The following is a 1,091,293-nucleotide window of genomic DNA, read 5'->3' as shown; positions in this document are numbered from 1 at the left end:
CTTCAGTTTTTTCCTTGTTCTTATACTCCACAGATGAGTGAAATCATTTGATACTTGTCTTCAGGTACTGCTTTTAACAGAGCTGATACTCTCATGTAGGAGCATTCTTAGTTTCTACTTTGAACTGCACAGAATTTATAAACTTTAGTTTTTCCTTACCTATTTTTTAACTTTCCATTATGCAATACGTGAAATAGCAGGAAACTCTGGACTTGAGTTGTTTGATGTGTAGGCTATTACTGATGCATTTGCAAAGGGGCTTACAAGTCTTCTCAAATTCTCTGCTTTTGCTGCCATGTGTGAATCTCCTCCCTTACTTCAGAGAAAGGAGGTTCATGGATATCCAGATGTCTTCAAGCCAAGGCTCAGAAAACTTTCCTTCCTCTGAAAGGGTACTTTTTCTCTATAGTTGTACACAATGTCCCCTCATCAAATGATGCTCTGATGTTAAGGCTGTAGCTAAAAATTCTGGTCTCCTGATTATTAAACAAAGGGAGGTTTGGGGGTATTCAGTTGATGTTTAACTCTTTCATGCCTTTTAAATGTATGTTACATAGATTTCACCAGCCCTGAAAAACAGAATAATTTTTTAAAAGGTTCTACTTTTAAAAAGTGTGCCAGGGTCACAGCTCAGTTATATCACTCATCATTTCATAAACTAGGTATTTTGCTCCTAACAGAATTTGCTTACAAAAATGGAAAACTACTATCTTTACAGGTCAACCAGAAACTCAATGTCTCCCCATCAAATACTGTAGTAAATGTTTAAAAATTTGTATTCTTGCCAGCTTATCAATCTGAAACCTCAGAGAATGGTAAAAGTGCTTAACTGGTGTCATCCCAGTAGTAATTATCCTCAGCTGATTCAGGAACATTACTACTGATATCTCTGAGCCCTAGGACTGCCTTTATTCTAGATGTTATCTGTTTTTGACAGGGAAGAGTTGGTATGATGGATGTCACTACCTTTTTTTCTCTAAGGTAAGATATTGTTCTAATATTCTCCTTTACAAAACACTGTTTTTAGGAATCCAGTACAAAGGATTTAATAGCCATTATTCAACTTTCAAAACATTCAGTGACAATTGCCTTAAAAGTGTACTTATCTCAATCTGTCTTGGTTTCAGAAAAATACTTAGTAAATAGTCATTCTTTCCCATCTATTCTCTCCCTACACCATGAACCCAGTATTAGATCATTGTTATTCAGGTTTACAGAAGTCATTTCTGCATTAGGATTTATCAACTACTTTAAAAAAAATCACAAATGTCACTAAAAATAATACTGTCTGAATAGACAAAAAATGTCCATGTATTGTACGAAAAGTAGCTCATGATAATTATTCACTTGGAAGTGTAATGAAATTCCCAAATGGAATCCCTGTGTTAAAGGCTCTATTTTTAATTATAATGATCCTGCTAGATCACTTTGCAAAGATTACTTCCTCCAAATGTTGTATCAACTAATCAGCAATATTTGCAGATGACATTTTCTACAGTCATCAGCGTTTACTGTTTCTACTTTTTGTCATCTGATGGGCGGAAAAAATGGTATCTCACTGTTTTGATTTTCACTTTCCTGACTCCTAGTAAGGTTGAGAAAGTTTTTATAGATTTGTTAGTCTTTGCATTTTCTCTTCAGTTAGGTCATTTGAAATGACCAATACTTTACTCATCAAAAGAAAATTCAGCGCTTTGTTTTTCTAAAAATCAATTTGTAAGATAATTTGTATAGTAGGGATATTATCTCTATTTTGTCAGATATATTATTACTAATATTTTCTCCTAGACCGTCATTTTTCTTTTGGCTTGGTTTATGATATATTTTGCCTTACAGAAAATTTTAACTTTCTGATAATCAAATCAGTCTTTTACTGTAAAATTCACACTATGCACTTATACACTAAATATATTTTAGTGTATATATGTGTGTTTGTTTAATATATATAACATGTATGTAATGGACATACATAGTGTATATATAAGATATATATATCTGGATAGATATGTACCTTAGTGACAAATATTTGTTTCAGTAGTCTCTGTTACTTAGAAGTTACATATGTAACTCAAACTAATTAATTAATTAACCTGATTTAGTATTATTTCCAACTGTTGAAGTTAACTAAGGATCTTGGAAATTCTATTGAAAATGACACACTATAGATCATAATTAATGTTGACATAAAAAGTTCATTAGAATATGGTTCTAAATTGAACATATAATTTTGCATATTTCCTAATTTTATTTTATTTTTATAGAAAAGAATATTTGATTCTTGTCCTTAGAAACTATAAACTATACATGATTTTGAAATTAGACTGTACCAAACAAGTCAAAAAAGAATAATCTACTCTATGCCTACTGCCTGGTCACTCAGAAATATAACGATATCAGCTATGATTGTTATTACTTGTTGCCTCACATTATCTTCATCCGTGTATTCATTATAGTCCACTTTCCCTTCCACATAAATTCAAGACCCCTTTTTCACGTACTGATATGCCACATCTCTTGAGTCCTGGTAGCAATACCTAAATTATGTGCCGTATTTTTTTTGACCGATAGCACCCGTTTGGTCTGCTTCATCTTCCCCTGATCGCCACATCTCATTCGTTGCTAGAGAAAATACTGTGACTGCGTTTTTTTCTTCCTCCTGTCTCCTGACAGCCAGCGTCTTGACCTACTGGCCCAAGTCATTGCACACGATTCAGACATCTTTCTAGAACGAAGCTGTTAGCTATTTCGGTCTCATGTCATACAAACTGATGAAGTAACTCTAATACAGCCTTTGGATAAAATGGTTTCTGTTTTCTTTTCCTATAATCTCATCTATAGTCTTTTCATGGTGCTCTAGTCATAACAGCCTTAAGCCAGAGGATCACTTCCCATATTTCTTAATTTTAAACATTATGTGGGAGTAATCTTATCTGATTAATACCCAGGGCAAGATGTTCAGGATGTTCAGGTTAGCTTCTTTATGACAACACAGATTCAGGGAATTAACTTACAGATTTTTTTAAAAACCCAAACTATCAAATAAGTATGATTTACTCCCAAATTTTAGATGCTTTGGATACCTACTCTGGGAATAATTAGCCTCAGCTAGGTTTGACTTAAGTACAATTGCAGGACCTCTCCAAGGCGCACACTCCCGCCTCGGCACACACTTTTGTGGACCCAGGTTTTGTGGACACAGGTTGATCCCCAGCATCAACATTTGTTGAGGGCCACGTTCTATCCCTAAGGTTCTTTAGGGTGTTTGTAATTTCCACTCCCCTTGGGCCACTTTTGCTCCTTGGAAACCGTTTCTGGCGGGGCAGTGAGAAGAAACAGTGTCAGACACCCAGGACCCAAGGGACACGAGGAAACAACAAAAACCCAGGTCCCTAGGATCGCCCATTCCAATCGTGACGCCGTGCGACTTGGTTGCTACGTGGAAGGGTCCGCGGCGTCTGCCCCTCGCCCTCCATACAACCAGGGGGCGCCCGTAGTATCTCGCCAGCCTAGTTCGCAGGCGCGCGCTCTCCCACGCCGCGCCGCGCCAGGCTACATGCTCGGACCAAGAAGACGCGCCAGAGTTTCACGCCGACCAATCAGAACTGTCCATGTACCATCGGGGGCGGGGCTGCCGTGCCTCGGGGAAGATGGCGGCGGGGGCGAGGTAAGGTGTTGGCATTGGAAAGCGGCTCCGGCGCCGGGAGCGGTGGGGAAGTGGAGCGATGGCCGGCGCCGGCCGCCGGGTAGGATAAAACTCCGTCGCACCGTAGGTGTGGGAGGGAAGGAAGGAAAGGCGCCACGAGAGTATGACGGGGCTGTACGAGCTGGTGTGGCGGGTGCCGCACGCTCTGCTCTGCTTGCACCGCACGCTCACCTCCTGGCTCCGCGTTCGGTTCGGCACCTGGAACTGGATCTGGCGGCGCTGCTGTCGCGCCGCCTCCGCTGCGGTCCTAGCGCTGCTCGGCTTCACGCTCCGCAAGCCCCCGGTTGTCGGCAGGAACCGCCGTCACCACCCGCACCCGAGAGGGAGGCCCGGTCCGGCCGCCGCCCACCTCCGGCTGCGCTGGCGCGCGGACGGCCGTTCCTTGGAGAAGCTGCCTGTGCATATGGGCCTGGTGGTCACCGAGGAAGATCAGGAGCCCAGCTTCTCCGATATCGCAAGTCTCGTGGTGTGGTGTATGGCCGTGGGCATCTCCTACATTAGCGTCTACGACCACCAAGGTGAGGTCCGGTGCAGGTAGGGGGGACCGCACAGCCGGCAGGAGTACCCTTGGCTCACCGCCCACAGCAGCCGTCTCGGCTCCGCGAGTTCCCCGGTGCCGAAGCCCTTGAATGTAAATTACGGTACAAGCGCTTTTGGGGAAGGGAAATAAGCTGTGCTAAACACCTAGTAAGTCCTTTGAGTTGTTCAGTTGCTTCCTATTCGTTTAGAAAATATTTATTGTTCTTTATAATGGCTCATTAAGGTGGGTAGTATTTGTATACCCTTGTCTCACAAATCAGGGACACGAGGATCAAAAACATTCACTGATTTGTCCAAAGTTACAAAGGTGTTAATAGGGAGATTGAAATTTTAGCCAGTTGCGATTTTCCGTTTATTTGCCCTTTTGTTATACCAGTGTTTTTTCAGAGGTTCAAGGCACTGTCTTAAGTCCCAGTCAGACTATGAAGGATTTATGCATAAGCTGAGTGATTTGGGGCCAGATAGAATTTGAACTGGTTTTTGAAAAGTACGAGAGAGACTGGATAGTCAGAAAGGAAGATGGTCAGCTTCTGTCATCCGAGGTCTGGAGTGGTGCGCAGTTCTTGATCTTCAGTGACCAGTGCAGTACTTGACACAATAACAGATGTCCCATAAGTTTTGACTGAGGAAATGAATTTCACTATAGGGTATATTTGTAAGTAAGATAATTCAAAACTTAATTGGGTGGCTACAAATCTTAAACTCTGTACTGGGCACATTCCTTGAAATCTTACATTTAATTCCGTGGACTCTCAGGCTTGTGAGGAGTAGACGCCAATGTAGGTGACATGATTAGTAACAGTAAGTGTTGGGAGTAAGTAACTACTATGAGAAGGGGGAAGAAAAATTCTGAATGAATAAACTTGAGATGTTCTCACAGAAGAGATAGGATTTAAACTGAACACTAAAGAATGAGTAGGAGGTAAGGTTGGGGAAGCTCTGAATGTCAGGTTTGAGTTTTAGTTACGTCCTGAAGCAGTAGGATTTCCTTGGACACGAAGATGTGCTAACAAGAATGATAAAGGAGTATTTATATAAAGGAAGGAAAACTAATGTTTTATTCTCTTTTCAGTAATATAATTTAGTGTTACTTACCACAGCAGCTACAACTTGGTATTTACCTTTAAATCTTTGTCAGATAAGTGGGTTTAAGTATGTGGGGTTTTGTCAGAAAGTGTAGCTCAAGGCTGGGTAGTAACTCTTACCAGGTGTTAATCTTTGATTCACCTATCACCTTCCTGGTAGTCAGCAAGGACTATGGTGGCTCAGTTGCCTGTCATATCCTCAAATGATAACTTACCCTGTAGGTAAAGTTTAATATACTTGAGGCTGACATTTTATGGAACTTGCCAAAGAACTCGGCACACTAATAGAAATCACAAGACTATTAGGAAGCAACACAAACAACCTTTGCTTAAACCAGTGCAACAGAAAAATTTCCTGGGGTAAAAAAATAAGTGAAGCAGAATGGAAATCAGTTAAGGCCATTAAGCAATGTGGGGAAATAACTTATAAGTGACTCACTTATATCCAGGTGATTCTGTTAAAGCAAGTACCTTTACCTTCCATTAGGAAAGAAAAACGTCTATAGCTCAGTACTTTAACGAGGTGACTATGCCTGCTTACACAGATAATATTGCCACACTTCCTTGTTCCGGCAATTTCTGTTACTGAAAAACTGATGTGATTCAGAAATATCCTGTGTCCTATTCGCTAAAAGAAAAATGATTGTTAATGAAAAGGAAGAAATCAAGATAACCAAGTATTGACTGATAACCTGAAGAAGTTTTTAAGGTTCATTTTCAGTGAGTGGATTTTGGGCACTTTGTGCCCTACTATAAAAGCAGTTTGAATTATTTTTTAAGGGATAATTTTCATTATTTGAAGTAAGTCACTTTCGATTTACCCATTCTTGGTTCCGATTCATTCATTTATTCAACAGGTGACAGTTCGGCATCTGTTAAGTACTAGGTTCTGTTCTGAGCACGGGGTGCCAGCAGTGAATAAAACACAAAAATCCCAGTGCTCAGGGAACTCAGATTTCAGTGGAAGTCTAACAAATATTGTAAATGAGTAAAGTATGTATATTAGGTCATAAGTGCAATGAGGAAAGTAAAGCAGGGAAGAAAAACAGGAATGTTGAGATTCAGTGGTAGAGGAAGGGGTACACATTTAAGTAGGGTGGCCAAGAAAAGTTTCATTGATTTTTGGGTGTAGACCTGGAATAAGCCATGTGGATATGCAAGAAAAAAATGTCTTTTTTTCAGGGGAAGTATAGATACTTAAAGTTTTATCAGTTTTCGCAAGCTTTTATTTAAGCCTATTTCTACACATGTACTTACTAAAAAATCCTATTGATGTACTCATAAATGCCACATTTATTGAATACTGTGGTAAAGCACTGGGATACAAAGAAGTACAGGAAATGGTGTCCTTAAGAGTCAAGCTATATCAAGTTAGTGATACCTACTAAAAATTAATACAAGCTAATATATAAATGCTAAGTGGTAAAGCCTGTGTTTAAGGAGAGAAAAAGTAGAATAATCCCTGTGAAGAAGCAGGGTTACTTCCATATGCCCATAGTAAGAAAGGAAGTGATACCTATACAGAAATAGCTTAAATTTGGATTAGTAGGAACAGTACAGTATTTGTGTGTGTGTGTGTGTGTGTGTGTGTGTGTGTGTGTGTGTGTGTGTGTGAGTGAGAATGGAGAATTCCTTATTGGCAGCATCCATGTCAGACTAAACTGAACAACAGCATTGAGTTGCATTGGGAACAGTAAATGCAGTAGGTAAATTTGTGTAATGAAAAGTCGAGAAATGAGATGGGGGAAGGCTTGGTGACTGTTCTGATCATCTATTGCTTTGTAGGGTACCCAGAAGCACAGTGTTTGGAAAAGACAGTGTAGGGGTTTTAGTTGGGTAGCTCAGATAGCAGCTGGAACATGAAGCTTTCTCATCATACATCCGGCTCCTGGCTCTTGATGGCTGGAATAGGTGAGGGCAGGTTGGCTATCTGTCTTCATTCCCGTCTTTCTACATGGTTGGCTTGGGCTTTCTCATGTGATAGTGGCCTCAGGGTAGTTAGGTGGTAGGTGACTTTCCCCAGAGCATGTTCCCAGAGACCTGGGCAAAGGCCAAGGTTTACAAGGCTTCTAAGACCTAGCTTTGGATATCATTCAGTGTTACTTTTGCTGTATTCTCTTGGACTGAGAAGTTACAGGTCTGCCCCAAATTAAGAAAATGGTGAAATAGACTTTTCTTTTCAATGAGAAAATGGCTTGTGCAGAAAGGTTGGGGGGAGGTAGGAGGTGTGAAGGAAGGGGGAATTAATGGCAACCGTTTTGGAGACAACCTACTGTACCACCTTACATTTTTCCCTGTCCTGTACTCCTCCACCCAAAAATATTTGTATTTAAATAAGTATTGATTATAATTCTGCTCGGATCTAATTATATTTAATTCTTAGACTAAAAAAAACTATTGAGGAGAGAACCAAGATGGCGGCATGAGTAGAGCAGTGGAAATCTCCCCCCAAAACCATATATATTTTTAAAAATACAACAAATACAACTATCCCTAAAAGAGAGACCAGAAGACACAGGACAACAGCCAGACCACATCCACACCTGCGAGAACCCAGCGCCTTGCGAAGGGGGTAAGATACAAGCCCCTGCCCGGCGGGACCCGAGCGCCCCTCACCCCAGCTCCCGGTGGGAGGAGAGGAGTTGGAGCAGGGAGGGAGAGGGAGCCCAGGACTGCTAATCAGCCAGCCCCAGCCATCTGCACCAGAGCACAGACACACAGTGCGTGTGTGGGGTGCTGGAAACTAGGGAAACAGGACAGTAAGACCTGTGAGCGGGTTCCTGCAGCCGGCGCACCTGGGACAAAGAAAAGCGAGTGCTTTTTGAAAGTCTTAAAGGGACAGGGACCCCACAGCTGGATGGAAGCGCCCTGGGACACTTAGCCCAGCAGCTGCGAATCCCAGGGAACTCTGGGCGCCCGAACCCCTGCAGTGCAGCTCAGAGGCTCCTCACTGCGATAAACAGCCTCCCGCCTATTCCCCCTCTGACGCGGCTCCACCATATTGGAATAGCAGCCTGAGGCAGGCCACGCCCACAGCAACTGCAGAGGTAAATAAACTCCATAGCGGCCACGCAAGATCAGAAGCCTTGTCTGCACACAGCTGCCCAGCACAAGCCGCTAGAGGCCGCTGTTCTCCCAGGAAAGGAAGGCCATAAACTGGCAAGAAGGGACTTTCTCTTACCCAACACTCGCCCCAGCTCCCCACAAATATATCTATTGCCATGAAAAGGCAGAAGAAATTGATACAGACCAAGATCACAGAGGCAAACTCTGAGAAGGAGATAGACCTAACCAGTCTTCCTGAAAAAGAATTAAAAATAAAGCTCATAACCATGCTGATGGAGTTGCAAGAAATATGCAAGAGCTAAGGGATGAAGTCTGGAGGGAGATTACAGACGTCCGGATGGAGATTACAGAAATGAAACAATCTCTGGAAGGATTTATAAACAGAATGGATAAGATGCAAGAGGCCATTGATGGAGTAGAAACCAGAGAACAGGAATGCATAGAAGCTGACGCAGAGAGATATAAAAGGATTTCCAGGAATAAACAATATTAAGAGAACTGTGGGACCAATCCAAAAAGAACAATATCCACATTATAGGGGTACCAGAAGAAGAAGAGAGAGAGAAAGGAATAGAAAGATTATTTGAAGAAATAATTGCTGAAAACTTCCCCAAACTGGGGGAGGAAATAATCGAACAGACTACGTAAATACACAGAATCCCCAACAGAAAGGTTCCAAGGAGGACAACACCAAGACACACAATAATTAAAATGGCAAAGATCAAGGACAAGGACAGAGTTTTAAAGGCAGCTAGAGAGGGGAAAAAGGTCACCGAAAAAGGAAAACCCATCAGGCTATCATCAGACTTCTCAACAGAAACCTTACAGGCCAAAAGAGAATGGCATGATATATTTAATGCAATGAAAGAGAAGGGCCTTGAATCAAGAATACTGTAACCAGCACGACTATCATTTAAATATGAAGGAGGGATTAAATAATTCCCAGACAAGCAAAAGTTGAGGGAATTTGCCTCCCACAAACCACCTCTACAGGGTATTTTAGAGGGACTGCTCTAGATGGGAGCACTTCTAAGACTGAATAGATGTCACCAGAGAAAAAAATCACAGCAAAGAAAGCAGACCAACCAAATAATAACTAAAGGCAAAAAATAAAATCAACTACCCACAAAAGCAGTTTAAGGAAGCACAAAAGAGCACAGACTAAAACAACCAACATATAAAGAACGGAGGAGGAGGAATAAGAAGGGAGAAAAATAAAGAATGACCAGACAGTGTTTAAAATAGCTCAATAAGTGAGTTAAGTTAGACAGTAAGATACTAAAGAAGCTAACCTTGAACCTTTGGTAACCACGAATCTAAAGCCTGCAATGGCAATAAGTACATATCTTTCAATAATCACCCTAAATGTAAATGGACTGAATGCACCAATCAAAAGACACAGGATAATAGAATGGATAAAAAAGCAAGACCCATCTCTGCTGCTTACAAGAGACTCACCTCAAACCGAAAGACTATAGGAACAAAGAAAGACTGAAGGAACAAAACAGCAGCAGAATCATAGAACCTAAGAATGGACTAACAGTTACCAAAGGGAAAAGGACTGGGAAGAAAGGGAGGGAAGGGAGGGATAAGGGTGGAGAAAAAGAAAGGGGACATAAAGAAATAAACTAGAAAAAAAAAAAAAGAGAAAAAAAAACTATTGATATTTATCTTGGTTTGACTCTGCTAGCAAACTGATCTTTTTATTTTTATTTTTATTTGCCTGCAATATTTCTTGATTATAATAATTGCTGCCAGTAAGTAATTCTTTAATCTCTCAGAAATTGGAGTTTTTTCAGAATTTCTTGAGCTCAGAATTCTAGTAAGGAGGTTTGGCTATTTTGTCTCCATGATTATAATTTAAGAAATGTCTGGTTGGAATGGTACAAAAACTGGAGTTTGGGAGCTTTTGATGCTACAGCCAGCCACAGGGGTGCTACGCTTCCCTGGGTCTTACTTGAAGCATGTTTAGCTACAGGTTGTCTGGATAGGCATTATTATCTTCAGTGTTGAAACTTGTTCTTACTGCCCAGCTGTGTTGGAGCCATGCCAGAGCTATGCTAGGGCGGTATTTCTCAAAACTGGTCTGCAGACCACCTATGAATGAGTTGTGAAGGATGCTTATAGAAAATAGGTTCAACACAGCTACTGATCAGACTGAATTGGGGGAGTTGGACCTGAGCATCTCTGTTTTTAATCAAGCTACCTATATGATGCTTTTGCACACTGTAATTTGACCCTAACACAAATCAAAGGATACTCTGCTACTTGCTTCATATCAAATTATTCCTTTTTCCTTTTCCTTTTCATGAGTTAGGAAATCTGGGTAGGGTCTTAGTATTATTTACTGTAAATTTGAGTGATCCAGAAAAAGGCATTTGCTTTCTATGTGAGAACTCAGCAACAAGACAACAGAAATCTTTTTATGTTGCTCTTTCTGTATTACTTCCATAGTTTTAAATCTGTTCTAGGTGTCTTATGAAATGGTTTTTGGGTACAGATTTCTCACACTGGTATTAAAAAGGTCTACCCAGCCAGCCTCCCCAGTCCATTTCTCACTAAATCATCTCTTACAAAAAAGCTGCCATTTTATATATCTTTTGCTGCATCTACATTTAGGTTACTTGATGTTCTCTCCTCCTGGAATATCCTCTTCCTTTTCCTGGCAAATGGCTGCCTACTTGTCAAAAGGCTGTCAGTTATCCTTGTAAGGCCATCCAAACTATGACCTCTTACGTAGTCTCTCTTGACCATTCCATTCCTAATCTTGCTCTATCCTTGAATGTCGTTAAAACTTTTGTACATCTAAAGGTACTTCTATTCTTTATCTTGTGAAGTAGTAGTCATATGTGTATGTGTCTAAATTTTCTTACTAAATCTGAGCTTCATAGATGCCGTCTGTCATTTTTGCTTCTCCTGCAGTGTGTAGCTTGATGTTATGCATGAAAATGGCTAGGCTGTATGCATTCCTTTGAATTGAAAGGACAGCATTTCTTGTAGATAATAATGAACTGAGTTGCAATTGGTTTCCCAACACGAATACCCAGAAGCTTTAAAATAATGGAGTGGCATGAAATTGTTTGCCCTGATTTACTTAGTTTACTTACTTGGCATACTGACATATGCTATTGGGAAGTATGATTTTATTAATTACCTATTATTCTCATTGAAATAGAGAGCTGCAAGAAGTGTTGCAAGTCCAAATATAGTGATTGCATTTTAATATATTGACCAATATGAACTAGAGTATTTGTCTTCCCTCATATGTGAAGTCATGTAAGGGAGTATTGGATCTATTCCTTATCTTCAACTTGGAGTATTTCACTTCCTGTACATAATTTCAGTTATCTTAGCATCCTAGAATGTCCTGTTCTCTTTTTTCTGGCAAAGGTTCTAGTTACCCATCAAAAAGCTATCATTGATCCTTGTACATCCATTTTATTACTTCTTAGGTAGCTTCTCTTGACTGGTTCATCCCTGGTTTTGCTCTGTCTTTGGAAAGCTCTATTCTGTTTTCATTAACTTTCGAAATAACCTCATTCTTTGAATACCCTTCTATTTAACCATAGTACTGAATCTATGTATGAAAATAAAGCATTACTTAACAGTAATAATTACTCCCTGTTGAATTCTTAACTATGTACTAGATACTATGCAAACAAGTACATTAAATCCTTAGCAATTTTTCAAATCAAGCAATAGAGACTCAGAAAGCCAAGAAGCCGTATCTAGTAACCAGATCTAGAATTTGAACCAGCTTTTCCAAAGCTTTTGTACTTAACTAATTTGCTATACAAACTTTCATCGAGAGCCTGTGACCACAGTAAGGTCACTTTTAGTCTTTTTCCGATTGCATTGAGTTATCTTAAAGCCTTGGTAAAGTGGTACTTATCTCCAGGTGATAGAAATGAGTTGTAGAAGATATTTAAAGGCAAATAGAGTTTTCTTCATACTACTAATATAAATGTTCATCTTATGAGTCATAGAACACGTTTTATATTTTTAATCAGCTAAATTTAACTTCATGGAGCTCATGCTTCATATTGAACTATTTCTTTGTCTGGTAAGGAGAGTCTGTGAAGGTAGTCTCATTTTTAAAATATGTGACCAGAGGCTGAGAAAGCGTACATGGTTTGTTTATTTTACACATTTCTCCTGCTGAAAAACTGGGACTTCACATGTAGCCCTCATCCCATTATACTATGCCACCATTGTGCAAACGTCTGTTCCCTTGTGACAACGTGTAATTCCAGTGTAATTGTTGATTTCTGAAGTATCCTGCAGCTCTCTCTCGAAATAGAATTGTTTAATGACTTATAAGATTTATCTTGTTATGACTTGAGTCATGTAAAATTTTAATGATAGATTTTTTTTTTCATTTTAAATAAACACTCCGTAAGTATGTTTTCTTCTGTGAAGATTGCCTCTAATGGTGTTATAATTGGGTTGTTAGAGAAATTAAATGAGGGTAACCACTAGGTAGTTTAATGTAGGTGTCTAGTTTAAAAAGAAAAGATGTAGGCCATTTTGAAGGATGGCATGTATTTATAAAGAAGTACTACTTCAGTTCCATAGCTGGTGAAATGCTTTATAACTGAGAGAGATTGTGTTTATTTCACTTTTCTCCCATCCCTTGCCTCTAATTTCTGATTTAAAAGAAGATCTATTGAATGTGTATTTTAAAAGTCTCATTTTATGGAATTGATTATTTCACATAGATTTTTTTAAAAGCAGTATGTAAGAAATGCAGTTAATATCTGCTGACTGAATACTTGTCTAATTAAACTCCTTGTTATTTGGTTCCCTTAATTTGAAAAATACATAATGTCATGGCTTTATTATTCAGGTAATGTATTCATGCTTCAGTATGAGGATAGACTAAATGTTGAAACCTATAAATAATTCTAAAATGGCATTTTAACTAACATAGTAGAGATTTTAAAAGACTCCATAAGGTACCTGAATACAGTATGTAATCTACTAAGTGGCTAGAACATACTTAATTCCACTCTTTGAACTATTTTCTCTCCTGGCTTCCATGATATTATGTATGCTTGGATTTCTTCCTATCTCAATCCCTGTTCCTTCTGAGCCTGTGTCTGGCATCTCCTCATTTGTTCCACTTCTAAATGTTGAGGTGTCCTAGGATTTTGTGTTGTATATAAGCCCTTGTCTTCGTTTTGTTCACTCTGTCTCCTAGATCAGAGATCAGCAAACGTTTTCTTAAAGGGCCAGCTAGTGAATATTGTAAGGTTAGTGGGTTATATGTCCCTGTGACACCTCCTCAACTCTGCCAGTATAGCTAAAAAGCAGCCATAAACGAATGGGTGTGGTTGTGTTCTAATAGTAGTTTGTGACCCTGTCCCAGATGGTTTCTCCAGTCCTGTCACTTTAAATATTATTTATATGCTCACACCCAGATTCATGTTTCCAGTCTGGAACTCTCCCGTAATTCCAGACTCCTGTGTCTAACAGTGTACCTAACTTCTCCACTTTTATTTTATTAAATATCTCAAATGCTGAGCATGTCCAAAACAATACCCTTGAATTTTCATGCCCCCAAACATACCTCTCTGACAGTTTTTTTTTTTTTTTGAGAGGGCATCTCTCATATTTATTGATCAAATGGTTGTTAACAACAATAAAATTCTGTATAGGGGACTCAATGCACAGTCATTAATCAACCCCAAGCCCATTTCTCAACAGTCTTCAATCTTCTGAAGCATAACAAACAGGTTCTTACATGGTGAACAAGTTCTTACATGGTGAACAGTGCAAGGGCAGTCATATCACAGAAACTTTCGGTTTTCATCACGCATCATGAACTATAAACAATCAAGTCAGGTATGATTATTCATTGGATTTTTATACCTGATTTATATGTGAATCCCACATTTCTCCCTTATTATTATTATTATTAATTTTTTAAATAAAATGCTGAAGTCGTAGGTAGATGCAAGATAAAGGTAGAAAACATAATTTAGTGCTGTAAGAGGGCAAATGTAGATGATCAGGTCTGTGCCTGTAGACTAAGTATCAGTCCAAGCTAGACAAGGGCAACAAAACATCCATGGATGCAGAAGATTTCTCTCAAAACAGGGGGTGTGAGGTTCTAAGCCTCCCCTCTGTTGGTCCCCAATTTCTCAGCTGATGGCCCCCCTGCAACTGTGCCTGTCTTAGGTTGTTCCTCCCTTGAGGAATCTTACCCGTCTCTGGCTAACCAGTCATCTTCCGGGGCCATACAGGGGGATGTAAAGCTGGTAAGTGAGAGAGAAGCAATATTGTTTGAAAAGGTTAGCTTTTTACTTCTTTGCAGATTTATGCCTGTGGCTTTTATGCCCAGCATTTGTCTTGAGGTGTCTTTACCACTTGGAAGAATTATGATACTTGGTAATTTTTTATATGAGGCACGAATTCTACTTAAGGGTTGTAATTAGGAAGGAAGAAGAAAAGCTATAGAAGTAGCAGATGGAAGAAAACATGGGAAGATTGTTTATTTCTTTGACATATCTTCTTGTAGAGTAACATAGGCATGTATAGGTTTTAAACTACTAATTAAATTGCACACACACATTAACATAATAGGAATACAGCTACATAACAAAAGCAGACCTACAATTACCAGCCATCTCCAGTGAAACCAAGTAAACCAGTTAGGCACCCTAGGCATTTGTGAAAACTTACCAATGATATGATGGATATTGTCTAACTGAATTTGAATAGTTTGAGAAAAATCAGACAAATTAAAACAACACATTCCTGGGAACTGTTCACATCCCATATGTTCTTTAAACAGTAGATAGTCTGTAGTTGCAAGATTTTGGAGCGCTGCAACTTGCACTTCTCCTAATTCTTGGTTGAGTTCCAACAGTATAGATCCAGTCAAATTTGTTGTTTTACTGTATGCACAGGCCAGCTTAGATATCTACTTCTTCATTCCCATGGCAAGTCCAGGAACCGGTGGGATGAATGCAGCTACAACTGCAACAGCGCCAGGATCTTTGTTGAAGTTTTTTGATGATCATCTTCTGGAATGACTCTTCCAGAGAATGTTGATGTTGGAAGTTCTTCATATCGTATCTTAATTCGTTTTCTGGGTAGCCTAACTAGGCTTTGATCCTCTGTATAAACACAAACAAATCCTTTGCCCACCCTTGGATATGCCCTTTATATCATTGTGAAGAACTTATTGGAGATCACCACACAGGAACTGCTTTTTTTTTTTTAAGAGAAAGTAATATTATCAGAAAAATGTACTTCCATAGCTGATCATCTGACACCCTTTAAATGATCAAAATTAAGGATATTTAAAGCATGCATTAATCATTGATTTACAGTTAGTTTTATCCTATCAGGGAGTAATCCCCCTTTTCTTAATTTTTCTTTTATCATTAATCTACAATTACATGAAGAATTTTATATTTACTAGGCTCTCCTCTATACCAGGTCCCCCCCACAAACCCCTTTTCAGTCACTGTCCATCAGCATAGCAAAATGTTGTAGAATCACTACTTGCCTTCTCTGTGTTGTACAGCCCTCCCCTTACTCCCACCCCCCCCATTATGCATGCTAATCATAATACCCTCTTTCTTCTTCCCCCCTCTTATCCCTCCCTACCCACCCATCCTCCCCAGTCCCTTTCCCTTTGGTACCTGTTAGTCCATTCTTGGGTTCTGTGATTCTGCTGCTGTTTTGTTCCTTCAGTTTTCCTTTGTTCTTATACTCCACAGATGAGTGAAATCATTTGGTATTTCTCTTTCTCCGCTTGGCTTATTTCACTGAGCATAATACCCTCTAGCTCCATCGTTGTTGCAAATGGTAGGATTTGTTTTCTTCTTATGGCTGAGTAATATTCCATTGTGTATTTGTACCACCTCTTCTTTATCCATTCATCTACTGATGGACACTTAGGTTGCTTCCAATTCTTGGCTATTGTAAATAGTGCTGCGATAAACATAGGGGTGCATCTGTCTTTTTCAAACTGGGCTGCTGCATTCTTAGAGTAAATTCCTAGAAGTGGAATTCCTGGGTCAAATAGTAAGTCTATTTTAAGCATTTTGAGGAACCTTCATACTGCTTTCCACAATGGTTGAACTAATTTACATTCCCACCAGCAGTGTAGGAGGGTTCCCCTTTGTCCACAACCTCGCCAACATTTGTTGTTTGTCTTTTGGATGGTACCATCCTTACTGGTGTGAGGTGATATCTCATTGTGGTTTTAATTTGCATTTCTCTGATAATTAGCGATGCGGAGCATCTTTTCATGTGTCTGTTGGCCATCTGAATTTCTTTTTTGGAGAACTGTCTATTCAGTTCCTCTGCCCATTTTTTAATTGGATTATTTGTTTTTTGTTTGCAGAGGTGGGTGAGCTCTTTATATATTTTGGATGTCAAGCCTTTATCAGATCTGGCATTTACAAATATATTCTCCCATACTGTAGGGAACCTTTTTGTTCTATTGATGGTGTCTTTTGCTGTACAGAAGCTTTTCAGCCTTAATAGAGTCCCACTTGTTCATTATTGCTTTTGTTTTCCTTGCCCGGGGAGATATGTTCAGGAAGAGGTCACTAATGTTTATGACTAAGAGATTTTTGCCTATGTTTTTTTTCTAAGAGTTTTATGGTTTCATTACTTACATTCAGGTCTTTGATCCATTCCGAATTTACTTTTGTGTATGGGGTTAAATAGTGATCCAGTCTCATTCTCTTACATGTAGCTGTCCAGTTTTGCCAGCATCATCTGTTGAAGAGACTTATTTCCCCATTGTATGCCCATGGCTCCTTTATCGAATATTAATTGACCATATATGTTTGCATTAATGTCTGGAGTCTCTAATCTGTTCCACTGGTCTGTAGCTCTGTTCTTCTGCCAGTACCAAATTCTCTTGATTACCATGGCTTTGTAGTAGAGCTTGAAGTTGGGGAGTGAGATCCCCCCCCACTTAATTCTTCTTTCTCAGGATTGCTTTAGTTATTCGGGGTCTTTGGTGTTTCCATATGAATTTTTGAACTATTTGTTCCAGTTCTTTGAAGAATGTTGATGGTAATTTGATAGGGATTGCATCAAAGCTGTATATTGCTTTGGGCAGGATGGCCATTTTGACGATAGTAATTCTTCCTAGCCAAGAGCATGGGATGAGTTTCCATTTGTTAGTGTCCGCTTTAATTTCTCTTAAGAGTGTCTTATAGTTTTCAGGGTATAGGTCTTTCACTTCTTTGGTTAGGTTTATTCCTAGGTTTTTTATTCTTTTTGATGCAATTGTGAATGGAGTTGTTTTCCTGATTTCTCTTTCTATTGGTTCATTGTTAGTGTATAGGAAAGCCACAGATTTCTGTGTGTTAATTTTGTATCCGGCAACTTTGCTGTATTCCGATATCAGTTCTGATAGTTTTGGAGTGGAGTCTTTAAGGTTTTTTATGTACAGTATCATGTCATCTGCCAATAGTGACAGTTTAACTTCTTCTTTACCAATTTGGATTGGCTGTATTTCTTTATTTTGTCTAATTGCCATGGCTAGGACCTCCAGTACTATGTTAAATAACAGTGGGGAGAGTGGGCATCCCTGTCTTGTTCCCGATCTCAGAGGAAAAGCTTTCAGCTTCTCGCTGTTCAGTATGATGTTGGCTGTGGGTTTATCATATATGGCCTTTATTTTGTTGAGGTACTTGCCCTCTATACCCATTTTGCTGAGAGTTTTTATCATGAATGGATGTTGAATGTTGTCAAATGCTTTTTCAGCATCTATGGAGATGATCATGTGGTTTTTGTCCTTCTTTTTGTTGATGTGGTGGATGATGTTGATGGATTTTGGAATGTTGTACCATCCTTGCATCCCTGGGATGAATCCCACTTGGTCATGGTGTATGATCCTTTTGATATATTTTTGAATTCAGTTTGCTAATATTTTATTGAGTATTTTTGCATCTACATTCATCAGGGATATTGGTCTGTAATTTTCTTTTTTGGTGGGGTCTTTGCCTGTTTTTGGTATTAGGGTGATGTTGGCTTCATAGAATGAGTTTGGGAGTTTTCCCTCCTCTTCTATTTTTTGGAAAACTTCAAGGAGAATAGATAGTATGTCTTCTCTGTATGTCTGATAAAATTCCGAGGTAAATCCGTCTGGCCCGGGGGTTTTGTTCTTGGGTAGTTTTTTTATTACCATTTCAATTTGTTTGCTCATAATTGGTTTGTTTAACTTTTGTGTTTCTTCCTTGGTCAGTCTTGGAAGGTTGTATTTTTCTAGGAAGTTGTCCATTTCTTCTAGGTTTTGCAGCTTGTTAGCATATAGGTTTTCATAGTATTCTCTAATAATTCTTTGTATTTCTGTGGGGTCCGTCGTGATTTTTCCTTTCTCGTTTCTGATACTGTTGATTTGTGTTGACTCTCTTTTCTTCTTAATAAGTTTGGCTAGAATAGAGGCTTATCTATTTTGTGTATTTTCTCGAAGAACTAGCTCTTGGTTTCATTGTTTTTTTCTGTTGTTTTGTTCTTCTCAATTTTGTTTATTTCTTCTCTGGTCTTTATTATATCCCTCCTTCTGCTGACTTTAGGCCTCATTTGTTCTTTTTCCAGTTTCAATAATTGTGATGTTAGACTATTCATTTGGGATTGTTCTTCCTTCTTTAAGTGTGCCTGGATCGCTGTATACTTTCGTCTTAAGACTGCTTTCGCTGTGTCCCACAGAAGTTGGGGCTTTGTGTTGTTGTTGTCATTTGTTTCCATATACTCCTTGATCTCTATATTAATTTGTTTGTTGATCCATTGATTATTTAGGAGCACGTTGTTAAGCCTCCATGTGTTTGTGAGCCTTTTTGTTTTCTTTGTAGAATTTATTTCTAGTTTTATACCTTTGTGGTCTGAAAAGTTGGTTGGTAGAATTTCGATCTTTTGGAATTTACTGAGGCTCTTTTTGTGAGCTAGTATGTGGTCTATTCTGGAGAATGTTCCATGTACACTTGAGAAGAATGTGTATCCTGTTGCTTTTGGCTGTAGAGTTCTATAGATGTCTATTAGGTCCATCTGCTCTACTGTGTTGTTCAGTGCTTCCGTGTCCTTACTTATTTTCTGCCCGGTGGATCTGTCCTTTGGGGTGAGTGGTGTGTTGAAGTCTCCTAGAATGAATGCATTGCAGTCTATATACCCCTTTAGTTCTGTTAGTATTTGTTTCACATATGGTGGTGCTCCTGTTTTGGGTGCATATATATTTGGAATGGTTATATCCTCTTGTTAGACTGAGCCCTTTATTGTTATGTAATGTCCTTCTTTATCTCTTGTTACTTTCTTTGTTTTGAAGTCTATTTTGTCTGATACTAGTACTGCAACGCCTGCTTTCTTCTCTCTGTTGTTTGCCTGAAATGTGTTTTTCCATCCCTTGACTTTTAGTCTGTGCATGTCTTTGGGTTTGAGGTGAGTTTCTTGTAAGCAGCATATAGATGGGTCTTGCTTTTTTATCCATTCTGTTACTCTGTGTCTTTTGATTGGTGCATTCAGTCCATTTACATTTAGGGTGATTATTGAAAGATATGTACTTATTGCCATTGCAGGCTTTAGATTTGTGGTTACCAAAGGTTGAAGGTTAGCTTCTTTAGTATCGTACTGCCTAACTTAGCTTGCTTATTGAGCTGTTATACACACTGTCTGGAGAATCTTTTCTTCTCTCCCTTCTTATTCCTCCTCCTCCATTCTTTATATGTTGGTTGTTTTATTCTTTGCTCTTTCGTGTTTCCTTTAAGTGCTTTTAGTGGGTAGTTGATTTTACTTTTTGCCTTTAGTTAGTATTTGGTTGGTCTGCTTTCTTTTCTGTGATTTTATTTTCTCTGGTGACATCTGTTTAGTCTTAGGAGTGCTCCCGTTTAGAGCAGTCCCTCTAAAATACCCTGTAGAGGTGGTTTGTGAGAAGCAAATTCCCTCAACTTTTGCTTGCCTGGGAATTGTTTAATCCCTCCTTCATATTTAAATGATAATTGTGCTGGATACAGTATCCTTGGTTCAAGGCCCTTCTGTTTCATTGCATTAAATATATCATGCCATTCTCTTATGGCCTGTAAGGTTTCTGTTGAGAAGTCTGATGATAGCCTGATGGGTTTTCCTTTATAGGTGACCTTTTTCTCTCTAGGTGCCTTTAAAACTCTTTCCTTGTCCTTGATCTTTGCCATTTAAATTTTATGTGTCTTAGTGTTGTCCTCCTTGGGTCCTTCCTGTTGGGAGTTCTGTGTATTTCCATGGTCCTTTCTATTCTTTCTTCCCCCAGTTTGGGGAAGTTTTCAGCAATTATTTCTTCAAAGACACTTTCTATCCCTTTTTCTCTCCCTTCTTCTTCTGGTACCTCTATAATATGGATTTTGTTCCTTTTGGATTGGTCCCATGGTTCTCTTAATATTGTTTCATTCCTGGAGATCCTTTTATCTCTCTCTGTGTCAGCTTCTATGCATTCCTGTTCTCTGGTTTTTATTCCATCAATGGCGTCTTGCATCTTATCCATTGTGCTTATAAATCCGTCCAGAGTTTGTTTCACTTCTGTAATCTCCTTCCTGGCATCTGTGATCTCCCTCCGGTCTTCATCCCTTAGCTCTTGTATATTTCTCTGCATCTCCGTCAGCATATTTATGATTTTTATTTTGAATTCTTTTTCAGGAAGACTGGTTCGGTCTGTCTCCTTCTCTGGTGTTGCCTCTGTTATCTTGGTTTACCTGTAATTTTGCCTTTTCATGGTGGTAGAGATAGTTTGCAGAGCTGTCATGAGTGATGGCTGGAAGAACTTCCCTTCTTGTTGGTTTGTGGCCTTCCTCTCCTGGGAGAACAGTGACCTCTAGTAGCTTGTGCTGGGCAGCTGTGCACAGAAAGGGCTTCTGATTCTTGCCCGGCTGCTATGGAGTTTATCTCTGCTGTCGCTGTGGGCGTGGCTTGCCTCGGGTTGCTGCTCCAATATGGTGGAGCCGCGTTGGAGGGAGAACGGCCGGGAAGCTATTTATCTCTGTGAGGGGCTTCCATGCTCCCTGCTGCCCAGGGGTTTATAGTGCCCAGAGTTCCCCAGATTCCCTGCTGCTTGTCTAAGTGTCCCAGGACGCTTCCATCCGGCGGTGGGGTCCCTGTCCCTTTAAGACTTCCAAAAAGCATTCACTTTTCTTTGTCCCGGTGCGCCGTCTGTAGGGACCCGCTCGCAGGTCTTACTGTCCTGTTACAGCACCTCACACATGCACTATGTCTGCACTCTGGTGTGCGGATGGCTGGGGCTGGGTGTTCAGCAGTCCTGTGCTCCCTCTCCCTCCCTGCTCCAACTCCTCTCTTCCCGCCTGGAGCTGGGGTGAGGGGCACTCGGGTCCCGCCAGGCCGGGGCTTGTATCTTATGCCCTTCGCGAGGCGCTGGGTTCTCGCAGGTGTGGATGTGGTCTGGCTGTTGTCCTGTGTCTTCTGGTCTCTCTTTTAGGAAGAGTTTTCTTTGTTGTATTTTCAAAAATATATGTGGTTTTGGGAGGAGATTTTCGCTGCTCTACTCACGCTGCCATCTTCCCTCCGCCCCTCTCTGATAGTTTTTCCCATTTCAGAATATACTACCTTCCAACCAGTTGCTCAAGGTAAAAACTTGGACGCTGTGTGTGAGTCTTCTCTTACATCATATTCCACCTGTGACCTATTGACAGGCCTCCGTGGTCTCACTTCTGGAACATATTACAATTTTGCCACTTGTTTTGGTTCTGCATTGCAGCCATCTGAGTTTGAGTTCTCATTATCTTTCACCTGGATATTTGCAATCCTGATTGCTCTTCCTATTCTGTCCCCTGTATTATCCATTCTTCACTCATCAGCAAGGTTATCTTTTTAGATAACATCATTCAAACTCTGACAACAGCTTCCCATTGTACTGAAAATGTTTTCTGAGGTCATTACTAAAGCCCACAGAACTCTTTGTGGTAGGACCTTTGCCTATATCTCTGGTCTCATGTACTGCCCCTCTTTCTACTTAATTTCTGTATTCACTAGTTATACTTTTCTTTTTTTTAATATTTTGATATTTTTTTCACCAGTTACACTTGAATATGGTGAAAACCTAAATGCTGGGAGAATATGCAGTAGCTGTAATAGTAATAATGATCTTTGTTTGGCAATACTGATTTTTCTTATATTTTAAGAGCTGAACAAAATCAGCAAAGACCTTTTTTGTTAAATAACGCAGTTGTTAAAATAATCATGAGATTAGCACCAAGGAAGGATACATGTTATACAAATAAAAAAAAGCAAGATATAGAATGCATGACCACACACACCAGGATTACACATGCATGTGGACAAACAGTAGGAATAAGTTAAAAAACTGGAAATAGTTGTGTTATGATGGTAAGGTTGGGGATGTTCAGTTGTTAGGATGGAGGGTTAGGGGACCTTACCTTATTGTTTAACTTTGAATATTTTACACAGTTTTCAATACTAGAATTTAAGACTCATTTCTTAGAATATAAAAAGTTTACATTTGGTCCCCAAAGTGCATAGCTAATGTTTATCAAGAAATCCTGAAAACACTGTAGTCTTTCTGTGGTACAGCTTTCCTAACGTATTTTATTCTTTCATGGAAATGTAAATTTGTGGTGTGACTGTGTATGTGTATGTGTACACGTGTGTGTGTTTCCAGAAGTGGCTCTTTCATGTGTCTTTTCTATATTTCCATATAGTTTATATTTACACTTGGGAAATTTAAAGTACATGAGATATAGTTATAACAAAACATAATGTAAAATGCTTTAAATCATTATTGCAAAAATGTGGATTCCCAAGTCTTTCTTAAAGAATTCAAATATTTGTTACTCCTGTGAAACCTTCTTAAACATCTTCTAAAAAAGAGTTGTAGTCCTTGCTTTTTCAAAAGATACAGCTCATTTGTGAGCTGTATATATTTAATATATTTAATAAAATTTATATATTTAATAGAGTTCAGATTTTTTGGGAGGGGGATTCAAAATTTAATAGTAAAGTGGGTTTAGCATTGTTTGTTTATCAGCATTAGAAATAGTTACTAAACCGAATAATTAGAATCCAGGAATAATTAGAATTTCAGGCCAGTCTTAGTTTCTTGACCAAGGACAGTTGCTTGACCTTTCTGGGCCCATTTCCTCATCTGTAAAAAGATGTGATAAAATAATTCTCACAGCTTGTTACTGTATATATAATTCTGTGAAGTACAGTTGTCTCAAAAATTTTGATGAGGAAAATATTCAACACAGCCTTCAAGGTCAGCAAATTGCTTTTTTCCTCCAGATGGCAAAGCCCTCCCAGCTCCCTCCTCCCCTCCTTCTCTGGGCCCCTCTTTTGCCCTGCACATGCCGAAATGCCACATATCAAGATAATATAAATTGCTCCCCTTGCTTGTGCCCAGGGCTCAGACCTTGGGAAATTACTCTCCTCTGAGCCCACCGGTGTAAAATGAAACCTCACCATTCCAAGACCTCCGAGTGCCTCTTGGTTCTTCCGTCAGTGATCCAGTCCAGGTTTTCCAGTGTTTTCTGTAACAGTTGGAGTACTGTAAATGTTTTCCCCTTAGATCAATTATTTCTTAATGTAGTCTCAATTTCCTTTTACATAAAATTGCTTTTGTGATCATTTCTTTACTTTATTACATTATTTTGGCTTTAGATTCTGTGAAGGCAAAGAAGATAAATTATGATAATGAGAAAAAGAATCTCTACAAGTATGATGAAAACTTATCTAATATCCTGTGATATAGGTAGAGAAATTAGCTATTTTAGTCAAAAGCTAAATATCTTGCTGCATTTCTTGTGTATTGTGTGAAGTGTGTGTATGTAGACTGAATCCTGAAGAAAATTGCAAGCTAATAATTTCGCTTGTAGCTAAGTACACTAAGTTTCATAGAGTATAATCAGATTTCTGGGTGGGGGTCAAGCTGTGAGGTGTCTGGAATTATCCTGCTGATATTATTTTATGTATGTGTTTAGCACTTCTCAGAAACTATACTTGTGTATTTCATTTTTTTCAACCAAGTCAGCTAAGACCAAGGTTCTGTTTAAAATAACCTCATGAAAGTCTTCTTTATAAAAGATGCTTTGTAACTGCCTCTCTGTAATGGTCTTCCTTTTTAACAGAATTTATGCTGTCATACCATAAGGAAGTATCTGCTTTTTTTGTGAGAGGTTCCTGGAAACTTCTTAAAAATTCCAGTCAGTGACAAGTCTTTTGAGGTTTTGTTGTTAGGTGACACTTTGTGCACTGATAATTTGGTTTACTAAATAAACATTGAGCTCCTGCTATGTGAAAGGTGTCTTAGGGTAAGAGTTGAGTAGATAAAAGTTCAGTGAGAGCACAGTTCTGTAGGAGAGTTCATGTGAGTCAGAGGAGGAATGGGGCTCATCTACCTGGGGGATTGGGAAAGGACTCCTGAAGGTAAGTGACATTTCAGCTGGCCTGTGAAGGAGTTTTCAGGTGTGGGGATGGGAAGGTAACATAACAAAGGATGGAGTTTGGAATCGCTGCATGTGTTTTTGGGAGAACGTAGGGCAATTCTATTTTGCTGGGGATACAGTACTATAGAGAAAGATTCATTTATTTCATAAACAGAAATTATTTCCACCCACCAAGTGTGGAAACATAGGCTGGAATATTAATACCGAAACAGTTTGTTCTTAATACATTAAGCATTTTGGGAGCCACTGATGATAATTAAAGTTGGAAGACACTGAGATTGAAGATGAACCTAAAGACTGTTAATCTGGTTGTCAGTCTAGTGATACATGCTGGAAGGGGTAGGAAGACCCATTAGAAGGTGGTTGTGATATAAAAGAAGACTACTGCTTGGAACAGTGGGGACAGAGGACAGAAGGAAATGGATATAGGGAACATTACTGTAGAAGAGTATATAGAGTTAGCATATTAATAGAGCATTGGGGGGTGATAGAGAAAATACTAGAGAGTAGAGAAGATGCCCAGGTAACTGGGCAGGCAGTATGCCTTAATAGAACAAGAAGGGAAATTTTTAAATATACTATTATAAACAGCTTTACAGCAGTTATGATTTTAAATCACCTATTGTCCTCTCACCCTTATGTATTTCCTGTTCAACATATTGTCTATTCTCTTCCAGGCCTTGTCCCTAAGTGCATATAAGTTTCATACTTCTAGTACTGATCTTTTTTTTTTTTTTAATTTGATGTAATAATAAGTGTTTGAGAGCTGACTTTAAAAGATAAACTGCCAAGTTTTAGATTTGTTCATTGTCAGATGCTTGTAGATCTTCTAGGTAATATTAGATGTTTGAATGAACTGGAAGTGTTAGGAATCAAATGCTGATCCTGTTTTTACTTAAAATTTTAATGTTCATCATGGATATTTTTGCATTAATTTAAGTTGTTAAAGATATTGCATTAAGTTATTATTTATCATAATTACTGATTTTTTTGGTGCCCCCTTAAATTTCACTTCACTCATTTTATGCTGTCCTGGCCCTGAATGGTTTTAAAGTGACTAGCATCAGAAAGGGAGGGTGACATGGACAAAAAGAGGGGGCTGAGAGGGGAACTCTGAGGCGTGATCTCCTTTTAGGAGTGGAAAGAGGAAGAGAATTCAGTGTAGAGTGAGAAGCAACTGTTCTAGGAGCAGGTTGGGAGTTGTTGAACCATGAGAGGACATTCAGACAAGCTGGAGTAAGAATAGGATTCTGGGAAGGAAACAGGGTGGGCATTAATGGTTACACTTCAGAAAGGTTGAAAAGGAAAGGATAGAGATTAAGAAGAGGTAGCAGCCGTTGTGACGATGAAGAATGTCATCCATTGCCTTGGAGAGAGCAAGAGTTCCTGTAAAACTTTCCCACTGTAATCTGGAGGCTGAAGTAAAGATGAGTGAATTGATGAGAACTGTGGCATAGGTCTTTGAGAGTATGGAAGGAAGAGATCATGGTGATAGGAACATGCAAAAGCAAGGGCTCTTAGGTTGGGTTACTGTTAAATAAATCTTAGCACATATGAGAAATAAATTTATTTAACTCTTATTTTTAATAAGCTTATATGTCCTGGCATTAGTGTTTTGGAGATTTTGCATTACTTTTAAAATTCATATGCCTTCTATAATTAATACCTACAGTATAGACCAAAGTGTGGTCTAAATTACCTTTTTTCCTTATTTGCATAGATAAATGGAAATCTTGTAGCATTTATAAAACTATCATACATGCTGTTTCGTAGCATATGCTTTTGTATCATACATGTGAATTTTATGACTGACTTCAGGATAATGATTCTATCCTGCACATCTGTATTGCTACACAAGTATTACTATTCTAAACATTGTTATTCAGATAGTACCTGATAGTAATCCTTTACAAATTTTGTTTGTATTTGGAACTATTTGTTTTTGTTTAATCTTGCTCTGGACATAGGTGCTACACAATCAATGCTCATTTTTATGTTGCCAAGCTTATGGTCGTATGATTTTGGACTTTCATAAGAAGCCACATCCTTAGCCCTCTGCTCTTCTCCATGTATGCCTTCTTACCTTTGGAGATCTTATTTATCATTTCTTGTCTGTATGACTTTGACCTTGAGGAGGATGACTTCCAAGTATACGCCACATCTTCATCCTCCATCCTTTGTTGTATTGCCTGCCCAGGCCTGCATTTGTAAAGTCCTCCTAATTCTTAATGGGCCAGCTGAAGTGTCACTTATCCTACGGGGCCTTTCCTAATCCTCCAGCCAGTCTCTGACCTGTCAGGTACCTTTCAGTAGACATTTATTTGTGAAGAATCTGTTCTGTGGCTGGTACTGTGTGGTGAGCAAAACAAAGATTCCTACCCACAGGGTGCTTATATGACCTCTTGAATGTCCTTCCCTCTTGCCATTGTATAGTAACCCCCCACCTAAATATTCTATTATCAGCTGTCTAAAAACTACACTTATCTTTTCCTTAAAACCAGTTCCCTTTGTAGAATTTCCGTACTTAAAAAAAAAAAGTTATTTTCTTGTTTCCCATGTTTCAGGCCATAGAATTTTCTCCATTTACCTCTAATTAAGTTGTGCTGTTCATTCTCTCAATTCTTCCTTTGTAATAAATCCTTTTTCATTGCTTCATCAAATTATGTATAGACTGCTGCAGTAGCCTGCTGCATGCCCTTATACTGTTGCAGGTTAATTTTCCTAAGGATATATACATTTCTGTATATTTGTACATTGCTCAGAAATCGTTGGTTACCCATTTGGTAAGCAAAATGAAATAAAAATTATGCATATTCCTTTGACCTTTTCTTGAATCCTATGCACCAGCAGCATTTGACTATCTTTTGAATATATTCAGAGCAATTTTTTAAGCATATTCCCCAATTGAATAGCCTCTCCATTTTTTTCTGTTTAAGTCAGCTCATGTCTAGCCTATTTTACAGACTTTCCCTACCAAAGGAAACTACTTTTTTATCTTTGAACTGCTATTACAGATGTACTACCAAGTTGCCATTTATAGTACAGCATATTCAGCAGATTCCGTGTTATTTTATATGTATTTATTGCATTCTCTCTCCCAGTTAAATTTTGAATTGCATATAGTCAGATCTGACTGAGAGTATGGAGTATGAATACTTGATAAAGGTCAAAACAACAATGGCCACTAGAAAGCTGTCCCTCTGAAAATAGCCAGAAATATGTTGATTAGCTATAATTCTTTATATTAGCTTTATGTTAATATATGTCACATCGTTCCTTCATCTTTCTTAATGATATTGTAGTAGTTTTTACTTGTGTCTGTAATTGAAGGATCAAAAACCTTTTTATGTAATGTATTTCCATGCTTTGTTTTAATTTACTAAGTTTTGGTTTTGTTACTTTTGTCTATTCTGTACTTTTTACATACTTCATATTAGTTCCTTTTACCATTAAAAAACTAATAAATTGAAGTAATAGTATTGAATACATGTAGTAGATCTGCAAGGGAAGTACATTAAACTGGGAGTCAGGAAGATGTGTGCTTCTAGACTACTGCTGCAGTTTATTAAATTCTTGGCCAAGTTCCCTTAAGAACTTTGGGTCTCAGTTTTTTAATCTGTAAATAAAGCTTTCAAGTAAATATATCTTAAAATTTCTTTCTAGGTCTAAATTTTTATCTTATTCCTATTGACACTAAGTGGTTACCCTGTCCTTTTTCTTTTTTCACTTTAGCCTGAAGCCAGATTCTTGTATTAACAAAGTTTTGTGTTTTTTTCCTTTTTGACTTTAGTTTAGGATTGTCATTACTGCCTCATTTGAGTTTGTTCAGTTCTGGAGCCAGTGTCCCAAGAAACATTTATTATTAAAGAGGATAAATTAACCTAGTTGAGATTTACTTGCTTTTTTGCTTTTTAAGGTATTTTCAAAAGAAATAATTCCAGATTGATGGATGAAATTTTAAAACAACAGCAGGAACTTCTGGGCTTAGATTGTTCCAAATACTCACCAGAGTTTGCGAATAGTAATGACAAAGATGATCAAGGTAAGCATGAGTGTAAAATTGAATATCTAACATATACAGATGTGCTTTGTGTTCAGTGCATATTCTGTCACTCTCGTTCATTTTGCCTGTTAAACCTTTATTGTCACCATCTCTAATCATCAGATTTAGACTTTTCTTTATCTTGTTAAAAATAATTTTCAGAAATAGATAAAATCATGACTCTCAGATATTAAAAAATGAACACATTAAAGATTTTATTTAACTCTTAATAAGTAACCAGGAACCAAATTTTATAATCAGTTCAAAAGAGAATCCAAAGAAGGAACACATTTATAGATCAGACATATTCAAATGAGTATGTTAATTGAGGCAAAATTGGTTTTTCTTTGGGGTTAGGGGAAGATAATTGAAACTCTATCAAACAAGAGGGAATTTGCATGTCTGTATACAAGAATTTGGCATTGATATCAGTTACCTAGAATCCTATCAATTGTAAAATAGCTCCCATAGAATCAGAATTTGATAAGGTTGTCCCCTGCTAGCACTACATAGACAATGTGCATTCCATTGAAACACATTTTTTCTACAGTCTTCATTTTTGTCTTTTCTCTTGTGTTACCACTAACTGTACTGTAATTGTAGATGGCATTTTAGACAAGTGAATGAGTTAACCTATAATTACTATTTTCCAGAGCTTTTTCACAGATACATGGTCTCTGAACACTTTGAAAAGAAGGCAGTATATTAATATATTCACCAATGTGTGTGTCCTTTCAGAGAGTAGCTAAGTAAATGTTTTGATACTGAATTTGAAGGGCTTAAATGATTCTCATTTGCTATGAGACCTGTACCTTTCTTTTGGTCTGAACTTAATGTTTCTTAAAACTGATTTTGAAATATACCTGAAACAGGTGTTTTATTTAATATCTTGTTTGTTTTTCCAGTTTTAAATTTCCAATCGGCCGTGAAAGTACTGGCCCCAGAAGATGGAAAAGCAGATATTGTGAGAGCTGCTCAGGACTTTTGCCAGTTAGTAGCACAGCAGCAAAAGAGATCCACAGATTTGGATGTAGCTATGTTAGACAGTTTAATTAGTAAGTCTTATTTATTTATTTATATTTATTTATTTTTAGTCTTGTCCCACAAGAATGTAATATGAAGGAGAAAATCTAGGTTCTTGTTGTTGTTACACTTTTAAGTTTTCTGAAATTTAAAGACCCACATGTGAAGAGAGTTTTTGAGATAATGGTATTTTTAGTTGGCTCATTTGCATGAGGACTTACTGGTAAAGGAGAAGATGTAAGACAATTTTGGGGTGAGTGATGAATATTCTTGAAAATAGGACTACTGCTTGTCAACTTTCCTCCCTCTGGGGTGTTTTCCTATACTGACAAGGGATTCTCCAGTTCTCCAGGTACCAACTGGGTGTCCAACATTTCAAATTGATTCTGGTACTAAGCACCCAGAATTAGTGTCAGATTCTACAGGTTTAAGGGCTCAGTCACACAGTACTTCCCCCCCCTTCAGACATCATTTGCAATTCTTGGACTACCTGTACTTCTGATTAGCTGCCTACAAGATAGGGATCTCCCATAGCTCCCTTCTAATTTTTGATGATTTACTAGGATAACTCACAGAACTCAGGAAGCCACTTTAGTTCCGTTCACCAGTTTTTTTATAAAGAACACAAATCAGGAACTGCCAAATGAAAAAGATATATAGGATAAGGTATTGGCAAAGGGGCATGCTGATCTTCCGTGCCCTCTGGATACGTCACCCTGTTGGTGCCTCGATGTGCTCACCAACCTGGATGCTTTTCAAACCCCATCCTTTAAGTGTTTTATGGAGGTTGACTTATTGGTGTGATTGGTTAAATCATTGACTGTTAGTGATTGAACTCAGTCTCCAGCCCCTCTCCCCTACCAGAAGGTCTGGGGATGGGGCTGAAAGTTGCACCCCTGTAATCACCTGGTTGGGTTCCTCTGGCAGCCAGCTGTCATCCTGAAGCCATCTAGGGGCCTTTTCTTATGAATAAAAGATACTCTTTTCACCCCTGTCATTCAGGAAATTCCAAGAGCTGTGTGCCAGGAACCTGAAACAAAGACAAAATCTATTTTTATTTATTAATTTCCCTTCTTTCTTTTTAGTTTGAGCTATCTACTGAGTTTGAATTTAGTTGTTATCTAGGAGGCAATCCCAAGTTTTTGGTCTTACAAGACTCTTTTTTTTAGTATTCCTTCCATTGTTATATAATATACTCTTTTTTTATGACTTTTATTGATAAAAAAAGACTTTTTCAGTATTCTATTATGTTTTATGAAGTGCAAGTATACTATCATGTTTTATCAAGTACCAGTATACCACTGTATTTGTCATGTTATACCAAATGTAATATTACAGTTTTTTTCTTCAAGCCTTTCTTCAAGGTTTCTAAAAGCCTTTTATTTGCTTATTCTATTTAGAGTCCCCAGGAACTGTTTGCCTTAGTTTTATGGCCCTTAGGCTTACTAGCATTACTCTTGATCCTTCTGAAGAAAGAAAGGCAGTACCTCTAACAAATTCATGTCCATTGATAGCTTTTATAGCCATACAGTTTCTTTTTGTACATTCGTATAGAGTCTCAATTTACCTTATTAATCATGTGTTTTCTCTCTAACTAAGTCATTTATTTAACTCTCTGTTTTTTGTTTCTCCCACTTGGACACACGTCCATCACAGAATACAGTCCTCTCTGGCCTCTTGGTTTCCCTAAGTCCCAACTTTCATTGACTACTCGCTGCTTCCCCATATCCTTCTCTTTTCTACTCTATCATTGCTTAGCTCTATTCAGGCTGAAGGTATAGACTTAAGTAAACCAGAGGTCAGAGGTTACTGAGGTGTTGACTGTTTCCTGGATTCTGTAAGATCCAAACCAGAGAGTACTTCAGGAGGTGACCATTTAGGTAGCTAGACTATGGAGAAAGACTGAAGTGTTGAGCTCAAATGTTGCCTTCCAGGATTGTAGACCTGTGATAAATGAAAATATACACAGTTCTTAAGTTAACTCATTAATCTGACAGAAGCAAACCCTCTAAATACTGTCACCCCCAAAAGTCCCTTGTGACTGCAGTTAATCCCCACTCCTATACAACCCAAGGCAATTACTCATCTACTTTCTGATTATACTTTTGTCCTTTCTAGAAATTTCATATAAATGAATTCATATAAAATAAATATTTTATATCTTGCTTTGTTTACTCAGCATAATATTGTTGTGAGGTTCATCCATGTTGCATGTGTTAGTAGTTCATTAAGCTATTATAAGTAATGTAAATATTCTTTTTTATGAATTTAACATTTTGTTTATTCATTCATCAGCTAATGTACATTTTGTGTGTTTGAATAATGCCTTTATGACCATTTGCATACAGGACTTTGTGCAGAGGTGTTTTCCTTTTCTCTTGAGATAACTGATAGTGGAATAGTTAGATCATGTGGTGAACAAAAATTTAACTAAACAGAAACTGCCAAAACTGTTTTCCAAAGAGTCCATACCTTCTTGCATCCCACCAGCAAGGTAGAGGGTTCTAGATTCTCCTTACCATTGCTAAGACTAGTATTGTCAGTTGTATTTTTCAATTTTAGCCATTGTACTAGGAGTGTAATAGGATATTGTTGTGGTTTTCATTCACATTTTCCTAATGACTAATAACATTGAACATTTTTCATGTGCTAATTTGTCATTTGTATCTTCTCTGGCGAAAAGTCTGTTTAGCTATTCTGCCAGTTTTTAACTGTTTTTTCTTAACTGAGCTTTAAGAGGTCTTTATGTATTCTGGGTACAAATATTTTATCAGTAATAGGATATATGATTTGCAAATACTTTGTCTCAGTCCATGGGCTTAGCTTTTCTTTGCCTTAACAGTTTCTTTTAAAGTGTTTAATGTTTATGAAATCCAGTTTATCAGTTTTTCTTTATGGATTCATGCATTTAGTGTTGTATCTAAGAAATATTTGCTTAACCCAAAGTCACAATTATTTTCTCCTATGTTTTCTTCTAGATTTTTATATCCTTTAAAGTTAAAGCATTTAAATCTATCATCTATTTTGACTTGACTTTTGTGAATGGTGTGAAGTAAAGGATACCAGTTCTTCCACCACCATTTCTTGAAACAACTCTCTTTCTTTATTGAATTTTGTGGCTCCATTGTTGAAAATAAATTTATCATAAAAACTCATATCATATCAATATCATATCAGCTCCTTTGTTGAAAGTCAATTTATCATAAATCTTTGAGTTTATTTCTGGTCTTTCTATTCTGTTCCATTGGTTTATATTGTCTGTCCATATAATGCCACACTGTCTTGATTACTGTACCCTACTATAGTAAGCACTGAAACCATACACGTTTTAACTTTGATTTTCTTTTTCAAAGTCTTTTTGGCTACTCAGGGTCCTTGGCATTTTCATATAAATTTTAGGATCAGCCTGTCAATTTCCAAAAAAAAAAAAACCCAAAAAACTCCATTTGACAGAGATTGAGTTGAATTTATAGACCCATTTGGGGAGAATTGCCATCTTTTTTTTTAAATTAATTCACAGTCTTATGTTGGTTTCAGTTGTGAATCACACTGTCCCTGTGATGAACTTACATTGTGGTTGCAAATTGTTGTGCCCTTTTGTCCCCCTCCCCACTTCCCACCCTCACCCCATCCTTACCCACTGGTAACTACTAGTCACTTCTCAGTGTCTGTGAGTCTACTGCTGTTTTATGCCTTCTGTTTTGCTTTGTTTTTATATTCCACAAATAAGTGAAATCATATGGTATTTGTCTTTCTCTGCTTGACTTACTTCACTGAGCCTAATACCCTCTGATCCATCCATTTTGTGGCAAATGGGAGGATTTCTTTTCTCTTTAAGGCTGAATAATATTCCATTGTGTGTATGTGCCACCTTTTCTTTATCCATTTGTCTATTGAGGGACACTTAGGTTACTTTCATATCTTGGCTGTTGTTAAATGGTATGGCGATAAACATAGGAGTGCATATATCTTTTTGAATCAGAGATTTTGTTTTCTTGGGTAAATTCCTATGAGTGGAATTACTGGGTCAAATGGTATTTCTATTTTTAGTTTTTTGAGGAACCTCCATACTGCTTTCTGCAGTGGTTGCACCAATTTGCAGTCCCACCAACAGTGGAGGAGGCTTCTTGTTTCACTGGATACTCACCAGCATTGGTTGTTTCTTGTCTTTTGGATGTTGGTCATCCTGACTGGTGTGAGGTGATATCTCTTTGTGGTTTTAATTTGCATTTCCCTTGTGTTTAGTGATGTGGAGCATCTTTTCATGTTCCTGTTTGCCATTTGTATTTTTTTTTGGAGAAGTGTCTGTTGAGGTCCTGTGCCCAGTTTTTGATCAGGTTATTTGTTTTTTTGTTGTTGAGTTGTATGACTTCTTTAAATATTTTGGATGTTAATACCTTATAAGATGAGTAATTTACGAATATATTCTCCCTTACTGTAGGATGCCTTTTTGTTCTGCTGACAGTGTTCTCTGCTATACCCCAGCTTTACATTAGTTTGATGTAGCCCCACTTATTCATATTTTGTTTCCCTTACCCAAGAAGATGTGTCTGTGAAACATTGCTCATGTTCAGATTTTCACCTTTATTTTTTTTCTAAGAGTTTTATTGTTTCATGATTTACATTCAGGTCTTTGATCCATTTCAAGTTTACTTTTGTGTATGGACTTAGACAATATCCATTGTCTTTCTCTTACATGTAGCTGTCCAGTTTTCCAAACACCAGTTGTTGAACAGGCTGTCTTTTTCCCATTGTATATTCATGGATCCTTTATAATAAATTAATTGAACACATGTGCATGGGTTTATATCTGGGTTCTCTATTATGTTCTATTGATCTGTGGGTCTGTTTTTGTGCCAGTGCCAAATTGTTTTGATTACTGTAGCTTTGTGGTAGTGCTTGAAGTCGGGGAGTTGTAATACCTGCAGCTTTGTTCTTTCTCAGGATTGGCTTTCTTTTCTCAGGAACAGCTTTGGCTATTCAGGGTCTTTTGTGGTTCCATATGAATTTTATTACTGTTTGTTCTAGTTCATTGAAGAATGCTTTTGGTGTTTTGATAGAGATTGCATTGAACCTGTAAATTGCTTTGGGCAGGATGGCCATTTGGACAATATTTATTCTTCTTATTTGTATCTTCTTTAATTTCTCTCATGAGTGTCTTGTAGTTTTCAGAGTACAGGTCTTTCACCTCCTTGGTTAGGTTTATTCCTAGGTATTTTATTCTTTTTGATGCAATTGTAAATAGAATTGTTTTCTTGATTTCTCTTTCTGCTAGTTCATCGTTAGTTTATAGGAATGCACCAGATTTCTGTGTATTAATTTTGTATCATGCAACTTTGCTGAATTCAGATATTAGTTCTGGTAGTTTTGGGGTAGATTCTTTAGGGTTTTTTTAAATCTACAGTATCATGTCATATGCAAACAATGACAATTTAACTTCTTCCTTACCTGTCTGGATGCCTTTTATTTCTTTGTGTTGTCTGATTGCTGTGGCTAGGACCTCCAGTACTATGTTGAATAAAAGTGGGAAGAATGTCTTGTTCCTGATCTTAAAGGAAAAAGTTTCAGCTTCTTGCTGTTAAGTATAATGTTGGCTGTTGGTTTGTTATATATAGCCTTTATTATGTTGAAGTACTTGCCCTCTGTACCCATTTTATTGAGAGTTTTAGTCATGATTGGATGTTGAATTTTGTCACATGCTTTTTCAGCATCTATTCAGATGATCATGTGGGGTTTTTTCCTTCTTTTTGTTAATGTGGTATATGATATTGATTGATTTTGGGGTATTGTACCATCCTTTGTTCCTGGAATAAATCCCACTTGGTCATGATGGATGATCTTTTTGATGTGTTTTTGGATTCAGTTTGCTAATACTTTGTTGAGTATTTTTGCATCTGTGTTCATCAGGGATATTGGCTGTAATTTTCTTTTTTGTGGTGTCTTTGTCTGGTTTTGGTATTAGAGTGATGCTGACCTTATAGAATGAGTTTAGAAGTATTCTAGCTTCTACTTTTTGGAATACTTTAAGGATGGGTATTAGCTGTTTTTTAAATGTTTGGTAGAATTCATCTTTGAAGCCATCAGCACCTGGTATTTTTTTCTAGGGTGTTTTTTGATTACCAGTTCAATTTTATTGGTTCTAATTGATCTCTTCAGATTTTCTGTCTTATATTGCTGATTATTCTATTTCAACCACAGTCTAAAGGTAATTTCTTTTTTCCTTTTTCTTCTTCCTCCTCCACATTTTTCGTATTTGATGTCACAATCTGCACTTTTTGTGTATCCTTTGACTGATTTTGGGTATAGTTGATTTTGCTTCTTTTGTTTTAATTTTGTACTTGCTTGGTAATTAATTGGTCTACTACTTTTACTGTGGGTTTATTTTCACTGGTGAAAGCTATTTAGCCTTAGGGTCATTTCCATCTACAGTAGTGCCTTTAACATACCTGTAAGGCTGGCTTAGTGGTGGTGAAATTCCTTCAACTTTTGTTTATCTGGAAATTCTTTAATACCTGCTTCAAATTTAAATAATAATCTTGCCAGGTAGAGGACTCTTGTTTGGTGATTCTTCTGTTTCAGTACATTAAATATGTCATGTCACTCCCTTCTGGTCTGTAGAGTTTCTACTGAGAAGTCTACTGATAGCCTGAAGGGATTTCCTTGATAAGTAATCTTTTTTCTCTCTCTGGCTGCTTTCAGACCTCTCTCCTTATCCTTGATCTTTTGCCATTTTAATTTTTATGTCTTGGAGTTGTTTTCCTGGGGTTCCTTTGTTAGGGAATCTCTGTGCTTCCATGACCTGAGTGTCTGTTTCCTTCCCCACATGGGGAAGTTTTCAATAATTACTTCCTTAAAGAGACTTTCTATCCCTTTGTCTTTCTCTTCTCCTTCTCGTACCCCTGTTATGTGGAAATTGTTTCATTTGGATTGGTCACATGGCTCTTTTATCATTCTTTCATTCCTAGAGATACTTTTTTCTCTCTGTTCTTTGGCTTCTTTGTTTTCCTGTTCTCTAATTTCTATTTCATTTACCATGTCCCCTTCCTGATTGAATCTACTTTTAAATCCTTCCATTGTATATTTAACTTCAGGTATTGTATTTTTCAGCTCTGAGTGACTCCTTTTCAGGTTTTCTGTCTCTTTGTTGAAGTCCTCTCTGAGATCTTGAGTACTTTTCTGTAAATCCTTGAGCATGTTTATGACTTTTATTTTGAAATATTTTTCAAGAAGATTGGTGATCTCTGTTTTATTTAGCCCTCTTTCTGGGGTCCTGTCTTGTAGTTTTGTTTGGATCCTATTCCTCTGCCTGCTCATTATGTTGGGGATTCTGTTTCTTCCTTCGTGTTAGATGTCTCTGCTGTGCTTTTTGGCCTATAGAGTAATAACTTCATGCAAAAGGCGTGCCATGGTGCCCAGAAGCTTGAGATGCTTTACTCTCTAGTGCCTAGTTCTATTTTGCGGGGCCCCAGCTATTGGGGTACCATGGATAAGGCTGCCTTTCTGTCTGGCTTCTGTAGTGGTATAAGCCTGGGCAGGCCATTTGCCTCCACTGCTGCCTTTGTGATCACTCAGGAATCTCTGCTGAGCTCACTGCGGGCAGGGCCACCCTCTGCTGGCCTGCAGCAGTGTGGGGGCTGCTGGGTTAATGGAGTGGGCAGACCAGTGTGTGGCTCTGGCCGGGCTGGACCCACAGCATCGGGTTTGGACACTCTCACGGAGGAAGGAGCTCTTGGGGATAGCTTCTGCAAGCACCTCCCAGGTTGGGCTGAAACAGAGCCAAAGAAGCTGGGTGAGTCTCCGTCTACCTGCCAGGTAGCAAAGTCTGATACTGCTGCAGGGCCAAGTGAGTTGGCTTCTGGCAGCGCACTCAGGGAGGAGCCTGGGGTCTGCGTTGCCAGCAAGAGGAATGGGGTGTCTGGGCCACCTGAGAGTTCCTGATCTGCTGGACTGAGGAAGGGCTGGGGAAATATCCTCCACTTGCCCTTTCTCCTGAGGAGAGTGTTCCGTCCAACCTTCACTCCTCTGATACTCCTCCCACTGTTGGCAAGTCTTTTAAACTGCTGCCTCTGCTTTGGGCCTCAGGACTTATGGAGTGTGTCTGCCCTCTACACTGGCTGGAGTCTCAGCCTCCCAGAGGGTCCCACCTGCCCCTGGTGTCCAGCCCCACTAATTGCCAGAACCCAGTGTAACATGGGCTTGTGCTTCTGGAGCAAATCTCCAGAGGCAGGTGTGCAGTGCTCCTGGGCTCCTACCACCTCCCCACTCCATTCCTCTTCTCCTGCTTGCAGGCTGGGTTTGGGGGAGGGCTTGGGACTTGCTCAGTCTCGGCTTTGCCGCCTCACCCTTCTCTGTGTGGTCCTCTCTTCCTCAGGTGTAGGTGGTTCTGCAGTCTTCAGGTCGTTTTTAGGTCTGTTTGTATTTGCTGTATTTTCTTCTTTATGTGATTTTGGGAGGAGGTTTTCACCTCTCTGGTATTGGAGAGTGCATTCAAAGTTACCACCAGCTCTCAAGTCTTCTTGGCTTTTACTTTTCACTGAGCTTTCTTGCCACCCTGTTCCCCCACCTTCCTCCTTCCCTTGCATGTGTGTAGTTTCCAGTCAGCCATGGATATGTGGAGAGCTTATCTGATCCCTTGTTTCTAGGATCTCCCTGTTAAATTTCTAACCATTATATTGCACACTCTAACTGGGGCAACACCTTGAGGCTAACAAAGATGTAAGTTTTCCTCATTCATTCCCTTTTGAGTTTGTCACTTTGAGCTGGCAGAAACCATAGGTTTTCACCATTATCCCTTCTCTTCTGCTCACAACCTCCAGTCCGAATTGAGTCTATATCTTTTGTCTGCAAGCAGCAAGCCTGCTAGTTTTTGCTAGTAGCCCTGTATTGGTAAAACTATAGTTCTCTCCACTTGATTGGGAGAAGAGGCATGGGGGTTAGGAGCATTCCCAGGCAGATAGGCCAAAGACTATTCTGAGGCTGTAGCTGATGTTTTACTTTTTGTGTCTTTAAAGAGCAACTGTCTGCTTCTGGTCAATATCAGCTTTGCTTATATGCTTATATGTTCTTCTGCTAGTCCATTCACTCTACCAACGTGGACTTTTAAAGAGACTTTGTTACGAAAATAATTCTATTACCCTGGATGGTCCTGTCTAATCCAGTCTTCTTCTTTAACAAATGAAGGAACTAAACCCTGGAGAGGTGGTGTGACATCAAGTTTGTGGCAGAACTGAGGTTATTAAAAACTGTTAGAACCTGGATATCTTGGATTAGAGCATCTTTTCTGATACACCAGTGACTCCTTAAGATTATTTTTACTTTATTTTTTAAGTAGTTGAAATATACTTATCTCCTTTTCTCAAATCAGTGTCATATGGAAACCAATTTGTAAAACAAAAAATGGCCATACCTTTATTGAGGCACGTGTACAGTCTCCTTTTCCCCTCCAGGGGGCTGGGACTAGGAACACTAAAAACATTTGTACTGGATAGCTAAGTGTTGGCCTTTCTGGGTCCTTAGCTACAAATTGAGGGGCTTGGAGGGAGAGAGGAGAGTATATACTTTTTAAGTTCCTTCTCATCTCTGGCGTTATTTGATTCCATGGCTAGAACAAGCATTTGTGCCCCTAACTCAATGTGATTCCCAGGATGCCACAGGAGCACTTGAGTCTTGAAAGATTATGGGGTTTGGGGGCTAACAGTAGGGGTTATGGTGGGAGTTGAGTTACCCCTCCTGATCAGGTAATCTATCCTGTTAAATGGTCTTCCAAAAACCTTCCACATTTGAAAATGAGAAAGATTGAAATATATGTTGAGCAGTGGGATAGGGGAATGGAACCATACAAATAAAGCTTCTGAAGAAAACATACTGAAAGCATAAAAAACCAGTTTGATTTAACAGATTTTGCCTTTGGTCATTTTATGTGTAAGTAATGAACATGTATTTCTTTCTTCCTAAGGTTCAAATGGTTTCCCTGATCCTGATTTAGTATTGAAGTTTGGTCCTGTGGACAGCACATTAGGCTTTCTTCCCTGGCACATCAGATTGACTGAGATAGTGTAAGTAATTAAAAGTGTGCTGACTTTGGTTCAATTCAGTACGTGTTTCTTGAACCCAGGTATGGTGGGAATTCCCCCAGGACGTGATTCTTGATCCTTTCCCTCAGGTATTTCATAGTATCAGTGGTAAGATAAAAACATAAATGACTCAGATACAAGAGAGTGTGGTTGTGTGAATATTTGGTATTGACATTAACTGTCATAGGAGATCAGAAATGAGAGAACTCTCTGTGGACTAGAGTTGCTGATTCTGCAGAAATGATGTGACTTGATCAGGGGTGTGTAAAATGGGTGTAATTTTTGTAATTGGATAAAAGGTAGGATGTGTAGAGGATGGGCAGGGCAAAAAAGAAAAGCTGGGAGGTGGGAAATAAACATCACATTTTAAAGAAATAATGAGGTAACTGACCACACCAGATCAGAGAGTTAGTGTCACGTAGTAGGATAAGGTAGAAACAAATAGTTCTGGGGTGTTGGTGTTGGGAAGGCTTTACATACTAGCTAAACAATGTGTGTAATTGTTCAGACTGCTGAGCCGGTGGATGAGGTGGGAATGGTGATTTGGGAAGATTTGTTTGGCAACTGTATACTAGAGTAGATTGGATCTGGGAAAGAAAGAAGTAAAAAGCAAGTGAAGCGGCCATAGCTGTGATGAGAATGAAGCTATTTGTTTAGAACAGAGTTTGGCAGACTTTTTGTATAAAAGGCCAGATAGCAAATATTTTGGGTCTTAAAGGCAATACAGTGTTCCAACTGCTACTGTCTGTTCCAGCTATGAAACACTGCTAGTGCAGTCAAGCAACCACAGACAGTAGGTAAACAGATATGCATGACCATGTTGTAATAATTATTTACAAAAAATTGGTGGTGGGCTCATGGTATTTGCTAACTTTAAATAAAGGAGAAATTTGGTAGCCTTAACATATATTTAAATTCTGGTCTTAGGAGGAAAATAATACAAATTCTCTCTCTCATATGAAGTATGTGTATAATTGCAGCCCAGTACTTTACTAATTGTGTTAAAAGTTCCAGAAGTTTTTAAGCCTGAGTGACTGGGTGAATTATGGTATCATTAAGAGAAACTGAAAGGGAGCTAGATTTTGAAGGGAAGATGTTGAATTCAAGGAAAAGATGATTTTGAGGCCGTGCTCTTTAGGTGGAAACTTTCAGGGGGCAGACAAAGATGTAGAATTGGTGCCTAAGGTGGACATTTGGGGATTGCCAGTATATAGGAAGTAGAAGTAGTTGGACCCATAAGAATGGAGGACCTCTCTAAAGTATACATAGAAGAGCATAGTCGCATAGTACTCTTAAGGGGTCCTTAAGCAATGCTTCAAACTCTGGGGCATGAGGAAGGGAAAGGTGTCAAAGAGGCAGAAGAAAAACAGCGCATTTGAATCAGAAAGAGCTGGAGGTCATCTGGTCCTACCTAGTTTAATAGGCAAGGAAAATGGGAAAGAGACCATGCTCAAGCTTGTTAACAAAGTAGGATTAGAATCCAAATCTCCATACTCTCAGTTTCCGTACGGTGGGCATTTGTTTCTCTTGTCTTTTCTCCAGGGGTTTTTCAAGTCATTTGAGTGGGCTCCAAGAAAGGTAGCCCTGATCCCTTGTCAGGGTGGTAGTGGTTTGGACGGAAGAGTGTTTTAGAATAAGTAGATCTTGGTTTGATTCTAGGCCATGCAGCTTAATAACATGACTTTGGAAAGCTATTTAAACTTCTCTGTGTTTATAAAATGGGCATTTTAATATAGAGTTGAGGACCTAAATCTGATAATGGACATCAGATACCTAGCACGTAACAGGCTTTCCCCTGGATCTTCGTACATATGTCTGTCATAGCTCTTCATGTTACAGTGTGACCTGCTCTATATTTGTCTACCATCCACCAGACTATAAGCACTGTGATGGCAGGCAAATGTCTAAATCATAATAGGAGAAGGAGAAGGGTGGAGCCCTGGCAGGACAGGCAGGAATAGCAAGAATGCTTGAGGTGCTGAGGGGTAGTGGCGCTAAGTGCTTCTTGAGGAAGGCTAGGAGATGAGCCTGTTGATAAGGGGGATAAAATGAAGGTAATTTAAGAAAGTGGGTAGTTTAAAGAGCACATTTGAAGCTAGCTTTAACAAGAAGAAATGTCATTAAATTTGTCCTTTGGGGCTATCCTGCAGTAGAGTGAATAAGATAAAAAAAGGTTGATAGCAGGAATTATTGAGAAATAAGGAACTTGAGCAAAGTATGTGACTTGTTTCAGAATTTTGGGCAAAGATGGATAAAGATTATGTTGCTTCTGTCTCAGTGAAGCTGGTGGGTGGGGAAGGAAGGATAAACAAACCTAGCTAGAGAGAACCAGAGGGTCAGGCGGGAGTTTGTTCACCCTCGGTTCATTCAATCCTTTGTTTGTGGTGCATGTGGCTTGTCCTCTGACCAGGGGTTTGGCTCTCTTACCATTCGAAGTTTCCAAAGCCTCACAATAGAGCTGTATAGAGATTTTTTTTAATGTTTATTATTGAAAATTATTTTAAATGTTTAAAATACTTAAAGGGGAATCTTCTGGTTTGTTCACTTTGCTTTAAAGTGTTTGTCTTCACACTGGAATTGCCCCCTTGAGCAATTGGAAATGGTGGAGATAAATACTGTTCATTTATTGGTTGCTCACCACATGGCTTCAGTGTACAGTCATGTGGGGTGCTGTGCTGCTGTGCCCCTGTTAGATCTGGCTTTCATAAACCGTTCCTGGAGTATTGGCGTTACTCTGACAGGGAGTTCTTAAAGTGAATTGAAGTGAGATCCTTCATAAATAGATCTTCGGTTTTGCCTTAATCTAGACTTACGCTTTAATAGGTTCTCTAGCTTGCTACAGGTTGCTTTTGTCTCGTGGAAAGGAGAGATTGTTTTTTAACTTGAACTGTTTCATAGTAAGTTTAACAGTCATTGAGTCCTTAACTTTTTGGTCATTATCCTTCTGGTTCTCCCTCCAAATTGCAGTATATGAACTGATCGCTTTTTACTCTTCCTGTGCTTGCTTTTCAGGTCTTTGCCTTCCCATCTAAACATCAGCTATGAGGCCTTTTTCTCTGCCCTACGTCAATATGCAGCCTGTGAGCAGCGTCTGGGAAAGTAGTGATCCCTGGTTGTGTAATTTGATTTCAGCCTTTTGGAGAAAAGGACCCAAGTGACTCTGATGTTTACAAAGCACCTATGAAACCCTGTACACATCTAGTTCATAATTCTCATAATTTATCAACAAACACAAAAAAGTGTCTTACTTGAGAGTAAGCGTGAGTATGTGTGCGTGCGTGTGCTCATATGTGTGTGAATGTGTGAAAATAAACTTATAAGGGAAGTATTGGAGAAGAAAACATGTAGACCTGCAACTTTAAGCAAATAGCAGCAATGTTTTAGAAGCTGAAATAGCAGACTTAAAGGCTTTATGCAGCCTCAACTACTTCCCTGTTTTTGTGGGGAGAAGGTGGGGGTGACTAGAGCTGTTTGTTTTGGGGGGAAGGGAATAATTTTTGTTTAGTCCTTCCTAAGTGACCAAACTTTAATTTTTAAGATAACATATTCTTAAATGGAACCATTCTGAGTTTGAGGGGTCTCCAGAGGCATGGGGTTCTGTGTTGCTCACATGTTAAAAGCCTGCTCACCTTTGGAGCAGAGGGAATACCTATTTTCAGATATCCGTCCATTTTCATCTCTTCATTTTAGTCAAACAGTGTGAGTTGAGCATGTTGCTCTGGTGTCTGTGTTTTGGGTTATGAAGATCATTTGAAAAGAACTCTTACTACATTGAAATGCAGACTTCAAAAATTTAAATACTGTATTAGGTAGCCAAACTGTAAGAAATTTTTAATCTTAAAAGTAAAAGTGGCAAATTTCCTCAAGTAGGAAAGAAAATTTGATTTCCTTCTTTCTTTGGTGGTCAGTGTATACCCAGCATAAATTATTTCCATTAACTATTTTTATTTTAAGCATTTGAGGGAAGTTACCATGGCAACTCTTTTCCTCAAAAATAACCTGTTCCTCTTTGGAATAGCACATTTAGGGCCATGTTAGTACCCAGGATTTTTACTCAGTAAGTCTTGATGGTGACTTTGCATAAAAGATCTTGAAGTACGATTGAGGCTTGTGTAGGTAATAAAGTATTACCAAAGTCTACAAAAGTAATTTAAATTAGTTTTACATGTTCTCTTTCATGACGGAGAACAGCACTGGTTCTGTTATTTTTTAAATAAATAGATGATTTTTTGATAGGTGTTTAATATTCTCTTACTGCTGATCCTTGGACAGGAATCATTCTTTATATTTGATGGACTGTTTTCAGAAAAATCTTATCAACAAGTGTACAATAGTTACCTAAAATTATGCATTTAGAATAGAATAGTTTAAATACTCAGTGTCAGAAGTCTGAAGAATAGCAAAGAAGATTGGATTTGGAAAGCAGAATCTGAAATTACTTGTCATATTCTGAAACTATGAAGGATAAATGTTTTGACTTTTATAAAATCTCGTTTATGATTTTAAAAATACACTTAAAATAAAATGATTAAACTAAACTTTGGTCCAGTGACATTACTTTGCACTTCGTAGTCCTTGGTACATTATAATACTCCTTTTAAGTCTTAATTTATTGCTTAAAGTTTTGTGTGAAGCTGTAGTGTATCTCTAAACTTTACCAGAGAATTTATGAGTTCTGTTCCCATGTACTGTTGAGATCCATGATCTGTTAAGGCTTTTTTGCCTTAGTTTAAGACTGAATTTATTCCTTTTATAAACATGGTATGTGTCTTTTATAAACATTCTAGAATATGTATGGTTTTAATGAATTTAATGGGCCCAATTAAATTGAAGAGATTTAATATTTATTAAACTGAGGTTAGACAAATAAATCACCCACTATGATATAGCCAAAGTTGCTCAAAGTTTAATAGTTGAGTCTTTGTACTTTTATTTTCTCTATTTCATAGCAATATAGTGTTACACATCAAAGTAAATCTGTAACCTGTGACCTGAGTCTGCAATAGTCCTGGGAAGAGAAGGTTAAAATGAGTTGTTAGGGATTCTGAATTCAGATATAGGAATTCCAGATCCTTCTTTTCATGAGTTCAACTGCTAGTGTGGTCCCTACAACTTGAATGGCATTTGTCATTCTCTAAGTCTTGCTTAAATCATCATAAGTTATGCATCATCAGGGTTCCCTTTGCATTACCATGAAAAACATTATTTTAAACAAAAGTGTTTTTTTTATCTTTACTGTATTGAAAGATACAATCTTTAAATTGCTTCTTCATGACATTCCCCACAATGAAAAGATTATCAAACCTACTTTATGAATGGCAGCTTGGAGTATAGCAAGAAGTTGGAGGGTTTGAATTCTTTTCCCAGTTCTGGTTGTGTTTTGTGTCTTAAAACTGATTACTGTCACAAAGTTTAAAAGCTGCTTTTGATGTGAATAGTAAAATTCTGGTGTATTGTGAATAAGGCTTAAGAAAGCCCAACTCTGAGAGGAACGTGTGATGTTAATGAACAGTGCCAAATACACTGTGTATCTACAATTCAGTCTTTGAATGTATGTTACTTGATTAGCTCCCTCCTCCTGTGAGATGGTACCATGCATAGAGTCCAATCCCTGTGATGTTTTGTATGGCTGTGGACTTTGGCAACATGTAAATAACATATAAAGCAAGTTTTTATGATTAAGGAATCAAATTTATTGAAATTTATTATTGAAAGTGAAACTTTACATGTATGAACAAAAACAATAAAAGAATATACTCTTTTCATGGACTATAGTATTATGTGAATGCTACATTTATTCTAAACATTTAGGGCCTGCAGAAATGTAATGAGAAACTCATGACTAGATAGCAAAACTATTTTTTTAGATGGTATGGTTCTTGATTAAAATATATTCCCATTATTTACCAGGTTAAATATTTAGAATCTTAATAATGTTACTTGCTTTTTGCTAGCTAATAGGTTAAAAGTCAGCTTCACCATTGTTAGAATTGTCAAAATTCCACAGTAATTAAAATATGAATTGATTTTTATTGACTATGGAATGCCAAATTAAAAATGTATATTTATATTCTTTTAAAAAGCAAATTGACAGTTCTTGTCAAACCAGGAAATAGAAGGGTAAGAACTGTGGTTTATGTTACATAGAATATTCACTTTCTAACTTGAGTATCTAATTATAAGATATTTGACCTTTTTCGCATAATTTTCATCCAAAATCAAGTTTTTTGGCGATCACATTTTAATTTTGATTAATAGGAAATACCTTTAACAAAAATTAGTATAGGAAATGTTTAGTATAGTTTATGTAAAACCCAGGAAACGAGATTGCCAGCAGTTCTCCAAGAATCCTAGTTGATAGGCCTTAAATGTCTTAAAATCGGTGAAGGAGAGTACAAAAAGAATGCATAAGATTTTTTAAAAAGACATTCATTGTAGAAAAGGGCATCAGAGAAGGAAAAATAAAGGAAAATAACTTCCAATATCATCACTCATTGGTTACCTTTTTGGTGACAATCCTACAATTTTTTGTACTTACATTTGAAAAAATCCTGTAACAGCTTTAATAAACTTTTTTAAAACTACAAACTATACATTGAGAGTCTTGTGTTCTATTTTGTCTTTGTTGGTGTCGATATGAATAAATACATCACATGAAAATAAAATGCAAACAATCATAGTCCACATTCAGTTAACTTTAATGAATATTTAACCTTGGTCCAAGTTCTTCAAGTAATTTTATTCTCCTCTTTCTTCCCTCCATCTGTCTTGTAGAGATTCAGGAACTAAATTTCAGCATCTGGACTCATATCCCAATCATTGCAAAAAATTAAAGTCATATGTACTCCTAGATCAAACTGTTTGCATTATTGGCTGTTGACTATGTTTATACTCCCTGTCATTAGTACTGATAATATAAATTGTTTTTATGAGGACAAGAAGAAATTTTGTTTAGCTGAGAGAAAGAAAGTGAGCAAAATGAAAAGAGAATGTAGGTAAGTGCTAACAGCATAATAATACTTGCAGAGAGCATCTGGTATTTCCATTTTGATGAAGATTGATTTCAATTGCTCTATCTTCTATGAATTTGGTTCTTTGAATCCTTCCTTTATTTTGATAAACGGGCATGTTGCATTGTTAATCTCTGTATCAGATGTACCTAACAACCTGCCTTGAATTTCTTATTTATACAAAATTTAATGAGGAAGTAAATAGATAATGGTAAAAGTAACGAACTATTTTTTCCAGGGAGGAAATGATATTTTAATTAGATTTCAGATAATTAAAATGAAAATGGGACATCAAGAAAAATGTAGAACTTAACGAGAGATGTTTAACAGCATTTGTCTAGTGCAGTGGTTCTCAGCTGGAGTGGTCATGCCCCCCAGTGGACGTTTGACAATGTCTGGAAACATTTTTGTCAACGGGGGTACAGGGAGGATACTACTGGTATTTGGTGGGAATTGGCCAAGGGTGTGCTAACTGTACTACAAGGCACACAACAAATTCCCAAAAAGAACTATACAGCCTCAGAGATCAGTAGTGCTGAGGCTCAGAATCTTTGGTCTACTGTGATTTCTTTGACCTCGAGGGGGTGGTAAATGCTGCCTAATACATACTAGAGTATAATTTTAAAAACAAGCCAAGTTTTTTTAGATTTGAATCAATAGATCATAGTTTAAAAATGAAATAAACATTCACATATTATGTATGCACGTTTTAACTGTATGAAATGATAGTTTAACTTTTTCCCACTCATGACTTCTCGTCACTGTTTTCACATTTTTCTTTGACATGTTGAGATAACAGTTTTCCAAATCCTGTCAGCTTATTGTCTAAGTTTATTTGTAAGAAACTAATGTTTCTTGAAAGATAGTAATGTTTTACTGAGGTATAATGTTTTAAGAAATAACATGCTTCAAATTACCCATGCTATAAACGTCAAGTTAGCAATTTCTTAAATTCATCCTGTAGGTAATTGACTTCCACATAACCACTTATGCTGTTTTTAAAAGTAATCTCTAAAATGCTTGTTGTAACAATGCTGTGCTTGTTTTTGAGATCCTACCTCCAAGAATACTGACAAAATCATTATTTCTTTGCCTTTTAAAATAATCCATCTGGTGGTGGTTTTTAGTCTTCTGAAAATAACATTGATTAAAGTGGCTTCAACCTAATGTGATTTTCCCAAATATTACTGCAATTCAAATAAGTAAGTAGAGTTGCTCCACATTAAAGAGATTCTGCTTGGCCTGGAGGAAGATGACTTCGTTTTGAGAGCTAATTATAAACCTGCTATAATGCTCAGGTGTATATGGGGTATATATGTGTATAAAAATAGACCTGACAAGTGTCATTGACTTTGGAGTGTGAGGTGCACCACCAGATAAAAATCTCTCATTCAAGAGATTAACAGGAATGCACAAGAAATCTCCAGGCAAATTATTTTATTAAGTACTAATTTATGAGTTACTTGGAAGCTGAAGCTGATCTGCACATAAATATGCAGAATATCAAATTGCTTGCAAAACCAGGCCCTATCAGGTACTCTGGGATTCTCAGCTTATTAAATGGAATATAAGGCCAGTCACAATGCTCTTAGCATATCAATTGATGGTGCTTTTAAGTAAAGAAAACTGCTGTGACTTCCCCACTGCCTGTCTGTGGGCCCAGGAGAAAGGAAGTGAAACGAACAAAATGAGCGTGTGTGCTTTGGAATAGGAATTTCGTCAATATAGAAGAATGGGAATCAAAACAGTAACTACTGGGCTACTAAACTGGTGATTATGGCCAAGAATTCCCCTCTATTTTATTTTATTTTATTTTTTTATTTTGTTATCATTAACTACAATTACATGAAGAACATTATGTTTACTAGGCTCCCCCCATCACCAAGTCCCCCCGACACACCCCATTACAAACCAGCGTAGTAAGATGCTGTAGAATCACTACTTGTCTTCACTGTGTTGCACAGCACCCCCATGCTCCCCCTACATGCTAATTATACATGCTAATCATAATAACCACTTTTTTCCCCCACCCTTATCCCTCCCTTCCCACCCATTCTCCCCTGTCCCTTTCCCTTTGGTAACTGTTAATCCATTCTTGGGTTCTGTGATTCTGCTGCTGTTTTGTTCCTTCAGTTTTTCTTTACTCTTATACTCCACATATGAGTGAAATCATTTGGTATTTGTCTTTCTCCGCCTGGCTTTCACTGAGCATAATACCCTCTAGCTCCATCCATGTTGTTGCAAATGGTAGGATTTGATTTCTTCTTCTGGCAAATAGTATTCTATCGTGTATATGTACCACACTTTCTTTACCCATTTATCTACTGATGGACATTTAGGTTGCTTCCATTTCTTGGCTATTGTAAATAGTGCTGCGATAAACATAGGGGTGCATCTGTCTTTTTCAAACTGGGCTGCTGCATTCTTAGGGTAAATTCCTAGGAGTGGAATTCCTGGTTCAAATGGTATGTCTATTTTGAGCTTTTTGAGGAACCTCCATACTGCTTTCCACAATGGTTGAACTAATTTACATTCCCACCAGCAGTGTAGGAGGGTTCCCCTTTCTCCCCAACCTCCCCAACGTGTTGTTGTTTGTCTTTTGGATGGCAGCCATCCTTACTGGTGTGAGGTGATATCTCATTGTGGTTTTAATTTGCATTTCTCTGATGACTAGTGATGTGGAGCATCTTTTCATGTGTCTGTTGGCCATCTGAATTTCTAGTTTGGAGAAGTGACTGTTCAGCTCCTCTGCCCTTTTTTAATTGGATTATTTGCTTTTTCTTTGTTGAGGTGCATGAGCTCTTTATATATTTTGGATGTCAACCCTTTATCGGATCTGTCATTTATGAATATATTTTCCCATACTGTAGGGTACCTTTTTCTGTTGATGGTGTCCTTTGCTGTACAGAAGCTTTTCAGCTTGATATAGTCCCACTTGTTCATTTTTGCTTTTGTTTCCCTTTCCCGGGGAGATATGTTCATGAAGAAGTCGCTCATGGTTATGTCCAAGAGATTTTTGCCTATGTTTTTTTCTAAGAGTTTTATGGTTTCATGACTTACATTCAGGTCTTTGATCCATTTTGAATTTACTTTTGTGAATGGGGTTAGACAATGATCCAGTTTCATTCCCTTACATGTAGCTGTCCAGTTTTGCCAACACCAGCTGTTGAAGAGACTGTCATTTCCCCATTGTATGTCCATGGCTCCTTTATCGAATATTAATTGACCATATATGTTTGGGTTAATGTCTGGAGTTTCTATTCTGTTCCACTGGTCTGTGGGTCTGTTCTTGTGCCAGTACCAAATTGTCTTGGTTACCATGGCTTCGTAGTAGAGCTTGAAGTTGGGGACTGAGATTCCCCCCACTTTATTCTTCCTTCTCAGGATTGCTTTGGCTATTTGGGGTCTTTGGTGTTTCCATATGAATTTTTGAACTATTTGTTCCAGGTCGTTGAAGAATGTTGTTGGTAATTTGATAGGGATTGCACCAAATCTGTATTTTGCTTTGGGCAGGATGGCCATTTTGACAATATTAATTCTTCCTAGCCAGGAGCATGGGATGAGTTTCCATTTGTTAGTGTCCTCTTTAATTTCTCTTAAGAGTGTCTTGTAGTTTTCAGTGTACAGGTCTTTCACTTCTTTGGTTAGGTTTATTCCTAGGTATTTTATTCTTTTTGATGAAATTGTAAATGGAATTGTTTTCCTGATTTCTCTTTCTATTAGTTCATTGTTTGTGTATAGGAAAGCCACAGATTTCTGTGTGTTAATTTTGTATCCTGCAACTTTGCTGAATTCCGTTATCAGTTCTAGTAGTTTTGGAGTGGAGTCTTTAGGGTTTTTTTATGTACAGTATCATGTCATCTGCAAATAGTGACAGTTTAACAACTTCTTTACCAATCTGGATTCCTTCTATTTCTTTGTTTTGTCTAATTGCTGTGGCTAGGACTTCCAGTACTATGTTGAATAACAGTGGGGAGTGTGGGCATCCCTGCCTTGTTCCCGATCGCAGAGGAAAAGCTTTCAGCTTCTCGCTGTTCAGTATGATGTTGACTGAGGGTTTATCATAGATGGCCTTTATTATGTTGAGGTACTTGCCCTCTATACCCATTTTGTTGAGAGTTTTTATCATGAATGGATATTGAATTTTGTCGAATGCTTTTTCAACATCTATGGAGATGATCATGTGGTTTTTGTCTTTTTGTTTATGTGGTGGATGATGTTGATGGATTTTCGAATGTTGTACCATTCTTGCATCCCTGGGATGAATCCCACTTGGTCATGGTGTATGATCCTTTTGATATATTTTTGAATTCGGTTTGCTAATATTTTGTTGAGTATTTTTGCATCTACGTTCATCAGGGATATTGGTGTGTAATTTTCTTTTTTGGAGGGGTCTTTGCCTGGTTTTGGTATTAGGGTGATGTTAGCTTCATAGAATGAGTTTGGGAGTGATCCCTCCTCTTCTATTTTTTGGAAAACTTTAAGGAGAATGGGCATTATGTCTTCTCTGTATGTCTGATGAAATTCCTAGGTAAATCCATCTGGCCCGGGGGTTTTGGGTAGTTTTTTGATTACCGTTTCAATTTCTTTGCTGGTAATTGGTTTGTTTAACTTTTGTGTTTCTTCCTTGGTCAGTCTTGGAAGGTTGTATTTTCCTAGGAAGTTGTCTATTTCTCCTAGGTCTCCCAGCTGGTTAGCATATAGGTTTTCATAGTATTCTCTAATAATTCTTTGTATTTCTGTGGGGTCCATCGTGATTTTTTCCTTTCTCGTTTCTTATTCTGTTGATGTGTGTTGATTCTCTTTTTCTCTTAATAAGTCTGGCTTATGTATTTTGTTTATTTTCTCAAAGAACCAGCTCTTGGTTTCATTGATTTTTTTCTATTATTTTATTCTCAATTTTATTTATTTCTTCTCTGATCTTTATTATGTCCCTCCTTCTGCTGATTTTAGACCTCTTGTTCTTCTTTTCCCAATCTTGATAATTGTGATGTTAGACTATTCATTTGGGATTGTTCTTCCTTCTTTAAATATGCCTGGATTGCTATATACTTTCCTCTTAAGACTGCTTTTGCTGTATCCCACAGTTGTTGGGGCTTTGTGTTGTTTTCGCTCGTTTCCATATATTGCTGGATCTCCATCTTAATTTGGTCATTGATCCATTGATTATTTAGGAGCATGTTGTTAAACCTCCATGTGTTTTTGAGCCTTTTTGCTTTCTTTGTACAATTTATTTCTTGTTTTATACCTTTGCGGTCTGAAAAGTTGGTTGGTAGGATTTCAATCTTTTGGAATTTACTGAGGCTCTTTTTGTGGCCTAGTATGTGGTCTATTCTGGAGAATGTTCCATGTGCACTTGAGAAGAATGTGTATCCTGTTGCTTTTGGATGTAGAGTTCTATAGATGTCTATTAGGTCCATCTGTTCTAGTGTGTTGTTCAGTGCCTGTGTCCTTACTTATTTTCTGCCTGGTGGATCTGTCCTTTGGAGTGAGTGGTGTGTTGAAGTCTCCTTAAATGAATGCATTGCATTCTATTTCCTTTAATTCTGTTAGTATTTGTTTCACATATGCTGGTGCTCCTGTTTTGGGTACATACATATTTATAATGATTATATCCTCTTGGACTGAGCCCTTTATCATTATGTAATGTCCTTCTCTATCTCTTGTTACTTTCTTTGATTTCAAGTCTATTTTGTTTGATACAAGTACTACAGCACCTGCTTTTTTCTTCCTGTTGTTTGCATGGAGTATCTTTTTCCATCCCTTGACTTTTGGTCTGTTCATGTCTTTGGGTTTGAGGTGTGTCTCTTGTAAGCAGCATATAGATGGGTCTTGCTTTTTTATCCTTTCTATTACTCTGTGTCTTTTGATTGGTGCATTCAGTCCATTTACATTTAGGGTGATTATTGAAAGATATGTACTTATTGCCATTGCAGGCTTTAGATTCGTGGTTACCAAATGTTCAAGGTTAGCTCCTTTTGTATCTTACTGACTAACTTAACTTGCTTATTGAGCAATTGTAGACACTGTCTGGTAATTATTTTCTTCTCTCCCTTCTTATTCCTCCTGCTCCATTCTTATATGTTGGGTGTTTTATTCTGTGCTCTTTTGTGTTTCCTTGAACTGCTTTTGTGGGTAGTTGATTTTATTTTTTGCCTTTAGTTAGTATTTGGTTGGTCTGCTTTCTTTGCTGTGATTTTATTTTCTCTGGTGACATCTGTTTAGCCTTAGGAGTGCTCCCATCTAGAGCAGTCCCTCTAAAATACTCTGTAGAGGTGGTTTGTGGGAGGCAAATTCCCTCAATTTTTGCTTGTCTGGGAATTGTTTAATCCCTCCTTCATATTTAAATGATAATCGTGCTGGATACAGTAATCTTGGTTCGAGGCCCTTCTGTTTCATTGCATTAAATATATCATGCCATTCTCTTCTGGCCTGTAAAGCTTTTATTGACAAGTCTGATGATAGCCTGATGGGTTTTCCTTTGTAGGTGACCTTTTTCCCCTCTCTAGCTGCCTTTTAAACTCTGTCCTTGTCCTTGATCTTTGCCATTTTAATTATTATGTGTCTTGGTGTTGTACTGCTTGAGTCCCTTCTCTTGGGAGTTCTTTGTACTTCAGTGGTCTGAAAGATTATTTCCTCCCCCAGTTTGGGGAAGTTTTCAGCCATTATTTCTTAAAAGACACTTTCTATCCCTTTTTCTCTCTCCTGGTACCCCTATAATGCAAATATTGTTCTGCTTGGATTGGTCACACAGTTCTCTTAATATTGATTCATTCCTAGAGATCCTTTTATCTCTGTGTCAGCTTCTATGCGTTCCTGTTCTCTGGTTTGTATTCCATCAATGGCCTCTTGCATCTCATCCATTCTACCTATAAATCCTTCCAGAGGTTGTTTCATTTCTGTAATCTCCCTCCGGACATCATCCCTTAGCTCTTGCATATTTCTCTGCAGCTCCGTCAGCATGGTTATGACCTTTATTTTGAATTATTTTTCAGTTAGATTGGTTAGGTGTATCTCCACAGATTCCTTCTCAGGGGTGGATATCTGGGTTAGTCTGGTCTGTATCAAATTCTTCTGCCTTTTCATGGCGATAGAGGTAGTTGCGGGAAGCTGGTGTGTGTGTCGGCTGGAAGAACGTCCCTTCTTGCTGGTTTTTGGCCTTTTTCTCCTGGGAGTACAGCGACCCCTAGTGGCTTGTGCTGGGCAGCTGCGTGCAGACGGGGTTTCTGATTCTTGCCCAGCCACTGTGAATCTCTGCTCTGCTGCTATGGGCGTGGCCAGCCTCAGGCTGCTGCTCCACTATGGTGGCGCGGCGTCAGAGGGGAAACAGGTGGGAGGCTGTTTATCTCCATGAGGGACCTCCGTGCTATGCTGCCACCCAGGGAGTTAGGGCACCTGGAGTTCCCCAGGATTCCTAGCTGCTGGGCTAAGTGTCCCGGGATGTTTCTGTCCAGCTGTGGGGTCCTTGTCCCTTTAAGACTTTCAAAAAGCACTCGCTTTTCTTTGTCCCAGGGCGCCGGCTGCGGGGACCCACTCACAGGTCTCACTGTCCTGTTTCCCTAGTATCCAGCACCCCATGCCCTGTGTGTCTGCGCTCTGGTGCGAATGGCTAGGGCTGGCTATTTAGCAGTCCTGGGCTCCCTCTCCCTCCCCGCTCCGACTCCTCTCCTCCTGCCAGGAGCTGGGGTGGGGGGCACTCGGGTCCCACCGGGCCGTGGCTTGTATCTTACCCCCTTTGCGAGGCACTGGGTTCTCCAGGTGTAGATGTAGCCTGGCTGTTGTCCTGTATCTTCTGGTCTCTCTTTTAGGGATAGTTGTATTTGTTGAATTTTCAAAAATATATATGGTTTTGGGAGGAGATTTCCGCTGCTCTACTCACGCTGCCATCTTGGCTCCAATTCCCCCTCTATTTTTTATCTAATGTGTCCAAAAAATGAATCTAAAGACTTGGTACTTAAACCTGCCACAAGGCTTTTTCCAATGCAGGTGTCAGCATCATTCTTTTTTCCTCAAAATCTGTTTTTTGTCCTGCATGAAAAAAAATGTTTCTTCTTATCACAGCTAATCCTCACACCGCACCTCTGCTATCATCTCTTCCTCTCTCCAGGACTTTTATTTTTTCCTTTCCCAGTTTCAGTCTTCTGAAACCTTCTAAATTCTTCCCTTCTGGTACAAATGCACTTGGGTTTTGAACACTTCCAGTCCCTCAGGTTATGGCCTCTCCTCTCTCCTTCACTATTAATCCCCTTGAAGCCTTTTCCTGATTCTCTTTAAATTCATGATTACCTTACTCTGCTCCCATTTCACTCATCACCTAACACACTCAGAGAACTAAAGTTTATTTTTCATAGCCCACCTCCCCCTAGAATGTAAGCTCAGTCAGGGCACAAATTTTTGTTCGTTTTATTTACATGTCAAGTGCTCAATATATAGTTGTTTAATTACTATCTACTAGCTCTATTTTTTAAATCTAACTTTTGCCAATCTGCTGTTAAGCAATCAATGTGAAAAGTTAACTAATGTCAGATCTTGTAGCTTATCATAGTACTTTATACTTCTGTTTACTCTTTTTTTAATATTCCTCTTTGTTTCTGAGGTTCTATACTTTCTTGCTTCATTGAAGTTTATGACTGACTTCCCTAAAAAATGAATCCTAGGAAGACCTCAAGTATTTCTTCTCCAACCCATCTTATTTCAGGTACTATGCCGGATACTTGAGATGTGGGGATGAATGACAAAAGGCCCTGCCTTGAAAAGTACTGAGATTAGGGGGAACTTGATTAGGGGGAACACTTTTTCCTCAAAAACAGGTCGATATGCTGACGTGGGAGACAGGCACCTAAACAGAGCATTACACTGCAGTGTGGCAAGTGCTGTCCTCGTGGCTCCATCGTGTTGGGTTGCAGAGGACACTCAATCCGGTGTGGTGGTTAGAAAGACAGTAAAGGGGTCCATGAAGTGGTATCTGAGCTGTCTAAGAATTGCTTATCGACAGCAAAGGCAGTGGGGGCAGGTATCTCAGGAAGAATAGAAAGGAACAAGAAGGAGAAGAGAGACTCCGGCAAGAGTGCCAAGCTCAGAAGCTCACACCTCACCCTGTAGGTAATGGGTAAGGCAGTGAAATGGTCAGAATTGTACCTTGGATCATTCTGGCAGCTGTGGGAAGCAGAGATTTGAGAGGAACTATACAGTGAGATAAAGCAAATTCAGTGCAAGGAAACTAGCCTTTAAAGCTCTCATCTCTACATGTGTTCTTTCAACAATCTCACCCATTCTCATGGCTTCCACTACCCCTTTAAATAAATGATTCCATCTATATTTTTCCCCTACAATCTATTGACTTCCAGATGTCTAATTCTACCACATGCTGAACATCTTCATGTGGAGGTTTCTGGACACCTTATGTCTGACCCAAACTAACTTTACCATCTTACCTCAAAATAGACTTTCTGACATTTCTCTGTCTGCTATTTCATCTTAGATTCACCCAGTCATCCTGTCTTTAAAAACCTGAGTCACATTTATAATAAATACTTCTTTGCCCCAAAATTCATTTAGTTGCCCAATTTTGATTCTTCATTCCCCAAACTGGCTCTTTCTGGTCTCCATGCTCAAGACTTCTGTTAAAACATTATTATATTTTCTTTCTGTACCTTTACAGTTATCTTCCAACAATTATCCAGCCTTACGTCTCCCTTCCTATATGTTCTACAAACTACCAGGAGAGTTTCCTAAATCACCGTTTTGGTCTCTTTGTTCCCTAACTCAAGGCTTATATTTCCTATTTCCTACTCAGTAAGTTCAACTTCTACACTGCCATTTGATATTCCTCTGTATGACCCCAGGCATTGTGTTTAGCCATATTTCTCCTTACTTTCTTTAGAAACACCCAGTTGTACCATAAGGTACCACTCTCTATTACTTGCCTTATGATTTCCTTGTATTTGCTCAAATTGTTGCTTTTAACTGGCTTGCCCCCCTTCCATTTCTGCCTGTAACAACATCTTTCATCTTTCAAAACCCATCTCACCAGTGACTTCTTCCTGATGTCATTCCCATTTCTTCAAAGTAGATAAAAACTTGTCCTGATCTGGCCACCTCCTCATACAGCATTTTCCCCTTTTTTTATTGAACTTACAATGGTATAATAATTTATATATTCTTTTTGGCCTGTACAAATTTAAGGTTCATAAGAGCAGGAATATTATCTATCTTGCTTAATGTATATGCCATACCTGGCACATACTAGATTCTTAATAAATATTTTTTAAATGAATTATAAGTATTTCTTTGAGAAAAGATTAAATGTTATCTTTCCATCTTATGCAGTATGTAACATGGTGCTTGGCATACAGTAAGAGATCAATAAGCTATTTAAATGGATACCTTTGGGATCTCCTATTTGTATACTACCATATTAACCTTTCTAAACTCTTCTTTTCATATCACTTCCCTACCCAAAGTCCATTCTTTAATCAGCAGTATAAAGCAAACTCCTAATCCAGACATTCAGGATCCTGTATTACCTAAATCCAAGTTAAAAAGTTAGTCTAGTCATTGATGACACCATCAGTGTCTCTTAGTGGGCTGGTCTCTTCCTTGCTACCGAGGTAAGTCCTGGCCAGCTTCATGACTGGGATGCCACAACAGGTTCCACACTGTGCCCTTCTAAATTCTCTCCATTTTTAAAGTTGCACTCAACTCCAGTTTATATCTCAGTTTCACTGTCTTGCCAACTATTTTAGGCCACTTTCCCCTTCAGTATGGTTTAGTGGAAAAACTAGGGACTGACATCAGTTATGCCAAGGTTTAAAAACCAACTTTACTGCATGATTGTAAGGAAGTTACCTAACCTCTAGGAGACTCTCTTTTCTTACCTGGAAAATATCAACAAAGTGATCACAAAGTGTGACTTTAAATGAAATAGTAGACTTAGCCCATAACAGATACTTAATACATGCTATTTTCTTCCCTTTGCTATTTTCTTCCCTTCTCTTTCCACTTTTTCTTGGGTATGGACTTTATTGAATTATTGGTCATCCTTTTTTCTTTTTGTCTTTTGAGAGCAAGACTTTTTCCCCAAATATTTTTAATAAAAATTTTCAGACTTACAAAAATGTTGAAAAAATGGCACAATGAACACTCATATGCCCTCTACTTACATCAGCAATTGTTAAATATTTATCAGTGTATAATTTATGTAGCCATCTGTCTACATATGCATGTATATATACACATGGATATCTATATATAGGTATATAGATAGATAGATATCTATGTGTGTGTGAGGTAGTGGCACATGTGTGTATACAAGAATATACAGAAGTTTCTCCCTTATCCACAGGGGAATACATTCCAAGACTCCCAATGGATGCCTGAAACTGCAGGTAGTACCAAACCCTATACTGTGTCTTTTCCTATGTTATACATATATACCTATGATAAAATTTAATTTAATTAAGCACAGTGGGAAATCAGCAGTTGGTTGGGTTGGGGGGAAGATGGTGGAATAGGAAGGCAAGGTGGAAACCTCCCCCACACACATCAAGGAAGCAACTACAGAAAATAACAACTAACCCTGAAAATGACCTGAAGACTGCAGAACAGACCACCTATACCTGGTGAAGAAGAGACAACACAGAGAAGGGTAAAGTGGCAGAGCCATGATCAATCAGGACTTCATCCCTTCTCCCATCCCATACCACAAGCAGGAGGAAGAGCAATAGAGGAGGGGATAAGTGCTCAGGAACCCTGCACAAATGGCTCTGGAGAACTGCTCTGGGAACATGAGTCCATATTGCATTGGGTTTGGTGATTAGCAGGACTGGACACCAGGTAGAATTGGAAAACTGGAAGGCTGAGACTCCAGAAACTTGTGGAGGACAGGCATGCTCCAGTGGTCCGGCTGAGATCCAAAACAGGCAGCAGTCTGAAAGATTTGCCAGCAGAGTGAAGGGTGCCAGAGGCATGAGGGTTGACAAAGCTCCCTCTGCAGGAGAAAGGGCAAGCTGACAGCATGTCCCCAGCCCTCCCTCAGCCCAACATTCTAGGCACTCTTTGGGCCCCAAACATTCCATTTCCCTTGCTGGCAGCTTAGATACAAGGCACTTCCCTGTGCACCCACCTGCCCAGCCACCTGCCTACTACTTGGCCCAACAGTGTCAGAGGGCAAGCAGAGAGACATCGCTGCCTGGCAGGCAGAAGGAGACTTTCACAGCCTTCTTGGCCCAGTCTCAGCCCAAATGGGGAGGCACCTGCAGGAGACAGCTCTGAGTGCTCCTTCCTTGTGCAGATGGCCCAGTACAGTTCCGTGTGCCCCACCACTCCCACTTGGCCACATGCACACAGCCTCACAGTGGCTGTGCAGCCACGTGCCAGTGAATCCCTGCATGATCATGTGACCTTGTGCCCCACTGCCTCACACACAGCTGTGCATCCCCATGCTGACTGCCCACCCCAGAGCCATGAGACTGTCCCTCCTACCACATTAGCCCAGCAATGCTGCCATCACTGCATGGAAGACAGAGGGCAGCCCCATGCACAAAATCCCAGAAGAAGCCCCACTGCTCAGCTCACAAAGGGCTGGCTGAGGCAAACTGCCATCTGCTGTGGACTGAGATAGACCACTGCTGACAGACAGACATAAAGGTGGCCCTGCCCTTAGCCCCCAATAGCAAATAGGGCTTCACCACAAAGGGGAACCAGTCATTGGAGATTGAAGAGTCTTGAGCTTCTGGGAACCACAGAATAATTCTTCATAAAGCCATTACTCTTTAGGCTGGAAGCATAGTAGATCTAATACAAAAGAAGAAACCCAGAAACCTGGACAAAATGAGGAGACAGAGAAACACGTTCCAAAAAATAGTATAGGATTGATGCCAGAAAGAGGGCTAAATAAAATAGGTATCACCAATATTCTTGATAAAGATTTCAAAGAAACAGTCATAAATATGCTCACCGATATGCATAAAAATATTGATCTCAGGGAGGACATCAATAAAGAGATAGAAGAGTTGGAAAAGCCACCCAGGGCTGAAGAATACAGAAACTGAAATGAAATATACAGTGGAAGTAATGAATAATAGATTGCTGTAGGTAGAGAATACAATTAATATATGGAAGGTCAGAAGTGATATAACTCCAGGAAGTGATATCATCCAGGAAGTGAGATCACTGGTCCAGAAGAGATATCACCAGAAATGAGATCACCAGATAAGAGATCAGCCCAGAAGTTCTGGACATGAGATCAGTCCGGAAGTGATATCATTGTGAACCTGTTTATAAGCTATGCTTAAAAATAAAACTGTGTCACTTGTCCACCACCAGCAGTCAGTGAATCTCCTGATCCCAATTTTGGTTTCAGTGTCTTTCTTGTACCTGTCTCTGCATTTTTCTTAAATCTCCCACCCACTCCTTTCAGGTTTGGCTGGTTTGTGGAGCTCCACATCAGTGGATGGAAATTTGAGAACAGAAAATAATGATGCTGAGGAAAGAGAGAAAAAAGAATCTAGGAATGAAAGAATGCTAAGAGCTATGTGATAACTCCAACTGAAACAATATTTGAATAATAGAAGTGACAGAGGGAGAAGAGAGAGACAAAGGGGTAGAAAGTATCTTTGAAGAAATAGTTGCTCAAAGATTCCCTAATCTGGAGAAGGAAATAGAAACCTAGGTCTTGGAAGTACAGAGAACCCCTAACAAAAGGAACCCCAGAAAGACAACACCAAGACACATAATACTGAAATTGATAAAGATTAAGGATAAGGAGAAAGTAGTAAAAGCAGCCAGAGAGAAAAAAAAATTACTTGTAAGGGAAACCCCATCAGGCATCAACAGATTTCTCAGCAGAAATTTTACAGGCTTGAAGGGAGTGACATGAAATATTTAATGTATTGAAACACATGGTCCTTCACCTGAGAATCCTCTGCCCAGCAAGATTATCATTCATATTTGAAGGAGAGGTCAAATATTTTCCAGATAAATAAAGACTGAAGGAATTTACAACCATTAAACTTGGATTATGGTACATGTTAAGGGACTGCTGTAGGTAGAAATGTCCCTAAGGCTAAATAGTTTTCACCAGTGAAAATAATCCCACAGTAAAGGTAGTAGACCAATTATTTTCCAAACAAGTACAACATTAAAATAAAACAAAAGTAGTAAAACCAACTATACACAAAACAGTCAGGGGATACACAACAAATGCAGATTTTGGCATCTAATACATAAACTGTAGAGGCAGAAGGAGCATAAAAAGAAGTACTTTTAGATTGTGTTTGAAATACAGTGATCATCAATTTATATGACCTTTATATAGTTAGGAAACTATTTGTGAAACTTATGGTAACCACAAAGCCCATACTCGATACACAAAAAAAAGTAAAAAAAGAAATCCAGTTACAACACTTTTGAAAACCATCAAATAAGAAAAAAGTATAACAGAGGAACAATGGAAACAACCAGAAAACAAAAAATTAAATGGCAATACATACATAACTATCAATATTTAACTTAAAAGTCAATGTACCAAATGCACCTATCAAAAGACACAGAGTGGCAGAATGGATAAAGAAACAAGACTAATCTATATGCTACCTACAAGAGACTCGTGTCAGGCCTAAAGACATAAACACACTGAAAGTGAAGGAGTTGAAGAAGATATTTCATGCAAATAATATAAAAAGCAGGAGTACCAGTGCTCATATCAGACAAAATAGACTTCAAAACAAAGAAAGTAACAAGAGACAAAGAAGGACATTACATAATAATAAAGGGATCAGTCTAACAAGAAGATACAACAATTATAAATATCTATGCACCCAATATAGAAGCACTTAAATATGTAAAACAAATACTAACAGTAATAGACTGAAAATCTATTTCTGGAACCAAAGAATATAAAATCCCTGAATCAAAAAGATATATGCACCCCTATGTTAATCTCTGAATTATTAGGAGACTTTAACACACCACTCACATCAAAGCACACAGCCAGAAAGAAAATAAATAAGGAAATAGAGGCACTGAACAACACAACACATTAGATCAGATGAACTTAACAGATATCAACAAAAAATTCCACCCCAAAGCGGCAGGATATGCATTTTCCCAAGTACACATGGAATGTTCTCCAGAATAGATCACATACTAGGCCACAAAAAAAAGCTTCCATAAATTCATAAAGATTGAAATTGTATCAAGCAACTTCTCAGATCACAATGGTATGAAACTAGAAATTACACAAAGAAAACAGAAAACCCCACAAACACATGAAAGCAGAACAACAGTTTTCTAAATAATAAGTGGATCAATGAACAAATTAAATAATACATGGAGAAAAATGAGAACAAAACTGCAATGTTCCAAAATTTGTGGGATCACACAAAAGCAGCTCTAACAGGCATGTATATAGCAATACAGACCTACCTCAAGACACAAGAACAATCCCAAATAAAAAGTCTAAGCTCACAAGTAAAGAAATTAGAAAAAGAAGAACAAATGAAACCCAATGTTGGCAGAAGGAGGTACATAATAAAGATCAGAGCAGAAATAAATAAACTAAAGAATAAAACAATAGAAAAAAATCAATGAAAGCAGGAGTTGGTTCTTTGAGAAAAATGAACAAAATAGATAAACCCTTCACCAGACTTACCATGTAAAAAAGAGAATGTACACATAAACAGAATATAAAAGAAGAAGGAATAGTCACAATAGCTGCCACAGAAATACAAATAAGAATTAGAGAATACTAAGAAAAATTAAATGCCAATAAATTGGACAACCTAGAAGAAATGGAAAAATTCCTAGAAAAGTACAACCTTCCAAGACTGACCCAAGAAAAAACAGAAAATCTGATCAGACCAGTACCAGTAACAAAACTGAGTTGGTAATTAATAAGCTCCCAATAGACAAAAACCCATAACTAGATAAATTCACAGCTGAATTCTATAAACCATTTAAAGAAGAGCTAATACTCATCCTTCTTAGAGTATTCAAAAAAATAGAAGACAAAGGAATACTTCCAACTCATTCTGTGAGGCCAGCATCACTCTAATACCAAAACCAGACAAAAACACTACAAAAAAAGAAAATTGTAGACCAATATCTCTGACGAACTTAGATGCAAAATCCTCAACAAAATATTAGCAAACTGAATTCAAAAACTTCAAAAGGACCAAATGGGATGCAAAGATGGTACAATATTTGTAAATCAATCAAGGAGATACACCACATTAACAAAAAGAGAGATACAAATAAAATGGTCATCTCAATAGATGTTGAAAAGGCATTTGATAAAATTCAACATCCATTCTCAACAAAATAGATATAGAGGGTATGTACCTCAGCATAATACAGGCCATGTATGACAAAACCACAGCCAACATCATACTGAATAGCAAAAAGCTAAAAGCCTTTCCTCTAAGAATGGGAACAACACAAGGATGTCCACTCTCACCACATTTATTCATCATAGTACTAGAGGTCGTAGACATGGCAATAACACAAGACAGAGATAAAAGACATCCAAATTGGTAAGAGAGAAGTTAAACCATCACTATTTACAGATGACATACTATAGATATAGAAAACTCTAAGACTCCACCAAAAAACTATTAGAACTAATAACTGGATTCAGCAAAGTTGCAGGATACAAAATTAACACAGAGAAATTTGTTGTATTCCTATATACTAACAGTGAACTGGCAGAAAGAGAAATCAGGAAAACAACTTTTACAATGGAATCAAAAAGAATAAAATACCTAGGAATAAACCTAATGAAGGAGGTCAAAGACCTGCACTCTGAAAACTACAAGACAGTCATGAGAAAAATTAAAGAAGACACAAATAAATGGAAAGGTATCCCATGCTCATGAGTATGAAGAATCAATATTGTCAAATTGGCCATCCTGCCTAAAGCAATCTACAGATTCAATGCAATCCCTATCAAAATACCAACATCATTCTTCAATGAACTAGAACAAATACTTCTAAAATCATATGTAACCACAAAAGACCCCAAATAGCCAAAGCAATTCTGAAAAGAAGAACAAAGCTGGGGGGATTACACTTCCTGACTTCAAGTTACACTACAAGCTACTGTAGTCAAAACAGTAGGGTGCTGGCACAAGAACAGACCTATAGATCAATAGAACAGAATAGAGAGTCCAAATATAAACTAACACATGTATGGTCAATTAATAAATGATAAGGGAGCCATGATTGTACAATGAGGAAAAGACAGCCTCTTCAATAACTGGTGTTGGGAAAACTGGACAGTTACATGCAAGAGAATGAAATTGGATTATTGTCTATCCCCATACACAAAAGTAAACTCGAAATGGATCAAACACCTGAATGTAAGCCATGAAACTATAAAACTCTTAGAAGAAAATATAGGCAAAAATCTCTTGAACATAAGCATGAGCAACTTTTCCATGGATACATCTCATTGGGCAAGGAAAACAAAATAAATAATGAACAAGTGGGACTACATCAAACAAAAAAGCTTCTGTACAGCAAAGGACACCATCAGAAGAACAAAAAAAGCCACTTACTGTATGGGAGAATATATTCATAAATGATTTATCTGATTAGGGGTTAACATCCAAACTATGTAAAGAACTCATATACTGCAACACTGAAGAAAAAATAACCAATTTAAAAAAAGGGTGGAAGACCTGAATTGACATTTCTCCAGAAAAGAAATACAGATGTGTAATAAGGACATGAAAAGATGCTCCACATTGCTACTCATCAGGGAAATGAAAATCAAAACCGCAATGAGATATCACCTCACACCATTTAGAATAGCTACTATCCAAAAGACAAGAAATAACAAGTGTTGGTGAGGATATAGAGAAAAGGGAATCCTCCTACGCTGTTGGTGGGAATGTCGATTGGTGCAGTACTGTGGAAAACACTATGAAGCTTCCTCAAAAAACTAAAAATAGAAATATGTAAGACCTAGTAATTCCACTTCTAGGAATTTAGTCAAATAATATAAAATCCCTGATTCAAAAAGATATATGCACCCCTATGTTAAGCACTGAATTTACAATAGCCAAGATATGGAAGCAACCTAAGTGTCCATCAGTGGATGAATGGATAACAAAGAGGAGTTACATGTATACAATGGGATATTATTCCACCATAAAGAAACAAAGATATCTTGCTTTTGGTGACAACATGGATTGACCTAGATGGTACTATGCTAAGTGAAATTGGTGAGGTGGAGCAAGACAAATACTGAATGATTTCACTTATTTGCAGAACATAAAAATAAAGGAAAAGAAAATTAACAAAATAGCAGTAAACTTATAGACACTGAGAAGTGACTGGTTACCATAAGTGAGGGGTTGGAGTGAATGGGTGAGGAGGGTAAGCAGGATAAAGGAGCACAAAAATTCTCAATCATAATATAAGTTGGTTACAGGAATGGTAGTACAGCATGAATATAGTGAATGGCTCTGCAACATATTCCTATGTTGAATGATAGGACTGCACTAGTGGGGTGAAGATTTATTAATATGGGTAATTGTTGAACTACTGTGTTGTCTACTTGAAAACAAATATGAGACTATATATCAATAATACTCAAATAAAAAAGAGATTAACAGGGATTAATGATGACAGCATGAGAGGAAGAGAGAGGCCTCCTCCCAAAACACATATAATATGAAAATATAATTAATAGAAGTAATCCTGAAAGAGCAACAAGAAAGAAGGCTGCTCCAGACTGCATACACCTGAAGAAAAGACCAGACCTCACAGAACAGGGTAATGTACCAAAGCCATGATGTGGCAGGACCCAAGCCCTTCCCCAACCCAGCTCACTGGAGAGAGGAAGAGAAACGGAGTGGGGAAAGAGTGGAGGCCTAGGACTGCTGAACACCCAACCCTGGAGATCACATCTGGGAGCACAAACCGACATTGCATGGTGCTCTGGAGATTAGTGGGATTGGAAAGCTAAGACATGTGGAATACCTTGATAGACTGGGATTCCAGCTGCTGGTAGAAAACAGATCCACATCTGGCTGCTCTGGGACAAAAGAAGGGGGTCAGTCTGAGAGACTTCCTAATAGAAAGAATGCTCCTAAAGAGGAAAGGATTGCACAGAGCTTACTGCTTAGGAGAAAGGACAGGTGGACAAAATTATCTGGATGCACTCTGTCCAGCAGGTTGAGAACTTTCAGGAGCTTCAGGAGCTCCATCCCCCTGGCCAGCTAGCAGCTCCAAGGTCACCGAACATGATACTCAGCCTGCAGTGCCTTCCTCCCAGACAACCTGCATCTGGATCACAAACCGGCAGCCACTTCCCTGGTGTCAGGCCAGGCAGAGGGAAGCCCTGCCTAAGGCAGCTACAAGTCCAAAGCACAGAGGCTTACAGCTGTATGCTCGGCCTACTGGTTCTGGCAGTGGAGACAGGCATAGCAGTCGGGAAGCAGGAAACAGATGTTTTCTCCCCCCAGGCACCAGTACAACTCCCATGCAATGCACTACATCACTCCAGGGGCTGAGAAGTTCCAGATGGTAGAGCTTCTGGGCACTAGAGGGTGCCACATATAAATATGAAACATCAAATGAAACTAGTTCAAACCAAAACCCTGCAAATACGAGGAAAAGGGCCAAGTGAAACTGAACTCATCAATCTTCCTGAAAGTGAATTCAAAGTAAAAATCATTAACATGCTCATGGAGGTACAGAAAAAGATTCAAGAACTCAGGGGAAATTTCTGGACAGAGATTCAATCATTACAGAATATAGCATCAAAATGAAACATACAAAGGAGGGATTTAAAAGCAGATTAGATATACAGTGGAGAAGATGGCAAATAGAACAGAAATTAGAGAAGAGCACAAAGAAGCTAAGGCACAGAGAGAAAAAGGATCTCTAGGAATGAAAAAATATTGAGAGAACTGTGTGACCTATCCAAATAGAACAATATTCACATTATAGGGGTACTAGAAGAAAAAGAGAGAGAAAAAGGGATAGAAAGTGTCTTTGAGGAGGTAATTGCTGACAACTTCCCCAATCTGGAGAAGGAGATAGTCTCTCAGGCCATGGAGATCCACAGATCTCCCAACACAAGGGACCCAAGGAAGACAACACCAAGACATATAATAATTAAAATGGCAAATATCAAGGATAAGGACAAATAAAATAAGCCAGAGAGAGAAATAAGATCATATATAAAGGAAAACCCTTCAGGCTATCATCAGACTCAGCAGAAACCTTACAGGCCAGAAGGGAGTGGCATGATATATTTAATGCAATGAAGCAGAAAGGCCTTGAGCCAAGGATACTTTACCTGGCAAGGTTATCATTTAAATTTGAAGGAGGGATTTAAAAATTTCCAGAGAAGCATAAGCTGAGAGAATTTATTTCCCCAAAACCATCTCTACAGTGTATTTTGGAGCAACTGCTGGAGATGGAAGTATTCCTAAGGTTTAATAGCTATCACCAGAGGTAATAAAAGCCCAGTAAAGAAAGTAGAACAGGTAATTACTAAGCAAATGCAAAATTATATCAACTACCCCCAAGACAGACAGAATATGATACCTAATATATAAAGAATGGAGGAGGAAGAAAAAAGGAGGAGAAAAAAAGAACCTTTAGATTGTGTTTGTAATAGCACACTAAGTGAGTTAAGTTAGTCTTAGATAGTAAGGAAGTTAACCTTGAACCTTTGGTAACGATGAATCTAAAGCCTGCAATGACAATAAGTATATACCTATCGATAATCACCCTAAATATAAATGGGCTGAATGAACCAATGAACAGACATAGAGTCACTGAATGGATAAAAAAACAAGACCCACCTATATGCTGCCTACAAGAGACTCACTTTAAACCCAAAAACATACACAGACTAAAAGTGAAGGGATAGAAAAAGATTTTTCAATTCAACTAACAGGGAGAAAAAAGCAGGAGTTGCAGTACTTGTATCAGACAAAATAGACTTTAAAACAAATAAAGTAACAAGAGACAAAGAAGGACATTACATAATGATAAAGGGGTCAATCCAAAAAGAGGATATAACCATTATAAATATCTATGCACAGAACACAGGAGTACCTACATATGTGAACCAAATACTAACAGAATTAAAAGGGGAAATAGAATGCAATGCATTCATTCTAGGAGACTTCAACACTCCACTCACTCTGAAGGACAGATCAACCAGACAGAAAATTAGAACACATTAGAATGGGTGGACCTAACAGACATCTACAGAACTCTACACCCAAAAGCAGCAGAATACACATTCTTCTCAAGTGCACATGGAATATTTTCAAGAATAGATCATATACTAGGCCACAAAAAGAGCCTTGGTAAATTCAAAAAGATTAAAATTGGACCAACCAGTTTCTCAAACCACAAAGGTATGAAACTAGAAATAAATTATGCAAAGAAAATGAAAAATGCCACAAACACATGGAGGCTTCACAACATGCTCCTAAATAACCAATGGATCAATGACCAAATAAAAACAGAGATCAAGCAATATATGGAGACAAATGACAACACTAATTCAACACCACAAAATCTGTAGGATGTAGTGAAGGCCATGCTAAGAGTAATGTATATTGCAATACAGGCCTACCTCAAGAAAGAAGAACAATCCCATATGAACACTCGAAACTCACAATTAATGAAACTAGAAAAAGAAGAAAAAATGAGGCCCAGTGTCAGTAGAAGGAGGGACATAATAAAGATTAGAGCAGAAATTAAAAAAATCTAGAAGAATAAAACAATAGAAAAAAATCAATGAAACCAAGAACTGGTTCTTTGAGAAAATAAAGAAAATAGACAACCCCCGAGCCAGACTTATCAAGAAAAAAAGAGAGTCTACACCCATAAACAGAATCAAAATGAGAAAGGAAAAATCACTATGGACACCACAGAAATACAAAGAATTATTAGAGAATAGTATGAAAAATTATATGCCAACAAACTAGATAACTTAGAAGAAATGGACAACTTTCTAGAAAAATGCAACCTCCCAAGGCTGACCCAGGAAGAAACAGAAAATGTGAGCAGACCAATTACCATCAACGAAATTGAATTGGTAATCAAAAAACTACCTGAGAACAAAACGCCTGGACCAGATGGCTTCACTGCCAAATTTTATCAAACATTTAGTGAAGACCTAATAACCATCCTCCTTAAAGTTTTCCAAAGAGTAGAAGAAGAGGGAATACTTCCAAACTCATTCTATGTCGCCAGTATCACTCTAATACCAAAACCAGGCAAAGACACCACAAAAAAGAAAATTACAGACCACTATCCCTGATAAACATAGATATAAAAATATTCAACAAAATATTAGCAAACCAAATTCAAAAATACATAAAGAGAATCATATACCATGATCAAGTGGGATTCATCTCAGGGATGCAAGGATGGTACAACATTCAAAAATCCATCAACATCATCCACCATATCAACAAAAAGGACAAAAACCACATGATTATCTCCATAGATGCTGAAAAAGCATTCGATAAAATTCAACATCCATTCATGATAAAAACTCTCAACAAAATGGGCATAGAGGGCAAGTACCTCAACACAATAAAAGCCATATATGAAAAACCCACAACCAATATCATATTTCACAGTGAGATGCTGAAAGCTTGTCCTTTAAGATCAGGAATAAGACAACGATGCCTACCTACCCCACTTTTATTCAACATAGCTCTGGAGGTCCTAGCCACGGCAATTGGACAAAACAAAGAAATAAAAGGCATCCAGATTGGCAAGGAAGAAGTTAAACTTTCACTGTTAGCAGATAACATGATATTGTACATAAAAAACCCTAAATAATCCACTCCAAAACTACTAGATCTAATATCTGAATTCAGTAAGGTTGCAGGATACAAAATTTATATGCAGAAGTCTGTTGCATCCCTATACACTAATGACAAACTAGCAGAAAGAGAAATCAGGAAAACAATTCCATTCACAATTGCATCAAAAAGAATAAAATACGTAGGAATAAACCTAACCAAAGAAGTGAAAGACCTATACTCTGAAAACTACAAGACACTCATGAGAGAAAATGCAGAATATACCAATAAGGAAATGCATCCTGTGGTCATGGATAGGTAGAATTAATATTGTCAAAATGGCCATTCTGCCTAAAGCAATCTACAGATATTCACTGCAATTCTTATCAAAATATCAATAGCATTCTTCAATGAACTAGAGAAAATCGTTCTAAAATTCATATGAAACCACAGAAGACCACAAATAGCCAAAGCAACCCTGAGAAGGAAGAATAAAGCTGGGGAGATTATGCTCCCCAACTTCAAGCTCTATAACAAAACCACATTAATCAAGACATTTTGTTACTGGCACAAGAACAGGCCAATAGACCAATGAAACAGACTAGAGAGCCCAGATATAAACCCAACCATATATGGTCAATTAATATATGATAATGGAAATACAATGGGGAAATAGCCTCTTCAACAACTGGTGTTGGCAAAACTGGACAGCTACATGCCAGAAAATGAAACAGAATTGTTTTCTAAACCCATACACAAAAGTAAACTCAAAATGGATCAAAGACCTGAATGTAAGCCATGAAACTATAAAACTGTGAGAAGACAACACAACACAGGCAAAATTCTCCTGAGTTTAAATATGATCAACTTTTTCCTGAGTGCATGTCCCCGAGCAAGGGAAACAAAAGCAAAAATGAACACATGGTACTACATCATACTAAAAAGCTTCTGTACAGCAAAGGCACCATCAGGTGAACAAAAAGACATCCTACAGTATGGGAGAATATATTTGTAAATGACATATCTGACAAGAGGGTAACATCCAAAATATATAAAGAACTCAAATGTCTCAACACCTGAAAAGCAAATAATCTGATTAAAAATGGGCAGAGGATATGAAGAGACAGTTCTCCAAAGAAGAAATTCAGATGGCCAACAGGCACATGAAAAGATGCTCCACATCGCTAATTATCAGGGAAATGCAAATAAAAACCACAATGAGATATCACCTTACACCAGTTAGGATGGCCAGCATCGAAAAGACTAAGAACAACAAATGCTGGTGAGGATGCAGAGAAAGGGGAACCCTCCTACACTGCTGGTGGGAATGTAAACTAGTTCAACCATTGTGGAAAGCAATATGGAGGTTCCTCAAAAAACTAAAAATAGAAATACCATTTGACCTGGGAATTCCAGTCCTAAGAATTTACCCAAATAATTCAAGTTCTTAGATCCTATAACACATATGCACCTCTATGTTTATTGCAGCACTATTTACAATAGTCAAGAAACGGAAGAAACCTAAGTGTCCGTCAGTAGATGAATGGATAAAGAAGAGGTGGTATAAATACACAATGGAATACTATTCAGCCATAAGAAAGAAACAAATCTTACCATTTGCAACAACATGGACAGAGCTAGAGGGTATTAGGCTCAGTGAAATAAGCCAGGCAGAGGAAGACAAGTACCAAATGATTTCACTCATTTGTGGAGTATAACAATGAAGCATAACTGAGGGAACAAAACAGCAGCAGACTCACAGACTCCAAGAAGGGACTAGCCATTACCAAAAGGGAGGGGTGGGAGTGGGTGGGTGGGGAGGGGGAAGGCGATCGAGGGGTATTATGATTGGCACACATGGTGTGGGGGGTATCATGGGGAAGACATTGTAGGTCAGAGAAGACACGTAGTGACTATGTGGCATCTTACTACACTGATGGACAGTGACTGCAATTTTGTATGGGGGGAGAATTGATAATATGGGTGAGTGTCATAACAACATTGTTTTTCATGTGAAACCTTCATAAGAGTGTATATCAATAATACCTTAATTAAAAAATTGAGGGAAAAAATAGATTAACAATAACTGATATTAGAGCAGAACAATTATATGAAATTACTGTAATAAAATTTAAGTGAATATTGTCTCCGTTAACATATCTTATAGTACTGTACATACCCTGCTAGTGGGGTGTGAGATGATAAAATGTCTCCATGATGAGAAGTGAGGTGAATGAGGTAGGCATTGTGATGAGTGTTAGGATCTGTTCACCTTCTGATAATATGTCAGAAGGAGGATCATCTGCTTGGCTACCTGAAATTTTAGGAAATCCATTTGTGGATAAAGGGCACTACTGTGGTTTCTTTTGCCAAAAACTTTTTTAAAAAGTATTATTGATATACAGTCTTATGTTGGTTTCAAATATACAGCACACTGGTTCAAAATTACCCATATTATTAAATCCTCACCCCTTCTAGTGCAGTTATTATATATCAATGTAGGAAGATGTTACAGAATCATTAACTATATTCTCTATGTTATACTACCTTCCCCATGACCAACTTATATTGTGATTGTGAATTATCATGCCCCTTTATCATTTTCACCCTCCTGTCCCACGCACCAAGCCCCTACCCCTAGGAAATCACTAGTCCCTTCTCTGCATCTATGAGTTTACTGCTAGTTGTTCTTTCTGTTTTACTTTGTTTTTATACTCCACAAATAAGTTAAATCATATGGTATTTGTCTTTCTCCACCTGGCTTATTTTACTGAGCATAATACCCTCTAGATCCATCCATGATGTTGCAAATGGGAGGATTTGTTTCTTTCTTATGGCTGAACAATATTCCATTCTGTGTATGTACCACATCTTCTTTGTCCATTCATCTACTAATGGACACTTAGGTTGCTTCCATATTTTGGCTATAACAAATAGTGCAGTGATAAACATAGGGGTGCATATGTCTTTTCAAATCAGGGATTTTGTTTTCTTTGGGGAAATTCTTAGGAGTGGAATTCCTGGGTCAAATGATGTTTTTATTTTTAGGTTTTAGAGTTATCTCCATATTGCATTTCACAATGGTTGCACAAATTTACATTCCCACCAACAGTGTAGGAGGGTTCCCATTTTTCTGCATCCTTGCCAGTATTTGTTAACTTACTGTCTTTTGGATAGTGGCCATCCTAACTGGTGTGAGGTGCTATTTCATTGCAGTTTTAATTTGCATTTCCTTGATGATTAGCAATGTGGAACATCTTTTCATGTGTTTGTTGGCCATTTTTTTTCTTTTTTGGAGAAGTGTCTGTTCAGATTCTCTGCCTATTTTTTAATTGTATTATTTGTTTATGGGGGTTGAGGTGTATGAGTTTTATATACGTTTTGGATGCTAACACTTTATCAGATGAATCAGTTATGAATATATTCTCCCAAAATGTGGGGTGCCTTTTGGTTCTCCTGAGGGTATTCTCAGCAACATTATGGTTACTAGACTTCCCCATTATCAAGTCCCTACCATATACCCCATTACATTCATCTACAGTTTTTAGTTTGATGTAGTCCCACTTGTTCATTTTTTATTTTGTTTCCCATATGTAAGATTTGCCCAGGAAAAGTTTGCTCATGCTTATTATGTTCAAAAGGTTTTTGTCTATGATGTATTCTAAGAGTTTATGGTTTCATGACTTACATACAGGTCTTTGATCCATTTCAAGTTAATTTTTTTGTATACAGTTAGAAAATTATCCATTTTCATTATCTTACATGTAGCTTCCAGTTTTGCCTACACCAGTTATTGAAAAGGTTGTCTTTTCCCCACTGTATAATTTATCATATATTAATTGGCAATTTATGTGTGGGTTTATATCTGGACTCTCTATTCTGTTCCATTGATCTATGGGTCTGTTCTAGGGCTAGTGCCAAATTGTTTTCTTTACTGTAACTTTGTAGTAGAGCCTGAAGTCAGAGAGCATAATCCCCCCTGCTTCCTTCTTCTTTCTGAGGATTCCTTTGGCTATTTGGAGTCTTTTGGGGTTACATATGAATTTTAGAAGTGTTTGTTCTAATTCATTGAAGAATGCTGTTGTTATTTTGATAGAGATTGCATTGAATCTGTAAGTTGCTTTGGCATGATGGCAATTTTGACAATAATAATTCTTCTTATCCATGTGCATGGAATAGATTTCCATTTATTTGTATCTTCTTTAATTTCTCTCATGAATGTCTTATAGTTTTCAGAGTACAATTCTTTGACCTCCTTCATTAGGTTTATTCCTAGGTATTTTATTCTTTTTGATGCTATTGTAAATGGAGGTGTTTTCCTGATTTTGCTTTCTGCTAGTTTGTTTTTAGTATATAGGAATGCAACAGATTGCTGTGTATTAATTTTCTATCCTGCAACTTTGCTGAATTCTGTTACTCATTTTAATAGTCTTTCTGTGGAGTGTTTAGGGTTTTCTATGTATAATATCATGTCATCTGGAAATATTGACAGTTTAATTTCTTCCTTATAAATTTGGATGCCTTTATCTTTTTGTGTTTTCTGACTGCCATAGCTAGGACCTCCAGTACTATGTTGAATAAAAGTGGGGAGAGGTGGAATCCTTGTATTTTTCTGATCTTTAAGGAAAAGCTTTCAGCTTCTCACTGTTGAGTATAATGTTGGCTGTGGCTTTTTCATATATGACTTTTATTAGTTGAGGTACTTCCCCTCCAAACCCATTTTTTTTGAAAGTTTTTATCATGAATGGATGTTGAATTTTGTCATAAAGTTTTTCAGCATCTCTGGAGGTGATTATGTGGTTTTTGTCTTTCTGTTAGTTGATGTGGTGGATGATGTTGATGGATTTTCAAATGTTGAACCATCCTTGCATTCCTGGAATAAATCCTACTTGATCATGATGAATGATCTTTTTGATGTATTTTTGAATTTGGTTTGCTAATATTTTTGTTGAGTATTTTTGCATGTATGTACATCAGAGATATTGGTCTGTAATTTTCTTTTCCTGTAGCATCATTGCCTGGTTTTGGTATTAGTGTAATGCTGGTCTCATAGAATGAGTTTGGGAGTGTTCCCTTCTCTTCTGCTTTTTTGGAAAACTTTAGGGAAGATGGTTATTAGGTCTTCATTAAATGTTTGATAAAATTCAGAGGTGAAGCCATTTGGTCCAGAAGTTTTGTTCTTAGGTATTTTTTTGATTACCAATTCAATTTTGTTGCTGGTAATTGTTCTGCTCAGATTTTCTGTTTCTTTCAGGTCAGCCTTGGGAGGTTGTATTTTTCTAGAAAGTTGTCCATTTCTTCTAGTTTATCCAGTTTGTTAGCATATAATTTTTCATAGTATTCTCTAATAATTCTTTGTATTTCTGTGGTATCCATAATGATTTTTCCTTTCTCATTTCTGATTCTGTTTATATGTGTAGACTCTCCTTTTTTCTTGATAAGTCTGGCTAGGGGTTTATCTATTTTGTTTATTCTCTCAAAGAACTAGCTCTTACTTTCATTGATTCTTTCTATTGTTTTATTCTTCTAGATTTTTTTTATTTCTGCTCTAATCTTTTTTATGTCCCTCCTTCTACTGACATTGGGCCTCATTTGTTCTTCTTTTTCTAGTTTCATTAATTGTGAGTTTAGACTGTTCATATGGGATTATTCTTTTTTCCTGAGGTAAGTTTGTATTGCAATATACTTTCCTCTTAGCACAGCCTTTGCTATGTCCCACAGATTTTGCAGTGTTGCATTATTGTTGTCATTTGTCTCCATATATTGCTTTCTCTGTTTTTATTTGGTCATTGATCCATTGTTTTAAGAGCATGTTGTGGAGCCTCCATGTGTTTGTGGGCTTTATCATTTTCTTTGTGTAATTTATTTCTAGTTTCATACCTTTGTGGTCTGAGAAACTGGTTGGTACAATTTCAGTCTTTTTAAATTTGCTGAGGCTCTTTTTGTGGCCTAGTATATGATCTATTCTTGAAAATGTTCCATATACACTTGAGAAGAATGTGTATTCTGCTGCTTTTGTTTGTAGAGTTCTGTAGATGTCTGTTAGGTCCATCTGTTCTAATGTGTTGTTCAGTGCCTCTGTCTCCTTACTTATTTTCTGTTTGGTTGATCTGTCCTTTGGGGTGAGTGGAGTGTTTAAGTCTCCTGGAATGAATGCATTGCATCCTATTTCCCCTTTTAATTCTGTTAGTATTTGGTTCACATATGTAGGTGCTCCTGTGTTCTGTGCATAGATATTTATAATGGTTATATCCTCTTTTTGGATTGACCCCTTTATCATTATGTAATGTCCTTCTTTGTCTCTTATTTTTTTTGTTTTGAAGTCTATTTTGTCTGATACAAGTACTGCAACTCCTCCTTTTTTCTCCCTATTACTTGCATGAAATATCTTTTTCCATCCCTTCACTTTTAGTCTGTGTATGTTTTTGGGTTTAAAGTGAGTCTCTTGTAAGCAGCATATAGACGGGACTTGTTTCTTATCCATTCAGTGACTCTATGTCTTTTGATTGGTGCATTCAGATCATTTACATTTGGGTGATTATCGATAGGTATGTACTTATTGCCATTGAAGGCTTTAGATTCATTGTTACCAAAGGTTCAAGGTTAACTTCCTTACTCTCTAAGACTCTAACTCACTTACTGTGCTATTACAAACCCAATCTAAAGTTTCTTATTTTCTCCCTTCTTTTCTTCCTTCTCCATTCTTTATATATTCGTCATGTAATGTACTCTGTCTGTTCCTTGGTTGACTTTGTTGCTTATTTGATTTTATTCCTTAGTTGATTTAATTTTGCATTTGCTTAGTAATTAACTGTTCTACTTTCTTTAACATGGTTTTATTACCTCTTTATAGCTATTAAACCTTAGGAATACTTTAATCTATAGCAGTCCCTCCAAAATGCACTGTAGAGACAATTTGTGGGAGGTAAATTCTCTGAGCTTTTGCTTCTCTGGTAACTCCTTCAAATTTAAATGATAATCTTGCTGGATAAAATATTCTTGGTTTTAAGCCGTTCTGCTTCATTGCATTAAATATATCATGCCACTCCCTTTTGGCCTGTATTGTTTCTGCTGAGAAGTGTGATGATAGCCTGAAGGGCTTTCCTTTGTATGTGTTCTTATTTCTCTCTCTGGCTTCTTTTATTAGTCTGTCCTTATCCTTGATCTTTGCCATTTTAATTACTTTGTCTTGGTGTTCTCTTCCTTGGGTCCCTTGTGTTTGGATATACGTGTATCTCCATGTCCTGAGAGACTATGTCCTTCCCCAGATTGGGGAAGTTTTCAGCAATTACCTCCTCAAAGATACTTTCTATCCCTTTTTCTCTCTTCTTCTTCTTCTTCTGGTAGCCTTATAATGCAGATATTGTTCCATTTAAATTGGTCACAGTTCTCTCAATATTCTTTCATTCTTAGAGATTCTTTTTTCTCTCTGTGCCCTAACTTCTTTGTATTCCTCTTCTTTAATTTCTATTTCATGTATTGTCTCCTCCACCATATCTAATCTGCTTTTAAAACCTTTCATTGTATATTTCATTTATGATACTGTGTTCCATAATGATTGAATCTCTGTCTGGAATTCCTAAGTTCTTGAATCTTTTTTTGGTACCTCCATGAGCATGTTAATGATTTTTATTCTGAAATCTCTTTCAGGAAGATTCATGAGGTAGATTTCATTTGTATTTTTCTCTGTTGTATTCATAGTTTTACTTTGAACCAGGTTCCTTTGACATTTCATATTTCTCTGTGGTGCCTTCTAGTGCCCAGAAGCTCTACTCTCTGGAGCTGCTCAGCCCCTGGAGCTATGTTGGGCATCTCAGGGGAGCAGTGTTGGTTCCTGGGCAGGGGTGGGGGGGAGAAAGAGCTGTTTCCTGCTTCTAGGCTGCTATGCCTGTCTCCACTGCCAGAACCAGTGGGCCAAGCACACAGGTATAAGCCTCTATGCTTTGCATTTGTAGGTGCTGTAGGTGGGGCTTCCCTCTGGCTGGCCTAACACCAGGGTAGGGTTTTCAGGTTTATGAGCCAGATGGGGCTGGCCAGGAAGAAGGTGCAGCAGTCTGTGTATCACAGAGGGGAGCCTTTGAGCTCGTAGCCATCCTGGGGGCTGGAGTGCCTGAAGATGGTGAATGTTTCCAACCTGCTGGGCAGAGTGCACCTGGAAAATTTTGTCTACCTGTTCTTTCTCCTGAGCAGTAAGCTCTGTGCAATCCTTGCCCCTTTAGCAGCCCTCTCACTGTTAGGAATTCTCTCAGACTGCCTGTCTTTGTTTTGTCCCAGAGCAGCCGGATATGAATCCCTGCTTTCCACAAGCAGCTGGAATCTCAGTCTCTCCAGGTATTCTGCCTGTCTTACCTTTCCAACCCTCCTTATCATAAGAGCACCATGAAATGTAGGTTTTTGCTCCCAGGGCACATCTCTGGAGCTAGGTGTTCAGCAGTCCCAGGCCTCCACTCTCTCCTCACTCCATTTCTCTTCCTCCTGCTGGTGAACTGGGGTGGGGGAAGGTCTTGGGTCCCACCAGACCATGGCTTTGCTGTGTTATCCTGTTGCATGAGGTTTATTCTTTTCTCCAGGTGTATGTAGTCCAGCACGGTCCTCTATCCTGTTGCTCTTTCAGGATTAGTTGTATTAATGATATTTTCGTATTATATGTGGTTTTAGAAGGAAGCCTCTGTCTCACCTCTCATGCCATCATCTTTAATCCTGACATCTCCAGTGTCCTTCTATAATACCCATTAGTCTTTGAAGACTTTCTCATTATCTGACACAAGATATTCCAGGTTCACCTTATACTTTCCCTGACCCATACCTAGATTGCCTATTTAGTGAGCATGATATTTAGAAACCAAGAAATGGGCACTGCATATGCTTATTACTATTGTCATTAGTTATAGGCCCTTTCAACGAACAGAGCAACACCTTTAATCGTGAGATAAAATTGATATTTCCAATATCAGTGGGTTTGTTCACTGCATGTTGTTTTTTTTTTTACTTATCCTGGCAATATTTCTTTACTATTACATAGAAATATTCCTAATTCAAATTATTTCTGCATAGTACTGTGTTGTTTCAGTTTCCATAATTTATCCAGGAGCCTAGTATTGGTAGATATTTGGATTGTCTAATCCTTTGCTATTACTAGTAATACCATATATGTTGTTGTTTATGTATTACATTTATGGAATTAGAAGTCGGGCTATGATTGCTGTGTCAAAGTGTAATTAGTGCCAGATTCCCCCTCATAGGTACTGTACCATACTCTTCTTCCATTTGCAATATATTAGTGCCTATTTCTTTCTTGTCTGTTGTCAACTTTTAGATTTGTGCCAATTTGATTGTTGAGAATTTTTTTTGTAGTTTTAATTTGGATTTTATGGTAATTGTGTTTCCTAGGTGGCTGTAACAGTAGTTCCCATCCCACATACTTTTAAAAAAATGTCACCTTGCCAAATTTCCATAATTAAGTTGAGTCTATTTCCTCCCTCCCTGAAACTGGGCTGGCCCAGTGACTATGATTAGTGCATGTCAGAGTGATACCTTGCAACTTGCAAGCTGCATCTTAAAGATCATGCTTTCTCTTCCTTGCTTTTGGAACCCTGGACAGTCAATCACGGTTGAGACATTGTATAATGGGGTTTATTTATCTTGCCGGAAAGACCATGTGGAAAGAGAAATAGAGAGAAAGGGAGAGAGACAGCACCATCAGGCCTCAACCTGTTCCAGCCATCCAAGACTTGTGAGGACATCTGAGATATTTCAGCAACACCTGAACCTGGTCCCCTAGCTGAATGCAGCCTTATGAGGGACCCCATGCCATGTGGAACAGAATTGTGTAGATGAGCCTAGTGGGAGGTTCTAATCGATAGAATCATGAGCAAATAAAATGGTTGTTATTTTAAGCCAATAAGTTTGGAGTAGTTCATTCTGTAGTAACAGAAAACCAAAACAATTTTCTGTTATTACAGGTGAGGTTGAAGTTCTTTTTATGTTTATAAGCTATTTCTTTTTTTTCTGTGAATGTACATGACTTTGTCCATTTCCTTCTATTTTCTGATATATGTCTTCTGTTTTTATGAGCTTTTTATAAATTAGGGATATTTGTCTTTCATCTATGATAAAATTTCACCACAGTTTATTATTTATCTTTTGATCTTATTTTTAGTTTTTTTACCTACAAACATCTATTTTTGTGTTTAAATTTATCAACTTTTTATGAGTTCTAGATTTTGATTCATAGTTAGAAATCTTCCCCACTTACAGATTATAGAGGACTTCACTCATGTTTTCTTCTAGTACTTCTGTAGTTTCTCTCTCTTTTCCCCCTCACCCTCACTCTCCCTCTCTGCCTCTCTCTTGCTCTCCCTCTCTCCCTCACCCTCTGGCTCTTGCTCTCTTGCTTTATAATATTTTGATCTCTGATTCTTCTGGAGTGGTTGTGATTATGATTTTAATAAACAGATCAAATTTTATTTTTTCAAAACAATTGTTCCATTTATTATATTATTTTTCTTTTTTCTTGAAATATAGTTGATAGACAATTTATTTTGGTTTTAAATGTGCAGCATAATGTTTCAGCAATTATATACATTGCTAGATGCTCACCAGGATAAGTGTAGTTATTATCAGTCATTACACAAAGATATTATAATGTTATTGACTGTATTCCCTATGCTGTACTTTCATCCCTGTGACTAATTTATTCTGTAATTGGAAGTTTGTGCCTCTTTGTCTCCTTCACCTATTACCCCCACTCCCCTCTGCCCCTATGGCAACCACCAGGCTGTTCTCTGTGGTTATGATTCTGTTTCTGTTTTGTTTGATTTTTTAGATTGCACATATAAGTGAAAACATATGGTATTTCTCTTTGTCTGTCTGAAGTATTTCACTTAGCATAATACCCTCTAGGTCCATCCGTGTTGTAAATGGCAAAATTTCATTTTGTTTTTGCTTTTGGGTTTTTTAATGGCTCAGTAATATTCCACTATATATATGTACCACATCTTTTTTTATTATTTTGGTACCATTAATATGCACTTACATGAGCAACATTATGGTTACTAAATTCCCCCCCATTATCAAGTCCCCACCACTGTCACTGTCCATCAGCATAGTAAGATACTATAGAATCACTACGTGTCTTCTCTGTGCTATACTGCCTTCCCCGTGCCCACCCCCACTACATCTTATGTGCTAATCATAATGCCCCTTTTTCCCATTCCCTCCCTTCCCACACATCCTTCCCAGTCCCTTTCCCTTTGGTAGCTGTTAGTCCATTCTTGGGTTTTGTGAGTCTGTTGCTGTTTTGTTTCTTCAATTCTTCCATTTTTAAATGTCTATCCTTTGCCCAGTGATTTGAGATGCCATCTTTATCATGTACTGAATTTTGATTTGTACTTGGATCAATTTTCTTATGTTCCATTGGCCTGTTTATTCATGCACTATTGTCACATAATTTTGATTATAGTAGCTTTCTAGCATGGTTTAATATCTGGTAAAATTTGATATCCCTATTGTTCTTTTTCAGGGTTTTTGAGCTATTTTTGCTAATTTATATAATAAAATTTAGAATAAGCTTACTTCCAGAAAATAACTTCTGTTTGTGTGTCATCTTATTCATTTCAGGTTAAATTTATATACTAACTTGGAAAGAATTGACATTTTTATGATGGTGAATTGTTTTCCCAAGACACTTCATTCCATTTATTCAAGTTTACTCTTGAATTTTTTGGTCCTTCATGACTGTTTTAAAATGTTATTCACATAAGTGTTGCAAATTTCTAACTAAATTTATACTTCTAAGTATTTAATCTAGTTTTCTTCCTTTTACCGGTTTTCCTATTTTCATTTTATATTCTACTACCTTACTTAATTTCCTTATATTTATAATTAGTTTTACCTTTTTAATTTTTTTTGGTGTTCCAGGTAACTTATCATATCATCAATAGAATAATTTTACCTCTTCCTTTCTGATTCTTAAATCTTTAGCTATTTTTTCTTTTCTAATTGTGTTGGCTAATAACTTCAATATAATGAGTGGTGGAGATAATGGGTATCAATGGTTTACACTTGAACTTCAGTGGGAATAACTCTAGTGTTTACCCTCTTATCAGATGCTGTTATGAAAGCTAAGTGTATGTATACATTTGTACCTATATACATATATGCACACACACATACATGCATGCATAGTTGTAATAAGGAAGTATTAATCATTTCTGATTTCAGTGCTTTTATTAGGTATGGATGCTAAATTTTGTTCAAGACTTTTAAGAATATATGTAAATGATATGACTTTTTTTCTTAGATCTTTCTATACAGTGAATTATGTCAATGGTTTCCTAATATTAATCATCATTATATTCCTGGAATAAATCTCATCCAAATATATTATTCTTATTCTAAAAATGTGCTGTTGGTCTCTATTTGCTAATATTTTAATTAGATTTTATGTTGATGTTCCCAAGTGAGCAAAACCTGGTTTTATCCTTTGCAGTATAATTCAGGTTTCAGAATCAATGTTATATTTTATTTGTAACAATAAATTGGAAGCTTCTGTTCTTTTAGAACAATTTAGATAGCATTGGGTTTATTTGGTTTTTGAAGATTTGGTAGAATTCCCCTCTGAAACCACCTAGAGTTGGAACTTTTTTGTGGGTTAATTCTTTATAAGTTTTTTATTTCAATTTACACTTTCTATCTCAACAGATGCCAAATTTGGTGAGATATTTTCCTAGAAATTATCATCTAAGTTTTCAAATATATTTCCAAAGTTATGTTCAGTAGGTTCTCTGTATTTTCCCCATCTTCTGCAATGGCCCCTGTGTGAGAAAACTGGAACATTGTAACCAGGCTAATAACATAAAAAGGCAATGGTAATAAAATCATGATAATCCTCAAGCCAGAGGATTCAGCTAGTTTCAAAGTCCTATGCAGATTAAGTCCATAGCTTGGCCATTCCACAGGCAGTCAGTGGCTGGATGGGTAGGGAGTTCAGAGCAATTATAATGGGGCAGCTGCAGCCAGGGGGCACATCCAGGCCACAGGGACCATAGAAGAAAATAACCTTAAGGGTGATAAGACACATGTTTTAATGACACCAGCATAGGCAAATCTTGTCCATCAGGTAGGATGCATGCAAGAGAGTTGTCCTGTGATAAGACAGTGGCAGCAATGGGATCTCGTCCAGGTCTAATATACCAGACTTTCATCCCCTCCCTGTGGGAGTTACAGATGGGTCAATATATAGGACTATGGGATGTACATGCACTGGCTGGAAAGATAAAACAAACCTCTGTAAGATGCTCTTTCCTTGTTTTGGGTACACTACTGTGATCTTTGGGGGTCACTTTACTGTTACTCCAGGAATACCCAGGAGGCCAGTTTCCAGGCCTTTTTCTGAGGTGCCGGAAGGGCCAGCCATGTGTCAAAATGTCCAGGGCCATGTCCACTCAGTGGAGTCTCCAGAGTTTAATGCAACTGGGGCTGGCAGCAGGATGTTGCTCTGCTCACCATATCCTGGCTTCAATAACTCCTCTTTGGTTTGCACATACAGTTGTATAGGAGAGGCAGCAATGTGTTTTACCATATCCATAGGGTTCAAGGCTCCTTTTAAGGGCTTCTCATTCAAATGCTGTAGCACTGTCCATAAATGAATGAACCAGCCCTGTAGACTATTAGTGTACAACTTTAGGCCACATTTCAACAAATCATTGTACCACTGTATCATGTCTGCCTTGGTAGGGTTATATGGTACATGAAACTTCCGCTTTATTTCTAATTGCTGTACCCATTCTTGTAATGCATGTTCAGTAAAGTGGGTACCTTGATCACTCTCAATCACTTGCAGACAGCCATAGGCTACAGAGAGATGCTCTAGGCCCCTTTTGGTGGTTTGCTGATCTGTGTGACATGCAGGAAAAGCAACCAACAGTCCAGTAGCTGTGTCCACACAAATTAAGGCATACTGATAGTCCATTAGTTGGGCTTGCCATTGATCTTTGAAGGTCTCAGCAGATCCCTGAAGGAGTGTCTTGTGCGCTCTATAAGGGACTTACACCAAGTCCCCCAGAAACTTTCCTTCTAGCCAATGCACCTGGGCCAGTGTGTCTGCTTCATCATTCCCTGGGGATGCCAATGGCAAATGGCCAGTCACATGATATACGGTAACTGTCTTAGTATGACCATAGGCCCATAGGTTTTATCACACTCTTTTGCCCAAAGGGGCTGGTGATCAACCATCCAGTTGGCATGGTACCATGGCAGTTGCCATAGGGTCAAGCCCTGACAGATGGCCCAGCTGTCAGTGCAGACAACTATAGGCGAAGGCTTCCAGGTGATCATGAGCCATACTGCCAACAACTCAGCCCATTGACTGCTCTTCCTCTCTAGATCCTCCATCCACATTATCTCAGTCTTAGAATGGAAAGCCACAGCCCTCCACTTTGGGGGTGACCCATGATTGGAGCCATCTGCATACCAACTATCTTCAGGTATAGGGGCTTTTCCCTCCTGATAAGAACTCTCGGTTACCAATGTCTCAAAAGCAAATTCTTCCTGCTTTCCCCTGGTATACATCACTGGCCCCAATAAGTATTAGAGTTCTTCACTTAAAGGGATAGTAGAGAGGGCACTATGCTGTTGTAAATATGCACCCCATTTGGCCAGTATAGGTGTATGTGCGACACCACTCTGTGGCCTTTGGGTCCAGCATCATACCCATCCCACAATGGGATAGGTGGTTATTACCTTGCTCAGAGATGTTCTGGTGATGGGCTTCGTATCCAGCAAGGTGTGGTACACAGGAGCCAGTTGCTTGTCTCTCAAGGTGTAGCAGACCTCTGCTCCTTTTCATAGTTGTGACCAGAATCCAAAAGGTTGGCATGTCTGTTCAAGCCACTGCCAAAGGCCCCATCCATAATAATCTTTGATTACATGAACATCCAGCTCACAGGGCCTTGATGATCCCATTACACTCAAGGCCTGTACAGCCTTGACTGCTCGCTTAGCAGCAGTAAAAGCACCTGCACACCTTATCCCAGTCCCACCTGATGCCCTTTCATACCAACTCGTATAAGGGCTTCAGAATTTGTACCAAGCATGGGATAAACACTCTCCAGTAGCCCCAAAGACCCAAAAACTCTTGTAATTCTGCCACAGTGGTAGTGCTAGGGAAAGCCTTGTCTATGACTGCTTCTGGTATTACTTTAGTTTTACTTGACCAGACAACTGTAAAGAACTTTACAGACAAACCACATCCCTAAACCTTGGTCATGTTCAAAGCCCATCCTTTCTACTGTAGATGTTGTAGTAGTCTAGGAACTGCCCCTTCTAAATCTGAAGAGAATCAGACATGAGCATAATATCATCAATGTAGTGATAGAGCTGCACTGTTTGCAGTTTCTTCCATGTGACCAAGTCCTGGACTGCAAGTCCGTGACAGACGGTGGGGCTGTGGAGGTATCCCTGTGGAAGGACAGTGAATGCCCATTGTCAGACTTTCCACATAAAGGCAAACTGTTCCTGACTTTCCTATGCTATGTCAATAGAGAAGAAAGCATTAGCAAGGTCCAAACATAATGATATGTCCCTAGTTCATGACTGAGGTTGTCCACAAGGGTTGCTATAGAGGGGACAGCAGCATGAAAAGGGGGAATTTATTCAATTCCCTGTAGTCCACAGTCATACACCAATTGTCATCTGGCTTTTTCACTGGCCACACTGGGGAATTAAAAAGACTGTGAGTGGAGGCGGAGCCAACATGGCGGCGTGAGTAGGACAGTGGGAATCCCCTCCCAAAAACATATATACTTTTGAAAATACAACAAACACAACTAGCCCTAAAAGAGAGACCAGAAGACGCATGACAGTGGCCAGACTGCAGCTACACCAGCGAGAAACCAGCGACTGGTGAAAGGGGTAAGATACAAGCCCCGGCCCTGCGGGACCCGAGCGCCCATCCCCCCAGCTCCCGGTAGGAGAAGAATAGGCAGAGCGGGAGGGAGACGGAGCCCAGGACTGCCGAACACCCAGCCCCAGCCATCCGAGCCAGAGCGCAGACACAGTACGTGCCCAGGGGGACCTGGATACAGGGGAAACAGGGAGTAAGACCTCTGAGCGGGTGCCGAAGCTGATGCCCCTGTGACAAAGAAAAGCGGGGGCTTTTTGAAAGTCTTAAAGGGACAGGGACTTAACAGCTTGACGGAAACAACCCAGGTCACGGTAGCAGCTGGAAATTACAGGGAAAACCGGGTGCACTAATCCCCTGGGCAACAGCTCTGAGACCCCTCACGGAGGCAAACAGTCAAGCAGCCCCCCCATCCATTACCCCACCGGGCGCTGCGGAAGCAGAGAAGCAGCCTGAGACAAATTCCGCCCACAGAAAGGGAAATTTCTCCCTCCCGGCCAGGCAAGACACAAAGACCCACTCTACACGCAATTACCCAACACAAGCCACTAGGGGTCGCAGTTGCCCCAGTAAAGAAAGGCCAGTAGTAAGTGAAAATTTTGGCCCTCCCAGCTGACAGTCAATAGCACCTGTCAACATGAAAAGGCAAAAAAATATGATTCAGACAAGACTAACCCAGACAGCTTCGGCATCTGCTACATCTTCCCCTGAGAAGGAATCTGGGGAGATAGATTTAGCGAGTCTACCTGAAAAAGAATTCAAAACAAAAGTCATAACCATGCTGATGGACTTGCAGAGAAATATGCAAGAACTAAGGAAGGAGAATTCAGAAATAAAACAAGCCCTGGAAGGACTTCAAAACAGAATGGACGAGATGCAAGAGACCATTAATGGACTAGAAAACAGAGAACAGGAACACAGAGAAGCTGATGCAGAGAGAGATAAAAGGATCTCCAGGAATGAAAGAATTTTAAGAGAGCTGAGTGATCAAACAAAAAGGAAAAATATAAGAATCATAGGTATTCCAGAAGAAGTAGAGAGAGAAGAGGGGATAGAAAATGTCTTTGAAGAAATAATTGCTGAAAATTTCCCCAAACTAGGGGAAGAAATGGCCTCTCAGACCACAGAGGTACACAGAACTCCCATGACAAGGGATCCAAGGAGGGCAACACCAAGACACATAATAATTAAAATGGCAAAGATCAAAGACAAGGACAAAGTATTACAGGCAGCCAGAGAGAAAAAAAAGGTTACCTACAAAGGAAAACCCATCAGGCTATCATCAGACTTCTCAACAGAAACCCTACAGGCCAGAAGAGAATGGCATGATATACTTAATGCAATGAAACAGAAGGGCCTCGAACCAAGACTACTGTATCCAGCACGAATATCATTTAAATATGAAGGAGGGATTAAACAATTCCCAGACAAGCAAAAGTTGAGGGAATTTGCCTCCCACAAACCACCTCTACAGGGCATCCTACAGGGACTGCTCTAGATGGGAGCACTCCTAAAAAGAGCACACAACAAAACACCCAACATATGAAGAAGGGAGGAGGAGGAATAAGGGAGAGAAATAAAGAATCATCAGACTGTGTTTATAATAGCTCAACAAGCGAGTTAAGTTAGACAGTAAGATAGTAAAGAAGCTAACCCCAAACCTTTGGTAACCACAAACTTAAAGCCTGCAATGGCAATAAATTCATACCTTTCAATAATCACCCTAAATGTAAATGGACTGAATGCACCAATCAAAAGACACAGAGTAATAGAATGGATAAAAAAGCAAGATCCATCCATATGCTGCTTACAAGAGACTCACCTCAAACCCAAAGACGCGCACAGACTTAAAGTCAAGGGATGGAAAAAGATATTTCAAGCAAACAACAGAGAGAAGAAAGCAGGTGTTGCAATTCTGGTATCAGACAAAACAGACTTCAAAATAAAGAAAGTAACAAAAGACAAAGAAGGACATTACATAATGATAAAGGGCTCAGTCCATCAAGAGGATATAACCATTATAAATATATATGCACCCAATACAGGAGCACCAACATACCTGAAACAAATATTAATAGAACTAAAGGAGGAAATAGAATGCAATGCATTCATTCTAGGAGACTTCAACACACCACTCACTCCAAAGGACAGATCCACCAGACAGAAAATAAGTAAGGACACAGAGGCACTGAACAACACATTAGAACAGATGGACCTAATAGACATCTACAGAACTCTACATCCAAAAGCAACAGGATACACATTCTTCTCAAGTGCACATGGAACATTCTCCAGAATAGACCACATACTAGGACACAAAAAGAGCCTCAGTAAATTCAAAAAGATTGAAACCCTACCAAACAACTTTTCAGACCACAAAGGCATTAAACTAGAAATAAACTGTTCAAAGAAAGCAAAAAGGCTCACAAACACATGGAGGCTAAACAACACGCTCCTAAATAATCAATGGATCAATGACCAAATCAAAATGGAGATCCAGCAATATATGGAAACAAATGACAACAACAACACTAAGCCCCAACTTCTGTGGGACACAGCAAAAGCAGTCTTAAGAGGAAAGTATATAGCAATCCAAGCATATTTAAAAAAGGAAGAGCAATCCCAAATGAACGGTCTAATGTCACAACTATCGAAATTGGAAAAAGAAGAACAAATGAGGCCTAAGGTCAGCAGAAGGAGGGACATAATAAAGATCAGAGAAGAAATAAATAAAATTGAGAAGAATAAAACAATAGCAAAAATCAATGAAACCAAGAGCTGGTTCTTCGAGAAAATAAACAAAATAGATAAGCCTCTAGCCAGACTTATTAAGAGGAAAAGAGAGTCAACACAAATCAACAGTATCAGAAATGAGAAAGGAAAAATCACGACGGACCCCGCAGAAATACAAAGAATTATTAGAGACTACTATGAAAACCTATATGCTAACAAGCTGGGAAACCTAGGAGAAATGGACAACTTCCTAGAAAAATACAACCTTCCAAGACTGACCCAAAAAGAAACAGAAAATCTAAACAGACCAATTACCAGCAACGAAATTGAAGCGGTAATCAAAAAACTACCAAAGAACAAAACCCCCGGGCCAGATGGATTTACCTCGGAATTTTATCAGACATACAGAGAAGACATAATACCCATTCTCCTTAAAGTTTTCCAAGAAATAGAAGAGGAGGGGATACTCCCAAACTCATTCTATGAAGCCAACATCACTCTAATACCAAAACCAGGCAAAGACACCACCAAAAAAGAAAACTACAGACCAATATCCCTGATGAACGTAGACACAAAAATACTCAACAAAATTTTAGCAAACCGAATTCAAAAATACATCAAAACCATCATACACCATGACCAAGTGGGATTCATCCCAGAGATGCAAGGATGGCACAACATTCGAAAGTCCATCAATATCATCCACCACATCAACAAAAAGAAAGACAAAAACCACATGATCGTCTCCATAGATGCTGAAAAAGCATTTGACAAAGTTCAACATCCATTCATGATAAAAACTCTCAGCAAAATGGGAATAGAGGGCAAGTACCTCAACATAATAAAGGCCATCTATGAAAAACCCACAGCCAATATTATATTGAATAGCGAGAAGCTGAAAGCATTTCCGCTGAGATCGGGAACTAGACAGGGATGCCCACTCTCCCCACTGTTATTTAACATAGTACTGGAGGTCCTAGCCACGGCAATCAGACAAAACAAAAAAATACAAGGAATCCAGATTGGCAAAGAAGAAGTCAAACTGTCACTATTTGCAGATGACATGATACTGTACATAAAAAACCCTAAAGACTCCACCCCAGAACTACTAGAACTGATATCGGAATACAGCAAAGTTGCAGGATACAAAATCAACACACAGAAATCTGTGGCTTTCCTATATACCAACAATGAACCAACAGAAAGAGAAATCAGGAAAACAACTCCATTCACAATTGCATCAAAAAAAATAAAATACCTAGGAATAAACCTAACCAAAGAAGTGAAAGACTTATATTCTGAAAACTACAAGTCACTCTTAAGAGAAATTAAAGGGGACACTAACAGATGGAAACGCATCCCATGCTCATGGCTAGGAAGAATTAATATCGTCAAAATGGCCATCCTGCCCAAAGCAATATACAGATTTGATGCAATCCCTATGAAACTACCAGCAACATTCTTCAATGAACTGGAACAAATAATTCAAAAATTCATATGGAACCACCAAAGACCCCAAATAGCCAAAGCAATCCTGAGAAAGAAGAATAAAGTAGGGGGGATCTCGCTCCCCAACTTCAAGCTCTATTATAAAGCCATAGTAATCAAGACAATTTGGTACTGGCACAAGAACAGAGCCACAGACCAATGGAACAGACTAGAGAATCCAGACATTAACCCAGACATATATGGTCAATTAATATTTGATAAAGGAGCCATGGACATACAATGGCGAAATGACAGTCTCTTCAACAGATGGTGCTGGCAAAACTGGACAGCTACATGTAGGAGAATGAAACTGGACCATTGTCTAACCCCATATACAAAAGTAAACTCAAAATGGATCAAAGACCTGAATGTAAGTCATGAAACCATTAAACTCTTGGAAGAAAACATAGGCACGAACCTCTTAGACATAAACATGAGTGACCTCTTCTTGAACATATCTCCCCGGGCAAGGAAAACAACAGCAAAAATGAACAAGTGGGACTATATTAAGCTGAAAAGCTTCTGTACAGCAAAAGACACCATCAATAGAACAAAAAGGAACCCTACAGTATGGGAGAATATATTTGAAAATGACACATCCGATAAAGGCTTGACGTCCAGAATATATAAAGAGCTCACACGCCTCAACAAACAAAAAACAAATAACCCAATTAAAAAATGGGCAAAGGAACTGAACAGACGGTTCTCCAAAAAAGAAATACAGATGGCCAACAGACACATGAAAAGATGCTCCACATCGCTAATTATCAGAGAAATGCAAATTAAAACTACAATGAGGTATCACCTCACACCAGTAAGGATGGCTGCCATCCAAAAGACAGACAACAACAAATGTTGGCGAGGCTGTGGAGAAAGGGGAACCCTCCTACACTGCTGCTGGGAATGTAAACTTGTTCAACCATTGTGGAAAGCAGTATGGAGGTACATCAAAATGCTCAAAACAGACATACCATTTGACCCAGGAATTGCACTCCTAGGAATTTACCCTAAGAATGCAGCAATCAAGTATGAGAAAGACCAGTGTACCCCTCTGTTTATCGCAGCACTATTTACAATAGCCAAGAATTGGAAGCAACCTAAATGTCCATCGATAGATGAATGGATAAAGAAGATGTGGTACATATACACAATGGAATACTACTCAGCCATAAGAAAAGGGCAAATCCAACCATTTGCAGCAACATGGATGGAGCTGGAGGGTATTATGCTCAGTGAAATAAGCCAAGCAGAGAAAGAGAAATACCAAATAATTTCACTCATCTGTGGAATATAAGAACAAAGGAAAAACTGAAGGAACAATTCAGCAACAGAATCACAGAACTCAAGAATGGACTAACAGGTACCAAAGGGAAAGGGACTGTGGAGGATGGGTGGGTAGGGAGGGATAAGGGGGTGCAGAAAAAGAGGGGTATTAAGATTAGCATCCATAGCGGGGTGGGAGAAAGGGGAGGGCTGTACAACACAGAGAAGACAAGTAGTGATTCTACAACAGTTTGGTACGCTGATGGACAGTGACTGTAAAGGAGTATATAGGGGGGACCTGGTATAGGGGAGAGCCTAGTAAACAAAGTATTCGTCATGTAAGTGTAGATTAATGATTAAAAAAAAAAAAAAAAAAAAGCAGTTCCTATGTGGTGACCTCTAATGAGTTCTACACAATGATATAAAGGGCATATAAAAGTGTAGGCAAAGGGTCTGTTTGTGTTTATACAGAGGATCAAAGCCTAATTTGGCTACCCCAAAAATGAACTAAGATACGATATGAAAAAGAACTTCCAACATCAGCGCTCTCGGGAAGACTCATGACAGAAGATGATCAGCAAAAAAAAAAAAAAAACTCCAACAAAGATCCACGCACTGTCACAGGTGTAGATGCACTCATCCCACCAGTTCCTGGACTTGCCATGGGAATGAAGAAGGAGATATCTCAGCTGGCCTGTGCATACAGTAAAATAACTAATTTGACTGGATCTATACTGTTGGAACTCAACCAAGATTAGGAGATTTGCAAATTTTAGCGCTCCAAATTCTTACAACTACAGACTATTTACTATTAAATGAACATATGGAATGTGAACAGTCCCCAGGAATGGGTTGTTCTAGTTTATCTGAATTCTCTCAGACTGTTTAAGTTCAGTCGGACAATATCCACCATATCATAGATAAGTTTTCACAAATGCCTAAGGTGCCTAACTGGTTTTCTTGGTCTCACTGGAGATGGCTGGTAATTACAGGTATGCTTTGGTTAGGTAACTATATTCCTATTATGTTAATGTGTGTGCACAATTTAATTAGTAGTTTAAAACCTATCCATGCTGAAGTTACTCTACAAGAAGATATGTCAAAGAAATAATCAATCTTCCCAGGTTTTCTTCTGCCTGCTACTTCTATAGCTTTTCTTCTTCCTACCTAATCACAACCTTTAAATAGAACTCGTGCCACATGTCGAATTTACCGAGTATCATAATTCTTCCAAGTGGTAAAGATACCTCAAGACAAATGCTGAGCATAGAAGCCACAGGGCATAAATATGCAAAGAAGTAAAAAGCTAACCTTTTCAAACAATAAGGCTTCTCTCTCACCTACCAACTTCACATTTCCCTGTATGGCCCCGGAAGATGACTGGTTAGCCAGAGACGGGTAAGATTCCTCAAGGGAGGAACAACCTAAGACAGGCACAGTCACAGGGGGCCATGTGGTGAGAAAATGGGGAGCAGCAGAGGTGAGGCTTAGAACCTCCCCCCTCATGTTCTGAGAGAAATCTTCTGCATACATGGATGTTTATTGCCCTTGTCTAGCTTGGATTAACACATAGTCTACAGGCACACACCTGATCATCTACATTTGCTCTCTTACAACACTAAACTCTGTTTTCTACCTTTATCTCATATCTACCTACTTCAGCATTTTATTAAAAATAATAATAATAGAGAAATGTGGTATCCACATATAAATCAAGTTTAAAAATCAAATGAATATTCATATTTGAACTGACTGTGTATAGTTCATAATGCATGAACAAAACCGAAGGCTTCTGTGATGACTGCCCTTGTACTGTTCACCATGTAACTTATTCACTATGTAAGAATTTGTGCTCCATGTAAGAATTTGTTCGTTATGCATCAGAAGATTGGAGACTGACGAAAATTAGGCTTGGGGTGGATTAATGATTGTGCATTGAGTATTGACCCCCCTATACAGAAATTTATTGTGGTTAACAACTATTTGATCAATAAATATGAGAGATGCCCTCACAAAATATATATATACATATATATATATATAAACACACTTCCAATTGTAAAATAAATAAGTAACCGGGATGTAATGTATAGCATAAGGAATATAGTCAAAATATTGTAACAACCTGGTATGGTGATACCTGGTACCTAGAATTATCATGTATATAAATGTTGAATCACTGTGTTGTACACCTGAAACTAATGTAATGCAATACTGTTGTCAACTACCCTTCAATAAAAAAAAAAAAAAAAAAAATACTATGAGTGGGCTTTATGATGCCCACTCTCTCCAGCTCCTGTAGAATTTCCCCAATTTCCTTGTGTCCCCCAAGCAATTTATACTGATTAGTATTTGTCACTCACTGAGGTACAGGAAGAGCTACAGGTGGGTGCTTTGCATGTCCTCTCAGAACTGTCTTTACCACACGTACCCTCAGTCTGAACTCACCTGCAGTGGTCTGTAACCACAGGCCCTGCAGGATGTCTACCCCCAAAATATATTCAAGGATGGGAGAAATGTACATGGTGTACTCCTTTGGGGGTAAATGCCCTGTCCCAATGAGATTTGGGCTTTCTTCACTCTGATTGCCTTACCCCCATAGCCATCTATCACAGCAGGGGTCACAGGAAAACACTCAGAGTTGCCATAAATCAGCTCCTGTGTCCACTAGCGCCAGGACACACTGTACATTCATGGGGAACCAATGAATTGCTAATTCTACATGTGGCCTCCAGTCCTCAACATGTCCCCACCTTGACACCCCCCCCCAGTTGAACCGTGATGCCCAATTATACTCCTGTGGGGTGAGGGCCCAGGTGGACCCTGAGTACTGTTCCCCAGGAAGTCTTGCAGGGACACAGGCCAGATATAAGGCTTGGCCTCTAGCTTCTGTGTCCCATACCTCTGCAGCTGGAACTGCTGCTCTGGATTTAATTGGTTCCACAGTTCTAGCAAGATTCTATTGGGCTGCCCATCAAGTTTTTCTTTCACTGCCCTGGCTTTTATCAAATCAACTCACATCTGGGTCCTTGAGACCTTTATGGGGCCCTTTGCAACTCTCCTTTCCATCATAGCCATACTTCTTCTGTGCTCATCTTGTTTCAACCTCCCCCAGATCTGCCCAAGTACAAGTAGCCTCACTTATGGGTTGTCCTATGTGAGGGGAAAGAACAGTCACTAGGGACCCAAAGAGAAATGGGGGAGTTTTTGGAGCACCAGATTTCTCATTCCTATGGCGAACAACTCCTAATTGCGGTCCTGGGGGTCCATATTATAGATGATATTTCTCATGCCCAGTTCTCGTAACACCTGCTGGAGCTCTGCATATGTTTTCCAGCTAGTAGGTAAATATGGTAAGTCACCCTGATTAGGTCAAACTGCTGTGATGGCTGCTGTCAGCCAACCCAGAAGCACCTGATTCCCTGAGGTATATGGGCACTTTGCAGCCGCTGCTGGAGGGAAGGGTGAGTTGTCAGAGAAGCCAGTCTACTCATTTCAGAGCCTGACATAACAATGTTTTCCACCCCCATATCCCATGGATGCTTAAGCCATGTAGGCAGAAGTTCTGATGGCTTCTGCTGATACCAGATGCTCATGTCCACCAGCTCATCCTGGTTATAGAGGTGGAGCATGGAGTACTCCACAGTCTGGGGAGGGGGCGGCTCCTCCTCCTGAAGAGCCCACAGTTGTTGCATTTTTATTTTCTTACTTAAAACCTGGGGGGGCCTTTAATACAGGAGAGGCTGGTACTTCAGGCAGTGGCCTCAGCAACAGATCAGCCCCACTCCCTCATACTCTCCTGACATGTCCTCTACCGTCTCTGGGGCTGAAGGCACTGCTCTTTCCTTCCCCTTCCCTACAATCTCCTGTAACACAGATTCTCTTGCTGCTTCCTTCCTCACTGCTGCTAAGGAATCTTCCAGGAGCATGACCTGTCTTCTCAATAACTGTCTCTCTTCCTTAAGGGCATCCCATAGGTCATTACCCAGCTCCTCCAAGTGTTCAAGTGTGTCTCTCTCATGCTGACATCTCTCTTTCTTATCAATAACCCTCTCTCTCTCTTCGATGACACTTTCCACTATCTCGAGGAGAAGAGATCCCACAATCCTGGCCACTACACAGCTACTCAGGGCCTTTAACTAGTCTTCTATCTCAAGGAGGGCTAATTCTGCAGCTTCCAGTGTCCTCACCCTTCCCCAATTCTGGGGAAGTCCCCACCCCTTTAGGAGGTGATTTACCCTGGAACAATTCCCCACTAGTGGCTCCCCAATTAGAAGCCCCACAAATAGGGGGCTTCCTGGTGAAGCTGCACCCTCCACCACTGCAGCCACTATGGCCTCCCCACTATCCACAGTGGGGAGTTCTAGGTATCTCCCCACCATCTGTAGGGCTAGCCCACCCAAGGGTCACACTCATGTAATAGATTTTGCGTTCAGAGGTCCTGCTGACCACTGCCAGATGTAACTTTGGGGGGAAAGTCCTGGGGCAAATTACCTTTGAAACTGAAATCAGTCAAAGGGAGAAATAAAGTGGGAGAAACTTTTATTTCTTACAAGCAGTCACCCACTTCTGCGGTCCTGTGTTTCTTATGACCTGGCTGCAGAAGAAGGGGCCCAATCCAACCTCTCTGGTCCAGATAAGCCCTGACTGGCCTTTGTAACTACCTACTGATATGGAGGTGGACTACTTCTCTCCACCCTTTGAAACACCTATTGATATGGAGATACACTAAGGCCAGGTGAGAGATTCTGGAAATACTGCAGTTTTACCCACAACAGCTTTTAAATTTATTTATTCTAGTTTTTCGTTATGTTCTAAATCATTTGCATCTTATCTTTATTACTGCATTTCCTCTTCCACTTTTCCTTGTTGCTTCTTTTATAGCTTTTGGCATGACTATTTAATTCTGTATATTGATTCTTCTATTTTCACTAACATAAGTAATTAGGTCCTAAGTTTTCTACCAATCTCTGCTTTAATTGTATCCTATATTGTAGTACATGATGTTTTTATCCCTTTTTCTTTTGAGATTTGGCAATGTTGCTTTGTCTTTTTGCTCTGATCTACGTTTAATATAATTTTAAAAACTTCCTGGTGAAATGAAATTTTTGGTTTTAAGGAATTGTTTATTTTCTTCCAATTTTACTATATTATGGTCACAGATATTTTATATCTTTCTACTGTGTACAGCTTTCTGAAGTTTTCTTTTTGACATAATATAGCTATTTTCCTCCAATGTTTCATATTGTTTGAAAAGAAGATAGATTCTTAAATAAATAGATACAAATTTAAAAATCTGTCCATATAGCGTATCTACCTTATTAAGTATATTTTTTAGGTTTTTCATATACTTTCATACATTTGTTTTACTTGATCAGGCTTGAAGTAATAATGACGTATTATTAGTACATTTCTGTAAATTCTTTGTACATCTTCTATAGTTTCTGCTTTTTTGAAGGTGTCTGTTGTGTTATTTGGCATATAGATATTCAAAACTGCTACATATTTATTACAAATAATGTTATAAATTACCATCTTTGTCATGTTTAATGCTTTGGGCCTGAATTCTACCTGGTCAGATATCAAGCTCACAACTCTGGCTTACCTTTGTCTGCAATTGCCTAATCTATTTCTCCTGTTTCTTTATTTTTAGCCTTGTTTTGGAGGTGTCTCTTGAATACAGCATAAAATTAGATTTTGCTTTGTTAAACTATATAGAGTAAACTTTTCTTTAAGTCTTTAAGTTCATTTACATTTGATATCACTTACTAGTGAGTGTACACATTGCAGTGAAGCAAGTCAGTCTAAGACTTCCAAATTCATATAAGGGCTACTGTCTAAGTAGTTACGGTTCTGTAGTGATGCTAAATATTTTGCTTTTGTAAACACAATTCTCAGTATTGATGATCTCATCTAGCTTTAATTTCTTCTAATATAAGTAAGAAATATTTAGCAGCTTTATCAAAAGAATATGGTCACCTTTAAAGCAACAATTTAAAATCTAGTTTCAAAATTACTTAAGAGCAAAATGAAAAGCTTTTGAGTAGGAAAAGTATATTTTTATTACACAAACAAACTCTGATGGCCAAGCATCACACTATCAAATCTGTTAGATAGAGCAGCATGCTTTAGAGTAAACTACCAGAGACAGAGTAAATAATACCCAAGGGATCCCATGGTCCATTCAGCCTAGGGAAGCACGGAGCTAGGTATACAAATGCAGGGTTAAGTATTCTATTCCAGCAGAAGGAAACTTGGATTGTTTTACTTCTAGACTGCATGACTAAGAAATCATTGGGCTTTCTGCTGGTCTGATCAGGACCAAGGGAAACCTTAGTTTCAGTCCTTGCCTATTGGCTTTGTGGCCAGGATGTGTTTATGAGGGCATGGGGTCCAGGTCTATGTGCCAAGCTAATAGCAAGACTCACCTGACCCTCCCCTGATGTGACCAGTACATAGGAGTGACAAGATTTACGGTTAACTGGGAAAAATTACCTTAAATATAAGGCCTAGCCAGTTTCTATGGAGTTTTTCAGGTTCCAACTCCCTTCATGGGAGACCAGAGAATCACTATTAGACAAATTAACAATTAACCCTCAACTTTCACTAAAGAAAGACAATTATGTTACCATTTAATGTTTATCTCAGGGGCCTTTATTTTTACATAAAAACCCTTAAGTATTTGAAATAGTTTCCACTGCTACATCACTGTATTATTATTTGAATCCAGTAAGTTGTGAGAAAGTTACTTTTGATTGGAACACTTAAATTTGGGTGTTTTTAGTATGGAAAAAGAGAAAAACACAAATTATCTTTAAAAGGAAGTAAATATGCTTTGGATATAAAATTTGAAAACACAGTTTGATTAGTGGAAATAAATTTTAGCACATTATATGCTTCTGCAAAGTTGCCAAACCTAGTTTTTATTACAACTAATTATACTATTATTATACAGTTATATAATAATATAGTATTATAACATAGTACAATATAAAATGTAGTATATACAGTATATAATTCATAATTAGTATTATATAATTACTCTACAAAGCACTTTCGATATGTTATTAAGTTATAAACTGATTCAGAATAAGAAATCAGAAAGAAACTGGGAAGCTGGAGATGGTTTTTCAGCCCATTTTTCACATATTTTAAGGTAAAATATAAATAACTGAAGAAATGAAATATTGGTAATCCTCTTTCCTTTCTATGTTTCATGCTTCTTAGATTCTCTGTAATTTGTATTATTTTTATAAAGGACTACTTATAAAGTAAACTTTATATTTAAAAAGCCAGGATTTTATATTTTATGCATATGGTATATATCTTATTTTACTTAAATAATGAATTTATATGTATTTTTTAATCATAAAATATTTTATAGGACTTTTGCATTTTTGTTTGATTGACAGTTAAAAAAATCAACTGTTTGGTTTGTTTATTGACATTTTCTTTTGTTCTTTCTTGTTATGCCATCTCTCACCCCTATAATAGTGCCTTCCTCATGGGGGCTCTTGATGAATATTAGGTAAATGAATAACTGTCCCAAGGCAACTTTAATCCCTGTTTGAATGTGTCCATTGGAACCAAATCTGTGATCCAAATGGAGAATATCAACACTGTACAACTCAGCATGAATTGGCTGCCATTCTGTTTTCAAATATAATTTAAAATACCACTATTCATCATTGGAACTCAAATATGAACACGATTTCTCTGTAAGCCAAGGCTGTCATTCTTACCTTAGTGCATTTCACCTTTGGTATTCACATAAAACTTTTGAGGAAATGGAAATTTACATAGTAAGCAACACTAGATTATGATGATATAATAGGTTGAATAATGGTCACCCAAAGATAACAAGTCCTGATCCCCAGAATTTGTAAATGTTACTTTAAGATTTGGACAAAGGGTTTTTGCAAATGTAATTAAATTAAGAATTTTGAGAAAAAAGTATCCTGGATTATCTGAGTGCCCTAAATGCCATCACAAGTGTACTTACCAGAGAGGGCCAAAGGGACACACAGAATGGACACACTGAAATGAAGACATGCAGATGAGGAGGAGGCAATGTGACCACAGAAGCAGAGATTGGAGACTGGAGTGGCAGAGATTTCACCTCAAGCTGAGGAATGCCTAGAGCCACCAGCAGCTGGATAAGGCAAGGAATGTAGTTCCGTGGACTCTTTGTAGGGAATGCAGTCGGGCAGATTTGGACTTCAGGTCTCCCGAGCTGTGGAAGAGTGAACTTCTGTTGTTTTAAGCTACAGAGATGGTAGTTTGTTACAGCAGCCACAGGCAACTGTTAATACACATGAAAAAAATGTGTATGTTACTAAAGTGATCATTAAAATGGCTATTGTGGTAGGAATTAGTCTGACTGGTTAATGGTCGTGTGTGTGTGTGTGTGTGTGTGTGTGTGTGTGTGTATGTAATTAATGTACAGGTAACCAATTTGTCTTACTATTAATTAATTATTTAAAATTATATATATATAATTTTTTACTATTTGTCTATATCAGCTCTCGATTGATTCAAACTATTTTACTACTGTAGACTTTAAGTTTTTAAGGCTAATTGCTTAAAAGAATCCATTTCCAGCTGAGGAAATGTGAATTTGTCTTTCGCAGTAAGGTAAGTTTGGCTTGCCCTCACAGATCATAAAACCTGACAAGCACCTCGTGAAATTTAGTTTTTGAACATGTAGTTACAAGGTAGATGCGAGTCTCATGTTGCTATATCCCATTCAAAGGTGTAGTGGATAGTGAGCATTGCAGTGGCTGCCCACCTTCCAAACTTTCTCTTCTGTTTGAGATAATCTACTTTGGTCTTGGTGGAGAACAGGGATTACCTTCAATTACAGCAGCCTCTCTTTTTTCCTAAAAGCCAGGACTTGGTCATGTGACTAGGGCTTAGTTAATGAAACACTTCCACCCAGGACTCTGGCTTTTTAGTAACTGATATATGCAGAGGGAGAATTATGGGTGACTCACAGCAACAGGGCAGCTGTTTCTGCCAAAAGCTTTCTGTAGCTCCCCTTCAATTCTGCAATGGCACTTGCCCATATCCCAGTTTTGGTCCTTCAGCATCCCTCCAGTTATGTGAACTCCAATATCCTTTGGATAAATTCCCTTTCTACCAAACAGAACTGGTGTCAGCTTCTGTTATTTCCAGTTTGAAGGTTTCTAACAGATAATAATGGTTCTTAGTACCTAGTATCTCTCTTAGTATATTCATATTTTCTTAGGAGCTCAAGCTTCATTAATCCAAAAAGATTTCTGAATCAGAGATAATGAAAGTGAACCATTGTACACAGCCTTAAAATTATTAATGGTTATCTTTTCAACACATACCAAACTGATTAAAGTAATTGACACATCTAAGCAGGTCTTTGTGACAAGATAGCAAGTGTTTTGCCATCTTTTTTATCCCCCATTATAACTAGAATTCTGTGTGATACTTAATCTGTATAAGATAAAAATGGTAAATATTTTCATTGTCTAATGAAAAAATAGGATAGATAAAATTTTGAGTGCCTACTTCATACCAGTCATTGTTTTAAACATTTGACACATACTAATTTATTTAATCCTCATACAATCTTATAAGATAGGTACCATTAAAATTCCCATTCTTCAAAAGAAAAAGAATGGCAAAGGTAAAATAATGGGGGCAGCCCTAGTGCTCACAACTTCAACCATTATTAGTAAATCAGTTCTATAAGACTTTCCAATTTCTCAAGGGTAGCCAGGTATAGACGATTCAGACTTAGGACATAATGTATCCTTTATCTGGCTCTCCAAACAGCCTCTCATACAGCTGGCGCAGCTGGCTAAGCAGATGGAGATTGAAGCCATCGTCAGAATTTCACAAATGAATCTGTAGTTTAGTTTACTACAGATACACAGATATAGATATATGTAAATAATAGTAGTGTGGGACTGTACCGTACATTTCTTTTTAAGGAATACCTTCTTCATCTACAAGATCATTTCGGATTACTTCAGCAATTTTCAGCTGAAACCATATGGAGATTCCTGACATAGATGTATAGACTAAAAATAACTTTTAAAGAAGTCAACATTGCTCAGCTTTACTGATGAAATAGGCAAAATAGTTAGTTTTTTAGGATATTCTGTCCTAGTACCTTACTTTGATCCAATGTTATTTAACTCTTTTTTTACCCTGTGGTGGGATAAAGGCATCATATAGGTGGGATGAATTGTCTGAAGCATGATTCTATGATTCTGTCATCCTTTTGCTTCCTCAGTATCATACTTCTGCCTCAGTTTCTTCTGTTCTTTAATTTTCTATTTATTCTCTTATTGCCTCTTACCCCTTTCTCCTCCTGAACCCAACTTTCTCTCTGGAGCTAATCCCATTAGATGTATTTCAGTTATCTACTGCAGCATAATGAAGCACCCCAAAATTTACTGGCTTAAAACAAGAACTGTTTTATTATTTCTCACCATTCTGTGGGTCAAGAATTCAGACAGGGAATAGCACAGAACTTGTCTCTGCTCCACATCCTGTCTGTTGGGGCAAAGATGTTCATGATTTTCTGACCTGCATGTCTCATGCATCCACTAGGAAGTCGCCAATAGTGAAGGTTTGAGTGGCTCTGCTGGGGTTTTCATGCCTTGTCCTTCCTGTTGGCTGGGTCCCTTGTTCTTCATGTAATCTCATGACCTCTCCCTCCTCACGTGGTGTCTCTATATGGCCTTTATACATAGTGTCTCTAGCAGAGTAGCCAGACTTCTTACATAGCAGCTCAAGGTTCCCAAGAATAACAAAAGCAAAAGTTGTTGGGGCTTCTGCCTAATTCTATTGGTTAAAGCTTGTGTCTGGGCTAGCGCAGATTCAAGAGGAGGCTATTAAATATGGACTACTTTGGTAGCCACCCAAGAAATTTGTGTATTAATGGTTAAGGACAGCATTCCAACTGTGTTTGTGTCTAGCCATTTTGAGCATACACATGCTGAACATTTGATGAAGTGTTTTCTTCATTCTCCTTGTATCAGTTCAGATGTCAATTGTGCAGATACAAAAACAGTGACCTCATGTGCCATTTTTATCATGCTGTATTGTTCTTTGGACTGGGTCAGAATTGTGGTAATTTTGGTCAGAGGTTAATACAGAATTCAGAGCACTGCATTGTGCCTTGTCTTCAAATTGAAGGTCAGATTAGAGCAAAGTAAGAATAAGTTTCTGAGAAAAAGAATAGGTAAATCTTATGGGCTGATTTTTTAAACCAACATTCTTAAGGTATCATTTATGTATATAATTTAAAGTATACTTAACATAAGCAAAATACATAGATCTTAAATATTCTTCCCCTGAGTTCTGACTATTTAATACATATATGTAAACACTACCCAAAAAAAGACAAAAGTCATTTCTATCATCACACAAATATTCTCCTTCTCTTTCAAGTCAGTTTCCTCTCACCTCCAGAAGTAGTTATTGTTCTCCTTTCTATTACCATAAATTTGTTTTGTGGTTCTTGAGTTTCATATCAATGGCCTAGACTATGGAATATTTTGTGTCTGGATTTGTTGACTTACCATGATGGTTTTGAAATCTGTTTGTTTGTTGAGTGTATTAGTGACTTGTTCCTTTATTAATGAGCAATTCTCCATTGTATGGATATACCACATTTTGTTTATGCTCTTATTGAATTGATAGGCACTTTGGTTATTTTTTATATTTTGCTACTATAAGGATGCTATAAACATTGTTGCATCTTTTTGCTTTTTCTCTTTCTCTCTCTATATGTATACATATACACACATTATACATTATAATATAAATATAAATAATATAGTTATGCTATTTAATAATATGTATAATTACTCACACACACACTTGATGAGTCAATGAATAAATGTATAGTTAACTTATAATAAATTTCCAGAGAATGCTCCAAAGTTGAATACAATCGCAACAGCACTAATAAGAGTTTTAGTTACTCTATGTTATCACCAACATTTGTTGTTGCCAGTTTTTTTTAGCATTCTAATGGGCATGAAATGGTCTCTCATTGTAGTTTTATTTTTCATTTCTCTTAAGACTAAAAATATTGAACACCTTTTCATGCACTCATTGACATTCTATTCCTTCTTCTGTCAAATGTCTTTAAAGTATTTTCCCATTTGTATAGGTTTTTATGTATTCTGACACAAGCTTTCAGCTTTTCACCATTGACTATGATGTTATCTGTGGACTTGTCATGTTGACTTTTTTATGTTGAAGTATATTCTTTCTATACCTAATTTGTTGAGAACTTTTGTTATGAAAGGGTATTGAATTTTGCCAAATGCTTTTTGTGCATCTACTGAGATGATCATATGATTTTGATCTTTTATTCTTTTAATGTGGCATATTACATTTGTCGGTTTGTGGAGGATGTTGTATTATCCTTACTCACCAGGGATAAGTCTCCCTTGTTCACGGTATATGCTCCTCTTAATGTGCTGTTGAATTTTGTCTGCTAGTATTTTTTTGAGGACTTTTGCATCTAAGGATATTGGCTTATAATTTTCTTTTCTTGTACAGTCTTTATCTGGTTTTGTGTCAGGGTAATGCTGACTTCTCAAAATAAGTTTGGAATTGTTCCCTTCAATTTTTTGCAAGAGTTTAAGAAGGAACATTATTAGTTCTTCTTCAGATGTTCAGGAGAATTCACCAGTGAGGTCATCAGGTCTTAAGTTTTTCTTTGTTAGGAAGTTTTCAATTATTACTTCAATCTTAGTTGTTATTGGTCTGTTAAAATTTTCTATTTCTTCATGTTTTGGTCTTGATGTGTTTTGTGTCAAGGAATTAATCCACTTCTTCTAGGCTATCCAATTTGTTGGTGCATAAAATGTTCATAGGTATCTCTTGTGGTCCTTTGTATTTCTATGGTATCAGTTGTAATGTCCCCTCTTTCATTTGTAATTTTATTTTTTTGAGCCCTTTCTGTTTTTGTCCCTAGTTAATTTAGATAAAGGTTTATTAATTTTGTTTTCTTTAAAAAAAACAACTCTTTATTTCATTGATCTTTGGTGCTGTTTTTCTAGTCTTTATTTCATTTATTTATGTTCTAATCTTTATTATTTATTTCCTTTTGCTAGCTTTAGGTTTAGTCTGTACTTACTTTTCTAGCTTGTTGAGGTATAAAGCTAAGTTGGTTATTTGAGATCTTTCTTTTTTTTCCTTGTAGGCATTTATCTCTATAAACTTCCTCTTAGAACTGATTTTCTTGCAACCCATAAATTTTAATATGTTGTATTTCCACTTTCATTTTTCTCAATATATTTTTTTATTGCCCCTTAGATTTTCTCTTTGAACTCTGTATTGTTTAATTTCCACATATGAATTTTCCAAGTTTTTCTTGTTATTGATTTCTAGTTTTATACCATGTGGTCAGAAAGTGTATTTGATATGATTTCAATCTTCTTAAGTTTGTTACAACTTGCTTTGTGATTATCCTGGAAAATGTTCCATGTGCACTTGAAATGAATGAATATTCTGTTGGATGGAATGTTCTGCATGTATCTGTTATATCCATTTGGTCTATATTATTGTTCAAGTTCACTGTTTCCTTGTTGATTTCCTATCTAGATGATCTATCCTTTGTTGAAAGTGGGATATATGTTGTGTTTTTTAATTGAAGTATCAGCCATATGCAATCATATATTGGTTTCAAATATACAACACAGTGGTTCAACACTTAGCCATATTATTAAATCACTAGTGCAGTTACTATCTGTCAAAATTGGAAGACGTTACAGAATCATTGGCTATATTCTCCACGTTGTACTACTATCCCCATTACCAACTTATATTATGATTGAGGGTTTTTATGCTCCTTTATCCTCCTAACCCTCCTCACCTAAACACCACAACCCTTCCCTCATGGTAGCCACCAGTCACCTCTCAATGTCTATGACTCTACTGCTATTTTTTGTTTTGTTTTGTTTTTGTATTTCACAAATAAGTGAAATCATATGGCATTCATTTTTCTTCACCTGGTTTATTTCACTTGGCATAATCCCCTCTAGATCCATCCATGTTATTGCAAATGGCAGGATTTCATTTTTTAAGGCTGAATAATATTCCGTTGTGTATATGTACCACAACTTATTTATCCATTCATCTACTGATGGACACTTAGGTTGCTTTCATATCTTGCCTATTGTAAATAATTCAGCAATAATCATAGGGGTGTACATATCTTTTCAAAGCAGGGATTTTGTTTTCTTTGGGTAAATTCCTAGAATTGGAATTATTGGGTAGAATGTTATTTCTATTTTTAATTTTCTGAGGAACTTCTGCATTGTTTTCCACAGTGGCTGCACCAATTTGCATTCCCACCAACTGTCTGGGAGGGCTCCCATTTTTCTGCATCCTTGCAGCATTTGTTACTTGTTATCTTTTGGGTAGTGGCCATTCTAATGGTGTTAGGTGATACCTTGTGGTGGTTTTGATTTGCATTTCTGTGATGATTAGTGATGTGAAGCATCTTTTCATGTGTTGGCCAGTTGTACTTCTTCTTTGGAAAAATGTCTGTTCAGGTCCTCCACCCATGTTTTAATCAGGTTATTTGCTTTTTTGTTGTTGAGGCATATGAGTGCTTTATATATTTTGGTTGTTAATCCCTTATTAGAAAAATTTTTTATGAATATATTCTCCCATACTGTAGGGTACCTTTTTGATCTGCTGATGGTGTCCTTGCCTGTACAGAAGCTTTTTGATTTGATGTAGTCCCACTTGTTCATTTTTTATTTTGTTCCCCTTGCCCAGGGAGATGTGTCCAGGAAACATTTGCTCATTAGAGTCAAGAGATTTTTGCCTATGTTTTTTTCTAAGAGTTTTATGGTTTCATGTCTTATATTCAAGTCTTTGATCAATTTTGAGTTTACTTTTATGTATGGAGATACACAGTAATCCAGTTTTATTGTCTTGTATGTAGCTGTCCAGTTTTCCCAACACCAATTATCAAACAGGCTGTCTTTTCCCTATTATATATTCATAGTTCCTTTATCATATATTAATTGACCATATATAGATGGGTTTATATCTGGGCTCTGTATTCTTCTCCATTGATCTATGGGTCTGTTCTTGTGCCAGTACCAGACTGTTTTGATTAATATTGCCTTGTAGTATAGCTTGAAATCAGGGAGCATAATGCCCACATCTTTGTTCTTTTTCAGGATGGCTTTGGCTATTCCATATGAATTTGGAATAAATTCCATGTGGTTTTGTATGAATTTTAGGATTATTTGCTCTAGTTCATTGAAAAATGCCACTGATAGTTTGATAGGGATTGCACTGAATTTGTAAATTGCTTTGGGCAGGGTGGCCATTTTGACAATATTAATTCTTCCTATCCATGAACATGGAATAGATTTTCATTTATTTGTGTCTTCTTAATTTCTCTCATGAGTGTCTTATAGTTTCAGAGTACAGATCTTCCTCCTCCTTTGTTAGGTTTATTCCTAGGTACTTTTTTTGATGCTATTGTAAATGGAGTTGTTTTCCTGATCCCTCTTTCTGTTATTTCTTTGGTAGTAATAGGAACACAATAGATATCTGTGTAGTAATTTTGCATCTTGCAGCTTTGCTGAATCCAGTTACTAGTTCTAATAGGTTTTTGGTGGAGTCTTTAGGGTTTTCTACGTATAATCATATCATCTGCAAATAGTGACAGTTTAACTTCCTCCTCACCAATTTGGATGCCATTTATCCTTTTTGCTTGGCTCCAGAAATTTGGGTATATATTGTATTGCTATCTGTTTTTTCCTTCAGTTCTCTTAATATTTACTTTATATATTTATTTACCCCTCTATGGGGTGTATATATTTACAATTATCATATCCTCTTGAAAAACTGACCTCTTTGTTATGATATAGTGACCTTTTTTGGGTCTGTGACACTTTATGACTTAAAGTCTATTTTGTCCAATATAAGCATAGCCACCCATCTCTCTTTGGGTTACCATTTGCATGAAATATTGTTTTTCAATCCTTAACTTTTAGCCTATGTGTGACCTCAAAACCCTTAAAACTAACATAAGTGTCTTATAGGCAACATATTTGTGGATCTTTTTTTTTTAAATCCATTTAGGCACTCTGTCTTTTGATTAGAGAATTTAATCCATTTATGTTTGAAGTAATTATTTATAGATAAAGATTTACTATTGCCATTTTGTTCATTGTTTTCTGATAGTTTTGTAGTTCCTTTCTTCTACTGCTGCTGCCTTTATGATTTGATGATTTTCTAGAGTGGTATGCTTTGATTCCTTTCTTTTCATCTTTTGTGTATCTACTCAGATTTTTTACATATGGTTACTATGAGGTTTACATAAAAGATCATGTAGTTCTAACAGTCTATTTTAAACTGATAACTTTGTATACAAAACTCTGTGCTTTAACTTCTCCTCTTCCTATATTTTATAGTATTAATGTCACAATTTATATCTTTTATATATGGTATATTGATTAACAAATTATCATAGCTATAGTTATTTTTAATACTTTTGTCTTCAACTTTACCAGAATTAATATGATTTATGCACCACCATTACAATATTAGAGTGTTCTGAATTTGTCTGTATTCTTACCTTTACATTGAATTTTATACCTGCATATGTTTTTATGTTGTTACCGTCTTTTCATTACAACTTGGAGCCTTCCTTTAGCATTTCTTGTAATGGTGATGAACTCTCAGAGCTTTTGTTTGTAGAGGAAAGTCTTTATTTCTCCTTCATTTATGAAAGGAAGTCTTAGTAGATATAGTAGTCTTCATTGGCAGATTTTTCATTCAGAACTTTGACTATATCATTCATATTTCCTCCTGTCTGCTTGGTTTCTGTTGAGAAATACACTCACAGTCTTCTAGAAGTTCACTTATATATAATGAGTTGCTTTTCTTTTGCTGCTTGCAAAATTCTCTCCTTGTCTTTGACTTGAGATTTTGAGTATAATGTGTCTCAGTGAAGATCATTTTACACTTAATTTATTTGGGGTTCTTTGAGACTCACAAACCTGGAAGTTCATTTCTCTTTCCAGATTAGGTACATTTTTTAAATCATTATTTCCTAAAATAGACTTTCTTTTTCTTTCCCTTTCTCTGCTCCTTCTGGGGCACCTATTTTGTATATTGTTCCCTAAATGGTATCCCTTAAGTCCCATGGCTTTCTTCAGAAGAAATAAGTATTTTCATTCTTTTTTCTTTTTGTTCCTCTGACTGGATAATTTCAAATGACTTGTCTATGAACTCCCTGATTCTTTCTTCTACTTGATTGAGTATTATGTTGAAGCTCTCTACTGAATTTTTCAGTGCAGTCATTGTGCTCCTCAGCTCCAAATTTCTGTTTGGCTCTTTTTAAGTTTCTATATCTTTGTTAAACTTCTCATTTTATTTACATGTTTTCCTGATTTTGTTTGGCTGTTAACCTGTGTTCTCTTGTAGCTCACTGATCATTTGTCAAGTAGTTTATACACCTCTTTAGGGTGTGTTACTGTTTCTTTATTTTGTTCCTTTGTTGATGTTATCATATTTTCTTTGATTATTCATGATACTTGTGGCTTTGCATTGATATCTGTGCATTCAAAGAAATAGGCACCTCTTCCAGTTTACAAACTGTCTTTCGCAGGGAAAGAACTTCACCAGTCAGCCCATCCAGGGACTCTGTATGGTCTGCCTGGTAGTATCTGCAGGCTGACTTACTACTGGAGACCTTGGGCAGGATAATCGGGTGCCTGGGTCAGCAGGTGAATAGGCTTGGTGCTAAAATCCACAGAGACCAGAGTCTATGGGGCAGGCCTGGGAACTGAATTCATGGAAGCAGGACAAGGAACCGTGTCTACATTCAGGGCTGGATCATAGATCCATGGGGCCTAACCAGGCATTGGGGACCACTGGTCATTTATTCAGTACTCATGGTGACTTGGGGGCCAGTCTGAAGCCTGGATCAATCAGGTCTGATGTGCTGGAGGGAGGCTTGAACATGAGTTACAATTGTAGCCTGGTGCTGGGGTGGGCCTGCCACCTGGATCCACAAGGATGGGTGTGGTTTTAAGTCTGTGGGTGCTAGGTACTACTGGGGACAGGTCTGGTGCCTGGGTCCACAGAGGCAGGCCTGGTGTGTGGGACACTGGTGTTGGGCCTGAAACCTGGGTCCAAGGGAGTGGGCCTGGAGCTTGGGTTTCCTAAGGCCAGTCTGAAGCTGGGGTGAGTCTGGAGCCTGAGCTAATGAGGGAAGTTCTGGATCTTGGGGGCCAGTCTGACATCAAGATTCTACTGGGGCAGGCCTGGACCCTGGTTCTCTGGAACTTAAGGCTGCAGCAGCTATTATGGCATTTGGATGGGCCTGAAATCTGGGAGTTCAGGGGCAGTTCTAAAGCCTGTATCCAACAGCTAGCTTGGAGGCTGGGTCCATAGGAGCCAGTCTGGACCCTTGGGTCATGGGGATCAGTCTAGCACTGGAGCTGTACTTGAGCCTGCATCCATGGGGGAGAGTGCACTGGCACTGGTGGACACTAATGCAGGCGAGGTCCTAGGATCAACCATGACGTTGGGTGCTCCTTTCAGTTTCCTTCCCCCATGGAGAAGGCATCTCCTTCTCTGTTGGGCTGCCAGGACTTGGAGGAGGGGTGATAGGGGTAATGTGGAACTGTCCTTTCTACCCTCCTTAACACATCTTTTTGTATTTCTGGCTCAATTCAGGTGTTATAATCTCTCAACTGAAATCCTTATCTCTTATGAAGGTGTTTTTGTGAGTAGATAGTTGTTCAAAATGATATTTCTGCAAGGGGATGTGTGCTGGAAACTCCTACCTCCCCATCTTGGTGATGTCACTCCAAACTATTTTTAAACTAGACAAAATATGGTCCATTTTTTGATGCAGTAATCTTGTTGCTATCCATGGATTGTTGTTATAAATCTCATGTCTCAAAATGAGTTGCAGCATCAGCAAATTTCAGCAAAGCACTTATTAAGCATATTTGTCTTTGAAGAAGGCAAATTTGTTTCCTAATGATCTTCATCAGACTGCAAACAGCAAGTCTTAAATATACTAGTCTTTGTGCACTGAATACTAGTGTTTCATTTTTTTCTCAGTGATATCCTTTCAAATGGCTTTTAAAATTTTTGGTATCATTAATATACAATTACACGAGCAACATTGTAGTTACTAGATTCCCCCCATTATCAAGTTTCCACCACATACCCCATTAGAGTCACTGTCCATCAGCATAGTAAGATGCTAGAATCACTACTTGTCTTCTCTGTGTTATACTGCCTTCCCTGTATCCTGCCCCCTACATTATGTGTGCTAATCATAATGCCCCTTTTCTCCCTTATCCCTCCCTTCCCACACATCCTCCTCTGTTTCTTTCCCTTTGGTAACTGTTAGTCCATTCTTGGGTTCTGTGAGTCTCCTGCTGTTTTGTTCTTTCAGTTTTTTCTTTGTTCTTGTACTCCACAGATGAGTGAAATAATCTGGTACTTGTCTTTCTCCGCCTGGCTTATTTCACTGAGCAAAATACCCTCTAGCTCCATCCATATTGTTGCAAATGGTAGGTTTTGTTTTCTTCTTATGGCTAAATAATATTCCATTGTGTATATGTTCCACATCAACTTCTTTATCCGTTCATCTACTGATGGACACTTAGGTTGCTTCCGTTTCTTGGCTATTGTAAATAGTGCTGCGATAAACATAAGGGTGCATATGTCTTTTTCAAACTGGGCTCCTCCATTCTTAGGGTAAATTCCTAAGAGTGAAATTCCTGTGTCAAATGGTATTTCTATTTTTAGTTTTTTGAGGAACCTCCATACTGCATTCCACAATGGTTGAACTAATTTACATTCCCACCAGCAGTGTAGGAGGGTTCCCCTTTCTCCACATCCTCACTAACATTTGTTGTTTGTCTTTTGGATGTTGGCCATCCTAACTGGTGTGAGGTGATGTCTCAATGTGGTTTTAATTTGCAGTTCTCTGATGATTAGCAATGTGGAGCATCTTTTCATGTGCCTGTTGGCCATCTAAATTTCTTGTTTGGATAAGTGTCTATTCAGCTCCTCTGCCCATTTTTAAAATTGGCTTATTTGATTTTTGTTTGTTGAGGTGCATGAGCTCTTTATATATTTTGGATGTCAACCCTTTATCAGACATGCCATTTCTGAATATATTCTCCCATACTGAGGGATGTCTTTTTGTTGTATTGATGGTATTCTTTGCTGTACAGAAACTTTTTAGTTTCCCACTTGTTCATTTTTTATTTGTTTCCCTTGCCCGTGGAGATACATTCATGAAGAAGTTGTTCATGTGTATATTCAAGAGAGCTTTGCCTATGTTTTCTTCAAAGAGTTTTATGGCTTCATAACTTACATTCAGGTCTTTGATCCATTTTGAGTTTACTTTTGTGTATGGAATTAGACACTAATCCAGTTTCATTCTCTTACAGGTAGCTATCCAGTTTTGCCAACACAAGCTGTTGAAGAGGCTTTCATTTCCCCATTGTATATCCATGCCTCCTTTATAATATATTAATTCACCATATATGCTTGGGTTAATATCTGCACTCTGTATTCTGTTCAACTGGTCTATGGTTTTGTTCTTGTGCCAGTACTAGATTGTCTCGATTACTGTGGTTTTGTAGTAGAGCTTGAAGTTGGGGACTGAGATCTGCCCCCACTTTATACTTCCTTCTCAGGGTTGCTTTGGCTATTCGGGGTCTTTTGTGGTTCTGTATGAATTTTAGAACTATTTGTTCCAGTTGAAGAATGCTGTCGGTATTTTGATAGGGATTGCATTGAATCTGCAGATTGCTTTAGGCAGGATGGCCATTTTGACAATATTAATTCTTTGTACCCAAGAGAATGGGATGAATTCCATTTATTAGTGTCCTCTTTAATTTCTATTAAGAGTGTCTTGTAGTTTTCAGGGTATAGGTCTTTCACTTCCTTGGTTAGGTTTATTCCTAGTTATTTTATTCTTTTAGATGCAATTGTGAATGTAATTGTTTTCCTGATTTCCCTTTCTGCTAGGTCATTATTAGTGTATAGAAATGTAACTGATTTATGTATATTAATTTTGTATCCTGCAGCTTTGCTGAATTCAGATATTAGGTCTGTTGGTTTTAGGATGGATTCTTTAGGGTATTTTATGTACAATATCATGTCATCTGTAAGCAGGGACAGTTTGACTTGTTCCTTTCCAAACTGGAAGCCTTTTATTTCTTTATATTATCTGATTGCCATAGCTAGGACCTCCAGTACTATGTTGAATAAAAGCGGGGAGAATGGACATCCTTGTCTTCTTCCTTATCTTAGAGGAAAAGCTTTCAGCTTCGCGCTGTTAAGTAGGATGTTGGCTGTGGGTTTGTCATATATGGCCTTTATTTTGTTGAGGTACTTTCCCTCTATACCCATTTTGTTGAGAATTTTTGTCATGAATGGATGTTGAATTTTGTTGAATGCTTTTTCAGCTTCTATGGAGATGATCATGTGATTTTTATCCTTCTTTTTGTTGATGTAGTGGATGATGTTGATGGATTTTCGAATGTTGTACCATCCTTGCATCCCTGGGATAAATCCCACTTGATCATGGTGTATGATCCTCTTGACGTATTTTTGAATTTGGTTTGCTAATATTTTGTGGAGTATTTTTGCATCTATGTTCATCAGGGATATTGGTGTGTAATTTTCTTTTTTGTGGTGTCTTTGCCTGGTTTTGGTATTAGAGTGATGCTGGCTTCATAGAATGAGTTTGGAAGTATTCCCTCCTTTTCTATTTATTGGAAAACTTTAAGAAGAATGGGTATTATGTCTTCTCTAAATGTCTGATAAAATTCAGCGGTGAATCCATCTGGCCTGGGGGTTTTGTTTTGGTGTAGTTTTTTTTATTACCAATTCAATTTCATTGCTGGTAATTGGTCTGTTCAGATTTTCTGTTTCTTCCTGGGTCAGTCTTGGAAGACTGTATTTTTCTAGAAAGTTTTCCATTTCTTCTAGGCTATCCATTTTGTTAGCATATAGATTTTCATAGCATTCTCTAATAATTCTCTGTATTTCTGTGGTGTCCGTACTGATTTTTCCTTTCTCATTTCTGATTCTCTTTATGTGTGTAAATTCTCTTTCCCTCTTTCTAAGTCTGGCTAGGGGTTTATCTATTTTGTTTATTTTCTCAAAGAACCAGCTCTTGGTTTCATTGATTTTTTCTATTGTTTTACTTCTAGATTTTTTATTTCTGTTCTAATCTTTTTTATGTCCCTCCTTCTGCTGACTTTGTGCCTCATTTGTTCTTTTTCCAGTATCAATAATTGTGAATTTAGACTATTCATTTGGGATTGTTCTTTCTTCTTTAAATAGGTCTGGATAGCTATATACTTTCCTCTTAGAACAGCCTTTGCTGCATCCCACAGAAGTTGGGGCATTGTGCTATTGTTTTCATTTGTCTCCATGTATTGCTTGATCTCTGTTTCAATTTGGTCATTGATCCATTGATTATTTAGGAGTATGTTGTTAAGCCTCCATGTGTTTGTGAACCTTTCCATTTTCTTTGTACAATTTATTTCTAGTTTTATACCTTTGTGATCTGAGAAGTTGGCTGGTAGAATTTTATTTTTTTTGAATTTGCTGAGTCTCTTTTTGTGGCCTAGTATGTGGTCTGTTCTGGAAAATGTTCCGTGTGCACTTGAGAAGAATGTTTATCCTGCTGACTTTGGGTGTAGAGTTCTGTACATGTCTGTTAGGTCCATCTGTTCTAGTGTATTGTTCAGTGCCTCTGTGTCCTTACTTATTTTCTGTTTGGTTGATCTGTCCTTTGGAGTGAGTGGTGTGTTGAAGTCTCCTAAAATCAATGCATTGCATTCTATTTCCTCCTTTAATTCTGTTAGTATTTGTTTCACATATGTAGGTGTGTAGGTACAACCGTATTCGGTGCATATATATTTATCATGGTTATATACTTCTGTTGAACTGACCCCTTTATCAATATGTAATGTCTTTCTTCATCTCTTTGTTTTGAAGTCTATTTTGTCTGATACAAGTACACTCCTGCTTTTTTCTCCCTATTCTTTGCCTGAAATATTTTTTTCCATCCCTTGACTTTTAGTCTGTGTATGTCTTTGGGTTTGAGGTGCATCTCTTGTAAGCAGTATATAGATGGGTCTTGCTATTTTATCCATACTATTACTCTGTGCCTTGATTGGTGCATTCAGTCCATTTACATTTAGGGTGATTATTGATAGATATGTACTATTGCCATTGGAGGCTTTGGATTTGTGGTTACCAAAGGTTCAAGTGCAGCTTCTTTACTATCTAACCATCTAACTTAACTCACTTATTACACTATTATAAACACAGTTTGATGATTCTTTATTTCACTCCCTTTCTTCTTATTCCTACTCCACTCTTTTATGGTAGGTTTTTTATTCTGTACTCTGTGTTGCCTTTGACTGCTTTTGTGGATAGCTGATTTTATCTTGCCTTTAGTGAGTATTTGGTTGGCCTACTTTCTTTGCTGTGGTTTTATTTTCTCTGGTGACAGATTTTAGCCATAGGCATACTTCCATCTAGAGCAGTCCCTTTAAAATATATTGTAGAGATGGTTTGTGGTAGGTAAATTCTCTCAACTTTTGCTTATCTGGGAATTGTTTAATTCTTCAAATTTAAATGACAGTCTTGTTGGATATAGTATTCTTGGTTCGAGGCCCTTCTGTTTCATTGCATTGAATAAATCATGCCACTCCCTTCTGGCCTTTAAGGTTTCTGCTGATAAGAAGCCTGATGGGTTTTCCTTTGTAGGTGATCTTTTTTTGTCTCTCTGGCTCCCTTTAATTGCCTGTCCTTGTCTTTGATCTTTGCCACTTTAATTATTATGTCTTGGTGTTGTCCTCCTTGGTCCCTTGTGTTGGGAGATCTGTGGACTTCCATGGTCTGAGAGACTATTTCCTTACCCAGATTGGGGAAGTTTTCAGGAATTATTTCTTCAAGACACTTTCTATCCCTTTTTCTCTCTCTTCTTCTTCTGGTTCCCCTATAGTGTGAATATTGTTCCATTGGATTGGTCCCACAGTTCTCTTAATATTCTTTCATTCCTGGAGATCCTTTTATCTCTCTCTGCCTCAGCTTCTCTGTATTCTTGTTGTCTGATTTCTATTCCATTAACAGTCTCTTGCACCTCATCCAGTCTGCTCTTAAATCCTTCCATTGTTTGTTTCATTTCTGTTATCTCCCTCTGGAATTCATCCCTTAGCTTTTGAATATTTCTCTGTAGCTCGTCAGCATGCTTATGATTTTTATTTTGAATTCTTTTTCAGGAAGATGGTTATTTCAGTCTTACCAGGTCCTCTCTCTGGTGTTTGAGGTATTTTGGACTGAACAAGCTTCTTCTGCATTCTCATGGCAATGGGAGTGCTTGCTGGTGAGTGGCGCATGTGTCAGCTGGGAGAATGAAGGTTCTTCCTGCTTGCCAGTCTCCTTGCCTGTCTCTGCCATCTGTGCCAGTTAACTGCACACAGGGAGAAGCCTCTGGGTTAATCCCCTAAGCGGCCATGGGTGGGGTGGCCTTTGAGATGGCCTAGGGCAATGGCAGGGGTAGCAGGCCAGCAGCCCATATTCTGCCACAAGAGCAAAGCCCCTTTGTTCCTCCCAGTCTCTGTGCCCATCTCCACTGTCTATGCTGGTCAATTCAATGCAGGGATCAGCCTCTGAGTTAATCCCCTAAGATACCATGGTTGGGGCTGCCCTGGGGATGGTCTAGGGCACTATAGGGGGTTGCAGGCAAGGGGAATATGTACCACCATGAGAAGAAAGCCCCTTCATGCTTCCCAGACTCTGTTCCCATCTCCACTGTCTGTGCCAGTCAACTGCATGCAGAGAGCAGTCTCTGGGTTCATCCCCTGAGCTGTCATGGGTGAGGTGGCCCTTGAGATGGCCTAGCACCCTGGCCGGTGTCGCAGGCAAGAGGCACATGTTCTGCCGTGAGAACAAAACCCCTTTGTGCTTCCTGGACTCTGATACAGTCTCCGCTGTCTGTGCTGGTGAACCAAGTGCAGAGAGCAACCTCTGTGACTGGGCCAGTTAGACACATGCAGGGAGAAGCCTCTGTGCTAAGCTGTGTCGTTGCTGTAGGTGGAGCTGATCCCCAGCTGTTCCGCAGCAATGACAGGTCAGTGGTTTGCTTGAAGTGCCGGCAGGGTAAAGGAATGGCAGGCTGCTTATCACCGTGAGAGTCTTCAGAGTTGAGTTGCCATATGGGGGGTTAGGGTGCCTTAAGTTGCTTTAAGTTCCTAGCCTGCTGGGATGAATGTGCCAGGATGATTTTGTTCACCTTTTGAACCCTTGTACCTTTAATACTTTTAAAGCACCCACTTTTCTTTTGTCCCACGGCAGCAGGCTGTGGGAACCCTTTCTCAGTCTCAATCTTGGACCTTGCTTTTCCGCTTCTCCAATATCCAGTGCACCATGCTGAAAGGGCAAGTTCCCAGATTCTATTTTATCCAATTGAGACCCGGATCGTGCCTCAGCCAATTGGGACCCGGATCCTATTTCACCCAATCGGAGCTTGGTCTCTCTCCCCTCCAGTCAGCAAGAAGTACACCCCCCACCCCTAGACCCTGTCAATTGACCAAAGCCACGACTCATCACCCCCCAACTACCCCCAGGCCCAGCCAATCAGCCAGGGCCATGGCCATCACCCCCCCAAACCGCCCTGGAAACCCATAAAACCTTTGTTCTGGGGAAAACGCACTCTCTTTCTCTGGCATCTTGGCACTGCATTGGTGTAGATGAGAGATTGAGCTCGAGCTAGCTCGAATAAAGGCTCTTTGCTTTTGCATCGGTGTTGGCTCCTTGGCGGTCTTCTGGGATTCGCGACTGGGCACAACAATGCAATGTGTGTCTGTGCTCCTGGGGCAGACCACCAGGGCTTGTTATTTAGCACTCCTGTGCTTCCATTCTGTTCGCACTCTGATTCCCTTCCTCCCACTGGTGATCTGGGGTGGGGAGAGTGCTCTGGTCCCGCTGGGTCACGGCTTTATATCGTACCCTTTTCCATGAGATGTTGGGCTCTTGCAGATGTAACCTGGCTCATGTACTGTATCTTCTATTTACTCTTTTAGGAATAGTTGTATTCTCTGTATGTTCAAAATATATATGGGTTTTGGGGGAGATTTCTGCCACCCTACCTACGCTGCAATCTGGAGAAAAATCCTCAAATGGCTTTTAAATTGAAATTATCTGAGGTCTTACATTTGAGGTTACCTTAATGCTTATTCATTTCATTAGGGGTAGAGTCATATCCATCGTGTTCGTTTTTCTTGTTTTATTTTGATGGCTAGACATATAATTTAAGGTCACTTGGGGAAATCACATTTCTATTACATATACTATGTGGAATATGAAGGACTGAATTCTTCCATCAGAGTACAGGAATTGATTAGACATATGTGCTCTGAATTTCATAGGAGAGTAAAGCTTCCTTTGGTGTCTCCTGAAAATGTTCAGGTTTAGTGCCCTGAACAGAAGAATCTGTTGTATGTCTGAGTTCCTAGTTGATGTTTCTCCCATTAACACCATACATCTTTATGGAATAGGTCCTGTTTCTCCCTTTATGTTGGTTGCCAGGATGCTCAAAACCAAATGGGTATTTCTACTTCTATTGAGTATTATTACCAACTCTGTTTTCATATTATAATTTTAACCTCTTTTTTCATGAAGCCCAATTTCCTCATTCATTGTTTTTAGTTTTTGCAAAGCTTGACCAGCCATATTTAGTTTTCTTTAAAGAGTGGATCTTACCTCTGCCTAGATTAAGTCAAAGAGAATTGGGGATGAAGTGGAGGTGTTACACAAACCTCAGCAGCTTAAGGAGTTATTCACATCAGCAAGAATAACTCAAGTCTTGCTGACCTTGCCCTCACACTTCTCTCCACTTGGCTCTGACACCAGTCCACCTGGTGACAGACACACGCTCTCTCCCTCACTACGTCTCACCTTTTCTATGCATCTGAGCACAAGCTTCGCTAGGCACACATTCTTCACACAATCTCTCCTCCATTTAAAGCAACTCATGCAAATGGAAACCACAGGCTTTTAAATGCAATACTTCATTGAAATTCCAGAAATCCTTTTGCTCAACCCAGCTCCACACTACAGGTTTATGCAACTTGGGAAGCTAGGAAATGTACCACAGAGCACAGGAAAGTGACCAGATTTGCTGTCTTTTGCCTCATCTGGTTTGTTTCACTCTTGCCCAGGGGCTGTGTTCTTATCCCAGTACTCCATACCCTCTTCACTGCTCTCTCTCTTCCACCATTACCAGGTTGGTATGTCTGCCAGGTGGTGCTGCTCATATAGTCTTCCCCTCTGTGGTTTTTTTTTTTTTTTTTACCTCTGACACACATGCTATTTGTAGGATGCAGATGGAAATAGCTCAATTAATTTTCTGACACTTGGATCAATATGTGCTTCTTGATAAAACCTGTGTGCCAATAATTCACTGGGAAAAGTACAGAGGTCCTATGCCCTTTACAGATTCAAAGAAAAGAGCATTAATTAAATAATTATTCTTCTTTTTCATTTGAGTTGTTCCAAATTATGTAATCAGAAGGTGGCTTTATAATTGTTCCCATTCATGAATTATCCATTTAGCTATTTGATTCAAATTAGTTCACTAAAATATTGAACTATACATGTGTAAGGCAGAGTTACAAGCCATAAAATAAATAAGGCATTGCTCTTACTCATAAGAAATTTTAGAGTCACACATTTTTTTCTCACCTCTGGCTGCATAGAAGAATCACTTGGGGAGGACTTAAAAACACTGACATCAGCAGTCTTTTCCCAGGAACTCTGATTTAATTATTTGGGATGGGGTCTAGTACATTTTTTCAGGTGATAGTAATATGCAGCCAGGACTGAGGATCACTAAAGTAGGCACATAGGTTATGCATAAAGTAGTTGTACTGCAAAGCAGAAAATAATTTAACTGTTATAAGAGAGATACTGTTGCTAATATGAGATCCCCATTACCCTCGGCTTCCTCATAAACACCTGTCCCTCTCCCCATTTGTGTTCTGGATTAGTTTACCCATCTCTCTTCCTTCATAACTCTTTACAGTTACATGGCATTGATCGGTAACCTCTCCCCCTCCCCAGTTATCATAAACAGTGTTTTTGCTACTGAACTAGGTTCCTTAAGGTCAGGAACTAAGGTTTACAGTCATGTTAACATGATTTCACATCTGGGCAGTTCATGATATAGGCAAGTTACTTAACCTCTGTTAAGATGTCAAAACTCGTAAGGCTGAAATAATAAAATAATGCCTGTAAAATACTTAGTTCAGTGCCTGGAACACAGTAAGTGAACCATAAATGTAAGCTGTTGTGATTACTAGTCTCTCTTGTCCCAGAATCTGACATACTTTGTGTGGGAAGGAGATTTGTACTTGTTAAGTACTTAATAAATAAAAATACCACTATATTTGACTTCACAGGTCAGTTTTATTGGACTCCAGTGGGTGTTAAAGCACTTCTTTAACAAAAGGCAGGCTGTTGCTAGTCCAAACTGTGCCTCTGTGCAACCTAGGAAAAAAGGACCCTTTGCTGGTTTTGCTGGTTTTCTTCTGAGACTAATCCACTCTCCACAGCTCTGACACAGTCAATGCCTCAGGAGGCTGACCTCTCTTGACTGCCCCACTTGGGTCCCCTTGCTGATAGACGGGTTCCGCCATTGGGAGACCCCAGGAGGAGAGTATAAGGGCAGCAGGTGAGAATGGACATTTATTCCTGATCTCTCCCTGCTTGCCACTGTGTTTCTGGTAGTGGCTGCATCTGTCCATGCTTGCACTTCCTGCTGGGAGGGAGACCTGTCCACCACAGCTCCGGCTTTCACTGGATTCTGGTAACACCATTACTTTGCTCCTTCAGGTCTAGGAGTGGTGTTGGCTTTCTGCTCTGGCTATTCTCCAAGTATAATATTCTCTTTGGCTTCCTCAGCCTGGTCCACTCATGGGAAGGGTGGGGAGGTAGTCTCTTCATTAAAGTCAGTTGAACTACCTGTGTGGGACTGTTCCATCATGTACCTGACTGATACCTGCTCCTTCCTAAGAGACATTTTACTGCCCCCTGCTGGAAACTTGTAGTAATATACATTTATTAGATCTCCTATGTAAATGGTGACACTTAGATGTGGGCTGAAATAAACAACTCAAAGCATAACAAAGTGAGAGGTACAACATTTACAATTTCATATAACTAACTCACCATCTTGTACCTAAGATGGGAACACTGAAGCCCCCTCACAAACTCAGATTCTGAGGTACTCAGTGTCACCTCATTCTGTTTCTCTGCTCAGTCCTGTCCCTTGGCAGTCCCTCTTCATTGAGTGAGCTTCCTTTCCTTGAGAAACTCTGCTCTTCCCCACGAAGTAAATAACAATAATTTGGGGGGACATACTTACATTAAAAATTATTCATTGTTTTTCTGAAATTTAAGAATTTACTGGGCATTCTGTGTTTTCATTTGCTTAGTCAACTATTCAATGACAGTTAGCTGGTATTGGCAGCCCAGACCTTGTTCTAGGGTAAAAAACATGAGAGGAATTTCAGTCATTTCTAGAGCGCAGGTCTGATTTGGCCTAAAACACATACTCCCGAGAAGAACCCAAGATGGCGGTGTGAGAAAGGCAGCAGAAATCTCCCAAAACCATATACATTTTTGAAAATACAACAAATACAACTATTCCTAAAAGAGATACCAGAAGATACAGCACAACAGCCAGGCTACATCTACATCTGTGAGAACTCAGCACCTCACGAAGGGGGTAAGATACAACCCATGGCCCGGTAGGACCCAAGCATTCCCCCACCCCAGCTCTCTGGCAGGAGGAGAGGAGTCAGAGCAGGGAGATAGAGGGAGCCCAGGACTGCTAAACACCCAGCCCTAGCCATCCGCATGGGGAGCACAGACACACAGTGCATGGTGTGGTGGATATTAGGGAAACAGAACAGTAAACCTGCAAGCGGGTCCCTGGAGCCGGTGCCCCTGGAACAAAAGAAAATCAACTGCTTTTTGAAAGTCTTAAAGGGTCAGTGGCCTCACAGCTGGATGGAAGTGTCCCAGCACACTCAGCTCAGGAGCTGGGAATCCCAGGGAACTCCGGGTGCCCTAACCGTCTGGGAAGCAGTGCAGCTCTGAGGCCCCTCATGGTGATAAACAGCCTCCTGTCCATTCCCCCTCTGGTGGAGCCCCTCCATAGCAGAGGAGTAGTCTTAGAGCAGCCGCACCCACAGCAACCACCAAGAGACTCCTCCACAGCCACCCAGGCCAGACTCAGAGGCCCCATTGGCATGCAGCTGTCCAGCACAAGCCACTAGGTGTTGACGTTCTCAAAGGAGAGGAAGGTGACCAGGAAGCGGGAAGGGACATTTTTCTCCCAGCTGACACATGTGCCAACGGCCCATGACTACCTCTATCACCATGAAAAGGCAGAAGAATTTGATCCAGACAAGAATAACCCAGACAAAACCTGAGAAGGAGTTTGGGGAGATAGATTGAACCAATTTTCCTGAAAAAGAATTCAAAATAAAGGTCATAACCATGCTGATGGAGCTGCAGAGAAATATTCAAGAGGTAATGGATAAAGGGAGGAAGAATACAGAAATAAAACAATCTCTGGAAGGACTTAAGAGAAGACTGGATGACGTGCAAGAGTTTGTAAATGGAATAGAAATCAGAGAGCAGGAACACAGAGAAGCTGAGGCAGAGAGAGATAAAAGGATCTCCAGGAATGAAAGAATATTAAGATAACTGTGTGACCAATCCAAAAGGAACAATATCCGCATTATAGGGGTACCAGAAGAAGAAGAAGAGAGAAAGAGGTATAGGAAGTATATTTGAAGAAATAATTGTTGAAAACTTCCCCAAACTGGGGGAGGAAATAGTCGCTCAGACCATGGAAGCCCACAGAACTCCCAACACAAGGGACACAAGGATGACAACACCAAGACACATAATAATTAAAATGGCAAAGATCAAGGACAAGGACAGAGTATTAAAGGCAGCTAGAGAGACAAAAAAGGTCACCTACAAAGAAAACCCATCAGGCTATCATCACACTTCTCAACAGAAACCCTACAGGCCAGAAGAGAATGGCATGATATATTTAATGCAATGAAACAGAAGGGCCTTGAACCAAGGATACTGTATCAAGCACAATTATCATTTAAATATGAAGGAGGGATTAAACAATTTCCAGATAAGCAAAAGCTAAGAGAATTTGCCTCCCACAAACCACCTCTACAGGCTATTTTAGAGGGACTGATCTAGATGGAAGCACTCCTAAGGCTAAATAGATGTCACCAGAGAAAATAAAATCACAGCAAAGAAAGCAGACCAGAAGAGGGGCGGAAGATGGCAGCATGAGTAGAGCAGCGGAAATCTCCTCCCAAAACCACATATATCTATGAAAATATAACAAAAACAACCCTTCCTAGAATAAAGACCAGAGGACACAGGACAATATCCAGACCACATCTGCACCTGAGAGAACCCAGCAAATCGTGAAGGGGGTAAGATACAAGCCCCGGCCCGGTGGGAGCCGAGCGCCCATCCCCCCAGCTCCTGGCAGGAGAAGAGTAGGCAGAGCCGGAGGGAGATGGAGCACAGGACTGCTGAACACCCAGCCCCAGCCATCCGGGCCCAGACACAGTACGTGCCCAGGGGGCCCTGGATACTAGGAAACAGGGCAGCAAGAACAGTGAGCGGGCACCGGAAGCCGGGCTCCAGAGGACATAAGAAAAGCGTGAACAATTTTTTTTTTTTTTTGCTGCTTTGTTTTGGCAAGCGCTTTTTGGAAGTCTTAAAGGGATAGGGACCCCAATACTAGGGAAACAGGGCAGTAAGACCGATGAGCAGAGGCCTGAGGCTGGCACTGGAGAATAAAGAAAAACGAGTGGCCACCTTTTTTTTTTTTTTTAATTAAAAAAAAATTTTTTTTTTTAATTTAAAAAATTTTTCTTTTTTTTTTTTGGTGGTCGTTGTTTTGTTTTAGCAGGTGCTTTTTTTGAAGTCTTAAAGGGGCAGGGCGGAACACTTAATCCAGAGGTAGGGAAATCGGGGATCTCTGGGCACCATAACCCCTGGGCTGCAGGGAGCAGGGAGGCCACTTACGGAGATAAATAGCCTCCCAGCCGCTCCCGCTCCAAAGCGACTCCACCACTTTGGGGTAGCTGCATGAGCCAGGCCACGCCCACAGCAACAGCGGAGATAAACTCCTTAGCAGCCAGGCAGGAAGTAGAAAGTCTGTCTGCGGGAAGCTGTGCAGCACAAGCCACTAGAGGTCGCTGATCTCCCAGGAGAGGAGGGCCACAAACCAACAAGAAAGGAAGTTCTTACAGCCGTCACTCGTCCCAGCTCTGCAAACTATTCCTACCACCATGAAAAGGCAAAGCTACAGGCAGACAAAGATCACAGAGACAACACCAGAGAAGGAGACAGATCTAATCAGTCTTCCTGAAAAAGAATTCAAAATAAGAATCATAAACATGCTGACAGAGATGCAGAGAAATACGCAAGAGAAATGGGATGAAATCTGGAGGGAGATCACAGATACCAGAAAGGAGATCACAGAAATGAAACAAATTCTCGAAGGGTTTATAGGCAGAATGGATAGGATGCAAGAGGCCATTGATGGAATTGAAATCAGAGAACAGGAACGCATAGAAGCTGACATAGAGAGAGACAAAAGGATCTCCAGGAATGAAACAATATTAAGAGAACTGTGTGACCAATCCAAAAGGAACAATATCCGTATTATAGGGGTCCCAGAAGAAGAAGAGAGAGGAAAAGAGATGGAAAGTATCTTAGAAGAAATAATTGCTGAAAACTTCCCCAAACTGGGGGAGGAAATAATCGAACAGACCACGGAAATACACAGAACTCCCAACAGAAAGGATCCAAGGAGGACAACACCAAGACACATAATAATTAAAATGGCAAAGATCAAGGACAAGGAAAGAGTTTTAAAGGCAGCTAGAGAGAAAAAGGTCACCTATAAAGGAAAACCCATCAGGCTAACATCAGATTTCTCAACAGAAACCCTACAGGCCAGAAGAGAATGACATGATATATTTAATACAATGAAACAGAAGGGCCTTGAACCAAGGATACTGTATCCAGCACGACTATCATTCAAATATGATGGAGGGATTAAACAATTCCCAGACAAACAAAAGCTGAGGGAATTTGCTTTCCACAAACCACCTCTACAGAACACCTTACAGGGACTGCTCTAGATGGGAGCACTCCTAGAAAGAGCACAGCACAAAACACCCAACATATGAAGAATTGAGGAGGAGGAACAAGAAGGGAGAGAAGAAAAGAATCTCCAGACAGTGTATATAACAGCTCAATAAGCGAGCTAAGTTAGGCAGTAAGATACTAAAGAGGCTAACCTTGAACCTTTGGTAACCAAATTTAAAGCCTGCAATGGCAATAAGTACATATCTTTCAATAGTCACCCTAAATGTTAATGGGCTGAATGCACCAATCAAAAGACATAGAGTAACAGAATGGATAAAAAAGCAAGACCCATCTATATGCTGCTTACAAGAAACTCACCTCAAACCCAAAGACATGTACAGACTAAAAGTCAAGGGATGGAAAAACATTTCAAGCAAACAACAGCGAGAAGAAAGCAGGGGTTGCAGTACTAATATCAGACAAAACAGACTTCAAAACAAAGAAAGTAACAAGAGATAAAGAAGGACACTACATAATGATAAAGGGCTCAGTCAAAAAAGAGGATATAACCATTCTAAATATATATGCTCCGAACACAGGAACACCAGCATATGTGAAACAAATACTAACAGAACTAAAGGGGTATATAGACTGCAATGCATTCATTCTAGGAGACTTCAAAACACCACTCACCCCAAAGGATAGATCGACCGGGCAGAAAATAAGTAAGGACACGGAAGCACTGAACAACACAGTAGAGCAGATGGACCTAATAGACATCTATAGAACTCTACATCCAAAAGCAACAGGATATACATTCTTCTCAAGTGTACATGGAACATTCTCCAGAATAGACCACATACTAGCTCACAAAAAGAGCCTCAGAAAATTCCAAAAGATTGAAATCCTACCAACCAACTTTTCAGACCACAAAGGCATAAAACTATAAATAAACTGTACAAAGAAAGCAAAGAGGCTCACAAACACATGGAGGCTTAACAACACACTCCTAAATAATCAATGGATCCATGACCAAATCAAAATGGAGATCCAGCAATATATAGAAACAAATGACAACAACAACACAAAGCCCCAACTTCTGTGGGATGCAGCAAAAGCAGTCTTAAGAGGAAAGTATATAGAAATCCAAGCATATTTAAAAAAGGAAGAGCAATCCCAAATGAATGGTCTAATGTCACAATTATCGAAATTTGAAAAAGAAGAACAGATGAGGCCTAAGGTCAGCAGAAGGAGGGACATAAAAAAGATCAGAGAAGAAATAAATAAAATTGAGAAGAATAAAACAATAGCAAATTCAATGAAACCAAGAGCTGGTTCTTGGAGAAAATAAACAAAATAGATAAGCCTCTAGCCAGACTTATTAAGAAGAAAAGAGAGTCAACACAAATCAACAGTATCAGAAACGAGAAAGGAAAAATCACGACGGACCCCACAGAAATACAAAGAATTATTAGAGACTACTATGAAAACCTATATGCTAACAAGCTGGGAAACCTAGGAGAAATGGACAACTTCCTAGAAAAATACAACCTTCCAAGATTGACCCAGAAAGAAAGAGAAAAAAATAAGCAGACCAATTACCAGCAACGAAATTGAAGCGGTAATAAAAAAACTATCAAAGAACAAACCCCCCGGGCCAGATGGATTTACCTCAGAATTTTATCAGACATACAGGGAAGACATAATACCCATTCTCCTTAAAGTTTTCCAAAAAATAGAGGAGGAGGGGATACTCCCAAACTCATTCTATGAAGCTAACATCACCCTAATACCAAAACCAGGCAAAGACCCCACCAAAAAAGAAAACTACAGACCAATATCCCTGATGAACGTAGATGCAAAAATACTCAACAAAATATTAGCAAACCGAATTCAAAAATACATCAAAAGGATCATACACCATGTCCAAGTGGGATTCATCCCAGGGATGCAAGGATGGTACAACATTCAAAAGTCCATCAACATCATCCACCACATCAACAAAAGGAAAGACAAAAACCACATGATCATCTCCATAGATGCTGAAAAAGCATTTGACAAAGTTCAACATCCATTCATGATAAAAACTCTCAGCAAAATGGAACTGGAGGGCAAGTACCTCAACATAATAAAGGCCATCTATGATAAACCCACAGCAAACATTATACTGATCAGCGAGAACCTGAAAGCATTTCCACTGAGATCGGGAAGTAGACAGGGATGCCCACTCTCTCCACTGTTATTTAACATAGTACTGGAGGTCCTAGCCATGGCAATCAGACAAAACAAAGAAATACAAGGAATCCAGATTGGAAAAGAAGAAGTTAAACTGTCACTATTTGCAGATGACATGATACTGTACATAAAAAACCCTAAAGTCTCCACCCCAAAACTACTAGAACTGATATCGGAATACAGCAAAGTTGCAGGATACAAAATCAACACACAGAAATCTGTGGCTTTCCTATATACTAACAATGAACCAACAGAAAGAGAAATCAGGAAAACAACTCCATTCACAATTGCATCAAAAAAAAAAAAAAACCTAGGAGTAAACCTAACCAAAGAAGTGAAAGACTTATACTCTGAAAACTACAAGTCACTCTTAAGATAAATTAAAGGGGACACTAACAGATGGAAACTCATCCCATGCTCGTGGCTAGGAAGAATTAAAATCGTCAAAATGGCCATCCTGCCCAAAGCAATATACAGATTTGATGCAATCCCTATGAAACTACCAGCAACATTCTTCAATGAACTGGAACAAAGAATTCAAAAATTCATATGGAAACACCAAAGACCCCGAATAGCCAAAGCAATCCTGAGAAAGAAGAATAAAGTAGGGGGGATCTCACTCCCCAACTTCAAGCTTTACTATAAAGCCATAGTAATCAAGACAATTTGGTACTGGCACAAGAACAGAGCCACAGACCAATGGAACAGACTAGAGAATCCAGACATTAACCCAGACATATATGATCTATTAATATTTGATAAAGGAGCCATGGACATACAATGGCGAAATGACAGTCTCTTCAACAGATGGTGCTGGCAAAACTGGACAGCTACATGTAGGAGAATGAAACTGGACCATTGTCTAACCCCATATACAAAAGTAAACTCCAAATGGATCAAAGACCTGAATGTAAGTCATGAAACCATTAAACTCTTGGAAGAAAACATAGGCAAATCCTCTTAGACATAAACATGAGTGACCTCTTCTTGAACATATCTCCCCGGGCAAGGAAAACAACAACAAAAATGAACAAGTGGGACTATATTAAGCTGAAAAGCTTCTGTACAGCAAAAGACACCATCAATAGAACAAAAAGGAACCCTACAGTATGGGAGAATATCTTTGAAAATGACACATCCGTTAAAGGCTTGACATCCAGAATATATAAAGAGCTCACATGCCTCAACAAACAAAAAACAAATAACCCAATTAAAAAATGGGCAGAGGAACTGAACAGAGAGTTCTCCAAAAAAGAAATACAGATGGCCAACAGACACATGAAAAGATGCTCCACATCACTAATTATCAGAGAAATGCAAATTAAAACTACAATGAGGTATCACCTCACACCAGTAAGGATGGCTGCCATCCAAAAGACAAACAACAACAAATGTTGGCATGGCTGTGGAGAAAGGGGAACTCTCCTACACTGCTGGTGGAATGTAAGTTAGTACAACCATTGTGGAAAGCACTATGGAGGTACATCAAAATGCTCAAAACAGACTTACCATTTGACCCAGGAATTGCACTCCTAGGAATTTACCCTAAGAATGCAGCAATCAAGTATAAGAAAGATCAGTGCACCCCTATGTTTATTGCAGCACTATTTACAATAGCCAAGAATTGGAAGCAACCTAAATGTCCATCAATAGATGAATGGATAAAGAAGATGTGGTACATATACACAATGGAATACTACTCAGCCATAAGAAAAGGGCAAATCCAATCATTTGCAGCAACATGGATGGAGCTGGAGGGTATTATGCTCAGTGAAACAAGCCAAGCGGAGAAAGAGAAATACCAAATGATTTCACTTATCTGTGGAATATAAGAACAAAGGAAAAACTGAAGGAACAAAACAGCAGCAGAATCACAGAACTCAAGAATGTACTAACAGGTACCAAAGGGAAAGGGACTGGGGAGGATGGGTGGGTAGGGAGGGATAAGGGGGGGAGAAGTAGGGGGGTATTAAGATTAACATGCAAGGGGGGGTAGGAGAAAAGGGAGGGCTGTACAACACAGAGAAGGCAAGTAGTGATTCTACAACATTATGCTATGCTGATGTACAATGACTGTAAAGGGCTTTATAGGGGAGACCTCATATAGGGGAGAGCCTAGTAAACATAATGTTCGTCATGTAAGTGTAGATTAGTGATACCAAAAACACAAAAAAAAACGGCAGTTCCTGTGTTGTAACCTCCAATGAGTTCTACACAAGGGTATGAAGGGCATATAAATGTGTAGGCAAAGGGTCTGTTTGTGTTTATACAGAAGATCAAAGCCTAATTGGGCTACCCCGAAAATGAACTAAGATACGATATGAAAAAGAACTTCCAACATCAGCACTCTCTGGAAGACTCATGCAAGAAGATGATCATCAAAAAACCCCAACAAAGATCCACGCACTGCTACAGCTGTAGATGCACTCATCCCACCACCTCATGGACTTGCCATGGGAATGAAGGAGATATCTAAGCTGGCCTGTGCATACAGTAAAACAACAAATTTGACTGGATCTATACTGTTGGAACTCAACCAAGAATTAGGAGAAGTGAAAATTGTAGCGCTCCAAAATCTTACAACTACAGACTATTTACTGTTAAAAGAACATAAGGGATGTGAACATTCCCCAGGAATGGGTTGTTGTAATTTGTCTGATTTCTCTCAGACTGTTCAAGTTCAGTTGGACAATATCCGCCATATCATAGATTAGTTTTCACAAATGCCTAAGGTGCCTAACTGGTTTTCTTGGTTTCACTGGAGATGGCTGGTAATTATAGATATGCTTTTGTTATGTAACTATACTCCTATTATGTTAATGTGTGTGCGCAATTTAAGTAGTAGCTTAAAACCTATACATGCTGAAGTTACTCTACAAGAAGATATGTCAAAGAAATAATCAGTCTTCCCATGTTTTCTTCAGCCTGCTACTTCTATAGCTTTTCTTCTTCCTTCCTAATTACAACCCTTAAATAGAATTCGTGCCTCATATCAAAATTACCGAGTATCATAATTCTTCCAAGTGGTAAAGATACCTCAAGACAAATGCTGGGCATAGAAGCTACAGGGCATAAATATGCAAAGAAATAAAAAGCTAACCATTTCAAACAATAAGGCTTCTCTCACTTACCAACTCTACATTTCCCTGTATGGCCCCGGAAGATGACTGGTTAGCCAGAAACGGGTAAGATTCCTCAAGGGAAGAACAACTTAAGACAGGCACAGTCGCAGAGGGGTCATCAGGTGAGAAATTGGGGATCAACAGAGGTGAGGCTTAGAACCTCACCCCCCCTGTTCTGAGAGAAATCTTCTGCATCCGTGGATGTTTTATTGCCCTTGTCTAGCTTGGATTAACACATAGTCTACAGGCACACACCTGATCATCTACATTTGCTCTCTTACAACACTAAACTATGTTTTCTACCTTTACCTTGTATCTACCTACCACTTCAGCATTTTATTAAAAATAATAATAATAAAGAGAGAAATGTGGTATCCACATATAAATTAAGTATAAAAATCAAATGAGTATTCATATTTGAACTGTTTATAGTTCATAATGCATGAGCAAAACCGAAAGTTTCTGTGATGACTGCCCTTGTACTGTTCACTATGTAACTTATTCATTATGTAAGAATTTGTTCTCCATGTAAGAACTTGTTTGTTATGCCTCAGAAGATTGGAGACTGACGAAAATTAGGCTTGGGTTGGATTAATGATTGTGCATTGAGCATTGACTCCCCTATACAGAATTTTATTGTTGTTAACAACCATTTGATCAATAAATATGAGAGATGCCCTCACAAAAAAAAAAAAAAAAAAGAACAGACTTTCAATGGTAAAATAAATAAGTAACTGGGATGTAGTGTATAGCATAAGGAATATAGTCAAGATATTGTAACAGCTTGGTAGGGTGATAGCCGGAACCTAGAATTATGTATATAAATGTTTTATCACTGTGTTGTACACCTGAAACTAATGTAATGTAATACTGTGCGTCAACTACCCTTCAATAAAAAGTAATTACCTACAAAAAAAAAAAAAAAAAAAAAGAAAGCAGACCAACCAAATACTAAGGGCAAAAAATCAACTACTCACAAAAGCAGTCTAAGGAAACACAGAAGAGCACAGAATAAAACACCCAACATATAAAGAATGAAGGAGGAGGAATAAGAAGGGAGAGAAATAAAGAATCATCAGACAGTGTTTATAATAGCTCAATAAGTGAGTTAAGATAGATAGTAAAGATGCTAACCTTGAACATTGGTAACCATGAATCTAAAGGCTGCAATGGCAATAAGTACATATCTTTCAATAATCACCCTAAATGTAAATGGACTGAATGCACCAATCAAAAGACACAGAGTAATAGAAAGGATAAAAAAGCAAGACCCATCTGTATGCTGCTTACAAGAGACGCACCTCAAACACAAAGACATACACAGACTAAAAGTCAAGGGATGGAAAAAGATATTTCATGCAAACAACAGAGAGGAAAAAAGCAGATGTTGCAGTACTTATATCAGACAAAATAGACTTCAAAACAAAGAAAGTAACAAGAGATAAAGAAGGACATTACATAATGATATAGGGGTCAGTACAAGATGATATATCCGTTATAAATATATATGCCCCCAATACTGGAGCACCAACATATGTGAAACAAGTACTAACAGAATTAAAGGAGGAAATAGAATGCAATGTATTCATTTTAGGAGACTTCAACACACCACTCACTCCAAAGGACAGATCCAACAGACAGAAAATAAGTAAGGACATAGAGGCACTGAACAACACACTAGAACAGATGGACCTAATACACATCTATAGAACTCTACACCCAAAAGCAACAGGACACACATTCTTCTCAAGAGCACATGGAACATTCTCCAGAATAGGCCACAAAAAGAGCCTCAGTAAGTTCAATAAGATTGAAATTCTACCAAACAACTTCTTGGACCACAAAGTTATAAAACTAGAAATAAATTGTATGCAGGAAGCTAAAAGCCTCACAAATCCATGGAGGCTTAACAACAAGCTCCTAAATAATCAATGGATCAATGAACAAATTAAAATAGAGATCAAGGAATATATGGAAACAAATCACAACAGCAACACAAAGCCCCAACTTTTGTGGGATGCAGTGAAAGCAGTCTTAAGAGGAAAGTATATAGCAAACCAGGCATATTTAAAGAAGGAAGATCAATCCCAAATGAATAGTCTAAAGTCACAATTATCAAAATTGGAAAAAGAAGAACAAATAAGGCCTAAAGTAAGCAGAAGGAGGGGCATAATAAAGATCAGAAAATAAATAAATAAAATTGAGAATAAAACAATAGAAAAAAATCAATGAAACCAAGAGCTGGTTCTTTGAGAAAATAAACAAAATAGATAAACCTCTAGCCAGACTTATTAAGAGAAAAAGAGAATCAACACACATCAATAGAATCAGAAATGAGAAAGGAAATATCATGATGGACCCCATAGAAATACAGAGAATTATTATTGGAAGAAACACAAAATCTAAACAAACCAATTACCAGCAAAGAAATTGAAGTGGTAATCAAAAAACTACCCAGGAACAAAACCCCCGGGCCGGATGGATTTACCTCGGAATTTTATCAGACATACAGAGAAGACATAGTACCCATTCTTCCTAAAGTTTAACAAAAAATAGAATGGGAGGGAATACTCCCAAACTAATTCTATGAATACAGCATCACCCTAATACCAAAACCAGGCAAAGACCCCACCAAAAAAGAAAATGACAGACCAATATTCCTGATGAACATAGATGCAAAAATACTCAACAAAATATTAGCAAACCGAATTCAAAAATACATCAAGAGGATCATACACCATGACCAAGTGGGATTCATCCCAGGGATGCAAGGATGGTACAACATTTGAAAATCCATTAACATCATCCACCACATAAACAAAAAGAAGGGGAAAAACCACATGATCATCTCCATAGCCACTGAAAAAGCATTCTACAAAATTCAACATCCGTTCATGATGAAAAGTCTCAACAAAATGGTTTAGAGGGCAAGTACCTCAAAATAATAAAGGCCATATATGATAAACCCACAGCTAACATCATACTTAACAGTGAGAAGCTGAAAGCCTTTCCTGTAACATTGGGAACAAGACAGGGATGCCCACTCTCCCCACTGTTATTCAATATAATACTGGAGGTCCTAGCCACGGCAATTAGACAAAACAAAGAAATACAAGGAATGAAGATTGGTAAAGAAGAAGTCAAACTGTCACTATTTGCAGGTTACATGTTATTGTACATAAAAAACCCTAAAGACTCCACTCCAAAACTACTAGAACTAATATCGGAATTCAGCAAAGTTTCAGGATACAAAATTAATACACAGAAATCTGTGGGTTTCCTATACACTAACAATGAACTAACAGAAAGAGAAATCAGGACAACAATTCCATTCACAATTGCATCAAAAAGAATAAAATACCTAGAAATAAACCTAACCAAGGGAGTGAAAGACCTATACCCTGAAAACTACAATACACTCTTAAGAGAAATTAAAGAGGACACTAACTAATGGAAACTCATTCCATGGTCTTGGCTAGGAAGAATTAATATTGTCAAAATGGCCATCCTGCATAAAGCAATATACAGATTCAATGCAAACTCTATCAAATTACCAACAGCATTCTTCAACAAACTGTAACAAATAGTTCAAAAATTCATATGGAACCGCCGAAGACCGTGAATAGCCAAAGAAATCCTGAGAAGGAAGAATGAAGTGGGGGAATCTCGCTCCCCAACTTCAAGCTCTACTATAAAGCCACAGTAATCAAGACAATTGGTACTGGCAGAATAACAGACCCACAGACCAGTGGAACAGATTAGAGACTCCAGACATTAACCCAAACATACAAGGTCAATTAATATATGATAAAGGAGGCATGGACATACAATGGGGAAATGACAGCCTCTTCAACAGCTGGTGTTGGCAAAACTGGACAGCTACATGTAAGAGAATGAAACTGGATCATTGTCTAACCCCATACACAAAAGTAAATTCAAAATGGATCAAAGACCTGAATGTAAGTCATGAAACCATAAAACTCTTAGAAAAAAACATAGGCAAAAATCTCTCGGACATAAACATGAGTGACTTCTTCATGAACATATCTCCCTGGGCAAGGGAAACAAAAGAAAAAGTGAACAAGTGGGACTATATCATGCTGAAAAGCTTCTGTACAGCAAAGAACACCATCAATAGAACAAAAAGGCATCCTACAGTATGGGAGAATATATTCATAAATGAAAGATCTGATAAAGGGTTGACATCCAAAATATATAAAGAGCTCATGTACCTCAACAAACAAAAAGCAAATAATCCAATTAAAAAGTGAGCAGCAGAGCTGAACAGTTCTCTAAAGAAGAAACTTAGATGGCCTACAGACACATGAAAAGATGCTCCACATCACTAGTCATCAGAGAAATGCAAACTAAAAGCACAATGAGATATCACCTTACACCTGTTAGGATGGCCACCATCCAAAAGACATACAACAACAAATGTTGGCAAGGTTGCAGAGAAAGGGGAGCCCTCTTGCACTGCTGGTGGGAATGTAAATTAGTTCAACCATTGTGAAAAGCAGTATGGAGGTTCCTCAAAAAGCTCAAAATAGAAATACCATTTGACACAGGAATTCCACTTCTAGGAATTTACCCTAAGAATACAATGGCCCAGTTTGAAAAAGACAGATGCACCCCTATGTATAGCCAAGAAATGGAAGCAACCTAAGTGTCCATCAGTAGATGAATGGATAAAGAAAATGTGGTACATATACACAATGGAATATTATTCAGCCATATGAAGAAAACAAATCCTACCATTTGCAACAACATGGATGGAGCTAGAGGGTATTATGCTCAGTGAAATAATCCAGGCAGAGAAAGACAAGTATCAAATGATTTCACTCATATGTGGTGTATAAGAACAAAGAAAAAGCTGAAGGAACAAAACAGCAGCAGAATCACAGAACCCAAGAATGGACTAACAGTTACCAAAGGGAAAGCGACTGGGGAGGATGGGAGGGAAGGGAGGGATAAGGGGGGAGGAGGAGAGAAAGGGGCCATTATGATTAGCATGTATAATGTGTGTGGGGGGGCCACAGGAAGGGCTGTGCAACACAGTGAAGACAAGTAGTGATTCTACAGCATCTTACTACGCTGATGGACAGTGACTGTAATGGGGTTTGTGGGGGGGACTTGGTAATGGGAGGAGTCTTATACACCACATATGAGTGAAATCATATAATTGTAGATTAATGATACCAAAAACAAAAAAAACACCAAAAATTCATATTCCTTGCCCTTTGCTCATCTGCATCTGTAAGAAACTTCTTTTTATCAACACTGGTGTGTTTGTTCCAAGTACAAACTATGCCCTTTTCATGATGTGAAAAGAAAAAGCATTATCATTTAGAGATGGAATGTTAATTTTATTTGTTTCTATATTTTATTTCTGTTACCTGTTTCTAGAGAGTGAACAATATGGAGAGTAAAGAAATTTTTGGTATGATTTTGATAATTGTCAATTTCAGCTTTAATATCTTCATGTTATTTATTGATGATTATGAATAAAATCTTTTAATTATTTTGTTTTTAATATGGCATAATACTTACATTCTGGTAGAAATTTTCACATATCATCATTTATCTTAAAGACATATTAAAGCAGTACCAATTATTCAATTTCAACTAGTTCAAAAAGTAACAAAAATATTTTAAAAAGCCCTCCTCAAAACCCCAAGAAACAAACTTATTCAAACTGTTTGTGGTGTGTCTCCTTGTTTTGTTTACATTTACTCACTCATTCATCACCAAATATTTTAATACATATAAAGGAAAGGTTATTTGATAGGCACAATATGTAAACAGTGTCAGACCCACCCCTGGCTCACTGAACTTCAGACTTTGTCAAGGGCATCACAGTGCTTAACAGTTTGTGTTAGTTATTGCTGCATAACAAATTAACCCAAGTCTCAGTGTCTGGAAACAAAGCATTCATACCTCAGAGTTTCTGTAAAAAAAAATTCAAACTTGTTTTACTTCTTGTTTGCCTTGCCCTGGATCTCATAACTGCTCTCTGTCCCCATTGCTGCCCCATGGCTCCCACCTCTCTCTGCTGGATGCCTGCCAGAGCCCCTATCAGCTGCCCCCTAGTACGCTTTGTGCACCTCAAACACATCCTTTATATGGCAGTAGCGTGATTTTAAAACAAAGTCAGATCGCACCACTCTCTTCTCAAGTTATGCATGAAGTTGGGTGCTCACCTCACTCTCTTTCCCCATGGAGAGTCTCTCTTCTTGTGCTGGGCTGCCTGGACCCACCCAGAGCTTCTCATCGGGCTTTGAATTAAGCACAAATATCTCAGATCTCCCCAGCCAGCCTCCACAAGGCCAACCCCACCGTCCTCTTTCACCCAGCCCTTTGTTCTGGTCTTCATACTTACTAAATTCTAGAGCCTGATTCCGATGAGTAAAGCACATTAAAGGACAAACAAATGAAGAAACAGAGAGCAAACTGGCCAGAGCAAATCTAAGAAGTGTGCATGCTGATTATTTTCAGTAGATAAGCTTCCCATTATCCTTTGCCTGGATCCATTCAGTTTCTGTCTCATGTGTTGTAGCCTTTAGTTTATTCTGTCAAACGGTGGAATATAGTTGAGCACTTTGTGTGGGAAGGAGATTCACACAGGCTTCTCTGCCATTACTCTCCAAGGTGAATGAAAATGACCTGTTTGGCTGTTTAGGTCATAACTTTGTGCTGAGGGTTAAAAGACTTGTAATGCCCTGTTTGATGAAGTTTAGCAGTAATATCTCTGGGCCAAATATTTCATGTTATTTAAGGGATGAGGCAGTACATTGGGAACCTGAGGCAAATTCATTTCTTTATTAAATAATTTGTCTAATTATTTAATAAATTTATTTAATTCATTAAATTCTCTTTCCTTCAGCTCACTGGTCTTCATGAGCAGACATCTTCTAGTCTTCAAAAATAACCTAACAGCAGCTTGGAGGCCCCAGTTGACTGTGTCCTTAGAGAGGAGATAGATACATTTTCTTGATGAAACCATACACTCTCACACCGGGCAGGGTTGAAAGGGATGGAGAAAACAGAGTATTAATGTATCATAATATCCATACTCTTCAGGAAATGCTGTTGGTTTCAGCAAGACAAATCATTTCTCATTGGTTAAATAACAAAAGTGGACTCTAAGCTCTACTTACCTTGGGGTCATGCCTGAGAGGCTATCCCTGCAGATTCCAGAAGACCCTGTTCCTGTTCTATGGTGTTCTTTCTCAGTTGTGTCTGCATGGCGGACTGAGTTGAGGCCAAGCTTAGATAACCTTTCCTGAGATTGTGTGTTATGACTTACAGTGTTCTCAGAGCCCCTCCTGCCTAACAGGCTTGAAGTTCTCAGAAGAAAGCATAAGACTGTATGTAAACCACAGAAATATATCTGAAGAGATAATGAAACCAAACACAAAATGCCACATTAAAAACTTTCATTTGGAGAGTCAAAGAAGCGCCTACTAAGCACCTATGGTGTGCTTAGGACTCGGTCAGGAGGAACAAGCCATTCATTTGGGCGTTCAAGAATGACATATATACAAGAATGAATACTTTGAATCGTATACAGCATGAGAGTCAGCTACAGCAAGATAAAGTCAGAGACTGTAGGAAGCAAAAGGACAGCTGTCAAGAGGACTGAGGGTCTCGGCAAAGCCTTCAAGAGTCTTCAATGAAGAGAATGATTTGTTTAGCAGCCAAAGCCTTGTTTCCCCTATGTAGCTGATATAATAGCTTCTCTCTTCTTTTTTTCAGCCAACATTCTACTCCCTCAGAAATGTGATCATACAGAACACAGCCAGCTCCTTCTGAAGAGGCCCTTCTATTTACCTGGGTACTCTAGGTATTTACAGTGTATGGTTGGGCTTATGGAACCATGCAGTTTCCCATTTCTGCCTTCCAATCTGGACTCAAAGTTCTTTGGGGGCAATATAATAATTTCTTATCAACACTGCAAAAGTGTTTAGAATCTCCAAAAGTGATTACCACAGGACTCACCTGTGCTCTGCTCAAGGACCTCCAGATGGTGGCTGAGAGACGTTCTCCTAACCCCCAACACCATGAGTGCACAGCCCGTCCTGGGTGCTCAGGACAGAGCCCTTTCTCTGAGGGCTCACTTTCATCTTTCCCTTCCTCACAGCTCTCATTGTCAGTCTAACCTCAGATGCAGTAATGATTGTGACTGGCTCACTGTCTTCCTCTTCATCTCAAGCCCCATCTCCATTCTATAAAGGAGCATAGGCTTTGGAATCAGAGAGCTGGGTCTGAAACACAGCTGTCTCCTCTACTGAGTCTGTGACCATAGGCAAGTTGAATAACTTCTCAGATCCTTAGTTTCTCATATGGAAAACGTAGTAATGGTGCTTACTTCAAAAATATTGTGAGACTATGCATGTGAATTGCTCATCACAATGGACAACTCATAAAAGCAATAAATAAATATTGCTTATGAGGATTGTTGTGGTGTGACAGCACACCCAGCACCCTCTATTCACAGTTTTATCTCTGCAGCTGTACCAACCCTCACACCTCTCAGCAACTTTGAGCTGTGGGCTACCCTGCCACCATCTGAATTACTTCTGCAAAATCCTAAGGATCTACATGTTTTACACCACCTTTTTCAATGATTCTAGCCCTCATTTCTATACTCACATATCTATTCTTCCATTTTTCTTGACTTTCAGAAAATGGTTCTCTCTCCTCTCTTTTCTTGAGTATAGAAGAACTAAAGGCCTCATGCTGTTATTAATAACATTCCTTGACAAATGTCTTGCTTCCTCATTTTTCCTCTGCATCTTTCTGGCAAAATCTTACCGCTAAAGCAAACCAGGTGATTACCTGTTCTGTTTTATATCCAGTCTCTAAAGAGCTATTAGAAAAATAAAATTACACTTCAGTGAGGATCTGTAAATTTACAATCTCAGCCTGGCTCTGGTGAGCCGCCCATGCTGCACCTCACATTGCAACTTACAATGTTCTCCTCAAGTTTCCTACGTTATCACTCTCAGAAAGCTCCCAGCCAAGACTTTTGCCATCTACATCGTAATGGGAATTCCCTAACTTTCTCCTCTATTTCAATCCTTCCCCAACTCCTCCCCCTTCAATTATATAGATCCACAAGCTCTTGTGCTAGAAGGTTCTGTACCCATCTTTTCCTATTTCTCTAGGGATGTCATCCATTGTTCATCTCTGGTCTCTTCTGCTGCTTTATCCTTCCACCATCCACTTGCTCTCCCTCTCTCAAAATATTAAATGTTCAGGATCTTCTCTCCTACATATGTTCCCCTCCCTCAGACACTGTTGACTCTCTGAAACATTCCTCCTGGTTTTTCCTGTAATGAATCTCCTACCTCTCTTCTCCTTTCCAACTCCTCCTCCTCCTTCTCTTCCTTCAGGAAACACATGAACATTTTTTAGGGTTCTATCCTCAATTCTTTCTTATCATTATTCTTGATCATCTCATACAGAGGTGACAGTCACAATCTTAAACAACTGGCACAGTTAAGCACTGACAAATCAGTACAGATGCTCGCCATAAGCATCTAATAAAGCCACGCCAGAACATACTGAGACAGGAGCCATGGGTGTTAGTCAGAGTAGGGTGAGAGCCTCCGGGAAAAGCAGGGCAGAATATTTACAGTCAGAGCAAAGTAACAATGAGCAAAGAAGTCCCCATTGAAACTCTGTTAAGCATTATGCAAAGTCAAGGTCACACTAATTCTCTAGGGAAAGATACCTAAGAATATAGACACCTTCAGTGAGATCAGTTAAAGGTCAAAAGGCCAGAAGCAACTTGGCCTGGAATGTTTGAGTGTTCTGCAAGAGTATCAGCATAACCCGTGACTCCACTGTCAGCCCTGGCAATCAGACTATGACCCAGCCCACCTTGAGGACAGGGCAGGTGGTGCAAGTCCACACCCCTAAGTTTTTTTCATGTTCTCGAAAAATCCTCAACTGCCTATAAACCCCCCTAGACAATGCACCACTACGGGCTCTCTTGTCCCCTCTTGGCATGAGCCAGGAGCTCTATTCTCTCACTTTATTTCTAAATAAAAGCCTGTACCTGGCTCTCCTACCTTGAGTGTTTGTGAAGTTCATTCTTCGGCTTCGTGAACAGGAACCCTGGCATCAAAAACAGCTGAGATTTAGCCCTGACTCCATGGCATCAACAGCCACCCATGCCCCAGATCTGCATCACCATCCCAAACCTCTTTTATAAATCAAAGTAGACACACTCACTGGGACATAATGGAGGCACCGCAAGTTTAACTTTCTCCAAACTGAGTTCTTTTCCTCTTTGCTCTTCTCCAAGTGTTTCTTCTCCTGTAGATTCTTCTCCCTGAACCTTTAGGGAGTACAAAGATGGAAATGGCCACTACTTTATCCCAAGCAAAACTGTTTGACTACTGTGACCTTGGTCCAATTCCTTTGCTGCAGTAGGAAGAATACAAATCTCAAACTGAGCATCCCTGCAAAAATCCTGGTGACCTCTTACTGCTTTTAGGATAAAACCCAATCCTTAGGGCATGCAAAGTTCTTCCGAATCTGGCCTCTGCTCACCTCTTTAACCTGGCTTCTCAGCACTTCCATCACTACCTGAAACCGTGCTCTCCACTCCATGCTAGATGGAAGCCTGAATAGCAGCCCCAAGAAGTCATGCTAACTTTTGCCCTATGGCTTTCCACAGCTACCTCGGCTACCATTATCACCACCAACTCACCCTAACCTCTGTGTTGGAATAGCTCTTGCTCACCTTTAAAAGTCTAGTCAGATAATGCCATTTCTTTTAGGAAGATCTTCTTGGGCTTCTGTGGGGAGCAGGCTATGCCCTTTCCCCCACTTGCTGATGTGGCAGGAATGGAGAACAAAGAACATCCTGTTTACGCATTCCATGAGCAACTGAAGGAGCCCTGGTGTGCCTACCTTTGCCTGGCTACCGCTGACGTCAATACTGTGCTTGATTGTCTATTGGATAATGCTATTTCCTGGGATAGTGTGCTTCTTTGCTGTATAAATACTCTGGATTCTAATAAAGCTTTGCTGGCAACGCACAGGAGTGTCAGCCCTCCCAGTTCTTTCTGTCTTTCTTTATTTTCTTCACCCCCCCCTTCTGCACTTCAGGACCTGCTCGACTCAGTGAGGCCGGGCCACGTCAAGTGGCGCCCAACGTGGGGCCTGAAGGAGAGGGAGAAGGTGAGGGCCACCACATTGAGAAGAGAAAGCCCTGGCCAGGGTAACTAGAGAAGATGCACGAGAGAAGAGGTGCACAAGCAACGCCGACGTGGTAAGTGATTTTTCTGGGAGTCCAATATGGGACAGGCAGGAAGTAAACAGCTTTATGTCTGTGGGTTGAAGAAATTATTGGCTATTAGGGGAATTATAGTAGGGAAGCCCCAATTAGAAAGATTTTTAGACTTTATTAAGGAAGTCTGCCTGTGGTTTCCAGGAGAAGGGACAGTAGACATAGATTTATGGAATAAGGTAGGAGAGGGATTACAAACTTATTATTCTGCCCATGGACCAAAGAAGTTTCCAGTAGATACTTTTGGACTGTGGACCTTGATTAGAGATTCTTTAGATCTTAGGCATGAAGGATTTAAGATAGAAAATGTGAAAGAGCATGCCCTTGGTAGGGGTCAAGCCACTAAGGAAAACGAAAGCAATCTTGCTTCTCCAGCCATCTCCTCATCTGCAACTCCATTAGAAGCGCCTGAAGGGCGGGAGCCATCTTATCATGAACCGGACAGCAGCTCGGACGAGGAGATGGAGGAGGAACAGAGCCCTCTAGTGGAGGAAGCTTTAGTTCAACTTTGTAATAAGGAGATACGAACAATAGAGATAGCCTCCATAGGCTCTAGCAAGAAAGTTTATCCATCCCTGCTCACAGCAACGCGGACGGTCACCACAGACCCATCTGGAATACCTTTTGAAGAACGGTGGAATGAAATTCAGGGCACCCTGAAGCGGCTTACTTTAGCCTTAGAAGCACAGCAAAAGATGGGACAGCCGCACCCTGAGAGAAGAGACTTCCCTGTGTGTAAGGCTGAAACAGCTCCCCTTGAAAGGGCAGGTTTTGATCCTGTTCAGCCTATATCCTCAGAACAAACTAAATAGAAAACAGTGGAGTGAAAGACAGAGAAGGGTTTAGAATAGAAAGAAAAACAGCCCATAGAGTCTAAGGAAGAAAAGCCTCGTGTGCTCCCAGTTAATATGCAGAAGAGACAGAGAAAGGTTACTCCTCTTGAGGCAGTACTACAACAAGCTCAAGATCAGGGAGAGGACACACAAGAATTTTTTGCCTATTCAGTGTTAGAACGGCCAGGTAACAACAGAAAGGTATTCAGACAACATGTTCCATTTCCTTTCAAACAGTTAAAAGAGCTGAAAGAGGCCTGCAATAAATATGGCCCCACTGCTCCGTTTACATTAACCATCTTAGAAGCTATGACTACAGAGGCTCTGCCAGCGGGAGACTGGAAGTCCTTAACACATGCATGTCTTACAGGGGGAGATTATCTGCTGTGGAAATCAGAATTTTATGAGAATTGTCAGAAAACAGCTAGGACTAACGCTGCTCAGCAAATACCCATTGTTTTTGACATGTTGGCGGGAGAGGGCCAATATGCTGAGGTGGATCAACAGTTGGTCTTTCAGTTAGCAGTATATGCTCAAACAAATGTGGCAGCTAGAAGAGCATGGAAGGCTCTCCCAGAAAGTACTAGTAGAACAGAGGAGGTCTCAAATCAGGCAAGGGCCTGATGAGCCATTTCAAGAATTTGCAGCTCACCTATTGAAGACAGCAGGGAGAACATTTGGAGAATCAGAGGCAGGCTAGTACCACCCTAGTCACACAGTTGGCCTATGAGAATGCCAACAGTGCCTGCCAAGCTGTCTTGAGGCCATTTCAGAAAAAGGCTACCTTATCAGATTACATTCGCTTATGTTCAGATATAGGGCCGTCCTATACCCAGGGATTAGCTATGGTGGCAGCGCTGCAAGGGAAGTCCATCAAAGAAGTTATGCTTCAGCAGACCAGATCTCGTGGGCATCAGGGTCCTGTTGGTGCGTGCTTTAATTGCGGACAGATGGGACATATAGCCAGACAATGTCCATGAGCCTCCAGGCCTCCAGCTAATCAAGGAGGTGAGGCTATACTGCTGCTTTGTCTTAGGTGTAAAAAAGGAAAACATTGGGTAAAGGACTGTAGATCAAGGTTTGATAAATGGTCATCCCCTTCAGGGAAACTGTCAGGGGGGCCAGTCCCAGGCCCCGAACAAACAATGCTATGGGGCACTGCAGGTGACCAAAGAGAATCAAGCTTCTGGGAGTCAGGCTCTAAGCAGCGGAAATCCATTCAAGACCTCTTTCGAGCGACCTCAGGGAGCGCAGGACTGGACCTCAGTTCCACCGTCAACACAGTATTAACACCAGAAATGGGCATGCAAGCCCTTCCTACAGGGGTCTATGGGCCATTACCTCCAGAGACAGTAGGATTATTGCTGGGAAGAAGTAGTACCACCATGAAAGGATTACATGTTGCCCCAGGTGTAGTAGATGCAGATTACACAGGTGAAATTAAAGTCATGACACACTCTCCCTAAGGCATATCAGTAATCCCCTCTGGACAAAGGATAGCACAACTAATATTGCTCCCCGTAATATCTGTGGGAAGAACGGTCACCACAAGCCCTAGAAAAGATGGAGGCATTGGTTCTTCAGAAGCTTATTGGATCCAAGAGATCAAACAGAATAGACCCCAACTAGAGTTGAAAATCCAAGGAAAGTGGTTCAGAGGAATCCTAGATACAGGGACAGATGTTTCTTGTATAGCAGACATTCATTGGCCATCTGCTTGGCCCACACAGCAAACACTTACAGAGCTCCGAGGCATAGGTCAGTCTCAATCACCTCTACAAAGTTCTGATATATTAACCTGGGAAGATTCTGAGGGACATATAGGTAATTTTCAGCCATATATTGTACCACGGTTACCTATAAATCTATGGGGTAGAGATGTCATGTCTGAGATGGGAGTTTATCTATATAGTCCCTCTGCTCAAGTTTTACAGCAGATGTTTAATCAAGGACTCCTTCCACAACAAGGGCTAGGTAGCAATAACCAAGGTATTGTGGAACCTCTTCCATTAGCACTAAAACAAGACAGAAGAGGATTGGTGTATTTTCCTCAAGGGCCATGATCTTGCCTGTTCTCCATGCAGACTCTATTCACTGGAAAAGTGATGAGCCGTTGTGGATAGATCAGTGGCCCTTGTCCAAGGAAAAAATTGCAGCAGCTCAATTGTTAGTTCAGGAACAATTGGATAAAGGTCATATTACTTCCTCTACATCTCCTTGGAACTCCCCTATATTTGTTATTAAGAAAAAATTAGGAAAGTGGAGGCTGTTGCAAGATTTGAGGAAGGTGAATGAAACCATGGAAGTGATGGGAGCTCTTCAACCTGGGCTGCCCCATCCTGCAGCTATTCCAAATAATACCTATAAAATTGTATTGGACTTAAAAGATTGCTTTTATTCTATTCCCTTAGCCCCACAAGATTGTAAAAGATTTGCTTTTAGTGTCCCGAGTACTAATCTTCAAGAGCCTATGAAAAGATATCAATGGTTAGTTTTGCCTCAAGGCATGGCCAACAGCCCCACCTTGTGTCAGAAGTATGTATCTGCAGCTATACTTCCCATTCGTACACAATTTCCTCAAATATATATCATCCACTATATGGATGATATTCTCTTAGCTTCCCAGGAACAGAAAATCCTGCTTGAAGCTTATTCTGCCCTGAAGACATCTTTGTCAGAGTGAGATCTTGTTATAGCTCCCAAGAAAGTACAGTTAACCCATTTTCCTATTTAAGTTATAAATTGTACCATCACAAAATTAGACCCCAAAAAATAGAGTTGAGAAAAGATTAGTTGAAGACGTTGAATGATTTTCAGAAATTGCTAGGGGATATTAATTGGTTGAGGCCTTCATTAGGAATCACCACTGGTGAACTGAAGCCTCTTTTTGATGTGTTGAAGGGAGATCCAGATCCAAACTCACCTAGAGAACTTTCTCCGCTGGCCAAGACTGCTCTGTTGCGTGTAGAACAGGCCATTGCACAACAGCAACTGACATATTTTGATTACAATAAACCTTTAGAACCTTACATTTTTGCTACCAAACATTCTCCCACTGCGGTCCTTTGGCAAGGACAAGGTCCGCTTTGGTGGCTACATTTAGCAGTTTCGCCTCGAAGATCATTAACTCCTTTTCATGATGCAGTGGCAACTTTAATACAGGAGATAAGGTTGGAAGCCAGAAAATATTTTGGATTTGAACCATCTATAATTGGTGTTCCTTTCACAAAACAACAGATAGATTGGCTCTTACAAAACACAGATGCATTTCCCATTGCTTTGGCTGATTTTACAGGAGTAGTAGATAATCATTACCCTCAGGTGAAACTACTCCAGTTTGCTCAACTTCAAGAATTTGTATTGCCACGCATAATTTCTTCCACACCTATTGAATGTGCACCCACCATCTTCACAGATGGCTCCAGCAAAGGCACAGCTGTGTATGTGGTGCATGGCAAGGTTTTTTTGCACCGCACCACTCCAGCCTCAGCACAAGTGGTAGAACTGCATGCTGTAGCTTTAGTTCTGCTCCACTTTTCGTCCTCATTTAATCTCTACTCAGACAGCCAGTATGTGGTCAATGCAGTCTCCTGACTGGAGACTGTTCCTCTCATTGACACTTCTACTACAGCCATCCAGCAGCTTTTTGTAAAGATACAGTCTTTGCTTCAACAGTGGACAGAGCGCTGTTATATAGGTCACATACGTGCTCACACTGTGTTACCTGGTCCTTTGACTGCAGGTAATGCATTAGCTGATGCAGCCACGCGCTGCGTAGGCCTTACACAAATAGAAAAGGCTATGCACTCTCACTCATTACATCATCAAAACAGTCATAGTCTTCACAAATATTTTCACATCACTAGAGAAGATGCGAGACAAATTGTTAAACAATGCTCAACCTGTCCTGAGCATTTCAACCTTCCGCAACTTGGTGTCAACCCTCATGGCCTCCTGCCAAATCACCTGTGGCAGATGGATGTCATGTACATCCCTGAATTTGGAAAATTAAAATATGTTCATGTTACCATTGACACCTATTCAGGTTTCTTGCATGCTACCGCTGTCTCTGGAGAATCCACTTCACATGTTATTCGCCATTGCCTCTCTTGCTTTGCTGTTATGGGCATTCCCAAGCTGATTAAAACGGACAATGGATCTGGCTATACCAGTAGCCACTTTTGCACATTTTGTGTGCAATGGGGTATTGCCCACAAGACAGGCATCCCCTATAATCCCCAGGGCCAAGGCATTGTTGAAAGAGCCCATGGCACTTTGAAAGCCCAGCTCAATAAAATTAAGAAGGAGGAGTTATACCCTGTTACACCTTTGAATTATTTATCCCATGCACTCTATATTTTAAATTTTTTAACTCTAGACCTTGTGGGACACAGTTCCACAGAGCGCTTTGGGTGCTCTGGCGGTCGTCTGCCCCTCGCACAGGTGCGATGGAAAGATCCTCTGACCGGGGCGTGGCAAGGTCCAGATCCCATCCTTCTTTGGGGGTGAGGACACGTTTGTGTCTTTCCACAGGATGCTGAGGGCCCGAGGTGGTTGCCAGAAAGGCTGGTGCATCATGCAGACCATATTCCTCCTGATCCTGCTCCAGCTTTGGAGGACTCCAGCTGAAGAGCAAGCAGCGGAGCAAACAGTTCAGCGCATATATTGGGCGTATGTTCCTGACCCTCCTCTGCTCCATCCAGTCAGCTGGAAGTCTCCCGAGGTACAGATTTACTCCAATGATTCTGACATTTTAGGAGGCCCATCGGAACACCTAACAATAGGAGCAATGGCACCTTGCCTTCTGACCACCCTGTGTGCAGTGTGCTTACATCTTCATCTTCACTTAAAAATGACACATTGCCACTACCCTGGACAAAGTGCAAGGGCTCCCCTTCACTTGTGGGCGCAGGTGGTGAATGGCCACAGCAGATGAACATCACTAAAGAACTTTACATTGTGGACTGGTCTTTAGGACCAAATTCAAAGACACCGGCCCCGCAATACAGAGGACTCTCTATGGGACTTTGGTACACTCCAGATGGGTACCCTCAAACCTCTTGGTGGAAAATAGGGGTGGCTATGGGAGAGTTAGATTGGGATAATAGTACAAGTATTAATGTAAACAATGACATACATGTGGTGGCTTGTGTTGCCCCCCCCATGCGCTGTTGGTAGGGTCTATTTCTATTAATATGACATCAGAAAAATATGTTTCACATTGCCTGTAAAAATTGTAGTCTCAGTAGCTGCATCTCTTCTGTGTCCAACAATACCATGGTTCTTTTACTTAAGCAACCCCCTTTCCTTTTGATTCCCGTGAACCATACGGGACCTTGGTATGATGATAAGGGCCTGTGAGTGTTGATAGAATTGAAGAAAGCTCTAGACCATCCCAAGAGAGCTGTGGGCCTCATTATTGTAGGGTTGTTATCTTTAATTTCCTTTATTGTATCTTCTACTGTAGCAGCTGTAGCATTAACTGAGAATGTACAAACTGCAATCTATGCCAATGGTTTGACCCAAAATGCAACTCAGGCTCCTAATGATCAAGGAAATATTGATGAGAAAATAAGTCATAAGCTTAATGCCCTGTATGACATGGTCATGTATTTGGGCGAAGAGGTTCAGGGCCTAAAGTTAAGGCACCAATTGAAATGTCATGCAGCTTATAATGAAATTTGTGTCACATCTAAAGAGTATAATCAATCTTAGTTGGGAAACGGTGAAGAATCACCTACAGGGCATATGGCTTACTGATTATTTCACCAAAGATTTTCTAGACCTACCTAAGGAAATACTTGATATGCAAAATGCAGAACGGTGGTTTGATCCAGTTAAAACCGCTCAAGATATCCTACACCCCCTCAAGCACGCAGCCTCTCCTTTCGGCAAGTTGGGAGACTTGCCCCATTTTCTGTTATCCATTGTGACTGCTCTGCTATGTCTTCTTATAATGATATTATTGATACCTTGTGTTATCAAGCTTGGGTTAAAATCCCTCTTAAAGCTGGGTTTGGAAATTCATATGTTTTACCTGAAACAACACCCCCTGTATGGTACTATCGAAGCAAGACAGGATAGCCAATGACGGGTAAGCACCCTGGAGCCTCTGGCAACCTAAGACAGGGCTTCCACATTGGAGTGGGAGTACCAATGATGGGCAAGATCAGAGTTGCTGCCTTGGGGCACCTAAGACAGGCACTGTCTTCATATTATAAAATAAAAAAGGGGGAGATGTGGGGAGCGGTCTATGCCCTTTCCCCCACTTGCTGATGTGGCAGGAATGGAGAACAAAGAACATCCTGTTTACGCATTCCATGAGCAACTGAAGGAGCCCTGGTGTGCCTACCTTTGCCTGGCTACCGCTGACGTCAATACTGTGCTTGATTGTCTATTGGATAATGCTATTTCCTGGGATAGTGTGCTTCTTTGCTGTATAAATACTCTGGACTCTAATAAAGCTTTGCTGCTGACACGCAGAAGTGTCAGCCCTCCCAGTTCTTTCTGTCTTTCTTTATTTTCTTTGCCCCCCTTCCGCACTTCAGGACATGCTCAACTCGGCGCGGCCAGACCATGTCAGGCTTCCCATTATCCAGTTTGGGTTAAATACACTGCCCCCTGCACTTATCACGCCTCACGATTACCCCTTCCATTTCACTTATCAGAAATTATTATATGTCTCTTCTTGTCTCTCCAGGTCTTCATTACAAACTAAAGTTCTTGAAAGCAGTTTAGATTAGTTCTTGGCACACAGTAGGAGCTCAGCATGAGTTCATGGATTGAAGGGCTCATTGCACTAAGTGTAAGGAAAGGAGCGACACACAGCAGCAATTTACCGGAGAATTCCACTTTATTAGGGAAAGGTGCTGGGTTATATAGGAAGGGGCATGAGCTGATTGAGGTGTCACCTCTACGGGGCTGGTGGTTATTGGCTAGGTGCTGGGATTAGGGGGGCGAGGGGTGATTGGGCTTCAGGTGGCGCTGGCGGGAACCAAGGACCTGGAAGAGAAGCAAGAGGTTCGCCATCTTATGGGTGGCGGCCCTTCATTCTCCCCTTTCTCCTCTATGGGGTTGTGGATGTTGCTTTCTCTCTGACAGCTTCCTGCTGAATGGGGGCAGAGAAGGGAGTGAGGGCTTGAGGACTGGGAGGAAAGGGTTGATAGGACTCCCCACAGTAAGGACGAGAAGATGTGGACTTCTTCAGGTTGGAAATCAATGAAGGTTCCCTGTAACCATAGGTCGAGGACTTGTTGATTCCAATGGTGCCAAGAGGATACGGGTGCCAGAAGCCAGGCGTCTGTGGCCATTGTTTACAGGAACAGTTTCCAGCGGAGAGAGGGGTCCATCTCAGCGTGTGGTGAGGAGGTTACGTGAGGGTGAGGGATCTTCTGTGGCTAAAAGCTGGTAGTTCCTGAGTAAAAGCTGGTTGAAAGTTTGATTAGAGATTTTACCAACTTGAGATTTGATAAACTTTACAAGGCAAGAAGAGACAGGCGAGGAGAATGATTATTATAGGGCCTGCAATGGGCCAAAGCCAGGTAAGGAAGGGGTTTGTTAGTGTTGAAGAGAATGGGTTGGAGGAGTAATACTGTGGGTACCGGGAGTTACCCATGTAGTGAATGGTGCAAGACCAGTAGGGACATCCCGGTAGGTGTCTGGCCATAGCCTGCAACAGGCTTGTTTTTGGTCATAGAGGAAGCAGAGGTAGGGAGAATAGAGGTAGCTGCTAGTGAACACTTCTGTGGAGGGAGGAAAGTGGAGATATAAAGGCTTGGAGCAGCCTTTCAGAGGGCAGTCTGATGTGGCAATGAGGGCAGTAACTTTTGTTTGATGCTGTGTGTAAGTCTGTCTGACTTTGAATCGCCATACAAAGGAGGCTGGGGTGGCGGGGAAGACAATAGGAATGAGAAAAAAAAGCGAGAGAGAGCGAGGGAGCAGTAACGGAGGAAAAAGTCATGATTCGGGTATGGATGGCAAAGGGGGGGAATGGGAATTTGGAGGAAAGAGGACAGTAAGGTCAGGAGTGTGGAGGGAGGGAGAGTCTGTAAACTTTTGTAGGTTAAGAGATCCTTTAGGTGATGTGGGGACAGAATGGTAAGGAGTGCCCCAAATGTCAGTTTATGAGCTTCCTTCTGCAAGAGCTGTCCAGTGGCTAAGGCCCGTAGGCAGGGAGCCCATCCCTGAACTGTAGGGTCTAATTGCTTGGAAAGATAAGCTACTGGGGCAAAGGATGGGCTATAATATTGGCCTAGGACTCCTAGAGCTTGACTGGACCTCTCATGAATGTATAATGAGAAGGGCTTTGACAAATCAGGAAGATGGAGAGCTGGGGCTTCCACAAGGGCTCGACGGAGCTTAATGAAGGAGTGTCGGGGTGAGGAGGATAATGGTTCTTCAGGGGCGCCCTTGCTGAGGTCGTATAGGGGTCTTGCCAACAGGGAGAAGTTAGGGATCCAAGCTCTAAAATACCCAGCCAGGCCTAGAAAGGAGAGGATTTCTGTCTTGGTTTTGGGAATGGGCAGGTCAGAGAGGAGTCATTTTCTGTAAAAAATCTTGGGAGGAGGGGTCCAGAGGGATAGAAGAAAAAAAAATGCATCCTTGAGATCTAGGACTGAGAAGTGGGAGGCCGAGGCAGGGATCTGCGATAAAAGGGTGTATGGATTTGGGACTAAGGGATGGATAGGGACGACGGCCATGTTGATGAGGCGAAGGTCTTGGACAAGGCAGAAAGATCCGTTGGTTTTTTTAACAGCTAATATGGGGGTATTAAATGGGGAGTGAGTGGGTCTGAGGTAATTTTTGTTTAAAAGATCTTGAATGATGGGTTGAAGGCCTATGAGGGCTGAAGTGGTTGGGGATATTGGGCCTGACAGATATTCTGAGAGGGGTCACGTAATTTGATAGAGGCAGGAGGACATAGAGCCACGGAGGGGCTTGTAATGTCCCAAACTTTGGGATTTACAGGGTGTATGAGGGCGGAACTGGAGCTTTCATTGGGTAGAGGGGGGTTGTCGGCTATGAGGGCCATTAGAAAGGGAGTACTGGGGGCTGTGGGAGTGGATATAGTTATGGACACATGGAGGAGAGAAAGGATGTCCTATCTTAGTAAGGGGATGGGACACTGGGGCATAACCAGGAAGGAGTGGGAGAAAGGTATGGGATTGTCTTGGATTGTGCACAAAAGGGGGGTGTTTAATGGGAAAATCTGTTTACCTCCTACCCCAACTATAGGAGTAATGGCAGGTGTGGTAGGGCCCCGGTATTCCTACAAGACTGAGAAGGTAGCTCCTGTATCTAGGAGGAAGGAGATGGGGAGACCGTCTACTATTAAAGTAACCCTGGGCTCCTGTTTGGTGATGGAAATGGTCAGGCGAGAAGCCCCCAGGCCCCATCAATCTTCTTCTGCCAGCCCCACTATGGAGGGCTTAGGATGGGGGTTGTTCGTCCAGCCTCCCCTTCAGGTGGTTGGGCAATCAGATCCCCAGTGGCCCTTTTTGTGGCATCTGGGCATGGGGTGGTAGGAGATCTGGGGGAGGGGCACACCCTTGACCAATGTCCTTCTTTTCCACACTTGAAAGGAGCTCCTGTGGGGGGCTTGTTTGTAAAAGGGTGCCCAGGTTGTGGTTTTATCAGCTGGGCCAACATTTGTAAATTGGCCTGATCAGCCTTTTGTTTATGGCGTTCTTTCTCCTCCTCCTGCTTATGGAAGACTTTAAAGGCCACTGTTAGGATCTCAGTCTGTGGGGTAGCGGGGCCCTGTTCTAACTTTTTGAGTTTAGCTTTAATGTCGGGGTAGCTTTGAGCTATGAAGTATGTCATAAGGACATGTCTTCCGTCAGGCGTTTCTGGGTCCAGGCTGGTATACTGTAATAGGGCTTGAGTGAGTCTGTCTAAGAACTCGGAGGGAGTTTCCTCCCACCTTTGAATTATGTCTTGGAGCTTTTGAAAATTGACTACTTTACGAGCTGCTTTTTTCAGACCTGCTATTAAGCAGCAGGTGAAGATATCTCGAGAGCGGAGACCCACGGCAGTAAGGGACTGAAGGGTTCTGGCTCAGTCTGTGGGGGAGAAACAGGTGATGGGGGCAAAGATGGAGGAGGCTCCTGGGACTTAGTTAGAGGGGGGCTGAAAGGCTCAGGCTTGATCTGCAAGGGGGGTGAAGTGGGGGAGGAGATGGTTTTGGAGGAAGGGGGAGGGACTGTTGTAGGAGAGGAGGGGGAAGGGAGTGAATGGGAGGCTTCTGCAGGGGTGGAGGCAGCGGCGATGGCAGCGGTGGTGGAGGAAGAAGGAGGGGCTGTTGTAGGAGAGGAGGGGGAAGGGAATGGGAGGGAGGCTTCTGCGGGAGAGACGGCTTGCAAGCTAAGAGAACTTGGGAGGAGGCGGGGGGGAGGAGGAGGCGGCGGTGGCGAGGGGGTCAGGAGGAGGAGGCAGAAAGCTTCGGTATAGGGAATCTCCTTCCATTTTTTCAGGCGCTGGCAGTAGTTAAAAGATCGCGAGTGATGTTAGGATCAAGAGTTCCCCCTGTGGGCCATTGGTTGTGATTGTCTAGGGGGTATGTCGGCCAATCTTGGGAGCAGTATTTACGGAGAAGTTTTGGTTTTATATCAGGTGTCAGGAAGAGGGTGGCTAGATACTTGAGCAGGCATTCAAGAGGTGAACTTCCAGGGAGGGATGAGGAGGCTCCCATGGCTAAAGGACAGAGAAGGAGACAAACAGGGGAAGACGAACGGAGATCCTCGGACTGGGAGCAGACGGCAAGGAGACAAAGGGCGTCCCCGATGATCCTTGGTGGTCTGCGGAAACTCGTATACGAGTCGTAATTTCTTAGGAAGTGTGGGTCGTCACCCAGACTCTCTAAGAAGGCAGAGTGCTGGAGTCCGAGGTACCTAGTACTAGGAATTTTTGGCGGAAGAAACGAAAGGAGGAGGGGGGGAAAAAGGGAGCATTCTCATCCGCAAAGGAGTCACCTCGTTTATGGCTGTTGGAGGAGGGGCCTGAGGGTCCGCCGCAGCCGTGAAGGCCTGAGGCAGGGAGAGTTCTCTCCTCGCCCCCAAGCATCAGGGCCTTGCCAGATGATCACGGTCAATGGCACTGCTATAGCTCGGGGAAGAGCGGCCCACTCTGGGGGAAAACTTATCCAAAGGCCAGAGAGGAGTGGTGAGTGTGAGGAGCCAGCGCCGGAAAAAGAGGACGAGGGCAAGCTGCTGCTGGTGTCGGGGTGAAGACGGGGCCCAGTTGGGGTGTCCTATCTCCCAGGATTCGGCACCAATGAAAGGAAAAGAGCGACACACAGCAGCAATTCACCAGAGAATTCCGCTTTATTAGGGAAAGATGCTGGGTTATATAGGAAGGGGCATGAGCTGATTGAGGTGTCACTTCTACAGGGCTGGTGGCTATTGGCTAGGTGCTGGGATTAGGGGGGCGAGGGGTGATTGGGCTTCAGGTGGCACCGGCGGGAACCGAGGACCCGGAAGAGAAGCAGGAAGTTCGCCATCTTATGGGTGGGGGCCCTTCACTAAGCAGGAAGATTATAAATGATGAACACCTGCACACTGGGTCAGTTCATTGTTCATGTATTGGTTTTGTTTACCATTTGAAAAGACTTGAGATTAGCTATGCAGATAATACTGCTTGGTCTTTGATCTGTATCTGGAGGAACCATCAAGGCACACAAAGTGTCCCTTGGGAGTTTCTGAGAATCTAAAACTGATTAGAAGGCTCTGTAAGCACATTAATGAATCTTGAAGGACTGACTACCTTTCTCTGTGCTTTGCCAAAACAAGCCCATAGGCTTTGTTAGTTTTATCTGCCACTATCCTCCTTTCTAGATTTTTTCTCTCATATAATAGAAATGGCAGCAAAATGAACATAAGGAACATTCTCAAATTATTTTACTTTATATTTTGGGTGCTTTCTCAAATCTTGCCTCTCTATTTTAACCCTTTAAATAAAACAAAATGATTTATCTTTTTATGTTTCTCTGTTACCCGGTAATTTTGTCTCAAGTGTGTTCCAGACACAAATTGTGATTTAGCTTGTTGTTCTAGATCCTGTACTGACTGCAGCTGTTTGATTTAAAATTCTCTAAAGGGATGCTGCACTTGGTAGAGGCTCAAGCCACTGTGTCCCTGGTGACTTGGGTGTGGTGCTAAACACGTGGGGAAAATACAAGTCTATGAATGGCAAAGGAAGAGGTCACCTTTAGTCATTGGAGGGGGCAAAGTAATTTCAAGCAGATTAACAATTCAGTAGTAAAAGAGTCTTCAGAATTATCTTTTAGATTATTTTCCCAATTTTAGTTGAAACATTTCCTCCCTGTCCTTCCCTTCCATCTCTTACTGTTCCCCAAGGGAGATGAACAAATTCTTAAGAAGATAGAAGTTCAAACATATTATGTCAGATCATTTTAGCTTTCTTGTGCAAATACTGTTAGTGATAATTAAAATTTTGCTTATGATTGAAATGTAAAGTAACTCTCCTTCTATCATGTGATCTTTCCTGGGGTTTCCTAATCTTATGGTCTGTCTCAGACCATTCTCATTTTTTTTGCAAGGCTAACTGTTAGGCAGAAAGGAATGAAGGGGATGGAAAGGAGAAAGGGCCCCCAAAGATGACTCAGGGAGTTGATCAAATAGAGCCACAAAGCCAGAAATGACTCAAAGAGTTAATCAGATGAAGCCACAGGGTCCAAGAGTGACTCAGGAAATGTCCAGGGTCCTCCCAGATAAGAAACATCAGAGGCACAGGCACAGCACAGCCCCTGTCTTCATTTCATCAATCAGAACAAGCCTAGAGAGCTGACAGCTGTCAATCAAGGACCTCTCTGCCCTGCCAAAAAATACATAAAAGAAGCCTCAGAATGAGCATCCATGCCTGCCTGTCTTATCTTAGGCAGTCCCGTTCTGCTACTCTCTGCTGAGTGTATTAAAACTTAGTTTGCTTTCTTGACTTTGGTCTCTTGTCTCAGTATATCTGACTTCCTTGAGACACCTAGCAGTGTCCTTTCCTTCCTAACATAACCACCACTAACTTTGTGTTCTGTTGTAAATGTCCAAATGGCAAGGCTGGTGTGGCGCAAATGGAAATTTCTGACCAGGATTCCAGCCTGGCCTTAATATCACCCATTGTCTATATACATAAGAGGCCATTTGCACAACTATGGGATGTTTACAGGACAGAGCAGCTAGTCAGTCATGGGAGTATCCTGAAGGTGGAAACACCCATTCTCTCCTTTCAGTTCCTGATATGTAATTGATTAGGCGTCTATCAGTCACCGGAGACCCGCCCACAGAGCTCCTCCCAGCGCTAGGGGCTGGTGAAGTGGAGCTCAACTGGGGGGAGTGGAGAGTGAGGAGAGACTGAGACCTACTGACAGGAGAATAAACCCCCTTTAAGCTCTGACTTCTTGCCCTTGCCTTTATTTGGTCTCATTGAATTGACAGGGAACTTGCCCCCAGCCGGGGAACCGCCTCCTCCCAGAACAACAGCTTGTGTTTATTAATTTCATATTAACATTAAGGAATCTAGGGGAATTAATGTTTATTGGTCACACATGGTGTGTTGGAACAGTTCTGGGTGTTTACATATGCTATCTCATTTAATTCTCATCATAATCTAATGATGAAGGGATGATTTTCATCCCTTTAGGTAAGTACACTGGAGTTCCTAGGGAACTTAATTTGACCAACAGAGCACTGAATGTGGATGGCCTGGATTTCAATCAGTTTTGGTTGATTCCAGAAGCCCATTATCATTTTACTACACAAATGCTGTGACTAGGGAGTATCACAAAATTTAGTATTTAATTTCTCTTTTATTCTTATTGAATTTTTTCCCTTAAAAGTTTATTTGTGGCTCCTAATTGATTCTCTATGTCCCTTATAAACTGCTTTGGAGGATACTGTGTGCATGCACACACACACACATGGATAGGCACTAGTAGTTAAAGATAGTTTTGCTCATACATGAAGATATTTCGCCAACACCATTTTCTACTTAAGAATTTTTCCCTTTTCTATATTTCCCAATATGAGACTTTTGTAAAATGGTCTATAACTTACAAAATCAAAATGTGCAACAACAAATGGCTTCTCTGTACAAACTTTGTAGTTGACACAGTCCAAATTCTTCTGCTCTTCTTTAACTCTCCTCATCTCCTTCTAACTTTATTTTCCTCCACTTGCTTTTGTGTTCCCCTACAATTTAGTCTCAACTGATGCCAGTTCCTAGCATCCTACTCCGCCCTTTTGTCCCCTTCTCTTTTCCTGGGGGATCTTGTCTTCATTTCTATGAAAACTGTCTCTATCTACTCTCATCTTTGACCTGCTTTGCGGCAGACCCACACAGTTGAAATGGAGAGATGAAGGGTTGATGAGATTATTAGTGGTTTTTCTACAACCGAATTTAAAAAGCAAGGACATTGGTTTATAAAGTTTTTTTCTTTTTAAAATTCATCCATAGCAGTTGGACAAGGCTCATATAGGATGAGCTCTCAGAAAGTATGTCTAAGTTGTTAGTCAGAGCTGCCTGTGAGGTTATAAAAATATGGGGGATGAATTAAATGGCATGTTTTAACCATTGGTTTCCATGTCATGCTCTTTGAAAGTGACCAACCCAGTGAATGGGGCTGGTCTGCCATCTGCCAGGCACATCTAGAAAAGGCATCTTTACTGACAAAAGGAATACATTGGCATTACTTAGTGCCAAGTTAATTAAATGATGTAATATAAATAAGCAAGGTCTCACAGTACTCAATGATCTTTTTAGCCTCATTGTTCTTCTGTCCTAAACAAACCCAGTGCTTTGGCCTCCTAATACCTGCTTTGTGCCACCCACCCAATCACAGTCTTTTCTCCATTTTCATTTGCTGAAATTCTTTAAGGCATATGTGTGCTCTGAGAGCTTCCCATACTTCTGCTAGCAATCCACTTACGACAATTTAAATTATGTGTGTGGCTGGATACTGTATCATAAGCTCCCTGAGAGACTTTATATGCTCCCTGCTTCAGAGGAGTGGTGTGGAGAGGAGGAAGCAAAAGGCTTCTCCCACATTTTGGAGGAGGAAGGTCTTCTCCCTGTGGCAGCATATGCTACTCTGCTCACCAAAACCTTTCTTTTCTTGGACACACAGCTAGGTGACATTTTCCAGACTCCCTCATAGTGAGATGAGACCATAACTAAGTCTGAGCCATGGAATACTGACAAAAGTGATCTGTGCCTCTGCCATGCCAGGCCCATAGAAGCCTCCCAAGCAGGGCTCAACTAACCATCTTTCTCCATCTGCTGGCAGCATGGAGAGAACCCTCAGGACCTGAGGGCAGTGGAGCACAAAATGGAAGGAAAGTAGGTCACTGGATCACCATATGGAAGGGTTCCTGCTGAATATTTCCAGTGTACTGTTTAATGAAGGAATGGGGTGCTGGGGAGGGGGGCAGAAAGACCTGAAACAGACAGGTTTGTGGAATTTGAGAACAGACATGGAGGCCCAAGTTGGCAGCAGAACTCTACGAAAGGAAGAGGTATGCAGTGAATCTGGAGTCACAGAGCACCACTTGGCAGAATGATTCCCATACACACAAGCACAGCCCAGGCACAGTATAGAGGACTGCTGGCCTGAAGGCCTACAAGACTGGGTCAGGGCCCACTTTGCAGGGGTGTCTACACGGGCTAATATCCAGCACCAGATAGAATGCTGGATCATTCAGCAGATGCAAGGGGACTGGTAGCCTCAAGTGTCTTCAAGTATTGCCCTTCCCACCCTTCCTCTGAAACACCTGAAACACCTCAGCTCCTTGCAAGACCTGCCTCCAAAATTACATGCAATCCATGGAAAGAGGAGGTTTCTAATGGGCTGAGATGAAGCTTTTGCTACATAGGGTGAGAGGGAACTTGAAGTACAAAGTAGGCTGGGTTACAGAATAACCAGGAAATATATCTATTTTCCACCACTGAGTGTAAGGAATAAGATTTGTCCCCCCTCCCCTCCTATGGTGACTCCAGCAGGAACCTCAGCAGCACAGTGACCCTGGGCTCTGAGTAAAGTCATTTCCCTTTTCTGCTTCTCCACCTAGAGCAGGTTGTGTTGTCCTGCAGTCACAGATCTCTGGCGAGCCTTACTTTTCTTCTTTTGTCTTTCCCACCCTTCCAGTACCCTTGTAGCCTATGCCTGTATTAAATTTCCTATGTTTAAAAAGTTGAGAGGAGTTTTTTTTCCTGATTGAGCCAAACTGATACCTCTTACTTCCAACTGTGGCAGAGAAAACTGTCCCCCAGCAGGCTCATTCTACAGAGCTGTTCAGGAAGCATTCCCGGAGTCTCCACCTAAATTCCCTTCTTGCCCTGCTTCTCAGTCATTCAGTAAGCACACGCACACTCTCTCTGCTAAAAACAGCCAGAGTATTTCCATTCTCTGCTCTGAACCCTGACTGAAACAAGATTCTGGGATTCAAAGTCTTGTTCATCTTTCTAGTACCTGTGTCTGAACCCTGTGTGCACCCATCTCTTTAGCCCAGCTCCAGGCTGTGGCCAGAGAGCCACACATCTGTTCTCATAACCAGAGATCCAGAATCTCTGAAGTTTCTGAGGGTGATTTCTTATTGCTGGTGAGGACCCAGGGCACAGAGGTAGGGAATATTTGTGGGTTTCACTTTGTTGGGTATCTGTGATCACACTGATCAGTTATAAGATGTCATTTGGAGGTGGATTCTTTATCTAGCTTGTACACAATAACCTTACATTGTCTCAGTTAACTCATTGGAATGAGGGTAAAATTGAGTGACAGCTTTATAAGGTTTTGTACAGGATTAAGTGAGATAACCTAGGTACATATGTGTAAAGCACTTAGCTTAGTGACTGGCATATAGTAAGTATTCAATAAAATAAAATAGTTATAGTGCTTCTGATTTTCAACATGGTATTGCCCATAAGCATATCGTTTAAGAACATGGAGGGGCAAATTAGCAATTTAACCAAGTCCACGAAACTTTGAGGGGCTGCCTGGACAGGGGCAAGTCTGTGTCACTTAACGCCATGCCTTCTTCTTCCAGACACAAACCCAGACATCTGCTTTCAGGACTACCTGAGAAGATTCCACTTGCTCCTGCTATACCACCATGACAGTTGGTTGTTCAGGAGAGAGCATGAGAGGAAGGAACACGTTAGGTGGAGCCAAGTGTAATTCTGGTTGCTTTCATCCACAGACCATTGCCTATAGGCAAATGTGGTCAGTGCCATTTTATGGAGGAATGTAAAAGGCTGTGGATGAATGTGTTCCACTTTCTCAGCAGAGTGCAAGTTTTGAGCTTAGGGACAACTTTTTGGGACAGTCTCCCTGAAACTAGGGCTGTTTCAAGGGATATGCCTACAGAGGTCATGTAACGAATATTGGAAGATAATCTGTAGAGAAAATTTTGAATGCCAGGCTGCCTGGTCAGTTAATATGAGAATCTTATTTTCTATGTCGTGTACTGCTGATGGCCTACTCAGATGGTTCCCCTTCCTCCTTGCTAACAGAATCCAATTCTATTTGGACTGCAGCCTGCCTCAGGGGATAAATCATGATTGAACTAAATCAATCATAACAATCCTTTGCCAGTAATTAGTTTAGGGGTCTAGCCAATGGCATAAAAAGTTACCTGAAGGAGTCTAGGAAAGATCTTTCCTCCATCAGGAAAGATATTTCTGCTTTGAAACTTTTAATGTGAAGAAATACTTGGAGCTGCTGCAGCCTTGGTGCAACCAGAAGGTCAAGAGAATTGCAGAGATGCACACATAGTGTTCTTACATCAATGATCCATTGACCCCATCCCCAAAATGCTTACCTCCAGACTTGTTGTGAAATGAGATTATAATTAAAAGCTAGTCTATCATACTGCTTTGATCCTGGTTCAGTCCCGGTACAGTTTGATGTTCTAGTCAGAGTTTGAGAAGAGAATTTAAAATTAGGTAATTTTTGCTTAAGTGTTTCTCTCAAATTTTTCTCTGGATTTAAGCTGTGCTTAAAATATATGGCAAAGAATTCTGACTCTATTGATAGATAGTCTCTGTTTCTAAATCAACTTAGTACAGAGTGTGGCTGTTCCTGATTCTGGTGTCTCTCTGGTACACAGAATTTTTTATACAATTGTGTTGGGGAAGCAGGTTTTCATATTGACAGGTTTTCAGTTAGATTATTGCTCATTGGTTGTAGACAGGGTCATGTTTGCTGTCATAGTCTCAATAATTAATTCTAGAAAAATACCCCACAAAACACCTAAACAGTATCTTACTGATGGTCATATTTCTTTATTCTTTATATTGGCTTTTTATAGCATTCCTTCAGAATCTATTTTTTTTTAGTTCTTGAAATCTGCATACTTGACACAAAAAATATGTTTTGTTTGTCTTCATGGCTAATTACTTCAAGTGTGAAAAAAATCTCACTACACACTGATTAACAACATAAGCTTGGAAGTTACCACCCACACATGGAACCACTCTTCTTCAATAAAAATATTTCATAGAGTTACATGAATCCACAAAGAAGTTTAAAACATATATTTTGAGAGAAGAGGAAGCAGGCTTCCTGTAGGGTGATCCTAGTGACCTCAATTTAGTCACCATAAAGGCCTTTTTATATGTTTATAGCCCTGGCATATTTTAAAGTCAAGAATGGGCAGTGAAACTGCTGGAATTTTTGCTCAAATAACCTGGTTCGATGTATATATTAAATAAGGAGTTTTAGAAATGTTATTATAAGCCAACAATATTCCATAAAATATAATATTTATATACAATATCATTTTAACAACATCCTATAAACTTCTAAATGGACCTTTCCTCGTTTTAAGAGAGATGTCTTTGTTTTGTTTTGATTATAAAAGTAACATATGCTCCATGACAAAAATTCAACCTACACATTCAAATATTTAAATGTATAGTATAAAAGTTCCCCTGGAAGCTCATCTTCCCAGAGATGACTACAGCTAGCTGTTTAATGCACAGACTTCCAGTTTCTGCATACATAATATATTTGTATAAGTGGCATCTTGCTCAACATACTGTTTTATAAACTGCTTTTTCTTATACACTTAAAATAAATATATTGAAGATCTTTCCAAGTCAAAAGTTACATACTTTGTCTTTTAAAGTAGATATTAAAAGTCCAATGGGTGGATATACCTTATTTATTTAACCAAATACAAATTTAAATTTTGAGTAAAATATCTAGGAATAAACCTAACCAAGGAGGTGAAAGAGCTGTACTCTGAAAACTCTAAGACACTCATGAGAGAAATTAAAGAAGACACAAATAAATGAAAATCTTTCAAATGTTCATGGATAGGAAAAATTAATATTATCAAAATGGCCATCCTGCCCAAAGCAATTCACAGAGTCAATGCAATCCCTATCAAAATACCAACATCATTTTTTCAATGAACTACAGCAAATAATCCCAAAATTCATGTGGAACTACAAGAGACCCCAAATAGCCAAAGCAAGCCTGACTTCCTGACTTCAAGCTCTACTACAAAGCTAATTGAAACAGTATGGTACTGGCACATGAACAGACCCATACAGTAGAACAGAATACAGAGTCCAGATATAAACCCATGCATACATGTCAATTAATATGCAATAAAGGAAAATATACAGTGAGGAAATAAACATAAATATACAATGGAGAAAAGACAGCCTTTCCAATAACTGGTGTTGGGAAAACTGGATGGCTACATGCAAGAGAATGGAGCTGGATTACTGTGTACTTCCACACCCAAAAGTAAACTTGAAGTGGATCAAAGCCCTGAATGTAAGACATGGAACCATAAAACTCTTAGAAGAAAATATAGGCAAAAATATCTTGAACATAAGCATGAGCAAATCTTCCTGGACACATCTCATTAGGCAAGGGAAACAAAATAAACAATGAACAAGTGGGACTACATCAAACTAAAAAGCTTCTGTCCAGCAAAGGACACCGTTAGAACAAAAAATTCACCTACAGTATGGGAGAATATATTCATAAATGATTTATCTGATAAGGGGTTAACATCCAAAATATAAAAAGAACTCATACAACCTCAACACCAAAGCAACAAATGATCCAATTCAAAAAAAGGGTAGAAGAACTGAATTGACATTTTTCCAAATCAAGGAATACAGATGGGTAATAGGCACATGAAGAGATGCTCCACATCGCTAACCATCAGGGAAATGCAAATTAAATCCACAATGAGTTGTTGCTTCAGACCAGTTAGGATGGCCAACATCCAACAAGAAATATCAAGTGTTGGCAAGGATATGGAGAAATGGGAACCCTCCTACCCTGTCAGTAGGAATGTCAGTTGGTGCAGCCACTGTGGAAAGCACTGTGGAGGTTCCTCAAAAAACTAAAAATAAAAATACAATTCAACCCTGGGTAACTCCGTTTCTAGGAAGTTACCCAAAGAAAGCAAAATTCCTGATTCAAAAAGATATATGCACCTCTATGTTTATCACTGCATTATTTATAATAGCCAAGATATGGAAGCAACCAAAGTGTCCATCAATAGATGAATGGATAAAGATGTGGTACATATACACAATGGAATATTGTTCAGCCATAAAAAATAAAATCCTGCCATTTGCAACAACATGGATGAACCTAGAGGGTATTATGCTAAGTGAAATAAGCCAGGTGGAGAAAGACAAATACCATATGATTTCAACTTATTTGTAGAATATAAAGCCAGAGCAAAAGAGAATGAACAAAACAACAGTAGACTCATAGACAATGAGAAGTGACTGGTGGTTACCATGGAGGAGGAGTTTGGATGAGTGGGCAGAGAGGCTGAGGGGGATAAAGCAGCACAAAAATTCTCAATCATAATAGAAATTGGTTATGGTGATATAAGTACAGCATGGAGAATATAACCAATGATTCTGTAACATCGTTTTATGTTGACAGATAGTAATTGTACCAGTGGGGCTGAGGATTTAATTATATGGGTAACTGCTGAACCACCATGTTGTATATTGGAAACCAATATAAGATTGTATATCAATGCTACTTCAATAAAAAACTAAAAAACCTTAAATAAATTTAAAATAAAGAAAATAGGAAATAAATTAATTAATTAAAACAGTAAATCCATAGTAAACATCTATATATCTATATCCTTGTGTACTTGTCTAATTATTTTTCAGAGGATATTATGATTAAAGTGACTTTATTAAAAGATGGTGCTTTAAAATTTTGCTCCACATCAGCAGATTTCTCTAGAAAAATTTATTTCAAACTGCACTTTTGTACACAGTGAATGAGAGGGTCCCTTTCTCAATATTGTTGGTATTGTCAAGCAGTAAAAATTGTCTGAATATTTGTCAATCTGCATGATAATATCACTGATGCTTTATTCTTTATTTAATTAATGATATATTATGTTGAACATCATTTCATTGGCTTATTGATGACTGTTATTTCATACTTTTAATTGCTTGTACAAATACTTTGCCTATTGTTAATAGGAGGGCTAATCTTTCATATGTAAGAGCTTCTATATATTAAGGACATCAATTATTTCTATTTGTAGAAATTACTTGCTTATTGAAGATTATTTATTCAGTTCACTGAGGGTTAGTTACTCATATAACCCCAGATTTCCTGGGGGAAAAGAAAGTGGATTAGGTAGTACCTTCTCTTTGTTTCTGTGGTACTGTGGACTACTAGAGCACCTGTCATTCAGTATTTAGTGTTTTGGGAAATGACTCTTTCCTTAGCCCTGTAGCTCATGGAAAGCAGGGAGAATCCATGTTCATTTTCATACCTTAGTACTGAACATGACTCTCAGAGAAAGCAGTCATTAAAAGTGGTAAAAAAATCAACATCATTTGGCTTTCTTTTCTCTCTTTTCAAAGTGTAGCCCTAGCTGAATCTGCATAATGGTGGGACATGCTGTTTTTTTCTATTCAGTCCAGTTTTGAGCACTTATGGTATGCCCACATTATATCAGAGGCAGGTGGTGCCCAGAAAGGAAGGACAGGACTCTCCTGGTCATTTGCCTATTTTGAATATAAAGGGAAAATGTTGTCTCTCCAAAATTTGGAAAGTAAAGGTAAAAGGAAAGGAGCGACACACAGCAGCAATTCACCGGAGAATTCCGCTTTATTAGGGAAAGGTGCTGGGTTATATAGGAAGGGGCATGGGGGTGATTGTGGTGTTACTTCTATGGGGCTTGTGGCTATTGGCTAGGTGCTGGGAGTGGGAGGGGGGAGAGAGGTGATTGGGCTTCAGGTGGCGCCGGCGGGAACCGAGGACTCAGAAGAGAAGCAGGAGGTTCGCCATCTTATGGGTGGGGGCCCTTCATCCCTCCCTTTCTCCTCTATGGGGTTGTGGACGTTGCCTTCTCTCTGACTGCTTCCTGCTGAATGGGGGCGGAGAAGGGAGTGAGGGCTTGAGGACCGGGAGGAAAGGGTTGATAGGACTCCCCACAGTAAGGACGAGTAGATGTGGACTTCTTCAGGTTGGAAATCAATGAAGGTTCCCTGTAACCATAGGTCGAGGACTTGTTGATTCTAATGGTGACAAGAGGATACGGGTGCCAGAAGCCAGGCGTCTGCGGCCATTGTTTACAGGAACAGTTTCCAGCGGAGAGAAGGGTCCATCTCAGCACATGGTGAGGAGGTTACGTGAGGGTGAGGGATCTTCTGTGGCTAAAAGCTGGTAGTTCCTGAGTAAAAGCTGGTTGAAAGTTTGATTAGAGATTTTACCAACTTGAGATTTGATAAACTTTACTATACAAGGCAAGAAGAGACAGGAGAGAAGAATGATTATTATAGGGCCGGCAATGGGCCACAGCCAGGTGAGGAAGGGATTTGTTAGTATTGAAGAGAATGGGTTGGAATTGGAAGCAGAGTGGAGGCTGGAGGCAAGGTCGGTGAGTTTGGTAATGTCAGTTTCTACAATGCAGGATTCGTTGATGTAATAGCAGCACTCTTCTCGAAGGAAGACGCAGGTGCCTCCCTTTTCGGCTGTAAGCAGATCTAAGGCCCGCCGGTTTTGAAGGGTGACCTTAGCTAGCGAAGTGACCTGTCTTTGGAGAGAGGCCAGGGAATCAGCCGTGGATGTCAGGGCTCCCTCAAGTTTGGCATTGAGATCTCTAATTGCCCAAAGAGAGTGACCCATGGCTCCTCCCAAAAACCCTGCCCCAATGGCTGAGGTGATCAAAGAGATACCGACCATGATGGGAAGGAAAGCAGCCCTTTTTGTGCGCGAGGGCAAGGGAGGTTGGAGCTCAAGAAATTCTGCCATGCTGTAAAGTGTAAGCTGTGGGATTAGGGTGACAAGAATACAGGGTAGATTGGAGTTGGGAGGCAGTGAGTTGAAAAGACTGCCATTAAACCAAAAGAAATGACCTGGTTCCATAAAAGTCTTAGAGCCGGAGGTAGGGGTGTAGATAGAGAGACAGTGAAGTGTGCTGGAGGGGGGAGGGGTTGGGCCTACACAGTGGCGGATGGTGAGATTATCTGTGTATTCTGGTTCCCATATGGGTATGTCTGCCACGGGACGGAAGGGTTGTCCTTCTGCATGGAAGGAGTAGTTGGAAATATTAAGGGGCATGGCTGCCAGCAGTGGGCGCTGTAGTGATGCGCACAAGAAACAATTGGTGGTGTTGAGGGTGTGGTTGAGAAAGATGGTGGTGTCTTGAATGAGCTGTAACCAAGAATAGGAGCGGGGGTAAGAAGATGAAGAGGCGCCATCAAGAGTTTGGACAATGACTTTTTTGGAATGTCGGATGTCTGATGCAACTTGAGAGATCTGGGAATGAGAGGGAACATACTCTCGAGAGATATGAAGGGTACCGTGGGGGGTCGAGGACCCCCCATAGTAAACTGAGGCTGTGACTCCGGTGGCCCATCGAGAGTTCCAGGGATCTGGGATTGACAAGGAGAATGAGCTGTTGGGATATTTTATGAAACGGTTGGAGGAGTAATACTGTGGGTACTGGGAGTTACCCATGTAGTGAATGGCGCAAGACCTGTAGGGACATCCCCCGTAGGTGTCTGGCCATCGCCTGCAATAGGCTTGTTTTTGGTCATAGAGGAAGCAGAGGTAGGGAGAATAAAGGTAGCTGCTAGTGAACACTTCGGTGGAGGGAGGAAAGTGGAGGTATAAAGGTGCGGAGCAGCCTTTCAGAGGGCAGTCTGATGTGGCAATGAGGGTAGTAACTTTCATTTGATGCTGTGTGTAAGTCTGTCTGACTTTGAATCGCCATACAAAGGAGGCTGGGGTGGCGGGGAAGACAATAGGAATGAGGAAAAAAAGCGAGAGAGCAGTAAAGGAGGAAAAAGTCATGATTCGGGTATGGATGGCAAAGGGGGTGAACGGGAGATGCGGAGTTTCAAGGGATCAGAGGGATGAGGTGTGGTAGAGTAGACAGCGTCTTGGGCTGTATCCAAAGGACTCTGGATTGTGACTGATGGGTCTTGGGTGTCCAGAGAAGGTGAGTCCTGGGTGTTTGGTTTCAACCTGGAGATATGAATCCAAGGGGTGACAGAGTTATCAGGCAGTAAGAGCTTGGCGGCTGAGGGGGTGCAGAGAATAACTGGGTGTGGACCTTCCCATTTTGGGGTGAGAGAGGGCCAATCCTCTGGTGGCTTATAAAACACTAGTTGGCCGGGTTGTAAGACAGGAGGATTTTGGGAGGCGGATGGATCAGGAAGGAGTCAATCCTGATATTTCCACAATTCAGTGCAGAGGAGAGAGAGTAGTGGAAGGGTAATATTGGCAGGAATCGGTCCTTTGTGGGAAGGGAGCCCTGGGGGTAGAATTGGGCAGCCATACATGATCTCAAAGGGTGACAAGAAGGAAGGTTTCTTTGGGAGGGCCCGAATGCAGAGTAGAGCTAAGGGAAGTAAGTGAACCCAGTCAAGGTGTAGTTCTAGAGATAGTTTGGTCAGGATGTCTTTTAGAGTCCTATTGGCTCTTTCTACTTTTCCCGAAGCCTGTGATCGGTAAGGACAGTGTAGATGCCAGGGGAGTGACAGCGACTTGGAGAGGTTCTGAATGATTTGGGCAGTGAACTCAGGGCCGTTATCTGATTGGAGGGAAGTGGGCATCCCGAACCTAGGAAAGATTTGGGTGAGGAGGTTAGAGGCAACTGCAGATGCTCATTTGTTAGTGGTGGGGAAAGCTTCGACCCATCCTGAAAATGTATCTACTAACACGAGTAGGTATCTGGTACACCATACGGGGGGCATGTTAGTGAAGTCTATTTGACAATCTGTGGCGGAGACATTACCCCTTGCTTGATGAGCCGGGAAGGGTCGGGCCTTGAGGGGGGTATTAGGGTTAGTGCATTGGCAAATGGTGCACCTGCGGGTGATTTGGTCAAGTAGGATTTTGTCTTCAGGAGAGAGAGAAAAAAAGGATTGTAAAAAATGAATTAAGGATTAGGGGCTAGGATGGAACAGATCGTGTAAGAGGCGGAAGAGAGACTCTCTGTCCTGGGAACAGACGGTGTCTTGTGATAAGGCTAAAACCGCAAGGGCAGACGGATCGCTGTCTGGTGCTTTTTCTGATAGGGCAATCGACTGGGCTACTCTGTCAGCTTTATTGTTACCTCTTGTAATGGGGGAGTCATCCTTTTGATGTGATTTGCAGTGGACTATGCCCAGTCGGTGTGGGAGTTGTGAAGCCTCTAGAAGTTTAGTAATTAAAGCTGAATTAGTGATGGAATTTCCTTTTGTGGTGAGGAGGCCTCGTTCTTCCCATACTGCCACGTGAGACAAGAGAATGTGGAATACTTATTTGGAGTTAGTGTACAGTGTGAGAGACATGTCCCGGGCCAGAGTGCAAGCTCTGGTGGCTGCAATGAGTTCAGCCTGCTGATTGGTTGTACTGGGGGTAGGGCTCATGCCTCGATGACTTCTTCGAGGGAGACTACTGCCTATCCTGCGTAATGGGTGCCCTCATGTTTAAAGGAGGACCCATCAGTAAACCAGATGAGGTCGGAGTGTGAGAGGGCTCCTTCGGAGATCGTGGAGTGGCACGGAAGGAAGCTGTGAAGAGCTTCCAGGCAATCATGTGAGGGAGTATGAGGAGAGTAGGGTACAAGGAAGAAGAGTGGCCGGATTCAGGGGCTGGCAGGGGAGGAAAGAAATGTCTGGATTTTGGAGGAAAGAGGACAATAAGGTCAGGAGTCTGGAGGGAGGGAGAGTCTGTAAACTTTTGTAGGTTAAGAGATCCTTTAGGTGATGTGGGGACAGAATGGTAAGGAGTGCCCCAAATGTCAGTTTATGAGCTTCCTTCTGCAAGAGCTGTCCAGTGGCTAAGGCCCGTAGGCAGGGAGCCCATCCCTGAACTGTAGGGTCTAATTGCTTGGAAAGATAAGCTACTGGGGCAAAGGATGGGCTATAATATTGGCCTAGGACTCCTAGAGCTTGACTGGACCTCTCATGAATGTATAATGAGAAGGGCTTCGACAAATCAGGAAGATGGAGAGCTGGGGCTTCCACAAGGGCTCGACGGAGCTTAATGAAGGAGTGTCGGGGTGAGGAGGATAATGGTTCTTCAGGGGCGCCCTTGCTGAGGTCGTATAGGGGTCTTGCCAACAGGGAGAAGTTAGGGATCCAAGCTCTAAAATACCCAGCCAGGCCTAGAAAGGAGAGGATTTCTGTCTTGGTTTTGGGAATGGGCAGGTCAGAGAGGAGTCATTTTCTGTAAAAAATCTTGGGAGGAGGGGTCCAGAGGGATAGAAGAAAAAAAAATGCATCCTTGAGATCTAGGACTGAGAAGTGGGAGGCCGAGGCAGGGATCTGCGATAAAAGGGTGTATGGATTTGGGACTAAGGGATGGATAGGGACGACGGCCATGTTGATGAGGCGAAGGTCTTGGACAAGGCAGAAAGATCCGTTGGTTTTTTTAACAGCTAATATGGGGGTATTAAATGGGGAGTGAGTGGGTCTGAGGTAATTTTTGTTTAAAAGATCTTGAATGATGGGTTGAAGGCCTATGAGGGCTGAAGTGGTTGGGGATATTGGGCCTGACAGATATTCTGAGAGGAGTCACATAATTTGATAGAGGCAGGAGGACATAGAGCCACGGAGGGGCTTGTAATGTCCCAAAATTTGGGATTTACAGGGTGTATGAGGGCGGAACTGGAGCTTTCATTGGGTAGAGGGGGGTTGTCGGCTATGAGGGCCATTAGAAAGGGAGTACTGGGGGCTGTGGGAGTGGATATAGTTATGGACACATGGAGGAGAGAAAGGATGTCCCGTCCTAGTAAGGGGATGGGACACTGTGGCATAACCAGGAAGGAGTGGGAGAAAGGTATGTGATTGTCCTGGATTGTGCATAAAAGGGGGGGGGTTTAATGGGAAAATCTGTTTACCTCCTACCCCAACTATAGGAGTAATGGCAGGCGTGGTAGGGCCCCGGTATTCTTGCAAGACTGAGAAGGTGGCTCCTGTATCTAGGAGGAAGGAGATGGGGAGACCATCTACTATTAAAGTAACCCTGGGCTCCTGTTTGGTGATGGAAATGGTCAGGCGAGAAGCCCCCAGGCCCCATCAATCTTCTGCCAGCCCCACTACAGTGGGCTCAGGATGGGGGTTGTTCGTCCAGCCTCCCCTTCGGGTGGTTGGGCAATCAGACCCCCAGTGGCCCTTTTTATGGCATCTGGGGCATGGGGTGGTAGGAGATCTGGGGGAGGGGCACACCCTTGACCAATGTCCTTCTTTTCCACACTTGAAAGGAGCTCCTGGGGGGGGTGGGCTTGTTTGTAAAGAAGTGCCCAGGTTGTGGTTTTATCAGCTGGGCCACACTTGGAAATTGGCCTGATCAGCCTTTTGTTTACGGCGTTCTTTCTCCTCCTCTCAGTTATGGAAGACTTTAAAGGCCACTGTTAGGATCTCAGTCTGTGGGGTAGCTGGGCCCTGTTCTAACTTTTTTAGCTTAGTTTTAATGTCAGGGTAGCTTTGAGCTAGGAAGTATGTCATAAGGACCTGTCTTCCATCAGGCGTTTCTGGGTCTAGGCTGGTATACTGTAATAGGGCTTGAGTGAGTCTGTCTAAGAACTCGGAGGGAGTTTCCTCCCTCTTTTGAATTATGTCTTGGAGCTTTTGAAAATTGACTACTTTACGAGCTGCCTTTCTCAGACCTGCTATTAAGCAGGAGGCAAAAATATCTCAAGAGCGGAGACCCACGGCGGTGTTATAATCCCAGTGTGGGTCTTGTTTGGGGACAGCAGTGGGGCCAGGGGGATAGGTGGGGTCAGTCCTGTGGGTTTCGGTCGCGTGCATTTGGGTGAAGTCCCAAACTCGTCTACGCTCTTCAGGAAGGAGGGTATTGGCCAGGAGCATGAAAATGTCATGATGTGTGAGGCTGTATGACTGGAGGGTCCATTGAAACTCCCTGATATATGTTGTGGGATCAGTGGAAAAGGAACCTAGGCTTTTCTCAAGTTGGGCTAAATCTCCTAAAGAGAAAGGGACATGAACGCGCACGATGCCTTCGGGTCCTGCTACCTCCCGGAGGGGGGAGATAATTTTGGGAGGCCCTCGGGACCGAGTCTGAGGGGGACTGAAGGGTTCTGGCTCAGTCTGTGGGGGAGAAACAAGTGATGGGGGCAAAGACGGAGGAGGCTCCTGGGACTTAGAGGGGGGCTGAAAGGCTCAGGCTCGATCGGTGAGGGGGGACGAAGGCGGAGGGGGTGAGGTGGGGGAGGAGATGGTGGTGGAGGAAAGGGGAGGGGCTGTTGGAGAGGAGGTGGAAGGGAGTGAACGGGAGGCTTCTGCGGGGATGGAGGCGGCGGCAACGGCGGAAGAGGGTGGAGGGGTTGTGGGGGGGGAGGGGCTGTAGGGGGAAGCCTGTATGGTGGAGGTTCTTCATCTGGGTCAAAGGTAATCGAAGAGGGACTGGAAGTGTGTGCAGGGGAGGGAGGCGGCTTGCAGGCTAGGAGAACTTGGGGCAGGGAACAGGTGGTGCAGAGGCTGGGATTTTGAGCTAGGAGGCGAAAAGCTTCGATATAGGGAATCTCCTTCCATCTTTTCAGGCTCTGGCAGTAGTTAAAGAGATCGCGAGTGATGTTAGGATCAAGAATTCCCCCTGCGGGCCTTTGGTTGTTATTGTCTAGGGGGTATGTCGGCCAATCTTGGGAGCAGTATTTACAGAGAAGTTTTGGTTTTATATCAGGTGTCAGGGAGAGGGTAGTTAGATGCTTGAGCAGGCATTTAAGAGGTGAACTTTCAGGGAGGAATGAGGAGGCTCCCATGGCTAAAGGACAGAGAAGGAGACAAACAGGGGAAGACGAACGGAGATCATCGGACTGGGAGCAGACCGCAAGGAGACAAAGGGCGTCCCCGATGATCCTTGGTGGTCTGCGGAAACTCGTATATGAGTCGTAATTTCTTAGGAAGTGTGGGTCGTCACCCAGACTTCTCTAAGAAGGCAGAGTGCCGGAGTCACGAGGAACCTAGTACTAGGAATTTTCAGTGGAAGGAACGGAAGGAGGAGGGGGGGAAAGGGAAAGGGAGCGTTCTCATCTGCAAAGGAGTCACCTCGTGTATGGCTGTTGGAGGAGGGGCCTGAGGGTCCGCCGCAGCCGTGAAGGCCTGAGGCGGGGAGAGTTCCCTCCTCATCCCAGAGCGTCAGGGCCTTGCCGGACGATCACAGTCGATGGCGCTGCGATAGCTCGGGGAAGAGTGGCCCACTCCGGGGGAAAATTTACCCAAAGGCCAGAGAGGAGTGGTGAGTGTGAGGAGCCAGCACCAGAAAAAGAGGACGAGGGCAAGCTGCTGCTGGTGTCGGGGTGAAGATGGGGCCCAGTTGGGGTGTCCTGTCTCCCAGGTTTCGGCACCAATGAAAGGAAAGGAGCAACACACAGCAGCAATTCACCGGAGAATTCTGCTTTATTAGGGAAAGGTGCTGGGTTATATAGGAAGGGGCATGGGGTGATTGTGGTGTTACTTCTACGGGGCTGGTGGCTATTGTCTAGGTGCTGGGAGTGGGAGGGGGGAGAGAGGTGTCTGGGCTTCAGGTGGCGCCAGCGGGAACTGAGGACTCAGAAGAGAAGCAGGAGGTTTGCCATCTTATGGGTGGGGGCCCTTCAAAAAGTCAAAATGATAAAGCTACTGTGTGCACATATGGTACTCCATATATGGATGGAAGAAATGAAAACAAAATGATTCTGGGAAGATTTAGCCTTACAATGTTTCAAAAATGATAGATATAAATAGGACAATAGCTATATTTTGAAACATAATTAGATATTTACTCATTTATTTCTAGATGCATGTGTATCTAGCTTTTGTAGATTAGTTTTGCAGCTTATTTTCTTTTTTGGAGATCATGCTGAAAACTGAAATTTCTTAAGAACTGTTGCTAATCAATGTAACTTGAAGCATGTAATGAAGCTTTCCCTTGACTACTTAAATGTAAAAAGTACTATCTTAAATTTACTACTTCATTATCCATCTACTTTTAATGTTTGTGTGATTGCGTTCTTCTCCTCCTTATCTAATTAAAAACTTTGTACAGTCATCTAAAACTGATCTAATAATCTAACAGAGGACTAAGAGGAAAATATTCTTCAGAGAAAAATGTTTATAAGAGCCAGGAGACAAGATTTTGGTGTTTCCCATTGGGTTATCTGTCATTACCTATCTTGATGACTTTGTGCATGCCCCTCCCTCTTTCTGAGCTCAAGACTTTATTGGAAGTCTCAGGCAATGTGACAAGACAAACCAAAGACATGGAATATAAGCATGAAATAAAGGTAAAATTTTCTGTACAGATTGTTCTCTGTTGTATATGTAGAAAATCCAAATTACTTTACAAATTATTAGATACAATAAAATAGTTCAGTAATTTTTCTGTATAAAAGATTAACATAAGAAATTGTTTATATTGCCATATCAACAATAAGCAAATAAGAATAGAAAAAAGAGTGGGAATGTAAAGTAGTTCAACCATTGTGGAAAACAGTATGGAGGTTCCTCAACAAACTAAAAATACAAATATCATTTGACCCAGGAATTCCACTCCTAGGAATTTACCCTAAGAATGCAGCACTCCAGTTTGAAAAAGATAGATGCACTCCTATGTTTATCGCAGCACTATTTACAATAGCCAAGAGTTGGCAGCAACCTAATGTGTCCATCAGTTGATAAATGGATAAAGAAAATGTGGTACATATACACAATGGAATATTATTCAGCCATATAAAGAAAACAAATCCTACCATTTGCAAAACATGGATGGAGCTAGAGGGTATTATGCTCAATGAAATAAGCCAGGCAGAGAAAGACAAGCATCAAATAATTTCACTCATATGTGGAGTATAAGAACAAAGGAAAAACTGAAGGAACAAAACAGCAGCAGACTCACAGAACCCAAGAATGGACTAACAGTTACCAAAGGGAAAGGGACTGGGGAGGGTGGGTGGGAAGGGAGGGATGAGGGGAATAAGGGGCATTACAATTAGCACACATAATGTAGGGGGGGACATGGGGAAGGCAATAAAGCACACAGAAGACAAGTAGTGACTCTATAGCATCTTACTACACTGATGGACAGTGACTGTAATGGGGTATGTGGTGGAAACTTGATAATGGGGGGAATTTAGTAACCACAGTGTTGCTCATGTAATTGTACATTAATGATACCAAAATTTTTTAAAAATTTAAAAATAAGAATAGAAAAAGATGCCATTTCAAGAGCATCAAAAAACCAAAGGTAACCTAGGAAGGAATATGTGAAAGGTATTCATGGAGAATATTCAAATACATTACTGAAGGACCTAAGGATAATAAAATGAGCAAGTAGAGGCGTATACTATCCTAATCGATGGAAAGAGTTGATATTGTAATTGATATTATTTGTTCCCTGAAAAAACTTACAAACTTAATAACATTCCAATAAAATCCCAATGGAGTTTTTCATGGAACTTGACAAATTGATCCTGAAATTCATATGGAAAAGGCCAAAGACTTCTCATATAAAGGGTCAAGAAGAACTAAAACAGCTTTGAAGAAAGGAAGAAAGAGAGGCTTGCCCTTCAGATATGAAGATAAATTGTAAAGCTTTGGTAACATATGATGGTACTTTTTTTCCAGAGATAAACAGAAAGATTAATGGAACAGGTTGGTACAAAATAGAGCTCAGCCAAAGTGCACTCATATGAGCACTTGGGGCATGACAGGGACACTACCACAAATCAGTAAAGAAATGATGGATTTTATAAAATAGTGTCAATAAATTTAATAACATTAGAAATATACAAAGAAATTTCAGGCAGATTAGAGAATTAAATATGAGTTTTTAAACTCTTAGATGAGAATATAGATGAATATCTTTATAATCTCTGGGAAAGATTTTATAAAGCCATGGAAAGCACAAACCAAAAAGTTGATAAATTTGATTATATTAACATTAATAAGCTCTTTCATTATAAAACATATTTAAAGGTTCAGGTACAACCTACAGACGGGGAAAGATATTTGAAATAGTTTAATTGACAGAGAATTGGTATCTGGGATATGTAGAAAACACATATGCATCAATAAGAGATAGGCAACTCTATATAAAAAAAATGGGCAGACTATAGATACGAATGGTCAATCACAGCAAAAGAGACACCTGACTAGCTAATGAAATTATGGAAAAACAACATTCATTAGGAAAGTGAAAATAAAAACAACAATGAAATAACATCTCCCATACATAAGATGACAAAAATGGAAAATCCCGATAATAGCAAGTTTTCCAAGTCTGGAAATGAGAATTCTCATCATGAGCTTTGGAGCCCAGACAGAGGAGAACTCAGTATCTGAAAGCAGGGACTCTGGAGGAAGCCTTCCTCCCGTGCTCGCTGTGTGCCACTGTCAAGCTGCTTCACACACCCAGGACGAGCTTCCTCATCTGAGACACACAAATGATGACAATGGGCCACCTCAACAGAGCTTACTTACATCGAACCAGTCCCTGATCCAAGGAACCTTGTAGGGTTCATGTGAGGATTAAATGAAAAGCTTTAAATAGCTTCTTCTCACAAGAGTTAATGCTATACAAGTGTGAGGTGTGTTTACTTACTAGTACTGGTAAAGCTACAGCTGTCCATGCGCTTCAATCTGATGATTCCATTTTGAAGTACAAAAATTAAGCTTCTTGCATGTGTGCTCAAGGGGGCTATATAATAGTAAGTATTGCAGTATTGTTTTTTATAGCAAAAATAAACTACCCAAGTGAGTAGGAGGAAAACAGATAAGTAAATTGTGGTATACACATTCAGTCTTGTGAGAGCTACATGTAACAATATGGACAAATGTCAAAAAGGTAATGTTAACTGAAAAGCAACACAGAGACTGATAAATAGGTTAAGATATCACTTATTTAAATTTTACCCACATGTAAAACAATATGTGTTTATGATAATAAACATGACAAAAGTATAAAAACAGTTATGAAGGACTTCACTAACTTTAAGATAATGGTTACTTGAAGGTAAGAGAGGGGCATCAGGAATCAGGGGAATCAAGGACCCAGGCCGATGGCAACACAGTCATATCGTGGTTGCATCATCTGGAACATACAACCTGCTCTGTTGTTGCAGAAGTGCACAGCAAGATGGGAGCACTAATGGGTTTTCCACCAGCTCAGCCCCGAGAAGACACAGGTTACTTCTGCTCACATTTCACTGGCTATCACTAGTCACTCAGCCCCACCCATCTCCCAAGGAACTGGGAAGGGCATTCTTTTCCTGAACCCTAGTGATGTCCCCCATGCTTGCCCTGTGAACTAAGTGTAGGCAGAGCACACTTAGCTCCAGAACAAATTACTTCATATTGTGCTTTTTTTATTCTTCTTCTTGATCTGAAACTCTTCAATGATTCAGTTTCTCCAAATCCCTCGATCACTGGATCTTCAATGACTGGATCTGCCATCAAGTGCCTTGAATGCCTTCATAGGTGCCAACTGTTCATTTTATAGAATCACCAGATGGGAACAGCGGTTATCAGGGTTTTCTCCAACAGTGACCTTGGAGTGGTTCCACATCTTTTGAAGATTTTGTGTAAGTGTCTAGAATATTTGGGGTTTTAAAAAGTAAATGTTAAATAGGAGTCATTTGTAGTTATTCTTTTAAAATAATTTAGGATTTACTCCTTAGTGACTTAATAAAGCCCTTTGATTAGAAAGTCTGAATGAGGTGCATGCTGACTGGTAGATCATCCATGAGCTTGGGGGGCTTTGAAAGGCTCATTCATCAAAGCCAGCAGTTTTGGCAAACTCTGAGCTACAGCTTTAATTAACACAATGTTGCTTTCTTCAGTTTGATTTTGCATATGCTAAAGCAGCCAGGGAAATATTTTACTAAAATCTACCTACTCACTCAGACTCACCTACCCCTTTGGTTTTCCATAAATAGCTCAGGATGCAGAGTTGACAATCTACTCGTTTCCATCCTCACAGCTTGGGTGCCTCAATCGAGCATATGGGAAGGTAGGGTTTGGGGGCTTTGTGATTCTTGTCGAGCCAGGAAAGTGGATACCTGAGGCTGTTTTCTTAGTAACTTCCTTGATCCCCATCTGGCTCTAAGGCTTGGAGCTGGCCTTGTAATAAAGTCAGAGCTCTAGGTGGCTTTGATGTTGCCCTGGCATGATCTTCTTTTTACTGACTGTCCTTAGAAACCAGCACTCATAATTGCCTAGATCTTTTATTTAGGCACCTGTGTTAGCCTGGTTTTTAATTAAGTATAGGTGATAAATAATTTGTGTCTATCATTAAGCCAATATCTATGTCCATAAAATTGATCTAGGATAAAAACTTTTCTGCTAAAGGGTATACCATATTTTGCAGTTAGTTTCCTTATTATTGGTGTAATCTTCACTCATTTCCATTCAAACAGTGTATGAGATTTGAGAGTTTCTCTCTGATATTGGGTGGGGGCAGGGAAGGAAGAGAAGCAAGGATGGAGGAGTGCTGCTTCTGAGGGCGCCAGCCATTCACCATGAGAGGAAATAGTTTACTGTTTCATGGCAGTTTGAGTGGATTCTCTTTGTCCTCCATTGTTTCTGGAAATGGATACCTGACTATAGACAGACATTGTATCTCAAAGTTTATTAAGCCCCTTTGATCCGGCTTGAGCATTTCCAGTGTTTTCCAGAATTAAAAGGGAAGTGGATCTTTTTCTTCCACATTTCATATTTTTCTCTCTTGTATCACTGCAGCAGACAGAACATGGTCCAGCTGTCTTCAGTGTTGTGCCCAAAGTTGCAAATCCCAGAAGACCACCAAGGAGCCAACACCGATGCAAAAGCAAAGAGCCTTTATTCGAGCTAGCTCGAGCTCAATCTCTCATCTGCACCAACGCAGTGGCAAGATGCCAGAGAAAGAGAGCGAGTTTCAAAAGTACAAAGGTTTTATTGGGGATCTAGGGGCTGTTGGTGGGGTGAGAGGTGTGGCCTTGGCCGATTGGCTGGGTCTAAGGGTAGTTGGTGGGGTGAGAGCTCGTGGCTATGGTAGATTGGCAGGGTCTAAAGGTGGTTGGTGGGCTTCTTGCTGACTGGTGAGGAGAGAGCCCAAGCTCCGACTGGCTGAGGTAGGATTGGGGTCCCGATTGGCTGGAGTAAGATCCGGATCCTGATTGGCTGAGGTAGGGTCCAAGTCCCGATTGGCTGAGGTAGGATCCTTGAAATGGCAGCACTTACTCTACGGGGGTGTCTAAAAGTAAAATTAACTCCTGGGGGAAAAAACTAAGTCCCCTTCATTCAGAAAGCCTCCATCTGCTCCTTCTGGGTTTGCCTAGCCTCACTCAATGACTGGACTGGTCAAGATGGGAATATAAAGGCCTGTACATTTTGACCTGATGTGGGTCAACTCTGATGGGCAATATATGCCCCTGAGGTTCCCATGGAGTTGGCTGAGGCTTGGATCACAGACTTTTCCCTCCATTGTTACTGCCACTTTCCTCTCCCTTCCACAGGTGCTGATCTTTTATTCCCTCTCTGCCAAACTCTCAGCATCTCCTTTTGGACAAAACAAACCACAACACAAAGCAGGGCTCTTTTCTGTCAGTCACCCATGGATGCCCAGCACAGCTGTTACCTCTCTATTAGCCCAGGTTGGGAAAGGGCCCAGCACCTGGATTCCAAAGATACTGAAAACCAAGGATACAGGTTCTCTGAGTTCATTGAGTCAAGATTTTCTAAACTGTATTCTGGGAAAGATGTTAAAGAGCACTCCCTGCCACATAGTTCCCAATGTGACAACATTTGGGAACTACAGCACACTACACTCCTCTTTGGAGGTTCATAATGCATATTAATGAGAAACACTGCTGTAAAGAATATAAATTAACTTCAGCTTAATTAAAACTATCCAAATTTATTTGATTTTGAAATCCTCTTATCCCCGTGAAACAGTAATTAGAAGCCCACAGTGCTAGTGTTCTTTGGAGAGCCCTTTGGGAGCTTTGATGAAGACATATGTAGAAATTGAGCCTCAAGTATACAAAGTAACTCCCAAAAGCAACAGATTTATTCTTGGCAGAATCAGGACTAGAACTTGGGGCCCTTGATTTTTTTCCTAGTACTTTACCTGTGAGGCGCAGTTGCCTCTTCCACGTAAGCCTAAGAGGATGTTAAGAAGATTTTGTTTCTTGGTTTCATGTTCAGCTGGAGCTCGAAAACAGTAAGAGTAAAGTACTCCCACATTCCAAAAAGTCCGGTGTTAGACCTCTGAGCACTCTGCGCAAGATGCACAAATGATAAGCCCAAAGTTGGAAATGAGGGAGTTGTCTGGAGAGAGTGGCTGTTATGCTGACATAATGACGTGAGGGGTGTTACCTCTTCCTTCAGGTAAAGTGGCAGTGCTTCCATGAACCACCCTGAGATGGGGTCACATCTCCTGCTAAGGGAAGGCTGGAAACCAGCCTGAAAGCAGAGAAGAAGGCTATGATTTAGGAAATAACCACAATCCCACCAATGATGGGACAAAGGGGTGTATTTTTCCACAGTGGGCGTAAGAGAAGCTGTCCTGGAGCCCTCACAAAGGACTTGGCATAAGAGGGCTGCCTGGAGTGGAGATCAAAACAAAAAATTTGTGAAGGTGGGTTCCTGAGTTGGAGCCAGAGCGCAGCTTTAAGAAGCTGACTGGGAGTCACATCCCAGAAGGGGCTGCAGGCGCGCCGCCTGGCGGTGGGGTTTCTCCAGGCGCTCACAGAGGCCTGCCCCAGGGACCACGTCGTCTTTAAGTGTCAGCATGGCCAGGGTGAGCTACAGTTGGCTCAGTGCAGGCGAAAAGGACCCCCAGCTCTCCCTTACCTACCTTCCTTTCCTTCCCAAACCCCCATAGCTAGTGGTAGGGCAGTGGGAGGAACGGACAGGCTGCTCGCCTCCCAAGCAAACGCTGCGCTCCCAGCACGAATCCTGCAGCCATCCTGAGCCTGGGCGCCCGGAGGGGCGTGTTTGGAGCTCTCCAAGTTGGCTTTACATTGTGCCTCATCTATTCTTTACTTAACGGTGCCTGCTTTTCTGCCTCCAAGTTACCAAAGGCCTTTTATTCTCTAGCATAATGGTTGTGAGACCTGTGTAGGGCTTCATTCTAGGAGGGGGTGGGGCATGGATCTTAAGCATAGAAAGAGACACAAAGGCAGTAGTGAGAAAGAAAAAGTCACCGTATGAATTCTCGAGGAAAGTGTGATGCTCAAGAGTAGCGACTGTAGAGCCATACTACCTCAGTTCACATTCTACACTTCATTATTTGACTTTAGGCAAGTCACTTAAATTCTCTGTGACTCATCTGTAAAATCGGAATAATAATGGAACGTACCTCATAAAGTTATTATGAGAATTAAATTGGTTAACACATAACAAACACATAAAATATGCCAGACACCATAATTACAGCTTTGTAGGTATTAGCTGTTACGGTTCTAGTGTTTTTGTTACCTGTTACGTAAGTACATGTGAGGATCCTAAGGATGACTCTTGCCAAGTTGACAGTAAACCAAAACACCCCTGTTGAATTAAGAAAAATTGGTCTGTGCCCTGCAGTCCAGAAGAGGCAAACTTATCATCATTCTGTTGTTAGTTCATTGATTTCCTTTCTCTCTAGGAAAAGGTGTTGTTGTGCCCAAAGTCGTGAATCCCAGAAGACCACCAAGGAGCCAACACCAATGCAAAAGCAAAGAGCCTTTATTCGAGCTAGCTCGAGCTCAGTCTCTCATCTGCACCAATACAGTGGCAAGATGCCAGAGAAAGAGAGCGAGTTTCAATACCACAAAGGTTTTATAGGGTTCTAGGGCAGTTGGTGGGGTAATGGTTGTGGCTCTGGCTGATTGGCTGGATCTAGGGGTAGTTGGTGGGGTGATAGATCGTGGCTCTGGTCAATTGGCAGGGTCTAAGGGTGGTGGGTGAGCTCCTTGCTGACTGGAGAGGAGAGAGACCAAGCTCTGATTGGGTGAAATAGGATCCGGGTCCTGATTGGCTCAGGTAGGATCTGGGTCCCATTGGCTGAAATTGAATCTGAGAGCTTGCCCTTTCAGTGTAATGTATGCATAGCTGGCTGTGTAGACACCTTAGTAGGTGAAGGGCCCCCACCCATAAGATGGCAAACCTCCTGCTTCTCTTCTGAGTCCTCGGTTCCCGCTGGCACCACCTGAAGCCCAATCACCTCTCTCCCCCCCTCCCAATCCCAGCACCTAGCCAATAGCCACCAGTCCCGTAGAAGTAACACCACAATCAGAGGGGGCGGAAGATGGCGGCGTGAGTAGAGCAGCGGAAATCTCCTCCCAAAACAACATATATCTATGAAAATATAACAAAGACAACCCTTCCTAGAATAAAGACCAGAGGACACAGGACAATATCCAGACCACATCCGCACCTGAGAGAACCCAGCACCTCGCGAAGGGGGTAAGATACAAGCCCCGGCCCCGCAGGAGCCGAGCGCCCCTTCCCCCAGCTCCCGGCGGGAGAAGAGCAGGCAGAGCGGGAGGGAGACGGAGCCCAGGGCTGCCGAACACCCAGCCCCAGCCATCCGGGCCAGAGTGCAGGGCCCTCGATACTGGGAAAACAGGGCAGCAAGAACAGTGAGCAGGCACTGGAGGCTGGGCGACAGAGGACATAAGAAAAGCACGCGACCATTTTTTTTTTTTTGCTTTTTTGCTGCTTTGTTTTGGCGAGCGCTTTTTGGAAGTCTTAAAGGGACAGGGACCCCAATACTAGGGAAACAGGGCAGAAAGACCGGTGAGCAGAGGCCTGAGGCTGGCACCGGAGAATAAAGAAAAACGAACGACCACCTTTTTTTTTTTTTAATTAAAAATTTTTTTTTAATTAAAAAAATTTTTTTTCTTGTTTTTTTTTGTGGTCGTTGTTTTGTTATGGCGGGTGCTTTTTGGAAGTCTTAAAGGGGCAGGGCGGGTCACTTAATCCAGAGGTAGGGAATCCGGGATCTCTGGGCACCCTAACCCCTGGGCTGCAGGGAGCAGGGAGGCCCCTTACGGAGATAAATAGCCTCCCAGCAGCTCCTGCTCCAACGCGACTCCACCATTTTGGAGTAGCTGCCCGAGCCAGGCCACGCCCACAGCAACAGCGGAGATTAACTCCATAGCAGCCGGGCAGGAAGCAGAAGCCCTGCTGCGCAGCACAAGCCACTAGAGGCCGCTGTTCTCCCAGGAGAGGAGGGCCACAAACCAACAAGAAAGGAAGTCCTTCCAGCCGTCACTCGTCCCAGTTCTGCAGACTATTCCTATCACCATGAAAAGGCAAAGCTACAGGCAGACAAAGATCACAGAGACAACACCAGAGAAGGAGACAGACCTAACCAGTCTTCCTGACAAAGAATTCAAAATAAGAATCATAAACATGCTGACAGAGATGAAGAGAAATACGCAAGAAAAATGGGATGAAGTCCGGAAAGAGATCACAGATGCCAGAAAGGAGATCGCAGAAATGAAACAAACTCTGGAAGGGTTTATAAGCAGAATGGATAGAATGCAAGAGGCCATTGATGGAATTGAAATCAGAGAACAGGAACGCATAGAAGCTGTCATAGAGAGAGACAAAAGGATCTCCAGGAATGAAACAATAATAAGAGAACTGTGTGACCAATCTAAAAGGAACAATATCCGTATTATAGGGGTCCCAGAAGAAGAAGAGAGAGGAAAAGAGATGGAAAGTATCTTAGAAGAAATAATTGCTGAAAACTTCCCCACACTGGGGGAGGAAGTAATCAAACAGACCACGGAAATACACAGAACCCCCAACAGAAAGGATCCAAGAAGGGCAACACCAAGACACATAATAATTAAAATGGCAAAGATCAAGGACAAGGAAAGAGTGTTAAAGGCAGCTAGAGAGAAAAAGGTCACCTATAAAGGGAAACCCATCAGGCTAACGTCAGATTTCTCAACAGAAACCCTACAGGCCAGAAGAGAATGGCATGATATATTTAATACAATGAAACAGAAGGGCCTTGAACCAAGGATACTGTATCCAGCACGACTATCATTCAAATATGACGGTGGGATTAAACAATTCCCAGACAAACACCACAATCACCCCATGCCCCTTCCTATATAACCCAGCACCTTTCCCTAATAAAGAGGAATTCTCTGGTGAATTGCTGCTGTGTGTCGCTCCTTTCCTTTCAGTAGGCACTGAAAATGCTGTTTTATTTTAAATGAGGGAAAACTTCTAGGCTTCCCCAAGGCCCCTCACTAGCGCTGTGTTGAAGGCAGATTTCATCTTTGCAAATCTAGTAGAACTGGCACCTGCCATTAGCATTCCAGACATTGTGCTTGAAAGTGAATGTCTAGTATCATTTGAAAAAGATTTCTGGTCTACTTTATTAATTCACATAGTTTGTGAATTCCAGTGTCAGCTAATGGAAAATCGTTTTTTGTTCCTTGCCTTGTGACTTGAATCTGTACATTTGCAAATGTAGAGGGAATGGGAATTGAGGTTTGGAATCTGTCTGGTTCTTTCCAAGTAATCAAAGCAGAATTTAAAATATGAAATTTAAGAGAATTTGACATTTAATATATTAAAGAGTCATGTAGTTTGTTCTTAACTGTAATCTACACAATTAACATTTAAGATCAACAATACAATTTGTATCATACGCAGTTGAGTTAAATAATAATCGCATATGAACTAGAAGGTCAAGGATGTATTTTGTTTTGTGTCCCCAGTCTATTTGTCTCTTTTTTGTATTTACTTCTTCTCCTGTCATGCAAACGATCTGAAACATTGTTTTTTAGTACTAAGAAAATGACTGAGATTATACCAATTATGATGTCTTTATATATGAATATAACTGAATTACTATGAATGCAGAACAGATATCACCTTGCCAGTGTTGAACGCACACAGACATAAATTAACTTGAGGTGTATTGCTTGGGTTTCTTATGGAGCTTTATCTATGAAACGAATTTTTGAGTTTAAAAAAAATGTAACTGAGGTTAATGACTTGTTCATTTTGTCCCCCATATTGGCCTTTGAAATAATGATGCGTTTAGTTAGTTGTCTTTTCCAAGATTGTTGTCACTTCACTGGAAATCTCTGAAGGAGATTTGCCTGGATAGGTTTATGTCTGAAAAAGTGCTTCAACTTTCATCTGGAATGACTAGGCTACCTGCAACATTAATTTTCTGGCAGTTTCTTTCACATTTTGCCATGTACTTATTGGAAGGAGCAATTGGTACAATCCAAAGTTTTGTTTGTGACTGGAGTGTGTTTGTAGTGTAGTAGTGCCTGAGCATTCAATGCCTTCATTATGTTAGTTTCATATAATGTAATTGACTGCTACACACAAAAGGGAAACATGAGAATATGTTTCTTTCAATTCAAGGAAATTTTTCTAAAACTCCAAATCTCTTATACCCATTGAATATTAAAATCCATAAACAAAATTAAAATCCATAAACAAAGCTCTAACCCATTATACATATTCTAGGTAGGCAAGAGACCCCAAGCAATATACTGTTTCCAGAAGACATAACTATTGATCTTACATGATTTAATATAATTATACCTGAAACTAGCAGCAGGCCTACATTAACACAAAATACGATACATTTAAAAAGGGGGAGGGGTTGGCTGGGTGGGTGGGGGAGGGTGAAGGGGATAAAGGGGCACAATAATTCGCAATCAAAATATAAGGTGGTTACAGGGACGGTAGTACAGAATGGAGAGTATAGTCAATGATTCAGTGACATCTTACAACATTGGTAGACAGTAACTGCACTCGAGGGGCTGAGGATTTAATAATAAGGGGAACTGTTGAACCACTGCACTGCATATCTGAAACAATATAAGACTATATATCAATGATACTTAAATAAAAAAACAATTTAGCCTACTTTGGGCATTAGTTTTCTATAAGCTCTCTGGACATATGTCAGCCAGAAATGGAGCTAGCTGGTGAGTCAATTGCAAACGATTCTAACGCACCCGTCAAGGAGAGTGGAGTCCCTAAGAATGTTGTGAGCCCAGGAGCTGTTGCTGGCTCTCAGCCAGGGGGGACCAAAGGAAATACGCTCTGTAGGGCAGTGTGAGATTTAAGTCAGTCCAGTTAAACATCTGGATTAGACTGTGCACCCACAGGAGGCCAGAGAGAACCCAGGAGACCCCTATCCCTGGGGAGGAGGAATGTGATTTTTCCTTTATCTGTAAAAGGACAGGGAGGCCAAACCAAGAGCTTCATAATAACCATTAAGGGGAACAGGATAGAATGAGGTTTAGAGAATAAGGAAGATTCTCTTTACTTTGGAGGATAACTGAACCATTTTTGTTATTTTTCTGTTCCATCTTCTCTTTCCTCCATTCTTTTGATCATCCTCTGGCTCTTGTGGACAGGTTCAGTGCAATGAACACTTGAGGTAACAGTCTCCATGTAAATACTAGGGTTGCCAAAGAATTTTATTTAAAGTATTGTTTAAATAGAATCCCAGGTTGTGACTGAGGATTTACTTGACATTTTTAAAGGATTCTCCAGCATTTTGGTTTAATTATGAATAGACAATAAAATGGCAAAAATTCTGAGTGATGGTATATGTGCAGAGGTTATAAAGTCATTATGAAATGAGAAGGATTTGCTCCTTAACACTTTAATGTAGTTTAATTTAATCTTAGTTATAGCAACTTCTAAAGAGTTTTCTTCACTTGGGATTAGCTATTGGCAACTCAACAGCCCACTAAAGACATTAAAAAATGTCAGATCAAAATATGCCCACCTCTTTCTGCTTATGAATTCAGTGGAAAGCGTCCAGTTTGGGTGAATTTTCCATTATTACCTGATATCTTCAGATTGGTCCTGAATACAGTGAAGGTAAAATGTATCCAGTTAATGAATGGTAAAAAGAACTTGTGTAAATGGTAGGAAAAGGACTGTGTTTCTGTATGTCAGAAGTGCTGTCCTGGGTCAGTCTACACATGTGGCCAGGCAGATGCCTGACAACTGAGCCTAGATCTGTGCTGTGGTGGCCTCACAAAGGGAACAGCACAACATAATTGAAAGCATAGTGATGTTGATTAGGCAGATCCCTTGGGGAAAACTTCCCATTGGGATTTTATGAATCAAGGCCTGAGGTAGGGTTAGAGAGATGGTACAGCTTGTGCTGTTTGGGTCAGCCAACTTTCTTCATATAAAGGACTTCTATTTCAGATTTTGATGTCTTTTCCAAATTGGCCTGTCCAATGACACCAAGCATTGAAAGGAGAAGACATTTATCACTAACCTTCATTTACAATTCATTCTTACACCACATTGACTATAGTGGACCTTGACTTAATATCCTATTATATATATGTATGTATCTCAAAGGCTTATTAAATGTGAACATTCAAGATATGTGAAAAATTAATAACCTATTTTTAATATAATGGTAGCCTTATAAACATATGAAAGTAGCTTAGCCTCTGTTATATTGTATGTAATTTACAGTTTATTAAAAGTGATTAATTAGCATTTGAAAAATGCTAATAGTCCATACTCCAGAGATAGTTAAATATTATTATCAAAGTATGTACCAGAGGGTTTTGTTAATTTAACCAATTCTTTGCTGGAGAAATGAGTGGTGTTCAAAGTATATAGTTGGCTAGAAATATTGTACAGCCATCTTGTTTCTTTTATGGAAAAAAAATAAGAAAAAAAGGACCCAGCAAACAACCAAGAAAAGCAGTAGCATAGAATGTTTGGAATGATGCTTTAGCTCCAGAACTACTTCTAATCATTTGTGCCTCCTGTAATGGAGTACTAAAGGCTTCTTGATCCTGTCTCCAAAATATTGTTAGATCTGCTTTGGAGGTTCCTATAGGATGCATTTTAAAATCAAGAGTCATCAGCTCAGGTTGCTATTACAAAATACCATAGACTGGGTGGTTTAAATAACAGATATTTATTTCTCAAAGTTCTTGAGGCTGGGAGTCCAGATCAGGGTGCCAGCATGGTTAGGCTCTGGTGAGAAGCCCCTTCCTGACATGCAGATGGCTATCTTCCTCCATCTTCACGTGAGGGAAAGAGAGAAAGAGGTTTAACATTCTTTCATCTTTTCATGAGGGGACTTATTCCATCATGAGGGATCTACTCTCATGACTTCATTTAAGCCTAATTACCTCCGAAAGGAGGCCCCACCTCCAAACACCATTACATTGAGGGTAAGACTTCAACTGTAAAATTTTGGAGGACACCTTCAGTCCATTGCAGGAGTACTTTGAGGGAGGACTTTATTAAACTTCTGGGAACTGATGGTGTAACTGTTTCTGTACCTACTTGTAAAGAGATGTTTATATGTGTGACATTTGTTTTCATTTAACATACAACCTGGCAGCCAGGTGGTGGGGAGGAGATGTGTAGCCTTCAGTTCTCCAACTGTCTTTGCCAACCTTGGCAAGCCCTGCTCTGAATATAATAACTTCATATTGTATCTTTTACTAACCTTTCAAACTGAAGAAGTAGTTCTCAATTGGATTATATTTTTCCATCAACAAACTCAAACCATGTGAATAATGTGAAATCATATTAATGAATAATGTATGTAAAGAACTTTAAACATGATCATGAGGTATTTATTCATTCAAAGAAGTCATTCTTTATTACCCTGAGTCCTGAATCACAGAGATGATTCAAGATGCTTACAACAGAGAGTCAGAAAGCTATGAAAAGAAAGAGGACAATCAACTGATTAATTCTCAGCAACTTGGACTTTTCCAGGAATGAACTGTGGAAGTCTTTAATTTCTTGTGTTATTAGTCTACAAATCGGAAAGGTGTTCTTTAGCACAAGTATTGCTATGCCCATAGAACACAAATTAATTCTTTGGAATTTGTTTTTATCTTTTTTCCTTGTTCTTTAGGCTAATCCATAAATGTTATTTACAGCCTTACGATTTTAAAAGGATGACAATTTTGAATCTCTTTGCATGGGTGACAACATGTTTTTTTAGAACTGTTGCAGATATCTTGTCAACACTGTTGACTAAAGGACGAGGTATTTGAAATGTGGAATTTGAACTAGAAATCCAAAAAATAAAGGAAAGAATGAAAGGATAAGAGAGTCAAGTCACAGAGTGATGATAAATTAGTGTACTATGCTTTAGGGGTTTGCTTCTGCTAGATAAAAAACCTTGTGCATTAAAATCACTGTCTATATGGAGCTGAGCAGAGCAACATGTGCAGTTACGAACTTAGTAAATTTTTATTTGATCAGTGTTTGAAAAGAATATTTTAAAGTGCTCTGAGGCATTAGATCAGCTGGGCAGGATTTTGCCTAACAAGAAACAAGGTCTGTCTTCTCAAATTGGATGTTTGATCATATGTCCAGAGACCCTATTTGCCGGTAAGGAAATGAGACCCACTGATTTTAGAATCCCATGTCTCCTCTGGAGCCTTTCTTGTGGATGAATTTTAAAAGGCCACCAATCAGACCCTCCGGCCCTGAAGTCTAATAGACTGTAAGTTTCACTTTTGTTCATAATTCTATGATTAAGCTCTCAAGTTTCTTCAGAAGTTTAGTACAGATTATTTTTATCTCTACCTTACTTCTTAATATCTTTTGATTAATTACAGAATGCTAGCATGTTTATTATTATTCAATGTAGTGTTTTGATCTATCTGCCTCAAAAGACAGTTTGAAGTAGAAATCTTTTTACAAAATAAAGACCAAAAAGGATATCAAATGGACACATTTTTTAAAGTCAAGTGGTCCTCATGTTCAAGGTACTGTGCTAAATGTTTTCAGCAGCAAAGACGCATTGTCTTTTGCTTTTTAAATCTACTATTTGTACCTCTTGCTGTGGATTATGAAACATTCCCTCAGAGTATGAACGATTATCTCTCTTTGAAATATAAAAAATGCATTTTCATTGCTTTTCAGAGTTGTCCTTGACTTTCTTCTTTTGGTTTCTGCACAATTTCTGGTTTGCCCCTTAATGTCTAGCTTGAATTTGCTTCTCCTCACTAACCATCTTCTCATTTTAAAAAGATACTTTCTTCTCCATAATACTCCACCCCACCCCCAGATCTCATTATTTTGTCCCTTGGCTCGTATTTATCAGAGACTTTGAAAAGTTTTGTTAAGTATATCCAGGCTTCTTGAAGCTTCAAAAGTTTCCTGTTCTAAAAGATAATTATTTTTCCTTTACTAAATCTGTTTTAAATCTCTTATAATGAATTAAAAATCCTCCAGTTATTATCTGACCTATTATTACTTCTTCAATGTCATGTAGCTCTTTCAGAGTAGTTGTATTTTCCACTTCAAGTTAATTTGTCAAAAGCCACCCACAGAGATTCTGTAGTTCCTTCTTTGTCCAGTAAGTTGTTTTCACAACATTTCCAGGTTTTCTTCCTTGGATATAGTCCATTATTAACCCCCTCACCCTTTTAACATGTCTGTAATCTTCCTTTAGAATTCTTAACTCTACTGAATTCCCTTGGCTGTCTTCATTTCTTCAAGGCTCTAATATGCTGTCTTAGTCAGCCTGGGCTGCTACAACAAAGTATCATAGATTGGGTGGTTTAAACAACAGACATTTATTTCTCATAGGCTGGGAAATCTAAGACCAAAGTGCCAGCAGACGTGGTGTCTGGTGAGGACTTCTTGGTGTACAGCTAGCCACCTGCTTGCTGTATCCTCACAGGGCAGAGAGAGAAAAGGCTCTTCTCCTTCTTATGAGGGCACTAACTCCATCCCAGGGCACTAATTCCATCCACTCTTATGACCTCATTTAAACCTAATTATCTCCCAAAGTTCTCACTTTCAAATACCATCACATTGTAGATTATGGCTTCAACATATGAATTTTGGATGAATAGAAACATTTGGTCCAGAGAAGATGCACATTACATCAAAGCCCTTGCTTGTTTATTTCCAAAGAAAGTTTCAGGAATACACACCCTTGCTTGCTTGTGCGCGCAAGCGCACGCACACACACACACACACACACACACACACACACACACACACACACTGTTTTTTAAAGAAAAAGTGTATGAAGTAAAACAATCTGATTATGACGATCATTAATATTGGGAAAGGTCATACATCATAAATCTTAAGATACAAAATGATTCAAAAATAATATCTCTGATCAATAGATCTTTGGAAGTAAAGAGATCATAGTGGTGTATGTCTGTTCATTCTATCAGGATCATTCTGTAATATACATTTAATCAAAATTGCTCTGACTATTCAATAGCATAACGTTATCTGTTCTCTCATGGACAGAGTTATAAAGAACCACAGAGTTTTATCTGTGATATTCAAAATACAAATCAGAGTAAGGGGGAGGTCAGAAGCTATTGGTGAATTTTTATATTGCTGCTGCATTTATTTCCTAATGGAACACAAGTATCTTGGGAGGGAGAGGGAGAAGTAACACTTTTAATCTCCTCCAAACACAGTCGAATGCAGTCTTTATTTTTTTCAAAGGCATTGTGTTCATGCCCGATGTGATGAAGTTATGAAGAAGACTGAGACATCAGTTGTTCTAAATTTTAGAAATGATTTGCAAAACATGTTTTCTGGTGTTGATGTTTACAAGTCTCTAGAAAAGTAGTTAATAAATAAGTGGTAAATATGTTCTCTTTGGTGACACTTCTAACACCATATTTTAGTTTGAAATAATGTATTTCAGATTCATTAAGGAGTAACAACATAAATAACCAAACTATATCAAGAAAGTAGTCCTTGAGTATTTTTCCTAAAAACAAATTCTGAGAAAATTCTATTTTCTAATACAGTACTGGCTTCTACAATGGATAGATCTGTCCTCTGCTTCCAGGCATTAGAATTAGGCTGTCCTGTAAGGTGATGGTGGTATTTAATGCTTGAAAACCAAATCTTTTTTACTGAGGTTTGCAAACTCTTGCTTAATTTCTGTGATTTTGCCTATATAAAGTTCTGCCAACTAATCAATTCAATCAACATTGTCAACAAAATCAACAAAAATAAATGAAACTCATAGTTTGAATTCACATTTATTCATTCAATAAATTTTTATTGAACTTCTACTATGTCCTAGATACTGGTCTAATTACAGTAAACAAATGTTCTTCCTTGACCTAAAGAAACTTAGATTTTAGTAAGAGAGACAAAGATAAATATGCATGCAACTATTTATCTTTATCTCTATCCATCTATTTATCCATCTGCCTATCTATCTATTTATCTATCTATCATCTATCTATATTTATTTATCTATCTATATCTTTGTCATCTATCTGTCTCTTTATCTAAGTACCTAGAATAGTGACTGGGATATAATAAGCATTCAGTAGCTTTTACAAAAATGTTTTTTCTTGAAATAAAATTTATATACAATGCTAGTTCATACAATAATGGCCCTCCCAAAGATGTCTATGTTCTCATCCCTGGAATTTGTGAATGTTACTTGACAAGGGGAATTAAGGTTGTAGATGGAATTAAGATTCCTAATAAAATGACCTTAAGGTAAGGAAATTATCCTGGATTATTTGGATGGGCCCAATGTAATCGCAATGGTCCTTCAAATGTGGAAGAAGGAGTTTAAGCCACTAAGCTTATAGTTATTTGTGGCAGCAGTGATGGGAAACTATAACATATAGTAAATTTACAGATCTTATGTGTATAGTTGGTAAATCCTAACAAGAGTCTTCACTCATGTAACCAACCAAGTGATGGACATTTCCATCAACAAGAAAATTCCCTTGTTGACAACTTGGTTTTGGACTTATGTCCAGAATGTGAAGAAAAAAGTTTTTGTTGCTTAAGTTACCCAGTCTCTGGTATTTGTTACAGCAGCCCTGGAAAACTAATACAGACCAACTGCAGACAATGAGCGATATTATTGTGACTATATATGGAAAGTACACTCTGCTACAGTTAGATGTAAAACCTCCACCTTCTATTGGTTTTCTATTTGTCCCTCCTACTTTTATGTTCTCTGCACCCCCCTCCCTTTCTTGCCTACTTTTGGTTTAATGACTACTTTTTTCTTATAATTCTGTTTCTCCTCCTTTTTAGCTCTAACTCTACTGTATTCTTTTAGTGGTTGTTCCAGGGATTATGTTTTGCATCCTTAATTTATCACAGCCTACTTAGAATCAGCATTGTACCACTTCAATATTAAAGAGATTACTAAAAGTCTAATTTTTTGTGCTCTTGTCATATATTTTCTCCCATATGTGTTATAAACATTACAGTTTTATATTTTTTTCTTTAAATAATCAATTATCCTTTAAAGAAAGTAGGATAAAAAGAAAATAGACTTCTATATATACCTATACACTTAGTATTTCTGGAATTCTTCATTTTTTCTTGTAGATACAACTTCTATATAGCATTTCTTTTCAATCTAAAGAACTTCTTTTAGCATTTCCTAAAATTAAGGTTTAGTTGCAGGAAAGTTACCTTCATTTTATTTTATCTGAAAAAAGTCTTCATTTTATCCCCATTTTCAAGCATATTTTCACTGTGCATAGAATTGTAGTTTGAAAGGTTTTTAAAATTCTGCTATGAGTTAATTTATGTGTTCTTCTGTCCCTCTAGAAATTCATGCATTGAAGTCCTAATCCTCAGTACCTCGCAAGGTGACCTTATTCGGAGATAGGGCCTTTACAGAGGTAATCAAGTTAAAATGAGCTCATTAGCAGGCCTTAATCCAGTACAACTGGTTCCTTAGAAAAAGAGGAAATGTGAATACAGAAACATGTATAGAGGGAAGACAGCATGAAGAGGAAAAAGGAGAAAATGGGCATCAGCAAACAAGGAAAGACACGCAGAACAGATCCTCCCTCATAGTCCTCAGAAGGAACTAATCTTCTAAGACCTTGGTTTTGGTCTTCTATCTCCTAGTACTAGGAGACAATAAATTTGTTGTTTAAACCACCCAGTTTATGGCACTTTGTTATGGCAGCCCTAGCAAACTAATATGCTTCTCTCATCGCTTTAAATATTTTATTCCATTTACTTCTGGCCACCAAATTTTTTCTAATGAGAAGTTAGATGCTGTTATCATAATTGTTTCTTATGTGTGATGTGTCTTTTTTTTTTACCCCTCTGGATACTTTTAAGGTTTTTCCCTTTATCTTTGACTTTAAGCAGTTTGAAAATGATGGGGCTAAGTGTGGTTCTCTTTATTTTTATCCTGCTTGGGGTTATCTGAACTTCTTGGATCTATGAATTAGATCAAATTTGGGAACATTCCTTCTGTTACTTCTTACAACATTTTTTCTGCCTTATTATTATCTCTCTCCTTTCCCTGGACTCCAATCATACAAGGAAACAATACTGTTCCAGATATTACAGAACATCTGTTAAATTTTTTCAATGTTGTTTTTCTTTCTATTCTTCAATTTGAATAACTTCCATTGATCTGTCTTTAGTTTCACTGATTTCAGAGGATCACAGGAAGATGGCAGCATGAGTAGTTCAGTGGAAATTTCCTCCCAAACATATATATTAAGGAAAATACAATAAATACAACTATTCCTAAAAGAGACACCAGTGGACACAGTACAACAGCCAGGATACATCTACATCTGTGAGAACTCAACATCACACGAAGGGGGTAAGATACAAGCCGCAGCCAGGTGGTACCCAAATGCTCCCCCACCCTAGAATCCAGCAGAAAGAAAGGAGTCAGAATGGGGAGGGAGTGAAAGCCCAGGACTGCTAAACAACTAGCTCTAGAAATCCACACCCGGAGTGTAGACACAAGGTGCACAGGGTGCTGGATATTAGAGAAACAGAAAAGCAAAACCTGTGGGCAGGTCCCCACAGCCAGTGCCCCCAAGAAAAAAGAAAAGCAAGTGCTTTCTGCAAGTATTAAAGAGACAGGGACCCCATAGCTGGACAAACTCATCCCGGCACACTTATCCAGAAGCTGGGAATCCCGGGGAACCTTAGGCGCCCTAAACCCCGGGGAGGCAGTGCAGCTCTGAAGCCCCTCACGACACTAAGCAGCCTACCAGGTGTTCCTTCAACTGGCATAGACCCCGACACACCGGCCCAGTAGTGGGAGAGTGGCAGCATGTGCCAGGGATGGCAGCGCTGGAAGGGACCAGGAGCAGATCGTGTGCAACAGTGGTGCCAGAGGGTACCGGGAGAGGCTTGTGTGAGCTTGCAGCAGTGGCGACCAAACAGCCTGGGTGACGCTCATGCGCACTGGTGGCAGGGGAGTCAAAGGGGTCCGGGAGAGGTCTGCGTGGGAGAGCCCTGCACACACCTGCAGGGGTGCGAGAGGGAGGAGGTGTGCTCCCAGCAGCCAACCGGAATCTTAGCCCAATGCACAGCTTCCCAGGCCAGACCCAAAGGCGGCTGCTGCCACACAGCTGCCCGGCAGGGGCGCTGCTATCACAAAGGAGCGCACCACGCATGCCTGCCACTCCCTGCAGGGCTCCACACTGTTCTGACGGAGATCCCACCCACAGAAGCTTAGGGGATTAACGCGGTGGCTGCTCCAGGAGTGCAGGTAACCGACACAGGCAGCGGAGAAGGGGAAGGTATCCAGCAAGCAGGAAAGGACTTTCTTTTCCCAGCTGACACACCCGCAACCTGCCTACAGCCACCGCTATCACCATGAAAAGGCAAAAAAATTTAGTCCAGTCCAAGATAGTTCAGACAACACCTGAGAGAGGATCTGCAGAGACAGACCTAACCAGTCTCCTTGAAAAAGAATTCAAAATAAAAACCATTAATATGCTGACAGAGCTGCAGAGAAATATGCAAGAGCTAAGGGATGACGTCTGGAGGGAGATTACAGATATCCAGAGGGAGATTACAGAAGTGAAACAAACTCTGGAAGGATTTATAAGCAGAATGGATAAGATGCAAGAAGCCACTGATGGAATGGAAACCAGAGAACAGGAACGCATAGAAACTGACACAGAGAGAGATAAAAGGATCTCCAGGAATGAAACAATATTAAGAGAACTGTGTGACCAATCCAAAAGGAACAATATCCACATTATAGAGGTACCAGAAGAAGAAGAGAGGGAAAGGGATAGAAAGTGTCTTTGAAGAAATAATTGCTGAGAACTTCCCCAAACTGGGGGAGGAAATAGTTGCTCAGACTACAGAGGCACACGGAACTCCCAAGAGATGGAACTCAAAGAGGAAAACACCAAGACACATAATAATTAAAATGGCAAAGATCAAGGACAAGGACAGAGTATTAAAGGCAGCCAGAGAGAGAAAAAATGTCACCTACAAAGGAAAACCCAACAGGCTATCATCAGACTTCTCAACAGAAATCTTACAGACCAGAAGAGAATGGCATGATATATTTAATGCAATGAAACAGAAGGGCCTTGAACCAAGGATACTTTATCCAGCACAATTATCATTTAAATATGAAGGAGGGATTAAACAACACCCAGACAAGCAAAAGTTGAGGGAATTTGCATCCCACAAACCACCTCTACAGGGTATTTTAGAGGGACTGCTCTAGATGGGAGCACTCCTAAAAAGAGCAAAGAACAAAACATGCAACATATGAAGAATGGGGGAGGAGGAATAAGAAGGGAGAGAAATAATCATCAGACTGTGTTTATAATATGACAATAAGTGAGTTAAGTTAGACAGTAAGGTAGTAAACAAGCTAACCTTGAACCTTTGGTAACAACAAATCTAAAGCCTGCAATGGCAATAAGTACATATCTTTCAATAATCACCCTAAATGTAAATGGACTGAATGCACCAATCAAAAGACACAGAATAGGAGAGGGAGAAACAAGATGGCAGCATGAGTAGAGCAGCGGATATCTCCTCCAAAAATCATATATATTTTTGAAAATACAACAAATACAACTATTCCCAAAAGAGAGACCAGAAGACACAGGACAACAGCCAGACTACATCCACACCCATGAGAATGCAGCACCTCGCGAAGGGGGTAAGGTACAAGCTGTGGCCCAGTGGGACCCGAATGACCCCCACCCCAGCTCCCGGCAGGAGGAGAGGAGTTGGAGTGGGGAGATAGAGGGAGCTCAGGACTGCTGAACACCCAGCCTCAGCCATCCGCACCAGAGTGCAGACACACAGTGGGTGCCTGGGGTGCTGGATACCAGGGAAACAGACCAGTAAGACCTGTCAGCGGGTCCCCACAGCCGGCGCTCCCAGGACAAAGAAAAGCAAGTGCTTTTTGAAAGTCTTAAAGGAACAGGGACCCCATGGATGGACAAAAGCACCCTGGGACACTTAGCCCAACAGCTGCGAACCCCGGGGATCTCTGAGTGCCCGAAACCCTGTAGCGCAGCTTGGAGGTCCCTCACCATGATAAACAGCCTCCCACCTGTTCCCTCTCTGACACAGCTCCACCATATTGGAGCAGCAGCCTGAGGCAGGCCACACCCACAGCAACTGCAGAGCTAAATAAACTCCATAGAGGCTGGGTAAGATCAGAAGCCCCATCTGCACGCAGCTGCCCAGCACAAGCCGCTAGAGGCCACTGTTCTCCCAGGAAAGGAAGGCTACAAACTGGCAAGAAGAGACTTTCTCTTACCCAACACATGTGCCAGCCCCCCACAAATATATCTACTGCCATGAAAAGGCAGAAGAAATTGATACAGACCAAGATCACAGAGGCAAACCTTAGAAGGAGATAGAACTAACCAGTCTTTCTGAAAAAGATTTAAAAATAAAGCTCATAACCATGCTGATGGAGCTGCAGAGAAATATGCAAGAGCTAAGGAATGATATCCAGAAGGACATTAAAGAAATGAAACAATCTCTGGAAGGATTTATAAACAGAATGGATAAGATGCAAGAGGCCATTGATGGAATGAAAACCAGAGAACAGGAACGCATAGAACCTGATGTAGAGAGAGATAAAGGGATCTCCAGGAATGAAACAATATTAAGAGACCTGTGTGGCCAATCCAAAAGGAACAATATCTGCATTATAGGGGTAACAGAAGAAGAAGAGAGAAAAAGGGATAGAAAGTATCTTTGAAGAAATAATTGCTGAAAACTTCCCCAAACTGGAGGAGGAAATAATCAATCAGACAATGAAAGTGTACAGAACTCCCAACAGAAAGGACCCAAGGAGGACAGCACCAAGACACATAATAATTAAAATGGCAAAGATCAAGGACAAGGATAGAGTTTTAAAGGCAGCTAGATAGAGTAAAAAGGTCACCTACAAGGGAAAACCCATCAGGCTATCATCAGACTTCTCAACAGAAACCTTATAGGCCAGAAGAGAATGGCATGATATATTTAATGCAATGAAAGAGCTTGAACCAAGAATACTGTAACCAGCACGACTATCATTTAAATATGAAGGAGGGATTAAACAATTCCCAGACAAGCAAAAGTTGGAATTTGCCTCTCACAAACCACCTCTACAGGATATTTTAGAGTGACTGCTCTAGATGGGAGCACTCCTAAGAATAAGTAGATGTCACCAGAGAAAATAAAATCACAGCAAAGAAAGCAGACCAACCAAATACTAACTAAAGGCAGAAAATAAAATCAACTACCCACAAAAGCAGTTAAAGAAAGCACAAAAGAGCACAGAATAAAACAACCAACATATAAAGAATGGAGGAGGAGGAATAAGAAGGGAGAAAAATAAAGAATGACCAGACAGTGTTTAAAATAGTTCAATAAGTGAGTTAAGTTAGATAGTAACATACTAAAGAAGCTAACCTTGAACCTTTGGCAACCACGAATCTAAAGCCTACAAAGGCAATAAGTACATATCTTTCAATAATCACCCTAAATGTAAATGGACTGAATGCACCAATCAAAAGACACAGAATAATAGAATGGATAAAAAAGCAAGACCCATTTCAATGCTGCTTACAAGAGACTCACCTCAAACCCAAAGACTATAGGAACAAAGAAAGACTGAAGGAACAAAACAGCACCAGAATCATAGAACCTAAGAATGGACTAACAGTTACGAAAGGGAAAGGGACTGGGGAGAAAGAGAGGGAAGGGAGGGATAAGAGTGGGGAAAAAGAAAGGGGACATTACGATTAGCATGCATAATGTGTGCAGGGGGGGCATGGGGAGGGCTGTGCAACACAGAGAAGAGAAGTAGTGATTCTACTGCATCATACTATGCTGATGGACAGTACTGTAATGGGGTTAGTGGGGGGGATTTGGTGAAGGGGAGACCCTAGTAAACATAATATTCTTCATGTAACTGTAGATTAATGACAACAAAATAAATAAATAAGTAAATAAATAAATAAATAAGACACAGAGCAACAGAATGGGTAAAAAAGCAAGACCCATCTATATGCTGCTTACAAGAGACTCACCTCAAACACAAAGACATGCACAGATTAAAAGCCAAGGGATGGAAAAACATATTTCATGCAAACAACAGGGAGAAAAATGCAGGTGCTGCAATACTAGTATCAGACAAAATAGACTTCAAGACAAAGAAAGTAACAAGAGATAAAGAAGGACATTACATAATAATAAAGGTCTCAGTCCAACAAGAGGATATAACCATTATAAACATATATGCATCCAATACAAGAGCACCAATATATGTGAAACAAATACTAACAGAATTAAACGAGGAAATAGAATGCAATGCATTCATTTTGGGAGACTTTAACACACCACTCACTCCAAAGGATAGATCCACCAGACAGAAAATAAGTAAGGACACAGAGGCACTGAACAACACACTAGAACAGATGGACCTAATAGACATCTATAGAACTCTACATCCAAAAGCAACAGGATATACATTCTTCTCAAGTGCACATGGAATATTCTCCAGCATAGACCACATACTAGGCCACAAAAAGAGCCTCAGTAAATTCCAAAAGATTGAAATCCTACCAACCAACTTTTCAGAACACAAAGGTGTAAAACTAGAAATAAATTGTACAAAGAAAGCAAAAAGGCACAGAAACACATGGAAGCTTAACAACATGCTCCTAAGTAATCAATGGGTCAATGAACAAATTAAAATGGATATCCAGCAATATACGGAAATAAATGACAACAACAACACAAAGCCCCAACTTCTGTGGGACGCAGCAAAAGCAGTCATAAGAGGAAAGTATATAGCAATCCAGGCATATTTTTATTTATTTCGTTATTTTTTCTTTGAGAGGGCATCTCTCATATTTATTGATGAAATGGTTGTTAACAACAATAAAATTCTGTATAGGGGACTCAATGCACAATCATTAATCAACCCCAAGCCTAATTCTCAACAGTCTCCAATCTTCTGAAGCATAATGAACAAGTTCTTACATGGTGAACAAGTTCTCACATAGTGAATAAGTTCTTACATGGTGAACAGTGCAAGGGCAGTCATATCACAGAAACTTTCAGCTTTGATCATGCATCATGAACTATAAACAATCAGGTCAAATATGATTATTCATTTGATTTTTATACTTGATTTATATGTGAATCCCACATTTCTCCCTTATTATTATTATTATTATTATTATTTCTTTAAATAAAATGCTGAAGTGGTAGGTAGATGCAAGATAAAGGTAGAAAACATAGTTTAGTGCTGTAAGAGGGCAAAAGTAGATGATCAGGTCTGTGCCTATAGACTAAGTATTAATCCAAGCTAGACAAGGGCAACAAAACATCCACATATGCAGAAGATTTCTCTCAAAACAGGGGGGGTGAGGTTCTAAGCCTCACTTCTGTTGATCCCCAATTTCTCACCTGATGGCCCCCCTGCGACTGTGCCTGTCTTAAGTTGTTCCTCCCTTGAGGAATCTTACCCGTCTCTGGCTAACCAGTCATCTTCCGGGGCCAAGCAGGGAAATATAAAGTTGATAAGTGAGAGAGAAGAAATATTCTTTGAAAAGGTTAGCTTTTTACTTCTTTGCATATTTATGCCCTGTGGCTTCTATGCCCAGCATTTGTCTTGAGGTATCTTTACCACTTGGAAGAATTATGATACTCAGTAAATTTGATATGTGGCACGAATTCTATTTAAGGGTTGTAATTAGGAAGGAAGAAGAAAAGCTATAGAAGTAGTAGACAGAAGAAAACATGGGAAGATTGATTATTTCTTTGACATATCTTCTTGTAGAGTAACATAAGCATGTATAGGTTTTAAACTACTAATTAAATTGTGTACACACATTAACATAATAGGAATACAGCTACATAACAAAAGCAGACCTACAATTACCAGCCATATCCAGTGAAACCAAGAAAACCAGTTAGGCACCCTAGGCACTTGTGAAAACTTATCAATGATATGATGGATATTGTCTAACTGAATTTGAATAGTTTGAGAAAAATCAGACAAATTAAAACAACACATTCCTGGGAACTGTTCACATCCCATATCTTCTTTTAACAGTAGATGGCCTATAGTCGCACGATTTTGGAGCGCTGCAACTTCCACTTCTCCTAATTCTTGGTTGAGTTCCAACAGTATAGATCCAGTCAAATTTGTTGTTTTACTGTATGCACAGGCCAGCTTAGATATCTCCTTCATTCCAATGGCAAGTCCAGGAACCGGTGGGATGAATGCAGCTACAACTGCAACAGCACCAGGATCTTTGTTGAATTTTTTTGATAATCATCTTCTGGAATGACTCTTCCAGAGGATGTTGATGTTGGAAGTTCTTCTTCATGTCGTACCTTAATTCGTTTTCTGGGTAGCCAAATTAGGCTTTGATCCTCTGTATAAACACAAACAAACCCTTTGCCCACACTTTTATATGACCTTTATACCATTGTGAATAACTTATTGGAGATCACCACACAGGAACTGCTTTTTTTTTTTTAAGAGAAAGTAATATTATCAGAAAAATGTACTTCCATAACTGATCATCTGACTCCCTTTAAATGATCAAAATGAAGGATATGTAAAGCATGCATTAATCACTGATTTACAGTTAGTTTTAACCTATCAGGGAGTAATCCACTTTTCTTTCTCTCTTTTTTTGTTATCATTAATCTACAATTATATGAAGAATATTATGTTTACTAGGCTCCTCCCTATACCAAGTTCCCCCCAAAAACCCCATTATAGTCACTGTTCATCAGCATAGCAAAATGTTGTATAATCACTACTTGTCTTCTCTGTGTTGTACAGCTCTCCTCTTTCTACCAACCCCCCATTATGCATGCTAATCATAATACCCCCTTTCTCCTTCCCCTCCCTTCCCACACATCCTCCACAGTCCCTTTCCCTTTGGAACCTGTTAGTCCATTCTTGGGATCTGTGATTCTGCTGCTGTTCTGTTCCTTCAGTTTTTCCTTTGTTCTTATACTCCACAGATGAGTGAAATCATTTGGTATTTCTCTTTCTCTGCTTGGCTTATTTCACTGAGCAAAATACCCTCTAGCTCCATCCATGTTGTTGCAAATGGTAGGATCTGTTTTTTTCTTATGGCTGAATAATATTCCATTGTGTATATGTACCATATCTTCTTTATCCACTCAGCTACTGATGGACACTTAGGTTGCTTCCATTTCTTGGCTATTGTAAATAGTGCTGAGATAAACATAGGGGTGCATCTGTCTTTTTCAATCCTGAGTACTGCATTCTTAGGGTAAATTCCTAAGAGTGGAATTCCTGGGTCAAATGGTAAGTCTATTTTGAGCATTCTGAGGAAACTCCATACTGCTTTCCACAATGGTTGAACTAATTTACATTCCCACCAGCAGTGTAGGAGGGTTTCCCTTTCTCCACAACCTCGCCAACATTTGTTGTTGTTTGACATTTGGATGGTAGCCATCCTTATTGGTGTGAAGTGATACCTCATTGTGGTTTTAATTTGCATTTCTCTGATAATTAGCGATGTGGAGCAGCTTTTTATGCGTCTGTTTGCCAGCTGAATTTCTTTTTTGGAGAACTGTCTGTTCAGTTCCTCTGCCCATTTTTTAATTGGATTATTTGTTTTTGTTTGTTGAGTTGGGTGAGCTCTTTATATATTTTGGATGTCAAGCCTTTATTGGATCTATCATTTACAAATATATTCTCCCATACTGTAAGGTACCCTTTTGTTCTATTGATGGTGTCTTTTGCTGTACAGAAGCTTTTCAGCTTAATATACTCCCACTTGTTCATTTTTGCTTTTGTTTTCCCTTCCCGGGGAGATATGTTCAAGATGAGGTCACTCATGTTTATGTCTAAGAGATTTCTGCCTATGTTTTGTTCTAAGAGTTTTATGGTTTCATGACTTACATTCAGGACTTTGATCCATTTCTAATTTACTTTTGTGTATGGGGTTAGACAGTGATCCAGTTTCATTCTCTTACATGTAGCTGTCCAGTTTTGCCAGCAACATCTGTTGAAGAGACTGTAATTTCCCCATTGTATGTCCATGGCTCCTTTATCATATATTAATTGGCCATATATGTTTGGGTTAATGTTTGGAGTCTCTATTCTGTTCCACTGGTCTGTGGCTCTGTTCTTGTCACAGTACCAAATTGTCTTGATTACTGTGGCTTTGTAGTAGAGCTTGAAGTTGGGGAGTGAGATCCCCTCCACCACTTTATTCTTCCTTCTCAGGATTGCTTTGGCTATTCACAGTCTTTGGCAGTTCCATATGAATTTTTTCAACTATTTTTTCCAGTTCGTTGAAGAACACTGTTCATAATTTGATAGCGGTTGCATCAAATCTGTATATTGCTTTGCGCAGGATGGCCATTTTGACAATATTAATTCTTCCTAGACAGGAGCATGGGATGAGTTTCCATTTCTTAGTGTCCTCTTTAATTTCTCTTAAGAGTGTCTTGTACTTTTCAGGGTACAGGTCTTTCACTTCCTTGGTTAGGTTTATTCCTAGGTATTTAATTCTTTTTGATGCTATTGTGAATGGAATTGTTTTCCTGATTTCTCTTTCTATTAGTTCATTGTTAGGGTATAGGAAAGCCAGAGATTTCTGTGTGTTAATTTTATATCCTGCAACTTTGCTGTATTGCAATATCTGTTCTACTAGTTTTGGAGTGGAGTCTATAGGGTATTTTATGTACAATATCATGTCATCTGCAAATTGTGAATTTAACTTCTTCTTTACTAATCTGGATTCCTTGTATTTCTTTGGTTTGTCGAATTGCCGTGGCTGGGACCTCCAGTACTATGTTAAATAACATTGGGGAGAGTGGACATCCCTGTCTTGTTCCCGATCTCAGAGGAAAAGCTTTCAGCTTCTCGCTGTTCAGTATGATCTTGGCTGTGGTTTTATCATATATGGCCTTTATTATGTTGAGGTACTTGCCGTCTATACCTATTTTGCTGAGAGTTTTTATCATGAATGGATGTTGAATTTCGTCGAATGCTTTTTCAGCATCTATGGAGATGATCATGTGGTTTTTGTCCTTCTTTTTGTTGATGTGGTGGATGATGTTGATGGATTTTCTAATGTTGTAACATCCTTGCATCCCTGGGATGAATCCCACTTTTTCATGGTGTATAATCCTTTTGACATATTTTTGAATTCTGTTTGCTAATATTTTGTTGAGTATTTTTACATCTACATTCATCAGGGATATTGGTCTGTAATTTTCTTTTTTGGTGGGGTCTTTGCCTGGTTTTGGTATTAGAGTGATGTTGGCTTCATAGTATGACTTTGGGAGTATTCCCTCCTCTTCTATTTTTTGGAAAACTTTAAGGAGAATGGGTATTATGTCTTCTCTGTGGGTCTGATAAAATTCCAAGCTAATCCACTGGCCTGGGGATTTTGTTCTTGGGTAGTTTTTTGATTACTGTTTCAATTTCTTTGCTCATAATTGGTTTGTTTAACTTTTGTGTTTCTTCCTTGGTCAGTCTTAGAAGGTTGTATTTTTCTAGGAAGTTTTCCATTTCTTCTAGGTTTTGCTGCTTGTTAGAATATAGGTTTTCATAGTAGTCTTTAATAATTCTTTGTATTTCTGTGGAGTCTCTTGTGATTTTTCCATTCTCATTTCTGATTCTGTTGATGTGTGTTGATTCTCTTTTTCTCTGAATAACTTTGGCTAGAGTCTTATCTATTTGTTTATTTTCTCAAAGAACCACCTCTTGGTTTCATTGATTTTTTCTATTGTTTTATTCTTCTCAATTTTGTTTATTTCTTCTCTGATCTTTATTATGTCCTTCCTTCTGCTGACATTAGGCCTCATTTGTTCTTCTTTTCCAGTTTCGATAATTGTGATGTTAGACTATTCATTTGTGATTGTTCTTCCCTCTTCAAGTGTGCCTGGATCGCTATATACTTTCCTCTTAAGACTGCTTTCGCTGCGTCCCACAGATGTTGGGGCTTTGTGTTGTTTTTGTAATTTGTTTCCATATATTCCTTGATCTCTATTTTAATTTGGTCATTGATCCATTGATTATTTAGGAGCATGTTGTTAAGCCTTCATGTGTTTGTGAGCCTTTTTGTTTTCTTTGTAGAATTTATTTCTAGTTTTATACCTTTGTGGTCTGAAAAGTTGGTTGGTAGAATTTCAATATTTTGGAATTTACTGAGGCTCTTTTTGTGACCTAGTACGTGCTCTATTCTGGAGAATGTTCCATGTGCACTTGAAAAGAATGTGTATCCTGTTGCTTTTGGATGTAGAGTTCTATAGATGTCTATTAGGTCCATCTGTTCTAGTGTGTTGTTCAGTGCTTCCGTATCTTTACTTATTTTTTGTCCATTGGATATATCCTTTGGGGTGAGTGGTGTGTTGAAGTCTCCTAAAATGAATGTAGTGCTTTCTATTTCCTCCTTTAGTTCTGTTAGTATTTGTTTCACATAGGCTGGTGCTCCTGTGTTGGGTGCATATATATTTAGAATGGTTATATCCTCTTGTTGGACTGAGCTCTTTATCATTATGTAATGTCCTTCTTTATCTCTTATTACTTTCTTTGTTTTGAAGTCTATTTTGTCTGATATTAGTACTGCAACCCCTGCTTTCTACTCTCTGTTGTTTGCCTGAAATATGTTTTTCCATCCCTTGTCTTTTAGTCTGTGCATGTCTTTGGGTTTGAGGTGAGTTTCTTGTAAGTATCATATAGATGGGTCCTGCTTTTTTATTCATTCTATTATTCTTTGTCTTTTGGTTGGTGCATTCAGTCCATTTACATTTAGGGTGACTATTGAAAGATATGTACTTATTGCCATTGCAGGCTTTAGATTTGTGGTTACCAAAGGTTCAAGGTTAACCTCTTTAGTATCTTACTGCCTAACTTAGCTCGCTTATTGAGCTGTTATATACACTGTCTGGAGATTCATTTCTTCTCTCCCTTCTTATTCCTCCTCCTCCATTCTTTATATGTTGGTTGTTTTATTCTGTGCTCTTTTGTGTTTCCTTTAACTGATTTTAGTGGGTAGTTGATTTTATTTTTTACCTTTATTTAGTATTTGGTTGGTCTGCTTTCTTTGCTGTGATTTTATTTTCTCTGGTGACATCTGTTTAGTCTTAGGAGTGCTCCCGTCTAGAACAGTCCCTCTAAAATACCCTGTAGAGTGGCCGAGTGGTTAAGGTGATGGACTAAAATACCCTGTAGAGGTGGTTTGTGGGATGCAAATTCCCTCAAGTTTTGCTTGTCTGGGAATTGTTTAATCCCTCCTTCATATTTAAATGATTGTTGTGCTGGATACAGGATCCTTGGTTCAAGGCCCTTCTGTTTCATTGCATTAAATATATCATGCCATTCTCTTCTGGCCTGTAAGGTTTCTGTTGAGAAGTCTGATGATAGCCTGATGGGTTTTCCTTTATAGGTGACCTTTTTCTCCCTAGCTGCCTTTAAAACTCTTTCCTTGTCCTTGATCTTTGCCATTTTAATTATTATGTGTCTTGGTGTTGTTCTCCTTGGGTCCTTTATGTTTGGATTTCTGTGTATTTCCCTGGTCTGTTGGATTATTTCCTCCCCCAGTTTGGGGAAGTTTTCAGAAATTATTTCTTCAAGGACATTTTCTATCCCTTTTTCTCTCTCTTCTTCTTCTGATACCCTTATAATGCAGATATTGTTCCCTTTGGATTGGCCACACAGTTCTCTTAATATTGTTTCATTCCTGGAGATCCCTTTATCTCTCTCTGCATCAGCTTCTATGCGTTCCTGTTCTCTGGTTTCTATTCCATCAATGACCTCTTGCATATTATCCATTCTGCTTATAAATCCTTCCAGAGTTTGTTTCACTTCTGTAATATCCTTCTGGATGCCTGTAATCTCCCTCCGGACTTCATTCCTTAGCTCTTCTATATTTCTCTGCATCTCCGTGAGCATGTTTATGATTTTTATTTTGAGTTCTTTTTCAGGAAGTATGGTTAGGTCTGTCTCCTTCTCAGGTGTTGACTCTGTTATCTTGGTCTGCCTGAAATTTTGCCTTTTCATGGGATAGTTTGCAGAGCTAGCACAAGTGACAGCTGGAAGAACTTTCCTTCTTGCTGGTTTATAGCCTTCCTTTCCTGGGGGAACAGCGACCTGTAGTGGCTTGTGCTGGGCAGCTGCGTGCAGACAGGGCTTCTGATTCTTGCCTGGCTGCTATGGCGTTTATCTCCCCTGTTGCTGTGAGCATGGCCTGCCTCGGGCTGCTGCTCCGATATGGTGGAACCACGTTGGAGGGGGAGCAGCCGGGAGGCTATTTATCTTCGTGAGGGGCCTCCGTGCTCCCTGTTGCCCAGGGGGTTAGAGTGCCAGAGTTCCCCAGATTCCCTGCTGCTGGACTAAGTGTCCCAGGACGCTTTCATCTGGCTGTGAGGTCCCTGTCCCTTTAAGACTTCCAAAATGCACTTGCTTTTCTTTGTCCCCAGGGCGCCAGCTTTAGCGACCAACTCACAGGTCTTACTGTACTGTTTCCCTAGTATACAGGACCCCACACATGCACTGTGTCTGTGCTCTGGTCTGGATGGCTAGGTCTTGGTGTTTAGCAGTCCTGGGCTTCCTCTCCTTCCCCGCTCCGACTCCTCTCCACCAGCCCGGAGCTGGGGTGTGTGGCACTCAGGTCCCACCAGGCTGGGGCTTGTATCCTACCCACTTCGTGAGGTGCTGGGTTCTCGCAGGTGTGGATGTGGTCTGGATGTTGTCCTGTGTCTTCTGGTCTCTCTTTTAGGAAGAGTTGTCTTTGTTGTATTTTCAAAAATATATGTGGTTTTGGGAGGAGATTTCTGCTGCTCTACTCACGCCACCATCTTGGCTCCAACTCCCCAATCCAGGCATATTTAAAGAAGGAAGAACAATCCCAAATGAATAGTCTAATGTCACAATTATCGAAATTGGAAAAAGAAGAAAAAATGAGGCCTAAGTTCTGCAGACTGAGGGACATAATAAAGATCCGAGAAGAAATAAATAAAATTGAAAAGAATAAAACAATAGAAAAAAATCAATGAAACCAAGAGATGATTCTTCAAGAAAATAAACAAAATAGATAAGCCTCTAGCCAGACTTATGAAGAGAAAAAGAGAATCAAGACACATCAACAGAATCAGAAACAAGAAAGGAAACATCACAACGGACCCCACAGAAATACAAAGAATTCTTAGAGAATACTATGAAAACCTATATGCTAGCAAGCTGGAAAACCTAGGAGAAATGGACAACTTTCTAGAAAAATAAGACTTTTCCAGACTGACACAGAAAGAAGCAGAAAATCTAAACAGACCAATTACCAGCAATGAAATTGAATCAGTAATCAAAAAACTACCCAAGAACAAATCCCCCGGGTCAGATGGATTCACCTCAGAATTTTATCACTCATACAGAGAAGATATAATACCCATTCTCCTTAAAGTGTCCAAACAATAGAAGAGGAGGGAATACTCCCAAACTCTTTCTATGAAGCCAACATCACCCTAATACCAAAACCAGGCAAAGACCCCACCAAAAAAGAATACTACAGAACAATATCCCTGATGAAGATAGATGCAAAAATACTCAACAAAATATTATCAAACTGAATTCAAAAATACTTCAAAAGGATCATACACCATGTCCAAGTGGGACTCATCCCAGGGATGCAAGGATGGTACAACATTTGAAAATCCATCAACATCATCCACCACATCAGCAAAAAGAAGGACAAAAACCACATGATCATCTCCATAGATGCTGAAAAAGCATTCTAAAAAATTCAAAATCCATTCATGATAAAAACCCTGAACAAAATGGGCAGAGAGGGCAAGTACCTCAACATAATAAAGGCCATATATGATAAACCCACAGCTAAAATCATACTAAGCAGTGAGAGGCTGAAAGCTTTTCCTCTACGATCAGGAACAAGACAGGGATGTCCACTCTCCCCACTGTTATTCAACATAGTACTGGAGGTCCTAGCCACGGCAATTAGACAAAACAGAGAAATACAAGGAATCAAGATTAGTAAAGAAGAAGTCAAACTGTCACTATTTGCAGATGACATGATACTGTACATAAAAAACCCTAAAGGCTCCACTCCAAAACTACTAGAACTGATATCAGAATACAGCAAAGTTGCAGGATATAAAATTAACACACAGAAATCTCTAGCTTTCCTATACCCTAACAATGAACTAATAGAAAGAGAAATCAGGAAAACAATTCCATTCACAATAGCATCAAAGAGAATTAAATACCTAGGAATAAACCTAACCAAGGAAGTGAAAGACCTATACCCTGAAAACTACAAGACACTCTTAAGAGAAGTTAAAGAGGACACTAACAAATGGAAACTCATCCCATGCTCCTGTCTAGGAAGAATTAATATTGTCAAAGTGGCCATCCTGCCCAAAGCAATATGCAGATTTGATGCAACCCCTATCAGATTACCAACAGCATTCTTCAACGAACTGGAAAAAATAGTTCAAAAATTCATATGGAACTGCCAAAGACCGTGAATAGCCAAAGCAATCCTGAGAAGGAAGAATAAAGTGGTGGAGGGGATCTCACTCCCCAACTTGAAGCTCTACTACAAAGCCACAGTAATCAAGACAGTTTGGTGCTGGGACAAGAACAGAGCCATAGACCAGTAGAACAGAATAGAGACTCCAAACATTAACCCAAACATATATGGCCAATTAATATATGATAAAGGAGCCATGGACATACAATGGGGAAATTACAGTCTCTTCAACAGATGTTGCTGGCAAAACTGGACAGCTACATGTAAGAGAATGAAACTGGATCACTGTCTAACCCCACACACAAAAGTAAATTAGAAATGGATCAAAGACCTGAATGTAATTCATGAAACCATAAAATTCTTAGAGAAAACATAGGCAGAAATCTCCTGGACATTAACATGAGTGACTTCTTTGTAATCATGTCTCCCCGGGCAAGGAAAACAAAAGCAAAAATGAACAAGTGGGAGTACATCAAGCTAAAAAGCTTCTGTACAGCAAAGGACACCATCAATAGAACAAAAAGGTATCCTACAGTATGGGACAATATATTCATAAATGACAGATCCAATAAAGGATTGACATCCAAAATATATAAAGAGCTCACACACCTCAACAAACAAAAAGCAAATAATCCAATTAAAAAATGGGCAGAGGAGCTGAATAGACAGTTCCCTAAAGAAGAAATTCAGATGGCCAACAGACACATGAAAAGATGCTCCACATCGCTTGTCATCAGAGAAATGCAAATTAAAACAACAATGAGATATCACCTCACACCAGTAAGGATCGCCATCATCGAAAAGACAAACAACAACAAATGTTGGCGAGGTTGTGGAGATAGGGGAACCCTCCTACACTGCTGGTGGGAATGTAAACTAGTTCAACCATTGTGGAAAGCAGTATGGAGTTTCCTCAGAATGCTCAAAATAGAAATACCTTTTGAGCCAGGAATTCCACTTCTAGGAATTTACCGTAAGAATGCAACAGTCCAGTTTGAAAAAGACAGATGCGCCCCTATGTTTATCGCTGCACTATTTACAATAGCCAAGATATGGAAGCAACCTAAATGTCCATCAGTAGATGAATGGATAAAGAAGATGTGGTACATACACACAATGGAATATTACTCAGCCATAAGAAAAAAACAGATCCTACCGTTTGCAACAACATGGATGGAGCTAGAGGGTATTATGCTCTGTGAAATAATCCAGGCGGAGAAAGACAAGTACCAAATGATTTCACTCATATGTGGAGTATAACAACAAAGGAAAACTGAAGGAACAAAACAGCAGCAGAATCACAGAACCCAAGAATGGACTAACAGTTACCAAATGGAAAGGGACTGTGGAGGATGGGTGGGAAGGGAGGGATAAGGGCGGGGAAAAAGAAAGGGCGCATTACGATTAGCATGTATAGTGGGGGGGCATGGGGAGGGCTGTGCAACACAGAGAAGACAAGTAGTGATTTTACAGCATCTTACTATGCTGATGGACAATGACTGTGAAGGGGTATGTGTGTAGGACTTGGTAAAGGGGGGAGCCTAGTAAACATAATGTTCTTCATGTAATTGTAGATTAATGACACCAAAATAAATTTTATAAAAATCTGGTCTCAAACTAATGTAGTAAATTTTAAATTTCATATAATATATATTTTTTTGGTTTAGGATTTCCATTCAGTTCTTTTTTTCTATTTTCCATTTTTGTACTGAGATTCTCAAACCACTCATTGTCCATATATTCTTGAACAATTTTACAATTGCTTTTAATTCTTTATCTGCTAAATCCAACATCTGGAAAATTTTGAGTTCTGTAGCTACTTTCTGCTCATTTTTTTCTTTATAGATCACATTTTCCTGCCCCTATCCCTGTCCCCCCACTTTTTTCCCCACATGTCTAGTAATTTTTTAATATGTGCTGGAGATTTTGGATGATGAATTGTGAGGATGAAGGATTTTACTGAGTTTTGTTCTGGCAAGCAGATCAAATTACTGATGAATCCTCTTGACCCTGTCTACATTAGTTCAAGGCTTTATTATTATTTTTTTCTAAAATTAAGGTATCATTGATATACAATCTTGTGAAGATTTTGCATGAACAACATTGTGTTTTCAACATTCACCTATATTTTCAAGTCCTCACCCCCCACCATTGCAGTCACTATCAGCATAGTAAGATGCTATAGAGTCATTACTTGTCTTTGTGCTGTATTGCCTTCCCTGTGACCTACCTATATTGTGATTGCTAATTATAGTGCCCAATTCAAGGGTTTGTTGAGCCAGATATATTTGGGGTTTGTCCTTGTCCTAGATCATGACTATTATTCTTGGGAGGGCTACTTATCCCTAAGGCATGGCTTTTCTAGATTATATTTGAATGCCCAGTACCCAGCAAGGTCTCTCAACTCCAGAATGGCTGGGATTCCACTTCCTGCCAGAACAGCCTGACTTTGGTATTTCTGTTCAGCTCTTTGCCACCCAGTAGCTGCTTTCTGTTACCTGTGTGGTTCATGCTAAGTCCAGCACTCAGGCAAGTACCCAAGAGTAACTATTGCACAGACACCTGGATACTTCCTGTATTGCTTTTCCTTAGCTCTACCATGCAACCCCTACAGCCACAACCTACTGGGCTTCATCAGATCATTCAGATCATTGTTTTCTTTTAGGGTTCCACCCCTGGATTATCAAAAAAGTGCCCCAAGGAAGAAAACTGCAGTGAATGTGCAGCACACTTTGTGTATTTCCTGTCTTTCAAGCATCAAAACCAGTGCTCTCTGTGTTCCATACCTGAAAAACATTTCCACTAATTACTTGTCCAATTTTTAGTTGTTTTTGGTGTAAGAATAAGTTCAGCACTGCTTACTCTATCATATAGATAGAAGTAAAATATGCAGTGCATTTTTATGCACAAGTGAAGTAATTAGACTTTGTGGTCCTAGTGTTCAGTATAAATCCCAGAACAACTGGAGCTTAATAAATATTTGTTGGATAAATTTCCAATATTTCAAAGAAAATCAATCTTCAAACTCCATTATTGTTCCACTATAAATGTAGATGATAGGAAAGTTGGAGTAGAGGAAAGTATTAAGTGTTAATATGGCACTTTTTTTATTTAGTTATCTTCATACAAATAGAAATGTTTCTGTACCTATCCAGACTGTTTTATCAATAAACTCTATAGAGGAGGTTGAGAGGCATTGACTCAATGCAGATTACTTTCTAGGGAGAGAGAAAATTGACATCTATGGTATACTTGGCTGTGAAGAAACAACCATGTTGTTGAGAGCAAAAGAAATACACAAGACTTCTTGTGCCAAATAAGGAAAAAGCACCTTGTCAAGAGACTCTTATCCTGTTTGGTTGTGGATGTCATTATCAGCTCTACAGAAGCTGCATAAAGACGCAACTCTATCTCCTTTTTAGCAGCTTTCATCTTGTTTTCTGAGGGATCTCTGTGGTTTCACAGCAGGCCCAGATGGGTCTAAGTAAAATCAGCCAGGGGAATCCTTCCTCTGGTCCTGCAGGTCACACGATGTGACCACCTCAGTGAGGGTTGTCAGCATTGAGCTCAGGCCTCAGTGGGAGGTCTGCTGCCTCTGCTGGCATGGGGACACCTCACAGGTATGCTAACAGAAAACAATGTTCAATCCTTCAAGTTTTCATAATGAAAAAGTTTCCACTTTCCTTGTTTTCAAATTGGCTCTTCCTCCAGAACATTCATTAGGGGAATCTCCTGTGATTCAGTGTCACCGCTTGGATGTCCACTCTTCTCTTTAACCCCTTTAACACCAATTCTCAGTGCATTATATAAAGATACAAATCTCTGTTCTTGTTTCCTAGAGAAACAAAGAGCCAGCAAGTTAAAATTTCTTAATAAATCATGTGACTGTCTATAGTACAAATTTTATTGAAAAATGGACTAGACATCCACTACACAAGACTTCTTGTGCCAAATAAGGAAAAATAGATCTTCCTAGCCACCTGAGTACTTCCTCCTTCAGAAAATTAATTTGATTCAAGATTCTGGAAAGCAAGATGAATAAGATATTAACAAGATTGATGTATGCAAAGGAAGCCAGAATAATAAATATACTGCGCATTATGCAAACCAGAGACAATGTACTTCAAAGCCAGAGTCACTTGAAATCTTGATTACAATAGTTATATATGGAAATACACAGTAATGACAGTGTTCCAGATTAAACATTTAACCTCAGAGCTATCAAATAAAAAATGGTTTAAAAAGAAATATTTAAAGGCAGTTGAAAATCACAACAATGTAGGCATTATTATGAATTTATATGTATTTTTCGGCTTAACAAGTGTGATAAGATGACAAGTGATTGAAGACCCACTGAGTATGTCTGACATGTGCCTTTCTGTCCACAACACACTTTATATGCCTAAGAAGGATGTAAGCTTCTCTATTATAATAAGGCTCACACCCCTCTGGGGAATGAAACAGTCACTAACACACAGCTGTTAGATTCTGTGTAGTAGATACAGAATGAAACATCCTCTATTTAGTTGTTGCCTTTTGTGAAACAGTGTTGAAATTTCCTACTATATACTACTAATAATGGTAATCCCTTACATTTACTTAGTGATATACAGTTTACAACACATTTGAAAATTTAGAGTAACTATGGTTACCATTCATACACCACTGTGTGTTTTAAGAACCTTCTTAAGTGTCTTACATATACTTGTTCATTTAATTCTTATAACAAATCCATGAGATAACCACTGGTCTTCCCATTTTCCAGATTAGAAACTGAGCTTTGAGAGATTAAGCAATTTAACTCAGATCATGTAACTAGTAAGAGGTCAGAGCTGAGATCTGTGTGACTACAGATAACTCTCAAAAACTAGATTGCACTGCCTCATTCGATGTCATAATGAACACATTCTAATGTTAAATAAATATAACTGCTCCCTATCAAGCTCCAAAGTGTTACATACTGACATGATTTGAAAAAATAATACTGTGTACATACATGAAAAGAAAACAATGGAAGAATTTTCTGTTCATTTGCTTAATTATCTTCAGTATTTTCTACACCCCTATGTACTATTTCCTCAGAGTGTGCTGTTCTTCAGCTTGGAAATCCTCCTGGCTACACAGTCAAGAGATAAGCTGTGCTCAGTAGGGGGCTCTGTTCTTCCATCACAAATATTCCACTAAGTGCAGGAGCGAACGCCCGCTTGTGTGTGCATGAGTGTGTATGTGTGTGTGTGTGCGTGTGCATGTGTGTGAGAGACAGAGAAAAGAGAGAGCAATTAGATTCAAGCAGGTCTAAGTTTAGCAAGGTAACATATAGAGGGAGCAGTTGGTTTATCTTGTGGCAAAGGTGGTAGCTCCCATGCACTTACCACCAAGACTTCTGAGTCATGCCTGGATATTAATCTTATTTACTTACTCCTTCATTCATTCAATGAACAATATTTGAGCATCTACTCTACACCAGGCTTTGTGCTAGATGTTGTGCAGTTGGAAGTAAAGAAACATTTCTTGCCTTCATGGAGCTTGTAGTTCAACTAGGAAAGTAGCTATTACACATTATGAAATAGTATGAAAAAGGAAGTTTTGAAAATGGTGACAAAGCCTAAGGCAGAGACCATGAAAGAACAAAGTAGTATTTGGGAGTGGGGGTGTAACTGGGGCTGAAAGAGTTAAAAGCAGCTCTCCTCACTCCTGGCAGGCCAGCAATGGCAGGCTAAGGTTGACTGAGAAAGGTGGCAACATTCCTTTTGGGTCTGCGTTGTTCCTGGAATTTGGAAAGAGAAATCGTTAAAAGACAAGCTAAGGAGAGGAACTGAAAAGCACCACGAGATCCTTCATCAACACTCCCTTGTAGATTTACAGGAATAACTGCATCTGGTGACCATGAAACAACCTAGGAATATGCATCAAATCCTGGATTGCAAAAGATTGACAACTGCATAAGTGCCATCGTGTGTGCTGGCTACATGACAGCTGAAAAACACCCCTTCCCCCTTTCCACTCAGTTATCCTATATAAACTGCCCACTGTAGCAGGCTGGTAAGATGTGTCTTTAGTAGAACAATAGTACTCCCGTCTTCCAATCTGCCTGCTTGTTGGATAAAGCTCTTTCTCTACAGAACACTCTGTCCCTTCATACACTGGCTGAATTGGGTGTCAGTAGAACAGAAGGTTCAGTTACAGGGGAACACTGCCTCCCATCTCTCTCTCTACAGGGGAACACTGCCTCCCATCTCCTGAGGTTTCCATCCTCATTGGGGTCCACAATCACTGCTGCATTTAGCATCTTTCAATTTGTTTTTCATCCTCTGAGTGTCACTCTTGCTCCTCACCCTTCTCATTCAATCTTACCTGCTCGGTTGGTTTGGGAGAGGAACCAGACACACAGAGCCTTGCTCCTTCCATCCCCTGTCTCTTTGGGAGCTCCTACCCACTGGAGTCATAAGCCGTTGTCTGCATCTCCATGCTGCTCCATTATTCCAGGTAGACTCTGCCTTCTGTGAAGGCCTGTGGATTTCAGCTCCCCACTAACCTCCAAGCTGAGCCTGGATGGCAGAGGCCAATTCTGTGGTGCAATATTAGAAATAAATTGTTGCTGCACATTTAAGTCACATTTTTCCATATCAACTTAAAGAATTACACAGATTTTTTAACCCCAATGCATCTTACTCTTCTGTATTATATCTCTAATGGCTCAGAGAATCATTTGAGTGGCAAGAGTAAATTATTGAGCTCCTGTATTGATTTATAAAAAGTATCTTTGAAAATGTTAGGAAACAGTATAAAACCTAAATGTGATTTATTCCCACTAGGATGTTTAAACATTTTAACAGTAAGGTATAAACAAAGGGCCACGTGGTGGAAGCTGCTCAGGCTGCGGGTGAGGGTGGGGGAATTGATAAGGGCCTGGCGATACCTGTTTGAGTTTTTTTTAACCTACCAATAAGAATAAGACAAATGTAAAGGAAAGATATAATGGGCTTAGGCGACGTCCGGGTAAGAGTGTGAACCCTGTAGTACTCAGCCAATGAGGAACCAGGGGAGGGACTCTCGCACTAGGAGATAAATTATTGGCGCCAAACTCCCCAGGTGTGCCTGCCCACCAGACTCCCGATCTTGCAAGACCGTCATTAAAGCCTCGCTCCGCTGTTCTCTTTGTCTCCGTGTCCACTTATTGAATTTGGACCAGTGAGTGTGTTTCTCACAGAAAACATCTCTACTCTAGAAGAATACTAAGAAGCAGAATTTTTCTCATAACCGATTATTTTATTTCCTACAGCGGTTTGAATAAAAGTAGTGCTGGAACGAAAAGTCAAGAAATTGTTCTGTGTTAACTATTGATACCTAAATCCTCTTTAGCCTTTACTACATAGATCATTGTTAATGGTAAATTTAACTTGTGACTTTTTATAAATGAGCTTTCCTTGTTCTATAATATTAAGCCATGGAGATTCATTTCACTTTTTTATCATTACATAATGTTTATACAGGAAAGTTAACAAAAATATAAATGTCCACAGGTATGTGTTGAATTACTGAATTCTCTGAGTTATCACTAGACATCCACTGTTCAAAGTGTGAATTCTGATGAGGAAAACAGTATATACTAGAGCCAACAGGGAAGAGTTCATGGTAAAAAAAAGCTGGGGAAATGCTCTGGAAGGAGAACAGTTTATTTAAAGAGGATTTGGGGTTCAAAGGGCAAATGCATAGTGAAGGTGAATTCAGAGGTGAGGAGATAGGAATATGGGAAAAAAATAGATGATCTCAAGGGCTTTCATTTTGGATGACCATGCAGAGTGATGTGAAGGGAACTAATTGGCTTTGAGGTTCCAAAATGAACTATAGGGAAGAGCTATTTGGAGATGCCTGGACTTTAGTTTTCTTTTTTTTAGATACTTATGGGAATGCTAATTGGCTTAATTCTGTTCACTATCAGTTGGAACAGAGAAATGTTGGAGGGAGAGGATAGCAAGAGATTTTGTGCTTCAGAAATTGCAATTCTGAAATACCTTGGTTGTGATAATTAGAGCTATCCTCAAAGCATACAGATGTAATCTTAAATTCTTTTCACATTTGTGTCTCTGTGCTCTTTTTTTTCCTAAGTAACGTGGAAGCTATTATATTTTAAGAATCATACTTTCTAATCCCTTTATCTTTCTTATTCCCACATCCTTCACTTCATGGTACAGAATTTTATATTTTGGTGTAACTTTTGAATATATGACATAATATCTTCTGGTTATAAACTTCTTTAAAGCTGGAATTTCAATCATCCTTAGTTATAACCTTTTATTTATTTGGTAACACTTAATAAACATTTGCTGAGCTACAAAAGCAGAGTTAAATTGAACAGTGGAGACTCAGGTATTGTCATCCTTCATAAGCTTACAGAAGGCAAAAGAAAAACACGCCACTTGCTGGCATGGAAACCAAACAATTCTGCATGAATGTTCATTCACTCTTGGTGCCCTGGGCTGTAGACATCCCACATAGATGCTTACATCTACCTTCCACCCCAGTGAGAACATTCTCTGTGAAATAACAGACTATGCCAAGAACTGTCAAAGTCAACAGCCATAGATGTTAATGACATTTTTTCTTGTTTTTGCCCAGTAAGCCTAGCTTCAACAGACTTTAAGATTGCAGCAGAGAGAAGGTATGCTTTTCTCTATGGCCCTTGCAGCCTTATTGTATATTTCATTAACATGAAAAAGAAGAATTTTAAAAAGTACTAAGTGTTTTCTGTTGTTAAGAACTTGCTTCTAAGACGTTTCACTTTGTGTGAAAATTGTATGCTGATATTCCATGATCTCTGGACCCCAGAAAGGATATTCTTAACTGGCAGAGAAGGAAGCAATATGATGCTGAATGACAGTTACTTAACAATGATTTTCAGCTTCTGTTATTATTTTGTAAGAAATGTTTACATTTTTAAATAATTATAGATTTACAGAAAAATTGTACAGACAGAACAGAGGAAGTTCCTATATACTTCTCACCAAGTTTCCCCTTTTATAAACATCTCACCTTAGTATGACATATTTGGCACAATTAATGAACCAATATTGATATATTATTATTAACGTACATACTTCATGTCAGAACTCTCTAGTTTTTCCCCTTATGTCCTTTTTCTTTTTCCAGGATCTCACCCAGAATACTTATTATCAAAACACCATTACACATAATTATCAGGTCTCCTTACACTATTCTTGAAAGTTAGATATGTTGTGTCAAGTAATAGACACTAAGGTGAGAAGGGCTTCGGTGGACAGACTTGTTAATTGGGCTGGAAGTCGGGCTATGTTAATGTTCACTCTTCCTGCAGGTGTCGGAGACTTGAATCCCTCCAGAGTCCATGTTTTTTCTCTACCTCCTTGATTTGAGGCTTTTCTAAGTACTCTCCCTCAGAGAGAGTCTGTGTGTTGCAGCTTTCAGCCGCGGTCCACTGTTAACCTACTGAGTCCTGTTGGTGTTCATGGCATTCTATAATTTGTGATTAAATCTCACTCTTTTAGTGGACTTGTGTCTTGGGGCTGTGACCTTCCCAAATATTTCTCCAGTGGCATAGCCTTTTCCCCCCTGTTTCCTACTCCCTTCCTTCCTGCAATATTGTCAATTTCCCTGAAGCCCTGATCTCTGTTGACTATGCTTTTTCCCCTTTTGTGAGTCTGTTCCAGAAATATTTATATAGCATCTACCATGTTCCAGGTACTGCTTTGGCACTGGATGAATGATTTAGTAATGAGAAAAAATTGATGTTGCAGGAGAAATTGAGGATAATTTCTGTAACAATATCTATGATTATGAGATAGAGGATGTGATCCAGTTTACAAGTGGAGAAGCAGTCTCTAGATAGTTGCTTGCACATTTGATTATAGGAACTCATAACAGGAAAGGAGACAATAATTTGGCCCAGATATGAGTTGTGAGTAGGGTGGTTCATTTGACTTCACGGGTGACTGGAGTCAGGAAGGTCATCACAAACAGACAGCTGGTTTCTTTCTCTTCCTCTCTTTCTCTGATTCTCGTGCTTCATGGTTTCTTATAACTTCGGTTTGCTTCATTCTCCATCCTTTCTGAAGTCTGATATCCAATGCTTAAGCAGGGATAAGATAGGAAATAGCTCTAGGAATTCTTTTAGGTCATTAGCTTGAGAGCTTAGAGTTGCTGTTCCTCAATTACAAACTTCTAGTAAAAAAGAGTTCTATGATTTTCCCATTTGAGGTTAGGTGTCTACCACTATTTTAATTATCTATAGCCAGTAATTAGCCTCACTGGTCACTTTGCAGGGATGGTGAAGAATAACACTCTGTGAAGCAGATATGAGCAGATTCTGTAAGGGTATGTGGAGTTGGGGAGGAAATAATTTCAATTTCTAGCAAATGTGCATATGTTTATGTGTGCAGGGCATGCATGTAAAACATTCAAAGCTATTCTGTAAATTTCACTTAACATCTTTAAAATAAAGTTCTGCCCAAGTGAATTTAGGGTTTGACTTTGGAATTAAGAATAAGAAAATCATATTTTAGATTATAGGTTAAATTATTGATGCATAATTTAAATTATCATAGTTTAAATTATTGGTACATTTTCTCTTTCTAGATTTGGATTCCTTACTCAAAAATATAGTTGAATACATATTGCCAGGTGAATTCTGCAGTGTGAGGGTGAACCATTGTCCTGTTATGTGCTGAAGCCATCACTGTTCCATGCCTCTAGTCCTTTTACCATAACCCAAAATGCTTTTTTTTTAAGCTAGTCTTTCAGCCCAGATAGCATCTTTTGTTATGCTTGGTGACCACTTAAGACAAAAGGAATGCTGCTTTGATCTAACACATGCTAACACTAGCTGTATTATTGGGTGTTGTTGGAACTATTACCAAAAAAAGTCTTTGTTCCTTTGGCAGAAAGCAAAATTGCATAAGCAGTAAAAAGCCACAGGATAAAAATTCTATTTTGGATTTATGAATATTATTATTTCTTCATTACTGTATCTTAGAATCTATCCAGAAACAAATGTGCCTTAAGTTTAGAGAAGTGGTAAGAGCCCTAAATGAGAACAAAAGTGGGGAGATAGATAATCCTTCTGTTAGTATGTTTTATTAGCACATGTGGCTTCTAATTGTTCACCAGTTAGCTAGCGTCCCTTCCTTCCTTAGTGTTAGAGCTCCCAGTTTTTATCTAGGCACAGACAATAGGAATAAAGACTACATGTTCTGGTTCTCATTTGCTGCAGCTAGAAGTGACTATAACTAACTTCCAGGAAGTTTCCTTAAAAGACAAGTTTGTCCCCTTCTTCATGCCTTCTCTTTTTCCCACTAGCTGGAATTGGGATGAGATGGCTAAGCAGCAATAATGGATCATGAAGTAGAAGCCACAAATAGAGGATGCAAAGTTGCAAAATAAAGGGGGCTTGGGTACTTAACACTTCTGAGCTTTCATACTTGCCCAGACTATTTTGTTCCTGTAGCAGTTCTCCATTGCCATAGTAATACCGAATCAGAAATATTCACAAAACCTCAGTGATATACAGAAATGCTTATTTCTCACACATTTGTGAGGTTCAGCTGATTGGAGTCTGGGCTCCCTCATGCTGTAGAACTTGAAGAATTAAAAGTTAGCATAAGCACAGCCATCTTAAAGGCTCAAACACCATTTTCTAACCTAGAAAGAGAAAAATTACTAGAACTTTGAAAAACAAGTTAGTCAGCCAGTGTTAACTGTAGTGACCTTTAGTTAGCCAACCTCAATCAGTTAAGCTTATCTTGCTAGAACCACCCTAAACATTCCGAAAGTAATTTTATCTAACCAGACCCCCAGGATGAGGCGTCAGCCGAAAACTTATGTGTCTATGAAAAAAAACACTGTATTGTGACTGTAGAAAATACTGCCCCTTTGAAAATGCTATAAAAACTTCTGGCTTTGTGAATTCGGGGTCCTTGTTGAGACCCACTGCGTCGGGCTAACGCATAGACTCAAGCTAGCTGGCCTCTGAATAAATTCCTCTTGCTTGTTGCATCAAGAGACGCCTTCCGTGAGTGATTTGGGGCGGCCTCCTCCTCTGAAAGAATCCAACATTTGGGGGCTCGTCCGGGATCGTGCGCTCACCCCGCTTCACTCCCGAAGCCGTTCTTAGAAGAGGTAAGATTAGTGGCGCCTTGAGTTGTCTGTGTTCTGTGTTCTGCTTTTCAGTGAGACCGGTCAGAGTTCTGAAAAAGGTACCCTCTGTCTGGCAGTCTTCCCAGTCCCGTAAGGGGTCGCGACTGCGGTCGGTAGACGTACTTAGAGCACCGCAGGCTGCAACCCTGGGGGACGCCCCAGGGAGTTTGGAGGGCCAGAGACGCCTGGTGGCCTCCCACCTGTTTTTCCGCAAAAGTGAACCGGATGAGATAAAGTTAGTTTTTGGGCGCCGAGAGTATCAGCCCACTGATTCCTTCCAGTTCTTGGTCAGAAATCTGAGGAAGACAAAAAGCGGCCACTGTGTGTCTAATCTCTGTGTGTCTCTGTTTTATGTGTCCTTTACGTGTCTAATAATTGTTATACTGGCAATGGGACAGACCGTGACGACCTCCCTTAGCCTGACGTTAGGTCATTAGACAGAAGTGAGAGCAAGGGCGCATGACTTGTCGGTAGAAGTTAAAAAAGAGCTGTGGCAGACTTTCTGTACCTCCGAGTGGCCCACTTTTAACGGTGGATGGCCCCCGGAGGGGACTTTTGACCTCTCCACTCTGCTTGCAGTAAAAGCTGTTGTTTTCCAGAATTCAACTCGGAGACATCTGGATCAGCAGCCCTACATTATGGTCTGGCAAGAATTGGTGGAAAATCCACCGCCCTGAGTAAAGCCCTGGGTCCGAAAGAAAGCGAACTCTCGAGTCTTATTGGCTCAGGCTCAACCTTGGGGAAAAGGGAAAGAGACCACCAAAATACACCCTGACACTCAAGACTTGCTCATGGTTGATGATCCCCCTCCTTACCCTCCTGCCTCTGCCCCGGTGCCCGAGGCCCCGGCGGCCGAGGCCCCAGTGCCTCCGGCCCCGGCACCTCCGATGCCTCTAGCCTCTGGTACCGAAGCATCTGGGCCAGCTCCGGAACCAGCCCAGGGAACTCGGCGGCGCCGAGGGGCCGCATTGAACCCATCAGGTATTTTTCCCCTCAGGTCTCATGGGGACCCCATTCTCGGGGAGAAAGGAGACCCGCCTTTCCAACCTCTGCAATACTGGGCATTCTCCTCTGCCGATTTATATAATTAGAAAGCTAACCACCCTCCTTTTTCAGAAGAACCGCAGAGACTAATGAGACTGATAGGGTCCCTGATGTTCTCTCACCAGCCCAATTGGGATGATTGTCAGCAGCTCTTACAGGTACTCTTCACCACGGAAGAAAGAGAAAGGATCCTCCTGGAAGCGCGAAAGAACGTGCCTGGAGCTGACGGACGACCGTCGCAACTCCCTTATAATATAGAAAGGGGGTTCCCACTGACCAGACCCAACTGAGACTTTAATTCTCCAGAAGGTAGGGAACGACTAACCATCTATCGCCAGGCTTTTGGTGGCAGGTCTTCGCGGGGCTGCAAAGCGCCCCACCAATTTGGCCAAGGTAAGAGAAGTTAGTCAGGGAGCCGCTAAAGCACCCGCAGTGTTCTTAGAATGCCTGATGGAAGCCTTCAGGCGGTATACTCCTTTTGACCCCACTTCTGAGGAACACAGTGCTTCAGTGGCTCTTGCCTTTATTGGGCAATCAGCGCCTGATATTAGAAAGAAGCTTCAGAGACTAGAAGGCTTACAGGATTTGTCATTGAGAGATTTAGTGAAAGAAGCTGAGAAAGTTTATCATAAGAGAGAGACTGAGGAAGAGAAGAAATTAAAGAAAGAAAAGGAAAAAGAAAGTAAAGAGGAAAAGAAGGATAGGAAGCATGAGAGAAATTTAACAAAAATCTTGGCCGCAGTAGTAGAAGGTAAGGGACGCCCGCCCTCTAGTGGTAGAACTAGTAAGGCAGGGCACCTGGGCAACCGGCCTCCTTTGGATAAAGATCAATGTGCATACTGCAAAGAGAAAGGACATTAAGTGAAAGAATGCCCTAAAAAGCCACTGCAGAAGCCTTCAAAAAAAGTATTGTCTCTGCTGGAAGACGAAGATTAGAGAGGACGGGGCTCGGAACCCCTCCCCGAGCCCAGGGTAACTCTGAAAGTGGAGGGGCAACCCGTTGAGTTCCTAGTAGACACCGGTGCTCAACATTCTGTATTAACTAAAGACAAGGGCCCTCTCTCTGGCAAAAAATCTTAAGTGATTAGAGCTACAGGCCAGAAACAATATGCATAGACCACCCGAAGAGCAGTAGACTTAGGAGAAGGACGAGTAAGTCACTCATTCCTCATTATACCGGAATGCCCTACGCCCCTGTTAGGAAGGGACATCTTGACCAAAGTAGGAGCCCAAATATCTTTTCAAGCTGAGAAACCTCTAGTGACTAATCAGGAAAATAAGCCTTTGAACTTGAGTATTCTGACCATAAGATTGGAAGACGAATACTGTCTTTTTATAGAACCAGAGCCCTCCCGAATTAGTCAGGAGTGGCTCGACCGATTCCCAGGAGCCTGGGCAGAGACGGTGGGCATAGGGCTCGCCAAGAACCAGCCCCCTGTAATCATAGAACTAAAAGCTTCAGCCTTGCCAGTGACTGTGAGGCAATATCCAACAAGTAAAGAAGCCAGGAATAGAATTAGGCCACATATCCAGAAGCTTATAGAACAGGAAATATTAGTAAAATGTCAATCCCCATGGAACACCCCCTTGCTGCCTGTAAAAAAGGCAGGAACGGGAGATTACCGACAAGTACAAGATTTAAGAGAACTTAACAAAAAGACACAGGACATTCACCCCACCGTGCCAAATCCCTATAACCTACTAAGCTCCCTGGCCCCAAAAAACATCTAGTATTCAGTTTTAGATCTAAAAGATGCTTTCTTTTGTCTGCGCTTGCACCAGAACAGCCAACCACTGTTTGCCTTTGAGTGGAAAGATCCCACCACAGGAACTACTGGGCAATTGACCTGGACTCGTTTGCCACAAAGATTCAAGAACTCACCCACCCTCTTCGATGAGGCTTTACATCAGGACTTGGCTTTCTACCAAGCTTCAAACCCATAGGTAACTTTGCTGCAATATGTTGATGACTTATTGATAGCCGCTCCCACCCGGGAGACATGCCAAGAGGCCACTGAAGCCCTTTTGACTGAACTTGCCAAATTAAAGTATAGAGCATCTGCTAAGAAGGCACAGATCTGCCAACAACAAGTGATTTATTTGAAATATTCCCTGAGAAAAGGGAAAAGGTGGCTTACTGAAGACCAGAAGCAGACTGTGACGCAGATTCCCGTCCCCACTACAGCACGCCAGGTTCGCGAGTTTCTGGGGACAGCGAAGTTTTGTAGATTGTAAATACCCGGATATGCTTCCTTGGCCGCCCCTCTGTACCCCCTTACCAAGGGGACAGCCCCATTTGTTTGAAAATCTGAGCAACAACAGGCCTTTGATGATATCAAGAAAGCCCTCCTCTCAGCACCCGCTCTAGCATTGCCAGACGTAACTAAGCCATTTGTCCTTTTCGTGGACGAACGGAGCAGAGTAGCTCGAAGAGTGTTGACCCAACAATGGAGACCTTGGAAGAGACCTGTCGCCTATCTGTCAAAAAAATTAGAGCCCGTGAGTAGTGGGTGGCCTGCCTGCCTGAGAGTAGTAGCAGCTGTGGCCCTCCTAGTTAAAGATTCTGACAAACTAACACTGGGACAAAAACTCACTGTGGTTGCTTCACATGCGTTAGAGAGCATAATCCGGCAACCACCCGAAAGATAGATGTCAAATGCCAGAATGACTCACTACCAGACCTTACTCCTGAATCGTGATCGTGTAGAATTTGCCCCACCCACCATCCTAAACCCAGCTACTCTGCTCCCCGATTTAGAAAAAGAAGTACTTCATACCTGCCAGGAAATCCTGGCTGAGGAGGCGGGGACCCGCCAGGACTTACAAGATCAGCCTTTAGAAGGACCAGGACTCCTGACTTGGTATACAGACGGGAGTAGTTACATTATAGATAGTAAGAGAATGGCGGGAGCTGCAGTAGTGGATGATAACCGAATCGTGTGGGCCAGTGGACTTCCAACGGGCACTTCTGCACAGCGAGTAGAGCTCGTCGCTCTGACTCAGGCTCTAAAGATGGCAGAAAGTAAGAGACTTAACGTCTATACCGACAGCCGATATGCTTTTGCCACCGCTCACATACACGGGGCTATTTATAGACAGAGAGAGTTATTGACTTCTGTCGGGAGAGATGTTAAAAACAAACAAGAAATTTTAAATTTGTTAGAAGCCATCCATAGACCTAGAGAAGTGGCAATAATACATTGCCCTGGGCATCAAAAAAGTGACTCTCTAATAGCTCAAAGAAACAGAAGGGCGGACCAAGCTGCAAAACAAGCAGCCCAGAGAATGAATATCTAACCCCTCCAAGTGTACCTGGAGGCCACTTGTATTAAGAGCTTCCAGTATACACCCGAAGACCTCGCTTGTATAAACAAATTAAAGTTAAAAAATTCCTTACCCCACGAGATATACAAGTCTGAAAAAGGGAGAGTTGTCCTGCCCCAGAGAGAGGCAGAAGAATACTTAAAGCAATTGCATCAATTGACACATTTGAGAGCAAAAAACCTAAAGACCTTAGTTCAAGACTCCCCTTATCATGTTATTAAATTAAGAAAACTGGCTGACGAAGTTGTAAGAAATTGTGTTCCCTGCCAATTAGTAAATGTGAGTAAAAATCCAGTAACATCCAGGAAAAGACTTCGAGGAGATCGCCCAAGAGCTTACTGAGAAGTTGACTTCACTGAGATCAAGCCTGCTAAGTATAGATATAAGTACCTTCTAGTTTTCGTAGACACATTTTCAGGATAGACAGAGGCGTTCCCCACCAAAACTGAGACAGCTCAGACGGTGTCTAAAAAGATCCTTGAAGAAATATTTCCCAGGTTTAGAATCCCAAAAGTAATCGGCTCCGACAACGGCCCTGCCTTTGTTGCCCAGGTAAGTCAGGGATTGGCCAAGATTTTAGAGACGGATTAGAAATTGCATTGTGCATACAGGCCCCAGAGCTCAGGACAGGTAGAAAAGATGAATAAAACTCTAAAAGAGACCCTGACTAAATTATCCATAGAGACTAGTTTATATGATTAGTTGGTCCTCCTTCCCTTCACCTTATTCCGAGTTAGAAACACCCCGAGCCGTTTTAGACTAACACCCTTTGAAATAATGTTTGGAGCCCCGGCTCCACTAAATGCAGCTCACCTCCACATATCCCCTGAATCTGTGACTAATAAGTTTCTGCTTGAAAGGTTACGGGCTCTGGAAGTTGTGCAGAAAGAAGTGTGGGCCTCTATCCGAGAAGCCTATCGGCCAGAAGACATTTCAGTACCTCACCCATTCCAAGTGGGAGACTCTGTCTACGTAAGGCGACATCGAACGGACAATCTTGAGCCTCGGTGGAAAAGACCCTTCATCGTCCTTTTGACCACACCTACAGTTGTGAAAGTAGATGGCATCTCTTCCTGGATACATGCTTCACATCTGAAGAAAGCGCCTCAACCAGACCCGGACTGGCGAGTAATTCGAACTGATAACCCTCTTAAATTTCGCTTGTGTAAAAATGATTGTGTCACTAGCAATTCTAATTCTAATGACCCAGTTACTTCCCACCTTCCAGAACCCTAACCCCCATGAACCCAGGTTACTCACATGGCAAATCATTACCCCGGCTTCCCAACAAGTAGTAGTCCAGTTAACAGGACAACACCCTAAGAGAACTCGGTGGCCTACTCTCACTGTAGATTTGTGCACTCTCTTCAAACAAGACCCATGGTATAAAGATAAAGTTAAGGTACCCGGATGTGGTACTCGAGATTATACAGTGCATTGGAGCTCTGGGACCATGAAAGAGCTCCAGAATACCTGCTTCTATGTATGCCCAGCCCCCTCAGCCGATAGTGCCAAGGCCTCACAGTGTGGTGGGAAGACAGATTTTTTCTGCAAAAATTAGAGTTGTGAACAAACAGGGACATGCCATTGGCTGACAGGAAGCACAGGGAGATCTCCTCTAAGCCTCATAAAAATCCAGTAGAATACCGCTCGTGCCCAATGCACGACTAATCCCACCTGCAACCCTATTGACATCTCTTTCACAGATGCAAGAAAAAGAGCAACAAACTGAAAAAAGGGCTTATGTAGAGACTAAGACTCTACCAGAGTGGCTATGATAATGGAGTCTTGTTTATGCTCAGGCTTAAAGTAGAGACTCTTCCGGCTGTCCCAGTAGGACCCAACGCTGTCTTGCGGGATCAACCGCGTCTCCCAGCCCCAGCCCCAAAACAGGCCCTAGCCCCACCTATAGACTCTGCCACCACTCCCTCCACCTCCACTCTTGGCCGAGTCACCTCCTTTCCTGGCACCGGACAACGCCTTCTCAACCTCCTTGAAGGGGCTTTTCAAGTCTTAAATACCACCAACCCTAACACTACTGAATCCTGTTGGTTGTGTTTCTCTTCTAGGCCGCCTTATTATGAAAGATTAAGATTGTTAGGCAGTTTTAACAGGACAACCCGTCACGAGATCTGTAGCTGGGGAAGCCACAAGAAGCTAACTCTGACTGAAGTAACTGGAAGAAAAAAATGTTTAAGTTCAGTCCCCCCCACCCATAAAGCTTTGTGTAATGAAACCATAGCTGTGACCTCCTCAAGTAAAAATGAGTATCTAGTCCCTCCTCCCGAAGAGTAGTGGGCTTGTAACACTAGAGTGACCTCATGTGTCTCTACTTCTGCCTTCAACTCCTCCCGCGATTTCTGTATCATATTTCAGCTGGTGCCCAGGTTAATGTATCATGATGACCTCTCATTCGTAGCTGAATTTGAACCTAGGCATAGATATAAGAGAGATCCGGTCTCGCTGACCTTAGCTGTGTTGTTAGAGATAGGAGTCGCAGCCGGAGTAAGAACAGGGACAGCTGCTATTATCCAAGAGAACCAACATCATGAGGGACTAAAGACAGCTATTGATGAAGACCTAAAAACCATAGAGCAATCCATTACTAAACTTGAAAAATCTCTGACTTCCCTCTCTGAAGTAGTCTTGCAGAACAGACGAGGGCTGGATCTGCTGTTTCTAAAAGAAGGAGGATTGTGTGCAGCTTTAAAGGAAGAATGCTGCTTTTATGCAGACCATTCCGGAATAGTAAGAGATTCAATGTCAAAGCTTAGGGAGAGGCTAGACCCGAGAAAGAGAGAACGAGAAGCCGGCCAAGGGCTATTTGAATCTTAGTTCACTAAGTCCCGGTAGTTTACGACCTTGATATCCACTCTGGCTGAGCCCTTACTCATCCTTGTGTTGCTCCTCATTTTAAGACCCTGCATATTGAATCAGCTGATAACTTTTGTTAGAGAAAGAGTGAGTGCCGTTCATGTACTAATGTTGAAGCAACAATATTATTCACTCACCCAACAAGAAGATACAAACATTCCATGATTGGAATGCCCTTAAAGAGAAGTGGGGATATGTAGAACCTGAAGAATCAAAAGTTAGCATAAGCACAGCCATCTTAAAGGCTCAAACACCATTTTCTAACCTAGAAAGAGAAAAATTACTAGAACTTTGAAAAACAAGTTAGTCAGCCAGTGTTAATTGTAGTGACCTTTAGTTAGCCAACCTCAATCAGTTAAGCTTATCTTGCTAGAACCACCCTAAACATTCCGAAAGTAATTTTATCTAACCAGACCCCCAGGATGAGGCGTCAGCCGAAAATTTATGTGTCTATGAAAAAAAACACTGTATTGTGACTGTAGAAAATACTGCCCCTTTGAAAATGCTATAAAAACTTCTGGCTTTGTGAATTTGGGGTCCTTGTTGAGACCCGCTGCATCGGGCTAATGCATAGACCCCAGCTAGCTGGCCTCTGAATAAATTCCTCTTGCTTGTTGCATCAAGAGACGCCTTCCGTGAGTGATTTGGGGTGGCGTCCTCCTCTGAAAGAATCCAACAACGCTTCTAGGGGCCAGCTGGGGGTTGGCTCATCTAGGTCGGGCTCAAGGGCAATTGGTATGATTCTGCTCTGCTCATGTGTCTTCCATCCTCCAGCTGAGCACTTGGGTGTATGGTTCTGATGTGAAGGTAGAGGCACAAAAGAGCAAGTGGAATCATGCAAGGTCCCTTAAGGTGTAGCCTTGGAATTGGAACACCAGCTCTTCTAACTCATTCTGTTGGCTAAAACAAGTCACAAGGCCAGCCTGGATTCAAGGAAATGGACTCCACCTCTTTAGTGAGAGGTACTGCAGGTACAAAAGAAAGGGGATGATACAGAGAAAAGTGGAGAATAGGGGCTATTTTTACAATCTTCCACATTTGAAGACTTCTTTTATGTAAGACAAACCTCTGTTTTTTGAAGCTTCTGTAATTTAGCTTAGTTTGGTTTTTGTTATATGTAGGTGACCCTAATCCTAATTGATTTATTGAGTTCCCATTGGAATGTGATTTCCATGAGGGCAGGAGTTCTTGTGTTTTTAAATTCACAGCTATATGCACAGAATGGAACAATGCTTGTTCTATAGCAGACATTCAATAAATATTTATTGCTAGAAAAAATTAATGATATGGCAATTAGGATTATTATTTTAGAAAAGAACCCATGTGTAGAAAGAACACGAATGTGAAGAATAGCAAAATACAGACATGATTATAAATAGCTTTAGAACCAACTTAGCCTGCTATAAAATAAATATATATTTTAAAGCCTATGTGTCTTCAAATAATTTGGTGTCTATGGCAGATACTATAACTTGGCTCTGCTCCCATTCCAATACCTTTTATCTTGACTTCTAGAACTAGAAGGCTGTAAAGCAAAAAGCTACATTTTTGCATTCCCTAGCAGCCAAGGTCCTGCAGGAAATCTAGTTTTTCCCACTCTGACTCACCTGCATTTGATTTGGAGGTAGCAGTGAGCAATCCCAGGTGCTGGCTGTGCACAGAATGTGTCTCCTGGCACACTGATGGCAGAGGTGCCTAGTTCTCCTGGGTCAGCTATAATGAAGTTTCTGGCTGGGTCATAGGTTTGGAGTGGTAGGCAGAGCACAGTTTTGTTTCACCCTTTAGGTTCAGTGGTGCCTTTCAGTTTTTCTCCTGTCTACTCTATCTATTCCAGGCTGTGTGATATTCAAAACCAGTACTTGAACATTGCAAAATATTCTGTAAGCTACATAATACTTCTAAAAGAAGTTCTTAATTCATAAACCAGCCAGAGGGGATTTTGCTGTGTAATCATTTTCAGAAAAAACGAAGTATTTGATCAATTATATTACCACCATGTTGGCTGGAGTGCCATTGTTCTGGGATCTCCAGTTAAAATGTCTTGGAAACTTATTTTTGATTAAGGATTGGGGCTGGGAAACATCATAAATAGGTACATTTTAAAGGTTTTTGTTTATTTTTAAAAACTCTTCTTTGGCTGACAAGAAAGGTGACACTATAAAGTAGAATATAGTTATACCATCAAGAAATGCACATTATTAATATTTAAATGTGTTTTATTGTAGTTCTTTTCTCTAGCTGTAAAGCAGACAGTTCAAACTTTGTTTTAATTATTGTTCCTTTTTTCTACATGCCCTTTCTCATATCCTTTGACAGATTTTCATCCCACACAGAACACTGAGATACATGAACAAAAATGGATATAATACATTTATTTTCATGATCATTTTGATTTGGATAAATGTTTCTACACAAGCAAAGTAAGCTGATTTTTCAAGCATTTTCATTTATTTTGGGAGAAATGGATATAAACCTACAAGTAACATAATTGTCAGAATAATAAATACAGATTTACAGATGTAAGCTTACACCTGGATTTCTCAACCTCAGATTTAGTGACATTTTGGGCTGGGCATCTCTTTGTTGTGATGGGCTAGCCTGTCCAGTGGAGGATATTTAGCAGCATCCTTGGCCTCTGCTCACTAGATTCCAGTAGCACAAATCTTCCCAAATTGTGACAATCAAAAATGTCTCCAGGCATTACCAAATGTTCCCCGGGGTGCAAAAGAATCACCACCACCACCACCACCACCCCTCATTTAGAATTACTAACAGAATCACACAGGCACATAAAACATGGAAGCAATTACTAGTGAAGCATTTAGCAACATTTTTCAAGATTTGAAGAATGACAGCTTACTGCATGAAATATGCACCATATATAGCATGTTGGTGTCATACCAAGGGTGTGTACAAATTGGATGTATGTTTTCACCTTTTCACTGTATTGCACTAGGGATATGAAGTGGTTCTCTTCACTTCAGATCTAAATGAGCGAGCTGTCAATGTGATAAGAACAAAAAAGCCAGACATGTATACAATGAAAAAAGCCTATATAACTAGAGGCACCTAGCAATTACTGTGATTCATTTTTGAGCCTGTGGTGTCTTTATTTTAATTCCTGGGGATAGGTTTAACCCTTGGAATCTAGTTCTGGGGGTGGAATGAAAATTATTTTCTTCTTTTCTTAGCAGGTAAAAAGAAAAATGACTGTTCACCTGAGGTCTGTTCTCAAACCATGTGGGAGGCTCTTGGGCTGTCTTGTTCACCACTGTTTGTTTATGGGTCTATGATCTCAGTCTGGGAGAGTTTCAGGGTTGCTAGAGCAGTTATGAGACCTCAGAAATAATAACTAATATTGAAACACCCTGTCAAAATAAAAACTTTTTCTCTGACTCAGCAAATATCTGTGTCAAACACAACATCAAGAAGTTTCTCTTAGAATAAAACTTTCAATATTTAGGACTCACAGAGAAAGGTTTTTAAAATACAATGTCAGAATGACAAATTAAAGATGTGGTTACCAACAGACATTTGGCTTGTTTAGGTAAATTAAATAAACTACCTTACTTTTAAAAATCCATGTTCTTTAATAGATATCTAAGAGATCCAACTTTTCATCTTACTTCTGGAACAAACTAGACCAATGATTTGAGGAAAGAAGGAAATGAGCCATTTCTTTAGGTGACTCCCTGGGCCAAGGGCTCCATGTACATTCTTCCAGCCACCTTACTTATCCTATTTCTAGTCACTTAACTCCTCTGTCTGAATCCCTCACCTTCAAATTAGATTGGCAGATCAGGTCAGGGTTTCTCATTGAGAATCCATACATGGGATTCAGAGTGGTTTGTAAATTCCCTGAAACTGCATGAAAAATTTTGCATATATATATAATACACACACATATATATATATAATATTCTGTGGGAGATGGTCCAGAATTTCCATCCGTTTCTCAAAGGGGTTCAGATCCAAAAAAACAAGCAATTCACTTAGGACAAACTGGAGTGTGTGTGCCCCTGGGAGTAGGCAAATCCAAAGGTGTGCTGGCCTGGAAATCTCTAAGGACATCTTTTAAGTCTCTCAACTTCTTTGTATGTTAATGTGCTGGTATGGGTCTACCTGAGAGAGGACGAGTAAGAAAGCCCTTACGATCCAGGCCTGATTCTACTCCCCTACCACTTTCTTCTCTAACTCAATTCTTCATTTTACAAAAGAAAGCTTTACTTGAATTTCTCTCATAACCTTACTGTGGTGCATTGACCCCAAACTGTTAAATACCTCTGTGGTGCCCGAGGAATATTTTGAAATATTAATGTTGGTGTTAAATGATTTTGATGACCAGATAACAATTCCTCTGTACCTTTCATGGTTTACTTTCAATCAAGTTGAAAGAGGACTTAATCAAATTGCTAGCTTATAAATTATTAAATTTTTTGATGATTGATGCCAGTAAGTTTTTCTACTGTATATTTCTTTCTCTTTCACTAATTTATACTCATCTCTTTTATTCTCTTCTATTTTCTTTGGGCTTATTATGTTTTTTTCTAACTTCAGTCACTGGAAAACTGGGTGATGCTGCCCTAATAAAATGGTTTTTATTCCATATAGTTATATATGTAAACAAGCTTAGCAGTGCTAATATCTACAAAAATGAAAAATGGGAGCAGATTTGATTCTAAACATTGTCTCATTTTAGCAACAAATACATATCTATATTAATCATTTAGAGCAAGGATTAGCAAACTACAGCCCATGGGCCAAATCTGGCCTGCCACCCAATTTTGTAAATAAAGTTTCACTGGAACCCAGCCATTTCCATTTGTTTACATACTCTCCATGGCTGCTTTCATGCTATAAACACAGAGTAGTTGTGACAAAGACCAAATGGCCCTTAACCCTAAAATATTTGCTATCTGGTCTCTGCAAGAAAATGTTTGCTAGTCCCTGACTTAAAACCTAATGGTTATATAAAATTAAACAATATTTAAATATAAACACATGTATATATGTGAGTGGGTGTTGCTGAGAAATAAGATGATTAATAAAATATTATGAAGTATGAAATATTTTACCTTAGGATAAAATCGCATGGAGAAAGAGAAATTAAAGTATAAATTAAAAGAGGGAAATGATTTATGTATAATTTCCAGATGTCAAAGAAGAGCTAGTTCGTGTATGTGTCAATTTTGTCATAAATTGAAATTCTGGAATGAACACAAGCTTGTTTGTAGTGTATTACCCTACAGATATATTGATGAATTTGATTTGTTAATTTTAAGATTTTTGCATCTATATTTGTGGGGGAGGTTAACTTGTAATTTACTTTTTCTTATAATACCCTTTTTAGATTTTTGTATAAAAGTCATGCTGACTTCATAAAACAATTGAGAAATGTTTACTCTTCTATTGGAAGAGTGTGTGTAAAATTTATATTATTTTTTCTTAAATATTTGAAGATTTTACTGATGAAGCTGGGTGGGCATTGAGTTATTTTTTAGTGTGTGGAGAAATTTTTAATTATTGATTCAATTCTTTTAATATTTATAGCACTGTTCAGATATTCCTTTTCTTGCATGAATTTTTCTAAGTTGTGTTTTTTTAGGAATTTTTCAATTTAATATAAAATTTCAAATGCATTGGTATAAACTTTTCATACATCTTTTTATTAAATGTTTTACATCTATAGGATCTATAGTGATGTTTCTTTTTTGCTTTGATATTATTTGTTCCTTCTCTTCATCTTTTTAAAAATTAGTTTTGCCATCAGTTCATAAAAAAATTAGTTTTGCATCAGTTTCTTCAAAGAAACATCCAGTTTTGTGGATTCTCTCTACTATATGTTTCTTTTTTATTTCATTAATTTTCATTCTTATTGCTATCTTTCCCTTCTTCTACTTTGGGTTTAATTTCCTGATGTTTTTCTAACTTCATGGGAAAAACATTTCACTTACTAATTTTTCAGCTATACCATTTTATTTAGTAAACATTAAGGTTATAAATTTCCTTCTAAGTTTTAGTTGATATCCACAAATTTTAAAATGTAATATTTCATTATCATTTAATTACAAATATTTTCTTATTTCTAATATGATATCTTTGAGTATGTATCATTCAAAAGTAATTGCTTAATTTACAAACATTTGGGAGACTTTTTGTTATCAATTTCTACCTTAATTACATGTGTCCACAAAACATATTATGAATGATTTCAATTGTTTGACCTGTTTTATGACCCAACATGTATTCAGTCTTGGTAAACATTCCACATGCTCTTGAAAAGGACTTGGAATTTACAGTTTGACCTAATAACTGTCTTGGCCTTCCCTCATTCCCTCCCTACTTCCCTTACAGGCCTTGAAAACAAATCTCTTATGTGGCTAATTCAGTCTTGGCATCTGCTTCTTAGAGGGCCTGGACTAACACAAACCCACTTACCCACTACTGTCTTTCACGCTATTGTTGTGATGTATTTACTTGCACATGTATTTTAAATCCCAGAAGACATTATTGTCTTTTATCATCAATATTCATTTGGATTTACCTGCATACTTACTTTTCTTTGGTTTTTATTTCTTCCTGCATTTTCATGGCTCTGGCCTCACAGAACTAGGATCACATTTTTATTCTGCCTCAAGAATCTCTTTGGTATGCCCTTTAGTGCTAGTCTCTTGCTGATAAATTTTTTCTTTTCTTTGTTCATCTGAAAATATTTTTATTTGCCTTCATTTTTTAAAGATACTGTGGCTCTGGGAAGAAAGAGGTTCCTTGCGTGGGGCAAGTTCCTTATGAATCTGATTAGACTAAAGGAAGACAAAGGTGAGAGGTTGGGGAAAAGGGCTTTTATTTCTCATGGCTCAGTCTCTCTCATGATGTACTCTCAAGTCCTGCCTCTCTAGCCTCGGCACACTCTCCTCCCCCTCTTGCTTGGCTCCACTCCCCAAGTTTAGTCCCTCCAGCTGGGGCTTGTGGTCCACTTCACCTCACCCCTTCTGGAAGGAGCTCTGTGTGCTGGTCCCTGCTGATTGGCAGGTGCCTGACCAATTATGTATCAGAAGTGGAGGGGAGGAGAGAATGGCCATTACTCCAACCCTTACCCTGGATCAGACCCACAGCTCTGCCATGGTAAACATCACATTGATATGCAAACAGGCCCTTATATGCATATTGCTATCAGGGCCAGGTGAGAAACTCTGGTTGAAAATTTCCATTTATCCAACAAATCTTTGTTGATATAAAATTTTAGGTGTTCTGCCACTATCCATGACACTGTGACAAGCTAATATACTAGCTTGAAAGTGGGATATAATCTCAAGCCCTTCACTCTTCTTGACAGTTACCACCTGAAATTGTATTTTTATTTGCTGACTTATATATTATCTGTTTCCTATAAAACCTAAGTTTTATGAGAGCAGGGAATTTATCACTTTTCACTCTGTATCTTCAGGATGTAAAACAGATCTCGGCACATAGCCTACACTCAGTAAATATTTGCGGATTTAATAAAGGAATCAATGAAATCTTTTCTTACATACTTTCCTAGCATAAATTTTCAAAAATCTATAGAGCCATTTTCTTCATTATATCCTATAAACAAACAAAATCTTATTTTCTCAAAATTTATGCCATCTAAATAATTTTCCCTTTGTGCACTAGGTAAAACCTCAATCAGGAGTAAGGCTTTTGACTCTGATCAAGAAAGAATTCTCAGTCAAGTCAAACAAATGCCAAAAAGAAAGGAATTCATTAAAGCAAGAGTAGAAGCAAATGTTAGCAGCTATGCAGGCAGGAGAGAGCAAGGAAGAACAGAGGGTGGAAAGGGCATCTGAATTTCTGTGCAGTGTGTACGGCAGACCCCTTGCTGACTCCTAAAGCCAGGGTCACCTGGCATCCAGTGTCTGCTTGGTCTGCATGATATGGGAATCATATCTCTACCACCCCAGAATGTGGGGAAGCTGTGGAGCACTGGAGGGAGTGAGATTATGTTCTGAGAACTTCCACTTCCTTACTAGTCCGAAATAAAACAGGGACAGAGAAAGGATTTTGTTCAGAATAAAAAGCTGAATGAAATAGCAAAGTGACAAAGACATTTATCATCAGAGGTGAATGTCAACCAGTTGTTGTCTTTATCATGGAAAAGAGTTCAGAGACAAGTGCAGTAAGCTTATGCAACAAGAAAGATTATTTGACAAAACAGTACACACCCAGGTGCGCATGCAGGCCACCTCAGAGAGGAGGTATGCTTAAGGTTAAGGGTTAAGGGTTTGGGGTTTCATAGGGCCTTTTGGGTAGGGGTTGGCATAAGGCATGATGTATACAGGTGATTCATAATTCCATTGAAGCTTTGTGTTAAGAATAGGGTCATTTAGGTGATGTTGATCAGGATCTCAGCAGTATTTATAAATGTAGGTTCATTTATACTCCAGAGATCTAGCTCTCAGCCTGGTTATAAAGTTGTTTAATTGATTAAGGGGCTAGAAAAAGAGGAGGAACAGCATATAGATTAAGTTAAAGAACAAGTTGGGCCTTTTTCACAAGCTAACTAAATTTTACAATGGCATGACACTTGTCCCATTTCCTTGCTCTATCTCAACTAGAATATTACTTTAAGTCTTAAAATATTTATGTTTTTTACTATTTCTTTCAAAGCATATTGCTTACATTTGTTCCTACTGTAGGAGTTCAGCATTGTGTGTAATAAAGAAGAGTAAAGAGGATATGAACTTGAAAGTAAATTATTGTTCTGTCTAATGCAGGTTTTATTCCTCACTAGCAGTGTGTCTTTGAGTAATTTACTTAAACTTTCTAGACCTCAGTTCCTTAATCTTTAAAATAGGGATAACAATAATGCATTATTTTACTGTGACTATAAGTGGAGACAACATATGGAAAGACTTTAGTAGAATACTGGTGAAAGGAAAGGAGCGACACACAGCAGCAATTCACGGGAGAATTCCGCTTTATTAGGGAAAGGTGCTGGGTTATATGGGAAGGGGCATGGGGTGATTGTGCTGTTACTTCTACGGGGCTGGTGGCTATTGGCTAGGTGCTGGGATTGGGAGGGGGACAAGGGGTGATTGGGCTTCAGGTGGTGCCGGCGGGAACCGAGGACCGGGAAGAGAGGCAGGAAGCTCGCCATCTTATGGGTGGGGTCCCTTCATTCCCCCCTTTCTCCTCTATGGAGTTGTGGACGTTGCCTTCTCTCTGACTGCTTCCTGCTGAACGGGGGCAGAGAAGGGAGTGAGGGCTTGAGAACTGGGAGGAAAGGGTTGATAGGACTCCCCACAGTAAGGACGAGAAGATGTGGACTTCTTCAGGTTGGAAATCAATGAAGGTTCCCTGTAACCATAGGTTAACGACTTGTTGATTCTAATGGTGCCAAGAGGATACGGGTGCTAGAAGGAAGCCAGGCGTCTATGGCCATTGTTTCCAGGAACAGTTTCCAGCAAAGAGAGGGGTCCATCTCAGCGTGTGGTGAGGAGGTTACGTGAGGGTGAGGGATCTTCTGTGGCTAAAAGCTGGTAGTTCCTGAGTAAAAGTTGGTTGAAAGTTTGATTAGAGATTTTACCGACTTGGGATTTGAAAAACTTTACTATACTATACAAGTTAAGAAGAGACAGGAGAGAAGAATGATTATTATAGGGCCTGCAATGGGCTAAAGCCAGGTAAGGAAGGGGTTTGTTAGCACTGAAGAAAATGGGTTGGAGGAGTAATACTGTGGGTACTGGGAGTTACCCATGTAGTGAATGATGCAAGACATGTAGGGACATTCTTCGTAGGTGTCTGGTCATCACCTGCAACAGGCTTGTTTTTGGTCATAGAGGAAGCAAAGGTAGGGAGAATAAAGGTAGCTGCAAGTGAACACTTTGGTGGAGGGAGGAAAGTGGAGGTATAAAGGCTCGGAGCAGCCTTTCAGAGGGCAGTCTGATGTGGCAATGAGGGCAGTAATTTTTGTTTGATGCTGTGTGTAAGTCTGTCTGACTTTGAATCACCATACAAAGGAGGCTGGGGTGGCGGGGAAGACAATAGGAATGAGGAAAAAAAGCGAGAGAGAGCAAGGGAGCAGTAAAGGAGGAAAAAGTCATGATTCGGGTATGGATGGCAAAGGGGGTGAACGGGATTTTGGAGGAAAGAGGACAGTAAAGTCAGGAGTCTGGAAGGAGGGAGAGTCTGTAACTTTTGTAGGTTGAGATCCTTTAGGTGATGTGGGGACAGAATGGTAAGGGGCACCCTGAATGTCAGTTTATGAGCTTCCTTCTGCAAGAGCTGTCCAGCGGCTAATGTCCGTAGGCAGGGGGCCCATCCCCGAACTGTGGAGTCTAATTGCTTGGAAAGATAAGCTACTGGGGCAAAGGATGGGCCATAATATTGGCTTAGGACTCCTAGAGCTTGACTGGACCTCTCATGAATGTATAATGAGAAGGGCTTCGACAAATCAGGAAGATGGAGAGCTGGGGATTCCACAAGGGCTCGACGGAGCTTAATGAAGGAGTGTCGGGGTGAGGAGGATAATGGTTCCTCAGGGGGGCCCTTGCTGAGGTCGTATAGGGGTCTTGCCAACAGGAAGAAGTTAGGGATCCACGCTCTAAAATACCCAGCCAGGCCTAGAAAGGAAAGGATTTCTGTCTTGGTTTTGGGAACGGGCAGGTCAGAGAGGAGCCGTTTTCTGTCTAAGGTAATGGACTTTCTTTGTTGAGATAGAAGAAATCCGAGGTAAGTGACAGAAGGGGAAGAGATTTGAGCTTTGACGAGGGATACCCGGTAACCTCTGGAAGCTAGAACGTTAAGTAGGGAGGCAGTGTCAACTTGAGACTGTTCCCACGAGGGACTGCAGAGTAGAAGATCGTCCGTGTATTGTAATAAGGAGGACTCGGAGTGATCATGATGAAACTGTTTGAGGTCCTGAGCTAGGACCTGTCCAAAAATATGGGGACTATCTCGGAAGCCTTGTGGCAAAACTGTCCAAGTGAGTTGTTCAGAATGTCTTGTGTATAGGTCCGTCCAGGTGAAGGTGAAAAAGTCTTGGGAGGAGGGGTCCAGAGGGATAGAAAAAAATGCGTCCTTGAGATCTAGGACTGAGAAGTGGGAGGCCGAGGCAGGGATCTGCGATAAAAGGGTGTATGGATTTGGGACTAAGGGATGGATAGGGACGATGGCCATGTTAATGAGGTGAAGGTCTCGGACAAGGCGGAAAGATCCATTGGTTTTTTTTAACAGCTAATACGGGGGTATTAAACGGGGAGTGAGTGGGTCTGAGGTAACTTTTGTTTAAAAGATCTTGAATGATGGGTTGGAGGCCTATGAGGGCTGAAATGGTTAGGGGGTATTGGGCCTGACAGATATACTGAGAGGGGTTACGTAATTTGATAGAGGCAGGAGGACATAGAGCCACGGAGGGGCTTGTAATGTCCCAAACTTTGGGATTTACAGGGTGTATGAGGGCGGAACTGGAACTTTCACTGGGTAGAGGGGGGTTGTCGGCTATGAGGGCCATTAGAAAGGGAGTACTGGGGGCTGTGAGAGTGGATATAGTTATGGAAACATGGAGGAGAGAAAGGATGTCCCATCCTAGTAAGGGGATGGGACACTGGGGCATAACCAGGAAGGAGTGGGAGAAAGGTATGGGATTGTCTTGGATTGTGCATAAAAGGGGGGGGGTTTAATGGGAAAATCTGTTTACCTCCTACCCCAACTATAGGAGTAATGGCAGGCGTGGTAGGGCCCCGGTATTCCTGCAAGACTGAGAAGGTGGCTCCTGTATCTAGGAGGAAGGAGATGGGGCGACCGTCTACTATTAAAGTAACCCTGGGCTCCTGTTTGGTGATGGAAATGGTCGGGCAAGAAGCACCCAGGCCCCGTCAATCGTCTTCTGCCAGCCCCACTACAGAGGGCTTGGGATGGGGGTTGTTCGTCCAGCCTCCCCTTCGGCTGGCTGGGCAATCAGACCCCCAGTGGCCCTTTTTGTGGCATCCCGGGCATGGGGTGATAGCCCTTGACTAATGTCCTTCTTGTCCGCACTTGAAACAAGCTCCTGTGGGGGGCTTGTTTGTAGAGGAGTGCCCAGGTTGTGGTTTTATCAGCTGGGCCAACATTTGTAAATTGGCCTGATCAGCCTTTTGTTTATGGCGTTCTTTCTCCTCTTCCCAGTTATGGAAGACTTTAAAGGCCACTGTTAAGATCTCAGTCTGTGGGGTAGCGGGGCCCTGTTCTAACTTTTTGAGTTTAGCTTTAATGTTGGGGTAGCTTTGAGCTAGGAAGTATGTCATAAGGACATGTCTCCCGTCAGGCGTTTCTGGGTCCAGGCTGGTATACTGTAATAGGGCTTGAGTGAGTCTGTCTAAGAACTCGGAGGGAGTTTCCTCCCACCTTTGAATTATGTCTTGGAGCTTTTGAAAATTGACTACTTTACGAGCTGCCTTTTTCAGACCTGCTATTAAGCAGGAGGTGAAAATATCTCGAGAGCGGAGACCCACAGCGGTGTTATAATCCCAGTGTGGGTCTTGTTCGGGGACAGCGGTGGGGCCAGGGGGATAGGTGGGGTCAGTCCTGTGGGTTTCGGTGGCGTGCATTTGGGCGAAGTCCCAAACTCATCTGCGCTCTTCAGGAAGGAGGGTATTGGCCAGAGCATGAAAATGTCATGATATGTGAGGCTGTATGACTGGAGGATCCACTGAAACTCTTTGATATATGTCGTGGGATCAGTGGAAAAGGAACCTAGGCATTTCTCCAGTTGGGCTAAATCTCCTAAGGAGAAAGGAACGTGAATGCACATGGTGCCTTCGGATCCTGCTACTTCTCGAAGGGGGACAATAATTTTGGGAGGCCCTCGAGACCGAGTCTGAGGAGGACTGAAGGGTTCTGGCTCAGTCTGTGGGGGAGAAACAGGTGATGGGGGCAAAGACAGAGGGGGCTCCTGGAAATTAGTTGGAGGGGGGCTGAAAGGCTCAGGCTTGAACTGCAAGGGGGGTGAGGTGGGGGAGGAGATGGTGGTGGAGGAAGGGGGAGGGGCTGTTGTGGGAGAGGAGGGGGAGGCGCGGCCACGGGAAGAGGGCAGAGGGGTTGTAGGAGGGGGAAGGGAGTGAAAGGGAGGCTTCTGTGGGGGAGACGGCTTGCAGACTAGGAGAACTTGGGGGGGGTGGGGGGAGGAGGTGGAAAGCTTTGGTATAGGGAATCTCCTTCCATTTTTTCAGGCGCTGGCAGAAGTTAAAGAGATCGCAAGTGATGTTAGGATCAAGAGCTCCCCCTGTGGGCCATTGGTTGTTATTGTTTAGGGGGTATGTCGGCCAATCTTGGGAGCAGTATTTACGGAGAAGTTTTGGTTTTATATCAGGCGTCAGGGAGAGGGTGGCTAGATACTTGAGCAGGCATTCAAGAGGTGAACTTTCAGGGAGGAATGAGGAGGCTCCCATGGCTAAAGGACAGAGAAGGAGACAAACAGGGGAAGACGAACGGAGATCCTCGGACTGGGAACAGACCGCAAGGGGACAAAGGGTGTCCCCGATGATCCTTGGTGGTCTGCGGAAACTCGTATACAAGTCGGTTTCTTAGGAAGTGTGGGTCGTCACCCAGACTCCTCTAAGGAGGCAGAGTGCCGGAGTCCGAGGTACCTCGTACTAGGAGTTTTCAGTGGAAGGAATTTTCAGCGGAAGGAACGGAAGGAGGTGTGGGGGCGGAAGGGAGCGTTCTCATCCGCAAAGGAGTCACCTCGTTTGTGGCTGTTGGAGGAGGGGCCTGAGAGTCCTCCGCAGCCGTGAAGGCCTAAGGCGGGGAGAGTTCCCTCCTCGTCCCCGAGCGTCAGGGCCTTGCTGGATGATCACGGTCAATGGCGCTGCGATAGCTTGGGGAAGAGTGGCCCACCCCGGGGGAAAACTTACCCAAAGGACAGAGAGGAGTGGTGAGTGTGAGGAGCCAGCGCCGGAAAAAGAGGACGAGGGCAAGCTGCTGCTGGTGTTGGGGTGAAGATGGGGCCCAATTGGGGTTTCCCGTCTCCCGGGTTTCGGCACCAATGAAAGGAAAGGAGCGACACACAGCAGCAATTCACCGGAGAATTCCGCTTTATTAGGGAAAGGTGTTGGGTTATATGGGAAGGGGCATGGGGTGATTGAGGTGTCACTTCTACGGGGCTGGTGGCTATTGACTAGGTGCTGGGAGTGGGAGGGGGACGAGGGGTGATTGGGCTTCAGGTGGCACCGGCGGGAACCAAGGACCTGGAAAAGAAGCAGGAATTTTGCCATCTTATTTGTGGGGGACCTTCAACTGGACCTATAATATACATTCAGTAAGTTGAGGTGTCTATGGAATAGAGATATGGCTCTTCCTCCCTGTGATGTGATAGCGCCTTAGAGTTAAAATTCTTTGCCAACTTTACATATAAGCTCTTTATTTCACTCTAAAGGAAATTATAAAGCCAGTGAACAAGAATACGCTCAGAACTGTAAAGGTCTGAGATATGCTACTAAACTTTCTTTTTTTTTTTTTCTATTTCTATTGTTTCTTCCATTCATTTATTCATTCTTTCATTCAACTATAGTTTATTGTATGTTTCTCTGTATTAAACATTGAGCTACATATTGGGGTAAGAGAAACAAAAACATGGTCCTCACCATCAAGGATTTGACAGTTGAAGTGGAGAAACAAAGGCACAGATGGATAAAAGTAATACAGTGCACCTGTGGCATGCCCAGTCTCCTTTAGTCAATAGTTGCTGTCCCAGTCTTGGCCACATGCTGTAGCATGGGGGAAAAAAGAGGGGTCAATTTCATTTTCCTGTTTTATTTTTGATGATCATACTCTAAAAGCACCAAAAACTGGTATAAGGCAAAAATTATTTGTAAGCTGGAAGAACAGGAAAAGGATTCAGAGTCTATAATGTAAGTTGCAAGGAGAGGCAGGCTTGAAAATGGAACATAGGAAAGGTATTCCTGAGGCTAAAAGCCCCTGTGGTGGTGCGCTTCGTTCCCTTTTTTCTCCCTCCCTCTCCCTCTCCCGCCCCCTCCTCCTCCTCTTTTTTCTGTCTCTCTCATAGGAGCAATGTAGCCAAGACTAAAGATTACATTCTTTTTAAAATTAAATTAAATTTATTTTATTTTATTTTTTGAGTGTTCACTTGTCATTTTTTAAAAATTTTTTATTAAGGTATGATTGATATACACTCTTATGAAGGTTTCACATGAAAAAACAATGGGGTTACTACATTTATTCATATTATCAAGTCCCCACCCATAGCCCAATGCAGTCACTGTCCATCAGTGCAGCAAGTTGCCAGAGATCCACTATGTCCCTTCTCTGAGCTACCCTGTTCTCCTGGTGGTGCCCCACACCATGTGTACTAAACATAATACCCCTCAGTCCCCTTCTCCTTCCCTCCCCACTCACCCTCCCACACCCCTTCCCTTTGGTAACCACTAGTTCATTCTTGGAGTCTCTGAGTCTGCTGCCATTTTGTTCCTTCAGTTTTGCTTCATTGTTATACTCCACAAATGAGGGAAATCATTTGGCATTTGTCTTTCTCTGCCTGGCTTATTTCACTGAGCATAATGTCCTCCAGCTCCATCCATATTGTTCCAAAGGGTAAGATTTCTTTCTTTCGGCTGAATAGTATTCCATTGTATATTTGTACCACTTCTTCTTTATCCATTCATCTACAGATGGACACTTAGGTTGCTTCCATATCTTGGCTATTGTAAAAAGTGCTGCGACAAACATAGGGGTGCATATGTCTTTCTGAATCTGAGAAGTTGTATTCTTTGGGTATATTACAAGTAGTGGGATTTCAGGGTCAAATGGTACTTCTATTTTTAGTTTTTTGAGGAACCTCCATACTGCTTTCCACAGTGGTTAAACTAGCTTACATTCTCACCAGCATTGTAGGAGCATTTTTCCCTTTCTCTGCATCCTCACCAGCATTTGTTGTTCTTAGTCTGTTCAATGCTGGCCATCTTTACTGGTGTGAGGTGATATCTCATTGTGGTTTTAATTTGCATTTCCCTGATGATTAGTGATGTGGAGCATCTTTTCATGTCTGTTGGCCATCTGAATTTCTTCTTTGGAGAACTGTCTCTTCGTATCGTCTACCCATTTGTTAATCGGGTTATTTGCTTTTTTGGGTGTTGAGATGTGTAAGTTCTTTATATATTTTGTATGTTAACCCCTTGTCAGATATGTCATTTACAAATATATTCTCCCATACTGTAGGATGCCTTTTTGTTTTGTTGATGATGTCCTTTGTCCTACTAAACTTTCAACCAGCTTTTTATTTGCTGCAAATGATCTAAGAAACTTTCTTAAAGGTGAAAGAGGAGCAGAAGAGTTGAGCAAATCTTTTGGAAATTCCAGAATGTAAGAATAAATGCATTTTGGTTTTGATCTGCATTTCTGTTTATAATAGTTGAAATTTGCATTTCCTTAGGCAGAATTTCCACCTGAATGATTGCCTCAATGCTCTGTTTTATTAAATTTAGAGAATAATACAGTGTAGTTGAAGTCTCCTTTTACAAGATAGGCTACTGAGATACTGTAGTGAAATGACAAAACATTATATTGGAAATGCAAATTCTGCCTGAGTATAATTCATGAATCTATAGCCCACATTTAAGTATAAGACTTGAGCTGAGTATGCGAAATTATTATGTAAGCTATTAAATAATCATTAGGCTGCTAGATAAGAGTGTAGTCACATCATTCTGATATCACATTTTATTTTTTTAACTGCAAGACTCTCTGAGAAAAGTTTCTGACCAAGCAGAAACACTGAAGATGGAAAATGCTTCTTTTGTGAAATAGCTCAGCAAAGACTTGGAACCATCTTTCCCAAATGCTGGTGATCAGCAGCCATGTGCATCTGCTAGCTCACACAGTCAGTTACAACTTGTCATAAGCTCCACATCAACACCAATGCAAAGGGTTGCAAAAAATAGACTGAAAAGTTGGTTTGTGGGTAAAATGGAAGTATTTCCAGAATATCTCACCTGACTTTAGTATATCTGCATGTCAATAAGCATTTAGAGGTGGAAAGAAGTATGGCTTTAGTGCATTTGTATCTTACCTCAGGGTTGGAGAAGTTCATCTCCATACCAATGGGTGATTACCTGGGCAACAGAGGGCTTATCTGTACCTGAGAGGTGAGGGGGAGGGCCGTTGTTGTGGCTGCTTGAGCAGGAGAGAGAGGTGGTCTGGACTGCAGTTTTGTAAGCAATAAACGGGTTTTAAACTTTATTTCTCCCTTTGACTGATTTTAGTTTTTAAAAGTATTTTGCCCCGGGTTTTCCTTTCCCCGGACTTATGTGGTTATAGATAGATTTCAAGAAATAGATAAATTTCAGAAAACAGATACAGAAAAGGCTTGACATTCTCAGATGGTGTTAGGTTTACAACTTTCTCCAGCAAATGAAATTGAATGCTAGTGACAAAGCATTCATCAGAAAATAAGCAACAGAAACAGTCCCTTGGGCTTATGAATGAGGGTGGAATTTTGTTGTATCAGGCAGAAAACTTTTCTTAAATAAGGCGAAACCTAAGGAGTGTGAGACAGGGTGAATATAAACAGCAGCTTCATAGACATGGGGTTTAGCAACAAATGTAAAGTGCAGCAATACCTCGGGCATGTTTTCTTCCAGGAGCATTATTGTTGTCCTTACTGTCAGTACCCCTGTGCTCATGCTAGGTTGACCACACACCATGCATTCTGGTTTGTTTGGACAGTTCTGTTTATACCTGTTGTTCCCGCAACCCTGTTAGGGTTCTCTTGCATTCTTACAAATGCCCTTGTTTGGACAATAAATTATATGGCCATTCTGTACTTGGCATATAATTAGGCATTTGGAGGCTAATCCAAGAAAATCTGTGACCTTGGGCTTAATGGTATTTATTTTTCTCCTTTGTGGGAACTAAATGCCCCTGCTGTGTCTTGGAAGAGCAGGGGCCCAGTGCAGGGACATGCAAAGCCTTACAACTACAAGACTTAATAGTTGGGTAAGCTGGTTGACTTAAATCCTTAACCACCACCCCAGAGCCTGTTGAGTTTAGGTTGTTGGATTCTCCCAGAGGAGAGCGCCGCCCCAAATCACTCACAGAAGGCGTCTCTTGATGCAACAAGCAAGAGGAATTTATTCAGAGACCAGCTAGCTGGGGTCCAAGTGTCAGCCCGACGCAGCGGGTCTCAACAAGGACCCCGAGCACTTAGAGTCAGAGGTTTTTATAGCAAAAGGGCAGTATTTTTCCACAAGCACATCACATTGTTTTTTCAAAAAAACACATACATTTTGGCTGATGCCACATCCTGGGGGTCTGGTGAGATAAGATCACTCTCGGTATGTGTTCTTAGTAAGGTAAGCTTGGTATGTATGATTAACTGATTGGGGTTGGCTAACTAAAGGTCACTGCAATCAACGCTGGCTGACTAACTTGTTTTTCAAGGTTCTAATATTTTCCTATTTTCTTCCTTCTAGGTTAGAAAATGGTGTCTAAGCTTTTAAGATGGCTATACTTATGCTAACTTTCTATCTTCCATAAGGTTGATTCTTAGTGAAGGATTCTACATTTCCCCACTTCTTTTTAAGGAGCATTCCAATCATGGAATGCTTGTGTCCTCTTTTTGTGCGAGTGAATGATATTGTTGCCTCAACATTAGCACTTGAACGGTACTCACTCTTTCTCTAACGAAAGTTATCAGCCGATTTAGTATACAGGGTCCTAAAGTGAGGAGTAGTATAAGAATAAGTAAAGGCCCAGTCAAGGTGGATATCAAGGTTGTAAGCCACGGAGATCTAGTAAACCAGGACTCAAATAGCCCTTGGCCGGCCTCCCGTTCTCTCTTTCTTTGATCTAACCTTTCCCTAAGTTTTGACATTGAATCTCTTACTATTCCAGAATGGTCTGCGTAAAAGCAGCATTCTTCCTTTAAGGCTGCACACAATCTTCCTTCTTTTAAAAACAACAGATCTAATCCTCGTCTGTTCTGCAAGACTACCTCAGACAGGGAGGTTAGAGATTCTTCAAGTTTGGTAATGGATTGTTCTATAGTCTTTAGGTCTTCATCAATTGCTGTCCTCAATCCCGCATAATGTTGGTTCCCCTGGATAATGGCAGCTGTCCCTGTTCCTACTCCAGCTGCGACTCCTATTCCTAATAATACAGCTAAGGTCAGCGAGATTGGCTCCCTTCTAAACCTGTGTTTTGGTTCAAATTCAGTTACGAATGAGAAATCATCATGATACATCAATCTAGGTACTAATTGAACCATGATACAGAAGTTGCGGGAAGAATTGAAGACGGAAGTAGAGACAAATGGGGTCAATCCAGTATTACAGGCCCACCACCCTTCGGGAGGAGGGACTAGATACTCATTTTCACCTGAGGAATTTACGGATATGGTTTCATTACACAAAGCTTCATGAGTTGGGGGAACTGAACCTAAACATTTCCCCCTTCCAGTCACCTCGGTCAGGGTCAGCTTCTTATGGCTTCCCCAGCTACAGATCTCGTGGCTGGTCGTTCTGTTAAAATTTCTCAACAGCCCCAATCCTTCATAGCAAGGAGGTCCAGAGGAGAAACACAACCAACAGGATTTAGTAGTATTTGGGTTGGTGGTGTTTAGAACTTGGAAAGCCCCCTCAAGAAGATTGAAGAGGCATTGCTCAGTGTCAGGAAAGGGGGCTATTTGGTCAGGGGTGAGGGCAGCAGAAATAGTGGTAGGGTCTACTGGAGGCACCGGAGTCTGTTTCAGGATCGAGGCTGGGAGACGCGGTTGATTTCTTAGGACAGAATTAGGTCTTATTGGGGCAGCTGGAAGGGTCTCAACTTTAAGTCGGACAGTAAATATGAGGCCTTTGTCATCTCCAGATCTATAGTATCTAAGTCCCCACTGTCGTCCAGTGATCCACTCATCATACTGGCTTCCCTTATCACTAAACGTGATATTTAAGGGGAGGCACAGTCCTGTCCATTCACAGTTGGGGGATGTGCGGTTCTGGGTTACTTTAAGGAGGTCCCAGTCAGACACAGGATTCCAATAAACGTTACCCGTAGTCTCACAACCCCAAGAGCTACAATAAAAAGATTCCAAGCCCCCACACTGTCGGACTAGTTGATGGGTTCGTCCGTCACGGGGGCAGACATAGAAAGTAGTGGCTTTTGTCTTATTTCGAGCGTTGGGTGTACTGCATCCAAAACCGGCGGGCCACCAACCGCTCACTAGGGGGTGATTGAGAGTTTTGTGGGCCTGTTCCCAGGGTATATTAGGTATATCCCAGGTATCTAATCCAGCGACCAGGGCACAAACATCGGGGTGCAGGGACGGCCACCAAGTCTTAAGGGGGGCAACGTTAGAAATGGACCACACTACCTCTCCTGTCTGAGAGCAAACTTGCCATGTCAACAACCTGGGTTCATGGGAATTGGGGTTCTGGAGAGTTGGAAGTGGCAGGAGCATCAGAATCATCAGTGACACAATCATTCTTACACAAACGAAGTTTAAGGGGGTTATCAGTTCGAATTACTCGCCAATCCTGGCCTGGTTGAGGCGCTCTCTTCAGATGTGAAGCGTGGACTCAGGAGGAGATGCCATCTACTTTCACAGCTGTGGGAGTAGTCAAAAGGACAATGAAGGGTCCTTTCCACCGGGGCTCAAGATTTCCCGTTCGGTGTCGTCTCACGTAGACAGAGTCTCCCACTTGGAATTGATGAGGTACTGAGATGTCCTCTGGCCGATAGACTTCTCGGATAGAGGCCCACACTTCTTTCTGCACAGCTTCCAGAGCCCTTAACTTTTCAAGCAGAAACTTATTAGTCACACATTCAGAGGATGTATGGAGGAGAGCTGCATTTAGCGGAGCTGGAGCTCCAAACATTATTTCAAAAAGTGTTAGTTTAAAACGGCTGGGGGTGTTTCTGACTCAAAATAAGGCGAAAGGAAGGAGGACTAACTAATCACATAAACCAGTCTCTATGGATAATTTAGTCAGGGTCTCTTTTAAAGTTCTATTCATCTTTTCTACCTGTCCTGAGCTCTGGGGTCTATATGCACAGTGTAATTTCCAATCTGTCTCCAGGATCTTGGCCAATCCCTGACTTACCTGGGCAACAAAGGCAGGACCGTTGTCAGAGCCGATTACCTTTGGGATCCCGAACCTGGGAAATATTTCTTCAAGCATCTTCTTGGACACCATCTGAGCTGTCTCAGTTTTGGTGGGGAACGCCTCTGCCCATCCTGAAAAGGTGTCTAGGAAAACTAGGAGGTATTTATATCCATACTTAGCAGGCTTAATTTCAGTGAAGTCAACTTCCCAGTAGGCTCCTGGCCGATCCCCTCAAAGTCTCTTTCCGCATATTACTTGATGTTTGTTCACATTTACTAATTGGCAAGGAACACAATTTCTTACAACCTCGTCTGCCAATTTTCCCAAACCGATGACATAATAAGGGGAATCTAGAACCAGGGTTTTTAGATTACTGGCCCCCAAATGTGTCAACTGATGTAATTGCCTTAGATATTCTCCTGCCCTTTTCTGGGGCAGGATAATTTTCCCATCTTCTGACTTATACATTCCAAGGGCTGGAGATTTTTGGATCGCCAACTTGTCCATCTGAGCAAGATCTTCGGGGGTATACTGAAAGTTCTTATTACATGTGGCTTCTGGGTACACCTGGAGGGGTAAGATGTTCGTTCCCTGGGCTGCTTGTTTTGCGGCTTGGTCCGCCCTTCTGTTTCCTTGAGCTATTGGAGAGTCACTTTTTTGATGCCCAGGACAATGTATTATTGCTACTTCTCCAGGTCTATGGATGGCTTCTAACAGATCTAAGATTTCTTGTTTATTCTTAACATCTTTCCCGGCAGAAGTCAGCAGCCCTCTCTGTCTATATATAGCCCCGTGTATATGAGCAGTGGCAAAAGCGTAACGGCTGTCAGTATAGACGTTAAGTCTCTTACCTTCTGCCATCTTTAAAGCCTGAGTCAGGGCAACGAGCTCTGCCCGCTGCGCAGAAGTGCCCGTTGGGAGTCCGCTGGCCCACACAATTCGGTCATCATCTACTACTGCAGCTCCTGCCATCTTCTTACCTCCCATGATGTAACTGCTCCCGTCTGTGTACCAGGTCAGGAGTCCCGGTCCTTCTAAGGGCTGATCTCGTAAGTCCCGACGGGTCCCCATCTCCTCAGCCAGGATTTCCTGGCAGGTATGAAGCACTTCTTTTCTCACATCGGGGAGCAGAGTAGCTGGGTTTAGGATGGCAGGCGGGGCAAATTCCACACGATCACGATTCAGGAGTAAGGTTTGATAGTGAGTCATTCTAGCATTCGACATCCATCTTTCGGGTGGTTGTCGAATTACGCTTTCCAGTGCATGAGGAGCAACCACAGTGAGTTTTTGTCCCAGCGTTAGCTTGTCAGAATCTTTAACTAAGAGGGCCACAGCTGCCACTACTCTCAAACAAGTGGGCCATCTACTACTCACGGGGTCTAATTTTTTAGACAAATAAGCGACAGGTCTCTTCCAAGGTCCCCATTGTTGGGTCAATACTCCTCGAGCTACTCCGTTCCATTCATCCACGAAAAGGATAAATGGCTTAGTTATGTCTGGCAATGCCAGAGCGGGTGCCGAGAGGAGGGCCTTTTTGATATCATCAAAGGCCTGTTGTTGTTCAAATCCCCAAACAAACGGGGCTGCTCCTTTAGTGAGGGGATACAGAGGGGCTGCCAAAGAAGCATATCCGGGTATCTATAGTCTACAAAACCCTGCTGTCCCCAGAAACTCGCGAACCTGGCATGCAGTAGTGGGAACCGGAATCTGCGTCACAGTCTGCTTTCGGGCTTCAGTAAGCCACCTTTTCCCATTTCTCAGGGAGTATCCCAAATAAGTCACTTGTTGTTGGCAGATCTGTGCCTTCTTAGCAGATACCCTGTACCCCAATTTGGCAAGCTCAGCCAAAAGGGCTCCAGTAGCCTTTTGGCAGGTTCTCTGAGTAGGGGTGGCTATCAATAAGTCATCAACATACTGTAACAAAGTTACCTGTGGGTTAGAAGCTCAGTAGAAAGCCAAATCTTGATGTAGAGCCTCGTCAAAGAGGGTGGGCGAGATCTTAAATCCTTGTGGCAAACGAGTCCAGGTCAATTGTCCAGTAGTTCCTGTGGAGGGATCTTTCCATTCAAAAGCAAACAACGGCTGGCTGCTCTGGTGCAAGCGCAGACAAAAGAAAGCATCTTTTAAATCTAAAACTGAATACCAGGTGTTTTCCGGGGCCAGGGAGCTTAGTAGGTTATAAGGATTTGGCACGGTGGGGTGAATGTCCTGTGTCTTTTTGTTAACTTCTCTTAAATCTTGTACTGGTCGGTAGTCTCCCATTCCCGCCTTCTTTACAGGCAGCAAGGGGGTGTTCCATGGGGATTGACATCTTACTAATATCTCCTGTTCCATAAGCTTCTGGATATGTGGCCTAATTCCGTCCCTGGCTTCTTTACTCATTGGATATTGTCTCACAGTTACTGGTAAGGCTGAAGCTTTTAGTTCTATGACTACAGGGGGCTGGTTCTTGGCGAGCCCCATGCCGGCCGTTTCCGCCCAGGCTCCTGGGAACCGGTCAAACCACTCCTGACTTATTTTGGAGGGCTCCGGCTCCTTAAAAAGACGGTATTCATCTTCTAATCTTATAGTCAGGACGCTTAAGCTCAAATGTTTATTCTCTTGATTGGTCACCAGAGGTTCCCCGGCTTGAAAGGATATTTGGGCCCCCACTTTGGTTAAAATGTCTCTTCCTAACAGGGGTGTGGGGCATTCCGGTATGACAAGGAACAAGTGTTTTACTCGTCTTACTCCTAAATCCACTGTTCTCCGGGTAGTCCACACATATTGTTTCTGGCCCGTAGCCCCGATCACCCAAGATTTTTTATCAGAGAGGGGGCCCTTTGCCTGAGTCAATACAGAATGTTGAGCACCGGTGTCTACCAGGAATTCAACGGGTTGCCCCTCCACTTTCAGAGTTACCCTGGGCTCGGGGAGGGGCTCCGAGCCCCGTCTTCCCTAATCCTCATCTTCCAGCAGGGACAACACCTTCTTCGGAGGCTTTTTTAATGGTTTTTTTAGGGCATTCTTTTACCCAGTGCCCTTTTTCCTTGCAATATTCACATTGATCTTTATCCAAGGGAGGCCGGTTGCCCAGGTGCCCTGCCTTACTAGTTCTGCCGCTAGAGGGCGGGCGTCCCTTGCCTTCTACCACTGCCGCCAAGATCCTTGTTAAATTTTTCTCATGTTTCCTATCCCTTTTTTCCTCTTTACTTTCTCTTTCCTTCTCTTTCCTCAATTCCTTTTCTTCCTCAGTCTCTCTCTTATGATAAACTTTCTCAGCTTCTTTCACTAAATCTCTCAGCGACAAATCTTGTAAGCCTTCCAATCTCTGAAGCTTCTTTCTAATATCGGGTGCTGATTGCCCAATAAAAGCAAGAGCCACTGAGGCACTGTGCTCCTCGGAAGTGGGGTCAAAGGGAGTATACCGCCTGAAGGCTTCCATCAGGCGTTCTAAGAACACTGCAGGCGCCTCAGTGGCTCCCTGACTGACCTCTCTTACCTTGGCCAAATTGGTGGGGTGCCTCGCGGCCCCGCGAAGACCCGCCACCAGAGCCTGGCAATAGATGGTTAGTCGCTCCCTACCTTCTGGAGAATTAAAGTCCCAGTTGGGTCTGGTCAGTGGGAACCCCCTCTCTATATCATGAGGGAGTTGTGATGGTCATCCGTCAGCTCCAGGCACGTTCTTTCGTGCTTCCAGGAGGATCCTTTCTCTTTCTTCTGTGGTGAAGAGCACCTGTAAAAGCTGCTGACAGTCATCCCAAGTGGGCTGGTGAGAAAACATTAGGGACTCTATCAGTCCAGTTAGTTTCTGCGGTTCTTCTGAAAAAGGAGGGTGGTTAGCTTTCCAGTTGTATAAATCAGCAGAGGAGAATGGCCAATATTGCAGAGGTTGGAAAGGCGGGTCCCCTTCCTCTCCGAGGATGGGGGTCCCATAAGACCGGAGGGGAAAAATACCCGGTGGGTCCATTGCGGCCCCTCGGCGGCGTCGAGTTCCCTGGGCCGGTCCCGGAAGCGGTCCCACTGCCCCCGTGCCTGAAGCTAGGGGCAGTGGGGGCGCTGGGGCTGGGGGCACCTGGGCTGGAGGCGCCAGGGCTGGGGCAGGAGGGTAGGGAGGGGGATCATCAACCATAAGTAAATCTTGAGTGTCAGGGTGAATTTGGTAGTCTCTTTTTCCTTGCTCTGAGGTTGAGCCTGGGCCACTAAGACTCGAGAGCTCATTTTCTTTTGCACCCAGGGCTTTACCCAGCGTGGTGGATTTTCCACTAACTCCTGCCAGACCACAATATAGGGTTGCTGATCCGGATGTCCTTGAGACGAACTCTGAAAAACAACAGCTTTTACTGCAAGTAAAGTGGAGAGGTCAAAAGTCCCCTCTGGGGGCCACCCTACATTAAGAGTGGGCCACTCGGAGGTACAGAAAGTCTGCCATAGCCCTTTCTTAACTTCTACTGACAAATTGTGTGCCCTCGCTCTCACTTCTGTCCAGTGATCTAACGTCAGACTGAGTGGAGTCATTACCGTCTGTCCCATGGTCAGTATAACAATTATTAGACACGTACAGAACAAAAAAAACAGAGATTAGACACACAGCGGCCGCACTTAGTTTTCTTCAGATTTCTGACCAAAAGCCGAAAAGGATCAGTGGGCTGATACTCTTGGCGCCCGAATATCAACCTTATCTCATCAGATTCACTTTACCGAAAAAACAGATGAGAGGTCACCAGGCGTCCCTGGCCCTCCAATCTCCCTGAGGTGTCCCCCAGGGTTGCAGCCTGCGGTTCTCCAAGTACGTCTACCGACTGCAGTCTCGATCCCTTTACGGGATCGGGACGACTGCCAGGCAAGGGTACCCCTTTTCAGAATTCTGACCGGTCTTACCAAAAAAAAACAGAACACAGAACACAGACAACTCAAGGCGCCACTTAGTCTTACCTCTCCCTCCAAGGGCGACTTTCAGGAGTGAAACTGGGCGAGCGCACGATCCCGGACGAGCCCCCAAATGTTGGATTCTCCCAGAGGAGAGCGCCGCCCCAAATCACTCACAGAAGGCATCTCTTGATGCAACAAGCAAGAGGAATTTATTCAGAGACCAGCTAGCTGGGGTCCAAGTGTCAGCCCGACGCAGCGGGTCTCAACAAGGACCCCGAGCACTTAGAGTCAGAGGTTTTTATAGCAAAAGGGCAGTATTTTTCCACAAGCACATCACATTGTTTTTTCAAAAAAACACATACATTTTGGCTGACGCCACATCCTGGGGGTCTGGTGAGATAAGATCACTCTCGGTATGTTAGGGTGGTTCTTAGTAAGGTAAGCTTGGTATGTATGATTAACTGATTGGGGTTGGCTAACTAAAGGTCACTGCAATCAACGCTGGCTGACTAACTTGTTTTTCAAGGTTCTAATATTTTCCTATTTTCTTCCTTCTAGGTTAGAAAATGGTGTCTAAGCTTTTAAGATGGCTATACTTATGCTAACTTTCTATCTTCCATAAGGTTGATTCTTAGTGAAGGATTCTACAAGGTGAGTACTGCACCTCTGCTGAAGTTTTTGAGAAATTTAAAAATTACTGTAGCCCAGTCAATGGGAAGCTGTATTAAACCTTACCATACTGCAAAGCAGCCACGACAGTGTTTGGCTGGAAGGCTGGCTCTTACAGCACTGATATAACCAGCCCTTCTCTTCATGCTGAGAAGAATAAAGTGAGTTAATCTTCTGTTATTATCCTTAAAGAAAAAGGCCCAAGCATGTGTTTCCCAAAGTTAACAAACTTGTAAAGCTACTGCTTAAACCATTTTAGGGGCTAAGCATCCCTTTACCACTTACCAAGGAAAATAAATAAACCAGCTGAATCTTGAGTAGAGTTTATTGTTTGGAGATGTTTAAGTTCCCAAAGTATTGCAAGAAAAATAAAGCTGGGATTACCATTTAAAATGAGTAATCTATCCCTTGGAGGCATTAGAGATAAAAGAGAGAAGATTTAAAATCTAAACAGAATCTCATTTTTTCAAATAGTACCTGACTCCAAGATGTTACAAGAAAAATGTAGATTTATTTCTCAAAACTCTGTGAAGAAAGAAACATATGAACATCTCTGATCTCCGTAAAGCAAGGAACAGGTATTGTCATCTCTATTTAGTTGAGAGAAACAAAAATAGTTTTCAAAGATATATATATATATCCATGGTGAAATAATCATGTTTCATTGAGCTTTACATTAAGGAAAATGGATAAAAATAATTAAAACTTTACCTTTGGTGATGATGAGAAAGACACACTGAGATCAGGGGTTTAGAGCCAAAGTTAAGAAGGAGGATTAAAGAATTTTCTTGGCAAATTTATTCTGAATTTCACTCTTACTTGAATTATCTTGGGTATTTGTCAGCTGAAAATAGTTAACCAGAGTCATTTATTTGTAAGAACCATTTATTGCCTATCTAAAAACACATCAATTCTTAAAGAATTCATTAACTCATTCAGTGAAGATGTATTTACCACTTATTATGTAATGGTCACTCTTTGGAGAGCAGGGGATGCTGAGGTGAAAGCCACAGACTAGTTCTTCCTGAACATGTGACTGATGAGACACAGATGTAAACATCAGGGTAAACTTCAGACTGTCTAAGTGCTTTGGATGAGGAGCTAGAGGTGGTTATTAGTTTTCAGGGTTTAGACCCAAAATTTCAGGATGGTGAAATTTAAGCAATGTTAAGGCCAGTGACAGAAAAATTGTTGAGCAAAACAGTCACCAGAATAAAACTAGGTGTGAGGGATAACTTTCATTTGCTAGCTACCTTGTTTCAGTGCTAGATTTCTCCTAGCTTGCCTGCAATTAGGCTTTTTGCTACCCACTATCTGTATTAAATTGCGATCTTCTGTGACCTAAGACCTCTTTGTGAATCCTTCACTGAACACAATCAGTTTGCAATCAAAAAGCACACTTCTCATGGTTTTCTTTGATGTTGTAAACCTTGGCAGAATGTGATCCTCTGTTTAGTCCTCATACGGTGACATCATGTTGGCCTTGTTCCTTTATGGGAATCACCCAGGTGCACAGAGGGGCAGGTGCCACCAAGACAGGCAGCTGGAGAAGTTTGTCTGTGGTGTGAGCTCAGCTGTCTCTTCAGCATGGGCAGTTGATCATCATTACTATTGAGTCCTGCAGTTGTATGGTTTTTGTTGACCTATATTGTTTTAATATCTCCTTGTCTTAATTGTTTTCTTCTCTAATTAATCTTCCACACAGTTGTCCAGAGTTTGTTTTTGTTATTGTTTTTTCCTTTTTGAGAAACAGAATCTGTTGTTGTCCAGGCTGTTCTGCATTCCCTGCTAAAAATTCCACGTTGGCACACATAGATTTGGTTTATTAGTTGGCTTTATTATAGCTAGTATAGGAATATACAATATTTCTTTTGTCTATTTCTCTATTGCTGGCCTTTTAGTTGTTTTTCAATTTTATTTCTAATATTGCAAAGGACCTTTATGCAGGTTCTTTTGGTACCAGCAAAAGAGAAACTAGTACCACAATAATTTTAGAATGTGTGAGGTGCACATTTTCAAAGATAGAAATTGCTAAATATTCAAAGTGGTTGTACTGATTTTTCCTTTCCCCAGTAGTTTATGAGAGGCCCCATATCCCTACATCATCTCAGTACTTGAATGAAATTTTTGCCAATTTGATGGAGGGAAATAGCATTTGGTTTTAACTTGCATCTGCCTGATAACAAATGAAGTCAAGCATTTAATGTTTATCTCAATGCTAATACCCTACTCATATCATTCACCCATTTTGGTTTGTCATTTTTCTTCTATTGATTTTAAATAATCTTGTTTACACTTAGGTTGTTAACTCTGTATTATATTGCAAACATTTCTACCATTCAAGGCTTGCCTTCAAGTTTTTATTTTTATATAATCAAATTTATTAGTTGTTTTCCTTTAGGATTTGTGACTTTAGTGCTTCACTAAGAAATCATTGTAAGGTCCTGAAGGTATTCTTCTGTAACTTTTGCTGAAATGTTTTTTAGGAAAAAACAAGTTTTATTCTCTCTTGGGTTTTTATTCCATCTGGATTCTATTTTCCAAATTGTTATGAGGAGGGTATTGAAAATACTTGTTTTTCTCTTTCAGGTAGGTAGCTGTCTCACTGGTAGTTCTTAGTTCTGGGCAAGTTCACTCTGAATTTGGTGAGACTAAATAATGACAATGGAGTGTTGTGGGTAAAAGGTCTTATACCAGGCTTTGTTCTCATGATGGCGGGTACAGCGCTAGAATCATGTCTGCATCCGGAAAGTCTGAAGTTCATCTCTGCCTTTGCCTCCATTCCTCTCAGTGCAGAGCACTGGGTGGAGCTCTTTATATAGCAACACAGTGAATATTAATAGCTGATTGCCAACATGTGAGCAAACCTGCACTTGTCGAACACTGCACATGCACAGTGGGCAAGTAGATTAGGGTCAGGCGAAGATCCTGGCCATGGAAACATTTTCCCTACCAGAGCCTTCATCCGAACACCTCTTATTTTTATATAAGCCAGTCTTTTCCTTGTGGACTTGTAATGACACATCTGTCAGATAATATCTCATATATACGTGTGTGTTTCTGGGCTCTCTATTCTGTTACTCTGATCTATTTACCTGCCTTAATGGATATTATTTCACATTAAGTCTTGCTGTCTGATCAAGCAATTCTCTTTTTCTTGTGCTTCTTCAAAATAACTTTGGCTTTTCTTGCCTATTCTACTGGAATAGAGTTTGACAAAATTTTCAGACTTTGACTGTAATCCCATTTAATAAAGACTAAATTGAACAGTACTGAGATTTTAAATACTCATTTTCCCATCTGCAAACATGCTCTATGATTTCATTTATTCAGATCTTCTTTTATGCCCCTCAATAAAGTTTTACAACTTTTCCCATAATAACCTTGTATATCATTTGTTAAATTCGTTTCTTGATACTTTATCATTTTTCTTATCTTATTATCCTGTTTGAGATATTTACTAAAATATCAAATTTCAGTGGTGACAGTGGGACTTCTTGTTTTGTTTTTTAATATAAAGGGAATCTTTTTAAGTTTCACTGTTAAGTATAAGATTTACTTTATGGTAGACACATTTTACTGGATTAATAAAGAATCATTCTGTCCCTAATTTTCATTTAAAGCATAAATGAGTGTTCAATTTTATCAAGTATTTTTTCATCAGTTAATATCACCAAATGTTTTTGCCTTTAATTTGTTATTAGGGTAAATTATTCTAATTTCTAGGATAAAAAGTTATAGGTGTGCCTTGAGTTTTATAAATAGCATATGATAGGATTTTTAAGATTCCTACATGACTACTTTCTTACTTTCTGGCACTTCAAAATGCTCCAGGCCCATCTTAAATTTTCCCTGCCTCAGCCCCGGATGCAGCCATTTCTTCAATGATTCCTGACTCTTTTCATTGGGGAATGATATTTAGAAAGCAAAGCTGGGTTCTAGGTAGCTCATTGGCCCTCTCATTGCTATTGGGGTTATTCTAAGCCTCCTTAGTGGACAGAAGTAGGAACTATACGTATGTATATAACTCATATGTATACTGATTTTTACTTTCCAAATTTGTGGTTCTTACATCGTGTAGGTGATCAGAAAGTCGAACCCAACACCCAGACATGGCTTTTGGTTCGATTTCTTGAGGATGATTGCATTCACTGCTTAGTGCTGCCAGCTAGCTTTACATGGTACATTTCTGGACTGATGAGCAGAGCTTTTTCTCTGTTTCCTGGACTGGATTCTTCTTTCTGGCTCCTCCCTTTAGGTGGGGAGCTCACTTCCAATGTTCCAGTAAACACAGGTGGTATAACCCTCTCTCAGCCATCAGATCTATCCCCCTTACCTCATATCTCCTGACACTTCTCAGGGCCATTGAGCTTTCATCACCCCTTCAATTATAAGTTTCTTCATAGTTTCTGGTGTTGTAGGCATCTTTTTCTTACTTTGGAACTCTAGTACATTTAAGAAGAAATATTTGCTGTTATATTTTATCTAGCATTTCTATATGTTATTTGTGTGTTTGTGTATGTATCTTCACATTAGCTTCATCTGCTGTTTTGAACAGAAATTTTATTTACACCTAAGGAAACAAACACCAGAAAATTTGAATGACCCAAGGTTGCATAGAGAGTTAGTGTCACAAGTGCCTGCATACCCATTTCTGGTCTTTCCACATTACTTTCCTGCTCCTTGGTAACTTGCAGTATTTCCAGAATGTTCTAAGTCTTTTCATGTGTGACTTTTCCTCTTCAAAAACAAATTCAGTTCTAAAAAGGTATACAATTCTATGCTGTGATCAACTTCCCTTGAAATGTTGTTATAGATCTAAAAGGGGAGGGCAGAAGATCACAATAGACTGATAATGGGTTCCTATTCATTTTAGAACAATCTGAAGTATATTTAATTTGCAAACCTAATTTTGGAATGGAGCAGTACTTCACAAACACAAATGCCAGAATTCACATAGAACCCAAATATTAGCTATTTGCAAATTCATCAGTTTGTTGGAAATTTTATAGACAATACTTATAGCCCAGCCCCTCATTTCAAAAATATTTTAAAAGACTAGACTTAAAATGTCTAGATTTAGAGATGTCTGTCAAATACTGGACCTTTTTTTGATGAGTAAGAGGCTGATGTGGGGCATATCAAAATGGGAATAAGTGTTTGCTTTATGGTTCAGAGGTTGGAAGAAAAAAATGGTTAAAATGCTCCCATTCTATTGTGTTCCATCAATTCTTCTTTATGGCATAATCTTTGTAATGTTTGGTTGCCCATTTGTGGTTGTCTCATGATTTTATAAAAGTAAGAAAATGTTTAAATAATCAAATAATCTTAAAAATTAAAGCTGTTTTTGATAAGATGAATTAAATAACATAAGTAAGTAAACATTGTAAGTTTAATTATAATTTTTGCTGAGCAACAAAACAAATAAATGAGCAAACAAAAGTCCCTTCCTGATTGCTAACCAAACTTCTCCACTGGTGCAAGGTGGCTACCAGACATAAAACATGACTGATACTTTATTATTTTTTACTTACTTTTTTAGCTGAATAAATGACCCTACCAAAAATGCATTCTAAAGAATTCACCACTGGGATGTGAGAATCACTTACCTAGATTTTTTTCCTTAATCTGACATCCACATTAATCATGTATAATGCTGATTAAAATTCAAGGATCAGTCATGCTTGGGTAAATCACAAAAGTTACTTTTTAAGCTCAAATTCCCCAAATTTTTATAACAAATATCATGTTTAATGAAGCTTTGGTCTCCTCTTGAGGGCTTCTTAAAAGTAAATATGTTAAATTAAAAGAATATCAGTGTTCTTTGGGAAATTATTACACTCCTTAAAATATTTATTAAAATATAGTCACTGGATGATGGATAAAAAAGGATGGCGGTATGAGAAGTGAGGCAGAAATCTCCTCCCAAAACCACACATATTTTGAAAATACAGCAAATACAGCTATTCCTAAAAGAGTGACCAGAAGTAAGAGTGCACAAGCCAGCCTACATCTGGGAGAAGAGAACATCTCACAGAAAAGGGTAAAGCAAAAAGCCACAACCCAGTGGGACCCAAGCACTGCCCCAACCCCAGCTCACTGTGGGAGGAAGAGAATCAGAGTGGGGAGAAAGTGGAGGCACAGGACTGCTAAATATCCAGTCCTAGAAATCTACTCTGGGAACACAGAGCCACATTGCATGGTGCTCTGGAGATTAGAGGGCTGAAAATAGAAGTCAGAGACTAAGACTGTTAACAGGTTCCCACAACTGGCTGCCATGGGACAAAAGAAAAGCAGGTGCTTTGCAAGACTTCCCAACAGTGAGAGGGCTGCTAAAGGGGTAAGGGTTTAGGAGAAGGATTAGATGGACAAAATCGTGCAGGCACACTCAGCACAGCAGGTTGGGAACTTCCAGGAGCTTCAGGCACTCTATCTCCCTAGTTGACAACACAGCCCCATAGTCCCTCACCACAATGAGCAGCCTGCCACTCCTTCCTCCTGGTGGGCACCTGCATGCAAACCCACTGTTGCTGCCATTGCTGCAGACCAACTGGAGGGCAGCCCTGCTTACAGCAACTACACAGCTTAACACAGAGGCTTCTCCCTACCTGCGGCTAACTGGCCCAGGCAGTGGAGACAGGCATGGAGACCAGGGAGCCTGAAAGGGCTTTGCCATCCTTGCAAACACCTGCGCCGCTTGCCTGTGACCCCCACCATTGTCTAGGCCAGCAGGAGGGCCGCTCTGCCCACGGAAGTTTGGGGGATTAACCCAGAGGCTGCTCACTGTGTGTGGTTAACCAGCACAGACAGTGGTCTGATGATAGATGGTTTCACCATTGAATTTTATCAGACATTTAGAGAAGACATAATAGCCATTGTTTTTAAAGTTTTCCAAAAAATAGAAGAGGAGGGAATACCTCCAAACTCATTCTATGAAGCCAGCATCACTCTAATACCAAAACCAGGCAAAGACACCACAAAAAAAGAAAACTATAGACCAATATCCCTGATGAATATAGATGCAAAAATACTGAACAAAATATTAGCAAACTGAATTAAAAAATACATCAAGAGGATCATATATCATGATCAAGTGGGATTCATCCAGGGATGCAAGGATGGTACAGCATTTGAAAATCCATCAACATCATCCACTACATCAATGAAAAGAAGGACAAAAATCACATGATCATCTCCATAGATGCTGAAAAAGCATTTGACAAAATTCAAGACTCATTCATGATGAAAACTCTCAACAAAATGGGTATAGATGGCAAGTACCTCAACAAAATAAAGGCCATATATGACAAACCCACAGCTAACATCATACTTAGCAGTGAGAAGCTGAAAGCTTTTCCTTTAAGATCGGGAACAAGACAAGGATGCCCACTCTCCCCACAAATTAAAACCACAATGAGATATCACCTCACACCAGTTAGGATGGCCAACATCCAAAAGACAACATCCAAAAGACAAACAACAACAAATGCTGGCAAGGATGTGGAGAAAGAGGAACCCTCCTACACTGCTGGTGGGAATGTAAATTAGTTCAACCATTGTGGAAAGCAGTATGGAGGTTCCTCAAAAAACTAAGAATAGAAATACCATCTGACCCAGGAATTCCACTCCTAGGAATTTACCCTAAGAAAACAGGATCACAGATTCAAAAAGACATATGCACCCCTATGTTTATTGCAGCACTATTTACAATAGCCAAGAAATGGAAGCAACCTAAGTGTCCATCAGTGGATGAATGGATAAAGAAGTTGATGTGGTACATATACAAAATGGAGTATTATTCAGCCATAAGAAGAAAACAAATCCTACCATTTGCAGCAACATGGATGGAGCTAGAGGTTATTATGCTCAGTGAGAAAACCAAGTGAAGAAAGACAAGTACCAAATGATTTCCCTCATTTGTGGAGTATTAGAACAAAGCAAAAACTGAAGGAACAAAACAGCAGCAGACTCAGAGGACCCAAAAATGAACTAAGAGTTACTAAAGGGAAAGGGACTGGGGAGGATGAGTGGGAAGTGAGGGATAAGGGGATTAAAGGGCATTATGATTAGCACACATAATGTAAGGGGGGGCATGGGGAAGAAAGTATAGCACAGAGAAGACAAGTAGTGACTCTATAGCATCTTTTTTATGCTGATGGACAGTGACTGTAATGGGGTGTGTGGTGGGGACTTGATAATGGGGGGAATCTAGTAACCACAATGTTGCTCATGTGATTGTATATCAATGACGCCTTAATAATAAAAAAAATATATATATAGTCACTGCAACTATATTACAATTGATTTATCCTAAGAATGAAAATGCACTGTACAATCGGGCTTTTTTCTCATTCATGGTCATTTGTTATGACTAATTCAAAGTCATAACAATGCTAGCTGGAGATGAAAGAGCCCATGGAGTATCAATATTTACACTATATTAAAATTTTTACCCATCTACACAGTCTGGCAAATATTAATGGAAGTTGGTTTTGGGCATGATGTTCTCATTCTGGGAAAAACTTAGGTAATTATCAAAGAGAGATCTCAGCCCTTGGCTGTCATTGACTACAAGCTTTTTTATATTTTTATTAAAAAAGAGAGATAAATTAAATGAACCATTAATTTATGTTAGTTTTCCCAAAGAGGTTTATCCAATAATCACTGAATGGTAACTTGGAAGCCCAACAACTTTGTGTTTGATTAATTAATGTCCTAAGTTGCCTCATTGGAACATCATGAAATTCTGTGGTTCAGACTATTTCCTTTACTTTGGGACTGAAGCAGTTCAGGGTCATGCACCTAAAACTTAAGAGCTATTGTCTTTGCTTTCATGCCTGCAGGCCTTATCAATTCTTTATGTTCACATCTTTAGTGGGAAGATTAAACTTGTATTGTGTACAACCACTCCGTGTTCTAACAGTACACTCTTTACCATTTTTAGTTCAGAAACGTTTATAGTAGCTTATTAGAAAATAGCACCCATTTCCACAGCAGCCACTACTATGAGGAGATCTCTTTCCGTGGTGGTGGCCCCTTTCGTGGGTCTGAGTGTGGTACCCGAGGTGATGCTGGGTCAGCAGCATCTTGGTGCACAGCCACAGCATCCTCATTCCACCCAGAGTTCACCCAGGCACCTGCTCTAACATCATTCTGCAGCACAAACTGTAATCCTTAGAAGAAAAGAGCAAAGTATTTTCATTGTAATAAAATTTTTTTTTGCCACGGCCTCCTTTGGGTTCTCTCACATGTGTAGGCTTTCTCTAAAGGAAGAGGTGACCATCTACCATTTTGATTTCTCCTATAATTCCCAATTGTGCTTCCCTGAACAAAAAGCCTTATTAATAGGATGGTGGGAACATTTTGCATCACTATTTCTGAAGAAATAGAAAACCAGCCAACATAATACAATGGCTGTTCTACAGCTTTAAAGGTCTCCCTGTCTCTCTCACTCATTTCTTTCTGGAAGTTCTAAAAGCAGAATTATCTACTCCTGGTGGGGAGTAAAAGATGTGGAGTGTGTGTGTGTGTTAAATGAGATGAAACAATTAAATAATTGGAAAAAAAGTAAACTTATTTTCAACTTTCCCACTTCCCTCTCATTAAGCACGTCCATACTAACCAGCTCTGCCCAACATCCCCAAGGACATCTCCTTAGCGACCCCACTAGGCAGCGGAGCCAAAATCTTCTTAAACTCTTTTATCTTGTCGACCAACGGGCATGTAGTACTTGAAAAAATCCATTTGAAAAGATTTGACTTTTCCCTCTTAAAAACTACCCAAATTATTTTTAAATGGTGACACATTAGCAATTACAATTCCTCACCCTCACCATCCCACCTCCCATAGGATCCTGCCTGTCTTCCCGGGAGCAGAAGCTTCCTCTGCGCTGAACCTGAGTGCTCTAACTAAAGGGGTCCTTCCACTGTCGCTCAGTTAGGTGATTTGCTTTGGTTTATCTGTGTTTTCTAGTTGCTCTTGACAAATAGACAGTGGTGACGTGGGAAGAGGCTTGACATTTTGACGGGATGATCACACTGTTTGATAATGGTGAAAACCCACAGGAAAGAAAGTATACTTCTGAGAAGTCTTTTGTGAAGTAAGTGGTGACTGGGAGTGAAATATTTGAAATAGATTGATGTTCAGTTATCAGTATTTAATAGGCAACAACAGGGATGCTAAACACCCTGTGGAGCAAGGGAAGGCCTTATAAAAGGAAGAATTATCCCATCAAAATGCCAAAAGTGACCCCGTAGAAAAACCCTGGGTCTAGAGTATACTGAGAAAAAAAAAAAGAATGTTCCTTAGGTCCTTCCTGAGTTCCCCATCTGACAGTTGCTCCTCAGTGTCATATGCAGCCCCTGTTGCCCCCAGTTCCACCATCGGCCACTTTTCCCCTTGCTTCTAGTCACTTTCTGACATCCCTGGGTGCAGTCCCTTTCTGAGGATGTTGCTCCCTCTCCACAGGAGCCAGAACAGGGACCAATTCCAGTGTGTTTCTGCTCTCCCCACAATTCCACCGGATTTTTACCTGATTCTACTGACACCTTGGCATAACTGAAGGGAATGACTTTGTAAGCAGGAAAACAGTTAAATCTTGACACTAAATTTGACTTTCTCATAGTTCAAGAGAAAAAAAGCATTGAAGTGTGTAATCTTGCATTCTCAGACCATTGTTAAGTCTGAGATGCTCTATTAGAGCACCCTCTTCCCTTCATCTCTGCATGTGAATCCATCTTTCAGAAACTTTGTGCCATACCCACAGAATTATCTTGCCCCAGAATCCACCACCTTCCTCAGTAGCACATTCTCTGAAGTCTGGGGAAGTCTGTCTAGAAACACACACACACACACACACACACAATAGGTGATGGATATATTAAAGTCTCTGATACGTGTAAGGGTTTAATCAAGACTTGTTAAATGATGAATAAATGCATGAAAAAGCCACCCTCCCTTTCTATTATTGCAATAAATCTTTTTTTTTGGCTTCAAATGGTTAAATTGCTTTCTGTTGCTTAAGTTAATAATCCTGACTGATAGAGAATTTAATTGCTTTTTAAAAAATTTTTATCTTCTGAGAAGAATTCAATCCAAACTCAGTATTTGCAAAAGTGTGTCAGTTATCCTTGGTTCAAGTCTGGCCTTGGGTGCTAGGTAGAAGTCCTTCTCAAAATTACAGGTGGATAGTAGTTGATACACAACCCCATTTCAAATGTTTAGCAGGCTTTCTTCTAGTGCAGCTCTGTTGCACTTAAATGAGATCTTCTCCTAACCCTGCTTTCTGGCTTTCTACACTGAATAAGTAACATGCCCAAGAACTCCCATCCTCAAGAATGCTGTCATCAGCTCTTCCTGACACCTTCACTAAAAACTTTCTTGAGGACTAAGTCCCCACATATATCACCCCTTCCCTCTTTGTGCCTGGTTGTTTTATGGGAGTTGCTCTCTCTGCATGACAATGTAAAAAGAGATCTGAAAGGAAAGGGAGGTGGAGGAGGGACTCTGACTTCTCATGAAGCATCACTGACATGGCAAGTTGCCCAGTTTTCTGACTGACGTTTTCCTGGAACCAGTGATTAAACAGTGGGGAGTAGTAAAGTTGTCTCACTCCCTATTATCATGAGGGTATCATATGGCTTCTCTGTGTGGTTAGTGTTATCTGTTGTACACTTAGGGGAAATTCCTCTCAAATTCTGTGCATCACTGGGTATCATTTTTAGGTTGCTGCCTTAGAATTGTATACATCCTTTTTCGGTTCTTTACAAATATTTTTGCGGAAGTTGGAACTTAAACTAAAAGGCCTAATGATGATTTATATACAAGTAATATTTCAAGCATATTTTAGGGCCTTTATCCAAATATGACTTATACACTCATGTATGAATCGAACTAGTACTTGCATCCATACTTAGTATTTCAATAATGTAATTCTCTGAAGTGGAGGCATAGTTTCAAGCTTGGAGCTTTCACCACTGTCAGTACTGGAACTCTGGTCCTCCTACCTTCATTACAGATCCTTCTAGTCCTCAAGAAGGTAAAAGGCTTAGTGGTAAGTTGTCAAAATTTGTGTTCTGCCCTCTGTTCACTGTTGGGCTGTTGTTTTAAATGATGTTGGTGGCCATGGCATGGCATTAGGTGTTTGTCTGAAGCCTTATTGATATCAGTCACAGTTTTCATTTTCCTCACCTGTGATTGCTCTTGAAATTCTTCTAATTCATTTAGATTTCAGTTCTTTGAATGTGGGTGTCTTGCACTATACTTTGTAAGAAGTCTATGGACCACCTACCTATACACTCGTTGTCCTGCACCGAGGAGACACTTGATGGCTAGTGGTTGACTGATTACCATTAAGGCCGAGATTTTCATGTGTCAAGTGGCAGCCCTTCAGATTGGGATACCAAACTTCATCTCTACAAGCCATTAGAAAACCACTTTGTGAATGGGGAAGGGAGGTACTATATGTATTACATGTAGTTATTGACATTTTCTATTTGTAAAGCACTTCTTACATGCCATCTCATTTTTTACATTTACTGCAGATATTATTGTTTCACTTTTACTGACAAAAATTCAGGCTCAGAAAAAGGGATTATATGGTCATAGTAACAAGAACAACAATAACTAAATAAAATTACATTCTGGGAGCTGAAAAGGAAAAATCAGAAGATGTATGTATATACATACATACATATATATAAATATAATGGAAGAAATTCTGAAGTATGATGAAAAGTAGGATAATCTGTCTGTTGGGGTGATAGCCTGGGCCAGAGACACAGCTGGCACTCAGCAAGATGTGGAGTTCCAGAAGCATAGACACATTAATAGCTGAAAATTTAACTTAAAGGCACAACTTTTCTTCTTCTTTTGTTCTTTATTCTGAAGAAGCTATACCAGGAAATTTGAACAATGGCATAAGGGAATTTGGAATCTCTTTGATTATTTAGCATTTTACCTTATTAATCATGCTCAAGGCAGGCACCCAAAGTGACTATTGGAACAGCAGCTTTAGTCCTGACTGGAAATCCATGCTTCCCCCTACTCATTGAGTCCTCATCCTCTAACTGTCCTGGTGAGGGAAATGTATCTAGTTCTGCATTTTCAGTTTAATTTTAGCAGTCTTTTTCCTGAGGCTCTGTAGTTTGACAATGCTAGGTCCCAGCAAAGAGACCGGTATTTGTCTTGTACAGTACAGTCCAATAGGATTTTCTGCAATGATGGATATGTCCTATATCTGCTCTATCCATTACAGTAACCACTAGTCACATGTGGCTATTGAGCATTTGTAAGATGGCTAGTGAGACTGAAAAATTAAAATTTAATTTAATTTAAATTAACTTACAGTTAAATTTAAATAGCCACATGTATCTAGTGGCTACCATTTTGGTTGGATAGCACTACTTCACTGTCTGGCCAAAAAATGGACACATCACTTTCAGGTTACGTATCAGTTGGCTTTTCCTATTGAATTTTTGTCATAACAGAGCTTCATCCTCTGTACAGTCATGTGGTTTCTTCCCACTCTCACTCACACAATTAACTTCCTCTCTTGTCACTTATTTCTCAGCATTTTTCAACCATTACCTGATTGCATCTGGCAGGAATTTCAAAACTGCTTTATTGTACAATCTTCTCAGAGAAGTTTTGTTTTCCTCATTTACCCCCATATTTAGAAAATGAAATTAATAGTTTGCATAAGTTGTTTCTTCTCACATTACTTATTAATGAAAGCATTGTTTCCTAAAGGGTGGCATATGTGCCCCTTGTGGCATAAGAGACTATTTTAGGTAGTACAAGTGCCAAGCATTTACATAATTTTATTACTTGTATCTATTTTAATGACTATTGGGAAAATGTGATTAGCACCTCAAACTTGTAATTTCATGAGTATCATTATTTAACATGAGGGTAAAGTAGACATTTACTTTTTAGAAAGAGAGTCATTTAAAATACTATTAAGTAAATAATAGTACAGGTGGTACTCAGATATGGCAAAATTTATTAATTTATTTTAAAAATGGCTGAATTCTGGGAAATACAGTTGTTAAATAAACTTTCTGGTTGAGTTCCATCCCATGCCACTTGCCACACATGCTCTGAGCTTCTGCCCAATGCTCACTGTTAGCAAACACACTGCACCCTTCATCAGGCCTCTGATGGCTTGGCTAGTTCTGCCAGGAATGCCCTTCTGCTCTCAGCCACTTGCTCCCTCCTGGGTGAAATTCTCCACAGCCATCAAGGCCAGATCAAATTCTTGGAGGAACCATCCATGCCACCTGCTCTCCTTTGACTCTTTCATAAAGTGAATGGCACCTACCTTCCTATCCTCATAGTATGTTACTCATTCTTCTATTGTAGTACTTATTTGATGGTTTAGTTGATTGTGTACAGATCCGTTTTGCTCACTAAAGCTGAGAATTCCTTGAAAGTAGAGACACTGTGATAATCATCTTTGTACTTTAGAGTCCATCACAGTGCCTGTCACATAACAAACCTTTATGAAATACTTATTAAGGGGCAAACTCAGTTTTTTAATGAAATTTAATTATGTGAAGCCCATTTTCAGCATCCCTCTTCCATTTCATCTCACAGTCATTACATTTGCAGGCAGCCTTTGGCCACACTAGGCTGGTAAATGCTCAGAATGGCAGGTTACATTTAGTATTAGCCAAAAGGAAATGTGTAAGGATTTCATACCTGTGAGGAGAAAACTGCAAAGCTTTCCACAGCTAAAATGATTTTTAAAATATAACTTATACCTCTACTACCAAAGTTTTAGACTGATATCTTAATTTATTCAAATGATGCAGGCTAATATGCTGTGCTTTATTAGAAAAAAATACATCTTTTTGGTTACAATTATGAACCTTTCCTATGCAGATTTCCTTCTTCAAGTAATTACTTAAGTTCCCTTTTCATTTTTTCTGTTTAGCTGCGTTACAAATATAACATTGCTTAGCTTTTTGCTATCAAAGTCAGAGAACAATATATATATATATACAGAGAATATCTGGACACAATAAATTTTCCTTAAGCCTCCTTATGTATATGAATCATTTACTTAGGTTTAAGGTAATAAAAATATGCTAGATAGCCAGTATATATAGGAACAATTTCTGTTTGAATAACAAGTCATCTACATTACTTTCTATAAAGCTCTTGGCCTTTCCTTAAAGTGTTTTTTAGCTTGAATAGGCAATGTATTTGTTTAGGAGATATTTCTCTCCATGTTGGCTTTTTCCCTCCAACCTTAAATGTAGTTTCCTAGGTGAGGCCTTCGTTCATATGTTCTTTTTTTTTTTAGCACTATCTGACTTTGACAATGTGTAGAACAAATTCCTAAGTCCATTTCTTCATTGTCAGGCATTTGGCAAATACTTACTACATGCCAGACACTACTGAATGATGGGATAGAAGCTGAATGAGATAAGGTACTGTGGCTCCTGAAGCTTACAGTCTACAGAGAAACACACAGAAAAATGTGTTTGCTGATGTGTTTGGTGCATACAGAGCCTTGATTGTGCTGATGAGGGCATTTAATTGTGCTGTGGGCCCTGGCAGGCTTCCTGGAGGAAGTGACTCTCAAGGTAGTCTTTGAACAATAAGTAGGTGTCAGCTTGATCAGGAAAGGAGAGAATATGCAGAGTGAGCAGTATGTGGGAAGGTCCATAGGCATGACACAGCCCTGCACAGTAGGGAAACTGAGCCTTCTGTTTGGCTGCACAAAGGGTGTTTACGCTGGGAATGGGAAGAAAAGCTATGAGGGGTTGGCAGACAGCCAGAACATGAGGAAGGCTTCTATTAAGACAAGGGATTTGATTTTATCTTGATTGCCCGTGGAACCATTGAAGGGCTAATAATAGTAGGGAAGTGACAAGGTTAGGTTTGTGTTTGGACAGAGCACTCTGGTGGCTTGGTGGCGGGTGTACTAGAGCAGGGCCAGACAGCAATAGGGAGCCCAGTTCAGAGGCCACTGTAGTGACTGGACTGAGATATGACAAGAGCCTGGACAAAGCTTAGCAGTACTATGGGATGGGGAAAGGCAGGAGGGGTTTTTAGGAGGTAGTACTGTCAAAACTGGTGACTGTGTGGTGAGTGAGGAGGCACAGTGTAGGTATGTCCCCCAGCTCTGTGGGAGCATCTGCATTGGGAATAATGTTATACAGGGAGCCAGGTGTCATGGCCAGTGGAGGAGGTGGGTGGGTGGGGTTTGGACATAGTGATTCTGACATGTCTCAGGGACATCTGTATTAGGTATTACCTGAGAGTTATAAGAAAGAAATCAAGATTAGAGAGCCATTGGTAATAGCAAGTGACAACTGAGGTCAAATATGTGGATGAGATTGCTCACGCATCATGCCCTGAATGAAAACAGCAAAGAGCCAAGGTCTGAGGCTTTGGGCGAGACCAGAAGTTGGGAGGCACTTAGTGATGGATATTATGTGTGGTGATGGTTGTGAATTAGATTTTTATTGTGGTGGTCATTTTGTAATACATACAAATATTGAATCATTATGTTATACAACTGAAACTAATATAATGTATGTCAATTATATCTCAATCAAAATAAAATAATAATAAGAATTAATAAAATAAAATTATGAGTCCATGACACTCCAAAAAACTAGATGAAATAACAAGTTTAGACAAAATTCAGACATTTTCTGGCAATGGGTCCAAATGTCTTAAAAAAAAAGTAACTTGGAAATAAGCCAGAGGGACTTAGAGAACTCAGAGAAACATTTTACTTATTAGATTGCCAGTTTATTTTAAAAGGATATAACTCAGATACAACCAGAGAGAAAAGGTGCAGGGCAACATATGGGGACAGGTTTCCTATGCCCTCCAGGCCCACCCCTCTCGCAGCACCTCTGCATGTTCACTAACCTGGGAGCTCTCTGAATCCCATCTTTCTGCATTATGGAGACCTCATTACATTGGCATGATTGAATTAGTGGCCTTTGGTGATTGATTCAACCTCCAGACCTTCTCCCCTCTCTAGAGGTCAGTCAGGTGGGACTGAAAGTTCCAATCCTCTAATCACCAGGCTGGTTGTCCCAGCAACTAGCTCCCATCCTCAGGTGTGGGCCAAAAGCTGAACATTAACATAACAAAAGACCTTTTCTGGCTCTCAGTCAGGAATTTCCAAGTACTTTAGGAGCTGTGAACCAGGAACTGTGGATGAAGACCAAAATGTATGAGAAATATGTTTCTTATAAATCACAATTTTGCAGCCATTCATTGGATTAGTGAAGAAGTTATTTCAGGTGAATGATACTGAGATCAGGTTTAGCATTTTGGGTTTGAAATGTGGGATAAATCAGTGGAGATATTTGGTAGGTAGCTTTAAGTCTGGGGAAGGGAAATCCTGGGGCAAAATACCTCTAAAAACCAAAATCAAGGGCAAAATACCTCTAAAAACTGAAATCAGTCAAAGGGAGAAATACAGTTTAAAATCCATTTATTGCTTACAAACTGCAGTCCGGGGACTTCTGTCTTTCCTGCTCCAGAAGAAGCAAAACCAGCCCTTCCCCTCACCTCTCAGGTACAGATAAGCCCTCAGTTGCCCAGGTAATTACTCATTGATACGGAGATGAGCTTCTCTCCACCCCTGAGGAATGATGCAAATGCACTAAAGCCATACTTCTCTCCACCTGTGAACGCCTATTGATATGCAGATGTACTAAAGCCAGGCAAGATATTCTGGAGATATTACAATTTTTACCCACAGTAGTAACCTGTACTAGTCAAAAACTCTGGGAAAAGTCTTTGTCCTGTGTTGATTTTTAAGTCCTTAGCATATAGGTGATAATTTAAGCAGTAGAAATAGATGAGATTACCTAAAGTGAGATTGTGGACCAAAAGAGAAGAGTTAGGACAGAGCTTCAAGGAGCACTTTAAGGGACAAGCCAAGGAAAACATTATTGCAAAATAAATAAGGAACAGTTAAAAAACCAAGAGTCCTTAAACCAAAGGAAGAAAGTTGCATGAGGGTCACCTGTATTATATGACTTGTATATGATAAAAGAGTCAACAGATGAAGACTGAAGAGTTACAGGATTTAGCAGCTAGAAGGTCCTTAGTAAATTTGGAAAAAGCAATTTCTATGAATTAATGAGTGGGACAGTAAGGGTAGAAACCTGGCTGTACAGGATTGATGAATAGGTATGAGGTTAGGAAAAAAAGCAGCAAATATAGACATCACCAGGAAGTTTCACTGTAAGGGAGAGAAAGTGCTTTAACTAGAGGCATTCCTCTGACATAACCACAGAGGCAGCATTGCTGTTTTGTTTGGAATGGGGAGATTTGAACATGTCTAAGTGCTTACTGTAAGGAGATGGTAGAGGGGAGAAGTTAAAAATGATAAGAGAGGCAGGTGTACTTGCCTGATCAAGGTCCCTGAAAAAGCAAGAGGCCATAGGATCCAGATCATATAGGAAAGGGGTAACCATAGGAAAGGTGAGAAGGAACAAAAGAGATAAATTTGTAGGTTTAGTTATGGAAAACTGAGGGAATTCTCAGTGCTTCTATTTTCTCTGTGAAATAAGAGGCAAATAACTGATAAGTATGAAAGAAGAGGTGGTGGAGATGGTAGAGGTGATGGCCAGAGAATAGATATTTTAATATATATATATGTGTGTGTGTGTATATATATATATATATATATATATATATATATATTTCAGAAGGCACTTAGTTTCTGTCATAAGAACCAAAGGAGTAAAAGAAGGGTTAACAGACATCACTGGAACCAAGAAGCAGAGGTGTCTTGCCAGTGGGTTTCAGCCCTGGGCAAATTCAGTATGGTTCAATGTGACCAAAGAAGTGACAGTACAATGTCCTTGGGGTGAAAGAGTTTATTACCCGGCTTGGTCTCTGGTGGTAGGTCAAGCACTAGCATCTCTGCCTCTGCCCAGAGCACTGGGCCAAGCTCTCTATATAGTGCAATAATAGCTTATTGTCCAAAGGTGTGGAAGCAATAGCCCAGCAACAGGACAGTTACATCAAGTGGTTTAAGTTCAGTGAAGATCCTGGCCATAGGAACCCCAACTTCCCCACACTCCACCGCTCCAGGATTCTCACCTTACAATCTACACGCCCTCAGTCTTCCACAACGTTCCCTGTGTGAGAAAGCTGAAGCACTGTAACCAGATTCCACAATAGCAACAGAGGATAACAACAACTTAGAGGTAATAACAAAAATTAAGATAAAACAAGATTTTGGTACAGGTAACAAAAATAATAATAATCCTCAAACCAGAGGAGGTTTCCAACCCACAAAGACCTTAGGGGCAATAAGGAACAACTTACAGATAATAACAAAAATTAAGACACAACAAGATTTTGAACAAAAATTATAATAATCCTCAAGACAGAGGAAGTTCCCAATCCACAAAGACCTTAGGGGCAGTAAGACACATTTTGATGACAAAACATAGGAAAATCTTGTCCATTGGGTAGGATGCTGCAAGAGAGTGGTCCTGTGATAGGACTGTAGCAGGAAGGGGGTCACCTCCAGGTCTAGTATGCCATACTTTTACTTCTCTCCCCATGGGGGTTACTGAAGGGTCTATATATAGTGCTACTAGAGGTGCATGCACTAGCCATAATGATAAAACAAAACTCCCTGGTAAGATGCTCCTACCTTCTGGCCGTTCATGATATACTACTGTGATCTTTAGGGGTCACTCTGCTGTTATTCCAGGAATGCAAAGGAGGCCAGCTTCCAGGCCTTGTCCCCAGTGTGCTAGGAGAACTGGACATTATTGGTCTATGTGTCAAAAGGTCCAAGGCAATGTCCACTCAATGGAGTCTCCAGGATTTAGTGCAGTTGGTGCTGGCAGCAACATATTATTCTGGTGTCCGAACCTTGGCTTCAACCATTCTTCCTTGGTCTGTACTTGCAGTTGTATAGGGGAGGCAGTCATATGTGTTAACATGTCTATGGGGCTCTGGGCTCCCTTTTGGGGTTTCTCATTCAAACACCGTAGCACTGTCCATAAGTGGACTGGTATCTGACTTTAGTCTGGATTTTAACAAGCCACTGTGCCTCTCTATCATGCCTGCTCTGGTAGGATTGTATGGCATATGAAACTTCCATTTGATTTCCAGCTGTCGCACCCATTCTTGCAGGGCATGTCCAGTAAAATGGGTGTCCTGATCACTCTCAATTACCTGTGGTTGGCCACAGGTGGCAAACAGACACTCCAGGCCTTTTTTGGTCAGCTGCTGGTCTGTATAATGTGTAGGAAAAGCAACCAGTATGGACTGTGTCCACACAAGTCATGGCATACTGATATCCTTCTGACACCGGTAGAGACCCAATATAGTTTATCTGCCATTGGACAAGGGGTATTGGCCTCTTAGCTATTGTCCCATGTTGCTGTGGAACTCAGTGTAAGTCCCTTTTAGAGCACACGACACACACCTGCTGGGATCTACTACTTCAAAGGTCAAAGGCAAGACCCACCAATGGGCTACAGCCCACATTGTCTTTTGCCCCACATGCAACAAACGTTGATATAACCATTGGGTGATATCAGAGGCAGGCTTTCCTTCTAACCAACGTATCTGGGCCAATTTATCTGCTTCATCATTTCCTGGGGATGCCAGTGGCAAATGACCTGTCACATGGTATACTGTAATTGTTTTAGTCTGACCACAGGTCCATAAGTCTTGCCACAATTCTTGCCCCCAAAGGGGTTGGTGACCAACCAGCCAGTTGGCATTGTACCAGGTTGGTAGCCACAGGGTCAAGCCCCGATAGACAGCCCAGCTGTCAGTGCAGACAACTATAGGGGAGGGCTCCTGGCTTATCACAAGCCACAGAGCCCACAACTCTGCCCATTGGCTGCTCTTCCCCTCACCATCTTCCATCCATATTGTCTCGGTCTTAGGATGGAAAGCTATGGCCCTCCATTTTGGGGTCTGCCCATGGATGAAGCCATCTTTGCACCATGCATCTTCAGGTATAGGGGCTCTTCCCTCCTGTTAGGGACTCTCTGCTGCTAATGGTTCAAAATCAAGTTCTTCCTGCGTTTCACTAGTATATGTCACTGGCCCCAATAAGTGTTGGAATCAAGGGGCTACTAGAGAGGGCACTATACTGCTGTAAGTAAGCACCCCATTTGGCCAGTGTGGGCATTTGTGCCACACCACTCCTTGACTTTTGGGTCCAATCTTGTACCCACCCCAAGATGGGATAGGTGGTTATTATGTTTATCTGGGCCATTCCAGTAATGTGTTCTGCAGCCAGCAAGGCATGATACACGGCAGCCAGTTGTTTTTCTATCAAAGTGTTTCATACCTCTGCCCCTATCCAGAGTTGTGACCAGAATCCAAAAGGTTGGTGAGTTTGTTCAAGCCACTGCCAGAGACCCAAGCCATAACTGTCTTCACTCACATGAACATCCAGCTCACAGGGCCTTGATGGGTCTATCACATTCAAGGCCTGCATGGCCTTGACTGCCCGTTTTGCTGTAGTAAAGGCAGATGCACATGTCTCATTCCAGTCCCACCTGATGCTCTTTTGTACCAACAAGAATAAGGGCTTCAGAATTTGTGCCAAGTGTGAGATAAGACCTAAAACTCCTGTAGCAATGCTACAGTTGTGGGGGTAGGAAAGGCCTGGATTTTATCTATAACTGCTTCTGTTATAACTTTGGTCTTACCTGACCAGACGACCCCCAAGAATTTGACAGACAAACCAGATCCCTGAACTTTGGTGCTGTTCACAGCCCATCCTTTCCCCTATAGATGTTGCAGCAGTCTAGGTGCTGAACCTAGATCTGAAAAAGAATCTGATGTGAACATAACATCATCAATATAATGGTACTTCCACGCTGTTGGCAGTTTCTCCCATGTAGCCAAGTCCTGGGCTACAAGTTCATAACAGATGGTGGTGCTATGGAGGTATTCCTGTGGAAAGATGGTGAAAGTTCATTGCTATCCTTCCCACATGAAGGCAAACTGTTCCTGACTTTCCTGCTCAATGTCAATGGAAAAGAAGGCATTAGCAAGATCTACCACATAATGGTATGTTCCTAGTTTATGACTGAGAGTATCCATCAGGTCTGCAACAGAGGGGACAGCAGCATGCATAAGAGGTATGACCTTATTCAGTTCTCTGTAATCCACGTACACCAGAAGCCATCTGGCTTTTTTACTGGCCACACTGGGGAATTGAAAGGACTATGGGTGGGCTTTATAATACCCACCTTTTCCAGTTCCTGGAGGGTTCCCCCAATTTCTTTATGCCCTCCAGGCAGTTTGCATTGTTTGGTTTTAGTCTCCCACCAAGGCACAGGCAAAGCTATGGGCAGGTGCCTAGCATGTCCCCTCAGAACTGCCTTCTCCACACGTACTCTCAGTCTGAACTCACCTGCAGTGGTCTGCAACCATAGACCCTGCAGGATATCAATCCCCAAAATATACTCAGGAATAGGAGATTTATACATGGTATACAGTTTTGGGGGTAGATGCCCTATTCCCAAAGTGATTTGGGCTCATTTCACTCTGATAGCCTTACCCCTGTATCCATCTATGATAGAGGGGTCCCGGGGAACCACTCAGGGTTACCATGAATCAGTGAACATTCAGCCCCAGTGTCCACTAGAGCCAGGACACATTGTATGTTCACTGGGAACTAATGGATAACTATTTCAACATGTGGCCTCTGGTTCCCCCCTGGTCCCTCAGGGCAGGTACCTCGACTCTCCCCTCAGTCAAACCATGTTCCCCAGTCATCTTCCTGTGTGGGCTCAAGTAAGGTTGGCTCACTCTCCAGCAGGAAGTCTTGCAAATACACAGGCTGCACTTCTGGCTCTGAATCTGACTTCTGCCTCTTTGGTCCTAATGGCTGGAACTACTGGTCTGGTTTAGGTTGTTGCCATAGCTCCAGGAAGATCCAATTTGATGTACAGTCTAATTTATTTCTGTCTGCTCCTGCCCATATTAAATCAACCCACATCTGTATCCTTGTAAACTTCACGGGGCCCTTTAAATTCTTCTTGTAAGTAGCAGAGGTCTGCTACTGTACATGTAACCTTGCTTATGAACTGCCATAAGTGAGGGGCAAGAATGGCCACTAGAGACCCAAAGAGGGATGTGGGAGCTGTTTGAAGCACAATATTTCTCATCCCTGTAGTGAAAGGTGCCTCATCTGGGCCATGATTCTCTGGGCTATAGATGGCATTTCTTATGCCTAGCTCCTGTAACACCTGTTGGAGCTCAGCATACATCTGCCATCTAGCAAGGGAGGATGGTAGATCACCCTGATTGTGCCACACAGCACAGAGTGCAGCTGTAAGCCAATCAAGGATGGAGTGATTTCCTGGGGTCTGATGTGCACTTTGTAACCACTGCCTCAAGGTGGGCTGAACCATCAGGGAAGCCAGCTTTCCCATCTCTGATCCTGAGAGAATTCCATCCCGTAAGCCCCACAGATGCAGGAGCCCAGCTGATATTGACTTGGAGGTCTTCTGCCTAAACCGGGAGCCCAAATCCACCAGCTCAGCCTGAGTATAGGGGCAGACCATAGAGTGCTCCATGACCTGGAGAGGGGGCTGCACCTCTCATGGGGACCCCTCAGCTGCTAGGCCTTTATTTTCTTTACAACCACTGGGCGTGCTTTCAATAGAGGAGGGGTCAGTGCCTCTGGCACCACCTCTACATCCTTCTCCAGCTCCTCCATTTCTGGGGCTGATGGCACCTTTCTCTCCCCTCCCCCGAGTGCCTCCTCTGCTACAACCTTTACCTTTTCTACTGTGCCTCGCAGCAATGCTAGCTCAGTCTTTAGCAGCTCTCTTACCTTCAGCTCAATGCTTTGCAGCTGACGTTCTCGTGCCACCTCGGCCTGTGTTTCCCTCAGGAGTGTGTCTTTTTCCTTGATGGCCTTTTCCTCCTTCAGAGCACCTGGCAGCACTGTCATCTCATTCTGTAAGGAATCTTTTACCTCTTCAATGGCACCTTGCTTCTGGCTTTCTTGTGCTGCTTCCTCTCTCATCAATGGCATTTCCTTATTCAGTGAATCCACAGAAGTTTGCAGCTTGCATTCTTGTGCGGCCATTTTTTTGGTCTTTTTCAGGAGCATGTCCTTCTCTTCTGTAGATTATTTTAATACGGTGAGAAGCAGCCAACCCACAGTCTCTGCTGCCTCATGGGCACTCTGTCTCTCAAAAGCCCCACTTACTATATGAAGGGCCACCCCTGCTGCTTCAGGTATCACCTCCACTTGCCTCCAGTCCTAGGGTAGGGCCCAGTTCTCTAGGAGACAAGCCACCTCAGACCACATACCCACTGGGGGACAATCCACTGTCTCCCCATCCATAGGCACAGCCTGTTGAAGCACCCTTTCCATAAGGGCAGCTTGTCTTTTTCCTTGGTCAACAATGAACCCCACCAACTATCACCAATTTTCTTGTCAGTGGGTTTTAGTCCTGGACAAGTTCACTATGGATTCAATGTGACCAAAGAAATGACAGTAGAACGTTCTTGGGGCAAAAGGGTTTATTGCCTGCTTGTCCCAGCGGTCAGTTGAGCACTAGCATCTCTGCCTCTGCCCAGAGCAGGTATCTAGGTTGATGTTGATATCTTTGGAACATCATATTAACTAATTCTGCCTCCGGTCCTACCTCTAGACTTATCATTAAATAAGGCAATAAATTTCCTACTGTGTGAGCCCTTGAGTCAGGATTTTCACGTGCTAGTAGTTGGGTATGTTCTAGCTAATGCAGTAGGATTAGTTGCTCTCAAGACTTTGTACTGATGCAGGAGTACTGGTGGCTCCCAAAGGTAGATAATATTAATATTTTGAGATTTCATCAGAAATCTGTGGCCTTTATGCTGGTTCTAAGTAGAACATTGATGCTGTTTGTTGTTATTATTTCTGAATTGCATAAACCTTGGAGCTGGGTGACACAGTCATTTTAGGAGCGAATCAATACATAAGTAACTAATGCTCCCAGCGTCTTATGACCCTGTAAAGTTCAGCTCTAACTGAATTTGCCATGGGAGAGATCACTAAGGCTTTGGCCTCTATCTAGTTTATTACCAAATAGACAATATGGCATGGCCAAGTCTGAGTCACAAAATAAGAAATGGGTGTTAGGCACAAAACTAGGAGCTCACTTGAGTTTCCAGGTAAACAAAAATACCACAAATGTATTTTTGCATATATTTTAGGAAGAATAAGTAGAAATGTTTTAAAAATAAAAGGAATTTAGGAATAGAAGAGAAATTATCAGTGGGTTGGCAATAGACCACACTTTTTCAATATCTGACAATTAATTGTTGAAAGATATCCAATAAAACTCACTCCCATTGACTTTAAATAACCCATTGACTTGTACAACCCTTAAAGGAAAAGGAAAATATGCATCTAGTTAAATGAATAAACTCAACCATGTTTAACTTTTGATTTGTCAAGTGAAGAAAAGAAAACATGTTTAGTATCTCCTACCTTTCCCATTTTGCTGCCAAGGGATGTTAACTAGAAAATGATGTCTCATCATTTATTAATATTCTATCATTTCATGTGAATTTAAAAACCAAGAAAGTGAATTGCAGCTGAGTTCATCTGTTGGGAAATTGAAAGTATATCAATGAAGAAAGGATAGACATCTCTAGAGAATGGAAGCACAGATTAACGGATCTACTTTTAGATATACTGTGAGAATTATTTGTTAGCTTAAATAAGAAACTGTTGCATTGATAGCAACCCCTACTTTTCCTTCATAGCTGCAGTCAGCTTAGGAAGGTGCCTTGACAACACCAAGAAGTCAATGGAGGAAAAAAATGTGTCAGGGTTATTTTTCTGTATTTTCATTTCTCTTTGGAAAAAATGTTTCTTTTTATTTTCTTTACTTATACCTGCATCTGGCTTACTTAATTCTACAATGTTTGTTAAGCAAAGCCGTAGTGCTCTTCCTTCCGCTCCACCTCTTCACAGGTAATCACTTTCCACTTTTTTGGTTGATTTTTTATTTATTGGTTCCTCACTATGGAAGCTGTGGGGTTAGCTTTCTTTTTTTCTCTCCCCAAATATACATATGCATCATTTCATCCTCTCATCAAATCTACTTATAAATTTATCTAGGTCATATTCAGTGTCTGCATTGTAATGGCTCAGTAAACACTCTTCAGAATTTAGACGATTAGTGAACTTTGATTACTTTTCATCTCCTGCCTGAACAACTCTCAGTTATTGCTGAAGCTAATAATTAACATTTTCTTAAATTTCCTTTTATGCTTGTTAAATTCAATTGCAAAATCTCTGCTAGTTGTCTAAATTTACTCTCAGGAGATTGACATGCATCAATTTTTTTGTTTAGTTTTGTCTTACTAATTTCATCTCCTTAAAGATAACTCTCCCGGAATCTTCTGGGATTTTCCAATGTGGACTATTTGTCCCCTATGAGTTATGCACACCTGCACACAAGTCTTGAGATCTCCCATTACCATCCTAAGTAATCTTTACTCCTTTCCAGTATTGGATCTCCGTGTTTCTATTTCTCTTTCTTCATTTACTCTCTAGCATATAGCTTCTGATAAAAGGTGCATGGGAGGTAAATATTTTTTGAACTTACATACCTGAAAATATCTTACATTCATAGTAGATTGACAATTTGGCTGGATGTAAGATCTAAGAATGAAAATAATTTTTCTTTAGAATTCTGAAGACTGCTCTGCTGTCTTCTAATTTCCATTATTACTATTAAGAAGGTCAAATCCATTCTGGTTTCTTTCTATCCTCTCTGGAAGCTTAAATCCTTTTGTCCTCAAATTATTGGACTTTCATGACCATGCACTTGGTGTGGTCTATGGTAATCTTTTGCTCTTGGCCCTTTCAGACTATGGACTCATATTTTTTAGTAATGGAAACTTGTTAAATTATTTCATGGAGATTTCCTCTCATTTCTATGTTCTCTTATGTGGAACACCTATTTTTCAAATGCTGGATTTCCTTGACTGATTTTTTTATTTTCTTACCTTTTTTCTCTTTTTTTCCACTATTTGCTTTTTTCCTGATTTCTTGGTGAATTCATCACCTTTATTTTATGAACTAATTCTATTTTTATAGAGATTATATTGATTCTGTAGATCATTTGAAGAGTAATGGCATCTCAAAATTATGTCTTCTGATTCCTGAACATGGATGTCTTTCCATTTCATTAGATCTTCTTTGATTTATTTTCAATAATCTTTTATCAATTTTCATGTATATATCTTCTACTACTTTTGTTAGATTTATTCCAAGTATCTGGAAAGTAGATTCGTGGTTCATGCCTCAATTTGGGGGCATTCAGTCTTTAAATATCAAATATGATTCTCAGTGTGGTTATTTTCTAGATGCTCTTTCAGATTCAGGAAATTCCCTCTATTACAAATTTTTTAAAGGTTTAATCATGCATAGATGCTGGATTTTATCAAACATTCATGAATATTTTGTTCTTTGTTCTATTAATATGGGATATTACATTAATTTATTTTCAGATGCTTAGCCAATCTTACATTCCTAAGAAAAACTCCACTTGGTCACAGTGTATAATCTCTTTGTATGTTGTTGGAAGTGGTTTGCTAATATTTTGCTGAGGATTTTTGCATCTATATTTATGACTGATACTCATCTGTTTTTTATATCCCCTAAGCCTAGAATAGGTTTACATTTTCAACTGATTAAAAAAAATAAAAGAGTATTTCTTAATATGTGAAAATTATATGAAACTTAAATTTAAGTCTCTATCTATAAATAAAGCTTCATTGAAAAACAGTCACACTTACTCATTTTCTTATGGTCCATGGCTGCATTCACACTGCAACTGCAGAGTAGTTGAAGCAGACACTCTGTGGCTTACAAAGCCTATAACTTAGTCTCAAGCACATTTTTAACTCAGGCTATAGATTATTATTCATTTTCCCCCCTGCTTCTTTGCATCTGTAGTAATTTTGGTTAAATTGCTGGATATTATGAATATAGGCTATAGAGATTTTGGATGATAATATCTTTCTCAAAGGAGCATTAAATTTTTATTTGGAAGGCAATCACCACCTTTACAATGTTGAAATTTGATTTCAGGCTCTGTTAAGTAAGTCTATTATTATCTCTAGTCCTAGGGCATAGCTCTTACTACCATGATATGGTCCTTATATCTATTGTGTGGTCTTTTAAAAAATCTTAGCCAAAAATTTGGGGGTTCACCAAGTACTACTAACAATCAATGGGCCTAAATCCCAACTTCCTCCAGCACTGTGTTGCTGAAACTAAATTCACCAGCTTTCTAGTAGCTGTCTTTGCTGGGCCTCCTAGAATCTTGTCCTGCACAGTACAGTTTAGGAGTTGGCTCTGAGCAGAGCTTTCACACAGAGATTTTAGGTTCCTTCTCTTAGGTCTGTCCTTTCTAGAATCCTGCCCAACAAATCCCAGTGCCATTTGTAGCTCTAAACTCTGATTGCTGTATCTTCTCTGCAGTGAGACTACCACTCTCTGATTGGGCACTATCTTCCTGCATGGGGTTTGGAAATGCCCTCAGGATGGAGGTTTGGAATGAACCTGGAGCTCATTTAATGTCCTAATTGCTTCATTTCTGATGTGTTTCTTTTTTCCCTGAAGGATCCTAGCCTTACATTGGCTCCTAATATTTAATCCAACTTCTAGAATTGTTTATGGGGCAAGTTAAATCTAATACCATCCACTCCATTATGTCTAGGTCCAGAATAATTCTTTAAAAAAAATACCCTTTATGCCAGGTTCTCTCTGTATATTATTGCTAGTCTGCATGTGTCCTGAAAGATACATTTTTATGTTCATTTTTTTTTAATTAGAAACTCGCATTCAGAAAGTTTAAAAGAATTGCCTAAAATTAATCTTGTCAGTCAACAGAGCTGGAAATGGAACTGAGATTTCTACCTCCACCACTTTCTATCTGGCCACTGACAAGTCTACATTAGAGTCACTACAATTTTACTCAAGCTTTTGCATTAATATTTTTGTGGATTAAAATGTTTAGAGGGAGAAGATATTAAAGTCATCAGCTAAAAATGATAACTGAAGTTCATATGAGGATCAAAGTACAGACAATTGATAGTGTTTAAAATAGTGAGAGTTTCTAGGATATTGCTATGAAATGAATGCTTGCAAAATTTATATGTTGAAACCCTAATCTCCAATGTGATAGTATTTGAAGGTGGGCTTTTGGAAGATAATTAAGTAATAAGGGAGGAGCCATCATAATAGTATTAGTGCCTTCATAAGAGACTTGAGAGACATGATCTTTCTCCACTATGTGAAGATACAGCAAGAAGGTGGCTATTTGCAAACCAGGAAGAAGGCGCTCATGAGACTGAGCTGGCTAAGACAGAAGTCATTCACATATATGTTGGCTAGCATATTAGGATATTATAATGGTGAACCAGTAAGAGGAAACTGACCCTATTGAACCAGGGTACTAATTGAATATGGCAAGCTTTCTGTTGACAAAGGCTATGGTGTCACCATGTCAGAGAGGCGGCGTACTTTGTTTTTGGAAATGGGACACTTGGCAAACAGTGCTTTGAAATTTTTAACCTGTAAGAATGCAGTCTGACTGGGAAATGAGCCATTATTCACAACTAACAACACTAATCTGTTTCAGTCCTTCATATCTCTTACCAGGAAAGCTCAATTATAAGCCTACAAATGTTTCCCACAGAATGTTACCAAAACACAAAACAGAAAAGTTACATAAATAAACAAGAGGGATGTAAAAGGTATGAATGGTCTTTGAAACCTGTTGTTTGTTGTCTGTTGTCTGTTTTCTACTCTGTGCATATTTTTCATATCCACTACTTCTATCTACAGACTATTTTTAATGGTGAGGGGGACTCATTGAAGTTCTGCCAATTTGACCTCCCAATTATTTTGTTCACCTCTTGGATATAAATTTAAAGACCTATCCATTCTTCTCCTTTCCCCTTTCCTCTCTCCACAAATTTTCCATGAGCTTTGCTTTCTTTTCTCCTGTGTGAATTCAATTATGTGAATCAAAACTGTGAAGCTCTATCATTCTAGACACATGTGTTGAGTGAATTCAACATGACTTAGGAAAGAAAGAAAAAAAGGTAAGAGAATGGCACAGGGAAAACATACGGACTGTTGGGCATTTGCAGCAGCACAAGCAATTCTAGGCAACTGTTCAGCAATCTGGGGGAGGATCATCAGCCACTTTTGGAGCATGACTTTGAAGATTTTACCCAATGCAACACAGGTGCAGTCTATGCTAAGCATATTAGTCAAAATGCCTGGTGATCCTGTGGTTGAAACACAGGCCAAATACTACTCCTCCGTATGAGTGAAAGTGTCTTCAAAATGATCAACTTTCAAGAAGGTATAGCTGAAAGTCGACTTCTGTTTCCTAAAGATATTCAACAGAGCTAGCATCTGAGTTGAGTGAAACTTAGGTGATGTCATGGTAGAAGTGGAATAGAAATTTTGTTAGTTTTGTGTCACTAACCACAACTGGTCAAAGAGGTAAACTGAGCAGTAAGGGTGTCCCTGAAATTCATACGGCATCACTAAAAAACTACATATAGATCCTGAACCTATTGCCTTCATCCCCTTTCCTTTTGTTCAGAGCTCATAGAGGACAAAATTTGAGTCTAAGAAGGCAGCAGGAAAAAGGGAAATAAACCTTCTCCACATCTTTTCTGTTTAATTCCATGTAAAACACACCACTATGACCCTTGTACTTTCAACATGTTTCCTTATCTCTCAAATGCTACTTAGCTGTTTAGCTATTTTAGGCAATGAGCAGGAAGCCCAAAATTGGAGCATAAGAAGGGATCTGATACTGTATCCCCTTTACAATAAGGAATAATAAAAATATAAAGCTTGAGACTGTATTTAGGTCCTTTCTTAACAGCTGGATTGAAATTTTACATCTCTCATCTTGTTCCTTTCCCATCTTGGTTTTCTCCCTTCCTGATTCAGTGGAGATTTAGATAATTTGGATTCAATAGTCCCTCTAGAGAAATGACCAGATGCAAATGTACACATTGAAGTGCAGGCACAGCTCCGAGTTGTGACATGCCAAAAACATTCAAAGGGAAGCAAGCCAAATGTGAAGGAAGAGGGCACTGAAGCAACTAGTCATTCAAAGCAGACACCTGAAATTACTATAAATGTTGTTTTAATAGAGAGACTCCTACCATGAGTTGCTGCCAGATGCAGCAGAAGGGCATACTGTTCACATTTCCTACATTTGGTGGGTCCCTGAAGGGCAAACTCATTGTGAACTATTAGAGTCTGAATGGCCATGAAATTATAAGCCTCAGTCCTAATTGTAACAATTCTTCATAGTGTCCTGTACAAATCTGAGGTAGAAAAATCTGAGAATGAAAGGCTTTTAATAAAGAACAAGACAGCGTGTTAATTATAAGAGTGATAATGTTCTAATTTGGATTAAATTTTGTAGAAAAAGACCTCAGGGATATTTCAGGTGGTAACCGAGTTTTACATAAATTGAACTATGGATTCGAAAGTTCTATTTTTTTTGAGAGCAGTTTCCTCAAATTTTTGATGATTAAAAGAAGGGGCTCTCAATATTGTTAAAGGGAGGAGAACTTAATTCTTAGGCAAACAATAAATCTCATCTTCTTTTTATCCTCCCCTCTCCCTTTCCCCTTCTGGGAATCAGACATAGTCCATTGTTGTCTTGAACGTTATCTCCCCTGACCTGTTCTTTCGGCAAATCCTGGCACCAGTGTTTTTTATTTGCTGGTTTCCGATGCATTTGGATTTAGTTGTGGTATTGACATGCTTTTCTTACCTACTAAACCTATTCAGGACAAACAATTCCACATACTACACAGAAACGCAAAAAATTAAAAAATATATATCATTTTTCTCTGAGGGATCCATATCTAGCAATTTAGATAAAGGAAAATGTGAAAAATCTCTCTCTCTGGGATCTGGATCAGTAGGTATAAGAGTCGCCAGTGACAGAGAATCAGTTTCCGCTGGTGGAAATACGGTCTTGTTCAGCTGTGAGATTTCTATGCCGGATACACAGGGGTTTCCCTTTTGAGAGCGGAGATCCCCAGTGGCAGCGTAGCTGAAGAAACTGTCAGGGCACCCTGCTGGGTGGTTTACCTCATTTAACTCTTACGACTCCACAGGGAGAAAGACGCGAGTTGCCCCGCTGCACAAAGACTACGTCTCAGAATTTAAGTAAATTGCTTAGGGAATTTTTGCTAATAAGTTTTAGAGACGCAATTGGAACTCACATCGGCCTACATTCCTTTCACAGCGCTACAAAACGAAGACGTTAAGTTAGTTGGTCTGATACGCATTTTATAGTTCCCAGAATGAATTCTTCGTACGAAGTTGCTTCTCCTCCAATTTCTTGCAGGCACATTACGGTGAGCGTAGGTGTAATATTTAAGATACTCGAGTTCGGCGGGTTTTAGCATCCTGTCGCTGTCCCGGGAGGGTGGTGCTAGGTTCCGCGGTCTCGGCAGGAGAGGGCAGGCCTCGCCAGAGAGAGAGGATTCAGCCCCAGCCTCACAGAAAAGAACAACAAAAACCACACAAAGCACCTCCCCCCCCACCCCAAATAAAACGACTGTCTCCGCGACTTGGGCCGGGGGCCTCCGGCGGTCGGCGGAGGGCAGGGTTCCGGCTAAGCGGCGCCGCGGGAGCGCCCTCTGGCGAGAAGAGAGCGCGCGCCCCCGCCCCGGCCCCCTCGCCGCCGCCGCCGCGGCGCCCCCGCCCGGCTCTCCGGGTTCACGCTCGGTCTCTCGCTCCGTGAGACAGAGACGGCAGCTTTCCGAGCGAGCAGGGCACAGGCTGAGGCAGCGCCCGCACAACTGCCGCCGCTCGCCGCGAGCAGACCTGGGCACCGGAAGAGAAGGCGACTCCCGCCCGGAGCCCCAGCTCCTCTCTCTCGGCGGGGTCTCCCGAGCCGACCGGCAGCTCCGCCTCCCCGCGCGACACCCTTCACGGCCACTTCGCGGGGCGTGCCAGGACTTGGCGACGCGGCTCGGGAAGAGCCAGGGCGCGCGGTGGCGGCGGAGCGAGGTGCGCGCCCTGGGACTGGAAAGCAGCGAGCGGGCGGCTGGGCGGCGACGGCGGCAGTAGCCGCGGGTATCCTCCCGCCCGGCGGCTTCGCCCGCAGCGCCGCCTTCTCGGGCCGCGGCCGCCCGGCCGGGTCCTCTGCGCGTTCCCGGGCCGGAGCCGGCCCACGATGCGCCCAGCTGCCTTCTGATCGCCGCCGCGCCGCTGCTTTCGCCGCGATGATTCCCCCGGAGCCGCCGCAGCAGCCCCTGCAGCCGCCGCCGCCGCCGGCCCAGCCGAACCATGTGGTGACCACCATCGAGAACCTGCCGGCCGAGGGCGGCGGCGGCGGCGGAAGCCTGTCCGCCTCCTCCCGGGCTGGCGTGCGCCAGAGGATCCGCAAAGTGCTGAACAGGTGAGCGGCGGCGCGGCCGCGGGCAGGGGCTGCGGACCCCAGGCCGGGCTCCCCTCGCTGTCCCGGGGCCCGGAGGCCCTTTGGGACGGAGCAGCGGCCGGGGATGTCCGAGGAGACCGGGCGCAGATGCGCCCCGCACTCGCGGGGAGGCCGCGGCAGCTTTGTCCCAGGGCGGGGAGCCTGGAGCGCCGGGCCGGCGGCTGGTCCGAGGCGGGAGTTGGCGGAGAGGCGGGGTTCTGCCTGCCCGGCGCGGTGTGTCCGCGCTCGCACCCTTGCACGCGTGTGTTTTCTCACTTGCCTATCCTACTCCTACCCCAGCTCTGCGCTCAGGGGCCAGAGGGGAGCCAGCGGTGGCCGGCACGGAGGCGGAAAGGAGCGGGGCTGTGGGGACGGCGTGGAAGTCGTCGGCCTCGCTGTGTCGCCCTCCCGCCAGGACGTCTGCGAGCCCCACGCCAGGGGAATGGGGTCGCGACGGCGGTCCGGCTGGCAGGCAGGGGTCCGCTTCTCCTGCCTGATGCTCCAGTTGCCGCGCCCACTCTTTCTGGCTGGGAGCCGGGAAGGGGAGGCTAGAGGCCTGGATCAGATCCACGCAAAGTGCACAAATGTTGGGGAAGGGGGTGGGAAGGAGGCGCCGGGCAGTCCAAAGCGGGCTGAGCCGGAGCGGGCGAACGGCGATCGCCGTGCCTCGGTGCTGTAATCTACGCAGCGAATGGATCAAGGACGAGGTGTTCCGGGCTGGGAGCCCGGGGTTGAGGTGGAGATGGGCCCCCTGGAACTCCTGACTCGACTGTGATTTGAAAGGAACCTTTTCTACACAAGTAACTTGAAATGATTGGAGAGCTGACACTTAAAAATCACATAGATAATTGATTTTGAGTGTTTTTATTTGGGTGCGTGTGTACCCGACGCCTTTTGATGCTGTAAGTGGGTACCATTCTTAAGGCCACTCTGTTCATACAGGTTTCTGTATGGCACTGCTTTGGGTAGCCGAAATTCCCCAAGGAATTCACATAGAGCTCTTTGGGGCTTAAAGCTCCACTGGGAGCACCAAATATGCACAGAAAAAGAAGCTTGAAAAGTCTCCTTATTTTAGGGGTATGGTTTAATTTAGTTATATTAAATCCCAGACCATTCAAGAGTCTCTTATGAGGACTTAACTTGGGTGCTTTTGCATGTTACCATTTATTATTAAACAAGAAGAAATTCACTCTGAAGTGAGACCTGAGTTGGTAATGGAAAGTCAAGCCTTTACTTTGAGTTGTAGTTTAGGATTAACACCGTCGGAAATGTTACATTTAAAAGGTAATGAGCAGGATAAATCAGGAAGATGCTGGCTCAGTGCATATTATATGGGCTTCCTATTTGTTATGAATACCGGTGGTTTTTTGAATTGTAAATTCCTTGCTGTTGGTGGTTTAAATTTTTAAGCAGAATATGTTAATTATTAATTTCCTTCATCAGACTGGAAAAAAACTGGTACAGTAGTTCGTGTATCTTGGCTTGATTTTAAATTATTATTGATTCTGTGCAGGTTATTTCTTGATACTTAATGAATCTCAAAGTCCAGAATAATAAGATCACTGAGGGAGGAGAGAGGAGACTTGAGTTGTCATCATGCACACATCAATAACTAGCCATGTGGTTTGGGCACAGCTGTTCATCTCCTTGTGTCTGGGTTTCTTCATTTGTAAAATGTGTTTTATAACACATTTGTTTTACCACTCATATCATGGTTTTGAGAATTAGATGACAGAGTTCTGAAGAAAACACTTGGGAAAGCTGTATACGCATTCATTTACCCAACTGATTTCTGTTGTGTGAGGTGAGTCTGTGGGAGCATCATAAGCAAATTAGATTAAGTCACTATGCAAGCATAGAACTTTGTGTTTTATTTAGCCTTCAGTGATCCATGACATGAGTTGTATTATTTCTAATTTATAGAAGAAGAGCTTAGACTGAAAGGTTGGGTCAATGACTTTTCATCACAGGTACATCTGTGAATGGAACCCTAAGGGTATATAGCTTCCAGACTTGAACATTTTCTTTCAAAGAATGAAACTGGAACTGCTTTTCAAAGTTTTTCAGAATTTTCAATATAATATTTTGTATTGAGTAAATGGTCTTTCCTTATCCTTAAAGGATAAGAAGAAAAGACTTCTTTTGAGAAGGAGCACTTTTGGTAAGGAGACTGAAAAAAAGTCAGAATCAACATAAAAGTCTTGATGGAATAATTTCTTTAACATGCTGATGGGCTTGGCTTTTGCATTATGATTAAATTAATAGTGGCTGCTGGGTGACAGGGCTCTAAAGGAAAGCAACAGTGTGGGGGGAGAGTGGAATTTTAGGACACCTGTTCCAGTGTTTAGGTGAGTGTCCCCCCTGTTGTGTTGAACTCACCAGTAATGGCTATCAGGCTGGCCCCTTGGGGCCAAATTTTAAGCATCTTTGTTGATTTTCTAAAAGCTTAAGATCACCTTTTCCTTCTTTTTCTTCTTCTTCCTCTTTCCTTAATACTTTTGCTTCCTTCACCTGCACTGCCTGTCAACTCATCTGGGCTTCATTTGTTTCCTTTCGTCTACCTCTGGCATGCAGCAACCTAGCTGTTAGCAGAATGTGAGGTTGTGAATCTCGAACTTTGGAGCCAATATAAAAGAATATCCCTCCAACTTCCGGCATGGAGATGTACAGTTGGCAGAATTCTACTGCTGCCAGCTGGTGGGTAGAGCCTTTTAAATGATGAAATGGGCATTGCACCACTGTTAGCTCTTAGCATCCCATCAGGCCAAAGGGGCAATGCTGAGAGCCTGAGGATGGCGCAGTGGGACCAGCAGTGTTGGATTTGTGAGCAAAGCAAGCCTAAACGGCCTGCGTTGGTGACAGTCTCTAACAATAGCTACCTGCCACCTAGAGGAGGAAATGCAAACACAGACACTATCTATATCTTGTATACCTAAGGATAGGTAAAGAGAGAAGTATTTATCTCGTATTATTAAATTATTACAGTTAATAATTTAATTAAGGGTATTTGCTCTTAAGAAGTTTAGAATGAAAATGTAGTTAGTATCGCTTTAATAAAATCTGTTTTACGTTATCCCGTATCATTTTATTTCCTCAATATAGTTCCATATCCTTTCCCCTTTCTTTAAAGGCTTGTACAGTTGGATCGCTGTGTTTTGTACATGACAATTGAGGCATCTTGCTGATTGCTCGCTTCCTGTAAAGCAGTTACATTAGAATATAGTAGTATCTAAGACTGATAAAAGAGGGGGTACTAATTTTTTTAATCAGTTAATGGGACATGTCACATTCTCCCCCTCCACCCCCACCCCCCGCCATCCTATTCAAAATTGTTTTGGCAGTGGCATGCGAGAAATGCAAGATGATTTAAATGCTGGGATCATTGTTACTTCCTTAATTCCCAGAGATTTGGCATAATGTATTGGTATGGCAAACTCTTCTTCATTTATTTCTTAGGTTAGAATAGTATTTATTACACTGCAAGCAAGGTATGACAAAAAAAGAAAATACTTCAAGGGCAACAGTTGATGATCCTCTCTCAAACAATGCTGATGCCAGAAGATTTCTTAGAAAGATACAGGAGTATATATTGATCTATATAGTATCTGACGATTTTCTCCTCTAGAGTGATTACTTAATGAGATATTTGTGAAAAATGTGTCTTAGCTTGTTTTGTGCTTGCATGTGTATGGTTTTATCTATCTTTTCCCACTTGAATATTGTTTTTAGATCTTAATAAAAAATAACCATGAATTTCTAGTTTGACTCACTTTCTTCCCTATAAGAAATTCACTTGGTTGTTTCAAGTTACTGAGTTTCTGCCTTTTTAAGACTTGTAGTGGGAATGTTTAATCACTTGAATGGATCCGGTAGTGTGACCTGGATCCTCCACTCATTGGATTTGGAACTGACTGATTTCCAACTTACATTTTGATTTATTTTATTAATTTTCAAATTTCTGTAACTTTTTTCGAGTTGAAAACCAAGGAGCATTAAAGAGGATGTATAGGAGAGTTGGTAGCAAGTCTACCAAAAATCACTGTCCACACAGGAAGTGACCACAAAAGCTAGGACAATACACACAATGTAGTTTTTCTGAGTCATTAAATCAGGTGGGCAGACCATGGTGAACCAGCACAATGGCTGCCAGGAAATGGGCTTATGCTTGAACTGAGTATTAGGTACAGTTGATGAAGACATATATATATATAATACAAAGGATCCTTGAGGTTTTATCAAGTAGCAAGGCTTTTGTTAAAAAGTTGGTAGTGACATTCTTCCTCAAGCTGCTCCTTCTAATAGTTGTCAAAATGAAAGGGAAAGACCAACTGGTAATAAGGATAATTGATACAAAATATTCCAAATGGGATCACTGGTGTGATTAAAAACAGACATTTCTAAGATCAGTAGTAAGCAAAGGATGTCAAAGGATGCACTTATTTTTAACGGAAGGACAAAATTATAAAAAGAGAAGATCACTCATTATACTTATTTTTGTGCACAGGGCTTGTAGAAATGAATGTTAATATTAAAGGAATATTTGGTTTATTTTGGATAAAATATGATGCATTTCCACTTAATTACTGTGTAAGAAAATGGACATATCTTTGTGAAATTTTTCTTTGACCTTTTACTATCTCAAGATCCTTCAGTGCCTCAGGGCCATTATAATAGAAGTCTATTGTTAGACTTTATACTGATATAGATATCGATGATATATAAACTGGGATTGGCTGCCCATACAGTTCTAAAGTTAATGCAGGAGCTGATTTATTATTTAATTGCCATTTCTCATAAAAGTAAAATGCAGAATGTGAAAGTACTGCCATCAGTTTTTAGTTTAGCTTTCTCATTCGAGTTCAGGCCAATGAGCATTCACTGTACACTGTTCAGACATGTTAATTCTTGATTATGCTTCTAAAAAAAGTATGCTTAGGAAATCAAACTAAAGTAGACACATGGAAAAATACCCCATAAATATTTGGCATATTTCTTGACTGACATGAACCATATACAAGTATACATTCATTCATTTATTTATTTTTTAATGGCCAAAACCACATAACATAAAACTTACCATCTTAACCACTTTTAAGTGTACAGTACTGTAGAGTTAACTGTAACACATTGTTATGCAGCAGCTCTCCAGAATTTTTTTACCTTACAAAACAAACTATATCCTTTGAACAACTTATTTCTCCTTCCCCACTGATCCTGGCAACCACCATTCTACTTTCTGTTTCTAAGAGTTTGACTATTTTAGGTACTTCATATAAATGGACTCATGCAGTGTTTGTCTTTTTATGACTGGCTTATTTCATGTAGCATAGTGCCCTCAAGGTTCATCTACATTGTCACAAATAGTAGAATTTACTTCTTTTTGAAGGCTAAGTAATACTGCATTTCTACATCCATTCATCTGTCAATGGACATTTAGGTTGCTTCCACCTCTTGGCTATTGTGAATAAAATTACAATAAACATCAATGTGCAAATATCTCTTTAAGATCCTGTTTTCAGTTTTTGGGATATATATACTTAGAGGTGGGATTGGTAGATCATATGGCGATTCTATTTTTAATTTTTTGAATCACCTCCATACTGTTTTTCATAGCAGTGGTACCATTTTACATCCTTATGAACAGTGCATAAGGATTCCAATTTCTCCACATCCTCACCAGCACTCATTATTTTCTGTTTGTTTCTTTTCACAGTGGCCATCCTAAAGGGTGTGAAGTGATGTCTCACTGTGGTTTTGACTTGTATTTCCCTGATGATAATGATGTTGAGCATCTTTTCATGTGCTTATTAGCCATTTGTACATATCCTTTGGAGAAATGTCTAGTTAAGTCCTTTGCTTATTTTTAAATTGGATTGTTTGGGGTTTTTTGTTGTTGAATTGTAGGAATTCTTTATATATTCTGGATATTAACCCTTTATTAGACATATAGTTTGCAAATATTTTCTCCCATTCCACTGATTGTTTTTTCACTCTGTTGATTGTTTTTACATTCATTTATTCTTAATCACTTACTGTATGGTGAGCTCTCTTCTGGAGGACACATTTATGACAAAATGTTATTCTTGGCCTGAAGGACCTCAGAATATAACTAGATAACTTGGCATGTGTACTACTATTGAGATGAATCATTATAATCTGTAATATGTGTTTTTATGCATAGTGCCTAATTCTGTGCTTCCATATGTCTAGATACTAGATTCATATAAATATATTATTCTATATGCAGTCCATATTAAACTTCTCATTCTGTCATTTTGACCTTATATAGGGAGTACTTGATGTATAGCAGTCAAGAAGAAACTTCATAGGAAATGTCAAGGAAAACCATAAAAATAAATGTCTTAGGAAGTATTTTCATAGAAAAATGTCATGCCCAAATTAGTGGCAATATGAATGTAATTTAAGAATACTATTTTTAACATTTTAAGATATTATTTTCTATTAGATTTAAATTCTAAACTTTCAAGAAAATTTTATGTGACTCTGTGATGATTAAAAAAGTACCTTAAATACCATCTTACAGATTCTGATATTATGAACCACTAATTCCTACCGATTTTTAACAAATCATTTAGGGAACCTACTACAGCTGAATACACTTAAAAGATTTCAAAAACCAAATCATGCTAATTATACCCGGATTTTGAGTGAAAGGGCTACAATTCCTAACCATTCCTGACGTTTTTAAAAAATTGAAGTGTAGTTGATACACAATCTTTTATTGGTAATTCATTATTTTGCAATAGTGCAAGGTGCTGATCCATCATGTAAGGTAAATGCTTCACTGGTTTTTCTTCCCTCCCTCCCTCCCTTTCTCCCTTCCTTCTTTCCTTCCTTTCTGCTAACTTCCTTCCTTCCTTCCTTCTGTTGGGCACAGTTGGATCATAGTGGTGAACAAGAGAGGTGTGAGTTGGTGAGTTGAAGTGAACTCCTGGAGGCCTTTGGTGTAGTTTCTGTTATTATCCTTTCAATATAATCTATTAAATGAAAAATTTAAACAAAATAGAAATAAAGATAACATACATCACCTCTCAAAAATGATTAGATTTTGGAGCTCATGTAACAGAGGTGCACAGAAAACCTCCATAATTTAGTTGTTTTACCCACAAGAAAACTACACAAGAGGAAGACAGAACCCAAAATAAAATTACTTCAAGTGTACACAGAGTCAAGAGGCAGATCTTTCATGATGAATACAATACAGTTTGTTTCACTTAGGACTTAAAAAAAGGAAGTTGTTAATGTTTATTTACCTTCACAGTATTAGGAGAAAAGGGAGAACAGTTTGAATACAATCCTGCCATTTCAGGATGCTGCTGCCAAGGTCATTGCCATATAATCCAAGAAAATAGAATTTTCTGAAAATACCAACATTCTAATGGTGCATATGGAGCTATGAGGGATCCTGGGTACATGATTGTGTGTTGCAGGTAAGAGAGATGTAAAAATATGATGAGGGCCTGAGGATGAATTGGTGGAAGAACTAGATGTTTTACTTTATAATTTGAAACAACCTCATGAGAATGTATGAGTTAAATTTAGTGTTTAGACAGTGGCTCAAACTCTTAAATTTTGCATTATAAAACATACATTCTATATTATAAAATTTACTTCATATGTTATTCCCTCAATAAAAGAAGTGTTCTTATCATCTTTCTACAGATAGGGGAATGAATTTTGTGGTCACACACCTAAATGCCTTTTTTTTTTGTTAAAGTGTCATTGATAGACAATCATATGAAAGTTTCACATGAACAACATTGTGGTTTCAACATTCACCCAAATTATCAAGTCCTCACCCCCACCCCATTGCAGTCACTGTCAGTGTAGTAAGATGCTATAGAGTCACTACTTGTCTTCTCTGTGCTGTACTGCCTTCCCTGTGACCTACCTACATTGTGATTACGAATTGTAGTGCCCCTTAATCCCCTTCTCCCTCCCTCCCACCCACCCTCCCCACCCCTTCCCTTTGGTAACCGCTTGTCCTTCTTGGAGTCTGTGAGTCTGCTGCTATTTTGTTCCTTCAGTTTTGCTTTGTTTGTACTCCACAAATGACTGAAGTCATTTGGTACTTGTCTTTCTCTACCTGGCATATTTCAGTGAACATGATACCCTCCAACTCCACCCATGTTGCTGCAAATGGTAGGATTTCTTTTCTTTTTATGGCTGAATAATATTCCATTTACACACCTAAGTGCTTTCATAAGACTACAGAGGGGGAGAGACTATGCTAGGTAGAGACAGGGCAAGAGAATTCAGGATGGCATTTGGCATTGAAAGATATTGCCTTAGCTCAGACTATAATAACAAAATACTCTAGGATGGGTGGCTTTAACAATAGATATTTATTTTTCACAGTTCTGGAGGCTGGAGTGTCCAAGGTCAAAGTGCCAGGGAGTTCAGTGTCCGATGAGGGCCTTCTTAGCTGCCTTCTCATATCCACATGTGGTGGAAAGACAGATCTTTACCATCTCTTCTTCTCTTCTTCTCTTCTTCTTCTTTTTTTTTAATTAAGGTATCATTGATATACACTTTTATGAAGTTTTCACAAGAAAAACAATGTGGTTATTACATTCACCCTTATTATTGAGTCCCCACCAATGGGGGTACCATTGCAGTCACTGTCCATCAGTGTAGTAAGACACCACACACTCCCTATTTGTCTTCTCTGAGCTACACTGTCTTCCCCGTGACCCCTCACACCATGTGTACTAAACATAATACTCCTCAATCCCCTTCTCCCTCCCTCCTGACCCGCCCTCTTCTTTGGTAACCACTAGTCCCTTCTTGGATTCTGTGAGTCTGCTGCTATTTTGTTCCTTCAGTTTTGCTTCGTTGTTATACTCCACAAATGAGGGAGATCATTTGATACTTGTCTTTCTCTGCCTGACTTATTTCACTGAGCATAATACCCTCTAGCTCCATCCATGTTGCTGCAAATGGTAGGATTTGTTTCTTTCTTATGGCTGAATAGTATTCTATTGTGTATATGTACCACCTCTTCTTTATCCATTCATCTACTGATAGACACTTAGGTTGCTTCCATATCTTGGCTATTGTAAATAGTGCTGTGATAAACATAGGGATGGATATGTCTTTTTGAATCTGAGAAGTTGTTTTCTTGGTATAAATTCCTAGGAGTGGAATTTCTGGGTCAAACAGTATTTCTATTTTTAGTTTTGTGAGGAACCTCCATACTGCTTTCCACCATGGTTGAACTAGTTTACATTCCCACCAGCAGTGTAGGAGGGTTCTCCTTTCTCCACATCATCACCAGCATTTGTTGTTCCTAGTCTTTTCTATGTTAGTCATCCTAACTGGTGTGAGATGATATCTCATTGTGGTTTTAATTTGCATTTCCCTGATGATTAGTGATGTGGAGCATCTTTTCACTTGCCTGTTGGCCATCTGAATTTCTTCTTTGGAGAAGTATCTGTTCATATCCTCCGCCCATTTTTTAATAGGGTTATTTGCTTTTTGGTTGTTGAGGCATGTGAGTTCTTTACATATTTTCGATGTTAATCCCTTGTCGGATGTGTCATTTACAAATATATTCTCCCATACTGTAGGATGCCTTTTTGTTCTGCTAATGGTGTCCTTTGCTGTACAGAGGCTTTTTAGCTTGGTGAAGTCCCATTTGTTCATTTTTGCTTTTGTTTCCCTTGCCCAAGGAGATGCGTTCAGGAAAAAGTTGTTCATGTTTATATTCAAGAGACTTTTGCCTATGTTTTCTTCTAAGAGTTTTATGGTTCATGACTCGCATTCAGGTCTTTGATCCATTTTGAGTTTTCTCTTATGTTTGCTTTCCCATCTGTTCTTACAATGGTACTAATTCCATCATGGGGACTTCATTCTCATGACGTCATCTAACATTAATTACTTCTTGATTGTCCCACCTCCTAATACCATCAATTGGGAATTAGGGTTTCAACACATGAATTTTGAGGAGATGTAAACATTCAACCCATATCAAATGGGTAGGATAAGAATGTGTGTGAGAAGGGGATGAGAGAAATGATGGATCAAATAAGGGGTAAGAAATTAGAGGAAGAGTAATTGTTCGGTTTGACAATATTATGTGTAGGTAAATACGACAGTAGATTGAAGTAAGGCTAGAATTGTAGTATGGAGTCAGATAATGGAAAACCTTAGACACTCCAATAAGGAGTGAGATTCCATTCTGAGGGTTATTATTATTGTAGGTTATGATTAGAGAAAGGACATGATCAGAGAGGTGCCTGAATATGATATTATGGAAAAAATCTATAGGACAGACAGATGGAGACAGGAGGGACTGGGGCTCAGAGGATCATTTACCGGGCTGCTATACCCATTTAAGGGAGAGGAGGCAGAGTTTAAATGGGATGGAGGCAGCCAGGATGGAGAGGGGAGTGCTGTGGTTTGAACAGAATCTGGACCAGAGTCAGGGAGAGGAAGATTAGGTTAGATTAGATAGGGGAGGGCACCCACCAGAGCCTGCAACACAGTGGGTGTTTAATACTTGTTTGTTGAAAGGTTATTTGAAACCCACTATAAGGAAATGGTCTGCTCACCAGGGCAGAAAAACCTAGGGTGCTACTCGACAGGCAGCCAGGACAGCAGCCAGCTACTGAGAGTGTGGTCTGGGGACCTGTGCTGATTCACAAACTGTGTAACTAGATTGTGCTAAGAACAGAAATTGAGAGTAAGCATTTAGAAATATCTACAGTAATTTGACAGAGTACTTTCTGTCTTTCTAATATTAAATAATGAGGTCATTTAAATATTTTCAGTAAGTTTTTGTTTTTCCCATTTTAATTTATTTCAATTAATTTTTCCATTATTTGATTTTTAAGATGGTATTTTATAAAAGTATTATCTACAATGAATTGAAAAATACCACAACTGATATTTTGCAGTACAGTTTGAGAAGCACTTGTCCTAGTCCAATATCCAAGAGAGAGCAACACTGAGTCTGGATTCTTCTGGAAGTGCATTTAATGGAGTAGAGGGTCCTCATAGTGGAAGTTAGCCTGAGCTAGTTGTGGGCCTAGAAATCTGTACTTCGAGGTTTGTGAAGGAAGCAGGTTAGGCCTGAAAAATAGGTACATTAAGTATGAAAGCCTTAACCTAATAGCCTGGGTTGGGGATCTCATCTTAAAGGGCCCCCTGGAATGTTGGGCAGAGAGACTATTTGGAAGTGAGAGTACAGTGCAGCATCCTAGTTCTGTGGAATGGGCTGTAAGTGGTGAGTGCTACCTCTCAGGGATCATGAAGTGAGAGAGAGCAGATTTTAGGTCTGAGTGACAGAAATGAGGGTCAGGGTCACGTGGGGCTCAGCATTGAGTAGTGGGATCACTGGTCTGGCTTCACTTCAAGCTCTGAGCAACCACTAGGAGGTATTCAGCCATTCAACAAATACTTACTGAGGCAGGTAAGAGGCACCATCTAGGTACTGGTGATACTGAAGGGCACAAGACATAAGACCTCCACTGTCATGGGGACTGCATTCTAATTGGGGGCAGGCAATAAATATATAACAAAGATAGCCAGTTGTGCTAAATCTATGTAGAGAATTAAAGTGGGGTGATGTGACAGAGGCAATGGATGGCACTTTAACTTGAGTGGTCAGAAGAGGCCTCTCTGGTAACATTAAAGCTAAAATTGGAATGACCAAAGGGGCTGGCCATTTGACAGTCAGGAGGAAGGATATTTCAGGCAGAGATGCTAAGATTAGACAAGCAGGCATGATAAACTGAAAGACAGGGAGTCTGGAGTGCAAGAAGGAAAGGAGGGCAGAGGGAGGAGATTATAGACATAGGCAATCATGAGATCCCTTAGGGCCTCATAGACCAGCGGAGGAGCTTGGGTTTTATTCTAGGTGAGAAAGGGAGGAACCGGAAGGTTTTAAACAGAAAAGTAATCTGGTTAATGTTTTGGAAAGACCATTCTGGCTGCTGTTGGAGAATGGATTGTGGGAGAGGCAAGTGGTTCCTGGAGGAAAGAGATGTTGGCAGCTTGTGCTGGTGGGTAGCATTGGAAGTGGAGAGAGATAGTTGTCTTTTGGAGTGAATCAGATTGGGAGATAGAGTCCCTGGGACTGGATGAATGATATGATACTGCTGAAGGAAAAGGATAAAGAGAAAATCCAGTTTAGGGGGCTTGAAAAACTGGGTGATTAATAGAGCCACTGTCTAAAATGGGAAAGACAGGGAGAGGAACATGTTTGTGGGTAGAAAGCGATGAGTTTACTTCTAGCAAGTTAAGTGAGAGATTTTTAGTGGAAATGTCAAACGGCATCTGGAGTTTAGGATTCTGGGAAGGAACCAGGAGCTGGGGTTTGAATTTGGGAGTTGCTGGGACAGTCCTGGATGAGCTCATCTAGAGACAAAGTATAGGTGGAGAAGAGGGATCCAAAGTGAATCCGGAGCACACTACCTCTGAGTCAAACAGGAGGAGGACCCAGCAAAGGAATTGCAGAGGGAGGGGTCTGAAAGTAAGAGTGTGGTGTTCAGAGGCCTGGAGAAGGATGTGTTTCAAGAGGGAGGAAATAAGCAGCCCACTGTGCTCTGCTGTGAAAGTGATTAAGGGAAGGGGAGAGAAATGATCAGTGGCTCAGCAACCTAGAGAACCTTGCAGACCATTTAAGGCACAGGTTTGGAGTGGTGGTGCAGCTGGAAGCCTGGATGGAATGATTTGGAATGAGGTGGGGGTTCACACATAACTTTTGAGAAGTTTTGGTCTAACCAGAAGCAGAGTAAAAGAAGAGTCTTTAAATAGAAGAGATGACAAAAAAGGTCTGTGTGCTGGTGGGAATGATAAAGTGGAAAGGGGAAGATTGCATATGAGGGAAGGAATGGGGTAAGGGAAGGAGGGAAGCCTTGAGAGGGCTCAGATGGTGGGATCCAAGGCACAGGGGTGGGGGGCTGGCTTTTGAGAGGAACCAGAACACCCTCCATGGTCCATGAGGCAGGGCAGAGTGTGGGCACGAAGCAGGCAATTTGGTAGATTTGGTGGTGGGAATACAAGGCAGTTCCTGTCTGGTGGCTTCTCATTGTCTGTGGACGCTGAGGCCAGGATGTCAGTTGAGAATGAAGGTGCTGGGTGGTGGTGGGTAGTGCAGGACTCTTGAACAGAGAGAAATAGGAAATAGTCATTTTGAAGAATCAGAAAAGAAACATATAAAGAACTAGAGCAGGATTTAAGGGCAGTGCTATGTGCTTATTTGACATCCGTGGTGGGCATGAGGTGGCGGCAGAAAGAAGCTCTCCAGAGTCTTGAAAGGGCTAGCTCAGAAACAGATCCGGGCCCAGCAACCCGGCAAGCAGGAAGCATCAGTGAATTCAGCTATGAAGAGGTCAGGATATTAGTGTGGGCACACTTGGGGGAACTCAGTAGGATTTTGGTCCTGATTATATTTGGGAGTGGGGTGTGAGAGAGAGAGAAGAGAGAATTAAAATTCACTTAGGGATTCTGTGTATGGGCTCCTGGAGTGACGGTGTCCTCTTCAGAATGTGATATGTTCCATCTCAGGCAATTGACTGTTTTGGGGGCCTCAATTTTCTCATTTGTAAACTGGTTAAAATAATCCTAGCCCTTAATTTCTCATTGCATTTTGGGAATTTTTAAATGAAATAACACCAGGGCCAGGGTTTAGAAAGCTGCCAGGCACTATGCACTTGTTATCCTGGTCCCAAAACTAAAATGAGAACCCAGGTTTTTGTGGCTTTGCCTTGTCATCAGGCCTGTGTTGAATGCTGACCCGGCACCCTCAGCATGCAGACGACTTAGATGCAGGCACTGCTCTGGTCCAGTCCTTTTTCTCATGAGCCTTCTCAGTCTGAAGTGGAACCCATCTATGAACAAGGCAAAAGGCTGGTTTGCTTCAGTGTATTCCTTTTTTGAAAGTTAGGTACATTAAAATTTTTTTGGTTTTGTTTTAAGAAAGCCTCTTTTTGGAAGATTAATTTGGCCGAAGGCATACGTCCTGCTGTCTGATTGCACCCCTCAAAGCAATGGTGCTTCCAAGGTACCTGTGGTTTGTAAAGGAGAATTTAACAGGCTTGGGGAAAGGGTCTGTACCTCTTGAACTAGGGAGGTTTCAAAATGAGTCTGGGCCTAAAAGGCTCCATAGAGGCCGGCAGTGGGACAGACAGAGCAGCTCAGAGGGAAGGGACAGAGCAGCTTTAATGTGCTAATTAGGGGAAGCCCAGATGCCAGCGGGATCAGAGGAGCTCTTTGTGACACTGGGTTCCCCGGGATGGCTGGAGTCTCTGTCCCTATCTGTATCCTGCTATTGGCAGGAGAAACACTGTGCTCTCAGAGAGGGGCCCTTCCCTTAACAGATAGCCTCATAGACCACTCTGAGTGCTGGTGGGCGGTTAGGGGCTGCGGAAAATCCCAGGCTGGGGTGACTGCTTGAGAATAGGAAGGCAGTGAGGTGGGGGGAGGTGTGTGTGAGAAAGACAGAGGATAGGAAGGGGAGATCTGTTCTGGAGTGTGTGTGTAGTCAGAGAAAACTAGGAAGGACATTTTCAACTCTACAAAATTAACTCTCCCTCCAGTACTGCCAAGTTTGGTGAGTGGTGTTCAAGTGAATCTAAAAAGAGGTGATCTATCCTTGAAAAGAGTGTAAGTGTGTTTTTAGCTAGTCACAGAGTAAGTCTGAACCATCCCCCAAACCCAGCCAAACAAAACTGCCATCATCCAGTGAGTGTTGGAGTCACATTCACGTTCTGGTTCTTTTATTCAGTGACCACTCCTGAATCACTAGTGGGGAGAGGTTAGGAGCACCCTTGTGGTTGGAAGCAAGGTTGAGGAATCTGTCTGGAAGATGAATCTGCATAGCAAGAACACAGTATTTACAAAGATTGTGTGTCTACTTGTACTGACCTCGTCTACTGGTGGACAGATTGGGTAACAAAAGCTCCCCCTGCCCCCAGCAGCCCTTAAAGTTGCTTCTAGATTTCATCTTAACATCTATGGTCTTTACTGTCTCTGGAAATATGAGCTTCCAGGTAAGCAGCTAAATGAAGATGTTCAGCCCATGGTATCTTGGTCTTTTCTTTGTTTCCTGCTTTTTCTTTCTGAATCTTTCTGGGGATATATAAATATTTAAAATAATACTCCTTTACAATGCTGGGGTTAGGAGCTCCAATCTCCTTTGCAGTCAAAATTCCATGTATAACTTTTGACTCCCTAGAACTTAATTACCAGAAGCATTGCCAATAATATGTATTACATACTGTATCCTTACAATAAAGTTAAGCCAGAGAAAAGAATGTTTTTTCAAATTGCTGTAGATCACCAAAATATTGTCCAATTTATTTTTGAAAAACATTTGCATATAAGTCAACCCATACAGTTAAAATCTGTGTTGTTTGAGGGTCAACTGTGCATATATATTATTTCCCAAGTAAGGTATATTAGATATTATCTGTAATGAATCTTTGTCTATCCATTTATCTGTCTCTGTCTTGCTCTGTTTCTTTCATTCTCTCTCTTTCTCTTTCACCCACACACGTACAAATTGATAGGTAGAGATAGTTTTGCATTTGAAATATTTTGTCTTCCCTATTTGAAGATAGCCCTCAAATATCCTTACTATGCTTTTTTGGCTCAGAGTTTGTTCAAAAAGAATTTTTTTAATGTTATCTTATTTTGGGACCACATTGATTTGGTATCATCTGAGAAAATAAAAATATTCAGTGTGGAAATTATGAGCTAGCTATAGCTGAAAGTGTGAATGCACCTCCAGAACAGGCACCCCATAAGGATTCCCCCACCGTTTCCCTGAGTTACATATGGTTTCATTACAACTTCAAATCCAGGTGATAATGAGTCCAGTGACTTGGCTTTAAAAATTTACCTTTTTTTTACCTACTCTGATTCCAACAATTTATGTGATCTTAGTTCTTTTCAGGTGAAATTCGTGTTTTTTTTCTCTTAAAACCTCCTTTCCTTGATGCTTCATTTATTTACTACTCCTAATATAATACATACATTTTGGATTGAGCTTCCTTAGTGAAAGCTGGGTGCTCTTAAGTCTAAAGAAGTTTAGGCAATGAGGTTCTTGCTTGCCCTGGTTTAGAGAGTTGATCATTTGCAACTATAATGCTGATAAATGGACTCATTTGCACCCAATTCAGAGAGACCATAATAAGTATCTCCCTAGTCCCAAAGTTAATTGCAACCTGAGAGCATGCCTTTGCCTGTGATAGAAGAAAAGCACCATTTAGAGCATTTATAGCAATGGGTGTCAGATTGCTCATTTTTGAAAGCAATTTGTCAAAGAAAATGGTGATTATGAAAAGCGTGCCCATGGGATTGTGTGTAGAGCAGATGGTGTACTGGGACCCAGTTTGTTGGGCTATGTTTTGGTGAATTGAGATACAACAACAAAAAATTTCTGTGTGAATTGTCATTTTCTGTTTTCCTTTGTCACAGTTAGAAAGCAGTCCATTGGATTTAGGAACTTGAAGACTCTCTTCCTTTTTAATTGCAACTGGAGAAGCAGGCAGAGAAGCCTGAGTCTATAATGCATTCTTTTTCTAAAAAGAGATTCTCACAGCCTGATATATTCCACTACAAACTTCCAAATGATGGTTGGAGAAGATAAGACATAAACAAGAAAGAAAGGAATTTTAAAGTGAAATACATAAGGAAGTGGAATGCTGGGGAGTGGGGTGAAGGGAAGCCTTGCAGAGAACTAGCCTTGTTTTTTTAGTATTGCTCTGCTATCTTAACCATTAAAGTAATTGGCTTTTTAAGGCACAGAATGTTGATTTCTGACCACTCTTAGGGCTATGCTAGCAATTGAAGAAAGAAAAAATTGTCACAGAAAGCATGTGATATGTTAATGAATCAAAGACACCCTTGTTGCATGTCAAAATTCCCATTTTGGTGAATTATTAACTTTCTGTGTGAGAACAGTTTGAACTTAAGAAAACTGTAATATAGAAGGTTAGTCTGCAAGACATTGTAACTCTTCAGTTAGAACCCAAAGGCACTTATGTACCAGAAAACCTTCCTGATATCAAACCTTCAACTCCCAAGTCTGGGTTGGATCCTCCATTCCATGTGCAGGCTGTTTTCTATTGTTCATACTTCACACTATTTACTTGTCTGAATTCTTCCAATGGTTTATAAGTCCACATGGGTGTTTTCTACCTAGCATCTTACGTAGATTCTGGCATAAAGTAAGTGCTCAATAAATGTGTTGAGTGGAGGGGCAATGATCTGCCAGAAGCCCCTTCAAAAGAGAAATTAGTTTCAGTAAGTTGATGTTGTCTGATTTTATTTTATCAAATAATGTATGTGATAGTGCCTGTCACTGGAAGCTTGGTGAGTGGTGTTCAAGTGGATCTAAAAAAGGTGATCTATCCTTGAAAAGAGTACAAGTGTGTTTTTAGCTAGTCACAGAGTAAGTCTGAACCATCCCCCAAACCCAGCTAAACAAAACTGCTATCATCCAGTGAGTGCTGGAGTCACATTCACGTTCTGGTTCTTTTATTCAGCGACCACGCCCAAATCACTAGTGGGGAGAGGTTAGGAGCACCCTTGAACATAACAGATGTTGGTAATACTTGTTTAATGAATTAACAGTGTACTTATTGTGGGGAAGGAAAGGTAAAAGGGTTATTTCATAGTTAGAAGTCCTAGCTTCAATGAATTTTAGTTTGTTTTTAGAAAAACTGATCTATGGAGAGGTAGCGGATATAGGAAAGTATAGAAAGATAATTTGGATGGTGCCCGAGTTAGAAAAATACTGTGCTGCCTAAGTTCTACTCATACTTTGAAATTCAACATGTGTTTCTCTCAGTCCTCTTTTCCAAGTTTTCAATTCTGTCTGCTAAGAAATTTCCCATAGAATATCAACTAAGGAAATGAAAATGGAAGTCATTTAAGCTCACTGTAGGCAGCAGAGGTGTAGAACAGGGCTGGACTGCATTAGCAGCTTAGTGCTCTGACCTTGGGGACCTCACAAGTTATTGTGAGGACTTAAAGACTCTATATATCTATACATCTATCTATCTCACTTAGAACAATATCTGACATGTACAAAGTCCTGTTCACACTTGTGTTACTATTATGATTTATCATCACTAGCAGGTAAATAGCCCAGGAAAAAACAGTGAAAAGGAAACCAATTGCCAAGAAAACTGCACGAAAGTAGAGCCCACGTTTGGCTTCTTTAGTGTTTTTTGCCAAGTGCCCAGCATAGCCCTTGAACATAACAGATGTTGGTAATACTTGTTTAATTAATTAACAGTGTACTTATTGTGGGGAAGGAAAGGTAAAAGGGTTATTTCGTAGTTAGAAGTCCTAGTTCCAAATAAACAAAGAGGAGGTAGAATCACATTTTTTGTTCCCATTCATAAATATTTTCCTAAATAATTTCTACCAGTTAGAAATTAATTTGACTTAAATTTCTTCTTTAAATACATTACCCTGGAAAAATTAAGCAAAATTAGATTTATCTCCTTTGCATACCTGCTGCAAGGAAAACATAGTTCAAAGTGTAGTTTGGAGATGCAAACACATGCAAGGTTAGGTCTCTGCTCTCAAGTATATTTTAATCTAGCTAATCAGTTACTATTTCAGTCAATCAATTTGACTGTTTTCCTCCTAAGAGCAAAGTCAGTCACAGGGAAGGATGGGAGCATTGCTTGAAGGTATCTTTGGAGCATGGGACATTGGACATCAGAGCAGGTCTTGTTAGATTTTTACAGTAGGGGCGATTGTATCAATAGAAAACTGTAAGCATTTTGGGTTAGAGGAGAACACACAGTGTAGGAAAGCACCAGAGATAAAACTTCACTGTCTTTGAATTTTGTCCATGACTGTCCGCTAGTGGGATCAGGCATCATCTCACCAGAAGATTTGCAGAGGCATTCTGGTCAATAAATGTTTGAGAATATATCTGTACAACAGTTATGAGAATTTTAACAAGTCATTTGAAATACATGGTCACTAAATCCCTGTCCAGCTCTTATGGTATATGGTTATACATGACAATAAAGCCCGAGGACCTGACAAATCAAATAGATGAGGTTTAATCGAAAGCATGTGTATAGACTTTCACCTTCATGTGTCTTTATTCGTTATTCTTCATTCCTCAGAGTGAAATGACAGCCCAGTCATCTCAGCAGTGGTTCATAGATGCTTCTATCCTGGGGGAAAACAGCCCATGCTAAGAGTTTGAATGTTAAACATCCCCTGTGCTAGATTAGAGCTCCAACCTAGAATTATTAGATACCTCAGTATATTTAGGTAAACCCTGCAAAGATGGACTCAGGATAACTTGAAAACTTATCTGCACTGGACTAGAATGGAAATTTGCATACATATTTTTTGTGAAAGTGTCAGTTACTCTGGTTGGCTTTTGCCATCCTGTTCCAGAACACACAAATGTGACATGTTGAGCAGGACAGTGCCAGAGAGTTGCTGACTATAAGAGCCTTTCTTTTCCTCTGTCCAGCCTTTGTTACCTCACTAAGGCAGGATGTTTTATACAATATGCAGTGATGGAAACTTCTGCTTTACGATATTATCAAAGATCTGCCTACATAAAAAGAATAGTGAAGTCATCTGTCTTCCATTCTTGATATCATTTGTATTTCCTCTGTGCAGGTTGAGTGAAGCAGTTTCTGTAACTGCTGTACGCAGTAAGCCTCTAAATGTTAAAGTGCTAACTCAACATAAGCATGTCTGTAGATGATTAACTTGAAGGAAAGCTGGCATCAGCAAGAAAAAATGCAGCCATACATTCAAAAGGAATATAGAGTATTTACATGTGACATTTACATGTGACATCATCATTGCAAATAGAGAAAAATGTAATTGTATTAGGTGGAGATAAGTATATCTTTTTCTTCTACTCATGGCTTTGAAGATTTTGCCCTCCAAACTCTTCTGCTGGTTGCCTCACTAGTGCTTCCATTTTGTCTCAGATGGTTCATATAAGCCGATTAGTTCTGGGCGTTCTTCTGGACTTGAGAGCCCACAGATTGATGTTAGTCTTAGGGTGGGCACAGGTCCCAGGTTGGCCCAATTAGATTGAAGGGAAAGATTTAACAATTGATGGTAGGAGAAGAGATTTCTTTTTCTCTGTTGGATTTAATCGAGCCAACAGCCATCTTGTAACTCACTGTTGCTGTCAGTCACCTTATGACTGTGAAGGAAACCAGCCTTTGGGGTGTCACTGATGCTGAGGACAGTAGAGAGAAGACAATATTGAAGATATTAGAGAAGATACAAGAAGAATAGAGATAATTCTTAAAGATAATATTGAGCAGTTTACCATCATTCCACATGCTTGGAGCTTGCTCTATCACTGGACTTTCATTATATCGGGTAATAAATATCCTGTTTAGGCCAGGTTAAATTGGGATTTGTTTTCCTTGTGGCCAAGAGCGTCCTTAACTGATACACATATTTCTCTTACTTTGCTCAGAAACTGATGATCTTCTGTGGATACCAGCCAGGGCCTTTTCATCTCTTTTAGTCTAGACATGTTTGCCAATGAAGAGCAGAGGCAGATTTGCTCCATTCTGTGGGATGCAGGATTGATTTCCCAGGATATGGTTGCACAGAGAGCAGAAGGAATGGGCTTTTGTGACTGGTAGGTATCATAGATATCCACACCATTCTGTGGCACTTTGATGATCCCAAACTGGTCTGGGTTAGAAAAATATATTGAGGAGATTGGAGTGGTTGGTGATAGACTCCCCATGTAATCAGTTTATTTATTTGTTTGATAAGCATTTATTTTGAGCTGGCTTTGTTCCAGCCTGGAAGTAGGCACTGGGTGTATGAAAGATCTCACAGACAATAGTGTAGAACCATAGATACAAGCTATTGGCGAAGGCAGCTGAGCATGTGATAGCTAAGATGACAACTGGGGAATGAGGAGGACTTAAAAAGAAGAGAGAGAGAGAGTGTGTGTGTGGTAGGGGTTTATAGGGAATGGTGTTTTCAACAGGGGAAAAAACACATCAGAAGACTGTGAGAGGATAAAAGCATAGTGCTTTCTGGAAACTGAAATCATTGAGATGGCTGCAGCTACGTGTGACAGGGAGAGAGATGTTAGAGGCTGGAAGAATGGTAGGAGCCAGATCATGCAGGGCTTTGGAATTTTGTTAAGTTGGGTGTGCTTTTTCTTAAAAGCACTGCGCAATATTGGAGACTCAAAGTAGAAGAATAATGTGACCAATTTACATTTCATAAGCCCTGACTGCCTGCAGAATAAACAGTGACTTTGATGCAGCAAGACTGGTTGCAAGGAGCCCAGCTAGAAGACAGTGCAGAATTTTAATTGTAATTGCTACTTAGAGAAAGGTGAATCAGGTTTGATGGTGATAGTATTTGATTTTATTTGGCATAACAATTGCATGACCTCAGGTAAGTTCCCTAAACTCGAGTTTGGTTTTCATCATCTGTGAAATTACAATAACACTACCTCATAGCGTCATTGAGGAGGATTAAATAAGGTAATATATTTATAGCTGTTGGCACCATGCCTGACACATGTCAGCCACTATAATTATTAATATTTAGCTGAATAAATATGTAAGGAAGTGGTCCAACATGGAGGCAGAGGAAGGCCTTTCTATCTGAGTTCCTCTGTAGTCTGGGAGTTGAGAGTCACATGAAAATCATGACTATGGTGTTATCATATTTTCTTTGGAATCAGAACTTGTATTTATTACCTAGACAGCTAATTTTCTATAATCCTTGCTCCCAGAAGAAGTAGAAGTCAAGGCAAAAAATGTTACATATAAGGTGTGCTTCTTTTGGCTAAGGGGAAGAGGGAGAAGGGTGTTGAGCTCACAAGTCAGAGAGAGGAGCCTTGGGCTGGCCAGTGCTGGGAACAAGGGCTTCCAAAGACCTGTGGCTTCTTGGCAGTGACAGCATTCTGCAGAGACAAGCTTTGAAGCTCTGGAAGAAAGCAGGTGTATATCTTTAAGGATGGGGTTTTCGTCTGTTTTTTTCTTTTTAATTATGTACAACAGTTGTCAAATAGTAGATACTGATTTTAACAAATATTTGCCAAATGAACAGGTGGTAACGAGTAGAATGTGCTGCCACTGAGCTTTGAGTTCTGGGGTCAGAATTTCTGCCTGAGGCTTAGATAGGCGCATGCAGGTTGGGTTCCCTCCATCTGTGCTCTGCAAAGCAGCCTCGTGTTTTGTATTGCAGTTATTAGAGGAGCTAATCAATGGCTGATGAACTGGTTCATGGAGATAGATTTCTCCAGCCAAAGTTTGAAAGAAAAGAATGGATTTCTCCCTTGGGCTATGTAAGCAGCTATTTTTAGTCAGCAGTGCTGTAGCCTTTGTGAGGCGTTTGGTGGGGTTTCCTTTTGCTCCCAGTTCATCCCTGTGTAACTTTCATCCATTCCATTCCAGAAGCATGCTGCTTTGTGAGTTGAGGGTTTTCTGAGTAGTAAAGGAGATTGTGAGAAAGAATAACCAAGAAAAAATATATGAAATGCTTAGCACAGAAGCTGGCCCCACACTAACTGGACAGTAAATAAGATAGAAGAGAGAAGTGCCATTCACAGAGCATGGGTGGGGGAAGGAGATGGCAGGTAGATACTGCTTCTTCTGAGCATGGAGGAACTTTCTGCATCACTGGAGAAAATGCATTACATTTAGCTTTCTCAGTCTGAATCAATTCCTGTTCTCAAAGCCTTGGCTTGTAATTTAAGGTGTCAGTACTTATTAGTTAGGAAGAGACCAATCAGCTTTCTCTTTGTATTGCTTAAAAGCAAACACATCCCCTCCAAATTAGTTGGTGAAAACACAATGACTTAATGCTTTGAAAAATTGGTCCTTAGGAAAACAGTATGATACACAGTTTTGAGATGAGAGCTGGGCCTCCAGAACAGTTATTTCCTATGATAAATTTCTAACCATACATTACATTTGTGCCAGAGATTGATAAAGTGTTAGCCACGGATAGCAGTTTGTTCTGTGTCCATATGGTTCACTGTGAGATGCCATCCTTAGGTCTTTGATGAAGACAGCCTGGAAATCTTGCTTCTTGGAGAACAGTTGTAGAAGTCAATCAGATGCACTAATTTTAGCAAGTTACAGGTCAGTGGCAATTATGGATGGTGTTGTGATCAGTACTGCCAAGGGGCTGGGGAACAGCTAGACAGTCATGGTGATTATATTAGTCAGGGTTCTCCAGAGAAACAGGCCAGTAGGATATATATATATATATATATATATATATATATATATATATATATATATATATAATCTGCAATTCCAGAAAATGGTTTTGGCCTTGAATTATATACTTATTGCTGGCCTAATTCCTAGGTTCAAAATATGCAGCTTAACAGTTGGTACTGCCTAGGTCTTAGGTCTAATCCCAGGTCGGAAGGCTTGGGGGTGTGGGAGCCTTGGCCCCACCACACTCAGGCCTCCCTCCACTGACAGTTCCCAATTTACATTTTCCCAGTGGTAGAAGTTCCTTGAAGACAGATTTTGGGAACACTGTGTTTAGTGCCTTGGCCTGTTTGAAAGGAAAGCAAGCCCTAAACTATTTAAAATTTAAATATGGGAGTTTTAATTTTTTTCCTCTGATTCGAAGCACAGGACCTAAGCAAACTTCTTTTCTAAGCTTTAAGGCTAAATGAGGTCCCCAGTAGGTATCTAAATATCAAAGGCTGTCTTAGAGAAGGAAATAGTATAACCTAATGCTCCTATCCCTTCTTCCTTCCTACCTGCAGACCACAGACTACCTTGAAATATGGTTGTTTGTATTCCAATCTTATCTTCCTTGACTGTGAGCTGTTAGGGGGCAGGGCCCAATCTCATTTCTTTTAGTAACTCCCCACAGTTCCCAGCACAGACTTCTGTCGCAGTGGGCACTCAGTCAGTTCTTTTGAGCAAGTGAGTGAATCTGAGTCATTATGGGGTAAAATACTCCATTGTGTGCTGCTCTCCGAGAGTTCTCCAGGGTAAAAATTTGAAGGGCCCTAGCTCAGAATGGGGGTTAAGGGTGCTGGTCTGGGTCAGATGCCTAGGTTTGAATCCTTTATCCTGGCCTTTTCTAAACCTGCATAACCTCATCTATCAAGTGGAGATTATAATAGTATTTACTCCACAGAGATTGTAAGAGGATCTATCGCAAGCACCTAGCCCACTGTTAGTATTCACTAAACATTAGCTTGTTTTAATTATTGTTGTTATTTGGTTGTTTTTGATGCTAGAAGGTTACCAGGCCTTGCTTGAACCTGGCAAGCATTTGATGTGTTATGCTCATAACTGGGCCTCTATCACATACCAGAACTTAAGTCTATTTTTGCTTGCATTGTAAAAGTAAAGAGACATCTTTCAAAAACGTTTATTCTTTTTCATTTTATTAAAACAATACTAGTATATATCCTCACAAAGCTCTTACAAAAACAAACACAAATGAAAACAGAACTAGTGTACAGGTGTTGTTTTCAAAGGATCCCAGTCTCAGGAATTTAACATGATAAAGCTGGTTCATCGTGGTGGTCCCAGAAGACATCCTTCTTCAAGCTGCCAGATCTATGTTCATGAGGAACATGGTCCATTTCTTTCTAAGCTAATGGTCAACTAATGTCTTAAAGCTTATCACGTGCATTCTCTTGTGGTTCAGTCACTTCCTGGCACAATATTTGATAATCTTTACATCCCAAATGTGTCCTTGTCAGCCAGAGGGGTTTTTCACTTTGCAGGTAGATGTAATGGATTGTGATTGAGGGGAAGGGAAGGTGGAGTATGCCCAGGTTTTTCTGGAGTTCTCTCTGTGTTTCCACAGTGCAGAAGATGAGAATTGCTGGTAGAGGTCCTTTGTCTTGCTACGTACAGTATAGACAAAGGAACTACTGAAGCGGTCATCTGCTTAATTGTGGCTGTTGGTTTCTGAGAAAGTATAAAGAGGTGTCTCCAGATCGAGGTGGGAAAATGCCCTTATTATTTTTTTCACTATTGTTGCTTAATACATTTTCAACTTTTTTCAACCATTATTATTATCTCTGTTTCACAGAGAAGGAAACCAAAGCATAAAAAATTTAAGATAACAGAACAAATAGCCAAGCTGAGATTTGAATTTAGTTGACTTCAGAGTCTATTATCTTAATCATCACATTATAGCTACAAAGGTGGCAAAAAATAACACCTTTTAAAGCCTCTTGTGTTCTTTACCCAGGTAAATTAACTTTCTGTACTCAAATCCAAGATGAAAAAGTGAAATAAATCAAATCTCACAGATTGAGGCTTTTGTTCTGGTAAGACCAAAGACATTCAAATCTTTTGTTGCTAACAACTTACTTTGTGGTATAACTTAGTGTGAACTGTGCCTTTTCAAGGGCGAGATGAAGTTTGTGGGAAAGGAAAAGATCAGGTGGGACTTTGAGAACTTGGAGTGACTTGAGGTCAGGCTGTATTTTCCTTTGTGAAACATGAACTTTAGGAGTCTCTTCTGATCCTATTGGGCAGGGTTCCTTGGGGGGCAAGCCAGCAATCTACCCCTGGCTTGTCCCTTGCACTTCCCGATCTAGCCTTCCTGCTGGGCTTCCCAGAAGGTGCTGCTCAGAAAGCTAGTGGCAAAAAAACCAATTTATTATGATTTAACTAAGCTCTAAGGACAAGCTGAGGCCTTGTTTGAATTCTGCTTTTTGTGCTTCATAACTAGGATCGCACAGATTTCTACTGATGCTTGTGAAATGAGTATGATGCATATTGAGATATGTTACAGATGGGGATACAGCACTTATTTCTTAATGATAATTCCTTTCTTCGACTTTGTATTCCTTATAATGCCCCTTGGACATGCATATATTTTTAGGCATTATAAACCTTTTGTATTTGTATCTTAAATCATTTCTTGGTGCATAGTGGTCAGTATTTAGATTCCTCCTGTTTTCCTCCTTCCAACAAAAGCAAGCCCTGTGAAGCACCCCAAATTGTGTTGTTTTAAAGTAGCAAATTGCCTTTTTGAAGGACTCATTTTTTTAAGCAATTACTATGTTTTTTTTGAAGAAGGTACACCTCACCCGTCATATTTCTGAGTAAGCGTAGATGTCTTGTGATGTAGTAGTTGCTATAGGAACTTTCACCTCCCAAAAAGAATAGTGGAGAATGTAAATCCATGTAAATTACCCAGAACGCTAGTTAGAACTGCGCCCTGGACACCTTGGTTTATGTGGAATTTCAGAACAATAAGAAAAAAAGGATGTTTTCCTCTTCTTTTCTTTCATGGCAAGAGGGACAGAGAAAGCTGCTTTTGTGCTCTGATGGCCCGGCACTGTCTTCCCTCTGGCAAGTGCCAGAGGTTGCTGGCAGTAAAGGTAGCCACTCCAGCTGATAGAGAGGTGTCTCCTGACAACAAATTGCAGAATACACTTAGGCATGGTGGGGGCACCACTTTATGAATATTCTGCATTCAGATTTCAAATTGCCTGTGCACTTTCTAGGATCCCGCGAGAACTTGGAGCTCGGTGCTCACTGCTTTGGCTGATGCTCTCCTGCTCATCCTGACCTCGGTCTTCTTTAAGATTGAAGTGGAACTTACCACCATTTCTATTCACTATGAATAACAAGTGGAAATTATTTTGCAGGTTGACTCTTGAGCAGGGGTCTTCTGAGGGAGAGCAAAGCATTGTGCAGGAAAATTCGTGAACTACAGAAGAAAGAATGAGCAGCTAGAGGGTGATTTCTGAAATGTAAACTGTTGAGCAGTGCCATTTGCAACACAGGATAGGGTTTGCCTTTTTACCTATTCCTTGTAAGTTAAAACCTGTAGTGTCCAATCCTTTTAAAGACAGTCTGTCTTTCAGAAGTGTGGTGTGTTTTGGTGTGGCTAGAGTACAGAGCCATTTTTGACTGAAAGGATCTCTTAGAGAAAGGCTAATGAAAACAGGTTAATATCATGGAGGTGTTTTTAGCTACGACAGGTCAAAGAGTCATATTAAGAAGATTATTTGGCAGTATTAGGGAGTTAGGTTTTGATAAGGGAATATCTGATCATTATTAAGGATACATCTTAAAATAGAATTAGTAGTCATAAAGAGAAGCCTCAATATTTGGAAAGTGAATTCTGGTCTCAATAAATGCAAAGTTGCTTTTGGTAGACTTATTTTCCAATTATGAAAGTTATTATTTTGTGACAGTATTTGGTTAAGATATAAATATCAAACACAAGAGTAAAACAAGCTATTTAATGATCTTATTAAAATGAAAATGATTCTAATATTGTTGTATAAAACAAATTTCAAAATATGAAATTTTTTCATGTTTGACTCAACAATAAGATAAAGAATTCAATGTCACAGTGTATTCCTATAGAGCTTGCCGGCATGAAAACTCAGCTTCTCTTAAGAGTTTATGTACAAATTCTACACCAGGAAAGCCTACCACTCTTTTCCATTGGACAGATTTTACTCTCTGGCAAAAATCATGCATTACTTCTTACCTCCTTTCAGTACCCCTGGCATTAAACAAGTCTCAGTACAAGAAGAGGTTTCTTATTTTTTCAGTATTTTAGTCAGTGTAAAACTTCTAACCATGAGATATGGCAAGACAAAGTAGCACAATTGGAGCCATAGAAAGAGAGGTAAATTCAAGGTCAAGTGTAATAACTGTAGTATTTCAGATCAAGGCCAACAGAGGTAGATTTTACTTCATCAGTGTGAATACTTATCTCTTACAGGAAGGAGTTACCTCTGCAGCTTAGTGATGTCCAAATAGACAGTTTCAATATACATCACTGCAAAGTTAGCCAGACCATTGTGACCTCTCTCCTCACTCCTCAAAATTTTCTACTAACCATGTCTCTAGTGGACATATTGCAATTGAGTTACAGTAACCAACAACTTTAAGAGCATCTATCAAGTGCTGGGTACTGTGCATCTCCTTTACTGTACAGCACCCTTGTGCAGATTATCAATTACCACATAGGGAGCCATTATCAACTCCATTTCACCAGCTGAGGAAACTGGGGTTCAGAGAAGTTGCGTAAGCTACTCATACTCATGTGGACAATACTGTAGTCGGGATTCAAACCAAAGTCTGCTTTATTACTCTTAAACGCCCTTGCTCTTTTTCTATCCAATAATATTCAAATGTTTTAGACAGTGGGATTACTCTTTTTGTCCTATATGAAACCTTCCTGAAAACACTGTGTAACCGTTAGAAGCAATGACCCAGTCACTCAGATAAAAAAGTCATCATTATTTAGTGAGAGCACCCACTGTTGGCAGAAGCCCTGAAGCTTCTCTTCAGAGCCATAGCACCTTGGAGGACCTGGGGAGACCACTGTCAGGGCAGACTGTGTGCACATGTCTAGAATAGTGCTGTCTGAGAGGCTGGAGACTGCAACTTAGAACATCCCATGTTGCTTTGTGTCTTAAAACAGGTTATTAAGTTAGGTCCATGTGAAATAATGTAGTGGAGCTTTTAACTAATCTCAAATGAAAATGGTTTCCCTGGCCTTGTCTAAATATACAAAATGTAGGGAAATGAGGCTCCACAAGGTGCATGGATTTAATTTTTAATGTTTTCTATCTGGCAATGGCTTTACACCTTGTGTCTCCTTTCTCAACTTGTCCTGTTTTGCCCCATGCCAGTCCTTCAGTGAGGTTTAGTAACCTTCTAATTCAGGACAGGATCATAACTGTTTCAGTGTTAGTTACATTATAAATTTATAGAGGTGAGGTGGGTTGAGCACAAAAATAGCAGTCAGGATTTCCAAGTGGCATTCCTAATTAGGCTCCTTATTGCTCCTAATTGGAAAAGTCACTTATTTAGGATTATGACTTTTTGCTTAAGGGGATACGGTTGCTCTCTCTAAATCTCTCTTTCCCAGCCTTCTTCTGAACCTGTTAAGCCCTGGGATTTCAAAGCTTCGTTTCCCCAGAGAAGGGCCATGCTTACTTCCCAGGGGTGACTCTGGTCAGTAGATTCCAGGAGATACCCACAACAGGATTCAGCAAGGACTTCTTTCTGTTTCTCAAGGCTTTCCCTCTCTCCCCCTCTCATTGGGCCTATACTACTTTTGCAGTTACATTTGAAAAAATGTAAGTGGTGATCAAAGAAGTCTGAAAAACTTAGATGTCTGTCCACACAATTATTTGGAAAACATCACTTACTCAATAATGATCAAGTTGTGGCCCATGCTCTCCTCATGAATTTATTTATTTTTTGCTGAAGTACATTCATAGTTCTTTTGGAGTAGATGAATGAATGATAAACTTTCAAAGTCCTTGCATTAAAAAAATATTTTTCCCCCTTGAATACTAATTTGGCTGATTCCAGGTTTCATCCTCAGATTTATTTTCTATCAGAACTTTGAAGATATTGTCCCATTTTCTTTTAGCATCTAGTGTTGCTCTTGATTACTCTGAGGTTAAAATTAGTCTTGTTCCTTTGCAGGAAACCTAGTTTTCTGTCTAGAAGCTTTTAGGATCTTCTCTTTATTCTTTTTTTTTTTTCTTTTGGTATCATTAATCTACAATTACAGAAAGAACATTATGTTTACTAGGCTCCCCCCTTCACCAAGTCCCCCCCACATACCCCTTCACAGTCACTGTCCATCTGCGTAGTAAGATGCTGTAAAATCACTACTTGTCTTCTCTGTGTTGCGCAGCCCTCCCTGTGTCCCCCACGCACTATACATGCTAATCGTAATGCCCTCTTTCTTTCTCCCCGCCCTTATCCCTCCCTTCCCACCCATCGTCCCTGGTCCCTTTCCCTTTGGTAACTATTAGTCCATTCTTGGGTTCTGTGATTCTGCTGCTGTTTTGTTCCTTCAGTTTTCCTTTGTTCTTATACTCCACATATGAGTGAAATCATTTGGTACTTGTCCTTCTCCACCTGGCTTATTTCACTGAGCATAATACCCTCTAGCTCCATCCATGTTGTTGTGAATGGTAGGATCTGTTTTTTTTATTATGGCTGCGTAATATTTCATTGTGTATATGTACCACATCTTCTTTATCCATTCATCTACTGATGGACATTTAGGTTGCTTCCATATCTTGGCTATTGTAAACAGTGCAGTGATAAACATAGGGGTGCATCTGTCTTTTTCAAACAGGACTGCTGCATTCTTAGGGTAAATTCCTAGAAGTAGAATTCCTGGGTCAAATGGTATTTCTGTTTTGAGCATTCTGAGGAACCTCCATACTGCTTTTCATAATGATTGAACTAGTTTACATTCCCACCAGCAGTGTAGGAGGGTTCCCCTTTCTCCACACCCTCGCCAACATTTGTTGTTGTTTGTCTTTTCGATGATGGCAATCCTTACTGGTGTGAGGTGATATCTCATTGTTGTTTTAATTTGCATTTCTCTGATGATTAGCGATGTGGAGCATCTTTTCATGTGCCTGTTGGCCATCCGGATTTCTTCTTTAGAGAACTGTCTATTCAGCTCCTCTGCCCATTTTTTAATTGGATTACTTGCTTTTTGTTTGTTGAGGCATGTGAGCTCTTTATATATTTTGGATGTCAATCCTTTATCGGATCTGTCATTTATGAATATATTGTCCCATACTGTAGGATACCTTTTTGTTCTATTGATGGTGTCCTTTGCTGTACAGAAGCTTTTTAGCTTGATATAGTCCCACTTGTTCGTTTTTGCCTTTGTTTCCCTTGCCTTGGGAGATATGTTCATGAAGAAGTCACTCATGTTTATATCCATGAGATTTTTGCCTCTGTTTTTTTCTAAGAGTTTTATGGTTTCATGACTTACATTCAGTCTTTGATCCATTTGGAGTTTACTTTTGTGTATGGGGTTAGACATTCTCTTACATGTAGCTGTCCAGTTTTGCCAGCACCATCTGTTGAAGAGACTGTCATTTCCCCATTGTATGTCCATGGCTCCTTTATCAAATATTATTTGGCCATATATATTTGGGTTAATGTCTGGAGTCTCTATTCTGTTCCACTGTCTGTGGCTCTGTTCTTGTGCCAGTACCAAATTGTCTTGATTACTGTTGCTTTGTAGTAGAGCTTGAAGTTGGGGAGCGAGATCCCCCCCCCACTTTATTCTTCCTTCTCAGGATTGCGTTGGTTATTCAGGGTCTTTGACGGTTCCATATGAATTTTTGAACTATTTTTTCCAGTTCCTTGAAGAATGCTGTTGGTAATTTGATAGGGATTGCATCGAATCGAATCTGTATATTGCTTTGGGCAGGATGGCCATTTTGACGATATTAATTCTTCCTAGCCAAGAGCATGGGATGAGTTTCCATTTGTTAGTGACCTCTTTAATTTCTCTTAAGAGTGTCTTGTAGTTTTCAGGGTATAGGTCTTTCACTTCCTTGGTTAGGCTTTATTCCTAGGTATTTTATTCTTATTGATGCTATTGTGAATGGAATTGTTTTCCTGATTTCTCTTTCTATTAGTTCATTGTTAGTGTATAGGAGAGCCACAGATTTCTGTGTGTTAATTTTGTATCTTGCAACTTTGCTGAATTCCGATATTAGTTCTGGTATTTTTCCAGTGGAGTCTTTAGGGTTTTTTATGTACAATATCATGTCATCTGCAGATAGTGACAGTTTGACTTCTTCTTTACCAATCTGGATTCCTTGTTTTTCTTTGTTTTGTCTGATTGCCGTGGCTAGGATCTCCAGTACTATGTTGAATAACAGTGGGGAGAGTGGGCATCCCTGCCTTGTTCCCGATCTCAGACGAAAAGCTTTCAGCCTCTCGCTGTTCAGTATGATGTTAGCTGTGGGTTTATCATATATTATGTTGAGGTACTTGCCCTCTAGGCCCATTTTGTTGAGAGTTTTTATCATGAATAGATGTTGAATTTTGTCGAATACTTTTTCAGCATGTATGGAGATGAACATGTGGTTTTGTCCTTCTTTTTGTTGATGTGGTGGATGATGTTGATGGATTTTCGAATGTTGTACCACACTTGCATCCCTGGGATGAATCCCACTTGGTCATGGTGTATGATCCTCTTGATGTATTTTTGAATTCGGTTTGCTAATATTTTGTTGAGTATTTTTGCATCTACGTTCATCAGGGATATTGGTGTGTAGTTTTCTTTTTTGGTGGGGTCTCTGCCTGGTTTTGATATTAGGGTGATGTTGGCTTCATAGAATGAGTTTGGGAGTATTCCCTTCTCTTCTATTTTTTGGAAAACTTTAAAAGGAGAATGGGTGTTATGTCTTCTCTGTATGTCTGATAAAATTCCGAGGTAAATCCATCTGGCCCAGGGGTTTTGTTCTTGGGTAGGTTTTTGATTACCGCTTCAATTTCATTGCTGGTAATTGCTCTGTTTAGATTTTCTGTTTCTTCCTGGGTCAGTCTTGGAAGGTTGTATTTTTCTAAGAAGTTGTCCATTTCTCCTAGGTTTTCCAGCTTGTTAGCATATAGGTTTTCATAGTAGTCTCTAATAATTCTTTGTATTTCTGTGGGGTCTGTCGTGATTTTTCCTTTCTTGTTTCTGATTCTGTTGATGTGTGTTGACTCTCTTTCTCTCTTAATAAGTCTGGCTAGAGGCTTATCTATTTTGTTTATTTTCTCGAAGAACCAGCTCTTGGTTTCATTGATTTTTGCTATTGTTTTATTTTTCTCAATTTTATTTATTTCTTCTCTGATCTTTTTTATGTCCCTCCATCTGCTGACCTTAGGCCTCATTTGTTCTTCTTTTTCCAATTTCGATAATTCTGACTTTAGACTATTCATTTGGGATTGTTCTTCCTTCTTTAAATATGCCTGGATTGCTATATACTTTCCTCTTAAGACTGCTTTTGCTGCATCCCACAGAAGTTGGGGCTTTGTGTTATTGTTGTCATTTGTTTCCATATATTGCTGGATCTCCATTTTAATTTGGTCATTGATCCATTGATTATTTAGGAGCATGTTGTTAAGCCTCCATGTGCTTGTGAGCCTTTTTGCTTTCTTTGTACAATTTATTTCTAGTTTTATACCTTTGTGGTCTGAAAAGTTGGCTGGTAGGATTTCAGTCATTTGGAATTTACTGACGTTCTTTTTGTGGCCTAGTATGTGGTCTATTCTGGAGACTGTTCCATGTGCACTTGAGAAGAATGTGTGTTCTGTTGCTTTTGAATGTAGAGTTCTATAGATATCTATTAGGTCCATCTGTTCTAGCGTGTTGTTCAGTGCCTCTGTGTCCTTACTTATTTTCTGTTTGGTGGATCTGTCCTTTGGGGTGAGTGGTGTGTTAACGTCTCAGAAAATGAAAGCATTGCATTCTATTTCCTCCTTTAATTCTGTTAGTATTTGTTTCACATACATTGGTGCTCCTGTATTGGGTGCATATATTTTTATAATGGTTATATCCTCTTGTTGGACTGAGCCCTTTATCATTATGTAGTGTCCTTCTTTATGTCTTGTTACTTTCTTTATTTTGAGGTCTATTTTGTCTGATACTAGTATTGCAACACCTGCTTTTTTCTCTCTTGTTGTTTGCATGAAATATCTTTCTCCAAACCTTGACTTTTAATCTGTGCATGTCTTTGGGTTTGAGGTGAGTCTCTTGTAAGCAGCATATAGATGGGTCTTGCTTTTTTATCCATTCTATTACTCTGTGTCTTTTGATTGGTGGGTTCAGTCCATTTATATTCAGGGTGATTACTGAAAGATATGTACTTATTGACATTGCAGGCTTTAGATTAGTGGTTACCAAAGGTTCAAGGTTAGCTTGTTTACTACCTTACTGTCTGAGCTCACTCGCTTATTGAGTTGTTATAAACACAGTCTGATGATTATTTCTTTCCATTCTTGTTCCTCCTCCTCCATTCTTCATATGTTGGGTGTTTTGTTCTGTGCTCTTTTCAGGGGTGCTCCCATCTAGAGCAGTCCCTTTAAGAAACCCTGTAGAGGTGGTTTGTGGGAGGCAAATTCCCTCAACTTTTGCTTGTCTGGGAATTGTTTAATCCCTCCTTCATATTTAAATGATAATCGTGCTGGATACAGTATCCTTGGTTCAAGCCCTTCTGTTTCATTGCATTAAATATATCATGCTGTTCTCTTCTGGCCTGTAAGATTTCTGTTGAGAAATCTGATGATAGCCTGATGGATTTCCTTTGTAGGTGACCTTTTTACTCTCTCTGGCTGCCTTTAATACTCTGTTCCTGTCCTTGATCTTTGCCATTTTAATTATTATGTGTCTTGGTGTTGACCTCTTTGTGTCCCATCTCTCGGGAGTTCTGTGTGCCTCCATAGTCTGAGCAACTATTTCCTCCCCCAGTTTGGGGAAGTTCTCAGCAATTATTTCTTCAAAGACACTTTCTATCCCTTTTTCTCTCTCTTCTTCCTCTGGTACCCCTATAATGCAGATATTGTTCCTTTTGGATTGGTCACACAGTTCTCTTAATATTGTTTCATTCCTGGATCCTTTTATCTCTCTCTGCATCAGCTTCTACGTGTTCCAGTTCTCTGGTTTCTATTCCATCAATGGCCTCTTGCATCTTATCCATTCTGCTTATAAATCCTTCCAGAGTTTGTTTCACTTCTGTGATTCCCTCCGGACATCTGTAATCTCCCTCCGTACTTCATCCCTTAGCTCTTGCATATTTCTCTGCAGGTCTGTCAGCATGTTTATGATTTTTATTTTGAATTCTTTTTCTGGAGACTGGTTAGGTCTGCCTCTGCAGATCCTTTCTCAGGTGTAACTATCTTGGTCTGGACCATTTTTTTTTGCCTTTTCATGGTGATTGCAGTGGCTGTAGGCAGGTTGCGGGTGTGTCAGCTGGAAGAAGAAAGTCCTTTCCTGCTTGCTCGATGCCTTGCACTTCTCCACTGCCTGTGACGGTTACCTGCACTCCTGGAGCAGCCACCGGGTTAATCTCCTAAGCTGCTGTGGGCGGGGTGTCAGTCAGAGCAGTGCGGAGCCCTGCCCGGAGTGGCAGGCATGCCAGGTGCGCTCGTCTGTGTTAGTGGCAACCCTTCCAGGCAGCTGTGTGGCAGGAGTGGCCTTTGGGTCTGGCCCGGGCGGCTGTGCATTGGGCTGGGATTCCGGTCGGCTCTTGGAAGCGCGCCTGCTCCCTCTGGCTCCGCTGCTGGTGCATGCAGGGCTTTTCCACGCACGCTTCTACTGGGCTCTGGCTTCACTGCTGCTGGTGCACGCGAGCCGTGCCCGGGCTGTTCTGATGCGCCGCTGCCGGCTAGCTCTGTGGCGCACGGATCTGCTCTTGGTTACTTCTAGTGCTTCCGCCCCTGGCGCATGCTCCCACTTTCCTGCTACTGGCCCCGTGTGTCAGGGTCCACGCCATTTGGAGGAACCACTGGCAGGTTGCCTAGTCCTGTGAGGGGCTTCAGAGCTGCACTGCCTCCGTTTAGGGTCCTAAGTTTCCCCGGTATTTCCAGCTGCCGGGACAACTTTGTCCAGCTATGGGGTCCCTGTCTCTTTAAGACTTACAGAAAGCCCTCGCTTTTCTTTTGTCTCAAGGGCACCATTTGCGGGAACCTGCCCACAGGTTTTGCTTTTCCATTTCTCTAGTATCCAGCACCCCGTGCACCTTGTGTCTGCGTTCTGGGTGTGGATTTCTAGAGCTGGTTGTTTAGCAGCCCTGGGCTTTCACTCCCTCCCCGTTCTGACTCCTTTCTTCCTGCTGGTTTTTGGGGTGGGGGAGCGTTCAGGTCCCGCCTGGCCGCGGCTTGTATCTTACCCCCTTCATGTGATGCTGAGTTCTTGCAGATGTAGATGTATCCTGGCTATTATACTGTATCCACTGGTGTTTCTTTTAGGAATAGTTGTATTTATTGTATTTTCATAAATATATATGTTTTGGGGAAGAGATTTCCTCTGAACTACTCATGCCGCCATCTTCCTGTGATCCCTCTTCTCTTTATTCTTGATGTTGAAGTTTTATCACAGTATGTCTTCATTTTAAAATTCTTTCTGCTAAGCATGTAATAGGTTCTGTCAATTTGAAGACAGCCTTTCTTTCATTTTGAGAAATGTTTTCCGTTTTCTGCTTTCTTTGGTTTGAATTCCTACTAGGTAGATGTTAGAACTTTTATGTGTCTCGCTAATCCTAAACTTCTCTCACCTTCTTTGCATTTTTATTATTATTATGTTTTCCCTTTCCAGTGTCTTTGGGGGCATTTTTGGTTTGATCTAACTTGCTCATTCTAAAGTTAGTGTGTCCCTTTTGCTATTCAGTATATCTATTGATTTCAAAATTTCTACAATCAAACCTTTATTTGCCAAGAATCTGAAATTATTTTTTCATAAGTCTAATATTATTCTTAGATGCAATAGCCTTTCTTATTCACATGAGGATATTCATTATACAGTCAATTTTCATTATTCATAGTAATTATGCTTTTTAAAGTCAACAATTAGCAAATACTGAATTAGTGAATATTGAACCATTGCTCCTAGGGGAAATGCAGAATTGGGTGCCTGTGAGCTTCTGATCAAAACATTTTCATCAGCTTATCAATACATTAAACTTTCATGTGTGGTTCTGTTGAAGACATCTTATTTAATATATACTGTTGGTTCATAAATATTGAACTTACACCCAACAGCATTATAACTCATGCCTGAACTAAGCTTATGGAACACATGGATTTTCTTTGTAAAGCATATCGTAGCCTTTTGGTGCTGAGGAAGAGTGGAAAGCACTTTATTTCTGCACTTAGGGACCATTTTAAATGGTGAAATCACCAAAAAAAAAAAAAAAGCATAAAAATGTGGGAGACATGGCACTACATATACCACAAAAATGACATTTGTTTGCAGGACAAGAATTGAAACAAGAAGGTAGAACACCGCCTTGTTTTCCTGTTGTTTGAACATCAGGTGACTCAGAAATCTCACTGCTGTATATACATCTGCGACTGACCTTGAAAGTGCCATGAGTATTGATTTTGGTGTTACAAATACATTTTAGTGAGTAAGTGAATTCCAATTATGGAATCCATAAATAATGAGGATCAACTATTCAGCTGACCTTTGAACGATGTGGGGGTTTGGCCGGTTGACACTCCATATGTGACTTCTAGCCCCCTATAAACCTAACTACTGTTGTTTGCCTACTGTTGATCGGAAGACTTATTAATAACATAAGTAGCCAGTTAACAAGTATTTTGTATGTTGTGTATATTACATGCTGTATTCTTATGATAAAGTAAGCTAAAGAAAAGAAAATGTTACTTCAAATTATTTCAAATCCCCCCAAAATTTCCAGTATACATATTGAAAAAAATCTGCATGTCTGTGGACCCATGCTGTTCAAACCTGTGTTTTCCAAGTGTACTCCTTTCAAAGTCACCTTCTGTTTGTTCTATTTGTACTATTAAGTTTAGATGTTTGTGGTTTTCTTTATTGAATTTGGTGCCCTCTCTCATGAGGGTGGTTTTCTTGAACTATTTGGTAATTCTTCTGTGTGTTCATTTCTGTATTTGAGATTCCTTGCTTACGTATCTGTTAGCAGTGTTCCAGTTTAAGAGAATCTGCCTTGTCTGTAGGGTGGGGACAGCTGGGCTGCCAGGAGTGATGTTCAGGTGCTCCCCTTCTACCAGGGGAACTCCATTCTTTCTGGGCTTTGATAATCCAAGTCCTTCTCCAGTCTACTATCCTCACATGCTGCCTGGGCCGGGGTTGGGCGGGCACTGCTGCTACTTCTGGTGGAGGTTGTGGAAGGAGAAAGAGCTCAACTGCTCACCAGCCAACCACTGAGACCCTTTCCCAGGACTCCTTTCTGATGCCTTGTTTGTCATCTCTGACTTTTGAGGATGCTCTCACCTTTGCAACTGATTTCTCCTCCATCTTGGTTATGGTTTCAATATGATTCTGCCAATCTTTCTTATTTCTGGAAATCCTCAAAATTTCTGTCCATCAGTTCTACCCATTCTTGTTTTCCAGCACTGTTGTGAATTTATTCTTTTTAAAACAGATTTTCTGGTATTTTAGGAGATTGAAGTGGGAGTAGATAGGCATAAAGGCTTAGTCTGTCATTTTGATATAATTCCATACTATTTTAATTAGAAAAAGATACAATTCTTTTAAAAAAACTGTGTTTTTCAAATGTTTCAGACAAAAATTGTTCCAATTCTGGATTTCAAGGAAGGATTTATATGAAACCCTTTATTGATGGCTTATGTAGGCACCTGTAAGAAAACATTAGTCAATTCTAATTTATTATTGTTACTCTTTTATTTATTATTGTATGGATTAATTTTAACTTCATAATTATTCAAGGATACTTTATTATTATGTTTTTGTATGAGTACCTTCTGTACTCTAATACATTTGTATTATAACAGTGATGCCAGGCACTTTATGATTCATTATCTCATTTAATTCTCACAGAAGTCCTATTAGGTGGTGGTTGTCATTTTCATTTTGAGGAAAAGAACACAGGTTCACTGACTTTAACCTCCCTGTGGGTTCCAAACAAGTAGTGGAGCTGGATCTGACCTATGAGCTCTCTGTCTCCAAGTTCATTAGTAAATTGCACTGTTGTGGAAGGAAGATTGGTGCTTGTTCCGCAACGTTAACTACTAGCTCTCGTGTGCTCATGCGCATAAAAATCAGGAACATGTGCAATGTATCATGAGAAATTGGATCTATATTGGAGGAACGGTGTGGTAAACATTTAGGCATATGCTACAGCTTTCTGTTATTGGATTCTTCTTCATGTTGGAATGAATAACTGTTTGAAAGTTCATCTTTCTGAAATCAAATTAATGATAAGTTTAGTGTCATTATCAACCATTAAAAAATTCATGTCCAATTTAAGGCATAGCAATCAAACATATATGTAAAGGAAAATAATTCTGCTCTCTCCAGGGTTTTTCATTTGAATAAACAGATAATAAATCAAGAAATACTGTACACAGCAGGCCTCTGGCTTAGAACAGCTCAAAAATTTTCCCAACATCTACATTGCAAAAACACAGAGGAGTTAATGATTGAATTTAAGTTGGAAAATACTGCTGCTTTTATGTATAGAGACAGTGAGTACATTGGGTAAAATCAAGAAGGTACCAATTTATAACATCTCCATTTTGAGCTGTTCAAACCCAGAATGAACTGTAATTTAGGAGCGTTCCCTGAGAACATGGCCTGAACATGGTCTCATGCTATAGCCACTGCTGTCCTCGCCCCCGACCCAGTTGCGATGGCTTTTATTGGAAAGAGAAGAGTTAGATCTCATACACATACTTTGGAGACATAATTTCCTCTCTGTGGGTCATTGAACCATTTTTAGAGACCAGTTCAATTATCTATGACATAAAGTGACATAAAAATAAAACACAAGCCTATGGAAATCAGGCCTTGGGCAACAGGCCTAAAAAGAAACATAAAGGTATGATAACTTCCCTATTTCTTTACCCCTTTTTTTTTGATGGGGTTAGGTGCAAGAGATACTTTTTGAAGTCTAAAAGTTCTTACCTCTTCCAAATACTAGTTGCTAATCTGTTAGTCAAAGTCATCTGAGAAACATATAGAAATAAATTTCACTGAAATTAAGTTGACTAAATTTGTTGTACAAGACTAAGAAAAAAATAGTCATCTCTCATGAATCTGATTAATAGTACCACACCCAATCATGTTTACATTAGTAACTAAATCTCATCATTCTAAATCTCAGCTTGTTCTGACAGAAGCTCCAACCTTTTCTGGTAAACTCCTGAGAGTTGCCTCACATGCCTCAAACTCAGTCAGACTCTCTGCTGCTGACCTCCTCTTCATTTTGACTGGAGCCCCCTGCCCTCAGCCTGCTCTGTAGCCCTGACTGGCATTTGGCTGATGGAGGAGCAGATGCTTGCTGAGTCATTAATGCTTCTGACAAGCTTCAACCTGTGCCAGGTTGGCCAACCCTTGGAACATAGGAAGGAGGACATTTTCTCCTCTTGACAATACTCCACTAAGAAGATCCCAGAATAAGGATTCTTCGGCCCAAACTGTGGCAGAGATTAGTGTGATGGCTTTACCTGGTTACACATAAATTTTTCTGTCTGAGATTTGTACATATCAGCAGGTGGCATTGCCTGAATGGATTTAATACTAACTTACTGAATGCTGCATGCATACTTGCATTCCAGCCCCCGACTTACCGTTAGACAGCCTTTTCCTTTAAGATGGATTTTCATTCACAGGCAGTCTCCACTGTCCTCCCTGCAGCCTGGTGTCATTCCTTTTACTTCCAAAGTTCCACCAGATGTGCCAGTGTGTGCCTGAACTCTAAGCAGACATGGCTCAAGTGTGTTTGCCCCCAAGAAGGGCTCTCAGCCCTAATGCAAATCAGTGGATACAAATAGGTACTTCTGAGAATAAGTATCACTTAGCTCTATTTCCCAGACATATCTCCATTCCACTTCAGGCCAACCAAGTACCACATGTAATTTTTGCATTTATTTCATTCCCCCAGGAGTTCTTCCTCTTGTATTTTTACATTTAAACAGCAAGTTATGGCTAAGGTTATGTGGGCAGTCTGGATGTTGATCTTCCACAACATGCAATTCATCTTTGAAATTTTCTGACACTCACCGAAAGTTACTCAAAAATTTAGGAGCCAATTGGAATCCGAAGTACTTTTGTCTTGACAATTTTCCTAAGAAGTACTGCTTAGGATGGACCTAAAGTGTATAAACTCAGAAGTATAACAGGTAACCTGTTGTGGAGTTTGTGGGAGAGGAAAAAAGTAGGGGGGAGATGATGTATTAAGTAACTAAAAGGTTGTGCTTATGTTTACATTATTTTCCTTTTCTACTTGTAAGTTAGGAGAATTCACCTTTTAAATTAGCTTGGAGGGGAAGGACCAAGAAAGCTGCATGGGTACAGGTCGTAGTCTCAGTGTGGCCTTGGAGGGACAGAGGGACATGAGACACCTATGCTCTCCTGAAGGTAGGTGTCTCAGGTCTCTCACAGCCACATGGTCCAGCCATGCATGAAAGGGACAATGAGCATGTACCTTCTCAGCTCTCTTCAGGCCAGCCCAGGAGCACATAGTGGGTGGTCTTTTATGTCAGCCTTTGCCTGCATTCTGCTGATTGAAAAGCCCTTAATAGTAATTAGCCATGGCAATTTAACCATGTACAATGGGCAATAGCATGGAGGAAGTATGCAAGGAAATCATTTTTCATTTCAAAATGATTGTGGTAGGGGGAGAGAAATTTGTAAGGATGAATAGCTATTTGCAAAGCCCATTGCTTTTGATCTCTTATAAATCAATTTGTTGAATACCCAGAGGAACAAGAAAAGTGATGGAGCCTCTATTAACCATCAGGAAAAGGCAATAGGCACTTTCTGTGGAATGTTGGTGAAGGATGGAGTTTTCTTTTATCTTTGAGGATCATCTTGGACACTTCATCTATACTAAGACTGTCTCTATTTATTGCCTTTCTGCTTTTTTAGATTATGTCTTAACATCTTAAACTTTCTGTGGAAATACAGTAATGGCAACTTGCATTTGTAGTCCTGTGGTACTCACTGGCCTGAAAGCAGCCATCACATTTGATCCCTGGTTATAGTTTCTCTCCTTCAGTGTTTTAAGACCTGGTGGCACATGTTGGCTACGCTGTTTATATGTGGTTTTAAGAATCTAGACATATCTTTCTGATTTATAAATTCCATATTAAAGAAAGTGTTTCCTAAAGCAAAATAAAAGCTCCAGTACCTCTTGAGAAAATCTGTTTTAAGAATAAATTATTTTTAGCCTTTTATGCTTTAGATAAGAAAACATTGGAGAGACTCTGCTTTTTGAAAAGATTCAGAAGCACATTAGTCTCACCACATTGTTTACAGTCAAGGTAAAGCCCTGTTTTATTCTTCTATTTCTGTGATCAAGACAAGAAAGTTTACAGAATAGGGGTAACATCCTTGATGAGACTCTGAAGTCAAAACCAATCAACAGCAATAGTAAAACCAATAACCATCACAATAACAACCCTTCAATTAAACTAAGACCCATAGAAATGTCAAGGGCAGCTCATCTTGTTGTGAGATGCCTACTTTCCTTTAAGCCAGTGACTTCCATTCTTTTCTTCCTTACAATATTCTATTTGCCTTTGGAAATTATTGATTTGATTGCCAATAATGCAATAGATTAGCTTTCATTCAGAAACAAATTCATTCCATGGAGTGAGTGGTTCAAGTACCACTGAAGATTTGAACGTATATTTAAACCGCCGTATATGTTTAATCCGATTTCTTGTTTACTTCAGGCTTTTCCAGATGAAAACAGACTTTTGTTTTTCATCTGGGATCCTCCATGCATATCTGGAAAACACTCATAAAAGTAACATGACTCACTAGTAATTGTTGATCACCTGGGAATTAGCTAAAGCAGGAGGAGAATGAAGTGGCAGAAAGGCCAAAACATGTGTGTTTTATACAAATTATTGTTCAGTTCTCTCAACAACACTTTGAAACATCAGATCTTTTTATAGACATTGGTACTTACTAACAGTGCTTGGTCACTTGTTTTAAGATTATATAGCTAAGGCATAATGTGGTGAGGAACTGAACTCAAGCCTCACTGACAACAACACTCTTGCTCTCATTATTATGGGACTTGGACCTAATTCTATTGTTGTTACAGAATATGAGTATGTAATATGAATTACATAAGCACTATGAGCTTGGATATTGTAAACATCCAGGAAAGAGGAAGAGGGAGAACTATTGTTTTATGTGTGGTTAAGAGATCAAAACCAGTTTGGTACAGATTGTTTTGACCCTGAGGATGTTCATGACTTTCTGTTTGTGAATTTAGATTTTTGATAATTAACACTGAATAATTTTAGTTTTTTCTAGAAGCAGCCTCCATTCCATACAAAACAGCTTATTCTATTTTTTGGCCTATTTTTATTTTACTGAAGTTAATTTGATTGGATCACTTATATTTTGTATTTTTTTAAACAATGATTTAATATATTGTTCAGCTTTCTTACATACATGAAAATGTTAATGATTGTAGCTTCTGTCACTGAAGTTGTTATCTTATAAAGTCCAAACTGCTTGGTCAAATACTGGCATGACTGAAATTTTCTCAGGAAGACTTAATTCTTCCATCAGTGCTTAGTCATTGCCAGTTTTAGGTTAGCTATTTTTTACTAAATCTGATTTTCTAAGATCAGTTTTGTAGTTATCATTGTCTTTAGTAAGATGACATGTGCAGTTTTAGTTATTAATTTTGTTTTATGTTATTCTGACCATTTAGAAACAAAAACCTAATAGTTTTTATTTCTTTCTTAGCCAATCCATGAGAAAATTGATTGGTTTCCTTTCATCTACAGTTTATCTTTGTCCAAATACCATTTATCAGGTCCTTTCAATTCTAACACAACCCAATAGTCAAGGCTGCTGAGACAACTCTTTCTGTCAAATGCACTCTTTTGTTATTGATTTATTTTGGATTGAGTCTTGCAGATCCTGTTAATGGATTTCTAAAATACAGGGTGCTTTATTTCAAATTCCATTTGAATGTAATATGTGTATCTCTAACCAAATTGGCAGATTATTATAGCTGATTGATATTTCATGTTGGAACTGGATGTGTGGAGGTAACCAAATACACATTTTCTGAACCAATTTAAAAGTAGTTTCATGTTGTACACTTGAAACTAATAGAATGTTATATGTCAATTATAACTCAAGAAAAAAAACCCCAAAAATGACTACAGTTTTTCTAATATATTAATTTGCTAAGGTGTCCAGTAAAATTCTAATTTATAACTTGTAAATTAGAATTTAAGCAAGTGATGCAGTTATCGCCACTACATGAGCCAAATACATGTTACCGGATGCTCAATTAACATTCCTTGCTCCTACTTAAACTGACTTAATTATAAAAAACTGAAAAACTGACCAGATTGAATTAATGCCACTTGTTTAGACTGTGGACATTGAGGTCTGTGTATAGTTCTTTATGGGTTTAGTCATACATCAGTAGAACAGAGATCATTGGAAATTACCTAAAACCTTGCCAAAAGAGTTGGCTCCATTTTAAATGTGCTATCAGGAGAAACCTTTTCATTTGATTGTTGTGTTGAACATGAAGACTACTGACCAGACTCAGCAAAATAAATGCTTCCCATATTTGTAGGGTTTGAGTATATTCTTGAACCTCAGTTTGTGTCAAATCATTCAGTTTTGTTGATATCGGGAAAAGTTCCTATAGCTTTACATCACTTTTTGTCATCACATCTGCCTTCAGTCGTTTTCCTTTTGCCTCACTCTCACGTAGCCTGATACACAGGAATCTGAAACAAAGATGTTGTTTCAGACTTCACAAGAGCAGTCATGGAAGCAGAAACTCTGGCAAAAGCATCTCCAACAGAATGTTTCTTCACCATCTACAGATCCAGTTTCTTTGTGGAGATGAGAAGTGTAGCTTTGCAGGTGTGACAAATTTACTAAAAATTGCTTTGGTGTTGTTTGTGTTTGAAAAGCAGAATAAGTGGCTGTCACAGGATAATTTTCTGCAATCATACGTGATAGTCTTGTCTTGTTCTTGCTATTCAAAAACAAAACATGAACAGTTATGGAGAATTATTTCTATAACAACTTCGTCCAGTTCTCCTGTCTATTTGTTATCACTTTGCTTTCTATGTGCTGTCTGTACACATTATTGACAGCTCAAAGGCCATTAGTAAGAAAGGTAAAGAATCTGGGTGTGGAAAGGGTCAAATCTTCTTGGGTTGTGAGGTCAGATATTCCACCTCATTGCCAAACTTAGCATAAATTCTGTGGTTGGACTCCGAAATTCAGAGCCACGCCAATTGGAAAGTGCTATGAATAGCTGAAAAGTTCAAAATGTGGGGAGAAAAATACTGAGTAAATTTAATATTCTGATAAACTATTTATTATTTTTGTTTTTACTTTCTGAAAGAAGTTTTCAACTTTGTGTTTAGAGATCCATGGCTCCCAACACATAGGCACACATAAACACCCACAGTGAGAATATATTCTAAATACAAGCACATGATAAGTATTTGTTGATTTGTTTCAACTTACTTTACTTCTATCTTTATGGATGCATCTGTTCTAGAGAGAGAATGCCTGCATACAAACAAGGCAGATTTAACTAAACTTTACAAGATTCCAGTTTTAAAGAGTAATTTGTAAGCAGTTTTTGAGATGTGATTATTTCTGTATGAAGCCATTCTTACTCTTAGTTTCAGTCATGCTGTCTAATCTGAGTGTTCTTACTATGCTCCTAAATGGTCTGGATTCTAGCAGAAATGCACGTGGATCCGTCTTTGACGAGGGACAACAGATTTGTGGGTTGGAAGGCAGACCTGGGAAATCCCTCCTGGTGTAGCACTTGGAAAAGCTGCCGTGGTTCTGAGGGCCAGTGCTGTTCCCATCCACAGGTCGTTGGGCACTGCTCCAGTCACTCCTTAATGCTGTCCTCTCAGTCACAGTCCACTACACCATCTCCTTAAGTTGGGTATAGGTTAGGTTGGTTGGCCCTGCTTGGAAAAGACCTACTACAATAAAGGGTAGATTTCTCCTTGACTGAAGTTTTTTTTACACATACAGTCACAAATTTACTACTACAGTTGACCCTTGAACAGCATGGGTTTAAACTGCACTGATCCACTTATATGATAATTTTTTTTGATAAGTATATTGGAAAATTTTTTGGAGATCTGTAACCATTTGAAAAAACATTTTCTTTTCTCTATCTTACTTTATTGTAAGAATACAGTATAACACACATGATAATAAAATATGTGTTAATCTACCATTTATATTACTGGAAAGACTTCCAGTCGGTAGTAGATCATTAATAGTTAAATGACTTTGCAAAGTCAAAATTTATATATGAATTTTCAATTGCATAGGAGGCCAGCACCCCTGAGTCCCCATTTTGTTCAAGGTCAATTCTATTTGTTTAGAACTTAACTACGTACATTATCTTTACTTAATCCTTATACCATCCTGTGAGTAGGCAATATTTATTTTATATCTTATTTTAGAGTAATTCATATTTTTATATATAAACACACACATACATATATATATATACACACATAAAATTCAACTTTTCTGAAAAAAAAGTTGACTGCTCATGATGATGATTCTAGAGTGTTGCAAGCATTTAAGATGATCACTTCTTAATAGTTGAAGCAGCATCCTTTGCCCCATTCTCTAGTTTTTAAACCTACAAGTAAAGACATGCTTCCAGTACTACAGGCTTAACAATGGCCTGCTGTCTTTTCACCAGTGGTGCCATGCTTATTCCATTTGTTGTGTCTTCACAGTGGGATTGTAATGGGAAACTCTTCTCTTCTGGAGAGTAACGAGTTTTTCTTTTCTCATTGTAGAGACTTTTTAATTTTTAAAAAAGTGTAAGCTGCTCAATGTTATGGCTCGTCAGAATGAACTTCCAGAGAAGGATCTCAGAAGAGCTGCAGACAGAAACATGACATGGAGAGAGACGGCAGTTCTAAGAGAAAATGGTAGTTGTTAAAATGACAAGCATTCTCCATGAGCTACAAAAAGTTTTGCGAGGAATTGCAGTTTATGTTTTGTAATTGAAGAACAAAAGCTCTTACTCTCTCTCCATTATTCTGACCAGACTTTACTGCAATAATAAAAGGACAATGAACTTCAGTACCACTCATTTCCCTCCATTCTCCTCACATCTAACTTCCAACTACTGACTCATTTCCAGCCATTTTTTGGAGATTGAGCATTGAGTAGAAGAAGTGTCTAGTCTAAATGGTTTGGCACTTCCTTAAAAATTGTGGATTTTAAAATTACTCTTTTAATAACAATGGCTTAAATGCAGATAAAAAGATGATTATGAAAGCAATCTGCAATTACCATTCAAATATAATGCTTGCAACAACTCTAAGATAATGGAAGGACTGATACTGTGCTTCTTTCAAACAGAAGTAAGTCTGCAGTTTTCAAAGACTGATGCCTCTCCACACAGAGATCCTCGGGGGTGGAGCTTAGGTAATGTCACATGATAGTCACCCCAGTCTTCTTCAGTTCACTGTCGTTTTCTGTCATAAGTATGGAAGACCATATAATACATCCTATTTAAGATAACTATAGCTTGGTCCTTTTTGACCTCCATGTAAACTCTTCTAAGTGAGTTGACCTAGAAGAAAGCAATTAGTAGCTGAATGAAAATGTGCTTTGTGACATTTAACCACAGAGTAGGGACAAATTTCTTCAGAAAAATATTGACCTTTTTGGTCACCAAAATTATTTAGGTTAGCTGATACTGAATTTGAAACCATTGCAGACATTTTTAGCTGTTTTAAAATAGTATCATTTGCCTTTATTTTCAAAAACCAGGTCTGGAAAGCAGGAAAGTTGATTTACCTGGTTTGTTTGTTTCCTTATTTATTTATTTATTTATATTGAAGTATAGTTGATATGCAATCTTATATTGGTTTCAAGTATGTAATACAGTGGTTAAACACTTACCCACATTATTAAGTCCTCAGCCCAGCAGTTTCTACCTGTCAACATAGGAGAATGTTACAGAATCACTGGCTGTGTTCTTTATGCTTCACTTCCATCCCTGTGACAATTCACACTGTGATTGAGATTTTGTGCCCCTTTATCCCCCTCCCCCATGGTTAATGTAACTACCCCAACCCCTCCCCCATGGTAACCACCAGTCACTTCTCAGTGTCTATGAGTCTGCTGTTATTTTGTTCATTTTGTTTTGTTGTGTTTTTAGATTGTACCAGTAAATGAAATCATATGTTATCTTTCTCCTCCTGGCATATTTCACTTAGTATAATACCCTCTAGATCCATTGATGTTGTTTCAAATGGCAGGATTTCTTTCTTTTTTTTTTACAGCTGAATAATATTTCATTGTGTATATGTGCCACATCATTATCCATTGATATACTGATGGACACTTTGGTTGCCTCCATATCTTGGCTATTGTAAATAATGCAGCAATAAACATAATGGTGCATGTATCTTTTCAAATCAGGGATTTTGTTTTCTTTGGGTAAATTCTTAGAAGTGGAATTACTGGGTCAAATGGAATTTCTATTTTTAGTTTTTTAAGGAACCTCCATAGTGGTTTTCCACAGTGGTTGCTGCACCAATTCATATTCCCACCAATAGTGCAGGAGGGTTCCCTTTTCTCCACATCCTTGCCAACACTTGTTATTTCTTGTCTTTTGGATAGTGGCTGTCTAGTTGGTGTGAGGTTGTATCTCATTGTGGTTTTGATTTACGTTTCCCTGATGTGGAACATCTTTTCATGTGCCTGTGGGCCATCTGTATGTCCTCTTTGGAGAAATGTCTGTTCAGGTCTTCTGCCCATTTTTTAATTGGGTTATTTGTTTTTTTGGTGTTGAGGCATATGAGTTCTTCATATATTTTGGATGTTAACCACTTATCAAATAAATCATTTACAAATATATTATCCATTCATTCATTAATAGGTATTTACTGAGTGTCTACTTGGTGCCAAACACGTTTTTAGATTTTGTGGAAACAGCAGTAAACAAAGTAGACAGAAACCTCAGCTTTAATGGAGTTTATGTCCATGTGGGGGAAGGCAGGGAATAATAAGATAAATACATAAAATATACGATGTGTTGGAGAGACCTAATGGCTACGGAGGGTGAGTGACTTTCAGATAAGGTGGTCAGGGAAAGCCTGACTAAGAAGATGATTTTTGAGTAAAGACCTGGTGAGCATAAGAGAACACACTCTTTGGTTACCTGGGGATGGACTTTCCAGACAAAGGGAATAATCAGTGTAAATACTGAGACTGTAGGTGTCTGGGATGTTTAAGAAGTAGCAGGTGGCAAGAGGCTGGAGAGGACTGGAAGGAGGGTAGTGGACAAAGGGGTTCTAGAGATGAGAAGAGGGTCTGTTATTGGAGGAGGGCACTGCAAACCATTGAAGTGAATTTAGCATTACAGTCCCACTTGTGGAAGTGAAATGGCCCTCCCAAAATGCACTCACTTTGGCCTCTGAGTGAAATGAGAGCCATTTGGGGAATGTTAGCAGAGGGTGGTGTGATTGGATTTGGAAGGGTTCTCATAAGATCATTCTGCTGCAGTGTTGAGAAGAAACATTCTAGGTGGGCAAGATTAGAATTAGGGAGTTCATTCAGAATGTAACATCAGTAGTCAAGGTAAGAGATGATGGCAGCAGTATAGATGATAAAAGGTGGCAGGATTCTGGGTATATTTTGAAGGTAGAGCCATCAGGGTTTCTGGACTGACTGGTGTCAGGTATGAGAGAAATAGAGGAGTTAAAGATGACATCTAGGCTTTTGGCCTGAGAAACTGGGAAGACGGAATTGCAGTCAGCTGTGATAAGGAGTGTGTAGTGAGTGAGCAGCGATGGAGAAGGATCAGCAGCTCAGTGTGGTATTTGGAATGTGTATTATGCATTCATGTAGATTGTTGAGTAGGCATCTGAGTATAGGAGTCTGGAGCAGGGGAAAGGTCTGGCTGGACATTCACATTTAGGAGTCATCACATAGTTGGTTTTTAAAACCATGGTACCTGATGGAATCTCCAAGGAAGTGATATAGATAAAGGAGAGAAGAGGCCGGAGGACTGAGCCCCTGGGTCCCCCCTACAGCTCAAGGGGAAGGAGGAACTAGCGACAATGTCTAAAAAACAGTTATCTGTGAGGTATAAATAAATGTTTGTGTATTAGTAGATTAATTAATTATTTATATAAATAAATAAATGAATGAACCAGGTAAATCAACTTTCCTGCTTTCTGGACCTGGTTTTTGAAAATAAATAAATTAACTAGTAGATTAATGAATTCTAATTATAATTATGAAACAAATGGCAATAATGAAATCTGAGAAAAAGTGACTAGGGGTATAGGGAAAAAAGTTCATAAATGACAAAGCTTTAATCCAAACTGGGTTCAATATTAATTAGCAGAACTATGACTGCATGGAGGTAAGGGATTTAGAAGCAATAACACTCACTTTTTCCCCCAGCAGTTGCCTTTGAAGATATACCAATCCTAATTACTTTGGATTTGATCAAACCAAAAGTATAATAAGCTATAATATCCTGGATACTAGGGAAACACCACCAATTCCTGTACTGTACTCAGAAGTTGGGTCCCTTCTAAATTTTTTTCATATATTTGGGGAAAGAACTGCTAACTTGTCTCTCTGGTTTGATTCTCAGTTACATACTTTTCTTCTGATTGCTTAAAGGTAGGAGCATGTTAGGTGCTGTTGGAGACTGTTCTTCTTGGCCTTTATTCATTTATTTAGCAAGTTTTTTCAGAATCAATTACATAGGAAGCTTTGTACTTGATACTGGGGATACAAGGATCAAATAAGCTAATTCCCTCTCCTAAAAGAGTTCCCATTCTAGGGTAAAGGAGAGATTATAATGCAGTGTGATGTGTGCTGTAGTGGAGATGAGTGTTGAGGAGAGGTCTGTTAAAGAAACTCAAGGGTGAGAGAAACCAACTTTCTGGAAAGTGTTGAAGAGTGCTTCTCAGAAGAGGTAATACTTAAGCTTAGTCTTGAAGGATCAGTAAGAGTTTCTCAGGGTGCAATAGGGCAAAAGACATTCTAAGCAGGGAAGAAGTATGTGTATGGGCAAAAGAGTATCAAAGAAGTGCAGAGTTTAGAAGGTATATGTGTGGTGAAGTCAGAAGGGTTAGCAGGAGCTTGGTTCTGCAAACTGTTTTATGCCCTGTGCTGGGCACTGCTCTTAATGTCTTTGTGTATTTAGTCACTGAATTCTCACAACAACCCTCGGGGTGAAGCAGTATTGACACTATTTTTGCAGATGTGTATCCTAAGGCATTGTGACTGAGTGATTTTTCAAAGTCATGTAACTAGTAAATAGTAGAGTTATAATATATGCATCTGATACTGAAAGTATTAGTTGGTTAGTCTTCACACTTCCGTCCCCTCATTATTTTCTTGGAGTTACTAGGAACCTCCTCCATTATGGGTTGTCATTTATTCTTCTCTGTGAACACTGCCGTTCCCCATTAGATCAGATTTGAGAAGAGCCTTAATTGTTTCTGATTATTTTTTTCTCCACTTTCCAACTATTGGAATTTAAAGTCTCTTTATAAGGTTGGCAAGCCTCCTCCCAAGTCTGGTTTATGTGAGATGCTGTCTGACTCTTTCCAGGAGCCCATGATCTTGATACTGTGAACCACAGCTCAGAAAAAAAAACTCATCCTTCAACACTATCCATGGAACCTACTGTTCTCACCTCATATACTCATTTCCCTCATGTAATTATCACCTTCAGTTTGGACAGGGTTTGACCATATCATCTGTTCATTTGTGTCCTTGAGGCTTTTGATTTCCTAACCTGTCACTGTAGGTTTCTGATGAATGGTGGTGTGGGTGGCATGAGTTCAGGAAGCTGGTCCCCCTCTTGGTTAGCCATAGATTCACACTATTCACTGTTAGTGACATGGATCTCTTTCTGGGGATAACTGAGGTTCTTGCACTTGATAAGGCATACTCTTTACTGTCCCACGGAATGAAATGCTTCTCCATTAGCAGGTCTGGAGTCCCTCTTCCTGGGCACAGTCTACATTTTTTGATTAACTCTCTTTTTCTTCTGTATTACAGTCTCCCATTCACACCCTTTCAACTAGGCCTTGATTCCACACTAGCCATTTTCTTCTTTTTCTTCTGAGTGTTGTTTCCGCCCCCAAATTATTCATCTTCTTTAATAAGCTAGTGGAAAGGTTTTCCTCAAGTCCTTCCACATTCTTCCCAAGTAAGGAGTTTGACTTCCCAAGTAAGGAGTTGGACTCTATTTGGGCATGGTGGGCCTGGCATTTCTTCTAGACTCTACTAACTTCTAAGTTTTGGATCCTTGGTGAGGTTATGCTATATCCCAGCACACATGCTGCCATTGCAAGAGTCTTGAACCTTCATCAGTTGGATTCTAAAGGCAGAGCTCTTGGTTACCGTGTTCTGCTGCCTCTCCAATTCTTAGCATTAATGACTATTGGTTTTTTCAGTTTTGTTCAAGAAACATGCATTGGGCAGCATTTATGGACTACTGCATGTCAGATACCATATAAGGTCCCTGTCATACAAAGGTCTACCCTTTCCAGTAGGCTCATTCTCCAGTGGAGTGACTCAAAGACCAATGTGCATGACTCTGGTTATTGATTTATTTAAAATATTCTTGGCACATACAGCCATAAATTCAAGTAAACTAGAGGATTTCTGTTATAAAACTAAGATGGTGAATATAGGAAAGTCATGGATATAATTTTAAAATTTTAAGTGAATATTAAACATTAGCAATAAACATACTCAAAGCCTTTTATGTGAAAATGTGCAGTGTATGAAAAGTCCCCAAATTACAATTAAGGCACAGAAGGAAGCAGTTGTTGAGACATCAGTGTTGATAAATAAGGGACTTTTAAAAAAGTCTAAGTCACTCCTAAGAAAGGCAAAGAATTTTTTCAAATTCTTTAACATATAGTTAAAGAATACATTCTTAAATTTATCTGAACTAAAATAAAATTACACACATGCACAACTGAATGAATTATTTTCTTATTCACTTATGTCTGGATATACTATTCTTAGACCTGAAGGGGAACATTTCTCTTCATAAGGAATTTATTTCAACAGCATGAATGTGATCCATGAAAAAAGATGTTTTGTAATGTTTGTACAGAGCCCAGAATATTTCCAGAATTAACTGAGGGATCTTTGAAGAAAGGCTGGAAAATCTAAAGATTGAGGGATGAAATTCAGTGCCCAGAAGGAAGGGCTTAATTAATCTGCTCTTCCTTATGAAGAAAAGCAACGAAAGGGAAACTCATGTTAGAAAGAGAAAGAGTTTTTTTCTGCTGGGATTAAATAAAGAGTTTTCTGCTGGTTTGAGGTTGATAACCATCTGGACATAAAACTCTTCTGGAGATGGAGAAATATCCCTCATTTACTAGAAATTTAGCAATATGATTTTATTTTACAAAGAAAAATGAGCAAAATGAAATTTAGTGAATTTAGTGGCATTGAATGACTTCGAGAAAATTAGAAGTATATGTAAGATAAAATAATCAAACAACAAAGGAAACGAAACTATAAGAAAAAAGTAAAAGGAAACATATCTGCAAGTTGAAGGCATGATCTACTTTTCTTTCTTTTAAATTTCTGGCTGCTTTGAAAGAATAGTTAACAAGCTTGCTTCTTTGAGCAGTATAGGTCAAGGAATATGCTAGGGATAAGAAACTGGGAAAAGATCGCTGCTCAAACCCAGGCCAGTGTTCAAGAACCCTACACTAACGCTCTTTTTTTCAGAAGCCTAACCAGAGAATTATGGGTGCAAGTAGGATGGGTGGAAGACAAGGCCAAGAGAGATGGAAAGGGATTCCATCCTGATTGTCACAGGACTGGGCAGTCCCTGAAATCCAAGGGATTCCCTGCAAAGCGTCTGCTGGTGGAATGCAAAGCTTCTGAAAGAAACCCATAAAGTGCAGCTGGGAGTGAACATTGCCCGTGCTGCGGTTGCCAGCCGGTGGCCCGCCTCATGCTGTGCCCTTCTGCAGAGCAGCCATTTGCTGCAGCTTCAATGAATGAATCTCAGGGATTTTTTTTTTTGACAGAACAATAGCTTCTGTACTGTGATCGGCATTCCGATGGATGGATTGAGTCCTTTGCTCACACTCCTGTGTGTTTGTGTGGAGGGTGTGTTTGGGGGTGGCAGTGAGGCACAAGAGATTGTGTGTGTCTGAGGCTTCCCAGGTGGGGAGCTGCTGGTTGCTGTGGAGAAGGTTAATGCTTTAGGTTTGTTTTGGAACGCTCAATCAACTCTTCCTTTGGAGACAATTGGGCTATTGCTTTTTCCTCTCTGTCTCCTTTCTACAGCTGGTTTTGCTCCCTAAACCCTGAAGGATGGAGTCAGCCAGTGAAGTACAGGACTGTGTAATAAAATATTTAAGTGAATTTTTTTCTTTTTTAAAATCACCCATTATTATCTTGGGTTGATTAATCTCCTTCTGTCCCTCTTGCCTTGGCTGGTGTCTGTAAATCCATCCAGCTGCCTTTGATGTGGCACCGTAGAGAAAACCTCTGCAGCCCCATCAATGCCACTTTTCCCCATGGTGTTCATCAAACGAGAGGCTAGCTCTTCTTAATTACAAAGGAGAGAAAGAAACACCCCAAAAGAGAAATCAAAAACTTTACCAGGGGAGGATCGATTTGGCCTTCAGTTTAATCATCCTTAGAAACAGAGAAAATCCTATTTTGCCTGTTAATAATGGTCCTGTGGTTATAATCGTTAGATTAACAGAACTGGAGGAGAGATCTTTTGAAGACTGGTTATTGGACTCATTGAGGTCATCTAGTTTCCAGTTTTCAAGAAAAACAAAAACAAAAAAATATTTCAGGTAAAATCTTGCTCAGAACCTTCTCATATAAACCTACAACTGCAGCTGCTCCAGTTGAGGTGGAGAGAAGTAGACAAAAGGAGACCCAGCTGGGCCCAGCGGTGGCCCGTGGCTCTAGCCGGAGCCCGGGAAGCTGCTCATCAAGGGTGTCTATTTGTTTTGCGGTAGAATTCTGCTAACTCAGAGAGGAGAAGAGTTGTTATTTATGTATTTTTATTGTTATTCTGCCATTTAACTGCTAGCAGAAATGCTATATTATATCTTTTACTGGTGTTCCGTCTTCTCATCAGTTTGACAGAGGATGGAATACATGGGAACTAAAAATCCCTTCCATTCTAAAATCCAAAGGCAAATGGAAACATTTTTAATTTTACTTTTTTAGTGAATGTACATCAAAGTTTCTTATATATATGACAATCTTACCATTAGGTATTTTATTACTATAAGAATTGTGTTTTAATTTTTATTAAATTTATTTTTATGTATGTATTTATTTACATATATACATACTTATATAGGTATTTATTTATATACATGTACATATACATACAAGACATGTTTGTGTAATTCTTAGTTCATAGTGAGAGACACACATATCTCCTCCGGTAGACAGTAATATAGAGCATCTGTGAAATTCTTTTTTCACAGTGACCAAGGAGACAAGGGCTTTTAGGGAGTCACCGACATAGGGTCGTTCAAGCAATATCTGCGGAGTTAAAGAATCACAAGTGATGCAAGTAAATCTATATCTGTGGAGTTAAAAAATCACAAGACCCTAAGAAAATCTTTTCTAGAGAAGAATCAAGAAAGTCTCATCAGATATATAAGCTGATGCTGATTTCTGTTTAGGGTCAGCCAGGAGCTAGAAAGGCAAGTTAAAGTGGAAGGCATTTGCAGTTACATTAGAATCTGTTTTATATGTGGATGTTTCAGAATCCATGCTTGGGACCCTAGCCAATCTGGATGGGGGTAGAGATTCACATCTCAGAGAAGGCCCTAAATGAAGTGTCTGAGTGAGTGGGTAAGCTGCCATTCACACAGTGGGCATAAAGCAGATAATTTGTTAAAACTGGGATCCTTTTGATAGTCAAAGAGAGCACTAGTTGAATGGCATGCTGGAGCAGCAGGTGTCAACTGGGGCATGTGGTCACCCTTCTGGTAAATCTCAATGTCCCATTGGCCCCTGTGAATGAAGAGTATCTTGAGCCCCATAGATTTCAAAGTGTAGCCTTATGTTATATAAGCAGTTAGGAACAAGTCAAGAAAATGAGAGCTATCTGAACTTTGTTAAAAGCAGATTTTGACACTTTATAGTAACGTTCGTAGGTTGTAGTGGTTTAACTTGGTCCTGGATTATGAAAGTGGTCCTGTGAGAGAGCCAGTTGAGCAACCATGGATGATAAACAGTGACCAAGGAGACAAGGGCTTTTAGGGAGTCACTGACATAGGGTTGCTCAAGCTGTATCTGCAGAGTTAAAAAAATCACAAGTGACGAAGTAGTGGTAGAGATGAGGGTGGAGATGGCAGTTAGGAATTATTCTCTCGACTGGATGTATGTTCTGCTGCATCCCACCATGTGAGTGTACAGGAATATGTGGGCCCAAGCTTCCGTCTGAGGGCTCCTGACCCAGAGCGCACATTCAGACAGTCTGGTGGTGACTTTACCTTAGGCTGTCTTTCTGTGCCTCAGTTTTCTTATCCATACAAATGATTAAATATGCAATAAATATAATGATGACTCCAAGGTTTTCTTACTCAGCGTATATTAATATATGCTCAGTATAAAATTTGGAATGTTGAGCATATTTCATTGTATTATAATTCTTTAAAAATATTAACTCATCTAAAGTTTATTTGGAACTATCTATCCATTAGCCTTAATATTAAATTAAGCTTCACAATCCATTCCTAGACTGCCCCAAATACCTAGGGGCTAATATTACATTTTCAAAATTTGTTATGAGAAAATTCTTTCTTATAGCTAGTACATTAAGCATTAAGTTGACTAACATCTGAACGTACCATTTATGCCATTTAATCTAATGTAGACTCTCTGTTGCTATTTTATGTCTCAGGACTCAGACTTCCTGATTTTTAAGTTATTTTTAAATTGCTATTGCCAGAAGAGGCACCTTTTAGGAATTGCAAGCAAATTAATACTTGAGCCGTATTTTGTAATACTTATTCCCTCCCAAAACTACAGTCCTTATTTCCAAAACTCTACTTAGAACCCATTGTCCAATGCAGAGTGTGACAAGTGGTCTGATAAATGGACTGCATTTTGGAATCAGGACTGTCCCAGCCTGTGCTTACCACACACAGAGCAGCTGACATGTGGAGGAGTTTAGCAACGATAGGAGCCTGGAAACTTTCTGGAGTGCAGGATTGTATTTTATCTGGATTCAAGTTCTTAATTGCTTTTTTGGATCTTGAGGAGAGTCTTCATCCTTCCTAGTCAACAATTATGGACAAGACTTACAAGCTCTTAAAGCTGTCCCCAAACCGTTTCAACCCACACCACCACTTCATCACAGAGCCAAGGTAAAGGAAAGAGGTTAGTAATCAGCAACTAGGGAGGATGAGAGAGCAGTGGGGATTGTGTGAGGATCCAGCTCAGTGGAACCCAGGTCCTATTAAGCACTTTGTTTCCTTCGTGCCTGTGCTGACTCAGTTACTGCCTTTGTTATTTTGATCATTTGGAAGTTTCATACCTGAACTCAAGTGCAGACACCCAGCCATGCTTGAGGGTGGTCTAAGGGAATAAAAAGCAGAAACAGTAGCATAGAATTAAGGACTGAAAACCATTGTGCAGGCGTTTTGCAACCATGGAGGTTCATCCACAAATGCAACAATAATTATTCATTAAGATAAAAGATGTGAAAGATCAAAACTCTGCTAGCTTAAAGCAGCTGGCCTGTGGCGAGAACAGTGTTGTGCCATTTGGGAGTGCATATGAGCTGCTTTGCAGGAACGTCAGGAGTGTCCAGCTGGAGCTAAGTGTAATCTCTGCTTCCAAGGCCCATTGCAACGCATGCTTTCTGCATCTGTGCTGGGCACCTCTGGGTAGTTCACAGAGGCCTTCTCTTCACAAACAGCATTCTTCCTGGCAGACAAAGTGGAGCTCCTTGCTTCTAGTTGGTGACCGGCATGAGACAGGAGTGAGTGGGGGCACTGTGGGCGTCAGGCTTTTCTGGAACATAAGTGAGCACTGGCCCTTTTGCCTTGTGCAGCCACAGGGAGGATATGTGGGGCAGTGCACAGCGATGGTCCTGTTCTTTGATGTGCTGTTGGCCTGCCTTGTGCAGTGAAGAATGCTGGCCCCTCCACTGTGGTTGGGAAATTGGTCAAACCTTCAGTGAGTGCTCTTTTACTAGGCAACAGAGGGGCAGGGTATGGAATCTAGTCAGTTCATTGATAAAACTCGAGGTTGAAAGCATGACTATTCCTTTGTGTAAGTGCATCCAGGCCTCCTTAATGGGCTGCTGCTCAACTTTGCCATCTGATCCAGCTGCTGAGCAATCAGAGGCATTGCAGAGGCCATTTTAAAGAGCCTATAAGTGAAGCTTTTGATTTCTTATCAGAAAATTTTAGGACTTGCTAAGCATCGCTGAGGCCCCTATTAATAGGTGAGGATTTCAGCAGAGGCAATAGAAGGTTATGATTACAGCAGATCTGGAGGAGGCAGGAAAACCCCATCCTTCGTAGTGCAACTATTTTCTTTAAGCAAATATCTAACTTCAAAGCCAGGCATTTGTCATAACTCTTACCATCAAAATGAAAGTTGGAAAAGGACGGAAGATGAATGAGGGTTTGTATTTTCCCCATTTTTGTCCAGGGAGCAATATTCTAAGCCTGCAGCAGCGATTTCCTTCTTGGCCCTGCTGAGGGAGGTTTTTCTTTAAGATATGCTTGGTGAGCATCTCTCCTCATGACTCAGATATCCTAAATGATTTATGATTCTGCCTTTGCATTGTGTTCATTTTTTCTCCTTCTATCTTCTCCAGACATATTTCTAGGTAAAATGAACATCTATCAAAAAAAAGAATGACCCCAATTGCCCATGTGAATATTTTAGTATTTCTTGAGTCTAGCTTTTTTTTTAGCCTTTTTAAATATCTTGCAGAAATACCCTTTTCACATGCATTTTCAGAGGTTAGTGAGCCTAGAACTCTACACCACTGGGATTATGCTTTGGAGAAAGCCATGAGAATTACAGGAAGAAAGAGGGCATCACAGTCTGCAAAGCACTGTAATGGTACTTACTATGCATTAGAATTTTCAGAATAGGTTCTACCAAACATCTGATATAGCTCGAATTTTAGATGTGAGCTTTGATAGAAGCATCTGGAAAAATAGTTTTGTTGTATAATCTATTACTCCTTTAAAATATTTTCTGAGAAATCTACCAGATTTATACATGACTATATAAAGTTATATGGGGTTATGAATTTTTGGTCTGGGCTATTAAAATATATCTCTTTATACCATTTAAGATGAACAGTTTTCTCTCTCATTTTGTGGATAGTTCCTAATGGCAAAGAGTGCTTCAGTGAAAGACTATGGTAAAATACTCACTTATTAGGTAAAACAACATTTCTGAAATTTCTGATCCCTGACTTGTCACACATATGCTGGAGAGGTAGTTTAGTGGAATTAGAGCATGGACTTCAGAAGCAGACTACTCAGTTCAGGTTCCGACTTCTCCACCTGCTTGTTGCATGATGCTAGGTAAATCTAAACTCTGTGCATTCATTTCTTTTTCATAAGATGGGGATATTTGTAGAGCTTTTTTAAGGCTTATCAATTTAATCTGATTAATGTTATGTAGAACAGTGTGCCACATGATAAACACTGTGAACGTTACCTATTTCTTACCATTCTAAGTCTGGGAGATAGGTACAGTTGTGCACGCTGAGCAGGATGGGGAATTGCAAACAGAGGATGCTGAAGAGCCTATGGCCCTTTGGTGGAGTTGTGTTTGAGAGTTAGTACCCTGCTCCTTTAAGAACATGACATCAAACACTGTCCTCAGGGTCCAGGACTTGTAAGTGAGACTTCCATGCAACAAGGGCCTTTTGACATTTCATAACTAAATCACTCTCTGTGGGGCCTGAGGCAAAGCTCCCCAATGCTCAGAATTTTTCTGTAACAAAGAGTTTTCCATCTCGGTTCCAGTGTGTCATACTGAAGTGGAGGAAAACAAATCTAGCATCTGGAAACAAGTATACCTTGCTGTATCTGAGATGCAGGAAAAATAGATAAAATATATTTCTACATAAATTAATACATATAAAAATAGGACTCAATAAACAAACTTTTTGGCCAAGTAATGCATGGAATAAGAACAGAAAGCACAAGAGCATTTCGAATTCCTCTCTTCTGTATTCAGTTGAAGAATAGTTCGCTGAACCAAGAGGTTTTTTAGACACTCTTAGGATAGATTCAAAGTGCATGTAATACCTGACATATAATTGAAGCAATTCTCCTTGACCACCTACTATGTGATAAACACTTTTGCAAGCTTCTTCAATTAGTGTTCTCCACAAACTTATGATTTATCATCTTCATTTTTAGAGAGTAAAACTGAAGTTGTGGAGGATTTATTGAGATTCCAGATAGCTAATAATTGACAAGGCAGCATTCAAATCCAGGAATTTCTGACTCTGAATCCACATACTTTTCACTACAATCTTATTGTCTTTCAAGGATGATTTAGTGCAGTCCAGTGGAAAACTAACTGGTCCCCTGTTGTGTGCAAGGCACTGAGGAGGTACTGGGAACCCAAGGCAAACCAGACAGACACACTCTCTGCCTTCAGAAAACTGACAGTAGTTGGGATGACAACTATTAGTGACTATTAATTTGCTTCCCTTTCTATCATGCATTCCTAGATGTCTACCTGAGTAGACATTGTCACTACCTTGAATACCTTTTAGACAGTTTGTAAGGCAACTATGTTCTCTTGAAGTAACTATTTCTAAATTTCCTATTTGTGAAAAAAATGTATGCACCTCAATCCCTCTCCTAACACTGTCACCTAACATGGTACTTTAGAGACCAGATTATGTATAGTATAGGCTCATCATCAATTTGACTACATTGAAGGATCAGTGGGAGAATTATAATTTAGCAAGCTATGTGTTTCTTGTTCAGAGAAGGCATGTGATTATATCAGCTTTCTGACTTGCAAAGTAAAGTATTACATTTGTTCTAATACTGTGGAACTTGCATAGAAAGGGGAAAGTAGGAGCAAGAAAGTAACCCTCTGCTCTATGTCCAAAGAAAGTGGGTGAGGTATGTATGAAGTGTTTTTGTGGGAAAAAAAAAAGTTGTGTGACAATTGGTGATTGATGGAGAAGGGACAAGTTACTAGCACAGGCATGACGGAGACAAAAGTCAGGTCACCAGAGAAGCAGGGACACGATGAGGTTTGATGGGGTGTTTTAGAGCTTATTTTAGGAAGGGTTGTATTATTGTTTACTTCTACACGGCTGTATGAAACTTTGTTTAGTAGTCTCTGCACCTAGGATCTGCTCATCAGTTTCACTGAAGAGTTCAGGAAGAAACAGAAGTGCACCATGTAACACACCCTATTCCCACTCTTCTTTGACTAACTTGGCGCCACCTATCATAGCATTGCCATGTCTTCCTCAGGTCTACACACAAGAAAAATAATGGAAAGGGAATCGAGGGAGAATCAGAATGTGTTTCATTTCTTTAAGGAGTTGCGAATTGCAAATTTCTTTTACATTTAGCATGTTTCCTTTTTTCTATCCTCAGTACTTGGGCGGCTGCTCATTTACAATGGGAAATCTTATAAGGAGCCCCGTGAAAATGTTGGAAATGAGACAACTGAATCTCAGTGAATGGATAACTGAAGAATCTCTAGCAGATTCAATTATTCTGACAACATTTTTACTCTCCTTTATCACTGAAACTGTTCAGAAATGTAGAACAATTGCAGGCAGGACACCAAGGCTCTGGCCATCTCCACAGGATGAGAACATTTACTGAAACCAAATGGAAAACTTGTGATCTCTTCTTTGCCGGTGGACACTTGGGCAGTCTGCACAAAGGGCTGATTCACAGAAGAGAGCCTGGCCCTGAGCTCTGGAGTTGTTTGGTCAGGTCTAGCAGGGAAGGGATTTCCATGGCTTTTCAGTCCCGTGCCTGTGTCAGGTCTCTTCATTCTCTACCCCTCCTCCCCCCTTTGTGCTCAGTTAATGTAAGGCACACATACAGTGTTGCCAGAGGAACGTGACTGTCATTTTTCTTTATACCACTACTGGTTTCTTTAATGTAAATACTGGAGTCTCCTGTTAGATGCACAGCCCAACATATACAAATTTAATCTTTCCCAGTAATCTACTGTAAAATGAGTGATTGATTTCCAGTACTAAACATATGAATGTGTGTCATATCTCATTTGCTGTAATTCTAGTTTGACACAGGTGGATCAATAGCCCCTTTTTAATTTATGTTTCACCTGTATTGTCTAATCTTAGAGATTATACATAAATATATGTAGAGAAAAATCTTAGGCCTATGTAAGAAAAAACAGTGATGGAAGAACATAATGTGCAGATAGAATAAATGCCTATAGTGACTGTTATTCATTTGAGGACCTGTGCCTGATGATACTATTGAGGGTGTTGTGGTTTTCTTTCTAACATCTGGATGCTTACTAACACTCGTATTATGAACTGAATCACTCAGTTTCCTTGTAAAGTTTTGAAGTCCTCTATATTATTTCTTTAGAATTGAGGATTAATCCATTGCCAAGCAAGCATGTAACCACATACATAAGGTGAGACAGGCAGGGGCCTCACGTTCCAATCCTGAGTACCAGTCTCCATTCTTCTCTACTATGTAAGGGTGAGGAAGCTGCACAGTTCGTGAAATATTTCCCTAGTGTTTTAATACAGGAAAACAAAGCCCAGGTGTAATATTTTGTAAGGCAATGAGATTTGTTTTTTCCTTTACTTATTAAACATCTCCACTGTACTGTAGATCTTCTGGCATATTTATATTCTGAAATGACCCCCTCCTTGCCTTTTAAAGATGCAGGACATTGAACACCATCACATACACAGACACACAAAAGGTTTTAAGATTCAGTCTTCTTTGATGTAAAACCATGGGGTGTTGTATAATCATCTGCTCACCCAGAGAGCAGATGCTGCTCTCTTTCTCAGCAAACAAAGCTTGGATGAAAAGGGCAGTAATGCAGGGACATGTTAACACCCACCACTCCTCTCCCACCAACAGGCACTGGACTTCTTGAAGGCCTGCTGGCTCATGTCAGCTGTTCCACATAGGGTCTTCCTGAGTGATCAGAGAAGAAAGTGTCTTCAGGACATAATGTGCTAGGGAAGAAATATTGAAAAATGCAGATCATCTGGGCATCTGTAATTGTGATAGGCTGCTCTGCCCACTTTTCATAATGCTGGAAAGGATTATGTATGTGCAGAGAACACAGTGTGTGAGGCATGTGCGGGCTCAAAATCTGGCTCTGTGATCTGAGCAAATTACCTTACACACTAGGACCCTCATTTTCCTCGTGCTGTGGTATGCTCATTAATGGGCTCTGGGGCCTGTGTGGGGGCCAGGGGTAAAGAGAGGAGTCCCTGGCTTGCCGTATTTGCCAATTTCCATGGTGTAACTACTTCTACTGCTGCGATATCAAACTATCCAGGTTCATAGCTTGGAGTCTTGCAAAATTTCTCCACGCTCAACAGTAGGTTCATTAGCCAGCACAAGCATATCATTGCTGATGTGTAAAATGGACGTAATAGAATTTACCTTAAAGGATTGTGCTAAGGATTAATTAAATGATGTATGCAAAGTTCTTAGCACCCTAAATTCTGGATTATAGAAAATACTTAGAATAATAATAACTATTTTCATTGTTTTTGGCTACATACCACTTCTATGGAGTATGTGATTTCTCACCCTGGTTTGAGAGTATCACATGATGCAAAAATGCTGTGATTTAAAACACGCATTCTACAAATAAAATCAATCTTATTTTAATTCTTAAAATAATCATGTGTAGTACACAACATTTTATAGGGAAAGAGGGATATTAAGAAATGTGATTCTGATTCAGAGCTCCCTCCATCCTCCAGTGCAGTCTCTCCCCTTGTGACCTAAGGGGCTTGAAGGTTAGGGGAGGTGGCCCTCATTGCCTACTTGCACACCTGTTCTTTTCCTTTCTAGGCGAGCTGCTCCACTATTGAGTATAAGGAAGGAATGTGGAGAGAGGGTAATGTTTCATCTGTAACCAAGTGAGCCCAGGCCTCTCCTTTTGCCATTTCTTTGGCTGATTGGCTGATAGTCACTTATCATTGGAGCTATCTCCCTCTTTCCCTGATATGGAGGTTTAGGCTCTGGCTTGACCAACTTCTACTCACTCACCTCTGGTCCCTGCTGCTTATCCCACAGCCCGTGTGGTGGGGTTCCAGAAATATGTTGCAAGTCTGGTAGCCCATGGACAGCCCAATGAAGTACCCGTAACCCATGGACAGACAGTTCACAAGGCCTCGCTGTGTCAAGTGGTAGGAGCAAACTTTTAAGTGTCTGACAAGCCTTTTCTATCTTTCTTCAGTTCTCATCAACTCTGCTCAGAGAGACAGAAACAGGTAAGGCTATTGCCAAAGCAGAAGCCCAATGGGGGAACTGAATATTGGTTCTCCAGACTTGCATGTACCCCAGTCTATTTGAATGAATCTCCTGAAGGCCCTCCCACTTGCATAGGAAGGGAGAAGCACCCTCACCCATGGGATCCTCCACTTGAGCACTACTCTCCCCACAGATCCCAGGGCCCTTTTCATTCCCTACCTACAGCTGGGGTACCAGGTGGTCGGTAGGTGTAGTAGTCTGCCAGGGCTGCCCTAACAAAGTGCCATAGACTGGGTGGCTTCAACAACAAAAATTAATTTTCTTATAATTCTGGAGTCTGGAAGTCTGAAACCAGGTATCATTAATATTGGTTTCTTCAGAGGCCTCTCTTTTTGGCTTGTACATGGTGGTCTTCTCCTTAGTCTTCCCATTGTCTTCCTCTGTATATGTCTGTATCCAAATTTCCTTTATGAGAACACCAGTCATATTGGATTAGGGTCCACCCTAATGACTTCACTTTAACTTAATCACCTCTTTAAAGACCCTCTCTCCAAACACACTCACATTCTGAGGTACTAGGAGTGAGCAATTCAATGTTTGAATTTTGGGGGACACAGTTTAGCCCATTAACAGTAAGGTGGGGTTGTTTCTGCTAATCTGGGTATCACTGATGCTTCTTTTTAGAAAATTTGATGTCTTTCGTTTGTTTCAGCTTTGGGCCTTATTCCCCAATTCTGAGATGACAGAAAAAAGCCCACTTAAGAAATATAAATAGCTAATGCTGAATACTTTTGAGACATTTACTTGGCCTACATCCTACAAATAGTTGAAAGTGTAGAATGTACAAAATAAGAAATTACTATAGTACATGTCAGAGGCGCTGAAACAGATGAAAGGAAAAGTTAACTGTGAAATGTAGGAAATAAGCGAAAGAAGGGATGGAAGATATCAGAGGAGAAAAAGAAAATATCAAAAATCCATTTTGAGACCATGGAAAAGAACCTAAACTATATTTCTACAAAATGTTCTATGGAAGAAACAGCTTGCTGCAATCAGAAAACTCCACTGCAGAGAAGGTGTGATGAAGTTAAGTAATCACCATAAATGTTACTGCTATTGTCTATCAATAACACTGAAGTTAGTAGATTATTTCTGCTGACACTTCTGTTCTCATCCATCTTCTGGTTTATTTAACTATAGCTTTGGCCTTCACAAGGGTCTCTTAACACCTCAAGATGATGTTTGCTCGACTTGACAAATTGATACATTGTGCTACTGTTTACTTCTGTCTCCAAAACTATTTGATGACTTTTCAGCAATTTTTGAGTGTTAAGAAGTATTAGTGTTCAATTAAATAAAAAAGCCATTGAGAGCAGAGAGATTAGCCAGGTAATCTTCTGTGATGAATGAGTTAATAAAAGTTAACTCAATAAATCTGTTCCTAGATGAATGCTAGTACCGAAAAGTTAGTTGCCTTAAGCCCATACAGAGAAAAGATCTACGAGTAGTTTAGGGGAACCCTTTCAATCCAATATGAGCCAAATATTTGTCTTAATTTTAAAATCTCTTTTGTTTTTAATTATTTGAAGTCTTAGTTATAGTGAAAGATAGAGACGATGTGTTGTGTCTGTGGGTGGGGGTCATGGTGCTTGAGTGTGAGAGAAATAATGAAATATTATAAAGAACGAAGATACTAATTTTCCCAGAGTACTAGTTCCATTTCCTTTCTGATGTAACTGGCAGAGAGATCAGCACAAATCCTGGCAATCATCTCACCATCATATGTTTAAATGAATTGCACTTGGGTTCTCTGCCCAGGTGGGCCTCTCCTGTTTGCTTGGAGCACTGCAGAAGTGCATCCGTGCATGTGCTGCAGGCAGGACCCATTCAGCAGGCTTCATCCTTCCTGTGGATCACATTCCTGTTTCCCTAAAGAAAATGGGAACCTTATTTTAATTTGTAAAAATATTAAGTCTTGCCAAATTAACGATGTTGGCTTTCTCACTGAGAACTGCTTTCCACATTAGGCCTCACTAACAGTGAATTTTATTTGCCCATTCTTTGGAGAAAAATTACCCTATTTAATAGTATCAGGAATCACAACATTTTAGGCAAATCCAAGTGGAAATTGTTTAGTCATTAAGATCACTTATAGCTCTAATCCAAAAGTAGTAGCAAAGGATAGAAAAGAAACTGGAAAGAGGTAAAAACTTGATTTAAAGAAGATTTCGGGAATGCCAAAACTCTAATAATATTTCATTCTTACTATTTTTATCAAACGTGTGTTGTCAGAATAACTAGTGAAGTGCATTTTGAATTTTCACAAATCCAGTGAGTTTTGGATTGACAGTGGTATACCAGAAATCTAATCCTCAACTCTTTGAATATTTCAAAGACTTGAAAAATATGGCCAATAGTCTACCTGTATCAGAAACACCCAGAACACCTGAAGTTTTAGAGGGCTCTCCAGATGGTTCTGATGCACACAGAAGCTTGAGAACAACTGTTTTGGGAAGTAACTCTGCTCACAGATGATATGTATTTTGGCAACATTGATGCTGTTGTCTGTTAATTTACCCATTTTGCTCCAGAGAGGGTTAAGTGATGAACTTTTTATATGGGTAGTTTGTATAGCCCAGGAAATGATTTTATTGATTAAAAGCAATTTCATAATTTCAGTACAGGAGTATCTCTCCCATGTGTCTTTTAGTCTCAGATGGATGTATTTTAGCTGGCAGAAAGAAACAGAGAGAAACAGTCTTTTTTGAAGTGAGAATAGATTCTTTCATTACAAAACATGTTCCCATATTCACATGACATTTCTCTGTAATATAGTTCAACCTTTTCACCTGTAGGCTGAAATAACTGCTTATGTTTAAGCAACAATCTGTTCTTTGTTTGTGTCCTTATTTCCTAAAGGGACAAAATGAGACATGAAGGTGAGGGTGTTGGCAGGTTTGGTATCTTCCAAAGCCTCTCTCCTTGGTTTGCACATGGCTGCCTTCTCTCTGTGTCCTAAGTGTATTGAGAGAGAGGACTTCAACATATGAAACTTGGATGGAGTGGAGGGATGCAATTCAATCCATAACAGCTGATTGATTGATTGGTTAATTGATAGATCTAAAAATGGATGTCACTGAATATGCAGATTATTTTACTGGGAGCTGGCTTGTTGCTTGTATACTTTCTGGGCCTCTCGCCATATTTCAAGGCCATGACTTATTATATAGAAACTATAGTTTAAGATTATTAGTAATATTAGGGTTATTTCTTCACAATTTTTATAATTGTGAACAAGTTTTGGGATGACTGAAAGTTCTAGTCAGTCTAATTTTTAAGTCTAATCTGTAGAATCCAGGAACAAAAAGTTAAGTTGAAGTGATATGTTCTTCCAGCTCTGCTGAGATAAACTAACTCTAGCAAATCTTGACATTACTATGGGTTTTGCTCTGGGTCATGGGCTGCTAGTCCATATATTCACCAGTGAGGCCTTCCTGGGTGGTGCCAATTGTACTGTGGATGCATGTGCAAAGATTCTGCTGGTTTAAATCCTGGCTCTGATATTATCTGACCTTTAACCTTGAACAAATTGCTTAATCTCTCTCTGCCCCAATTTCCTTATCTGTAAAATAGAATAAAAATAATACACAGTCTTGTTACGAGTAAATTAGTTATACCAATAAACTTTTAGAATGGTGTCTAGCACATACTATGTACTTAATAAATGTTAGGTCTTTTATTTAGAGGCAACCACATTTTTTTTTTCAGGATGTAAAGATACCATTTTATTTCCCCAAACTATCAATTTACCAGACATAGTTCTATTTGCATATGATAGGTTGTTATTTTGTGATTTATAATACATATATATTTGGTCTTCCTCCCCTTTTCTAGCACAGAGCTCCTAAAACCCTTGAAAGTCCCTAACTGTTGAGAGTGGTAAAGGTGTCTTCACTGTCAGTGAGGTGACTTTTGGAAAGCACCTAAGGCTGTTGTCAGGGCAGCTAGCTCTGTGAGCAGGGCAGTTAGTTTGGACTTTCAGTTATGGAGGACTGAAGCCTCCATAAACACTCCAAAGGACAGGATTCCGAGAGCTTTTGAGTCAGTGAACACGTGAAAGTATGGGGAGAATTGCATGCAGAGGGCATGGAAGCCCCATGCTCTTTCCCCATACCTTGCCATGTGCGGCTCTTTCACCTGGCTGTTCATGAGTTTATTCTTTTACTATAAAATCTAGTCAGTAAAATGTTTCTCTGAGTTTTGTGAGCCAGTCTAGCAAAGTAAGTGAGCCCAAGGTCCTGGGAACCTCTGATTTATAGCCAGTAGATCAGAAGTACAAGCAGCAACTGGGATTTGGCATTGGCACTCTCAGTTGGAGGGGGTCCAATTTGTAACTGGTCAGTCAGAAGCAGAGGTTAACAACCTGTGTGTGTGTGTGGGGGGGGGGCTCTTGTAGGACTGTGCTGGTAACCTGTGCAATCTAATGCTATCTTCCAGTAGATAGTGTCAGAATTGAATTGAATTCTCTCATATCCTGCAGGTGTCTGAGATTGCTTGGTTGTACATGTGTCCCCTCCACATGTTGGAATTGGTCTCAGAGTACCAAAAAGATAGATACTCAGTAAATTTTTATTGAATGATATTTAAATTTTTCTTATTAGTTAGTTCTACACTTAAGTGAAATTGAATTTGACTCATAAAGTCAAACAAAAATGCCTTTCAACTAGGGCAAAGCAGGAAGTTGCTTTGTGAAAATCCAGAAAGATATTCTGGAGCCTCTGAGTTTCACTTAAATACAATTTTTTTTTAATGCTGAGGCAAAATACAGGTCTCTGACAGCTGTTCTCAAGAATTTTGGCCTGGAATCATTTATACTCTGTAAAATTATTGGGGAACCAAAGAGCTTTTGCTTATGTGTGGATTACATCAATTCATACTTAACCACATCAGAAATTAAAATTGAGAAATTTAAACATATTTGTTTTATCCAAAGTAATAAAAATAAACCTATTGTGGCTTAGCATAAATAAATATTATTATGAAAATAACTGCATTTTCCAAATGAAAAAGAAATTCAGTGAGTAAAGTGGTATTGTTTTACATTTTTACAAATCTCTTTAATGTCTGGCTTAATAAAAGACAAGTGATTCACATATCTGCTTCTCCATTAATCTCTTGCAAAACTTGCACTATATACTTGTAAGAGAATGAGAGTGAAAAAGGCAAATAACATTTTAGTATGATTACGAAAATAAGTTTGGTCATGTGGACCTCCTGAAAGAATCTCAGGAACTCCCAAAGGCCTCCAGACCACCCTTTGAAGATTACTGATCTGAGCCAAGTCCATTAGGAATCCATAACTTCAGAGTTACAGTTTTCTATTTAAATGAGCTTGAATGAGCTCAAAAGATGGAAATATATACTTCCTTACACTGATGTACAGAAACAAATTGACTAGAATGATTTCCTAATGCCATTCGCATACCCTTTAGTGATAATGTCCATCCTCAAAATAAATGAGAAGATTAAATAGGTAGAAGAATATTTTTGTCACAGTTATTTGACAATAAAAAAGAAAATTTGATTAGCATCAACTACATTATAAATGCTTTTCTCAAATTTAGAGCCCTCTAACTGGGGATGACAGTTAAACTTTGATCTGGGACTTGCAGGCAGAATCCCAGGAAAAGTCCAGCAGTGTTACTGAAATACAGATATAAGATCTAGAGTCTTGAGAAATTCTTTCCATTTTAATATCATCTTCCCACTTTGATGTGTTAGAATTAATTGTGTATCTCAGCCTGTCAATCAAATGTGATGTTACTGTAGTAAGGAGCAATAAATAACCCCAGATTAGAATGACCGGAAATGTGATTTTCTCTTTTTCATAGATGGTGTCACTTCAACATGAAGGAGAATTTTTTCTGTCCTACAGGTGCTCTTTACCATGCTAAAGATATCATAGTCTCTATTCTACATGATCTCTTATTTGATTTTGTTTCCAGCCTGTTCAGTTGTTATCATGTTTATTTTTAAAATAATGAATTATAACTCTACAAAATTTACAAAAGTGACTATCTCTTGCATTTCAGAAAGGCTCAGTTCCTGTTCTGGACATTCTCATTCTTACATGTGAGCATAATTGAGTGTATTTGCCCTAAAGGAGAGTCTCATATCCTCCCCTGTGATAACCCTGACAAGCAGTGGTAACAGTACAAGAGGACATTCAAGTTGCCTCTCGTGAATTTTAAGGCAACCTAACACTTACTGAATGTCAGGTACTTTCCAGTACAAAAGCTTTGTGTGTTGAAAACCTAAATAACCATAAATTATGGGATGATTTTACTTTGAGGAGTGTGGTCTCTGTCTAGTAAGCACAGTTGTGTGTTTCCTCCCATGGAGAGTAATACCGAAGTCTTTTGGCTCTATTTATATTTAAAACATTTCATCTCATGCTCACAAGAGGGCGCTAATTCATATTCATATCCTAAGTGCAATAATAAATTGACTCAAAATCGGTATTTTCATGGTCAAAATAGAGAAACTTTTTGCCACAAGAAAACTGTTAGTTTACTTCCTTTTCTTTTGGCAAAGTAATTTCAAATTGTACAAATTTTAGGTCGTGAAAAAACAAAGAATCTATCACCTACTTGTCAGATGTGTGGCAAACTCAGTTTTCAGGGGAAAAACTGATTTGGGGAGTTAAGATTTTGTTTGTTATTTGCTCAACTTAATTTTTGCTCTTTTTAATTGTATTGTCGAGATGCCAATTAATAAAAAGTTTCAGGACATATAAATAAAAATATTTAAATAAATATCAAGGTATATAGGTCTAAGTCTTGTGAATATTCTTAGATTAGCCCATATTTCTTTCTTCCTTGTAATAAAACAAAGTTCTTTAGCCAAAGCTAGTTCTCATTTCCTCCTTATTTATGAAATAAGTATACATTTACTGTAGAAACTCAGAAATATAAGAAAAAATATAAAAAGGAAACAACAATTATGCATAATCCCACAACTCAGTAACAGTTGACATTTTGGCATATTTTCTTCTACTGTTTTCATATATGATTGTGATCATGCTATATATAAATTTATAAATATGGTTTTGTGTGCTTTTGAAAAACAATGTTATACCAATTATTTAAATGCAAAGCTAGTAACTGTCTAATATTCCATTTTAACTATTCTTTTAATGAACGTTTATATGCTTTCCTTTTCATGTACTATAAATGATAGTGTGTTACCTTTGTTCATAAATCTTTGACAATACATCTGATGACTTCCTTAGGACAGATTCCTGGAAGTGGAATTCTTAGGTGGAAGAATATGACCATTTTTTAAAGGCTTTTGATGTATGCTGCTAAATTACTTTCTAGAAAGGTTTTTACCAATTTATATATTAGAAGAGTGCCTGATGTTCACTAACTACCCTCATTAATAATGAATATTTTAATTAAGAAAAATAATAGCTAATTTGAAAGGTGAAAATGTTAAATAATGATTGATGTTAATTCGGACTTGTTTGATTGCTAGAGTAGTTTAACCATTTTCTATGTTCATTAGCTATTTTTGTTTCTTTTTCTATGAATTATCTTTTCATGACTTTTGTCCATTTTTCTACTTGGTTGGAATATTTTATTACCTTTTCCAATGAGTTCTTAATAGTGTAAAGGTAATATATCTTTATCCGCTAAAACTGGAGCATTTCCCAGTTTGTACTTATTTACTTGCTTATGGCTTAAAAATATACATATTAGAGCAGTTTTAAGTTTTCATGTATTTAGATCTGTGGTTTCTGTTATTGATATTTTTAATGCATAAAATAATCAATAATTCTTTATCAAAATGTTTTTTATGATAGGGAAAGGTTTTCAGAGACTGTGATTTAAATTTAGCTTCATTTAATAAAAGATTTCCAGAAGAAACAAGTAATAGAAGTAATCAGTATTGAGGAGAAAAAACCCTTTATTTATTACTAAGCTAATTTGAGAGTAGGTTAGAATTTTACTTGAATTTTTGCAAGACTTTGCTTCATATTGCATCAAAGCCTCTTCTGGTAGGCTAATGAAAGCATTTATTAGTCTTCCCTATTTCCCTTATATTATATGAGGAAGATTGCACCTCAAGGTGCTTTTTAATTTCACACCTTACTTGTGAAATGCTGGTTACATTTTCTACAAGTGCCTGAGTTTTGGTAGCTCTAGTGCATTACTTGACCATAAGCTTTTTGTTGTTTTCTGATGCACAGTACTTGAAACTTAGTAAGTGTTCAGAGGTGTTTGTTGGGTGAATGAATAAATGCATAACTTAGAATTTTTTATTTTTAAGGTCAATTAAATTCTCTTATTGTTGTCAGGCAATCCAAACTGGGAAGATCTCCCTGCATGCTTAGTGAGACCTCAACTCAGGAGAGGGTTCCTGATTCTGATAGAGAAAGAATTCATGAACAGGTCTGACAAGTGTAGGTAAGGAAGGAATTTATTAAAGTGAGAGTAGGAATGAATAGCAGCAGTTATGCAGGCTGGAGAGAGCAAGAAAGAGCAGAGGAGGAAGAAAGTCCATTGAACTCCTCTTGGCATAGGACAGACCCCTTGCCAAGTCCTGAAGCCAGGGTCACCTCTTGGATCTGCATGGCGTGGTAACTAAGCCCCTGTTAGCCCAGGATTTGGGGGAGCCTCAGACACTGGATTGAGAGAGATTATGTTCTGAGAACCTCCCAAAGCAAAGAAAGGAGATTTTTGGGCAGGTCACTAAAAAGCATGATCGTACAGCTGCAGTTCTGTCCGAGTCACACAGGTGATGGGAACTTGCAAGCACAAATCAGAGCTCTCAGTAGCCTTTCTCTACTTGTCTGGAGTAGGACAGAGATAGAGTGAAGAATTTGTGCTGAAGACTGGAAAATTGAATGAAATAGCGAATTAACAAAGACACCACTGGAAGATCCCAGAGACAAAATGCAGTAGGTTGTGCAGTAAGAAGGCTTTATTTAAGGCCAAGCACACTCTTGAAGAAAGGGGAGTGTGGGCAACTTCAGAGAGGAGGTGTGCTTAAAGGCTTAGGATTCATGTCTTTTAAAGATTTCAAGAATGCAGCTAAGGGCAGGGGTGGGGGTGCAGCCTGGACATGTGGTTTCATGATGTCTATCTTCAGTGAGAGACGTTTTGTGATTATCCATAGTCAGTCCTCTAGATAGCCTATAAGATAAACTTAACACAAAGAATTTATTGAACTTGTTCTTCTTCAAGGTAGTGGTCACCCTCAAGAAGTGGAAGCACACCATATAGGATTGCTTAAGATGGGTTGGTTGGTTGTTGGCTAATTACCACAAAATACGTCAGGAATCTTACCTCCTAACTCCCTGGTTTTTAAAGTGGAATCTTAGCCTTAAGATGGAGGTGCTTCTATTTTTATTATACTATTTATATTTTAGCATTTTTCATCATAGGCAGGAAAAATTATTCATGATGCTTGTCACATGTCCTGCTATACCTCATTATCTCTTTAGGTATGCTTAACTACTTGATCCTGTTTATTGGACTTACCTTCTCCCAAAGCAGTAAAGAGGTGCCTTATTTGTTTACACATTAGAAATAAAATACCAGATAACAGAAATAAGGGCCTATTTTCCTTTTGGTTCCACTTCCAAAGAATCTGCCTATAATTTAGTATCTTTCTTTCTCTCTCACTGTTTCTCTCTTTGCAATTTGCCAAGATAATCAGTCTTGCCAGCTTACCAGATGCTGTGGAGTCTGTCACAAAATCCAAGTCTGCCTTACCCCATTACTTAGTATTCCTATTCAGACTGGATTAGTCATCCTCTTCCATCCTCATCACAATGAGCAACATTCCTTGTAATCTTAGCATTATTTATCTACATTACATAATCGCTTGTGATGGAAATCTTACCTTTTTTCCTTTCACAGAATTCTCTTCCTGGGCTCCTTCCCCTGGCTCCCAGCTTGGTTCAGACTTCAGTCATCTTTCCTTGGAGAGAACCCTTGGTTCTGTCTTTTCAGATTCCACATTTTAAGAGTTCCTCTCCTATGAGAATTCTTCTCTGCTGTAAGAAACCCAACTCCTTTGGGTGTTATGAACCTGGTTGTCAATTCTCCAATTCTCATTCTCTCAGGTGGGGCCCCATTTCCCATTAAGGCCTCAGTCCTCTCATTTAGGGTTGCCAGATTTAGCAAATAAGAGTACAGGATGCCTTGTTAAATTTTAGTTCTAGATAAACAGAGGTCTTTTTTTTTTTCTACGTAAATATGTCCTATGCAATATTTAGGGCCTACTTACATTCCAGAGTTATTCTTTGCTTATCTGGAGCTCAGATTTAACATGCTGTCCTGTATGTTATTTGGAACCCCGCTCTCATCCTGTGGCTCATTTCACAGCTCCTCTTATCTGCCTTTCGGGGCTGTGTGCATCGCTCTCCACTTGCCATGCCTGCTCTTTTAACACCTCTCAGTCTGGTTGCCATCCTGACTTGACTTTTTGTCTGCATGCCTGGTGTTATTAATTCTTTTATGTAATGTGAATGCGTTTTTTAGTTTGCTGTGCACTATTGTCTGACTCACACGTTAGGGGGCAGTGTGCTGTGGTCATCTTGGATGGAAAGCTACCTGACAGCAGAATGCCACCCATGCCGGAGACTCATTCCTTCCTTAGACATCACCTGCTGTGTCAAAGGGCTTTAACTGTTTCTAATTCTAAATGCTGGAAGTGGGGCCAGGACTCAGATTAGAAAGCTTTTCATGGTACAGCCCATAAAAGTCATGAGCTTCCATTATACTATTTGATTTCTTTAGGGCACAGGTGCTGGTTTTTGGTCCCTTGAAAACTGTTAAGAAGATTCTAGTGTGTGTGTACAGCAGACGCCAGCAGATACAGCTTAAGGACTGGTTTTGCTCACAATGTTTTTCTTTTTTCTTATGGAAGTAGATTTCTGATGTATTCATACCACCTTACCTGCATCTAGAAAGTCTTAATAGCTCTTTTTCTTTCACTAACACAGCTTGTTCTGTAGCTATGAGCATATTGTTATGTTCTCAATCCTGCTGTGTCCTCCCTTTGCATCAGAAAGAGAAACTGTTGCTTAAATTATTCTTTTTGAAGCATGGAGGCATTAAGATTCTCTTATTATTTCTTTTCTTAGGCTCTTAGCCCAAGGTCATGCAGAGGGTCTGTGCAGGGAGAACAGAAGAGAATCCAGGTCTGCTTCTACTAGCATGTGCTGTGTGATATATCACTCTCATGGCCCTTCAGTTTGTGTCCAGCGGGTCCAGCTGATGTGGTTTCCAATACTGTAGCCTTTGGTTTCCCAGCATGATGGGGTGATGGAGCTTTTAGTCTATCTTGGCAGGAATATTTGATTCATATTTCTCTTAGCTCTGCCAGAAGAAAATACTTATCAGGATTTTTATCCCTTCACTGTGGTAACAAGTTTCTGTTAGCACAGTTATGAATGTTAAGACTGGAGCTTCAGATTCTTGTCTACTTCTGGGTGGGTTTCTGTTTGTGCATGTATGTAGCAACCATGGAGCCAGTTGCCCTGCACAGTTGTCCAAAGCCTCACATGCACTGGTCAAGGCAGTGTCTGTTTATGACAAACTCATGACACCTTTGAAACAACACGTGAGAGAAGCCTTACAAACCTGTAAGACTAAACCTCCCCAACAAGGTGCAGGTGGTCACTGGGTTAGAGGACCTTCCAGCCCCCTGCTAAGGTTGGAATTTGAGGATGTACATCATTAAAGAAAGATGGGATAATGGGAGTTGTGAGGACCTTTGATCACCCTAAATATTAGGAGAGCCTGTAATTAGAAATGCCTAATTACTCCTATTTCATGACAACCTAATGATCTTATAGAATGACAAGAATTGGGCTGATCATCTGTTTCTAATATTGTATCCATTGAGGGATCTGACTAATTCACCCATTACACATCTCAGTGGAGGATATTACAGTTTTTAGAAATATCACAAATGGGATTCAGGGAAAAGCAATAATGGAACAGATAGGAGTTTCTATTTTCATTCATTTATTTATCAGACAATTGTTGAGTACCCCTCTGCCAGGCATCATGTTGGTTTTTGTCCCTCTAGCTTTAGGGAGCTCAACGTTTACAAAGGTGAAATACATGTAAAAAGTTGTCAGAGCACATTGTAGTAAAGGCTTACTAGAAATATTTACAGGGTGTCACGTGAGTACTGATGAGTCTGTGTAAGAGAATCAGTTAATGACACATGGAGACCATTTGGTTATTCAAAGGAGGTGACATTTGAGTTAAACCTTGATGGAAATGAAGTTCAGCATGTTGTCCTAGAAAGCATTCAAGGTAGCGGAAGAGATATGAATGAAAACAAGGGGATAGATGAGGTGTTTAGAGTTATCCTATGGCACAGGTGAGCCTAAATGATTTTAAGTGATGAGGTCGCATTTGGAAAAATTATGGAACCAAAACTCAGAATGTAGGAAGACCAGCTGTGGGCTATGATAAAAGCATTCAGTAGAAGCATTGGCACTGGGAAAGGAGGGAAGAGCTGAATCTGAGACAGCTTTGGTTGTAGAGGCAGAAAAATTCCCCTATTCTAATGTAACTAGGCATTCTGAGTTGCCGTTAAAAAAGATAGGAAACAAAGGATAAGAAAGAGGTTTGGGAGAGGCGGGAAGAAGTGTATTAATTATATTTGACTGTGTTGGGTTAGAGGTAGAAGATCCAGATGAAGAAAATAAAAACACCAACAGTGCAGGAGAGAGAAGGTTCTGCAGATATAGACACAGTTATTTTTTAAACTGAGATTATGGTTGGAAGTGAGGTACTGAAAGAGATAGCCCAGGGACAATGAAATGTATACAACCAAAAGCAGAATCCTTTGAACATTTAAGGTGAGGAAGAGAGTAAAAGGAGCAAGAGGAAGACTGTAGGAAGGTTGGCTGGAGTGGCTCCCGCCCTGGTGGCTGTGGTGCATGAATGTGAACCTGAGAGAGATGATGTGAGGGAGGGCTGGGAGCTGGCGGCTAGACCACAGGTCAAGAGGGATACTAGTCAGCCTCACATTCTTGTTCGTACATTGGACCTAGACTATTTAGATGCTTCTATGTGGTTAATTTTTTCAGGCATCATCAGAGGGCTTCTGGGTATACATAGGGAGGCTGAAGTGTGTGGGCAACTAGATTTATTTGGCAGTGATGAAGAAGAAAATAAGCCACACGAAGTGGTTAGTGGTTAGTGTTTTATTTGTGTAGCCTACTTGAAGTTTCAAATTTTTAAAACTCCTTTAAAGACTATGACAGTGGTTGAATAAATTTTTGTATATTCATACCACTACCTACACTTCTCTTTTAACTCCAACCTGTAGAGTAGCTGTCAATGTTGTTTTTATTATGTTTTTTCGTTTCTTTTGTGAAGAGATTATTTTAGGGCAGGTGGAACCCTCTGAGGTCTCTGCTTCCTGATGATGTAAAGGATCTTGTTGTGTGTCTGACACTGCGCATTGCATTATCTTCCCTTTTCAGGATCATAGCTCCAGGCTTATGCTTTTAAGGACAGTACAAAATATCAGATTCATACTTAATCTGTGATCTATTACAATTCCTAAATCTATTTTGCCAATTTTTGACATATATTTCTTATTAGCTTTCTCTTCTCAGATGACAATATCTTGGAAAGTTACTGAAATGCAAAAATAAAGGAAAGGAGGCCAAGAAGTCAATATTTAATGAAGACTTGAGTTAGCATGGAAACTTTCTTCATCTTCAAGAAATAAAAACTAGATTTTTTATTTATGATTTCAGAGAATGACAGACTCTTTCCCTCTGCTCTTCACTCTCCATTTCCCAGTACATAAAACTTTATATAAATAAGAAAGGCAGAAACCGTTTCAATTTTCCCTGACAACAGCACCCAAAACATTAGCTGTGGTGAATGGTATGGGGTGATGAGTTGACCTTTAATCAGTCTGATGAGCAAAGGGAACATCTGAGGGTCTCACTTGAAAATACATTCCTCTCTTGTTGGAAGGCCTTTCCAGCTGGCAGAATTGTATGAACATTATCAACAAGAACTTCTCAGATATGAAGCAGTTGAGACATGATCTAGTGCTTGCAGATGCTTTTGCTTAAAGAGAAGCAATATGGACTGAAACAAAAGCCATGTATTTTTTTCCTCCAAGTTTTCTGTATATTATCAATCCTTTAAAAATTTAGCAAAGAACAGCATTCTGGCTTTGGTAAATTACCTGGGATACACTCGACAAACATAATTATTAACTTTTCTGAATCTTCAGATTGTCAACTATATGATCTTAATTATCCAGCATTGTCCCCGACTGTACCTTATTGAGATAGTGGCATTTATATTTCACTTGGTTCTCCACCTACCTACTTTTCTTGATTACACTCATTGAACTGGAGAGACCTGGGCTGAGGTGCTTGGTATAGATAAAATAAAAACATAATCTTGAACCTTACTGCATTTCTTTAAAAAAAATTTTTTTTATTTTGGTATCATTAATCTACAATTACACAAAGAACATTATGTTTACTAGGCTCCCCCCTTCACCAAGTTCCGCCCACAAACCCCATTACAGTCACTGTGCATCAGCTTAGTAAGATGCTGTAGAATCACTACTTGTCTTCTCTGTGTTGCACAGCCCTCCCCGTGCCCCCCCCCCCATATTATACATGCTAATTGTAATGCTCCCTTTCTTTTTCCCCACCCTTATCCCTCCCTTCCCACCCATCCTCCCCGGTCCCTTTCCCTTTGGTAACTTTAGTCCATTCTTGGGTTCTGTGATTCCGGTGCTGTTTTGTTCCTTCAGTTTTTCTTTGTTCTTATATTCCACATTTGAGTGAAACCATTTGGTACTTGTCTTTCTCCACCTGGCTTATTTCACTGAGCATAATACCCTCTAGTTCCATCCATGTTGTTGCAAATGGTAGGATTTGTTTTCTTCTTATGTCTAAATAATATTCCATTGTGTATATGTACCACATCTTCTTTATCCATTCATCTACTGATGAACATTTAGGTTGCTTCCATATCTTGGCTATTGTAAATAGTGCTGTGATAAACATAGGGGTGCATCTGTCTTTTTCAAACTGGAGTGCTGCATTCTTAGGGTAAATTCCTAGAAGTGGAATTCCTGGTCAAATGGTATTTCTATTTTGAGCTCCTTGAGGAACCTCCATATTGCTTTCCACAATGGTTGAACTAATTTACATTCCCACCAGCAGTGTAGGAGGGTTCCCCTTTCTCCACAACCTCGCCAACATTTGTTGTTGTTTGTCTTTTCAATGATGGCGATCCTTACTGGTGTGAGGTGATATCTCATTGTGGTTTTAATTTGCATTTCTCTGATGACTAGTGATGTGGAGCATCTTTTCATGTGTCTGTTGGCCATCTCAATTTCTTCTTTGGAGCCCTTACTGCATTTCTGTCAGCAGATTTGTAATAACATCACCTTGATCTCATATTGGCAATACTATTAATTTTTTTTAGGGTTTGCTGTGGGTAAGCTCACTTTTCATTCTGATACAGCTCACAAGCTAAGATTCATTCTTGTATTTTTAAATTGTTGAAAAAATCAAAACAATAATATTTAATGACATGTGAAAATCGTATGAAAATAAGTGTTTAGTGTCCAGATGTGATGTTTTGGAACATAGCCATGCCCATTCATTTATGTTCTGTCTAAAGCTACTTTGGTGTTCTGTCTTGCCAATGGGTTTTAGCCCCAGGCAAGTTCACTATGGATTCAGTGAGACCAAAGAAATTGACAGCAAAACGTTCTCTGGAGTGAAAGGGTTTATTACCCGGCTTGTTCTCCTGGTGGTAGGTCGAGCACTAGCAACTCTACCTCCGCCCAGAGCCCTGGGCCAAGCTCTCTATATAGTGCAATAATAGCTTATTGCCTAAAGGTGTGGAAACAGTAGCCTAGCAACAGGCGAGTTACATCATCAGGTGGTTTAAGTTCATGAGGATCCTGGCCATAGGAACCCCAACTTCCCCACACTCCACCTCTCCAGGATTCTCGCCTTACAATCTACATGCTTCCAATCTTCCGCAATGGTCCCTGTGAGAGAAAGCTGGAGCTCTGTAACCAAATTCCACAATAGCATCAGAGGATAACAACTTAGAGATAATAAAAATTAAGATACAGCAAGATTTTGATACAAGTAACAAAAATAATAATAATCTTGAAGCCAGAGGAGGTTCCTAATAATAAAAATTATAATAATCCTCAAACCAGAGGAAGTTCCCAATCCACAAAGACTTTAGAGGTTATAAGACACATGGTTTAATGCCACCAACATAGGCAAATGTTGTCCATCAGGTAGGATGAATGCAAGAGAGTGGTCCTGTGACAGGACTGTAGCAGGAAAGGGGGTCCCTTCCAGGTCTAGTATACCATACTTTTACTCCTTTCCCCATGGGGGTTACTGAAGGGTCTATATATAGTGCTACTGGAGGTGCATTCACTGGCCATAATGATAAAACAAAACTCCCCAGTAAGATGCTCCTACCTTCTGGCCGTTCAAGATATACTACTGTGACCTTTGGGGGCCACTCTGCTGTTATTCCAGGAATACACAGGAGGCCAGCTTCCAGGCCTTGTCCCCCAGGGGCCAGGAGAGCCAGCCATCATTGGTCCATGTGTCGAAAGGTCCAAGGCCACGTCCACTCAATGGAGTCTCCAGGGTTCAGTGCAGTTGGTTCTGGCAGCAAGAGGTTATTCTGGTGGCCGAACTTCGGCTTCAGTGATTCTTCCTTGGTTTGTACTTGCAGTTGTATAGGGGAGGCAGCCATATGTGTTAACATGTCTACAAGGCTCAGGGATCCCTTTCAGGGTCTCTCATCCAAATGCCATAGCACCGTCCATAAGTGGACTGACCATCCCTGCAGACTATTGGTATCTGACTTTAGTCTGGATTTTAACAAGCCATTGTTCCTCTTGATCATGCCTGCTGCAGTAGGATTGTATGGCACATGAAACTTCCACTTGATTCCCAGCTGTCACACCCATTCCTGCAGTATATGTCCAGTAAAATGGGTGTCCTGATCACTCTCAATTACCTGTGGTTGGCCATAGGCAGCAAAGAGACTCTCCAGGCCTCTTTTGGTCGCCTGCTGATCTGCACAATGGGTAGGAAAAGCAACCAGAAGTCTAGTAGCTGTGTCCACACAAGTCATCGCATACCGATATCCTTCTGACACAGGTAGGGGCCCCATATAGTCTATCTGCCACCTGATGAGGGGTATAGGCCCCTTAGCTATTGTCCCATGTTGCTGTGGAACTTGGCATAAGTCCCTTTTGGAGTACACGACACACTCCTACCGGGCTCTACTAACTTCCTCAAAGGTTAAAGGCAAGCCCCACCGACGGGCTACAGCCCACATTGTCTTCTGCTCTGCATGCAACAAATGCTGATCTAGCCATTGGGCTACATCAGAGGCAGGCTTTCCTTCTAACCAATGTATCTGGGCCAATTTATCTGCTTTATCATTTCCTGGGGATGCCAGTGGCAAATGACCTGTCAAATGGTATACTGTAATTATTTTAGTCTGACCACAGGCCCATAAGTCTTGCCAGAATTCTTGCCCCCAAAGTGGTCAAGTGACCAACCAGCCAGTTGGCATGGTACCAGGTTGGTAGCCACAGGGTCAAGCCCCGATAGACAGCCCAGCTGTCAGTGCAGACAGCTATGGGGGGGGCTCCTTGCTGATCACAAGCCAAACAGCCCACAACTCTGCCCATTGGCTGCTCTTCTCCTCACCATCTTCCATCCATATTGTCTCAGTCTTAGGATGGAAAGCTATGGCCCTCCATTTTGGGGGCTACCCATGGCTGGAGCCATCTGTGTACCAGGCATTTTCGGGTATAAGTGCTCTTCCCTCCCAATAGGGACTCTCTGCTACTAATGGTTCAAAAGCAAGTTCTTCCTGCTTTTTACTAGTATATGTCACTGGCCCCAACAAGCTTTGGAGTTCTTCACTCAAGGGGTTGCTAGAGAGGACACCATGCTGCTGTAGGTAAGCACCCCACTTGGCTAGTGTGGGTGTTTGTGTCACACCACTCCTTGGCTTATGGGTCCATTCTCGTAACCACCCCAAAATGGGATAGGTGATTATTACCTTTATGGGGGCTATTCCAGTGATGGGTTCTGTAGCCAGCAAGGCATGATACATGTCAGCCAGTTTGTTTTTCTATCAAAGTGTATCGTACCTCTGCCTCTTTCCAGAATTGTGACCAGAATCCAAAAGGTTAGTGAGTTCGTTCAAGCCACTGCCAGAGACCCCAGCCATCTTCAGTGACATGACATCCAGCTCACAGTGCCTTGATGGATCTATCACACTTAAGGCCTGCATGGCCTTGACTGCCCATTTTGCTGTAGTAAAGGCAGATGCACAAGTCTCATCCCAGTCCCACCTGACGCCCTTTCATATCAACCAGTATAAGGGCTTCAGAATTTGTGCCAAGTGCAGGATAAACACTCTCCAGTAGCCTAGAAGACCCAGAAACTTCTGTAGCAATACCACAGTTGTGGGGGTAGGTAAGGCCTGAACTTTGTCTATAACTGCTTATGGAATAACTTTGGTCTTACCCGACCAGATGAACCCCAAGAATTTGACAGACAAACCAGGTCCCTGAACCTTGGTGCTGTTCACAGCCCATCCTTTCTCCTGTAAATGTTGCAGCAGTCTAGGTGCTGCACTTTCTAGATCTGAAAGAGAATCAGATGTGATTCATCAGACATGACACCATCAATATAATGGTACAGCCACACCGTTGGCAGTTTCTCCCATGTAGCCAAGTCCTGGGCTAGAAGTTCATGACAGATGGTGGGGCTGTGGAGGTATCCCTCTGGGAGGATGGTGAAAGTCCATTGCCATCCTTCCCACGTGAAGGCAAACTGTTCCTGACTTTCCTGCTCAATGTCAGTGGAAAAGAAGGCATTAGCAAGATCTACCACATAATGGTATGTTCCTAGTTCATGGCTAAGGGTATCCATCAGGTCTGCAATAGAGGGGACAGCAGCATGCATAGGGGGTATGTATTTATTCAGTTCTCTGTAGTCCACAGTCATACGCCAGGAGCCATCTGGCTTTTTTACTGGCCACACTGGGGAATTGAAAGGACTATGGGTGGGCTTTATAGTACCCACCTTTTCCAGCTCCTGGAGAGTTTCTCCAATCTCTTTATGCCCTTCAGGCAGTTTGTATTGTTTGGTATTAGTCACCCGCAGAGGCACAGGCAAAGCTATGGGCGGGTGCCTAGCATGTCCCCTCAGAACTGCCTTCAGCACACGTACTCTCAGTTTGAACTCACCTGCAGTGGTCTGCAACCATAGACCTTGCAGAATATCAATCCCCAAAATATACTCAGGAATAGGAGATATGTACACAGTATACTCTTTTTGGGGTAGAAGCCCTATTCCCAAAGGGATTTGGGCTTTTTTCACTCTGATAGCCTTCTCCCATATCCATCTATGATAGTGGGGGTCACGGGGAACTGCACAGGGTTACCATGAATCAGTGAACATTCAGCCCCAGTGTCCACTAGAGCCAGGACACGTTGTATGTTCACTGGGGATCAATGGATAGCTATTTCAACATGTGGCCTCCGGTCACTCCCTGGTCCCCCAGGGCAGATACCTCAGTCAAACCATGTTCCCCAGTCACCTTCCTGTGTGGGCTCAGGTGAGGTTGGCTCGCTACCTAGCAGGAAGTCTTGCAAACACTCAGGCCGGACTCGTGGCTCTGTCTCTGACCTCTGCCTCTTTGGTCTTAATGGCTGGAACTGCTGTTCTGGTTTCAGCTGTTGCCATAGCCCTAGTAAGATCCTATTTGACTTCCCATCTAATTTCCTTCCATCTGCTCCTGCCCATATTAAATCAACCCACATCTGGGTCCTCGTAACCTTCATGGGGCCCTGCAAATTCTTCTTGTGCGTAACAGGTCTCATTTCTTTCCAGATTCTTGTTGCTTCTGCCTCTCCTAAGTCTGCTACTATACATGTCACCTCGCTTATGGGATGCCCTAAGTGAGGGGAAAGAATGGCCTCTACAGACCCAAAGAGGGATGTAGGATCTGTTTGAAGTACAATATTTCTCATCCCAGTAGTGAAAATGTCTTCATCTAGGCCATAATTCTCTGGACTATAGATGGCATTTTCTTATGCCTAGCACCAGTTGGAGCTCAGCATATGTCTGCCATCTAACAGGAGAGGATAGCAGATCACCCAGATTGGGCCACACAGCATGAAGTGCAGCCATAATCCAATCAAGGAGGGAGTGACTCTCTGGGGTCTTATGTGAATTTTGTAATCACTGCCTCAAGGCAGGCTGCACTGTCAGGGAAGAAAGCTTTCCCATCTCTGATCCCGACAGAAAAATTCCATCCACCCCTAAGTCCCACAGACACAGGAGCCAAGCTGATGTTGACTTCGAGGGCTTCTGCCTAAACCGGGAGCCCAAATCCACCAGCTCAGCCTGAGTATAGGGGCGGACCATAGAGTGCTCCACAACCTGGGTAGGGGGCTGCTCCTATCCTTGGGGAACATTCAGCTGTTGGGTTTTTATTTTCTTTACAACCACTGGGCATGCTTAAATTACATGAGGCGCCAGTGCCTCCTGCACCACCCCTTCATCCTTCCCCAGCTGCTCCATTTCTGGGGCTGATGACACCTTTCTCTCCCCTCCCCCGAGTGCCTCCTCTGCTATAACCTTTACCTTTTCTACTGTGCCTCACAGCAATGCCACCTTAGTCTTCAGAAGGTCTCTTACGTTCACCTCAATGCTTCGCAGCTGATGTTCTCGTGTCACCTCCGCCTGTGCTTCCCTGAGGAGTTCGTCTTTTTCCTTGATGGCCTCTTCCTTCTTCAGAACAGCTGGCAGCGCTGCCGTCTCCTCTCCAATGGCACCTTGCTGCCAGTATTCCCGTACCACCTCCTGTTGCATCAATGCCCTCTCCTTCCTCAGGGAATCCACAGAAGTCTGCACCTCGCATTGTCATGCTACCTCCTCTCACATTAATGCCATTTCTCTCCTTAGGAAATCCACAGAAGTTTGCAGCTCGCGTTCTCCTGCTGCCATTTCTTGGGTCTCCTCTGTAGACCTTTTTAAGACTGGGAGAAGCAGCCAACCCACAGTCCCCGCTGCCTCCCAGGCACTCTGCTTCTCAAAGGATCTGCTTACTTTATCAGCAGCCACCCCTACTGCCTCAGGTGTCACCTCCACTTGCCTCCAGTCCTGGGGTGGGGCCCAGTCCTCTAGGAGGCAAGCCACCTCAGACCACATACCCATTGGGGGATGATCCACTGTCTCCTCATTCACAGGGGCAGCCTGCTGAAGCACCTCTCCCATAAGGGCAGCCTGTCTTTTTCCTTGGTCAACAGTGAACTCTGCCGACTTTTGCCAATTGTCTTGCCAATGGCTTTCAACCCCAGGCAAGTTCACTATGGATTCAGTGTGACCAAAAGAAATTGACAGCAAAACGTTCTTTGGGATGAAAGGGTTTATTACCCGGCTTGTTTTCCTGGTGGTAGGTCGAACACTAGCGTTGCTGCCTCTGCCCAGAGCACTGTGCTGAGCTCTCTATATAGCACAATAATAGCTTATTGCCTAAAGTTGTGGAAGCGGTAGCCTAGCAACAGGCCAGTTACATCATGGTTTAAGTTCAGTGAGGATCCTGGCCATAGGAACCCCAACTTCCCCACATGCTCCAAGAACAGAGCTGAGTAGTTGTTATAAACACTGTATGGCCTCTAGACCCTAAAGTATGTACTCTCTGGGGTCATGTACAGAAAAATTTTGCCAACCTCTACTGTATACCATGTACTTTACATATATTAGCTCCCTTAATCCTCACAACAAGGCTACTCAGTACATGCATTTATTGTTCCTTTTCTACAGATTAGTACACTGAGGCTTAAAAGGTTGTGAATTGACCAGAGTGAAGCAGCTAGAGGATGACGGTGCTGAGAGAGTAATGCTTATTTGCGTAATGTGGAAGGGCCAGCCTTTTGCCGTACACTAAATTGCCTCTGTATTGGCTAAGAACCCAATCTTTCTCTACAACTGTGTTGCTGTCTTCTGCCCTGCTTCTTAATTCCCTCCATCTCCATTAAATTGAAGAGTCAACAAATGCACATGATCTCACAGTAAATCGAGCATAATACAGATCAGAATTTGAAAAATCGTTTCCTTAATAGAATAAATAATCTATCAAACTCTGCAGTTTACTGAGCCTTTGGCAGAATATATGTGAGGATATAAACATAATATATTTTTCCTCATTCCCTAAGGATGTATCAGATGAACTTCCTCATGTAAATGCTGAGCAAACAAACTGATGTGAGTAGAGACTGCAGCTGAGAGAGGTTTGAACTACAGGGGAGGATATCATGGGTAAAATCAGTACTTCAAATTTGATGCCTATAACTTTGAGCTTTTTAAACTATTTAACAATGATTGTAATCATTTAGGTTTCTCTATTTTTAATAGTATTGTTTAGCTGAAAATAAACATTAGGCAGCACACAATTCACTTGTAACGGGCATGTGGAAGGAGAAAGTGTTTGAGAGACACTGAATTTGTAATTCAACTTGTGTGTAGAATTGTTTGTCATGTAGAAAAATTGCAATAATTAAAAAGTTATTATGTTGCACTTTTCAAATTGGAATATCTCAAGATGTTCATTAAACAGCACAAAGCATCTGAAGCTATTGATTACCTGCAGCTGAGTGGTATGAATATCTGTATATACATACTTCTAAGCCATATGCGCCATATGTTGTTAAAATATCTTCAAAGAAGCTGTGAATAGTACCTCTCATTTCATTTGACTCTTTGACTCACTTTTTTTGACTTTCAAGTCTTTCAATTAGTCAAGAGAGAAAATGGTTCATAAAATTCATGGGAAAATCAAATATGCATACACTTAAATTGGGTATCTGCCTTAAAGTTAGGTCTCCTTTGTTTGTAAAGAGTTGCTGCAGAAAATTCAAGCGCTAGCTTTAATGAAAAGGGGAAATTTATTGTAAACACAGATATGATCCAGAGGTATCTCAAGAAACTCAAAGGCAGTTAGTGTGATGGGGCCTCACAAAGGACTGGGTGGAGCTGGAACTGTTTGAAGGTCGGCAGTTTCAGTTTCTTTCTCTCTCTGTCAGGCTGTTCGGGCTCTCATTTCAGATTGTTTCTGGTGTCTGTTCCAGGGTTCTCTCTTTGCAGACCACTCTTTTCTGCTCTTCCATTCACATTTTGGAATATGGCCTTCTTACAGCTCACCAGAAGCTAACCAGTGACCCGGTTCCCAATTCCTGGGAGACAGAACCTGTTTAGCTTAGCTTGGAATCTGAGATCAGTCAGGTGTACCCAGGAATATAGGTCCCATAATTTAAACACGGCCATTAGGGTCCATTCTTGGGTTGAGGAGAATATTCAGAAAAAAGAAGTGGCAGGTTGGGCAGAGTCTCCAAAATCTATCTACTACCTATCCTAATTGCCCATGTCAGACCAAAAATGAATGGACCACTTATTTATTAGCTTTACTTTTTCTTGATTTACTACCAAAAGCTTATTGAGATTATATTTGTGTATGTTTTTGTATGTTCAGTGTATTTTCCACAAGTGTTTGAGTTCCTTGGGATATTGAGATGTTTTAAGTTAAATGTTGGAAAAACCTCACTGATTGGTCTATGTCCAAACTCTGTTCCTGATTACATGTACCACTAGGCTTCTGAGGACAATTTACCTCTGTATTGCTGACCCAGCTCTGCATAGTATGTTTGATCTTCCAACTTCATCAGTGGGAAATTGTCTACCCCTTTCACTCTGGACAATTTTGAAAGATGGGGAATCCCCGTATTTACCCTGTTCATTAAAGTTGACAGAAAGGGTCAAACATTTCTGAAGTTCCATTTCTCTCCAGCAGCTCTAAAGAGCTTTTGTTCTTGACAATAACGGCAGCTCCGATTTGAGATGATTTCCAGCAGCCTGTGTTGGGCGTCTTTTGCTCAGTTCATTCCTTACTCACTGTGTACCAGGCAACAAGTTGGGAGCTGGGGATACTGACACACGAAGAGGTGATTTCCACAATTGGGTAGGCAGAGAGATTAAAAAATGCACAGGGTACCAAGGAACACAGAAGAAAGGTGTTCAGATGAGTTGCTGGGATTGAAGTGTGCTTCTTACAAAAAGTCACAATTCAAGGAGCAAACCTGTGCCTTACACCTAACTGCTCTCTCAGTTTCAGTCCCTGCTGCCCGTTCTGTGGGAACACCACTGTCATAAATCAGGGAACTATCCATTTGTGGATCTGTTTCTGGGTCCTGTCCATTCATCTCTCTCTGCTTGAGTTGATTCTATACTGTCTTAAGCATTGTAATTTTTTTTATTAAGGTATCATTGATATATACTCTTATGAAGGTTTCACATGAAAAACATTGAGGTTACTACATTCACCCATATTACTAAGTCCTCCCCACATCCCACTGCAGTCACTGTCCATCAGCATAGTAAGATGCCACAGAGTCACTATTTGCCTTCTCTGTGCTACACTCTTCTTCTCCATGCTCCCCACACACCATGTGTACCAATCATGAAACCCCTCAATCCCCTTCTCCCACCCTCCCCACCTGCCCTCCTCCACCCCTCCCCTTTGGTAACTGCTAGTCCATTCCTGGAGTCTGTGAGTCTGCTGCTAAGCATTGTAATTCTATAACAAGTTTGCTATCAAGTAATGTAAGTCTTCCAGCTTTCCTCCTCCTCCTCCTCCATCTTCCAGGTGGCCTTCGTTGTTTATTTGCGTATCAATTTTAGAATCAGCCTTTCACTTTCCACCAAGATTTTGCTATTGCTTTTTGAATATGTAACTCAGTTTTGGGAGAACGGATGTCTTTACAACATTGAATCTTCCAGTTGATGAACAAGGTATATAGGTTTTCTAAAAATGTCTTCAATAAAGTTATAGCTTTCAGCAGTAAGGTCTTAGACATCTTTCATTAGATTTATTTATTCCTAGATATTTTTTTTTTCAACTCTTTTCTTTTTTTTTTAGATAATTATTTTTTATTGAAGGGTAGTTGACACACAGTATTACATTAGTTTCAGGTGTACAACACAGTGATTCAACATTTACATACATGATAATTCTAGGTACCAGCTATCACCATACCAAGTTGTTACAATATTTTGACTATATTCCTTATGCTATACATTACATCCCGGTTACTTATTTATTTTACAATTGGAAGTCTGTATATATATATACATTTTTTCTGTGAGGGCATATCTCATATTTATTGATCAAATGGTTGTTAACAACAATAAAATTCTGTATAGGGGGGTCAATGCTCAATGCACAATGATTAATCCACCCCAAGCCTAATTTTCGTCAGTCTCCAATCTTCTGAAGCATAACGAACAAGTTCTTACATGGAGAACAAATTCTTACATAGTGACTAAGTTACATGGTGAACATTACAAGGGCAGTCATCACAGAAGCTTTCGGTTTTGCTCATGCATTATGAACTATAAACAGTCAGTTCAAATATGAATACTCATTTGATTTTTATACTTGATTTATATGTGGATTCCACATTTCTCTCTTTATTATTATTATTTTTAATAAAATGCTGAAGTGGTAGGTAGATACAAGGTAAAGGTAGAAAACATAGTTTAGTGTTGTAAGAGAGCAAATGTAGATGATCAGGTGTGTGCCTGTAGACTATGTGTTAATCCAAGCTAGACAAGGGCAATAAAACATCCACATATGCAGAAGATTTCTCTCAGAACAGGGGGGGGATGTTCTAAGCCTCACCTCTGTTGGTCCCCATTTTCTCACCTGATGGCCCCCCTGCGACTGTGCCTGTCTTAGGTTGGTCCTCCCTTGAGGAATCTTACCCGTCTCTGGCTAACCAGTCATCTTCCGGGGCCATACAGGGAAATGTAAAGTTGGTAAGTGAGAGAGAAGCCTTATTGTTTGAAAAGGTTAGCTTTTTACTTCTTTGCATATTTATGCCCTGTGGCTTCTATGCCCAGCATTTGTCTTGAGGTGTCTTTACCACTTGGAAGAATTATGATACTCGGTAAATTCGATATGAGGCATGAATTCTATTTAAGGGTTGTAATTAGGAAGGAAGAAGAAAAGCTATAGAAGTAGCAGGCGGAAGAAAACATGGGAAGATTGATTATTTCTTTGACATATCTTCTTGTAGAGTAACTTCAGCATGTATAGGTTTTAAACTACTAATTAAATTGCGCCACACACATTACCATAAAAGGTGTACAGTTATGTAACCAAAGCATACCTGTAATTACCAGCCATCTCCAGTGAAACCAAGAAAACCAGTTAGGCACCTTAGGCATTTGTGAAAACTTATCTATGATATGGTGGATATTGTCCAACTGAACTTGAACAGTCTGAGAGAAATCAGACAAATTAAAACAACCCATTCCTGGGGACTGTTCACATCCCATATGTTCTTTTGACAGTAAATAGTCTGTAGTTGTAAGATTTTGGAGCGCTACAATTTGCACTTCTCCTAATTCTTGGTTGAGTTCCAACACTATAGATCCAGTCAAATTTGTTGTTTTACTGTATGCACCGGCCAGCTAAGATATCTCCTTCTTTATTCCCATGGCAAGTCCAGGAACTGGTGGAATGAGTGCATCTACACCTGTAGCAGTGTGTGGATCTTTGTTGGGGTTTTTTGATGATCATCTTCTGGCATGAGTCTTCCCGAGAGTGCAGATGTTGGAAGTTCTTTTTCATATGGTATCTTAGTTCATTCTCGGGGTAGCCCAATTAGGCTTTGATCCTCTGTATAAACACAAACAGACCCTTTGCCTACACTTTTATATGCCCTTTATATCATTGTGTAGAACTCATTGGAGGTCACCACACAGGTACTGCTTTTTTTTTTTTTTATCATTAATCTACACTTACATGACGAATATTTTGTTTAATAGGCTCTCCCCTATACCAGGTCCCCCCTATATACCCCTTTACAGTCACTGTCCATCAGCGTAGCAAAATGTTATAGAATCACTACTTGTCTTCCCTGTGTTGTACGGCCCTCCCCTTTCTCCCACCCCCCCCATGCATGCTAATATTAATACCCCCCTTTTTTCTCCCCCCCTTTATCCCTCCCTACCCACCCATCCTCCCCAGTCCCTTTCCCTTTGGTACCTGTTAGTCCATTCTTGGGTTCTGTGATTCCGGTGCTGTTTTGCTCCTTCAGTTTTTCCTTTGTTCTTATACTCCACAGATGAGTGAAATCATTTGGTATTTCTCTTTCTCTGCTTGGCTTGTTTCACTGAGCATAATACCCTCCAGCTCCGTCCATGTTGCTGCAAATGGTAGGATTTGCCCTTTTCTTATGGCTGAGTAGTATTCCATTGTGTATGTGTACCACATCTTCTTTATCCATTCATCTATCGATGGACATTTAGGTTGCTTCCAATTCTTGGCTATTGTAAATAGTGCTGCAGTAAACATAGGGGTGCATTGGTCTTTCTCATACTTGATTGCTGCATTCTTAGGGTAAATTCCTAGGAGTGCAATTCCTGGGTCAAATGGTATGTCTGTTTTGAGCATTTTGATGTACCTCCATATTGCTTTCCACAATGGTTGAACTAATTTACATTCCCACCAGCAGTGTACGAGGGTTCCCCTTTCTCCACAGCCTCGCCAACATTTGTCGTTGTTTGTCTTTTGGATGGCAGCCATCCTTACTGGTGTGAGGTGATACCTCATTGTGGTTTTAATTTGCATTTCTCTGATGATTAGCGATGTGGAGCATCTTTTCATGTGTCTGTTGGCTGTCTGTATTTCTTTTTTGGAGAACCGTCTGTTCAGTTCCTCTGCCCATTTTTTAATTGGGTTATTTGTTTTTTGTTTGTTGAGGCGTGTGAGCTCTTTATATATTGTGGACGTCAAGCCTTTATCGGATGTGTCATTTTCAAATATATTCTCCCATACTGTAGGGTTCCTTTTTGTTCTATTGATGGTGTCTTTTGCTGTACAGAAGCTTTTCAGCTTAATATAGTCCCACTTGTTCATTTTTGCTGTTGTTTTCCTTGCCCGGGGAGATATGTTCAAGAAGAGGTCACTCATGTTTATGTCTAAGAGGTTTTTGCCTATGTTTTTTTTCCAAGAGTTTAATGGTTTCATGACTTACATTCAGGTCTTTGATCCATTTGGAGTTTACTTTTGTATATGGGGTTAGACAATGGTCCAGTTTCATTCTCCTACATGTAGCTGTCCAGTTTTGCCAGCACCATCTGTTGAAGAGACTGTCATTTCGCCATTGTATGTCCATGGCTCCTTTATCAAATATCAATTGACCATATATGTCTGGGTTAATGTCTGGATTCTCTAGTCTGTTCCATTGGTCTGTGGCTCTGCTCTTGTGCCAGTACCAAATTGTCTTGATTACTATGGCTTTATAGTAGAGCTTGAAGTTGTGGAGCGAGATCCCCCCCACTTTATTCTTCTTTCTCAGGATTGCTTTGGCTTTTCGGGGTCTTTGGTGTTTCCATATGAATTTTTGAATTATTTGTTCCAGTTCATTGAAGAATGTTGCTGGTAGTTTCATAGGGATTGCATCAAATCTGTATATTGCTTTGGGCAGGATGGCCTTTTTGACGATATTAATTCTTCCTAGCCACGAGCATGGGATCCGTTTCCATCTGTTAGTGTCCCCTTTAATTTCTCTTAAGAGTGACTTGTAGTTTTCAGAGTATAAGTCTTTCACTTCTTTGGTTAGGTTTATTCTTAGGTGTTTTATTTTTTTTGATGCAATTGTGAATGGAGTTGTTTTCCTGATTTCTCTTTCTTTTGGTTCATTGTTAGTATATAGGAAAGCCACAGATTTCTGTGTGTTGATTTTGTATCCTGCAACTTTGCTGTATTCCAATGTCAGTTCTAGTAGTTTTGGGGTGGAGTCTTTAGGGTTTTTTATGTACAGTATCATGTCATCTGCAAATAGTGTCAGTTTAACTTCTTCTTTACCAATCTGGATTCCTTGTATTTTTTTGTTTTGTCTGATTGCCGTGGCAAGGACCTCCAGTACTATGTTAAATAACAGTGGGGAGAGTGGGCATCCCTGTCTAGTTCCCAATCTCAGAGGAAAAGCTTTCAGCTTCTCGCTTTTCAATATAATGTTGGCTGTGGGTTTTTCTTATATGGCCTTTATTATGTTGAGGTATTTGCCCTCTATTCCCACTTTGCTGAGAGTTTTTATCATGAGTGGATGTTGAACTTTGTCAAATGCTTTTTCAGCATCAATGGAGATGATCATGTGGTTTTTGTGTTTCTTTTTGTTGATGTGGTGGATGATGTTGATGGACTTTCGAATGTTCTGCCATCCTTGCATCCCTGGGATGAATCTCACTTGGTCATGGTGTACGATCCTTTTGATGTATTTTTGAATTCGGTTTGCTAATATTTTGTTGAGTATTTTTGCATCTACATTCATCAGGGATATTGGTCTGTAGTTTTCTTTTTTTGGTGGGGTCTTTGCCTGGTTTTGGTATTAGGGTGATGTTAGCTTCATAGAATGAGTTTGGGAGTATCCTCTCCTCTTCTATTTTTTGGAAAACTTTAAGGAGAATGCGTATTATGTCTTCCCTGTATGTGTGATAAAATTCTGAGGTAAATCCTTCTGTCCCGGGGGTTTTGTTCTTTGGTAGTTTTTTGATTACCGCTTCAATTTCGTTGCTGGTCATTGGTCTGTTTAGATTTTCTGTTTCTTTCTGGGTCAGTCTTGGAAGGTTGTATTTTTCTAGGAAGTTGTCCATTTCTCGTAGGATTCCCAGCTTGTTAGCGTATAGGTTTTCATAGTATTCTCTAATAATTCTTTGTATTTCTGTGGGGTCCATCGTGATTTTTCCTTTCTCGTTTCTGATACTGTTGATTTGTGTTGACTCTCTTTTCCTCTTAATAATTCTGGCTAGAGGCTTATCTGTTTTGTTTATTTTCTCAAAGAACCAGCTCTCTTGGTTTCATTGATTTTTACTATTGTTTTATTCTTCTCAATTTTATTTATTTCTTCTTTGATCTTTATTATGTCCCTCCTTCTGCTGACCTTAGGCCTCATTTGTTCTTCTTTTTCCAATTTCGATAATTCTGACATTAGACCATTCATTTGGGATTTTTCTTCCTTTTTAAAATATGCTTGGATTGCTATATACTTTCTTCTTAAGACTGCTTTTGCTGTGTCCCACAGAAGTTGGGGTTTAGTGTTGTTGTTGTTGTTTGTTTTCTTATATTGCTGGATCTCCATTTTGATTTGTTCATTGATCCATTGATTATTTAGGAGCGTGTTGTTAAGCCTCCATGTGTTTGTGAGCCTTTTTGCTTTCTTTGTACAGTTTATTTCTATTTTTATGCCTTTGTGGTCTGAAAAGTTGGTTCGTAGGATTTCAATCTTTTGGAATTTACTGAGGCTCTTTTTGTGGCCTAGTATGTGGTCTATTCTGGAGAATGTTGCATGTGCACTTGAGAAGAATGTGTATCCTATTGCTTTTGGATGTAGAGTTCTGTAGATGTCTATTAGGTCCATCTGTTCTAGTGTGTTGTTCAGTGCCTCTGTGTCCTTACTTATTTTCTGTCTGGTGGATCTGTCTTTTGGAGTGAGTGGTGTGTTGAATTCTCCTAGAATGAATGCATTGCATTCTACTTCCTCCTTTAGTTCTGTTAATATTTGTTTCAGGTATGTTGGTGCTCCTGTATTGGGTGCATATATATTTATAATGCTTATATCCTCTTGTTGGACTGAGCCCTTTATCACTATGTAATGTCCTTCTTTGTCTTTTGTTACTTTCTTTATTTTGAAGTCTCTTTTGTCTGATACCAGAATTGCAACACCTGCTCTCTTCTCTTTGTTGTTTGCATGAAATATCTTTTTCCATCCCTTGACTTTAAGTCTGTGCATGTCTTTGGGTTTGAGGTGAGTCTCTTGTAAGCAGCATATGGATGTATCTTGCTTTTTTATCCATTCTATTACTCTGTGTCTTTTGATTGGTGCATTCAGTCCATTTACATTTAGGGTGATTATTGAAAGGTATGAACTTATTCCCATTGCAGGCTTTAAGTTTGTGGTTACCAAAGGTTTAGGGTTAGCTTCTTTACCATGTTATTGTCTAACTTAACTCACTTGTTGAGCTATTATAAACGTAGTCTGATGATTCTTTATTTCTCTCTTTTCTTATTCCTCCTCCTACCTTCTTCATATGTTGGGTGTTTTGTTCTGTGCTCTTTTTAGGAGTGCTCCCATCTAGAGCAGTCCCTGTAGGATGCCCTGAAGAGGTGGTTTGTGGGAGCCAAATTCCCTCAACTTTTGCTTGTCTGGGAATTGTTTAATCCCTTCTTCATATTTAAATGATATTCATGCTGGATACAGTAGTCTTGTTTCGAGGCCCTTCTGTTTCATTGCATTAAATATATCTTGCCATTCTCTTCTGGCCTGTAGGGTTTCTGTTGAGAAGTCTGATGATAGCCTGATGGGTTTTCCTTTGTAGGTAACCTTTTTTTTCTCTCTGGCTGCCTTTAATACTTTGTCCTTGTCTTTGATCTTTTGCCATTTTTATTATTATGTGTCTTGGTGTTGCCCTCCTTGGATCCCTTGTCTTGGGTGTTCTGTGTACCTCTGTGGTCTGAGAGGCCATTTCTTCCCCTAGTTTGGGAAAGTTTTCGGCAATTATTTCTTCGAAAACATTTTCTATCCCTTTTTCTCTCTCTTCTTCTTCTGGTATTCTTATAATGCGTATATTGTTCCGTTTTGTTTGGTCACTCAGCTCCCTTAAAATTCTTTCATTCCTGGAGATCCTTTTATCTCTCTCTGCATCAGCTTCTCTGCATTCCTGTTCTCTGTTTTCTACTCCATTAATGGTCTCTTGCATCTCGTCCATTCTGTTTTGAAGTCCTTCCAGAGCTTGTTTTATTTCTGAATTCTCCTTCCTTAGTTCTTGCATATTTCTCTGCAAGTCCATCAGCATGGTTATGAGTTTTGTTTTGAATTCTTTTTCAGGAAGACTGGCTAAATCTATCTCCCCAGGTTCCTTCTCAGGGGAAGATGTTGCAGATGCTGAAGCTGTCTGGGTTAGTCTTGTCTGGATCATATTTTTTTGCCTTTTCATGTTGAGAGGTGCTATTGACTGTCAGCTGGGAGGGCCAAACTTTTCACTTGCTACTGGCCTTTCTTTACTGGGACAACTGCGACCCCTAGTGGCTTGTGTTGGGTAATTGCGTTTAGGCTGGGTCTTTGTGTCTTGCCTGGCGGAAGTGTAGGAATTTTTCTTTCTGTGGGCGTGTTTTGCCTTAGGCTGTTTCTGTGCTTTCGCAGTGCCCGGAGGGGTAATGGACGGGGGGCTCTTTGGCTGTTTACCTCCGTGAGGGGTCTCAGAGATGTTGCCCAGGGGGTTAGTGCGCCCGGTTTTCCCTTTAATTTCCAGCCCCTGGGCTGTGACCTGTATTGTTTCCGTCTAGCTGTTAAATCCCTGTCCCTTTAATACTTTCAAAAAGCACTCGCTTTTCTTTGTCACAGGGGCATCAGCTTCGGCACCCGCTCAGAGGTCTTGCTGCCCTATTTCCCTAGTTTCCAGCCCTCCACGCATGCACTGTGTCTGCGCTCTGGTGCGGGTGGCTGGGGCTGGGTGTTTAGCAGTCCTGGGCTCCCTCTCCCTCCCGCCGGGAGCTGGGGGGAGGTGTGGTCAGATCCCGCCGGGCCGGAGGTTGTATCTTACCCCTTTCTCCAGGCGCTGGGCGCTTGCACGTGTGGATGTAGTCAGGCTGTTGTCCTGTGTCTTCTGGTCTCTCTTTTAGGATTAGTTGTATTTGTTGTATTTTCAAAAATATATATGTTTTGGGGAGGAGATTCCCACTGTCCTACTCACACCGCCATGTTGCCTCTGCCTCCTTTATTCCTAAATTTTTAATGTGTGTTAATATTGTAAATGGTTTGTTTGTTGCATTTTACATTTTATTTTTTATTTACTGGCAGTATAGAAATATACCTAACTATTTAAAATTTTGATCTATAGTGACCTTGATACATTCACTCATTAATTCTAATTGTAAGTAGATTCTTTTGAATTTTCTGCACCTGTAAGAGATGTTCAGGCTCTTTCTCTTCCAGCCCAGTCCAGAACACCCAGCCTAATCTCTGCATGGATTTAAGGTGTTACCAGAACTTCAAATCTGAGCTCATTTCACTTTCAAATCTCAAGCAAGGAATCACAAAGCCTGCTTACAAATAGGTGAGAGTAGGTAGAGGAGAGAGGAAATGAGTCTAGGAAGAAGAAAGATCAATTAATACTTCAGTAATTATTGCCCTGCATATATAAGCTGCTTGGATAATTTTTGCTGCCTTTTCTCAGATACATAGATTAAAGTTGTGAATCATTTTATGCCAGGGCATTTCTCTAAAACATATTATTTTATGTCTTTTAAATAACTGGAAATTTTCATTGGTAATACAAAATTATAAATTTTGTATTCTAGGCAGTGTATTTTCTAAAGCTGAATAAGAATAGCTTTTCTTTCAGCAGATTTGAAGCTTAGGGTGCAGAGTCAGAGCCCATCAGTGGTGGGATATTCAGAAAGGAATGATCAGGATGCCCAGCTCCATAGAGGGAGAATCCTGCAAGGCTCCACCCTCCATTCAGAACAGTCAGGAGGACACACGTCACTCCCTCCGAGGCCCAGGGACCAGTGGGCTCTATCACTGATGGGTTCCCAGACTCACTGCAGAGACAGCAGGTGCTCAGCCATGTGTCTGAGTCAATGAACAAGGGGTGTGTCATGTGGGAATCAGTTAGAGCTACAAAATTATTTTACCTCCAGGTGGGAGGCAATATGATGGGTTTTCTATTTGCTGTCAGTTCACATCTATCCCAGAGTAGCAAGACCATCTAGACCAATATGATGGCATAATCCATTCTGTATTTCTTAATTTAATTCAAATCAGAAATTTAAGGATTTCTCTGAGCTATAGAAGACCTCTCAAGAGAAAACCAGAAGGGAGATCTCATTAGAATATAGTGAAACTCTCAAATCTCTCTACTCCATCTATGTCTGTGTAGAGTGAAATGAACAGAGTCCTCAGCCCCAGTGCCCTGAAATGATGGCTGTTTGGAGAGAAGCCTGTGGTGTGAAAGTTGTTTCAGTGATTATCAGAAATAGATGTGCCTATCATTAATAATGACCAACCTGACCATAAACTCTGTTTGGTTTATTCTATAATACTGAGAAATGTGCAAGTACAAAAGGTTTCCCTTGAAGAATATAAACACTGTAACTTCAAAATGTGGAGTAAAGTTGGCTTGTTAATATTTATTATCAAAATCCTATTTAGGTCTGAGAGGAGAGGGAGATGGGGAGCTATTATTTAATGCGTACAGAGTTTCAGTTTGGGAAGATGAAAAAGTTGTGGAGGTGGAGAGTGGTGATGGCTCCATAGCATTGTGTATATGCTTAATGCCCTTGAATTGTACACTTACAAATGTTTAAAATGGTAAATTTTATGTTATGTATGTTTTATCACAGTAAAAATGTCTTATTTGTGAGTTTTTGGAGGTGTCATTTTTTTTTTTTTATTTAAATAATTATTTTTTATTGAAGGGTAGTTGACGCACAGTATTACATTACATTAGTTTCAAGTGTACAACACAGTAGTAGAACATTTATATACATAATTATAGGTTCCAGCTATCACCCTACCAAGCTGTTACAATATCTTGACTATATTCCTTATGCTATACATTACATCCCGGTTACTTATTTATTTTACCATTGGAAGTCTGTCCTTTTTTTTTTTTTTTTTTTTTGTGAGGGCATCTCTCATATTTATTGATCAAATGGTTGTTAACGACAATAAAATTCTGTATAGGGGAGTCAATGCTCAATGCCCAATCATTAATCCACCCCAAGCCTAATTTTCGTCAGTCTCCAATCTTCTGAGGCATAACAAACAAGTTCTTACATGTAGAACAAATTCTTACATAATGAATAAGTTACATAGTGAACAGTACAAGGGGAGTCATCACAGAAACTTTCGGTTTTGCTCATGCATTATGAACTCTAAACAGTCAGTTCAAATATGAATACTCATTTGGTTTTTATACTTGATTTATATGTGGATACCACATTTCTCTCTTTATTATTATTATTTTTAATAAAATGCTGAAGTGGTAGGTAGATACAAGATAAAGGGAGAAAACATAGTTTAGTGTTGTAAGAGAGCAAATGTAGATGATCAGGTGTGTGCCTGTAGACTATGTGTTAATCCAAGCTAGACAAGGGCAATAAAACATCCACGTATGCAGAAGATTTCTCTCAGAACAAGGGGGGTGAGGTTCTAAGCCTCAACTCTGTTGATCCCCAATTTCTCACCTGATGGCCCCCCTGCGACTGTGCCTGTCTTAGGTTGTTCCTCCCTTGAGGAATCTTACCCGTCTCTGGCTAACCAGTCATCTTCCGAGGCCATACAGGGAAATGTAAAGTTGGTAAGTGAGAGGGAAGCCTTATTGTTTGAAAAGGTTAGCTTTTTATTTCTTTGCATATTTATGCCCTGTGGCTTCTATGCCCAGCATTTGTCTTGAGGTGTCTTTACCACTTGGAGGAGTTATGATACTCGGTAAATTTGATATGGGGCACGAATTCTATTTAAGGGTTGTAATTTGGAAGGAAGAAGAAAAGCTATAGAAGTAGCAGACGGAGGAAAACATGGGAAGATTGATTATTTCTTTGACATATCTTCTTGTAGAGTTACTTCAGCATATATAGGTTTTAAGCTACTACTTAAATTGCGCACACACATTAATATAATAGGAGTATAGTTACATAACCAAAGCATACCTGTAATTACCAGCCATCTCCAGTGAAACCAAGAAAACTATTAAGGCACCTTAGGCATTTGTGAAAACTTATCTATGATATGGTGGATATTGTCCAACTGAACTTGAACAGTCTGAGAGAAATCAGACAAATTAAAACAACCCATTCCTGGGGACTGTTCACATGCCATATGTTCTTTTAACAGTAAATAGTCTGTAGTTGTAAGAGTTTGGAGCGCTACAATTTGCACTTCTCCAAATTCTTGGTTGAGTTCCAACAGTATAGATCCAGTCAAATTTGTTGTTTTACTGTATGCACAGGCCAGCTTAGATATCTCCTTCCTCATTCCCTTGGCAAGTCCAGGAACTGGTGGGATGAGTGCATCTACAGCTGTAGCAGTGCGTGGATCTTTGTTGGGGTTTTTTGATGATCATCTTCTGGCATGAGTCTTCCCGAGAGTGCAGATGTTGGAAGTTCTTTTTCATATCGTATCTTAGTTCATTTTCGGGGTAGCCCAATTAGGCTTTGATCCTCTGTATAAACACAAACAGACCCTTTGCCTACACTTTTATATGCCCTTTATACCCTTGTGTAGAACTCGTTGGAGGTCACCACACAGGAACTGCCCCCTTTTTTTTTTTTTTTTTGCTTTGTTTTTGGTATCACTAATCTACACTTACATGACGAATATTATGTTTACTAGGCTCTCCCCTATACCAGGTCTTCCCTATAAACCCCTTTACAGTCACTGTCCATCAGCATAGCAAAATGTTGTAGAATCACTACTTGCCTTCTCTGTGTTGTACAGCCCTCCCTTTTCTCCTACCCCCCCCATGTATGTTAATCTTAATACCCCCCTACTTCTCCCCCCCTTATCCCTCCCTACCCACCCATCCTCCCCAGTCCCTTTCCCTTTGGTACCTGTTAGTCCATTCTTGAGTTCTGTGATTCTGCTGCTGTTTTGTTCCTTCAGTTTTTCCTTTGTTCTTATATTCCACAGATAAGTGAAATCATTTGGTATTTCTCTTTCTCCGCTTGGCTTGTTTTGGAGGTGTCATTTTTCAAGGCAGTTATTGTTTTCTCTGTAGCAAGATGGATAGAGAGGAAATTCTTAGTACCCAGGAAGCTGACATGGACTCATGTCCCAGATGATTTGTGGCCAGTGACCTCTCATAGGTCATCTCTGTAAGAGTCACTTCATTCAAGGACCGCCGCCCTCTATACACACCCCAATGTGAGCCACTGCAGCATTGCATTGTGGTAAGTAACAGGTCTCTCTGTCAGTAGTCAGACAGTTAGAAGAATGGCATCCTTGTACCATTTTTAGCTGAACACATTTTATTCCTTTTTCTGTCACCAAATAGGAGACTTTCTCTGTACTGTCATACTGTGCATTGTGCTTTGTGAAAGACTGTCGGCAATGGGGGAGGCACTCCCCACTTGTATTCTGTCAGATCGTTTGTGATTCTTCTGCATGTAGAGTGGCATGTCTGGGGGAAAAGGCCTACTATTCAAAATTAAGTTTTGGTTTGGTTTTCACATGTAGTTTTTATTTTGGGGAGATTTTATTTAAGGCATGTAATTTTGGATCATTCTGAAACCCTTCTGATTCACTAAGGGGACTTAAAAATGGAAATTAGATTGTAATTTCTTATCTTACAAATGATTTACTTTTTTTAAATTAAAAATTTGTAAAAAATTGTGAATACTGTAAGTACATAATTTAAAGTTAAGTATCCTGTAACTGGAAATACATACTAAACTTAATGTAAGATTTAATTAATTTCATCAATGAATATGGATACAAATTTGTAGTGGTTCATAGGTAGAGTGAAGGAAAGCAACAAATATTAACAGCCCTGATAAAGATTGGTAGGCTTTGTGAGAAGGAAACAGCCATGAAGATGACTAGATCAAAGCCTCTAACTTGGTTTTCTTGCAGAGCCTTCATAGAAATGTCAAGTTCATTTGGTCTGACAAATGACAATGGTTTTTCCATTTTGCGAACAGTTTTATTCTACTTACGGTGGTTTTTTCTGTTTTTTCCATAGCAGCGCTGCCTCCAATTTAGCATATGATTGTGACAGCAAAGCTCTTGAATTCAGAATTTTCTTTCTGCCTAAATATCTGAGTCAGAGTGGTAGCTGACAGTTTTTCATTTCCCTTGGTTAAAAGTGGTTTAAGTGGATAGCTTCCATTTTAAGGGCAGTTGAATCAATTTTTTTTAAAGCCATAGGTAAGATCCTTTATCTCACATACTTCAACTTATTTTTGGTGAAGGACTAGAATTCTGAATCCTGAGCTTGGGAGTCAGGGTCATTTTCTCTAGAATGTAACTAGACACATTTCCTGAGGAACTCTGTGTCATTTTGGAGGTCACTGGGAAGTGTGAGGAGTCTTAAACAAGAGTCTCACACTTAGGCTGAGTTGGCACCATGCTCTGCTTCTCCTCTCCCCTGGGGTGGAGCAACTGTGGTAAGTTTCCCATAGAAATCACTAGGTAACTATTAGGTAACTGAAAAAGTATATTATTTCAGTGATTTCAAAATTCACAAAAGAAACAGGACATTCTGTTGTATAAAGTAGTGCAGTTCAAGGTACCTCATCAGTTAAGAGTTGCTTGCGTTTGGATCACAATTGGAGTTTACAGAGTGATTGCATGTGTACCAGCTCATTGGTTCTCGAAATTAATCTGTGAGCAAGTGCCTACTGTATGCTGAGCTCTGCTAGGCATCAGAGGGCATATAAAGGAAGATGAAGAGATGACTTTTGTCCCTTTAAAACCTGCTCTTTCTGTTTATGAAGCATTAACGACATTAATAGAAGAAAGCTGCAGGAACGGGTGAGAGAAGATCCAGGCCAGGCTGGGGTGGCTGTGCCTCCATTAGCTGCAGTGGGCATTGATACCATCCACCCAGTCTGTTGTTGTCTCTGCTCTAAGTCTCTATGAATGACTTAGGTGTTGTGGATTATTCATCTTATCTCTCAAATATAAAAAATAGGATATAAATTTATCAAGTGAATAGTTTGGTGATTCTTAATTTTTTTCTGATTAGAAAACTAAGCGGACATTCTAATTGTAGAAATTATTGAAAATACAGGAAAATATAAAAAGAAAATAAAAATCACCTGAGACGAGGACTAGATCAAGACATTCAGAGGCATTGAACAAAAAATAGGAGAATAGTGACCTCAAAAACCTATATTTGTATTTCAAAATGAATATACTACTAAACTGTGCAATAAATATAAAGAAGTCCAACCATGTTATGATTTTTCTCACGATGACTAATTCACGGCTTTTTATTTTTTAATCATGAAAGTTTTTCAGAAGACATTTTTTGTTGCCTCTGTTCAGCTGGTGCCCTAACTACCTGCTGAGTGACCCCTTGCTACCATCACCCCTCCTTGCACACTCAAGAAACTCTTCCTATTTTGGTGCATATTCTTCTAGAATTTTCTTATATGGATAAAAGCAGGTTTTATAATTAAATTTGAGTCTGAATATATAGTCATTTTAGATTTTGAGTTTTCACTTATCTGTAAAATGCGGCTATTTTCATGCCATTAAGAAAGCTCCAAAAATATTTTCAGTGTTGGAGTAATGCTATATTAACCAGTGTTTGAGTGTTTCTGGTTTTACATGCCAAAATAAAACTTTATGAACAGCCTGCTACATATTTCTTTTAATCTCTATTTCTGATTTTTATTTGTGTTAGTTACCTGGATCTGGTTTGTAGGCCTGCCAGCAAGTCTATCTCTTGGTACCTTTGATAATCCAGAGTGATATTATTTTAAAAAGTAATAATAAACAACTTTTCTCACTAGATAGAAAAAATAGTATTTTATTTTACACTTATTTGATTACTAGTGAATAACTTCTTGCATATATTTATTGACCATATTTTTCATTTCTGCCTGTTTATGTCCATTGAGCATTTTTCTTTCATGATATCTAAATTTTTGTAAGTGCTATCTCTGTATGAAGAATATGAAACTTTAAAAATATTTGTTGGAAATATTTTTTTCTGTTTTTCTTTACCTTTTCATTTTATGGTATATTGATATGAAAATATTTAAGTTAATATAGCTAACTTCATCAATATATTCTTTTGCATACATTTCATTATTTAGAAAGCCCTTCCCCATTCTGAGAGCTGATATCCAAGTAGATTTTCTTCTAGGCTTTAATTTTTTTTCCTTTTTTTTCCTTCTTTTTAACTTCTTGTACATCTTCTGATTAAGGGTCTCAGTTTTACACAAGGTATTGCTTATTTCCATTTACCAATGTTGACATCATTTTATTTGAAGTGTTCAGTTCTTGAACTTAGGAATGAGAGAGGATGATCTAACGTGTCAACCAGAAGGATTATCATTCCACATTCGCTTTTTAATTTTCTGAAATCTTCTCCCGCACATGAAGCAGGTGTGAACATTCCAACCATTCCTTTAACTCTTCCTCTTCCTTTATCCTTTTTTCCCATTCATGTCCCTCGTCCCTCTTTATTGCTCTTCTTTCAATTGTCATTTGATAAATACACAGTCTATCTTTTGTCCCCTCAGCTAGGCAGGTATGAAGACCCTGGTTACAGAGAAGTCAATTTAGGACATTTGATTACTTTGCACATAATATGCCTTTCTGACTGACAGCAATTGCTGGCTTTTGTGTATTTGGGAGAGTATTTCCTATTTAGCTCTACTTATTTTCCTGTGAGAGAGATTTAATGGAATGGCTTAAGATTGTTTTCTAAGTGCCATGAAGAAAGTGTCAGAAGTGAAAGATTTTTAAAGCTAGGATGGTGCAGAGAGAAATTCAATATCTTATTTTGAGATTAATTGTCTTTCCAGGAGTCATCACTACTTCTGAAGAGCATTTTAGTTTCATTAGCTTCATTCCTCTACAATCTATATCAGAAAGATAGGATTTTTGCAGATGGCAGTGGGCCATGCTTCATTTCTGATCAAATCACATCATAATGATGCCACTTATTCATCCATAAAAGCTTGTGGAAGTGCACTGAACATCTGCACATAATGCAGCCATTCACATAAAGAAAGCCGAGGACCCTGTTTATCACAAGGGATCTGTGAGCTCTCTCTTCCTGTTCAGTTGGCCTCAGGAGCTTCAACTGTCCTGGGAAAGAAGTGCTAGCAGCCCATTAGCCTGATGAGCTGATCCGTAGAAACATGCTCTCTCTGCCCTTGCAGATGCCTGGTGGGAGCTGGGGCACAGCCAAAATGCATTTAGTTCTCCTGGCACTGGTCAGCATCACCTTCCTGCTTTATCCCTCCTGCCCCAGAGCACTGCCTGGGCATCTGGCTTCCTATGGTAATGTTTACCCTTAACCACACATTCTGCATAACCTTTAAGCAAAGCAAATTTGAAATTTTTGAAATTAACTTTCAGCAATTCCTGAAACAGATGTTGTTACAGAACTATTAGTTTGATGAAAAACATAATAGTTCCCTATTTCCAGTCATTGTAAATTTGCTTTCATTTGTCCAGTTAATAGATATTTTCATTGAGCAACAACTGTGTGAGAATTAATATGAATAGAACAGTGAGTGAGGAAGAAATCCTGTTATATCCTTCAGTATAATTCAGGCACAGCAAACAACTCTGAATTAAGAATTTTAAACTTTTTAAAATTATTTTCCTAGAGAACAATTCAAGTTTTACCTATTCATAATTATAGCATAATATAGATCAGAGCCTGAGGAATATGGGCAGTCTCACTTTTGACATTTGTCCTCACCTTGTTCTGCTTTAGTTTTCTTGTTTCCTTAACTGAAAGGCACTTTACATTTACCCATAACACACTCCTCAGTTCATCTTTGCTGTAAATAATGATGATGCAACAGGTAGGTATTTCTAGTCCTAGAAAGAGTCCAAATGTAATTTAGTTCAAACATTTTTTTAAATTGAGTTGTGTTTGATATATTACATTAGTTTCAGGTATACAATGTGTTCATTTTCTACTGCTACTGTAACAAATTACCACAAATTTAGTGGGCTAAAACAACACAGATGTGTTATTTCAAGGTTCTGTACTTTAGAAGCTGAGTGGACTTGGCTGGTTTCTCTGCACTGGGTCTCATGGGCAGATATTAAGGTGTCAGCAGCCTGACCTCTTGTCTGGAGGCTCTAAGCTCGTTCATGTTGTCAGAAATCAGTGCCTTCTGGTTATTGGGCTGAAGTCCCATATCCACTCTGACTGTCAGCTGGGAGGGAGCCTCTGAGTTCCTGAAGGCCACCTGACCTGCATTCTTCCCCACATCACTCTCTCCTTTTCAAACCAGTGTCTCTTCTCTTGGAACCTTATTCTTTGACTCTCTTCGACTTTCACTTCTGCTGCATCTTTCTCTGACTCCAGCCAGAGAAAGTTCTCTTAAGGGCTTATGTGGTTAGATGGAGTCCACCTGGCTAAACCAGGATAATCTCCCAATATTAGCAACTGTAACCTTAATCCCATCTGTCGAGTTCCTTTTTCCATGTTGAATAACATATCACAAATTCCAGGGATTAGGATATGGACATACTTGTGGAGCCATTTTTCCTTCCACAGCTTTCAAGGACCTCTTTATAAGAGGTCTTTCTGACTATTCAGATCCTCACCATAACCCACACGACTGGTGCTATGTAGCCCGATTTTACAGGTGAGGAAATGAAGCTCAGAGAGGGTAGGGCATAACATAGCATTGAGATTTGAATCCAAATCTCCAAAGCTACTGCGTTTCATCTGTTAAAAAAAACACAAAACACTATACAGTATGCTGACTGAAGGGATGCCTGTCCATTGACATAAATAATTTTGTAAGGTTAAATTTTGTCAGAATGTTTAGGGCTTTTCAAAAAACTGAGATGGATGAGGACACATAGCCTCTTCTTGAATGATTTCTGCATTAGAAATCTACATTTCTTATTGTCTCTCAATTTTCAGGTAAACCAACTAATACAACTTAAAACATTATGAAATGAATACTAATGCCTTGTCATTGGTATATTTGGCTTTTCAGTGGACATTCCGTCTGAAAGTCAAATTTTATAACATTAGCACTCTGAATTAGAATGCATTTTAGAGCTCATCTCATCTAACTTAGGGGTCTGCAGACACAGTATTTTAGACTCTACAGCTTCATGCAGGTTGAGTTATCTCTCACTACTAGAATACTAATAGTGTCACTGAGTTTAGTATTTTTCAAGGTTGTCATTTGTACCAGTGAATAGCTTTAATTCTCATTTCTTCTTTCATTAAATAAAAATCTTGCTTCTCCCATTTTCCAACACTGATATTTATTATAAAGTTTAAGAAAAATTCCCAATGTATTTTCCCACCAAGAGGGAAAATTGGAGAAATATATTCAAACATTTTGGTAAATACCAGTGAAGGCCTTTGGGAATTCACTCAAATTTCAAATACATGGCAAGTGCTAAACAAATACTTATTGAATCAATGAAATGATAGCTAGATGGGTGATGGTTTACATATTCCACCTACACCAAAGGGAACCATATTTAAGTTCTGCTTAAGAAATGGCCAAATACACTTTACTTGGGTATTTTGGTAGATTGGATGGATTGAATTGTGTAAAAAGTGTGTGTTTTTTATTGTTCACAAAAATAAACAAACTCCTGTTGAATAGATTTTAACTGAAATAAAACATCAGTGTGGGGATTCCTTAATGCCACTTTCCAACTTTGGAGAAACAAGTGTTCTCCATGGTTGAGGGAACTTTACAGATACTATCATGTACACTTACAGTATATAAATATCTATTCAACAGGATATTTTTTCTGAAATCCCCACATTTAAGGTAAGAACATGAAAACTCCATATTTATATTTTTTAATGAAAAGTTCAAAGAAAATATTTTCAGTGTTAAGAGTCTGCAGTGATTCTAGCATAGATTTTAAAAACTAAAGAGCATTAGATTAGTGCAAAAGCAAAAATTTGTACCAAAGTGCTAAATAAGAATTTCTTTCTTTCCAGTTTAAATAATGATTTTTAAAGATATTATTAGACCCTGTTTCAGGTGACTATTCACAATCAGAGATAATGTTAGACATATGCAAAAACTTAACCTTTTCAGGATGTGAAAATTTTTAAACTGTCTGGCAAAATAGTCATAAGAGAGAAGAAAAAAGTGATATTAGAAAGAAGATACTCAAAATTATTTTTGAGAACTTAAAAAAAATTTTGGCAGCTATTCCTACAGCTCCAAACATGCTATTATTAGATCAGTTTTATATTATTTCAGTAATGTGTGCTTTCTCAAAGTTTGCTTCACCCAAATTCTGGCTAGTAAATCAATTAGTATATATATTGCACACTAACTTATTTAGAAGGACACAGAACCATGTGTGAATTGCAATGAGGCTGTATTAAATTACACCCAGAGAGGTTTAGTTATAAAATATTAGTTGAATCTTAGTGTGAAGTAGTTTAGGATGCATGCATGATCCTTCAAAGCTGTGCTATGTCAGAATTTCCTTTGCTGTGGAATGCCTGAGTCCCCAGGTGCATAGGCTTAGGTCTGTCTGAGGAAGTGAAGATAGCTCTTCCAACAAATTCAGAATAATGGAAAATCCAAATAATGAAACAAAGGTTATTTCTGATATTCTATAGACTTAGTTAACTTTACAGTTATCCTAATACCATGGAATGCACAGGCCCAGGTGCAGGAGGTTCTCGTTGGTTCTGGGCCTGGTTCCCACGGCAGTCTACAGACTGTGGTTTGGGTGATCTCAGGCATGCATGTCTGGATGGGCCTCACTCACCACGGGTGAGCCAGGTGGCTGTCCTCCATGTGGTGCTGCCCTCTTTAGAGGTCTTGGCACAGGCCTGCCTCTCTTTGCTCTGGATGTAAGCTAAGGGCATGCTGTCTTGATGTTGAGAAAGAATCATTGAGAGAGAAAAAGTAAATCATAACTCCATTTTCTCATCTATAAAATGGAGATTATCATAGTGTCTATTACATGGGATAACTATGAAAGTTAAATGAGTTAATATGCCCTCAAGTACGTTTTACACCTAACTTTATGTTAGTGATTTTGCATACTTCTTAAAGAAGGCACTCCAACTTGTATAAAACTTCAGATCCCACAGAACCTGGATCTGCCTTTCCTGGCAGACAGAAGTGAGAAAAACAGAGTCACTGCTTCCACAAAGGAGATGAGATAGGAGGAGAGGCTCAGGGCTTGGTCAACTACAGTATCTTCATTTATGAAGTGGAGGTAGTGACATTTTGGCTACTTCACAGGGATATTGTGAGGCTCAAATGAAGAATGCATGTGAAAGTAACTTAAAACTACTAAACTATTTTTATTATTTAGAAGTATTTGTATTCAAGTCCTGTATTTTGCAAACACAGTAGGCAATCTGGATAAATGGGTATCAGGTCACCTTCAACTTGTTATATTTTCACTAAGCATATATTCTTTTTGAAAGATGGTGATTGCACAATATAGTTTAGGTGTCTGGAGAGCGTTATTTTGAAATTTACATTTTTGTTCATTTCAAATCCTGAAATTGAGTAATCCTTCTAAAAGTAAATGTTCTTGTGGAGATAATATGAGCAGAAACTTTCAGGGTTCCATTTAGCATCCAGAGTTTGTATTAGAGTCTGGGCTACCTTCACCTAAACTTTGGTAAAGTTAATTCAAAATTCAACAAATTTTATTGAGTGTCTGCTATATATGAAGGGTAATTCTACCTGCTGAGCATAAAAAATCAAATAACATCCAGCCCTCGCTCTCAGGGAGCCCACAGTCTAGGAGAAATAGACAAACATGTAACAACTAAGCAGCTTGGTGGATGTCATGAGATGTATTTATTCATAGGTATTAGCATATTGACAAGAAAAGGTTCGTCAGTATTGGACTGGTGGCTCTGAGAAGGGTTTCCAGAGGAGGTAACACAGAGAGACCATTTGAAGTACGACTGGAAGATAGACAGAGAAGTGGGGGAAAGGCCTGGAAGAGTGGAACACCTGCTGCGTTCAGAGGACTGGTGGAGGCTGCTGCTGCTCACGTACACGGAGGTTGTGCAGCAGAGAGAACACAGGGGCTTGGCCTCAGGACGCCTTCAGTGGGACAGTTAGGAACTTAACTGTTATTCTAGACATCGTGGGAGCCAATGAAAGGTGTCTTCATTGCTCCTGTCAGTGAAACCACAGAGTCACATTGATTTAAAACCACAGTGCCTTTATTTTTTCTCTCTGTTTTCCTAGTAGTTTAATAACTTTCCTTTTAATTCATGCTTCATGGTGCCTGTAGATATCCCGGTGTTACTATTTTGCCCTATTTTAGGCTCATCTTCCCCATGTGTAGGGCACTGATGGGTCTCCTTGAATGGTCTCCCTGCCTTCCGTGTTTCCCCTCCTCTAACCTGTTTGGTACACTTCTCCCTGATAAATTAATGTACTTCAATCACTTTGGCTTCAGAAACGTTTAGCAACTTTCTCTAACTCACAGTATTTCTCCAAATACAATAAACAAATACTGACTTGGATTGGAATGAACTAAAGACGTCTTGGCTCCCCAGGCCCATACCGACCAGTCACCCACCCTCAGCTGCCCTTCTCCCCTTCTGGTCCAGCCAGGTGGGCTCGTGGCACTTCTCCCGGCTCCGCCCTCCAGGCTCCTCTGCACCCTCCCCCTACTGGGATCACTTCCTCCTGTTAGTTTCACTTGCTGCTTCTGTCACACACACCCCGGCGCACATTGGCCCATATATACTGCCTAGAAATGTTAATTATTATTGTAAGCTGCTATTTTATGATTATATTTGATTTCTTCAAATAGATTTTAAGCTCCCTGGGGGAAAATTTGTAAGATAGTACATCAAGCATTTAGCACACATGGCACACAGTAGGCTCAATAAGTTATAATTATTGTTATTATTATCATATTTTAGTTTTGTTTTTAGGCTATGGCTTCTTTGTATCCCTATAAAACATCTAATAAAACAGTCCTTCAAAAATGTGCCATCCTGAGCCACTTGCTCATCATAACTATAATTGTCTGGCAAAATGTTGAGAGTTATAATGAAAATGTTTCCCTCTTGCAGTTTAAAATTTTAAAAAGTATCTGATTCTAGGCATACTCTTAGAACTTTTTTATTGTTTAAGTTTATCTTCTCTATTAAAAACTTGCCAAAATTCCCAAGGATGTGAAGTATACACAATAAAAAGTGAATGTTTTTCCATGCCCACTGCCCTGAATTCACTCCCAGAGGTAACTCCTGAGATGAGTAGTTCTTTAACCACTCTGTTACATGTATGGTAAAATGGTAATGACTTTAACATGATGCAGATTTATGAAATGTATACTGAGTCACCAAAGAACTACATTATTTTCTTTTCTTGAGATATTTTATTTAATAAATAAACTCATTTATTCAACATTTATGAAGTCAACAGCACATTTATTGTCCACCTACTATGTGCTAGGCACTGTGGTAGGCAACAGAGAACATATGCTCCCTGTTACCTAGCTATAATCCCCATAGTTGTAGGGACTTGATAGTAGCCCCATTCATTATTTGATGGTTTGAGTTCCCATACCAAGTATCACACTGAGTATTAAAGGTCAGTTCAACTGTGGTAAACTGGAGCCTGTCCTGTCTCATAATGTGTCCTGAATTTAACTTCCCCTGTCACTCTGACCACCTGTGTTTTCATAATGTGCTCATGATTCTTTCCCCGTTTGTATAGATTTCTATTGGTGTATAACAAATGTCTACAAACTTAGAGACTTAGAACAGCACCCATCTATTGCATTTCTGTGGGTCAGGAGTCCAGGTGTGGGTTAACTGAGTCCTCTGCTCAGGGTTCTTACTAGTTTGGGCTGTGATTCTCAGCTCATATTGGAAAGTTCAGTTCTTGTTGGTTACAAGATTGATATCCCTGTGTTCTTGCTAGCTGTTGGCCAGGGGCCACTTTCAGCAACCAAAGACTGACTATGGTTCCTGTCGTCTCCATAGGTCTTTCCACAACATGGAAATTTGTTTTCTTCCAGGATAGCAGGTGTACATGTCTCTGACTTCCAATCCTTCTTGTCTGCTACAACTGTCATCTAACCACAACCTACTAAGGCAGCTACTAGCCCACCACTTTACAGGTTACACCTGCACTGAAGGGAAGATTATGCAGAAAATGCACACCAGGGAACTGGAATTTGGGGAGTAGTTTAGAATTCTGCCTACCGCACCCATATATGACACTGATATGTTGGGGTAAATGTTTAAATTAATTGCAAGTTTGACATTTAAAAACACAGCAGAGGTTGGCATATGAAGAGGTTGGTGTAAGAGGTGAAGCATGTGGCCACCATCCTTACTTGGCATTCACATGAGTTTGGGTGAGCTGGAGCATTGGCCTGACTTTATGGGGGCATTTTAATATCCTTGCTGAAATAGTCCAAGGATGAAAATTTAGCTCACAATTCAGAAAAGAATGAGAGAAACTTTCCTGGAATTTACTTAGAGAAATAATATTTAAACTTATATTCAGTGCTAGTGATAGACCAGATCAGACCCAAGCAGATGGCCAGTGACAACTGCAAATGGTAACAGCTTTAGTTTAAAAAGTCTGTCTGTTACTTTGGGGAATAACAATCTTTAATATTTTGCTTCCACTCTCCAGATTCCCTCTGGAGTTAGTTTCTTTGTACTTTTCCTCAAAATCTGGCTTTTCTTCTCATTTTTTCACTTCTGTTAGTAGGAACTAAAGATCTATATGATGAATGTCAGATGGCACTATTATGATTATTGAACGTGCTACATTGGAGAACTTAAAATCCTGATAACCCCTAGAAATATGTTGTTGTGGCACTTTTGTGCTGTTCTGAGGTGGCATTTATCATTTCGTGTATGTAACCAACAATTCAAGTGGAAGAGATATGTTACGTCATATCTGATACATAGAATTGTTTATTCCACAAATATTTTCTGAGTGCCTTTTGTGTGCCAGGAACTGTGCTCAGAATATGGCATTGAATAGAACAGACCTGAATCCTGCTTTCAAGGGTGAGAGACAGAGAGATGAGGCAGGCTGGAGAGATCCTAAACACTGCTGTTGTTCTTTAATTTTCTAAAATTAGTCATTTTCTTTGATTTACAGTTAGTGAAAATATCAAGAAATCAAAGCTATCTGAGGTCAGAGTATGGGCAGAGTCACATAAGTAATGGAAGTGCCACCCGAGTGCCACCTGGTCCAGCCTGGTCACACCATCTCCCCATTTTTAAATCTACGGAAAACTAAGTGTAACTGTTTTGAGAAGTTAAAGTAGGTGTGAAGAAAATTGAAATCACTCATCTGCTCTTCTTCTAGCTTCTGTGCTCTACACTAATGCTATTGGGCAATTTTGCTCAGGGTCATAGAGCTAATTAGAGGCAAGACAGCAATTTGAATCCTCCAAGTACAATCATCTTTTGACTTTAGCTTGTAAAATACTTTAACAGCCTCTATTCTTTCTTTGTTGCCATTTTCTAGTGTGCTTGTAATTACTCATTCAGTGAAACTACTTTCAAAATGACAACTTCAGTTCCTTAATATAAATTTTATTCCCATTTTCTTTAAAGATTTTTAGTCCAAATTGGTCCAATTGTATTTTCAGATATTTTCTCTTAGATTTATCTTCTAAGAGTACTTCAGAATAAATCTGCCTAGTCTCAGGCATTCAGCTTCCAGACAAAGGAATTCTGTCTTTTATTTAGAAGAAAATTTGCATACCAGGGAAGTAACCACTTGGAAATTTATTGACTGCATATTTTACAGTTGACCCCTGAAGAGAGAAGCCACATGCATCTGTGATGCTTAGATTGTTATTTATGATTCCTCAAATAAAAATAAGATACACTTTTATATGTGGGAATTTACTAAAAATCCTTCCTAACTAAACTTTGTTGGCATATAAGGAAAGTTTAGTGTTCAGATTGCTAATTCCAGAATCTGATATGACAAATTTTCTTTGTGGTCCAAGAACGACTCTATATCCTGTATCTAAGTAAGTATCCAGGATTTACTGGTGTTTTGACACAATTCTTCTATTCAATAGCCAGTTTATTATTTTTTTTTACTTTTATTAATTTTATTATTTCAGAACAATAATGTCACTTGTTTTTACATCTGCCTCCTCAGTATGAGATGACAATGATTCTTTCAATATTTAATGTACTGCAAAGATTAGTTGTTTGTAAAACACTCTTGAATATATTTCCAGAGATGACTAATACATCCTTGTGGTAGAGGCAAGGGAAAATAAAAGTGGTTTATGACATTTCAAGAATGAAATATATTTCTTAATAACTTTTTTTTTTTTTACCATTTTATCAGAGCATATCAATAAGTAGATGCCAAACAATGTTGGCTTGTTAACACAAAGAAAAGGTAGAAAATGCTATGGTTCTGTTAGGCCCAGTCCACTCATGTTGTATAAAACATATGTTACTTACTCTTCAGTGCTTTTGGTATTGTTTTTTGGGTTTTATTTTTCCTCCAAGAAACTCAAAGTACTTTAACCAATCTTATGATGCTCACAGCAATTCTCTCAAGACCAATATGAGGTGAATAGACATTATTAAAGAAAATAATCTCTCACCTCATTGATCCCCCAACTTCATCCCTGTGTCAAGAATGACACACGCAAAACTCAAAAAACCTCCTTCTTTCTCAAGTGCACACAAGCACACAGATAACCAGGCAGTATGACCTCAAGATGTGCTTCTCGCCTGAGCACACACACACACACACACACACACACACACACACACACAATACTTGGCGATATTTGGAGGCATTTTTGGTTGTTATAACTTACCAGGAAGAGACTGCTATTGGCATCTGACAGGGAGAGGCCAGGAATAATGAAAACATACTACAGTGCAAACAACAGACTGCACAACATAGAATTATCTGGCCCAAAATGTCAACAGTGCCATGGTTGAGAAACCGATATAGAGGCAAAAGCATTGGGCCAAGGAACAAGAGACATCAGATATCTTTATTTGTCTCTGCTTCTGATAGACTCATCAGAAAAAGAAAGAAGAAAACAATTTTGAGTTTTCAGAGTTAGTACCTTATACATAAGTTTTGAAAATATGATTTAATATTTTTAGTGTCAACAAGAGAGTTAATAGTGTGCATAGACCTTTGAGAAAAACAAAGAAATCTGGAAAGAAATGATTAGGAAAAAAAATCTTTTATTTCTGTCTCAATATTATAAAAAATGATATCCTATTGTTATGGGTTGAGTTTGTTCTCCTCGGTCCTTGTGCCTGCAGCAAAAAAGAATCTGAAAGGCAGAGACACAGTACTGAACAGAGTGAAAGTTTTATTTAAATACAATCCAAGGGAGGAGCAGGCCAGAGTCAAGGTAGACAAAGGCCGCCATCCATTAGGCATTCCCGCTAGGAGGAGCCTCTTTGATTGACAAGGTGGGGTTATTTGATTGATAGGTCCACCTGTATAGCCAGCCTTCCCAGTGCCCGTGTCCTTTCCTATGATGAGACATGTTTTGGGCAGCTCTTAGTTTTGGTTGCGCCCATGTTGGATCAAGTTGGGAGCAGTTTGGCCTGGTCCCAATAGACAAGAATTTCCCTCCCTGCCAAGCCTTTGCTGTTCTCAGTGGGACCCCCCTCCCTGGCCAGTCTGGGCTGTTTTTTCCTTGAGTCTTATCTTTCCTTTTCCCAGCTGCTCATGTCTGTCTTTCTATCTAACACTATTACTGTAGCATTAGTGACCAAGATGAGAGGAAAAAGACACAGGAGGCAAAAGAAAAGAGAAGATGACAGGGCAATGAATAGTTATTTGTTTATTTAATGAGACTTGTGATAAATTTTACCTTTTAACAAATTTAGCAACTGTCATTTCATAGATCTTCCTCCTAAACTTAGCACAGGAGACAGCATGAGACAATAAATGACTGGGAAACCAAAATAAAGTAAAGAAAAAGACCCTCTGGCTACATGACTATGACTATTCAGGGGACAGCCACAGGAAAATTAGCAAGCTGTTGCCTGTCCTGATCAGGAAACCTGAGCTGAGCCACCAGACTGTGTGTGGGCCCAGTGTTATTGAAGGACCCTGCTGCTTCTGCTCTTGTTTATAGTTGCTAACTTGCTAAGTAGTTCCTGGCAGTCACTTAAACCCCGTGAAGTGAGACTATGCTTCACTTTATTTACTTTCTGTAATTCAATGAGAATGCTGAGATACAGTGAGAACTCTGAATTCAGAAAGGGGCACCGATTTCCAGGTGTTATTACTTAATGTCATCTTTCAGTAACATGTTCAACAGAATGGAATTGAGTGCTACTATTACAAACTGTTAAGTACTCTGCTTAGGTATAAAATCTTTTACGTTATTCACAGTAGCAGTTACAAGCTTTGCAAGCAACATTTTTGCCGAAACTAGCCTTCTCTGGTGGTTACTTAGAATTTGGGTGGATGTTATTTCTTTTTCTTTTTGAACAATTAGTTCATTAGTACAGCTGTAGTCATGAAAATATGTCAGAGCCTTCCTAGATTTCGGGTCTAATCCCCTTAACCCCCAGAACAGCACTTAAATATTGATAGCATCACTGGGAAAACTCGTCAGCTATTTCCATATTTTCTGCAGCTCAATGAAGAGTTGTTCAGTGTGCCTCCCAGTCCTGTCCTTCATGAATGGACATGATTGTGAGGAAACCATCTCCAGCAAGGCGAGACGTGACACTGTGAACAAAGGCTGATTTTTAGCCTGATGTGATGAGCTCACCCCAGAGCCCATGTGGGGACTTTGAAGCTCATCCAGGTGCCAGCTTTCTGTGTGTATGACATTCTTGGGAGAGCAAGAGGCCTTTTAACATTGATCTGCAGTGTGTGAATGACAAGGTCAGATGGGGTAAGATATAATTTCTATTTAGGCTGAATTTCTCCAGAGGAAGCATATTCCCTTACCCCGAGTAAAGGGAAACCATAATATTTTCAATTTAACAAAATCAATAAATGCATGTAAAAAGAAAATTTGTTTTACTTTTTAAAAAATAATTACTTTCTGGGGTAGATATGTCTCTAAATAAGAAAGTATATTTCTCCTTTTCAATGTCTACCATACCTTCTGTGAAACCATTCTAATGCTTAGGAGAAATACAATCAGGAAACCAGGGTCAGCATAGCCAGCTAAAATGGGAAAATCTTACAGAATCAGTGTTTGATTCATGTGATGTCTTAGAACCACATTTATTGTTGTTTTTTCTCACTAAATTGACTGATTCTATTGTTTATCATACTGTAGTCACAGCTTATTATATTGGCTTTGTGCGAATCCATCCAACTCTTTGTAGATCAAAGTAAAATGAAATGGCATTAGTTTTTTTCTCACTTAAGCAGAGATTTTCAAGGTATACTATATGTAAGGTGGATAAATTGTTGGGTACTCATAATACACCTAACACTGTGCTGGCTGTTATGTTGGGAAGGAATTCAGTTTGGAGACGAAGGGCAGTCAGAGTGAAAACAAAGTCAAGAGGGCAAAGTAAGTTTCATTTCACTATGTCCAAGAGTGACCGAGAGGGTGTCAGGTCAGACAGGCAGTAACTGGCATGACTGTACAGCTGCAGTCCTGTGGGTCACCCAGGCTATGGGAACTTGCAGGCCCAAATCAGAGCTCTCAGCAGCCCCTCCCTACTTATCTGGAGTAGGACAAAGACAGAGTTGAAGACTTGTGCTTAAGTGTGGAGAATAGAGTGAAATAGCAAAGTGACAAAGAAGCTTACCACTGGAAGAGTACAGAGACAAAACATAATCCACAAAGTATGCTAGGATCTATTAAAAATAGTAACATTTCAAAACAAGAATTGATAAACACAGAAACTACACTGAGCATAATTGTGATGTCCAATTTTGAAACCCAAACTCACACTTGTCATTTCTCACATAATCTCCTTAAAACCCATTGTAATTAGATGTCTTTTTGGGTGGGTGTGGTCAAGACAGGAAGTGTTGGATCCACCGCCCCCACCCCCACCCCCCACTCCCGGGCTGAGTCTGTGGACGGCTGTGGGAACACAAGTTGGAGGTCAACTGAAAGCTGAAAGATAGGGGCTGTCTTCTTCTCAGGGAGAGTCACAGAGACGCCGAATTTAAAGGAAGCAGAAGTGGAGATGTAAATACATGTCACAGAGCAAGTATTCACTCACAGACACAGTAAAGCTGGACTAAGAGCCAGCCAGAAGACATCTTGGCTTCCCTCTGGGGCTCCTCTGTATCAGCTGGCAAGTAGATAAGAATTAGGTAAATCAGACTGGCTTAAATTGCAAGTGGTAGGATGGACACTTTCCTAGAAATTCCTGCTCTCAAACTGGAGGCTTTCTGTGTCTAGGGAGATTCAGAGGCTGACTTTCCACCTTTAAGTCTCCTGGCTTCTTTTCACTCATTCATACCAGCTGAGCTTGTGTTCCTAATGTTCTTTACAAACACGGTTTTCTAAATTCAAGTCTTTTATTTATGTCCAATCTCAATCCCCAAGGACCAGCTTAAATTAAAAGTCCTTGTTTTTCCAGCAGGAAATAATCACCCCACACCTCTAAATTTCCCTCAAGAGACCTCTCTCCTGACCTGCACCCCCACATTATTAGACTAAAAACTCCTTAAGAGCAAGGACTGTATGAGTACATTTTTATACGCAGCACGGTTTTTCAGATATAGCCAGTGTCTCTCAGAGAGCCCTAAACTCAGCTAAGACACCTAGTTATTTACTGAGTAAATCCATTCATTCTTTCTTGGAAGATGATTTATAAAATTAATTCCTTGGGAGTGATTTTATTAAGGAAACTGTATGACATATGAATGGTCACTGTCTTCCTAATGGATTTCAGCCCAGGCAAGTTTACTATGGATTCAGTGTGACCAAAGAAATTGGCCACAAAATGCTCTTTGGGGTGAAAGGGTCTCACAAAACTGCCGTCCTGCCCATCTCTCTCTCCTGCTCCAGCGGCAACCGCCCCGGCCCTCCCCCTCACCTCTCAGGTACAGATAAGCCCTCTGTTGCCCAGGTAATTACCCACTGATATGGAGATAAAAGATGCAAATGCACTAAAGCCTACTTCTTTACACCTCTGAACGCCTGTTGATATGCAGATGTACCAAAGCCAGGCGAGATATTCTTGAAATATTACAATTTTACCCACAGTCACATCTGTTTTTTGAGATACAACTGACTTCCAAAACATGCACCCATTTTCATGTTTCCTATTCAGTGAGTTCTGCTGCTTGAGATTTCAGTTATTTCGTGACTGTTTCCACACCTTCATCTTGGAATCATTTTGCTGTATTTTGTGGGGGTCCTTGGGTAACCTGAGCATTAGCGGTTTCTCCCACGGAATGTTTCCAAGTCAGCCTCAGGGGACTCCAGTTCTGTCTCGAGTGTTTTCATAGCTTCAGCCACCACCACTCATGATTCTTTTGAGTAATTTTAATCCTTGGGGTAAATGACATGCCTGATATGTACTGTTTCATACTGAATAAAGGAAAAAAATAATTCCTTATGTAATATTGGTTCCCACAGAAATACTAATTTTAAAAAAGGCTAAGAAATCTGGATTCTATAAACCCTTCAAACATTTAAAAACATTGTCTTGCCTAGCTTAGTTCTTCAGCAAAGGTAGGAGGGAAAGTAGCAAGATTTATGCCCTATTCCTTTTAAATTGAGTAGAATTCATTTTTTAAATCAACATTTTAGGGTTAAACTGCAAATATTCTTTGTTCAAGTACTTCTGTTTTTATAGAATGACTTCGGTTTCAAGCCATTGTGTGAAAATGGTGTGGGTGGAATCAATGCCTGCCCCATGTCCAGTGGTTAATATTTGCTTAATGTTTGAGTTAACCAGCATTGGATTCTTTACTGGTGTCCTGGGTTCTTCACATCCAAGAGATTTTTTTAAAGCTCACAGTAGCGCTTTCATGGTGAAAAGGCTTTCATGGTTAAAAGGTTACCACCTTCTAATGAATATTTTCAAAAGGAAAAGGCTCCAGAACATCTAACTCCTCTCCTTACAATCTTTCCTTACAATTTCTACCACCACACTTGTCAACAACAAAAATATCCCCCCATACTCCAATGTCTTCCTGAGGCAAAAATTCAAGGTTGTGTTCCTTTAATGCAGAGCTGGCTCAAGATAGCAAGATTGCTGCTGACTTGATCTCCTCACCGTTAGACACACAGGGGTGCTAAACCCAGAAACACAGGCTTGCTTAGAGATTAGGATTTGTGAAATCCTTCCTTGGAGTATTTTGGGAAAAGTTAGAGTAGTTTCAAGAGCCAATCTAGGAAAAAGAAAATAGACCCAATGTCTTGCTTGGTTTGCCTCATTCTAGAACTGATAAAAGCTGTTGGCATTCTGACTGTTGTCTCACGTGGGCATAGACTGCATCCACAGTAGGATGAGTCCCTGAGCTGGGAACAAAGCTGCAAGCAGGATGTGATTGATCTAGGGTGTGGATATAGGGGCAAGCAAGTCCATAGTTGACTGGATGCCTTTGCACTGGTGTTCAATTTCCCAAGAAAGGAACAATTCTACTTCTTTGTCTTTTTTCCTTTGTCACATTGCAGAGTGATAGGCAAGCCAGGATAAGAATGTGACTTCTCATTAGGAACCTCTCAGTAGTACCCCCTGGAATTTACCACAGGATCATCTGTTCTTGGGTTACCATTCTTCAGTTTCTGATGACTGTGATATTCAGTGGGTGGCAAAAGCTCACCTTGAAGTAGAGAGTGCTCTTATAAATAATAGCAATCACTTGAGCAATCACATGAGCTTGTACTGATTATGTTTCTGTCACTTTGTGGCAGATCTTTTGTGGCTCTTGTATAAAATAGCTCGAGGGTATTATTTCTGCACACTTATGTAAGCGCTGTTCGTTAAATAAAGTGTTTGAAGTTAAATTCTCTTTTAATTTTGTTTTCTGAGATCATCATAATAAGAGAGGGACTAGACTGTAGTGAACTCTTTTTGTAGAATAGTTAATAGCAACTTGATATAAGGTCAGTTTTTTTAAATGCATAAAATGTCAATGGGCCTTATCATTACTTTACACTTTGCTTTTAAAGTCCTCCAGCATTAGCCCAAAGTGCCACAGTAACAGTTTGTATGGTGCCCCCTAAGTAGTCATCATTTGAATCTAGATTCTTTAAGTGGGTGGAGTATTAGACTTGTAATTAAAGGGCAGACTTTTTCTCTATCACTTAGTGGCTGCATAAATCCCTCAATTCTTCTCTGAGCATCTCTTTATCATTTGAAAATGAGCATAATAATTTTTACTTTATAGGGTCATTATGAGATTATAATTATTTTATATGTGTTAATTCTTTTGTATTTGTCCAAAGCATTTTGTAGATTGGTAACTCATGCACGTCTTTGTTGTTGCTGTAATTATTATTGCTATTATTATTAATGCAGAACTGCTTTAGATAGGGATATTTTAAACATCTCTTTCTATGAAAGTTAAGGGTTTTATGCTTTGAGATCTAGCCATAAGATTTCACAGGAACCTTTGATTATTACTCTTAATAAGAATAATGAGCAGAATCACAGAACTCAAGAATGGACTAACAGGTACCAAAGGGAAAGGGACTGGGGAGGATGGGTGGGTAGGGAGGGATAAGGGGGGGGAGAAGTAGGGGGGTATTAAGATTAGCATGCATGGTGGGGTAGGAGAAAAGGGAGGGCTGTACAACACAGAGAAGGCAAGTAGTGATTCTACAACATTTTGCTATGTTGATGGACAGTGACTGTAAAGGGGTTTATAGGGGGGACCTGGTATAGGAGAGCCTAGTAAACATAATATTTGTCATGTAAGTGTAGATTAGTGATAGCAAAAAAAAAAAAAAAAAAAGGGCAGTTCCTGTGTGGTCACCTCCAATGAGTTCTACACAAGAGTATAAAGGGCATATAAAAGTGTAGGCAAAGGGTCTGTTTGTGTTTATACAGAGGATCAAAGCCTAATTGGGCTACCCTGAAAATGAACTAAGATACGATATGAAAAAGAACTTCCAACATCTGCACTCTCGGGAAGACTCATGCCAGAAGATGATCATCAAAAAACCCCAACAAAGATCCACACACTGCTACAGCTGTAGATGCACTCATCCCACCAGTTCCTGGACTTGCCATGGGAATGAGGAAGGAGATATCTAAGCTGGCCTGTGCATACAGTAAAACAACAGATTTGACTGGATCTATACTGTTGGAACTCAACCAAGAATTTGGAGAAGTGCAAATTGTAGCGCTCCAAAATCTTACAACTACAGACTATTTACTGTTAAAAGAACATAAGGGATGTGAACATTCCCCAGGAATGGGTTGTTTTAATTTGTCTGATTTCTCTCAGACTGTTCAAGTTCAGATGGACAATATCCACCATATCATAGATGAGTTTTCACAAATGCCTAAGGTGCCTAACTGGTTTTCTTGGTTTCACTGGAGATGGCTGGTAATTACAGGTATGCTTTGGTTATGTAACTATACTCCTATTATGTTAATGTGTGTGCGCAATTTAAGTAGTAGCTTAAAACCTATACATGCTGAAGTTACTCTACAAGAAGATATGTCAAAGAAATAACCAATCTTCCCATGTTTTCTTCCACCTGCTACTTCTATAGCTTTTCTTCTTCCTTCCTAATTACAACCCTTAAATAGAATTCGTGCCTCATATCAAATTTACCGAGTATCATAATTCTTCCAAGTGGTAAAGATACCTCAAGACAAATGCTGGGCATAGAAGCCACAGGGCATAAATATGCAAAGAAATAAAAAGCTAACCATTTCAAACAATAAGGCTTCTCTCTCACTTACCAACTTTACACATCCCTGTATGGCCCCGGAAGATGACTGGTTAGCCAGAGACGGGTAAGATTCCTCAAGGGAGGAACAACCTAAGACAGGCACAGTCGCAGGGGGGTCATCAGGTGAGAAATTGGGAATCAACAGAGGTGAGGCTTAGAACCTCACCCTTCCTGTTCTGAGAGAAATCTTCTGCATACGTGGATGTTTTATTGCCCTTGTCTAGCTTGCATTAACACATAGTCTACAGGCACACACCTGATCATCTACATTTGCTCTCTTACAACACTAAACTATGTTTTCTACTTTTATCTTGTATCTACCTACCACTTCAGCATTTTATTAAAAATAATAATAATAAAGAGAGAAATGTGGTATCCACATATAAATCAAGTATAAAAATCAAATGAGTATTCATATTTGAACTGACTGTTTATAGTTCATAATGCATGAGCAAAACCGAAGGTTTCTGTGATGACTGCCCTTGTACTGTTCACCATGTAAGAACTTATTCACTATGTAAGAATTTGTTCTCCATGTAAGAACTTGTTTGTTATGCCTCAGAAGATTGGAGACTGACGAAAATTAGGCTTGGGGTAGATTAATGATTGTGCATTGAGCATTGACTCCCCTATGCAGAATTTTATTGTTGTTAACAACCATTTGATCAATAAATATGAGAGATGCCCTCACAAAAAAAAAAAAAGAAGAAGAATGATAATAAGCAATATCACATCAGAAAATCTCATCCAAAAAAATCCCATGCTCTACTACTCACCAGCTAGCTGGTGAAGTGTGGCTAATGGGACCAGTGCAGCTGCATGCTGCCCAAATTTGTAATCTTAGGGTGTGCTAGCACACCCTACTTGATTGACCTTTACTACTTTCAACTTTGGCAATTTTAAAGACATTCCAATTCATACATCATAACAAAAAATTACAATTTTATTTGTGACAGTAGTGCTTGATGAGGACTGTCAAAGTAGACTTAAATCATTTCAAATTATTTCAGCTCTTTGAATTGAATGTGTCAGGTCAAACAAGACCGATGGAGTTGCTACCTTCACTTGTCTTTTATCCTGAAAGACAACTGTTTCAAACTTTTGTATGTATAAACTCGTAACAGGGCTTCCGTAATTTGGAACTGACCAAGTTTTAGTACTCCCCAGCACTGGATTTGAACAAATAAAAATTGATATTAGAATACGTTATTGAAACATATGGCACATTTGATATTTTACATTTTGCATACATCATTTATCCATATGTACATACATATTTTTTAATTGAAGTATCATTGATATACAATCTTACATTGGTTTCAAGTATACAGCACAGTGGTTAAACAGTTACCCATAATATTAAGTCCTATTTGTCATTTTAATTTTATTATGTCTTGGCGTTGCCTTCCTGGGATTCCTTTAGTTAGGGGTTCTCTGAACTTCCAGGTCCTGGGTGTCTATTTCCTCCCGCAGATTGGGGAAGTTTTCAGCAATTATATCCTCAAAGAGACTTTCTACCCCTTTGTCTCACTCTTCTCCTCTGGTACCCCTATTATGCAAGTATTATTTTCTTTTGAGTTGTCACACAGCTCTTTTATTCTTCCATTCCTAGAGATTCTTTTTTCTCTCTGTATCTCAGCTTTATTGTGTTCCTGCCTTCTCATTTCCATCTCCTCTACTTGCAGCAATCTATTATTCATTTGCTCCATTGTATATTTCATTTCAGTTATTGTATTCTTCAGTTCTGAGTAGCTCTTTTTCAATTCTGTCTCTTTGTTGAAGTCTTCCATGAGATCTTCAATACTTTTCCACAGATCAGTGGGGATATTTATGACTTTTACTTTGAAATCTTTATCAGGAGGATTAGCGATCGCCATTTCATTTAGCTGTCTATCTGATGTCTTATCCTGTAGTTTTGTTTGGAACACACTCCTCTGTGTTCTCATTTTGTCAGAATTTCAGTATTTCTTCCTTTGTATTAGATGGATACACTCTGCTTCCTGTTCCAGAGAGTAATGGCTTTATGAAGAAGGCATGCTGTGGTGCCCAGAAGCTCAAGACTCTGTATTCTCCAGTGCCTGATTTTCCTTTGAGGTGGAGCCCTAGTTGCTGTTGGTGAGCTCTGAGCAGGGCTGCTTTTCTGTCTGTCTGCTGGCAGTGGTCTATCTCAGTCTACTGTGGAGGGCACTTTGCATTAACCATCCCTTTTTGATCAAAGCTGAGGAGCTTCTGCTGGGTTCATTGTGCATGAGGTTGCCCTGTGTTTGCCCTGCAGCAATGGCAGTGCTGCCCAGGAAGAGGAAGGAGTACTGAGACCTGGCTCTAGCAGGTGCCTGCCCAGTTGGACTGAGAGCATGAGAAGGCTGTGAAAGCCACCCTATACCTGCCAGTCAGCAAATTCTGAGCTGCTGGGCTGTGGGTCAGGCAGGCAGTCAGGTATGCAGGGAAGCACTGAGCCACCAGCAAGGGGGATGGAGCTTTTGGGACTCCCATGAGTGCCCAACCTATTGGGATGAAGGAGGGCTAGAAGTGCCATCCACCTGTACTTTCTTCTGCAGAGAGAGCTCCATCCAACCCTTGCCCTTCTGGCAGCCTTCCTGTTGCTGTTAAAACTTTTAAACTGCCGCCTCTATTTTGTGTCTCAGTGGGACTGATGAAGCATGCCTTGTCCTCCACAAACAGCAGGAGTCTCAGCCTCCCAGAGTGCTCCAACTCTCCCTTGTGTCCAGTCCCATTAATCACCAAAGTCCAATGCAATGTGGACTCCTATTCCCAGAGCAGCTCTCCAGGGCCAAATGTGCCAAGTTCATGAGTGCCTACCCTTCCCTGCACTGTTCCTCTTCTTGTGGGCTGGGGTGGCGGAAGGGCTGGGGTCCTGACTGATAGTGGCTCTGTCACTTCACTCTTGTCTGTGTGGTCTTCTATTCTTCACCATGTCCTACAGACTTCAGGTTGTTTACAGGGTTAGTTGTATTTGCTGTAGTTGCTTCCTTGGTGCTTGTGTGGGAGGAGGTTTCTGCCTTGCATTCTTACTCTGCCATCTTTTTTTAAAGCATACATATTTTATATAGTAAGCAAATAAGATTTTGGCCAATATTTTCAGTGCCAAATAATGAAACATGTTTGTGGTGTGACCATTTGAATGCATCATCTATAGAAAGATAAAGTATAATTAAATATTAACGTAGAAATTGATAGTTGAAGCAAATTAGAATATTTTTTTATTCTGTATAGTTGTATTAAAGTAGTATCATCAGAAAGTAATTAACATTTACTATTTAGTAAAACATTCTTTTAGATACATTATGGATTAGAGAAGAGGGAGAAGGGAAATAAACTTTTAAAAATTGAATATTTTAGTTTTCAAGTACTAATTACTCATATATATATATCTTTCCAGTAGCTCCATGGTCCTTATTTCATATTCTGTAACACACAGAATAATATATTATCCTATAACTTCATCCATTTTAACTCTCTTATTTCAGACTGAACCCCTTGGGCACCACTAGTGGGAAAAATGTAGGTCTATTTTTACGTAATAGTTGGATGGTGTAATATTGTTCAATTTGGTTGCTCTTTGTCTGGAGTGAGGAGTCGTTTTAACAAAATACTCTTCCTATTTGTGTTGCATCCTTTATCCTTATGGATCTAATTTACCAAAATGTTTGTTTGTTTTTTTCAGTAAGGAGTCTAAAATGTTTTAGACAAATGTCACAGCATTTGAAACAATATCAAAGGCCGATCTCTGGAACATTCAAAGACTCAATGAAAACTAACACAATATTTCCTTGTTTTAAATTAAGCATAATGAGTCCTTTATAGTATCTACATTTCTGCTGTCTATCTCAGAGACATCATTATTAGGACATATTATGCTACACTTATTATACTGAACTAAAACTGAACACCAATCACCTCCTGTATATAGGCTGTGTAGTCTGTGTGGTATCTACTTATAATGACTAGCTTGCAAGTTGAAATCTTAAGACTTCTAATTATGTGTGAAGTGTCATAGGTTACCTGAGCAGGGTAATACATGGCATCCAAATCTAAAAAGTGTACTAGATGATTAGAAAGTGAAGGAAAATTTATCACGAAGGAATCATGTAGAACACAAGTATTTGACTAGGTTGGAGGAAGTCAAGCCCAGTGAGAAACAACTGGATATTAATTGGAGTCTTGGAAGAATTATTGAGCTTTCAAATGTTCTACATGGAAAGTTCAATCCCCTTAGAGTGCAGATGTAAAAACTGAAGTCATTCGTCTGGCTTCAAACAACTGCTATGGGCAGAGTGAGGATAGCATTGTGTCTTTGATTTAGGGTCTCTCCAGTTGAAGGAGGTTGAACTACAGTTGCTTCCAGGAAAACAGATTAGTGGAGAACAAAGCATGGATGAATGAGTGTCCATGGCAGACTAAGGGCAGGGGGATATGACTGAGCACTTTCTATTTAGCTGAGAAAAGTTGATCTGGTATGGTGAAGAGAGTGTTCACAAAGGAATACTTACAGGTTTCCCCTACTATCTGAAAGTAGAGTATTCCTATGAAACCTTTTGTAAGTCAAAATGGCATAAAGTGATCAAGCCATTACCACTAATTTAAATGGAAGTTTTTTTTACAATTTCCAGACCCAAAATATAACCTATTGCAGGCTTTTCTGGTATCTTAGGACACATCTTGCTACTGGTTGCACAAAATAAATTGAGATAAAGCACAGATGCTCACAGACACAGTTCAAAGCTGTGGCAGCTTGATGCTGAGATGCCGAGTGCAGTTCCTGGAAGGAGCTTGGCAGGGCCACTCTCACTGTGCAGAGTGTGTGCTGCCTCTGTAAGTGGCTTGCTGCAAGACAGACACTGAATGCTATTTTTGCTTTTCCTCATTTTCATTAAAGTGAAGATCCTCTTCCAATCTTTCAGTTAGAGACCTAATATAGGTCTTCTGTAAAAGTGAAGTGACATAATGTGAACTTTCAAAAAGTAGGGGATATTTGTACTAGGAAATAAATTTGGATAGACTTTGGGGGAGGAAATATGGGGGAGCCCCTGAAAGTGAAATATGGTGTGTTGACTCAATGACATTAGAAATAGGGAATTATTATACACTATTGTGTATGAGAGAGATAAAAGGAAGCTTTTTAAGAAAATTAGTCTGAAGGCTATACTTAAAATGTTTGGAAGGCACGAGACTAAGAGCCTGGAGACTAGCTAAGGAACTGCTGCTGTAATTCAGTGAGCTACGTGGACTCTGAGGAGGGGGTGGCACTGAGGGAAGGGTCAAAGATAACTCATAGTGTCCTAGTCCAGGCTGCTGTAGATATGGATACTGAAGATATTGAAAAGGTAGAGCCATTTTAAGAATTGGTGAGCAAGTAAAACCTTTCATGTAGCAGTGACAGTTATGCACAGAGGATTTTCTCCAGCAACCAGTACAGAGCATCCTGAGTGACATCAGAAACCTATATGCTCCTGTGGCCTCTGGATGCCTGAAAACAGCACCCCCACAGTATCACACTTCTCTCACACCCTGTTGGTTAAAGGAAGTCACAAGCCTGGCCTAGAATCAAGGGAGGAAAGAAGTAGACTCCACTCTTGAGGGGAGGGGAGCATTGCCAAAACTGCATTGCAAAAGGCATACATACACAAGTAGCAAGAATTTGTGGCAATTGTTTTTTCCAATATATCATAGAACATGATCAGATTTTTACTATAAAGTCTTTATGATTACAGCATGAAAATGTGTTTGGTGATCAGGAAGAAAATTAAGACTGGAAACATGGAGGCCAATTAGAATATTTCTGCCATGAACTCAGATAATAGTTATGGGCATATTAGTTAAAGCAATGGCAAAGTGGATGAACAAATGTAAACAGATTCAAATAAATATTAAGATGGCAGAACTTGGAAGTGAATTTGATGTGAAGAAGGGTCGAGGATGACTACCAAGTTCCTTGTCTGGACAATGGAGAGGAAAGTGAAGACAGTCACTGAAGCGGGGGTGCTGTATGGGGAGCAGGCTTGGATGGGAAGGTGAGGACAGCTGTCTGGTATTGCGATGCCTGTGGGACATCCATGAAAAAGAAGGCAAAGGTCTTTCCTGAGGATGAGAGGGAAGGCTGAGAGGGCTTTTAGAAAACTGGTGAAATAGCTGTTGTTAGGAATAGAGGGGTCAGAGGACCTAGAAATATTGGATTACGGACAGCACTAGGCAGAGAATGACAGCTATGAGCATGGGTGGCTCAAGGCCACTGGCTTCAGCAGTTTTTTCCATTAATGCTCAGCCATTCTTGTATTGGTATAGGGAATTCCATGGATCAATCCTGATGTTCAGTAGACAAGGAAAAGAAGTGTAGGTGGAGATTTCTGAAGGTTAAAATAAGATATCTTTAAAAGCAATGGTCAAGACCAGCTCCTTAATTTGCATAACACAATGCGGAATGAAAATATTGAGTTCCTTCTTAAAAAATTACAAAGTTCACGTCGGTGACGGGAAAGCATTAAGCCAACCTGGGGACCCTGTGTGGGCGGATCTGTGTGACTGCACATGTCACATGCTCATGAAGCTGGCCTGGCAACGAGAAACCATCCAGAGACTGAAGAGAATACAGTCACTGAGTGGAAACTTGGATATTTCTCTTTGAACACTTTTTCCTTCCTCTTCTTTTGTCAAACATATAAATAACTAAGGTAATAAAAATGATGGATATTAAGGAAGTGGTGGGCATGGAAGGAATTTTGGTGGCATGATATATTTAAGGGCTGACCCTCACTGTTCATCTGTGCCTATTTAAGTGGAAAAGCCGATCTCCGTGGCCTCAGTTCCTCTATCCCATTGTCTGCTCTGTGATAGCTGTGGTGAGTTCTCCATCAATATGAATATTAAGATTTTCATCTTAAGCACAGTTTTCCTAACATCTGTTTTTGTATGAACATATGCAGCTTTCCTCGTCACTCTTTTCCTTCTCTTTGAATCTGTCTGAATGCCAGCGCCTTTGTGCTGTAGGAAGAAGCCTACTCTCTCTTATTGAAGACTATTTCCAGAGTCAAGGGGGCAAGAAACAAATTTTGAAATCAAAGTTGGGTTAGGTATGCTGGCCCCAGTGAGTCATATCTTCTTTAGCACAATTTCTGTTTCAGAAATATAAACTCCTATCCTTATATCCATTAATTTTAGAGTCTGCTTTTGAGGGGTTGTGGGGTTACTGGAGAATTAGGCTCATCATACTTATTTGAAAGGCAAATTGTGAAATTAATACTCAGACTTTAAATTTTTTTATAGGTAGGATGACTATGTAGATAAGTGCATGTGAATTATAATCTTTTCCTTTTATAAATGAGAAATCTGAGACCCAGATCTGTGATTTGCTCCAGATCAGTAAGAATACTTGAGAAATGGTTGCAGAACACCCCCAGAACATCTGCATATGCTCTGTTATCTTTCATCCTAACAAATGACTGACTAAACAAAAAAACAATCCTCTCCCAGATCCTTCAACTATGCTTCCCAATATAGATACAGTTTATTCAAGGAAGCTTATTAAAATTTTCTTTAAAGCTTATAATTTTAGCAGTGGGAAGGACTAAGATCTTACCAGTATTAAATTTCTTTTTTACTTATTTTGGAAGGATAGTTGTGAAAATAAAGAATATAAAGACTTTTTTTTTCTAATAGCAAAATATAGTATCCCTTTGTATGGAAAGGGGAAGGATATAAGAGAAATCAATCATCTCCTGAAGTGGAATTTATTTTAGGTAAACCTGACCACAGAATAAATTTCTATAAATAAAGTCATACATTTTTTTCAGTGGCTTTCAGTATAAAATTGCATAAATATAAAATTGTGAACTTAAGGTGTAAAGAAAATCATATGCAATAATGAAGCAATTATTTTAAAATTATGCATTTAAAAACAATCTTAGAATAAATATTAAAAATGCTAAATTTATTTGTTTCAAAAATTTCATCCCGCAACTGTTACTCTGGACTAAAATTATTTCCAGGTATGTGTTTGTCTATAGGATGAATCTCATATGATATAACTTAAATCTTTATTTTTTGTTTTAGGGCAACTTTTTCACATTTGAAATTTGTATATTTTTAAAAATACAAACCTTAAATTTTAGACAGTTTTAGCTTTACAGAAAAATTATAAAGATGGTGTAGAGTTCCCATTTGTTCCTCATCCAGATCCTACATTAGTATGTTATAATTAATGAGCTTATAATTATACATTATTATTAGCAATACTCCATACTTTGTTCAGGTTTTCTTAGTTTTCCCTAATGTGCATTTTCTGTTCCAGAGTCCTATCCAGGATTCCTCTGCATTGGAGCTTGTCTGTTCTCTTCCATTTATTTATTTATTTATTTATTCAATCATATAATTGTCAGTTTGGACTCACGGATGTATGTTTTGTAGTTTTAGTTATAATCCCACACTGTTTTTATTTATTTATTTATTTTGTTGTCAAAGTGTTTCCACTTTGACCTTTCGGAACTCTTTGAATTTATGTATATTTTACCTGATAGTTTTCAAAGAAATATGATACAACTTAAAAACATAGCAAATGATATATTATATTTAGAGCAAATCTACTACTTTGAAATAAAATAGAGGTCAGTAAAATTTTCAAATAGTTCATTTTCTGTAATTGTACCAAATTTTCTATGATTGCACCAAATAAAAGCCTAAATTTAATATTCACCTGTTCAGCTAATGTTTATTGAGTACCTGTTACTTCAAGGCACTTCGTTAGAAGCTGTGAGAGGTTGAGGATGAATCAAACACAGGCTCCAGCCTCTATTGGCTTACAATCCAGTAGGTTAATTATGTCAAAATCCATATAACCACAGTATAGAAATTTAAGAGTCATAGAGAGATGCAGATAAAGAGCTATGGCAGTTCATAAAAAGCAGAGCACACTTTCAGTCCTGAGGATGTTTGAAAGGATCCTGAAGTTTTTAGTGTGTGAGATGAACCTTGAAGGACAGAAAGCATTTAGGTGTGATGATATGGGGAGGACAACATGGCCTGTACACAGCACACAGTGAGCAGGGCTTGGAGGTGGGAAAATAAAGGCCACTGTGGGGACAGGCAAGTAGTTCAGTTTGGCTGAAATGGCTAGCTTCTTTCAATATGGATTTATTAATAGTATATTTAGTTTAAGTGGTTGGCTATATGTCTTTTATAAATGGAGTTCAATTTTAGCTTATGAGATTTTTTTTTTAAAGGGAAAAAGTCATTCTGACTTTAGGATGTGTACATAAAATAAGAACATCACTCTTGATGCTTTACTCAATTTCTTGTTTTGTTAAAACCATCTTTGTGAATCCCAGTGCTGTTGAAATTTTGTGGTGTAAATTTTCACTCCTGTTTTCTTTACAACAGGGAACTTTTAGACCCAGTCTTAACCTTGTTTTTATTATTCAAAAGTTTTAAAAGTGTCATTAAGCTGATACTAAGTAATTATTTTCTGCATGACAGTTCTTGGGGACAGAAGCTAACAAGGAGGTTGGGAAAGAAAAATAAAATGTGCTATCTCTTTTTTGTTGTTGTTTAAAACACATCTTGATATTTTAAAGTCAGGTTTATTGAGGTATAATTTATATGCAGTAAAATTCACTCTTTTTAGGCAAATTCAGTGAATTTTGACAAATGCATTCAGTTGTGTAACCACAAACATGGTCAAGATGTACAGTACATTTGGTCACTCCAAAAAGTTCCCTGGTGCCTTTTGTAGTCAATCCCTTTTCCCACTGCCAGACCCTGGCAACCAGTGATCTGATTTCTGTCTTTGCTTTTTCAGGAATGAAACGAATATATGAAGAATCATGTAATACATAGCCTTTTTGTGTTCAGCTTCTCTTACTTAACCTAATGCTCTAAGATTCATCTTTATTGATGGATGTGTCAGCAGTTCATTCTTTTTTTTAGAACAAATATTCCATTTTATTTGTTTATCCACTCACCAGCTGTGGATATTTAGGCTTTTCACAGCATTTGGTGGTTGTGTAAAAGCTGCTATAAACATTCATGTGCACACCTTTCTGTGGACATATATTTTATTTCATCTGTAGTAAAAACCAAAGTGTGGGAATTGTCCTGTCAAATGGTAAAATATTGTTTAATGTGGTAAGAAACTTGGTAGTACCCTGTCATGTTCTCACCAGCAGTGAATGAGAGTTCCAGTTCCTCCACGTTCTCACCAGCACTTGGTGTAGTCAGTCTTTAAAATTTTTTCCTATAGGAGTGTAGTGCTACCTCATTGTAGTTTTACTTGACATTTCATTAGTAATTTAAGGATATTAAAGATATTTTCATTTTCTTATTTACTGTCTGCATCTCTTTTTTGGCAAAGTGACTGTCAAATCTTTTGCTCTTCCCCCTTTTTTAAATTGGGCTGTTTATCCTCATATTGATTGGATTGTAAGAGTCTTACATATATACTACATACAAACTCTTTATCACATATATGTTTTGCAATGTTTTCTTCACAGTCTGTGGCTTATCTTTTTATTCTCTTAACAGTGTCTTTCAAAGAGCAAAAGTTTTGATCTGATAAAGTCTAATTTTTATTTTTTATTTTATGGTTCACATTTTTTATGTCTTTTCTAAGAATTCTTAGCCCAACTCAAGGATATCACAATAATTTTCTCCTATGTTTTCTTTTAGAAGTTTTATTTTTAGGTATTTATGTTGAGTTTTGTGATCCATTTTGAGTTAGTTTTGTTTCATATGGTACAAAGTTATGGTTTTATTTTAAAAATGTTTTTTCATTTCCCAGATTCCTTATTCAAATATAAAATCCAAATACATACCAGAACATTAAATTTTCTTGTATGCAATGGCCTTCTCCATTCTGTTAATGCATGTAATAGACTGTGACTGTAATTTAATGAATGGGAGACAAGGCTCTTTAAGAGATGTATCTGTTTCCCTTATCTCCTGCCATCAGAATTAATGAGACTTTCTTAATAATTTTGTTTCTGTTCTTCATTTTCAATTTTTTTCAGAAGACTGGGAAGCTCTGGAAAGAGTATAGTGAAGTCAGTGAAAATAAGTAGATAGAGGAATATAGAAAAATGATAGTAAATGTGGAAAACTAAAGGAAATAGAGACAATTTACACAGAGGAGTAAAAGCAGGTTGGTGAGTGAGTGAAGTTTATACTTCAAGAGCTCTGGCTTGGATACACAGCATAAATTAGGAAGGATGAATGAGTGGCAGTAGACCTACCACATTAAGGCAGGCACTCAGTAGTGTTGTTATAGTTTATGGGTTGAAGAAAAGAAGGATAGGGATGGAGAGAGGCTCAATGAAGAAAGTAACCATCTGAGAGATTGTGTAAAGGATGAGAATGTAAAATGATGTAGATGATGTAGAGAAAAAAGAAGCACAATTTAAAATCCAATGGTGGGAAGGAAGATGGCAGAGTAGCAAGGCAAGGTGGAAACCTCTTCATGCACAAACACCAAAGAGGCAACTACAGCATACACAGCTAACCCTGAAAACAACCTGAAGACTACAGAACAGACCACCTACACCTGGTGAAGAAGAGAAGATCATACAGAAAAGAGTAGGGTGGCAGAGCCATGATCAAGCAGAACTCCAACCCTTTCCCCACTCCATCCCACAGGCAGGAGGAAGAGGAATGGAGTGGGGAGGGGATAAGCGCTCGGGAACTCAGCACACCTTGCCCTGGAGATCTGCTCTGGGAGCATGAGTCCACATTGCATTGGGTTCTGGTGACTAGTGCGGCTGGACACCAGGGACAGTTGGAACACTGAGAAGCTGAGACATCTGCTGCTTATGGAGGACAGGACTCTATCGATCCTGATGAGACCCAGCACAGATGCAGCAGTTTCAAAGATTTGCCAGCAGTGGGAGGTTTGTGAGAGGGGTGAGGGTTGGGTGGCACTATCTCTTCAGGAGAAAGGGAAGGTGGATGATACCTCCCTGTCCTTCCTCATCCCAACAGGTCAGGCACTCTCAGACACTTCATCCCCCTTGCTGGCGGCTCAGCCTTGAGGTGCTTCCCTGTACACCACTGGTGCACCAGTCCATGAGACCCAGGAGTGACAGACTTTACTGCCTTGCTGGTAGAGGGAGGCTTTTTCAGCTTTTTCAGCTGTCTCAGCCCAACTAGAGAGGTGCCTGCAGAAACCAGCTTCTAGTATAGTATGCCTTCCTCCCCACAAGTGTCCAAGCCCTGCATCTGCACACATCGCTGCCACCAGGTGGCACCCACATGACTCACTGCAGCAGCCACGTGCCTGTGCTTCTGGCCCTCTGCAGGGCAACTCACCACTTCCCTACACTTCCATCAAGCCACTTGTCATCAGTGGCATCCTTGCACTCTCCCACCACCTGAATCATGGCTGCTGTGTGCTCTCGCAACCTGCCACTGTGCAACTCACCCTGTGGTAGGCCTCACAACTGCTACACCCACCTTAATAACCCAGCAGCCTGACCATCACTGCAGGGTAGTAAAAGGGTGGCCCCATCTACAATGATCCCAGCAGAAGCCACTGTTCTGCTCACAAAGGGCCTGATGAGGGGAGCAACCCTCCTAGTGGACTGAGATAACCCACTGCAATCAGACAGACAGAAAGGCAGCCCTGCCCATTGTCCTCCACCAACAACTAGGGCTACACCACAAAGGAGAACCAGACATTGGAGAGTCTTAAGCTTTTAGGAACCACAGGATGTCTTCCTCATAAAGCCATTTCTCTCTGGAACAGGAAGCATAGTGGACCTATCTAATACAAAGGAAGAAATGAAGAAACATTGACAAAATGAGGAGGCAGGGGAATATGTTCCAAACAAAACTGTAGGATAAAACACCAGGAAAAGGGCTAAATGAAATGGAGATCACTAATCTTCCTGATAAAGATTTCAAAGTAATAGTCATAAATATGCTCACTGATCTGTGGAAAAATATTGATGACCTCAGGGGAGACTTCGACAAAGAGATAGAAGAGTTGAAAAAGAGCCACTCAGAACTGAAAATATAGTAACTGAAATGAAATATACAATGAAATATACACTTCACTCACTCACCAACCTGCTTTTACTCCTCTGTGTGAATTGTCTCTATTTCCTTTAGTTTTCCACATTTACTATCATTTTTCTATATTCCTCTCTCTACTTATTTTCACTGACTTCACTATACTCTTTCCAGAGCTTCCCAGTCTTTTGAAAAAAATTGAAAATGAAGAACATTGCAACAAATAGATTGCAACAAATAGAGGAGACAAAGAGATGGAAATTAGAGAACAGGAAAACAATGAAGGTGAGGAACAGAGAGAAAACAGAATTACTAGAAATGAGAAGAAGCCAAGACAGCTATGTGACAACACCAAATGGAACAATATTTGCATAATAAGCATACCAGAAGGAGAAGACAGAAAGGGGCAGAAAATATTTTTGAAGAAATAATTGCTGGAAACTTCTTCAGTCTGGGGAAGGAAATAGACACCTATGTCCTGGCAGTGCAAAGCCCCTAACAAAACTCTAGGAAGACAACATCAAGACATAATAATTGAAGTGAAAAATATTAAAGATAAGGAGGGGGTATTGAAAGCAGCAAGAGAGAGAAGAAAGATTACTTATAAGTGAAACCCCATCAGGCTATCAACAGACTTATCATCAGAAACTTCACATGCCAGAAAGGAGTGGCACAAATATTTAATGTATAAGAACAGAAGGACCTTCAACCCTAAATCCTCTACCCAGCAAGATTAACATTAAATTCGAAAGAGAGATTAAACATTTCACAGAAAAATAAAGGCTGAAGAGAATTCATCACCATTCAGTATTGGCATTAAAGAAAAATGTCATAGAAATGGTCTAAAGTGAGTAACAGTTCTCACCAGTGAAAATAAACCCACAGTAAAAGTAGTATACCAGTTATCAGCAAGTGCAAAATTAAAACAAAACAAAAGTGTAAAACTAACTATACACAAAATTAGGGGGTACACAAAAAATGCAGATTGTGACATCTAATACAAGTGTGGAAGAGGAAGAAGAATAAAAAGAAGTACTTTCAGATTGTGTTTGAAATAGAGCAATCATCAACAATGCAGGGTACTATATACTTAGGAAACTAATGAAACTTATGGTAACCACAAACCTAAAGACTATAATAGATACACAAATAATTAAAAAGAGAAATCAAATCACAACACTAAAGAAAACCATCAAATAACAAGAGAAGTGTATAAGAGAGGAAGAAAGGTACAGAGAAGAACTACAAAAACAGCCAGAAAATAATTAATAAAATATCAGTACATACATACCTATCAATAATTACCTTAAATGAAAAGGACTGAATGAACCAATCAGAAGACATGGGATGGCAGAATGGATAAAGAAATAAGACTCATCTATATATGGCCTACAAGAGACTCATTTCAGACCCAAGGATAAAGAAATAAGACTCATCTATATATGGCCTACAAGAGACTCATTTCAGACCCAAGGACATACAGAGACTGAAAGTAAAGGGATGGAAGGAGCCTTTTCGTGCAAATAATATAAAACATCAGGAGTAGCAGTGCTTATATAAAATAAAATAGTCTTCAAAACAAAGAAAGTAACAAGAGACAAAGAAGGACGTTACATAATGATAAAGGGGTCAGTCCAACAAGAGGATATAAACATTATAAACATCTATGCACACACAACATAGGAGCACCTAAATATGTAAAACAAATACTAGCAGAATTAAATGGGGAAATAGCCTGCAGCTCATTTATATTAGGAAACTTTAACACATCACTTACTTACATCAATGGACAGATCAACCAGACAGAATATAAGTTAGAAAACAGAGGCACTGAGCAACATGTTAGATCAGATGGACATAACAGATTTCTACAAAGCATGCCACCCCAAAGCAGCAGGATACACATTTTTCTCAAGGTCATGGAATGTTCTCCAGCAGAGATTATATATTGAGACCACCAAAAAGAGCCTCAGTAAATTCAAAAAGGCATAAATCATATCAATCAACTTCTCAGACCACAATGGTATGAAACTAGAAATAAATTATACAAAGTAAAAAAAGAAGCCTACAAATATCAGGAGGTTAAACAACATGTTTCTAGATAATTGATGGATCAATGAGCAAATTAAAACAGACATAAACAATACATGGACCAAATGAAAACAAAAATTCAACAGTCCAAAATCTGTTGTATGCTGCAAAAGCAGTTCTAAGAGGGAAGTATATTGCAATACAGGCCTACCTTAAGAAAAAATAACAATCCCAAATAAACATTCTAAATTCACAATTAAAGAAACTAAGAAAAGAACAAATGACACCCAGAATTAGTAGAAGGAGGGACATTATAAAGAAGAAATTAATTAAGTAGAGAAGAATAAAACAATCCAAAAAAAATCAATGAAACTGGGAGCTGGGAAGATAAGCAAAATAGACAAATCCCTAGCTAGACTTATCAAAAAAAGACAGAAAGTACACAAATAAATCAGAAACAAAGAAGGTGTAGTCATAACAGATACCACAGAAATACAAAGAATTATTAGAGAATACTATGAAGAATTATATGCCAAAAAATTGGACAACTTAAAGAAATGGACAAATTCCCAGAAAAATACAACATTTCAAGATTGACCTATGAAGAAACAGAAAAATTACCAAAAACAAAATTGAATTCATAATAAAAAGCTCCCCTAAAACAAAATTCCAAAACCAGATGACTTCTATTAAATATTTAAAGAGCTAATACCCATCCTTCTTAAAGTATTCCAGAGAGTAGAAGAGGAGAGAATACTTCCAAACTCATTCTATGAAGCCAGCATCACTCTAATACCAAAACCAGACAAAGACACTGCAAAATAAGAAAATTGTAGACCAGAATCTCTGATGAACATAGATGCAAAAATCCTCAACAAACTTTTAGCAAACTGAATTCAAACATACATCAAAAGTATCATCCATCATGACCAAGTGGGATTTATTCCAGGGATGGCATAATATTTGTAAATCAATCAGTATCATATACCATGTTAACAAAAAGAAGGATAAAAACCACATGATCATCTCAATAGATGCTGAAAAGCATTTGACAAAAGTCAACATCCATTCATGATAAAAACTCTCAATAAAATGTGTATACAGGGTATGTACTTCAACATAATAAAGCCTGTATATGACAAACCCACAGGTAACATCATACTGAATGTCGAAAAGCTGACAGCTTTGCCTTTAAATTCAGGATCAAGATGAGGATGTCCACTCTCACCACTTTTATTCAACATAGTACTGTAGGTCCTAGGCACAGCAATCAGACAAGACCAAGAGAGAAAAGACATCCAAGTAGGTAAGGAAGAAGTTAAACTGTCACTATTTGTAGATGACATGATATTATACATAGAAAACCCTGAAGACTACCAATAAACTATTAGAACTAATAACTGGATTCAGCAGGCTACAAAATTAATATTCAGAAATCTGTTGCATTCCTGTATACTAACAACAAACTAGCAGAAAGAGAAATCAAGAAAACAATTCCATTTACAATTGTATCCAAAAGAATAAAATACCTAGGAATAGACCTAATCCAGGAGAAGAAAGACCTGTACTCTGAAAAGTATAAAACACTCATGAGAGAAATTAAAGAAGACACAAATAAATGGAAATCTATCACATGCTCATGGATAGGAAAAATTAATATTGTCTAAATGGCTATCCTGCCCAAATTAATTTACAGATGCAATACAATCCCTACCAAAATACCATCACATTTTTTAATGAACTAGAACAAATAGTTTTAAAATTCATATGGAACCACAAAAGACCTTGAATAGCCAAAGCCATCCTGAGAAAGAAGAACAAAGCTGGGGGAATTACACTCCCTGACTTCAAGCTCTACTACAAAGCTACAGTAATCAGAACAATTTGGTACTAGTGCAAGAACAGACCCATACATCAATGGAACAGAATAGAGAGCTCAGATATAAGCCCATGCATATATGATTAATTAATATATGGTAAAGGAGCAATGATTATACAATGGGGGAAAAGACAGCCTCTTGGGAGAACTGGAAAGATACATGCAAGAGAATTAAACTGGATTACTATCCAACTCCCTACATGAAATGGAAGAGAGACCTGAATGTAAGACATGAAACCATAAAACTCTTTGAAGAAAACATGGGCAATAATTTCTTGAACATAAGCATGAGCAACTTTTTCTTGGACACATCTTCTTGGGCAAGAGAAACCAAATAAAAAATGAAGAAGTAGGACTGTATCAAACTGAAAAGCTTTTGTACAGCAAAGGACACCATCAGCAGAACAAAAAGGCAACCTACAGTATGGGAAAATATATTTGTAAATGATTCATCTTATAAGAGGTTAACACCCAAAATATATAAAGAACTCATATACCTCAACATCCATAAAACGAATAACACAATTTAAAAATGTGTAGGGAACCTTGGTATACATTTCTCCAAGGAAGAAATGCAGATGGTCAACAGGCACATGAATAGATGCTCCACATTGCTAACCATCAGGGAAATGCAAATTAAAACCACAGTGAGATAACACCTCATACCAGCTAGAAAGACCGCTATCCAAAAGTTAAGAAATTACAAGTGTTGATGAGCATGTGGAGAAATGGGAACCCTCCTACACTGTTGGTGGGAATGTAAATTGGTGCAGCCACTGTGGAATGCCATATGGAGGTTCCTGAAACAACTAAAAATGGAAATACCATAAAATCCAGCCACTCTACTTCCAGGAATTTATCCGAAGAAAATAAAGTTCCTGATTTGAAAAGAGAAATGCACCCTTATGTTAATCTACACAATGTTTACAATAGCCAACTTAGGGAAGTAACAAAAGTGTCCATCAACAGATGAGTAGATAAAGAAGAGGTGGTACATATATATGATGGAATATTATTCAGCCATAAAAAGAAATCTTGCCTTTTGCAGCAATGTGGATGGACCTAGAGGGTATTATGCTAAGTGAAATAAGCCAGGTGGAGATAGACAAATACCATATGATTTCACTTATTTGTGGAATATTAAAACAAAGCAAAACAGAATGATCAAAACAGCAATACACTCATAGATATTGAGAAGTGGCTGGTGGTTACCGTGGTGGGGAGGGGTTTGGGTGAGTGGATAGGGAAGGTGTGGGGGATAGAGGGGCACAGAAATTCTCAATCATAATATAAACCGGTCACAGGGATTGTAGTACATGGACTACAATAAGGGAGTTTGGGATGAAAATCTAGTTTAAGATGATAAAGATGCATGGACAATATAGTTTAGGTTCTGTAAAATCTTTCTATATTAACAGATAGTAACGGCACTAATGGGGCTGAGGATTTAATAATATGAGTAACTTTTGAATCACTGTGTTGTATATTTAAAACTAATAGAAAGTTGTATATTTGTGATAGTACCATAAATTTTAAAAAGTCCATTGGTGTAGTAAAAATTCCAACAGTAAGTCTTGTGGACAGAGAAAAATGTTGTGTTTACTGACAGAAATAAGGGGGTTTGGGATGAAAATCTAGTTTAAGATGATGAAGATACTGTTTTTTTAAAACTATGTTCTTTTGTTAAATATAGCAATTGACCCTATCTAAATTTGTCATTGGAAGTATAATCTAAGGTTTGAGTTAGAGACATGAGGATAATTACAGAAGTGAGTCTTTAAAATATCAGATCTGTCTAAGGACAAGAAAAATGAAAGAAGGAAAGTGAAATTTTTAATTTTTGAAGGTCCATATAGTTGAAAATTAAAGGGCAGTTAAGAAACAACTGAGGGAAACAGAGAAAAAGTGTTCAGAGAAATGGCAGAGAGAACAGAACAGGTAGTAGGTAAACAGACAGACAAACAGACAGAGGTACTCAGGAAGCACCTAGACATATAGAGATCAGAGAGAATAAGGGTCTACAAAAGAGAATTAGATTTGTTTAAAAGAATGACTCTAATGACCTTGAAGAACAGTTGGAAAGAGGAAAAAATATAGGAGAAAGGTAACAGGGACACTGTCTTTTAGCTGTGTTTCCAGTTGACAGCTATTAATAAATGCTGCAAGATTAAATATTCAAAAGTTTACAGAAGTTAAAAACATTTCTTGACTGAAAAAGTTTAAAGTGTTTCTTTTTTACAATACTTGGCAGTCTTCACCATGCTAATGTGAATTACTGAGCATTAAGGAAGGGAATTATAATATTCAGCTTTTCCTGTTTACTGAGCTTTGCATCCCCTTTTTTCTCTTCCACTCCAGTGAGGGAAGAGAGATAGTAAATAAGTCACTAAACTTTATAGTATACATTAAGTGTCATGTGGTAAGCATTATGGGTAAAAGTAGACAAAGGATAAATATGCTGAAGAGTGATCAGGGAAAGATGACACATTAAAGATTAATAAGGAGGTGAGGAAGCGAATCATGATTCCCTCTGGGGAAATTACATCCCAGGTACAAAGCTGCAGAAGCTAGAGCAGCCTAACATGTTTGCAGAACAAGGACAATAAGGCCAAATGGAGTTCATGGTACGGGATGTGGTCAGAGGTGTGTGTCTGATACTGTTTTGGCAATGCTTTGACACTGTGTGGTTCCTGGCACTGTGGCAATCACTTGGGATTTCATTGCCCCTTCTCATTATTTTGGCCAGAGGCTTATTGCTACAGATGGAGCCTTGGCCAGAATTATTTCTGCTTTGATCCATTCTGGAAGAGCAAGGCATGTTTTAATGTGGATTTGGAGAAGCAAGTAAAAGTCAAGCAGAGAATAGCACAGTAAAGCTAAGGAAGTCTGAAAAAGAGAATTGTTGAGGTACATACAGGAATCTGGGAGCAATAAATCAAGAATGTGAAGAACTTTGGGGTGGGGATGGGAAAGGTGATGGAAAACCAATCATCCCCTGTATTTATGGGTTTCACACCTAAGTCAAACTTGGATTTATTGGAGATCTTTATGCTTGGGATTTCTTCAAGTAAGATTTATAAAATTAGAAATTACTATGATTATTGCTGTTCTCCATTAGAAGCTTTCTTTATATCTGTATTTTTAGAAGCAGTCTGTTATCCTTAATAACAGAGGGGAATTCCCTGTATTGATTTTGGAAAATAAATGTCCTCTAAGTAGATCTTAATTTAATTCATTGAAAGCATGTACAACATTCAAGTCCTTAGAATTTAATATTTACCCTATTATTTTAAGAGCAGTTTGAGGTTCACTACAAAATTCAGAAGAAACTACAGAGAATTCCCGTATACCCCCATCCCCACACCCTTACAACCTTCCCTACTCTTTAACACCCCAAAGTGGTACACTTGTTAAAATCAATGTGGTATTTATTTTTAGATCGAGTGAAACAGTAAGTTAAAAAATCAGTATCTTTTTGAGGCAGGTGTGCATTCTGAATGCACCTGTACTTTCTAAAAAGCCTGGTTTCCTTTTTCCTTACATCTAAAACTTAGTAGTAAATTTAAAGTAAGTATGTCTTAAACTATAAGCTATTTCTACATGAAATATTATTTTATAAGTCATGTATGAGGTCTACTCTAATAGCGATTTTACAGATGATTAATATTAATATTTGAAAGGATTCACATAGCTCTGAAGTGAAGAGGATTCCAAGTTCCCAATTGTTTAGATGGACCTATTGGGAGGTTCTGCTGTAGCAAAGAATTACTATAACTATTGGGTAGTCTTAGGCTGGTTCATATGTATACACGATGAATGAATATGCTAAGATCTTATTATAAATATAAATAAAGCATGTTTAGAGTTTTGTCCAGGTAGCTATTTGGGAGGAAGTGTGCATATGTATAAAATATTTCCAAATATTAAAGCATCTTAATTTAGTCAATAAAACTAGAGACATTGTCTCTCTGGTTGTTCATCTTTATGATCTATCTGAGAAGAATATTTTATTCCTATTTTAAGTCTGATTTCTATAATTATTGGATGTTTAACAGAAAAAATAAAAGGACAGAAGGAGAAGTGAAACATGGTCAGTTTACAACTGTCACAACACAAAGCAAAGTGCAGGTTTGGTTTTTCATTAATTTAATCATATTTATTTAAAAGACCTTGATTAATCATCTGTATACATCAGACACTGTACTTGGGACTGGACACATCAAGTGTCAGTCTCTGCCCTCAAGGAAGTGGAGGGTGAAGAGTTGCCTCAACTTCAAACATTTCCTCTCTACCATTTTCATCCTTCCTGCCCTCTATCCTCTTCCCATCTTTAGTAGTGATAATAGGAATAGAAGTAGTAAGAGGAATCAAACCATAAACAATTTATATAATATGTAAGTTGTTTCTCTCCTATCCTGATTTAACTGTTACAAGTGATTATAGTGTAAAATTAATTGTGAGGAAGGTTGTTTTTTTTTTAAGCTATGTGATATTCAGTCTACTTTTCTCTAGGTTGTAATTTTTCACCATGCTCTCCTATAATAGAAAAGCTATTAGCTTTAAAGATCTTATTATATACCTTTTATGAGCCAACTCAGTTTTTTTTACCTTGATTCCTTCTATCTATATTTTAGTTAATTTAATATCCTCTTTCTTCAATTAAGTTCTTGAGTCTTATAATCATTCCTGTTTGGCTTTTCTCACCTTTTTCAAATTTGTCTACTTCTTCTGGGAACTGAAGCTTGCAGACAATATGCCATTAATCTTCTTTCTCTTTGGTGACATCTTTTTTGCAAGTCCCAAGTCATTCTGATTATTTTGGTCACCATGTTGCCCTACAAACATGATTATCTTATTCTGCACTCTCATGTGCATGTTTCCACTGCTGGGTCTTCTCTCCAGCAAAATGTTCTCATTCATGAAATAAAGAATTGATTCGAACTACTTTATCCATGATTAGACTTGGTTGAATTTTTGTTGAATGACATTTTGTATCTCTGGGGTAAATCCCAGGGCAAATTACCTTTGAAATCAAAATCAGTCAAAGGGAGAAATAAAATGGGAGAAACCTGTTTATTTCTTATAAGCAGTCCACTTCTGCTCTCCCGTGTCTCTTGTGACCCAGCTGCAGAAAAAGAGACCCCAACCAACCTCTCTGGTCCAGATATGCCCTAGCTCGCCCTTGTAATTACCTATTGATATGGAGATGGGATACTTCTCTCCCCTCCTTGGAAACACCTACTGATGTGGAGATGCACTAAGGCCAGGCAAGACATTCTGGAAATACTGCAATTCTACTCACAGCCCACCCCTCCAGGAATCTCTCCTTACAGACTACTCATTCCCCATCTTCTGCCATGGCCACTTTAAAAGAAAACCGGATCATTGTAACCAGACTAATACCATACAATAGCAACAGCAATAAAATGATAATCCTCAAGCTGAAGGATTCAGCTAAGTTAAAGTGCAATGCAGAATAAGTCCATAGCTTGTCCATTCCACAGGTAGTCAGTAGGTAAACAGGTAGGGAGTTCAGAGCAATCATCACATGGCAGCTGCAGCCAGGTGGTGGGTCCAAGCCACAAGGACTGTAGAGGAAAATAAACTTAAGGGTGATAAGATACATGTTTTAATGACACCAGCATAGGCAAAACTTGTCCATCAGGTAGGATGCACACAAGAGAGTGGTCCTGTGAAAGGCAGTGGCAGCAATGGGATCTCGTCCTGGTCTAGTACACCAGACTTTCACACCCCTCCCTGTGGGAGTTACAGATGGGTCAATGTACAGGGCTCTGGGAGGTACATGCACTGGTCATAAAGATAAAACAAAACTTCTCTGTAGATTGCTCTTACCTCCTGGATGTTTTGGGTACACTACCATGACCTTTGGGGGCCGCTCTGCTCTTACTCCAGGAATACACACAGGAGGCCAGCTTCCAGGCCTTGTCCCCAAGGTGCCAGAAGGGCCAGCCATCGCTGGTCCATGTGTCGAAATGTCCAGGGCCATGTCCACTCAACAGAGTCTCCAGGGTTTAACGCAGTTGGGGCTGGCAGCAGGATGTTGCTCTGCTGGCCATATCCTCGCTTCAATAACTACTCTTTGGTTTGTACATACATTTGTAAAGGAGAGGCAGCAATGTCTGTTAGCATACCCACAGGGATCAAGGCTCCTTTTCAGGGCTTCTCATTCAAATGCTGTAACACTGTCTATAAGCAAACTGACCAGCTCTGTAGACTATTGGTGTCTGACTTCAGACCAGATTTCAAACAAACCATTGTTACCACTCTATCATGCCTTCCCTGATAGGGTTATATGGTATATGAAACTTCCACTTTATTCCTAATTGTTGCACCCATTCTTGTAATGCATATCCAGTAAAGTGGGTGCCTTGATAACTCTCAATCACCTGCAGACAGCCATAGGCTGAAAAGAGATGCTCTAGGCTTCTTTTAGTGGTTTGCTGATCTGCATGACATGGAGGAAAAGCAACCAACAGGCCAGTAGCTGCACCCACACAAGTCATGGCATACCGATACAATTGTGGTATCAGCTAAGGCCCAACATAGTGTATCTGCCACCTGACAAGGTGTTTCAGCCCCTTTACTATTGTTCCATGTTGTTGCAGTACTCAGTGTAAGCCCTTCTTAGAGCACACAAGGCACTCCTTCTGGACTCTGCTGACTTCTTCAAAGGTCATCAGCAAGCCCCACCAATGGGCTACAGCCCATGTTGTCTTTTGTCTCATGTGCAACAAACGCTGATGCAACCATTGGGTACATCAGAGGCGGCTTTCCTTCTAGTCAGTGCACCTGGGCCAATGTGTCTGGTTCATCATTCCCTGGGGATGCCAAAGGCAAATGGCCAGTCACATGATATACGGTAACAGTCTTAGTCTGACCAGAGGCCCATAAGTCTTGTCACAACTCTTGCCCCTAAAGGGGCCAGTGACCAACCATCCAGTTGGCATGGAACCATGTCGGTAGCCACAGGGTCAAGCCCTGATAGAAAGCCCAGCTGTCAGTACAGACAATTATAGGGGAGGGCTCCTGGGTGATCAGAGCCTTACTGCCCACAGCTCAGCCCTTTGGCTGCTCTTCCCCTCTCCATCTTCTGTCCATATTGTCTCAGTCTTAGGATGGGAAGCCACAGCCCTCCACTTTGGTGGCTGCCCATGCCTGGAGCCATCTGTATATCAAGCATCTTCAGGTATAAAGACTTTTCTCTCCTGATAAGTACTTTCAGCTACCAGTGGCTCAAAAGCAAGTTCTTCCTACTTTCCACTGGTATATGTCACTGGCCCCAATAAGTATTGGAGTTCTCCACTTAAGGGGCTAGTAGAGAGGGCACTACACTGCTGTAAATATGTACCCCATTTGGCCAGTGTAGGCATCTGGGCTATGCCAGTCTGTGGTCTTTGGGTCCAGTCTCGCACCAAACCCGTGATGGGATAGGTTGTTTTTACCTTGGTCAGAGCTGTTCTGGTGATGGGCTCCATAGCCAGCAAGGTGTGGTACACAGCAGCCAGTTGCTTCTCTATCAAGGTGTAGGAGACCTCTGCTCCTTTCCATAGTTGTGACCACAATCCAAAAGGTTGTTGTGTCTGTTCAAACCGCTGCCAAAGACCCCATCCATAAACATCTTCGGTTACATGAATATCTAGCTCATAGGGCTTTGATGAGTCCATTACACTCAAGGCCTGTATGGCCTTGGTGGCTCACTTAGCAGCAGCAAAAGCAACTGCACATGTTTCATCCCAGTCCCACCTGATGCCCTTTCATACCAACTAGTATAAGGGCTTCAGAATTTTTGCCAAGTGTGGGATAAACACTCTCCAGGAACCCAAAAGATGCAAAATCTCTTGTAATACTACCACAGTGGTAGGGGTAGGGAAAGCCTGGACCTTGTCTATGACTGATTCAGCAATAACTTCTGTTTTACCCGACCAGATAACCCCCAAGAATTTTACAGACAAACCATGTCCCTGAACCTTGGTGCTGTTCATAGCCCATCTTTTCTCCTGTAGATATTGCAGCAGTCTAGGAACTGCCCCTTCTAAATCTGCAAGAGAATCAGATATGAGCATAACATCATCAATGTAGTGATACAGCTGCACTGTTTACAGTTTCTTCCATGTGGCCAAGTCCTGGGCTACAAGTCCATGACAAATGATGGGACTGTGGAGGTATCCCTGTGGAAGAACAGTGAATGTCCACTGCCTGCTTTCCTACATGAAGGCAAACTATTCTTGACTTTCCTTTGCTATATCAATAGAGAAGAAAGCTTAGCAAGGTTCACAACATAATGATATGTCCCTAGTTCATGACTGAGAGTGTCCATAAGCATTGCTATAAAGGGGACAGCAGCATTCAAGAGGGGTGTGACTTTATTCAATTCACTGTAGTCTATGGTCATATGCCAGGAGCTGTCTGGCTTTTTAACTGGCCACACTGGAGAATTAAAAGGTCTATGAGTGGGCTTTATGATGCCTACCTTCTCCAACTCCTATAGAGTTTCTCCAATTTCCTTGTGTCTGCTGGGCAATTTATACTACTTAGTATTTGTCACTTGCAGAGGGACAGATAGGGCTACAAGTGGGTACTTAGCATGTCCCTTCAGAACTATCTTTTACCACATGTACCCTCAGTCTGAACTCACCTGCAGTGGTCTGTAATCACAGGCTCTGCAGGATATTTACTCCCAAAATATATTCAGGAATGGGAGAAATGTATACAGTATACTCCTTTGGGGGTAAACGCCTTATCCCCAGTGGGATTTGGGCTTTTCTTCACTGTAATTGCCTTACCCCCATAGCCATCCATCATGGCAGGGGTCCTGTGAAAATGCTCTGGGTTTCCATAAACAGAGAACTTTCAGCTCCTGTGTCCACTAGTGCCAGGTCACATTGTACATTCAAAGGTGACCAGTGAACTGCTAATTCTGCTTATGGCCTGTCCCCACCATGTCTCCCAAGTTGCAGACTTTGACCCCCACCACCCAGTTGAACTGCAATGCTCAGTCATTGACCTCTGGGGTGAGGGCCCAGGCAGAGCCTGAGTACTGTCCCCTAGGAAGTCTTTCAGGGAGACAGGCTGGACATGGGGCTTTGCATCCAGCTTCTGTGTCCTGGACTTCAGTGGCTGGAACTGGTGTTCTGGCTTTAATTGGTGCCACAGTTTTAACAAAACCCTCTTGGACTGCCCACCAAGTTTTTCTTTCACTACCTCAGCCTTTATCAAATCAACCCTTATCTGGGTCCTCAAGACATTCTTGGGGCCCTTTGCCCCAAAAAGCGGTCCTTTGCCCTGAAAGTACCTCTCTTTTCAGTCATAGCCCATACTTCCTTTTGAGCTGTTATTGTTTCAACCTCCCCCAGATCTGCTAAAGTAAGAGTAGCCTCACTTATGGGTTGCCCTATGCGGGAGGCAAGAATAGTCACTAGGGACCCAAAGAGAGATGCTTGAGCTGTATGGAGCACCAGATTCCTCATTCCTACACTGAACAACTCCTCATCAGGGCCCTGGGGGTCCATATTATAGATGATATTTCTCATGCCCAATTCCTGTAACAGCTGCTGGAGCTCTGCATATGTTTTCCAGCTAGTGAGTAAGTATGGTAAATCAGCCTGATTAGGCCAAACTTCCATGATGGCAGCTGTCAGCCAATTCAGAAGTGCCTGATTCCCTGAGGTGTGACAGGAACTTTGCAACCACTGCTGGACAGAAGGGTAAGTTGTCAGAGAAGCCAGTCTACCCATTGCAGAGCCCAAGATAACAATGTTTTCCACCCATATATCCTAGAGACACAAAGCCACATAGGCAGAGGTTCCAAGAGCTTCTGCCAATTCTGGATGCTCATGTCCACCCTCTCATTCTGGGTACAGGGATGGAGCACAGAGCGCTCCACACTCTGGGGAGGGGGCAGCTCCTCCTCCTGAGGAGTTTGCAATTGTTGTGTTTTTATTTTCTCAATTAAAACTGGGTGGTCCTTTAGTACAGGAGAGGCTGGTGCCTCAGGCTGTGGCCTTGGTAACAGATCAGTCCTCGGTCCCACCCCCTCATCCTCTCCCAGCATCTCTACCTTCTCCAGGGCTGAAGGCATCACTCTTTCCTCCCCCTGCCCCTTGACCTTCTACAACATGGCTTCTCCTGCCTCCTTTTCCCTTGCTACTACTAAGGAATCTTCTAGGAGCGTGACCCATCTTCTCAATAACTGTCTCTCTTTCTTAAGGGCATCCCATAGGTCATCGCCCAGCTCCTCCAAGCAATGCTGAAGTGTGTTTCTCTCCTGCCAAAGTCTCTCTCTCTCTTCAGTAACCCTCTCCCTTTCCTCAGTAATGCTTTCCACTATCTCAAGTAAAAGGAATCCTACAATCTCATCTCCTACACAGCCACTTGGGGCCTCTAAGCAGACCTGTATCTCACAAAGGGCTAATTCTGTAAATTCCAATGTCTCCACCCTTCTCCCAATTCTGGGGAAGGCCCCACCCCTTTAGGAGGTGCTTTACCCTATACCAGTTCCCCAGTATGGGCTCCCCAATTGGAAGCCCCACAGATAGGGGGCTCCTGGGTGAAGGTGCACCCTCTACTGCTGCAGCCACTGGGACCTTCTCACTATCCACAGGGGAGGTTCCAAGCATTTCTCCACCATCTCAAGGGGCAGCCCACCCAAGGGTTGTACCCATATAGACAGATTTCAGGTTCAAAGGTCCTGCTGACTACCACCAGATGTAACTCCGGGGGAATATCCTGGGGCAAAATACCTTTGAAATCAAAATAATTCAAAGGGAGAAATAAATTGGAAAAAAACATTTCTTACAAGCAGATCATTTCTGCTCTCCTGTGTCTCTTGCAACTGGACTGCAGGAAAAGAGACCCCATCCAACCTCTCTGGTCCAGATATAACCTAGCTTGTCCTGTAATTACCTACTGATATGGAGATGCACTAAGGCCTGGCAAGAGATTCTGGAAATATTACAATTTTTCCCACACATTTTATTTTCTACACATATTAATGCTGCCTGAACCCCTTTTGACAATCTTTGTTACACTCTCTGGATTTAGAACTCAAAAATTATCAGTGGATAAGTAAATGTTAGCTAATGCTTTTTAACACATTAAGATGCATATCCTATGGATTTGGAAATTTTTAACATTTTTAAAAATAGGGATTTATTTTTGGATGTATTAACAAAACCTCCTAGGCATTATCTTTCCCTAATGTTCAACTGTGTTAGTTCTTTTTTAAATGTGAGATTTAAGAAGGAGCTTTAATTTGAGAGCATTGACAGTTTTGAAACACCCAGTTGAGGAAGATATAAGACTATAGTATCTTATGTTTGCCTCTGTATACATTCACAATTTCTTCTTCTTTTTCTTGAAGTATATTATTATTTATTTCTGTATTATAATAATGAGAAACCTCAGGTCCAGAGAAACATGACATCTAGTGTAGAGTGCAGAGGAAACCCAGCAGTAGAAAGATGGAGATTTCCTAGGTGTACCTAATTACTGTTACCCTCATGACCCTGGTAAAGCCATGCTGGAAAGATGAAGTCATTGACTGAATAAACATTGAGACCTCTTCCGTAAGAACTGTAGGCTCATTGTGGGTTGGGTTTCCAGTCCTGTATATTTTTGTATTGCAGATATAATGGTACAGTGACTGATAAATAGGACCTGCCTACATATTTATTGAATGAATGAATCAACCAATAGGGGGCAGAAGCTAAGAGGAGAGAAGAGGACAGGAGGGCTGGCAGGTGTTTTTTGATCTGAGGATTTTATATAACCACTCTTCCAGATGTTAGAACAATTCAATTACCTATTGTCATAAACTAATTAAAAAGGATAGCAAACTTCAGTAAAGGTCAAGAATAAATATTTTAGGCTCGTAGGCCACATATAGACAGTGTTACTTCTTTTTTTTAAACAACATTTCTAAAATGTAAAAACTGTTCTTGGCCTGCAGGCAATATAAAAACAAGCCTGAACTGGACTTGACCTGAGGGCTGTGGTTTCTCTACTATAAAACAAGATCATTAGAAAATTATCCAGAGAGTACATTTTATACTCTATGTTTCATCTGAGGCTGTATTATAATCAGATCCTTCCTTCCAGGCCTTTCTGTAACAAAAGTCTTTTGTTATGGTCCAATACTTTGCTACAAGGGTGCATGGTAATAGGACTCCACTTTTTAAAACAAGTTTTACAACTTCATTAAGATATAAATTTAAATCTTTTCAAGGCTTGGTATTGTGTTATACCGGCCTTGTAAAATGAGTTGGTCAGTGTCTCTTACTCTTCTATTTTCTGAAAAAGGTTGTGTAAGATTGGTATTATTCCTTGAATGTTTCTTAGAATTTACTGGTAAAACACTTGACCCTGGAGTTCTCTTTGGGGAACAATTTTTGATAAGAAATTCAGTTTGCTTAATAGATAGAAGAAAATTCAGTTTCTTTTTCTTCTTGTGTCTGCTTCTTTGAGTTGTAACTTTTAGAAGACTTTTCCATTTCATCTAATTTGTCAAATTGGTTGGCATAAAATTGTTCTTAGTATTTTCTTATTATCTTATAATGTATGTAAGATCTGTGTTGATAAATCTTTTCTATTAGAGTTCTTTCTTATTCAGAGTAGCTGGAAATTTGTCAATTTTTGTTGATCTTTTCAAAGAACCTGTGTTTGGCTGCAGTAATTTTCTGTATTGTTTCACTGTTTTCCATTTATTTATGCTATTATTTTTATTTCTTTCCTTCTACATAGAGTTTATTTAGCTCTTATTTTTCTAGCTTCTTAAGGTAGAATCTTAGGTTTTTTATTTTAATTTTTTCTTCTTTTTTAATGTAAGCATATGTTTCCCTAAAAACAGTGCTTTAGCTGTTTCCCCAAAATTTTGGTATGTTGTCACACAGTTAAAAAGATTTTATGATCTTCCTTGTTATGTTGATCCATAAGAAATGTGGTATAATTTCACATATTTTATGATCTCCTTTGTGATGTTGATTTATTAGAAATATGGTTTAATATCTGGAAGAGATATTTGATGTTTTCTTAGGTATCTTAATACTATCAATTTGTAATTCAATTCATTATGATCAGAGAATAAATCTTGTATGATTTTTATCCTTTTAAATTTCTTAACACTTTTTAAAAATCCCATCTATGGGCTATCTTTGCAAATGCAGATGTGTACTTGAAAAAGGTGTATACTCTGCAGTTGCAGGATGTAGTGTTCTATAAATGTCAAATAGGTCAAGCTGGTTGGTAGTGCTGTTCAGATCTTTTGTCTTTGTGATTTTTTTGTTGTTGTTTTTTTGGTCTAGTTGTTCTATCAGTTGCTGAGAGAGAGGTGATAAAGTCTCTAACTATGATTGTGGTATGAACTGATTCTCATTTTAGTTCTATTAATTATTGTGCCATGTATTTTGAAGCTCTACTATCAAGCACATACATATTTATAATTGTTTTTCCTGATGAATTCTTTTATTATTATGAAACATCTCTCTTTATGCCTGACAATACATTTTGTCTTGAATTCTATTTTACTTGATATTAATATGGCAATTACAGCCATCGTATTTTACTCTTTGTATTATGCCTTTTTCCATCAGTTTTTTTCAATCTTTTGTTTTTTAATATTTACAGTGTGTCTTTTTAGGAATATAGTTGGTTCTTGCTTTTTAATTCCCTGTAATCTCTGCCTTTTAATTGGAAACTTTAGATGATTAATATTTAACATAGTTTTAGATTTTTTTGGTTATCATTTTTTTTGTTTATTCCCTCTGCTCTTTCTTTCCTCCTTTCCTCCCCTCCCTTCCTCTCCCCTCCTCTCCCTTCCCATCCCCTGTCCTCTCCTCTTTTGGATTATTTGATCTTAAATTATTTATTGGCCTTTGGTTACATATCCTTGAATTTTTTTTAGTCTAATTATAGTAATATGTACCACTTCAGGTGAAATGTAGAAATCTTGCAACAATATAGATTCTATTACCATGCCCTCTTGCTGTCTTTTTATATTATGGTTGTCATATGTATTGTATCCATGTACATTCTAAGCCGACTGGAAAATATTATAATTTTTACTTAAAGCAGTCAGACCATTTTAAGGAATTTAAGTGGAGAAACCAGAAGTCTTTTATATGTTCCTAGAAGTTTCCCACTTCTGATGTCTTTCCTTTACTGTTCAAGAACCAAGTTTCCCTTTAATAATATTTATCTTCAGGATGAATAACTTACTTTTAGCATTTATTGCAAAGCAGGACTTAGGGAAAAATTTTTTTTTTAGTTTTTCTTTATCTGAAAACTATTTTGATCAAGATTGTGTTAAACCTGTAGATCAGTTTGGGGTGTACTTAACAGTATTGTCTTCTAATCAAACAACATTTATTTAGGTCTTTAATTTCTTTTAATATTGCTTTGTAGTTTTCAGTCTACCTGTGTTCTTTAACTAAATTTATTCCTAAATATTTTAGTTTTTTTAAGTCTATGGTAAATGGAGTTGTTTTCTTAATTTCATTTTTGGAGTATTCTTTTCTTGTGTATAGAAAACAAATTGTTTTATATTGATGTTCTATCCTGCAACCTTGCTGAACGAATTAGCTGTGATCGCTTTTTTTTTTTTAGACTCCTTAAGGGTTTTCTAGAAAATGTCTTGGTTTTGCCTTTATTCACGAATGACATTTTTGTTGGATATAGAATTTGACTGCTTTTTTTCCAGCTCCTTAAAGACAGTGTTCTACTGTCTTCTGATCTCCATGGTTTCTGATAAGAGTGCCATGATTATTTGAATGTTTATTCCTTATATGTAAGATAACATTTTTCTCTAGTTCATTTAAGGCTTTTTAAAATTTTTATTTTATTTTATTTTTCAGCAGCTTGATTATGATGTATTTAAGTATAATATATTTGTAATTTATTCTCTTTGGGCTTCACTGAGTTTCATGAATCTGTAAGTCTGTATCTTTTGCCTAATTTGAGATGTCTTCAGCATTATTCCTTCAAATATTTTTTTTGGCCTCAATATCTTTCTGCTTTACTTCTTCAATCAAAAATATCTTAGATCTTTTATATTGTCTCAAATGTATCTGAGATTTTGTTTTTTTGTTTGTATTTCGTATCTGCTCTTCAGATTGAACAATTTTGTATTGATCTATTTTCAACTTCTCTTTTTCTTCTGCTATTAAGTCCATTTAAAAAATTTTCAGATATTGTATTTTACAGTTAAAAATATATAGTTGGATTTTTATAGTTTTTATTTCTCTGCTGTGGTATCTTTTTTTTTTTCATTCATTTCAAGTTTATTTTCCTTTTCTTATGTGGTAGAATTAAAGAACCTATTTTAGTGTCTGGTTTAACATCTGAATCATCTGAGGATTGTCTTCTGTTGATTCTCTTTTCTCTTCAGAATGGGTTACATATTCCTACTTCTTTGTATGTCAAGTCAGTTATTGATTATACCCTGGACATTGGATTGTTGTTATAGAGACTTTGAGTTGTGTTACAATCCTCTGAAGAATGTTGTTTTGGTTTCAGTAGGCAATCAACTTGATTGCTTCTGTCTTGCGTTTTGTTGGCAGTTGTTCAAATCTCAGTTCAGTTCTTTAAGCCTTCACTATGTCACTTAGTGGTTATCTCACAATGTGTATTTTTTTATACTGAAAAGAACAAAACAATGATTGGATAGCAAGAGTAAAAAGCACAGTTCTAGGAACATTTAAATACCTTCTATCATCACAGGAGACAATGTTTTCATAGTAAAGATAATTACTGTAGACATACCACAAGGTTAGAATCTTAGAAATCTGGGGCTGGAAGGAAATGAAAGGTTAGTAATCTAACCTTATCATTTTACATATGGTATGCTAAAGTGAAATGTATGGCCTAAATTAACTCAGTCTGCTATTCAGATTAACTGTATAGTTGCCATATATACCATATATTCACATAGGTATATGTAATGAAGTCACAGCTTCTGTTTCCTGAGAGTGTATGTTGTATTTCCCCAACCCTAAAATCTAAAAAGTAGACAAAATTCGGTTCCCTCTTATAGAAAAGGGGTAACCTAAGCCAATCAGAGTATAAATATTTGTTGTACAGAATTTGACCAGCTAGATCTGTTTTAAATTCCATTTATTATTGTTTAGGGACATAACTACAAGTTAGGATTTAGTTGTTAGTCTGACTTATTCTAGTTATAAGAAGTATGAAAAGGACTTAAATGAGTATGTCTGTGCTTTAATAAGAATATTAGGATACTACCTAAACTTAAAAAAAATTAGTGGTGGCATTAATCTAGAATCTGCAAAAGTTGATGCTGGTTATAGTGGAAGTAACTGAATTGATTTTGAAAAAAAATCAAGTAAATAAATAAATAAAAATATATAAGTGTCGTGACTGATATGAAGGAATAAAGCAAGATATTCTGATAGAGGATGAGCCTAAAGCTCATCAGAAAGTGGGCTAGAGAAAGCCCTGTGAACAGATGGGATCTTACCTTAATACTAACTGCCCTTTGAGGATCTTGCAAACAAAGGGAACAGCAATGGAAAAGTCCTTAAGGCAGAAACAAGCTTGGTATTTCAGAGAGACAGAACTAAGGTAGTGTAGGTGGACTGGAGTCAGGGATTGGGAAATCAGTGACTTAAAGAAATCACACTTGAGTAATTGGTACTTTGTTGGCTGTGGTGAGGTCTTTAGATTGTATTCATGGTCATTTGCCCCAGCGAAACAGTCCTTCTGCCTTTATTTTTTCAATCATTTATTTTTAAACTGTTGGGCTCTTGCTCACATAGTTATCCCCACATGGATATTCTGTGTCTCATATCTTCCCATTCAATTCTTATCCCATTTTTAAAAGTAATGCTGAAATCTAATGTCATCCATGAAATCTTTCTGATTGCTCTGATAGGATGTATTTTTTTCCCCTTTTCTATACAGCCATCTATTCATTCTTTGAAATTCAGTTATTGATTGAGAGCCAGCCATATACCAGGCATTGTCATAGGCCCTAGGAATTCAAAGATAAATAAGCCATTCTCCTTGCTTTTTTTAAAAATTCATTTTATTATCATTAATCTACAATTACATGTCCTTGCTTTTATCAACCCAATATTTAGTGAAGAAAATAGCCATATGAATACATAATTATGATTAAACATGATGAATGCTGTAACTGATGAAAAGCGAAGCATATTTGTTAGGGACAAAGAAGAAAAAACAACTACCTCTGTCTAAGTAGTTTCAGAGGAAGAGTAGGAGTTTGTTGTGTGGGGAAGTTGAGGAAGACTGTTTCAGACCCTGTGTCTGAACATGCAAAGACATGAAGACATAAGTAGGCATTGTGGGTTTGAGTAATAGTGGAGGGTCCAGGATGATCACCAAACACTTGGGCAGTTTCAGGAGGATGTACAGAACTTTCGGTGCCTTCCCAAGGAATTTGGACTTCATGGGCAACAGGAAAAAGAAATGTAGAGAATTACCTGGTGGCAGTGTGGAGGGTGATCCTGAGAGAGAAAGAAGAGAGGTGGTCATGTTTTCCTGTTGGAATAGGTCCATATGGATGATGATGAGGACCTGAATTCAGGCAATGACAGTGAATGAACAGGACTGGCTGGATTTAAGGGGCAGTTCTGCAGCAGAAATGACAATGTTGGTGACCAGTTGAATGTGGACCATATGGGAAAAGGAGAGCTTTGGAGAGGCTGGCTTGAGTGAAAGATGCCACTATTAACTGAAACAGATAACAGGTGGAGCATGGTTAAAGAACAGGTAATTAGTTCTGTTTTGGACGGGTTGTATTAAAAATCCCTGCGGTACACTCAAACATACCTATTTTGCTTATTGAGTGGCCATGTGGTCAGATACACAATTGGTACTTGGCAGCTGCTGCTGTATATTCTGCGTGGTTAGCGTTCTATTATAAGGGTGACTTATCTTACCCCCAGAGCAGTACTCACATGATCTGTCCCTAACATGTGCTCAATAAATATGCACTAATAAATAGAATTGTAACATTGATGATTCTTTCTTACAAGTTGCATAGCTACTCTTTTGGGCCTCCATATACTAATAGAACATTTATGAAGCTCACTGATTAAGTGTCAGCCTGGCTTTCTACTTGTGTCCACCTTCACCCATGAGTTAGGAAGAATGAGCGAAGTCTTATCAGCAATGCTTTCACAGAAGAGAGTTTTGAATAAGCCTTTACATTCTCCTTAAATGGACTCTTTTTGCAGTTTATGTAGCAAAAGGTGATGGTGCTTTGTGGCATACATTACCTCTTCAAGGTTTCAGGTACAAAAGGAGGGAGGGGCCATATCTCTCCTATTTTCGACAGTTTACCTTATATCTAGAGCTATAATTAGTGCCTAATGAAACTTCAGTAAATATCTAACAGACAAGTGAATGAATAAATATTTCTCCATGTGTTTATATATTGATTTCTATACAAATCTTGGGTCAAGGTAGTATTAGATGTATTCCTTAGCACTCAGTCTTCTTTTTACTTTAAAAGTACTTCAGATGTATTGCACACCTATGTATTTTTAGAAAATTTAACTTTCTGACCTGTGTCAACTTTGCTAGATAGGCAATGTGAAGAAATATCCCAAAGTCCTTTGGGTCTACAGGAAAGAAATCTTTTCCTTCTGCCACTGCTTTCAGAATTGCATTTTAACCAGGCCTTTTAGGAGAATCTGATTTTCTCTATTGTCTGTACAGGATGTGACCTATTCATTCCCCTTGGTTTTGAAGAGTCTGTGGTGATTGCTGATGGAGGAGGGCAAAGAGGGCTGTCGGAGGATGTCTTGATTGACCCCAAGGCAGGCAAGCTGGAAATGCCCTGATGGATGCAGGCGGCGCCTGCTGGGATGGGAAAGGAAAGGACCTGCGTGGCCACAAAGCCAGTGCCCCTTCAGGTCTTCAGGCACAGAGAGCTAGTGTGCTTAAGATTTTGCCTGTCATTCATAGCAGCTGTGGGCTGCCTGCCTCCCACCACCTTAGAGTGTCAGTCAAGGGCGTACTCCTCAGCCGTGTACCCTTCATGCCCTTTCCCCCACCTGGTCCTTCATTCTTTCTTCCTCTGCTTAAGTAATTCTTTACTCTCTTAATTTCCCTCTCTTTCTCTGAATAATTTACATCGTTACATCTGTTTGAAATCCTTCTCCGGGCCTTTCCTTCTGCGTCTGGGGAGGCGTTTCCTGAGTCACCAAGAGCTAAGGACGCTGTTGGCCGGGTCTGGCGGCATGTCCGGAGTCTTGAGCCCTTCTGTTCAGATGTACCCTGTTCCACCTCAGAGGGGCCAAGTGGTCAGATACACAGCTGAATAGCAAAAATCACTGCGAATTATTAAGGCTTTTTGAAGGGTTTAGAAGATGAAGAAAACATAGCCCACAGCTGCATTTATAAAATCCACGCTCTCTTCCGGTCCACTGTCCTTATATCCAACTGCTCTCTCAGGTCCAACTATACTACTTTAACTCCTCAATCTCCCCATTTTCTTTCTTAGCACTTAATCATGTACCAGATTTAACCTCTCTCTCAACAGGTGTAATCCTTCTAATTTAGGAAGGAGAGGAAGTGAGAAGTTATAGGAGAAAGGAAACTTGTGAACCAATCTTCATGCAATTGCTTTTGTACTATTACATTATATGGTACAAAAATCAGTTTTAAATAAATACTTTAAGACTAAGTCTGGCCCATACTAGTATATTGGAAGAGAATTTTCCAAGAAAACAATTTTAAATTATTTCATTATGCCATTTTTTTAATAGGCAAAATATGAACTTTCAGGGGACTAATTCCTTATTAAACAAATTTAACCTTAAATGATCGACTTTGTGATGGGTGAAATTACATATTCTGGTATTGTGTCTCCCATCAAAGTCTGAATCACTCATAGAGGAAATTTTAAAGTAACACATATTTTGCTCCCAGGAGGGAAAACTTACAAGAAAGTGTTCCAGGACTGCTAGCTATGGACATAACAATGTGTCAGTTGTCTGCGTTGAGAAGGCCTAACATCAAGTTCACTAGGTATATGCTGTTTATGGGTAGGGAGGTCTCAAGGGCGAACCACAGAGCCTGGCTTATAGGAAGCTCTTGATGGATGTTTAGTGAACTGAATTGATTTGGAAGCTTTGAAGTCTGGAAATTTACTTTTGGACATTTACTTCCCACATCTATTTGTCTTAATTTCTGAAGTTGCCTCCCCTACTTCTTCCTTTTCCAATCACACACACACACACACACACACACACACACACACACACACAAGCCCTCACACCTGACTCTCATGTCTTTGGGATGTACTAGATGTTTTCCACTTGTAAATGTGGAAGACTGTGAGCTTCTAGAAGGAATATAGAAGGGATAGTGTCTAAGTTTACAAGGCCTAGCCCAGAAGCTTAAGTACATGTTTTTAAATGATGCATATGATTTATTCTAGTGTGACTTCTATTGGGAGAGTGGCAGAAGGATGCTGTAGTATTTTTACATGGTTTGGTTAGCTTTTCTCCTTTTCTTGACATTGTCATAATTTGTTCATTTTTCCAGATATTAGTTATCTTTGGGTTTGACTCTGAGACCATCAACTGATGAAGATGGTAGGTAGACAGAATCTTTTCCATGGTGTTACGACTCAACCAGATGGTTATAAACCTGTTACATTATTAAGTACTTCCATTACTTCAAGTCACTTCCTTAGAATGCACAAGCATTTAAAGAAATCTGTGACCTCTTTCCGAAAATCATGCAGGCATCTACAGACAATTGTCCTTTTACAAAGTGTATTGGCTTTGTAAGAAAGTCTGACATCTTTAACACTAGATAAACCTAATACCTTTTCATACACTGTTCATTATATAGTAAAATTTGGCTTCTCTCAGCTCTGAACTTACACAAAATTCAGTAACAACCATGGCACATCATCACTAAGGCTGTGATTGTGGCCAAAGGTTCATGGTGCCATGAAGATAATACCAGTTCTGTTAATAAGGCTCCTTTATGTACCTGTCTATCTTGTCTTTTTGGAACTGTGGAATGTGGGTGCATGGCTAAGCCCTTTGTTTCAGTTTCCTTATCTGAAAAATGGGAGCAATAGCAACCAATCTGAAAGTTATGAGAATAAATAAGAAAATATATGTAAAGATAGATTTTTGAGATAGGAAAGGAATTAGATTTGGTTTTCTAATCTAATGGCAAAGAATGTCTATTTCCCTCCTCTCTCGTCCAGGTTTCCACAGCTTCATCTGATCTCTCAACTGACATGTGTTGAGGGCTGGCAAGCTGATCCTTCTCTTTTTTTCTGCTCCTGAGCAACAGCAGCCCCTCTGGTGGAGACATGTTTGTGTGTGCGAAATAGAGAATTCCTTCCTTGTTGTGTCTTATCTAGCTAATACTCTCTTTCCTGGAAACCCAGGCTCCATCCACTTGAAATCCAAATGAAGAAGAGGACACTAGAAAGGATGAAGATAAGAAAATAGGTGGGAGCATCAGTCTAAGAAAATCTTGTGACTAGCAACATCTTCCTTAGGGAAAGTTGGGCATGTTTGAAAGACTTCCTTAGGGCATGTGGGCAAACTAAGAGCCATTAAGTTTTGGGTTGCAGCCCAGGCTGAACTTCCATCTAATTGGGCAAGTCATTGCTCCTATTTATGTTCAGTGGCTTTCTTCATAAAATTAAGGGCGTTGGTCTGGGTTTTGGATTATCAGCTCAGAAATCCATAGGATAGGCAGGTCATTTGAATGGACACAGTGGGCCAAGGGAAAGTGCTTGCACAGACATGACATGAGTGTGGGGTCCATGGGGAGTTGCAGAGCTGCACATACTTAGCTCCAGGCCTTAATGACCCAGGGGAGGGGGTAATGATCTGCCCCAAAGCAGATCCTGAGATTAGAGTTTAGGTATAGACAGTCTATTTAGGAGTGGGTCCCAGGAAGCATGTTGAAGGAAAGGGGCAATGAGACCAAGAATGGATGCAACCCAATAAAATGTGTAATAACACGGTGGATTTTTAGGGCAGTATAGCTACTCTGACACTATATTGATGGATACATGTTGTTACACACTTGTCCAAACCCACAGAATGCACATCCAGAGTGAGCCCTAATGTAGTCTATGGACTTTGGGGGATAATGCGTCAATGTGGATTCACTGATTATAACAAATGTACAACATAATATAACAAATGATTATTACAAATGTATAATAAATATAATAAATGTGGGAGGTGTTTATAGTTGGGGAGACTATGCATGTGTTGGGGGCAAGGGCTGTATGGGCACTTTCTGTACCTTCTGATCAATTGTGCTGTGAACTTTAAACTGTTCTGAAATATAGTCTATTTTTAGAAAACAAGTGTGCTAATGAGTGTGGACAACTAAGGCTCCATCACCTTTGAGAATCTCCTGAGAGTATGCTTTGTGCATGTCCCAGAAACATGCTTCCGAGGGCCTAGAAACTGTCTGTGATAACTAGGAAGGTTTTGAGGTAGGGGGCTTTCAGTTAATAAGGGAACTGCCTTTCCAAGCTGTAGGGGATGCAGTGGGGATGAGGGTGGACACCAACTAACAGTATCTGTTATCCAATCTTTTATTTTTAAGATGTCAGAAATGTTTAAATTGGCAACTTAGTCAATTTTTTATAAACCTGAAAAGATCAAATAAAAGTTATTTGCTGGCCATATTTGGTCCATTAATCACCTGGGCCAGATATGATACTAAGTGTTTTACAAGCATTATATTTAGTTCTCAAAAGTACAAAAAGAAGAGATGAATGCCATTGTAATACATATTTTATATGTAAGGAAACTGAGGCACACAGAGTTTGTGACTTATTCCAAGGCCAAATAACTGTGAATTGATGAACCTAGGATCTAAATGTAGGTGACTGTCTTTGAATCACTATAGCTCATTGCCCTGGGTTTCACTGACTGTACTCAAAATTAAAGTGCTTGGGGAGGGATAAACCCAAATCCTACCATCAGCTTACTTGGTCCCATCTAAAGTTGAACTAAAGTATAGACTACTTAAATCTCTGGTCCTATAATGAAATCATTTCCAAAATAAAAATTTAGACTGAAAAACACTTTTTCTTTGATATTTTAGTTTTGAGGGATTTTATTCATTTGAGAGCTGCTGAGATCTAGGAAAAAGCCATATATTAAACTAAATATGGAGACTTGAAAGTATTTTCCTAAGGAAGCTTTGAAAAAATCCAGGAAAAGATACACTTTTTAGAAAGTCCAATAATTATTACACACGTATATTTTTCCAGCTGAACACAGGAAGACAAGAAGCTTTGAGAGCAAAAAGTTCTATTGTGGTTACTGAAACTCTGCTGTTTTGCTATCCCATCAATTCAGACTGATGGGTAGTTCTATTGTAGACACGTCAAGGTGGGATGTTGTAATTTTTCTTCTATTGTTCTTATCTTTACAAATGTTAGGTACTTAGAATTTATAACATCCTCTCCAAATTTAAAAGGGAATTATGTTTGTAGACATAAAATCTAATTCATTCATCAAACAAATTTGGTGCTTGCTGTATAAGCTTTGAGCCCTTGAGGGATGGCTGCAATTACTAAGTGTTTCTAGGGTATTAGGTTTTATTTGAAGCATTTGAGCAATTTTTTGTAGATATGATCTGTAGTTGGTTTTATACTATCTTGAATAAAACATTAAATTGCCTGGGCAAACTTCATAAAGCATTTCTTCAAAGACTGAGCTGTGCCTCTTTGAAAGCAAATGTTTTGTCCCCACCCTGGACTTTATTAGCAAATACACTTCAGGGTCCTTACCTATGGACAGTTACAATAATCAAAACTTACAACTGACACTGTAAATAATAGCAATAAACAAAATGATACCTGTCCTCAAGGAATTCACTACTTGGTGGGAGATAAAGACAAAAGACAAAACAGAAAACTGCAGTTGTGTTACAGTGCCATAAGGGCAGCAGTAAAAGCTCAGAGACAATGAGGACCTAAATAGAGGCAGCTAAACCTGACGTGAGAGAAAGGAACAGGCTCAGAAAAGAACTCTTGAAGTGATTGCTAAGGAAGAACAGACAATTATCTAGGCAAAGGAAGAAAGGGGAAGAAGAGTGTTTTAGGAAGAGAGAACTGCACCTGTAAAGGATGGGAGACAAGCAAGTATGAGGCTTGAGGAACTGAAAGAAAATATGCTGTAGAACCCTAGGCTGGGGAGGGGTTGGAGCAGTAGCTTAAGAGGAAGGTGGAGCCGAGGTTGGGTCGGGTTTTGGTGTGAACCAGGTTCTGGTCCTTATTCCACAAGAGTGGGTAGGCTTTGAAGTAAGGATACCGTGGGCAGAGTATGATTTCTGAAATTCCTTGTTGACTTTGATTAGAGACACTGAAGGAAAACACAAAGAGTGGAGCTCTTGGGAGCTGTTTTATGGTACAGAAAACATCTCGAACTAATGAAACCTCTGTGAGCTGGTTGTCTTTAGCATACAACTAACTTTAAAGATGAGTTCATTCACATCTAGAAGATTCTTTTTCTTCTACTTCCTGCATTTCATTTCCCAGACCCAGTTCCACTGTGTGTGTGAGGGTGGGGGTTTTCCCACACAGGACACAAAGCAATTCTTGAACACCAACAGGGTGTCAGAGAATTCAACTCAATTATGACACTATCTGCCTGAAGACAGCACCAAATTCCCCAGGTTAAGGGCTCTGTTGTACAAGACTGCACTGTACCCCCTACTTCAGATGCCGGGCACAAACCCCATGCTGTTAACCTCTGTGTGGAGAAAATGGAAATTTCTGACCAGGATTCCTGCCTGGCCTTAATAGTACCCATTGTGTATATGTATGTATGTATATATATATAAAAGAGCCTGTTTTCCCATCTATGGGATGTTTACCAGGAACAGAGTGGCTGGTCAGTCATGGCAGTACTGGCCTAGGGGAGTGGTGGAGAGGAAACACCCATTCTCTCTTCTTCTCAGTTCCCCGTATGTAATTGGTTGGGCATCTTCCAGTCACCAGAGACCCACCCAGTGTTCCTCCCGATGCTAGGGTGCTAGGGGCAGGGAAGCAGAGGGCTAGGAGAGTGCGGAGTGAGTGGGCAAGCATGGAGGCCTGGGCAGAGAAGTAAGAGAGAACGGCAGCTGGTGGAGGGAAGCCGTGGAGCCCTGGTGCCAGGAGAGGATTACGCCAGTGCTGGGGACCAGGAGGGAGTGGCACCAGAGCCAGGAGAGACTGGGACCTACTGCCATGAGAATAAACGTGGTACCCCTTTTGAACCCCAAACTTCTTGTCCTTGACTTTGTTGGATCTCCTCAAAGGAAGACGCCACCCCAATTCACTCACGGAAGGTGTCTCTTGATGCAACAAGCAAGAGGACTTTATTCAGGAACCAGCTAGCTGGGGTCCAAGTGTCAGCCCGACGCAGCGGGTTTCAACAAGGACCCCGAGCACTCAAAGGCAGAGGTTTTTATAGCATTTTCAAAGGGACAATATTTTTCTACAAGCACGTAACAGTGTTTCTCCATAAACACATAAATTTTCAGCTGGCGCCACATCCTGGGGGTTTAGCAAGATAACATCATTTTCTAAGGGTTAGGGGAGCTTAGTGAGATAGGCTTGGTATGTATGATTAACTTGTTTTTCAAGGCCTTACCCAATTCCAGTTTTTCCCTCTAAGTCACATATTCAGAAATAATGGCTTCTAGGCCTTTTAAGATGGCTACATTTATGCCATATTTCGGTTTTCACCTAATGCTAGATTCTACAACTTTATTGAGTTTCATTGAATTTATAAGGAACTTGCCCCATGAAGGGAACTCCCACCTCACAGAGCAGCATTATCAGCATGGTTGGCAGGGCTTGTTGAGCCTGAAGGACTGTCCTCATGGGAGGGGTGCTTCACGTGCTGCCCTCTGGGAGGGGGTGCACCTGGGTGTCCCCTGGTGGGGTGTGGCCTGGGGTGCCTTGCTTCCTAGAGGAATGGGCCTCTCTCCAGGACTGGGGGGAGGTTGTGATGCCTGAGTCAGTGGAGTTGGCCCTCTGCAAAATAGAGGACTGCTTAGGGAAACTGAGTGCCCATGAGGCAGTGGTAACTGTGGGTTGGATGTGTCTCATAGCATTGGGAAGGGTTACCGAGGAGAGAGATGCACTTCTGTGAGAAGTGGCAGAATGGGAATGCAAGCTGTGGGATGGTGTGAGGAAGGAAAGTTGTTAAAGACTAAAGTAGTGCTGCTGAAAGATGTGATAATAACACAGGAAGGTGCAGCAGGAGAGTGCAGGCTCATGAGGCCATGGGGCAGATGAAGGAAGTAGTGGTGCCTTCAGCACCAGAAATGTTAGAAGAGATGTCAGAGGAGGACGAGCTGCAGAAGATGCCAGGAAAGGGCGAGTGGGTGGTGTTGAGGGTGGTACTACCACTGCCAGTGTCACTGGAGGCACCAGCCCCTCCACTATTGAAAGCCCACTCAGTTGTAATTAAGAAAGTAAAGATGCAGCCACAGCGGGTTCCCTGGGGAGAGATGCTACCCCCCCCCCTCCCCTGGTTGTGGAACACTCCATGCTCCACCCCTACACCCAGGCTGAGCTGCTGGATTTGAGCTCCCAGTTTTGGCAGAAGCCCTTGGAGCCAAAGTCAGCCTGGCTTTCGGACCTCTGAGACTTAGTTGTTGATGGAATTGTTTTGTCTGGGTTAGAAATGGGAAAGCTAGCTTCCCTGATGGCTCACTCCTCTCTAGTGGAGATTACAAAATGCTTATTGTAAGAGAAATTTTAGCCGAAATAAGCAGGCAAAGAGAGGCAACAAAGGGCCAGGTAGTTTATTTGAGTGTAACTCCCAGGTGATATTCCATGGTCTGGGTATTACAGACCAGGGAAGTCACAGGAAAGTAGACAGGCAGTGAGTTTTTAAAGAAGGTAGGGGGAGGCAGAGGTTAGATTTATAGCGGTGTGAGGATTGGCTAGCCTAAGGCACATTTTTCAGGTTGGGAGGGGGCAGCAGCCTGGGACTTTAGCACATCATCTGTCTGATGTGCTCCCCCCTCCCCCCAGTGCCTTCAGCCTTACACTTATCAGACCCCAGGGAACCACTCTGTTCTTCATCACCAGGACTTCCTCCAGAAACTAAGCTGACCCCACCTGAACCCTCACAGGAAGACAATTGGGTGTTGTGGTTTGACTGAGGGAGGGTCAAGGCCTCCATTTTGGGAGACATGGTGGGGACTGGAGGCCACACTTTGGAATATCAATTCATTGGTCCCCAGGGAATGTACAGTGTGTCCTGACTCTGGTGGACACAGGAACTGAAAGCTCCCTGATTTACTATGACCCTGAGTGGTTTCCTGAGACCCCCCACTATTATAGATGGTTGCAGGGGGGGGGGCTGTCAGAGTGGAACAAGCCCAAATCCCATTGGAAATAGGGCATCTAATGCTATATAAGATATCATGCTCAATTCTGATTCTCTTACAAATAAATGTGGAATTTTTAAAGAGGGTTTGAGTCTTGTAGGCTACTGGGGAGTGTTTATTCTGCACTTGGCACAATTTCTGAGGCCTTTATGCCATTTGGGTATGCAAGGGCATCAGGTGGGGTTAGGATGAAATGTGCATTTGCCTTTGCTGTTGCAAAACAGACACTCAGAGCCATGCAGGCCTTGAGTGAGATGGACCCATCAAGGCCCTCTGAGCTGGATGTCCATGTGACTGAAGATGGCTGTGACTGGGACCTATGGCAGCAGCTTGCAGGCTATTTGCCTTTGGCATCCCCAGGAAATTATGAAGAAGACACATGGAGAATAAATGTGGTACCCTGTGGGTAAAATCGTAGCATTTCCAGAATATCTCACCTGGCTTTAGTATATCTGCATATCAATAGGTGTTCAGAGGTGGAAAGAAGTTTGGCTTCGTGCATTTGCATCTTTCCTCAGGGGTGGAGAAGTTCATCTCCATATCAATGGCTGATTACCTGGGCAACAGAGGGCTTACCTGTACCTGAGAGGGGAGGGGAAGGGCCGGTGTGGTTGCTGCTGGAGCCGAGAAGAAAAATGGCCTGGAACTGCAGTTTGTGAGAAATAAACAGGTTTTAAACTTTGTTTCTCTCTTTGGCTGAGAAGACGTATTTTACCCCAGGATTTTCTTCCCCCGGACTGACATACCCCTTTTGAACCCCCAACTTCTTGCCCTTCCCCTTATTCAGTCTCATTGAATTCATAAGGAACTTGATCCAGGCAGAGAACTCCCACCTCCTGGAGCAACACTCTGCTTTGACCAACCAGCTACAGATTAGAGGTTCCAATGACCACCTCTTTAGGTTTGATTAAATTGCTAGAGTGGCTCACAGAACTCAGGAGAACACATTTAACAGGTTACTACTGTAACTGGATACTACTGTGAAGGATATAAGTTAATAGCCAGATGAAGAGATACATAGGGTAAGGTCCCAAATAAATGAGCTTCTATCCTTGTGGAGCTTGGTGCCTTGCTCAATGGCACGTGGAAGCGTTCTGGTTCCCCAAGCATGGAAGCTATATCTCAGGAAGCAGGATACAAAAGGTAGAAAGCAAAATGCTCTCCTGGTGCATTTTTGTGAGGGCTTCACTGCATAGTCATGATTGACTAAGTCATAAGCCATTGGCTGATTCAACCTTCCCTCTCACCTCCTCTGCCCTCTCACCTCCCAGGGGTTGGGGTCAGGGTCAGGGGCTGGGGTTGAAAGTTCCCACTCTCTAATCGCAAGGTTGGAACCCCTGGTAACCAGCCCCTGCCCTTGGCTGGGGCTCAAAAGTCTTCTCATTAACATAACAAGATGCCCATTTAACCTTTATGGCTCTGAAGCATTTTCAGGAACTGTTAATGAAGAACAAATATATCTGAAAAATATATATTTGGTTACCTGAATGACCCAATATGTATTTCTCATAATTCATTGTATCTCAATTACCAGATAAAAATTAGGGAAATTGTATATGTTTCATTAAAGGACTTGTTTATGTTAAAAATTTGTGCATTCTAGGTTAAAAATTTACCCCAAAGGCAGTTTCTTAGTTGTCTGGTTTGTCAATTTCTTAACATTTATAAAGCATTGTCTGTTTAAGAATTAATACCAATTTAATTATCATTCTAAATAGATTTCTCTTAGATACATGTTATTTAATTTTCTAAAAAGGAAGCTTCAAGTGTATTTCCTTTTGTACCTCTAGTCAGTATGCATTGATTCTTAACAAGTACCCATTGTGGAGGCAGTCCTGTTGACAGCTTTGCACTTGGCTGTTGCTTAGTGCCTCACTGAATAATTGAGTAATTTTCTAATTATACATTGTAATGAGTGTGATTGTGTGCTTTTTTTTTTACAAAAAAAGAAAAATTAGAGAGTTTTTCAGCTGTTGAAAGCACAAGTAGAATAAATTAATAATCAGTACAAATTTGTCATTCACCCACTTTATAGCCATCACTGTGCATTTCTGGGCGGTTGGTACAAAAACTGTAAAATACATAATACTTATAACACTCCCTTGCAATTCACAATATTAGTGAGGAACCAGATCATACATGAAAGAAAAAAATAGGGAATAATATAAGGCAAATATTATTAAGAGCTCAGAGTTATGGTTAAAATGACAAAGTGCACCAGGAGTGTAAATGAGGGTCTCAGAAAGAACCAGAATAATTAAGCTGCTGTGCAGAGGAACTTTGCAAAGATCAGCTTGATTTTGGATGTTGATGGCCTGTTTTGCTGGGGAAGGTCTTGTGTGTGAAAATAATCTTGATGTTTATCATGGTGTCAAGGATAACCAGAGTGGTGGTGATCAGGAACTACATGGGCTCAGGGTCTTTCCTTTATAGGACAAAGCCTAAATGTTACTTCATTGCTATGATTTTGTTGTTGGGAAGCTGCATCTAGGGAGGTCTCCCCTGAACACTGGACCTGGAAGATTCTTGACTCTGAGAAAGAATTTTTGACCAGGTCGGTCAAGTGTAGGTTAGGAATTCATTAAAGCAAGAGCAGAAGTGAATGTCAGCAGCCATGCAGACAGCAGAAAGCAAGGAAGAATTTAGGGAGGAGAGGGAAGTTCATTGAACTCTTGCTCAGCATAGGGCAAATCCCTTGCCATCTCCTAAAGTCAGGGTTACCTGGTGTCCAGTGTCCACTTGAATCTGCATGGAATGGAAACTAAGTTCCCTACCATGCTAGGATATGGAGGAGCTGTGGAGCATTGGATGGAGTGAGATTATATTCTGAGAACTTCCACCTTCCTAATGGTCTGAAATAAAACGGAGAGAGAAAAGGCTTGTGTTGAGCTGAGAAAGCTGAATGAAATAGCAAAGTGACAAAAACAATTTACCACCAGAGGTGAAGGATGGAGAGCTCTTTTTTGTCATGGAGAAGTGTTCAGAAACAAGAGCAGTTGGCTTAAGCACCAAAAAAGTTTATTTGATGTAAGACAGTGCACATTCACATGGAGTGCAGGCAGCCTCAGAGAGGAGGTGCACTTAAGGGTTTAGCATTTGGGGTTTTATAGGACAGGTTGGGTAGAGGTTAGCATAAGGCATGATGTATACAGGTGATGCAAAATTCCTTTGAAGTTTTGTTTTAAGAATAGGGTCATTTAGGTCACTAAATTGCTCTGGATCTTAGCATTCTTCATCCACATAGTTTCACTTATAGTTCAGAAATGTATCTCTCATCTTGGTTACAGTTACTTAGTTGATTAAAGGAGCTGAGAGAAGAGGAAGAACAACATATAGATGAAGCTAAAGAATAATCTGGGCCTTTTTCTCAGGCTAAGTGGATTTTACAATGGCATGACCCTTGTCCCATTTCCTTGCTCCATCTGAGTTTGATTCTAAACTACCTTCCTAGTCTTCTCAAGATCCCATCACTACCAGGCTTGTCTCCAGTCTGTCTTACTTTATGACTCCAGGAGATAAATCCTGCCTCCTCTCATCTCACACATCTTTTAGAACACAAGAGTGTTTTTCTGTCAAAGAGCCGTTTATCTACTAGAGAATGCCCTCCCTATTCAAGATAGGATGGTCAGAAAATGCAATTTGCAGCAAACTCCCTCAATCCTCTCACTTTTCCTAAAGCCATTTGGTAATAACAAACACTACCTGTAAACAACTCATTAAAGAAAAGCAACTTTTTCTTCTCCAGATGTTGTTCATATCCAATCTCAAACTGTTAGGGTCCAGGACTCTGGGGTTTCCCCAGAGAGCAAACTACACGGACACGGAGATGTAAATCCAAGCAAAGTCTTTATTCAGCCAGCTAGCTGGGGCCGACAGCACCTCCCCTGACACGCAGGCCGAGTCCGAGCTGCTGACCCCTAGGCAACTTTAGGTAGGGATTATATAGGGTTTTCACAGCTATTGCACCAAAGCCCACGCATTTCTACAACCAATAATTTTAAAACACATTCTATATTTTAACCAATGGATTTGAAACAATTTAACCTTTTATGGAACGCGCCAGTTGCCTGACCGCTTCAAATGTTATCTCTTGCTTACACAAGCATGTCTACGTGATTTTTCACGGATTACGTCCCCAGGCTGTTGCCCACTTCTTGTTATCTAACTTAGGGCAGGCGCATTTCTTAACTTAGCCTCGGGTAGTTTTTACGAAAACTGGGTGGCTCTTGCTCTAGGGTCAAGTTAGGTTTAATTAGTTCTTTTTCCTGACTCTTGATGCTCTCTGCACTCCTTTACATTTCCCCCCTTTTCTTGATCAGACTGAGGAATCTTCCACAGCGGTATCTAGGGCCTGATATTTTTGGCGAAGGACCAGGAGTTGGACGGTGTCAAACCTCTCCCGTACAAACCTAAGCAGCCTGTTTATTATGCACGGACCGATTGTAAGCAACAACAGCAGGATGACCAGTGGCCCCGCAATGGCTGAGAGGAGGGTAGCAAACCATGGCTTGTGTTTGAACCAAGACTCAAACCAGCCTTCGCTGCTTTCATATTCCTTACGCCGCCTCTCTAGATCTTTTTTTAGCTTGGCGAAGGACTCCCTGACTGCACCTGTTTTGTCTACATAGAAACAGCACTCTTCCTTTAAGGCTGCGCACAGCCCACCTTCTCTTAAGAACAGGAGGTCCAGGCCTCTTCGGTTCTGTAGGACCACCTCTGACAAGGAGGTGAGGGATTGCTCCAGGTCTGACATTGTCTGTCGGAGTTGTTCTATGTCCCTATCGATTGCCAGCCTCAGGGCTGTGAGCCCCTGTTCCCGAGTTACAAGGGCTGCGACCCCAGTGCCTGCCCCTGCTATCCCTAGGGAGAAGAGGGCCCCAATGGTCAGGGCAGTAACAGGCTCCCTCTTTCTCCGGTGGGGGCTCGGCACTTCTTCCCAATAAGAAAGGAGGGATTCATGAGAATGATATATTAGGTGAGGTAGAATGGCCACAAGCACACAAAACTCACTGCTAGCATTGAACACACAGGTGGATAGGGCCGGAGTGAGGCCTGTCTTTGAACAGAGCCACCAGCCCAAGGAGGGTACAATCCACTTTCCCTGCTCCCACGTGGTGTTATAGGAGGAGCATAACTGGCTCTGGGCCGTCGGGACTGTGCCTACACACGTACCAGCGACTGAGACCTGAGCGATCGTAAGTCCCCACGGTCTCCCGTCCCAGTAAGTGGGATGGGAGTTGTTGATAGTGTAGGAGCCATTTATCCCGATTGCCTCATAGAAGGGGGGTGAACCTGGGTAGCATAGCCAACAGGGATCAGTGAGGGAGGAAGTGGTGTGGTTAAGAGTCTCTACCACTGCCTGCACCATTTCCCACATGGGATTATCTAACCCGGAGGGAACCAGACCCGGTCCTCTTGTGGGCTCTGGGGCATGCATTACGGTCGACATTTTCTCATCCTTTTGGCCCAGGCTCTTGTCATGGATCGAAGGTTTCTGGGGATATATAACCGGGTTGGGACCTACAGCGGTGCTGGGAGTTGACACGGTTAATTTAATGATGAGGGTCGAGCCGGTATGCCCCCCATATTTATAGTACACCATCCCCCATGTTACTCCATTTATCCAGCGCGATACCTCAGTCTTTTTGCCCGCCTCAGTGAATTGAACTCTTACCCAATCCTGGTCCCTTCTGTCACAAGCCTTGTCTTTGTAAAGGTCCATAGTCTGGTAACGAGGGATGCCCTTGTTGACATAAGTAAATTTGACAGAATCGATTTTTGTAACTGTCCATCTCCAATCCCCATCATTCGAGGTTACACAGTCCCAGATGGCACAAAAGAAGTCTTGTTCCCCCCCACATCGCTTTCCTTTACCTGTTCCTGGGCAAGCATAAAACCCATGGGAGCGAGCCACATTTGGAGGGACGGATCGGTAAACGGGGTTGATCTGCCGAAAGCAGAAATACAGGTCAGGCCACCAAATTCCGACGCAGTGCATTGTGTGGAGTTGACAACCTCCCCAGTGTCGCTATCAATTAGCATCCAGGTCAGGTTCCTTGGTTGATGGAGGCTGGTGCCTCTGATCTCCACAGATGTGGCTCCCGTGAAGGTCCATATTAAGGAGCTTATTAGCAGGATCCCCTTCATCTTCGGCTTAGGTGTAGTTTTAGGGGATTGGCAGGATGCTGCTGCACCTTCCACTCTTCCTTACGGGCCCCTGGATCTTTATGAGGTAGGACCTTCCCAACGTGGGTGTGGTGCACCCATGGAGCGATACCATCAACCTTGAGAGCAGTGGGGTGGTAAACAATACAACATAAGGTCCCTTCCACCTGGGCTCGAGAGTCCTCACTTGGTGTCTCTTGACCCATACCATATCCCCTGGGACTATGCCATGTTCTGGGCTCGGAATTTTCCCGCCCTTATAATATGCTCTGATCAGGGGCCAGATTTCCTGCTGCACTTTAGCAAGAACTTGCAACACATTCAGATAGTCAGGGGCCAGGTCCTCCGCACCGGGAAGCTGCACTCGCCAAGTTATGGGTGGAGGGGCCCCATACATTATCTCAAATGGAGTTAAACCATGTACATAGGGGGAGTTCTGAGCACGGAAGATGGCTAAGGGAAGGAGGGTCACCCAGTCCCCGCCAGTTTCTAATACCAATTTAGAAAGGGTCTTCTAGCAGCGGGTGCCCTAATGGCTCTTAGTTGCCGCGGGCAATGATTTAGGGGCAGAAAGGAGGAACGGAAAGAACAGGAGAACCTTAGAATAGGGGAAACTTAAAATGAAAAGCGCAGAAAGAAATATAAACCAAAACCAAAACACAATTAAACAATCAACGATAACACTAAACACACACACCACATCTGATCGCACTCGCTCGGACCGGTCCTTCTCTCACTCTGGTGCGCACCACACTCACCACTTTCAGGATCCTCAAAAACTCTCGTGACTCTCCCGAAAGGCGTCCACTCGGACTGCCGCAGGGTGACGAGCTCGATCTTTTCCTCCTCGGGCGCCAGGTTCCTGCCGATTGGACTTGCCTTCCTAAGGCCGAGTCACTCGGACCCTAGGGCCAGGATTGGTTACCTGGGCTTCACCCAGGGTCGCTAACCTTGGGGCCTGGACTACCAACCCGGACTTCCTCACTCGGGATCACTAACCCGAGACCAGACACAGGATGGTGACTCCCGCTTTACAGTGGATTTATGCAGACACGAGGGGGTGACCCTCGAATTACACTACCCTGTCCGGACAATTAGTCCTTGCCTCCAGCCATCCTTTGTTCTCAGGGAAGCCACTCGGATCCTGGACGAGCCCCCAAAGTGTTAGGGTCCAGGACTCCAGGGTTTCCCCAGAGAACAAACCACACAGACACGGAGATGTAAATCCAAGCAAAGTCTTTATTCAGCCAGCTAGCTGGGGCCGACAGCACCTCCCCTGACACGCAGGCCGAGTCCGAGCTGCCGACCCCCAGGCAACTTTAGGTAGGGATTATATAGGGTTTTCACAGCCGTTGCACCGAAGCCCGCGCATTTCTACAACCAATAATTTTAGAACACATTCTATATTTTAACCAATGGATTTGAAACAATTTAACCTTTTATGGAACGTGCCAGTTGCCTGACCGCTTCAAATGTTATCTCTTGCTTACACAAGCATGTCTACGTGACTTTTCACGGATTACGTCCCCAGGCTGTTGCCCACTTCTTGTTATCTAACTTAGGGCAGGCGCATTTCTTAACTTAGCCTCGGGTAGTTTTTACGAAAACTGGGTGGCTCTTGCTCTAGGGTCAAGTGAGGTTTTATTAGTTCTTTTTCCTGACTCTTGATGCTCTCTGCACTCCTTTACAAAACCACTAACAGAATTAAAATAGAATTAAAACTTAAAAAGAATTAAAACAGAATTCCTTAAGTGCTAATAGGAGACTGAGGAAATTAAGCAAAGTCTCTAAGTCTAAACTCTTAATATCCCTAAGACTCTTAATTTCTGCATTACTCTTTCTTACTGTATTTCTATATAAATTCTATAAATAGTACTTACTATTCCACAGGATGCACAGGGACAAAGTAAGTTATAGAAAGTCAACATTTAAAAAAGTGAATTTAAAGAATCCTTGAAAATATAAAACATAAGTGGAAACCAGTAGAAAATTTTAATGAGTAATAATCTACAATTATCAGATATTATCACCTTCTTTTCAAATCACTTTTATATTTGACAAGTGAGAAAGCAAAAAATAAAGTTTAAGAGAAAGATTTGCCATTACCAATGAAATATATTAATTTCTATATACAGTTTTTTCTATTTAAGAGGAAAGTTGTGTAGTTGTGAAAAAAATTACTGAGAAACTAAATATAACACTATCATCATCATTGAATAATAAGAGAATTTTATGAGAAAATAGTTAATCCTGGATTAGGCACAGAGTTTTGTGGACATCTTTTCTGGAAAATGCAGAGATTCCTTCCCTATTATGTATTTACAATGAGGAGAACATTTAAATGAGATAGTCTTTTCCATAAACTCCCTGTTAAGTGCAAAGAGTGTTTTTCTGTTGAAGAGCCTTATCTAAATGAATGGTGAACAAAAACAGTTACCATTAACTTCAATACAGCATTCTAGATTGATCAAGCAATGTAAAAGATTTGCATCAATATTGTGAAGAGACTTCATTTTGCAAATGAAACTTATCTGGTAAGAAAATTTACTCAAAAGTTTCATTTAAGGACTCCAAACAAACTGAAACATTGTTAATATTAGATTCTTTTAAGAACTAGCAACCCAGTTTATCAAATTTCACTGGTCTCTGTATTCCTAAGAAAGAATGCATTACTTTGCTACTTCTTAGATATGGTAAGGTTGAGAAGAAGTAAGAAACTTACATTATTGTCTAAAAATGACAGTATGTGATGATTCTGTAGGGAGCTGGGCCAGTGCTCAGCATGTCACAAGATGGATAAAGCACAGCCCTGGCCTTTAAGATGATAACTCAAATGGCTAGGGAGGAAGCAAAAATCTTCAGTATCCCCCAGAAACCTTATTTTAAGTTGTAAAAATAGTATTTTTATTGTTCCCGGCAGCTGTGTCTGGGGAAGCCTCTCCCTGTGCACTAAAAGTGAAACCTCAATCAAAATCAAGTGAAACCTCTTCATTCTGATTAGGAAAGAATATTCGATCAGGTTGAACAAATGCCAGTAAGGAAGGAATTCATTAAGTCAACAGTGGAAGTGAATGTCAGCAGCTGTGTGGGAAGTTGGGCGAAAGGAAGAACAGAGGGCGAAAAGGGAAGCTCATTGATGAACTCCTGTGGTGCATAGGGCAAATCCCTTGCCAACTCCTAAAGCCAGGGTCACCTGGTTTCCAGTGTCTCCTTGATCTGCATAGTGCAGGAATTATATCCCTACCACCCCAGAATTTGGGGATGCTGTGGAGCACTGGATGGAGTGAGATTATGTTCTGAGAACTTCCACACTCTACTGTCTGAAATAAAACAGGGAGAGAGAGAAAGGATATTGTTAAGACTAGAAAGCTGAATGAAATAGCAAAGTGACAAAGACAATTTCACCAGAAGTGGAGATCAGCAACTTCTTGTCTTTATCATGGAAAAGAGTTCAGAGACAAGTGCAATCGGCTTATGCAACAGGAAAATTAATTTGGTAAGACAGCACACACTCAGGTGGGAGTGCGGACGACCTCAAAAAGGAGGCACACTTTGTTTCAGAGTTCTATAGGGCCTTTTGGGTAGGAGTCAGTATAAGGAATGATGTACACAGGTGATTCATAATTCCTTTCAAGTTTTATCTTAAGAACAGAGTCATTTAGGTGACTGTTCTGATACAGAGCTCAGCATTCTTTACCCACATAGGTTCATTTACATTCCAGAGGTCCATCTCTAGTCCTGGTTACAGTTACTTAATTGATTAAGGGTCTGGAAGAAGAGGGAAAAACAGCTTGTAGAGTAAGTTAAAGAATAAGATGGGCCTTTTTCACAGGCCAAGTTGATTTTACAATGGCATGACCCTTGTCCCATTTCCCTGCTCTATCTCATAATGACAATATTAATACTTAAGGTAATTAAATAAATCCTTCCTAATCCTATTATCCTAACATTTGATTACAATTAAAAGTATTTCTCCTTTCTTTGTCCCTATCCATATGTATATTTCTCCAATTAGAATCATAGTAAGCATATAACTTCATATTTATTTTCACTTAATAGTGTCTGTTTAACATTGTCATATTGTTTTCGTAGTGTTCATATTTGTAATTTTAAGGGTCTAGACAATATCCTAATGAACTGAAGCACTAACATTTACTTCAACATTTCCCTGTTTGTAGTATTTTTGTTTTTCATATTATAGGTGTTTATGTAATAAACATCTTCATGCACATAATATTTTTATGCTTGAGAGTTCCATAATGATAAATTCTATGATTACTGGGTCAAAGAGCAAGAAGATGTTTTTGACTCTGGATATATTACCATATTATGTTCCCAAAGAGTAAAATCTAGTCAATACATCATTATTAACAATACTTATGTGTTATGCCACATTGATAGCACTAAGAATTTTCATTATTTTTTCCTAATGTAATATATGGTAAGTGGTACTTTATTGTTGTTTTAATATACATCTCTGATAATTAGTAAGGTTGAAAATTACTCCATGTGTTTGTTAAACATTTGTCTTTTTCTTATCTTTGGAAATTTGACTCCCATTTACTGATTTCTCTTTTGAAATCTTGATTTCTTTTTTTTGGTCATATCATACCTTTTTTGCAGTTGGTTAGCAATGAATAAGTAAGGCTTTTGGGGCAGAATAAACGCTTTCTGACAATGAGGCATTGAGAGAGAGGGAGCCTTGGGAACAGACTTTATTTGGCTAGGGTAGGATGGCATGGTAATAGAGTTCTCTCCTATAAATGTCTGTCCATTGTATGAATGGAAATAAAAAGGATATTGTTTTAGCCACATATCATACAGCAAGGTCAGAATCCATAAGAATGTTTTTTGACTGTGTAATTGAGATGTTTTACTTAGGGATAACATACAAAGGTTCTTTTCCATCTCGGAATATAATTCCCTGCTCTTGGCACAATTACAACCTGACATTAGAGAGAAGACCTCATTTTTCAGAGCTTTGTATTCTTCATATGCTGTTTTAGCACCAAAAGTGATGTGGATTTGTGGAAGTTGTTTCCCCACATAACTTTGGTACTTCACATTGCCTGCCATGTCACTCCCTCCCTGACATTAATTTACCCTATTCTGTTGGAACTGATGAGTAGTGAATTTGACATTCGGGCAAGTTCCATTTTCCCAACTGTATAAGAGAAGCCTGCTACAGGGTTGATCTGTGAGTCAATCTCCCATTCTTTTCAATCAGTTGATGAATATGTCTGTGTGTTGAAAGAGTGTTTGGATATTAACATCTAGTTTAGAGTATTAGTAGTTGTTACTTTATCTGCTCTTGAAGGTTTATTTGTCAATAGATGCTACTTTAAATTTCTATGGGCAGAAGCATTCTTGAGGATGCTGTGTTTAAACAATGAGTCATGAAGCATTTTAACGTAGTTCTGGTTGGCTGGTTAATCAATGACCTCATTGATTTGATATTTACAATAGAAGCAGTGTTTTCATTCTTGGTAGCTTTTAAAATTTTGTTTATTCAATTTGGATTAAAGGAAGCTGGCTTTGGTAATATAGTGAACGTCTGAAAGGAAAACCTCTTTTATATTGATGTCTCTAAAAGTCCTATCTTTGACCTCTCATGTCTACTTGAAAAAAGAGGATTTTTCATTTTAGGAAGTTTTTTTATTCACTGTTTTCAACGTGACTGATTATTTTGATTTTTTTTCAAATTAATTTTGCAATCACAGCATGAATCATAAAATAATGCTTGGTTACTTTGTAAAAATGCTGGGAGATATCTTCAATAAATTATTCCTGGAAACATTACTTTAGTCTGGATGGTAAATCATCAGATTATCAGATGCCTGAACCAGAGATGAGATTGTAAGGCTATGGTTGAAATAACATTCAAAGGCGAAGTTGGGGCAAATCATGGACAAGGCTTGAGTCAAAAAGTGTTTAGACAAGAAGGCCTCTGGAGGGAGTAGTTGACGGGCATCCATGACCAAACCAGGTAGGCTGAGGGATGGCCCCAGGCAAGAGTCAAGTTTGCTTTCACATCCTTGACAGGCTGAACTTTGGTTCATAGTCAGGAGTCAGGATCAGAAACACACTAGGAACTACTTCTGTAGCTTCCAGAGAAAGAAGCATCTGTGTGGCTTCTTCAGCTAGTTTGGCTCAGCTCTTCCCCATCAGTTTTGTCGCTGGGATTATCCATGACATTCAAGATCTTGAAATGAGTTCTAATCCCTGGGTGTGTAGCTGGGTCCTCAGTTATTTGAGGCTTTTTCATTTCTGCCTGAAGTCTCTTTCCAAATGAGAAGGCATTTAGGGACAACACATGGTTGGGAACAAGGAGGAAGCATATCTCCCCTGTTCCATAAAAACTGCAGAATAAGGAGACCAGAGAAATCAGGAAATTAGTCCAGGACAAATCCCACTGAAAGCCTTGCAGATAGACCTGAAGTGTCAGTCTGAAGACTGGAACTGGGTGGAGAAACTACAGATTTTTGATTTCACCAGAACAGGATAAGAGTACTTGGGCATCTAGTAGCAGGTGGTCTGGAGAAAATCCCTAAGGTGCTGACCTAAGAACACTTTCAAGAGGGTGCTTAGTATTGACTTCTGGTTGGGCAGCAATATGTTATGGGTTTTCAGTTAATTCAGACAGTGTTAGGTAGTGCTGATATTATATCTTCATCTCCAGCATGTAAAATTATCTTTAGTTCTATTCTATTATTAAAATGACTTTTGCTTAAAAATATAATTTTAATTTTTATGTCATACTTAAAAAATAATTTTATTATATACCCTTCTTACTGTATCCTTCTCCTACTTTTGTTAAAAATTAATATTAGTTCTTCTGAGAAATCCTGACTCACTCTAGATAAATGGATGCATCTCAAAACCAATGCTAGTCTAATAACATCTATTTACTATTTCAGTTTAAGGAAACATAAAAGAAGACATTTCATTATTTTACTTTCAGATGATCACAATCTCCCAGAGGAAGGCAGTTCTCTTTCATATTCTGGTTAGAGCTTTAAATCTATGAATATTCACCTAACACTAAATCAATCTATAAAGGTTTCATAGAGGCCAGTTTTGCAACACAAATCTAGTTTCACTCTCAGGCAGACAAAATAACACAGCCAGCTTTATCATAATAAATAGTGAGGTTGATAATATTGTATTCTAGTTCAGTGAACTTAAGAAGAGTACGTGTATTTGAGAATGGAAGAGAAAAATGGTTTGCACTTTTGCAAAGAATTTTATGGAAGTTTTCTTGAGCTTGGGTAATCACTATTGTGATAATTAATGCCCCAGGGTAGGAGAGAATTGGTCTTTATGTTGTACTAGTTTTGCATTGTGAAAACTGAAAACAAAAATGGTAAGAATGATGGGTCTGTGTTTTGTTTATTAGACCATGTTGTTTGGCAGCTCTGACAAGCAGGGAAAGTATTCTCTTTACCTTGTCTGTAATAGCTGCTTAGAAAGAACAAGCAAACAAGGATAGTAAGAAATCAAACCTGAAAACTGTGCTGGTCCTAATTTAGTTCTCCACATATAGATTTGATAATAATGAGATAATTGCATTTGGGAGTGATTACCTCTGCCTCGTGGAAATTTAAACTCCAGAGTCTATGAGAAGGCTGCCTTTAAGGCTGCCAATTCATATGAGCCATTTATTGGGGGCAAATGAAATTAAGCACTGAATTAGTTTGATTAGTGTTTCCTGCACTGTTGTACCCGTGTCATGCTAGAGACTTTTACAACTTGCCATTCAAGTGCTTGAATATAGGCTTTAGTAGTGAAATTAGATGGAAGTGCTGCACAGGCATGAGATCCTGCCTGGACAGATACACATTGTACCAATTCCTGAGGGTCCTTCTGAGGGCAGCATGACCTTGATGGCCCTGAGTCTGAGGTGGAGATACTGTGGAATTCTAAGGATAACATTGAACATCATGGGATTTTTGCAGATGTGTTGTACAGCGGAAAGTTGAAGTAACCACCTAGGAAATTTAAAGTAACCACCTAGGAAAATGTAGTAAGAAAAAGTCCTCCTCCTAATTTGATATGAGATTAACCTGGCAAAAATCTATTGCCTTAATCTCTGGCCTCTACATTTTGTTAAATGAAGTTTTGAAATGTGGTAAGAGGCTGCTATGATGGAAGTAAAATACTGCAAACTTCCAATTCCAAAGGTTCTGGGTATAATCAAGAGTCGAAGAGGTCTGGTGGTTGTGTCCAGTATCTTGTATTAGTAGAACAAGTTAATGATTCTCTGTAGGAAAATCTTTGAGAGATGGAGAAGCTGGGTACTGGAGCAGAAAGAGATATTTGAGGTGTGTGTATTGGTGTTGGTTAGAGGCATCCGACTTGGGGAAGATGAACCCTTCTGCCAGATGTGTAGGCGCCTTCAGGTCAAGGTAGGCGGGGGTGTTGGGGAGGGTGAGAGAAGAGATTCTTCATCAGCAGGGAATACATCTTTAAGGGGCTAGGAAAGCATCAGTGTACTTTCCTGTCTCACCAGGTGGGGGTGGGATACTGCCCTGGGACATAAGAAGAAAATATTACAACTTTGATTATTTTATATAATTTATTTTTTATGTATTTTTAACCTATATAATGCATTGACACAGATTTGTACACATACACATGAATAGATACACAGATGTGGTAGAGGGGTATGCCCCAATTTTTTGACTAATATGGTAAGGAATCAAAAAGTTTGGAGGTCTAGGATCAGACCCTCTTTCATCTGATCACAAACTGGCCTCTCCAAAGACACTTCATAAACCAGAGACCCAAGAAACTGGTTTGTTTTCATTATGTAGGACCTTGTGCATCTTGTAAACTATTGTTTTAACTCAGGAGCTAATCTTATCCCTGTCTTATTTCCAGACATTTATATTTCATAGACCCCATTTCCCCATCTTTAAAAAATCCCCATTATATACATTCTTGCAGATCACTTTAAGATTTTTATGGAACAAGTTGGGAACTATATAAGTAAAGTTGAAAGTATTAGCAGATTAGTATTAGGACTTCCCAAAGCAACTTCACAACTGATAGGTGGATATTTCTATTGTGGGATCTCTAACTAGTTTGAAAAAATCAACTTATTTAAAGTGCTGTTTGTCTTGATAATCATATTTTTTCTTTCTAATAAATCTTTACTTATCTGTTTTTCTATTGGCCTCTGATATTACAATAAGTTGGAATTGTGAGAATAATTCTAAAGTAGAATGCAATTCTTTTTCTATAATAAGATTAGCTTTAATTTAGTTTCAGTGCAGTGAAAATATAATGAAATTCTCAACCTCAGAACATAGAATCTGGAGAAATTTGCTGTCAGTACCAAAAGCTATCATAACCTTTTCAAGATATAATAATATATTTCATTTCCCACCAAAATTGTTTATGGGGCTTTAAAAATATTCTTCTGATAATAAACTATGTCATGAAGTTCACCTCAGTGAGATGATTTTGTTGCAATTCGAAGTTATAAGAATAATTTAATTAGTTATTCAGGATATAAGAAGGCATATACCACAATATTTAATCACTAAGCTCAGTAAACATGCATTGCACACATTTGAGGTGCCTCTCATATTCACTAAGACAGAATAGAGAGTGCACCCTAGCTGGTACTTGTGTCAACCTTGGTTTCACTTACAACAAAAAGTAAATATCCAATGATGTTCTTTAGTACTCTAAATCCACTTTGGAGAATAGCTTCTGTATTACTGCATCTTCCCATCTTCACCCATTTCATACCTCGGTAATACAAAGTGGAAAATGGCTTAAGAGTAGAATTTAAGCAAGAAGAAGTCTAATTCCATGGGCTACCACCTTGTAAATTGTTATACAATACTATAGTAAAGTTTCTTTCTTTATTCTCTTCAACAAGTTGGCCTTTATAATGTTAGATTGGAATCTAAAGGTAAATGCCATATTGATTAGATTCTGGGATGCTTAATCAATACAAACTAGGTTACGTTGTGTTAACAACCAACCAACTGCAAAATGTCCATGGCTTACAATAGCCATATGTGTATTGTAGTCACTCACTGCGTCCATTACAAGAAACCATGACAGTTACTCAGAAAACCAGGTGTAGAGGTGCCATCTTCTACCTGTGAGGTAGGAAAAGAAACCCAACAATACGGAGAGTCATGTGGTGGTTCTAATACTATCATTTCCACTTACAGTTGTACCACTTTCAAGCAAGCAAAGGATTTCAAAATTCTACCATGTACCCAAAGCAAGAGACCCGGCATTTGTAAAAAACAGCCCAAATGGCAGTCACAGAGGCCACTGATTGAAAGATGTACTCAGTCTAATGATATCATATTTAGAGGGCTGGGAGAAGAAAACATTGTGGTGTTTACCTGTAAGGCTTACAAAATATGCATTAGGGCTGCATATTAAAAATTAACATTGTTTATACCCTCAAAAACCTTATATTTTGATTGGATGGTAAAGATATAATTATGTGAGACTTGATAATGATATCTGGTTAGAGAGAAATATCTTAAATTGTAAGAATAAAAGCCACAGAACAAACAAGGAAAAACATACATTTTTGCACTAGACTTGAGTTGGCATGTGCTTTCTCCTTTTTAGTAGCTGTATGAATTAACTTGTCTCTATCTCTACAAAAGGAATAATGTTTTACTCTTGCGTTATTGTCAGAATTAATCAGATGGCAAATATCAAGTGCCTGCCACTAATAGGCATATGATCAATGATAATTATTATTAGGACTCTTTCATGTATAAAGTAGTATAATGTATGAAATAATATATAAAGTATTCAACAGAGCCCATGTAGATAGACATTTACTAAAATGAGTTTGATTACATTTTCATTCATAGTGAATATAAATATAAGTTTACATCTGATATCATTGTTTTCTTTTATAAGATAATTCAATAATGTATTCCTTAAAATCATTTTAAAATTGCCCCTCTACCACTCCTGCAGGATATCCACGTCCTATTGTGCTTATTATTTTGCAATGGCTACTGTTTGTTATCATCTAGATTTTTCCTAAAACATTAGAAACCTAAACATTTGGCTAACTTGATAAGATATGGCCACTTTCATAAGCAAAGGAGGCTTAAATTAAAATAAGACAATATTAAATGCATTAATGAATGAATGAATTACAAAGAGACTAAATATTTGTGAAATAGAATACAATTCTATATCATTTTACCAGCCTGAACAGAGGGTATTTAGTAAGACAGAGACAATAGCTAACATGCATTAACTCACTTAATCCCCACAAGAAGACAGGTGCTGCTATTTTCTACATTTTACAGATCTGGGCACTAAATTAAGTAGTTTGTACATGGCTGCACAGAGAATAAGAGGTTAAGGCAGGGTTGAAACCAAGCAATGTGGTCCTTGGGCCTAACTAAGCTCAGGCAACATTGCTCTGCCACCCATCCATTCATGAATTCATTCATTCTCCTCTGTCTCTCTCTAGTAAAGTCCTTTGCATCTCACAATTCCAAATATACTGCAAAGTCAAGGGACAGTCACAGAATGCAGTGCCACTAGTAATCTCAAATAAGGAGAATATAAAAAGGAGCAGAATGGGCCATCTACTCCCCAGAGAAGCTGGAGGCCACCATCATGGACTTGAAATTGCTTTTTACATGCATCAACTGGAATGGCCTCCGCATCGCAATTAGATTTAATGAAGGGAAGCTACTGATAACTAAGACAGGCTGCCAGACCTTCTGTTGGTTATTTTTAGAGAAAATAGATTGTACAACCTGTTTGGCCCCAATTCCTATCCCTCTAAAATTGCTTTTTCTTGATAGTTTTGCTTATTTCTGAATTCAAAATCGAGGATAAACTCCTAAAGATAGCTTACTTGATAGCTTCAAACAAATGATATAATTAAAAAACTGGACAGCTAATGAAACTTATAAGGCTTATTATATATAGATACAGATATAAATGTAATAATAAAAATATAGACATTATATACATATATGCATTATATATACTGTATGTGTGTATATATATGTATTTGGTATCTTCTTTTATGTTGCTACATGACATACAACTGCTTTTCATAGTCTAAACCATAGTTAAACTCTAGTGTTACCCATTTGGTTACTATAAAGTCTAGTGTTACCACTAAATTTTCACTTGATTTTTAGAAAAAGTGACTAGAAGTAAAGCATCCATATATACAACTCAGAGTGTTTATTGATGACTGAGCTTCCTACCCATGATTAAGTGTCTGCAGAACCTATCAGTTTGAGAAGGTGCCCAAACTTGAGTTAAAAGACTTAAAGCTATAAGAAGGCAAATCTTGTCAATATTAACAGAGGGAAGATGGCTATTATTTCCTGAGGTCACATATTCTCAAAATGAAATCTAAAAAGAGACAAATTTAAATTGGATTATAAGATGCTGTTTATTTGCATCTATTTCCAGTTACTGCCTTCACAAAATACTAAGCTGCCCTCACTTAGCTGAGTAAAATACATCTTTTTAAAAATAATGGTAATAGAGTCCTTGAATCTTAAGGAAGAACTTTTTAGTTTTTCTAATAGGAAATAAGAATGAGATTTTTGAAAATGAAAATACATTTAATTTTATGTATATACTTTTAAAGTGAAGTACAGTAGTTCTAAATGAAAATTTCTGTTAAGACACAGAAAGAAAAACCTCATAAAAGATATTCTGATTTTAATTAAGGAAGAAGTTGATTGTTCATGATATGCAAATAATTGGATAACAAGTGAAAAAGAAAAACCACCAACTCCTAAAGTTTCACTACATAAACATGATTTGTACTTTCCTTAATTTTTAAAAAAGGAATTAGACCAAGATGTAACTATTTTAGAGTATGTGTGGTACTTGTTTTTTAAAGACATATTATTTATCTCTAAAATGGGGTTTTGGGGTATGATGTGTGATAAAATTCTTCTATATCTCACCTCTATATTATAGAAAAAAACAGCTAAATTTTAATATTATGTTGCCATGTGGTTCATAGAAGATTGGAGAACTACAGTCTGCAATCATGTTTCACTACGTTGGGTGAAACTTTTCATAAATTTCCTTGTTTGTCTTATACTTTCCCATACATTGTCAAGCTTAATTTGTTGTCAGATGTCCACAGAAATATTCAAAGTTTTTTTCACTGTAAGTTGTCAATGGAGTAAGATTTATTACTCTAAAATAGAAAAATTTGAAAACAAAGGTGAGAAAATCCTAAATAGCAAAAGGATTTAATTTCTTTCCTTTCTGCATATGCTACAGCCCTCACCCTAGTCTAATGCCTCTTAAGACTCTCTCTGGGAGTGTTCAGAGGTTAAGGACTCAGAACTGGGCAAAAAGGCAAAATGTCTGTAAAGGAAATTATGTAATAAGTATGCATTTTTTCTCTGTATTTTATTGACATACTTTCCAGTTATTCACTGTATAAAAGGCTGATTATTTCTGAAATTTGTATACAGTTCAAAAGCCACCACCCACCATCACCTCTGCCCCCTCCAACCCTCATATTGAAGCTTTGTATACTGCTGGGCACAGCATTCTTACACAGGGGAGTCACTCTTCTCCTCAATAATCACTGATTGACTATTGTGAGTAACTGATGTGCATAACCACAGACTTACAAAATTTCATCCAAGAGAGGGAAAAATAGTTAGATGCTTCCAGTATTTCAATTCCATTCTGAAATCAGATGATTCTTTTAACAAATATCTGAAAAGACACATCGGCTGATTTTGGTATAATTTTAATTGAAAACTTAGTATCAACTTTTTTTTTTAATTGCACTGAAGGTGTAATATACACAGGAAAGACGTGATTAAATTATATAACGAAAGGGTCTGTCTAGACTGGAAAACGAACTCACAAACTTCTTCGAAGGTTTTGATTATTTTTAATTTAACAGCTCTTACAGAGTTGGAGATTACTTTTGCACCATAGTTTAACATAAATAATAGATCGGAGGCTCAAAACCACAGCACACCTACCACAGCCATCACACCTCAGAATACTCCTTAGGTATACCCAGGTATTTGTCCCACGTATTTGGTAGTTGGCTGCTGAACACTAGGCCTACTGTGCAGGTGACAGGAGGGCAAGTGAAAGTCAAATGTGAGTGACTCAAGCTGGATTTTGGCAGGCCCAATGAGTGCATAATGAATCAGAGCTCCTTGTATTCTGCGAGACACCTTGGGTGCCTAGAAATGTCAGACTTAATTTCCTATGGATAATAAATAATAAGGCCAAATTCTGAACTTGTATTCTGAACTCTGTAATAACTCTCAGGCATTGATCACCTGCATACTGGTTGCCTTTTGTCATGCTTTTTCTCTCTTTCTGGCTTTTAAGGGCTGCTGTCTTGTACATATCTTCATCCTTGTACTTAGTGGCTACTCATATAGATGTGCTAAGTAGAATTACCCAAAGTACAGGAAACCAGTGAAAGGTTACACCACCAATTGATGTATTAGGGAACACACAGCTAATCTAGAGAATTTGGAATGGAAGTGATGAGGAAGGTAACCCTATTACCTGGGTTAACTGCATTTACTCTGGGGAAGAGTCCTAAATCGTGGCATTGTCTTCCACTAGAGGCTGATAATAGGATACAAAGGAGTAAAAATTCTGTGCCTCCAACGTCTGGGTTAGTGGTTAGTGCTATATTAACTAAATATGATCACATAGAGTTTCCCAGGTAGGCAGAGCAGAAAAACAGACAAACAAAAACTCCGTCTTTGCATGTTTTAGTGCAGGATAGCAAACTAAGACCATGCATTTATATTCCAATGATCTGTAATCTGTCTTCTATAAAAGTTAAGAGATAGCCACAGATAGTCAGGGTTGGATTAATTTTTAACATGATTTTATAGACTTTTTTCCTCCATGGATGTTTAGTGTTTGTAAGGCATTGTGTTGCCATAGGCCATGCTCACAACAAAAAGCATTATGAATATGAACAAGAAAACTGTAAAAATAAAAGTATTGCTTTTGAGTGAAGAAAAGCTTGAACTGGTCCTTTGTTGGAAGATTTACATAAAACTGGTTGAAAATTTTTCAGCTAATTAGATTTAGTGGAATTTTTATTATAATTCAGATTTATTTCATAAATATTAGGTAATGATCCATCACCACAGAAAGTCTTAGATTTGTAAAATTATACTGTTGGATTTGAACTATTCAATTCTGAATAATTTTGAAAGTACCTAAATCATCACTAGTGTAATTGAAGGGTTTTTTTTCTCTTGCATGTAATTTTATAACTGTTCAAAGATTTTGTTTAAGCCCACTTATGTTTACTTTTCATTATATCTTATATAGTAATGGTTACCAAAGCATGATCCTTAGGTCATCTGAATTAGATTAGCTGGAGTGTTTGTTAAATTGAAGACCTACTGAATAAGAAACTGGGGGGTAATTTTCCAGAAGGTGCACTTTTAACAAATACCCTTGAGGGTCTTATACAGAATGTCACAGACTTTGAAAATAATATTTTTTATAACATCGGGATTTGGCTTATTTCTCATATTTAAATCACTTAACTACAATGCAACTCAGCTGAATATAGATTTACAACATCTTCAAAAAGAAAATCTCCATTACTTGATATCAATAGAACATCTAAGGTAGAAAGACAAAATTTCCTCTTTTATCACTGCTTGAAAAGCAAGTGGCAGGGAACTGCAGGGGGGCCACTAGAACTTGAAGGAAGCTCCAGCCTGTAGTCAGTAGAAAGCCAGTGCCCTCAGTCACATAGCACAAGAAAATGAATTCTGCCAACAACCTAAATGAGTTTGGAAATAGATTCTTCCCTAGTTGAGCCTCCAGGTGAGAATGCAACTTTGCTAATACCTTAATTGTAACCTTGAGAGACCCTGAGTAGAGAATTTAGCTAAGCTATGTCTGGACTCTTGACCCACAGAAACTGTGAGATAATATATGTGTGTTGTTTTAAACTGCCAAATTGGAGGTAATTTATTTTGCAGCAAGAGAAAAACTCACACAAAGACTAAGAAATAGAGTTCAGGTCAGCAGTGAAAGCTGACTTGTTGAAGTAGTTCTTAAAATTTGGTAGTATAAAAGTAACTAGGTGACAACTACATGTAAGAGAATGAAACTGTTTTATTTTCTTAATTCCATACACAAAAGTAAACTCAAAATGGATCAAAGACCTGAATGTAAGTTATGAACCCATTAAACTCTTAGAACAAAACATAGTCAACATCTCTTGAATATAAGCATAAACAATATTTTTCTGGACACATCTCCTTGGCCAAAGGAAACAAAATGAGAAATGAACAAGTGGGACTACATCAAACTAAAAAGCTTCTGTACAGCAAAGGACACCATCAGCAGAACAAAAGGCACCCTACAGTATGGGAGAATATATTCACAACGACTCCTCTGATAAGGGGTGATCATCCAAATATATAAAGAACTCATATGCTTCAGCACCCAAAAAAGAAATAACATGATTAAGAAGTGGGCAGAGAACCTGAACAGACACTTCTCCAAAGAAGAAATACAAATGGCCAACAGGAAAATGAAAAGATGCTCCACATCACTAATCATCAGGGAAATGCAAATTAAAAGCACAATGAGATGCAATCTCACACCAGTTAGGATGGCCACTATCCAAAAGACAAGAAATAACAAATGCTGTCAAGGATGCAGAGAAATTGAAACCCTCCTAACACTTTAGTGGGAATGTAAATTGGTGCAACCATTGTGGAAAGCAATATGGAGGTTCCTTAAAAAACTAAAAATAGAAATACCATTTGACCCAGTAATTCCACTCTTAGGAATTTACCCATAGAAAACAAGATCCCTGATTCAAAAAGACATATGCACCCCTATGTTTATTGCTGCACTATTTACAATAGCCAAGATATGGAAGCAACCTAAGTGTCCATCAATAGATGAATAGAAGAAGAAGATGTGGTACATACATACAATGGCCTTACTCAGCCATAAAAAAAAGAAAAGAAACCCTGCCATTTGCAACAAAATGTATGAACATAGAGGATGTTAAGCTAAGTGAAATAAGCTTGGAGGAGAAAGACAAAATACCACATTGTTTTACATATTTGTGTAATCCAAAAGCAAAACAAAACAAAATGGACAACTAGCAGTAGACTTACAGGCACTAAGAAGGGACTAGTGGTTATTGAGGGAGAGGGGTTGGGGTGGGTGGTGTGGGAGGGGGAGGAGGATAAAGGGGCACAATAATTTGCAATCACAATTTAAATTGGCCACGGGGTTAGTAGTACAGTATGGAGAATACAGTTAATGATTCGGTAACATCTCACTACATTGATAAGTAGTGACCGCACTAGAGAGGGTGAGAATTTAATGATATGGATAACTGTTGAACCACTGCGTTGCGTATTTGAAACCAACATAAGATTGTATGTCAATGATACTTTAATAAAAAAAAAGGTACTAGGTCATTTACTCAAAATGCAGATTCCTAGACCCCTGGCCCACTTGAAGAGCTACTGAATAAGAAACTGGATCTGAAACACAAACTCTGATTCAGGTGAGTCTAGGATTGCAGGTTTTTTGGCAAATTTCCTAAGTGATTCTGGTGCACTGCTTGAAATTGCTTTTTGAGAAATACTGAAGGAGGGCTTTAGCCAGTGACAGAGGAGAAGGGATAAGGTTCAAGGATATCTTAAAAGTGGAATTGAAGTGATTTCTGAATAATTGTTTATGAAAGATAGCAATAGAAGACAATCCAAGATGATTGAGTAAGGGAATGGTGGATAAGAGCATAAAATGAGAAGAAATGTCACAAAAGAGCGGGTTTTGGGGGTGAAATCAAGCAGAGTAGGATATGTTGAATCTGAAACCCCTATATAGGTAGAGATGCAGAAGGCAATTTGAAATTCGGGACTGGAGCACAGGAGAGGCTGGTGCTGGAGGTACAGATTGGGTATCATTAGTGTTGATTTGAAAGATGATTTGAGAGTAGGTGAGACTGCACAGGGCAAAAGAGTCAGAGGGAAAAGAGAAGCTTCTAGAGGCTTCCTGCATTCCTTGTCTCACGGCCTCCCTTCCTCCATCTTTAGAGTCAGCAGTGTTGTGACTCTTTGACCATTTTTCTATCATCACTTCTCTCTCTGTCTTCACTCTGGGAAAAGTTATCTGATTTTAAGGATTCATGGGATTAGGTTGGGCCTACCTAGGTAATCAAGGGCAAACTCCCCAGTCCAATGCCCTTAACCTTCATGCCATTTGCAAAGACCCTTTTGCCATGGAACGTAACAGAGCCACGGGCTCCAGGGATTAGGACACAGATGTCTTGGAGGGCTGCTGTTCAGTACGTTACACTGGCTGACACTGATGCTGCTGGTCTCGGAGCATGCGTGAATGCCCCTCAGATAGACATTTCTTCCCAGAAGTTTTGCAGTGAGGGTTTAGTCAGAGTACAGTAACTTGAGAGAGAGCCAGGCAAGAGAATTTCAGGGGCATGGGAAAACTTGGATGTTTGTAGGAGGGAAGGGGAGATGCTGGTACAAAGGAGGAGAGGTGATGCACAGAAGAAGGAGCCCCCATGAAAATATGTGCGCGCGCGGAAGGCTGACATCCTAGTGCAAGGACGCTTGTTTCTGTGAGATAGGAGGACACTTAAGGAAGGGCTGGTTTCTTCAACTTATCTAGATCTTCTAATTTCTCAGTGTTGCAAAAATAAAACAGCGAGAGGCATACCTACTTTATTTGAACTGATGTTTGCCCTACTTGAAGTTCAATGTTACTTCGATTACTACTTCAAAGCTACTGCTGGTAGCCTTGGATTTGAGAGCAACCACACTTCAGAAGACATGCTTAACATCTTAGAAAATCATTTAATTATCAGTGACACAAATGGCAGTATAGGGAGGTGCCTAAAGTATTTTAAGTCGTCTTTGCATAAGATTTAAGATGTGCAGAGCACAATAACTGACTTTTTATTTTCCTAAGATTATATTAGAATTATATGGAATAATTCTAGGTTCTAGAAAATATAGAATTTTGGATTAATCTAATAGTTCTAGTCTTTCACAACTTATACATAAAATTATTTTAAGCTTACTCTTAAAGAAAAAAATTACTGAAATATGACTTAGAATATCTTTCAAGACAAAAAGCAAAACTTCATTTTCAATGTGTTCTCTTTAAAGTTCTTAAATTTTTGAACCCTGGGAATACTGAAGGTCACCTTTTTAAAATCTGAAACACAAACTTGAACACAATGCAGTAATAAATCCAGATCAGTTACTGTATCTTTTAGTATGCTTTTATCTCCAAGTATACCCAACTAACATGGTATTAGCTATAAGAATATGTAGTCTGTCACAAAAGAAGGTTTGAGGTAGTGTCAGGGCTGCTCAGTTCACTAGGTCAGTAAGAACAGTGCCCTGGTTTTGGCTTTCCCTTTGGTTTCCAGCATTCTGTCCTCAAAAATAGCCAAAGATCGAAGGAGGAATTCACTGTCTTAAGATCCTTTATGAAATGAAGAAAATTTCTCTGGTGTTCCTACATCCCTCTCCTGCCACATACCCTTATATCTCACCCAAGGTCACATCCCCAGTCCATGCCTAAACCCTTTCCTGGCAAGGATGGAACCAACATCTACTGAGTTAGATCAGTTATTCTCACCCTTGACTTTGTTTAAAAAAACAAGAAAACAAAAACAGTGCTTAGGCACCACCCCAGAAAAATTGAATCAAAATCTTTGAGGGAGGTCCTCAAGGCGTGGCATTTTTTAACACTCTTCAGGTGATTCTAATGTACAGCCAGGGGTTTAGAAATCTTGGTTTACTAGCAGTCCTCATGCTTGTTTTAAAGCACAGATTTCTGGGCCCAACCCTCTGAGTTTCTGATTTAGTAGGTGAGATGGAGGCCAATCATGTGTATTTTTCCAAGTTCCCATCTTCTGATGCTATTGGTCAGGAGAGCACATATTGAGACCACTGAGTTGGAGATAGGCTATGAAGCACATGGCTTCCCAGTGCTTGAACAAAATCAGGTTTCTTTTTTTCTCAGCAAGAAGAGGCAATGGGAGGGTGGAAGGGCAATCATCAGCATTTATCTCAGTTATACCACTTGTTCTAACCTAGTACCAGTGAGGACAAGGTTTCAGTGTTATTCCCTTAAAGGAAGTTAAAGATTTCCTGAAGAAAATCTAGTCCATAGTCATATACTCCAAGTTTTACCCAAATACTCAGGTTCCAGAATACATCATAGGAGAGGGAGAGAGTATGAACTGGCCAGTGCCAACCATCACTGCTGGCAAAGTCAACAAGTGGAGGTATGACCATAGAAGAATTATATACTTTAGAAAGGCAGAAACCAGTGTGGATCTTAAGGATTGGATGACTCCAGAGTTCAGACGTTCAAGATGGCTTTGAGTGACACTCTGAGCTTAGAATATCTTCTTGAGAGGGAGGGAGAGAGGGGAGAGTGTGAAAATGAGAATCAAAGAATTAAACAGTGAAGGAGATGGTTATTATGATTTTCTTTTTTTAAAAAAATGAAGATTAGGAGGTCTGCCTTTTTAATTTTTATTTAGGGAAATAGGGTAGGGTAAGTAGTACAGGACAGTTTCTGTTAAGGTTACACATGTGTCAGAGGAATGCAGTTCTTTCTCCTTCTGTCTCAGGGAAAGTGGAACAGAAATTAAGAGGAAGGGGCTAAGAGGCATGTGGGTGGGGATGGAGGTCTGCATCAGCTCCTTTTTCTCTCCCCAGACCCAGCTGGAGGAAGGCAAGTGTACCTTCATTTTAACCCTTTTCCGACTTGACAAAAAGTGTCTGACCTTTGCCTCCAGAACAGCTTCTGTTGGCAGTGCAGTTGTTACTTCTCTGAAGAAGGAAAGGTGAGCAAATCTCAGGATTTATTCAGGGAAACTTTCTTCTCGTTATCTACTTTAAGGTGATCAGAGAACACCATATCCAAAGGGAAAATGTACCATTGAAAATGATATTTTGTTACTAAACACCTGTCATGTGTTAGGTATTCTCCATATACATTCTTATTCAAACTTCCTGTCTTGTGAAGGAAATATATTTATTCTCTTGTACATATGAGGAAACTGAGGCTCAGGGAGACTAACATGGATTATGATACCTGTTTGGAGTCTGAGGCTAGGGTTTAAACTCAAGTCAGCTTGGCTGCCATTGCAAAGGTTACTCTTTCACTATACTGTAGAGTTTATAAGTACATGTATTGCTAAAGAGAAAACCATTTTCAGTACTTTGCTCTTAGAACATGGCCTCAAGTGTTTAAGTTTACAGTTAAGTCACGATTAAAAGAAAAATATTCAGTTAACAATAGACATATGATGTATACCAAAAATCATAAATGTACTGGAGTAACTTAAGGTTAAGTACTCAAGAAACAATTTTGATTCCCTGTGTTGAATTGAGATAGTTAAGAGGTTAAAAAGATGATATAATATAGTTTCCTTTTAATGATGTTGCAAGTCATGTTTTCAAGTACATGAATCTGAGGCACTTTTATTTACTTGTGGTCATTTATAATATATAATTGAGGCCATTTAATATTTGTGGATATTAATTAATCATCTAACATAGTACCCAACTCTTCTTTTGATCTCATCCATTTGGCTTTTGACAATTTCTCCATCATTTCAAGGTAACATTAAATTCTCATTGCAGGGTAGATCAAATCTAGTCTTCATCTTCCTCAGAGTCCACCTTGAGGATGACCGTGAATGTGAAGTAAGATTTTGTCATCAATATACCGTGAACATGAGGGAGAGAGAGGAATCCGATGTCTTACTTAAGACCTTTTTTGCCATCCTTCCTCCCCTTGGAATGTATCTAGGATCAGGCCCAAAGAGATAAGATATTTTCTATTAACATTCCCTCCCTTTCTACTAAAATTTCCTAGGCTAGTCTGAGTTATTTTCTTAAAGCTCTAGCTTGCCACTCAACTTTGACAGAGCTATGAGATACATGCACAAGTAAACCAGAAGATTGTAACAGCATTGATCAGCAAGCCTGGCTTCTCTAGGTAATACCTAGCTATTAAACTGCTCTTTGCCGCAGGAATAATTACAGTATTTACCAGTTCTCAGTGATTGAGAAAGTATAGCTTACCTAATGTAAAACACTTAACAATGAACTCTGTCCCTTTTCTGTCTGAAAGAACAGAGACTCCCAGTTCTCAGCTACTTACTCAAGATGAGATCATTTGTGCAAGAATGGCTATTCAGTTAAAGATAACTTAGTTGATGCATAGTACATTATGCAGTGAAAGCTAAGGAGATCTGAGGTGTAGGGTAAAGCAAGCAAACAGCTTCTCTCTTCTTTCTTCTTTCCACAGGTAGAGGTAAGGACTTAAATTTCAAGAGAAACAGCAACCTGTGTTAAATCTTATCAAGAGAGTTTTATTTCCAACTGGCATTTATGTTTCTTCTGTGGCACAGTAGATATGACAACATAAATTTTGCATCAAGAACCAAAATCTACTTAAGCAATGACAGTAAATTCTACACTCTAGATGGAAATTAAACACAGCAGCTATACAAGTCCCCCAAGAGGTAGGCACACACAGATACAAACCTAAACACACACGTACATATTTTAAGAGTTGAATGATATCAAATTTTTATAATTGCAACCTTTTGCACCATATCCACTACACCACCACCTGGTCCCCCTTCCCAAGTAACTTATTTTAAACTGTGTCTTCTGGTAGTTACCTTGATTTCTGTAAATAATATGCCTTGCTGGCTATTTTTTAAAAGACTTTAGACATAATCTAATTCTTGTTATGATAGATGAAGACTTAGATTTTTTCACACTAGCTAATCTTCCATCTCCCAGCATCTCAATATAGTAATATTACTTTCTTTTTAAATTGATTATTATTGCTCACACTATTGCTGTTGTTCACAATTGCAGTGTTGTGTAAATATTGTTCACTTAGTGGTATACCATGATAAGGTTTCCTTTTCTGTACAGCCCTTTGCTTTGCTGAAGATTCTAGTTATACTTCTTTGTTTCTTGCCCTATTTTCCCATTATTGTATCCTTAACTTTTTTTTAAAGGCTTCATCCTATTAGGTATTCTGTCCTTTCTCCTTTCCTGGGTCCCACCTTCTTTCAGCCCTGGTCAGGGCTGCTCCTCTCAGTTCTGTGGCACAGTGTCATCCCTGGGTAGCAACTTCCCTTCGCCGTCTCCTGGAATCCTGGAAAGCATCCAGGAATCCTGGATCTTAGAGCTTTCTTTTCCTTTCTATCCTTTCCCCCTCTCTGGGGCATATCCTCTGATAGAAGGTAAATTTCCAAAACTTTTTACATAGCTAAAAAAAATCTTTTTATTTTACCCTCAAATTGTTGAGTTTGCCTCTGCATAGTGTCACATGGTTATACTCATTTTTCTTAGTAATATTTAAGAGATTCTTCATTGTCTTTTAAGCATCTCCTGTTAAGGAGTCTGATGCCATCTGATTCTCCTTCCAGTTTAGTAATTGCCACCTGCTCTACCCTACAAAGTGTCTGTGTCTTTTGACTGGGATTCTGGAATTTCACAGGGATGCCACTTGCCATAGACCTTCTCTTATTCATAGGCCCTTTCAGCTTGAAGGCCCATACTATTACAGTATTTGGCTCTGGAATATTTTTCTATATTATTTCTTAGTTTTTTTTCTTCTCCTTTTGTTTTGATACCAATTTCTGAAACTCTATTATTCATATGCTGGACCTGATTCCTTATGCCTCCTATATTACCACCTGCACTTTACACATCTTTATCTTTTTATTTTGAAAGATTTCCTTGATTGTTTCCTAAATTTTAACATGTTTTTAAAATTGGGAACACACTGATGTTTAATTTCCAAGACCTCTTTCTTGTTCTTCCTTCCTTTTATGGACATAATAATTTCTCAAATCTCTCTGAGTATACAAATTAGAGGATTTCTTTTTCTTAATTAGTTTTTTTATACTCTTTCTTATTCTCTGTTCCCCAGGATACTTTTTCCTTTACTTTGTTCTAATAGAGGAGACCTCCTTTGGTTGTCCATATGTATTTAGGGAAAGACACTAAAGAGCTAATTGTGAGCTCTGGTTATGTAGATTGAGTGTGCTCATTGGAGGGTTTTTATTTGAGGTGTTTGAGTTAACTATTTCATTGAAAATCCAGAATCCTACCTAGATCGTAGTTTCCTTTACTTCTCTTTTACTATTCAGTTTTTCTTCAGAAGAAATATTTCCTGGAATGAGTAAATGCATAGCTTTCAGACATCATTTATATGGAGGGGGAAGGAAGATAAAGTTTCACATTTTCTGCATGCTAAAAGCCTCCTCTGACCTGCTGTAATAGTAACTACACCTCCATACAGTGTCTTGCTTTCAAAAATTTGTTCACATCCCTTGTTGGGCCCCTCTCCTGCTTCCTCAGTTGTGATTTTATACATTTTAAGTTCCTTTACTGTCATTTAAGTGATGTCTCTAGAGGGAAGAGAGATAGATGCATTTTGTCAGGCCTTCATATTTAATGCCAAGTCTTGGACTCTGATTTTAAGTTCTCAGGAGGGTTTTTGCACAGTAACATTTGTGAACCACTGACCTCAGGTGTGGAGAGCACACTGACAAACAATAAAGAAGGAGGGATACACAAAGTGGAAGACACAAAATAATTGCACGTCTGAATTTTATCCTCCATGGAAAAGATTAAAATGTACCCTAGCATTTGAATTCTGGCTTTGAAGTCAGCAGGATTGGAATCCTGATTGTGCTGGTACTAATTGAATGATCTTTGGAAATTGCTGAAACTCAAAAAATTTTGGTTGCTCATCTTTAAATTGAGCATATATATAACAACCAGGTCATAAAATGATAACGACAATTAGATAATACTTGTAACGAGCTTAGTATTGTGTTTGCACATAGTAAGTACACTTAATAAATATTCACTGCTATTAGCTATTATTAAAATGCCATTCCCCTTACCTTGGAATTGCAAGGAACAAAGAACAAATAAAATGCTATCCATAGATTTAGATATAACATGAGTAAATCAGTTATAAAATCCAACATATTTAGTTATATAACCTAAAATCGAATTGAAGTTTACACGTGAAACTTTGTATCTCATAATTAAATATATTAGTATTATTTTTGATGTTAGTATTTGAAAAGAATTTCCTGCCATTATTATTTAAATAATGAGATACATATATTTTTACTTATATGTATTTTAAGAACACCACTTATTTCCCAATAATTTATCTAACATAAGACAAGTTAGTCTTTTGTTTATTATACTGGTCTACACATTTTAAATTGATTTATAATATGAATAACACGAAAATCATTTATCGTATTATATTTTAAGGAGAGAGTTATGGCCCATTCTTTCATTGTTATCATGTCAACAAACCTAGGGAAAAAGCTTCTTGTCATAATTGAAAATGTTTCCTGCTGATTATATAAATCCAATTACTTTAGCTTTTCCCCATAGTCTATGTGTTGGTTTTTTTTTTTTCAGTTATGGTAGCATGTTTTTATAGTTATGCCCTGTGGTGGGAAAGAAGCATTGTACCATGAATTAGGAAACCTGGGTTCTAGTCCTACCTTTATTGTAGACTGTAAGTTCATCTTTTCTGTTCTCTGAAGTGTGTACAGCTTTTTGTAAATTTAAGGCATTGGTGCTTCTTTCAAATTCACTACCATTGCTTTAAGCTTGTACAGACACCATTCCTACCTGTAAGAAAGAAGCAATTTGGATTTTGCAGTGCAATACTGTCATGTTCGCAGCATGGATGGAGAGTAGACTGAATTTCTCTTGTTTAGCCTGCCTGACAGATCCTCTGCAAAAGCCTCCCTCCATGCCTGGGTGTGGCTTCTTCCAAAGCACATCAGAAGCTTGACTTACCTGATATTATTTAATACATCGATGGTAAGATCATCCAGCATTCTCTTTCTCACTTAAGGATCTTCTTCAAGATTGAACCATAAATTTGAGGTTCTGGTGGGTCATCATAGTATAGAATAGTGATTTGGTAACTATCCAGTTACTTTGAGACATGAGACCTAAGAAGCAGATATCTGGGGGGCTGTGGGCTTCAACTTTGCTACCTAAGTGCCAAAGCTTTACTTTTCAATGCATTGTTCATGCAGCCCTTTCTCTATGTGTGTGGTCTGAATGAATAACAGTGGAGCAGGTTCTGTTTTAGAACATGGTGCTTGTTCAGTGAGAATTTTGGATCTTCAAAGGAGTATGCTTAAATTAGTCAACTGATTTTTGAACCGCAGTTATGCTGGACAGAATTTAAATGGACAGAAAATAAAACTTGGGATTCAGAATATTTCTCACTTCTAATTACACACTAGAGGATTTTTCGTTTCTTCAGTGGTTTTGCATTCATTGTCACAATATATTTACAGTAGTACAATGGAAGCTTAAATCCATATGATAAGTAGAACCTAGTGTTATTTCCAAAAGAAAACCTGTTATTAATTTTATATTGGCATCTTTTCAGTATTACTAAATAGTTCATCAGATTTTGTGGCCACACTTCCCATTTTTCTTCTTTTATGAACATTTCATAACTGCAAACCAAGATGCACTGAAAGCTTAATTCAAAGATTAAGATGATAAATATTGTAATTAGGTGCACAAACAGTAGTAAAACCCTAATGTAATATTTAAAACTGCATTTGTACTTTTGTTTGCACATTAATCTTTGAGTTTTACATATGCGGTATTTCAATCTGTTATTACTTTATTTTTGGAAACAACCTGGTTGCTATTTGGAGCTGATTGTGCTTCTTAGCATGTATAAACTTGAAAAAATATTTTTATTCATGCATGCTTAATGACTTTCTTATGTGCTCAAGTATATCAATATTTTCCTTCATGGCAACTAGTAAGTCACAAGTTTCATCAAATGTGTTCCTTTGCCCCACATAGTATTGTTTTTTAAATTTAAGTGATCAAAATCAGCTTTTCTAAAAAATGCGAAAGAACTGGTAACTCCAAGCTTCTGTTTGCTTGCCAGCTGCCTCCATAGAAGAAGCATGTGCACACGATGTCTGTACAGCACCCACCCTCCCGGTTATCTCTTCAGCTTTGAGGCTGAGTATCACCTTCACTACCAAAGACAAATAATTCTGTTGGGAAAAGAAAAGCAGTATTCTTTTGTCTATTCTGACAATTGCTCATTTATGCTACCTGTTTGGACCCTGTACTTATTTGTGATTGTGATTTCTCCTTTATCAGATCGGTTTTTTGTTATGCTTAGAAAATTTTTCCCACCCCCATTGAAATGTTTAATGCATTAAGGACTTACCTTTAAGGCATGAATTGGGAACTTTAGCCAAATTGTTTCCAATTGCTAAGTAATTCATAATTCTCATCATTAATTTAAAATGTCTTTAAGTTATTTAGTTTTGTTACATATGATTGTTATACTCTTCCAATATGTAGCATTAATCCTTTCACTCCCATTATACTGTTTTAGTTATTATAGACTCACAAACTTTACCAAATTTATTATACATAGGACCAGCTCTTTCTCTTTCTTGAAACTTTCTTTCCTATTTTTAAGCAATTATTTTTTTAAGTTTACATTTAGAATGATGTTTCAAACCCCCTTTCCTTCCTACACTTACACTACTCTTCCCAGATCCTACGTTTTTAAACATAGAAAGTGTTGACATGTTCTTCATTGTAAGCTGACAGCAATACCAACCACATAAACCCTCAAAAGTGCCCAGGGCAGTGTGTACAGGGCCAGGAGAGAGCCCAGACCTGTCAAGGATGCTCAGGGATGCCTCTGCAGAGAGACTACCTGTGGGCAGAGGCTTCTGTGTAGATGGGAACACACACAAACAGAAAAAAGCCTTGTGGAACTTTCAAACCCTGTTGTCATATCAGTTTTCCAATATACCATCTTGCAAAGTATAAAAACAGACATAACCATTTGACTAGTCTGTAAGAAGGACAGGGAAATGCTTTTGGAGAACCTAAGTAAAAAATTATAGGGTCATTGCTGGAAATGGAACAGATAAAATTCTATCAGATGTTTTTTTAAAAAACACATTTTTTGTCTAATTGATCTTATAAGACTTTTGGGAATTTCATTTTACTCACAATAAACATGGACAATGGTAGCCAGTGTGCAACTTGAGCTGAGCAATTTATAATCTAAGCGCTGGGCAAGCAGACTGAGGATTTAAGATAGCTTTATTTTGAAGCTTTGTCAGCATATCACAGGCAGTGCAGAGCTTACAGTTGCCCCTAGAGGTTCCCATGACAGAATCAGCAAACAGAAATAAGATGACTACATTTTGTAGTAGGGAGAGAATTCCCAGAAAACTCTGAAACAGCAAGAAATCAGTCTAAAGAGCTTCACATCCATCTATAAATGTATTACTTAAACCATTTTACACCTAGTCGGGCTTTATTTTAACTTTCTAGCTCACTAAGTTTTTCTCAATAGAGGGTTAAACTTGCCATTGGTAATCAATTAAGTTCTGCCTCTTGGGATTAAAAAAGAAATGTCAGAAGGCAAGTGTCTCTCTTTAATTGATGCCCTGCAAAGACTAAATCAATGGAAACTATATTTAAAAAAAATTTTCTAAATGGTTTCTCAGTTTGTTGCTGTCACCTCAAAGCCATGGCTAGTTTGTGGAGTATTTTTTTTTAATTCATTTTATTATCACTAATCTACAATTACATGAAGAACATTATGGTTACTAGACGCCCCCCGGTCACCAAGTCCCCACAACAAACCCCATTACAGTCACTGTCCATCAGCTTAGTAAGATGCTGTAGACTCACTACTTGTTTTCTATGTGTTGCACATCCCTCCCTATGCCCCCCCCCACATTATACATGCTAATCATAAGGCCCCCTTTCTTTTTCCTTGTCCTTATCCCTCCCTTCCCAGCCCTCCTGCCCAGTCCCTTTCCCTTTGGTAACCGTTAGTCCATTCTTGGGTTCTGTGATTCTGCTGCTCTTTTGTTCCTTCAGTTTTTCTTTGTTCTTATACTCCACATATGAGTGAAATCATTTGGTACTTGTCTTTCTCCGCCTGGCTCATTTCACTGAGTATAATTCTCTCTAACTCCATTCATGTTGCTGCAAATGGTAGGATCTGTTTTTTTCTTATGGCTAAGTAATATTCCATTGTGTATATGTACCACATCTTCTTTATCCATTCATCTACTACTGGACATTTAGGTTGCTTCCATTTCTTGGCTATTGTATACAGTGCTGAGATAAATATAGGGGTGCACCTGTCTTTTTCAAACTGGAGTGCTGCATTCTTAGGGTAAATTCCTAGAAGTGGAATACCTGGGTCAAATGGTATTTCTATTTTGAGCTTTTTGAGGAACCTCCATACTGCTTTCCACAATGGTTGAACTAATTTGCATTCCCACCAACAGTGTAGGAGGGATCCCCTTTCTCCGCAACCTCGCCAACATTTGTTGTTGTTTGTCTTTTGGATGGCGGCGATCCTTACTGGTGTGAGGTGATATCTTATTGTGGTTTTAATTTGCATTTCTCTGATGACAAGAGATATGGAGCATCTTTTCATGTGTCTGTTGGCCATCTGTATTTCTTTTTTGGAGAACTGTCTGTTCAGTTCCTCTGCCCTTTTTTTAATTGGGTTATTTGTTTTTTGTTTGTTGAGGTGTGTGAGCTCTTTATATATTCTGGATGTCAAGCCTTTATCGGATGTGTCAATTTCAAATATATTCGCCCATACTGTAGGGTTCCTTTTTGTTCTATTGGTGGTGTCTTTTGCTGTACAGAAGCTTTTCAGCTTAATATAGCTCCACTTGTTCATTTTTGCTGTTGTTTTCCTTTCCCGGGGAGATATGTTCAAGAAGAGGTCACTCATGTTTATGTCTAAGAGGTTTTTGCCTATGTTTTTTTCCAAGAGTTAATGGTTTCATGACTTACATTCAGGTCTTTGATCCATTTGGAGTTTACTTTTGTATATGGGGTTAGACAATGGTCCAGTTTCATTCTCCTACATGTAGCTGTCCAGTTTTGCCAGCACCATCTGTTGAAGAGACTGTCATTTCGCCATTGTATGTCCATGGCTCCTTTATCAAATATTAATTGACCATATATGTCTGGGTTAATGTCTGGATTCTCTAGTCTGTTCCATTGGTCTGTGGCTCTGCTCTTGTGCCAGTACCAAATTGTCTTGATTACTATGGCTTTATAGTAGAGCTTGAAGTTGGGGAGTGAGATCCCCCCTACTTTATTCTTCTTTCTCAGGATTGCTTTGGCTATTCGGGGTCTTGGGTGTTTCCATATGAATTTTTGAATTATTTGTTCCAGTTCATTGAAGAATGTTGCTGGTAGTTTCATAGGGATTGCATCAAATCTGTATATTGCTTTGGGCAGGATGGCCATTTTGATGATCTTAATTCTTCCTAGCCAAGGGCATGGGTTGAGTTTCCATCTGTTAGTGTCCCCTTTAATTTCTCTTAAGAGTGACTTGTAATTTTCAGAATATAAGTCTTTCACTTCTTTGGTTAGGTTTATTCCTAGGTATTTTATTTTTTTTTTATGCAATTGTGAATGGAGTTGTTTTCCTGATTTCTCTTTCTGTTGGTTCATTGTTAGTGTATAGGAAAGCCACAGATTTCTGTGTGTTGATTTTGTATCTTGCCACTTTGCTGTATTCCGATATCAGTTCTAGTAGTTTTGGGGTGGAGTCTTTAGGGTTTTTTTATGTACAGTATCATGTCATCTGCAAATAGTGACAGTTTAACTTCTTCTTTACCAATCTGGATTCCTTGTATTTTTTTGTTTTGTCTGATTACCATGGCTAGGACCTCCAGCAGTATGTTAAATATCAGTGGGGAGAGTGGGCATCCCTGTCTAGTTCCCAATCTCAGAGGAAAAGCTTTCAGCTTCTCACTGTTCAGTATAATGTTGGCTGTGGGTTTATCAAAAATGGCCTTTATTATGTTGAGGTACCTGCCCTCTATACCCATTTTTTTGAGAGTTTTTATCATGAATGAATGGATGTTGAATTTTGTCGAATGCTTTTTCAGCATCTATGGAGATGATCATGTGGTTTTTGTCTTTCTTTTTGTTTATGTGGTGGATGATGTTGATGGATTTTCGAATGTTGTACCATTCCTGCATCCCTGGGATCAATCCCACTTGATTATGGTGTATGATCCTTTTGATGTATTTTTGAATTCAGTTTGCTAATATTTTGTTGATTATTTTTGCATCTACGTTCATCAGGGATATTGGTCTGTAATTTTCTTTTTTGGTGGGGTCTTTGCCTGTTTTTGGTATTAGGGTGATGTTGGCTTCATAGAATGAGTTTGGGAGTATTCCCTCATCTTCTATTTTTAGGAAAACTTTAAGGAGAATGGGAATTATATCTTCTCTGTATGTCTGAAAAAATTCCGAGTTGAATCCATCTGGCCTGGGGATTTTGTTCTTGGGTAGTTTTTTGATTACCGCTTCAATTTCTTTGCTGGTAATTGGTTTGCTTAGATTTTCTGTTTCTTCCTTGGTCAGTCTTGGAAGGTTGTATTTTTCTAGGAAGTTGTCTATTTCTCCTAGGTTTTACAGCTTGTTATCATACAGGTTTTCATAGTAGTCTCTAATAATTCTTTGTATTTCTGTTGGGTCCGTCATGATGTTTCCTTTCTTTTTTCTTATTCTGTTGATGTGTGTTGATTCTCTTTTTCTCTTAATAAGTCTGACTAGAGGCTTATCTATTTTGTTTATTTTCTCAAAGAACCAGCTCTTGGTTTCATTGATTTTTTTCTATTGTTTTATTCTTGTCAATTTTGTTTATTTCTTCTCTAATCTTTATTATGTCCCTCCTGTTGCTGACTTTAGGCCTCATTTGTTCTTCTTTTTCCAGTTTTGATAATTGTGATGTTAGACTACTCATTTGGGTTTGTTCTTCCTTCTTTAAATATGCCTGGATTGCTATATACTTTCCTCTTAAGACTGCTTTTGCTGAGTCCCACAGAAGTTGAAGCTTTGTGTTGTTGTCGTCATTTATGTCCATATATTGTTGGATCTCCATTTTAATTTGTTCATTGATCCATTGAGTATTTAGGAGTGTGTTGTTAAGCCTCCATGTGTTTCTGAGCCTTTTTGCTTTCTTTGTACAATTTATTTTTAGTTTTATACCTTTGTGGTCTGAAAAGTTGGTTGGCAGAATTTCAATCCTTTGGAATTTACTGAGGCTCTTTTTGTGGCCAGTATGTGGTCTATTCTGGAGAATGTCCCATGTGCACTTGAGAAGAATGTGTATCCTATTGCTTTTGGATGTAGAGTTCTATAGATGTCTATTAGGTCCATCTGTTCTAGTGTGTTGATCAGTGCCTCTGTGTCCTTACTTATTTCCTGTCCGATGGATCTGTCCTTTGGAGTGAATGGTGTGTTGAAGTCTCCTAAAATGAATGCATTGCATTTTATTTCCTTCTTTAGTTCTGTTAGTATTTGTTTCACATATGCTGGTACTCCTGTGTTGTGTGCATATGTATTTATAATGGTTATATCCTCTTGTTGGACTGAGCCCTTTATCATTATCTAATGTCCTTCTTTATCTCTTACTTTTTCTGTTTTGAACTCTATTTTGTCCAAAAGTTGTACTGCAACACCTGCTTTTTTCTCCCTATTGTTTGCGTGAAATATCTTTTTCCATCCCTTGACTTTTAGTCTGTGCATGTTTGTGGGTTTAAGGTGAGTCTCTTGTAGGCAGCATATAGATGGCTCTTATTTTTTTTATCCATTCAGTGACTCTATGTCTTTTGATAGGTGCATTCAGTCCATTTACATTTAGGGTGATTATTGATAGGTATGTACTTATTGCCATTTCAAGCTTTAGATTCGTGTTTACCAAAGGTTCCAGGTTACTTTCCTTACTATCTAAGAGTCTAACTTAACTCACTTAGTATGCTGTTACAAACACAATGTAAAGGTTCTTTTCTATTTCTCCTCCTTTTTCTTCCTCCTTCATTCTTTATATATTAGGTATCAAATTCTGTACTTTTTGTCTATCCTTTGATTGACTTTGGGGATAGTCAATTCAATTTTGCATTTGCCTCATAATCAGCTGCTCCAGCCTTCCTACCATGATTTTAGTACCTCAGGTGACAGCTATCCACCCCTAGGAACACTTCCATTTATAGCAGTCCCTCCAAAATAGACTGCAGAGATGGTTTGAGGGAGGTAAACTCTCTCAGCTTTTGCTTATCTGGAAATTGTTTAATCCCTCCTTCAAATTTAAATGATAATCTTGCTGGATAAAGAAATCTTGGTTCCAGGCCCTTCTGCTTCATGGCATTTAATACATCATGCCACTCCCTTCTGGGCTGTAAGGTTTCTGCTGAGAAGTCTGATGTTAGCCTGATGGGCTTTCCTTTGTATGTGATGTTATTTCTGCCTCTGGCTGCTTTTAACAGTCTCTCCTTTTCCTTGATCTTTCCCATTTTAATTACTATGTGTCTTGGTGTTGTCTTCCTTTGGTCCCTTGTGTTGGGAGATCTGTGGATCTCCATGGCCTGAGAGACTATCTCCTTCCCCAGACTGGGGAAGTTTTCAGCAACTACCTCCTCAAAGTCACTTTCTATCCCTTTCTTTCTCTCTTCTTCTTCTGGCATCCCTATTATGCAAATATTGTTCTGCTTGGATTGGTCACACAGTTCTCTCAATATTCTTTCATTTTTAGAGATCCTTTTTTCTCTCTGTGCCTCAGCTTCTTTGTATTCCTCTTCTCTAGTTTCTATTTCATTTATTGTCTCCTCCATCGTTTCCAACCTGCTTTTAATACCCTCTGTCGTGCTCTTCAACGATTGGATCTCTGACCTGAATTCATTCCTGAGTTCTTGGATGTCTTTCAGTACCTCCATTAGAATGTTGATGATTTTTATTTTCAACTCCCTTTCAGGAAGAGTCATGAGGTCCATATCATTTAAATCTTTCTCCAGAGTTGTATTAGTAATTTTACTCTGGACAGGGTTCCTTTGGCGTTTCATGTTTGTGTATGGCGCCCTCTAGTGTCCAGAAGCTCTATACTGGAGCTGCTGAGCCCCTGAAGCAATGTTGGGGGTTGCAGGGGAGCGGTACTCATGCCTGTGGGTAGGAAAGAGTTGTTCCCCGCCTCCCAGCTGCTGTGCCTGTCTCCTCTGCCTGAGCCAGTGGACCGAGCACACAGGTATAAGTTTTTGTCCAAGAGCAGCCAGATATGGATCCCTGCTTTCCACAAGCAGCCGGAATCCCAGTCTCCCCAGGAACTCTGCCTGTATTGACTTTCCAACCCTGTAGTCATGCAAGTCTCATGAAACCACCATGAAATGTAGGTTTGTGCTCCCAGGGCAGATCTACGGAGCTAGGTATTCAGCAGTCACAAGCCTTCCACTCCCTCCATGCTCCGTTTGTCTTCCTCCCGCCGGTGAGCTGGGGTGTGGGAGAGGCTCGGGTCCCGCGGAGCCACAGCTCTGGTACGTTACCCCATTCAGTGAGGTCTGCTCTTTTCTCCAGGTGTGTGCAGTCTGACACTGTCCTCTTTCTTGTTGCTCTCTCAGGATTAGTTGCGCTAATTAAATTTTCTAATTGTATCCAGTTTTAGGAGGAAGCCTCTGTGTCTCCTCTCACACCGCCATCTTTAATCCAATCTCGTTTGTGGAGTATTTTGTAAATTATTTTTTAAATTCATTGGTGAGAGCAATACTTACAGCTCATTCTTTCTATATGTATACCCAAGGTTTTTAGAAAGAATGTAAGGCAAAAAGTATGCCCCCACATAGAGATAGCTCTAGTTGAATGCAGTGAAAGCACACAGAGATGGAAAACTCTGTAGTCCACAATGAAAAGAAGATGGGGTGGAATTTAGGGCCACCAATTCAGATATAGGAGCAAATTTACTATTTTCTTTCTGTTGATATTGCAAAAAATCTTTAAAAGAATACATATACTGGAAACTGTTAGGAAAGGAAGAGCAATATATCCCTTATCACTATGTCAGGCTGAGAAACAAAGGCCTCACATGCCAGGTTCTGAAGAAGACTGGAGCTTGCTTTAAATAAATAAACAAAATAAAATATATATGTAACTGATCTTATCCTACCCTTGAAAACTTATTTCCATGGGGGTGGATTTAACTTTGATTTTATCAGTTAAATCTTTGCCACTTGGGGCTTATTAATCAATTTAAAGTTTAATCTCTCTATCAGAATTCTTTTTACCTTCCTAGTGGGGTCTCCTCTACCATTTGTCTACTCTGAGATGGTGTCAGGGTACATAAGGAAGCTTTTGCATCCTTCCAACATTGGTGCATCTTGGTGGGGACATGGCTACTGCCCCTCTGGCCCTTGAGTCTTTGCTGCCCTCTGTGGACATGTCCCTCAGCCAGCCTGCATTCTAGACATCCTGAGCCACAGCTGTTGAGGACTGGCTTTTAGTGTGTCTTGTGGACATCCACAGCTAAAGTCCCTTGTGCGTGCTCCATATCTTCTTACCATCTATGTTAAAGTCTTACAGTAAAGCATGCTCCTCTCCAAAATTTTCTTTTTATAATGTAAAGCAACTATTTTGGCATTTTGAAAGCCTCTTATTTTCAGGAAAATCAGGCTTCCAAAAACTGTTATCTCACTCTGAACACTAAAAGTGTAGTTTGAAATTCAAAACTTAGCTCTAACTTCTTCCTAGATGGGATCCATCAAATCCTGAAGTAATAAGTGTCATTGATTCAGTAAGTGGGGGAATGTCAGGGTAGGAAAAAGTACATCAGTGACATATATCAAAAGTACTATCACCATTACATTAGCAATATCATTTATTTGACCAAAGTCTGCTCAGCTTCCCTTCTTTGCCCTGCTCCTATATCCTACAACCTCAGCTCTCATTTGGGTGAAGCCACACTGCTGTATGGGGCCAGTGGGATCACATTTGGCTTAATGAGTTCTGGAGGGAGGCTTTAAATGTCCTCTTATTGGCATATGCATGTAGGGTCTGTTTTCAGATATGGTTAGTATTGTCAGATCAGAGCAACATCCTAGCTAAGGCTTTTAATACATGTTTCTTAAAATAATGTGCTAAATGTAAATAATGGTAAATTGGCAGCATGATGAAAAGAACTGCAGAAGTTCAGACTACTATTTTTTGTGATTATGGATTTCTAATGGTTTTGCCATGACCTTAATTGAGCTGTTAGAGGCTAAGCCAGGTTTGAAATAAAATAAAAGTGCTGTAGCATGTGCAGGAGCTCTTCCAGATTGATTGAAATAGTGACTGGGAAGACAGTGGGAGTCCTTACTGCTGTGCTTGGGTTCCTAGTGGCTACAGAGCTAAAATGCATCATCACCTTGCAGGGAAGCAGTGTGCTGTCCTGTGTACATTTCTGTTATCTCCCACCTGGAGAGTAAGGCAGAAAAGGCTGTTAACAATCAGTGAGGAAAGAAAAAGCGAATGAACAAATCAGCAATGTTCCTAATAGCAAATCAGTGCCATTCTATTTATTTTGCCAGTGTCTGCCTGGAAATAGGAATTCCCAGCCCGTTTTACCCCTTAATGTCCTTGTTGATGTACTTTCAGAGAAGAACCTTTCTCCAAACCTGAAAAGTTGGTGAACCGAGGTCCTCTGTTCCACTTCTGCATCATGGCTGATTTCAGAAGCTCAGAGGTTCAAATGGAATCCCTTCTTTTATTCTTCCTTCTCTTTTACTCTCATTTACTTCCATTTGGTCCAGAGGGTGGTCACTGAAATTTTCAAATAGAAAAGCAAATTCCTCACTTAAATAGCATTTTCTACTAGGATACACATTGTAGAGGTGTTAGAACAACACTTGTGTACACACAAGAATGTACACAGAGAAAAGATCAGAATGATAAAACCTATTGTTGTGAACATTTTCTGGCTTTCAGTTTATGTTTCCTTTAAAAGAACCAGATCGATCTGTTTTGTTTTGTGGGTATAATAACTTGGCCCATTCTTTCAGTCTGTTCTGTCCCTGCTCAGTACATGTCACTGTGCAAGTGAATGTTGGTCAATACCCAGCCTTCCAAATACCATGAATTCTCAGCCTGTTTTTATCCGTTCAAATCTCCCATTTTTCTCTGTCTGCAAAATAGCTGTGAACATAGATTCACGGAGGGTGACTTGGGCCATCATTTCATCCAGTAGCTCTTATTCCTGAATGGTCATCAGATTCACCTGGGGAGCCACTAAAATTTCTGAAAGAGCTATTTTAAATCTAAATCTCCATGAATTTGTCCCCAGGAATTTGTTCCAAGAATCTGTGTTTTTAAAGAGCTTTCCAGATTCTGATGATTAACCAGATTTAGGACCCACTGACTTAGTCCATTCCTCTTCTTTAAAGAAGATACTTGCCTAGAGTAGTTACAGGTGATTCCTAAATCAGGGGTGCATATATATGAAACACAAAGCTTTTAAAAATACATTTTAGGGCCTCAACCTCTGAGGTTTAGAGACAGCTCATTGCAATTGGAGTCTTAGGCAATCATAATTTTCTTAAAAATGGAATAATTCTAGTTCATATCCCAATCCTCGGTAAGACTCACTGATCTAAACCATTCTGTACAGATAAGAAACAGCCTTGTTTTAAAGATGCCTAAAGGAGGTGGCTTCATTTAAATTATGTGTATGTATTTATTATAAGATGCTCGTGGCCAGTGATAGGAGTAACTGAAATTTGAAGGACTTGGGGAGAAATTTTAGAAAGGAATAGGAGCAAATGGGGCCTGAAGTTTATTTCTGGTAGATGAGGAGAATTTAGGAAATCAAAGAATCATTGATTATTAAGATAAAACTGTTATGTCTGTCTTTTCCTTAAACAATTGTAATAAGGTCTCTTTTAATTACAAGTAACAGAAACTCAGTTCTAAAGAGCAAAAAAGGGAATTTTGTTTAACATAAAGCAGAGACCCAAAATGGGGACATCAGGTACAACAGGGATCCAGAAACTCAAAAAATGGAAGAGTTTTGTCTATTTGTCTTTTAGCTCTTTTTCTCTTTGTGTTAGCTTCATTCTCAAGCCTGCACTTTCCAAATGGCAGGAAGAAAATATGGCCACTGTCAGTTCTTAACTCATTACCTTAAGTAATCCAAAAGGAAAGATTCCCTCTCCCTCTCTCTCAGTATGCATTGTTCAGATCTCAAGGAAAGCTCTAATTGGCCTTGTCTGCTTACCTGTATTCATCACAATGGCCTGGGGAAGGAGGATTCTGAATGTCAGCCTGGGTGACACACTGCCTCTGGAGCTGGGGATACCATCTGAACCTAGAGTACAGTGACTGCCTAAAGAGGGGAAGAGGAAAGAACTCCTGGGCAGGAAAAAGCAACAGCTGTCCTCCAAAACACAAACTGAATGATTTTGCATTGTCTGCCCCATACTCTAGTATTGATTCAGTTTTGTAATCTGTGGGGAGTCACATATGTCAGATACTTCTGTGGCAAGAATAGGTTTCTTCTGTGGTTGTGTGTATTTACTCAATGGCCTATTGGGAAGGATGTGTGACTAAAATGGAAACTAAATTTATCTTGTGTTTAATATTATCAAACTGAATTGATGAAGTAAACAAGTGTGTGGGCAGATACTCAAAAAGACATTTTATAAACCTTTCTAAGGTGGGCTGACTTAAGTGGCAAAGTAATAAAGATTTTGCTTTCTCAACATATTTGCATGCAGATGTTTTCCTGTATTGAACTTGAGCTGCCCACAGCTTTCCAAAACCCACTTAGCAATGCTTATAAGAAAAAAAAAAGAAAGAGAATATGTTAAGTTAAAAAATAGGTAATTCAAAAATCATCCTTGAAGTATTTCCCTTCCAGATATGAAAAGCAAATTATTGAGGGAATCCTTTTTACTAAATTCAGTGATGCTCTCATGTCACTATTATGAAGTCAAGATCAAAAAATAATTTAGTACTTGGTTCTCTGTTGTATGACGTGCTCTTTAAAAACATTCTGTGGCTGGTCTTGATTGGTAGCTGGCAGTATATGTTTGGCTTCAGGCTACAGACAAACGATAATTTGCAATTTAGCTATCATTATTTAGCATCATCTAAGAGCAGTTGTTATTGCCACTTCACATTATGGAAAACACAAATGCAAACCCTCTTTGATTTTCTCAAGATTTTACCATTTATACTGAGGTTATTTGAATAGAATTTTGAGCTTTAGCCACTCAGTGCCTCTCCGCACATGGACACATAATGATAACATTTCTTGAGCACTAGCTGTGTGGTAGATACTATTCTAAGCCCTTTCTAAGTGTGTTTTGTTTAATTCTCCTAACAGCCATATACAATAGATGCTTTGATTTCCCCATTTTGTATTTGAAGAAGCTGAGGCTTAGAAAGTCTGGCTTCAGAGCTGTAATTCTTGAACCTAGGCCCTTTCCTCTCTTTCTCTCTCCCTAACCTGTGGGTTTATGGAAAAAAGAAGAAGAATTTTAAAGGTTTTAAATCAAGAAGTCTAGACACACAAATCCCATAAACTTCCCCAATAATTGTTTTCCACAGAGCTGGAATAGATACTTTAAAAGATGCAATAGAGCTTGGTTTGTATCTGCCTCCTCTTAACAACATCACACTGGGGGCTGGGGCTTCAACATAGGAAATTTGGTGGGCACACATTCAGTCCTTAACTTCTAGTGGGAGAGATGAGGCAGGTGAAAAATGCAGATACAAACACATATACATTCACAGATATTTCTGAAAGATTCTGAACAATACAGGTGTGTTCTCTGAGTTTCTCTCATTCCCACTTTCTTTGTTAGTATGTCCAAAGACATACAGAATAGTGTAAACACAGTGTTTGCTTAGGAATGCTTTACCTTCTGTGTTGTCAGTGGTGGCTGCCATAACAAATAATCATAAACTGGGTGGCTTAAACAACAGAAATTTTTTTCTCATCATTCTAGAAGGTTCAAGATCAGGGTGCCAACACGGTTGGATTCTGCTGAGAGCTCGCTTGCTTGTGATGGCCACCTTCTTGCTGTAGCCTCACGTAGTGGAGAGAGAGAGCTCTGATGTCCCTTTCTTTTCTTATAAGGCCATTAATCCCATCTTGGGGGCTCCACCCTCATGTCCTCATCTAAATCTGGTTACCTGCCAAAGGCCCCACCTCCTAATACCATCACACTGGGTGCTGGAGCTTCATCATATGAAATTTGGGGGTACACATTCAATCCATAACAACTTCTAGTGGGAGGGATGAGGCAGGTACAAAAATAACTACTAGAAAGTGCAATAAGTCATGTTCTTCAAGTGACACTAAGTTGTAAAACTCATGCCAAAATAGGGCTTCTAGGTGGGTGTTCTTGCTTCTGGGTTGGGTGCTGAGAAAGACCAAACGCAGAAGCCATATAAAGGATGAGCAGACTATTAAAAGACAGATTTAGGGCAAGAGTCAGAGCAGAAGGGGGCTGAGGGGGAAATGGGGCAACTCGCTCCTTCCTTGGACAGCCGCTGTTTACACTGAGGTGATCCCCCAGACCTGGGACTCGGGAGCCTGTCTTTTGGAGTCTTTAAAGTCTCATTACCTCTGTCCCTGATTTTATGGGTGTCTTTGCCTAATTTTGCCATCCTACATCTCATTTTTCATAACCTTTCATGGAAGAGCACCCTCACCCCAACCTGCTGGTATGTGAAGAGGAGGTAATAAGGGTAATAATAAAAAAGAAACTAAGAAAACAAACAAACAAATAAATAGTCTTGAGAGGTTTATGCCTTTCACTGCCCTCAACCAGTGTCACATTAACTGGGAGCCACTGTTAAGACATCTTTATTCTTTGATTTGTTTAATCAGCCTCCTTTCTAATTGTAAGCAGCCTGAGAAATGGGTCCATGTATGGAGCTCGTGACTGGGCAAGCAGTCACAACCTGGGTCACAAGACCCTCAGTGTCCCTCACACTCCAACTTTTCTACTCAGGAGCCACCAAGATTTTCCTAGAATCCAAGTCCACATCCGAGAGGGCCCAAGGAATTCTCACTTGGAGGAGGCCTCCCCTCATCTAGGATATTCCTGGACAAGGCTGTTGCTAAAGCGGCCCACTTTCAGGGCTGCCAGCTGTTTCTAACAGATAAGAAGATCTGCCTGTTTCAGTTTGAACCAAATTCCTTGGGACCTTCCTGATGCAAATTAAGATAAAAACATCCTCACAAATCCATGAGTTACTGTTCTTTGTGGAAAGGTTATTTCAACTACTTACAAATTTAGTAAGTGTGTAATCATCCAGCCTACAGTTTTCTATCTTATTTTCAAGATATGCCATGCTGGATATGAAGACACTGCTCTCACAATTTGCCTGGAATGAACTAACATGATTATCTGCAACATGACTATGTGAATGAGCTGCCTTGAAGGGTAATAAGTTTCTAACCACTGGAGGTGATCAAATGTAAGTTAGTTCGGTTATAAACTTATAGGAATTTAAGACTTAGATGGATTTTTGGACTGTTATTGAAAAGACCCTTCCATCCTAAAATTCTACAGTTCTTTATTTTTTCCATCATGCATCTATGCTTACTTCTTATAATCAAATTTCCTTTTCTTAAATGCTTATAATTCATCCATTTGAGAATTTTTTTCCTGAGACTGCTTTCAAACTGTCCCTCTTACAGTTTGTAGACTCCCCTCCGCTCCTTTTGGTGAGACTCAGACAGCTGTGCCTGTCTCCTGTCTGGCTACCTCTTCCACTCTCTGTGCTCTCTCTCCGTCGGTGTCAGCAAGTCTGCTGCTCATTTGCAGGTTCCGCAGTTACCTTGAGATGTGGTTTATCGAGGTCAGGATGCTTGAACTCACTTAGAGTAGCCATGTGCTCTTTCATCATCCTTCACCTCCCTCGCATGTCAATTTCCCCTCACCAAGGCCTATTCCTGTTATTACATTCAGAATCTCCTTCTCACTGACAAAGACAGAAGTAGAAGAGGAATGGAAGCTTGTGCTGCAGCTGTTGTGTGGGGGACATTAGAGCATCTGCACAGTCCAGGCTCTGGCCTCTCCTAGTGTTTGGACATCAGCTCTAGTTTAGGAGGCTCTTATTGTTGACTCACTTAATTTTTAGAAGCTCATTTCACCAGTCTTTCATCTTCCTGAGGTTTCTGACTAGTTTGTGTCTGTCAGATACTTTCCTGTGATTGCATGTCCTTCCCTCTATTTTCCTGCTTGCCCTTAAAAACACGGGCTTCTCAGGGAGCCTGGCCGTGCTGCTCCCTCCTTTCTTCTTCCACAGGCTCACTCAGAATGGTGCGGCCTTGGCTTTATTATGCCTTTCTCTGTTCTGAACTTTCTGCTATCTGAAAAAGCCTATCTGGAAAACCCGGTATACATGTCTGGCTATGCTTTCCCTTTTCCCCACCCTCGAGGAACTCTGGGATGCTGGGTCACTGCAGTAGTCTACTTGGGCTGCCATAACAACATACCACAGACAGGAATTTATTTTCTCACAGTTCTGAAGGCTAGAAGTCTGGGATCAAGGGGTCAGCAGGCTGGTTCATCTGAGGCCTGTCTCCTTGGCTTGTAGATGCTGTCTTCTCCCTGTGTTTTCACATGGTCTCCCCTCTGTCACCATCTACATTCACATTTCCTTTTAAGAGAACATCAATTAGACTAGTTTAGCACCTGTGTTAATTATCTCATTTTACCTCTTTTGAGAGCCTATATCCAAATACAGTCACATTCCAAGATACTGGGTGTTAGGACTTCAACATGTTAATTTGGGAGGAACACAGTTCAGCCCATAATGGGCCCCTGTCCACTTTAGCAGTTGGTACTGACAGGTCAGAAATATGGCCACACTAACAGTTTGTAGATTGTTGCGGTTGTTGTTTTGGCCTCTTTCAACCTTTTAGAGACGCAATGTCAGCACACAGTCAAAAATCATCTTTGCTGACCCGTTCTTGGCTATGTCCAGCCCATTATTCTAGGACTGAATTCCTGTCCTAGAAAGCAGATTGAATACATGACTTCCATGCCTTTGCCCCAATAGCTTCTATCAAAATCCTTCTATCCCTCAAGCTCAGCTCAGATACCACCTGCTGTGTCCTTGGTCTGCACTGGCATAGGCCTCTGTCTGTATGATAACACTCATGATCATTATTTGTTGTTTTTATTGTATTAATGTTACTTGCATCTAGCCCTTCTTGCATGTACATGATAGTAAGCACCTTATAGAAACTTTCTGTTATCATGTTCATTTTTATGTACACTAAAGCACCAAGCACTTAGTTTGTACCCAGCAACCACTCAACAAATATTAAATCGGTTTGGATCTTATCATAGAGTAGTATGACATTCAAAGCAATAAACATTTATGTTTTGTTTTATAGTTACACATATTCCTAAAAGTACTATGTGACAAATTATTAATGTGGTGAATATAATCACTGGATTATTTTAATGGTTACTTCAAATATTTAGCCTAATTAAAGTGTGTGTCTTTTCATAAATTTTTCATGGTGATCTTGCCTTCTGAACTCCAAAAGCACTGTTCATTCCTAACATGAATTTCATATTTATTATTTATGACAGAGTATCCTTTTATCCATTTTTCCAGTCCCTTATATTTAAAATTTAGTCTCTTGGTGACCAGAGCAATGGCTTGAAAATACTTCCAACCCTGAAACCTGTGTAGTAATAGATAATTCAAGGCAGACCACAGGGTTGCTCTCATCAGCTATACAGGCTGCCATCTGCCTGTGGCCACAAAAGTAGTTTCCTGGGAAAGAGCCCGTTTGAAAGAAACATTGACTGTAGCAACCGGGCAGCTTTCCTCTTAGTTTATCTCTCAGCCTTTTTTTTCCCCACTGTGCTTCATCTACAGAGTGGATAAATGTTGAACATTCATCCATTTATTTTTTCATATTGGAATATTTAATGAGCACTACTTGTAATAAATCTTCTCTTGGCAATAAAAAGAATGTCTTGAAAGAAAATAATGTTGGTGGTTGGAGGAGGGAAGTTGGAGGTAAAACTACTGTGTTTGGTTGTTCATGTTGTACACTGAACAAGGGCATCCAGTCAAAGAGTTGATAGGGCTGCAATCAGTCTTATTAAGCCATGGACCCTGGCATACAGATGTGTTAGCCTAGTGAAAGGGAAGAAAATAAGGTTTTTTTCTAATTAACATAAGGATTCTGTGCATTCACCAGGCTCTGCATCTGTAGGGCTGCATCTACCCAGAAGAAACATTTATGTAAGTTTTGTGAGTTATATAAGACTCCTTGTGGACTAGCAGCATCCCTGAGGATTAGAGAACAATGGACCCATCACATGTAGCACAGTTGGTGGGGCGGAGTGGTGAGCCAGAATGGAAGCAGAGAAATCATTTAACAAGCTATCACAGAAACCCAGGGAAGAAATGATGATGCCTAGGACAAGGTAATAGCAGTGGAGATAGACCTGATAGACCTGCTGATAGACTGGATATAGGGGAGCGTGAGAAAAAGAAGGGAGCATGAGAAGGGACCCCAGAACTCTGGCCTGAGCATTTGATGATTATTGCTGCCATTTACTAAGATGAGGAAGGCTGGAGGTGAGGGAACAGAAAGAAATGTAATAGTTCTGTTTTGAGGAGTCCCACTGTACATGCTGCTTGAGGATTTTCTACTTTATATTGTCTTTAGAGTCCTATAAAACAGCCATGAGAAGGCTAGTCCTTGTGAGTTCCCAAAGCCTAAAAGAAGCAAAAGATCCTGGGTTGGGAGTTTAGACAAGTTATTCAATATCTATGGGTCCAGTTGCCAAAATAATTACGTACTCATTACTTCCAAAGTCTTTTCCTGCCATAAAACACTACTGTTAATTTCTATTTCCTTTTGCTCATTTTTCTAATATTCTCTGTGCAGGATGTACAAGTCAAGAAAAAAGGGTGGCACTGACAACTAATAGTAAACTACTGCAGATTCCCGAGCTAAGAAACAAAATAAAAAACACATGGAAGAGGCCACAAGCTGCTCCCTAACATATTTTTGCAATAGTGCTGACTAAAAGATAAGACACTCGAAAGACTTGTGGATCTATTTTCATGCCTATATTGCCAGCTGAAGACCCCTTTTCTACCGTGGGTTTAGATCCTGGGGGCGTCTGTGTATTAGAGTATTCTGTTAACAGCTCTCTCCAAAATAACCATCAGCCTGCAATTTGACTTTGCAAAATTGAAAGGGAAGTCCTTTTTCCATAAGCCGGTTTTACAAAACAAAAAACAACGCCTCAATTCTTGACTTGAAGCCGAAAAACTGTAATGGTCCCATAAATGATTAAAACAGCAGCTGGTAATGTCTTAGAAACAGATTGATCCGTTGGAATGCCTTAAAATCTGTCTAGGTTCTGCGTGCCTTTGAGCAGTATGATATAACTGTAATGTAAGACTCAGAGTGGGTGTTTAGAACCCAAAGATATCAAGATAATTATTAAAACTCTGGCAAGGACTGCATCTCTATAGGGCAACTGCTAGCATATTTAAACCCCAAAGTGAAGCATAAATTTTGCAAGTATTTGGAATTATGGAAACTCATGGTGACCCTTGTCTAATCAACTAAGATGCTCCAAGTCAAATTTCCTAGTATTGTTATTTACTAGTACCATATGGGTTTTGAATGCCTACATTGTATCTGTCATGGAGATGTGGTGAATGAGACAGAGTTTCTGCCCTCATTGAGCTTATGTCATGGTGAAAGGAAACAGATAACTTACTAAATGAAAAAGTATATAAATTTCCATAGCAATAATAGCTATGCTGGAAATAAAGCAGAAATGGTGAGATGGTACTTTGAAATACCACAAAAGTCCTCTCCACAGAGATGGCATTTGAGCAAAGACTTCAGTGATAAGAAGGAAGGAGCCAACAATGTAAATACCTTGGGGAAAATTCTGCATGGGCAGAGGGAACAGCATGTGTAAAGCCTTGAGCTGAGACTGGGCCTGGCATAATTGAATAGTGAGAAGACAGATGGGGCTGAAGTCTGGAGAGAAAGAAGAGTAGTAGGAAATAAGGTAAAAAAGGTTGGCAGAATCTGGATCAACTATTAACTTCTAGATCACAGGGAATTGGGTTTAATTCTATGGAAAAATCAGTGGAGGGTTTTAAGCAGTTTTAAGCAAGAAGAGGATTGATTAATTATACTAATACTTCTAATGACATCCCTTTAACTACTGTATGGAGAATGGACTATGGGGAGCACATGTAAAAGGAAGACTAAACAGGAGGTTACTAAAATTACCCAGGCAAAAGATGTTAGGCTTGGATCAGGGTAGATGTGGAAGTACAGGTCAAAAGTGGTTAGAAATGGGACAGAATTTGAAGAATCTGACAGGACTTATTGGTAGATTGGATTTGCGGGTAAGGAAAAGAGAAAGAAATAAAAGATGATAGGATGACACTTCAGTTTTTGCCAAAAGCAGTTGAGTGAATTAGTCTTAGCTGTATGAAGAGGTCTTAACTAAAGTGATGAACAGGGTTGGGTAGGTACGGAGGAGATATCCAGAATTTAGACTTGGACTTGTTAACGTGAGATGCCTATTAGACATCTAAATGATGATATCTAATGAAAAGGCCCTTGTCTTTAGTAAGTGCACAAGAAGATTATCCAGAAAAGTAGGAAAACAAGGGGCCTATGACATCCTAGAAGCCAGGGGAAAGAAGTGATGGGTAAGAAGAGGACTGATAATTGGTCAATACATTTGACAAGAGAAAGGTCACGATTAAATTTAACCATAGCACTTTCATTGGAGAACTTGAAGAAGAGCCACAAAAGCCTGAAGTGGAAGCATGGAGGACAGACAAGTCTTTGATGTTTTCCTAAAGAGGACTTGAGGAAAGTCAGGTGATAGTTTGAAGGGATGGCATTTTCTTGCACTGCTGTTTTTAAGGTTGCAGTTATGGCATGATTCTGGGATACTGAGAATTATTGAGAGGTAAAATAGAGATGGAAACAAAGAAAGCAGGGATATTTGCAAGAGCAAGCCTTTGGTAAAAGAAGAGATGGTGTCCAGGGCACAAATAGAAGACTGGCTATTGATAAGACCAAGAATGTTCTTCCATTGAAACATTAGGGAAGACGGACTATTTAGGTCCATCTAAAGTGGGTGATAATTGATGATGTCAATCTCACACTTTTTCAGTGAAATATGAAGCAAAGATCATCAGCTGATGAGATGAGAGCAAGAAAAGCATTTTTGAAAGGTTAAGGAGCTCATTTTCCAGGAAAGTGGGGTAGGAATACTGGGTAGTACTTAGTGAGCTCAAAGAATCTGTTGTCATTAATCTAAGTTTATGCTCATTCTTTAAAACAGTTTTCAGCATTGAACATCTCAGTGAGAAGAGAGCATAGTGTTTAGCAAAAGACATGAGGGGGTTGGGAGGAGAGGTTAACTGCATTAACTTGGGTACATTATTACATTTTCAGAGTCTCATGTTCTTTATCTGTAAAGGAGATGATAGCTTCTACCCAACTGGGTGATTGTGCACATGAAATTAGACAACATATTTGATGAGGGTTTTTGCTTTTAAAAACTTGCTGTTAGTTGTCTTCAGCCTGTTTGTCATTAGGTAAACAGCTGTGGGGGGTCTGCAATTAGCATGTTATGTGCAGGTTGCAGATGTGGACTATAGTGAGGTTGAAACTTTGATATCTGTGGGAAAGGAATGTCCTGGGCATCTCTGACCAAACTGGGCATAACCAGTAGGGCATTTGGGAGCTCAAGAGGTGGAGCTGATAGGGGGCTGAGATGGTGTTTGAGTGAGAAAGAAGCAACAAAGAAGGAAAGGGAAAAAAGTGAAGGCAGATGATGGGGAGAAAGGCCAGGCAGGAGTGGTGGGATGGGCTTGTGGGCCAGATGAAGGCCACACACAGTTCAGTGTTTCTGTCTTGGATTGAGATGGTTCCTTTGGCTCAGCCTCATTATTACCCACTGAGCGCCACACTCCCGACCTGGATCTCCAATTTACAAATCCTACTTTGACAGAAGAGGCAAATGTGAGAATATGGGTCATGGGAGAGGCATGGTCTTGAGTGACTCTGTAAGCTTCCAGAAGTAGGGAGAAAGAAGAACTGAATCAACGAAGTTTGGAATATTGCTGCCAAATCCTATTTCTCTGAATTTTCTCCATCCTGTCTTAACCTCTTCCTTCAATGAAGTAAGTTGCTAATTCAGGACTGAATTTTCAGTTGGCAATACTGAATAAACAAAAATACTGAAATACTAAAATGTGTGAGGAATATTGTCAAAGATAGTTTTTGGTAAACTTTGGTACAACTTGACCTAAAAATTTGTACCGTATGACTGAATCCACATGCTTCCCTTAGTTAAGGCATAGCAGAAGGGCAGTGAGTGTGAGTTGTAAAGAATAAAACCTCTTGTGAAACAAGTCTTTATAGTCATACTCCTCCTTTTAACTATCTCAGATCTTTTTTTTGGAAAAAGCTAGACTATAAATAAATAATCATACTTCTCTTGGCTGAGTTTCCAAAGTGATTGGGCATTCAATTTTGAATGGCCACACACTGAGCAGCCCCTGGTCACAAATGCATTGTAGTAAAGTCTCCTTCAAATGCACAATAGATGTGCCTTCATTATTTTTCAATATCCCAAAGGTTGACCGTCAGAGATCACACTTCATTCTCTTGTTCTTTTCATTCTAGGACTTTCCTATTGAAAAGTTTTCAATGAGCTGAGGAGGCTACACCACTCACCTTCCTCTTTGAACATTTATTCATTCAATGTCTAACTACAGACATTACTAGAATGCATAATTGTGAAGGGAAACATTCTAATATTCATGGAATTGCTCTCATACCAAATCTGCTCTTTTTCTACAATGTTGATATTCTGTCTTGGCTTACATAGAATTCTCCACTCCCTGTTATTCACAGTATTGGTCATGGAATTATCAGTTCCACCTCGTAAGCAAGTGCTAAATCTGTCCCCTCTTCTTCATCTCTGTACCTCAGTTCAGGATCTCAGAAGTCTTTCACCCTTGGTTCTTACCAACCTCCTTTCCTGTCTTCAATCTTCTTTCAGTGTTTTTATGCAACTGCCTCCACTTGCCCCTGAAAAGGGCCACACTCTGAAGCTAACTCTATTACTGTTGTTGGGCAATTGCATCTCCCTGAACATTAGGTGAAGCCTCAACCTGGATGGGAGAGGGTTCTTGACTCTGAACGAGATTCTCAAACAGGTCAGACTAGTGTAGGTAAGGAAGGAATTCATTAAAGCAAGAGTAGCAGCGAATGGCAGCTGCTTCACAGGCACCAGAGAGCACGGAAGAACAGAGGGAGGAAAAGGAAGTTCATTGAACTCTGGCTCAGCATAGAGCAAAATACCTTGCGAACTCCTGAAGCCAGGATCACCTGGTGTCCAGTGTCTGCTTGGATCTGCATGGCTTGGGAGCTAAGCCCCTACCACCCCAGGATGTGGGGGAGCCATGGAGCACTGGATGGAGTGAGATTACGTTCTGAGAACTTCCCAAAGGCAAGGAAAGGAGATTTTAGGGCAGGCTATTAAAGAACATTATTGTACAGCTATGGTCCTGTCCCCATTACCCAGGCAACAGGAACTTTCAAGCCCAAATTAGAGATCTCAGTAGCCCTTCACTGCTTGTCTGAAGTAGAACAGAGAGAGAGAGAAGACCACTGCTATGTCTAGAAAATAGAATGAAATAGCAAAGTAACAAAGATGCTTATTACCACTAGAAGAGCACAGAGACAAAATGCAGTAAATTGAGCAGTAAGAAGTCTTTATTTAAGGCAAAAAGTACACATTTAAAGAAAGGGGAGTGTGGGTGACCTCAGAGAGGAGATGCACTTAAGAGCTTAGGATTCTGTCTTTTAAGGCTTTCAAGAATGGGGCAAAGGGATAGGTAGTCTTGACACGTGGTCTCATGATGTCTCTTTCCAGTGAGAGACATTATGTCACCATCCATAGTCAGTCCTGTAAGATAAACTTAACACAAGGAATTTATTGATTCTGTTCTCCAAGTTAGTGGTTACCCTCAAGCAGTGGGGACATATCAGTCAGGACCTGCTTGCCCTGCCTTAAGATGGGTTGTTGACTGATTACCGAAGAATATGTCAGGAATCTTACCTCCTAACTCCCTGGTTTTTAAAATGGAACCTTAACCTTAATATGGAGTCCCTCCTGTTTTTAACTATACTGTTTATACCTCATCATAGGCCAGGAAAAGTTAATCATGCTTGTCCCATTTCCCTGCCCTACTCATTATCATCCCCCTCCTTGGGCCTCCATGTCCTGTTATGTCCCCTTCCACATTCATTTTGTTCTTTGCCCAGGTCCCACTGAACTATCTTCGGTACAGCTTCACAGAAACTGTTTAAGGAAAGAAGGCCTGCTGTTGAAGGGGGATAGGAGGCCCCAGGTGAGGAGAGTTTGCTTCTCCCTTTTAAAATGTCTCCTCCCCATTTCCAGTTGTCCTGAGCCAGAGCATTAAAGGCCTTATTTTTTTCTTCTATTTTAAGACTTTTCAATCAGATGTATCTTGGTGGTGTGCATGCATCACTGTCTCTTTTCCTGTTGGACCTGGAGGGTTATGGAAGCCATTTTGGTCTAAATGTAAGCTGTCAGGAATGGGATGTCTGCACAGGCAGAGCTGACTGTGACCGCGTGATATTTTTCTGTGAAGATTGCTTTATACAGGAAAGTGTATTCAAGTCACAGATCTCATTTAGAGAATTATTTTGCTGCCAACACCAGCCACAGCAGCTGTTAATGCCAGTGGTTATTCTTTGTACCTATGAAATGAAGTACACTAATCCATTAAAAATAACATTGAGCTTATCTGTAATAATCATCCAAAACAATGACCAGTTACCTAATAATTATTCTAGAGTGAAGTTTTCAGTCTTGCTAACTGAGTAGGTGTGGTTTAGATATTTCTTAATCTTCTCACATCTATTTATAAATAGATTAGTTTCTAAGTACCACATATCTCCTTTCTAAAAATAAGACTACTGTGGCTATACATCTCCTATGAGCTGTGCTCTGACACAGCATGAATGAAAAATTCACAGTGACACCAATACTTTTAAATAATAACAGAGTACTTTGGTTCATCAATACATATATCTGAGTATCTGTTACATGCCAGCATAGTTCTAGGTGGTGAGGACACAGCAAACAAATCCATCAAAAATCTCCAAGTTCATGGGTCTGACGTTATTACCTCACAACTGTAGAAGAGAATGGTTGCAAAGCACTTTTCATTTACATGCTTACTTTAGTCTTCACAATAACTTTATGAGGTAGGTCAGGCTATTACCCTTCTCCTAATTAAGAAAAACCAAGTTCAGAGTGTCTTGGTGACTTAAGAATATACAACCAGTAAGTAATGGTTTTAGCATCAGAATCAAAGTCACTTGAAGCTAGTGCCAGTGTGGTTTTCATTATGCCATTTTTCCAATGGTAATCCAGCTCCTCCAGCCAGTTGTTCTTTCCTCCTTCCTCCCTTCCTCCCTCCCTCCCTCCCTCCTTCCTCCCTCCCTCCCTCCCTCCCTCCTTCCTCCCTCCCTCCCTCCCTCCTTCCTCCCTCCCTCCCTCCCTCCTTCCTCCCTCCCTCCCTCTCTCCCTCCCTCCCTCCCTCCCTCATTCCTTCCTTCCTTCCTTCCTTCCTTCCTTCCTTCCTTCCTTCCTTCCTTCCTTCCTTCCTTCCTTCCTTCCTTCCTTCCTTCCTTCCTTCCTTCCTTCCTTCCTTTTTTAATTCCTTTTTATTTTTTTAATTCCTTTTAATTCCTTTTTATTTTTTTAATTCCTTTTAATTCCTTTTTTTTTAAATTAAGGTATTATTGATACATGCTCTTATGAAGGTTTCACATGAAAAAACAATGTGCTTACCACATTTACCCAAATTATCAAGTCCCCACCCACACCCCAATGCAGTCACTGTCCATCAGTGTACTAAGATGCCACAGATTCACTATTTATCTTCTCTGTGCTACACTGCTTTCCCCGTGATTCCCCCACACCATGTTTACTAAACATAGTACCCCTCAGTCCCCTTCTCCCTCCCTCACCACCTGTCCTCCCACACTCCTCCCCTTTGGTAACCACTAGTTCCTTCTTGGAGTCTCTGAGTCTGCTGCTATTTGTTACTTCAGTTTGACTTTGTTGTTATACTCCACAAATGAGGGAAATCATTTGGCACTTGTCTTTCTCCACCTGGCTTATTTCACTGAGCATAATATCCTCCAGCTCCATCCATGTTGTTGCAAAAGGTAGGATTTGTTTCTTTCTTAAGGCTGAATAGTACTCCATTGTGTATATGTACCACCTCTTCTTTATCCATTCATCTACTGATAGACACTTACTTAGGTTGCTTCCATATCTTGGCTATTGTAAATAGTGCTGTGATAAACATACGGGTGCATATGTCTTTTTGAATCTGAGAAGTTGTATTCTTTGGGTAAATTCCAAGGAGTGGGATTCCAGGGTCAAATGGTATTTCTATTTTTAGTTTTTTGAGGAACTTCCATATTGCTTTCCACAATGGTTGAACTAGCTTACTTTCCAACTTGTAGTGTAGGCGTGTTCCCCTTTCTCCGCATCCTCGACAGCATTTGTTGTTCTTAGTCTTTTTGATGCTGGCCATCCTTACTGGTGTGAGATGATATCTGATTGTGGTTTTAATTTGCATTTCCCTGGTTATTAGTGATGTGGAGCATCTTTTCATGTGTCTGTTGGCCATCTGAATTTCTTCTTTGGAGAAGTGTCTGTTCATATCCTCTTCCCATTTTTTAATAGGGTTATTTGCTTTTTGGCTGTTGAGGCATGTTAGTTCTTTATGTATTTCTGGATGTTCCACCACTTGTTGGATATGTCATTTACAAATATATTCTCCCATACTGTAGGATGTCAGTGGTCTCCTTTGCGTACAGACTCTTTTTAGTTTGATGTTTTCCCATGAGTTCATTTTTGCTTTTGTTTCCCGTGTTCAAGGAGATGTGTTCAGGAAGAAGTTGCTCATGCTTATATTCAGGAGATTTCTGCTTATGTTGTCTTCTAAGAGTTTTATGGTTTCATGACTTACATTCAGGTCTTTCATCCATTTTGAGTTTACTTTTCTGTATGGGGTAGAGAATGATCCAGTTTCATTCTCTTGCATGTAGCTATCCAGTTTTGCCAACACCAGTTGTTGAAGAGGCTGTCATTTCCCCATTGTATGTCCATGGCTCCTTTATCAAATATTAATTGACCTTATATAGTTGGGTTTATATCTGCTCTCTATTCTGTTCCATTGGACTATGGGTCTGTTCTTGTGCCAGCATCAAATTGTCTTGATTACTGTGGCTTTGTTGTAGACCTTGAAGTTGGGGAGCATAATCCCCCCAGCTTTCTTCTTCCTTCTCAGGATTGCTCTGGATATTCGGGGTCTTTTGTGGTTCCATATGAATTTTAGAATGATTTTCTCTAGTTCATCAAAAAATGCTATTGGAATTTTGATAGGAATTGCATTGAATCTGTAGATTGCTTTAGGCAGGATGGCCATTTTGACAATACTAATTCTTCCTAACCATGAGCACGAGATGTGTTTCCATTTATTGGTATCTTCTTTAATTTCTCTCATGCGTGTCTTGTAGTTTTCAGAGTATAGGTCTTTCATTTCCTTCGTTAGGTTTATTCCTAGGTATTTTATTCTTTTTGATACAATTGTGAATGGAATTGTTTTCCTGATTTCTCTTTCTGCTAGTTCATTGTTAGTGTGTAGGAATGCCACAGATTTCTGCATATTAATTTTGTATCCTGTAACTTTGCTGAATTCAGATATTAGGACGAGTAGTTTTGGAGTGGATTCTTTAGGTTTCTTATGTACAATATCATGTCATCTGCAAACACGGACAGTTTAACTTCTTCATTGCCGATCTGAATGCCTTTTATTTCTTTGTGTTGTCTGATGGCCGTGGCTAGGACCTCCAGTACAATGTTGAATAAAAGTGGGAAAAGTGGGCATCCTTGTCTTGTTCCTGATCTTAAAGGGAAAGCTTTCAGCTTCTCACTGTTAAGTATAATGTTGGCTGTGAATTTGTCATATATGGCCTTTATTATGTTGAAGTACTTGCTCTCTATACCCATTTTGTTGAGAGTTTTTATCATGAATGGATGTTGAATTTTGTCAAATGCTTTTTCAGCATCTATGGAGAAGATCATGTGGTTTTTGTCCTTCTTTTTGTTGAGATGGTGGATGAAGTTGATGGATTTTCGAATGTAATACCATCCTTCCATCCCTGGCATCAATCCTACTTGATCATGATGGATAATCTTTTTGTTGTATTTCATAATTTGGTTTGCTAATATTTTTTTGTGTATGTTTGTATCTATGTTCATCAAGGATATTGGTCTGTAATTTTCTTTTTATTTGTGGTATCTTTGCCTGGTTTTGGTATTATAGTGATGCTGGCCTCATATAATGAGTTTGGAAGTATTACCTCTTCTACTCTTTTTAAAACTTTAAGGAGGATAGGTATTAGGTCTTCACTAAATGTTTGATAAAATTCAGTGGTGAAGCCATCTGGTAAGGGGTTTTGTTCTTAGGTAATTTTTTTATTACAAGTTCAATTTAATTGCTGGTAATTGGTCTGTTCAGATTTTCCATTTCTTCCTGGGTCAGCCTTGGAAGGTTGTATTTTTCTAGAAAGTTGTCCATTTCTTCTAGGTTATCCAGTTTGTTAACATATAATTTTTCATAGTATTCTCTAATAACTTTTTGTATTTCTGTGGTGTCTGTAGTGATTTTTCCTTTCTCATTTCTGGTTCTGTTTATGTGAGTAGACTCTGCTTTTTTCTTGATAAGTTTGGCTATGAGTTTATCTATTTTGTTTATTTTCTCGAAGGACCAGCTCTTGCTTTCATTGATTCTTTCTATAATTTTTTTCTTCTTGATTTTATTTATTTATGCTCTAATCATTACTATGTCCCTCCTTCTACTCTGGGCCTCATTTGTTCTTCTTTTTCTAGTTTTGTTAATTGTGAGTTTAGACTGCCCATATGGGATTGTTCTTTTTTCTGAGGTAGGCCTGTATTGCAATATACTTTCCTCTTAGCACAGCCATCACTATATCCTACAGATTTTGTGGTGTTGAATTATTGTTGTCATTTGTCTCCATATATTGCTTGATCTCTGTTTTTATTTGGTTGTTGATCCATTTGTTATTTAGGTGCATGTTGTGAAGTCTCAATGTGTTTGTGGGCTTTTTCATTTTCTTTGCATAATTTATTTCTAGTTTCATATCTTTGTGGTTTGAGAAACTGGTTGGCACAATTTCAATCTTTTTCAATTTACCAAGGCTCTTTTTGTGTCCTAGTATATGATCTATTCTTAAAAATGTTCCATGTGCACTTGAGAGGAATGTGTATTCTACTGCTTTGGGTGTAGAGTTCTATAGATGTATATTAGGTCCATCTGTTCTAATGTGTTTTTCAGTGCCTCTGTCTCCTTACTTATTTTCTGTCTGGTTGATCTGTCCTTCAGAGTGAGTGGAGTGTTGAAGTCTCCTCTAATGAATGCATTGCATTTGATTTCCCCTTTAATTCTGTTAGTATTTGTTACACATATGTAGGTTCTTCTGTGTTGGGTGCATCGATATTTATAATGGTTGTATCTTCTTGTTGGATTGACCCCTTTATCATTATGTAATGTCTTTTTTTGTCTCTTGTGACATTTTTTGTTTTGAAGTCTGTTTTGTCTGATACAAGTGCTGCAACTCCCACTTTTTTCTCCCTTTTAGTTGCATGATATATCTTTTTTCCATCCCTTCACTTTTAGTCTGCGTATGTCTTTGTGTTTAAAGCAAGTCTCTTGTAGGCAGCATATACATGGGTCTTGTTTTTTTTTATCCATTCACTGACTCTATGTCTTTTGATTGTTGCATTCAGTCCATTTACATTTAGGGTGATTATCGATAGGTATGTACTTATTGCCGTTGAGGGCTTTAGATTTTTGGTTACCAAAGGTTCAAGGTTAACTTCCTTACTATCTAAGATTCTAACTTAACTCACTTAATATGTGGTTACAAACACAATCTAAAGGTTTTTTTTTTTCTCCTCCTTTTTCTTCCTCCTCCATTCTTTATATATTAGGTATCATATTCTGTACTCTTTGTCTATCCCTTCATTGACTTAGGGGATAGTTAATTTAATTTTGCATTTGCTTAGTAATTAGCTGTTCTACTTTCTTTACTGTGCTTTTATTACCTCGGGTGATAGCTATTAAACCTTAGGAACATTTCCATCTATAGCAGTCCCTCCAAAATACACTGTAGAGATGGTTTGTGGGACCTAAATTCTGTCAGCTTTTGCTTATCTAGAAATTATTTAATCCCTTCTTCAAATTTAAATGGTACCCTTCTTTGTGCTCTTCAACGATTGGATCTCCAACCAGAACTCATTCCTGAGTTCTTGAATATGTTTTCATACCTGCATGAGCATGTTAATGATTTATTCTGGCCTGTAAGGTTTCTGTTGAGAAGTCTGATGATAGCCTGATGGGTTTTCCTTTATGTGTGATCTTATTTCTCTCTCTGACTGCTTTTAATAGTCTGTCCTTATCCTTGATCTTTGCCATTTTAATTACTATATGTCATGGTGTTGTCTTCCTTGGGCCCTTTGTGTTGGGAGATCTGTGCATCTCCATGGCCTGAGAGACTATCTCTGTCACCTTTCCCAGATTGGGGATATTTTCAGCAATTACCTCCTCAAAGACACTTTCTATCCCTTTTTCTCTCTCTTCCTCTTCTGGAACCCCTATAATGCGAATATTGTTCCATTTGGATTGGTCGCTCAGTTCTCTCAATATTCTTTCATTCTTAGAAATCCTTTTTTCTCTCTGTGCCTCAGCTTCTTTGTAGTCCTCTTCTCTAGTTTCTATTTCATTTATCATCTCCTCCCCCAAATCTAATCTGCTTTTAGTACCCTTCTTTGTGCTCTTCAACGATTGGATCTCCAATCAGAATTCATTCCTGAGTTCTTGAATATGTTTCCATACCTGCATGAACATGTTAATGATTTTTATTTTGAACACCCTTTCAGGAAGCTTCATGAGGTCAATGTCATTTAAATCTTTCTCAGGAGTTGTATTAATAATTTTACTCTGAACCAGGTTCCTTTGGTGTTTCATATTTGTGTATGGCATCCTGAATGCCTAGAAGCTCTACTCTCTGGAGCTGCTCAGCTCCTGAAGCAATGTCGGAGGTCACAGTGGAGTGGTATTGGTGCTTGGGGGGAGGAAAGAGCTCTTTCCTGATTCCTGGCTGCTATGCCTGTCTCCATTGTCCCAGAGCAGCCGGATATGGATCCCTGCTTTCCACAAGTGGCTGGAATCTCAGTCTCTCCAGGAATTCTGCCTGTCTTAGCTTTCCAACCCCCTAATCATGGGAGTATCATGCAAGCACCATGAAATGTAGGTTTGTGCTCCCAGAGCAGATCTCCGGAGTTAGGTATTCAGCAGTCCCAGGCCTCCACTCCCTCCCTGCTCTGTTTCTCTTCCTCCCACCAGTGAACTGGGGTAGGGGAATGGCTTGGGTCCCATTGGGCCACAGCTTTGGTACATTACCCTGTTCCATGAGATCTGCTCTTTTCTCCAGGTGTATGCAATCTGGTGCATTCCTCTTTCCTGTTGCTCTTTCAGGATTAGTTGTATTAGTTATATTTTCATATTATATGAAGTTTTAGGAGGAAGCCTCTGTCTCACCTCTCATGCCACCCCCTTGAATCCAATCCCCACTGTTCTTCTATTGACTTATTTTTCTTTATACCTTGGACTACTTTTGCTTCATTCTCTAAGTCCCATCTTTTTCTACACTTCCCTCTTTTTATCCTCTTTCCATGCATTCAAGATAAGAAGTGTCTTTTTCTACACTTCCCTCTTTCTATCCTCTTTCTATGCATTCAAGTATGGAAGTCCCCATTTCCTGTATCCTCTTGAATATATTCCCTATTTGATGACTACACTAATGTTATCAAATAATGTAACCTTGGATGAAATGAGTGGAGGTGGAATTTTATTTGTACTAATCAGGACAAAGGGATTTAACAAGATAAGAAGTAACATTTCTTATAAGACTCAACATATTTATTTTTATATTTTATTACTAACACACATGAAGAATGAAGGAGTTGGCAATTCCTTGTCCCTGTTCATTGTGTACCTCCCTAGTTCCCATTATTTTCTCTTCCCTGAGTTTTACTTATTCTATAAGATTCCTTTCTTATGCAGCTTCTAGGACTGTTTGTGAATGATAATGATGGTGTGAGATGGGAGAAAACAGCATTTGGAAACTTACTGCTGCTAGGGTAGTTAGATGAAGGAGAGTTCAGGGGCAGTTATGCTCATGGTGTGAGGGACAAAACTGTATCCATTAGAGGCTAGAAAGGAAATTTCAGCAGGATTATGAGTGCCACAGACACAGATTATCTGATTTGAGGGCAACCCACGTGTTATAACAAAATCATTTAGAGCAATGGGTCTCTAACTTGAGCAATAGAATTACCTGGAATGTTTTAAAATAGATTGTTGGATTCCACCCTCAGAGTTTCTAATTCATTAAGTTTGATGCTGCTAGTTGGGGGACTTTTCTTTGAGAACTACTGATTTAGATGCTGTAGTTATCCAATAGGGAAAGTATGTAACTGTAGTTCCAGGCCGACAGGGATTCCTAGCTCTGGGCAAGTTCTGTCTTAGCTTGACTGCTTTTAATAGTCTGACCTTATCCTTGATCTTTGCCATTTTAATTACTATATGTCATTGTGTTGTCTTCCTTCGGTCCCTTGTGGATTTGCTGAGATCAAATAACAATGGAACATTGTGGGTTAAAGGGTTTATACCAAGCTTATTTTCATGATGGCAGTTCAAGCTCTCAAATGTTGTCTGACTCTGTGTCTCTGTCTCTGCTCCAGCCTCTGCCCCAGGCACTGCCTCCACTCTAGGTTCTGTCTCCATTCTTAGCCTCTGCTCTCTTCTTTCCTGATCTCTTGCTGTCTTGCTTTCTGCCCTTAGCACCGGGTGGAGCTCTTTTTATAGGAACATAGGCAATAATGGCTTATCGCCAATGGGTATACAAGTGCATACCTGTGCCTGTGCAGTAGGCTAAGTATTAAATCATTGCATGTATACAATGGTGTGTAGATTAGGATCAGGTGAGGATCCTGGCCATGATAACTTTCATTTTCCCTACAATAACCCAAAAGAGGACATGTCTCTTCCCCCTCATACCATACCAGGATCACTTTATTCAGTGCTTACAGCTAACTCTCAAAGCTTGAAAGGCTGGTTCATGCAGTCTCTCCTGTAAATGGAGCTGACTGCCAAGGGGACTGAAGGGAGTGGCTCTCAGGCTGAACATTGCTTAGTGGCTAAGGGCACATTTGAGGTAAGCCATGGCATGAACTGTCAGTGCTTCCCACACCTGCAGATTCCCACCTCATACAGCCTGCACTGGGAAAAGCTGCTCTGTGAGTAGTGTGGTTCCCAGTCACACATGGGTGGACTGGAGAGGTATTCATTCTTTTTTCTCTAATAAGCAATGGAATGGCCTGTGGTTAAATATCAAAAAGCCCTGATTTGATACTGTAAGAAATAAGATATTAAATACATTGGTGTTACTTGCTTCTTGATTATTTTTAACAGAAAAAAAAAAAACCAATGCATTCATCTGTGTATAAGTAAGTAGTATTTATGAGCACTTGATAGCAGTTTGCCTGTTTATTTGCCTTCACAACAACCCAGAAAGTTAGGTATTGTTAATATTATACTCTTTTTATAATGAAGAATCTGAGGCACAGAGAGTTTAAATTCTTATCAAAGGTCACACAGCTGTGAGTAAGAGGCAGGATTTGGACTAAGGCAGCCAAGTGACAAAGCCTGGACTTGCCTTTTGCTATGATATGGACTATTTTGAGCTTATCACCTGAGCAGGGGCCTTTCATGTACCATCTTGTGTCTTAGGAACAAAATGGTTCCTAAGTTTTGAACTAAGGGACTACTGAGAAAGCTCCCCACAGTTAGCCAAACTCAAGGTCAAGGGCACAGCCTCCACAAAACTGCTCTCACTTCAGATACCAGCCTGGACAAGTCAGCGGTACTCAGGGCTGCCCCTACTTCAGACCATCTGACTACAAGTTTGTGGATCCTTGTGGACTCCCTCAGGTTTGGTAATTCGCTAGAATGACTCACAGAACTTACTCAGGAAACTGTTCTTAATGATTGTAGTCTTCTTACATAGCCAAAGCATACTGATTAGAAACAGCCAGAGGAAGGGGCACATAGAAGCGTTAACGAGGGCTTCAAATGTGAAGCTTTAGTTTGATTTAATCATTGGTCTTGTGACTAAAATCAATCTTCAGTCCACCTCCCTTCCCTGGATATGAGGCTGATATCCAGTGGCCAAAGCCTGGAACCCCTAATCACACGCTTGGCCCTTCTGGTGTGGCCCGCTTCCTGACCCAGTCACTTGATTGGTGTAAAGTAGTAGGTGTGGCCCAGGGACCCAGCATGGGTCTAACACAGTAACATGACAAATACTCCATCCATTCAGGAAATTCCAAGGCCTTTGAGGTTACTGCCCAGGATCTGGAGACAAAGGCCAGCTAAATTCTTTATTACAGAAGTACAGCTCAGGAAGGTGGTGGAGTAGGTATGCCTGCTCAGACATGAGTTCTGTGACATCATTTAGGTCAGCAGCCCTATTTCAATGCCAGGCAGTAGAAAGAGGAAGAATTTTCTCCTGGAATTTTCTGACACAAAGTCAGAAAAGGTAACACCATTGAAAGTGTCTAAATCAGGAGGAAGCTAGAGAGCTCTTAAGTGGCGGAGGCTAGTGGTGAGCAGAGTGCAGCAATTTGCAATGAACTCACTTGGAGTCAAACCTTACACAAACTTCATAGCAAGCGAATGAGTATCTCTGTGTGAACTGAGAGCCACAGAACTCTGCACTTGTGAGCTTTTATACACCCAACATGTAAATTATAGTGTTTGTGAATTGGGGTTGGTTCACATGTAAATGAGAAAATGCTTGAGTTAACCAAGTCTCTGCCTTTGAAAAGAATGGATATCTGAACTAAAGACTATATTGAGGTACTTGCAAATAATAGGGAGGCAGAGAAAGCTGTTTTAATTCCAGTGGACTTCTAGAATGAAAAATAATGAGGGGCGGATAGGGAGAGGAACTTAAAACATCAGAAGAAGCAATCTTCCATGAAAATCAGCTTGTATGCCGTTAATGTATGTCTCTCCAAATCAGAGCAAGCAAATGAGAAAATAGCAAGGAGGTATAAATAAAGGCTGCAGTGAGCTCTAAAGGGAAGCATGTTATGCATGAATGAAGCCTTGTATTTTGAAGGTCTGGCTGTTATAAAAATAGGCACATTACACACTTGTATTTATAACTCACTCAAAACATGGCATTTCCTATGATGTTCAAGCCTTCTTTATTCTGAAATTGAACTCCTCAAATCTGATGTGTAAAATCTGGATTTCCAGTGGAAGGAGGAAGAAGAGAAGGAATGCTTAATTTGGCCTGACCGTCTCCATCTGAATATCTGGGATGTTTGCCAGATTGACTGGTTTTGCTTTCTCATCAACATGCTCCCTTTACCCCTCACTCACTAACTAGAAGTAAGAGAATTGGGGTTTTGTGATTGCTGCGGCAGCTTTTAAACTGACGAGCTCCTTTCTTTAGGTCCAACATTGCTGGTTTAAGCAACATAAACTGGCACACAATGACAATTTACAACACAGACTTTTCCTATTTCTTTTTAAAGGAAAAAAAAGAATGGGTTAATATTCAGGTGCAACAACCAGCTATGTTTATAATGTGACAGTCCTGGGTGATGAGGAATTAAAGATGTCCATGGATGCTAAGTGACACTTTTATGTCATGGCACAGCAGGCTTTACTCTAAAATCAGATGCTTCAGATCTAGAGAAGGCAGCCACTGCTGGGCCTCGAGAGCTCATCCGTGGGCTTTGAGGCCTAATTCCTCCTGTCCTCTAAATTCTCCTTTTGTAAGTCTGTCCCCATCAGCCAGAGACAAAGCCAGTGCTTGGCAGGAAGGAAGATGTTTTCCTAGGAGGCATGAGTCTCAATCCAGAAAGAAAGCCACAAAGGAAGCTTCCATTTAACACAACCAAGTATGATGTCCCCATTTACCAGCTGTGAAATCAGGATGATCATTAGGTCTATCTCTCCAGGTTGTTTTGAGGATTAAATAAGGGAACATATCTGAAATACAGTTAGGTGCCCCCTCCACAAAGAATATGTTGAATGTCAAGTAAACAGATTTCTAATGCAAAATTGAAGCTTTCAAATAATTATCATTGGTTTTAAAAACTGAAGGCTGTCTTGGAAAAACACCCCTGTATTTTTGTTTACTCAGATACTACTACCACACTTCTGACACCCAATTTCTGCAAAAGTTTTCCACGTATCAGGCAGTTATGTGGCATGAGCTGTGTATCTTACAGTTCAACTAGTTCTGACACTATCTACCTAGCATCCAATCCCGTAAGTTAAGGGCTCAGTCCCACAACATGGCCCCCACTTCAGACACTAATTAATCAGTAGTACCAGGTACATACCCACTGGCTAGAAATCAGGGTCCCTACAGTTTACTTCTTGAGTTTGATAATTTGCTAGAATGGCTCACAGAACTCAAGGAAACACTTTTACTGGCTTATTATAAGAGGAGATGATAAGGGACAGGTATGAGACATCCAAATGGAAGAGAAGTATAGGGCAAGGCATGGGGAAGGGGCGGGAAGCTCCCACACAATCTGGGTACACTGTCAGCCAGCATCTCCACGTGTTTGCTCATCCTGAAGCACTCCAACCCTGTTCTTTTGGCTTTCTATGGAGGCTTCATCACACAGGCATGGCTGATTAAATCATTGGCCATTGGTGATTGATTCCACCTCCAGCCCCTCTCCTGAAAGTTCCAACCCTCTAATCACATGGCTGGCTGCCCTTGCCACCAGTGCCAAACCTTAGGGGCTTTCCAAGAGTTACCTCATTAACATAATGAGTTAAAAGGAGCTAGTTATGAATAATAAAAATAGTTATTTCACCTTCAGTGTCTGGAGCTATTTCTGGAGCTGGGAACAAAAGATGCCTCTCTAGCTCTTATCACTTAAGAAATTATAAACGTTTTAGGAGCTATGTGCTGGGAACCATGGACGAAGACAAAATATGTAGTTCTTATTATAAATCACACCATCGCAATGCCTAACTTATGAAGTGTCAGCTTAGTGACCTTCTGCTTCAGGGACTGCAAGGTCCAGCTGAGAACATTCACTGATTGCAATGCAGGGTGCCATTTGGCTGCTGTGCCCTGAAGCCTGCTAAGCAGCAAGTCTGTTCTGTCAGTGTGTGGGGCGAGTGGCACAGCTGCACCCGTGATTGTGTCCACCCAGGCCACTGCCCTCTATGCCCGGACCTGGGAAGCCTCAGAGGTCCCATTCCATCCACTTGCTGAACATGCTACCCCCAAAATGGCAGGGGGCTCCCACATGTTGCTGAATGACCCCAAGTGTGTGTTTACTGATCAATGAAAATGCCAGCCATCTCTGCAAGGGGAGGCACCTTGTCTGGATGTGTGAATGGACGCTTTCCATACTTTCCTGTCCCTTTTCAGGGGAGAGCAGACCTTTGAAGGGCTGGGTCATGTGGCCCATGGGTCTGAGCTTGCTTTGTTTATGAGTGCAGCTTGTCCCGACTCAGATGATTATTGTGACAGCCTTTGAAATGGTTTACTGTTTACCATTTTTGTTTTCCTAGCATCACTCAGGTCTGCCAAGCAGTTATTTTTAACCAATAATGCCACCTAAAAAATCCTCAGAGTTTTAAGGAGATTATTTTGTTTTATCAGCAGATGCCTTCCAGTGACTTACACTGGAAGATTAAACACACTGAAATACTGACATTTCGGCAGACAGTCAGCCATATTTGTTTTCAATAGCATGCGTACTATCAGAGTCACGTCAGATTTTTCTGCTTCCGTCCTCCTGTTTGTGGCGACTGGTTGACCTAAGGTGGTCTTTTCATTTTCAAATTCATATTAACAGGAGAAAGGCATACACTTTTATTTAATATAAGTATTTTTGTGATATGGAATCCTTCATAAGGAAATGAAAAAACATTTTTTTATGCTAGAAACATTTTTATCAGTATTCTTATGCTAGATTTGATGAAAACTGGGCAGTCATGGAGGAGTTTGATAGGTCAAAGAATATGAAGTAATTGTAGCATTGAGGCCGAGGGAAGGCTGCCCCAAGATGTGCCATGGTGGCATGCAGATTATTTCAGAGCTGAAAACGATCAAGGCCCCAAAGATTCAGAAGGAAACTGACACCCACCTCACCCCACTCAACTGCATATAGAGGATTTAGGTGGAGACACTGCTCCAGGAGAGCCATCGCCTAGATAGCCATATTGTAAACTGAGCCAGGAGTGATAGACAGGGAGGGATGTGGCTGAGCCTGTTACAGTTCCTGTGGCCTATTGTTTCTGTGTGGCGAATCAAGTATTTTTTACAAAGCATATTTACTCTTCCATATTCCTGTGAATTGCGTCTTTTTTCCTTTGAAGTTCCAAACCCCTACCCATCCTCCTCATTGTTTAGGATGTCAGTATATACCTTGTTGTCTTGTCCTTCCTTCCTTCCTTCCTTCCTTCCTTCCTTCCTTCCTTCCTTCCTTCCTTCCTTCCTTCCTTCCTCCCTCCCTCCCTCCCTCCCTCCCTCCCTCTTTTCTCTTTTCTCTTTCTCTTTCCTTCCTTCCTTTCACATTTAAAAAGTGCTTAGATTTAAAAATACTCCAATGTTATGTTTATAAATTAGATTGCATATCTAGAACATTCCAGAGACTGTATGACATTGTACTCTAGAATAAGACTGACCAGGGCCAAATCTTGGCTTCACCATTTATTGACATAAATATCCTGGGCAAACTATTTCACCTTTCTGATTTTTAGTTAGAGCATCCATGAAATGTAAACCATAATGCTGGGCTCAGAGGATTGTGAGTTTTAGATAATGCATAAAGCATGGTGCCAGATCCATAATAAATGCTCAGTAAATGTTAGCTACTTTCTTTATTTACTTATGGAGAATTTTATTGTTTTAGTAATACTATTCTTGATGTTTGTGATTCACTTCTCAAGTTCAGCCATGATAAAAGTTGTACCATAACAAGTAGAAAGGGAGAAATAATGTAGCCACCAATATTATTTTTTGAATAAATAAATAAATAACTTAAAGGGAATATATCTGAAAACTCTCTGTATACCTTCTGAAGGCAGGAGATTCAAAATTTTGGACCAATGTAACTGAACCCCTAGTGATCTTCAACTATTTGAGGCCTAGGGCCCTTGCAAGTTAAAAAGAATCTGCCCATTCTCTCTTCTCTGTCTACAGCCCACAGAGTAACTCTTTCCCTCCAAGTTCAGCCCTTCTGGTCCTTACTGCAGGTGTGATGTTCTAAGCATCCTTGTCCTACTAGACATGGGCCTACTGCACCTCCTCTTCTTGACTCGTGCTGTTGGGTCCTTCAGAGCTGTTCCTTCGCTTCCTTGTTTACACAGCATTATCGCAAAGCCTCCTTGTGCTCCAGCAGGCTCTTTCCTGAGGACACCCCTTTTTTTATAGTCATCTTAAAGAGTAGCTGAGTGTTATTTTGTATCTCTTTTTCCTCAGAATGAGGCCGTAGATCTGTTGCTCTGTTTCATTTCATCCATCGATAACTCAAACCCTTCCCCTGTGAACATGCCACTAACTGACATGACTCCTCTCCCTCTTTCTGGCTATTGTCTACTCACCAGTCCTGCTCATTCACTGAAGACTTTGGTAATTGGTTCACAGTCTCCATCTCCATATCCATTAAGGCCTCAATGGGCAGTTTCAGTGTCCACATGAGAGTGAGCCATTTAACATTCTAGGTTTTAGTTCCTTCTCTTTATCTCCACTTCCTTGGCATTCTATTCTCCATCTTAGAAACCCACCCATTGTCCTCCCCTGGACATTGTCATCAGTGTTACCAAAACAAATAATTTAAGCAGTTTGCATTCTGGCTGAAACCTTCTCTGTTTTATTTTGCTTGCTTCACCACTCACATTATGACCATTCTTTAACATTCTTTCTACCTCATCATTCCCTCTTATTCATTGACCTCTTTACTCATTGCCTAAGCATCTTTTAATAGCATCCTTATCTATCTTAGTTTCCAAGGTCTGTTTTATATTAGGACCCCTCACTGAATTTTTGTTACACCCGGCAGATAAAATATGAACTCTAGAGGAATACACATTTATACTTGACTCATGCCTATTCCTGACCAGTGGAGTGCTGATAAAAAGAAATTACACATCAGAATAGATAATATTACTACCTATTCTTGGTCACTAACCTCGAAGAGACCCTCAGCACTGCTTGGCAAGCATCCTTTTTTCCTATTCAGCTCATTCTCCCAAACTCCACAATAAATATTTATAATTGTCTCCAATCTCCTCAAATCTCATTCACCCTTTGTTCCTTCCTCCCTGCACTTCATAGACAGACTGGTAGCAATCAGCATGTAATATCAAGCCTGCAACTAAGTACTGATCATACTAATGTTATTAAGTCTGAAAATTAAGACTCAGTACCCATTCTCTGCTCCACACCTTCTGTAGACTAGAAGAGCAGCCCATCCTTAAAACTAATAATGACTCCTCCACCTAAGCTTTGTATATTTCTGCTTTCTCTAGCATCTTCAACTATCAATTCTCCTTTGCCTCTCAATATAATCGATGTCTCTCATCAGGAGCTCACAAATTCCAACAGAATTCTTGGTTCCTCTCCCCAGAGCAGGGTAGTGATACTCTCTGATTTTCCTAATGGCACCACCATGCACCCTGTTGCTCAGGGCAAAATCTTCAGACTCAGACGTCCTTGTTCTTTTTCTTTCACAGCGATGCAATCTATCAGCAAGTCCTGTCAGCTTTACAAACATCTGTAAGCTAACTAAGTCTGATCACTCTTTACCATTTTCACAGATACATCACTCTACATGTACTACCGCAGTAACTACCTAACTGGTCTTACTTTTTTTGTTGTTTCTTTCAATCTCCTATAATACATCTCCACACAACAGGGATACTGTTTTAAACTTTAAATAAGATGATTCCACTCCCTCTGTTGAAAACTTTCTAACACATTCCTATTGTGATCAGAATACATTAGACTTAGAAAATTCAAAGGCCTTTCAAGGGCTGGTGGGCTATGTCTACCTCCCAGCTTTTATTTTCTACCACCTCCCCTCATATACTACACTCACTGATTGTCATTCAGCCCTTTGGACACACCGTGTTGTGTGTTCCTGCCTCTTGCTTTATTTTGTTTCATGTCGGGCTCCTTCTCCTCACTTTAGCCTCTACTCGAATGTCATCTCATCACAGATGCCTCTTGTGACCACTCTACCCCACCCAACATCACTCTGTACATTTTCTTCACAGCATTTATCACCAACTAAAATTAATGTTATTTTCCCATTGTTTATTTCTGTTTTCAGGTATCTTGCCTGTCTTGTTTGGTGCTATTCTCTACTGCTTAGAACAATGCCTGATACATAATAGATGCTCAAGAAATGTTTGTTAAATGAAAGGATAGATAGGAAAAAAATGGATCATTTCTATAAATACTAAAACTTGTTAAATGTGTGCCTTCTCAAGGGAAACAAACAAATAAAAACACTCACTGCCCTCTTTCCAATAACTCCATCAGTTACTACTCTATGTTCTCTTCCCCATCGTACATCCTGCGCTCCCAACTTCCAACTGCTGTACTCCCACTGTCATTTGGGATGCATAGCTATTCAGTACCACTTTGGAAGAGAATTGGGGAAGACATGTAAATATTTTTTCCTCAACTGTTTGCCCCTCAGATGGAATACTGACAGATTTTACAATAACCCCCATATATCAGGAAAGATTTTCTTCATTGCCCACAATGCTAGAAAAATGAACACATAGCCTATTAATGTAATAGGCTTTTTCCCTGGGGCAATATTTTAGATGGATCCTAGATCTAAGAAGAATGGAATAGAGATTAGACTCATTTTTCTGCATATGAAAAAGACTTTCAAAATAATCTTTGCCATTTGTGGACTTGTGTGTAGCTTAAACATATGCATCTACACATATGAGCAAGGTATGTGTGTATGTGTGATGAGAATTATCAGTATTTGCCAATGGAGACAGTAATGTGGATGGTATTGGAGATCAAGGAAAGAATATACTTTCAGAGGCAGAAAAATCTCTAAGCATTTGCTCATATTATAGCAAATTCTACCTTGCCTAGAGTTTTATCAATAGGAGGCCTTTATTAGCCTCTGTTTGCACACAGCTCTGCCACAGTGAAAACTTCAGATCCTACCCTGAGGTACTGTGATGGATTTAAGTGCCTCCTGGATCATTCCAGAATGAGTGAGCAGTGTAAAATATTGGTGTATAAATAAATGCACATCATTATTTGGAGATTAAAAGTTTGTGTTTAGTGTACATTGTAACTCTATATAACTCAAATATTTGATTCATTAAAAATTTGTGCTGCTGCCAAATAGCAAAGAATACATTGTTTTGCCAGGCCAGTCTAATATGTGTCTGAAGCTTGATATTTAAACATACTAGTTTACTAGCTCCATAGTTCTATAATTGAAGTGCGAAGTGAGCTTTTATCATGATCAAGACTTGGTTGCCACAGTCATCATATGTGAAGAAGACCTAAGCTGCTTCTGGGTGAATTTCCTTAAGAATCTGAAGGAAATCATTTGGTACTTGTCTTTCTCCTCCTGGCTTATTTCACTGAGCATAATACCCTCTAGCTCCATCCCTGTTGTTGCAAATGGTAGGATTTGTTTTCTTCTTAAGGCTGAATAGTATTCCATTGTGTATATGTACCACATTATCTTTATCCATTCATCTACTGATGGACACTTAGGTTGCTTCCATTTCTTGGCTATTGTAAATAGTGCTGTATAAACATAGAGGTGCATATGTCTTTTTGAATCTGATAACTTGTTTTCTTGGGGTAAATTCCTAAGAGTGGAATTCCCGGGTCAAATGGTATTTCTATTTTTAGTTATTTGAGGAACCTCCATATTGCTTTCCACAATGGTTATCAATAGGAGGCCTTTATTAGCCTCTGTTTGCACACAGCTCTGCCACAGTGAAATCTTCAGATCCTACCCTGAGGTGCTGTGATGGATTTAAGTGCCTCAATGGTTGAATTAATTTACATTCCTACCAGCAGTGTAACAGGGTTCCCCTTTCTCCTCATCCTCACCAGCATTTGCTGTTCCTAATCTTTTCGATGTTGGCCATCCTAACTGGTGTACCAAATGACTTCCCTCATTTATGGAGTGTAGCAATGAAGCAAAACTGAAGGAACAAAACAGCAGCAGACTCACAGACTCCAAGAAGGGACTAGCAGTTATCAAAGAGGAGGGATGGGGGAGGATGGGTGGGAAGCAAAGGATAAGGGAATTAAGGGGCATTATTGATGCCGGGGTTCTTGTTTACAGAGTCAAAGAATGAATTTCGTGAACACCCAAGGTAGGAGAGTCAGGGCAGAGGCTTTTATTGGGAGATACAGTGAGAGGACAGACAGAGCCACTGGCGAGAGAGCCCGTGGTGATGTGGTTCTCTAGGGGTTTTATAGGCAGTTGAGAATTTTTGGGAATGTGAATAAAGGCTTAGGGGTGTGGACTTGTTAAGTTGTCCCTGAATATTTAGAATTAACTTTACATAAGGAATTTCCTGCTTTGATTTCTCCCTGAGATACCAGTGTCTTGGTCTGGGAGCAAATCAAAAGGCTGCCTGCCCAGCCCCCAAGGTGGGCTGAGGTATTGTCTGTTTGCTAAAGAGTAAGTTAAGAATCTTTCTTCTTAAACATCCTGAGTGTTAAAATGCAATCTTATCTTTAAAGTGGAATCTTTCCTGCCTTTTACTATGTTGTTTTTGGGTGGGCCTGCATGCTAAATTAGTTGCCCAGTTTGCAAATCACCTAATCAGGTCTGAAGGAGGAAAGACAGCACATAGGCCTGGGCCTTTTAGCATACTAAAGTGAATCTTGCATGTGATCACAAATGATTAGCATAATAAAAACATGTGCTACTCTTCCTTATCTGGGGAATATTAACTGATCTTACTGAAGAATAACTCTAGAGCTTAATGTTTAACACAGAGTTTTGGTAGGGGGTTTTCTTTGCATGTAGTTACATTGCTCTGACTGTAAATATCCTGCCTTGCTTTTTCCAGAGGCTTTCAACCTATTTTGTCTAAGCTCATGGTCCCTGTCTCATTATGATTAGCACACATAGTGTGGGAGGGGGTCATGAGGAAGACAGTGTCAGTGTAGCACAGAGAAGACAAGTAGTGACTCTGTGGCATCTTACTACGCTGATGGACAGTGACTGACTGCAATGTGATATGGGGGCATTTGATAATATGGGTGAATGTAGTAACCACATTGTTTTTCATGTGGAACCTCCATAAGAGTGTATATCAATGATACCTTAATAAAAATAAAAGTCCCCAAAAAACCAAACCAAAACAAACAAACAAGCAAAGAAAGAATCTGAAGGAGTCACAGTGGAAATCTTAAATGGTGATTTATTACTGCCTTAGACCCCAGAACAATTTCTCTGTACAACCACAGTTCCCTGCAGTGGGAGAAGTTTGAAAGCTCTTTAAGAAGTGGGGGACCATCCAGAGTGCTGAAAGTGCTAAGAGAGCTTTGTTTGCAGACACTTTTTAATGCACCTACATATAAATACCTTGGTTCATGATTATATCCAATGCCTTGGATATAAAGGAAATGAAATTACTTGAAAATCTTTTCTCAAGAACAGCTGTTTCCCTAAAATCCATACTTCTCTGTTGTCGCACTGTGTTATTACTTGAGCATGGGTCGGGGAATTGTTTTGGAGCCTCTTTATTCTGTGTTTTCCCCATGCTGAAAACTATCAATCAGCTGCTCTCCATTAAATTTTTTTTTTCTTATCAAACTGTAGAGAAATGAGTTTAGCCTCTTATGTTACAGTGACATTTTTTGGCTATATTATTTTCTCTCACTGGGAAAATTAAATTTGTCATAAGATTAAGTTGCAATACTTACTGCTTTTCTTTGTTTGGGGTCACTCTAAAGTCCTGTGTGCCTGTGCTCCTTTGAAGGCATTTTGCTGGGTAAACTATAAGAACTTAAGTCAAAGAAACCAAGGAAACATGGTGAAATTTAATGAAGAAGAGTATCGAAGGAGCAGATTAATTTAACTTCACACATAGGATGGAACTTCACACATAGGAACAACTTCCTCATTAGTGGGAATCATAGTTAAGAGGAGACTCAAAGGAGATTTCCGAGGAAAGATGAGACTGAGATAAGAAGAGCAAGGAAAAGCCTCATGACAAAACCTGAATGTTTAAAGTAATTGGATTTAAGAGATTTACCTACTCAGTAAAAATGGGTGATATAAACAGATGTGGAGCATATGGAGAAATCTGGATGTCTAAAAGTTTGTGATTGTGCCAAGCCATTGACCACAGTCAATGTGGCTAGCAGTGGAGTGACAGAGAATGCTAGCTCTCAGAATTCCAGAAGCATTGACTGATACATCTAGAGGTTTTCCTTAATAGCCCTTGATTTTATTCTTTCCAGTGCCAGTGGTATAGCAGCGTTCTATTCAAGGCACAGGCAAAAAATTTCTCTGGACATTACCTGAAAAAGAAAACAGTATATTCTAAGTAAACAATGCTCAGGATCAAGCCTCAGTTGGACATGAAAGTTTTATTACAGTTTCAACATCTAGCATTTAGAAAGTAAGAACTTGGACAAATGCAAATATTTACTGAGGGGAAAAAACAAAAACTAAAGTTGGTATAAGTATTTTGAGAAAACCGTGTGGTAGAAAGAGGATTTATTCTACATTATCTGGTCTTACAGTAATAATAAATCATATAAGCTAGAAAGACTTACATTAGCAGACAGAATACCATTAACCTCACACACAGGAGATATCCAGCAATTATTTATTGAATGAATGAAGACAATAATTCTGAGGCATGAAAAACTAAACCTCTGTTGAGACATAATATTATCGACTTTTCTTAGTCCATACAAGGAAATGTACTGATGGTCAGAATGTCCTGGAGGGAACTACGCAAAAATTGAAAGAACCTGAGAGGATAAGAGGAATGTTAAGAGACTGGTAGATCCATCCTGTCATCTTCTGACAGAAATCAGAAACTACGTCTGTTGGATTCCTGGACCCAGTTCCAGTGTGTGTGTGTGTGTGTGTGTGTGTGTGTGTGTGTTGTGGTGGTGGTGGTGGGGGGGGGTTCCCATGTATGACACCAAGCAATTCGCAAACACCAGCAGGATGTCCAAGGATTTAGCTTGATTCTGACACTATCTGCCTGGAGATAGTATCAGACTCCCCAGGTTAAGGGCTCCATTTTACAAGACTGTCCTCAGCCCCCCAACTCCACATGCCAGTTGTAAGCCTCAGGCTATTACCTGTGCTTCTGACCAGTCAGCTACAGATTGGATGTTCCAATAACCTCCCCTTTAGGTTCAATTAATTTGCTAGAGCAGCTCACAGAACTCAGGGAAACACTTACATTTAAGAAATGGAAACTCCAAGGAAGGACTGAAAGGGAATATTAGAAATCAAAAGCCCTATAACAGATGTGAAGAATGCCATTGATGGGCGCATCAGTAATCTGGACATGGCCAAGGAGAAAATCAGTAAGCTTGAAGATGTGTTAATAAAAACTTGTGAAACTGAAATGCAAAGAGAAAAAAAATTAGAAAGGTGGAATGATAAAAACATAATCTTGAAAGATTATCCAAGAACTGTGGAACAGTTACAAAACGTGTTACATACATGTAATGGGAATAACAGAAAGTGAGGAAAGAGAAAAAGGAGCAGAATAAACACTTGAAGTAGTAATGGCTGAGAATTTTCCAAAATTAATAACAGGCAATAACCACAGATCAAGGAAGTTCAGAGAACACCAAGCAGAATAAATACCAAAAAAATCTACACATAAGGCGCATCCTGTCCAAACCGCAGAAGATCAAAGACAACAAGGAAAATCTTGAGAGAAGCCAGAGGAGGAAGGGTCGACACTTTACCTGTACAGGAGCAAGGATAAGAATTACATTGGATTTCTCTTTAAAAACCATGCCAGCAAGCAAAGAATGGAACGAAATACTTAAAAGTGTTGAAAGAAAAAACAAACCCCAACAAATTAAAATCCATATCCACTGAAGTTATCCTTCAAAGGTAAAAGAGAAATAGATATTTTCTCGGGCAAAAACTGAGGGAATTTGTTGCCAGTAGGCCTGCCTTCCATGAAATGTTAGAAGAAGTTCTTCAGAAAGAAGGAAAACAATACAGTTCAGAAACTTGGATCTACCTAAAGAAAGGAAGAGCATCAGACAAGGAATATGTGAAAGTAAAATAATATATTTTATTTTATTATTCTTAATTGATCTAACAGATAACAGTTTGCTTCAAATAATAATAGTAATAATGTACTTGGTGATTACAATGTGTAAATAAGAAAAACGAATAGCAGCAATGTTTTAAGGTACAGGAGGGGGAATTGAGAAGACTCTGTTATAAGTTACTTGCACTACCAAAGAAGCAGTATGGAGTGTTTGAGAGTAAACTTGGATTAGTCATAAATGTATATGGCAGACTATAACAAAACCTCTAACAAAAGTTTTCAAGAAGTATAATTGATATGTTAAGAAAACAGAAGAAATAAAATAATATCAAATGTTCAATTAGAGCCAGAGAAGGCAAAAAAAAAAAAGAGTGAAAGACAAAAAGGCAGTGAAGAACAAAGGCAATAAATAGAAAATCATTACTCAAGATGATGGATATTTATCCAGCTATATCAAAAATCATTTTAAATGTGAATGTTCTAATTATACTAATTGAAAGACAGATTGTCAGAGCGGCTAAAAAAATTAAGACACAATTGTATGTAATCTACAAGAAATCCATTTTAAATATAAAGACACAGATAGAATTAAAGTAAAGGAATGGGGAAAGATAAACCATGATAACACTAATCAAAAGAAAGCTGGAGTAGCTATATTTATTTTAGAGAGGGCAGACTTCAGAGCACAGGAAATCATAGCAACCCCTCAATACTGTGTTTTCTAGCTATTATTTCAGTTTTTTAACTTTTCTTCCTGGGTTCTATTTGCAAGTCTATTCATGCAGAGCCCACATAACCTGTCAGGTTATTACCTGTCACCAGCTATCAATCCCAGGGAGTAGAGTACTGTGCCAGTTGCCAGTCCCAGGAGAGGACTCTGAACACTTCTACATATTGCATCCAGGTATTGGAGTCTCCAAAGAAAACACAATGCAGTTTAGTACTGGATGGAAAAATGCTTTCCATAGAGAAGAAACAGGGCAAGACCAGTTCCAGTAGTAGGTGTCAGCCTCCTGTGGCCAGTGAGTCTCTCCCTGCAGCAAACACAGGGCACTTAGCCTACACACAGATAAAACAGTAGGGCTGGCCAGGTGCCATATGATGCATGCTCTTTAAACAGTGACAAAAGGGCAGTCATTGAGTCTGAAATAAGTAAAGATAGTCCCACACAAAATGAGAACCTGACAGGTTATGAGGGCTCTTTATCTCTGGAAACAAGTGCTCCAGGCCCAAGGCCCATTCTTTTGCAGCCCAATGAAGGTGAAAAGACTGCATGCATAGCCTGCCTTTCCCAACAAATAACTATGTTTCTAACTTTCCTCCCTAAATTTTTCGTATTTTACAGCCCAATTAAAAATTAGCTGTCCGATACCATTTAAAAATGTTGTGCAATTTTACTTACTTAAAACATATATTGTCTCTGTTCTATGCTGTAGCTGCTACTATATTGCAGGGCTGGTGTCATTTGTTGTATGATGTATCTGCAGTGTCCCATAGATTATTTACTTGTCTTTACTCAGCATAACATAATACATAGTACTACGAACATTGAAGCAAAAATACTACTATTAGTTAAATCAAGCCCTTCTCTATGCATTATATCACTTATTTTCATAAGAGATAGGCACTACTTTTATCCCCATTGTACAAATAGGAAAACCAAGCCTCAGAGAGGCTGCTGCAGAACTCAGCTAAGTCTGCTAAGTGGCAGCGTTTGTGGTGTGAACTCAGCTGGGTCAACTCTAGCATCCAAATACTTAACCACTACACCACACCTTCTCTCTTTACAAACATTCTGTTATCATCACAATCATGTTTCAGTTTTGCTTCCTGAGTTTAGTCCATGTTCTTGGAATATTTTAACTCCCAAGTGAAGTTTTGCTTTTATTTTCCCTCTATTTCTCATTGATTGTACCTTTGTTCTTCAGTTTCAACCCACCCCAAAGATGTTTGGCCTCCTAAATTTTCTTCCGGTGGTTCAAGCTCTCATTCCTTGTACTACACCAGCCAGCTGAAGTCTTTTTCTAACAACTTTTCACTTTCATCCCCATGTCCTGTGATTTAGTTTAGAAACTGTCTATCCTGTTATTTAGAATTGGAATCATAGGCAATGGGGTGGGAAGAGACAGTTTACTTAAAATATTTTGTGTCTTCATTAAATGTAAACAAATAATTAAATTTTTAAAAAGTAGAGTAACTTAAAAGATACATGATCTGCTGCATGTAATACCCATGCAAACCTAGTACGGGGTATATGTAGAAGCCACTTGGTGCAGAAGGTGTTTGTTTTAGATACTTCTAATTTGGTATCCAGAATGTTCTTCCCAAGCAGATGCATTGAGTTATTAGTTGACTTTTACACTCGCTGTTCTCTTTTAGAACTCTCTCAGCTCTTGCCTTAGATTATGCTGAGTATCAATCACCTGATTTTACTGCCAGCACAGTTCTGCATTGATACAAAACAGAAACAAGTACTATTTACAATGTGCTACTTTTTCTGGCAGGTGTTTTGCTGATGTCTTCTAATCAAGTGATGGGATTGTAACTGGAAATGCATTAATTGCAGCACACTGTAGGAATTCATTAAAAAAATTTTTTTTAACCAGGAAAGACTAAAATGACTATTCAGAGGATATCACTCCTTTTGTGAAATGTAGGATTGCAGTGTACGTGCAGTTAAAGGTGCTAGCTTTGACCTCACACATCTCTGTCCAGGTCATTATCTTTTGTGCTCACAGACACAGCTTTGTTTCAAGACTTGTGGCTTTATCTCATAGCCTAAGTTCCAGCTTAGTCTCTCAGGTGCAGTTTTAGCCCTAATTCCACACTGATGAGCTTGTCACAGTGTCCTAGGAAGAATGATTCATGCTTTATATGTCAAAGCTAACTATCACGTATCAGCAGGAATGGGAGATAGAATATTTGTAGAGGAGGAGGAGGTCCTAAATTTGCTAGGAAGGGGGAAGGTTCACTGACCAGATAGCAGGTGTGCAATGTGCCCTTGTTGGTTGACAAATGGAAGTAGAAAAAATAATAGCACCAACAAGGAGAAAATGTGAGGTGATTGGAGGAATCAAGGGCAAAGTGGTAGTTTTAATGATTACACATTGTTCTCTTCTTTTTACTCTAGAATAAAAGTACTTGCATTCATGGTATTTTACAGTCCACACAGCCTTTAACATCATCAGTTGTCTTCGAGGCTCACCGCCACAACTTCAGTGGGCCCTGCGTTTTACAGATGCTGAAACTGGCCAGCAGGCGGCGCTCTTTGCACCACAGCAGGTGTCACTTTAATCCTGAGAAAATTCAAGTAGTTATTAATTTTATTTTTATAATTTTCTTATCACCCTTTACCCCAACCACAACATAACTCTTAGCTTAATATAAGTCTTACAAATAGTAAGAAGGAATAAATGAGGAAAGAATTGATTGACAAAATGACAGCAAGCAGACTTGTATCCAAGTAGAAAATAAATATGGATTTATTGTATCCAGTCAATATGTGGCTAAGGCTAATAAAAATGTTGATGTTCAAAATGTGAAAAAGTTAGTAAAATGTGAAAAAGTTGTAGTAAAAAGAAGCTGTAAAACATCAGCTTACCTCTGATTTTTTTTTTTTGAAGATTTAATGTGTACTGGTTGGAAGTAAACACAGAAATTTTCTCTTTCTTTGAAATAATTTGAATATGCAACTGACAGACTCGGTGCCTTGCTAAAGGAAGGCTTGTCAAACACAGTACTTCAAACTGTCCCTTTGTGTAGTGTCCCCAAGTACTCTCTATATCCCAAGACTCTTTCCCTGCGATGATGAAATGCAGCATGAGTGGGACATATACATTTCTTTTGTAAAGTGGGAGAAAGGAGACTGTGAAAGAGATCAGAAAGGAGTGCTGGCATGATGTTCTACTGCAGGTTCTCAGGCAGACCCACTGAGGAATGATTCCATACATAAGGAAGCTGATGATCTGCAAATTGGTTGTCCTTAAGCTGACCATGCTTATAAAACTTTATGAACTTCTGTGATTATAAAATGAATATAAGTGTGGTCAACATTTTACAGCTTTGCAGCAAGTGAAAATCTTGAAGGTATTTGTAGAAATAAGTCCTTCTTCTGTGAACATTAAATACACATTGATAGAATATAATGCCTGTAACTGTAATTTAATTCAAGCCATATTTACTACCATCTGAGATGCACAGAATAAGCAATACACACCAAAATGAAAGGGACTTGATAATTTATATTATTTAACCAGTGCCTTAGCATCTAACTCATGATAAAAAGATATTATATTAATCCTTTCTAAATTATTATTTTAATAGAAGTTATAGCTCTGGAGATTAATCATTTTAAGAACAAAAATAGAAAAGCTGCATTTTAAGGTATGTCAAATAGTGCAATCTAAAAAAATGCAACAAAAATACCTAAAAACATGGAGTTAAAAAACTGAGTGTGATAGTTTATGTATTATAAAGGAACAGCAATTTGAGATGGCTAATTCATGCATACTTCTGTTGTTTTCAAGCTGTTTCACAGAAGAGTTTTCCTTTTAGGACTTGTGCTAGCTCTCAGCTCTTATGTTTACTGAGTACCCGCTTTGTGCTGGTGAATGCTGCTGGGTGCTGAAGACATGGGGGGGAGCACAACCATCCCAGTTATGAGAAGCTTGCTGCTTTTCTCTTGCACTCTGTCCCTTACTCTGGGCCCTACACACAGAAAAGACAGTAGCCATCCAAGGAAGAGAAGGATTGTTTGGTATAAGAAGACCTGGTTCACTTCCCAGCCTCATTACATGAGCTTTGTGACCTAGTCAGGGTCTCTAATTGTATTTAAGTTTCAGTTTCCTAACTTTAAGAGTAAAGGGATAATGATGCCTTGCAGAGTTGTTGAGGCACTTAGATAAAATCATGTCTATAAAAAGCCTTGGTGAAATACTATCGAATGTTTGTTATTGTTCCCATTCTCCTTTACCAACACTTCAAAACGTCTTCTGCTTTACCCACACCATTAAACCTTTCTACCTTCACAGGGTCTTCAAAGTTTACCACATTAATGCTGCTCTTCTCCACCACTGGAATTATCTTCTTTCCTGATGTTTAGGTGAGACTGGAGTAAACATTACTCTCAGCACTAGATAACCTGCTGTCTGCTGTCTTTGTATCTGAGCCACCAGATAACCCACCCAAGATGTTTAACTTTACGTTGACACTTCCATCTCCCTAAACATCCTCTCCTTCATCCTTTCTCCACTCTATGTAACTCTAAATTCTCAGCCTTATCTTCTCCACCTCCTTTTCAAAAGACTTTACCCTCCTCTTTACTAAAAAGGCAGAAACCATGACTGACTTGACTTTACGTGCAGGGACCTACATTGTATCTTCTCATGTCCTTTCTCTCTGTCACTTCAGTTTTCCCTTTTCAACTTGTTTCCTACCTCTTCTTTTGAAACTCATGTTCTAAAAAGGCAGGTGCTCATTAGACCCTGTTGAGACCCTCGGAAATGTATTGCTTTATTCTTATTTTCTTTCTGCTCTTCATGAGCAACACTCAAACTTGCTCCAGCAAGCAGTCTGTGGCCGCTAGCTCACTCCCTGTGCAATCTAAGTTTTTGACCCATGACTTTAATCAAACTGTAGATGAAAAGGTCATTAGTTGTTTAATCGAATAACAGAAACTCAGCATTGAGTGAGACCTCAGAGATCGTATAACCTCACCTCTTAGCTGCTGCTAGGATAACATCTGTGGCATTTGCACGAGTGTTTATTCAACCTCTGCTTCATTATCTCTAGTCAGTGGAGGCTCACTATTTCACAAGGCAACCATTTAATTTTGAACAGTTGTAGATTTGAGAAGGTTTACTTATATATACAAACCCTGTAACTTCCACAAATGACCCTCATTCTGCTACCTGAGACCTTATTTAGGTCACACTGTTCCTTTTTACTAAAATGAGATGGTCCATCTCAGACCTGCAGCAGATAAGTGAGAGCTTGGTAATTTAGACCTTGCTATACCAACAACCCTATTTGCAAAGATTTGATTCTAAATATCATCTTTACTAATACAAACATTTTCAAAACAGAGTCTTGTAAAGAATTTTTACACTTTCCTAAATGAATAGATACATATTTTTGTGGGACAGCTTACTTCCAAAAGCACTGTACTTATTGCTTATGACAGAACAAAGAGGAAAAAAAGACCATATGTAAGTTTGCAAGAACTGCACTCTGAAAACAAGTAGAAAGAAAGGGAATGGGGTGTTTCATGGGAACAGTCATGGAGTGAAAAGGTTCTGAGATTATCAGAGTTGATGTTCTTGGTAACAAGGGTCAATAATTTAGAGTCAGTTTTATCACTTTATAATCAATAGGATGAGTCAAAACAGCAGTCCAGAGTAAAATGTTTAGGTTTTAGTAATTTTATATAATCATGCAACCACCACCAAAACAAAGGTACAGAGTATTTCAATCATCCTAAAGAGTCCTCATGTCCTTTGAAGAAAATCCCCTCCTCAAATTCCCCCAAATGAAGCAGCCATTAATCTGCCTTCTGTAGTTTTACCTTTTCTAGAATTTCAGAGTCACAGAGTACATTCCTAGAATTTCATGAATGTATTACACAATACATTCTCTTTTGTATTTGATTTCTTAGAATAATGTTTTTGAGATTCATGTTGTATGTATTAATATTTTGTATTTTTTATTGCTGAGTATTGTACTGTGATATGGGTATTGCACAATTTGTTTATTTACTCACCAGTTGAGTGAGATTAAAGTTGCTTCCAGTTCTTTGCTATTGTGAATAATGCTGCTATGAACATTCATATATACATTTTTGTGTGACATATATTTTTATTCCTATTGGATAAATATCTAGAAATCCAAATTGCTGGTTCACTCAGGAAACATGTGTTACCTTACGACATTTTGCAAAGTGGCTATGCCAGTTTGCATTCCTATCTGCAACTTACGGCAATTCCACTTGCTGTGAATCCTTGTCAACACTTAGTGTCATCAGTCATTATAACTTTAGCCATTCTAATGGGGGTGTAGTGGTATTTCATTACGGTTTTAATTTGTATTTGTCTGATGACATCTTTTCATATGCTTCTTGGCCATTTTATGTATCTTGTGAGGTATCTGCTCAATTTTTTTTAAGTAAATCATGTTTATTTATTAGTTAATTCTCTTTAGACTTTTGGAGTTATTGCTTTTGCAGTATTTCTTTTTTTATTGAAGAGTTGATATACGATCTTATATTCGTTTCAAGCATATAACATCAATTTTTTTGTCTATTATTAAATTGAGTTATGTCTTCAAAATAGATTCTTGAAAGAATCCAGGAGTCTTTAAGTTCTTATGAGTGTCTCCTTATATGGAGGAAGTAACAAATCTGGTAGGTAAACAGCAGAATTCATTTCAGGAAGGGGCAGAGTGGGGAGCTAATAAGCTTTGTTTCCCAGTATGACTGAATGGTATACTTGGAATACTGCACACCAGTGATTTCATGATACCCATGGAAAGATGCAAATGAAAGACCCAAAAATAAACCTGCCAGTTTCAAGGCATAGATAATGCCTTTTTTTTTTTTTTGCTACAGTGTCCAGATATGGATTCTTGTGCTAAGATATAAAAAAAAGTTCTTTTTTGACATAAGTTCCTCTGAAATAGTGTAAGGTAACTTTCAGACTTATGTCAGAGTGAAAGATGTTGGCAAAGGCTATGTGATGATAGATCTCAAAGAAGATTTAAAATGAAGTAAATATTTCTCAATAGCTGTTAAATCTTATGTTAAAAGAAAAGAAATGTAGCACAATCATTCTGCTTTTTAATATCTTAAAATAGGATGCTTATATACAAGATGATGTAAAATAATTCAGCGATAACAATATTTTCTTATTTTAGAGAGCAAAAATATATTGTTAGCTGATCCATAGAAATGCTGTCTAATATACAATAATTTTGTACTAAGTAGTCATTACCACATAATATTTATTTAGCACTCTTTCTATATTGTGAGTTATCCACCAGAATTACCCAAAATAATTTCAGTAATCCTGGTTGTTCACCTAAAATATATAGGAAACTTGTAATATTATGCTTGTTTTTACAGGATGAAATAATAGGCCTGCAGTTTTTGAGGGAAATTCAAACCACTGTAGCTTATCTTTTGTGATATCCAATTCAAATTACATAAATAACTTAAATTTTGCACTACTGAGCTTAATAAATTGAGTATACAACAGATGGAAAGCTGAAATAAAACAAATAGGAAGTCAAACATAATAAAAGTATTTGTGAAAATAATAAGGTTACAATTGAAAAGGATAATCTTTGAAATGGAAACCAGAAAAGAAATGGCATAAAAAAAAAGCAGCTTCTGGCTACAGCCTCTAGGCTCAGGCTGGGTCAGATGACACCCCATTCAAGAGCACCTCCTCACTTCTTCTGGGCTAATTTGATATCAACAATAAACATACTGACGGTTTCCCACAGTGCGCAGTGCCTGGCATGGAAAAGCATTTGGTATAATTTGATAAGCTACTTGGCAATTCTCAAAAATCCAAAGAATTGTATCCAGAGCAAAACTTTTTTTTCTTTTAATTTTTTTATGTCTGGTGACAAGCAATGATACTACAGATAGAGTAGCTGAGACCAGGCAAATACAGCGTAAGCTATCCAGATAAGTCCTGAATATCAATTTTGTACAAATACCACCTCTATAAGAAGCACTTCAGCCACCCACCCACTCATCACACAGAATCAAATTTAACTCATTCAAAGCATAGTAGAAAGCTTATTTTGTATTAAAGATAGCCCCACAGTTCCCCGTACAGATGCATGCTGCTGCTTGAAACACACTCAGAAGTAGGAATTCCCTTTGTATCTATAGATGTAAACTTAGGAGGGAAAGGCTTAGCCACATCATCCTTACAGTTTACCATTCTTTTTTTCCACTTAGTTCAAACTCTGTGAAGGCTCAACCCCCTAACTCATCGTACAATAAGAATAAAGATCTGAATGAAGAAAATTGGTGATGGAGGGTGATGGATGTGTTTGGACCCATGAAAGGAACAACATCCCTTGCAAGATTGCACTCTGGTGTAGCACAGACAGAATTAATTCCATTAAGGTTCTAAGAACTTAGTAATACAAGGAGCCCTTTGCCCCGGCAGTGTTACCAGACCCCCAAGGCCAGGCTCTTTTTGAGTTTCAATGTTATAGAAATGAACAGTAGACTGGAAAGTAAGCAAGCAAGCAGGTAGAGTATATTAGAGATAGCTTGTACTTGTATACCAGGGATCCAACAAGAGGAGTATTGTGATCCTCAAAGGGGTGTACATAGGGCTTATAAAGGCGGTTTCAGAGGGTGAGAGGTTTTGAGAGGAATGGCATTGACAGATTATTTCATGATGTCATCTCCATCATTTGCTTTTTTTGTAGTGTGAAGCCATGGTCACTGGCTTTCCACTGGTTATTAACTTTTGGGAGTGTTTGTTCTGACTTAAGATATGGTAAATTGATTGTTAGTCATATGGCCAGTTAATGGATATTCTTTGTTTTTAACCTTTAATCATTAAGTCCCAAGGTGGAGGTTCAGTTTAAAATGGAGTCCCTCTTGCTCTTCCCTTTCCTGCTTCAACAAGACTTTCAATATTAAACTTAAGCCTCAACTTTAGTAACTCAATGATTATCTCTAATTCTTGGCATAATGAGCTTTTCCTCCTTTCTTGCTTTCTTTTTTTAAACTACTGTCCTTTCAACTCTCTTTTTAATTTACTGTTAATAGTTCTAACTAAATTATTTTTTTGGTTTAGTTTTTAAGTGCTCTCAAACGTTTTTTGAAATAGGGGACCAAGCAAGAATAAATAAAAGTATTAACAATGAAAGTGGCTTTGCATTATGAGCTATCAAAAAGCCAAGAATTAGGGAAAAATTGATTTGCTTTAGCCCTGTTTCCTGTGTCAATCCCTTGATTTATCATGATTAGCATTACTGTGGAGGTGTTCACTGCTTTATTTTATTAGGCATTTGAGAAGAGTTATTCAGAGATATAAATTAGAATCTGTGGCACTATTCTATATTCAGAAAGTTGAAAGAGACCTTAATAAAAATAACTGTTACCCTCTGAAAACACATTATAATCTAGCTACTATGGTAAGGATGTTTTATATTGATCTAATTTAGCCTCCACAAAACCATGATCACCAGTTTATGATTGGGAAAACTGAAGTTGATGGGAATTATGTGTGATATTCCAGGTGACACCACTAGTGAATTGCACAATAAAGATCTGAACCCAGGACTGTTTGGCCATATTCTTCTCCTCTGTACAAATGCCACCTCTTTACAGATCATTTTAGCTAACCACCCTCTCATCTCACAGAATAACATTTAAGTTTCCATGTAGTGAGAAATTACTTTGTCTCCAAAGACATCCTTACCATTCCCTTAAAGGTGCATTCTGATGCTTAGTATTCCCCTCAAAAATATGAAATTCCTCTTTGTATCTGAATTTATATCTTACACGATCTTCCACATTCTTTCTATTTTCCAGAGTTGAAGGGAAGATTCACGGACACATTGAAACACTGTGGTAGATACAAAGGAAAATAGAATTCTCATATCTTTAAGATACTAATAAAATAAAAATTACTAGATGATTAATAACAGTACAATTAAGTGTTTCAGAATCAGTTCCTCATACATTGTTTGAATAGCTATCCTAGTCTTTCAGAATCCAATGTTGCCTTTAAATCCTAAAGAGATTCCCCATTTCAAAATTAACTTTTCTCTAAAATTGACACTACTCATAAAATGGGAGGCTGATAAAAATGAACTCTACCTTTGTATTTTGAATGCAGTTCAGGGTCCAGTGATGTTTTATTTTTGTATCTCATTTGAGGCAAAATAATGGTCTAATAAGTTATTAATAATTTATTTTAATTGAAGAACTTTGCATGGCATTTTTGAATGTCCAATGTAAGAGCATTTTTATTCCAATTCCCTCATTTCTCTTTTTTCCTTTTCTTTTTATTAAGGAAAAAAATTGAACTGCAACAAAAACATTAACTCCACTGTTAATACCATTGAAGCCAGCTGTGGTAAGCTTGCCAACAACGTGGTAGCTTGATTTCCAGTGGCTGATTGCCTTGTTCTTGTTGATCTGAGAGGATTCAGTACCAAGCAAAGCTGCTCATTAAACAAGCTTTTGCCAAGTCAAAGAAGCTTTATTTTTCTTGCCATAATATAAGGTACCAAATGCAATTCTGCCAGCTTCCAATTTAGCAAGGGGAATCTGGAAGAGCTTGGATAATTGAGAAGTACACGATAAAGTTTACTTTTATTGTGTGCTTTTAAGACACTGCCTGCCAAACTTTCTACCAGAGCTACCAACAAATAACAAAATGAGCTTATTTGAGTCTCTAAGCTTTTAGCCCTATACCACTCCTGCCCCTCAATCCCTTACTAAGGAGCTAACAAGCTATGCTGTGGCCAAAAGGCAGGCAGCGGAAAAGAAACAGAGAAAGAGCAGAGTCAAGTTAATTCCAGACCCTGGCTAATTGGCATCCAAATAATTAAGGGCTGGCTTTAAAATAAAATAACCAACACCTAAGAGAAGCTTAGCAATGAATAGGGCACAGGGATTAGCACTGAAAACTTGGAACATTTATCAGTTTGTAGGAGTCGAAGGCTATGGGTTAAAAGCAGGAAGTGAGATAGAACCAGGTAGGAGAGAGGGTATTAGGCAGAAGCTGGAGAGAAGATCAGCTTTCACTTTCAGTTATGAGATGATGGTAACTGGTAGTTTGAATAGAATTTATTCATAATTTATTCATGAAAGGCCTTTTTTCTTTAAAGCTTGTTTATGTTCCATTTATGTTGTATAATAAACACCCATCTCCAAACAAAAGTGAAACCCTGACAGAAACACTTCCCTGGCTACGTCTTCAGGTTCAGTTAAAGTAGACGGTTAAGCAATTACCTAGAAGATTTAAAAGAAAACGATCTCACTGAATTAACAGGCAGATTCCACCCAAAGCTTACACTTTGCTTTAACTCCAGCAGTTAACTGTTGCTGGGTAGAATTGTATTTGGTATTTGGTAGGTGTTAAAAGACCATTCTTGGAAATACAGTACCAAATGACAGATTTTTTTTTATAAGTTACCATGGAGAAAGGCTCTTAACAAATGGATAAGATATTTAAAAAATGGCAAGGAAAGAAATTGCTTCTGTGCACTTTAAAGAGGGGACTGTCTTTTGTGCCTTGCTGCTCTACATGCTAATGTTTTGGAAAATGCCAATTTTGGACTTGCTGGATCTCTGCAACCGTTAGTCTTCCTTGAGAAGAATAAGACTCTCAGGCTTAAAATGGAAAACATTTCTGAACTGACATTTTGCAGACTTCAGTGAGCTCCTATCATTGTCAAAATATCCTGCCATTCTTTGAAATAATCTGCTTGAATTGAACATCCACTTTTACCCCCCTTGGTGAGAGTTTCTGAAAACTCTGGGTTGAAATAGCAATTCTGGAAGCATTTACTTTTAGATAGACTAAGGAACTCCTTGTAATAGGACCTGACTAAATAGGGGCCTATTTAGTCAGCTCAGGTTATGCAGTTGTAGTCAGGCCTGCTATTGTTTTTTGGGAGGTGAAGGGGGTAAATAAGTGGTCTTTTGTATACACAGCAAATTGGTCTCTGCAAATGAGTTTTGAGCAGAAACCCAAATCAGAACTGAACAAGGCTGCATTTTGAATAGAACTTAATTTGTGAACAATTCAGTCTCAGGATATTTCCGGTTGTTTCAAGGATCAAGAACACTGGGAGACATAGAGAGATGATATCTGAACTAGGAATTAGGGATCCAGGCTCCAGTATTGGCTTTGCCACTAGCAAGTATGTTGACCTTGGATTATTTAGTCCCTTAGCAGCTGAGTTTTATTTTGTTCAACTGTAAACTTAAAGAGAATGGCCATATGATTCTTAAGGTCACTCACTCTCTCGAAATCTCATGATCTTAAATTAGTATTTTACTATCCTTTGATCTCACAGGCAAGGACTGTTAAATTTGATAGATTTGGCTTAAAAGATAAAACCATGGATGGTCTGGGATAGTCATTCTCTTTCTCTGAACTACAGTCTCCAGGCTGAGAATCCAAGAGTCCTCTTTATGGTATTGGACTTGCATATCCCTCTTACCTTAGAGAGGAGAGGAATAAAATGTTAACAAGCTATACCCACACTGGAAGAAAGGAGAGAACCCTCCACTGCCTTCCTCCTGGCTGAGGTCTCAGGCCTCTGTGTTGTCACTGAGCCCAGGTCCAGGCTGACATGACCTGCTCAGGTAATATCAAAGTCCACCTGTATTGACTACTTGAAAGTTTAGAACCTAATGAAGGTCCCATATCCTTATTTACAAACTCTTTCCTTCCTGGCTTTTGTGTTGACCCAAAGTGAATATATTCAAATCTAGTCTGAAGAACACATCAAAGAATTTCCATATATTCTTGAGGTATTGCTAAAAACCTAAACTATAAAAATGACTGACAGTTACAATTATCAATGCTATTCTTTGTGGCATTGAACCTATTTCTTTCTACAACTTAATATTTTTCACAGTGTACAAAATAGATGACAGCAGAATGAATGAGCAGCAAATTATGATGACATAAAACTTGATCAACCAGGAACCATGGGCAAAAGAAATGCTGGAACAGGGTATTATGCAGTTCAACTTCTCATATTCCAGAATCTCAACTGCATAAGCAACTATTTGCAAAAACTTCTGTGTCTCAGATATACAAATACATGTGTGTGTGTGTGTGTGTATGTATGTAAAAGCAGGTGCTTGTAGGTGTGTGTGTATGTGTGGTATGTGTGTGTGTGTGAGAGAGAAGAGAAAAATCAGAACGTTTATTTACAGAAAAAAAGAAAGTGGTGTTTTCAGAATTAAGCACTCAGGTTTTGTTTCTGGTTCCTGATTTAAAACCACTAGCTGAACTCTATTGTTATAGGGAGTGAACTTTTCCCACCATGCTATCTTTTCTTTTTATTAAGGTGTCATTGATATACAATCTTATGAAGGTTTCACATAAGCAACATTGTTGTTACTACATTCACCCATATTATCAAGTCCCCTGCCACACCCCATTACAGTCACTGTCCATCAGCATAGTAAGATGCTATAGAGTCATTACTTGTCTTCTCTGTGCTACACTGCTGTCCCCATGACCCCCCTACATTATGTGTGCTGATCATAATGCCCTTTAATCCCCTTCGCCCTCCCCCACTCTTCCCTTTGGTAACTGCTAGTCCCTTCTTGGAGTCTGTGAGTCTGCTGCTATTTTGTTCCTTCGGTTTTGCTTTGTTGTTATACTCCACAAATGAGGGAAATCATTGGGTACTTGTCTTTCTCTACCCGGCTTAATTTTCACTGAGCATAATGCCCTCTAGCTCCATCTATGTTGTTGCAAATGGTAGGATTTGTTTCTTTCTTATGACTGAATAGTATTCCATTGTGTATATGTACCACATCTTCTTTATCCATTCATCTATTGATGGACACTTAGGTTGCTTCCATGTCTTGGCTATTGTAAAGAGTGCTGCAACAAACAGGGGTGCATCTGTCTTTTTGAATCTGTGATCTTGTTTTCTTTGGGTAAATTCCTAGGAATGGAATTCCTAGGTCAAATGGTATTTCCATTTTTAGGTTTTTGAGGAACCTCCATATTGCTTTCCACAATGGTTGAACTAATTTACATTCCTACCAGCAGTGTAGGAGGGTTCCCCTTTCTTCGCATTCTCACCAGCATTTGTTGTTATTTGTCTTTTGGATGTTGGCCATCCTCACCATATTATCTTAACTGAACATGATTATTTTGGAAAAGATACTAATTATATATATAACTGGAAATTTTTTTTTACTCATTTATGTTTTTTGGGTCACTTACTGTAGATATAGTATGTTCATGTCCAAATTTTTTCTTTGAGAAAGTTTTGAGTGGAGCAAGAACTAGACACTGATTGATCTTGTTATTTGTGAGCATGTCCTGAGTATCATGGACTTACTTGGACAATGTAACTGAAGCCCTATAGCCTTGTTCCTCCAGACTTTCTCCCTTTATTAACATCCATAAAATGTGAGAACTCTCCCAGATACACAGTGGCAGGCAGCCTCGGAACTGGAGCCCCAAGATCGTTCTACTGTTCCATATTTCTAAGACAAGGGGTTTGTCAATGCTCCAGAGATGGAGTAAGCCAAGCCAGATGACATCTGTGATTTTGATGAGATTTTGAAGAAAAGACGTATTTAATATGTGACCTCGTTAGTATTACATTTGCTGTCAGCCAGCCACTCAGTGATGGAGTAGAGCTGACAGTTCCAGGGCCTGGAGCTGCTCTTGGGCTACTACCCATGGATAATCTCTATTCCCTTCTTTCAGCTTATTTGGCTAAATTCCTAGGGTAATTGACATTTCTGCTAGCATTTGGCTGTGAAACACTGACTGAGTTAGATATTATACTGGATCAGAAAATTTTAAGAAGATAAATTCAGAATATATGCAATCCAAGTTTTATCTTGAGAGAGAGAGTAGTTAGTGGGCAGGCCTTCAAAGATGACAACCCCGATAGTCCCCTCACTAACTCATCAGTGCCTGCTGACTCTTCTTGGCCTGGTGTCTTTCTGTGAAAGAAGGATACAAAGCACTGTCGTGAGAGACTTATTGTTAGGATTAGGTGGATTAAAACATGCAAGACATTTAGATAAAGCTAGCCCAACACATAACCAGGGTTTTTTTTGTCTTTGAATGTCAGTGTTTTAACTGGGTATTTCGTTAAAATAAATGATTAAACAATACCTACTCAACACATTCATTGCTCCCTTTCCAATATTTCACTAGATTGTTATTGATCTATTCATCAACTATTAAGTGTACCTCCCTTGTGAGAGGCAAGATGCTTGGCAGGCAAGATACAACAATGCACAGGAGATGTCCAGCCCCTTTCCTTACAGAGCTGAGAGTGTAGCTGGGGAGACACGATAAATAAGGAAGCCAGTGAATGAATCGAATAACTGTGGATTGTAATTAGTGCTTAGGAGATCAGTGGGAGCGATGGTAGAGAATAATAATACCAGGGTCTCAGTGGGGACATGAGAAGTGGCTTCTCTGAGGAGGTACTACTTGGGCTGGTGTATGTATAAAAACTGTGAAGAGCTCAAGGCGAGAGAATTCTGAGCAGTGGGGACAGAAGGCATAAAGGCCCAAATGCAGAAGGCATTGTCCAGGATCAGAGTTAAGAAAGCAGAGCCTCCAAGGCTTCTTAAACTGAGGAGTTAGTTGCTGTGATCTGCATTTCCTGAAGATTATTTTAGTTACATTATAAAGAATAGATAAAAGGGGTTCAATTATGGAAGCAGGAGACTGGGGGCATTTACAGAAGTCTTAAGTGAGAAGGTATGGTGACCTGGATGAGGGTGTTGGCATCTGTGGCGGGAGTAAGGCATGGAGATGTTTTGGAAATCAGATAGCAGGACTTGCTGCAAATGCATTGGGCCTGGAGTGTGAGACCTGGTAAAGAATCAGGGATATGAAAGGGAAGCCCCTATCTTAGTTTTGATGAAAAATATGATGAATACTAAGTCAATGATGCCAAAGGAGCATTCTTTACCTATTTGAGATAATGTACATATAATGCAGTTAAACAAAAGATTCCATATTGAGTGTTAAGAAGCAGAATTCAATAGAAAAGCCATTCATTGTAGGAAGTTCTTCACTGCATGTAAGGACATTAGGTAGGTTTCATGCATTTTTCTCCATGCTAAGTTGCTTATTGCCTCAGGTGAATCACCTTTTATCTTTCAAACTCTCCCCTTACCCCCACCCCCAATGCATACACTGTGCATAATGATTTCTAAACTATATGATGCAGTGTTATAAAACCCTTTTTAATTTTGAAACATTACAACCTGAGCAATTTGAGGTATTTGCCTTCCTAGCTTGAAACCTGGGGCAAAGTATTAGCCTCTCTTGAGTGGTTTCTTCATCTCTAAGCTGAAATTTGACAGCGGTACCTTCCTCAGTGGGTTGTTGTGAAGATTAAATCACTTAGCACATGAAGTACCATGCATTGCCTGTCACACAGTATGATTTCAATACATTTTACCTCTTATTATTAGTCAAGACAGGTTTCTTGGGATATATGTGATTCAGTTTCATCTGCAAAATAAAGATGGTTCCCTTCTCAGAAATCAGTGGAGTCTGGTTTACTATAGAATGCTCTGTCTTTCTAAGGGATCTCTAATCTAAGAACAAGGTATTAGTAGTATTTTGGGGTAGATAATGCCAAATGCACAACACTTGGCTAGGCTATCATATTGCATGATGTCAAACATTCAGAAATGTGAAAAAATATACTGCTTAAAGCACTTTTTTTTAGTTTTATCTACAGTTCTGTATGCAGAGAATGACCACTACTTTGTATGCATAAAGCACTATTATTATTTCTTATTTATACTGTGCAATAGTCAGAAAGGATTTAAGGTAGATTACAATAAAAGGCTCAAAGATGATAAATCACTTAAATAAAAGTAACAGAACCAAAGCACATAATGGAAGAGGAAAAGTATATAAAGATTTTATAAAGATTTTATGTTTTCTATAACTAGGACTTGTTTCATGCAATTACCTCAGATCACTTTACAATCTTCTGATTAATCTTCATAAAATAGATGGCATGGAAAGATAACAAACATTGCCCTCTCACCATGAATGTGAAATGTCACTCTCTTGCTGAAGTTGAAGGTTGGACATAGTCACCGTATATGCTGGTTAGTCCAATATTACACTTTCCCCACTTACATATTTTTTAATTAGAAATAATATTATTAATTAAATTTCAAGTTCCTGTGTGATTAATTTAGTACAGAAGAACAAATTCAAAAGTAATAAACTTGTTGATCAAAGTTGCAACATACAGTGAAAGAAAAAATCTCTGTCATTATGCATATAATAATTTTATGAAATTATAGTCAAGGTGAACAATTTTCTTATAGTACTTTCCACTCAGCATTATATTTTAAGTACTTTTATATATCTATAGATTTTTTGGCAGCGTTATGAAATTGCTGCCTACTATTCAGTGAAGTTGAGGCACTGTAATTTAATGAACTATTAAGTATAATTACATTTAGATCATTTCTAATTTTTGTCATTATGAATAATAATAGTGATACAAATATAGTTTTCCATTTTTTGGACATCTTCCTTACAATAAATTCTTGTATTTTATTGAATTACTGGAAGTGTCAGAGAATATGACTATTACTGTATTTCAGTACATATTGCTGTGAATAATGGAGGTGATATTTTGCTCCATCTTTTAAACATGGGTGCTCTTGCTTTTTCTACTTTCATAAGTTGATGAAAATTTTGCATACAGATATAGTTGTACTAAATTTCACATCCTGAAAGACAGGTGAATTTATATTATGTTAATATTTTTTACCATAGTAGTCACATACATATACATAAGCAAATATACAAAACATATACTTATGTAAGTAATGTGTATCACCCTACTGATTAATTATTTAATTTTCCTGCTAGAAGATCAATCGTTTTTTTTCTTAAATAGGCTTTTTCAGAAATAAGTAACACCACACAAATGTGGTTACATCTTTTGTTAAGAAAATTCTTTAAGCTAAGTGTTAGATATATAATCATCCTTTATACTACTATTTTTTAAAGACCTCAAGAAGTGGATATATAGAGTTAGCAAATAACTCAAAGGATGGACCTTGCTCTTAAGAATTTGCTACTTCAAGAAATGTAAGCAGGTAGATGAAAGTCTTTCAGAATGGACCACATATCCTTTCTTCTTTCCAACCCTCATCCCATTTTACATCATTTCCTAGCCCTTGGATCAGAATGGTGGAAAAATTGTACAGTGATAGACGTAGTAGGTATAAAATATGTGAGAAAGAAAAATAATGAAGTAAAACAAAAATCGTGGTGTAAGTAAAGCAATATAACACGTGATTGTGAGCATGTGTGTGCTGTGTTTATGTGTGGTTGTGTATGGCTGTACAGTTTGTGTTAAGGACTCAGGCACTGGAATTAGATGGAGTTTGGATTACATTTCTATCATTTGCCAGCTGTGTGATCTCGGGCAAGTTATTTAGCCACTTTGTGGCTCCGTTTCTTCACCCATTAAGTGGAGATAATGAAAATGCCTACTTAGTGGGGTTGTTGTAGAATTAATATATGAAAAACCTTTAGAGTGCCTGGCACTTAGTGCTTAATTATTATTGTCACTATCTGATAAGAATTAAAATATTCAAAATGACTGACTTCTGTCAGTATAGAATGATTAAGTAGAGACATTTTATTTTCTTTCATTTTGTGGCACAGCTTCTTAGCCACCACAGAATATTTGCCCGTAGCAGTATCTGGAAGATTTTATCCTTGAGGATATCTTTCATTAATTTGTCAAGTTCCACTATTACAGCCATTCCTTTTTATTAAGTTTTACCTTCCTTCCTTTGCCACCTTCTGAAATGTAGATGAGGTGGCTTATTACCTCACTATCTCATTGGGATCAACAGAGTTACACGTGAAAACAACACAAGTCCACACTGCTTCTAGAAGGCATGGAGGTGGAATAGGTAGGACTGAGAAGGGGATAGGATATGGGGCTGAATAGGGTTCCTCCAGCGGAGGGAGGGAAGAGGCTGGCATGTGACTCCGTGTGCTTCCCTGGATAGTGCATCTGGGCAGGAGACGTGACTGGAATGGACCTTAATCTCTGGAAAGAACAGATAGAGGGTTGCATGGTTTCTCTGAACAGGAGGTATTTGCATGACAATGGAAATGTTGTTTTCCTAAAACCAGTAATCTGTGATTTGCCCCTGGATCCAGGGAAAAGATCTTGTTCATAGAGCTCTTCAGGCAGGACCTTGCTGATGGCAAAGAAAAAAGAGACAAAAGAAAGAAAAAAATAGAAAGTGAAGTCCAGCTGCAGAAAAAGCCTGCAAACCTAATTCTGTGAGCAGAAAACTGTTCCCTTGATTTGAAAGTTTTTTCAAAATTAAGTAACAAAACTATTTTTAGGTTCTGAAAAATGTCATTTCTTTCCACTAAACCTAGTTTTTAGCTGCATAAATGGCAACATTTCTGGCCAGAAAAAAAATAAATTTCTACCAAGAACATATTTATAAAAGGTTAATTGTATTGATAGAATAAACGAGTCCAATTTTCACTACAAAGAAATATTTCAATGTACAGCATTACCAGAGGGAAGAATGTTTTCTTTTAATTTTCATTTTGGATTTAAATTTACAGAAAACAGTCTTCAACTTTCAAGAAAAAATAGTTTTGTATTTTTTCTCTTTTCCTTCTTGTAATGCAGAGATCTAGAACATTATTTTGTTGTTGTTCTTACTCATTGACTTTTTTAAATGGCAAAAAAAATGATCCTTATGCTTGAAACCAATATAAGATTGTAAATCAGTGATACTTGAAACAAAAGTTTCAAGTATATACTTATGGGCTGCTTAACTTCTAGAGATAACCATACACATATGCTCTGACCTCCCATGTCACAGTTTCTCATCTAGGACCTTGTAAGTGTGTCACCCATTGGATGCCCAGTGACTGCACAGCATGGTTGTATTGAACGATCTAGTGCTCTGCTTCCTGGAAGCACTGGCCTTTCCATCCATGGATAACCTTCTTGTTTAACACTCAGCTATCACTTCCTTGTGTTTTGATACCTTTCTTTCCTATGTGTCTCTGAGACTATCAAGGCAGTCTTAATATGAGAGTCATGTGTTTGGCTGTGTCCCCCAACCTATCTCCTTTCTAGAAGATGAAACACAATCATCCACATTTGAAAGTTGAAATCCTTATGAAATCTCAGGTTAATGAAGATATACCAGTAGGAGGAAAAGACTGCAGCAAAAAGAAGAGAGAGCCTGTGTAGAACAGGTTGTTCTAGCATGTTCCAAAGGTGACCCACTTAAGGTGGGCGTTGGACCTTAGAGAAGAGCACAGTGTTAGCCAAGGTCAGAGTCTTCCTTCAGAGAAGAAAGTAGTTTGGCTGCATCTTATAGTCTGTTACCTCAGTACTTCCTACAAGACTCTCCTTTCTGTGTTTGGGACGTTTGCTTTATCATCCGCTCAGTCCAGTTGGAAACAGGGAATTAGACACATTGTTGGCAGCCTGCTCTGATTCAGCACTCTTGGGGCAGGAGAGCCAGAAGAAATGTGTTGGTACAAAAATGAGCCTTTCACAGGAGCAGGCGGTGGAAGAATGCTGGTCATGAAATAGTGCTGAGTCCCAGAATGATGCCACACGTGAAGAAGAATTTAATAAAGACAATCCCAAGGTGAATTTCAGGCAGAGACCTAGACCAAGGTGACCTGATGTGCACAGCAACACAGAGGAAGCCTTCTCCCTGCTTCTGCTTCTGGCATGACTCCATGTGGCAGGCCTCTCCTGGGGGCTGGAGTGGGGACTAGAAGAATCTATGTGAAATGACCTGTGAAAGAGAAGCCCTCCAAGATGTACACACGTGGCTAGTGGCTCAGCAGTGAGCTGTGCAGTTTTAGAGACTGTAGTTGCTTCCCTCCATGAAGCAGCAGAAGTGATCATTAGGAGCTGTGTATTTCTTCCTCTTCCTCTTCTTTCCCCTTTCCCTTTATCTACTCTTCTTTTTCTTCCTCCTGCTCTTCTTCCTCTTCTTCTTTCTCCTTTTTCTTCTTTGAGATTTGTCTTTCATTTTGTCAAACCAGGGATTAAAATTTGAATGTTGTTCCTACTCTGTCACTCAAAATGAGGGCCAAAATTGGAAAGCTTACTTCTAAACAGTTTATACAAAGGCTAAATCAATAGTCAGAGAATGTCAAGCTGTAGAGATAAAAAACAAGGATATCACCTCTTTATGGGCTATGAGTGAATGGTTCCTTCTTTATGATGAAGTATATTTCTAAAATAACTGTGGACCATTCTAGGCACTTTGAAAAGCATCCTGCCAGGTATGTCCATCTTTGGGGTACAAGCACACTCAGGATACAAGTTTACCAGAGAGTCATTAAAACTTAAAATAGCCGAATTTCAAGTATGACTCTTAATCACTCACCTTCTAATAAACTGAGAAGTTAATAATCCTTTTGTCCTTGAAAATTATCTTTTAGGTTATAAACTCTTTGTCAATCATAGCATTCTTTCTAAAATACTATTCAAGAATTTTCAGTGCTTTTTGAACTCTGTGTTATATTTCTACAGTAGAAACATTGTTTATGTTATTTAACAAAAAGATGCATAGGACATGGGAAGATTGAAGCGTTGTAAGCATTTAGATGTAAGGTACCAGCCATCTGTGCTGCTTGAGTAGGATACTGTCCAGGCCCTTAATTTGGCTTGGCTGCTCTGCAGGCCAGCTGAACTTCCCACTTGCTCCACAGTCCTGTTGGGTTCAGCATTTGTCTGTGTGTGTGCAGATTTAGCACCTGCTCATTTCTAAACACTCTCAAGATCTCTGCTGCCCATTGAGTGAAGGGAGTTTAGAGCTTGAACAGCACATTTGGGTGATTTCTGACACTCACTACAACTATATATACTGTACAAAAATCCACATTTTTCTTAACATAATTCCTTCTTTAACTCTCTGCCGAATATTTCTTTAGAGGGAAAATAACAGCAGGTGTTGACCACCTGCCTGACAAAGTTACAGGAGTCTGGGGGATATTCAATCAGACCATCCTCATATGCCCAGAGCCAGATACTCACTTCTGCCAGAGAGCCTGTAAAAGATTGAGCTTCTGCGGTTCCCACTCCATACACTGGGATGTAAGAAAGAGCAGGACACAGAGGATCAGAACCCTGAGGTCATTGCCATCATGTTGACTTTGGAGGTTGGCATTGACAAACAAGCACCACCATGGAGAGAGGATCTCCCTTATGATGCCTTTCCCACGATGTCCCACTGCGAGCATATAGCATCTTCTCACTGCCTACCCTCAGCTGGCTGTGCTGTGCTATAAAATGCCACTAATTATTGTTTCCTTTTTTATGATTCTCCTGGTGCTAATAATGATCTACATTTCCCTTAGACTCTGTGAGGAATTCAGAGGTCTCCTGCCCTTGTCGTTTATGTAATCTATAGTCACTAACCCATTGAACACACTGTTCTAATCTGTATCTGTTATATCTTTGAGGAGATATAGACATAGAATTGTCCCTCTATTGCTGCAACATTTAACATAGCTCATTAAAAAATGCCCTCTGGTTTACTTAAGTGTCTCTGTTTGAGGTCTCCATGCTAACATGCATGCCTTGGTGGGAATAAAACATTTTTTTCTTTTCGTTTCTAATTTTATTACTGTTCAGTCACATATTTATATCTTGGAGGAATGTCTACATTAGTAGAGGACAGTAGTACCCTTACTTACCAACCCATCTACTCCCACCCCTTCTCTTTGTTCCTAAAGATGCCCAAAGCAGTTCAGGAGTCTTGCTTTACTTCCAGCCCTACACTTAGAATAAATATTTCCATAAATATCAAATGGGAAAATGCTTGCAGATGTGTTCTGAGGTTGTCAACTGAACCAAAAGTGTATGTGCCAAACATGAAGGAGTGAAATAGTGAGAAAACCTGCTCCTCTCATCTCTCTCACTAATATACAATTTCTGAAAGCACTGGGAATGTGCAGAAGAGTACCCTTTGTGAGAAAACATTTATGAAATATGTATCATAGCAGCCATCTTCAAAGGGTCTCATCTCTCTCCTTCCTTAAATTGTCCATGGAGCTGCAGTACAGATCAGGTAGTGTCTATTCATTCATGGCTGGGTGACTTCCTCAGGTTCTTAATCCATTCTCCTTTGATTTTATATGTCATTGTTTTAGAAAAGTGAACAATTGTCATAGGAATACCTCTGTTTTTCTAGTTATTATTACACATGATACCTTATCTCTTCTGCATTTATCCTTTAGTGTATCATTTAAGTGTCTTTTAGCCTTGTAAACTGTTCCTTTCTGCCTTTTCCACCCTCTCAGACTTTACTAGCCACCCAAGCCAAAGAAACTATAATCCTTTCCTATAAAAAAAATTCTAAGCACTTTCCAAAGGAGTAGGAAAAGAGGGAATTTGAGGGAAGCAAGGTACTTTAATCATAAATGACTTCTTAGCTAACAAAATGGAAATAAACTTTTCCAAGAGTGGAAGAAATTGAGACCTTCTGTTCCACAAATTTCCACAAAACAAATTAAATCTGACTTCAAGTTCTCTTGGCTCTGAACTCAGAGGAAATTCTCTCTCTGCAGTCTGAGGAGGAGGGTTCCCTTTCTCCACTCTCAGTTCACCTCAAACCCCTAACTCCCACTCTTCCCACCCACCCATTCCTTTAAGGCCAGATGATTAAGGATCTTTTCCATATCAAAACACACTGGACTACCAATATACATATTTCCCAAGCCTGCACTGGCCCTTGGAATCCAGAAGCTTTGCTGGCTTTATGCCACCCTCAGGAACAGAAACTTATTTAAACTAGGAGCCCTGGTTCCTGGGATACAGCTTACCTACATGGTCTCTACCAAGACATTCCACCTAGATGTCTGTGAAATTCCCTTCCCTACAGTGGCATGAGGCCTTCCAGAACCTACCCTAGTCTTGGGAAATCTCCCAACTTTATACTTCTGTGCCCTCCTCCCTCTAGCTAATATTTGCCTTCCCTATCCCTAATCTAATCCCCTCATGGGATTACAAACAAAAGGAATATTTGCTTTAGACCTCTGTTTTCCTTCCCAGTAGAAACTGTTTTGATGCCAAGGGACTCCAAAACCAGAAAGGAAAAAAAAAAAAATGGGAAAAACTGCATAACTAAATGCTTCAATAAATCATTTTACTGTCAACATAAAGCTAATCCTACTCCCTTTTTAATCAGTCCTTCTGAAGTTAGTGTAATTATCTGTCTCACCCAAGAAAGAAACGACCCAAGGTCTGTCTGACCTCTTATTCACTACAAGAGAATAGCACTAACCAAGTTCTTAAACAAAGCCCATTCTGCCTTTTTCACTCATAAATGTTCATTAGATAAAGTTCTAAAATGTGCTTTAAAATAATCTAATTTATCTTGTCCCAAGTAATTTAATTAGAATTCAATTAAATTCAGCAGAATGTGTACATCATATTACATGTTACACCATGATTCATTATATTTGCTATTTTTATTTTAAAGTGCAATGGAATTATTTGGCTCTGCGGTATTCTAGCCAAAATAATCTATTTTATGCATAAACTAACTGGTCCTCAGGAGCACTAAAGGAAGCAAAATGTGTACAACATTATTCATGCCACCCACAACTCACTTGAATTTAATCTCTTTGGCAACATGTGCACTGGTAAGACAGGCACTTCAGGTAGCAATTCACTTATACTCCCAAAAAGGGTATCTTTTTAGCCCCTCCTATGTTTTCCATCACATACATAAATGGATCAGTAAAGGAAAAGAAATGATATTCAGACTATTCAAATCACCTTCACAGGCACTATTAAAACCTAAAGGTGTCAATCCAAAAGCATGGGCAACAGAAGTAAAAATAATAAGCAGGACTACATTAAACTAAAAATCCTCTGCACAGCAAAAGAAACCATCAACAATGAAAAGGCTACCCACAGAATGAGAGAAAATACTGGCAAACCATGTATCTGATAAAAGGGGTTAATATCCAAAACATGTAAGGCACTCATTACAACTCAATAGCAAAAGAACAAATAATCTTTTTTTTTTTAATGATCAAGGACCTGAATAGACATTTTCCAAAGAAGATATATAAATGAGCAACAATGTATGAAAAGGTGCTCAACATCAGTAATCATCAGGGAAATGCAGATCCAAAGCCCCACGAGATATCACTTCACACCCGTCAGGATGTCTGTTTAACCAAGAAGGTAAAGACAAGCAGCACTGGTAAAGATGTGAAGAAAAGTCAACCCTGTGCATTGTTGGTGGGAATGTAACTTGGTAGGTACAGCCATTGTGGAAAACAGTATGGTGATCCCTCAAAAAATTAAAAATAGAACTACCATATGATCCACAATTCCACTTCTGGATATATCTCTAAAGGAATGAAATCAGTACCTTGAGGAGATATCTGTACTCCTGTGCTGACTGCAGCATAGTCCACAACAATGATATGAAAACAACCTTGATGGATCAGTGTATAAAGGAAATGTGATATATATATGTGTGTGTGTGACATACACATACACACACACATACACAATGGAACATTCAGCCATAACAAAAAAGGAAATTCTGCCACTTACAACATGGATGAACTTGGAGGACATTATGCTATCCTGCCACTTAGAACAACATGGATGAACTTGGAAAACATTATGCTAAGTGAAATAAGTCAGAGAAAGACAAGTACTGCATAATTTCACAATACTTTTTGATCTAAAAAAGCCAAACTTACAGAACCTGAGAGTAGAACAGTGGGTGCCAGGAGCCAGAGGTGAAAATAGGGAGACATCTATTAAAGAGGAGTGACTTTCTGTTATAATGAATAAGTTCTCGGGATCTAATGTACAGCATGATTAAAATTTTTGTATTGTATACTTGAGCTTTGCTAAGAGAGTCGACCTTAGGTCTTCTCATCACCACACAAATAAATGATAACAATATGAGGTGGTGGGTCTGATAATAAACTTGACTGTGGTAATCATTTCACAATGTATACATGTATTAAATCATCAGGTTGCATACCTTTAAAAAATCACATTGTACATCCTAAATGTATACAATTTTAATTAGTCAATCATATCTCAATGAAGCTGGAAAAACACAACTTCAGAGCTGTGAGCTCTTTAGAGAACACTAAAAGACAACTCAGTTTGAAAGACTCTTTTTTAGGGATAGTTTGAAATGCTAATATGTCTGGAGGTTGTTTTTCTGTTAATAGACATGCCACACTGACTTACACTTGGTCTTAATAGCACAACCTTACAGGACCTGGCACCACGTGGGTATTATGTAGGCATCACTGGAAGAATGCTGACTTCATTGTTCATTTTCCAGAAGGAGAACCTTGAAACTGTCTTTTGAGTCTTCGGTGGCCATGATCAGCTTCATCCGGCAGAAATCGTCCAAGGCTGTGTGCTTCTGCAATTCAGGGAACAAAGGCAGACAACAAGTGTTGTTTCCTTCCACATTATTGATCCCAAATTTCTTACCTCTGAGGCATCCACAAGTAGAAAGTGAGCCCTGTGCCCTCTTGGTTTACCAGTGTGCTGAAGTCATAAGGCCTCAGCATTATTCTCAGCCATGAGGCTGCTTCACTGCAGCTTTCATCTAAGAAGTATTAGATGGTTTCAAGAACTTAGGTGTGCTGGTCTGGAAAGGCAGGTAGGAATACACCTTTACTAAGATACACAGAACTAAATTGTAGTGTTTATTTATCAGCTACTAGAAATGTATTTTCCTATTCCATGGAATTTTAAAGATTTGAATGAGCCTATTCCCATTTTCTTAATTTGAAAGACAAAATCTTAGCATTCCCTTTCTTGGTACTTGGCCATATACTCACTGGATGCTCACTGTGCCTGAACGGTTTAGGACATCCCTGCAGCCTTTCTAGGTAGATAGATTAACTAGGTAAATGTGTCAAATATCTGAAATTACTTGCATTTACCCAAGTCTTGACATAAGAGAAAAGGAAGGAAAGGTGGTTTATAAGCGGTTTCCACTGGAGGCATAGTAAGTGACCGCTTTCCTCAGCAGTGTGCATTGTACAAGGGCTGCTGTGAGCAGGCAGACCAGGCTGAAGCCCTAGTGTAAGTCTGGAAGGACCCTTCTCACGGGGACTGGACGGCACCAAGCCAGGTGTATCTGAGCACACCTCACTATGTTGACAGATTACCTCACAATGAGCTCCAGCAGAGGAATGATTGAGGGTACAGTTTATGTTCACCGAAGTTATCTTTCACTTTTTTTTCCTTCCTTCTTGAAGAAAGCTACAGTGGGTTCCCACTGTTGGAGGGCCTGAGACAGGTTTTCAGTCATAGCCTTGGCAGCGACTCAACTTGCAAGAACAGGCTAATCTCCTTGACAGAGAACATGAATTTAATGAGAAGCCTGGTTTTCAGAATAAAAATCCCTATTTTTATTTGGCCTGATGTTCTTTACCACAGTGTCTTTATCTTGGTAGCCTTTAAAAAGTTAGAACATTTTGTATCTCATGTGCCAATCTGAATTTTAATGAATTCATCAATTTAATTTTGTTGTTTTTCTTTTCTCCATCAGCCCCCTATCACCCAAGTCTTTAAAAATCCTCTTAGCTTGCCCTGCCTCAGGAGCTTTCCCTCCCTTGGGTTGGTCTCTCTGTCCTCTTTCTTGTTAAAGGCACCAAGGACCTTTTGGGATTTTCCACTAAAGAAGATTCCTTCTTTTTTCTTGATACATTTATTTATTTATTTGTTTGTTTATTTTATTAAGGTATCATTGATATACAATCTTATGAAGGTTTCACATGAGCAACCTTGTGGTTACTACATTGCCCCCTATTATCAAGTCCCTACCACATTTCCCATTACAGTCACTCTCCACCAGTGTAGTAACATGCTATAGAGAAGGACCTTCCTTTTAATTGCCTTTTCCTCTTTTAACCCTGAAGCAGGAGTAGCAATAATAGATTTTTTTCTTGGTTAGAATGGTCCCTACAATATCAATTTCAACAGGTTGAGTTTCTTCCCATCCTTGTGATATTTAATTCGGTAAATATACACTTTTTATTCTTATGGAAGACCTTTTACTCTAGAATAAATTGTGTCTATCTCATGCAGCAAAAAAATGAACTTTGATATAATTTTGAGTTGTTTTCCAAGGCAGTCTGTCACAGGTACTGAGATAAAATTACTCCTTTATTGTCAGGTCCTTGTAATGGGGCAATTGGAATCACCTTTTGATACAAAGAATGATAAAGAAAATGTCAGCTAGCTTCCACTCAGAAAATCCTTTTATGAACTTGAAAGCAAAAGTGAGATACATTGTCTTCTAAAATAAGGTTTCCATACTTTTATCCTAAGTTACCCGTATGTTTTCCAAGTAAAAGGCATAATTGATTATCTCAGTTGATTATACATTTTTCAAGCAGGTTTTAATTGTGTGTGAAGGTCAGCATTTAGTGGAATCTAATTTTCCCAGTTTGCTCTACTTCAAACACACTACACTCCATGCATACAAATAATGGAATTGGACATGGACTTTCTAAAAGAAAATGAGTCACCAGTTCATTTGTATAATTTGTTTTTATTTATTCAATAGATTTTTTTTAAGTTAAATATTTGCCATTTGGTATCAGGGATCACTAACATAATTCAAAATGCAAAGTTAAGAGCATTCTGCAATGAAAAATGTCAAAGTCATTTAAAAGTGAATAAATAAAGAAAACAGCAACACAGTCAACCTAAAAATGTTGGCACTTCTTTTCTATTCTCCAAGAAGATGTTAGCGAGTGTGTGAACTTGATCAAAATTGCTACTTAAAACTAATTTGTTAGTTTCTTAATAGTCTGATAAGTTTTAATGTCTGGTAAGACTCTGTAAATATTCTTAATTTCTCTTTTATTTTCCTTCCCCATTTTCTGAGGGTCAGGAGTATTTTAAACTTCCCAAATTTAGGAGTAAAAGTATTAATGAGAATTTGAGGAAATAAATTGGGGATGTACATTACAATGTTTTCCTCTAGTTTTTTTCGTAATGCAATCTTTTCTTTAAATAATTATTTTTTATTGAAGGGTAGTTGATGCACAGTATTACATTACATTAGTTTCAAGTGTACAACACAGTGATAAAACATTTATATACATAATTCTAGGTTCCAGCTATCACCCTACCAAGCTGTTACAATATCTTGACTATATTCCTTATGCTATACATTACATCCCGGTTACTTATTTATTTTACGATTGGAAGTCTGTCCTTTTTTTTTTTTGAGGGCATCTCTCATATTTATTGGTCAAATGGTTGTTAACGACAATAAAATTCTGTATAGGGGAGTCAATGCTCAATGCACAATCATTAATCCACCCAAAGCCTAATTTTCGTCAGTCTCCAATCTTCTGAGGCATAACAAACAAGTTCTTACATGTAGAACAAATTCTTACATAATGAATAAGTTACATAGTTAACAGTACAAGGGCAGTCATCACAGAAACTTTTGGTTTTGCTCATGCATTATGAACTATAAACAGTTCAAATATGAATACTCATTTGGTTTTTATACTTGATTTATATGTGGATACCACATTTCTCTCTTTATTATTATTATTTTTAATAAAATGCTGAAGTGGTAGGTAGATACAAGATAAAGGTAGAAAACATAGTTTAGTGTTGTAAGAGAGCAAATGTACATGATCAGGTGTGTGCCTGTAGACTATGTGTTAATCCAAGCTAGACAAGGGCAATAAAACATCCACATATGCAGATTTCTCTCAGAACAGGGGTGTGAGGTTCTAAGCCTCACCTTTGTTGATCCCCAATTTCTCACCTGATGGCCCCCCTGCGACTGTGCCTGTCTTAGGTTGTTCCTCCCTTGAGGAATCTTACCCGTCTTTGGCTAACCAGTCATCTTCCGGGGCCATACAGGGAAATGTGAAGTTGGTAAGTGAGAGGGAAGCCTTATTGTTTGAAAAGGTTAGCTTTTTACTTCTTTGCATATTTATGCCCTGTGGCTTCTATGCCCAGCATTTGTCTTGAGGTATCTTTACCACTTGGAAGAATTATGATACTCGGTAAATTTGATATGAGGCACGAATTCTATTTAAGGGTTGTAATTAGGAAGGAAGAAGAAAAGCTATAGAAGTAGCAGGCGGAAGAAAACATGGGAAGATTGATTATTTCTTTGACATATCTTCTTGTAGAGTAACTTCAGCATGTATAGGTTTTAAGCTACTACTTAAATTGCACACACACATTAACATAATAGGAGTATAGTTACATAACCAAAGCATACCTGTAATTACCAGCCATCTCCAGTGAAACCAAGAAAACCAGTTAGGCACCTTAGGCATTTGTGAAAACTTATCTATGATATGGTGGATATTGTCCAACTGAACTTGAACAGTCTGAGAGAAATCAGACAAATTAAAACAACCCATTCCTGGGGACTGTTCACATGCCATATGTTCTTTTAACAGTAAATAGTCTGTAGTTGTAAGACTTTGGAGCGCTACAATTTGCACTTCTCCTAATTCTTGATTGAGTTCCAACAGTATAGATCCAGTCAAATTTGTTGTTTTACTGTATGCACAGGCCAGCTTAGATATCTCCTTCTTCATTCCCATGGCAAGTCCAGGAACTGGTGGGATGAGTGCATCTACAGCTGTAGCAGTGCGTGGATCTTTGTTGGGGTTTTCTGATGATCATCTTCTAGCATGAGTCTTCCAGAGAGTGCTGATGTTGGAAGTTCTCTTTCAGATCGTATCTTAGTTCATTTTCGGGGTAGCCCAATTAGGCTTTGATCTTCTGTATAGACGCAAACAGACCCTTTGCCTACACTTTTATATGCCCTTTATACCCTTGTGTAGAACTCATTGGAGGTTACCACACAGGAAATGCCCTTTTTTTTTTTTTTTGCTTTGTTTTTGGTATCACTAATCTACACTTACATGACGAATATTATGTTTACTAGGCTCTCCCCTATACCAGGTCTCCCCTATAAACCCCTTTACAGTCACTGTCCATCAGCATAGCAAAATGTTGTAGAATCACTACTTGCCTTCTCTGTGTTGTACAGCCCTCCCTTTTCACCTACCCCCCCATGCATGTTAATCTTAATACCCCCCTACTTCTCCCCCGCCTTATCCCTCCCTACCCACCCATCCTCCCCAGTCCCTTTCCCTTTGGTACCTGTTAGTCCATTCTTGAGTTCTGTGATTCTGGTGCTGTTTTGTTCCTTCAGTTTTTCCTTTGTTCTTATATTCCACAGATAAGTGAAATCATTTGGTATTTCTCTTTCTCCGCTTGGCTTGTTTCACTGAGCATAATACCTTCCAGCTCCATCCATGTTGCTGCAAATGATTGGATTTGCCCTTTTCTTATGGCCGAGTAGTATTCCATTGTGTATATGTACCACATCTTCTTTATCCATTCATCTATCGATGGACATTTAGGTTGCTTCCAATTCTTGGCTATTGTAAATAGTGCTGCAGTAAACATAAGGGTGCATCTGTCTTTCTCAAACTTGATTGCTGCGTTCTTAGGGTAAATTCCTAGGAGTGGAATTCCTGGGTCAAATGCTAAGTCTGTTTTGAGCATTTTGATGTACCTCCATACTGCTTTCCACAATGGTTGAACTAACTTACATTCCCACCAGCAGTGTAGGAGGGTTCCCCTTTCTCCACAGCCTCGCCAACATTTGTTGTTGTTTGTCTTTTGGATGACAGCCACCCTTACTGGTGTGAGGTGATACCTCATTGTAGTTTTAATTTGCATTTCTCTGATAATTAGCAATATGGAGCATCTTTTCATGTGTCTGTTGGCCATCTGTATTTCTTTTTTGGAGAACTGTCTGTTCAGTTCCTCTGCCCATTTTTTAATTGGGTTATTTGTTTTTGTTTGTTGAGGCATGTGAGCTCTTTATATATTCTGGATGTCAAGCCTTTATCGGATGTGTCATTTTCAAATATATTCTCCCATACTGTAGGGTTCCTTTTTGTTCTATTGATGGTGTCTTTTGCTGTACAGAAGCTTTTCAGCTTAATATAGTCCCACTTACTCATTTTTGCTGTTGTTTTCCTTGCCCGGGGAGATATGTTCAAGAAGAGGTCACTCATGTTTATGTCTAAGAGGTTTTTGCCTATGTTTTCTTCCAAGAGTTTAATGGTTTCATGGCTTACATTCAGGTCTTTGATCCATTTTGAGTTTACTTTTGTATATGGGGTTAGACAATGGTCCAGTTTCATTCTCCTACATGTAGCTGTCCAGTTTTGCCAGCACCACCTGTTAAAGAGACTGTCATTTCGCCATTGTATGTCCATGGCTCCTTTATCAAATATTAATTGACCATATATGTCTGGGTTAATGTCTGGATTCTCTAGTCTGTTCCATTGGTCTGTGGCTCTGCTCTTGTGCCAGTACCAAATTGTCTTGATTACTATGGCTTTATAGTAGAGCTTAAAGTTGGGGAGTGAGATCCCCCCTACTTTATTCTTCTTTCTCAGGATTGCTTTGGCTATTCGGGTCTTTGATGTTTCCATATGAATTTTTTAATTATTTGTTCCAGTTCATTGAAGAATGTTGCTGGTAGTTTCATAGGGATTGCATCAAATCTGTATATTGCTTTGGGCAGGATGGCCATTTTGATGATCTTAATTCTTCCTATCCACGAGCATGGGATGAGTTTCAATCTGTTAGTGTCCCCTTTAATTTCTCTTAAGAGTGACTTGTAGTTTTCAGAGTATAAGTCTTTCACTTCTTTGGTTAGGTTTATTCCTAGGTATTTTATTTTTTTTGATGCAATTGTGAATGGAGTTGTTTTCCTGATTTCTCTTTCTGTTGGTTCATTGTTAGTATATAGGAAAGCCACAGATTTCTGTGTGTTGATTTTGTATCCTGCAACTTTGCTGTATTCCAATATCAGTTCTAGTAGTTTTGGGGTAGAGTCTTTAGGGTTTTTTATGTACAGTATCATGTCATCTGCAAATAGTGACAGTTTAACTTCTTCTTTACCAATCTGGATTCCTTGTATTTCTTTATTTTGTCTGATTGCCGTGGCTAGGACCTCCAGTATTATGTTAAATAACAGTGGAGAGAGTGGGCATCCCTGTCTAGTTCCCGATCTCAGAGGAAATGCTGTCAGCTTCTCGCTGTTCAATATAATGTTGGCTGTGGGTTTATCATAGATGGCCTTTATTATGTTGAGGTACTTGCCCTCTATTCCCATTTTGCTGAGAGTTTTTAACATGAATGGATGTTGAACTTTGTCAAATGCTTTTTCAGCATCTATGGAGATGATCATGTGGTTTTTGTCTTTCTTTTTGTTGATGTGGTGGATGATGTTGATGGACTTTCGAATGTTGTACCATCCTTGCATCCCTGGGATGAATCCCACTTGGTCATGGTGTATGATCCTTTTGATGTATTTTTGAATTCGGTTTGCTAATATTTTGTTGAGTATTTTTGCATCTACGTTCATCAGGGATATTGGTCTGTAGTTTTCTTTTTTGGTGGGGTCTTTGCCTGGTTTTGGTATTAGGGTGATGTTAGCTTCATAGAATGAGTTTGGGAGTATCCCCTCCTCCTCTATTTTTTGGAAAACTTTAAGGAGAATGGGTATTATGTCTTCCCTGTATGTCTGATAAAATTCCGAAGTAAATCCATCTGGCCCGGGGGTTTTGTTCTTTGGTAGTTTTTTGATTACCGCTTCAACTTCGTTGCTGGTAATTGGTCTGTTTAGATTTTCTGTTTCTTCGTGGGTCAATCTTGGAAGGTTGTATTTTTCTAGGAAGTTTTCTATTTCTCCTAGGTTTCCCAGCTTGTTAGCATATAGGTTTTCATAGTATTCTCCAATAATTCTTTGCATTTCCGTGGGGTCCGTCGTGATTTTTCCTTTCTCGTTTCTGATACTGTTGATTTGTGTTGACTCTCTTTTCTTCTTAATAAGTCTGGCTAGAAGCTTATGTATTTTGTTTATTTTCTCGAAGAACCAGCTCTTGGTTTCATTGATTTTTGCTATTGTTTTATTCTTCTCAATTTTATTTATTTCTTCTCTGATCTTTATTATGTCCCTCCTTCTACTGACCTTAGGCCTCATCTGTTCTTCTTTTTCCAATTTCGATAATTGTGACATTAGACCATTCATTTGGGATTGCTCTTCCTTTTTTAAATATACTTTCCTCTTAAGAATGCTTTTGCTGTGTCCCACAGAAGTTGGGGCTTAGTGTTGTTGTTGTCATTTGTTTCCATATATTGCTGGATCTCCATTTTGATTTGGTCATTGATCCATTGATTCTTTAGGAGCATGTTGTTAAGCCTCCATGTGTTTGTGAGCCTCTTTGCTTTCTTTGTACAGTTTATTTCTAGTTTTATGCCTTTGTGGTCTGAAAAGTTGGTTGGTAGGATTTCAATCTTTTGGAATTTTCTGAGGCTCTTTTTGTGGCCTAGTATGTGGTCTATTCTGGAGAACGTTCCATGTGCACTTGAGAAGAATGTATATCCCACTGCTTTTGGATGTAGAGTTCTATAGATGTCCATTAGGTCCATCTGCTCTACTGTGTTGTTCAGTGCTTCCGTGTCCTTACTTATTTTCTGCCCGGTCGATCTATCCTTTGGGGTGAGTGCTGTGTTGAAGTCTCCTAGAATGAATGCATTGCAGTCTATATCCCCCTTTAGTTCTGTTAGTATTTGTTTCACATATGCTGGTGCTCCTGTGTTGGGTGCATATATATTTAGAATGGTTATATCCTCTTGTTGGACTGAGCCATTTATCATTATGTAGTGTCCTTCTTTATCTCTTGTTACTTTCTTTGTTTTGAAGTCTATTTTGTCTGATATTAGTACTGCAACCCCTGCTTTCTTCTCCCTGTTGTTTGCTTGAAATATGTTTTTCCATCCCTTGACTTTTAGTCTGTACATGTCTTTGGGTTTGAGGTGAGTTTCTTGTAAGCAGCATATAGATGGGTCTTGCTTTTTTATCCATTCTGTTACTCTGTGTGTTTTGATTGGTGCATTCAACCCATTAACATTTAGGGTGACTATTGAAAGATATGTACTTATTGCCATTGCAGGCTTTAAATTCGTGGTTATCAAACGTTCAAGGTTAGCCTCTTTAGTATCTTACTGCCTAACTTAGCTCGCTTATTGAGCTGTTATATACACTGTCTGGAGATTCTTTTCTTCTCTCCCTTCTTGTTCCTCCTCCTTGATTCTTCATATGTTGGGTGTTTTGTGCTGTGCTCTTTAGTAGTGCTCCCATCTAGAGCAGTCCCTGTAAGATGTTCTGTAGAGGTGGTTTGTGGAAAGCAAATTCCCTCAGCTTTTGTTTGTCTGGGAATTGTTTAATCCCACCGTCATATTTGAATGATAGTCGTGCTGGATACAGTATCCTTGGTTCAAGGCCCTTCTGTTTCATTGTATTAAATATATCATGCCATTCTCTTCTGGCCTGTAGGGTTTCTGTTGAGAAATCTGACGTTAGCCTCATGGGTTTCCCTTTATAGGTGACCTTTTTCTCTCTAGCTGCCTTTAACACTCTTTCCTTGTCCTTGATCTTTGCCATTTTAATTATTATGTGTCTTGGTGTTGTCCTTCTTGGATCCTTTCTTTTGGGGGTTCTGTGTATTTCCGTGGTCTGTTCGATTACTTCCTCCCCCAGTGTGGGGAAGTTTTCAGCAATTATTTCTTCTAAGATACTTTCCATCTCTTTTCCTCTCTCTTCTTCTTCTGGTACCCCTATAATATGGATATTGTTCCTTTTGGATTGGTCACACAGTTCTCTTAATATTGTTTCATTCCTGGAGATCCTTTTGTCTCTCTCTTTGTCAGCTTCTATGCGTTCCTGTTCTCTGATTTCAATTCCATCAATGGCCTCTTGCATTCTATCCATTCTGCTTATAAACCCTTCCAGAGTTTGTTTCATTTCTGCGATCTCCTTTCTGGCATCTGTGATCTCTTTCCGGACTTCATCCCATTTCTCTTGCTTATTTCTCTGCATCTCTGTCAGCATGTTTATGATTCTTATTTTGAATTCTTTGTCAGGAAGACTGGTTAGGTCTGTCTCCTTCTCTGGTGTTTTCTCTGTGATCTTTGTCTGCCTGTAGCTTTGCCTTTTCATGGTGATAGGAATAGTCTGCAGAACTGGGACGAGTGACGGCTGGAAGGACTTCCTTTCTTGTTGGTTTGTGGCCCTCCTCTCCTGGGAGAACAGCGACCTCTAGTGGCTTGTGCTGGGCAGCTGGGTGCAGACAGGGTTTCTGCTTCCTGCCCGGCTGCTATGGAGTTAATCTCCGCTGTTGCCGTGGGCGTGGCCTAGCTCGGGCAGCTACTCCAAAGTGGTGGAGTCGCGTTGGAGCAGGAGCTGCTGGGAGGCTATTTATCTCCGTAAGGGGCCTCCCTGCTCCCTGCAGCCCAGGGGTTAGGGTGCCCAGAGATCCCGGATTCCCTACCTCTGGATTATGTGACCCGCCCTGCCCCTTTAAGACTTCCAAAGAGCACCCGCCAAAACAAAACAACGACCACCAAAAAAAAAAAAAAGAAAAAAAAATTTTTTAAATAAAAAAAAAAGTTTTTAATTAAAAAAAAAAAAAAGTTGGTCGTTCGTTTTTCTTTATTCTCCGGTGCCAGCCTCAGGCCTCTGCTCACCGGTTTTTCTGCCCTGTTTCCCTAGTATTGGGGTCCCTATCCCTTTAAGACTTCCAAGAAGCGCTCGCCAAAACAAAACAGCAAAAAAAAAAAAAAATAGTCGCGCACTCTTCTTATGTCCTCTGGCGCCCAGCCTCCAGTGCCCACTCACTGTTCTTGCTGCCCTGTTTTCCTAGTATCGAGCCTCCTGCACTCTGGCCCGGATGGCTGGGGCTGGGTGTTCGGCAGTCCTGGGCTCCGTCTCCCTCCCGCTCTGCCTATTCTTCTCCCGCCGGGAGCTGGGGGGAGGGGCGCTCGGCTCCCTCGGGGCCGGGGCTTGTATCTTACCCCCTTCGCGAGGCGCTGGGTTCTCTCAGGTGCAGATGTGGTCTGGATATTGTCCTGTGTCCTCTGGTCTTTATTCTAGGAAAGGTTGTCTTTGTTATATTTTCATAGATATATGTTGTTTTGGGAGGAGATTTCCGCTGCTCTACTCACGCTGCCATCTTCTGCCCCTCTCTTCCTAATACAATCTTACAGGTAGATTTAAGTAATACATGAGTATTAGTAATCCCAAGTATACAGAAGGGTAATAAGAGCTATTTTTCTGAGCATTTACCATGAACCAGATACTGTAGTAGGGAGATAGTTATGTACACTATATCATTTAGTCCTTACGACAGCCCTGTGATTTATATACTACCCCCATTTTATAGATTAAGAAAATGAGTGTCTGCTAGTGACAGTCAAGATTCAAATCCATTCTCAAAGCATATTCTTATTTTATGACACCATGTTGAGTACATCATTTCAATAACTAAATTCACAAAGAGAACTGTTGGCTTAAAAATGATTCCGTCATAAAATCTGAGAATCAAAGATAAAAATTGTTCCATAAATACATAAGAAAAAAAATTTGCTCAATTGAAACATCTTTTTCTTTATATCTGACCTTTTCTTCATCAGTCACATTACAAAGTAAAACAAACATGAAACTTAATCACACGTACAAATATTAACTAAAATGTGTAATTGTCAGTAAGATGATTTTATCTTTGAGTTTGCTTCCATGTTTATTAAAGATGCAGTCACTCTAAGTGCTTCCAAGTTTATTAAAGATGGATTCACAACTATAACAAAAAGACAGCTTCTGAAATTCTCGCGGGGCTGTGCTTAAAATCATGCTGCACATTACCTTTAAAAATTCCTTTTAAAGTTAATAATAATGGTGGTTTGATTTTCCTCAGTTGATATTTATAATAAATGATCAAAACCCTTATACTATTGGAGTAATTCATCCTGTCACTGTAAAGGTAGCTATACTATACAAGAAAAACAAGATGATAACAGATAAAATACATTGTTCTGTCGACAAATAATATTGAAAGATGCTTAGAAAGCCATGCTTGAAGCTCCAAAGAAGCAAGTATCAGAGGCCTTGAAGCTTTGCAGTGTTCAGATGTTATCTAGCATGCCTCCATCAGAGGTAGCTATATTAGGAAGCTAATGGAGTTTCAGGATGCTGCACTTATACAAAGTATCTGATTCTTCAATCTTGCCTCTTTTTGAAACTTTTTCCCCAAGGAAAAAGCAGGGTATGGTTGTAACTAATGGAATGAGCAGAGGAAATTGGAGACATTATGGCGGGAGCTTACTTCATTTCTCTTGCTCAGAAATTCCAAAGAACATTCCTACTGAATTAACTCTACCCTATGCTTTAGGTTCCTCTGCTGCTTACCTCTCTGCTGTACCATCTCTGCTCTTAAGATTCTTACTGGCCAGCCAAATGATTTTGTGTATTAATCTCTGTTTCTGAGACAGCACAGCGTTCTCTTTCCTGGAGTGGCATGCCAACTTCTCAATACTAAATTACATCCCTTCCATTACTTAAAATAAAAATAGGCTCAGAACTATGTTCTTTATGAAACCTTTCCAGATTTGCTTTGCCTAATTTTAAGATTGAAACAATCCCAATAGCTTCTAGCACTTTTACATAGACTTACTTGAGTACATTAGAATTTTTGTGTTCTTAATTTAGATAGTTTCACATATTTATGTTCCATGCCTTTCTAAGTTTCTTGGAGGCATGGTCCAACCATTCCTTTCTCATAACCTGCACTTCACAGCCTTGGCAAGTGCTTCTGCTGATCTGTTTCTCTGTGGCTAATCCCATAACCCACAGGATTTACACATAATAAATAAGCAAACATTGCTGGTAACTCAGCTACCAAAGAGTTTAATCAGATACACAAAAGGAACAGACTTTAAGATCAAAGATACCAATTTCAAGAGTTAATAATTACACACCAGCTTCCACTCTCAATTATGGAGTAGAAGGAAATGTAAAGCTAATTATCTTGGCCCAAGTTCCCCAGAAAGCAGAGGCTTATGTGCTGTTACTTATTTAAAGGCTCCAATCCTGGGAGCAGGAGTGAGGAAGAGGAGGAAGGAAAGACAATACAAGGGCACAGAGTACCTAACAGAGCACCCACCTTGTGAGGCGGGACCATCTTTAGAGAGCCTGTAGAAGTGACTGCTTCTCAGAGCAGTCTGCCAAGGAGAGGATTTTATCTGTCTGCTACAGTTTCCCAGTGATCAGGGGCAGTAATTCCCCTGCACTTCTGGGTTGCTGATAAGTGGGCACCAAGCAGGTCCTCGCAAGGTCTGGCCCTCAGCATCAACCTGGAGTCCCAAGGGCCGAATGCACAAGGTGCATGGGTTGGGCATGACGCCTCTGGGCCTTGCTCACATAGTGTTGGTTCAGTGTGTGCAGTGTCTGTGCAGTCTATGGAAGCCACTACTGGAGCTGGAATAAGAGACCTTGGAGGTAGGTAAGGCCAGGAGGATTTGAAGGGAAGCATAAAAGCTTTCTTACACACTCACCACTTGCAATATCCATGCCTTACATAAAGCACCCCAAGCCCGTGATGGAAGGTGCCCCAAGTCAGGAGCTTTATTAGTGGAACTCAAGAGCCATAGCTTCTAGCTCCCCATCTGGTGCCTTTTGCCCTTCTGTGAGTGTGTGCTTGTGATGTCCTCTCAATGCTAGAGTTTCAAACATCTCCTACACTTACTTCTTCTTAGATTCAGTGAAGTGTTGTTTAGGAGGGATTCCTTTATGGCTTACTTGGTTTTCTCTAAAAAACAAAGCAAAACAAAACAAAAAGCTGTCATGGAACCAGAGAACAGATTAAATTCCATGAACACAGCATCTGAGGCAAAGAAACTCCAACTAATGTTAAACCTCTGGAGATGTGTATTTGCTTCTTGCTTAACAATCTTCTTACATAGCATTCCGATTAATACCTAAATATGATAGAACCTTTCAGCAAACATCTTCAAGAAGCCAATGTCCTAACTTCTGAAATAAGAATTTTTTCAAAGAATATGGTAGAACACATGTTTCTCCCACCTTCAAATGTTACTATTGTTTTTAGTCAAGGCAGCATACTTAAGTGTTCTTTATGTTACGTGTATCTGAATTCATATTCTGACTAAAATCTGATGTGACTTGCCTAAGAATAGTTATCACAGTGAAGATGCCAGTATAGAAAGGTTGATGTGCTCTAATTCAAGATGATAGCATAATTGTTTCACTCTTTTGCTAAAGAGTTACAGAGCAATATGATTTGCAACACTATATTGAGATTTTTCATACCTTTTTAAAAGGATATATTCTTATAACTAAGGGAATAAAACAAGATTCAATTTATGTTTTATCTTAAATCTTATTATTTTGAATATCTAATTTGTAACACAAGTTTATTCACAAGGTTCTGAAGTCTATTTCTTTAACAGAATAAAGTGTTTATGGTAATGGTTATGTCAGTCTTTATGAATACAAGCTCTATTATAATAGGTATTCAGCTCCCAGCAGCACTGTTTTTCCTCAGACTCATGCATTTTTCATTGTCTAGTCATCCTGAATTTTAAGCAGATAAGACGTCCTTTTAAATGCATAAACAAAGAAGATGAAAGTGCGTATCATAGTCTCCTCTCAATTTCTGCTACTAAAATTATAGAAACTGTGTATCCGATGTTAGAATGCATCTAGTGTGCTGTTCTGTATATGAATAACCAAAAGCTCTTTGTGCACAATTCCATCCAGCACTTTATTTAGCATCATTTTTGCAAGATAGCACCTTACTAGGCTTATTCAGAAGCATGCCAGAAAATAGCTTATTAATCTCAGTGTCTAACTGGCAGATGGAATACAGTAAAAGTGAGGTTGTTTTGTCTTTCAGATGTAATAGTTTATTTGATATAAATGGCCATCTTTCAAATCTTCTAAGATTTCTCCCTTTTCATTTATAGATATTTGTTCATTCATAAATGTGTTCATTCATTCATTCTATATTTATTGAGCTTCATTTCCTTTCCATTCAACAGTCTTTAAGGTACCAGAAACATAGGAATGAATAGAATACACTCCCTTCTTTTCAGGAGCTCATGGGTATACAATGTGGTAAGTACAAGTAGACATAAGAGCATACAGATGAAGACACATACATCAGCCTTGGGAAGCAGGGAGTGGCCAAGGGGGGCCTTTCTAGAGAAGATGGTGCCTTAAGATTATGAGGAGTGAGGTGTAGGGAGCACAGATCTACTGTGGTGGTTACCTATGGAGAAAAAAATAATTTGGAGAGATAAGGCAACAGTAAATGAACTGAAAAGATCCTAAAACAGAAAATGGTAGGGAAAACATTCTGTGAAGCAAATCACCAAAAGAACTTGTCCTGTGATAAAAGAGAACAAAAGAGAACTTGATGAGAGGAAGATTGGGTAGAAGGGTGGTAGGTGAAATTAGCAGAGTATCAACATCTGGGTTACTTTATATTTTTATTTAATTACTTATTTATCTCTCTTTGGTGACTCTAATAACTTAGTTAAGATGTATAGACTTCAATAGCAACAGTGTTTAGCTTCCTACTGCTGGGAAAGACTGAATTAATCTAAGAAGAGATCCCTTCCATTAATTCCTTCTTGTTTTACAAGTTATATTTACTAACATGACAGATAAAACCATATTTTGCATTTTCTATCAAATCATACCAGCAGCAGCTGAATGAAATGGCCACTAATTAAAAGAAGAAATTGATTACAACAGATTTTCTATTTTGTTTAGCTAAAGTAATAAGAACAGGCTATATTGACATTTCGAAAGACACACATTATAGGTGTCTTGATGCAAGAATTTCATCAGTCTGGCCAGCTTTTTTGTCTTCACTTTACCCAGAATATTTCTGGAAACCAGACACAGGTTTCTAGCACTGTACTCTGCACCCTCTATAAGAGCAAAGAGTACTTTTGGGGGCATAATAGTCATATAGCATAGTGATTAAGAACTTGGGCTTTGGAATCATGTAACCTAGTTTCCATTCCAAACTCTTCCCCTTGCTGGCTCTGTTATCTTGGACTGGTTGCTTAACCACTCTATGCATCAGTTTACTTGTCTATAAAATGGAACAACAATAATAATATCTGTTATAAGTTGTTATATGTAAGCCTCACTGTAGCCACAAAAGAAAAACCTATAGTAATTACACAAAAGATAAAAAGAAGGGAATATAAGCCTACTACTAAAGAATGTCATCAAGCCACAAAGGAAGAGAGCAAGAGAAGAAGAAAGGAACAAAGATGAATTACAAAAAGAGCCAATAAACAATTAACAAAATATTAATAATTAACATGTAGTTAACTCTTAATACGTAACAGAGATAAGTAATAAGCGCATACCTATAAATGCTTATTTATATGTAAATGGACTAAGTTCTGCTTGACAAAAGACATGGAGTGGTGATTGGATAAACAAACAAACAAATAAGAAGTGTTTATATGCTGTCAACAAGAGATTCACTCTAATGTAAGGACACATACAGACTGAAAGTGAGGAGATGGAGAAGATATCCCATGCAAGTGGAAACCAAAAGAAAACTGGAGTAGCTCTACTTAGACCAGACAAAATAGACTTTAATACAAAGAATAAAAGAAGACACAAAGAAGGGTGTTACATAATGATAAAAGTGTCAATATAACAGGAGGATATAACATTTGTAAATATTTATGAACCCAATATAGGAGCACATACATATAAGAAGCAAATATTAATAGAATGAAAGGGAGGAATAGTCAGCAATACAAAAATAGGGGATTTTAATACCCTCCTTACATCAATGGATAGATCATGTAAACAAAAAATCAATAAGTAAACATCAGCTTAAAATGAGACTTTAGATTGAATGGACTGAATAGATATTTACAGAACATTTCATCTAAAAGCAATAGAATACACATTCTTCTCAAGTACACATGGAACATTCCCAAGATAGATCATATGTTAGACCACAAAACAAGTCTTAATAAATTTAAGAGGACTGAAATTATATCAAGCATCTGTTTCAGTCACAATGGTATGAAACTAGAAATTAATTATATGAAGAAAATGGGAAAATTTACAAATAAGTGAAGATTAAACAACACACTACTGAACAACCAGTGGATCAAATGAGAAATAAAAAGAGAAATTTAAAAAATACCTTGAGACAAACAAAAATGGTGTAACATACCAAAAACTGTGAGATGCAGCAAAAGCAGTTCTACTAGAAAATAGTTCATAGCAGCAAATGCATACTTCAAGAAACAAGTCTCAAATAAACATGTTAACTTTACACCTCAAGGAACTATAAAAAGAACAAAGCCTAAAATTAGTAGAAGGAAATTAAGATTAGATAAGTATTTAATGAAATAGAAACTAAAAGGACAAGAGATCAGTGAGACTAAGAACTGATTCTTTGAAAAGATAAAATTGACAAGCGTTTAGTTATATTTACCAAGAAAAGGAAAGGAGAGGACAAATAAATAGAATCAAATTTATTCTACTTATAGATTTTCACAACTGATATCACAGAAATTCAAAGGGTCATAAGAAACCACTATGAACAATTATGCCAACAAACTGGACAACCTAGAAGAACTGGATAAATTCCTAGAAACTTATAACCTACCAAGAATCATGACAAAATAGAAAATCTGAACAACCTGATTATCAATAAGGAGACTGAATTGGTAATCAAAAACCTCCCAACAGAGAAGTCTAGAACCAGACCATTTCACTGGTGAATTCTACCAAACATTCAAAGAAGAATTAATACTAATCCTTTTCAAACTCTCCCCAAAAATAGGAGAGGAGGGAACTCTTCTAAACTCATTTTATGGGGCCAGCATTACCCTGATACCTAAACCAGATAAGGACACCACAAGAAAAGAAAATTACAGGCCAATATCCCTGATGAACATAGATGCAAAAATCTTCAACAAAATGTTAGCAAACTAAAATTACAGTAGAATTACCATATGATTCAGCAATTCCACTTCTGGTGTTTAGCTGAAGACAATGAAAACAATAATTAGAAAAGATGTCTGCATCTCCATGTTCATTGCAGCATTAACTACAGTAGCCAAGGTATGGAAACATCCTAAGCATCTATCAATGAAGAAACAGAGAAAGAAACTGTGGTGTACAGACACATAATGGAATATTATTCAGCTGTATAAAAGAATGAACTCTTGCCATTTGCTACAACATGGGTGGATCTTGAAGGCATTATGTTAAGTGAAATAAGTCAGACAGAGAAAGACAAATACTGTATGAACTCTCTTACATATGGAATCTTAAAAAGAAAAAGAAAGGAAAAACAAACTCAAAGGTGGAGATGTCAGTGTTGTTGAAATATGTGAAAGGAGTCAAAAGGTAACAAGAAAAATAATAGAATTGACAGTGGGGAGGACCAAAAAAAAACCAGACAAGTAGAACATGGAAAACAAGAAAAATCTTTGTGTGTACCTATAATCACATTTTTTTTTTCCTGCTGTTTGAACAAAAGACCCCACCTACTCATTTTTCACTAAGATGTGCAAATTATGTAGCCAGGCCTGTTCCTTGAAACTGAGTTTCTTAAAGTTGGATCACATGCTTTTTCATCCTACTATTCTGTATCTAACATAGTATATGGCATTTATTAGACATTTAAAAATGCTTTTTGAGATAATTTTCATTAACTTAATTTGATTTATGTTTTATACATAGATATTAATATGTGTATTACATATTTATGTTTATACACTTATATACTGTGATTATATAATGATGTATGCCGTAGGTAGATATAAAATATTTAGAAAACTGATTTTCAGACATTTTGATCTTTCAGTTATTTCTGTATTGAGATAACTGTTTCAGTCTCTCTGAACTTGCAAGCCATTAATCTAAATGCTAATTTAATCAATGCTATCTTTCTAAAAACTATAAAAAGTAAATTAATATCAGGTAAGCAGATTCATTGCACTATAAGCTTTCAGAATGTGCCCAGTGTCAGCACATTTCTATGAGAAATGAAGCTGTTAATGCCACACACACACACACACACACAAATAATATAATAGTATCTGCCTTATAAGGTTATTATAAGGATTAAGTATGACAGTATGTGTAAGTCTAAATCTGGGACGTGGAATATAGTAAGAACTTATAAATAGGAATTTCAGCTCCAGAATCTTGGTTTAGTAGCTCTGCAATGACAAGGACAGTGTCTTATTCATCTTCGAATGTGTAGTGCCTGGCATATAGAAAGCTGTTTTATAGTATGTTGTTGCATGTATGTTAGAAGGACTAAAATTTTATTTTCTTATGCAAGCAATCTGTCTTTTTTTGTGTGGCATGGTTTTATTTGGGAAAGTCACAGAATGTTGCCAAGGATTTGAATACCATGGTTGTAATTTAAGCAGCAGTAGGAATTACCATGTCATGGCAGTAGCTTTCAACTTTTTCCCAAGGTGACACTCTCTGTACACGTAATTCTCCAAAAGATATACTCAGCATCAGGAGCAACTTCTAGTATGTTAGCTGTAACTCTCCCTATTTTTCTTCCACTTAAGGATGTAAGTTATTATGCAAATCAACAAGAGGATATTGAGAGGATAATGAGATAACCATGAATCCACCTAAATTAAATTTTAAATTTTGTTAGATGTTATTATCTTAATTATCATTGTTACTATTTTGTTATGTGGCAGGTAGGTCAAACTTCTTCAAAAAAGTCATTGACTTCTTCAAAATTCATCAGTCATTCTTTCTTGGTTCACAGCCATTTTTATTTTCCTCCTTTCCTGTCCAGTTAGTCACCGCTAACTGTTCCCTCCATGAAATTCTCTGTTCCCTTGGTTTCCATGACACCAGTTTTGTTCTGGTACTCTCCACTCAGCCAAACCAGGGCTCGCGAAGGCTAGCACTGGCTGCAAGTCATCCTCCATCAGTCCTCGTTCTCCTCACCCTCTAAGCAGCATTCAATGTTACGACTGTTCTCTCCATGAAGTCTCTGCTGCTTTGACTTCCTTGACAGCAAAAACATCCCCCGCCCTCTCCCTAGCCTTCTAACTGCTTCTGACTCTAGTGATAGGACTTCTTCTCTCCTAATCCCAAATCTGGGGATTCTCCAAGGATTTTTTTCCTAGGCCTACTTATTCACTTTCCTAGTCTTCCTTCCTTGGTGATATTATCCATTTCCAGTCCTTCAGCTATCACTCTTATGTGTATGACTTCTACCTCTTTATCTTCTTGTTGACCTCCCTCCCCAAATCACATCCCACATTCCTAATACTGCTGGATAATTTGGAAATTCATCTGCCTGCTTACACTCAATATACCAAAAATGCTGATTATATTTCCACTAAAACCAACTCCTTATCATGATTTTAGTTAGTGGATCCCCTTTTAGGCTGACTTAAAAGCTTTGAGTTAATTTTGGAACTTCTCTTCATCTCTGCTTTTTTTTTTAAATCTCCCTGTCATTTCAATACAACTATTCAGTGTTGCCTAAGGCTAGTTCTGCAGTCTTTGAGTCCCTCCATTTTCTACTTTGAATGCCATTGCCCAGCTGTAGCTACAATGAAAAACATTAGATAAATGTTCTGGCTGTCTGGCAGAGGGGAAAAACGTGTAAAAGCAGTAATTATAATCAATGATATAGAAGTAAAGGAGAAACATCCCAGGGAAGAGAGGGCAGGGAAAACTTCATAAAGTAGGTAACATGAGCTAAAACTGGAAAGATGAATAGGAGTCAGACTGAACAAAGGCAGGGTGAACATTCTGGAAATAATAACACACTCAAGGAAATGTTGGCAAAGAAGACCATGCCTCATTGCTGAGGTGAAGTAGTTCCATAGGGCTGGGGCTCTGGCTTCATGGGGGGATAAAATGGGGGAAGCAGGAGGTAAACTCCAGAGGTAGTAGGAGGAAGAAGGTATTAGGGCCTTGTTTCAGTTATCTGTTGCTACATGACAAGTGACCACAAACTTCATGCCCTTAAACAACCACCACTGATTATTCCTCACAGTTCTCCAACTGGGAAGCAATCTCTGGGGATGGTTCATCTCTGCTCCATGGGCTCAGGTGGCACAGCTCTCCTGGGGGCAGGAGGATCCGGGATCCTTACTCACTTATCTAATGCTTCAACTGAGAGAGCAGTGGCTGACTGGTCCTCTCTTTCATTTGCCATGGTCTCTCAAGATTCAGTAGTCCACCTTACATGGAAACTATCCTAAGGGGGCAAAAAATGGAACTTCCTAGTTAAGCTACCTAGCTTCTTAAGGCTTAGACCCAGAAGTCTCATAACTTCCCATCCCTACATCCTTTCCCTTACATTTAAAATAAGTCACATGCCAGCTCAACTTCCAGGAAAGGAGAAACAGATCCCACCTCCCTTTGGGGAGGAGCAGCATGAATGTAGAGGAATGGGAAGAAACATTGACAACCTTCTTGTAGAGGGCATACCACAGGCCTGAGATCACTGCATTCTGTAGGGTACTGTTGTAAGATTTTAAGCAACAGACTGACATTTTAAACTTACACCTTTAAAAATATCTCTCTGATTCCTTTATAAAGATTGAATTTAGGGGGTCAGGACCAGTATTTGAAAAAAGAGCAACCAGTGAGAAGCCTCTACCAGTGTATTACAGGTTAACCGCAGTGAAGCCTTTTCTCTGAGCCCACATGCCTTGTCATAATTATTCCATGGAAGCAAATGGAATGAACAAAATATGAGGGATGCCTCTTTTTTTTTAAGCAAGACAGTACCAAGATATTTGTGCCCTTTCTGGAAAGATAGATTCACATCTGCCAAAGGAAAGTAAATATGTAATACTACAAATCATCTACCTAATGCTTTTTTGTTTTGAAATACTACTACTTTCTTGTTTTATGTTGCTGTTTCTATAAATTAACTGGGAAAGTCAGATGATTCTTTGGGGGAGAGCAAAACCTGCTTTGTTTGTTCCTAGGGTCTCTTCATGTGTCAGAGCATGCAGGCTCATGTGATCATAAAGTTCATATGGCATTTTATTTCTATGCAAAGTGAACCCCTTGACTTTTGCCTCTAGTCCCTCCTACAGCGGTCCTAAGGGTTAGTGTACATGAAAAAGCCACAGAAAATACTTACAGAATTTAAATGTTTTATTACAACACCTCAGTCACTGTATTTCCTTCATGAATAACAATTAATGGCTAAGTAATTGCACCTTAATCAGAGCACAGAAACTAATGATCATCTTAGTATTTGCTAGAGCAAACTGAGATCCAAAATCTGGAAATGGAGAGGAGATGGTCCTTCTGGATTTTCATAGGTTCATACAGGTCCTTCACTAAGTGTTCCTGGAACCAAGATTTCAACTGTAAAGAAAACAGTCTCCTTTTAGTGTGAGAACCTGAGGATAAGGTTGAAATCTGGTCCCTCTTGGCCAGTGTTCACGTGCTCTCTCAGGTGTCTGAACACTTAGTTAATGCTATGGTGGGCACAGGACGATGTTAATTTTCCCCACAGGCTCCAGAATACAGTGGCTAGAAGCCAGGATCACTTGGAGAGATTTGGTCTCAAATCCCAGCTTTGCCACTTCCTAGTTATGTGACTGTGAGCAAATTCCTTAATCCCTCTAAGCTTTAGTTTCTTCCTCTGTAAAACCTCAGTAATAACTGCACCTTCCTGGTAGGATTGCTGTGATGGATTAAAAGAAATACTATTTATAGCACTTCCCCTCATGAATAGCACATGTACTCAATAAATTTTAACTGTAAATGTTTTAATGGATTTCCTGCTGATCATTCTTGTTTCTCTTTATTTCTCAGGGAGATGTTAATCTCTGTGGCTCTGGGCCAGGTGTTATCCCTCCTTATTTGTGGAATTGGCTTGACCAGCAAGTACCTGTCAGAAGATTTCCATGCCAATACACCAGTCTTCCAGAGTTTCCTCAATTACATCCTTCTTTTCTTGGTCTATACCACCACACTAGCAGTCAGACAAGGTAAGCATGCAAAATCCCAAGAATATAGCTTGGTTTCTCCTTTACAAACATATAGAAGAATGATGAGCTATTATGAGGTAACTTTTTCACTTACAGTATCATAAGAGAATTCAAAACCCTAAATCTCACTCTTCTATTTTGCAGCAATACAGCAAACAAAATGAATGAATAAATCACAAAGAAGCATAAATAGTCTGAGTTCAGCAGGAAGTAGAAAATGCATGTATAAGCAGAAATGTACAATTGCTCACTATTTGAATTCCTGTTAACATTCCTTGTACCTCTCAGTAAATCTAAATAGAGTACCTCCCTGGAACCTGGAACAGGCCTACTGCAGTTATCTTAAATAATGCTATCCTGAGAAAATCCAAGAGAATTACAGACAAATATATGGGAAAGTGGCATGGGAAAGATAAAAGTAGTAAACACACACAACTCTAGTAAGGGGGGAAAAAGTCCACAAACGTTCAGGTGAAATGTTCTAACTCAACTTAAAATAGCTAAAGCAATAAAACAAGTTCTCCAAGAGCCAATGCAAGAAAAGCTTTTTGATGGCCAATTGCAGTTAGAATACTTGGAGTGTATCTTTGGAGGTTATACTTCAGAACCTTGTGATTATAACCACTGAATCTCTTGTAAATGCTTTTATCTATGGCCCAGGAATAGCCACCATTTTCCCCCAGTAGTAGTGTTGACTGTAAAATATGCATTGAAAAATAATCATTAATAGGTTTAAAGACAATTCTATACTTTAATAATGAATAAGGATGCATGAATAGCGTTAATCCTAACAATCATACTGTTTTGAAACTTCTATAAGAACTGTATGTCATTATTTAGTTTTTATACTTCCTCATTTGGTGACCATCCAGAGTAATAGTGCTTAGTTATGATTTGTTCATACTAGATTTCATTCAGTGGGACAGAATTCAAGTTTAATTTTGGATTTGTTTAAAGTATTGAAGAAGCTGATTTCATTTACTTCTGAAAAATTGGTGTTACTGGTGTTTGTTTTTTAAAATTTAACATCAGTAGACATAACTAATTTAAAAATAAAATTTCAATCAAAACCTCAGGCTACAAAAGTTATAGACATTGAGTCTCAGCTGTATTTCCTCAGTGTGTTTTGGAAGCCAATTATTTTGAATTCTACAAGTGCCCCAAAAAAAAAAAAAATCACATGAAAGTGGCTGAATTTATCTTCTCTAGGTATTTTTTTTTTTGTACCATTAATCTACAATTACATGAGCAACATTATGGTTACTAGACTCCCCACATCATCAAGTCCCCACCACATACCCCATTACAGTCACTGTCCATCAGCGTAGTAAGATGTAGAATCACTACTTGTCTTCTCTGTGTTGTACATCCCTCCCTGTGCCCCACACCCCCTACATTATGTGTGCTGATCGTAATACCCCTTTTCCTGCCTTATCCCTCCCTTCCCACCCATCCTCCTCAGTCCCTTTCCCTTTGGTAACTGTTAGTCCACTCGTGGTTTTATGAGTCTGCTGCTGTTTTGTTCCTTCAGTTTTTTCTTTGTTCTTATATTCCAGATATGAGTGAAATCATTTGATACTTGTCTTTCTCCGCCTGACTTATTTCACTGAGCATAATACCATCTAGCTCCATCCATGTTGTTGCAAATGGTAGGATTTGTTTTCTTCTTATGGCTGAATAATATTCCATTGTGTATATGTACCCCATTCATCTACTGATGGACACTTAGGTTGCTTCCATTTCTTGGCTATTGTAAATAGTGCTGCTATAAACATAGGGGTGCATCTGTCTTTTACAAATTGGGCTGCTGCATTCTTAGGGTAAATTCCTAGAAATGGGATTCCTGGGTCAAATGGTATTTCTATTTTGAGCTTTTTGAGGAACTTCCATACTGCTTTCCACAGTGATTGAACTAATTTACATTCCCACCGGCAGTGTAGGAGGGCTCCCCTTTCTCCACAACCTCGCCAACATTTGTTGTTGTTTGTCTTTTGGATGGTGGCGATCCTTACTGGTGTGAGGTGATATCTCATTGTGGTTTTAATTTGCATTTCTCTGATGACTAGCAATGTGGAGCATCTTTTCATGTGTCTGTTGGCCATCTGAATTTCTTCTTTGGAGAACTGTCTGTTCAGCTCCTCTGCCCATTTTTTAATTGGATTGTTCGCTTTTTGTTTGTTGAGGTGCATGAGCTCTTTTTATATTTTGGATGTCAACCTTTATCGGATCTGTTGTTTATGAATATATTCTCCCATACTGTAGGATGCCTTTTTGTTCTATTGATGATGTCCTTTGCTGTACAGAAGCTTTTCAGCTTGATATAGTCCCACTTGCTCATTTTTGCTTTTGTTTCCCTTGTCCAGGGAGATATGTTCATGAAGAAGTCACTCATGTTTATGTCCAAGAGATTTTTGCCTCTGTTTTTTTCTAAGAGTTTTATGGTTTCATGGCTTATATTCAGGTCTTTGATCCATTTCGAATATTTGTGTATGGGCTTAGACAATGGTCTAGTTTCATTCTCTTACATGTAGCTGTCCAGTTTTGCCAACACCAGCTGTTGAAGGGGCTGTCATTTCCCCATTGTATGTCCATAGCTCCTTTATCATATATTAATTGACCACATATGTATGGGTTAATATTTGGAGACTCTATTCTGTTCCACTGGTCTGTGGCTCTGTTCTTGTGCCAGTACCAAATTGTCTTGATTACTGTGGCTTTGTAGTAGAGCTTGAAGTTGGGGAGTGAGATCCCTCCCGCTTTATTCTTCCTTCTCAGGACTCTAGGTATTTTTATCACCAAATAGCCTAGGCTACAAGACGATCAGTTGTAATTTGTCTTTGGGGTCTTGTTCATCTTACTCTCCCAGGAGTCCAGGGATTTAACAAATACATGCATTAAGAAAAAAGTAAAATCAAGCCATTCTAAGAAGCAAGAGAATAATATCATAGCAGGTAGAGACAGAAATATTAGAAAACTAAAGGTAGCAAAAGACCCACAGTTAATGATACCTTCTATTGAGGCTTTATAATCTTCCAGACACTATGTATATGAATTACTTCTTTTATTCCTTCATTCCAAAGAGATGGGTGTTATTATCCAAGATTTTATAAATGAGAAAACTGAGACTCTGCCTGTGTCAAGAACCTGCTCCAGACTATAGAACTAGGAGGCATAGAGGCACACCCGATGCCAGGGCTGCACGCCATTCTGGCCCCTCTGCCCAGTACATGTGAGGCCACTGGAGAGAGAAGGGAGATACTTGTGAGCAAAAGGAGGGTTTTTTCCTTGAATCTCAAAATCCTGCAGAAGAAACCAGCCCTGGGTGCAAGATCTAGTGAGGCATAGGAGCAAAGTCAGGAGAATGTGGCCAAGATTCGTGTGGGGAAGGTAGGCAGGGGAGAGCAGGTAAGGGAGAGGCAACACTGGAAGGAGGCCCAAGAAGGGAAGCAGCAAGGGATTTGGAGGCTCTTTGGAAAGAAGACTGAAGAGGGCCTGAGGAAATTCTGTCTATCCCTGTCAGTTATAGAATAAATTTCTAAAATGTCCTATTTGGAGATTTTTACCATTGCCTCCAATTATCACTGAATTTGCTGGCATGTCTTTATCTGGGTGTTTACCCAGAATGTTTGTTTTAATCTTTATCTTTAGAAGGTTTAATAGGCTGGCATTACACTAACATCTGGAAATCAACATAGTAATTACATTAATTTTGTATAGGCTGATTCAGTACTATGTTCTAGAGACATAATAATCTCTCTCCTATTTCACCTCAAGATTTGAGAGGGAATGAACAACAGCAAAGAGGGGAAGAGGAATGGAAAGTGCTCTGTGTATAGGGAGATGTCCTCATGACCACAATTTCTCCTCCTTTCCTGGTTCTCGCCAACCACTCCCAAGAGTGCTACAGATTAAGACTTAACAAGATGCCTGTCTTCCCATCTCTGCCAGCCCAGATGTCACCTATCTTGCTGGGCCACCATATTAATTTGATGCTACCTTAAACTACATAACAGCAAGAAGTTAGATTTGGATATATACTTTTAAACAAATCTTCATAATTTCAATCATAAAACAAAAATTATAATTGTCACATAAACACAATATAATAAATGCAAGAAGCCTTTAAGAATGTTAAGGGTGATGTTATTAGAAACGCCTTGTGAAAACTTGACTTCAAAGTTGAACTGAGTTCTCTTTATCAAATATCATTGGACCCATGATCAAATATTCTGAAATACAAGGTTCTAGCAGAAGTCTGAGTATAACTCCAGGTGAAACTGAAGTTTTGAATTTGTCCCTGATTATTTTAGATGACTACAACAATTTGAGTACTTCTCTTCTTTAACAATTTTATTAATTTGTTTATTAAATAAATAAATAACAATTTATTTATTTATATTAAGACATCATTGATATACAATCTTATGAAGGTTTCACATAACTGACATTGTGGTTACTACATTCACTCCTATTATCAAGTTCCCCCCTACACCATTACAGTCACTGTCCATCTGCATAGTAAGATGTTGTATAGACTACGTGTCTTCTCTGTGCTGTACTGTCTTCCCCATGACCCTCCTTCACTATGTGTGCTAATCACATAATGTGTGCTCTCCCTCCCTCCCCACCCATCTTCCTCTACCCATTCCCTTTGGTAACCGCTAGCTCCTCCTTGGAGTCTGTGAGTCTGCTGCTGTTTTGTTCCATCAGTTTTGCTTGTTATACTCCACAAATGAGGGAAATTATTTGGTATGTGTCTTTCTCTGCCTGGCTTAATATTCACTGAGCATAATACCCTCCAGCTCCATCCATGTTGTTGCAAATGTTAAGATTTGTTTTTTTCTTATAGCTGAATAATATTCCATTGTGTATATGTACCACATCTTCTTTATCCATTCATCCATTGATAAGCACTTAGGTTGTTTCCATGTCTTGGCTAATGTAAATAGTGCTGCAATAAATATAGGGGTGCATATGTCTTTTTGAATCTGGGATCTTGTTTTCTTCAGGTAAATTCTGAGGAGTGGAATTCCTGGGTCAAATGATATTTCTATTTTTGGCTTTTTGAGGAATGTCCATATTGCTTTCCACAATGGTTGCACGAATTTACATTCTCACCAACAGTGTAGGAGGGTTCCCCTTTCTCCACATCCTCACTAACATATATTGTTCCTTGTCTTTTGGATGTTGGCCATCCTAACTGGTGTGAGGTGATATTTCATTGTGGTTTTAATTTGCATTTTTCTGATAATTAGTGATGTGGAGCATCTTTTCATGTGCCCATTGGCCATCTGAATTTTGTCTTTGGAGAAGTGTCTGTTTATATCCTCTGCCCATTTTTTAATCAGGTTATTTGCTTTCTTGGGTGTTCAGGCATGTGTGTTCTTTGTATGTTTTGGATGTTAATGCCTTCTCAAATGTGTCATTATGAATGTATTCTCCTATACTGTAGATGCCTTTTTGTTCTGCTGATGGTGTACTTTGTTGTACAGAAGCTTTTTAGTTTGATGTAGTCCTGTTTGTTCATTTTGGCTTTTGTTTCCCTTGCCTGAGGAGATGTGTTCAGGAAAAGTTTATCATATTTATGTTCAAGAGATTTTTGCTTATGTTTTCTTCTAAGAGTTTTATGGTTTCATAAGTTACATTCAGGTCTTTAATCCATTTCAAGTTTACTTTTATGTATGGAGTTAGACATTAATCCAGTTTCATTCTCTTACATGTAGATGCCTAGTTTTGTCAACACCAGTTGTTGAAGAGGCTGTCATTTCCCCATAATATATCCATGGCTCCTGGTTTCATTGATTCCTTCTATTGTTTCATTCTTCTCAATTTTTATTTATTTCTGCTCTGATCTTTATTATGTCCCTCCTTCTATTGACTTTGGGCCTCATTTGTTTTTCTTTTTCTAGTTTCATTAATTTTAAGTTTAGACTGTTCACTTGGGATTGTTCTTCTTTCTTGAGATAAGTCTGTATTGCAATATCCTTCCCCCTTAGAATGACCTTCACTGTGTCCCACAGGTTTTTGTGGTGTTGAGTCATTGTTTTCATTTGTCTCCATATATTGCTTGATCTGCTTTTATTATTTGGTCATAGATCCATTGATTCTTTAGGAGCATGTTGTTTAGCCTCCATGTGTTTGTGGGCTTTTTGTTTTCTTCACATGATTTATTTTTAGTTTCAGACCTCTGTGGAATGAGAAGGTGGTTGGTACAATTTCAATCCTTCTGAATTTACTGATGCTCTTTTTGTGGTCTAGTATATGATCTATTCTGGAAAATGTTCCATGTGCACTTGAGAAGAATGTGTATCCTGCTGCTTTTGGGTTAAGTGTTCTGTAGATGTCTGTTAGGTCCTCTGTTCTAATGTGATCAGTGCCTCTGTCTCCTTCCTTATTTTCTGTCTGGTTGATCTGTCCTTTGGAGTGAGCGGTGTGTTGAAGTCTCCTAAAATGAATGCATTGCATCTTATTTCCTCCTTTAATTCTGTTAGTATTTGTTTCACATACGTAGGTGCTCTTGTGTTGGGTGCATAGATATTTATAGTGTTTGTATCCTCTTGTTGGACTGACCATTTTATCATTATGTAATGTACTTGTCTCTTGTTACTTTCTTTGTTTTGAAGTCTATTTTGTCTGATACAAGTACTGCAACTCCTGCTTTTTTCTCCCTATTAGTTGCATGAAATATCTTTTTCCATCCATTTACTTTCAGTCTGTGTATGTCTTTGGGTTTGAAATGAGTCTCTTGTAGGCAGTATATAGATGGGTCTTGTTTTTTTATACATTCTGTGACCCTGTGTCTTTTGATTGGTGCATTCAGTCCATTTACATTTAGGGTGATTATCAATAGATATATACTTATTGCCATTGTAGGCTTTAGATTAGTGGTTACCAAAAGTTCAAGAGTAGCTTCTTTACTATTTAGCATTCTAAATTAACGCACTTAGTACATTATTTCAAACACAATTGAAAGGTTCTTTTTTTTTCTCCCTTCTTTTTCTTCCTTGCCCACTTTTTATGTTTTATGTTTCATATTCCATACTTTTTGTTTATCTCTTGACTGACTGTGGGTAGTTGATTTAATTTTTCATTTGCTTAGTAATTAATCAGTCTACTTCCTTTACTGTAGTTTTATTTTCTCTGGTAGGAGATATTTAGCCTTAGGAACCCTTCCATCTATAGCAGTCCCTCCAAAATACACTATAGAGACAGTCTGTGGAAGGTAAATTCCCTCAACTTTTGCTTGTCTGGAAATTTAAATGATTACCTTGCCAGGTAGGGTATTCTTGGTTTGAGGCCCTTCTGCTTCATTGCATTAAATATATCATGCCACTCCCTTTTGGCCTGTAAGGTTTCTGCTGAGAAGTGTGATGATAGCCTGATGGGTTTTCCTTTGTATGTGATCTTTTTTCTCTCTCTGGCTGCTTTTAAAACTGTGTCCTTGTTGTTGATCTTTGACATTATAATTATCATATATCTTGGTGTTTTTTTTCTTGAGTCCCTTGTGTTGGGAGATCTTTGCACTTCCATGGCCTCAGATACTATTTCCTTCCCCAGACTGGTAAAGGTTTCAGCAATTATTTCCTCAAACAGACTTTCTATCTCTTTTTCTCTCTTCTTCTTCTTCTGGTACTCCTATAATGTGAATATTGTTCCTTTTTTATTGGTCACACAGTTTTCTTAATATTCTTTCATTCCTAGAGATCCTTTTTTCTCTTTCTGCCTCAGCTTCTTTGTATTTCTGTTCTCTCATTTCTATTTCATTTACTGTCTTCTCTACCTCATCTACTCTGCTTTTAAATCCCTCCATTATATGTTTCATTTCAGATACTGTGTTTTTCAGTTTCTATCTCATTCTTGAAGTCCTTCCTGAGATCTTGAATATTTTTCTGTAGCTCCATGAGCACATTTATGATTTTTATTTTGAAATATTTATCAAGAATATTGTTGATTTCAGTTTCACTTAGCCCTCTTTCTGGTGTTTGAGTGATTTTTGTTTGTACCAAGATTCTTTTGCTGTTTCATATTTCTAATGATTACTGATTACTATGGAATAATAATTTTGTATAGGTGGCACCCTCTAGTGCCCAGCTCTACTTTCTGGAGCTGCCCAACACCTGAAGCAATAGTGTGAGTTGCAGGTGAGTGGCACCAGTGCCTGTCGGGAGGAAAGAGTTCTTTCCTTCTTCCCACTGCAGTGCCTGCCTCTACTGCCCAGTCCAATGGGCCATGCGCATGGGCAGGAGCCTCTATGTTATACCCCTGTCGCTGCCATAGGCAGGGCTGCCCTCCAGCTGGCCTGGCATGATGGTGGAGGCAACATGTTTGTGAACTGGTGCCTGCTGGGGAAGGAGCGGCAGGTTGTGTTTCACAGTGGGGGGGCTTCAGCACGTGTCCCCAGCTAGGGGAATCAATCACTTGAAGCTCCTGAAAGTTCCTAACCTGCTGGGCTGAGTGTGCTGAAATGATTTTGTTCACCTGTCCTTTCTCCTGAACAGTAAGCTCTGTGTAATCCTGGCATCTTTAGCACCCCTCTCACTATTGGGAAGTCTTTCAAAGTGTCCACCTGCCCTTTGTCCCAGAGCAGCCAGTAGTGGGTACCTGTTCTCCACAAGAGGCTGGGATCTCAGTCTCTCTGAGTATTCTCCCTGTCTTTGCTTTCCATCCTCACTTATCTCCAGAGCACCATGTAATGTGTGTTTGTGCTCTCATAGCAGGTCTCCAAAGGGGGTGTTCAGCAGTCCTGGGTTTCTACTCCCTACCTGCTCTGTTTCTCTGCCTCTCTCCATTGTGCTGGAGGGGGAAGGGCTTGGGTCCTGTTGGACAGTGGCTTTGCTACTTTACCCTTTTCCATGACATCTTCTCTATTCCCAAGATGTAGGCAGTCTGTCACAGTCTTCTTTCTGGTCACTCTTTCAGACTTAGTTGTATTTGCTGTATTTTCATATTATATATGGTTTTGGGAGGAGGTTTCTGCCCCTCTCCTCACACTGCCATCTTTTCTTCTACCTACATTTCATCCTTAAAAATTTTGAATTTTGTTGAACAAAGATTTAAATCTACATCTCTCCTTGATTGGAGCTAGTTTTTTATTCCAGATTATTCTAAATTTCAAAAAAAAAAGATATTGCTGTTCATACCAAAGAGTTTCAGTAATGCAACTTTGTAGAAAAATGTGTTTCAAAAAAGTTGTTCCATTGACCTTGTATCATGTTTGAGAATTTAGTTAAAATTTAGATAGTTATTACTTCAGTAGGCTAATTGTAACCACTTTGGAGAAGTTATTCAGGCAATTAAAATGTACCTATTGAAGTAATGCCTGAAATCGAAACCCATGCCTAAAGTAGGGCTTCCAGGCTTGTCAAGAAACAAGTCCTCTTCCTGTGTGTCTTTCCTTTACATGCTACAACCACACTTACAACACATCTGATACCAGATGTGTGGAGATTGTTTCCCACACCAAGCAATTCTGTGACACCAGGTGGTGTCCTACAATTTAACTCCATTCTGACACTATCTACATGGAGATAACATCAGATCTCACAGGCTAAGGGCTTAGTTTCGCAAGATTGCTCCCTCCTTTCAGATTCTAACCCCAGTCCAGGTGGTAACCTGTGCTTCTGACTGATGGGCTATAAATTGGAGGCTGTCATGACCTCCTCCTTGAGTTTGATTAATTTGCTAGAGCAGTTCACAGGACTCAGGAAAACAATTTACCCACTGCTTACCAGTTTATTATAAAAGGATATTATAAAGGACATATATGAACATCAAGATAGAAGAGAAGAACAGGACAAGGTATGGTATGGGGAAACACCACTCTCCCAGCACCTCTCTGTTTTCACCAAATTCCCAGAAGCTCTCCAAACTCTGTACTTCTGGGATTTTATGGAGGCTTTATTACATAGGCATGATTGCTCATTAACCATTTCCAACCCCTCTCTCCTCCCTAGAGAATGGGTAGGCAGGGCTGAAAATCCCAAGCTTCTGATCATGGCTTGGAATTTCTAGTGACCAGTCCCCATCTAGGAGCCCACCACAATTCACTTCATTAGACCAAAGGACATTTCTATCACCCTGGAAATTCCAAGGGATTTCAGAACTCTGTGTCAGGAACCATCATCAAAGACCAAACATTAGAACAAAAGATGCTCCTAGTGCTTTTATCATTTATCTTACAGGGGTTTGAGAAGTTATGTGCCAGGAGCTGGGGACAGAAACCAATATATGCATTTTCTATTACCTAATAGGAACTAAGAAAGTATGATAAACTTCCAGAAAGTTGTGGATTTCCTAAGGAATTCTCAAAAGAAGACTCTTCCTTATATCCACTTTTTCTTAAAATTCCATGTAATGTTAGCTGAAGTCAGGAAACAGAGAAACACAAAATTAGACTATAAACAAGAGGAAAAAGAACAGACTGGGGTCCAACTGAAGCCCACCCAGTTCTTGCATTTGTGTTGTAGAAGCAAGAAACATTAAAGGCTTTTAAAAAAAAAGGTAAAAATGGGGTATATTCCTTATCACAAAAAAAAGTCATCAAACTTTTTGCCCGTAAGCCTCTCTCATCAATTATTAACAAGAATCTTACTTCTTCCCAGAACTGCTTTCAGCAGTTCTTAAATAATAGATACTCATGGCTCCTCTTTTGTCAGTTGTTAACTTCTGATTATTTATAACTTCTGATTATTTTTAAACAACAGAGTTTTTAAATAATCAATAACTTCCTCCTCCTTCTCTTTTGCCATTTTTTCCCCTCACTTCTTGTCTATTTCCTCTTTATTTTCCCATCAACAAATGCTACTGGGGGAGATAAGGTTGTGGGACAAGGACAGGATTATGAAGATAAAACAGAAAAAAAAAGAACCTTTCATTCCTTATTTTCCACCTAAAGTCATAGTGGTGGGGGAAAAAAGGGTATTAGTAATGGAAACATGAATAGAATAAAACTGTCTGTTTCTTTTCATATACAGACCCCGGAAAGAAAAGAAAATGTTGCCACCATTGATCATCAAGTTTTGGTGATCTGGTTCTACAAGTTTTGCTGGTGACTGGTTCTATAAGTTCTGCTTTCTCATTAAAAGATACTTTTATAAGCTCTTCCAATTTTGAATAAGAGCTTCCAGATTAAAAAAAAATTGATGACTATTGCATGTGTTTTGCTTTCCACCAAATTCTTGAAACAGGCATTATTTATTGAATTGTTTATATATTTCTTTGTGTGCGTGTAAAAATGAAACAAATCTCTAATAGTGCTAATAGATCACTTATGAAAGCATCACCATGTGTAGTACCTTTGATTTTTTCCTAAAGAGAGAATACTGAAAAGTAAATGCATGCCAGACTGTTCATGAGAAATATTCTCATTTTGAACATAAAATTCCAGAACACAGAAATCCTAAAGATATAGGTTCAAATTTCAGTTGTAAGTGGGAAGGCTGAAGACAGGAACTCAGCTCAAGTATTTCAAGCACTCACTCTCTCCCAGGCTCATCTCCCCACCATCTTCTTTTTCCCACCCAGAGCACTCAAGTAGGGCAGAAGAGATGAAAGGAATGTATACAAATGACAGCTTGGCTGCAACAGCTGGATATGTTCATAGCCCAGTTGTCTGGTCCCACAGCCCTCAGCATTTTAAATGTGTGCTCTTTTCAAAATTTGTGCCAAAAGAGTATTCCTCCTTTTGGTGATGGCTGCACATATTGTTACCCCTTCCAGTGCCAGACAGGCTCCATTATTGGTTCTCTGCAGAAACAGTACAGTTCTTACATATAGTTATATAGACCAATTTCTCAATTACCAATGTTGCAAGATTAAAAAATCTATAAAATTAGAAGAAATGTAGGATTTCATACAAAATAATACTGACCTCTCAGAGAACTACAATAGGTCTTAGAAACTTAGGTATCTGGCATTTCACAGTTTGTCAGACCTCAGAGTTACCTGAAAAATCTCACCTCCCCGACTCTGTCAGTACCGCTTTGACTCTGTGAAGCTTTGCCTCTTGCTTTTTGTTGGGATTTTCTTTGATGCTTACCATAGGAAGCCAAAAGCAGAGGCAAGAGCAGTGGAAAGAGTTAAAGCAAGATCCAAGATTTTCTCAGAGGAGAAGCCCAAGTTTGGCTCACACACAGTTCAGTTCCAATCCTCTGGATAACCTTGACTAAATCACTGAGGAGAAGGGGCTGTTAGCAGGTTGGCACAATATGAAAGCAATTAGCAAATGTAAATACTGAATCATAACTCCCTTGGGAGTCGTAGGGAAAATATGACTTTCAGTTACCTAAGTCTGGTGAGGTAATACTCATTGGAGCCTTTTAAAAAGTCTCCCTTGTGGGAAATTACTTGGCAAGCCTCCATTCCTATCCCTTGTCAAGTTGCATTTATCTTTACTTCTAAGTATGATTGGAGAGTTATAGCTTCCATAGTATAGAAAGGTTGTACTTCAGGGATTTCTGAGGTAAATCCTTGGTAGACACTCCATGGGTATTAGGCTTCTATTGTCAGGGAAGGGAGAAGAAAAAGGGGCTAGGGGGTTAGTCACACACTATGCTGGCACACTGGTAGAGAAAATTAGAATCCAGTTCTAGTAAAACTGCCTGCCAGTATATGGAACAACTGGAACTCTCATGTACTACTGCTGAGAATGTACAATAATACCATCACTTTGGAAAATAGTTTAGCAGTTTCTTATAAAGTTGAACATACACTTACCATATGATCCATCAACCACATTCTTCCAAGAGAAAGGAGAGAATAATGGCCACACAAAGAACTGTACACAAATGTCCACCTGCAGCTTTATTCATAATTACCGAAACCTGTAAACAACCCAAATGCTTATCTGTTTGTGAAAGGATTAGCAACTTTGGTAAATTCATACAACCACAAAAAGGAATAAACTAATGATACATGTAATGATATAGATTAATATCAAAACATTACTCTAAGTGTAAGAAGCCAGACATAACAGCTTAGACACTGTATAATTACACACTGCATGGTAATTAATGTTCTGGAAAAGGCAAAACCTGTAGGGTCAAGAAACAGATCAGTGGTTGCCAAAGCCTGGGAGTACAGGGAGGAAGTGGACTGCAAAGGAGCACAAGGGAACTCTTGTGGTGATGGACGTGTTCTCTATCTTGATTGTTGTAGAGGTTACATGACTGTTACACATTTTTCAAAATTTTTAAACTGTATACTTAGAAGGCGTTAATTTTATCACATGTAAGTTTTATTTAATATTCTTGAACAAAGACCAGAAAAGAGTGAAAGAAAATTACTTGACTGTCTGTCATCAACCTGTGGTTACCATGATAAAATGTGTCATTAGAGTCTCTATCATGTAGAGTTTCCAATATGTAGCCATTCCCTCAGTCACTAATGGATATTAGCACATGCCATTAAAACTTCCCATTTCACTGTGGCATACATTTAGTCTATAAGAATGAGTAATTAAAAAAAAAATGCATCTACTCCAAGGAACTTGCTAATGTGACTTCAGCTTTCATCAAGCTCATAATATAAACTGTAAAAGTATACACACTCCATGTATAGATGGAATGCTTACAGGATGAATTGACACCCTATTAAGTCTCCCACTTAATCAAATGTATACTGTCCAATACTGCATGTTCTGTTTGTGCTAAAGTGGATAAATCTCAAATAGAATAATACCTTGTATAGAAATTTCAGTATTGCTTAGTGCAATAAGTGACTTTTAGACTGAAGGAAAATGATATGAATGTGCAACACTGTCTTCTCCTCTTAATGAATCCTTGCATAAAACACACACACACTCTCTCTCTCTCGATCTCTGTTGCTCTCTCTGTCTCTGTCTCTCTCTCTCTCTCTCTCTCCCTCTGTCCATCAGACCTTCCCTCATTCCCCATGCCCAATATTCACTAATGGATGCCTTTCTGATTCTTTCACCAAAAACAGCATAAAAGCTTGGATGGAGGGACTGTCTCTCTATTTTATCTGGAGTCCATGTTGACTGAATTCTGGAAATGTTTAAGATGCATCTATTCATTCTGAGAGCTGATACAGAGTAACACTCATTTCTGGCACGCAGCTCTAGCATTCATGTGGGAGACTGAACGGTGGTTACAAGATAACCATATTGCCTAAAGGAGATAAGTCCCTTTCTGCCAAAATAGTGCTTTGTATGTAATTAGTGTAAAAACTCAAAAGAATAGAGTTTATCCTTACAATCATATTTCTCATTAAAAAAGAATCATAATGGAAGAACAAAGCAGTCCCTGTAGTGGATTGAATTGCTTTCCCTAAGTTTTCATTAAATCAAAGACTTGGCCATTAGCTGTCTCACAGAATCTGTTGCAGTTGGCTACATGAGATTTGAAGGGGAGAAAAAAAACAAAAACACTGAAGTAATCTTTTTTCCTCCATGGAATTAGAATTTCACTGTGGTTCTCCTTAGATCAGAATCCCCTGTCTATGCATTTTTTTGAGTATCTGATTTCATTGGTTTTCATTGCTGAGATTTTTGAAGACCAGGAAGAGGATCATGTAACTCACTAAATTTAAATGTGATGTTTGCAAATGGTGGGTTCTGACTAAAGTTGGAGTAAAATTCATGAGCCATTGAGTCATCCCAGTAAGTTCCCATAATTTATCAATACTATATTTCCCTATTTCCTATGTCAGGATAATAATAGTAACTGCTCTGAGATTCATGTGAACTACATGAGGTTACACAGAAACTAGCACAGTATCAAGCATGCAGAAAGCATTGAATGTGTATGATGTGCCATCATTCTCATTAGATTTGCTTAAGAAATATCGGTCTCTTCCCCAGCAAATTAGGTTTTTCACAGGTAATCCTTAATTTGAATAAATTCCCTCATGAGGACCCCGACATTCATTAGCCATATTTCAGCATTGTGTTCTCCTTAACTTGTCCCTGGACGTCAGAGTAGGTGCTGGTATGATTCATATCAGGATCAAAAAGAGGCATTTGAAATGTTTTCTCACCCCTACGGTGGCCAGTGTGAGTGAGGGAACTCACTGGTAGAATGATTGCACTAGATCTGGCTAATTCTAAAATGCACTAGTTCACACCCCCCGCTCCCCTCGCCCCACCCCAGGTGTAGAGTGGGGGTCCTTCTGCCTTGGAAAGCCCAGCCAAGGGATACAGTGGGCACCCGGAATCTGCACAAAGGAGCCAGAGCCACCCTTCTACTTCCAGGTGTAGCTGCACACAAACTACAAGATACCGGGAATGGGACGTGAAGGTTGCCAAAGAGTTGAAAGAGTAATTCTCTAGGCCAGTGCTTGCCTTTATAAGAAACATTCTTGTAGATATATCTTTAAACACCTGACACCAGAAAAGAGTGGGCACTTTGCTCTAGAGCTTTGATTATGACCGTGAAACTTCAAGGCAGAATTGCTTCCCACCCCTTCTCTCCCTCTTGTTGTTTTGTGTGTGTTTCCTATCTTTTCTCCTATTTCCTGCCTTCGCCTCAGCTTTTTCCTCCTCATACAGTCATAACTGATAGATAAATGGGAGGAAATGGAAAGCAAAACATTCCCATTCCCTTTACTGAGATAGAACTGTCAGTACAAAGTCAGACCTCACAGAGAAGATCCAGGTTCAGTTTAAGCCATGCCTGCAAATAGCCACTGCAAGTGGCTTTTCTTTACTCAAGGAAAGGCTGTGAGCACAAGAACACCAATTAAGATCAAGTGTGCTGGAAACTAAGCTTGACTACCTTTTTTCCTGAATGTTTTTTCTTCCACATCACACACAGAGTGCATCTATGAACTGCAACCAACTGAACACGCATGTAGAAAGCAAAGCAGATCCAAAGCAGCTGGGAAAATTACATTCCTATTGGGCCTGCTGACCAAGGCATATGCCAGCTTGAGAAGTTGAGGAAAAAGAAGTGTGGTTTGACCAAAACCAGGAGGGGAAGGTGTTTCTGTACCAGATCATTTCCTTCAAGGAATCAGTTCCTGGGGCGAAGGCCATAGATACCTTAGAAGATCCTGTCATTAAAACAGCAAGGGTTCTTCAGATGTATTCCTGGAGGGAGACTTGGGTCACTATTTTATATCAGAATCCCAAAGCTCCATCAGTTATTTGGAATAAGGAATAAACAGTATGTCCCTTTTAAAACCGTTTCAATGGAAACCATAGTAAGAAATCTGCACAGGATCTAATGTTACTAATGAACTACTGGTTGGACAAAAACTGTTCCTTGAAGAGTTCATTAAAAGTAATCTTGCTTCCATTTTTTGACAGGGTAAAAACTTCTTATTTCAAAGTTAAGAACTAAAATTAGGATGGGGAGAGGAAAAAAACATAAAAATAATCCAACATGCAAAAGAACTGCAAAATGCCCTGAGAGAGCACAAAGCTTTGGGAGCTTTATAGCCAGGGAAGTGGCTGCCAGCATATCATCCTCTAGCTGATCACAGAGCCATTGCTCAGCCATCTTTCAGCAGGAAGAGCAGCCACAGACAAACTCAGTGGATTACTGGGGCTTCACCAAATTCAAAGTGGCATGTTCTACACATGCCAGCTCATTTTAACTTTTGGCTTATTGGATGCCATTCACTGAGGTAGGAATTTCCAGCTGTGCTGTATTAAACTCAGGACCATTATAGCACGACTTCAAGCAAGCTATTGATTTTAAACTTTTCTCAGGCTTAAAGAAAGTAAGATCGTTCAGAAGCAAGCAAAGGACTTGGCTTCTAAAAATAAAGTTAAGGAACTTGGTAACTTCTTAACAGAGAAATGTGTGGGCAGATCTTATGTAAGTGGCATAAATGTGGAAGTTTCTGTACTGTTAAAAATTGAGAGTGATTTACTATATGGAAACATAATAGATCTCAACCCTTGACTTTTCTTGTTTTGGCATCAGCTATGTTGAGTAATTTAAGATGCCTGACAGGAAAGTCATTGGTAAGGTGTAACTATGCACACAAGCCAAAGATGCAACCCTCCCCAGTTTTTTAGTTTAGGTTCTGCCCATGATTACTTTATATAAAACCTTCTAGAAAGCTCTGACCTAATTACATGTTCTTTAAATTTCTCTTACCTAAATTGGAGTTCTCTTACCTTCCTCTGTCACTCATTTCTTTCTTCGTGCATTCATTCATATATTATTTCATTCATTTATTCAAGATACGCTTTTTTGAGGGCCTTTCTTTTTTAGGCACTGTACTACTAGGTGTGAAAGATACCTGAGTAAAGATGATTTCCCTTCCCACACTCCTTTTAAGCTCACAGATAAGAGGAGGAGAGTGACAAGTAAAGAGTCTTCACAACTGCACAGTGCATGTCTAAGGACCTTGCTTTCCTTTATCTCCACCAAGTCTCCATTAAAAAAGAATTTCTCCTCTGTCATCCATGTCACCACTCTGTTCTCCATACAGCCACCTGTCCTCCCTTTCCCAATTAGTCACAGCATAAAAATTGATTACAAGCAGTTACAGTCTATACATTTCGTGCCTCCCCAGGGCCTTGCTTTGATTGTGCACACACCCATTGCTCTAGGGTCCTGCTTGCAGTGAGAAGAGCAGCACCACCCCCTACACTGTCTCCCTGGGAGAATACATTTCCATCCACCTCCTTTATTTAGACTAAGTTGTGGGGACTCCCTGGCTGCTATGCTTCTATGAGCCAGAACAGTTGGCTGTTCTCATTACTAGTGACTTCCAAGACCCTCAGAGGTCTCCTATCCTTTTCCAAGCAGTTATGTATGAATCAAAGGTCTACATCATTTTTCCTGACTTAAGTGACCCTTTAATGTAGTGACAAATAGTCCCTTACTTTTCTGGCTTTATCCCTTTAAAAAGCCTTTGCTCTTCTCATGATTTGGGGATGTACCTTCAGCACTTGCTGGAATATGAAATTATATTCTTCCCAAGTTTCTAACAACCCCCATGATATATTAGAAACCACAATAATTTAATATTATGAAATGAAGTAATAACTGAAGAACATCAAAGTTTGTGGGCTTTATTCCAGCACCCGACAGGGAGAAAGAAGTGCCAGTACTCACTGGGACAATTAGCATCTGTGGAAGAGAGGGAAGGAAAACCAAAATATCAACTTCTTGCCTTTGACCAACTAGCTTGTCTCGTTTTTTTAATGTACTGCATGGTCCATTTAGTCAATACTCATTACATCTCTTTCAAGTTATTAGGTTACCATTTTGTAGTATTCAGAGGAGTAAGTTAACGGTGCCTTTGGTAATCAGAGTCATAAGTACAATCTTCACTAGTTTCAGTATAGTTCCAGAAAATAGCATAGTTAAATATCTAACTGAGTGCAGCAATGATTATGATTCCTTTGAACAAACGATTACTGCATCCTGTTGATCTTGTACTAAAATCCCTGATCTAAATCTATTTATTCATGGATTCACCTAAAAAACAAAATAGGATATCTCTCCCTAGCAAGCATACCTCCAACCACAGATATTTCCTGTGTATCTATGCAACTCCCATGTTTAAAGTTTAAACACATGAACAAACTAACTTAGGAAACTCCCATCATCTCTGAGGCTGAAGTTTCATTTCGTTGCGGAATATACTGACTGATGCAAAGTTGTCTTCAATTAAATTCCACAAATGTTTATTGGGCCCATGGTATACCAGGCAGCACATGAGACCCTTTCAGATGCCCTCTCTCCAACCCCATCAGCTCTAGCACTGTCTAAGCCAAGCCACTCATCTCTTTTCCCTTGGACTGCTTGGTAACCACCCTGGACTCCTCTCTATCTCTGACACCTGCCACACCTTCATCACTGGAATCCCACTTTTAAAACCTTATTTGCTCTACACTCAAGTGCAGTGTCAGCCAGGCTTTGGGTGATCGTATATATCCTTCTTTATGATTTATGTTGAAATTAGAATTTTTAAAAAGCAATTGGGAGAGAAATTGGTTAGTAAAAAGTTATTATTTTCCATATCCATTGAAATCAACATATACTTTTCAGCTTCATTATGGGAGCTGAAATACATTCTTTTTAATAAGGATTCAAGGAAGCTCAAAATCAAAATACTAGAATGTTGCTGTTCCTGCTTTCTAATTAGCCTGTCTACTTGAGGAAAGGAGGCCAAAGATGTAATATTCTAATTTTTGTTTTCTGAGCAGAGTTTCTTCTAAAGTGCAAACCATGTTGTCTTGGATTTCAAAATGGGAGATGTTGATCCTAATGTAAAAAAATAAACAATATTTCAGATACTATTTTCATACCAACTTTTATTGATACTCTGCTTTCTATATAGCATTATTGCTGACCTTGAAGAATTTCATCCATCTTTTAATATAGAGCTTCCAACTAAAACCAATTTAGTTAGTTGAATATTAAAATAAATTGAAATCCTCCTTAATAATAAATCTTCTAATCAAAGATCTTTGTTGGATTGCTACTTAGTCCAATGTCTACTTTTTAAAAATTGCTAAATATTAGGAGAAAACCCTGAACAGCCAAGAGACTCTGAGACAATGTTTGATGTGACAATGTTATAACCATTTAAAAAAATTTTTTGATTACCCAAGTAATACCTGAATATAAACATTACATGTTTATGTAAATATAAACATTGTAAATGCAGACATAAATGTTTTTTAAAAAAGAGAGTGCTTCCTACACATTACATAAATTCCACTCTCATCTTCAAATCTTTGTTAAAATCTTATTATTCATATTTTATGTCACTTTTCTATGCATATGCATTCATATAAATAGTTATAATGTGTTTTTCATGCTAGGAATTATACATAATGTTCTGAAATTTCCTTTTTTCACTTAATAATATATCCTGGAAAATTTTCCATCTCAGTACATGTACATTTATCTTATAGTTTTTAATTGCTATGGTAGTATTGATAAACTCACAATTAGTGGTCATCCGGGTTGTTTCTAATTTTGAATTACTCCATCCATTTTATAAGAAACATTCTTATAGATATATCTTTAAATGCATGTGAGAGTATCTTGTTGTTTAGATTTCTAAAAACTTAAATGCATTTTAAATACTGATAAATGTCACCAAATCTCCCCTCCCCAAATGTAATACCAGTTCAAAAGCCTACTAACAGTATTTGAAAGTATCTGTTTTCCCGCATATGTATTGACACTGGATATTATCAGTAATATTTTTTTGTCGATCTGAAAGGTGGAAAATGTCATTGTTTTAAATTTTAGTCCCTTAATTACCAGTGAAATGAACATCATTTTGTATGTTTATAGGCAAGACGAAATAACTTTTAAATCCTAAAATAAGAGCAAGAAATGACAATGATCCCTCACAAAGTCTGCTCTTGGTGTAAGAGTAAGTCCCAGTAGACTCCTTTTCTTCTGTCTTTCCCTCAGTCTCCTGTTTTCATCTCCTTATGAATTAGTGCAAATAATGCAAAACAAATGAGCCCTGTGATACCTTCCTCTGGAAGAATGCCACTGCCAGAACACCGGAGTAATAATATAGAAATTTATATCATCCTTAAACCTTTTATAGTAGTGTAATTAGTAGGGCTATTAATACTACCCAAGCCTAGCTTTCTTTATTGCTGTAAACACAGCTTGTGAACACATAAATGACATCAGTAATAATCCTTTAGGGCATCATGTAAACCAAAGCACTTGAGTCAGTTTAGCTAGGGTTTAATCAGACTCTCCATTCAAAAAAAGAAAAAAAAAAGATTCACTTTGCTTAGAAAGCAGAGTGTGAGGGATAACCCTTGGGCATATTCCAGTATTTGCATTTGGGATTCCAGGGAAGGTTTACTGGTGTAGATATCCCTAGGCAGAATGGATTGTAGAGAGATAAATTTTGGCCAGTATCAGTGCAGAATTATGCACTGTTATATAATTCATCAGCCAAATATATTCTGCTTATTTCTATAGCTCAGTGTCATTTACATATGGCTTTCTTCCCTCTTGGGGAATTAAAAAAATGTTTTTTATTAAGATATTATTGATAGGCACTCTTATGAAGGTTTCACATGAAAAAACAATGTGGTTACTACATTTACCCATATTATCAAGTCCCACCCATATCCCATTTGCTTTCTCTGTACTACTATGTTTTCCCCGTGACCCCTCACACCATATGTACCTTCCTTATTATCTAAGAGTGTAACTTAACTGACTTAATATGCTATTACAAACACAAGCTAAAGGTTCTTTTTTTTTCTCCACCTTTTTCTTCCCCCTCCATTCTTTATATATTAGGTATCATATTAGGTACTCTTTGTCTTTCCCATGATTGACTTTGGGAGTAGTTGATTTAATTTTCCATTTGCTTAGTAATTAACTGTTCTACTTTCTTTACCGTGCTTTTATTACCTCTGATGACAGCTCTTAAACCTTAGCAACACTTCCATCTATAGTAGTCCCTCCAAAATACACTGTAGAGACTGTTTGTGGGAGGTAAATTCCCTCAGCTTTTGCTTATCTGGAAATTGTTTAATCCCTCCTTCAAATTTAAATGATAATCTTGCCGAATAAAGTATTCTTGGTTGAGGTCCTTCTGCTTCATTGCATTAAATACATCATGCCACTCCCTTCTGGCCTGTAAGGTTTCTGCTGAGAAATGTGATGACAGCCTGATGGGCTTTCCTTTGTATGTAATCTTTTTTTCTCTCTCTGGCTGCTTTTAATAGTCTGTCCTTATCCTTGATCTTTGCCATTTTAATTACTATATGTCTTGGTGTTATCTTCCTTGAGTTCCTTGTGTTGGGAGATCTGTGCACCTCTATGGCCTGTGAGACTATCTCCTTCCCCAAATTGGGGAACTTTTCAGCAATTACATCCTCAAAGAAACTTTCTATCCTTTTTTCTCTCTCTTCTTCTTCTGGTATCCTTATAATGCAAATATTGTTCCATTTGGATTGGTCACACAGTTCTCTCAATATTCTTTCATTCTTAGAGATCCTTTTTTCTCTCTGTGCCTCGGCTTCTTTGTATTCCTCTTCTCTAATTTCTATTTAATTTATCATCTCCTCCACCATATATAATCTGCTTTTAAAACCTTCCATTGTATGTTTCTGATACTGTGTTCTGTAATGATTGGATCTCCGACCGGAATTCATTCCTGAGTTCTTGAATATTTTTCTGTACCTCCATGAGCGTGTTAATGATTTTTATTTTGAAGTCTCTTTCATGAGGTTGATTTAATTTGAACTTTCTCTGGTGTATTCATAATTTTACTTTGAACTAGATTCCTTTGATGTTTCATATTTTATGTGGTGCCCTCTAGTGCCCAGAAGCTCTACTCTCTGGAGCTGCTCAGTCCCTGGAGCAATTTTGGGGGTCTCAGGGCAGTTGTGTTGGTGCCTGGAGGGAGGAAAGAGCTCTTTTCTGCTTCCCGGCTGTTATGCCTGTCTCAACTGTCTGAACCAGTGGGCCAAGCACACAGGTCTAAGCCTCTATGCTTTGCGTTTGTAGCTACTGTAGGTGGGGCTTCCCCCTGGCTGGCCTGACATCAGGGTAGGGTTTGCCTATTTGCGAGTCAGGTGGGGCTGGCTGGGAGGAAGGTGCAGCGGACTGTGTATCACTGAGGGGGGCCTTGGAGCTGCGTAGCCAGCCAGGGGGCTGGAGTGCCTGAAGATTGTGAAAGTTCCCAACCTACTCAGCAGAGTGCACCTGGACAATTTTATCTACCTGTCCTTTCTCCTGAGCAGTAAGCTCTGTGCAATCCTTGCCCCTTTAGCAGCCCTCTCACTGTTAGGAAGTCTCTCAGACTTCCCACCTTTCTTTTGTCCCAGAGAAGCTGGATATGGATCCCTGTTTTCCACAAGCAACTGGAATTTCAGTCTCTCCAGGTATTCTGCCTGTCTTAGCTTTCCAACTCCCGTAATCATGAGAGCACCATGAAATATAGGTTTGTGCTACCAGAGTAGATCTCCAGAGCTAGGTGTTCAGCAGTCCCAGTCCTCAACTCCCTCCTTGCTCCGTTTCTCTTCCTCCCGCCATAGAGCTGGGGTGGGGGAAGGACTTGGGTCCCGCCAGCCACAGCTTTGATACGTTACCCTGTTCCATGAGGTTTATTCTTTTCTGCAGGTGTATGCAGTCTGGTGCAGCCTTCTTTCCCGTTGCTCTTTCAGGATTAGTTGTATTAATTATATTTTCGTATTATATGTGGTTTTAGGAGGAAGCCTGTCTCACCTCTCATGCCACCATCTTTAACCCTTTTCTCTTGGGGCATTTTTATTAATGTCTGATCTAGAAAATGACATGAGTTTAATATACATGTTTATCTCTTCTTCAAAAACTAGGTTCTAGGATTCCCTAGTAGTATAAATTAACAGCATTGCTTAGATAACTGGTGTGGGAATCAAGAATTACATTCAATGATGGTCTTTTCTATGGTTATGTGCCTTCCTTAAGCAGGTCAACTTAGTATCTCAGATTTCCTGGCTGTAAAAAATGGGGATGACCAGCAAATAAAAATGGTTTGTTAACATATAGTGATCATTTTATGTGCTCAGAATGGTATCATTGGAATGTTAATTGACTTGGTATTTGAGAGGCAGTATTCAATCATATGTGATTTTTTTGAAGATCAGATATTAATTTAATTAATTAAGCAATAGCCTTGACTAAAACTAGTATATTTCAAGGTGAGTAAGACTTTCTGAAGCAGTAAGTAGAAAGCCAGTTCATTCAACTTGGATGATCCTTGACAAAGAGAAGAGCACAATTAAGTGATGGAGAAAGAAATAGTGCACAGTGTGTTTGTTTGATTTTTATGACCACCTTATGCACTACTTTGAGTACCACCCAAAGAAGAAAGATAAAGGAAATGGGAATATAGCTGCATCATTTTAAAGCCTTAAAACCACTTGGTAGGTCACTTTGTTGATGAAGAAACTGAGGCTCAGTGTGACCTATCAAAAATTATGTATTGGCTTCTGTTTAAAATATAGTCACAAAAGACCATCACTGTAACTCTAACAAAAACATATAAAATCATAGTTTTTCTGAGCCTACCAGAAAGGTAAGGAAGAAAATAACTCTAGGTGTATAAAATTCTAGAAAATTCCCTTTGTTAGTGAGAAAATATTCATAGCTTCTCTTATCCCTGGCAGTGACAAGGGAAGGAATCCACAAAGAAAAAGGTAGGAAAAAATAGCAAAAATGTTGGGTATTTGTAGCTTTATGTGAGCTGGAATTTAGACTATAATTCTAAAGGATCCCAACCACAGAGCATGTCTATGCACACCTGCAAGCTGTGTTCCACAGATCTTTGTCTGGTGCTGGGCACATAGTACACAAAACACTGACATGGAACAGAAGAACTTAAAGATATTCTACCTGAGGTATGTGGAGTATCCCCAAGTGCATGACAGCATGATTTGAGGGTAGAGGGGAGCAGTACAGGAAATCTGAGAAAAATGAACTTGAAGCAACCAGACTTTTAGCTGCCAAGAGTTGGAGGAATGGTGAGAGAGATAGGGAAATTCTTCTGAGACATTTCAGACACAGAGAGATTTCTATAGATGTAACAGAACTGGAGAGCAAAGAGAATTCTCCCAGCAACCCAAACAGTAGTCAACTGATCTATAAAGCAAAGATCTATTTTAAATAATTCAGAAAGTTGGTAGCTTGGTTATAAAGTACAAAGAGCTCCCCAGAATATTACCAGTACTCAGACCCCAAGTCCTGAAGAAGAGTAAGTGTGTATCTTGCTTTCAAAATATTTGAAGTCAGTAATGAACTAAGTCAAGCTAAAGCTGCAAGAAAGCCTAGTCCCTTGATTATATTGATTCAGCCCCCTAAACAAGCAGCCTGACTCATAAAAAGGACATTCTATTTTGAAAGTAAATATTATTTAGTTTGGTCTCTACTGTTATTTTATGTAAAATATCCATATACAATAAAATACTACTAGATAAGTGAAAAGGCAAGAAAGTATGCCACATGGTCAAGAGAGAAAATAACCAATAAAAAGATCTGGTGATGCCATAGATGTTGGACTTATAAAGACAAGAACTTAATAACTATGATAAAAAGCACTCATGAAGAAGTAGGGAAATTCACCGGAGACCAAGAAACTAATTTTAAAATAGCCAAATAGAAATGTTATAAATAAAAAACATAGTATCAAAAATGATGAAGGTAGGATTCAGCACGGGAAAGAATCTGTGAATATGAAGATAGCTCAGTACAAAGTATTCAATTGAAACAGACAAAAAGGAGTTTAAAAAAGAGGAGAAAAACAGAATAGAATATCTGGGGTAATATGAAATTATCCAGCAGGCATATAATTGAACTTTCAAAACAAGAGGGGAGAGAGAATGAGGCAGAATAAATACATAAAGAGATAATAGCTAAGAACTTTTCAAATTTGCTGAAAGGTGTCAAATAGATCCATGAAGCTCTGGAAATTCCAAGCAAGATAAGAGCAAAGAAAACTACACCTGTGTATATACCACAGTCAAGGTGCTGAAAACCAAAGACAAAGAGAAAATTTTAAAAGCAGTGAAAGAAAGAAGAAACATTACACAGAGGGAAAAACACTTCTTGCCAGAAACAGTAGGGAAAGAAAGGCAATGTAACAACATTTTTGAACCGCTGAAGGAAAGAAAAAAACACCTATCATCATGTAAGTCTATGAACAATGAAAATATCCTTTAAAAGTGAAGGCAAATAAGAGGCATATAGCTAATAAGAAACAGAGGCAAGATTTGAACCTAAAAATGGGAAGATTGGCTCCCATGATGGTCAGCCCTGCTTGTATCGTATTATTTTTGTTGTGTATTGGCATATGTATTCAGCAATGCCAGCCTTGGAATGTTTAATTTTTGCAATTCATTTTTATTATAAAGATAGTGAATGCCTTGTAAAAAAAATTCAATCAGCAGAAAGTATAGAAAGTAAATTCAAAGCTTTCATTGCCTACTTCCTACAGAGGTAAATTGGCAAGCTAGATATTAGAGACAAGGTCCTTTGAGTAGCTTGAGATGGCCCACTTTTCTCGATCTCTTTTCTTAGAGTTGAGATGTGAAAAGTCATAGTGAGTCCTTGTCAACCTTTTTCTGTTATGGCAGATCCTCACTGGCAATAAAAATAAGAAATTTGATACTTTAAATGTGTAAATTCAGGGTTTTCTCTTTCGAACTCAAAGAAAAACATGAGAAAGAACAAAATTTTCTAATAAATTTACCATAATGACACTAAGATAATTATTTGGGTTATAGAAGAAAATAAAATCTTTATAGTTTCCTGTTGCCAAAGATATCTGACATTCTGTAACTCCACATCATTAGATGTTTTCAAACTTACTTATATGAAACAGCCTCACTTCCACAAATACCACCATTGTCATAGGTATACACACACTTATTACCAACAAATGTGGTTGGCAGTTTTAAAAATTATTATTTTTCAGTAGGTATTCACAACAGCATCTTGGGGCAGAAGATAACAAGGTAAGATACATGAAGGTTAGGCAAGGTGGTTTGTTTTGACTAAGAACTTCATTTGAGTAATTATCTATAGTCACTACCTAGCTCATGGTTGCCTAATCTAATTTCAGGCTGAGCCAAAAAAGGAAAGTAATTTTTCTTATTTATAGTGAGACTACTTAGAGAAAAAAGGGGTTGACAGATACTTCAAGAGTTACCTACTCCAACTGTAGAATCTCCACTTCTACCATGCCCAAGCCATGGTCTCAGTATATACTTAAGTAGTATGCATATTCCAGAGAAATGCATCCCATCTTTAGGCTACTCTGACTGTTAAATTTCTTCCTTATAGTAAGTCAAAAGCTATCTCCTCTTTCTCCAATACACAGGATTGTAAATCTATTTTTGGGGAGCCCATGGAATATTAAATTCTTTTTCAATATACTCATTGAAATATTTAAAACAAACCTCATGCATACTTTTCATCTCTTGGCTATCTGTGCCTCAAAAACCATTCCTTCTCCATTCTGATTACTCTCTTCTCAATCTTCCATTTAGCCCCTTTCCCTTTGAGAGAGACATATCCACTTCTCTGCTGTTCAAAGCAGGACAATGATCATTTCCCTCTTTCTAAATATTACATTCTTATTTATAAAGTTTAAGCTTGCACTTGATTTTTTTTTTGCAATCACAACTCAAATGAACCTAAATAATCCCAAATGAAAAGTAACTGATTGATTTTCTTACACATTCTTACATCTTTATTGTAGGAAAGCTTTTTCCCAAGCAGCTAATTCCATAACTTAATTTGTTAAAAGTTTTTTTTTCTGACACCTGACCAGAATTTCTCCTACTGTCTTATATACTCACTTCCTTCTAATTATCTTTTGTATCCCTTAGCCCTCAAAGTCAGCTTAATTCATATTAAATGACCAAAACCTGTCCATCTTTGAGGAAGAAGTCTTGCATACCTTTTAAACTCTCTTCATAGGTCCTACTTTCTATGCTTATCATAGCTTTCACTGCCTACCTCCAGACTCTCTTTGATCTCTCCATACTTCCTAAAAATTCAAAACTCTAAATCAGATACTGTTAAAGATAATATAACTGACAGAAGTTCACCTTTTCTTAGCAAGCCTCCCTATCTTTGTTATCTTAAATTTTTTCTTGTTGTATTCCTTCTATTAAGTAAAAATCTAATGGGATGGTTAAGAAAGCACAGGAGATAAGCCCTCCCATATCCCTTACAGTTGGAGCACAGCTGTATGTTTTGTCATGAAAACAGAATGGAAGGAATGATTTCTTTAAGAATTTTCCTCTTGAGTTTACAATGGAAATTGTGAGAACCTTGGACAAGGTGTGAGTCTGGTCCAGCATCCTTCTTTTATTGTCGCCTTAACTCCTCTTCTCATTTATCTGTGACAAATCGGTTACAAATGGCATAGAATGCTTTTTTTAAAATCAATATTCATATTTTAAGCAGAATCTTCCTGTGGATATAGTCCCATTGTTCTAGGTAATGATTTTTTTTTCTTTTGGTATCATTAATCTACAATTACATGAAGAACATTATGTTTACTAGGCTCCCCCCTTCACCAAGTACCCCCCACATACCCATTCACAGTCACTGTTCATCAGCATAGTAAGATGCTATAAAATCACTACTTGTCTTCCCTGTGTTGCACAGTCCCCTCTTGCCTCCCTCCACATTATACATGCAAATCATAATGCCCCCTTACTTTTTCCCCGCCCTTATCCCTCTCCTTCCATCCATCCTCCCAGTCTCTTTCCCTTTGGTAACTGTTAGTCCATTCTTGGGTACTGTGATTCTGCTGCTGTTTTGTTCCTTCAGTTTTTCTTTGTTCTTATACTACACATATGAGTGAAATTATTTGGTACTTGTCTTTCTCCAGCTGGCTTATTTCACTTAGCATAATACCCTCTAGCTCCATCCATGTTGTTGTGAATGGTAGGATCTGTCTTTTTCTTACAACTGAGTAATATTCCAATTGTGTATATGTACCACATCTTCTTTATTCATTCATCTACTGATGGACATTTAGGTTGCTTCCATATCTTGGCTATTGTAAATAGTGCAGCAATAAACATAGGGGTGCATCTGTCTTTTTCAAACTGGACTGCTGCATTCTTAGGGTAAATTCCTAGAGTGGAATTCCTGGGTCAAATGGTATTTCTATTTTGAGCTTTTTGAGGAACCTCCATACTGCTTTCCACAATGGTTGAACTAATTTACATTCCCACCAGCAGTGTAGGAGGCCTCCCCTTTCTCCACAACCTCACCAACATTTGTTGTTGTTTGTCTTTTCGATGATGGCGATCTTTACTGGTGTGAGGTGATATCTCATTGTGGTTTTAATTTGCATTTCTCTCATGACAAGCGATGTGGAGCATCTTTTCATGTGTCTGTTTGCCATCTGAATTTCTTCTTTAGAGAACTGTCTCCAGCTACTCTGCCCATTTTTTAATTGGATTATTTGCTTTATGTTTGTTGAGGTATGTGAGCTCTTTATATATTTTGGATGTCAATCCTTTATCAGATCTGTCATTTATGAATATATTCTCCCATACTGTAGAGTACCTTTTTGTTCTATTGATGGTGTCCTTTTCTGTACAGAAGCTGTTGAGCTTGACATAGTCCCACTTGTTCATTTTTGCTTTTGTTTCCCTTGCCCAGGGAGATATGTTCATGAAGAAGTCACTCATGTTTATGTCCATGAGATTTTTGCCTATGTTTTTCTCTAAAAGTTTTATGGTTTCATGACTTACATTCAGGTCTTTGATCCATATTGAATTTACTCTTCGGTATGGGGTTAGACAATGATCCAGTTTCATTCTCTTACATGTAGCTGTCCAGTTTTGCCAGCACCATCTGTTGAAGAGACTGTCATTTCCCCATTGTATGTCCATGGCTCCTTTATCATATATTAATTGGTCATATATGTTTGGATTAATGTCTGGAGTCTCTATTCTGTTCCACGGGTCTGTGGCTCTGTTCTTGTGCCAGTACCAAATTGTCTTCATTACTGTGGCTTTGTAGTAGAGCTTGAAGTTGGGGAGTGAGATTCCCCGCCCACTTTATTCGTCCTTCTCAGGATTGCTTTGGCTATTTGGGGTCTTTGGTGGTTCCATATGAATTTTTGAACTATTTGTTCCAGTTCATTGAAGAATGTTGTTGGTAATTTGATAGGGATTGCATCAAATCTCTGTATTGCTTTGGGCAGGATGGCCATTTTGACAATATTAATTATTCCTTAGCAGGAGCATGAGATGAATTTCCATTTGTTAGTGTCCTCTTTAATTTCTCTTAAGAGTGTCTTGTAGTTTTCAGGGTATAGGTCTTTCACTTCCTTGGTTAGGTTTATTCCTAGGTATTTAATTCTTTTTGATGCTATGGTGAATGGAATTGTTTTCCTGATTTCTCTTTCTATTAGTTCATTGTTAGTGTATAGGAAAGCCACAGATTTCTGTGTGTTAATTTTGTATCCTGCAACTTTGCTGAATTCCGATATTAGTTCTAGTAGTTTTGGAGTGGAGTCTTTAGGGTTTTTTATGTACTATATCATGTCATCTGCAAATAGTGACAGTTTGACTTCTTCTTTACCAATCTGGATTCCTTGTATTTCTTTGTTTTGTCTAATTGCTGTGGCTAAAACCTCCAGTACTATGATGAGTAACAGTGGGGAGAGTGGGCATCCCTGTCTTTTTTCCAATCTCAGAGGAAAAGCTTTCAGCCTCTCGCTGTTCAGTTTGATGTTAACTATGGGTTTATCATATATGGCCTTTATTACGTTGAGGTACTTGCCCTCTATACCCATTTTGTTGAGAGTTTTTATCATGAATGGATGTTGAATTTTGTCGAATGCTTTTTCAGCATCTGTGGAGACGATCATGTGGGTTTTGTCCTTCTTTTTGTTGATGTGGTGGATGCTGTTGATGGATTTTTGAATGTTGTACTATACTCGCATCCCTGGGATGAATCCCACTCGGTCATAGTGTACGATCCTTTTGATGTATTTTTGAATTTGGTTTGCTAATATTTTGTTGAGTATTTTTGCATCTACGTTCATCAGGGATATTGGTCTGTAGTTTTGTTTTTTGGTGGGCTCTTTGCCTGCTTTTGGTATTAGGGTGATGTTGGCTTCATAGAATGAGTTTGGGAGTATTCCCTCCTCTTCTATTTTTTGGAAAACTTTAAGGAGAATGGGTATTATGTCTTCTCTGTATGTCTCATAAAATTCCGAGGTAAATCCATCTGGCCCGGGGGTTTTGTTCTTTGGTAGTTTTTTAATTACTGATTCAATTTCGTTGCTGGTAATTGGTCTGTTTAGATTTTCTGTTTCTTTCTGGGTCAGTCATGGAAGGTTGTATTTTTCTAGGAAGTTGTCCATTTCTCCTAGGTTTTCCAGCTTGTTAGCACATAGGTATTCATAGTATTGTCTAATAATTCTTTGTATTTCTTTGTGGTCCACCATGATTTTTTCTTTCTGATCATTTCTGATTCTGTTGATGTGTGTTGACTCTCTTTTTCTCTTAATAAGTTTGGCTAGAGGCTTATCTACTTTGTTTATTTTCTCAAAGAATCCGCTCTTGGTTTCACTGATTTTTTCTATTGTTTTATTCTTCTCAATTTTATTTATTTCTTCTCTGACCTTTATTATGTCCCTCCATCTGCTGACCTTAGGCCTCATTTGTTCTTCTTTTTCCAATTTCTGTAATTGTGACATTAGACTATTCATTTGGGCTTCTTCTTTTCATCTTTAAATATACCTGGATTGCTATATACTTTCCTCTTAAGACTGCTTTTGCTGTATCCCACAGAAACTGAGGCTTTGTGTTGCTGTTGTCATTTGTTTCCATATATTGCTGAATCTCCATTTTAATTTGGTTGTTGATCCATTGATTATTTAGGAACATTTTGTTAAGCCTCCATGTGTTTGTGAGCCTTTTTGCTTTCTTTGTACAATTTATTTCTAGTTTTATACCTTTGTGGTCCGAAAAGTTGGTTGGTAGGATTTCAATCTTTTGGAATTCACTGAGGCTCTTTTTGTGGCCTAGTATGTGGTCTATTCTGGAAAATGTTCCATGTGCACTTGAGAAGAATGTGTATCCTGTTGCTTTTGGATGTAGAGTTCTATAGGTGTCTATTAGGTCCATCTGTTCTAGTGTGTTGTTCAGTGCCTCTGTGTCCTTACTTATTTTCTGTCTGGTGGATCTGTCCTTTGGAGTGAGTGGTGTGTTAACGTCTCCCAAAATGAATGCACTGCATTCTATTTCCTCCTTTAATTCTGTTAGTATTTGTTTCACATATATTGGTGTTCCTGTATTGTGTGCATATATGCTTATAATGGTTATATCCTCTTGTTGGACTGAGCCCTTTATCATTATGTAATGTCCTTCTTTATCTCTTGTTACTTTCTTTATCTTGAGGTCTATTTTGTCTGATACTAGTATTGCAACACCTGCTTTTTGCTCTCTGTTGTTTGCATGAAATATCTTTTTCCATCCCTTGACTTTTACTCTGTGCATGTCTTTGGTTTTGAGGTGAGTCTCCTGTAAGCAGCATATAGATGGGTCTTGCTTTTTTATCCATTTTTTTACTCTGTGTCTTTTAATTGGTGCATTCAGTCCATTTACATTTAGGGTGATTATTGAAAGATATGTACTTATTGCCATTACATGCTTTAGATTCGCAGTTACCAAGGGTCCAAGGTTAGCTTGTTTACTACCTTACTGTCTGTCTTAACTCGCTTATTGAGCTGTTTACACACAGTCTGATAATAATTTCCCTCCCTTCTTATTCCTCCTCCTCCATTCTTCGTATGTTGGGTGTTTTGTTCTGTGCTCTTTTTAGGAGTGCTCCCATCTAGAGCAGTCCCTCTAAGATACCCTGTAGAGTTGGTTTGTGGGAGGCAAATTACCTCAACTTTTGCTTGTCTGGGAATTCTTTAATCCCTCCTTCATATTTAAATGATAATTGTGCAGGATACAGTGTTCTTGGTTCAAGGCCCTTCTGTTTCATTGCATTAAATATATCATGCCCTTCTATTCTGTCCTGTAAGGTTTCTGTTGAGAAGTCTGATGATAGTCTGAAGTGTTTTCCTTTGTAGGTGACCTTTTTCCTCTCTCTGGCTGCCTTTAATACTCTGTCCTTGTCCTTGATCTTTGCCATTTTTATTATTATGTGTCTTGGTGTTGTCCCTTTTCTCTGGAGTTCTGTATGCTTCCATATTCTGAGCAACTATTTCCTCCCCCAGTTTAGGGATGTTTTCAGCAATTATTTCTTCAAAGACACTTTCTATCCCTTTTTCTCTCTCTTCTTCTTCCGGTACCCCTATAATGCAGATATTGTTCCTTTTGGATTGGTCACACAGTTCTCTTAATATTGTTTCATTCCTGGAGATCCTTTTATCTCTCTCTGCGTCAGCTTCTATGCGTTCCTGTTCTCTGGTTTCTATTCCATCAATTGCCTCTTGCATCTTATCCATTCTGCTTATAAATCCTTCCAGAGATTGTTTCACTTCTGTAATGTCCCTCTGGACGTCATCCCTTAGCTCTTGTATATTTCTCTGCAGCTCTGTCAGCATGTTTATGATTTTTAGTTTGAATTCTTTTTCAGGGAGACTGGTTAGATCTGTCTCTGCAAATCCTCTCTCAGGTGTTGTCTGAACTATCTTGGACTGGACTAAATTTTTTTTTCCTTTTCATGGTGATAACGGTGTCTATAGGCAGGTTGCGGGTGTGTCAGCTGGAGGAAGAAAGTCCTTTCCTGCTTGCTGGATGCCTTCTTCTTCTCCGCTGCCTATGTCGGTTACCCACACTCCTGCAGCAGCCACTGGGTTATTCCCCTAAGCTGCTGTGGGTGCAGTCTACATCAGAGCAGCACGGCGCCCTGCGGGGAGTGGCAGGCACGCCAGGTGTGCCCCTCTGTGATAGCGGCACCCCTGCCAGGCAGCTGTGTGCCAGCAGCAGCCTTTGGGTCTTACCCAGGTGGCTGTGTGTTGGGCTGTGATTCCGGTCAGCTGCTGGGAGTGCGGCTGCTCCCTCTGGCACCTCTGCAGTTGTACGCAGGCCTCTCCCACACTGCCTTCTCCCAGGCTCCTCTGGCGTCACTGCCACTGGCCCATGCAGGCTGCACCCGGGTTGTTCGGTCGGTGCTGCGGCAGGCTCGCACAAGCTGCTCCCGCTTCCCTCTGGTGCCACCGGTGCATGAGATCCGCTCCTGCCATTGCCGCCGCCCCCAGCGTGCGCTGCCACTCTCCCTCTACTGGACTGGTGTGTCGGGGTATCGCCCATTGGAGGATCAACTGGCAGTCTGCTTAGTGCCGTGAGGGGTTCAGAGCTGTGCGCTGCCCTGGGGCTTAGGGCGCCTAAAGTTCCCCAGGATTCCCAGCTGCTGGCTAAGTGTGCCGGGATGACTTCGTCCAGATGTGGGGTCCTCGTCGTGTTAAGACTTGCAGAAAGCACTTGCTTTGTTTCTTTTGTCTCAGGGGCGCCGGTTGCGGGGACCTGCCCACAGGTTTTGCTTTTCCATTTCTCTAATATCCAGCACCCCGTGCACCTTGTATCTGTGCTCTGCGTGCAAATTTCTAGAGCTGGTTGTTTAGCAGTGCTGGGCTTTCACTCCCTCCCCATTCCGACTCCTTTCTTCCCGCCGGGTTCTGGGGTGGTGGAGCGTTTGGGTCCCGCCTGGCCGCGGCTTGTATCTTACCCCCTTCCTGTGATGTTTAATTCTCGCAGATGTAGATGTATCCTGGCTGTTGTACTGCATCCACTGGTGTCTCTTTTAGGAATAGTTGTATTTATTTTATTTTCATAAATATATGTGTTTTGGGAAGGAGATTTCCACTGAACTACTCACTCCGTCATCTTCCCGTGATCCCCTGTAGGTAATGATCATTTTGATTTGCTACTACATGCCCTATCCCTTTGGCATCTATCATGAATTCTGAGAAATGCTGTTTGTCTGCTAAGGAATGGTTTTTCAGCACAGTAGTGTGAAGGGACAGTGGATACATAGATCACATGATTCCTTGGCAGGAGTTAAACATCTAGGTTAAGTACTGCCTGTAAAGCCATTCTGTGCTCATCTTTACTTCGTTGCTTCCTGTCTCACATGGTTAAACATCCTTTTGTCACAGTTCTGGGGTGGGTGGATGGTGAATTATCTCATGCTTACTGTTGTAAAGTATGGATGCTCTACTCTTACAACAGTAACTTTACCAACCTTGCAACTCAAGTTTCCCTCAAACACTGAAAAGGAGAGCTAATCAGATCCCTGTCACTGCTTCTTGTCCTTTTGGTTCAGATCCCCTGGATAATTGCACTACTAGATGTCAGCACCTCCTACTATGTGGTGATTTGTATTTTTGATCCTTCTCTGAAGGATGCCAACTCTTTTGTGCCCCTACCCTCCTTCATTGTCCACCAGGAATGTTCCACCTCACTTCCTTCTCCACATCTCTCTTGTCAGAGTGCCTTGCTTTTTAGGGCCCAGCTGGTTTGCCCCTGTGTGGAAGGACATGTTCACCTTTGGACTTTGTGACTTACCTTTTAATAAGTTTCATGTCTTTTCATTTTTGTGTTCAATTCAGCTAGCCATCTCATTTACAAGAACTTACTTTTAGTGAATGGTTTTTTTTAACATTAAAAGTAAATTTTAGCATTTTAGATAAATCTTTCTTGTGATATTTTTTTCCTATTATTTGCTTTTAAAATGGAGTATCACAAGTAGTTTAAGGCAAATCATATGAAGAAAACCCAGATGCCTTTTATTCTATTATACCCAAGATATAAAGAAAGTTCTCTACACTGAGCCTCAGTGAAGATTCTACCCTAGTCGCACAGTGAACTAGAAGAGACTAACAGTACCTATAAAGAAACACAGACAATCACAAGACAGATAAGATTTATCCCAAAGATAACTCTCTTATCTTGTTCCCAGGATTTTTCAGTACTTGTATGAATAGATTTGTGCTTTAAAAATCTGAGTCTCTGATTGACACATAATCGGTTTCACCCATGGTGGTTCCGCAACTCAGACTTAAAACTAAACTTCAATAATAACAAAATAGTTTCCAACACTTTCCTCAAGAATATTTTTATGGGGAACCATAATAAAAAGGCTGTGTCCACATTACTAAAAATTTTAATGAAGATTTTTTAATGCAGATTATATGACTGAATTGATTCATTTTTTTTTTTTGTAGACAGATTAAATTAAATTTTCCTCTTGGTTAAATCTCTGTTTATCCCTTCCTATACCTGGGATTAAGGAAAGCCAGGGTATCTCAGGTTTTCAAGACAAGAGCATGGCTATGCTTTCCTTCAAACATAGACCTGATGATCAGAACCCTAACCATAACCAGAGCCTCTCTTTCTAGCCTTTTGGGGTTTGAAGAAGTAGTTTTATCAAAATGTTGAATAGATTGATTTCAAGAATTCTATATCTTGTAAATTAGTCCTCTATTTTCCATTTTTTATTTTTTATATTTTACCAAGGCAGGCTTCCAGTATCATTTTGTGTTACTGGAATTCAGACAATGAGTATTTTTTAGAATGACCATATCAGGATTTCTAAATTTTTCATTTATAAACATGATATAGGATATGTGTCTGAGAAGTCTTTCCCAGTAGAGCACCCAAAATATGAGCTAAAGTACTGTAACATAAAATGTGCTTTGAAAGTTTTTTTTCAAGTGTAATTGACCTTACAGGAAATTTATGGGAATTTATGGAGACGACACCAGCTTTAGGCCTGAAGCTCATTTGATGGACCTACTCACACAAGTGCTGGTTTACCCTCAAGTATATAACAGCTAATTCTTGTGGTTTAAAGCGTGGTTTTAGAGTAGTGATTTTAACATGTCATTGTATGCTATTCTAAAGGAAAAGCCTGGAACAAATATAGACTGTAAAATCAGAGACCTAGAATAAATGAAAGACTGCAAAGGGAAACCTTCCCAGTGGATGAACTAGGATGCAATCTGTCCCATGAAAAGAGGAGTTGGAATTATATGCCAATCTGACTTTTGATCTAGTGTTGCTCTTGGAGGAAGGAGGGGAGCAAGTTCCTTATGAATTCAAAGACACTGAATGAAGTCAAGGGCAAGAAGTTGGGGATAAAAGGCAATTTTATTCTCATGCCAATAGTTCTCAATCTCCTCACTCCCTGCTCTTCCAGTGGCCTACTGCTTCACCACTTCTATCACTGAAGGAGCTCTGTGGGCAGGTCTCTGGGACTGGTGGATGTTTGACCAATTACAGACCTGCGACTGGGAAGAGAAGAGAATGGGTGATTCCTCGCCACCACTCTCCTGGGTGTGTACTTCCATGACTGACCAGCTACTCTGTCCCCAGTAAACATCCCATGGATATGAAAACAAGCTCTTACTATATACAGTGAGTGCTATTAAGGCCAGGCTGGGATCCTGGTCAGAAATTTCCATTTGCTCCACATCTAGTTAGGGCAGAATCAATAAAAATAAGTTTTCCCTTGAGAAATTCTCACCATAAGAGCACATGTGTGCATATTTGGGACCAGAAATCATATAATTTGTTGGAGTTCAAAAGCACTGAGGTGCAAATTTCATTTTAAATAGTGTCAGAGTATAGTTTCTCTAGGAGCCTGGCATAAGAATTACAGATCTTCTGGAGGAATGCCCTTTAAAATAAGATCTCAAAAATTCCCACAGAGAAAGTTCTAGGCAATATGAGTTAATAATACATATTTCTTAGTGTTAAATGAACTGAGGACAACAAACATGAGTAAGAGCCAGCATAACAATATGCGTAACAACAGAAACAGACCTGCAAAGATTATTGAAATTGGAATTCGCAGAGAAAGAATTCAAAGTAAATGTGTCTAATGTGTTTAACAAATGAAAGAGGGTTTTCATTTTATGACGTGGGAGAAAGAGACTATCAGAAACAGATCAGGCAGATCTGAAGAAAAGAGCCAAATAGGATTTCTAAAAATGAAAAACATAACAATTGAAATTGGAAACTGAACGTTAAAAAACAGATTCAATCCCAATAAAGAGAGAATTAGCAAACTGAAAGTTCTTAAGAATCTATGCTAGATGCAGCACAGAGAGATAAAGATAAAAATATGAAATAGATGTTAATTGACATGGAAAGCAAGTGAGAATGTGTAACAGGAACTCAGATTCTAGGAGGTATGAAGAGAAAATAGACACATTAAAGAGAAAATGCCAAAAAATTTTCCAGAATTAATGAAAGTCCCAAATCCTTGGATTTTGAATGTCTAGTGGATGCCAAACAAGATAATAAAAATAAAACCACATCTAGACGCATCATAATAAAACTGGAGAACACCAGATAAAAGAGAATATGTTAAACACAACTCAAGATAAGGACTACCCACAAAAGAATGGCAATTAGATGAAAAGTAACATCTACAAAAGAGTGTAATAACACCTTGTAACTGTTAAAAGAAAATAAGACCTACAATTATATATATAATTGAATTATCCTGTTTTAAAAAAAGGGTCTACTAAAGATATTTTCTCACAAATAAAAATAGGGTTCACAATTAACAAACTTTCAGTAAGGAAACTAAAAAAGATGTACTAAAGGAAAATAACTATGATCTAAGCAAAGTCTAAGATAAAAGAAGGAATTGTAAGTAAAGAAATGCAAATCAGGAAGGCAGGTCTATACAAACATTAATTGTATAAAACATAATGGTAATGAGCAAGCAACAGTGGCATTTAAGTCAGGAAGTGATGGTTGGGATTAAAATATCCTAAGGTTATTGTACTGATTTAGAGGAGGGAAAAATTAACTTTAAACAAAGGAATATTACATTTCTTAAGTGACCACTAAAAGAATAGAAAGAGAACACAATTTAAACCTACTAGAGGGAAGACAATAAAATGAGGGAGTGAAATTCAATACATCTAAAAAAAGGAAAAAGTGCAGCAGGGAGAAGAAACAATGCATGAGACAAAAAGCCTAAAGATAATGGCAAAAATCAATAGAGAAATACATCAGAAATCACAGTGTAAATGCACAAACCTTTCTACTTAAAAAAAAGGTCATTGAAATGAATTTTTTAAAATTCTAGCTGATTACAAAAGATACACCTAAAAATAGAAAGATGGGATAAAAAGATTGAAAGTAAAAGAATGCAAAAAAAGATAAACCAGAAAAAAGCTAAACAAAAAAAGAGCTACTGTGGATATATTTGATGAAAACTTTAAGAAAAGAATTACTGATGATAGGGCTCACTTCTTATTGATTGAGTTACTCAAAACATTAAACAATTTTAAGCTTGTAAATTCCTAGTAATAGAGATTCAAAATAAGTAAAATAAAAATTGATCCTTTGAAGTGGGAGATTTTTAAAGGTGACTCAGTAACAGAGAAATCAGGGAATTTTGTAGAGTATGTTTGCTAATTTTATTTTTTTAATAAATAACTCTTGACTTGGATGATACTTTCTGTATGTCTTTGTTTTTTACTTCATCTTCTCCACTTGTCCTTTATTATCTCGTTCCTTATTGTTTCTTTGGGCTTAAGAAATTCAGTGAACTGCAGAATAAACCCAAGTATTAAAAAGCAACTTGAAACAATTAAAATCTAAATGGATGTAGGTGTTCTGTATTACTTGTTGTGAAATGACATTGCTGTTTTCATATGTATATTCATATATATTTTAATATAAATTCATATATGTATATGAATGTTGATTATATATATATACTATGCACAAAAACATTTGTAACAAGATTATACTTTATAGACCTATCAAAGCTCTGTAATGTAAAATAACATTTGTGATACATTTTTGTGACCAAATTTAATCCTTAAAGACCATTACAGTAAAACTGACATGATTCTTATGATTCTTCTATTCAAATGAATCAACTAAAACCTTTTATTATTTTTTGAAAATATGCCCCCTGGAAGGATTTCTCTTTGGCCTAACTCTAAAACTTTCAACACCTCTCTCAAAATCTAGTTCAAAGTAAGAGAAACTATATTGCTGCTATCCATCACAGTAACTCCATATGTCTTAAATACCACCAGCAGTGAACATCTTTATTTTCTGATCTTTATTACTAGGTGGCTTTGAAATGCATGACAGATAGCAAATGATTGGGTGGCGTGTGTGTGTGTGTGTGTGTGTGTGTGTGTGTGTGTGTGTGTGTGTGCATTTTGTTTTCACTTAATTCCACTCTCTGAAGTTAAAGTTAGATAGTTGAGAGCCATTATTGATGACAGAGGATGAAGGAGTTGGAGAAAAATTTTTCTTGGTTTTAAAATATGCATGGAAGAAGAGGAAATTGTTTTTCAGAGAAAAATTGGATAGATCCTATGAAATGACAATACCAACAGTAGAGATCAATACTCGACAGCAGCCAGCAAGAAACACATATTCCAAATATATCCTTGGAACCCAAAGCATGTTTTTCCCAGTAAGCCCTCATCTCCTAGAATCCCAGATGAGTTAACTCAGGAAGAACCGACTACCTAGAGATGTTTTCCTGGAATAGGGCTTGGAAGACCCAGGGTCTACAACCAACTCTGCGGTTAATTGAACATTAACAGAAGCATTTTTCAAGTTACTATGAATCTTTCTTCCCACCATAATTTTTTACTGTGTCTTTTCTTTTGCAGATTAAAAAATCATATATTTGAATGTCTTCTTACAAGCAAGAAATAAAAAATACCCTGTTCTTTAAGCCTTTCATTCCTTTCCCTCATCTCTCAGTATTAAGAAGCAGAGGGAAAGGCATTTGTCCATCTACCTTGCAACAGGAATCTTCCAGCAAAGACTTGTGTGAATTTGTTAGTGAGCCAGCACAAAGCTTGCCTTAGTTACTGGTTCAGATTCCTCTGACTGATTTAGAAGTCAGCAGTTTCTAGCAATTTTCTAGCATGTGATGTTTTCCTAACAAAGTGCAGAAAACAAGTCACATTGAGAAGATCACCCTGAGTGAGATAGTATGCCCACATATCTGTTTTGCCTATGAGAATACTACATTATGCCTGTGTCCTGGAATAATAATATGACTCTCAACAAAGTGTTTCTAGATGATGGGATACTTGGCCCTACCACATGTGGATCAGGTTTTCTGGAAATCCAGTTCAAGGGGTTTCCAAGCTTTACCATAGCATGGAATTGCTCCCTGCTACTGTTATAGGGGAATAGCACACTAGGCAGAACATTCTCTCACCAGCACCCAGAGATCATGCTCAGCATAGGCAGCCATCTCCCAACTCCACTCTTTCTGCTTCACCCCATTTGTCCTCCAAGGACAAGAGTACCCTGCCCCCGAACATCGAGGGAAGGATATAGCAGGAGCTGTCTTCGGAGTCTTTCAGGGTCAAGACATAGAATTCATACAAAAAAGATAATTATGTGCCATATCTGTATTTTTTAAAGAGAAGAATTCTGAAGAACTTTATATGAAAACTTGGACACTTCAGTATGTGATGTCTGTAACTAAAAACTGTAATGGGCTTGAATTTTGAGCCACATCCTCAAATTTGGAGAAAATAACACATTTTCATATATTCTGTACTTCAGAAATCTATTTTAACTTTAGCCACACTGATGATGAGTAAGAAAGCCTCACCTTGGCTGTGACAGTCTTCCAGTGTCAGGGATGGTGTAGAGGTTCTGTGGCCACGTCATGGGTAACCAGGAGATGTAGTTTCCACTGGTTAGCTGTTGTCCTGTCTGCTGGCGCCTCCTTGTCCAGAAGCTCTCAGCAGCCCCAGAGGCCATGCTCAGGGTACAGCTATGTTCTTTAAGCTGCCTTCAGATCCTTCTGCCTGGAGTGACCAATGACGGCATCTGTGAGAGGCAGAGCCTGGATCCTCACTGCTCTGAAACCCATTTTTGTTTCTTCTTTCCTTCTCCTGCGTCTTCCCAGACTAGGAGGAATTTCTTTCTTGGGGCAGGAAATGAGTACTACTTTTTCCTTTGGTTTTCCTAGACTCTGCAGATACTAAAAAATCCTTCTTTCTTTTACTCCTTCTGCAAATGACTTCTAAGGCTTTAAGTTTGGGGAAAATAAAAACCAGAAAGATTTGCAAGCTAATTCTGCACTGGCCCTGCCACATTTCCCCTAAGGCAATAAAACAGAAAGTCAGCTACCAGTTTGAGTAAGTGGAAGAAATAGGGAAAAATACTGGGAAAGAAAAAAGAATCTCAAAACAGTATTTAGCCACAAAAGTCCATGGGAAATGAAAATCACATGCTGTAAGCAACACTGTCCTCCATATAGCAGCTTTGATGTAGGTGCTTCAGGGAAGCATTCCCAGACTACTCTAGCAGCTCTCGGTGAGACTTCAGGAAGTACCCTGATTAATCTTCTTGTCACGATGATTTACCAGAATTGTGTGACACAGAAGTAACAAAATGGCAGACTGGAGGCCAATTCAGGAAGGTAGATGGTGTTGTGTTTGGCCCGTACAATGTTCATAAAATTTGAGTTAGTTGGAAACATTTAAAAAGTCAGAACATTTCACATAAAAGTATGCATCTCCAGCTTCTATGAAAAAATAAAATGTGGCAGCAGGGAGTCTGCAAAGCTGGCAGCAACAACCCCATGAAGTGAACTGTGGCTTGCCCCCTAGACAAGATGGGCACCCTCCATGTTGGTCACAGTCTCTGTTGCTCAGCTGGTAGGCACTTGAGTTTGTGAGGCACTCAACATATGTGAGTGGGAATACAAGGGCAATGGCCCCTCTTACGTGGGTTCACAAGAGCACAGTTGTAAGGCATCAAAAATATACTTTTCTTCAGCCTCTTTTATCTTTATCTCATCTCCAGCCTCTTTATCTTACTTACAGCTTCGCAAAAGCATTTATTCCTATTATACCATCTAAGTCACTGTCTCTTTTTCCCCTATTTCTAGTCTCCAGTTTTCTCTTTTTTAAATTATTCCTAAGAAAATAAAAGTATTTCATATTGTCAAAATTCACTGTGAAGGAGTCTGCCAGTTTTCAAATAATAAATATATATTTTGTTTAACTGTTCAAGGCATTAGTTCAATAGAAATGTATTGAGCTGCTTTTATTTGCTAGATACCAGTCTAGGTGCTAGGAATAGGAAGGTGAATGATGCTGGCAGCCCACATTCTCTAAATTAGGCCATGGTGATCCACTGGGGGGAAATGATGAACTTGGAGAACTCCCCCCACAACCCAAATAAAGGTACAGCTTTTCCTGTCTGGTGAACTGCTAAGGGCTTATGATAAGTTTCCTAGACAACTTGAACCAAAGCCAGCTTCCCAGGGCTTTGGGCTATCTTCTAAAGCTGGCATAGGCAGATATTTTCTAGACTACCATTTCCCTCCAGACATTCCCCCTTTTTTCCCATATCAACCCCATTATTTGTGCCCAACTCTCTCTCTCCTTCCATCTCAACCAGCCGCCTTTTGGAATGATCTCATTTTCTCCTGGTGTGTACAAGCTGGGATTTGTTCACTGTCCATGCTCTGTCACTGAACACAATCTATTAAATGAGATAATTTATGTACCAACACCCTGCACAAGGCAGACATGTCAGGGTTACCTCTCCTCTCTCCTCTCTTTCCCTGAAATGCCAGGGCTAAGATTGCTTTTTCTGTCAAATGGAGCACTCACATTCTGAGAGCATGTTTTTGTTTCCACTTCTTTCCTCCCCACCACTTTTGCTAAGAGTGACAACTGTTCAACTTAAGGCCTCTAGATACAAGAAAAGGAGAGGCTGGAAAACTTTAACCAACTCATGAAAGCAGTTATCTGAGCATATCAAGTGAAGAAGAAACAACAACAAAAACAAGTTGAATTTTGTCTGCACTGCTTCACCTTTCGGTCACAAAAGCCTTCTTCAGTGACAGTGAAGTTTCCACTTTGCTCTTCCAGGCCTTTCCCTTGGCAGCGCCTTGATCAGGTTTCCCCTAGTTATCTGGTGTGAGGGTGGCTGAGGGACCTCTCCGGGGGCTGTAAGATGAAACGGCTCTCTGAAGAGAGATGTGAGGAACGAAGCCTACAGCCCACTCCAAGTACGATTCTAATGAGTCATCTCAGTTTTAGGAAGCATATTAATCTAAGAGGTGCCTGAGCCAGAAAACAGAGTTTTCTCAACTGAGAGAGAGTTAAAAATAGTCTTGTTACAGACAATGGAGAAACTCTTCTCCCTACTGGCATATAAATCATTCTCCAGCTCCACACAGGGAAAACACCAACACAGGCCACTGTCTCTGGCCCCTGCCTGAGACAAGAGCTGTTTCGAGAATAACAGCATAAATTCCTATTGCCTGGTTCCTCTTGAACCACAACATAATGTATTTACTTCACATTCTGTCAAGACACTGAAAACTCAGCACTGACCCAAGAATTTAATAGTGGGTCTGATTGCTTTGTTATATGTCACTATCTTTAACATAAGCAATAATGCTACAGTACCATTTAGAACTTGTGCAGACCCAGAAGTTTAGGGGAGATCTGCTGTGGACACCAGCTGGGCTCTCCACAAAATAATTAACTCTTTCCTGGGCACTGCACTTCTCATTAGGAGACAATTCCTTTTACATTTTGTTAGGTTTCTGCTGTTTTTCAAGCTGTCTTCATTTACTGCAGTTCAGCCAAAGAAAAACTACTTCCGGCTGAAATCCCTTGTTTATCAGAGCAATGGTAGGTCGTAAAAAAAAATTTTCAGCATGCCTGAGTTATTTTGCTCAGTAATTGAATCAACTATTTTACCCTGTCGTTTTTTTCTCTTTATTGTTTCATCCTTTCTTTATTTTTCTTCCTCTCACTCCAGCCAACTTTCCTTTCTACCTCTTTTTTTCTTTTCAGTGGATAATCTAAGATGTGTCTTTGACTCTCCAGGTGTCTAGAAACTAAATGATAAGAGAAATTAAATGTATTAGAATTAAAAAAGAAGTTCAGTGAAACTATGCTGCCTTTATGGCAAAGAACTTGAACAAAAGGAGTTTTCACCTTATTAAGAAGTTATCTTTGGACATCTAGCTTAGGAAGTACAGAGGCTCAGACCAACTCCATATCTCTGGGATTAAGAAAAGGTTTCCTATCTGATCCCAGTATAATATTAATAGGGTGAAAGAGGATTGAGGAAAATACAGAACTCCGAGCTTATGAAAATCAGTCTCCATGGCCTGAGGCCGAAACTGTACTCAGCCCTCAGAAATGCCCTTGTAACAATTCAGGGTTGAATTTTAAGACTTTAAGTTGTCTGCTTTCAGAAGAAGAAGGGAGGGGAAAAAAAAACCTACTTTACATTTGAAAAGCTCACTTTCTGAAATGGTTCCCCACTGGGCGAGCCTGGGATGGGGCTGGCAGTGGATTTGTAAAGGCATCACTCTAATAAACTCACAGACAAGATAAATGCTGCTGTAAATCTAAAGTCTCTTCTTGGTTTTAAAATCTGTAAATTGTTTGCAGTTACATAAATTTACAGAAGAAAGAAAATTTCCTGTTATTAAAAGCAATTCTTATATCATAAATACTGTCCTTCTGGAGCACTTACCATCTGAAAACATTCAATTGACTTTAGGACTCTGAGCCTATCGTAAATGTAAATGAAAGAAGTGCTGTAGTCATTTTCCCCATTCATTAAGATGACTAAATCAGCTTGAAATTCAATCGTGCAACCTGTGAAGGCATGCATCCTTTGTTTTGCAAGAATATTTTTATAGATTAGATAAGATTAAGATTTTGAACCAGTTGAATTATGGAATTGCTCACAGGTAGTCTAGTCTCCCTTCATATTCCCTATTTCATGCACTGAGGAATGATCTGTCTTAAATCTTGTGATTTTATGTCACAGAAGTAAAATGACCATAATTTTTTTTCTTTTAAACTGGGATGGTTTTGAGAAGAAAAGGGGGCCCTATTATTCATGTGGGGACAACAGGCAGAAACCAGGTTTTCCTGGGCTAATTTACACAGGAGGGATTGAGTTCTTGCATCTGAAGATAAATTAGTGCAAGATAAAAATGTTCTTGCTTATCCCTCTGCATTTTTTTAAAAATGCATTTTCTTAGTGTAATATAACTTATTTTAGAAAAGCAAGAAAATACATTAAAGCATATAGAAGAATTAAATACTTACTATCCCCACAGATAATCCTTGTTATTACCTTGATGTATATCATTACAGAGCAAAAATACATAGATATATGTATATGTGTGTGTATATATATCTATATATATGTCTCACATTTAAGTTTACTCACACATGCATATATAGTAGGAGAAGAAAAATTTTCCTCAACATTCTAGGGTCCCTTGCTGGATCTGGAAGTTAAACTGACAAAGACAGATCAAACAGGAGAAATGCAAATTTATTTAATACAAGTTTTACATGGCACAGGAGCCTTTATAAGGAATGAATACCTGAAGAGACAGCTAAACTGTGTTTTTATGCTAGTTTTGATGAAGAATGGAAAGTTATGGATAAGTATGATAAGGCAATGAGTCCAAGCTAAGTATAGTTGTGGGTAAAATTGTAATATTTCCAGAATATCTTGCCTGGCTTTAGTACATCTGCATATCAACAGGCTTTCAGAGGTAGAAAGTATGGCTTTAGTGCATTTGCATCATTCCTCAGGGGTGGAGAGAAGTTCACCTCCATATCAGTGGGTAATTACCTGGGCAACAGAGGGCTTATCTGTACCTGAGAGGTGAGGGGAGGGCCAGTTTTGCTTCTGCTGGAGCAGGAAAGAGAGACAGCCCAGAGTGCAGTTTGTGAGAATAAATAGATTTTAAACTTTATTTCTCCCTTTACTGATTTCAGTTTTTAGAGGTATTTTGCCCCGGGATTTCCTTTCCCTGGACTTACAATAGTAAATTGGGGGAAATTTAACACAGACAGCCTGTTCCTGCAGAGTCTTTCCTACCAACTTGGGCAGGAAGATGCTCCTTTCCTCATGGTCCAGGGAAGGCACCTTTCACAGGAGAGCCTTATGACCTGCTTCAGAAAAGTCTTCCTGCTTCTGCTGTTTTCTCAAACTCCTTCAGCTTAAGATACAACTTAAGATATGCAAAGGTGCCATATTTTGTAATAGCCTGTCCTGAATTCCGTCTGTATGAATATATACACACACATATATATATATATGTATACACACACATACACATATACACATGTATATGTTCAAATGTTTACACAAGGTAACTTACTCTGTGCCTCTAGTGCTGCAACTTGTCTAGTTTTATGTTAATAATTATTCGTCTGTATCAACAACTTTTAAAGCTATGTAGCATTACATTATCTGAATATTAGGTTACAGGTTGACTTTGTTCTCCTTGGTTCTTGTCCCCACCAAATCAAAGACTTGAAAGGCAGAGACACCATAATAAAGCAGAGTTAAAGTTTTATTTGAATATACTCCAAGGGAGGAGTGGACCAGAGTCAAGGTAGAAAAAGGCCCCCAACTTTAGGGGAGGGTTCATTTATTATGACTTAGCCTGGAGGTGCCTCTTTGATTGACAGGATGGGTCATTTGATTGACAGCTCTAGTTATACACCCATTTCTCTTGGTGCCCATGCCTTTTTCCCAAAATACACACAGAAAAAAACCCATGGTTGGGGGGGGTGGGGGTGAGGAGCAAAATCACAATTTTATTTTAATGGGATTATGATGAATTGTGGTTTGGGCAGTTCTTAGTTTTGTTCATTGCACGTGCACTGGGACTTGGCCAGGACCAGTTTGGCCTGCTCTATAGGTAAGGAAGTTCTCTCCTTGCAAAGCCTTTGTTGCATTTACATGGGACCCCTACCTGGGCAGAGTTTCGGCATTTTTTTCTTTGAATCTTACCTTCCCCTTCCCTGGCTGCTCATGTCTATCTTTCTACCTAATAAATAAATCATAATTTATTCAACCAGTCATCATATTAAAGTATACATTTTAAAGAGGATAAAATCATAACTCCCATACAAATTTAAAATGAACACATGTCAAAGATTTTGTTTATCTTATTCATTAATGAGGAACCATTAAAGATATAACAACCAGGTCAAAAAACCCTCAAACTCTCTCTCATTTAGAGTGAGATAAAGAATACTAAAATAAATTTATACATGGATGGCAAAACTGGACAATATCCACAGGGAAATAACCAATTGCATTCCACAGGACACAATATACATTTCTATGGTCAGAAATTATTTTCATTACTATCAGTTTTGTTCAAAGTGAACTTCTATAGAGTTATAAAGTAATGTACTCAAACACAAATAATAGTGAAGATAGCTAGACAGGACACCTGGTAAATTTTAAAGTTTTTCACAATTTTTCCTTGCCATCTCATTGTTGAGTCAGATTTCTCAAATAATAAATTGTACTATGAGCATGAGTAAGCCTGGGGGAAAATCCTGGGCAAATACTTTTGAAACTGAAATCAGTCCATTTCTGCTTGCCAGTGTCTCTTGCAACCAGGCTGCAGAAGAAGAACCCTCCACCCAACCTCTCAGGTCCAGATAAGCCTTTGCTTACCCTTGTAATTATCTATTCATATGGAGATGGACTACTCCTCTCCATCCCCTGGAAATCCATACCTATTGTATGGAGATGCACTAAAGCCAGGTGAGAAATTCTGGAAATATTGCTATTTTACCCACAGCATCCTTATTACTAAATCTTCAGTTTCTTTAATTTTTAAATTTATTATTAATTTACTAGAAATGCAATGACAAAGTCAGGGAGTACCCAATTTTGTGATTGGAGAGGTGGAGAATTACTAACATTTTAAGCCTTTTGGTATGTTGCCAAATTGGTTTCCAGAAAGATTGTACCATTCACAATCTGACTGCCAATGTAAATAAGTACCAACTCTCCCAAATCATTCCCAAAAGTTATACTTATGATATATATTGCTTCAACTTGTCATGGCAACTATGGCTTCAAAAATGCTTCATAAGGAGAGGAGCCAAGATGGTGGCATGAGTAGGGCAGCGGAAATCTCTTCCCAAAACCATATATATTTTTGAAAATACAACAAATACAACAAATCCTAAAAGAGAGACCAGAAGATACAGTACAACAACCAGGCTACATCTACATCTACATCTGCGAGAACTCAACACCTCACGAAGGGGATAAGATACAAGCCGCAGCCTGGAAGGACCCCAGCACCCTCCCCCATGCCACCTCCCCAGTGGTAGAAGAGGAGTCCAAGCGGGGATGGAGTGGAAGCCCAGGACTGCTAAATACCCAATCCTAGTCATCTCCACCAGGAGCACAGACACACATTGCATGGTGTGCTGGATATTAGGGAAACGGAACAGTAAAATCTGTGAATGGGTCCCCACAGCCGACACCCGTGGAACAAAAGAAAAACGAGTGCTTTTTGAAAGTCTTAAAGGGACAGATGCCTCACAACAGGACGGAAGCGTCCCAGCAAACTCAGCCTAGCAGCTGGGAATCCCGGGGAATTACAGGCGTCCTAACCCCCTGGGAAACAGCACAGTGCTGAAGACCCTCACAGCGATAAACAGCCTCCTATCCATTCCCCCTCCGGTGCGGCCCCACAATAGCAGGGGAGCAGCCTGAGAGTGGCCGTGCTCACAGCGGCTTCCCAGAGCCTCCTCTGTAGCTGCCTGGGCCAGACTCAGAGGCCACTCCAGCGCTCGGCAGCCCAGCGCAGACAGAGGAAGCTGGGAGAGGACGCGAAAGGTCACTGTTCTCTCAGGAGAGGACACTCGGCATGCCTGCCCCTTCCAGCTGGGCTCTGGGATGCCCTGATGGCTGCCCCATCCACTGCGGCTCAGGAAAAAAAAACTGGAAGCAGCTCCCCATGTGCGGGTAACCAGCACAGGAAGCAGAGAAGGGCAAGGTGCAGGAAAGGACGTTGTTCTCCCAGCTAAAACATGTGCCAACTGCCTACGACTACCTCTATTGCCATAAAAAGGCAGAAGAATTTGATCCAGTCGAGAATTACCCAGACAACCCCTGAGAGGGAGCCTAGGTTAACCAATCTTCCTGAAAAAGAGTTCAAAATAAAGGTCATACCATGCTGATGGACCTGCAGAGAAATATGCAAGAGCTAAAGGATCAAGTTAGGAGGAAGATTACATAAATAAAACAATCTCTGGAAGGACTTAAGAGCAGACTGGATGAGGTGCAAGAGGCTGTTAATGGAATAGAAATCAGAGAACAGGAACACAGAGAAGCTGAGGCAGAGAGAGATAAAAGGATCTCCAGGAATGAAATAATATTAAGAGAACCGTGTGACCAATCCAAACAAACTATATTCACATTATAGGGGTACCAGAAAAAGAAGAGAGAGAAAAAGGGATAGAAAGTGTCTTTGAAGAAATAATTGCTGAAAACTTCCCCAAACTGGGGGAGGAAATAGTCTGTCAGACCATGGAAGCCCACAGAACTCCCAAGACATGGGACCCAAGAAAGATAACACCAAGACACATAATAATTAAAATGGGAAAGATCAAGGAAATGGACAGATTATTAAAGGCAGCCAAAGAGAGAAAAATGGTCACCTACAAAGGAAAACCCATCAGGCTGTCATCAGACTTCTCAACAGAAACCTTACAGGCCAGAAGAGAGTGGCATGATATATTTAATGCAATGAAACAGACGGGCCTTGAACCAAGAATACTATATCCAGCATGATTATCATTTAAATATGAAGGAGGGATTAAACAATTCCCAGATAAGCAAAAGTTGAGGGAATTTGCCTCCCACAAATCACCTCTACAGGATATTTTAAAGGGACTGCTCTAGATGGAAGCATTCCTAAGGCTAAATAGTTGTCACCAGAGAAAATAAAATCACAGCAAAGAAAGCAGACCAACCAAATACTAACTAAAGGCAAAAAATAAAATCAACTACCCACAAAAGCAGTCAAAGGAAACACAAAAGAGCACAAAATAAAACACCTAACATATAAAGAATAGAGGAGGAGGAATCAGAAGGGGGGGAAATAAAGAATCATCAGACTGTGTTTATAATAGCTTAATAAGCAAGTTAAGTTAGACAGTTAGATAGTAAAGAAGCTACCCTTGAAGTTTTGGTAACTATGAATCTAAAGCCTGCAATGGCAATAAGTATATATCTTTCAATAATCACCCTAAATGTAAATGGACTAAATGCACCAAAGACACAGAGTAATAGAATGGATAAAAAAGCAAGACCCACCTGTTCTCATCAATTCGTTTAAAAGATCATCTGAAGTATGCCGAAGGAAACATTTTGCGCCAAACAAATCCATAATTATAGTCTTTAGAGATATTTTTTCAATCTGGCCTTATTTATTGCAAAAAAGGTCAGTGAAAGAAGAAATCATTTTAGTGCCAAAACTAGATGAAGCAACTATACTGAAGTTTATGTAAATATGGTTATAATATCTGAAAGAAACAATTAGTCTGCTTTTCATGATTGTTCCTGTTTGCTTCCTCTGTGAAGTGCAAAATCAGAAACAGGCCTTATTGCTCTCTTCTTGGCTTCAAAACTTCAAGAAAATCTTGGCTCTGGAATAATCATAATCTGAGTCAGCCATATGCCAAGACCCACTTGCTTTTCACTTGGGAAGGCCTGGGCTTCCTGCAAGTCACAATATCATCTCTGTCACCTCTTTGCAAGATAGGTTCTGTGCCTTGAAATGGAGGCCCTCTGGTTCTCCCTAGCCACTGAACAATCAACTTCCTGGTTAATAGAGTAAAAATTTAACATGTATGAACTGGATGTTCACATATTTCTCTGTAGCAGACACTGTGATAACAGTGCAAGATCTCACTCTCTGGGGGCAATTCTTGGCTTAGGAAAAATGGAGAAATGGAAGGTAGAAAACTGCAATGATAAAAACATGAAAGGCAGAAATGAAGCATATTATTGAAAAAGTGTAAATGAAGTAAAGAACAAAGTCCTTGTAGAAAATGTCCTCATGACTGGCCAGGAGCAGATCCTACTATAGGAAGAGCCTGCCCTATTCCTTACCCCCTCAACCTTTGTAAGAAAATTAATGTCTTCACTCTTTTCATTGACATTGCCTATGAAGGGTGATGCCGTGAATGTTAAACCATATTAAACTATTTCCAGATCCCTCCTAATGGGGAATATATGGCTCAGAACAGCTCAGTGATGGGTTGTAAAGAATGACTTTATGTGAGATAGGCAGATAAGCTGTGAAGGGCTAGAACCTTCTTTGGGGCTCAAGAATGTCAGTTAGTCAGCATGCCCAGAAGATTCCAACCAGGAAATGCAGAGTTGACACCTAAAGGGAAAAAAGATGATATTTATCTCAGGGAAACTCAGACTTAGAAGGAGAGGCACCCAGGGAGCTGCCTAAAAGAGATAAAAACATTATGGGGAGAACAGTGTAGTACAGAGAAGGCACATAATGGATCTGTAGCACTACAGTGATGGACAGTGACTGCACTGGGGTATGGGTGAGGACTTGATAATATGGGTAAATATAGTAACCACATTGTTTTTTCATGTGAAACCTTCATAAGAGTGTATATCAAACATACCTTAATAAAAAATTTTTTTAAAAAATCAAGACCCATCTATATGCTACTTACAAGAGGCTCACCTCAAATCCAGAGACATACACAGACTAAAAGTCAAGGGATGGAAAAAGATATTTCATGCAAACAACAAATAGACTTCAAAACAAAGAAAGTAACAAGAGATAAAGAAGGACATTACATAATGATAAAGGGCTCAGTCCAACAAGAGGATATAACCATTATAAATATCTATGTACCCAACACAGGAGCACCAACATATGTGAAACAAATACTAACAGAATTAAAGGAGGAAATAGAAGAATGCAATGCATTCATTTCAGGAGACTTCAAAACACCACTCACTCCAAAGGACAGATCCACCAGACAGAAAATAAGTAATTTTTCTGAACATCACACTAGAACAGATGTACCTAATAGACATATACAGAAATCTACACCCAGAAGCAACAGGATACACATTCTTCTCAAGTGCACATGGAACATTTTCCAGAATAGACCACATACTAGGCAACAAAAAGAGCCTCAGTAAATTCAAAAAGATTGAAATTCTACCAACCAACTTCTCAGACAATAAAGGTATAAAACTAGAAATAAGTGGTACAAAGAAAGCAAAAAGGCTCACAAACACATGGAGGCTCAACAACATGCTCCTAAATAATCAATGGATCAATCACCAAATTAAAATAGACATTAAACAATATATGGAAAAACATGACAACAACAGCACAAAGCCCCAACTACTGTGGGACGCAGTGAAGGTAGTACTAAGAGGAAACTATATAGCAATCCAGGCCTATTAAAGAAGGAAAAACAATCCCAAATGAATAGTCTAAAGTCACAATATTGAAATTGGAAAAAGAAGAACAAATGAGGCCCAAAGTCAGCAGAAGGAGGGACATAATAAAGATTAGATAAGCCCCTAGTCAGATTTATTAAGAGAAAAAGAGAATCTACACACATCAACAGAATCAGAAACGAAAAAGAAAAAATCATGACAAACCCGACAGAAATACAAAGAATCATTAGAGAATACTATGAGGATCTATACGTTAACAAGCTGGAAAACCTAGAAGAAATGGACAACTTCCTAGAAAAAGGACAACTTGGAAGAAAAAAAACCTTCCAAGACTGACCAAGGAAGAAACAGAAAATCTAAACAGACCAATTACCAGCAATGAAATTGAAGTGGTAATCAAAAAACTATCCAAGAGCAGAACCCTCAGGGCAGATGGATTTACCACATAATTTTATCAGTCATACAGAGAAGACATAATACCCATTCTCCTTAAAGTTTTCCAAAAAAAAGAAGAGAAGGGAATACTTCCAAACTCATTCGATGAAGCCAGCATCACTGTAATACCAAAAACAGGCAAAGAACCCACCAAAAAAGAAAATTACAGACCAATATCCCTGATGAACATAGAAGCAAAAATACTCAACAAAATATTAACAAACCAAATACAAAAATACATCAAGAGGATCATACACCATGACCAAGTGGGATTCATCTCAGGGATGCAAGGATGGTACAACATTCGAAAATCCATCAACATCATCCACCACATCAACAAGAAGAAGGCCAAAAACCACATGATCATCTCCATAGATGCTGAAAAAGCATTCGACAAAATTCAACATCCATTCATGATAAATACTCTGAACAAAATGAGTATAGAGGGCAAGTACCTCAACATAATAAAGGCCATATATGATAAACCCACAGCCAACATCATACTGAACAGTGAGAGGCTAAAAGCTGTTCCTCTGAGATCAGGTACAAGACAGGGATGCCCACTCTCCCCCCTGTTATTCAACATAGTACTGGAGGTCCTAGCCACGGCAATCAGACAAAACAAAGAAATATAAGGAATCCATATTGGTAAAGAAGTAAAACTGCCACTATTTGCAGATGACATGATATTGTACATAAAAAACCCTAAGGACTCCACTCCAAAACTACTAGAAATAATATCTGAATTCAGCAAAGTTGGAGGATACAAAATTAATACACAGAAATCTGTTGCTTTCCTATAAACTAATGATGAACTAGGAGAAAGAGAAATCAGGAAAATAATTCCATTTGCAATTGTATCAAAAAGAATAAAATACCTAGGAATAAGCATAACCATGGAAGTGAAAGACCTATACCCTGAAAACTACAAGACACTGAAGAGAAATTAAAAAGGACACTAACAAATGGAAACTCATCCCATGCTCTTGGCTAGGAAATACTAATATTGCCAAAATGGCCATCCAGCCTAAAGCAATCTACTTCAATGCAATCCCTATCAAAATACCAACAGCATTCTCCAATGAACTGGAACAAATAGTTCAAAAATTCATATGGAACCACCAAAGACCCCGAATAGCCAAAGCAATCCTGAGAAGGAAAAATAAAGCAGGGGGGATCTCACTTCCCAACTACAAGCTCTACTACAAAGCCACAGTAATCAAGACAATTTGGTACTGGCACAAGAACAGACCCTCAGACCCGTGGAACAGAATAGAGACTCCAGATATTAACCCAAACATATATGGTCAATTAATATACGATAAAGGAGCCATGGGCATACAATGGGGAATTGACAGCCTATTCAACAGCTGGTGTTGGCAAAACTGGACAGCTACATCTATGAGAATGAAACTGGATCATTGTCCAACCCCATACACAAAAGTAAATTTGAAATGGATCAAAGACCTGAATGTAAGTCATGGAACCATAAAACTCGTAGAAAAAAACAGAGGCGAAAATCTCTTGGACATAAACATGAGCGACTTCTTCATGAACATATCTTCCTGGGAAGGGAAACAAAAGCAAAAATGAACAAGTGTGACTTTATCAAGCTGAACAGCTTCTGTACAGAAAAGGACACCATCAATAAAACAAAAAGGCATCCTGTATGGGAGAATATATTCATAAATGACAGATCTAATAAAGGGTTGACTTCCAAAATACATAAAGAGCTCATGCATGTCAACAAACAAAAAGCAAATAATCCAATTAAAAAATGGTCAGAGGAGCTGAATAGACGGTTCTCCAGAGAAGTAATTCAGATGGCCAACAGACACATGAAAAGATTCTCCACATCACTAGTCATCAGAGAAATGCAAATTAAAACCACAATGAGATATCACCTCACACCAGTAAGGATCACCACCATCCGAAAGACAAGCAACAACAAATGTTGGTGAGGTTGTGGAGAAAGGGGAACCCTCCTACACTGCTGGTGGGAATGTAAATTAGTTCAACTATTGTTGTAAGCAGTATGGAGTTTCCTCAAAAATACCATTTGACCCAGGAATTCCACTTCTAGGAATTTACCCTAAGAATGCAGCAGCCCAGACTGAAAAAGACAGATGCACCCCTATGTTTGTCACAGCACTATTTACAATAGCCAAGAAATGGAAGCAACCTAAGTGTCCATTAGTAGGTGAATGGATAAAGAAGAGGTGGTACATATACACAATGTAATATTACTCAGCCATGAGAAGAAAACACATCCTACCATTTGCAAAAACATGGATGGAGCTAGAGGGTATTATGATCAGTGAAATAAGCTGGGCGGAGAAACACAAGTACCAAATGATTTCACTCATCTGTGGAGTATAAGAACAAAGAAAAAACTGAAGGAACAAAACAGCAGCAGAATCACAGAACCTAAGGACTAACAGTTGCCAAAGGGAAGGGGACTGAGGAGGATGGGTGGGAAAGGAGGGATAAGGGGTGGGGGAAAAGAAAGGGTGCATTATGATTAGTATGTATAATGGAGGGAGGCATGGGAAGGGCTGTGCAACACAGTGAAGACAAGTAGTGATTCTACAGCATCATACTACGCTGATGGACCGTGACTGTAATGGGGTTTGTGGGGGGGACTTGGTAGTGGGAGGAGTCTAGTAAACGTAATGTTCCTCATGTAATTATATATTAATGATACCAAAAAAAAAATGCTTCATAAAATATGTTCCTTCAGATTTCTTTCTCTTTCTCATCAGCATTTCTTTCATAACCCTCTGGAACCATACCTTTGACATACCTTTTCTGTTTTGAAAGTGTCTTGGATGGTAAGAACTGAAGTAGCAACAAAGCCCTTAAGCTTCCTAGATATAATCTTTCTATTTCATGCATCAGTTTTAATTTTTCCCCAGGGTTTTCTAGACATTTTCTTTGGTGTTAGTTTAAAGCAGTCCCTGGTTTCACCTAGGTGAAAGTGGCGAAAAGTTAATGAGAGTATTTGATATGTTGATCTGGGCAATGGCTATATGAGTGTAATAAACAAATAAATAAAATAGTCACTGGCTGCTCTCTAATCGTTAAAGATTGGGGAGTCTTGGACACAGGGACTCAGGTCTGTGCACACAGCTAGAACTTTATCCCCATTTGCCCAGGTGATACTTTTCCCTCCCATGTTCTTCCTCCTCTTCACTTGACCTTCCCATGGTTAGGACACAGATCCAAACACCTTTGAAGGGGTAATAGAACTGTCCTTGTTGACTGACTCATACCATGTCTTGTCACTGTGCATTTGGAGGAATTGAGGGCTTGGCAGTAAGTGCAAGAATTCCTATGGTAAGTGATTCTCCATTTTTCCCACAGATGAATGGAACAACTGTTTTTCTTTACTCCCTTGTTGTTTGTTTGTTTGTTTTCTCAAAAGCTTGATAATATTTTTATGGTATTGTTTGAAATAAGCCCTTCCTAATATGGACTTATTTGAACAAATGTCAAAATTTGTAATCCCCAAGATAGAATCTATCCCAAAGAGTGCCCTTCATCATCTAGTATTATCAGATTTAAATTACTATCAAGGGATTAGTCTTAAAGCAGTAAAAAATGAAAGGCAAAAAGAGAAAAATTATATTAGGAAGGAAAATGGGGAAAATGGCAGGAGGCAACACTTTTGCTAGAATTTTCTTGATAATTTAAACATGAACACCATGGTGTTTTATTTGTTTGTATGTATTTTTTAGTATCACCTACCTGTACCACTATATTTAACCATAATTACACTTTCCTCTGCCAGTATCTCCCCAGGTACCCAGTTGCTAAAGTAGAAGGAGTCCCCTTGGAATAGAAGAAACCAAGCCGTGATTAAGTAATAAAGGCAATAACACAAGTCTAATGAAAACCTGGTAAAATTATCACTTTGTATCTGAAGGAATACAGTACCATAAGCCTCAATTTTTGAGACTAGGAGAGGCCTCATCACCTGAAATATTTCTATTTTTCTATTATATCCCAATGCATTAGTTAGAGTAAATTTAATATTAGAGGTTTATTTGTTCTTAGTATAACAATACAATTATGGGGCAGCTTGGGCATTTTGTTTCACATAGTCATTCAGGGTCCCAAGTTGATGAAGATTGCCATGTCAACATATGGCTCCCAAGATCAGCACACTCATTTTTATTCCAATGACAGAGGGGAAGAAATGCATAAAGGAGCAAGCCAGACTTTTGACTATTAGCTGAAGTTCACTTACAAGGCCACCCAAATGCAAGGGAGGCTAGGAAATGAAAACTAGTTGTGTCCCAAGAAGAGTAAGAGAATGTGGATTTTACTAACAGTAGTGGTCTCCACCACATACCATTTCCTGTAATCAGATTTCTCTTACAAGATGTGAAATAAGGTGAGGAGTTGGCATAAAGACCACAAACATTGCAATAGATGATATGTTCCATAAGGTAAAACTCATGTGTATCCCCCTCATGTACTACTGAGCCTTTTGCAAAGAAGGTGATGAATACATGTTGAAAGATAGAATGTATGAGTAATTTCAGGTATCATGCCTGGCTGAATGACTCTCTTTAATAATAGCTTTAGTGAGATATAATTTAAAATCATTCAATTGATTCATTTAAAGTATACAATTTGGATTCTAGTATAAACACAGAGTTGTCCAACTCTCACCATAATCAACTTTAGAATATTTTGTCACCCTGAAAAGGAATCCTATACCCACTAGCAGTTACTCCCCATCTACCCATTTCCACATTCCAGCCCTAGGAACCCACAAATTTACTTTCGGTCTGTATCATGGCTATTTTGGACATTTCATAGAGTAGACTCATATAATATGTGGTCTTTGCAAATGGCTTCTTCATTTAGCATAATATTGTAAAAGTTTCATCCATTTCTAGCATGAATCAGCACTTCATTCCTTTTTATTGCCAAATGATATTCCTTTGTATAGATATACTGTATTTTATTTATTCATCAGTTCATAGAAATTTGGGTTGTTTTCACTTTTTGTATATTATGAATAATTATGCTGTGAACACTCATGTACAGGTTTTTGTGTAGACATATGATTTCATTTCTCTTCAGTATTTATCTGGGAGTGGAATTTCTGGGCCATACAGTAACTTCATATATAATCTTTTGAAGATCTGGAAAACTGCCAGACTGTTTTCCAATGTGGCTACACTATTTGACATTATTGAATGGCTTTTTGAACCTCATATACTGCAGTAAATTACTTCATTGAAAACTTAAGATATGCCAGGCATTGTTCTAAACACTGAAGTTGTGATGGGAACAAAGTTTCTGCTCTTATGGAGTTCACAATCTGGGGAAGGGAGACAGACAACCACATAAATTAACACAGATGGATTTCATGTAGTAGTAAATGTTGTGAAAGCTGTTTAATAGACTATGTGACATAGAGTGGCTGGCATGTGGCTGAGAATGCTCCTTTAAGTTGGATCATCAGGGAAGACCTCTCCAATTAGAGGGCATTTGGGCCAAGACCTGAATGATAAGTTCTAGTTCATCAAGATCTGGGTGGTGAGTGTCAAAAGCATAGAAAATGGTAGAGGCCCCGAGGATTCACATGTCTATGTGCATAACAACCCAATAACATAAAAACTCTGAGTTAACTTCCTTGAGGAATGAGAGACCCTACTTCCTACCTGCAGTTGATTGATTTCTGGCAAACCACATTCAGTGAAAGGCAGCCTTCCTGCTCTCACATGGGGCCAGCATCTAACAGCAGGGTTGGGAGTTTTCATGTTCACAGCTGTTCACTCCTAAGCTGGTCGTATGTCCATGGATACTTCCACTCTATTTGTGCAGGAGTCAACCGTTGTCTGAGATTTACAGGGCTCTGAGGCCAGTGGCTGTCTTGAGTGAAGCATAGCTCCTTTGAGCAGCAGTGTCTCCTATGGGTCAGCACTCTGCTATCAAATGCCAACTGTATGAATGAATGCCAAATGCGCGAGATACCTTACCTCCGGCATCTGTCTCTCTGAGAGTCAAGGCAAGATCTTGAAAACTGAGGACTTGTACAACTGCTATAAGTGGCTGGCCCAAGTCTCTGTCTTTGATTCCATCCTCCCACCTTTCAGAAGGGCCTCTCAAATTCCCACGGTGTTTTAATCTAACCATCACCCTCCAAGGGCTCTATTTGCATTAGACAAGCATCTGAGGCTAATGAAGTAAAGCCTTAGTCTGTGAAGGGAAGGAACCACGCTGTTGGGAGGGATATGTCTGGTTCCTGCCCAGACTCATGGACAATCCTGTTCACAGAGAGACATTAGAGGGGAAATAACTGCAAATTCTTTGGGACTGCTCACTGAATACCCATGTATTCCAAATTGTGCTATGGAAACCATATTATGGGAAAACATGCTGTTCTTTCCAATCAGCATAGAGTCATTCATTACTGCAGCACAGTGAGCCAAGGAACTGGTGGTGTAACATGAAGATGCAGAGGTAGGCAGGGGGCCACATCATATGAGGCCTCCAGGGTCAGGTTTTGTTTTGCCTGCAATGGGAAGTCATGGAAGCTTTTCACTTAGAGAGAGAGGATCAAATTTGCCTTCTAAAAAAGTTACTCTGCCTTTTTAGACAAATGAAGCATCTTCTTTTGATTCTTGACCACTAGAAAATGTCTATTTCCATTTTCTAATATATTTAGGAGCTTCTAGACTTAAATCTAGATAGGACCTCAGAGGTGACTTACCTACTAAGTAGACATACCATGAAACTATTGAATCTGTTGAGGGGGCAAAGTTTTTTCTTTTGTAATTCTGATCCCTTCTTGAAGTATAACATACATACAGAATAGTGAATAAATTATCAGAAATTTTCAAAGTGAACTACCTCTGTAAACAGCACCCAGATCATGAATCAGAGTATTACCCACTCCCCAGAACAACAGTGTCCCCCATGATAATCTCTTTTAGTTTCTACCTTCTTCCTAAAGTTAACCACAATCCTAACTTCTAATCACATAAATTAGTATTGCCTGCTTTTTAACTTTGTGTAAATGGAATCATGAATATTTGTACTCTTTTATGTCTGACTGATTTCACTCAACATTTCGTTTGTAAGGTAGGTCTGTATTGGTTGCATATAGTTGTAGTTCATTCATTCTTAATGCTACACAGTGTTCCAATGTGTGGACTCACCACAATTTAGTCCACTGTTGATGGGCATCTGGGTGTTTTCCTACCTGGGACTATTATGAGTAGTGCTGCTATGAGCATTCTCATACCTATTTCTTGGTATATATGTGTATGTGTATATACATATATATATAATATATATACATTTCTATTGAGCATATACACTTGTGTGCTGGTACCAGCCCACAAAAGCCAGTTGTCCACATCTGTTCCCATTTTGTGTTCAGTGTTGCCAGGTCGGAGCTTGCAATCACATATGGTGGCAGTATTTATACCATGGACATCAACAAATACTACAAATCAGGCTTTGCTTTTTTTTTGTTGTCTGTTCCCAGAAAGATAGCTGTTAAAACATTTATCAGCACACCACTGGGTATATACTCAGGAGAAATTTCTGAACCTTGGACATGTGTACATTTGTCTTTAGTAGATACAAGCAGTTTTCCCTTGTGATTGTACCAATTTATGCTCCCTTGTGATTGTACCAGTTATGCTCCCACCAACAGACCAGCAATCTAGGAGAGTTCCTGTTGCCCCACATCCTCACCAAGCTCTTAACCATTCTGTTAAAGATCTCCTTATCATTTTAATTTGCATTTCTCTGATGCATAATGAAAATAAGCACCATTTTATATGTTTATTGGCTGATTGGGTATCTTATGAAATGCCTATTCAAATTTTTGTCCATTTTTCTTTTGGGTTTTGTCAATTTCTTACTGATTTCTAGTTCTTTAAATATTGTGCATGCAAGCCTCTATGAGTTATCTGTCCCTGAATAAGAAGTTACCTCTAATTTTAGTGACTTACAACAATGATTGTGCCATTTGCCCCTGATTCCATGAGTTAGCAACATGGACTGGGCTTACCTGTGCTCGATCATGTGGCTGCAGATACCTGAAGGTTCCACAGGAGCAGGGCAGCCTCAGATGGTCCTAATCACATGTCTGAGAGTTGGCTGGGGCATCTCTGTTCTCCTCTAGGTTCACCAGTGGGCTCATTTGGGCTTATGCACACTGCAAACTCAAGGTTCCAACCACAGCCAAAAAAAAAAAAAAAAAGAGCAAACCCCAATGCACAAATGCTGTTTAAGCCTCTCCTCTGTCCTGTTTGCTAATTACCCATTGACCAAAGCAGATCCAGACCACAGCTAATGTAGAAGGAACTGTGCAGGGATTTGTATAACACTGTACAATTCTTTGGGGGCCAATCCTGAAACAGTGTACTATGATCTACCACAAAGTCCTGGGTCTGCTTTGAAAATACAGATTTAAAAGAATCTTTCTATTACATAACCATTGACCCACTGACAGGTACACTAAGAATTAAAGCTCCTTGAGAAAGTGAAAGACAAAATGCAAGAGGGTCCAAAGAGCAGGGGATCCCATAAATAGTCTGAGGTAACCCGGGTTGACAAAACACTACACTGGAGGACCCCAGCATAGGGCAGCTAGGCAAGGAGCTAATCTTTCACCTCTTCTTCTGTCAGAATTTCATTGGCTCCAGCAACATCCAGGGTGCCTCCAGAAGATATTATCCCTTCTTTCCTGATGTAGCTTCACCTGCACTCTCCATCCTCCATCAAGGGAGAACAATACTGGGAAGGCAGCTCACAGGACATTGCACACCTTATCTGCAGGCATTCTTAAGTAGGATAAGACCTAACAGCAGCCTCTTGTAGAGGAAGGTGCCAGTGTTGTTAGCTGGAGGTAAAGCAAATCTTTAAAAAGCCACCACCCACAACAATAAAAACCCAAGATGAGGAAAGGATTTGAATAGACGTCTTCTGAAGAAGATATACAAATAGACAATAGCACATGAAAAGACCAACCTCACTAGTCATTAGGGCAATGCAAGTCAAAACCACAATGTCTTAGTTACCACTGTACACCTATTCGGACTGTGATAAAACAAACAAAAAACAGAAAGTAAGTGTTGATGAGAATGCATAAATTGGAATCTTTGTGCATTGCTGGTGGGAATATAAAACGGTACAGCCCCTATGGAAAACCATTTAGCAGTTCAAGAAGTTAAACGCAGAACTACCATATGACTCAGCAACTGCACTTCTGGGTATATATCCAAGACAATGAAAAGCCAGGGTTCAGGCACATGTTTGCATACCAGTGTTCATAGCAGCATCATTCATAGTAACCAAGGTAGAAACTATTCAAGTGTCCATCAACAGATGAATGGATAACAGAATGTGGTCTGTACATACAATGCAATATTATTCAGCCATAAAAAGAAGTTAAATATTGATATATGTTAAAACATGGATGGGCCTTGAAAACATTATGCTAAGTGACTAAAAACAGACTCCAGAGGACAAATATTGTATGACTCCCCTCTATGTGGCAAAGCTAGAATAGGCACATTTAGAAAGACAGTAAGTAGAATAGAAGTTGCCAGGGGTTGTCGGGGGGCGAGAATGGGGAGTTACTGTTTAAGTACTGAGTTTATGTTGGGGACAAGGATAACATTTTGAGTATGGATAAAGGTGATGGCTATATGCCATGAATATATTTAATGCCAGTTAATTGCACACTTACAAATGGTTAAAGTGGTTAATATAATGTTAAGTATATTTTATTACAATTTTAAAAAAAGAGAAAAGAAAAGCCACTGTTCTTTGATTCCTTTCTCTCCATATCGGATGGACCGGCTTTCATGCTACTACCTCTGACATTTGTTTTGCCATCCTGTTAGCCACCATGTTAGCAGGCTATCTTTAGAAAATGTTTTCACAAGAGGCCAATTTGGAGAAAGTACTTAGGGTGCCTTGCTGCCCTCGCTTATGCTTCCTGTGGCCCACTCCGGGAGGTGTCACCTCAGCATCAGCACCCACAACTTTTAACATGAAACCAAATATTGGATTTATGGATTCTCGCTATTTGTATACTGAGAACAGTGAATATTATTCTAAGCAAAGTTATAGAAAACATTTCTAGATTCTTTTTTTTTTTTTGAGAGGGCATCTCATATTTATTGATCAAATGGTTGTTAACAACAATGAAATTCTCTATAGGGGACTCAATGCACAATCATTAATCAACCCCAAGCCTAATTCTCAACAGTCTCCAATCTTCTGAAGCATAATGAACAAGTTCTTACATGGTGAACAACTTCTTACATAGTGAATAAGTTCTTACATGGTGAACAGTGCAAAGGCAGTCATATCACAGAAACTTTCGGTTTTGGTCACGCATCATGAACTATAAACAATCAGGTCAATTATGATTATTTGTTTGATTTTTATACTTCATTTATATGTGAATCTCACATTTCTCCCTTATGATTATTATTATTATTTTTAATAAAATGCTGAAGTGGTAGGTAGATGCAAGATAAAGGTAGGAAACATAGTTTAGTGCTGTAAGAGGGCAAATGTAGATGATCAGGTGTGTGCTTATAGACTAAGTATTAATCCAAGCTAGACAAGGGCAACAAAACATCCATGGATGCAGAAGATTTCTCTCAAAACAGTGGGGGTGAGGTTCTAAGCCTCACCTCTGTTGATCCCCAATTTCTCACCTGATGGTCCCCCTGCGACTGTGACTGTCTTAGGTTGTTCCTTCCTTGAGGAATCTTACACGGCTCTGGCTAACCAGTCATCTTCCGGGGCCATACAGGGAAATGTAAAGTTGGTAAGTGAGAGAGAAGCAATATTGTTTGAAAAGGTTAGCTTTTTACTTCTTTGCAGATTTATGCCCTGTAGCTTCTATGCCCAGCATTTGTCTTGAGGTATCTTTACCACTTGGAAGAATTATGATACTCGGTAATTTCGATATGAGGCACGAATTCTACTTAAGGGTTGTAATTATGAAGGAAGAAGAAAAGCTATAGAAGTAGCAGACAGAAGAAAACATGGGAAGATTGATTATTTCTTTAACATATCTTCTTGTAGAGTAACATAAGCATGTATAGGTTTTAACAAACTACTAATTAAATTGCATACTCACATTAACAGAATAGGAATACAGATACATAACAAAATCAGACCTACAATTACCAGTCATATCCAGTGAAACAAAGAAAACCAGTTAAGTACCCTAGGCATTTGTGAAAACTTATCAATGATGTGATGGATATTGTCTAACTGAATTTGAATAGTTTGAGAAAAATCAGACAAATTAAAACAACACATTTCTGGAAACTGTTCACATCCCATGTGTTCTTTTAACAGTAGATAGTCTATAGTTGCACGATATTGGAGCACTGCAACTTGCACTTCTCCTAATTCTTGGTTGAGTTCCAACAATATAGATCCAGTCAAATTTGTTGTTTTACTGTATGCACAGGCCAGCTTAGATATCTCCTTCTTCATTCCAATGGCAAGTCCAGGAACCGGTGGGATGAATGCAGCTACAACTGCAACAGCGCCAGGATCTTCGTTGAAGTTTTTTGATGATCATCTTCTGGAATGACTCTTCCAGAGGATGTTGATGTTGGAAGTTCTTCTTCATATCGTATCTTAATTCGTTTTCTGGGTAGCCAAATTAGGCTTTGATCCTCTGTATAAACACAAACAAACCCTTTGCCCACACTTTGATATGACCCTTATACCATTGTGAAGAACCTATTGGAGATCACCACACAGGAACTGCTTTTTTTTTTAAGAGAAAGGAATATTATCAGAAAAATGTATTTCCATAGCTGATCATCTGACACTTTTAAAAAGATGAAAATTAAGGATATGTAAAGCATCCACTAATCATTGATTTGCAGTTAGTTTTATCCTATCAGGGAGTAATACCCCTTTTCTTTCTCTTTATTTTTATCATTAATCTACAATTATATGAAGAATATTATGTTTACTAGGCTCTCCCCTACACCAAGTGCCCCCCACAAACCCCATTACAGTCACTATCCATCAGCATAGCAAAATGTAGAATCACTACTTCTCTGTGTTGCACAGCCCTCCCCTTTCTCCCACCCCCCACATTATGTATGCTAATCATAATGCCCCCTGTCTTCTTCCCCCCCTATCCCTCCCTACTCAGCCATCCTCCCCAGTCCCTTTCCCTTTGGTACCTCTTAGTCCATTCTTGGGTTCTGTGATTCTGCTGCTGTTTTGTTCCTTCAGTTTTTTCCTTTGTTCTTATACTCCACAGATGAGTGAAATCATTTGATATTTGTCTTTCTCTGCTTGGCTTATTTCACCGAGCATAATACCCTCTAGCTCCATCCATGTTGTTGCAAATGGTAGGATTTGTTTTCTTCTTATGGCTGAATAATATTCCATTGTGTATGTGTACCACAACTTCTTTATCCATTCATCTACTGATGGGCACTTAGGTTACTTCCATTTCTTGGTTATTGTAAATAGTGCTGTGATAAACATAGGGGTGCATCAGTCTTTTTCAAACTGCACTGCTGCATTCTTAGGCTAAATTCCTAGGAGTGGAATTCCTGGGTCAACTGGTAAGTCTATTTTGAGCATTTTGAGGAACCTCCATACTGCTTTCCACAATGGTTGAACTAATTTACATTCCCACCAGCAGTGTAGGAGGGTTCCCCTTTCTCCACAACCTCGCCAACCTTAGTTGTTGATTGTCTTTTGGATGGTAGCCATTCTTACTGGTGTGAGGTGATATCTCATTGTGGTTTTAATTTGCATTTCTCTGATAACTAGTGATGTGGAGCATCTTTTCATGTGTCTGTTGGCCATCTGAATTTCTGTTTTCGAGAACTGTCTGTTCAGTTCCTCTGCCCATTTTTTAATTAGATTATTTTTTGTCTGTTTGTTGAGGTGGGTGAACTCTTTATATATTTTGGATGTCAAGCCTTTACTGGATCTGTCATTTACAAATATATTCTCCCATACTGTAGGGTACCTTTTCGTTCTATTGATGGTGTCTTTTGCTGTACAGAAGATTTTCAGCTTAGTATAGTCCCACTTGTTCATTTTTGCTTTTGTTTTCCTTGCCCGGGGAGATACATTCAAGAAGAGGTCACTCATGTTTATGTCTAAGAGATTTTTGCCTATGTTTTTTTCTAAGAGTTTTATGGTTTCATGACTTACATTCAAGTCTTTGATCCATTTTGAATTTACTTTTGTGTATGGGGTTAGACAATGGTCCAGTTTCATTTTCTTCATGTGGCTGTCCACTTTTGCCAGCACCATGTGTTGAAGAGACTGTCATTTCCCCATTGTATGTTTATGGCTCCTTTATCGTATATTAATTGGCCATATATGTTTGGGTTAATGTCTGGAGTCTCTATTCTGTTCCACTGGTCTGTGGCTCTGTTCTTATGCCTGTACCAAATTATCTTGATTACTATGGCTTTGTAGTAGAATTGAAGTTGGGGAGTGAGATCCCCCCCACTTTATTCTTCTTTCTCAGGATTGCTTTGGCTATTCGGGGTCTTTGGTGTTTCCATATGAATTTTTGATCTATTTGTTCCAGTTCTTTGAAGAATGTTGCTGATTTGATAGGGATTGCATCAAATCTATGTATTGCTTTGGGCAGGATGGCCATTTTGATGATATTAATTCTTCCTAGCCAAGGGCATGGGATGAGTTTCCATTTGTTAGTGTCCCCTTTAATTTCTCTTAAGAGTGTCTTGTAGTTTTCAGGGTATAGGTCTTTCACTTCTTTGGTTAGGTTTATTCCTAGGTATTTTATTCTTTTTGATGAAATTGTCAATGGAGTTGTTTTCCTGATTTCTCTTTCTGTTGGTTCATTGTTAGTGTATAGGAAAGCCACAGATTTCTGTGTGTTAATTTTGTATCCTGCAACTTTGCTGAATTCCAATATTAGTTCTAGTAGTTTTGGAGTGGAGTCTTTAGGGTTTTTTATGTACAATATCATGTCATCTACAAATAGTGACAGTTTGACTTCTTCTTTACTGATCTGGATTCCTTGTATTTCTTTGTTTTGTCTAATTGCCGTGGCTAGGTCCTCCAATACTATGTTAAATAACATTACGGAGAGTGGGCATTCCTGTCTTGTTCCCGATCTCAGAGGAAAAGCTTTCAGCTTCTCGCGGTTCAGTATGATGTTGGCTGTGGGTTTATCATATATGGGCTTTATTATGTTGAGGTACTTGCCCTCTATACCCATTTTGCTGAGAGTTTTTATCATGAGTGGATGTTGAATTTTATCGAATGCTTTTTCAGCATCTATGGAGATGATCATGTGGTTTTTGTCCTTCTTTTTGTTGATGTGGTTGATGATGTTGATGGATTTTCAAATGTTATACCATCCTTGCATCCCTGGGATGAATCCCACTTGGTCATGGTGTATGATCCTTTTGATATATTTTTGAATTCGGATGCTGATATTTTATTGAATATTTTTGCATCTACATTAATCAGGGATATTGGTCTGTAATTTTCTTTTTTGGTGGGGTCTTTGCCTGGTTTTGGTATTAGGGTGATGTTGGCTTCATAGAATGAGTTTGGGAGTATTCCCTCCCCTTCTTTTTTTTGGAAAACTTTAAGCAGAATGGGTATTATATCTTCTCTGTATGTCTGATAAAATTCCGAGGTAAATCCGTCTGGCCCGGGGGTTTTGTTCTTGGGTAGTTTTTGATTACCTTTTCAATTTCTTTGCTCATAATTGGTTTCTTTAACTTTTGTGTTTCTTCCTTGGTCAGTCTTGGAAGATTGTATTTTTCTAGGAAGTTGTCCATTTCTTCTAAGATTTCCTGTTTGTTAGCATATAGGTTTTCATAGTATTCTCTAATTATTCTTTGTATTTGTGTGGAGTCTGTCATGATTTTTCTATTTTTATTTCTGATTCTGTTGATGTGTGTTGATTCTCTTTTTCTCTTAATAAGTTTGGCTAGAGGCTTATCTATTTTGTTTATTTTCTCAAAGAACCAGCTCTTGGTTTCATTAATTTTTTCTATTGTTTTATTCTTCTCAATTTTATTTATTTCTTCTCTGATCTTTATTATGTCCCTCCTTCTGCTGACTTTAGGTCTCATTTGTTCTTCTTTTTCCAGTTTTGAGAATTGTGATGTTAGGCTATTCATTTGGGATTGTTCTTCCTTCTTTAAGTGTGCCTGGATTGCTACATACTTTCCTCTTAGGACTGCTTTTGCTGCATCCCACAGAATTTGGGACTTTGTGTTGTTGTTGTCATTTGTTTCCATATATTGCTGGATCTCCATTTTAATTTTGTCATTGATCCTTGGTTATTTAGGAACTTGTTGTTAAGCCTCCATGTGTTTGTGAGCCTTTTTGCTTTCTTTGTACAATTTATTTCTAGTTTTATACCTTTGTGGTCTGAAAAGTTGGCTGGTAGGATTTCAATCTTTTGTAATTTACTGAGGTTCTTTTTGTGGCCTAGTATGTGGTCTATTCTGGAGAATGTTCCATGTGCACTTGAGAAGAATGTTTATCCTGTTGCTTTTGGATATAGAGTTCTATAGATATCTATTAGGTCCATCTGTTCTAGTGTGTTTTTCAGTGCCTCCGTGTCCTTACTTATTTTCTGTCCAGTGGATCTATCCTTTGGGGTGAGTGGCGTGTTGAAGTCTCCTAAAATGAATGCATTGCAGTCTATTTCCCCCTGTAGTTCTGTTAGGATTTGTTTCACATATGCTGGTCCTCCTGTGTTGGGTGCATATATATTTGGAATGTTTATATCCTCTTGTTGGACTGAGCCCTTTATCATTATGTAATGTCCTTCTTTATCTCTATTACTTTCTTTGTTTTGAAGTCTATTTTGTCTGATATTAGTACTGCAACCCCTGCTTTCTTCTCGCTGTTGTTTGCCAGAAATATGTTTTTCCATAAATTGACTTTTTGTCTGTGCATGTCTTTGTGTTTGAGGTGAGTCTCTTGTAAGCAGCATATGGATGGGTCTCACTTTTTTATCCATTCTATTACTCTGTGTCTTTTGATTGGTGCATTCAGTCCATTTACATTTAGGGTGACTATTGAAAGATATGTACTTATTGCCATTGCAGGCTTTAGATTCATGGTTACCAAAGGTTCAAGGTTAGCTTCTTTAGTATCTTACTGCCTAACTTAGCTCACTTATTGAGCTGTTATGTACACTGTCTGGAGATTCTTTTCTTCTCTCCCTTCTTATTACTCCTCTTCCATTCTTTATATGTTGTTTGTTTTATTCTGTGCTCTTTTGTGTTTCCTTTAACTGCTTTTAGTAGGTAGTTGGTTTTATTTTTTGCCTTTATTTAGTATTTGGTTGGTCTGCTTTCTTTGCTGTGATTTTATTTTCTCTGGTGACATCTGTTTAGTCCTAGGAGTGCTCCTGTCTAGAATAGTTCCTCTAGAATACCCTGTAGAGGTGGTTTGTGGGAGGGAAATACCCTCTACTTTTGCTTGTCTGGGAATTGTTTAATTCCTCATTCATATTTAAATGATAATCGTGCTGGATACAGTATCCTTGGTTCAAGGCCCTTCTGTTTCATTGCATTAAATATATCATGCCATTCTCTTCTGGCCTGTAAGGTTTCTCTTGAGAAGTCTGATGATAGACTGATGGGTTTTCCTTCATAGGTGACCTTTTTCTCTCTAGCTGCCTTTAAAACTCTGTCCTTGTCCTTGATCTTTGACATTTTAATTATTATGTGTCTTGGTGTTGTCCTCCTTGGGTCCTTTCTGTTTGGAGTTCTGTGTATTTTTGTGGTCTGTTCGATTATTTCTTCCCCCAGTTTGGGGAAGTTTTCAGCAATTATTTCTTCCAAGATACTTTCTATCCCTTTTTCTCTCTCTTCTTCTTCTGGTACCCCTATAATACGGATATTGTTCCTTTTCTGTTGGTCACACAGTTCTCTTAATATTGTTTCATTCCTGGAGATCCTTTTATCTCTCTCTGTGTCAGCTTCTGTGCATTCCTGTTCTCTGGTTTCTATTCCATCAGTGGCCTCTTGCATCTTATCCATTCTGCTTATAAATCCTTCCAGAGTTTGTTTCACTTCTGTAATCTCCTTCCGTATGTCTATAATCTCCCTCTGGATGTCTGTCATGTCCCTCTGGACTTCATCCCTTAACTCTTGTATATTTCTCTGCATCTCTGTCAGCATCTTTATGATTTTTATTTTGAATTCTTTTTCAGGAAGACTGGTTAGGTCTGTCTGCTTCTCAGGTGTTGTCTCTGTAATCTATGTCTGCCTCAAATTTTGCCTTTTCATGGCAATAGAGATAGTTTGCTGAGCTGGCACAAGTGACGACTGGAAAAACTTCCCTTCTTGTTGGTTTGTGGCCTTCCTCTCCTGGGAGAACAGCGACCTCTAGTGGCTTGTGCTGGGCATCTGTGCGCAGATGGAGCTTCTGATTCTTGCCCGGCCGCTATGGAGTTTATCTCTGCCATTGCTGTGGGTGTGGCCTGCCTCGGGCAGCTACTCCTATATGGCGGAGCCATGTTGGAAGGGGAATGGCCAGGATGCTTTTTTTTCTCCATGAGGGGCCTCTGAGCTACCCTGCTATCCAGGGATTTAGGGTGCCCGGAGTTTCCTGTTGCTGGACTAAGTGTCCCAGTACACTTCCTTCTGGCGGTGGGGTCTCTGTCTCTTTAAGACTTCCGAAAAGCACTCACTTTTCTTTGTCACTGGGGCGCCTGCTGCAGGGACCAGCTCACAGGTCTTACTGTCCTGTTGCCTTAGTATCCAGGACCCCATGCATGCACTGTGTCTGCACTCTGGTGCCGATGGCTAGGGCTGGCTATTTAGCAGTCCTGGGCTCCCACTCCCTCCCTGCTCCAACTCCTCTCCTCCCGCCCGGAGCTGGGGTGTGGGGCACTCAGATCCCACTCGGCCGGGGCTTGTATCTTACCCCCTTTGCGAGGCACTGGGTTCTCGCAGGTGTGTATGTGGTCTGGATGTTGTTCTGTGTCTTCTGGTCTCTCTTTTAGGAAGAATTGTCTTTGTTGTATTTTCAAAAATATATGTGGTTTTGGGAGGATATTTCCACTGCTCTACTCACACCGCCATCTTGGCTCCCCTCCATTTCTAGATTCTTATACGACAAGGAAGAATGGTGTGACTACCGTAACCTTAGATTTACATATCCTTTTATAACTGAAAAAATCTCAACAAGGTTTGAGAATCTTGAGATCAACCATGCAGTTGGGCCACTTGAGAGGTGGGACATCCCTGTCTTGTGAACAAACCAAAAATCTCCTGTCCTTCACAGGGGACCAAGGGGCATATTAAGCTGTACTGTAACCTGGCCTGACCTAAAGGATCCCAGCCTTTGCATACAGATGTTTATGTTTCCTATTGAAGCTCTTATCATGTAGACAGACTCAAGGATTTGATCACTTATTACAATTGAGAAGCTGATATTCTGCATGACTTAATTCTCTTATTTTCTTTAAAAAGTTAAAAATATCTTTTAAATAATTACTATAACAAATTCTGACATGTACCGTTAATCATAGGCTCATCTTTGCTTAATAAATCAGAATCTCTTAATTGAGAAAATCAAAGCAGAAAAAGGAGTATCCTTCTTCTAAAACAAGTGGGTAAATGGGAAAAATACCTGAATCTGTGTTTGTATTAAGGATAAGTCCAAGAAAAAGTTTGTTGTACAAGTAAGGAGGAATATATGACCATGAAATGTAAGCAAAGATCTCAGAAGGGATCTTAGGAAGCATTTATTTCCTTTTGTAGGAAAGGAATGGTTGGATCAGTTAATCAAAATAAAATTTTCTAAGTTATATGTTATAATAAAATACATTTAAAATTAATGAGTCATTTACTTAGGGTTAGAAAATAAGTCAGAGTTTTGTTGATCAGTTCATTGATTGGTTTTCAGAAATAATTCCTTTTCAAATATCCGTATGTCATAAATTATAAGGCTTAGGATGTATGTACTTCAGAATATGATGTGAAGTCCTTCCTGGAGTTCTGAGCATCTCTGAGATGTGACCAGCAAACCACAAGGCTGTGTTTCCCTGTCCACACATAAATATACTGTCTTCAGAGGCAACTTAGGACAAAGTAGTGGCATAAGTATGAAAGGAAACTGGAATTGGGATGGAGAGGGACATGTGAAGTTCATAGTAAGAGGGAAGAAAGTTGAAAGACACTGTCAGCAGACCTTCCTAAGTAGTTTTAAAAACTAAAGCTGTTTTATTTTACCAAATTGGAGACCTAATCGAATTTGAAAAACAAAGAGGTATTTCTCCTGATACTCTCTCTCTCATTCCCTGGATCTAAACTACCTGCTTATCATTACCTAACATTCCCTACATCAGAGATAAAGGTTTTATCCCATTGTTAGACACAAATACCTTTAACATTTAAATATTTAACAGTTAGCCACCTGGCATGAATGGAATCTATTAAGTTTAAAAGATAAGAGCAAATGATTCCCATATTGGATCTGGTGGTGATTTCTGCCCTGAGTAGAAGGCGGGAAGGCCCAGTGCCCCTAAAGAGGGGCAAGGATTCCTTAGAAAAAGAGAATGGAGGCATCAAGAAAGGGAAAGCATCAAGAAAGCGGGCACGTGCATACACAGAGTACAGCACATCCTGTATAACCTGCCAGTACCCTCTGTTCAGCCAGGCTGTGATGGGATCTCCAGCTCTTTATGTTCCATTCATATGTGACCCGGGGAAGTAATTTTCTCTCTCTAATGCAGAAGCACCTGGTAATGAAATGAGAACCTACCACAGAGTGTGAGCAATGCTCATAAAATAATGACAAATGCCTTTTCAATTTCCTTTGACCAAGACATTTATTGTTTGGTTCTGTGGATTAAATAATTCTCTGGTTTCTTTACATATGGTTTGTAAATTATGGGAGTTCAAACTTGTGAAGAGAAATAGATTTTAAAATAATACTTTTATTATTTAGAGTGCTCAGATTTTTTTGTTATCATAAGTACTTTTTAATTATGAAAGCAATCCATGCTTATTAAAGAAAAATTGGAAAATAAAGTACCTAGACAGAAAAAAAAACATTATGCCACCATCCAATCACAAATGCCTTGTTAATATTTTGATGTTATTTTTAGAACCTTTCTATACTAAAGTATTTGTGCTTTTATTTTACATAATTGAAGTCATACTGTATTTATAATTTTCACACCTGAGTTTTGTACTCGCACTTAATGTACCATCATAGACTTTTCATATTGTTTGTATTACAAAGCCTTTCTAAAAGTCTTTCTTAAAACATAAATATTCTAACAAGTAGTTGTATTGAAATTCACCTCTATAATTGGGCAATTAAGTGTTTAGGTGCTCAGAACTTTGAAAACTAAGTCTATCAAATAATATATAGGAGCCAGAATCCATTTTTTCTCTCTTTTTGGTAACCATAACATTTCAGAAATCTTGATAATTTAAAAAATACCCCTGGCCAACAGAGTAGTAAGACTACATTAAGTAATCTTAAATGGTTTATAAACTCATAATGTCTCTGGTTCCATGAGAGTCTAGCAATGTCCTATCTGAGTTTTCACATATATTTTGTGATCATAAGCGTTATTCCAACTTTCTCAGACTTTCCCTCCAGGATAATCCATATGACAAAAAGAAACAGAAGTAATTTCTGATTTTACACTTTCCGAAGGTTTCATATGCACCTTTGCTATTCTAAACTAAGTGATGGCAGCGATAATTTTGGTGACCTGATATAAAAGTTATCTTTATTTTATACATCAGTGGAAGCAGTAAGAGCAGTATTCTAAGACACTTAGTTGGAGCAAGTAAAAGAACAAAAGGAACCCAATTATGCAAATATGTGCTCTTCCACGTTGAGGTGGTTGGCTGAAAATGGGAGATAGTGGCAGGTTTATCGTTTTCTGCCTGAGTTATTAGCGGTCCTTATAATTAAACCAGACCTAATTGTAATTATTACTATTATTCTCCAACAGTTTTCAACAATTAAACTTATCCACTGACATATTCAATTGTTCATATCCCTCATTTTCTAATCCCTTACAAAGATATTTTTCCTGTTAAGATTTTACTACCTGTTGTATGAAAGGTTTTGTTTGAAGTACTTACCAACTGGGACTGGGACTTTTTGGTGACTAGTGACAAAAAAATCAAATTCTAATTTGCTTGAATAAAGATAAAAAATATATAAGAGAACAAAATAAAATCCAAAAGAAACAGACTGGAGAAACTGAAAAGTAGTACTGGTTTACATAGCTTGACCTGCCTCAAATTATGCATCATGACCTAATTTCCCATTTCTGCATATCTTCACTCCAGCTTCCCCTGAATAAGACCCAGTCTCAAATGAGCTTTCTCACTGCTTTTGATTGGAAGAAATCTACCTCAATTCCAGTTTCCAGCCTTAAAACTTCCAGGTTCAGGCACTTAGAGAAAGAGCAAAGCTTCTGCCTGGTCTCTTGAGGGCAAAGTGATTATATCTCTGTGGCTTTATGTAGGTTATGTGTCTAACCCTAACTCAAACCTTTTGGCAAGTGTAAAGGTACATGCTGATTATTCCACACCTGAGTAAGAGAGGATCCCCAGCCCTACTGCTGCCCCTCATGAATCCATCCCTAACCACCTGTTATGGACAGAATTGGCCCCCCTCACCAAATTCATATTTTGAAGTCCTAACCCCCAGTACTTCAGAAAGTGACTGTATTTGCAGTAGGGTCTTTAAAGATGTAATTAAGGTAAAATGAGGTCATATGGGTGGGCCGCAATCCAATTTTACTGGTATCCTTATAAGAAGTAGAGATTAGGACACAGGAAAAGACTACATGAAAACAGAGGGAGAAGATGGCCATCCGCAAGCCGAGGAGAGAAACCTCAAAAGAAACTAACCCTGCTGACACCTTGATCTCAGACTTCTAGTCTCCAGAACTGAGAAAATAAACTTATTTTACTTAGGCCACACAGTCTATGGTTCTTTGTTATGGCAGTCCTAGCACACTAACATACCATCCTAGTCAAGAGTAAGCCCTTTTTCTTTCTATTTTCTGTTGCCATTTTTCGTCTTTCTTACTTTCTACCTTGTATTGCAAGTATGCATGTACTGGTATCTCATATCACTTTTCCCCATAAGATCTTGGTGCATGAGACTTAAGTCTAATGCATTTCATACTGCTACATTGCACTCATTAATTCATCAAATAATTATCGTGTGCCTACTATAAACCCTGAGTATAGCACAGTCTTACTAGACACTCAGTAAATATTTGCTAAATGAATAAATGAATAAGCATGACCCCCAAGAGACAGGTGACTGACATAAATCATTTTGAAATGTCAGTTCTTAAAGGGTACATGATCAATTGAAGAACAACACGAACATTTGGACCCTTAAGGAGAAATTGTGCCAAGATCATGTCATGCTGACTACAGCATTCTAGTATTTTCATATTGCTTATCCTTGCTGCGCCAGCAGATTAAGTGGTGTTAACAGGTCATTGTTATAATAAATTCCTTGTCTGACCTTAGCCAGAGCTGTGCACAGTGAAGTGGAAAGGAGTTTGAGAATTTAGTTGATGCATTGCCTAAATAATTAGATTTCTCAGGTAAGGGCATTAGCTGTTTATTTTCTCACAGTAAGTTTAATAGACAGGAATTCACACATTAAAAAAGGGACCAGAACTGTCGATAGTAAAGCCTTCTGGGGTGGACATTGTGTTTAGTCAGCTAGCATCCATTCACCCTGTGTCCAACAGAAGCCCAGATTCTGTCAGGGGATCTACCCCACTCTCTCTCAAGGCCAGGTGGCTCTCAGGAACCCAGTTCTCAATCAAGGAGTGAATGCATGATGAAAATGGAGCCAGTGGGACATCCTCTCCTGGGGCTATGAGCTATGTCATGAGAGGCCACGACACAGCACAGCATGGGCATTGGAGATGTGGCATTCCAATGAAAAGACCACGTTTCATGCCGCCCTGGTTCTTGGCAGTTGGATTCTCCAGCAATCCACCAATCCTAGAAAGAGGCACAGACCACAGAAGAATCCTCCCTGGGGTGCACACCCCGCTGTGGCCACGGAGAAAAATGTGTCAGGAGCATTCTCCCCAGGAAAGTGGACCACGGAGGACAGGGCACCAGAGAGGACCTCCCCAAGCAAAAGAACAGTGAACTAGGTAGGCTGACCAAGAGTCCTTCAGTGCCAAGGTAGAAAGTTCTCCACTCTCTCAGATGAGAGTTTTAGTGTGAAATGAGAGTTTTCTCTCTCTCCCTTGTTGTGTAACTCAGTGTGTTGGGGTTGTTAAGCTTATCATTCCCAGGAAGGTTGCCAGACCTTTAAGGGCTGTGAGTGTCAGTCTCACTGAGATGTCTCATTACTCAGTAATTTTTGTCTTGGATCTAAATGTGTATTCGAAAAGTTGAACACTGGCAACGTAATTTCATTTTTGGACTTTAAATAAGACTTTTACTTTAATAACTGGATGAGGCATTTAGCTGTTTCCCTTTGTGAGGGAAGAGTGAGCAAATTGTATCTAGATGTGGGCATTTCTGTAAATGTAAAGAAGCAAAGAGGGTTTGTAAGATGTATAAGATGTTGAGTGGCCAGAAAGGTAAATGCCATTAGACCTAACATTTTTGGTCCCAGCATCGACTAGCCCTCTCTCCCTGATTTGTCCTTCTCCTTTCTCAGACAATGGGTTCAGGAAAAATAATCCAGCGCTTATATATACACAGGGGCAAAGTGATTCTGAATGAGAGATGGGAGATCAGCCAGGAGGCCAGCATGAGTTTAGGGGAGAAGCAGTACAAAACTTGACAGAATCAACACAGAGAAGAAAAAATAGAGAAAGAAAATGAGCAGGGATTCAGAACTGACAAGCCAAGGGAGAGGGAAAAGTCTAAAACGGTTCTGAGGCTGGAGGTTTTGCTGGCCCCATTACCAAGAATCAGGACTGTAACCAAAGAAAGTGTTTGCAGAGTGAGAGATAATTGAGGTCTGTTGTGAAGGAATAGATTCACTTGTTTACAACACATCCTTTTGGATACAGGGTGGGCGGGGCAGTTGGCTAGGTTGGCAGTTATTAGAGTTTGGCCACGTCACACACACCTACTCACAGTCTAGTTTGCAGATACTGTGGCTATGTGTGAGCTCTTCAGAGCACAGTGCGCATCTCCGTGCTGGTCATTCCTGGCACACAGTAGACATCAAATAAGCAAATTTGTTCAACCTATTTGTACCAGTCAATCAGCATCCACTGCTCTCTGTCTTAGCCAAATCGTCTAGTATTTTCTTCAGGGAAATAAGCTCTTCTTCCTAAGTATGTCTTCTTTGTGTGACTTCAGTCCAGGCACCCAGTCCTTCCCTTATCAAAAGCTGGACGTGTGACTCAAGTATGGCCACTGTTTCCTTTTCTCCCAGGTATTGAATCTTCAGTGCAGTGAGGCAAACTGTTAAAATGACTGTTTCTGATTTGCTCCAGCAGTGGAATCTTAAGACTCTCTGTTTTTACTGTATAGGTGTCCCAGGTGTCCTAGTTTCTTACAGACTTTTTTCAAACCCAGTTTCGACCTTCCAACAATTGCCTTTTTTACTTGCAAGCACCACTGCCAGTGTCTGTTGTATTCAATTAGAAAAATCTTGATACAGAGATGAACATATAGGTAGCTGTCATCCACATTTTCTCAGCAACAATATTATAAGCCATTTAGAACAATAATTAATCTAGTTTTCTTACTTTTGGGAAATCTCCTAGTGTCCCAACACCATTTATATTAGGAAGTAATTCATATTTAACCTGCATCTCACCTATAAAAAGCCAAGATCATGAGAACTGAAGAAAATACTTAGAGGCAGGATAGTTGACCATATTATTACAAACATGCTCATAAAAGCTAAGGCAAGCCTGGCTGTGTCTGAGCATCTTTTCATTTTTTTTTTTATGTTGGTATCATTAACGTACAATTACATGAGCAACATTACGGTTACTAGACTCCCCCCATTATCAAGTCCCCACCACATACACCATTACAGTCACTGTCCATCAGTGTAGTAAGATGCTGTAGAGTCACTACTTGTCTTTTCTGTGTTTTACTGCTTTCCCCATGCCCCACCCCACATTATGTGTGCTTATTGTAATGCTCCATTTTCCCCCTTATCCCTCCCTTCCCACCCGTCCTCCCCAGTCCCTTTCCCTTTCCATTCTTGGGATCTCTGAGTCTGCTGCTGTTTTGTTCCTTCAATTTTTGCTTTGTTCTTATACTCCACAGATGAGTGAAATCGTTTGATACTTGTCTTTCTCCACCTGGATTATTTCACTGAGCATTATACCCTATAGTTCCATCCAAGTTGTTGCAAATGGTAGGATTTGTTTTCTTCTTATGACTGAGTAATATTCCATTGTGTATATGTACCACAACTTCTTTATCCATTCATCTACCAACGGACACTTAGGTTGCTTCCATTCTTTGCTATTGTAAATAGTGCTGGGATAAACATATGGGTGCATTTGTCTTTTTAAAACTGTGTTCTTGCATTCTTAGGGTAAATTCCTAGAAGTAGAATTCCTGGGACAAATGGTATTTTTATTTTTAGTTTTTTGAGCAACCTCCATACTGCTTTCCACAATGGTTGAACTAATTTACATTCCCACCAGCAGTGTAGGAGGCCTCCCCTTTCTCCAAAACCATGCCAACATTTGTTGTTGTTTGTCTTTTGGATGGTGGCCATCCTAACTGGTGTGAGGTGATATCTCATTGTGGTTTTAATTTGCATTTCTCTGATGATTAGCAATGTGGAGCATCTTTTCATATGCCTGTTGGCCATCTGAATTTCTTCTTCAGAGAAGTATCTGTTCAGATCCTCTGCCTATTTTTTAATGGGATTATTTGCTTTTCTTTTGTTGAGGTGGCCACCATTTATATATTTTGGATGTCAACCCTTTATCAGATATGTCATTTATGAATATATTCTCCCATACTATAGGATGCTTTTTTGTTCTATTGATGGTGTCCTTTGCTGTACAGAAGCTTTTCAGCTTGATATAGTCCCACTTGTTCATTTTTGCTTTTGTTTCCCTTGCCCGGGGAAATACATTCATGTAGAAATCACTCATACTTATGTCCAGGAGATTTTTGCCTCTGTTTTTTTCTAAGAGTTTTATGGTTTCATGACTTACATTCAGATCTTCAATCCATTTCAACTTTACTTTTGTTTATGGGGTTAGACAATGGTCCAGTTTCATTCTCTTACATGTAGCTGTCCAGTTTGGCCAACACCAGCTGTTGAATAGGCTTTCAAATCCCCATTGTATATTCATGGCTCCTTTATCATATATTAATTGACCATATATGTTTGGGTTAATATGTGGAGTCTCTATTCTGTTCCACTGGTCTGTGGGTTTGTTCTTCTGTCAGTACAAAATTGTCTTGGTTACTGTGGCTTTGTGTCAGAGCTTGAAGTTGGAAAGTGATATCTCCCTGCTTTATTCTTCCTTCTCAGGATTGCTTTGGCTATTTGTGGTCTTTGTGGTTCCATATGAATTTTAGAACTATTTGCTCTTTGTTCCAGTTCATTCAAGAATGCTGTTAGCATTTTGATAGGGATTGCATTGAATCTATAGATTGCTTTAGGCAGGATAGCCATTTTGACAATATTAATTCTTCCTAGCCAAAAGCTTCCATTTGTTACTGTCATCTTTAATTTCTCTAAGGAGTGTCTTGTAATTTTTAAGGTATAGGTCTTTCACTTCCTTGGTTAGGTTTATTCCTAGGTATTTTATTCGTTCTGATGAAATTGCAAATGGAATTGTTTTCCTGATTTCTCTTTCTGCTAGTTCATCATTAGTGTATAGGAAAGCAACAGATTTCTGTGCATTAATTTTGTATCCTGCAACTTTGCTGAATTGAGATATTGGTTCTAGTAGTTTTGGAGTGGAGTCTTTAGGGTGTTTTATCTACAATATCATGTCATCTGTAAATAGTGACAGTTTGACTTCTTCTTTACCAATCTGGATGCCTTTTATTTCTTTGTGTTGTCTGATTGCCATGGCTAGGACCTCCAGTACTATGTTGAATAAAAGTGGGGAGAGTGGGCATCCCTGCCTTGTTTCTGATCTTAGATAAAAAGCTTTCAGCTTCTCCCTATTAAGTATGATGTTGGCTGTGGGTTTGCCATATATCGCCTTTATTATGTTGGGGTACTTGCCCTCTATACCCATTTTGTTGAGAGTTTTTATCGTGAATGGATGTTGAATTTTTGTCAAATGCTCTTCCAGCATGTATGGAGATGATCATGTGGTTTTTATCCTTCTTTTTGTTGATGTGGTTGATGATGTTGATGGATTTTCAAATGTTGTACAGATGAATCCCACTTGATCATGTAGTATGATCTTCTTGATGTATTTTTGAATTCGGTTTGCTTATATTCGGTTGTATATTTTCACATCTATGTTCATCAGGGACACTGGTATGTAATTTTCTGTTTTGGTAGGAACTTTACCTGGTTTTGGTATTAGAATGATGTTGGCTTGATAGAAGGAGTTTGGAAGTATTCCCTCCTCTTCTAGTTTTTGGAATACTTTAAGGAGAATGGGTGTTATATCTTCTCTATATGTCTGATAAAATTCAGTGGTGAACCCATCTGGCCCAGAGGTTTTGTTCTTGGATAGTTTTTTGATTACCAGTTCAATTTTGTTGGTGGTATTTAGTCTGCTTAGATTTTCTGTTTCTTCCTTGGTCAGTCTTGGAAGGTTGTGTTTTTATAGAAAGTTGTCCATTTCTTCCAGGTTATCCAGTTTGTTACCATATAGATACTCATAGTATTCTCTAATAATTCTTTGTATTTCTGCGGGGTCCGTCGTGATTTTTCCTTTCTCATTTCTGATTCTGCTGATGTGTGTAGATTCTCTTTTTCTCTTAGTAAGTGTGGCTAGGGTTTATCTACTTTGTTTATTTTCTCAAAGAACCAACTCTTGATTTCATTGATTTTTTTCTATTGTTTTATTCTTCTCAATTTTATCTAATTTTTCTCTGATCTTTATTATGCCCCTCCTTCTGCTGACTTTGGCCTTATTTGTTCTTTTTCCAGTTACAATAATTGTGACTTTAGGCTATTCATTTGGGATTGTTCTTCCTTCTTTAAATAGGCCTGGATTGCTATATACTTTCTTCATAGAATTGCCTTCACTGCATCCCAAAGAAGTTGGGTCATTGTGCTGTTCTTGTCATTTTCTCCATGTATTGCTTAATCTCTATATAAATTTGGTCATCGATCCATTGATTATTTAGGAGCATGTTGTTGAGCCTCCATGTATTTGTGAGACTTTTTGCTTTCTTTGTACAGTTTATTTCTAGTTTTATATCTTTGTTGTCTGAGAAGTTGGTTGGTAGAATTTCAATCTTTTTGAATTTACTGAGGCTCTTTTTATGGCCTAGTATGTGGTCTATTCTGGAAGATGTTTCATGTGCCCTTGAGAAGAATGTATATCCTGCAGCTTTTGGGTGTAGAGTTCTGTAGATGTCTATTAGGTCCATCTGTTCTAGTGTGTTGTTCAGTGCCTCTGTGTCCTTACTTATTTTCTGTCTGGTGGATCTGTCCTTTGGAGTGAGTGGTGTGTTGAAGTCTCCTAGAATGAATGCATTGCATTCTATTTCCTCCTTTAATTCTGTTGCTATTTGTTTCACATATATTGGTGCTCCTGTATTGGGTGCATAGATATTTATAATGGTTATATCCACCTATTGGACTGCCCCCTTTATCATTATGTAATGTCTCTCCTTCTCTTTTGTTACTTTCTTTGGATTGAAGTCCATTTTGTCTGATACAAGTACTGCCACACCTGCTTTTTTCTCCCGATTGTTTGCATGAAATATTTTTTTCCATCCCTTCACTTTTAGTCTGTGTATGTCTTTGGGATTGAGGTGAGTCTCTTGTAGCAGCATCTAGATGGGTCTTGCTTTTTTATCCATTCCATTACTCTTTGTCTTTTGATAGGTGCATTCAGTGTCTTTACATTTAGGGTGATAATTGATAGATATGTACTTATTGCCATTGCAGGGTTTGGATCAGTGGTTACCAAAGGTTCAAGGGTAGCTTCTTTACTATCTTACCATCTAACTTTAACTCACTGTTTATGCTGTTATAAACACAGTCTGAAGATTCTTTATTTCTCTCCCTTCTTCTTCCTTCTCCACCTTTATATGTTAGGTGTTTTATTCTGTAATCTTTTCTGATTCCCTTGACTGCTTTTGTGGATAGCTGATTTTATTTTTTGCCTTTACTTAGTATTTGGTTGGTCTGCTTTCTCTGCTCTGATTTTATTTTCTCTGGTGACATCTATTAATCCTTAGGAGTACTTCCTTCTAGAGCAGTCTCTTTAAAATATCCTGTAGAGGTGGTTTGTGGGAAGCAAATTCCCTCAACTTTTGCTTATCTGGAAATTGTTTAATCTCTCCTTCAAATTTTTTTTTGGTATTATTAGTCTACAATTACAGAAAGAACATTATGTTTACCAGGTTACCCCCTTCACCAAGTCCCCTCCACATGCCCCTTCACAGTCACTGTCCATCTGCGTAGTAAGATGCTGTAAAATCACTACTTGTGTTCTCTGTGTTGCACAGCCGTCCCGTGCCCCCCCACGCACTATACATGCTAATCGTAATGCCCTCTTTCTTTTTCCCCGCCCTTATCCCTCCCTTCCCACCCATCGTCCCCAGTCCCTTTCCCTTACTCCATTCTTGGGTTCTGTGATTCTGCTGCTGTTTTGTTCCTTCAGTTTTCCTTTTTTCTTATACTCCACAGATGAGTGAAATCATTTGGTATTTGTCCTTCTCCGCCTGGCTTATTTCACTGAGCATAATACCCTCTAGTTCCATCCATGTTGTTATGAATGGTAGGCTCTGTTATTTTCTTATGGCTGTGTAATATTCCATTGTGTATATGTACCACAACTTCTTTATCCATTCATCAACTGATGGACATTTAGGTTGCTTCCATATCTTGGCTATTGTAAACAGTGCATCGATAAACATAGGGGTGCATCTGTCTTTTTCAAACTGGAGTGCTGCATTCTTAAGGTCAATTCCTAGAAGTGGAATTCCTGGGTCAAATGATATTTCTATTTTGAGCATTCTGAGGAACCTCCATATTGCCTTCCACAATGGTTGAACTAGTTTACATCCCCACCAGCAGTGTGGGAGGGTTCCCCTTTCTCCCATCCTCGCCAGCATTTGTTGTTGTTTGTCTTTTCAATGATGGCAATCCTTACTGGTGTGAAGTGATATTTCATTGTGGTTTTAATTTGCATTTCTCTGATGATTAGCGATGTGGAGCATCTTTTCATGTGCCTGTTGGCCATCCGGATTTCTTCTTTAGAGAACTGTCTATTCAGGTCCTCTGCCCATTTTTTAATTGGATTATTTGGTTATTGTTTGTTGAGGCATGTGAGCTCTTTATATATTTTGGATGTCAATCCTTTATCGGGTCTGTCATTTATTAATATGTTCTCCCATACTGTAGGATACCTTTTTGTTCTATTGATGGTGTCCTTTTCTGTACAGAAGCTTTTTAGCTTGATATAGTCCCACTTGTTCATTTTTGCCTTTGTTTCCCTTGCCTGGGGAGATATGTTCATGAAGAAGTCACTCATGTTTATATCCATGAGATTTTTGCCTCTGTTTTTTTCTAAGAGTTTTATGGTTTCATGACTTACATTCAAGTCTTTGATCCATTTGGAGTTCACTTTTGTGTATGGGGTTAGACAGTGATCCAGTTTCATTCTCTTACATGTAGCTATCCAGTTTTGCCAGCACCATCTGTTAAAGAGACTGTCATTTCCCCATTGTATGTCCATGGCTCCTTTATAGTATATTAATTGGCCATATATGTTTGGGTTAATGTCTGGAGTCTCTATTCTGTTCCACTGGTCTGTGGCTCTGTTCTTGTGCCAATACCAAATTGTCTTGATTACTGTGGCTTTGTAGTAGAGCTTGAAGTTGGGGAGCAAGATTCCCCCCCCCCCAACTTTATTCTTCCTTCTCAGGATTGCTTTGGCTTTTCGGGGTCTTTGGTAGTTCCATATGAATTTTTGAACTATTTGTTCCAGTTCATTGAAGAATGCTGGTGGTCAATTGATAGGGATTGCATCAAATCTGTATATTGCTTTGGGCAGGATGGCCATTTTGACGATATTAATTCTTCCTAGCTAGGAGCATGGGATGAGTTTCCATTTGTTAGTGACCTCTTTAATTTCTCTTAAGAGTGTCTTGTAGTTTTCAGGGTATAGGTCTTTCACTTCCTTGTTTAGGTTTATTCCTAGGTATTTTATTCTTTTTGATGCTATTGTGAATGGTACTGTTTTCCTGATTTCTCTTTCTATTAGTTCATTGTTGGTGTATAGGAAAGCTACAGATTTCTATGTGTTAATTTTGTATCCCGCAACTTTGCTGAATTCCAATATTTTTTCTAGTAGTTTTGCAGTGGAGTCTTTAGGGTTTTTTATGTACAATATCATGTCATCTGCAAATAGTGACAGTTTGACTTCTTCTTTACCAATCTGGATTCCTTGTATTTCTTTGTTTTGTCTTATTGCCTTGGCTACAACCTCCAGTACCACGTTGAATAACAGTGGGGACAGTGGGCATCCCTGTCTTGTTCCTGATCTCAGAGGAGAAGGTGTCAGCCTCTCGCTGTTCAGTCTTATGTTAGCTGTGGGTTGATCATATATGGCCTTTATTATGTTGAGGTACTTGCCCTCTATGTCCATTTTGTTGAGAGTTTTTATCATGAATGGATGTTGAATTTTGTCGAATGCTTTTTCATCATCTATATAGATGATCATGTGGTTTTTTTTCCTTCTTTTCATTGATGTGGTGTATGATGTTGATGGATTTTTGAATGTTGTACCATCTTTGCATCCCTGGGATGAATTCCACTTGGTCATGGTGTATGAACCGCTTGATGTAGTTTTGAATTCAGTTTGCTAATATTTTGTTGAGTATTTTTACATCTATGTTCATCAGGGATATTGGTCTGTAGTTTTCTTTTTTGGTGGGGTCTTTGCCTTGTTTTGGTATTAGGGTGAATACGGCTTCATCGAATGAGTCTGGGAGTAGTCCCTTCTCTTCTATTTTTGGAAAACTTTAAGGAGAATGAGTGTTATGTCTTCTTTGCATGTCTGATAAAATTCCGAGGTAAATCCATCTGGCCTGGGGGTTTTGTTCTTGGGTAGTTTTTTGATTACCAGTTCAATTTTGTTTGTGGTAATTGGTCTGTTTAGATTTTCTGTTTCTTTCTGGGTCAGTCTTGGAAGGTCGTATTTTTCCAGGAAGTTGTCCATTTCTCCCAGGTTTTCTAGCTTGTTAGCATATAGGTTTTCATGGTATTCTCTAATAATTATTTGAATTTCTGTGGGGTCTGTCATGATTTTTCCTTTCTCATTTCTAATTCTGTTGATGTGTGTTGACTCTCTTTTTCTCTTAATAAGTCTGGCTAGAGGCTTATCTATTTTGTTTATTTTCTTGAAGAACCAGCTCTTGGTTTCATTGATTTTTGCTATTGTTTTATTCCTGTCATTTTTATTTATTTCTTCTCTGATCTTTATTATGTCCCTCCATTTGCTGACCTTAGGCCTCATTTGTTCTTCTTTTTCAAGTTTCAATAATTGTCACATTAGACTATGCATTTGGGATTGTTCTTCCTTTTTTAAATATGCCTGGATTGCTATATACTTTCCTCTTAAGACTGCTTTTTCTGCATCCCACAGAATTTGGGGCTTTGTTGTTGTCATTTGTTTCCATATATTGCTAGATCTCCATTTTAATTTGGTCATTGATCCATTGGCTATTTAGGAACATGTTGTTAAGCCTCCATGTGTTTGTGAGCCTTTTTGCTTTCTTTGTACAATTTATTTTTAGTTTTATACCTTTGTTGTCTGAAAAGTTGGCTGGTAGGATTTCAATCTTTTGTAATTTACTGAGGTTCTTTTTGTGGCCTAGTATGTGGTCTATTCTGGAGAATGTTCCATGTGCACTTGAGAATAATGTGTATCCTGTTGCTTTTGGATGTAGAGTTCTATAGATGTCTATTAAGTCCATCTGTTCTAGCGTGTTGTTCAGTGCCTCTGTGCCCTTACTTATTTTCTGTCTGGTGTATCTGTCCTTAGGAGTGAGTGGTGTGTTAAATTCTCCCAAAATGAATGCATTGCATTCTATTTCCTCCTTTAATTCTGTTAGTATTTGTTTCACATATATTGGTGCTCCTGTATTGAGTTCATATATGTTTATAATGGTTATATCCTCTTGTTGGACTGAGCTCTTTATCACTATGTAATGTCCTTCTTTATCTCTTGTTACTTTCTTTATTTTGAAGTCTATTTTGTCTGATACTATTATTTCAACACCTGTTTTTTTCTCTCTGTTGTTTGCATGAAATATCTTTCTTCTACCCTTGACTTTTAATCTGTGCATGTCTTTAGGTTTAAGGTGAGTCTCTTGTAAGCAGCATAAAGATGGGTCTTGCTTTTTTATCCTTTCTATTACTCTGTTTCTTTTGACTAGTGCATTCAGTCCATTTACATTTAAGGTGTTTATTGAAAGGTATGTACTTATTGCCATTGCAGGCTTTAAGTTTTTGGTTACCAAGGGTTCAAAGTTAGCTTGTTTACTACCTTATTGTCTGATCTCACTCGCTTATTGAGCTGTTATAAATGCAGTCTGATGATTATTTCTTTCCCTTCTTTTTCCTCCTCCTCCATTCCTCATATGTTGGGTGTTTTGTTCTGTGCTCTTTTTAGGAGTGCTCCCATCTAGAGCAGTCCCTCTAAGATACCCTGTAGAGGTGGTTTGTGGGAGGCAAATTCCCGCAACTTTTGCTTGTCTTTGAATCGTTTAATCCCTCCTTCATATTTAAATGATTATCATGCTGGATACAGTATCCTTGTTTCAAGGCCCTTCTATTTCATTGCATTAAATATATCATGCCATTCTCTTCTGTCCTGTAAGATTTCTTTTGAGAAGTCTGATGATAGCCTGATGTGTTTTCCTTTGTAGGTGACCTTTTTCCTCTCTCTGGGTGCCTTTAATACTCTGTCCTTTTCCTTGATCTTTGCCATTTTAATTATGATGTGTCTTAGTGCTGTTCACTTTGGATCCCATCTCTTGGGAGTTCTGTGTTCGTCCGTAGTCTGAGCAACTATTTCCTCCCCCAGTTTGGGGAGGTTCTCAGCAATTATTTCTTCAAAGACACTTTCTATCCCTTTTTTCTCTCTCTTCTTCCTCTGGTACCCCTATAATGCAGATATTGTTCCTTTTCGATTAGTCACACAGTTCTCTTAATATTGTTTCATTCCTTTTGATCCTTTTATCTCTGTGTGCATCAGCTTCTATGCATTCTTGTTCTCTGGTTTCTGTTCCATCAATGGCCTCTTGCATCTTATCCATTCTGCTTATAAATCCTTCCAGAGTTTGTTTCACTTTTGTAATCTCCCTCCTGGCATCTGCAATCTCCCTCCGGACGTCTGTAATCTCCCTCCCGACTTCATCCCTTAGCTCTTGCATATTTCTCTTCAGCTTTGTCAGCATGTTTATGATTTTTATTTTGAATTCTTTTTCAGGGGGACTTGTTAGGTCTGCCTCTGCAGATCCTTTCTCAGGTGTAACTGTCTTGGACTTGACCAGATTTTTTTGCCTTTTCATGGTGATAGCAGTGGCTGTAGGCAGGTTGCGGGTGTGTCAGCTGGGAGAAGAAAGTCCTTTCCTGCTTGCTGGATGCCTTGCCCATCTCCGCTGCCTGTGATGGTTACCCACACTCCTGGAGCAGCCACCAGGTTAGTCCCCTAAGCCGCTGTGGTTGCGGTGTCCATCAGAGCAGTGCAGAGCCCTGCAGGGTGTGGCAGGCATGCCAGGTGCACTCCTCCATGCTAGCTGCGACCCTGCCGGGCAGCTGTGTGGCAGTAGCAGCCTTTGGGTATTGCCCGGGCGGCTCTGCATTAGGCTGGGACTCAGTTCGGCTGCTGGGAGCACGCTTGCTCCTTCTGGCTCCTCTGAAGGTGCACGCGGGGCTCTTCCATGCAGGCTGCTTCTGGCTCCTCTGGCTTCATTGCTGCTGGTTCGTGCAAGCCGTGCCTGGGCTGTTTGGTCATGCTGCTGCAGGCTAGCACAAGCCTCTCCTGCAGTGCACAGATCTGTTCTTGGTCCCTTCTGGTGCTGCCGTCCCTGGCGCGCGCTGCCACTCTTCCGCTACTGGGCCTGTGTGTCGGTGTCTGCGCCAGTTGGAGGAATGTCTGGCAGGCTGCTTAGTGACGTGAGGAGCTTCAGAGCTGCACTGCCTCCATTTAGGGTGCCTTAGTTTCCTCGGTATTCCCAGCTGCCACGACAACTTCGTCCAGCTATGGGGTCCCTGTCTCTTTAAGAGTTGCTGAAAGCCCTCGCTTTTCTTTTGTCTCAGGGGACTTGCCCACAGGTTTTACTTTTCCGTTTCTCTAATATCCAGCACCCCGTGCACCTTGTGTCTGCGTACCGGGTGTGGATTTCTAGAGCTGGTTGTTTAGCAGTCCTGGGCTTTCACTCCCTCCCCGTTCTGACTCCTTTCTTCCCGCCAGGTTTTGGGGTGGGGGAGCATTTGGGTCCTTCCTGACTGAGGCTTGTATCTTACCCCCTTCATGTGTTCCTGAGTTCTCGCAGATTTAGATGTATCCTGGCTGTTGTACTGCATTCCCTGGTGTCTCTTTTAGGAATAGTTTTATTTATTGTATTTTTGTAAATATATATGTTTTGAGGAGGAGATTTCCTCTGAATTACTCACGCTGCTATCTTCTCCTGATCCTTTCTCTCCTTCTAATTTAAATGATAATCGTGCTGGATACAGTATTCTTGGTTCAAGGCCCTTCTGTTTCATTACATTAAATATATCATGCCATTCTCTTCTGGCCTGTAAGGTTTCTGTTGAGAAGTCTGATGATAGCCTTATGGGTTTTCATTTGTACCTAATCTTTTCTCTCTCTCTGGCTGCCTTTTATCCTTGTCCTTGTCTTTAATCTTTGCCATTTTAATTATTATGTGTCTTGATGTTGTCTTCCTTGGGTCCCTTATGTTGGGAGATCTATGGTCTTCCATGGTCTGAGTAACTCTTTCCTTCCCCAGCTTGGTGATGTGTTCAGCAATTATTTCTTCAAGGCACTTTCTAATCCCTTTTTCTCTCTCTTCTTCTTCTCGCATCCCTGTAATGCGAATATTGTTCCATTTGGATTGGTCACATCATTCTCTTAATATTCTTTCATTCCCAGAGATCCTTTTATCTCTCTCTGCCTCAGCTTCTCTGTATTCCTGTTCTCTGATTTCTTTGCCATTAACTGTCTCTTGCACCTCATCCACTCTGCTCTTATGTCCTTCCATTCATTGTTGCATTTCTGTTATCCCCCTTCTGGACTTCATCCCTTAGCTCTTGCATAGTTCTCTGCAGCTCCATCAGCATGGTTATGACTTTTATTTTGAATTCTTTTTCCAGAATATTGGTTATGTCTATCTCACCAGGCCCTCTCTCTGGCATTGTTAGAATGATTTTGGACTGGACCAGATTCTTCTGCCTTTTCATGGCAATAGAAGTGATCACTGGCAAGTTGTGCATGTGTCAGCTGGTAGAACAAAGTCTCTTCCTGCCTGCTGGTCACCTTGCCCTTCTCTGCTACCTGTGCTAGTTATCTGCACACAGGCAGCAGTCTCTGGGCTATTCTCCTGAGCTGCCATGGGTGGGGTGGCCCTCAGGATGGCCTAGGTCACTTCCAGGGATTGCAGGTGCATGGTGTCTGTTCTCCTACAATTGTGGCATCTCTTTGTGTATTCCGGACTTTGCGCCGGCTTCCTCTGTCTGTTGCAGGCCGATGCGTGCTGGTGGCAGCCTCTGTGTCTGGCCTGGTTAGCTGCGCCCTGGGAGAACACTCTGTGTGATTACTGTGGGCATGGCTGCTCCCTGGCTGGTCCAAAGCAATGGTTGGTCAGCTGGTTGGCTTGCAGCACCGGCTGAAGGGAATGAATTGCAGGTTGCTTATCGCCATGAGGGGCTTCAGAGCTATGTTGCCATCCAGGGGCCTAGGGTGCCTGAAGTCCCTTAAGATTCCCATCCTGCTGAGCTGAGTGTGCCAGGACAATTTTTTCCACCTTTTAAACCCTTGTCCCTTTAAGACTTTTGAAGCACCCACTTTTCTTTTGTCCCAGGGGAGCCAGCTATGGGGGCCTGCTCACAGTCTCTGTCTCGTATTTTACTTTTCTGTTTCTCTAATATCCAGTATACCATGCAATGTGTGTCTGTGCTCCCAGTGCAGATTACTAGAGCAGGTTATTTAGCAGTCCTGTGCTTCCACTCCCTCCCCACTCTGATTCTTTTCCTTCCACTGGTGAGCTGGGCATGGGGTGTGCTCAGGTCCCACTGAGTCACAGCTTGGTATTTTACCCTTTTCATGAGATGCTGAGTTCTCACAGATGTAGATGTAGCCTGGCTGTTGTACTGTATCTTCTGGTCTCTCTTTTAGAAATAGTTGTATTTGCTGTATTTTCAAAATATATTGATTTTAGGAGGAGATTTCTGCCACCCTACTCAATGCGCCATCTTGAGCACCTTCCCCATCTGCGCATCTTTTTGAAATCCAGTGGCACAGAATGATGCACCCTAGTTCTATTCAAGTTTTCATCCTTCATCTTTCCGTCTTTCTTTCATTTGCCTCTTAATTAATATTCACTGTATTCAAATCAGCAAGTCTACAACATGGTATAATTATTGCCACTGTACTAGCAATCATTTAATGACTATTAAATTTCCATTGTCTTAATTACAAAACATGAAATTGATGAGAGATTATCCTCCTTGTCTGTTGTGAGCTAAGCATGCAGGTTATGCCTGGTTTGTGTTGGCAAGGATGGGGAGAAAGAGAACTTTCATACACTGCTGATGGAGTGTATGTTGGTACAAAAACTTTGGGAAGTTATTTAGTTGTTACCTAGGAATGTAAAAAAATGTGCATATTCTATGAACAGTAAGTTTGGGTGCTGATAAAGTTTACACAGGCACAGATACATATTTATTGCAGGATTGTTTATAATAGCAAAAATTGGAAATAACCTGTGAGTCAAGGGATGGGGGAATGCATAAATAAAAGATAGCCTGCTGTTCAACTCATTTTTAAATGGCCTGATTTATTTGTATATAGCATGGATAACTCACAACACAGTGCTGAGTGAGGAAAAAAAAGAAAGCTGCAGAATAAAATATAAAGTAACTAGAGTATGATAACCAGCATTACAAATTTTATAAAACCCTAACAAAAGCATGTTATTTACAGATATGCATACATATGCATATACATGTGCATAGAAACAAAAATGGATTGTGAGACAGTTTATAAATTCCCTGTTGTTCTTTCTGAGGATGGGGGAAGTAACATTGGATGTCGGAAAGTAAGGACTTTGACTTCATATGGAATGTTTTATTTTTCATTTTACTTTGTTCTGAGAAGTGGTTTTAGAGGTATTTCAGAAAATGATTTAAAACTACCAATTCTCTGTTGTACCTACATTGATGTAGCTAATATTTTTCTGTATTTTTCATTTTTTCAAAAGTAGAAGTCTTCTCAAGTTCATTACTATCTATGACACAAAATACTTGATTCATTCATTCAGTTTTAACAGATATATATTACATTGCCTGTTCATATAAAACACTATGGTTTGTACAATAGGAAATAACAAAGGCCTATAAAACATGGTTTTACCCTCAAGGATTTTCTAGCTTCAGAATTTAAAAGTCCTTTTTGGGAAAAATATGTGTGAGCTTAGGCATGCCTCAATGTAGAAATATTTTCAATAGGCTTGTGATATGAAATTTTTCTAGTTGTCATGATATTACATGTGGGTGGGCTTCACCCTATAAAAACATAACAAGAAAATCACTACTTACAAACGATTAAATTAGGGTGTGATTGGCACTTTAAAAGGGAATTTTCCCTTTTTTAAAAATATGATTCATTGTAGGCCTCTTCCTTGAACATATAAAATGTGATGGTATTTACAAAAAAGTTTCTTTACATTGACTTTTTTGGATAATACATCTGTTATATAAAGACTCTTCATCTGGAGTTTTCTTTGCTATGTAGTAAGTCAAGCATGCAGAGAGACATGTAGCTGATGACTTTCCTGGTAACTCCATGTCCAGTCCAGGGTCCACGTGGATAAATCAGATCAAATGTGGACCCAGTGGAAAACATCATCTGGTATGTCTCTCCATTGAAGCTGCCACAAGAGCTTTAGGCTGATACAACATGAACAATGGGTGCAACATGCAAATTATTACATATGCCAACAGTGGGGGAAGAAAGGTGAAGAATGGTAAGGTAGAAAGCTGTCCATCAGAAGTGGAAGGATCACACCTCTGCCCTGACTAGAAAGGGTTTGGTAGATCTGTTTTTAAGAAGGGATAGAATCCAAAATACAGTCTGTATTTTTCACACAGAGAATTGGAGAGGGAGAAGTCATTGGTGAAAGAAAAGAGAATTGATATGGGCTGTATGCTGGTAAGGCAGGCTGGCCAGCAAGGCTCTACCTACATTAGAAACTCAGTAAATGTGTTGATTGAGATCCTGAAGTGCATATTAAATACTTCAGATGTACATGGATCCTCTATGGCATCAAAAGGAATTGGAATCCACAGTAAATACAACTTACCAACTCTGAGGGTAGAGGTGGAAGCACAGAGCCCACAAGAGCAGTGCCTTTAAAAGATCATTCAGCCATTGTGATGGATTCATCCTCTCAACAAACAAAGTGGCTTTTGACATGCTTTAGCACACTCTCTTCCCTCTGCTCCTTTTTCCCTGAGCAACCAGGTTCCGAGTGGAAAAACCCCTGGCAATTAAAGAGACAAAAATAGCAGGCTATGTGTGTGTGTATGTCTGAGAGAGAGAGAAGGAAACGAAAGTATAGAGTGGGGGCAGAAACAAGGAGAAGTAATGACATTCTTAGTCCTTTTTATGGATGTGTGATTTTTGCTTTTTAATTTTTGCTGCTTCTCCCTCACTTTTCTTAAAAGTGATCAACTGTAATTGATAGGTACTACTTTGGTGAACAGTTTATGTCAAAAGACATTTCTCCAGGGAGCTTGGTTTTACATTCTCCCTGGAATCAGGAGGCAGAAGAGAGCCCTATCTTCCCTCTAGGGTCAGGTCACTGGCATCCTTGGTTCAAGCAAAGTGGACTTTGAGGTGCGAGTCACTGCAAAACTGGGAAAGCAGCTGTCAACCACAGGGTGCCTTGGCAATCAGATGTGTTCTGTTCCTTAGGGTTTCTATATTTGGCCAGACTATAAGGTATTATGGTAAATGAAACAAAAGATCTGAAAACCACATAGTGAATTTCCCTTGCAGTCATACCTCAAAAACAAAAAAATATGCAATTTAAAGTGCATGAGAAAAGGGTATTTCTAAAAGTTTTCAACAATAAAAGAAAGACCAATAAATGCTTTCAACTAATACATATTAGAGGGTTTTGCTGCTTTGATAAGATGGTCTTGTTGCTAGGCAACGGAGACATGAAGACAATAATGGGCCAGGAAGGTAGAGGAACTCGTGAATATTTTAGCATGAATTCTTGTCACAATAGAAACCAGGATAACAAGCTTCACCCATAATGGGAAATGGCAGAAATGAAGATTGGATGGACTGAAATAAGTGAGGTATCTTGATTTATTTGCCTAATCTACACATTTCTTGTGCAATGCAATTAATATTTTTAATGTAGAATGGCCTGTTCATCCTACTAGAGATTTTTCTAACTTTCTAGGTTGTATTTGAAGACTCTGATAGTAGAAGGAGCTGCAGGATTTCAGAGTATATTAGGCAATTATTATGGGCAGAAGCAAAGCTTGATTATCTTCACAGTGTGAATATGGTGTATTCTGAATTAGAAACAAGAACTCAATTCATCACTCACCTATCAAAGGAATTTGGTTGTCACTTAAAAGTGAAATTTATTTGATAGTGTATTTCATATCATAGTTTTTTCATAGGAGGATGAATACTGTTCATTTTAGGAATCCTAAAGATTTTGGATATTTTACATACATGGTTTATATTTTAGATCTCCATAGTCTCTACAATTCTTATTTTATCATTCTTACTACTAAAAAGTTGAATTATAGGCAAGAAAATAAGTCAGTACCCCCCACAACCCTCCCACTCCCCCAAAAAACTGTTGGATAAAGTGAACAGAGGGCATTTTTATTAGTTTAAGGCAGAGGAGCAAAAGCAGTCAGGAAATGGTTGAAATAAATTGTATCAGAGCAATTTATTTATAAGAAAGTCTATATCATAAGCATTGATGAAGATTATTCATTAATTGTCAATTATATACATATTACATAAAATATATTTCCTAACTGAAGGAACAAAACAGCAGCAGAATCACAGAACTCAAGAATGGACTAACAGTTACCAAAGGGAAAGGGACTGGGGAGGATGGGTGGGAAGGGAGGGATAAGGGTGGGGAAAAAGAAATAGGGCATTACGATTAGCATGTATAGTGCATGGGGGGCACGGGGAGGGCTATGCAACACAGAGAAGACAAGTAGTGATTTTACAGCATCTTACTACGCAGATGGACAGTGACTGTGAAGGGGCATGTGGAGGGGACTTGGTGAAGGGGGGGAGCCTAGTAAACATAATGTTCTTCATTTAATTGTAGACATTGATACTTCAATGTAATTGTAGATTAATGATACTAAAATAAAAAATATATATATATATATTTCCTTATTCTCTTTATTTGAAGAGCTGAAAATACTGGACAGAGTAGCATTTATTACAGTCATGCTTTTAGAGTTTCAAAGATTGTGAAAGTTTATCATTTAAAATGAGTATATGTATATGTGTATGTGTATGTATGTGTGGGTATATATATGTTGAACTTTAGTTCAAGCCCAGAGTCGCAGCTACCCAGGTTTCCCAAAGAGTAAGAACATAATCAGCTAAGTCCTAGTCCCACACTCACTCCCATTCTTATTGAGTAGCCTAAGTTGAGTTAGATTCCGAAGTGATTGAAAGTGAGTGATCATCTAACTGGCCTGAAGATCCAGTGATTTGGAAGAGCCATTGTGGATGACTCCAAAGAGGGGCCAAAACAAGGGGAAAAAAAGAAAAGTTCCCTGTAGTTAACTTTAGTCATTATGTAACTTCACTTTGGATCCCTGAATCTATGAAACATCATATCCTCAATTCCACTTCTACATACATACCAAAAATAATTGAAGACAGGAACTCAAACAGATACAGGAACACTGGCATTCAAAGCAGCATTATTCACAATAGCTGATGAAAACAACCCAAGTGTCCAGTGACTAACGAATGGATTAACAAATGTAAATACATCAATGGAATGTTACTCAGCCTTAAAAAGGAATGAAATTCTATCACGTAGATGAACTTTGGAAACATGCTAAGTGAAATATGGCAGACACAGAAAGATAAGTATATGATTCTACTTATATGAGTTACCCAAAATAGTCAAATTCATAGAGACAGGAAGTAGAACAATGGCTACCAGTAGCAGGGAAAGAGAGGAATGGGGAGTTCTTATTGAACAGGTAGAGTTCAGTACAGGAAGATGAAAAACTTATAGAGAAGGATAGTGGTAATGGTTGCACAGCAATGTGAGTCCACTTAATGCTAAATGTGAGTCCACATAAAGTGGCTAAAATGGCAAATTTTATGTTCTATGTATTTTACCATACAGAAAAAATAATCATGAAAAAAAATCATCATCTCATCCTAATTCAACACTTGGATTATTCCTTCCTGAAATTGCACCGTTCTCTCTCAACCTCGGTTTGGAAAATACAATGGTGATATCACTGTGCCTTAATTTAAATGCCAAGGGTACTTCAAGGTCAGTTTAGTAATTTCCTCTCCTAGAATTGTTTCTTTATGTTGCTTTCTTGAAGCATTACTTATTTATCTATTCCCTTGCTAAAGCCAGCCACATGCTCGTGGCAGCACTGAGACATCAAGGGAGAAGCTCCGTCTTCCTGCCCTGGTTGGAGCTCATAGGACAGATGGTATGGTACAGACAGCAGGTCCACAGACTGGACAGATGGCCCAATCTTATTCTGAAGTAGAAAGCAAGTCCTGGAATTTTGCTTCAATTGTATCAGACTTTTGATGAGTCTAAGTTTCTATTAAAAAGGAAGAAATGAGGCCTGTCAGGAAAAGGTACCCAAGGAGAATAGAAGAAGCAGGCTTATAGGCATGATGTCCCCAGAAGACCTGTGGGGGGAAGCATTCTAAAAGTCCTTTGACATTGTGCCTGTTCATATTCTAGTTTCCTACCAATGGCTTGGCAGTGTTAGCAGCTTCATTTCTCAACTGGGTGAAGATCCACAACCTTCAGACACCCTTCGAACTTCAGCCATAACCTTCACAAAAGATCACTCTCTTTCAGTTGAGATCAGATTTTAAAATAGCTTGGATGTAGTTGATGTGGGGGACAGTGGGTATTCCAAGTTTGGTTTTTGAATTAGTTCCAAGGTGTAAGAAGTGAAGAGAGCCAAAAGGTTAATGGAACTACTTTGGGGAATAGCTTGAATTGTCTTCCAGGTTTACATTAGGAATCCTAATTTTAGCCCACATGTCCTTACCGCCTATGTTAACTACTCATTGGAACTCTAAAGAGTTTTCTTTTATTCACCTTTAAGCTACATTTCTCTCTCTTTTAAGAAATCCACAGACAAATGGAGAATCATATTAAATAAGTTGTCCTGTAGCCTATGATTTCTGGGACTTATTCACGTCCCATTAGTAACTAACCCCAAGACCTAGAAATGTATTGGTGGACTGTTAATAGTGCTCACGTGTTGTTCTTTTACAGGCCATCTGCTGTATCTTGGAAACAGACACTCATCTTTTAATTCTCAGAAGTTTAATTCCAATAATGGGCACATATCTAAGAACAGACTCTCTTCTCAAGAAAGACAATTATCATGAGTCATTAGAGTTTGTATATATTGTGGGTTTAAAAAAATTATATCATGAAGTTGACCTTTTTCTTGGGGTATACATTTCTATGAATTTTAATTTGGATCATTGGGTTCTATCAACATTAGCAGTGCACTTGAGCTAAATCACTAGTGCCATAGTTGGCATGTAATAAATAAATACAATTTTTGGAAAGTTGAAATTTCCCTAAAATGTAGTATATAAATATAGTAGAAGATAATAAAAATACAGGCCTTAAGATGTATGGAATAGATCTATAATATATGTGGTTGAGGATCTGTTTGTAACAGAAAGTCAATAAATATTTATTAAGTAGACAAAATGTATGTTTGTAAGAGTGTAGCAGAAAATGATTATAAAAGAGGCTTTGCTTTCTGTAACGTTGCTACTATTTCAAGACAGAAGAAATACACAATGCAATATTTTTAAAATATAAGAAAGGAAGTTAAGTTCACAAGTCTATAGAATAATGCATGAAGACTGTACGAATTCAGAGAATAAGTCAATGTGAGTCAAACTGGGGAAGCTTCTCCAAGTAGGTAGGATTTGAAGATTTATTCTTATACAAGGGCGACCCTATCAGTTGGTTCCAGTCACCACTGAGCATTTAGTAAGCTCTGGAGTGTAAATGCCTCATGGAAGAATTAATTGGCCAATTTGCTTATTAGTATAAGTCAAAATTGCCAAAAATGTAATGGAACCAGAGACAAGCAGCATCTCATCCCTAGGAGGCTTTTTTAAATGCAGATTCTTGAGCCCCAGCCCAGACCTGCTGAGTGAGAGTGGGCCAGTTTTAAAGAGGTAGAGCTCAGAAACTGTCAGTTTTAAATGCTCCCCAGGGGATCCTAATACACACTTAAATTTAAGTGCCCAACTAGACAAAGCTGGGGAAAACTGGCAAAAATCTGATTTCATCAGCAAACAAACATTTATATAATCTTGTAAACAAATGATCGTTGCTGTTTTATTTTGTTTTCTTGCATCCCAAATACTTCAGCATTGTTGAGTGATTTATTGTGGGCCTCCATGTGGGGCCAAGGCTGGTAACACACTCTGGAACCACCGTGCTTCGTGACCTGCAACAACTGCAACTTTGTGCCTCCAATTGTATTTGCCACGTGACACAGGAGGCTTCACTTGGATGTACGGTAGCTTATTATCTGTTGTTGTTTCCTCTCCTTGTTCTTGTCAGTCACAATTCAAATCACGCCATCTCTTAGAATTGCGTTAGCTATTACTGTGCCCAGTCATCTTTGCCTTAATAGTTCCTGCAGTACCTGGCTGAGCACAGCACTATCAATCCTTGAGAGGAGTGATTTCTCCACCAGTAGCTTTACGTAGCTTCCGTGATTGGTACAGACCCTACACTGCACCAACAAAATATTCCCAATGAGGACTTTTGGAGTCTAAACACAGACAGTTTGTCTGTAAATGAAGCAACTAGGGTAGGGAACATCTAGTCCGTTGGCAAGGCAGGGGACCTCCACAGATACAGAATGCAGGGGAATGAACGAGAGGGTTTAAATACAAAGAGCTTGTCAAAACCTCTACCGGAGGAGTTCCCAAGTATTTCTCCTGGCCTCCAAGACTGAAACAGGACAGAGAAGTAAAAGAATTCAAACTTCTGCATTCTCTGGCTGCTAAAGAGGATAATGCCACCTAGAAGTCAAGGATACTATAAGGAAGAATGTGACTGCATCAGTAAAATGCTTTAAGAAATCCACAGGCACCTAGGCACTATTGATATTCATCTGTTCTGGCCTGTACAGTTCCATTAGCTACCATCTCTCTTCACAATTGAAACTCTTCTTTTTGTAACTTTCTTATTCTGAAAGATTCCAAACATATAGAAAAGTGGACAGAATTGTGTAATGAACACCTGTGTGTCAATATATCAGCTTCAACAAATTTCAAATAATGGTCAGGCTTATATTATGCTTTCCCTCACCACTTCCCTCTTCCTGTATTATTTTAAATCAAATCACGGATATTATATCAATTTATCTATCGTTATTTCAATGTGTATTTCTAACAGATAAAAGCTTAAAAATAACATAACCTTGATACCATGATTACATTTAACAATATTTCCAAATATTCTGTCCACGTTCAAATGTCCAGTTGTCTCATAGATAATATATTTTTTAGTTTGTTTGAGTCAGGATGCAGATAAGGTCTGCACATTGCAAGTGGTTGATATTTTTCTCAAATTCTTTTAATCTGCAGATTTCTCTTCCTTTTATTTTATTTTATTTTATTTTTTTTGTAGATAATTATTTCTTATTGAAGGGTAGTTGACACACAGTATTACATTAGTTTCACGTGTACAACACAGTGATTCAACATTTATATACATGATAATTCTAGGTACCAGCTTTCACCATACCAAGTTGTTAACAATATTTTGACTATATTCCTTATGCTATACATTACATCCCGGTTACTTATTTATTTTACAATTGGAAGTGTGTACTTTTTTTTTTTTTTTTGTGAGGGCATCTCTCATATTTATTGATCAAATGGTTGTTAACAACAATAAAATTCTGTATAGGGGAGTCAATGCTCAATGCACAATCATTAATCCACCCCAAGCCTAATTTTCGTCAGTCTCCAATCTTCTGAAGCATAACGAACAAGTTCTTAAATGGAGAACAAATTCTTACATAGTGAATAAGTTACATGGTGAACAGTACAAGGGCAGTCATCACAGAAACTTTCGGTTTTGCTCATGCATTATGAACTATAAACAGTTCAAACATGAATACTCATTTGATTTTTATACTTGATTTATATGTGGATACTACATTTCTCTCTTTATTATTACTATTTTTAATAAAATGCTGAAGTGGTAGGTAGATACAAGATAAAGGTAGAAAACATAGTTTAGTGTTGTAAGAGAGCAAATGTAGATGATCAGGTGTGTGCCTGTAGACTATGTGTTAATCCAAGCTAGACAAGGGCAATAAAACATCCACGTATGCAGAAGATTTCTCTCAGAACAGGGGGGGTGAGGTTCTAAGCCTCACCTCTGTTGAACCCAATTTCTCACCTGATGGCACCCCTGCGAATGTGCCTGTCTTAGGTTGTTCCTTCCTTGAGGAATCTTACCCATCTCTGGCTAACCAGTCATCTTCCAGAGCCATACAGGGAAATGTAAAGTTGGTAAGTGAAGAGAGAAGACTTATTGTTTGAAAAGGTTAGCTTTTTACTTCTTTCCATGTTTATGCCCTGTGGCTTCTATGCCCAGCATTTGTCTTGAGGTATCTTTACCACTTGGAATTATGATACTCGGTAAATTTGATATGAGGCACGAATTCTATTTAAGGGTTGTAATTAGGAAGGAAGAAGAAAAGCTATAGAAGTAGCAGGCGGAAGAAAACATGGGAAGATTGATTATTTCTTTGACATATCTTCTTGTAGAGTAACTTCAGCATGTATAGCTTTTAAACTACCAATTAAATTGCACACACACATTAACCTAATAGGAGTATAATTACATAACCAAAGCATACCTGTAATTACCAGCCATCTCCAGTGAAACCAAGACAACCAGTTAGGCACCCTAGGCATTTGTGAAAACTTATCTATGATATGGTGGATATTGTCCAACTGAACTTGAACAGTCTGAGAGAAATCAGACAAATTAAAACAACCCATTCCTGGGGACTGTTCACATCCCACATGTTCTTTAACAGTAAATAGTCTGTAGTTGTAAGATTTTAGAGTGCTACAATTTGCACTTCTCCTAATTCTTGGTTGAGTTCCAACAGTATAGGTCCAGTCAAATTTGTTGTTTTACTGTATGCACAGGCCAGCTTAGATATCTCCTTCTTCATTCCCATGGCAAGTCCAGGAGCTGGTGGGATGAATGCATCTACACCTGTAGCAGCGTGTGGATCTTTGTTGGGGTTTTTTGATGGTAATCTTCTGGCATGAGTCTTCCAGAGAGTGCTGATGTTGGAAGTTCTTTTTGATATCGTATCTTAGTTCATTTTCGGGGTAGCCAAATTAGGCTTTGATACTCTGTATAAACACAAACAGACACTTTGGCTACACTTTTATATGCCCTTTATATCATTGTGTAGAACTCATTGGAGGTCACCACACAGGAACTGCGTTTTTTTTTTATCATTAATCTACACTACATGATGAATATTTTGTTTACTAGGCTCTCCCCTATACCAGGACCCCCCTATATACCCCTTTACAGTCACTGTCCATCAGCATAGCAAAATGTTGTAGAATCACTACTTGTATTCTCTGTGTTGTACAGCCCTCCTCTTTCTCCCCCCATGCATGCTAATCTTAATACCCCCGTTCATCTTCCCCCCCAATCCCTCCCTACCCACCCATCCTCCCCAGTCCCTTTCCCTTTGGTACCTGTTAGTCCATTCTTGACTTATGTGATTCTACTGCTGTTTTGTTCCTTCAGTTTTTCCTTTGTTCTTATACTCCAAAGATGAATGAAATCATTTGGTATTTCTCTTTCTCCGCTTGGCTTGTTTCACTGAGTATAATACCCTCCAGCTCCATCCATGTTGCTGCAAATGGTAGGATTTGCCCTTTTCTTATGGCTGAGTAGTATTCCATTGTGTATATGTACCACATCTTCTTTATCCATTCATCTATCAATGGACATTTAGGTTGCTTCCAATTCTTGGCTATTGTAAATAGTGCTGTGATAAACATAGGGGTGCATTGGTCTTTCTCAAACTTGATTGCTGCATTCTTAGGGTAAATTCCTAGGAGTGCAATTCCTGGGTCAAATGGTAAGTCTGTTTTGATCATTTTGAGGTATCTCCATACTGCTTTCCACAATGGTTGAACTAATTTACATTCCCACCAGCAGTGTAGGAGGGTTCCCCTTTCTCCACAGCCTCACCAACATTTGTTGTTGTTTGTCTTTTGGATGGCAGCCATCCTTACTGGTGTGAGGTGATACCTCATTGTAGTTTTAATTTGCATTTCTCTGATAATTAGCGATGTGGAGCATCTTTTCATGTGTCTGTTGGCCATCTGTATTTCTTTTTTGGAGAACCGTCTGATCAGTTCCTCTGCCCATTTTTTAATTGGGTTATTTGTTTTTTGTTTGTTGAGGCGTGTGAGCTCTTTATATATTCTGGATGTCAAGCCTTTATCGGATCTGTCATTTTCAAATATACTCTCCCATACTGTAGGGTTCCTTTTTGTTCTATTGATGGTGTCTTTTGCTGTACAGAAGCTTTTCAGCTTAATATAGTCCCACTTGTTCATTTTTGCTGTTGTTTTCCTTGCCCGGGGAGATATGTTCAAGAAGAGGTCACTTATGTTTATGTCTAAGAGGTTTTTGCCTATGTTTTCTTCCAAGATTTTAATGGTTTCATGACTTACATTCAGGTCTTTGATCCATTTTGAGTTTACTTTGGTACTTGGGGTTAGACAATGGTCCAGTTTCATTCTCCTACATGTAGCTGTCCAGTTTTGCCAGCACCATCTGTTGAAGAGACTGTCATTTCGCCATTGTATGTCCATGGCTCCTTTATCAAATATTAATTGACCATATATGTCTGGGTTAATGTCTGGATTCTCTAGTCTGTTCCATTGGTCTGTGGCTCTGCTCTTGTGCCAGTACCAAATTGTCTTGATTACTATGGCTTTATAGTAGAGCTTGAAGTTGGGGAGTGAGATCCCCCCTACTTTATTCTTCTTTCTCAGGATTGCTTTGGCTATTCGGGGTCTTTGGTGTTTCCATATGAATTTCTGAATTATTTGTTCCAGTTTATTGAAGAATGTTGCTGGTAGTTTCATAGGGATTGCATCAAATCTGTATATTGCTTTGGCAGGATGGCCATTTTGATGATATTAATTCTTCCTAGCCACGAGCATGGGATGAGTTTCCATCTGTTAGTGTCCCCTTTAATTTCTCTTAAGAGTGACTTGTAGTTTTCAGAGTATAAGTCTTTCACTTCTTTGGTTAGGTTTATTCCTAGGTTTTTTTTTTTTTGATGCAATTGTGAATGGAGTTGTTTTCCTGATTTCTCTTTCTGTTGGTTCATTGTTAGTATATAGGAAAGCCACAGATTTCTGTGTGTTGGTTTTGTATCCTGCAACTCTGCTGTATTCTGATATCAGTTCTACTAGTTTTGGGGTGGAGTCTTTAGGGTTTTTTATGTACAGTATCATGTCATCTACATATAGTGACAGTTTAACTTCTTCTTTACCAATCTGGATTCCTTGTATTTTTTTTGTTTTGTCTGATTGCCATGACTAGGACCTCCAGTACTACGTTAAATAACAGTGGGGAGAGTGGGTATCCCTGTCTTGTTCCCGATCTCAGAGGAAATGCTTTCAGCTTCTCACTGTTCATTATAATGTTGGCTGTGGGTTTATCATAGATGGCCTTTATTATGTTGAGGTACTTGCCCTCTATTCCCATTTTGCTGAGAGTTTTTATCATGAATGGATGTTGAACTTTGTCAAATGCTTTTTCAGCATCTGTGGAGATGATCATGTGGTTTTTGTCTTTCTTTTTGTTGATGTGGTGGATGATGTTGATGGACTTTCGAATGTTGTACCATCCTTGCATCCCTGGGATGAATCCCACTTGGTCATGGTGTATGATCCTTTTGATGTATTTTTGAATCCGGTTTGCTAATATTTTGTTGAGTATTTTTGCAACTACATTCATCAGGGATATTGGTCTGTAGTTTTCTTTTTTGGTGGGGTCTTTGCCTGGTTTTGATATTAGGGTGATGTTGGCTTCATAGAATGAGTTTGGGAGTATCCCCTCCTCCTTTATTCTTTGGAAAACGTTAAATAGAATAGGTATTATGTCTTCCCTGTATGTCTGATAAAATTCCAAGGTAAATCCATCTGGCCCGGGGGTTTTGTTCTTTGGTAGTTTTTTTATTACCCCTCGAATTTCGTTGCTGGTAATTGGTCTGATTAGATTTTCTGTTTCTTTCTGGGTCAGTTTTGGAAGGTTGTATTTTTCTAGGAAGTTGTCCATTTCTCCTAGGTTTCCCAGCTTGTTAGCATATAGCTTTTCATAGTATTCTCTAATAATTCTTTGTATTTCTGTGGGGTCCGTCATGATTTTTCCTTTCTCGTTTCTGATACTGTTGATTTGTGTTGACTCTCTTTTCCTCTTAATAAGTCTGGCTAGAGGCTTATCTGTTTTGTTTATTTTCTCAAAGAACCAGCTCTTGGTTTCATTGATTTTTGCTATTGTTTTATTCTTCTCAATTTTATTTATTTCTTCTCTGATCTTTATTATGTCCCTCCTTCTGCTGACCTTAGGCCTCATCTGTTCTTCTTTTTCCAATTTCGATAATTGTGACATTAGATTGTTCTTCCTTTTTTAAATATGCTTTGATTGCTATATACTTTCCTCTTAAGACTGCTTTTGCTGTGTCCCACAGTATTTGGGGCTTAGTGTTGTTGTTGTCATTTGTTTCCATATATTGCTAGATCTCCATTTTGATTTGGTCATTGATCCATTGATTATTTAGGAGCATGTTGTTAAGCCTCCATGTGTTTGTGAGCCTTTTTGCTTTCTTTGTACAGTTTATTTCTAGTTTTATGCCTTTGTGGTCTGAAAAGTGGGTTGGTAGGATTTCAATCTTTTGGAATTTACTGAGGCTCTTTTTGTGGGCTAGTATGTGGTCTATTCTGGAGAATGTTTCATGTGCACTTGAGAATAATGTGTATCCTGTTGCTTTTGGATGTAGACTTCTGTAGATGTCTATTAGGTCCATCTGCTCTACTGTGTTGTTCAGTGCTTCCATGTCCTTACTTATTTTCTGCCCAGTGGATCTATCCTTTGGGGTGAGTGGTGTGTTGAAGTCTCCTAGAATGAATGCATTGCAGTCTATTTACCCCTTTAGTTCTGTTAGTATTTGTTTCACATATGCTGGTGCTCCTGTGTTGGGTGCATATATATTTAGAATGGTTATATCCTCCTCTTGGACTGAGCCCTTTATCATTATGTAGTGTCCTTCTTTATCTCTTGTTACTTTCTTTGTTTTGAAGTCTATTTTGTCTGATATTAGTACTGCAACCCCTGCTTTTTTCTCGCTATTGTTTGCCTGAAATATGTTTTTCCATCCCTTGACTTTTAGTCTGTACATGTCTTTGGGTTTGAGTTCAGTTTCTTATAAGCAGCATATAGATGTGTCTTGCTTTTTTTATCCATTCTATTACTCTGTGTCTTTTGATTGGTGCATTAAGTCCATTTACATTTAGGGTGACTATTGAAAGATATGTACTTATTGCCATTGCAGGCTTTAAATTCGTGGTTACCAAAGGTTCAAGGTTAGCCTCTTTAGTATCTTACTGCCTAACTTAGCTCGCTTATTGAGCTGTTATATACACTGTCTGGAGATTCTTTTCTTCTCTCCCTTCTTATTCCTCCTCCTCCATTCTTCATATGTAAGGTGTTTTGTGCTGTGCTCTTTCTAGGAGTGGTCCCTTCTAGAGCAGTCCCTGTAAGATGACCTGTAGAGGTGATTTGTGGGAGGCAAATTCCCTCAGCTTTTGTTTGTCTGGGAATTGTTTAATCCCACCATCATATTTAAATGATAGTCGTGCTGGATACAATATCCTTGGTTCAAGGCCCTTCTGTTTCATTGCATTAAATATATCATGCCATTCTCTTCTGGCCTGTAGGGTTTCTGTCGAGAAGTCTGATGTTAACCTGATGGGTTTTCCTTTATAGGTGACCTTTTTCTCTCTAGCTGCCTTTAAAACTCATTCCTTGTCCTTGATCTTTGCCATTTTAATTATTATGTGTCTTGGTGTTGTCCTCCTTGGATCCTTTCTGTTGTGGGTTCTGTGTATTTCCGTGGTCTGTTCGATTATTTCCTCCCCCAGTTTGGGGAAGTTTTCAGCAATTATTTCTTCCAAGATACTTTCCATCCCTTTTCCTCTCTCTTCTTCTTCTGGTACCCCTATAATACGGATATTGTTCCTTTTGGATTGGTCACACAGTTCTCTTAATATTGTTTCATTCGTGGAGATCCTTTTATCTCTCTCTATGTCAGCTTCTATGCGTTCCTGTTTTCTTGTTTCAATTCCGTCAATGGCCTCTTGCATCCTATCCATTCTGCTTATAAACCCTTCCAAAGTTTGTTTCATTTCTGCGATCTCCTTTCTGGCATCTGTGATCTCCCTCCGGACTTCATCCCATATCTCTTGCGTATTTCTCTATATCTCTGTCAGCATGTTTATGATTTTTATTTTGAATTCTTTGTCAGGAAGACTGGTTAGGTCTGTCTCCTTCTCTGATGTTGTCTCTGTGATCTTTGTCTGCATGTAATTTTGCCTTTTCATGGTGATAGGAATAGTTTACAGAGCTGGGACGAGTGGAGGCTGGAAGAACTTCCCTTCTTGTTGGTTTGTGACCTTCCTCTCCTGGGAGAACAGCGACCGACCTCTAGTGGCTTGTGCTGGGCAGCTGCGCGCAGACAGGGTTTCTGCTTCCTGCCCGGCTGCTATGGAGTTAATCTCCGCTGTTGCTGTGGGCGTGGCCTGGCTCGGGCAGCTACTCCAAAATGGTGGAGTCGCGTTGGAGCAGGAGCTGCTGGGAGGCTATTTATCTCCGTAAGGGGCCTCCCTGCTCCCTGCAGCCCAGGGGTTAGGGTGCCCAGAGATCCCGGATTCCCTACCTCTGGATTAAGTGACCCGCCCTGCCCCTTTAAGACTTCCAAAAAGCACCCGGCAAAACAAAACAATGACCACAAAAAAAAAAAAAGTTTTTAATTAGTAAATAAATAAATAAATAAATAATGGCCACTCTTTTTTCTTTATTCTCCAGCACCAGCCTCAGGCATCTGCTCACCGGTCTTGCTTCCCTGTTTCCCTCGTATTGGGGTCCCTATCCCTTTAAGACTTCCAAAAAGCACTCGCCAAAACAAAACAGAAAAATAAAATAAAATAAAATGGCCCCTCACTTTTCTTATGTCCTCCGGCGCCAGGCCTCCAGTACCCTCTCACAGTTCTTGCTGCCCTGTTTCCCTAGTAACCAGGGCCCCACACACGTACTGTGTCTACGCTCTGGTCTGGATGGCTGGGGTGGGTGTTCAGCATTCCTGGGCTCCGTCTCCCTCCCGCTCTGCCTATTCTTCTCCCGCTGGGAGCTGGGGGGAAGGGCCCTCGGTTCCCACCAGGCTGGGTCTTGTATCTTACCCCCTTCGCGAGGCGCTGGGTTCTCACAGGTGTGGATGTGGTCTGGATGTTGTCCTGTGTCCTCTGGTCTTTATTCTAGGAAGAGTTGTCTTTGTTATATTTTCATAGATATATGTGGTTTGGGAGGAGATTTCCACTGCTCTACTCACACCGCCATCTTGGCTCCACCTGATTCTTCCTTTTATTTTTATCACAATTGATTTGTTTGAAGAAATTCTCATATGGTGTATAAAATCACTGCTTCTCAGACTGTAATGCCTACAGATCCCCTGGCACTTGATCAAATGCAGGTCTGAGGTGGACCTAAGATTCTGCATCATGATACACTTTCCCTTGGTGCTGCTGTCATTCAATAAATCAAACTGAGTAACCAGACTATAGCATATTCCATAAGCTGGATTTTGCTGATTAAGTCTTTCTAGTGTATTTTAAGATGTTTCTTTGACCTGTGAATTGCCTGAATTGGCAGTTGAGTCCAGGGACTTGATCAGATTTAGGTTTTTTGGGTTTTGTACTTTTTTGGTATAGGTGGCATTTTGTTCTTTTATCAGGAAGCACATAAAACATAAGCTTGGTTGTCTCTTTCTCTGTAATGTTAGTAGTTTGACCTCTAAGCCCTGTATCTACAAAATGATGATATTCTAATGCTCTCATTTCTTCTCCACTTACTACTAGACTATTACTATAAAGACAAATTTCCTTTCATATACTATTTTAAGTTACCTAGTGGTATAGTTCATGTAAGAATGCTAGGGGGAAAACCTTGGTTCTTTTCTTTTTATGAATTTTCAAAATAATGAGTTGGCTTACTATTATCTTCCAGTGGTGACCCATTAGTTTTTTTGTATTTGTTTTGTGGTGTTGGTGGTGGTTACTGTTGCTTTTAGATTCATTATGAACTCCTGGATTTAAACATGTCTGATCCATTTCTATCTATTTCTGTTGTTATCTTCATAACCTCTGGCCCAGTGCCTAACAAATGGTGTTCAGTGAAAAATAAGTGTCAGTTAACAGATGTAGCCTTGGTAGATAGGTATGTGGCTTTTGAGATGGAGATAGGCAGGTGGACAGGGGAGAGAAGGCCGGCCTGCTTTCTGTTTACCAGGCCTTCTGGCCTGTGACACTCCTCTTGCTAATTTCCCACAATGGTCTAACCTATGTGTCTACCATGACAGATGCTCTCTTGTCAGATCTCAAGGTCAGTCTTTAAGAGTTCAGGCTGGCACCTTCTGTCATGTTGTCTTTTGAATATGCTCAGCAAGTGGCAGGAGTCTGGAGGCAAGTCTGCTTTGGCCTCTCCCCCTACATTGTGTGTCGTTAGCTGCTACGAAGCTCTTTGTTCGATACAAAATTCACAGATCTGACAGATTCATCTGCTAATGTCTGGAGGCATCAGAGCCAATTACAGTAGACCTCCAAAAGTCAAGTAGGGTCACTTTTCACAAAATGGGGTGAAGAAAGTAAAATAGTCTTGTCATTAAAAAGGACAAATACATTTCCCTCTCTGCAGGCTTACTCCAGGAAAATAGGGAGATTTGTATTAGTACATAGTTTCATTTGATTGCTTTAAATAATTTCAAATCAAAGCATCTGCCCCCACACACAGCCAACCTATCATTAACCATTTTGAGCTAGTGAACATATTTCCCTTTGTAAGTGATGTCTTTATAATAACAGAAAAGTTAGGTGGAAAACATAAAGTTTCTATACTCTTTTTTAAGATGGCAAATAACCACATATATTGTTTAAAATCACCTGAAAAGAATGCTATTTGTTTCTTTTAATTTGAATTCAGACCTGGAAGATTCTGGGGTCTGGTTATTCTGAGATACAGCTAATATGTACTGTAGTTCTTGAGCAAGAGGAGACCAAATTTAGTTGTAAGTGAGGAAAACCTACTGCAGAGATTTAGAGGCGCAGTCCCAGCACTACCCTTAACCTCACAACACCTGTGAGAGGCTGGATTTAAAAGTTTGGCATCCACACAAGACCACCTTTTCTCCTGACTCCAACTGCAGGTTTGGGGATGGGGGTCCCTCTAAAACCACCTTCAGTTTCAGTAATTTTCTAGGATGCACAGACACACTGAAGCTGTTATGTTCCTGGTTATAGTTACGACAGGAAAAGAATACAAATTAAACTCAACCAAGGGGAGAAGTGCATAAGGTAGAGTCTAGGTGATGTACCAAGTACAGAGCTCCCACTGTCCTGTCCCCCTGGAGTCAGGATGTGTTACTTTCCCAGCAGCAATGTGTGACAATATGGAGAAAATATTGCCAACAGATGAAATTCGCTAGAAACCCTGTGTTCAGGGTTTGTACTGGGCCTCCGTTATGTAAACATGACTGATCACCCACTTGGCTGATCTCAGTCTCCAGTCTCTGAGCATGACCCAAAGCCCCCACCCTAAAGTACATTGTTGGTTTTCCTGGCATGACCAGCATCTACCTTAAATCATATTGTTAGCCTAGGGCTAATCCCAGACCTCTCTTTGGTCAAGATGACATTTTTTACTACACAGCTGCAGCACGTTGGAAGTATGTCATGAGGAAAAAACAGCTATGATAAAAATCAAGATAATACTAACAGGAGCTATTTTCTAGGCACTATGTCAAGCATTTTACAAATATCTCATTTAATCCTCACATCAGTCCACTTAGTAGCTTCAATGGATGAGGGAAGTTGAGGTTCAGAGAGACTCGGTCTCACAGCATCACACACCCTGTGCCCAGAAGAGCCTGGGGTGGAGTCCACTGCTGAATGGCTCTGATGCTTTGTCCATGCTGACCTGCCAAAGGAACGCCTGGCTGCCAGATACACAACTCTGTTGTCACTGTTCTTGTCTTTTCTGAAAAGCTGCCTCCAGGAGCTGGACAACCTGGCAGCCCGAGGAGAAAGACCCAGCCTGCAGACTCACTTCCTAAATAAAAAGGAAGGAACCTTGGTGAGACTTTCCAGACAAAGAAACTGCACCTGCAAATACAACAGAGTTAAGATGGCCTCAAAGAGATGGTTGCTCAACAAAAGGCATATACTGAACAGGAGTTTGGGGGAGGAAGATGTGCTCGATTTTAATGGGTTGGATTTTAGTTGCTAGATGATAAATATGAAGAAAGGTGTCTGTTGCACTAGAAATGTGGGTCAGAAGTATTGGTCTGTGTTTATTCCTGCAATAATATCATATTTTTAAGATTTTCAGATTCTTCTTTCAGTTATTAAGAGGGACAATCAAGCAGGTATATTCTTTTTTGGGTGTTCTTTCTTAGAATATAAAATGGATGCTCTGAACTCTATACCTAGTTATAAAATTCTCAGTGAGGTCTGTTTGGGGAAATCATTTAGATCTCACACATTCTTTTCTTTAAAAGTTAGGACAACCTATAAAGCATAGTTATGACCAACAAAGCTTAGTGACTGGTATTCACATATGGATCTTTAGCAATTCTGGGAAGTTCTTTATTTGTTTATCTGTCTATTTGTTTAAACTATCTGCATGATAAAACTTGGACAAACTTACCAAGAAGGAAATGTTAGCAATTGTGTTTTCTCCCTTAAGATACAAGACCACAAGAAGTTAGGATGTTTTGGAAAAGTGTACAGTATAAATGTGTACATAAAATCATACATCTTAGCTTCAGAAAAGATGACAGTTTTTAAAAATCCAGAAAGAATATGTTGAAAAAAGTGAAAAGTCTCTAAGACTCACATGATTTCATTTGTGTTAAAAATGACTAAAAGAACCTGAAATATACATGTTGAGAAGTTGAGACTTTCATTTTCATATTATAATTTGTAAATGTTCTTGTGTCATAAAACATAATAGACTGAGTTCATAATTAGAGCAATAGTATTGAATTTTAGTTATTGATGCCAAAAATGTAACTGTGAAAGAAATTTTAAAAACTTACTGTTAAGAACCCTATCCAGTATGCAGTCATTTCTGCAATAATAGGGTTTCTCTCTCATATTCAGCTTGTAAAACATCTACTAGAACCTTATGATTGTGATTCGTTTTTAGCTGCTTTTAGATATTTTTCCAAACACTTATTAGGCATTTCTGGGAAACAGCCAAATGACTGATCAGATTTTAAAATTGTTATTCAGTATCTTACCTTAATAACAAGATCTTACAGTGAGTAATTTGTCTAAGTAACTGTCCTAGGCATAGTTGAGCATTCATAAAAAAGCAGTATGTGCAGAAAGAGACTGGAGGAGAGGGCAGAGAATTTGGGAGGTCTTCCCATGGGAGTTAACACCGAGACCAAGTCCTGGGGTGAGTGGAAGCTTGAATGAGATGCTGCAAAGAGAACAAAACAGAAACCGAGGTGAAGCGTCTTCTCCTCTTGCCTTCCTTTGAACCCCTTTGGTGCAGTTTCCTCTTTTATGTCTTGCCCATCATGTGCAGCTTGTGTGATAAAAGGGATCTTGGAAATAGCTCCTTAGAAGCCCCACCCTGGAAAAGCCTTGTAGGAGCAGTCTCAGGTCACAAAGCCAGTTTCTAGTTTGGGCCTCTGGAGAAGGTGTGTTTGCATTGCCTCCACTCACAGATCAAGAGAATGAAGACAAAGGGCTGGCCCAGGAGAAAGGTGTCCAGGATGAGGACCTTGGCCTGCCTCATGTAAACAGTATCATATGCTGGCTTTGATGTGACCCAGCACCACTCATCAGAGGGAGGTGTGTCTAAAGCCCTACTGAGTAATTAAGAGAGTTTATTTTCCTGGCCTTCCTCTATGAAGTGTCTATCACGCAATGTGAGCTGGCATGTGGTTGGTGGCCAGTCAAGGATTCAAGCATTTGGAGACCCCCCCAATTGCTACTATGTCTTGTGCACATACCTTGTATTAGATATTAGCTCAAACATATTACCATACTACCTTAAATCTACATTGCCTTATGAGATATTTGTTCTGACCCTCATTTTAGAGTAGGAGGATCAAGGTTCAGAGCCATTAACCAAGTTCTCAGTACCACATAGCAGAGGGCAGTCTGTGGTCAAGCCCAGGTCTGTTTGCTATCAAGATAAAACATTAAAAGACTGCCTTTTATGCTCTTCCTAACTTTACTGTCTGGCTCTAATAGTAAAAATGAATGGAAGATTACAAAACAAAATTTAATCTTCATTATTTATCTTTTTTGTAGTTCATCCTTACACTCAGGTTCACACTATGAAGTATAATTGTTTGCAAGCCTTTCTGTTAACAGTTTACATTTTCATTTCCTTATTAGTACATTTATTCTGTTCACTTTTCTGACTAAAGACAGTTGTTTTGAACTCTACATTCAAATATTAAATTTTAGCATTTAAAGCTGAGTAATTAAAACCACCCTCATAAATTATTCTTTTTTTCAGGTTCACTGATTAATACTTAAACACTTCCCTTTGGAGTTCTGGTAAAGGAAGATGACATTATGGCTTCAAATTGTGAGCCAAGGAGGTACCCACTCAAGAAAGGGCCTCACCCCCTGTGCGGGGGCTTTGCTCTTCCTGCAGAATCTCTCTGCAATGCGCACTGAGTTCTATTCTTGCATAAAAGCACCATGAAGGATCCCAACACCAGTGAAAGCCCTTAAGAAAAATGCAGTCCTGAGAATAATGCAGCTTCTTGCTCCCTTGGCTGAGTCCACCTCAGGTGCTGTCTTGCAGTATTTTTATTCTCTGCTCAGACTCCCACTGTGGGTGAACAAAAATACTATGAATCAAAGCTCTTCTGTTTTCCAATCATTGCCATGAACATGGATCATGTTTCAGGTTTTGTACAAGTTTCCTCTTCCTTCATTCAGCATTTATTAATCCCCACCATCCTTATCCCACCCCATGTGCGACCATTATTATTATGCCCCAGGCTAGAGTGAGTAGCCCAGCATGCTAACTGTAATTCTTGTAATTAGATTTTTTAAGCCATAAAACTGATTTAAAGCTTTATTTTCCATTTCACCAGGGAAACTTGTTATATACTTAGATTAGGTAGAGAGACATCAAATCCTTGATACTGAACTGATGACGGTGAGACACACCCTCATTCTTAAGTGGATTCAGGGCTTGGACACAGTGGCTCTACTGGGTACTGGCAGCTCCAGGGACACCATGCATTGCAGCCTCAGTGTGATGGGCACACCCTGGAGTTGGCAGTTGGGCACCCTGCAGGTGTTTTGGACAGGTAGATCATAAAGATCCTTTAATGAGACATGCACGACTCCTGAGGACAATGCCAAAATTACAAATCAGTGAGAAAAAATAGCACAATAGCAATGAATATACAGCCTAGTGCCTGACTGTTAGCAGTTCCAGTTCTGGCTTATCTGTGTGACTTTTTGGGCAAGTTACTTAACTCCTCCAGGCCTCAGTCTTGTGATCTGTAAATAGGGTTAATAGCAATATCTACTGAATAGAGTTATTGTGAGGATTAGGTGCATTGATATTTGCAAAGCATGTAGACACCCTGCCTGATACATAGTAAGTATCATATAAAAATTTGTTTAAAAAATTCAAAAATATATTTGATTGATAATCCTGTTGATGGTTAGTAAAATTAGATATGAATCACATGATCAAGATTGTCAGTAATTTCCCTCTCTGTTCTCAGTTATTGGAGTAGTTATTATTGCTGGGATTCTATTACTTGTAATTAGCCTAACTTTCTTTAATTATGTTTTACGTGTTTGTCAATAGCATACTCCTCAGCCCTTTAAAAAAAAAATGAAAACAAAGCTCTATAACAATTATAGAGACACACTTGTGCGGGATGTTCTTTGCCGCACTGTCCCTAATAGAGAAAAACTGGAAACACCTTAGGTCTATTAGTGGGAGACTGGATAAATTGTGGCATATTCATAAACTGTATTAATATACATTGTCTAAAATAAGTGACTTAACTCCACATGAAGCAACAGGGATACATTTCCAAAACAGTGTTAAACATAAAAAGAAGAAGGACACACACAGTAGATACAATAAACTTTCATTTAAGTTTTAAAACATGCCAAAGAAAGTTATATACTATTTTGGATAGGTACACATGTAGAGAATGTATAATAAAAACATGAACACAAAGGATACACAACAGTATCAAAATGATTTAAGGAAAGAAGAGAGGGAGTGAAACATGGCAGGAGCAGAAAGGGGGCTTCAGTTTTAGCGTAACGTTTTCTTCCCGTCCAAAAAAAATCTGAAGCAAATATGACAAAATGTTACCATTTATTAAATCAGGTTGGAGTTTCTTTTATTACATTTCCTAATCTGTTTTATTTATATTTGAACATATTGATAATAAAAATAATAATTAACAGAATACATTTAAATGCCAAGCCATAATTCTAAAGTTTTCACCATGGATTTTATTACTCCTAGTTAATTAGAAACATTTTTTTTCAAAGCATTAACATACTATCAATTGTGCTGGCGTTTTTTGGCACAAGGGCTCTAAAGAATGCATTTCCATTATTCTAGAAAGAATTTTAATGGCCTATTGTACATCAGTGTTAATGAGAATCATGTAGATAAATCCCTAAGTACTCCTTTTTAGGGCTGCATTTTTTGCTCACAGCCAAAAATAAAAAAGAGCTCTTGCCTTCCTAGATAATTCTGCTAACCACGTGTGTTGTATGTTTTCAGATGCTTCAGATGAAACAATATAGAACATTTATTTAAGGTCTTTTGCTTTGCAAGGTTCTTCAGCAGATTAACAAGGCAGCTAATCATTACTTTAAATCTATGTCATGAATCACACTTTGCATATGCTATTGATTGGTGGAACAAACAGCACTATGACCCAGATTTTGGTTTCAGTGTTAAATATTGAGATGTAGCTGACATGCTGCGAGGTTGGCAATTCTCTGTTCATTGTGTACATTAACTGGGACAATGACAAGTGACTATAGAATTGCAGCTTTGCAGTTTATTATTCCATATTTTTATATCTTTGATGTAGTATATTACTTATAAAATGGTCACCAAATTAATTTTGTCAGATGCCTCCATTCTAACTTGAAAACAATTTTCATGGTCTAGAACAAGAATGTTTATAGTGGATATATTTTAAGTACCTAATTTCAAAGCTATTTAGCACTGCTGAGATTATTAACCATGAAATTTATTCATACATTCTATATTATTTATTGACTGCGCACCATGTACTTTCAGTTCTAAAGTGTCGACAAAGACAGTGCCACTCTCTCCAAATTGTTAATAATCTGAGGAGTAAGAGTCAAGAAAACAGGTCATTTTAATACAGTGAGATAAGTACTATATGTGGCATAAGTTCATTACACGCAACCATAGGAAGATCAAGGTGAGAGATCAAAGAAGGCTTCCTGGTGGTAGTGTCTATGCTGATCCTTCATTCGGACACTGGAGAAAGCATAGTTCAAGCACAGGAAAAGACAAGAGACAATAAAAGACAAGAGAGAACATATTTTGGGCCAAGTGTTCAGGTTATTTCTTTGGTCTGAAGAGTCTTTACTACTCTGTGGTTATTTCTCTTTGATATTCCTAGCTCAAGTCATTCTGAGGGTGGCCATTGGACATCAACCATCTGAAAGTCCTAGATTTGATCCTCAGTCCAAGGTCCAGGCCCTAAAACCTACTGAATCAGAATTTATGGAGGCTGATCCCAAGCATTCGGATTTTTTTAAATCTCCCACGAGGTGAATACTCAGGTTGATGATCACTGATTTACAAGTTAGATCTTGAGAGGTGCATTGATTTATCAAATGTGTAGACAAGCAAGAAATCAGAAATGCTGTGCAAGGGCATTGCCAAAACAAGCTGGCTATAATGACCTTGGGGATTATATGTGCCAGCTATGAATCTAAGTGCAAAACAATCAGAAGTGTGACTCATATTCTAAAACTGACTCTTGACATATTCAGATAGCACTTTACACTTTTCAGTTCAGCTATTTGTTCATCCGAAAGGACTCAGCTAACCCTTACTAGATGTCAGTGTGGTGCTGTGGTTAAATATATGACTAAGACACTTTATGTCTTACCATCCAAAAACTCCCAGTTTAGTGAAGAGACATGTTGCCCAGCTGGGGAGTGGTATCGGGCAAAATAGCAGAGGATAGCTAAATTTTTAAGGATGAACAGGAGTTAGCAATTCACTGAGACAGAAGGATTTTTAGTGTGCTTGAAACAAAGGATATGGGAAGTGTGGCATCCAAAATGAGGCTAGAACACTGGGTCAGCTACCAGAGGTCGAGAACCCTCTCCTTTTTTGTTGTCAGCTAGACACACTGATACTCTGACATCCTCTATGGCTGGAAAGCTTTGTTTTTACATGTCTTTCTTTATAAGGTTGAAAAGACCATCTCATGCAATGGTCATTAGAATAAGACCAAGGCAGAGATCAGGAGTTCAGAGTCCTGAGAGTGGCCCAGAGACAGGTAAGGATGTGGAGTCTGTTGGGGTTCTTGAGGACCAGCACTAGGCAGCCATTCCCTAACATGGCCTCTGGTGATCTCTGCCTCTTCGTGGTCACACCCTTATGAAAGTCTCTCCCTTGGGCTGGATTTACTCTCTCCTAAAGAATAGACTAGGGTAAAAGTATTTCTGACACACTACATTATAAAAGTGATTGTGGTTTCCATCTTGAGTTCTCTCTCTCTCTTTCAAATTGTTCATCCTGGGCAAAGTCAGCTGCCATGTTTTCAAGCCACCTTGTGGTGGGGCCTGTGGTGAGAGGAATGGAGGCCTGGCAATCATGTGAATAGTTTAGGAGCAGATCTCTCTCCAGTCAGTCCTTGAGATTAGACTGCATCCTTGGCTGACAACTTGGCTACAACTTAATGAGAGACCTTGAACCAGAGGCACTAAGTTAAGCTCTGTCCAGATTCTTGACCCACAAAAACTATGAGATAATAAATTTTGTTGTTTTAAGCAGATATGTTTTAGGGTAGTTTATTATACAGCAACAGATAATGAATATAGTCACCATACATTCAGGTGCATATTCCACATCCTCTTTGAAGACCTCACAGGTTGGCTCCAGAGAGCTAATATTAATAATCATGATTTCCCCTTGAGAAATAAGGTTTACTTCAGGACTGAGATATGCAAAAATAATGATGAAGAATTAAGGGATTTGAAGTCATTCGAATGCTGTCAATTTAAGAGGCAAGATGGTGAATATTATTTTTAGCTGTGTTAAACCTATGGTCTTGTAGCACTCTTTTCCATCTGAGAATTATCCCTAATTTCCTTTCTCCACCCTTCACCCATACACCACCAGAATGTTACATTCAAAACTGAATGAGCACTCAGGATAGCATCTTGGAGCCTTACTACAGATCTGCTGCCAAGCATAGGCCTTTGTCCATTGGGCTACCCTTTTTCATGTCTTTCTATCGTACCACAGTCCTGAGGTTCAGGATGGTTTGAACTTTGTTTGTTTATGCAGCTTCCCTGGCACATCTTTCTTTTTATTTTCTTAAGCATGATAGAACTTTTTTTCTTTAAATGTTCAAGAGAAAATGTTCTACATGGTGAACTAAAAACCTGCCCAGTCTTCTTCTGGCATAGAAATCAATTTGAAGCACTGAAATCTACATGAAGAATATTAGCTAAGTAAGAAACATGTCAGTCTTTGACACATTGATTCATTTGTTTAATTAAACATTTGATAAGGTACAGTAAAATATACACTAGTATGATATTTTAGAATCCTTCTAAATAAGTGGTTTACTGTGTGTTCAGAACCTAACCCATTTCTTCTCAACTTCTTAACACAGGAGAAGAAAACCTCCTGGCAATTTTACGACAAAGATGGTGGAAATATATGATCCTGGGACTCATAGACCTGGAAGCAAATTATCTGGTGGTCAAGGCCTACCAGTACACAACTCTGACCAGTGTCCAGGTAGTCACCGCTCTTCTTTCCTTCTCGAATACCTCAGCTTCTAGATGTAATTTACTTCCAGTTTGGGGAATTGGAATACTACTCTAAAAGTTTTGCAACAAGAGGGAAATTGGCTATATAAAAATTAACTTGAAATTTATTTCTGTGCTTTAATTTTTCTTAATTCACATGTACTTGGACATCTTTTTCCTCTTCATTCTTAATGCACCACAATAACCAGCGACAATGTAGGAAAATGTTTTATAGCTATGAATACTGCCAGCTAATTTTATGTCAGCAGGAGAATTACCAATAAGCATAAAAATAAATCTCTTTTAATCACAATTTGTAACATTTTAGAATATGTTAATTGACTTTGATTAAGTAATCAAAGTGTCTAATAATCTTTTCTTTTAGCTCTCCTTAATGTGAAGATGTTTCAACCTGAAAGGACAGAATTTTTCCTAAAGAGACAAGATCTAAATTCATAATATTTGTTTTGCTTGAAAACAGCTAGTGTGTCCTCCCTCCCTCTCTTTTTCTTTTACTTACACGCATGCACGTGCACACACACAAACACACACAATTGCAAGTTTAACTTAGGTTTTCATAATTTTTGCCAGACATCACTTACATTCCTCATTACACCATAAATTCGAATCTTGACTATTTTTGTTTCACCCTCATTTCTCTTTTTGTGGCAATATTATGAATTTCATACTCATTCCAAATCCAGGATGAAAGCAAAAAAATGTTCACTTGAATATTCTCTTGAATATTAAATTTTGCCTAGACTTGATACCTCAGTTACATTCCTGCTATCCTAATAGTTTTCTTAAAAACAACAATAAAAAATGGAGAGACAAGCAAGCAAACCAACTGAATAAATTTAGATTATATAGATTGCCTGGCAAGCTGTCTAAACCAGATTTAGATGAGGCTGCTTGCTTCTTCCTGCATGCCCTGACAGAAAGAAACAGACAGCTTGAAGAACACTCCAGAAGATCTATTCTGATTAGACCACACCAATATCAGGGGAGTCTGTGAGCTAATTGGCTTAGACCTGGACTCTGAACCAATAGAGGATGAAATTTCTCTGATTGATTTAGACAAATGTTTTTCAATAGGAGTAATGCTGACATTTTGAGCACAATGATATTCTTCGTTTGAGTTCTTTTCCTATTTTATTTGTCATTTAACATTCCAACCCCTACCCAATAAATGCCAATCACATCTTTTTCAGCCTTTGCAACAACCAGAAGCATCCCCATGGATTTCTAAATAACCCCTAACAGGAAGGCACCATCTCTGGTTGAGAATCATTGGCTCACCAATAAGCATTTACTCCTGGAATCAGGGTAGGATCAGGCCCACCCAATCATTATCTGTCACCTACTGAAGAAGAGGTGAGGTGAATGAATGCTGGGGAAATGATCACCATGCCTTACACCCAGCTTAGCTCTTACCTTACTTCAATAAACCCCACAGTGACAATAGTCTCTCTCCTATGTCCGCATGGCACTTTGTCTTTTAGCTCTGTCACCATAGTCTCTATTACCTAAGAAAAACGTTTGAATATTCCCATCTGCTCCACCAAAATGTGAGTTCTTTCACTCAAAGATGATTTCTTGTTTACCTTTGAATCTTAGTACCTACAGGGAACCCTGTACATAAAAGGTACTCAATACATGCTTAAAGAGGTTAATCAAATTGCATTGATTTCTAGTATTTTGGAGCATAGACACTCCCAACAGTTCTTTTCCTAAATGTAAAGGCCTCTGGAATATCTATACAGATACTGTGGGAGAAGGAAGGGAGGTGTCAGTTTTATGGCAGAACTGGACCCATTAGCCCTGAGTCAAAAATTATAAAAGGGTCTGGGCAGAATGAGGAGACTTCCCCCTTTGGAAATACAGCTGACTTGTGTTTTTTTTTCTGTTAAGCATTGAAAAATCACAACCAATTGCTGGTTGCTTAAGTTCTATAGTGTTTTTTCCAAAAATTTTTTTTCAATTTTTCAATCTCTCAGTTCTTTTTTGTGAATGGTGACAATTTATTCTTAATAACTGGTCCCCAGGTGTTTAGTTCCACCCATGTTATACACCACCACCCTAATCCATCCTGCCATCTCTCTCAATTTAACGGTTTGACACCCTATTTAGTGCTATATTCTATGAAAAAGTTTATTTTAATTCTGTAGTGAGAGAAAATATAATAATTCCACTGAAATAGCAGTTGGCCTTTGTAACTTACAAAGGGACAGGAGAAAGTAGAAAAACAAGCTGAATCTAACAATTCTAGAATGATTTTGTCACCCAAAAAAATAAGCCTAGTAAATAATAATAAATTGTCAAAATAGAAGGCATTTGTTCTGGGCACCATGTCTATACCATGCTTAGTAATTTAATTCTGTTGCAAATTGGTGAAACTAACAAGACCAATAATGATTTTCCCTTGTTTCTATAAATATTAATTGAGCACATAATGTGTGCTCAGCCTTTAGTTTTCATTCATATTAATCAATAAGGAAAATACATTAATTAAGCATCTGAGAAATGCAGTAGTTATTGCAAGTAATGTAAAGATAAATGAATAAGCCTTGCCCTCCAGGAGCTTATGAATTTCTAATGGTGATAAGAGGCACAGTCTATTGATAGCAACACCAAGTATGTCAAGAAGTGCTACAATTTCCAAAGGAGACAGAGATGGTGTTTATTTCCCAAGGCAAGAAAGTATCCATTTGGATTAGACTATAAGATTGGATAAAATGTGGGTTTAACTTGGGGGAGGAAACCAAGGAATATAACTAAAAAGCACTTATTCCAGTTTGCTTCATCCATTTACTGAAAAAGTAATTACTGAATATTTCTATGTACAAGACAGTGTATTAAGTGGTGAACAAACTTGTGGGCAAAATAGATATGGTCCATATTCTCATGGAGTTTCTAGGCAAATGAGGAAGGCAGCCTTTGGTCAAATAACCAAATGAGTGGATGTTTAATTGTAATCAAGGATGTGTTCTAAACAATTCTCTGACAATGTTTGTCACAACAGCCTGACCAAAAATTTGGGTGTTGGGGAAGATTTTCTTAAACAACTGATGATGAAGCTGAGTTCTAAAAGAGGAATAGAAAGTGAGTTGGGAGGGAAAGAAGTCCAAGCAAGGAAGACCCTCTAGTGGGAAGGATGGTGGCAAGGATGGGGTTGGAGACAAGGTCACATGGTTGGGCACAGAGAGATCAAAGAGGGGAACAATACAAAATGGTCTGGAGAAGGAGGCAGGGCAGACTCCATGAGTCTTGATGGCCAGTCAAGGGTTGGCATCTTTAGTCTCAGTGCTAATGGAAGCCAAATTAGGGTTTTAAAGCCAACTCAGGCTCTGGTGTAGAGAACAGTGGGTGATCAAAAGCAATAGAGGAAGATAGAGATGAAAAGTTAAGTTGGGGACATATTTATTGTAGGAGGTCTTCAATGCTCGGACCAAGAACATGACTTAATTTTGTAGGTAACAGAGCTGTGACGGTTTCTGAGAGCAGACATGATAAGATGTGACCCAATGTCCTTTTTCAAAGCATTTTTATTTTTACAAGACAGTCTTCATTAACAATTGGCAGAATACCAAATGCTTTTGTTTTCTGATCACCTTAAAAACAGAGATGTAAAGCAAAAGGTCAGGGAAGATCCCTGCCTCACTTCGTCCTCCTGCCCTTTCAGTTCTTTCACCAAACTTATGGTTAAATGTCACAAACAATGGGTACATGAGGTTGAGAGGGAAAATATATTTTTGAAATGACTAGAGAAAACAGATTTTGAAATGACATAGACAAAAATATATGGAGTTTGTTAAACAGTTCACACAGCTTTCCCCAATATGACTTTTGTATAATGTCAAGAACACTGGTACAATGCTGTTAACTAGACTACAGATTTTACTCTGTTTTCATCCCTTTTTCCTTCACTCATGTATTATGTGTATGTGTGTGTGTGTAGTTCTATGCAATTTGACTCCATGCATAGGTCAGTGTAACCACTACCACAGTCAGAATGTGGGACTGACCATCACACAAAGGAACTCCTTTGTGCCACCCCTGTGAAGTCAGCCTACTCTACCACCCCAGTCCCTGTCATCTGGCAACCACTTATCTGTTCTCAGTCTATATAATTTTGTCATCTAGAGAATGCTATATAAAATGGAATCATACAGTATTTAATCTTTTGAGACTGGCCTTTGCCATTAATTGTAATGTCTTTATAAGTACAGCCACATTGTTGCATGGATCAGTAGTTTGTTCCTTTTTGTGGCCAAGTAGTATTCCATGGTATAGACACACTAGAGTTCATTTAATCCTTCACCTGTTGAAGGACGTTTGGGTTGTGTCCAGCTGTGGGCTTTTACACGTAAAGAGGCTATGAACATCCATGTGCAGGGTTTTGTGTTAGCATAATTCATTTCTCTGAGATAACTGCTCAAAAGTGCTATTGTGAGGTCATGTGGAAGGTGCCTATTTGGTTCTAGAAACTGTCAAACAACTTTCCAGAGTGGCTGTCCCATTTTCCATTCCCACCAGCAATTATGAGAGATGCAGTTGCTCCCCATCCTCACCAGCAGTTGATGTTAATGTTATTTTTTATTTTAGTCATTCTAAAAGGTGCATAGTGATATTTCATTGTGGTTTTAATTTGCAATTCCCTCATGGCTTATAATGTTGCACATGTTTTGGAAGCAATATTTTTTAACTTTGCCTTTGTTGTCAGAAGCTAAAGAACGTTAACAATGGTAAAAGAGATAACATTTGTTAAGGACAAAGATGATGAAAGACACTGAAGTGAAGAAACCCAGCTGTTTCCTTTATTATAAAGTAAAAAGAGATTTATGAGGATTTATAAGGATTGTGTTCTAAAGACACATTTGTGGATTTGTATCTCTTGACTTGTAGAGAATGAATAGATTGTGCCTGTGACTTTGAGACAGATTAGCAATGACATTTGGACAAATTCTAAAAGCTGTGCTATTTTTATAATTGTGCGATATGAACTGTTTCTGTAAAAATATCAGCTTTATGACTTCTCACCTAAAGATTATTCATCTATCTTCAGCTGTGTAGTATTAAAAGGCAAACAGATGAAACTAATGCTTCTGTGAAATAAGAAGAAAGCCTGTCTCTTCAAACATAGCTGGTAATTAAAATTAACTTAAACATAAGAAACAATTTCCAGAACTCTTGCTGATAACCATGCAGAGGGGTCTGTACCCCTAACACACCTCCCTCACATGGGGCATTTTTCAGAGCTCTTCCTAGTCTTCAAGAAAGAAATCCTTCTAGCTTTGATTATTTTCTTCCTGCTCCACTCCTGTTACTTGACATATTAGCAAGGTTAATACACAATGTAAGCCAGCCTTTCCAGTGTGCAGTGTGATATCCACCCCTGAAACTAATTGTACAGAGAGTACGCATGCAGGATGCTTGTGTAATATACACAACATATTACGACACGCACACGGCAGATTTTGTCTCATCACTTTACATAACTCTCAGGCCTTTCTGAGTCTGTGCCTAATGAATTTTCAATTGGCTATCAATTAAGTTGTATCAGATACAGAGAAAAGCTGGCTACATTGTACCTCTGTGTGTGTCTGGAGTCTAAAATTTAAGCCATTGAGATTCCTTTATTGATTAAAAAAATGCTGGTGCTGTGGCTAGACACTGGGGGAACAACTATTGACTCAGATCTGAACCCTGCTGCGGGGTGGTAGGCGGCTGCCTTAACCATTGTATTCAGTGTAGTGGAGACACTGCAGAGGTTCCTCTCACCCCCAGGATTCATGTACCTGTGGCCCATCATCAAGAAGTTATGACACACAAGAGGAAGTCACTAAGTAGGCTTTTATTTGTGGCCAACCTGGATTTCCCCTCTATGGATGAGCCCAGAGAGAAAGCATGCCTGTGCATTAGGAACAGGTCCCATGAGCTTGAGGCTATGATCTTGAGCTCAGCTTCCAGGACTGCGTTTCCTTCTTCGTCCTTGCTGTTCTTGCCTGTCCCTGGTGCAGAGCTGTGCCAGTTTGACTCTTCAAGAGATATTTTAAAGTATATTTAAAGACAGAGCTTTCAAAAACAAAGTTCCTACCCGTAAGGGAAATACGATATTCTGATAGATTTCCTAGATCTGGACTTCCTGTTCTCATGATTGGGAAAATAACTTAAATATGTAGCAGTTCAAATCGAAGTATCTGGGCACTACACAGTCTTCTGTCAGCCTTTTTGCCTGATATAAGGTATAGATTTTTGCTGTCTTACTCTTATCATCAGAGCAGCACAGTAAAACTATCTTCAGTCTTTCTTTAGTTCCATCACTATGCCCTTCACTAAACCTGTCTTCAAATATGTTATTTAGAGATACCCACTACAGAAGGGGGCTTTCATATTCTACCTCCATTGACTCTGTGTGTGTGGGCTGGTCCCTCACATGACAGCAGGTAAAGCCATTGGAAAACAAGAGGAGTGTCTCTCTCTCGTCCTTCCACTGCACTCTGTAACAGCCATGCCTGCAGGACAGGAAAACACATTTGATCCTGCCTTGACTCTATTTTTCATCTTCACTTTCTTAATGGTAACTGTCACTTTCTCCTTTATGTAATAGTTGTTTACATATTTTCTTGCTCCTTTAAGTCTGTAGGGTCCTTACAAGTCTGTAATCCCCTTACCTAGTACTCAGTAAGCATTGAATAAATGCAGAAACAGTTCATTTTTGTTCCCTTGCAAGATCATGTACACAGATGTCAAAAATGTATGAAATATTTGAATAAGTAAGTTAATGAATGAAAGGCTGAATTTCTAAAGGCCAGTTATTGGGCAAGGCAACACAAGTGACCTTTAGTAGTTTTAGCATCAGTAAGTTCATTTATTCATGTATTTCGTACAGGACCCAGATATGGAACTCTGAACACCTTTGGAGTATTGTACTATGTTCTGGGGATATAAAGTTGATGAAAAAACTGTCTCAGCTCTCAAGAAGCTCAAGTGCTGTAGGCATAGCATGGATGGAGACTTGTTTGTGCTATACTTACATGTTCAAAGCTACCATACCTTGTATAATCCTGTAACTGATGTAATCTTCATAGTGAACCTTCCTGCAAACACCCTCAAGCTGGCTAAATAGCTGTGGGTAGAGACAAAAGCCTGATTAGATGTAAAACTTGACAATTTCTTTCAGTTTAAAAACCTTTTTTGAATAGTTCAGTTGCTTTTGGACAAATGCTCAGCCTCTCAGAATTCCTCTTTTCTATGCTCATTTCTGAGCTGGCATGTGTGTCTGCAGTGTGACCTTTGGCCTCATGTCAGTCCGTTGGCTGCTGCCCACTGTAGGGCAGTTCACTGATTCTTGAGTGTGCGTTTGCTGAATGAGACAAGGGGCTGCTGCCTGGTTGTGTGCTTGTATTCTGCTGGCCTCTGCGCTCTCTCCGCCCCAGCAGTCATCCCCTTCTCCTTGCTGGCTGCCCCTGATACTTACCAATGCTGTGGACCTCCAGGTATCTCACCTGTGAATGCATTTGTTCTCTAATCTTGCTGGTTCCTGCATGGAACCCTCCATCCCATCCCAGAAAGCCAGCCTACACCCCTTTGCAGAGCAGTTGGGCTTCTGGCAAAATAGGAGTGGAGGAGGATTCTGTGGAGCTAGAGTGCTTTGCTTAAGGATACTTGACCTCCAGTTGTTCTCTGATGAGCCTCTTCGAGTTGGTGTGGTGTTGTCCCAAAAGGAAACCAATGCTTTGCTTCCAGTTTCCCCTCAAACTATCTTCCTACCCCCGCGCTAGGACATCAATCCAGAGAAGGCACCTCTAGGCACATATGACTCAACACCCGTTTCTCCTAGGTCAATTTCCTCTTTTTTCCCCACATCCATGGTGGCAAGGACAAGCACTTTGCTCTCTCTTCTCCCTCTTCAGCATGGACTTTCTCATCTCACATCCTCTTTCTGGGACACCAGGCCTCCTGGCTCAGCCCTAAGGGAGGAAAGGGCAAACTTCCATTTTCTGGAAGCAATTCTGATATAGCTGACAAAAGGAATTCTTAGCATGTTGGAGGGAGACTTACAGAATTTAGAATCCCTTCTCTCTCCATAACCCTGACTGTCTAAACCTCATCTTGTTAAATAAGTGAGACGAGTCAGCTTTGTATTGGGAAGATGATCAGTGACCTATCTGTTCTACAAGGACATGCTCTCCTTTTCCTCAGGCTGTTTGATAGGGAGAAGGCTGTGAAGGGCATGACTGAAAGGGGAAAACTAAATTTCCAAAAACTTTATCCTACTTTGCTGGAAGAGAGATCTATAAACAAATTTCAGTGCAGTGTGAAAGTTAATAAAATTGAGCTGTACACAAAATGCTATGGGATCCCTGAGGAGGAGAGAGAGGGAGGACTCCAGAGGAACATTGCAGTGGGGGATATAAGCCTAAGATTTACTGAGACAACATGAATCTGAGAGTAAAACAGAGCGACTTAGTTTCATTGTCATCTCCCATGGCTCATGGAGACAGGTCATACATCAGTGAGATGCCCTTATATGTTATTTTTCTCTCAGAGCATCAGTTTTCCCATTTACAAGTAAGAAGTTTAAGAACCCGCCTCCTGGTGGTCCTGGTTTTGTAAATGTTACTTTGCATTCATTGGTCCATGTTTCCCCACCAGCCCTCAAGCAAAAATAATGTAGCAAACATTAGCATGTTTTATTGTTCTGAATCTGCCACTGCCTCCTGTTGCACACTCTGACACCTTCCTCAATGACGTCCTCTGCCCACCCTACAGACAGGCCTTCCACTGGTCTCCCCACTCTCTGGCGTGTCTGCAATCCATGTGACAAGCACTCAAGAGATGCATGTGCCAGCCAGTTGGTCAGGCTGAGATGCCCACTACATTATTAACAACTCCAACATGTAGTACATGCTCAATACATGCCAGCCCTTTTTACGCATATATTTTCCACTTTGTGTATTCTCTCCAGTGATCCAATTCAAGAAAAAGAATAAACATACATGTTGCTTAAACCAATCCATCTTTTTATATACTCTTAATCTTGAACAGCAAATTTATGAAGACGGATGAAAAATTTCACAGTTGCTGACAAATAGATGAGCAAAACATGGAGTGTTTTTCAGTTATTAAAAGGAAAAAAGTACTGATACTTGCTACAATCTGGGTGAATCTCGAAAACATTATGCTAACATAAAAAAGTCAGACACGAAAGGCCTCAACTTTATAATTCCATTTATATGAAGTGTCCAGAATGAGAAAATCCTTAAAAATATAAAGTAATCAGTGTTTGTTGGGAAGAGGGGAAATTGGGAGTGATTGTGAACTGTACCAGGTCTTTTTTTGTGGGGAGAGATGGGGGTTAATGAAAATGTTCTAGAATTAAATAGTGGTGATGCTGGTTGTGCCGTCCTGTGAGTATACCAAAAACTAATGAATTACACAGTTTAAATGGTGAATTTAAAAGAAAAGAAAAATTTTACAGTTGGATACAAAGGTGAAAGAACTTACCTGACACCCAAAAAGGTGAGGAACTCCGCTTTCCAGTTAGCTTTTGCCACTGAGTGATTACTGTTACCCAAGGTAAGACCATTTGCCTGTCAATAGAGGTGAAATTTAATAAAGATTAAGAAGATTGCTGCTAGGTCCTAACAAAATCTTCCACCCAGTCTGTTTGGGAGTAAAAATATCAAGGGAAATTTTACAAGAAAACGTGGTAATATTTGGAATCAGGCTTTCATAGTACCGGGGGCTAAACAAACCTTAAAGCCCTGGAATGTTGTTGCTTGACATGTAAAATCAAGAAAATTTTCTCCTATAGTACAGATATACCACCTTTTCTTTATTGTGAATATATTACTGAAATAATATTTCCAAATAAATTTTTTTAATGATTTATATTTTTAAATAAATATGGGAAATGCATATTCCCTTGGAAATGCAAAAAGTATTTCATGTAAATTGAAGAAGCATTTTATACTATGAATAATAACTCATACTTGTTTCCTTTCATGTTTGTTTCCATATTTGTATTCTTTCTATATATTGAATTTGTGAAAGGTAAAACACTCCTATAGTCCAATATTACACCACACACAAAGATTCATGTTTTTCAGAGTTAGTGGCCAAATTGCCTAGCTTGGCATATTTGATGGATAAGGATGAATAGGGCAGATGGGAAGACACAGGAGGCCCATCCTTGGATATCTCCAAGGCTTCTTTGTGCTCACACAGGTTTATCTGTTAACCACTAACTAGCAGACTCCCTGAATGTGAATACTTCTTATAGAATACAACTGGTGAAATTGTGGGCAGATTGTATAAATGGACTGTTTCAATCAACATTTTCATTCAAGTAAGGAATTGCAAATAGATTTAATGAACATCTCTAGGTGTGTGTGTGTGTATGTGTGAGAGACACACACACACCCAGACAGAGAAACTAAGACAGACAGAAAGCTCAGCACTGAAAATAAAAGTTTTCTAATAACCAAGTAAATAAAACTTTAAAACTCAAATTTTTCTTTACTTTGGAAACTTATGACTTAGAAGCCTTGATAGAAGCTAATTTTAATTAGAATTTTAAAAGTCAGTGTGTTCTAATTAGCCATACTTTTAAGTTCTTGCCAATTAAGGTATGCTCAGTGATCAAACATAATCATTTGGCCTTTAAGTGATTTTTATAGATATGAAATCTTTTGATAGAAATTTAGAATCATGTTTTTATTTCAAGACATCCTCCTTGCCTTTCACCAAGCAAAATTAAATAAGTAACCTCATTGATTATTTCTCATAGTTTTCTCCAGGTAATTGTTTCCCAGGTTTCTTGAAAAATTAAAGATTATTAATAAAGTGAAAGAAGGGCAGAGATTTTTTTTTATTGTTTACAAGATTTGAGGATTTTTTTTTAAACTAATGATCTAGTTTTGCTCAATGCAATGCTATGTCCTGTAAAAGATTTAATTAGAGGACACAATATGAAAAGGTAGTGGACTTGAAAAGAGCTGGTTTGTAAGAGATAACTTTCAATGATTAGACAATGTAACATGGGAATTAAAAGTCAGCAAACTCCAAAGGGTTTTGTTAGGAACATCTTTTTTCTAAGAATTCTATTAACTTGTCAAATAAAAAGGTCTTGGAAGTAATAACAATATTTTACTATATAACTTATAAACAAAGTGATTTAATAAACAATATTTATACATTCAAATTAATAATTCTTCAAAGTGCTTATTTTTCATTAGATACTTATTCAGATGTGTCTATTATTATTCAAAATATTTTAGAACTTCTATTTTAAGATCTTCAGAGCCAATTGTAAGTCATTCAAATTTCTTTATAATTTATCCTTCCTGTGAATCCAGAAAGTATTATCTAGCTTAATCCAGAGCATTTTTGTTCTTTCTGAAAAATAAAGCCTACTCTCAAAGAATGAACAGTTGCTTCCATTAAGGATATTCCAGTGAGTGCTCCAAAGGCAATTTGAAGAAGTTTAAAATGTTTTTGAGCAATGAGAGCTTCATTAAAATACACGCATGACCTTCCAGAGGACTACCTTAAATGACAACCATGTTTGGATGAATGAATTACAATGCTTTCAAGATCAGATACGTAAACACTTGCACACCCTGCTCTATAAGTGGCAGTTTTCTTTCCCTTAAAAAAAAAAATCTCACTATTTTCAAGGCGCACCTTTCATTATGCATGAACGTAGCCTGAATAAGTTGGCAGAATTTTGGTCTAAAAAGATGTCAAAGTTCTAATCCTTATAAACTAGTTTACTAAGCAAAAGGGACTCTGTGGATGTGATTCAATTAATGATTTGGAATGATGAGATTATCCTAGGTCATCTGAGTGACCCCCATGCAATCACAAAGGTCTTTTGGAAAGAGGGGCTGGAGTCAGAGGTGGGAAGAGAGGTGACAATGGAAACAGAGGTCAAAGGTTCAGAGAGAGATTTGAAGATACTACACTCTTGGCTTTGCAGACAGAGGAAGGGGCAACAAACCAAGTAATGCAGGCAGCTCCTAGAATCTAAAAAGCACAAGGAAAGGGATTCTCTCCTAGAGTTCCCAGAGGGAACACAGCCCTGGTAACACCTTGATTTTAGGATTTCTGAACTCCAGAACTTATATTTTATTAATTGTTCTAAGCCACTACGTTTGTGGTTGTCTGTTACAGCAGCAATAGGAAACTAACACAGTTAGACGATATTTCATTCCTCCTCCTGCAGATTTGAAGTCACTGGCTTTTTGAGGGCCTCAAAAAGAACCAGCAGGCTTCTCTGATTCCTGCTGAGTGGGATCCTGCTGAGAACTGTTTTCTCTTTGTGCTTACTAAGCACAAAGCACCAATGCTCCCAAGGCTGTCCAGGTGGGCTCCTTGGAGGAGCACTCTGGTGCTGTCTGCCATGGACAGATACACATGAAAAAGACATCTGTGCCATGACTGTGTACATTGAAGAAGTGCTCATTTGACTCAATCATTACACAAAATCCACCCATGATAAATGGTCAAAGTAGAAGGGTGTACTTGCGTTTAAAAAAAAAGAACTAATGTGCATAGACTGTTTCCCTTGGCAGTGCATTTGAAGGGATGTGTTTGTTAATAAATCGTAAACCAGTAAAAGCCTGCAAGCTCCTTTAAGACTGAAGGGTACGGTCTTATAGTTGCTGAAACTTTTTAAGACTCAGATGTTGAGAATTCATTAAAACACCATGTGAGAAAATAGCAGAAGTTATTTCTGTCCCTCTTCTTCCTGTCCTCCCTCTTGTTTATATTTTCCAGGATGTGGTCAGTTCCAATTTAAGAGTCCCAAATAGCAAAACAGAGTGTGGCTGAGCATTTTCTGGGGCCATCAAGTAGGGGCTCTGTGATCAGTTTGGGAGCTGTGATACCATCTGGGACAGAGAATGACAGGAACTAGCAACTGTACAGAGTGCTCACCTTCAGCTCCTCAGGGCCCACATCATCTCAATAAGCAGCTTTAGGCAGTAGCAGTTACCTCAGGGACAAATCTTCCCAGATGGTTCAGAGAAATGGAAATTATTCATTCACAATTTATTCATTAATTCAGCATCAGCTATCTGCCAGACAATGAAATAAGCACCTTTGGGCTTTGCTCCAACGTCATCTTCTCAGTGAGTTCTTTCCTGATGACCCTGTTTAAAATCACAGTCTCCTGCCCCAATTGGCGCTCTCTACCCTCTCCATTGTCCTTATCACCAGTGATATACTATGTAGCTGACTTAATTGTCTGTGTCTTCCTATATAAGATTACAAATTCCACATGGGTAGGGATTTTTTTTTATTATCTAGATCTCTTATTTCCTGGGATAATGCCCAGCACCTAGTATGCTCCATAAATGTTTTTCAATGAATAAATGAAATCCTTAAGGGGTCCTACTGTACATAGAGTACCATCCTAGCTACAGGAGAGAAAAGTTCCTTTCCTTATAGAACATAATTGTGTTTAGCATAATAAGTACAATTTGGTAATACAGAGATCAAGGTAGCCACTGAGGAGACAAATAATCCAGATTTAGGAAGCCAAAGAGAGCTTCCTGAAAGAAGTATTGTCTAAAGTGAGCTCTGAAAGATAAATCTGAGCAGGCCAGGCAAGGGGTCATGCAAGAGGTGGATATGAGATCTGCAGGCAGGGGGAATAGCATGTGCAAAGAAATGAGTCAAGAAGAACCATCACATGTTAAGGAGCTAAAAATCCTTCAACATGGAGTTTGGAGGAAATGGTCAAAGAAGACAATGAAGGGGGAGTTGGTGACAGATCACTAAGGGACTTATGAGCCACATTAGGGAATTTGGGCTTAATCCTGAGAGTTTCTAGTATAAGGATGACATGAGATTTGCACTTTAGAAAGATCATTTGCATTGCCTGATGAAGTAGAAAGGATGGAACAAGTGAAAAGATTTTAATGAAGTTTAGGTGGCTAAAAAGACAGAACTTTTTGACTTATTTGATTTGTGGGTGTAGAAGTATAAATCCATGTTTTATTCACTCATGTGCTCTGCAAATATTTACACAGCATATATTATATACACTTTACCATGGTTGCTAAACATATAGCATGAAGAAGATAGTGCTCTTGCCCTCATGAAGCTTTGCTTCCAAGTTACATTTAGTTTTTATTTTCTCTGCCTCCCACTAGAACATGAAGAAGTGAGATATGCAAAGATATATAAAGGGAGTCCTAAGCAAAGGGAACCGTATAAGGCTGAAGGCTCTGAACATAGTGGACACAGAAAGAGTGATTGAAGTTTCTGGTAGTAAGAGATGATACTGAAGAAGGAGACAGCGGCCAGACTATATCAGGCAATGTGAATCAAGGAAAGGAGTTGGGATTTGTCCTGAGGAAAATCATTAGAGTGTTTAGAACAGGGGATTGATGTGAACTAATTTGCATTTTCGGATCACTGTGACTGTGGCTGTTCATGGAGGGAGAATTGACTGTCTAAGAGCGACAGTGGACATGGTTAGACAGGAGGGCACTGACTGAAAGATGAAGGTGACTCAAAGCAAGGTGCAAACTGTGGTGGTGGCTACAGTCTGTGGGATGCATTTATAAGATAAAACTAACCGGATTTTCTGATTATTTGTATGGGGAAAGTTTGAGAAGAAAAAAATAAAAAATTTCTTTGTTACTGGCCTGAGCCACTGGGTTGTGCCCTGAGGTGAAACAACAGAAAGTTGGCAACAGCGTATGTAGAGCAGAAAATCTAGTCTTGCTTTACCCATGTAGATCAGAGCTTCCCATTAGACATTCAAGCAGAGCTCGTATATGGCTGGGCACGTGTATCTGAAATCCAGGGGAGAGGTGGGAACTGAAACTGTTATCTTAGGATCATTTTCATAGGTGATGCTGATTAGATCACAAATGGGGTGAGTATGAATGGAGAAGAGGAGAAAACCAAAAGCTGAGCCCTGGGACATGCCAGCATTCAGAGAGTGCGGGGAATAGGCTGGGAAGGAGAGGCCAGTGTGTCAGAGGAGAGCCAGAAGAATATGGCAGGCCCTGGGAGCAAGTCAAGGAAATGTTTCAAGAGGGAAGGAGTGACCACTACATGTCGGACATGTAGGGTTCAGACAAAGCAACTAAGTTGCTTATTGGTCTCATTCACTGAGGGACAAATCACGTGAGTAAGAACAATCTGGGGCCACGGAGATGAGCTGTGTTTGAACCAGGCTGAGCTGTGGGCGTTCTTTGGTTCATCCACACCCGAGCAGCAGGGAGCTCAATGGCTCTGGATTCACAGATGGACCGGAACTGAGATGTTGATTTGGAAGTCGTCAGCATACAGATGACTTTAAAGCCAGAACAGTAGGTGAAATCACTCCGGTAAATGTGGAGAGATGATAAGGAGACACTATGGCAAAATCTTGGAAGCACAGCTTCTGAGAGGTGAGAGTGGATCTTGGAGCTTGGAAAGGGGTCTGAGAAGGAGAGAGTTGACCAGGAGCTTGGAAAGGGGTCTGAGAAGGAGACAAGAGAGACGAAGTGCAGGGTGGAGGGACGGGAAGGCCCAGCAGGCAGGAGCATCAAAGGAGAGAGGGAGTGTCAGGCGCCGCTCTGAGTGACTTGTAGGGACTGAAATGTCTCTGTTAGGTTCAAGAACCGGCAACGAGAATTTTGAGCCATTGTGCTGGTGTTTGGGGAACAGAGCCAGTCCAGATGCACTGAGCTGACCGACTGAACGATGTTGATGGAAGCAGTTGCTGAAGGCAGCTCTTTTCAAGAAGTTTACAGTAAAGATAATAAGGGGGATAGGGGCTTGGAGACAGCCAGAGGGTGGCCTGTGTAGACTGTGTGAATGACAGAGCCAAGGGCAGAACCTTCAGACACACCAACTTTGAAGAACAAAATTAGATAAAAGACCGAAGGAAGGGGCAGAGGAGGGAAAAAAGACATAAATCAATAGAGGAGAGAATCAAGGAGAGAGTGATTAATAATGTCAACCAAAGGCTGCAGGAAAGTTTAGTCAAAAACAGCCGCGCAGTGTGGCTTTGTAATCACAGTGAAGGGAGTTGTCATCATTGCTGAAGCTCGAGGAATGAGTGGCGCCAAGATACCGGAGGCAGTGGCTTTAAATTAATCTTCTGGTGAAGCAGAAAAAGATAAATAGCTACAGAGCAATTGGGCATCAAGGGTGAGTTGGGATGTGCCTTTATGGCGAAGGAAAGAGCCAGCTTCGTGGAAAGGATAAAGAGGGTCTTGGGATAGCTGCTGAAAGCAGGGCCCTTCAGGGAGCAGAACGTAAGGATCCCAGAGAACAGAGGGCAGAATCCCCTGCAGGGCCAATCCCCTGCAGAATCTCCCCAGGGAAGGAAGCCGGCTGCGACCTGCAGGGGAGAAATAGGTGTCCTTGGCATCTGTGCGCATGAGCCTAGATGTGGCATTGTGTTCTCTCTGCTGCACCGTGCCCCTGTAACAATGCTGAGCATGCAGCAAGCATTCAGAAATTCCTATTGAATGCATAAATAAATGATAAGTATAAGGTGGTGAAAATCTGATTTTGCCTTTTTTTTTAAAATAAAACCTGGAACAGTTGAGTTAGGTCTAGAAATAGACCCTAGAAAGAAAGTACAAGATGTTTTCCCCTAGCTTTTGAAATCCTTTCTCCCCACTGTTTTAATGCTAGGAGGAATCCAAAGTCATGCAAAATTAATGCAGAATTAATATTTTATCAGAAAGCTTTCATTTCCTTCAGTATGTGCTTTGAAACGTGTGCTTTCTTTAATGTTATTGTTAATGTTCTTATGTTCATGTATTTCTATAAATAAGAAATACAAATTGGTAGTGCTCTGCTGACTTAAGGCAACCACTTCTCCAAAAATACCTCAGATAGCCACATAGTATCTGAGACCCATCAGCTTTTTTTAACAAGAAATGATTCTAATTCTTCTCTTTTCTTTCGTAAATATTTTGGATAAGCAAAAACACATTGTAACTAGGTTTGTGATTATCTTCCTAGGCAGAGGTGTCATACCACAGAGCGGATCTTGATGAATGGATGTTGTCAGCAAACTGTAACCATACTTTATGCTTCAGTGATTGGAAAAGCAGTAGTTTCCACTTTGGTGGTACAATTCTAATTCTCATACACTTTTTCTTATAACCCTCTTTAATATAAAAAGATGCCGGCAACTGGTGATTACTCTTTCAATGCCCTCAGTCTGCCTTCTCTTCTGGAGTGTGCCCAGTGAAGGAGAGTAAATAAATAAGTCTGCTAGATTGAGTTGAGACTGACCCAGGCTAAACCACTGTTTAGCCTCACATAGTTTCTACTCCACATGGACCTTGACTGTTTAAACTCACTTTGTATAAGGAGAATGGCAGCCTGGGATCCCGTCTGGCTCTGACACTTAAGACTACATGACTTCAAGTAAGTTACCTATTATCTTTAGTACTCTGGTTTTCTCATCTGTAAAATGGGGAAAATAAGAACCTAGCATTGTGCCTGGTATATGATAGACTCTCATTACATGGTAATTCCTTGCTTCCTGATTCTAGAATCTAGTTTGCTGATAATCAGAGCTTGTTTTTAAACCTAATTAAAGATCCAGTGATGCTCACCCAGAAAGAATTTGTCCCCCAAGGTAGCTCTGCTCTCACCTGGGCAGATTTCCTTGAAGTAGAACTGGAGAGTACCTGTCTCTTAATTATTTGTATCTTTTGGTGGTCACCTGGATTTCTAGGCCCTTGTCCCAGATTTTCAGTGTATGGTAGTGTCTTTTTTTCTTTCTTTCTTTTTGTCTTTGAGAGTTGAAGCCAAAAAAGGAAAGTGGATATACTTTAACAACTAAGAATTCCACTGGACTGACACTATCGGGATGTATAAAATTCACATGTTTAAATTCTTATCAGTAGAAATAGGAAAAATAGTTTGGTAAGAATTCTTTTCTAAATCCCGAAAACAGGGCATTTCTTGGGAAATGGCTGTCATATAGTCAGCACAATGACACATTTTATTGGTTTGGATCTCTTGGGCTACCTGGTGAAAATCTGGCTATAATCAATACAAATATTTTAAGAGAGTAAAACCTAAACTTTAAGTCCTAAAGTATGGGTTTATGGGGGCAGGTGAAGGTGTTCTGCATAAAATAATCCTGGGAGAGAAAAAATCTGGAGTGGTAGGAGCAGGTGGAGGTGTCTACCAGAAAAGTCTGTTCCATATGAAAGACACTCCCTGGAATTATGCACCCAGTTGATTTTCAGATGCCTCCGGGATGGCTACATGTCCAGGCCACTGAATTAAAATGGTTCTTGATTGCATGTGAATGGGTGTTTCTCAAATTATATTTCAGGCTCTTCAGCTGGCCTGTCAGCCAAAAGAGGATTTTTGTTGTGTCTGTGTTACTGAAGTTAGTCTTTTTTAAGATCCTTTCCTGTTAACATTTCAGTTTTACTCACCGGAGATGAATTTATAATATATATCACTTTCAGAAACACAGGGGAATTGCCAGTTAGAAGCAGGAGAATGTTCTCTTTCCCGAATCACCTACCAGTTGCCTCAGGTTTAGCCTCTGACAGTTGGGCCCTATGAAGAGAGCTTTTTCCCTGTGAATAGCCAGAGGGGAGCACTAATGAGGAGCCGAGGGCTGGCCGAGGAGTCTCTTTTTGGCAGAGAGAATTAGAAAGAGGGATGAGGTCACCTCCTCATTATGCACTACTGGAGCGGGAGCAGTTGGGTAGCGGTTTTTGTTTTGCTTTAATTTTTTTACAAACCATCTGCTTCCCTTGAGAAGCATTGATCTGACTCTTGTAAATTTTTTACTCTTTCGTGTGTTGTTTTATATATTTTGAAAGTAGTATATGCTCATGAGAGGAAATTTGGAAATCTCAGAGAATTTGAGTGGGGGGTTGTAAAGACTGAGTTAGCCCATCCAAACATAACCATTGTTAATATTTATATTCCTAAGTATTTTGATTTTCTTCTTCCAGAGATTTTTATGCCTAGCACTCTAGTATGTAGATCCTTAATCAAGAGACACATTTTTACATGATTATATGTGTCACCCAAACCAAGCATGGTACAGAGAGAATGCAGAGGGACTCCTCTTCTCCCGTTGTCCGCCCAGGCCAGCGGAAACGTGTGCTCCCTTCCAGATGCTGGGAGAACCGGGGACTCTCCTCTCTCTGCATTCCTTCTCACTGCAGCCCAAGGAGGAAAGAACTAATGAGATGTCCAGTAGGGGATGTTACCACTTGATGGGGTTATTATCCTCAGTAGAGAAGAAAAGGGGGAAAAACTGTCTTCTGAGTGTTTCATTTCTGCTTGCTTTATGGATTTCTTCCTTTGTGGGAAGGACCCCTGAGGTGACCTTTTTGCCCAGTGTATCTGCCTAAGATAGTTTAAGCTAAGTTAAAATTGGAGTGGGAGATAGGAGGCAGTGCTGCCTTCTGCAGTTCAGGTCTAATTATACAACTAGGTCTGATCTCTATTTAGGTCCTTGGGTCTCTTAGGTGAGCCATATGAGCCAGTATTTCATCAATCTGACCTACAGTGGGTCAATCCAAATGGATCAAGCTATTATTTTCTACCAGACAGAATCCAGAGGACAATTAAGTGACTAGAATCATAGTACCCAACAGTAAAGAAGAAAACCATACATGTGGCATGTTAGACACAAAAGACAGCATCTAAATATAGACATTTCATCAGACTGCAGGCATGATGCTATACTCAGCTTTTCTGCAGATATTCAAGGATATTTATATTAAGATATTTAAGTTGAAGATAAAGGACAAGCCATACTGAGTTGTTAAGTCTGAAAGTATAAAATAGGAACGCTGTGGGGGTTTCCTGAAATGCCTGTTTCTAATTTCCAGAGCAGTTCTCCATCTTAGTTACCTAGATACTTTGTCATCTTCATCCGTGTTAAAGAGCATAGAAGCATGTAAGTCAGAAAACATGAAATACCATGGTATGCTAACTTTATGACCTTTATGATGCTCTGGTGTTTGTTTTGTGTGTTAAAGTAACTCTTCGAAAGGGGTAAAATCAACATTACAAATTTGATCTTTATAAGTATTTCCTTGCTTTTCTGGAAAGAAATAACCTGCTGGTTTTTCCTGTACCTCTAGGCAAAGCTACTCATCCTTTTTGCAGTAAAATGAATTTTATTTATACTTTGGATTAATTTGGTGAAACTCTCTGTAACCAACTCAAAGAAAAAACTTAACAATAGCCTAAAATATAACATTTACTTTAAGTACTATGTAACTGTCTACATTTTCTGCTTTGATTAAAACAAATAAAAAACCTCATGTTTTTCTGACATCAATGTCACTGTGCCCTTTTTGAAAAGTATAATTTATCTCCCACTGATTTTCCAGCAACTGTAATAAATTGTTTTGTTAAGGGTTTGGAGAAAGATACAGGTTTGCCCTGAAAGGCTTAATTTACTATTACCCAAATCTGAGAACAAGTGTAGGGGAAATTGGCCCATTTTGCAGTAGGCACACTTTTATGGGCTAAGGATATGTCTAGTAAAACTGAATTTCTTTATCAACCAGTACTAGAGGAGGCCTCTGGTCTAGATGTTTTACTGGCAATACCAGCTGCATAAAGGTGAGACAGAGAGAGGATACAGTAACCCACTGGCAAGTGTGGTACTGATGAGGGCTGCTGTGGTATCACCACCAGTGAGACTGTTGGGCTTTGCATGGTTATGAGATCGATCATGGGGATGGAATTTATATTACTTTCCTTATTTAATCACTTTGCATCAGTTTTGAGAGCCATGTAGCATAGCAGCAGTTAACTATCACAATAACTCCATGATGGTAATTGTGCAATGAAATTCTGTGTAAGTAGATATGTTATATCGTCATAATCATCAAAATCAGTTTGCCTCAACTAGCCAAGTTAATGTAGTGACTTTGAGTTCTACCACTTAAGTTATATTCACAAAGACACTGCAGAGACATACACATACTTCAATTAAATAAACTCACAGGAAAAGGCATAGATACACAAGTAAAGTGGAAGGGATAAAATTCATATTTCTCAAAGGGAATAACTTAAATACAATCAGTAGAATGGCATGTGAGGAAGTCATGGGAACAGAAGATTAAGGAATTAGAGAAGATTAAGGCCAGAAAAGTTTCATTCTTTCATTCAGCTGGCATTTTGGGGCATCTACTAAAGCCCAGATTCTCAATGTGATGCTGGAGAGCATACAGGTGAATGAGACACCCTCTCTTTCCTCAGGAAACTCATAATCCTGTCAGGAGATAACACATTCATTCATTTATCACATTTTTGTTGCAAAAGCATGGTCTATAGGCACAGCCAGGCTCTGTGATAAGGTGGGCCAAACGGCCCCCGCTGCTGGGAATCACATTCCAAGGATAAGGACACAATCTCTGACCACAGCCGGGTATGCCCAGTGGCCAAAGGCTGCCATGGGAGCTCAGAGACAGCTGTTTAAACCAAGGTGCACAGCAATCATTTATGATAAAAGTTCCTGGAGAATAGGCACCCAAAACAGTTACCACCTGGGAGAAGAAGGTGGGCCGGCTGAGCCGGGGCTCTGGGCTTCATTCGCAGCCCTGCAGGATCAATCCCGGGCAGAGCTGGACGGGACTCAGCTGGAAAGAGCCAGGGGAACGGAGAAGAGGGCAAGAACCTGCGAGCTGTGGGAACTTCCACCTGAAGCTCCGGGGCCATTGCAGCCTGCTGACCCTCCCTTCCGTGGCCCTAGCCCCTGGCAGGGTTTCTGAGGGGAGGCGCCCAGCATGCAGCTGCCTGTGCCTTTCCCAGCATTCCGGCCAGCCGTAGAGTTGTGAACTCAAGTGAACCAAAAGCTGGGAAACTGCAAAGCCAGGATACAACCGGGGATATTCCCCAACTGCAGGGAGGCTTAGCAGTCTGTGAAGGCAGAAGATTTCACTGACACAGAAAATGTGTCATATCCCTAAGGAGAGTGTAGTGACCACATCAGGGTCTCGGAGGAGATGACTACTGAGCAGGAAAGCCAGACCGGTGGGTCTGAAACCAGGAAGAGGTGGTCGGGGAGGGTCGGTGAATGCGGTTAGCACAGAAAGGGAGAAGGAAACTTGAGTGGGTATTGGCAGGAAGGGAGGACTGGGGTGTGTGTGTGTGTTTAGGAGAGAGCATAACCAAGTGTGATTAAAGAGTACAGGGAAGGAGCTAGTGGTAAGAGATTGGCAGAAACTGAGAAGAGAGGGAGAGAGAGAGCAAAAGGTTAAATGGTGCTGTGATCCTCGAATACATGCTTAAAAAACAAAACGTTGATTTTGTTTAACATTGACTGTTGTGTTGTTCTAGGAGCAATTTCAAAACCTTTTTTAAAATTATTGTTTAAGTAACTTTTGGAAGCTGCATTGGACTCTGACCTAAGAGTCCATACACTAGTATTTTTACCCCGTCTCAGACACTAACTTGCTTTGCTCTTAGACCCACAGTTTCCTTATCCATAAAATGAGTATAGTCATAACTCCCTTAAAGGGCTGTTATGAAGATTAAGAAAAAATAATGTTCTTCAAACTATAAATGTAAACTTAATACAACTGACTGTAAATGTTATTTAAACTTCCCAAGTTCAAATAATCATCCTGGAGCTATTATCATTGATAGAAGCTAGACCTGAATACCGCCTTTTGAATAAACCCACCCGCCATCTCAGAGAGACCTAGGTTTCATCTTACTTAGGCTACAAGCATTCTCCAGAGAACATGTCAGCAAGCCACAAGCCCACCTTTCCCCTGACCCCTCCCCTCAAAAAGCCTGCCAAAAACCCTGGCCATAAAAAGCCTCTAGACCTATTAGAGACCCTCTTTTTCCTTTGTTCTGCTGGCCAGGGCAGAGGGGTCCCTCTCAGATTCAGCAATAAACCTGCTTGGACTGTGGAGTTCACATCCCCTCTCTTCTTTCAACCATGACTTCAGAGAATTTGCCCCAGCCATTGAGAATGGTGTGCCTCCATAAATAAAATCAGATAATTTGGGATCATAGGTCTTTCTGTTAGGTATCACCTCAGGACAAATGACATAAAAGAGCAAAATTTGTTGAAGTCTTTAGGGTGAAAATGATGCTGTGTAAATCTAATGGACAATGAACATGTTTTTTCCCAAAATACTCTTAATATTCTTTGAGATTTTTTTCAGAGCATAAAATGGTTATGAAATAGTACCCATTTGTTTATTATTTGGTATTATAAAATATCAATACAAATACATGCAAAGAAAGGTAAATCCACTAAACAGGATAATGACAGAAGCTGAAGGCTTTTTAGTTCTTTTTCTTTAATAGCCCTTCTTGTAGGTATTTTTTATAATGCTTCTCTAACAACCACTTTGCTAAGGAGTTAAGCTACCAGAAAACTATTGGAAAATTATTTTGTCAGTGTATTTTATGCTATATAACCACAGGCGAAAGGCTGGAGCCAAAAATCACTAAAAAATAATAGCCTGTTTACTAAAAGCAGCTCCCAAGTGGCTTTATCTGTAGTTACGGATACTATTAGAATTCCACCTATAGCAATTCCTCACATTGACCTTCATTAAAATATTGTTCAAAAAAAAATCATGACAGAACTGCTGATACGGACAATTTGAGTGCTCTTGAGCACATCACTTCTTCATCTCCTGAAACTTCTGAATCTCCAGTTTTTAAATAAAGGAGTCTCAGGGATTCTAAACTGGGAAGATGTCACCCCTGAGGAACTCTGTAAATGGGGAGGAGTATCTTGTTAGTGGTTGGGGCCCAACAATGCTTAATGCCCTGCATGAACAGTCCTGCAAAATGAGTTATCTCACCCAAAATTCCAAAGCAGCCTGAATTATCTCCAGTGTCCCTTCTGATAGTGACACCAAATGCCTGTCTGTTCATTAATTCATTTAGCCACCCATTATAGATTCCCTGCTGTATGCTGGTCCCCGAGCTTCCCTAGCTAAAATGTCCCAGAAATCTTGGCTTGGATTCTATCCATCTTTTCCCTTCTTTCTAAAAGTCTTCCCCGGCCATAGGTTCACCTGACACAATACAAATAAGGGTTTTCAGCTCAACCCATTAAGAGAATAGATCCCTGTACTCATCAAGTGCTTTGGGTTTCTAATGATACTGAGAACCAATTCCGCCCTCCCCAAAGACTGCATGATAGCCTGGTTTGCCATCAGTAACTCAGGAATGGAGACCTTTATAATGAAATCCTAATTGCATAGCATGTAGCTAAATATTTCAACCATTGATTCAGTAATTTCTAAGGTTTAAAACAAAACACCAACTGTTTTAGGCCCAGTGAACAGTTTCCACTGGTAAAATCAAATTTCCAACTATGCTTAACTGGCATTTGAGGCCGATCATAAAACCTGCCTTAGAGCATTTCACCACATTAAATTAAATAGGATCATTAACTTGCTAATTAACTGTGTGGTAAGCAACCACGTGCTGCAGTACAGTCCTACCAGTAGCCACCCCTGTACACACACAGCTGCTCCGGGAGTGCCGGGACCCCTGGGCTCACCCCAGCCTTCACGGTGTTATTCAGCACTCACATGGCCTTCATCGCCACATCACTTCACAGCACCCCTGAGGACAGCTTATTATTCTGATTGCTTTTTCCATTTTGCAAAAGAGAAGACTGATGCTCCTGCATGGGGCCTGCCTGAGTACCAGAAAGCTTTCGGGACAGGGGATTCTGAGGGCTGTTTCTAGTGCCAAAAAGCCATTCTAATGGTCAGGGATGCTTTGCAAATATACAAACATTTTCCAGCCTTTACTGAATCTTGAAGACTCCATTTTGATGTTACTGATCATTTAAAGCCTTTGTATGTACTTGTTCAATGACTATTACTGGATAGTTTCATAAGCTCAGCAGGGTCTGGGTAGTAGGAATATAGTCCTGTGCTCATGGACCTCTGGACCAGTGGGCAAATCAGACATGCCGATAATTCCATATTAGTTACGTATTGTAATTGACACTATAAAGGAGAAGTACACGATGCAAGGAAGGCATCAAGTGGGACTGGTCTAGCCTGGGACCTGAGATGCTGTCTTGAGAAGGCAGTATATAAGCACAAGCCTGAAGAAAAAGGAGGAGACGAGAAGTTCAAGAATTGAAGTGGAACGTTCCAGGAGTGGGATGCATGAGTGAAGACTCCAAGGCAGGAAGGAAGTGCTTGTCCCAGGTGGGAGAGGATGTGAGCTTAGTCTAGGTGGCAGAAGTAATAGTGGTGTGAATAGATTTGAGAGATGTTTAGAAGACAGAGTTGGCAGTACTGGGTATGAATAGGATGTAGGCAGTAAGAGTGGAGGAATATCAGGGATTAGTGTCCTGTATCTGAGACTGGGTGAGGAGGAGCTGTACTGGGCGATGGGACAAGATCACCAGTTTCTCATTTCATACCTGGAGTTTGAAGTTCTGTGGGGCATCAGTCTGTCTAGTGGAGACCCTGCCTTGCATGGAATATCCAAAGGTCTCTACATCTTAGCAAGGTGCAGTACAAACAACCAGTTCTGTGGAGCCCGGAGCATGTGTTTGGAAGCAGGATTAGAGACAAGCATTGAGGCTCTTTTAATTTACAAAATGTTTTCACATGTGTTATGGCTAAGCTTCACTATGATCTCTGGGAAAAGTCCATAGGAGTTATCTTCATAATTCTAACAGGAAATTAAGGCTCCCTGAGTTTGTGATTTGCCCAGGGTCTCCGTGCTGTAAGGAGATAGTGCTCAAACTCAGATCTTCTGGCCCCTGGCCCAGTAGTCCTCTCATTTTACCACGTCATCTCACTACATGATGAGGGTGAACACTCCACCAACTCTTGGAACTTCTGTGTAAGATGGATTCTCACTATTTGTGCAAAATCTTTAAGAAATGATATTGAAGACGTTTTTCTATACTCTGTTCATCCTTCTCTCTCTTTCTTACTCCTTCTTACAACAGTATTTGTAAAGTATTTATGTAAAGAGTAATATTTGTATTTTATATTTAGAACAAATTTTTTTTCTTTTAAGAGTGAAATTTCAAGGGCACATTAAAGTAACTTTTACTGGTAGTGGGGAGACACTTGTCTGGGACAAAATTAAGTTCAACTTTCATCTCAATTCTAATACTTTATAAAACATCACCTCCCATCCCCAGAGTTACTTTTACAGTAGTGGGACCACCTAAAGTGACTGGGCATATTCTCCCCTCCCAGGAGGTGTTCGGAGGAGTGGGCTGGGGTGCTGAGGAAGAAGGCAGGCAGCGCAGTAGGAACAGGAGAATCTGCACCACCAGTCTGTGTATCCATTGGCTCCCCTTTCCCTCAAGACTTGGGGGATGTTCATTAAAGCTAATCTGCATTTGTTGCAGAGCCTGTTTTAACTGCATCAGTTCTGGGTCTGCACAGAAGCTCAGGTTCAGGGGAAAAACCCTTTCAAGTGCGCTACACGTGCCATTTTTCTCTGTTACATGGAAATTTCCCCCTGGAACTCCTGTTTTTTGCCTCTCTCCCTCCCAATAGCTCTTGGACTGTTTTGTGATCCCAGTTGTGATTTTGCTCTCCTGGTTCTTCCTGCTGATCCGGTACAAGGCTGTGCATTTCATTGGCATCGTTGTCTGCATCCTGGGAATGGGCTGCATGGCGGGAGCAGATGTGCTCGTGGGAAGACACCAGGGAGCAGGTGAGTCTCCAGCTGGTCACTAGGTTACGTGCCTCTGTGCATGACGCCAAGGCAAGACATGGCATGTTCATGATTGGGGGCTGGCGTGGGCGGAGCAAGGAACCTGGTTTTCCTAGTATCTGTGTCCAACTCATGTCTGTTCCCCCACACTTGGAACAGTGGCACATAGAAGGTGCTGTAATACATGTTTCTTGAGTGAATGAAGGGAGCAAAATACAGATTTTACACCTTTTTCACATGAATTCAGAAACATGCCCCCAGTGTTTAAAGCTGAGAGTCAGGACCCATTTGTAGGATGTTTTCGATGCCTTTGCTGCCTGGCCCAGCCCAGCAGATTAGAGGTGGTGTCAGTGGGTTAGTCCACTCCTGAGCCACAGGGTCCTTTCCTACACCTCACCCTCCAACTCTCTCTCCCAAGTCAGAGAAAGTGAGCTTTCAAACTACTGGGTGGAGGTTGCTAGATAAGCCTAAGAGTGGATATTTAAAATTTGAAGGTGAGATTAGGAATATTCAGTATTTTCCTGAGGGAGAGTTAAATTCCATCTCCTCATGTGTGGTTCTTTAATTTGCTTTGGGTGGTGGACTTGTGGTATCAATCATAGCGTGTAGACTTGTAAGGTAAGCTTCATGATTTACTCATCAAATTGCTATGAATCCGCTGGGAAGCCCTGATCCACAATGGTTTCCCAAGGACTCTTTTAAAAGCATTGCCGTTCTTTAAAATGCACCAAAATCTTGTGCTACAGAAGATTTGGGGGGGCAGGAAGAAAAATGACCTCCTTTGTTAATGTCAGGAATGGGATAAAAGTACCTACTCCTCTGTAGTTCTTAGCATGGCCTTTCTAGGGAATTAGGTGATAAAGAGACAAAATTGGTGCCTTTCTCTTTATGAGACTAAATCATAGGAAGTACCTGAAATGAATATCATTTATGGTTTTAAGTGGTACCATAGCATTTTGTAGCTGAAAGAGACTGTGTTGAAAAGAGCAACTTTATATATGACACACAGGAGCACTGAGATACAGGGAAGCCAAGAGAGTTGCCCAGGGTCTCAGGTCAGAGAGAGCCGGAGCCAGAACCCAGGGCTCCTGACTCTGGGGCAGGCCTTCTTCCATCTCCTTTGTTGCTTGGAGCTGAAGACACAACACAGAGCAAAAGAGGGACAGCTTGGCCCTCGCAAACCCACTGCCAATATGGCGTGCTCAATCCCCACCCCACAGATGGGCTAAAATACAGACACCAGCTTTTCCAAAATTTTCTTCTATACAGTATGATTCCATGGAATATCAATTGATGTCATAGGAAAGAGCCAGTTTTATGCTCTATACCATAGTGAGCCTGAAATGGATAATCTCTTTGAACCACTCTGATGGTATTTTTATCTGATACAATGTAGCCAGTTGTTCTAAAGTCACAATTTAATTAGTCTTTCTCAGCTTTACTTGAACTATGTAAACACAGATTAAGTAGAATCGTGTGCACTTAGTTAAGAAAATTCTGCTTTGCTTAACCCTAGCCATTCACCCTGGCCATCATCTTTCAGTTTATAGTCAAAGAAAACAATTTTCCTAATAAATCTGGAAGCTGAAGCCCAGAAATTTAAGCTGGCTTAAATACAGATTGCATTCCTACTTCTATAAAAAAAGTTTTCTTGATTTCAAATGAAGTGTTAGGAAAGAAGTACTATTTAAGAAGAAAGTAAATCAATTTGAGGATCTTTCAAAAGTGATCATTTTTTTAAAATAATGCAGAGTACTTCAAACATACTAGAGTAGTGTTTTATCTGTCTGTGTGAGTCTTTTTAAGGCCCACAGCTCCATCCTTTTTGTGACATCAACAGTACCAGTGTTAACATAATTAAATTTTATTATTCTGGAATACCTTCCAAGCTAAAGTAATGGTGCCCAACTACATGGTGTGATGTTCTAAGGGCAGCTCAAAAATAGGATCCAAGGGCCCCAAAATACTACCCAGCACTCTAAGGGGGGAATCTGTTTCTAGTCTGGGGCAAAATACCTTTGAAACCAAAGTCAGTCAAAGAGGGAAATAAAGTGGGAGAAGTCCATTTATTGCATACCAGCAGTTGTCCACTACTCTCGCGACCTGGCTGCAAAAAGGGACCCTACCCAAAGTCCCTAGTCCAGATATGCCCTCGTTCCCCCTTGTAATTACCTATCAATATGGAGATGGACTACTTCTCTCCACCTCTTGGAAACACCTATTGATATGGAGATGCACTAAGGCCAGGCAAGAGATTCTAGAAATACTGCAATTTTACCCACAGCCCACCCCTTCATAAATCTTGCCTCACAATCTACTCACTCCCCATCTTCCCCAATGGGCTCTCTGTGAGAAAATGGGAGTATTGTGACCAGATAAATAACATACAATAACAACAGCAATAAAATCATGATAATCCTCAAGCCTAAGGATTCAGCTAAATTCAAAGTCCTATGTAGATTAAGTCCATAGCATGCCCATTCCACAGGCACCAATAGCTGAATGGATAGTAAGTTCAGAGCACTCATCACGTGGCCGCTGCAGCCAGGGGGTGGTTCCAGGTCACAGGGACTGTAGAAGAAAATAACCTTAAGGGCAATAAGATACATGTTTTAATGACACCAGCATAAGAAAATCTTGTCCATCAGGTAGGATGCATGCAAGAGAGTGGTGCTGTGATAGGACAGTAGCAGCAATGGGATCTCGTCCTGGTCTAATACACCAGACTTTCCCCCCCACTCCCTGTGGGAGTTACAGATGGGTCAATGTATAGGGCTACGGGACGTACATGTACTGGCCATAAAGATAAAATAAAACTTCCCTGTAAGATGCTCTTATCTCCTGGATGTTTTGGATACATTGCCATGATCTTTGGGGACCACTCTGCTATTACTCCAGGACCTCACAGGAGGCCAGCTTTCAGGCCTTGTCCCCAAGGTGCCAGAAGGGCCAACCATTGCTGGTTCATGTGTCAAAATGTCCACTCAACAGTGTCTCCAGGGCTCAATGCAGTTGGGGCTGGCAGCAGGATGTTGCTCTTCTGGCCATATCCTGGCTTCAATAACTCTTCTTTGGTCTGCACATACAGTTGTATAGGAGAGGCAGCAATGTGTGTTAGCATTTCCATAGGGCTCAATGCTCCTTTTTGGGGTTTCTCATTAAAATGCCTTAGCATTGTCCATAAGTGAACTGACCAGCACCATACACTATTGGTGTCTGACTTCAGGCCAGATTTCAACACACCACTGTACCTCTCTATCATGCCTGCCTCAGTGGGATTTATATGGTATATAAAACTTCCACTTTATTCCTAATTGCTGCCAATTCTTGTAAGGCATGTTCAGTAAAGGGTCTGCCTTGATAGCTCTCAATCACCTGTGACTGGCCATAGGTTGCAAAATGATGCTTTAGACCCCTTTTGATGTTTTCCTGATCTGCATAATGTGACAGAAAAGTAACCAACAGTCCAGTAGCCATGTTCACACAAGTCATGGCATACCGATATCCTTCTGAAATGAGTAGAGGCCTAATATAGTCTATCTGCCACCTGACAAGGTGTATTGGCCCCCTTAATATTGTCCCAGGTTGCTGCAGCACTCAGTGTTCCCTCTTAGAGCACAAAAGGCACTCCCTCCAGGCTCTGCTGACTTCTTCAAAGGTCAACAGCAAGCCCCACCAATGAGCTACAGCCCACATTGTCTTTTGCCTTGCATGCAACAAACTGATGTAACCATTGGGCTACATCAGAAGCAGGTTTTCCTTCTAGCCAATGTACCTGGGCCAGTGTGTCTGCTTCATCATTCCCTGGGGATGCCAAAGGCAAATGGCCAGTCACATGATATATGGTAAGTGTCTTAGTCTGACCAGAGGCCCATAGGTCTTGTCACAACTCTTGCACCCAAAGGGGTTGGTGACCAACCATCCAGTTGGCATGGTACCATGTCAGTTGCCACAAGGTCAAGCCCTGATAGACGGCCCAACTCTAGTGCAGACAACTATAGGGGAGGGCTCCTGGGTGATCACTAGCCATACTGCCTGAAATTCAGTGCATTGACTGCTCTACCCCTCTAGATCCTCCATCCATATTGCCTTTATCTTAGGATGGAAAAGCCACAGCCCTCCACTTCAGGGGCTGCCCATGACTGGAACTATCTGTGTGCCAAGCATCTTCAGGTATAGGGACTTTTCCTTCCTGATAAGGAGTCTCGGCTATCAATGGCTCAAAAGCAAGTTCTTCCTACTTTCTGCTGGTATGTCTCTGGCCCCAATAAGTATTGGAGTTCTCCACTTAAGGGGCTAGTAGAGAGGGCGCTGCGCTGCTGTAAATATGTGCCCCATTTGGCCAGTATAGGCATCTGTGCCACGCCATTCCATGACCTTTGGGTCCAGTCTCACACTCACCCCATGATGGGATAGGTAGTTATTACCTTGCTCGGAGCTGTTCCAATGATGGGCTCCATAGCCAGCAAGGCATGGTACACAGCAGCCAGTTGCTTCTCTATCAAAGTATACCAGACCTCTGCTCCTTTCTGTAGTTGTCCAGAATCCAATAGGTTGGCATGTCCATTCAGGCCACTGCCAAAGGCCCCATCCATAATAATCTTTGATTACATGAACATCCAGCTCACAGGGCCTTGATGAGTCCATTACACTCAAGGCCTGTATGGCCTTGACTGCTCACTTAGCAGCAGTAAAAGCATCTGCACATGTCTCATCCCAGTCCCACCTGATGCCCTTTCATACCAACCAGTATAAGGGCCTCAGAATTTGTGCCAAGTGTGCAATAGACATTTTCCAGTAGCCCAAAAGACCCAAAAACTCTTGTAACTCACCTGCAGTGGTAGAGGTGGGGAAAGCCTGGGCCTTGTCTATGACTGCTTCTGGTATAACTTTTGTTTTACCCAACCAGACAACCCCCAAGAATTTTATAGACAAACCATGTCCCTGAACCTTGGTGCTGTTCACAGCCCATCTTTTCTCCTGTAGATGTTGAAGCAGTCTAGGAACTGCCCCTTCTAAATCTGCAAGAGAATCAGACATGAGCATAACATCACCAATTTACTGATAATAGCCTCACCATTTGCAGTTTCTTCCATGTGGCCAAGTCCTGGGCTACAAGTCTGTGACAAATGGGGGGACTATGGAGGTATCCCTGTGGAAGGACAGTGAATGTCCCATGTGAAGGCAAACTGTTTCTGACTTTCCTGTACTATGTCAATAGCAAAGAAACCATCAGCAAGGTCTACAACATAATGATACGTCCCCAGTTCATGACTTAGAGTGTCCATAAGGGCTGCTATAGAGGGGACAGCAACATGCAAAGGGGGTGTGACTTTATTCAATTCCCTGTAATCCACATTCATACACCAGGAGCCATCTGGCCTTTTCACTGGCCACACTGGAAAATTAAAAGGACTATGAGTGGGCTTTATGATGCCCACCTTCTCCAACTCCTGTAGAGTTTCTCCAGTTTCCTTTTGTTCCCCCAGCCAATTTATACTGCTCAGTATTAGTCACCACTGAGGTACAGGAGCACCTACAGGTGGGTGCTTAGCATGTCCCCTCAAAGTGCCTTTACCACATGTACTCTCAGTCTGAACTCACCTGCAGTGGTCTGTAACCACAGGCCCTGCAGAATATCTACCCCCAAAATATATTCAGGGATGGAAGAAATGTACACAGTGTATGTCTTTGGGGGTAAACACCTTATCCCAATGGGATTTGAGCTTTCTTCACTCATAGCCATCTATCACAGCAGGGGTCCCAGGAAAACTCTCAGGCTTGGCATAAATCAGAGAACACTCAGCTCCTGTGTCTACCTGTGCCAAGATATGTTGTACATTCACAGGGGACCAATGAATTGCTAATTCTACATGTGACCTCCGGTCTGCACCATGTCCCCCAAGGTGGGGGCCTTTATCCCCTCCAGTCAAACCATGACACCCATTCATCCTCCTGTGGGGGTGAGGGCCCAGGCAGAGCCTGAGTACTGTCCCTCAGGAAGTCCTGCAGGGACACAGGCCAGACATGGAGCTTTGCCTTCAGCTTCCATTTCCTGGACCTCATCAGCTAGAACTACTGCTCTGACTTTAATTGGTGCCACAGTTCTAACAAGATCTTGTTGGCCTGCCCATCAAGTTTTTCTTTCATTACCCTGGCCTTTATCAAATCAACTGACATCTGGGTCCTTGAGACTTTCACGGTCCTCATTGCACCTCACCTTTCAGTCGTGGCCCAAACTTCCTTCCATGCTCTTATTGTTTCAACCTCCCCCAGATCTGCTAAAGTATGAGTAGCCTCACTTAGGGGTTGCCCTGTGTGGGGGGCAAGAATAGTCACTAGGGATCCAAAGAGATATGGGAGAGCTGTATGGAGCACCAGATTTCTCATTCCTACAATGAATACGTCCACATAGGGGCCCTGGAGGACCATACTATAAGTGATATTTTTCATGCCCAACTCCTGTAACACTTGCTGGAGCTCTGTATACGTTTCCCAGCTAGTGGTTAATTAAGTATGGTAAATCACCCTGATTATGCCAAACTGCCCTGATGGCTGCTGTCACCCAATCCAGAAGTGCCTGATTCCCTGAGGTGTGATGGGCACTTTGCAATTGCTGCCGGAGGGAAGCAGTTTTCCACCCCCAAATCCCAGTGACACAAAAGCCTTGCAGGCAGAGTTTACAGTGGCTTCTGCTGAAACCAAACGCTCATGTCCACCAGCTCATCCTGGGTACACCGGTGGAGCTCGGAGTGTTCCACAACCTAGGGAGGGAGGTGCTCCTCCCCCTGAGGAACCTGCAGTTGTTGCGTTATTTTCTTAATTACAACTGGGCAGGGCTTTAATACTGGAGAGGCTGGTTCCTCAGGCAGTGGCCTGGCAACAGATCGGCCCTTGGCCCCACCCCCTCATCCTCTCCCACCAACTCCTGTACCATCTCCAGGGCTGAAGACACTGCTCTTTCTTCCCCCTCCCCCACCTGCCAACTACTTCCAGGTGTAACTCTAGGAGCAACGTAGATTCTCTGGCTGCTAAAGTATCTTCCAAGGAGTGTAACCTGTTTTCTCAATAACTGTCACTCTTTCTTAAAGGCATCCCGTAAATTATCATCCAGCTCCTCCAAGTGATGCTGAAGTGTGTCTCTCTTCTGCCAAAGTGTGTCTCTCTGCTCTGTAACCCTTTTCACTCTCTTGAGTAACAAACATCCCACAATTCTGGCTGCTACACAGACAGTCAAGGCTTCTAAGCAGTCTTCTATCAAACAGGGGGCTAATCCCAACAGCTTCTGCTGTCTCCACCCTTCCCCAAGTCAGAGGAAGGGCCCACCCACTAGAATGTGCTTTCTCCTAGAGCAATTCCCCACTAGGGACTCTGCAAGAGGAAGCCCTAGGGATGGGGGGCTCCTGGGTGAAGCCACACCCTCCACCGTTGCAGCCATGGGGCCTCCCCACCATCCAAGGGGTTTTCTGGGTATCTCCCCACCATCTCTACCAGCAGCCTGCACAAGCATCATGCACATGAGGACAGATTTCGGGTTCAGAGGTCCGGCCAACTACTTCCAGGTGTAACTCTAGGAGGAAAATCTATTCCCAGACAGGGACAAATTACCTTTGAAACAGAAATCAGTCAAAGGGAAATATAAAGTGGAAGGAACCTGTTTATTGCCTACAAGCAGTCTTCCACTTCTGATCCCCCGTGTCTCTGGTCACCCGGCTGCAGAAAGGGACCCCACCCAACCCAACCTCTCTGGCCCAGATATGCCCTTGCTCCCCTCTTGTAATCACCTATTGATACGGAGATGTCCTACTTCTCTCCACCCCTTGGAAACACCTATTGATATGGAGATATACTAAGGCCAGGCTAGAGATCTGGAAATATTGCAGTTTTCCCCACAGATCCAAAATAGTGATTTGACATGATTTACCTCTATAAAAATATTAAGTTAGGTAGCAATTTAAGCTATCATATAAAATGTTTTGAAAAAAAATCACTCTGGTTCTGAGGACAATATAATCCTAAGATTGGTGTGCATCATTATTTAAAATAGTCCATTTACTTTTACATTTATGGTAGAGTTGGTTCAATTTTGTAGTAATTGTCCAGGGACAGAACTTCTCTAAAATACTTAAGGCACTCGCTAGAACTCTGATCAGGCATTCAATTCAATATAAATTGTCATCACCATATCAAGAACTTTTCACCAGAAAAGAGAATATTTGACTTGATCCTTCTTATGTTGCTTGATCCATGGTTCATCTTAGCTTGTCCTCAAACATTTTGATAATGGCCAGTTCGAAGTTATTTTGACTTCATTAAAATTGAAGTAATTGCTCTAATTTTACTTGTTAGAGTGTTTCTCCATCAGCTGTTTGGGAGTTTTTTATTTTGATTTAAACCTTGCTGAAGGAAACTTCTCAAATGGCATTAGGCACTCCAGACCGAAATGCAAATGTTTGGATACAATGATGTGCTAAGAATTATGCTTGTATGAAACCTACAGCAAATTCTCCCATTGGAGACAGGTGGAAGAAAGGCATCCGCAGTCCATGGCACCAGAGACTCTGCCTTGGAACCTATGGAGTGGTGTACAAAGAGGGAAGGGAAGATTAGAAAATAATAGGTTAGATAGAATTCAGTTTAAGCGGTTCTTTATTATAAAATACATTTCTCGCTTTTCAAAATATCTTTCTACCATATTATATTTATTTCATCTTATAGCTCATTTATCAAAAATGTTAGATATCCATAATAACCTTTTTTTCTTATTATTAGACATAATTTTATATTCACTTCAAGGAAGAGAAGATATTTTCAAGGAGCTAGATAACTAAACACAAACCAAAGTGACAATTTTATTGGTGCCCGTGCATTATCTCATTTATCCTCCTAATCATGCAAAGAAAGTATGTTTATTCTCATTTTTGCAGCTGAAGAGATCAAGGCTAAGGGAATATAAGAAGCTTGTGAAAAGGCACCCAAGTCCTAAATGGTGTGGCCTAGATGTGAAATCCAGACAGTATTCTTTCTGCTGTACCGCACTTAATACTTATAAGTGATTCCTTAAGAAATGAACACTTCTTCTGCTGTAGTAAATTAGAATGAATGACTGTCCCCGATTGCCAGGAATGGAGGGGTTTCCCCAGATGTGGGACTTTCAGTGCTAAAACCAAGAAAGCCCCAGAAAAACAAGATGGTTGGTCACATTTAAAACTCAAAGATATTGAATGGGATCGTTCATTTTCAGAAATTGCATTAATAGTCTTTCAACATTATTGTATAATTCACTGCTTACTTCTTGATATAGTGTTAAATAGTGACTTGTAAAAATTTTCCCTTTTTTCTTCCTACCACCATGCAGACACAAGTATCCCTCCAAATGTGGTGTTTCTACGACTCCCAAATCTAATAAGTAAAACTAATTCTTGCAAGGTGTTTATGACTAGAATAATTAGAACCAAAAAGCAATTCAAAATGAGAAATGGCCAACTCAAAGAGACAGGTGGTTATCAAAGGAAATGATTAGTTAATTCTTTTTAACCACCATTTTAGGAAACACTTAATAAGTACCAGATGATATGCTAAGCATTTCACATTATTTTATTTTATTTACATTATTTTATACTACCTTACTGTAGTTCCACAATGAGCTCATTTTCTAAAAAGGACACTGAAGTACGAAAAGATTCTGTAGCTTGCCCAGTGTTTAACCAGCTAACAGATGACAGAGATGCGGTTAGAGCCCTTGTCTACCTGAATTGAAAGCTGTTGCCATTCACAATCTTCACCATAGGATGGATTAAGACCTTTCCAGTCAACTCAATTTATTTAAACATTTTTTGAACAATTGTTATTTGCCAGGATCCATGGTAGGGACCACACAATATAAAGCTAAGTAAGTTGCAAACCATGCCCCTCAACCCTATTGTGTAAGAAAACAGAGGGATGAGGGAAGACATACAAGTTAACAGTTAACAGACATGGAGCAAAGTGCCATGGGTACCATACCCAGGTACAATGCTGTGAAGTTCAGAGGGAAAGAAGGCACTGGGTTGAATGGACTTCTCATAATTTCAAATGTATCCATTTACCTAAAATTCGCAAAACGTTGTCACTTGTCATGGTTGTATACATATATAAATGGCAGATGCTGGGGATGATTTTCCCCGTGAACATTGCAGAGCAACTGGTTTTACTTGTCAGGTACATGCTGTACAGTGGGTAAAACATGGAGCACTATGTTTCAGTTTCCAATTAACTAGGTTCAGATTGTAGACACAAAATTTAGTCCCAGTATTCTTGTATCATATCAAATACTTCATTATATAGCTACTTATGATTGGATAAAATCGTGTCCTTGTTAATTTAATTATATTTCATCAACTAAATTTTCTAACATAGTATATGTGTCTATTTTAAATGGTTTAAAAACTCATACAATTACTAGTGAAATTTTCATAAATAATATTTAATCTTTTTGTCACAGATAACTTAGAAAATATTTTTGAACTTGAAGTTATACAAAATTGTTTTATTAATATTAACAATAATTATCACTGTATTGGTGAAAATTCAAAGTACTGTGGAGTAGATTTCAGAGTCAAAGGCCAGTTAACAGAATAGACTGTAAATGTACGAATGTGGGGTTTGAAAAGATTGCTTAGACCATTCACTGAAAAAGTGTGGCCTCCTTTTAGGACTTCTAAAAGATAGACCAATGTTTCCCTTTCTCTTAAAGTGTTTCATTATAATTTAACTTTCCTGAATCCACTCATATAATTTCATTAGCCAAGAATTCTGTTAAGCAGTACTTCCATACTTTACTAGTACAATAATTGATATTAATAAGAATGACCCCACGTCATCACAAGATTTTGAAATGGCTCCTGAGTGAAGTGACTGAGTCATGTTCATTATAATTTTATAATTTTAGTAATGGACATATTTTCTTTTACTGGTTATTGCTCAAGTGAACTACTTCAAATTAAAAGTTTTATCATTTTCAAGTTGATGCATAAAAAAGATTAATCAGGTTGCTGAAGATGACACTCTCCATCAAAGCAACCTCAGTTTCCCCAGAAGACCACCCAGGACCTCCCAGCGGGTGTGCTGCCTCCTCTTGGTCCCGTCTCATCATTCCCCGTGAGCCCAGAAAGGGTCCCCGCCCTCTCAGATCCAGATTCTCAGCTCCATTCCCTTGAGGGTGAATCCAGAGAGCTCTCCTGCCTTTCAGAGTTTCTTCTCTCTCTCTGATGCTTACTAGGAGTGGGAAGTTGCCTTAGGAAAAGCGATACCATTTAGAGTAAACATGCTCTCCCAAGGTGACCGCAGAGGCGGAAATGAAGAGGCCTCTCCCCAAGCCCAGCCTGGACTCTGAAGTGAAGCCACTTCCTAGAGGATGCTTAGTGCTCCCAACCGACAGTGACAATCAGTTCTGCAGCTTTAGGCTGTTCCGGCTAACCCGGCAGACCAAGGCTGCTCTAGGATGAGTTCCTCCCTTAGAATCCTGCTGCAGAGAGCAAGCTCGCTCCCCATCATGCACCTCTTCTGCCCCAGAGCTGCAGGTCTGCCCCACACCTGTGTGCTCCCTAGAGCACTAGAGACTACTGGTTTCTGCTCTCCTTCCTGGCTTCACACCTCCTGGAGTGGAGAGAATTTGCCCAGTTATAGGAAAGAGCCTGATACAGCATGATTAAAAATTACCAAAAAATGAATGTAAACCAAAACTAACCAAAATTGAATTTAAAACTTTTTTTATAGAAAAGGAAAATATTACTGTGATAGTGAATTGTATATATTTTCACTCTTATTTACTTACTTTGAAAGAGTTGAAAATTTCAACATAATTTCTTTCACTCTCATTTTTTTAAGCAAGTACCCAGTTTGCCTATGGTCAGCATAAAGAGTCTCAACTACTGTTATGGCTTCTGTCTGTGTAGCAGAGGGTGAAAATTCAGATTGGTTCTGTTTGTTCCACACCATGTTCGCTAAGCAGGAAAATGCCCTGCAGCAAATATAACATGCACAAGTATTAGCATATATTCCTAGACAAATACCTCGACAGAAGACATGGGGCTTTGTGGAGATGGTATAATCTAGAAGAAACTAGTCCCTTTCTTAGTTGAAGGAAGACTTGTAGCTGGGCAGACATAGGCAACCTTTTTACATCAGAATATATCTGGGTTGCAGATAAACAAACTTAACTAAATCTTATTTGGGAAATTACCAGACTTCTCTGAAAACAGATTGCAATAGGCAAAGGATCTAAATTTGCTGGTGCCAGATTCTCATTAGGAAAATGTTAATGAAGCATCCTTTGTGTTTTGGTTCCTAGGGGAAAATAAGTTGGTAGGGGACCTTCTGGTCTTAGGAGGAGCCACCCTTTACGGCATCTCAAATGTCTGGGAAGAATACATCATCCGAACCCTGAGTCGAGTGGAATTCCTGGGAATGATTGGACTCTTCGGGGCATTTTTCAGTGGAATTCAATTGTGAGTAAATTTAACAAGAAATTCAGACAGCAAGTACTCTTAGGACTTACTGCAATTTTTTCAGTGGGCTATGGGTTAGTCACATTATTTTATAAAAATCAAGGCTGGAAACCTTTCGCCAACATCCCACATGAAGTCTGGAAACTCAGTACCTTTATTGCCAAATTTCTTCCAAACTAAGCAAGTTTATTATAAGTTATTAGAAAAACATTTAATGGACTTTGAAGATAATTTATAAGAAAGCCTTAGAAGTACATTGATCCTACCAAACCAGTCAGTGGATTGTTACTTACAGAAGTAGAATAACTAAGCATAAATGCCATGATTTGATGTACTTCCAAAAAATGACATTTTGTTTACTAGTGACATCTGTCACAGAAAACCTATAGTTTAAATTTGCCCTTTGATAAATTTGTTATTTTATTGCCTATGGATTTGCACTAAGGAATCATATTTCAAATTCACCTCTTAGAAATTCAGTTTCCATTTTTCTTAAACAGTTAAAGATATAACACAGACACTCACTAAGCATCAACAAGTCCAAAATACCAATTTTATATTAATTCATTTCTGAGCATATAAATCATTACTGACTACTGCATTAGAAATTGTTGTGAGAAAAAGTGTCAATAAAAGCATAATTTTCCATCAATACAGACCGCATTTTAGTTTCACTTCAGTCTAATATCACCAAAGTCCTTTCTACAAAGCAAGTAATTCTAATTTTACTAAATCTCTTTTGCAAGTACTTCATAACTATATTGGTTCAAATCTGAAATTATTTATGGGAGATATTTTGGCATCACCTTAAACATGTTTTTCAAATAGGCTGTTTCTAAGAATCCTCCAAATTCCAGTAACCTGAGGTAACCAGGAAAAGCTACATAGCAAACAAGACCTAGAGATGGGAAAACTCCCTGAGAAGGGTTAACTTTTGGTTCATTTTGAAAGTCTGATAGCATTTTAAAGTTTGGTGCTTCAGCTTTGTGAGAGGGAAAAAATTGCCTAGTTCAGCTATTCATAACCAACATTTCATAGATGGATGGCTCCTTTCATGGGTTATTATTTTTGAATCCAGGCAGTGTATTCAGAGATCTAGAGCTCATTTGCTTCAGGAATAGTCCATTATAGCTGACAGAGCCCTTCAGGGACACTGCTGCCAGAAGAGTGGAAGTGGCCTATGGGTGTGTTTGGCAAGTAGGATACATTGAGGGTACACTGAAACCACAGCCACGCCGGTGGGTGGAGCCAGCCTCACCTCCTGGTTCTCTCTGGACCACTGGTTCTCACAATGTGGTTCTCTGACCAGCAGCACTGACACCAGGAAAGAATTTGACAGAAATGCACATCCATGGCCCCACCCAGATCTACTGAATCAGAATCTTTAGGGAAGGGGCCCAGAAAACTGTTTCATCATGCTCTCCAAGTGGCTTTTTGTACATTTAAGTTTGGGAACCACTGCCTTAAAGAATGATCGGTCAGAAAATTGATTAAACCAGAAGCAAAGAAAGTTTCCATACCTCACCATTTACTTTTTAGAAGACATCTACATGAGAAGAAACAAAGGCAGACTGTTTGGGTGGGGAGAACAGCAAAAGGTTTGAGCTCCACCATGCCTGCTGGCTCACTCCCCCTGCTGCTCGCCACACCTAATGAGATCCTTCAGGGGTGAACCTCAGGCTACCTGATTTGACTTGCCTCTGAGTGACCCAAGTTATTTTGAAATCCAACTGGCTGTTTAGTGATTTGTATAAATCTGGTAAGTGAAAAAAAAAAAAAGGTAGAATGCATTATAACCTTGCTCATCAGGTCCTCTTTCTTTGAATTTACAGAGCTATCATGGAGCACAAGGAGCTGTTAAAGGTACCATGGGATTGGCAAATAGGTAAGGGGTTTGCTCATCTGAGAAGCTGTTATTGGTAAATCTGAGAAATATGTTTGAAGAGTACTGTGAGTTGGGGTGCACAAACAATGAAAAGATTTCAAAGGCAGGGGACAAAAGAAAATGAAATCCCCTTGTTATTTTGGAAATTATTGTACACTCTAAGAGACTGCACTGTCTGATTCATAATGTTTCCTAATTGAGCTTCTTCCCATTATCATCGTCAAGATTCCATTAGTGTAAACACAAAAGTATGTTGTAGGTTAAAGACCAACCAGAAAGAAAAAATGCCCTGAGGCAGTGGTGGAACATAAATGACAGTAATTTGCTCTAGCCAAGAAAGCCAAAACTGATGTGATCACTAAAAAGCGGCAATTTAATAAAGGGGCAAAGTGAACTTAAAAAGGCATAAAAGAAAAACAAGGTAATGGGCATTCTGAGCCCATAAAAACCTTCTCAGAAGGGAGCAGTTTGCACATAAGAAATAGTTAATGGATTTGGTGGGAAATACCAGACATCCTTTGAGCTAGTTAATAGTCATCCAGAGCATCTCAGATTCCACCTGTGTCTAAGACCACTTTTCTCTAAAAAAAAAATTTAGGACAATAACTTTAGATCCTAGCTGATGCCCTAATGGTCACACAGCAAACCCTAAAGGAGGCTGACATTTAAAACCCGCAGCCCAGAGGGTGTCTCCTCAGTGTCTCCACCAAGATGCATGGGCTCCAGAAATGGACACAGAGCTTGGCTTATGGTGATACATGGAGAATGTGTGCACCATGAGTGCAAACGGGGGGTGAACATACAGACAGTGCCCCACACAGAAGCTGGCTGCTTATGTAGGCTTGGATGGAGTTGACAGCTTCGGTCAAATTCTGCTTCCAGGAGCAAGGACAGCTGTGACGTAAACTTCCCTGCGCCGCTTTACCTACCCTCGACCCCGGAGCATCCAAGACTGACTTGCCACTGCGTAACTCCCTCTGGAGGCACACTGTGAGCTCCAGAATTATGCGTGGCACCCCTGGGGGTGACCTCTAGTGACTCAAGGGCTGACCAGACTGCATGTCTGTCACTGTGTCCTGCCCTTTAATTTCTCTTGAGTTTTGCTGTAAAATGTTACAGTAAAATGAAAATCAATAGAGAAGAAGGGACGAGGGAGGAGAGGAAGGGCAGCTGAGAAAGGACAGCAGCTGCAGGTTACAGACGCTTTTGCCTTTGTAGTTCTCGGAGCCAGGAAACAAAGTGTTAACCATGCTGGTAACACTTCACATGCAATGGTCTCTGAGTATAAATTGATTTTATATTAATAGTAATAGCAATCATAAAAAATAATTTATCCTCTAATTATATAGATGTCATGTGCACATCCACTGAGGTTCTGTTATAATTCAGTGTTAGTTAAATCTGTCATCAAAAGGTAGCTTTATTCTGAGCTCTCATGTTACCATTAAAATATCAGTCCTCTGTAGTCCAAGATGAAGGGCTGTGGGAAAGGAACACATCAGATCAGAAATGAAGCCAAAATGGCCTAGAAGCTGAATATTCATCCTTTCCTTTTTGAAGCATTGATAGTGTTGGGTTTGAGAATTTTTTAAATAACAGGGGCACCTTTGTCCTCGTCACCTCATCCTGACCTACTATATGGTTATATTGCTTAGTTCCAGGCACATACAAATGAGTGCATAAATGTTTATTAAATGAGCGAATGAATGAATAATAAGCAAAGGAGATGGGGCCTGTCCCTGCCTCTCTCATCTTTCAAAATACAGACACAAGGGAAGCAGGAGAGACAATGGCAGGAGAATGTAGGTTCAGACATTGTGCTTTCTTTCTGGGGATCCAGTGTACTGGCTACAGCGATTTGGAGGCCAGAGAGACAGGGCGACATCCAGAGTGACCAATGTCCTCTCCGCGCATCTTCTCACTCACTGGGAGGCCACCCACAAGTGCTGAGCCCCGATCATTGTCTCAGTGGAAAGTTCCGAGCATCTTAGTTAAGAGACCAAAATCCAAGACTATCCTAATCTCCCACCATCTGTCAATGTATTTCTCTCTCCAAGTCAGTAGCCCCCCTCATTCGTTCTCGTGAACACTTCATATGGTTGCCATCTTATCAAAGTAAAAAGATTTTTTGTCTATGGAGTGAGACAATAAATGTGTTTTATGTAAATTTTCTGGACTTGGAAGACATTTTTTTTCTGATGATTTCTGTTATTTTCCTGTGACATTGCCCAATAGCAAGATACAGAGAGTATTTAGAAGCAGCAAGGTAACAGTAATTTTGTCATTTCTTTTTATTTCTTTGTTTTACTCTACTAAACAGAGAAGACTAGTTCTGGTGATGTAATCATTAAACTCAAGTGAAATATATGACCTAATAGAGCTAAATATCTTCCTATGGAGCAGGTGTGTTTGAGTCAGTCAGAAATCTAATAAAGAGCTTAAACATTCCCTTTATCCCATTTGCCATATTGTGTAAAGGACATGTGACCAAATCTAAGTGATGTGGAGGTGAGATGTCAGAGGAAAGAACAGGCGTGCTGTGGGTCGGCCAGGACAAGTGTGTGGGGCCGGGGTTCTTGTCTCTTCCTGTGGGTGATGCCGGTTTGGGTTTGGGTTTGGGTTTGGGTTTTTTCCTGGAGGCCAAATCAAGAGATTTGACCTTTCCCTGAAAACAGAATAGTGGGACCATGGAGCAGGAAGGACCTTAAAGACAATTAAGAATGCACGTTTTCAGTGCCTGCTCTTCTTCTCCCAATGTGGGCCTGGGGGCGTGGAGCACTGAGGCTCACAGCTACCCAGGCAGATGGCTGGGCACCGTCTGAGCTGGCCCCGCCAGCCTGGGCCCTTTACAGGCTTAGCCTAATGATTATGTTCTAAGAAGTCATCTCACCCAGGCTTTATTTCTAAGAATTAAAAATATTTTAAAATCTAGTATATTAAAAGGGACGTGAAAGACAGAACATCAGAGGAATCCCAAAGAAGGTGATGAGATAAAACACATGCAGTGTACACAGATACATGCTATATACATGTATATATCATGTCAGTCATATGTATGTGATATATTATATGTATATGAAATACTGTGTTGTATCATATATATTCATATGTGAAATGACATGCTCATTAGAGCCAGATCAGATGCTCCATCAAAGCCCTGTGACTCTTCATAATAATTAGGCAAAACGGATTAGTAGCATGTGCTCAGAATTTGAAGTCAGACAGCCTGTGTGACCTGAGGGCAGGTTACCCAAACTCTGGATGGTGGTCTTTTGCCCACTTACTCCCAGTTCTGCCCAGCCTTATTCTTCTCTTCATTGCAGAGGCCGACTCAGACTGAGCTTCCCAAGCCGCCTGGGCTTCCAGCTTGGTTTGGCCAGTCGGGCAGTAGGAGGAGATCAGAGGGTGGGAGCAAGAAAGAAACCAGGGCATGACTCCCTGTTTCTCTCTGTTTGGGGTTGGGTCTCTAGAGATGGCTGAGTGTCCTCTGTGATTATACCGGCTCTGGGCTTCCCTAACCTCTGACGTCTGGTAGCATGGCCTCCTCCCTGGATCCTTCTAGCTCCAGGGATGTGATTAATTTATTGCTGTTGCTAATCCCTGGGTTGCCTTGTCACCCATCATCCCCTGTCACCCTTTCGGACACCTTTATAATGTACCCCATTTTCAATTTCCTTCCTTGAACCTGGCATGGACTGTGTTTCTTGACTGATACACTCCATAAGCCTATCTCCTTACCTGTATAAAGAGGATAACAATAATAATGGCATTGTACTGTTGTGGAGATTAATTAATTAATGTGCATAAAATACATGACATGTAGCCAGCAGTCGTCATTCAGTATTAGCTGATAGTATTTTCTCCAGTTTCTTTTGCTTAAATCTCTTTAGGAAATGAGGATAAGAGCTATCAAATTATATCTTTAGTGAGAGATAAAACATTTCAAGTAAGAAATGGTTATACATGTACTTTGTCCAAAAAATGTAGTTATTTTAACCATTATGTAGTTATCAGTCAAAAGGTAATTCAGTTCATTTGTTTGATCATGTTGACTGACTATTTGAAAACCCTACATGGTCAGAAAGTTGGGTGTTTAGATGTGTTACTAATGCCCATTAACTAGCTAATGTCCATCTAAGAACAGCGAACACAGCAAACTGCAACCATACTGATTCCCATTCTCAACTTAATCATGTGTTCATTTGGCTGACTATGCTTTGCTCACAAAACAGGATATTCACACACAAAAGTTGGTTGACCTAGCAAAGTGATTAAATATGATGGTATATAGATCCCACTCCCATCCCCATAAACTTAATTTCTGCAGTTTTAAAAAAACATGTTTAGGATGTTTAAGCTTGAAGCATCCTGAGGGAGCCTGAAGAGCAGAGTAAAAGTCTGCTGTTATCTGTTTCCTACTCTCCTTGGCTCACCAACTGTGCTTGTAAAGTCCCACTTCTTCTCTGAGCCTGCCAACTCCATATCCAGTTCCCTAATGGACAGATCCTCTCAGATGATACATAAGCATCTAAAACTTCACATGTTCAACGTGGAGCTTTTTATTTCCCCTGAAAACCTGGTCCTCCTTCGGTTCTTTCCATCTCAGTAAGTGGTGTGACAATTTACTTAGTTTCTAAGTTGGCCAGATCCATGGGTGTTTGATGTCCTCCTTGCTCTCACTCCCTGCGTCTGGTCTATCACAAGGGCTTGTTGAGTCTCACAAACCCAGCCACTTCCCTTCTCCACTGCCATTCCAAGAAAAGCCACTAGCATCTCTTACCTGGACTATGACACTATACTTGTCACTACTCCTCCCATGCTTTTCTCCATCCAGTCCCTTCTCCACGAGTAGCTAAAATCATCTTTTAAAAATATATACCAGTTGTTAGCCACCTGCCTCAAACTCCGCAATAGCTTCCTATTGCAGGCAGAATAAGATACTAGTTTTCCTCTGAAACCAAAGCCCTGCATCTTCTATCCCCTACACGTTTTCCAACCCCATCTTTCATCAGTGCCCCATTCTGTTCATCTGCTCAGATATCCTGGCCTCTGGCAGCCCCTGCAAGCCATCAAGCCCGGACCCTTCTCAGGGTCTTTTCATCTGCAAATCTGCCTTCCCCAAATATTCTCCCTCTCACTCCTCCTTTTAATCCTTCAGCATTCCAGTAAGTGTCACCTCCACCAAGAAGCCTTATCTAATCAGCCTGCCTACACCAAGCCCCCTGCCACTTCCTTCATGGTGCTAATACCAACTCTGAGCTCCTTGTCTATTCCGGTTTCCATTGCATTGCTAGCATAGCAGAGTGATGAGGACACTGCAGGTACTCAGCGAATACATGGTTGGACAATTGCGTGAATATAAAACATCAGATGCCACATCTGAGAGTCCAGAGTGTGTTAGGAAAGGTGATGGAAGGGTAAGATTCTGGAACTTTCTAGCCCAGCCATATATAATTTAAATCAGTGATAACCCTCACACACACACACACACAAAGGCTCTGGTGTCATGGACTATCTTCTGATCAAGTCTGATTATTTTTAGAGAATTAATTTGAACTTGTATCTTGTCCCTAGTTTGTTAATCCCAGATTCCTTAAAGGAATACTGAACTAATTTTTATGTCTTTTCATGTATTAATCATAGCTTATTTAGTAGTGCATTTATAGTAACTCAGTTAAAAGGAAAATGAATTATAAGTAGCATGAAACCTAAGTACAGGAAGATTGACCATTTTTAAGGAATTATAACTTTTGATGGAGTCAAAAGCCTGATGCTACTGTGACCGAGAGCGAGCTGGAGGATCTGCACCCCTCCCAGCTGGGGTCGTGGCTACTCCTGTTTCCTCTCGGGGCACACGCACCACACTAGAGGGGGCTGTTGTACTGAGTTTGCTTACTTACTGTTCAAGATACATTTTTTTATATCTCTATGATGTGGCTTTCCTTAAACTTAGGATCAGAAACATAGAATGATGACTTGCGCCTGTGAATACTTTTCATATGGGAAAACGAAATTTCTCTTTGGAGGAGTCACTGGTCTTCATAGTCAGAGGGACTTACGTCCTGGACCCACCAAATCCTCCAAAATTCACAGGATTCAGAGGAAACAATCAGCCCACAGCCTGTATCAGACACATTTAATCAAGGATTCCTTCGAGAAGGCTAGATACTTTCATTAAAATCTCCAAAAATCCACTGAATTGTACTCCTTATGCTTATTCTATACCTTATTCTTTGAAGGTAGAGAAATGAGCACTATTTTTCTACCCTTGTGTTGTATCAGCATTGGAAAAGATGAACCAGACCCTAGATTTTAGCCATAAACTCCTGCATGGGACTCACAAAAATTGTGTGCTGACAAAATTAGTATCAACAATTGTTTATCTAGTTATAATTAGGGAGGGGATTTTCAAAGTAGAGAGACTGACCATATAGACTTTCAACAACTTTTAAAAATTCTTTTCTGTTTTGCAAAACTTAATTCTTTGATGGTTTACAAAGCGTTTACCTATTTACTTATAAAACAGCAGAGCCAACATGAGAGAACAGTGGTATGCCAGGACAGGTGATGGGGGAGCAGGTCTCTGCGTGTTGGGGGGGAAGACAGAGCAGCATTCACAAACTGACAGATCATCTTGTGCGCAGAGCAAGGAAGTGGCCTGCCTGAGGCCGCAGTCAGGGCTCCAGCTCTGTCCTCTGGCTTAGTACACATCTCTCTGACCTGTAAACACTTTCATTCTAAGGACTATGCAGTTATTCATCATTGTGAGCAATACATGGTACCAATCACTTTTGTTCCTACCTGACAAATAAAAAAGAGATGAAAAATATTTTAAAAGGCATGGGCAGTAGAAGTTAATGACAGCACAGTTGGAAATAGAGCTCGGCAGCTTGACCTCATGTTCTGACTAGCCGCTGAGAGACACTCCTTCCCAGAAGAAGCCAAATACCAGGTATACAGTGAGGAGCCGAAAATTAATTGTCAAATACAGATTTTTACTTTTTTACCTTGTTTTACCCAGTAATAAACCTCAGTTGAGAGAATGAAAGAAGCCCTCCTGGTGTGAGTGCTGAGCGGTGTGCCCCATTCCCCAGGGGCCCGGAGGAGGCTGTGACCCACCTTTCTCTCCTCACCCCACAGGACTGCTCTATGTCGGCTTCAGCGCCTGCATGTTCGGTCTCTACAGCTTCATGCCCGTGGTCATAAAGAAGACCAGTGCCACCTCTGTCAACCTCTCCCTGCTCACAGCAGACCTGTACAGCCTATTCTGTGGCTTGTTTCTCTTCCATTACAAGGTAAGTCAAGTCAGTGCTCCTTTGCAAGGACAGTACTTGGTAGGAAATAACACACATAGGTCAGCACGCCCTGCTGTGGAAGGCCCTGGTTTTGTGTAGAGAAGCAGGAAAACAACTCTGTATGCTAACCCTGAGATCTGCATATTCACGTTTCAACTATGAGACCGAGGCAGCATTTTTTCACAAGAAACCAGTAACTGCAGACATTTGATAAAGACAAGAAACAGCCAGAGAGGGAACAGGTTTTAAATGATGGGGAGCAGTTCTTCTGACACTATTCACCACAGAAGCTACGCTTCCTCCAGCCCAAAGCTAGGAAGATTTGCACACTTGCCGAACCAGAACCACAAAATGGAACCTGCCAAAGGCGCTGGCACTGTTCTCACTGGAGAAATGACAATTCACACAGTTTCTGTTCTGCAGATATTATCATAGCCAATCTGAATGGAAAATGCTAATGCATTCAAAATAGTTTCTTTACTAAAAGATTGGGGGTTAAGGGATGAAAAGAGATATCATAAAGCATTTGCAGTTAATAAATCAGCCCCGAGGAAAAGAAAAAACTGTTCAGTCCAAAGATGGCAGTCTATTCAAATGCAAGACTCTGCCTCCATCTTCAGCCAGGGCAGGCGTGTGCCTTGGTCACGGCCCCCTGAGGACAGCTGCTACCTTTGGAACACTGCATTCACTGCAGCCATTAACAGCTGGTTAGAATTGGTATCTAAGAATTGCTCTGTTAAAATTGTACCTGTTTGCTTTTCCTTAACTAGTCCTATATGATAGGAGTCAGTGGAGACTATGGCCAGTGTGGAAAAGGACAGATATGGAATATCCACACAGGTGAGATCAAATTAGGACCAGCAAAAGAAGAGGCCGAAGGAAGGAGACCCAACTCTGGCCACTTCTAGCCAAGAATGACAGTTAGCATCACCAGCACACAGGTGTGGCCAGGTGAGGAGGCATCTTGGTGGCAGGACATCTTCAACCAGGTCAAGCTGGGATTGGAGGTTCAGAGAAATGCTGAGCTGGAAAGACTATGCACTGGAGACCAGTGGCTAAGCAGCTGAAGTGAATCATCGGAAATAGTGCCGTGATAAGCCAGAGTTGTAGCCAAGAAACAGGCTGGAAGGGCAGACAGGGGTGCAAAGAGGTCACAAACAAGGTCAGCGGCCAGGCAGCCTGGAAGCAGATTGGGAAGATGGGAGGTGGAGAAGTGGCTGTGGCCGCAGACAAGGATAAAGTGCTGAGTCCCCATTTCATATGGAACCTGTGCCCGGTGTGGTGTCAGAAATGATAAAGAACCTGTCAAAGGCTGGACAATATTCATACATTGTTTGCAGTTTGTTTGGTCTAGATGTACGATCTCTGTTCCTGAACACACTCTGGTCTTTATAAAGGCAAACAGTAAAGTCACAGCATGTTCCCTCCCACTGCTCCCAGCCACGGTGCTGGGAGGACCAGCTTCCCTCAGGATTGCCCTAGACACCCAGGCATTTCCCAAGCCCTGGGGCCACCCAGCCGTGGTCATATCGCTGCAGCACAGTGGCCACCATTTTTCTTTTCTCCTCTGCAGCTGGGCATCCACAGCTAGTCTATTCCTCAGTGTGAGTTCAGTTCTCAGCAATTATCCCCATATCTTTATAAGCTCATGAACTAGAAGCATCCCTTTAATCTTCCTTAAGGAAACACTACTAAAACATGCTGTTCTTATGAGGCTGGCAGTCACTTCTTGGGTAGTCCTGATCCAGGCAGCTCCCACATCCCTTACGGCAGGTCCTCAGAGACAGCTTTCACCATGGGCTCTCGTTAAAAATGCAGATGCATGGACCATTCTCCTGAGCCACAGAATCAGTGTGTGTGGCTGTGTCTGGGGGAGTCTGCATTTTAACAAGCTCCCCTGTGAAGCTGATGTTTTCCAAATTTGAGAACAAATACCTGAGCAGGGCTTGTTCCTGTGCATCTTCTGTCATACTTCCACTGACTCTTGGTTAGATGTGGGGCACTCCACATTAGCAAGCGTCAGAACGGAGAAGGCTCCTGAACAGGTAAATTCTAATTCTCTGCAATCCATCTTCTCCCTTCATCTGCATGTTACTCTTTAGGATAAGTGTCTTTGCTGCAGAGCAAACCATGTAGTAACCCTTCATTAAGTCATTTGCTGAAAATTGAATTCTTATATTCACCAATTTGGAAGTGTAATGGACGTTTTTACTTCTCAAAGTGATGTTTTCCACTATGCACATATATTTCATTCCTATTAACAGATACATTTCCTTAAGGTAATGATTAGTTCAACACAATAGGTATTTTCTCTAGCTAAAATTGATTCCGATTGTCTTATTTTATTACACTTACTCTTTACTTAGATTCCCCTATTGGTAACACCTTGTAAAACTAAACATTAAAATATTAACATTGATACAGTCAGCAGACAGCTCATGTCCAACCCCACAAGGGTTGCCCATGTGCCTTTTATAGCCTTGTTTACTTGCCTCTCACCCACCTTGTTAACCCCTTGAAACCACTAATTTATTCTCAGTTTTCCTAAAGTTGTCACTTTGAGAATGGTAGGTAAATGGAATTATACAGTATGTAACCCTTTGGGAGTGACTTTTTGCTCAGCATTAATTCTCTGGATCTTCATCCAGATTGTTTCATATATCAGTAGCTCATTCCTTTTTATTGCTGAGTGCCATTCCACGGTATGGATATACCAAGATTTACTTAACCATTCACTCAGTGAAGGGCATCTGGGTTCTTTCTGTTTGGAGCTATTATAAATAAAGCTGCTCTGAGCGGTCATGAACAGGTTCTTTGTGGACAGAGAGTCCACAAGAGTACAATTGCTGGGCATATGGTCATAGCATGTTTAGTTTTATAAGAAACTGCCAAACTGTTTTCCAGAGTAGTTAATGTATTTTATTACTAATACATATTCATTGTGAGAAAATCATAAAACCCAGATAAGTACTGTTATACATTGGTACACTTTTACAGTGCATATATATTCTTACAGTTCATTCATATTTTAATAAATATTTAATTGTACTGTACCTACTGCTTTGTTACATGCTTTACTTAAAATTAGTGTGTATGTATTACCCTCTCATTTAATATCTATATGTAATGAGACCCTGAATGAGTGGTCCTCTGGCTATGCATTAACAGTCACCTGGAGAGATTATAAAATATAGCCATGCCCAGGTCCCATCCCAAAAGTCTGATCCTGACTGGCCAGAAATGGGGTGTTATAAAATCTCTTCAGTGATACACCATTTATCTTTGCACACAGCCAGAGCTGAGCATCACTAATCTACAAGATTATTTTAATGGACATATAATATTCCATGGACTGGTTAAACTTCATTTGAACCAGAATGTCTTGCCAATGGGTTTCAGCCCTAGGCAAGTTTGCTCTTGATTTGGTGAGATCCCAAAATGACAGTGGAATGTTTTTGGGGTGAAAGGGTTTATACCCAACTTTATTCCCATGGTGGCAGGTCAATCACTAGAATCCCATCCACTCTGAGCCAGTCTGCATGCAGCAAGCTGGTCTCTGCCTCTGGGCCTCTCTACCCCCACAGCCGTCTCAGTCTCTGTCCTCGGTACTGCCACTGCTCCAGTCTCTGCTCTCCTGCAGCCTTGCAGCCCAGAGCACTGGGCGGAGCTGTTTATGTAGAGTCACTAACAACATAGTGAGCCAGCAAATCAGAGCCAGGTGAGAATCCTGGCCATAGAAACTTCCATTTTCCCCACAGAATTTTTCAATCATGACACTATAGATATTTTAGACCAAAGATTCTTTGTTGAGAGCAGGGGGCTTGTCCTGTGCATTTTAGGATGTTTAGTTGCATCCCTGGCCTTGACCTACTCAATGCAAATAGCGTCCCCAGAGTAGTTGCAAAAATGCCCCATACCTTGCTAAACCAATTTAACAATCCCTAATTACTGAATTCAGGTGGTATCTCTTTTTGGCTGATATGAATAATTTGGGGAATTAGCTTGTACTAAATCTTGGCTCACATTCAGTGTTTCAATATTTTCTCAGAAAATAAATTGAATCTTCGAATTGGTTTGTTTCATTTCTGTTTTGAAACCAAGATCTTTAAAATTATTTGAGAATCCTCCTGACCAACCAGGAACCCTGTATAGAGGCAGTGTTTGCAAATTCCTATTAATATTAGAGTAACCAATATTAAGACACAAAGGACACAGACAAATGCTCTATTTCTCCTCTTTCTTCCCTCTCATTGTACTTATGGTTAACACCACCCCAATTAGTTATTGAATAAATGCTGCCTTGTGTGCTCTCTAATTGTTCTATGAACAATAATATTTAATACCTGCAAAGAAATAACCTAAATACTCCATTTAAATCTAAAACTTAAAAAACTTTTGTTTGCCTAAAACAGTTTCTAAAAGGATCTTCCAAGCAGTGCTTGAATTTGCAGTCAAAAGTCACTGGAAAATCCAGAGGTTTTTTTTTTCCCCAAAGCCCCTCTTGCCTGCCTCTGAAATTGGTTTGGGCCTCCTGGATGACAGGTTCTCCAGAGCCCTGAGAAGGGCAAGTCTGTGTGGCTTGCAAGTTTCCCACCACAGCCAGTTGGGCCATCTCTGGAAACTGATTTTTAAATAATGCTTATTAGAGGTACTTTTATCATTATGAGAAATTTATGGTGAATGCAAAAATTTGGCAAATTTTGAAAAATTAAAAAATGATGTCATGATTGTGTGTGTGTGTGTTTGTAAAATGGAAGTTCCTATGGCCAGGATCCTCACCTGACCCTAAACCACTTGAGGCCTACTGCTAGGCTACTGCTTTCATACCCATAAGCAATGAGCTGTTATAGACTGAGTCACTATATAAGGAGCTCTGCCCAGTGCTCTGGGTGGAGGCAGAAATGGAAGTGGATTATGGACCTGTAGACTGCTAGATGCAGGTTCTAGTGCTCAACCAACCTCCATGAGAATAAGGCTGAGTGTAAACCCTATTACCCCCAGAACTTTCCATTGTCATTTCTTGGTCTCACTGAAGAGTGAACTTGCCCAGGGCTGAAACCCTCAGGCAAAACAGTGTGTGTGTGTGTTATATGTGTTTGGGGGACTGGGAGAAGGTGGTTATTTTTTTAATATACCATTTTTGGAGAAATGTCTATTTAAACTCTTTGCCCATTCTAATTGGTCTATTTGTCTTTATATTATTGGGTTGTAATATTTCTTTTCATATGCTGGATACTAGACCCTTGTCAGATACATGATTTGCAAACATTTTCTCCCACTCTGTGGTTCCCTTTCAATTTCATGCTAATGTCCTTGTGTCATGCCAGAGGTTTCCAGCTCCAGGCAAGTTCACTCTGGATTTAGTGAGACAGAATAACACCAATGGAACGTTTAGGGTAAAAGGCCTCCTACCAAGCTTTATTCTCAATGTTGGCAGGTCGAGTGCTAGAATCACATCTGCATCCGGCAAGTCAACAATTCATCCATGCCCCCTTTTCCATCTTCACATGGAGCACTGAGCAGAGCTCTTCATACAGCAACACAGACAATAAAGACTCATTGTCAACACATATGTCAGCATGCATCTGTACAGTAGGCCAGTTACATCATTGCACGTGAGCAGTGGGCAAGTAGATTAGGGTAAGGTGAGCATCCTGGCCACTGGAACTTCCATTTCTCTACACCTTGGAAGCACAAAAGTTTTTTAATGGAATCAACTTTATCTATATGGTAATACTTTTAAAAGTCTAAAGGAACCAAATCAATCCCATTGCAGCCTTTGGGTCACCAAGTCTTCCCTGGTGCTCTCAACACTGCCCTCTCCAGGGCTGCTTAATAATGACTGCCTCAAATTGTCTGCTCTTAAGGGATGGTTCAAAGTCACACACAGTCTAAGGGACAGAAGGTTTAATTCAGATGAGGGTGTTTTTAACTATGTGAAGAGTATAGTGTAGAAAAGTTTAAGCCAGTAACATTCAACTTCGGCTGTGAAATGGCATCCCCTGAAGAGTTTTTAAAATCCTGGTGCTTGGGTCTCACTCTCACTGATTCTGATTTAAGTGGTCTATGGTTCAGCCCAAGCAGTAAATTTTTAAAGGCTCCCCATATAATCCCAGTGTGGAGCCAGAATTGAGAGCCACTGGTTCACTTACTTTATGTGGCTGGATACAGGAGGATCTGGGACCAAAGGTGAAGGTTATAAGATGATAGCTAAATTTAAGGACATCTAAATGTGGAGTAGACTGTCAGGAGTTCTCATTTAAGTAAGCTGAACAAGAATGGCAGAGGGACAATGTGGAGGTACCTCACTCCTCAGTACAAAGGACTGACCAGTGACCTCTGAGATCCCCTTTCATTTTACTATAGTCTGCAGTTATAGTTTATTCCTTTCACTTAATCATGATGTTTTTACTCTAAACAGCCCTCTGGTCTGGTTATAAATATCTGCAAGTTGAGAGGAGAGAGCTATTTACTCACAGATGTTGCTTACCCAGGCAGAACTAAATCATTAAATGAAGCTCTCCTGCCCAACATTGATTATTTGCCTTTTCTCACTTTTCACCCTTGGAAAAAATCCATTCCATTCACCACCCATCAGTCCTCTGTGCACAGCTTCTCTGCCTCTTGTGCTGACTGCCATGCTGACTGGGCAGTAAAACCCCACATCATGGGGAAGCAAATGACCTAATTGTGAATTAGACTATCTGCACGGTATAGTGCTCTTAGAAACTCTAATTTTACAAGACTTTGGAGAAGTGGTTATATATTTCTTTTCTTTACTACCTGACAACATTATTGAGTCCAGAACAGTAGATCTATAATAATACATAGGAAATACAGGAAATGAGCTTTACTGTGCTTCAGAGACTCCCCAAAACCAATCCCAGGAAGAGAGTCATATGGAAGCTTTTTAATTTGGTGATGTGTTGGCTTTTCAAGGTCAGAGCTTCATCAGTTATGAACTCTATCCCCTTATATTTCGTGTACGAACCAGGACACTCTTGAAATTGAAAGATTATTAGTTTTCCTATGGCTTCTGTAACATATTACCACATAGCAGCTTGAAACAACACAAATTTATTATCTTACGGTATTGTAGGTCAGAAGTCTCCCTGGGACAAAATCAGGTGTTCCAGAGCAGTGAGGCTTCTAGAGTCTCTCTAGTGTGAATCTGTTTCCTTTCCTTGCAGCTTTGGAAGCTACCTGCTTTCATTGGCTCATGTCCCTTCCTCTATCTTCAAAGCTAACAGTATGACATCTTCAAATCTGATGGCCATTCCTGCTTCCCTCGATGTTGGGCCCATCCAAATAATCCAGGATAATCTCCCCATCTCAGAGTCCTTAATTTCATCATATCTGCAAATTTCCTTTTACCATATAAGGTAACTGTAACTCCGGGGGAAAATCCCGGGGCAAAATATCTTAGAAACCAAAATCAGTCAAAGGGAGAAATCAGGTGGGAGAAACCCATTTATTGCCTACAAGCAGTCATCCACTTCTGCTCGCCCATGTCTCTCACAACCCGGCTGCAGAAGAAGGGGCCCCACCCAACCTCTCTGGTCCAGATACGCCCTCGCTCACCCTTGTAATTACCTATTGATGTGAAGATAGACTACTCTCCACCCCTTGGAAACACCTACTGATATGAGATGCACTAAGGCCAGGTGAGAGATTCTGGAAATATTGCAATTTTACCCACAGTACATATTCACAGGTTCCAGGGATTAGGATATGAACATCTTTGGGAGTTCATTATTCTGCCTACCACAGGAGGACTATTAATAATTACACCAGGATAAATAAGGGCACATAGGCTCCCAGCTGGGCCAGCTGGGGCAGAGCACAGACAGCTAGGAGAGCTCTTTCAAAGCTGCATCTGGGCAATGAAGACCCATTCTCCACCTACAGATATTGTAATATGCTGAATTTCCAAACTCTGGGAATATTAAATTAAAGTCGTTCTGGTAACCTGCTATTATGCAATTTGAACAAGGCAAACACTAGGGCATGTGAGGAGAAAATGAATTGGGTTAGGGCAGAACTACTTTAGTATCTGCTGTATGAAGTATGAATTCAGCAGGACGTTTTGGCAGTAGAGCATGGACTGGCAAGTTAAAGAAGCCCAGATTTAAACTGTGGCTTCTGTTTATTCTTCAAGCACTTCTCTCCAAACTTCCAGGTGCTGAGATTTGCCTTATGGAGGTTTTGTTTGTTTGTTTGTTTTCCTTTTTCTAATGAACTTTCACTGATGTACAATCTTATGTTGGTTTCAAATAGTGCAAATAGTGCAGTGATAAACATAGAGGTGCATGTATCTTTTCGAATCAAGAATATTGTTTTCTTTGGGTAAATTCTTAAGCATGGAATTACTGTGTCAAATGGCGTTTGTATCTGCAGTTTTTTTGAGGAAACTTCATACTGCTTTCCACAGGAATTGCACCAATTTACATTCCCACCAACAGTGTTGGAGGGTTCCCCTTTCTCCATACCCTTGCCAGCATTTGTTCTTTCTTGTCTTGGATAGGGCCATCCTAATTGGTGTGACGTGATACATCGTTGTGGTTTTAATTTGCATTTCCCTGATGATTAGTGATGTGGAGTATCTTTTCATGTACCCGTTGGCCACTTGTATTTCTTCTTTGGAAAAATGTCTGTTCAGGTCCTCCAACCATTTTTTAATTGGGTTATTTGTTTTGGGGGGATTGAGGCATATGAATTCTTTACTTACTTTGTATGTTAGCCTTTTATCAGATGAGTCATTTATGAATATATATTCTCACATACAGTAGGATGCCTGTTTGTTCTGCTGATAGTGTCCTTTGATGTACAGAAGCTTTTTAGTTTGATGTACTCCCATTGGTTCATTTTTTATTTTGTTCCCTTTGTACAAGGAGATGTGTCCAGGAAAAAGGTGCTTGTGCTTATATTCAAGAAATGTTTGCCTATGTTTTCATCTCAGGGTTTTATGGTTTCCAGACTTACATTGAGGTCTTTGATCCATTTCAAGTTTACTTTTGTGTATGAAGTTACACAATAATCCAGTTTCCTTCAACATGTTGCTGTCCAGTTTTTACAACACCAGTTGTTGAAGAGGCTGTCTTTTCCCCATTGTATATTCATGGCTCCTTTATCATATATTAGTTGACCATATATTCATGGGTTAATGTCTGGACTCTCTAGTCTGTTCCATTGGTCTATGGTTCTGTTCTTGTGCCAGTACCAAATTGTCTTGATTACTTTGGCTTTGGAGTAGAACTTGAAGTCAGGGAGTGTAATCACCTCAGCTTTGTTCTTTCTCAGGATTGCTTTGGCTATTTAGGTTTTTTGTGGTTCCATATGAATTTTAAAACTATTTATTATAATTCATTGAAAAATGTTGTTGGTATTTTGATAAGGATTCCATTGAATCTGTACATTACTTTAGGCAGAATGGCCTTTTTGAGAATATTAACTCTTTGTATCCATGAGCATGGGATAGAGTTCCATTTATTTGTGTCTTCCTTAATTTCTCTCATGCATGTCTTATAGTTTTCAGAGTACAGTTCTTTCACCTCCTTGGTTAGGTTTGTTCCCAGGTATTTTATTCTTTTTGATGCAATTGTAAATGGAGTTGTTTTCCTGATTTCTCTTTCTGTTAGTTCATTGTTACTGTATAGGAATGCAACAGATTTCTGTGCATTAATTTTTTATTCTGCAACTTTGCTGAATTCAGTTATTAGTTCTAATAGTTTTTTGGTGGAGACTTTAGGGCTTTCTATGTATAATATCATGTCATCTGCAAATAGTGACAGTTTAACTTCTTCCTTACCTATTTGGATGCCATTTATCTCTTTGTGTTGTCTGATTGACATGCTTAGAACCTCCAGTACTATGTTGAATAAAAGTGGAAAGAGTGGGCATCCTGTCTTATTCCAATTGTAGAGGAAAAGCTTTAAACTTTTCACCATAAAGTATGATGTTGGCTGTGGGTTTATCATACATGGCCTTTATTATGTTGAGGTATTTGCCCTCTATGCCCATTTTGTTAAGAGTTTTTATCATGAATGGATGTTGAATTTTGTCAAATGCTTTTTTCAGCATCTATTGATATGCACATGTAGTTGTTATGCTTTTTGTTAATGTGGTGTATGATTGATTGATTTATAAATATTGTATCATTCTTGCATCCCTGGAATAAATCCCACTTGGTCATGATGGATGATCTTTTTGATGTATTTTTTAAATTTTATTTGCTAGTGTTCTGTGGATAATTTTTTCATCTATGTTCATCAGGGATATTGGTCTACAATTTTCTTTTTTTGTGATGTCTATGTCTGATTTTAGTATTAGAGTGATGCTAGCCTCATATGATGAGGAAGTATTGTATTCCTTCTTCTACTTTTTGGAATACTTGAAGAAGGATGGGTATGAGCTCTTCTTTAAATGTTTGGTGGAATTCAACTGCGAAGCCACCTGTACCTGGACTTTTGTTTTAGGGGAGTTTTTTGATTACCAATTCTATTTCGTTGTTGGTAATTGGTCTGTTCAGATTTTCTGCTTCATCCTGGGTCAATTTTGAAAGGTTTTATTTTTATACAAAGTGGTCTATTTCTTCTAGGTTGTACAATTTATTGGCATATAATTTTTCATAGTATTATCTAATAATTCTTCGTTTTTGTTTTCTTTTTTTTTTGTAAAATAATTTTTTTTTTTGAGAGGGCATCTCTCATATTTATTGATCAAATGGTTGTTAACAGTTAACAACAATAAAATTCTGTACAGGGGACTCAATGCACAATCATTAATCCACCCCAAGCCTAATTCTCATCAGTCTCCAATCTTCTGAAGCACAACGAACAAGTTCTTACATGGTGAACAAATTCTTACATAGTGAATAAGTTCTTACATGGTGAATAGTGCAAGGGCAGTCATCACAGAAACTTTCAGTTTTGATCACGAATTATGAACTACAAACAATCAGGTCAGATATGAATATTCGTTTGATTTTTATACTTGATTTATATGTGAATCCCACATTTCTCCCTTATTATTATAATTTTCATTATTATTATTATTATTATTTTTAATAAAATGCTGAAGTGGTAGGTAGATGCAAGATAAAGGTAGAAAACATAGTTTAGTGCTGTAAGGAAGCAAATGTAGATGATCAGGTGTGTGCCTATAGGCTAAGTATTAATCCAAGCTAGACAAGGGCAACAAAACATCCATGGATGCAAAAGATTTCTCTCAAAACAGGGGGGGTGAGGTTCTAAGCCTCACCTCTGTTGATCCCCAATTTCTCACCTGATGGCCCCCCTGCGACTGTGCCTGTCTTAGGTTGTTCCTCCCTTGAGGAATCTTACCCGTCTCTGGCTAACCAGTCATCTTCCGGGGCCATACAGGGAAATGTAAAGTTGGTAAGTGAGAGAGAAGCCATATTGTTTGCAAAGGTTAGCTTTTTACTTCTTTGAAGATTTATGCCCTGTGGGTTTTTTGCCCAGCATTTGTCTTGAGGTATCTTTACCACTTGGAAGAATTATGATACTCGGTAAATTCGATATGAGGCACGAATTCTACTTAAGGGTTGTAATTAGGAAGGAAGAAGAAAAGCTATAGAAGTAGCAGACGGAAGAAAACATGGGAAGATTGATTATTTCTTTGACATATCTTCTTGTAGAGTAACATAAGCATGTATAGGTTTTAAACTACTAATTAAATTGCGTACACACATTAACATAATAGGAATATAGCTACATAACAAAATCAGACCTACAATTACCAGTCATATCCAGTGAAACCAAGAAAACCAATTAGGCACCCTAGGCATTTGTGAAAACTTCTCTATGATATGATGGATATTGTCTAACTGAATTTGAATAGTTTGAGAAAAATCAGACAATTTAAAACAACACATTTCTGGAAACTGTTCACATCCCATGTGTTCTTTTAACAGTAGATAGTCTATAGTTGCACAATATTGGAGCACTGCAACTTGCACTTCTCCTAATTCTTGGTTGAGTTCCAACAGTATAGATCCAGTCAAATTTGTTATTTTACTATATGCACAGGCCAGCTTAGATGTCTCCCCCTTCATTCCAATGGCAATTCCAGAAACCAGTGGGATGAATGCAGCTACAACTGCAACAGCGCCTGGATCTTTGTTGACATTTTTTGATGATCATCTTCTGGAATGACTCTTCCAGAGTATGTTGATTTTGGAACTTCTTCATATCGTATCTTATTTCGTTCTCTGGGTAGACAAATTGGGCTTTGATCCTCTGTATAAACACAAACAGACCCTTTGTCCACACATTGATATGCCCTTTATACCATTGTAAAGAAGTTATTGGAGGTCACCACACAGGAACTGCTTTTTTTTTTTTTTTAAGAGAAAGGAATATTATCAGAAAAATGTACTGCCTTAGCTGATCATCTGACATCCTTTAAATGATGATAATTAAGGATATTTAAAGCATGCATTAATCGTTGATTTACAGTTAGTTTTATCCTATCTGGGAGTAATCCCTCTTTTTTTTTTTTGTTATCATTAATCTACAATTACATGAAGAATATTATGTTTACTAGGCTCTCCCCTATACCAGGTCCCCCCTATAAACCACTTTACAATCACTGTCCATCAGCATAGCAAAATGCTCTGGAATCACTACTTGTCTTCTCTGTGTTGTACAGCCCTCCCCTTTCTCCCACCCCCGCCTCTATGCATGCTAATCTTAATACCCCCCTTCATCTTCCCCCCCCTTATCCCTCCCTACCCACCAATCCTCCCCAGTCCCTTTCCCTTTGGTACCTGTTAGTCCATTCTTGGGTTCTGTGAGTCTGCTGCTGTTTTGTTCCTTCACTTTTTCCTTTGTCCTTATACTCCACAGATGAGTGAAATCATTTGGTACTTGTCTTTCTCCATCTGGCTTATTTCACAGAGCATAATACCCTCTAGCTCCATCCATATTGTTGCAAATGGTAGGATTTGTTTTCTTCTTATGGCTGAGTAGTATTCCATTGTGTATATGTACCAAATCTTCTTTAGCCATTCATTTACTGATGGACACTTAGGTTGCTTCCAATTCTTGGCTATTGTAAATAGTGCTGCGATAAACATAGGGGTGCATCTGCCTTTTTCAAACTGGAGTGCTGCATTCTTAGGGTAAATTCCTAGGAGTGGAATTCCTGGGTCAAATGGTAAGTCTATTTTGAGCATTTTGAGGAACCTCCATACTGCTTTCCACAATGGTTGAACTAATTTACATTCTCACCAGCAGTGTAGGAGTGTTCCCCTTTCTCCACAACCTCGCCAACCTTAGTTGTTGCTTGTCTTTTGGATGGTAGCCATCCTTACTGGTGTGAGGTGATATCTCATTGTAGTTTTAATTTGCATTTCTCTGATAATTAGCAATGTGGAACATCTTTTCATGTGTCTGTTGGCCGTCTGTATTTCTTTTTTGGAGAACTGTCTGTTCAGCTCCTCTGCCCATTTTTTAACTGAATTGTTTGTTTTTTGATTGTTGAGGTGGGTGAGCTCTTTATATATTTTGGACGTCAAGCCTTTATCAGATCTGTCATTTTCAAATATATTCTCCCATTCTGTAGGGTTCCTTTTTGTTCTATTGATGGTGTCTTTTGCTGTACAGAAGCTTTTCAGCTTAATATAGTCCCACTTGTTCATTTTTGCTGTTGTTTTCCTTGCCCGGGGAGATATATTCAAGAAGAGGTCACTCATGTTTATGTCTAAAAGGTTTTTGCCTATGTTTTTTTCTAAGAGTTTTATGGTTTCATGACTTACATTCAGGTCTTTGATCCATTTTGAATTTACTTTTGTGTATGGGGTTAGACAATGGTCCAGTTTCATTCTCCTACATGTAGCTGTCCAGTTTTGCCAGCACCATCTGTTGAAGAGACTGTCATTTTGCCATTGTATGTCCATGGCTCCTTTATCAAATATTAATTGACCATATATGTTTGGGTTAATGTCTGGAGTCTCTAGTCTGTTCCACTGGTCTGTGGCTCTGTTCTTGTGCCAGTACCAAATTGTCTTGATTACTATGGCTTTGTAGTAGAGCTTGAAGTTGGGGAGTGAGATCCCCCCTACTTTATTCTTCTTTCTCAGGATTGCTTTGGCTATTCGGGGTCTTTGGTGTTTCCATATGAATTTTTGAACTATTTGTTCCAGTTCAGTGAAGAATGTTGCTGGTAATTTGATAGGGATTGCATCGAATCTGTATATTGCTTTGGGCAGGATGGCCATTTTGACGATATTAATTCTTCCTAGCCATGAGCATGGGATGAGTTTCCATTTGTTAGTGTCCTCTTTAATTTCTCTTAAGAGTGACTTGTAGTGTTCAGGGTATAGGTCTTTCACTTCTTTGGTTAGGTTTATTCCTAGGTATTTTATTCTTTTGATGCAGTTGTGAATGGAATTGTTTTCCTGATTTCTCTTTCTATCGGTTCATTGTTAGTGTATAGGAAAGCTGCAGATTTCTGTGTGTTACTTTTGTATTCTGCAACTTTGCTGTATTTCCGATATCAGTTCTAGTAGTTTTGGAGTGGAGTCTTTAGGGCTTTTTATGTACAATATCATATCATCTGCAAATAGTGTCAGTTTAACTTCTTCTTTACCAATCTGGATTCCTTGTATTTCTTTGTTTTGTCTGATTGCTGTGGCTAGGACCTCCAATACTATGTTAAATAACACTGGGGAGAGTGGTCATCCCTGTGTAGTTCCCGATCTCAGAGGAAAAGCTTTCAGCTTCTCACTGTTCATATAATGTTGGCTGTGGGTTTATCATATTTGGCCTTTATTATGTTGAGGTACTTGCCCTCTATTCCCATTTTGCTGAGTTTTTATAATGAATGGATGTTAAATTTTGTCAAATGCTTTTTCAGCATCTATGGAGATGATCATGTGGTTTTTGTCTTTCTTTTTGTTGATGTGGTGGATGATGTTGATGGATTTTCGAATGTTGTACCACACTTGCATCCCTGGGATGAATCCCACTTGGTCATGGTGTATGATCCTTTTGATATACTGTTGAATTCGGTTTGCTAATATTCTACTGAGTATTTTTGCATCTACATTCATCAGGGATATTGGTCTGTAATTTTCTTTTTTGTTGGGGTCTTTGCCTGGTTTTGGTATTAGGGTGATGTTGGCTTCATAGAATGAGTTTGGGAGTATTCCTTCCTCTTCTATTTTTTGGAAAACTTTAAGGAGAGTGGGTATTATGTCTTCTCTGTGTGTCTGATAAAATTCCAAGGTAAATCCATCCGGCCCGGGGGTTTTGTTCTTAGGTAGTTTTTTGATTACCATTTCAATTTCTTTGCTCATAATTGGTTTGTTTAACTTTTGTGTTTCTTCCTTGGTCAGTCTTGGAAGGTTGTATTTTTCTAGGAAGTTTTCCATTTCTTCTAGTTTTTCCAGGTTGTTGGCATATAGGTTTTCATAGTAGTCTTTAATAATTTTTTGTATTTCTGTGGAGTCTATCGTGATTTTTCCGTTCTCATTTCTGATTCTGTTGATTTGTGTTGAGTCTCTTTTTCTCTTAATAAGTCTGGCTAGAGGCTTAGCTGTTGTGTTTATTGTCTCAAAGAACCAGCTCTTGGTTTCATTGATTTTTGCTGTTGTTTTATTCTTCTCAATTTTGTTTATTTCTTCTCTGATCTTTATTATGTCCCTCCTTCTGCTGACTTTAAGCCTCATTTGTTCTTCTTTTTCCAGTTTTGATAATTGTGACATTAGACTATTCATTTGGGATTGTTCTGTCTTCTTTAAATATGCCTGGATCACTGTATACTTTCCTCTTAAGACTGCTTTCGCTGCGTCCCACAGAAGTTGGGGCTTTGTGTTGCTGTTGTCATTTGTTTCTATATGTTCCTTTATCTCTATTTTGATTTGTTTGTTGATCCATTGATTATTTAGAAGCATGTTGTTAAGCTTCTGTGTGTTTGTGAGCCTTTTTGTTTTCTTTGTATAATTTATGTCTTGTTTTATACCTTTGTGGTCTGAAAAGTTGGTTGGCAGAATTTCAATCTTTTGGAATTTACTGAGGCTCTTTTTGTGGCCTAGTATGTGGTCTATACTGGAGAATGTTCCATGTGCACTTGAGAAGAATGTATATCCTGTTGCTTTTGGATGTAGAGTTCTATAGATGTCTATTAGGTCCATCTGTTCTACTGTGTTGTTCAGTGCCTCTGTGTCCTTACTTATTTTCTGCCTGGTGGATCTATCCTTTGGGGTGAGTGGTGTGTTGAAGTCTCCTAGAATGAATGCATTGCACTCTATTTCCCCCTTTAGTTCTGTTAGTATTTGTTTCACATATGCTGGTGCTCCTGTGTTGGGTGCATATATATTTAGAATGGTTATATCCTCTTGTTGGACTGAGCCCTTTATCATTATGTAGTGTCCTTCTTTATCTCTTGTTACTTTCTTTGTTTTGAAGTCTATTTTGTCTGATATTAGTACTGCAACCCCTGCCTGCTTTCTTCTTGCTGTTGTTTGCCTGAAATATGTTTTTCCATCCCTTGACTTTTAATCTGTGCATGTCTTTGGGTTTGAGGTGAGTTTCTTGTAAGCAGCATATAGATGGGTCTTGCTTTTTTATCCATTCTATTACTCTGTGTCTTTTGATTGGTGCATTAAGTCCATTTACATTTAGGGTGACTATCGAGTGATATGTACTTATTGCCATTGCAGGCTTTAAATTCATGGTTACCAAAGGTTCAAGGTTAACTTCTTTAGTATCTTACTGCCTAACTTATCTTAGCTATTATATACACTGTCTGGAGATTCTTTTCTTCTCTCCCTTCTTATGCCTCCTACTCCTTTCTTCACATGTTGGGTGTTTTGTTCTGTCCTCTTTTTAGTAGTGCTCCCATCTAGAGCAGTCTCTGTAAGATGCCCTGTAGAGGTGGTTTGTGGGAAGCAATTTCCCTCAGCTTTTGCTTGTCTGGGAATTGTTTAATCCCACTGTCATATTTAAGTGATAGTCATGCTGAATACAGTATCCTTGGTTCAAGGCCCTTCTGTTTCATTGTATTAAATATATCATGCCATTCTCTTCTGGCCTGTAGGGTTTCTGTCGAGAAGTGTGATGTTAGCCTGATGGGTTTTCCTTTATAGGTGACTTTTTCTCTCTTGCTGCCTTTAAAACTCTTTCCTTGTCCTTGTTCCTTTCCATTTTAATTATTATGTACCTTGGTGTTGTCCTCCTTGGATCTTTTCTGTTGGGGGTTCTGTGTATTTCCGTGGTCTGTTCGATTATTTCCTCCCCCAGTTTGGGGAAGTTTTCAGCAATTATTTCTTAAAAGACACTTTCTATCCCTTTTCCTCTCTCCTCTTCTTCTGGTACCCCTATAATACGGATATTGTTCCTTTTGGATTGGTCACACAGTTCTCTTAGTATTGTTTCATTCCTCGAGATCCTTTTATCTCTCTCTATGTCAGCTTCTCTGTGTTCCTGTTCTCTGGTTTCTATTCCTTCAATGGCCTCTTGCATCTTATCCATTCTGCTTATAAATCCTTCCATGGTTTGTTTAACTTCTGTAATCTCCTTCCTGGCATCTGTGATCTCCCTCCGGACTTCATCCCATTGCTCTTGCATTTTTCTCTGCATCTCCATCAGCATGTTTATGATTTTTATTTTGAATTCTTTTTCAGGAAGACTGGTTAGGTCTGTCTCCTTCTCAAGTGTTGACTCTGTGATCTTTGTCTGCCTGTAGTTTTGCCTTTTCATGGTGATAGGGATAGTTTGCAGAGCTGGTACAAGTGACGGCTGGAAGAGCTTTCCTTCTTGTTGGTTTGTGGCCTTCCTCTCCTGGGAGAACAGCGACCTCTAGTGGCTTGTGCTGCGCAGCTGCGCGCAGACAGGGCTTCTGATTCCTGCCCGGCTGCTATGGAGTTTATCTCCGCTGTTGCTGTGGGCGTGGCCTGGCTCAGGCTGCGGCTCCAAAATGGTGTAGCCCTGGTGGAGGGGGAGCGGCTGGGAGGCTATTTACCTCCGAAAGGGGCCTCCATGTTCCCTGCAGCCCAGGGGGTTAGAGTGCCCAGAGATCCCCAGATTCCCTGCCTCTGGACTAATTGTCCCACCCTGCCCCTTTAAGACGTCCAAAAAGTACTCGCCAAACCAAAACAACAACAACAACAAAAATTAAATAAGTAATTAAAAAAAAAACACACGAATTTCTTTGTCCTCAGGCGTCAGCCTCAGACACCCGCTCACGGGTCTTGCTACCCTGTTTCCCTAGTATTGGGGTCCCTGTCCCTTTAAAACTTCCAAGAAGCACTCACCAAAAAAAAAAGAGAAAAAAAAAATGGCTGCTCCCATTTCTTTGTTCTCCAGCGTCAGCCTCAGGCACCCGCTCACCGGTCCTGCTGCCCTGTTTCCCTAGTATCTAGGGCCCCACGCATGCACTGTGTCTGCGCTCTGGTGCAGATGGCTGGGGCTGAGTGTTCAGCAGTCCTGGGCTCCCTCTCCCTCCCTGCTCTGACTCCTCTCTTCCCGCCGGGAGTTGGGGGGAGGGTTGCTCAGTTCCCGTGGGGCTGGGGCTTGTATCTTACCCCCTTAGCGAGCTGCTGGATTCTTGCAGGTATGGATATGGTCTGGATGTTGTCCTGTGTCCTCTGGTCTCTATTTTAGGAAGAGTTGTCTTTGTTGTATTTTCATAGATATATGTGGTTTTGGGAGGAGATTTCTGCTGCTCTACTCACGCCGCCATCTTGGCTCCCATGCTTCTCTTTGTATTTCTTATTGGCAAGTAGATCATGTTCAGATGAGGATCCTGGCCATGGTGACTTCCATTTTCCCTACACTCCACCCCTCCAAGATTATTGCCTCACAATCTGTGTGCCTTCAGTCTTCTAAACTATGGTTCCTGTTCAAGAAAGTTGGAACATTGCAACCAGATTCCATGACAGCAATTGAGGGTACAACAACATACTAGGATGCTGATAATAAGAGAAATTATGATGATTATAGTCATCCTCAAGCCTCAAATCAATTACTAATTGGTCATTTCAACTGTGTTCAAACCAGTTCTACTCAGATGAGTTCATGACTCACACTTTCCATGGGAGGCCAGTAGTGTAACTCATAAGGAGCTCTGGCCACACCCAGAAAGCAACAATTTTTGCTAGGTTGTGTGCCCATACCATGAATACATTAGAGAAGATTAACCTTAAGGGAAATAAGCATATGTTTTAATGACACCAACATAGGTAAATCTTGTCCATCATGTAGGATGCATGCAAGAGAGTGGTCCTGTGATACGACTGTAGCAGGAAGGGGTTCCTGTCCTGGTTTAATATACCTTACCTTTACCACTCTCCTTGTGGGAATTATTGAGGGGTCTATATATAGTGCTACTGGAGGTGTATGCATTGGCCTTAAAAATAAAACAAAACTCCTGGTAAGATGCTCCTACCGTCTGGCCATTTAGGGTACACTACCATATTCTGTTGAGACCACTCTGCCATTATTCCAGGAATACACAGGAGGCCAGCCTCCAGGCCTTGTCCACAAGGTGTGAAAAGGGCCAGCCATTACTGGTCCATGTGTCAAAACATCCAAGGCCACGACCAATGAACAGAGACTCTGGAGTTTATTGCAGTTGGTGCTCGTAGCTAGTTGTTATACTAGTGGTCAAACCTCAGCTTCAACAATTCCTCCTTGTTTGTACTTGCAGTTGTACAGGGAAGGCCTGCAGTGGTGGTGACACTAGCATGCAGAGAGGGATGTGACTTCATTCACTTCCCTGTAATCTACAGTCATATGCCAGGGGCCTACCAGCTTTTTTCCTGGCCACACCAGGGAATTAAGTGGGCTATGTGTGGGCTTTATAATATGCACCTTTTTCAGTTCCTGGAGGGTTTCTCCAACTTATTTATGTCCTCCAGTTTGCATGGTAGTAGTCACCCACTGAGGCACAGGGGAAACTACAGGTGGGTGCTTAGTATGTCCCCTCAGAACTGCCTTCACCACACGTATCCTCAGTCTGAACTCACCTGCAGTGGTCTGTAACCATAGGCCCTGCAGGATATCTTTCCCTAAAATATATTTTGGGATGGGAGAGATATACAAAGTACACTCCTTTGGGGGTAGATGCCCTATTCCCAATGGCATTTATGCTTGTTTCACTCTGATAGCCTTAACCCTGTATCCATCTGTAACAGTGGGAGTCCTGGGAAGCTGTTCAGGTTTGCCATAAATCAGTGAGCATTCAGCTCCTGTGTCTACCAGAGGCAGGACACTTTGTACTTTCACTGGGGACCAATGAACTGATATTTCAACATGTGGCCTCTGGTTCCCATGATCCCCCAAAGCAGGTGTGTTGACTTTCCCCTCGGTCAAAATGTATTGCCCAGTCATCTTGCCGTGCAGGTCTGGGTGAGGTCAGGTCACTGTCCTGCAGGATGTCCTGCGACACACTGGCTGGGCTTATGACTTTGTCTCCAGCTTCCATTTCTTGGTTCTCACCTTAGCCAATGGCTGAATCTACTGCTCTGACTTCAATTGTTGCCATAGCTCCTGGAAAACTTTATTTGACTTTCCCATTCAATTTCTCTCTGCCTGATTCTGTCTTTATCAAATCAACCCACATCTGGGTCCTCATGACCTTCATTGGGCCCTTTAAACCCTTTCTCTCAGTAGCAAGCCATTCTCCCTTCTGTGCCCATATCACTTCAGCCTCCCCCAAATCTGTCACAATATGGGTAACCACATTTATGGGCTGTTCTAAGTAAGGGGCAAGAATGGCCATTATGGGCCCAAAGAGGGATGAGGGAACTGTTTGTAGCACCATATCCCTCTCCCCTACAGTAAACAGCTCCTTGTCTGGGCCATAATTTACTGGGTCATAAATTACATTTTTCATGCCCAACTCCCCTAACTCCTGTTGGAGCTTGGCATACATCTGCCAACTAGAAGGGGAAGATGTTAAGTTACCCTGATTGGGCCATATAGTGCGAAGAACAGCTATCAGTCATTCAAGAAGGGAATGATTCCCTGGGGTCTGGTGTGCATTCTGCAGTTGCTGCTGCAAGGTAGGATGAGTTGTCAGAGAAGCTAATTTCCCATTTCTAACCCAGACAGAATGATCCTGTCCACCCCTACAACCTAAAGGCTCAGGACCCAGGCTGCTATGGACTCCGAGGGTTTCTGCTGAAACTGGGAGCCCAAATCCAGCAGCTCTGCATGGAGTTCTCCATGAGCTGGGGAGGGAGCTGCACTTTTCCTGGAGCAACCCACAGTTTTCTGCATCTTTATTAGTTACTATGCAGCAGGATTTCAATAGAGGAGGGATTGTTGCCTCCGGCACCACCTCTACCTCCTCGTTCTCCCCTATTGTATTCTCCCCAACACTATGGAGCTGAGAGCAAATCTCTTGCCGCTCCACAGAGCATGTCCACTCAGTCACCACTGCCTCCTTTACCATCATCACAGTGCCTTGCAGTGATGCTATCTCAATCTTTAACAAATCTCTTACTTCCTCCATAGCACCTCGCAGCTTGTGTTCTTGTGCTGCCTCCTCTCATGCTTCTTGCAGGAGTATGTCCTTCTCCTTCATGGCCTTTATGTTTTCCACAGTGTCTCGCGGCAATGACTTCTCATTCTTCAAAAAATCTTTTACTTCCTTCACAGCACTTCACAGCTTGCATTCTCGTGCTGCCTCTAATGCTTCTTGCAGGAGTGCATTGTTCTCCCTTGTGAACTTTTTTAACACTGTGTGAAATAGCCAACCCACGGCTTGCACTTCCACGCAGGCACTCTCTTTCTCTAAGGATTTCTCTATTTTGTAGCGGGTCTCTGCCACTACCCCAAACATCACCACTACCACTACCACTACCACCACTACCTCTGCCCAGTCCTGGGGAGGAGCTCATTCCTCTAGGGGCATCTCCACCTCAGACCACATGCCCATTGGAGGATACCCAAGTGTTTCCCCATCCATAGAGGCATCCCGGTGAAGTACCCCTCCAATGAGGGCAGCTTATTCCATTTTTGGTCTGCAGAGAATTCTGCCAATTGCACCAAATGTCACATGAGAGCTTTCCGGCTCTGGGCAAGTTCATTCTGGATTTGGTGAGACCGAATAACAGCAACAGGACATCAAGGGTGAAAGGTCTTATACCAAGTTTTATTCTTGTGGTGGCAGGTGGAGAGCTAGAATTCAATCCATACCCAGCAAGTCTGCAATCTGTCTCCACCTCTGCCTCTGTGCCCAGCACTGGGTGGAGCTCTTTATATAGCATCACAGTGAATAGTAGCTCACTGCCAGCAGGTGTGTAAGCCTGTGCCTGTGAGCACTGCACAAGCAATGGGCAAGCAGACCAGAGTCACGTGAGGCTCCTGGCCATGGAAACTTTCATTTTCCCTACAAATACATTGGAAGTGATTATTTTTGTAGCTTTATCAAAATAAACAAGAAATTGATAGAGAAAAAAATGAACATTGTAAGTTCTCTCAAATTCTCTTTAAACCCTCCCTGTAGGCCAGTGGCTTCTATGGGTGTCTACACTGAACAGCCTGAAACTCCAGGTGATCCTATTAGAAGAGTAATGTTTTAGAAAGGAAGGGCTCCATAAAATGTAAACTCTTACATCAGGAGAATGTTATCAGACAAACTCTCACTACCAGAAAAAGGGAGAGAGATTTCAAAATTATTTGTCCAAGAAGGCTAGTTCAACTCTTCTGGGTAATGTGATTCATGTAAATTTTTTAGAATTTCATCTGTTGTGTTCACTAGAAAATACCTGCATGCTTAAGTCTCATCTTTATATCAGATAAAATTTTTTTATAATTGCCATGAGTTAATTTTTACAAATAATCAGAAAAGTTTCTTACATTGTCAACTGCCTGCTCTAGGAATCCAGATTATATCCTCTGAAGTCAGGTGCAGAGCTCTATGATGTACCCTTACCCTATCTGTCATCCACTAAAAATTACATCCCACGTGTGCCAGTTCCTCTTACTGGTTTTGTTGGTGGTGGTGGTGGCATTGTTATGAGATTTGGCAAGAAAAACTTAGTAACTCTGGATATGGTACTAATTTAATAATATATTATTGTGTACTAAATTTAAAAGCACTTCACTCAGCAATTATTTTTTATTCTATGCCTGCTATGCACCAGGCATTGTTTTGGTGCTTAACTCTTTATTTATAAATAAAGATGACGAGAATACCAAAAATCACCAGGTGGATTAATGCAAAGGACGAGATTCAAAACCACTGAAATTTGAATAGACCAGCAATCTCAAGCATCCTTACCATCTGAGTGCCAATGCCAGAGAGTCTGCAGAGGTTGCATTAGGGTTGGAATCTTTAATTAGCCACGGATCAGAAACAGGAGCCAAGTAACCCTGTTGATCCTCTGCAGCAGTGAACAATTTCAGTAATGGAACTGCCCTGGAAAGCCAGTGTGGGTGGCCTCAGTCTGTGGCAGCCAGTGAGCAGAAAAACAATACTGCACATCTTAGTTATAAAGCTACCCTCATAATAGCCTGTTGTATTTATTTTTTGTAAGAATGCCACCTTAAAAGACTATGTATTTTAAGTTGATAGTACCTAAATGTAATTAAGGGATATTTTTAAATTAATATTTAGCGTTTATGACTCTTTTCATGTTTTTTCAGCTGTCACTGCTGAGTAGTGAACTGGGGAAACTGACATCACTGAGGCTCCAAAGAATTTCCTATGAAATTCCAGAGTAATAGAGCAATGTTTGAATTTGGTTTCCCTGTGCCTAGAAACTCAGTACAGTGTCTTTTGAGGGTTCTTCCTTGGTGAATTAGTTAGGGTACGTGTCACTAGCTCCTGCGGGTGTGAGGGAGTGCCTCCCGCACAGCCATGGGGAAGCCCAGGCTCCCTCCGTCTGGCGTCTCTGCCATGCTCTACAGCAGGGATCAACAAATTAGGAACTCTGAGCCAGCCCCCTGTTTTTGTAAATACAAGTTTACTGGAAAACAGCCATGCCCATTTCTTTACATATTACCCATAGCTGCCTTTACCCTATGTCAGGCTCTGTGACAGAGCCTGTATGAGGCACAAACCTAAAACATTGACTATTTAGCATTCTCAGAAAAAGTTTTCCACCCTTAGAGTCCTCTGCAGCCCTCTCTGTGAGGCAGCCTGGAGACTTTTATGGCTTATGTTCTGTTGGCCAGAACTTAGGCACATAGCCACACCTAACCACAAGAGAGGCTAGGAAATGTAGTCAGTTTGTGTAGGAAGAAAGGAAAATTAGTGAACAAATAACCTGTCTCTGCCACATGAGCAGTTTCCATTTAACAGAAATATAGGGAAGATTAAAGAAGTTGGGGATAAATTGTGAGGCAGGTCTATAATTATAGCCAGAAGTAAAAATTCCTTCTACAAGAGTCTGTTCATAAAGTTTACATCACAAGCACATATTCTGAATTCATATCATCAGGATAATGATAAAGAGAAATGGAATGTACTAGAGGTGCTGCAGATGTTTCAAACGGAAAAGCTTGTGGTTGGACTGGAGTGTAACCAGGAAAAACCAGCTGGTTGTCTCCCGGAGAAGCACACAGGGTATGTTCATTACCAGAGTGCACGGTCTGGCCCCCTCCTGCCCACGCAGACACCTAATTTTGTCGGCAGACCTATATGGATCCGTTCCCCATGGACCAGAATATTTAGGAACCCAGGAAATCAGAGCATTAGTTTACTAAGATAAAGAACAAAGATAGGGTCCAACATTAAAGGCTGAAGCAGAGCTACCACTCCCATACATCCCCAGGGGCCACTATGGTGGGAGACTTTTTTTAACTCTACATTTAAAGTTTTGAGAGTTTTCATATACTCCCCTCTATGAAAGAATTCATACTGTCCCTTCCTCATTTCCTGGCATCTGTTGTACTGTTTTTATACTGCCATTTTTATAGTTAATTTCTATCAATATAATCCCTGTGGTTTTTAAGCCATGTTTCAATACTTACTACATTTGCTATACCACCAGTGTCTGAAATACAGGCTCCACTTTTTCTGAATTCCTTATTTTGATTGATCTCTTAGTTGGCTGGATTTCATCACTGCTGGTGAAACTAGGGAGCAGGGCTGCTATGTACAGTTGTGCTGACTGTCCACAGTGCAAATTGTCCTTTATAGGGGATATTTTCTAGTAGATGGTAGTCAAGTGCCTTGACAAAGGGGAGACTTTATAATCACTGCAAACGTGGTGGATCTGTCAAGAAGTGTTCTGAGGTGCTGTATTTCCCAAGTCTTTGCTTCCTTGAAAACATTTCTTATATTTGTATTTAAAGGCTAACTTCCGTAGGTGACATTTTCTTTTTCTCAGATAAATATTAAGGAGGTGAGGGGTTGTTTTTAAAAGTTGAGCACTGCACCTGTCCTTTTCCATCTTTTGAGTGACTGGATTTTATCATTAAATAATTTGGGGGGTTTTTTTCCATCAAAAAAAACCCCAGTAAGTGTTGTATCTTTGGGTTCTTTTTGTTTGAGAATATCTCTGATGTCTTTTCATTTGTAGGTCAGCTTGGTCTATGACTATCCATTCCCAGGGTGCAATTCCTTGGTGGCCTTGAATTTCTCCCACATAATGGCCCCAGATAATGGCAAACCCCAGTACTCTGCTTCCTTAAGAATATGAGGAAGTGGGAGAGCATGTGTCTAGTCCTGAGACTGTTTCCTTGACTTTTCCCTGAGTTTGCCTAATCACCACTTAATCAATTCTGTCAAATTGGAGAGAAATCTGAAAGTATATTCAACAAAATGTGAACATGAGCCCAGGGGCAGGCAGAACGCCAGAGCTGTTGCAAGCCTGAGCCCAACCTCCAGACCCAGACCTCCTACGTGTCAATTTCAGCTCACTCCCTACCTATGGGTCCCTAACCTCTGTGTGCGGTGGGTCCCTTTGGCAGTCTGGTGAAGCCTAGAGATCCCTTTCACAATATTTTAAATGTCTAAAACAAAGTATGTAGCATTACAAAGCAGGCTGATTATATTAAAGTGTTTCTAAACATGATGACAAAGTAATACACAAATTGCAAGATCTAGAAGCATATCTAATATCTACTGTCATTTCAAAGCAGTGATGAGTATAATCAATATTTGGAGAGATCTGCAGCAATTACAATGTGATATGAAAATATATGTGATTTCTATTGGTGAAAAAAGTCTAAGGTCCTGCTAACACTAATGTAACTCATTCCTCATATTTGTAATGAAGAAATGGTGCATGTCAGAGGTCAGTGAAAGTAAAATCCAGTTTTCTTGTCCAGGTTTACAGATCCCTTTAATTCTGTGCAGGAATGCCAAGTGCTACCAGTTATACAGCCTTGTGCAGAAGTTACTGAACTTTTCTCAACTTTGGTTTCCCCATCAGCAAAATGGGGGTCATAATGTAAAACTAGCGCCATCTGGGGCCCTTGTGTAGAAATGAAATCGTGAATGTAAATCATTTACTGCAGCTATCTGGCACAGTTAACATTCAATAAATAAAGCTATTAGTAAGGATGGTACAATTTTGAGTGCTTATATTTCATGTTCTTCACACTTCAAAGTAGTACATAAATTTTATACTGCTAAAATGCTATTTGAACATTTGTTATTTTTATAATCATAAAACAATCAAGTTATTTTCAGTTCAAAAATATGTAAAGCTAGCTATCCCCTTAAATAAAAAGGAAATCTAAGTATGAATCTCTACATTGAGAAAAGAGACAAAATTGCAACCAGACACTGATTAGAAGGTTCTACATTATTCGTTCTCGATTTTCATTGACAAACATAAACAAAAAATGTTTCTTTGTGTCTGTTTTCCTCATTTTTACGTAACTAAACTCTTCGCTCATTACATGGCTAAACACTAGTTTAGTCACATGCCTAGTTTCTTTCTCATTTAATGTATTTTGGGATATGGTTTTATTTTTAAAATAAACACATTGTAAACCATTCCACGGGGCCTCAAGTTGCATAGTGTAACTCAATATAACTTGAATGAGAATTTTAGTTACCAGTTTCATATCCAGCTCCTTCCGAATGCTCCATGGCAGCAGGGATTTATGTGCAGGACTATGGCCATTTCCCATTGCTCTGCAGGGTCTCAGATGTCACGGATTTTGCAGTGGTTCCTTTGGGTACTAACTGGTCCCACCTCTAAATGAAAGGACTGACTTTACGTAAGAAGTAAGCGCTAAGCTCCAGATGGACAAGGGCTGTGCGTGTCTCCTGCTGGATCCCTGGTGTCTAGTGCAGTAGGCGTTCAGCAATTCTTTATTCAATGAAAAGCTTATTTCTACAAGAAACATCAAAGGTTTGACTTCAATTTTCTAGGCTGAACATTATCTAAGAATTTTCAAGAGAAGCAAGAAAGCTTCTGATTGATGTGGACTTTTTAATACCTCAAGTTGATGAAATGAGCTGAAAAGCAAAAAACTTAGATCCCACAATAGCAAGTGCCTGTTCTGACTTATTCTTTCATTGAATTGATGGATGCTGAGGGAACATCTCAAGGAAACATAGAGATTAGAAAACCAGTTCAATGACATAGTAACTATATGTAGTGTTGTAGAGGAAGAACAGAAGAATAGAACTCACACCAAGGGTTGAAAATTTGCTAAGAAATTTGTCCTATTTATAGAAAAAATAATATCTAAAATGCAGATTTATTATTCATAAGCCATCTCACAGTACAATTGTGAAGTGAGCCATTATCGCATGCTGTATTTCCATATCTATATATTTGTTGATGTGTCTCATCCACAGGCGCAGGAAACTGTTAAGCAAAAGACCAGATTGCAAAATATTTCAGGCTTGGCAGACCAGACAGTCTCTGTCACACTTACTCAACTCTACCATGGACATGGCTGGCCTCCAGTAAAACTTTATTTACAAAAACAGGCAGCTGCCAGGGTTGTTAGTTTACTGACCCCTGATGCAGACTGTAACTGTCCTTGAAAACTTTTCCCTAGTTCTCTGCACCCAGGAAATAGCAATTTCTTCTGCAAAGTATGTCATTAATAAAGCTGTAAAAAAAATGTTACAGATTTCCATGCATTCCAAGTATGTGGACTTCTTTTCAAAGCTAATTGTGATCTCTAACAAGTTTTAGAATAAATGGAGTATCTGCCTCCCTTTTGAGTTCTTGGTGGCATCCAAGGCCATATTTGTTAGTTTTGTTACAAGGGTATCAGTGGCATGCATACATTTACAATGAAATATCTTCAGTTGATCGGTTTATTGTTTTCATTTTACATAAAGGAATATGTGGGGTGCCAGTGCAAGCCAGTAGCCCTGAACTAAGATACGAAAGGGAAGGGATATTAAAGCTATTGCTTACAAAGAAGGATGAAGTAACGGCATCTGTAGACAGGAAGCACATTCTAAACTGACAATTCTAGCTGAAGTAGAGTTAATATACAATATTATATTGGTTTCAGATGTACAACATAGTGATTTAATGATTATATATATTAAGAAATGCTCACCATCAGTGCATTACCATTTGTCACCATACAAAGATACTGCAGTATTATTGATTATATTCTCTATGCTGTATTTTTCATCCCTGTGACTTAATTATTTTCTAATTGAAAGTTTGTCTCTATTTATCCCCTTCACCTATTTCACCCATACTCCCTCCCATCTCTTCTCCTCTATGGCAACAATCAGTTTGTTCTCTGTGTTTATGAATCTATTTCAGTTTTGTTTGTTCATTTGTTTTATTCTAAACTGATTTTATAGATACAGTGTGCCCCAAAAGAAACAAGAATATCAGATAACAATGATATTATCAAATTAGCTTTCCCAGAATCACATGTCCAGAGAAGAGAGGCCATTATACACACAGGCTAATTTGACTGTAAGGCAGGCCATTTCCAATTGACAAAGACCTTTATAGCTTGGCTTCACCATTACCATCTCCCTCAAAACTGTATATATAGAGAGATGTATACATACATGGTTGTGAGTATATCAGTTCATGAATGTCAAACTTAGGGCACTAAATTTTAGATTTTGATTTTTTTTAATATGCTTACATAATTGTAACATAACCCAAAGTTCACACTGTTTTCAAGTTTTAAACATTAGATAATCTAATTTTATTTTTATAATAAGTACAAAGTTTAATTTAAAAGAGGAAAAAAAACCTAAATGTGTTGTTGAATGTCATGTTTTCAGTAGCACTCCATGGATTTCAAGGATTATACAATACTGTGAAAATGGAATAATAATAATTATGGAATAACCAAATATTTGGGGCCCAGTGCCAGTACTTCTCAGTTGATAATCTGGAATTTAAAAAGTGAGTATTGAGGGCTATTTAAGAGAAGGTAACAGCTATTTATCAGGTATCAAATTTCTAATTTAGAAAAAAAATGAATAACCATTAAGACCATAATATGATTTCTTCCTTGACATCTGCCACATCATGATATTCTTTTCAATAAATTGCTCATCCTTGTATTTCATTTTTCTCTCTCTCCTGCCACCGCCAGGTACTCGTGAGAGAAGGAAATAAAGAATTCCATTATGTTGTAGGAGGGCTCATTTTTCATTTTGTCAAGGGGTTTCCCCTCTCTCAGCCATGATAATATTTCTTCATGATTGTTCATTTCTATGAAATGAGAAAGGACAGCTTCCAACTTCATCAATAATCCATTAAGTTTGTTGGAAGATAGGTTCAAGTTGGATCCTTCCCCCGTGCAATAGCAGAATGGATTGTCCATAGAAGTTTGAATATAGGGAATGGGAGAAACAAGCAGAATTACGTTGCAATGCAGTTAGCCAAGCAATTAGGAGATGGGGAGAGAACCGGGCGGAGGGTCAAGGCTCTGGGCACCGTGTCCGCGTCTTTACAAAACCACACCCGAAGCCCTCCTGAAGCTGCCACACCTCCTGCCGGTGCACCTCCGGGATGTCCGTCCTGGTTCTCCGTGCTGGTCTGCACAGCTGGTTTTTGTCAATGAAATGAGATTATATATATGAAAATACGTTGGAGGAAGTAGCAGCTTTCTTGCTAAGATTATCATACTTAATTTAGAACTATTATTAATTGTCTTTCCTAAATATATGGTTCTCTTCTTAAAACACTTCTCAGGTTACAAGAAAAAAGACCAGTGGAATAATGGAAGAACTTTAAATACTGGCAGGAATTATACCTACAACCACACACAGTTTATGTTAGTACTGTAGATGTTAAGTATAAATCCTCTCTGTTAAAGAGCTGATAATGTGAAAATAGGGGAGTAGATACACCATGAAAAGTGCTTAGAAAAGAATCACATACTCATAACAGTCAGCTTTGGTAGCTGAGATTCAATCTTAATTTCTTCACTCCCCACATCTAACCGATTAGCAAATTCTGCTGGTCCTCCTACAAAATGGATTCTCTTCCATTTCTGCTGCCATCGTCTTAGTTCAAACCACCATCATCTCTCATTTAGACCATTACAACAGTCTCTGGTCCTCCTGCTTGCACTTACTCCTCTGCACTTAATCATTCACCAGCAGCCACAGTGATCCTCTTTAAACACCAGCCCGGACCCTCTTCTGCCAAACACCTTCCCTCTCATTGCATTTTGAGCAGTGTGTAAAGGCCCTGCTGCCTCCACGGGCCCAGCCACTGCTGAGAGCCTGTGCACCTCTGGTCCAACCTGCAGCTCCTGACGCTTGCCCACCGTATTGTGCTTCAATGTCTTCTGCTTAGAATGGGAAGAAAAAATCATAGCTCCCTCATGAGTTATTAAGGAGGCAAATGATGTAAATCCCACCAAATTGTGCTGGTACAGTGTAAGCGTGCAGCTGTGAGTGACTACTAAGTACTGGACATCAGTGACATTGGCTTGCTGTCCTTCCACTCCCAGAGCGAGCCCTTCTTCCTCGGAGCCTTTGCCCTTGATGTCCCTCTGCTTGGACTGCTCTTCCCACAGCTCCTTCAGCGGCTGCTCCTTCCAGTTCTTCAGGCCTCAACTGCAATGCCTCATCTTTAGAGAAGACTTCCCCAGCTTACTCCCACCACATGCTCACATCCTCCTGTCACCTATTTGTTTCTCTCATAGTATTTCCCAAACTTGTATTACAGATCAGTTTTTTCAATTTGTCTTTAGTCTGTCTCCATAATAGACTAAACTAGGAATGGAGGTGTATCCATTCTGTTTATCACTGTATCCTCAGTACATAACACACAGTAGGAACTCAATAAGTATTTCTTGAATGGATGGATGTGGGGTGGTAAGTAAGGTCTTAGCTCACAGTTAAGTTCAGGTATTGAATTAATAATTAATTAGTCTATTAGTTTCATGCTGCTGCTTGTAACAGATTACAGCAGCAGAAACTTATTCTCTCACAGTTCTGGGGGCCAGAAGTCTGAAATCAGTTTCCTTGGGCCCAAATTAAGGTTCAACAGAACCATGACCCCTCCAGAGGCTCTAGGGGAGAACCTGTTTATTCCTCCTCCAGCATCTGTGGCCGCCAGCATTTCTTGGTTTGTGGCAACATTACTCCAGTCTTTAAAGTGGCATCTTTTAATCTTTCTCAGCTCTGTCTTCACATCCCCCTCTTCCCCGTGTATCTAAAATCTCCCCCTGCCTCCCTGCAATAAGATACGTGGGATTGCATTTAAAGTTACCTGAATAATCTAGGTGTATTAGCCTGCTCAGGCTACCATAACAAAATGCCACAGGCTGCATGGCTTAAACAACAGAAATTTATTTCTCACACTTCTGGAGGCTGGAAGTCCCAAGTCAGGGGCCAGCAAGGGTTCATTTTCTGGTGAGAGGTTTTCTCCTGGCTTGCAGATAACTGCCATCTCACTATATCCTCACATGGCCTTTCCGTCTGTACAGATGTGGGCAGGGTGGGGGGAAGCGGGAGGGGTGGTCACTAATCAACCTCTATGACCTCATTTAACCTTAATTTCTTCCATAGAGGCTCCATCTCTAAATACAGATACATTGGGGGTCATGGCCTCAATGTACAAGTTTGGGAGTGGGAGACACACTACATGCCATAGTATTCAGGAGAGTATCATCTCAAAATCCTTAACTTAATCACATCTGCAAAGACGTGATTTTTTCCAAATAGGGTAACTAACATTCACAGGTTTAAAAGGATCAGGATGTGGATGTATTTAGGAGACCACTTTTCAGCCTATGACATCGATGAAGCAAAATGAATTGCTGACCTTACATACACTAGTGGATGCTCAAACATGATTGTGCCAATGGGGAGCAGTTGCTCAAAATTAATAAACAAGGTAAAGCAGAATAGGAATTTCTGAGCATTCCTGTGACTTACATAATTATCCATCATTGTAAGAAAACTCAACATAAGTAAGTTCAAACACAAAGCCTATTAATAGGTTTGTTTTGTGCAGTGACAAAGCGTTTTACTCCAGATGGACTGATTGTTGCCCTCTTCTTCTAAATTGCCAATTGCCTTAACTCATTTGTAGTTCAACTTGATTCAAGCTGAACTTTTCAGAAAAGGATATCGAGGACAGTTTTTATATCTTCCTGTGCTTTAGCATTTGTTCTTTACGATGTAAAGATAACATTAGCTGACATTTATTGAACATTTACTATGTGCTGAACACTATACTGAAAGTTTTATATATATATTTATCAGTTAACTGGGATAATAATAATAATAATAGTACCTGCCATTTTGGGCTATATATGTATTTCATTTAATGCTCACAACAGCTCCAAATGGCAGGTACTATTATTATCCTTAATTAGCTGATGACTGACCAGAGTCATGGAGAAGTAAGGATCTTGTCCAAGAACACAAAAAAGGGAATGGCAAAGAGAGATGCAAACTCCAGCACTCTGACTCTAGAGCTCATACTGTGAAGCATCACTTGCTATTCCTTGGAAGATAACACCAAATACTCCATTTCTAATGCTTGCTCTAGAGAGAAATTGTTATGGAAGTTTACATCAGCATAAAGACCTCTTTTTTTTTCTTTTTCCTTTTTCATTAAGGCATCACTGATATACAATCTTATGAAGGTTTCACAAGAAAAACAATGTGGTTACTACATTCACCCTTATTATTGAGTGCCCCCCATACCCCATTGCAGTCACTGTCCATCAGTGTAGTAAGATGCCACAGAGTCCTACTTGTCTTCTCTATGCTACACTGTCTTCCCCGTGACACCCACACACACCATGTGCACTAATCATGATACCCCTCAATCTCCTTCTCCCTCCCTCCCCACCCACCTTCCCCTACCCCTCCCCATTGGTAACCGCTAGTCCCTTCTTGGAGTCTGTGAGTCTGCTGCTGTTTTCTTCCTTCAGTTTTGCTTTGTTGTTATACTCCACACATGAGTGAAATCTTTTGGTACTTGTCTTTCTCCGCCTGGCTTATTTCACTGAACATAATACCCTCTAGCTCCATCCATGTTGTTGCAAATGGTAGGATTTGTTTCTTTCTTATGGCTGAATAGTATTCCATTGTGTATATGTACCACCTCTTCTTTATCCGTTCATCTACTGGTGGACATTTAGGTTGCTTCCATATCAGCATAAAGACTTTTAGTATAACAGATTTTTTTTGTTATCAGTTGCATTAGTCAGGATTCCCCAGAGAAATAGAACCAATGTGTTTGAATACCTATCTATCTCTATCATCCCTGTCTCTGGACAGTCCTATATCTATCTATCAGTATCATCTATCACCAAATCTAGTGATAGAGAAAGATAGAGAAATTATTTGAAGGCAGTGGCTCACAGGACTGCAGGGTAGGCTGGCAGGCTGGTGACCCAGGGAAGAGTTGGTGTTGCAGCTCAAGTCCAAATGCAGAATCCCTTCCTGCTCAGGCAACCTCACTCTTTCTTGTAAGACTTTCAACTAATTGGATGAGGCTCATCCATTTCATGAAGTCTAGTGATTTAAGTGCTAATATCATCTAAAAATACCCTCCTAGCAACATCTAGACTGGTGTCTGACCAAACCTAGGTACTATGGCTTAGCCAAATTGGCACATATAGTTAACTGTCACAAGTCTATGTCTTGTCAACTTGACACCCATATGCACAACTCTTCAAATCATACTTATCTCAAAATAAAGACAATAACAAGGTCATACTTTTGCCTACCATGATACAAGTATCATGAACACAAATGAAAACACACTAACCTTTTTCTGGAAGAGGATGCAGACATCTTGAGTGATGTTCAGTCTTCTGTTTGATACACTGAACTGAAATACTATATGATACAAAGTCAGTACATCCTATCTGATAAGGTGATATGAGAAAAAAGAAAAGATTTTATATACACACACATATTCATGACAAAATAAGGAATAAATACTCATGACAATTATAGTCCTCATTTCTGTAACTGGTCATGTTCCTGTAGCTGGTACTTATAACTACTTTCTTCCAATACCCGTTCTGTATTCCATTTGTCCTCAGCGATCATGGTTTTTTACCTGGTGGGGCAACCCAGTCTTTGTTCCTGAAAGGGCTGTGTCATTAGTAATCCTGTCTCTATTGGGTTGTTGAAATTTCCATTGACATTAATTACAAGGCATGGTGATACTAAGATATGCCATAGGAATCTCCTGTGTCCCAGACATACTCTTCTTTGCCAGCACTGTGAAGGAAGCAGCCACCCAGTTTCCGCTTGGTGACCAAGATTAATCACCCCATCCAGCACAGTGACAAGAACTCTCTTCTTTGTTAACTGAGGAGCATGAAGAACCTAAAGTGGCTGGGTGGCAGTCTTAACTTTTAATTCAGTGGAATCATTGTTGTGTCTCCTGGTGGAAACATATGATCATCCCTTTGGAACTAGGACTCTTAGATTAGCAGAGCATAAAGTTGCAGTGACAGGAAGCAAAACTTTCACTAGTTGATCAGTAGGGGAAATAGTGAGCTGTGCCATTTCAATTTCCACCTCTTGATTCCATTGTAATGGAACAGGTGATTTTGAGTCTTATTGAGCTGCAACACTAACACTTGTTTAAACTACATATCTTTCCCTGGCTTTAAATTCATTCTCCTGCAAAATAACTCCAGCCCAGCATGCCACCTCTGTGTTGTGTGGAAGAAAAATGGATGTCTTATGATGCAAGGGTCCAAATGTGGGAGAGAAGGCCACTGTTCAGTGTACATTGCACACAGATGTCATCCCTTTTTGACTAGTGATAATAAAAATAATGTATGGGAAGGGGACATAAATAAGCTATTAAATGGCCTTTGCTGTAACTGAGCTCATAATTAAACACTCCCACAGAGTAGCCCATCTTGTATTCTACTTCTGGCTTGGCTATTATTGTCTTTTGCTGAAGTGCAGAGAATAGATATCTGTGTGGATGAGAATTTCTATCAATTCATCAACCAAGTGAAAATGTCTACTTGTCATGTAAAAGATAATGGCAGAAACCCATTTTTAGTTCCTTGTTGCTGTGCTCTTGTGTGAAATTATTCACAGGGTAAGATAGAAGTCTTACTAGCCTCAGATATGATCAGCTGCACAGATTATACTGCCAAATGAATTGTTTTTGCAAACCAAACAGCAAGCCTCATCAACCAAACTGGGATTGCGGTTGGGGAAGACACAGACCTGCCCTGGGTGACGGTGTTGGGCCACAGAGAGGCAAGGGCCTTGAGTGCTGCTTCTCTCCTTCACATGACGTGGAGGGTAAACTGTTTCCCAAGTATGTAAATCGTAGCCATGCCTTGGTTTTCTGATACAGATAGAAACCATTTGGCATTCTGACTGAGGCTCTCATTGATTTACTTTCTGTCTTGATTAAAGCAGCATGAATTTGAGGTCATTTCCTCTCTCCTAGTTGGAGAAAGAATAGAGAAGAGGAAGAGGAGGTCAGTAGCCTTGGCGGCACTAAAACATTTTGTGTTTTAGTGTTTGGTGGTAGATTTTGGTGTTTGGTGGTAGATTGTGTGCCATGCCCACTTTTGGTATTTTTCATGCTATGAGTTAGAAGAAAGAAATGTTGCAACATTTAACCAAAGATTTTTAGCCATTTTTTTTCTTAAAAAAATAAAGGAATGAGGAAGAGGAGAAATGAGAGGAAGCAAGAGTAGGAGACAGAACAATAATAAGGCAGGTCCAAAGAATTTGAAAAATCTCTGACCTCTCTGGGCAATTTATTTCTAGTTCAGTAAACTGAGAAACCAAACTTTTGCATTTTTTCTACTCTTAATAATAATAAAAATGAACTTCAGTTTAGTGAAGAGCCAAAATTAGGAAGTCAAGCATCAACTTGTTTATGTTGGCATTTCTGTGGAGCCAGGTCTGTCTAGTTTCCTTGCCCGGAATAGCCACTGGTTCAGAGCAAGCAGCAATAAATCAGGACCAGGCAGAGCCTTGCATCCTAGGATCCCAACCAGACCATGGCTTGCAGCCTGCCCAGCAATGACCAGCTTCCTCTCGTTCCTGAGCATTCCTCTCCCAGGCTCAAGTTGTGGTCTGCAACCCTCTGAGACACACATAGCTGCTGAGAGATGGTGAGCTGTTGTCTCCCGCCCACTCCAGGACACTGCACAGATTGGCTGTTGCCAAAGAGTCCACCCTTCAATCCACATATCAAGTGGAGACTCAAGAGACCTTGGGCTTTCCTTTTAGTTATATAATCCAATTTTATTAACCCATAATATTTAGACTTAGACATTCCACTACAGCAACATTGTATTTCATTATGATTCACTCTTTTAATTGGCATTCTGCTTTACTTAAGTCACTGAAGAATCTTTTAAACTACCTTGGTATCTAAGATCTCTGAACTGTGTAATCTGGTTCTATGTGAAACAGAATTTGGCTTATTTATTCTTTCTTGGTCTAAAAGTCACTGTTAGATGTGCCAGCTGATTTATCTTACATCGCACAGTATGGAATTCTAAGGGAAAGACTGTTTGTTTTACCTGGCAGATTATTCAGAACAGTTTTCACAAACTTAATTATAATTTTTCCTAGGCATAACTTGTTGCTGGAATTTCCAGGCCTGTCTCCCTGCATGGCAGTTCTTCCCAGCAGCCCTTGAACCTCACATTCACCAGCCTGTGCCCTGTAACCCTGGGAAGAACTGATCACTGCCCTTTGTCATTCTATTTGTGTCTAGTTGCATTGACCTCTGAAGCAGCTGCTAGGTTTGCAGATTCCCAGACTGCTCTCCCAGATATTTTATGTTAAAGAGTTTAAACTGTGGAAAGGTTTAATTACATCTGTATCTGTTCAAAATAAGCTTGAATACGAACTAGTGAGGAAATCAGAATTGTGGCCACATAGATTTGTTTATGTGAAATACCTCCACATTAAAAACCATGTCTGTAAACACTTAGAAATATTCTTGAATTAATTCAAGTCTTTTGAAGTTTTAGCAATAATATCCTTGAGCTGTGGCCTGAAATATTTGGTATTTTCTTCCTCCAATCATCACAGATAGTTTTGGGAACACTTGAGGGCTTGAAAGCATTGTGCCTTGCTCACCTGCCACATATGAGATGCCTTTAGGTGTGATGTTCTTCCCACTACTTGGCTTCTCTCAAGAAAAGTTCAAAAGGCAAATCCTCTCAGTTCAGCAGTGGTATCCCATGGATGTGGGTGTGCTGGGAAAATTTAGAACAGAATTTTTTTGTTGTTATCCAAGTTCTGTACTCACATTTCTTTCTAGCTCTTGAGAAATTTTCTTTATCTGTATCTTTTGTTCTTTCTAATTTAAACTTCCCTACTTCAATTGTAATTTCTCTGGGCTTTCTTAGCTTCCCAAGTTAGATCCAAATTGGATCTTAGGTCCATTCCTAAGAAACCATACTAATTACTCTTTTCCAGGTCTTCTACCTTTCAAACATGACATAGTTTCTTTTTATTCCATTGAATCTTCATTTTCTTTCTGGAGATAGAACTGTGATAAAGCTCCCTTTAAGAGCTAAAAGAATTTTTTAACTTTCCATTATATGTTAAAACAAAATTATTGTGATCATTAACAAGCACAAATAGAGTCACTGAGCAAAATGATCAGAGTCCAACATCAACATCAGGAACCTTTTAAAAGCCATATTACACAGAGGTAAACACCATAAAAGGCTTCTTTTTTTTTTTTTAGTATCATTAATCTACAATTACATGAGAAACATTATGGTTACTAGACTTCCCCCATCATCAAGTCCCCACCACATACCCCATTACAGTCACTGTCCATCAGCATAGTAAGACGCTACAGAATCACTACTTGTTTTCTTTGTGTTGTACAGCCCTCCCCATACCCCCCCTACAATATGTCTGCTAATCATAATGCCCCTTTTCCCCCTTGTGCCTCCCTGCCCACACATACTCCCCAGACCCTTTCCCTTTGGTAACTGTTAGTCCATTCTTGGGTTCTGTAAGTCTGCTCCTGTTTGGTTCCTTCAGTGTTTTTCTTTGTTCTTGTACTCCACATAAGAGTGAAATCATTTGATACTTGTCTTTTTCTGCCTGGCTTATTTCACTGAGCATAATACCCTCTAGCTCCATCCATGTTATCACAAATGGTAGGATTTGTTTTCTTCTTATGGCTGAATAATATTCCGCTGTGTACATGGACCACATCTTCTTTATCCATTCATCTACCGATGGGCACTTAGGTTGCTTCCATTTCTTGGCTATTGTAAATAGTGCTGCAATAAACATAGGAGTTCATATGTCTTTTTCAAACTGGCCTGCTGCATTTTTAAGGTAAATTCCTAGGAGTGGAATTAATGTGTCAAATGCATTTCTATTTTGAGTTTTTGGAGGAACCTCCATACTGCTTTACACAATGGTTGAACTAATTTACATTCCCACCAGCAGTGTAGGAGGGTACCCCTTTCTCCACATCCTCAACAACATTTGTTGTTTGTCTTTTGAATGGTGGCCATTCGAACTGGTGTGAGGTGATATCTTATTGTGGTTTTAATTTGCATTTCTCTGATGATTAGCAATGTGGAGCATCTTTTCATGTGCCTGTTGACCATCTGAATTTCTTCTTTGGAGAAGTGTCTGTTCAGATCCTCTGACCATTTTTTAATGGGATTATTTGCCTTTTGTTTGTTGAGGTGCATAAGCTCTTTATATATTTTGGATGTCAATCCTTTATCAGATATGTCATTTATGAATATATTCTCCCATATTGTAGGATGTCTTTTTGTTCTGTTGATGGTGTCCTTTGGTGTACAGAAGGTTTTCAGCTTAATATAGTCCCACTTGTTCATTTTTGCTGTTGTTCCACTTGCCCAGAGAGATATGTTCATGAAGAAGTTGCTCATCTTTATGTCTAAGAGATTTTTGCCTATGTATTTATTTAAGAATTTTATGGTTTCATGGCTTACATTCAGGTCTTTGATCCATTTTGAATTTACTTTTGTGTATGGGGTTAGACAATGATCCAGTTTCATTCTCTTACATGCAGCTGTCCAGTTTTGCCAACACCAGCTGTTGAAGATGCTGTCATTTCCCCATTTTCTATCCATGGCTCCTTTATCATATATTAATTAACTGTGTATGTTTGGGTTAATATCTGAACTCTCTATTTTGTTCCACTGGTCTGTGGGTCTGTTCTTGTGCCAGTACGAAATTGTTTTGATTACTATGGCTTTGTAGTAGAACTTGAACTTGGGAAGTGAGATCCCCCCCTGCTTTATTCTTCCTTCTCAGGATTGCTTTGGCTATTTGGGGTCTTTTGTGGATCCATATGAATTTTAGAATGATTTCTTCTAGTTTGTTGAAGAATGCTGTTGGTATTTTGATAGGGATTGCATTGAATCTTTAGATTGCTCAGGCAGGATGGCCATTTTGACAGTATTAATTCTTCCTAACCAAGAGCATGGGATGAGTTTCCATTCGTTAGTATCCTCTTTAATTTCTCTTAAGAGTGTCTTGTAGTTTTCAGGGTATAGGTCTTGCACTTCAGTGGTTACATTTATTCCTAGGTATTTTATTCTTTTTGATGCAATTGTGAATGGAATTTTTTTCCCGCTTTCTGTTTCTGCTAGCTCATCATTAGTGTATAGGAAAGCAACAGATTTCTGTGTATTAATTTTGTATCCTGCAACTTTGCTGAATTCAGATATTAGTTCTAATAGTTTTGGAGTGGAGTCTTTAGGGTTTTTCATGTACAATATCATGTCATCTGCAAATAGTGACAGTTTGACTTCTTCTTTACTTATCTGGATGTCTTTTATTTCTTTGTTTTGTCTGATTGCTGTGGCTAGGACCTCCAGAACTATGTTGAATAGAGTGGGGAGAGTGGGCATCCTTGTCTTGTTCCCTATCTTAGGTGAAAAGCTTTCAGCTTCTCGCTGTTTAGTATGATGTTGGCTGTCGTTTGTCATATATGGCCTTTATTATGTTGAGGTACTTGCCCCCCTCTATACCCATTTTGTTGAGAGTTTTTATCATGAATGGATGTTGAATTTTGTCAAATGCTTTTTCAGCATCTATGGAGATGGTCATGTGGTTTTTGTCCTTCTTTTTGTTGATGTGGTGGATGATGTTGATGGATTTTCTAATGTTGTACCATCCTTGCATCCCTGAGATGAATTCCACTTGATCATGGTGTATGATCCTCTTGATGTGTTTTGAATTTGATTTGGTAATATTTGTTGAGTATTTTTGCATCTATGTCCATCAGGGATATTGGTCTGTAATTTTCTTTTTTGGTATGGTCTTTGCCTGGTTTGGGTATTAGAGTGATCCTGGCTTCATAGAATGAGTGTGGAAGTTTTCCCTCCTCTTCAACTTTTTGGAAAACTTTAAGGAGAATGGATATTATATCTTCTCTATATATCTGATAAAATTCAGTGGTGAATCCATCCATATGGCCTGGGTGTTTTGTTCTTGGGTAGTTTTTTGATTACCAATTCAATTTCGTTGCTGGTAATTGGTCTGTTTAGATTTTCTGTTTCTTCCTTGGTCAGTCTTAGAAGGTTGTATTTTTCTAGGAAGTTGTCCATTTCTTCTAGGTTTTCCAGCTTGTTAGCATATAGATTCTCATAGTATTCTCTAATATTCTTTGTATTTCTGTGGGGACCATTGTGATTTTTCCTTTCTCATTTCTGATTTTGTTTGTATGCAGATTCTCTTTTTCTCTTAATAAGTCTGCCTAGGGGGTTATCTATTTTTTTTATTTTCTCAAAGAACCAGCTCTTAGCTCCATTGATTTTTTTCTATTGTTTTATTCTTCTCAATTTTATTTATTTCTTCTCTGATCTTTATTATGTCCCTCCTTCTGCTGACTTTGGGCTTCATTTGTTCTTCTTTTTCCAGTTTTAATAATTGTGACTTTAAACTATTCATTTGGGATTGTACTTCCTTCTTTAAATAGGCCTGGATTGCAATATACTTTCCTCTTAGAACTGCCTTCACTGTGTTCTACAGAAGTTGGGGCTTTGTGCTGTTGTTGTCAGTTGTCTCCATATATTCCTTGAACTCTAATTTAATTTGGTCATTGATCCATTCATTATTTAGGAGCATGTTTTTAAACCTCCATGTGTTTGTGAGCCTTTTTGTTTTCTTTGTACAATTTATTTCTAGTTTTATACCTTTGTGGTCTGAGAAGTTGATTGGTAGAATTTCAATCTTTTTGAATTTACTGAGGTTTGTGGCCTATTATGTCATCTCTTCTGGAAATTGTTCCATGTACACTTGAGAAGAATGTGTATCCTGCTGCTTTTGGGTGTAGAGTCCTGTAGATGTCTATTAGGTCCATCTGTTCTAGTGTGTTGTTCAGTGCCTCTGTGTCCTTACTTATTTTCTGTCTGGTGGATCTGTTCTTTAGAGTGAGTGATCTGTTGAAGTCTCCTAAAATGAATGCATTGCATACTATTTCCTCCTTTAATTCTGTTAGTATTTGTTTCACATATGTTGGTGCTCCTGTGTTGGGTATATATATATTTATAATGGTTATATCCTCTTCTTGGACTGCCCCCTTTATTGTTATGTAATGTCTTTCTTTATCTCTTGTTACTTTCTTTGTTTTGAAGTCTCTTTTGTCTGATACTAGTACTGCAACACGTACTTTTTTCTCCTGATTGTTTGCATGAAATATTTTTTTCCATCCCTTCACTTTTAGTCTGTGTATATCTTTGGGTTTGAGGTGAGTCTCTTGTAAGCAGCATATAGATGGGTCTTGCTTTTTTATCCATTCTATTACTCTGTGTCTTTTGATTGATCTATTCAGTCCATTTACATTTAGGGTGATTATCGATAGATATGTACTCATTGCCATTGCAGACTATAGATTCGTGGTTACCAAAGGTTCAAGATTAGCTTCTTTACTATCTATCTAACTTAACTCGCTCATTAAGCTATTATAAACCCAGTCTGATGATTCTTTATTTCTCTCCCTTCTTATTCTTCCTCCACTCTTTATATGTTAGGTGTTTTATTCTGTACTCTTTTGTGTTTCCTTTGACTGCTTTTTTGGAATAGTTGATTTTATTTTTTCTCTTTAGTTAGCATTTGGTTGGTCTGCTTTCTTTGCTGTGATCTTATTTTCTTGGTGACATCTATTTAACCTTAGGAGTGCTCCCATCTAGAGCAGTCCCTTTAAAATACCCTGTAGAGGTGGTTTGTGGGAGGTAAATTTCCTCAACTTTTGATTGTCTGGAAATTGTTTAATACCTCCTTCAAATTTAAATGATAATCGTGCTGGATGCAGTATTCTGGGTTCAAGGTCCTTCTGTTTCATTGCATTAAATATATCATGCCATTATCTTCTGGCCTGTGAGGTTGCTGTTGAGAAGTCTGATGATAGCCTGATGGGTTTTCCTTTGTAGGTGATCTTTTTTGTCTCTCTGGCTGCCTTTAATACTCTGTCCTTGTCTTTAATCTTTGCCATTTTAATTATTATGTGTCTTGGTGTTGTCCTCCTTGGGTCCCTTGTGTTTGGAGATCTGTGGGCTTCCATGGTCTGAGAGACTATCTTCTTTCCCATCTTTGGGAAGTTTTCAGCAATTATTTCTTCAAAGACACTTTCTATCCTTTTTTCTCTCTCTTCTTCTTCTGGTACCCCTATAATGTGAATTTTGTTCCATTTGATTTGGTCACACAGTTCTCTTAATATTCTTTCATTCCTAGGCATCATTTTATCTCTCTCTGCCTCAGCTTCTCAGTATTCTTGTTCTCTGATTTCTATTCCATTAACAGTCTCTTGCACCTAGTCCAGTCTGCTCTTAAAACCTTATATTGATTGTTTTATTTCTGTTATTTCCCTCCAGACTTCATCCCTTAGCTCTTGCATATTTCCCTGCAGGTCCTTCACCATGGTTATGACTTTTATTTTGAATTCTTTTTCAGGAAGTTGGTTATATCTATCTCACCAGGCCCTCTCTCTGGGGTTGTCTGAGTGATTTTTGACTGGACCAGATTCTTCTGCCTCATAAAAGGCTTCTTTTTAAAGTACATTTCCCATATAGAAGAGGCTGGTACATAAAAATAGAGTTTCATACTCCACTTTATGCCTCGCTGAGGATTGCTCATGTTCTCCCCTGCTCATCCCTGCAATATTTTTGCTCAACCTAGAAAAAGAAAGCTACCTTTGAAAATTATTCTCTTCCTCATGCATTCTGGTTCATATATTTATAAATGTACTTTGAAATGTATTTCAAACCATGTGGTTTTCTACTTGTATAGGCTTAGGCCCATTAGAGTCACTATTTTATTCAAATTTAAGTAGTAAGGTAAGGCAGATACCTCCTCCCACACATACATGCTAAGGAAGCAGCTACAGCAAATACAACTAACCCTGAAGATGATCTGAACACTGCAGAACAGACGACCTACACCTGGGGAAGAAGATAATGCCCCACAGAGTAGGGTAAAGTGGCAGAGTCATGATCTACCAGGACCACAAGCCTTCCCCCATCCCAGCCCACAGGTGAGAGGAAGAAAAACAAAGCAAGGAGAGGATACACATTCAGAAACTTTGCACACCTGACCCTGGAGATCTGCTCTAGGAACATGAGTCTATATTGCATCAAGCTTTGTTGATTAATGGGGATGGACACCAAGGAGAGGTTGGAACACAATGGGAGGCTGAGACTCCTGCTGCTTGTGGAGGACAGGCACGATCCCTCAGTACCACTAAGACCCAACACAGATGCAGCAGTTTGAAAAATTAACCAGCAGTGGGAAGGGTGCCAGAGGAGTGAGGGTTGGATGGAGTTCTCTCTGCAGGAGAAAGGGCAGGACAACACTTCCCCTGGCCTTCCTCATCCCAACTGGTCACATGCTCCTGGGAGCCCCAAGCACTCCATCCCCCTTGCTGACAGCTCAGCCCCAAGGTGCCACCCTGCATATCCACCTGCTCACCTGCAGTCAGACTTTGCTGCCTGGCAGGAAGCTTTGTCACCTGGCAGGCAGAGGGAGGCTTTCCCAGATTTCTCAGCACTTTCTCAGCCCAACTGGGGAGGTTCCTTCTCCAGCGAGCTCCAAATGCTCTTTCTTGCTTGCTAGAAGCCCAGCACTGCCATGCTCCCCTGTGCACCTGCCTGGCCCACCACGTCAGTCTAGCAGTTCTGTCATCACTGCAGGGCAGTCAGAGGGCAGCCCACCCACAATGATCCTAGCAGAAGCACGGTGGCTCTGCTCACAAAGGGCTGGCTGAGGCAAGCTGCCACCTCCTACAGACAGAAATCAGACACTGCTGGCAGACAGTCTACCAACAGCAACTGGGGCTCCACCACAAAGAAGAACCAGGCAGAGATGAGTAAAGAGTCTTGAGCTTCTGGGACACCTTCTACATAAGGCTGTTATTCTCTAGACCAAGAGGCATAGCATATCTAACACAAAGGAAGAAACACAGAAACCTGGGGAAATAGGAGGCAAAGGAATATGTTTCAAACAAAAGTATGGGATAAGACACCAGAAAGAGGGCTAAATTAAATGAAGATCACCAATCTTCATGATAAAGATTTCAAGGTAGCAGTCATAAATATGCTCACAGATCTGCAGAAAAGTACTGAAGATCTCAGGGAGGGCTTCAACAAAGAGAAGAGTTGAAAAAGAGACACTCAGACATGAAGAATACAGTAACTGAAATGAAATATACAATGGAATGAATCAATAATGGTTTGCTGCAAGTAGAGGAGACAGTGAGATGGGAATTAGAGAACAGGAACACAACGAAACTGAGAAACAGAGAGAAGAAAGAATCTCTAGAAATGAAAGGATGCTAAGAGATCTGTGTGACAACTCCAAATCAAAAAATATTCACACAATAGTAGTACAAGAGGAGAGGGGAGAGACAAAGGGGTAGAAAGTCTTTATGAAGAAATAATTGCTGAAAGCATCCCCAGTCTAGGGAAGAAAATAGGCATCCTGGTCCTGCAAATGCAGAGAACCCCTAGCAAAAGGAATCCCAGGAAGACAACACAAAGACATATAATAATTAAAAAGGCAAAGGTCAAGGATTAGGAGAGGGTATTGAAAGCAGCCAGATAGAGAAAAAACAAATTACTTATAAGGGAAACCCTATCAGGCTATCATCAGACTTCTCAGCAGAAACTTTACAGGCCAGAAAAGAGTGGCACAAAATATTTAATGTATAGAAACAGAAGGACCTTTAACCCCAAATCCTCTACCCAGCAATATTATCATTCAAATTTGAAGGAGAGATTAAACATTTCCCAGATAAATTAAGGCTCAAGGAATTCACCATTACTAAGCTGGCATTAAGAATATGTAAAAGGGACTTCTAAGCCTAAATAGTTCTCACCAGTGAAAATAAACCCACAGTAAAGGCAGTAGACCAATTACTTGCCAAGCAAGCATGAAATTAAAGCAAAACAAAAGTAATAAAACCAACTATGTAGAAAATCAGTCAAAGGATTCACAAAAAGTGCAGATTATGACATCTAATAAAGTATGGAGAAGGAAAAGGAAATGAAGTACTTTTAGATTTTAGTGTTTGAAATAGAGCAATCATCAACTTAATATAGATTGTTAATATGGTTAGGAAACTTCCATGTCCCATACAGCAACCACAGGCCCAAAGCCTATAATAGATACACAAAAAATTTAATAAGAGAAATCCAATCACAAAATTGAAGAAAACCATCAAAAAACAAAAGAAGAATATAAAAGAGGAAGAAAGGAACAGAGGGGAGCTATAAAAACCAGAAAACAATTAATAAAATGGCAATACATACATACCTATCAATGATTAACTTAAATGTAAATGTACTAAAAGCCCCAATCAAAAGACATATGGTGGCAGAATGGATGAAAAAACAATACCTACTTATATGCTGCCTACAAAAAACTCATTTCAAACCTGAAGATATACAAAGACTGAAAGTGAAGGGATGGAAAAAATTATTTCATGCAAATAATAGGTAGAAAAAAGTAGGAGTGGCAGTACTCATATCCAACAAAATAGACTTCAAGACAAAAAAATAACAAGAGACAAGGACATTACATAATGATAAAGGGGTCAGTCCAACAAGAGGATAAGTAATTATAAACAACAATGCACACAACACAGGAGCATCTAAATATGTAAAACAAATGCTAACAGAACTAAGTGAGAAATAAACTGAAATTCATTCATATTTTCATATTAAGGGACATTTCACATGCCACTTACATCACTGGACAGCTCAGTTGGACAGAAAATAAGTAAGGAAAAAAGCACTGAGCACAGCATTAGATCAGGTGGACTTAACAGGTATCTACAGAACATTCCACCCAAAAGCAGCAGGATACATATTTTTCTCAACTGTACATGGAATGTTCTCCAAAACAGATCACATACTATGCCACAAAAAGGGCCTCAATACATTTTAAAAGATTGAAATCTTATCAAGCATCTTCTCAGACTACAATGATGTGAAACTAGAAATAAACTACATGAAGAAGACAAAAAACCCACAAACACATGGAGGTAAACAACACATTTCTAAATAATCAATGGATCAGTGAACAAATCAAAACAGAAATCAAGCAATACATGGAGAAAAATGAAAACAAAAATACAACAGTCCAAAATGTGCAGGATGCTGCAAAAGCAGTTCTAAGAGGGAAGTACATAGCAATATAGGCCTACCTCAAGAAACAAGAACATTCAAAATAAATAGTCTAAACTCACAATTAAATAAACTAGGAAAAGAACAACAAATGAAGCCCAAAGTTAGTAAAAGGAGGGACATAATAAAAGTCAGAGTAGAAATAAATAAAATAGAGAAGAATAAAACAATAGAAAAAAAATCAATGAAATCAATGGTTCTTTGAAAAAATAAACAAAATAGACAAATCCCAGCCAGACTTATCAAGAAAGACAGGACACAGATAAACAAAATCAGAAACAAAAAATAGTTACAAAGGATACCACAGAAATACAAAGAATTTTAGAGAATTCTATGAAAAATTGTATGACAATAAATTGGACAACCTAGAAGAAATGGACAAACTCCTAGAAAAATACAGCCTCCCAAGACTGACCCAGAAAGAAACAGAAAATATGAGCAGACCAGTTATGAGTAACAAAATGTAATTGGTAATCAGAACACTCCCAACAAACAACACCAGAACCAGATGGCTTCATAACTGAATTCTACCAAACATTTAAAGAGATAATAACCAAACTTCTTAAAGTATTCTAAAAAGTAGAAGAGTACAGAATATTTCCAAACTCATTCTATGAGACCAACATCACTCTAATAACAAAACCAGACAAAGACACTACAAAAAAAGAAAATTGTAGACCAATATCCCTGATGAATATAGATGCAAAATCCTCAACAAAATATTAGCAAACCTAATTAAAAAATACATCAAAAGGATCATCCATCACAACAAAGTGGGATTTATTCCACGGATGCAAGGATGGTCCAATATTCGTAAATCAATCAACACCCTACACCACATTCACAAAAAGAAGGATAAAAGCCATATGATCATCTCAATAGATGCTGATAAAACATTTAGCAAAATTCAACATCTATTCATGATAAAATGCTCAACACAAATGAGCATAGGTGGTACATACCTCAACATAATAAAGGCCATATATGACTAACCCACAGCTAATATCATACTCAATCATGAAAAGCTAAAAGCTTTTCTTCCAAGATCACTCACCACTTTTGATCAACGTAATATTATTGGAGGTCCTAGCCATGGCAATGAGACAACACAGAGAGATAAAGGCATCCAAATTGGTAAGGACGAAGTAAAACTGTGACTATTTGTTGAAGACATGATACTATATATAGAAAACCCAAAAGACTCCACCAAAAAACTCTTAGAACTAATAACTGGATTCAGGAAAGTTGCAAGATATAAGATTAATACACAGAAATCTATTGCATTCCTAATAAAGAACTAGCAGAAAAAGACATCAGGAAAACAACTCCTTTTACAGTTGCATCAAAAAGAATAAAATACCTAGGCATAAACTTAACCAAGGAGGTGAAAGACCTATACTTTGAAAACTATAAGACACTCATGAGAGAAATTAAAGAAAACACAAATAAATGGAAATCTATCCCATATTCTTGGATAGGAAGAATTAATATTGTCAAAATGGCCATTTGCCCAAAGCAATTTACAGATTCAATGCAATCCCTAACAAATACCAACAATATTTTTCAGTGAACTTGAGCAAATAATCCTGAAATATGTATGGAACCACCAAAAACCTTGAATAGCCAAAGCAATCCTGAAAAAGAAGAACAAAGCTGGGGGTATTGCACTTCCTGACTTCAAGCTATACTTCAAAGCTACAGTAAGCAAAACAGTATGGTACTGGCACAAGAGCAGACCAATGGAACAGAATAGAGAGCCCAGATATAAACCATGCATATATGGTCAGTTAATACATGATAAAGGAGCTGTGACTATACAATGGAGAAAAGATAGTTTTTTCAATGACTGGTGTTGGGAAAACTGGACAGTTACATGCAAGAGAATGAAACTGGATTACTATCTAACTCCATACACAAAGGTATATTTGAAATGGATCGAAGACATGACTGTAAATCATGAAACCATAAAACTCTTAGAAGAAATCTTAGGCAAAACTCTCATGGATAAGCATGAGCAATTTTTTTCTGGACACATCTCAGGCAAAGGAAACCAAATAAAAATGAACAAGTAGGACTACATCAAACTAAAAGCTTCTGTGCAGCAAATGACACCATCAGCAGAACAAAAAGGCAACCTACAGTATAGGAGAATATATTCATAAATGATTCATCCAATAAGAGATTAACATCCAAAATATGTAAAGAACTCATACACCTCTACACCAAAAAAAATATTAATAACCCAATTAATAAATGGGCAGAGGACCCGAACAGACATTTTTCCAAAGTAGAACTACAGATGGCGAACAGACATGTGAAAAGATGCTCCACATCACTAATCATCAGGGAAATGCAAATTAAAACCACAATGACATATCACCTCACATCAGCTAAAAGCTAGAAAGGCCACTATCTAAAAGATAAGAAGTAACAAGTGTTGGCAAGGATGTGGAGAAAAGGGAACCATCCTATACTATTGGTGAGAATGTCAGTTGGTGCAGCCACTGTGGAAAGCAGTGTGGACCCTCAAAAAAACTAAAAATAGAAATACTATATGACCCAGTTACTCCACTTCTAGGCATTTACCCAAAAAAACCAAAATATCTTATTCTACAAGATATGTGCACTGCTATGTTAATTGCCACATTATTTACAATAGCCAAGGTATGGAAGCATCCAGACAGTCCAACAATTGATGAATGAATAAAGAAGATGTTGTACATATACACAATGGAATATTATTCAGCCATAAAAAGAAAATAAATCCTGCCATTTGCAACAACATGGATGGATCTAAATGATATTGTGCTCAGTGAAATAAGCCAGGTGGAGAAAGACAAATGCCATATGATTTTACTTATTTGTGGAATCTGCAAAGAAAACAAAATAAAATAAACAAAATAGCAGTAGACTCATAGACTCACCAAGAAATGATTGGTGGTTATCATGGGATAGGAACTGGAGTGGGTGGCTGGGGTGAGTGAGGGGGATAAAGGGGCACAAAAATTCTCATTCATAATATAAGTTGGTCACAGGGATGGTAGTACAGCCTGCAGAATATAGCCAATGATTCTGTAACATCTTTCTGTGTTGACAGATAGTAACTGCTCTAGTTGGAGTAAGTATTCAATAATATGGGTAACTATTGAGCCACTGTTTTGTATACTTGAAAGCAATATAAGATTGTATATCTACTATACTTCAATAAAAAAAATGAACTTAGATGTTTAATACCAAAGCTAAAATGAAAATTTGTTTCTTCCTAAACTGATCTGCTGAATGTCCCATTAGCTAAAGAGAAATTATATTAAGATGCCAGCTTGCTAAAATGTAGGTTTAATCCCTAGTTGGAGGTTAACAAACTTTGATCCCTATCATTACTCTTCCAACCATGCCCTTCTGGACAATGGCTTGCGTCCCAGACAGATCATTCTAAGCAATACACAGGCATTCTTATTATATACTATGAGTGCTTTCTGACCCTTGTTAGCAAAGAGGCCCGTCAAGATGGAAAAAGTCAGCAAAGTACACAGTGTGTGCACTGTAATAGTGTTTAATGCAGGGTGCATCCTGTCTCAGCCTCTCAAAGCTACAATTCACATAAAATGTAGGTAGAGGTGAGTGTGCAGCATGGACCCTTCTGATGGGCGATGATTGGCTGGGAGGAGGACTACAAAGCCCACTTCAGACAACAGCCCATGTTCTCAGATGAGGGCAGCAGGCTCTGACCTGAAAGTTACCTGTAACTTATCTATGACTTGGAATTGGCTTTCAGGCCTCCTGTAGTGATCCAGAGCAGTTCTTGCTCTCTTTGCTTAGGGAGCTAGGCATGAGTATTTCTTTGCAGTTAACAAATTAACAGCCTAGAATATACAGAATTTTTGCTTGATTATTTGGTTTTTTTAAACAGATGCTCTGTCAGTTTCCAGAACTGAGAGTCACTCTATTACGTACCCTGATTAAATTTTCTTTTTTCTGTCAATCTACAAAGAGAGAAAAGATGAAACTTTTTCCTTTTAAAAAATCAAATCTTTCTGTCATTATTTCTAATATTCAGTATTTATCCAAATTAATCATAATGCTTGTTTTTACTGCTCCCTATTTGGGCTTGTGTTAAATAAAACTTTCTCTAGCATCTATTAATAAAACTCCTTGGGTGACTTCCAAGATGTCTCTGTAATGTAAAATCCCATGCTATCTGTATTTTGAACAAGTTTAGAATGAATTCTGTATAATGCATTGGAAATAAAGTATGTGTTGTCATTCTAAAGCTATGTTCCAGGAAAACACTTTGTAGTGTATTTCTCATTCAACTTGATCATTCCATATCTTAAAAAGGGATAATTCAGGTATTATTTCTTATACTGGCAAAGGCATTAGCTTTACAAAAATGAATTTTAAAATACTTGTCATATTGGTCAAGTCAGAATACAGGATACAGAATCAGAAACTGAGGGGAATTCAAAACCTTCTCACCGGACCCCCTGTATCCGATCCTTTCTTGTCCCTATCCCTACACTATTTCAGTTGCCAAATCCTGTCCATCCCAAGTTTATGAAAACTGCAGTGCCAACCCACCGAGCAGCAGCCTTCAGTCTTCTACCCAGACCCTTGGGTTCTGCATGGCCCCTGCCAATTCCTTGTCTTATCACTCACCCCTGACTCCAGATTTGAAGATGACCTTTGGAGTAATGACTAAGGATCAGTACTATGACTTCTGTTTCAATGAGTTTGTGAATTTAGCATTTTATAAATGAGAAATGACGTTGGATTGTTGAGTTTAAAGCTGCAAAATTTGAAATACACCATTTGTACAAGCTGATCTCTTATTGTTTCTTTGGTCTAAAACTTCTCCATGATTAAATGCATTCATGCATGCAAAATGAAAACAAGGCAAATAACAGTAGATGCCTATATTATGCCAGGCTCTGCACTTGACACTGGTCAAAAATGGGACAGTCCCTTAGTCAAGGGACTATAGGAAAAAGTCAACTTAGTCAATAATTATAGAAGAGTAGTGACAGTCATATAATCACTGTTTATAAGATAGTGCTATAGGGGCTCTATTGTCTCCTCCTGGTGTGAGTCAGGAGCTCTGTCCTCTCGCTTTATCTCTAAGTAAAAGCCTCTGCCCTGCTCTCCTAAAAAAAAAAAAAAAAAGATAGTGCTATAATAATAACAACAAAACAATAACAGTTATGTTGAAGCTAATATAATTGAAAGTTTGCTCCATGGTAGGCATAGGATATGTGCTTACATGCTTTATCTAATTTAACCTTTTTAGCCACCCTATGTAGCAGGTACAGTTATTATCCCCACTTTACTGATAAGGAAACTCAGACATAAAAGGTTAAGGAATTTGTCCAAAATGACAATTATAAAGTAGTGGGCCTAGGATTTGAATCCAGTTTGTGGTTAGAGTGCAGTTCTAACCTCAAAGACCTATTCTAATCTCTCTGCCTCTAACTGCTGCAGTAGAGGCAGGCTCACCCCCAACCCCTTCATGGTTCTTCACTTGAAACTAGAGACCCATAAGTGGAGTTTTGAAAATGAAAGTCGGTAACAAAATATTTGAAATAGTGGTAATGTTAGAACCCTTTTCATTCACCAAAGTTTCAGGTAAAAGGTAAAGTTCTTGAATGTAGAATTTCAGGAAGCAAGTTCAGGGACAGATAGGTTTTCTGAGATCGCATACTGAGTACCAAGTTAGTGGTCTTCTTTTCCTACCATTTTATTTTACAAACAAATTCATAAATCAAAGAATAAAGCACATTTATTTTCACTGGGAAAAGCAGAATTATTTCAAGATAATTAAGTGAAGCTGTTACAAGCTGAGTCTAGTATATAAATCCATTTGATGAAGTGTTATTGTATGGATTGAATGTGAAGAATAAAGGAATTGAAGGTCACAATGAGGAATGCTCTAGAAAGAAAATCAGAATGTAATCTTTAGTCTTGGCTACACTGCTCCTATAAGAGAGACAGAGAAAAAAGAGGAGGAGGAGGGGGCGGGAGAGGGAGAGGGAGGGAGGAAAAAAAGGGAACGAAGCGCACCACCACAGGGGCTTTTAGCCTCAGGAATATCTTTTCTATGTCCCATTTTCAAGCCTGCCTCTCCTTGCAACTTACATTATAGACTCTGAATCCTTTTCCTGTTCTTCCAGCTTCCAATTAATTTTGGCCTTTTACCAATTTTTGGTTCTTTCAGAATATGATCATCTAAAATAAAACAGGATAATGAAATTGATCCCTCTTTTTTCCCCCATGGTACAGCATGTGGCCAAGACTGGGACAGCAGTTATTGACTAAAGGTGACTGGGCATGCCACAGGTGCACTGTATTACTTTTATTGATCTGTGCCTCTGTTTCTCCACTTTGACTGTCAAATCCTTGATGGCAAGGACCATGTTTTCATTTCTCTTACCCCAATTTGGAGCTCAATGTTTGATACAGAGAAGCATACAAGAAACTACTAGTTGAATGAAAGAATGAATAAATGAATGAAAGGAACAATAGAAATAGCAACACTCATGTTGTTACTTTACTCTCCCCTAGTAATTACTAGAGGGACTACTTCCAGCATAACCATTCAAGAGAGTCCAGAAATAGTTTTCCAAAGATATATGTAAATTCTTGTATAAACCATTTTCTTTTTCTCCCCCCCCCCAACCAAATCTCTGTGAATTATCAAGCAAGTACTTGGGGAAGCAGAATGTTATTTATATATATATATATATATATAAAATATAAACCTGTTTGGTTTTTTGGGTTTGCTTTCAGATGAGTTGTGAAAGAATAGAATGCTATACTATTCCTTTCCATAGAGGTGTAATCTGATTTTGCAAAGAAAGTTACCAAAGTTAGTAACAATTCTTACTGGGAAGACAGTGTCTGAATTGGATTAAGGTAGAACAAGAGTGCCCAGTGCAGGGAAGAGTTTGGTGTTTCTGGCTTCATACAGCATTAAATGGAATATCTATATTTCTTCTGGGTTTAATGAAGCCATAACCAACCAACTCATTGTTGAGTGATGTTGGACATTTTTTGCTTTTAACTTGATGTTTTAATTTGTGCTTATCTAGTCCTCCCACGTCAGCTGCTCAGACTGGCACATTAGGGACAATCAGCTAAGTGTTCCTCTGTGTTAGCTACAGAGTGGAGAAAAACAGACAAGGAGAATCGATGAGAGCAACCAGCCAGGAAGAGAACATTGACTCTCCATCAAGAGCGCTGGCCAACTCGTCCAGCTGCCTGTGCTGAGAGGAAGCAGCTCTGCTCTTTCCCTCGGCGCCTTGTTAAGGTTTAAGTGGCTCAGCCATGGCTGTTAAATTACTTTGCTGTTGTGTGTTTAGTTTTCAGGACTTTATCTCCTGTCTTTCTTCACCATCCTCATCGGGCTGGTGCTCTACTCCTCCACCTCCACATACATAGCCCAGGACCCCCGGGTCTACAAGCAGTTCCGCAATCCTTCGGCACCTGTTGTGGACTTACCGAGCTCATCCCAGGTGGAGCCTTCGGTCACCTACACCAGCCTGGGCCAGGAGACCGAGGAGGAGCCCCGCGTTCGTGTGGCCTAGGAGGAGGCCCTCCCTACTCACTGGGCACAACTCAGTGGCCATGTGTTTGCCCATCATCTCTGTATTGTACATAGAGAAAGGTATTTATTAGGTGCGGTTTACGCAGGTGGACTGCAAGGTAGCAAATACTGAAGCTTGTAAGAGACACAAGCTAAACATCACTGGAGGCACAGGCTCCAATGACCTGACTTGGAGAGATGCCTAGCTAGTGCATAAGCTGATCACAATGCCCTACATTAATTCCTGTGAAAATTTTTGAACCAGAAGCAAGTATTATTATTATTATTACTTGTATTATTATTGTTACTGTTATTACACTGACTTTCAGGGGGATGTTTTGTACTCCTGATGAGAACTATTGCCAGACCCACATGTAGTTAACATAAATCCCACTTTTCTACAGCAAGTCACTTTTTAAGAATCATACTTTATTTTTTTGCACAGTCTATCTGAGTGCTGCATGCCACTGGAGCTCCCCCCCTGAGAAGTTTCCTTACCCTAGGGACCTGGTGGCTAATGTTTTCCTCTGTTACCTGCTGGATCGCCTGCTCGCTAAGTATTTTGTGCTGTGACCCTTGTGGGGAGGGGCAAGTGAACATATGATTCTCTATTCTAGGAATAGACATAAAACAAACATTTTAGCCTTTTTATATTTCAATCTCTGGTTACTCCAGGCCATTGCCTTTCTGTTGTGCCATGTGATTCTGCTAATCAAGTTCCTGTAATAACAGGATAAGGAGTGTTTCATTTCTGTGACTCATTGGAAACTCCAGAAGTAATATCATTTGTGTTTAGGGTAATGTATATACATCTTTTTTTCAATCTTTCTTACCCTCCCTCTCCTCTCTTCAAAAAATATGTTTTATTTTCCTTTTTTTCTTTAGCAATAATGTGGAAATTAATCAAGGCATTAAGAAAAGCTACGGTCCTCTGCTCTTTTCATTGTGTGACACCCTTTTTGAAATACGCCAGTGTGGCAGTTACCTTTATTGTGGAGTTATCATTGGTGAGGCATCCCAGCAAAGTCAAGTTGCTGATATGGAGCCATCTCTGACAATAGCTCAATTTGGCCATTTTGTAGGAGTAAAGAGATCACCAGTGAAAAGATCTGGTATTTTGGTTATATTTGGCATCCATTCAATAGCAGAATATATCAATATAACATTCTTATGGATACAGAGAATATTACAGTGTCCTGATAAGGCTTTGAGGGAAATGTCACCAGTCTAATTTTGTTGCCCTTAAAATAGCCCTTTTTTCAAACACAGGAAATGAAAAAATACCACAGGCCTCTATGATTTAAAATAGATTCTACATGTCAGCATGTGAAACCATCTTTAAGTTTGGCTGGCTTCAGTACCATTCATAAAGACCCCCCATGGAGTTACAGAGTTTGTTTAGGAAAAATAACTGTTTATGAAACTTAGGGCAATTCAAATCATTACATCTTAAGCAAGCACAGCAAAAGAGCGGAGGGAACCCTGAAAAGTAGAACAGATTGCCACTTAGTTGGGACTCCCACATCGCCTTTACAAGGCCTAAGTCTGCAGGCAAAAGCATCCTATGCTGTCAGCTGTCACCATGTGGCCCCTTTGCTGCCTTCTGCCCAGGGTGGGTGGTCTTGCCCTTGGAGATGGGAAAGAAAATTATCTTCTATGATATGCAGATTTTATGGTTATCCCTGTTCAGTCCCCTTAGAAACATTTTATTTTCTGTGGGAAAAAAAAAATCCATGTTAAAGCTGTATCAAGTCAAAATGACTTTGCCAATGTCTACTCTCTGCTACCTTGTAAGCCAATTAAATACCTTTCTCTGAAAATTTTGTCCATTCAGATCTGAAGACCTTTAAAGACTGTGGTTTTATTTTTGTGTTTACATTCCTTTGTTTTGCATAATTTGCTTGATTTATTGCATTTTTAGTATTTATTTTATGCCAAATGTTTTAATCTTTCTTTATTCACTTTTCTACACTAATTTGTAGATGCTTAGTATGAGAAATAAGTGGATGAAAGTATGTATAAGTTGACTCAGTGGACTGGGATTTTTTTTTAATTTAATTTCAAAAGAGTTTGTAATCAGCAGATGGCTAAAAGTTGCTATCTGAATTATTTTCTAGGATATTTTAATTGACTCCATTGTATGGAAACCAAGTGTGAATGTTAAAGTGAATTCACTGTTTACCCTTTATCACCCAGTGTCCTTGTACACAAGACTTTCACGTCCCTGGGGTCCCTTACCGTGTAGGTCATCTCCATTTAGAAGGCTGGTAACACTGAGTTACCCGGGATCAGGAGTTCCAAAGAGACCCTCAGGAAAAAAAAAATAGCAAAGAACAAACTCTTTCCCTGTGCAAAAACAGTGATCCTTTTGGAGTGGGGTGGGAATGGGAATGGGAAAACATTAACTATAGTTGTTTTGTTTCTGAAATTTCATAACCTCAGTAGACACCAGCAAAAACTTCAGCTTCCCCATCCACCACCCCTCTCTCGTCCACAAATGGGACTTCAGCAATATGTATAGAATTTGATTGGGTATACTGGGCATATTGCATAGAGTGATCTGAGAGCAAACCACAGCTTTCCTAAACCCCAACAGAGACCACTTGTTGGTCCTCACTCCTTAATGAAAACTTGCACTGGGGACTGCGCTTGCCTGGGACACACCTTCCCACAGCTCCAAACCGTGAAACACGCAACTGGGTAGACCAGGCATTGGGAAAATTTGCACCATGTCCCATGAAATGTTTCAGTGTTTAGTTTAGAGATTGCTAACTTGTGCTATTAACCTTTTGACAAGCGTGTAGTATTGTTTGTTTTGGGTTTGTTTTGATTTATAACCATTTAGTAGTCCCCAGCTAGCTACCAGTACAGATTTTACCCCATGGGTAGGATTCTATTGTCAAGCCACATAACAAAGCACACTATTCCAGACACTGCAAATGGAAAATATGAACCAAAAAGGAAATTTACACAGATAAGTTGAATAAACTCTCCATTTTTGATATTTGCATGCTCCCCTATGGACTGGCTGTGGCAATGTAATGCTTGTATAATGTTTTCAAATAAGAGTAAATGCTTTATGAAAGCACTGAGTTCTTGGTTTTCTTGAGTGTTTTTCTGTACTATGACAACCATGGAAGCAGGTCCCGTGGGATGCTAGAAATAGCAATGAAAGGAGATATCAGGGTACATGTCAAAATAAAAACCAGAAAGAAAATATTCCCAAATTAGGAAGGCACAATTGGTCTCAGAATTGTAGCTTTGGAAAGCCAAATTGAACACATTTGTAATTTGCAAAATTTATTCCTTATCTAGGCACTTAAGAAGTCTCTGGGGCTACAACCTTCCAGCCCACATTTAAAACACATGTATGGCAACATAAATTTACCCCCAAGAAATAGTTTCTCATAAAGAAGAAAATCTATGTATACTGCCCCAGGCACAATGCCAGGCTTAAAGGGTGAGCCTTCATCCAGAGCAGGACATTTATAAAGCAGGACAATTGGTGTTTCTGCTCCAAACTTAAACAGTGCCTCCACTAACTGCAGGCAACCCCTGAAGTACTTAGAGATGACTGTCTGTAAATAAATGTACATGTTCTTATCATTTGTGTTCACACCCAGACCTCAAAAATTAAAATAGCTGAAAAGACTATGTATTTAGAATATTTGAAATAATCTAAAATTATTTCAAAAGCAAAGTTTAAAAAACAAAACTGAAGCAATTAGAACTCCTGGAAAGGATTTCCTAAAAAAATAAAACAAAATTTTTTAAGAAAAACATCTGTTTTTTTGGGAAAAGAGGCACAGTAGCACACTAATCCTTTATAAAGTGTTCCTAGGTTGTGATCCACTGTGATCTGTATTTATGAGTAAAACGGCATATACTTAACAAACAATTTGCTTGAAAAATGTCATTTACAGTTTAAAAACATCTTTTCATTGAAAAATGTAAATCTTTCTCTAAAGTGGTTATTTAGTAAACTCTTTGATCAAAGATGAAGTATAGTTGAACTTCAGTCCAGCCTATGTCCTAAAATCCAGCAGTTCTAAATTATTGGGGCCCAAAGAGCACACAGTACATGTATGCATCAGGTTTATTCTATCTCCACAATGCACTGTAATTTCCTTAAGAGAAAGAACTTCCAAGCATTTAGGAGTGCTTGGAAGTTCTTGCAAAGATAGGATAAGGCAACACTTGAATGATTGTGACTATTAGCATAAAAGGAAAAGAGAAATAAATGTAATTCAGCAGGAGAACTATAATTTGTTATGCTGTCTTGATGTTCCATAGGAAAACATATTGTAATGTCTGAAAAAAGAGGATCTGAAATCAGCTCCAGCTTGCCTATCTTCAGGCCTAACCAAACCCCCCTTGCACAGGGCAGGCACTCATACAGCTTTTTTTTTTAATGGAATCTAACTTCTAAACCAGAAATAGAAAGTACAAGGGAAAAATTTCTATTACAAAATGTTCCCTTTCTTCTTCCACTATTTAAGTATTTTTTTCTGCAAAATTCCTGTTTTGGGAAAGGAAGAAATCACTGGCCCACTTAAACACACCCTTCTGGGTATTTCTTTTTTACAAACCTTTAAAATGATTAGCCCTTTAGGTTGGCCCTGGGATAAAAGGCAGCAAAGTGAAGTTCTTTTTTTACTTGCAAATAGTGCTTTTGAATTTACAACAGTGCTTCTTAATTATGTACACTGGTCTTCCATTTTTCCTTCCTTTCTTTCTTTTCTTTGCTTTTCTTTTTCCTTTTTCTGGGCTTTTTCTTTCTGCAGGCACAAACAGAAGGCTCACATGGGCCACCTAGGCTGTGTCTCTGTCTTTTATTCTCTATGTGGTCAAAAATGTTTAATTCAAAAAAATTATAATACAGCTGGAAAGCCCTGCACCTAGCAGATGGCCTTTCATCGGTGCCTGAAATGACAAGCCATTGTGCGTCACTTTTCAGACAGCCAGACAAGTTGCCTCCAGACGCTACTACAGCCTGATTAACAAGGAAAACTAATGATCAGAGGGAGGAGGTCTCTGGGAATAGACTAAAATTAGGGGCTTCCATCTGGATAGACAAAGGCCTGGTATGGATAAGACTAACATCTATAAAATGAGGTCGTTCATCAGGCCTCAGCTTTAGAGCTAGGAACATCCCATAATGCTTGAAGGATAATTTCAGAATGGATAGAGATAAATATTACTTTACACAATGGGAAGTAATACTCCTGAACTCATTATCCCCAAAGTGATGGTACAGGCTAAAAATGTGTTACCTCTCCTGATAGATGGGAGAGCTGCAGGAAGGCATTAAGCAGGCTGTATAATTCACTATCCAATCTGTTAACACTTCCAAGAGTGGAAGCAGGTACTACTCATGATTATGCTGGGTGGTAGACATAGACTCCTCTGTCCCAGGCCAATATGAATGTGTGGCCACCGTGGCTTTAAGAGATACAATGACAGGTTCCGCACCAGGGAAGTTGGCAGCACAGTGTAAAGCCGCGCCTCCTTGCCTCTAGAGGTCGCTGTCTGAGGTGGAACAGCTGCACGAGGCTGACTGCTTGCCCGCGTGGTGAGGTTGCTCCTGGAGTCTTACTCCTAGAGGTCAGCTCTGGTCTAGGTTCCGGTTTTACTGTTCAGGCCTCCTCCTCGGGAATACCTGTGTCCAGGGGCAGTGAAATGAAAGGAGTTCCAATGGTATAATCTCAAACATCTTCACTGCTCCTTCCTTGCTAAACATAAAAGAACAAGAAAGAAACACTCAAGGCTAAAGGAAGCAGCACAGATAGAATTGTTCAAAAGCAAATCACATTAGAAGCTGACACCCCCATGCATTTCAAGCAACGCTGAGTGACAAATACATGCATGCATTTGTCCTCACCGGAGGAAGAAATAAGACGCCTAGGTGCTAGAAAGCAGATACCTTGTGGCAGTGGATCCAAACCCAGCAGTTCCTCACCCAACATTTCCTACCATGGCATCTGCAAATGCCATTTCTGGGATTTGGGGCTGAAAGGTTGAAATGTTGGGGTAAAAACATTTTTGTGCAAAGTTGGGTCTTATCCATGGCTCCCTTGGCCCTGTCTCTGTCGGCAAGGAGAATTACTTCAATAGCACCTGAAGAGGTTTGATAGATTTTAAGTAATAGTAATAATTGCAATTTCACAGATGGTTGGCCACTTGCCAATTTCACAGCAAATGAGAAAAGCAATAAAGAAAAACTACTTGTTCTTAAAATGACTACTTTTCTAAATGAAATTACTGAAGAGAGAGGAAATGGGCTAATCACTGGAATAATCAAAACAGTCTCATTATGGGACTCCCTGTGAGCTTTTGTTTGAATTCTCTAATGCAGAAAATAGAATTTTGGCATTAAATAGGATTTTAAAAGCTAAATAGGTCACACAGGCATACAAATGGTTGAGTGAATCACATAACTGCTTTACATGCCCCAAGATTCTGCCTATCAGGCTGCATTTTAATTAAAAGGAGAATTGTTGTGGGTAGAGGACAGCTTGGGGAGTTGGGTGGTGAAGTTGAAGACTAAGACTTCACTTGGTACTTAGTTTTCAATTCATAATCTTGATTTCCAAACACCAATGAAGTTCATTTTCATCTTAGTCAGAAGTGTAGGCACAGAATTTGAGTGTTGGTGGGAACGTTGGAGATTGTTTCATTCAAAATCTCAAGACATTTCATGGCACATCAGTGTGGAGATGGTTTCGTGGAGGGCAAGATGTTTAGCCTGGAGAAGCTATAGCCTTGTCCACCAAAATTCTATAGGTAACACCACAGTGTATGGCTCTCCAGCTGAAGAGGCTGCTCTGTGATCACTAGAAACCAGAGCCAGAGAGCTAATACAGACCCTTCCTGTTAAGGCCTCTTCTTAGGTAGCTTAGATAAGTGTCCCTTAGAAGGGTCCCTATTTCCAACCAACTCTGTAAACTCAAAGAGAAAAGAAAGGAAAAGCACCTGATACATGCCCCAGGTAAACTGCCTTTGCCCCCTGGATTGAATACATCCAGGCAAAGCTGAAAATGGGAAATTGCCTCTTTGTTTCTCCTACTCAACATACAAGTGCAAGAGGGGGTTTTGGAACTAGCATTGCCCAGAGAAGTCCCAGACCAGGCACGCTACTAAAGCAGCAATGGCCCATCTGTAACTCCTATGTCAGGATCAAGAGCTCACTGTTTCCACAGGGAGATTTCTTACCTCCAGACACCCACTAGCTGTCACGCCTGTCTTCACCAGTGACTTACGGCAGGTCAGTGTGGCAAGTGAGGCTGCTGCCCTTGGGAAACAATTCACCAACCATTGAATAAAGGCCTGTCTTTGACTCTAAGGTGAAGGAGCTTCTATGTTCCTCCTGACTGTTGGAGCAACATGAAACACTCAGCCAAGTGGTGCTTGTAATGCAAAGATGAGGGGAATGAAAGTCACTGACAAGAGATCAGGACTTAGGAGATCAGGATATAGGAGCTTTGACATTTTAAGGGCAAAAGTTGCCTCAGTCTTCCACGAGAGGTGCGTGTTTCTGCTCACGCTGGCGCCAGAGTCTCTTGGGGCCTCAGGTTTCTGTGGGATCATCACCTGGTACTCTTGGCTTGATGAGTTTGGTTTGGTTTTGCTTTTCTCAGTGAGAGTACCCTTCCACTATTTCTTTTGTGGTTTAATTCATGTACTGCTTCTGTCTGCAATGCAGTCTCCTTTTTTTTTTGATTCTTGATTTTGCAAATAAATAGACTTAGGTACTCATGGGACTTTATTATTACAATTTCAAGATAAAGTGGAGTCTTCCCATCAGAGTCCAGCATAATTCCTACCTGTTTCTATAGGGAGTATAATAGCACCTGCCTTTGGGCATCATATCATTTCTGTCTATTCCTCCTGAAATGGCTGACCCAGCTTCACGGCAGCATTCCGTATCTGCTACCATCTTCTCGGCTTTCCTAGTTCCTGCTTGATAACTGCTTCTTTGAGCATTTCAAGAAAATGATTTTCTTTACTTTAGAACTTAACTGGTTTTACTTGACTTTTTGTCTTTAAAGCCATTTAAGAAAAGAAGAGAACTTCACTGAGAATGAATGATCGATCATATCTTAGACACTGTTTCTAGGCTGTATACACATTTTTAATTAGGTTTTTTATATCACATGGCATTCTTATTAAATGAAAATACCCTGGGACCTAAATAACAATCACTCTAAAATCAAATGATAGTTTTATGAAATTAAAAGTTATTATTTTTTCTAGTGTCCTGCCCTGTCAATGCTGTACTTCAAGATTCCCATTTTAGTGAAGCCCTGTGGAAGGTTTTACTGCTGCAGGGGCTGGTTCAGGCTATCCATCCTGCTGAATGAACCTGTTTTCTTCAATGGGATTAGTAGCTACTTTAACTTCTCTTTGTCCTGCATTTACTTCCAAATATTTACTTCCAAATATTTTGGAATTTTAAAAAATCTTTATGCTATTCTTTCAGCAAAAGAACCATTCTTGAGAGGAAATTATGACCAGGTAGAATAACATAGAGATAGTAATATTCAGCAAATAATTCACTGCCTCTTTAAAATGAACTGAAAGTTTCTTCTTTCTTATATGCTTTATCCTTAGAAGAACAGAATAATAACTAATAGTATTAATTTTAGAGATGAAAATCTGAAAAATAAGGCATTAAAATTAGGCCCCCAAATTAAACTAAATAGAAGTTTTGGTTAAAGTCTGTTTCCCACTAATCTGGTTCTGCCCCTGTTTGGTACACTTACAGGAAATGGGTAGGTGTAGACAGGAGTCCTGACAGACTTAGTTCAGCTCACATGCTCAGTCACTGAGCTAAAAAAGGTGCCCACAAAGCCATGTGCCCACACAGAGGCAAAGGCAAGATGTGGGAAGAGAATCCAGGAAATATCCAGGGCACCTTATCTTACTCCATAGTTACTCCTGATAATGCTATTTGGATTCACCATATGGGATCCCTAAACCTATCTCTACATGGGAACTTGAGACCACCTTTCAGCCACTTGCCTATAGATTAGGTCTTATTTGACTTACGTACATTGGATGACGATTTTCTCCAGAGAAGGAATTCAAAAATCCTTCCAGCTCTCTTTTGCAGTTTGACCCAGTAGCTATATCTATTTTTACCTTCGAGGATGTGTTCCTCTTCATGTTCATCACTTGACCATCTTATTCCAGCTGTCAGTCTCTAGCAAAGCTGTGAACTCAGGGCTCCAGGGCTCCAGGGTTTTCCTGGGAAGCCCAAGGTCAGGTAATAAGAAGGCCAACACATTGACTTTGCGCAGCATCCTTTGCACTTGTGGTTCAGAAGGTTCATTAATGCCTGAGAACAAAACAGGTTGCATTCGCTCTTCCTGGATGCCACCAGAGCTGAGCTTAAGATTTGATTCCACTGGGTGCCCTTTTTTCAGTCAGACAAAGGAAGCCTTGGTACATGCTGAACTGACTTTTCTGTTTGCATATCAAGGGAAGCCCAGTAGCTCCCTTTGTAAAATCAAGTCCTGGTCCTCATAATGACAATTCTCGTGGATGGAGACTCTCCCCTCCCTCTGGGGAATAATGTGGAACCACAGCAATAGTGCAAGATCTTCAAGGGGAGGATGGAAGCTCAGCGGTAAGTGTCAGAACTCAAGGTCTCCTCCCTTAGGTACCCTTTGCTCGCTACCAGTCTTAAAGGATCCTGGCCCGAAATTATTGGGGGAGCCAAAACATTTTCTTTGAATCTGTTAGAGATCTCTGTGTAGTTGAAGCTACAGACATTATCATTTATTTTATTGTGTGGTAGACACTGGCATTTAATCCAAAAACAACTGTATTGGGTGGACGTTGTGAAGTGTATACCCTTGTGATTTTGACGAGTTAACGGAGGCATAGACGTGCTATATAAAACGGCTAGATTAAACAACTAGCAGACAGTGAGGCCAGGGTTCAAACCCAGGTGTGCCTGATTCCAAACATGTCAGAATACACTCTTGTACCACGCGTCTCAGAATGTCTCAGCAGAGGGTTTAAGTTGACAGCACCTTTGAAAGCTTCCACAAGAATCCATAATAAGCATGTGGGAGAGAAATGAAGTGACTATATCCAAGTAGAGAAGCAGTTAGATGGTAATGATTGACTCGGCGAGCTTAAGAAATGGAGGCCAGCCACAGGCACGGCTCGCCTTTGACATGTGAAATGAGGGACAGGCCGATTCCCCTTTAAGCATCACCAACAGCAACAAATGGTATGAAGACAGGAAGGAAACAATGCTGTCAGCCAACAGAAAATATACTGACTTGCTCTAGAAGTAGATAAATGTAGTTGGGCAGATGTCCGGACGGGACTTCTTCCACAAGCTCCCTGCTGAGGCCGCAAGTCTCCCCAGAGGCAGGGACGGCTTATCCGGGCCACGGTCTGTGGTGGTGCCTGCGCCGCATCCTGCTTGCCTACCTCACCCTCCAAGAAACGCCTCTTTCCCCTGAAGCTGTCGAACCACATTCTCCTGGTGGCCCTGCACCCCGGAGGCCACTCTTCCCTGGGGCCCCTTCCAGGATCCCTCTCTGCTCTGACCACCCTCACCCTGGGCTCACCTCTTATCATTACCCTGGTTTAGCTTCTTCATGACACTTCTTGCCATTTAAAAGAACAACTTGTATTTGTTTCATGACCATGTTCTCCACTAGAGTATAAACTCTGTAAGGCTGGAAAATATATTAGTTGTTTTGTTAGAAGCAACAGAAACTGGTTTAGCCAGATTAAGGAGAGGGAGAAATTTCTTTAGGACGATTTTGGCTCTTTGAGGTAGAATTTTAACATTTATGCTCCTGGAACCACCTTAGATATCTTTGAAAAACAAAACCTGGTATAAAAACACTAGTAAACAATTTTTCAAAATCAGAAATAGCATTTAAAAAAACACTGAGCTCCTCCACAAACATAGGGAAGTGAGCAAGTGATTGTGGCTGTGTAGAACCCTGGCCATTTATCCAAGTCTGGGCAAAAGAGAACAACCTTTAGAAAAGAGGTAAAAATTCCTGTGTGAAAATATGAAGTAAGACAATAATGATGATGAACATTGTCTCTTAACTAAATTATTCAGCTAAAATATTAGGCTTAAAAATAAAGGAAAATTAGAAAACTATCTTGGGTCTGGTGCCAATGGACTCTTAAGCTTTAGTTTAATAGAACCCTTGATATTGTAGGGGAAGAAGACATTTTCCCTGACTCTCTTATCATCCCTGGCTGGGTCTGAAAACTCAACTGACATGGGCAGATTAACAGGAGAAAAGTAAACAAATTTACTTAGTATAAGTTTTATGGAACAGCAGAGCCTTCATAAAGAAATGAAGAATCAAAGGGTTAAATCTGTGTGTTTTTATGCTAGGTTAGAGGGACAGTGGACAGTCATGGAGAAATATGATAGGACAATGTAAGTGTGAGCTAAATGTAAAAAACTGGGGAAACCCACTGACGCCTGTTTAATTGGATGCTTCTCCCTCCATCTTAGAGATAAGGATGCTCCTTTCCTTCTGGTGTAGGGAGAGCACCTCTCACATGAGGGTCTCAGGACCTGCTTCAGGGGAGAAGGGCAAGGGAAGGTCAGAGAGACCAACATTTTCTCAAACTCCTTCAGCTTGAAATATTCAGTATATCAAGGTGCCATGTGTTGGGGTAACATGTTCTGAACCTCCTCAATATCAAACTTGCAACTTATTTTCAAATAAAGTAAATGCAAAAATTAACTGAAATAGTAAAGGTTTTTCCTGAATGTGGTATGAAAAAGCCTTATTTAATAGCTCTCTCCAGATTCTCTTGATATTCAGCACAGTGTACATTCTAGCACATTCTAGAAACAATAATGTCTGAAACGTGGTTGTTCTTTCATACTAGTGACCAGTCATTCCATTCCTGCTGTAGGAGGTTTGAGATCCAATAAGCTGGGATTGAAAATTTTGCCTAAATGACAAAGTCTGGAGATAAAGCTCAAAGAACCAAGATTTCCTAGTTATAGGAACTCAGTTGGAACAGTTCTTTTACCACCTTCTTTACCTTCTTTTCATTAACATCTAGCAGTTGAGGAAAGCATTTGAGGGTTTGTCAGTCTTACTTTCATTATGGAATAAATGCACCTTCATATGGAAAAACAAAGTTCTGAAAAAGATTCAATATAAATTCTAAAATATGAATTACAAAAGCATTTTGATGACTTTGGTGATTTATCAGTGTTACCCCAGAGCCTCTGACATCACACCAGGAGATAACCATCTTCCGGAATAAAAGGAAAAGTAACAAATCTAATGAAAACCAGGAATATATGGAAATAAAAAATACACAAACTCATCTTAATTTCAAATGTCCTTCATGTTGTCCCACGTTCTGACTTTGGAGTTCTTCAGGAATTTTCAAAATTGGAATATAAAAATGATGCTTAACTTCCATTCCTCCAAGATAGGGAATATGAAAAGTTCAGAAAGAGTGAAAATTCACAGACTGAGCCAGAAACTCCATGTTAGTAACTCCAGGCTTGTTCTCATAAAATATTTTTCCAAAGATCCTAACAAGTTGGCTGTGGTAAGTTTTGATTCCTCTCCCTTCTTCAATCTACTCCAGACAGTTTCTAGAGAACAGTGTGGGAGGTCTGCAGTCATGAGCTGACTATAATTTCCACATCCTCTTCTGCCTCTTGAGAGGATACTTTAAGGAACACTTGATATTGTATATTAAGACATCAGATATTGCAATTTCCTCTGAAAAAAAAATGAATTTGGGTGCACATTCTAGCCAATTTCATTATTCAAGAGTTAATTCCACACACACACACACAAAAAAAAACATGGGAATGGAGGGTAAAAAGAGCAGCCATGTAATACCCTATTTAAAACCAAAAAAGGGATTGGGTTCATAAACAAGGTGAAACAATAGTGACAGGTTGGAATTAAATTTTAAAATGCCTGAGCTACTGAAATAATTTCTTTGGAGAATCCCTAAATTAACTATAGAAATCGAAGGTAATTAGAAATTTATTTTTAATGCTGTAAATAAAAGCAGGCATGGTAGTCTTTAGGAAATAGGGACATGGAGAGCTTTCTTTTCTATGGGAGTTGAGAATGAAAAGCCTCCACTGGGAATGGAGGCAGGATGAGCCACCCTACTCCCAATGCTCTGCCTTGGCCTGGGAAAGAGCAGCTCCCAGGAACCACCAGTGAGCCAAAAGCAAACCCCAGCTGAACTCAGCGCTCACTAGCAGACACCTCCTTGCTCACACGGAGGCCTGGGTCTGGGGAGCCACATGTTGCTGCGGTGAGTTGAATAGTGGCCCCCCCAAAAGATACATCCACCCAGTGTATGTGGCCTCATTTGGAAAAAAGAGGAAAAACGATCTTTGAAGATGTAATTAAATTAAAGATTTTGAGGTGAGATCATCCTGGATTACCCAGGTAAACCTTAAATCCAATGACAAATGTCCTTACAAGAGACAGAAGACAGAGACACACAAAGAAGACAGTGTGCAAATGGAAGCATGACTGGAGTTATGCAGCCACGAGTCATACTTGTCAATATGGTAGGTCAAGTCCTAGGTCAGGTTGGAGGTCACATTTGGGAAGATTGCTCTTTCAGCTTCACAGATTTAAGCCAGCTACCTCAGATGCTGTGATTTCCAGGGGAGGAAAAATATATTTTTCCCCTTCACTTCTAAGTTCTCAACTGGGACCACTGTAACAAAAGGCAGAGCAACAGGAAAAATTCATATACATTTATTTAATAAAAGTTTTACATGACGTGGGAATCTTCATAAGGGAATGAAGCTCCAGAAACAGTTCAACCTGAGCGTTTTTATGCTAGTTTTGATGAAAAGCGGAGGGCACTTCTCACAAGAGGGTTTTATGATGTGCTTTAGGAGAAGTTCAGGAAGTCCTTCCTTCAGCTCAAAATATTCAGGGCCTAAGTGCCATGTTTGAGGGTAGCCTGTCCTGAATGCCTTCAGATTGTCAGGATGCCTGTTCTCCAGCCCAGGATTCTCCCCTTGTTACTAAGCTCAAGATGACTGTGATCTCCTGGGGGATGAGTTTCTGGCCCCCAGAGGGCTTCCAGGACAAATATCAGTGTGGATCCCTTCTCGGCCTTTTGGCTGAGATCAAGTGTAGTATCTGTTTTATCAGTTTAATATCTGGTATGTCCTCTATCCGAGGACAATACATTAAATGGATTTTTGCAGCACGAAGTGGAGTAGGAGCTGGCTCCATCCATTTCACGCGTCAGCCTGGTATTGCAGTGGAACGGTGCACCCGTTCTTTCACCGTGGTAACAAAAGGTGCAGAATTGATACACCTAAAGCTCCACACTCAGGCTGTTTAAATCACTAACTACATACACTCGGGATGTCAATGATCAAGCCCATTTCTTCTCGCTTATCTACAGCATAATCTCTTTTTCAACATGGCTCTAGTTCATCTCTCCCCTCTCCGGTTGCAGAACTACGTTCACAATTGCGGTTGCCAAGTGATGGTCATAACGGTAATTGTGGACACCAACAACTCCAGAGGAGAAAGGGTGAGGTCTTGTGAGACCTCGAGACCGTGGGGTAGTCAGCTGTCGTTTTTGAGGTATTTCTTCGCTTTGCACAGAGGGCATAATGTGAAAATGGCCATCTTCTTCATGTGCTCCTGTCTCTGAGGAAGAAGAGCAATTTAAAACCAAACTTGATAATTTTCTCTGTGGCTGCAGACCCACACACAGAGGACCTGACTGAAACCCCTGTGACTCTGTCCAGTTTTTCCAGTATCAAGTCTGGCACTGGCTCTGTCAAGAAGTTGGTAATCAAAAACTTTAAAGATAAACCTCTGATGCTGGAAAAGTATACTGAAGAACTATGGCAAAAATTAAAAGAGGCTACACAAGCTATCCAGAACAATGTCTCCATTAAATACTCCCAGGAAGAACTCTATCAGACTGTTGAAAACTTTTGCTCCTACAATTATCTGCAAATTTGTATAAAGAACTAAAGTGGCTTTGTGAACTCCATATCAAGGCACAAGTTCATCAGTTCAGAGAGAATTCTTTGGATAGTGACTATTTTCTAAAGAAAGTGGATAAATGCTGGCAAAATCATTGCAGACAAATGATCATGATTCCTAGATAGAACTTACATTTTTAAGGATTCCAGTGTTATCATCCATTTGGGACATGGGGCTTGAATTATTTGTGATCAGAACATTTAGAGCAAGACTATAGATGGGACTCTTCTGTTGATTGAAAAAGAAAGAAATGGTGATATGGTTGATCAATGTTTGATTCAAAGACTTTTAAATATGCTTTCTGATTTGCACATTTACCAAGAATCTTTTGAGAATAAATTCCAAGAAGAAACAAGGAAGTTCTATACAACAGAGGGAAGGAACTTAGTGCAAAAACAAGAGGTATTTGGAATGAAGATAACGATTAATAGTTTTATGATTCATAGAGCAGATTATTCAATACCCTGTGTAGTAGACATTGCCTGATAGTAAGGTCTAATAGTTGTGGCCTGATGTGGTTATATGTAATAAGCTGTATTTGTTTGCATTTATATATGTGCAGACACACTTTTTGTGGTGACACTTATATTAGCTTCATTTTTATTCTGGGTCACTTTTGCTAAAGGTTTGTTGATTTTGTTTATCTTTTGAAAGAACCAAGTTTTTGCCAGTTGATTTTTTTGCATTTTTTTTCTCATTTCTCTTTGCTTGAATTCCATGCTAAATGTTACTTTCATCACTTGGTTTTGGTTCATTTTGATCTTTTTCCTGTGTCTTCAGGAGCAAAGTTGGGTTTTTGAGACCTTTCTTTTCCAAATATATTCACGACTATCACCTTCCCTGTAAGTAGCTGCATTCCTTAAATTTTGGTATGTTGTATCTTCATTTTCATTCATATTAAAGTACTTTTGAGTTTCAAAAAAAATGTCAGTGTGGACTCTGATTCTAATAATTTGTTTTGCCTTTATCAGCTTTACAGATGTGGCCTTTTGACATAGGTCCAGAATTATAGAAACTATCCGATTTTTTAAAGGTCCTTAACTACCTTTACCCTGGTGAGCATTTCATAAGGTATGTAATTGTCATATCACATTGTACACCTGAAACGAATATCTTTTATATCAATTATACTTTAATAAAAAAAGACCTATTGGCTAACTAAATATTCTACCTAATGTGTTTCTTGTCTTATTACAAGATTATGTTTCTCTGGCCTGTGTGTCATGGGTGGCATGGCAAGCATGGGTAATTTGGTACTAAGTTCTGGATCATGACTGACCTCTGTATCACTTTCTGAAGAAACTGGTCCTGACTAAAGTAACCTTTCCCTTAGCTTTTGGTTGTGGGCTGTATCATCAAGATTCTTTATTACAGCCTGGCTACCTTAAGCAATAAAAGAATATTTGAAAAAAAATATTGGGTAACTCAGAAGCTGGAGAATTAGGCTCACAAAACAGGCAAAACCTAAGGGAAAGACATAGTCAGACAGGAACTACTGCAGTCATAGCTGAATACTTCTCTGGCCGTTCCAATCAGCTGTCCCTGGACACTGTCATCAGTCATATAAAATGTTGCTAAGGCACCATCACAACTACTGAGAAACAAATCTCACAGTCCCTCCACCATTTACTTAAGAATTAAAGTTTGAATGTACATTTAGCCAAGTCATGTGCAACAAGAGGATGGTACTTGCCCAATTCATGGCTTCTCCAGTGCTCCCTGCCACCCACCAAGACTCTTACAGTGAGGGTTTTCCCCACACTAGCAATGCTTAATAGCCAAAATCATGACAAATGGGCTAATCCTCATGGGCCCTATAGACCCTGGTCATTTCTGTCCATCTAGAACTTAGACCATGACAGCACTTACATTGAGACTCAGGGTTGGAAGAAATGAACTGGAGATAGAATTCCACTGAGCTAAAATTCCATGTGATTTGGTTCTCCTCCTTCCAGTTTATTGCTTAATACCACTTTGGGAAGCCCACATCACACTGCTAGGCCTTCCCACTTGGATACACTGAACTTAGCAGCCACTTAGGTATTGATGATACAGCCACCATCACAAACTAGAATAGCCCTAAACAATACTTCCCTACTTTTCTCATGTCATAGACAATGGTGATACTGGTAAGGCACATTAACACAAACAGAAGCAGTTTTTGGGATAGAAGCATTCAACCTGGGGATGTGCCCAGGTGGCTGTCTGAGGCCACTTAAAGGACTATGGTGATGAACATCTTAGTTCACCTTTATTCACCCTAGACCCTCTAAAATCTATCATGGGATTAGGCCAGACTAGTAGAGACCCAAGGACTGGAACCACACTGTTTTTACTGAACTAACCTTCCGAACAATGCCATGGGCTTGTAGTGAAGGTTATTCAGTCCATAATGATTCATTACTGTGTAGACAGTACAGATGGATGTTGTCCATTATACCACACATATCCTCTCAGTTACACCCACAGGAGAACTTTCTCTCTGATCTCAATATCAAGGAAAGCCATGTGCTCTTGAGCAGCTGTTTTTGTTTTACGGCACAGGCAGGACACTGAATCTTATAATGGATCAAATTTCTCTGCTAAACTGGCTCTGGGAGGGTTAGAGTAAAATCTGAAGCTTGTCTTGAACACATTCACAGGGCTTCAGGACATGTATTTTCTTTGCTAACCTCGTACATGGTCCCATCTCACTTTCCTACCCTTATGTATCCTGACAAATTTACATTTACTTCGCCCTGTTATCTTATATATATTTTGTAATCCATTTTAGATAATTTTAGGAAATGGAAAGAAGGGAAAAGAGGAAAGGAAGGAAGGAAAGAAGGCAGGCAGGCTGACTGCCTTAAAATTCTTGACCAATTATATCACATTTATTTCTTCAGCTAAGTTACACCCAAAAGGTAAGTTCTCCAAGGTGTGAACTATAACTTGCTCATTTTTATGTACTGAAACAAATGGCTCTCAAAAAATAAATAAGTAATTGTGGATAAAAATATATTTCACAACAACATGCCTGTACTTAATACCACCAAATTGTGCACTTAAAAATGGTTAAAATGCTCTTGAACATCAACATGAGTAATTCTTTTCTGGCTATGTCTCTCCAGGCAAGGGAAACAAAAGAAAAATAAATACACAAGACTGCAGCAAACTAAAAAACTTCTGCACAGCAAAGGATACCATCAACAAAATGAAAAGGCAACCTACTGAGTGGGAACATATAGTTGCAAATGACATACCAATAAGGGGTTAATTTCCAAAATATATAAAGAACTCATACAACTCAACACCAAAAAACAATCTTATTTAAAAATGTTCAAAGGACCTGAATAGACAGTTTTCCAAAGACAGGCACATAGGCAACTGATACATGAAAAGATACCCAGCATCATTAATAGTCAGGGAAATGCAAATCAAAACCATAATGAGGTTATCACCTCATACCCAGTCAGAATGGCTGAATCAAAAGGACAAGAGACAGCAAGTGTTGATGAGGATGTGGAGGAAAGGGAACCCCATGCATTGTTGGGAGGAATGTAAATTGGTATAGTCACCATGATAAAACATAGAGGTTCCTCAAAAAATTTAAGAAAAGAAATATCACATGACCCAATAATTCCATTTCTGGAAATATACCAAGATAAAAACCCCTATGCTTATTGCAGCATTATTTACAATAGCCAAGATATGAAAGCAGCCTAAGTATCTATCAATAGAAGAATGGATAAAGAAGAAGTTGTACAGGTATACAATGGAATGTTCAGCCATAAAAAAGAACAAAATATTGCCATTTGTGACCACATGAGTGCACCTAAGGGTATTATACTAAATGAAATAAGTCAGGTAGAGAAAGATACATGTTATATGATTTCACTTATATGTGGAATCTGAAAGATAAAACAAATGAACAAACAAAACAGAAATAGACTTAGAAACACAAGAGAATAAACTGGTGGTTGCCAGAGAACCATGGAGGTGGTGATGGGAAAAATAGGTGAAGGGGATAAAGAGATACAAACTTCCAATTATAAAATAAATAAGTAATGGCAATAAAATTTACAGCATAGGTAATATAGTCAATAATACTGTAATATCTTTGTATGGTGACAGATGTTAACATTTACCCTGGTGAACACTGCTTAATGTATATAATTGTTGAATCACTATGTTGTACACTTGGAACCATAACATTATATACAACTATGCTTCAATTAAAACAAAAGAAAATGGCTAAAATGATAAATTTTGTTATGTATATTTTACTATAGTAAAAATATTTTCAACTATCCATTAAGATAAAAAACATTTTATAGTTCTACTAAATCTTAAGCTTCTTAAAAGAAAGAACTGTCTTATTTGTCTTTGTGATATACCTTTCACTCCACCAGGCCCTAGAACCATAAAATGCACACAAGCTGGTATTTGATATTTTTTTAATTGGATTCCCTGAAGATATAAGTAGACTTCACATGTAGGCAGTTGCCTCTGAGTGTTATTTGGAACTCCCAAAGGTTCTGGGTGTGAGAGAGTATCCCCCAGCATTCATGGTAACTGAAATTCCTACCATTCCTTTTGGTTAAGTTCATATTAAAGGCAGATATCTATCCAAAAAAGAGGAACATTTTTTAAATACATAATTTTTAAAGCTATCTAGCTGAGAGTATAGCTCTGGAGATGGGAGTTAAGAGAGGAAATGGGGCTAGTGTTTCAAACAGGGTACATTCTAGAACATAGTAAGGATACGAGGTCTGGTGAGAGCGGGAATCCACACTCTGCAGTGGAAAGCCATGAGCTTCTAGAGGGCCTGGTAGAGGCACTCACTGTGTGACCCTGGGGGAAAAGGACACTACAAAACGTAAGAGGGAGCACTGACATTCTGGAAGGTTTTTATCATGAATATGAAGACAGAGCTGCTTTCTGCCCAGAGTAGTCTGTAATAACACTGAACACCAGATCACAGATGCAGAGCTGGAAGGAATCTTAAAAATCACTGAATCCCGTACTCCTCTCTTATAACTGTAAAAGCGAGACAGTTGGTGGCATAACCAAGAGAAAATCCAAGCCCAAATCAGCGCTACTTCCAAACCACACGCCTCACTTGTCTATTTTGAGTAGAAGATTTTTATTTCCTGATTTGTGCCTGATGATTTGATTCTAGCAGCTGGAACACCAGTGATTTCCCAGGGTAATGGAGTGCTTACTGCACACCAGGTTGCAAAAGCTCACAATAATCGGGGAGAACTCAAATTGCAAACTACGGCAAGTGAAAATCCCACACTGACTCAGGAATAACATGTGTTAATCTTTCCCTGATGAAGGTGGACAAATTGTTTATATCTTAGAAAATACTTGGCAGCCTTTTCTGCCATTTTGCCAAGAAAAATCTCCTTCCAACATTATTTCCATTGGGGCATTCATCATTCCATCCCCACAGGCTAAAAATACAGAGGCATCATGGGAGGGAGGAGAGGGGATGGAGAGGCATGTGCCCTCCTGCGAGTGCTACCAGTCTCACTAGTGCAACTGTCTTGCAGAGTCCAGAACTGGTTTAACCCATTACACCAAACTGCTCCTTCGCCCAGCTATGGTGCCCATCTTCCCCCTCATTGATCCTCTTCTATATTTTCTCCTTTTCTGCCTCCTGAAAGTCTATGCTTTTTATAACCATCTGGTTCATTTTCACTAGGCAGGGTTTTCTCTTCTTCCTTCCTTTTCTTCCCATTTTCCTGTTTGGGAAACACAAGAAACATTCACCAGGGAATGGTGTACACTCGGTGTACTTGATTCATCATATTTACAGAGTCTGAAAAACAAGACTCTAGGTAATTCAGAAATACTGTGGCATTGGGGAATGTTCCCATCTTTAATTCCTCTAAAGATCTGAGGTTGTGGGTAGATAATAGAGTTAAACTCACATGGAAATAACAATTGTTATAAACTCTTTAAGCTGTGGATGTTTATATAACACTTGACTATGTTCCAGGCAATATTTTCAATGCTCTTCCACTTTTAACTCATTTGATCCTCATAACAACCCTTTAAGGTAGATACCATTAAAATCCCCATTTTTCAGAGGAGGAAACCATTGCATAGAGATGTTACATAACTCGCCGGTGAACTCAGCTAGTAGCTGGCAGAAATGGATATGAACCTAGGCACCTCCCCGTTAACCCCAGCCCACGCTATCTCCACACCCACACATGATGCCTTCCTTTTCTTGCCCTATGACGCTGGCTCTAACCATGTGGTTAACACTGGACTCTATCACCTTGAGAGTTGAGGGCTAGCAGTTAGCGTTTGCAGCTGAGCTGTGCTCTGCCCGGGTTCGGTGACCGGCTTTAACCCTTGCCAAAGTGGGCCGGTGGTGCTCTCCTCCCTCTCAGCATTCACTCTTCTTCACGGGACCGTGTGGCCATCCTCAGCACAGAGCCCTGGGGCTCTAAGTTGAAGAGAAGAGTGCTAATAAAAATTGTTAACAATTATTGAATGCTTTAGTATACGGTAGGCCCTGGTCTAAGATCTTTGTGTACTATCTCATTTAATTCTCAAAATAGTCTGAGAAGGCAGGTATTTTTAATCCTACTGTACTGGTAGGAAACAGAGACACACAATTTGGCCTGCCCAAGATCTTACTGCTGGCAGGTGGAGGAGCCGGAGCGTGCTTCCGGCGTCTGGGCTGGCGCCCCCCAGGCACCGCAGCTGGGCGGCTGCTGGGAGGCCTGCTCCCTTCTTGCACACTGGTCCTTCACGTAGTGCCTGCCGCTGCGTCCCAGGGCTGGAGAACCAGGCACCAGCTCTTTGCCTGGAGTGAGTCCGTGGTCCCTCCGGTCGTCACTGCAGGTCGCCTCCTGCACAGGCACACAGCGGGAGGGGAGCCTGCGCTATGGCTGTGGGTGTGATCTTGGAGACGCGCTTCCTCCCTCCTTGTGGCACCATGTCGCTCAGCATGTCTTGAGGCTCTTGGAGTCCGGGATAAAAAGATCCAGAGAGCAGTTTCCCCACAAGTCACCTGAAGCCCTGGCCTCCCTTCAGAAGTTAAGTGATATTGCCTCTCTCCCTCTGTGTCTCTCTCCTTTTTCCGTTTTGTGACTATATTTTCCTTTCCTGAGTAAATCCAAATGCCCTAAACATGTTTCCTTCTTTAGGGGGATGTTAACTATGGTAGTAAAAAAAAAGTTTACTATCTCACTGTCACTATTTAGGGAATAGAATTTATAAATAAATTTAATGGAGATCGTCTCAATTTAATATTACACAGCCAATCCAATTAACCTACCATTGAATTCAGTACGGGACCTGGGGCAAGACAGGCGAGAAAGAGCTCCGAGGAGGGCCAGTTGTATTTGCAGGCTCTGGCAGCCGGCTAGCATATCTAGATGCGCCTCATCAAGAAAATGAAAGTTATTAGGCTGGGTTTACATTTGTTGATATTATTTTACTCTTAAGCAAAATATCTAAATTGTCCTCATTCCTTGATGGAAAGAGAGAGAGAGAAAAATCTTATTACTGCTACTGAAACTTTACTGAAATGGTACATTAAGAGAAGAATTGATAATGGGGGAAATCTTCTGGGCCCAAAACCATCTGTTATTGCCCTATTATCTTCCATCAATTGGCGATGTTAGGACAAACTATTACCCTAAATCTTCCTTGTTAAAATTAACTGTTTTAAGGCAAACAAAGCACTAGAGTAGAGAGAGTTCACTTTGCTCTGTGCTTCCTGCTTCTACATATAGCAGCGAGGAGTTTTTTGACCATAGCGACTTAGGATTTCAACACTGTGACAAAAAGAGAAACACCAAACGGATGACCATCTTGTACCAGAACTTCCATGCTGAAGTCCTGTTTGAGGCCAATGTTGAGAGAAACAATAGCAATAAATATACTGCCATATATATATATATATATATGCCAATAAATATACCAATAAATTGATTGCCCACCAATTATGATTGCCAAATGCACAAGCCAGGAAGGCAGCACAACCACAGACTGCCGAGGAAAAACTCAAAGCTACCTTCACAGATTTTTTTCTTGCTGAATCAATGTTTAGTCAATGAGAGCACAGAAGCATATTTTGGTGATTTTTTTTTCATTGTAGTAAAATATACTTAAAGTAAAATTTACTTTTTAACCATTCTTAGGTGTATAACTTGGTGGTATTAAATGCATTCACAGTGTTGTGCAACCATTGCCACTTCAAATTTCCAGGATCTTTTCATCATCACAAATAGAAATTCTGTACCCATTAAGCAATAATTCTCCATCCGCCCACCCCCAGGACCCCTGGTGGTCCCTATTCTACTCTGTCTCTGCGAGTTTGCCTACTGTAGGCACCTCATGCATGTGGACTCACACAGCATCTCTCCCTTTGTGTCTGGCTTATTCCATGTAGCCTAATGTTTTCCAAGTTCATCTTTGACACAGCACGTACCAGAATTTCATTCCTTTTTAAGACTGAATAATAGCCTAACTAGGGATGGATAGACCTCATATCAGTCAGGGTGAGTCAGGAAACAGAAATCGCACGAGTTATTTTAATAAAGAGACATTGCTGTAAAGAATATTGACCAGATAAGTGAAAAGACAGGAGAGCAGCATCTTACTTCAGGGACAGGGGCCGCGGAGAGCAGCTGGTGCCCAGCTAAGGAGAGGCTGGGGCTGCTGCTGAAGAAGCCCGGAGAGGAGGCCGGGTGGAGCTGAAGCTCAGACCTTGAGGAGGGGGTGCGGCTTACCTGGGGTGGGGTTGGGGGGCTGCGTTGAGCTCAGAGGGGAGGACCCACGTGGCTGGGACCCCACACTCCGAGGTGTGTACTGCTGGACTGGTGCTGGTGTCTTGTGAGTGTTGGAAAGGCGGCAAACTGGAATCGAGGGCTGCTACTGGAGTGAACTGGTACTGCTGGGAGAGGAAGCAAGGTGGGTGAGTCACCCTAACAAAAACAGGAAGCCGCCAGGCAGGAGCAATCCCTTCCCGCACCTCCAACCCTGCACCTTCCTCTAGTGCCCCCTATTGCCAGAGCCTGACATGGGTCCACTTGGCAGAGCAGAATTGTGGCTTCTCTGTGAGCCCCAGACCCAGTGTCACAAAATAGAACAGGGAAGCCTGGGTTCGAAGCTGGGAGACCATGGCTTAGGACTAGAATAGTCCTATAGCAATGGGGGAAGCATTGGAGGAGGCACCCTGGAGTCAGAACAAAGCGCATGGGCATATTCCCAGTGACAGACAGTCCTTGGAGGTGACCGGTTCAGTGTGACATCCCTACATTGGGAGTGGTCCCCACTGCCTGTGTCTGTATTGGGTAACTCCGTCTGCCCACCATGGCTAACTTATCCAATGTGATCATCTAACTCAAACTGAATTCAGATTCTCTTTCTGGTCTTCGAAATTTGGGAAAGATATGCCTCATATTTGGGAATCATTAGAGATGAGTCACATAATGGATCTGCAGACACCGGCTGCTGAGGTCACTGAGCTCACCTGTTCCCTCCCCTCCCATGTTCCTGATTGTTCGATTCCAGCTTTGATTCCATGAGATAATCCAGAAACATTCCAATAAATTCTTTCTATTCCTTAAGCTAGCCAGAGCCACTTTCTGTTGCTTCATATTTTCTCTAACTTCCCAGAGCTTACATTCCAGGGGATTTTAAGAAACTTAAACAACATCAACACTTAGGGTTGCTAAGCATGCCAAGAGGGGAATAGAGTGAGCAGATTGTGGGAGAGCAGAGGCACCTAAGCTCATGGGTGGGGACCAAAAGCGGGGTAGAGGCAGGAGCAGGGCTTGGGGTGGGGCTGAGTATTTCAGACAGAGTGCCCAATGTGAAATCCCAGAGGCAAAGGAAAGCATGGCATGTCTGAGCAAATGAAAAGGACTCAGAACAGCTTGCAGAAAGAAGTGGGATGGGGAGACATGATAACAACAGCTCATTTATCGAGCGTTTATTACCTATCAGGCATTCTAAGCCTGTATAGGTGATACCTGACTTGGCCCTCACAGTAATCCAATGAGGAGGTTATATCTCCCTGGGAAGATGATAGACATATCACCTCCAGAGCACAGGGTGATTTGTTTATTAGGTTTGCCTATTATAATAAAGATAGTGCTTCCTGTTGGGGCAAAGTTCAAGTAGATTTGCCCATGGGCCATTTACAAAGAGTTGGAATCCCCAAGCTCAGGTCTGTTAGTCGTGACGCGAACCCACAGCATGTATCACATCTGCCTGGCCTGGCATCTGCATCACCCTGGGGATCTTGGAGGACAAGAGGAGCCAATATAAATATGAAGCTCATATCACCTGCTGGGCTGTGAGTGATAAAGTCCTTTTACTCTGGCTGTGGAGTCTCCTGTCTTCTGTCAGCATCTGTAGAAGTGTAGCAAGCTGGCTTATAAGTAGTGTAAAATTTCAGACTCTTCAAAGCTCTTGACAAATGTTATCTCCTTCTTCTAGAGGGCAAATGGAGACAACACAGAGGGGTTAAGTACTTTATCCAAGGCCACACAGCTAGTAGGGGGGCTAGGATATGAACCTATGTGCATAATCTCCAGAGCCTGTGGGCTAACCACAGTGAGGAGGCCAAAGAAGCAAGAAGGAGCTAAATCACACAGGACCTTTTAAGTTAGGTTACAGAGTTTAAGGTTTGTCATAACAGTAATAGTCTACTCATTTGGGTAAGCTGGCAGCTGTAATAATTAGAACACTTTATAAGATACATAGATAGATGGATAGATAGATACATAGATAATTGTTCAGACTCAACAGAAAATTATTTCTTGCTCATATAATTGAAAGATTCTGGTCAGCAGACGCCTCTCATACATGGTGATTGAGGAACTCAGGCTTCTTCTGTTTGTTCCTCCATCAACCCCTAGGATCTTATCTCTTCCAGCCAGAAGAGATGAGAAGAAAGCACAGCAAACCACATTTACCTCTTAAAATCCATGGTCTGGAGGGACCTACACCATTTTTGCTAACATTCCATTGGCAAGAGCTAATCATATGGTCACACGCAGAAAGAAGGGAGCCTGTCAAACATAGTCACTGTTTCCTGATGATAAGTCCATCCTATGGGAGGGAGAATGAGCTTTGGAGCACAGCTGACCCTCTGAACCATAGAAAGCCACTCAAAGGTTTAAACAAGTGGGTTAACAGGTCAAATTTACCCTGAGGGTCACTGGCTGCATTTTGGGTATTTGTTAGGAGGGAACAAGACAGGAGACAAGGAATAAACTGAGGGTCTGTTGTAGTAATCTAGGTAAAACTGGTGGACTAAAGCAGGCGAGAGAAAATGAGAGGAAGGAGGGAAGTAGATGAAATCAGGAACTACTCTGAAGGTAAAATTTATAGGATGCTCTTTCAGGTAAAGTACATCTATCCTACCCATTTGCAGGCCTATTTCAACCCTACCCCTGACTCTACTCTTGTATTTATATTCACAGCAAAATAATGAATGTTAGAGGGGGAAGGAAGGAAGAGAGAGAGCTAGTGTAGAAAAAGAAAATTAAAAGTGGGCTCTTTGGTGCAGATTCACATACTTACTCTCAGAGAGACACACAGCAGGCCCAGGATTCCCCTCTCTCCATGGCCCCTCTGCAGATGGAGCAGAGGAGCAGGGCACAGCAAGCAATTCATTGTGAATAATCTGTGCTCGCTGAAGGAGAACATTTGTGTGTGTAGGTGTGTGAAAGGATCCGTGTTCCAGTCCTGATGAGAAAGAAAGACTATAGGAACTATGGAAGCTGCACATGGTATAACACGTGGTTTGGGTTTCCCAGGAAGCCGACTCTGAGATGGAGGTTGGTGGACAGGAAAGCTTATTTGGGCGGATTGCTCTAAGGGTCATCACTTGTAAAGAAAAGGAGGCAGAAGAATTGGCCAGAAGGAGAAACTGATCTACAACTCAATAGCAAGAGCCTCAGCCAATCCACACAAAGTCTGGAGTTGGGTGGTGTATTAGATAAGTTTTCCAGAGAAACAGAACCAGTAGTGTGTGTATATATGTATATATAGTGTTTATATAGAGAGATATAAATATATATATATATATATTATAATGTGTCGGCTCATGCAATTACGGAGGCTGAGAAGCCCCCCACTCTGTCGTCTGAGAGCTGGGACCCGAAAGGCCTGAGGGCCAGGCACACCAGAGGCAGGAGAAGGCTGCTGTCTCCGTTCAAGCAGGAGGGCGGAAAGCAAATCTTCCTCTGCCTTCTGGTCTGTTCAGGCCCTCTGCAGTATTGGATGGCACCCACCCACACTGGGAGGGCCATCCGCTTTACTCAGTCCACCAATGCCAGTGCTCATGTCTTCCAGAAACACCCACAGAAACACACCCCAAATTAATGTGTAAGCAGCTATCTGGACATCTCTTGGCCCAGACAAATGTACACGAAATTAATCACCACAGAAGGCCTTCAGAGCTATCCCAAACTGGGGCAAGGAGACAGGGCACTTGTACTCCTGCATCAGCCAGTCATATGGGGTAGGGACTGCCCTCAGAATGGGGCAAGGCCTCTCCCCTAGCTGAGCAAAGTGCCAGAGAGACACTGAGTGAAGCTGTCAGCTGCCAGCACTCGTAGAGGCTAGGGGAATGCAGACCTGAGTTCAGCAAAAGGGGGTTAGGACACTGGAGTGAGCTGGAACTGGGGATCCTAACTCTGCAACACAGAGCTGTACAGTGATGCCCTAGTCACTTAATCTCTATCAGCCTCAGGTTTCTCATCTGTAACAGAGGGAAAATTAAAGTACCTCAGTGTTGCGAGGATAAAATGAGAATGTGAATAAAGCATTTCACTTTACTTGCTACCTGGCACATATGTTCTGATTAATAGAGGATGGATTTACATATACAGTAGGTCACATGTCTACTAGAAGAGTGATCAAGAAAGCTTCTCCAAGAACGGATATAGTGAACTTACTCCTGAAAGCTGCATGTAGATGAAATCCTGCGGAAGTCATTTCATTTGCCACCAAAAATGAATCCTCAATAACCTACATGTGGGTGAAAAGAGGTGAGATTTGGTAACACAATTGCATTTTGTCTTAATCATGAAAAGCCACATTCTAAAACCCTGGCTAAGGGTGTGGTAGGCAGTGCAGGGACTGCTCCCCATGTGGTTAGTAATCACCAACGAAGGCTTTATTCAGGCATCACGTCCTGATCTAGATTTGCATCCTCTTTGGGGTCACACCAGCTGTACCAGGTGGCTGCTGTGTGATGGTGGTATGTTAGCAACCTCTCTGGGCCTTAGATTCCTCCTCTGGGATTGAAGAAGTGCTTGGTCCTCTGACAGAGCACCTTCTGTGAACCAGTCCTGGGCCAGTCACTGGAGTTACAAAGATGAGATACGGTCAAGTCCCTCAAACAGACAACAGGCTAGCAATGCCTGGAAAATGGAGTGTCACCCAGGACTAACACAAGGGGAGAGAAAAAGGGCTAAGAGGAGGAGTGTTAGGGCCTCTCCTTACATTAGATGTGTAAGATAAATTCTAGCTGAAATAAGCAGGCGAAGAGAGGCAACAAAGGGCCAGGTAACTTATTTGAACGTAAACACCCGGGCGAGATTTCCCCAGTCTACAGAAATAGAGGCTGGGGAATTTGCACGCATAAGCAGACAGGCAGCGAATTTTTAAAGAAGGTAGGGGGAGGCAGAGCTTAGATTTACAGCAGTGCGAGGATTGGCTAACATATCAGATTGGGAGGGGACAGCAGCCGGGGACTTTGACACGTCATCAGGGTCTGACGTGCTTGCTCCTCCCGTCAGTGCTCTCAGCCTTACATTTCAGCCTTTTGGTTATAATGGGCGCCGACTTGATCTGGCTACTTCCGGCTGAGGAGGGGCGATGTGGGGGATTTAAGACTGGTTGATGGCTGGAGGCTCAGTCGGGAGGGGCGAGTACTCGCGCAGCAACAGTTGATTAACTTTTATGTGTGAAATTTCTGCTATGCACTGTTGAAGGAACTTGAAAACACACAGGGCGATTAAGAGTAAACCACAAACTGTTATTAAGGGGCCTAGCAGAGGCATTAGCCAGGCCATTATGGGAGACTGAAGCCACCCATAAGGGCTGCCTTCAGGTACTTGTGTTTTGTGGAGGTCTTTTTGTAATTCTTGCAGTTTTTTTGTGCTTTGCTCTACAACCCCAGCCTCATTGACATAGTAGCAGCATTCTTCTTGCAAGAAAATACAGGTTCCGCCCTTTTCTGCAGTAAGCAGATCTAAGGCCCGCCGATTTTGAAGGGTGACCTGGGCAAGGGAAGCAAGTTGTCGCTGGAGGGAAATAAGGGAGGTTGAGGTTTCTCCTAAGGTTAGGCTCACTCTATAGTCTAATGCTGCCAATTGACTTGCTAGACCCTGAGAGCTCACTAAGCTATGGCCTAACGCTCCTGCCCCTGTGGCGGCTGCGGACACTGCAGTAACTAGACTCAATCCCACCAGCACCATTAGAAAAGCCACCCTCTTCTGTCTAGTGTTTTGATATATAGACCATTCGTCTAGTGCCTGTCTTACCTCAGGTTTGCTGTACAAAGTTAGTTGGGGCACCAGCATTACAGAAAAGCAGGGTCCTACCATGGTGCTGTTGATGCATTGGGTAAGCGTGCTGTTGCACCAGAAGAATCCACCTCCTTGAAGGGAAATTGGAGTGTCTACAGTCACCCGTCATCAGCATTGGCTTCCCATTGGCCATTCTGAGATAGTGGAATGCTGGGTCAGGTAGCAGGTGAGCGGGGATGATGGCTTTTTGTGCCATTTCCTGGTGACCCCGGGCTTATGCCAAGCTTTGGGCTCAAGGCTTGTTTTCCACATCGGTACTTCGCTTAAAGGGAGGCCGCAGTCTTTTTCAGAGTTTAACTGGTTGAGCCTGGAAAAAACTAGTGGGAACTGCAGCCACCGGGGGGCGTTGGAGGGAGGCACAGAGGAAACAATCAGACACATTGCTGAGGATATGTGAAGCATTAAGAAACTGCACTGTTTCTCTGATGACTCTGGCCCAGGAAAGTTGTGTTCCTGCTGGTCGTAGAGAGTGGGGGTAGGGGCCTGACTGGATCCTCTGTTTTAGTGCCTGTTCTGTTTTTAAAATATTACTTGGTACCCATGCTTGGGTGTTTAAGACCTCCGTGAGAGTGGAGTTTACAGTGGTCCACTCTCTTTTGATGTCGATCATGCCCCGTGGAAAGGCTTGACCGCTTTCGTACAGCTTGCCCTGTACTCCTTTTTCCCAGCATTGGTCCCATGGGTCACTAACGGTAATGTATAGCCTATTTTGTATCTTAGTAAACATTTTGTCATTGGTTCCCCTTGTCCTGTCTCTTACTGTATGGACTTTACATTTGTTTGCTTCAGGATGGCATCCTCCATACATGTCGGACTGGAATGTACATGTACTAGAGGTCTGGTCATAAGGGAAGCATAGCGTTTGAGAAGGTATTTAAGATGTCTGTGTATATCGGTATTTGAACTGGTGCCTGACAACCCGCACGCAGGCAGCTTTGGATGCCTACTTCTCAGGCCTCAGTTCCATGAGGAAGGGTTAGGTTAAGCCTGAATTTCCATGCCGAATAGCTCTGCCTGGAGACTATAGGGTCATCTATTTGGCTGGCTGTACTTGACACGACTAACCCGTAGCTTAAGAGGACCCACCTCACAAGGCACCCATTTGAGCCTAGAAAGATGATACCAGGAGGAGTGCCTGTGTAGTTTGGCTGCTGAGGACGTAGTGAGGATTACTGTATAAGGCCCTGTCCAGCAGGGTTGGAGAGATTTTGGCTGGAGTTCTCTTAGGAGCACTTCATCTCCTGGCTGAAGGATCACTATGTCTCCTTGGTTGCTGGATGATGTAGGTTGGGGTAAGAGCTGGTCTGCGTGTTCTCTAAGAAGATGCCTCAACAGTGTAAAGTAAGGAAGGTAGGAGGCTAAAGGAGGAGAGGTAGTGGGCAGGCCTGTGTTTAATAACAAGGGCCTGCCATACATCAGCTCAAATGTACTTAGTCTAGCTGGTCCCTGGGGGGCAGCACAAAGCCGAGCTAGAGCGATGGGGAGAAGATCGGGCCACGAGAGCTTTACCTCTAGAGACAGCTTAGTTAGTTGGTCTTTTAAGAGACCATTAGCCCTTTCAACCTTACCTGACGATTGGGGGTGGTAGGGTATATGGAGGTTCCAGGTGATATTGAGAGCCTCGGCTGTTAGCTGGGTGACCCGAGAGACAAAAGCAGGCCCGTTGTCCGACTAGCGAGGCAGGCAGGCCAAAACGGGGGATGATATGTGCCACCAATGTCTGTGCCACCACCGAAGCTGTCTCTTGGTTGGTGGGGAAGGCTTCAATCCATCCTGAAAAGGTATCAACCAGAACTAGTAAATACCTGAGTTTTTTATGTTTAGGCATGTGGGTGAAATCGACCTGCCAGTCCTGTCCAGGGATGGTTCCTCTCATCTGGTGGAGAGCCATCCGGATTTTTAGAGCATCTTGAGACGAGATGCAATGACAATTAGTGCAGCCTTGGTGTACCTCATCGATGGCCTTGCAGAGACCATAAAGGGCAAATATGGGGGAGAGAAACCAGTGCATGGCTTCCAGCCCAATGTGTAGAAACTGATGAATTTTGGACATGACATCCCTGCCTTGGGCTTGGGGGAGGGTAATTCGTCCCCCGAGATATATCCATCCCTGATCTCCTAACACTCCCCCTTGATGTAGGAGCAGTTGTCGTTCATCATTGGGATATTGGGGCAGTAGAGAGGAGGAAAGAAACAACACAGAGGGTGGGCAAGACCTGGATGTTAACTGTTGGGCCGTGGTGTCTGCCAACGCATTACCTCTGGTTACTGGATCATTTCCAGTTTGATGTCCTTTACAGTGCATCATGGCCACCTCCTTGGGGTCCTGTAGGGCCTGTAGCAGGTGGCCGATAGCCCTGCCATTGATGATTGGGGTTCCCTTGGTGGTGAGGAAGCCCCTTTCCTTCCAAATTGCTGCATGAGTGTGTGTAATTAGGAAGGCATATTTAGAGTCAGTATAAATTGTGGCTCTCTTCCCAGCTGCCAGCTGTAACGCCCGGGTAAGAGCTACTAATTCTGCTTTCTGGGAGGTGGTCCCAGATGGGAGTAGGTTTGCTTCTATCACCTGTGACAGAGTTACCACTGCATAGGCTGCCCTTTGCACCCCATCACTCCCCTTCACTGAGCTTCCGTCTATGAAAAAGGTCGTCAGGGTTTTCGAGGGGCATGTCTTGTAGGCCCTCTCTAGGTTTTCTAAGATCTTCTACAATCTCTATACAGGAATGAGTGGGCTGATCTGCCTGATCGCTGATGGGAAGCAAGGAGGCTAGGTTAAGGGGTGGAGAGACTTCTAGGGTTACCTGTGGATGTTCAATAAACTGGAGGTGGAATTCTTGTACTCTTGAAGGACTCAAGGAGGCTAGAGATTTATGACTCAAAAAATCTTGTAACCGGTGTGGGGAATACACAGTAATGGGCTATTGGAGAGTTAATTTCAGGGCTTCTCGGGCCAGACTTCCCCCAGCTGCCAGGGCCCGGAGGCAAGGCTGCCACCCTCTGGCGGTGGCATCCAACTGTTTGGAGAGAAAGGCAATGGGACAGCACCCCGGCTCCACTGGCTGTACCAGCACTCCAGTGGCCACTCCTGCCCTTTTTGCTGTATATAGGGTAAAGGGCTTGGTTAGATCGGGGAGCATCAACGGGGGGGGATGAGAGTAACGCATTCCACAACTGATTGAAAGCAGAAGCTACTTCAGTGGGTGAAGTTAGCAGCCCAGTAGGAGTCTCTGTAATAGCCGCATAGAGCGGTCTGGCCAGAAGGGCAAAGTTAGGCACCCAGTGTCTGAAAAACCCTACTAATCCTAGAAAGGATAGTATCTCAGCTCCTGAAGTAGGTGGCAGGAGAGCTTTAATCGCAACTACTCGGTCCGCCATCAGGGCTTTAGTGGTGGGAGTTAGAGTCAGCCCAAGGTATGTAACTTGAGGTAGAGACAGTTGTGCTTTGGCCGGGGATACCCTGTACCCCAGGTCTGCTAGGAAATTGAGAAGGGATGTGGTGTCTAGGACCGAGGCCTCCTTTGAGGGGCTGCAAAGTAAAAGATCATCCACATATTGGAGGAGAGTACTCTTGCCCATTGAATGTCGTGAGAGGTCCTCTGCCAGGGCCTGTCCAAAAAGATGGGGGCTATCTCTAAAACCTTGAGGTAGAACTGTCCAGGTCAGTTGTCTAGATCGACAGGTATCAGGGTCTTCCCATGTGGAGGCAAATAGCGGCTGCGATTCTGAGTGGAGGAGTATAGTGAAAAAGGCATCTTTAAGGTCTAGTACAGTAAAATGAGAGGTACCGGGTGGGACCTGAGATAGAAGAGTGTATGGGTTAGGCACCACTGGGTGTAAGGGAATAACAGCCTCGTTAATTATTTGGAGGTCTTGAACGAGGCGGTACGCTCCAGAAGGTTTTTTTACTGGCAAGATGGGAGTATTGCATGGAGAGTTAGTCAGTACTAAAAGCGCTTGTGAGAGTAGATGATTAACAATAGGCTGTAATCCCCTTTGGTGAACCTGCGAAATAGGAAATTGACGCCAAGGAGGGAAGCAGGATAGGTCTTTAAGGCATATTAAAACTGGGGTGTGGTGGGTTGCCACCACGGGGGTGGGGATGTCCCACACAACTGGATTGACAGCAGTCCAGGGAATTGGGAGACTTCGGTCTCTGTCTAACTCTCCTTCGCTGACTAAAGCAATGAGGGAGTTTCTGGCATTTTGTAAGCATTTAAAAGGTGGGAGGGAAATAGAGGCTCCTAACTTATAGAGCAAATTTCGTCCTAACAGAGGGGTAGGACAGGAAGGCATGACAAGGAAGGAGTGAGTAAATGGGATGCTTTGAAAGATGCAGGCTACTGGGCCCATCTCCAAAGGCTTGGAAGAGGTTCCCATGACTCCAACTGTGGAGACCTTGGCAGGGTATAAAGGCCCTTGAAAGGAGGGGAGAACAGAGTAGGTAGCCCCTGTGTCCACCAAGAAAGAGATGGACTTACTCGCTACCCACAGCTTAGCCCTGGGCTCGGCGAGGGTGATCGGGGTGTCTGAGTCCAGGCGTCTTCAATCTTCAAGGATGCCCAGCAGGTCTGAAGGGTAGTCCTTCGAGGGCGTCTGCCCCACGTGGGACTCTGCTGCCAGGGGAGGACCACCCTCTAGAGGACAGTCTACTTTCCAATGACCTCGCTTACCACAGCTGGGGCATGGTTTGGTCGGTTTGCGTGGGTTGGGGCACTTCCATGCCCAGTGCCCGTCTTTGCCGCACCGAAAGCAAGGGCCCAGAGGTTTGAGTCAATCTTCAGGGACACCCCGACGATCTCTACGAGCCAGCAGCAGAGCAGCTGTTATGACACGAGTTTGTTCTGCCATTCGGGCAGCTGACTTCCTCTCGCTCTCATCCTCTAGGGCATAAAAAACTTTAAATGCCATATCTACTAGGTCTCCTAGAGGGGTTTGGGGACCATCTTCAGCCGTTTTAAGCTTGCGCCTGATGTCAGGAGCTGACTGAGTTATAAATTGCATGACTAGGAGAGAGGAACCTAACGCTGAGGCTGGGTCAATCTTAGTGAAAGCTCCTAGAGTTTCTTTGAGGCGCTTGAGGAATTCTGATGGGTTTTCATCAGGTTTCTGGGTAATTTCTCTAAGCTTATCATAATTGATAGCTTTTTGGTGAGTAGAGTTCATACCCGCCAATAAGTAGCTAATCATGCGATCTCGGCATGCTTCACCCTTGGGAGAATTGTAATCCCACAGGGGTTCTTGTAGAGGAATAGCTTCTCTGCCCATAGGTTCCTGCTCATCTGTGGCATGAGCCTCATTGGCACAGTGCTGTGCCACTGACGTGACATGGTCATATTCCTCTGGGGTTAGAGTGGTTTAGAGGACTACATGTACATAGTGCCAGGTGAGCTTGTAGGCTCGAGTAAGATATTTAAACTGTTTAGCGAACATTGAGGGGTTGGAGGAAAAGGACCCCAATCGCTGTTCTACTTGTGACAAGTCTGCCAGGGAAAAGGGAACATGAACTTGCACCACTCCTTCAGCTCCTGCCACCTTCCTCAGAGGAGCCATCACATGAGCTTGAGACCGCTGTGACTTAGAGCAGGTTACAGGAGGGCTAGACCATTTGGGCAGCAGCTGCGGCGAGTAAGACGGTGGTGGATTTGGAGGAGGGGATGGAGGAGGCGACCTTGTTAGTGGGGGTACAACCTGGGAATCAGTGCAGAACTTGAAGGTAGTGGACTGGGGTATGGGGGAGTTTTATCCGAAGTGGAGTCGGCACTTGTGGAGCAAAATAGTGGTGCGACTGGAAAAGAAGGGGAACAAGGTGGAGGAGAGACTGGAGGAGAAGGAGAGCAAGGTTGAAGAGAGACTGGGAGAGAAGGAGAACAAGATGGAGGACATAAACAATGAGGAAGGGAGCTGGCCCCCGTGGTGGGCCTGGAGGAGCAGGAAGGGGGGTAGCTGAGATCCTCCCCCGAGTCCGTCAGAGAAGATCCTCCCAGGAATAGGAGGGGTAGAGCTCGGCGATCTTTGGCGGAGGCCTGGGCCAACAAAACTTGGGAAGGAGAACACTTAACATATAGATCTGGATGGGTGCGCAAAGTCCAAAAGGCCTGCACATATGGGATTTCACTCCACTTTCCGCCCCGGTGGCAATAATTAGTTAAGTCGGTGAGGAGGCCAAAATCAAAAGTTCCCTCAGGGGGCCAGTGAGATTGATTGTCCAAGGGATACTGAGGCCAGGCCTGAGAGCAAAGGAAGACTAACTTCCATTTGAAAATTTCCAGGGACAAATATAGAGTAGCCAGATTAGAAATGAGACACTGCAGTGGGGTCTGGGCCTCTGCTGTGGAGGACTGGTTCCCCATGTCTGCTCCCACTTCCCAAAAAAAAATCCCCCTGAGAGGAGCGCCCAGCGTCCCAAGAGCACCAAGTCAGGGGAGACGGCCTGGAAGGCCGGGTGAGGGATGTCTCCCCCACCGCAGGGCCAGGGGCGAGTATCCCAGATACTCGCAACGGATGGGCTGAATGCCCAGACCTGGACATAGCTATGATTTTGGACAGACCAGGTGAAATGGAGTTAGGAAGGGAAGCAGACCGGGGGAAACTGAGGGACTCACCAGAAGATAGAACATGCAGCAGAGAGCAGGCTGAAGTCCCGGGTCAGGGAAGGAGGGGGCGGGGCCACCAGTGGCCAGTCGGGCCCCCGCACTCACACTCCTCCCGGGTTTCGGCGCCAAATGTAAGATAAATTCTAGTCGAAATAAGCAGGCAAAGAGAGGCAACAAAGGGCCAGGTAATTTATTTGAATGCAAACATCCGGGCGAGATTTCCTCAGTCTACAGAAATAGAGGCTGGGGAATTCGCGCGCATAAGCAGACAGGCAGTGAGTTTTTAAAGAAGGTAGGGGGAGGCAGAGCTTAGATTTACAGCAGTGCGAGGATTGGCTAATGTATCAGGTTGGGGGGGGCAGCAGCCGGGGACTTTGACACGTCATCAGGGTCCGACGTGCTTGCTCCTCCCGTCAGTGCTCTCAGCCTTACAAAATGTACATTTACTTCTTAAAATCCATGGTCTGGAGGGAACCTACACCATTTTTGGCAGCGAATGACTGCCTGGTGCTGGACTCTGCAGACTGAAGTGCAGGGGAGCAGAGTCCAGGACGCAAGGAGCTGTTAGAGCAGAAGTGAAAGGCCCTGGGCCAGCAAGTATTCACACATACATCCAATATCTACTATATACTAGGCCTTGTACTAGCCTCTGGAACTTATCCACACCCCCTAGTTCTTCACAGTCCAGGGGGACCAACAGCAGGGAGAGTGTGGTACAAGACAGAGTGCTGGCGGCCTGGCGAACGGGCACAGAGGAGGGCCTCCTCACACAAAATGGTGCCACTCGGCAGCTTTCCAAGCAGCTAATGCTGAGCTGAGCTGAGCCACAGAGCATAAGCTTGTATCTTCCAGGTGGAGGGGAGAGAGGAGGTGTGGAAGCAAAAGGGGCCGATGGCCTGGCTGGAGAGGGAGTGAGGACAGTGCACAGGCTGGTGCTGCCCGCGAGAACGCAGGAGCAGGGACAAGGAGAGAAGTTCTTCTTTTGTTTAGGGGGAGAGTTAAGGAGTCTCTATGTTATCCTTAAATTTATAAAAAGCTATTAAAAGCATTTCAGCAGAGGTCTGGCATGCGGAACAGCCATGAGAGGAGGGGCTAGAGAGGAGGAAGAAGAACATCTCCAGGGCTTTGCAATCATCCAGGTGAGAAATGACAAAGGCCTGAATCAAGGCAGTGACAGAGGAGAGGAGGAGATTACAGATGGGGAGGCAGAATTTACTGGAGCCGGGACTGCTCACATGTGGGTGGTGTACTAAGTGGTACCTCTGGGGCAAGTGGCTCAAGTTACCCAGAGAGACAGGAGGTAAATAGCAAAGCTCAGACATCAAAGGACAGCGTTAGATTGAAAAGGGAGTGGAAATAGTCTCTGTGCAAAGCTGTGAAGACATAAATATGTACTACTAACCTTTAGTCAGGGGGATAGAGAGGCCCTGATGACCTCAGAAAGGGTAGCTGCCTCTCCTGAAATCTCCTGGGGATAAACACCCTCAGTGGAAGAAAAGGCTGCATAGCTGAACCACTAACTCAAAAACTTGGCAATGTTTAGCTTTTGGAAAAAAAGAATTGGCCTTGATTTGTGCAGATATACAGATGCTGTTCTGCTTAAGAGCCATGTTCTTGTTGAGCTGTGATTTGATTAAGTAATTTAAAAGATAGTTTATTTAATTTGGAGTCCTTTAGCTTTTGGAGTCCAGTGCATTTGAAAGTGTGCTGTTTCTTGTCAAAATTTTACAGCATCTTGGCTTGTTTACAATTGAAGATTAAAAGTAAAATCTGGAATGAGAAGGAAGGAATTCATTTAATGAAAAGGGGAAAAAATGGTTTGCTATCTGTAACTCCAGGGGGAAAATCCCAGGGAAAAATACCTCCAAAACCAAAATCAGTCAAAGAGAGAAATAAAGTCAAGAAACCCTTTTATTTCTTCCGAGCAGTCATCCCTGTCTCTCTCTTTATCTGGCTGCAGCAGAAAAGCACTCCACCCAACCTCTCTGATTCAGATACGCCCTTGCACGCCCTTGTAATTACCTATTGACCTGTAGGTGGAAAAATCTCTCCACCCCCTGGAAACACCTGTTGATATGCAGATGCACTAAAGTCAGGTAAGAGATTCTGGAAATATTGCAATTTTACCCAGAGCCCACCCCTCCAGAAATCTTGCCTCACAATCTATATGTTCACCATCTTCTGCAATGGCCCCTGTGTAAGAAAACTGGAGCATTGTAACCAGGCTAATAATATAAAATAGCAACAGCAATAAAATCATGACAATCCTCAAGCCAGAGGCTTCAGCTAGGTTCGGAGTCCTAGGTAGTTTAAGTCCATAGCTCGCCCATTCCACAGGCAGTCAGTAGCTGAACAGGTAGGGAGTTCAGGGCAATCATCACACAGCAGCTGCAGCCAGCAGGCACATCCAGGCCACAAGGACTGTAGAAGAAAATAACTTTAAGGGCGATAAGATACATGTTTTGATGACACCAGCACAGGTAAAAATCTTGTCCATCACATAGGATACATACAAGAGAGTGGTCCTATGATAGGACAGTGGTAGGAATGGGATCTCACCCTGGTCTAATATACCAGACTTTCACCCTCCTCCCTGTGGGGGTTACTGATGGGTATGTATGTAGGACTACAGGAGGCATAGGCACTGGCCACAGTGGTAGATAAAACTTCCTGGTAAGATTGCTCTTATCTTCCTGCATTTTTGGTTACACTACCATCATCTTTGGGGGCCACTCTGCTGTTACTCCAGGAACACACAGGAGGCCATCTTCCAGGCCTTGTCTCTGAGGTGCCAGAAAGGCCAGCCATCATTGGTCCATGTGTCAAACTGTCCAAGGCCACGTAGTCTCCAGGTTACTGTGGGACTCAGTCACACAGTGCACTTCTTTCTTTCTTTATTATTTTATATTTTTTTGATTTTGTTATCATTAATATACAATTACATGAAGAACATTATGTTTACTAGGCTCTCCCCCAAGTCCCCCCCACAAACCCCATTACAGTCACTGTCCATCAGCATAGTAAGATGTTGTAGAATCACTATGTCTTCTCTGTGTTGCACAGCCCTACCCTTTTCCCCACCCCCGACATTATACATGCTAATCATAATACCCCCTTTCTTCTTCTCCGCCCTTATACCTCCCTACCCTCCCATTCTCCCCAGTCTCTTAGTCCATTCTTGAGTTCTGTGATTCTGCTGCTGTTTTGTTCCTTCACTTTTTCCTTTGTTCTTATACTCCACAGATGAGTGAAATCATTTGGTATTTCTATTTCTCTGCTTGGCTTATTTCACTGAGCATAATACCCTCTAGCTCCATCCATGTTGTTGCAAATGGTAGGATTTGTTTTCTTCTTATGGCTGAATAATATTCTGTTGTGTATATGTACCACATCTTCTTTATCCATTTATCTACTGATGGACACTTAGGTTGCTTCCATTTCTTGGCTATTGTAAATAGTGCTGCGATAAACATAGGGGTGCATCTGTCTTTTTCAAACTGGAGTGCTGCATATTTAGGGTAAATTCCTAGAAGTGGAATTCCTGGGTCAAATGTTAAGTCTATTTTGAGCATTATGAGGAACCTCCATACTGCTTTCCACAATGGTTGAACTAATTTACATTCCCACCAGCAGTGTAGGAGGGTTCCCCTTTCTCCACAACCTCACCAACATTTGTTGTTGTTTGACTTTTGGATGGTAGCCATCCTTACTGGTGTGAGGTGATATCGCATTGTGGTTTTAATTTGCATCTCTCTGATAACTAGCGATGTGGAGCATCTTTTCATGTATCTGTTGGCCATCAGAATTTCTTCTTTGGAGAACTGTTCAGCTACTCTGCCCATTTTTTAATTGGATAATTTGCTTTTTGTTTGTTGAGGTGCATGAGTTCTTCATAAATTTTGGATGTCAAACTTTATCGGATCTGTCATTTACAAATATACTCTCCCATACTGTAGGGTACCTTTTTGTTCTATTGATGGTGTCCTTTGCTGTACAGAAGGTTTTCAGCTTGATATAGTCCCACTTGTTCATTTTTGCTTTTGTTTTCCTTGCCCGGGGAGATATGTTCATGAAGAAGTCGCTAATATTTATGTCCAAGAGATTTTTGCCTATGCTTTTTTCTAAGAGTTTTATAGTTTCATGACTTACATTCAGGTCTTTGATCCATTTCGAATTTACTTTTGTGTATGGGGTTAAACAGTGATCCAGTCTCATTCTCTTACATGTAGCTGTCCAGTTTTGCCAGCACCATCTGTTGAAGAGACTGTCATTTCCCCATTGTATATCCATGGCTCCTTTATCAAATATTAATTGACCATATATGTCTGGGTTAATGTCTGGAGTCTCTAATCTGTTCCACTGGTCTGTAGCTCTGTTCTTGTGCCAGTACCAAATTGTCTTTATTACTATGGCTTTGTAGTAGAGCTTGAAGTTGGGGAGTGAGATTACCCCCACTTACTTCTTCTTTCTCAGGATTCGCTTTGCCTATTCAGGGTCTTTGGTGTTTCCATATGAATTTTTGAACTATTTGTTCCAGTTCATTGAAGAATGTTGCTGGTAATTTGATAGGGATTGCATGAAATCTGTATATTGCTTTGGGCAGGATGGCCATTTTGACAATATTAATTCTTCCTAGCCACGAGCATGGGATGAGTTTCCATTTGTTAGTGTCCTCTTTAACTTCTCTTAGGAGTGTCTTATAGTTTTCAGGGTATAGGTCTTTCACTTCTTTGGTAGGTTTATTCCTAGGTATTTTATTCTTTTTGATGCACTTGTGAATGGAATTGTTTTCCTGGTTTCTCTTTCTGTTGGTTCATTGTTAGTGTATAGGAAAGCCACAGATTTCTGTGTATTAATTTTGTATCCTGCAACCTTGCTGTATTCCGATATCAGTTCTAGTAGTTTTGGAGTGGAGTCTTTAGGGGTTTTTTATGTACAATATCATGTCATCTGCAAATAGTGACAGATTAACTTCTTCTTTACTGATCTGGATTCCTTGTATTTCTTTGTTTTGTCTAATTGCCATGGCTAGGACCTCCAGTATTATGTTAAATAACAGTGGGGAGAGTGGGCATCCCTGTCTTGTTCCTGATCTCAGAGGAAAAGCTTTCAGATTCTCGCTGTTAACTATGATGTTGGCTGTGGTTTTATCATATATGGCCTTTATTATGTTGAGGTACTTGCCCTCTATACCCATTTTGCTGAGAGCTTCATCATGAATGGATGTTGAATTTTGTCGAATGCCTTTTTTTGGCATGTATGGATGATCATGTGGTTTTTGTCTTTCTTTTTGTTTATGTGGTGGGTGATGTTGATGGATTTTCGAATGTTGTACCATCCTTGCATCCTGGGATGAATCCCACTTGGTCATGGTGTATGATCCTTTTGATATATTTTTGAATTTGGTTTGCTAATATTTTATTGAGTATTTTTGCATCTACTTTCATCAGGGATATTGGTCTGTACTTTTCTTTTTTGGTGGGGTCTTTGCCTGGTTTTGGTATTAGGGTGATGTTGGCTTCATAGAATGAGTTTGGGAGTATTCCCTCCTCTTTTATTTTTTGGTAAACTTTAAGGAGAATGAGTATTATATCTTCTCTGTATGTCTGATAAAATTCCGAGGTGAATCCATCTGGCCCAGGGGTATTGTTCTTGGGTAGTTTTTTGATTACCGCTTCAATTTCTTTGCCGGTAATTGGTTTGTTTACATTTTGTGTTTCTTCCTTGGTCAGTCTTGGAAGGTTGTATTTTTCTAGGAAGTTGTCCATTTCTTCTAGGTTTTCCAGCTCCTTAGCATATAGGTTTTCATAGTAGTCTTTAATAATTTTTTGTATTTCTGTGGGGTCTGTCATGACTTTTCCATTCTCATTTCTGATTCTGTTGATTTGTGTTGAGTCTCTTTTTCTCTTAATAAGTCTGGCTAGAGGCTTATCTATTTTGTTTATTGTCTCAAAGAACCAGCTCTTGGTTTCATTGATTTTTGCTGTTGTTTTATTCTTCTCAATTTTGTTTATTTCTTCTCTGATCTTTGTAATGTCCCTCCTTCTGCTGACTTTAGGCCTCATTTTTTCTTCTTTTTCCAGTTTCTATAATTGTGATATTAGACTATTCATTTGGGTTTGTTCTTCCTTCTTTAAATATGCCTGGATTGCTATGTACTTTCCTCTTAAGATTGCTTTTGCTGCATCCCACAGAAGTTGGGGCTTTGTGTTGTTGTTGTCATTTATTTCCATATATTGCTGGATCTCCATTTTTACTTGGTCGTTGATCTATTGACTATTTAGAAGCATGTTTTTAAGCCTCCATGTGTTTATGAGCCTTTTTGCTTTCTTTGTACAATTTATTTCTAGTTTTATACATTTGTGGTCTGAAAAGTTGGTTGGTAGAATTTCAATCTTTTTGAATTTACTGAGGCTCTTTTTGTGGCCTAGTATGTGGTCTATACTGGAGAATGTTCCATGTGCACTTGAAAAGAATGTGTATCCTGTTGCTTTTGGGTGTAGAGTTCTATAGATGTCTATTAGGTCCATCTGTTCTAGTGTGTTGTTCAGTGCCTCTGTGTCCTTACTTATTTTCTGTCTGGTGGATCTGTCCTTTGTAGTGAATGGTGTGTTGAAGTCTCCTAAAATGAATGCATTGCATTATATTTCCCCCTTTAGTTCTGTTAGTATTTGTTTCACATATTCTGGTGCTCCTGTGTTTGGTTATATCCTCTTGCTTGACTGAGCCCTTTATCATTATGTAATGTCCTTCTTTATCTCTTGTTACTTTCTTTTTTTTGAAGTCTATTTTGTCTGATACTAGTACTGCAACTGCAACACCTGCTTTTTTCTCCCTGTTGTTTACATGAAATATCTTTTTCCATCCCTTGACTTTTAGTCTGTGCCTGTCTTTGGGTTTGAGGTGGGTCTCTTGTAAGCAGCATATAGATGGGTCTTGTTTTTTTTTTATCCATTCAGTGACTCTATGTCTTTTGATTGGTGCATTCAGTCCATTTACATTTAGGGTGATTATCGATAGGTATGTACTTATTGCCATTTCAGGCTTTAGATTCATGGTTACCAAAGGTTCCAGGTTACTTTCCTTACTATCTAAGAGTCTAACTTAACTCACTTAGTATGTTGTTACAAACACAATCTAAAGGTTCTTTTCTATTTCTCCTCCTTTTTCTTCCTCCTTCATTCTTTATATAGTAGGTATCAAATTCTGTACTTTTTGTCTATCCCTTGATTGACTTTGGGGATAGTCGATTTAATTTTGCATTTGTCTTGCAATCAGGTGCTCCACCCTCCCTACTGTGGTTTTACTACCTCTGGTGACAGCTATCCCACCCTAAGAATACTTCCATCTATAGCAGTCCCTCCAAAATAGACTGCAGAGATGGGGGAGGAAAGAGCTGTTCCCTGCCTCCCGGCTGCTGTGCCTGTCTCCACTGCCTGAGCCAGTGGGCCGGTCACACAGGTATAAGTTTTTGTCCCAGAGCAGCTGGATATGGATCCCTGCTTTCCACAAGCAGCCAGAATTCCAGTCTCCCCTGGAACTCTGCCTGTATTAACTTTCTGATCCGGTAGTCTTGCCAGTCTCATGAAAGCACCGTGAAATATAGGCTTGTGCTCCCAGAGCAGATCTCCGGAGCTAGGTATTCAGCAGTCCCAAGCCTTCCACTCCCTCCCTGCTCCATTTCTCTTCCTCCCTCCGGTGAGCTGGGGTTGGGGAGGGGCTTGGGTCCCGCGGAGCCACAGCTCTGGTACGTTACCCCGATCAGTGAGGTCTGCTCTTTTCTCCAGGTGTGTGTGCAGTCTGACGCCGTCCTCTTTCCTGTTGCTCCCTCAGGATTAGTTGCCCCAATTAAATTTTCTAATTGTATCCTGTTTTAGGAGGAAGCCTCTGTCCCTCCTCTCACGCCACCATCTTTTCACACAGTGCACTTCTGACAGGGCTCTGCTGACCTCTTCAAAGGCCAAAGGCAGGCTTCACTGATAGGCTACAGCCTACATTGTCTTGTGCCTGAGGCAGGCTGTGCTGCTAGCCAATGCATCTGGGCTACAAGGCACTGCCTAAGCCCCAGCCCCAGCTGTCTTCAGTCACATGGACATCCAGCTCACAGGGCCTGATGGGTCTGTCTCACTCAAGACCTTCACGGCCTTCATAGTCCATCTTGCAACAGTGGAGGTAAATGCACACATTTCATGCCAGCCTCACTGAATGCCCTTTCATACCAAATGGCATAAGAGCTTCTGCTAAATGCAGGATAAGTACTCTCCAGCAGCCTACAAGACCTGAAACCTCTTGCAAAAATGCCACATTTATCTTCAAAGTAATCAGACATGAATGTACCATCACACACAGTATTAGATGCCCTATTCCCAAGGGGATTCGGGCTTGTTCCACTCAGCCCCACCCTGCAAATGGAGGGCGGGGTTTTCCCTGGAGAACCCTCCGAGTAGCAATAAATCCTGGGCCATTCAGCTCCTGTGTCCACCAGGGCCAGGACACATTGTACATTCACAGGGGACCAATGAATATAATTCTACATGTGGCATCTGGTCCCCACCACATCCCCCAAGGTAGGTGCCTTGACCCTCCTTGAGTCAAACTGCAACACCCATTTGTCATCCTGTGGGGGTGAGGGCCCAGGCAGAGCCTGAGTACTGTCCCCCCAGGAAGTGTTTCAGGGAGACAGGCCAGACATGGGGCTTTGCCTCTGGCTTCCATGTTCTGGACCTCAGCAGCTGGAACTGCTGCTCTGGCTATAATTGGTGCCCCAGTTCTAACAAGATCCTATTGAGCTGCCCATCAAGTTTTTCTTTCACTACCCCAGGTTTTATCAAATCAACCCACATATGGGTCCTCAAGACCTTCATAGGGCCTTTTGCACCTCTCCTTTTAGTCGTAGCCTGTACTTCCTTCCATGCTCTTATTGTTTCAGCCTCCCCCAGGTCTGCTAAAGTACGAGTAGCCTCACTTATGGTTGCCCAAGAATAGTCACTAGGGACCCAAAGAGAGATCGGAGAGCTGTATGGAGCACCAGATTTCTCATTCTTATAGTGAACAAATCCTCATCGGGGCCCTGGGGTTCCATATTATAGGTGATATTTTTCATGCCCATTTCCCACAACACCTGCTGGAGCTCTGTATACATTTTCCAGCTAGTGGGTAAGTATGGTGAATCACCCTGATTAGGCCAAACTGCCCTGATGGCTACTGTCAGCCAATCCAGAAGCACCTGATTCCCTGAGGCATGATGGGCATTTTGCAACTGCTGCCAGGAAAGGGTGAGTCATCAGGGACACCAGTCTACTTATTTCAGAACCTAACATAACAATGTTTTCCACCACCATTTCCCAGAGATGCAAAAGCCATGTAGGCAGAGGTTCCCATGGCTTCTGCTGATACCAGACGCTCCTGTCCACCAGCTTATCCTGGGTATAGGGGCGGAGCACAGAGTGTTCCACAACCTGGGGAGGGGGCAGCTCCTCCCCCTCAGGAGCCTGTGATTATTGTATTTTTACTTTCTTAATTACAACTGGGCAGGCCTTTAATACAGGAAAGGCTGGTGCCTTAGGTGGTAGCCTCAGCAACAGATCGGCCCTTGGCCCCACCCCATACTCTCCCGACACACCTCCACCATCTCCGGGGCTGAAGGCACTGCTCTTTCCTCCCCCTGCCCCATGACCTTCTGCAAAGTGGACTCTCCTACTGCCCCGCCCCCCATGCTGCTAAGAAATTTTCCAGAATCATGACCCATCCTCTCAATAACTGTCTCTCTTCCTTAAGGGCATCCCATAGGTCATCACCCAGCTCCTCCAAGCAATGCTCAAGTGTGTCTCTCTCCGGCCAAAGTCTCTCTCTCTCTACCCGATAACCCTCTCTTTCTCCTCAATAACTCTCTCTCTCTCCTCAGTAACATTTTCCACTTCCTGAATGAAAGAAACCTTACAATGCCAGCTGCTACATGGCCACTCAGGGCCTCTAAGTATTCTTCTATCTCATGGAGGGCTAATTCTGCAGCTTTTGGTGTCTCCACTCTTCCCCAATTCTGGGGAAGGTCCCACCTCTCTAGGAAGTACTTTACCCTGGACCAATTGGAAGCCCCACATACAGGGGGTTCCCAAGTGAAGCTGCACTCTCTGCTGCAGTCACTGGGGCCTCCCCATCATCCCAAGAAGCAGCCCACCCAAGGGTTGCACCCATTTAGACAGATTCTGGGTTCAGAGGTCCTGCCAACTACCATCAGATGTAACTCTTGGGGGGAAATCCTGGGACAAGATATCTCTAAACTGAAATCAGTCCAAGTGAGAAAGAAAGTTAAGAAACCCCTTTATTTCTTACAAGCAATCGTACACTTCTGCTTCTCCATATCTCTCATGACCAGGCTGCAGAAGAAGAGACCCCACCCAACCTCCAGATATGCCCTTGCAAGCCCTTGTAATTACCTCTTAATATGTAGAGAGACTAATTCTCTGCACCCATTGGAAACACCTATTGATACACAGATGCACTAAAGCCAGGCAAGAGGTTCTGGAAATGTTGCAATTTTACCCACACTGTATCACCAGAGCTTGCATTGTCTAATGATTGAACTGCCACCTTTTCATTTTCCTAACGTTCAGAAAATTATGAGGGAGGGCCCTGTAGTAGAAATTTTAGAAAGAAGTTGAATTAGAGAATTTAACTTGTCATTTGCAGTTTTTCAAAACCCAGGGGATATGTTTCTCTAAGAAGCCTGTCCTGGGGATGCCTCTATCACCCAGAAATGTGCTTCTTGGAAATTCATAGAAAGCCTTCAATATGTAAGAGTCAGATTCCTAGTTAGCAGGACATAGAGCTGACTCTACTTCTGGCCTGCACGCGCGGGTAAATGAGCAGCAGGGCCATGGAAGGCAGTGCCCATGCCCCAGCCAGCCCGGCAACCCCAGGGGCAGAGCCCAGGAGGAGCAAAGATGGACGCAGAGCCAACCGCAGGCCCTGCCCGCAGACAGCCCTGGTCTGGGACCTGCTTCCACCACTGGCTGACCTGCCAGCTGTGCCGTATGACCAGCCTCAGGATGCTTCAATCCAATGACTGTTCCTCTAGCAGCATGGCGCCAATCCTTCCTTATTGGGGAAAGGTCTTGCCTGCTGACACCCCGAAGCTAAGTGATGCATGTGCTTCTCTCTTTCAGGTTAGAAGCAGCAAGGTGTAGTTATGCCAACCATTTTACAGAGAGCATTCTAGGGAACAAATTTTACCAAAGAGAAGATTTTTATCTTTCAACAAGTAGGATGCCCTTGGGAATTCTAATCCTAGTTGATCTGTTTACTCTCTGCTCTCATATCAAATGTCATTGAATAAATTGGAAAATCCACTGGCATGTCCCATTTAAAGTACAGAGGTAAAGGAAGGGAGACGTGGAGAGGATTACATTTTGGAAATTATTTGCTGTGTTATAAAATGGTCACATGCTTCTCCCCAGCCACTGTCCAATATGAAGAAGCATAAAAATCACATCCCAGACATGAAACTTCAGGAACCGGAAGGCAGCAAATTATAATAGATGAGTTTTGCTTCTCCGTGTTTATAAAATTAATCTTGGCCCAGACTGGAAACCTCCAGAGGAATCTGACAGAGCCCTCTAAGGTGCAGGCTGTGCCACTTAGGTGCCAAAACAAAAGGCAGAATGATCACAAACAGATCAACTAAACTTATTATTTGACGTCATATAAAATTGTACATAGACCATGTTCCAACAAAGATAGAGCTGGCCAATGTAGGTTTTCCTTTTTCTTTACATATTCAGGAATGATACAGACAGACATGCTCCTAAGAGTTTCTACCTAACAAGCAAAAATATTCAGTGATTAAAACCCAGCTTCCCACCGTGCTTTTGATGGATTGTAACGTCAGTGGTTTTTTTCCTCCTGGACCAGCTATTGATTAGTGTTCTTGGTTGCAAAGCACAATGTCCACTGTGGCTGGCTTGAGCAGAAAAGCAATTTCTTAGAGAATATTAGGTAATTTCTGGAATTCTTAGACAGATGAGGGAATGGGAACTGTGGACTGACTACAGGCACAGGCCTGGGTGCAGGACTCCACTCTTAGAAGCCCATCACTAAAGCTTCTAAAATCTGCTGCTTCTTTATCCCACTTGGCTACCCTTGATGGGAAGCAAATTCCACTCCTCAGCTGCTTGAAAAGGAAGTCTGTGTGAGGGGTTCATTGGCAGAGGCTGGGTCATATGCCTCCAACCTAATTCAAGATTGACTAAGAAACCAAATTTCAATTCCTAGGCAGGACGCAGGTGGGAATGTCACCAAATATAGAATGGCTATTCCAAAGGCAATAGCCAGCTAGCATATGACAGGTGTATCCACAACACTATGAAATATACCTTCTGCTTTACCTTTCTTGAAAAAGATTTGGTCCATAACAGGATCAAAGTTCATAATGATAAATAGAACAAGGTATCTGCTGGTTTTGAGTTGATTTATGACTATATCATGAACTCTAAGTTCAAATAAATGTATATGTCATTAATGCTGATTTTCCTAAGAGCCTGCCCAAAATGGAGCAGATCACCAGAGGAGATGAGGTTTGTCAGCACTGTTAAAAAAGCAGCTTCAAAATCAGACTGAGTAGCTGTTGTCCCAGCTACGTCCCTTAAGACTTTCTTTAGACCAGTTAAAACAACAAGCTTCTTCCTTTGCCTACTTGTTTATAATTCATAAATATCTGCTCACTTATATGTCCTTTATTTTTCCCCAAAAAAGCATGGTTTTCAAGATCATGCTCAGAAATCAGGCCAATCTATAAATCAAGAGAAGAGTCCTGTATACATTCAAATCCATCAGGTTTCTGTATTAAGCTGTCAGTGAATGAAATATAACTGAATCACCTCCCAGCATCCTATTAAAATGCCCATGAATTAAAATATAGGTAAGTCAACCCACAGGCCACCATCAGACTAAACAGGAAAAAGACTACATAGCATCCTGTTATCATCAGGAATGGGAAAGTTACCTCTACTATCACCACTGCTACTCATTGTTCTGGAGCTTGAGGTCTAATGGAATCAGGTAAAAATACAGATGATAGATGGATAAAGATATAAAAATAGAAAAGAATCAGCACTTGCTAATGATGTGCTTGTATTTCCAAAGAGCCAAAAGAAATATTAACTTGCAAATAACAGAATTCACTAATTTTACCAGATATAAGACTAATAAATCAGTGGTTTAATATACACAAGAAAACTGTTTAGGAGATATAATGGCAGAGAAAAGCCTTGATTTGCAACAGTGAGGAAAAAAATAAAAGGAGTAAGTTAACAGGTCATATATAAAATCCTAAGAAGGATATTTTAAAACACTCCTGAGGAACACAAAAGAGGACTTGGACAAGTGAGAATCATGCCACGCTCTTAGCACCCATATTTAAAGTGATCTCAATGAAAGTACTACCAGGATTTTCTTTTTAACTAGAAGGCACAATTCCAAGAAAAATTCACAAGCCAGAATATCCTGGGAAATTTCTAAACTGACGAGTAATGGTGTGTGTGTGTGTGTGTGTGTGTGTGTGTGTTACTAACTCTACTAGGACAGAAAGACAGTTAGCACATATTATTGAAATTAGAAATACATAGCTGATAATGACCTGAATTCATAATAGCAAATAGAGAAATACATGGTAAATTCTTTTCCTTTTGCTTACTAACGAGATCGATAGCCTAATGATGGTATAACAATGCATGTGGGCACCAATGCTGCACATGTTCATATCTTTATGAAACAGAGTATTTAATGGAAAATATAGATGACCAATATTCAGGAAATAGGAAACTTGAACTGGTCAGTGCAAAGAGAGAAAAGTCAAGGATTACTCCTCAAAGTTCACACTGTGGTTATTTTACAAGCAACTCTTTCAAACTTTCACAGAATCATTAACTCCCACAGTATATTGGATGGAGGGCAAACAAAACAGGGAAAACCAACCCAGAGCTCAAAACAAAACTAGCAATATTCTGAATTTTAAACCTGGGATTGATCTAGAGTTTTCTTTGTAGTGTGTAGTCCTTCACATTCTTGAACTAAGTATAAACAGATCTTTAACAAACTACTAGGAAAACAAGTTAAAAATATATTCAAAGAATAACAATCTAAAATCAAGTAGTACTTACCCCAGAAAGGTGTTTAATACATCATTTCAACAAGTGAAATAAGATAGAATGTAGTTGGCTTGATTTATGTCAAGCATTCCAACAAATCTTTTTTTTTTATGAAGGTATCCTTGATATACAATCTTACAAAGGTTTCACATGAGCAACATTGTGGTTACTACACACCCCTATTATCAAGTTCTCCCCACATATCCCATTACAGTCACTGTCCATCAGAGTAGTAAGATGCTGTAATGTCACTACTTGTCTTCTCTGTGCTCTATTGCCTTCCCTGTGCCCCCACCCCCCCGTATATTATGTGTCCTAATCATAATGCTCCTTAATTCCCTTCTCCCTCCCTCCCCACCCCCTCCCCTTTGGTAACCACTAGTCCCTTCTTGAGGTCTGTGAGTCTGCTGCTCTTTTGTTCCTTAAGTTTTTGCTTTGTTGTTATACTCCACATATGAGTGAAATCATTTGGTATTTGTCTTTCTCCCCCTGGCTTATTTCACTGAGCATAATACCCTCTAGCTCCATCCATGTTGGTACAAATGGTAAGATTTGTTTTCTTCTTATGGCTGAGTAATATTCCATTCCAACAAATCTTTAGAAAGACACCAATACCCATTTCTGATTTTTGAAAAAACTCCTAAAAAGGAGCAATTAAAATACTGTCTTAACATTATAAAAATATATTAACAGTCAACATTTTAATGACAGTAAAACACAAGAGGTGTGGCTTTAAAAAGCAGAGATAAGACAAAGTTACCCTCCTCTCATCATGTTTATTTTAACCTGTTCTGGGGGGTTTAGTAAAAACAAATAAAAGGAAACAGAAACAAGAGATACAATTATTATATATAAGGATATCACAATTGTTTATATATTATGAGTAGATTATTCTGTCTGAAATCAACAAAAACTATTTGAAATAAAGAGAACAATACAACAGCTACATTTTAAGAATAGTTTGCTTTTATAACAATAAAAATGAAATATTATATATGTATATACATGGAGAAAAGACTCCATCCATAGTAAGTTTACATAAAATATTAGAGATGTACATTATTTATCACCTATCTATATACATGTCCTATATGAAGAGAACTACAAACATTTCATTATAAAGCAAATCAATTTTCTAGGTGACAAAATTAAAAGATAAATATGAAACATAAAAAATTACAGGGAAAAAGCTGAATATTTCCTATTAAATAAAAACAAAGTAATCATAAGGGGAAAGAGTAATACAGCTTATTATATAAAAATTAAAAAAAAACTTTAATAGGCCAAAAATGCCATAAACAAATGTTAAATATAATAGCAAAAAAAAAAAAAACACATTTGTAACTTATATGGCAGCTCATTGATATTTGCAGCATAGGCAGCTCCTATAAATCAAGAGATAACCCAGGAGAAAACTGGTAAAGGACAAGAAAAATATACATGTACAAAAAATATGTAAAAAAAAAATCAACCTTACTAAAACATAAAGAATTGAAAATTAATACAACAAAATGAATGCCATTTTCCTGTTAAAATGTCAAAATATTTGTATGAATGAAATAGAGATTCATAAACCTCTGATGAGTATGAAAATTTGCAAAAAACTTTATTGAAAGAAATTCAGCAATTTTATTTGAATCTTGAAATCAAATTCATGCCCTTTGAGCAAGTATTTTTGTACTAATATATTCACTCAGGAAATATTTGTTTAAATAGACTGAACAATAAGTTAGATGAAAACATGAGAAAAGGAAAATGGGGGCTGACGTGAGGTAGAACAAGGGTCAGTTGCTAAAGCAAAAGTGAGAATTCCCTGTGGAATCCATGAACAATCTGCTAGGGGGTCTTTGAAGGGCAAAGTGGCTATTTGCTGACCCGCATGCAGCTGGCGGTTCCCGCCAGAGCCAAGGGAGCTGACCCTCGTGCCCTGCACCCTGCCCTTTGCTATTCCACACTACATGTTTCCACACGCTTGGCAGGCAGTTTACAAAGTGAAAGTTGTGAAAGTTTCAGCCTATTGTATATCTGTGTAGGTTTGAACAATGGATGTAACAATGCCTAAACTCTGAATATTTGCTTATTAACAAGTGGGATTTATCTCAATCAAGAAAGAAAGTTCAGTTGCCAGACCAGCAGAAAACATGAACAGCAAGTAACCTGGCCAAGGGCAGGGCAAAGGCCATAAAAGACTTGTTGCCTTACAGTCCAGTGAAACTTTGTTATGTAATTAGGCAATCATCCTATAATTTCTCTGTGCATGTTCCACCGGAATATCCCAAAGCACCTTTCTAAACCATCAAACCCTTGCTGCCATTCCTGGTAGCAAGTTGGGATTTTCTAATTAAGTAAAAATAAAATGTGAGAAAAGAAAGAAACTGGCTGTGTATGGAAACCCAAGTTTAGATCATCTCATTTAGCCAGAGAAATATTAGATGAAAGCCAACATATTGCAACTGCTATTATTAAAGTTCCTAAAACACTTGTGACAAATTCTAACATACCTAAAATTGATAGTCCCACAGGTATCAAACACCCAAGAAATGGCCTGTGGATGACCTGCAGCTTGGCCCTTGCTCAGCTGTATGCCTTCTCATTCTAACTCATTATACTGGATTCACACTGGCCCTCTTTTAGTTCCTCGAATACATCAAGCTTATTCTTCCTCAGGATTCACGAATTTGCTGACCCCACCTTTAGGAATGTCACTCTCAAGCGTCCTTGGATACTTGCAAATCCTTCAGGCCTCCAACTAAATGAGACCTTTCTTGACCTGTAAGTTATCTTAAATTAGCCTGAATCATCATTTCATACCTTGACTATATATTAGAATGAATTGGGAATTTTTAAAACTATTGTACCTGGATTCCATCCCCAGAGATTCTGATTTAATTTGCCTTGGAGTGTGGCCCTGGCATTTGAGATTTTTTAAAAGGCCCAGGTGATTCTAATTTGCATGAAAGATTGAGAATCACTGGTCTAAATTTTACCACCATGTTTCTTTCTTTTATAGTACTTTGCAGATCTAGTAGGGACTTATGTGCTTGTTTATTTATTTAATGGGTGTCTATGATAAAGTCAGGATCTACATCTGCTTATTCATCACCAAAAGTATTTGATGAATGAATGCATAATAGAAAGGAAAACCATTTCATATTCTATACTAAAAAATCACATGCCATAAACCAAAATAAAGCTTCTAAAACCTTAATGTTGGCATGAATCACCTGGGGTCTTGTTAAAATGTGGATTCAGATTCAGTATGCCTTGAGAGAGTGCTGAGTTCTACACCTCTAACAAGCTCCCACACTTTGAGTAGCAAGAGCCTAATGCAGTGTTTGCCTGAATTCTCTGAGAATAATCACTTGGAGCCTCTAACAAAATAAGAAAATATTACTGGTTTCCAATTCAAACCTACTGAATCAAAATTTCCATGGGAGAAGGATGGAAATCTTCATATACAATAAGCATACCAGCTAGTTATTTTCTTCAGGGAGATTTGGTTCCCTCATTACTTTGAATATAGACACAATAAGAAATAGTGTTTATTGAATTACTCAGACACTATTTCTTACTGTGTCTATATTCAAAGTAATGAGGGAACTGCTAAGTAACTTCTTAGCAGACTGATTCTCCTACATATAACTACAACCCTGGATAAAACAGAACAAATAACTTCCTGAAAATTCTGAAGACTAACAAAAGCAATAGATTCTGGAGGGGAATTGACACTGAAAGAAGAAACTAATAGAGGGTCACTCTTTCATTATTATGGCATTTAGCCTCAGATCAATCACACTGAAGTCCAACAGCTAAAACTCAAAAATAAATCAAATGAAAAAACAGAAGTATTAGAGGGAGAGTTCAGGGCAACCGCAGCCACTAAAATGTAAAGGGAGAGAATGACAGAGAGCAGACCCAGAGAGGAAGAGCCACAAATTCTGTGTACAAACATTGGTCAAAATATCTGGCTATACCCTGAACCATGCATGCATAACATAGTCTACAAGCAAACCAGCAAAGGATAAAAAGACTTGATGGAGACTGGCATGGATGCCAAGAGGCAGGGTTTGAGGTGTAAGTCCAGTCAACTTAATTGGCAGCTACAACAAAATTGTCAACATTCTTTAGAGGACTATAATAGAATGCAGTGACTCTACAACACAACATTGACTATATCCAGGATAGAATACAAAATTATTCAGAGACAAAAGGACAAAAATTCATAATTCTCTGTGGCATCTTACTACACTGATGGACAGTGACTGCACTGGGGTATGGGTGGGGACTTGATAATATGGGTAAATGTTTTTTCATGTGAAACCTTCATAAGAGTGTATATCAATAATACCTTAATAAAATTTTTTTTAAATTCATGATTCTACTTATATGAGGTACCTAGAATAGGTAAATTCATGGAGACAAAATACAATAGAGGTTACCAGGTGCAGGAGAAGAGGGAAATGAGGAGTTATTATTTAATGGGTACAGAGTTTCTATTGGATGATGAAAATTTTTGGAAATTGATAGTGGTGATGGTTACACAACACTGAAGATATACTTATGTCACTAAAATGCATACTTAAAAGTGCTTAAAACAGTAAATTTTATGTGTATTTTGCCCCAGTGAAACAAAAAAATTAATCCACTGTAACAGAAATAAAGAATGTCTTTTATGGACTCATCATTTGAGTAGAAAACACTGAGAAATGAATCAGTAAGCTTGAAGAAATGTCAGTATAAACTTTCCAAACTGAAAAACAAAGAAAAAAAAGAACAGAATATCCAAAAGCTGTGGGACAATTACATATATTTAGCACATATGTAATGGGAATACCAGAATGAGAAGAAAGAGAGAAAAGAACAAAAAAGTATTTGAAGTAATAAAAGCTAAGAAATTTTCAAAATTAATGACAGTCACCAAAACATCTATCCAGGTAGCTCAGAGAACACCAAGCAGGAAAAATACAAAAAAATCTACACTCAGGAATATCATATCAAACTGCCCAAAATTTAATGTTAGAAGAATTTTTTTGAAGAAATAAAAAAAATAAAAACACTGTACTTAGAGAGGAATAAGAGTAAGAACTATATCAGACTTGTCATCAAAAACCGGGCAAGCAAGAAAAATGTGGAAAGTAATATTTAAAATGTTCAAAGGAAAAAAACACCAAACTAGAATTCTATATCTAGGGAAATTATCCTTCAAAAGTGAAGAAATACTTTTTCTAACAAAAAATCAGGGAATTTGTTGCCAGTACGCCTGCCTTGTATGAAATGTTTATAAAAAAAAAAAAGGAGTTCTTCTGAAAGAATGAAAGTGACATAGGTCAGAAACCCAATCTAAATAAAGAAAGGAAGTGAATTAGGAAAGGAATAGATGAAGGTAAAATACAATCTTTTATTTTTCTTATTCTTAAATGGTCTAAAGGGTAAGCTTGTTCAAAATAATAACAGAAACAATATATTGGATAATGATGGCTTATGGTGAAGTGAAATGAATGAAAGCAGTATAATAAGATACGGGAGGGAAGGATTGGGGGAATCCTCAGTTATAAGGTACATGCTCTACCTGTGAAACTGTGTAGTGTTCTTTGAAAGTGGACTTGGATTAGTTGTAAATGTATATTGCAAACTCTAGGGCACCCAAAAAAGAGTTTTTTAGAAAAGAAGTATAATTTATTTGCTAAGAAAGGAGAGAACAATAGAATTATATAAAACACTCGCTTAAAACCAGAGAAAACAGAGAAAGCATGGAAGAAAAAAATTGAAAAAAAACAAAAGGGACAGCAAATAACAGGTATAAATATGGTTGATATTAATCCAATTTCATAAAAAATCACTTTAAATGTGAATGTATAAAAACACCAATTAAAAGACAGAGGTTTATCAGAGTGGATAGAAAAACAAAACCAACAAAAAACAAGATACAATTATATACATGTTGTCTGAAAGGAATCTACTTTAAATCCAAGGACACAGATAAATTACGAGTAAAGGGATGGAGAAAGACAAACCATGTTAACACTAATCAAAACAAAGTAGCTATGTAATTATAGACAAAGAAGATTTCAAAGCGAGGAAAACCATCAAGTATAAGAAGAAGCATTACATAATGACAAGGAGTCAAATCTCCCAGAAAACAATGTATGTGCCTAATAACAAAGTGTCAAAATGCATAAGACAAAAACTGGTAGTCTATTTACAAGGAAAAATAAAAGAATCCACTATTATAGTTGGAGACTTCAACATTCCTCCATGAATAATTGAGAGATCCAACAGGCAGAAAATCAGTAAACATTTGGTTGAACTGAACAGCACTATCAACAGGATCTAAATGACATGTATAGTCTACTTCATCCAACAACAGAATATTCATTCTTCTCACACTCACATAGGATATTTACCAAGAGAGACCACATTCTGGACCATAAACTACATCTTGACAAATTTAAAAGTATAGACATACAAAGTAAGCTCTCAGACCACAGCAGAATTAAACTAGAAATCAATAACAGAAAGATCTCAGGAAAATCCTAAAGTATTTGGAGATTAGACAACACAATGTTATGTAACAAATAGGTCGAAGAAGAAGTCTTGAGAGAAATTAAGACATACTTCGAACTAAATAAAACACAACTTATCAGTTAGTGGGACGCAGTGAAAGCAGTGCTTATAGGAAAATTTATAATTTTGGATGCATGTAATTGAAAAAAGAAAGATTTAAAATCAATAATCTAAGTTTCCACTTTGGGAAACCAAAGAAGGAAGAGCAATAAAAACCTAAAGCAAGTAGAGAAGAGAAATTATAAAAATTAGAGCAGTAATCAATGGAATTACAAAGAGGAAAATAATAAAGTCAATGAAAGCGAAAGCTGTTTCTTTGTAAAGATCAGCAAAATGGATAAACCTCTGGACATCAGAGGCCCAGACAATTTGACTTGCTCAAACGACACAACTAGGAAATGACCGAATCAGAATTGTGAGCCCTGGCACTCTGGCTCCAGCATCCACAGTGGTAACCGCCGTACTTCATTGCAGTTCCCAGAGTGGTGGATTTCCACAATGGCCTCCCCTTCCCATGGCATCGCATCCCGCTTACTTTCTCAGAAAGCGGCGATTGGTTATGGCCTTCTTTCTTAACAGCGTCTGAACGCAGTGCCCAAACCGGCACAGAACTGCATCAACTGAAAGAAGGCAACGTTCAAATGGAAACCAATGTGTCATCCCTGGCCAGGTCCCTATTTGCCCCAAGAATACATTTCCACTCCATAATCACTCAAAAGCTAATCACAGAGCTCCTTTTATTTGTGAGGCACAGTTTTCCAAGGATATTTTGACTACCAATATAGGAAAGAGAGACAGAGAGAGGGAAAGAGACAGAGGAAGGAAGGAAGGGAGGGAGGGAGGGAGGGAGGGAGGAAAGAAGTCTTTAGTCTTTTGGAGGCAAATAACTCTGCCCATGTGGCTTCCCAGGGGAGCTATGGCCTCAGCCCTCTCACGTGTAGTTGTATCCTGATGATCTGCCTTTCAGTCTCTCAAAGAAATACGAAAAAAAGGAGACTGGTCTCAGAAGCCTTGCTCTATCTGAACAAGGAGCCTGATGCTGTCACTTGTTTCTGCACTGATATTGAACTCAGCAGTCTCAGATCTATATTCTGCACCTAGTAAATCTCTTCAGAGTTCATTGAACCTGTTCTAAGTTGCTGGAGAAGAAAAACTAGTCATTGAAACACACACAGATGACTGAGCCCACAAATTGAGTTACAGTTTGATTTACAAGTTGGATTCAACCTTATCACTCATCCATAAAGACTGCATCACCAATAGTAATGAAGCTGTGACTGTTTTTGTTCCTTATTCCAAGCAATACACTCAGAAAGAGGGATAAGACTCTGTCTTAAGCACAAATAAAAGTGAAAGAAAGTATACCAATAGCTATTATAAAAATTACAGCTATAACAATAAATATTCATTAAACAGATGGGACAAAATATTTAGCTGGACACTGTATTTCCTGGGACAGGGTGTGCATATAATTGAGTGATCTGTAAGAGAATGAGGAAAGAAGAATGTCAAGTCAGCTGTCTGCAAAGACTGAGACCTAAGATGAGGTCAAGTGCGGCTTCTGGCGGACTGTTGAGGCTGACGATTTGAGAGAGTTAAGGAAACAATGTCTAGGGAAGCTTCTGGAAGCTTTTCCATGAAATGCACTATTTATTTCTCAGGATTCTGGCTCCTGCCTTACAAAGATGGTACTGCAGATGGTGCATCCACCGAATTAGAAACTATTCCACCAATGGTTTCAAAATTCTCTGTCTTATCCTCTAATTAATACACAAAAAAAATCATTGATGAAAACTCAGCCTCCCTGCTCAAACCTACAACTGTTTTTTTCATAAACTGGAACACATTCAACCAAAAAACATCAGAGAAGTGGCTGTCCAGGAAAATCCTGGAGATTTGAGGCCAGCCTTTGAATGCCCAGTGTGGGAGTATCACGTCCAAAGGCCGGCTGATGTTTCCAGGGAGACCCAAAAATGTGAGATATAGTCAGCAATATACTTTGTTTAAGATTTTAAAGTTTATTAGGCAAGTTTTTTTTTAAGTATCATTGATATACAGTCTTATGAAGATTTCACATGAAAAACATTGTGGTTTCCACATTCACCAATATTATCAAGTTCCTCCGTCCCATTCATTGTAGTCACCATCAGCATAATGAGATGCTATAGAAGCTACTTGTCTTCTCCCTGTTGTACTGCCTTCTCTGTGACCTACCTATATTGTGAGTGCGAATTATAGTTGGTTGCCAATATTTTTAAGACACTTCCCTAAACAAAGCAAATCTGGCCATTTCATGGTGGAGTAATAAACAGTGAGCAGAGAGAAGTGTTGCCAATGGTCTCATTTTAACATCCTTGCAAACCTAGTGTTTTTACTCAGATCAGAATGTGCCAAAAAATTACTTCTGTAGAACACTCAGGAGCATCTTGTTTCAAGAAAGTTCACCATTTAGCCAAGAACTTCTCCAAGCATCAGTTATAAATTTTGTTGTACTGTCTTTGTCAAGTTACAAAAACCTACGCATCCAAATATCTACAATATATATACCTCAAAGTATAAAACTATGATCCTTTGATAATGTATAACACTCCATTTTTTGAACAATTATTAGGCATATGGCACTCTGCTAAAAATTCTATAAGTAATGATCTCAATCCATCCATACAACATCCTTTTGGGAGGTCCTATCATCCCTGTTTTGTATATGTGCAAACTGAGGTGAAGAGAATTTAATTTTCTCAAACTAGTCTAAAATGGAATAAATGGTAGAGATTGAATTTGGACCCAAACTTAGTCTTATTTCCAAGCCTCTGTTTTCCCTCTTTTCTCTCTCTGCGCTTGTTAAAAAACACCTTTACTGAGACGCAATTCACATACAAAAAACTGCACATATTTAATGTCTACAATTTGATGGACTTGAACATGAACATACAGCATGAAACCATCACCACAAACAAGGTAATAAACATCCTCACCTCCAAAAGCTTCCTCCTGCCAGCACACTTGTGTGTGTGTATTTGTGTGTGTGTGAGATAGGGAGCATTTAACTTGAGATATACTCAACAACTTGCTCACTGTACAACATTGTTAACTACAAGCACTGTGTTAACAGCAGATCTCTAGAACTTACTCATCTTGCATAACTGAAATTTTAGACACATGCACCTCCCACGAGTTAGGGTGTCTATTATTTTTTAAAGAATAACAACCGTTGGTGAGGATTTGGAGAACTGGAACCAACTGGGGCTGCACGTGGGACAGTGGGAGAAACTCTGCTATGACCTGTCTTGGATGTTCTGTCCTCATCTTTGCACAATGGGCTCTGATCATTTAGAATATCACCTCCTTATAGAGACATTCCTCACCCCCTCCCACCAGACTAAATGTGTCCGTCTCTCATTCCAGCCCCTCCCACCATCATATCAGCCCATTTCATGTTCTTCATCACAATCCTTTTATCTAAAACCAGCTTTGCTCATTTTTGGTTACTTGCTTCTCTCCTGCCTCTTCCTTCTAGAAATTGAGCTCCATAAGAGCAGGAACATGTCTGTTTGGTTCTGCTGGAAGCATGCCCGGCAAAGAGCAGGAGTTAACAGCTGTATCGTAGAGTGAAGGGATGAATGAATCGTGGAATTATAAAGTGTCCTCCCGGGCTTGAAAGCATGACTCCTGATGCTCTCAAGGGAAATTTGACACTTGCAACATACAATTTTGAGAAACTTTTGGGAGCAATCCCATTCCAACCTTTAAATTGACATTTTTTTATTTATATACATCTGAAATGCTGTAACATAAGACCTGAAATGCTGAGATCTTAAGCGTACCATTGAAACAGTTTTGACTAATCCATATAAAGACACAGACCACTCCTGCCACCGCAGAGAGTTCCTCCCTGCCCCTTCCCAGTCACCCTCTCACCCCTACTACCAAACAACTGCTGATCTGATTTTTATCATCATGGGTTCATTTTGCCTGGAATGTCATTTAAATGGAATCATACTGCATGAACTTTTTCTATTCTTGTCTGGCTCTTTTACTCAACATAATATTTAGGGGATTCATCCATGTTGTTGCATGTACCACAATTCATCTCTTTTTATTGCTGAATAGTATTCCATAGTATGGATGTACCTCTGTTTGCTTATCTATTGTCCTGTTGAAGGACATCTGAGCTGTTTCTAGGTTTTGACTATTATGAATAAGGCTGATAGGGACATTCTTGCACAAGGCTTTTAGTGTACATATGCGCTTACTTTTCTTGAATAATTACCTAGGAGTGTAATTGTTGGGTCATAGAATAGATGTGTGTTTGACTTCTTAAGAAATTCTAAATGGTTTTCCAAAGTGGCTTTACCTATTAAAATCCACTTTTAAAGTCTTCAAACAGCACTGTGGAATTATTAGGCAGTCAAATATCTTGAAGTCATCCATAAACACATATTACATAAATACTTATAGTATACAGCACAATAAGCCAGGAAACTCAGGGAGAAGCTCCAGTCCCCCAGGCTTCTCCATCCAAGTCCTGCCCCTTTGTCTCTGCAGCACTTAGAGAAAGAGGACTTGATGGCCCACATTGCTGGATCAGAGGAAAGTCACCATGCCCTTCAGTTACTTAGTACTTTAATCTTTTTCACCAAGGGCTTCCTCGATGAGGAAAACTAGAAGCCACATTCCAAGCAGGATGGCCTGTATTCTGTTTTATGTTGAGCTCTCTAACCCATGTGCTTGAGCAGATAAAGAACAGCACAAGCCTGGGGCTATTTCAGTCTCAGAGAGATGCAGGAGGCTGCCCTGCAGAGAAAACAAAGTAACAACTCATTCATTGTGCATATATTTCAACTTCCAGGAGTAACATCTAATCTGAGGATGTATTTTCCCACTATGAATAACTACTTTAACTACTTTTCAGACATATAGCTGATGGCTGTAGGATTTGGGTACTTATTTCCCATCAAGATTGAAGAGTTTTACCTGGTCAAAATCTAAGAGGAAATAAGCCTATTGCTCATAGACCTCTTCAGTTAACAATGTTTAGCCAAGGAATATTCTACTATCTTTTAGAATAAGTGTGTATGGCCTTTGTATGGCTTCTGCATTCTTGGGGAACATTCACCTTTCTATTGAGTGATGGGAAGGGTCCGAGCACTGTGACCCTTAATGACAAAGGTACAAGTCAACCTGGAGTGGACAACCCAGGGAGTAAGCACCAGCTCTATGAGCATCTCAGTTCCCCTCAGACCCTTTGAGGGGGCCTCCATCACCCCCCAGCAAGCCTAAAACACACCCTTAAGTCATTCTTGGAAAGAAGCTGTTTTAAGAACCAAAGAAGGTGGTGCCACCCTCCCCAGAATCTTCCTGATGCAGAAACAAGCCATGAGGATGACCAAAGGGCAATCAGCTTTCTTACAGCGACTTCCAGCCTGGACCTGGGCCTCCCAAACTTCTCAGGACTGGAGAAGATCCCAAGACTTTCTGAGTCTGGGTCTACATTTCCAGTGTACAACCAAGACAGTTCCCAAAGTGGTCATGTTTGCTGGGAACAAGGTCTTGCTGCACAGCTGTGGTTCAGTTTCCTGCCAGTGAAGGACTTGTGATGGAAGCCATTTGGAAGCCTCTGATGGACAAGGTCTCTGGCCAAGGTGCCCTGGTCTGGATTCCCACAGCTCTGGCAGGAGTCCCCTTGGTCTTTGAGGCCAGACATAAGGCAATGATTATAAATCCTGTTGCTCAGACCAAGGCCTGATCAGGTTGTTAAACTGTTTTTATTCCCACCCCAGACTTTTTGTAACAAGTTTCACCTTAAAATTATGACAGACTGCTTTCTAAAGACACCTTTAGGAAGACTCTTAAAACAGGGTTAAGTGTTACATTTTTCTTGATAAGGCATTTTACTCTATCCCCTGAGCACCTAAACATAATGGGTCAGAAAAAAACCAGGTGCTGTTCTGTTTTGATATAAGTACCTATCACATGCTATTTAGAGGGTGTGTGGAAGGATTTCTTGGCTCCTATTGAACCCTGGAATTCTGTTTCCAATAGGCTTTCAGCAGCCGTGGCTCTGAGTCATCTGTCTAGTGACAAGAAGCTGGGGTCCAACATCATGTGCTTTCCAGATAATGAGGTCAAATGTGCCAGACCTGCCAGGAGCCTGATAACTGGCTTATTAACATCCCTAAATGATAGCACTTTTGATTAAACCTCACATCTCTGCCTGTTCCTCTTTCCATCCCTTCTAAAATTAGAGCTGGTATTTTGATAACCATGCCCTTGCTTGAACTTAAGGACAGTTCAAGGATAATGTAAAATCATGATGTACCTAGACAAGGACAAGGGGCTTTCCGGGTCACAGCGTCTTAGGCTTTAATGCAAGCCTTGCTGGATTTTCCCTTGGAAGGCAACAAGGTATAAAAGAAAGCCTTAGGTATAGATTTAGGAATCTTGCACTCTAATAACAGTGTCCACTCCTAACCTAGATATGTAAACAAGTCATTTTATATCATTTTTTTTTCATCTAGAAAAAATCATTCAGTTTTTCATCTAGAAAGAGGAAAGTCCCACTTCTTAGAACTAGTATAAGAAGCACATAGGATAATAGACAGAAATTCCTTTGTGAATAATAAATGAAGTATATAACGATGAGGTCTTTTGTCATAATTATTATTCATGTTCCTAGGATTTCTGTGTTGTAGCAACATTGCTTTATTTGAAAACTGTAAATGCTGGAGTCAATTTTCCTGTTTTAATTTCGGCTTTCAACACAGAAAATATTATAAAAGAATTTGGAAATAATCCTCTAAAGTGACGCTGGACCTAGGAGATACAAATGTTCCAGGATGACAGGCAGCTCTAGAGGTCCCCTGACGGTGAGGAGGGGGCAGCCAAAGCCAGACAGATGAGAACAGGATAATCACGCGAGACTAGACGGGGGCGTGGCGGTCACAGCAGAGAGCACCTTCAGTCACGTGGGAGAAAGAGAGCGTGTAGGTCTTCCTGCTGTGGAAGAGGGTGCTTAAGGCAGCCAGGGAAGCTGGTTACGGGGAATGCCCAAAGCAAAAACCTGAAGGAGGGGGCTCTTCCAAAGGACACCGGGGCCGCTCAGGTGGAGGCGGCCGGCTTGTGGAGAGGATTTGAGCGCAAGTGTAGGGAGAGGATAGAAAGGGTAGGATAGAAAGTAAAGGATGGACTGAACTAAGACTCATCAGATTAAGAAATAAAGTGAGCCTGAGGCAGAGGCGGTGGGCGCAGGATGCCCGTGAGGACTGTGATTAGGTTGAAAAGCCAGGGTGGTAGGCAAGAAGGGGTGAGACGCTGGGGGAGTGTGAGCTGTGGGAACTCAAGATGTTCGTGGAGGGGCTTCTGCTTGATGAGCATGTGCGTGTGGGTGTGCATGACAGGAGTGGGAGAGGGGCATGACAGTCTATGAAGTGGAGGAAGTCAAAGGCCTGTGGGACCAGGGTCTTCCTGAGTCCCCACATTGTGAGTGGGGTCTCCCAGGATGAAGGTGACATACGGTTGTGATACACATAGGAACCAAAGTTTTCCATAAATTGGAAGGAATGACCAAGGGTTTAGACAGTGAGAGTGGCCAGGAAGGGAAGGCAGTGGGCTAGGCCAGTAATGGGGGCCTGTAGAGAAAAGAACATGTGTATGGCTGGGAGCACCCACCCCACTCTCCTCCTTCCGCAGCCCATCCTCACACCGATGCCCAGACATGGTGAAGGTGGAGGGAGAGCAGAAGTCTTCCCAAGGCCCTTGGCAAAACCCCAGATTAGCATGCTTTCTTCAGAGTCGGGCATCAACACAGAGAGAGGAAGTAGAAGGAAAAGCTCTGTGGAGACGTGGGGGTGCAGAGGACTGTACAGGTGCTCAAGGGGGCTGGGAGTGCATCCGTGGGAGGATGCATTGAGAGGCACAACAGGAAGATGGGGTGCAATGAGGATCATGCATGTAGGGCTGTGTCAGTGACAGAGGAACCTAGGTGGGTTGAACTGACCCCAATGTTCTGAATGGAACCCTAGGTAGGCTGAGACCTTTTCAGAAGCCCAGTGGCATTAGAATTCTTAACAGAACATTTGTTGGATGTGCTGAGGTGGGTGGACTGGCCAAGGAGCCCTTGGTGTGTAAGCACCGAAGTCAAGGCTTTTATATGTCCTTTGGAGGATGGTGAGTTTGGAGATAGGGCTTCTTTTGCATGCTTGGAACACCCAAGGAAGCTTTTGAACACCCATGAGGCAGGGCCCTCCAGCCAGCAAGTGGTCCTGCCTTCATGGTATCTGAAGGGCAGTAGCCCAGGTCACCTCTGTTCTCAAAGGCCTGAGTGAACCCAATGCTGACTGCATTCTGACACTGGGTCTCAGATCCCGTAACAGCATAGAGGGGTTCTCCTCTTGCTCTTTTAATTTATCCCTGCTTCCTTCCTCCCTTCTTCCTACATCTACACCATTATTGGTAACCTTGCAAAACCAGGGATAACCTAAATGCCTGAGTGAGTTATTTGTGACTAGGGGAGAATTTTACAAAGACACTCAACTGATAGCCTGTAGTTCTCCCAGTGTGAGCCTAGGAGGTGGGAGAGAGGAAGAACATTTCCTACCTAAACTGTACATTTCTATAATCCTTGAGTTTTTTACAACTATTATTTATATACTGCATCAGTAACTAAAGGCATAATTCTATAAACATGTCTATCAAGGCCGATCTTTATGAGCTATAATGCATGCTCAAGTTTTATTAACTTTGGATTTGGGTATGATGCAAGCAAGCAGCAAATGTTTACTCACGGAAGGCACATGGTTTGGAGGAACGTGGAGCAGGGATGATGGAAGCAGTTTGCAATATCACTCAACAGAAACTGGAGAATGTTACCAGTGAGATGGAAAATTGTTGTGAACAAGTCATGATGAAGGTTAGTGGCTGGGCTGAAGCTGAGAAAGGTGAACCGCCTGGCTTTTGCATGCCATTTGCTATCTTCTGATGATGAGTGAGAGCTGAAATTACTAAAGTTAAAAATTTCATAAGCGGATAAATTTTGCATTCTTAAATGATGTATTTTAAAGTCCCACACAAATAATTGCAGGTTATAAGGAGTTGCATCTGAAACATACACTATAAATATTTTGAAAAGTGAATTCAATTGGATTTAAAATTACCAAAGGTGAAATTTTTTATAATTTTCATATTTGATTTGTTTTCATAATTTTGTACCCAAAGGCTGGGTGAGCAACCTTTCCACCCAATCACTTACAAACCTGTTAAAGTTGACACCAATGTAATGGTTTCATCTTATATTAGCTTCCTGTCTAAATATACCTCTGAACAAATTCCTGCAGACTTCAGTGTAAAAACAGCTTTTCATAAAAACACAATCTCAAGTGTGAATGAACTGCACTTGAAAATTAATTCCTTGTCATGTCTTTCCAAAGTCAAGGACACTTCTCTAAGCCCTCTGGCCCCAATCAAAAGAGACAAAAAGGGTGCAGATGGCAGTAGACAATGTCTGTCCTCACAGCCCATCTCTCACACACTCTCCTCTGCTCCATTTGGCCCAGGAAGTTTATTCTGTCTCTCCCATCCCTCCCGCCAGTCCTGAATTCTTTTCCAGTGGCTCTGCAGATTTATTCTGTGAAATTAACTAGTATATTTTTAAAACCAGATCAAAGAAGAGCTATTTAGGAAGGGTGAATCTTTCCACATCTTGAGAAAGGGAGTTAAAATTCACAAAAAGAAATTATGAACATTTCAAATTGCAAGATATTATGAAAATCTTTCAGTTGAATTTCTTCCTTTCAAAGCTAAAGAAACCAACTCCTTGACAGCTATATGCTAGCCAGGACCAGGTGGTGGCTTTATGGTCAATTTTTTGCTACACAGAAGGAAAATATCTTCAGTACCCAGATATTTCTAGAACATTTTGGTGATATTGAAAACATTATATAAAAATATTGGTAAATTAATAATTATACTTTTCAGGTGACTAAATATTATAAGTTGCAACTTCTTGGTATCTGCTTTTTTTTAATGTTAAGGTCTAAACATTCATTTATTCATTCAGCAAATGTTATCTCCAATATGCCAGGCACTGTTCAGGTGCTGGGAAAAAGCCTGGAACAAAATGGCCATTGGAAAATTTTGAGCAGAGAAGTGATTTGATCTGACTTACAATTTTAAAGGACCATTCAGGTTGCTGTGTTGAAAATAGACCGTGACGCAGAGGTAGCAGGTCATCAAGGGTAAAAGCAGTTAGGAGGCTGTTGCAATAAAGATAAGCGAGAATGGTGGCCTGCACCATGGGAATAATGGAATGAATGACATTTTGCAGGAACAGCCAACAGGATTTGCTAAGGCACTGGATGTGAATGTAAGAGAAAGGAATGAGTCAGGGCTAACTCCCAAATACTTGGCTTCTGCAAACAGCAACTGAAAGAATGTAATTTGCATTATCTGAAATGGGGAAAACCAGAAAATTAAGGATTGAGAGGTCACATTTGGAATTCAGTTGGGGCATATTGTTGGAAAACTCTAGAAGACATTCATGAGTGATATTAATCAGCACAATAGGACCTAGGAATGTGGAGTTTAGAGGAGAGACAGGACAGGGTTGGATATTTTATAACTTCAGTTTTGAAGTGAAGAGCTTAGTCATAGCTAGTCATCACCCATAAAGGCAATAATAAAACATTTCTTATTAGAGTGCTAGTAAGTTTTATATTGTATTGATTCAACCAATTACTTCTCAGGTACCAGACACTAGTATAGGGTCTGGGGGGGCATCAAGAAGTTTAGGGTCCTTTTTCTAGATGCCTATATCTAGAGGAGGAGACAGAAAATAACCAACAAAACCTTCTAACACTATAAAAGCTGTAAGAGTTAGCTCAGGATGCTACTGAAAAGGCAGAAGCAGACGTAATTAACTCTAACTGGGAAAGCCAGAGATGGAGTTCAAGCAGAGCCTGAAGGGTCTAATGAGAGCTTTAGGGATGGCCAGGGTGGGTTGGGCATTACAGGCAAAGAAAACCTGCCCCAGTGCTCGGGGCAGGGAAGGGCGGAGCTCCTCCTGGACCCACAGAGGCCTTATGGGCCAGGCCCGGCCGGGAGGGACAGGCCGCGTTAATAGATGGGATGAAGTGAACATCGTGGGTGTGATGTCGGGAGGGCATGATGTGCTGGCTGCTAATAGGACCTCATAAAAGAAAAGACAACAAACACGGGCTGGAGAAGTAAACACACATACTTCCGTGCACGCAGGCCCCGCTGGGCCCCTCCGAGCTGCAGTTAATCTCCTGGCGGCAGAGGAGGTGCCCTGCTGTCAGGGAGAGGGACAGGTGCCAGAAGCCGACTTTGGTTTGACAGGGTGCCCTGCAGTGGGTCCACTACAGTTCCCGAGAACTGAGCCACCTGCTGCGGGGGCGGCAGCCAGAGACCAGCACGTCCAGGAAGGGCGTCCGCCCCCGTCTGAGAGCAGGGAGGGCGGCTCACAAGCTTGAATTTGGAGAGGGGGCACCGTGAACTTTTCCTAGGGAGTTACTCCTTCCCAGGAAACTCCAACTCAGACGACTCCATCTCATTTGGTAGAAATTCATCGGTGGATCACAAGCCTGGGAAGATATAACTCACATCAGATCGCGTGATAGCTAACTGCTCCTGTTTCATTAGCACCAGCCTGAAAATGTGCATTTCCGCCTAGTCTTACTCTTTGAGTCATAAAAGAAGTGCTTTAGGATATTTCAAGAAATATGGAGTGTCTGCAAATGCTGATCAAACCTGAGCCAAGCACTAAGACTTTAACACTGTATAAAGGATCCTCTATTAAAACTGTACTCATTGTGATGTGTTTGTGTGTACTTTGGAACAGAGGGATAAAGGAAAAATCTGGGGTTATAAAAGATGATATGCTCCTCAGGAACTGTTTTTCACCAATAGATTGGGGCATTATAGAGACAACAATAGACAGTCTACAAGAGGATGAAGCTGTGTTCCCATTTAACTTTTTCTTTTTTAACAAAAGCAGGTGTAAGCTATGTTGGCCCATGGACTGTAGATTGCAAACCCCTGCTAAGAGGATGGACTGCACACTGATCAAATCACATCTGTGCTGCATGGGGGCCTGAGAGAACACTCAAAAAGAGGAAAGTTGAGGAGATGTGCTTAAACCATTGTATATAGCTCTCATAAAATTCAGTTTTTTCTTTTTAAAAATAACCTTCAAAAAGTTTAGGAAGAAAAGGTTTGGCTCCTTCAAAAATTTAAGGAAGTTTAAAAGGAATTGGGGGAGTAAAATGTTAGACTTCAAACAAAAAGTGAGTTGGATTAGAGAACAATAAAATCTGGTCAAGAAAACTTATAGTTGAGGTGGAGGCAGCAAAGACTGCCGACTCTGGTCTCGGGAATCTAGGCACATGCCCAGCTTCTGAGGGAATTGTTTGATAATCAAATCAGGTAACCTCTCAGGAGCTCAGTGTTCTTCCTTATAAATGACAGTTGTCCACCAGATCAGTCCAATGTCCTTTTCTGCTCTTAAGATTCCATGAGAAATTATCTCAGAATCTTATGAGAACTAGAGACGGACACCAGGGTCTATTTTCCCTTAAGATTTACTGAACATGCTGAACATGCGGAGTGCTTCTGTGGGCCCTGTGGCTGCCCCTAGGTTATCTTATTCTACACTCCTGATAATCTTCCAAGCTTTCTTCCCTGGACACCTCCAGGTGAGCCCCAAGTTTGGATCTCATTACAGAGATCTTTTAATAGGAACAGGCCTCTTGGAAGTTAAATGACTGACTTGATTATTCCAATAATAGAAGGTAGAACCAAGAGTCAAGCGCCAGACACACCATTTCAGACTAGAGCATTAATTCCATTTAATTAAAGTGCTATGGCTTCCTGTTTTGTTTTGTTTTTCTCAGAAACTGGACATTGAAAGGATAAGAGCGTCCTTCTGAGGGCACAGGTGGGAGAAGTCAGGAAGTTTTCAAAGTATATGTCAGAGGTATATGCTATTGGGAGAAACCTTGGACAGCAACAGTAGGTTGAACATGAGTCTAAGGAGCTTGTCTACAAAATAGAAACTAAGAGTGGGGAGGACTGGTCGTTGAAAAGAATATGAAGGAGGATGCAGAAATCAACTCCAACCTGCCCCCTGAGTAACTCTAGAAGGAGCAAAGGAGAGAGAGACCTGCATCCTGCAAGAGGTGTATTTCCCACGTCTGGGAGGGCTTTCGTGCAGCTGTAGCTCTACTGGACAAGGCAGGGGACAAACACCTGGGCACAAACTGTGACTTTCTGAAAGAGGATCAAATTCTGCATGCTGACCTCTTGTTAGCATGCTAATGGAGACCAATAGATTACTTCTGATCTCACAGAGGCAGGGCTCGGGGAGGAAAGGGGTGATGCCTGGCTCACAGAAGTAAATCAATATCTTTGAAAATGACTTCAGAACCCACAGAGACCAATGACAACTGTTTGCATTTGATCACTGACCTTTTAGAAAAAGAACTGGTTGTATCTTTGCCCTGGGGTTTTGTTGGAAACATATTCTAGCTTTTCTTTCAAGTGTGTGTGTGTGTGTGTGTGTGTGCACATGTGTACTTTCTACTCACAAAGAGCTCTTTTTGTCACTAATGAAAGCAGAAGAGACCATTACAAGACATGGACAGCCTGCGCCCAGGAAAACTGCCTTCTCATTTTGAGCCACACAATTCCTCAGGACGGAGCAGCCCTAGGTGCTCTCAGCTGTGGATGCATCTGCTGGAGCATCCGGACACGGAAGTAACGGGTCAGTCAGAGGGAAAGCGAGTCGAGGCAGGATGAGGTTATGGGGACGGAACATGGATGAGATTAGGCAAGATGACAGCAGAGTTGTAAGGCCTATTCAGTATTCTCAGTTTAAGAGGTCAGCAGGCCAGTCAGCCCAGCTCACACTCTCTGCTGCCTCACCTGTTCCCAGCCGTCTTATTCTATGAGAACTCTTAAGGGTGATTTGCCCTGACAGTTCAGGCTGTTTTACTGGTTGAAATCCCCATTGTATCAACATAAAAAAATTATGTCTGCTTTTATGAACTGAGGCATTTAGCTTGCCTGCCTGTCAAGTTAGGAGAAACTTCTGCAACTGAAGGCAAAAGAACCTCAAGTCATCATTGTACTTTGGTAATCCTTTCCCGATAGGAATCAGGCAGGCAGAACATCTCCAAGCTGCCTGGGCCAGTCAAGGGACTCACTGGGAGCAGAGCACTTTAAATGTGTTTAACTGGAACATTTAAAATTGGGAGAGAATGAATAGCTGGCTGCACATGTTTAGGTGGGTATATGACAACTGTGGAGCCAAGAGAAAGTCCTGGTTAGAAGGGTGTTTGGCAAAGTCAGAGGGGAAAGTGATCTTTCCAGCAGAAAGGCCCTGCTGAGCAGCATGGACCCCGTGCAGTGGCGCTGCGAAGGCCTGGGACAGGGAGGGAGTGGCTCTGGGGCTCTCCAACCACTCGCTGCCTTTTCCATTCCATGTCACCTTCTCTCCTCACAGGTCTTTGCAAAGCTTTCATTTTCTACAATGACACCTGAGGTCATGGCTTCCCCTCCCTTACTCTTTCTCTCTCTCTTCAAGATTCACCTGTAATCTAGTCAGCTTAGATCCTGTGACCCCCAAATACTTCCATTTCATCAGATTTTTATGAGTCTGCTTGATGTCACAGTGAAACGGGGAAGAGGAATGAACCAAAATTTTCTGAGGAGAATTTTTTCCATGGCTCTGCCCTCCCTGGCCTTAAAAGAAGCAGAAGAAGAAAAAAGTGATACCAAATGCCATGCAAAGCAGCACATTTTAGGAGACAGGTAGTCTTTCATTTTACTGATTATTTTATGTTCACAAAACACAATAGCTTATTGCAACTTCTGAAGAAAAAAATGACTTGGTTGCCCTTAAACTGCGTTCAAATATTTGCAAGTTATTTTGAAAAAGTGTACTGAGATTCTGGTCACTCTAAAGGAAAGAAATAGGAAAAAAAGATTAATTCAACATAAAGAGTTAATCTTTTACTACCATGAGAGGTAAAGTGTTCAAGTTCAATACTGAAAATGTTCAAGCAAAATGGCAATGAGTTGTAAAAATTAAGGGAAAGCTGAGCTGAAGCAACATATGCACCCAAAAGATTCAGCGACTTAATGAACAAGGTGTTTTGTTTTGCTTTTCCCTTGAGTAACAGTCCAGAGCAGGTCTTCAGGGACCCAGGCTGATGACTGTTCTAGTATTCCAGAGTTGTTCTGGACATCACCCTCCCTGTGTCCTGTAGAGGGGAAAGAGCATGAAGAGACACACAGGGCCAGTGGCCCACACCCGCATCGCACTGGCCATGACTAACTGCCGCGGGGGCTGGGAAATGCATTCTAGCAGCTGGTCACAGGCTCGCTTGACACTTCCTATCCAGTGAGTGGTAAGAGGACGAGAGGATGTGGGTGGGTAGCTGCAAATATCTGCTGCAGTGAATGTCAACACTACAGTACTACACTAGAGGCAGGCCCACAAGTTAGAGATGTGGTGCTGCAATTCACTAGCTATGAGACTTTAGGTGAATCATTGAACTTCTTCAGAGTTGTGTTTCCTTATCTGGAAAATGGAAGAAGAAAACTTGGCAGCATCTATCTTATATGAAAATAAAAGGGAAAAATCCCATATTTATAAGAGCTCTGTTGTTGTTTTAATTGGAATCTTCAGCATAGGTGAGCACAATGGTTAGCACCAACAGTACACTCTACAGCACTGAACAAATGACATGTGAAGCAGATTCAAAATACAGCCTGGAGATTTTAGATTCCAACTGAAAATGGAACCACTTAAACACAGATGTCAGAAATTAGAGGTAAGAGGAGGATCTAGGAATGAGCTTTACAAGAGGATGACAGAGCATTTTTGTTCAGATAACCTTAAAAGAAGATGTGATCCTTATTTCCTTGGGGATGGGTTTGGAAAAAAAAAATTTTAGGAGTAAAAAGCAGACTGCACCAGGTGATCATTTCTCCAAGTCCTTTCTAGACCTGCTTCTGTTTTTCTGTCATTAGCCTGTACAGACATCCCCAAATATAAGGCAGAGCAGAGCACTTTTTTCCATAGGAAAACTTAGAACTGTTTCTCTTTCTTAATTTTACAATAGTACAGAGAGAAGAAAATAGATATTACAGGCTGGAGAGCTGAAGACATTTGTGGACCATGCAAAACATTCATCTGTGTACAAACCTACAAGTCAGAAACACTGGGGAAAGTGCTTGAACAGAACTGAAGGTTTATGTGTGCTGCCTGCTCCTTGCTGAGTTAGTGTGGCTTTGCAAAAAACAGAACTCAGAAAATACTTAATTGCTTTGCAAGCAGAAATGGGAGGAAACAAAAATGCATAGTTTCACCTACATTCATTTGTTCATTCATTAAACAAATATGTCTCAATGCACTTGGACTATATGAACTAAACACACAAAGAACTCACATTCCAGTTGGTGAGACATACAATATGTAATAAATATAATAAGTAAGTTATATATGGTAGAAAATAGTAAATGCTATTATGTGGATAAAGTGAAGGCTTCTATGGCCAAGATTCTCACCTGCCCTGGTCGGCTAGCTCACTACACACGTATGGGAAGATGTCCTTATTGACTCTACATAAAGAGCTCTGCCCAGTGCTCTGGGTGAGAAGGTGGCACAGCTGCATGGCTGCAGGAGAGCGGAGATGAGACTGGAGTGGTGGCGGCACCGAAGACCGAGACTGAGATGGCTGCAGGGATGGAGTGGCCCAGAGGCAGAGACCGGCTTGCTGCATGCAGACTGGCTCTGAGTGGACAGGGTTCTAGTGGTTGACCTGCCACCATGGGAATAAACTTGGGTATAAACCCTTTCACCCCAAGAATATTCCACTGTCATTTCTTTGGTCTTATTGAATCCATAGTGAATCTGCCTGGTGCTGATACCCACTGGCAAGACAATTGGCGATAGTCAGCAGGATTCATTGTTGACCACGGAAAAGAACAGGCTGCCCTCATGGGAGGAGTGTTTCAGTGGGCTGTGCCTATGGATGGGTGTAGGGAAGTCCTCCCCCCTCCACTTTCCCTACTATTCTATGAGGACAGCTGTCCGCTGCTTCATCCCAGATATGTCTGGCCTTGAGAAACCTGAAAACACAGTGTGTTGTACCCATGAGAAAGGAGCTAGATAAGTGCCTTGAAGGCCAGACACCTGGCCATGAAGGCCATATGCATGCATACCTTAAACACTTATGCAACCAGGAATTAGAACTGTGGCAGTATAAGAAGTACATCTTTTTGCAGAATAAAGTGGCCTCTTTTGAGCACCCTTCATGGCGACTCCCGCTGCCTTCTTTGCTCCTTGCATTGCAAACCCCCGGACCCTGCCAATAGGGAGACATTTGAGTGTCCCCCAGTGGACATGTGGTCTGACATGGCTTGCCTCCTAGAGGGCTGGGCCCACCCCAAGACTGGGAAGGGGTGGAGGCCACACCTGAGGCAGTAGAGTTGGCCCTTAGCAAAATAGGGAATTCCTCAGAGAAACAGAGTGCCAATGAGGCCACGGGAATGGTGGGGAGTTTTCTTCTCACAATATTGAGAAAGGCCGTAAAGGAGAAAGATGCCCTCCTGCAGGAAGCACAAGAAGGGGCAGCATGAGAATGTGAGCTGTAAGCTGCTGTCAAGGAGGTAAAAAATTTGTTGGTGACTGAAATGGCATCATTACAAGATGCTGTGGAAATGGTAAAAGATGTGGCAGCTCAAGAGGAAGCAGCATGAGAGTGCAGGCTGCCAGGTGCCATGGGGTAAGAGAAAGATGTAGTGGAGCCATCAGCCCCAGAAATGGAGGAGCAGAGGTTTGATGAACAGGTGGGTGTGGAGGCCCTGAGGGTGCCAGAGGCATCGGCCCCTCCTCAGTTGAAACCCCACCCAGTTGAAAGCTGGTGGAAAGCCTGCAGGAAAATAAAGACTCAGTACCTGCAGGCTCCTCCAGGAGAGGTGCAGCCCCCTCCACAGGTCCCGGAGCGCTCCATGCTCTGCTTCTGTCTCCAGGTTCAAGCAATGAAAGCACAAAAGGAAATATGGTCTGCTTCTCGAAGGAAGAATTTAAAGGGCCCCATGAAAGTCACAAGAACCCAGATGTGGGTTGATTTCATAAAGGCAGGAGCAGACAGAAAGAGATGGATAGAAAGTCAAACAGATTCTTACCGAATCTGTGGCAACAACTGAGACCAGAGCAGTAGTTCCAGCTGCTGAAGATGAAGCAGAAGCCAGAGACAAAGCAACGAGACCGGCCTGTGTGTCTGCAAGACTTTCTGCTGGAGAGGCTGGAGAAGGTGGGTACTGTAAAGCCCACCCATGGTCCTTTTTGTTAACTACTTTGAATAGAATTGGTTTGAATACAGCCAGGATGACTGCTTGGTAGCAGTGGATCTCCTCAGGCTTGAGGGTTATTATAATTTGGCATAATTTGTTATTTGTACATTGTATTATGTTATTATGGAATTTGGTTACAATGTTCCAGCTTTCTCACACAGGGACCACTGCAGAGGATTAAAGTCACATAGATTGAGAAGCAAGAATCCTGGAGGGGTGGAGTGTGGATAAAGTGAAGGTTTCTGTGGCCAGGATTCTCACCTGGCCCTGGTTGGCTCACTCACTACACACGTGTGGGCAGTATGTTGTTTCTGACTCTATATAAAGATCTCTGCCAAGTGCTCTGGGCTGCTGTATGGCTGCAGGGCTGCATGGATGCAGGAGAGCAGAGACTGGAGTGGTGGCAGCACCAAGGACAGAGACTGAGGTGGCTCTGGGAGCAGAGAGGCCCAGAGGCAGAGATTGACTTGCTGCATGCAGACTTGCTCTGAGTGGACAGGATTCTAATGATAGACCTGCCACCATGGGAATAAAGTTGGGTATAAACCCTTTCACTCCAAGAATGTTTCACTGTCATTTCTTTGGTCTCATTGAATCCATAGTGAACTTGTCCTGGGCTGAAAACCATTGGCAAGACAGCAATATTTGAGCAAAGACATGGAGGTGAGGGAGATGGATATACAGATATTGAGAGGGACCCTGGTCCTCATAGAGGGATCAGCAGGGCAAGGGTAGCTACATCTTAGTACTACTTATATCATCAAGTAGTGTAGACTCAGGTGAGGATCCTGGCCACAGGAACTTCCATTTTCCCCACAATAGGCTAGTGGAGAGGGTCAATGAATGTGACACATCCTTCCCTTGCAGAAGAATGAGAACCAAGTGGAAGAAGGAACTAGCAGTTTTTCCCTGGAAGCATAAGGAATGAGGAATAAGATTTTTTCCCCCATAACAATCAGGACAATTAAGCTGTACAAATAACAATATCTTTAATTTTAGAATATAATAATTCTTCAGCATATATCTTTAAAATCTCATTGTATAATAAGAATTAGGTCATTTTCATGTTCACAATATTCTTCCTTGTTTAACCAGTGTATTTCTCTGAGAAGGAGCATAGTGCTATGAAAGCAGCCTAGATTTTAAGGGTCATATTTAAATCAGTTCTAATCTTGACACCTCTACCTACTAGCTATGCAAGTTACTTAACAGCTTTAAGCTTCCATTTCCTGACTATAAGAGAGGAGCCATGATATTGGATGCATGAGATAGCATATGGAAGGCAAATATTATAGTGTTCACATCACAGAATGCACCAACAAAGATTAGTTCTTCCTTAAAGCAGTAGACTCATGGCAATGTGGAATGCCTTGCTTTCTGCTATATTGAGAACGAGATTTTATCAAGGAAGTGCTGGCCCTTATACACAGAATGCAATTTACCTAAGTTGAAAGAAGAAACTTTGCCTTCCATTCAAACACAGTTGGCTTTTTTTTTTTTGGTATCATTAATATACAATTACATGAGCAACACTGTGATTACTAGAGTCCTCCCATTATCAAGTCCCCGCCACACACCCCATTACACTCACTGTCCATCAGCATAGTAAGATGATATAGAATCACTTCTTGTCTTTCCTGTGCTATACTGCCTTCCCCGTGACCCCCACCTATATTGTGTGTGCTAATTGTAATGCCCCTTATTCCCCTTCTCCCTCCCTTCCCACACTCCCTACACCCCCATTCCCTTCCCCTTTGGCCACTGTTAGTACATTTGGCTTCTTTTTGTGGCTTTTTCTGAATGGTTAGTGACCTCAAGCACCATACTTTTGATGAACTGTGAGAATTTGGTACACCGATGAGAGGAAACTATTCTAATGATATCTTCAGCGTTAGCTCAAAGTCTGTGGTTGCCAGTAGATCAAATAAAGTCTGGGGTAAAAATAAAATCTCTATGGAGATTTGTTCATAGAAACCAACTTGCTAGAAGGCTACATTTCTCAATGATTTTACAGGCTGGTATTTTTATTGATGATATTTCAGTCATATGCTGTCAATTACAAATTTTTCTAACACCATAGTACTGGCTCAAAGCTCTTCCTAATTATGAGAGATGCTGTGAAAAATCGTGATGAGGGGATTTCAAATGCTTTGATTAAAGTGACATTCACAGAATTGACATTTAAATGACTAATTTGGTTCCTCTTGCATACTGTAAGTTCATCCACATTTTGTGTTGCATATGAAAGGAAATTTGGAGAATTTCAGGAACAAAACCACCACCATCAGTAGCAGTCTATTTATAAAATAAAATTCTTACTGCTCAAAGAAAAATCCTATTGCTAGACAGCTTTATTTTTAAATGATATGAACATATTATTGGATTTAACTATTTCATTACATTTTTTAATATTCTTCATCCTTTCTCCTCAGTAATTTACCCATTTGTGTGATGTAGTATAGCATAGAGAAGCGGATTTTGGAGTTTAAAAGTTCTTGGTTTTATTCTCAGATCAACTGGTCGTGTGATCTTGGGCAAAAGAGTTTCAGCTTTCTTAAATGTAATGTAGGGCTAATTCACAGGATTGTTCTGTAGATTTAGCAAGAACTTATTTTTAGAAAACATTTAGTATTGGGATTGATATCTAATAAGCAGTCCTGAATGGTAGCTATTGTTCTGATGAAGAGTCATCACAATTCTTTTGATCCTATTTTTGAAGATCATTTTCAGGACAATGCTATGTGAAATCTGAGTCACATAACATACATTCTGGAGAGAGATATTTATAGCTAGGGGAAAAGTGTACAAAAAGACAATGGAATAGCATTTTTAAAAACTACCTTACATTTCTGCATGTTCATTATGTACCTGGCCATGTGCTGGGACATTTATTTTAGTTACCTCATTCAATACTAACAATAACATATTTTTCTTTTTTGAAATTGAGACATAATTTGCATACCATAAATTTAACATTTTAAATTGTACAATGCAGTGCTTTCTAGTATATTCACAAGGTTGTGCAACCATCACCACTATCTAATTCCAGAACATTTGTCACCACAAAAAGCAATGACATACCCATTAGCAGTCACTCCCCAGTCTTCTCTACCCCCAGTCTCTGGTACCACTAACCTAGTTTCTGTCTCTATGGATTTGCCTGTTCTGGGTACTTCATAAAAATGGAATCATAAAATATATGGCCTTTTGTGTCAGCTGAGTTCTCTTAGCATAATGTTTCCAAGGTTCATTCTTGTAGCTCATGCCAGTATTTCATTCATTTCTATGGCTGAGTAATATTCCCTTGTAAGGATATACCTCCTCATGTTTATCCATTCATCAGTTGATGGCTCAATAACATTTTATAGTTAAGAACATTGAGATTTAGAAAGTTTAAGAAAACCTCCTAGAGATTACACAATTAATAAGTGCCAGACAAAGGATTTGAACTCAGGCCTTTAAAAAAAATCTAGAATTCATAGTCTTAATCATTTAACATTACACAAATTTAAAAATAGATTAGTATATAATGAGAAATAAAAGAAAGATCTGCCCATGCCTTTTCCTATTTTTCTATTATCATTATTATGTCCTTCTTAATGGTTTGTTCTTCATATAAATATTATTTTGATACCAATCTTTTGTTGGTAGCATGTATTGTAAATACTTTCTTCCAGTTTGTAACCGGTCTTTTCACTAGGTTGAACATGTCTTTTAACTTCTCAACTCTAATATGGTCAAATTTGTCAATACCTCATAGATAATAATTTTGTGTCCTATTTAGGAAATCTTACATCAAGATCTAAAACATATTCACTTACATATTCTAATAGGAGCATAAACTTTCCTTCCTTATATTTAAGTCCTCAGTCTGCTGAAGTTGATTTTGTATATGAAATGTGGAAAGGTTCTAATTTCATCTTTTTCCAAATATTATTCCATCCAAGCATTTCATGGGAAAGGAAATATATGGCAAACAAATATTTGAAATGCTATCAACTTCACAGTGATTGAGGAAATGCAAACCAAGAACACAATATGATAGTATATTTTATATTTTCAAATAGCAAAATTTTCAAGTTTGACAATATCAAGTATTTAGGAGAATGTAGTTCCACAGGATCTCTGATACATTGCTAAAGGGAATGAAAAGTATTAAAACCACTTAGAAAACAGTTTAGTATTATGAATTTGAACACTGATAGCCCTTGTGAGCAATTCTATTAGATATACTTAACACATTGTTCATAAAAATAAAATACATAAGCAACCCAAGAGCCTGTGTCAGGAGACCAGTGAATAACCAGTGGCACGTTCACCTAACAGAATATTATTATGAATCTTAGCAATATATTAAGTAAAAAAACTAAGTCCTAGAAGATAATATATAATGTGATACTTTTGTAAAGTTAAGAATAATTTTGATAGGAAAGAAAATAGGGAAAGATGAACACCAATTCAGGATAGAGGTACCTTGTGGTGGGGGAGGCAAAGGAGAATGGTGAAGGACCAAAAAAGGCATGTGTAGGTTATCATCTTTCTTCTAGCTGTTTTTGTTTTTGTTCTTTACTGAATGGTATATTAATGATGCCATTTTTCAAGTTTTATTGAGATATAATTGACATATGACACTATTAGTTTAAGATATACACATAATGGTTTAATACATGCACATATTGTGAAGTGATTACCACAATTAGTTAACATCCATCACATCATATAGTTACAAGTTATTTTTTTCTTCTGATGAGAACTTTGAAGACTTACTCCTCAGCAACTTTCAAATGTACAGTATTGTTAACTACAGTCACCATGCTGTACATTACATCCCCAGGACTTGTTTATCTTGTAACTGAAAGTTTGCCCCTTTTGACCACCTTCTTCTCTCCCCCCACCTCCTACTCCTCACTGTTGGCACCACCAGTCTGTTCTTGGTTTCTATTAATTTTGTTTTTTTAAAAATTTCACACATAAATGAGATCATATAGTATTTGTTTTTCTCTGCCTGACTTATTTCACTTAGCATAATGCCCTTAAGGTCTATCCATGTTGTTGCAATGGCTGGATACTCTTCTTTCTCATGGCTAAATAATACCCCATTGTATATATGTACCACCTCTTCTTTATCCATTCACCCACCAATGGATCCTTAGGTTGTTTCCATGTCTTGGCTATGGTAAAAGTGCTGCAGTGAACATAGGAGCGCAGAAATCTTTTCAAGTTGTTGTTTTGTTTCCTTCAGGTAAATTCCCAGAAGTGGATTCCTGGATCATATGATAGTTCTCTTTTTAATTTTCTGAGGACCCTCCGCACTGCTTTTCTTAGTGGCTCCACCAGTTTACATTCCCACCAGCAGTGTCTGAGGTGGAAATGCTCACCAACACTTCTTATTTCTTGTCTTTTTGATACTAGCTAGCTATTCTGACTGGTATTAGGTGATGTCTCATTGTGGTTTTGATTGGTGTTTCCCTGACAATTGGTTACATTAAGCACGTTTTCATATGCCAGATGGCCTTTGAATATCTTCTTTGGAAACATGTCTATTTAGGCCTTTGGCCATTTTTAAATTGGATTGTTTGGAGGTTTAGACCACAGAGGAGTTGTATTAGTTCCTTATATATTTTGGATGTTAACCCCTTATCAGATATATGGTTTGCAAGTATTTCCTCCCATTCTGTAGGTAGCCTTTTTCTTTCGTTGATCATTTCTTTTGCTGTGCAGAAGCTAACATAGTCCCACTTGCTGATGACATTACTAAAAGACACCAACCAGCAAAGAGGAAGCTAAAAGAGGCCATTCATGGAGAGTGTCATGGACCAGAAACATGATTAATTCTGAGTGGGCCCATATGAAAGAAAAATAGATAATAAATCACCATTTTGTGAAGAAGTCCTGTAGCAGACTGATGAATTTTCATAAGGAGAAGACACAAGTGCATGATCACAGTGGGGATCCTTATTTAGCTTGCTTGTTTGTGGGGCCCTGGTCTGCCTCACAGAGTACGTGGCCAAGTTCAGCAAGGACTGAGAACACGGGGCCACAGCAAAAGTGCCCAGGCTTGGCCCTGAGCCCCCAGCAGGCCAAGGGTACTTGACTGGACTGGAGACACTGCTCTAGAGCCAACCCTGCACACATATTGTCAAACTAGGAGCTTTTTTCAGTTACCAGAATCTAATCACAGCTCTTCTCTGGGCTGATAAGGTGCTAAACACCATACAAACAGAACTACCTCTGAGCTGGGCTAGACCACAGAGGGCTGGTGTCACCTCAGGAAACCTGACCTCCAGATGGGTCTCTGGTAGCTTTTACTTCAGCTTATTAGCAAACCAGCCATTCTGTGTTTAGTATTCTCTTGCTCTTCTGTATGGTTTTACCACAGGTACAGGTGTACCTGAACAAAAATATTTTAATTGCTTATCTTTATACCACACTTATTAATTTTGTTTGTTGTCTCTTCCCCCTGCCAGAGATAAGCTCTCAGAAGGCAAAGATTGTTGCCTGTTTGGTTTACATCTATATTTCTGGTGACTTGAACAGTGCCTGACACTCAATAGGTGCTGACAAATATTTATTAAATGTGTGAATTAACTGGTAGGAGTGAGTGGAACGGTTCCTGATGTCTCCTTCCTGCCTCGCAGAAGCCCACATGAAGGCCTGGGCTCACAAGAGCCTAGCTCTCTTTCCTACCAGTAGTCAAGGATTCAGTAGCCTGCTAACTCATGAAAAACTCTTGCTGCTTCATAGTTTACTGCCGTGACCTCAAGTGTACAGCAGGCCTGGCTACAGTCAAACAACCAATTCCATGGTGGTATCACACAGCACTGTTACTATGCTACCATATAGTCTCTAAGCTCGCCCATTCTAAAACCTCTACATATGGCCTCATTTTTATGTCTTTCCTAATACCAAATCAGACCCCCTTCTTGTACAAATGGCCTCCTGACTCACACAGACTCACTGCCTGACTCTGTGACATGCATGAGAGACCCCCCGAAAACTGGCTTCCTTAAGCTAACGTGTGCAGGTAAGGAGAAGGAAGTAAGAAACCAGTCACTAGGCCATTGGTCCTGTGTGACCTGTGGCAACAGAAAACAAGATTACAGAGCTGAATTCAGGGATCCACCTTGGGATCCCCTTGTACTCTTTTCCACAGCTTGGTGTCTCCCTACTTCTTCCACTCTGCTTAGATTTTCTCCTTTGCCCTTGAATTCAGAGAGTACAAAGCCCCTCCATCAAAGGACAGTCCCACTCTCTTTCCTCCCGTGGTCCTGCTTCTTTCCTCGCTCTGTCTGGGCTGCGCCACTCTGATGCCCAGAGACCATTAGGCCTCTTCTGCACTCGCCAGGGTGCAGAGCCCCTGCCTAAGGCTGGCAAGAGGCGCTCTTTCCTCAGCCTCCCAGTGTCTCCAGAACTGGCATCTTGTGAGCTTCAGTGGAATTTTGTTCACCGATTATCACCCAGACTGAGAAGAAAAAAATAACTTCCACCCAGACATATTCTATTGAATAAGGTTGCCCCGGGATGTACGAGGATGATTTTTTGGTCTCAGAAACATTCATCTTTTTCTTTTCACGGTACCCAAATTTCCTGCTGATTTCTAACAGCCCAGAATAAAGCCCTAATGAACCATGGAGATTTTTAATATATATTGAGGGAGTTTACCGAGGTGGGGGGTATTTATAACACATCATCTTGAAACAGACAGATTCATTGGAACAAGCTAATTGTCCCTGGTGATGGGGGCGGCTTGTGCCCCAGGGCTACCACTGTCCTGTCACCCATTTCTGAAAGGGCTTCTGCACTTCAAAAGGATTTTCCAATTCGCCAGCCACCTCTTTGTTTCCCCTTTTCTTGGGTGAAGTCATGAAGCTATCTTTATAACTTCATCATCATTTTCCAAGTAACACACTCAGCAGCTATTAAAAGAACATTAGGGAGAGTCAAACCCACACAACTTGTAGGGAAATTGGATTAACACTGTTCTATAATCATGGCCAAAAGTGACAATGGTGAAATTCATTAAAGAGAAATATGTCCATTGCCTTTGGCATGATTCTGTTGCTTAGGGAACACAGTGTTTCAGATAATAGCAGTTGACTCCCAAAGTGAGAGAGTGATTTACCTATTTTTCCCTAAAGAAATGATGGGTTACAGACAGGGAGAGGCCCCATGCTTGGTAGTTGGCCTGTGCAAAAGGCCTTAATTTAACTTGCAACTGGTGTAGATGCAACTAAAAGGTCAGAGATGAGAATTCTACCCTAGCCTAGAGCTCCTTCATCCTTGCTCGGGTTTCCCTGCACAGCCCTCATTGTAACACTTGTCAGTCATAAACAACCCACTGACAGCACAGGCTCTTCTTTCTCTGAATGCTTTTGGTTGTTCCCTGAGGGCTTCCAGTCCATCCATTTGGGTCAGAATAATTTGGAGAACAAGTTATCTCAGAGGGAGAGCAAACATGAAATGAAACTTTTCAGTTTTCTTTCTGGCCTCCTCCCTGGAAAAGAATAGGAGTCGCATGTCAGCAAGTCTTTGAACTTGTGTACAATATTTCCTTGAATTCTGAAGAGTAGTTCTGCAGTACATGGCTTTGATTTTTATTTAATTGACATACCTATATTGAATTCTTGGTTTTAACTGATGATGTGACTTTATTCTCTTTTGTTCCTCTGTGACTGTATTTTATTCATTGCAGGTGATGTAGTTTGTATTTGACCTTGTCTCTGTGGGAATAGATTTTGTATGTATTTTTTAAGTTTATCTTAAAGAAGATAATTAAATGACAAACAAATTTTCTTTGCTATTTTGGTGTAGCTAAACTTATTGGTATCCAAAGAAAGCAAGTTGTTCTGAGTTCAGAACACAGTTCTTTACTTTGCATTTAAAAATAGAAAAGACCTAGCAGTTTGTCCTACCAAAAATAGAACTTGGATAATCAAGTTCTTAATGAGGGCGTTTTGAGTCCAGACAGGTACACATGTAAATTATCCTTGGTAGGGAGTGACCTGTGAGAATGGATTTAAAATCAGAAGAGCTAGGCAATACAAGCCAGGTTATTAAAACCATTATTAAAGACTATATGATATAAACTTGCAGTTAAATACATTATATTAAAACTAAATGTAACAAATACTCAAACCTTGTCACTGCTTAATTGTTTTACTACATTTTACTGTTATCTGTGTGGTAGAAATACTAAGCAATGGCGTGGTACCACACATCTCTTCCCAACTTCATGTGTGGCGATCTGAGGTTAATAGCTTGAAATCAGCCTTTGGGTATTTACACCACAGAATCTGGCATATGTACAAATTAGGGCCTTTTCCCTCCAGACCTCCAGTTGTTTCAAACACTTATTAGCACACTATTGTCGGCTTAAGAATCTTGCTATTTCAAAATCTCGAAGGGCCTATTGTGGGGAGCTGATTGCTCTTTTAAACACTTTCGGTTGTTTGGCACTTGCCTTTCCCCCTTTACCTTGCGGCATCATTCCTTTGTGGAATTACTTCTTTCTTATTCCGTACAGTTGGGCCAAAGGGTAGGAGGCTCATGATGAGGTCTGACCAGGCATAGTGCTCAACAGCAGTGTTAAGGCAGGAACATGTGAGCCGCGCGAGAGAGAATCCTCCAAATGCGCGAGCTGCTGACCAAGATTAGGAGCAGCAAGTGCAGGCCTGAGGCCGCCACTGGCCAGTCTTTCCCTCATGCAGTGACACATAAGGAGGAAGCAGGACCCTGACGACATTGTTTGAAATTTGCTTGAAGCCAAATGCCCCTTGGACTTCCCAGTTATCTGGGCCAGTGTGTTCCCTTTCCTACATGAACAACAAGCTTTTTTAAAAATCTTGAGTAACTCTGTTTGGTAAAATGTCATAAAACACAACATTTTCATATTCATATGAGATATTTGTATAGATATAAGATATTCATATGGTTCTTCTTGGGTTACATTGATGGAAACGCACAGAGGGGGTTGTAATTTTATCTACATTGTGACCAGATGCGTAGACCAACAAGACGTTCTTTAAAAGCTCTCATTGTATTTATCAACCAGAATTTTGTGTGGATTTATGAGATTTTATTTAAAAGATTAATATTGTATTTGCTTGATACTTTGACCATCATGAGAGATAAGCATAAGGCAGTGTCTATCATTATGTTCTCAGGACTTATGCCAGTATCATGTGGACTCTAGTAAGAAATATCTCAGGAAACCTTTATTGAGAGAAGAGCTGTCTCCTGAAGACTTTCAGCTCCCACGGTGGTGAGGCAGCAGTTTGATACAGCACCACACAGCTTTCTTTGTGAGAAAGGCATCTGGACAATTCTGTTTGATGTAAGATGAAGTAAGCAGATTCAATAAATAAAGACGTTCTAGCTCATCAGTGTGCTTTTTGACCTTGAACATTAACGTTTCTGTATAAACCAGATTTCTCATTCTTAGTCTCTGGGCTCAAAGGAATCAAGCAAGAGAAATAGTCTATCTTGTTTTATAATGAACAATAAAAGGTTAATCCACTGGATAATTACAAGGTAATCTAAAGCTAAAGCTAAGCTTTTGAAGTTCTAAAAATATTTTTCTAACATATCTCACATCCAGCCACGGAAACATCCAAGAATGATTTCGTGAAAACCAGAGCAGTGTCCTCGTCTCAGCTGGAATCCAGGGAACAAGCTGCCTCCCCTTTCACATCTCCATAGAGATTAAGGGGCAGTATTGGGGTGAATACTTCCGAATCTTCTCTTTGCCCTTTACTCATTCCTCCTCATGAAGATAAAAACAGATCAGGCTGGAAAGACTGAGAATAATCTGACACATATCCACCACGCTGACCACGATGGGGATGAGGCACAGCCTTGAAAAGCCACCCGCACACCGGTCTCCTTCTAGCTGGATTCTGTATGGTTGCTTGGGAAGAATGTGTGCCCTCCAGAAACACTTCTCCTTACAGGTCAGGAACAAGGCCCACGTTGGGAGGAAAGGAAGGAAGTGATAGGAATGGAGGAAATTCTGGCCTCTACCCTAGCTCCAGCCTCTAACATTGTTCATCAGGGACTGCCAGCCAACAAAACTGAAACTCTATTTACAAGGTGCATTTGACTTCCTGTTGCTTGTGTTCAATTGGTTAAGAACCTACAAGTAGTATCAGTGAGTGATTAACACTCTAGGTGCTAAATGCCAACACAGGGCATTTGGGCAAGGAACCCTTTTATCTAGGCAGGGAAGAGGCATTTGGAGGGCAAAGACCCATATGGAGAGCTCAGCATTTCAAAGTGCCTTGTACCCTTGGGGTTTGGATGGCAAATTAGCATGGCCCTACAAGCTTTGGTGTTTGAGTATTAACTACAGCTTCCCTAATTACTTATAGTTCAAGGTCCAGTTTGTGTTTAGAAAGAAGAGAATTCATTTTGGGATCAAGATAGGTTTGTCCTATACCTAAAACTTGATAAGAAGAAATGTTCTTGTGTTTAGAAGAGATCCTCTTTACTCTTGCATTTGAGAAAGAGTCTTTCTGGAAGCTTAGACCAGAGTGGTGACTTCACCTCTTTAGGGTGGCAGGGCCCTACTGCATCTTGGTGCAGTTTGTCTCTGGGCCATCAGAGGCTCTGAAGATAAGCATAAATAGAAAGAAAAATTCTCAGCAAAGTTCTTTTTAAAATTCACTTGCCAACCAGGAATATAGCTGTAAAACAACTCTATCTACAGGGAAATGGTAATCAAAGTGGTTATATTGTAGTTATGGGGCCTGCTTTTTTGAGACTTCTATTTTTCAATGTTAGGATCAAATTCTATCCACTTTTCTTTACATTTAACTATAACCGGGGATGGAGATGAAATTTTAAGGGAGTAGGCTGAAATGACTTGACCATAGGCATCTAGAATCACTTCTACCATTTTGCTTCAATTTGGCTCTGAATTTTGTAAGCCCTGAACATGATTGTACACCTCCTGTGGTCACTAGAATCATATCTTATCAATCAATAGATAAAAAAGAACGGGCCCTTTATGGTACAGGGTATACAGCAACTGTTTGAGTTGAAGTAGTGAAAAATTCCAGTGGTGCTATTACATCCTAAAGGCTAAAAATGACATTTTTGAAAGCCAAATGCTGGACAACTCTATCTCCAGCATGTGATTTTGTTCAGACTCAAGGAGAAAGAAAATCAATGTAAAAAGCAGGTTGGATCTTAAACAGAATCAAAGGGAAAAAATTAGAAGAAAATTACAATTTCCTTAGGTGAAAAGTTGCAGTCTCAGAGGCCAGATTATCAAGATAGGATAGGAGAAAGAAGGTAAACTCTTTACTAGATGTTTTAAAACAGAACCAGGAAAGAGAAGGAATTTTAGCTGATACCAGATTAAGGAGATCTTCACTTTCTGTGCTCATTTATAGAAGCCACATGCCTCTCACAGAGACTCCTTGTCGCCAATCTTCCGATCCTGCTTCCAATTCCCTATAATCTAGACAAACCAGTAGCTTCCAACATGAATCACTGAGCTTCTGACCATCTCTCCTTGTAGCCAAAATGAAAAACCAGGTTCACTGCACAAAATTTTACAAAAAATTGATTTTGAGATCATTTTCTAGTACTGTCCTTCAGGAGTATCTCACAGAAGATCTGTAATACTGCAGCCACACTTCGAAAGATGCAAATATAATCATCTTTACATCAAGTATGGATTTTTTTCTTCCTAAGTTATTTGGCCATAAGGAACTCCTGTGTTGGGAGACACATAATATTGTGTATTAATTAAGAATATGCAAATTATGACCTGCTTAATGAGGAGGCAAAAGCCACCCACTGGCATTGGTAGGTAGCTCCCTTAGCATCCAAGATCCCACTTCGGGGAAGTGAAACCTTGGGGTCATTTTGATTGAAAGCATAGTTTCAGTATACTCACACAAAGGAAGTAAAGTTACAGATTTATTACTTACAAATCACAGAATGGGGCGTGCACAGTGAGTTGGAGGAAGGGCAGCCCATCATCTCAGGTCATGGGCAAGCAGTAGATAGAGGACATAGTAGAAGATACATATTACTTAAAGGTGATTGGGGCAGAGGTCACTAACTTTTCACAGGCTCAACTTTAAGTGGTTATTTCAAAAGGTACCCAGGAAAAGTGAAGCATGAACTTGTGGTGGGAATTCTAAGCTCAGGTTCTTATCTAAATGTCCAGACTCTAGGTGTAAGCAGAGTAAAATGTAAAGTAAAATTATACTGTAAAATGCCTAGGCAGCAACTCAAAACAACCGTTTTTTTGTCACAACTCCCTATGAGGCTACAAGTGAAGGTTGAGAGAGAGAAAGCTAAGCTATGTAGCAGGAGTTAGAGTCCACAGATATACCTGGGTTAGTTGCTTATGCAAATTACCTGTCCCTTTAGGACCTGTTTGAACTCAGTCTCATACACAACACTTCCATTTGATGATGGAGTGTCCATGTCAAGCTTTATGACTCGGTGGGTCAGAAAATATCCAGTTTGTGATAGGCAACTCAGGTCTCAGTAATTTGGTGGACCATGGTCAAATATTCAGTCACTGCTAGTGCCCAAGGCAAACCAAGAACTGTTTCTCAGGAGAAAAACTGTTATCTGCAGAGGATCTTATAACTTTGCTCTAAATCTTAAAGGTCTGCACTATAATTCACCTATCAGGATAAATTACCAAATCTCCCAAAATATCCCTGTCTGCCACAGACACTTCAAATACCATCAGACTTGCCTGCTCATGTAGCACTCTTGAATTTTGGTGGCATTTATTTTCTGTCCCCTGTCTCACATATGCCTCAACAAGGTGTTTAGAACTGTTGTTATAGCCTGCTTACCAAGTCCTATCAGCATTATATCATTTAAAAAATGGACTAGCATGGTGTCGTGTAGAAACAGTGATCAAGATCTCTGTGGACCAGGTTTTGAATTAGGGCTGGAGAGCTGGTAGGCCTGGAGGTGAGAGAGTGAAAGTATACTGCTAGCCCTGCCAGGTGAAAACAAACTTCTCTGGTGGTCTTTACTAACAGCTATAAAGGGAAAACCATTCATCAGATCAATAACTGTATCCCAGGTGCCAGAAGATGTATTGACTTTCTCTAGCAATGAAGCCATATTTGAAAGAGCAACTATAATTTAATTAACCATTTGATTAAGTATTCAATAATCAACCATCATTCTCCATGATTCATCTGTCTTTTCCACCAGCCTAATAGCAAATGGAGATCTGGTAGGAATCACCACCTGGATCTTCCAAATCCTTGATGGTGCAGTGCCTCTAAGAATGCAGTTTTAATGCTGGTTCAGAAATTGGACAGGTAGAGGCAGATTTGTTGGCATCCATTTGCCTTTTCCCACCATAAGAGCTCTCGGTTCACAGGTCACAAAACCAGTACGAGACTTCTGTCAGTTGCTGAGTATGTCGGTGCTCCACAGTGCAATCTAGAATTGGGGACTAGTCACAGGGTAGGTTCAGAAACTCACAGACATCACTGCTTGATTAACACAAGCCAAAAGTTCATTTATTACTTGACATCTTCTAACTCTACTCTGGTGAACCACAGCAGTATTTTGTGTTTACAGGAATTAGTGTCAATTCAGAGTCAGCTAGAACATTTGATCATCCTCCTTTCCCCAATGTAGAGTCACCCTGGGAAATGGCCACAGGTCTCTTTTAGGAAGGCTAGGAGGAATACTACAATATAAACTTTGCATGTTTAGCAGCAATTTCCCTCTAGGAACTTTCAGCATGTAAGTATCCTTCCTTTAAGGGAATCCTTCATTCAAGGGGCTCTGTATCTGTCAGGAGGGTCATGAGTGAGAACTGCATGAAAGAATGTGACTTTATTATGGTGATTCAAGCCAGAGTCCTGTTTCCTAGACCTAGAGCTTTTCTACTCATATATCAAATAAGACTTTTAGTAGGATGCCTATCTGCTTCCATTCTGAGGACACCACAATCAATCACCAATGCCAAAGGTTTCTGCAGGTCAGACCATTCTGATGACTTCTTCAGCTCGCTGTCCATTATGATAACCGTGTCCACCTGGTCTTTGACAATTAAGTGCTACCACTTGGCCCCCAGCTACCTCTGGGCACCACTATTCTCATTGAAATAAATTAGTATCAGCAGTTTCCAGTGTCATTTCTGGAACAGAGCTCTTCAAGCATACTGGGGCTCACTTTACAATGATATTTCTCAAAGCTGCAATGAAGGAAGAGCCTTTAAGACTCTTCTAGGGGGGCATGGGTATAGGTAAGGGCATGAGTAAGCAGTTCTTTTATAATCAACCCACTCTAGCACCCTAATATCACCAAGCCTTTGGAAACTTCCCTCTTTAGTATTACATGAAAGTCCTGGAATTTAAACTTCATTTAGCGTAAGCCTTTCTCAGTTGAGGTTTCTGTCAAACAACAGAACAAACAACAGAACTGTTAGATCCCCTTTCAACTACGCAAGCCAAGACAGAGAATCCCAAATGTCAGCTGCTAAACCTGTGTCAACAAATTTTTGCCATACTGACATTGTGTTCCTCCACCCTGATCCAGCACCCTTAGGCCCTGTTCCCATACATGTTTCCCAGGTTTCTGGTGATATAAATTGGCAAAATCTTGCAATTTTTTTCAATTTAGTAGGATTGCGCTTCCTCATAGGGCACACTTCTTATCTTACTATCTGGGGCCTGGCAGGAATTGTCTTGTTACAGGTTCAGAAGCAATGAGATGTGGCAGAGGTAAGTCCCGAGGAGGATTAGCAGTTCTCCAGAGAATGCCATGAGTGCTTCTTCTGGCAAGAGGGGACTAACCACAGCAGACAAGAAAGGAGAGGCTATCTTTTCTTGGCAAAAAAGACTCTCTAGAATTCTGGTGTTTCACATCCCAACTTTAATAGAAATCAGCCTGTATGTCTCCATCAAATTTTCAGGGTCACTCTCCTTCCCAATCAATAGTCTTACTTTAACATAGGACACTTGCTGAGGCTGAGAATTCACTTTGTCTTGCAATTCACATTCCTGAGTTAAACTTTGGGTTTGGTTTCCAGAAATCTTGGTTCTGTGGTTACAGGAGAAAGAATTTCTTTTAGGGCATTACTAAAATCCTAATTCCTCATATGTTGAGCTGGAAATTTAAAGCCCCGAACTCACCATTTTATTTTCCCAAGTTCTCTATAGGACTTGGAGACAACCAGACAAACCCTTTACATTCCTTATTGTCACTAAAAATATTCTATGACAGCAGCTACTTGGTCATCCAAAGCCTGTCTTCTACATACTTTAGAAGTGAAATTTAGTTAACCATTTTGCCACTGCATGTCATGGACTACTGGCATCTTCTTTACCATTAGAATTAGGGCAATCATTTTTTTAAATGTGATCAGATCAGAGAACCTACTCCAGATAGCCTAGAAACAACTCAAAGAACTGTTCCTCTGGAACTACTTCTAATACCAAATTCAGTATCAGTTGGGGGGTTTGATCAGAGAAGCAGAACCACAATGAGTGACGTAGAATAAGGGATTTTTTGTGAGGGATGCATATTATAGTTGTGGGATCTGATCAAGAAGACCATAAAGGTGGTTGCCTTTTGTGTGCTGATGGGCCTGTGGGAGGTACAGTTCAGCCAGGCTGGCAGCCAGAAAGGAGAGCTTTCTGAAGTGGACAAGAGCAGGGACAAACCAGAACCTGTGAGGAAACACTAGGACCTGTGTCTGCTTTTATGTGTCTTCAGCCTCTATGGTGTAGATGACCTCCAGGACTACTACTTTTTTCACAGAATTTCAACACCCTGGCTCAGCTCTCAGAGAAGTCAAAAAAGGAGACTGGCAGGAACTGTAAGTCTGAGTCCAGTCCCACAGCAATAAGGCAAGCTAGCAGATCAGTCAGATGGCCATGCCTGGCACCAGACACCTCCCTTCAGAGCACACAAAGGGATGCTCCCTCACTCCCACCTTCCAACTCTCAAGCAGATTTCTTTTGTTGCTAAGTCCAACCCAAAACTACACAGGGAAGAGAATTCAAGCTAAGTTTACCAAGGACAAAGCCATCAGAAGGGACTCTGGAGTTAAGAGCAGTGTATTATTTCTTGTCTTTAATGATGGATGGTAGGGAGGGATGTTCCACAAGTGTAGCTTTTAAAAATATATATGTATTTATTATTTATTAAGGTATATATACTCTTATGAAGGTTTCACATGAAAAAACAATGTGGTTACTACGTTTACCCATATTATCAAGTCCCCACCCATACCCCATTGGAGTCACTGTCCATCAGTGTAGTAAGATGCCACAGATTCACTATTTGCCTTCTCTGTGCTACACTGTTTTCCCCGTGAACCCCCACAGCACGTGTACTAAACATAATACCCCTCAATCCCCTGCTCCCTCCCTCCCCACCCGCCTTCCCACACCCCTCCCCTTTGGTAACCACTAGTTCCTTCTTGGAGTCTCTGAGTCTGCTGTATTTTGTTCCTTCAGTTTTGCTTTGTTGTTAGACTCCACAAATGAGGGAAATCATTTGGCACTTGTCTTTCTCCACCTGGCTTATTTCACTAAGCATAATATCCTCCAGCTCCATCCATGTTGTTGCAAATGGTAGAATTTGTTTCTTTCTTATGGCTGAATAGTATTCCATTGTGTATATGTACCACCTCTTTTTTATCCATTCATCTACTGATGGACACTTAGGTTGCTTCCATATCTTCGCTATTGTAAATAGTGCTGCAATAAACATAGTGGTGCATATGTCTTTTTGAGTCTAAGAAGTTGTATTCTTTGGATAACTTCCAAGGAGAGGGATTCTCGGGTCAAATGGTATTTCTATTTTTAGTTTTTTGGGGAAGTTCCATATTTCTTTCCACAATGCATAATGGTTAAACTAGCTTACATTCCCACCAGCAGTGTAGGAGGGTTCCCCTCTCCCCACATTCTTGCCAGCATTTGTTGTTCTTAGTCTTTTTGATACTGGTCATCCTTACTGGTGTGAGATGATATCTCATTGTGGTTTGTGGTTTTCCCTGACGATTTGTGATGTGGAGCATCTTTTCATGTGTCTGTTGGCCATCTGAATTTCTTCTTTGGAGAACTGCCTCTTCATATCCTTTGCCCAATTTTTAATCAGGTTATTTGTTTTTTGGGTGTTGAGGCATGTAAATTCTTTATATATTTTGGATGTTAACCCCTTGTCGGATATGTCATTTACAAATATATTCTCCCATTCTGTAGGATGCCTTTTTGTTCTGTTGATGGTGTCCCTTCTGTACAGTTTTTTAGTTTGATGTAGTCGCATGAGTTCATTTTTGCTTTTGTTTCCCTTGCTTGAGGAGATGCATTCAGGAAGATGTTGCTCATGCTTATATTCAGGAGATTTTTGCCTATGTTGTCTTCTAGGAGTTTTATGGTTTCATGATTTACATTCAAGTCTTTGATCCATTTAGAGTTTACTTTAGTGTACGGGGTTAAACAATAATCCAGTTTTATTCTCTTGCATGTAGCTGTCCAGTTTTGCCAACACCAGCTGTTGAAGAGGCTGTCATTTCTCTTCCATGGCTCCTTTATCATATATTAATTGACCATATATGGTTGGGTTTATATCAGGGCTCTCTAGTCTGTTCCATTGGTCTATGGGTCTGTTCTTATGCCAGTACCAAATTGTCTTGATTACTGTGACTTTGTAGTAGAGATTGAAGTTGTGGAGCATAATCCCCCCAACTTTCTTCTTCCTTCTCAGGATTACTTGGCTATTCGGCATCTTTTGTGGTTCCATATTAAATTTAGAATGATTTTCTCTAGTTCGTTGAAGAATGCTGTTGGTATTTTGATAGGAATTGCATTGAATCTATAGATTGCTTTAGGCAGGATAGTTATTTTGACAATATTAATTCTTCCTATCCATGAGCACGGGATGTGCTTCCATTTATTTGTATCTTCTTTAATTTCTCTCATGAGTGTCTTGTAGTTTTCAGAGTATGGCTCTTTCACTTCCCTGGTTAGGTTTATTCCTAGGTATTTTATTCTTTTTGAAGCAACTATGAATGGAATTGTTTTCCTGATTTCTCTCTCTGCTAGTTCATTGTTAGTGTATAGGAATGCCACAGATTTCTTTGTATTAATTATTTTATCCTGCAACTTTGCTGAATTCAGATATTAGATCTAGTAGTTTTGGGGTGGATTCTTTTTTTTTTTTTTTTTTTTTTAGGCAGGGCACCGCTGTGTGCACCAACGCTCATGTTTTTGGTCCATGTGTTCGGGGAGATAGAGAGTGAAGGGAATACACAGGGAAGTTATGTGAACTAGGACATGAGCCACGAATAGGAAAATATCCCCTTCAGCCAGTTTTGCAACCGCCTTGATTACAGTAATGATTACATTTCTGTAGTTTGTATCAAGGCTCTGTATCACCAGCTGAGTCACGAGTCTATACTGGGCCACTTCTCAGTGACTGGCATTTCTTACACACATTGAGTTTTCTTGATTATTGTGATTGACTTTTTTTTTTTTTTTTAGATAATTATTTTTTATTGAAGGGTAGTTGACACACAGTATTACATTACATTAGTTTCAGGTGTACAACACAGTGATTCAACATTTATATACATGATAATTCTAAGTACCAGCTATCACCATACCAAGTTGTTACATATTTTGACTATATTCCTTATGCTATACATTACATCCCGGTTGCTTATTTATTTTACAATTGGAAGTGTGTACTTTTTCTTGGTTGTTGTTGTTAGGGCATCTCTCATATTTATTGATCAAATGGTTGTTAACAACAATAAAATTCTGTATAGGGGAGTCAATGCTCAATGCACAATCATTAATCCACCCCAAGCCTAATTTTCGTCAGTCTCCAATCTTCTGAAGCATAACGAACAAGTTCTTACATGGAGAACAAATTCTTACATAGTGAATAAGTTACATAGTGAACAGTACAAGGGCAGTCATCACAGAAACTTTCGGTTTTGCTCATGCATTATGAACTATAAACAGTCAGTTCAAATATGAATACTCATTTGATTTTTATACTTGATTTATATGTGGATACCACATTTCTCTCTTTATTATTTTTAATAAGATGCTGAAGTGGTAGGTAGATACAACATAAAGGTAGAAAACATAGTTTAGTGTTGTAAGAGAGCAAATGTAGATGATCAGGTGTGTGCCTGTAGACTATGTGTTAATCCAAGCTAGACAAGGGCAATAAAACATCCACATATGCAGAAGATTTCTCTCAGAACAGGGGGGGTGAGGTTCTAAGCCTCACCTCTGTTGATCCCCAATTTCTCACCTGATGGCCCCCCTGCGACTGTGCCTGTCTTAGGTTGTTCCTCCCTTGAGGAATCTTACCCGTCTCTGGCTAACCAGTCATCTTCCGGGGCCATACAGGGAAATGTGAAGTTGGTAAGTGAGAGAGAAGCCTTATTGTTTGAAATGGTTAGCTTTTTATTTCTTTGCATATTTATGCCCTGTGGCTTCTATGCCCAGCATTTGTCTTGAGGTATCTTTACCACTTGGAGGAGTTATGATACTCGGTAAATTTGATATGAGGCACGAATTCTATTTAAGAATTCGTTGTAATTAGGAAGAAAGAAGAAAAGCTATAGAAGTAGCAGGCGGGAGAAAACATGGGAAGATTGATTATTTCTTTGACATATCTTCTTGTAGAGTAACTTCAGCATGTATAGATTTTAAGCTACTACTTAAATTGCGCACACACATTAACATAATAGGAGTATAGTTACATAACCAAAGCATACCTGTAATTACCAGCCATCTCCAGTGAAACCAAGAAAACCAGTTAGGCACCCTAGGCATTTGTGAAAACTTATCAATGATATGATGGTTATTATCTAACTGAATTTGAGTAGTTTGAGAAAAATCAGACAAATTAAAACAACCCATTCCTGGGCACTGTTCACATCCCATATGTTCTTTTAATGGGGTGGATTCTTTAGGGTTTCTTATGTACAATATCATGTCATCTGCAAACAGTGACAGTTTAACTTCTTCCTTGTCAATCTGGGTGCCTTTTATTTCTTTGTGTTGTCTGATTGCCATGGCTAGGACCTCCAGTACTATGTTGAATAGAAGTGGGGAGAGCGGGCATCCTTGTATTGCTCCCGATCTTAAAGGAAAAGCTTGCAGCTTCTCGCTGTTAAGTATAATGTTGGCTGTGGGTTTGTCATATATGGCTTTTATTATGTTGAGGCACTTGCCCTCTATACCCATTTTGTTGAGAGTTGTTAACATGAATAGATGTTGAATTTTGCCAAATGCATTTTTAGCATCTATGGAGATGATCATGTGGTTTTTGTCCTTCTTTCTGTTGATGTGGTGGATGATGTTGATGGGTTTTTGAATGTTGTACCATCCTTGCATCCCTGGAATAAATCCTACTTGATCATGATGGATGATCTTTTTGATGTATTTTTGGACAGTTTGCTAATATTTTGTTGAGTATTTTTGCATCTATATTCATCAGGGATATTGGTGTGTAATTTCCTTTTTTTGTGGTGTCTTTGCCTGGTTTTGGTATTAGAGTGATTTAGTCTCATAGAATGAATTTGGAAGTATTCCCTCCTGTTGTACTCTTTGGAAAACTTTAAGGAAGATGAGTATTAGGTCTTCCTAAATGTTTGATAAAATTCAGTGGTGAAACCATCTGGTCCAGGAGTTTTGTTCTTAGGTAGGTTTTTGATTACCCATTCAATTTCATTGCTGGTGATTGTTCTGTTCAGATTTTCTCAGGGTCAGCCTTGGAAGGTTGTACTTCTCTGGAAACTTGTCCATTTCTTCTAGGTTATCCAGTTTGTTAGCATATAATTTTTCATAGCATTCTCTAATAATGCCTTGTATTTCTGTGGTGTCCATAGTGATTTTTCCTTTCTCATTTCTGATTCTGTTTATGTGAGTAGACTCTCTTTTTTTCTTATAAGTCTGGCTAGGGGTTTATCTATTTTGTTTATTTTCATAAAGAACCATCTCCTGCTTTCATTGATTCTTTCTATTGTTTTATTCTTGATTTTATTTATTTCTGCTCTAATTTTTATTATGTCCCTCCTTCTACTGACTTTGGGTCTCATTTCTTCTTCTTTTTCTAGTTTCATTAATTGTGAGTTAAGACTGCTCATATGAGTTGTTCTTCTTTCCTGAGGTAGGCCTGTATTTCAGTATACTTTCCTCTTAGCACGGCCTTCGCTGTGTCCCACAGTTTTTGCGATGTTGAATTATTGTTGTCATTTGTCTCAATATATTGCTTGATCTCTGTTTTTATTTGGTCATTGATCCATTGATTATTTAGGAGTATGTTGTGAAGCCTCCATGTGTTTGTGGGATTTTTCATTTTCTTTGCATAATTTATTTCTAGTTTCATACCTTTGTGGTCTGAGAAACTGGTTGGTACAATTTCAATCTTTTTGTATTTACTGAGGCTCTTTTTGTGGCCTAGTATATCATCTATTCTTGAAAATGTTCCATGTGCACTTGAGAAGAATGTGTATTCTGCTGCTTTTGGGTTAGAGTTCTGTAGATGTCTGTTAGGTCCATCTGTTCTAATGTGTTGTTCAGTGCCTCTGTGTCCTTACTTATTTTCTGTTTGGTTGATCTGTCCTTCAGAGTAAGTAGAGTTTTGACGTCTCCTCTAATGAATGCATTGCATTCTATTCCCCTTTTAATTCTTTTAGTATTTGTTTCACATAGGTATGTGCTCCTGTGTTGGGAGCATAGATATTTATAATGGTTATATCTTCTTGCTGGATTGACCCCTTTATCATTATGTAATGTCCTTATTTGTCTCTTGTGACTTTATTTGTTTTGAAGTCTATTTTGTCTGATACAAGTACTGCAACTCCTGCTTTTTTCTCCCTATTAGTTGCATGAAATATCTTTTTCCATCCCTTCACTTTTAGTCTGTGTATGTCTTTGGGTTTAAAATGAGTCTCTTGTAGGCAGCATATAGATGGGTTTTGTTTTTTTATCCACTCAGTGACTCTTTTGATTGGTGCATTCAGTCCATTTGCATTTAGGGTGATTAAAGATAGGTATGTACTTATTGCCATTGCAGACTTTAGATTTGTGGTTACCAAAGGCTCAAGGTTACCTTCCTTACTATCTAAGCATTTAACTTAACTCCCTTAACATGCTATTACAAACACAATCTAAAGGTTTTTTTTTCTCCTTCTTTTTCTTCCTCCTCCATTCTTTATATATAAGGTATCATATTCTGTACTCTTTGTCTTTACCTTGATTGACTTTGGGGATAGTATATTTAATTTTGCATTTGCTTAGTAATTAGCTGTTCTACTTTCTTTACTGTGGTTTTATTACTGTTGACAGCTATTAAACCTTAGGAACACTTCCATCTATAGCAGTCCCCCAAAATAGACTGTAGAGATGGTTTGTGGGAGGTAAACTCTCTCAGCTTTTGCTTATCTGGAAATTGTTTAATCCTTCCTTCAAATTTAAATGATAATCTTGCGAGATAAAATAATCTTGGTTGAGGTCCTTCTGCTTCATTGCATTAAATACATCATGCCACTCCCTTCTGGCCTGTAAGGTTTCTGTTGATAAATGTGATGATAGCCTGATGGGCTTTCCTTTGTATGTGATCTTATTTCTCTCTCTGGCTGCTTTTCATAGTCTGTCCTTATCCTTGATCTTTGCCATTTTAATTACTATGTGTCTTGGTGTTGTCTTCTTGGGTCCCTTGTGTTGGGAGATCTGTGCACCTCCATGGCCTGAGAGACTATCTCCTTCCCCAGATTGGGGAAGTTTTCAGCAATTACCTCCTCAAAGACACTTTCTGTCCCTTTTTCTCTCTCTTATTCTTCTGGTACCCCTATAATACGAATATTGTTCAGTTTGGATTGGTCACACAGTTCTCTCAATATTCTTTAACTCTTAGAGATCCTTTTTTCTCTCTGTGCGTCAGCTTCTTTGTATTCTCTTCTGTAGTTTCTATTTCATTTATAGTCTCCTCCACCGTATCCGACCTGCTTTTAATACCCTCCATTGTGCTCTTCAACAATTGGATCTCCAACTGTAATTCATTCCTGAATTCGTGAATATCTTTCCATACCTCCATGAGCATGTTAATGATTTTTATGTTGAACTCCCTTTCAGGAAAAGTCATGAGGTTGATGTCACTTAAATCTTTCTCAGGAGTTGTATTAATAATTTTACTCTGAACCAGGTTCCTTTGGCATTTCATATTTGTATATGGGAAGCTCTACTCTCTGGAGCTGCTCACCTGAAGCACTCCTAAAGTCTCCTCAGAGGGAGTCTCTTTCTCTGACCACTTACTTGGTCCTCCCTTGGAAGAGATGTCTAATCCAACTGGCTCATCACACCAGTAGATGTTGCAAAAACAAAATACCATTTACCCTGCTTCTCTCTTGGCCTCTTGACCTACGTATGACCAGGCATTGCAGGGGTTTGCATTTCTGACCCCATGCAGTAGGCCCCTGAACTGGGTCCTCCCTTCACCTGCAGAAGAGGCAGTCATTTCCTGTTTTTTTAACTTTCAACTAAGGTATACCTCAAGGTTCTTCTCTCTATTGGCCCAATTGTCTTTAATTCAGGGAATAAATGTAGGAAACTCCATTATATATTGTCCTTGGGCCTTAATCTTCTTCTCTAATCCATCTTTACCATTATTAAAACTGACACACCAATACCCATTTGACTCATTTCTGTGTTTTTACTCAATCAGCCAGAACTCCAAAATCTCCACCAGCAATAAAATCTCTGATTCTAATGTAAGGTGCATGGAAAGAAGCCTCCAAGTAGTGGGCTTCCTCAGAATCGTGTGGTAACAGCCTTGCAGTGTCAAATTATCCATCTGGGAACAACTAGGACCAGACGACAGAATTTAGCCCTGATAAATTACTGGGGAACACGATCCTGACTCAAAATTCTGCCCCCTCTAGGCATCTGGCCTACACCCAAATATTACTAGCCATGTAGGAAACATGTATTATCTTTTCACATTTATGAAAGCCCTGTACAAACTCCAGGGAAGGTTCTCTCTGATGAAAGCTATATTGGAACACATCACATCAGGTGGGATCTAAGTGCATCTCCTGGTGCTGCACTTGATCTAAGTTAAAAGAATCCTCACACTCTCAGGATTGCCTAAAGATTTAGAAATACATGTGAAGAGCAGATTTTGAATGCTGTTAACACAATCTGCAAAAAGAAGAACCATGGACCATGGATCTTGGCCCCATTCAGGTGTGCTTCCTGCTTGAGGACAGAAAGCAAAAGAGCATCTCCTGTCTCTGGATCCAGGAGTGAAGGGAAGAGAAGAAATGCCCTGAAGCTGAGCATAGGAAGTGAAAGAAAATGAATGAATAGGTGGGGCCTGAATCGTGCTTGTGGGGCCCAGATACTGTCCTATGAACAGAGTTGGCTCAGACTTAACATATGTCAAGTTCTAGCTAGAAACAACAGTCAAGAGAACGGAGGCAGGAAAGGGTGGCATATCTACGCAGGTGCTTGTCCTGCTAAGTGATCTGCACTTTACCAGAGCTCCTGTCCGAGGAGGGAATTAGGCGACAGGAAGCAAAGCCTGACTTGTGATACAAAGTGTGCAAATATAGAGGTTGTTAGGAAAGGGAAGGTTCAAATGACACATGTCTACATGGGGTCACCATCAGAACTTATAGTATTTAGGGAAATTCCAATCCCTACTCAATAAGCAGAAATTTCCTAAAGGGTCTCCAACTTTTATTAGCTGAAAATTAGACAGCTATTCCCCAGTCATCCTAATCCCTAAAAATGTAACCCTGTAGACAAGCTTGCCCTGAAGATGGCATTGCACAAAAATATGTCATTTAGGAACTGAGTCTCCAATAATTCTCTACAAAGCTCTAGTGTTTTCTGCAGGGACTGTTCATGTGGTATTAAAAATCAACTAAGATGCTAATGTTAATTTGCATTTCATTGTTACACTTCTCAGAAAGAAAATGCAGAAAACACATTTCCTGGTACCAAGGCACAGATTCCAGTTCAGTTCAAGAAGCTGAAAGAAGAGGACCCCTGCCTTCCCACTGATGCAAAAAGCAGCAGGGGCTCTGCTTTGAAAATGTAGCTAAAATACAGCAGGCAGAGCAAATAAAAGCTGTGGGCAGGACAACCAGTCACGCTATTGCCAAAAATTATTGTAGTCAATGCTAAATCCTTCTTTAAGATGGCAACCACAATTTAGTCTTTTTGAGTCCTTCTCTTTATAAGTGGAGACTCCTGCCATTTTCTGGGAAGGAAAAGCACTTCTGTTTGCAAGATGATTGATTTTTTGACAAGAACCAGAACTTAAAACTGGCATGGAAACCTTGCCAAACTGAAGCCAGGGAGAAGGAAGTAGGACTGGTTATTTTATCTAGAGATGATCCCATTCAAATTTTTGGTAGATCAATGCCATGTTTGCCTGAGAAGCAGTTTAAGAAGTCTGGTTGCATGAATACCTCCTGTCTTGGGACTTTTCACCTGCCTCTGGAAGGGCATGATTGCATGGTGCTCGCAATTATTTGGAACAGTCCCCAGGGGCTGCTTCCAATCGCAGCCCTGTCAAACATTTCCATGGTGTCCTTTTTCATAGTAACAAATAGACTCCAGATCAACACAACCCCTGGGCAAATGAAGCACTTAAATGGAGCTCCACGTGATTGGCCATGTTCAGGCAGACTAGCCAAGGGGGAGGTGGGAAGTTTCCTGTTTGAGGGGAGACAGTTGGGGGTGGAAATTTTGAGGGGAGGAGAGGTGCATGATGTGCTCTTCAGTCATTCAGGAGATCAAAATAGGCATGCAGGCTTAGAAAATCTTTCAGGAATACCAAAAATAATGGCCTGTACCCTTCACTGTGGGATGCTTTAAAGTGACTAATAAAACGAAAGTTAACTATTTTCCCTTCGATATATTTTCAAAGCCTTCACTAATGAAAATAGTTGCTTCTTTGTCAATTTCCATGCTTAAGAGAAAATTTATAATGCCATTAGCATGGTGTTTGTGAAATCTAAGCCACCAGGCATTAAAAACATGTAAAAATGACATTTAGTTTTGAGATTTAATTTTGAATGGGTGCTCAGTCTTCCTAAAACATCCCCTAAAAATCAGATGTTCTCATATGCTGATCATGTCTGAAGAATTTTCATAGCCTTATGAATGCCAACACACTAGTTGGCATTTTAAGAGAAAAAATAATTGATTATTAAAGGAAAAAGAGTTGAGGTTTAGGATAGAAATCTATAAAGAAATATTTACAAGTGAAACAAAGGTGAGAAATAAAATACATTTTGGGAAAAATTTATGGCCATAGTACCTAGGATTATTCTGTGAAGCCACTGTCTCTGTTTCCTAGTTCTCCCTTATTACATAGTTTCATATGCCTTAATTATACATCATATAGCATATTTAATGTCCTAATACTGTTTTCATCACTTCCTTCAGCAGAGACCATTGGGAAAATATTAAAAAATATATATCTGCATGGACACAAATTACACAACTCATGCTTCCCCATTCCTAATGAAGCTCATGAACTCAGCCTTTGGGAGATAACCTTCAGTAGTCTTTACTACCTATCTCCCAAGAGTCAGGAAGAGTGCCTGGCATGTAATAAGTGGTGATCTTAGCCTACAGTCCCAGAGAGCAGAGCCTGAGACAAAGGTTAAAATTCAATGACTTTGCTGGTGAAGGAAATCCCGTAAGAGCAAAAGTGAGGGAAAATGGGTCTGAGTCAAATGTTTGCTCTATCTCAGAAGACCATCCTCTGCCAAGAAACTGCATGTCAAAATCATTCTCTAGGGAAAGAAGAATTCCCTGTGGGAGGAGAATTTGTCCACCAGCCTGCATCTCCCACAGGTTCCCTTGGATTTCTAAGACATGCACGCACAGGTGCTGCCTGGGAACCCCCAGTCCTACACCCGTGGGCTGCAGAGAAGCAGGGAGCAGGTCAGCGTGAGCTAGCAACCCCTGGGAGCAGTTGCGAAGAGCTCATGCAGGACAGGTGAAGATGAGAGGATCTGACGTGGAACATAATAGAGTCTGACACAGTTCTCTATAAATATTTGCTGTAAGACTGTCATTTTATTGAAATAGTTACAGTTACTGATTGAAGAGGAATACAAAGTCAGCAGCAATTCACCAAAATCGCCTGTGGTTTAGGGAGGAAGAGGCACACATTCTGCTTTGCTAGAGCTTGTTCCATTAAAGAACTTTAATTGCTGGTTTTTGAAACATTTTTCCAACTACCAGCTTAATGTAACCAGAACTAATTAACTAGCGACCCACAGCAACATGAGAAAAAGTTACAGATGAAGCACCTCCCCCTCTACTGGACTAAACATTGTTCATAAAAGCATGAAGCAAATCATACATTTCCATGAGCATCACAGCAAGAAGCACCTGCCAAGTTGTCTCATGTGTTTCCTAATTTGCCACTTAACCTCCAAGACTTGTCAGGTACTGAGCCTTCTCCTATCTCATTATCCCTTTGTTTATATTTCTCAGCCTTCACAGCTAAACTGAGGAATTACTGCCACCAAAAGACTTCACATTCTCTCTCCTCCCTTCCCTCCCACTAATTCATGCTAGATGTTCTCATATTACGTACTCTATGGCTATGATTGCACTTACATTCTATTGTAACTGAATGTCTTATTTCACATACTAGATTTTCAGCTTTTTCAGGTTAGAACTGAGATATTTATCTTCCACATAATAGGCATTCAGCGAATTTCAGCTAAATGAAAGAATGAATAAGTTTCTATTTGAATGATAAAATTGCAAAGGGTTTTGGGAAGAGAGGGTAGCTGATGGTTATAGTAGACAGAGTTGAGGGTATCTTGGAGAAGCTGAATCCAGAAGGGAGAGATTCACAGACCTAGAGAAGGGAAATGCTGTTCCAGCTGGGGGCAGGGCTATAATGCACTTGACTTACTGTAAAGCAGTGACTTCTCCAGCTTGACTAGAGCAGAGAGATCTAGAGAAGGTCATAGGGGATAAAACTGGAAAGTCAGCGTCAGATTTCAGAGGGCACCAAATGCCAGGCTAAGCAGCTGTATCACTGTCTTCTATTTTAGGTTCTCAAAGTTTGTTCAGCAGCAGGCACATAACCAAGTGGAGTTTAAAAAGGGCTAGCAGATGTGCAGAAGAGAAATGGGAAGGGAAACATCAATTACTCATGGAAGGAAAAAACAGTTCTCTTGTCAAGCTATGAGCCAAAGATGTAAGACTAAAGTTTGGCTTTGGAAAAAACAATTTGGGATGGATTTAAAGATTATTTTACAAATTCAGTGATTTCCTATCCCTAGCTTAGAGTTAACATTCTCTAAGATGTGTCTGAACTCCACATTCTAGTCTAAACTCTTCACCTCTTGCCAAACTGAACCATTAGCTGCCTTCACATAGGATCGCTATTGCCTCAAATCTGGGAAAATCTTGGTGCCAGTAAGTCTTCCTTCTACTCATTTCCTTGTGTCAAAATCTGACCTGCACTTCAACTCCTGCTTCAAATGCTGCTTCATCCATGACAGAAGGTGAATGTAAATGGCCATTCCAAGTGACAGATGTCACTTCCCCATTGACTTCTGGAGACAGGCTCTCCCTACTTCAGGTGTCTGCTCATATGTATAGAGGTCAAATTTAATGATGTCTCTTTTGGGTAATATATATGAAGACTAAAGTGTGATGTAAACAAAACCCTGGATTTTAGTTCTGTTTTACGTGTCCTTGGGCTATATACAACCTTAGTTTGCTCACTGGCAAACTAAGGGATCAGGCTGTTTTCTCTTAAGGTGCCTCACCAGTGGAGCACTCTGTGTGATTAATAGACAGAACTCTGAGTAGCAGCATGGGTTCATATCCTGAGGCCTAAAGGCATGAGTGGTTACTGAGGAGAGGCCCAACACATGACTGACAGCCTAACCTGGCCATCCTTTGCTGTTTGTACATAAAAGGTTCTCACAGTCACTTTCATTCTGAAATCAAAAGCAAGGCAAAGACATTCCTGTCCCAATAGTAACACTCACCAATCTTGGTGTTCTCAACGCAGTCAGTATTCCATTGCACCACTCTTCATTTTCCACTACAATATTTATTCTAAGCACTTTTTCTAGCCCTGCCCCGGGAGTAATTGCCCTTTTAGCTATTGCTTTGCTTATTTCCTGCCACTTGCCAACATGACTTAACCTATTGAGGGCAACTGTTCAAAGATACATATAGAACGTAATTATTTTTCATCACAGACTCAAATACTACACAAAGGTTATATTTATGAAAAGGACTGATAATTAACCCACCTTATACACATAGGAAACTGGATGGACATTTTAGTCTAGTTCATAAAGTTTTAAAACTCATATCCTTTCAAGTAGACTTTTCACACATTTTCCTCTGTATTCTTAAATTAACTAACCTCTGGGTATTCTCGAAGATTCTCTCATAACATTACTTGGAGACTTTAGATTAGTAGATTAATAAGGGGTCTGAATGTTTAAAAAAGTAGCATTTTTAGATTCTGGTCACCTGGCTTACCTTGCTACTTGAATTAAAATAGGAAAGAGTGGACTCAAAATATGCAGTCATTATCAACAGTTGGAAACAGTTATAAGAAATCTGTTGATACCTTATACAATGACAGCCCTTATTTAATGATTATTATCTAACCACTCTGATGCTAGAAATAACTTAATTTTAGCAATTGCTTTATTAAAAATTCAAAATTTGTGGAAGAAATAAAAGACTGACAACACCACAATGAAAATAGTTTATCTTTCTTTCTCTATCTCTATCTTTCTTTCTCTAATATCTATCTTTCTCTCTCTGATACTTATCAAACCAAGTATTTTAGAAATCAATTCTTATTTCCAATAAAAAACATACATTTATTAAATGTGCACTAGGTACAAGCTTCTATGAGGTATACAAGGATAGGGAAGATATGGTTAGACATACTCCTAAGCAAGCTGAATTTTGGAAAGCAGAAATGGGAGGAAGTTCAGCCTACAGGAAGTATTAATTTGGCTGGGAATAATTTAGTATTTTTGGAGCAGAGCCGAGTGTCCACTTTAACCATTGTATGTGTATGTGTGACAAGACCAGTGAAAAGCAAAATCCTGAAAAAGAGAATAAGGAAAAAAAGAAAAGTACACTGAATGTCAGGGTAAGGGTCTCTTTAGTAGACAATGGGGAATGACTGTAGGATTCTGAGAACCTGATTAGGGCTGCCACTTTGAATATTGTTCAGAAGCAGAGATGCAGGATTAGGAGGAGAAGGAAGCTGATGAAGTAAATATACCATTGAAATAGTTTAGAAAGGAAGTCATTTTTGTGTGGTGATAACAGTTCCATATAAGTATGAAAAACAACTCTAGAATTAACTGCACCCTACATCACTATAGCAAACAACTAGATCAAAGGTAACAAAGGACAACATCCCTGGCAAACAATATTTTAACTAACAAAAAAGGGGTGGTAGAGTACCCATTGGCAGGCTGAATATTTAAAAACTGGTTGTGAAAATGTCTTATAAGAAACTTCTAATAAAGATTTCTGTTTCCAGTAATTCCAAGCTAGGAAATTCAGATCAACCCTTCCACAGAGAACAACTAGGAAATGCTGGGACAAAAATCTACTTCAAGATATCAGAGCTAATGATGCAGTAAAAAAATTTATAGGTCCAAGATTCACAGAAGAAAGAAACTAAAAGAGGCTACTCTGGGCTTTGGGGCTTTTTTCCTTTACTGCTGTCTGCCACCTCTGGAAGAGATAACTCAGAGGCAGAGAAACTGGCATAGCTTTCCTCACACTTGTGGACCTAGGGCAAGGGTTTCCTGTAAGGCCAAACTTGTGGCTTTGATGTCAGACAAGTACTCAATTGTGCCACTGTAGCATAAAAGTAGCCTTAGATAATATATAAATGGGCATAAGCATGTTCCAATTAAACATAATTTAAAAAATAAGGTGGTAGGCTAGATTTGGCTTGTGAGTCACTAGGCTGGAAGATAAAATTGGAATACATAGCCCTTTTAGGAAGGGAGGCACTGCTAAGTGTCATTGGCTTTGGGCTGGGACTCTGCTAGGTAAACCAAATGTAGAATGGCTCTGCCATGGACTCAAATTCTTGCTCTAAGTCATCTGAGTCCCTGGGTTGATTAATAGTGCCCTAGCCCTTCCAGAAGCAAATTTAAATCCTGTTTGGAGTAATATAACATTATCCAGAGCCTCAAATTATGTCTATAATATTTTCATCTGCAATAGTCAGTTCTCAATAAAAAATGACCAGGCATGTGAGAAAGCAAGACTTTATAAAAATGAAGAGAAATAGGCAGTAGAGACTAATTAGGAATACAGATAGTGAGCTTTAAAATATTTATGGTTAATATGCTCAAGAAATCAATGACAAAATTGAGAATGCTAGCAGCAAACTGAAAAATCCTAAGGAAAAATCAAATAGAAATTCTAGAACTGGAAAATACAATACCTGATATTGAGAACGCAATGGATTTCTCAGATAATAAAGTATAGCTAAAAAGATAAATAATGAATGGAAGATTCATCAGAAGAAAATAGTCTGAATGAAGAGAAGAGGGAAAAAAAATAGTAGTAAAGAACCTAAGACACAGAGGGGATAAAAGAGAAGCTACACATAATTGGAGTCACAGATGAAAGGAAGAGAGAGAGCAGGGCAGAAACAATACATAAAGGAATAGTGGCTGAAAATTCCTGTATTAATTAAAGACATCAACCCACAGATTCAAAAATCCCTACCAAACCTAACCAGGGAAAATATAAACAAAACTACTCCTTGGTGCATTATAGTAAAACTACCAAAAAACAAAGAAGAGACCTCAATAAAATAGTAGTAAACCTAATTCAGCAGCATATTAAAAGGATTATATACCCTGACCAAGTGGGATTTATTCATGGAAGACAAGGATGTTTCAACATAGAAAACTCAATCAATTAATAACACACCATATTAACAGAACAAAGAAAAATTCCCACGTCACCTCAACCAATGCAGAAAAAGCATGTGACAAATTTCAACATCTTTCATGATAAAAATATACAACAAACTAAAAGCAGAAGGAAACTATGTCAACATACTAAAGGCCCAAAAGTAAATTTTATACAGTGTTTATATATGAACTTTTTTGTTTACTGTTCCCCCCTGCTTATTGATCTGCCTTTCTGAATTTCATGTTTCTACCTGAAATTTGGGCATTTCTTTATTGAGGTCCATTGATGTTAAACTCTTCCCAGGTTTTGTTTTTATGAAAGATGTCTTTACTTTGCCCTGAGTGGTGAATGATAATTTATATGATTCTATGTTGATAGGTCTTTTGGTTCAGCCTTTGGATGATACCATTCTACTGTCTTCTGTCTCGTTACTACTTTTGAGAACTTTGATGCTCTAATTGTTTCCTCTATTTTCTACCTCTTTTAAAAGTTTTCTTTTTAACTTAAGATTTTGAGTTTTATTACAATGTGTCCAAGTAGGTTTTTTTTTTTCCTTTTTCTGGCTTGAGTTTCATTGAATTTCTTGACTTTTCAAATTCATGTTTTTCTCTGTCCTGAAAAATTTACCAATCCTGGCAAATACATATGATCTCATTAAATATTTATTTTCTATCTTCTCAATTCTCTCCTTTTGAAAACTCCAAAGAAATTTTTTATTAGACCATCTCATTATATCCTTTATATTTCTAAACCTCCTTTTCTGGGTGATTTCTTCTTGATTATATTCCAGTTTGCTAATTCTGTTTGTAGCTAATGTGCTATGTAATGCTTCATTTAATTTTTAATTATATTTTTCATTTCTAAAGTTCTATTATTCCCAAAGTTTCCTGTTCATTTCTTTAAGTGTAAGCTTTTAATTGAATTATAGGGAAGTGCACAAATTAGAAGGGCACAGCTTGACAAATTTTCACAAAGTGAACACATCTGTGTAAACATTACCCAAATCAAGAAATGGAACAGCTCTGGAAACTATAAATTCCTTTGTGCCTCTTCTAGTCATTGTATCATACATGAGTTTTGTATGGTTTTGAACTTTATAAAAATTTTCTCATACAGTAATTTCAATTGTACTGAATCTGGTAATTATCTGAAACATTTAGGGCCTGTTATTTGTTGGTTCTGCTGACTTTAATGATTTTTCCTTGTATTTAAAAATTTTGGATTTTGAGCTCATGTTCAGACAAACTCATGGGAATTCAGTGGGGACTCAATTCAAAATACTCCTTACAGCAATATTTGTTTTGTTTTATCCATGATTCCAAGGAGCTACTAACCCTTTAAGTCAACTTTTGGCCTTAGGAATTCTTGGCCCACACATGTAGCATAAGTTCAAACCTCATTCTACATGACTGTAGGGTTATGGTTGCAAATCAAGGAGACATTTTTTTATTCCCCTGCCTGGGGTTGAGTCCTTGAAAACCAATTTCCTTTCACTGAGGGCAAATTTTCCTCCCATATGTTTCCTTCATTGTATATGTGATTCTGGGGATCCTGGCTTTATGTACAGGTCTTAATTCCAACTCCCTACTTTATGTGGACCAAGGTCTTGTCATCTGCCCTCCCTTAACTGTTAAAATTGAAGGTGATCATTTAGCACAATCACATGATCTAGTTTAGCATCACTGATAATGGTACAGTCATTATGAATTTTCAAATGTGCTGAATGAGAATGTGCAGACAAGTGTAACATTTTTGCCAAAAATATTTAACCTGAATCCAATCATGAGAAAAGAATCAGACAAATACAAATTGTGGAAAATTCTACATTGACCATGATACTGACAAATGTCACTACTGTAAAAATTCAGGAATTCTTTGGAAAGACAATGTTTTTTTTTTGAGGCACTAAATCACGGGTCTTAACATGATCTTTTATAGAGGTACTGAAGTGAAACAGTTTTTAAGTAAACAGGTTGGATAAAATGGGCAGACTTTTCTTTCTGTGATCACACTGAAGTTTGTCAGGGACAGCAGTTTTATTTAAACATTTTAGAAATCTCTTATCATAATTTCAGTACTCAACTGGAATCTCTTCTAAATCAAGGAGACTGTCTTAACTGACAGAGTGCTCTTCCTTGTAAAGTGTTTGCTCTACTGGATCCACACTCTGCCATTTTATGTAATCACACTGCCATTTTATGTCATTACTAACAATGTATTTCACACCTCTTTTTAACTAAGTCCTCTGTACTTCTATACAGAATGATTCTACTTGGTTGGGGAAGTAGGCACACAAAGAATCTCAAACTATTGGCAGAATCACTGGGATGTACCCTATCAAAAGCTCTTTGTTGACACAACCATCAAACACTTCTTTTTACCAGATCAAAAATAATCATATCTTTGGTTCTGAAGGAGAAACCTTTTCACTAATCACCTTAGAAATATTTTATCCATTCTTTTATTTCTAAGACATTTGCTTGCAACCTAAGTAGGCTGTGATACATGATTTCCAAAGTGATCCTTTTGTTAACCAAATTAGATGCCTCATTAAAAAACTGACAGTGCAACACCAAGTTAGATGGGCTGAAAACAGATACTGCTAATCCAGATATCAGCCAATTTATGGGAGACACTGTGGCTACAGACCCTATGTGCTGAAGAACAAGGATCCAGGGTGCCATCCATGGGGCTGGCAAACCATCAAAGCTGAGTTGTCAAGTCCACTGCACAGTAAACTTTTAACAAGGTCATATTTGAATGTGTTTCAGTAATATTTCAACCTTTGAGTAGAAGGGGAAAATAAAAAAGATTTGACTTGTTAGCCCAATCTTTCAGCAATATGGAAAACTGAAACTGGATTTTGTTTTTTGGAAAAGTAGAAAGAAGACTCTTGATTTAAATAGGGATTTTAGAAATTCAAAAGGGAGACACAGCACTATTAGTTGAAATGGATACAGGCATGACTTTGCATTTTGGACCTGTCAGAAAATCTCCATGTCCTTCATGGGAAGACCCTGAGAAAAAGCTTTTTAGTAACTGAAAAGAAATTGTAATAGAGACTTAAAGCAGAAGTCTTCATGTTCTAGTCAAAGATTCTCTTGTATATTCATAGAAAGCTTTTACACAAAAGTCAAGTCAGCATACTCTTATCACTGAGAATTCAGGACAGTCTAGAATTTCAAATACATTTTTATATTAACATTAGGCACATAGAAGACATAAATCTTTTTATAAAAATTTATTTCTCTGTAAATACAAATTCCAACATCAACAAACAACAGTCCAGTGGAAAAATACTTAGCCATTAACATTGGAAACTTTTTAAATTTAATAAATAGAACTTTGGCATTCAAATTCTAGCTGTAAACCCATTAACAAAACAGAAAAACAACCCCTTTACAAAAAAAGAGGCAATAATGATAGATCAGAAGGCATAAGCCAACCAGTGGCTTCACATTTTTTTTTTTACAATAATAGTATTTCAATTAAGTCATGACCATTGTATTTACACGAGGTACTCTGGTTGGTTCAAAACTGAACCTTGTTTACAAAAACCACCAGTCACAGTGACTGATTATACACTTTGCTGTGCTTTTAATGTAACCACCTAGCACCTTACTACTTTTCATCACACCAATGTGATGCCGAATTTTATGTTTATGTGTTTAAATAACTATACATGTATATACACACATATACACACACAGAAGACTACATTTCAAAGGAGATTCCTGTTTACACAGGCTCCAAGGACATATATCTGATACCTCCTCTCATGTTTCCTACTATATCTACCTAGTAATGAAAAACTGCTCCTTGCTTAAAAAAAAATCCTTAATCAAGTCTATTTACAGAAGAACAAGGTACAATAATCAACATTCTTATAGCTCATGTAAAATAGAAATGAATACTTACTATAGGCAAAAAGGCACAAAAGGTTCTCTCTGTATGCAGCTGCAATAGTGTTGTTAATGACTGAAAAAATCCAAAAACCCAAAATCTTTCCCCCTTCATGATTACACGATTAATGTATAATATTATCACACAGCAATACAACACCATGGCATTTTGAGGTGAAGCTGTAAATTATACCAAATAGGAAATCGTTTTTTTTGTTTTGTGAATACTGAAAAGAATTGTCAAAAATGGGAACTAAATGAATTAACTTTGTCTCTGAGAGATACAGCTCCTGGCAGTTTCAAATGACATAGTCTGGGTGAATATGACTATGAGAACTGCTTATTACCGTAATCATGTATCTGTAATGATAGAAATCTACATAAAATGCCAATAGTCCAAACTAAAGGTGTGCTGAGCTGAACTATGCTATGTAAATATTTAGTTCAAGTTCTCAGCCGCTGTGTTATTCAATCAACTATTATGGATATTGAAAGAACATTTTCCCAATAAAGTAGTTCCTTTCAAAATATCCTCCAAGAGAATCCTATGTCTTAAATTATGACAAAATTAGTTTATAAGCTCCTTAGTATATCAAAAATGTACAACATCTATTTTAGCAACACTTTCCAGCCCTTGAGATTGTCTCTAATAAGCTAATAAAAAGGAGTCTAATTCAGTTTAATTAATTGTCATAACCAAAATAAATGTCAGTATTGTTAACATTAAATATTGAATTCTACTTCAAGTATATAAAGGGGCCACACTTATTTAAAAAAAGAATTAGTCATGAATTACCTGGTTAATACTTAAGCTTTTTAAAATTAGAGGCCACTGAAATTTACTAACAGTTTAACTAATGTCATCCCTTTTTTTGATTCAGTTAATTTTAAATGCCCAGGCGATTGGCTCTTTTATTGAGACAACTGTTACTTTATCCCTGCTTTAATGTGACCAAGGCAGAGCAAGTTCGACTTCAAAACCCAGAAGACCAACAATCAATGTCAATACTGAATAAGATACTTCCTAATAAGGAAATTTTCAAATAGATTTACTTTAAAATTTAGGTTGATTTTCATCTCAGACATATATCATTGAAATAACTCCTAAGAATATCCTAGTTCAAACTAGGACAAGACCCTGTCATGTTTCTAATTGCCCATGTCACTTTGCCAAACAGTAAAATCTTAACGATAAGATACCAATATTATTATATTCTAATACAGGAGGTTGTCTTGGGAAAGGGGAATTTTCTGAATAATCAAAATCAAAGTCAAATACTAACAGATTAGTTAGAAACTACTAGTTTCATTTCCCTCAAAACTGCCATCCAAGACTGTCTACATATTAACTAGGTCCTTTCATAAACTCTAGACTCCAGGAGATTACATTTTGTAACTGAAGGTTTTAGTTAAACTATATCTTATTTTCCTTTTTGATTCACAGGAGTATGTGTTTTTGGAAACTGAAATACATCAGCAGTAGCTTGTCAATTTCTTGTTAAAAAACTTTTATCAAAAGATATGTGAATTAAGTCAAACTCTGTGAAGTTTAGAAAACTTATTTTAAAAAATCAAATGTTATTTTATCCTAAGCCAGAAAAAATTATCTATGATAGATCAAAACAAATGACCAAAAGTTTTGTTTAAAACAATAACCATAAAATCCCAAAACATACATTAAAAATCTAGGAGACATTTAAGTACGGACCTAGTGACCCAAAGAAGTGAATATTTGCCCATTAACTAGTACTATTCATTTTAGGGTGCCTTACTTCCAAAATTATGGACAGTGGAATGGGGGAAGGGATTCTATCCAAAGAAAGTGTAAAAAGGTAGTGTACTGCACATGTGGTTCATCTCTTTCAGATGTTATTATCTACTCCACAATCACTTTTACAGATATTAATTTGATGCAAGGCAGAATTTTTTGCATCAGATTTCTGGTACAAATTTACTACTCCCTGATTGTCTTCAAACCACCAACATTACAGGACAAATGAACATGTTAGAATGCCGATTTCTTACCAGTGGCAAAGTCCCTCCTTATTAGGTTATGGATGTTGGGATACAGAATCACGACAATGCACTGATTTCTTAGTGCCCAGATCCTAACAAGAAAAGCAGGGAGTTCAGGCACTGAACAGAGGGAAGTCTGATGTTCTTACAGTATAGTTTAACTGATGAAATGTAACTATAAATAACTTATTGAGCACTGCATATAAGCCAAATTCTGAACAGAATGTCTTCCTGAGTAGTTTCCTTGGGGCTTTATTCCACATATGTTTTCACTGCTGAAAATATTTAAGAAAAATCTTTTCTGGGAATAGCCTTTATACCAATATACAAGCCTAGCAAGAAAACAGATATGTGATAAGCTGTTGCCCAAAACAATTATTATCCTGTTTGACTCACATCCCTTATTTCTTTTACCATTTATTTAATCTTGACCTAAATGAGATTTGGTTGCATCAAGAAAACAAACGTATTTGTAAAGGACATTGACTGCCATAACTAAGTACAGTCAAAATAATGTAATGAATGCTCTGAAGGCAATAAAATATATAGTCCTTCCAAAATATCAACAAAAACAGGGAAATATTCATCTGGAAGCTTAAATAGTTCTATGTCTACTTAAAAATCAATTGCATTTCATAGTGATATCCTGTACCCAAGAAGAACTAACCTGGCCAAGTTCGCATTCTAGAAGAAACCCTGTTTTTAATATACTTTACTTAATAAAAGGAATTGGTGGATCACCTGATTTAGATTTTGTTTTTCTGCTAGTGATAATTCAGATATAAAGAATTCAAGTTGGCTTTTTCTTAAAGTAGTCTCAACTTTAAAACAGAAACAAACTGCTAAAATGTAAACCTTTGAGATTTGGATAAGTAAGTTATTGTTCCAGAGTCACTTTGTTAATCTTTTACCATCTGATAGGAAGCCTTACAAGGTTTGCATTAATTATATATGGCTGTGTTTACATTGGTATATATACAAATATAGCATTTTAAATAGTAAAGGATGCATTAAAATGGGTTCAAATTATCTTAAATTGTCTTGCAATATATAAATTACAATGCTAATGAAAGATTATCACATTAAAATTTCACACCTCTAAGGCAATCCAAAATAATTCTGGAAAAATAGCTGACCTATCTACAGTACTAAAATCAACCCAACCCCAAAGCCTCATCATCTCAGCACACCGGTTGTTCAAAATACAAAGGTTTTGCCTTGCTGTTACCACCTTAGAACACTTGCCTACTGTTTGAACTCTTGCTCAGCCAGCCCTTGAAAACGACCAAGTACAGCACAAGCTTCTACATGAAAGAAAAGAAATACAAGAATAAACAGTATGTGCCTTTTCTCAGAAGCTTTGCTTTTACCCTAGAAATCCTTATAATTTTATGAATAAACACACATGCACACATACACACACACACAACTATAGGATAAAAAGAAATCCTACCCTTCTAACTGAAGGGCACTATTCACAGCTTGGTCCTACAATCAGTAGTTTGAGAATACAGAATTTTTTTATACAGTTTATCACATTTTTCAAATGGTAATTCAGTTTTTTGGCCTGATTAGATAAGCCCCTTTGAAATCTCCTTATATTCCTTTTATACCCACAACAAATCCACAGAAAAAAAATCCTATGTGTAACTCATATGTCACTGGCAACTTTCCATTATGGGTCCTAAAAAGAAATATGAAGAACTGTAACACAGCAGCATTTAACAAAGCATCATTATTGCTGTGGGATCAACACTTGATCACTGGGTGATGCAGTTGTCTCCCATGTCCTGAGCATAGCGATCTGATATTGTAGTCCTTAATTCATCGATGTCCCTTCGTAACTGGCACACATCGGACAATTTTTTAGTGAGTGTTTCTGGGTTCTGGTCATTCTCAGTCTCTTCAGCTGAACAGTTCATTGCTATGAAAATAAAATATGGAGGGAATGTCTCACATTTTTTTTGAAAAAAGGCATTTAGAATTTTCAAATTAATTATCATTGGAAATAATGTTGTACACTGAATACCAGTTAGGCTCAGGTTTAAATTAGGCATCATTCAATATTAAATAGATCTTATTTACTTGGTTCTTTTAAAATTTTGTGAATTAAAATTTGTTAAGTTCATAGATTAATATACACAAATTCAACATGGATGACAATACTCTAAAAGTAGAAGATAATATGCTTTAACAGCTCTTTTCAAGCTCAACTAGAGCATTCAGTTCTTTCTGCCTGACAAAAATCTGAAAATCATTTGTGTAGTGAGGAACGATATCTTAAATTTTTATAGACTGCAAAGTGGAAGTTCATTGATGTGAAAACAAAACAAATTTTTATAATATATGGTGTGTGTGCGTGTGTGTGTGTGTGTGTGTGTGTGTGTATTTGTTTGTTTGTTTGTGTTTGCTTTTGAGTTGGTACTCTGTAATCCCACACAACTGAATCAGGCTGATAGCTAGTTGCCCAGAGGCTGAATAACTGAGGGTTAGGCCCTGAGTCAGCTAGTTTTTACTATTTACTCCAGTTTCTCTCTTTGTCAGCATATCTCAGTATAAAAGGAGTTGGAGCCAGTGACTGTGAAATAAACCTTTCCTTATTACACTTTCATTGGCCTTGATAGCTTGTTGGAGATATGAGAGTCAGATATTGTTATTTGTTATTTTAACATACACTAATTGAATACCTATCATGATCCAGCCTATGTGAAATGCTGACATCAGAAAAATAATGGATATAGTGACTTATTCTTAATTATTTACATACACTTTCACAAATAAGCAAGCCGTCAGGTATTGTAGGTGGCCTACCATTACATACAGGCTACAGAGGCACAAGGAAGACAACAACCAGGCCTAAGCGAAGAGGGGGCAGGTTTCCTGGATGGGCCAAGGGAGCAGAATGAACAAAGGTATAAAGGCAGAAAACTAAATATTCTGATAGAATTCAAGAAACTTCAAGAAAATCAGTACCCAGCTCTAAAATGGGAGAGCACAGATTATGAGAGAGAACTGTGCTAAGAAAGAAGGTTGGAGAAGCAGGTGGAGGATACCTCTCTCTGTTTAAGGGGAGTGTAACTATTAGGAAATCAGAATCAGCATTTAGAAAGATCATTCTGGCAGCAATGTGAAAAATGATTTGCAGGGGAAGGGGATTAACAAGATAGAGAGACCAGTCCAGATGAAGGGCTATGAAAGCTTGAATTAAGGCAACAGTGTAATGAAGATGCAATGGTAGAAATAAATGTTACAAGTAGGAGAGGACTGATGGAAAAGATAGAGCTCAACCATCATAAACTTGGGTAGGCATCAGTGACTAGGCATGGGACATACACAGATGGAGGAAAGAGGGTGGAAGCTAAAATCTGGGTTGTAGCAATAGATGGGTGGTGATGCTATCCTCACTGAGGTGGGGGGCAGGTTTAGGGAGGGAAGAAAAGTAGATTCTGTTTTTGACATAATGACTCAGTAATGTCTAGGAAACAGCTGGTTCTAGCATACAAGTAAGTGATAAGTATCTGTATGGGTCAAAGGTTCAGCAATAACAGAAAACAACAGGACATGGATAAGATTACTCAGAGAAAGTATATAAAAAGAGAAAACAAGTCAACAGCAAGGTTTCTGGGAGACGTCAATATTTAAGTAGCAGAGAATTCTACAAAAGATTGAGCCTGAGCAGTCATAAAGGTAGAAGCAGAGCCTAGAGAATAATGTCACAGAAACTGTGTCAGCAGAGTTTTGAGAAGGGTGAGGTGAACACTGTCAGCAGATAATGGACAGACTGCTGAGATAAGGATTCAAAATAATCCACCGATTTTTGAAAAATTAGCTGGATGGTCAAATTTTCACAGTGCCAAACTAAAAGGTAAGGATTCTAGGGTTAAACTTTAAAACTAGAAGGGGTATACACTGGGAAGTGAATATGGCAATATTCTTCAATCTCCCTTTTATTCATATTAGGATAAATCTCTTATCCTATTAGTGGAAAAGTTAAATACTTCATAGGATAGTGCAAATGTAGAAAGTTACAAAATAACTGAAGAGTGGCCAGCTCTAAAATGGTGTAGAAAATGAGTCTTTTGTGTGTAAGCTTTTGCTTCTTGCTCCAATAGACACTGCTAACTAAACCACCACATGTTCACCTAGCAAACTTCTCCTTTGTCAAACACCAGCTATTCCATGGAGCCTTCACAGCCCTTCCTAGGTAGATTTTGTTGTTTTTTTCCCTTCTGCTCCCCACCGCCCTGCCTGTCCTCTGTCCATTTTCCAATTATAGTACTTATTACAATGCTTTAATAATTTGATTAATATGTAGGCAAGAGCTGTGTTCAATTTATGTGCATCGTCAGCACCTTAGTGCTTGGACTACAAAAAGCATTTAATAATTACTTCCTGAGTGAGTGAATATACTTAAACTTTGAGGGGTTGTTTTTATATACCCACATTCAATTATGTATACACACATCTATGAAGTTGAGGGGAAAATTCTGCAGACATCTGAACACAAGTGATATACTAGTGATATTTAACAAGTGACATACTTTGATCAAGAGTATTATTTGGTTTGCTAAACTAATATGATGTAAGATGGTAGAATATTTTTGATGAAACTGGAAACAAAACCAGACCTCATTCTAGTCACATATTAACCATATTATTAGGCAGTTATTCAATACATGTTAGTGCATAAGCCTTATGGCCTTACTCCATTCCTATCTCCTTACTGATGTCCATTTCTTTTGTACTAAAGAGACCCAACATATCACTATTATAATAATTTAGGACCACATGCAGAGATGAGTGTTCCTGAAAAAGCACAGAAGGGAAGGGACAGTAGGGTATTTCTACAGCAGCTCTCATAACTAAATGTGGAGGAGGGCAGAACTGAGGCAGAACAGGCGGGGGTTACACTGCACAGGACAAAGCCAGCAGGTAAGCATCCCAAGGGAAGCAGATCTGTCGGCCACAAAAACTGCCTCGTGTGACAGAACTAGCATTTACATTTAGCAACTGCCATAGAACATACACTGTAGAGGACAGCAAGCGAATATTTCTTCTCAACTATTTTACCATGGACAGATAATTGGGTCATTAATTTATATAATTACCATATGAAAGCAAATAAAATTGTTACTTTTAGAAGAGTAATCAGGAAATCACACCTAACTACCACTCCAGTCACAGAATTCAGCATAGTTCATCCACACAGGCAGATGTGCAATTTTGCCAAGTGGCAGGCTGTATCAGCTATGTCGCTGCTCATCTCTCTAAGTATAATGAGGTTAAGCTCTTGCAATGACACAGTAACAGGTACTCAAAGACACACATACTGATTCAGAGATTTATAAATCCAAGTAGGAAAGGAGACAGAGAAAAGGCAGAAGTTCCTAATTCATTATGACAGGTTTCTAATTGTTAAGCAATACAGTAAGGACAAACATCAGCCACTTACATCTGATTCCCAGTAATAATGAAAGATTAGGCTCTTTGCCCTGAGCACGCTGATTAAGAATACTACATAATGCCTTTAAGTCTAACAAACAATAAGACATTTCCTTGAACAGCTGATCAATCACACTGAAATCAAATAGTGGCCACTTGGAGAGAACTGTCTGCTGCCTAGATTGGTCTGCTTCCTGGCCCTGATCCAATAAAGAGCATGTCTCTTCTGTTTGCCCTTGGTTCTGCAATGGATAAAGAAAACAAAAATAAGATTTTTAGAACAGAGAAAAGTACTTAAAAGCAACACAGGTTAACATTCACATTTTTCCCTGTCTACAAACAAACAATAGAGTCATATTATATGGGTATTAACCAAATTTAACTGCATACACACAGTAGGAAAGAAAGAGAAAAATAATTTAAATAGTGGAAATGTTTCCTCTGTGCTATTTGATGCCCAAGGGTAAACCTGAGAGAGGAACTATAGACCCAAATAGTCTTAGTTTCTAGAAGTCTCTTATGCTCTCACCTAATGCACATCTTTTATAATGAGCATCTTACATAATGAGATTGTGTATGTATTTTTCTATGAGATTTACCCCAAGAACAAAAAGAACTACAAGAAACTTAAAAGCTCATCCTGTAGTTTTGTTAGTAGCAATAGTGGTTTAGTTACTTTGAAACTATATTTTGTATATTGAGAAAAAAGTATATTATGTTAATGTTGATAGGAACTAAAATTTCCAGTGTAAGAGAAAAATAAATACAAATATAAAAATCAAAGAAGGAAAAAAAACCCCAAACACTCTTAATTGTTAACTTTGAATTGGAGGTATCAATAGGAACTCAAAATTTATTACATTTGGAAAAAACTACCCTCACCCCATCCCCCCAAATTGTCACCATCTACTCCTCAGCCTTAAAATTCCTAATTCAAGGTAAGTTTAATTAGTTTTCCAGTTGAGACTGTATTTCAGAATAAGCAAATAGCCTGTGTTGATGAGGAAAATATTTTTTTAATAGATGACAGCTAATAAATGTAAAATGAATGATGTAATAAGAAAAAAATTATCCTTTTAATCATCTAATGATTCAGGCAATGATCACCAGTTGGTACCCAAAACCATCAAGGCAAAGGGTATTAGCAAACCATCAGCGTATCACCCACAGATTACTGTTTGCAGAGGCTATAACATTACAATGGTTAAGAATCATCTTAACCTAAATGAGATCAGTATTTGTCACTTAAAGTGGAATAACCCAACACATAATTTGACAATGTGAACAATACCTACAAACTGTTCATGCCAAAAACTGACCTGAATGTAAAGATATCTTTACCTATAACTTCTACCTTGCAAGAAACAGAGGGTGTACAGAACAAGATAAATGACACCATGAGGAAGCAATCAGACAAATCTAGGTCTGACAATCTACAAGTCTGTAAGACAGTAAGCCCACTTTTGTCAATAAGGCACTAATATAGGAGAAAAAAGAGACCTTATAATATAAGCCAAAAATGAAATGTAACTCATGGTTCTTGACTGAATGCTGGTTCCAACAATCACTATAAAAAACATTTGAGAAAGAAGTGGAAAAATTTTATTCTAGACTAGGTATTATTGAATATCAAGGAATATTATTCTTATTGTGTGTGACAATGGTTATATAGGAAATAGGTAGAGTTATATAGGAAAAATATTCCTAATTTTTGGAGATACTTTCTTAAGCAATTGGAAGCAAAATGTCAAGATAACAGTTATAAAACTAAAATAAGTATTTTTTTGTATAACATATCCTTAAATGCAAGCTAAGTATTTTATCTTGTAATTAAATGAAGAAAGTGTGATCTGTTCCAATGATGACGTGTCGATTATACCTTCCTTAAGGATTTTCAAGGGTCATTTTGCTAAAATTCAATTTATGCCTTATTTGAGGACTTTGGGGGTCTAATCTCTACATAACATTTGACTTTGCTATAGCTAAATCTGCAGAAATGTATTCTAAGACACAAGAAAAATGAAAGTTTGTGTTTCTGATTACAGTTTTGTAATAAACCTAATGGATTAATTAATTGGCACATCAAATCAAATCTTCAATTTAAAAATGTCCTATGTATATGTATTCGTATAAAATTAGCCTTTGTTTTAAATTAGATACCAAATCAGCCTTTGAAAGCAATTTGAATTTCTTCTACTCACATCAAGCAATGTTTTTCTTAATTTCTGTAGGTTTCTTTCTTTCTTTTCCAGCTCTTCCATCATATTTTGAGTGGTCAATTTTTCTTTAGAAAGTTTCCCTTGCATAGACTAGAATAAAAAGAATTGGAAAGCAAAGCATGTTAACACTTAAAGCAAAATACCATCAGGTAAGTAACCAGAAATACTGGCCCTGAATATTTCAGATCATCTGTCCTCCCCAGCCCCTTGGAAGATGAAGCCTTCACTTTTAAATCAACCCAGATTACTTCTAAAGTGGCTGTTGCAAAGGAAAAAAAAATACCATCTTTACCAAGAAAGTTTTTAATCTAGATAAAACATGTTAAATCTCAAGTTGCTGTTTAATCCTAATTTTATTGATTTTTGTTTATATATTGGGAATGTATTTTCAAACCTATACTTTTTGTTTTACATTTTTCTTATGATTAATAAGATACAAGATAGTAAGACTATAAGAACATCTCTCCTTTCTATCATTTGAAACACAGCTAAACCCTTCTCTCAGTGTATAGTATTTGAAGCAATGAATATGATGTTGAATTCAGGCCAAAGATTTATATAATATGGGACTTTGATAAGCTAATCCCTTTCTTAACTCCATTATAAAATTACAAATTATCCAGACATGATAGCAGCTTAAGAAAATCTTGAGAATACCAAAGCAGCACATAGGATATTTTAAGAGTACCTGTGTCATTTCAGCTTATAAATCTAGTTTTCAGCTACACACCAAAGAAAAACTTGCCATAAACCCTGTAGTTCTCAATTATTTCTAGGTGTTTCTATCAACATTTTTCCTTTTGTTAAATCACAAGATCAATAAACATTATGTTCACAAAAGATTTCCTTTTCTTCCTCAGAACTGTAATAGTCTCAACTCTGAAAATACTTTGGAATGCTGACCACCTAAACAGCACACAATCCACTATGAAGGTTTTCTCCTCACATTATTTCTGAATGGAATAAGAGAGGATAGCTGTCACCCTGGAATGAGATAAGACTGAATATAAAGCAGTTTTCTCAGTTAACAAGGCTGAGACCTTGTTGCTTTTTGGTTTTATTTGTCTGCTAATTTCTGAAAAAAATCACATTTAATAACTCAAAAGCTGGATACAAATAAATTAAGCTCTATGAACAAGTATATTTCCTTCCAGGGAAACTTGTTTTATATTTCAAAAAAAATGAATCTTATAGCACAATGTCACATGGGCTGAATATGTGTATTCTGGGATACAGACATTCCTTTGTAACTGCATTTGACTGAATTAAAACCTATTTGATTGAATGACATATGGAGATTTATTTACCTAGTTTATTGGCTTGACAAGATTATTTGGCTGGAATCCAGATTTTATCCTAAATTTTAAGATTTGTGACTGTTTATTAGAAATGTAGAAAGTACCATAGATAAACTACTCTAAATCTCACATTTTTCACAATGGAGGTGCTTTCATACTTCTATAATTCTTTAGAAGATTAATAGTATTTTTTATTTTTGCCAATTCGGAGTCATTCTGAATGTGACTAATAATTAGCTAGTAACTCTAATATGTCCATATGTAAGACTAAATTTAAATCAGTGAAGAAACAGGCAACTTTCTCCATCAGACTAAGTCAGATAAATATTTGGTAGTACTGCTGTTTGTCGTTAAGAGGGGAAATTTGACTTGGGAAATATAGCAAGCTTAAGATGTTGTGTTGGTAGAGTTCAAAGACACTGATGAAGCAACCTTTAATAGGGGAAAGAGTTAACAGATATGATTATCCTAAAAGGACCAAATGCTGTGTAATTTCTAGGACATACTAGGGTATGAGTTCTATAGCTGACAATAACATTTTACCTAAAAGATTACTTCTCCATTCTGAATTGCATGAAAAAAAACATGTTTAAAGTTTAAGAAAAAAGGGAGGTACAGAAAATTTCTACTAAGCTTATAATGGGATTGGTAAAGTTAAAATCTTGAATTTTCAAATGTGTATTTTCTCCTTAAATTTCTAGTTTAATAATAATGTTTTTAAAAAATTCTAAGTTAAAAACTTACAGGTATTTATCACAATTGCTCTTCAAGTTGAAAATGGTTTTAAAACAGATTTGTTGTTTGATATAAATATCCAGAAATGCTAACCACCTTTTGCCCATATACAAATAGCTCAAGTGAAGGAAAGCCAGTTGTACCTTAGCCAACAGATTCTACACAATTGCAATTCAAGAGAAAATACTTTGAAAGAAAACTATGTTAGCAGTTTTACTATATAAACACCCACCCCAATGAATACATGTACATGCACACATGTACATGCACACACATGCCATAGAAGAGTTTCACAAATATGTTCCTTCATGCAATCACTCATTCAAAAAAAATTAGTCACCCAGTGGATGACATCTTAGTGAACAGAACAGTCAAAACTCTTGGTCCTTCTGGAACTTTTACTAGGAGAAAAAGACCAAAGAAAATAAACATAATAAATATTTAAGTTACATAGTATTGTATGTTAGAATTTGACTAGTGCTTTGGATAACAAATAGAGCATGGAAATGGAAGACAACTGAATCTCAAATTGGGTAGCGTAAGGGCTCATGAAAAAAGGTGACATTTGTGAAAAGGTTTGAAGGAACTGAAAATGTGTATACCATAGATATCTAGAGTGTGTTTCAGTCAGTGCAAAGGTTCTGATGCAGGTGGTGCCTTCTGTGTTTGAGAAAAGCAAGAGAGCCAGGGTGGCAAAATGTAGTAAAAGATTATTAAGTCAGAGAAGCAAGGCAGTATGAGGAATAGATTGTGTAAAGCCTTGTAAGCCAATGTAAGAACTTTGATTTTTACTTTGGAAAAAATGAGGAATGAGGAAACACTGAAAGGTTTGAGAAAAGATATGATGTGATCTGAGTTTTGTTTAAAAGGTCACTTAGGCTGATGAGAATAGAATGTAGGCAAGCAAGGATGAAAGCAGAAAGAAATAATCTATATAAAAAATAAAGAGGGCTTGGACTAGGGTGGCAACAGTGGTGGTCAGGAGAAGGGACCAGATGCTGGATATATTGTGAAGATAATAGGATTTGCTTACAGATGAGATATAAAAGAGAAGTCAAAGATAGGTCTAAGGTTTCTGGACTGAGCAAATGGAAGGGAGGATTTGCCTATATGGAAGGTATATCAGGGCTTATTATTTTTGTCTGGGAGGATAAGAAATTCAATTTTGGACATGTAATGTCTTATCTGTCAAGTGGTGATGCTGAGTAGGCAACTGCATATACATACACTTGGCAACATCAGGGGAAGATTTTGAGCTGGTGATAAAAATTGGGGAGTAGTGAGCACATGTTATATCTTAAGCCACGAGACTAGGTAAGATCACCAATTGAAGTATAGAGAATTCTGGAAAAGAAATAAATGCCCTCTTATGAAATATGATAAAATATTTATGGAAATAATTTACATGTCTTCAAAATAAACAATATTAAATATCTCAAGTGAAACTAAACTTTCCCCTAGAATATAAAATGGAAAAATTTCTATCTAGTAAGGCATTTTGTCCAATTTTTATGTACTAGTCTATTAACCTGCCTGTGTTTTTATTATAGTAGGATTTATGCTACAGGTCTTAAATTTATTGTATCTAATTAAAGAAATCAGAGAAAAATAATGACAAAAAAAAACTTAAAGTGTTAATCTGAGATTTTTTTGGTTGAAATTTTAATTTATATATTTCAACTGTCTAGAAACAAGGCATAAGTCAATAACTTTAAAATTATTACTGAGAACAAATGAAAGCTTTCATTACTGTTATGATTCTATTAATACACACTATTTTTACAATAGCATATGTAACAATACATAAAAAGATAATAGTGCTATTATAGAAATAGCATTTAATAAGAAGCATGTGTTACATAACAAAGTAAGATAATAATGGCACTTAAGAGCATTAATAAAGCGGATGCATTCTTTGAATGAAATTTAATGGTATTTTTTCTCAACACCTTTTAAAAAACTAGTTAAGAGAAAGTTCATCTCCTACATGAGGCCACTCCGTCAAGACTGGGAGAGGTGGCTATTTTATCTAATGTATAGAAACTAACATAGTCAAGGAAAATGAAGAAACAGGACTATGTTCCAAATGAAAGAACAAGATAATACCTCAGGGATAAAATAGAGATAAGTGACTTACCTGATAAAGAGTTCAAAATGATGGTCATAAAGATGCTGATCAACGTCAGAAAAACAATGCATAAGCAAAGTGAGAATTTAAGAAAGTACCAAGTAGAATTCATAGAGCTGAAGAATATACCAACTGATCCAGAAAATACAATAGAGGGGTTCAACAGAATACTATGTGAAGTGGAAGAAAGGACAAGTGAACTTCAGGGCAGTAGAATGCATCCAATCAGAGCAGAAAAAATTAAAAGAGTGAGGATAGCTTAAGGGACTTAAAGGACATCATCAAGTAGACTAATAGTAGCATTATAGGAGTCTCAGAAAGAAGAGAGAGAGAGAGAGATGAAGGGGCAGAAAACTAATTTGAATAAATAATGGCTGAAAACTTCCTTAACCTGGGGAAGGAAACAGACATCCACATCCATGAAGCAAAAAAGAGTTCCAAAAAAGATGAACCCAAAGACACCCACACCAGGGCACACTATAATTGAATTGTTAAAAGTTAAAGAAAAGGAGAGAATCTTAAAAGTGTCAGGAAAAAAACAACTTGTTACACACAAGGGAACCCCCATAAGACTATCAACAAATATTTGACCATAAACTTTGCAGGACAGAAGGGTGTGGCAGTGATAAATCCAAAATGCTGAAGTAAAACTTTCAAGAATACTCTGCCCAGCAAAGCTGTCCTTCAGAACTGAAGGAGAAATAGTTTTCCAGACAAGCAAAAGCTGAAGAAGTTCATTACAAGCCTTAAAGAAATATTAAAGGGACTTCTTTAAGCTGAAATGAAAGGGTACTAACTAGTAACAGAAAACATGTGAAAGTGTAAATCGTACTGGTAAAGATAAATACATAATAAAATTCAGAATAACCTTATGTTGCAAAGGTGTGCTAAATCACTTATAAAACTAATATGAAGGTTAAAAGTCAAAAATAATAGAAATAACTATAATAATTTGTTAATGCATACACAGGATAAAAAATAAATTGTCGTATCAAAAATATTAAAAAATGGGACGACTATATCAAACTACAAAGCTTCTGTATAGCAAAGGAAACCATCAACAAAATGAAAAGGCAGTCCTCTGAATGGGAGAAAATATCTGTAAATTATGTATCTGCTAAGGGGTTAACATCCAAAATATTTAAAGAACTCATACAATTTAATAGCAAAACCAAAAACAAAAATCAAAAAACAAAACAAATCCAATTAAAAAATGGGCAGAGGCTCTGAACAGACATTTTTTAAAGTAAACATACAGATTGCAAAACAGGTACATGAAAAGGTACTCAAAATCACTACTCAGTAGGAAAATGCAAATCAAAAGCACAATGAGGTATCACTTCAACACCTGTTAGAATGGCTAATATTAAAAAGACAAGAGATAATGAGTATTGGCAAGGATGTAGAGAAAAAGGGAACATTTGTACACTGTTGGTGAGAATGTAGATTGGTGTAACCACTATGGAAAACACTATGGAGGTTCCTCAAAAAATTAAAAATATAACTATCACATGGTCTAGCAATTCTATTTCTTGGAATTTATTTTAAAAAAACATAAACACTAACTCAAAATGATATCTGCACCCCCATGTCCAGTGCAGCATTATCTATAAAGCCAACACATGGAGACAACCTAGGTGTCCACTGATGGATGAATGGATAAAAAAATTTTGGTATATACAATGTGGTTTATGCAGTGGAATATTAGCTATAAAAAAGTAAATCTTGTCACTTGTGACAATGTGGATGGACATTGAGGGCATTATGCTTAGTGAGATAAGTCAGACAAAGAAAAATACTTTATGATCTCACTTATATGTGAAATTAAACTTACAGATAACAGAACAAATTAGTGGTTGCCAGAAGCAGAGGGGTAGAGGAACAAAATGGGTGAAAGGGATCAAGAGGCATAAGCTCCTAGTCATAAAATAAGTCCTGGAGATTTAATGTATAGCATGGCTCCATAGTTAACAATGCCATATTGTATATTTGAAGTTTCTGAGAGAGTAGATCTTAAAAGCTATCACAAGGAAAATAAAAAGTGGTGAAGGATGTAAACTAGACTTCTTGTGATGATTTCACATTACATAAAAATACCAAATAATCATGTTGTATACTTCAAACTAATATGTTACATGTCAATTAAATCTCATTAAGAAATAAATAAGTGAACGGTTAAAAAATAAAAACTGAAGTACAGAATTCATGGTAACAGCATAAAATTTTGGAGTCAGACAAAACTAGATTCTGGGTCCACAGCTTATGTGCTGTGCAATCATGAGTAAGTTATTCAGTCTTTTTAGGCTCCAAATACATCAGCAAGAAGTTACAACACTGTAAGGTACTCTGAAAATTATGCAATGGGTATGCAGACAGTACTTTTGAGTGTCTGCCTATTCACAGATTCCACGAATCACAGGAAGTAATATTTGTACTGGGACTCTATAGCCTTGGGTCATAGCTCACTGGAGCAGGCTGAGTGAACACGTGACCAAAACTGAGGAACTGGACCCCATGCTCTATGAATTAAGTCTCTGTAAGTGACTGGAAATGAACTGTAGAACTTAGGGGCTGTGGGACAGCCATATTTTGCCATGTGAGTTAAAGAGGGAAAGGAAGTCAGTCTGCAGAGAGAGAAAACAATGACAAACCCTGCAATGAGAGAAGCAAAAAAGCCTCTTCTGAAGATTGCCTTCATTCCTACTGACAGGTTCCACAGATATTTCTGCATTTTTAAAATACAGGAGAGTCTACTATTTTTCCTTAAGCTAAACTGAATTGGTATGCTTGCTTACAATCACAAAGTCTAAATAAGTTTTACCTAGTACAAAATATTTATGCAAAAACATCAATTCCTTTCTTCCTATATAAAATTTTAAAAAGTTCATTTCCTGTATTAAATCACTATGACATACACTTCAAATATTTTATAATTTTGTTTGTCAATTATACCCAATAAAGCTGGGGTGGTGGGGGGAGGAGCCTGTTCCAAATTGGCATTATGGATGAATTTTTTTGTGAGCAAAGGTTTTTTGGTCTGTTTTGTTCACTTGTTATCTCCTAGAAGAGTGCCTGGCCCATGGTAGAAACTCCGTTAATAGTTATTGAGGAGTTGAATTAATAAATACATGAAAAAGTATGAAGAAGTAACTACTCAGTACTTATTTTTTGATTTAGTTTTTAAGTGAAAAGCTATGCTTACTCATTCAAAAATAATTACTGACCATCTTTTATATACAAGGCACTGAGCTAAGTGCTGATTGGGTAAGGATTGTTCAAAGACCTTTAGAGTACCCATTATAAAACTCTTGAAGTGTCAGATAACAAAACCATGCATTTTATTTGATTTCAAGGAGCTAATAATGACACCATACTATGGGGTGTGACGTACTAAAAAAACTCACTTTGGAGACAAAATTTATAAATTCTACTTCTAGGCAACTGAATGTAAGGTGCTTTGCACAGAACAATAGTTTTCCAATGTGCTCCAGTTTAAGTGTCTTTCATTCCAGGTAAAGACCCTTAAAACAAATCCCTCCTCTAAAGCTTACACAAAGAAGAGATCAGACTAACACTTATATTGAGCATTTTTGTCTTTCTCTTGGGAGTTTTCATTTTGACGCAGCCAAGAGCACAAACTCTGAGGTCAGGCAGATATGAATCAGAATCTCATCTGAGACCCTGGGCGCACCTTTTTATATCATGGCAACTCCATGTATACAAAGAAGATGCTCTTTCCCACTTTGTAAGTCGACTATGAAGTTTATAGATATTAAATATAAATCAGAAAGATTGGTTCCTGTATCATGGAGCGTCAGCACCATCACTAACATTTCTGCACTGGGCAGCAGAGGCTCCGTTGCTCACTTTGACCTAAGTCTGGACAAATGCTAAAGCCCTTTTCCTCATTCATCCATATTGATAAAAGTGAGAATTTAAAAAATATTTGGGAAAACTAAGAGAAATATGACATATGCAAACACCATAAAAATTACCATTTTTAAAAAGGTTCCTGTTGATAAGAATTAAAGACAATGGATGGCTCAAATTCCTTTCTTAAGTTAACTATTATCTTACCACCTGATATAATTTTAAAATCAATCTGCCTGAGAGTTCTGCTTCCAGTATGATGGTATGAGGAGCTCCTCAGACCTGCTCCCCAGTAAAAAATATAAAAGAACACATTTAAAGATAAAGATTTTGGAAATGGTCCTACAGCAAGTGAAGGTATAAAGAAACCTGTATTCAAGAAAATCTACTGAAACTCAGAACAGCAAAAGCCTGTGGTTCATTTAAACAAAATCCACTCCATCCCAGCACTCCCACAGCTCAGTGAAAGGGAAATCCCACTCCAGACTGGGAGAATCGATAGCACAGGGCTCCCTCTTCCCACAGCTCCCAGATGGAGCACTATCTTCCCAGGAGGGGCAGGACATCAGCATTTCTCATCCTGCCTCAAATACTTGTATCTGAGGCTAAGTTCCAGGCCAACTATAGCCAAAAGGTGGGAGGCTCCCTTCTGTCCAGGCTCTGTGAGGCTTTACCTGGGTGTGGCACCACCAAGAATTACTGGGGCCCTAATTACCCTTACCTTGCTTCTGGGGCAGGGGTTCCACACTGGGAGAGGCAAGCTGAGATCTAGAGTTGCTGCCTACCCTCTGTCCACTGAGTGCTCGCCTCCTGGAGAGTCACTCAAGAGAAGCTTGACATTGTTCCCACTTGCACTGACTTGGCTCAGAGATTTTTGCCTGGAGAGAAGCATGCCACAGAACAGAGAGCTCTGAATGTCTTTCACGAGGATCTGAATTCATTTGCAACAGATTGTGAAGTTCAAACCTAAGGGCACTCTTAAAAACAGTAGAGGTTGTGGTGAAAGGCATTTGGGAGGATACTGTTAGAGTCATTGGAGATATAGGCTAAACTGTAGGCTCCCAGAAAGAAACAGTGAAAGAGACAACTGGGAAACACACCCTGGGAACAGAACAAATCTCAAACACTAATTTAAGGAACTATTCCTTCAAAGGAGCTAGAACAGATCAGTCTGTGAAGCAATTTATGACACAGGGCACTGTTGAAAACAATAGAGCTGGCAATTAACAGAGGTTAACAACTGGTGTGGTCGGGGAAGTAGTCACAAAAGACAACATATTACCTTTATATAAAATATCTAAATATTACCTTTATATAAAATATCTAAATACCCTAGACAGGGTAGCTCAGAGAAGACAAATAGGGACTCTGTGGCATCTTACTACACAGATGGACAGTGACTGCAATGGAGTATGGGTGGGGGATTTGACAATATGGGTGAATGTAATAACCACATTGTTTTTCTTGTGAAACCTTCATAAGAGTGTATATCAATGATATCTTAATAAAAAAATGTCTAGAATAGACATAAAGACAAGAAGTAGATTAGTGATTGCTTATGGCTGGGGAGGGGATGGGGTTTAAGGGAGTGATAGCTAAAGGTAAGGAGTTTATGAGGTCATAAAAGGTTCTAAAATAGACTATAGTCTTGGTTCCATATACCTGCGAGTATATTAAAAATTACTGAATTGTACACTTTAAGAGGGTGATTGTAGGGTATGTGAATGACATCTCAATAAAGCTGTTATAAAATAATCAGCACAACATAAAGAAAAAAACAACCTGTTTGGGTTCCTTTCCTTTCAGCTCCTGATCTGCAATCAGGCAAATCTACCAAAATAGTTTAAATATGTCAAGAACACATCCAGGTATTTCAGAACTAAACTTTCCCCCCCCCCTTAAACCTCAGTCACCCAGTCAATTCCCACTTTTGGTCCAACGAGCATGCTGAGGATCATTATTATACTTCCCAAAGCCTCTAGAACTAGGACTGCTGTCAGGCTCTAAGTAAGAACTGCCTGGGGAACTTGTCAACGATACGTATTTCAAGCTTCATCCCAGAGATACTGATTCATTAGGTTCACAATAGCACCAAGAAATCTGTGTTTTAAAAATCATCCCAAATAATTTGAATATTCATAAAGTCTGGTGACCACTCACAGCATATACAGGCTCAAGAATATTCTTTCATGATTCAAGTGAGCTGACTCTCTTCCTGCAATTCCCCACCTCAGGCACAAAGAACTTTGATTTTGTCAAAAATTAAATCCACCTTTTACATATTTTTCTAACATTATAATTAAGCAACAACTATAACATGCATACAACAGGCCTACATGTAAAGATTTTCTTCATAAATACAAACACTTGAGAGAGAGCTTTTTTTAAACAGCTAATTTTCCTTTGATAGAAGACTGTTTTTTGGCTGCTAAGCTCTTTAAAAATTAGTATTTCTGATAAGAATATTTTTAGTTTTTCATGCATTATTAAGTGATTTCACATAGGTAAAACTTCTTAAAAATTAGAAAAACTTAAGGAAGAAAGAACTTCATGTCAGGACACAACTCAAATTAGGACAACACTAAAATAGTAGATACACAACAACCAATAATAGGAATTATTGAATCAATTAATATGTTTCCATTAAAGAAAAGTTATATTCCATCTGTAAAACACTCTATTAGCTTATCCATTTTCTGACCATTTCTACTGAGAAAATCTACTAGATGTAGCGTTTAAAAAAGATTTGTTAAAAATTGGAATAAAATCTTGAGGCTAGAAATACCTTCTCTTGAAGTGCCAAAAACAGGATAGACCATTACAGTTTTGAGCCTGGAATCATTCCAGGCATACCTTTAAGAGTGAGCAGTCTTAATGTCTTTTAAATATCATTCTGTCTTTTGTGATATTGTTGTTCACTGATAGCTGTCAATTCAGAAAGGCCATTCAAATGTGTGTTTTCAATGAGGAAATGCTTTAATATGTCAGGGAAAACAAATAAACCTAACAATTTTCTTTTACTCTGTATCTCTTCTGCCAAAGGAGTACAGTAGTAATATACAATGATAGTATGTCAGTGCAAACAGGATTATGTAAGTAAAATGTGCTTTTGAGGAACAAATAGGAAGGAAAGTAATGCCCAATGAAGAACCCATTCACATTTTGACTGCAGCCATGTTTACAGAAATGATGGGGAACATTCTACTGCAAAATGTCTTTTTATATTTCATATTGACAGAAGAAAAACCTGTAGGAGAAGAAGCCAGTTTAGCTATATTGGTTTCATGGACACAAAGAAAGGCAATATTTTCAAAAGATCAATGAATAAACAAATTATTCATGACAATTAACAGTATCTTGACAGATGAACAAAATAGTAGATAAACCTGTACTTTTATAGCACCAAGCTCAATTTCAAAATCAGCATATATTTTTACATGAAGTACTACTTTTTCTGTATTGAAAACAAATGCAATATAACTAGTGCAATAATGATCTCTCCCCAACTTTAAAAGTTGTGAGTCAATAAACTTGCCACTGACTTAAACCAGTTATTTATTTGACTTCTGGTGCAAGGTAGTAAACTACAGCTGTATTTTAAATAAAGCATTTTCACTCTGTAACAATGTCTTATTTTTATCTCCTATAAATTGGACATAAAATAAATATAGCAAGGGATTTTGTTTTCCTCTTTTGTCATAAAATTTAAACTATAAGAATAACCTGCTTGTACCCAAGACAATGTAACACTCCAATTCAAGCAAATAAATTCTTAACAAATTTGTCCTTCTTGATAGTTTGCAGGGACATAAAGAGGCAGTGAAACAAGAAATTCTAGTAATACTAAATACTCTAAAGTGGAAAAATTTTCTGGCACTATGCAGGAACAAAACATGCAAACTGTAATGGCAGTGAAATTTTCTAATAAATTTAATGCTACAGTGATTGCTAAATGCATAATTCATGTTAAAAATAGTTGGAAGTTCTCTGTTATGCTTAATTATAAAGTATTTTGTGTTATTTTGGCTATGCAAAAGACTTTGAAGAAATTAAAAAACAGCTATAGCTTCTGAGAAAGACATCATAACCTACATAGGAATAAGGCTGGCCATTGTTTATATAAGCAGATGTGGAAAAAGGGAAATCATTAGTACCTGTTTTTCAGAAATGGCAATATTTTCAGGTGTTTACAGAGTACACACCTTTTTATATTCATCACATATTATGAAATAGCAAGCAAAAAAACTAGCTTTTCAGCTGTGAGTTGCAAAAAAAACAACAAATTTAAGTAACGTTAAGCAAAATACTTCTCATTACCTGTGGCATATTTGTCTACAACTAAAATTTTCTATTTAAATAGTATCTTGATAAATATAGCTAAGTTAGCCAGTTATCAACATATGCTGTCTGTCTCTGTGAGCAAACAATATGTTAGATCTACAAACCTAGATCCCAAAATGGCTTAGGCCACCCCCTTTCTCCTACTCCCCCTAAAAAGCCATTGCTTCAAAAGATAAGAATTAATGAGTATATTGTCTAGACACAAATATTTGGGAATAAAGGGAACTCATTAATTAGACTTCCATTCTTTAGTTTGAAGAAATAGAATGTTTACTCAAGCTTTTAAGATCAAAGAATGGAATGGCATGTAATTACACATTATTTTCCATATTCAATTTATGCAAAGTAATGACATATGTAAATGTGACTACAAGACTTGATTGATGTCTCCACACATGGGAAAAATGCCCATTTAAATTAACACAAACATACTGAACATCTATAATGTGAGTGATAGTATATGATAGATTAAGTGCCACAAGTCTTATCCACCAAAATTTCAATGCCAAAGGACAATACTGACTCATTGGATTTTCTTCTGAAAATGTTACCAAATGAAACAGAAATTCTCTTTATGGTCTGTAGTAAGTCAGACAATAACGGCTGAGGGAACCTAACCACCTTGTGACTTGAATGGCTTACAGAATAACTCAAGTTATGTCTGTAGGAATACAAATAAAAGAGTATAACCTCTGTAAGTCAATGCAGCAAGCCCACATACCTCATTGAGGTATACTTAATATGGCTAAAAGACAATCAAAGTAGACTGTCTAGAATTCTGACACTCAAATCATTGACTTTTTTCTTTTTCACTACCATTTTTAAGAATAGGAAGTATAAAAATAAAAATTTATTCAGAAAAACTTGTCCAGTGGCTTTCCATCATACCTAGAATAGAATACAAAGACATACCTCTATGTGATCTGACCCTAGGCTACTTTCCACCATCATCTCTAAGCACTCTACTAATAATCACTGCATTCTAGACGAGTAGCCTTCTTGCCAGTCCTGGAATATACCAGGCACATTCATAGCACCGGTTACTTTCTTTGCCTGGAATGCTGTTCCTCTGGTTATCTTCATTCAGAACTCTCTCCTTAATTATAGCATAAACTCCACTGTATCTGTATCTAATGCAGACTTAGGCACTTGCAGATATGCTTTAAATGTGCAGATGATCTACCATAAGTCACCATTCTCAAGAAACTAAATAGGAGTAAAGACACAATATGTAGACAAAGTGTTACACTTTGATAATACAGAAAGAATAATATATGGAATTGTCAGGAGGGAGGGGGCTCTTGTCCAGTTATATGGACTAAAAACAGTCTACTTTAGAATATCACTGCTGACCTTAACCAAACGGATTATCAGTAGTAGTGAGAGACTACACCCAATTAAAAAGAGGTAAGGAACAGAGAAGGAAAATCTTCACAATTTTTTGAAGAACTGATTTACCAAATAGCATTTTCATTCTAAAACACTGAAAGATAAATATTAAAGAATTTACAGCTTCACCTCAAGTGCTATTAATCTTTTAATATTTTTTAGCTTATGTAACCATTAAGAGCAAATTAGTACATAGATAAATTAAGCTAAGCACAAACATTCCTTACCTGAATTTCTAAAATCATTCTATCAATCTCATTTTGTTGGCTGTCTATTATCTAAAAAAGAGGAAATACGTAAGTCTGAATCAAATTATTTTTTCCATTGCTTTTCAAAAGTACCAATATTCCAAGAAAATGAAAAGCACAGGGAAAATTATGAATTTCTTTTTAAAAATCACAGTGTGATTTTTTTTACAAAAGTATTCATACCAAGTATCCTTTGAATAAACATATGATTTCCTTCACACAAATGTAAAACTGCAAAAGTATTCCTCTAGTACTTGATAAAACTTTTCTCTAATTTATGCAGTTCATAAAAATAACTTTGAAACAGACTGAATAATTTAGTCATTTGTTTTTGCCAAGATGACAATTTGGCAAAATTTAAATTTACTTAATTTGGCTTTAATTTAAATTTACTTAAATTGCTATTTTATGTCTAGATAAAAATATTCAAACAAAAATTTCCATAAGCTATTAACAAAAATAGGTATCAAATAAAATAACTATAAATTGTGTATTTATATGTACACACATGTCCATATAGTATAGACCTCACATTTATTATCAAAGATATGTACTGACCTTATTAGCATTCTCATTTTGTTCTCTCAGGTTATCATTTTCATTCTGAAGCTGTTTTGCATCTAACATGGGAAGGCGGATTCCATCTTCAAGGCATTTTTCTACTTTTTGCTGTAAACTGTGTGTTTTAGAAAGATAATTATACAAAGAAAATAAGCTCTTTGTGCTGATTTTGGTAGATGACTTCAACATACATTAAAGTCCCTACTTAGGGTCTATAATAGTTTTTAATCAAGCAATAATCAAGACCCACAGACAGTAGTTACGTTTGAGTACCTGTATTTCATACAAGTAAGAAATCTGATAGAGGCTGAACGTGATTTCAGAAATGGCAAATGTGAAAACAGAGTCAAGAATTGCTTAGTCTATAACATCCTTAGGCACTAGTGAAGTCCCTCATGACCCTAATCTAACAAGCCCCGTTCTTTCCCTCTCCCACAAAAGTTCCTTGATTAAGATGACGGTGGCAGGCAGATTAAGAAGATGGATACATGTCTTTTGCCCTTCATTATTATTAGCTCAGCAGAAGTTCATTAGGAAAGACAGCTGTTGCCTAAACCAGCAGAATTACATTTTTCTTTCATTAGTAAGACTATCCAATGTATTTATTACTTAACTTAGCAGTTTTTCATGCTATCCATGGCAGAGTTGCATTTTAGAAGAGGAAACAACAAAAGGAAGCCCCTCTGACACAATTAGAATAAAAGGATAAAGGGGGAAAAAGGTGTTAGCCTGAGAAAGGAAGGATAGTCATGTTTGGGTCAAAAGAAACTATACCCTTAACAATAATAACCAAAACCAAAACATAACAGCAAGACATGTAGGAATAGCTCTACTTCAGCTTGTAATCATACTCAAGAGCTGCAGAGTACTAAAAGAAACAGACTTCTTATAATTTAGATTTTGATATTTTCATTACTTTTCTTCAAGCATTATGGCTATTCTGTGCTTTCTCTTCCAAAAAATAAATAAGTAAATGCTATATCTAGATTGTGGACAAAAACAATAGACAGTTAGTACAATAAGGGCTTCTGATGTGTTAGTAAATAATGGCACCAGAGAGGTTTTTATGTATTACGAATGTAGTATACCGCTTTGTGGTAAGTTATTTGTCATAAAAGTATTTGTTTTTTCAGTCGTAAAGTGCAAAATGTATTGTTTCTACTTCAGAATAAGTTTTTTCCCAATTCAGTGTCAAAACACTACTTCTATGCATTTATAACACTCCAAGAAAAATAAATCACTTTAAAACTAGCATTCACATTTTGTTCTCTTGGGTTATTATTTTCATTCTGAAGCTGCTTTGCATCTAACATGGAAGGCAGAGTCCATCTTTGCATCACCTTTCTACTTTTTGTAGAAAAGGTTTTTCATATTAAAAAAAAAAAAGTAAGCGAACTATGAGGGAAAAATGTACTATTGGTATTTCTCATGGAAAATACCAAGAGTCTTCTTTCATGTATATATTCTCATTTTGCTTATGTTATGAAGCATATTCACTTAGAAAAGTAACATCTTGAATAACAAAGGTACCAATTATTGCACTACTAGGGATATCACCCTATTTTTTACTTACATTTTTTTACTTAAATTTTACTTACATTTTCTTTTCTAATGGAAAACATTTATCTCATTCTTAAATCCAAAAAGTTCTTGTATATTTATAAAGCAGGAAATGTGAAATATGATATAAACACAGATAAATGTAATGATATAACTCATAGTCACATAACATCTGAAGTTCTTCTGGAACATAAGGAATACTGGATCATATAGCTAAGGAAATTGAAATAACATCCCCAGCCTCCAAAGTCAAGTGACACCACAGCCATACAAATACTGAAGAATTATAGAAGACTTTCTTTGGTTCTTTACATCTATTTGAAATCATGTTAAATTTTCTAGGGTAACATAACCTCAGAGTATCAGATAAAGTTAAGCAATGAACATAAACTGAAATGGACTGTACTAAATCTTTCCAAACCAAGGATACTAGGCTCAATGCTCTCCAAAAACCTATTAAAAGAGAAGGCATAAAATAGTATTAAATATATAAAAGCACTGAATGGAACAAAACAAATACTGAAAATATTTTCAAGTGTTCCTAATTCTATTAACAAAATGGCACAGTGAGATAATGCCCTATAAAACAGAATGTATACATTATCTATTTTCATTTTATCAACAAGATGAAAGAAAAAGATATGTGGCTGAATTACTGGAGGTAAGGAAGTTGCTTTGAGACTAGAAAATAGGATATAAGATGTGGAGTTATAAAAAGGGAAATTAAACAGTAAGAAAGGAGAAAATAGGGAAAAAAAAAAGGTAAAGGCAAACATACATGAATTTTTTAAAGCTGAAATTAGAAACACTGAAGACTGAATTGTCCCAGAAATCAGAGGTTTTCTGTACTTAAAACCAAGGAAAAAAAAAAGTTGACTAGGCATATTTAAAACTGTTAATGTAGCTGCAAAGCAATATTAACATGGAACTATCAGATGAAGTTGGTTAAAAAGATGAGAATACATTGAGCTATATATAATTTGTGTAAGCATGAAGAGTGTATTTCTTAAATTTAGTTTTTTGTTGCTTTGTTGTCTTATTCTTCAGTTTAGTTTTTTTCTATTTAGTTGATAATTTATTAAGGTTTAAATTTTTACAAAACAGAGAGTACATGGCAGGTGCATATGTAACATACTTCTCTAGTTTTTTCAGGAATCCAGTATTAATTTCTCAGCTTAAATACATTAGCTAAAAATACCAACAAATGATATTTGCTGAATTCTAACTATTAATTTAAAAGAGAAGAGTCCCATGTGGTAAGTAATATGAGTAAACTTGGAAGAAAATGGCAAAACTGTCCATATCTGTTACTCTGTAGTAACGTGAAATGGGAGTCAAATACCTCACTTCGACTAGCTCATTAAGGAGTGCAGTCTGAGTATTTGGTTGCCTTTCTTTTGTTATTTAGAATCTTGTTTTTTGACAAAGCAATCAGATAAAGGGTTTGTGTTAATACTTTTAGTTTTCAATTGGTGATTTTTTGGTGACTTTTTTAGGATTTTTATCTAAAACCTTTGGCAAGATGTCACTATGTTGCACTGAAATGTTATATCACACTGAGATAACCTGCTTCAGTGACACAGTACTTCTGGGTCTTAACAGTACATCTTTAAGAGAAGAATAATAATAGAATGACTATAAATTAACGTATTTTAAGCGAAATGCTTTATGAAAAATATGAGTAACTTAAATTTAGTCAACAGAATTACTGAAGGTTGTCTTACCTCTGAACTGTTGTTACCAATTCCTTTTCCTTCTTTTTCTGGCATATTAGCTGTGCCTCTTTCTCTTGACACTGTTTTTTCATCTCTTCAAGTTTTTCTTCTGTATCTATCAAAGTCTCTTGCAAATTCTTATTTTTTTCTTCTAGAACCTGCAGCTAAGGAGCAATTTTTTAAAGTTCATAGCACATGGAATAGTAAATGTATTCCACTAGAAATTGTTACTGTGTTCTCAATGGTTAATAGGATTATGGTAAAAACCACCCTCTTTATTTCATCTATAGTACTTAATAATACTCCTTTGTGTAAAGGGAACTAGAAGAAAGATTACAGAAAAAAGGAGAATGGGGTCAGAAATTTCTAGAAGACATATAAAGGTGAATGATCTCAATTTGGGGGTATTTTTAAAATTTTACTTTTAATTGTGGTAAAATATACATAACAGAAGTAGAATTTTGGGTATATACCCATAATTGATACGGAAATTCTGTTTTTTATTTTTAATTTTTTGAGGAACCATCATATGGTTTTCCATAGTTCCTAAACCATTTTACATTCCCAGCCACAGGGCACAAGGGTTTTAATTTCTCCACAAAGTCACAAATGCTTGTTTTTTTTCTTTTTATATTAGTCATCCTAATGGGTATAAAGTAGTATGAACACATGTCTTAAAATCTACATTTCTCTGTTACTACTCAAGCAAATTCCTGTGGTCCTTCTTTAGCTCTGTCCAGATGTCACTCTTAGCTTTACAATTTCTAAATTAATATAATTACAGAATGTGCTGCATGTCTATTGTCTGCAGAAAATGACACTCCACGATTAGACCAGTGATTCTCAACTGTGAACAGTTTTCCCTCCACAGGATATTTCGAAATGTTTTTTTTGTTGTTGGAGGTAGTCACTTCTATTGGTATCTAGTTGTAGACAGAGGTAAGAAATACTGTTAAGAGTACTTGAATACAAGGACATAGTCCCTCAACAAAAAACTATCAGTCCCCAAAGCATAAGAAGAATTGTCAAAATAGCCATCCTGCCCAAAGCAATATTTACAGATTCAATGCAATCTCTGTCAAAATACCAAAAGCATTTTTCAATGAACTATAACAAACAATTGTAAAATTCATATGAAATCACAAAAGACCCTGAATAGCCAAAAAGATCCTGAGAAAGAATAAAGCTGAGGGTATTATTCTCCCTGACTTTAATTACTACTAAAAAGCTACAGTAATCAAAAGGGTTTGGTACTGGCACAAGAACAGACCCATAGATCAAAGGAACAGAATAGAGAGCCCAAATATATGGTCAATTAAAATATGATAAAGGAGCCATGAGTATACAATGGGGAAAAGACAGCCTCTTCAACAACTGGTGTTGGGAAAACTGGACAGCTACATGTAAGAGAATGATTATTGTCTAACTCCATACACAAAAGTAAACTCGAAGTGGATCAAAGACCTGGTAAGTCATGAGACCATAAAACTCTTAGAAGAAAACATAGGCAAAAATCTTTTGAATATAAGTATGAGCAGTTTTTTCCTGGACACATCTCTTTGCATGAGGGGAATAAAATAAAAAATGAACAAGTGGGACTATATGAAACTAAAAAGCTTTTGCAGAGCAAATGACCCCATCAGCAGAACAAAAAGGCATCCTAAAGTATGGGAGAAGATATTTGCAAACAACTCATCTGATAAGGGGTTAACATCCAAAATACATGAACAACTCATACTCTTCAACAACCAAAAAACAAATAACTTGATCAAAAAATGGGTGGAGGATCTGAACAGACATTTTTCCAAAGAAGAAATACAAATGGCCAACAGGCACATGAAAAGATGCTCTACATCACTAATCATCAGGGAGATGCAAATCAAAACCATGATGGTATCCATCACCTCACACCACTTATAGAATGCCCACTATCCAAAACACAAGAAATAACACATGTTGGTGAGGATGCAGAGAAATGGGAACCCTCCTATACTATTGGTAGGAATGAAATTGGTGCAACTGCTGTGTAAAGCAGTATGGAGATTCCTCAAAAGACTAAAAAGAGAAATACCATTCGATCCAGTAGTTCAACTTCTAGGAATTTACCCAGAGAAAACAAATCCCTGATTTGAAATGATATATGCACCCCTATGTTTATAGCCAAGATATGGAAGCAACCTAGGTGTCAATCATAGATAAATGAATAAAGAAGATGTACTACATATACATACAGAATATTATTCAGCCATAAAAAGAAAAATCCTGCCATTTGCAAAAATACTAGAAAGTATTACGCCCAGTGAAATACGCCAGGTGGAGAAAGACAAATACCATATGATTTCATTTATTTGTGGAATATAAAAACAAAGCAAAATAGAAGGAACAAAACAGCAGTAGACTCATAGACATTGTGAAGTGACTGGTGGTTATCAAGGAGGAGGGGGATAAAGCAGCACAATAATTTGTAATCACAATATAATTTGGTCATGGGGATGGTAGTGCAGTATGGAGAATACAGTCAATGATTCTGTAACATCTTTCTTCTATGTTGCTAGACAGTGACTGCACTGGGGGTGGGAGGTGAGTGGAGATTTAATAATATGGGTAACTGTTGCACCACTGTGTTGTACATTTGAAACCAATGTAAGACTGTATATCAATGATACTTTAATTTAAAAAAATTATCAGCTCCTAAATGTCAACAGTACTGAGGTTGAAAATACCATGATTAGAACGACTTTGATGAAAGACTGAAGAGTACATTTAATGGATTTATAAATGAGGTGACACAGGAGTCACTAGAGTTTGAATAAGGTATTGTTAAAAATGGAAATGGTCAGAAGAAAAGTCAGAAGACTAAATGGAGGTCATAGGTTAAGGTATTGGAAAGAATTTAAGAAAGATTAAGAAAAAATGAACAAATCAAAAATTTGGAAATACAGTCAAAGTCTTGTTGAACCTTGGTAGATCCCAGAGAATATTGGGAAAAGTTACGGCTGAGGTGCATGCATGTGTGTGTATGGGGCAGGGGTGTCAGACTGGTTTAGAAACTACCTTTTAGAGTAAAATGTTAAGTGAGAGTTAACACACAGGGTCATTAGGAAGGTAACTACATATTAATTAACAAGAAACTTTCTAATTAAAGTTAATCCTAAAAACAGCAACTAAACATACAGATTTCACTTATTATAAGCCAATACTACTAAAACTTTACATAATAAAAATTACAGAATTTCTGAAGTCTACTTAAAAAAATATGCCTTTATGTCATTTAAAGATGATCATTTATTTCACATTACCTTTAGGCTCTGACTCTGTACATCATCTAGAGTTGGGAGATCAGCCAGATACTTTTCCAAGGTCTCAATTCTTCTCTGTTTTTCTTTGTTTTGTTCAGATTCCTTCTGGCATTTCTTTTTCAGGCTACTGATGTATCTATCTCTGGTTTTAAGCTAAAGAAAAAGATTATGATTCTTCATACTTTATGTTATTAAAAAATAGTAACAAAACCACTTGAATTTACTAACAGTTCCAGGTTATAGTTAAGTCCACCACCAACTCACGTAAGATTTACCTTATTTCATCAATTCTAAGACTCAGGTTTTTTCAAGTTTTCCTATCACTGAAATCAAGAGTTTTTGCAATTTTTGTTTGCTTTTTCAACTGATGGCATTTGATAAACTATGGTAAGGTAGGCAGCAGTGATATTGTTTTTAATGCCTGCCCATGTGCAAATTTGGTCAAGGCTATTCATATCTTCATCATTTCAATAGTTTTATGTACATGTTGAAACTATGTGCTGAATTTAAATATTTAAAATACCTTTAAAAATACATTATAATTGGAAAAAGTTACTGGGTACTCAGAAAAACCCAGAAACAGAGCTGAGGGGTATAATTTTGACATCAGTGAAACAAATACTCATTTCCACAGGAATGACTCCAGTTTCTTATTTCTTGCAAAGCTATATCCAAATGTTTTACATGAATTAAGAAAGGAAGGTATCTATAAGTAATTAAAGTTGTTTTACTACTAAGAGACTTGCAAAGGAACTGTTTATCATGTAATAAAGCAATGTAAAGCCAGGAGAACTTACTAAAATTATAAAATACTTAGGAACAGATAAGGGGACTAGTGAGACAAATCTGTAACTCAGGCTAAGACTATTGTTATGATATTATATCATAATAGAACTTGATAGCATATTATCTTTCTAGAAATTACATGAAATAAAGGTGCACCTTGCCAATGATGACATCTTTTTGATGAAATATGGTAACTGGAAAACTACTATAGAACATCTACTATATAGAATGTAGTACATGATCCTAGTAAATCCCAATTTGTATAGGCTGAAACTCAAGAGTTTTATGTACTATTTTTTTTCACCTTTTTATCTGAAATACATTATTTTTAAATTTCATTTCTTATGTGTAAAGTTCTTTCATACTTAAGATCAATTAAAAACAGTATGTGGACACAAACAGCTGCCTGAAGATTAAACTCCAGATTGATACTTACTTTAAATGACCAACCCTCCAAACATTTAACATTCTTTTAGAACCTTATGAAGTCTTAAGATATTTTTACAGCCTTTTTCTATATTCACCAGGGAAATAAGTGCCAGTAATTAGTGGTGTAATAAATTACTTTTTCAAATTTTACTAAAGCTAACAGTTGTCCACAATCTAGTTTCTTTCATGCCTTATCTAGTATCTTTCAGGTCCAATTTTTAATAACCTTTGTTAAAACAATTTCAATTGTAAAAACGAACCACATCTCATTCATCTATTCATTCTACCACTAATGTCAGGATCCACTTACTACCTCGCATAAGGAGCAACACTGGTAGAACAGACAAATCCTATTATTTATTGAGCTTTCTCAGGATTAAAGGCAAGTATGCTGGTGTGACAATTTAACTTGTAATTGATCAGAACTCAGACTGTTGGCACTGAAAGACCATATAATTCCCTTTTTGAATATGAGGCCGAGAGATCATTAATGACTAACTACAAGTCACAAAGACAGAGCTAGGACTTAAATATAGACTGCCTGACTGTAAGCCAATGTTCTCTCAACTCCTCCACACTACTCATAGTCAAACTTCCATAAATTCTCCAGCAACCAGCTGTGCCTGGATTCCCCATCAACTAAGCTTGCTCTTGCCTTGGTAAATGACCCTGTAGGTTACGGAAGTAAACATAACTAACCAGCCTATTTATACTAAATGTTCCCCAATTTACATGTAACTGTTTAAACGTCTTAAATGTGACAGCGATGTCTTCACAAAGCAGCCCCTGGAATAGGTCAGTAATGCTATCTTCTCTGCAGAGATATCCTAGTTTTTATTTTTCTCTTTGGTTGGTCAACTGTCTTCTTTGCTGTCATGTTAAGCTTATTGCCCTCATCACAAATCTCTGCCAACACTCTTCGACTGGATACTATCTCCTTATTTGTTGGCTATAAATTGATTACTAAGTCTTGGGTTTTTTCAGCCCTACTCACTGATGAGAAGCTCTCTGCTTTTTGTTTTTGCTTTTTAACTTCCAAGTTTTATACTGTTTCAGATTCATAGAAGTCACTGAGGTCTGAACTCCAGTAATTACCTCTAGGTAAATGAGACATCACTAATAAATCTTCCCTATTCTACTTATAAAAGGTTAAGTTCTTCCTTTCAAGGAGGTATTATACAATACTGAGATCATTCCTAGAAGGCAATAGGAGGTCCCTCTTTTTAAAGACATTTACAAATGTATTCTTTAAGTAGAGTTATTAGAACAAAGTAGAATACTGAGGAAACATTTTACTCTAATTTTTAAATTTCATTATTATTAAAACCAAAGTATCAGCTTTTTAAATAGGGGTATAGTATGTATTTTGTAGAGTTCTGTAAAGATTAGGATTAAATGATCCAATGCATTTAATGCACATTAACCTGTCATATGGTGTATATAAGAATTCATCAAAGAGTAACTTCTATTATTATCCCACTAAATATTTTTCTGTCATAGAATCAGTCTTGATCAGAATTATAGAGAGGAAATGCAGAAGAAAACAATGCAATCCAATCTCATGTAGGCCCAAAGTGCTGTTTATTTGATGCATTATTACTGACTCTACTTGCTAGCTTCTACACTTCCTTCAAGAACTCCAGTCATTTCCATGTCTTCTGACACAAACTCTACCCTCTACATTAACCCCTCCTCAAGTTACCCTGGTATAGACATTTCCTTTCTTAATTGCTTCACTCTACCGAGAGGTTATTCATCTTCTTTTTCAAGAGTAACTCCTCCATCTTGGCATCTGTTATCAACCTATCCTTATTTCTCTTAGGAACTTGCTCCATAATGAACCCACTTGAACATCTCTGAAACATCTAGTTATATTCTTTCTTTGCTGGGGTTATCTCACTCCCTTTTCTTCCCTCTTGACAAAAGCACTTATAAGCATTCATTCAATATGCCAGCCACCAAACGTGGCTATCAGCGTTTGGTAGAAAAAAATTTAACTCACATGTGTATATATATATATATATATATATACACCCACAAAAATGTCAATTGAGTTCTCTATTAATAGCTCCAAACCTGCCTAAAGAAATCATGGTGACTGGTTCAAGATCACTTGTATGGAAGGTTCAGTTAATAGAATAATAAGCTGGGTGTATCAAGAGAGAAATTTAAAACTAGTTCTGCAGCTAAGCAGCAGACTAAGGATCTATGCTTCTTCAGGAAGTCAGGGCTAGCATGTACTGTACTAGATCTTTAGTGATATTAAAGCATAGTGGAATGACATGAAATATGTGAAAATACCTTAATAAAGGCAGAAAGGTGAAATAAATGTACAGATACATTTTGTACATATTAGGTATTTGGCTTTTAGCTACTTATTCTGAATCAGAGGCCTTAGCTTATGTAATTTCAGCTTATTTAATTTTTAAGTCATATGTTTATGAAAGAAAGACTGCCTTTATTTCATTAATCAATCCTTGATATCTAACAACAAAGAAACAGGGTGCAAAAAAGAAAAGGAGAACAGTTATTGGTGTGACATCTGAGTTTAGCAACTAACTTAAAAAAGATTTCACTATTAGAAAGATATAATATACAGTTGTATTTTTATCCCTCAAGAAAGTCCCCAGATTTCTTTAGATAGCACAGGGTTTCTCAAAAGTTATTACTATACTAATCACTTCAATATAAATGTGTAACCTGGTATGACACCTGGCACAAGGTAGATGATAGACAAATAAGTATATGTTGAAGCAATGTTAGTGTCTTAATTAAATTGTATTAAAATACCTACCTTTTCCTCCAGTTTCTTCTTCTCTTCACTAAATTGGCTTAATCTTTGTTTGAGAAACTGATTGAGTTGTAAAACCTCTTTCTCAGTAGATGCTAGCTTTTGCTCAAGTTCCTCTTGCTGGGAATGGGACACTGACTGATCAGAACATTCAGTTTGGAGTGAAGTGTTCTCATATTGTGGCTATGGGGAGAGGAAAGAAAAAACAGGTAATATTTTTAAAGTTTACTTGTTTTGAACAAATGGAAAGAAACTGGAAATGAGGTATAGTACATAAAGTACATACAGGCTTTAGCTACAGACAGACCTTGGCATAAATTCCAGCTCTCCTGCTTCCTAGTTATGCACCATGATTAAATCAAATTATTACCATCTCTGAGCTGCCATCTCCTCATCTATAAAACAAAAATAATAAAGTCTACCTTGCAGGGCTTTTTGTTGAAGAACAGAGATAAAGTATGTAAAGTTCTTAGCATATATCAAAAGCTTATGAAAGCAGTTATTATTTGGTTAAAAAGTATAGTTAGATGTATAAATAGTATATTATATAGAAGTGAAAGTTCCAGTGAAATAAATATAAACTAAAGAAAAATTTCCTCACAGAAGATCATTTCCAGCTAATATTAAATTAAACTATTGACAGAGCAGAGTACTATAAAGTAAGGTCTTTGAAGTAAGGAATCTTTGTCCATCTTGGTTGCTCTTTTTTTTTTTTTTTTATTGAAGGGTAGTTGACACACAGTATTACATTACATTAGTTTCAGGTGTACAACACAGTGATTCAACATTTATATACATGATAATTCTAGGTACCAGCTATCACCATAACAAGTTGTTACAATATTTTGACTGTATTCCTTATGCTATACATTACATCCCAGTTACTTATTTATTTTACAACTGGAAGTGTGTGTATATATATATATATATATACATTTTTTTTTTGTGAGGGCATCTCTCATATTTATTGATCAAATGGTTGTTAACAACAATAAAATTCTGTATAGGGGGGTCAATGCTCAATGCACAATCATTAATCCACCCCAAGCCTAATTTTCGTCAGTCTCCAATCTTCTGAGGCATAACGAACAAGTTCTTACATGGAGAACAAATTCTTACATAGTGAATAAGTTACATGGTGAACATTACAAGGGCAGTCATCACAGAAGCTTTTGGTTTTGCTCATGCATTATGAACTATAAACAGTCAGTTCAAATATGAATATTCATTTGATTTTTATACTTGATTTATATGTGGATACCACATTTCTCTCTTTGTTATTATTATTTTTAATAAAATGCTGAAGTGGTAGGTAGATACAAGATAAAGGTAGAAAACATAGTTTAGTGTTTTAAGAGAGCAAATGTAGATGATCAGGTGTGTGCCTGTAGACTATGTGTTAATCCAAGCTAGACAAGGGCCATAAAACATCCACGTATGCAGAAGATTTCTCTCAGAATGGGGGGGGAGGTTCTAAGCCTCACCTCTGTTGATCCCCCTTCTTCTCACCTGATGGGCCCCCTGTGACTGTGCCTGTCTTAGGTTGTTCCTCCCTTGAGGAATCTTACCCGTTTCTGGCTAACCAGTCATCTTCCAGGGCCATACAGGGAAATGTTAAGTTGGTAAGTGAGAGAGAAGCCTTATTATTTGAAAAGGTTAGCTTTTTACTTCTTTGCATATTTATGCCCTGTGGCTTCTATGCCCAGCATTTGTCTTGAGGTGTCTTGGTTGCTCTTATATCCCTATATCCTAGAACAGTCAGTGGCACAAAAGTGCTCAAATATAATTGCTGAATGAACAAGTATCATTGTTTCCAGGTAAGAAGTTCAGATAAGATACCTTCCCACACCAGCAGCATTAAAAACTGAAAGGGAGGACAGGAAATACAAATATTTCCTCTTGCAAATTAGAATGTATTAAATGCTATGAGATGCCAACAAAGGAGGATTTGGTTAGGAATGGTGAAAGGAAGAAAACCATTCCAGAAGGAAAAATTTAAGAAGTTAAAAGATGGAATATATGCAGAGTACCCATGTTTGTTCAAAGTATAGGTTGCAAATGGGGGAATATATGGGGAAATATCAAAATCTAAGTGGCACCATACTGTAGAATCACAAAGTTCAGAGTTCAGTCTTAATTCACAGGAAATAAGAAGCCAGAAATGGTTTTAGAAAAAGAAACTAACATGATTTTAAAAGATTGTGAACTCTATTATGTAAATCTGCATTCCTTGTATTTGGCCCAGTATAGACTCTCAATAACTTTTGATTAAAGGGAAAAGAAATGAGTAATGAGTCAAAAGCACAGAGAGTGCCACTACAACTTGAAGTAGTGGACAAGATGAAATCAAGGATATTGAAAATGGAGATGAATAAATATATCACTTTAGGAAATTATTCTGATCTATAAGGTTGAAAAAAATGAGTTGAACTAGAACAGTGAGAACAGAATAAAGAAACTCTGGAAGCAGAATTGAGATGATTTAGAAAAAATTACTTTTTAAGATGTGAATAGACAAGAAATGTTAAAGATAAGCAAGGCTTAAGATTTTGAGTCTAAATAACAGGGAATATCATATTCTGAGCAGAGGTAAGGAGGTCATAAAGGAGAACAGGCCTAAGAAGATATACTTAATTACAATTAGAGCCTATTGCTATTAAGATGCCAGTTGAACATACAAGTAGAAATGAACATCAAGCAAAGAGGTGGTTTTAGAACTCAGGAAAGTGGCTAGGCTATAAACTATAAAGTTTATATAGACAGTTTCTAATCTGGCATGTAATAAACTCAGAAATTTTCACTCCATCCATTTTATTAGCAAGTAAAAAGCTGAACAAACTGAAAAACCAACAATTAGGTCTGCCAGAAAAATGAGGTAACAGGGCAAACTGCTACCCCAAATTAGAAAAAAGGCAAATAGAGTTACACTTACTAGAACAGAATCCTTCTTGGAAACCAGTGCTGGGGTAGGGAAACCAGAACTGTAATAGAAAAATTGCTGGAGGTTCAGAATGGACAATTCTGAGAGTCAGAAACTTCAGGGGCACTGTCATAGAGGACCTCCAACTTTTTTGAGTTTTACCCTCCAGAATTCCACCAAGGTCTTCACTGTGAATACCAGAGAAAAATCCCCTTGTGTTCCCAGCAGGGAGAGGAGAAAAACATTCTGAATTATGCCAGAACACTATGTTCTTCTTAACAAGACCTGCCCTCAGGAGAAACTATTTTACCAGAGACTAACCTATCTAGAAAGTTATCTAGAAAGGAACCAACCTACCTAGGAGAGAAATACCCAACTCCAACTCCCTCTAACTTTCCACAAGAGGAAAGAAATACCCAATTCCAGTTGCCTCTGCCACCCTTTCCCAGCCAAGGATGGGAAAGAAGAAACTGAAAAGTACAGGTGAAGTTTACAGTCCAAGAGCACAGGTTTATGAAAAGACTAAGACCTAATCAAAGGCCTACAGAATGTTTCTACCCTGCTGTACCTTACCACTACATTTCTAAAACCCATTTACCACATTCTTCATCTCAGTCCCAAATTTATAATATATAAGGTTAATTCATTATTTTTTCCTCTAAACCTATTCCTGACATAATAGTCTCTATCCTGATCATTGACAATATAAATCCATCTGATACTAGGCAATCATTTCTCTTATCACATTAAAATCACTAAATCTAAACCATGCTTGGTGCACAGATGTTTAATAAATACTCTACCTCTTATCTTGACCTACATTGTTTCAAAATTCAGGTGTTCATTTAACTTTTAGACTACTGCGATAGCCTCCTGCCTGAGTTCCCTGCCTCCAATACCATCCATCTTAAATCCAATCTCTATTATGCCACTGGAGTAAACAAAGTAGGATACTTTGTGAAGTGAAAGAGTATGCCATTAATAACTATGCTAAGTACAATATGCATTAACTGGAACTGTCCCTAAATTTGGGACAAATGGGCCATTTATGTCTCAAGCATTCGATACAACTGACCCCTGCTTACGTCTTCAACAATGTCTCTTACCACTACCTTTCTCTCAATTTTACATTTCATCCATACAGAATAATCTGTAGCTTTTAAAATGCATTATCTCCTCTTTTGCCTTTAGGACTGCACATTTAGCACACTATGCTTCTAAATAAATTCTTTTAGTTCACTGGGTTCTTAGATTAGATATCCTTTCCTACAGGAAGCCTGACCTGACCTTTGGGAGACTGGTTTATGTGTTCTTAGTAGGGGTTCTCATAGCACTTTATAAATATCCCTTTTGTATATCTCCCACATACTGCAATTGTTTGTTGTTTAAATCTGTGTTCTTCATTAGATTGTATACTGAGGGAAAGTCAACTTAATTCACATTTATATTACTAGAGCCTAAATGGTGCCTTATCCATAATAAATATAAATAATTTTTGAAGAAATGGTAGTTCACACCACTCACACAAATTAACTTGAAAGAATCAAAGACATAAACATAAGACATGATACCATAAAACTCCTAGAAGAAAATGGAGGGAAGAAGTTCATCAATATTGGTCTTGGCAATGATTTTTTTGGACATGACACCAAAAACCCAACAAAAGCAATTTTCAACAATGGGACTACATCAAACTCAAAAGCTTCTTGTGCACAGCAAAATAAACAATTAACAAAATGAAAAGATAACCTACAGAATGGGAGAAAATGTCTGCAAACAATATATTGAATAAGAGGTTAATGTCCAAAATATATAAAGAACTCAGCCAACTTAATTACAAAAAGACCAAACAATTGAATTTTAAAATGGGCAGAATTAGATATTTTCCCAAAGAGGTCATCAAAATGCCCAACAGACACATGAAAACATGCTCAGTATCACTAATCACCAGGGAAATGCAAATCAAAACCACAATGAGATACCACCTCACATGTGTTAGAATGGATATCATCAAGAAGAGAGACAAAGCGCTAATGAGGATGTGGTGAAAAGGGAAATAGATTACGTATTGTTGTTGGCAATGTAAATTGGTCCAACCACTATAGAAAACAAAGTGAGCAAGCAATTACGAAAAAAATTTATGAGGAGATTCCTCAAAAAATTAGAAATAGATATACCATATGACTCAGTAAATCCATTTCTGGGTACATACCCGAAGGAAGTGAAACAGGTATTTTGACAAGGTATATCTGCACTCCCAGGTTTATTGCTGCATTACTCACAACAGCCAAGATATGGAAACAACCCAAATGCCCATCAATGGACAGACAGATAAAAAATATGAGATACATACACAAAATGGAATACTAATCAGCCATGAGAAAGGGAGAGATCCTCATATTTGCAACAGCATGGATGGACCTTGAGCACATTATACCAACCAAGATAAGTCAGGCAGAGAAAATACTGAATGATATGACTTATATGTGGAATCTAAAAAAGTTAAGTCCATAAAAAACAGAGTAAAATGGTGGTTACCCAGGGATGAGGGTGGTATATAAGAGTAATGGTGTTTAAGGGCATAAAGACTAGTAATAAGCAGTAAATAAGCCACAGAGATCTAATGCACAGTATAACAAATATAGACAGCAATAATACTGTAGTATAAGTATGTAATGTGATAAATATTGCTATAGTAGCAATCATCAAAGTAACACTGGTATACCTTAAAATAGTTACATGTCAAATTTAATCAATTAAAAAATGGGTGAAAATAAAGCAATGTTCACATGCCAAAAAATTTATTTGTTAAAGAAATGTTTTATCGTATTTATTTCTCCTAAAAATTTGCCATTTTATCAGCAAATCTATCTACTGAAAAAATTTCTTATATATTTATCATATACAATTAGTACTTAGGGTTGTCCTTGTATTCCCTTTTATTGCTTTTATCTTTTAAAACTCAACAATATTTTAGTTCCCCACATAATTAAAAACCTTTCTAACATTTTTAGTGCCCCTTTTTCCATATCCTTCCAGATAGTTCTATCTTCTTACAGACTGACTTGGAGAGCCCTCTACTGGCCTGATGCTGTCAAAAAGTTTCTTCAGCTTTCAGATACACAGTAAATTTTAATGCTTTAATAAAATAATAAATGCATAATTGAAGCTTTCATTCAGAATTATAAAGTTACAGGATAAATTTTATAGTTCTACTAAAACACTGCTATCACAACAAATTCTACTACTCATATAGAAATGAGACTTCCAAATTATTTTATACTGTTAATCTCAGTACTATACAGCCTTGCTACCAAATTATAGAATTTACAAATGAGACCACATAATAATGAGGTACTTTGAGGTGTTAGTAAGGAAAGAGTGATGACTGACTTGAAATCTCTGTCAAATGCTTCTGCCTCAAGAAGTCTAACACAGGAATACCTTGGAGATATTGTGGGTTTGGTTCCAGACCACCACAATAAAGCAAATATTATAATAAAATGAGTCAAATGAATTTTTTTTATTTCCCAGAATATGTAGAAGTTATGTTTACACTGTAGTCTTGTGAGTGTGTGATAGCAGTCTAAAAAAATTCATGTATCTTAATTAAAAATACTTTATTGTTTAAAAATGCTGTCATCATCTGAACTTGCAGTGAGTCATAATTTTTTTGCTGGTGAACGGTCTTGCCTATATGTTGATGGCTGCTCTGACTTATCAGGGTGGTGTTTGCTGAAGTTTGGGATGGCTCTGGCAATTTCTCAAAATAAGACAATGAAGTCTGCCACATCAATTGACTCCTCCTTTCACAAATAATTTCTCTGTAACATGCAATGCTGTTTGACAGCATCTCACCCATAGCAGACTTCTTCAAAATCAGAGTCAGTTCTCTCCAACCCTGCCACTGCTTTGTCAACTAAGTTAATGTAATATCCTCAATCCTTCACTGCCATTTCAACAATCTTCACAGCATCTTTACCAGGAGTAGCTTCTATCTTAAAGAAATCACTTTCTTTGCTCATCCATAGATGCAACTCCACATCCATTAAAGTTTCATCATGAGATTGCAGCAATTCAGCCACATCTTCAGGCTCCACTTGTAATTCTATTTGCTATTTCCACCACATCTGCAACAACTTCCTCTATTGAAGTCTTGACCTATTCAAAGTCATCTGTGAAAACTGGAATCAATTTGTTCCAAATTCCTGATAATGTTCATATTTTAACCTCTTCCCATGAATCACAAATGTTCTTAATAGAATTTAGAATGGTGAATCCTTTCCAGAAGCTTTTCAGTTGACTTTCCCCAAATCCATCAGAGGAATGACTCTTTACAGCAGCTATAGCCTTATGAAATATATTTTTTAAAGAATAAGACTTGAAAGTCAGTTACTTCTTGGTCCGTGGGCTACAGAATAGATGTTGTGTTAGCAGGCATGTAAACATGAATCTTGTTGAATCTCCTCAGAGCTCTGGGTGACCAGGTACATTGTCAATGAACAGTAATACTTTGAAAGTAATCTTTTTCTCAGCAGTAGTTCTCAACAGTGGGCTTAAAATATTCAGTAAACCGTGTTGTAAATGTATGTGCTGTCATCCAGGTTTTGTTTATCCATTTATAGACTAAAGACAGAGCAGATTTTGCAAAATTCTTAAGGACATTAGGATTTTGGTTATGGTAAATCAGCACTGGCTTCAACTTAAAGTCACCACTGCATTTTTCCCTAACAAGACAGTGTGACAGTGTGTCCTTTGAAGACAGGCATTGACTTTTCCTACTAGTTATGAAAGTCCTGAATGGTATTTTCTTCCAAAATAAGGCTATTTCATCTATATTGAAAATCTGTTGTTTACTGTAGCCACCTTCATGAATTATCTACATCTTCTGGATAACTTGATGTAGCTTCTACATCAGTACTTTCCGCTTCCCCTTGCACTTTTATGTTATACAGTTCCTTTCCTTAGACCTCATGAACCAACCTCTACTAGCTTCCAATTTTTCTTCTGCCGCTCCCTTACCTCTCTCAGCTTTTATAGAATTAAAGAGAGTTTGGACTGTGTTCTGGATTAGGTTTTGACTTAAGGTATGTTATGGCTGGTTAAATCCTCTATCCAGTCCTCTGAAACTTCCTCCATATCAGCAATAAGACTGTTTTGTTTTCTTATCATTCATGTGTTCACTGGAGAAGCATTTTAATTTCCTTCCAAAACTTTTCCTTTGCATTAACAACTTGGCCAACTGTTAGACACATTAGGCCTAGCTTTTTACTCAGCTTTCACATGCCTTCTTCACTAAGCTTAATCATTTTTAGTTTTGATTAAAGTGGGAGACATGCAACTATTCCTTTCACTTGAATGCTTAGAGGCCATAGTAGGGTTATTAGTTGGCCTAATTTCAATATTGTTGTGTCTCAGGGAATAGAGAGGCTCAAGGAGAGGGAGAGAGATGGAAATGGCCAGTTAGTGAACAGAACACACAAAAAGCATTTATTGATTAAGTCTGACATCTTATATGTGGGTTAACACTCCAAAACAGTTATAAAAGTAACATCAAAGATTACTGATCACAGATCACCATAATAAATATAATAATAATGAAAAAGTTTGAAATATTGTGAGAATTACTAATATGTGACATAGAGACATGAAGTGAGGAAATGCTGTTGGATAATGGTGCTGATAGACTTGTTCTAAGCAGGGTTGTCACAAACCTTCAATATGTAAAAACTGTGTATCTGTGAAGCACAATGAAGCAAAGCACAGTAAAAGGAGGTATGCCTGTAGTTATCTGGTTGTTAATACTTCCTGATTTTAATATGCTAATTCCATTAATGTTCATAAAGAGCTTTGAAAATACATAGAAGAAAAGAGTCTACTAAAATGATATTTTTAAAGTCTAGGAATAATGACTTGAATGAAAAACACAAAATAAACTTCCACAAATAAATGTATATACACCATAAAGTTATTAGTCCTCACTTTTGATCCCAATAGGAATACCACGCTTCTTTTCTCTTTTAGAAATATAGAAAAACATACAAGCAAGTTTTAAGGAAAACTCTTAAACCCTGAGTAATAATTGGGGGGAGTAACCCTTCCAGGCATATAAATTTGTGTAAGTCCTCACACACCCTATGTTTATTTCCATTAGATTGTACTCTCAAGGGCAAAACCAATCTTATGTGCATTTCTATGTCTAGTGCCTAGACATTGCCTCACCCGCAGTGAACACAAATTTTGAATGGGAAAACATGTTTACTTATATGATCTCTCCCTCTATGACTTAAAATCCATGAGGTGGGAACTGTTCTTGACTTTTGTGACCTCAGAACTTAACAGAGTGGATGTATAATAATTGTTTTGTTAAATGGGTCATTTATAAAGATGGAACTTATTTATGAAATACTCATAAGAATTAGACTTCACAGCAGAAGAAAATAAAGGAAAATAAAGTGATATAAATAGAAAATATTATGACATAAGAAAACTATTTTCATGTCAAATTACAGTCAAAAAGCTAATTTCTTTTATATATAAAGGGTTAGTAAGATAAATAAGCAAAAAACCAATATCAAACAAAAAATAAGCAAAGGATATGAGAAGACAATTTACAGAAAAAGAAATATGAGTAGGTTTTAAATATATAAAAAGAAGCTAAGCATCACTCTTAGGAGGAATACATATTGAAACCATATGGAGAAAACACAAAATATCACAAATCCACAATCTAACTTCATGCTCAAGGAACTAGAAAAAGAACAAACGAAACCTAAAGATATCAGAAGGAAGGAAATATTCAAGGTTAGAGCAGAGATAAATGAAATAGAGAATAGAAAAATAAATTAATGAAACAAAAATTAGATTCTTTGAAAAGATCAATAAAATTAACAAATCTCTAGCTAGACAGGCTAAGAAGAAAAAGACTCAAATTACTAAAATCAGAAATGAAAATGGGGACATTACTGATTCATAAAAAGGATTATGAGAGTAGTATGATCAATTAGCTATACACCAACAAATTTATATACTAGATGAAATGGACAAATTTATTGAAAAACAAAACCTACCAAGATTAAATCATGAAGATATAAAAAATCTGAATAGATCTAACTAGAAAGGAGTTTGAAGCAGTAATAAAAAATCTCCTAACAAAGAAAATCCCTAGCCCAGGACCTGATGAATTTCACCAAACATTTAATAGGAACCAATACCAATAATTCTCAAATTTTCCAAAAACTGGAAAAGGAGAGAATGCTTCCTAACTCATCCTATGAGACCAGCATTATTCTGATACCAGAGTTAGACAGACATTACTAGAAAACTATAAACTAATATCCCTTATGAACATTGATGCAAAAATTCTCAAAATACTAGCAAACTGAATTCAGTAGTATATTAAAAAGATTATTAACTTCATGACAAAATGAGATTTACTCCTGGAATGAAAGGATGGTTCAACATACAAAAATCAATGCAATACACCACATTAACAGAATGAAGGGAAAAAAAAAAATACCTCTACTGATGCCAAAAAAGCATGTGGTAAAATTCAACACCTTTCATGATAAGAACACTCAAAAAAATTAGGACTAGCAAGTAACTACCTCAACACTATAAAAGCTATATAGGAAAAATGCACAGCTATATCATAATGGTGAAAGACCAAAAACTTTTCCTAAGATCAGAATAAGACAAGGATTCCCACTTCCATCACTTCTACTCAACAGATTACTGAAAGTTCTAACCAGAACAAATAGGCAAGAAAAAGAAAAAAAGGCATCCAAATTGGAACAGAAGATGTAAAACTCTCTTCACAAATTATGTAATCTTTCATGTAGAAAACCCTCAAGATTCTATAAAAATCTCTTATGGCTAATGAATGAATTCTGCAAAGTCAACACACAAAAAATAGTTGCAATTCTACAGAGCTGCACCTAACCATACACTTAAAAAGGAACAATCTGAAAATGAAATTATGAAAACAATTCCATTTACAATACTATCAAAAAGAATAAAATATTTTGGAATTAACCGAGGAGGTAAAAGACTTCTACAATGAAAACTATAAAACAATGCTGAAAGAAATTGAAGAAGGCACAAATAAATGGAAACACATCCTATGTTCACAGATTGGAAAACTTAATATTGTTAAGATATCAAGACTTCCCAAAGAAATCTACAGATTCAATGCAATCCTTATCAAAATCTCAATTACATTTTTGTAGAAATAAAAAAAAATCCTGTAATTCATATGGAATCTCAAGGAACCATGAAAAGCCAAAACAATCTTGAAAAAGAACAACAAATCTGGAAGACTCGTACTTCCTTATTTTTTAATTTACTACAAAGCTACGGTAACTAAAACAATGTGGTATTGGCAGAAAGATAGACATATATAGACCTATGGAACAGAATAGAGAATCCAGAAATAAACTCTCATATATATGTTCAAATGATTTTTGACAAGGTGCCAAGACTATTCAATGGGGAAAAGACATTTTTTTCAACAAATAGTGTATGGAAAACTTGATTATCCATATGCAAAATAATGAAGTTGGGCCCTTACCTAATAATACCTTATATAAAAATCAACTCAAAATGGATGAAAGAACTAAATATAGAACTAAAACTACAAAACTCTTAGAACAAAACACATGGCAAAAACTTCATGATACTGGATTTGACAAATAACTTCTTGGAAATGACACCAAATACACACACAATAAAACAAAAAGACAAATTGGACTTTATGAAAATAAAAAATATTTTGAGTCTGAAAAGACAATATCAACAGTAAAAAGGCAACAGAATGGGAAAAAAATATTTTCAAATTATTTATCTGGTAAGGGATTAACATCCAGAAAATACAGATAACTTCTAAAACTCAACAAAAACAACCCAGTTAAAAAATGGGCAAAGGACTTGAATATACCTTCTCCAAATAAGATATACAAATAGCTAATAAGCACATGAAACGATGCTCAACATCATTAATCATTAGGGAAATGCAAATAAAATCTACAATGAGATACCACCTCATATCCATTAGGATGGCTACAATAAAAAAAAATTAAAATAGTGTTAGAGACAATGTGGAGAAACTGGACCCCTTGTACACTGTTGGCAGGAATGCAAAATGGTACACCCTGTGGAAAACAGAATAGCAGTTTCTCAAAAAATTAAAAATACAATTACCATATGATCCAGCAATTCCACTTTTGGGTATATGTGCAAAAGAACTGAAAGCAGGATCTCAAAGAGATATTTGTACACCCAATTTCAAATAATATAAAAATGTTCACAGCAGCATTATTCACTCTAGCTAAAATGTTGCTTCCACAAGCCACACAAGTGTCCATCAACAGATGAGTGAACAAGCAAAATGTGGTATAAATATAATGTAGTATTATTCAGCTTCAAAAGGAAGTAAATTCTGACACAGGCTACAAACTGAACAAACCTTGAGGACATTATGCTAACTAAAATAAGCCAGTAACAAAAATACAAATACTGTATATTCCACTTAACTTGAGGTACTTAGAATAATCAAAGTCACAGAGATGGAAAGTAAAATGGTGGTTATCAGGCACTAGGAAGGGAAATAAGGGGTTACTGCCTCACAGGCATAAAGTTTCAGTTTTACAAGATGAAAAAGGCTGTGTGTATGAATAGTCATAATGGCTGCACAGTATTATGAATGTATTTAACACCACCTAATCATACACTTAAAAATGGATAAGATGGTAAATTTTATATGTATTTTAACACAAAAAATTTTTTTAAAAAATATGGACATAACTCCAACTCCACCCTTTATATGAACTTACTAGAAGGGCAAAAATCTCAAAGGTTGTTAACACACTGTTCAACATGGCTACAAATTGGGAGGTGGGAGATGGAAGAGTCTTATACATAGCTGGTAGGAGCTAAAGAGTGGAACAGACTCTCCTGGACAGCAATTTGACAGTATCAGTAAAAATTACCAACTCATACAATACCTAGCAATTTCGCTTCTGATAATTTAACTTATAAAAATATGTATGAGCAAAACAGTATTTATAAAAGGATATTCTTCACAAAAGTATTCAAAACAGTACCCAACTCGAAACAATCCAAACTTTGACGAGTAGGGACATGCTGAATAAATTATGCTGTCTCCATAAAATGGCAACTCAATCAGCTTTAAAAGCAAAGGTATGCTGTCTGTGTAATGATATGGAACTAATCAAAGCATTATATATAATATAGGAAAAAAGCAAGGTGCTGGATACTGTATATATTTTGCTACTTTTTTTGTAAAGGTATGGGAATGAAATGAAATATATTTATATCTGCTAGTGATATACATCAACTCTGGAAGGATACAGTAGAAACTGATGTGTATACCTGTGTGCAGAGGGGCATGTGAATTGGACAGATGAAAGACAGTACTTCGACATCTTTTACTACATATATAAATATAAAAAATGTGAACAGATTATTAATTCAAAAAACACCTGATTTTACAAGCTAAGTATATAATTAACAAATGCTAGAGAATTAACAAACTACAGAATCCTCTATAATCTATAATCTTACCTGTAACCTAGCCACATAAGAATCCTCACAAGTTACATAATGCCCTAACATGGCATGTTGTGCACGTAATTCATTATCTCTTATCCTCTCATGTAGGTGGGTAATTTGTTGCTTCTGCCTGCAAAACATAAAGTGAGGTCACATTATAAAGGATATATTTTTCTGAGAGATAGTTAAAAGCAGAACTTTTAAAATATAAAAGTATTCTAATAATTTGTCATTAAAGTTTAAAAGTACTGATAATGAAACTAAGTTAAAACTTACAATAGGGATTTTTTTAAAACTACATTACCATGACATATATTGGATATAGAAGAGTTTATACTGTAAAGTACTTCAGACATTTAATAGAATGTAATCTTTTGCAGAATAGTCTTCTGAGATTCTAACAAAGATGTGCTTTGCTTGTTGTCTTCTTAATTACCTAACATGATAAATACGTCCTCAGTCTATAAGTCTTCACCTTAAAATCATTATTTTCATTCATCCACTAATACCAACTGAAACTTTTGAGAATCTCATTGTCAGTGGTTAAATATTATTTTTATAAGTATCATCTAGCCCAATTATTGTTCTATGCCTATAACTTCTTTATTATATCCCAAGTTACATGCTCTATACCTAACATCACCAATGATGGAAAATTCACTTGGTGACAGCTCTGCATCTTTGGATAGCTCTAACATTCCATTTTAAATAACCTCATGTTGGACAGACATTGAAAGTCAAATCTTTCCTCAGCAGCTTATAGCTTACTTTAATTAAGTTATTTAACTTTTGTGAATATGTAGCCTCATTCACTTGAAAACTGTTATGTACCAGATGTCATGCTAAGAGCTTTATATATGTACTACTACTAATATTCAAAAATTTAATAACAACTCTTATAATAAGGTTATGGGGGAAAGAGCTTTAAAGGAAAAATAAGGATACATGTGAGTCAACAAATGGCTTGATGTTTTCCAAGTACTTACAAAAGTAATTTTGGAGCACGTCTGGTTATATGTTTCAGACTGTATCAGACAGAGTATTATATTCAGACCAATTATGATTTATTTTTTAGATATGCTACCCTTTAAGAAAATCCACACAGAAAACATCAAATAGGAAATAGGTAAGTTAGGAGGGATTAGTCATATGACACTACTCATATAATTTAAAGCTTTACAAAGAAAACTGAATTTCCTCTCCAGCCAAGAAGGAATAACAGGAACTGGTTTTGCCTTTTTGCCTGATACAATTACAAGATAAAACAAAATACAAGAAACAAAGACTCAAGACACTGAACATCAGGCAATTAGGAAGAGTGATTTCTGGAAGATGGGCAACAAACAAGGTAAGCTCTGTGACTGCCAGAGCTTACTGCTTCAGGCCCCAGCACAGGGAAAGTGGCCTTTCTGAGTTGAAAAGACAAAGCTGGGAATCTCGAGAAAACAGAACAGGTTCACAGTACAGAGTCACCCTTGAGTTTCAGTTGAGTACTAATTAATGAGTACATGAAGAAACTACTTGAAGTATGGCTGTTTAGTGGGGTAACGGTATGTATGGGAGGATGTGAACTAAAAATATTAGAAGGAATGGTGTCTGAGGCTCACGTGGAGCCTGGAATTGTGCCTGTTCCCAAATGCCAGAGTGGAAAACTTCATAATTCACAGAGCATCAGGTAGCAGCAATTTTTAGCAGAGTGCAATTTTGACCCCAGAACAAAGCTCAAGAATGTAAAAATATGTAGTATTCAAAAAAATGTTAAAAATCAAAATACCTGGCACCTGATCAAAAATTAAAAGGAATGCAAAGAAGCAGAAAACTATGACTCATAATAAAGAGAAAAAAAACAATCAACTGCAAGTGAACCAGAACTGACACCGATAGAATAAATAGACAAGGACATTAAATCAGTTATTGTAACTGTTTTCTTAAGTTCAAGAAACTATAAGAAAGATGGAATATGTTAAGTAGAAACATACAAAACATAAATATTATTCTGAATGGGATTAAAGGCAGATTAGAATTTGCAGAAGATTAGTGAATTTGAAGGCACAGCCACAGAAACTCTCCAGAAAGAAACACAGTTAAAAAACAAATGAGAAAAACCTCAAAATATCAGTGAATTGTGAAATTTCTTTAAGAGACCAAACATATGAGTAATTAAATCCTTAAAGGGGGTGGGGGCAAGAAAAACTATTTGAAGAAAAATGGTCAAAATTTTTCTACATGTGATGAGAACTACATGCCCACAGATCAAAGAAGACCAGAGAACCTAAGCACAAGTAACAAGAAAACTAAATGAAAAAACATCTTAATCAAATGGCTTAAAATCAGTGATAAAGAGAATATCTTAATAGTCAGAGGAAAAAAAATAAATTCATTCTTAGACACAAAGATAGAGTACAGCAGATTTCTCATCTGAATGCAAAAACAAAAAGTGAAGTACTTCAAAGTATTACATGAAAGTATTAAAATTAAAAAGCTACCAAACTACCGAATTTTTTATCCAAGGTTAATTAAAAACATAAAGAAAAACTATCAACCTAGAATACTTTCTCAAAGGAAAATATCAAAGGCAGAGGAGAAACTTACAAGCTGAAAGATTCATCACCAGCGGAATTCAACTACAAGAAATAATAAAGGAAAAAAACGTTCAAGCAAAAGGAAGGTAATACCAGATGAAAACTTATACCTACACAAAGAAGGAAGAGCACAAGAAATGATAACTACATGGGCAACACATATTTTTCTTATTATTTAAATCTCTATATAAGATAATAGACTGTGTAAAGAAAAAGTAATAATGTAAAAGCTCATAGACTAGAAGAGAGAAACACGTAAGTATATTTTTATGATTCTTAGGTTATACATGAAGCAATATAGTAGTATAGTATTGCTTAAAAGTAGACAGGTTCCTACACTTTAAGATGTATGTTACAAACACTAAAAGTAACCACTATCATAACTCAACAAAGAATTATAGGCAATAAGCTAACAAAGGAGATATAGGAAATTGTAAAAAATATTACTAATTCAAGAGAAGGCAAAGGGAAGAAAAGAACAGACGAGACAATTAGAAAACAAATAGCAAAATGTAGATTTAAACTCAACTGTTATCCATAATCACAAAATGCAAATAGTCTAGTACTCCCAATTAAAAGGCAGACATAGTCAGAATGCAGAGTAAGACCCAACTACAGTGACATAGTTTGGCAAATCTTATTCCTAAAACCATTTGGGTCTAGAAGACTTATGATTGCTGAATATTTATATTTATATATAGACTATATATATAACATTTCAACATAAATATAATTAATTACTATATTAGTTTCAAGTATACAACATAATGATTCCATATGTGTATATACTGAGAAATTATCACTACAGTAAATCTAGTTAACATCTGATTATATTTCTTTAATGTTATTGTTTATGTAAGTTTTCCATTTCTTTTTGAAATAATTTTGGTATTAAAAATTATTCATTTTATTCTGTTTTCAGATTTATTGATGTAAGTTTATAATGATTAAAAAAAACAGATTTTATTCCTATTTTAATTTGAGCCTTTCTCCCTTTTTGCCTGTAGTAGAACTTTATCCATTTATTACTGCTCTTACTTTTATTATTTCCTTTGTTCTATTTTATGTTTACTATTCTTTTACTAGCTTTCCTGAGTTAAATATTTAAATCACTGTTTTTTTCTCCCTTCTTTCCTTCCTCTTCCCTCCCTTTCTTAATAGAAAAGATGAAAAATGATGATGTAGTCTGACATACACACACACACACACACACACACACACACGAATAAATACATGAAGAGATTTTCCAAAACTGATGAAAGACATTAGAATGGAATCAAAAGTGTTTCAATGCCCAAGATACTAAAGAAAGTATAAAGAAAACCACACCTAGGTACATTATAGTAAAACTGCTGCAAACAAAGGAAAATGTAAAATCAGCAGAACACTAAAGAGTGTAGCAATAAATATATAGATGACTTACAGAGAAACCAATCACAATGGAATAGTACCTTCAGAGTACTGAAAGAAAATAACTGCCAATCTGGAATTCCATATCAAGAAAATATCCTTTAAAAACAAAGGTTTACATAACATTCAATTCATAATAAAAAAAGGCAGAAACAACCTTAAGGTCCACCTATTGATGAATGGATAAAGAAAATGTTATATACACATATAATTGACTATTATTCAGTCTTAAAATTAAAACATAAGGAAATCTTGTCATATGCTACAAGACGAATGAACCTTGAGGACATTACAGTAGGTGCAAAAAACCAGTCACTAAAAGGCATAAATAGCGCATAATTCTACATATACAAAAAATTAATGGGGTTTAGGACATACTACCCGAAAACATGGCCCACTGGCATACTGAAATTTTTACACTGAAGGAGTTTGGGAAAACAGCAGAAGCAAGAATGTTACTCTGACTCTTTCTCCTCTCCCTTCTTCCCTGAAATAGTTCATAAAAACCCTCATGTGGGCGGGTGCCCTCCCTACACACAGAGGAAAGGAACATACTTATCTCTGAAGACAAAAGAACACAAAGAAGAATCCTAACAAACAAACCTTGCTAAATTCCCCCCCAGTTTACTACAATTATACTCCTTAACCCATCATATTCCTCCATGACCTCTCTTCACCAAACTTATCATAAAACACTCAGGTCTGTTACTCTGGGTCTTTATTTCCTTATGAAGGCTTCTGTGTTACATAAAACTTGTATTAAATTTGCAGCTTTTCTCTTGTTTATCTTTGTAAGTTTAATTTCCAGATCCAGTAAAGGACCAAAATGGGTTGAAGAAAAGTTTTTCCTCTTCTACAGTATGCAAAGCAGTCAAGCTTATAGAAGAGAGGAAAGTAGTATGGTGGTTTCCATGTGCTGGGGTGAGGGAGAAATGGGGACTTGCTGTTGAATTGAGTACAGAGTTTGAATTAGACAAAATGAAAAGGGATCTGTAAAAAATGTGCATAGAGTTAACAACACTGTACACTTAAAGATTTGTTGGAAGGACAGATTGCACATTATGCGATTTTTTTTTACCACAACAGAAAAAAACAAAACTGTGAGAGCTAGAGCAGCTTCTGGGTACCCATTAAGTCTCAGCCATTCCTTTTGCTTGGGAATTGACTGAGACAGATGGTGAGTTCCTGACCAGAATGGGGACTGTTACTACAGCATAACAAGAAAGGAAGCAGGCAGAATACTTCAAAATATGGCCTAAATCAGAAAATGGGTTAAAAAAAAGTTAAGTCAAAACTGAGAAACTACTACAACTACATTACCAAACAAAATATTCAACCTAGTTAAAAATGCAGTGACCCTATACCTGATCCAGGAGAATAAGATTTTGTGCAAATGCAGTCTCTAGTTGAAAAAATACAAAAAAGCAAAAATGTGTATCTGTTTCATTTTGAGAAGGTTCCTTTCCTTTTCTAAATAAATTTGGTCTCTAAAGATAGCTCCCATTGAGATTTTAAAATCATTACAGATGCTACCACCAAATGAATTATGCTTAACAGCCATAGTGAATCATTTATCAGAAATAGTTATCAAAGAGATATCTCTGATACATACCGAGAGAGAGAGAGAGAGAGAGAGAGAGAGACTGAAAAAAAGGAATAGGTGGCCAAAGGTCTAGTGTGGGAAGAAAATGACTACTGAAATTTTAGTCTTTAATTTTCCAAATATTTCCTTTTTCGCAAACTGTCTCAAAAGAATGCTATAAAAGGGAAAATGTACAACCTTGTGAAAATTTATCACCTGTTTTCATTAGTTTACATTTTCAAACTACAGTTGACCTTGAACAACTCGGGAGTTAGGGATAATGACTCTTCACACAGTAGAAAATGCATGATGACTTTAGACTACCCAAAAACTTAACTACTAATAGCTTACTGTTCACCAGAAGCCTTATAGATAATATAAACAGTAAATTAACACATTTTTGCATGTTATATATATTATATATATAAGCTATGTTCTTAAAGTAAGCTGGAGAAAAGAAAATGTTTTTTCAAATTTTGCAAATCTCCAAAAACTTTTCCAACATATTTATTGAAAAAAAAAATCTGCACATAAGTGGATTCATGCAGTTCAATCCATGTTGTTCAACGGTTAACTGTACGTCTAGTACTATAAATAAGGTATAAAACATTTTTTTAAAAACTGTCTCATTACCTTTACCCTCCACAATTGGCTTTCACACATTTTGGGCAAATAGAAAATATGTCCCTGGGCTTTAGGTTTGAAATGTACCTCTAAATATACTTAATTTGTTTTAGTATGATGGAAAGAAGGGTTATATTAATTTTTCTTGGACTAGTCAGAATTTTAAATTTCTCCAACAAGTGGTGCTGCCAAACAAAGTTAAGTGTATCACTTGAAAATACTCCCAAAGTATATTAAGAGGAGTCTCTTGCATTTGTCTACAAATCTTTTAAAGATTTTGTTCAGTAATAAAGAATCTGATTAGCCATTGTTCCTGGTTTCCAGGAAGGAAACTAAATGTTTGGAATATTTTTGTTATCCACACGCCTCCTGGACCACACCTATATTTATGCTAATGAAGTGACTCCTGGGTCCTGGATAGCATTTCAGGATGTGGGCTAGTCACCAGAAAATAAACCATGTAATTAGAGGTTTGAGACTCTGAGCCAGTCTATCTTCTAAGGAGAGGAGGATGCTGGAAACTGAGTTCAATCATGTGCTCAATGATTTAATCAACCATGTGTATACCATCAAACTCCAATAAAAACTCTGGAAACTCTCCAGATCTGTAGCCAGTTTATTATGTTAGTAATGTAAGTTAGAAAGATGGATATGAACAGCTGGAAAAGGAGAAGATAAGGCTCAAAGAAGCAGCACCAAGGACAAGTTTCAAAGAAAAAACTGCCCAAACTCTGTCCAGATAGAGGGTCCCATGTGGAGACAACAACAGTTTTGCAAGGAGATAACTTCCTCCCCAACCAAATCCCAATGGAAGGAATTAAGAACTGCCAAAATCATACCTCAGCATGAGGAAAGGACATGCTCACTGAGAGGGAGGACTATATAGAAAGACCAAGTCAAATAAGCCCCACCTTGTCAGACAAAGAGAAGCCTCCTAACCGAATGTAATATATAAGCCTCCCACCTAAAAGACTGAGGCCTTTGACCTCCCTTTGTGTGTATTCAAATAAAAATTTCACTCTGCTTTGCTATTGTACCTCTGCCTTTCAATTCTTTGTTGCAGCAGGGACAAGGACTATGGAGAACAAAACCAACTGTAACAGAACTGCGGGTGGCTTAGGAATCCCACTTCAGGCTGGCATCTGAAGATAAGCAGTTTGTTGGGTACTGTGCCCTTAAAGCCATGGAGCCTGATGCTAATTTGGGGTATTGTAGGGAAAATGGAAATTTCATGGCCAGGATTCTCACCTGATTCTAATCTCATACATTGTATACATGTGATGAGGTAATACTTAGCCTGCTGTACAAGCACCTACTTGCATACCTGTTGGCAGTAAGCTGTTTACCACCAATATTACTTTAACTATTAGAGCTCTGCCTGGAGTGTACTGTCAGTCAAGGAAATATTGGCCTCGAGGACTGGTGGTATGGGTAAAATGCAATATTTCCTGATTCTCTTGCCTGGCCTAGTGCATTTCCATATCAATAGGTGTTTCCAAGGGGTGGAGAGAAGTAGTCCATCTCTGTATCAATAGGTGATTACAAAATGGGTGGAGAGCAAACACATACCTGGAGCTGAGAGATTTGGTGGGGTCCTCTTGCAGCCAGGTTGCAAGAGACACAGGTGAGCAGAAGTAGACTGCTTATAAGCAATAAATGAGTTTCTCCCACTTTATTTCTCCATTTGATTGATTTTGGCTTCAAAGGTTATTTGCCCTGGGCTTGGAACATTTTCCCCCCAGAGTTACAGGTAGAAAGGAAGGAAACTAGCGCCTGGAGATGTAATTGGTCACAGTGTCTGACAGTCACCATAGCATCCTAGTCTTCTCCTAGCCAGGTGCTAGGAGAAGAGCCAGAAACAGAAGCAGAAAGCCAAGAGAGAGGGCATAGGGAAGCCACAGAGCTCCATGCTAGGAAGAAGAAGGGAGCCTAAAGAAGGAAGTAGAAAGCAGCAGAGATGGAGCTATGAGTGGAGGCAGCTCCCAGAGCAGAGACTGGAGCCATGGCCAGAGGTGGAGATAGAGTTGTGCATGCAGAGAGCTGTAAGACCACCATGAGAATAAAGCTTGATATAGCCCCTTTCACCCCCAACATTTTGTTGTTATCCTGTCTCATCAAATTCATAGTGATCTTGCCTGAAGCGGGAAACCCCTCCCCCTGAAGCAATAGGTATTTAGTGAAGGAACTGAATTGCATGATAGCATTTGCATTAAAAAAGAACAGATTCTGTTTAGAAGATTTAGAAAATAATTCCAGAATAGTACATACCTAAGTATAAACAACCACAATAACCTAGCTAGGAATGAACTATTAAAACTCTATTCAAATCAGCTGATAAAAAATAATCAAATCTCACATCAACACATGTGATGGAAAATAACCATGACTCTTGCACTCTGAGGTCCATCTCAAAATAAAAGATATGTACTACAAATTACAATTACTAAAATCTCAACTGATTTAATCTACGGAGTTGGAGTTTTAATAACTTTTAATAACCGTAATATGTATCCTGTGTATGTAATAACTCAATGTAAGTTGGGGGGAAAAATGTGTTCCCAGGCCAGGGCAAATAAACCATAAACCACTGAAACTGAAATCAGTTGAGGGAAAAATTAAGTGGGAGAAACCTTTTTATTGCTTACAAGAATCCTGACTCCATTCATCTACTCCTGCTCACTCGTTTTTCTGGCCGCCACTCTCACTCGCTCCCCTGTTTCTCTCCCATTTTGGCTGAGAGGCCAAAAACCTCTCCAGTCCCAGGGCATGCTTGCCTCTTCCTACACCCCTCGTAAAAACTTACTGATAGACTAAGGAGAGAACAGCTCCCCTCCACACCTTGTAAACACCTATTGATATGGAGATGGACTGAGGCCAGGAGAGAGTCTGGAAATACTGCAATTTTACTCACACCACAGTATATAGGTCTTGCTTGAAGAAATCTGATCATAAATCCTAGCTTATAAAGCAAATGAATTAGAAGAACACTATGAATTCAAAAAAGAACATTCATACTACATCAAAGAATTCACTACTTATTTTAAAAGATTACCTAGCACAATTATGTGATTTTTACTTCCACATGTATCTAGATGAGAAAGACATATACTGTAAATTGCAAGTAATGACAAAATGAGGACTCCCCTTTACACTGCCAGTATCATTTACTATTAACATAAACTCAGCGGTCACCACAGAAGGTACAAGGGTTTCTGTTCAGGATCAGTCTCAGGTGCACTAACTTACCCCTAAATCTTACCTGATCGATTCAGTGGCAAAAGGTGAGCAATTTCAAAGTGCAAACCATTACAAAACTACTGTATCAGCAGCAACACAGGTTAACCATCAACCTTAACATCTTTTCCATTAAAATAAGGCTATTTCCTCTGAATGAGTATTTGGTGAGTACCTATTATGAGTAATGAAATGTAAAACTGTTCTGTGAGGTAGTTCAATGAGGATATTCTAATGCAATTCAAGCACCCAAACCTAACTATTATATACAAGACATGTATATGTGGCTACTATTTGTCAGCAGCTCCTATGCACCAGGTAGCAGTAGTGCTTTTTATGTACATTCATTCACTTAATCCTCATGCTCTAAAACTAAGGTGTACAAAGGGAATTGCCTCAAAGTCATCTTCAAAAAAATATCATTTTTAAGAGGTAAAACTGCTGTAGCCAGGAAGATAAGTAGATCAATATGCAAAAGGTAAAATATAAAGAATCAGAAACAAGACTTTCTTTTTTTTATTTTTTGAGTTGTTGTTTAAAGTTAAATATTTTTTCTCCTGCGATGGGGCACATTTAGGAATATTTGATTTGATGTAATTATCCAGAGGCTACAACTATAGAAGTCATATACATTGTAAAAAAAAAAAACCACATTCTTCTCACACAGTTGTGGCTAATGTGATATTTTCAGACACAATATCCAGGTATCATTAATCATACCATACTGCAAAATTGAAAGGTCAGATCTTTACTCTCAGTTCCATCCAGTTGGACAACAAATCCTGTCAACTGTTTCTCTGAAATAGCCTCTGTATGTGTTATTGCCATTTTAAAGGCCATTCCTTAGTCTAATCTAGTTCCCGGAAAAAGTTATGCTATAGATCGGTTCTAATTTTTAACATTATTATTGAAATATAGTTGATATACAATATTATATTGGCTTCTGATGAAAAACATAGTGATTGGACAATTACATACAATACTAAATATTCACCACAATAAGTGTAGCTACCATCTGTCACCATACAAAGATATTATAATAATATTGGCTATATTCCCTATGATGTACTCCCATCCCTATGACTAATTTATTATTGGAAGTTTGTACTTCTTTTAATCACCTTCACTTATTTCACCTGAACTTCCCCCTAACCATAGTAACCAAAAGTCTTTGTCTTTGTGAGTGTATTTCTGTTTTATTTCTTTGTTAGTTTTGTTTTTCAGATTTCACACTGTAAGTGAATATGGTAATTTTTAACACTACACATTACAGAGATTTTACATATGAATATTTTTACTTTTAAATGCTAGTTATGTTGCTTTAGAAACAAGTTACTTTTTCTTCTGTTTTGTACAATAGCAAATATGTTGATTACCAAAATTTTCATAATAAACTTGTAAAAAAAATCAGAGATTATTTAAGATACTGTGATGGACTGTTTACAAAACCACTCACAATTATTTCCCTCCCTCTATTATTTATGTTCCTTTACAATGTGATTTTGCTGTTCCTATTGCCCAAAAGTAAAGTCTCCTGGCCTGTGACCAATAAGAATGTAGTGGAAGTGATGCTGAGCCAGTTCTCATCAGGCCTAAACCTCAAGAGACCTTGCATGTTTCATTTTCTCCTTGAATTCCACCCAGCCACCATAGGTACAACCCAGGTGAGCCTGCTGGAAGATAAGAGACTACCTGAAGCAAAGAATCCGGTTGAGCCTATCCTAGGTCAGCCAGCTGTTACCTAAAAACACAGCTACATGAATTGAATGCATGAATGAAACTAGTTGAAGAACTAGATGAAGAAATGGCCAACTGAGCAACCTGAATTATTTAGGATTATTTCCTTAATATGATACAATACAAAAAATTTGAGAAATACATTTTTAATAGATTATGTCAATAGTTATTTGCATTCCTAATGCCATATAGTGAATGTGTGTGTCTCCCAACCCCAAATTCATATATTAAATCTATTTTTTTTTAAAGAATACAAACACAAGATTTTTAACTTTATTGCCAAATTGTTTTAAAAAAACATGTATGAATATTAACAGCACTAATAGTGCTAAAACTCAAAAAATGTTACTAATCAACAATTAAATATTAGAAATATAATTTCCCTATTGAAAATTTTAGACTCTAACAAATACTTGACATGTGAGGTATGAAATTTATAAAAATTACAAGTCAATCTTTTTTGTAAATGGAATGCCACAGCTATTTCTTGCTAAAAGTAACTCTATTTTAAATTACTTTGAGATGACCTGAAGAGGTTGATGCTCTATTTTTTTTTTTTTTGGACTATATTCCTTATGCTATGCATTACATTCCGGTTACTTATTTATTTTACAAATGGAAGTGTGTACTTTTTTTTTTTTTTTTTTTTTTGTGAGGGCATCTCTCATATTTATTGATCAAATGGTTGTTAACAACAATAAAATTCTGTATAGGGAAGTCAATGCTCAATGCACAATCATTAATCCACCCCAAGCCTAATTTTCGTCAGTCTCCAATCTTCTGAAGCATAACGAACAAGTTCTTACATGGAGAACAAATTCTTACATACTGAGTAAGTTACATGGTGAATACTGCAAGGGCAGTCATCACAGAAACTTTCGGTTTTGCTCATGCATTATGAACTATAAACAGTCAGTTCAAATATGAATATTCATTTGATTTTTATACTTGATTTATATGTGGATACCACATTTCTCTCTTTATTATTATTTTTAATAAAATGCTGAAGTGGTAGGTAGATACAAGATAAAGGTAGAAAACATAGTTTAGTGTTGTAAGAGAGCAAATGTAGATGATCAGGTGTGTGCCTGTAGACTATGTGTTAATCCAAGCTAGACAAGGGCAATAAAAAATCCTCGTATGCAGAAGATTTCTCTCAGAACAGGGGGGGTGAGGCTCTAAGCCTCACCTCTGTTGATCTCCAATTTCTCACCTGATGGCCCCCCTGCGACTGTGCCTATCTTAGGTTGTTCCTCCCTTGAGGAATCTTACCCATCTCTGGCTAAACAGTCATCTCCGGGGCCATACAGGGAAATGTATAATTAGTAAGTGAGAGAGAAGCCTTATTGTTTGAAAAGGTTAGCTTTTCATTTCTTCGCATATTTATCCCCTGTGGCTTCTATGCCCAGCATTTGTCTTGAGGTATTTACCACTTAGAAGAATTATGATACTCGGTAAATTCGATATGAGGCACGAATTCTATTTAAGGGTTGTAATTAGGAAGGAAGAAGAAAAGCTATAGAAGTAGCAGGCAGCAGAAAACATGGGACAACTGATTATTTCTTTCACATATCTTCTTGTAGAGTAACTTCAGCATGTATAGGTTTTAAACTACTAATTAAATTGCACACACACATTAACATAATAGGAGTACAGTTACATAAACAAAGCATACCTGTAATTACCAGCCATCTCCAGTGAAACCAAGAAAACCAGTTAGGCACCTTAGGCATTTGTGAAAACTTATCTATGATATGGTGGATATTGTCCAACTGAACTTGAACAGTCTGAGAGAAATCAGACAAATTAAAACAACCCATTCCTGGGGACTGTTCACATCCCTTATGTTCTTTTAACAGTAAATAGTCTGTAGTTGTAAGATTTTGGAGTGCTACAATTTGCACTTCTCCTAATTCTTGGTTGAGTTCCAACAGTATAGACCCAGTCAAATTTGTTGTTTTACTGTATGCACAGGCCAGCTTAGATATCTCCTTCTTCATTCCCATGGCAAGTCCAGGAACTGGTGGGATGAGTGCATCTACACCTGTAGCAGTGCGTGGATCTTTGCTGGGGTTTTTTGATGATCATCTTCTGGCATGAGTCTTCCAGAGAGTGCTGATGTTGGAAGTTCTTTTTCATATCGTATCTTAGTTTATTTTCAGGGTAGCCAAATTAGGCTTTGAACCTCTGTATAACACAAACAGACCCTTTGCCTACACTTTTATATGCCCTTTATACCATTGTGTAGAACTCATTGGAGGTCACCACTCAGGAACTGCTTTTTGTTTTGTTTTGTTTTGTTATCATTAATCTACACTTACATGATGAATATTATGTTTACTAGGCTCTCCCCTATACCAGGTCCCCCCTATAAACCCCTTTACAGTCACTGTCCATCAGCATAGCAAAATGTTGTAGAATCACTACTTGTCTTCTCTGTGTTGTACAGCCCTCCCCTTTCTCCCAACCCCCAATGCATGCTAATCTTAATACCCCACTTCTTCTCCCCCCCCATCCCTCCATACCCACCCATCCTCCCCAGTCCCTTTCCCTTTGGTACCTGTTAGTCCATTCTTGAGTTCTGTGATTCTGCTGCTGTTTTGTTCCTTCAGTTTTTCCTTTGTTCTTATACTCCACAGATGAGTGAAATCATTTGGTATTTCTCTTTCTCCGCTTGGCTTGTTTCACTGAGCATAATACCCTCCAGCTCCATCCATGTTGCTGCAAATGGTAGGATTTGCCCTTTTCTTATGGCTGAGTAGTATTCCATTGTGTATATGTACCACATCTTCTTTATCCATTCATCTATTGATGGACATTTAGGTTGCTTCCAATTCTTGGCTATTATAAATAGTGCTGCGATAAACATAGGGGTGCATTGGTCTTTCTCAAACTTGATTGCTGCATTCTTAGGGTAAATTCCTAGGAGTGCAATTCCTGGGTCAAATGGTAAGTCTGTTTTGAGCATTTTGATGTACCTCCATACTGCTTTCCACAATGGTTGAACTAATTTACATTCCCACCAGCAGTGTAAGAGGGTTCCCCTTTCTCCACTGCCTCGCCAGCATTTGTTGTTGTTTGTCTTTTGGATGGCAGCCATCCTTACTGGTGTGAGGTGATACCTCATTGTAGTTTTAATTTGCATTTCTCTGATAATTAGCGATGTGGAGCATCTTTTCATGTGTCTGTTGGCCATCTGTATTTCTTTTTTGGAGAACTGTCTGTTCAGTTCCTCTGCCCATTTTTTAATTAGGTTATTTGTTTTTTGTTTGTTGAGGCGTGTGAGCTCTTTATGTATTCTGGACATCAAGCCTTTATCGGATCTGTCATTTTCATTTTCAAATATATTCTCCCATTCTGTAGGGTTCCTTTTTGTTCTATTGATGGTGTCTTTTGCTGTACAGAAGCTTTTCAGCTTAATATAGTCCCACTTGTTCATTTTTGCTGTTGTTTTCCTTGCCCGGGGAGATATGTTCAAGAAGAGGTCACTCATGTTTATGTCTAAGAGGTTTCTGCCTATGTTTTTTTCCAAGAGTTTAATGGTTTCATGACTTACATTCAGGTCTTTGATCCATTTTGAGTTTACTTTTGTATATGGGGTTAGACAGTGGTCCAGTTTCATTCTCCTACATGTAGCTGTCCAGTTTTGCCAGCATCATCTGTTGAAGAGACTGTCATTTTGCCATTGTATGTCCATGGCTCCTTTATCAAATATTAATTGACCATATAGGCCTGGGTTAATGCCTGGATTCTCTAGTCTGCTCCATTGGTCTGTGGCTCTGTTCTTGTGCCAGTACCAAATTGTCTTTATTACTATGGCTTTATACTAGAGCTTGAAGTTGGGGAGTGAGATCCCCCCTACTTTATTCTTCTTTCTCAGGATTGCTTTGGCTATTCGGGGTCTTGGGTGTTTCCATATGAATTTTTGAATTATTTGTTCCAGTTCATTGAAGAATGTTGCTGGTAGTTTCATAGGGATTGCACCAAATCTGTATATTGCTTTGGGCAGGATGGCCATTTTGATGATATTAATTCTTCCTAGCCACAAGCATGGGATGAGTTTCCATCTGTTAGTGTCCCCTTTAATTTCTCTTAAGAGTGACTTGTAGTTTTCAGAGTATAAGTCTTTCACTTCTTTGGTTAGGTTTATTCCTAGGTATTTTATTTTTTTTGATGCAATTGTGAATGGAGTTGTTTTCCTGATTTCTCTTTCTGTTGGTTCATTGTTAGTGTATAGGAAAGTCACAGATTTCTGTGTGTTGATTTTCTATCCTGCAACACTGCTGTATTCCGATATCAGTTCTAGGAGTTTTGGGGTGGAGTCTTTAGGGTTTTTTATGTACAGTATCATGTCAACTGCAAATAGTGACAGTTTAACTTCTTCTTTACCAATCTGGATTCCTTGTATTTTTTTGTTTTGTATGATTGCCATGGCTAGGACCTCCAGTACTATGTTAAATAACAGTGGAGAGAGTGGGCATCCCTGTCTAGTTCCCGATCTCAGAGGAAATGCTTTCAGCTTCTCGCTGTTCAATATAATGTTGGCTGTGGGTTTATCATAGATGGCCTTTATTATGTTGAGGTACTTGCCCTCTATTCCCATTTTGCTGAGAGTTTTTATCATGAATGGATGTTGAATTTTGTCGAATGCTTTTTCAGCATCTATGGAGATGATCATGTGGTTTTTGTCTTTCTTTTTGTTGGTGGTGGATGATGTTGATGGATTTTTGAATGTTGTACCATCCTTGCATCCCTGGGATGAATCCCTCTTGATCATGGTGTATGATTCTCTTGATGTATTTTTGAATTCGGTTTGCTAATATTTTGTTGAGTATTTTTGCATCTACGTTCATCAGGGATATTGGTCTGTAATTCTCTATTTGTGTGGGGTCTTTGCGTGGTTTTAGTATTTGGTTGATCTTGGCTTCATAGAATGAGTTTGAGAGTATTCCCTCCTCTTCTATTTCTTGGAAAACGTTAAGGAGAATGGGTATTATATCTTCTCTGTATGTCTGATAAAATTCTGAGGTAAATCCATTTGTCCCGCAGCTATTGTTCTTAGGTGGTTTTTTTTATTACCACTTCAATTTCTTTGCCGGTAATTGGTTTGCTTAGATTTTGTGTTTCTTCCTTGGTCAGTCTTGGAAGGTTGTATTTTTCTAGGAATTTGTCCATTTCTTCTAGGTTTTCCAGCTTGTTTGCGTATAGGCTTTCATAGTAGTCTCTAATAATTCTTTGTATTTCTGTGGGGTCCATTGTGATGATTCCTTTCTCATTTTGGATTCTGTTGATGTGTGTTGATTCTATTTTTCTCTTAATAAGTCTGACTAGAGGCTTATCTATTTTGTTTATTTCTTCAAAGAACAAGCTCTTGGTTTCATTGATTTTCTCTATTGTTTTATTCTTCTCAATTTTATTTATTTCTTCTCTGATCTTTATTATGTCCCTCCTTCTGCTGACCTTAGGCCTCATTTGTTCTTCTTTTCCCAATTTCGATAATTGTGACATTAGATTGTTCTTCCTTTTTTAAATATGCTTGGATTGCTATATACTTTCCTCTTAAGACTGCTTTTGCTGTGTCCCACAGAAGTTGGGGCTTAGTGTTATTGTTGTTTGTTTCCATATATTGCTGGATCTCCATTTTGATTTTGTCATTGATCCATTGATTATTTAGGAGCGTGTTTGTGAGCCTTTTTGCTTTCTTTGTACAGTTTATTTCTAGTTTTATGCCTTTGTGGTCTGAAAAGTGGGTTGGTAGGATTTCAATCTTTTGGAATTTACTGAGGCTCTTTTTGTGGCCTAGTATGTGGTCTATTCTGGAGAATGTTCCATGTGCACTTGAGAAGAATGTCTATCCTGTTGCTTTTGGATGTAGAGTTCTGTAGATGTCTATTAGGTCCATCTGTTCTAGTGTGTTGTTCAGTGCCTCTGTGTCCTTACTTATTTTCTGTCTAGTGGATCTGTCCTTTGGAGTGAGTGGTGTGTTGAAGTCTCCTAGAATGAATGCATTGCATTCTATTTCCTCCTTTAGTTCTGTACAGGGTCTGATGATTCTTTATTTCTCTCCCTTCTTTTTCCTCCTCCTCCCTTCTTCATATGTTGGGTGTTTTGTTCTGTGCTTTTTAGGAGTGCTCCCATCTAGAGCAGTCCCTGTAGGATGCCCTGTAGAGGTGGTTTGTGGGAGACAAATTCCCTCAACTTTTGCTTGTGGGGAAATTGTTTAATCCCTCCTTCATATTTAAATGATCATCATGCTGGATACAGTATCCTTGGTTCAAGGCTCTTCTGTTTCATTGCATTAAATATATCACGCCATTCTCTTCTGGCCTGTAAGGTTTCTGGTGAGAAGTCTGATGATAGCCTGATGGGTTTTCCTTTGTAGGTAACCTTTTTTTTGTCTCTGGCTACCTTTAATACTTTGTTCTTGTCTTTGATCTTTGCTATTTTAATTATTATGTGTCTTGGTGTTGCCCTCCTTGGATCCCTTGTCATGGGAGTTCTGTGTACCTCTGTGGTCTGAGAGGCCATTTCCTCCCCTAGTTTGGGGAAGTTTTCGGCAATTATTCTTCAAAGACACTTTCTATCCCTTTTTCTCTCTTTTCTTCTTCTGGTACCCCTATATTGCGGATATTGTTTCGTTTCAATTGGTCACTCAGCTCTGTTAAAATTCTTTCATTCCTGGAGATCCTTTTATCTCTCTCTGCATCAGCTTCTCTGCGTTCCTGTTCTCTGTTTCCTAGTCCATTAATCGTCTCTTGCATCTGGTCCATTCTGTTTTGAAGTCCTTCCAGAGCTTGTTTTATTTCTGTATTCTCCTTCCTTAGTTCTTGCATATTTCTCTGCAAGTCCATCAGCATGGTTATGACTTTTGTTTTGAATTCTTTTTCAGGAAGACTGGTTAAATCTATCTCCCCAGGTTCCTTCTCAGGGGAAGATGTAGCAGATGCCGAAGCTGTCTGGGTTAGTCTTGTCTGGATCATATTTTTTTGCCTTTTCATGTTGGCAGGTGCTATTGACTGTCAGCTGGGAGGGCCAAACTTTTTCACTTGCTACTGGCCTTTCTTTACTGGGACAACTGTGACCCCTAGTGGCTTGTGTTGGGTAATTGCGTGTAGGCTGGGTCTTTGTGTCTTGCCCGGCCGATATGGACGATCTCCCTTTCTTTGGGCGTGGTTTGCCTTAGGCTGTTTCTGTGCTTTCACAGCGCCCAGAGGGGTAATGGATGGGGGGTGCTGTTTGGCTGTTTACCTCCGTGAGGGGTCTCAGAGCTGTTGCCCAGGGGTTTAGTGCGCCTGGTTTTCCCTGTAATTTCCAGCCACTGGGCTGTGACCTGTGTTGTTTCCGTCTAGCTGTTAAGTCCCTGTCCCTTTAAGACTTTCAAAAAGCATTTGCTTTTCTTTGTCAGAGGGGCATCAGCTTCGGCACCCGCTCAGAGGTCTTGCTGCCCTATTTCCCTAGTTTCCAGCCCTCCACGCATGCACTGTGTCTGCGCGCTGGTGCAGGTGGCTGGGGCTGGGTGTTTAGCAGTCCTGGGCTCCGTCTCCCTCCCGCCGGGAGCTGGGGGGAGGTGTGCTCAGGTCCCGCTGGGCCGGGGGTTGTATCTTACCCCTTTCACCAGGCGCTGGGCTCTCGCACGTGTGGATGTAGTCTGGCTATTGTCCTGTGTCTTCTGGTCTCTCTTTTAGGATTAGTTGTATTTGTTGTATTTTCAAAAATATATATGTTGTTGGGAGGAGAGTCCCACTGTCCTACTCACGCTGCCATGTTGGCCCCACCCCCCTCCATATATTAAATCTTAATGGCCAATATCATGGCCTTTGGGAGATGATTAGGTGGTGAGAAGTAAGCCCTCATGACTGAGATCAGTGCCTTTATAAAAGAGGTCCCAGCAAGCTCCCTTGCCCCTTTCACCATGTGAGTTATAGCAAGAACCAGGAAGTTGTCTCTCACCAGATAAATAACTTTGCTAGTGCCTTGATCCTCTTCTTCCCATCCTCCAGATCTGGGAGAAATAAATTTCTATTGTGTCTATGCCACCAAGGCTATGGTATTTTGCTATAGCATCCCGGATGGACCAAGGCACCTATTAATGTATACCTAAATGGACTGGTAATTACAATGTTGTTCAAAAAAGTGATAAAAGCCAAATGATTCTGATTGCTTGAAGGAAAGTACATTCATATTTAAGTCTGAATTTTGGTCTGTTTAAAAAAGTATTAATTTCAAGTATGTATAGTGATGGAGATATCTCTAGTTATCTGTAATTACTCATATATAAAATTCATTTGTACAACAAATATCTAATATTTTTAAATAACTTTTTCATAAAATCAAAACTATCTTTTACAGTCTTCATTCATTTATCAAATATGGAAGTAGCAAGCATTAATAAGCATATACTCTGTGCTAGGCTCTATTCAAGATGCTGGAAACATAGTGGATAGAACAAGAAAGTTCAGATTTCTATGTTCTTGTTTATATTCCAGTAGATCTTACTTAATACTGATGAATTTCTAAGAAAAATCTTTTGAAATTTCAACTATTAAATATATTTGAAGATTGACTTAGGATTTAATTTTAAGGCTAAATGTCTACTACTTAATCCCATATAAACCCATGAAAATAAGTAGTAATTGGCATTAATAAAAAATGCCTCCTCAAACTATTTCCCAATTACCATTATACCCTCATGTTTAATTATCCCAAAAACATACATAAATAATATAGAACCAATATACATCATAGATAATATAGTTGAGTAATATTAATATTTATTGCTCAAAAATAATCAGGAAGCTATTAAGTATAAAAGATTTTTTTGAGTTTCGGTACATAAAAATACATTTTTTCAATGTCCCCCTAAATTTCCAAAATTGTTGTCTCTAAGTTATTTTATTTTAAACATTCATGATTTTCATAGTTTCTTTGCCTTCAGATCTAACCTGTATTAAAGTAATTAGTACTTTAAAGTAGCTTTCCAATTTGATAGTCCCCAAGTGCAAAACACAAAGACTCTGTGCCTTTCAGCTTTGATAGTTCATTAGCTTTGCAGCTAACTTGTTATATGAACAAAGAAAAAGCAGAGGAGTTTCCAAATAATGGGTTACTCTAATGAAAATGGAAGGATGATTGAAAACAGGCAGACAGACTGACCATCCAAATTTCAGTTCTTAAAGTGGTTCTTAAAGGGACTGGTATCAGGAAAGAATAAACATGAAATATCAATGTATTTGTAAGGTTCTATTTCTTAAACTCTAAGTAGTGGATACAATGGTATTCATTAATCTATATTTCTATGTGCCTGAAGAAATAATTTTTAAAAAATAGACTCACCGATCAATTACAATTTCTTTCTGCCTTAGTAGTCCTTCTTTTATTTTCAGCACTGATTCCCACTTACTGAAATCCTGATAGCCAGAAGGTGAATAACTTTGATGAGATGATCCAGTCAATACCTGCATAAACATGTTTACACTATTAGTAATCTAAAAGTATAAAGGGAATATTTATGTATCCTCTAATATTTTCCCAATGATTTTCATTAAAAAACCAAACTCTCCTTTGATTTTTTAAAACACTATCTGAGATCACACTTGTGAACATAACATAACTTGAAGAATCTCAAGGAAGTTCCAAAGTAAAAGTCTAAGTCTAATGAAGAACTGGTGGCAATAGAACATTTAATCTGGCTTATTTTAATACTATACAAAAAATCTTGATATGATTACCTGTGGAAGCTTCCTGAAAATAAGATTAATCACTGCCTAAGGAAGGAGTATAGTTAAAGAATGTACCATGGCTAGACTAGACAAATATTACCAAAGGGTTTCCACAAGAAAATTAAAATGGTATCTGTAGCATGCAGATTTCAAATTGTCATTCATCCCATCATTTAATTATATTAAAATTTCAAAAGCAAGTGTTTTCACAAAGTAGTAAATATATCCATAGAAAATATGACTACTAAGCAGATAATCTGGATGATTACTGGTCTCTAGTGAAACCATATCATTTAGAAAAAAATCTGCTTAGAATTTAAGAAAAATTTCAGGTATTTAAAACAAAACAATAAAAACCAATAACCAATATGGCAGATATCCTCAAATACCTATGACTGAAACAGAAAAGAAAACTTAGTACTAGGTGTTATGGGTTGAAATGTATCCCCTCAAAAAGATAAGCTGAAGTCCTAATGCCCAGTGCCTTAGAAGGTAAATTTATTTGGAAATAGGGTGTTTGCAAATATAGTCAAGATGAAGTCCTTAGGATAGGAATTAATTCAATATGACTGGTATCCTACGTAAAGGGGAAATCTGAACAAAGACATGCACAGAGGGAAGACTACATGAAGAGATAGAGAGAAAACACCATGCGAAGATGAATGCAGAGATCAGCATGCTGCATCTATAAGTTGCACAAAAGATTGCCGGTAAACCACTAGAAACCCAGCCTAGAAACAGATTCTTCTTCTTTGGAAGGAACCAAGTCTGCCAACACCTTCATTTTGAACTTCTAACCTCCAGAACTGTGAGACAATATACTTCCATTGTTTAGGCTACTGGGTTTGTGTCCTTTGTTATGGGTAGCTCTAAGAAACTACAACTGGTAAATCAAATAGGAACATAAATTCTTTGGCAGGCTATATGGTACTATACAAACACAAAACAACTTTAGGAGATTTAAATGTGATATATTTATTCTTTGTTTTCCAAAGATGTTGACAAGACCTGCTTCTGAATAAACCACTAACTGTGTGACATCAGCTAGTCCTAAATTAATCCTTTAAATTAAGATGATTGTCAAGTAATACTAGGAGAGGATGATTCAGGCAGGAGAAAGTCAGGACAAGATGAACAGACTTGTAAGGATACCAAGTGATAACAGGGGACTTAACATTGTCAGATGGTCAGATATTTGGAGTGTAAGTGACACACAGAGTTGTAGGGGCAGGTTAGCTGGCAATCCTGCCTCTGAATTTCATTTTTCCCTTGCCTAACATACAACTCTGATGTTAGGCAAAGGCTGATATTCAGCCAATATGCACCAGTGCAGACATGTTAGTTGTAATACTGAAGTACTTTCATTGCGGTTAACTAGCTGCTCCCCAAACCTCCTGAATGCCTTCTCCACTCTGCAGAACTCCCCATCATCCAACAAATAAGAGTTACTTCCTGGCATAAAAAGGGCTTTCTGGATGTTCCATCCACAAATAGCATCCTTTCTGATTGGGTGGCTCCTTCATTAGTCATCCCCCCCCTCAAATCCTCACATCTCAACACTATCTACCAGCTTCTATTTAGTTAGTAAAGCTAGGATTCAAAACAGGCAAACCCCCAAAAAGAGCACATAGTCTTAAGCACCCACTGTTATACTACTACTACTGTGGCCTAATTAACTAAGGTATTTCAAATTTTATCAGAAGTATAAAATTTTTTTTAAGTAATTGCTCTTAGAAGCTAAAAGAGGATTCAGCACCGTTAACAGTATTGTGGATGTGAAGAGAAAGTCTCCACTTACTGCAGCTCCAAGTTACTTAATAACTACCAATTTAATGGGTAATTCATTTGAAAAAAAATTTATTTTTTGAAGTTGTAGCTCAAAAAGGAATTCATTAAAACTAGTAGAAGCTAAGCAAAACAAGAGACCATATCAACAGTTCCAAATCTCAACATAAGATTTGGAGGTTACCAGATTGATTTTGTGAACCATTTGTGCAACAATTTATAATACTAAATATTTCACTTGTTTGGAGACTAATAGTGAATACATATTTTATTTATATACTGAGTTATATATTAAATATATCAAATTATTTATATATTTAAAATATTGGTTTTTGTATATATTTTATATATTGTTATCATGCCTAACAAAAAACTTCCAAGGTAGCATAAAGATCTATGCCCTCCTCTTTCAAAGATCTGAAAAAGGTTCCTCATTTTTTATCACACTTCAGGAATGACCTATACCATAATATCTGAAGATATGTGTACTTTATACATCTTGGCCCTACTTCGGTAAGCCAGGTACTTAAGCAGTAGATGATCTTCTCAAGAAGGCATTAGCTATTCTGCTTTTCATAAGCCATCCACTAAATTGTTTTCCTGTGACTGACAATTTCCTAAAGAAAAGTCTCTTCTTGTTTCAGAACACTTCTTGGCATCAAGAAAGAGGAGGTAAACAGAAGGAAAACCAGGTTTGCAAGAGAAACGTAAATACTACTACTTGGTTTACAGCACTTGAACAATTCGCAGGATGGACCACTAAAGTACTTGCCAGATACTTCCATGAATATATCTAAGATGAAATATGACAATTTATTCTTCTGATTTGTAGCTCCCTTGATCTAAACCCTTTAGAAAAGAAACAAATAGTAAGCTATGAAACTGAACAAACAGGAATAAAGAAAAAGGAAGTCTTTCCCTGTAAGTAAGATGCAATAACATTTGAAAGTTGCTGAGAATAAATCTTAAAAGTACTCACCAAAGAAAAAAGAATTGTAACTAAGTATGGTGACAGATGGTCTTGTAACTAAGTATGGTGACAGACAAATAGACTTACAGTGGTGATCATTACGCACTGTATTCAAACAGCAAATCATGCTGTACACCTGAAACTAATATAATGTTAAATGTCAATTATACCTCAATTTTAAAAAGATGTAATATACAAATTAACAAATCAGCAGCCTGATAGTCTTCCTTCTTAAACTCCAACCCTGATTCATAAAAGTGGTTTAAATAAGAGAATGAAACCTGACACACAACCAAATGCTGCAGGTGGACTTTAAAGTGGACTGTTTATATCTGCCTGTCCCTAAAAGTGACAATCAGAGATATTTTTTTAATTTCTAAGGGTTTTATAGTAAGGCCCTAGTCAATGTTATAGTAAATGAAGTAATAGAATGCAAGGTACCTACCAAGATTTTTTTTAAATCATTTTGTGAAGGCTCAAATAACAAGGCAGCCACTGTACCTTACTGATTTTGCATACAAGATAGACAATGCTGCACTACTAAAGATATACAGAAAAGGAAGAATTGATGAAAATTTATTTTCATTATAATTTACAGCAGTTCAGGCTCCAGTCTTGAGGCTGGAAGAGACTAAAAGAGAATCTGATAGAAATATCAGACTGTTTAGCACTAGATGTGGACAAAAAGCAGTATGAACACCTCAGTATTATTTATCCTTTGAATTCTAACACAGAGCTGGGAATAAGAAGGGAATCTGATTATGTTCAAATTGGTTCTTCCTCACATTTCTACATTGTAATCTCACAGAGGTTATTGTTAAAAAATTGCCAATTTAACCTGTCAGAAAATGTTAAAAGTCTCTTCTCCTTATTTATAAAATAGAATTTGTCTTCTCTCTACACATTTGGTAGGCTAAAGAGACCTTACAAACTCTTAGTAGTAACAATTATCAACTAGGTTCCAAGCACTACCCAAAAGCAGATGGGGTTTGGGGGTAGTATTTTCCCTCTGACAATGACAAAATAGAAATCCTGAGTTTACATAAATGCACAATTTACTGCTCTAGATAGCAATATCTTAGCTTTGGAACATTAACATATGTGGCAAAAGGAAGATACCCAAGAGCAATTTTATTAAAACCTTCTCATTAAAAGTTATTGAAAATTAAACTCAATATAAAAATATTTTCTTTTTTACTGTGGAGCAGGAGTTATTGTGGTTTGCAAACTATGCTCTTGCATAATACTGGCTATCATGAACAACACAGTATCACAAGTGACAATATCATTCTTGGATATCATAAAATCCAGACCAAAATAAAAAAAAAAACAGATGCATTAAATGAAAATGAGAAACTTTTATATTGGAAAAGGTAATATTTACCAAGAAGATAAAATAGTCACAAATATACATTTGATTAATATTATAGCATATCTCATATGAAAAAAAACTATTAAAAATAAATTGAGAAGCAGCAACCTATATGTGCATTAATAGATGAATGGATAAAAAAAGATGTGGTACATGAATACAATGAAATATTACTCAGCCTTATAAAAGAATGAAATCTTGCCATTTGCAGCAGCATGGATGGACCTAGAGGGTATTATGCTAAGTGAAATAAATCAAACAGAAAAAGATAAACACTGGATGATTTCACTTATATGTAGAATCTAAAAAACAAAACAAATGAATGAATAAAAACAAATAAACTCAAACACAGAGAATAGACTGGTGATTGCCATGGTGAGATGGATATAGGTGAAACAGGTGAAGCGGGTAAATATTAGTGGGAATGTTTAATAGATTGATCTGGGTGATGGTTACACAGGTATATACACACAAAAAATAAAAATATGAACTATGAAACAAATGGAGAAACCAATTAATCCACAGAGTGAAAACTTTAGTACATCTTTCTGAAATAGAAAGATCAGAACAGAAGTTGGCAAATTCACTTCACCATGTTTTTGTATAGCCTGCAAACTGAAAATGGATTTTATATTTTTAAATGGTTAAAAATAATCAAAATAAAAATATTTTTATGATACATGGAAACTATATGAAATTTTAAAAATCAGGGTCCATATATAAAGTTTTACTGAAACACAACCATGTTCTTTCTTTTCATATTGTCTATAGCTGCTTTCCTAACATCCAAATTGAATAGTTTCAAGAGATACTCCCTATCTCCCCATCCCATATATGTCTGTATGTCCACAGAAATGTGTGTGTATGCATATGAGACTATTTAAAATTTGTTATTCAAGGAACACTAAAATTGTATTGTGATATAGAATATCAATAAATCTATAATTTTAGACGAAATGTACATCTTCCTGAGAAAATAACATTTATCAAAATTAACTTTTGAGCTAAACTATCTGAAAAATTATAGGAGAGATTTGAAAAAACTAAGTCTGTACCTTACACGAGGCACTGATTTTACAACTAGTTTCTACCTAAATTTAAAGATAAGATAAAATAGTAAAGGAAGAAAATTTTTGAGGAAGATAGTAAGGTAGGGCTTAAATAATAATAAAGTATGTTATAAATCAATCATATTTAAAACAATAATACACATTGTAATGGATCCAGAAATTCAAATTGAAACAATACTAGTATTTTTTGGTATTACTGAAACTAAACAACATTCTTCTAATAGTACAGAGATTTTGACAGAATGAAATTGAAAATTTATCAAAATATGTGAGATGCAGCTAAAGCAGTACTGAAATGGGAATCTATAGCACTAAATAGTTATATTAGAAAAGAGGAAATGTCTCAAATCAATAATCCAAACTTTCATCTTTAGAAACTAGAAAATATACCCCAAAGCAAGCAGATGGAAGAAAATAAGGCTAAGAACAGAAATCAACTAAGTTTAAAACAGAAAAATTGAGAAAAATCAATGGGGGAAAAAAGCTACTTCTTTTCAGAGGTTCAATAATATTGAAAAACCTCTAGCTAGACTGGGAAAGAAAAAAGGGAGAAGATGTAAATTACCAATATCAGAAAAGAAACAGGATATCACTATAGAGACTATATTAAAAGGGCAATAAGGGAATTATTGGGAACAACTCTAAACATATAAATTAAACAACCTGGATGAAATGAACCAACTTCTCAAAAAGAAATAATCAAAATTCATCCAAAATGAAATAGTTTGAATAGCTCTATAACTATTAGAGTGAATCTGTAGTTAAAAAAAAAGAAACTCCTGAAAAAGACATCTCTACAGCCGAATAGTTTCACTATAGAGTTCTACCAAATGTTTAAAGAATTAACACCAATCTTAAACAAATTCAGAAAAGGGAACATTTCCCTACTCATTTGATGAGGTCAACACTGACCAGATAACATAGTAGGAAAAAGAGAATCGTAGACCATCGTCCCTCATAAACACAGATAAAAAAAAAAAAAAAACTCAAGAAAATTAAATCAAATCAAATCCAGACATAAAGATATGGATAGGATAATAATTACCCCAGGAATACAAGTTGAATTTAACATTCGAAAATCTACGCAACACATTAATATACTAATAAAAAGAAAAGTACTAGAATAAGTGACTTTAGCAAGGTTGCACAACTCAAGGTCAACAAAAAAATAACCATTATTCCATTTGCTGGCATCACCACAAGAATTCCTCATTGTTCTTTATTCCCTAGCTTTACACAGACATAATTGATATATAAAAATGTACAATGTGTTCCTGAATCTCTGTTTCTACAATTCTGGCTTTTTTAGATTCCATGTGTAAGGGACATCATAAAATATTGGCCTTTCTCTGATCTATTTCATTTGGTCAACTGGTTTTCAAAACAAGGGCAAAGCTAATTAAACAGGAAACTGAATTTGGTATTTAATCAAAAGAAGTGAAAACACATGTCTATAAATGTATAGGCAAATGTGTATTGATAATCACCCCAGACTAGAAGCAATTCCTATACCCATTAATTGATAAATAGATGAACAAACTGTGCTACATCCGTAACTTGCAATATTACTTAGCAATAAAACAAATAATCAATACATGCAACATGGATGAATCTCGAAAGCATTATGCTAAGTGAAAGAAGCCATACTCAAAAGGTACATACTGTCTGATAGTGTTTATATGACAGCTGGAAAAAGCAAAACTATAGAGATTGGAATCAGACCAGTGATTTCGCTAGGGGAGGACAGTAACCTTTTGGGATGATAAAAATGTACAGCATGATTATTGTGGCATATATGTCTACATGCATTTTTTTCAAAACTCAAATTGTACATTTTTAAAGATTGAACTTCACTGTATATGTTATACTTCAATAATCTTGATTCTTAAAAAAATGGTGTGCTTTTGTAAATGGTATGTCAATAAAATTAATTTTTCTTAGAGTAATTACAGAGAAATGTTTACATATATCCCTGTTAAAAAAACACTAAAGTAAAAAGTACTTATAAATTTGAGACAACCCAAATGTGTTTCAACAAAAGCATGATGGACAATTGTGGCATATGTATGCAAAAGAATACTACACAGAAATAAAATAGAACTGTTACTCTGCAATGTGAATGAGATTCAGAGACATGTTAAGAGTCTCTTGACTCTAGACACAAAACCATACATACTCAATGATAATAGAAGAATAGTGGAAATAGGTAGTGTGGGATGTTGAAAGAGAGAAGAAACAAAATTAAATTTAGCAGGCACTGGAAACTTTTTATACCTTGTCCTGAATGGTGGTTATAATATAAAGATACACACACATGCGCGCACACATATATATATTTAAATAGAATGGAGCCATTTATTACATTTAAGACTAATACAGTTTTGCCTTTTATTGTATACATGTTAGACTTCAAGAAAACAAAATAAATAATAACCACAGGGAAATTTTTCTACCTTAAAGTAGAAAAGAGGGGAAATGATGGCCTTGTCTGATAGGGGAGCATACTTAAGTATTCAAAAATACACTACAGATGATACAATGCACTATCCTGGGTATAATTTCATATTTCCACATCACTTTGGTGCTATGCCACATCTGCAAATAATCAAGAGATAAAAAGACCAGATGAAATAAACACTCTACACCAGGAAGGCAAGAACAGAGTTGATAATGCAGAGTAGTAGAATATGCTACCCCACATGACTATAGGACATGCCACCCCAAAATATGATGCTTACATATTATTTTGGCTTGTAGACACTTGTAAAACAGCAAATGCTGGGAGAGGCTTTCTCAGAACTCTACTCATCTGTCTCCAGACACATCCTCCAAAAGGAACCCAATTGTCATAAATCTCTTCCCTGGGAATCTCATCAACAAGGAAGGACTGACTATTATCACAGGAGAGAAGACTAGAAAACACACTGCACCCAAACTTTCTCACAGACTATCACAGTACCCATCTGTTCTCCTAAAGTACACTTATCTTTCTTAAAAATCATTTTCTCATTTACTTTCCCCTTAGAGGTCCACATTCTCCCTCCCTTTCCCTATTAAAATGTTATTTAATCCTGAATTCTAAAGCTGCCTTTTTGAGTTCCATGTGTATAAGACTTATGCATATTAATTAAACTTCTTGTTTTTCTCTTGTTAATTTGTCTTTTGTTACAGGGTTTCAGCCAAGAACTCAGAAGGGGGGAAGAAAAATTACTTTTCCTCTCCAACAACCTAGAAGTTAATTATTAAGAGTTGTCAATACTACAGGAGGACAAAGAAGTCTTCTTAAAACAGACAAAAGTCCTGCTTCCTAATATGAAAAAAGAGGAAAGTATTTTATATTCAAATAACTTCTCCTCTATAACCCATTAGTAATACATTTTTATCCCAACTAGTTACAAAACAATTAAGAATTTTTATGTAATAAAATCATGACTGGTCATGAGAAGTATACCACTCTGTAGCAGTTATATATTGGTAGTGAATACACATTTTGGCCATATTCCAGAAAACATAGGTACTGTTTTGATAGAAGATGAATAAAACACACCGAAGAGAGATCTGTGAATATTTCCAGGAACAAAGTATCAAAATTTACATATCAATAAATAGAAAAGTACTGTTGCTCTGCTATTCTACTTAGAATTTCAGTCAGTCATGTTTCTACTTGTCTGTAGCCATTATAAGTAAACAAGAACATAATTTAAACTTGTGAATATATAATTTATATTTATAGCTTATGAATAATAAAACTAGACATTAACATGAAATCTAAAAAATAATTATAAAGGCATATAACTGTGTGAGCTAATATTAAGTACTGAAGAGAGAGGATATCATCAAGGTGGTGAACACTTCAAAATCTGTATAGGTATAACAAGTAGTTTTTACACTTTTTACAAGTAAACATTTTTCATGCATATTTGGTATTAAAGTTTACTAGCCAAAGAATAGTCATAACTCTTCTACATCTAGACCCCAACAATCCAGATTTATAGATGCACAACACATATATAGACACCTCTTACTGAAAGGAACAAATTCTACTCTCATAATTTACTAGGGATAGCAGGGGTCTAGAACAACCCCAAACACAGGCTACTTAGATAAAACCAGATGGTGTTAAAAGTCACTAAAATATGTCACTTAATGGTCAAACATGCTTCTAAAATAGGGTTACTTTATTGCAGCTGAAAAAGTTCAAACTTCTTTGGCCTCAGTCTGGACAAATACTGTTAAATTTAGATAATCTAGTGCTGTCACACCTCACTGGAATAGAGCCTCTGCAGTTCCTCAGGCTTGCTATCTCTCCTTTATTTGCCTTTGTCCTTAGCTCATTCATCACTCACAACATGTCAAATAACACAGCAAATCTCCCTCGGTTTCCTGGAAGAGTCTTTTTGAAGAGATACTTAACAAGTGCTTTTTGGTAAAGAATCATGATACTTCACCCAAAAGTAAATTTACAAAGCTCAATAAAGATGAAAATAAATTACAATTAGATAGAATTAAAGAGCTTTACTCACCAAGAGAAGGAAAACATGGATTATCTGATTACTAAATGAATATACATTAAAATAAAACCAGTATCTTTTATACTATATTACTACTGAAGAAACTATGCATTTCATAAACAAATCTGCATCTTAACTAAGCCCATGTAGTTTATGGAGTGTATGTATTTTTTTCTAAATAAAATTAAAACCCTAAAATTTTATTTTAAAAAATTCTATCTGTAAGCTCTTCCTCAGAGTGAACATCTGCATCTGACTCTTGAAATTTAAATTGTAGAAGGAGCTGTTTTTAATAATCTCATTACTTTCCAACTCATCTTTATTACTACCTCTACAATGCTATCTTTGCCATCCTAATATCCTTTATTGAAATAACAATGCAAATATATCAAGTTACTTTGAGGATAAAAGACCTTAGGAAAAAATGATAAAAAGTAGGTGATAAGAGGAATATGTACCTGTATTTTATGCCTTAGAAATACATGTGCATGAAAATAGGACCCAAAAACAAGTAATTTCTTCCACCATGCAAAACAAGTAAATTACTGTAATTTAACTCTTTTCTTTAAAGGAGGAAGGGACATTTTTCCTCTCAAAAATCAATCTGGTTTATGTGCAATGTATGGTAGCATTACTGTGTTTTTTACAAATGCTAACAAAGGAATGATCCAGGCATGAAATATGATCTCATTACAGTCATAATGCAAAAGTGGAGGGGGAAAATAGTATATACAAGAATGAAGAGCAAATTATTTTCCTTAAGCAAATCAATTAGAAGATTAAGTGGGGGGGAAAAAAAGCTGAAGTCTACAAATTTAATCATGAATTTTACTTATAAACCAGAATGCAGCCTTACCCAAGCCTTTCACTGTCATAACTTACTTTTTTAAAACTTAGGATGAAATATATTAATAGTATAATTTAACAAATTTGTTAATTGCAATTAATGAAACTGACAGCTTCTATTGGCAACCAAACTGAAAAAAAAATTAAGGGTATAATTTACAATTCATGAAAGGAATATCTTATTATATGAAATGGAAATGGGGACAAGTTGATTCAAATGAAGTACTTAATATAATGTGGGCCTATTTGGGATCCTACCCATGGTTATGGCTAATAAATATGCCAGACCATAGAATCAAATTCTATTAAAAGAGAGCGGTAGCACAAGTGCTAACACATTCCATTTATTTTTAAAAGCAGGTTACCCAAATATGTTTTATCATGTCTTTTATCACATTTTATTGCCAAGAGATAAAATAAAAATATATAATAATAAATGTGGTTTAGGACCAAAGCACTGCCTACAACATTTAAAAATAAATGAAAGGATTTTTCTGAAGGATACAAAAGGAACCATTAATGGCTATCTTGTGGGCAGAGAAGGACTAAGCTTTTACTTTATATCAGTTGGTATTATCTGGTTTGGCTTGCCATCCATATACTATTTTCATTTTCCCTGACAGTGCAGTTATGGGACATTAACTGCTTTCTTTTGTATATTAAAAATACTGTTTAAAAAAATGTTCAGAGTCAAACATGGAAAATCTCAGGGTAAAACTGTTGAGAGGTGTTTAGGGAATCCTCTATATTAAAACATAAAACAAGAGCAAATTGACTGCTGTTCAATTTAAACATCCCTTCACATATTTTTCTTAAAAGTCTAAGAACCACAAATGTTAGAGAATTTTCTTTTTGAGCACAACAGGTAAGGCAATTACAGTGTTATGATAGTAATAACAGTAGTTCCTTTCCCAGTTTAGTCTGTATTATGACAAGCTAGACCTTATTCTTTGTAAGATCTGGCACTCAACCACAGAACCTGACCATCTTTGCTAAATATTGAGCGATCTAAAAATTTACAATCAACAAAAGGCCACTTCTCCCAATTATCATTACTTAAAATCTTTATTATCATATTCATAGCAGTAACATACATAAAAGAAATACATACACTTTATAAAGATTGTAGTTCAAAGATCAGTCCACAAACTTACACTTGAAAAAAAATCATGCTTTCTGGCCCTTAAAATTTTGGTTTATTTCTTTCAGACCCAGTGAATCTCTGAGCAATCTATGTAACTAATTCAATTTTAGTTTGTATTTTAGAGATAAATTTAAAACATAGTCTTCAGTGGCCATTCTGAATCTATTATGGAGGTATGAAGTCTCAAGAGCACTTTTTGATTCTCTAACATTCATTACGCAGATTCACAATTACCCAAATACTGAATTTTTAGATTTTTTAATTATTTTTTAATTTAGATTTTAAAAAATCATCATATTAATGCTGGAGCCAACAATCAACTCTTCAGATATCCATGTCCACAGCTGAGCAATAAACCTATAAAAATGAATACATTAACAGGGCAGCTGAACAAAAGACTGTGCCAAAATTATCCTCTTGATCCCAATGCTAGGGCTGGTGCTAGAACTCAATTACCACCTTTCGTCAGTTAACTTAAGGACAAATAAAAATAACAGTTGATAAAAGTTCATATCCTTTTGCTATGCTACATAAGCTTTAATTTGGAGATGGACTAAGGAAGAATACAGATTTACTGAGATATATAAAAATGATGTACAACTCTCAGTACATTAAATTGCTGATAAAAAGTACCATGGCTATGTAGTAGAAAGTTGAGCTTATTAATCCCTCTACTGGGACACTTTACATCTCTTTGCTTTATAAGGTAGACATGAATTCCACATATAAAAATCCATTTTATATAATCTTTGCAAGATTGCATCAATGCTGAAAAATCAAGGGTCAGTTGCATCTCTATTCTATATACTTAAAGAGGGCTAAGTATACAACTGAAGAACAGAAACCATTATGTTTTAAAGGTTCTCACTTGAGGCAATCTTAATGTTGACATTACCAAAGACTTTATATAAAATCTCAGACCTAATTAAGGAAAGGTTATCTCTCCCACCCCTACTGCTGGAGCACAGTTCAAGAAGCCACCTGACCTAAACTAAATACATTATTCCTTTAATTGCTAGGGTCGCCCACTCATATCACTCTAAACATTTATCTCTTTCAGAGTCTAACCCTCATCAAAAAAATTATCTTCCTAGGTAATTTTCTCAAATAGGTTTGTCTAATTAAAAGGAAATGCAATGCTGTCAACTAACTACCTAACTTTTGAAAATTATTAAATTGGATTTCAAATACAAATAAAATTCATTTAATAGCTTGATCCTCCTTAAATAAACTAACATTTCACTTAACAAGTTTACAGAGCCAAGACTGAAAAAGACAAAAGGAGACATGAGGTTTATTTAAAATAACAGTGTTATTTTTTATGTTTTAAAACAGAGAGTATTATAAGTCACCTAATATCCACTAAAAGACTAATACAATAAATTATGGCACATTTATATGTTAAAAACAACAAAGTTATCAAAATTTGTATGCATTTTAATATGTATAAAATAATCACATCAAAAATGCCTGAACATATTAATAAGTTAATATTATTTTTCAGTGAACACATATTGATATATAGACACTCCACATATTGTTATATACATATGTTAAAATGTGAACAAGTTTAAAAAATTAAGTACAAGTAAAATCCCAAACTTTCAGAAGCAATCACGAAGAAATCAGTTCCTCTAAAACCTCTGAAGGAAGTTCTTTACTCTGACTTCTCCCTTTTAAGAGCTCATTTGTAATGGCAAAATAATATTCTAAGTACCCATTAACTTTAACTTCTAAGAGTTATTAGGTAGTGAAGAGGAATTTAGAAAAAATGTCAGTCTCTATTCACGAAGTTTATGGCAAAGAAAACAAGCATACCTATAACATATGCAAAGTCCCTTTACATATTTTTCCGTTCCAACTTCCAATTATCTGACTTACCTGAATTATAAGAAATACTGACCCTACCTATTTCTGAAAAATGAAGGCACTCCAGAGGAAAAATAAGGAATAGATACCAGATAGAAGAAATAACACATACAATGGCAGAGTTATCAAATCCTAGGACTAGATAACATGCCACATCAGGAAAGACCTTTATATGTAATGCTGTAAAATTTGGGTCTTTAACCTTTAGGGAGGGAAAAGTTCTCAGCATTTGAGTAACAGTCAGATTTGCACTTGAGAAAGCAACTAGGATGTCAGGGTAAAGACTGAATAGGAGAGGGTCAAAACAGAAAGGAGAAAGACCAGTTAAGAAGGCTTCTAGTAAAGTTCAGAGGACAGTTGATGAGGCTAGGAACAAGGATTTATATTTGATAATCTGCATTTGGTGTATTAATGAATAGGGAGTCTGGTAGAGGAGAGAAACAAGGATGAGTCTCAAATTCCATCTGGATGCCAAAATAAATGATGCCACCGTGCAAGGAGCTTAGAGGCTGGGATGCCAAGCACAAAGATAACAAATTTAATTTGGGGGGGAAAACTACAAATCGTGATACTGAATTAGAATCTTCTTAGCAAAATAATAGCATCAATGGTTTACAGAGTTCTGGAACAAGCATCTGGAGATCAGAGGGTTGTTTTTTTGTGGTTAATTTTTTTATGGTGTGTGTGTGTGTGTGTGTGTGTGTGTGTGTGTGTGTGTGTGTGTGTGTGTGTGTGTGTGTGTGTGTGTGTGTGTGTGTGTGTGTGTGTGTGTGTGTGTGTGAATATTCAGTTTTCTTAGAAATCATATTGTTTCTTACTATATGTGCTAATTTGATTCTCAGTCCTAAATTTCCTTGTTCTCCTGATATCTTGCACTAGTGGTTAACTTGCAGATGTTCAATGTTTCATTTGTGTATTACTTGTGTACTGATAGACAAGTTCCTTGACCCACAGACTCTGTGTTATCATTTCTTTCTATCACCCAGCGTGTGTTTCACAGATTCTCCAAAAATTGTGCAAACCTCCATGAGCCCTTACCTTAAACTGCCCTCTGATGCCAAACTTTCCCCATCACTAAGTGGAATATTAAATAAGGAAAGAGAGCCTGTCCAGAGTTCAGACATGTATGAAAGAATAAAATGTTTGGGCCTTCAGGTATCTGGCAAGTCAATTCCAAAAGTGAATCTACCTCCCCCAATGACCTTAAGGTTTGTAGGTTACTTTAGTACTGGTCTTTTTTCCCCTATGTGATAAATAACTCCTATTCTCTCTTCACAATTACCTTAGGCACTTCCCCATCCCCTTATTCTCAGACTTCTATTCTCATTTTCATTTTTGCTCTATAGATGTTTCTTCAACTAATACTTCCTTAAGTAGCTTTAAAATTTAAGGCAGTGATTCTCAAACTTTTAATAGAAAAGTAGTATCTTAAAGAGTTAGGTAAATCTTACTCCTAGATGCCTAGGGTGTCTAACCTAAAAAAGCTCCCTATCCTTGAAGTAGTGTGCATATCACAAAAACTTATTCAAAGTTTGCATTTTATCTAAGTATTAAAATGCCATAATTTCATTGCCACTTAAATTTTTTGTTCAAGTTTCCAGAAACTGGTCTACCTTCCAACACACCACTACAAACTGGAGCTTAAATATTAAGTATTTAAGATTGCATACATCATGATTTCCTTTACATAAAGTAAAATAAAAAATAATTTTAAGGAATATATTAAATAAAGCACAGAACTATATAAAAACAAATGCAAAGAAAGGAATCCAGGATTCAGAATACTCATTTGCTTGGGTAGGGAGAAAAGGGAGAATGTGACAGTACCATGTGGTTAAATACAAGTTATTTTTAGCATCCTGGCTTTTGTTTCAGGTGGTAATCTTAGAGGTGCTCATTACTAAAATACAAAAAGAAAAAAAAACATTAAAATAAAATATAAATAACTACATAAATAAAAGCAGGCCATGAAATGTTAAGAACATATAAAGTACCATGGATTATTATGAATCCAATGAAGAAAAGAAAAATTACTCATCCACTGCTACCTTGCAGTCTTTTCTCGTTCCCCCTTTATTCACTCATCTAATCATTCATTCAGTCAGTATTTAAGAATTAATAGGAACCAAGCTCTATACGGTGTAATAGCACTATAAAGAATAAACAGTGGTATAAATATGAGTTATTGGATCAACTCTCGAAGAGCTTGCAGTCTAGTCTAAGCAGATACACTGATAAACACAGTATATAGACAGATAATAATAGAAATATATGCAAAATTGTTTGGTATAAGGCAGAGGGGGCTGCACAGAAGACGTAAACTGAAATAACATTTTGCTGGAAATAAAGATTGGTAAGGACAACCTTCCTACAAAAAGTAGGGAGTCCTAAAATAGAACAATAGCCTGTTCAGAGGACCATGAGCAGCTGTACAGTGCCAGAGCACAGGATACAAAGGAATGTGACAAGAGACAAAGCTAGAAAGACAGGGCCTAAAAAAGCAAACTAAGAGGTCTGGATTGTAGCCTGTTTAGGTACTTAGTTCTTCTCTTTCCAAAAAGGGCTGCCCTGCACCACTACAGAAACACTCTCTAACATAGGAATTCTTAACTTTTTGTACCATGGGCTTTTTTTGGCAGGCTGCTGAAGGCTACTGACTGTTCTCAGAATGTTTTTATATACATAAAATATGTAGGATTTACATAAAATACATAGGATTTCAAATAATTTTCACAGACATTCCACTCTTAAAGTAGTGAAGCATAAGTATGGGCTGTGTACAGTGACTTTCTTTTGGAAAGTATGGTAAGGAAGGGAAAAAAAGAGAAAATTGACAATGGAGAAACCTGAGGAAAATTACATTTTAGCCAGATGATCAAAGTTAGCAACAAAAGTGATTAAGTCACGGTGACAGTACATACCCTTGATATGTGATGAAAATGGTACTTTACTTCTCTGGTTTTCCTCTCAAAAACACAGTAAACCAGCCTAATTGTGAGGAAAACATCAGACAAGTCCAAACTGGGGAATATTCTACAAAATATCTAACCAGCACTCTTCAAATGTTCAAGGTTATTAAAAAAAAAGGAACATCTAAGAAATTGCAACAACCAAGGGGACTAAAGGAGACATGACTATTGAATGTGATCTGGTGTCCCTGATAGGATTCTGGAAAAGAAAACTGACACTACAGAAAACTGAGGAAATCTCAATATTAAGTATGGGCTTTAGTTAATGCATCAACATTGGTGCAATTTGAGACAAATGTGCCATACTAATGTAGGCTATTAACAATAGGGGAACCCGGATGTGGGGTATACAGGAACTTTCGGCACTACATTAACAAAAATAAAGATGTGGGTCTTTTTCTATCCAAGTCCAAAGATCACTGAACTTTACCCATGTACTGCAGGTTAAGGACCATCTTAAAGAAAGAGAGAAAATAAGCACTAACGCTAAATAAGGCAGCTTAGGGAAAAACTGTATAAGGTTAGGTGACCAAAAATGGATTCAAACTACAGTCTGACTCCAAATGAAGATTCTGACAAAGCACCTCTAAAACATTTCCAACCACTAATTGTGGAATTTCTGAGGAACAATCTATCATTATTCCGAACCTCACTCCTATTAAACAACTTTCTGTGTGAGCCATCAGGTTAAGACTAAAATGTAACACCTCCTAGAGCTCCACTGGGACTAATAATAAGCAGCAGCAGCTAATCAAAATGAAAAAGGGAAAAATGCTCTACAGCCTTGGACAAATTTTGTCTTCATTTTCCAAACTTGGCACACGCAGTTTGTAAGTATCCTTCTAAGGGGTGCACACATGTGCTTATGTATACTTTTTAAGCAAATGTGCCATCATGTGAGATATCTAGGGCGTATTTTATCGATGTATACTCCATCTGTCAGTTTTTTAGGAACTAAGGAACTAGAGGTGTTCACTCACACTACAATAATCTATCCCCTAAACGTCATTTCCAAATTAATGTGTCAACTGGCAGACAAAGCCAACTTTCTAAAAATAGGATCAGTTTGCAGTAATTCATCTATCTCTATTCTTAAAATTTTTAAATTGATGTATGCTACTCTACAAAAGCTGTATCCAAATTATGATCCCCCGCCCTCTGTCCTACCATGCCAACATCTATCTGGGAACTATAACAGATCCAGATTTGAACCCTCAGTCTATCCCTTAGCAGCTGCGTCATCTTTGACAAAACACTGTAAACCACTTTGGGCTTGTTTTAAAGCCTAGGTTTTATATTTCAGTTATCATCGGCAATTGATGACAATAAGAGATCTTTATTATGTAAGGACTGGAAGAAAAAAGATTCTTGTAGAGCACTGAGCAAAATGTCACATTATCTATGCAATTTCTTGAATGTTTTTAAGTTGTAAATTTTCCCTTAGGAATATTCAGAGAGGGTCTTTGCTGAAATATTATCTTTCTGCTAGCTTTAGCTGATTCTTTAAATAACCAGAGATTTGTTCTAGAGAAGGATTTTCTCTTTCTTTGGAAGAAGCCAAAATCTTCTCCATTTAAGGACACGTAAGCAGCTGCTGCAGCACATTTTAGTTAGCCATAAAAAAAGTGAAGCCGGGTGAGTTTACTCTACCCTGAGTATAAAAAAACTAGAGATTAACAAATAGTTCCTCCAGAATTACAGAAGAGATTTAAGAATTAGAATTTTCAGTGGTGGTGATTTAAGTAATGGTATAAACAAAAAATTAGAAAAAAAATCAGGAAAATGATGCCAGGCTTTTCAAAAGAATTCTTCTCCCAGTTCTACAATAAGACAAACTGTTCTAGAAAGTTCAAAACATCATTCCATTCACTGAAATTTTATTTATATAGTAATCATCAGGAAAATAACTCCTGCATTAATTAGGCACATCCTTTTGGAAATATTACAAAACTTAGATTTCCAACACATGCTGATGAAGTATCATCAGTTAGAATGCCAACTGATTAGGAATCTGTGATTATTTCTTTTTTGCTAGAAAGTTACTCTTGATACTGTGATAGACATAAAATTTGATTCTGTGAAAATGTTTATTTCTTGCTAGAAGCTAACATTACAAAACTGCTGTATTGAAGCAAAAGCAGCAATGACACAGTGGAAGTTGTCTGACTTAGGTCAGTATTATAATTCTTACTCATTAAAATGCCTATTACTGTGACTATTTTAGTTCTTCAACATTATCACCATCAGGATATGATTACTCTTAAGCCTGAAAATGCATGAATCTTTAAGGGGAGCTTTCTACCACCCAAAACTTACTTTTTTCCCCCACTTATTTCCTACATACTTCATAAAATTAAAAACAAAAAACATGGCACAACATGTTAATGACCTTTCCATACCCAAAGAAAGATAAATGACATTCTGAAAAGTCTGGTTGTGATAAGACTAAAACTAACCAATCATAACTTCAGAATTCCTATGTGACATCATAAGACCTCCCTAGAACACTTTTTCTCCTACACCTACTTCAATTGTTCCCATAAGTCTGGTAACAAGAGTCAGAAAACTTTCCAGCTAAACATCAGTAAGACTTCATAAAACTCCAAATACTTAATATTGTGAACATCACAACAGCCAAGGTAAGAAAAATATTTCACTGATTTTAGTAATTCTTACTATAATTCAAGCTTACTAAGCTTTTTAAAAAGAATTAATTATGTTTTATAAACTTCAGTTAAAAGTTAGACAATAAAACATCTAATAAGACAAAAAGCTTAATTTCTAAATGAATGCTAATCCATTCAGTGACAGTAAGACTAAACTTGAAATGATAAGGGTCGCATTCATCTTTGATTCTGATTATTGGTTTGTCATTTTTAACTTTCACTTTTATTTTGCCTTTCAAAAGTTAATTTCTACCAACTAAAATATCTTTCAATTATGTTACCATATTTGGTGGCAGTGGTGATTTGATTTCTCCACACAAAAACAATGGTTTCATTTTGTTATCTGTTAATTCTGCTGAGAAATAGGATAGGACTGGGTTGTCTATTTACATTTGAAATCCTATGAATAGTCGTGTGACTGTACAACATGCACATTATTAGCACAACTATTCCAATATTATCATTATGATTCCCTACAGTAAATATTAATAGATTTTAAAATACATAACGCAAACTACTTTTAAAATGCTTTTGAAGACTTTTTTTACTCTCTTTTATAAGCCTACTCAAATTTTAACAAACATTTCTAAAAAATTCCAAGATTTAATAAATTGAGTTACTTATATCAAATCTAATGACAAGTTTAGAAATCTTAAAACACCCATCAGAAACACAAACTTCTTTCTAGAGTTTCAGAATAGTAATTAAGCACTTTAAAAATAAAGAAATGTTATTTTGGCAGAACATTCCTACATATCTCACTCGAATGAATTTGATAAAATGAATGTTCTTCTGCCTGTTAATGAATATACCATCATCAAGTCACTATTCTCCAGTGTTCCTCAGTTTTCTCTCCTGCCTTTAGAGGGAAAGAGGGGAGAAAAAAAGAAAGAAATGAAGAAATACCCAGGAATGGAGATGCTGCAATAAATTTTATGACATGCTTAAATTCTATTCTACTCTTGATGTTACAATCCTCAATTTAATACGTGAAGTGTGTTTTCATTCTTAAATCTTATATCAGGGCACAAAGAATATTACATCAATTTTAATGCATTATTTTTATTCCCATATATATGTCAAACTAAAACTTATCTCTAGAATTCCAAGTTCCTATGACAAATCTTAACTCCACTGCTTTTTACAGATAAGAACTTTGTAATCTACAAGCAGCTTTTCTTAAGACATGCAAAAACATTTCTAATTGTTGTCTACAACTGAGGCTCCCTAAATATTTTTATATTCATAAAATGTTTTTCCTTTGATATTACACAAGTCACTCAGTGCATGTTTATGCATTTTTACTCAAATACCTATCAAATTACATTTGCACATTTTAAATGGGATGTTCAGGAGTTTTTTTAGTGCCAGAATTTCATCACATCACATACTGCTCCAGAAATTTGATAATTTCTAGAAAGAGCAAAAATTCTGCTATGAAAGTTATCCTTTGATAAATAGTGTATCCAGGTTAATAAAATGACAGTTATAATGATTGTTGTTAACTGCCCTAGTTTGTGCCAGGCATTATGTCCCAACGAGTTCATCTCTGTCATGGTGTGAAATTTAAGTACTGTCTTTGTTTCTAAAGATATGAAAAACAAAGGGCTAAAAAGTGTCAGATCAAACAAAATGTGAGAAATGGGAATGAAAGATGTTTAAGTTACTAAAAATGAAGTTTTCAAAACACGTGAAAGGGCTAAAGTACATGCTTTACTAAGAGAAATGTCACTATCATTTCCTAAAATTTAAATATCAAAATTATTTTGACAGTATTTTAGTGGACATGAAGGAAAATAATATTCCAGAAAAAAATTGCATTTGGTTGCATACTTGTACATATTGTCTCTTAATCTCAATAGTTAACTGGTGATAGAGTATTTGTATAAACAAAATAGTTCAAAAAAAAAGAATAAATTTTAGTGTATTAACTGCATTATGTAATATATTAATTATGTAATGTGTTAAATTATGTAATATAAATTTTAAGTAAAAATTAAATGTAAAGATGAAATGTGTTCTGTAAATTAAACTAAACATTTATCCTTGAAATAATGGTCAATTAAAACTTCCTTCTTTATTCTTGAAAACCTTTGAAATGTACTGCTGTATACAAATATTTCATTTGATCATCTTAACTTCCTATATGTTGGACACTGCATCTCTATTTAACAATTTAGGAAACAGATGCAAAAAGGTGAACTGCCCAAGGTCACAGAGCTAAGAAATAGTGGAGCCTTGGCAGAAGGCAGGGTTTTATAACTCTAAACCACATGCACATCCCCATCCACTGATCAACATGGCTTAAAAATAAATCATGACACTGGCAAAGCAAAATAAAATGAAAGTCCTCAAATACTGTTGATGGTGTTCTAAAAGGGAAAGTCAGAGGATACAAACTTCTATTTTAATGTAAAACCACTCCATTTCATTTAAAGTTAATTTATGCATGAAGCCTTAAGAGCCTATGTAATACGTCCTTAATAGACTATGTAATATTCTGTATTATATTCTTTATACATTAATATAGCAATCGTTTTCAAAGCCAGAGATATAAGAAAGTTATAGATGTCCTTAGTTATGAAGCAATATACCCTGTACAACAAAACTTAAAATAACTGCACAGACTTTTAAAAATAGTAACATGCCACAAAGTTTCCTTTTATTTAATTTGTTTCATGGACAAATTATTCTTGCCTTTAATCTATTTAACCTTAATACCTAAAATCTAGGTTAATTTCCCCAAACTCTTCAAAACCACACTTTTATGTTCTATTCTAGTTCCATATTAAATTCTTAGCTTTCCTTAATTTCATTTATGATCTCTTCATATTTACCATTTAAAATATTCAACTGCTTGCTTGAACAGAGGAATCCTGCTTTGTTGATGATGCTATGAAAATCACTAACTTTCATCTAAACTGAATTAACAATGCTGATCATAGCAGCAAAGGAGTAAACATAAAGATTAGGAATCAAGGAAATAATCCTAAATTACAGTGGCCCAAATCAGATAATATGTGGTCTCTTTAAGTCTTTCCAGAAATATCAATGTTCTTACCCTACATAATTCTGAAGCAAGTATTACCAAATAAACATATGAAAATGAGGCCTGAGTTCAGCTCCACCCCAGTATACTCATAGTCAACTGAGGACCTCTAGTGTTTTTTAAAATGTACTCCACCTTCAGGTCTTCCAAAGAGAAAGAGACCAATTCTCTAACATTATTGGGGGTATATTTAATCGGCATTTGTTTTTCCTTAAAACTTCCCCTACACTCCCTCTCCACATCCTCTTCCCCTAAAAGGAATGTGAAGTCTCAACTACTACAGGATAAATTGACAAAAGTACCAACAGCAATGTTCCAATTTCATAAGGAAAACTCTCTCTATGCTGTTATTTGATGAATTTTCCTCAAGGCAAAGCTTTAAAACAAGGGAAACATTTCATTATGAGGTCAATGTAAAGGTTGAAAATATACATATTTTTATGTTTATTCAATTCTTTTCATAACCAGGAGAAACAGCTTGAAGATCCTTTCAAATAGCAGAATGGACCAACAAAGCTCTGGAATGTTGCTGCCACAAAGTAATTTCAAAGAGAAGTTCTGAGTTTAGTATTAGGCAATCTCAAAGGGAAAATGATTCTACCAAAATAAACTTGTAGATGCCAACAGATTGATGATAAATCTAATAATGAACTGTCCTAATTTAATCAAGTCAAAAAACAGGTGCATACAAAATCACTTCTAGATTATCTGTGAACATGACAGTAAATAGTAGAAAAAATAAAATCCCCAAATAATCCTAATACAGGCAAGTTCTGTAAACTAAAATTTATAGAGAATTTTCTTCTGAACCAATTAAGAGAAAAAAATTCTAAAAAGTATCTCAGACTGTAATCTGAGTGTGTAGCTGTGCATACTTGAATTTACAAGTGAAACATACTCACATCCAACTAAAAGAATAAATAAATAGGCAAAAATAAAAGGGAAGCAAAATTATGAAACCACACATATAGATAAAGAATCTAAGGAATTTATGATTTCAGCAGAGGGAGTACCCAAAAAATCGAAGTTCAGACAGTTCTGCAAAGTGCTAAAAGTGCTTAAATTACAGGTGGGGACGACTGATCAACATATACAACATTGTTAAGCTATCAATTGTCTAGCAAGTCACAAAGCAGCATATCACCAAAAATTTTCATAAGTCTATCGAGGTTCCATTTGCACAAGAATTAATCTGATATTATGTTAAGAAAAAGGACTCACTGCAGACAAAGTGAGGGCTATGCAGAAGCTGATACAGTATCTTTCATGGCACATGATATTAGAAATATCACAGAGTTGCCCATGCTTTGTCTCTTTCCTTCTTCTACTTCAAAAAACAGTTATCTTTAACTTCATAGTATTTGCTTCCCAATTTCACCTTTTTGAGTGAATGAGGAGAAATAAGACAACCAAAGGCCTTACAAATACTTTATGAAGAATGGTAAAAATTGAAATACTCACAGATCCCACATTCCTTCCAAAAATTGGAATAATCATAGACCCCATAGATATACAAGCTACTGTAGATACTTTTCTTCCTCTTACATGTAACTCAAGAGACAGGAATTTGGCATTTCTACAACCAAACTCTTATCAAAACATCTATCATATTTTCAATATTCTGATTCTAGGGACTGGATGATGAATTAATTTTAAAGTATCTTTACTCCTCCTGTACCAGACACCTAATTTACACATGCTGTCATTCTTTCAGAGTGGGGCTGGGGGAAAACGTAGGGCTAACTTCTATCTCCATGGATGGTTAGGCCAGATGCAAGTTCAGAACATCCCAACACAATTTATATTATCTAAAAAGAATGCTGTAAAATCAGATAAAATGAAAATAAAGCAGAACTATTTTTCTAGGCTCTCTACCAAATATTACTCTATTAACAGCTTGGCTCTAAGAAAGGGGAAAAAGAGACTGTAGATCTACACTCGTAAGATGGTTGTGAGTGCAGAGAAAAGAATGATAAACACCTGACAACCATACCATAAATTATGATGTACTGTAGGTCACAGACTACTCCAAAAATAGGATTGTGCCATTTCCACACACAGCTTTTCAATTCTCAGGATATGACAGGAAATCCTATCAGTATGGATGAATTCTGGCCTAATTAACTATAATATAGATTTTGGAAATACAGCAGAACTAGGTCAAAACATTTTAGATTGTACCACTGTAAAATAAGCTGAGCCCAATAAATTGAAGGCAACAACTAATATTTTAGTATATAAGGCATATTTCATTTTGATTTTAGCATAAGATTTTAAAGTGACTATAGTCCCTTTAGAATTATAACATATTTCTAAGTTTGACAAGAAACAAGATACCCCTATCTTTGGTTATTTCCAGGAACAAACTATTATTTTTCGATAATAGTTGGCTGCTGAAGTATTATGAGATAATATTTACAGTATATTCATTGTACTTATCAGTACATGTATTTAGGGCTCATGTATTTAGGGCATACGTCTTATATTTCACAAACACCAAATATCCATTTATACAAAGCCTAGTTCTAGTTAATGTTGTTAAATCATTTAAAATTTATCTAAATTGTAATCCTCTAGGTAAATCCTCCAAGCCTTATTTTTCTCATCTGCAATAGGAAGAGACTAGAGAAAAATACTGGAGCTGATGTGTTCAAATATCAAATTGTTATAACTGGTTAACATGTTAATCACAGCATTATCTTTGATCATTAACAATTTTCTAAAAATGTTAAAGTGAATCATAAGAATCCCTTATCCAGCTTAACTGATTTATTCAAATGGTAGCAATTACACACTATGTTCTAGATTTCAAAATAAACTTGTGGTTCCTTATACTCATGAACTAGAAGTCTAGTTGGGGATCCAGACATGTAAATCAAACCATACCATAGCCTGATAGCTATCCTCACATAGGTAACACTAAAGCCCTACCAAACCAGAAGAGGTGATAACCAATTCTACCTTAATGAGTAATGGAAAGTTTCATTAGGAGGTGATATTTAAACTGGGCCTTAAGGATCAACTAAAATTTGCCTGGCAAAGAATCAAAGATTAGGGGGGAAGAAGGAGAGGAGAGACATTCCAGGCAGAGCCAGAACAACATGTGCAAAAGACAGAATCAAAAAAGGCAATGAAGTATTTATGGAAAGGTGACATGTCTCATGTGACTGAAGTACAACTCAGCAGGGTCAGTGTAGGGAATAGCTCTTGTATATATATGCTTTATGGTCACCCTTCCTCCTTTTCCATATTTTATCTCAGAAATAATTTTTAAATTCAGAACTCTCAGACCATTTCAGTACTAAAACTTCACAAAAATATAAGCTCAAATAGAAATTACCAATGCTAATCCTTATTCCTTTCTTAACTGTACTGTATGTCTTCATATAAAGCAACTAGCCAAATATACCAAGAAATGCAGGAAATCTTCACTACAGTTACCCAGTAGTATAAATTCACTGTACCTACAGCTAAACAAGTATAACCAGAAACAACTTAAAGGGTGCATTTTCTTAAAGAACAAAAGAAAACCTCTTTATTTTTATATTTTATCTGGAAAATTCAAACAAAAGTAATTAAGTTAAATATATACTAAGTTTAAGTCACGTTTTCTAAGTAGAGGGTGTTACAAATAAAGTAATAGCCACTTGTGTTGGGCAATGAGGAATATATGCTGGAGATCTGTATATGCTAGAGAATACATGTTAGAGAAACACAGGTTGTTACCAACTCTTTAAGAAAATGAAGTTTGATGTAAGTTGGCTGTTTGGATCTCCTCACTACAGACCAATACTAAGAAAGAGGCCAGAGTCTCTAGTGAAAGGAAAGCCCAGACTAGTATATAAGTCAAAACACAGAGCCAAGCTTAAGTACTGAAACTACAGAATACAACCACCAATTACCATACAGCTTTTTTTGTAAAAATAAATGCCAAGTTCTCACTGATCATGCCTGATCATTCTTCCCCATTCCCATTCTTTCAGTTCTTTCCTCTGCTCTCTTTAGCACTAGTTAGTGTCTCTCAGAAATGGAGCTGACAGGCTGAATTGGGTTTTCATGGGACATAAAGAGAAAGTGAAATTTGGCAGCTGGGGTAAGGTAGTAATATCTTCATTAACAATTATATATCAACAAATGTTAACAGCCATTATCTCTGGGCAGTGAATTATGGTTATGTTTTTATTCCATTTCTAATTTTTCATATTTTAAGATGTATATAGAAGTATCCTGATTAACCAAAAAATCCCTAAATCTTAGTAGCTGGTATCTCTGAACAGTTCATTTACAGTTAATTTTTAATCTGTATCTAATTTTTTATAATTACATATTATTTTAAGCTTTATTTTATTTTATTAACTAGCAAAGTAATTAATTGGGCAGAATAGCTTTGGGAACTCTGAAAGAAGGCAAAGGGCAACCACTACTCTTAAGTACAGATCATTTGTAAATAGGAACTCTCTGTGGTACATAATTTTCTTACTAGCCTTTGAGCCTGATAGTCTTTATTACCTAATATCAAGCCTTGTAAAAATGTTATTTAAAATAGCATAGTCTACAAAACTATAAAATCATAAAAAGGAATAGCAAACATTTGAATCTATAGTTCTGGTAAAATACTTCTTGCTTAACTATTTTATTCTGGACTAAAATCAACATCTGAAGAATAATTTATTGCATGCATTTCTTTTTCTAAAATTTGTTCAAGAATTAATATACTATTGTCACAACAGTTACACTCTCAGAGAAACAGACTTAATGGAACAACATGAAAGAACTTTTGCCCAAGAGAATAGCCCAAAACAAGCTGCACTCTAAAAGAAACTATATTGCTAGTCACTTTAAGAGGAAGAGGCAAAGACTGAAGTTGCTATACTTCAAGACAAACTATACAACTACACTAAACACAAGACAAAGTAGACATCAAGGTGATGCTCACAAAAAAGAAAAAAACAACTTAAACAGGGAAACATATGTGGGCATGTGTACACACAGACTAGAGAGAGATTTGATGTCAATATACAAAGAATGCTGAGAAAGATGAGTTAATGCAAAATTGTGTTTTACGTGTTCAGAAACCACGTTACAACCATGATCCTAATCCATATACTGTTTTTACATTCCAGCCTACGGAAAAGAAGAAAGTGATCTCACATTGGCTTTTTACCAGCCTTTTACCTTTCTCCTGACCATTTAAAACTTGAGACTTCCTGTCTTCCTGTTATCATGGAGAAAGTCCAATACCTCACTCGCTCAGCTATAAGAAGAGCTTCAACCATTGAAATGCCTCAACAAGCACGTCAAAATCTCCAGAACCTATTTGTCAATTTCTGTCTCATCTTAATATGTCTCTTGTTGATCTGCATCATCGTGATGCTTCTCTGAAGTTCTGCTACAGTCTCCAGTGCTGCAATTTATCACCCTCAGCTAAAAATTTGTCATCCTATGAAGAAGGGAAAAACAATACCATGTAACAGTTCATTTCCAAGTAGAAAAATTTCTTTGTGAAAAGGTCAAGATATAGAACAAAACAAATTGTTAGCAAGTGTATTCATCTGCTGGATCTTGTAAACATGAAATGGGCTTTATTTTCAAAAATTAACTTTAAAATGACTATAAGTGTGCATAATATAACTGTTGATTTCCTCAACAGAGTTTATAAGTTTCCATCCCAAATCTTTTCTGAGGATGAACTAGGAATTTAGTTTTGAAATTGCACTGCTAACACATCATTTCATATAAAGCATAAGCTTCACTATTTGGGGTAAATATAATTTATATTGTTTAATAAAAGCCTCTTTGATGTTTATTAAGTACTTTTCAGGTCTCTACAAGTACCAAAATAATCATTCAAATGAAGTATGATCATTTGAAAATAGTCTGCTGACTCTTCACATCTGTTACTTTATTATCACACAAAGGTCTTTGTAGTAACTGTCATAACCTATGTTCTAAAATAGAAATTATATTCTTTTCTATACTATACTAACACATTTTTTAAAGTTTATGAGAATCAATAAGGAAAAAGTAAGACCATACTCTTACATAAATAAAATTTATCTTAAGTGACTTTCAAAGAATTACAGAATTCTAGTACATGCAGGCAATCCATAAATCTGTTCAAGACATTATGATCAACAGACAAGAACTGTTGGTTAATTTAACAGCTAACAGTATGATTAGCCATAATTACTAACAGACCAATAGATTAGAGTCTAACCTTAATTTATAGCACTATAGTCTTTTTTCTAAGTTAGAGTATATAACCTGCCAGGCTATATCTTTGGAATCATGAAATCAGAAGACTAGAATAATTTTATAGGTTGTCTTCTATTCTAACCTCATATTGAATGTTGGCAATAAAAAGAATAAAAGAATAAAATACATATTTCACACATTAACAAAAATTTGAATTCTCTCTCCAAAATTAACTCTTTGATTACTTTGAAATGAACTTTTGCCCCTTTTATGACAGGATATAGCTATTTTCCTTAACCTATCAACTAGACAGTAGATACCTACTACGCTAAATTATAAACCCAACAATACTAACCTACAATTATTTACTTGTTGCATAGATTTTCAATTTCTCCTCTGGTCATTTACAAATATCTTCCAACAACTCATGAAACAGAAGTAAAAATTGTTGTTTGAAAATGTAATCTCCAAAATTGGTAACTTATGTTGACTTCAGTTTAAAATTTAGTCTAAAGTGGCTTACACCTATACTGCATTAATCCAATAATTTTAACTTCAACTCAAGACATATTACTAACATAGCAATAATTATAGAAGTAGAGAATGTACAATTTACCATACAATTTGCTAAACATGGTTACTAAAAGAATTTGAAAAGTTGAAAAATTTGAAAATATTGACTTCGGTTTGCAACACAAATGCTGTTAATGGAATAGTGAAGAAGATACTGCTTTAAAATTTTTTCTGATCCCCTGAGAGGTACTGGAGATGGGACGGGGACAATTTTGGTTCACTGATATCTGAGGAACAGAGGGAAAAGGGATCTCAACTGACAGGGAGATTTCTTGAGTAAAGCCTCATCTATGGGTTGGAGATCCCTAACATCAACTAGAAAGCTTTGAGTAACAAGTGACACATATAGTCACTGGTGTCAGTAATTACCAAGCAAAAATAACCAAGTTCTACAGTTAGCCATATTGATCTTAAATACAAGTGGAAATTTTGAAATGATAAGTTATATTCCTTCCATTACATTGTTTATTACAGCATCAACTTCAAATTATAAACTGTGAAGTTTGGGGGCTTTTTTCCTAAGTAAAACAGAAGTAAAGGGTTTTGGTTTTTCATTCTGCCTTTAATACAAATTAAAATCTTATAGTTAAGGATTACAGAATACTGTAACTCAGATTATAATGTAGATCAAAAACCCAGTCTTTAAATGGAACTTATTTATTCTATTTATCATGATGTGTAAGAAGTTATAGTAAAACAATGTATTTAAAAATTTTTAAATACCAAATGCTCAAATACTTTCTATTGTAAATACAAATCTTAATTTACAAGGCACTAAAAATGAACTAATTCTTAAATGTTTAATGTTACAAATGACCTATGTTAAAATGAACCTTCTTGAACTCAGTGAAATTGCTCATTAATACATTCATGACTGATAAGACCATAATACAATCTGATGATAAGCAGTTATGATTTTGCAGGTTGTTTTGGTAACTGCCCCCAAATAAGGCAGAAATTTCCTAGTACAAACACAAGAGGGCAGACCTACACAAAATAATGAATTTTCTACTACCTAGAATTATCATTATTTTTGAGTCATCTGGCAAAATAGGAAAATGATAAATTTTCAAAAAAGATCTGTTCTGTTAATAACAGCATACTTTAAAATGTCTAAAAATTATATGCCAGCACTATATAGAGAAGTTGGCAGATAAAAAACATCACACACATTACTAATATTATTTATTAAATCATGTATAAAAAGCAAGTACATGCTTTCTAGCTACTTAGTGAATGTGTCATGTCATAGCGTATCAAAAGCATCATAGTGTTCACATCTTTCAATGTAGTTATATTATCTTTAAAAAAAAAAAGACAAAACAGGGTGCAAAAATAAGAATAATAAGAAAACTTTCTTTTCAGAGAATATAATACACAAAACACCCTCACATTAAAAATAAACCTTTTTCCAGACCTCTAGAATGAAAGAATTATAAGACAGCTGTGTGACCAATCCAAACGAAACAATATTCTCGTAACAGGGGTACCGAAAGGAGAAGAAAGAGACAAAGAGATAGAAAGTCTTTTTGAGGAAATAATTGTTGAAAAGTTCCCCAATATGGAGGAGGAAATAGACATTCAGGTCATGGAAGCACAGAGAGTCCCTAAAAAAAGGAACCCCAGGAAGACAACACCAAGAAGTAGAATAATTAAAATGGCAAAGATCAAGGATAAGGAGAGAGTATTGAAAGCGGCCAGAGATAAAAGATTATTTATAAAGGAAACCCCATTGGGCTATCAGCAGACTTCTCAACAGAAAATTTACTGGCCAGAAGGGAATGGCATGAAATATTTAATGTACTAAAAAAGAAGGAGCTCCAACTAAGAATCCTCTACCAAGCAAGAATATCACTTAAATTTGAAGCAAGGACTAAATAATTTCCAGATAAACAAAAGCTAAAGGAGTTCATCACCACTAAGCCACCCTAACAGAATATGTTAAAGGGACTGCTGTGGATGGAAATGCTCCAAAGGCTAAATAGCTTTCAGCAGTGAAAATAAACCCACAATAAAGGTAGTAGACCAATTAATTACCAAGCAAGTATGAAATTAAAACAAAAGAAGCAAAACCAACTATATACAAAATCAGTCAAGGGACACACAAAAAGTGCAGATTATGACATCTAATACATAAAGTTTGGAGGAGGAAGAAATAGAAAATAAAAGTACTTCTAAATTGTGTCTGAAATAGAGTAATCAGCAACTTAATACAGACTTATATACTAATGAAGTTATCCTTGAACCTTTGGTAACAACAAAACTAAAGCCTATAATAGACATACAAAAAAAATTTTTTTAAGTGAAATGTAATCACAACACTAAAGAAAACTATCAAATAATATGAGAAAGGTATAAGAGAGGAAGAAAGGAACAGAGAGGAGCTATAAAAATAACCAGAAAACAATTAATAAAATGGCAGTAAGTACATATCTACCATAATTACCTTAAATGTAAATAGACTGCACCAATCAAAAGACATGGCAGAATGGATAAAGAAACAAGACCCATCTATATGCTACCTACGAGAGACTCATTTCAAATCCAAAGACATACATAGCTTAAAAGTAAAGGGATGGAAAAAGATATTTCATGCAAACAATAGGGAGAAAAAAGCAGGAATAGCAGTACTTATATCAGACAAAATAGATTTCAAAAAAAGAAAAGTAAAAAAAGACAAAAAAAGGACATTACATAATGATAAAAGGGTCAGTCCAACAAAAGGATGTAACTATTATAAATATCTATGCACCCAACATAAGAGCCCCTAAATATGTAAAACAAATACTAACAGTAAAGGGGAAAATAGATTGCAACACTCATTTTAGGAGACTTTCACACACTATTCATGTCAACAGACAGATCAACCAGACAGAAAATAAGGAAACAGAGGCACTGAACACTGTATTATTAGATCGGATGGACTTAACATATCTATAGAACATTCCACCCAATTGCAGCAGGATACACATTTTTCTCAAGTGTACATGAAAAGTTCTCCAGAATAGATCACATACAAGGTCACAAGAAGAGCCTCAATAAATTCACAAGATTGAAATTTATCAAGCCGTTTCTCAAGCCACAATGGTATGAAACTAGAAATAAGTTACACAAAGAAAACAAAAAAGGCTACAAACACATGGAAGCTAAACAACATGCTTCCAAATGATCAATGCATCAATGAACAAGTTAAAACAGAATTCAAGCAATATCTGGAAGCAAATGAAAATAAAAATTCAACAGCTCAAAAATCTGTGGGATGCTGCAAAGGCAGTTCTAAGAGGGAAGTACATAGCAATACAGGCCTACCTTGAGAAAAAAGAACAATCCCAAATAAATAGTCTAAACTCACACTTAAAGAATCTATAAAAAGAAGAACAAATGAAGCCCAGTTAGTAGAAGGGACATAATAAAGATTAGAGAAGAAATAAATAAAATTAAGAATAAAACAATAGGAAAAAAAAACAATGAAAACCAGAAGCTGGTTCTTCGAGAAAATATGTAAAATAGATAAACCCTTAGCCAGGCTAATCAAGAAAAATAGTGTACAAACATTAACAAAATCAGAAACGAAGAAGGAATAATCACAATGGAAACTGCAGAAAATGAAAGTATGTGAACTTTACAGGAATCCAATGGATTCTTTGTATGTAAAAGCACACACCCTCCATTCCCTTCCCACCCCTACACTCCCAGACAATAAAAGAAGTGCAAGACGGACATGGAAAGGGATGCATTCTTTCCAATGAGAAGGAAAGAGTTTATTGTTTGTTTTTCTTTTCTGTCACAGTCCTTATAGGGTCAGAGAGCTTTGGAGAGGGTAGGAGGAGAGAGGTAATGTAGAACAGAAGAAAGAACAAAAGAATGTGGTGGACATTGCACAGGGAGGCCTGCATCCTAACCAACTGAAGGCATAGCTGGCTTCATTTCATTCACAAAAGGAAATGCTTCAGAGTGCTACACAACCTGCACTCTAGCTGATTTAGTAGGAAACGGTGAGAATCCAAGACCACCACACACTGTGACACTGACTCAATAATTATTCTGAATTGAGTCCTAAGAAGAGCATAAAGTCCGTGTTACAATATTAACCTTTGAAGGAGAAAAAAGGGAAGGAGGCATGGAGATCAAATGAGACAGAACACTCAGACAGCTACAAAATTCTACATAAATCAGTGGTAGTGTGAGATTATGACTCTTGGCTAAAGTCCTTTTCATAGTTGTAAAAGAGCTGTTCCCCTCAACCCCACCATGGTAAGAGTTCAGCAGTTAAGCTTGAAAATCACATATTCTCACAATTTATCAGATGGGCTGATCCATGTCATGGCTCTTTACTTCACATAAAAATTTGACTAAAAGGAAGTCAATGTTTTAAAGAGTCTTTAAAGAAACTAAGATGAGAGCTTTTAAAATAAATAGAGTGCTTGGAGGCTCTGAGAAGAAGGTATTTAAGAATTTTCTTCTGTAGTAGTCCAAAAAGTCAATGAGAAAAGTAGTCATTTAAACATTGCAGCTGAAGTGTCTACACTTTCTTTACCTGGTTTCATCTTTCTACTCCAAACTTAAAAGCACTATAAAGAGACCATCCCAAATAAGGTTAATCAAGAAGTGGGACTTGCTAGGGTGCAAGCAGATTTTGTTTCTTAGTAGTCTTCTACTTCTACTGTGTACTAGGAAGATTTAAAAATAAATTTTGTTCCAAGATGCACTTCCAAGCTCCCTACCCTTTCTACATTGCTTCAGGGTTGGGGAAAACTTCATTTACAGCAGAAGTTCCTCCAAGCAGAATAAAATGTATGAAGTAATACTTATTCCTTTAAATTCACCCAATTTTCTCAGTTACCTTTCTATCACACCTACTTCAGTTTGAGTAGAAAATTCAGCTCTGACCAGACAACTCCAATTCTATGAAGATACCAGCTGGAGAAATAACTGCCTAATCTCTGTTCTCCTATAACCACAAAGCATTTAAGGACCAAAATTTGACAGTATTTTAAAAATTAAGTTTCCTATCTTTCAATCACTTGAACTGATAAATCACAAATAAATCTGCTTAAATTGCTCTTTTCCAATTCAGATACCATAATGATGTTTGGTTATGTGACTTAAATATACATAATCAGGATTATAAGAACTGTGTCCAATACAAGAGTAAAGAAGACCCATAGGATGTGAAATGGTTCTCCTGTAAGTACAGCATCTTACATTGTGTGCATGTTTAGGGATATACTCAGATTTGTGATCTCGTTATGCTTTCATAGAATATATTCCTTTAATCTTTGTTTTACTTTTATTAGTAGCAGTAATGAATAGTAAGTTTAAATGTTTGCTCTGGGGAAATTTTGTAGTTTTTTGGTAGAATTAATTTATTACAGAAAATTCTGGTAATAAAAAATGCAAAACACAAAAATTTTACAGATAAATTTGTAAACTGGGTTCTCAGTTAAAATGAGCTATAGAAAATTATCTTGGAAGAGAAACATTTCCAGATCAAGAAATGTACACATTTACATGTAACATAAGGGAGTAGACAGTATTTTCTTTATATGTTATATTACAAAGTGCTTTCCTTAAACTGATTAACAAATAAATCTTGACACCCAATTTAATTTTTTTTAAATAAGCACATCTGTTTTACAAGATTAAATATACATCAACCACTACCAAAACTTTATAAATGACTTTAGTTCCACCTTGTCATTTTATAGTGAAGAAACTGTGAAGACATACATACAGCCAAAAGGTACATGAAATGGTGCTCAACATCACTAATCATCAGGGAAATGCAAACAAAACCACAGTGAGATATCACGTCACACGTGTCAGAATGGCCACTATTAAAAAGACAAGAGATAACAAATGTTAGCAAGGATGTGGAGAAAAGGGAGCCCTTGTGCACTATGAGTGGGAATGTAAACTGATTTGCCACTATGGAAAACATTATGGAAGTTCCTCAAAAAAATAAAAATAGAACTACCATATCATCCAGCAATTCCCCTTTCTGGGTATTTATCTGAAATAACTGAAAACACTAACCCAAAAATTATATGGAACTCCATGTTCTCTGCAGCATTTACAAAAGCCAAGACATAGAAACAACTCACAGGGTCATCAACAGATAAGTGAATAAAGAAAATGTGTTACGTATTATGGATAAAATTGTAATGTTTCCAGAGTATCTTGCCTGGCTTTGGTGCATCTGCATACACTCAGGGTGGAGAAAAGTTCACCTCCATGTCAATGGGTAAACCTGGGCAACCGAGGGCATGTCTGAACCTGAGAGGCTAAGAGGAGAGGCTTGCTTGCTTGCTTCCTTCCTTCCAGAACAGGGGAGAGAGACGACCCTGGACTGCAGTTTGTATGCAATAAATGGGTTTTAAACTTTTTTTCTCCCTTTGACTAATTTCGGTTTTTAGAGGTATTTTGCCCTGGAATTTCCTATCCCCGGACTTACATTCTGGCATGGTTGGCAGGATTCCTCTGAACCTGAAATCTGTCATAATGGGTGCGACCTTTGGGAGGGCTGCTCCTGTGGATGGTGGGGAGGTCCCAGTGGATGCAGTGGCAGAGGGTGCCGCTTCACCTGTTATTATCCCCCCAGATATGGGGCTTCCAATTTGGGAACCCCTACTAGGGGTTTTATACCAGTATAAAGTACCTCCTAGAGGGGTGGGCCTTCCCCAGAATTGGGGAAGGGTGGAAACACCGGAAGCTGCAGAATTAGCCCTCTGTGAGTTGGAAGACTGCTTGGAGACCTTAGGGGGTAGTGTAGCAGCTGGCATTGTAGGGTCTCTTTTCATCAAGAAAGTGGAAAATGTTATACAGGAGACAGAGGGACTTAGGTGGGAGAGAGACACACTTCAGCATCGCTTGGAGGAGCTGGGCGATAGCCTGTGGGATGCTATTAAAGAAGAGAGACAGTTACTGAAAAGACATGTCTCGCTCCTAGAAAACTCTTTAGCAGCAAGGGGGGAGGCAGCAGGAAAAGCCAGGTTGCAGGAGGCTGTGGGGGAGGGGAGGACAGAGTAGTGCCTTCAGTCCTGGAAACGGTGGAGTAGCCGCCACTAGAGGAGGAGCCCGAGGGAGGAGGAGGCCGACCATTAGCAGATTTGCTACCCAGGCCACCTCCGGAGGTACCAACTTCTCCTATTTTAAAGGCCCACCCAGTTGTAATTAAGAAAATAAAAACGAAACAACCATAGGCTCCTCAGGGGAAGGAGCAATCCCCTCCCCAGGTTCGCCCCATCCATGCTCCACCCCTTTATCCAGGATGTGCTGGTGGACCGAGTGTCTGCCTAGAGGCCATGGGAATCTCTGCCTACATGGCTTTTACATCTCTAGGATACGGGGGTGGAAAACATTATGTCAGGTACTGAGATGAGTAGAATGGCTTCCCTGATGACTCACCCTTCCATCCCACAGTGGTTGCAAAATGCCTGTCACACCTCAGGGAATCAGACACTCCTGGAATGGTTGACAGCTGCCAACAGGGTAGTTCGGCCTAATCAGGGTGGTTTCCTACATTTTCCCAGTAGTTGGAAAACGTATGCAGAGCTCCAACAGGTACTACAGGATTTAGGTATGAAAAATATCATCTGTAATATGGACCCCCAGGGCCCTGATGAAGAGGTGTTGACTATAGGAATGAGAAATCTGGTGCTGCATACAGCTCCCATATCTCTCTTTGGGTCCCTAGTGACTATTCTTGGGCAACCATAAGTGAGGCTACTCGTACTTAAGCAGACCTGGGGGAGGCTGAAACAATAAGAGCATGGAAGGAAGTACAGGCTACGACTAAAAGGAGAGGTGCAAAAGGCCCTATGAAGGTCTTGAGGACCCATATGTGGGTTGATTTGATAAAACCTGGGGTAGTGAAAGAAAAACTTGATGGGCAGCTCAATAGGATCTTGTTAGAACTGTGGCACCAATTAAAGCCAGAGCAGCAGTTGCAGCTGCTGAGGTCCAGGACACAGAAACCAGAGTCAAGGCCTCATGCCTGGCCTGTGTCCCTGCAAAACTTCATGGGAGACAGTACTCAGGATTTTCCTGAGCCCTCACCCCCACAGGAGGATGATTGGGCATCACAGTTCAACTGAGGGGGGTGTCAAAGTCCCTACCTTGGGGAACATGGTGGGGACCAGAGGCCACATGTAGAATTAGCAATTCATTGGTCCCCTGTGAATGTACAATGTGTCCTGGTGCTGGTAGACACAGGATCTGAGTGTTCTCTGATTCATAGCAACCCTGAGTGTTTTCCCGGGACCCCTGCTATGATAAATGGCTTTGGGGGTAAGGCAATTAGAGTGAAAAAAGCCCAAATCTCATTGGAGACAGGGCATTTACCCCCAAAGGAGTACACCGTGTACATTTTTCCCATCCCTGAATATATTTTGGGGGTAGATATCCTGCAGGGCCTGTGGTTACAGACCACTGCAGGTAAGTTCAGACTGAGGGTATGTGTGGTAAAGACAGTTCTGAGGGGACATGCTAAGCACCCACCTGTAATTCTGCCTGTACCTCGGCGGGTGACAAATACTAAGCAATATAAATTGCCTGGGGAGGCGGGGGCACAAGGAAATTGGAGAAACCCTACAGGAGATGAAGAGGGTGGGCATCATAAAGCCCACTCATAGTCCTTTTAATTCCCCAATGTGGCCAGTGAGAAAGCCAGACGGTTCCTGGTATATGACTGTAGACTACAGGGAATTGAATAAAGTCACACCCCCTTTGCATGCCACTGTCCCCTTTATAGCAGACATTCTGGACACCCTCAGCAATGAAATGAGAACGTATCATTATGTAGTAGACCTTGCTAATGCTTTCTTCTCTGTTGACATAGCACAGGAAAGCCAGGAACAGTTTGCCTTCACATGGGAAGGCCGGCAGTGGACATTCACTGTCCTTCCACAGGGATATCTCCACAGTCCCACCATCTGTCATGGACTTGTAGCCTAGGACTTGGCCACATGGAGGAAACTGCAAACAGTGCGGTGGAATCATTACATTGATGACATTATGCTCACATCTGATTCTCTTTCAGATTTAAAAGGGGAAGTTGCTAGACTATTGCAACATCTACAGGAAAAAGGATGGACTGTGAACAGCACCAAGGTTCAGGGACCTGGTTTGTCTGAAATTCTTGGAGGTTGCCTGGTTGGGTAAAACTAAAGTTGTTTCTGAAGCTTTCCACCCCTGTACCACTGTGGCAGTGTTACAAGAGTTTATGGGCCTCTGGGCTACTGGAGAGTGTTTATCCCGCACTTGGCACAAATTCTGAAGACCTTATACCAGTTGGTACGAAAGAGCATCAGGTGGGACTGGGATGAGACATGTGCAGATGCTTTTACTGCTGCCAAGTGGGCAGTCAAAGCCGTACAGGCCTTGAATGTAATGGACTCATCAAGGTCCTGTGAACTAGATGTTAATGAAACCGAAAATGGCTATGGATGGGGTCTTTAGCAACGGCTTGAATGGACACACCAACCTATTGGATTCTGGTCACATCTATGGAAAGAAGCAGAGGTCTGGCACACCTTGACAAAGAAGCAACAACTGCCTGCTGTGTACCATGCCTTGCTGGATAGACAGTCCATCACTGGAACAGCTCCAACCAAGATAATAACCACCTATCCCATCACAGAGTGGGTGTGAGGCTGGACCCACAGGCCATGGAGTGGCATGGCACAGACACCTAGACTGGCCAAATGGGGTATGTATTTACAGCAGCGCAGCGCCCTCTGGACTAGCCCCTTAAGTGGATTAACTCCAATGCTTATTGGGGCCAGTGACTTCTACCAGTGGAAAGCAGGAAGAACTTGCTTTTGAGCCACTGGTAGCTGAGACTCTTTATCAGAAGGGAAAAGCCCCTATACCTGAAGAATGGGTGCAGCAATTAGGAATAACATGGAAAATTCATGTATCATATAATCCTGTGGGGGCAGACATGATAGAGAAGTATAACAGTTTGTTGAAATCTGGCCTAAAGTCAGACATTAATAGTCTACGGGGTTGGTCAGTTCACCTATGGACGGTGCTGTGGCGTTTGAATGAGAAGCCACAAAAAGGAGCTTTGAGCCCTGTGAATATGCTCACACACCTTGATGCTTCTCTTATACAATTGTACGTCCAAACCAAAGAAGACTTACTGAAGCCAGAATATGGCCAGCAGAGCAACATCCTGCAGCCAGCCCCTACTGCATTAAGCCCTGGAGACACTGTTGAATGGACCTGGCCCTGCGCATTTTGATACATGGACCAGCAATGGCTGGCCCTTCTGGTACCTTGGGGACAAGGCCTGGAAGCTGGCCTCCTGTGTATTCCTGGAATAACAGCTAAATGGCCCCCCAAAGGTCACGGTAGTGTATCCAAAATGTCCAGGAAGTAAGAGCATTTTGCAGGGAAGTTTTGTTTTATCTTTATGGCCAGTGCATGTACCTCCTGTAGCCCTATATATTGACCCATCTGTAACTCCCACAGGGACAGGGGTGATAGATAGTCTGGTATACTGGACCAGAAAGAGATTCCATTCCTGCCACTGTTTTATCACAAGACCACTCTCTTGCATGTATCCTACCTGATGGACAAGATTTGCCCATGCTGGTGTCATTAAAACACGTATTTTAATAACCCTTAAGGTTATTTTGTCCTACAGTCCTTATGGCCTGAATGTGCCCCCCTGGCTGCAGCTGCCTCGTGGTGATTGCTCTGAACCCTGAGCTACTGTCGGCCTATGGAATGGACAAGCTATGGACTTAATCTGCATAAGACTTTGAACCTAGCTGAATCCTCTGGCTTGAGGATTGTCATGATTTTATTGCTGTTGGTATTGTTATGTCATTAGTCTGGTCACAATACTCAAGTTTTCTCTCCCAGGGACCATTGCGGAAGAGGGGGAATGAGCAGACTATAAGGCGAGATTTCTGGAGGGGAGGCCTGCGGGTAAAATTGTAATGTTTTCAGAGTATCTCACCTGGCTTTGGTGCACTTGCATTTCCTCAAGGGTGGGGAGAAATTCACCTCCATGTCAATGGGTAATTACCTGGGCAACCGAGGGTGTGTCTGAACCTGACAGGTTAAGGGGAGGGGCTTGTTTGCTTCCTTCAGGAGCAGGGGAGAGAGACAGCCTTGGACTACAGTTTGTAAGCAATAAATGGGTTTCAAACTTTCACCCTTTGACTGATTTCAGTTTTTAGAGGTATTTTGCCCTGGGATTTCCTCTCCCCAGACTTACATGTATACACTGGAAAATTACTCAGCTATAAAAAAAGATAAAGAAAATGTGGTATGTATACACTGGAATGTTATACAGCTATAAAAAGAAGTAGGAAATCTTGCCATCTGTGGCATGGATCGACCTTGAGGGCATTATGCTAAGTGAAATAAGTCAAAGACAAATACCGTATGACCTCACTTATATGTTGAATCACAGATAGATAGATGATAGATAGATAGATAGATAAAGATAAATAAGTCAATACATACATACATACATACATACATACTCACTCAGATATACAGAGAACAGAATAGTGGTTGCCAGAGGCAGGAGTTGTGTGTGTGTGGAGGGGGTGAGGAGGGCAAAATGAGTGAAAGGAATCAAAAGATACAAACTTCCAGTTGTAAAATAAGTAAGTCATGGACATACAATGTACAGCATGGTGACTATAGTTAATGATACTATGTTATACATTTGAAAGTTACTGAGAGTAAATCTTAAAAGTTCTCATCACAAAGAGAAAAAATTTTAACTATGTATGGTGATGGATGTTAAGAGACTTACTGTAATCATTTCATAATATATACCTACAGGAATTCATTGTTGTACCCTTGGAACTAATATATTGTTATATGTCAATTATATCTCATAGAAAAAAGAAAAAGAAACTAAGGCCCAGAGATATTAAATAGTAACTGACAGGTAGAGAATCATTCAAGTTCTGAATCTGTCAGAACCAGAAACAAATCCAAGACCTCATACTACTCTCAAGTAGACATTCTTTCTATTATACCATGCCAGCTTCTCAGCTTCTGTTTCAAGTTTCTTTAGATTGAATTGTTTTGCTTTCTTCACTTTTATGCCCATTTAACAAATCAGAAGGAAAGTAAAGATCAAGTTAGATACAAGATTTTAAGTTTTTCACTTTAACTAGCCTCAAATATTTTTAAAGTTTTGATTACCAAGTCTATATTTTCATAGTTTTTAAGATTTATGTCTATGAATTTGCAAGGGAAAGGAAAAGCAAAATAATCTGTACCTACGGACACTGTCATATGCTCACTATAAATGTGCTGTTGTACCCACAGCACCTGCTGGAGGGAAGCAAGCACTGGATTTCAACCTTACCTGCATTGGTATTTCACTTTCTTGCCGAAACTCTTCAACCTGTTGGTGTTGCCAAGGCGCTGAGCTTTGAGAGTCCTCCGGAGCTCTGCTTTCCAAGGGGTTTGTCCGCAACTGTTCTGTAAGCCACATCTGTGTTCTCACGGAAGGCTGAATGGGAACCCCACCTACTGCCTGTTGACCAAGCATTAAGTATTTCGTAGGTTCAAAAGCATCTGAGCTGGTCCTAATGGGCTTACTTTCAGGTAAGGCACTGTGTGTCATGTCTGAGGTCTGTCTCCTTAGAGTGAAGGAAGAAGCTCTAAAGGCCTCTTTGCTACAGCTCTCAAATTTGTATTTGCAGTCCAGAGTTGATGATCGTTTTTTATTTATTTCCTTGTCCTCCAGCTTAAGCATTTCCAAGCAGCTGGGCCCCACTGTCCTTAGTTGTGATGTCAAAGCCTTGCCCCTCCCTGTCTTTTCCAGTCCACTCCTTGACTCTTCAGTGTGTATAATGCCACCCTCGCTGTAGTTATCCGGGGCAGTGAGTTTGGATAAAGATGACCATTTCCGAAGGGGTCGGAAGTCCTTCATGTCTAGTGAAGAATCCTGTTCAACTCTACTGTGGTTTCCCAATGTTTGAATGAGGCTTGAACTCCATTTTGAGCCACCTGATATCAATGATTCCCTATGTTTAGAAACTGAAGCACTGGAGTTAGACGGCATGACATGGGCAGTAGGAAGAGTAACTAATGATCGACTAGGCTTAAAAGATAATATACCACTTGAAGTTGAATGATCTGGGAAAAAAAAAAAAAAAGAACGTCAAATTAGTTGTGATTAATAGAAAAAAAAAGGCAAAATGCCAAAACAAAAATCTGAATATGGTTTTCCAGCACAACTTTTCCAGAGGCATTTTACTGAAATGAAAGGATTATTGTTTTTGTTGTTATTTTAAGTTTATCCAAACAAAAACAAATCAAATTTTCAAACATTATTTTCTAAAAGTGTATACACAACAAAATATATGCCCATTTACATCTATTACAGATAAAAAATGACTGAAAAACAGGTTGATATTTACCCTATGTAATCTAAGTATTATACATTTAAAAGAAAAATCCATCTCCCCACTGACTGGTCTTACTCATAATCCAGCACTGAAGCCTCAGAAACAACTCTTGATAGAAAATGTTATTTTTCATTGTCTTTCTTAAACTGTAGTAATCTACACCAAATGTGAACATTTTAGCATATCCTCAAATTCTCATTCAAGTCAGAAATATGGATAAAGGAGCTCCCACCATAATGGAAAGGAATCAGAAAGTGTTCTAGCAATCTATTTGCAGATACAGAGCAGTTCCTATGTTGCCAGTCTGCCTTAATGGCATCATCAGTAATATATTACTTCCCAAGTTAGAACTCTTAAGAGTCTACTTTGATTCCTATCTTTCTCTGCATACTAAAATACCCAAGTTGTAAGTTTTCACTTCCGAAATGATTATATAAGCTATTGCCTTAGTTCAGGCCTTTACACAGTATTATTCTACACACTGGAATAGTTTAAGCAGGTCTATAGAAGCCCAAAAGATAAATAAAAGCCTCTGTACTCAATGAACTTACCATCAATTGCCAAATTATCATCAAATGTGCCAAATTAAAATCAAAGATTTTACTTTTTGTCAGACAATCTCTAGAAAGGGGAAAGCAATTTGAAGTACAGGAGGAAAGGAGATGAATGATGAAAGGCAAATTTCACAATTTATTCTGTATCTTCCCATACTGTTTAACTCATACTAGAATATATTTATATTTAGCTTTGATAAAATTTTAAAGAAATAAAGTAATGGGAAAAGAAAGGTTGAGAAAGTCATAAGAAAATTCAGATGAGAAACACCAGGCCGACAGATTAAAAAAATGGAATTTCAGCAAGTCTTTGCATGGAAATGAAGAGAGAAAATCATTACAGATGAAGGAATACAAGCAAAAGTACAATAGTGAATATTTATCATATTCAAACTTCTCATCAGCTTCTGCAGAACCTTTTTATACTCAGGATAATTCCCACACTATAAGTCTTATCCTCCAAAATAAATTTTAGACCTCAAATTCCTAACATACCTGCAATTATAATGCAGACATGTAGAAGCACCTGTACAAGACATCAGTTTAGAATTGAGTCACATGAGAGATAATGTCTGGGTGGAGCTACCATTTCTGACCGGGATAGGCGCCAACAGGGGCTCAGCCTTCCACAGTGGAGTAGCAGAGGTGGCCCCGTCAAGTACTGGCCCACAAGTGGCAGCAGCTGAGCAGCACTGATGATTTCACCCAGTGCCTGGTGGGGCAGGGGAGTGACAGTTCTCAGACGTGATTTGAGGCATATTACCTGGAACATTAACATTAGCCTGGTTCTCTAGGCCTCCCAAAACATTCTATGAGGTACCAAATACCCTGAAGTAAATTCCTCACTCAATAAGCCAGTCAGCTCCTGCCAACTGAGAACACTAACTGATCCAAGTATGAAGCCAGAAGACTATGGCTCCAAAAGAAACAAACAAATTATCCCATTTATCTGCAGTACAGAGTGTCAAGAAAAGTTATTCAAATGAGAAAATTAACACAGAGTAGTTAAATATATTGTTCAAGATAATATGGCAGGTAAGGTCTGTTAGATACTTCAAGCCTGTACCTACACAATAGTCTGTGCCCTAGGGTGGCTGGGTGGTGTCTCCCACCCCCAACCTCTGTCATCCAAATATACAACACAATCTAAAGAAAGAAATATCTTGTTTGTTAAGTAAACCCTGCTTCAGAATAACTTGCTTAATTTCCTTACCCCGCTTCCAATAAGTCTGCCACATCTACAATCATAATATACAGAAATTCTAAAAATAATAGCACTTTACATTATGTCATATTACATACAAACAAATTAAGTCCCATGGAAATTTGAACTGAATCACTGGATTCAAAGTCTAGTGCAACAGATGCATCATGGCTAGCAAACTTAATTTTTTAAAAAGAAAAAAAATTTTGCTCAGGATAATTCTTGAAAGATAAAGGTTAAGAAGAGTTGTACAAGTCTTCAAATGCCTTGCTAAAGAAAGAGCCTGGGTTCATTCAGCAAGAAATGCCACATTTCTGCAAGTTTCCTGACAAAGGAGTGAGTGATACGATCAAAGCTGTACCTAAGATGATTATTCCAGTAGTAGTGTTGAGGATACATTAAAGGAAAATGATGGGTAACAAGATGATTAACAATCTGTTATTTGTATTAATATTACTATTAAATCAGTAGACGGAAATAGAAGGGAACAAAATGCTGAAGGTCAGTTCTAAACAGAAATAAGACAAATGCCCACAAAAGGAATGGAATATTTGTATTAACACATTACAGTATTTTATCTATCTCTCACATACATGTTTATGTTACTAGTTCTGAAGGAATGTTTGTATTAAAGTCATGATGGCCTCTTAAAAATATTCTTTTAAAAAAAAATGAGTTTAACATCAAATTTGAAATTTTCAGTTTTTTCACACTTAAAACATTTTCTAAGTAAAGATACAGTGTAAAGGTTAAGTGTAATAGTTTTCAAATCAAACTTTTAAGATTCAAATACTGGCTCTCTCACTCAACAGAAGCATGTGTTCATACAAGTTATTTAACCTCCTTGCATTACAGTCACCTCATCTGTAAAGTGGAGATGACAACAGTGAATATGAGAAATTAACACATGTAAAGGACTCAACCAAGTTCCTGGTACAAAAACATGTTACTTAATACTATACAACTGAAAATACTAAAAGCAAATATTATTTCAATGTAACAGAAAAAGACTACATAAATATCCATACTATACAAAGAACACCACCACCACCACCACCAAAAAAACTAACCCTATTTTAAAACACCCAAAGGAAATCAGTAAACAAATCACCAAACAAGAAACTCAAATAGAGATTACCTGTTTTAAAAAAAAGATGCTCAAACTCAGTAACAGTAAAAAGTGCATTCATCAAATTATTAAAAGCTGTAATATCCTACAATGTTGGGAATATAAATTGTTATAGCATTTGGGAAAAGTGAGGAAATCTGTTTGCATATATCACTATTCAAAATATCCAAACATACAAGTGAATATATGTAAATACATATATATGTATCTTCATGAGCAGAGAATCAGTCTGGAACAATAGACCCAAAATTTAGTAAACAAAGGTAATCCCTGCATGGTGGGAAGAAGAGAAAAGGAAAAAGATGTTCCTATATTTCACTTTATACAATATCTTATTTTAATTTCTTTTCAAGGAACATTATCATTTGGTCAAAGTTCTGCAAAGATGTTTTGCTTTGTGACCTCACAGAGTTTGAAATATCTCTAAAAACACTGTTACTAAAGTATGAATAATGTATCAGGTGACTGCCTCATTTTCCATATCGCAGCTGAAACCTCTGAGACCAGAGATCACCAGTCTTGGCTGCTACATTTCTGATAATGTGCTACTTTCCTATCCCCCTGTGCTCACTCAGGATTTCCCAACTGCACAGAAAATCAACAATTCCACATCAGACTAGTCTCTACTCCTACAAACCTGAAAACATTTGATATATGCTGTTCACAGAACATTACTTTGAGGATGGAATTTACTCCTAAAAGTCACTTATCTGAAGTTCTCTAACTTTAGCTTACAAAAAAAAGGTAGAAGAGATTTGAAACACTACTCCAAGAGATTCTGATTCAGTTATAGTAGAGAGGGGCCCAGGAAACATCACCTTCTAATAAGTGAGTCTCTGTTCTATTCACAACAATGTCATTCCATCTGGGTCTGATTCAGTTCTGAAGCCTTCAAGCTTAAATATGCCAAGTTCAGCCATCACCAATGTGTGTAAAATTGCAATATTTCCAGAATATCTTGCCTGGCTTTAGTACATCTGCATATCAATAGGCATTTAGCAGTGGAAAGAAGTATGGCTTTAGTGCATTTGCATCTTTCCTCAGGGGTGGAGAGAAGTTCATCTCCATGTCAATAGGTAATTAATTACCTGGGCAAGGAGGGCTTATCAGTACCCAAGAGGAGACAGGAGGGCAGATTTTTTTTTTCTTCCAGAGCAGAGAAGGAAGGTCCAGGACTGCAGTTTGTGAGCAATAAATGGGTTTTAAACTTTATTTCTCCCTTTGACTGATTTCAGTTTTTAGAGGTATTTTGCCCCAGGATTTCCTCTTCCCGGACTTACAACGAACATCTGAGTTCTAGTGTAAAAACTGATTTACTATGACATTCAGAATTCATTACTGTCAAAACGAAGAAATAAAGCTTAGTCATTCACACACATATGCACACATATACAAAAACACACAAAACATGAATTAATGAATAAGGAATTGAATTATTTCACATCATGAATATGTGAAAAAAGGACCATTATATCCTGCAGATGAATCCAGAAAATACTTGACAATTTTAGCACTTTAAAAAGGTTATTTTGCCCTGATGAAACACAGTAAGAGGTAGATACAATTCCTAATGTGCTTTACTGTACTAATTGTAGCCAGAAACCCCAAATGCAAGTTATTACAATGACATCTGTCCCACATCTAAGTTACAATAGTGAAATGTTAAACCAGCAGAGGGCAGTCCTTTTCAAAACCAGAAGACAGGATTTAGAGCATTCAGAGAGAGCACAGAAGAGCTAATAGTTTCAGATAAGATTTTGGCTTGTAAGGGAAGAATATAAGAGGACGGGATCACTGGAACCTGATAATACACGTGAATTATATTTAAAATAATAGATTCTCAATTCTGAAAAAAAATCTCAGTGTTCTGTTCCAATCATGTTATTCTTACATGGCAACAGTGAACAGTGAATACACTTGATTGTATCTTCTCATATATAGGGATAGTCTCTTTCTATCCTTCTTAAAGTAACGAAGAATTACATCTTTAAAAGACCCTCCAGAAGAATTACATTTTTAAAAGACCCTCCAGACCTATCACAATAAATTATGAGTCTTTACAGTTAACAACAACAAAAAAAAAACAAATAGGAAACTATATAATCCTGTATCAAAATATTCTGATTTAAAATGTAATAACTTACTATATTTATCCATCAACAGAAATACTATAACAAGTATTTTTAAAATAAAAATGTTAATGCTAACTCAAAAGTAATAATTAACTTCCATATAACACCATGATACTTTTTTCCTAATGCCATGATCATATATTATCATATGAGAAAAAAAAACTTTTTGTACCACATGTAACCCCATCTTTTTTAAAACAAATGTACATTTCTAAGCATTCCCTATATTTTTAGGTAAAAATTTTTAAATATCTAAACTACACTCTAGTAGGAAAAGAGCTATATAAGAAATGCCATAATAATTCAAACAAAGAATATCCTAGGAATATATTATGAACAAGGAACTGTGCTAGATAGAAAAGACAATGTAAATATATTATTCACAATAAAGTTATGTATATAGCTCTTCCCGTCGGGGTTTAGTTTCACCATTACACACATAGCTGCAGACAAGAACTAAATTTATCACAAGGAAGCTATAAAACACCAGACAATCAGAAGTGATCCAGAGAAAGAAAAAAGTTCATAAAAGAACTCTCAGAATGATAGCCAACTCTCAATAGCAATAATGGAATCTAGAACATAGTGAAATAATACTTTCAAAGGGTTAAGAGTAAATTACTGGCACCCATGAATTATTTGGGAAAGTAACCTATCTTTCAAGATGCTCATCCATCATTTATTCATCAGGGAAATGCAAATCAAAACCACAATGAGATACCACTTCACACCCACTAGGATGGCTATCATCAAAATTACAGATAGTAAATCTTGGCAAGGATGTGTAGCATCTTTTCATGGTGGGAACATAAAAAGTTGCCACTGTTTGGGAAACAGTTTGACATTTCCTCAAAAAGTTAAATATAAACATACGCCCAGCAATTCCACTCTTAGGTATACACCCAGGAGAAATGAAACATGTTCAGAGAGGCATTATCTTTAATAGAGAAAAATACAAACAAACCCAAATGTCCATCAAATGATAAATAAAATGTGGTATGATTCTCACAATATAATATTATACGGCAATAAAAATGAAATACTGATGCTACTACATGAGTGAATCTTGAAAACATTCTAAGTGACAGTCAATCACAAAGGACCGCAGTATCAGATGAGCACATTCATATAAAATGTCCACTACAAAGAAACCTATAGACGGAAAGATTAGTGGTTGCTTAGGTGTGGGAGGGAAAACAGGAGTGACAACTAAAGAATTTCTTTTAGGGATGCTAAAAATGTTCTAAACTTAGGTTATGGTAATAGCTTCACAATTTTGAGAATATATTAAGAGGCATTAAATTGTATATTTTAAATAGGTGAATTTCATAGTATGTGAATTATATCTCAATAAACCTAGAGTGTACAACTTCTAATAGACTGGAAGGAAAATGGCATGAAGAAAAAAGCCAATAAAAAATGGCAAAAAAGATAGGAAAAAAACCTCAAGAAAGCAGAAAAGAAAGTATACAATATGATTTAAAATGTGTCAAAATATGACAATCATCACAGTAAGTAAAAATCCACTCAAAAGACAAGAATTATCCAGGTAATTTTTTCAATCCAGCTAAATGTTTACAAAAGACACACCTAAAATAAAATATTAAGTCCTATTTTGGTATTATGGTATCTGCACAAAGTCTGAGAATGATTATAAAAAATAATAAAAAAATAACTGTCAAGAACTTTAGGAAAATTATTGGTCAGGTACCAACATCAAAAAAAGCATGCTTTCCTGACTGCTTGTTTTTTAGTCTTTGTATCTTAAAGATAGTGAGAAACATAGGTTCCCTTAAAGTCAAATGTATGGCTTATTCTTTCAGCAACTGTACCTGAAAGCAATAAGATGCAATTCTGTGAAAATCTTTTTTCTCATTTTGTTATTGTCTAACCATTATTACCAATCACTTGTTTGCTTGACTATTTTATGTTTTTTCAATTGTACTTTGTGAAGCCATTTCAAATCCTAAGAAAATGAGTGAAAAGTTCCAAACTTACTTGTTTAAAACTACAGAAGTCTTGTGAACAAGTCTTGAGAACTTGTCCTCAAATTAGACAATTCTCCAGTCCTTTTTGTACACTGTAAGCAACTATTCACAACAAACTAAGAAACTTTTATAAAACAAGATGTAAAGCTGTTTTTTCTTTTTTTTAAAAAAAGGTCATTTCCTATGTCCAACCAGATTATTGGCAACTTAATTAAAGGACAATCTGATATACAGCTTCAAGAGCTCAATAATTCAAAGCAAAGCTAAATTTAAAAGCTAGTCAGTAAACAATTTTCCAAAGAATAAATTCAGATGGCAAACAGGCACATGAAAAGATGTTCCACACTGCTAATTATCAGGGAAATGCAAATTAAAGCCACAATGAGATATCACCTCACACCAGTTAGGATGGCCAACAAAGAAAAGACTAGGAACAACAAATGCTGGCGAGGATGCAAAGAAAGGGGAACCCTCCTACACTGCTGGTGGGAATGTAAATTAGTTCAACCATTGTGGAAAGCAATATGGAAGTTCCTCAAAAAACAAAAAATAGAAATACCATTTGACCCAAGAATTCCACTCCTAGGAATTTACCCAAAGAAAACAACTTCTCAGATTCAAAAAGACATATGCACCCCTATGTTTATCGCAGCACTATTTACAACAGCCAAGATATGGAAGCAACCTAAATGTCCATCAGTAGATGAATAGATAAAGAAGATGTGGTATATATACACAATGGACTACTATTCAGCCATAAGAAAGAAAGAAATCCTACCATTTGCAACAACATGGATGGAGCTAGAGGGTATTATGCTCAGTGAAATATGTCAGGCAGAGAAAGACAAATACCAAATGATTTCCTCATTTGTTGAGTATAACAACAAAGCAAAACTGAAGCAATAAAACAGCAGCGGACTCACAAACTCCAAGAAGGGACTAGTGGTTACCAAAGAGGAGGGGTGGGAAAGGGTGGTGGGGAGGAAGGGAGAAGGGGAATGAGAGGTATTATGATTACTACACATGGTGTGGGGGGGGGGATCATAGAGAAGACAGTCTAGCACAGAGAAGACAAGTAATGACTCTGTGGCATCTTACTACACTGAAGGACAGTGACTGCAAAGGGGTATGGGGGGGACTCAATATGGGTGAATGTAGTAACCACATTGTTTTTCATGTGAAACCTTCATAAGAGTATGTATCAGTGTTATCTAAATAAAAGAAAAAAAGCTAGTCAGTAAAAACAACTTTATTTACACAAAAACTTAAATATTTTTTTTCTTAAATGCTTTTTAAAATTTCATTCAACTGTACTGTTTTCTGAGTATTTCCCACTAGTTTCAATTTAAGATTAAGTCTCAGCAGTCACTTTCCTTGGAAAGAGCCATCCATAAGTGTTAGTTCTCTCTCATAAGAAATTTTACAAAGAAAATTATAACTTAATCTATTAAATTATGAGATGTGATTTTGGAAAATGCAAATTTTCTGAGCAACAAAATTATTACTTTATGCAGGACAGACAATAAGTTTTCATTTGGCTCTCTCTCTATCTGAAAGTCTAGGGAGAGTGGAGTCATTAGTCTCTTCCCTAAACCCATGGCTATGTGACTAAAGAGCCTTTCCAGCTCAGAAGTGCGTAGGTTTGTCAGAGGTCACTAAAATGGATTAAATTCAGCTCAGCTTACCGGGTTGAGGCATTCATAGTCTACTATGCCAATAAGTAAAATGATAGGAAAAAATGAGTGAGTGGATAAATGGATGGATGGATGAATAACACTGATGGTAAAAATAAAGTCCATAAAATACAAAATAAACTACCAACAAAAAATCTCCATTTCTGAAAAATTCATGTTTAAGAACTTAAAATCCAAGTATTTCATTTCATGCAACAATGTATATTGACAAAATTAAGTAGAGATGGAGGCAAAGGAAAAGGGTGCAAAAGAACATAAATCAATTGTTTTTAGTACTGCTTTGAAATTAACTGGTATACACAAGCCAAAAGTGTTCTGTGCATAATCTTTGACCTACTCTCATATGAAAATTATGAACTAAAGACCATAAAGGTTAAATTACTTCATTACATACATATCTCAAAATAGAACCCTGATCTCCTGTTTCCCAGTCTACTGTTACCTATACTATCCTACACCACACCTCTCAGGGTTTTTCCCTCTACCTTCTCCCATCCACGTACAGCTATCTAATACAGTGGGGTTAAGAAAAGGGTATTAGAGTTAGACTAGAAGAATACACCAATACCACCTGACAGCTGTATAACCTGGCATATACTATTAATGTCATCAAAGTCTTACAGTTTCATCAGGAAAAAGAAGATAATTATATTCTACCACAGAAGGATTCTATAATGAAAAATATTTTTAAAATCATGTATAAAGTATAAAACCTCTTACTGCAAAAATTTATGGTAGGTATATTTATTAATGTTAAGGCAACTGACTAACTAATCTACTCTAATATCTGAAAGTCATATTACCAGAGTATTCATTATCAGGATCCCTGAAAGTTCTAAAGTTATGAAGTTGCAAAAATATAGTTTCCTAATGAAATGACTGCTAATAAAATTTCAAAAGGGTCCTAGATTAGAGAAGGGTCTAAATATCATTCATTTCACCTAAAATGGGCACATAATTGTACCTATTTTTAAATTAAACAATCCTGTAGCCTTCCTAATTATTAGGCCTTGTGCATCGATTATGCTCAATAAATTACTTTATTATAATTAAAGGTTAAGAGGGAGCTCCCCATTTGCTTAAAAATTTAACCAAGAAATGGAAACATGTCCCATGCTCATGGATAGGAAGAATTAATATTGTCAAAATGGCCATCCTGTCTAAAGCAATCTACAAATTCAATGCAATCCCTATCAAAATACCAACAGCATTCTTTAATGAACTAGAGCAAATAGTTCTAAAATTCATATGGAACCACAAAAAAACCCAAATAGCCAAAGCAATCCTGAGAGGGAAGGATAAAGCTGGGGGGATTATGCTCCCTGACTTGAAGCTCTACTACAAAGCCACAGTAATCAAGACAATTTGGTACTGGCACAAGAACAAACCCATAGACCAATGGAACAGACTAGAGAGACCAGATATAAACGCAAGCATATATGGTCAATTAACATACGATAAAGGAGCGATGGACATACAGTAGGGAAATGACAGCCTCTTCAAAAACTGGTGTTGGCAAAACTGGACAGCTACATGCAAGAGAATGAAACTGGATTATTGTCTAAGCCCATGCACAAAAGTAAACTCAAAATGGATCAAAGACCTGAATGTAAGTCATGAAACCATAAAACTCTTAGAAAAAAACATTGGCAGAAATCTCTTGAATATAAACATGAGCAACTTTTTCTGGAACGCATCTCCTCAGGCAAGGGAAACAAAATAAAAAATGAACAAATGGGACTACATCATACTAAAAAGCTTCTGTACAGCAAAGGCCAACATCAGCAGAACAAAAAGGCATCCTACAGTATGGGGAAATATATTTGTAAATGACATATCCAACAAGGGGTTAACACCCAAAATATATAAACTCACACACCTCAACACCCAAAAAGCAAATAACTCGATTAAAAAATGGGCAGAGGATATGAACAGACAATTCTCCAAAGAAGAAATTCAGATGGCCAACAGGCACATGAAAAGAGGCTCCACATCGCTAATTATCAGGGAAATGCAAATAAAAACCACAATGAGATATCAACTCACCAGTTAGGATGGCCAACATACAAAAGACTAGGAACAACAAATGCTGGTGAGGATACAAAGAAAGGGGAACCCTCCTATACTGCTGGTGGGAATGTAAATTTGTTCAACCATTGTGGGTTTGACCTGGGAATTCCACTCCTAGGAATTTACCCTAAGAATGCAGGAGCCCAGTTTGAAAAAGACATATGCACCCCTATGTTTATTGCAGCACTATTTACAATAGCCAAGAAATGGAAGCAACCTAAGTATCCAGCAGTAGAAGAATGGATAAAGAAGATGTGGTACATATACACAATGGAATATTATTCAGCCATAAGAAGAAAACAAATCCTACCATTTGCAACAACATGGATGGAGCTAGAGGGTATTATGCTCAGTGAAATAAACCAGGAGGAGAAAGACAAGTACCAAATGATTTCACTCATCTGTGGAGTATAAGAACAAAGGAAAACTGAAGGAACAAAACAGCAGCAGACTCACAGAACCAAAGAATAGACTAACAGTTGCCAAAGGGAAAGGGACTGGGGTGGGTGGGGAAGCGAGGGAGAAGGGGAATAAGGGGCATTATGATTAGCACACATAACATGGGGGGGACGGGGCACAGGGAAGGCAGTATATAGCACAGAGAAGACAAGTAGTGACTCTATAGCATCTTACTACATTGATGGACAGTAACTGTAATGGGGTGTGTGGTGGGCACTTGACAATAGGGGGAATCTAGTAACCACAATGTTGCTCATGTGATTGTCTATTAATGATACCTAAATAAATAAATAAATAAAATTTAACCAAGAGTATGGGAGTAAGCAGAGAGGTAATAGATGAAGTTAGATTGCTATGTGATATAATTTATAATTGTATAAATTTTGTGTTGTGTACATGTGTATTCATCATTTTACCTTCTTTGTACTTTGATATATGTTTGACATTTCCTTTAAAAAAATGGAAAAAGTAAAAGAAAATGAGGAATAAGAACAAGAGGATATTTTACGTTAAGATGGGATGTTTTAAAGAAACCATTTGCTAAGTAAAACTAACAAAATCTATAAAATATGCAAGCAAAGAAAAGAGAGCCTTGGGAAATTTTTACAACATCCTCCAAAATTAGTGGTTACCTAGAACTGAGACAAACAGGAGTGTTAGGGGATGATGGTTAAGGGGTATATAGGGTTACTTTTTGGGGTAATGAAAATGTCCTAAAACTGATACTGGTGATAGTTATACAACCTTGTGAATTATACTAAAAGTCAGTCACTGAATTGTACACTTTGAATGTGTTGATTTTATGGTATGTGAAGCCCATCTAAATGAAAGCCATTTAAAAAGAAATAATGTATGGTTTTCATCTTCTAAGTATCTCTTGAATCATGTCATTCTCTTCTTTCCCATTATCTCTCTTATGAACCAGTCACCACTGGCTCCTATCTGCAACACAAATGGTCTCTGGCATCCAGTTCTGCTCTCCTCTGATCCATCCTCAGAATGTTATTTCATGTCCCATCTTTGAGGTAACGGCCATGTTGATCTCTCAGCCTAGACTACTTTCCTCCTACCTTTTGCCTCCCAGTTTCTATTCACCTTTTTGGACCTCAGTTTAAACATTACTTCTACTAGGGGTCCTTCTCCTAATTCAGTGGATTTAGATTAAGTCCCCCTACCCTGAGTACTCTGCCTATCATAATATATTTATAATAATTATTTCCTATCTTTTCCACTAGACTTTACATATACAGTGATAGGGAAAATTGCTGTTTAATTCTAACCTCTTGCATAGTATGGAACACACAGTAGACATTCAATAAATACTGGCTACATGAATAAATAAATGTTTAAACAAGTACTTACTTTAAGGCTTTAGTTTCTTCATAAAATAAAGACAATGAACCAAATGATAATATTTCTGATTTTTCTTCCTTTCTTATATATACTCACAGGATGATCTTAAAACTTGTATTATTCAACAGCCCTATTATTTCTTAGTAAAAACAACCAACTAATGAAGATGATTAAATTCAAGTCCATTTTTATCAGTCTCTTTTTGAAATAAATGAGGTTAATTAGATAAGAAGATTATCTCCAATACAAATTAGCAGTTGGGAATTACCAAAGAAAAAAAATATTTACTTCTACTGTACCTTTTTAGTAAAAATATAAATATGCTTGAAAATTAGTCCCAAACAGATAGCTAGAAACTACATTTATGAACTCAGACTATAAAAGACCTGCCTGTGAGTCTGCTTTTCTCAGGTGCCATATAATACAGGAGAGAACATAGCCCTGTGGAAAGTTAAACAGCCAAACAACAAACATTAAGGGTTTGGGGTTTTTTTTGCCTTAGGCATATATTTCCACTTTCCTCTTGCTTTTCCCTTAATCATTCACTTTTGGCACCACATTTAGGTTATGCCCTACACAAGTGCTATATTTCTCAAAAACAACTCTCTCAGTCTAATTTTGTGGCAAGAGCAGCTATTTTTTTATGTAGCCTCCAGATCTCGGCAAAGAAAACCTAAGAAGAAATGGGTGATGTGCTGTTGTGGTTTATGTTACAACTGGGTAGTCTTGCAGACACATCTATCCTCATGTGACAGATCTATTTCCTACCAACCTGGAATTTGATACCCAATGAACAAATTACCTAGCTAAAAAATGGTGCTGCTAATTTTAAATTATTGTCTCAACTTCTTGTTAAATATATTTAAAAACATCACACCTTTATTTAGCATTATTTGAAAATCTCAAAATACCATGGCTAAAAGCAAATTACTCAATGTAATTTTAGAATACTGTTCTGTACTAAAGTCCCACCCCTACTGAGATGCTGATGTAATCCTCTCCTCCATCTGACTTTTTTGCAACTCTGAATTCTTGAAACACAGTAAGTATTCAGTAAATATTTATTAAGCCAATAAATGAATGAACCTTTAAAAGCTTCAGACTAAAGATGAAAGAAAGGAAGGTACTACTATATAATAGTCATTTATAAAACTGACTTTTTTGTAATTCATAAAGCATTTATATTAAGTATTAAGTTACTCTATACTCATGTATAGATTTTAAGTTTGTAAAATAATTAAAATAAAGTAACATTAAAATAAAAAAGAATGCAAGTTATTTTTCAATGACTCACAGGATACTCTGAAGATTTAGCAGAGGCCAAAGACCACCATTTGGAACATCACTTATAACTTAACAATACTAAATGGCAGGGAATGGGGTACAAGAATGGGGTGGTCTGCCTAGACAGTACCATTCAGTTTGTCTAATATCTTACTTCACAGATGTACTGTTTATTTAAAGTAATGTACCATGGAATTTAAATAAAAATTATTCCATGTTCTTTGATCTATACCCCCAAATTAATTTTACATTTAGTATATAGAAGTATACCTCTTCAACCATGATTGTCTTATAGACTGAGAAATAATTATTACTAAGATAAATAACAACTTAAAAGTTACTACAGGTTAAACATTTGAATTATATGATAATGTATAATGTTATTATTTGCAAAAAGCAGTCAAACTTCAGAAGCTTACAGAAGATAGGCTCACTCTTCCTAGGCACTTAATTTCCAATTAAGGTTATATATGAAAGACTGGTGCAATAACTCTTCCACCTACTTACTTTACGGGTACCTACTGGCCCTGCAGCAAATTATGCTCTGAGACTCAAAGGGAATGTTCCCTCTTCCCCCCTAATTAAGACTGAGGGGCTGCATATCAGACCCAACAGGATAATTCCAGCAAAATTATTGCCATTACTCCTTTTCCTCATTCCCCAAGTGAGCAAGAGAACTCTTATTCAGAATTTCAGGAATTCTACAATCAAATCTCCCCTATACCCCACCAGATCCACTTTAACTAATTTGCTCTTTGTCAAAGGAATCAGGATAATCCCACGGCAGTGAAGCTCCGATCACTGTCAAAATTATAAAAGGGGTGTGCTCTTGGTATCCCCAGACTGAAAGCAGAATACAATTTATCACAGACATAATGCCATTGATATGTTCTATTATATTAAATAGTAAATGGGCTGACAGGAACTATTTTGAGAAGCCAATACTATTTCTCCTAGAAAACACATAAATATACAAACTCATAATATATTTGAAAGAAAGCCCTTTGCAAATTTTACACTGTCAATACCAATATGTCTGATATATCCAACCGACATACAATGCAGCTACATTTGTAATATTAAGTTTTGTAGTAACCACATCAAAAAAGTGAAATTGAAAAGGTAAAATTAATTTTAATGATGCCTTTTATTTAACACATTATATCCAAAATATTATGTCATCATGTAGTCAATATCAAAAAGTATTAATAAAATATCTTACATGTTTTTAACACAAAGTGTCCAAATACAGTGTGCATTTTACATTTCAACTTGGACTAGGCACAGTTCAAGCACTTAATAGCCACATGTTGCTAGTGGCTACCATATTGAACCACACAGCACTATATTATTGTTTTCCAAAAACCATCTCAAATATTTCCAGGAAGAAACTGACAGTAATTTACAGCAGTTTTAAGTATGTATATTGCATCAAGTACAGTAATAAAATTGTAGTAAGAGTTAAATTGGGAACTTTTGTTAATAGCTGCATGTAGTATGTAAATCATGTATATTTACTGAGGTTTAAATACTCAAGTTTCTAAAATAATCAGTTTTTTAAGAATTCAAATGCACTCAACATTTCCCCTAAAAATTGTTACAACAAACCAAAATACTGCAGCATTTAAAACCACAGCCTTGGAAATCAAGATGGAATATATACTCTCCTTCAAGACAAACAGTAACTCTAATAGAGTTAAAGGCAGCAAACTAAAATATTCTATAGATACACTGTAAAACAAGTTCACCTATATATTTGGTAACACTGGTCCAAATTTCATGTATATTACTTAGAAATTAATATAATTATACCCTATTGTAATTCTCACCTGAGGGTTGTAGTACAAAGGAGATGAAGAAGATTTATCAGGTTATTCAATATTTGGAATGTGATAAGGATAGATTTGTTTAATTTTATAAATGAGAAAGAATAAACACTTTATAGCCCTATGGTTAGTGGATGGCAAAACGATTTATGTAACCCAAGACCAAAGTATGTAAAGTCCCATCCACATGACAGTGATATGAAATAATCTAATATACAGCATGTTTCAAGCTGACATTATGTTATGAATATCAACCTATTAGTTATGTTCTAATGTAAAGCCATTTTCGATATTCAGTAATCCTCTACAATGGTTATTTCCCTGAGCCCTGTACATTAAACAGATATTCCATGTAGCAAATTCAACAACAGAAAAGTAAAGACTATTAATCAGAAGACTCAGGACACTTACCTAAGAACAAAGAAGGTGAAGAACAGATGAATAGTTCCCAAAAGTGTGTATCATGAAAACTTCAGAAAGACATAAATTTAGGAAGGAAAACATACTCTACTAGGCAAACATATCAATCATTCCTTTCAATAGTCTTTAATATGCTAACACTACTTCCTATATTCAGATAGCATTTTAAAATAACTGACATTTTTTAACAGTGTACACTCCACCTCTCCAGTCAAGAATAAATGCAATCAGAATCACTCATTAACAGCTCCAATGACTCAAATTATTTTCCACTGAAGTGGAAATGATTCATTTTCCACTGAAGTCCCAAGTATTGTTATTTACTCTCAGTCTTCCAGGGTCCTGCTACTCAATCTTATTTTCATCCACCATTCCTTCTACTCTTTATCCTTTCCTGGAACTCTTCCCGTATTTGCCCTCTGTCTTCAAATTTTGACACTGCTTCCTCCATATTAGAATAGCCTTTAGATAACACTACCTGCTATGGTCATGTCTTAAACTCAATGGGTCCTTTGTCTATTTGAATATTCTGTATAGTGCTATATATAAAACCAGTAAAAACCATTCATGTTTCATGAGTTAATAAAAACCTGGCAGGGAAAGGAGATGGAGGTCAACTTAGAGGTAATAGCAAGAACTAATGTGGGGGGCAAAAAATGTAACAGCTTCACTTCAGCCCAATTCAAGAAGAAAGCATGGTTTTCATCCCTAAAAGATTACAGGAACTTGTATTAACACCCAGTGAATTATTCAGTGAGAAAAGCAGTGATATCTGCTAGTGTTAACACAAATAAATTAGTTTTTAATTCAGAGAACAAAGAAAAAAGGCAGTTTTCTATATAACAATAGAAAAAATTAGTAATTATATAACATATATATAGCAAGAGCAAAGAACTTCTGGAGAACATGAAAAAGATGCTATTATATAATCATATAGTCATATGTTCTCAATGAAGTATTTTCAGTTCTTCAGCAGTCATTATGAAAAGGCAGCATCCCAGCCCTGACACTGACCTAGTCTGGGGAGAAGGAGAGGGCTTTTTCTTTAAGCTCTCACTGGCCAAACTGAGGAAGGACCATTTCCAGCTGGACTCAGATTAATAGTGTAATATTCTACAGAGGTTGAAGCAACTGACTATGAAAAGATTAGTAATGAGTCTCTAGGCCAAAGTCTCAAAAAACTAAACATTTTATCTCTGGATCGAAGTAAATTTCTGAGAAGTCATAACACAGGAACAAAGTTAAGAAAGAGTATGATTTGCTTAAAACAAACAGCTTTATAACACTAAGAAAATCCCAGTACATCCACTCTGCAACTTTTACATCCTCAGATCTGCTCTTTTCCACATCATTCTCTCCTAAAAAGTTAATTGTTACAGTTAATTGATGAGACTAAATAGCTAATAACATTGTTAAAAACCCTCAAAGCAGTGCTCCTGCTTTATTTTCAACTCATCTTAGTTTAAATTACTCCCAAGCAATCATTTTATGCCTTTCTGTTTAACCACAGAGTCTATAACACAGAGCTTATGTAGTGAATTGTGTCCCCTATAAAGATACATTGAAATCTTAGCTCCTAGTACCTGTGAATGTGATCTTACTTGGAAATAGTGTCTTTATAGATGTAATCATGCAAAAATGAGGATTAGAGCCCACCATATGTTGGATTAGGGTGGACCCTAAATCAAATAATTAGTGTCTTTACAGGGAGAGAGAGAGGAAAACATGGAGTAGACCTAGAGAAAGCCATGTAAAGGAGGCAGAAATGAGAGCTATGACACCACAAATCAAGGAATGCTCAGGGTTTCCAGTAACCACAGAGTGTACAGAGGAAAGGAAGGAAGATTCATCTCCAGAGCCTTTAAATGGAGAACGGTTCTGCTAACAACCTGATTTTGGACTTATAGTCTCCAAAACTGTGAGAAAATACATTTCTGTTCTTTTATGCCACCCAGTTTGTGGTAATTTGTTATGGCAGCCCTGGGAAACTAATAAGGGGAGCATGGGCTAACAGTTCTGAACCTGCTTTATTTGTACACTGAGGGCTGAACAAATAAGTAAATGGATGGTTGAAGAGGGAAGTTATAGATGAACAAGGGAAAAGGGCTAAAATGAACTCTGCTGTACTGGATCAGAGTTGGAGACATCAGTATGAACTTATATTTAGCTTAATACAGATATTTACAGTAGACAGCCAGCTAACAGAAACAGTTTAAGTCTAAGTAAGTAAACAAATATTTGTAATGTTATATTTACTTATATGTAAATAAATGTTAGTTTATATTTACAAAACATATAATATATATTAAAATATTTGTTATGTAATAAACAAATCCAGAAACTCATAAGGGATGAAAGTCATCTGTCATACAAAGAACCAATAAACTCTCAAATTCAATGAAAAAAATCAATAGATACCAATACAAAGACAACAGAATTGCTAGAATTCTGACAAAGATTTTAAAGGCATCTTCATAAAATTGCTTTGATGAATGATTACAAACATCCCTGAAACAGATGACAAAATGGCATCAGTAAAAACAACAAAAGATCTCAGCAAGAAATAGAAGGTATTATAAAAAAAGAACCAAAATAAGAACTTTAGCACTGAAAAATACAATAAAAGAAATAAAAAGCTTAGTGGATGGACTCAACAGTAGAATGGAGTGGACCAAAGAAAAATAGTGAACTGAAGACAGAATAAAAATCAACCAATCTAAACAGTCAACAAAAAATAGGACAAAAAAAGGAACAGGTCATCAGAGACCGGAAGGACAATAACAAAAGATTTATGATTCATGCCATCAGAGTCCTGGAAAGAAAGAAGCTGTATGAATCCCAAACAAGATAAGCCCAAAGAAATCCACCTAAAACATGTGATATTCCATTTCTGAAAACAGGAGACAAAGAAAAAATCTTGAAAGTAGCCAGAGAAAAATAATAGAAGATCTGTCATCAGAAACCATGGAGGCCAGAAAGAAGTGGAATTGTCAAACTGGAGTTGTATATACCTAATGAAATTTTCCTTCAGGAGTCAAGGGAAAAACAAGACATTCCTGGTTGAAAAAACTTAAGATAATTTGTCACCAGCTTATGTACCCTAAAAAAAGGGCTAAAGGAAGTTCTCTAAACCAAAAGGAAAGAATGGAAGGAACCTTGGAACACCACACAGGAAGCAAGAACATGAGTAAATAAAACACGCTGTGTGTCTCCTCTTCAGTTTCCTAAATTATGTTTGACAGTTGATGTAAAAATTATAACACATTTGATACGGTTATAGAAAAATATGTAGAAAAAATATCTGAAATAATTATATTATAAATGGGAGATGGTAAAATGACATAAAGGGAGCTAAGGTTTCTATATGCCACTCAAACAGTTAAAGTAAGTTATGTATATTACATATACATATTATATATATAATATAAAATGTAACACCTAGAACAATCAACCAGAAGAGCTATAAAAGAGATCACTTAAAAATACTACAGGAGGAGGCTCAAGATGGCAGCATGAGTAGGGCAGCGGAAATCTCCCAAAACCATATATATTTCTGAAAATACAACAAATACAACTATTCCTAAAAGAGAGAACAGAAGATACAGTACAACAGCCAGGCTACAACTACATCTGCAAGAACTCAGCATCTCACAAAAAGGGTAAGATACAAAGCCATGATCCAAGCACTACCCCTACCCCAGCTCACCGGTGGGAGGAAAAGAATCAGAGTTGGGAGGGAGTGGAAGCACAGGACTGCTAAATAACAAGCCCTAGTAATCTGATCCAGGAGCACAGACACACATTGCATGGTATACTGGATATTAGAGAAACGGAAAAGAAAAATCCGAGACAGAGTCTGTGAGCAGGTCCCACAGCCGGCTCCCCTGGGACAAAAGAAAAGCGGGTGCTTTTTAAAAGTCTTAAAGGGACAAGGGCTCAACAAATGGACAAAATCATCCCAGCACATTCAGCCCAGCAGGCTGGGAATCTAGAGGAATTTCTGGCCCCCTAGCCTCCCTGGGGGGTAAAGCAGTCCTGAAGCCCCTCACAGCAATAAGCAGCCTGCCATTCATTCCCCACATCCGGCACTGTAAGCAAACCAGCAGACCCACCATACCTGCAGAGCAGCCGGAGACCAGCCTCACCCACAGTGACCAGAGTCTCCTGCCAGTGCGCAGCTGACCAGGAAAGAAAGAGGAAAACAGAGCAAGGTCTGGAAGGCAAAAGGGGTGCTGTTTTTGCAGGAGAACACACCCAACATGGCTGCGACACCCCCTCAGTGTGCTAGGCTATCTCGAGGGCGACCCCGCCCACGACAGCTCAGGACAATATACCAGAGACAGCTCCTGGTGTGTGCGTAGATGGCACAGGCAGCAGAAAAGGGCAAGGCGACCAAAAATCGGGAAGGGACTTGGTTCTCCCAGCTGACACACATGCCACACCACCTGCCTGTGACCACATCTATTGCCACGAAAGGCAGAAGAATATCATCCAGTCAAAAAACACTCATACAACATCAGAAAGAGGGCCTGGGGAGACCCATATAACTAATCTTCCTGAAAAAGAATTCAAAATAAAAGTCATAACCATGCTAACAGACCTGCAGAGAAATACGCAAGAGCTAAGGGATGAAGTCCGGAGGGAGATTACCGATGTCCGGAGGGAGATCACAGATATCTGGAGGGAGATTACAGAAGAGAAACAAACTCTGGAAGAATTTATAAGCAGAATGGATAGGATGCAAGAGGCCATTGATGGAAGAGAAACCAGAGAACAGAACACATAGAAGCTGATGCAGAGAGAGATAAAAGGATCTCCAGAAATGAATCAATATTAAGAGAACTGTGTGACCAATACAAAAGGAACAATATCCGCATTATAGGGGTACCAGAGGAAGAAGAGAGAGAAAAAGGGATAAAAGTGTCTTTGAAGAAATAATTGCTGAGAACTTCCCCAAACTGGGGGAGGAAATAGTTGCTCAGACTACATAAGCACACAGAACTCCCGAGAAACGGGATACAAAGAGGTCAACACCAAGACACATAATAATTAAAATGGCAAAGATCAAGGACAGGGACAGAGTACTAAAGGCAGCCACAGAGAGTAAAAAGGTCACCTACAAAGGAAAACCCATCAGGATATCATCAGACTTCTCAACAGAAACCTTACAGGCCAGAAGAGAATGGCATGATATATTTAATGCAATGAAACAGAAGGGCCTTGACCCAAGGATACTGTATCTAGCACGATTATCATTTAAATATGAAAGAGGGATTAAACAATTTCCAGACAAGCAAAAGTTGAGGGAATTTACCTCCCATAAACCACTTCTACAGGGTATCTTAGAGGGACAGCTCTAGACGGGAGGACTCCTAATAAGAGCACAGAACAAAACACCCAACATATGAAGAATGGAGGAGGAGGAGGAAAAAGAAGGGAAAGAAATAATCATCAGACTGTGTTTATAACAACTCAATAAGTGAGTGAGGTCAGACAGTAAGGTAGTAAACAAGCTAACCTTGAACGTTTGGTAACCACAAATCTAAAGCCTGCAATGGCAATAAGTACATATCTTTCAATAATCACCCTAAATGTAAATGGACTGAATGCACCAATCAAAAGACACAGAGTAACAGCATGTATAAAAAAGCAAGACCCATCTATATGCTGCTTACAAGAGACAAATCTCAAACCCAAAAACATGCACAGATTAAAAGTCAAGGGGTGGTCATATCAAATTTACAGAGTATCATAATTCTTCCAAGTGGTAAAGATACCTCAAGACAAATGCTGGGCATAGAAGCTACAGGGCATAAATATGCAAAGAAATAAAAAGCTAACCATTTCAAACAATAAGGCTTCTCTCTCACTTACCAACTTTACATTTCCCTGTATGGCCCCAGAAGATGACTGGTTAGCCAGAGACGGGTAAGATTCCTCAAGGGAGGAACAACCTAAGACAGGCAGAGTCGCAGGGGGGTTATCAGGTGAGAAAATGGGGATCAGCAGAGGTGAGGCTTAGAACCTCACCCCCCCATTCTGAGAGAAATCTTCTGCATCCGTGGATGTTTTATTGCCCTTGTCTAGCTTGGATTAACACATAGTCTACAGGCACACACCTGATCATCTACATTTGCTCTCTTACAACACTAAACTATGTTTTCTACCTTTATCTTGTATCTACCTACCACTTCAGCATTTTATTAAAAATAATAATAAAGAGAGAAATGTGGTATCCACATATAAATCAAGTATAAAAACCAAATGAGTATTCATATTTGAACTGACTGTTTATAGTTCATAATGCATGAGCAAAACCGAAAGTTTCTGTGATGACTGCCCTTGTACTGTTCACTATGTAACTTATTCATTATGTAAGAATTTGTTCTCCATGTAAGAACTTGTTTGTTATGCCTCAGAAGATTGGAGACTGACGAAAATTAGGCTTGGGGTGGATTAATGATTGTGCATTGAGCATTGACTCCCCTATACAGAATTTTATTGTCGTTAACAACCATTTGATCAATAAATATGAGAGATGCCCTCACAAAAAAAAAAAAAAAAAAAAAAAAGAAAAGAAAAAAAGGACAGACTTCCAATGGTAAAATAAATAAGTAACCGGGATGTAATGTATAGCATAAGGAATATAGTCAAGATATTGTAACAGCTTGGTAGGGTGATAGCTGGAACCTAGAATTATGTATATAAATGTTTTATCACTGTGTTGTACACTTGAAACTAATGTAATGTAATACTGTGCATCAACTACCCTTCAATAAAAAATAATTATCTAAAAAAATAAAAAATAAAATAAAATAAAAGTCAAGGGGTGGAGAAAGATATTTCATGCAAACAACAGAGAGAAAAAGAAGGTGTTGCAATACTAGTATCAGACAAAATAGACCTCAAAATAAAGAAAGTAACAAGAGATAAAGAAGGACATTACATAATGATAAAGGGCTCAGTCCAACAAGAGGATATAACCACTATAAACATATATGCACCCAATACAGGAGCACCAATGTATGTGAAAGAAATACTAACAGAATTAAAGGAGGAAACAGAATGCAATGTATTCATTTTGGGAGACATTAACACACCACTCACCCCAAATGACAGATCCACCAGACAGAAAATAAGTAAGGACACAGACACACTGAACAACACGCTAGAACAGATGGAACTAATAGACATCTATAGAACTCTACATCCAAAAGCAACAGGATACACATTCTTCTCAAGTGCAAATGGAACATTCTCCAGAATAGACCACATACTAGGCCACAAAAAGAGCCTCAGTAAATTCCAAAAGATTGAAATCCTACCAACCAACTTTTCAGACCACAAAGGTATAAAACTAGAAATAAATTGTACAAAGAAAGCAAAAAGGCTCACAAACACATGGAGGTTTAACAACACGCTCCTAAATAATCAATGGATCAATGACCAAATCAAAATGGAGATCCAGCAATATATGGAAACAAACAACAACAACAACACTAAGCCCCAACTTCTGTGGGATGCAGCAAAAGCAGTCTTAAGAGGAAAGTATATAACAATCCAGGCATATTTAAAGAAGGAAGAACAATCCCAAATGAATACTCTAATGTAACAATTATCGAAATTGGAAAAAGAAGAACAAATGAGGCCTAAGGTCAGCAGACGGAGGGACATAATAAAGATCAGAGAAGAAATAAATAAAATGGAGAAGAATAAAACAATAGAAAAAATCAATGAAACCAAGAGTTGGTTCTTCGAGAAAATAAACAAAATAGATAAGCCTCTAGCCAGACTTACTAAGAGAAAAAGAGAGCCAACACACATCAACAGAAGTAGAAACAAGAAAGGAAAAATCACAACGGACCCCACAGAAATACAAAGAATTATTAGAGAATACTATGAAAACCTATATGCTAACAAGCTGGGAAACCTAGGAGAAATGGACAACTTCTTAGAAAATACAACCTTCCAAGACTGACCCAGAAAGAAACAGAAAATCTAAACAGACCAATTACCAGCAACGAAATTGAATCAGTAATCAAAAAACTACCAAAGAACAAAACCCCCGGGCCAGATGGATTTACCTCGGAATTTTATCAAACATACAGAGAAGACATAAAATCCCATCCTCCTTAAAATTTTCCAAAAAACAGAAGAGGACGGAATACTCCCAAACTCATTCTATGAAGCCAACATCACCCTAATACCAAAAGGAGGCAAAGACCCCACCAAAAAAGAAAACTACAGACCAATATCCCTGATGAACATAGATGCAAAAATACTCAACAAAATATTAGCAAACTGAATTCAAAAATACATCAAGAGGATCATACACCATGACCAAGTGGGATTCATTCCAGGGATGCAAGGATGGTACAACATTAGGAAATCCATCAACATCATCCACCACATCAACAAAAAGAAAGCCAAAAACCACATGATCATCTCCATTGATGCTGAAAAAGCATTTGACAAAATTCAACATCCATTCATGATAAAAACTCTCAACAAAATGGGCACAGAGGGCAAGTACCTCAACATAATAAAGGCTATATATGATAAACCCACAGCTAACATCATACTGAACAGCGAGAGGCTGAAAGCTTTTCCTCTGAGATTGGGAACAAGACAGGGATGCCCACTCTCCCCACTGTTATTCAACGTGGTACTGGAGGTCCTAGCCACAGCAATCAGACAAAACAAAGAAATACAAGGAATCCAGATTGGTAAAGAAGAAGTCAAACTGTCACTATTTGCAGATGACATGATATTGTACATAAAAAACCCTAAAGACTCCACTCCAAAACTACTAGAACTAATATCGGAATTCAGCAAAGTTGCAGGATACAAAATTAACACACAGAAATCTGTGGCTTTCCTATACACTAACAATGAACTAATAGAAAGAGAAATCAGGAAAACAATTCCATTCACAATAGCATCAAAAAGAATAAAATACCTAGGAATAAACCTAACCATGAATGACCTATACCCTGAAAATTACAACACACTCTTAAGAGAAATTAAAGAGGTTACTAACAAATGGAAACTCATCCCATGCTCCTGGCTAGGAAGAATTAATATCGTCAAAATGGCCAGCCTGCCCAAAGCAATATACAGATTCGATGCAATCCCTATCAAATTACCAGCAGCATTCTTCAATGAACTGGAACAAATAGTTCAAAAATTCATACGGAAACATCAAAGACCCCGAATAGCCAACGCAATCCTGAGAAGGAAGAATAAAGTGGGGGAGATCTCGCTCCCCAATTTCAAGCTCTACTACAGAGCCACAGTAATCAAGACATTTTCATACTGGCACAAGAACAGAGCCACCGACCAGTGGAACAGAATAGAGAGTCCAGATATTAACCCAAACATATATGGTCAATCAATATAGAATAAAGGAGCCATGGACATACAATGGGGAAATGGCAGCCTCTTCAACAGCTGGTGTTGGCAAAACTGGACAGCTACATGTAAGAGAATGAAACTGGATCATTGTCTAACCCCATACACAAAAGTAAATTCAAAATGGATCAAAGACCTGAATGTAAGTCATGGAACCATAAAACTCTTAGAACAAAACATAGGGAAAAATCTCTTGGGTATAAATATGAGCAACTTCTTCATGAACATATTTCCCCAGGCAAGGGAAACAAAAGCAAAAATGAACAAGTGGGACTATATCAAGCTGAAAAGCTTCTGTACAGCAAAGGACACCATCAATAGAACAAAAAGACATCCTACAGTATGGGAGAATATATTCATAAATGACATATCTGAGAAAGGGTTGACATCCAAAATATATAAAGAGCTCACACACCTCAACAAACCAAAAGCAAATAATCCAATTAAAAAATGGGCAGAGGATCTGAAAAGAACACTTCTCCAAAGAAGAAATTCAGATGGCCAACAGGCACATGAAAAGATGCTCCACATCGCTAGGCATCAGAGAAATGCAAATTAAAACCACAATGAGATGTCCCCTCACACCAGTAAGGATCGCCACCATCCAAAAGACAAACAACAACAAATGTTGGCGAGGATAAGGAGTAAGGGGAACCCTCCTACACTGCTGGTGGGAATGTAAATTAGTTCAACCATTGTGGAAAGCAGTATGGAGGTTCCTCAAAAAACTAAAAATAAAAATACCATTTTACCCAGGAATCCCACTTCTAGGAATTTACCCTAAGAATGCAGCAGCCCAGTTTGAAAAAACATATGCACCTCTATGTTTATCGCAGCACTATTTACAATAGCCAAGAAATGGAAGCAACCTAAGTGTCCATCAGTAGATGAATGGATAAGGAAGATGTGGTACATATACACAATGGAATATTACTCAACCATAAGAAGAAAACAAATCCTACCATTTGCAACAACATGGATGGGGCTAGAGGGTATTATGCTCAGTGAAATAAGCCAGGAGGAGAAAGACAAGTATCAGATGATTTCACTCATCTGTGGAGTATAAGAGCAAAGCAAAAACTGAAGGAACAAAATAGCAGCCAACGCACAGAACTCAAGAATGGACTGTTACCAAAAGGAAAGGCACTAGGGAGGATGGGTTGGAAGACAGGGACAAGCGGAAAAAAGGGGCATTTGGATCAGCAGACATAATGTCGGGGGGGCATGGGGAGGGCTGTGCAACACAGAGAAGACAAGTAGTGATTCTATAGCATCTTACTATGCTGATGGACAGTGACTGTAATGGAGTATATGTGGTGGGGACTTAATGATGGGGGGAGTCTAGTAACCGTATGTTGCTCATGTAATTGTAGATTAATGACACCAAAAAAAAATTTTTTTTATAAAAAAAAAATACTACAGATAAATCCAAGTGGAATTCTAAAAATGTTCAAATAACCCACAGGATGACAGGAAAATGAAAACAGTAACAAAAAGAACAAACAGAAAGCTTAAGTATTAATACATCAATAATTACATTAAATGTAAATGGTCTACATACACCAATTATATTTAGACTATCAGAGTTAATTAAAAACCATGATTCAATTGTATGCTGTTACAAATAACTTACTTCAAATATAGAACAGACAGGCTGAAAGTAAAGAAACAGAAAATATATACCATTTAAATATTAATTAAAAGAAAACATGAGAGGCAGTATTATTTCAGATAAAGTACAGCACAAAAAAATTACCGGAGACAGACAAGAAACATTATATAATAATAAAAGGGCCAATCCACCAAGAATACACAGCAATTCTAAACATGTATGTATCAAAAACAGAGATGTAACATATGATGCAAATTTATCAAGCTAAAGAAATAAATATTCAAATCCACAAATATAGGTGACACTTTCAAAAACTTGGATAGAATCTCTGTACTGTTTCTTAAAATTGCATGTGACTCAACAATCATCTCAAAAAGTTTAACTAGAAGAGTGAATGAAGGAAAATCTAATATGACTAGAGGGACAATTTCATTGGTATGTAACAGCACTGAATATTATTAAATACTCAAACACTATAATTTCTTAGTTTGGAATAGTAAAACATATCCCTTGAATGTTCGTAATCACAACCATTCTCCAAAGATTCATGTCTAGGCACTAAGAATTTAGCTCACCTTCCACACTGTCAGAACAGGAAGTTCCAATGCCGGTGTCTCCACTGTCAGAAGCTATACTATGTCGCCTGATATGGTTATTTCGGTGGTTAGATGGAACAGTTGTGGCCTGCCACAATGATTCATTACCAGGTAACCATGCTGAAGAATAATCTGGGCCTACAAAGGAAAATATGCAAAAGTGAACACATTTTATCTATCAGTAGGCAGAAGATACCTTTTTTGGCCTTGTAAAAAATACACAAGATATAAAAGGTTAGAATTAAAATAGATCAATGAAAACAAGATTCATCAAATAAACAACACATACATAAATTCAGTGCTGATTTAGAAGCTTTTAGTGGCTGAAGGACTCTGATTTCTGCTTACAGGTATTGAGCTTTTAATTTTTAAACACTTACTGCTGTCTTTTTTTTAAATGTCAATTCTATCATCTGTCTATCTAGAAATGTCAACACTCTGCTCTGGAATAAATGATCAGTAGGCATCTGTGATTCCATACACAGACATCAGCTAAGGATTTGGGCTCAGGGAAAGTCTAATTGAATCATGACAATCTAAGTAGGATATGCTCATGGAAGGTTTAAAAAAATATCTTTTTCCTACTGTATCCTCATCGCTTAATGTTTAAAATTATTTTATTTCTTTAGTTATCTTTTGATAAATGTTTAACACCACAGCATCATCCTGGGTCTTTGCTCAATTTTCCGTTGAGTTATAGTAAATCTTTATCATTCTTAAAATATATCCATAACAAGTACTGTCTGTGAAATATATTACTAGTACAATAATTTGAAAGAGCAATATTAAATCTCCTGAATTTTATGTAAAAGCTATAGAAGCACATACCTTTACTAATGGCTAACACAGTGATTCTCAAATTGGACACTTAAGCCTGTACACTCAATTGTGGGAGCTGATTCTGTATAAGAATTCTGGACTTTCATTTCAATGATATACTTAAAAAATTAATAAGAACAATACAGAAAATCTGAATAGCTACACCTTAAAAACAGATTACTTCCACCTAATTTCAATGCCACTGTATGTAGTTGTATGGCTACCTTAAAACAGATTTATTATCACATAATTTTAATGCCATTTGTGTTTTATGTTTGCAATTACAGCTGTATTTAAATAAAGGTCAAATAATGTACTGGACACTTATCAGATATGAAACAAGACATCTTTACAAAGTTACCATGTGATACACTATTGAAATTGGCATGCAAGTAAGGAGTGTTTTCTTGCAAAACAACAAACATGTCCATAAAAGTAATTACATCATTTTTACCACACTTCTAGTGATAGTAACTCTCTTTATCAATATTAAAATCAAAATACATAAACAAATTAAAAGCCAGACCTGAAGCTATTTTCTACCTTATTAATAATCCCAACATTAACATTTATAATAATTTATAATAATAAAACATTATGCCACAATATTATTTTGAATTTTTATTTATACTTAATAAATTAATTTGTTTAGATTTTATAGATGCAGGTACAAAAGTAGCTTTAAAAGCCATATACATTTAAATTAACTCAAGATTTTAAAATACTGACCAAAGAGATACTTGCTACCAACTGTGAGGTTCAGAATAACCACTTAATACTTTGTAGATGCTAAACTGACCTCATTCATCTCCTCAGATAATATCCCATCTAAAGAACTCAAAGTCTGTCTAAACCACTATCAAAAAAGGGCAACCAGCCCACTACTTTCTCACCCAAGTGCAATCTAATTCCTTGGAGAATAATTGTTTCAGAAAATTGCATGAATAGCTGGGAGTACATGTAAATGGCAAATAAATATGTGAAAAGATGTCCAGTCTTACTAATAAGAGAAATGAAAAAGACAATAGTTTTTCAATTTTTACATTATCTACATTATTACCTAAACATAGAATTATTGGCAAATATTTGAAAAACTGATGTCAAAGTGCAGGAAATATCCATAGACTTTTGTGGGCATATAAATTAATATCACATTTCTAATTTAGGGCATCTGGGAACAGATATCAAATCTCAACATAGACAAGACTTTCTACTAGAAATTTACCCAAAAACAAAAACAGAGAAGTAAAGAATATAATAAGCACAAGGAAATTTCTGGCAGCACCACTTAAAATAAATATCTAGAAACAAAATATGTATCTATAAATTATTTGATAATATTTAAGTGCTGAAAATGGCTTTACTGACCTATTTTTTTAACATGTAATGACATCCAGAAAGTTACGTGTGGGAGAGAAACACTTTACATAGTTGCATGTATAGAATTCCATGGTAAGAGAAGAGGTTGTACGTTTACATATATGAAAAAGGAGCTTTCAGAGAGCTCTACACCTAAATGCTAATGCTGTCTACAATACTTTACTAAAGGAACAAATACATTTATAGGAACAGTTACTCTATCATTAGTAATTATTTTTATTATTACTATTATTATTGTTATACACCACCACCTTATGGGGGAAAAATGCTTAAAATTATTTACTGATTTTCAGATAACATGAACATTTGATTCTTAGCCATAGATCAAGATACATAAATTGAATAGATTCCTAGTAATAATTGTACAAAAGCTGCATAAATCCACTGAAATAAAGTTAAAAACCCTTGTTTTTAAACATTATAACTATTTTGACCAGTATAAAGTACTGCTACATATTAGCTCACACCACACATCTACCCCATTCATTGTTGTCAAATTGTGGCCTAAGGAAACCACTTACATAAAAGTACATAGTTACACACACACAGAAACATGGACATACACACCCACGCACATACATCAGTGATTGGGGGAAGGAAAAAGAAAGTAAAATCTACTGATAATGATAAGGTGTTATTATCAAAAGCTAGAAAAATCTTTAATAATTAGCCTTATATCATTAACTATTACCAGGAAGAATGGCTCCACAAAACTTTTTCTGTAAAAGGCCAAATAGTAAATATTTTCAGCTTTATAAGCCATTCCATTTGTCAAAACTATCTAACTCTGTCACTGTAATGTAAAAGCAGTTGACAATAGAATGGGTGTAGCTATGTTGCAATAAAACTTTACAATAACAGGTGACAAGCTAGATTTGACCCATTGGTTTTCAGACCCCTGATCTAGAGTAAAAAAATCATTCCGATTGGAGAATAATCTCTAAAATTCAACTGATTCAAAATGAGTAACTCCAGCTAGCATGTTCATTCACTCCTTTATTTAGAAGAAAATCTAGTTTATTCTAGAGCACAAATCAGTGAGTCATGCTGTTCAAAATCTGACAATTCATGGGAGCATTACTAAGGTTTCTTACAGACAAAAAACATCAACCACATTTTAAATTTCTTTTTCTAGAATAAAATGGTCACAGTTCACTTATATGGTTTAGAACTCTCAGCCAGTGCTGAACATGTGTGAGATGGTTATTTTATGTGTCACCTTGACTGAACTATGGATGTCCAGAAACTGGTTAAACAGTATTCTGTATGTTTTTGTGAGGATGTCTTTGGATGAGATTAATATTTAAATTGGTAGATATAATAAAACACATTGCCCTCCAAATGTGTATAGGCCTCTTCCAACTAGTTTAAGGTATAAATAGAAAAGGCTGACCCAACCCTAAGAAAAAATTCTTCCTACTTGACAGTCTTTGAAATAGAACACTGGTTTTTTCCTCTATTCAAACTAGACCTGAAACATTAAGCTCTTCCTGGGTTTTGAGCCTCTCAGACTTCACACTGGAACTACATCATCAGCTATTCTGGATCTCAGGATACTTATGTTGGAACTAAACCATTGCCTCTCCTGGGTCTCCAACTTACCAACTCACCCTGCAGATTATCTTGGGACTCGTCAACCTCTATAATCACATGAATTCTTTATGATAAGTCTCTCTCCATAGACAGAGATAGAGAATACACATTTCTCTAAAGTGCATATGTAACATTCTCTAGGACAGATTTTGTTATGCCAAAAACAAGCCTTAATAAATAAAAGAAGATTTACAATATATCAAACATCTTTTCTGACCACAATGGTATGAAACTATAAATCAAGTACAAAAAGAAAACTAGAAAATTCACAAATATATGGAGATTAAACAATATGCTCCTAAACAACCAGTGGGTCAAAAAATAAATAAATAAATATCTGAGACAAATGATGATAGAAACTCAATGTACCCAAACTTAGAGCATGCAAAAGTTGTTCTAAGAGGGAAGTTTATAGCGATAAATAAAAAAAGAGCTCAAATAAACAATCTAAATTTATACTGTAAGGAACAAGAAAAGCAAAACCCAAAGTTAGTATTAAGAAGGAAGCAACAAGGATCAGAGTGAAAATAAATTAAACTAAAAAGACAATAGAAAATATCAATGCAACAAGAGCTGATGTTCTGAAAAGGTAAAATTGACAAGCCTGACTGAAAAGAGAAAAAAAAAGTCTCAAACAAATAAGTCAGAAATGAAAAAGGAGATATTGTAACTGAACCCACAGAAATATACAAAGGATGATAAGAAACTGCTATGAACAATTACACAACAGCAGATAAATTCCTACAGACATACATCCTACCAAGAATGAACCACAAAAATACAGAAAATCTAAACAGACCAATTACTAGTAAGGACATTGAATCAGTAATCAAAAACCTCCCAACAAAGAAATGTCCAAGACCAGATGACTTCACTGGGGAATTTACCCATTAGTTATAATTCTACAATTTTACAATGCTACAATTATATCAAAAGAATAAAATAGTTAGGAGTAAATTAAACCAAGGAAGTAAAAGACCTGTACACCAAGAACTATAAAACAATCCCCTACCAAACATTTAAAGAATTGTAACAATCCTTCTCAAACTTTCAGAAAACAGAAGAAATGAGACCACTTCCATACTCCTTTTAAGAGCCCATCATTACCATGAAAACAAGCCAGACAAAGACACTACAATAAAAGAAATTCCAGGCCAATATCCTTGATAAATACAGGTGAAAAATTCCACAAAATATTAGCAAACCAAATTCCACAGCACATTAAAAAGGATCATACATGATCAAGTGAGATTTATTCCAAGGATGCAAGTACGCTTCAACATATAACTCAGTAAATGTTATACAGCACACATTAACAAAATGAAGGACAGAAATCATATGATCATCACAATAGATGTAGAAAAGTATTTGACAAAATTAAACATCCTTTCTTCATTAAAAATTCTCAACAAATTGAGTACAGAGAGAATACACCTCAATGTATTAAAGTCATATATGACAAGCCCACAGTGATCATACTCAAAACAGTAAAAAGCTGAAAGCTTTTCCTTTGAGATCAAGAATAAGACAAGGACACCTACTCTAATCACTTTTACTTAACATAGTATTTAAAGTCCTTGCCAGAGAAATTGGGCAAGAAAAACAAAAGGCATTCGAAGAAGTAAAACTATCTCTATTTGCAGATAACATGACCTTACAGACAGAAAACCCTAAGATTCCACCAAATAAAAAGCTGTTGGAAACAATCAGATTCAGTAAAGGTGAAGGAAACAGTACCAATATATAAAAATCAGTTGTGCTTCTTTCTATACACTAACAATAAACTACTGGAAAGAGATTAAGAAAACAATCTTACAACTGCATCAAAAAAGAATAAAATACTTAGGAGTAAATTAAAATGAGATGCAAGATCTGTACATCTAAAACTATAATACACTAATGAAAACAACTGAAGACACAAATAAATGGAAAGATAAATGTTCATGCACTGAAGAATTAATATTGTTCAAATGTCCATTCTACCCAAATGATTAACAGACTCAAAATCAGTATAAAAATTTCAATGCCATTTTTCACAGAAATACAAAAAACAATTTTTAAATTTGGATAGAATCCCAAAAGACCCCAAATAACCAAACAATCCTGAGAAAAAACAAAGCTAGAGGCATCAACCTCTTGATTTCAAACAATAGTACAAAGCTACAGTAATCAAAAAACTACAGTACTGGCATTAAAAAAAGACACGTAGATCAATGGAAAAGAGTCCACAAATAAACCCATGCATATATGATCAAATTATTTACTGCAAAAGAGCCCAGAATAAACAGTGGGGAAAAGATGGTCTCTTCAATAAATGGTGCTGTGAAAACTGGACAATTATATAGGATATCTGTTATCAGAAAGAAAGAATGAAGCTGGACCCCATCTTACTTACACCATACATAAAAATCAACTCAAAATAAAGACTTGAACATAAGACCTTGAAGCCATAAAACTCCTAGAAGAAACACAGAGGGTAAGCTCCTTAACATTGGTCTTGGCAATGATTTCTGGATTTGACACCAAGAGTAAAGGCAACAAAAGTAAAAATAAACAAGTGGGACTGCATCAAATGAAAAAGCTTATGCATAGCAAAGGAAACTATCAACAAAATGAAAGGGCTACCTATGGAATGGGAGAAAATAATTGCAACTGATAAGGGGTTAATATCAAAAATAAAATGAACTCAATAGTAAAAATGGACACAATAGTAAAAAAAAAAATTTTCTTAATGGGCAAAGGGCCTGCACATACATTTTTCCAAAGAAGACATACAAATGGTCAACAGGTACATGAAAAGGTGTTCGACAATACTATCCATCAGGGAAATCAAATCCAAACCACAATGAGGTATCATCTCACACCTGTTAGGATATCTGTTATCAGAAAGACAAGCTATAACAAATGCTGGCGAGGGTGTGGAGAAAAGCGGAACTTAATGTAAACTAGTACAGCTGCTATGGAAAACAGTATGAATTTCCTCAATAAACTAAAAATAAAACTATCATATGATCTAGCATTCCCACTTCTTGATATATATCCAAAGGAAACAAAATCACTATCTCAAAGAAGTATCTGAATTCCTATGTTCACTGAATAGTTATTCACAATAGGCAAAGTATAAAAATAACCTAGGTGTCCACTGACAGATGAATGGATAAAGATGTCTAAGTGTATATACATAGTAGAATATTATTCAGCCAGAACAAGGAATGAAATCCTGTCATTTCCGACAACATGGATGAAATTCCAGGACATTAGGATAAGTGAAATAAGCAAGGAAAAGACATATACTGCAGTGCATATAATACATGTGGAATTTTAAAAGTTGAACTCACAGAATGATGGTTGTCAGGGTCTAGGGGGTGGGGAAATGGGGAAAGAATGGTAGGATACAAACTCTCAGTTATTAAATGACTAAGTCTGAGAATCTTATGTAGAATATAATGACTGTAAATTAGCAAAACTGCTTTGTATCCTTGAAATTTACTAAGAAAGCAGAACTTTAGCATACTCAACTAAAAAAAAGGTAAATATATGAGCTGAGAGATGTACTAATTAGCTCTGGTGAGAATCTTTTCATTATTTATGCATATACCAAATCAACACATTTAAACTTTAATGTAATACTATTTGTCAACTACACTCAATGAAACTAAGGAAAAAAAGAAATAATAATCCAACATTTGGGGGAGTGGAGTTACAGACAAAACAATGTTCCTTAAGCATAGGTTCTAATACAGAACAATTGCAAATAAAAAAGGGAACAGAATTTTGGCCATTAAAGCACTGAAGAATTAAAAAAGCATAAAAAATGCTTATATTGTGAACCTAAGTAACAAAACACAAAATTTAATATGTGGGGAATTCACAAATAACCTCAGATTTCATATTGTGGAAGAATTCTCTGAACTCTTTTTTGCCTGTCTCCAGCCTAGCATCTGCCAAATTAAACTAAAGTTATCTGATCATGTATCTGTCCTCTTTTCAGACTGTACTAATATTCATCAGGGGCAAAGACCATGTCTTCCAGACCTTACTCAGAGCTTGCAGCCAGAATATAGTAAAGATTCAAACAAAGAAAGCACAGAGCAACTAGAAAAAAATATAACAAAATACTACTAGAAGTTTTCTCTAGATGGTAAGATTACTAGAGATTTCTTTGACCTTCATGGTTTTATTTTTCTTGTAATTATAATAGTTTAATTAAACTGATGAGAAAAAATGCATTAATTTTTGAAAAACACTTAGCCCCCACTGCTTATAAACCAAGTAAGTCAACATCATTTACACACCTCTTAATTATTATTCTTTACCTGTGCTAAGTAACTATTAATAAAAGTCTTTGGTTTTATTTTTTCACTGATGGGTACACAACTTTATTTGGCCTAGTGTGGAACAAAATGGACACATTCTAACATGTAAATCAAACTACAATAACTTTTTAAAATATTCAAAAATACAAAACCACATGTTAATGTACACAAAATTAACTAAATCTATAAAAAAGAATAAAGATTTCTTCAAATTCAAAATAAAGAACTTGGAACAGATTATTTGTTCTTTGTTCTGGTTCATAGCTAAAGTCTGTTTAATAATATCATAATAAACTTCTATTAGAAGAAAAAGATGATGCTTTTTAAAGCTGTAGGAGATTCTATTTTCCACAAGAGAAACAGCAATTCAAATACTTTGCAAAAAAAACACAGTGTGGTCGTTTTTTCTAGAAAGGTATCATCAAAAGAACTCTAGAGAAGAAAGCAGATATCAAGTCCAATCACATCAGACAAATCACTGGATTAATCAGTGGGGAAAACAGGTGTCCTTTTCAGAACACCTTATTCTTTTAAATCAGTAAGATAATATAATATGCTTATGAGATATCACAATGACCTTATTTTTACTAAACTCTTCCTTTTAAAGAAAGCAAAGCAATTCACTCAGGCTTCCCAAAATGACAGAAACATAATAAAATGACAGAATTACCTATATAAGTTGATCTCCATAAGCCTAAACTCACATGTCTTAACCTTTAAATAACTACTTTTCTTTTTTAAAAAGATCCAATATATTTTATGTACCTGGAACACTTAAGTTAATTAACAAATGTCATGAATAAAATAACACCCTAATCTTTATAATGAAATCAGTCTGAGAAGAACGACGTCTTGCTTCTATTCAAGTCAATCCAGAATCACAAAGCAGTAAGAAATAGATGTGAAAATATGTTTACCAAGTGATACAATAAGGGAGATTTTCTCACACAATAGTTACAGACTATGCTAACTGAAATGGTTAACTATTCAACTTCTAGATGTGTGCTTTGCACTTAAAAAAAAAAAGTTAAAATAAGACTCAGTGATCTTCAACAACAAAGTTTCACCCAGATTCTACCATAGTAAAGCAATTGGATGGCTGTAAAATCAGTTCTAAGACAAAGACAGGAGCATTTCTAAGAGAATAGCACAGATCCCAAGACACCATACATTGGAACTTCTCTTTGGAAGACAGTGGGTTATACATTTTAATACAAATTTCAATTATTTTCAATAGAATACTAAATGCCCAGGTGTATCTTATCTTAAAAATTATTAATATTTCTTACACTGGAAATACAGGAAGATTAGCATCCAAATGAAGAAATAACCTGTTATATTTTATTTTCTTTCTAAAACTTTTGCTTAAATTGGAAGCAAAAATGCATACAGTGTCAGGTCTTCCACAGTATGTTAATATATCTGTAACTGCACTTAGAATAACTAATCCTATTGAATTCTTTAATGACAACTCTGTCAGAGGAAAACAGCATGAATGACAAAGCAGATTTACACTTTCACATAAAAAGCTGAATATATAATACAAAACATGAATATAAATTGCAGTGCTTTTCAAAATGCAAGTTACCACCCATTTAGTGGACTGAGACCAACCTTTTAAAATATAATAGAACAGAACGCAACAGAAAATAACAAAAAAAAATTACCTTTTTATGACATAAGATGCACTTATCTCACATTTTAACATGTTGAAATATTAACAAATGCAAAGTACTTTTGAAAAAAGTTCAGAACAGTGCAATTAAATCAGTTTACTTAAACAGCTGCCTTCACTGCCCCAATTCTATTATCAAAAGAAATTAAAGTACAACTAAGTCAAAATTAAATCTTGAGAACAAAACAAAAAAATCTCTTTTCCTTAACCCATACTATACATCTAATCAGTTTCTGAAACTCCTCAGTCCATTTTGAAAGTATTAACTGAAGATCTCTCCTCTCCAATCCCCATTGTTACAGATTGCCAGCCTCTACCCTATCAGAATTACCTTCTTAAAATAAAAAATATTTATGTCATTACCCTGCTTACATAGGTCTGTGGTTTATCTGTTTTATTAAATATACCATATTTAATATATTAAGTATAAATATTTATAATAATATATGCAGTATTTAATAAAACTTATATTCCTTAAATTTGGCAAAGTTCTTCAAAAATCAGCAGCCTTATTTTCTAATACTTTACAATCCCTACCTCCCCCATTCCTACTCTCCTACTGCAAACACTTTAGACAACACATACCTATAACCACTGCCTCCAAACAGATCATGTTCTTTCATGACACCAAGCTATTCCCCTTCTCTACTGTCTTTAAGAGTCCCAATTCAGAATTAATTTGCTCTAAATGTTTTCTGATTCTTCCAGGTGGTATTAAATAACTACAACTTTGTACTCTTTTAATATATCATTCAAAATTCCACAACAGCATTTACTAAATTACATTAACCCATATGCATATGACTTTGTTCTCCTTCACCAAATTTGGGAACATTGAAAGACCATTTTTTTTAAGTCCCTACCACAAAGCTGCACAGTTAGGCACTAAGTATTGGTATATACAGTCATTATTACCTCTGGATACCCAATAAATGTTTGTGGTATAAAATTAGAATTTTGGAAGCCTTATTATTAGATCTAAAAAATACTCTTCCCAACCTGCCTACACTGCTGGTGGGAATGTAAATTAGTTCAACCATTGTGGAAAGCAGTATGGAGGTTCCTCAAAAAACTAAAAATAAAAATACCATTTGACCCAGGAATTCCACTCCTAGGACTTTACCCTAAGAATACAGCAGCCCAGTTTGAAAAACACACATGCACCCCTATGTTTATCGCAGCACTATTTACAGTAGCCAAGAAATGGAAGCAATTTAAGTGTCCATATACACAATGGAATATTATTTAGCCATAAGTAGAAAAAAAATCCTACCATTTGCAACAACATGGATAGAGCTAGAGGGTATTATGCTCAGTGAAATAAGCCAGGTGGAGAAAGACAAGTATCAAATAATTTCACTCATCTGTGGAGTATAAGAACAATGATAAAAACTGAAGGAACAAAACAGCAGCAGATGCACAGAACCCAAGAATGGACTCACAGTTAGGGAAGGGAGAGATAAGGGGAACAAAAGGGGGGGGCATTACTATTAGCAGACATAATGTAGTGGGGGCACAGGGAGGGTTGTACAACACAGAGAAGACAAGTAGTGATTCTATAGCATCTTACTATGCTGATGGATAGTGACTGTAATGGGGTATATGGGGGGGACTTGGTGATGGGGGGACTCTAGTAAACATAATGTTCCTTATGTAATTGTAGATTAATGATACCAAAAAGAAAAAATACTCTTCCCATTAGAAGAAAGATTAAAACAGGGATTTTTTTACTGTTGTTTGTTTATTCTAAAATCCAAGAGATTTTTAAACTATTACTTGGGCCAATTTGCATGTATATATCTATATAGATCAGTAAATAGTTTTCCAAAGCAACCAAAAAAATACTAATAATTATAAATGTTTGAGGAGCTGATGGCCAAAATTCCTAATAAATATGGCAAAACAATCTCCAATAGGGCCAGATAACACAAAAAAAAGTCACAAAAAATTAAATAGAACACAAAAACACATAGAAAAATATTCATATTACAGTAACCAGGGGGGAAAAAAACAGAAAATCTTGTACTATGCTGGAGAATATCTAGCTAAGATGGAAGAAACTTAACATAGTGAGATTTATGTTCTTCATTCAGTCCTCCACTACATTTTAGTACTTTTTATCTCCAGGATAATTGATCCCAATAGTTTTAATTTTTTTCTATTATTACAGAATTAATAATACACTGTAGTAGAAGAGAATGTGGACTGTGAAACCAGGCTCCCAGGGTTCCAATTCCATACCACATCATATTAGCAGTGAGACCTTGAGTAAGTCACTCAATTTGTGCATCAGCTTTCTCATATGTAAAAGATGAAAAATCATAGTATCTTCTTATAGGGTCATTGTGATAATTAAGTGAATTAATGTACAAAGGTATATATTTTTTTAATTGCTAGACATAGAAACAGACACACATGTCAATGGAAAAGAGCCCAGAAATAAACCCATACATATATGATCAATTAATATACTACAAAGGAGCCAAGAATATACAATGGGAAAGGATAGTCTCTTCAATAAATGGTGTTGGGAAAACTGGACAGCCACACACAAAAGAATGAAATGGGACCTCTATCTTACACCATACCCAAAAATCTACTCAAAATGGGTAAAAACTTGAAATTAAGACCTAAAACCACAAAATTCTTAGAAGAAATGTGGGGGTAAGCACCTTGATACCAATTTCGGCAATGATATTGTTGAATTTGACACCCAAAGCAAAGGTGACAAAAGCAAAAATAAAAATAAACAAGTGAGACTACATCAAACTAAAAGACTTCTACACAGCAAAGGAAAGTACAACAAAATGATGGAACCTATGGAATGGGAGGAAACACTTGTAAATCATATATCTGGTAAGGTATATATCCGAAATATATAAAGAACTCTTACAACTCAGTAGCAAAAAACAAACAAAACTGATTAAAACATGGGCAGAGGAACTGAAAAGATATTTTTCCAAAGAAGACATAGAAATGGCCAACAGGTACATGAAAAGGTGCTAAGGGAAATGCAAATCAACACGACAACAATATCATCTCACATCTGTTAGAATGACCATTATCAAAAAGATAAGAAATCACAAGTGTTGGCCAGGATGTGGAGAAAAGTAAGCCCTTGGCATTGTTGGTAGGAATGTAAATTGGTGTAGCCACTACAGAAAACAGCATGGAGGGTCCTCAAAAACTTAAGAACAGAACTACCATATGATTCAGTAAATCCACCTCTAGGTATGTATTTAAAGGAAATGAAATAGTTATGTGGAAGGGATATCTGCACTCCCATGTTCATTGAAACATATGAAAACAACCTAAGTGTCCACCAACAATGAACAAAGGAAATGTGATATTTATGTACAACTGAATATTATTCAGACATAAAAAACAAAGTTCTACCATTTGTGACAACATGGGTAGACATCAGGGAATGTGCTAAGTGAAATATGCCAGACAGAGAAAGACAGATGCTGTCTTATCTCACTTATATACAGAATGTAAAAAAACCCAAATTCATAGCAACAGAGAACAGATTGCTGGCTGCCAAGGACAAGGGGTGGGAGGTGGGGAAAATGGGCAAAGGTGGTTAAAAAGTACAAACTTAGAGTTAAAAGATAAGTTCTGGGGATGCAATGTACAACATGGTGACTATACTTAACAATACAGTATTGTATATTCCAAAGTAAAGAGTAAATCTTAAAAGTTCTCATCACAAGATAAAAATTTGCAACTGTGGATAAAGTGAAGGTTCCTGTAGCCCTTATTCTCACATGGCCCTGGTTAGCTACTTAACTACACATGTGTGGGCAACACATTGTTACTGACTCTATATAAAGAGCTCCACCCAGTGCTCTGGGGGAAAAATGGTACCACAGCTTTAAGGCTGCAGCAGAGCAGAAACAAGACTGAAGTGGTAGCAGCACCGAGAACAGACACTAAGACGGCTGCAGGGGCAGAGAGGACCAGAGGCAGAGAACGGCTTTCTGCATGCAGACTAGCTCTGAGTGGACAGGGTTCTAGTGATTGACCTGCAACCATGGGAATAAAGTTGCATATACTTTTTCACCCCAAGAACGTTCTACTGTCATTTCTTTGGTCACATGGAATCCAGGGTGAACTTGCCCAGGGCTGAAACCCATTGGCAAGACAAACTGTATGTGGTGATTTTTGTTTAACAAAACTTTTGTGGTGTTCATTTCACAATATATACATACACCAAATCATTATATTATAAATCTTAATACATTATATATCAATTACATCTTAAACTAGAAAAAAAAATCCATCTCAATCTAAGTTAATTTGTTTTCTTGCATTTAAGGATTTAAAACAAATTTTAAGCAATCAACAGCTAGTGTTTTTTACTTTCTAAATATAAAGCTGGAAATTCATTAAAACCATGTAAATAATTTTAAAAACATTACCACAAAAGGTTGTAAGACTATATCCTTCAGATGTGATTCTGAATTTCCTTATTTTTAATTCTAGTATAACAAGGAAGAGCCTTAAACTAGGTTGGTTCAGGCTTACAATTACCTCAATTAAGAACATGACCAGATGGATAAATAAGTAGTTCGCCTTTCAAAAAAAAAGTGTGAATTCAAACCAATAAAAATTCACCAAGTACTCATAAAACAAAGAACTAAACGTATTTTATCTTTTGGTTACACAAAATGCTATATTCAAAAAAATATTTTGGTAGCTACTTGGAATGAGGATCACATATTTAATTTAGTCTCTCATAAGCTTTTGTTTCTATTTATAAAATAGAAAAAATGATGTATAGTAAAAACTGAGATTTTTAATAAAAATACTCCAAAAGTAAGGGAGTATACAATGTGGCATTGCAGAGGGCAAAAACCTTTCCCTCTTAATACAACCATTTCACAATATCAACTAACAGAGAAACTATCCTAAATGTTTTTATGACAAAACTAAGGACCATCAGCACACAGCAGAAAATCAAGACCCCAATCAAATAAATGTTCCTAAATAAGGAAGTGTGAGACCTAATAAATGCTACTTTTATTTACGTAGCCATTAACCTCAAAAGGAAGGAAACTAGGTTAATTATTTCTCAATTAGCCATTTATTTTCTGATACTTAGGAACCTAAGAACCCTACACAATACATTAAAATGCTAAAACAAAAATAAAATTGTAGTTTTAAAACATTCCATAATAAAACTTTTGAGAGAATTCATAAATATCTCCCCAAAATTTAACAACTTACTTACTAGCCAAACTTTTCAGTACATTATTCCTAAAATGAAATGGAATGCTCCATATCAATGAAAAAGCTTCAAAACAGCCTCAGCAGTGTCTTGGCAAGGCAATATATATTTCCTATGATTAAGAGAGACACAGAAAGATGGCAGCGTGAGAGGTAACAAAGAGGACTCCACCCAAAACCACATATAATATGAAAATATAAATAATACAACTAATCCTGAAAGAGAAACAGGAAAGTAGGCTATGCAAGACTGCATACACCTGGAGAAAAGAAAAGACCTCATGGAACAAGGCACTAGCACCACTTTCCTGTGAACCCGAAATTGCTCAAGGGTCCGAGCAGCTCCAGAGAGTAGAGCTTCTAGGCACTAGAGGTCACCACATACAAGTCAAAGGAACTTGGTTCAAATCAAATTCCACAAACACACAAAAAAGGGGCAAGTGAAACTTAACTGATCAATCTTCCTGAAAGAGATTTCAAAATAAAAATCAAAGATGCTCATGGAGGTATAGAAAAATATTCAAGAACTCAGGAATGAATTCAGGATGGAGATCCAATCATTACAGAATACAATGGAGGAGTTTAAAAGCAGACTAGATACAGTGGAGGAGACAATAAATGAAATAGAAATTAGAGAAGAGGAATACAAAGAAGCTGAGGCACACAGAGGAAAAAGCATCTCCAGGAATGAAAGAATATTGAGAGAACAGTGTGACCAATCCAAACAGAACAATATTCACATTATAGGGGTATCAGAAGAATAAGAGAGAGAAAAAGGGATAGAAAGTGTCTTTGAGGAGGTAATTCCTGAAAACTTCCCCAATATGGGGAAGGAAATCAGGCCACGAAGGTGCACAGATATCCCAACACAAGGTACCCAAGCAAGACAGCACCGAGACATATAATAATTAATATAGAAAAGATCAATGATAAGACCAGATTATTAAAACCAGCCAGAAAGAGAAAAAAGATCACATACAAAAGAAAATCCACCAGGCTTTCATCAGACTTCTCAGCAGAAACCTTACAGGACAGAGGGAGTGGCATGATATAATATTTAATGCAATGAAGCAGAAGGACATCGAAACAAGAATACTCTACCCAACAAGATTATCATATAAATTGGAAGGAGGGATTAAACAATTTCCAGATAAGCAAAATCTGAATTTACCTCCCACAAACCATCTCTGCAGTGAATTCTGCAGGGACTGCTATAGACGGACATGTTCCTAAGGCTAAATAGCTGTCACCTGAGGTAATAAAGCCACAGTAAAGCATGTAGAACATTAAAACCACAATGAAATATCACCTCACACCAGTTAGAATGGCCAGCATCAAAGACTAAGAACAACAAATGCTGTCAGCGATGTGGAGATGGGAGAACCCCCCTGCATAGCTGATGGGAATGTAAACTAGTTCAACTATTGTGGAAAGCAATATGGAGGGTCCTCAAAAAACTAAAAATAGAAATACCATTTAACCCAGAATCCCACTCCTAGGAATTTACCCAAAGAATACAAGTTCTCAGATTCAAAAAGACATATGCACCCCTATGTTTATTGCAGCACTACTTACAATAGCCAAGATATAGAAGCAACCTAAGTGTCCATAAGTAGATGAATGGATAAAGAAGATGTGGTATATATACACAATGAAATACTACTCAGCCATTAGAATGAAACAAATCCTACCATTTATAGCAACATGAATGAAGCTGGGGGATATTATCAGGTAAATTGTAATTTTAAAAAGTAGAACAATTAATTACTAAGAAATAAGCCAGGCAGAAAAAGACAAGTACCAAATGGTTTTGCTCATCTGTGGAGTATAACAACAAAGCAAAACTGAAGGAATAAAAACAGCAACAGACTCCAAGATGGAACAAGCAGTTACCAAAGGGGAGGGGTGAGGAAGGACGGGTGGGGAGGCAGGGAGAAAGGGACTGAGAGGTATTATGATTAGTACATATGGTGTGAAGGGAATTATGGGGAAGACAGTGTAGCACAGAGAAGACAAGTAGTGACTCTGTGGCGTCTTACCACACTGATGGATAGTGACTGCAAAGGGATATGGGGGGGACTTGATAATATGGGTGAATGTAATAACCACATTGTTTTTCATATGAAATCTTCATAAGAGTGTATATCAATAAGACCTTAATAAAAAAATTATAATAAAAAAAGAAAGTCAAACAATTAATTCTAAGCAAATGCAAAATTAAACCAACTACCCCTAAAGTCAGACAAGGGATAGACAAAGAGTACAGAATATGATACCTAATATATAAAGAATGGAGGAGGAAGAACGAGGAGAAAAAAAAAAAAGAACCTTTAGATTATGTTTGTAATAGCATTCTGAGTTAAGTTACACTCTTAGATAGTAAGGAAATTACCCGTGAACCTTTGAAAACCAAGAATCTAAAGCCTGCTATAGCAATAAGTACATACCTATCGATAATCACCCTAAATGTAAACAGTCTGAATGCACCAATCAAAAGACACTGAGTCACTGAATGGATAAAAAAACAATATCCATCTATATGCTGCCTACAAGAAACTCACTTCAAACCCAAATATATACACAGACTAAAAGTTAAGGGATAGAAAAAGATACTTTATGCAATTAATAGGGACAGAAAAGCAGGTGTTGCAGTACTTGTATTAGACAAAATAGACTTTGAAACAAAGAAAATAACAAGAGACAAAGAAGGACATTACATAATGACAAAGGGGTCAATCTAACAAGAGGCTTTAACTATTTAAAATATATATGCACCCAACACAGGAGCACCTACATATGTGAAACAAATACTAATAGAATTAAAAGGGGAAATAAAACGCAATGCATATTCTAGGATACTTCAACACTCTACTCACTCCAAAGGACAGATCTACCACACAGAAAATAAGTTAAGGAGACAGAGGCATTGAATAACACATTAGAAAAGATGGACCTAACAGATGTCTACAGAACTTTCCACTCAAAACCAGCAGAATACACATTCTTCTCAAGTCCACATGGAATATTTTCAAGAATAGATCATATACTAGGACACAAAAAGAGCCTCAGTAAATTGAAAAAGATTGAAATTGTACCAACCAGCTTCTCAGACCAAAAAGGTATGAAACTAGAAATAAATTATGCAAAGAAAATGAAAAAGCCCACAAACACATGGAGGCTTCACAACATGCTCCTAAATAACCAATGGATCAATGACTAAACAAAAACAGAGATCAAGCAATATGTGGAGACAAAAGACAACAATAATTCAACACCACAAAATCTGTGGGATGCAGCGAATGCTGTACTAAGAGGAAAGTATATTGCAATACAGGCCTACCCCAGGAAAGAAGAACAATCCCATATGAACAGTCCAAACTCAGAATTAATGAAACTAGAAAAAGAAGAACAAATGAGGCCCAAAGTCAGTAGGAGGGACATAATAAACATTAGAACAGAAATGAATGAAATCAAGAAGAATAAAACAATAGAAAGAATCAGCGAAAGCAAGACCTGGTTCTTCAAGACAATAAACAAAATAGATAAGCCCCTAGCCAAACTTAACAAGAAAAAAAGAGAGTCTACATACATAAAAATAATCAGAAATGAGAAAGGAAAAAATTAGAATGGACACCACAGAAATACAAACATTTATTAGAGAAAACTATGAAAAATTATATGCTAACAAACAGGATAACCTAGAAGAAATGGACAACTTTCTAGAAAAATACAACCTTCCAAGGCTGATGCACAAAGAAACAGAAAATCTGAAAAGTCCAATTACTAGCAACAAAATTGAATTGGTAATTTAAAAACTAACTAAGAACAAAATACCTGGACCACATGGCTTCACCACTGAATTTTACCAAACATGTAACAAAGACCTAATAACCATCCTCCTTCAAGTTTTCCAAAAATTTTAGAAGAGGAGGGAATACTTGCAAACTCATTCTATGAGGCCAGCATCACTCTAATACCAAAACCAGGCAAAGACAACAAAGAAAAATAAAACTAGACTAATATCCATGATGAACACAGATGCAAAAACACTCAACAAAATATTAGCAAACAGAATTTAAAAGTACATAAAAAATATCATCCATCATGATCAAGTAGGATACATTCCAGGGATGCAAGGATGGTACAGTATTAGAAAAATCCATCAACATCATCCACCACATCAACTAACAGAAGGAAAAAAACCACATGATCATCTCCATAGATGCTGAATAAGCATCTGACAAAATTCAACATCCATTCATGATAAAAACCCAAAAAAAATGAGTATAGAGGGCAAGTACCTCAACATAATAAAGGCCATATATGAGAAACCCACAGCCAACATCATACTGAACAGTGAGAAGATGAAAGCCTTTCCTTTAAGACTGGGAACAAGACAGGGATGCCCACTCTCTCTGCTTTTATTTAACATAGGTCTGGAGGTCCTTGCCACGGCAATCAGACAACACAAAGAAATAAAAGGCATCCAGATTGGTAAAGAAGTTGTTAAACTGTCACTGTTCGAAGATGAGATGATACCGTACATTAAAAAAACTAAAGAATCCACTCTAAAACTACTAGATCTAATATCTGAATTCAGCAAAGTTGCAGGATACAAAATTAATGCACATAAATCGGTGGCATTCTTATACACTAACGAACTAGCAGAAAGAGAAATCAGGAAAACAATTCCATTCACAATTGCATCAAAAAGAATAAAATACCTAGGAATAAATCTAACCAAAGAGGTGAAAGACCTATACTCTGAAAACTACAAGACACTCAGGAGAGAATTAAGGAAGATACCAATAAATGGAAACACATCTGATGCTCATCGATAGGAAGAATTAAAATTGTTAGGTTGGCCATCCTGTCTAAAGCAATCTAGAGGTTCAATGCAATCCCCATCAAAATACCAACAGCATTCTTCAATGAGCTGGAGCAAATCATTCTAAAATTTATATGGAACCACAAAAGACCTGAAAAATCATTCTAAAATTTATATGGAACCACAAAATCCTGAGAAGGAAGAATGAAGTGGAGCGGATTATGCTCCCTGACTTGAAGCTCTACTACAAAGCCACAGTAATCAAGACAATTTGGTACTGGCACAAGAACAGAACCATAGACCAATGGAACAGACTAGAGAGCCCAGATATAAACCCAAGCATATACGGTCAATTAATATATGATAAAGAAGCCATGGATATACAACGGGGAAATAACAGCCTCTTCAACAACTGGTGTTAGCAAAACTGGACAGCTACATGCAAGAGTATGAAACTGGATGATTGTCTAACCCTATACACAAACGTAAACTAGAAATGGATCAAAGACCTGAAAGTAAGTTATGAAACCATGTAACACTTAGAAGACAACATAGGCAAAAACTCCTGAATATAAACATGAGCAACTTTTTCCTAAATGCATCTCCTCGAGCAAGGGAAACAAAAGCAAAACTGAACAAATGGGACTACATCAAATTAAAAAGCTTCTGTACAGCAAAGGACACCATCAACAGAACAAAAAGGCATTCTACAGTATGGAAGAATATATCTGTAAATGACATATTTGACAAGGGGTTAACATCCAAAATATATAAAGAACTCACACGCCTCAACACCCAAAAAGCAAATAACTCGATTAAAAAATGGGCAGAGGATATGAACAGACAATTCTCCAAAGAAGAAATTCAGATGGCCAACAGGCACATGAAAAGATGTTCCACATCACTAATTACCAGGAAAATGCAAATAAAAACCACAATGAGATATCACCTACACCAGCTAGGATGGCCAACATACAAAAGACTAGGAACAACAAATGCTGGCAAGGATGCGGAGAAAGGGGAACCCTCCTACACTGCTGGTGGGAATGCAAATTAGTCCAACCATTGTGGAAAGTAATATAGAGGTTCCTCAAAAAACTAAAAATAGAAATACCATTTGACCAGGAATCTCACTCCTAGGAATTTACCCAAAGAATACATGTTCTGAGATTCAAAAAGACATATGCACCCCTGTTTACTGCAGGACTATTTAAAATAGTCAAGATATGGAAGCAACCTAAATGTCCTTCAGTAGATGAATTGATAAAGATGTGGTACATATACACAGTGGAATACTATTCAGGCATAAGAAATAAACAAATCCTACCATTTGCAGCAATGTGGACTGAGCTGGAGGATATTATGCTCAGTGAAATAAGTCAGGCAGGAAAGACAAGTACCAAACCATTTCCCTCATTTGTAGAGTGTAACAATGAAGCAAAACTGAAGGAACAAGACAGCAGTAGACTCAGAGACTCCAAGAAGGGGCTAGCAGTTACCAAAGGAGAGAAGTGAGGGAGGGCGGGTGGAGAGGGAGGGAGAAGGGATTGAGGAGTATTATGATTGGCACACATGGTGTGAAGGGGATCATGGGGAAGACACCGTAGCACATATAAGGCAAATAGTGATTCTGTGGTATCTTACTACACTGATGGACAGTGACTGCAATGGGGTATGGGTGGGGGACTCAATAATATGGGTAAATGTAGTAACCACATTGTTTTTCATGTGAAACCTTCATAAGAGTCTATATCAATAATACCTTAATAAATTAATAAATAAATAAATAGCAGTGGAAAAAAAAACAGAGAGAAAGCACTGTCTCTGCCTCTAGAAGAGCAATGTAACCCCCTGACTTGCCAGTGGGTTTTAGCCCCAGGCAAGTTCACTATGGATTCAATATGACCAAAGAAAGGACAATAAAATATTCTTGGGGTGAAAGGGTTATGCTCAACTTTATTTCCACGGTGACAGGTCAATCATTAAAATCCCACTCACTCAAAGAGAGTCTGCATGCAGCGAGCTGGTCTCTGCCTCTGGACCTCTCAGCCCGGACAGCCGTTGTGGATAAAGTGAAAGTTCCTCTGGCCAGAATTCTCACCTGGTCGGCTAGCTCACTACACAGGTGTGGGCAATACGTAGTTATTGACTATACATAAAGAGCTCTGCCCAGTGCTCTGGATGACATGGTGGCATGGCTGCAAGGCTGCAGGACAGCAGAGCAGAGGCTGGAGTGGAGGCAGTGCCGAGGACAAATGCCCAGAGGACAGCTGTGCAGACTGAGAGACCCAGAAGACAGCTGTGAGGACAGAGAGGCCCAGAGGCAAAGACCGGCTTCCTGTGTTGTGGGGAACATGGGGTTCCTATCACCAGGATCCTCACTGAACTTAGACCACCTGATGATGTAACTGGCCTGTTGCTAGGCTACCACTTCCACACCGTTAGGCAATAAGCTATTATTGCACTATATAGAGAGCTTGGCCCAGTGCTGTGGATGGAGGCAGAGAGGCTAGTGCTCAACCTACCACCAGGAGAACAAGCCAGGTAATAAATCCTTTCACCTCAAAGAACATTTTGCTGTCAGTTTCTTTGGTCACATTGAATCCATAACAAACTTGCCTGGGGCTGAAACGCATTGGCAAGACAATTGGCGAAGTCAGCAGGGTTCACTGTTAACCAAGGAAAAAGAAAGGCTGCCCTTATGGGAGGGGTGCTTCAGTGGGCTGCCCCTGTGAATGGGGAGACAGTGGATCCTCCCCCAGTGGTATGTGGTCTGAGGTGACTTTCCTCCTAGAGGACTGGGCCCCACCCCAGGACTGGAGGCAAGAGGAGGTGATACCTGAGGCAGTACAGATAGCCCTTGGTATAGTAAGTAGATCTTTTGAGAGACAGAGTGCCCGTGAGGCAGCAGAGACTGTGGGTTGGCTGCTTCTCACAGTATTTAAAAAGTCTACAGAAGAGAAGGACATGCTCCTGAAAAAGACCTAAGAAATGGTGGCACAAGAACGCAAGCTGCAAACTTCTGCAGATTCCCTGAAGAAGGAAATGGCACTGATGCGAGAGCAGGCATCATGAGAATGCCGGCAGGAAGGTGCCAAGTGAGAGGTAAAAGATTCCTTAAGGAATGATACAGCAGTGCTGCCAGGTGCTCTGAAGAAGGAAAAGGCCATGAAAGAAAAAGACGACCTCCTGAGGGAAGCACAGGCAGAGGTGGCAGAGAATGCCAGTTGCAAAGCATTGAGGTGAAGGTAACAGAGCTGCTGAAGACTGAGCCAGCATTGCTATGAGGCACGGTAAAAAAGGTAAAGGATGCAGCAGAGGAGGCACTCGGGGGAGGGGAGAGAAAGGTGCCATCAGTCCCAGAAATGGAGGAGCTGGAGAAGAACGAAGAGGTGATGCCAGAGGCACCGGTGCCTCCTGTATTGAAGGCACACCCAGTGGTTGTAAAGAAAATAAAGTCTCAGCAGTTGAAAGTTCCCCAAGGAGAGGAGCAGCCCCCTTCCCAGGTCGAGGAGCACTCTATGCTCCGCCCCTATCCTCAGGCTGAGCTGGTAGATTTGGGCTCCCGGTTTAGGCAGAAGCCCTCAGAGTCAATATCAGCTTGGCTTCCGCACCTGTGGGACTTAGGGGTGGATGGAATTGTTCTGCTGGGATCAGAGATAGGAAAGCTGGCTTCCTTGACAGTGCAGCCCACCTTGAGGCAGCGATTATAAAATGCACATCAGACCCCAGGGAGTCACTCCCTCCTTGATTGGCTTATGGCTGCACTTCGTGCTGTGTGGCCCAATCAGGGTGATCTACCAGCCACTCCTGTTAGATGGCAGACATGTGCTGAGCTCCAACAGGTGTTACGAGAGCTAGGCATAAGAAATGCCATCTATAGTCCAGACAATTATGGCCCAGATGAAGAGATTTTCACAACTGGGATGAGAAATATTGTGCTTCAAACGGCTCCCACATCCCTCTTTGGGTCTTTAGTGGCCATTCTTTCCCCTCATTTAGGGCATCCCATAAGCAAGATGGCACGTACAGCAGCAGACTTAGGAGTAGCTGAAGCAATGAGAACACGGAAAGAAAGAAAGTCTGCCACTCACAAAAAGAATGTAAAAGACCCCATGAAGGTTATGAGGATCCAGATTTGATTTAATATTGGCAGGAGTAGATGGAAGGAAATTAGATGTGAAGTCAAATAGGATCTTACTAGAGCTATGGCAACAAAACCAGAGCAGCAGTTCCAGCCATTAAGACCAAAGAGGTAGAGGTCAGAGACAGAGCCAGAAGTCCAGCCTGTGTGTTTGCAAGACTTACTGCTGGAGAATGAGCCAACCTCACTGGAGCCCACACAGGAATATCACTGGGGAACATGGTTTGACTGAAGGGAAGGCTGAGGTATCAGCCCTGAGAGACCAGGGGGGACCGGACACCACATGTTGAAATAGCTATCCATTGGTTCCCAGGAAACATGGTGGGTATAGGAGCTGAATGTTCACTGATTCATGGTAACCCTGAACTGTTCCCCAGAACCCCCCGCTGTCATAGATGGATACGGGTGTAAGGCTGTCAGAGTGAAACAAGCCCAAATCCCTTTGAGAATAGGGCATCTACCCCCAAAAGAGTATACTGTGTATATATCTCCTATTCCTGAATATATTTTTGGGATTGATATCCTGTATGGTCTATGGTTGCAGACCACTGCAGGTGAGTTCAGACTGAGAGTATGTGTGGTGAAGGCAGTTCTGAGGGGACATGCTAGGCACCGGCCCATAGCTTTGCCTGTGCCTTGGCAGGTGACTAAGTACCAAACTATAGAAACTGCCTGGAGGGCATAAAGAGATTGGAGAAACCCTCCAGGAGCTGGAAAAGGTGGGTATTATAAAGCACACCCATAGTCCTTTCAATTCCCCAGTGTGGCCAGTAAAAAAGCCAGATGGCTCCTGGCGTATGACTGTGAATTACAGAGAACTGAATAAAGACATACCCCCTATGCATGCTGCTGTCCCCTCTATTGCAGACCTGATGGATACCCTTAGCCATGAACTAGGAACATACCATTATGTGGTAGATCTTGCTAATGCCTTCTTTTCCATTGACTTTGAGCAGGAAAGTCAGGAACAGTTTGCCTTCACGTGGGAAGGATGGCAATGGACTTTCACCATCCTCCCAGAGGGATACCTCCACAGCCCCACCATCTGTCATGGGCTTATAACCCAGGACTTGGCTACATGGGAGAAACTGCCACCGGTGCAGCTGTACCATTATACTGATGTGCAGCACCTAGACTGCTGCAACATTTACAGGAGAAAGGATGGGCTGTGAACAGCACCAAGGTTCAGGGACCTGGTTTGTCTGTCAAATTCTTGGGGGTCATCTGGTCGGGTAAGACCAAAGTTATTCCATAAGCAGTTATAGATTAAATCCAGGTCTTTCCTACCCCTACAACTGTAGCATTGCTACATGAGTTTTGGGGTCTTCTAGGCTACTGGAGAGTGTTTATCCCACACTTGGCACAAATTCTGAAGCCCTTATACTGGTTGGTACGAAAGGGCATCACGTGGGACTGGGATGAGATATGCGCATCTGCCTTTACTACAGCAAAACGGGCAGTCAAGGCCATGCAGGCCTTGAGTGTGATAGACCTATCAAGGCCCTGTGAGCTGGATGTTCATGTCACTGAAGATGGTTATGGCTTGGGGTCTCTGGCAGCAGCTTGAACAAACTCGCCAACCTATTGGATTCTGGTCACAGCTCTGGAAAGGGGCAGAGGTACAATACACTTTGATAGAAAAACAACTGGCTGCTGAGTATCACACCTTGCTGGCTACAGAACCCATCACTGGGATGGTCCCAATAAAGGTAATAACCACCTATCCCATCTTGGGGTGGGTACAAGACTGGATCCAAAAGCCAAGGAGTGATATGGCACAAACGCCCACACTGGCCAAGTGGGGTGCTTACCTATAGCAGCATAGTGCCCTCTCTAGCATGCTATTAAGCATAGCCCCTTGAGTGAAGAACTCTAATGCTTATTGGGGCCAGTGACATACACAAGTGAAAAGCAGGAAGAACTTGCTTTTGAACCATTACTAGCATAGAGTCCCTATCAGGAAGGAAGAGCCCCTATATCTGACAATGCATGGTACACAGATAGCTCCAGCTATGGGCAGCCCCCAGAATGGAGGGCCATAGCTTTCCATTCCAAGACTGAGACAATATGGATGGAAGATGGTGAGGGGAAGAGCAGCCAATGGGCAGAGTTGTGGGCCATGTGACTTGTGATGAGCCAGGAGCCCTCCCCTATAAATGTCTGCACTGACAGCTGGGCTGTCTATTGGGGCTTGACCCTGTGGCTACCAACCTGGTACCATGCCAACTGGTTGGTTGGTCACTGATCTCTTTAGGGGCAAGAATTGTGGCAAGACTTATGGGCCCATGTTCAGACTAAAATAATTACAGTATACCATTTGACAGGTCATTTGTCACTGGCATCCCCAGGAAATGATGAAGCAGATAAACTGGCCCAGATACATTGGTTAGAAGGAAAGCCTGCCTCTGATGTAGCCCAACGGTTACATCAGCGTTTGTTGCATGTGGGGTAAAAGACAATGTGGGCTGTAGCCCATTGGTGGGGCTTGCCTTTGACCTTTGAAGAAGTTAGTAGAGCCCGGCAGGAGTGTGCTGTGTGCTCCAAAAGGGACTTACACCGAGTTCCACAGCAACATGGAACAATAGCTAAGGGGCCTATACCCCTTGTCAGGTGGCAGATAGACTATATTGGGCCTCTACCTGTGTCAGAAGGACATCGGTATGTGATGACTTGTGTGGACACAGCTACTGGACTTCTGGTTGCTTTTCCTACCCGTTGTGCAGAGCAGCAGATGACCAAAAGAGGCCTGGAGCATCTCTTTGCTGCCTATGGCCGACCACAGGTAATTGAGAGTGATCAGGGCACCCAGGACATACACTGCAAGAATGGGTGCAACAGCTGGGAATCAAATGGAAGTTTCATGTGCCATACAATCCTACCACAGCAGGCATTATAGAGAGGCACATGGCTTGTTAAAATCTGGACTAAAGTCAGATACCAATAGTCTGTGGGGGGATGGTCAGTCTGCTTATGGACTATGCTACGGCATTTTAATGAGAGACCTCGAAAGGGAGCCCTGAGCCCCGTAGACATGTTAACACATATAGCTGCCTCCCCTATACAACTGCAAGTACAAACCAAGGAAGAATCACTGAAGCTGAGGTTTGACTACCAGAAGAACCTCTTGCTGCCAGCACCAACTGCACTGAACCCCAGAGACTCCATTGAGTGGACGTGGCCTTGGACCTTTCGACACATGGACCAACAATGGCTGGCTCTTCTGGCACCTTGGAGACAAGACCTGGAAGCTGGCCTCCTGTGTATTCCTGGAATAACAGCAGAGTGGCTCCCAAAGATCACAGTAGTATATCCTGAATGGCCAGAAGGTAGGAGCATCTTACCAGGGAGTTTTGTTTTATCATTATGGCCAGTTCATGCACCTCCAGTAGCACTATATATACACCCTTCAGTAACCCCCACAGGGAAAGGAGTAAAAGTATGGTATCCAGACCTGGAAGGGACCCCCTTCCAGCTACAGTACTATCACAGGACCACTCTCTTGCATGGACAAGATTTGCCTATGTTGGTGTCATTAAAACATGTGTCTTATCACCCCTAAAGTCTTTGTGGATTGGGAACTTCCTCTGGCTTGAGGATTATTATAATTTTTGTTATTAGGAACCTCCTCTGGCTTAAGGGTTATTATAATTTTTGTTACCTGTATCAAAATCTTGCTGTTTCTTAATTTTTATTATCTCTAAGTTGTTGTTATCCTCTGTTGCTATTGTGGAATCTGGTTACAGTGCTCCAGCTTTCTCACACAGGGACCATTGCGGAAGACTGGAAGCATGTAGATTGTAAGGCGAGAATCCTGGAGGGGTGGAGTGTGGCCAGGATCCTCACTGAACTTAAACCACCTGATGATGTAACAGGCCTGTTGCTTTAGGCAATAAGCTATTATTGCACTATATAGAGAGTTCGGCCCAGTACTCTGAGCAGAGGCAGAGAGGCTAGTGCTCAACCTACTACCGGGAGAACAAGCCAGGTAATAAACCCTTTCACCCCAAAAAATGTTTTGTTGTCAATTTCTTTGGTCACATTGAATCAATAGTGAACTTGCCCAGGGCTGAAATCTATTGGCAAGACATGCGTACAGACTCACTCTGAGTGGATGGATCTTAAGTGAATTAACCTGCTACTGTGGAAATAAAGTTGGGTATAACCCTTTCACCCCAAGAACATTCTACTGTCATTTCTTTGGTCACATTGAATCTATAGTGAACTTACCCAGGGCTGAAACTATTGGCACAAGACAGCTGTCCTCTGGGCCTCTGTCCTTGGCGCTGCCACCACTCCAGCCTCTGCACTGCTCTCCTACAGCCTTGCCACTGTGTCGCCCAGAGCACTGGGCAGGGCTCTTTACATAGAGTCAATAACAACGTATTGCCCACACATGTGCATTGAGCTAGCCAACCAGGGCCAGGTGAGAATCCTGGCCACAGGAACCTTCATTTTATTCATACCACCTCATAGAAAACTTTAAACTTCACATGAAATGTAGTCCCAACCTTTCATCCCATTCTCTTCTAGAAAGATAACTAAAAACTATAGCTCATTTCAGAACTCTGAATTTCAGTATGGCAAAGTAGCATCAATAAAACACCCAGGTTTATTTACTAAGCATATATGTAAAGAGAGCATAAAACAAAGTTTCTGATCTTAAATTCACTATCTTTTATTTTAAAAATTTTCAATCACTTAATTTAGTACCACCTAATGAAATCTTAAAACATTTTATCACAGGAGCAAAGAAGCAAAAGTAGACATAGAATTATAATTCTGAGGCAGATTCTTACTAAGGCCAAAGGATGAAATAAAACTAAATACAAAAATCTGGTCCCTGATTGAGAAAATCTTCTATTCTGATGAGAAAGAACACTTAAACCAGTTCAGCTGCCCTCGGCAGAGTCCTCTAGTCAAAATCAGGCACTGTTTAATGTAACGAATCCCAGGAGACACTTCCCCTAGTCTTAAAACTGAATGTCCCAGGCAAACCCAGACAGCTGGTCACTCCATCTTGAGAAGCGGTACTGGGAAAGCAATTCAAACATTTATGAAGCACTATGAACTAATCTGTATGCAATAAAGCGAGTTGACTGGATTCTAGAATCTCCAGTCCCTGCCAATTTAAAATGTCTAAGTCTCACTAAACTGATCAGGGCATTGATCCATTCTCTTCTGTCTCACTGTAAGTGGCCTCTTAGAAGCATGAGACTTTGGTGATCACGCCTTCCTTCCTTCAGTCTCCTCTCTTCTGAAACACCACACTCTCCTGGTTTGGCTACTATTTTACTGGCTGCTCCTTCTCCATCTCTTTGGACAACTCCTCTCTTCCTATAACCCGACCAGAAAACATTCAATGTCCCCAAGTTTGATCTTCTGTTTCATCTATAGTCTCCACTGTCTTCTCCATACTTTCTCCATGTGATCACCTTTAAGCACCACTTAAATACAGGTAACTCTACAAATCCCACCTCCACCTCCCCCATATCTCCCCAACTGAGCTCCAGACTTGCATATCCAACTTCCTACTGAACATCTCACCCAAACCTCTAAGAAGCATCTCAAACTTCACATAGCCAAAATAGAACTCTTCATTGCACTTACCTCCCTCACACTCTTTCCCAGCTTAGGAAATGGCACCACCACATTATAATTACTGAAGCCAAAACTAAGAATCATCTTAAATTGCTCTTTCCCTCATTTGCCACCTCCAAACCATGACTCAATCCTGTCAGCTTTATTCATCAAGCATATTCCAAAACCATTCTCTTCTCTCCAAATCCAGTCTCACCATTCTAATCCAAGCCATCATCTCTCACCTAATTACCCCAAAGATCAAGTAACCAGCTCCCCTACTGCTATTCTTTCCTGCATCTCCCCACAATTTCTTCCCCCACAAAACAGCGAGGAGTTATATGTAAACATCAAGGATAGGGAATGTCTACTTTGTTTTCCCAGTACTTAGAACAATGTCTGCCTCATAACTAGGCACTCAAAGACAAAAGAATGAATAGTCAATTCTCCCCTACCCTTTCATAACTAACTTCCCCTCACACAGAATAAACTCTGAACTTCTTACAAATGTCTTCCATTATCAGGTCTCCCTCACTTCACATCCTTGCTCATATGCTCCAGACTCACTGGCTTTTGATATTCCTCCAACTCCCCAAACTCATTTCTACCTTGGGGCTGTTTCTATACCCTCCACCTGATGACTTCTCCTCTCATGTCTGACTCCTCATCATTCAGGTCTCCAGAGCAATGTTACCTGCCCAGAGGCCTTTCCTGACCGGCCTGTCCAAAGTAGCTCTACCCATCCTCTGCCCTCTCACCCAGTTTCCTTTCCTTCATAGTACTACTTAAGCTAGCTGAATTATCTTGTTGTTGGTTTACTTACAGACTGTTTCCTCCCCACTAGAATGTAAACTCCCTTAGAGTTGGGATCTTATCTTCTTCAATGATGTATCTCTAGAGCAAGTACAATACCTGTCACACAATAGTTATTGAAAGAATGACTCACATTTACCAACTTCTTATAAGCACCAAGCACTATGCCTCGATAACAATGGATCTTTGTAATTAAAAAATTAGAAAGTAGAAATAAAATAGTAATTAAGTAATTTGATGTTCTTTTTATGTTGATGATTCCATTCCTAAAATGAATGACCTTATATAATTCCACTTTTTAAAATATTATTTTGCCGGTATAAAGTAAGACTAGCCTTAAAGTATACTAATTAGCATCACACTGTAGCTTTAAAAGTTATTTAAATGATCACATTCTTCATTTCTTAATGCACTGTTTGAGGGAATTAAGCTATCACTTGGTAAAATAACTATCTAGGAGTGTTCATGTCTTCATCATTTTCTCAGAGTACACATACAGACACTTCATCCAGTCAGAAAAATCATGATTCTGTAACACCTTTCTGTTCTAAACATACAGGAATAGTCACAACATGGTAGTAGAAGTCGTAAACTCACCATTTATTTCCTGGCCTTGGATTAATTTACCAGCTTCATTCAAGCCAACAAGTGATCAAATTCCAAGTACTAATGAAGTTCACTTCACAAAATTCATCACTAAGCTAAGATTCACCCCTAACCCCCCAATGCCTATTATAAAAGAACATGACCAATTGAGTTTAAGCAGAAGAGTTACATTTCATTGGTACCATAGTACTTACAGGTCTATCTAATTAAGAAACACAACAAAAAACCTTAGTATCTAATGCAATCACACCAGTTACTACCACTACCATTATGACATCACTAAACACCTCATGGCACTGCATCAACTAGGAAGAGACAGATTTAAAGCTCAAAGCACTAAACAAGTGACATTTCTTCAGATCACATTAGTGTTTTCTATAACATTTTATTTTTAGCACACTTGAAAACTGTCATATCCTACTTCCAAATACTTTAAGGGTTGAATATGTTAATATTTTTAAGGTATGATTTATAAAAACAAATTCAGAATACGTACAAGTATTCAAAATATCACTCTATGCTAGATTTTTTGAAATCTAAGGGAAATATTTCCATCCTTATCCAACTTTGAAACTATTATACCTTTTGAATAATAGGGTATTCTCAAACACACTCAGCCAAACGCACAAAAGATGTACGACTTCTTCTATTTACCCAAAATAGCCAATAGAAGGGGGAGGGGGAAGGGGAACGACACTTTTGTTTCATCTGTTGTAAATGTAAAAATATTCATCTTATTTTCTTTATAACACAGTCTCTAAAGCCAAAAAACTGTGGGTAAAGCCAAAATAAAATTAAATTCTAAAGCAAAACTTAAAAGTTCAGTATTTTCCAAACCATACTTGTTGTTATTCCTATTTATGTTTTTACTGCCATTACCTTAAAAAGAAAGTTTCCTCAAATTTTTTAGAACACTGGTTCTACATTAACTTTGGTTTTCCTTTATGTCTACTTACGTATTTGTACAAACAACCCCGTTGTAGGACACCTAACATTAACCCTCATATTGAGATAAACTCATTTAAATACAAGACATTACTTATCCCTGTCTTTACACTGGTCCTCCGAACCAAAATGATTGCTGATAAATTCAGTCAGGAGACTGGTTCCCTTTATTTTTGGAGCTCCAAATCATTCAAGTTAGTCAAAAGACTTACTGGACAGTACTTCAAAAATACAAATTTTCTTTGAATTCTCAGAAAGGAAAAAAAAAATCTCTACATGAATCAACTCAGAGGTCATTAACTTCACCTTCACCATCTGTTCATTTGCTAAAGAAAGCACACTTAAGCTTTTCATTTAAGGTGTAACTTTTTTAAACTAAAAAATAATTTTAAATATTTGATCAAGAAGAGAATAAAGAAACAACAAATAATTACATGACTATTACTGTAAAAATAATCCATTCTCAGCATATAGTTGAAAAAAATTTTTAATGGAAAGGCATGTCCTGACTTACCAATGGCTTACCATTAACAAAGCTAGATAAAATAGATGCTTTGTAAAGATATACTGTCCAAATTCCTTAAACTTGGTTAGTATTTATGAAGTATTTTCGCCCTCTACATTCTTTGCTGAAGAAAAGAGGCTGCAATATAACCTAAGTCCTCCCTCAGTTACTTAACTTCTAAGTGCTATGATGTTTTCTACCTTACAGAAAACAGTGGAAAAATGGATGCAATGCTTGTGTGGTACAATACCTCCAAACACATTATTATTACAAATAAATTTTAAGAGGTTAGGTTACAAAGACATTACAGATGGCATTTGACATGTACAGATAAATTGAAACCACTCCTTCCAGCCTCTATGGATAATCAAGTATCTTCTCATTCACTGACATTTCTTTGATTTCAGGATTTATAAATACTCAGTAAGAATCAAAAACCTCTCAACTGCTGTCTCCTCTTCTTAACAGAAATAGCACACATTTTAGATAAAATAATTCCCTACTTATATTGGTTTTTACTAAACTCATGCCTATACTAAATTGTATTATTTCTAAAAGTGTGGCAGAACCAAATTTAAGAGAATAATTTCAAATCTAACTCTAGACTTTTAAATTTACGTATATCTAATTTACAGTATGGTGGCTATAGATAACAATACTGTATTGTATACTTGAAATTTACTGAGAGTAATCTTAAGTGTTCACCACACACAGAAAAATGGTTACTATGTGAAGTGATGGATATGTTAACAAGATTGACTGTGGAAACCATTTCACGATGTATACATACATCAAACATTAAGTGTACACCTTAAATATATAGACAATTTCTATTCATCAATTATACCCCTTAATAAAGCTAAGAAAATTACATGTCTAAAAAAACCCACGTCACAAATTCCTAAACTGTCATAGAACTGATTTGAAATATTAATAGCAATGAGTTTGTGCCTTTTTTTACCTAGCAGAAAATACTACCAGTAAAGAAATCCTTCAAAATGCTGCTTCTGCTTTTTTGTTTTGCAAGTAGCTTTGAAAATGTATACAAAAATGTCAGTTACACAAGTCGACCTTAAACTTTCTGTGAAACAATTACTTCAAAGGAGTCCTAGAAACAAGTAAAATTGTAGGAAATTTTTTATGTACATACATATGGCTTTTTTTTCCTGGATGAAAGATCCATATAACTCTCAGCTTTTCAAAGGGGTTCAACAATAAAGATTAAAGTGCCTGGAGGAATCGTTAACGTCAGATAACTTGTCACAGGCAACCGAAGACTTAACTCTTTATCCCAAATTTGTGGATTTATCCTAATTTAGTGGCTCCTATACAACTTTTGAGCGATGCAGGCATGAAATGGCTGTCTGACACAAACGGCTCCTTTCACACACTGAACGCTGCAAACTCCAAATTTTCCTTTAAGGGGCCAGGGAGAGATAAACGTATTAACACTCCCATTGCTTAAAGACAGATGGGCTCCTACAGGACGTGTCCTCGCCTTACCCCGGAGAGGGCTGAGGGGCGACGACCAGGCTCAGTGAAACGCCGAGGTCCCCTCGGGGGTCGCTTGCAGCGACGGCCTCCCCCGCAGCCTCCTCCCATCCCCAATCGCGCCCCTGGAGTAGCGGCCGCGGGCGTGAGCGCCCCAAGTCGCCGCCGCAGCACTGTGGCGGCGACCTTCTAGCCCGGGTCCCCCGGAGCCCCGTTATCCACGTCGGCCACACACCCCACAAGGGAAAGGGCGGAGGACGGACAACAAAGCCCAGCCAGAGGAAGCCCAGGCAAGCTTTAAGTTGGGGCGCGGGGGCTGCGGCCGACGAGCGACGGCCGGGACGCCAGCCGCTCGGGTTCTGTGCGATGCGGTGAAGGCGGAAAGGGCCGGAGACGCCGCCCGCTAGATGTCAGCCCGCTGGGCCCACGGGGCGGCCGGGAGGACACCGGGCGGGCGGGGGCGCGGCGGCGAACGGGGCAGGCAGGCCCGAGGGGGAGGCGGCGGCGGCGGGGTTCCACGACGCGCGGTCGGCCGCCACCCCCACGCCGGCTGGAGGACGGTCCCGTTACTTACCCGCTGGGACGCTGCGGGCTCCGCCGGGGCTATCCCGGCTACCGGCCTCCGGGGCTAGGAGGCGGCCCCACATCGCGAGCGGGAGGGCCGGGGGCGCCCGACTCCCCACGTCAGTCCTTCCCCGCCTTTGCCTCCTGCTTCTTCGGCGCCGGAAACTTGTGCGGAGCCCGGGCCGCGGCGAGCCCGCAGGAGGGCGGACCGGTTAACGGCTCTTCAACGACGGTAAGGAACCGCAGGGGCCAGATTCTCCGCAGCGGCAGCTGCCATGGCCGAGCCGGCTGGGCTGAGGCCGGGGCCGGGGGAGCGGCGGCTCCGCGGTGACGGCGGCTCGGTCCCCGGCTGAGCCCGGCTGAGCCCCAGCTCACAGGTTCCAGGCGAAGTTGCAGCTGCAGCTTCTCTCCGCCCCCTCCGCCCGCGGAGCCGGAGCCGGAGCCGGAGCCGGAGCCAGAGCCGGAGCCGGGGCGGGGCCTTCCGGGGGCGGGGCCGCGGGCGCTTACATAAGGTGCGCTCGCCGCGGGGCGGGGACTGCGGGCTGGTTGCGGTCGTTCCCTGACGCCGCGTCGCTCCGCCGGGGGCATCTCTCCTTCCTCATCCCCGCACCCTGCGAGATGAGAGGAGGGCGGTGATTTAGCCCGAG

The 1,091,293-nt window shown here is 39.1% G+C and overlaps 4 protein-coding genes, 1 non-coding gene and 1 pseudogene across 5 annotated transcripts; 4 read left to right on the top strand and 2 right to left on the bottom strand.

Moving 5' to 3' along the window:
* Positions 1-2,350: 2,350 nt before the first annotated feature.
* LOC118932005 (single-stranded DNA-binding protein, mitochondrial-like) lies at positions 2,351-3,679 on the bottom strand (annotated as a pseudogene).
* NUS1 (NUS1 dehydrodolichyl diphosphate synthase subunit) lies at positions 3,622-45,710 on the top strand. The gene is made up of 5 exons (XM_036925038.2): positions 3,622-4,221; positions 28,720-28,845; positions 29,751-29,900; positions 39,824-39,923; positions 42,954-45,710. The coding sequence occupies exons 1-5, from the start codon at positions 3,807-3,809 to the stop codon at positions 43,042-43,044; spliced, it is 882 nt and encodes a 293-aa protein (XP_036780933.1). The 5' UTR covers positions 3,622-3,806; the 3' UTR covers positions 43,045-45,710.
* A 241,068-nt stretch (positions 45,711-286,778) lies between these two features.
* Positions 286,779-807,792, top strand: SLC35F1 (solute carrier family 35 member F1). The gene is made up of 8 exons (XM_036925045.2): positions 286,779-287,472; positions 583,522-583,697; positions 701,713-701,840; positions 728,338-728,497; positions 740,829-740,985; positions 742,818-742,870; positions 750,011-750,165; positions 804,503-807,792. The coding sequence occupies exons 1-8, from the start codon at positions 287,297-287,299 to the stop codon at positions 804,725-804,727; spliced, it is 1,230 nt and encodes a 409-aa protein (XP_036780940.1). The 5' UTR covers positions 286,779-287,296; the 3' UTR covers positions 804,728-807,792.
* An 11,039-nt stretch (positions 807,793-818,831) lies between these two features.
* Positions 818,832-819,013, top strand: LOC118932040 (U2 spliceosomal RNA). Its single transcript, XR_005032594.2, has one exon. It is a non-coding gene; the product is annotated as a U2 spliceosomal RNA (small nuclear RNA).
* Positions 819,014-918,004: 98,991 nt separating this feature from the next.
* CEP85L (centrosomal protein 85 like) lies at positions 918,005-1,091,087 on the bottom strand. Its single transcript, XM_036925048.2, has 13 exons — positions 1,090,657-1,091,087; positions 1,056,141-1,056,299; positions 1,027,382-1,028,157; positions 985,634-985,755; positions 965,144-965,261; positions 951,646-951,825; positions 947,637-947,789; positions 944,347-944,501; positions 941,060-941,177; positions 940,481-940,531; positions 926,475-926,582; positions 924,284-924,515; positions 918,005-920,755 (listed from the first exon to the last, which is right to left on the bottom strand). Exons 1-13 carry the CDS (start codon positions 1,090,727-1,090,729, stop codon positions 920,592-920,594), a joined length of 2,409 nt encoding a protein of 802 aa, XP_036780943.1. The 5' UTR covers positions 1,090,730-1,091,087; the 3' UTR covers positions 918,005-920,591.
* Positions 1,005,055-1,014,924, top strand: PLN (phospholamban). Its single transcript, XM_036925051.2, has 2 exons — positions 1,005,055-1,005,194; positions 1,013,394-1,014,924. Exon 2 carries the CDS (start codon positions 1,013,494-1,013,496, stop codon positions 1,013,650-1,013,652), a length of 159 nt encoding a protein of 52 aa, XP_036780946.1. The 5' UTR covers positions 1,005,055-1,005,194; positions 1,013,394-1,013,493; the 3' UTR covers positions 1,013,653-1,014,924.
* Positions 1,091,088-1,091,293: the final 206 nt, after the last annotated feature.

This window comes from Manis pentadactyla, chromosome 12 (genome assembly GCF_030020395.1).
Source record: "Manis pentadactyla isolate mManPen7 chromosome 12, mManPen7.hap1, whole genome shotgun sequence".
Taxonomy (NCBI): Eukaryota; Metazoa; Chordata; class Mammalia; order Pholidota; family Manidae; genus Manis; species Manis pentadactyla.
The sequence above is the reverse complement of the archived record's forward strand: the minus strand, read 5'-3'. Positions and strand labels throughout refer to the sequence as shown.

Excerpts from the sequence above, each read along its gene's own strand:
- NUS1 (XM_036925038.2), top strand. The coding sequence starts at position 3,807 with ATGACGGGGCTGTACGAGCTGGTGTGGCGGGTGCCGCACGCTCTGCTC. Across the intron at positions 4,222-28,719 it reads TAGCGTCTACGACCACCAAG|GTATTTTCAAAAGAAATAAT; the intron begins GTGAGGTCCGGT and ends TTGCTTTTTAAG. Across the intron at positions 29,901-39,823 it reads TATGTTAGACAGTTTAATTA|GTTCAAATGGTTTCCCTGAT; the intron begins GTAAGTCTTATT and ends TTTCTTCCTAAG.
- SLC35F1 (XM_036925045.2), top strand. The coding sequence starts at position 287,297 with ATGATTCCCCCGGAGCCGCCGCAGCAGCCCCTGCAGCCGCCGCCGCCG. Across the intron at positions 701,841-728,337 it reads CAACTCTGACCAGTGTCCAG|CTCTTGGACTGTTTTGTGAT; the intron begins GTAGTCACCGCT and ends CCCTCCCAATAG. Across the intron at positions 750,166-804,502 it reads TGTTTCTCTTCCATTACAAG|TTTTCAGGACTTTATCTCCT; the intron begins GTAAGTCAAGTC and ends TTGTGTGTTTAG.
- PLN (XM_036925051.2), top strand. The coding sequence starts at position 1,013,494 with ATGGAGAAAGTCCAATACCTCACTCGCTCAGCTATAAGAAGAGCTTCA.
- CEP85L (XM_036925048.2), bottom strand. The coding sequence starts at position 1,090,729 with ATGTGGGGCCGCCTCCTAGCCCCGGAGGCCGGTAGCCGGGATAGCCCC. Across the intron at positions 1,028,158-1,056,140 it reads CTGTTCTGACAGTGTGGAAG|ATCATTCAACTTCAAGTGGT; the intron begins GTGAGCTAAATT and ends TTTTTTTCCCAG. Across the intron at positions 940,532-941,059 it reads AAAATGAGAATGCTAATAAG|ATAATAGACAGCCAACAAAA; the intron begins GTCAGTACATAT and ends CCTCTTTTTTAG.